General features: G+C 46.1%; 1 pseudogene; it reads right to left on the bottom strand.

The window, feature by feature from the left end:
- Positions 1-749,252: 749,252 nt before the first annotated feature.
- On the bottom strand, positions 749,253-749,973 carry LOC138467222 (phosducin-like protein 2 pseudogene; annotated as a pseudogene).
- Between the last annotated feature and the right edge of the window lie 403,460 nt (positions 749,974-1,153,433).

Below are 1,153,433 nucleotides of genomic sequence, written 5' to 3'. Positions count from 1 at the left end.
CCATGAGTACAAGATGCAAAGGAAGTCCAGCATGAGAGTTGAGAAAAGGTCACGCACAAAAATGCCCCATAAATATTCCCAACATGGAGTTTATTACTGAGCACACACGCACGCAATATAAATAATTTAGATATATACATTTCTTTTTACATTCATGAACAGTGCAAAAACTAGAGGTTTGGTATAATAGGGCAAGATTAGCTCCGATTTCTAGCTGGATCGTTCCCTTCCCCTTCTCCCCCACCCCCATATCCCTAACTTGCTGTAACTGACAACCATGAGAACAATTCCTGCTACCTAGCTCTACTCTCGTACAGTAAAGTGGTGGTTCTAAGCTTTATGGAAAAGTGAACTCCCCGTAGTGACACTGGAACTCTTAGGCCACCATTTCGTGGACTCCCTGGAGTGAGAACTTGGCACATTTAAATGAGAAATCTTTGGTGAACTGGCCCGGTAGCCCCTAGCAAGACTGATATCTAACTAGAACGGGATCCCTGCTAAATTCAGGGGTGTTTTTGCTTCTTTACTATACTACTTTATATATTTCTTTCTCCAGCTTTACACTTATGGAATTCGTGATGGCAGAAAGGGCCACAGGATAAACCCAAATACTGAGGATCAGAAAAGGAGATGTGGAGGCAATTTCAGGTGGAAGAGTGAAATGCTGTGAGGAAAAACCAGGAGGCAACTACAGTGCTGGTGAGATAAGCAACCCCAGTGAGATATTTTCCTCAGATTATGATTGACAAATAGGTCTGAAAGGAACTGTGGTGGCATCGTAAGAGCACAGTGTAGCACAACGCTAGTAGTACCTTACGGATGCCGGTCGCGTCTACCTGCTTTAACAGCTATAGTTCACATTCAGAGCATATGCAGTCATACAACTTAATAGTACCAGCATCTCAAATCATGGGCAGGCTCCTTAAAATATGTTATAGTGTACAAGTTGTAGAGTGGCTGAATATTTAATTAATACAACTTTTCCTTTACAAAATAGCTGAAGGCAGGGTGGCCAACCGACATGTCCCCCTCCACGATGGTGGGAGGTGCAGATACACTTGCTGACCGCACACCCAGTACATGTTCATGAGTGCTGCGGTATCCTATTTAAGATCTAGAATATACAAAGTCCTGTTACACTTATTACTGTTCCCTAAAGGAACAGTTCTGCCTCCTTGAAACCAAACCTGGTATTCTTCTTGCATTTGCACCTTCACTGCTGCTTCTATTGCTTAGATCCATGTTAGTTTAGAAACGTGTGCTGTCCAGATGTCATGGCACAGGTTGTTAACTTCCCATATCACTTCTTCGTCGAACCCTGCCAGGCCCGCATCTGTGCAGCTGACCACTGCTCCATCCCACCGATTTGATACAAACAATACACCATTCATCCTTATGAGCGGACGCAGCATACGCTGCAGGTCCTTAATGTTCATGGCACACCTTTCACTGTCTTTGTCCATCAACATAGGTTATATCCCATGCACCTGACACAAGCTCCGCACTCAGGATATTGCTAGATGGACTAAACACTGCGTGTCTAACAACGTTTACTGGCATACTAATGTTTTGGGTGCCCCTGATACATGGAGAATGAAGGCACCGACCTCATACACATGTCCCAATAATTACACACCCCGTCAGGGAATAAGACCAAGAGATAAGTTGCAAGGAAAACAAAGTTTATATAATGACAATATGCCAGCAAAGAACTCTGCTGCCCGAGACCGCTCTGCCAAAAATTACACAGGCAGCACATTAAAAAGGGCAAACACATCATCAGTGACGATTTAGTATAGGGCAAAAGTCATGTTGCAGGTTGGTGGGGGACATATGGATAGACTTGCTCTATATGGGATGCCAGGCCCTAATTGGCTGCTGCTTTCCAGTCGATCTTGGTGCACGTGGGTCAGCTGGGCTCACCTGTGCGGTGAAGGCTGGGTCGTAAGGGTGATATATTCTAACTGTCTAAGCTAAACAACAGGAACTGGTAATTCATGAACAATGGCAAGTACCTGAGCATCATATGAAAGGGGGTCTTGTGAAGAAAGAGAATAATATACAGGCATGCCGACCTCCACATTCAGGGCTTCGTTAATACGGCAGTTCCCACACCAAAGTTTCTCCCCCAGGGGTTTGATCTACTGCCTGCCTTCCCTGGTCCCTCATGATACAAATAGATGTGTGTTTCTATTGGGAAAATATATTGCTGCACATGATTAGATCTGTGGTGGGTAATCTTAAATGGTCAAGACCAGAGGGTTAGATGGTTATCGGCATAAAAAAGGAAATGGGGAGTCGGGACGGAGAGGCCAGGTGGGCTCTGGCCTGGTGGGGTGGGAGTCGAGGGGACACAGGCAATTTAGTGGAGATGGATGGGCATTTGTGCTGTGGTGTGTTTTGGGCCACGCTCTCCACAGAGTGCATTCTTTGAAAAACAATACTAGGTATTTGCAACATTGAGAGGACATGGAACGGATGGACTTCCGTGGGAACAAGGCTTGTGCGGAGCTGGCCTGATGTGTTGATGTCTTGTTCCCTCTGTGGGAGAGGCTGGGGATGCGAGTGCCGCAGCCCCACAGAGTGGTGTTTCTTTGGGTCTAGTAAAACATGGCATCTAGGCTTGATACAAAATGGAGGCTTAGTGCGAAGACAAGGGTGAGGTTATTCATCTAGTTTGCTATGTTATTGTGCTGTCACACATACCATGGGGAAGGGTCTCATCCCCCCTTTTTTTCGATGGAGTTTGTTTACCTTGGCTGTGGCTAGGGTGAGTGGGGGAAGAGTATTTCCTTCCCAACATTCCCCCTTGCGTTACTTCTACAGTAACACATACCCTCCCACAGTATTTCTACGCTCATGAGCCCTTCTTTCTGCTTCCTCCCATGCAGGGCTACCATTTATGGGCATCCACGCTCGGCATACACTTCTCAAGCTCTCCCCACATTGTGCATGTTCCTCAGGGGTGCAGGTCATATATATACATCCCCCATCCCCTGCCAAGTCTACCCATACCTCTTCATAATTTTCAAGGTCTTGTGGTTGTGCAATAGTGGTGTGATAATAAGTGTCCATCTCATTCCCAGTGTGGTATATGGCTACCATGCGGTATTTGGGCTCATCGCCTTCTCCTGTTTGATTTTTGTGCTTCCTGTGTATCGTGAGGCACCTTATTACTATTTCTATTCCCAATAGTCACCATCATCATTGCGCTATTAGGTGCTGCCTTTGCACAGCATCGGAGAACCAACTGGCACACACAAAAAATCAGCAAGATGAATACGATGATAGCGATCAGCATCTTAATAGTCATCCCGAGCCATAAGGGTACCCAGCCGAACACCATTTTGATCCAGTCATCTTCTGGCACTCTGGCTTCCTTTTTCATTTTGGTGTACAGCTCGTGTACCGCTGCTATCACGTGTGATAGTGTCCCATTGTCAGCGTCTGCAGAAGGTACGAATGTGCAACGTGAACTCCCGATCTTTTTGCAAACCCCACCCTCCATAGCTGTGAGGAGATTGAGGACATAATGATTCTGCATCTTCGTGAGTCGAAGTGCTCTTAGTTCCAGCTTGATGATGTTAAACCCCTCTTCTGTATGAGTCGCCAGCTGGATCAGCTTCCACCTGACAATCTGGAGCCATTTGGCGTTTTCTCTCGTTTCAATGTTGGGCACGAGGGAAGCAAAAAATGTCTCTGCTGAGTTGAAAAGTTTGTATTCATTTGGAATTTGTGTGAGCAGATAAGATGATTCTTGGGACAGGTAGTTTGAGGTGTGTTTTCTCCGGAACAGGCGATCATGCCGATCTTTTTCTGACAGTATTCGAAAGAGGGGGGTGGTGCTCTGGATAGTGTCTATGTGGGTCTTGGTGCTGTTTGTCCATCTGCAGTCACAGCTCCCCCTTTAGGTGCTCCTGAGGTACGACCAGCAGCGCTAAATGTAGTGTTGTGAGTGCGCAATAGCCCCTCCAGGATGGTGGGACGTGCAGGTATGCCTTCTTGCCGCAAACCCAGTAATAGTCCATTAGTGCTGCTGTTCCTTTTTGAAGGTCTGGAATAAATATTTTCCTATTGCATTGTTTGTTGGAGCCCATAGATACTTTTACTTTGCCATAGAAACACAGTCCATACTTTTCTTCTTGCTGTACCTTGACTGTTTTTTTGAGAGCGGAGTCCCAAGTTAGTTTTGTGATATGCTCTGTCCATACGTGTGCACATGTATTTTCTACAAAGTCCAGTCTTTCATCAGAAAGGCCATAGAGCCTCTCTGCTTTGCACATAAAGGTTGATTCTTGCCACTTATTTTCTGCAAAACTTGTGCCGCACACAGCCAGGAACGGTTCTTTGAAACATTTGGTGTCTTTTGATCCCCTTTTGCAATTCTTTTTGTCTGGTGGTCGTTCGCCTTTCCATGAAACTCGTATCAGAGTCCAACTGTTAGATTATCCTGGATGGTGAAGGTCCTCCGCTTTATCTAATCCAAAGACATGGTAGGCATCATATTTATGCTGGTGTATCTGCCTTCTCCTTCTACTGTTATACAAGAGAGATTGTTGTTTTCCTGCCAAGCTTCTACATAATCTGCTGTTGTTGCACAGTGACCTTTCTACATTTGATGGTAATAACTGGACCATTAAGCTACTGTTACGATCACCTGGTATCCACAGGGACGCCACCCAGCCGGGTTACTCGCTGGTATGCTTCTCAGCTTTGCCCTGATGTGGTCTGCGGTGAAGGTTCTGCCTGAAAATACAGGAGTACTGTGTTCAAGACTGACCAACTGGGGTAAGTATCCTCCCTCCACCGTATAATTTCAGTCCCTCTGTCGCCCTCTCCTCACCTTGTGGTAGAATTAGGCGTGCTCTCCGTCCTGCCTTCTTTGCAGGGGCGCGTTGTCTTTCATGGGCGAGTGCGGTCGAGTTACTTCAGTGACGCCGGCCCGTTTGATATTGTTCATGTAGGTCTTATTGCTGTTCTTTAGTTTTGTTGCTATCCTGCATGCCTTTCTTTGTTTAAAATGTCTCTTTTTTCTCCTTTCGGTATGCTGAGCTGCAGCGCGGCGAACTGGCTTGGTTGAGCCCTGCTGGTAAATGATGGCGCATTAAGAGCGCTATGATGCGGTAAGTAAGCGCTATGCGCAGCGCTGCAAAGTCTTGCCTTTGCTAACCTGTGTTTTCCTTCCTTGTAGGTCGCGGTGTTCTTCAGCGCGAGTGGAATATCCGGAGTGGTGGCAGCCGAGGGGCGACCAGCCATGTAAGCCTTTGAGCAGTTCATAATTTGTAAATGTCTCTACTGCTTTCTTTCATGTTGCCTCTATCCTCCTCTTTCAGGTCGTTCTGTCCGGGAGGCGTGCAGATTCGAGGAAGCTGTTCTCACTAGCTGCAAGTGTTTAAAGATGAAGACTGCAGGTAAGATGCTGCTGCTAATGATGTTCCTTTTGTCTCCTTGCAGGTTCTGCTTCTCCGAGGTTCGATGGAATAGCTGGACACGGTGAGCGTCACGTTGCAAGCTGCAAAGTAACGCGAAGCGTGTTGTCTTGCTCGGGTGTGGTTTAAATAGCCCCAACAAAATAGTCCAGGTAAAGTAGTCCCTATGCTACCACACCCAAAACACTAGACCGCATAGCTTGGTTCTTAGGAACTAAGCTATGTGGATGCCTCCATGTTGACTGACAATACAATAAAGTAGTTCCCAAGCACATTGTTTTTTATGGTGTATGAGCCTGGCGCCATAGGCACCAGGACTGGCCCCATGAGGGCTTTTGAAGAAAATGCCAGGCTCTAGAGGCCCGAGTCCTGACTCCACCTGGCCAATGGGTTTGCCAGAGGGGGTTTTGGGCGATGGTCGAGACAGCTACTACACAGAGTGTATTGGGAGACACTACACGCAATATTTGTAACGCTCACCTGATTCCCGTAGAGGCGCCGGTCTTGACTGGGCGTATACCGTATCTTCAAAGGTGATGTGTAACACACGGCTGGCTCTTTGGGCTGGACCTCTGTGCACTGTATGTATGACTCGAAGGGTAAGATGTCTGCAGATAGAAAATATGGGATTAAGGAACTGGGTTATTGAATGTCTCTCTCTTCTTCCCTTTCTCTTCTCCTGTAGAACCCCAAAGGTTAACGCTCTCACCTTAGGTAAGTGAACGCCGTGCTCTCCATCTGCCTCGGGGCAGGGTGCTGTAACCAGTTTCTTCACTGGATAAGGGGAGCAGGCCTCTTGACTTCAGAGGACTGCTGTCCGTCGTTTACTGCACGAACGGTAAGTTTCGAGTAATTCTAATGTCTTTAAAGTCTTTAGTAATGATGTTTCTTGTTTTGCAGGGTTCCGGCGATGGCGGATGACGGGCTGAAGTGAGTTGAAGATGGAGCCCGTGTGATGAATAGAAGCGCCTGGAAGCACGTAAGTAAGCGCTTGTTGCCTGCTTCACGATGCGCTCTAACTGTCTTTTTATTTTGCAGGTACAAGTTCGGAGCGGCTGCAGGGTGCCGGAATACCCACTGGGTTAGATGTGGAAAGGAGTAATGGCACGTGAGTATTAAAGTTCCCCAATGTCTTTAAACGCACCTTGTTTTGTCTTTCAGATGCGGGATGCAGCGCCGAAGGCCTCCGGAGCGTGCGAAGAGTTGGTAAGCTTTTGTCTTTCAGATGCCGGAATGCAGCGCGAGGCGTTGGTGACAGCCGATGGGCCAGGTAAGTGAAGAGCTGTCACTGAAGACCGTAATGCTAACCTGTTCTTTCTTGTCTTTATAGGTGTTGCTGAAGACTGGATTCAGGATGGTAAGCCTTTTTCCTTAGGCCCAGGATCAGATGCAGAAGACACGATGAGCGTTCTGCTGCAGAGGATGCAGAATAACGCAAAGCAAGATTCATCCATCGGGTGTGGTTTAAATAGCCTCCTGTAGTGCTTAGGTGTCTCCTTCCACAGCCACGCCTAGGTAAGAAAAGAGTTCCTGCTTTCCAGAAGAGTTCCAGTGTTCTGAATCTAGGGAGTGGCCCCACCCAACAGGAAAAGTAGTTCCAAACAGAAGAGGATCAGATGCTCAACTGGCAGGCAAGTAAGCAGCATGGTCTGCTGCAGGTAAGTCCACCCAAGCATTATGAGCCCGGCGCTTCCAGCGCTGGGACTGGGCATATTTATGAGCCTAGTGCCACTGGCGCCAGGACTGGGTCCAAAAGGTCCCAATTGGGACTGGTTGGCACTCGGAACCTGGGTTATGGATCTGCTTCCAAGGGAGTTTGGAAAACCCTGACCTTTTGGAAGCAGAGATCATGACAATATTAATGGTGGTAGGCATGATAGGCTGTTCACTATACAGTGGGGAAACATCTGTATTTACATTCACTTGTTGATATGCCATAGTGGGGTGAAAGGAACTTGGTTTTGGTTGCGCATTAGGAACTGGGGTGAGTAACACATTAAACATTTCATCAAATTTTGAAGTAGACATCATATTAGGTTGTGAGGCAGTTTTCTGAACTGTAAACATGGTAGGGGGTGGCAGCATAACTCTTGGCGCATCAGATATACTTTCAGTCAAGTTATTTGCAAATAAAAAAACATTTGGGGTTACTTTTGTTGCATTTTTATGTAAGTTTGTTAGATTCAATGACATATTGCTGTTCCACATCCGGTTCACCCCTTCCGCCCTTCTTTTGTATGAGAGCCCCAGATAAAAGATATTTCCCAATAAATCCCCAAAATAAACATAAGAATCATAAACAATATAGCACTGAAGTGCAACCCACAATAATAGCTATATGTGCGGGTTGCACTCATACTTTCCTACTGCTCTCGATCTGAATAGTGTCATTGAGTGGGATCAACTCCAGCATCGTTGCACCTATCTAGAGGGACAATAATGGGGTGGGCATTAATAGAAATGTAGATGGGTCATGGAAAAGAGTGAGAGAGAGAGAGAGAGAGAGAGAGAGAGAAAGAGAGAGAGAGAGAGAGAGAGAGAGAGAGAGAAGAGAGAGAGAGAGTCTATCCACAGTTCATTCTGTTAACATTTGCTTCTCTCTTTGAAAAGTTTTTCTTCTTCGGCAATAGTGAACACATCACTCACTCACATTTTTCAAGGGACCATTGCGGTCACCTGGCTTTCATCCTGAGTATTTAGGGCAGTGTTTGGGGTGGCATCACTCTTTGGATTTCTAATAACTGAGAGATGGATCCAATACGGCAGCCCCTTTACTTTTACACGCAAGTGGAGTACAGCATATGACTTCATACGGACCATGGAATATCAGAGAGTTCCATTTCCAGATGAAGCTTCGCACATATACTAACTCTCCTGGCATTAGAGGTTGTACAATGCTGTTTCTTGCTGGGATCACAGTGGCTGTCTCACTTTTTGCAGTGAATGGGGGTGCAATCTGTTTCGATATGGATTTTATGTCTCGGGTGAGTTTTGTCAGACACTCCTTGAAATCTTCCCTGAGTACTGTAGCTGCCATATGTGCATCAGAAGCTCTCCTTACTGGTGACAGTGGCATTTGCATGTGTCTACCAGTCACTATTTCATGGGGGGACAGGTGGTGGTCCTTTCTGGGTTGAGTGTGCAGCTGAAACAGTGCTAGGGGCAGACAATTCACCCAATGGTTCTTTAGGGAGGTACACAGTTTGGAAAATCTGCTCTTGAGGAGACCGTTTATTTTCTCTACCAATCCATTCGCTTGCAGGTGGTAAATTGAGCACATTTTGTGATTTATCCCCAGCATTGATGTTATTTCTTTGAAGAGTTCATTGAAAAAATGGGTCCCATTATCTGATCTTATTACCTCACATACTCCCCATTGGGGGAATACCTCTCTCGTTAGGAACTTGGCAGTACACTTTGCATCAGGGTGGGCACAGGGTCTTGCTTCCACCCATCTAGAGAAGGGACACACCACCACAATCAAATATCTGGCACGTTGCATCTTTCTCCCATGTCTGCATAATCTATGTTCAGCTTCCTAAAGGGCCCTACAAGGCGGGGCAGGGTGTCACACAGTGTTCGTAGGGTCATCCCTGTGCTGAACACTTGGCATGTGGTGCATGGGACCAACATCTTGTTGAGGTACTCTTGGAGGTTTGTAACAAACCAATCTTCCTGGAGATCGGCAGCTATGTGCTGTTTTGATCTGTGTGTGAGAAAATGTAGTTGTTCGAACGCTATGTATAACAGCTCTACTGGCATGACAACCTTCCCTGTTGTGTCTTGTCTCCATAACAGATCAGTGGGTGATTGGGTACATCCACGTTTGAGCCATAATTCTTGTTCCGCTGTTAATGCTCTGCTCTGCAATTCTATCACCTGTCCAATGGGTAGTGCATTGTATCTGTCCGCTTTGGGAATTTCTGCCTTGTTCACTAGTACATTCTGTGTTCATCGGTACTGTGAGCTGCTTATTTTGCTGCTGCGTCTGCGATGCGTTTCCCCAAAAATATTTACTCTCTGTTTTGTGTGTGTGCTTGGCATTTCACTATTGCTCCTACAGAGGGTTCTGCGAGGGTGTCAATCAATGTATTTAGTACTTCTGCATGTTGGACTGTGGACCCATCTGCTCTCCTAAATCCCCTCCTTCCCCATCTCGATACTCCAGCATTTAACGTTGGGGTTAAGTACAGTGAATCAGAATATATTGTCATAGAGCACCCTCTTTCTGCATGGGGTGCTTCAATCAGTGCTATGAGCTCTTCTGTTTGTGTGGAATAGTGCATAGGTAGGTGTTTTGTGATAAATATTTCATATTCTCCTTCCTCCATCCTCACTACTGTAGCCCCTACATGCTTTTCACCTGTTTCTTGGTTGATGGACGCTGACCCATCAACAAAGAACACTTCTCCCTCTTCTAATGCATAGTCTCTTGCCTTTGGGATGTCAATCCCTGCTCCCTCGTATGTTGCACAGTCATGCTCTTGCATATCTTGGACGGTGCATGTCTCCGTGAGGAACATGGCAGGGTTTACTGTCTTACACCTTACCACATGGATATTTGGGCTAGACAGGAGCACTTCGTACGCTGATGCTCTTTGTGTAGTGAGGGTGGATTTTGATCTTTCTAGTATCGCAAACAGGGAGTACTCAACTACGGGGTGACAGAGCACCCCATGAAAATTGTCGAGCTTTTCTCAATAGCAAAGGCGGCTGCTGCAAGAGCCTGTTCGCACGCGAATTGACCTTGCATTACTGAATCGAGTGTGCCACTATAGTAGGCGAGTGGCTTGTGACCCATTGAACTTTTCTGTGTCAGTACTGCGGTCATGAGGGTGCCATTGGAGTGCGAGAAGAGATAAAATTCCTGATCATAATCAGGTGTGGCTAGTCCCGGGGCTGTTGAAATTAACTCTTTTAAGTCATTGAATGCTGTTTGCATGTCTGCTCTCCAGATTGTATGTATTTTTTCCTTCTGTGCTTCTTTCAGCTCTTGCAGGAGGGGCCTTGTGTACGCTGAATAATTTAGAATCCACGCTCTACAGTAATTGCAGAGTCTTAGAAGCCTCTGCATTTCTTTCACTATGTTTGCTTTGGCAGTGGCGCACACTGTTGCCGCTCTGTCAAGAATTATTAATTTGCCATCTTTTGAGATTAGTTGGCCCAAGTACAGGACTTCGGCCAAACAGTGTTGCAGCTTTTTCTTGTCAACCATGTACCCTTTTTGTGCAAGGAGTTGGAGAAGGGCAATGGAATCTCTCCGGCAACTTTCTTCACTCTCACTACAGACTAATAAATCATTACATATTGAATAATCGTGCTCGGAACTTGAATGTTGCCAAGATCTTCATGAAATATTCTATTGAATATCTTTGGCCTTTCACAATACCCCTGGGGCAAACAACAGTTTTCATAACTTCTCCTCCCAGGGTAAAGGCTGTGAGATACTGTGATTCAGGGTCAAGGGGCACCGAGAAAAAAACATTTTTCAAATCCACTACAGTGAATTGGGTGGCCTGTTATGGGATGCTGCACAAAATGGAGGCAGGCACGCTCAGAGCAAGTGGCTCTGTAAGTGGCTGTTCGGCTGGGCATTCTATTGGACACTCATCTCGTTAATCTACTGATTGGCCCCTCCCACTTCTCCCAGAATTCAATAAGAAGTGGAGTCCGCGCGCTCATGCGCGCGCGCTCAGAGCAAGTGGCTCTGTAAGTGGCTGTTCGGCTGGGCATTCTATTGGACACTCATCTCGTTAATCTACTGGTACGCCACAGAGCTTTTCGTTCGACCTGCAAAAAGAACTTTGACTTGTGGACTACCTAATTTAATTATAAGGACATTACATGAAATATAGAGCCTAACTTGATCTTTTTATTCAAACTTTTAGATTGGCCCCTCCCACTTGTCCCAGAATTCAATAAGAAGTGGAGTCCGCGCGCTCATGCGCGCGCGCTCAGAGCAAGTGGCTCTGTAAGTGGCTGTTCGGCTGTTCGCTGCTCGCAGCGAGCCGCGTTGTGTGTCCTCTTGCTCTCGTGAATTTTACTGTCTCCCAACATGACGTGCTAGATCGAGTTATGTGAGCTGATTCTGTGAGTGCCTAACTTAGTCAAGTTTATTTAATATACATATGAAAATCTGATGAACATCTAAAACTGTGGGGAATTGACTCGATATGCTCTATCATATTTAACATTCTGGTGAACTCGACATCTCTCTGTCTGTTGGGCTCTGTGCAGTACAGCTATTTTGAAATGTTTTGCTCTCATCTTTGACTACTCTATCTTAATCGTGTGCATGTGTGTATAGCATGACTACAGGCATACAATCTTTATCTTTCACAGAGGGTGCTTTGTGAAGTGGCCTTGAAAGTAGCTTGATGTGCCTATTTGGTCTGGTAAGGCCGCAGGTTGATAGCCCATTTCTCTACATTTTTTGGTAATCCTATACTGCCCTGTTATCCCACGGTTCTTGTTACAGTCCTTTTGTTCTGAAAATATGGTCGGAGTCTCAACTTAGACATAGTATAATGAGTCATGAGCCCAAAAAAATCTGCTAAAGTAGCTGAAAAAAAATCTGCTAAAATAAAGCTTTGCTCCTCCAGCGTGTCTGTGCCCTACATGACCACCAGATTGAGTACTGCCCGTGCAATGGCTCTATCTGCCTCTGATTTAACTAACTCCGAAAGAGAAATGGTGGATTGTGCGCAATCATGCTCTATGGAACAAAAACTTATAATCAGCCCAAAGGCATCACTCAATGATGTTCACCTTTCAGAAAGCTCGCAATCCCTATTTGCTGAGGAGGGCTCAATTATCGATGCTGACGTAAATAGGGAAACTGAACCCAACAATGAAAAAAATAGAATGACCGAGAGCCCAGATTATGCTGATACTCCTCCAATTTTTAGTATTGGAGTAACCTCATTGTTGGATGTATCACAACACTTGGTTCAGGATTTAAACTATGACACTACCTCAGTATTGGAATTAAACAATGGAAATTCAGCCATGGCCCCGGGGACATGCTGTATAGAGACTCAAGCATTGGTTCTATCTGAATTAAAGACTCATTCTAGACTGCTAAATGAGTTGGTATTGGCTTTTACAGCTCTACCTGAAATGCTAACCCAAATGATCACAAATTACCGTATTGAGCCCAACAGCATGAAAAAGCACTCAGACAATAGTGGTATTACTAAGATAAAAGAGTTGGCTACAAATGTAACTCCATCAGAGACCCTGCAGGGACTGGCTCCTGTTGTGATAGAGACTAACATTGTAAAGTCAGGTCTAAAAGATCCCGCCACTATTATTGAAGGTGTAACTACTATAAGTGATGATCATAATGGGGCGTTCATTGAAAATATTTCGAAAAAAAAGGAGAAAAAAAATAGAAAAAAACAGGCAAAACAGGCGAAGGCTAGCCTCACCACATCCCGTAAATTTATGAGAACTCTTGATATACGTGAGGCTTGGCTAGATAAGAAAGATAACAATAACATCATCACGGTGGTGGCTGATAACAACACAGCAGAACCATCTCCCCCAGTACCATTAGTTAAACTGGCAGCCCCACCACCGGTCGCCACACCAAATCCAGATAAATCAGAGTATACAGAAGGTACCTCTATGCTATCAGCGGTACTTAAAAATAAAGTTACTTCTGAAAGGATTGATAGCAATCTCCGTGCCCTAGAAAGGGGGGTTCAAGACATTTTTGACATCTTCAAGAACCCAAATGCCTTATCTAGACCAAATACTCCCACAATTATGGATTATACCCCCATTGCTTGCTCCACATCCCCAGTAGCACAAGCTAAAGAAATTATAATGGGTCAACAAATTGACAATGGGGGTGGTGGGGCCACCTCACGTGGCAATACTAAAGAGAGCATGCAAGAGAATAAGTATCCCAGTCCCATTGTAAAAGATAAAACTCCTGAGTTTCCCCAAATAAAAAATGTTGAAAATATTACATCAAAAATGGACAAAACTATGAATCAGAATACAGGTACTATTGAAAACCCTAATTTATCTAGGGAAGCAGTCAGTAGCATTGTTGAAGATATTCTGATATGCTCTGTCCATACGTGTGCACATGTATTTTATACAAAGTCCAGTCTTTCATCAGAAAGGCCATAGAGCCCCTCTGCTTTGCACATAAAGGTTGATTCTTGCCACTTATTTTCTGCAAAACTTGTGCCGCACACAGCCAGGAACGGTTCTTTGAAACATTTGGTGTCTTTTGATCCCCTTTTGCAATTCTTTTTGTCTGGTGGTCGTTCGCCTTTCCATGAAACTCGTATCAGAGTCCAACTGTTAGATTATCCTGGATGGTGAAGGTCCTCCGCTTTATCTAATAAGAAATTATACGGTGGAGGGAGGATACTTACCCCAGTTGGTCAGTCTTGAACACAGTACTCCTGTATTTTCAGGCAGAACCTTCACCGCAGACCACATCAGGGCAAAGCTGAGAAGCATACCAGCGAGTAACCCGGCTGGTTGGCGTCCCTGTGGATACCAGGTGAGCGTAACAGTAGCTTAATGGTCCAGTTATTACCATCAAATGTAGAAAGGTCACTGTGCAACAACAGCAGATTATGTAGAAGCTTGGCAGGAAAACAACAATCTCTCTTGTATAACAGTAGAAGGAGAAGGCAGATACACCAGCATAAATATGATGCCTACCATGTCTTTGGATCAGATGCGGGATGCAGCGCCGAAGGCCTCCGGAGCGTGCGAAGAGTTGGTAAGCTTTTGTCTTTCAGATGCCGGAATGCAGCGCGAGGCGTTGGTGACAGCCGAAGGGCCAGGTAAGTGAAGAGCTGTCACTGAAGACCGTAATGCTAACCTGTTCTTTCTTGTCTTTATAGGTGTTGCTGAAGACTGGATTCAGGATGGTAAGCCTTTTTCCTTAGGCCCAGGATCAGATGCAGAAGACACGATGAGCGTTCTGCTGCAGAGGATGCAGAATAACGCAAAGCAAGATTCATCCATCGGGTGTGGTTTAAATAGCCTCCTGTAGTGCTTAGGTGTCTCCTTCCACAGCCACGCCTAGGTAAGAAAAGAGTTCCTGCTTTCCAGAAGAGTTCCAGTGTTCTGAATCTAGGGAGTGGCCCCACCCAACAGGAAAAGTAGTTCCAAACAGAAGAGGATCAGAGGCTCAACTGGCAGGCAAGTAAGCAGCATGGTCTGCTGCAGGTAAGTCCACCCAAGCATTATGAGCCCGGCGCTTCCAGCGCTGGGACTGGGCATATTTATGAGCCTAGTGCCACTGGCGCCAGGACTGGGTCCAAAAGGTCCCAATTGGGACTGGTTGGCACTCGGAACCTGGGTTATGGATCTGCTTCCAAGGGAGTTTGGAAAACCCTGACCTTTTGGAAGCAGAGATCATGACAATATTAATGGTGGTAGGCATGATAGGCTGTTCACTATACAGTGGGGAAACATCTGTATTTACATTCACTTGTTGATATGCCATAGTGGGGTGAAAGGAACTTGGTTTTGGTTGCGCATTAGGAACTGGGGTGAGTAACACATTAAACATTTCATCAAATTTTGAAGTAGACATCATATTAGGTTGTGAGGCAGTTTTCTGAACTGTAAACATGGTAGGGGGTGGCAGCATAACTCTTGGCGCATCAGAGATACTTTCAGTCAAGTTATTTGCAAATAAAAAAACATTTGGGGTTACTTTTGTTGCATTTTTATGTAAGTTTGTTAGATTCAATGACATATTGCTGTTCCACATCCGGTTCACCCCTTCCGCCCTTCTTTTGTATGAGAGCCCCAGATAAAAGATATTTCCCAATAAATCCCCAAAATAAACATAAGAATCATAAACAATATAGCACTGAAGTGCAACCCACAATAATAGCTATATGTGCGGGTTGCACTCATACTTTCCTACTGCTCTCGATCTGAATAGTGTCATTGAGTGGGATCAACTCCAGCATCGTTGCACCTATCTAGAGGGACAATAATGGGGTGGGCATTAATAGAAATGTAGATGGGTCATGGAAAAGAGTGTGAGAGAGAGAGAGAGAGAGAGAGAAAGAGAGAGAGAGAGAGAGAGAGAGAGAGAAGAGAGAGAGAGAGAGAGTCTATCCACAGTTCATTCTGTTAACATTTGCTTCTCTCTTTGAAAAGTTTTTCTTCTTCGGCAATAGTGAACACATCACTCACTCACATTTTTCAAGGGACCATTGCGGTCACCTGGCTTTCATCCTGAGTATTTGGGGCAGTGTTTGGGGTGGAATCACTCTTTGGATTTCTAATAACTGAGAGATGGATCCAATACGGCAGCCCCTTTACTTTTACACGCAAGTGGAGTACAGCATATGACTTCATACGGACCATGGAATATCAGAGAGTTCCATTTCCAGATGAAGCTTCGCACATATACTAACTCTCCTGGCATTAGAGGTTGTACAATGCTGTTTCTTGCTGGGATCACAGTGGCTGTCTCACTTTTTGCAGTGAATGGGGGTGCAATCTGTTTCGATATGGATTTTATGGCTCGGGTGAGTTTTGTCAGACACTCCTTGAAATCTTCCCTGAGTACTGTAGCTGCCATATGTGCATCGGAAGCTCTCCTTACTGGTGACAGTGGCATTTGCATGTGTCTACCAGTCACTATTTCATGGGGGGACAGGTGGTGGTCCTTTCTGGGTTGAGTGTGCAGCTGAAACAGTGCTAGGGGCAGACAATTCACCCAATGGTTCTTTAGGGAGGTACACAGTTTGGAAAATCTGCTCTTGAGGAGACCGTTTATTTTCTCTACCAATCCATTCGCTTGCAGGTGGTAAATTGAGCACATTTTGTGATTTATCCCCAGCATTGATGTTATTTCTTTGAAGAGTTCATTGAAAAAATGGGTCCCATTATCTGATCTTATTACCTCACATACTCCCCATTGGGGGAATACCTCTCTCGTTAGGAACTTGGCAGTACACTTTGCATCAGGGTGGGCACAGGGTCTTGCTTCCACCCATCTAAAGAAGGGACACACCACCACAATCAAATATCTGGCACGTTGCATCTTTCTCCCATGTCTGCATAATCTATGTTCAGCTTCCTAAAGGGCCCTACAAGGCGGGGCAGGGTGTCACACAGTGTTCGTAGGGTCATCCCTGTGCTGAACACTTGGCATGTGGTGCATGGGACCAACATCTTGTTGAGGTACTCTTGGAGGTTTGTAACAAACCAATCTTCCTGGAGATCGGCAGCTATGTGCTGTTTTGATCTGTGTGTGAGAAAATGTAATTGTTCGAACGCTATGTATAACAGCTCTACTGGCATGACAACCTTCCCTGTTGTGTCTTGTCTCCATAACAGATCAGTGGGTGATTGGGTACATCCACGTTTGAGCCATAATTCTTGTTCCGCTGTTAATGCTCTGCTCTGCAATTCTATCACCTGTCCAATGGGTAGTGCATTGTATCTGTCCGCTTTGGGAATTTCTGCCTTGTTCACTAGTACATTCTGTGTTCATCGGTACTGTGAGCTGCTTATTTTGCTGCTGAGTCTGCGATGCGTTTCACCAAAAATATTTACTCTCTGTTTTGTGTGTGTGCTTGGCATTTCACTATTGCTCCTACAGAGGGTTCTGCGAGGGTGTCAATCAATGTATTTAGTACTTCTGCATGTTGGACTGTGGACCCATCTGCTCTCCTAAATCCCCTCCTTCTCCATCTCGATACTCCAGCATTTAACGTTGGGGTTAAGTACAGTGAATCAGAATATATTGTCATAGAGCACCCTCTTTCTGCATGGAGTGCTTCAATCAGTGCTATGAGCTCTTCTGTTTGTGTGGAATAGTGCATAGGTAGGTGTTTTGTGATAAATATTTCATATTCTCCTTCCTCCATCCTCACTACTGTAGCCCCTACATGCTTTTCACCTGTTTCTTGGTTGATGGACGCTGACCCATCAACAAAGAACACTTCTCCCTCTTCTAATGCATAGTCTCTTGCCTTTGGGATGTCAATCCCTGCTCCCTCGTATGTTGCACAGTCATGCTCTTGCATATCTTGGACGGTGCATGTCTCCGTGAGGAACGTGGCAGGGTTTACTGTCTTACACCTTACCACATGGATATTTGGGCTAGACAGGAGCACTTCGTACACTGATGCTCTTTGTGTAGTGAGGGTGGATTTTGATCTTTCTAGTATCGCAAACAGGGAGTACTCAACGTACGGGGTGACAGAGCACCCCATGAAAATTGTCGAGCTTTTCTCAATAGCAAAGGTGGCTGCTGCAAGAGCCTGTTCGCACGCGAATTGACCGTGCATTACTGAATCGAGTGTGCCACTATAGTAGGCGAGTGGCTTGTGACCCATTGAACTTTTCTGTGTCAGTACTGCGGTCATGAGGGTGCCATTGGAGTGCGAGAAGAGATAAAATTCCTGATCATAATCAGGTGTGGCTAGTACCGGGGCTGTTGAAATTAACTCTTTTAAGTCATTGAATGCTGTTTGCATGTCTGCTCTCCAGATTGTATGTATTTTTTCCTTCTGTGCTTCTTTCAGCTCTTGCAGGAGGGGCCTTGTGTACGCTGAATAATTTAGAATCCACTCTCTACAGTAATTGCAGAGTCTTAGAAGCCTCTGCATTTCTTTCACTATGTTTGCTTTGGCAGTGGCGCACACTGTTGCCGCTCTGTCAAGAATTATTAATTTGCCATCTTTTGAGATTAGTTGGCCCAAGTACAGGACTTCGGCCAAACAGTGTTGCAGCTTTTTCTTGTCAACCATGTACCCTTTTTGTGCAAGGAGTTGGATAAGGGCAATGGAATCTCTCCGGCAACTTTCTTCACTCTCACTACAGACTAATAAATCATTACATATTGAATAATCGTGCTCGGAACTTGAATGTTGCCAAGATCTTCATGAAATATTCTATTGAATATCTTTGGCCTTTCACAATACCCCTGGGGCAAACAACAGTTTTCATAACTTCTCCTCCCAGGGTAAAGGCTGTGAGATACTGTGATTCAGGGTCAAGGGGCACCGAGAAAAAAACATTTTTCAAATCCACTACAGTGAATTGGGTGGCCTGTTATGGGATGCTGCACAAAATGGAGGCAGGCACGCTCAGAGCAAGTGGCTCTGTAAGTGGCTGTTCGGCTGGGCATTCTATTGGACACTCATCTCGTTAATCTACTGATTGGCCCCTCCCACTTCTCCCAGAATTCAATAAGAAGTGGAGTCCGCGCGCTCATGCGCGCGCGCTCAGAGCAAGTGGCTCTGTAAGTGGCTGTTCGGCTGGGCATTCTATTGGACACTCATCTCGTTAATCTACTGGTACGCCACAGAGCTTTTCGTTCGATCTGCAAAAAGAACTTTGACTTGTGGACTACCTAATTTAATTATAAGGACATTACATGAAATATAGAGCCTAACTTGATCTTTTTATTCAAACTTTTAGATTGGCCCCTCCCACTTGTCCCAGAATTCAATAAGAAGTGGAGTCTGCGCGCTCATGCGCGCGCGCTCAGAGCAAGTGGCTCTGTAAGTGGCTGTTCGGCTGTTCGCTGCTCGCAGCGAGCCGCGTTGTGTGTCCTCTTGCTCTTGTGAATTTTACTGTCTCCCAACATGACGTGCTAGATCGAGTTATGTGAGCTGATTCTGTGAGTGCCTAACTTAGTCAAGTTTATTTAATATACATATGAAAATCTGATGAACATCTAAAACTGTGGGGAATTGACTCAATATGCTCTATCATATTTAACATTCTGGTGAACTCGACATCTCTCTGTCTGTTGGGCTCTGTGCAGTACAGCTATTTTGAAATGTTTTGCTCTCATCTTTGACTACTCTATCTTAATCGTGTGCATGTGTGTATAGCATGACTACAGGCATACAATCTTTATCTTTCACAGAGGGTGCTTTGTGAAGTGGCCTTGAAAGTAGCTTGATGTGCCTATTTGGTCTGGTAAGGCCGCAGGTTGATAGCCCATTTCTCTACATTTTTTGGTAATCCTATACTGCCCTGTTATCCCACGGTTCTTGTTACAGTCCTTTTGTTCTGAAAATATGGTCGGAGTCTCAACTTAGACATAGTATAATGAGTCATGAGCCCAAAAAAATCTGCTAAAGTAGCTGAAAAAAAATCTGCTAAAATAAAGCTTTGCTCCTCCAGCGTGTCTGTGCCCTACATGACCACCAGATTGAGTACTGCCCATGCAATGGCTCTATCTGCCTCTGATTTAACTAACTCCGAAAGAGAAATGGTGGATTGTGCGCAATCATGCTCTATGGAACAAAAACTTATAATCAGCCCAAAGGCATCACTCAATGATGTTCACCTTTCAGAAAGCTCGCAATCCCTATTTGCTGAGGAGGGCTCAATTATCGATGCTGACGTAAATAGGGAAACTGAACCCAACAATGAAAAAAATAGAATGACCGAGAGCCCAGATTATGCTGATACTCCTCCAATTTTTAGTATTGGAGTAACCTCATTGTTGGATGTATCACAACACTTGGTTCAGGATTTAAACTATGACACTACCTCAGTATTGGAAATAAACAATGGAAATTCAGCCGTGGCCCCGGGGACATGCTGTATAGAGACTCAAGCATTGGTTCTATCTGAATTAAAGACTCATTCTAGACTGCTAAATGAGTTGGTATTGGCTTTTACAGCTCTACCTGAAATGCTAACCCAAATGATCACAAATTACCGTATTGAGCCCAACAGCATGAAAAAGCACTCAGACAATAGTGGTATTACTAAGATAAAAGAGTTGGCTACAAATGTAACTCCATCAGAGACCCTGCAGGGACTGGCTCCTGTTGTGATAGAGACTAACATTGTAAAGTCAGGTCTAAAAGATCCCGCCACTATTATTGAAGGTGTAACTACTATAAGTGATGATGATAATGGGGCGTTCATTGAAAAAATTTCGAAAAAAAAGGAGAAAAAAAATAGAAAAAAACAGGCAAAACAGGCGAAGGCTAGCCTCACCACATCCCGTAAATTTATGAGAACTCTTGATATACGTGAGGCTTGGCTAGATAAGAAAGATAACAATAACATCATCACGGTGGTGGCTGATAACAACACAGCAGAACCATCTCCCCCAGTATCATTAGTTAAACTGGCAGCCCCACCACCGGTCGCCACACCAAATCCAGACAAATCAGAGTATACAGAAGGTACCTCTATGCTATCAGCGGTACTTAAAAATAAAGTTACTTCTGAAAGGATTGATAGCAATCTCCGTGCCCTAGAAAGGGGGGTTCAAGACATTTTTGACATCTTCAAGAACCCAAATGCCTTATCTAGACCAAATACTCCCACAATTATGGATTATACCCCCATTGCTTGCTCCACATCCCCAGTAGCACAAGCTAAAGAAATTATAATGGGTCAACAAATTGACAATGGGGGTGGTGGGGCCACCTCACGTGGCAATACTAAAGAGAGCATGCAAGAGAATAAGTATCCCAGTCCCATTGTAAAAGATAAAACTCCTGAGTTTCCCCAAATAAAAAATGTTGAAAATATTACATCAAAAATGGACAAAACTATGAATCAGAATACAGGTACTATTGAAAACCCTAATTTATCTAGGGAAGCAGTCAGTAGCATTGTTGAAGATATTCTGATATGCTCTGTCCATACGTGTGCACATGTATTTTCTACAAAGTCCAGTCTTTCATCAGAAAGGCCATAGAGCCCCTCTGCTTTGCACATAAAGGTTGATTCTTGCCACTTATTTTCTGCAAAACTTGTGCCGCACACAGCCAGGAACGGTTCTTTGAAACATTTGGTGTCTTTTGATCCCCTTTTGCAATTCTTTTTGTCTGGTGGTCGTTCGCCTTTCCATGAAACTCGTATCAGAGTCCAACTGTTAGATTATCCTGGATGGTGAAGGTCCTCCGCTTTATCTAATCAGAAATTATACGGTGGAGGGAGGATACTTACCCCAGTTGGTCAGTCTTGAACACAGTACTCCTGTATTTTCAGGCAGAACCTTCACCGCAGACCACATCAGGGCAAAGCTGAGAAGCATACCAGCGAGTAACCCGGCTGGGTGGCGTCCCTGTGGATACCAGGTGAGCGTAACAGTAGCTTAATGGTCCAGTTATTACCATCAAATGTAGAAAGGTCACTGTGCAACAACAGCAGATTATGTAGAAGCTTGGCAGGAAAACAACAATCTCTCTTGTATAACAGTAGAAGGAGAAGGCAGATACACCAGCATAAATATGATGCCTACCATGTCTTTGGATCAGATGCGGGATGCAGCGCCGAAGGCCTCCGGAGCGTGCGAAGAGTTGGTAAGCTTTTGTCTTTCAGATGCCGGAATGCAGCGCGAGGCGTTGGTGACAGCCGAAGGGCCAGGTAAGTGAAGAGCTGTCACTGAAGACCGTAATGCTAACTTGTTCTTTCTTGTCTTTATAGGTGTTGCTGAAGACTGGATTCAGGATGGTAAGCCTTTTTCCTTAGGCCCAGGATCAGATGCAGAAGACACGATGAGCGTTCTGCTGCAGAGGATGCAGAATAACGCAAAGCAAGATTCATCCATCGGGTGTGGTTTAAATAGCCTCCTGTAGTGCTTAGGTGTCTCCTTCCACAGCCACGCCTAGGTAAGAAAAGAGTTCCTGCTTTCCAGAAGAGTTCCAGTGTTCTGAATCTAGGGAGTGGCCCCACCCAACAGGAAAAGTAGTTCCAAACAGAAGAGGATCAGAGGCTCAACTGGCAGGCAAGTAAGCAGCATGGTCTGCTGCAGGTAAGTCCACCCAAGCATTATGAGCCCGGCGCTTCCAGCGCTGGGACTGGGCATATTAATGAGCCTAGTGCCACTGGCGCCAGGACTGGGTCCAAAAGGTCCCAATTGGGACTGGTTGGCACTCGGAACCTGGGTTATGGATCTGCTTCCAAGGGAGTTTGGAAAACCCTGACCTTTTGGAAGCAGAGATCATGACAATATTAATGGTGGTAGGCATGATAGGCTGTTCACTATACAGTGGGGAAACATCTGTATTTACATTCACTTGTTGATATGCCATAGTGGGGTGAAAGGAACTTGGTTTTGGTTGCGCATTAGGAACTGGGGTGAGTAACACATTAAACATTTCATCAAATTTTGAAGTAGACATCATATTAGGTTGTGAGGCAGTTTTCTGAACTGTAAACATGGTAGGGGGTGGCAGCATAACTCTTGGCGCATCAGATATACTTTCAGTCAAGTTATTTGCAAATAAAAAAACATTTGGGGTTACTTTTGTTGCATTTTTATGTAAGTTTGTTAGATTCAATGACATATTGCTGTTCCACATCCGGTTCACCCCTTCCGCCCTTCTTTTGTATGAGAGCCCCAGATAAAAGATATTTCCCAATAAATCATCAAAATAAACATAAGAATCATAAACAATATAGCACTGAAGTGCAACCCACAATAATAGCTATATGTGCGGGTTGCACTCATACTTTCCTACTGCTCTCGATCTGAATAGTGTCATTGAGTGGGATCAACTCCAGCATCGTTGCACCTATCTAGAGGGACAATAATGGGGTGGGCATTAATAGAAATGTAGATGGGTCATGGAAAAGAGTGAGAGAGAGAGAGAGAGAGAGAGAGAGAGAGAGAGAGAGAGAGAAAGAGAGAGAGAGAGAGAGAGAGAGAGAGAGAGAGAGAAGAGAGAGAGAGAGTCTATCCACAGTTCATTCTGTTAACATTTGCTTCTCTCTTTGAAAAGTTTTTCTTCTTCGGCAATAGTGAACACATCACTCACTCACATTTTTCAAGGGACCATTGCGGTCACCTGGCTTTCATCCTGAGTATTTGGGGCAGTGTTTGGGGTGGCATCACTCTTTGGATTTCTAATAACTGAGAGATGGATCCAATACGGCAGCCCCTTTACTTTTACACGCAAGTGGAGTACAGCATATGACTTCATACGGACCATGGAATATCAGAGAGTTCCATTTCCAGATGAAGCTTCGCACATATACTAACTCTCCTGGCATTAGAGGTTGTACAATGCTGTTTCTTGCTGGGATCACAGTGGCTGTCTCACTTTTTGCAGTGAATGGGGGTGCAATCTGTTTCGATATGGATTTTATGGCTCGGGTGAGTTTTGTCAGACACTCCTTGAAATCTTCCCTGAGTACTGTAGCTGCCATATGTGCATCGGAAGCTCTCCTTACTGGTGACAGTGGCATTTGCATGTGTCTACCAGTCACTATTTCATGGGGGGACAGGTGGTGGTCCTTTCTGGGTTGAGTGTGCAGCTGAAACAGTGCTAGGGGCAGACAATTCACCCAATGGTTCTTTAGGGAGGTACACAGTTTGGAAAATCTGCTCTTGAGGAGACCGTTTATTTTCTCTACCAAACCATTCGCTTGCAGGTGGTAAATTGAGCACATTTTGTGATTTATCCCCAGCATTGATGTTATTTCTTTGAAGAGTTCATTGAAAAAATGGGTCCCATTATCTGATCTTATTACCTCACATACTCCCCATTGGGGGAATACCTCTCTCGTTAGGAACTTGGCAGTACACTTTGCATCAGGGTGGGCACAGGGTCTTGCTTCCACCCATCTAGAGAAGGGACACACCACCACAATCAAATATCTGGCACGTTGCATCTTTCTCCCATGTCTGCATAATCTATGTTCAGCTTCCTAAAGGGCCCTAAAAGGCGGGGCAGGGTGTCACACAGTGTTCGTAGGGTCATCCCTGTGCTGAACACTTGGCATGTGGTGCATGGGACCAACATCTTGTTGAGGTACTCTTGGAGGTTTGTAACAAACCAATCTTCCTGGAGATCGGCAGCTATGTGCTGTTTTGATCTGTGTGTGAGAAAATGTAGTTGTTCGAACGCTATGTATAACAGCTCTACTGGCATGACAACCTTCCCTGTTGTGTCTTGTCTCCATAACAGATCAGTGGGTGATTGGGTACATCCACGTTTGAGCCATAATTCTTGTTCCGCTGTTAATGCTCTGCTCTGCAATTCTATCACCTGTCCAATGGGTAGTGCATTGTATCTGTCCGCTTTGGGAATTTCTGCCTTGTTCACTAGTACATTCTGTGTTCATCGGTACTGTGAGCTGCTTATTTTGCTGCTGCGTCTGCGATGCGTTTCACCAAAAATATTTACTCTCTGTTTTGTGTGTGTGCTTGGCATTTCACTATTGCTCCTACAGAGGGTTCTGCGAGGGTGTCAATCAATGTATTTAGTACTTCTGCATGTTGGACTGTGGACCCATCTGCTCTCCTAAATCCCCTCCTTCTCCATCTCGATACTCCAGCATTTAACGTTGGGGTTAAGTACAGTGAATCAGAATATATTGTCATAGAGCACCCTCTTTCTGCATGGAGTGCTTCAATCAGTGCTATGAGCTCTTCTGTTTGTGTGGAATAGTGCATATGTAGGTGTTTTGTGATAAATATTTCATATTCTCCTTCCTCCATCCTCACTACTGTAGCCCCTACATGCTTTTCACCTGTTTCTTGGTTGATGGACGCTGACCCATCAACAAAGAACACTTCTCCCTCTTCTAATGCATAGTCTCTTGCCTTTGGGATGTCAATCCCTGCTCCCTCGTATGTTGCACAGTCATGCTCTTGCATATCTTGGACGGTGCATGTCTCCGTGAGGAACGTGGCAGGGTTTACTGTCTTACACCTTCCCACATGGATATTTGGGCTAGACAGGAGCACTTCGTACGCTGATGCTCTTTGTGTAGTGAGGGTGGATTTTGATCTTTCTAGTATCGCAAACAGGGAGTACTCAACGTACGGGGTGACAGAGCACCCCATGAAAATTGTTGAGCTTTTCTCAATAGCAAAGGCGGCTGCTGCAAGAGCCTGTTCGCACGCGAATTGACCTTGCATTACTGAATCGAGTGTGCCACTATAGTAGGCGAGTGGCTTGTGACCCATTGAACTTTTCTGTGTCAGTACTGCGGTCATGAGGGTGCCATTGGAGTGCGAGAAGAGATAAAATTCCTGATCATAATCAGGTGTGGCTAGTACCGGGGCTGTTGAAATTAACTCTTTTAAGTCATTGAATGCTGTTTGCATGTCTGCTCTCCAGATTGTATGTATTTTTTCCTTCTGTGCTTCTTTCAGCTCTTGCAGGAGGGGCCTTGTGTACGCTGAATAATTTAGAATCCACGCTCTACAGTAATTGCAGAGTCTTAGAAGCCTCTGCATTTCTTTCACTATGTTTGCTTTGGCAGTGGCGCACACTGTTGCCGCTCTGTCAAGAATTATTAATTTGCCATCTTTTGAGATTAGTTGGCCCAAGTACAGGACTTCGGCCAAACAGTGTTGCAGCTTTTTCTTGTCAACCATGTACCCTTTTTGTGCAAGGAGTTGGAGAAGGGCAATGGAATCTCTCCGGCAACTTTCTTCACTCTCACTACAGACTAATAAATCATTACATATTGAATAATCGTGCTCGGAACTTGAATGTTGCCAAGATCTTCATGAAATATTCTATTGAATATCTTTGGCCTTTCACAATACCCCTGGGGCAAACAACAGTTTTCATAACTTCTCCTCCCAGGGTAAAGGCTGTGAGATACTGTGATTCAGGGTCAAGGGGCACCGAGAAAAAAACATTTTTCAAATCCACTACAGTGAATTGGGTGGCCTGTTATGGGATGCTGCACAAAATGGAGGCAGGCACGCTCAGAGCAAGTGGCTCTGTAAGTGGCTGTTCGGCTGGGCATTCTATTGGACACTCATCTCGTTAATCTACTGATTGGCCCCTCCCACTTCTCCCAGAATTCAATAAGAAGTGGAGTCCGCGCGCTCATGCGCGCGCGCTCAGAGCAAGTGGCTCTGTAAGTGGCTGTTCGGCTGGGCATTCTATTGGACACTCATCTCGTTAATCTACTGGTACGCCACAGAGCTTTTCGTTTGATCTGCAAAAAGAACTTTGACTTGTGGACTACCTAATTTATTATAAGGACATTACATGAAATATAGAGCCTAACTTGATCTTTTTATTCAAACTTTTAGATTGGCCCCTCCCACTTGTCCCAGAATTCAATAAGAAGTGGAGTCCGCGCGCTCATGCGCGCGCGCTCAGAGCAAGTGGCTCTGTAAGTGGCTGTTCGGCTGTTCGCTGCTCGCAGCGAGCCGCGTTGTGTGTCCTCTTGCTCTCGTGAATTTTACTGTCTCCCAACATGACGTGCTAGATCGAGTTATGTGAGCTGATTCTGTGAGTGCCTAACTTAGTCAAGTTTATTTAATATACATATGAAAATCTGATGAACATCTAAAACTGTGGGGAATTGACTCGATATGCTCTATCATATTTAACATTCTGGTGAACTCGACATCTCTCTGTCTGTTGGGCTCTGTGCAGTACAGCTATTTTGAAATGTTTTGCTCTCATCTTTGACTACTCTATCTTAATCGTGTGCATGTGTGTATAGCATGACTACAGGCATACAATCTTTATCTTTCACAGAGGGTGCTTTGTGAAGTGGCCTTGAAAGTAGCTTGATGTGCCTATTTGGTCTGGTAAGGCCGCAGGTTGATAGCCCATTTCTCTACATTTTTTGGTAATCCTATACTGCCCTGTTATCCCACGGTTCTTGTTACAGTCCTTTTGTTCTGAAAATATGGTCGGAGTCTCAACTTAGACATAGTATAATGAGTCATGAGCCCAAAAAAATCTGCTAAAGTAGCTGAAAAAAAATCTGCTAAAATAAAGCTTTGCTCCTCCAGCGTGTCTGTGCCCTACATGACCACCAGATTGAGTACTGCCCGTGCAATGGCTCTATCTGCCTCTGATTTAACTAACTCCGAAAGAGAAATGGTGGATTGTGCGCAATCATGCTCTATGGAACAAAAACTTATAATCAGCCCAAAGGCATCACTCAATGATGTTCACCTTTCAGAAAGCTCGCAATCCCTATTTGCTGAGGAGGGCTCAATTATCGATGCTGACGTAAATAGGGAAACTGAACCCAACAATGAAAAAAATAGAATGACCGAGAGCTCAGATTATGCTGATACTCCTCCAATTTTTAGTATTGGAGTAACCTCATTGTTGGATGTATCACAACACTTGGTTCAGGATTTAAACTATGACACTACCTCAGTATTGGAAATAAACAATGGAAATTCAGCCGTGGCCCCGGGGACATGCTGTATAGAGACTCAAGCATTGGTTCTATCTGAATTAAAGACTCATTCTAGACTGCTAAATGAGTTGGTATTGGCTTTTACAGCTCTACCTGAAATGCTAACCCAAATGATCACAAATTACCGTATTGAGCCCAACAGCATGAAAAAGCACTCAGACAATAGTGGTATTACTAAGATAAAAGAGTTGGCTACAAATGTAACTCCATCAGAGACCCTGCAGGGACTGGCTCCTGTTGTGATAGAGACTAACATTGTAAAGTCAGGTCTAAAAGATCCCGCCACTATTATTGAAGGTGTAACTACTATAAGTGATGATGATAATGGGGCGTTCATTGAAATAATTTCGAAAAAAAAGGAGAAAAAAAATAGAAAAAAACAGGCAAAACAGGCGAAGGCTAGCCTCACCACATCCCGTAAATTTATGAGAACTCTTGATATACGTGAGGCTTGGCTAGATAAGAAAGATAACAATAACATCATCACGGTGGTGGCTGATAACAACACAGCAGAACCATCTCCCCCAGTACCATTAGTTAAACTGGCAGCCCCACCACCGGTCGCCACACCAAATCCAGACAAATCAGAGTATACAGAAGGTACCTCTATGCTATCAGCGGTACTTAAAAATAAAGTTACTTCTGAAAGGATTGATAGCAATCTCCGTGCCCTAGAAAGGGGGGTTCAAGACATTTTTGACATCTTCAAGAACCCAAATGCCTTATCTAGACCAAATACTCCCACAATTATGGATTATACCCCCATTGCTTGCTCCACATCCCCAGTAGCACAAGCTAAAGAAATTATAATGGGTCAACAAATTGACAATGGGGGTGGTGGGGCCACCTCACGTGGCAATACTAAAGAGAGCATGCAAGAGAATAAGTATCCCAGTCCCATTGTAAAAGATAAAACTCCTGAGTTTCCCCAAATAAAAAATGTTGAAAATATTACATCAAAAATGGACAAAACTATGAATCAGAATACAGGTACTATTGAAAACCCTAATTTATCTAGGGAAGCAGTCAGTAGCATTGTTGAAGATATTCTGAACCATAAATTAAGTGAAGTAAAAAAAACTCCTCCCAAATTTAGCAGGCCTCTCTACAGGTAAACACGATAATCCCACTATGGAAAGTGGCGGAAGTAGAAACAACTGGTTGCCTGATGCAGTATCAAGTCAAAACATAGGTATAGGGACGTTTAAAGGCACACAGGAACGCTATCAATTTCAAGAATCTGTTCATAATAGCAACAAGAGAAATAAGACCCGTAACCTAAGACGTCCTGTGTATCCAAATGAACCAAGTTTGGTGCTTTATTATGTATTTGACGATGGGGGACCTTGGTCCCTAAATAGGCAGTACATTCTAAGTTTATTTAACGACATTGATGAATTACGACTAATAACATCTTCAGACATACAACTTGTAGATTTTATCCACGAAGAGAGATATGATTATGTCAGATTAATAATCAATTCTCCTTTGGTCAGATCACTTATATTAAAAGAAGCGGGTGCTCTCCAAAAAAGAGGATTTGATGTGATGGAATTTCAGGAGTCATATAATATTGACGGAAATCTGGGTTCAAATGTTGCCTACATGAAACATCCTTCTAATCAAGGAATTTATACACAAGAGGCTAGATGCTCCACCGATAAAGAAGGTGATAAGCCGGTAATAACGGAAATTAAACCCCAACTATCCGATATGCAAGAATGGAGATGGCTAGCCCTATCTCTTAGGGAATCCATAGATAAGCTGAAAACATTGAAGGATCCTCTTTAGCATAGATACAGCTTTTAACCTCGCATCATGGAATACTAGGGGATGCACACATCTGACTGCTAATGCAAAAATTGTTGAAATGTTAAAGTGCTATGACTTTGTCTTGCTGCAAGAGACCTGGGCCACAGGTAATTTATTATGGGATGGCTATGGTATAATTAACTTGAAGGCTTCTAAAGGTCTGCACGGCCATCCTAGTGGTGGCCTTGTATTGGGTTATCGATCAGAGACTAACATAAAGATGGTTTCTGAACAGCAGGTCATGGATTGTGCAATTGTTGGTACTTTTAGATTAGCTACAGATAATGGCAATGTCTTCATAATGTTGTTAAATATATACTGGAACACCGCCACTCACACAAATACAGAGCTTCTAAAGCTATTTGCAATGCTTAATCAAATACTACATGACTGGCTGGATTCAAACATGGGTAGTGCCTTGGTGCTTGCAGGAGATCTGAATGCAGATTGCAGCATGGATTATGATGATGCAACCTGGATTCTCGCATCCACTGATTTGGAGGCTTTGGGGGCCCGCAATAAAGTGTACAGAGGTAGTATGTGGGTGGTTTTCATGTATAGTTGGGGAATGCATCCTCTGTTCAATACCACTCCAACATGGGAAGCACGGGGCCTTAGTTCCATATTGGACTACATCTTTGTAAGCAATAATTTTCAAAACTACTTTTGTTCATTAAAGGTGACTTGTCTGCTGGAAAGTGACCATGCAATGTTATCAACAGTTTTACCTTGGAGGAAGGCAAATATAGATGTAGTGCAAAATATGGGGATGATTAAAGTTAATGTTGCTGGTACTAAGGTAAAATAGACCCCTGCAAATATAACCAAGTTAAACACCTTGATGTTACATGATTACTTATCTTCGTCAATTGAGTGGAAACATGCAACTTATTCAGGAGATTGTTTCAAAACATATGTAGCACATATGCTGGTAAAAGGCAACATCATAAAATCAATTCACAAATATCCAACACCAAATGTCTACATGTATTTGATATTGAAGTACGAAATAGGAAGGCTTTGTTAAGAAAAGAACTACGTATAGTAAAAAAGGAAACACCAAATCAGACAGAACTGATCTGCAAAACAAACAGATCAAGCAGAAATATAAAAACTGGTTACTGTCTCACAGAGCAAATATGGCACAAAAGGATGGGGAAGCGATGATTAATGCCATAGATTATGGCGACTCTAGGGATATATGGTCTATAATCAATGGAACTGAAGTGTCTCAGCAACAACTGACCACAAATCCAATTGCTGGGCATATCTGGGTAGACCATTTTGAGAAGTTGTACCAACAATCAGATACCCAATTCTCAATTCAATATATTAATGACCGGTCATGGTCACTGAACATATCATTAAACAACATCTCTAGGCACATAAATAAAGTTAAATCTACATGCACCCCCGGTCCTAACAATCTTTCCTACATTACACTGAAAAATAATGTAAAACTATGGGCAGGTTTATTGAACTGTATGTTTAGTTCCATTATACACGAGAGGAAAATTCCTAAATCCTGGAAGTTGTCATATGTTATATTGATACACAAAAAGGGTAACCGCTTAAGTACCTTGAATTATCGGCCAATCATGTTATCAGATGTAGAATCTAAGATTTTTGCAGCAATTGTTTTGGATGAGTTGAATCTATGGATAAAAAATAAGAACATATTAGATATAAAACAAATAGGTTTCAGAGAAGGGATGGGTACAGACTTGGGCGGATCAATCGTTGCTAATCTGTTGAGTATGGCTAGAATAAAAGACAAGCCGTCATTATACTTAGCATCCATGGACTTATCCATGGCTTTCGACATGGTCGATAGGAAAACCCTATGGACAACCTTACTTGATCTTGGCATTGAAAAAAACCTGTTAGATGTTATAATAGCCATTTACTCGAATACTGTGCTTAGAGTGAGACTCAACAACAGTGGCCTACTATCTGATCAAATTTCTACCCATAATGGTCTAAAACAAGGCTGCAGATTGGCAGCAACACTGTTCAATCTTTACGTCTCAAAAGCAGGGAGCTTTTTAGATGATAGTGGTTTAGTCTCACCTAAATTGGGCAAAATAAGAATAAACTGGTTGGCTTATGCGGATGACTTTTTGTTGTTTGATGGGACTAAGGTGGGTTTGCAAAGGTTGATTGTAGCATTTGAGAAATTTATTTTGGATAGAAAGCTACTGATAAACCCTAATAAAACAATAATATTCTATACTGGTGCGAAAAATATAAAACAGGACTCTTTTTCAATTATGTGTGGTGGTCTAAAATTAAAAAACAAATCAATGCTAAAATACCTAGGTTATATATACACATCTCCTCATTCGATGGGGTTTATAAAAAGACATCTTGGCATAAAAGCCTCTGCTATTGCCAACCAGATATTAGCTGTGGAGAGAAGATATGGCAGGTTTACAATGATGCCTTGTATTATGTTTTATCGGTCAAAAGCTATTCCTCGATTGACATATGGTCTTGAGTTCTATTCTGAAGAATTGGTAGCTTATTTGAAAACAGTCGAAGCACAAGTATGGCGAAGGGTCTTAAGATATCTACCGAAATGTTTGCCTATGGAACTCCTACGTTATGAGTTAGGTTTGTCCTCTTTAAAGTGTACAGTACATTGGAAAAAATTATCTTTATTACGTAAGTACATGATGTCTGAAGATAACACACTGTACTACTTCATGGGTGTTGACTTGATTGGAGTTTTCATTTGTGAGTTAAAAAAAGACTGTGTGAAAATTCTAAGCGATTTAGGCCTTACAATAGAAAACCTAAAAAGGAATCCTCTTAAAGTCAAAGAATTACTAAAAGCCTCAGACTGGTTGGAGAATAATGTGATAATTCTAAACTCCCCGATATATTCACGAGCTATTTCATTCTGGAAATGGAAATCCTATCCCGAGAAATATCTAGAAAAATATCCATCCAGAGAATACAGAAACCAATTCATGAGATTTCGTTTTAATGTTTTAAATACTCATGAAATCCAGAATATAAGGTGCAGGAATGAGACAAAGAAATTCTGCAGACATTGTGCTGGCACCAGGGTTAACGAATCATTAATGCATTTGTTGCTGGTTTGTCCTGCCTTACTGAAACAAAGAATAGAATACTTTGCAATGTTTGTCCGTGATACAACGAATGTAAATAGATGCAACTTGTGGTTTGAAATGCTTCATGGTAACTCGACGGTTTTAAAAATACGTATCAATGAATTTTTGAGAATTATCTGTGAATTAACATGAAAACTATTTAAATGTCTAAATACTCAGGAAGCTTTTAAGAAACAATGAGTTGAAGCCATAGTTTATTAATAATGTTGTTAATTAATAATAATTATGTATACTGAGAAGTATTAGACATAAAATGTTTTATATGAATTGTCCGTTTTTAGCTGTTTAATGTATTGCTGGTTCGGTTTTGTATTAGACAAATGTCTTTTAAAAAGTGTAGTATAGTCTATTGTATTTTCCTCTTTTTTTTATGATGTATCTTTATGTAAACTTTTTCTACTATTCGATTGTATTATGAAAAGAATTTATTTTGTAAAGGTTTGTATAAAACAAAAACAATAAAGATAATAATAATAAATGGAGGCAGGATTTGGGACAAGAGGGAACTCATTTTGGACAATATCGTTGAGGTAGCGGAGGTCCTGTATCATATGTCAACTCCCCCTTGTCGCTTTCTTAAGGGCGTACACAACCACATTGCATGGGGATGTGGAGGGAGAAATTATCCTTGCTCTATCCCTTCCTCAGCTTCTCTAGACAGGGGGCATTGTTTCACTCTGGGTAATATAGCAAATGGCTTGAATGTTATCTTTACAGGGGTCACCTCTCTGAACAATCCCACATCATGGGGGTTAGTGGTTCACAGGTGGAATGGGACTTGTTGCATATATGTGTCACAAAAGGGCAGTGGTCCACTGACAATAGCCATGAGGGGGCTTGGTACTTTTATGTACTGAACCATAATCTCACAAAGAATATTAATTTCTAGCACAATCTCCCCATAATTGCTGTCATCAGCGAACAATTCTTCATCAGTCAATTCATGCAAAGGTATGTTGGGGTCAATGCAGAGAACTGTTCGCCACTTGCATCCATGAATACCAGTTCCAATTACAACAATTAGTTTAGCAGACACTTGCACCCCTTCCAAATCTGAAGACAAGATGGTACCAGAAACTATCTCTGGGGTGAGGCATCCTCCATTCCTTCCTTGTGAGTTCAGGTACTGCTCTTGCTAGTACTCTTATCCAGTATACGAACATATCAGGATATAGGGTATTTCCATGACTTTGATTTCATTGGCCATGGTGTATATTAACAACATTGCTTGGAGGTAGCACATGCCAGGGGTGCAACGATCCCTCTTTCGGTGAATGATATGGTCATGTTTAATTTGCTAAGCTAATTTCTTCCTAGTAAATTGACAGGGGAATTTTCGTAATACAATAATGGTGCTCGTACTACTGGACATCCAAGTGCTCACTGTGGGCTGCTCTAGTCAGGATAGGTGTCTGTCCTTGGGCAAGAAAAGGTGTCTCCTCCTAGCACGCATGCTCCTTGATAAGGTGCGGGTGCGCCATTCGGTGTGGTGGCAAAAGGGTTATTACTTCAAAAAGCCTGCTGATTGGGACAATTTTGTGGTGCCTGCATCACAAGTGGGGGGTGACGGTAAGTGCTGGAGTGGGCCATCGGAGGTGGCAATTTCGGCGTAGTGTGGGGTATCTCATATGCCCCCTGGGCTGGCCCATGTGGGCTCCCAAGATGGGGATTCCCATAAGGCTGCTGGTTGTAGTACGGTTGGTTGTATTGATAATTCCCTCCCTGTCTGCTGCGGCATTCATGCGCAACGTGCACTCACCTCCCGCAGGACCAGCATTGCCCTTGGCTCCCTCCTCTGGGGCCATGTCTTCCGAATCCTCCTCCCCTCTGTCCCCAGGACCCACCTCGTCCTCTTGCAGGTCTTCCTTGCCACTGGGGTCCCATGTATTGTTGTTCTCCTCTCCACTGTTCTTGCCAGTTGTCTGCCCACACCACTGCCATTCTCACCTGTGTGGCTAGAGAGACACTCCCCTCCTCTCCGATCTGTTCTGGGGGTTGCGCTGCTGTTAAAGCCGCAACCTTCACTAGTTTTGTCTGTACGAGTTTTGCTTCCTCAGCTAACCTCCTTTGTATAGTTTCCTTTTCTCTTTCTTTGATCCTCCTACAATGATGTACTATGATGCTCTGAATCTCAGGCCAGATTTTGGCTTTTATCCCTGCTATCTTGTCAAGGACCTTCTGCACTTCCTTTGGGAGTGCTCACTTTATAATGAAATAAAATAAGGAGGTAGACTGGTCCCACACATTGCCCGTCTCTGTGCGCCTCGTCTCTTGGACCCGGAAAATGAACTGTGCAGCATCTTCCTCATCCCCCATGGTGCATTGCATTATGGAGTGCAAGTCGGGGGCATCGGGGAAGGTCCTCCACAGTACATCGCACACTCGTGCTCGAACATTATTGAATGATGCCCCGTCATGAGTATCGTTACTTATAGTCACACCGGGATAACCCACTTTCACCCACACAGATTCTGCTGGATCACCCACTGCAGACACTAAAAGGCTTTTGATATCTCCTATGGCGAGAGGCTACCCTGCACCTGCCGTAAGCGGGGGAAGGGACTTGAGGAGGTTGTTTTTATCCATTTGTGACCTGGGGACATAATGGGGCCACCCAGCTCCCTTGTGGATGAGGGGCATCTGTAGTTTCGATTTCACCTTTCCACCCTTCACTCCAGTTCCTTTCTTTTTCAATAGGGCCATCCTCCCAAGCCTGTTTCTGAGTCTCCCCTCCGACGTGTCCTCCACTATAGGGGTGGCCCAATTTACCTGCGGTACCCCTCCCACTGCACCCTCTTCCACTGCGTCAGTCACTCCAGTACTCTTCATACCTTACCGATCCCACATTCTCATATCCCAAACTATCAGTTTCCCCTTCTCATTCTACTCTCACTGCCCGTATAGACGCGCTGTCAATCCTGAAGAGGAGGTCTCCTGATTTCCATTCATCTTCTGGTAAGGGTGGCGCTTGGGGGTCAGGGCTCACTTTCTGGTCCTCTTGCTGCTTTGCATGCTACTCGCAATTGAACCAACTCTGTGCGGGTGGAAGTCAATGGCACCTCAATATCCCTGGCACTCACTGCAGTATGGGTGGGGGGGTGCTCACTGGGCCATAGTGTGGCAGTGGAGCTGTGCTCAGCATTGCTTGTGCACTTCCCCCTGACACATAAGTTGGATTTGAGTACTCTTCTGCTGGCCGCGTGAGCAATGGATACATTCTCTTGTGCTCCTCTTCCCCCTTCTCTTTTTCTCCCACATCACCTCCCATCACTATTAATGTTTCTTGTCCCTTCTGCCTTAAATCTGTGGTGGGTGCTTCTTCAAACATCCGCCACCGATGTAATATCTCCCTTCTGTTTTGTAACTGTTTCCCCTTGTACTTAGCTGTCAGATAATTGGACAGATGGTCTAGCGTTTCATTATCAAAAGACCCATCTTCTGGCCAAGCATGAGATAGTCCCTCCTCCCTTGTCTTTGTTACCCATTGTCCGTGATATTTTTTAATTCGGTCACTATACAGGGGGAGGTGTTTACAAATGTGGGATAGCGGGGTATCTATCCCCATGACTAGTCACTTTTGTCTCAGGTATAATACCCAAAGAGGGATGGTATGGACCTTTTCCCTCCTCTACCCCTTAAGTTCCTTTCCTGCTATACTCTGAGGCCGTATTTTTATCAGTCAATGACTAAATGTCACATATATCTTATTCTTGTTTATCAAATGGTCAAACATACATGGAAATGGAGCAACACTTTACCAAATGACATAGACACATGAAACAAAAACATACATTTAATACTCCCTACTTCTTCCCTTAGAGAGAATAACTTTTTCACATCCACTCACTGTTTACTCACATCACTCTTGCCCCTCCTGGGCCTCCTTCCTGCATAAAAGAAAAACACTGACAATTACAGACTAAATAAGTTAAAATAATAAACACTATTTATTCCCAAGCCCTCTAATTGTATGGGGCTCCTACTTTATCTCCGTATTTTAATCTCCGCACTGGTCAAGACGGTACAATGTGGTTGCCACCTTCTATCCCCTTTTGGGGTAGGTTGCTGTATCTTCTCTTCATAGTCTCTCCATTTCTCTAAAAAAAGAATATTAGATGGCTATAAAAAAGAAAAAGCGCTTTACTCCAAATAACCACCTAATTAACTCACATTCAACCATTGCGTGTTCCCTTCAATTACACTGCTCTATGCCCTTCAAAACCCCAATGTTTGTTTCTCCTTGCAATTTATGTGCCAGTGTTCTTTCAAAATCCTCTGTTTGCGGTTAAGCCACAATGCCTGGGCCTCTCGCTGGGACCGTACCCGGCTCCAACGAGCAGCAGGGTATTTGCAAAGCCGGTACTTACAAGAACTGCGTCTTCTGAGTACGCGTTTTGGGGGATTGGTCAGATGTGGTTGGGCACAGCCTTTCCGGAGAGAGCCTGGATCTCACCGCAGGTACGGGGGGCTAAGGAAATCATGCTAAGGGGTCAGCAAATGATGCCACTGACCTCATACACGTGTCCCAATATTTACACACCCCATCAGGGAATAAGACCAAGACATAAGTTGCAAGGAAAAAAAAGTTTAGTTAATACCTATAGGCCAGCAAAGAACTCTGCTGCCCGACAGCGCTCTGCGAAAAATTACACAGGAAGTGCATTAACAAGGACAAAAGCATCATCAGTGACGATTTAGTATAGGGGAAAAGTCATGTTGCTGGTTGATGGGGGACATATGGATAGGCCGCTCTATATGGGATGCCAGGCTGTAATTGGCTTCTGCTTCCCAGTCGATCTTGGTGTACGTGGGCCAGCTGTGCTCATCTCAGCGGTAAATGCCGGGCCGTAAAGGGGATACATTCTACCTGTCTAAGCTAAACAACAGGAACTGGTAATTCATGAAAAATGGCAGGTACCTGAACATCATATGAAAGGGGGTTTTGTGAAGAAAGAGAATAATATATAGACATGCCGACCTCCACATTCAGGGCTTCGTTAATACTGCAGTTACTGCACCAAGGGTTCTCCCCCAGGGGTTTGATCTACAGCCTGCCTTCCCCGGTGCCTCATGATACGAATAGACATGTGATGCTATAGGGAAAATATATTGCTGCACAGGATTAGATGTGTGGTGGGTAATCTGGAATGGGCAAGACCAGGGGATTAGATGGTTTTTAGCATGAAAGGAATTGGGGGGTCGGGACGGAGAGGTCAGGTGGGCTCTGGCCTGGTGGGGTGGGGGTCGAGGCTACACATGCAGTTTAGCAGAGACGGATGGGCATTTGTGCTGTGGCTTGTTTTTGTCCCACGCTCTCCGCAGAGGGCATTCTTTGATAAACGATACTAGGTATTTGCAACATTCAGAGGCCAGAGAACAGATGGACTTCCATGGGAACAAGGCTTGTGCAGAGCTGGCCAGATGTGTTGATGGCTTGGTCCCTTGGTGGGAGAGGCCAGGGATGCGAGTGCCGCAGCCTCACAGAGAGGTGGTGTTTTGGGCCTAGGAATAAGGGCGTCTAGGCTTGATACAAAATGGAGGCCTAGTGCGAAGACAAGGGTGATGTTATTCATCTAGTTTGCTATGTTATGAGGCTGTCACACATACCATGGGGGGGGAATCATCCCTCCTTTGTTTCAATGGAGTTTGTGTACTTTGGCTGTGGCTCGGGGGGTGGGGAAGACTGTGTCCTTCCCAACAGGGATTATGGAGAAAACAGAACAGCTCCTATTTGCACTTGCTTTCCCCACTGAGTGCATGTCATTGTACCACATGTTGCTAAATTCAGGATGGTGTACATCCTCCATTGTATCTAGACGAAGGCCTTTGTAGTCATCATATTTTCTTCCGGTATCCATTTCTCTTGCTACCCTATAACCATGCTTTTTGCACTTTAAGTGATGATTCAGAATACATTTCTGTTGTTAACCTCCCCCCATATCTACACAAAACCTCCCTCCCACATCTACAAAATCCTCCCTATTACCCCCCTTTCTTTACCCCCACCATATAAAACTACTGTAGACTACAATCCCCACAATTCACTAGCATCAGTATACAGTGACCACTATGACCCACCAAGCCTTACCCATACGATTATCCTTAGGCAGTTAAGACTCACAATGTAACACAGATAGACACACCTCACTGCCATTATGCTTCATTAATTACTTTACTTCTAGATTGCATTTTTGAATTAGTAACTCTCATCACACATTATTCACCGAATCCGCTTTTTTTTAGTTTTCTTAGAATTTCCACCATGCTGCTGCTTTACCTAACAAACCGCAGCATGACAAAATACATTCTGTTAAAATACTTAAATTCAACACAATTTATGAATGAGCACTCCAAGTTGTGTTTTACACGGCTTCCCTACAGTAACACTACAGATCACCCAAAATATGGCCGACAAGTAGACTATCGGCCATGGAAACCAAGGGAGGACTACCGGGTTTCCATGCCAATGCTTATACACAACAGAGAACAGACGACTGACGGCCATTTCCGAACTGACGCGGGACGCAAGAAAACTATCTTTTGCAGGTAAGCCTTAAGGGGCTCTGACAGCCCACCTACCACCTTACCCAATTGTAGCAGGATCCGTGCCTAACACGGGACCTGACACAATTACATCGACACAGGTAATTGTATTTACGTTTCTTTATTGGCGAGACCCCGCAGCCTCTAGCTACGGCTCCCCTCGCTCAACGGCTGCTGCGGAATGTTGATTCTGAGCGTGGATCAACATTCCACAAGATGCCTATGCACGAGCCCGTGCGTATTACAACATATCCTCTTCCCTTGGATAAAAATATTTACAAATTTTCTTAACAATGGAAAATGAAACAACATCACATGACATGTCATAAATGCCACTTACTTTAACAATATAACCATCCAAGAAGCATAGATAATATTCAATGTACTCCACTCTTAACAAACATAATCCCTAAATCTTATGGGACGCCCACAGCTCCTACCCACACCATCCCTATTTTGAACTGGATCAGGTTCCTGAGACATAGCATTCTGAACTTCCACATTTACCTGTGGATCAACAGGACCTAGGATTGGTACCCCCTCTTGCTGTTCACTCCCAATGGATTGAGACACCACAGGATTATAATCCATCGCTGTTTCCTGTGTTTCCTCCTCCCACTCCACACCATCCTTATCCACACGTCCACATCCATCCACCGCCACACGCCTCTTACTCCAAACAGAGCCATCCTCCAAATGCACATATCCTTTTCCCACTTTAATAACCTTCCTCGAGGGCATAAAAGTGCTGTACCCTTTATGAACTAATCTAGGATTCTTTATGTACACCTGATCCCCAGGCTTTACATTCAACTCCTTCCTACTCCTTTGTGAGGATTCCATAGTCTGCTGGCGCTCTAAAATGCTACGATGTATTGCTTGCAAATCCATCTCGCATGGGCCACCACCCCCCATAGCCAATGTCCTCAACCTTGTACCTGCCTTCCTGCCCCTCATTAGTTCAAATGGAGATCTTCCCGTAAGCACGGCCGGAGTCCTCCTATATGCAGCCAAATATTGTGTCACAACTTCTTGCCAATTCCAACCATTGGCCAACGCCAATTGTATGGCTGACTTAATCGTGCCATTAGCCCTTTCAACCAGACCATTTGCCGACGGATTATACAGAGCTGTCCTATAATGCGAAATGGCATGCTTTTCCAAGAATTCTCTCATGGCACTAGAAGTGAACTGCACACCATTATCCGTAACTAAACTTGCCGGTAAACCCTCACGGTCAAACACTCTTCTCAGAAAATCAATTACAGTACTGGTCGTAATATCTGAACACGCCGCCACCTCAATCCACCTGGACGTATAGTCCACCAACACCAACATGTACCTGGACTCAGGCTCTAAACAGTCCAATGGACCCATAATGTCCAAAGCCAATTTCGACCATACCTGCTCTGGAACCTCAACAGGATGCACCGGTTGTGGATGCAGTACCTTACTCTTATCACTGACAGAACACGCTTGACACTCTTTCACCACCTGTTCCACATCCCTGTCCATTGACGGCCACCAATACTCCTCTCTCAATCTCCTTTTAGTCAATGATCGGCCCAAATGACCTTCATGTGCCAATTCCACCATTCTCCCCCTCAAACTTATCGGGGGTATCAATCTACTACCCCTCGAGACACCCCAAGGACCCTCTGCTAATTCCTGGAGAACCTGACCATAACCTTTCCCTTCCGGCCTCTCCTTCACAGTGTGCCACCCCTTCACCAAACCTTCCTTAATCCACTTTAACTCAATGTCACCCTCAGACTCCTGATCCCACACCGACTTCTCCACAGCCGAGGTGACCAAAGCAACCTGACACTCCTGCACATCATCCTCCTTCCCTACTTCCCCCTCACTATCCTGCTCTACAACTGGCAACCGGGACAAACAATCCGCTACAACATTCAATTTCCCCGGAACATACTGCAAAGAAAAATTGTAATCTTGTAACTGTACAGACCACCTCGCAATCCTCGGGGATACTGCCATGACTCCCTTGGAAGAAAATACCTGTACCAACGGTTTATGGTCCGTTCTGACTACATAAGGTATACCCCACACAAATGTCCTGAAATGTTTTGAGGCCCACAACACTGCCAAAGTCTCTTTCTCTATTACCGAGTACCTGGTTTCCACATCTCTCAAGGTCCTCGAAGCAAAAGCCACCGGGACCCATTCCCCATTGATGCATTGCTCCAGCACTGCCCCTAGGCCCACCTCACTTGCATCCACCGTCAACGCAGTTCTATTTTTTGGGTCAAATGATTTCAGACATGGAGCCTTCTCCACCTCCCTCTTAACCAGCTCAAATTCTGCCGCACACTCCGCAGACCATACAAATCTTACGCACTTCCTCATAAGAGCTCTCATGGCCACAGTTTTTTCCGTGTAATTTGACACAAATTTAACATAATACTCTGCAAGACCCAGGAAAGCCCTTAGCTGATCCTTATTAACCGGAGCTGGCGTATCCCTCAACACTTGTACCAACTCCCTTTTTGGACTTACACCTCGTGAACTCAAAGTGTGTCCCAGATATGTGACCTCCTCCACCCCCACCTGACACTTTGTTAATTTTACTGTTAGACCACTCTCTTTAAGAATTTGCATGACCTTCCTTACCCTTTCATCATGTTGCTCCTTGCTGCTGCCCCAAACCAAAATGTCATCTTGAAAATAGCTGACACCCACCACCCCTTCAAACAACTGATGCATTAGCCTCTGAAATACTGCCGAGGCCGAAGCCAAACCAAACGGCATACGACAAAATCTGAACGCCCCGAATGGAGTCACAAATGAAGTAAGAGGTCTCGACTCAACATGTAAGTCAATTTGGTGATACGCCGTTGACAAATCAAAAGTCGAAAAATAATTAGCCTCACCCAACGTCAAGAGCAACTCATTAATATTTGGCAAAGGATGCCGATCCACCCATATGCTGGCATTCAACTCCCGGAGATCCACACACATTCTGATGCTGCCATCACCCTTCTTCACTAAAACCACAGGAAACAACCACTCCGAAGCCTCAATGGGTTCTATTATTCCTGCCGCCTGCAACTTAGACAATTCCGCCTTAAATGCCTCCCTCACTGAAACTGGCACCCCCCTCACCTTATGAACTCTAGGCACTGCACCCTTCTTCAACACAATGCGATGCGTAAAGCCCTTAAGCTTTCCCAGGATGTCGGAAAATACTTCCGGAAACTCACTCATAAGCACTGTAGGCGTAACTCTTACATCCTTCTCTTCCCTTCTCTCCCTGACACTGAGAACCGGTTCTTTTTCACCAGGATGAATTTGTATTTTAAGTGCAGCCTGCTCGTCCCAACCCAACACACTTGTCCCTTTTTTAGCCACATACAATTTACCTAAAGTTTGCCTTCCTTTGAATGAAAAATTTGACCAATCATAACCCAGTAGCTCAATGGAACTTTGCCCATATGCATACGGTCTGATATCTGGAGCCAACAAAGTAGAGATCGGCTTACCCAAAACCTCTTGATACACTTCCGGAGACACGAGTGTATAAGGTGACCCAGAATCCACCAACATATCCACCGGGTGCTGGTCCACCAATACTGACACCCATGGACCCTTCCGCCCACCACCTTCCACATGTAATATGACAGTCTGTTTAGGACCCCCACCTGAAACTCCCTCCAGGCCCATAGTCAACTCTTCTGTAGTTACATTTGCGACCACCTGCCCTTTACACATTCGTGCAAAATGGCCCATCCTTTTACATTTCCTGCACTCTACTTTGCTAGCCGGACAGAATTTCGAATCCACTGTATGACTTGCCCAACCACAATTTTTGCACACTTCTTTACTTTTAGGTGCTCTATTCCCTTGTGCAACCCCTTTGTCCAGAGCCTTCTTGCACTTTGACACCACCGCATGCACCGTCTCCCTATTTCCATCCCTTTCGGTAACAATTTGTACACTCGCCTTGGAGGCTTCAATTGCTCTAGCAATCTCCAAAACCTTATCCAGTGACGGATCGCTCTCAATCCACAATCTCTCTCTGATTTTTTGATTTGACGTTTTCATCATTATCTGATCCCTTATATGTTCCTCACCGTTACCCGGGAACCCACATGTAGCCATGAGCGCACGTAAGGCAGTAACATATGAATCTATACTTTCCGTGGAACCTTGTGCCCTAGAAAAGAACTTATACCGCTCTAAAACCACATTTACTCTTTTTCCAAAACGTACTTGCAATTTCTTCAAAGCTGTCTCATAGGCACTTACAACCATTTCCCCTTCACCTCCCCCTTGAATCATTACATTCTCTCCAGGCAGGTGACGAAAAACTCTCAAGCCCTCCGTACCAATACAATTAAGCAAAGCAGCCTCCTTTTCATCATCGTTAAACTTTGCCCCACCAGCAGCCCGCAAATATACTTTAAAGGCATCTACCCACTGCTCCCAAGGCACCACTGGCTCTCCTGGGTTAGGCAGAAATGCTGGTGGAGGCCTAGCTGCTGTATGCAACATGGTCAACTTTGCTGGCCAAGAACTTGTGCCCACCCAAAACACTTATACACACTTTTAAGTGCCCTTATAATCAGAGACACTTTGAGTCAGTAGGCACCACATCAACCCCGATGACGGCACCCGGATGTCTTCCCTTGTGGCCTTGTGAGCGTGCACCCCCACGCATATGCAGTACAACCAAAATCCTGGCACAGGGTGAGTCACAACCAAAGATATATCCAACGATGTGGGATGTCCCAACCTTACCAGCCCCCCAGGCCACGTAGCTGATGGTGTTCTCCTCCTGTTTATTTATTATTATTATTATTATTATTTTTTTCACCAATCCACCAACCCCACAGACAGCTGCTTCATAAAGCACACTGCACCTGCTCCTGCAGCCCCTCCTGCTTCCCTGGAGCGACCGCAGGCAGCTCTGAGCACGCAGACGTCACCATAGCCCCTCCTCGTTATCTACGAAGACACTATCGAGGCGGAGCTCACTGCCGGAAGAACTACTGGTGCCTGTGCTCCCGCCGGGCCACCAACTCAGGCACGCCACCGGGGGCGGGACCAGCTGCCGGCGGACACTATCGGGGCGGCGCCCACTGCCGGAAGAACTGCTGGTGCCCGCCAATGCCTGTGCTCCCGCTGGGCCTCCAACGCAGGAACCAGCTGCCGGCGGACAGCGAGTACCGGGCCAGCTGCCGGCGGACTGCAGGTGCGCTCGCACACCGGCCTCCGATCCGGGGCACCACACAAACTGCCCCCGGCCAACCGGCAGCGACAGTTCCTCATCCTCCGCACCTGACGGTGTCCAGTCCCACCGATCCAGGCAACCAGCGGCAGCCCGGCCGCACCCCGCCTGGGCGCTAGAGCAGCTCCTCAACCTCCACCGGGGCTGGACCAGCAAACAACGAATGCGGGGCAAGCCGCCGGCGGACAGCCAATGCAGGCGCGCTCACCGGCCTCCGATCCGGGGCAACCGCTCCCCGCCCGAACAGTTCCTCGACCTCCACACCTCACGGGCAACCACCCGCCCGGCCTTCAAGCCCGCAGCAGCAGCTCCAGAAGGTCCAGCGCCAGTCGGCCCCCGTCCACACCGACTGCGCCACAGACGATGGGGAGCCAGACAGCAGGCTAGCACACGCGTGGAACAGGGTCTCGTCCACAATCCCGGTCCTCGTCGCCAATGACACAATTACATCGACACAGGTAATTGTATTTACGTTTCTTTATTGGCGAGACCCCGCAGCCTCTAGCTACGGCTCCCCTCGCTCAACGGCTGCTGCGGAATGTTGATTCTGAGCGTGGATCAACATTCCACAAGATGCCTATGCACGAGCCCGTGCGTATTACAACAGGACCACATGTGCAATTCAGCACAAAATATTGTCTTTTTTACAAAACGAGGCACCAAAAGGGTAAAAATACAATTGTGATGCACCGGCCAGTCGCAGGCAGATGAACATTGGACAATTGTATAGTCATGACTTTTTAGCCACACCTAGACGTAGCAAGTATTTCTAGGAACAGAATGCAAGCACCAGAACAATGCTCAAGATAACTTTCCATCACATATCATTTCAAATTAGTTTCCACGACCAACACTTAACATAAGCAAGCTTTTAATCATAAATTAACCAATTTACTTTGGACATATCGGTCAGCCGCGTTTAGGTGCACAATCCTGCTACTGTAAACAATGCATTCAGACATAGAAAATTGTGTGTATTGACAAACACCAGAAATAAAATGCTGGGATAAATGCAGGACAGCTATCTCATGATATCCCTTGTCTTTCTCCTTTTTCAGATGGGATTTAGCCCGGTATCATTCATCAACTTTCGGCTATTTTAGCAGTTATGACCTGGCATTATATTATGTCTATGTGATTGTTGTTTCACTGTCATTTTCATTTACAATTGGACACAATTACACAATATGTTTGATTTACCTGGGAACCACATTTTTGTTTGATTGGTTTCCTCGTGATGATATGATCATATGATGTTAATATGATGGTTTTAAATGTTTGTCATTCAATTGGCTGTTTATATGATTTTTCCAATGTGATTACTTTAGACACAAAGATATGCCCTGATTTGAGAAAGGCATTTATAATGCCAAAACACGTGTTATCAGAAAGGGCCAACAATACAACCAATTAACTTAATACCAAATGGCACCTTGGAATTTGTCTTATATTATGGTGCAGTAATAAGGTGTGTTCAAAACACACTCTTTGACTCAGACAAACTGAGTAGGGGAACTCCTGGTCTCCGTTTTTTGACACACCAGTGCGACTTTGCAAATTACAATAAACAGGTTGCAGGGGTCGCATAGTGATATCACTGAAAAGTTCCCTGAGTTTTGTTCTAATATATATTGTTAATCCAAAGAAAAATCCTAAACAATAACCACTGCTATGTACATTACACAATTGCAATGGGAGTAACACAGTGCAGTTGTTTTTTTTTAAAGTGCTGGACATTGTTAACAGTGCAAGAAAAGAATCATGTGTACCCCTAATACTCATGATAATGCCAACAATGAATAATGTTTGTGATACTTGAGTGCGCCGAACGTTGGTTGTACTGATGAGGTATAGTTGTTGTGCTTTAAGAAAAAAGCTTATATGTAGGCACCCTTTTTGCACTATTTTGTTTGTAGCAGACCGTTTGCGCTGTTTAATACTTAATCAACAGTCCATACAAGATCAAGGAAAATACCATTATTTGTTAGCAGACATTGGAACTACATCAGAAGAAGGGGGGCGGTATGGGTGGCCCGTCGGACATCCAAAAGGTGCATCCAATAGCGCAGCTCATTTACCTTGACCGCAAACAGAGTCGCATACACAACCGTTAATGGACCATTGAATCTGGACTAGCTCCACCTGCGGACAACATTGTAACATAAGTTGGTTCTCCAGGTGAAAGCTGAATAGGTGGCAGACTTGCAGATTCTGGTGCAGCGTTGGTGTCATCTTCCGCCAGCCATGGAGCTTTCGGTTGAGAGATACGTTTTATTGAGAGCATCAACACCAACTGATACTGTTTACATTCATCCACCAGGATGGACGTAGCCCTATGAGCATTGGATGCACTTCTAATTGACGATATTGTTGTATGCATATGCCGGCCTGTTACAATTTCATTGGGTGACAAATGATGATCCTTACAGGGTTGCGTCTGCATACTGATCAGGGCCAAGGGCAAACAATGGAACCAGTTCTTCCTGAGAGTAACACACAATTTAGACAGATTTGCCTTTAAGAGGCCTTTGATCCGTTCCACTGCACTGTTGGCCTGGGGGTGGTTAATTGAACAAATCTTGTGCTTTATGCCTGATAGGGCCATGATTTCCCTGAACAGTTCTTTAAAGAAGTGTGTGTCATTGTCTGATCTTAAAGTGTCACACACACCCTATCGAGGAAAGACCTCTCTTACCAAGAACCTGGTGGCTGATTTAGTATCTGGATGTGCACAAGAACCGGCCTCGACCCAATGGGAGAAGGGGCATACCACCACAATGAGATATCGGTATGTGTTGTACTGCTCCCCCATCTCAGCCTAGTTGATATGGAGTTCCTGGAATGGCCCAGTAGCGCGGGGCAAGGTGCCTCTTAGTGTCCAGAGTTTTTACCTAGTACTATAGCTTTGACACACTGCACAGTTAAACGTAAAAACAGATTGGGGACAACCAGTCCACCTGTATGTCTGCAGCAATATGTTGTTTGGACCCATGAGAAGGATAGTGGAGTTGGTCAAATTCAATGACTATCAACTCATATGGCATCAACACTTTTCCTGTAGTACTCTGTCTTCACACTGAATCATTTAGGGATTTTGCACACCCTCTCTTCTGCCACAACAATTTCTCCTCTTGGGGGGGCCCAACCCTGTAACTCAATTATCACAGTAGTCATTAAAGAAGTGTATGGTGGTGATACCTGTACTTGCATATTTGCACTATCTTGGGTATGGGAAGATATGCTGCACGTTTAGCCACTGCAACCGCTGCCACATTCCAGAGAACATTTTCATCCGTGTTGTTAGTATGGGTTGTGCACTTCACCACTGCTAATAACGTGGGTCAGTATAGGGCATTTATCAGTCTGTCTAGTAAGGCAGCATTCCGCACAAGGGATCCATCTGCTCTTTTAAATCCCCCCCTTATCCATCGGGCCAGACCAGAATGCACAGTAGTAGTGTTGTATGCCAATTCAGAGTAAACCATCACTCTGCACCCCTGAGATGCTTCTAGGGCTTCTATTAGTGTTATTAGTTCAGCCGTCTGGGCCGAATAATGTATGGGCAACCTTTTCTTTACTAGTGTCTCATACCTCCAAGCACTAGCCGAACCACAATTGGTCAATCCGTAAACAAAGAACACCTCTACCTCATCTTGGTCAAAGTCACATACTTTTGGGGTGTCATCGTCTGGTTCCTCATGGGTGGCACAGTTATGTACTTGGTCATTGTAAAGACTGGAGGAGGGTGTCTGTACTTCTGCTCTCTATATGGCAGAGGAGAGGCACACAGGACCTCAGCCAAGATTCTCTATTATTGGTACGTGGTTGAGCAATCAAGGCCTAGCTTCTCAGGAGGTGATGCAGGCTGGTTCTTAAGTACAGTGTAGTCCCCAAGCACCCACAAAGGAATGTCCGCACACTGTATTGGTTTAAACACAGTCTTTATAAAATTAATATTCAAGGTTATGTACAATATCACGATAACTCACTTTGTACTCAGTTATCTACAATGGCAAATATACAGGTCTACATGGTACCACTATTACTATTAGATCTCATTAAAGTGCATCAACTGTACGGTTAAATGGCACACAAATCAGTTTGTAACAGAAACCAACAATAGAGATAAGAGGAAAGCAGTTGGTTAGAGCAATTGCCAGAATACTGGCCCTGATACCTAGACACAGTTCTGTGTGGAGATCCCCCCACCTGGGCAACCTATAGAATAAAGATATATCACAAGCCCAGTCCATATATTGTTCACAAGAGACTTTCCAATAGTTTTGCAACCCCAAAGTACTTGGCATTGTAGCGTTCCTCATCGGGGAATCGACGGCCCTTCTTGAGTGCCCTCCCTTTAAGGCAGGAGTCACTGGTCGTCGAACGTCCAACGGAGAACAGGGTGAGATACGACGGTGAAGTGGCAGCTTCATTCCTAGCAGTGCTCGTTGACAGGGAAGCGTAAAAGTCCTGCAAGGAAGAGGCGTGCGGGGCACCTCGATGTCGATAGTTCTGGACCGCAAAGAGTTTGAAGAACTGTGGCCCAGCAAGGGCGTCGAGTTGTCGGTGTCTCTGTGGTCTTTGGGTGGCGGGAAACCCACCAGCAGATACTCCTTGGCGCGTCGACGGCCTGGCCTTCTCCAGTGGGATCAGACGGGCAGTGATGTAGACAAGAGCGTCTTTGGATCAAGCGTTCTTAGGCAACGGGAGCACGGCGGCTCCGGTCGGTGGTGGTGGTTGTCGACAGTGGTGGACAACAGTCCGGCCACTTCTCTTTGGGATTCCGCGCAGTCCCCGTCTCCGGTCGGCAGCCTGTCGTAGGTCTGTCTACCAGGGAGGTTTGGCAAAGATCAGCTGGTGCACGATGGTCCCTCGTATCTTGGGAAGAGGGCGCCTTACCAGGTCCTCTCTAGGTCAGTCCTTGGAGACTCAGCAGCGTTCAGATTGATGAAGGAGAGCAACAGCAATTCTTCTCTTCCAGCAGGGTTTCAAGGTCAAGCTTCAGTTTCACTCCAGTTACACTTCCTAGTTTGGACTTGAGCTTCGGAACACGAATTCTAGCAGTGAGAGGCCCCCAGATATACTAGTTGGTCTCCCATTAATTCTGCTGGGTCACACTCAGGCAACCAATCAGTCAGAAGGGCATTCATGCAGGCAGGTAGCCAATCAGGTGCATAGTGCATTCAGGCCATTAACTTCACTTCAGACACTCACAACAAGTTATGTGTATTGGGACAAGTACCCAGCCATTCATCACTCCACACTGCATTCATACCAGTTTCGGGCAGGGCTGTCTCAGTCATTGTGTCAAACACCGGATACTAGACATCCACAATACAGAATGCGTATTCGTCACACACTCCATTCACCCAGGTCCCACCCAGAGGGTGTACCCACAACATACAGTCGTTGGGAAGGATCCAGCCAGTCTGGTCGGCACTTCCCCACGCTACCATATATGGAACTTCCACCAAACAGCCAGTCAGGGGGAAGGGACAGAGTCCAGGCTTCCCGGGACTTCGGGAAGATCAAGGTAACAAGCAATGGAAGGCAAGAGGCCACGGGGGCCATCTTGTCTCTATCAGGAATCTACCAATTCCAATGACAGGGCCTGCGCATCCCAAAATTGAGGACGCTCAGGGCACCAGTCAATTCAGCACAGAGCTGCCACCAGCACGTGGCCACACACAGGTGCCCAAAAACATACACTAGGGGCAGAGGGTTGTACCCCCACCCATGGGTACCATAAGGGTATCCCATGGGTCTGTTCACCAAAACCAAAGGAGAGAGCTGCACCACCAGGAGTCCCACATGAAGTCCTACACAGAAAACACGACAGAACACACAATAAAAGGCAGTAAAGGACAAGGATACAGAGGCCCTGTCCCTCCGATGCATTTCCAGCTTCACAGTCATCTTCAGTGATAGGTTTGTTCAAAAAGATTTCGGGATTCACTGTTTTGCATCACACTAACTGAATGTTGGGGCTAGACAATATGATCTAATATGCGGATGCTCACTGTGCAGTCAATGTGGATTTAGACCTCTTTAGAATAGGAAAAACTGCATGTTCCACATACAGAATTACTCAACACCCCATGGTGATCGCCGCAGACCTCTCTTTGGGAAATGCAGCAGCAGTGAGTGCTTGCTCATATGGAAATTGGCCCTGCATGGTGGAGTCCAGCATACCGCTATAATATGCTAAAGGCTTATGGCCCATTATCCTTTTTTGTGTTAGTACAGCTGTCACCATTTGGGTGCAATCAGGTGTTGCTAATACTGGCTTTGTGGCAATCACTTCTTTTAGCTCATTAAAACTAGTGAGCACCTCCTCTTTCCACAAAATTGTAGTTTTTGTCTTTTGGGCATCTTTGAGCACCTGCAGCATCAGTCATGTATGGGTAGTGTAATTGAAGATCCAGGCCCGGCAATAGTTACATATTCCCAGAAATATGTGCATGTCTTTTTTTGTGGTTGGTTGGGGTGTGCTGCACACGGCAGCTGCACGTTCAGGTGTTATTTGTTTGCCATGATCAGAAATGAGCTGACCTAAGTATAAAACTTCCTGCGGACAATACTGTAGTTTGGCTTTGTCCACCTTGCACCCCTTGTCAGCCAGCAATTTCAAAAGAGTAATAGAATCTGCACTGCACTGATGCTCACTTGTACTGCACACTAGAAAATCATCCACATACTGGATAATAGTGCTGGGCACGTGTATATTGCCCAGACCTGCATGCAGCACCCTGTTAAAAATGCGGGGCAACTCGCATTACCCCTGAGGCAACATCATGTGTTGGAATCTCCCCCTGCCATGGGTAAACCCTGTGTGATATTGATAATCTGGGTGTAGGGGCACCAAGAACACATTCTTGAGGTTGATGATGGTAAAGTGGGTTGCTGTCGTGGGTATGTTATGTCGGGGTGTTTTCCCAGGGGCGGCAGAGCCGTCCACGGACCTCTGGGGCTGGGGAGGCCCCAACTCCTCCCGCGTCCCAAAAGGAGTATGAGACACACACAAGGAGCAAGGTAATTATTGCTGTTTATTAGAGTAAGGCAGGGATACGCTTAGACCGTATGCATCCGGAAAGGCTCTCGTCATTAGTGGGGCTCGCAGGCCCTTTTTACAGCAGTATGATGCGCTACTTGCATCACCTGGGAAAATCATCACAAAACCTATCCCCACTTCGGGTTGGTTCCCCGAGTGGTAGGGTTAGTATGGATACCCTATGGGAAGAAATGTTAGTGGATGAGGACGGGTCAGGTGGTACACTTGGGCTGTCCCTAACAGCTGCTACATTGGAATAGTTACAAGGGTATTCTTGGTGATTAGTTAGGAGTAATGGCGTCAGTGCTGAGCCCCCTGTATTCTGATTGGTTCCCCCGCGAGCCCCCAAACCTGGGACCATCGCCGTTCCCAGCTCGCGGTGTACCTGACATTAGCAACAATGTGCAACTATGTGTTTGTGGTAGACAATGGACAGGTCTGCTTACGGGCTGGTGTGCATGTCTTTCCCATCGCTGTAGGTGTCCAACTTGTTGCTTCGTTGTTGCAGATTGTGTCCCAGACGTGGGACCCTGGCAGTTCTCTGTCTCGTAAGCTTGGCACCTTGTCAGTTCGGCTTGGTCATGTGTGGGGAAACCGTAGCTGGAGTGGAATTATGAGCATTAGATTTTGTATTCTGTCTCTGAGGGCTTGGCACCTGCAGGTATAACCTTGGCGCTGGGCGCGCGGCATGCGGGTTGCAACATCGTGGCCTTGGCTGTAGGCTCTCGTGTTGGGGGCTCGTTCTGCATGGTCAGCACTTGCATTTTCGTTCTGGGAGGATTTTCGTTCGCGGGGCTCCTACCTGGGGACTCTTGCTTGCGGCCTACTTGGGCCTAGTTCGTGGGTGGCGGTACATAATCCATACTATGGGGGTCACAGGGTGACAGAGTGTCATACGCAGCATTAGATATACATGGTGGCATTTTCATAGTGATAGGTAGCGATAAAGCATCGGCAAGCATATACACAAGCTCTTCAGGCGTCTTGCATTTCTGTGGTGCTGTAGAAGGCCTACGTGAAAAATAACAATGATGCATGTCCGTGGGTATGTCAGTCCGCTACGTCATAGAACTGAGTATATTGTTTGTGTTGGTTGGTGTGCGAGTGACCAGTGTGCATGGTGGCACATGTGTTCTTGTCTGTTGGCTATGTCGTCATGGCACCTCTAACGATGATGATTTCCGTGGTTGGTGTCTGATCGAGCTGGTCCATGGCATCGGCATGACCCGGGCGTGCTAGTGGGCGTACTTCTCTTATGTGTATGCTTTTGAAGAGGATACTTTGTCATCTGGTAAGTAAGCAAACTCCTCTCGTGGGGGGTGCCTCGGTCGTGGTCCCCTAGGCCACGGTCTGGATGAGATTGGGGGGAACGGTGTTATCCCATTCTCCCACTTCAGTTACATAATATTGTCGCAGGGCTTGGGACAACTGGAAATTCTGCCTGTACTATATTATTCAAAGGGTGCAAATCCTGAATCATTCTCCAACTGGACCCTTTTGATTTTTTTGATGGGGTATATGGCCTTATTACAGGGTGAATTACAAGGTACAATAATCCCTTGATGTAAAAGTGCATTGATGGTGTCGTTTATCTATTCCTATGCTTCCTTTGACAGTGGATATTGCTTAACTTGGGGCAACACTGCACCTGGTTTGAGGGTGATATGTATTGAGGAAACACTATGCAGGAGGCCTACATCATGTGGATTAGTTGTCCACAAAACATCTGGGAACAGAGCCATGTCCTCTTTAGTAAATGAGGCGAGGCTTCCTGCCACAAACACAGGACATGGCACCTGCCAATGCCAGACAGATCAACACTCTATGGAATCTACCACCAACACAAGGCCACTACAGATGCAGCAATTGTACGGTATGCCAATTCACCGAAACCACCAAAATATTTCTTCACGAAGATGTCAAATGGAACCTACTAGAGCATACAAACTGTAACACCAAACAGGTCATTTACGTCATAACCTGCCCATGTGGGCTCCTCTACGTGGGCAAAACCATGAGACCAGTCAAGACCAGGATATGAGAGCACCACTCATGCATAAAAAAAAAAGTACCGGACAAACCACTTGTTGATCACTATGTCCGCAAAAACCACACGAACATGGACCTCAAGTGGGTGGTAATACAAAAGGTCTCCTCGAGCAGAAGAGGCGGGGACATCGATAAAACCTTGACCCGCCTTGAACAAAAATGGGTTCATAAGTTGGACACAGTCAAGAAAGGGTTAAATGTCACTGTGAAATGGAAGCATTTCCTATGACCCCTCTTTTGCCCTAACACCTAACACCCTGAGTGATCTGTTTATTATACCATGTGTTGTGTATCATGCTTTTATACCACCTTTTGACCACCATGTAAAGGTTGTACCTCACCCTCCAGTTGGACAAAGTATGTACTGATCATGCACTAACCAAAGACACTTGCAGTAATATGTAATATAGCTGCCCTGGAACAACGCCTGCTGATGGACATTCTCCGCGGCCAACCAAGTGTACCACAAAGAATGTGTATTGACTTTTGGACACTGTTTTCTTCCAGGCCACTGCGCTCCCCAGACCTGGAAACCACCGGCTCTTCTCCTCTGTGATTTATGTCACTCTTTTACTGCTACATTTGCCTTCTTTGACACACTCCTAAAACATCCCTGTCTGTTTACATCAACAGACCTCTTAAGATACCTCCGCCTTTGGAATCATCTTGTCCTGATGAAGGCCGTCCCACCAGAGCTCACTTAAGCTCACTTTCTGGCCGAAACACAGTTGTGTTGACCGTCTGTATTGTTATGTGTTGTTGTTGTTCAACCTTACATTGTTCTGATTACTTATATTACTCATATGCTATCACATCACTGAGTCTGCTGGTTTCCTTCCCAAGGACACCGTAGTAGACGTAGAAGCAACTGATTGAGACCACAAATATCGAGCATTTGTACCCGACTAACTGGTTAATTAACCTCAAAAATGTACACCGGCTGATGTATCTTTTGCTTATGATTACGTGTATTGAAAACACCCGCTGCAATTTAATTAAAACCCTGTTGCAGCTCACTGAATCATCTCATCAAAATATTTGTTACAACTATTCATCTTAGTATAAACTCCACCACCTACAGGTGGCTATCTCTGAGGATTGTGTTCCTCTAAGCACTCAGCAGTGAGACACTTATGTCCTTGCTCAATTTTGTTCTTTTTACCTGCCAATATTGTACCATTATTTCACAGGGAACACATATTGGTAGTACTATTTCGCAGGTAGACGGAACAATAACTCACAACCAGACACGCAGTTAGCGAAATAATGAGCACTTATACGGCTATTTATTCATAGTTAAGCATACATAAGCAACAAGTGATAACACAGAAATAAATCACAGAAAAGATAGTGAATTAAAGAGAATACATCACCATGGGTGTAACTGAATCCCTCTTCTTGTCAGAAGCAGCTGGAAGACCCCGGTAACAGCCAGGCCAAGAGCACAACAGCCCACAGCAAGGTCGGAACAAGGTGTCCCCCCTCCGACTGAGGTCTTTGTGTTATTTCTACCTGACCTTTCCAGAGCTCTGCATATATGCCCTCCTCAAAAAGGGGTGGCCATTTCTCGAACTTTCTGGCATTAGCGCTTGCGCATTGATGAGTGACCGTTGGTTGCCGGCCGGGCCAACTGACAGTAACTCCAAGGAGCAAAGCTTCCCTCTTCTAAAGCACCACGGAAAACAATTCCATAACTCATCTTCAACCTTGGCACGGAAATTACCTTCTTATCGGGTACCAGCCGGCACCTGTGAATCCCAGCAGCTTTCCCAGCACAGTGTCCTTGACTGAGGCCTGCATACCAGGCTCAGCAACGAATAACATTGAAAGCATGTTTTTTAGCAAAGCAAGTGCAGTTTTCACTGAGGCATGGAGTAAATATCCATTCTGGCTCTGAGTGCCCCCAGAATGCACTGCGCATAAGCGCCATGTTTTAGCTCAAGCATCACAATCCACCCTTGGATATTTACCTTCCATAGCCCAGTGGTAGAGGAGCCGGTCTCTGAAACCCGGCGAAACATCACAACTAAGTTGGGAATACATTGAATACAACAACAACCAATTATTATAATAGCCAAAATAATACAAATGCAAGCAAAGGCATAGCGCAGTGTACCCCCAATGTCAGGAATCCATGAAAATAACCAATCCCACCAATTCCCAGTATGATCTTGAGACACTTGGGAAATGAGGTCCCCCAAACCTCTAATATGACTTTCAATGGATCGTGAATGGTCACTTAGATTGAAACAACACATACCTTCAACTGCGTTACAGCCCAAATTATGTTTCAGCAAGAGATAATGCAGAGTTGCTTTTCTAATAACTTTGCTATCAAGGAGCAACTCTTCTAATGCTTGAGAAATATGATTAAGTCCTTTCACCACTAAACATGCTAGTTTAATCAAAGATTTATAACCCCCAACGGCTAAACCCCAATGAAAGGGCTAATGCTAGAAGCTCAGTCTCTGATAACAAATGTACATGTGAATCACAATCTGGGGATAGACCCACAGATTCAAAAGTTGATCTTTTGCTTCAAGACATTGCTGGGTGTAAAGGGAACATCATTAGCCCTAATCGAGTTATGGCACATGGACCTCTGGAAATGTTAGCTGCAATGTAAGTGTATGTGACGTTGCCACATGAGAAGAGCCATCCTTTTGGAAGTGTCACATGATTTAGATGACTGGCAGCTATCACTGTATGATTGCAAGACATAGGGCCTCATCACGAGTTTGGCGGTAACCCTTAAATGCGGCGGTAGCGCTATTACCGCCGCATTTAAGGGTCCGCCAAATCAAGGGTTTGGGCAGATTTTCCCCCAGCTCTGAGCTGGGGGGAAATCCGCCGAAATTTCACGCTCATACCGCCGGCCGGAAATCCGTCGGCGGTAAGAGCGCGAACATTCCCATTGAGCCCAATGGGGAATGGGGAATTCCCGAATGGGCTCAGTGGGCAATGGGCAATACCCATTACGCCAAACCCGTGATACGGCGCTATTAGCACCGGGGGGTTTGGCGGTAGGGCTACTAACGCCGGCGCTAATAGCGCTGGCGTTACCGCCCACCTCGTGATGAGGCCCAAAGTATTATTCACACTGGTACATGTGCTTGGAACTCGTGAACACAACCTTTTCTCAAACACAGTTTGATTTTCCTGTTTGGTTAAATTCAACTGTTGGCATTTGCAAATTTCTTTTACCTTGCAGGTCAGAAAGTAACACACATCGCCTTGAGTTACATTGTATGTTTTAATACGTGTCAAGTTTCTCCACTTGCGATCTGTTTCCTGGCAAAACCTGCAGTACTCATAGGGCCTCATCACGATCTCGGCGGTAACGCCGGCAGTATTAGCGCGGGGGCTATTAGTGCGACCGCCATAGCCCCCGGCGCTAATAGCGCGGGATCACGAGTTGGGTGGACTTGGAAGTCCCCATTCCCCATTGAGCCCATTCGGGAATGCCCCATTCCCCATTGGGCTCAATGGGGAAATTTCCCGGTCATACCGCCGGCGGATTTCCCGCCGGCGGTATGAGCGCGAATTCTCGGCAGATTTCACACCAGTTCAGAGCTGGGTTGAAATCCGCCGAGGCCCTGATTCGGCGGACCCTTAATTCCGGCGGTAATAGCGCCAGATTTAAGGGTTACCGCCGAGGTCGTGATGAGGCCCATAGACTGAAAAGGATTGTCTGATATCGGAATCTTGAACTGCAGAATCATTGTGCATGACGCCGAAAATGTGCTTTAGATCCGGAACTGGCATCGGCACTGCTACTAAACAAGCAGTCAGCAAAGCTTCTGCATGATGCACATTAGTAAGACAAAAGTGCGTAATGTTGAGTACCTGTTGTGCCAAATGTGTCCACATATTCTCTGTTTGGGTAATCATCGGGGAATATTTTTGCCGTCCTAAACACATCTGTTGTATAGCTGGCATCAACGTTGTTTGCGTTTGCACCTGACATGTTTGCCGCATTCCACAAATCCATTTCTTCGGTCTGGACGGCTTTTCGGCATCGGCATAGGGCTGCTCTTGGACATCATTGATCATCATTGTCGGTTTCCCATGAATCGCTGGCACAGATGTGACATCCCTCATGGACAGCAGCATGTCGTTTGACTCTTCCAAACGGAGTCCATTTAGTCCCACAATTACACCAGCCAGACACAGGATCTACACGGCAAACCTAGAAAAGAGATATCAGTGTTGAAAATCACTCTCTTAGGTAACATTTGTCTGCGGGCACATACTGCCATTTTTCTTTCACAGGGTTCCATTACTAAACCTACCTGGTCTTAACCTGATGCAATAACATCTGCGGCCGCTGGTGGGCCACTTGGTCTTTCAACCCACACCTTTGCACCCGGTACCATACAGTCTGAAGAGCCAAAACCACAATACCCACGGGTAGTTAACACTGTGGGAGCCACCCACTTTTTAATCATGGACAACTTAACAGGAACAATAATCAACTGGGCCACCCGATCGCCTTTATGGATCGGTAACACTTGGTCCCCACTATTCATCAAGATGACTTTGATCTCGCCCTGGTAATCGGCGTCAATAACCCCTCCTAGCACTTGCACTGCCTTCAATGCTAATCCAGATCTTGGGGCAATCCATCGCACATGCTCTGTAGGAATTTGTACTCCAATCCCTGTTCCAATCACAACAATCCCTCTCGGGTCTAATCTGATTTCTTCATGAGAATGCAAGTCTGTCCCTGCTGACCCTGGAGTCGCCCGATAGGGAGCTAAAGAACCCGAGGTAATTTCCCAGTACAATAGGATCTCTCTAACTGAGTTGGTTTGAATCTGTAAAGCAGGAGTCATTAGCCGCAACAATGGAGTTTCATGATTATTCACAGGACTATTTTTTTAACACTTGCACCGCATCAAAAAAACGATCACGCCAGCCTGCTAAACTGCCATCTCCAGATTTGCGCAGATGTTCTTTCAACAAACCATTGATCCTTTCAATTAATCCTGAAGCTGCGGGGTAATAGGGCATGTGGTAGAGCCATTCCATACTCTTTTCCTGACAATATTCCTGAATTAATTTGCCTTTGAAGTGTGACCCTTTTGTTACTTTGAATCTGCAAAGACACCCCGTAATACAACATGATCTGATCCAACAACTTAATGGTGTTCAGTTGTGTGGCACGTTTACACGGCAAAACCATCATATATCCAGAGTATGTCTCCACAATAATGCATGCATACTGATAGCCTTTACTTATTGGCAGAGGACCGATGTAATCAATGTGCCAAATTTGACCTGCTAATTTTCCTCTTCGCAACGTACCCTGGACAATCTGAGGGATAGGCCTATGCTGTTGGTGTTGGCACACTGGATATTGCAAAATTATTGTTTTCACTACCTCTTAAGGAATACTGATTCCTCGAGCTTGTGCCCACCAGGTAGTAGCCTTTTCTCCAAGGTGCCCACATTTCTGGTGAGCCCATTTGGCCAAACCATCCAAATCGTCTTCCTGAGCCTCTGCATCCACAGATGAAATCTTGGTGTGTTCGTCTGCAACAGAATTAAACTAACATTCTAATGAATCTGTAGCACAATGCGCATCCACATGATACAAAGTAACTTCACTTTGTGGTAACATTTCCGCAATATCTTGCCACAGTTCTTTTCCCCACAACTCTTTTGAATGAATCTTCCACCCATTATTTTGCCAGGTTGGCAGCCACACCGCCAATCCATTCGCCACTGACCATGAATCTGTGTACAAATGGCATCGACCAGGGGTCTCTTGTTTCAATGCTTGGTAAACTGCGTAAAGTTTTGCAAACTGACTGCTCTTCCCTTCCCCTGACGTTGTCAAAATCTTTTTAGTCTTGGGATTGTATGACACCGCTTTCCAGTATCTCTCGGTTCCCACATATTGGGCCGAACCATCTGTAAACCAGGCATGCTCTGTCTGCTCTATGGTCAGATTGCCATAAGGTACTCCCCATTTCACGGGAGACTCCCATTTCTCAGACAATTAGGGTGGTATGTACTCTGAGGGTGGTATGTTGACTACTTGTTCATGTAATATTGCAACTCCACCCTTCCCTGATTTAGCTCTGTCTTGAATGTACCATTTCCATTTGATTATGCTGGCTTCTTGAGTGTGTCCTATTCTGTGTGTTTTAGGAGACCTCAGCACCCATTGCATAATCGGGATTTCAGGCCTCATCAACACATCATGCCCCATTGTCATTTGCTCCTCAGTATCGACCAGGGCCCAATAACATGCTAGCAACTGCTTCTCGAATGGAGTATATGAGTTACCAGCATCGGGCAACTTACGACTCCAGAACCCCAATGGCACACGTTTCCTGTCCTGTTTCTGCCACACACTCCAGTTAGCGTAATTGTCTTGCACAGACACATTCAATTCCACTTCGCCTTCCTTCAATGGCCATAGATCAAGCACCTGCTGCACGGTGTCTTTCGCCAAATCAAATGCTTTTTGCTGCTCCTCCCCCCACTGAAACTCATATTTCTTTCAGGTCACTTTGTAGAGGGGAACCAGTATCTGCCCTAAATGGGGAATGTGCTGTCTCCAACAACCCAAACAGCCCTATGAACTGCTGAGCTTGCTTTTTGTTCATTGGAGTTGTGAACTCAAGGATTTTCTGTCGGGCCTTCGGCACCATCTCTCGATGCCCATTATGCCACTGAATCCCTAGGAATATCACTGTCTCAGCAGGGCCTTGAATTTTGTTCGGGTTAATCTCCCACCCTTCCTTCTTCAATTCTTCCATAATGACTTCTAACTGGTTTTGCACACTGCGCTCATCCTTGACCTGAATCAAAATATCATCAATGTAGTGAGAGATCTGTATGTCAGGTTTACACGGTATCTTGTCTAAGTGCTCTGCCACCAGCCGGTGACAGATAGTCGGGCTATGTATATACCCCAGAGGTAATCTTGTGAAGGTTGACTGACGCCCGCTCCAAGAAGATGCAAACTGCTCTTGGCACTCTTCAGCAATTGGCACAGAGCAAAATGCATTGGCTAAATCTACCACTGCATACCAGGTCCCCTCAAACCTTTGGACATTCTCAATCAGGGTAATGACATCTGGGACTGCGGGCACCAAGGGAGGAGTGTGTTTATTTAACTCGTGGTAATCCAATGTCATCCTCCAAGACCCGTCCCCTTTTTTGACAGGCCAGAGTGGGTTGTTCCACATGGTAGTAATAGGGCATAACACACCCGCCTCTAAGTACTCTTTGATGGTGTCTGAAATTTCCCTGTGCCCCCCGGGAATATGGTATTGCTTCATCGCGACCCGCTTGGTCGCATCAGGCACCTGCACTGGGGGCATCTTCAATTTGCCTACAGTAATGGGTTTGCAGATCAATTCACTCATCCCAAACTGATGCGTTTTACCACCAAGTCCCAAAGTCAATCCTTCTAGAATGTCAAAGCCAATTATGTACTCAGGTATTGGGACAATCAACACTTGGTATTTCTGCCTAGTCAAATTGCCTATTTTCATATCCACTTCTGTTTGTACTGCGGGGGTCTCCTTCCCCCCTAACCCTGTAATGGTAAAGTGTCTGCCTTTGAATCGTGTTGGATTTCCATGAATCAGAGAGGCCTCTGCCCCGGTGTCTATCAATGCTCACACCCCTTGCATATTTCCCGGCCCCCAAAATATCTAAACATTAATATGGGGACGCCAATCAACTTTTATGCGAGCGGACGCTGCCGGAGCTTGGCCATAACCCTAGTTAATTTTTGAATGAGTGTAAGCTGACTCTGCCTTTAACATCGCACTCACCACCTTCCTCAAATCAGCATATGTTGGCTGGTACGGGGAAGGTGTCCCCATAGCCCCTTCTTCCTGTTCTTCCTCAGGACGGGCGGAAGGTGAGGTGTCCCCCTGTGGCTTAGTCACCACCTGTTTCTTAACCTGTTTATAGCGCTCTTTGGCGGCAAGCCCTCTCTTTTTGTATAGTTCATACATTACCCTGGTTTCAATGCCATCAATTTCTTCTCGTTGCACACCATCTTTTAACAAAGCCAAAAACATGTCCTTTCTGGACACTCCGGAGTCTCTACTATCTTGCCTCCTGCCTTCAGTTCTTCTCTCACTACGCCTCTCTCTTTCTCGTGGCTTGTCATCACTCTTGTCCCACTCCCCTAAGTCTGCCAATTGCCGGATGGCATCCACTACTTCATCAGTGGGTTTGCCCGTCATACCTATGAGCAAAGTCATAATGACACTTTTGTATGCGGACGGTGCAGTTCTGATCACCATATTCCTGGTTGAAACTGAGAGCGGCATGGCCCACATGTGTCCTGGTGCATCTACGTGAATTTCCTCCTTCATAGCATGCTCTCGGACCTTTTGAATCGCTTCTTTCAAAGTGTACCACTTCTTTTCCTCGCTAGGCCAATCTGTGGTAATAGGATACTTACGGTTACATGCCTGGGCTGCTAGGTGCAACAAAGACACCTGTGAATCTTGCCCATTGTCATCACGGGGCGGCCCTGCCCTTAAGACCTCCTGTACATTGGTGTCAGTTGACAAAGGCAAAAAGCACTGTGAGTCTGTGGAATCTACCAACAACCCTGCGGCGCCCCATCTAGCAATCTCACCATCCATGTCAGTAAAGGTTCTCCTGACTTTTGCCTCAAACGAATAATGATTTCCCCAACCTCCTGCTGGGTGTAATCTTCCAGCGTGGTTAAATCCACAACCCCGTCTGCAGGATTCTGCGGGTGGGGTCCGGCACGCCGTCTCCGAACCGGCTTCAATGCCACTGTTTTTTGATTCAGTTCTGCATCGGAATCTGACTCATTTGCTGTGCTACTCTCTGGGGTTGTTGAGTCAAAAATGTCTCCATCCCACTTATCAGGGTCCCAATCCACACCTGTGGTAGCGATTACAGTTGCCACTTTCCTTTGGTGGACCCCCCCCTCGCCTCTTTTTATACTTGTACCGGGCCACCCTAACTGCGGCCCGCTCTGCAACAGCCTGATATTTACCAGCCTTGTCTTTAAAAAGTTTCATCTGAATTTCCTGCATCAATGCTATCTGCTACTTGGCAGCTAACTCTTTTTCTAATTGCAAAATATTCTCTTTCATTTCTACATTTTTTTGATATATTTTCCTATAGGCATGCAGGAGGACCCACCCTCGCCTGCCCAACGCAATGCATTCCCTTCCTCTCTCTACTGAAATCTGCTGTAAACAAAGCATTACTTCTGATGGAGCAGATTCTCCCAAACTACTGTCCCATGTTTCACTCAGACCAGCTCTGCACGCTCACACCTGGGCTAATTTATCATATGGGCTTTTAGCCCACCCTGGAATCATAACCTCGGGACATTCACCACCAGTGGGAACACCCTTTTTCCTGAACAAACTATTCATCATTACAGTAATTTGCAAAACCTCTTTTTTTTTCTTGTTTCCACACGCAGTCACTCGCGCAACCTCGCACACACACAAAAAAACAGATTAACACAGTCCAACACTCAAAGCCAAATGAAAACAAACTTTTGCTTGCAATGTTGGCAAAGGCTATCTGCGTTCAAACAGATTCTTTAATATTTGGAGCAATTCATCACAAATATCCCATCCTCGTCGCCAAAAATGTATTGCTCGCCAAGAGTGATCGGACAGTTATTTATCACCAGTACATTTGCAGAGCAGAGCAAATACTTTGAACGCAGGTAGACGGAACAATAACTCACAACCAGACACGCAGTTAGCGAAATAATGAGCACTTACACGGCTATTTATTCATAGTTAAGCATACATAAGCAACAAGTGATAACACAGAAATAAATCACAGAAAAGATAGTGAATTAAAGAGAATACATCCCCCCTCCGACTGAGGTCTTTGTGTTTTTTCCACCTGACCTTTCCAGAGCTCCACATATATGCCCTCCTCAAAAAGGGGTGGCAATTTCTCAAACCTTCTGGCATTAGCGCTTTCTCATTGATGAGTGACCGTTGGTTGCTGGCCGGGCCAACCGACAGTAACCCCAAGGAGCAAAGCTTCCCTCTTCTAAAGCACCACGGAAAACAATTCCATAGCTCATCTTCAACCTTGGCACAGAAATTATCTTCTAATTGGGTACCAGCCGGCACCTGCGAATCCCAGCAGCTTTCCCAGCACAGTGTCCTTGACTGAGGCCTGCATACCAGGCTCAGCAACGAATAACATTGAAAGCATTTTTTTTAGCAAAGCAAGTGCAGTTTTCAATGAGGCATGGAGTAAATATCCATTCTGGCTCTGAGTGCCCCCAGAATGCACTGCGCATCAGCGCCATGTTTTAGCTCAAGCATCACAGTCACTGCATCTGGTCCGGATGGGGCAGGGCAATCAATCCCTGGCTGGTCTGTGGAGAGAGTTATACTTTCTACCGTGGTTGCTCCTACAGGTGACTTCACCCAGCTTGGTGTGAGGTGGCATCCTCCAAGTCTTCCACCATCTTCCACAATGCTAACACTGCCTTCCTCATTTGGAGCTTTTTAGCCTTGTATTTACATGCTAAAAACATGTGCATGTATCACAATATTTCTTTGTTATCCATGCCCTGCTCTGGCCAGGATTGAAACAGCCATCCCTGTGACTGAGCCACCCACTGATTATGGTATTTCAATATCTTATACTTTTATGGGGTAGAGTGGCACACATATATTATAATGGAGTAGTTAGTGACATTTACGCTACTGCCCTCTTCTCCTATTTTTGTACACAGAAAAAAGTGCCTGTCTGTCATAGAGCTGCACCAACATCCCTATACCTTCCTGTTGCCACCTCCCCTCCAGTCACCTTCAATACAATTACCCATGCCCCAGTGTCCCCCCTCTTTCTCTTCTCTCTCACTCTTCAAATGAACACTTTCCTCACCATACACCACACTCACCACTCACACCTCCATCTCACACACCTACACCTCATCATCAACACCATGAACCCCTCCTCAGGGCCTAAAACAATAACAAACTCAACAAAAATAATTTACTACATCCACAGCAGTCCGGATTTAGATCCAGCCATAGTACAGAATCTGCCCTACTAGATCTTCAGACAGAAATGCTGTCAATATTAAATAAAGGCAAATCAGGCCTACTGATATTGTTGGACTCTTGGCAGCATTTGATTTGCTGGACCACACAAAACTCCGAGAAGCCCTGAAAAAATCAGGAAATTGCTCATCCGGGGCAACTGAATGGATAGCTTCATTCCTTCAAAACAGGCAATCGAGGATTGTCTGGGGAAATAAAACATCTAATACCAAACCGGTAGACTGTGGCGTCCCACAAGGAGCCAGTTTCTCCCCACTTCTTTTTAATCTTTACATGCACTGCCTCTGTACCATGCTCTCCCAAATGGGTATATTCTTTACGAACTTTGCTGATGATACCCAACTGGTCTTAGAACTTAGTGGGGATTACGGCAAGGACAGTAACATGCTCTCATCTTTATATAACATCATAGAATGCTGGATGAAAGCAAATTGGATGTGTCTAAACGGCTCTATAACCGAGCTCATGATATTCGGTTCCACACAGGCCAGAAGAAAATTGAGTCCACTCTACTCCTCATTTTCCATTAAAAACACCCTAATACCGATCTCTGAAAAAGTGAAGACTTTAGGAGTATGCCTTCAAGCTTCATTAGGTGCTGAAGCCCACACAGCTTACCTAAAGAAAAACTGTCAATATCAATAAGATATTACTAAAAAAAATCAGACCTTTATTAGACCAAAAGAATAGCACGACCATCGTTAGGGCTACAATACTATCCAGATTGGATTATGGTAATGCCATACTTCTAGGAGCAAACAGCAATTGCATGAAGAAATGTCAAGTGATTCAAAATAACGCCATCAGGACCATCACAGGAAGAACTTGGAGGGAACACATCACTGGCGAAAGGAAGGCCCTCCAGTGGTTGGCCATGAAAGAAAGAATCACGTTTAAATCTCTCACGATGGTTCACCGTTGCTTATACGGTAATGCGCCAGCTTACCTTAAGAAACACTTCAACTGGTATGCCCCAACTAGGCGGCTCAGATCCTCTAATACAGGCCAACTGCAAACATTCACAACAAAAAAGCAGCATGGACTTGGAAAAGCCTTTCCGACTCTAAGTATAAAAAAATGGAATGAACTTCCCACCTCACTGAAGCTCGAGTCCAACTACATTTCATTCCGTAAAAAATTGAAAACATTACTTTTCAATTAACTCCGCGGAACAGGCTAAATCTCTTTGAGGAAAATCGGCCAATTTACTTGTGTCCTGTTTATCACTATTCGTTGTCCTGTCTTTTTGTCAGCGCTCTGATGCCCGTGGGCTTTCAGCGCTTTACAAATAAATAAATAAATAAAAAATAAAAAACACAAAAACGACTAAATATCATTCTAACACCCCCTTTACATTGGGTGAGGAGATCCCAGGCCCTCTGAATATACAGAGCTTTTACCCATCCTCCTTTATTTTATCTCCTTACAATACAGCGCTGCCTTCTCCCCTCAATGGAGTCTATGGTAAACATAAAACCTATTCTCACACTGTGGAAAGGTCAATACACGCCCAGGATCAATCATCAAGTGCTGCTAAACCTTGAGAGTTACTCTCGGGACATCTCCGTTCAGCCTCGGCCTTGCGCGCCTCTGCACATTTCCTCCAACTTAACCGCATGCTGCAATAGCTCAGCCCCATATCACGTGTGTGTGTGTGTGTGTGTGTGTGTATGTGCGCGTGCGTGTGTGCGTGCGTGTGTGTGTGTGTGCGTGCGCGTGTGCATGGGTGTGCTGTGTCGGTGGTATATCGGGTTTTGGACGCAGTGGCGGTGGGTGGTGCAGGCCCCCTAACAGTTACCTTGGCACTTTACGCAGCGATGGAAAAGGGGAAAAAAGTACACACGAGTGGGAGTGTGTAGTGGGGATGTAGTGAGGTAAAGAGTGGAAACATGGCGGTCCAGTGCTAGACTGCTCCCCTCTTCCTCCACCGTGACACAATACAGATAAAAGGAAAGTTTCAATGCCACTAAAAGGTGCTCAAAACATTGATGAATCAATAATGCTTTGTTAATCTTTTACCGTTACCTGTAAGGTTAGTATTCTCAGTAAAAACCTCAGGTGGCATTTCCTTTTCATTGGACATGAACAATAAACCGATTAGGCGTTCCCACTGAGATGGCAATTCTCAGCTTGTTCAACTCAGACGACGCAAAACAGGTCCACGAACTCCCAGAAAACACAAGTGAGACTGTGTGAGGAATCTTTGGCTCAATACACTGAGAAATGGCTTTCCAAATACTCAGTGCGAGTAAGAACATATAAACAGATAAGGTGCGAACGTCTTCACTACAAGCGCATAAATATTACTCAAAGTAACATGTAAAGCAAAAAAGAGCACGAACGTGCGTTTATAAAGCACATCATAATTGGAAGACTACAGGAGACTGTTAGGCAGAAACCTGTGCAGTTACCTTAGGGATCACTGCAAAAGATTTAAGACTACAGGTGTTTGGCAGTAAACCCACTTGGTAGCAGTTTGTACCACACAGATTCACTTGATAGCTGTGGCTGAGCAGTCAGACTTCCCTCAAGAAGAGTTAGGCAGTATATAGAGTATACACAATAGGTACAGAGATACAGTAGCACAAGCAAACACTGACCAGAGCTTTGGTGTAAAAGTACATATTTATTTAAAGACACACTTGTAAATTACACTAGCATAAAGAGAAAAGTAAATTCAGCACACAGTCACTGTTATTTATATATATATACAACCCTAATTACTTATTAGACAAGTCTTAGTGAGAAACACCACTTATTTTCAGACAGAGGTGAGCGCTTAACATAAGATGGCACTCTAATAAGTTATTAAAAAAGGGAGGGAAAAAGGCAGAGTTATGGAAGCACCCAAATTTCAGTACTTTTTAAAGAACCACAGTAAGGCAGGATAGGCAGAGTTCTACTGGAGAGCAAGGAAGTCAATTGCAAGGCCCAGCTCTTGGAGAGAGCAAGCAGAAGGGGTCCAGGTTCACACAGTGGGGTCATGCCCAAAGAGTCTTGTAGATAGTTTGCACACAAAGGATGAAATTAAAGTCAGGAAAAGTTAGCTAGGTTGTCCCAGGCCAGCCCAGGTTAGAAAGTCGAGGCTTTACTGTCACCCGAACGATCTGTCGCAAGGGAAGCCAGGCGGGACACAGTACCTTAAGTGTGAAGGAAGCCCCAGCGGGGGCAGTTGTTCCTGGCAGCGGGTGCAAGTCGGTGTTTCGTTCAGAGGAAGAAGAGGTCTCGCCGTGGAGGAAAGAGGAAGGTCGTTGCACAGCCAGGGAAGAAACCAGCCGTGGAGTTCTCCGGTTAAAAGGTACTACCCTTCTCTTCGCGGTAGTGGTAACCCGTGGTATTCCGGTTGCCGGGGTGCTTGGCATGGGCAAGGCGGCCATAAGATGCTCCAGGAAGGTGAAAAAGAAGGTAAAACTGGTTATCCCCACCAGTCAAAGGAAGAAGACTCTCCGGACTGGACATCTCCTCTGTCGTCGGGAAAAGTGGTGAGACGGTTCAGCAGGGCTCCACCGGTGGTGTCGTCGTTGCAGGTCGGCTCAGCTTCTCCCTCCTCGGGTTCTTAGGTCATGTGGCGACTTCTGAAGTTCCAGTCCCCAAAGCCCTGCTTTTATGCAGTACACCCCCATTCACTCAGCCTAGCTGTCAATCAAACATGCTAAGTGGTGAGCCGGCCGGCTCACCACTTGGGCCAATCACACAAGAGTGCGACTTGAGTTACCAAGGTAACTCTGTCCAGGGTGCCTAAACCCCCTCCCATACCCCCTGTGGTACCCAGACAGAGTGGCACCACTTTTGGAGGCTTCTGTGGAGAAGCCCACCAAAAAGTGGAACAAAGGGCTCGACTTGGGTTGGAGTCACAGAAGAGAACACAAATGCCATTTTAGAATCGAGTTCTGGCAAAAAATCCCAACCAGTGAATTGATATTAAATAAATAAACTGGCGGTATGTTCAAGGCTATAAGAATTAAATAATTAAAGTTGGTAGCCTCGAACAATAGGAAAATCCCATAGAGATATATTTGCGGTCGAATATGAAAAGTAGTATCCACTGCCACCAGCCAAAACTCGATATGGGGGGACGGAGACGTGCCCCCTCGAACAACAGACCCCGGGGCAATCGAATTGCCCCGACCAGTACATCCACAATATGATGGTGTGTACTGGTTTCTGTTCATAATTTGGGACTAGTAAAGCCAATGGTGACTTTACATGCCCTGGGAGACAGTAGTCAGTCCCAGGGGATGGAGTCTTTGTTGGGGGGTCGCTACAACACCCCTGGGTTACGGCACGGAGGGTGCTGTGTAACCCACATGAAAAAAACACATGAGACCCTATGGAGTAAAAGACCCCATACCCCATAAAACACATTGAAAGATAAAGGAACACCTCAAATCATGTCTAAGAGTGGGAGTAAAAGAATCTCACTCTTAGCAGGAGAGAAAAAAATAAACCCCAAAAATCCAGCAAAGCTGCTGGGAGACTCACTAGGTTTGGGAAATTAGCCTTTACGGAGAATTCTCCCTAACACTGCCCCCCCCAGACTAAGGGACAGGAGGATTTGATCCACTTCTGGATGAATCTCATACCTGTAGTCGGTTACAAACACCCTAGAGAGACCATCAGCATTTTGGTGGTGACACCCTAACTTATGTTCAGTGGTAGAGTCAACGGTTTTCCTTTGTAAGCTATATGACCTACAAACCCTTTGAGGAACATTAGTCTTTTTGAAACTATAGGGGATCTGGTTGACCAGTCCCTCAGAAGTTGGTACAACTTCTGAACCTGTGATAGGCTTTTTCAAGGGGTCCTTATAAAGGATTCCCTTACATCTAGAGGGGCCTCCAGAGGTCCTCACCACCTCTCTGTTGGGAGAAGGTTGGGTCTTAGGCCTCTTGGGTGGAGGTGATGGAGATAAGCAAGGTACATGCTTCTCCTTCCTCTTAGATCTACCTTTACCTACTTTAGGAGTTTCCCCCTTAAGACTAGGAATTGGGTTGGAGTCTTCTGTGGAAGGTCCAACAGTCTGAAGGCTTTTGGCCTTAGACTTTTCTTTTCTGGTTTTCCACCAGCACTGAGAGTTACATGTTCTCTTAGGCCTCGTTAGGGTTCCAGTAGGTCCATCCACCTCTTCCTCAGAAGCAGGGGGAGTCACAGACTCTATAACTGGGGGAACAATGATGGAGCTTGGTTGGGGCTCCCATTTCCCTAACATGTTAGCCTGAAATTTGCCTGGGTCAGAGGTCAATTTACCAAAACCAGGGCTTGTAGTGGGGTTCTCAGTAAAGGTTCCCACAGGCTTAGAGTGGTTCCTTAAGGTGGTCTCTCTAGCCAATTTGGTTTGGTTCTGGGTCTCCATACTGGGAGGCCTGGGGGTACTGGATACTACTCCTAGAGTTCTTAGATCATTCCCCAACAGGACTCTCCCAGGCACCTCAGTCTGAACACTGACAGGAATCAACACTGTCATGTCATTACACTGAATGAGGGCTGGTAGAATTGGAACCATTTGGACAGAGCCTCCAGACATCTTAGTGGGACCTTTGGGTGCCTTAGAAACATCCTCAGGCCTGAAAAAGATTTCATCCACTACTGTTCTGCTGGCCCCAGAGTCTCGCCTGGCAGGAGTATCCTGACCATTGACAAGAACACTGTCCATATAATAAACTTTAGAGTTTTCTGGTATGGAGTTTTACACACTCCTATTCTGATCACTAACCAGACCCATGGACTCTACTGTTACACTTGCTTGGAAACCCAAAGGTTCTTCAGCAAAGACTTCAAAGTGAGCACTAGCCATTTGGACTTCCTCCTCAGGAGTGAAGGCTAAGGAGACTGTGCTGATCCCTATAGGTTTACCCTTACATCTGGGATCTCCTTTGATGTGGTCAGTGGCCCCACAGAGATAGCATGTTCCAAATGCTCTCTGGAAGGGTGGCTTGGCCTGACCTCCTTCTGGTTTGTGACCAGAAAGTACACTAGCCTGTTGTGGCTTACCCTGGGGCTTACCCTGGTTATTTTGTTGTTTGGGGCCCTCTTTAGGTTGGGAGGTATTAGAAATCTCTTGGTTCCCTTTTGGTGGCTGCTTTCCCTCATCCTTTTTCTGAGTGACCCCTGAATCCTTGTGAGTGGCCCTGTTGGCAACCCACAAGTCAGCAGCCTTAGCTAGCTTCCTGGAATCTAATTCCTTTGAATCAGCCAAGTGCTGTCTGAGCTCGGGAGAGCAGGCATCATAAATTGACTCCAACATAACAAGATTTCTCATTCCCTCATAAGTGTTCACCTTGTAACCCTTAATCCATCCCTCTAAGTTTTTCAAACACTCACTCACCCAGGTAGCCCAAGGGGTACCATCATTCTTTTTGAGGGTCCTAAACCTCTTAAGGTACTGGGAAGGGGTCGTCCCAAATCTTGCTATCAAAGCTAGGTTCATACATTCATAATCCTTCCTATCCACCTCCCCCAACTCCATTACCACATCAGTTGCAACAGGCGGAGCCTAGAGAACAACCAGGAAAGTAACTCATTTCCTGTAATGTTCTGGAACCCATGATTATATTCAAACAAACTCAACCAGTCCAACACATCCAACTTAGGTTCATACATACCCACCAACTCCTTAGGCATCCGGGGTCTTTTGGGACTGGAACTCCTAGAGGATTCGGAGAGAGAAGCACTTGCCACAGACAATTTTTTCATTTCTAGCTCATGGTTGAGCTCCATTTCTCTGAGCCTTAGTTCTTGGTGCAGTTGTTCTGTTTGAGCATTAATTCTTTTGAATTCTAATTCAAGCATCATTTTTTCTAGTTCCATATATTGAGGATTATGTGTGGGACCTGTTAAGGGTCCAGTAGGTACAGCTGGCAGGGCAGGTAGAGGCCCAGGGGAGATAACTCTAACATCTTCCCCCTCCTCTTCTGCTTCTGACTCAAAGTGATCAATACTACCATTCATATCAATATCATTGCTGTTATCTACAGTTGCTGGAGTGGTAGGTTCCTCTGAAGCACCATCCAGACTTTGGTTTGCTAACAACCTTTCTATTAGCTCCATTTTCTTGCCTTTAGTCAGGAGATTCTTATGCTTACAGAGAACTCTTAAACAATCAGCAGTTTTTGTAGCAAGGGACTCTTGACTATAACTTTCCATTGTTGACATGTTTTAGAAAATACTTCTTTTAGTGCTAAGCCTTGTGGTTAGTTGTACTAAGGTATCTATAAGCACACTAAAATGTATACTCAATACAAATCCCACCGCTGTACACCAGTGTTAGGCAGAAACCTGTGCAGTTCCCTTAGGGACCACTGCAAAAGATTTAAGACTACAGGTGTTTGGCAGTAAACCCACTTGGTAGCAGTCTGTACCACACAGATTCACTTGGTAGTTGTGGCTGAGCAGTCAGACTTCCCTCAAGAAGAGTTAGGCAGTATATAGAGTGTACACAATAGGTACAGAGATACAGTAGCACAAGCAAACACTGACCAGAGCTTTGGTGTAAAAGTACATAATTATTCATTTAAAGACACACTTGTAAATTACACTATCATAAAGAGAAAAGTAAATTCAGCACACAGTCACTATTATATATATATATATGCAACCCTAATTACTTATTAGACAAGTCTTAGTGAGAAACACCACTTATTTTCAGACAGAGGTGAGCGCTTAACATAAGATGGCACTCTAATAAGTTATTAAAAAAGGGAGGGAAAAAGGCAGAGTTATGGAAGCACACACATTTCAGAACTTTTAAAAGAACCACAGTAAGGCAGGATAGGCAGAGTTCTACTGGAGAGCATGGAAGTCAATTGAAGGGCCCAGCTCTTGGAGATAGCAAGCAGAAGGGGTCCAGGTTCACTCAGTAGGGTTATGCCTAAAGAGTCTTGTAGATAGTTTGCACACAAAGGATGAAATTAAAGTCAGGAAAAGTTAGCTAGGTTGTCCCAGGCCAGCCCAGGTTAGAAAGTCGAGGCTTTACTGTCACCCTGAACGATCTGTCGCAAGGGAAGCCAGGCCGGACACAGTTCCTTAAGTGTGAAGGAAGCTCCAGTGGGGGCAGTTGTTCCTGGCAGCGGGTGCAAGTCGGTGTTTCGTCCAGAGGAAGAAGAGGTCTCGCCGCGGAGGAAAGATGAAGGTCGTTGCACTGCCAGGGAAGAAACCAGCCGCAGAGTTCTCTGGTTAAAAGGTATTACCCTTCTCTTCGCGGTAGTGGTAACCCGTGGTATTCCGGTTGTCGGGGTGCTTGGCACGGGCAAGGCGGCCACGAGATGCTCCAGGAAGGTGGAAAAGAAGGTAAAACTGGTTATCCCCACCAGTCAAAGGAAGAAGACTCTCCGGACTGGAGATCTCCTCGGTCGTCGGGAAAAGTGGTGAGACGGTTAAGCAGGGCTCCACCGGTGGTGTTGTCGTTGCAGGTCGGCTCAGCTTCTCCCTCCTCGGGTTCTTAGGTCCTGTGGCGACTTCTGAAGTTCCAGTCCCCAAAGCCCTGCTTTTATGCAGCACACCCCCATTCACTCAGCCTAGCTGTCAATCAAACATGCTAAGTGGTGAGCCGGCCTGCTCACCACTTGGGCCAATCACACAAGAGTGCGACTTGAGTTACCAAGGTAACTCAGTCCAGGGTGCCTAAATCCCCTCCCACACCCCCTGTGGTACCCAGACAGAGGGGCACCACTTTTGGAGGCTTCTGTGGAGAAGCCCACCAAAAAGTGGAACAAAGGGCTCGACTTGGGTTGGAGTCACAGAAGAGAACACAAATGCCATTTTAGAATCGAGTTCTGGCAAAAAATACCAACCAGTGAATTGATATTAAATAAATAAACTGGCGGTATGTTCAAGGCTATAAGAATTAAATAATTAAAGTTGGTAGCCTCGAACAATAGGAAAATCCCATAGAGATATATTCGCGGTCGAATATGAAAAGTAGTATCCACTGCCACCAGCCAAAACTCGATATGGGGGGACGGAGACGTGCCCCCTCGAACAACAGACCCCGGGGCAATCGAATTGCCCCGACCAGTACATCCACAATATGATGGTGTGTACTGGTTTCTGTTCATAATTTGGGACTAGTAAAGCCAATGGTGACTTTACATGCCCTGGGAGACAGTAGTCAGTCCCAGGGGATGGAGTCTTTGTTGGGGGGTCGCTACAACACCCCTGGGTTACGGCACGGAGGGTGCTGTGTAACCCACATGAAAAAAACACATGAGACCCTATGGAGTAAAAGACCCCATACCCCATAAAACACATTGAAAGATAAAGGAACACCTCAAATCATGTCTAAGAGTGGGAGTAAAAGAATCTCACTCTTAGCAGGAGAGAAAAAAATAAACCCCAAAAATCCAGCAAAGCTGCTGGGAGACTCACTAGGTTTGGGAAATTAGCCTTTACGGAGAATTCTCCCTAACACTGCCCCCCCCAGACTAAGGGACAGGAGGATTTGATCCACTTCTGGATGAATCTCATACCTGTAGTCGGTTACAAACACCCTAGAGAGACCATCAGCATTTTGGTGGTGACACCCTAACTTATGTTCAGTGGTAGAGTCAACGGTTTTCCTTTGTAAGCTATATGACCTACAAACCCTTTGAGGAACATTAGTCTTTTTGAAACTATAGGGGATCTGGTTGACCAGTCCCTCAGAAGTTGGTACAACTTCTGAACCTGTGATAGGCTTTTTCAAGGGGTCCTTATAAAGGATTCCCTTACATCTAGAGGGGCCTCCAGAGGTCCTCACCACCTCTCTGTTGGGAGAAGGTTGGGTCTTAGGCCTCTTGGGTGGAGGTGATGGAGATAAGCAAGGTACATGCTTCTCCTTCCTCTTAGATCTACCTTTACCTACTTTAGGAGTTTCCCCCTTAAGACTAGGAATTGGGTTGGAGTCTTCTGTGGAAGGTCCAACAGTCTGAAGGCTTTTGGCCTTAGACTTTTCTTTTCTGGTTTTCCACCAGCACTGAGAGTTACATGTTCTCTTAGGCCTCGTTAGGGTTCCAGTAGGTCCATCCACCTCTTCCTCAGAAGCAGGGGGAGTCACAGACTCTATAACTGGGGGAACAATGATGGAGCTTGGTTGGGGCTCCCATTTCCCTAACATGTTAGCCTGAAATTTGCCTGGGTCAGAGGTCAATTTACCAAAACCAGGGCTTGTAGTGGGGTTCTCAGTAAAGGTTCCCACAGGCTTAGAGTGGTTCCTTAAGGTGGTCTCTCTAGCCAATTTGGTTTGGTTCTGGGTCTCCATACTGGGAGGCCTGGGGGTACTGGATACTACTCCTAGAGTTCTTAGATCATTCCCCAACAGGACTCTCCCAGGCACCTCAGTCTGAACACTGACAGGAATCAACACTGTCATGTCATTACACTGAATGAGGGCTGGTAGAATTGGAACCATTTGGACAGAGCCTCCAGACATCTTAGTGGGACCTTTGGGTGCCTTAGAAACATCCTCAGGCCTGAAAAAGATTTCATCCACTACTGTTCTGCTGGCCCCAGAGTCTCGCCTGGCAGGAGTATCCTGACCATTGACAAGAACACTGTCCATATAATAAACTTTAGAGTTTTCTGGTATGGAGTTTTACACACTCCTATTCTGATCACTAACCAGACCCATGGACTCTACTGTTACACTTGCTTGGAAACCCAAAGGTTCTTCAGCAAAGACTTCAAAGTGAGCACTAGCCATTTGGACTTCCTCCTCAGGAGTGAAGGCTAAGGAGACTGTGCTGATCCCTATAGGTTTACCCTTACATCTGGGATCTCCTTTGATGTGGTCAGTGGCCCCACAGAGATAGCATGTTCCAAATGCTCTCTGGAAGGGTGGCTTGGCCTGACCTCCTTCTGGTTTGTGACCAGAAAGTACACTAGCCTGTTGTGGCTTACCCTGGGGCTTACCCTGGTTATTTTGTTGTTTGGGGCCCTCTTTAGGTTGGGAGGTATTAGAAATCTCTTGGTTCCCTTTTGGTGGCTGCTTTCCCTCATCCTTTTTCTGAGTGACCCCTGAATCCTTGTGAGTGGCCCTGTTGGCAACCCACAAGTCAGCAGCCTTAGCTAGCTTCCTGGAATCTAATTCCTTTGAATCAGCCAAGTGCTGTCTGAGCTCGGGAGAGCAGGCATCATAAATTGACTCCAACATAACAAGATTTCTCATTCCCTCATAAGTGTTCACCTTGTAACCCTTAATCCATCCCTCTAAGTTTTTCAAACACTCACTCACCCAGGTAGCCCAAGGGGTACCATCATTCTTTTTGAGGGTCCTAAACCTCTTAAGGTACTGGGAAGGGGTCGTCCCAAATCTTGCTATCAAAGCTAGGTTCATACATTCATAATCCTTCCTATCCACCTCCCCCAACTCCATTACCACATCAGTTGCAACAGGCGGAGCCTAGAGAACAACCAGGAAAGTAACTCATTTCCTGTAATGTTCTGGAACCCATGATTATATTCAAACAAACTCAACCAGTCCAACACATCCAACTTAGGTTCATACATACCCACCAACTCCTTAGGCATCCGGGGTCTTTTGGGACTGGAACTCCTAGAGGATTCGGAGAGAGAAGCACTTGCCACAGACAATTTTTTCATTTCTAGCTCATGGTTGAGCTCCATTTCTCTGAGCCTTAGTTCTTGGTGCAGTTGTTCTGTTTGAGCATTAATTCTTTTGAATTCTAATTCAAGCATCATTTTTTCTAGTTCCATATATTGAGGATTATGTGTGGGACCTGTTAAGGGTCCAGTAGGTACAGCTGGCAGGGCAGGTAGAGGCCCAGGGGAGATAACTCTAACATCTTCCCCCTCCTCTTCTGCTTCTGACTCAAAGTGATCAATACTACCATTCATATCAATATCATTGCTGTTATCTACAGTTGCTGGAGTGGTAGGTTCCTCTGAAGCACCATCCAGACTTTGGTTTGCTAACAACCTTTCTATTAGCTCCATTTTCTTGCCTTTAGTCAGGAGATTCTTATGCTTACAGAGAACTCTTAAACAATCAGCAGTTTTTGTAGCAAGGGACTCTTGACTATAACTTTCCATTGTTGACATGTTTTAGAAAATACTTCTTTTAGTGCTAAGCCTTGTGGTTAGTTGTACTAAGGTATCTATAAGCACACTAAAATGTATACTCAATACAAATCCCACCGCTGTACACCAGTGTTAGGCAGAAACCTGTGCAGTTCCCTTAGGGACCACTGCAAAAGATTTAAGACTACAGGTGTTTGGCAGTAAACCCACTTGGTAGCAGTCTGTACCACACAGATTCACTTGGTAGTTGTGGCTGAGCAGTCAGACTTCCCTCAAGAAGAGTTAGGCAGTATATAGAGTGTACACAATAGGTACAGAGATACAGTAGCACAAGCAAACACTGACCAGAGCTTTGGTGTAAAAGTACATAATTATTCATTTAAAGACACACTTGTAAATTACACTATCATAAAGAGAAAAGTAAATTCAGCACACAGTCACTATTATATATATATATATGCAACCCTAATTACTTATTAGACAAGTCTTAGTGAGAAACACCACTTATTTTCAGACAGAGGTGAGCGCTTAACATAAGATGGCACTCTAATAAGTTATTAAAAAAGGGAGGGAAAAAGGCAGAGTTATGGAAGCACACACATTTCAGAACTTTTAAAAGAACCACAGTAAGGCAGGATAGGCAGAGTTCTACTGGAGAGCATGGAAGTCAATTGAAGGGCCCAGCTCTTGGAGATAGCAAGCAGAAGGGGTCCAGGTTCACTCAGTAGGGTTATGCCTAAAGAGTCTTGTAGATAGTTTGCACACAAAGGATGAAATTAAAGTCAGGAAAAGTTAGCTAGGTTGTCCCAGGCCAGCCCAGGTTAGAAAGTCGAGGCTTTACTGTCACCCTGAACGATCTGTCGCAAGGGAAGCCAGGCCGGACACAGTTCCTTAAGTGTGAAGGAAGCTCCAGTGGGGGCAGTTGTTCCTGGCAGCGGGTGCAAGTCGGTGTTTCGTCCAGAGGAAGAAGAGGTCTCGCCGCGGAGGAAAGATGAAGGTCGTTGCACTGCCAGGGAAGAAACCAGCCGCAGAGTTCTCTGGTTAAAAGGTATTACCCTTCTCTTCGCGGTAGTGGTAACCCGTGGTATTCCGGTTGTCGGGGTGCTTGGCACGGGCAAGGCGGCCACGAGATGCTCCAGGAAGGTGGAAAAGAAGGTAAAACTGGTTATCCCCACCAGTCAAAGGAAGAAGACTCTCCGGACTGGAGATCTCCTCGGTCGTCGGGAAAAGTGGTGAGACGGTTAAGCAGGGCTCCACCGGTGGTGTTGTCGTTGCAGGTCGGCTCAGCTTCTCCCTCCTCGGGTTCTTAGGTCCTGTGGCGACTTCTGAAGTTCCAGTCCCCAAAGCCCTGCTTTTATGCAGCACACCCCCATTCACTCAGCCTAGCTGTCAATCAAACATGCTAAGTGGTGAGCCGGCCTGCTCACCACTTGGGCCAATCACACAAGAGTGCGACTTGAGTTACCAAGGTAACTCAGTCCAGGGTGCCTAAATCCCCTCCCACACCCCCTGTGGTACCCAGACAGAGGGGCACCACTTTTGGAGGCTTCTGTGGAGAAGCCCGCCAAAAAGTGGAACAAAGGGCTCGACTTGGGTTGGAGTCAAAAAAGAGAACACAAACGCCATTTTAGAATCGAGTTCTGGCAAAAAATACCAACCGGTAAATTAATATTAAATAAATAAACCAGCGGTATATTCGAGGCTATAAGAATTAAATAATTAAATTTGGTAGCCTCGAACAAAGGGAAAATCCCATAGAGATATATTCGCGGTCGAATATAAAAAGTAGTATCCACTGCCACCAGCCAAAACTCGATCAGGGAGGACAGAGACGTGCCCCCTCGAACAACAGACCCCGGGGCAATCGAATTGCCCCGACCAGTACGTCCACAATATGATGGTTTGTACTGGTTTCTGTTCATAATTTTGGACTAGTAAAGCCAATGGTGACTTTACATGCCCTGGGAGACAGTAGTCAGTCCCAGAGGATGGAGTCTATGTTGTGGGGTCGCTACGACACCCCTGGGTTACGGCACGGAGGGTGCTGTGTAACCCACATGAAAATAAACACATGAGACCCTATGGAGTAAAAGACCCCATAGCCCATAAAACACATTGAAAGATAAAGGAACACCTCAAATCATGTCTAAGAGTGGGAGTAAAAGAATCTCACTCTTAGCAGGAGAGAAAAAAATAAACCCCAAAAATCCATCAAAGCTGCTGGGGGACTCACTAGGTTTGGGAAATTAGCCTTTACGGAGAATTCTCCCTAACAGAGCCAAAACGCAAATTAGATTAATCTAGGTTTATCTGTTGAGATGTAAAAACGAATAGACACACAAGAAAATAAACTATGTGATAAGTTGACATGCTCATGGTCATTGTTTAACACAGCCATGCAGCCTGTTATTCGTTCGTGCTGTGAAAATACATTGAAGTCTACTGGAAAGCATCACCGACGTCTACAGGAAAGCATCCCTTTGACACATTAAACATGCTCTAATTGACTCGTAGAGCATCAGAGAGTCATTCAGATTGTAAACAGTTTTGACAATACTGAAGCACATTGCTTACACGGATGCAATCGCCTGCTTGAATCTCTGCATCATGGAGCAATATGTTAAACTCAACTCCAGGGTGGTTCGGGATGTACCACTTACACAAGAGTAGCATGATCTTTCTAAGGACTGGGGCTGGTGGTGCGAAAAATAAAATGAAGAAAAGGATGACATGAGAACAATTTAAGATGTTTTCTTTTTTTTCCTGCAGCTTTGCCAGTCCCCTCTATCGAAGCTGCACATCAATGAGAAAGAACCCCTTTGGAAATGCATCGTCAAATCTTCAAAGAATCCAATTACACTTCCAAATGGAACAGTTCTCACTGCCGGCGTGCTCCCCAAGCGCCATCCCATCACATCGGCGGCAGCAGCTGAAAGCCGGCTTCCCCAGAGTCGCAGGCAGCCCGACATCAAACACGGGGGCAGATGCACACTGGGGGCAATCTGACGAGGGAACAGGGCGGGAGCAGCTCCGCAGCTGCGGAATGGCGAGCAGTGCTGGGCGTGCGTGGGGATGCTTTCACACACTCCACAGCCACTGTTGGAAAACAGATTGCGCAGGCGAATGGGCACGGTCTCAAAGGTGTACGGCATTGCTGAGATTTCGTTTTCGAGTGGACGTGGGCCGGGGTGTAAAAGAGACCCTGGAAATAATTACTGGGGACCAAAAGAGGCCCTGGAAATAATTTTCAAAGTGGCCCCATATGCAACATTTTCAGCAAGCCCAATGCTTTTCCAATGAGAACATTTGGAAAAACCACACAAAACAGGCCCAGGGTGCAGAGGCCCACTGGGAAATCTCCAGAGTGCCCAATAGGCCAGTCCACCCCTGCTTTACCCCCAAATCCGGTGCAGGCAATTCCATAAGGTCTCTTTCACCCACAAACCACCCACTCCTGCCCCAATCTACTTTTTTGGTAACATTAGTGTCAGATAGCATTTTAACACATAACACACAAAATAAAACTGCAAATCATTACAGAGGCAGGGAACTCACATATTAGAGTTCTGTCCAGGTGCTCAGAGACAAAATGCATACAAACCTCTTAATTTGCATATCGGTTGCACCAACAGAAGTGACCTTAAAGAAAAGGACATTGCATCAGTCTTTGATAATGATGTGTTATTTATATAGCGACTTAATCCAAAGCGCTTTACAGAGCACATATTTACATACAATATCACCCAACTCAAATTGGTACTCATGTATCGACCTCGGAAGGATGAACGGCTGAGGTGGCCTTGCCAGGATTCGAACTTGCAACCTGCAGATCAAGCTCAGATTGGAGCAGTGAGCCCTCAACCCGCTGAGCTATCTTACTGGCGCCGTACTTGGAGGCACCATGGAAGTGACTTTAAAATAAGTTGCCATTAGTAAGCCTAGTGGCAAATAACTTTTTGGTGCAAAATACCTAAATTGCGCTATTGTTATATATGGAGCAACGCTATAGTGAGGCTTTTTTTAAATGACAGCATGATGTATTAACATAAGCTCTGAAGTGAATCACTTACAGAGCTGCATATAAGACACAGTGATCTTCCCAGGATCACACACTTTGATTAAATGGTGAAACCGGGATGTGGACAATTTAAGCAACTGAACACATCTTCCCAGGTTTAGTTGATGTAGATATTTATTAAGGTTTCCCTTTCCATTTCATGTGCTTAAATAATACTTTATTTGTAGCAATGTCTTTGAAGCATAGCACATTACATAATAAACTATCCTTTCATAATTAGCTTTACATTATATACATCATCATAGAAAATGTTGGGCAATAAGAGTATGGTCCTCATTACAAGTGTGGTGGTCGGTCCGGAAACAAGGGTACCGGTAAGCTTAGAGGCACTCTTGTTTACGGACTGCCACACTACAAGTCTGCCTACTGGGGCCACTGCGCCCAACAGGTCTGACCCTGCCGGACACAGCGGCCCCCGGTAGGCAGATTCATCACAGAAGCACTGGCATTGTTAGCAACGGTGCCAACGCTTCTGTCTCCCCACTTCCATAGAGTTATATGGGACTCTATAGAATGGCGAGTTACAAAATCCGGCACCTGACTTCCTGCACTGCCGGGACTTGTAATGTCCCGGTGGCACCAGGAAGTCAGGCGCCGGATTGAGTGTGCCAGGTTTTCCGCCAACCTCGTAATGAGGTCCTTTGGCTTTAGTTTTATTCTCCCCATCCTGCAGTCAAAGTCACAATAGCATCATGCAGGTTAATGTGAGCCTATCAAATCCCCCTTGGGTAAAGCCATAGTCATTATTTCATAAAGCCTGCTGCATTCTGCACCCTTTCCTTCTCACTGATGATCAGTCCCTCCCATGCACATTTCTAAAGGGACAAAAGTCCCTGCTAATAGTCCCCCTTCCCTCCCATCAGTGCCTAATGGCTCACATTGAAATACTCTGTTGATACAGAGCAGCGCGAGAGCCCCTCGGCTGCTGCCCAGAGCTCCTTGGGACATTGTCCTGGCAGCTGGACACCTCTCCCATTTGGAAAGGGTAAGGTGCCCTGCTGCCAGGACAATGAACATGTTGAGCAGGAATTGTTCAGCACACATTGTCCTCCCAGTGGGACTCCTTTCCTATTGGGCACCCTCATTGAAATGCTGAATGGGAGAAGTGTCCCAGTGACAAACGTCCTGGTCAGGCTCTCAAAAGAGCCTGTGGTAGGACAGCTTGCTCCCCTGCCCGCCCCTCTGTACGTCACTGGACGTGGGATAGGCTGCATAGCATACGTCGAGCTCACGCAACTTCCTCCTCGCTCTGGGCATCGACACCTAGATACAAAAGAGTACAACCACTCGTTGGTGATAGGTTTGACTGCAGCCACCTTGGCATGATGTTGATCACATCACGTTAAGATCAGGTGAGAGGCAGACACCATGGGTAGATTACATTACATTAATAGCAGCATGAGGTAGGTCACACCTCACCAATACTAGGTGAGTGGCAGAGGGCAGACTGAGGGCTGGCAACCTTTTGCCTGGTGGCAAGTACAACATAGTGGCCCTTGGTGCACCAGTCCCAATTTACACTGCAGTAGCCCCAAATCATATTATATATTTGATATTGAAAACATCTTGCAAACTACGGAACTCTGTGTTAGTTTTAACATCAAAATGTAAGGGCAGCGCCAATAGGATAAAACAGAGAAGAGGCCGAACTCACCACTTTCTGCAACCAGGAAGGATAATTTATCAGTGGTTGCAAGACCGGTGTCACATGATGCATGAGTGACTAAACTACACTTATTTACCTCCATCTCTGAGCTGGAGGTAAATCTGCAGACTTTCTGCCCATTTTTGGTGCAATTACCAGGGCAGAATTGCCACAGCGGTAATTGTGCTGAAAAGGCCCCTTTGGGTCCAATGGAGCCAGAAGAAATGGGGACGTACACCGCTCCACCACTTGTAATCTGGCGGCAATACCGCTGGACCAAGTGGGGGTAATGGTAATTGTGTTGGGCGGTATTCTGGTGGATTTACTGCTGGGATACGGCCCACCTTTTAATGACCCCCTAAATGTGGTGTTTGTCACCACCATATATATAAAATGAAACCTATGTAGCCTTGACTTCTGTGAACATTCAATTGTTAATAACTTTTGATTGATTGGACTTATATTACAGAAATATTCTGTCAAAATCAGAATATGGATCATGCCCATTCCTCTTGCCATAGGCAAATAGGGCCATCCTAAAGCACAGTGAAAAACACTGGACAGATTTGCACCAAATAAGAAACAGGTTGAGGACAAAGTGGTGCACATGTGCCTTTTGCTGTTTTGCTGAAAATCAGACCAGTAGGTTTCAACAAATTTGACAGAGATGGGGGATCACCCAGCCCACACAAATGCAATATATCTCCCATGGTGCATTGCAGCAACCTTGCCTTTTCAAAAATGAAACTGTCATTTTTTCATCAATGTGAGCCATTCTTGCAGGAACTTTGTATGATAAAACACAGAGAGGGGTCATTTTTATAATAAAAATGCTTATTACATGCATGAGATCATTAATAGAAGACATTTACATGCTGTTGGCTTCGATATTTGCAATTTTAAATATTTACAAAAGAGTGTTTAAAGTTAAGAGTAAAACCAGGTAAAACCAGGAGACAGATTCCAATGGAATCCATTGGTTTACTGCCTGTGGATAACATCATGCTGGTTTTCATCTATGTGCTCTTTGAAGTCGGAGAAGCAAAGCATGGCGGAAATGTTAATTCATCCTGTGTTCCTCCTCCGTATTTAAATGGCACCAAAACGCCCAGGAGTGTAAAAGTAAGGCATGAATGACTAATGCCTTACTTTTACGCCTTACTTTGCATTACACAGCATGCAAAATGACCCCCTCCAAGTATCTCACTTACAGGCCGATTCATGGAATAATTAGCGCGGCGCAAGTGGCCAAAAACGTGCGATTCGCAGTGGAATAGCGAAAATCGCAGTGCAAGTGCGAAAATCGCACAAAAAGCAGCGCACATCGATTCATGGAAGACCGTGCGCGAGAAAACCATCGGATCTGCGCTAAAAACGTACGCGGCGCACGTTGGCGCACAGGCCATCTAACGGCGTGCGCCAGGTCACAGCGAAAATCGCACAGGCCACAGCGAAAATCGCACATAGCGCAGCGCACACAACAAAAGTAGGCGGAACACGGGGCGTAACACTCGGAATGGGGAACAACTTGCCAAAATGTGGGCGTCACGGGGGAAGTACAGGGTGCAAGTGCGCAGAACGCCCACACGCTCGCCTACAACCCGTATTCATGGAATCGAATAGGGCAAAAAAGCACACGGTCAAACCAGCGCACAGGCACAAACACGACCGCCACAAGAAAGCAGGCGGTAGCGTCTCTGCGCCTGTAATAAATGTGCGCCAAAAGGTGCGCAAACAAATAGCACCTATATACAGCCATGATGAATGTCCTATACTGTGGCCCTCCAGGACAAATGACGTGCAAAGGGGTACCCACAAACACGGACACCTGCTGACTGAAAAATAACGTGTGCATGTATTCCGGGGTCCGCGGGAAGTCTCACACGCGATTTGGCAGGGTACGTGGATTTCAGGGGTGCGCGGGAAGTTCCACACGCGATTTGGCCGGGTACGTGCGTGGGAATTTCCACACGCGATTTGTCTGGGTACGTGGATCTCAGGGGTGCGCGGGAAGCCTCACACGCGATTTGGCAGGGCATGTGGATTTCAGGGGTGCGCGGGAAGTTCCACACGCGATTTGGCCGGGTACCTGCACGGGAATTTCCACACGCGATTTGTCTGGGTACGTGGATCTCAGGGGTGCGCAGGAAGTCTCACACGCGATTTGGCAGGGTACGTGGATTTCAGGGGTGCGCGGGAAGTTCCACATGCGATTTGGCCGGGTACGTGCGTGGGAATTTCCACACGCGATTTGTCTGGGTACGTCGATCTCAGGGGTGCGCGGGAAGTCTCACACGCGATTTGGCAGGGTACGTGGATTTCAGGGGTGCGCGGGAAGTACCACACGTGATTTGGCCGGGTACGTGCGCGGGAATTTCCACACGCGACTTGGCTGGGTACGTGGATCTCAGGGGTGCGCGGGAAGTCCCACACGCGATTTGGCAGGGTACGTGCTCGTGAATTTCCACACGCGATTTGGCTGGGTACGTGTATGACAGGTGTACGCGGGAAATTCTACACGCGATTTGGCTGTGTGCTCCCAGGTATTCCCTGTACACCCTCCACGGCCCCTGCAGGCAGCCGACACCACAGGGGACTACCCTGCACACCTGCTCATGTCACCCAGCACCCCCACCCCCCAGCCACCAGGGGCAGCCTCCACCAGGCCCCCACTCATGTCTTCCCCCACCCCCACCCCCCAGCATCCAGGGGCACCCTCCACCAGGCCCCCACCCATGTCTCCCACCACCCCGATCCCCCACCCACCATGAGCAGCCTCCGCCAGGCCCCCACTCATGTCTCCCACCCACCCCCACCCCCCCAGCAGTGTGGGGCACCCTCCACCAGGCTCCCACCCAAGTCTACCATCACCCCCACCCCCCAGCCACCATGGGCAGCCCCCACCAGGCCCCCACTCATGTCCAACTCATGTCTCCCACCACCCCCACACCCCAGCAGTGCAGGGGCACCCTCAACCAGGCCCCCACTCATGTCCCCCTGCACTCCCACCCCCCAGCATCCAGGGGCACCCTCCACCAGGCCCCCACTCATGTCTATCACCACCCCCACCCCCCAGCATCCAGGGGCACCCTCCACCAGGCACCCACTCATGTCCCCCTGCACCCCCACCCCCCAGCAGTGCAGGGGCACCCTCCACCAGGCCCCCACTCATGTCTCCCACCACCCCCACCCCCCAGCATCCAGGGGCACCCTCCACCAGGCCCCCACTCATGTCCCCCTGCACCCCCACCCCCCCAGCAGTGCAGGGGCACCCTCCACCAGGCCCCGACTCATGTCCCCCTGCACCCCCACCCCCCAGCAGTGCAGGGGCACCCTCCACCAGGCCCCCACTCATGTCTCCCACCACCCCCACCCCCCAGCCACCAGGGGCAGCCTCCACCAGGCTCCCACTCATGTCCCCTTGCACCCCCACCCCCCAGCAGTCATGGGGCAGCCTCCACCAGGCCCCCACTCATGTCCCCTTGTACCCCCACCCCCCAGCAGTCATGGGGCACCCTCCACCAGGCCCCCACTCATGTCTACCACCACCCCCACCCCCCAGCCACCATGGGCAGCCCCCACCAGGCCCCCACTCATGTCCAACTCATGTCTCCAACCACCCCCACCCCCCAGCAGTGCAGGGGCACCCTCCACCAGACCCCCACTCATGTCCCCCTGCACCCCCACACCCCAGCATCCAGGGGCACCCTCTACCAGGACCCCACTCATGTCCCCCACCACCCCCACCCCCCAGCCACCAGGGGCACCCTCCACCAGGCCCCCACTCATGTCCCCCTGCACCCCCACCCCCCAGCAGTGCAGGGGCACCCTCCACCAGGCCCCCACTCATGTCCCCCTGCACCCCGACCCCCCAGCATCCAGGGGCACCTTCCACCAGGCCCCCACTCATGTCTCCCACCACCCCCACCCCCCAGCATCCAGGGGCACCCTCCACCAGGACCCCACTCATGTCCCCCTGCACCCCCACCCCGCAGCAGTGCAGGGGCACCCTCCACCAGGCCCCCACTCATGTTCCCCTGTCCCCTGCACCCCCACCCCCCAGCAGTGCAGGGGCACCCTCCACCAGGCCCCCACTCCTGTCTCCCACCACCCCCACCCCCCAGCCACCAGGGGCAGCCTCCACCAGGCCCCCACTCATGTCCCCTTGCACCCCCACCCCCCAGCAGTCATGGGGCAGCCTCCACCAGGCCCCCACTCATGTCCTCTTGCACCCCCACCCCCCAGCAGTCATGGGGCACCCTCCACCAGGCCCCCACTCATGTCTACCACCACCCCCACCCCCCAGCCACCATGGGCAGCCCCCACCAGGCCCCCACTCATGTCCAACTCATGTCTCCCACCACCCCCACCCCCCAGCATCCAGGGGCACCCTCCACCAGACCCCCACTCATGTCCCCCTGCACTCCCACCCCCCAGCATCCAGGGGCACCCTCCACCAGGCCCCCAATCATGTCTCCCACCACCCCCACCCCCCAGCCACCAGGGGCACCCTCCACCAGGCCCCCACTCATGTCCCCCTGTACCCCCACCCCCCAGCAGTGCAGGGGCACCCTCCACCAGGCCCCCACTCATGTCCCCCTGCACCCCCACCCCCAGCAGTGCAGGGACACCCTCCACCAGGCCCCCACTCATGTCTCCCACCACCCCCACCCCCCAGCCACCAGGGGCAGCCTCCACCAGGCCCCCACTCATTTCCCCTGCACCCCCACCCCCCAGCAGTCATGGGGCAGCCTCCACCAGGCCCCCAATCATGTCCCCTTGCACCCCCACCCCCCGGCAGTCATGGGGCACCCTCCACCAGGCCCCCACTCATGTCTACCACCACCCCCACCCCCCAGCCACCATGGGCAGCCCCCACCAGGCCCCCACTCATGTCTCCCACCACCCCCACCCCCCAGCATCCAGGGGCACCCTCCGCCAGGCCCCCACTCATGTCTCCTACCACCCCCACCCCCCAGCCACCAGGGGCAGCCTCCACCAGGCCCCCACTCAAGTCCCCTTGCACCCCCACCCCCCAGCAGTCATGGGGCAGCCTCCACCAGGTCCCCACTCATGTCCCCTTGCCCCCCACCCCCCAGCAGTCATGGGGCACCCTCCACCAGGCCCCCACTCATGTCTACCACCACCCCCACCCCCCAGCCACCATGGGCAGCCCCCGCCAGGCCCCCACTCATGTCTCCCACCACCCCCACCCCCCAGCATCCGGGGCACCCTCTGCCAGGCCCCCACTCATGTCTCCCACCACCCCCACCCCCCAGCCACCATAGGCAGCCCCCGCCAGGCCCCCACTCATGTCTCCCAGCACCCCCACCCCCCAGCATCCAGGGACACCCTCCGCCAGGCCCCCACTCATGTCCAACTCATGTCTCCCACCACCCCCACCCCCCAGCAGTGCAGGGGCATCCTCCACCAGACCCCCACTCATGTCCCCCTGCACCCCCACCCCCCAGCATCCAGGGGCACCCTCCACCAGGCCCCCACTCATGTCTCCCACCACCCCCACCCCCCAGCCACCAGGGGCAGCCTCCACCAGGCCCCCACTCATGTCCCCCTGCACCCAGGTCCTCACAATCCCCAATCTTGTGCGTTATGGTCAGCCTCCACAGCCAAAAGGCCCTACCAAGTAACCCATTCACCCACATGGAAATGGAAATTACATGTTACACCCCCAATGTTCATAAAGCAAATGAACCCATGTCCGTCACACACAATGGTTGCAAATGAATGGGAAAACACCACACATGACATGCATGAAACCAATGAGATGATACCACACAGTGAAGTATGAAAACAAAATTGTATTAAAAAAAATTGAATGCAAATGAAATTAAACAAACTACAATGGCAATGAAAAAAAGATAAGCTGCATGTCCGTCCAAAAAATTCAAAACTACAAATCCAAATCCAACAAAAATGTTGTTCAAAGTCACATTAAAAATAAAATCAATCAGAGAGATAAAAATAAATGCAAAGACCATTGCTCCATGGAGAATAAATCAAAAATAAAAAAATAAAACAATCCAATGAAGAACTATGTACAAAACATCCAAGGGTCCATGAGCCCAACTGAACAAAGGAAACCTACAAAAAACCCTAACTAAAATGCAACTATATACAAAAAGTGGAGCAGTGTCCGTCGACTCCAAATCATAAGAAGAAACAAATGAAACCTAAAACTAAAGAACTATATACAAAGGCGGCGGGCAAGTCCAGCGGCTCACTCCGTGGTGTTCCGGGCCAGGGCATCATCAAACTCCTCGTCTATGTCCCGGAGGCGGTCCTGTTCCATGGCCCCGAGGGTCCGCAGGGACGACGCCATCTGCTCCTCCAACCCCCTGTGGATTGCCTCAAGGCACTCGGCCCGCCTCAGGGCCCTCCGCATGGAGTTCTCCGCCCTGACCATCCTGAGCCGCGCCTCTTCCACCCACCGCCGCTCCACACCTATCTGCTGGCCCAACCGCAGCCACACGGAAGACACTTCCTGTCCTGGGTCCTCCTGCCCTCCAGCCGATGCTTGCCCCTCCGATGTTGATGGCCCCGAGCCATGATGCCTCCCACGTTGACTCTGCTGCTGCCTCCGACGCAACTGCCTCTGCCAGCACGACGGCATCCAGGCTGATGGAATCCACCGACGCCGTCGTGCACGTGCCCTGCCTGATGATGCCGGCACATCCTCCATCTGCTGGGGTACAGTTGCTGTGGTGTCCACCCATGCTGGACCTCCGACTCCCGACTGTGGCAGGGATGGGATCCCCACCGAGCTGGCTGCATTGGTCAGGGCAGGTCCACCGGGGGCCCTGGTGGCATCTGGGCCGGAAGACGGCAAGGAGAACGACCGGCGTATAGCCTCCACAGAGGAGAGGGCTGCCAGATTGGCCGACACATGCAGGAAACCCCCGAACATGGAAGATCCCAATTGGGCCACGTCGGCACGGTGCTCTTCGTGATGATGTGCGTGCCCCTCCCGGGAAGCACGCACGTCATCACGAATTGCACCTGCGCGCATCGCAACCCCAATCAGGACCTTCTCCATACGGACACGGGTCCCCTCGTCCGCAGGTGGAGGGGAGTCAGGTGACATGGACATCCCCTCTACCTGCGGACGGGCCTGGGACGGGGCATCCCTGCTGGTGCATGGTGGTGCACTCACAGGGTCAGGGACAGTGACATGCACAGGCCCCTCCACGGTGACCTGTGCTGCCTCCTGCCCCTGCCCCTGGACTGCACCACTTGCACCAGCAGGGATGCCCCCACCAGGCCCCATGTGTGCCTCAGTGGCGGCCTCCTCCTCCTCTGTGGAAACCACCAACCTGGATGGCTCCTCACCGTCTTCCGCTGTAGCAGGCCCCTGTGGGGGCTCACTCACCCCTTCCGCGGCAGCCTTGGGGGCATCCCCGCCGCCTTGCTCCACAGCGCCGTCTCCGCCCTCTTCTTCACTAGCCGCTGTGTAGAGAGAGACATAGAACACAAGCATCAGGGTACTGTTCAATGGTCCCCTAGACAGGAAGCAATAGCAGATGAGTACCACTGTCAAAGTACACTTCCATCATGTCCCTCCACAACACATGGGTCAGTCCAGGCAAAACACACACAGTAACAGGCATGGTGCATGCCATGGACATTTCCATACATGTCCAATGGACTCTTGAAACATACAATGATATGGAACTCACATGCATCATGGGTCATGCCTATCACATGCACACACTTCACCTCAGTCACATCCATCTGGCCTCATACACCCCAAACACAGCGGATACAAGGGTAACTAGGCTGCATCAGTGAATCTGTGCATTGTCACACACATGTGTCATGCATCCATGGCATTCACAAGTCACAGACACGCAGGTCAGGCACACAGACATGGCTACCATATATGTACCTGGCATCAGCACCCATCCCTCACCCCCACCCATGTCCAGGAACAGAGACTGGCATGCTCTCATGTGTAAAATCTGCATAGGGCTCCCCATGTGGCATTTAAACACCTGCAACAACCATGTGGCTCACACATCACTGGTCGCACATGCATTACCATGATGTCCCTGCACACATACCTGCATACATGGCCTATGTCACACATACAGGCAAGTATCAGACAACCAGCACAACATGCCCTGTCTCACACAGCAATGTTTGGACACTTACCGCTCAACTCCAGACGGGTCTCCCTCTCAAGGATCTGGGCGTGGAGCGCTGGGCGTACGCGTTCCAGGACCCTCATCTGGATGGAACTCATGCGGCCCTGGCCCCCCTCCACGAGGCGCCGGGCCTTCACGAGGGTCCTGGACCTCAAGTCCTCCCAGCGCTTCTTGATCTTCTGGACGTCGCGGGTTGCCACCCTCTCCGCGTTGATGGCAACCACACAGTCGGCCCAGATCCTCTCCCGTCCTTCCTTGCTGGCGCGGGACGATCCAAAGAGGGCATCATACTGCCCCAGGACATGCTCCACCAGGACACCAACTTCAGTGGCAGTGAAGCTGGTGCCCCTCTGCCCCTCTGGCCTGGGGTTGCCACTGGTGCCAGATGTGGAAGTGCCCGACATGGCAACCCCAGAGGCAGGAGTGGGTGGGCAACTGGGTCCTGGGGCTGGGCCGTGGAGCGATGGTATCCCAGTCGGGAGTCTTCAGTTCCAGCAGGGGTGGACACAGCAACTGGACCCCTGCAGATGGCTGATGTGCAGGCACCAAATGGCAGGGCACGGTGGCAGCAGGCAGGCAGGCAGGCAGGCAGGCAGCAGCAGCAGCAGATGGCACGTGGGAGGCTGCTCGGGGCACTGGGGGGCAGTAGTTCGGCCTTCTGGGCAGGAGTGTGGTCTTCCGTGTGTTTTCGCGTGGCCAGCTTGATACGGAGTGATTTGGCACGTGAAAATCCTGCACGTCAGCGTGAAATTCGAAAGGCCCTTAGCGCGTAAGTGCGTCAGCATGCATACGCGATTCTATTGGACCAAAGGCCCTCAGCGCGTAAGCGCGTCTGTGACGTGACCCGCACGGGTGTTTCCCTCATAGCACGTGATGACGGAGCAGACGTGGAAAGACTGCACGTCAGAGTGTCATCGCGTGTAATTGGACAAAAGTGCGCGTACACGCGATTGGCCTATGTACGTGTATTTCAGGGGTGCGCGGGCACTTACACATGCGAGTACATCAGCGCACGTGTATACCGGGGTGCGCGGGAATTTCCACACGCTATTGGCCTGGGTACTGGATTTCAGAGGTGCGCGGGAAGTTTCACACGCGAGTACATCAGCACACGTGTATACCGGGGTGCGCGGGAATTTCCACACACTATTGGCCTGGGTACTGGATTTCAGGGGTGCGCGGGAAGTTTCACACACTCGCCTACAACACGCGCAAAGAAACACGTACGCGAGTAGGAAGCAGGCATACGTCGACCCGCAACGCATAAATTTGCACGCAAACAAAATAACAAGCTCAGACGCCAGGATGAATATACCGTTCCTAGCAGCAGTGGCCGTGGGCTACCAAAGGAGGAGGAGGATAGTCAGGGCCAGAATATTCACACCCAGAACCAGCCTTTTCGGGATGCCTGATGACCAGGTGTCTGGGAGGTACAGGTTTCCACCACACATAATACTGGACCTGGTGAGTGAGTGGGAGGATGACCTCACATCACCCACCCTGTGTTCCCAAGCACTCAGCCCCCTGGAGAAGGTCCTCAATGTACTGCACTTCTAAGCCACTGGATCATTTCAGCGGACAAGTGCCATAGTGGGTGGGGTGTCACAGGCCACGCAGTCACGCTGCCTACACCAGGTCTTGAAGATCATCACTGCACGCCCATCAGTCCGCAGGCACATATACCTGCCCAGAACACCTGCAGAAAGGCATGCTGCCGCCCTGGATTTTTACGGTGTGGCACGATTCCCCAAAGTGCTAGGTGTCATCGACTGCACCCATGTGGCTCTACGTCCCCCCAGGGCATCTGAGCACATCTATAGGAACCGCAAGCACTGGCATTCCATCAACGTGCAGGTAGTATGTAATGCCAAGGGAATCATCACCTCAGTATATGCCAACTATCCCGGGTCCACCCACGACAGCTTCATTTACCGAATGTCCACCCTAAGCCGGGACCTAGAAGCTGGGCGGCATGGCGATACATGGCTGATTGGTGAGTATGAATGCCACTGCACATGCATGCATTTCAGATACTGAGCAAGGTCACAACCCCACCAATGATACCAATCACCATCTCCACAGGGGACAGTGCCTACCCTCTCAGCCCCCACATGATGACGCCAATTCGGAACCCCACCACGCCACCCGAGGTAAGATATAACACAGCCCACATTGCAACCCGGGGCATAGTGGAGCGCACATTCGGAGTGCTTAAGTCACGCTTTCGCTCCCTTGACCGTTCTGGCGGGCAGCTGTTATACGCTCCCCCAGTAGTGTGCAGGATCATAGTGGCAGCATGTGTCCTGCACAACGTTGCAACACGCCGGGGCCTGGCCGTGGACATGGTGGTGGCCCCACATCCCCAACCACATGCACGGCCACTGCGCATGGGAGGGGAAAGGGCACGGGGGGAGGCAGCCCGTACACAGCTAGTGGCTAATTACTTCACCTAGACATCACACCCCTGTGGAGTGCACACTGCCCTGGCACATACCATCTGACAATCAATGATGACTCAACCTGACACTGATCCTGAATGTCTGGAGAATCAACCGTCAAAACCATATCAGCCTGAGATTGTTCACCTGGAAGTGTTACAATGTGTGCATCCCTACCTACACAGACACCACCAATGCAATTTTGTGAAAAAACACATTCAAGCAGCTAAAATGAATACCCACTTGCAAAATGCAACATGAGGACAGTGCCATGTCACTCAACCCATCCCCAGCACCGCCACACGACACACCGTGCCATGTCATGCTATGTGCAGGTAAACAAAGTAATCCCCACAACATGACACAAGTGTCACAATGTACAGTGTCCCTAATTGAAACTCGCGACACCTGAAATGCTCACAGTAATGCAGGACCAACAACACACTTGAGCAGGTATTTAGCAATAACACTTATCAGCCACTGAACCTCAAAACTACCATTAACATGACATTACGAATGTAAGGAATTGGTAGTCTCACCACCTGGAAATGCCTGCACTCCCACCACTTCCAACTGTACAGTGTTGCCGCCATGTAGAGTTGTAGGTGCACTGCTGCCAACATGGACCCCATCTCCAAAGTAGAGGGCCTTGTGTAGACATGAGGAAAGGACCTGCAAATTAGGAGGTAGACACGGATGATGAGTTACACATCAATGCAACATGCAGTGTACAACACAACAGCAATATGCACTAGGAATGTATACACAGTATTGACTAGACTACCCACACATGTAGTGGGAGTCCAATGTCACCATGTACGTCAATGTCACTTGGGCACACCCTTTGCAAGCCCATCGAAACGGGAAGCAGGAGGGGTGTGTGTGACAAAAACCCAAGCATCTGAACCAAATACATGACAAGCCTGCATGTGCCCAGCCACAATGCAGCGTATGCCCACAGGAGCCACGGAAGGCAACACATTGTCCCAAAAAAAAAATAATAAAAAAAAATAAAAAAATAATAAAAATCAAAAATGGCCATTAATGGGCCCGGGGGGGTTGGGTAGGCCACCCAGGAGGTCCGAGGACAGGGTGCACACCAAAACCCACCTGTGTGGATCTTGGGAAAAAAAAACACCTCCATGGGCTCATGGCCCACACGGCTACCCTATTGTGGGAGTATCACTGCTGTCGCTATTATCACCCTGTGCAGCTGCATCCGGAGGTGGTTGCACTATGGGAGGCAGCCCACGCAAGGCCCTAGTCTGTTCCTCCATGGCTGCAAGCATGCGGGTGTGGTAGGTCTCGTTCTGGAGGATGAGTGTGCGGAGGTCCCCATGCAACAACTCACAGGATGCCCGGACCTCCGCCCTAGTTGTCTGCATCTCAGCTGAGAGCGTACGGGTGAGACGCTCCAGCTGCTGTTCTGTCCTTCGGTTTGTTGAAGCCTCAAGCTCAACAAGAGTCGTCCTGAGGTGAAGGAGCTCCTGCCTCAGGGCTTCCCTGTGGCCCTGGGACTCTATGGAGATGGCTTCCTGCAGAGTCGCCAGTGCCGCCCGCCTGTCCCTGTTGGACGCCAACATGTCCTCCCTGTGTGACTGGCAGATGGAGTCGGTTGCCTGCTGTAGTCGCTCCATCAGCCTTTCGGGGGGGACAATGGAAGTGGCCACCCTATCCATGGCCTGAGCCATCATCTCTGATGATGCTGCCTGTTGGGTTGCCATACCGTAAATGGATTGCTCCCATGCGGTATTGCCAGGTGGCGTACGGCCACCATGTCGGCGGGCACCACACCTGTCTGGGGCAAGGCAAACTGTGCCTTGCTGTGCCGGCACTGCCTGAGGCTGCAGGACTGCATTCCCCCTCTGATCTGCTGGCCCAGGAACAGGATCAGATGTCTCGGAGTGTGACCCTGCATCCGTAACCACCAAAGGCGTAGCTGCCAACACTGACATCCCCATTGAGGGTTCTGACCCTGGTGCAGGTGGGTGGGACAGAACAGAATCCCTCCTAGGAACACTCACCTGCGACGGCACGTAGGTCTCATCATGCGAATCAACACCTGAGTACAGCTCGGGGGAGGTGCAGCCAGAGACACCCCTTGAGAGCACGACCTGCAGCAGTTGTGGGTTCTCACCCACCACCACACCACGTCCCTCACTGGTGGTCGGTCGGCCCTCGGACCCCTCCTGGGTCTGCACCATCTCCACAACCCCAGCAGTATCAGGTGTGTCTTCCCCTGCAAAGACATAAAAGAAAACAAATGGAAACAGGCATTAGCACCATGGCACACAATGAGGGCTGAGAAGCAAGAGAACCAGTACTTGATTGACACATGTCCCACATGACTAAAACCCTCCCATGCATGCACCCTCACTGCGTATGAAGGGCAGGCAAATGGCACACACTGATGACACCAAGATGGAAGATGAACACATTTTCTGCATGCTGCCTGGCAGTGGCATCACACATTGGCCTGTGATTGCCTGGTGAAATACACATGCCATCACACAGATGGCATGTACCATTGCTATTGAGTGAAGATGGAGAGGAGGGCAGCACCTATTCATTCAGTCCAGTTCCTGCATGTAATAGCTTTTCTAATTCAAACAGGTCTGATTTTTCACCTGGAACTGCCAGTCCAAAATGGTCCGATTGCACAGGGACATGTGTGAACAAATGATATCCAGGTAACAAAGTCACTCCACTTTACCATAGCCATGTCAGACATGTGACTACAGGACTGAGAAATGCCTAGTAAAAGTGGTGGAATGCAAACAATCTGCCTGAATGAACAGAGAAAAATAAGCAACAATGTTGTGGCAAGGTGACACTTCAAGGGCAACTTGCGTGCTGTTGGCCTAGATGTCTACTGTTGCAGAAGGGATACTGCTATGGCCAAATACTGCTGCGCAGAATGTATTGCATGAAGCACATGGGTGACCCAAACGACTCAGGCGCACACACCCTCACCTGGCACACAAACAGAAGCCCTCACACACACACCATGCACATGGATGACACACACATGCATGTGCACTCACCGGACAATGCCTCATAATCAGGCAGATCTCCCACGCCTTGGATCTGTTCCTCTGTGACGTAGGTCGCAGCGACTGACTCATGTAGAGTGAGTTCCATGTCTTCTACTGGAGACCCACCTCCAGTCACTAGAGTTGCGGCATGACTTGAGGACAGCTTATTCTTTGCCCTGCGCTTTAGGTCATTCCAGCGCTTATAGCAATCATTGGCTGTGCGCCTCATGATTCCAAGGGCACTTACGATGTCCGCAACGATCTGCCAGTGTGCCTGGCGTTGTGCAGGTGTGGTCTTGGATCCTGCAACAATGACCATCTCGTTATCATGTGCGGACACATACTCGACAAGTGCATTCAGTTCGGCATCCGTGAAGCTGGGCTTCCTCGACGGGCCGGACTGTGTAGCCATGTCTGGGGCATCAGCCTGTGCCGGACGAGCACTCTTCCTCTTCCGCTTGGAAGGTGGTGGTGATCCTGAGTGTCCTGCGCCGCTCTGGACACTAGGGGCAGGAGTCCTGGTGGACTCTGTATCAGGAGTGTGGGATTGCACACTCAGCATGGGAGTTGGTGCAGGCATTGGCTCAAGTGTAATGGTGTCAGGGGGAATGTCAGCAGGATGGACTAGGACCGACACTGTCCTGGCTGGGTGTGTGAGAGCTGGGGTGGATGGAGCCGCAGCTGCCCCTGCAGCCTCTCCACCCTGCCTACTTGGGGCAGCAGATGACCTTGCTGCCCCTGATCCACGTGGCCTGATGACATCAACGTGCACCAGCGCACGTGTCATAGGCCTGCTGACCTGGAAGTCAGCCATGGAGTCAGCCAGGTCTGGTGCCACAATGGGCTGGTCCAACAAGGGCTGAGCATGGATGGAGTCAGCCACATCAGCCTCAACCAGGGGGGGGGGATTATGGGTGCCCTTGACTGGTCCTCCACACATGGGGGGACAGGGTCACCCTGCAAGTAATGACCACGTCCCCTACCGGATCCACCACGGCCACCACTTGTGGCTCGTCCACCTTTGCCACCCTTACGGAATCCTCGCCTCCCAACCATGGCACTGATGTTAATGTGCGTATGGGAGTGGCTGTAAACTATTGTCCTGGGCAATTGGGGGTCAAAGGGGTTGGGTACCAGATGGTAATTGTACCCTAGTGCTCTAGCAAGGCTGAATGTGACCCCTGGGGAAAGATGACGGGTCACGCAACGCACAGGAAGCCCAAAAAAGGGAGATGACGTGCACGCAACCCCTCCTAGACCACTTGTGCGGAAAAAAAAACCTGCACTACGCTGTGGCACCCAGTAACCCAAGAATGAACGTATGCGTGTCACACGCAGCCTAGAATGACCTCTGAAGGGGTAGGCTACACACAGGGCAAGCACAGATGTTAGATACGTGCGTGACTCACCGTCTGCCAGGAAAAAGAGCGTGAAAAAGAAGCGCGTTTGGTTGGCAACACCCCCGCCAAAAGAAGATTTGTACGCTGTCTGAGGAGACAGGACAACAGTAGAAGGGAACACTGTTTGAGGGAACAGGCCCAGGAAAACCAGAAAAAGAGAAAAAAGAGAAAAAGCTGTCAGAGGTAACAGGGAGTACGAACTTGAAACGCCGTGAAGTAAATCGCGTGTGAAACGACAAGAAGTACAGAATTCACCCACTCGCTCTCCACGAAAAGCACGTACAAGGAAATGGTGTTCTACACGTACCTTTTATGCAGGCCCACACGTCCAGCGTCACTTACGCGGCGTGTACGCGCTAGGGCCATTTCCACCAATTACACGCTTTGTCACTTCCACGTGTACGCGCTAAGGCCATTTCCACCAATTACACGCTTTGTCACTTCTGCGTGTAGGGCCATTTCCACCAATTACACGCTTTGTCACTTCCGCGTGTACGCGCTAAGGCCATTTCCACCAATTACACGCTTTGACACTCGGACGTGTCTTTCATTTTTTTAACACGCAACATTTCCAACGTGTGCCCTATTCAACGTGCACGTGACTTCATAGACGCGCATACGCTGGTGACGCGTTTACGCGCTAAGGGCCTTTCCTCGAATTACACGCAGACGTGTTGGATTTTCACGTGCAAAATCACTCCGTATCAAGCTGGCCACGCGTTCTCACACGGAAGACCACGCTTCTGCCCAGAAGGCCAAATTACTGCCCCCCAGAGCCCTGAGCATGCTCCCACCTGCCATCTGCTGCTGCCTGACTGCCTGCTTCCCATGTGCCCTGCCATTTGCTGCCTGCACATCAGCCAGGGGTGCTGTTGCTGTGACCACCCCTGCTGGAACCGAAGACTCCCGACTGCTTTTCCATCACCCTACAGCCCAGCCCCAGGACCCAGTTGCCCACCCACTCCTGCCTCTGGGGTTGCCATGTCGGGCACTGCAACATCTGGCACCAGTGGCAACCCCCGGCCAAGGAGGCAGAGGGGCACCAGCTTCACTGCCACCGAAGTTGGTGTCCTGGTGGAGCATGTCCTGGGGCAGTATGATGCCCTCTTCGGAAGGTTGCGCGCCGACAAGGAGGAACGGACTCGGATCTGGATGGACATCGTGACTGCCATCAACACGGAGGAGGTGGCAGTCCGCGACTACGAACGTGTCAGGAAGTGCTGGGAGGACTTCAGGTCCAGGACCCTCAACAAGGCCCGGTGCCTCCTGAAGGCAGCGGATGCTAAGGGGCGCCGGGGCCACTTGTCGGAAGATCAGATGAGGGTCCTGGAACGCATATCCCCAGCGCTCCACATCCAGGTCCTTGAGAAGCAGACCTGTCTGGAGTCGAGCGGTAAGTGTACATGCATACTGATTGTAAGCTGTGCGTGTGGTGGTGTGCCAGGAGTGTGCAGGTTGAACATGTATTTTTATGTGGCCAAGTAGGGGGGTGTACAGGGCCGTGAGGGTGACACATGCGAGGGGTCTCATGTGTGACACATGGATGGTGCTTGTGTGTGTGGGCTTGCATGGCACAGGATGTGGAGGAATGATTGTCAGGTGTGACATGGATGTCGATCAAAACACTGCGACAGTTGGCGGAGGTGTACACATGCATGCAAGTTTGGTGTTGTGTGTGCATGTGTAGTGTACTCCCTATGTTGCATGTGATGTGTGGATGACCTTTGGCTGCTCATGCTGCTGTATGTGAATGGATGGTGCTGGCTGTTGCAATATGGCTGTGGTATGGCTCATGTGTGCAAGTTGAAATGACATGTGTGTTGGGGATTGTGATGCCATGTCTGAGGTTTACCAATGCCACTCATGTATAACTGTCATGTGTGTATGAGTCCATTTTACAGTGCCCTGATGCCTGTGTTTTCTTTCTCCCTGTCTGCAGCGTCAACTGATGAAGAGGGCGGAGAAGGTGCTGTGGAGCACAGCGGCAGGGGTCGCACCACCAGCCGGAGATGCAAGGCCCGGATCCCCTCCCAGGTTGTGATCTCGTCGGGGAGTGAGGAGTCCGGTGCCGCGTCCCAGGCCGCAGCTGCTGAGGGGAGGTCCAAGAGGCGGAGGTTGGAGTTGGACTCCTCGGCAGCAGAAGGGGCAGCTGGGACCCCACAGGGCCCAACGGAGGAAGATGGCATGGAGTCATCCAGGTTGGTGGGGGGTTTGGTGGAGGAGGAGGCCGTGCAAGCGACAGTGGCGGGGTCTGGAGGTGGGGATTCCACTTGTGCTAGTGGTGCAGTGCAGGATCAGGGACAGGAGGCAGCACAAGCCGCCGCGGAGGTGCCTGTGTGCAATCCTGTCCCTGCTCCTGTCACTGCATCATCTTGCACCAGCGGGGATGCCTACCTCCAGACCCGTTCTCAGGGAGAGGATTGGCTTACAACACCTGGCCATCCTCTCCCTGCAGATGTGGCTATCCTGCACCAGGTTGAGCCTGTCCAGGGTGGGGTGGCGTTGCGTCAACGGGCAATGCAAGCTGACCTGCAGTCTTTTCATGATGAGTCTGCACGTCTTCTCGCATGGCTCGTTGACCGCGTTGACCCACTAGGACAGCTCACCAGGGCTGGATTCCTCCGTTTCCTGGACCTTGTTCCGACCCCCTTCTCCAACAGATCCCTGCCACAGTCGGGAGTCGGACGTCCAGCAGGGGTGGCCACATCAACGACTGCACCCCAGCTGGAGGAGGATGTGCAGGCACCATCGGACAGGGCACATGGACAGCAGTAGCTGCAGCAGCAGGAGGCTGTAGGTGGGAGCCACGATAGCTCGGGGCCTTCAACATCGGAGGGGCAGGAGGACCCTGGACGGGAAGTGTCTTCCGTGTGGCAGCGGTTGGGCCACGCCATAGATGCGGAGCGGCGGCGGGCGGAAGAGGCGCGGCTCACGATGGTCAGGGCGGAGACCTCCATGCGGCGGGCCCTGAGGCGGGCCGAGTGCCTCGAGGCAATCCGCAGGGAGTTGGAGGTGAACATGTCGGCGTCCCTGCGGACCCTCGGGGCCATGGAACAGGACCGCCTCCGGGACATAGACGAGGAGTTCGATGATGCCCTGGCCCGGACCACTAAGTGAGCCGCTGGACTGGCCCGCCGCCATTGTATATAGTTATTTAGTGATAGGTTTCCTTTGTAGTTTATTTTTATTTGGAGTCAACGGACACTGCTCCACCTTTTGTATATAGTTCCATTTTTTGGTAGGTTTCATTTCTTCTCTTGGGATGATGGACCCTGAATACTTTGTACATAGTTGGACTTTGGATTTGGATATTTTTTTTACTATGAATATTTTTTCCCATGGAGCAATGGTTTTCTATTTCTTTTTTCCCTTCATTTCCTTTTCATGGACTTGAACTTTGGAAGATATTTTTTTGGATTATCATTTATTGATTTTAATTTGAAAAGGGGCAGCCAGCTTAATTTTGTTATATTTTTACTTGTGTATTTTGGTTAATTTTGATTGCCATTGCTGTTGTTTTTAATACATTATTTGGACTTTTTCATTCTTCAATGTGTGGTTTCATCTCATTGTTTTCATGCATGTCAATGTATGGGTTTTCAGGTTCACTTGCAACCATTGTGTGTGTGTGTGTGTGAGACACATGTGTTGATTTACATTGTTTCCATTGGAGTAGTATCATGGGCACATGTAATACTTGGTTGTGTCTTTGGGCTGTGGTGGCTGGCCATGAGGCACATGCTTGAGGATTGTCAGGCCTGTGGGCAGGGGGACATGAGTGGGGGCCTGGCGGAGGCTGCCCATGGTGGATGGGTGGTGGGGTGGGTGGGAGACATGAGTGGGGGCCTGGTGGAGGGTGCCCCTCAGTGCTGGGGGGGTGGGGGGTGGGAGACATGAGTGGGGGCCTGGTGGAGGCTGCCCCTGCACTGCTGGGGGGTGGGGGTGGTGGAAGACATGAGTGGGGGCCTGGTGGAGGGTGCCCCTGGTGGCTGGGGGGTGGGGGTGGTGGGAGACATGAGTGGGGGCCTGGTGGAGGGTGCCCCTGCACTGCTGGGGGGTGGGGGTGCAGGGAGACATGAGTGGGGGCCTGGGGAGGGTGCCCCTGCACTGCTGGGGGTGGGGGTGCAGGGAGACATGAGTGGGGGCCTGGTGGAGGCTGCCCCTGCACTGCTGGGGGGTGGGGGTGGTGGGAGACATGAGTGGGGGCCTGGTGGAGGCTGCCCCTGGTGGCTGGGGGGTGGGGGTGGCGGGAGACATGGGTGGGAGCCTGGTGAAGGCTGCCCCACACTGCTGGGGGGGTGGGGGTGGTGGGAGACATGAGTGGGGGCCTGGTGGAGGGTGCCCCTGGATGCTGGGGGGTGGGGGTGGTGGGAGACATGAGTGGGGGCCTGGTGGAGGGTGCCCCACAGTGCTGGGGGGTGGGGGTGGTGGGAGACATGAGTGGGGGCCTGGTGGAGGCTGCCCCTGGTGGCTGGGGGGTGGGGGGGGGTGGGAGACATGGGTGGGAGCCTGGTGGAGGCTGCCCCACACTGCTCGGGGGGTGGGGGTGGTGGGAGACATGAGTGGGGGCCTGGTGGAGGGTGAACCTCAGTGCTGGGGGGTGGGGGTGATAGGGGACATGGGTGGGGGCCTGGTGGAGGCTGCCCCTGCACTGCTGGGGGGTGGGGGTGGTGGGAGACATGAGTGGGGGCCTGGTGGAGGCTGCCCCTGGTGGCTGGGGGGTGGGGGTGGTGGGAGACATGAGTGGGGGCCTGGTGGAGGGTGCCCCTGCACTGCTGGGGGGTGGGGGTGCAGTTAGACATGAGTGGGGGCCTGGTGGAGGCTGCCCCTGCACTGCTGGGGGGTGGGGGTGGTGGGAGACATGAGTGGGGGCCTGGTGGAGGCTGCCCCTGGTGGCTGGGGGGTGGGGGTGGGGTGGTGGGAGACATGGGTGGGAGCCTGGTGGAGGCTGCCCCCCACTGCTGGGGGGTGGGGGTGATAGGGGACATGAGTGGGGGCCTGGTGGAGGCTGCCCCTGCACTGCTGGGGGGTGGGGGTGGTGGGAGACATGAGTGGGGGCCTGGTGGAGGCTGCCCCTGGTGGCTGGGGGTGGGGGTGGTGGGAGACATGGGTGGGAGCCTGGTGGAGGCTGCCCCGCACTGCTGGGGGGTGGGGGTGCAGGGAGACATGAGTGGGGGCCTGGTGGAGGCTGCCCCTGCACTGCTGGGGGGTGGGGGTGGCGGGAGACATGAGTGGGGGCCTGGTGGAGGCAGCCCCTGGTGGCTGGGGGGTGGGGGTGGTGGGAGACATGGGTGGGAGCCTGGTGGAGGCTGCCCCACACTGCTAGGGGGGTGGGGGTGGTGGGAGACATGAGTGGGGGCCTGGTGGAGGGTGCCCCTGGATGCTGGGGGGTGGGGGTGGTGGGAGACATGAGTGGGGGCCTGGTGGAGGCTGCCCCTGCATTGCTTGCTAGGGGGTGGGGGTGCAGGGGGACATGAGTGGGGGCCTGGTGGAGGGTGCCTCTGCACTGTTGGGGGGTGGGGGGGCAGGGAGACATGAGTGGGGGCCTGGTGGAGGCTGCCCCTGGTGGCTGGGGGGTGGGGGTGGTGGGAGACATGGGTGGGAGCCTGGTGGAGGCTGCCCCACACTGCTGGGGGGGGGTGGGGGTGGTGGGAGACATGAGTGGGGGCCTGGTGGAGGGTGCCCCTCAGTGCTGGGGGGCGGGGGTGATAGGGGACATGAGTGGGGGCCTGGTGGAGGCTGCCCCTGCACTGCTGGGAGGTGGGGGTGGTGGGAGACATGAGTGGGGGCCTGGTGGAGGCTGCCCCTGGTGGCTGGGGGGTGGGGGTGGTGGGAGACATGAGTGGGGGCCTGGTGGAGGGTGCCCCTGCACTGCTGGGGGGTGGGGGTGCAGGGAGACATGAGTGGGGGCCTGGTGGAGGCTGCCCCTGTACTGCTGGGGGGTGGGGGTGGTGGGAGACATGAGTGGGGGCCTGGTGGAGGCAGCCCCTGGTGGCTGGGGGGTGGGGGTGGTGGGAGACATGGGTGGGAGCCTGGTTGAGGCTGCCCCACACTGCTGGGGGGGTGGGGGTGGTGGGAGACATGAGTGGGGGCCTGGTGGAGGGTGCCCCTGGATGCTGGGGGGGGGGTGGTGGGAGACATGAGTGGGGGCCTGGTGGAGACTGCCCCAGCATTGCTTGCTAGGGGGTGGGGGTGCAGGGGGACATGAGTGGGGGCCAGGTGGAGGGTGCCCCACAGTGCTGGGGGATGGGGGTGGTGGGAGACATGAGTGGGGGCCTGGTGGAGGCTGCCCCTGGTAGCTGGCGGGTGGGGGTGGTGGGAGACATGGGTGGGAGCCTGGTGGAGGCTGCCCCACACTGCTGGGGGGGTGGGGTGGTGGGAGACATGAGTGGGGGCCTGGTGGAGGGTGCCCTTCAGTGCTGGGGGGTGGAGGTGATAGGGGACATGAGTGGGGGCCTGGTGGAGGCTGCCCCTGCACTGCTGGGGGGTGGGGGTGGTGGGAGACATGAGTGGGGGCCAGGTGGAGGCTGCCCCTGGTGACTGGGGGGTGGGGGTGGTGGGAGACATGAGTGGGGGCCTGGTGGAGGGTGCCCCTGCACTGCTGGGGGGTGGGGGTGCAGGGCGACATGAGTGGGGGCCTGGTGGAGGCTGCCCCTGCACTGCTGGGGGGTGGGGGTGGTGGGAGCCATGAGTGGGGGCCTGGTGGAGGCTGCCCCTGGTGGCTGGGGGGTGGGGGTGGTGGGAGACATCGGTGGGAGCCTGGTGGAGGCTGCCCCACACTGCCGGAGGGTGGGGGTGGTGGGACACATGAGTGGGGGCCTGGTGGAGGGTGCCCCTGGATGCTGGGGGGTGGGGGTGGTGGGAGACATGAGTGGGGGCCTGGTGGAGGCTGCCCCTGCACTGCTGGGGGGTGGGGGTGGTGGGAGACATGAGTGGGGGCCTGGTGGAGGCTGCTCCTGGTGGCTGGGGGGTGGGGGTGGTGGGAGACATGAGTGGGGGCCTGGTGGAGGGTGCCCCTGCACTGCTGGTGGGTGGGGATGCAGGGCGACATGAGTGGGGGCCTGGTGGAGGCTGCCCCTGCACTGCTGGGGGGTGGGGGTGGTGGGAGACATGAGTGGGGGCCTGGTGGAGGCTGCCCCTGGTGACTGGGGGGTGGGCGTGGTGGGAGACATGAGTGGGGGCCTGGTGGAGGGTGCCCCTGCACTGCTGGGGGGTGGGGGTGCAGGGCGACATGAGTGGGGGCCTGGTGGAGGCTGCCCCTGCACTGCTGGGGGGTGGGGGTGGTGGGAGACATGAGTGGGGGCCTGGTGGAGGCTGCCCCTGGTGGCTGGGGGGTGGGGGTGGGGGTGGTGGGAGACATGGGTGGGAGCCTGGTGGAGGCTGCCCCACACTGCCGGGGGGGTGGGGGTGGTGGAAGGCATGAGTGGGGGCCTGGTGGAGGGTGCCCCTGGATGCTGGGGGGTGGGGGTGGTGGGAGACATGAGTGGGGGCCTGGTGGAGGCTGCCCCTGCACTGCTGGGGGGTGGGGGTGGTGGGAGACATGAGTGAGGGCCTGGTGGAGGCTGCCCCTGGTGGCTGGGGGGTGGGGTGGTGGGAGACATGAGTGGGGGCCTGGTGGAGGGTGCCCCAGCACTGCTGGGGGGTGGGGGTGCAGGGGGACATGAGTGGGGGCCTGGTGGAGGGTGCCCCTGCACTGCTGGGGGGTGGGGGTGCAGTGGGACATGAGTGGGTGCCTGGTGGAGGGTGCCCCTGGATGCTGGGGGGTGGGGGTGGTGGGAGACATGAGTGGGGGCCTGGTGGAGGCTGCCCCTGCACTGCTGGGGGGTGGGGGTGGTGGGAGACATGAGTGGGGGCCTGGTGGAGGCTGCCCCTGGATGCTGGGGGGTGGGGGTGGTGGGAGACATGAGTGGGGGCCTGGTGGAGGCTGCCCCTGCACTGCTGGGGGGTGGGGGTGATAGGGGACATGAGTGGGGGCCTGGTGGAGGGTGCCCCATGACTGCTGGGGGGTGGGGGTGCAAGGGGACATGAGTGGGGGCCTAGTGGAGGCTGCCCATGGTGGTTGGGGGGTGGGGGTGATAGGGGACATGAGTGGGGGCCTGGTGGAGGCTGTCCCTGCACTGCTGGTGGGTGGGGGTGTTGGTAGACATGGGTGGGGGCCTGGTGGAGGGTGCCCCACAGTGCTGGGGGGTGGGGGTGGTGGGAGACATGAGTGGGGGCCCGGTGGAGGCTGCCCCTGGTGGCTGGGGGGTGGGGGTGGTGGGAGACATGACTGGGGGCCTGGTGGAGGGTGCCCCTCAGTGCTGGGGGGTGGGGGTGATAGGGGACATGAGTGGGGGCCTGGTGGAGGCTGCCCCTGCACTGCTGGGGTGTGGGGGTGGTGGGAGACATGATTGGGGGCCTGGTGGAGGCTGCCCCTGGTGACTGGGGGGTGGGGGTGGTGGGAGACATGAGTGGGGGCCTGGTGGAGGGTGCCCCTGCACTGCTGGGGGGTGGGGGTGCAGGGAGACATGAGTGGGGGCCTGGTGGAGGCTGCCCCTGCACTGCTGGGGGGTGGGGGTGGTGGGAGACATGAGTGGGGGCCTGGTGGAGGCTGCCCCTGGTGGCTGGGGGGTGGGGGTGGGGGTGGTGGGAGACATGGGTGGGAGCCTGGTGTAGGCTGCCCCACACTGCTGGGGCGTGGGGGTGGTGGGAGACATGAGTGGGGGCCTGGTGGAGGGTTCCCCTGGATGTTGGGGGGTGGGGTGGTGGGAGACATGAGTGGGGGCCTGATGGAGGGTGCCCCTTCACTGCTGGGGGGTGGGGGTGGTGGGAGACATGAGTGGGGGCCTGGTGGAGGGTGCCCCACAGTGCTGGGGGGTGGGGGTGGTGGGAGATATGAGTGGGGGCCTGGAGGAGGCTGCCCCTGGTGGCTGGGGGGTGGGGGTGTTGGGAGACATGGGTGGGAGCCTGGTGGAGGCTGCCCCACACTGCTGGGGGGGTCTGGGTGGTGGGAGACATGAGTGGGGGCCTGGTGGAGGGTGCCCCTCAGTGCTGGGGGGTGGGGGTGATAAGGGACATGAGTGGGGGCCTGGTGGAGGCTGCCCCTGCACTGCTGGGGGGTGGGGGTGGTGGGAGACATGAGTGGGGGCCTGGTGGAGGCTGCCCCTGGTGGCTGGGGGGTGGGGGTGGTGGGAGACATGAGTGGGGGCCTGGTGGAGGATGCCCCTGCACTGCTGGGGGGTGGGGGTACAGGGAGACATGAGTGGGGGCCTGGTGGAGGCTGCCCCTGCACTGCTGGGGGGTGGGGGTGGTGGGAGACATGAGTGGGGGCCTGGGGGAGGCTGCCCCTGGTGGCTGGGGCGTGGGGGTGGGGGTGATAGGGGACATGAGTGAGGGCCTGGTGGAGGCTGCCCCTGCACTGCTGGTGGGTGGGGGTGTTGGTAGACATGGGTGGGGGCCTGGTGGAGGGTGCCCCACAGTGCTGGGGGGTGGGGGTGGTGGGAGACATGAGTGGGGGCCTGGTGGAGGCTGCCCCTGGTGGCTGGCGGGTGGGGGTGGTGGGAGACATGAGTGGGGGCCTGGTGGAGGGTGCCCCACAGTGCTGGGGGTTGGGGGTCGTGGGAGACATGAGTGGGGGCCTGGTGGAGGCTGCCCCTGCACTGCTGGGGGGTGGGGGTGGTGGGAGACATGAGTGGAGGCCTGGTGGAGGCTGCCCCTGGTGGCGGGGGGGTGGGGTTGGGGCTGGTGCGAGACATGGGTGGGAGCCTGGTGGAGGCTGCCCCACACTGCTGGGGGGGTCTGGGTGGTGGGAGACATGAGTGGGGGCCTGGTGGAGGGTGCCCCTCAGTGCTGGGGGGTGGGGGTGATAGGGGACATGAGTGGGGGCCTGGTGGAGGCTGCCCCTGCACTGCTGGGGGGTGGGGGTGGTGGGAGACATGAGTGGGGGCCTGGTGGAGGGTTCACCTGGATGCTGGGGGGTGGGGTGGTGGGAGACATGAGTGGGGGCCTGGTGGAGGCTGCTCCTGCACTGCTGGGGGGTGGGGGTGCAGGGAGACATGAGTGGGGGCCTGGTGGAGACTGCCCCAGCATTGCTTGCTAGGGGGTGGGGGTGCAGGGGGACATGAGTGGGGGCCAGGTGGAGGGTGCCCCACAGTGCTGGGGGATGGGGGTGGTGGGAGACATGAGTGGGGGCCTGGTGGAGGCTGCCCCTGGTAGCTGGCGGGTGGGGGTGGTGGGAGACATGGGTGGGAGCCTGGTGGAGGCTGCCCCACACTGCTGGGGGGGTGGGGTGGTGGGAGACATGAGTGGGGGCCTGGTGGAGGGTGCCCTTCAGTGCTGGGGGGTGGAGGTGATAGGGGACATGAGTGGGGGCCTGGTGGAGGCTGCCCCTGCACTGCTGGGGGGTGGGGGTGGTGGGAGACATGAGTGGGGGCCAGGTGGAGGCTGCCCCTGGTGACTGGGGGGTGGGGGTGGTGGGAGACATGAGTGGGGGCCTGGTGGAGGGTGCCCCTGCACTGCTGGGGGGTGGGGGTGCAGGGCGACATGAGTGGAGGCCTGGTGGAGGCTGCCCCTGCACTGCTGGGGGGTGGGGGTGGTGGGAGCCATGAGTGGGGGCCTGGTGGAGGCTGCCCCTGGTGGCTGGGGGGTGGGGGTGGTGGGAGACATGGGTGGGAGCCTGGTGGAGGCTGCCCCACACTGCCGGAGGGTGGGGGTGGTGGGACACATGAGTGGGGGCCTGGTGGAGGGTGCCCCTGGATGCTGGGGGGTGGGGGTGGTGGGAGACATGAGTGGGGGCCTGGTGGAGGCTGCCCCTGCACTGCTGGGGGGTGGGGGTGGTGGGAGACATGAGTGGGGGCCTGGTGGAGGCTGCTCCTGGTGGCTGGGGGGTGGGGGTGGTGGGAGACATGAGTGGGGGCCTGGTGGAGGGTGCCCCTGCACTGCTGGTGGGTGGGGATGCAGGGCGACATGAGTGGGGGCCTGGTGGAGGCTGCCCCTGCACTGCTGGGGGGTGGGGGTGGTGGGAGACATGAGTGGGGGCCTGGTGGAGGCTGCCCCTGGTGACTGGGGGGTGGGGGTGGTGGGAGACATGAGTGGGGGCCTGGTGGAGGGTGCCCCTGCACTGCTGGGGGGTGGGGGTGCAGGGCGACATGAGTGGGGGCCTGGTGGAGGCTGCCCCTGCACTGCTGGGGGGTGGGGGTGGTGGGAGACATGAGTGGGGGCCTGGTGGAGGCTGCCCCTGGTGGCTGGGGGGTGGGGGTGGGGGTGGTGGGAGACATGGGTGGGAGCCTGGTGGAGGCTGCCCCACACTGCCGGGGGGGTGGGGGTGGTGGAAGGCATGAGTGGGGGCCTGGTGGAGGGTGCCCCTGGATGCTGGGGGGTGGGGGTGGTGGGAGACATGAGTGGGGGCCTGGTGGAGGCTGCCCCTGCACTGCTGGGGGGTGGGGGTGGTGGGAGACATGAGTGAGGGCCTGGTGGAGGCTGCCCCTGGTGGCTGGGGGGTGGGGTGGTGGGAGACATGAGTGGGGGCCTGGTGGAGGGTGCCCCAGCACTGCTGGGGGGTGGGGGTGCAGGGGGACATGAGTGGGGGCCTGGTGGAGGGTGCCCCTGCACTGCTGGGGGGTGGGGGTGCAGGGGGACATGAGTGGGTGCCTGGTGGAGGGTGCCCCTGGATGCTGGGGGGTGGGGGTGGTGGGAGACATGAGTGGGGGCCTGGTGGAGGCTGCCCCTGCACTGCTGGGGGGTGGGGGTGGTGGGAGACATGAGTGGGGGCCTGGTGGAGGCTGCCCCTGGATGCTGGGGGGTGGGGGTGGTGGGAGACATGAGTGGGGGCCTGGTGGAGGCTGCCCCTGCACTGCTGGGGGGTGGGGGTGATAGGGGACATGAGTGGGGGCCTGGTGGAGGGTGCCCCATGACTGCTGGGGGGTGGGGGTGCAAGGGGACATGAGTGGGGGCCTAGTGGAGGCTGCCCATGGTGGTTGGGGGGTGGGGGTGATAGGGGACATGAGTGGGGGCCTGGTGGAGGCTGTCCCTGCACTGCTGGTGGGTGGGGGTGTTGGTAGACATGGGTGGGGGCCTGGTGGAGGGTGCCCCACAGTGCTGGGGGGTGGGGGTGGTGGGAGACATGAGTGGGGGCCCGGTGGAGGCTGCCCCTGGTGGCTGGGGGGTGGGGGTGGTGGGAGACATGACTGGGGGCCTGGTGGAGGGTGCCCCTCAGTGCTGGGGGGTGGGGGTGATAGGGGACATGAGTGGGGGCCTGGTGGAGGCTGCCCCTGCACTGCTGGGGTGTGGGGGTGGTGGGAGACATGATTGGGGGCCTGGTGGAGGCTGCCCCTGGTGACTGGGGGGTGGGGGTGGTGGGAGACATGAGTGGGGGCCTGGTGGAGGGTGCCCCTGCACTGCTGGGGGGTGGGGGTGCAGGGAGACATGAGTGGGGGCCTGGTGGAGGCTGCCCCTGCACTGCTGGGGGGTGGGGGTGGTGGGAGACATGAGTGGGGGCCTGGTGGAGGCTGCCCCTGGTGGCTGGGGGGTGGGGGTGGGGGTGGTGGGAGACATGGGTGGGAGCCTGGTGGAGGCTGCCCCACACTGCTGGGGCGTGGGGGTGGTGGGAGACATGAGTGGGGGCCTGGTGGAGGGTTCCCCTGGATGTTGGGGGGTGGGGTGGTGGGAGACATGAGTGGGGGCCTGAAGGAGGGTGCCCCTTCACTGCTGGGGGGTGGGGGTGGTGGGAGACATGAGTGGGGGCCTGGTGGAGGGTGCCCCACAGTGCTGGGGGGTGGGGGTGGTGGGAGATATGAGTGGGGGCCTGGAGGAGGCTGCCCCTGGTGGCTGGGGGGTGGGGGTGTTGGGAGACATGGGTGGGAGCCTGGTGGAGGCTGCCCCACACTGCTGGGGGGGTCTGGGTGGTGGGAGACATGAGTGGGGGCCTGGTGGAGGGTGCCCCTCAGTGCTGGGGGGTGGGGGTGATAAGGGACATGAGTGGGGGCCTGGTGGAGGCTGCCCCTGCACTGCTGGGGGGTGGGGGTGGTGGGAGACATGAGTGGGGGCCTGGTGGAGGCTGCCCCTGGTGGCTGGGGGGTGGGGGTGGTGGGAGACATGAGTGGGGGCCTGGTGGAGGATGCCCCTGCACTGCTGGGGGGTGGGGGTACAGGGAGACATGAGTGGGGGCCTGGTGGAGGCTGCCCCTGCACTGCTGGGGGGTGGGGGTGGTGGGAGACATGAGTGGGGGCCTGGGGGAGGCTGCCCCTGGTGGCTGGGGCGTGGGGGTGGGGGTGATAGGGGACATGAGTGAGGGCCTGGTGGAGGCTGCCCCTGCACTGCTGGTGGGTGGGGGTGTTGGTAGACATGGGTGGGGGCCTGGTGGAGGGTGCCCCACAGTGCTGGGGGGTGGGGGTGGTGGGAGACATGAGTGGGGGCCTGGTGGAGGCTGCCCCTGGTGGCTGGCGGGTGGGGGTGGTGGGAGACATGAGTGGGGGCCTGGTGGAGGGTGCCCCACAGTGCTGGGGGTTGGGGGTCGTGGGAGACATGAGTGGGGGCCTGGTGGAGGCTGCCCCTGCACTGCTGGGGGGTGGGGGTGGTGGGAGACATGAGTGGAGGCCTGGTGGAGGCTGCCCCTGGTGGCGGGGGGGTGGGGTTGGGGCTGGTGGGAGACATGGGTGGGAGCCTGGTGGAGGCTGCCCCACACTGCTGGGGGGGTCTGGGTGGTGGGAGACATGAGTGGGGGCCTGGTGGAGGGTGCCCCTCAGTGCTGGGGGGTGGGGGTGATAGGGGACATGAGTGGGGGCCTGGTGGAGGCTGCCCCTGCACTGCTGGGGGGTGGGGGTGGTGGGAGACATGAGTGGGGGCCTGGTGGAGGGTTCCCCTGGATGCTGGGGGGTGGGGTGGTGGGAGACATGAGTGGGGGCCTGGTGGAGGCTGCTCCTGCACTGCTGGGGGGTGGGGGTGCAGGGGGACATGAGTGGGGGCCTGGTGGAGGGTGCCCCTGCACTGCTGGGGGGTGGGGGTGGTGGGAGACATGAGTGGGGGCCTGGTGGAGGGTGCCCCACAGTGCTGGCGGGTGGGGGTGGTGGGAGACATGAGTGGGGGCCTGGTGGAGGCTGCCCCTGGTGGCTGGGGGGTGGGGGTGGTGGGAGACAGGGGTGGGAGCCTGGTGGAGGGTGCCCCTCAGTGCTGGGGGGTGGGGGTGATAGGGGACATGAGTGGGGGCCTGGTGGAGGCTGCCCCTGCACTGCTAGGGGGTGGGGGTGGTGGGAGACATGAGTGGGGGCCTGGTGGAGGCTGCCCCTGGTGGCTGGGGGGTGGGGGTGGTGGGAGGCATGAGTGGGGGCCTGGTGGAGGATGCCCCTGCACTGCTGGGGGGTGGGGGTGCAGGGTGACATGAGTGGGGGCCTGGTGGAGTCTGCCCCTGCACTGCTGGGGGGTGGGGGTGGTGGGAGACATGAGTGGGGGCCTGGGGGAGGCTGCCCCTGGTGGCTGGGGCGTGGGGGTGGGGGTGATAGGGGACATGAGTGGGGGCCTGGTGGAGGCTGCCCCTGCACTGCTGGGGGGTGGGGGTGGTGGTAGACATGGGTGGGGGCCTGGTGGAGGGTGCCCCACAGTGCTGGGGGGTGGGGGTGGTGGGAGACATGAGTGGGGGCCTGGTGGAGGCTGTCCCTGGTGGCTGGGGGGTGGGGGTGGTGGGAGACATGGGTGGGAGCCTGGTGGAGGCTGCCCCACACTGCTGGGGTGGTGGGGGTGGTGGGAGACATGAGTGGGGGCCTGGTGGAGGGTGCCCCTCAGTGCTGGGGGGTGGGGGTGGTGGGAGACATGGGTGGGAGCCTGGTGGAGGCTGCCCCACACTGCTGGGGGGGTGGGGTGGTGGGAGACATGAGTGGGGGCCTGGTGGAGGGTGCCCTTCAGTGCTGGGGGGTGGGGGTGGTGGGAGACATGAGTGGGGGCCTGGTGGAGGCTGTCCCTGGTGGCTGGGGGGTGGGGGTGGTGGGAGACATGGGTGGGAGCCTGGTGGAGGCTGTCCCTGGTGGCTGGGGGGTGGGGGTGGTGGGAGACATGGGTGGGAGCCTGGTGGAGGCTGCCCCACACTGCTGGGGTGGTGGGGGTGGTGGGAGACATGAGTGGGGGCCTGGTGGAGGCAGCCCCTGGTGGCTGGGGGGTGGGGGTGGTGGGAGACATGGGTGGGAGCCTGGTTGAGGCTGCCCCACACTGCTGGGGGGGTGGGGGTGGTGGGAGACATGAGTGGGGGCCTGGTGGAGGGTGCCCCTGGATGCTGGGGGGGGGGTGGTGGGAGACATGAGTGGGGGCCTGGTGGAGACTGCCCCTGCATTGCTTGCTAGGGGGTGGGGGTGCAGGGGGACATGAGTGGGGGCCAGGTGGAGGGTGCCCCACAGTGCTGGGGGATGGGGGTGGTGGGAGACATGAGTGGGGGCCTGGTGGAGGCTGCCCCTGGTAGCTGGCGGGTGGGGGTGGTGGGAGACATGGGTGGGAGCCTGGTGGAGGCTGCCCCACACTGCTGGGGGGGTGGGGTGGTGGGAGACATGAGTGGGGGCCTGGTGGAGGGTGCCCTTCAGTGCTGGGGGGTGGAGGTGATAGGGGACATGAGTGGGGGCCTGGTGGAGGCTGCCCCTGCACTGCTGGGGGGTGGGGGTGGTGGGAGACATGAGTGGGGGCCAGGTGGAGGCTGCCCCTGGTGACTGGGGGGTGGGGGTGGTGGGAGACATGAGTGGGGGCCTGGTGGAGGGTGCCCCTGCACTGCTGGGGGGTGGGGGTGCAGGGCGAAATGAGTGGGGGCCTGGTGGAGGCTGCCCCTGCACTGCTGGGGGGTGGGGGTGGTGGGAGCCATGAGTGGGGGCCTGGTGGAGGCTGCCCCTGGTGGCTGGGGGGTGGGGGTGGTGGGAGACATGGGTGGGAGCCTGGTGGAGGCTGCCCCACACTGCCGGAGGGTGGGGGTGGTGGGACACATGAGTGGGGGCCTGGTGGAGGGTGCCCCTGGATGCTGGGGGGTGGGGGTGGTGGGACACATGAGTGGGGGCCTGGTGGAGGCTGCCCCTGCACTGCTGGGGGGTGGGGGTGGTGGGAGACATGAGTGGGGGCCTGGTGGAGGCTGCTCCTGGTGGCTGGGGGGTGGGGGTGGTGGGAGACATGAGTGGGGGCCTGGTGGAGGGTGCCCCTGCACTGCTGGTGGGTGGGGATGCAGGGCGACATGAGTGGGGGCCTGGTGGAGGCTGCCCCTGCACTGCTGGGGGGTGGGGGTGGTGGGAGACATGAGTGGGGGCCTGGTGGAGGCTGCCCCTGGTGACTGGGGGGTGGGGGTGGTGGGAGACATGAGTGGGGGCCTGGTGGAGGGTGCCCCTGCACTGCTGGGGGGTGGGGGTGCAGGGCGACATGAGTGGGGGCCTGGTGGAGGCTGCCCCTGCACTGCTGGGGGGTGGGGGTGGTGGGAGACATGAGTGGGGGACTGGTGGAGGCTGCCCCTGGTGGCTGGGGGGTGGGGGTGGGGGTGGTGGGAGACATGGGTGGGAGCTTGGTGGAGGCTGCCCCACACTGCCGGGGGGGTGGGGGTGGTGGAAGGCATGAGTGGGGGCCTGGTGGAGGGTGCCCCTGGATGCTGGGGGGTGGGGGTGGTGGGAGACATGAGTGGGGGCCTGGTGGAGGCTGCCCCTGCACTGCTGGGGGGTGGGGGTGGTGGGAGACATGAGTGGGGGCCTGGTGGAGGCTGCCCCTGGTGGCTGGGGGGTGGGGTGGTGGGAGACATGAGTGGGGGCCTGGTGGAGGGTGCCCCAGCACTGCTGGGGGGTGGGGGTGCAGGGGGACATGAGTGGGGGCCTGGTGGAGGGTGCCCCTGCACTGCTGGGGGGTGGGGGTGCAGGGGGACATGAGTGGGTGCCTGGTGGAGGGTGCCCCTGGATGCTGGGGGGTGGGGGTGGTGGGAGACATGAGTGGGGGCCTGGTGGAGGCTGCCCCTGCACTGCTGGGGGGTGGGGGTGGTGGGAGACATGAGTGGGGGCCTGGTGGAGGCTGCCCCTGGATGCTGGGGGGTGGGGGTGGTGGGAGACATGAGTGGGGGCCTGGTGGAGGCTGCCCCTGCACTGCTGGGGGGTGGGGGTGATAGGGGACATGAGTGGGGGCCTGGTGGAGGGTGCCCCATGACTGCTGGGGGGTGGGGGTGCAAGGGGACATGAGTGGGGGCCTAGTGGAGGCTGCCCATGGTGGTTGGGGGGTGGGGGTGATAGGGGACATGAGTGGGGGCCTGGTGGAGGCTGTCCCTGCACTGCTGGTGGGTGGGGGTGTTGGTAGACATGGGTGGGGGTGCTGGTGGAGGGTGCCCCACAGTGCTGGGGGGTGGGGGTGGTGGGAGACATGAGTGGGGGCCCGGTGGAGGCTGCCCCTGGTGGCTGGGGGGTGGGGGTGGTGGGAGACATGACTGGGGGCCTGGTGGAGGGTGCCCCTCAGTGCTGGGGGGTGGGGGTGATAGGGGACATGAGTGGGGGCCTGGTGGAGGCTGCCCCTGCACTGCTGGGGTGTGGGGGTGGTGGGAGACATGAGTGGGGGCCTGGTGGAGGCTGCCCCTGGTGACTGGGGGGTGGGGGTGGTGGGAGACATGAGTGGGGGCCTGGTGGAGGGTGCCCCTGCACTGCTGGGGGGTGGGGGTGCAGGGAGACATGAGTGGGGGCCTGGTGGAGGCTGCCCCTGCACTGCTGGGGGGTGGGGGTGGTGGGAGACATGAGTGGGGGCCTGGTGGAGGCTGCCCCTGGTGGCTGGGGGGTGGGGGTGGGGGTGGTGGGAGACATGGGTGGGAGCCTGGTGGAGGCTGCCCCACACTGCTGGGGCGTGGGGGTGGTGGGAGACATGAGTGGGGGCCTGGTGGAGGGTTCCCCTGGATGTTGGGGGGTGGGGTGGTGGGAGACATGAGTGGGGGCCTGATGGAGGGTGCCCCTTCACTGCTGGGGGGTGGGGGTGGTGGGAGACATGAGTGGGGGCCTGGTGGAGGGTGCCCCACAGTGCTGGGGGGTGGGGGTGGTGGGAGATATGAGTGGGGGCCTGGAGGAGGCTGCCCCTGGTGGCTGGGGGGTGGGGGTGTTGGGAGACATGGGTGGGAGCCTGGTGGAGGCTGCCCCACACTGCTGGGGGGGTCTGGGTGGTGGGAGACATGAGTGGGGGCCTGGTGGAGGGTGCCCCTCAGTGCTGGGGGGTGGGGGTGATAGGGGACATGAGTGGGGGCCTGGTGGAGGCTGCCCCTGCACTGCTGGGGGGTGGGGGTGGTGGGAGACATGAGTGGGGGCCTGGTGGAGGCTGCCCCTGGTGGCTGGGGGGTGGGGGTGGTGGGAGACATGAGTGGGGGCCTGGTGGAGGATGCCCCTGCACTGCTGGGGGGTGGGGGTACAGGGAGACATGAGTGGGGGCCTGGTGGAGGCTGCCCCTGCACTGCTGGGGGGTGGGGGTGGTGGGAGACATGAGTGGGGGCCTGGGGGAGGCTGCCCCTGGTGGCTGGGGCGTGGGGGTGGGGGTGATAGGGGACATGAGTGGGGGCCTGGTGGAGGCTGCCCCTGCACTGCTGGTGGGTGGGGGTGTTGGTAGACATGGGTGGGGGCCTGGTGGAGGGTGCCCCACAGTGCTGGGGGGTGGGGGTGGTGGGAGACATGAGTGGGGGCCTGGTGGAGGCTGCCCCTGGTGGCTGGCGGGTGGGGGTGGTGGGAGACATGAGTGGGGGCCTGGTGGAGGGTGCCCCACAGTGCTGGGGGTTGGGGGTCGTGGGAGACATGAGTGGGGGCCTGGTGGAGGCTGCCCCTGCACTGCTGGGGGGTGGGGGTGGTGGGAGACATGAGTGGAGGCCTGGTGGAGGCTGCCCCTGGTGGCGGGGGGGTGGGGTTGGGGCTGGTGGGAGACATGGGTGGGAGCCTGGTGGAGGCTGCCCCACACTGCTGGGGGGTCTGGGTGGTGGGAGACATGAGTGGGGGCCTGGTGGAGGGTGCCCCTCAGTGCTGGGGGGTGGGGGTGATAGGGGACATGAGTGGGGGACTGGTGGAGGCTGCCCCTGCACTGCTGGGGGGGTGGGGGTGGTGGGAGAAATGAGTGGGGGCCTGGTGGAGGGTTCCCCTGGATGCTGGGGGGTGGGGTGGTGGGAGACATGAGTGGGGGCCTGGTGGAGGCTGCTCCTGCACTGCTGGGGGGTGGGGGTGCAGGGGGACATGAGTGGGGGCCTGGTGGAGGGTGCCCCTGCACTGCTGGGGGGTGGGGGTGGTGGGAGACATGAGTGGGGGCCTGGTGGAGGGTGCCCCACAGTGCTGGCGGGTGGGGGTGGTGGGAGACATGAGTGGGGGCCTGGTGGAGGCTGCCCCTGGTGGCTGGGGGGTGGGGGTGGTGGGAGACAGGGGTGGGAGCCTGGTGGAGGGTGCCCCTCAGTGCTGGGGGGTGGGGGTGATAGGGGACATGAGTGGGGGCCTGGTGGAGGCTGCCCCTGCACTGCTAGGGGGTGGGGGTGGTGGGAGACATGAGTGGGGGCCTGGTGGAGGCTGCCCCTGGTGGCTGGGGGGTGGGGGTGGTGGGAGGCATGAGTGGGGGCCTGGTGGAGGATGCCCCTGCACTGCTGGGGGGTGGGGGTGAAGGGAGACATGAGTGGGGGCCTGGTGGAGTCTGCCCCTGCACTGCTGGGGGGTGGGGGTGGTGGGAGACATGAGTGGGGGCCTGGGGGAGGCTGCCCCTGGTGGCTGGGGCGTGGGGGTGGGGGTGATAGGGGACATGAGTGGGGGCCTGGTGGAGGCTGCCCCTGCACTGCTGGGGGGTGGGGGTGGTGGTAGACATGGGTGGGGGCCTGGTGGAGGGTGCCCCACAGTGCTGGGGGGTGGGGGTGGTGGGAGACATGAGTGGGGGCCTGGTGGAGGCTGTCCCTGGTGGCTGGGGGGTGGGGGTGGTGGGAGACATGGGTGGGAGCCTGGTGGAGGCTGCCCCACACTGCTGGGGTGGTGGGGGTGGTGGGAGACATGAGTGGGGGCCTGGTGGAGGGTGCCCCTCAGTGCTGGGGGGTGGGGGTGAAAGGGGACATGAGTGGGGGTCTGGTGGAGGCTGCCCCTGCACTGCTGGGGGGTGGGGGTGGTGGGAGACATGAGTGGGGGCCTGGTGGAGGCTGCCCCTGGTGGCTGGGGGGTGGGGGTGGTGGGAGACATGAGTGGGGGCCTGGTGGAGAGTGCCCCTGCACTGCTGAGGGGTGGGGGTGGTGGGAGACATGAGTGGGGGCCTGGTGGAGGGTGCCCCTGGTGGCTGGGGGGTGGGGGTGGTGGGAAACATGAGTGGGGGCCTGGTGGAGGCTGCCCCTGGATGCTGGGGGGTGGGGGTGGTGGGAGACATGAGTGGGGGTCTGGTGGAGGCTGCCCCTGGACTGCTGGGGGGTGGGGGTGCAGGGGGACATGAGTTGGGGCCTGGTGGAGGCTGCCCCTGCACTGCTGGGGGGTGGGGTTGGTGGGAGACATGAGTGGGGGCCTGGTGGAGGCTGCCCCTGGTGGCTGGGGGGTGGGGGTGGTGGGAGACATGAGTGGGGGCCTGGTGGAGGGTGCCCCTGCACTGCTGGGGGGTGGGGGTGCAGGGGGACATGAGTGAGGGCCTGGTGGAGGGTGCCCCTGCACTGCTGGGGGGTGGGGGTGGTGGGAGACATGAGTGGGGGCCTGGTGGAGGCTGCCCCTGGATGCTGGGGGGTGGGGGTGGTGGGAGACATGAGTGGGGGCCTGGTGGAGGCTGCCCCTGCACTGCTGGGGGGTGGGGGTGATAGGGGACATGAGTGGGTGCCTGGTGGAGGCTGCCCCTGGTGGCTGGGGGGTGGGGGTGATAGGGGACATGAGTGGGGGCCTGGTGGAGGCTGCCCCTGCACTGCTGGGGGGTGGGGGTGATAGGGGACATGAGTGGGTGCCTTATGGAGGCTGCCCCTGGTGGCTGGGGGGTGGGGGTGATAGGGGACATGAGTGGGGGCCTGGTGGAGGGTGCCCCATGACTGCTGGGGGTGGGGGTGCAAGGGGACATGAGTGGGGGCCTAGCAGAGGCTGCCCATGGTGGCTGGGGGGTGGGGGAGATAGGGGACATGAGTGGGGGCCTGGTGGAGGCTGCCCCTGCACTGCTGGTGGGTGGGGGTGGTGGTAGACATGGGTGGGGGCCTGGTGGAGGGTGCCCCACAGTGCTGGGGGTGGGGGTGGTGGGAGACATGAGTGGGGGCCTGGTGGAGCCTGCCCCTGGTGGCTAGCGGGTGGGGGTGGTGGGAGACATGGGTCGGAGCCTGGTGGAGGCTGCCCCACACTGCTTGGGGGGTGGGGGTGGTGGGAGACATGAGTGGGGGCCTGGTGGAGGGTGCACCTCAGTGCTAGGGGGTGGGGGCGATAGGGGACATGAGTGGGGGCCTGGTGGAGGCTGCCCCTGCACTGCTGGGGGGTGGGGGTGGTGGGAGACATGAGTGGGGGCCTGGTGGAGGCTGCCCCTGGTGACTGGGGGGTGGGGGTGGTGGGAGACATGAGTGGGGGCCTGGTGGAGGGTGCCCCTGCACTGCTGGGGGTGGGGGTGCAGGGAGACATGAGTGGGGGCCTGGTGGAGGCTGCCCCTGCACTGCTGGGTGGTGGGGGTGGTGGGAGACATGAGTGGGGGCCTGGTGGAGGCTGCCCCTGGTGGCTGGGGGGTGGGGGTGGGGGTGGTGGGAGACATGGGTGGGAGCCTGGTGGAGGCTGCCCCACACTGCTGGGGGTGTGGGGGTGGTGGGAGACATGAGTGGGGGCCTGGTGGAGGGTTCCCCTGGATGCTGGGGGCTGGGGGTGGTGGGCGACATGAGTGGGGGCCTGGTGGAGGCTGCCCCTGCACTGCTGGGGGGTGGGGGTGCAGGGGGACATGAGTGAGGGCCTGGTGGAGGGTGCCCCTGCACTGCTGGGGGTGGGGGTGGTGGGAGACATGAGTGGGGGCCTGGTGGAGGCTGCCCCACACTGCTGGGGGTGTGGGGGTGGTGGGAGACATGAGTGGGGGCCTGGTGGAGGGTGCCCCACAGTGCTGGGGGGTGGGGGTGGTGGGAGACATGAGTGGGGGCCTGGTGGAGGCTGCCCCTGGTGGCTGGGGGGTGGGGGTGGTGGGAGACATGGGTGGGAGCCTGGTGGAGGCTGCCCCACACTCCTGGGGGGGGTCTGGGTGGTGGTCGACATGAGTGGGGGCCTGGTGGAGGGTGCCCCTCAGTGCTGGGGGGTGGGGGTGATAGGGGACATGAGTGGGGGCCTGGTGGAGGCTGCCCCTGCACTGCTGGGGGGTGGGGGTGGTGGGAGACATGAGTGGGGACCTGGTGGAGGCTGCCCCTGGTGGCTGGGGGGTGGGGGTGGTGGGAGACATGAGTGGGGGCCTGGTGGAGGGTGCCCCTGCACTGCTGGGGGTTGGGGGTGCAGGGAGACATGAGTGGGGGCCTGGTGGAGGCTGCCCCCGCACTGCTGGGGGGTGGGGCTGGTGGAGACATGAGTGGGGGCCTGGTGGAGGCTGCCCCTGGTGGCTGGGGGGTGGGGGTGGGGGTGATAGGGGACATGAGTGGGGGCCTGGTGGAGGCTGCCCCTGCACTGCTGGGGGGTGGGGGTGGTGGTAGACATGGGTGGGGGCCTGGTGGAGGGTGCCCCACAGTGCTGGGGGGTGGGGGTGGTGGGAGACATGAGTGGGGGCCTGGTGGAGGCTGCCCCTGGTGGCTGGGGGGTGGTGGGAGACATGGGTGGGAGCGTGGTGGAGGCTGCCCCACACTGCTGGGGGGGTGGGGGTGGTGGGAGACATGAGTGGGGGCCTGGTGGAGGGTGCCCCTCAGTGCTGGGGGGTGGGGGTGATAGGGGACATGAGTGGGGGCCTGGTGGAGGCTGCCCCTGCACTGCTGGGGGGTGGGGGTGGTGGGAGACATGAGTGGGGGCCTGGTGGAGGCTTCCCCTGGTGGCTGGGGGGTGGGGGTGGTGGGAGACATGAATGGGGGCCTGGTGGAGGGTGCCCCTGCACTGCTGGGGGGTGGGGGTGCAGGGAGACATGAATGGGGGCCTGGTGGAGGCTGCCCCTGCACTGCTGGGGGGTGGGGTTGGTGGGAGACATGAGTTGGGGCCTGGTGGAGGCTGCCCCTGGTGGCTGGGGGTGGGTGTGGGGGTGGTGGGAGACATGGGTGGGAGCCTGGTGGAGGCTGCCCCACACTGCTGGTGGGTGGGGGTGGTGGGAGACATGAGTGGGGGCCTGGTGGAGGCTGCCCCTGGACTGCTGGGGGGTGGGGGTGCAGGGGGACATGAGTGGGGGGCTGGTGGAGGGTGCCCCTGCACTGATGGGGGGTGGGGGTGGTAGGAGAAATGAGTGGGGGCCTGGTGGAGGGTGCCCCACAGTGCTGGGGGGTGGGGGTGGTGGGAGACATGAGCGAGGGCCTGGTGGAGGCTGCCCCTGGTGGCTGGGGGGGTGGGGGTGGTGGGAGACATGGGTGGGAGCCTGGTGGAGGCTGCCCCACACTGCTGGGGGGGTGGGGGTGGTGGGAGACATGAGTGGGGGCTTGGTGGAGGGTGCCCCTCAGTGCTGGGGGGTGGGGGTGATAGGGGACATGAGTGGGGGCCTGGTGGAGGCTGCCCCTGCACTGCTGGGGGGTGGGGGAGCGGGAGACATGAGTGGGGGCCTGGTGGAGGCTGCCCCTGGTGGCTGGGGGGTGGGGGGTGGTGGGAGGCATGAGTGGGGGCCTGGTGGAGGGTGCCCCTGCACTGCTGGGGGGTGGGGGTGCAGGGCGACATGAGTGGGGGCCTGGTGGAGGCTGCCCCTGCACTGCTGGGGGGTGGGGGTGGTGGGAGACATGAGTGGGGGCCTGGTGGATGCTGCCCCTGGTGGCTGGGGGGTGGGGGTGGGGGTGGTGGGAGACATGGGTGGGAGCCTGGTGGAGGCTGCCCCACACTGCTGGGGGGTGGGGGTGGTGGGAGACATGAGTGGGGGCCTGGTGGAGGGTGCCCGTGGATGCTGGGGGGTGGGGGTGGTGGGAGACATGAGTGGGGGCCTGGTGGAGGCTGCCCCTGCACTGCTGGGGGGTGGGGGTGGTGGGAGACATGAGTGGGGGCCTGGCGGAGGCTGCCCCTGGTGGCTGGGGGGTGGGGGTGGTGGGAGACATGAGTGGGGGCCTGGTGGAGGGTGCCCCTGCACTGGTGGGGGGTGGGGGTGCAGGGGGACATGAGTGGGGGCCTGGTGGAGGGTGCCCCTGCACTGCTGGGCGGTGGGGGTGCAGGGGGACATGAGTGGGTGCCTGGTGGAGGGTGCCCCTGGATGCTGGGGGGTGGGGGTGGTGGGAGACATGAGTGGGGGCCTGGTGGAGGCTGCCCCTGCACTGCTGGGGGGTGGGGGTGGTGGGAGACATGAGTGGGGGCCTGGTGGAGGCTGCCCCTGGATGCTGGGGGGTGGGGGTGGTGGGAGACATGAGTGGGGGCCTGGTGGAGGCTGCCCCTGCACTGCTGGGGGGTGGGGTGATAGGGGACATGAGTGGGTGCCTGGTGGAGGCTGCCCCTGGTGGCTGGGGGGTGGGGGTGATAGGGGACATGAGTGGGGGCCTGGTGGAGGGTGCCCCTGGTGGCTGGGGGGTGGGGGTGATAGGGGACATGAGTGGGTGCCTGGTGGAGGCTGCCCCTGGTGGCTGGGGGGTGGGGGTGATAGGGGACATGAGTGGGTGCCTGGTGGAGGCTGCCCCTGGTGGCTGGGGGGTGGGGGTGATAGGGGACATGAGTGGGTGCCTGGTGGAGGCTGCCCCTGGTGGCTGGGGGGTGGGGGTGATAGGGGACATGAGTGGGGGGATGGTGGAGGGTGCCCCGCACTGCTGGGGGGTGGGGGTGCAGGGAGACATGAGTGGGGGCCTGGTGGAGGGTGCCCCTGCACTGCTGGGGGATGGGGGTGCAGGGAGACATGAGTGGGGGCCTGGTGGAGGCTGCCCCTGCACTGCTGGGGGGTGGGGGTGGTGGGAGACATGAGTGGGGGCCTGGTGCAGGCTGCCCCTGGTGGCTGGGGGGTGGGGGTGGTGTGAGACATGGGTGGGAGCCTGGTGGAGGCTGCCCCACACTGCTGGGGGGTGGGGGTGGTGGGAGACATGAGTGGGGGCCTGGTGGAGGGTGCCCCTGGATGCTGGGGGGTGGGGGTGTTGGGAGACATGAGTGGGGGCCTGGTGGAGGGTGCCCCACAGTGCTGGGGGGTGGGGGTGGTGGGAGACATGAGTGGGGGCCTGGTGGAGGCTGCCCCTGGTGGCTGGGGGGTGGGGGTGGTGGGAGACATGGGTGGGAGCCTGGTGGAGGCTGCCCTACACTGCTGGGGGGTGGGGGTGGTGGGAGACATGAGTGGGGGCCTGGTGGAGGGTGCCCCTCAGTGCTGGGGGGTGGGGGTGATAGGGGACATGAGTGGGGGCCGGGTGGAGTCTGCCCCTCCACTGCTGGGTGGTGGGGGTGGTGGGAGACATGAGTGGGGGCCTGGTGGAGGCTGCCCCTGGTGGCTGGGGGGTGGGGGCGGTGGGAGACATGAGTGGGGGCCTGGTGGAGGCTGCCCCTGGTGGCTGGGGGGTGGGGGTGGTGGGAGACATGAGTGGGGGCCTGGTGGAGGGTGCCCCTCAGTGCTGGGGGGTGGGGGTGATAGGGGACATGAGTGGGGGGCTGGTGGAGGCTGCCCCTGCACTGCTGGGAGGTGGGGGTGGTGGGAGACATGAGTGGGGGCCTGGTGGAGGCTGCCCCTGGTGGCTGGGGGGTGGGGGTGGTGGGAGACATGGGTGGGAGCCTGGTGAAGGCTGCCCCACACTGCTGGGGGGTGGGGGTGGTGGGAGACATGAGTGGTGTCCTGGTGGAGGGTGCCCCTGGATGCTGGGGGGTGGGGGTGATGGGAGACATGAGTGGGGGCCTGGTGGAGGCTGCCCCTGCATTGCTTGCTAGCGGGTGGGGGTGAAGGGGGACATGAGTGGGGGCCAGGTGGAGGGTGCCCCACAGTGCTGGGGGGTGGGGGTGGTGGGAGACATGAGTGGGGGCCTGGTGGTGGCTGCCCCTGGTGGCTGGGGGGTGGGGGTGGTGGGAGACATGGGTGGGAGCCTGGTGGAGGCTGCCCCACACTGCTGGGGGGTGGTGGGAGACATGAGTGGGGGCCTGGTGGTGGCTGCCCCTGGATGCTGGGGGGTGGGGGTGGTGGGAGACATGAGTGGGGGCCTGGTGGAGGCTGCCCCTGCACTGCTGGGGGGTGGGGGTGGTGGGAGACATGAGTGGGGGCCTGGTGGAGGCTGCCCCTGGTGACTGGGGGGTGGGGGTGGTGGGAGACATGAGTGAGGGCCTGGTGAAGGGTTTCCCTGTACTGCTGGGGGGTGGGGGTGCAGGGCGACATGAGTGGGGGCCTGGTGGAGGCTGCCCCTGCACTGCTGGGGGGTTGGGGTGGTGGGAGACATGAGTGGGGGCCTGGTGGAGGCTGCCCCTGGTGGCTGGGGGCTGGCGGTGGTGGGAGACATGGGTGAGAGCCTGGTGGAGGCTGCCCCACACTGCCGGGGGGGTGGGGGTGGTGGGAGACATGAGTGGGGGCCTGGTGGAGGGTGCCCCTGGATGCTGGGGGGTGGGGGTGGTGGGAGACATGAGTGGGGGCCTGGTGGAGGCTGCCCCTGCACTGCTGGGGGGTGGGGGTGCAGGGGGACATGAGTTGGGGCCTGGTGGAGGGTGCCCCTGCACTGCTGGGGGGTGGGGGTGCAGGGGGACATGAGTGGGTGCCTGGTGGAGGGTGCCCCTGGATGCTGGGGGGTGGGGGTGGTGGGAGACATGAGTGGGGGCCTGGTGGAGGCTGCCCCTGGACTGCTGGGGGTGGGGGTGGTGGGAGACATGAGTGGGGGCCTGGTGGAGGCTGCCCCTGGTGACTGGGGGGTGGGGGTGGTGGGAGACATGAGTGGGGGCCTGGTGGAGGGTGCCCCTGCACTGCTGGGGGGTGGGGGTGCAGGGCGACATGAGTGGGGGCCTGGTGGAGGCTTCCCCTGCACTGCTGGGGGGTGGGGGTGGTGGGAGACATGAGTGGGGGCCTGGAGGAGGCTGCCCCTGGTGGCTGGGGGGTGGGGGTGGTGGGAGCCATGGGTGGGAGCCTGGTGGAGGCTGCCCCACACTGCCGGGGGGGTGGGGGTGGTGGGAGGCATGAGTGGGGGCCTGTTGGAGGGTGCCCCTGGATGCTGGGGGGTGGGGGTGGTGGGAGACATGAGTGGGGGCCTGGTGGAGGCTGCCCCTGCACTGCTGGGGGGTGGGGGTGGTGGGAGACATGAGTGGGGGCCTGGTGGAGGCTGCCCCTTGTGGCTGGGGGGTGGGGGTGGTGGGAGACATGAGTGGGGGCCTGGTGGAGGGTGCCCCTGCACTGCTGGGGGGTGGAGGTGCAGGGGGACATGAGTGGGGGCCTGGTGGAGGGTGCCCCTGCACTGCTGGGGGGTGGGGGTGCAGGGGGACATGAGTGGGTGCCTGGTGGAGGGTGCCCCTGGATGCTGGGGGGTGGGGGTGGTGGGAGACATGAGTGGGGGCCTGGTGGAGGCTGCCCCTGCACTGCTGGGGGATGGGGGTGGTGGGAGACATGAGTGGGGGCCTGGTGGAGGCTGCCCCTGGATGCTGGGGGGTGGGGGTGGTGGGAGACATGAGTGGGGGCCTGGTGGAGGCTGCCCCTGCACTGCTGGGGGGTGGGGGTGATAGGGGACATGAGTGGGTGCCTGGTGGAGGCTGCCCCGGTGGCTGGGGGGTGGGGGTGATAGGGGACATGAGTGGGGGCCTGGTGGAGGCTGCCCATGGTGGCTGGGGGGTGGGGGTGATAGGGGACATGAGTGGGGCCTGGTGGAGGCTGCCCCTGCACTGCTGGTGGGTGGGGGTGGTGGTAGACATGGGTGGGGGCCTGGTGGAGGGTGCCCCACAGCGCTGGGGGGTGGGGGTGGTGGGAGACATGAGTGTGGGCCTGGTGGAGGCTGCCCATGGTGGCTGGGGGGTGGGGGTGGTGGGAGACATGGGTGGGAGCCTGGTGGAGGCTGCCCCACACTGCTGGGGGGGTGGGGGTGGTGGGAGACATGAGTGGGGGCCTGGTGGAGGGTGCCCCTCAGTGCTGGGGTGTGGGGGTGATAGGGGACATGAGTGGGGGCCTGGTGGAGACTGCCCCTGCACTGCTGGGGGGTGGGGGTGGTGGGAGACATGAGTGGGGGCCTGGTGGAGGCTGCCCCTGGTGACTGGGGGGTGGGGGTGGTGGGAGACATGAGTGGGGGACTGGTGGAGGGTGCCCCTGCACTGCTGGGGGGTGGGGGTGCAGGGAGACATGAGTGGGGGCCTGGTGGAGGCTGGCCCTGCACTGCTGGGGGGTGGGGGTGGTGGGAGACATGAGTGGGGGCCTGGTGGAGGCTGCCCCTGGTGGCTGGGGGGTGGGGGTGGTGGGAGACATGGGTGGGAGCCTGGTGGAGGCTGCCCCACACTGCTGGGGGTGTGGGGGTGGTGGGAGACATGAGTGGGGGCCTGGTGGAGGGTTCCCCTGGATGCTGGAGGGTGGGGGTGGTGGGAGACATGAGTGGGGGCCTGGTGGAGGCTGCCCCTGCACTGCTGGGGGGTGTGGGTGCAGGGGGACATGAGTGGGGGCCTGGTGGAGGGTGCCCCTGCACTGCTGGGGGGTGGGGGTGCAAGGGGACATGAGTGGGGGCCTAGTGGAGGCTGCCCATGGTGGCTGGGGGATGGGGGTGATAGGGAACATGAGTAGGGGGCCTGGTGGAGGCTGCCCCTGCATTGCTTGCTAGCGGGTGGGGGTGAAGGGGGACATGAGTGGGGGCCAGGTGGAGGGGTCCCCACAGTGCTGGGGGGTGGGGGTGGTGGGAGACATGAGTGGGGGCCTGGTGGTGGCTGCCCCTGGTGGCTGGGGGGTGGGGGTGGTGGGAGACATGGGTGGGAGCCTGGTGGAGGCTGCCCCACACTGCTGGGGGGGTGTTGGGGGACATGAGTGGGGGCCTGGTGGAGGGTGCCCCTCAGTGCTGGGGGGTGGGGGTGATAGGGGACATGAGTGGGGGCCTGGTGGAGGCTGCCCCTGCACTGCTGGGGGGTGGGGGTGGTGGGAGACATGAGTGGGGGCCTGGTGGAGGCTGCCCCTGGTGACTGGGGGTGGGGGTGGTGGGAGACATGAGTGGGGGCCTGGTGGAGGGTTTCCCTGCACTGCTGGGGGGTGGGGGTGCAGGGCGACATGAGTGGGGGCCTGGTGGAGGCTGCCCCTGCACTGCTGGGGGGTTGGGGTGGTGGGAGACATGAGTGGGGGCCTGGTGGAGGCTGCCCCTGGTGGCTGGGGGCTGGCGGTGGTGGGAGACATGGGTGAGAGCCTGGTGGAGGCTGCCCCACACTGCCGGGGGGTGGGGGTGGTGGGAGACATGAGTGGGGGCCTGGTGGAGGGTGCCCCTGGATGCTGGGGGGTGGGGGTGGTGGGAGACATGAGTGGGGGCCTGGTGGAGGCTGCCCCTGCACTGCTGGGGGGTGGGGGTGGTGGGAGACATGAGTGGGGGCCTGGTGGAGGCTGCCCCTGGTGGCTGGGGGGTGGGGGTGGTGGGAGACATGAGTGGGGGCCTGGTGGAGGGTGCCCCTGCACTGCTGGGGGGTGGGGGTGCAGGGGGACATGAGTTGGGGCCTGGTGGAGGGTGCCCCTGCACTGCTGGGGGGTGGGGGTGCAGGGGGACATGAGTGGGTGCCTGGTGGAGGGTGCCCCTGGATGCTGGGGGGTGGGGGTGGTGGGAGACATGAGTGGGGGCCTGGTGGAGGCTGCCCCTGGACTGCTGGGGGGTGGGGGTGGTGGGAGACATGAGTGGGGGCCTGGTGGAGGCTGCCCCTGGTGACAGGGGGGTGGGTGTGGTGGGAGACATGAGTGGGGGCCTGGTGGAGGGTGCCCCTGCACTGCTGGGGGGTGGGGGTGCAGGGCGACATGAGTGGGGGCCTGGTGGAGGCTTCCCCTGCACTGCTGGGGGGTGGGGGTGGTGGGAGACATGAGTGGGGGCCTGGAGGAGGCTGCCCCTGGTGGCTGGGGGGTGGGGGTGGTGGGAGCCATGGGTGGGAGCCTGGTGGAGGCTGCCCCACACTGCCGGGGGGGTGGGGGTGGTGGGAGGCATGAGTGGGGGCCTGTTGGAGGGTGCCCCTGGATGCTGGGGGGTGGGGGTGGTGGGAGACATGAGTGGGGGCCTGGTGGAGGCTGCCCCTGCACTGCTGGGGGGTGGGGGTGGTGGGAGACATGAGTGGGGGCCTGGTGGAGGCTGCCCCTTGTGGCTGGGGGGTGGGGGTGGTGGGAGACATGAGTGGGGGCCTGGTGGAGGGTGCCCCTGCACTGCTGGGGGGTGGAGGTGCAGGGGGACATGAGTGGGGGCCTGGTGGAGGGTGCCCCTGCACTGCTGGGGGGTGGGGGTGCAGGGGGACATGAGTGGGTGCCTGGTGGAGGGTGCCCCTGGATGCTGGGGGGTGGGGGTGGTGGGAGACATGAGTGGGGGCCTGGTGGAGGCTGCCCCTGCACTGCTGGGGGATGGGGGTGGTGGGAGACATGAGTGGGGGCCTGGTGGAGGCTGCCCCTGGATGCTGGGGGGTGGGGGTGGTGGGAGACATGAGTGGGGGCCTGGAGGCTGCCCCTGCACAGCTGAGGGGGGGGGGGTGATAAGGGGACATGAGTGGGTGCCTGGTGGAGGCTGCCCCCGGTGGCTGGGGGGTGGGGGTGATAGGGGACATGAGTGGGGGCCTGGTGGAGGGTGCCCCATGACTGCTGGGGACTGGGGGTGCAAGGGGACATGAGTGGGGGCCTAGTGGAGGCTGCCCATGGTGGCGGGGGGGTGGGGGTGATAGGGGACATGATGTGGGGCCTGGTGGAGGCTGCCCCTGCACTGCTGGTGGGTGGGGGTGGTGGTAGACATGGGTGGGGGCCTGGTGGAGGGTGCCCCACAGTGCTGGGGGGTGGGGGTGGTGGGAGACATGAGTGGGGGCCTGGTGGAGGCTGCCCATGGTGGCTGGGGGGTGGGGGTGGTGGGAGACATGGGTGGGAGCCTGGTGGAGGCTGCCCCACACTGCTGGGGGGGTGGGGGTGGTGGGAGACATGAGTGGGGGCCTGGTGGAGGGTGCCCCTCAGTGCTGGGGGGTGGGGGTGATAGGGGACATGAGTGGGGGCCTGGTGGAGGCTGCCCCTGCACTGCTGGGGGGTGGGGGTGGTGGGAGACATGAGTGGGGGCCTGGTGGAGGGTTCCCCTGGATGCTGGGGGGTGGGGTGGTGGGAGACATGAGTGGGGGCCTGGTGGAGGCTGCTCCTGCACTGCTGGGGGGTGGGGGTGCAGGGGGACATGAGTGGGGGCCTGGTGGAGGGTGCCCCTGCACTGCTGGGGGGTGGGGGTGGTGGGAGACATGAGTGGGGGCCTGGTGGAGGGTGCCCCACAGTGCTGGCGGGTGGGGGTGGTGGGAGACATGAGTGGGGGCCTGGTGGAGGCTGCCCCTGGTGGCTGGGGGGTGGGGGTGGTGGGAGACAGGGGTGGGAGCCTGGTGGAGGGTTCCCCTCAGTGCTGGGGGGTGGGGGTGATAGGGGACATGAGTGGGGGCCTGGTGGAGGCTGCCCCTGCACTGCTAGGGGGTGGGGGTGGTGGGAGACATGAGTGGGGGCCTGGTGGAGGCTGCCCCTGGTGGCTGGGGGGTGGGGGTGGTGGGAGGCATGAGTGGGGGCCTGGTGGAGGATGCCCCTGCACTGCTGGGGGGTGGGGGTGCAGGGAGACATGAGTGGGGGCCTGGTGGAGTCTGCCCCTGCACTGCTGGGGGGTGGGGGTGGTGGGAGACATGAGTGGGGGCCTGGGGGAGGCTGCCCCTGGTGGCTGGGGCGTGGGGGTGGGGGTGATAGGGGACATGAGTGGGGGCCTGGTGGAGGCTGCCCCTGCACTGCTGGGGGGTGGGGGTGGTGGTAGACATGGGTGGGGGCCTGGTGGAGGGTGCCCCACAGTGCTGGGGGGTGGGGGTGGTGGGAGACATGAGTGGGGGCCTGGTGGAGGCTGTCCCTGGTGGCTGGGGGGTGGGGGTGGTGGGAGACATGGGTGGGAGCCTGGTGGAGGCTGCCCCACACTGCTGGGGTGGTGGGGGTGGTGGGAGACATGAGTGGGGGCCTGGTGGAGGGTGCCCCTCAGTGCTGGGGGGTGGGGGTGAAAGGGGACATGAGTGGGGGTCTGGTGGAGGCTGCCCCTGCACTGCTGGGGGGTGGGGGTGGTGGGAGACATGAGTGGGGGCCTGGTGGAGGCTGCCCCTGGTGGCTGGGGGGTGGGGGTGGTGGGAGACATGAGTGGGGGCCTGGTGGAGAGTGCCCCTGCACTGCTGAGGGGTGGGGGTGGTGGGAGACATGAGTGGGGGCCTGGTGGAGGGTGCCCCTGGTGGCTGGGGGGTGGGGGTGGTGGGAAACATGAGTGGGGGCCTGGTGGAGGCTGCCCCTGGTTGCTGGGGGGTGGGGGTGGTGGGAGACATGAGTGGGGGTCTGGTGGAGGCTGCCCCTGGACTGCTGGGGGGTGGGGGTGCAGGGGGACATGAGTTGGGGCCTGGTGGAGGCTGCCCCTGCACTGCTGGGGGGTGGGGTTGGTGGGAGACATGAGTGGGGGCCTGGTGGAGGCTGCCCCTGGTGGCTGGGGGGTGGGGGTGGTGGGAGACATGAGTGGGGGCCTGGTGGAGGGTGCCCCTGCACTGCTGGGGGGTGGGGGTGCAGGGGGACATGAGTGAGGGCCTGGTGGAGGGTGCCCCTGCACTGCTGGGGGGTGGGGGTGGTGGGAGACATGAGTGGGGGCCTGGTGGAGGCTGCCCCTGGATGCTGGGGGGTGGGGGTGGTGGGAGACATGAGTGGGGGCCTGGTGGAGGCTGCCCCTGCACTGCTGGGGGGTGGGGGTGATAGGGGACATGAGTGGGTGCCTGGTGGAGGCTGCCCCTGGTGGCTGGGGGGTGGGGGTGATAGGGGACATGAGTGGGGGCCTGGTGGAGGCTGCCCCTGCACTGCTGGGGGGTGAGGGTGATAGGGGACATGAGTGGGTGCCTTGTGGAGGCTGCCCCTGGTGGCTGGGGGGTGGGGGTGATAGGGGACATGAGTGGGGGCCTGGTGGAGGGTGCCCCATGACTGCTGGGGGGTGGGGGTGCAAGGGGACATGAGTGGGGGCCTAGCAGAGGCTGCCCATGGTGGCTGGGGGGTGGGGGTGATAGGGGACATGAGTGGGGGCCTGGTGGAGGCTGCCCCTGCACTGCTGGTGGGTGGGGGTGGTGGTAGACATGGGTGGGGGCCTGGTGGAGGGTGCCCCACAGTGCTGGGGGTGGGGGTGGTGGGAGACATGAGTGGGGGCCTGGTGGAGCCTGCCCCTGGTGGCTAGCGGGTGGGGGTGGTGGGAGACATTGGTCGGAGCCTGGTGGAGGCTGCCCCACACTGCTTGGGGGGTGGGGGTGGTGGGAGACATGAGTGGGGGCCTGGTGGAGGGTGCACCTCAGTGCTAGGGGGTGGGGGCGATAGGGGACATGAGTGGGGGCCTGGTGGAGGCTGCCCCTGCACTGCTGGGGGGTGGGGGTGGTGGGAGACATGAGTGGGGGCCTGGTGGAGGCTGCCCCTGGTGACTGGGGGGTGGGGGTGGTGGGAGACATGAGTGGGGGCCTGGTGGAGGGTGCCCCTGCACTGCTGGGGGTGGGGGTGCAGGGAGACATGAGTGGGGGCCTGGTGGAGGCTGCCCCTGCACTGCTGGGTGGTGGGGGTGGTGGGAGACATGAGTGGGGGCCTGGTGGAGGCTGCCCCTGGTGGCTGGGGGGTGGGGGTGGGGGTGGTGGGAGACATGGGTGGGAGCCTGGTGGAGGCTGCCCCACACTGCTGGGGGTGTGGGGGTGGTGGGAGACATGAGTGGGGGCCTGGTGGAGGGTTCCCCTGGATGCTGGGGGCTGGGGGTGGTGGGAGACATGAGTGGGGGCCTGGTGGAGGCTGCCCCTGCACTGCTGGGGGGTGGGGGTGCAGGGGGACATGAGTGAGGGCCTGGTGGAGGGTGCCCCTGCACTGCTGGGGGTGGGGGTGGTGGGAGACATGAGTGGGGGCCTGGTGGAGGCTGCCCCACACTGCTGGGGGTGTGGGGGTGGTGGGAGACATGAGTGGGGGCCTGGTGGAGGGTGCCCCACAGTGCTGGGGGGTGGGGGTGGTGGGAGACATGAGTGGGGGCCTGGTGGAGGCTGCCCCTGGTGGCTGGGGGGTGGGGGTGGTGGGAGACATGGGTGGGAGCCTGGTGGAGGCTGCCCCACACTCCTGGGGGGGGGGTCTGGGTGGTGGTCGACATGAGTGGGGGCCTGGTGGAGGGTGCCCCTCAGTGCTGGGGGGTGGGGGTGATAGGGGACATGAGTGGGGGCCTGGTGGAGGCTGCCCCTGCACTGCTGGGGGGTGGGGGTGGTGGGAGACATGAGTGGGGGCCTGGTGGAGGCTGCCCCTGGTGGCTGGGGGGTGGGGGTGGTGGGAGACATGAGTGGGGGCCTGGTGGAGGGTGCCCCTGCACTGCTGGGGGTTGGGGGTGCAGGGAGACATGAGTGGGGGCCTGGTGGAGGCTGCCCCCGCACTGCTGGGGGGTGGGGCTGGTGGAGACATGAGTGGGGGCCTGGTGGAGGCTGCCCCTGGTGGCTGGGGGGTGGGGGTGGGGGTGATAGGGGACATGAGTGGGGGCCTGGTGGAGGCTGCCCCTGCACTGCTGGGGGGTGGGGGTGGTGGTAGACATGGGTGGGGGCCTGGTGGAGGGTGCCCCACAGTGCTGGGGGGTGGGGGTGGTGGGTGACATGAGTGGGGGCCTGGTGGAGGCTGCCCCTGGTGGCTGGGGGGTGGTGGGAGACATGGGTGGGAGCCTGGTGGAGGCTGCCCCACACTGCTGGGGGGGTGGGGGTGGTGGGAAACATGAGTGGGGGCCTGGTGGAGGCTGCCCCTGGATGCTGGGGGGTGGGGGTGGTGGGAGACATGAGTGGGGGTCTGGTGGAGGCTGCCCCTGGACTGCTGGGGGGTGGGGGTGCAGGGGGACATGAGTTGGGGGCCTGGTGGAGGCTGCCCCTGCACTGCTGGGGGGTGGGGTTGGTGGGAGACATGAGTGGGGGCCTGGTGGAGGCTGCCCCTGGTGGCTGGGGGGTGGGGGTGGTGGGAGACATGAGTGGGGGCCTGGTGGAGGGTGCCCCTGCACTGCTGGGGGGTGGGGGTGCAGGGGGACATGAGTGAGGGCCTGGTGGAGGGTGCCCCTGCACTGCTGGGGGGTGGGGGTGGTGGGAGACATGAGTGGGGGCCTGGTGGAGGCTGCCCCTGGATGCTGGGGGGTGGGGGTGGTGGGAGACATGAGTGGGGGCCTGGTGGAGGCTGCCCCTGCACTGCTGGGGGGTGGGGGTGATAGGGGACATGAGTGGGTGCCTGGTGGAGGCTGCCCCTGGTGGCTGGGGGGTGGGGGTGATAGGGGACATGAGTGGGGGCCTGGTGGAGGCTGCCCCTGCACTGCTGGGGGTGGGGGTGATAGGGGACATGAGTGGGTGCCTTGTGGAGGCTGCCCCTGGTGGCTGGGGGGTGGGGGTGATAGGGGACATGAGTGGGGGCCTGGTGGAGGGTGCCCCATGACTGCTGGGGGGTGGGGGTGCAAGGGGACATGAGTGGGGGCCTAGCAGAGGCTGCCCATGGTGGCTGGGGGGTGGGGGTGATAGGGGACATGAGTGGGGGCCTGGTGGAGGCTGCCCCTGCACTGCTGGTGGGTGGGGGTGGTGGTAGACATGGGTGGGGGCCTGGTGGAGGGTGCCCCACAGTGCTGGGGGTGGGGGTGGTGGGAGACATGAGTGGGGGCCTGGTGGAGCCTGCCCCTGGTGGCTAGCGGGTGGGGGTGGTGGGAGACATGGGTCGGAGCCTGGTGGAGGCTGCCCCACACTGCTTGGGGGGTGGGGGTGGTGGGAGACATGAGTGGGGGCCTGGTGGAGGGTGCACCTCAGTGCTAGGGGGTGGGGGCGATAGGGGACATGAGTGGGGGCCTGGTGGAGGCTGCCCCTGCACTGCTGGGGGGTGGGGGTGGTGGGAGACATGAGTGGGGGCCTGGTGGAGGCTGCCCCTGGTGACTGGGGGGTGGGGGTGGTGGGAGACATGAGTGGGGGCCTGGTGGAGGGTGCCCCTGCACTGCTGGGGGTGGGGGTGCAGGGAGACATGAGTGGGGGCCTGGTGGAGGCTGCCCCTGCACTGCTGGGTGGTGGGGGTGGTGGGAGACATGAGTGGGGGCCTGGTGGAGGCTGCCCCTGGTGGCTGGGGGGTGGGGGTGGGGGTGGTGGGAGACATGGGTGGGAGCCTGGTGGAGGCTGCCCCACACTGCTGGGGGTGTGGGGGTGGTGGGAGACATGAGTGGGGGCCTGGTGGAGGGTTCCCCTGGATGCTGGGGGCTGGGGGTGGTGGGAGACATGAGTGGGGGCCTGGTGGAGGCTGCCCCTGCACTGCTGGGGGGTGGGGGTGCAGGGGGACATGAGTGAGGGCCTGGTGGAGGGTGCCCCTGCACTGCTGGGGGTGGGGGTGGTGGGAGACATGAGTGGGGGCCTGGTGGAGGCTGCCCCACACTGCTGGGGGTGTGGGGGTGGTGGGAGACATGAGTGGGGGCCTGGTGGAGGGTGCCCCACAGTGCTGGGGGGTGGGGGTGGTGGGAGACATGAGTGGGGGCCTGGTGGAGGCTGCCCCTGGTGGCTGGGGGGTGGGGGTGGTGGGAGACATGGGTGGGAGCCTGGTGGAGGCTGCCCCACACTCCTGGGGGGGGGGTCTGGGTGGTGGTCGACATGAGTGGGGGCCTGGTGGAGGGTGCCCCTCAGTGCTGGGGGGTGGGGGTGATAGGGGACATGAGTGGGGGCCTGGTGGAGGCTGCCCCTGCACTGCTGGGGGGTGGGGGTGGTGGGAGACATGAGTGGGGGCCTGGTGGAGGCTGCCCCTGGTGGCTGGGGGGTGGGGGTGGTGGGAGACATGAGTGGGGGGCCTGGTGGAGGGTGCCCCTGCACTGCTGGGGGTTGGGGGTGCAGGGAGACATGAGTGGGGGCCTGGTGGAGGCTGCCCCCGCACTGCTGGGGGGTGGGGCTGGTGGAGACATGAGTGGGGGCCTGGTGGAGGCTGCCCCTGGTGGCTGGGGGGTGGGGGTGGGGGTGATAGGGGACATGAGTGGGGGCCTGGTGGAGGCTGCCCCTGCACTGCTGGGGGGTGGGGGTGGTGGTAGACATGGGTGGGGGCCTGGTGGAGGGTGCCCCACAGTGCTGGGGGGTGGGGGTGGTGGGTGACATGAGTGGGGGCCTGGTGGAGGCTGCCCCTGGTGGCTGGGGGGTGGTGGGAGACATGGGTGGGAGCCTGGTGGAGGCTGCCCCACACTGCTGGGGGGTGGGGGTGGTGGGAGACATGAGTGGGGGCCTGGTGGAGGGTGCCCCTCAGTGCTGGGGGGTGGGGGTGATAGGGGACATGAGTGGGGGCCTGGTGGAGGCTGCCCCTGCACTGCTGGGGGGTGGGGGTGGTGGGAGACATGAGTGGGGGCCTGGTGGAGGCTTCCCCTGGTGGCTGGGGGGTGGGGGTGGTGGGAGACATGAATGGGGGCCTGGTGGAGGGTGCCCCTGCACTGCTGGGGGGTGGGGGTGCAGGGAGACATGAATGGGGGCCTGGTGGAGGCTGCCCCTGCACTGCTGGGGGGTGGGGTTGGTGGGAGACATGAGTTGGGGCCTGGTGGAGGCTGCCCCTGGTGGCTGGGGGTGGGTGTGGGGGTGGTGGGAGACATGGGTGGGAGCCTGGTGGAGGCTGCCCCACACTGCTGGGGGGTGGGGGTGGTGGGAGACATGAGTGGGGGCCTGGTGGAGGCTGCCCCTGGACTGCTGGGGGGTGGGGGTGCAGGGGGACATGAGTGGGGGGCTGGTGGAGGGTGCCCCTGCACTGATGGGGGGTGGGGGTGGTAGGAGAAATGAGTGGGGGCCTGGTGGAGGGTGCCCCACAGTGCTGGGGGGTGGGGGTGGTGGGAGACATGAGCGAGGGCCTGGTGGAGGCTGCCCCCTGGTGGCTGGGGGGTGGGGGTGGTGGGAGACATGGGTGGGAGCCTGGTGGAGGCTGCCCCACACTGCTGGGGGGGTGGGGGTGGTGGGAGACATGAGTGGGGGCTTGGTGGAGGGTGCCCCTCAGTGCTGGGGGGTGGGGGTGATAGGGGACATGAGTGGGGGCCTGGTGGAGGCTGCCCCTGCACTGCTGGGGGGTGGGGGAGCGGGAGACATGAGTGGGAGCCTGGTGGAGGCTGCCCTGGTGGCTGGGGGGTGGGGGGTGGTGGGAGACATGAGTGGGGGCCTGGTGGAGGGTGCCCCTGCACTGCTGGGGGGTGGGGGTGCAGGGAGACATGAGTGGGGGCCTGGTGGAGGCTGCCCCTGCACTGCTGGGGGGTGGGGGTGGTGGGAGACATGAGTGGGGGCCTGGTGGATGCTGCCCCTGGTGGCTGGGGGGTGGGGGTGGTGGGAGACATGGGTGGGAGCCTGGTGGAGGCTGCCCCACACTGCTGGGGGTGTGGGGGTGGTGGGAGACATGAGTGGGGGCCTGGTGGAGGGTTCCCCTGGATGCTGGGGGCTGGGGGGTGGTGGGAGACATGAGTGGGGGCCTGGTGGAGGCTGCCCCTGCACTGCTGGGGGGTGGGGGTGCAGGGGGACATGAGTGAGGGCCTGGTGGAGGGTGCCCCTGCACTGCTGGGGGTGGGGGTGGTGGGAGACATGAGTGGGGGCCTGGTGGAGGCTGCCCCACACTGCTGGGGGTGTGGGGGTGGTGGGAGACATGAGTGGGGGCCTGGTGGAGGGTGCCCCACAGTGCTGGGGGGTGGGGGTGGTGGGAGACATGAGTGGGGGCCTGGTGGAGGCTGCCCCTGGTGGCTGGGGGGTGGGGGTGGTGGGAGACATGGGTGGGAGCCTGGTGGAGGCTGCCCCACACTCCTGGGGGGGGGGTCTGGGTGGTGGTCGACATGAGTGGGGGCCTGGTGGAGGGTGCCCCTCAGTGCTGGGGGGTGGGGGTGATAGGGGACATGAGTGGGGGCCTGGTGGAGGCTGCCCCTGCACTGCTGGGGGGTGGGGGTGGTGGGAGACATGAGTGGGGGCCTGGTGGAGGCTGCCCCTGGTGGCTGGGGGGTGGGGGTGGTGGGAGACATGAGTGGGGGCCTGGTGGAGGGTGCCCCTGCACTGCTGGGGGTTGGGGGTGCAGGGAGACATGAGTGGGGGCCTGGTGGAGGCTGCCCCCGCACTGCTGGGGGGTGGGGCTGGTGGAGACATGAGTGGGGGCCTGGTGGAGGCTGCCCCTGGTGGCTGGGGGGTGGGGGTGGGGGTGATAGGGGACATGAGTGGGGGCCTGGTGGAGGCTGCCCCTGCACTGCTGGGGGGTGGGGGTGGTGGTAGACATGGGTGGGGGCCTGGTGGAGGGTGCCCCACAGTGCTGGGGGGTGGGGGTGGTGGGTGACATGAGTGGGGGCCTGGTGGAGGCTGCCCCTGGTGGCTGGGGGGTGGTGGGAGACATGGGTGGGAGCCTGGTGGAGGCTGCCCCACACTGCTGGGGGGGTGGGGGTGGTGGGAAACATGAGTGGGGGCCTGGTGGAGGCTGCCCCTGGATGCTGGGGGGTGGGGGTGGTGGGAGACATGAGTGGGGGTCTGGTGGAGGCTGCCCCTGGACTGCTGGGGGGTGGGGGTGCAGGGGACATGAGTTGGGGCCTGGTGGAGGCTGCCCCTGCACTGCTGGGGGGTGGGGTTGGTGGGAGACATGAGTGGGGGCCTGGTGGAGGCTGCCCCTGGTGGCTGGGGGGTGGGGGTGGTGGGAGACATGAGTGGGGGCCTGGTGGAGGGTGCCCCTGCACTGCTGGGGGGTGGGGGTGCAGGGGGACATGAGTGAGGGCCTGGTGGAGGGTGCCCCTGCACTGCTGGGGGGTGGGGGTGGTGGAGACATGAGTGGGGGCCTGGTGGAGGCTGCCCCTGGATGCTGGGGGGTGGGGGTGGTGGGAGACATGAGTGGGGGCCTGGTGGAGGCTGCCCCTGCACTGCTGGGGGGTGGGGGTGATAGGGGACATGAGTGGGTGCCTGGTGGAGGCTGCCCCTGGTGGCTGGGGGGTGGGGGTGATAGGGGACATGAGTGGGGGCCTGGTGGAGGCTGCCCCTGCACTGCTGGGGGGTGGGGGTGATAGGGGACATGAGTGGGTGCCTTGTGGAGGCTGCCCCTGGTGGCTGGGGGGTGGGGGTGATAGGGGACATGAGTGGGGGCCTGGTGGAGGGTGCCCCATGACTGCTGGGGGGTGGGGGTGCAAGGGGACATGAGTGGGGGCCTAGCAGAGGCTGCCCATGGTGGCTGGGGGGTGGGGGTGATAGGGGACATGAGTGGGGCCTGGTGGAGGCTGCCCCTGCACTGCTGGTGGGTGGGGGTGGTGGTAGACATGGGTGGGGGCCTGGTGGAGGGTGCCCCACAGTGCTGGGGGTGGGGGTGGTGGGAGACATGAGTGGGGGCCTGGTGGAGCCTGCCCCTGGTGGCTAGCGGGTGGGGGTGGTGGGAGACATGGGTCGGAGCCTGGTGGAGGCTGCCCCACACTGCTTGGGGGGTGGGGGTGGTGGGAGACATGAGTGGGGGCCTGGTGGAGGGTGCACCTCAGTGCTAGGGGGTGGGGGCGATAGGGGACATGAGTGGGGGCCTGGTGGAGGCTGCCCCTGCACTGCTGGGGGGTGGGGGTGGTGGGAGACATGAGTGGGGGCCTGGTGGAGGCTGCCCCTGGTGACTGGGGGGTGGGGGTGGTGGGAGACATGAGTGGGGGCCTGGTGGAGGGTGCCCCTGCACTGCTGGGGGTGGGGGTGCAGGGAGACATGAGTGGGGGCCTGGTGGAGGCTGCCCCTGCACTGCTGGGTGGTGGGGGTGGTGGGAGACATGAGTGGGGGCCTGGTGGAGGCTGCCCCTGGTGGCTGGGGGGTGGGGGTGGGGGTGGTGGGAGACATGGGTGGGAGCCTGGTGGAGGCTGCCCCACACTGCTGGGGGTGTGGGGGTGGTGGGAGACATGAGTGGGGGCCTGGTGGAGGGTTCCCCTGGATGCTGGGGGCTGGGGGTGGTGGGAGACATGAGTGGGGGCCTGGTGGAGGCTGCCCCTGCAATGCTGGGGGGTGGGGGTGCAGGGGGACATGAGTGAGGGCCTGGTGGAGGGTGCCCCTGCACTGCTGGGGGTGGGGGTGGTGGGAGACATGAGTGGGGGCCTGGTGGAGGCTGCCCCACACTGCTGGGGGTGTGGGGGTGGTGGGAGACATGAGTGGGGGCCTGGTGGAGGGTGCCCCACAGTGCTGGGGGGTGGGGGTGGTGGGAGACATGAGTGGGGGCCTGGTGGAGGCTGCCCCTGGTGGCTGGGGGGTGGGGGTGGTGGGAGACATGGGTGGGAGCCTGGTGGAGGCTGCCCCACACTCCTGGGGGGGGGTCTGGGTGGTGGTCGACATGAGTGGGGGCCTGGTGGAGGGTGCCCCTCAGTGCTGGGGGGTGGGGGTGATAGGGGACATGAGTGGGGGCCTGGTGGAGGCTGCCCCTGCACTGCTGGGGGGTGGGGGTGGTGGGAGACATGAGTGGGGGCCTGGTGGAGGCTGCCCCTGGTGGCTGGGGGGTGGGGGTGGTGGGAGACATGAGTGGGGGCCTGGTGGAGGGTGCCCCTGCACTGCTGGGGGTTGGGGGTGCAGGGAGACATGAGTGGGGGCCTGGTGGAGGCTGCCCCCGCACTGCTGGGGGGTGGGGCTGGTGGAGACATGAGTGGGGGCCTGGTGGGAGGCTGCCCCTGGTGGCTGGGGGGTGGGGGTGGGGGTGATAGGGGACATGAGTGGGGGCCTGGTGGAGGCTGCCCCTGCACTGCTGGGGGGTGGGGGTGGTGGTAGACATGGGTGGGGGCCTGGTGGAGGGTGCCCCACAGTGCTGGGGGGTGGGGGTGGTGGGTGACATGAGTGGGGGCCTGGTGGAGGCTGCCCCTGGTGGCTGGGGGGTGGTGGGGAGACATGGGTGGGAGCCTGGTGGAGGCTGCCCCACACTGCTGGGGGGGTGGGGGTGGTGGGAGACATGAGTGGGGGCCTGGTGGAGGGTGCCCCTCAGTGCTGGGGGGTGGGGGTGATAGGGGACATGAGTGGGGGCCTGGTGGAGGCTGCCCCTGCACTGCTGGGGGGTGGGGGTGGTGGGAGACATGAGTGGGGGCCTGGTGGAGGCTTCCCCTGGTGGCTGGGGGGTGGGGGTGGTGGGAGACATGAATGGGGGCCTGGTGGAGGGTGCCCCTGCACTGCTGGGGGGTGGGGGTGCAGGGAGACATGAATGGGGGCCTGGTGGAGGCTGCCCCTGCACTGCTGGGGGGTGGGGTTGGTGGGAGACATGAGTTGGGGCCTGGTGGAGGCTGCCCCTGGTGGCTGGGGGTGGGTGTGGGGGTGGTGGGAGACATGGGTGGGAGCCTGGTGGAGGCTGCCCCACACTGCTGGGGGGTGGGGGTGGTGGGAGACATGAGTGGGGGCCTGGTGGAGGCTGCCCCTGGACTGCTGGGGGGTGGGGGTGCAGGGGGACATGAGTGGGGGGCTGGTGGAGGGTGCCCCTGCACTGATGGGGGGTGGGGGTGGTAGGAGAAATGAGTGGGGGCCTGGTGGAGGGTGCCCCACAGTGCTGGGGGGTGGGGGTGGTGGGAGACATGAGCGAGGGCCTGGTGGAGGCTGCCCCTGGTGGCTGGGGGGTGGGGGTGGTGGGAGACATGGGTGGGAGCCTGGTGGAGGCTGCCCCACACTGCTGGGGGGGTGGGGGTGGTGGGAGACATGAGTGGGGGCTTGGTGGAGGGTGCCCCTCAGTGCTGGGGGGTGGGGGTGATAGGGGACATGAGTGGGGGCCTGGTGGAGGCTGCCCCTGCACTGCTGGGGGGTGGGGGAGCGGGAGACATGAGTGGGAGCCTGGTGGAGGCTGCCCCTGGTGGCTGGGGGGTGGGGGGTGGTGGGAGACATGAGTGGGGGCCTGGTGGAGGGTGCCCCTGCACTGCTGGGGGGTGGGGGTGCAGGGAGACATGAGTGGGGGCCTGGTGGAGGCTGCCCCTGCACTGCTGGGGGGTGGGGGTGGTGGGAGACATGAGTGGGGGCCTGGTGGATGCTGCCCCTGGTGGCTGGGGGGTGGGGGTGGTGGGAGACATGGGTGGGAGCCTGGTGGAGGCTGCCCCACACTGCTGGGGGGTGGGGGTGGTGGGAGACATGAGTGGGGGCCTGGTGGAGGGTGCCCGTGGATGCTGGGGGGTGGGGGTGGTGGGAGACATGAGTGGGGGCCTGGTGGAGGCTGCCCCTGCACTGCTGGGCGGTGGGGGTGGTGGGAGACATGAGTGGGGGCCTGGCGGAGGCTGCCCCTGGTGGCTGGGGGGTGGGGGTGGTGGGAGACATGAGTGGGGGCCTGGAGGAGGGTGCCCCTGCACTGGTGGGGGGTGGGGGTGCAGGGGGACATGAGTGGGGGCCTGGTGGAGGGTGCCCCTGCACTGCTGGGCGGTGGGGGTGCAGGGGGACATGAGTGGGTGCCTGGTGGAGGGTGCCCCTGGATGCTGGGGGGTGGGGGTGGTGGGAGACATGAGTGGGGGCCTGGTGGAGGCTGCCCCTGCACTGCTGGGGGGTGGGGGTGGTGGGAGACATGAGTGGGGGCCTGGTGGAGGCTGCCCCTGGATGCTCGGGGGTGGGGGTGGTGGGAGACATGAGTGGGGGCCTGGTGGAGGCTGCCCCTGCACTGCTGGGGGGTGGGGGTGATAGGGGACATGAGTGGGTGCCTGGTGGAGGCTGCCCCTGGTGGCTGGGGGGTGGGGGTGATAGGGGACATGAGTGGGGGCCTGGTGGAGGGTGCCCCTGGTGGCTGGGGGGTGGGGGTGATAGGGGACATGAGTGGGTGCCTGGTGGAGGCTGCCCCTGGTGGCTGGGGGGTGGGGGTGATAGGGGACATGAGTGGGTGCCTGGTGGAGGCTGCCCCTGGTGGCTGGGGGGTGGGGGTGATAGGGGACATGAGTGGGTGCCTGGTGGAGGCTGCCCCTGGTGGCTGGGGGGTGGGGTGATAGGGGACATGAGTGGGGGGATGGTGGAGGGTGCCCCGCACTGCTGGGGGGTGGGGGTGCAGGGAGACATGAGTGGGGGCCTGGTGGAGGGTGCCCCTGCACTGCTGGGGGATGGGGGTGCAGGGAGACATGAGTGGGGGCCTGGTGGAGGCTGCCCCTGCACTGCTGGGCGGTGGGGGTGGTGGGAGACATGAGTGGGGGCCTGGTGGAGGCTGCCCCACACTGCTGGGGGGTGGGGGTGGTGGGAGACATGAGTGGGGGCCTGGTGGAGGGTGCCCCACACTGCTGGGGGGTGGGGGTGGTGGGAGACATGAGTGGGGGCCTGGTGGAGGGTGCCCCTGGATGCTGGGGGGTGGGGGTGTTGGGAGACATGAGTGGGGGCCTGGTGGAGGGTGCCCCTGGATGCTGGGGGGTGGGGGTGTTGGGAGACATGAGTGGGGGCCTGGTGGAGGGTGCCCCTGGATGCTGGGGGGTGGGGGTGTTGGGAGACATGAGTGGGGGCCTGGTGGAGGGTGCCCCACAGTGCTGGGGGGTGGGGGTGGTGGGAGACATGAGTGGGGGCCTGGTGGAGGCTGCCCCTGGTGGCTGGGGGGTGGGGGTGGTGGGAGACATGGGTGGGAGCCTGGTGGAGGCTGCCCTACACTGCTGGGGGGTGGGGGTGGTGGGAGACATGAGTGGGGGCCTGGTGGAGGGTGCCCCTCAGTGCTGGGAGGAGGGGGTGATAGGGGGACATGAGTGGGGGCCGGGTGGAGTCTGCCCCTGCACTGCTGGGTGGTGGGGGTGGTGGGAGACATGAGTGGGGGCCTGGTGGAGGCTGCCCCTGGTGGCTGGGGGGTGGGGGCGGTGGGAGACATGAGTGGGGGCCTGGTGGAGGCTGCCCCTGGTGGCTGGGGGGTGGGGGTGGTGGGAGACATGAGTGGGGGCCTGGTGGAGGGTGCCCCTCAGTGCTGGGGGGTGGGGGTGATAGGGGACATGAGTGGGGGGCTGGTGGAGGGCTGCCCCTGCACTGCTGGAGGTGGGGGTGGTGGGAGACATGAGTGGGGGCCTGGTGGAGGCTGCCCCTGGTGGCTGGGGGGTGGGGGTGGTGGGAGACATGGGTGGGAGCCTGGTGAAGGCTGCCCCACACTGCTGGGGGGGTGGGGGTGGTGGGAGACATGAGTGGTGTCCTGGTGGAGGGTGCCCCTGGATGCTGGGGGGTGGGGGTGATGGGAGACATGAGTGGGGGCCTGGTGGAGGCTGCCCCTGCATTGCTTGCTAGCGGGTGGGGGTGAAGGGGGACATGAGTGGGGGCCAGGTGGAGGGTGCCCCACAGTGCTGGGGGGTGGGGGTGGTGGGAGACATGAGTGGGGGCCTGGTGGTGGCTGCCCCTGGTGGCTGGGGGGTGGGGGTGGTGGGAGACATGGGTGGGAGCCTGGTGGAGGCTGCCCCACACTGCTGGGGGGGTGGTGGGAGACATGAGTGGGGGCCTGGTGGTGGCTACCCCTGGATGCTGGGGGGTGGGGGTGGTGGGAGACATGAGTGGGGGCCTGGTGGAGGCTGCCCCTGCACTGCTGGGGGGTGGGGGTGGTGGGAGACATGAGTGGGGGCCTGGTGGACGCTGCCCCTGGTGACTGGGGGGTGGGGGTGGTGGGAGACATGAGTGAGGGCCTGGTGGAGGGTTTCCCTGTACTGCTGGGGGGTGGGGGTGCAGGGCGACATGAGTGGGGGCCTGGTGGAGGCTGCCCCTGCACTGCTGGGGGGTTGGGGTGGTGGGAGACATGAGTGGGGGCCTGGTGGAGGCTGCCCCTGGTGGCTGGGGGCTGGCGGTGGTGGGAGACATGGGTGAGAGCCTGGTGGAGGCTGCCCCACACTGCCGGGGGGGTGGGGGTGGTGGGAGACATGAGTGGGGGCCTGGTGGAGGGTGCCCCTGGATGCTGGGGGGTGGGGGTGGTGGGAGACATGAGTGGGGGCCTGGTGGAGGCTGCCCCTGCACTGCTGGGGGGTGGGGGTGGTGGGAGACATGAGTGGGGGCCTGGTGGAGGCTGCCCCTGGTGGCTGGGGGGTGGGGGTGGTGGGAGACATGAGTGGGGGCCTGGTGGAGGGTGCCCCTGCACTGCTGGGGGGTGGGGGTGCAGGGGGACATGAGTTGGGGCCTGGTGGAGGGTGCCCCTGCACTGCTGGGGGGTGGGGGTGCAGGGGGACATGAGTGGGTGCCTGGTGGAGGGTGCCCCTGGATGCTGGGGGGTGGGGGTGGTGGGAGACATGAGTGGGGGCCTGGTGGAGGCTGCCCCTGGACTGCTGGGGGGTGGGGGTGGTGGGAGACATGAGTGGGGGCCTGGTGGAGGCTGCCCCTGGTGACTGGGGGGTGGGGGTGGTGGGAGACATGAGTGGGGGCCTGGTGGAGGGTGCCCCTGCACTGCTGGGGGGTGGGGGTGCAGGGCGACATGAGTGGGGGCCTGGTGGAGGCTTCCCCTGCACTGCTGGGGGGTGGGGGTGGTGGGAGACATGAGTGGGGGCCTGGAGGAGGCTGCCCCTGGTGGCTGGGGGGTGGGGGTGGTGGGAGCCATGGGTGGGAGCCTGGTGGAGGCTGCCCCACACTGCCGGGGGGGTGGGGGTGGTGGGAGGCATGAGTGGGGGCCTGTTGGAGGGTGCCCCTGGATGCTGGGGGGTGGGGGTGGTGGGAGACATGAGTGGGGGCCTGGTGGAGGCTGCCCCTGCACTGCTGGGGGGTGGGGGTGGTGGGAGACATGAGTGGGGGCCTGGTGGAGGCTGCCCCTTGTGGCTGGGGGGTGGGGGTGGTGGGAGACATGAGTGGGGGCCTGGTGGAGGGTGCCCCTGCACTGCTGGGGGGTGGAGGTGCAGGGGGACATGAGTGGGGGCCTGGTGGAGGGTGCCCCTGCACTGCTGGGGGGTGGGGGTGCAGGGGGACATGAGTGGGTGCCTGGTGGAGGGTGCCCCTGGATGCTGGGGGGTGGGGGTGGTGGGAGACATGAGTGGGGGCCTGGTGGAGGCTGCCCCTGCACTGCTGGGGGATGGGGGTGGTGGGAGACATGAGTGGGGGCCTGGTGGAGGCTGCCCCTGGATGCTGGGGGGTGGGGGTGGTGGGAGACATGAGTGGGGGCCTGGTGGAGGCTGCCCCTGCACTGCTGGGGGGTGGGGGTGATAGGGGACATGAGTGGGTGCCTGGTGGAGGCTGCCCCCGGTGGCTGGGGGGTGGGGGTGATAGGGGACATGAGTGGGGGCCTGGTGGAGGGTGCCCCATGACTGCTGGGGGCTGGGGGTGCAAGGGGACATGAGTGGGGGCCTAGTGGAGGCTGCCCATGGTGGCTGGGGGGTGGGGGTGATAGGGGACATGAGTGGGGCCTGGTGGAGGCTGCCCCTGCACTGCTGGTGGGTGGGGGTGGTGGTAGACATGGGTGGGGGCCTGGTGGAGGGTGCCCCACAGCGCTGGGGGGTGGGGGTGGTGGGAGACATGAGTGGGGGCCTGGTGGAGGCTGCCCATGGTGGCTGGGGGGTGGGGGTGGTGGGAGACATGGGTGGGAGCCTGGTGGAGGCTGCCCCACACTGCTGGGGGGGTGGGGGTGGTGGGAGACATGAGTGGGGGCCTGGTGGAGGGTGCCCCTCAGTGCTGGGGTGTGGGGGTGATAGGGGACATGAGTGGGGGCCTGGTGGAGACTGCCCCTGCACTGCTGGGGGGTGGGGGTGGTGGGAGACATGAGTGGGGGCCTGGTGGAGGCTGCCCCTGGTGACTGGGGGGTGGGGGTGGTGGGAGACATGAGTGGGGGCCTGGTGGAGGGTGCCCCTGCACTGCTGGGGGGTGGGGGTGCAGGGAGACATGAGTGGGGGCCTGGTGGAGGCTGGCCCTGCACTGCTGGGGGGTGGGGGTGGTGGGAGACATGAGTGGGGGCCTGGTGGAGGCTGCCCCTGGTGGCTGGGGGGTGGGGGTGGTGGGAGACATGGGTGGGAGCCTGGTGGAGGCTGCCCCACACTGCTGGGGGTGTGGGGGTGGTGGGAGACATGAGTGGGGGCCTGGTGGAGGGTTCCCCTGGATGCTGGAGGGTGGGGGTGGTGGGAGACATGAGTGGGGGCCTGGTGGAGGCTGCCCCTGCACTGCTGGGGGGTGTGGGTGCAAGGGGACATGAGTGGGGGCCTGGTGGAGGGTGCCCCTGCACTGCTGGGGGGTGGGGGTGCAAGGGGACATGAGTGGGGGCCTAGTGGAGGCTGCCCATGGTGGCTGGGGGATGGGGGTGATAGGGAACATGAGTAGGGGGCCTGGTGAAGGCTGCCCCTGCACTGTTGGTGGGTGGGGGTGGTGGTAGACATGGGTGGGGGCCTGGTGGAGGGTGCCCCACAGTGCTGGGGGGTGGGGGTGGTGGGAGACATGAGTGGGGGCCTGGTGGAGGCTGCCCATGGTGGCTGGGGGGTGGGGGTGGTGGGAGACATGGGTGGGACCCTGGTGGAGGCTGCCCCACACTGCTGGGGGGGTGGGGGTGGTGGGAGACATGAGTGGGGACCTGGTGGAGGGTGCCCCTCAGTGCTGGGGTGTGGGGGTGATAGGGGACATGAGTGGGGGGCTGGTGGAGGCTGCCCATGCACTGCTGGGAGGTGGGGGTGGTGGGAGACATGAGTGGGGGCCTGGTGGAGGCTGCCCCTGGTGGCTGGGGGGTGGGGGTGGTGGGAGACATGGGTGGGAGCCTGGTGAAGGCTGCCCCACACTGCTGGGGGGGTGGGGGTGGTGGGAGACATGAGTGGTGTCCTGGTGGAGGGTGCCCCTGGATGCTGGGGGGTGGGGGTGATGGGAGACATGAGTGGGGGCCTGGTGGAGGCTGCCCCTGCATTGCTTGCTAGCGGGTGGGGGTGAAGGGGGACATGAGTGGGGGCCAGGTGGAGGGTGCCCCACAGTGCTGGGGGGTGGGGGTGGTGGGAGACATGAGTGGGGGCCTGGTGGTGGCTGCCCCTGGTGGCTGGGGGGTGGGGGTGGTGGGAGACATGGGTGGGAGCCTGGTGGAGGCTGCCCCACACTGCTGGGGGGGTGTTGGGGGACATGAGTGGGGGCCTGGTGGAGGGTGCCCCTCAGTGCTGGGGGGTGGGGGTGATAGGGGACATGAGTGGGGGCCTGGTGGAGGCTGCCCCTGCACTGCTGGGGGGTGGGGGTGGTGGGAGACATGAGTGGGGGCCTGGTGGAGGCTGCCCCTGGTGACTGGGGGGTGGGGGTGGTGGGAGACATGAGTGGGGGCCTGGTGGAGGGTTTCCCTGCACTGCTGGGGGGTGGGGGTGCAGGGCGACATGAGTGGGGGCCTGGTGGAGGCTGCCCCTGCACTGCTGGGGGGTTGGGGTGGTGGGAGACATGAGTGGGGGCCTGGTGGAGGCTGCCCCTGGTGGCTGGGGGCTGGCGGTGGTGGGAGACATGGGTGAGAGCCTGGTGGAGGCTGCCCCACACTGCCGGGGGGGGTGGGGGTGGTGGGAGACATGAGTGGGGGCCTGGTGGAGGGTGCCCCTGGATGCTGGGGGGTGGGGGTGGTGGGAGACATGAGTGGGGGCCTGGTGGAGGCTGCCCCTGCACTGCTGGGGGGTGGGGGTGGTGGGAGACATGAGTGGGGGCCTGGTGGAGGCTGCCCCTGCACTGCTGGGGGGTGGGGGTGGTGGGAGACATGAGTGGGGGCCTGGTGGACGCTGCCCCTGGTGACTGGGGGGTGGGGGTGGTGGGAGACATGAGTGAGGGCCTGGTGGAGGGTTTCCCTGTACTGCTGGGGGGTGGGGGTGCAGGGCGACATGAGTGGGGGCCTGGTGGAGGCTGCCCCTGCACTGCTGGGGGGTTGGGGTGGTGGGAGACATGAGTGGGGGCCTGGTGGAGGCTGCCCCTGGTGGCTGGGGGCTGGCGGTGGTGGGAGACATGGGTGAGAGCCTGGTGGAGGCTGCCCCACACTGCCGGGGGGGTGGGGGTGGTGGGAGACATGAGTGGGGGCCTGGTGGAGGGTGCCCCTGGATGCTGGGGGGTGGGGGTGGTGGGAGACATGAGTGGGGGCCTGGTGGAGGCTGCCCCTGCACTGCTGGGGGGTGGGGGTGGTGGGAGACATGAGTGGGGGCCTGGTGGAGGCTGCCCCTGGTGGCTGGGGGGTGGGGGTGGTGGGAGACATGAGTGGGGGCCTGGTGGAGGGTGCCCCTGCACTGCTGGGGGGTGGGGGTGCAGGGGGACATGAGTTGGGGCCTGGTGGAGGGTGCCCCTGCACTGCTGGGGGGTGGGGGTGCAGGGGGACATGAGTGGGTGCCTGGTGGAGGGTGCCCCTGGATGCTGGGGGGTGGGGGTGGTGGGAGACATGAGTGGGGGCCTGGTGGAGGCTGCCCCTGGACTGCTGGGGGGTGGGGGTGGTGGGAGACATGAGTGGGGGCCTGGTGGAGGCTGCCCCTGGTGACTGGGGGGTGGGGGTGGTGGGAGACATGAGTGGGGGCCTGGTGGAGGGTGCCCCTGCACTGCTGGGGGGTGGGGGTGCAGGGCGACATGAGTGGGGGCCTGGTGGAGGCTTCCCCTGCACTGCTGGGGGGTGGGGGTGGTGGGAGACATGAGTGGGGGCCTGGAGGAGGCTGCCCCTGGTGGCTGGGGGGTGGGGGTGGTGGGAGCCATGGGTGGGAGCCTGGTGGAGGCTGCCCCACACTGCCGGGGGGGTGGGGGTGGTGGGAGGCATGAGTGGGGGCCTGTTGGAGGGTGCCCCTGGATGCTGGGGGGTGGGGGTGGTGGGAGACATGAGTGGGGGCCTGGTGGAGGCTGCCCCTGCACTGCTGGGGGGTGGGGGTGGTGGGAGACATGAGTGGGGGCCTGGTGGAGGCTGCCCCTTGTGGCTGGGGGGTGGGGGTGGTGGGAGACATGAGTGGGGGCCTGGTGGAGGGTGCCCCTGCACTGCTGGGGGGTGGAGGTGCAGGGGGACATGAGTGGGGGCCTGGTGGAGGGTGCCCCTGCACTGCTGGGGGGTGGGGGTGCAGGGGGACATGAGTGGGTGCCTGGTGGAGGGTGCCCCTGGATGCTGGGGGGTGGGGGTGGTGGGAGACATGAGTGGGGGCCTGGTGGAGGCTGCCCCTGCACTGCTGGGGGATGGGGGTGGTGGGAGACATGAGTGGGGGCCTGGTGGAGGCTGCCCCTGGATGCTGGGGGGTGGGGGTGGTGGGAGACATGAGTGGGGGCCTGGTGGAGGCTGCCCCTGCACTGCTGGGGGGTGGGGGTGATAGGGGACATGAGTGGGTGCCTGGTGGAGGCTGCCCCCGGTGGCTGGGGGGTGGGGGTGATAGGGGACATGAGTGGGGGCCTGGTGGAGGGTGCCCCATGACTGCTGGGGGCTGGGGGTGCAAGGGGACATGAGTGGGGGCCTAGTGGAGGCTGCCCATGGTGGCTGGGGGGTGGGGGTGATAGGGGACATGAGTGGGGCCTGGTGGAGGCTGCCCCTGCACTGCTGGTGGGTGGGGGTGGTGGTAGACATGGGTGGGGGCCTGGTGGAGGGTGCCCCACAGCGCTGGGGGGTGGGGGTGGTGGGAGACATGAGTGGGGGCCTGGTGGAGGCTGCCCATGGTGGCTGGGGGGTGGGGGTGGTGGGAGACATGGGTGGGAGCCTGGTGGAGGCTGCCCCACACTGCTGGGGGGGTGGGGGTGGTGGGAGACATGAGTGGGGGCCTGGTGGAGGGTGCCCCTCAGTGCTGGGGTGTGGGGGTGATAGGGGACATGAGTGGGGGCCTGGTGGAGACTGCCCCTGCACTGCTGGGGGGTGGGGGTGGTGGGAGACATGAGTGGGGGCCTGGTGGAGGCTGCCCCTGGTGACTGGGGGGTGGGGGTGGTGGGAGACATGAGTGGGGGCCTGGTGGAGGGTGCCCCTGCACTGCTGGGGGGTGGGGGTGCAGGGAGACATGAGTGGGGGCCTGGTGGAGGCTGGCCCTGCACTGCTGGGGGGTGGGGGTGGTGGGAGACATGAGTGGGGGCCTGGTGGAGGCTGCCCCTGGTGGCTGGGGGGTGGGGGTGGTGGGAGACATGGGTGGGAGCCTGGTGGAGGCTGCCCCACACTGCTGGGGGTGTGGGGGTGGTGGGAGACATGAGTGGGGGCCTGGTGGAGGGTTCCCCTGGATGCTGGAGGGTGGGGGTGGTGGGAGACATGAGTGGGGGCCTGGTGGAGGCTGCCCCTGCACTGCTGGGGGGTGTGGGTGCAAGGGGACATGAGTGGGGGCCTGGTGGAGGGTGCCCCTGCACTGCTGGGGGGTGGGGGTGCAAGGGGACATGAGTGGGGGCCTAGTGGAGGCTGCCCATGGTGGCTGGGGGATGGGGGTGATAGGGAACATGAGTAGGGGGCCTGGTGAAGGCTGCCCCTGCACTGTTGGTGGGTGGGGGTGGTGGTAGACATGGGTGGGGGCCTGGTGGAGGGTGCCCCACAGTGCTGGGGGGTGGGGGTGGTGGGAGACATGAGTGGGGGCCTGGTGGAGGCTGCCCATGGTGGCTGGGGGGTGGGGGTGGTGGGAGACATGGGTGGGACCCTGGTGGAGGCTGCCCCACACTGCTGGGGGGGTGGGGGTGGTGGGAGACATGAGTGGGGACCTGGTGGAGGGTGCCCCTCAGTGCTGGGGTGTGGGGGTGATAGGGGACATGAGTGGGGGGCTGGTGGAGGCTGCCCATGCACTGCTGGGAGGTGGGGGTGGTGGGAGACATGAGTGGGGGCCTGGTGGAGGCTGCCCCTGGTGGCTGGGGGGTGGGGGTGGTGGGAGACATGGGTGGGAGCCTGGTGAAGGCTGCCCCACACTGCTGGGGGGGTGGGGGTGGTGGGAGACATGAGTGGTGTCCTGGTGGAGGGTGCCCCTGGATGCTGGGGGGTGGGGGTGATGGGAGACATGAGTGGGGGCCTGGTGGAGGCTGCCCCTGCATTGCTTGCTAGCGGGTGGGGGTGAAGGGGGACATGAGTGGGGGCCAGGTGGAGGGTGCCCCACAGTGCTGGGGGGTGGGGGTGGTGGGAGACATGAGTGGGGGCCTGGTGGTGGCTGCCCCTGGTGGCTGGGGGGTGGGGGTGGTGGGAGACATGGGTGGGAGCCTGGTGGAGGCTGCCCCACACTGCTGGGGGGGTGTTGGGGGACATGAGTGGGGGCCTGGTGGAGGGTGCCCCTCAGTGCTGGGGGGTGGGGGTGATAGGGGACATGAGTGGGGGCCTGGTGGAGGCTGCCCCTGCACTGCTGGGGGGTGGGGGTGGTGGGAGACATGAGTGGGGGCCTGGTGGAGGCTGCCCCTGGTGACTGGGGGGTGGGGGTGGTGGGAGACATGAGTGGGGGCCTGGTGGAGGGTTTCCCTGCACTGCTGGGGGGTGGGGGTGCAGGGCGACATGAGTGGGGGCCTGGTGGAGGCTGCCCCTGCACTGCTGGGGGGTTGGGGTGGTGGGAGACATGAGTGGGGGCCTGGTGGAGGCTGCCCCTGGTGGCTGGGGGCTGGCGGTGGTGGGAGACATGGGTGAGAGCCTGGTGGAGGCTGCCCCACACTGCCGGGGGGGGTGGGGGTGGTGGGAGACATGAGTGGGGGCCTGGTGGAGGGTGCCCCTGGATGCTGGGGGGTGGGGGTGGTGGGAGACATGAGTGGGGGCCTGGTGGAGGCTGCCCCTGCACTGCTGGGGGGTGGGGGTGGTGGGAGACATGAGTGGGGGCCTGGTGGAGGCTGCCCCTGGTGGCTGGGGGGTGGGGGTGGTGGGAGACATGAGTGGGGGCCTGGTGGAGGGTGCCCCTGCACTGCTGGGGGGTGGGGGTGCAGGGGGACATGAGTTGGGGCCTGGTGGAGGGTGCCCCTGCACTGCTGGGGGGTGGGGGTGCAGGGGGACATGAGTGGGTGCCTGGTGGAGGGTGCCCCTGGATGCTGGGGGGTGGGGGTGGTGGGAGACATGAGTGGGGGCCTGGTGGAGGCTGCCCCTGGACTGCTGGGGGGTGGGGGTGGTGGGAGACATGAGTGGGGGCCTGGTGGAGGCTGCCCCTGGTGACAGGGGGGTGGGGGTGGTGGGAGACATGAGTGGGGGCCTGGTGGAGGGTGCCCCTGCACTGCTGGGGGGTGGGGGTGCAGGGCGACATGAGTGGGGGCCTGGTGGAGGCTTCCCCTGCACTGCTGGGGGGTGGGGGTGGTGGGAGACATGAGTGGGGGCCTGGAGGAGGCTGCCCCTGGTGGCTGGGGGGTGGGGGTGGTGGGAGCCATGGGTGGGAGCCTGGTGGAGGCTGCCCCACACTGCCGGGGGGGTGGGGGTGGTGGGAGGCATGAGTGGGGGCCTGTTGGAGGGTGCCCCTGGATGCTGGGGGGTGGGGGTGGTGGGAGACATGAGTGGGGGCCTGGTGGAGGCTGCCCCTGCACTGCTGGGGGGTGGGGGTGGTGGGAGACATGAGTGGGGGCCTGGTGGAGGCTGCCCCTTGTGGCTGGGGGGTGGGGGTGGTGGGAGACATGAGTGGGGGCCTGGTGGAGGGTGCCCCTGCACTGCTGGGGGGTGGAGGTGCAGGGGGACATGAGTGGGGGCCTGGTGGAGGGTGCCCCTGCACTGCTGGGGGGTGGGGGTGCAGGGGGACATGAGTGGGTGCCTGGTGGAGGGTGCCCCTGGATGCTGGGGGGTGGGGGTGGTGGGAGACATGAGTGGGGGCCTGGTGGAGGCTGCCCCTGCACTGCTGGGGGATGGGGGTGGTGGGAGACATGAGTGGGGGCCTGGTGGAGGCTGCCCCTGGATGCTGGGGGGTGGGGGTGGTGGGAGACATGAGTGGGGGCCTGGTGGAGGCTGCCCCTGCACTGCTGGGGGGTGGGGGTGATAGGGGACATGAGTGGGTGCCTGGTGGAGGCTGCCCCCGGTGGCTGGGGGGTGGGGGTGATAGGGGACATGAGTGGGGGCCTGGTGGAGGGTGCCCCATGACTGCTGGGGACTGGGGGTGCAAGGGGACATGAGTGGGGGCCTAGTGGAGGCTGCCCATGGTGGCTGGGGGGTGGGGGTGATAGGGGACATGAGTGGGGCCTGGTGGAGGCTGCCCCTGCACTGCTGGTGGGTGGGGGTGGTGGTAGACATGGGTGGGGGCCTGGTGGAGGGTGCCCCACAGTGCTGGGGGGTGGGGGTGGTGGGAGACATGAGTGGGGGCCTGGTGGAGGCTGCCCATGGTGGCTGGGGGGTGGGGGTGGTGGGAGACATGGGTGGGAGCCTGGTGGAGGCTGCCCCACACTGCTGGGGGGGTGGGGGTGGTGGGAGACATGAGTGGGGGCCTGGTGGAGGGTGCCCCTCAGTGCTGGGGTGTGGGGGTGATAGGGGACATGAGTGGGGGCCTGGTGGAGACTGCCCCTGCACTGCTGGAGGGTGGGGGTGGTGGGAGACATGAGTGGGGGCCTGGTGGAGGCTGCCCCTGGTGACTGGGGGGTGGGGGTGGTGGGAGACATGAGTGGGGGCCTGGTGGAGGGTGCCCCTGCACTGCTGGGGGGTGGGGGTGCAGGGAGACATGAGTGGGGGCCTGGTGGAGACTGGCCCTGCACTGCTGGGGGGTGGGGGTGGTAGGAGACATGAGTGGGGGTCTGGTGGAGGCTGCCCCTGGTGGCTGGGGGGTGGGGGTGGTGGGAGACATGGGTGGGAGCCTGAGGCTGCCCCACACTGCTGGGGGTGTGGGGGTGGTGGGAGACATGAGTGGGGGCCTGGTGGAGGGTTCCCCTGGATGCTGGGGGGTGGGGGTGGTGGGAGACATGAGTGGGGGCCTGGTGGAGGCTGCCCCTGCACTGCTGGGGGGTGTGGGTGCAGGGGGACATGAGTGGGGGCCTGGTGGAGGGTGCCCCTGCACTGCTGGGGGGTGGGGGTGCAAGGGGACATGAGTGGGGGCCTAGTGGAGGCTGCCCATGGTGGCTGGGGGATGGGGCTGATAGGGAACATGAGTAGGGGCCTGGTGAAGGCTGTCCCTGCACTGTTGGTGGGTGGGGGAGGTGGTAGACATGGGTGGGGGCCTGGTGGAGGGTGCCCCACAGTGCTGGGGGGTGGGGGTGGTGGGAGACATGAGTGGGGGCCTGGTGGAGGCTGCCCATGGTGGCTGGGGGGTGGGGGTGGTGGGAGACATGGGTGGGAGCCTGGTGGAGGCTGCCCCACACTGCTGGGGGGTGGGGGTGGTGGGAGACATGAGTGGGGACCTGGTGGAGGGTGCCCCTCAGTGCGGGGTGTGGGGGTGATAGGGGACATGAGTGGGGGCCTGGTGGAGGCTGCCCCTGCACTGCTGGGGGGTGGGGGTGGTGGGAGACATGAGTGGGGGCCGGGTGGAGGCTGCCCCTGGTGACTGGGGGGTGGGGGTGGTGGGAGACATGAGTGGGGGCCTGGTGGAGGGTGCCCCTGCACTGCTGGGGGGTGCGGGTGCAGGGAGACATGAGTGGGGGCCTGGTGGAGGCTGCCCCTGCACTGCTGGGGGGTGGGGGTGGTGGGAGACATGAGTGGGGGCCTGGTGGAGGCTGCCCCTGGTGGCTGGGGGTTGGGGGTGGGGGTGGTGGGAGACATGGGTGGGAGCCTGGTGGAGGCTGCCCCACACTGCTGGGGGTGTGGGGGTGGTGGGAGACATGAGTGGGGGCCTGGTGGAGGGTTCCCCTGGATGCTGGGGGGTGGGGGTGGTGGGAGACATGAGTGGGGGCCTGGTGGAGGCTGCCCCTGCACTGCTGGGGGGTGTGGGTGCAGGGGGACATGAGTGGAGGCCTGGTGGAGGGTGCCCCTGCACTGCTGGGGGGTGGGGGTGGTGGGAGACATGAGTGGGGGCCTGGTGGAGGGTGCCCCACAGTGCTGGGGGGTGGGGGCGGTGGGAGACATGAGTGGGGGCCTGGTGGAGGCTGCCCCTGGTGGCTGGGGGGTGGGGGTGGTGGGAGACATGGGTGGGAGCCTGGTGGAGGCTGCCCCACACTGCTGGGGGGGGGTCTGGGTGGTGGGAGACATGAGTGGGGGCCTGGTGGAGGGTGCCCCTCAGTGCTGGGGGGTGGGGGTGATAGGGGACATGGGTGGGGCCTGGTGGAGGCTGCCCCTGCACTGCTGGGGGGTGGGGGTGGTGGGAGACATGAGTGGGGGCCTGGTGGAGGCTGCCCCTGGTGGCTGGGGGGTGGGGGTGGTGGGAGACATGAGTGGGGGCCTGGTGGAGGGAGCCCCTGCTCTGCTGGGGGGTGGGGGTGCAGGGAGACATGAGTGGGGGCCTGGTGGAGGCTGCCCCTGCACTGCTGGGGGGTGGGGGTGGTGGGAGACATGAGTGGGGGCCTGGTGGAGGCTGCCCCTGGTGGCTGGGGGGTGGGGGTGGGGGTGATAGGGGACATGAGTGGGGGCCTGGTGGAGGCTGCCCCTGCACTGCAGGGGGTGGGGGTGGTGGTAGACATGGGTGGGGGCCTGGTGGAGGGTGCCCCACAGTGCTGGGGGTGGGGGTGGTGGGAGACATGAGTGGGGGCCTGGTGGAGGCTGCCCCTTGTGGCTGGGGGTGGGGGTGGTGGGAGACATGGGTGGGAGCCTGGTGGAGGCTGCCCCACACTGCTGGGGGGTGGGGGTGGTAGGAGACATGAGTGGGGGCCTGGTGGAGGGTGCCCCTCAGTGCTGGGGGGTGGGGGTGATAGGGGACATGAGTGGGGGCCTGGTGGAGGCTGCCCCTGCACTGCTGGGGGGTGGGGGTGGTGGGAGACATGAGTGGGGGCCTGGTGGAGGCTGCCCCTTGTGGCTGGGGGGTGGGGGTGGTGGGAGACATGAGTGGGGGCCTGGTGGAGGGTGCCCCTGCACTGCTGGGGGGTGGGGGTGCAGAGAGACATGAATGGGGGCCTGGTGGAGGCTGCCCCTGCACTGCTGGGGGGTGGGGTTGGTGGGAGACATGAGTGGGGGCCTGGTGGAGGCTGCTCCTGGTGGCTGGGGGGTGGGTGTGGTGGGAGACATGAGTGGGGGCCTGGTGGAGGGTGCCCCTGGATGCTGGGGGGTGGGGGTGTTGGGAGACATGAGTGGGGGCCTGGTGGAGGCTGCCCCTGGACTGCTGGGGGGTGGGGGTGCAGAGAGACATGAATGGGGGCCTGGTGGAGGCTGCCCCTGCACTGCTGGGGGGTGGGGGTGGTGGGAGACATGGGTGGGAGCCTGGTGGAGGCTGCCCCACACTGCTGGGGGGTGGGGGTGGTGGGAGACATGAGTGGGGGCCTGGTGGAGGGTGCCCCTGGATGCTGGGGGGTGGGGGTGTTGGGAGACATGAGTGGGGGCCTGGTGGAGGCTGCCCCTGGACTGCTGGGGGGTGGGGGTGCAGGGGGACATGAGTGGGGGCCTGGTGGAGGGTGCCCCTGCACTGCTGGGGGGTGGGGGTGGTGGGAGACATGAGTGGGGGCCTCGTGGAGGGTGCCCCACAGTGCTGGGGGGTGGGGGTGGTGGGAGACATGAGTGGGGGCCTGGTGGAGGTTGCCCCTGGTGGCTGGGGGGTGGGGGTGGTGGGAGACATGGGTGGGAGCCTGGTGGAGGCTGCCCCACACTGCTGGGGGGGGTGGGGGTGGTGGGAGACATGAGTGGGGGCCTGGTGGAGGGTGCCCCTCAGTGCTGTGGGGGTGGGGGTGATAGGGGACATGAGTGGGGGCCTGGTGGAGGCTGCCCCTGCACTGCTGGGGGGTGGGGGTGGTGGGAGACATGAGTGGGGGCCTGTTGGAGGGTGCCCCTGCACTGCTGGGGGGTGGGGGTGCAGGGAGACATGGGTGGGAGCCTGGTGGAGGCTGCCCCACACTGCTGGGGGGTGGGGGTGGTGGGAGACATGAGTGGGGGCCTGGTGAAGGGTGCCCCTGGATGCTGGGGGGTGGGGGTGGTGGGAGACATGAGTGGGGGCCTGGTGGAGGCTGCCCCTGCACTGCTGGGGGTGGGGGTGGTGGGAGACATGAGTGGGGGCCTGGCGGAGGCTGCCCCTGGTGGCTGGGGGGTGGGGGTGCAAGGGGACATGAGTGGGGGCCTGGTGGAGGGTGCCCCTGCACTGCTGGGGGGTGGGGGTGCAGGGGGACATGAGTGGGTGCCTGGTGGAGGGTGCCCCTGGATGCTGGGGGGTGAGGGTGGTGGGAGACATGAGTGGGGGCCTGGTAGAGGCTGCCCCTGCACTGCTGTGGGGTGGGGGTGGTGGGAGACATGAGTGGGGGCCTGGTGGAGGCTGCCCCTGGATGCTGGGGGGTGGGGGTGGTGGGAGACATGAGTGGGGGCCTGGTGGAGGCTGCCCCTGCACTGCTGGGGGGTGGGGGTGATAGGGGACATGAGTGGGTGCCTGGTGGAGGCTGCCCCTGGTGGCTGGGGGGTGGGGGTGATAGGGGACATGAGTGGGGGCCTGGTGGAGGGTGCCCCATGACTGCTGGGGGGTGGGGGTGCAAGGGGACATGAGTGGGGGCCTGGTGGAGGCTGACCATGGTGGCTGGGGGGTGGGGGTGATAGGGGACATGAGTGGGGGCCTGGTGGAGGCTGCCCCTGCACTCCTGGGGGGTGGGGGTAGTGGTAGACACTGGTGGGGGCCTGGTGGAGGGTGCCCCACAGTGCTGGGGGGTGGGGGTGCTGGGGGACATGAGCAGGTGTGCAGGGTAGTCCCCTGTTTTGTGGGCTGCCTGCAGGGGCCGTGGAGGGTGTACAGGGAACACCTGTGAGGACCCACCCAGCCTAATCGCGTGTGTAACTTCCCGCGCACCCCTGTAATACACGTACCCAGCCAAATCGCGTGTGATAATTCCCACGCACCCCTGTAATACACGTACCTGGCCAAATCGCGTGTGATAATTCCCGCGCACCCCTGTAATACACGTACCCAGCCAAATTGCGCGTAAAACTTCCCGCGTACCCCTGTAATACACGTACCCAGCCAAATCGCGTGTGATAATTCCCACGTACCCCTGTAATACACGTACCCTGGCTAATCGCGTGTAAAACTTCACGCGTACCCCTGTAATACACGTACACTGGCCAATCGCGTGTAAAACTTCCTGCGTACCCCTGTAATACACGTACCCTGGCTAATCGCGTGTAAAACTTCCCGCGTACCCCTGATATAAATGTTACCCGCTTTGCGTTCCTTGTTTGGCAGCCCTGTAAACTGGTCCAGGGTTAGCGCAGCCCTTTGCGATGATTTAGCGATTTTGATGGCTTTTCCTTGTGCGAGGGCGTTCTTGGGGGCGTTACTGGTGCTGCTGCAGGGTCGCTGCGATACTCTGCGCCACGCAGGGGCGTTGCTAGGGAGGGCTAAGGGGGCTATAGCCCCTGATCCTTTGGTTGTAGCTCCGGATAGAATCTCAGGAGCTACAGCCAAAAGACTAGGTAGCTCCCAGTCCCAACAGTTCCGACATCAGCGTAGCCCCGGGTCTTTTCCAGACCTAGCAACACCCCTGGCGCCACGGCTGGTTTGGGAGCCTAAAATCCATGAATACGGTGTGCGCGGAAATCGGTTTTAGCGAACGCGCCTGGCGCAGACAATTGCACGCGGACACTCTGCGCCAGCCGCTTGCGACACTTTTCTGCGAAATTCTATGAATTACCCTGTAATTCTCTTCCAATTCCACATTATCGCAAAGTGTCCATGGGCCATGGGCCCGTGTTGGGGAACATTCTCACGTATTGGGGAACATTCCCACGGTTCGTAGCTTAGAAGCATACTGATCATTTTGAATATGACATCACTAATGGTATGAAAAGAAAAACATGTAGTACTTCAGGTAGTATAGAAAACAACATTACAAACCCATTGAAATTCAGTAAAAAACTTTAGTTAAGAGCAAGTTAATTTGAAACAGTGCAATGCAAAAAAGAATTGAAATGTAAAAAATAAGTGAGTGGAAGTGATGGCACGTGATGGTTTAACAAAAGAAAATCCTTTAAATTCGGCAATTGTTGGAAGCTACCACACCTCACCACTGAGCTTTCCCCCTCTCCCCCAGTTGTACAGTCCATGTGCACATTGATGACACCACATATGACATCACTGGAAACTAGAGCCCATTGACGAAGTCATAGATGACATCATAGCATACATCCAGAAAAAATTCCTGGCAGAGTAAAACATTCTCTTGGTCTGCTTAATGAGAAATGTGTGCTAACAGAAAGGTCATAAATTAACCGAAGTTTCAGGTGCACAGTTTTTAATCAGTTGGTATTATTTATTTCAAAGCAGTTGGTTGAAAAGCAAAGTCTTGAGCTGTTTTCGGAAAGTCAGGTGAGTTCACTTGCACATGGAGAGGTTTGGGTAGGGTGTTCTGCAATTTCGTTGCCAGAATTGAAAAAGAGGATGCCATTTCTTGTTGAAGTTGGGGACTAGTACTAGTGCAGCATTTCTGGCCATATGTGTTCAGGAAGGAATGGATTGTTGAAACTTACTTCTGAAGGCAGAAGAACCCCTCTGTGGTATGAATGATAGGCAATGCACAAGGTTTTGAAATGAACCTTTATTTTATGGGTAACCAGTTGAGAATGCGTGATATGTTCACATTTCTTCATTCTGAGATGTTGTCTTGGTGCTGCATTTTGAACTCTTTGAAGTTTCCTCATTAGGCAATCTGGGATTCAGAGATAGAGACTATTTGCAAAGTCTTATTTGGATGGTATTTGAAATTTTATGGCATGGCCCTGTAGGCGAATGTTAAGTAAGGGAATATGCAGCATAGCATGCACGACTTGGATCAACAGCTTCTGATGATGGCTTTGACCTGTGGATCAAGAGTGAGGGTGTTGTCCATTGTCGTTCTAAGCTTGCTTACTGTTGTTGACAGGTTTGGTCAAGTACTCATCTAGTCATGCTTGTCAGACTTGCTGTGTCGTGAACAGTAATAGGGCCTCTGTCCCCAAGTTCCCCACAGAGAGGTAACAAAATACTCTCTCTGCGAGCCTTGAAGCCACAGGTGTTGGTGTTGTTCAACAGGAACCAGGCACAACCGCAGACCCCAAGGCTGTGGGAAGGAAGCCAAGTATTAACACAAACAGTTACAGTATAAGTATGAAAACAGGCACACTCTAAATACCCAAAGATCTTACCTAAACCCGACAAGGGATTGGCTGGGATCGGGAGTGGTGGTGCAAGGGTGCGTGCAGACAGTCCCTGAAGCCTGGTAGTGCCTGCTGTCCATACCTGGATGTCTCGTGGCACTTGGTATGAAAGGATGCTTGAGCGTGACTTTAACAGTTGGGGCGAGGCGAAGGCAAATCCAATATGCAGTCCGAGGTTCGATTCCTAGTGTTCATGAAAGGCAAACAAAGCAAGAGGAAGATCCAAAGGCAGTCCAAAGTTCGTATTCCAAAGGTCAGTATTCCGTGTATCCGTGCCGAACAAGTAGGGGTGCCAAAGGTTGAATGAAGAAGCAGTCCGTGATCTGTGAGCCGAGGTCGAGTACCGTGATTGTTTCCTGGTGGACGTTGTGTATGTGTAACGTGAGTGGAGCTGTCTGTTGCCTGATTGGGCCAGAAATCAGTGCAGTGCCATCTACTGCCTGCCTGGGTTCAGGATGATGTTTGTTGACCAGGGGCAGATTCAGAGACTCGGCTAGCTTGATATCCACATAATTGCCCGTGGCACCTGAATCTATTATGATGGATACTGAGTGGACAATGACCGGTGTGGTTGTTAATGTAGCCTGTACAACCACTGGTCTGACACGACCAAAGGCAGGTACGGTTTCCGAGAGTGCAGGAGAAATGCTCGACATAGCCCTCGGATCTAGGTTCGAGCAATCTGAAAAACCGGGTTCTTCAGCTTCGGACATCGTGGATAGGTTTTTACAAAATGTCCATTTAATCCACAGTAATAGCATGCATTGTCAGTGCTTCATCGCTCCCTTTCTAATGGTGAAACTGGGCTCCAAATACCCCCTATCTGCATAGGCTCCCCACCTGTTTCTGGAGAAGGGGACACAGGAACCGTGTTAGAAAACCCAGTCTCTCAGATCGACGTTCAGAACGTCTTGTATCAATCTGTAGGGTGAGGTCTACTAGCTCAGTATGTTGAGTGGGTAAAGAGGGAACAACCGCCATAGCATCCTTCAGGGAATTACTTAAACCTCTGTAGAACACCACTGCCTTCTTTGTATCGGGCCATGAGGTCTCAACATCCAACTGATTGAATTTGGTGATGTATTCAATTAATGTACCTTTCCCCTGGATTAGGTCTAGTAACTCGAGATCCCGAGACTGGGCCTTATGTCGTGTGTCAAATACATGAGACATTTCAGTCACAAGCAACTCGAAATCATAAAGGGTCGGACTGTTGGTTTCGAGTAGTGGGTTGGCCCATGCTGCAGCAGTGCCAGCTAAATGAGACAGGGTGAATGCAGCCTTGGTGGTGGAATCAGGAAAGGCCTGTGGTCTACAGAGGAAATGTAACTTACATTGATTTAGAAATGTGCGAAACCTCCTCGGGTCTCCATGAAATCTCTCCGGGACTGCTAGTGGAAAAGGAGTGGGCATGATTACGGGGACCTGTGGTGAAGCGGCTGGGGCTACAGGCTGAATCACCGGGGTTTGGGCCACGGCATCCCCAAACTCTGCATCAGCGGCTAGTGGGTGCTGACCACTTTGGATGGAATCTAAGCACTGGTGTATAACCGTATTAGCAGCCGCCATGTCTGCTCTTAATACTGTAATTGCTTGTACCAACGCAGCCACAGGGTCATCGGCTACAGCCTCTAGACTCATCACGAACACACTGGCTTCACAGTCTGTCAGACTTGCTGTGTCGTGAAGAGTAATAGGGCCTCTGTCCCCAAGTTCCCCACACAGAGGTAACAAAATACTCTCTGTGCGAGCCTTGGAGCCACAGGTGTTGGTGTTGTTCAACAGGAAACAGGCACAACCGCAGACCCCAAAGCAAGAGGAAGATCCAAAGGCAGTCCAAAGTTCATAATCCAAAGGTCAATATTCCGTGTATCCGTGCTGAACAAGTAGTGGTGCCAAAGGTTGAATGAGGAAGCAGTCCGTGATCCGTGAGCCAAGATCGAGTACCGTGAAACTTGAATCCTGAGACGAGACGCTGAACAGTGTTACGGGAAACAGCTGTGAAGCAACGAGCTATTCGAATAACCTGGCTTTATGTGTGGCTGCCGATCACGTGAGCGGATGACAAGTCACGTGATCGTGAAAGCGTCCTGTAACCAGGAAGCGAACGCGGTCAGCGGCGTCTGCCTGCTCACAACCTCCAAGGAAGCTGCCAATGGAAGCGAGGAACGCAGTGAAGGCGGGCGCCACCCCGGCCTTGCAACAAGGACCGTCCACGCTTCCCTCGCACCACAGGTAGCCTAGAACCCTGAACCAATTGTGACTTTGGAAACTTAGCACTATTACTGGTCGAGGAGGTATCGTGAATGTGAGAGGTGATTTTACTCCTGGTATTGGGTTGTGTTACCTGTTTGGAATTCCTATTGCGCATGACAATGCTCATGGATTGTGGTGAAGTTAGAACTTGTAGAATTACAGAGCATCAGTTCTGTTTTGCTAGAGTTGGGTTTTAGTCTTTTTGCTGTCATCCATGCTTCCACCTGTACAAGGCTGTTTTGAATGTTTGGGGGGTTTGGGGTGTTTGGTGGTTCACACATTTGAAGATTATTTGTGTGTCATCCGCAGAGTTGTAGCATGAGATACCAGATTTATTGATGATAACTAGTAGGGATGTCTTGTGGATCTTGAAAAGTAGAGATGAGAGTGTACATTTTTGGGGTACTCCGCAGTAAATTATTGCATCAAAACCCATGAAAATCAGCAGATGTGGAAATGACGACAATCTTAACTCAGGGTCACCCGTCTTCACCAGCCTATGAGCCCATACATGAAATCACAGAAGGGTTCAACAATAAGATAAAAAATGACATCATGACAGACATCTACTGGGATACAGTTCATTGCATATGTGGCCTGCGGTAGCTATGGTTAAGTTGCTCAACCCATAGGAAGAGCACTTTTTGGACGGCTTATAACTTGGCTCCCCCTTGACAGATCCTCACCAAACTTTGCAATGGCCCACTCTGAATCATTTTGCAAAGTTTGGTGAAGGTTCGTCAAGGGAGGGGCAAAGTTATAGTGGGGGTCCCAACATTTCTTTTTTTTTCATAGACTGAATGGAGAAAAACTTTGCTCACGCCTACAGCCCAAACCACTGGACGGATTTTCACCAAATTTGTGGTAGGAGCTGTGGCATGGTCCCTAAAGCATGCTTTTGTTAATTTGGTGTAAATCTGTCCAGCAGTTTTTTCTAAATGACCAAAATGTAAGTAAAAAAAATGTGTGACATCTATGTCTGCTCTGCGGACACACTTCCCTGTTCCCTCCGCGGACAGGACACCGATTGGCTAGTCAGGCTACGTTATGTCTGCGGACAATCAACATGTTCACTGATTGGTTGGAGTGAAGCGTGAGGTGCATCACATTTTCTCGATGCGCCCGCCATCTTGAATTCGCGGACATCGGCCGGTGTCCGTGGACATTGCGGTAAAACATAAAAAAAACACAACATTGCACTTATCAAACATATCAAATAATCTCTGGGGAGGTGAGGGGTGATGAGGATGGAATGGGGTATGGCTGCAAGAAGCAAAAAACCGGGCGTTTTCACTGCAAAATCTGCGAACAGTCTGGATGTTCGCAAACAGTCCTGTGAAGTTTGCGGCCCCTTCTGCATTACAGGGTTGGTGAAAAGCAGTTCTTGGATGGCTTATAACTTTGGTGCCACTTAATTAAACTGCATGAAATGTTGCACTTATATTCTTGACCTGATTTGGGATGAGTCTGCAGAGGTTGGTGGGATTCTGTCAAGAGGGGGCGAAATTAGAGGGTGGGGGTCCCGAAAATAATATAAAGGCTTATAAATGAGGTGCCATTTGACGAATCTACACTTAAGTGGGGAACTGATAATAGATTGAGGTATAAATGCTTTAGCAAAGTTTGGTGGGATTTTGTAAAGAGGGGGCAAAATTAGAGGGTGGTCCCATATTATTTTAAAGGCTTATAAATGTGGTGCCATTTGACAAATCTACACAAAGGTTTGTAAATAGATTATAGATCTAGATTTAAATGTTTTTGCAAAGTTTGTGGGATTCTGTGAAGAGGGGTAAAAATTAGAGGGGGGTCCCAATTCATTTTAAAGGCTTATAATTGGGGTGCCATTTGACGAATCTACACAAAGGTGTGCAAACACATTAAAGATCTATATATATATGCATGTTTTTGTAATGTTTGGTGGTATTTTGTCAAGAGGGGGTAAAATTAGAGGGCGGTCACAAAATATTGTAAAGGCTTATAAATGTGGTGCAATTTGACGAATCTACACAAAAGTTTGCAAAAAGATTTTAGATTTCATAAAGTTTGAATGGATTTTGGGAAGTGGGGGCTAGGTTATATTACTATTGTATGTGCATACATTTGACACTTTTGAAAAAATAAAACACAGGTGGATTTCCAGCAAACTTGTGCAAGGAGCATTGGCAAGGATCTGAAAGCATGGTTTTGCAATTGTGCCTGTGGTTTATTTTTGAACAAGTGTCATAATGTAGGTACAAAAAATAGTGATATACATTTTTGGTGACTGAGGTATAGCCGGTAGCCATGGGCAGTGCCCAGATTGTTAGGGTCATGGAATAAGGTCATGATCTAGACAATCTGGCTACTGGCCATGACCACGAGGGACAACACATGGGGTTAAAGTGGCCATGTCCACCTGGGACCGGCTTTGTGGTAAAGTTGTTTGAAATTTGGATAGGTTTGAAAGGGAAGAAAAATGTGCTCGTAGTGATATGGTCATAGGGTTCTCTCTACACCTTCTGCAGGCTGCCATGGAAACTGAAGAGGGGCCCTGCCTTCCCTTTCCATGGTGGCCATCTTGGAAAAGGTTTTTACTTCCTACACCGGGATGCCAAAGGCATCCCGGTGTAGGAAGAAAAATCATTTTTTAGCACCCCGGGTTCCCGCTTTGGGAATCTGGGGTGCTAATGGCCTTCATCCCTCATTACAGGGGCTGGAATGGGGGGATAATGTACCGGAGACTTCGTTATCCACCCTCGCTTTGCTTGGGCTGATAACTTGGGTTGCTGGGCCGGTATCCACCGTTCCAGTCCATGGAATGGGGGATGAACGTCACAATATTCCCATTAGCATAACACAAAATGCAAATGAAAATGTTGGAAAATCTTATTGAGACTATGTACTGAGAAATGTAAAGTAAATGGAGTCTATACGTTTTTTTTTTGTTCTATTTTTTAACTGTGAACGGTGGTCCTTAAAGGAACATTTCTCTTATTGTTTTTGGATGTTTTGGCGGGGAGCTTAGAACGAAAGGTGGGGAGGGAAATGAGGGAAGAGGCACCAAACAGTAAACTGGAGGAACCGGTGCACGGGTGAAAATGTTGCGCGTGTGTTATTTCTAAGGTAGGGGGCAGTTTTTCTCATGCCCCTTGATTACTGCTTCAAAAGCACTTCGAAAGTGCTTCACTCTGCACAATGTTTTGTTGTAGTATGTACAGAGGACTGTTGTCTTCGAAAAAAATGGATCAAGAGCCTCTTTTGTTGCTTGCAAGGTAGCTGGTGGGATTTTGTGTCCCACAGAGTAGGCTGTGTGCTTACAGTATTGGTTGAGGAAGATGAGGTGGAGGAAGACAGCCTCCTACTTGCTAAGAAAGGAACAACCTTTCTGAGAGCATTGCGGTCATTGGATTCGGTGTGGCAGCACATGGAGGTGGTCCCGTAAGATTACTGTCCGGTGAGTCCACGACTGAATACAAAGTTGCACTCAGTGCATTTCACTTTGGTAGCTGTAGCCTTTGGAACATTCCCAACAGTGGTAAAGAACTGCCACACCCATGATTTTCTCTAGGTGCTAGAGGTAGGCACTTCCTCTACTGCATCTTCTTTGTCCTCTTCATTGTCTAGGAAGTACTGTGTTTTTTATGTTTTGAAAGTCCTCCAGCTGGTGGTGGTGGTGGCTCTTGGGGAGGAGGGATGGCATTAGCTGATACCATTTTTAAGATAAATAGCAGTTTTGCTAACATTTTTCAAGTATGTACTGTGTACTAGATTGTTAATGGATAATGAGTAGGAATAGGTGTAGGAGCTGTGCAAGGGAAATTTTGAAGATGATAGTTCCTAGATCAGCAGAAAATGCACTTCTGAATTGTCCGTGATGCACAGATCTTATCGCGAAGTGCAGACGAATTCTCGGACACGTCATCATGCTGGGTGCCAACGTATGGTCATGTGGCACTGTCCGGAAGGTCCGAAATGAAGTCAGAGGTTCGTAGACGTCTACGGATGCAAAATCAGTTGAAATAATTGCAAAAAGTGCATAGAAGAGTTAAAAAGTATGCTAGAAGGTGGAAAATGGCAGGGTTTTAAGGTGACACTTTGTAAATTGGACACAAATATTGCTATATTGGGTAAGTATATTAGTAAGTTGTAGGAAAATAGCATGCACTGGTAAAACCTTTGAAATTCACTGAAAAAACTTTGTTAATGGGACATTATGGTTAAGTTGTACTAATAAAAACCTATGACATTCACTGAAAAAACTTTGTTAAAGGACGTTATAGTTAAGTTGCACTAATAAAAACCAATGAAATTCAATGAAAAAGCTTTGTTAAAGGGACGTTATGGTTAAGTTGCACTAATAAAAACCTATGAAATTCAATGAAAAAATGTTGTTAAAGGGATGTTATGGTTACTAGTAAAACCGAAAACCCCCAGAAATTTGCCACTGATGACATCACATGTGAACTTAATTTTGATGAAAAGTCCCTACAAGGGGTTGTGTTTATATTGTTGGTAACAAGATGTCAGGGTGATAGGGAGACCTATCATGAACTACTTAATCTATTAAAGAATGTACTCATCTAAAATCATTGTAGTGGAGTGTTGTTGTTAATACAGAAACCTAATCATATATAAACATAGGCAATGACTGCAGCATACACCATAAAAGTACAATATTTATAATCTAGTAATTTCGGATAGAACAATAATGAATCCTACCTTATCAGAGCTTTGAGTAATGTTAAACATGTAATAACTAGCTAACAATTCAAGACTTACAACACGTGTGCTAGTACAAACAATACATCTGAAGAACCACAAGGCATACAAATCAGAGGAACATACAGGGAAACTAAAGTAAGGAAGAAAGTGTCATGATCCATCGATCACGCCCCTTTTGGTCCTCCTGGTCTCTGGCATGTTGGGGGTTACTTGCTGTAGTACACCCAACATGGCCGTATTCGCAGAACGCGGTATATCGACCTTTACGTCCATGCAGCACGTTCCATAAATTAACCACGCCACCGCGGCTCCGTGCGTCTCAACGCTTTAGTTAGCTGAGGCTAGACGTGCATCGCGTTGTGCTCCTGGAACTGAGTTGCTGCTCTAATTCCCGGACCCTCTCCTTCTCCTTCCCTTTCCTTGTACCTGTTCTTTCCGCGTTCCACTCACACTGCTCCTGTGTGCACTCTTCCTTCCTGGTCTTCCTGGATTTTCCTTGATCCCGGACGAAGAAGCTGAACGAATCCTGGAATACGACGACGGCCGAGCAGGCTTATACAAGACCCGAACAGCACGGAAGAAAACCCCGGCGAAGGATCCCACAAGGCAACATAAACAGGTGAGAAAACACGAAACCTGTGACAGAAAGAAACAGCATCATCAGAAACTAGTAATAACATTAAACTTTATCTTCATGTATACAAATGAATTGTGTGTTTGAGGCCTGCTCATTTCCCCATGTATTTGCACCATGAGCTGAGACCAAACCCTAAGGAAAGTACTTTAAGAACATATGACAAGGTTAACGTCTAGATATATAGCACCTTTTCAATTTCAATAATCTGACTGTCAGTGGACATAACCACCTGGCCTATATATGTTAGTGAACAAAAACAAGTGGCCCAGGTATGTGATGTCATCAGTGATGTCATCAATGATGTTTGTGATGTCATCTTTGATGTCCTGGGTGTTAGTCTTAGCAGTGCCCGGTGGTGGCGCAAGTTATGGTTGCTTAGCTTACCATAACTGGCACATTTCTGGGGTTTTTCAGTTTTACTTGTAACCATAATGTCCCTTTAACAACTTTTTTTCATTGAATTACATGGCCTGTGGTAGCGGCCATGTAGTTATGGTTAAGTTGCTAAACCAATAGGAAGAACACTTTTTGGATGGCTTATAACTTCGCTCCCCCTAGATGAATCCTCAAAAAACTTTGCAAAAAAGTATATGGCCCACTCTGAATTGATATGCAAAGTGTGGTGAGGTTTGGTCAAGGGGGGCAAAGTTATAGGGGGGTCCAAAATGTATTTTATTTCCCATAGATATTATGGGAAAACACTTTGGTCACGGCTACAGCCCAAACCGCTGGACGGATTTCCACCAAATTTACGGCAGGATAGGTGGCTTGGTCCCAAAAGTGTGCTTTTGTTAATTTGGTGTAAATCCGTCAAGTTGTTTTTTTTAAACAACCAAAACGTAAGGCAAAAAAATGAGTGCTATCTGTGTTTCCGCTTCGCAAACTCACTTTCCTGTTCGGTCCACTGAATGGCCTCTGATTGGCTGATATGTCCGGAGACTGGCCTCTGATTGGCCAGAAAATTTGCAGACTTTTGCGTGGTCCGCGAACATCGGGACGTGCTCGCTGATTGGCTGGTGGGAAAACGTGAAATGTGTCGGTTTTCCTGAAACGCCCACCATCTTGAATTGGCTGATTTTTTGGGGTCTGTGGACAGCGGAGTAAAGCATTTTTTAAAAAGCAGCATTTCACCTGTCAAACTCAACAAACCATCTTGGGAATGTTGGGGGGATGAGGATTGGATTGGATATGGCCATAAGAAGCAAAACAATGGGTTGTTCCACCCCCGAAAGTCCACAAACACTCCAGATGTCCTGGGGCAGTCCTGTGGTGTTCGCTGACACTTCAGATGTCCTAGCACACCTGTAAGTATTTCTGCATTACTGGGTTGGGGAAAAGCAGTTTTTGGATGGCTTATAACTTTTGCGCCACTCAGTAAAACTGCATGTAATTTTGCAATTGGATTCTAGGACTAATACTGAATGGTCTTGCAAAGTTTTGTGGCATTCTGTCAAGAGGGCGCAAAATTAGATGGGGGCTCCCAAAATATTGTAAAGGCATATACATGTGGTGTCATTTGACAAATCTGCACATTTGGCAAAATGATTTTGGGTCTAGATATAAATGGTTTTCTAAAGTTTGGTGGGATTTTCTCAAGAGGGGGTGAAATTAGAGGGGGGTCTCAACATTTTTAGATGGCTTATAACTTTGTAGCTATTTGATGAGTGCGGACAAAGGTTTTGAGAAAGATTATAGACCCAACCTTCAATGTTTGTGCACAGACTGAATGGATTTTGTCAAGTGGGGGCTAAGTTATATGACTATTGTATGTACATACATTTTGACACTTTTAAAAAAAGAAAACATGGGCGGGTTTCGAGCAAACTCATGAGGAGAAATGACAAGGGCATTAAAGCATGGTTTTGCCAATGTGCCCGTGTTTTATTTTTTGACAAGTGTAATAATGTAGGTACAAAAAATTGTCATATACCTTTGGTGATTGAGATATAGCCTGTGGTCGTGGGCAGTAGCCAGATTGCCTGGTCATGGCATAAGGTCATGACATGGAGAATCTGGCTACTGGCCATGACCACTACGGATGAAAAATGGTGTTAAAGTGGCTATGTCTACCTGGGACCGGCCATGTGGTAAAGTTATTCGAAGGTAGGATAGGCTTGAAAGGGAAAAAAGTGCTTGTGGTAATATGTTCATAGGGTTTTACAGGCTGCCATGGTAAGGCAAGAGGGGCTGTGTACGGAGCCCCGCCTTCTCTTTCCATGTTGGCTGTCTTGGAAAAGGATTTTCCTTCCTTCTTACAGCAGGACGCCGCAGGCGTCCCGCTATAGGAAGAAAAATCTATGTTTTAGCACCCTGTGTTCCCGCTTTGGGAACCAGGGGTGCTAATGTCCTTTATCGTCCATTTCAATGGCTGCAATGGACGATAATGGTCCGTAGCCTCCTTGTTTATTTATTTATTTATAACACACCAATGCCCGCAGACATCAGGCTGTTTGGTTACAGTATTTGTTAAAGAAGATGAGGTGGAGGAAGACAGCTTACTACTTGCTGAGAAAGGAACAACCTTTCCGAGAGCATAGCGGGCATTGGAATGGTGTGGCGGTGCATGGAGGTGGTCCCGTAGGAGTACTGTCCAGGTAGTCTGCGACTGAGTACAAAATTGCACTCAGTGCATTTCACTTTGGTAGCTTTAGCCTTTGGTACACTACCAACAGTAGCAAAGAACTGGCACACCCATGATTCGATCTTGGTGCTAGAAGTAGGCACTTCCTCTACCTCATCTTCTTGGTCCTCTTCATTGTCTTTGAAAGTACTGTGCTTTTTTTTGTTGTGAAGGTCCTCCAGCTGGTGGTGGTGGTGGCTCTTACGGAGGAGGGATGGCAATAACTGATGCCATTTTTAGGATAAATAGCAGTTTTGATAAAATTCTTCTAAGTATGTACTGGGGGTTATTCCGAGGTTGGAGGTAAGGGAATAACAATGCCGGTAAAGGATTACTGGCATCGCTTACCGCTACGGGCTATTCTGACCATCCAGACCGTTATTAATGGCACCGTAAACTACGATGCCGTAAATAGCGGTCTAGGGGCGCGCGTGCGACACACCATGCCGATATTAGTGGCATGCCGTAAACCGTAGTTGATCCCAAGTAATGCGGACATGCAAATAATGGCCTCCTGAAGCCCGAAAAGTACCTTACCGGCATGGAGTAAATACCGGCATCTCCGAGAAAGTGTTAAGAACCCTGAGCAGTGTTTCCAAGAGCCACAGGTGCACGCAATCAGCACAGGTAGAGGCAATGGAGTCTGGCACAGCACAAAAGGAGCACACCCACACACCACACCCCCTTCCACACCAAGATGATACCAAAAGTAGTAGCATTACTGGAGCTGGAGGCCCTGCTTGCAAGGCAGCAACAACAACAACAACCACAGCCCCCACCACAGAGGATACACAGGAGGAGAAGGAGGGTGAGACAGGCCCAGCATGCCCCACCAGTGCAGCCACCGTTACCACGCCGGCAGCCCCCAATCCCTGGCATCAGAGCCACCCCCTTCAACCTAACACCAGAGCAGATCCACACCCTGTACCGGCTTGACCGTGACACCATCACCACCATAGTGGACCTGATACATGATGACATAGTGAGCCTCATAGAAATAGGCACCGCCATCCCCCACTCCACTGAAGGTAGTGTCTGTGCTCCACTTCCTTGCCACAGGCACCTACGAGCACACAGTGGGGCACATGCATGTCATATCACAACCCTTATTTTCCAGGATACTGAACCAAGTGCAGGATGCCCTCCTCAAGCACACAAGGGACTACATATCCCTACCACGGACTCCCCAGGAGATAATCGATACAAAAGTTGCCTTTCATGCACTGGCAGGCATGTCAAATTGAATATGTGCCCTTGACTGCACCCACGTGGAGTTGGTGGTCCTGCATGCCATGGAGGTGGCGTATCGCAACTGCAAACAATCCCACTCCATCAACGTGCATATGTTATGCAATCCGAGCAAGATCATCACACATTGCTATGCCCGATATCCCAGTTCAACTCATGACTCTTTGGTCCTGAGGAACTCCAAGCTACCATGCTATATGGAGCGACATGCTGGACGTCGTGCCTGGCTGCCTGGTGAGTTGCCTGACTGGGCCATGGCAGTGCATCGGGATTGTGAGGTGTGTGCCTGCATACTCCACCTGGGTGGGAAGTGGGGGGGGGGATGCATACTCCACTTGGGTGGAAATCTTGACGCCAGTGAACGATGTGCACCTCACTGAACACTGTGCTCCAGAGCCAGTGAAACGGCACATGACTACCAAATTCGAAAGTGATGAAGTAAGGCCGACACCTAACACTACATGACTAACAGGTGACCAGGCCACACCCCACAACACATGCACAACTCATCGCCGGACCTCACACACCGCAAGGGTATCTAGCACTATGCACTTCATATGCACTATGTCGCTTCCTCAAGCATATCACCACACCGGAGAGTCATCCCTGTGAGTGCATTGAACTGAGCCTAACAGGGATACCACAGCGTGGTACAAATATGCTACTCACAACAGCCAACACTCCCTACTACCAAATCTCACTGAACAAAACACATCAATTATTTCACTCCAACACTGCTGTATGCATATACGATGCCGTGCAACAAGATGCTAGTGCACACCATAGCCCATACTGAGGATGCTACCCACTCCATCGTCACATTGCACAGTACACATAGCGGGGTTAGAAATGGGGCCAATGCATCCAGGGACATGTGCGTATGGGCAGAAATTACCTGCTGCCATGTAAGACTAGTACAGTTGTCCGCCATGAATGTACAAACACTTACCTTCATTCCCCTCTCATGCAGGTGATGGTGGCTATCCCTTGAAGGCGTGGCTCATGACCCCTGTCTGAATCCCACAGAACAGGCACGAGGAGGACTACAATTGTTCCCATACCCGTACACGTGTGGTGATTGAGCAGACCTTTGTCCTGTTGAAGGCACGATTTTGTTGCCTCAGCCGGTCGAGTGAGGCACTTGTCTACAGCCATGAGAAGGTGGCCAAGATCACCAGAGCATGTGTAATGCTGCACAATGGGGGTCATTCCAAATGTGCATCCGTCGGAACGTACCCCTGCCCCCTGACATGGAGCTGCAACCACCTGATGATGATGAAGGGGAGGAGGAGGAAGAAGTGGCAGGACAGCATCATGGTGCCAATGCACAGGAGGGACGTGCCATGCGGCAATCTTTGATTGGACAATATTTCTGACGCACAAGTCAGCAGAGGGTGTGAGGATGTCAGGACATCGGGCACTGGGTCTGGGGATACATATACACTATACACTGTGAAACATTAAATGACACATGCGCAATGATGAATGTCCACTCTGTTGTCTTTTTGATGAACAACCGGTGTATTGAATTAGTAGGTTCAAATGTGAAAAACAAACCCTCCACCACCCTCACCCCGCTCTTCCTCCCCCCACAACTCCAAAACACACCCTCCCCGCCTCCCCCTCCCCCACAACTCCCAAACACACCCTCACCCCCCTCCCCCCACAATTCCCAAACACACCCACACCCCCCACCCCCCCACAACATCCCCACACTAGTCCCATAAGGATAGCATAGGCCACACGTGTATGCCAGCATTGTCAATGTGCGCTCCCAGAGTCAGGGGGATCCATGTCATGGCGGCGCAATGTACGCTGTGAGCGACAGAGCGGGCTGGTCTGGGTGGAGGAGTTTTAAGAATGTGTGTCCTCCTGCTGGGGCTGTCGTGCAGGAGGTGCAGCCTCCAGGGCATCTGCAAACTGGCCAAGGACCTCACAGAGCCGGCTCCTGCTGCTTGTGATGACCTCACCCAGTGCCCTGAATTCATGAAGCCACTCCTCCCTGGACTCCCGATTGTCACAGATGAACTCATTAATGAGGCTTGTGAGCTGCTCAGAGCGCTCTGCATCCATAGCTAATGTGGCAGATGTGGTTGGCCCGCTGGGAATTGGGCTTGCATGGATTGCCGTTGCTTCAGTAAGGGAAGTGGATACAGGACTGGCATGTTCCAGTGTGGCTCCTTGCCCTGTATGCCCTGGTGTATCGCTCTCACCGGAGTCACTGTATGACACCTGGGGATTGAATTGGGCATCAGGGGTGTGGACCTTCACATCGGTGTCCTCCTCAGTTGCTACGCATACAGATGAGGGGCTGTCAGGGACATTGAGGGGGCCCGTGACTGCATCCCCCCATCCACACTGGTCCACTCAGTGTGCGGCATGGGGCATGTGTCCTGCGCCAGTGCAGGGTGGGGTAGGGGTGGGGGTTGTGCACCCTCCATGGGCCTAGCAGGATCCGGTGGTGTGGCTTACGGTGTCTTCCTGCTTGCAGGTGTCTACCTGCAAGCAGGAGGACACCTCAAGCCACACCACCCTGGCTTGGCCCCTTGAGGTACTGGGCCGGTTGGCTGCCTGATCCTCGCTGTCATGCTCGCTGCCTGTGGGGGTGGAAGAGAGAGACGGCATGCGCGATGATTTTAGATTCAGCATTTGGACATACGTACAATATCACAATGGGATTCTAGTGGGTTGTCTCCATTTGGGTGGTGAGCGGCACATTGATCTATGCTTGGATGGTAAATGCATGCATATGTCTAGGTCACTCATGTTGGCCGGGTAGTGTGCTGGCTCACATGCACAATGTTTACATCACCTGCCCTGTGTGCCTCACGGAATAGGCCTCTTCGTGTGGTATGTGCCATATGGGTTACAGCCCTGCACCTGGCATTTGCCTGGGTCTCACTTGTTTCGGCATTATTGAAAGAGGGGGGGGGGTTTGGCCAACCATGACGTGACACCTTGGCCAGCCCTTGGCAGTACAGACTTTCATTACAAATAAGTTGTCAGTATTGACTTTGGACACTCACCTCCATTGACGGATGACTTTGCCCCGCACTCCATGTCGCCACCCCTTCAATGGCTTCTGGGCCAATCATGGCCGCACACGTCTCCTCCCACGGCATAAATTTGATGGGGGAACCTGGCCCTCCTCCTGTCACCAGGGCCTGGCTTCTTTTGGCGGAGAGGATGCTCCGCACCCTCAGCCGTAGGTCTTCCCACCGTTTTCGGCAGTCCTTGGTGGTGCGGGGGGTGTCGCCGACGGTGCTCACCTTCTGTGCTACCATGGCCCAGATCTCCTTCTTTTTTACAATCATCACCCTCCGCATGTCACCGATAAAAACGGTGTCTGAATGCTCGTGGAGAGTGTCCACCATCATCTGGAGCTCATCTGGGCTAAAGCGCTCCTTCCTGAGGCGGGCTGCTCCCTTTTCTGGATGGATGTCCTGTGCAGTGAGGATGGCAATGGATTGTGTTTTTAAAGAGGGCCGCCGTGCTCCTTCCAGTTCCTGTGCGATGACAGTGACCGTAAATAGCGGTGACTGCTGATTACGGCCACCGCTGTTTACAGTCACCGCTATTGTCGCTTTACTCTATGGCTGTGGTGTTATGTACCGTGCGCTTCATGCCGGTAAGGGCTTTTTGGGGCCCTTTTGCGGCATAGCGCTAGGTATATTACCGGCATGGCGCAAAGCTTGTGCCCGTGAAGTCGTAATAGGCCGATTTTAGCAGTCTATTGCCAGCTCGGACACGGTATTTGCTCCATGCTAGTAATGACCGGTACTTATCGCCAAACTCGGTACTAGATGTGTACTAGATTGGTAATGGATAATGAGTACGAAAAGGTGTAGGAGGTGTGCAAGGGAAATTTTGAAGTTGAAAGTTCCTAGATCAGTAGAAAATGCAGTTCCGAACTGCCGCAAAGGACGGATCTTATTGTGAAGTGCGCACAGGTTCTCAGACACTTCATCATGCAGTGCGCCAGCGTATGGTCATGTGGCACTGTCCGGAAGGTCTGCAATTAAGTCAGGTGTTCGTAGACGTGTACAAATGCAAAACTAGTTGAAATAGTTGCAAAAAATGTATAGAAGTGTTAAAAATGATTCTAGAAGGTGGGAAATGGCTGAGTTTTAAGGTAACACTTTGTAAATTGGACACAAATATTGTTATATTTGCTAAGCATAATATTAGTAAGTTGTAGGAAAATAGCATGCCCTGGTAAAAACCCATGAAATTCACTGAAAAAACATTGTTGAAGGGAGGTTATGGTTAAATTGGACTAATAAAAACCTATTAAATTCAATGAAATAACTTTGTTAAGGCGACGTTATGGTTAAGTTGCACTAATAAAAACCTATGAAATTCAGTAAAAAAAACGTTGTTTAAAGGACTTTATGGTTACAAGTAAAACCGAAAAACCCCTGAAATTCGTCAGTTATGGTAAGCTAAGCAACCATAACTCGCGCCACCACCGTACACTGCTAAGATTAACACCCAGGACATCAAAGATCACATCACAAATGTCATTGATGACATCACTATCAGTGCAATTTAACCATAGCTTCCCTTTAACAAAGTATTTTCATTGAATATATATATATATATATATATATATATATATATATACATATATAAATATTCACTGACAAAAAACGTTGTTAAAGGGATAAAGGGATGTTATGGTGAAGTTGCACTAGTAAAAACCTATAAAATTCAATAGAAAAACGTTGCTACAGGGACGTTATGGCTACAGGTAAAACCGAAAAACCTCAGAAATTCGCCCGTTATGGTAAGCTAAGCAACCATAACTTTCGCCACCACTGTGCACTGCTAAGACTAACACCCATAACATCAAAGATGAGATCAGAAATATATTCATACATATTTATTGGTATACATTTAGTGCTTTTGCCAAATCTCTTTACAAATTAATAAAAACAATGGATTCCAAAATAAATGTAGAGACGGCAAAAAACAAGGTGGCAGAGTAGGGATCAGTGATTGGGGTGAGCTTTCAAGCGAAGATGAAAGACATGAAGAGAGTAGGCAGAGTAAATGAACAATGGCAGAGAGTTCCAATGTTTGCCAGTGGGAAGAACAAATGGAAGTGGGAAGAAGAATAAAGAGGCGTATGTATAGTGAGAAGAAAAGTGATTGAGAGCAAAAGGAGTGAGAGGGGGACAGAAAGTTACCAGGGAAGACAGATATGTAGGAGCAATAACATGTAGAGCTTTTAAAGACAGTGCAGATAAAGTGAAAGGGCAGACTCAAGAATCAAACGGAAGTAAGGAAGCTGAGATCGTAGAGGGGGTGACAGAGGAGCAAGAAGGAAGAGGAAAAAGAACACGTATGGAAGAATTATAGACAGAGAGAAGAGGGTGAGAGGAAAATAAGGGAGACCAAGTAGGGGAGCAGAGCAATAGTTGAGATGGGAGAAGATGAGGGAGAAGATGAGAAGGTTTGTAGCACAGAATTAGTGCAAGGGACGAGCGCAATGAAAGTTTTATGGATGGAAAACGACATGTTCGAGCAGTAGAAGTGCAATGCGAGGGGAAAGAAAGAGATGGGTCAAAGTAACACTCACATTGCAAGCAGAAGAGGAGAAAGTAAACACAGGAAAGAATAGACTAGGAGGCTGTAAGGGGGAGGAAGGGGAAGGTGGGAAAATAGGAGTTCAGTCTTCAAGCATTAAAGGTAGAGAAAGTGGGAAGACATCCAAGACTGGATAGCCAAGAGAGTGGAGGAAATAGATGAATGAGAGTCAGAAAAGGAAGAAAATGAGAAGAAAATGTGGGTGCCTTCTGCATAGAAAGGACTGGAAAGATTGAATGAGCTTTTAACCGCAGAGAGAGGGATACTCTAAAAAGAGAACAGAAGTGGTCCGAGGACAGAGCCTTGGGGGACATTATAAAGTAGAGTTCGAGGAGAGGACAGATGGCTAGTTTTAAGAGACAGAATGGGAATGTTCAGAAATATAAGGCTGGAACCAACCTAGTAGGGAGCCACACAGACTAAGGGAACAAAGAGAAGATAGAAAAGTAGGGTGATTCTCAATGTTGAAAGCAGCTGATAAATCAAGACAGCTGAGTATAGAGGAAAGTTTAATATAGCGGGTGTAAGGGAGGGAGTCACACACATGCAGGGGAGCAGTCTCTACAGAGTCTGAGAAACCAGGCTCTGGAGGGGGAGAAGAGAATATGGCTTTCAACCCCGCTGTCGGGAAGACATGGCCTTTAAAGGCCCCCATCTCGTGCCTCGGTGAGTGCTGGGGGCTGTTAAAGGCCTGCCCACCCCTCACAGTGGGGGTGAAAGCCATTTGAACCCCAGAGTGTGAATGGTTTCTGTTTTTCTCAGGGGATTCTCCTGAGAAAAGGAAAAAAAAAGATGGCCTCTGCCATAGGTAAAAGGGACTATGTCCATTTTCCATTTCTATGGCAGCAGCAGGAGACGGGAGGGGCTCCAGGATGGAGCACAAAGCTCCAATCCAGCTGGTAAGTGGGAAGGGAGAGGGTGTGGTAGGGGTTTGGTTAGTTTTGAAGGGTTGGCGGGGTGGGGAGGCAACAAGGAGATGCTCCCTGTTTCCTGCCCAAATTACAAAATTAAAAGAAAAAGATGGCACCACCCAGAGAAGAGCCTCAGGTGGCTAGAACAGTGAGTGTATAATGTGTATTCTCGCCCACTTTACCAGGGCTGGGCCCCCTTCCCCGGGTGTGAATGGAGGCTGTGAAATGAGGATACCTGAGAGCATATAATACTTTCAAGAAGTTTAGAGAGAAATGGAAGTAGGGAGATTATGTGAACATTAGAAGGGGAAGAGGGATAACAGCATGTTTGAAGGAGGAAGGGAAGGAAAAGGAGGAAAGGGAAATGTTTAAGAGACAGGTAGGATAATTGAGCAGCTGAGGGAAAAGAGCAAGAGAAGGAATAAGATCAAGAAGGGAGGTGGTGGGATAGGCACGGGAAAGAAATTGAGCAGCATCAAGGTCATGAAGGAGATAATGAGCAGAGCTGGGGGAGGGATTAGAGGAGGAGGTGCGGGATAGGGCAGGCAAGGGGTTGATAGATTAGGAAGTAGAGGAAGTAGAGGAGAAGAATTATCATAGGGTGGCAACTTTATTAGTTAATTAGTCGGCAAATTCAGCGGAGGAGAGGCAAGACGAGTGTGAGGGGTCAGGAGGACGAGGGGCAAGCATTTTGTTGAGCTGATATAGATGACGTGGCTTGGGAGAGAGGGAGTAAGAGAAGAAAAGTCGATTTTCTTTCTCTAAGAGAGTGTTGTAGAAGGAGTGAAGAGTGGAGAGAGCCAGAAGATCACTGGGGAATGAGATTTTATTCCAGCGATTTTCAGTTTTACGAAGTAAAGAGTAGAGGGATAGAAGAGAGGGAGTTAGTTAGGGCTGAGGAGGTTTGTGTGAAGGAGAGAATGACAGGGAGAGATATGCAAGTGAGGGTAGATAAAGGAGAATATTAAAGATTGGAAGCAGCAAGATCAGCAGAGAAAGAGGAAAAGGCAGTGATAGGCAGTATAGAAGAATAGTGTGGGAAGGAAATATGGAATGATATAGTAGCAGAGAAAAGAGGCAGTGGGGCTGAGGAGGAAGGGGAAGGGGGAGGCAGGGGGGAAAAGATAGAAGAGAGTGAATATAGAGGATGAGCAGTTACAGGCGTGTCAGCAGGGAAGTAAGTAAAGGTGAGGCCAAGAGAAGAACCCGAGATATGGAGGGAGTAGAGAGTTGAGCAAGGTGGAAAGAATTGAGAAGAGACAGGAAAGAAGGGGAAGAATGAGCTGAGGTAAGATGGAGATTAAAGTGGCAGAGAAGGGAAAAAGGACGTGGAAGAGGGAGAATAATGAGAGAATAGAATCAAGGTCTTCAATGAACGTCCAAAGGGGCAACGTGGCTGAAAAAGTAAGAGAAAGGCAAGAGGGAGAGGATTAGAGAATGTAGAGAAGTGATATTCAAAGGAAAAGAATCAGGAAGTTTGCCGGTGGAAGGAGCAAGAGTCCACAGGAGGAGTGCATTAGAATGCAGACACTGCCACCTTTACCACAGAAGCGTGGCAGGAGGGGGGCATCTGTGAAAGGGGAGACAGGAGAAACAGGAGTAGTAGAGTTGAAAGAGGAGATCCAGGTTACATTGATATTTAGGAAGTGAAAACAATGAAAAGGGTCAAGGTTAGAGTGAATTTGATTGCGTACGGAATGTTGTTTCCAGAGAACAATCAAGACAAGGAAAGGAGAAGAGGACTCAGAGGGATACTGGATATTGGATAGATTTCGAGCTTGTAACGAGTGAAGAGAAAATGATCTTTCAGAGAAGCTGACGATGATAGACTGGGTCATGATAAAGGGGGCACAGAAAAAGAACAGGGACAGTAAGAAGAAGAAGATGAGGAAGATTAGTAAGAGGAGCGATGTCAGGGTGACCTAGTAAGGCTGAAAAGGAAATTAATAAAAAATAGGAGGGATGTTAAATGAACAGGAGCCAACAGGCGTAAACAGGAAAAAACAGGAATTCAATGGATACCCTTACATTATAAACCCTTTGACTGAGATGCTCCAGGATAAGGACGCTCTAGTGGGCTAAAGATAAGGGTAGAGAGCACATGTGAGTAGGTCACGTTAAGTAAATGCTGCGCTGAAGGTGAGTGGAGCAGCGGGAGGGTGCAGCGGAGGGCAAGGTATGGCTAAGGGCACGAAGGGGGGCGGCACTTCATGTGGCAAACCTTGCTTGTGTCGGATCATCAGGGGAGCACTGCAGAGCAATTTATAGTACAAATTAGATATAAACACAACATTTTAAATAGAGTTAAGGTTCAACCATGAAACTCGAAGTATAAACACTCACTCCAAAGCACTACAAATCCAACCTTAATACTCACTTCAACTATGATATTGATGTAACCCGCCTAATACTTGAAGCAAGTGTTAAGTAGACCGTTTGTACCTTAACATGGTTATTCCCACTCTTTGTAAATTTTACTTTTTGTTCGATTAACCTCTATTTAAAAAAGGTTATTCTAGGTCATTTCAGTGGCCCTCATTACGACCCAGGCGGTAAGTTACCGCCTGGGTCGTACCCTTACGACCATGGCGTAAACTATGTTTACGCCATGGTGGTTGGCGGATTTACCGCCCCATTCCAAGGTGAGTGGGGCGGTAAATCCCCATTTCCCATTTTACCCTTCCCCATTCCCATTTTTGCCCCATAGGGCATAATGGGAATGGGGAAAGGCGCTAATTACGCCACCGTAAATTACGGTGGCGTAATTAGCACCAAGGTCCCTTTGCGGCATGGGTTTTAACGCCTGCAAAAAGCAGGCGTTAAAATCACCATCCCGCAAAGGGACCTTGGAATCAGGCGTTAAGGGTCGGCGCCGTTTACGGCGCCGTAAACCCCTTAACGCCTGGGTCCTAATGAGGGCCAGTGTCTTTTAAGGAGAGTATAGTGTGCAGTGTATGAGTCTATGCCGTAGAGATGTATGTAGTATGAGTGCATGACGTATGAGTGTGTCAGCATATGAGCGTATGGCGTGTGAGCCATTTGGTTTACATTTCGTACATGAACACAGTTTAGATCTCGTATACATCTTATATACCTATGAAAATTGACATGAAAGTTAGTCCTGACTTTGATGCGAGTGTTTATGCGTATAGTAGTGTACACATACGCAATGTACATTTCGTACATGTACAGTGCTCAGGGGAGTTGCTAGGTCTGGAAAAGACACGGGGCTAAGCTGATGTCGGAATTGTTGGGACTGGGGGCTAGCTAGTCCTTGGCTGTAGCTCCTGAGATTCTATCAGGGGCTACAACCAAAAGATCACGGGCTACAGCCCTCTTAGTCCCCCCCCTAGAAACGCCCCTCACAGTGCTTATAGAAGATTCATTTGTAAACCAGCCTCAGGGGAGCTCCTACACCCACCAAACATAGCAGTACATCAGTTGCTTGCCTTTTCTGTGATTAATTATGGCTCACGGGTGACGTTGCCATAAGCGGGTTAGCAGTCAATTCAGCCTGCGTCGTACACGCTACATATTGCCTAATATTGCACACATCTACTAACCTATCAATGCCGGGGGCTGTTTTTTGTATTGTACACTTAACAGGTTAACTTCAAGCTGCTCACAGTTTTAGCTGCACATTGAGATACATTGATTCGACCTCAAGGATGACAGAATTTGGGAAAGCTGGGATTAGATGCTGGATTCCCAGGTTGTACAGCTTGCATTTTAGAATCAGATTACAACTCCCTCATTAGCATCTATAAGATTTCAACCGATGGACAAGCTCTTCTCCACAGTTGCCATTCAATGATGCCTGGGCCACATGAGATTCTCAAAGAGTTCTTCCGGTTCAGGGAGGCGTCTGCCTCTTCCTCCAGACTTATCTGTTTGCTGTTACTGTTCCTGTTTGCGATAACGCTTGTAACGTGGCCTAAATGCCCACCCAACCAAATGCGCCGACAACAGTGAGTCTGTCCGAACAGGGCAGTGTGCCGCGCGAAAGCGCCCAGAGACAATGCAAAACAGTGCTATACAGAACACAGAATTCATATAAATATGGTTGACCACAAGTCTTCTTTAAAAGAGAAGCATCACACAATCTGCTGAATTAATTGTGGTGTTTCTTGGGGTGTAACCATTCAGAAAAGGGGGAATTTTAGTTTTAGGTTGTTTTTTTGTCTCCAGCATCTACGTGAAATCATGGTCCATACCCACATGTGGGTGTTGGGGTTATGAGGCGGTGCCATATCCCGACCTACGCTTGTGTGTCTGCATCTTCAGTTCACATCATTTAATAATTTTAGGTTTTTATATAGTGTTTCATGCCAGATTCCTCCTGTTTCTAAGATCTGTAACAATAGCTGCTCGTAATCCCTAATTCAATGTTGCTCAGTGCATTGACCATGGAAGGATGAAGGGCTGAGGGGGACCCCAGTATTTGCATTTTGAAATTCGGGCTCTGCCCAGGTTCAAGACAAGCACTTCACCCGTGACATATTCCTGCAGAGAGAGCTTGCAGGAGTGACAGAATAATGAAAGGCAAGACAACAACAACACTCAATTGACTGGAATGGCACAGTTCCTCTCTTTCCCATTAATGGAAGAGCACCCTCGTGAACACTGGGGGTAGTTCTAAAATATCACGTAGAAGAGGACCAGCCATATTAATAATGCCCATCGAGTTAAATTGTCCAGAAATTACAATTCAACATTATTCAAAATAAATCAGGCACTACCGTAGTACGTTTTATATAATATTGATCACATTTTGCAAATTTGAACTTAGTGTCACTTTTTGAGTGATGTTTTTGAGAAATTAACCTGACAAAAATCGCCATACCATGGCTCACCAAAAAAGTCACTCTCGCTGTAGCCTCCCCCTTTGTAACGGGCTGTCCCTTGCCATACATATTTGTCTGATGTACATCTAGCGTTTCTGGGGTGGTGGGAGTGGGGAGGGGGAACATGCAATTATCTGCAAATAATTAATGCCGTGCCGAACAGAGAATTTTCCTGAGGCTTTGGAGCGTTTCAGGAGCATACATGAAACACTGGCTCTCAGAGCCTTCTTGTATCTCATCTAGCAGTGTATATGGGAATGTGTTTTAAGTTGCATCTTTATTTTGTTATATCCATTTGACAATGGCTCACTGGCAGAGCATCTCCCCTAAGAAGTGAATGGTATGATAGGTTATTTATAATGCACTTAATACCCAGAGATTTCAAATCGAGGACCTGGGGATCGAACCTATGGAGGGTGGTGGTCTTGCGTCCAAGGCGAGCATGTTGCCCTTGAGCTATCCTCCCAACACAAAGTAGTTTGTTTGTTAGTTAAACGAAAAAACTACTTTCCCGAGGAGCCCATTTTGCGGACGCTCTTCCACCGAATTCCATCATGTCCGCCGTTATGCCTTAATGAAATACCAATGCTTGATATGATATGATGATATCATATCGTGATATGATAAGTCATTTACAGGCGCGTTCTAAATGACTTATCATATCATATCATGCTTCCCAAGCCACTGCCCTTCTTCCAGCCGGTTTTGTTATGGTTGGTATTTTATGGAGCCCCACCCCCTCTAACCGCTACTAGCTTTCACCGTGGCGTGCTGTGTGGGATCCAATGCCTGGATGTGCTAAATCTTTGGCCACGTAACTCTCTGTTTGAAGCCATTTTTTCTTGTCAAGCAAGGTGCTCATCAACGTGATGTCACATGTTGTGAATTAGTGACTGATTGCAACTCCCATGAAAATACTGAAGTGATACAGTGGTCGGGACAATTCTTTTTTGGTGCTCTAAATCATCGAAATTGCAGCTCTGATAACCAATGTTGCTATTGCACAGCTTGATTGTACCGCCATTATTGCAATCAGAAACAGCAGAGGGTGAATCAGCTCAGACTAAAATGGAACTGCACAGTGCAGGCGCAGAGAGACTCTCTCTCTCTCGCTCCCCCTCTCTCCCATTCTCTCTCTCTCTCACTGTAAACATATTTAGTTTGCCTGGATGTTAGCAAAGTTAAACAACCACAAATAAATAAAACTGTAAATGCAGTGTACACAAATTGAGAATAGGGTGAAACTGTATTGCGACATCATTAGATCAGAGAACCCTCACATAACTTACATGAACTCCGAATTATGTAGCAATGCATAAAAGCCTCATGCACCCCAGGGCCACAGCAATGGAAGATGAGTGCTGTAGAAATTAATATGAACTTATCACAGCATAACTGAGGTGAGATTTGGTTTGCTAATCAGAGCCATGATAGTTCGAGGGGGTTTGGAGGCCATACAAAAGTTCCTGCTCACCTTCCAGGGTCTCTGTGGGTTGTGGTTGATGGTTTGAGGGAGCGATGGAGATGATTCACGCTAGGATAGATGCTGGATTCCCAGGTTGTACAGCGATCTGTGTCATGCGCACTACTCTCTTCCCTAGTAGTAGCACCCTCAAAAAGACATTTGTGTATGAAGCATGTGTTTTAGCCACTTAATGTACCCTCCTGCGTCCAACAAATAATATGACGTTCTCCACCCTACTAATCACTGGTAATATATGTTACACGGCTTTATGTCATGCAAGAGCATCACTGGGATTGCCTAGCAATAGTAGCCACACGAAGACCAGGACAAAGCCCAAGCAACACCCTGGAAGTTCTCTCCTAGAGGCTCTGCTAGGAATTTCCAACTTCCTTTCCAGGCCCCTCCTACCACACTGCCCTGCCTGGTCTAGAGAGGCAGCCATTTCTAGGGCAGGTAGGTTCCATATTGAGAAACGCAGTCTCCTCCTCCATACTTAGTCCTGATCCCAGGCATCCCTTCACCCGGCACCCACAGCAAAGGGCTTTCAAGCTAAAGACATTGCCTGTTTGGCCTTCTTACAATTTGGGACCTCTCCCCTTTTCCATGGTCCTAATGGTGCCCACTGATCCTTTCACTCCAATATGCCTCCCATTACCCTCATCAACATCCTAAGCTATCCTCTGGACAACTCTAACCAACTATGTGAACGTTCCTAGGTCTTGATCTTGTTACCATGCTCATTCTGTTACTTCATCGCAGCTCATGCCCCAAGACTGCTGCCTGCAGACACACTACCAACCTGAAACATCGCCATTTTGGACACCTACGACACTGTACTGTTAAATCATTGTAATGTATGGTAGCCCAAGTCCCTGTACTGTTTAATCATGGCCAGTTTTAGTCACCTGAGATGCTGCGCTGTTTAACTGTCGCAATATTTGGCCCTCTAAAGCCCTGCACTGTTTATTCATTGTAATTGCTGGTCTGCTAAGGCCATGTACTCTTTAATCATTATCACTTTAGTAGCCTAATGCTCTTTACAGTTCGAATGTCTGCCCGGCTGCTCACCCCTATTGGACGTCCACAGCTTACTCCCCAGTCACCCAATCCCAATACAATGCAACCCCAACTCCCTCCCTGACCCTCGGTCTCTCCTTCTGCACCATCTCCCCCTTGAACATCACTCTTTTAACACTGCATCCTAGCGGTCCTCCTTTTGAACCTACCCTGTCTGCTACCTCCATTGCACCTGATTGCTTGTACATTTCCCATCCCGCTGGATTACTGAAGAGCATGCCAACGATGCTCACCCTAACCTGTGAATACACCTCTCCTGCATAACTGTTCACATTCCATCGCTCACCTTCATGTGGCTGGGCTGAACAACATACACTTCACCAACAGGCCCAAGCACAGGCTACAGTGGGACAAGAGGTGTGTTGGAACTGTTGCCTGAGATGGCCCCACTGAGGAAAGATCCTCTCAATACACCCTGCATTGGATTGGATGTCCATGGGCTCACAGAAACACACACACCTCTTAAACATGCCCTGTTTCAATGGGTGGCTCCCAAGAGCAGAGGAGGAAAAAGCCCAAGCATTAGCTAAACCCCCTTGACTGAAATAACAGTGAACATCTGAAGGTGATGGGTAATCAGACATGCCTGCGTGGAACCGTACTCTGGAAATGGCTTGACCATTCACCCGTCAGACTCCTTATGTTGTGTAGCATTGCTGGCCCGAGAAGCAACATCCCCGCCAGGTTGGCAGCAATCACCCGCTTCCCCACGGGACAGCTCTCCCCCGGCACAGAGGTAGCTTACACCGGCAACGCAAATCCACAGGATACAGTTGTTGTGGAATGGCTCGTTTCCAAGCCATACCGCAGTGTAATTGCGTGGACGCACTTGCATGCATCGCACGCCGGTGTTAGGAAAGATTTCATAATTGTATGTAATTTCCCCTCCATGTGTACACCCCAAACTCTTTGCTGCTGTTTAGACACCATTGACTGACTTTGCCAGAGAAGCACAGACTTCAGCTGCACTCATGCTCACTTTTTATGGTGAAACTGACATGCCTTTAAGACAGTCAGTACTGGGAGACTTTGTTTCCCTTAGTCCTTTCGCTGTGTTGCAACTTTTGTGCAACATGTAACAAGTGTGCAATGTATTTTACCATACAGCACACTTGGGTCTATAGTCATTTTCCAAAGGCCCTAGATACTCTCGCTGGACTTTTTATGAACTGTGCAGATGTGTCATGGACAGGACTGGTGGCAGCTATCTTTTTGCATTATTTTTAACCCTTTCCTGCCATGTTAACCACGTTGACCCAGTTTGGCACGAATAGGTGGCCTGGCTCCAAAATGGCCATGCCACGAGGTTCTTTGTCCTGTCCTTTGGCCATATTGCCCCTTCACCTTCCCCAAGTCGAGTCGACCCGGGTCAGTCCTTATTTGGTCATGCACTTTCCCGCGAAACCCAATGCTTTTGCAGGCTTCTGCATGTCTTGTGTGTGTGCCTCCAGGATGTGGGCTGGAACGTCTGAGTCTAATACACATCCTGGGTGCCAGAGAGTCTGGAGTGCCATGAATGACTGGGACCACCGTGGTCGGTGATTGGTCCACATATGGAGTGTGTGTTTGTGAGCAGATCTCCCATTGGGTCCTCTTCGTTTTGGCGCAAAGAGAACTTTGGATAAGGGGAGGCCAAAAACACCAATACCATGTTGATCTCCTGAGTTCTCACTGAACAAAGGATAGGATCCAAGTATCCTGCAACTATAAAGCCGAGTCGAGGAACCACTGGTGACCCGCTGTAAGGTTTTGCACCTTGATCCCGCTGTTGTCCCCCTGGACTCCTCTGCATCTAGTTGTCCAAGAAGGTCTGCGATGACGCTTCGACCCATTGGAATAATCGGACCAACTATTCTCGACGCCTTCATCAAACCCTGCAAGTAAGCTTTCTCGGAAGTGTCCCTGGGCCAACCAGTGGGCTGACCAGTTTACCCAGTTGCTTTGCCCTGTCACCACCACCGTTTTGACGAGGCCCTCGAAACTCAGTGTACTGCTAGCTATGTGTCCCTGGCACCGTCACACCGAATTTTGTACACTTGGAATTCCCAGGTCTGAAGTGAGCCGAGTGCGCCAGGACCGGAGGGAACGCAGTTACCGTGTTGTCCTGTCGCGCCAACTTCTTTTGCAAGTATGCTGCATTTGTGAACCTCTTGCCCCTCAAGCCTGCTGCAGTGAAACTGGGTCGATTCATCCACCCGGAGAGGAGAAATCGCCAGTGTCCCATTTGGCAATCATCGCTGTATCTCAGGAAATGAAAGCCGCAGAGACGTCCTTTTTGTTGCATTCGAACCTGCAACCCGAATGGACTGAACGGGTGAAGTTAGGGTCCGAGTGCGCCTGGGACCAGTGAGTACTTCAAACACTAACCGGTGGCCCCTGGCACCCAGGGCCCCTTTTACACGTGAGTGGCCGCTGGGGGTCCATCTCCTTTCCACTGCTAGTGCGAACTAGCAACTCCATCCCGCGCTCTGGAACTGCCTCTGCCTTCAAGTGGAGGTCCTCCCTGAATAGTGGGAACTTGTTCTGCATCGCCTCATCCACCTTCTCGAGCTGCTAGAAACCCCTGAAGAGACCCTATTTTGCCCATTGGAACAACCATGTGCGCTTGCATTGCATGTATTATTGAGCACAAGGATCCTCTCTTCTTAGGGCTTGGAGTGCCTCTTAGTTAGGTGTGTTGTCGATGTCGAAGGGGCCTAAAAGACTATCTGCACTGCCTGTTTTCTTCCCATCTAGGTTGTCGACATATTTAGTGCATTTAACCCTTTAGACCCCCATGGTCTTGTATATACATTGGGCCTCATTACGAGTTTGGAGGTAGCCATGCCCTTAATAAGGAAAACAAAAGATACAAATGAATAGGTCCAAGGATGCTAGGCTCAGAACAACACCTCCACATGTATTATCAAACTCGGCATTGCTAAGGAAGGAATCACTCTTCAATAGTATGTTGTAGAGATAAATCTCATTTTTTTATATTAGAGTTGTGTGCAAAAAGACATAAATCCAACATTTAGAGAAATTAAGACATCAAAATGGTTTGCTAAAACAGAACAATCAGACAAAAAAACAGAAAGATATTTACAACACACAGTGCCAAAAAAACATTTTTTGGGACAATCTCCAAATTGTGTGTGTGCAACAAACCCGACTCCTATTAGGATTTGCCAAGAAATTCACAGATTACAGTGTACATATTCAAGTCAACATTTGTGGAAAACACATAGAACAATGGTGGGTACACAAAATTATTTTTCTTGCGTAAACAGCATTAATGTGCTGTAGTTTTGGGGGGAGTAGTGCGTCTACACCAGGTGTTTCAGCCGTTTCTAGGTGGGCTAGGTGTGCCTCATCTTTAACACGGCCTTCATCAGGACGGAGTTCTGTGTAGATTGACGTCTGTGCTGCAGGGGAAGGAGACTACAGTTAGGGGGGTGTCAGAGCCAAAATTATTTAGTTTGAGTGAATCACGTGTGGTTGATGTAAAATCAAAAAGCACATAGCTTACCTATGGGTTAATAGATTTCACAGGCGCTAAATTTGAGATCTGCCAGCCGCATGGGCTGGTCTCTGTATGATCCTGTTGCAAATAACAGAGAACGAGAGAAGCAAAGGGAGGTTGAAGCTAAACATGTCCCCGTTTAAAAAGGCATGAAAATAAGTTCAGGGAAAAAAGTCTTACCTCTCGCTGAAGGTCGAAAAGTGCTGATCCAGGGTGGTATCAGTGGGAAACAGACACGGCTTGCACAGCTAAAAAATATATATGGCTCAAGGTGAGTGTGGTTACCTAGTAACAATTCTCTCATATATATAGCAGTAAGTGCAGGGTTTATTTTAAAGTACCTGTGAGGGTTGCAACATGGGCAGCCTGTCTGCAAAAAAGTACGAGCTGGAGCTCCTCAGGCTGCTGAGTCACAGATGAGGCTGCAAGGGCCTGACTGCAAAGCGTTGGTAACGCTGTTGCTAGGTCCCTGTAGTTATTTATATGTCGGCCATCTTGGAATGGCCCTAGGATCGAGTGGGAAACAAAATGATGGATTCTGCCCCATCCGGGGGGCACAAAAAAAGCTCAATCAATTATGGGTGTGATTAGTGTCAACGCGTTTCTAAAAAGTTAATTTAGACAATATTGTTGACAAACGGTTGTCATGGCAACCGTAAGCATTGCGGAGTGGCATTGGTTTTTTATATACTCTGAAACAACATAGCTAATGGCCCCATGAGGTTGTGATTACCGAAAATACTTCATTTCAATATGTTGTGGCATGGATCACAAAATGTTTATGTGTCTCAGGAATTTCAGCAGAGAAAAACCATAATTAAGTAAGTGGACGGTTTGTATTGTATTACTAACAGCCCGAGAGGGTGAGAATTAGGGCGTGTCGCCTGGAAACTTAATACATAGTTTCATAATGACAGAAAACATTTGGAATTAACAAAGAAAGTATAGTTTTTCATGTAGGTGATTTCATACATTGACCAAAAAAACACACACAGTGCCATAATGTCTACTGACTTCTGAATTTCATGAAATGAAAAATGATCATAGTGTTAAGAAGTTCATAGCTCATAGTCAATCATTGGGCACATGTCATTACAGGAAAGACTTCCATTCAACTGACACATTTAGACCAGCCTGAACGGAGTTAAGTCTGTGGACCCACCGTTGTTCTAATTGGGTCAGCGTTTTGTTCAGATCCCCCCCACGCTTTGCTGGTTTTACTTTTTGGAGGACAAACCATCTTATATCAGTATGACTATGGTTCTTACTGATAAAATGCTCTACTAGGGGCTTGTCTGCTACCTTGTTCCTGATACAGGAACGATGTTCAGAGATGCGCATTTTGATGGCACGTGTGGTTTTTCCTATGTAGAGGAGTTTGCAAGGGCATTGCATTACATATATGACACCCTTCGTGTTGCAGTTTGTAAAATCTTTCATTATCCATTTAACTTGTGCATGTTCGAAAGATTTCTTTTGTAGGGTCAAAGGGCATGCCACACATTGACCACATTTGTGATGTCCAACTATCGGAGGTAAATCCCATAGTGTGTTCTGTGTTTGTGGGGGTGGCTCTATGAAGGTGTGTACTAGAGCGTCTCTTAGATTTCTGTTTTTCTTGAAAGCAAAACATGGCACATTGTGCAGAGTGCCGGGGTGTTTCACCAAATGCCAGTTCTTCTTGATGGTTTTCTGGATCAATAGGCTCAAGGGTCCAAAAGTGGTGACACATACCAGTCTTCCCAAATCTTTTTTCGGTTTGTTTTCCAAACAGATTTCTCTAGGTGTATGTTTGGCTCTCTTTTTGGCTTGGTTGGTGGCCTTTTTTGGATAGCCTCTCTCTGCAGTCGTTGGGTTAGTCCTTCCGCATGTTGATGGAATTTTGCCAGGTCTGAACAATTTCTTCGTATACGCAAAAATTGTCCGTAAGGTAAATTGTACTTTAATCCCATCGGATGATAACTTTGGAAGTGCAACAAAGTGTTGCGGTTCGTGGGTTTTCGAAACAACTCAGTTTTTAGTCGATCCCCGGTCTTGTAGATATGCAGATCCAAGAAATCTATTTGGTGGTGGTCCCAATGCATGGTAAAATTAATGTGAGTATTTCTTAAGTTGATCCAACTGTGGAACTGTTGTAGTTCCAAAGGTGTCCCCTGCCATATAATAATCACGTCGTCAATGTATCTCTTCCATAATGAGATGTTTCCTAGGAAGGGGTTGTCTGGCGTGAAAACATGGTTCTTTTCGTAGCGGGCCATATATAGATTGGCAATGTCCGGGGCGAAAGTAGCGCCCATACTCACACCTTTAGTTTGTTTGTAGATTTGGTTCTGAAACAGGAAGAAATTTTCAGACATTGCCAATCTAGTGCACTCAAGGATGAAATTTGTGGGGGTAGAATCTAAGTCTTCTCTGGTGTTCAGGATGTCACGAATGGCTTCTAGACCTTCTTGTTGTGGTATCGATGTATATAGAGCCTCGACATCCATTGTGACAAGGAGGCTATCGGTGGTGAGGATGATGTTGTCAAGTAAGTTAATAGTGTTTGTGGTATCCTTTAGGTAGGAGGGCATTTTGATTACAAAAGGTTTTAGAAAATAGTCTGTGTAAAGGGACAAAGGTTCCAGGAGGGATTCGCACGCCGATACAATCGGTCTACCGGGCGCTTTTTCTGAATTTTTATGCATCTTTGGGATGATATAGAAGGCTTTTAGCACCTTGGTCCATGCCGGTAAAATACCGGCACCACCTTGGAGGAAAGGGGAATTACCACCCTATTCCAAGGTTGGCGGGGTGGTAATTCCCCCTTCTCCCATTGCCCTTCCCCATTCCCATTTTTGCCCCATAGGGCTCTATGGGAATGGGGAAGGCGCTAATTACGGTGCTGCAAATTGCAGTACCATAATTAGCACCCTGGTCCCTTTGGGGGTTGGTTTTTAACGCCTGCTAAGCAGCAGGCGTTAAAGTACCAACCCGCAAAGGGACCTCGTAGTAAAGCGGTAAGGGTTTTACCGGTGCCCTTACCGGTACCGGTAAACGCTTACCGCACTACGTGTAATGAGGCCCTTAGTCTTGACCGCCTGCCATAGCTACCCTGATTCGTCTGGCTGTCCACAGGTTACCCTGTTCCAAGAAACTTGGCTGGCCTTCTGAACCTCTGCACCTTCAGGTCAGAGTTCAGAAATCCATCTTAACAGCCGGGTACACTCTTTTTTTTTCTTTTTCTAGGCGACTATGGAAAGGGAGAAGGGACCACACGTTGTCACTTCTCCCTTTTCCACAGTGGTCATTTTTATGTTTATTTTTTGTTTCAATGTAAGTGAATGGCCACTATGGAAAGGGAGAAGGGACTATGCATGTTCCCTTCTCCCCTTCCATGGCATTCATTTTCTTTGTTTACAATGGCTGCCACGGAAACAGAAAACGGACTACGTTTTCTGTCCGCGCCAGGCATTTTTTGGTAACTTTTTACAACTTTTTTTTCTGGCTGTGAAACGCAACCCGTCTCCCAGCTGGGAAAAAAACATAAGTACCCCAGTCTTAACGGACCGGGGTACTAATGACAATAAGCCCCTCGATGGCGGGACATTACCGCCCATGGTAATGCCCCTGGGGCCTTCATTAATTCCCTCACTACGCTAGGGTCTGTAACTATGGGCCCCGGGGGCATTACCTTGGGCTGTAGTGGCCCGCTGTCTCTGAGCTTATTGCCTCATTAACAGGACATGAAAACAGCAGGCAGGACGTAGAAACCTTCACATTAAGGGAAGGCGAGAGGTATACCTCAACATATTAAGAGCTGGTGAGTGATATGACCAGTCCTATTATACGCTTGTGGGAGGTCCCATGACTTCAAGAGCAGGTGAGAGGTCCCATCACATTAAGAGGAGATCAAGTCAAATTATTTGCTGGTTAGAGGTAACTCACATATTAAGAGCAGGTAAGAGGTATAACGTTTTAGATTAAGAGGAGGTGAGAGGTGGATCATTTCACATTAAGAGCACAGAGAGAGGTGAAACGCATCATATTAAGTGCATGAGAGGAGAAGAGCAGGGGAGAGGTATCACTTCATATTACAGCAGATGAGAGATGGAGCACATCACCTCATTGGCATGAAAGGAGTACAGGCAAGAGGTGAAGCTCTTCACATTAAGTAAGAAAGCGCAAGAGGTAAATTATGTCAGATTAAAAGCAGGCGGCAGGCAGAGGCCATCACATTGAGATCAGGTGAGAGTTTGTAAATACGTCATATCGAGACGAGGTGAGAGGTGGATCAAATTGCACGTTCCTGAGGAAATACAAGACAGTATTTATTGCTTGTTCAGGCAGCTTACTGATCGGATATGTTTGTAAAACATTTTATTATTCGAACATCACCAGAGAAGAGTAACAACTTCTTGGAAAAATGTGATTTCTTCTTCAGCAGTGTGTGCATAAACCAGAAGGGACCTTAACTAAGGGCAAACGCATTCTATTCTGGGGTCACACAAGTACACTGTAAAGTTTACACCAGTTATTATAAGTAAAGCCCAATGATATAAGTGCAACCTTACTAAAAATAATAACATCCTTTGTCTATGTCGCTGATTTCCTCCAGTCATTCTGATGTGGTTATTGATTAGGATGAGCAGATGACTCCAAGTCACAGGGTCATCCACATTTTCAAGTCCTCGGCTTACCTTCTAAAATGGGTGATTGCAGATGGTTAGGTCCAATTTGTTCAATAGAAGTTAACCATGAGTGCAACTCAGAGGATGGAATGCTTTGTTCAATGAAAGCCAAAGCCTTTACAAGTGGTGTCCGCTGACATGGAATGATGTGGTCACCCTTTCAGTAGCACTACCCATCTCCCTATTTCTACCATGATCTCTCTCCTTTTGTAGGATGTGATAGGCTTCTTCTTGGTTAATGTTGGCAGGTTGATTTTGAGTTGGATTAATACAAAATTGAATCAAAAATTCCTGTGTTATATATGGATGTTTATTACATTTATTTAAACTAATACAGTCAATTGTTAGTGAAGTCGTTCACTGTACAGCTCACAGCGTCCCAGCACTAGAATAAGTCTGAAGTATTTCTTCTTCGAGTCATGGCTTATCTTCTCTGTTTCTAGATAAAGACTTCCACCACCTCTCCGTGAAGACATGGCATCCAAGAGTGCCAAGTATTCAAACAGGCTCCTGGTTACGCCCCTGTTCTTTCCAGGTAATTTGAGCATTCAATAAGACAATGTGAGCACGGCCAAAGACACCTGGACTAACATACTCCCCTCAAACATACAATGAATTTCTCAATGATTGTAGGTTATATTCAAATTTTACTATGCATCAAGGCAGGGTGCTCAATGTTTATAAAAAAAAGAACAACAAATGAAACCATCAGTACATTTCAGATTCAAATATCATCTGGTAAAATTACAAACACATCCCCTGAAAATAACTCAAAGGGTCACATGGGAATACAGTATTGACAAAACAGTATAAAGTGCTTGAGTGCAATAACAATTGGGACCAGTGTGGAAAGAGCACTGGGACTCGGAGTCATATGGTCTACACAACAGTGTTTCGGCCTTCACCAGGATGGGATAAAGTGCTTGGGAGAGCTTCCTGTGGATTTGTGATGTGTGAGTGACATGGTGGGTGATGGCATACTAGGAGGACTGTACAGACAGAATCCGTAGCGTGGGTTGGATCTAGTTTATCTTGCCTAGTCGATGGACAATGATCCTGTGTAAGTTACAGGGCGCTCTGCTGATCATGGCCAAACATTACCATAGGAAATGGTGCAGTGATTGCTGACAGGGCCGCAACAGATGCGGAAGCGAAATGTTGCCTAAAGGTGGGACCAACTTCTTCTAACCGAATGACTATTGCGGTCGGGATAGCCAACAGCGGCACGGCATGTGTCTTGTGCAGATGACCGCGCAAAATCTGCCATGCTATTAGGGCAGGCGGTGCGTCTGCAGGGGTCGGGAGCCTCCGACAAATCAGGCACCATACACCCTTGAATTTCATGCTAGTGATTGGACAATGCTGCACAGTTTACAGCCCAGTTAATCAGAGAACAGTTCACCCTCTTTTTCTATAGGGCTACGTTTTGGTCTTGCTGTGTCTCCACCACCAATTCACTCTATGCTATTTGCCCCACCATAATGCTAGTGCACAGGTGCAATATACAATTGTAAAATGACCTACCAGGAGTCCTCTAGAACGACTTCACGTAGCGTTAAGGCCACCTCCCCTTGCCCAATGACACATGGATCAAAGACCACTTTCTCCCACTTCTGCACGCACTCTGCGCTGGAAATGGTTATTTAAGATAGAGTCCAGTGTCCAGAGCATCGTTTCCCAGGTGGGCCGGGCCAGACCAGTCAGCTTAGTTAAAGGGCCAGTGCTCCTGCACACAGGCCATAATGTGTAGCAAAATGAAAACAGCAAGAAAGAACTTTTCGGCAAGCACAGAAGCACTCGTGGTCCACAGGCTCCACAGACCACTTTCTCCCACTTGCGCTCGCGCTCTGCGCTGGAAATGGCTATTTAGGAGAGTCCAGTGTCCAGAGCATCGTTTCCCAGGTGGGCCGGGCCAGACCAGTCAGCTCAGTTAAAGGGCCAGTGCTCCTGCACACAGGCCATAATGTGTAGCAAAATGAAAACAGCAAGAAAGAACTTTTCGGCAAGCACTGAAGCACTCGTGGTCCACAGGCTCCACAGACCACTTTCTCCCACTTGCGCTCTGCGCTGGAAATGGCTATTTAAGAGAGTCCAGTGTCCAGAGTGTTGTTTTTCAGGGGGGCTTTGCCAGACCAGTCAGTTCAGTGAAAGGGCCAATGCTCGTGCACACAGCCCGTAATGTGTAGCAAAACGAAAACAGCAAGAAAGAACTTTCAACAAGCACTGAAGCACTCCAGAGACCACTTTCTCCAACTTCCCTGTGTGCTCTGCACTGTAAATGGCTATTTAAGATAGAGTCCAGTGTCCAGAGCGTTGTTTCCCACGGGGCCGGGCCTGACCAGTCAGCTCAGTTAAAGGGCCAGTGCTCATACACACAGTCCATAATGTGTAGCAAAATGACAACAGCAAGAAATCATTTTCTGCAAGTACTGAAGCATTCGTGGTCCACAGGCTCCACAGACCACTTTCTCCCACTTCCGCGCCACTTCTCTGTTCCCTATTGTGTGACCCCATCCCACTCCCATGTGCACCCTGCATTGGTGGCACTGGGTTGTGCGTTCTCTCCTCTCTCTTTCACTCCCTCCTCCTCCTACTTTCCTCCTTGCACCCTCTATGGTGCTTTCCATTTCTCCCATCTTCTTTAACTGCTACTCTATCTCCTTTCCCATACCGTTCACTAAGTCTGGAAGGAAGAAGTTCAAGATGGACATCCTGGTCGCAAACCCAGGCCTCCCTATTGCTGATACCTAAATCAGTGCTTCCTCCAGACATACTCTCACCGACATCCTCTTTGCGTTCCCTCATCAGATCTATGGACCCCTCATATGGTCTCGGCTCTCTCTCCTATCTCTTCTTATCCCATTAATGGTGGCAATCGGTGGGAGGTCCCCTTGACCTCCTTCCACTCCACCAAGACCATCATTAACGCCTATTTGAATGGCACTGCCGCGGTCCAGGGCCCTCAGCCCAATCTCCTCCTTTTAAATAGGCTTCTCCTGTGTCTTTTCATCTTTTCAACTTCCTTACTTATCCTGCTACTCCTACTAGCACCTCTATTGCCCCTCTGCCACCTTCTTCTTTTGACACCTCTCTGGGACCTTCCTCCTCCTATGTGGCTATTATGCCACCTCCTGCTACCACCTCTGCCCACTCTCGGGCCCCTCTATCACTTCCGCTGGGTGAACCTCAAGCATGAAACCCACCCCAGAAGTCTTTCAAATGTGACAACCTGCTCCATGTCACTACTCTCAACTCTCGCTCTCGCTCTGCTGTCAAACACTCCTCTGACATCTGCCACATCCTCAAAGATCTTGACCTGGATGCCCTCGCTCTCACTGAGACATGGTTCACGGCCAGCTCTAGCACACATTTGGACACTCTCCTCCTCCTCCCTGATGGGTACAAGATTCTCTCTGAGCCCAGAATCAACCAACCAAGAGTGTCTCTCATCTTTCCAGAGTGGGTGCCTGCTTCTGTAGTTCCTACACAGGCCGGCTTCTCCTTTGAATGCCTGGTCTGCAGGCTCTCTATATCTCTCTGACTGTGGCCACCATCTACAGGCCACCTGGCCAGGTTTCCCTCTTCCTCTCACAGTGGGGTGACATCTCCTCTTCTCTCCTTGCCTCTACCTCTCAACTTCTCCTCCTCTGAGACCTTAGCATCCACCTGGATGCTTCTAATCCCTCCTCTGAGATCTTCCACAACCTCTGCGACACTCTCACCCTCTCCATTCTACCCTCTGGTCTGTCACACTCTGCCGGATACACCTTGGATGTTCTCATCTCCTCAGATATCCCCTCTCTAAACCTCTCACTACTTCTCTCTCTTGGACTGACAACTTCCTTCTTTCCTTTCATCTGAAACTCTCTGTCCCTCAGGCTTAGCCCACCCCAGCACTGCCAACTACCTTCTCAGTCATTCGGACATGAAGCATGGGTCAGTGGATGCCGTTGTCTCTACTTTCTCTGCCCCTCCTACTCCTGTGGCTGACTCACACTCTGGCACAGCCCTCCATAACCTGCATCTTTCCATCTCCAACACTCTGGACATCCTTGCCCCTGCCATAAGAATCTGTTTGAAGCCTATCTCCAAGTGCAACACTTGGTATGACTCCGACCTTGCCACCCTGAAATGCAAGGGTGAACACCTGTGAAGATCTGCTCTCTAATCTTGACTCCAGCCTTCCTTCTGTCCTCATCCTCTTTGACCCTTCCTCTGCTTTTGACACAGTCAATCACACCATCCTGATCAATCGACTCTGCGAGAACCTGGGCATTATGGATCAGGCCCTGGAGTGGTTGACCTCCTTCCTTCTAGACCGACCCTCCAAGGTCCAACTTGGGTCCTTTCTCTCTACCACCTCTCTCTCCACACGTGGTGTTCACCAGGGCTCTGAATTCTCACCCTGGCTCTTCAATGTCTGCTTGGCCCCTTTGACCCACCTGATCTCTACCTTATCCTCTAACTTTCAGTGTTATGCAGATGACACATAGCTCTCTTTCAGGCTCCCCTCAACCTCCTCTCCTCTCTCGCTAATTCCTGACTGTCTATCCATGATTCAGGATTGGTGCGCCTCCAACGATCTCTGCCTTAATGAAAGTAAGACTGAGATCCTTACCATTGGGATCCCTACTGCCCTTTTCCCTCCCTCACTCTGGCTGCCACCTTGGGCCCTCTTCCTCCGTCTTCCTGTGAGGCAAAAAACCTTAGTCTCATCTTTGACTCTACTCTCCCCTTCTTTCCTCACATCACGGACCTTGCCAAGAAGGCCTACTACCAGCTGCACCTCCTCAGAGGTATTCTTCCTTTTCTCACTTTCCCCCAGAAGCTCACTGTCTCCAGAGCCCTGGTTCTCTTTATGCTGTACTACTGCAACAGGCTCTTTCTCAATCTGCCTTCCTCTACTCTCCACCCTCTTCAATTAATCTAGAACAGGACTGCAAGACTTATCCTTGGCCTCAAGGCCAGGGACCATATCTCTCCAGCCCTGAAATCTCTACACTGGCTCCCGGTGGCTGCAACAATCAAGTTCAAGACCCTCTGCATTATCCACAAGGCATTCTGGGCTGGGGCCCTCGTTACATACAACTCTCTCTTCCAAAATACCTTCCTTCCCGAGCCCTTTGCTCAGCTACCTCCAATCTTCTAAAGGTCAGACGCTCTCCAGGCAGAGAGCGGGGGCGGGAGGTAGATCTCTCATCTGCAGGCGCCTCACTCTGGAATGGTCTCCATGTCACTCTCAAACTTGAGCCAGACCACGTGAAGTTCCAGAACCAGCTTAAGACCTTCCTTTTCTCCTCTGCTTTCTCTCTCTCCCCTGCCGACCTACCTGTCCGCTGCACCGTCTGGTTGCCTGGCTACCCTCAGAGACCTCACCGACCGGGTACCAGGCTGCTCCATGATGAGTCTCCACTGCACTGCCTCCAGGCATACCGCAGACTTATTTATTTATGTATTTATTGATAGCACCCAAGACCCTGAGGTATCACGGTGCTAGAATTAAATTACATTGTTACAGGTTACAACACATTGTTATGATACATTGGTACGGAGGGAAAAAAGACAATTTCAAGAGTGAAGGGAGGCAGTTCATACAAATTTGTTGAATAAGGCAGTTTTCCGTTATTTTATGGAATGTATGGTAGGATGGTTCTTCTTGTAGTGAGGGGACAATGAGTTCCAGAGGGAGGGGGATGGTGACTTAGGGGATGTAACCGTAAGCTCTACAGTCCCGTGTCTCCTTGCACTTACCCAGAGCTGCACTGCCCGAGCTGCACTTACTCAGACCAATTGCTGCCCTAATTGCACTTCCTCTAACTGGCACTTCCCCCTCTCCCTTCCCGCTCCATGTTGCACTCTCGTACTTTCACAATCTGAATGACACAAGAGCTAGTAAGATCGTTTGTCTTGTCCTACCTTTGTCTTCCCTACCTTGTCTTGTCATGCCTTAAAACACTTGTGTATAGGCGTGTTACAAATGGCATATCATATCATGTCATATCATAGCCCTGTCTGGAACATTCAGTGATTTGGTATAGGAGAAGCAGCTGTGATGCCAATACATTTAATGGAAGGCCGGGGGTGCATCTTGTGTGTGCCGGCGTCTGTTATAATGAGAAGGCCTATTGTCTTATCAAAGCAGAGTCGGCCTTGCCAGTTTCTTTGAACATGTCTGGATCGGAGGGGTGCACATCACATGACGGTCACGATTTATTAATGTGCAATATCTTCAAACAACCAATCCCGTACCTAGATTTAATAGTGACGATCTAGTGGGCCACATGTCTAGGGGAATGGGTTTAGATAAGGTGTGGCCAATCAGTCCAGGGACCATAGGGAAGTATTAGCATGTTCTATAGGTGGTAGCCAATGAGGGGGATGGAATACAATTTTTCACCTTTGTATTAAGATTTTGTGGTTTTCCGCTATATAACCTGTAACTTCTTGGGAAGTGATGAGCTCTGTGTCATTTCGGTTCTACGGGACCGTTTGAGACCTTTTTGCATGTAATAAACCTTGTTTTCCCTTGCAAAGAGGTGCAGTGATTATTTGGCTTTTTGGATTGTTTTTATCATTTGGTTTTTGGGTTACTATTGGGTTCAAAGGCCGTGGCCACCTAGTTGGTCCAAAAGAAACATATTGGGTGGAACATGTACAGTGGACATGGCCGAAGGCTCTGGCCACTGGCCACGGCAGTGTTTTAAAATATACAGTGGGCACAGCCAAAGCCGTGCTCACTGGTCAGGGCTGAAGGACATGGCTAGTGGGCGCGAAAGACATGTAAAGTAGCCACAGGCGAAGACCGTGGCCACCTATTGTGTCCAAAAGAAACATATTGGGGGAAGATGTACAGGGTCGAAGGCATGGGTAGTGGCCATTAAAAAAACGATGGTATAACACAACCCTTGAAATTCGCTGTAAAACCTGAGTTAAGGTACATTTAAGTTGCAACGATTTAATGCAACAAAACCCTTGAAATTTAGCATATTTGGGAAGTCATGACCAGCTTAACTGAGCGCGTTTCCGTTCAAAGCCCATGATCTCATACTTGTAAGAGAAGGAATTCACGATGACATTCAAAATGCCATTATGGGAGACATCAACAGGCGTGCGCCGAGTTAAGCTGTTCATGACTTCCCACATCAGTTGAATTTCAAGTGTTTTGTTGCATTAAATCTGCGCAACTTAACTGCATCCAGGGTTATGGACTCACTGGGTTATGGACTCACTTTTCTGTACTTCAAGAAAATCACCATTTGGGAAAGTGTCTATTGAATGCTGGAAATGTTACCAGATGGGGGACTCGCTGGCTTTTGATTTGATTTCAAGTTTTGAACACGATATCAGCAGAAGAAAACAAAAAAAGGTCTTCCTCTAGTTGAGCAAACATTATGACCTGGGGGACTGATATGTCAAAAGGGGAGGGGCAGGCAAGAAGAAGCTTAAAATGGGCCAGTGATGATGAAATGGTGGGGGCCCAAGGGCCTTGGTGAATAAATTGGCCTAAAGGAAAAAAGCTAGTAGGGAAGCATAAGAATGAAGGAAAAGGGTCAAGCCTCCAAAAAGGGAGGGTTGTTGATTGTTCTGATAGGGAGGGGAGGTATAGATGATAACATCTATTAGAAAGCTCTTTAGGGAATCTTGTAGTGTTTAAGGCTATCAGGCCATAAAGCTCTCTTTATTAAATGCACCCTTTTTTAAACTACGAATCTGTGAGGCGTTTTTATCACTCTTCTCGCTTCCAAAGCCCAGTGGCGGGGATATACACACACATCACACATACACAATTGCCTCACTACAGGTTTGGTAATAGCCCACTGGTAAATCTGGCAGGATACCACCAAACGGTAATACCGTTATCAGCACTTGGTCTGTCGAAATTACCAGCACATTCCAAGTGCCAGAAAAGGCAGTTACTCCCCATTCCACGGAATCCCATAGGACTCCATGAGGGGATTGCTGGTATTACCGGTGCCGGTAACAACGGCTATTTTTTGCCAGTGTGGTGGCGGAATTTTCTCCCGCTCTTTGCTGGAGGTAATTCCAATTACAGCCACCCCACCGGCAAACGTGTAGCATGTCATCGCAGAAATATTAGCCAGTGAACGGAATCACTGGCACTTTAATTGCACACCGGCATACTTGTAATGAGCCCTTAACATTCATGTTTTTAGTGCCCCAATTACCGCTGCAGTGGTCTACCAGTCATCTGGCTTGGAAATGTGCCCATGGTGGCATACATCCTAGACTGGCCCTGGCAAATGCTGCAAAATATGAGGAGCGTATGTGATAATGAGGCACCAACGAGCTGCCATCTTCAGTAAGAACCTTTAAGAAGATGGTGTACTGTGGAACTACATGTATGTTCCCAATGCAGCTATTAAAGGTATACACTCCCAGGCTGGTGTCATTGACCAGAATTGACATGGACCTATCAGACAGGGATTGAGTGAAAATTATCTTCACGTGGATGTATATGCATGGGTGTTATTTTAGAAGATGGCAAGGGTGTTTGCCCCCACAACCCTTGTGGCACACCATTTTGGCCAACTCATTTGGCAGGTGCCCCTTTCATTTAGATGTCATGTCCCCCCCAACATTTTCAGTTACTCCACTGCTTACACGTTAAGGGGATGGCATACTGCGTCAATAGCGCTCCATTTAAACTTCTTTCAGTGAAATCAACAGGTGGATTACACACAGGTCAAGGGTCCGTCTCTGTCAAGGACTTAATCTATTTAATAATGGCAGTTATACAGCACTTCCAACAACATAAAACACATTACATTAAAATAATGTATTGCGCAAAGTGACTTGAGGGGAAAACAACGATTAGGTGGCATGAAATAAAACAACATTAAAAAAAATGAACTGCAAAAACCTGTGGGTTAAACAGAAAAACCAAATGAATGATTTAAGGAAACCATAGCAAGTCGAAAAGGAAGGGCCCACTAGGCTCTGGAATGCCCCGCCATTCCAGCCCAGGCGGATTCATGAAGCCACTACTTCAAATTGCACATTTTCTCTCTTACTGACATATGATAAAGGTTGCGTTGGCATATTGCCAAAATAAAGGGCTGTGTTATGAAAGCAAATTTCACTAGAGCATAGGCAGCAATCTCTATGAAACAGCATGTACTTCTGTGCTGGCTCCTGCAAAAAAAGCAGAACAGGTGAGGGGGAAGAGTGGGAGTTTCTTATCTCCCAAAGTAAAAGAGAATTCCAAAACAGCCCAGTGGGAGCATCGATGTGTGCCATTGGCAAGCAGTCCAAGGAGCCCAAACAGAAACTAAATGGTCGCTGAATACAAAACGTTCCGTTAATGTAATGGGAAAAACAACGTCATTTCTTCTGCAAATGAACCGGCGGGACTTGCTTGGGCTCAGCAACAATTCCTAAGCTCCAGCTCTTTCACATTTTTCCAGAATCCAGACTTATCACATAATGTGATGCTCTTTTTCATGAGTTCCCAAAGATCATGCACTCCAGGCGGCAGACTACCGGGAACCAAAAGTGGCCTGGAAAATGCTTTTCAAAGAGGCCTCATAGGACGGGGAAGATTTTTTGTTTTTCGATTGTTATTGGGGGAATACCAGGGGAATCCCCCGTGCATGGATACTTTGGTTTCATTATATGTGTAGTTTGTTGCCGTTATCAGGGAAATACCAGGGGAATCCAGCAGGAATTGGGAGATGTGAAAAAAGGGAGGTTTTACACCTACAGTGATTACATCTACTAAGCAGTGGGTCATGGGCCTTTGTGTCACTGGCCATGGATAGTGGGCCCCAAAGAAATCTATTGGTGCAACATTTACAGTGACCACAGTCTTAGGTCGTGCCACTGGCCATGGGCAAAGGCCATGGTTAGTGGGCCTCAAAGAAAATTATTGTTGCAACAGGTACAGTGGGCATGGATGAAGGCCAGGGCTAATGGGCCCAAAGAAACCTATTGTTGCATCATGTGCAGTGGTCATATTTTTGGGAAACGCCCACCATATTGGATTCGCAGACAGCGCCCGTTGTCCACGAACATCGCAGTAAAAACATTAAAAAAAACACAACCTTGCACTTGTCAAACTAATGATACAATCTCTGGGAGGTGAGGGGTGATGAGGATGGGATGGGATATCCCCATAAAAAGCCCAAAACAGGCATGTTTCTTCTCCGATGTCCGCAAACAGTCGGGGGCAGCTGTGTGATGTTCGCGAACATCAAAGATGTTCGGGGACATATATGCTTACTTGTGCATTACAGGGTTGGTGAAAGTCAGTGTTTGGATGGCTTATAACCTTGGTGCCACACAACGAAACTGCATGAAATTCTGGAATGTCATTCTAGACCTGACTCTAATTGGTTCTGCAGAGTGTGGTGCTTTTTTGTCAAGAGGGAACAAAATTAGAGGGGTGGTCCCAAAATATTTCAAAGGCTTATACATGCGGTGCCATTTCACAAATCCACACACCAGTTTTCAAAAGGATCGTAGACCTAGATATGAATGTTTCTGACAAGTTTGGTGGGATTTTGTCAAGATGGGGCAAAATTAGATGGGGGTCTAACATTTATTAGATGACTTATAACTTTGTTGCCGTTTTACAAATGTGGACAAAAGTTTACAGAAAGATTATAGACCCAACCTTGAATGTTTGTGCAAAGTCTGAATGGATTTTGTCATGTGGGGGCTAAGTTATATGACTATTGTATGTACGTACATTTTTAAATTTTTTAAAAAATAGGACATGAGCGGATTTGCAAAAAACTCTGGTAAGGAGCATAGGTAAGGACCTGAAAGCATGGTTTTGTAAATGTATTCATGCTTTATTTTTTGAAAAGTGTCATAATGTAAGTACAAAAAATTGTGATATACCTTTGGTGACTTAGGTATAACCTGTGGCCATAGGCAGTGGCCAGATTGTCTGTGGCATGGCCTAAGGCCATGATCCAGACAATCTGGCTACTGGCCAGGACCACGAGGGGTCAGCAAAGGGGTTAAAGTGGGCATGGCCACCAGGGACCGGCTATGTGGTAATGTTTTTCGAAATTGGGAAATATGATCTCGTGGGTGCACGTTGAAATGCTGGATGGGATTGCAGCAATATGCATGAGGAGGGTCAGCAAGAACTTGAAAGCATGGTTTTGCAAATATGTCCTGTGTTTTATGTTTTTCAAAAGTGTCAAAAGTAAGTACAAAACACAGTGATATAACATTGGTGTCTGGGCAAAGGGCCTGGCCATTAGCAAAGATAAATGTGTACTATAATTTGGTTATTTGGGCATGCGGCATAGCCAAAGTGGTAAGTTTGAATGGGAAAAAAATATTCTGTTTGCGGTTACAGCCTGAAGTGGTGGATTAGATTACAACAAACCTGCGCGACGAGCATTAGCTAAGATCTGAAAGCATGCTTTTGGAAATATGTCTTGTGTTTTATTTTTCAAAAGTGTAAAAATGTTAGTAGAAAAAGTAGTGATATACATTTGGTGTGTGGGTGGTGGGCCTGGAACTAGGCAAATGCAAATGTGTACTCTGATTTGCTTATTGGGGAATGCAGCATGGCCAAATCCTATGACCCATGGATTTGCAAGTCATGAGCACTAGACAATGGTTACATTGTTAGGGGATAGGGGACAGTGAGCTAGGATACAGGGTAGGATGCAGTGAATAATAGGGGTGGTTTGGTTTGGCTGGGGTCCTGGTGGAGCCTTATGCTGTAGGGCAATGGAACAATGATTTCCATCCCCAGCATGCTCTTCTGATAACAACAGACATAAGTATGTGTTGCAAAAAATATGGTTTGTAAAGGAAGTTTATTGTTTTTTTCATAAATATGGAAAGAGGAATTATTAATAACTTATATACAGTGATGTAACACGTGAAACATTTTGAGTTAAAACCTACTAAATTGACAGACTTTTTTTGTTAAAGGGGTGTTACGGTTAAGACGCATCCCACCCTTGGGACTCCTCTCCTCCAGTAGTTAGCCAGTGGCATCCCTTGGTATTTCCCTCCTGGGTTCTCATGTGCACTTGCCCATTAATACTGCCCCTTCTTTGTTTGCACTTCTCTCACTGCACAGTGCATATGTGCATTCATAGGAGCATTGTGTAATCTTTTTTGCATATGTAAGAGAAATACAGATGCAAAATATTTGTAGAAGATCGTAAAATGGCAGTTGGTTTGTGGAAGCTTAGTATGGTCATAGGGTTATATGTACAGTTTTTGGAAGTGATTGGTGAATGAATGTGTGACTGTTTGAAAGCAGGCATTGAGGGAGTGCCACAAATATAAAATTAAAAAGGGTAGAATGGCTGTCCTGTGTGATGGTGTAAACGTGCCATCCAGGTCTTTTAATGACCCATGGTCTGGAAAGGGGACTATGGAGTGTGTGGATTGTTATAAAGTTTCATCGATTATGGCACTTATTGTATGATAGAGAAAAGTATTTGGGACAGAACATTGTTTCTGTCCTTTTATATTATTCTCTAGTACACAGTTGTCCATTAGCACCCTGGGCAGGGGAGCCAGACCATCAGGTAGCTAGGAACAGGGGCTTGAACCTTCCCTACTTACCTTATTTTGGCAGTGGTGGGTGCTGCTGCCGCATCCGCTCCTTCTCTTCGCCTCCTGCAGGCTACCATGGAAAGGGAAGTGGGCTCTGTACAGAGCCCTGCCTTCCCTTCCATGGTGGCCATCTTGGAAAAGGATTTTCCTAATTACAGTGGGATGGTTTTGGCAACCCGGGGTGCTAATGGCCTTAATCCCCTGTTGCAGGGGCTGGAACAGGAGATAATGGCCCAGAGCACTTGTTATCCGCACTCGCTTTGCTTGGGCCGATAGCTTGGACTTCTGGGCCGTTATCCTCCATTCCAGCCCTGAAACGGGGGATGAACGCCACGTTATTTCCACTAGCATAACACAAAATGCTAATGGAAATGTTGGAGAATCTTGAGTCTACTTTATTGAGAAATGTAAAGTAAATGGAGACTATAAGATACTTTTTTTGTTGTTCTATTTTTCAACTGTGAAAGGTGGTGCCTAAAGGAACCTTTTTTTTTTTTTTGCAGGAGAGGTCAGAAAGTAAGGTGGGGAGGGAAATGAGGGAAGACACACCAACTATTAATATGGAGGGGCAGGTGGACGGGGGAAGATGTTGCGTGTGTGTTACATCTAAGGTAGGGGACAGTGTTTCTAATGCTCCTTGATTACAGCTTCAAAAGCACTTCGAAAGTGCTCCCCCTGCAGAGTGGTGTGTTGCAGTATATACAGAGTACTGTTGTCTTAGAAAGATATGGATTATTTTACTTTGGTAGCTTTAGCCTTTGGTACATTCCCAACGGTGGTAAATAACTGCCACACCCATGATTCTCTCTGGGTGCTAGAGGTAGGCACTTCCTGTTCCTCATCTTCTTGGTCCTCTTTATTCTCTTTGGTGGTACTGTGCTTTTTGTGTTGAGTAGGTCCTCCAGCTGGTGGTGGTGGTGGTTCTTGGGGAGGAGGGATGGTAATAGCTGATGCCATTTTTGAGATAAACATCAGTTTTTCTAATATTCTTCCAAGTATGTGCACTCTGCTAAATTGTTAATGGATAATGAGTAAGAATAGTTGTAGGAGCTGTGCAAGGGCACATTTTGAGCTTCAAAGTTCCTAGATCAGCAGGAAATGCAGTTGCTAACTGTCCACCAAGCACAGACCTGTTCCCGAAGTGCGGACACGTTCGTGGACACATCATCAGACCACACGGTTTTGGTCCTGTGACACTGTCCGGAAAGTCACCAATGACGTCAGACGTTCGCGGACATCGACGAACACTAAAAAGTTGCAAAAAGTGTATTGAAGTGTTAAAAATTATGCTAGAAGGTGGGTAATGCCAGTTTTAAGGCAAAACTTTGTAAATTGAACGAAAATGTTGCTATATTTGGGTAAGTATGATATCAGTAAGTTGTAGGAAATTAAGGATGCACTGGTAAAAGCCTATGCAATTCACACAAACAAACTTTGTTAAAGAGATATAACGGTTAAGTTGCACTAATAAAAACCTATGAAGTTCAATAAAAAACATTGTTAAAGGAACAATATGGTTACAAGTGAACCAAAAAACCTCAGAAATTCGCTAGTTATGGTAAGATAAGCAACCATAAATTGCTCCTCCAACGTCCACTGCTACGACTAACATCCAGGACATGAAAGATGACATCACAATTTACTTTCATTTGAATAAACAGTCCCTACAAGGAGTTGAGTTTATAATGTTGGAAACAAGATCTTAGGGGTGATTCGGGAAAACTATCATGACCTACTTAATGTATTAAAGAATTTACTCATGTAAACAAATCTTTATGTTCTAGTGTTGTTGTTAGTAGTGGAACCTAACCATACATACATATAGGCGATGGTTGCAGCATGCACCATAGAAGTACAATATTTTTAATCTGGTAATTTCCGATAGTAAAATAATAAATGCTAATTTATGAGAGTTTTGAATAATGTTAAACATGGAATAAATAGATAACAATTGAAAACGTACCACACACTTGTGTTAGTAGAAAGAATGCATATAAAAATGACAATGCATACAAATTAGAGCCACATACAGGGAAACAAAAGTAAGGAAGAAAGAAACAATAGCACCAAAAAATGACAATAATATTAGGGTTAATCATCATGTACACAAATTAATTGTGTGTTTGAGACGTGCTTATTGCCCCGTGTATGTGCACAATGAGCTCAGATTAAACTCTAAGCAAAGTACTTTTAGAACATATAAAAAGGTTAATGTGTAGATATATAGCACCTTTTACATTTTGGGAATTCTCATTGTCAGTAAAAACCAAAAACTAGCCTTATCATGTCAGTAATCAAAAACAAGTATTCCAGATATGTGATGTCATCAGTGATTTCATCAACGACATTTGTGATATAATCTTTCATGTCCTGGGTCTTAGTCTTAGCAGTGCACGGTGGTGGCGCGAGTTATGATTACTTAGCTTACCATAACTGGCAAATTTCTGAGGTTTTTCGGTTTTACTTGTAACCATAACCTCACTTTAACATAGTTTTTTCTTGAATATATATATATATATATTACAGGGCCTGCGGTAGCGGGCCTGTAGTTATGGTTAAGTTGCTCAAATCATAGAAAGAGCACTCTTTTTGGGGCGGCTTATAACTTTGGTAGCTGTTCAATTAATCCTCACCAAACTCTGCAGGAAAAGTATATGGCCACCTCAGAAAGATTTTGCAAAGCTTGGTGCGGCTCCATGAAGGCGGGGGCAAATATATAGGATGGGTCCCAAAATGTTTGAAATCCTCATAGACACAATGGAAAAAAATGTTTTGCTTGCGCCTACAGCCCAAACCGCTTCATGGATTTTGACTAAATTTGCGCCAGAAGCACCCACCTGGTCCCAACATCCTGCTTTTGTAACTTTGGAGTGATTTAGTCCAGTTATTTTCTTTTTTTAAAGGCCAAAAAGTGGTTCAAAATAAATGAGTCATATCTGGGTCCAGTCCGCGGACCCATTTCCTGATTCATTGTCTTCAGACACGACTGGGCCAATTAGGGGTTGGCTTGTTGTCTGGGGACATCAAAGATGCATGCTGATTGGATATTTTAAAAAATGTGAGGTGCGTCAGAATTTTTGAAGCGGTCAACATATTGAATCCACGGACAGCCGCCGCTGAACACGGACAGCGCAGTGAGGAAAGGTCCTGGAAATAGCATTTGGGGTTACCTTGTGGCCAAAAGAGGGATTGCAAAGGGTGAGGGAGTGGAAAATTAATAGGGAGGTGTTTGTATAGGTGAAGAGGTGTTTGTAGGTGCCGCTTAGTCCACGGACAATGCCACTGACCGTGGACAGTGCAGTAAGAAAAACATCTGCAAAACATATTTGGGATTGTTTGGTGGCTGAAAGGGTGCCTTAGAAGGGTGGGGGGGGGGGTGTAATAAAGTTGTCATGGAGCAGGTAGTCCGCAGTCACTGTCCTTGTCCAGGGCCACAAACACAAGTCCACGGATGTCAGTGAGTCTTGCTATTTGAAGGTGTACTGTATGTATTTGTTAGATGGTTTGATTGTATTGTGGTGGTTATGACCAGTGGGCAGATTCTTGCCACTGGTCACAAGCACTATAGGAATAGGTGTATAGTCATTATAGCTACTGTAGCAGGAGTATACTGTATTAGTAATATAGTGGGATGATATCATTGAAGTATACATGGTATTTATGATTGCAGTAGAATTGAGGATAGTGGTGATGGATCCTGTAGGTGAAGAAATAATTGAAAGATAACAGTGGGTATTGATACTTAGTTCCATAGGAAAATATAGTTTGAATATCTGGTTCATTTTATGTGGGAAAAGCAGTATAATATGTTAAATACAGTGGTTTAAAACATTAATTTGCATTCAATTGTACATACACATTTACTTTTAGACCCTCATAAACAGTACATTGTAAGTACTATGTTTGGTACAACATGAGTGTGTGTTACCCTGTTTTTGTATTGACTTGGAATAATGATTGGGTAATTGGGAAAAAGGTCCATAGTGGATAAAAAAAAACGACATTTGAAAGAATATACATGCTACACAATATACATGAATGTAGGTGTGGTAGGATGTTTGTTGGAAGTGTGTTGTAAGTAAAGATATGTTTCTAGTAGTTAGATACCCATTGGCGTATTGTAACTATATTGGATTTTAGATGAAGTATTGCAGTAACAATAAGTGTTATGATATATTTGAAGTTTATTAGAATAAAAGGGATTTTTAAAGTAGTTAGATACCCGTCTACATATTCTAACTGTCTTGGGTATTAAAATTGGCATTGTAGTATTATGGATGTACTTAGATACCCATTGGTGTATTCTCACTGTTTACTGTACTATACTTTAGTGAGCAAATTTGGGTTGAAGGAATATTAAGTAGGCATTTGTTAGATTTGCGGGTAATCTACATTTTTGAGTAACAGATGTGCTGTTACATTCAAAGCAAGCAGTTTTTGTTTTTAACATATGCAGTATAGTGGCCTGACGTGGTTGTGGCACCTGTGTGGTAGAATATGCCTGCTGTTGTGAAGGTTTTCTAGCCAAGAGATACTTGGCCGTGTGTGAAGCTAGTAAGCTTACAGTTATTTAGTTATTTTTGGTACCATCTGCATTTGTACCTTAGAAGCAGTAGTATGACGTATTGGCCTTGTGAGTTTATTTGCTTGCTGGAATGATTGAATTGCAAAAAGGGCATAATATGCTATGATTTGCATTTTGGAGAAGCTGCTGAAATGCAATGGATTCACAATTTGGTATGGATGCATACACAAATTGTTCATTAGGGATGTGCTCTTGTGAAACACGGTTGCAGAGAGTGCATGTTTGTTTCCATGTGTATGAATAGGGATGTTTTTGGTTTCTAGTGCTTTTATTAAGTACTTTAGGAATTCTTGTGGATCCTCCTGTGTGTTTAAGGTGAATTTTACTATTCCTGCACAGTAGTCTAGTTGTTGCCTTATACCTGAGACACCGTAAGTGCTGTCAGCATTATTTGTGGTACTTCAATCAATGAGCAACATTTGCAAAAACAACTGGTCAGAGCCATTTAAATGTTGTGTACAAATGGGGGCAATTGGAAAAGAAGATTGATTGCTACATTTGCATAGCAATTTACTCCACTTGTGTTTCTGAATTTAAATGGATCATAAAGTTATTTTGTATCTTTTGATGGGGCTGCAGTAGTTTTTTTAAAAAGAGAGTTGTCTCATTCTCTTCTAATGGATGTACAGTTGTTTTGTGGTTGTATTATTTGATAGACTAGCAATGTTTTGTTTTTGAGCAGTATTGCTGAGGGATCTTGTATAGGTTCTGTTTGGATTACTTTTCTTTTTAAAGGGTTCAGGTACAGGGTACAGAGCTAGGTGGGGTGTTGTAGAGTGCACATAGCCCGTTGTATTCTAGGATGCAAGGAATACCAGCGTTGACTTAGTTTGCGTCAAAGCTAACTATGAATAGACCATTGAGTGTACGGAGACATGAAAGTGCTCCGTAATTCATACCTTCTTTAAAGACTTTGCTGCCAATGTTAAACGATGTGTGATCTAGGGTTAGACCTTGCGATTTGTGAATAGTAATAGCATATGTAAGGGATAGAGAGAATTGTTGTTCTCTGCATACATACATACATACATGTCTTTGAAAAGCAGGAAACATGCTTTTGTGCAGCCTATTTTCTTAACTTCTACACGCTTGTCAAAGTGGATGTTGACAAAGTGAATGCTGTTCTCATGTGGATATGTTTGGAAGCCAACAACTGCACCAATTGCTCCATTGACTAAACCTTGTTCTACATCAAGGTCATGCAGGGGAGTTACTAGGTCTCGAAAAGACCCGGGGCTACGCTGATGTCGGAACTGTTGGGACTCGGGGCTAGCTAGTCTTTTGGCTCTAGCTCCTGATATTCTATCCGGGGCTTCAACCAAAAGATCAGGGGCTATAGCCCCCTTAGCCCCCCCTAGCAACGGCCCTGAGGTCATGTTTTAGGCTTACTCTGCAGTTTAGACACAGAGTTACTACTTTTTGTAATCTACATGTGTTGGAGATACTATTTTCTATGCTATTTAGTTGTGTTTTTTGCTTCTTGACACATGGGAGTGTCATGTCGTGCACTTCAAGTTTGTCTGTGGAGCCGATATGCACTATTGGATGCATTTCATTTTTCAACATTGTATCATTGAATTGACTACAGCTTGCAATGGTTGGCATTAAGGGCATGCATTTTATATTTTGTAGAGTTAATTGTTCCATGACATCAGGGGCAGAAGTGTTTTGCTCATATAGCTCGTGGATGAGTCTAAGTTTTACAATGTGTTTGCATCTTTAGTAAGCAGATCAGTTCTAATGATTTTTAAAATGTTAGCATAGGTGAGATCTGCAGACTGACACATGTTTTGAGCTTGTTCTCTGTAGCAAAAATGTTGCCAGAGATTTACATTTCCAATGGTGCCGAGTGTTGTTGTTTGTTAAGTCTTGTAGAAATTTGCTGATTATTTTATTTAAGAACATTTTACCAGAACCAGCTTCACCACTTACATAAAGGAGCAGATGTTTATAATTTTTACAGCTACATATTTTAGTTTCATGTTTAGGACTATGTTAAATTTCTTTACTGACTTCTAGATAAATGGCGAGTTGTTCATCAGCTGTTATTTGAGCACTGACAAGTCTTCTTCAGATTGTTTAGATGGATAGATGGTATTTTCTACCTCTTTTTCTACTTCATTTAGAATGAGTGGTTCTCCATGTTCTTCTTGGCTTCCTGTAAGGGAAGGTTGATTACCCTTAGAAGTGTCTTTATCTAGTACAGCTTTGATTTCTTCCTCTTGTTCATTCTCCAACATTTCTTTGTATTATTTGAAATTGACATTTTGACGGGGCGACCAAACTTGCCGGAAAAAAAAAACAAACATTCTTCTCCTTCCTGTGTGGGTGCTGACGTTGGTGCTTGACACTTTTTGCAATATTCCGAGCGTTGCGAGGGGTGACTGTGGGACTAGACCCTCAGAACCCCTTGCTGCCCGCTTTCTCTGAAACCGAGATCAGAAAGCAGGCTGTTTTCCTCTGAATCCCATTTTAGGTGATCATTATTGCGGTGCTTTGCAGCACATTACAGCCCCAACAAGGGCCCTCAGAGGAAATGAACACTAGTAAAACTGTGGAGAACACAAGTAAGGAGTGGACAAATCCAAAATGTGTGAAAGGAAGAGATTTAAATCTCATAGGGGAAGAATTTGGCATTTCGTGCAGCCCAGTGGCAAATGTTGTGCCGGTGGCTGTGTCTACAGGTGTGGACACATTATTAGGTGCTCTCCTCCCTTCGGACTTGGGTACATCGACAGAGGTGACAGAGAGGTGGTTATTTGCCTCTTCATATGCATGTTCTGGTGAAGGGACACCAGTTCAAAACTCTTGGCACAATTTATCACCCTCTCTCCAAATGGCGGATCCCATGGTCACTTTGGGGGTTAATAGAATGGTAAATCAGCTGCAGGACCTCAACAGTGAGCAGGATTTGGTATCCAATGTCTCAATAATAGCTCCTGTTGTTTCCAATGAATTTGGGAAACTGTAAGCCCCTCACTTGATTTTAAATCTACCAGTGGATACTTCCCGAGCCTAATGTTCACAAGGATGAGGTTGGTGAGGTCATGCTGCACCGCCATATAGATTCTGGACATCATAACATTTTAGGACCCTCAATCATACAAAATTAGGTGGAAAAATTTCTGATGCAGATTAAGGGGTCTGAAGATTGCATAAAAGATTTGATATTGTAAATGGAAGATTCTAAGGTGAAAACTTTATTTAACTTAGATGGGACTGGGGGACCTGAAGCAGGACCTGTTTATCAGTGGTTGATGAATTATGCCTCCCTGTTTTATCACGCCTATTGGACTCAATGGAACAATGGTATGGCATTCTTAATTTTGAGCTGCGTGAGGTTTGTCTAATTCTTAAAAATGTATGTGCGAAAGTGAATTTTATTGAATGTTTTATTATGGCAACTAATGGGAAGATAAATGTCTAGTAGAAATAAACGGGTGAACGGAGCCCCCAAGCCCTTTTTTGTCCCACATCAGTTGAGCCCATCGAGAACTGTAATTTGTGGCTGTCAACAATCTTGCCAGGTGAGGAAACCCTGCATGTGGGGGTACAGCCAACTACTGAAGTAGGGGAATTACCATTGCTTGAGTCACCAAACCAGACACACCCAGTGGTAACACTGTTTGGGGAAAAGGCAGCTGTACTGTGGGAGGAGAGAGGGGTGCCCTGTCGTAACAGTAGCATGGTTGAATGTCCAATACCCCCCAACACACATTAGGTCAAAGGTGCAAGGGTATGGAGAGTAAGGCCAACAATCAACCTAAGTCGGAGAACTGCAAAGCCCTTGAGAAGCGTTCAAATAACAGCTCAAGAACGTTTTTGCAGAAGCTAAGTCTAAAGGTAAATGAGTTGTCTGGTAGCTCCAGTAGACCACCTAAAGTGTTAAAGAAGGAAAAATAAAAAGAAAAGAAGTCGGGCCTGGAAGTCGAAAAAAGGGTGTTCCCTTTAATGTGGATTCTATTCCTAAAGACCCGGAAACTATGACACGTTTTGTGCTACCAATCACCAAGAAAAATGGCGCTTTTCATTTAAGTGATATTTCTGTACACCCAAGTGTCCTACGTTTTGAAGAACGTGAAGTTGGGCATGGTTCCGAATGTGGGGCTATTAGGTCCGAGGAAGGTTGGATTAGAGTGGGGGAGGGTAAGTGTTATAGGCTGACCATACCAAAATGTCAAGACTGTAATGGGAGCTCGCAGCAGTACAAAATAGCATCCCTGAGCAGCCCAGATAACCTTGTGGTTCCTCCAAAGTAGGCCTTGCCTATTTTTATGTCCCTGGAAGGTAGAAGAAAGGCCATTATGCAGAGTCCAGCGGAAAGGGCCCACATATCTAGAGTAGCTGAGCCAAGGTCCCAGTTGCAGTGTGATGAAGGGGCACATAGAATAGAGCAGCTACACAATCCTGGTGGGCGGAAAGAGAAAAGAGAAATAACTAAAGGGAAGGTGGAGGAGAATTTAGACTATCTACTTAGCCCGCATATTTGAAGAATATGACAATAGCCCCCTAAATCGGCAGCATATTTTGAATGTATTCTCAGAGATCTTAATATTTACGGTCGATTAACTCCAGTGACATTAAGCAAGTTGTGTTTGTGGATTAGTAAATTAGTAATTAGTAATTAGTAAAAATACATCTAAGATTCATGTCCTCATTCCGAGTTAGGCGGTAAGGGATACCGGGCACCGGTAAGGAGACCGGTGCCGGTAAACCCTTACCACCCAATTCCGAGGTCCCTTAGCGGGAACCGCAAAGAACGTGTGGTCTGACCACACGTCCTTTACGGGTCCCGCTAAGGGACCAGGGCGCTAATTACGGGCCTGCTATTCGCAGGCCCATAATTAGCACCTTCCCCATTCCCATTGAGCCCTACTGGGGCTCAATGGGAATGGGGAATGGTTGGTTGAATGGGGACTTACCGGGTCCGCACAGGTCGGAATGTCCCGGTAAGTCCCCATTCAATCAGACCGGACACGAACCCGGTATTGGAGGCAGCCATGGTGCTAATATCACCAGGGCTACCTCCAATCTCGGAATGAGGCCCAGTGGTTAAACATGCATGTTGTTATTTCTGGGATAAGGAATTATGGAAACCCTTGAGGAGGGAGTCCCAAAATCTGATAGGGACTAGAGGGATGAAAAATCTCAAAAAAAGAACCAATGCAGAATTTGAATATCAATATGTGCAATAAATTGGGGGTGAAGTCACAGAACGTTTGCAACCAAAAATCAGAGGGGAACTGTGACCCAAAGTATGACTGGACTAGGATTGTAAACTCGCTGCATAATGGCTCATTTAGTAGAGAGCCTTCAGCATGAGTGTCTTTAATGTCTATTCTGTCCTGGAACTCCAGGGGGTTTACCAACATATCAAAGAACAAGGAACAGTTGAGAATTTTCCCCATAGTGTGTCTCCAGGAAACACTTATGTGTGAACCACCCATCATGGATGAATACGAGGTATTGGCAATCAAGGCTGAACAAGGCATAAGAGGGTGTACATATGGTCGGATGCTTATAGCAATAAAGCACAATCATGGTTTTGTGGGAAAAAAAATAAAACAGTAAGAAAAGACATGCTGCTCACACTACTTTCCTGGAGGCCGCAAGAGGCTGATAAGTTCTCTAAGTGTCTCCTATTCAACATCTATTTTAATCTCGACCGTGTATCCTTGGATGATTTATGAATGATTTTTTGTATCTTATGTTGGCGGACCCCCTGAAGAGTGTGCCTATATTATTGTGGTTGGGGATTTTAACTCAGAATGTTTGGATGAGGGGTGGCACCAGGAGCCAAACCGAGGTGGGACATCCAAAAAACAACAACACAGTGGAAGGCTAATTTGTCAAGAATTAGCGCTGTGGCATCTGGTGCCCTTGAATAGGGTACTAGACACTGAAATACCCACAAAATTCTCCTAGCACAATGCGCTTTTGTGATCCACAATAGACTATATCTTTATGTCATCAGATTTGCTTGCTGGGTGTGGATGTCTGGATGTGCAGAGGTCGCCTTTGAGCGACCACACAATGATGATATACCAGTCCCTGGTCCTATGCCCGGTAACAGACGAGCATAGAGGTATGTAAGTGTCAGTTAACCAAAGGCACCACAGTGATTGCTGGCAGTATAAAACAGAGTTTGAGCCTATAGTTCGATCAATGCTGGGAAAGCTCACTACCTCTAGACAGATGGAGAAAGGAGTGCTTGCAATTCCACACACACATGCGTTTGACAGAGAAGTAATGTCACGGAAGAAAGAGCTAAGAAATAATATTAGAAGATTGAAGAAAGATATTCTGGCTCCTATATAAGAAATAAAAACCCTGAAGTCAAAGCATAAAAACTGTCCCCGGGGTCATAGGTGTATGATGTCCATAAAGGATGCAGAGAAAATGTTGGGTTTCATAATGAGCAGTGGGCCAGATAACTTCTGGTGATTAAAAAAGATTGGATGGCATGGATCCATATTTGCAGGTGCAACCCATGTCAGAGGAATCCTGGGTGGAGCATTTTGTGAACTTATACACGGCCGAGCCAGTTACTGCTCCTGTCTTGTATACATCCAATTGGGTTGGGTCTGTATCCTGGGATATGGATGATATAATTACTCTGATTAAGGCTAGCAAAAACTCAAATGCCCCTGTGCCTGACAGTTTATCGTCTACAACATTTAAATCAGACCTGAGATTGTGACAGGTATTATGGTCAGCAATTGGAAGTGGTGGAAGAATTTAAATATCTGGGTAGTTTCGTAAACTCAGGGAAATCAATAGCGGATGTGAACAAACGGTATAAAGTCTCGTTTATGGCTGCTTCGTCCCAACTTATGTTATTTGACCATAAATTTGGTTGTTTGTCCACACTCACTATGGTAAAAATCTATAAACAGAAGATACTCCCAAAATTGATTTTTGGTGTGGAACATCTGAAAACAATAGCAGACTGGTCAAGGCTGGAGGCTCTCCTGTGGAGAAGAGTACTCCACCTTCCGAGTTCGCTCCCTATGCAGCAATAAGGAACAAACTGGGTTTACTGCCCTTGGGTTCTTTACTGGAATGGGAGATGCTGCAAACTTATGCACTTTTCTTGGACCCCCCAAGGGCATATATGTACATTAAGTTGGGTCAAGAGCTCCAAAATGGTACGTGTAAATCGATAAAGGCTTGGTAGAACAACTGTGAGGAGTCCTTATTAAGGATAGAAAAAACTGCTGAGGAATTGGTGTCTAACTCGAATAAAGTGAAATTAAAATTCCAAGAATCCGAATGGATTAAGAACAGGTTGCTTCTATTGAACTACGATGTTTCAATGATCATTTTCAGTGGAACATAAAACGTTTTAGCACTTTATCTGAAGAAGCACCCCTCAAGAGATCTTAGCTCTAAAGCACTAAGACTGAAATGTAACCTCTTCCTAACAAGGGAAGTTCAAGACAGGCGATCTGGCCAAGAGTTATGGTAGGAGTTCATCGATACTGTCAAAATTAGTTGGAACCACTGAGGCATCTATCTGTTGATTGCTCAGTGTTGGAGAAGAGGTGCACGAAAAACTGTATCAATGTATTAAGAATGTGGGGGGGTTGGTCTGCTGATCAATTATGGATTCATATTTTAAACTTAAATTAAATATCACTGACAATTGCCATTTTAGGATTTTTAGAAAGTGTTTTAAATTGATTGTTTAGGAAATGTCATACTGTTGTAATTAAGTGTTTAACTCTAACCATGTAAATTAATGGATGGTTTTATATTTTGTGGAGAACTTGAGGAGAACCATCTTTGGTTCCGGAAGCACCTCAAGACCTTCCTCTTTGCTTCTGCCTTCGCTCTTCCTCTCCACTGCTAATCTGTCTGCTTTGGCACTGGGCCCAGATCCCTGCCCTCCAGTCACATACCCGCACTGCCTCCAGGAAATCCCTGCACTTGGGTCTGTATCTGCAACCCCACAGTCCCCTTCCAACACTCATCAGACACCTGCTGTCTTCACCTTATTCTTGCACTTACCACCTGCTGGCCGCTCTATCTGTTGTTGTCTATCATGTGTTCGGTACGTTCCACTCCCCCCTTCCACTTTCCCGCTTCCATCTCCCCTGCACTTGCACATTCTCAATGTCACTGGACCTAGTAAGATCGTTGTTTTGTCCTCCCTTGTTCCCCTCCCTTTCCTCATCACACTCTGAAACACCTGTGTATGAGCGCAACACAAATAAAATATCATATCATATTATAAAGGTTGTGATGTACAACCATAAGACACAATAAACAAACATATTTGTTATACAGTTTTCATTTGCTTTGAATACAGCTTCAAATGAGTCATGGTCAGCTAATAATTCTTCATATTTTCTCCAAAGTTTAAAACGTTGTAGTAGGACCATGTAATAAAGTTCTCTATGCACTTAATATGATTAATAAGGGCTGTATTTTGTAGGTTTTACTAGGCTTTCATCACAAGTTGAGACTGAATATTTTCTAGTTGTCTCATCTGGTGTGACATTGCTTTTGTAGGAGTAGTTGGGGGCTATGTTATATAAACACATGTTTTCCAAACTAGTACTTCTGTTTGGGTAGTATGTGTCAATTAAATTGTTTTTTAAAATGTCCTGGCTGTTGGGATCATTTTTGGCTACTGTTTCTATCTCTTGGTAGGATTTTAGTACTCTTTCAGGATGAAGGTGGACCAAGGTTTAGCTAGACAAAGTGCTCAGATTGGCCATATAAGGCGGTCCTGTTAAATGGTCTGCAACTTCATAGCACCTGCCTTCTCTAGGGGAGAGCATTTTTATACCGACGCTGTATAATTTTTGTGACAGTGTTTTGTCAGATGATATGTCATCCCAGAGGTATTTACAGCTCTGTTTTCTCAGCTTTGGCTATGACATATCTTACAACTACAATAGAATTGTTTGCAATGTATTGGATATTTGCATTCCACAAGAGGGCAATGATTACATTGTAATAATTGATGTACTTGGATGCTTCATACCTTTTAATGTTGTATGTGTTTTTAGGGGATTTCCCTTTTACACTGTGTCTAACAGAAGACATTAAACTATTTCCTTGTCCTGTTGTGCAAAGTGGTCTAGAAAAACCAAAGCAACACTTGCTGTAGTATTTATCTTTCTTTTTATATCAACTTGGGCAGTATTTGCACACTTATATTTTTGAAAGTGTAAGATGTGTGTGCGTAGGTAATTATCTGTGGTTTCTGAAGGGATGTTACAGGTAATGTATTTTTGAATACATTGTAAAACAGTGGCATCACAGTCATGGCCAAATTTGGGAGCATCTTTTTTATTACTTAATGTTTATTATCATTTTGTATACACAGAACACGCAGTTACAAGCTGACATAGGAAAAATATAAGGAAACCATAAACCGCCTGTCTGATGCTCACTACCCACACGGCCCACCCCTATCAACCGGCAGAACTATTGTGGTCCAGAAGAAAAATCACTCCACAACCACCAAAAAGGCATTGACCTGTAGTCAAACACCCTCTATGTAGCTGCTGTATAAAGCCACCATCGGAAAAACATCCTATCCCCTACCACCCCTCCCTTACACCCCCAATCTCCCAATCCCTCACTCAAAACTCTTTCCTATGACAAACACTTCCAGTATCTCCCAGGTCCATTCCCCTTTGTGTCTCAGGAGTTTAAAAACAATGTTACACATGTCCCCCTCATCGTGGCTCCTAATCCTCTCCCACCTAGACAATCAGGGTCCCCACTCTTCCAGAAAGGAGCACAAATAATCATTCACTATTGCTGTTAGTTTTTCCATTAACAACATGCTATTTAGCTTCTGTTCACAATCCCTCCTCATAGGGAGTGTTTCATCTTTCCATCTTTGCGCTATGGCAAATCACCCTGCTCCATTCATTGCCTACCACATTCTAAGGAACCTATATTTCTCTCTTCCTTGGTCGAGACCCCCAAAAGTATCTGAAGCGTATCTACACCAAACTGCACCCCTGTGAACGGTGTATAGTCAAATGGTCGACAGACAAATGGTCGACAGACAAATGGTCGACACAATTTGGTCGACAGGTCAAATGGTCGATTTTATTTTATTTATATATATATTTTTTCAGTTTTCGTTTAGGGAAAAAAGGGTTTTTAGCAAAAAAAATGGGGTTGGGGGACCCCCCAAAAAAATAAAATGTGAAAAAACAAAAAAAGAATTCGACCATTTGACCTGTTGACCTTTTGGTGTCGACCATTTGTCCTGTCGACCATTTATATTTGACCAAATGACCTAGAACCCTGTGAACTCCTTCATCCAGCTCAGAACGGCATCCCAAAAAACCTGCACCTTGGGACAGCGCCACCACATATGGGTTAAAGATCCCAGCTGTCCACATTTTCTGGGGCAGTAGGGGGAAGCCCCCCTGATCGTTCTGGAGAGTCTCAAGGGGTCTGTATGCCACCCCCACAGCATCTTACAATTATGTTACATTGTTGAGCTAAATAAATTGCCTTGAAAGGTCAATTTGTAGATCTTTGCCCATTCCTCATCTAATATGTCCTCCCCACTAGGTCCATCCAAAACCTCTTAAATGTTTGCCTCCCTGTCAGGCTTGCTAAATTCAAAACTTTATACAGTCGAGATAGAATGTCTTTCCTTGAAGTTGATGTATTTAGAAATGTCTTTAATGGAGTTAACTCCCTGCCCAGAGAGACCCCCATCTTAAATCCGTGAACATGCCCTCAAACCGCAGGTATTCGAAAATCGGGACTACTTCTCTCCCCAGTACCTCCTGGATAGTCTCTAGATCCAGGAACTCCCCATCTCTAAATAGGTGACACGCCCTTTCCAGGCCTTCATCAGACCACTTCTGAGTGAACTTGAGTCCCTCTCGTGTGAGATTGAACGTGGGCCCCATACCAAGGACACCGAGGAGGGCCACAATGATAGTGCTTGATTAGAGGCACATCTGCCCCAGATGCTCCAGAGCACACCCAGCACGCAATGGGTCTGAAGCTTCTCTGGGGAATTGCTGTGGCGGAGCCTACATATGGTCACGTACATTCAGAGGGTGTTCCCCTAAATCCTCAAGATAGGTCCAGTATGTTCTCATGTCATCCCTCATGCAATTCAGCATTACCCTCAGCTGTGCGGCCTTATAACTGAGGCGTAGGTCGGGGAAACCAAAACCTCCCGAATACCTCGGGAGCGTAAGCGTCGACATCTTAACTCTGAGTATCTTGTTTTACCATACAAACTTGCATAATGCCCCAATTTGTTCCCTAAAACACTCCTCCTAAAGCTGACATGGGAGTGCCGAGAAGGGATACAAGAGACGGGGGAGCACTTTCATCTTTACAGAAATCATGCAGCCATACTATGACAGCATTGGCGGTGACCACCTACTGGGGTCTAATTTCAATCAGGTCACCAAAGGGTCATAAACAGCTGCTCCCAAATTCCTGATATTTTGCATCATACGAATTCCAGGTGCTGTATCCTTGGGAGCTTCACCCTCATGCCCAAAAATCTGGTAGAGGATTGCAGATCGGAGCCCTGCAGTTGAAGGGTCATTACACATGATTTACCCACATTGATCTTAAGCCATGACAGGCGCCCATAAATCGAGATATGTTCTAGCAGAGACAGGAGTGAGGACCGTATCTCTGTAAGGTATCCCAAAATGTCATCTGCGAAGAGTGACAGTTTGAATTCGAGGTGTCCTCTACAAATACCCCTTACCTGCTGGTTCTCCCAAATGGAAATAGCTAGGGCTTCTATGGCTTATTACATACAATAGGGGCGAGAATGGACACTGTTGCCTTGTACCACGTGTTAGTTTAAAGGCCTCCGAAAGAGCCATGTTATCCTGGACTCTCGCTCTTGGTTCACTATATAAGGCTTCTACCCATCTAAGGAAGTTGGCACCAACCCCCATACTCTCAAGGACCTTGAACATAAACTGCCACTCCACTCGGTCAAAGGCCTTTTTTGAATCAAGCGAGACCAAGCATGTATCTAAACCTAATGACTGGGCACTACCAGGTCAATGGTCTTTCGTATATTGTCCGACCCCTGTCTCCCCAGACAAAACCCACGTGGTTTCCATGAACCAACCCTGGGAGCCAGTGCTCCAGCCGCAAGCCCAGTATCTTCACTAGGATCTTCAGATTGTTGTTTAAGAGGAAGATCGGCCGATAGGAAGAGCACTGTGTGGGATCTTTCCCTTACTAAAGTATGGACATTATTGTTGCCAGCATCATAGTGGGGGTTAGGGTCTCTCCTTCCAAACATGCATTGTAAACCCTTACCCAAACAGGGGGTGACAGCTGATCTAAACATGTTATATAATCCATAGAGAATCTATCCTCACCCGGGGCCGTACTGGACTTCATAATTTTTGCATGGCACATTTCACCCCCTCCACTGTAATAGGCTGGTCTAGACATTCTACCACTTCTCGCGGGAGGCCTGGGATTTGCAATTGTTCGCTAGGAAAGAGTCAATCAGCCCTCCATCCCACTCCCATTCCGACCTATACAATTGCTCATAGTACTTAGCAAATTCACCTCCCGTAGCCGTTCGTTCATATAATTATTGCCCCTCCTCTGATCTCAGGACCCCAATTGTTCTCTGCTTTTTTACCTCCCTCAATCTCCATGCCAATTTCTTGTCTGCCTTGTCCTCCCTCTCATGGTACTTTTGTTTCAGAAATAAAACATTTTTTCTCAGTGTCTTCGATTAAAATAGAATTCAGTTGGGCTTTATAGCACCGCAACTTGCTTGCAACTGTTGGGGACAGAGAGCTGCCTTTCGCCCCTTTCGGTTGCAGCTGGCCTATTTTATTCCTAAGGTCCCTTTCCCTTTCTCTCCTCCTCTTCTGCTTCTGGGAGCTTATCCTTAACAGACCCCCCCCCAATTGTCACCTTAAACCCCTCCCAGATGGACTGGATCCCCACCTCTGCATTAACATTAAAGGAGAAATATTACACAATCACTGTAAGGAGCTCTTGCGCGACTTCCCTATCCCTGAGTAAAAAGTTATTGCACCTCCAGCTGCCTGCAGATTCTGTCCCCTTTCGCAACCCAATCACCACCCGCACCAGGTCATGGTCTGACCACAGGACCGGGGCAACTCGAGTATCCTGCACCAGTTCCTTCAGGTCTGAGTCTACTACTATTAGATTGATTCTGGAATGGGAATTATGCACTGTAGAATAATATGTAAATGGTCTATTTCCATCTGCATGGGGGGACAATGAATGTACCAGTCCTAAATCTCTGTTGATGTTGCAAAAGCGCTTAGCATCTATTTCGCAGGGTCGGGGTGCTGCTCCATTACCCATTCTCTTGTGATCTTTTTCTGGGTTCAATACCGTCTCCCTCGACCACCAACTGGCCTTCTACAAATAGCACCAACTCATCCCAGACATTTTCCCAGAACTCACATTGCCCGAATTTGGGACATGCAAAGTGCCAATAGTGATCTGGGTACCATTACACTTACCCCTCACAAATATAAAATGACCATTCTGGTCGATCAAGGTATTATCCATCTGAAAATCCAAACGAGTAGAAATAAGGATAGCCGCTCCCCATTTTTCCCCTCACTCGATGCTGTAAATATTTCACAGACACCTGTAAATAGTTCCCCTCCCTCTGCCAGTGCGCTTCTTGAAGCAAGAGTATATCTAACTTTGCCCGCTTAAACTCTCAGAGCATCATAGACCACTTGAATGGCGAATTAAGGACTCTCGCCTTAAAGGAACAAATTACTAAATCACCAGCCAAACTCATTGTGCTGATTCAGGAATACCCTACTTCTCTCCCCACCCCTGAGAACTCACCATTGGAAAGCCACTTCTGGCTCAGAACAATGGAACAACTTGGGACCTTGCAAAATCCAAACCAACAAAACATTCTAACCATAAAAAACCATCCCCATATACTCCCCTCTCCACTCCCAGCACCCAATCCCGCCCAAATTGATGATCCAAGTTGAGATTGGGTCACCAGCTGTTCATCCCTCTGATGAACAGGCTCTGCAAAGCATCATAGCATGAGCCCCCTCTCCTACGTAACCCCCACCCCCAACAATTAACTTGTCCCCCCTGAAAACTACCCCCTCACAACATTTTACCACCATGTGTCTACAATTCCTGGGGCATTTCTGCAGGCCTCCAAAAATTGGCATTAATGGCCTTTCAACATCATGTTGTGTGGGTCAAAGTTCACCAGCCCTACTTCCCCCGAAGGGGTGTGTTGAGTTTCTTGAATATTCAGGACCCCGGGATCTTCTGTCTGTCTCTAACCATCTCTGGGGTAGGCGCCACCACTGCTCCTTCAGCCGGTTCGTTGGGACTTTCTCGACAGTCACCCATTAACAAGTTTATATTTATATCCAGCGTAAGGAAATGAAAGTGAAAAGGGGAAGCTCCAGCAGTACCTAACCCCCTTCTCGTTTAGCCATTTGGTGAGGGGGACTACATTGCTTCCTTCTGGCCAATGTAAATGTGGAAAGGTCCTGGTAAATTGTTATTTTTGCAGAACCATAATCAATAGGGCCTGCCCTTCTTGCCCTCTCAAGTATCTTCATCAAGTATCTTCACCTTTTCCGCATAATAGTATTGTCATCTGGCCTCTCACACCCCCCACCCGATGGTTGGTCAATCTCATCTGATCTGAACAAACATCGCAGCACCTCCATTATGGACTTTTTTATGTTGATTTCAGTTTCCCCTCCTTCTCCAGGAACCCAAAGAAGCAGATATTGTTTCTCTGTTTCCTATTCTCAAAATCATCAATTTTCGAAGACACCTCTGCCTCTCTCCTTTCCAGTTTGGATAATCGCATATCGATTTGGGATTCCATAGTGTCCAATGATGTCTGGTTGTTTTCCAAGCCTTGAATCCTGTCATCTAGCGCATCTATCTACTCTCTGGTCCATCTTGTCAAGTTTCCGGTCCAGGGCTGCTCGAACTCCCCTAATTTCCTCCAAGATTGCAGCAAGTTTTTTGAGTAGATACCAAATCCTCAGCTGAGTTGGTGAGTAAATGGGGATACCCTACAGCATGCCCCCCACCAGAGACGGGTCCTCTGCCATTTTTTCTTTACAATCGAAAATGTGTTGGAATTTAAACTTGAGCAGCGACTCTCTCCACGACATACAGCTCCGGTCCTCCACTGTGTCTCTGGACCGTACCTCTACCTGGGGCTCCCGGTAACTGCATAGCCCTCAGGCAATCCTCAGACCAACACGCCCCCCTGCCCAACAGACCAAATGCTGAATACCACACTGCTGCAATGGCAGATCCCACCAGAGCCCTAAGCCCAGTCTCCTCCTGAGCCAACATCCAGGCCTCCCTCAGGTCCTCAACACTTTAGGACTCAACAGGCAAGGCCGCCCCGCCAAGACCCCTCATCCCTGCAGAAAGGCCTACATGCCTTGGGCCCCGCAGGGAGTGAAGGAGCTCTGTCTCGGCTGGGAGCTGCGTTGGTAGCCAGGCCGGGGCTTAACGCAGCTATCGTCAGCTTACAGGTACCTAGAGTCACCAGATTTGGAGGGGTGGCGCTGTGGTGGTTCCCCTTGGGGGGAAGCACTATCTCCCTCAGATGGGGAATCAAAGGGGGGGTCAGTAGCCCTTTCCTGTCATCGGATGCAGAGCAGCGAGAATCAGGCTTCCATCCTCTGTGACCTCTGATGACCTCTGGGAGCATCTTTTATCCACAAATGCATGTGGATGTGTAGTGCTCCTCTGGATTGATATTCTTTTCTACAAAAGAAGTGTTCCACTTCTCCGAGCGGAGGGGTATTATTATTGCAGATGAGGTGCAGCATGGTAATGAAGTGATGGTAAAAGTACCTTGATACATTAACAGGATCAAGAGAAGAGAGTTCTCCTGGTGTTTTTATATCTATTCCTTCTTTATTTTGGTTTGCGGTGCGTATGGAGTTGTGCAAGTCATCCCGTGCATATTCTGCACAATTTAAAGTAACACACCATGTGGGCGGGGCTACGTTCCTTAGCATACAATGTACATTAGCGTGACGTCAGAACCAGAATTATTTTGTACCATGCATGTTTGCCAAGAGATTTGTGGTACTTGACTGCAAAACCTCATCTTTGTCTTTTATCTTTTGATGCAGTTGGGTAGCTGCTTGAAAATTTAGAGCCTGTTTTAATGTGCGTGCAACTCCATAACATAGAGTTGCTAGTTCACTTTCAAACAGGAGGTGGAAAATGTATTGTACTTTTTGTCCAATTATGTGGTCTTCAGAATACATTCGTAAAGAGCAATATTCTGAGGACCTAATGTGTATGGATCTTTAATCATATCTCCCTCCTTTTCCTTTACACTTTTCTCCCATATGCTCCTTGGAGAGCCTTTGGCTTGATGCATTTGATATGTTTCTAATGAATCTTCTATGGTGTTCTGGAGTGTAGTGGGTGATTTGTATACTGGTCTAAAATGTTGGCTGCAGCAACAGGATCTACACATTCAAATTGGCCAGTTTGTGGTGAATCTGGAATTATTTGGGTGCTTTCTTTTAGGTTTTCCATTATGTTTATATCTTTGTAGTATTCATTATTTTCTTTAAGGTATTGCAGGGCTTGTCTAACTTTGTTTAAGTATACTAGTTGTTGCCAAATTATTGTGTCTTTTTTTGGTAGACCATTAACTAGTACAATCAATAAGTGATCTATTGGAAGATCTAATGGCAAATATACTACTTTGCCACAAATGCATTTTAGTAACTCAGATTTAGGGAATTTGTCAATTTTCGCTTGATGGCGTATTATAGCTTGATATTGAAATGGGTGTACTGTTTGGGTTGTAATGCTCTGTTAGAGAACTTTTAGAAGCATGTTTTGGCATTTGGTTATTGTCCAGCTATGTTGTGCAGTATGTGCAAACTATTGCTGGGTCAGTTATTTTGTATTTATTTTCTGCTGTTAGATATACAGCTAATTGAAACCATTGGCATTACTCATTGTGTTCTATTTTGTAGGCCATATGTGCTATTTTGGGGCTCTTTTTTTATAAAAAGTTATGCAACAGCAGACACATACTTTGTCTGGTATTTCAGCAGATGCGTTTTGAAACTTAGCTATTTCTCATTTGTATGTGTTTCTATGGTGGTGCTGTTTGTGAGGTTTTTGCTAATGTTTTCAAAAGTTACAGAATGTTGTAAGTTAACTTCAGTTCCAAAATATTATACTTTAGATATGTTCTATTTCTCAAAGGAGTTTGTTGGCAGTGCTATGTAGGACAATACTATTTAAATGTTGCAGTTCAAGAGCAGGACGTTTTGTATATTATAGTTTATGCACAAGATCCCGTATAGTGGAATGGTGTGTTGCTAACATTTTGATGTGATGGAACGTGCTTTTGTAAGCAGTTTCTGAAATGCAGGCTAATTAATGTCCTTGCAGTCCTGTGTGGCTGTGCACTGGGCAGGAGTCCATGGTTCGCAAGGGTTTTATTCCACTTTTGTCTTTTAGTTTCACATAGTGATTTAGGAATTGTAATGATTTGAAGGATTGTTGTCATACATTACATATTGAGCTTCACATCCATTTGTTTACTGGATGGTTTAGGCAAAAGGAACATTGGGTTGAAAGTTTGTTGGGGAAGTTTTCTCTTTAAGGTGCCTCATTATAACTGTGCTGGCCTGGTAACAACAGTGCTGGTAAACCTATTGGCACTGTTGTTACCAGACCTGCACAGTATAACTCTGCGGGCGGGTTCCTTCTCGCCCACCAGGGTCAGACCTGCTGGGCTGGATGGCACCCACTCGCAGAGCTCTCTCAGGAGCACCGGCACTGTTGTTAACGGTGCCGGTGCTCCTCTGTCCTCATTCCCATGGAGTCCTTAGGACTCCATGGGAATGTGGACTAACAAAATTACCCGCGCCTGACTTTCCGGCCATCCGACTTGGAATAGCCCGGTGGCACCGGGAAGTCAGGCACTAGTAATTCATTACGGGTCCAGTGACTCCCTGCCGGTTTTACCGGCATGGCTACCACCAGACACGACTTCTTTTGCTATAGCGGTGTCTCCTACCATTTCAAAGCCTTGGGCATTATTGTCTATGGCAATTGGGTTTCTTTGTTCTTGTTTATAAGCGTCTTCTTTGAAATATGTCTCTGTGCTACTTGTGTAAATCCATTCACCATCACAGACATTTGAAAAGGGTATCTCTGTTGACATTGCAAAGTACTTTTTGTAATTTATTGTTTAATTTAGTTAGTAGTTAGTAGCTAGTTTATTCTGTTTAATATTAATATAAAAAAACTTACGCTTTAGTAAAAATGCACTATCAATTAGAGCTTCGAGGATTCGTTTTATGCAGGAGTTTTTAAGGGTAGATTGCGATGATTGTTAATAACTCTACGGCAGAACATTGTTTGTGGCTACACTGATATTGGTAGATATAGTGTTAGGTTCATTACTCGGTCTGGTTTTGTTTGTACATGTGTTTTTACTTTTAGATTTTGCAAGAGGGACGTTTGTTGTTTTAGTGGTGGCTGGTTTACTTTTGTTGAGTGAGGTTACTAACTGTTTTGTTTTAATGTTTTTTTTATAAATTGCTTTCGAGGAGGATGACTATATGTATTGTTTTTATTCTTATATGCTTTATTTTTTCTTCGTTTTCTATGAGTTGCTTTTTAGTAGGCATTGTGTTTTGCCTGTTGGGAAAAAAGAAAGTTTGTGTTTGAAATTTGTGAAATGTTCATGCATGTATTATGCATGTGTGTGTATGATTGTGCAGTGGGATGATAGGGGTGGTTGGGAAGGTTGTAATAGTAAGAGGATTTACAGGTGTGATAGGCTTGGGTTAGTGAGTAAGCGAGATGCAATAAGTAGGGACTTTATGATGTTTTGAGGAAAACAGTGTTTGTTATAATGGTGTGATTTACTGCTTAGGTATGGTGGTTGTGTGGATATAATCGGAAAGGGGTGAAGAAGCATATCTCTGTGTGCTAATGTGTGTTAGTGATTTGGAAAGGAATGAGTTTCAAATTTGTTGCATTGATATTAGGACCTTATGTGCATAGGGGTATGGAATATTAAGGAAGTAAATTGTGGTGTTGAAGTTGTTGAGAGATAGCTCTGTTACGTAGTAAGGAATGGGCTGAGTTTTGAATAAAGAACAGTGTTTGGATGGGAATGGAAAGAGTGTGAATGTTGCAATATAATGAGTATGAGTGAAATACAATGTTGGTGAGTAGAACATGGCAAAGTACTTTTAATAAGAGAGTTTATTTATTAAGGTAGTAGAAGTTGTTGGCAAACAAGAGTTAATGAAGGTGGATTATGGATGTTGTAGTAAAGTATGTTAAGTATGTTGTTAGAAAAATTGAATAGGTCTTATTATCAATGAGTTAGTCTGTAATTAAAGGTACTAGTAAAATGTTACCGGCAGCGTTTCTGGCTGCTACCGGTAGGATTCACACTGAAGCACTGGCATCATTACTAATGGTGCCGGTGCTTCATGGTTCCCATTCCCATGGAGTCATATGGTACTGTATGCGAATGGGAACTTAGTGTACTGATGCTGATTGTGATATTTTGGTAGCATTGGGATGTCAGGTGGTGGTAACGGTAATACGGGGTTGATGACAACATGTCGGCTATCGTGGGGTTTTATCGGCAATACTGTAATGAGGCCGTAATGAGGCCGTATGAGTAGTGTTGTTTGGGACATGGTAGGTGTGAGGCAAAAAATGTATGCGTAAAAAAAGATGCATATCTAGGGTATTTTTGTGCTGGTGATTTTAATATGAGAAGGGCTGTGCTTGTGGTTCAAGGTATTTGTAATGTGTTGCCGTGTTTTTAAAGAATAGGGAAACAGTGGCCTAGTGGTAATGCAATGGCAGATTGTAATTGGCGCAGTGTTTGGTGTGTTATAGTAGTGGTTGGAAAAGGACAATGGTTTATATGTAAAAAGAAGTGTTGTATATAAATACTTTGGCCTCGATTAATGGAATTTCTTGCACAGTGTGAAGTGAATTTTCACTGCTAAAAGTGAGTTTGCTCTGCCGATAGACACACTCATTCATGGAACTGTGCAAAGTATATTTTTGCAGTGGAAAGGTAGTGGAAATTCATTTTTGCAGTATAAAGTGAGTTTGCATTGACATTGTACTACAAAAGTACACTTTGCACAGTACTATGAATCAGGTTTTGTGTTGGCAGCGCAGAGTGACTTTTTAGCACAGGAAAATTACTTTGCACTGTGCAAAAAAGTTGATGAATTGGGCTGTTTGGTAGTATATATGCATTATAGAGCAGGAGGAGAACGGTGGCACTATAAGGGATCTACTGATAAAGATTGGAATGTTTGATGTTGATATAGAATAAGAAATGGAAAATGGTGGGCATTTTAAAGTGTTTATTTTTAGGAGGATTTTGCTGAAAGTAAAAAAATGCATATGTGCATTTACAGCAGCACTGTGTCTAAGTATTTTGTAAAAGAATGGAAAAGCTGAAGTGAAACATTTGTAGCACATTTTTGTGTGGAGCTTTAATATGTTGGTTGTGCACATAAGTAACTGCCATTTGATGTTACCAGGTGTAGAGCATTGACATATATGGCATTTGATACAGTGGTTAAAAAGAGAATATGCTTATGGAGAAGATTATTAAAGGGTAAGTGGCAGAAACCATTTACATATATCTATATATATATCTATATATTACACGGCCACGCTAGTGGGCGTGTAGTTATGGTTAAGTTGCTGTTTCCATAAGAAGAGCACTTTTTTGGGCGGCTTATAACTCTGCTCCCCCTAGACGAATCCTCACCAAACTTTGCAGAAAAGTATATGGGCCACTCTGAATGTTTTTGCAAATCTTGGAGATGTTTGGTCCAGGGGGGCAAAAGTTATAGGGGGGTGCCAAAACGTCTTTTTTCCCCATAGACTGAATGGGGGAAAACCTTTGCGCACGGCTGCAGTTCAAACCGCTGGACGGATTTTCATGTAATCTGCGGCAAGTACATGGGCTTGGTCCAGAAAGCGTGCTTTTGTAAATTTGGTGACCTTCCGTGCAGTACTTTTCTTTAAAATTATCAAAAAGTAGGTCTGAAAATATTAGTGATATCTATCACACTTCCCTGTTCGGTCCACGGACAAGATACGGATTGGCTAAGGGGCTGGCGTCATGACCGCGGACACACAACGTATCTGCGCATTGGCTGCTACGAGACGTGTTCTGCGTCAGATTGTTTGGATGCGCCCGACATCTTGGATCCGCCGAAAGCGGAGCAACAACCAGCGTACATATGCTCTATTTATAAAACTCTTTTGCTGTGTCACAGACCGTTGGGAAAGGTTCAGACAGTAAGACATGGGTGATCAATGCATTTGTTCTGGGGGTCGGTCTTCATGATGTACTTTCCATGGACAGCTTGTACGCACAGAAAATGAGGGGTGTAATAACGATAGCACTTCAGTCCATGCAGTGGACAGGAAACTTCTAACTGTTGAAAGCACACGCTTAGTGGTAGCCAACATTGAAATTGACAACATGCCGGGATTGCATTACTTTTCCTGATGGCTATTATTATATTCATTAGTACGCCGCCATGGGTGTCACATGCTATAGTGGTTGTGTCCAGGGCCTAGAGTCTTGGGTGCATGGCTGTCGTCCGAAGGCCGAAGTCCTTACTTCCAAGACTGTAGGCCCTGGCCACAACAACCGCAGCATGTCACACCCATGGTACACCCGTAGTATTGCATTTTGATTGGCAAGTTGTGGGGAGTGCATGCAGTCTTGGGTGCATGGCCAAAGGCCATGCACCCAAGAACAAAGTTATAAGTACTAGACGTGGAAGCCACTGCACACCCATCCCATGTAAGATCTATGGACATACAGGTAGGATTGAAGCCTCTGGTCAGAAGCACTGAAGGATACCACACCTATAGAAAACCCCCCACTACCACACATCACTGAGGTGGTTGTGGAGAGACCCTGCAATCTTGGGTGCATGGCTGCACTGAATAACACAGTTATAATCTCTTCATTATGTATTTCCTATGCCCACCTTGTACGCACAGAAAATGAGGGGTCCAATAAGGGCAGTATTTCAATCTGTCCAGTGCACAGGGAACTTGTAACTGTTGTAAGGACACGCGTAGTGGCAGCGAACATTAAAAAAGACAACATGCCGTGATTGCATTACTATTTCCTATGGACATTATTATATTCATTAGTACGCCGCCATGGGTGTCACATGCTACAGTGGTTCTGGCCACGGCCTAGAGTCTTGAATGCATGGCCGTCGGCCGAAGGCCTTACTTCCCAGACTGTAGGCTCTGGCCACAACCACCGCAGCATGTCACACCCATGGATACACCCGTAGTTGTGCGTTTCGATTGGCAAGTTGTGGGGACTGCGTGCAGTCTTGGGTGCATGGCAGAAGGCCATGTACCCAAGAACAAAGTTATAAGTACTAAACGTGGAAGCCACTGCACACCCATCCCATGTAATATCTATGGGTATACAGTTAGGAGTGAAGTCGCTGGTCAAAGCACTGACGGATACCACACCTATAGAAAACCCCCCACTACCACACATCACTGAGGGGGTTGTGGGGAGACTCTGCAGTCTTGGGTGCATGGCCAAAGGCCATTCATCCAATAACACACTTATACCTTCTTTATGATATATTTTCTATGGCCTCCTTGTACGCACAGAAAATGAGGCATCCAATAAGGGCAGTATTTCAGTCTGCGCAGTGCACGGGGAACTTGTAACAGTTGTAAGGGCATGTGTGGTGTTAGGGAACATTGAAATTGACACCATGCCGTAATTGCAATACTTTTTCCTATGGTTATTGTATTCATCAGTACGCCGCCATGGGTGGCACATGCTACGGTGGTTGGTGGTTGTGGCCAGGGCCATAGAATCTTGGATGCATTGCTGTCGGCCGAAGGCCGAAGGCCTTACTTCCAAAACTCTAGGCCCTGGCCTCCAACACTTCAGCATGTCACACCCATGGATACCCCCTTACTAATGCGTATCAATTGCCTGGTTGTGGGGAGTGTGTGTACTCTTGGGTGCAAGGCTGAAGGCCATGCCCCCAACAACAAAGCTATAACCTCTTCACTTACAAGCCCACATGGGTTTCATGTAGTGCGGTGGTTGTGGACAAGATGTGTCATTTTGGGTGCATGGTTGCAGGCTGTATGCCATACACCCAAGCATGCAGCCAACAAGAAACTTGTAAGCACTGGAGTTATAAGACACTTCACAACCATATGTTGAAATGTATGGCCATCCACCTAAAATTGTAGGCCCTGCGCACAAACTGTGCAGCATTCCAGAGCTACAGAGACACCCCTAGTATTGAACATCAGTCAGGTGGCTGTGGGGAGAGTCTGCAGTCATGAGTGCATGGCCTCAGGCCATGCACCCAACAGCACAGTTATGTGTAGTGTACTTACAAGGCACAATGGGTACGATATGGTGTGGTAGTGCATCACTCTGGCGGCTGTTGGGAGGGGCTGCAATCAGGGGTGCATGGCCGAAGGCCATGCCCCCAAAAGTACATTTGTTCGTAGTGTACTTATATGCCACAATGGATGTCATATGGTGTGGTAGTAGTGGCCATGATGCAGATTATTTGAACAAAGTAATAAGCACTGCAGGTGTACGTACGTATGCATTTTAAATACTGTATACCAATACATTCATAATGCTATGGCCCAAACTCACCTCTGTAGCCTGTGGCTACAAACTACTGCACTATATCACAGCTATTGGTACACTTGTACCATGCAACATCATTAAGATGGTTGTGGGGAGGGCATAGCGTTTTGGGAGCATGGCCTGGCCAAAGGCCATGCTCCCTAAACCAAGTTTGTACATAGTAAAATGACAAGGCACAATGGTTCCGATATACTTTGGTGTTTCTGGCCAGGACCCAGACTCTTGACTGCATGCCCAAAGGCCATGCACCCAAGACTGAAGTCATAAGCAGTGGAGTTGCAAGTGAATATGAGTGTGGTGTAATGTGCTAGTTGTGTGGACGCCCTAGTGTCTTGCCTGCCTGGCTGCAGACAATGGTCCGAAAAGTAAAGTTATAAGTAGCTAATTTACAAGGACCATGGTTTTGATATGCAGCGATGGTTGTGGCTAGGAACTATACTCCTTATACCTTGGTCGTAAGGCGTAGGTGGTAGGTTACACACCGAAGATGCAAGGGCCAGCCTACAGGCACTGCAGCATATTAGTACCATAGATTAGACGTGTAGATTTGCATGTGTAGAAAATGACTGCTAATATACTTACTCCTTACTTTGTTCAGAATCCACATCCAATTTTTAAATGGTTATCATACTTGGCGGAAGTATCCCTTTTTCCATTTCTGTGATAAAAGAAACAGTTATGTTAGTCTTTGCTTTTTTTGAAAATGTACTACATTGCTTAATAGACAGTTTACCTTTTTTTTACGCTCTTATTTAGTTTACAAACATTGCGCTCAGTTTCTGTGTTTGCTTTTCTAATCCTTGGGTCTAGGGAAAAAATCCTTGTCGGATTAAAAAAAAGCCTTCATTTACTATGGTACTAACTACTTGTTGCCTTCCTGATGATTTTTACCAACAGATACCTGTAGGCGTATTCTACCTGTGCATTTGTTCCCAACGATCTGTGATATTCATGTATTTGTGTCATTCTTACATCCTCTTGGGTAGTTAGATACCCGTTGGCATATTCTAACTGTTTGTAGTCTTTCAAATATTTTTTTTTTTAAATCTTGAAGTAAACATTATTTGGTAAATGTTGGCTTTAAGAACATTAAATATGCATTTGTAAGATTAGCTGGCAATCTCCTGCTTTAGAGTAATGGTGTTATCATTACATTCAGACCATCCACAATTCTTTTTTAAAGTATGCCGTGTAGTGTCCTGCATTGGTTGTAGCTCCTGCATGGTAGATTATACCTACTGTTGTAAAGGTTTTCTTTCCAAGTGACACTTGACCGTGTGTGAATCCAGTCAGTTTGCAGTTGTTTTTGGTGCCATCTGTATTATAACGTAGAAGCATAAGTATTATGTAGGCACTATGTGATTGTATCAGTAAGGTGGAGCGATTGTCTGAATTGCAAATAGTACATAATCTGCCATAGTTTGTATTTTGTACAAGTTGCTGAAATGGAATACTCTCACAATTTGATATGGAAACATGCACAAATCGCTCATTTGGGATTTCTTCCTGTATCACTTTGCTGCAGAGTATTCATGTATGTTTCCACATGTACGTAATCTGGAAGGTTTAATTTACAGGTATGCTTTTGTTTTCCAATACTGATAGTATGTACATTAGAAATTCTTGTGGATCTTCTTGTGAGTTCATAGTGAATCTCACCATTCCAGCACAATCGTCCAATTGTTGCCTTACTCCATGCACACTGTATCTATTGTCAGGACTGCTTGTTGCATTTCTATGCAGCACTAACATTTGCAAACACAATTGGTCTGTACTGTGAAGGTAAATAATTGGTGGCAATTGAAATAGAATATTCATTGATACATTTGCATAGAAACTCACCCCACTTTCATTTGCAAATTTGAATGGTCTAGCAAGTTCTGTATCTTTTGCATTTTTCAGAATTTCTGTTGCTTCTTTGCCGACGTCCCTGGTTTACATTCCCTAATAGGTTCTTCTATGTTTGCGGTAATTGATGAAACTTTAGCTTCTTTTCTTTCCGGAATTTGCTATTGGATTCTGTTGCATTTCTGTTTCATTTAGTTTTCTTTTACCACGTTTTACTTTATCTGGAACAGGGTATTGTTTCAGATGAGGGGTGTACAGTGAACACAATCTATTGTATTCTCGATTGCAAGGAATATCAGCTTTGACTTTACTTGCACCAAAGTTCATTAGTAATAGACCGTCAAGTGTACGTAAGCGTGATAATGCTACGTAGCTCATGCCTTCCTTAAAGACTGTGTTTCCTATATCTATCAATGCTTTGTCTAGGGTAAGACCTTAGGATTTATGAATGCTAACTGCATATGCAAGAGTTAGAGAATATTGCTCTCTACGTACATACATGTCTTTGAAGAGAAGGAATCGAGCAATTGAGCGCCCTATCCTTTTCACTTCTGAAACTTTATCAAAGCGAAAATTGACAAACTGAATGTTGCTATCACGTAGGTATGATTTAAAGCCAACAACTGTGCCCAGTGCTCCATTAAATAGCCCTTGTTCTACGTCAAGGTTACGTTTAAGCATTACTCTATAATTTAAGGATAATTTCAATATATTTTCCAACCCAGCTCTGTTGGAGATTGAATTTTCTAAACCATTTAGTCTTGTTGTGGCTTGCTCACACATGGGTACTGTCATACCATGTACGTCTAGTTTGTCTGTGGCGCTAATTTCCAGTATTGGTTGCATTTCTTTATTTAACATTGCTTCATTGAATTTGAAACAGCTTGCAAGAGTTGGCATTAAGGCCATACAATTGACATTTTTGTGCGCTATTTGTTCCATAACATCAGTTGCACATGCATTGTCGCCATAAAGTGCATTTATGTGCCGGTTTTTCAATACAACTTGTGCTTCTTGCGATAATACACCAACTCTAATACTTTTTAAGATGTTGGCATAAGTGAGATCTGCAGATTGCTGCATGTTCTCAGTTAATTCTCTATATTGGAAATGTTGCCAAAAGTTAATATTACCTATGCTACCAACAGTTTTCCGGCAGAGTTTGTGGCCTAAGGTTTTAAAAATCAGTTCACCTTTCACTGGTGTTAATTGTAGAAGATCTCCGAAAACGATAATGTGTTTCCTTGCAAAGAGTTCTCCGTTGTTACTTTTCAGTACTTCTTGCAATCTGAGATGAATCAAAGCCAACATTAGGTTGGAGACCATGCTCACTTCATCTATTAGTAGCATTTTCATTTGTTTCAATACTCTGCGTAATTCCATTGCAGCTTCTGGAGAAAGTTTGTAGTAGTCTAATTTATTTTGATGCTCTACTGGAAGCAGTAGTAATCAGTGTAAAGTGACACCGCCTATGTTGTAGGTAGCTAAACCTTTGGGGGCCGTTACAACAGCTGACAGTTTGTTTTTTGTCAATTGTTGAAGGAACTTGCTGATGATTTTGATTAAGAATGTTTTCACTGATCCAGCTTCACCACTGACGTACAGCAGTATAGGTTTGTAATTTTGGCAGGTAATTCTTTATTTTCGTGTTGTACACCATGTACAATTTGTTTTGTTACGTCTTCAAAAATGGTGCGCTGATCATTGTTACGTTTTGCTTGTTGTACAGTTAAGTCTTCTGTATCTTCTTGATACTGATACATGGTGTTCTCTACTTCTGCCATAGCTACTTCAGCCTCATTTGCTATTAGTGGTTGTCCTAGTGGTTCTTGACTTCCTGTTACAGAAGGTTGACTACTGTCGAAAGAGTCCTTATCTAGTTGGGCCTGAAGTTCTTCTTCCTGTTGCTGTTCATTGTGTAACATTGTTTTGTACTGCGTAAAGTTCACATCGGTGATAGCGCTTTCATTTGCTTTGAAAGCATCTTCATAGCAGTCATAGTTATCAAGTATGTCTTCCTCTTTTCTCCATGTTTTGAAAAGTTGTAACAGAGACATGTAATATAGTTCTTTCTGTTGAGGAGTTTTTAATGACAATTTTACATGATTAATTAAACTTCGTTTGGTAAGTTTCACTAAGCTCCCTTAACAATCGGTCACTCTATATCTACGTTTGCTTTCATCGGGTTTTACATTATTTTTGTATGCAAAGTTTTGAGCTATGTGGTATAACACATGCTTTCCAGAGTGCTACTCCTGTTCGGATAGTATGTGTCCAGTAAATTGTTTTTTAGAATGTCTTGGTTGTTGGGATCATTTCTGGCAACTGTTTCTATGTCCTCATATGATTTTAGCACTCTTTTTCTAGATTTTGCAGGACCAAGACTGTGCCATACTATGTTGTCTGATTTTCCATACAATGCAGTACCGGTTAAACGATCTGCTGCTTCATAGGCGCCACATACTCTATGAGAGAGCATTTTTATGCCTAGGCTGTACAATTTCTGCGATAATGTTTTGTTGAATGCTAGGTCATCCCAGAGGTCTTAAAGCTCTGTTTTTTTCTGCTTTTGTTAAGTAGGCTGTAACATATTGTGCAACAGCAGTTGAATTGTCTGCAATGTACTGCACATCTATTTTTGCATTCCATAAGAGGGCAATGATTGCATTGTAATCATTGATATATTTTGATTCTTCCCTTCTTTTTATGTAATACGTGTTCTCAGATGATTTACCTTTAACACTATGTAGAACTGAAGACATGAAGTTGTTTACTTCACCTGTTTCTGTAACTGGTCTAGGGAAACCAAAGCGGCATTTGGTGTAGTATTTACCTTTGTTTTTGTATTTGCAGCGACAATATTTGCCACATTTGTGACTTTGAAATTGTCAAATCTGCCCATGCAGCTCACTATGGGCCTCATTACGAGTCAGGCGTTAAGGGGTTAAAGGCGCCGTAAACGGCGCCGACCTTTAACGCCTGATTCCGAGGTCCCTTAGCGCCATGGTGAGTTTAACGCCTGCTTTTTGGAGGCGTTAAAATCCATGGCGCTAAGGGACCATGGTGCTAATTACACCACCGTAATTTACGGTGGCGTAATTAGCGCCTTCCCCACTCCCATTATCCCCTTTGGGGCAAAAATGGGAATGGGGAAGGGTAAAATGGGAAATGGGGATTTACCGCCCCACTCACCTTGGAATGGGGTGGTAAATCCGCCAACCACCAGTTTACGCCATGGCGGTAAAGGTACGACCCAGGCGGTAACTTACCGCCTGGGTCGTAATGAGGCCCAATGTGTCTGTTGGGAAGGGATTTCACAAGTGACATATTTTTGGATAAACTGCAAAACAGTGCTGTTACTGTTGTGACCAAATTTTGGTGCACCTTTGATCCATAACAGCATGTGAATGTGTGGTGCTCCTCTCGCTTGATATTCTTTTCTCCAAAAGAAGGGTTTGCACTTCTCCAAGGGGAGGAACAGTTTTATTGCAAATAAAGTGTAGCATGGCAGTGAAACAATGAAGGAAATATATTGACACATTAACTGGATCTAGAGAGCAAAATTCTCCAGGTGTTAATATATCTATGTTGTTTTTGTTGCTGTTTGCTATGCGTAGGAACTCATGTAAATTCCCATGCATATTCGGCACAACTTAGCGAAACAAACCAAGTCGGTGGTCCAAGGTTTCTGATCATACAACGCACGTCTCTGTGCCATCGGAACCAGTATTCCTTTGTACCACGCATGTTTGCAAACAAATTTGTTAAACTTGATTGTAAAACCTCATCTTTTTCCTGTACTTTTTGTATTAACTGCATAGCTGACATATTTTGAAATTGGGTACCAGATTTAAGAATGTGTGCAACTCCGTAACATAATGTTGCTAATTCACTTTCATAGAGTAGGTGGAATATGTATTCCACATTTTGTCTAAATCTGGGATCTTGCGAATACATTCGTAATGAACGCTATTCTGATGTCCCAATCGGAGTGGGTCTATCATCGTATCTTCCACCTTTACCAGTAGGAAATAGCAGTGAAAAAGTATGTGCTTCTATAATTTTGTCCCATATACTCATTGGTGAACCTTTGGTTTGTCGCATTTGGTAAGTTTCCAGTGCATCATCTATGCTTTCATTGGAATGCAATGGATGAATTGTGTAATGATCCAAAAGAGTGGATACTGTAGCAGGATCCAGAAGTATGAATTGTCCAGTTTCTGATGGCTCTTGAATTATTTCAGTTGTTTCCCTTAAGCTTTCGTCAATATGTATTTCCTTGTAGTATTCATTATTGTCTTTTAGATATTGCAATGCTTGTCTAACTTTGTGTAAGTCCACTAATTGTTGCCAATTTTTTTTGTCCTTTGTTGGTACTCAATTTACCAAGACTATTAAAGAATGCTCTATTGAACGTTCCACTCCTAGAGTGTGTACATTTTCCGTTAGATCTAACTGCAAATAAACTACTTTGCCACGAATGCCTTTCACCAATTCAGAGGATGGTAATTTTGCTGTTTTTGGATGAAGGCATATAATTGCTTGAAATGGGTGGACTGTTTGAATTATTATGTTCTCATACAAATTGAGCTGTTGCAGGATTTTTGGTAATGGAAACAATTCCAAATTATTTGTAATAGCATGTGAAGGAGTGTGGTTGTTGTCTAATTTTGTAGTACAGTAACTGCAACATATTAGGTGTTCAGTTAGTTCATATTTGTTTTCTGCTAAAAGGTAGAGAGCTAATTCAAACCATTTAGAATCTTCATTGTCTTCTATTTTGTATGCTATGTCCACATTATTTGTGTTCCATTTGTAAAACGTTCTGCGGCAACACACACACACATGGTTTGGTACTTCAGCCAATGACCTTTTACATTTTACTATTTCTTTTCTGTATGTGTGTAATAGAAGGTTGCTATGTGCAGAATTGTTGCTACTATGTTCTAAAACTGTTGCATTTTGTAAGTGGCTCTCACTTCCAAAATACTTTCTCTGAATATGGTCAATTCCTTCTTGTAAGTATTTGGGTGTACCATGCAGAAGAGTGGTATTTAAGTTGCCTAATTCTGAAGCTGGACTTTTTGCATAGTATATTTTATACACTAGATTTCTTACATTGGAGTTATGTATTGATATCCTTTTGATATCATGGAAGGTGATTTTGCAAATAGGCCCATACATGCAGGCTAATGAATGTCCTTTTATTCCTATGTATTTCTGCACTGGACAAATATCCATATTTTGCAGCACTTTCATTTTACTTTTGTCTTTACCTTTTACATATTGATTGAGGAACTGACGTAAAAATTTGAACGCTTTGTTTGGAATGGTACACATTGATGTGCACGGCCATTTGTATACTAGACGGTGTGGTTCTGCTGAATCGAGAGGTAATTCTGAGTTTTCAGGGAAAACATTTGTAAGCAGTGTTTCTTGTTCAATGATGGTAGTATTGTTTTTCTCATACCCTCGCCCACTGCTATGGATGGCAATTGTGTTTGTTTGATTTTGTTTGTATGCTTCTTCATTAAAATATGGTTCTCTGGTTGTTGTGTGACTCCATTCACCATCACAAACATGTAAGAAATTATTTTTGTTCACATTCTGTTTGTTGCTGAGTTTCTTTTGTAGTTTAGTACTTAGTTTTGTTAGTGCTTTCATCCTATTTAACACTAATATAAACAACTTCCTTTTGAGAAGGATTGCACTGTCCACGAGAGCTTGTAGGATTAACTTTCTACAGTAGGTTTTAAGGGGTGAGGATGATTTCGGTCCTCTTCTTAGTAGAGTCTGAAGGACTCTTTGATGAAACATTTTTGATAAAAATACTTTTTTACTATGCGGTATTGTTACACTATCAGGATTATTAGGCACATTGTTAGCTGTACTGGTAGTCGTTTGTTTGACAACATTTTTGTGTTTTGTGACATTTTGATGGAGGAGGTAAAGTTTCGGTAGTTGAGACTTCCTTTGTTTTGCTAACCAACTGCATTAACTGGTTTGTTCCAACATTCTCTGCAAACTCTACAACAGGTGAATGCTTACATTGGGCACTTTTATTTTTTATTTTTATTTGCTCTACTTTACGTTCCTTTCTACAGAGTTGCTTTTTGGTAGGCATTCTTTGATGTCTGTTGAAAAAAAAGGTATACTTTGGTCTGTTGTCAAATGTATGTGTGCTGTGTGCATGTGTGCATGAATCTGATGGAGAAGCTCTTTGTCATGGTGTGGTGTGTCAATGTGCATTGGACTCTTGCAATGATTTGGTAAGGCTACTTTACTGTTTGTATACTACTACAATGTGCTTCAGATGAGAGTTCAAAGTGGGCTACTTGTGACGAGAACCATTATTAATAAACAAAATGCCATAAACTTGCAAAAGAAACTTCTTTATCTAACCTTCTAAGGATTACGTATGTTATTTGAGTTCCAAACACATAGGCATTTGTGAGCCGTTCTGCCTGTTATTCTTTGTACAATAAATGGATATTTGTAGGTAGAATGGTTTAGAAATCAATGTTTGCTTTGGCGCCCAAAATAAACAAATAACCCACACAGCCTCTTTGAGGAGTAGTTACAATATAAAGGTAGTACTGTACTTCCTTTTTTTTGCAAAGTAACTAGGTTTCTTCGGATATGCCGTCTGCAGTGTAGATGCTGTTGATTCTCAGGAGAGTAGTCTTCACTGCGGTGCAAAAAAACAAAATCAATTACTTTGTGTGTTTACAGCAGTGATGATACTGCACACATTAATTGTGCTTCTTTCGTCACAGCATTCTTCTTTCTTATTTCAACCCAGTGCATGTGTGCATTTCACTTCACTCTGTGCAGTATTTGCATGGTATTTGCAATATGGTACTTGAAAGTCCTTAAAAAATGCTAACGATTTTAAATTTATGGAAATTCCTTGTTTTTTACACAGTGTACTATGTATAGGAGAGAGGTTTGTAAGCGATAGGGCACAGTTGTAGATGGGGGAACATTTTCTACTTGCAAATTAAAAGCACAATGCCGAGAAATCAGGAGACCCTCAGAGGGAGATGTTACCACAGCAATCGGGAGCGCTTACTTTTCTCATACGTTTACATTGCAAGTAGCATTACTGTAGGCCGTACACAGTACACAACTCCAACATTTTCACATACAAAATTGAGTTCCGCCCTAAATAGGCATGCTTGCAACGTATGTATAGGTTATGCGGAAGACAGTAAGCAGTCGTGCGGTTTGTCAATGATGAATGGGACATCTTGCACTTAAAAGGGGGAGTGTTGGTATGCATTGCCTATACACATTTAGCTGCATTAATTTGTCTAAATTAAATCATAAGGGTTGCACATGTTCTCTGATTACAGTATACATACCTGTATTCTATACTCATGCATGTGCGCATGCATGGAGCTGTACGTAGCAATTCTCAATACTTGCACAGTAGCTTGTGAAGTAGGTGCTTTGCAATGATAGGCGACGACTTCCATTCAGAATCATCCACAGTAATTTTGAAGTGTGCAATGTTGATGACGGAGTTAGAATTAGCGATGTTCAATGTGATTGGCGGATGGTTGGTAGGGGTGGAGGGGTGTGCCTCGTGACCGTTTTCATCACTGCAAAGCGGTACAAAAATGTTACACACCAAGTCCCCAGGTCAGCTATTGTCTGGGATATGTGAAATTATATTTTTACACTCTACAATACTTTGCCTTGTGTCTAAAAGTTCTTTTGGACTGCGGAAGCACACAAACTGCGCAAATTAGTGTACTCGCTCAGCATGGGTGCGCTCACATGATGATGTCCTGAACACATCCGCGCCACAAATGAGATTCGCTGGACAGCAAATGCAGAGTATAAAACGTGTGCATGCGCGCAAGTGTCCTACGGACAGTGTTCAGGTTCTCAAACTATTTCAAAGTGCGACACTAGTGTGACGGACAGTTACGGGCAGGCGCGATGTTCTCTATACTTACGGTTGTACTGCGCATGTGCAAACATGATATGTTCACTGTACGGACAGTTCCAGTGTCCATAGGACAACTCCATTTTGTTTGCCTATGAACTTGCCGGCCACCACGCCTGTTCTACGGACGGCACCATTTTGGCTGCGCCCGATACAGACAGGTATACTGTCCTTCACACACTCCCATTTTGCTCATTTACATCCATCCTGGACATCTGGTGTGTTCTACGAACATGTTTCATCTCGTTTACAAGCGGTACGGCAAGGTTTGTGATGTCATCTTTGATGTCCTGGCTGTTAGTCTTAGCAATGTGCGTAGATGGTGCGAGTTATGATTGCTTAGCTTACCATAATGTGGGAATGAGCAGTGTTTTTTGGCAGGGAACGAAAACAAAGGGACTAAACATGTGATTTCGTCAGTGATGTCATCAGTGACATTTGAGATGACATCTTTCATGGTCTGGGTGTTAGTGTTAGCAGTGCACAGGGGCGGTGGCAGGTTTGGGGGCTTAGGTTACCATAACTGTCGAATTTCAGGGGTTTTTCGGTTTTAATTTGAACCATAAAGGGAAGGTTGACATTATTTTTATTTTTTTAGTGAACTGCACAGGTTTTCGGTAGGGCAATATATATATATAAATATATATATATACATATATATATATCCAAGAAGGTCCCTGAACCGAAGTACAAGGAAAGTGGATGGCACTCCAGGAAGAAGTTTGGATTTAGCAGTCTTTTTCCAAAACACAGATTCAGGAGGCCAGGGTCTTTCAGGGACAAAATGGCTTTAATTAGTGTAATGTCCAGAACAGAGAGAGCAACAAGAAAAACAACGATGCGCTTCGTGGCAACAAACCGCTTGTTCACATTGAGGGTAAGAGACACAGAAAAGGGACTTATAAGCTAACATCACCTCTATGGTTTAGGTGTAGAGAGTGGTATTTTAGCACACATAATCTAGGAAAAAACGTCTGCCATGTTTGAATTGTATGTTCTTCACAGTTCGTTGCATGTAAGATAGAAAAAAGATAGCAAAAACACGTATCCATTTATCAATCTTTGCAAAACAAGCATTGTAACATGTGAGACATGATTGTTTATAAATCTTATATAGAGAGCACCATTAAGTGCTGTGCACGGCACAATTCATTCTATTTAAAGAAACATAAACATAAAACCTGCTTCTGCATTAAGCATTTTAAATAAATGCCCGTTTTAAACTTATTTCCGTCTTTTAACTGCATGCAGTAATAACTGTCATGCATTTTTTTCAAAGTGAGCCTGTGCAGGTAATGGATAAATTTCGATCTCACACTGGTGATGCACAATGATATTCGTAATTTGATGACAAAGAAGGGCTAAACAATAATAACTCTTAGTCCATTTAGTATCTCTTTCCTAATCTTTCACATATATGCATTTGTGAGAGGCTTAGAGCATTTCTCTGTGAAGTGCGTTAGTACTGTGATGACCTATATTGTGTATAAGTCTTGACAAATGATTCTTACAATGTAGTATAAAGCTAGGAGTAAAGTGCTTAGTGCACCTAACCTTAATTGACTATATTTAACATGCATTGGAGTTTACTCTTAGGTGCTTATTATAGCTGACTGTGCAAATCCGCAATATTCAACATTATTGTTCATAAAGTGCTAGTGCCTTTAGCAGCCACAGATTCCAACAAATTGTTGGTAAAGTGCAACGTGCATTAGCAGCATCAGAGTAATAATCCCAATACCTAAGTCAGTAAAGTGCTTAGTGCTTGGCAATGTATGTAAATGGTTACTCACTAAACAGTATGTTATTACTTCACATTTGTAAAAAAAACAATAACTTACTATTGTAAGTCCTTCATTAAAAAATAACCTTTAAAAAGACTTTTCTAAGGTCATATTATCACAGCAGAGTTATGCTCACAGACATTGATAAAAACTTGGCTAAGAAATTAATGTGTGTGCGACTGTTAGTTTTTCTGTGTTTCATAAATATTTCAACAATAAATATGTTGCTCACCCTATAAAGGAGAAAAAAGTGTGAAGTAAAAGAATAATAATAAATATCAAAAAAAGGATAAAAAAAGGTCTAAAATACATTCAATACTCTTTTTAGATATAAAAGGTTTTCTTAAATTGATAGACCTTCTGTCCTTAATGCTAGTGAAAAACATTTACCCATGACAACTTCATGCAAGCACCAATTTTGAACAAAGCATTTTCATATATGTGAAAGGGGGGAGGAAAAGAAAAAGAGGGAAAAATTAGGCATACTATTGTAATGATAAAAATGATCTCTACACAATGCATGCTTATAGAAGAATCAAACTGTGGCAAACTGAGGTCTTCCTTAGAGTCTGTACAAAAAAATGCTATGGTATTCTAAGATAATTTAGGTGCCTAGAAAAGTGTACAATTCTTCATCTAGGTTATGGCCGTTAGGTTTCTTTGTCTCGAGGTCTAGAATATATCTAGTTTCAGATTTTCTGAGAGAGAGTTCCCGATTACCGCCTCTTGCTGTTTTTGGGATAGTATGTATACCAAAATACTCAAAGCATTCTAGTTTGCCTCCGTGCTTTTCCTGAAAGTGTAAGGCCATAGGATATGCGGGATCGACAATTTTGATAGCTCTTATATATTGTAATATTCTGAGTTTCAATTTGCCGATCGTACTCCCCACATACCATTTGTCACATGAGCATGTGAGCACATACACAACATATTCTGTTTCACATGTGATCCTAGATTTAATAGTCACATTTTTTTGTAGCACAGGATGTAGATAGTTTTTAGCATTTCTAGCAAACTTACACGCTTTGCATTTTGCTTATTTCTGGAAGCCTTCTAGATTGGCATTTAACCAGCTCAGGGCAGTTTGTGAGGTCTTCGGACTCATGTAACTGGATACCAAATCATCCTTCAAAGAGGTTGAGCGTCTGTATGTGATGTTAACATTGGGACCCAAAATGCTCGTCAAATGTTCCTCCTGCTTAAGTACATGCCAATGTTTATGTATTATATGGCAAATGTGCTTGGAAGCATTACTGAATATCAAAATGAGTCGTGTGTCTGTTTCTTCTTTTACACTCTCACTCTGAATTTTAGGCATCAGCAAAATGGAGCGGTCCTTCTGCCATGCTTTGGTTTATGCCCTTTCCAATACATTTTTAGGATAGCCTCTTTGTTGAAACCTCCCAGCCGTATCTCTGCATTCCTTATCGTAAGTATCTAGTTGCAAACAATTCCATCTAATGCGGGTAAATTCACCATAGGGGATGCTCCACTTCAAAGCTATGGGGTGACTGCTTTTTGCATGCAGGGGGGTGTTGGAGCTTGTGGATTTGCGGTAAAGTTCAGTCACTAATCCATCCTGTGCCACAGTTACAAGAATATCTAAATAAATGATAGCAGTCTTGCTGTGGTACTTGGTGAACTGCAAATTATATTCATTTACATTAAGTGACTTAACAAACTCCAACCATTCGTCTGATGTTCCATCCCAAATTACAAATAAATCATCTATTTAGCGCAATCAAAGGACCACTTTGTCCGTTTGGTGGCTATTGGTAGGGACCCATACTGCAAACTTCTCCCACCATCCCATCGTCAGATTTGCATATGCAGGAGCAAATGTTGTGCCCATGGCTGTTCCTTGCAACTGAGTATAAAAGTTTTTATTGAATAAAAAACTATTGTTAGTTAAGCAAAGGTTGATCATCTCTAAAATCATCTTGCCATGTTCCAAATAGTTCATATATGTATTAAAAAAAACAATGACCTGCTCCGTGACAGAACCCGGAAAAAGTTGACGGGATGCACTTCCAAGAACAGCAGAGAAAGCCGGAATGACTCTCTGCAAAGAGGCAGGAACACCAAAGCAGGCCCAGACTGACAATCCTTTTATTCTTTATAAGTCAGCATGACAAAGAAAAAGACAAGAAACAATACGTTTCGCGGTGCCCACACTGCTTGATCACATTAGAAGTGCAGACATAGTAAAGGTGACTTTAAGAAGGCTCATCAGTCGCTATTCCCTTGACTCCAGATAGAGTGTCTCAGTTCTAAGCTTAGTACTTCTTTAGATCCACAATGGCAGACATCTTTACACATGCAATGAACAGCATAATTACTGGAAGCTAGTGAAAAAGTGTTCCAATCACACTGCTTTGCATTAAAACAGTTTGCATTTTCACAAGCAATGTGGAAAATTTGTATAGCGGATTTGTTCCGAGCAATATTTATGCTTAGTGCAGAACCTTTTTGGAGAGATTTCGAGGTCGATCACGCTGATTAGCTTAGGGAACGGGAGAGTTGTGAATCTCTGGGTGTACCCCTTGAGTCTATGAAAATTTATATTGGAGGATTGATCCTTTCCTCCGAAATGGTGCTGCCTGCATGAAAAACAGCCACTGCAGGATTGAACCATTCCCATATCTTCAGCTGACGGTTACGGAGTACAGACGTGTTGGGACATCGCATATTGGTATAGCTGGTACTCCTGTTCTTCGTTTCAGGAATTTTCAGCTGTCTCTCCTTCTCTCTCTTCATTCATGAAGAGTTGAATTGTTATTCTCCTGATGAAGGCGTAACTCAATTAAAGTTAAATACGCCGAAACCGGTTGAGAAACCAGTGATGAGGTCAACTTTGGACATCAATGTGACAAATCCTAAACTGATGACCACTTGAACTATCTGTTGTTGTGACTTTTCATATATATTTATTATATATCTCTTTCTCTCTCTTTTTTATGACGACAATAAGTAAATCAATTGTTATGACTTTTTTAGGATAAAGTTTTACCTTGCATGTATTATTGTGATGGATGTATGAATGGTTATTGGATGCCTGTGTACGAATTAGATGGATTATATGTGAAACTATGTGAAATTATGTGTTCTTAATTCCTTTCCTGCGATGTAAAATTATTGAGTGCTATGATTAATTCTCGATTAAAATTTGATATTTAAATAATGGATCAGGTTCAATTAAATTTCTTGATTCCTTCTGTCTCCAAAATTGTATCCTCTGGTTTTCTTCCGTAATTAGTAGGGCAGAACATTTAACATAATCAATTGCCACTTTATATTTAGCGTACATTACCTCTCCATGCATGCCATAGATACCAGCATTGTAATGTAACACTGGTTATATATATATTGTAAAAGTGTTGCAAAGAAATACTTTATAAAATATAAGCATACCTGTAGTATGTCTTCTTAGATGCAGATGTTGAATCTGCAAGTTGAAATCTTGAAAAGTTTCACAGTAGATTTTGATTCAGATGGCTGTGCTTAACCGGAGATATTAACTCTCAGAGTTCAAGTGTACATCTGATGTGTTGAACTGAGATAACAGGGTTAGGTGTAGAGTTTGGATGTGATTAGTGGATGGATGTGTGACTGTTTGAAAGCAGCCAATGAGGGAGTGTTACAAACATATGAAAGCGGAAAGGGCAGAAAGGCTGCCCTTTGCTACTTGGTCCGAGGACATCATGGTAGTCCATGGACAGCAGGTGTACCATCCAGGTCCTTTGAGGATGCCCAGTATGTATGGAAAGGTGACTGTGGGAATTAGCCAATGAGGTGTTCTGGTTGTGGTTTACAGGAAGACAGGATAACAGGTGTTTTGTTTGTTGTGTGCATGAAAGATGGCTGTGGCTATTGCTAGGAAGAAGATGAATGTGTGATGGTGGGAGTTTGTTGCATGAATTAATTGAAAGGTTATATGGAATCCTGTGACATCTCTGCTACTATTGGATTGCAGGGAGTGGAGGTTTGGTGGTATACAGTTTCTGGGCTAGAGTGGGTAAGTTTAATATTTTGAGTATGTATCAATTTCAATGCCCAGATATTATCATTGTGCATTGCACAGGAAATAGTTTGGGCTATTTTTACTCCAATATCTTTGCAGTTTGCATTAAAGGATATGTTCTGAAGCTTAATGGATCTATTTTCAAATGCAATGATTATTTTTTCTGAAATAAATCCCAGGGAAATATGGAGATGTCCAAATGTGTTGTGTTTACAAATAGAAGAATTTAAGTGTCTACAAATAGAAGAATTTAGGCAGCATGTGCAGAAAGGTGTATGTGCTTTTTTGAATGTTTTATGCATGACATCTTTTCAAAATGAGAATATCACGTTGGGTGGTATAAATACTTTCTAGAACAATGGAGTGCATTTAAATGAGGCAGGGAATCATTTTTTTCTTTTCAATGTTAAAAATACTTTGAAAAAAGTTCATGTGAACAACTTATATGGGAAAATGTGGAGTGTGTAGGAAAGCATTTGTCAATAGGTGAAGGATAAAATAATTAGAAGAAATATTTTTTGGAAAATCAACAAAAAAAGGCTCTTTTAAGAGCCACCATTGTAGAATACATTTTTTAAATTGAGTGTAAAGCTCCCTACCCCTTTTAATTGGACATGCTGTCCACAGTACCCATAAATCTACAGATAGGACACTGTTGGTTTATTTTTTTTTTCAGATTTTGAAGATTTTCCCTTTGACTGGCATGAAAAGGGGGACTGCAGAGACTGTGGACAGTCAAGATGTCCATAGACACCAGGGGATTTGCCAATCAGGTTTCTTGGCTGTGATGTAAAGGAAGACAGGGTAGCAGGAGTTTTATTTGTTGAGTGCACTGAAGGTGGCTATGGCTATGCTTTTAGGAAGCAGAGCGTATGGATTGTGGGAGACTCTTGGATCCATTGCCTCAAGGTGTATTCACAGCACTGTGGATTGTCTGAAAATCTTGGATTACAGCAATTAGCGGTTTCATGGTATGGATCTCGTGGAATGAAGTGGAATTGTTCCAGTTTTGTGAGAGAAAGGTTAATGTAAAGCATCGGGACATCATTGTTGTTCACTGTGGAGGCAATAGTTTGGGCTATGTCACTGACATTTCTTTACTGTTTGAAATAAAGGGTACATTTGGGAAGTTGATGGAACTGTTTGCACATTCGAAAATAGTTTTTTCACAGATTGCTCAGAGACAAATGTGGTAGCGTTCAAAATCATGTTGTCTACAACTTGAAAAAGTAAGGTGCAATGTTAACAAAGCTGCATGTGTTTTTTTGCAGGATGTGGCATGACATCTTTTGATAATGCAAATATCAAATTTGATAGTGTGAACATTTTTTCGAAGAGATGGAGTGCATCTGACTAATATTGGCTATCAGATTTTTTTTTAAATGTTCAAAATGCGTTAAAGCCGTTTTTGTGAACACATAAAATATATAATCAAGTATTTGCCCCTTCCTTTCATTCCCTCCCCACCTTACCTTGTCTTTCTGACAAAAAACAAAAGCTCCAAAAAATCAAAAAATATAAAAAACAAAAACACAAAAAAAGGTTCTTTTAAGAGCAACCATTTTTGAACGAAAAACGAGTTAATTGATTTTAATCCCCCTCCCTATGCCTGACTAACGCACAGTGTCAGCGGACTATGCAGGCTGCAAAGAGTCTTGTGATTTTGTTCTATTATTCAACTGTGAAAGGTGGCTCCTAAAGGAACCGTTTTCTTTTGTATTTTGTGACTTTCTATTTTTTGTTGTTTTTTACAGGAGAGGCAAGGTAAGGTAGGGGAGTAACGGGAGGGAGGGTAGGAAAGGGAGGGAAGGGGCAATAATCACAAAGACATTGGAGCAGGTGTACAGGGGAAGAAGTTGGGCGGGCATTACATTTAAGATAGGTGGCAGTGTTTCTTGTGCCTCTTCACCGCTGCCTTGAAAGCACAACAATACTGCTCCCACCTGCAGATTGGTGAATTATAGTACAAACATACTACAGTGACCCTCGAAAGGTAAGGGTCAAGGATGCTCTGCCCCACAGGAGCAGTCAAGGAAGATGGGGTGGAGCTTGTTAACCTGTTTCTCCTTGAGAAAGAACAGCATTTCTCTGAGTACACTGGTGATATTTGGTGTGGTGGCACATGGAGGTGGTCTGGAGGAGTACAGACCAGGTTTTCCATGACTGACTACGATGCGTCACTCAGTACACCTGACCTTGTCTGCCTGCGCCTTTGGTACACCCCTACATTGGTGAAAAACTGCCACACCCATGATTCACACTGGGTGCTGAAGGTAGGCACTTCCACTACCTCATCTTACTCTTCATCTTGTTCTGCATAACCACGCCTGTACCCTTCTCCAGGCCCTCCAGACGATAAAGGTGGTGGTAACCCCTGGGGTGGATGAATGACCATGACAGATGCCATTGTTTGCATGCTGGAAGTCTCCTGCAACAAGGTCTCTAAAAGATGCTCTCTTCTGGTCTGCCAGATTGAGAATGACAGAAAGTAATGGGTGGGTCCCTTGAGAGGAAATGTCTACAGACCTTGCGACTGTCTGCTGACTATCGTGTCGAAAATAGGACTTGGAAAGTAGTAACAAGTTGACAGACAAGTTGACAGATGAACTAAGAATGGCTCTAACAGCTCTGGAATGGTAAACCTTCTCTTTGAAAGTTCCTAGATTGGCCGAAAATGTGGTTTTAAACCGTTTGCGTTCATGGACACTGCTCGCGGACACAACCTCACGCTGCACAGGTGCAGTCACATGATGATGCCCCGGACGTCTGCGGTGCTGACATGTGTCCGCGGACATCAAGCGCATGGGTGTCTGCTAACTGGCACAATGTCTGCGGACTAATTAAAAGTGCATCATGAGAGAACAGACATGCTGGGACATGGCGCAATGTCCGCAGACACCATATTGCGTGATCGGACACCCCAGACAATCATGTTGTCCGCGGACTACACATTGGGCTTTAATAAAAGAATAATATACAAGGTATTTATGAAAGGGATGGGATATCAGAATCGGAAACATAAAAGGGAGAATCTGAAATTTCTATACAATGATCATCAGAGGAGGGAGGGAGATAAGTTTCATCCAAGCGTCTTTCATTTATATTTTGTAAATTTGATGGGGGTGATTTCTGGCGGCAAAGGGGTCAGGGAAAAGAAGGACATTGATAATCAATATTTCTAATACCAGGATTTTTAACATAATTAAAAACTATTAGTCTTAGTAGTGCACAGTGGTGGCGCGAGTTATGGTTGCTTAGCTTACCATAACTAACGAATTCCTAAGATTTTTGAGTTTTACTTGTAACCATAACATTCCTTTAACAATGTTTTTTCACTGAATTTGATAGGTTTTTATTAGTGCAACTTCACCATAACGCCCCTTTAACAACTTTTTTGCAGTGAATTTGATAGGTTTTTATTCGTACAACTTAACCATAACGTCCCTTTAGCTAAGTTTTTTCAATGAATATATCATAGGGCAGCGATAGACGCCCTATAGTTTAAGGAACTCATGGTGGCAACAGTAAAGACAGACACAAGTTATAACAGTTCAGGGTGTTTATTAAACTGTATATGTGGGTTAGAAAAACACCGAATCTAAGTCTAAATCTAAGATGGGAGAAAGCTATGACCATCAAATAAAAATAAGGCAGTCTGTCATGGTGCATGTTCCCAAACATCTGGAGCTGGCAGGCATACCCCAGTCACTGGCACCCATAAGGGCTTATAAAGCCCCAAAAGGGTGTCCTAGGACTTCCTGGACTCAGTCCTGGCGCTGTTGGCGCCAGGATCATAATATTTCATCTGGTAGGAAACTGCCTGTGACTACTTACAGCCCAACCTAATGGGCTGAGCCATCCTACCCTGGGTGTGGCTGACGGACTACTTTACCTGAGATTTCAGGCTGTGGCTGGAGGGACTATTTGAACTACTTACAAGGCTATTTAAAGCACACCCTACAGACAGAACACGCTTCACATTATTCTGCACTCCTGCAGCGTAACGCTCACCGTGTCTGTTTAGCTCCAGTACCCGAACTTCAGAAGCCACACCTGTCAGCTGCCACACCTGCCCTGGAATCACGATCCATCGGCACCTGAGAAGAAGAGAAAGAAAAGAACAGCAATTAGTACAGCAGTTGAGGCCTTACCTGAAGCATTCCATCCGAACAGCTGCGTCTTCAGCTGCTCTCCGGCTTGTGGCACCTGCAGAAAAGAAAGCATTTGCAAGAATAGCTGATATTCACCCGGAGATTGCTTCCTTCTGGCATTTCTTTGAAGCGGTTCATCCAATCGCCGCTCCGGAGCCGCGCTGCACCTGCATTCTAGAAAAGGAAAGAAAACAGCAGGTTAGTCGTGCACAGGAAAGAAACCATTATTAAAGACATTCAGCACCACGCACTCGCGCTAAACTCACCTGCAGGAAATCTGCTCAGCATTGTAGGAAGAGGCAAATCTTCATCAGCTAACCACTTAAGGCCGCGCCTGAAAGAAAAGAGAAACAAAAGTCAAAACTTGGGTAATAAAGACATTAAGCAACTATACCAAGCATCTATTGGCATAGAGACTTACCGGCTGAGTCAAGTATTTCAAGACTCTGCTACAACCCTGCAGGATCAGTGAAGGAACTCTATCCAGGGAAAGACTGAACATATTGCGCCAATGCTAGAGATCGCAGGACGGCAGGTCCATCATTAAAACACCCAAGGTGAGTCTGAAGCAGAAAGGGGGCATTAGGAGGTTACGGGAGGTGGGAACCAAACCCGTTCCTCAAGGCTGGCTAATATTTTATTTTGGCATTTTAGGCAAACGCTCCTGGGAAGTGACAGTGAGGGAGAAGTCATGTGCAAGCCTCATCAATCAGTCCCGTGTAACACCAGTGCAGACATCATTCGTGCAGCTTTGTGTTACTCCCCCGTGGAGACCAGGTGATCATGACAGAACACGAAGCCTTACAAAAACCTCCACCTGGGCATCATGGAAACCTCAGAGACTGACCAGCTATCCCAGCTTTTGGGGGAACTCAGGGCCGAGGTGCATTCCGCTTGGCAAAAACCAATCCCTTAAGAAGAGAACTGATTGTAGCCAAGGATTGTACAGACGACCTCGCCAGACAACTGCTTCAATCACAGGCGGGGCAAACACTGCTACCGGGATTGGGATCAATGGTCCCGGCTTCACCAACTAATCCAGTAAATGTGGTCCTTCCAGGAGCCATACCTATGGCTCCCCCAGAACGCTTGGCAGCAGACCCAAAAAGGTATGTGGTTTTCATGAATCAGTGCCGTCTAGCTTTCCTATGCAGGCCGGGGGCCTTTCCAAATGACCAATCGAAGGTGGCCTTTGTGCTTTCATATCTCAGTGGCAGTGCTGCAGACTGGTCGGTACCACTAGTCAATCAGGATGATCCCGTTTTGCGAGACTTCCAGAGGTTCCAACTTGACATGGAAAAGTTGTTTGCCCGGCAGTCCCAAAGTCAGGCATTAGTTAATGAACTCCTGTCTCTGCATCAAGGGAACCAAGATCTGTTAACGTACATTGCAACCTTCAATAGGCTGGTAGTGGAAACTGGTTGGCCGGACGACAAAAGAACAATGCTGTTTCACTGTGGTTTGAGAGGCAAGTTAAAAGACGTTTTAGCTCAAGTGGTCAATCCACCCAGAGACTGTGCTAGACTTGGTGGTCCAGCTTGATCATAGACTGCAGAACCGTAAGGCTGATAGTGCTAGAATGGACACTCAGGTATTTGTGCATCCAAAGGAAAATGCTTCCAAAACTGCTGATGTGTCCGAACCCATGCAGATTGGAGGGGTGCGAGGGCCGCTATCCAAGGCTGAAAGAGACAAGAGAAGGCAGCACCAGTTGTGCTTGTATTGCGGAACAGCCGGCCACTTCCTCTGAGAGTGCCCAGTGAAACCATCCAAGAAAGCAGTAGGGGTTGCCGGCAAGTTTGAGGCAGAGCCAGTTCCGGAAAACTTCCCCGCCCGAAAAGCATTGAGGTCCGTTTGTAGAGCGAAAAGGACTCCCAGACCTCGCACCTAGCTTTGCCAATGATTCTCATAAGTCACCAACAGCCGTCTCGCATGCATGCAGTCGGAGCATATTTTGACAGCGGAGCCATTGGGAACTATATGGATCAAGAATTGGGTACACTTTGCGAGAAGGCCACAACTGACTTAGTCACCACTGTCGACGTAAAACAGAGATTTCCTCGGGACAGGTAACACATTCAACGACAGAGATGATGCTTTTGTGCCAAGATGGGCATCAGGAAGCCATTGTGTTCGATTGAATCAAGGCTCCAAAATTCCAAATAATGCTGGGAATGCCTGGCTAGAATCACACAATCCTTGCATCGACTGGCATGCTAAGAGGCTGACCTTCTCAGTCGACTGTGCTCATACTTGCTATCAAGCAGCAGACCCTTTGGCCAAAGAAGTGACAACGATCATGAGTCTAACGAATGTGCTACCCCAGGCATTCCAAGACTATCAGGATGTCTTCCAGAAGGATCAAGAAAAGTGGACAACACACCAAGCACACCCTGTTGTGAATAAAGTAATTTTGTTTTAGCCATATGGATTTAATCAGTGTTTGGAACTAATGTTGTGTTGAGTAAAGGTGCGGGGGAGAGGTACTCAGCCTTGGTATCTAGGCTGGGGGGAGAGAGACAAAAAGAGAATGTTTTCCTGAATAGGAAAGCTTCGTCCCCTGCACACTATCTGAAAGGCCTAGGCCTAATGGTTATTTAAGAATTAGGTGGAAAGGTATCTATTGTGTGTTGCCATAAAGGAGAGCATACAAAAACAGGTTACCAGCATTAGTTAATGGAAATGTAAGACATTTTTAGGCATTTTTGACATATTTGATCCAAGATAAAATCTCACTAATAAATTATGTTTGACAACTTGTAGATCAATTCAAAACAATACAATTTATTATTCCTACAAGATAATAAGGGTTGGCCCACTGCGTTTCGAGTTCAAAAGACTCTTCATCAGGGGCATGTTTTCGTTTTCAATTACATTTCTATAAAGAAAAGAAACATTTTTAATTTAAACAATAATCATGGTTGTCTGTACATATACTTAGAAACAACTTCAAAAACAACTCAAATTTGAAAACATCTCAGAATTACAAAGTAACACCCAATTCCCAGGGTTAAGATTCCTGATGTGAAGTACTTTTTAACCAAGAATAACCTGCCACTTAAGTGTACTTGTTTCTATTATTTCTACAGTACTTAAATTCCCAATCTATACAGACGAGGCTGAAATAAGAACGTCCTAATTATTTATAAGTCAGTATATCTATGGTGTTTGTCCCAAAGGAGGCAGAAGAACCAGAATGATATGGTTCTTGTATTTTTTGCAGACAGGTGGTAGGTGGATTTCAATTAGATAAATAAAGTTTTGCTATCAAATAGGTGCCCCTGATGAAGAGTCTTTTGAACTCGAAACGCGTTGGGCCAACCCTTATTATCTTGTAGGAATAATAAATTGTATTGTTTTGAATTGATCTACAAGTTGTCAAACATAATTTATTAGTGAGATTTTATCTCGGATCAAATATGTCAAAAATGCCTAAAAATGTCTTACATTTCCATTAACTAAGGGTGCTAACCTGTTTTTGTATGCTTCCCTTTATGGGAACACACAATAGGTACCTTTCCACCTAATTCTTAAATAACCATTAGTCCTAGGCCTTTCAGATAGTTTACAGGGGATGAAGCTTTCACATTCAGGAAAACATTCTCTTTTTGTCTCTTCCAGAAGGATCAAGCCAACACTCTTCCCCCCCATAGACCATATGACTGCCAGATTGACCTTATACCAGGCGCACAGATTCCATGTGGCTGAATCGATGCGCTCACTGAGGCTGAAAATCTGCATTTAAAACAGTATCTAGACCAATACCTGGCAAACAGTTTTATCCGGCAGTCCAAGTCCCCGGCGGCCTCACCCTTATTCTTCGTGCCTAGAAAGGAAGGAGACCTTAGGACTTGTATCGAATACCGCGCTTTGAACCAAGTCACTGTTAAAAATCGTTATCCCTTGCCTTTGATTCCTGAACTATTGGATCGAGTTTAAGATGCACAAATTTACACCAAGTTAGACCTCCGAGGAGCGTACCACCTTGTATGAATTAAGAAAGGGGACGAATGGAAGACCACCTTCAGTACCAAATACGGGCTATTTGAATACCAAATAATGCCCTTCGGCCTGTGTAACGCCCCAGCGGCGTTTCAATATTTCATGAATGACGTCCTGCGAGAGTTGATCGATGTCTGTGTCGTAGTATACATCAACGACATTCTGGTATACTCCTCTTCGGAACAAGAGCATGTGAAACACGTCCGTGCTGTTCTGGACAAACTTCGGCAACACAAATGATAAGCTAAATTAGAAAAAGGCTTCTTCCATGTTACTGAGGTTGAGTTCCTTGGATTTGTCCTAACCCCTCGTGGTGTACATATGGATTCGTGAAAAGTTGATGCCATCCTCAACTGGCCTTCTCCAACTTCAATCAAAGAGTTCAGAGTATGCTTGGTTTTGCAAATTTCTATCGTCGCTTTATTCCAGGCTTTTCGTAACTTGTGCACCCCATCACCTCTTTACTGCGAAAGAATAAACGTTTCCAATGGTCAGACGAGGCGGAAAAGGCCTTCCAGAACTTAAAACAAAAATTCATCTCAGCTCCAATCCTGAAACACCCTGGTCCAGATCTCCCGTACGTGGTTGAGACTGACGCTTCCAGCTTGGCAATGGGAGCGGTCCTCTCGCAACGAGATCCTGAAACGGGTCAACTTCACCCGGTGGCCCTTTGGTCACGGAAATTCATGGCACCAGAACTGAATTACGCTGTAACAGACAAGGAACCTTTAGCCATCAAGGACAAATTCAAAGCTTGGCGACATTATCTCTTGGGAACAAGGCACACCACCACGGTAATCACAGATCACCCCAATCTACAATATCTAAAGGTCGCGAAAGCACAATCATCTCGCCAACTCCGATTGGTGTTATTTTTTGCTGAATTCGATTTTGTAATTGCTTACCGACCTGGTTGTCGAAATGGAAAGGTCGATGCCCTGTCCCGTAAAGGGGTAGATGATGCATACACAAACACAGACACAGTACCCATCATCCCTGTAGGAAGAATCCTAGGAATTACAACGTCTCTAACATTAGATGACATTCACTAGGAAATCGCACATCTCATTGATACCAACACTCTGCAGGATTGGCCAACCAAAAGTACATACCACTCAGTCTCAAACCATTTACCATATTTTCAGGGACGTCTCTACCTACCCAGCAAGGAACTTCAGGAAAAGGTAATCTCAAATTACCACCAATCACTGGTAGAAGGTCATCCTGGAATTGCTAAGACCGAAGCCAAGGTCAAGAGACACTTTTGGTGGCCAACATGGCGTAAGGACATCAAGCAATTCATGCTATCATGTGGAGTTTGTGCACAAAACAAGGCCCAAAAGAAGAGATCAAAAGGTCTACTGCAAGGACTCGATATTCCACCTATATCCTGGTACACATTATCTCTTGATTTTATCACTGATCTCCCTCCTTGCAATGGATTCAACACCATTTTAGTGGTGGTGGAATTGTTTTCCAAAATGGCCCATTTCATTCCACTAAAAGGCTTACCCTCAGCTTCAATCCTGGCCAAGGAATTCCTTGAACAGATAGTCCGAATACACGGATTTCCTTCCCTCTTGATTTCAAACCGAGGCAGTCAATTTATCTCACGTTTCTGGAAAAAATGTGGCTCAAATTGATGTAAGACTTTCTACCAGACACCATCCACAAACGGATGGTCAGACCGAGAGGAACAACCAGACTTTGGAGCAATACCTAAGATGCATGTTACACCAAACAGAAAGCAGTTGGAAAGTTGTCTTGTGGATAACCGAGCATGCCTATAACAATTCCTTACACTCCAGAACTGGGCAGAGTCCTTTCTATACACTATACAGGATGCATCCTCGAACCTCCAATCTTGACCCGCCTCAACTTCTAGAAATGCCAGCGGTAAGAAGTTTGCACACTACTATCACTCAAGCCTTGAAACAGGTGACAGACCATCTGAGGCAAGCTAAGGAAAGATACAAGAAATCGGCAGACGTACATAGAAGTGAAGCCCCAAGGTATCAAGTTGGGGATGAAGGCTGGCTAGCCTCGAAACGCATACCAGTGAAAGGAACTCATACCTTCAATCCCAGATATTTAGGTTCGTACACCATAAAGGCCATCATTAATCCGGTAGCAGTAAAATTGGACTTACCTCCACACATGCGGATTCATCCCATGTTTCACATCTCCCTTTTGAAACCAGTGCAACCTGCGACCCAAGTTTTGAAACTACCAAAACCAATCATGGACGACGGGGAACCTGAATTTGAAGTTAAGGATATTCTGGACTCAACAATCATCAAATCAAAACTGTTCTATTTGATAGACTGGAAAGGATATGGACCACAAGAAAGATCATGGGAACCTAGTGATCACATTCATGCTCCATGGTTGTTAAAAAGATTCCATCATAATCATCCGAGCAAACCTGGACCGATGGGAGAACCCACCGTTAGGGGGGTTTTGGCGGGGAGTGCTGTCATGGTGCATGCTCCCAAACATCTGGAGCTGGCGGGCATACCCCAGTCACTGGCACCTATAAGGGCTTATAAAGCCCCAAAAGGGTGTCCTACGACTTCCTGCACTCAGTCCTGGCGCTGTTGGTGCCAGGCTCATAATATCTCATGTGGTAGGAAACTGCATGGGACTACTTACAGCCCAGCCTAATGGGCTGAGCCAGCCTACCCTGGGTGTGGCTGGCAGACTACTTTACCGGAGATTGCAGGATGAGACTGGAGGGACTATTTTCCTGGAACTACTTACAAGGCTATTTAAACCATACCCTACAGACAGAACACGCTTTGCTTTATCCTGCACTCCTGCAGCGTAACACTCACCGTGTCTGGTTAGCTCCAGTACCGAACTTCAGCAGCCATGCCTGTCAGCAGCCACGCCTGTCCTGGAATCACAATCCATCGGCACCTGAGAAGAAGAGAAATAATAGAACAGGAATTAGTACAGCAGTTGATGTCTTACCTTAAGCATTCCATCCAAACAACTGCGCCTTCAGCTGCTCTCCGGCTTGTGGCACCTGCAGAAAAGAAAGCATTTGCAAGAATAGCCGATACTCACCCGGAGATTGCTTCCTTCTGGCATTTCTTTGAAGCGGCTCATCCAATCGCCGCTCCGGAGCTGCGCTGCACCTGCATTGTAGAAAAGGAGAGAAAACAGCAGGTTAGTCACGCACGGGAAAGAAACCATTATTAAAGACATTCAGCGCCACACACTCGCGCTATACTCACCCGCAGGAAATCTGCTCAGCATTGTAGGAAGAGGCAAATCTTCATCAGCAAACCGCTCAAGGCTGTGCCTGAAAGAAAAGAGAGACAAAAGTCAAAACTTGGGTAATAAAGACATTAAACAACTATACCAAGCATCTATTGCCATAGATACTTAATGGCTGAGTCAAGTATTTAAAGACTCTGCTACAACCACGCAGGATAAGTGAAGGAACTCGATCCAGGGAAAGACTGAACATATTGCGCCCCTGCTAGAGATCGCAGGACGGAGGGTCCACCATTAAAAAACCCAAGGTGAGGCTGAAGCAGAGAGGGGGCATTAGGAGGTTACGGAGGTGGAAACCAAACCGGTTCCTCACGGCTGGCTAATATCTTATTTCGCAATTTGGGCAAAGGCTCCTGGGAAGTGACAGTGAGGGAGAAGTCACGTGCAAGCCTCATCAGTCAGCCCTTTGTAACGCCAGTCCAGACATCATTTGTGCAGCTTCGTGCGACGCTCCCGTGGAGACCAGGTGAGCATGACACAGTCCTAGTGGCGTCTTGTCAAATAAAAGGGCCTATACTAAGAAAAACCTATTGCCAATCCTTACGCTAAATACAAACAAAGAGTGTGGGATAGGATTCACAGGAAAGAAAAAAGTGTTCACAAATGATATGTCAGGATTTGGTAGTCGGGTCTCTCTTTCCCAGCTTTATCAGCATGAGCTAAAAGTTCCACTCTTAGCTTATCAGGGCCTTCAGTGGTTAAGTCTGTTTGCTACAAATATTCTCTTGCCTCCGAGGACCTGATATCCTCAACAAAACAATAAACAAAATGTCCTTTCTGCTTGCACGCTGGGTGATCCCTTTTCACCCTTGGAATCCTGGTTCGGGTTCACTACGTCTTTTAACACAATTTAATCTGTGACATTCACAAATCTTAATGTCTTTTTAAACAGTTCACTGTGGATGCGCCTCTGCTGGGTTCACTCTTGTCAACACACTGTTAAACTGTTAATCAGGACTTCAGACTTCACCCCCTTTTATTGGCATACCTTGCCCGGGGTCACTCTTGACATCTTTACGATGTGGGATTTGCTTCCCTTAGCTTCACTATCATCTGTCGGTCAAAGGCTTTCGACTGTATAGAGGATTTTTCCAACCCGTGTATGACCAGTTTGACCCCTTCTCGCCTTTCTCCTGAGGCCTTCTGGTAATGGTAATTCAACAACAGGGTAATCGCCCAGAGTTTTCGGAGTGAGCACCCACGTGGTGCTTAGCTCTCCTATGCTGGCTTTCCCCGTGCGTATCAATAGTTCTTTGTACTTTCTTTAATAAGCCTCTTGCTACTTTTGTTCAACAAGTTTGGTTTATTATCGGCTTTCCCCTCAACTCAACGGCTGTGATGAACCGCTTGGCTTTTCTTGCCAAGGCAACTACCATGGGGCCAAGCATCTCTCCTCGGCTGGGTTGTCAATTCAGGAGGACCCTATGTACCGTTGACATCTGTTCCAACACATGCTAGCTATTCTTCGCAGTCTTATGATTCCTTCTGCAGAGGTTTCATGGGCCTTGGTCGGAAAGGGCAAGGTCACTTCTTTCCTTGGCACCCCCTTGATTCGCGCTGTCTTTCTCCTCCTCTTGAACTGCCGTGCTGAGTTAGCTCTCTCGTTGTGCAGTCTGCCTTGCTCGTATTGTGCTCTTGTGCTCCACCTTTTATCCCTGTGGGGACGGGAAAGGGCTGCCAGGTGTGTGTGATTCTCGTCAATTGCCTGACTTTGCCTGACCATGGCATTGAGACATGTCAGGTAAATGGCTTTGGTGTTTGTCAGTCATCTTTCGTGATGTGCGAAAGTGTTCGTGTCAGAAGAGGGTGAGGGGGTAGAGTGTTAAGAGTATACTACGTGGTAGGATGGGGAACATGTGTTATAAGAAGGGGGATACTGCATCTCACCTGTTGGTGTTCCACTTCCACTCCGCAAGGACCCCCCATCCAGGTAAACCTCCCTCACTGGTCCACCCCCAGGAACTGGATCCAATAGCGATGGCCGTGCCCTGGCCACCAAGATGACAGATCCTCCGGGACTAGTCAGGGAGACACCTTCAGGTTTCTCACATACCGTTCCTCCATGTGATGTAGCCACATTTGATTCACAGGGGAACCGGAAAAGAAAATCTACATTTCCCTGATTTTTTCCTTTTCGGTGTTCCACAGTGAAACAATAGGGTTGGAGGTCTATAAGCCATCACATGACCCGAGGATTGGAGTCTTTGCATTGGCTAATCCAAACTAGGGGTGAGTAATCCTTGATGAGTTTAAACTTTCATCCTAAAAGGTAGTATCTAAACCTGGATTATGGTCCAGTTAGTGGCCAGGGCCTCTAGTTCAGCGCATTCAAGGTGCAAAACCCATGAGCACATGCATATTATAAGAGAAGGGAATCACATACCAAATGGAATTCTGGAGGACATAGCATTATGCAGGCTTCATCAATGGGAGTGTGCCGAGTTAAACTGGTCATGAATTCTCACATCCGTTGAATTTCAAGGGTTAAATCCAGGGGGGGGACAAATTTATAGCAGGGGTCCCCAAAAGTGTGGAAAACCTCATGGATGCAATGGAAAAAATGTTTGCTCACACCTACAGCCCAAACCGTTTGACTGATTTTCACAAAATGTGTGCCAAGAGTGGCGGCCTGGTCCCAAAAGCATGCTTTTGTAAATTTGGTGTAAATCCATTAAGTCTTTTTTTTTTAACAGCTAAAAAGTAGGTAAAAATAATTTGCGATATCTGGGTCTGGTCCGTGGACTCACTTCCCTATTCGGTTCACTGACACCCCCCCTGGACAAATCAGGGTTCGGCGTGATGTCCACGGACATCGGATACTCTCACTGACTGGATGGTGAAAAGCAGGAGCTGTGTCATGATTTTGCCTTCCTTCTTTTCTCAGTAATTTAAAGATATCCTTTTAAATTTAAGGGCAAGCTTACCAGTACCATAGTTACCGTACCAGCAAACTTATAATGAGGACCAATGTGCTTTGTCTTGGAACGCAAAAAATTAATTCACACTTCATGTAAAGTTTGAAATAGACCTGTCTCGGGTCTCTTTAGTATCACAATTAAAGATTATTACAGTAAAAGACAGATAGAAATGAAACAGAAAAACATCACCATTAGCATCTCTTTAACATTCTTCATCTCTGCCAAGCCTTCACTGGCAATCACAAGAGTGGGACTTTGCCAACGGGAACAGGCTAAAGGAAACGCATCTGCTTCATTAAGCCCAGCCGAGGTTCAAAGTAAAAAGTCAAGAAATGAAGTGACTTGCTTTTTCCCTGTTTGTGTGATGTCTTTCCCTCCAAGTAACCCAATATTTTTCCAGAGCAGTGCACCGTCAGTTGAATCCCAGAGCTGCTCAGCCGTTGCAGCAACAGGACTCCACTGAATTTGTAAACAATCTCGGGGTTCTCATGAGAAGCCAAAAGACTTTGCTCCTGGCTGCTAAAAAATGTAAAACAAACTTCCTCTGAACACATAAACAAGCCATCTTTCCATCGCTGCAGCATACACATATTCTGCTCAGAAAAATGACCCTCTCTTTAAAAGTTCCAAGGACGAGTATGCTTGTCCTTTTTGCATAGACTTGCATAATAGCCTGGCACTTAAGGGGTTAAGCTTAAAGTCAAATGTTCATGCGTGTTCACAGAATGCATTTCACTTACACTTCATCTTGGTACATTTTGTTAATGCACTACATTCCTCCCCTGGACATTTGACTTCCATAACTCAATGGCACTAAATTAGGTTTTTATAATCTACACAGCATTATTACTGAGCTATAAACACATTATAAACAACACCACAATAAAACCCAAATAATCAGAATAGCCAAAATGCAGGCATGGGCATAATTTAGGGTCTTGCCAATATTTGGGATCCATGCAAATAGCCAATCCCACCAATTACCTGAATGATAAAAAATATCCCCCTTGGTCAACACCTTCAATTGGTTGATATGATTTTGCACAGACTGGGAATGATCGCTCAAATTGAAATAGCACATCCCTTCAAATGCATTGGACCCTAAATTATGCTTTAATAAAAGATAATCGATAGCAGCTCTATTTTGCAAAACTGCTTTTCTCATAACTGTGCTATCTAAAAGCAATTCTTCTAAGGCTTGATATGTTTGATTTAAACCTTTCACTGCTAAACATGCTAATTGAATTAATCTTTTGTATATCGCTTCACCTAGGTAACGCTGACTGCAAAGGAAGCATGGTTAGTGCTAAACGTGTAATGGCACATGTACCTCCAGAAATGTTAGCAGGTCTATATGTAAAAGTAGTACTCCCACACAAGAAGAGCCACCCTTTTGGTAGCTTAACATGGCTCATATGACTGGGCGCTACAATTGTATGGTTACATTTCATGTTATTGTTGACCCGGGTGCATGTGCTTGGCACACGCCCACATAGTCTCTTTTCAAACACAGTTTGATTGATTTCTTGCTTTACCATAACTTGTGGACACTTGCCAACCTCCTTTGGCTGACAAGTCATGTTGAAGCAAATATCTCCATTGGCAATGCTGTAACTGTTGAATGTAGTCATGTTTTTGCATGTATCATGTGTCTCCTGGCAAAATTGAAAATAACTGTAGACTGAAAAAGTTTGATGAACATCGATCTGAACTGAAAAATCTTTGTGAAGTCCTTGAAAGATTTGTTTTAATAGTGGAGCAGGCATTGGCACTGCTACCAGACATGCTGTCAGTAGGTCCATTCCATTATGAACATCCAAAAGACAAATGCAAGAAGTATTAAGGATTTCTTTCACAAAATATTTCCAAATATTCTATGTTTGAGTAAATTGCCTTTGCATAATTCTTATTTCCTTTCGAATCCTTTTCTTCATGCCTGCTGGGAATGGTGTTTTTTGGTTGTCATCTCTTGATTTATGAATCACATTCTCAATTTTCCTCACGTGCACATTTATCCATTGCGAACACAGTGGCATTTTGATTTGGTTTCTCCATTTCTTTTATTTAAATCTTCCAAAGGTAGACCATTGATACTTGCAACTAAACCAGTCATGCACACCCAGTACAGAATCAATCTGTAAAACAAACCAGAAACAGGCAGATCAGTTGTGGCAATTATTTCTTTAAATAACTCTTTTCAGCAGGAACATACTTCAATTTCTTCTGTCCAGGTTCCATGACTAGAAGTAGTTCGTTTCTACCTAGAGCAGTTATCTCTGCGGGTACATGTGGCCCACTAGGCTTCTCCACCCAGACTTTTGCACCCAGGACCATGTGGTCTTATGAACCAAAACCACAGTCCCCCTGAATAGTTAATGCACTAGTGGGCTCTCCCTTTTTGATCATAGACAGTTTGATAGGTATGACAATTCATTGGGCTATCCTATCTTCTACAAGGATAGGCACAATCTAATCTGCACTGTTCATCAACATAACTTTTGTTTTCCCTTAATAGTCAGAATCTATCACTCCTCCCAACACCTAAATACCCTTCAATGCTAATCCAGATCTAGGAGCAATTAATCCTATATGAAAGCTGTGCATCATGCGACTGCCAATCAAGCGAATTTTACGGTCAAACAACAAAGACCTATTAACCCAATCATGATTTAAACTCAAGAGTTTTGGTGGCCTGAGTTTCAATGCATGGGCCCCGAGGGTCTGGAATAGTCTCCTCCAAATAGGCAGTTGCCGTCAACTGCCCAGTTTAGAAAGGCTTTGAAAACACACCTGTTTGATGGAGGAGGATTCAGTTTTTCAGTTCTTTTGCTAGCCTCTTGACTCTAGCCTACTGCTTTTTGGTATCTGCGTTTGTGTTTTTTGTTGTTTGTCTGTGAGGGCCCTGAGGCCTGCGGGCGTGTTGGCGTGATAAAATAATTCCATAGAATAGAATAGAATAGAATAGAATAGAATAGAATAGAAGAATATGCTCTGAGGGAATTTGTACTCCAATCCCTGTCTCAATGACTACTTTATCTTTGGGTTCCAGTCTAATTTCTTTCCAAGCATGCAAATCTACTCCTGCAGATTATGGAGTTGCTCGATAAGGAGCTAGAGCACCTGGTGTCAGTTCCCAGTACACCAGTGTCTCTGTAGCTAACTGAGGTTACATCTGTGCAGTAGGCATCAAAAGGCATGGTAAAGGAGTTTCACACTCCACCACAGGGCGATTATTCAAAATCTTAACTGCATCAAAAAATGCACTAACGCCAGCCTACTAGGCTCCCATTCCCTGACTTATGTAACTGCTCCTTCAGCAGTCCATTGTCTCGGGAGGATAGCCAGTGGCATCGTGCTCGCCTTGGAAGCAAGACGACATGGAGCAACACAAGTTCGATCTCAGGTCCGTGCTTAGAAACCTCTGGGTATTAAGTGTGTTATAAATAACCTATCATATCATTATATCTTTCATTCTCTCAATTAAGGCTGCCCCTTGGGGATGGTAAGGGACATAGTAGAGCCATTCAATATTTGTCTCTTGACAATACTCCTGAATTAGTTTGCCTTTGAAATGTGTACCATTGTCACTCAGAATTTTACAAGCGCACCCCATAAGGCAAACAAATCTGGTTTAGCAACTTTATGCTATTCAACTGTGTAGCCCTCTTGCATGGCAACAGCAGCAGATATCCTGAAAATGTATCCACAATAGTACAATAGTACATGCATATTGGCAGCCTTTACTGATTGGCATAGGTCCAATATAATCGATCTGCCAGATTTCACCTGGTAACGTACCTCTTCGCAAAGTGCCTTGGACAGTATGGGGGATGGGTCTATGTCACTGATGTTGACATTGCAAAATAACTGTTTTTACTACTTCTAAAGGGATGTTAATCCCTCAAGCCTGTGCCCACCTGTGAGTAGCTTTTTCACCAAGGTGCCTGCTTTTCCGGTGAGCCCACTTGGCCACACCCTCCAAATCCTCCGCATCCAGAGATGAAATCTTGGTGTATTAATTTGCAACTGAATCAAACCAATGTTCTAATGAGTCAATATTACAGTGTGCACCCGCATGATACACTGTTACTTCACTTTGTGCTAGTATTTCCCATATGTCCTGTCACAGTTCCTTTCCCCACAATTCTTTTCAATGTATGTTCCATGCATTCTTTTGCCATGTTGGCAGCCACATAGCTAGCCCATTGGCCACTGACAATGAATCTGTGTACAAATGACGTTGGCCAGGTGTCTCTTGTTTCAAAGCTCGATAGACAGCATAGAGGTCTGCAAACTGAATGGATGTTCTTCCCATTCCCTGACATTGTCAAGATCTTTGTTGACTTGGGATTATAAAACACTGCTTTCCAGTAGCGCTCAATCCCTACATAGCGTGCAGAGCCATCAGTAAACCATGCATGCTCTGTCTGCTCTACTGTCAGATCTCTATAAGGTACTCCCCATTTTATTGGAGATTCCTGTACTTCAGTCACTTCCTGTGGTATGTAATCTATGGGTGGAATATTCGCCACTTGCTCATGTAATTATGGTACTACACCCTTTAATTATTTGGCTCTGTCTTGAATGCACCATTTCCATTTGATCATGCTAGACTCTTGGGCATGACCTATCCTGTGACTTTTTGGAGAGCTCACTACCCAATGCACAATAGGTCTAATCAGTACTTCATCACCCACAGTTAATTGTTCATTATCGAAAAGAGCCCAGTAACATGCCAGCAATTGCTTCTCAAATGGAGTGTACTTATCACTTGCCTGAGGTAGGGGCTCCAAAATCCCAAAGGGACTTCATTGTTGTCTTGCTTCTGACACAAACTCCAGTTACCATAATATTCCTGTACAGATACATTTAACTCTACTTCTCCTGGCTTCAAAGGCCACACATCAAGCACATATTGCACTGTGTTCTTTGCCAATTCAACAGCTATTTGCTACTCTTCTAATTTGTTGTCCTTGTTTCTTATCTCTAATTGACCGGCATCAAGCCATTGTGTGTGGCTAACAATCTATGTCTGAATGCCTGTAAAATGGAGATATTTTTTACTGTGACACCTGTGCCATGTTTGTCTCCTACCCCCTGGCTGCTGTCTTTGGGCCACCTACTCTCACCACCCTGTGAGACCAAAAACCTCGAGGTTATCTGTAAGTCCCCTCTCTCCTTTACTCCTTACATTTTGGAGCTTGTAAAGAAAGCCCATGCTTTCATCTTGACCTCCTTACAGGCACAGTACTGTTCCTCACTTTCCCCCAGAAGCTCAAAGTCTGTAGAGCCCTGGTCCTGTGAAGGCTGGACTACTGCAACGCCATTTTCCTCAACCTCCCCCTTTGTTGTCTATGCCCCCTTCGGCTAATCTAAAATAGGGCTAGAAGACTTATCCTTGGCCTCAAACCCAGGGATTGTATTGCTGCAGCTCTAAAATGTGTATGTATGCAAAGTGTCGCAGAAAAAGTACAAATCTTCTCCCCGCTGCTTAAAGCTCATCTCCTTCAAAGTGACTGATGAAGGGGGGTGGGCGGAAGAGGGAGCGCAATTGCTCTTGCCATGGTATTGCTGTTATGGGAGTAAAGAGAAGTGGGCAGGTCAATATGTCCTGATACATCCCCGCTCCCATTGATTTCTCCTTCTTGTTTACAAGTATTAGGTTTAATTTTTGCTGACAATAACAAAAGCCTGTCCACCTACAAACTGATATAATGCACACTTACTTCAGCAAGAGTGGCAATGGAGGGATGATACAAATTACCATACAGTGTGAAACACCACACCCCTTCGCCCTGTGACATGGAAAACAGGCGAAAAGGCACTCAAGGGCACTCTGGATGCACGCACGTGGATGCGCACGACCCTGTGCCTAAGTAGGGAGTGGTTGCAAAAAGGATGCGTGGCTTCACACCGTTAAAGAAATCTCTGTAATCTACAAAAGAGACAGAAATATGTATCAGTAATCATGCGGACATAAGAATTAAAAGGATACATTAAATATTTCAGAGAATATCAACAACTGTGAAATTGCCTCCAACATGGACAACTGGTATCATAGACCTCATATATAAGCAAGGAAACAGACTGGACCCAAAAAACTATAGGCCCATTGCCCTGTTAGACAGTATAGGAAAACTACTCGCAGCTCACATTCAAAAACAACTTGTATGCTGGACTACTAATTACCAAATAATTGACATACGGCAAACAGGGTTTACCAAGCGAATAGATACAGACCTTAACCTATTCATCTTGAATGCACAGAAATTACAAACCATCAGAAACAAATCCAACTTATTCCTTGCCTTCATCGACCTCCAACAAGCATTTGACACAGTGAATAGGTCTAAACTATGGAACAAATTGCATGCGTGGAGGTCCCCAAAGACATTGCTAGAAATCACCATGGCATTCCACACCAACACTTGTCGGAATATGCCTGAACAAAGAAGGTGACTTATCGTTGGAGATACAAATGGACAAGGGCGTGAAACACGGATGCCCGCTTGTGGCTACATTGTCTAATTCACATCTAGCCCACTTGCCTATAGCCTTAAGAATCATTGCAGATTTTCCACCTAAAATCAATGTCCAACACATTGCCTGGATAGTATACACGGATGACCTTATAATCAAGACTGTACGTAAATAGGTGTGCAACGTAAATTGATGAACTTAGAAGCATACATGTGCAAAAACGACTTAATCATTAAGCAAGAAAAGTAAAAAAACATAAGCATAATTCATGGACGTAAGAAGAAGATGCCTTTCTCATGGAAATTGCAAAATTAAACTGTAGAATTATGTGACTCAATTAGATATTTCGGATTTCAGTTTAACAAATCAGTTGCTGAAACTATCTGGATAAACACGCTAAAAACAAAAATGAAAATGCTTGCCCCATGTGTTTTAGCTGTATACGTGACTTTTGAATCTAGGTGAATCTTTGCCCACCTTAGTCAATGCATTCCAATGTGTTTTAGCTGTCTACGTGACTTTTGAATCTAGATGAATCTTTGCCCACCTTAGTCAATGCATTCCAATGTGTTTTAGCTGCCTACATGGCTTTGAATCTAGGTGAATCCCTGGCCCTTTCAGTCATTGCAACTTAGTGTGTTTTAGCTGTCTACCTGATTCTGATCTTAGGCAAGGTAAACCCTAACAACTCAGGAACCAGCTGATAGTAGACACATGCCCACTGTTCGCACCTCCTCTCACTAAAATGTACCTACCGGGTATATATTCAGCACTGCTGAGAGTCATCATCCACCTTATCCACGCAACTAGTCCTCTCAGCCCCCCCTTACCAGGCCTGACCAGCATGGTTACCACCCCTCCACTCACCATGTACCACTCTACACCATGCAACCTCTCTGCTAGAAACTCCAAACTACGCACCAGACTCCCCAAAATATACGAGCCCAGAGCTAGGGATTTCACCCACACCAAACCATCTAACTGGCCCCAGCCTCACATCCTAACTATCCCAGCCAACAAAGGCACAAACCTACCTAAGCCTACCCAAACAAACACTACGACCAAACATAAGTCTCGATCATCTACCTCTACTCCTACCACGAGTAAACATGCCACTACACCCATAAGAGGGGCGTTAATCAATGCAAGATCTGTAGTAGCCCACGCAACAGACATAGCAGACCTCATCCTAACGGAAGAAATAGACTTCTTAGCCATCTCTGAGACCTGACTTCATGCAGCAGCTGGCCCAGCCCTTGCGCTAGCCATCCCTGAGAATTTCTCCATCCTTCGAGCAGACAGAATTTACTCTAGAGGCGGTGGCCTCGCCATAATCGCCAAAACCCACCTCAACCTTAAACCTGACACTACCGATCACTACTCATCCTGTGAATTGCTCACAGCCAAACCTCCCACCCCCAACTCCCAAACCATCACCATCCACCTACTATACGGACCCCCAGGACCTCTAGGCTCCTTTGAGGAAGACCCTAGCTCCATCCTCTCTAACAACTTAAAAAAATACCTCTCAATGCCTCCTCTTAGGAGACTTTAACCTTGGCTACAATGAGCCTAAAGACACCCAAGCGTCAGCCATTAACTACTCACTATCAGAACTAGGCTTCACCCAAAGAGTGTCCACCCCCACTCATTACAAAAGGAGAACACTTGACTGGATAGCAGACCACAACTGTGCGATCTCTATGACGGCCATCAGCCCGCAACCTTGGTCTGACCACCACCTCCTCTCCTTCACACTCAAAGCGGCCAGTTTTATCGCTAACATCTCCCTAGCCTCAGCCATCCCGACTAGAAGCAAGAAAAATATAACTGTGGAAAAACGCATCCCTCTCATTCTACCTACACTGAACCAACTCCCTGCCAACTCCAACCCCCACCATCTCGTTGAAAGTTACAACAATAGCATGCGCCTAGCCCTTGATGCCATCGCACCATTAAAGCTGAGAAAACCCAAGCTGATAAAACACCTGAATACTTGGTTCACGGCCCACCTAAAAGCCCTCAGACTAGATAAACGAAAAAAGAAAACATTTGGAGACAAACTCCCACTGACAGCAACAAGCTGATCCTCAACAAAATAGTATCTACCTACAAAAAAGAAATCCTCCTCGCCAAACAAGAATCTTACAATCTGAGAATACTGCATGCCAAATCCAGCACTAAAGAATTGTTCACCAATTTAAAAGAGCTGGAAACACCCATCCCGGTCCCAGACACCTGTAAGAAAGACAAACAATGGTGCACCAGCATCCAAAATGCCCTTTCCAATAAAGTCGCAGGCCTCCAAATCAAAATTAACAACAAGAAAGAGACTTTATCCATTGCCAAACCTAACAACACCCCCACACGCACCATCCCTCAACACCCTCCCCCAAACCTCCCACTCACTTCAGCTTTTCCAAAGTCTCCACGCTAGAAGTGGAAAAAATCATACTCAGCCTCAAGCCCTCTAATTGCCAAGGCCACCTATGCCCACCTAAAATCATCAAAGACGCGGCCAGAGACCTATCTCCATTCATCACCAAACTCATCAACGCCTCCTTCTCTTCTGGTACCATCCCCAACAACCTCAAAGAATCCTGGGTCCTCCCCCTACTAAAAAATCCCACACTCGATCCAGCCATACCCACTAACTACAGACCCATCACCACTGTCCCCTTCCTACTAAAACTCCTCGACAAGACAGCCTACCTACAAATTCAAAAATTCCTTGAACAAAACCACCTCCTAGGAGTCCGGCAATCAGGATTTAGACCCCAACACGACACAGAAGCCGCACTCATTGACCTCAAGGCCCAAATTGACACTCTGAGAGATAATGGGAAAACTGCCTTATTGCTCCTCTTAGACCTCTCGGCAGCTTTTGTTCTTGTTGATCATAAAATCCTATGTAGCCACTTAGACTCGGCGGCCCACTTTTCCCAAGAAGCTATAGGCTGGATCACATCATTCCTAAGCAATAGATCCATGCGCGTCTTCTCCACCATGGCCTCCGCTGACCCCATTCCCATCACATGCGGGGTCCCTCAGGGGTCATGTGTCTCCCCCACACTGTACAACGTGTTCACTAAGCCCCTGTTTGATGATCTCGATGGTTTGGGTATCACCTACACTAACTATGCTGATGATACCCAAATCCTCATCCCGTTGACGGAAGATTACAGCACGGATTTGGCCTTGGTGAACAAGGAGTACCTCATCATCCAGGCATGGATGGCCTCCCATAGTCTATGCCTGAATGATGACAAGACCGAACTCATCATCATGGGATCAGCCACGAACCTAAACAAACTGGACCTCAACTACTCCAGCTTCACCATAGACGGCAATCCTATAAAGGTAGCTAAGGAAGTGAAAACCCTTGGCATCTATCTCGATTCCACCCTCTCCTTCCATAAACAGGTCAGCTCCATGGCATCCACTACAGCCTACACGTGCAAGCTTATACGCTCGGCCAAATCCTTCCTCTCCACCCAAAGCTGCATTACTCTAGCCAGGGCTCTCATACTATCTAAACTGGACTATTGTAACTCCCTCTATGTAGGTGCCAACAAACAGATTACCAATAAAATCCAGATCCTACAGAACAATGCTCTCAGAGCAGCGCTTAGCCTCCCTAAAAGGGAACACATCTCGAATACTCGGAGAACCCACAACTGGCTCACTACCTCGGACAAACTCCTGCTTTAGGTAGCCTCCCTCACCCACAAATGCCTTAACAACGCAGCTCCCCGTTATCTCTCAGACAGAATAACCAGATACACGCCCAACAGACACACCAGAAATAGTAATGCTAACCTGCTCGCTGTTCCCAGATTCAAGCGTACGAAAATGGGCGGCAACAGCTTCCAGGTGAAAGCGGCCTAACACTGGAACACACTACCACCCTCCGTCAGAGCACCTCAAACCTACCACCAATTTAGGCGTAACTGCATCCTGTGGCTTAAGAACAAAGACCAATAATGACACCCTGCAACTACTACAAAATTGTTCAACCTGTAACTCTGTTGTAATTTTACTCTGTATCCTTGTAACTGCTTCTACTCACTGCACCCTTGTATAATAATGTAAATAATGTACAGTATTGTAACTAAGTTGAGAATATACCTGTAATGCTTGCGCCCTCATACCTTCTGGTCCGGTGCACCATATAAATAAATAAACAAACAAACAGGGTTCTATAATCCATGCTAGATATGGTAAATTTTCTTTGCTCCCACTAATAATTTTTTACAAACAAAAAGTGACACCAACAATAACCAACGGCGCAGTAGCAGCACCAGGCATAAAATTGGCAACTTGGACACTGCGATTCAATTTTTGTTTATTCAAAAACGTCTTTTTAGATTCAATCAAGGCATTACAGTCGAGCATCAAATGCTTAATTGTTTCAATAGATACATTACAGAATCTGCATCCACTATTACTTTCAGTAATAACTTTTCGTCTAAGTAAGATTTCCTAGGTTAAAAGCAAATTCCATCTGCATTTTAGTAGAATTGATCTATAGTAACGAATTGGGAACTGTGTCAGCAAGAAGGACAAAGTACCCCGTCTTTTATATTCATGGGACAGATGGCTCATCGATTGGTAAGAGTGGAACGATTCAGTCGTGTTAACCCAATCTTTTTTTTTTAAAACTCTATTAACATTTTACGTAACACCCCAAAGTTCCAGTATCCCCCTCCTCCTTCTTCCCTCCTCCCTCCCCCTCCCACTTCTCCCCTAACACAGTCAAACTTTAATATTGACAACAGCAACAACTCCCCAAACCCTCCCTCCCCTTCCCCTTTCCAGAGTCTGATCCCATCCAACAGGCTCCATTCTCTCCCGCGGGTGTCAACAAAACTTCATACTTGTCTTTAGACCCTATAGGGGTGCGTAAAGCCACCATCAAATCCCCAAGTCATATCTTCCCCCGCCCTCTTTTCCCCTCTCCCCTCTCCCCTCCATGTTCATCCCCACTGGTTCACGGAGGCCGTAAATCATTGTGTCTCGACAAGTCACTTAGCAGCTGAGTCCAAGAGATTGTTATCCCCTCTTCCTCCGCCTCAGAGTCCATACCCTGCAGGACCGTTAGTTCCACCACCCCCACCTCCGCACGTCTTTTCACCATTGACCAATCAACGGGCCTTGCGGGCAATTCCATGCTATCGCCATTCGGCGCTTAGCCAACACAAGTAAAAATCGGCCCATCCTGTTCCGCACCTTGTATCTTTTCCCCCCTGGAAGCTTCCCCCACAGACAAACTTCTGGAATCCATTCCCACCCAGTCCCTAGCAGCACATTCACTCCCCGGAGGACCCCTTCCCAATACTCTACTATAAGAGCACATTCCCATACCATGTGCCAAAACCCCGCCTGTGCCGCACCACATCTAGGGCATTCACCTGACCCTTCCCTATTCATAGCCCGGTATGTCGCTGGGGTTACATATGTCCTATGTAGAATATTGAATTGGGTCAGCTGACCAGCTCCCAGACCTGTGTCCACTCTTTCCCCGCTATTTGACAACCCATGTCCATTTCCCATTTCTCCTTAACCTTCAGATCTACCCTCACCGCCCCCTCCCGCAGGGCTTTGTAAAGTCGCGAAATACGCGCCCTTCCCCCCACGCGATATAGCAAGACCCGGAGGACCGGACAAACCTCTGGTTCCTCCGGGATTCCCACCCATAACTCTGCCAACCTACCAACCACCGCTCCATATGCTAGGAAAAGCCCCTGTGGTAACTCAAACTTTCTGCACCACTCCTGGCAAGTTAGCAATTTCCCACCTTCAAATAGGTCCCCCACTTTTTCACATCCCTTCTCCCTAAGTCTCTGCACTCCCACCCTCCAAATTGCCTGACAGAGTTTGTGGTCCACTCCCCATGGGAGGCCCCCCTCATACCGGTCCGTCACCCCCTTGCCCCCAACATACTTCCACCACACCTCCCGAAACCGCCTCAAACACCACCGTTCTACCTTTTCCCCACAACGGGTGCCAGAGTAATTCAACCGGCCTATGGTTAGGCGGTAAATCTCCTATCAGCATTTCGAGGATCTCGCCCCCAGGTTGGTCCCACCCCAATACCGACTGCAATTGTGCTGCCACAAAGTACCTTTCATAGTCTGGGAGATCAAGACCTCCCTCCTCCTTAGGTCTCTGCAGGGTCTCTAAGGATACCCTCCTTCTCTTCATGCCCCACAGAAGTTCTCTCACTTTAACATCCAACATTTTAAAGGAAACCCTTTTTGCTACACATGGTATATTAGCAAAAAAATAAAGGAGCCTCAGCAATATAACCATCTTACATAACGCCACCCTGCCCATCAGAGAAAGAGGTAAGATCTTCCAGAGCTGAATCGAGTCTCCTATTTTAGACAACGCCGTTCCCGTATTATGCACAAACGCCTCCTCCATCTCATGAAATATACGTATCCCCAGATATTGGAACGATTCCGTATTCCACTTTATGCCTAACTCCGGCAGCCTCTCTAATGGACGATCCTGCAACCCCCCCAATGGGAATAGCACTGACTTCCCTGGGTTAATACGGAATCCAGACATGTACCGGAAGTTTCACAGTATTTCCAACAATTGTGGGAGGTATGTCACCGGATCCGTCACATACAACAGCAGGTCATCTGCGTAGAGGGACACAACGTGTGTCCTCCCTCCTACCACAATACCAGCCTCCTCCATTTCCTGCCGCAGAAACGCTGCCAGTGGCTCCAGGTCAGGGCAAACAGAATCGGCGACGCCGCACATCCCTGCCGCGTCCCCCTTCCCAACTCCCACGCCCCCGACACCCAGTTATTAGTCCACACCATTGCCAGGGGTTTCTCATATAGAAGGGAAATCCACCTGCAAATCTTCTCCCCAAGCCCAAACTCCCGTAGAACCCGGAACAACCACCTCCACTCCAAAGAATCGAATGCCTTCATGGCATCAAATAACGCTATCACCATGTCCCGCCTTTCCAGTTTCACCAAGTCCATTACATGGTGTAAGCGTGAGAGGTTCCCAGATGTATTCCTCCCCCCAACAAACCCACATTGGTCCGGATGGACCAGGATCGGCGCCACTTTTGCCAACCTGGCTGCAAGAATCTTCCCCAACATTTTCCCATCAACATTCAACAAGGAAATCAGTCGGTATGCTGTACAATCCCTCGGATCCTTCCCCTCTTTTAAGATAACCGTAATAGCAGCCTCTCTCATCGACTCAGGGAGACAGCCATGTTGAAAAGCCTCCTCATATACTTTTACCAGGTGTGGCACCAGGAGGTCAGCAAACTCAGAATAAAACTCCACTAGGAGTCCATCACTCCCTGGCGCCGCGCCTCTCCGCATTGTGCAGATAGCCCAGCGAGCATCCCCCTCTTCAATTGGCCCTTCCAGTTCCTCCCGTATCTCCTCCCCTAACTTCGGAAGTCGCAACCTTTCCATAAGATCATCCACATCTGCTTCTACAAAACCTTCCTCACTCGTGTATAACTCCCTATAAAATGACACAAGAACTTGGACACTGTTAGAAGGGGCATTATGGAAAAGCGTGTTGGACTTACCAAAAAGTGTTCCCATGAGTCTCATACGAAATTAACGTGGATTGCCATCATTATATACAACAACGTTATGGATAGGACTGCCACTATATAAAAAGCTAAAAATGACAGATGCAGCTGTCCCTTATCGCCTCTTAAATGCCACCTTGAACAGCTCTGGAGCCTTGCCTCTGAACGAATGGAACAAGACATGGTAAAAACATCTTAGGGACCTAAACCCCAATGAAGACACATTGATAGCGAATCCAGATGCTGTAAAAAATAAAGCTACAAAAGAGAGATTGGATTGAAACAGTTGAAGAAAGATCTAACCACAAAATGCTAAGTGACTTTCCTAATGCACCACGTAGATTAAATAAGGAGCCGAGATATCTACAGAAATTTTCAAGTAGATATCACCGCAATCAGTTCTTATGGTTAAGATTCAATCTGTACTACACAAAGGAAGTACTCTATAGGCAGAAACAAACTAGTTTAGTAACTAAAGGTTGCTGATTTTATAAATTGTCTGAGCAAGCTGAAATGATCAAACATCTGCTACTCACCTGTCCAGCCGTGAGGACGGAGAGATAACTGTCAAGGGTCACACAGGTTCCTGGCGCAGGAGTGGCAATAACCAACCACCCCCACAATAGTCTTGATGCCTGCAAGTCAGTGCTTACACAGGCTTTCGCGAACAGAGCATGGAAAGAGGGTTAGGGTCTCGTTGGTTGGATAGGTAGGGGAAGCTAGGGTAACCGGGAAAAGGGGTAGGTAAAGGTTAAGGACAGGGCTGGAGAAACTGGGATTGGTTTTGATTGCTGCACACGTTTTATCTTCTGTTCCACAAGGCAGCTTCCATGGAGCCCCTAGGCTGACTCACAACATTACCACTTAATGCCCCTAAAACAGTCCTGACAATTATGTTACAATTCACATAACACTGGGCATCAAGTACAGGTTGTCAGTTAGCGTGTCACTGACACTAATAAAGATCTACACATGCACACTTAGTTTTCAATGTACACTTAACTTTCAATTGTCCAAGTCTGGTAACAGGGTCCTTAGCGTTCCCAGTCGGAGCTGTCAGTCTCTGGCGCCGTCTTGGATGTGGTCCAGGCAGGGTTCATGCTACATGGAAAGAACCCAGTGTCATTGCCTGTATTGTAGTTTTCATACAGTCATTCTCCCTCCACAGTACACACGTGCATTCACACACACTCCCAATGGCGTGTGGCACCACACGTGGTCTGCGCACACTGTTCTCAGTAAATAACCCCAAAAACTGGTTCTCTTTAAGATGCCAGCACAAGCGTTGCTGCGCATGGCTTGCAGCTCCTAAGAATTCCCCTTCGTTCCGCGGTGTCAGAGGTATGTTCCTCCGTGACACGCGGCATGCGCTTTACTCGTGTTCCCGGAAGTATTCCACCTTGGAATCTGTATCCTCGTCAAGTGAGAATGTATAGTGGGAATAAAGTAAAAGGAGTTGCTTGGGATGCGGCTACTTATCTCTTTTGAAGGCGCAGGGGCGTTTGGTATGGGTGGGTGATGGTGCCCCCTGCACTTCCCCAGCTCCCTCTGCAACACTTCCTGCATCTTTAGTATTAGCCTCCCCGCTCCCTCTGCAGCACCTCCCCAACTAATCTTGCAATGGACGAGGTGCCGGATCTTTGATCTGGTGGGGCAGGGCCCATCGCCTGAAGTTCTCGCCTAAGCTCCTCAGCGCACGGCCTCCTCCGTTGAGTTCTCGAGCACAAGCTCCGTGCTTGGTAGCTCGTGCATGCGCGGTGACTCGTGCCACACCCGACCTGCTTCCTGATTGGCCGCCCATGCTCAAAGCATGCCGGGCAATGTAGTTGTTTAGTGCTTGGAGCCTACAGAGAGGACAAAGTAGCCTCCGGTAAGGCAGTATACTCCTCTTTGCAGTTTTCAAGGGTTTAACAGTGTTTTTAAAAAGAATGCAATGTACAGTACCCACACACCCACCTGTCTTGGCATTGTTTGTGTGTTTTCTCCGCAAGTTTGGCCCTTTCTTGGGTCTGCCCCTGACATCACCCTCCCCCCCACAGTATACCCACGGCGGCCAGGGTTTGTCTGGATAATTCAGATGAAAGGTGCGCAGCAATTTCGGGGCATGCACGTGAGTAGAATGCTCCCAGGAGCGATCATCAGGGCCGTACCCAACCCAATCTACCAAGTAAAACACCTGCCCTTTTTTGTCTTTCTTGGAGTTTAAGATAGCCTGAACCTCATACTCGGGTTACCCTTGGACCATAATGGGTGGTAGCTTTTGGGGCATAATGGTTTTAGGGGCTGGTTTTAATAATGAAGTATGAAAGGTTGGATGGATTTTCATTTGGGGTGGTAATTTCAAACTCATGGCCACTGGATTAATGATTCTTTCGATGGCAAATGGACCTAAATAACGTGGCTGTAACTTACGGGGTCCGTGCAATGATATATTTCGGTTAGACAACCACACTAGGTCTCCTACATGATATGGGGGGCTAGCTCGACGATGTTTGTCGGCTTAATTTTTATGGGTGGATTTGGATCGAACAAGATTATCCTGCACCTCTTTCCATACCTGCTCAATGCACTTCCGCTGCCCTGTCAATGTTGGGAGGGTGGTGGTGGAAGGTGTAATTGGGGCTGGGAGTATCCTGGGGTGATGGTTGTAAAGGCAATAAAAAGGTGATTGTTTGGTGGATGCATGGCTTGCATTGTTATATGCCAGTTCGGCTAACCATACATGTTGCACCCGGGATGATTCCCTGTTGGTGATAAAACAACGCAGGCCCCTGGTTCACCCATTCCGTTTGGCCGTCATTCCTCAATACGGAAGCCCATGAAGACGCACCACGTGTTGGAGAAACAACTCGGCGACCTTGCCAGCTGTCGGTACCCCTATACAGGGAACAACGTGTGCCATTTTCGAGAAGGTGTCCACGATTACCAGTATGGACATAAACTCTTGTACTGTTGGTAGATCCACTATGAGGTCCATGGTAACCGTATGCCATGGTTCGGAAGGAGTAGGTAAACGATGTAATAATCCAGCAGGTTTACGATGATCGGCCTTATTACGGGCACACACTCCACATTCTCCAACATATTGTTGCACATCGCATCCCTAGTTGGGCTACCAAAAGTGTCGCGACACCGATTCTTGTGTTTTTGCTCTCCCCGGATGTCCTGCCAAAGGTGAGACATGGCACCAGGACGTAGCTTTTTCTGAAGTTCTTTTGTAGGCAAGAATAGTTGTTGACCATGGTAAGGAAGCCCAGCAATAACACCATGCTGTGGATTTTGAATACACCATTGGTGTAAGTCCTGCATCGTTAATTCCTTCTGTACAGCCTCAAATAAATTAAATGTGGCGCCTACAATGCGCGCCAATGGGATTATACTTTGAGGCATATTTTCAGGGTTCTTGATAGCTGGTTCAAGATACCGTGATAGTATATCGGCATTCTTGTCGAAGTCCGCAAAAAATAGCGCCCAACGTAACTGACGTGGGCTCAAATTTTTGGCTGTTCGGATGAATTGCAGATTCCGGTGATCAGTTATGACTGTTACTGTGTGGCGGGCGCCCATCAGATAATGGCACCACTCATCAAATGCGGCTTTAATAGCCAGTAGATCCCGATCCGCAATCGTATAGTTGGTTTCTGCTGGAAGTAACTTCTGTGAATAATAGGCCACCAGATGAAGTAGACCAGACTCAGGATTTCTTTGGGACAAGATGGCCACTAGGGCATAACTAGAAACGTCTGTCTCTACAACAAATGGTTGAGTTAAGTCAGGATGTCTCAAGATAGGTGCATCAGTAAAGGTCTTTTTGAGCAATTAGAAGCCTTGCTCAGCGGCACGATCCCATAGGAAGATACACCCTTTATGCAGGAGTTTAGTGATGGGGTGACTTCTTCTGTGAAATTTTTAATGAAACGACGATAAAAATGTGCGAACTGGATTTCCTTTACCGAAATAGGAGAGGGCCAGTCTAATAAAGCCGGCACCTTCTTGCGGTCCATTTGTACCCCGGTTGGTGTTAAATAGTACCCAAGGAACTCCACCGTGGTAAGGTGGAACTCACATTTCTCCAGTTTAGCATAGAGATGGTGTTCCCGCAGTTTCTTTAATACTGCGCGGACATGTTGGACATGTTCTTGGGGGCTTCGAGAGTAAATCAGTATATCGTCAATATAGACGACAACACATATGTCTAGATACACCCGAAGAACTTTGTCCAAGAAATGTTGGAAGGCAGTGGGGGCGTTGCAGAGGCTGAATGGCATAACCTGGTATTCATACAATCCGAATTTTATACGGAAGGCGGTTTTACACTCGTCCTCTTCACACACCCGCACCAGATGGTATGTGCCTCGAAGATCCAACTTAGTGTAGATGACCGCATCTCGCACCTGGTCTAATAGGACTTGTTAAGTGACTTCAATTCAGCACTCCAACTAAGTCAATGCCTAGTCTGGGATGCCAAAGGGAAGCCCTTATTTATATATTTTTATGACAAGTTCATAGATCTGGATGATAAACCCTTGTATAACGCCCCTCTCTTTGAATCCCCCTGACCTCACTGAGCCAAGAAGTAGGTTTGTTTTGCAAATTAAAAGATTTATTTGACAAATTAAACAATATATATTTATATATATCACACTTTTATGAATAAATTAATATTCGATAGCACACTTATGAATATAATGTTGATCAACAATGGGTAATGTTACAATTGCACACTCTTTTCAATCAGTGAGGAATTAGTATAGAAAGGATAAGGTAGCAGACGCTACTTTTATGGTTTCAAGGAAAAGCAATGATGGAAAGAATGCAGCACAGAAATAAACTGATATGGCTTCAACAAGAGATAATATGATCACTAATATGATCACTTTTTCTTTTGACAATTCACTCCCACTATGCAATATTAAGAGATGGAAAAGAGAGCACACAGGTTTTCAGGAATGCAATCAAAAGCAGTTCAGATCCCCGCTAGCAAGCTTAGAGCAACCGGTATGCTTTTAAACAGGCAGAAATATTTTTAAATGTGATTTGCAATGAAGTGAAAAATATGCTAAATTGATTTTAATTCCCCATAGGAGATTCAGGATAGGTGACAGCTACTTTGAATTAGTTCAGGTCAATACTAGCAATTATTCAGGAATGATTATCAGATTGAAAACGAATTTCAGCAGTTGCACGCAAAAGGACAGCTATTTTTGACAGGTGGAGAAAATTGAGTCAAATTGCAATATGCGGCACTTTTTCCAAGTGCGTCAATCGCGATTATGGAAAAACTATAAGGAGTACAAAATCTTAGCTTTAAAATGAAAGTTAAATCTCGTTCCTAGCACGTATGGTTCAAAAGATACGGACGATTTAGTGGAGGTAATTTCTCAAATTAAAGGAAAGCTCAGAAGGACAAATGACACTTTCACAGGTTTGAAATCACAGAATGGGCACACGATTTCTATGCAGTTCTAAATAGGTGGAAATGGTTTGGATTAGATTATTTTAAATGAAGAGGTTGGTTTTGCACAGCTCTGGCTAGATACTACTCCTAATTTCGGAAGGAATGGGCCTCATCACAGATCTGGTCAACAGGTTTAGCTGCGGTTCTCTCTGCTCTGCTGGTCTGGATCTCAGGTTCTGGTAAAAGTTCTGGTATTGCACAGCGGTCTGGTCTGCGGTTCTGAATACAGCTCTGCTTTCTAGGTCTGGTTCTGGTTCTAGCATAAGTTCTTGTCTAGACTCAAACAGCACAGCCCGGCTGTTTTATTCTTATATGCCCCTTGGAAGTTTGGAGTAAATCAGTTTGTAAAATTGTAAGGCCAGCTGAGAATACTTTTAGCTTGCAGTAGGCCTTCTGCTTCAAGGTTCTGGAGTCTGGAGTCTGGTTTTCTAAGTTCTGGTCTCTGGATAGTGCCTGAATTTGGATGTCATCCGTCAAAGTGCTTCGCAAGAAAGTGGAAAGTGCATCCCTATCTGGCTTTCAATGGTTCTTTTTATGTCTTTTGAAAATGGGTGGGAAGGCTAACTTTCTACGCCCAACCCACTGAGGATCCTGATAGGCTAGAGGATTCTCTGTCGCCTGACTGGGGAACTGAATTGTGAGTCATCCTGTGTCATCGGGCATCATTTTTATGGCATACAGAAAGGACACTCCCCTTGTCACTTTGCACACAAATCTATTTTTGATTCCAATGCATATTTATCTATGTACAAGTTTTCGAATATTATATGTCTGGTTAACATATTTTCTGTAGCGCCAAACCATCCGATCCCTGTCTTTGTAAGATGTTGTGTTCACTTCCGACAGAATTCTGCCCTTTTCATCCAGAACACAATCTCTAAACTTTTCCAGAATTTACACAAATGTGCGCAAGGAATATGGGCATCAGATGATGAAGTGTCAGATTTTTAACATACAGACATTTGGAGTAATACCCTATTTTCCGCCACTACCCCCCAGAACATCCCACAGAGTCCTAACACCTCTTAAAATGTACACAGAAAAATCACAGGAATAATGATATTATTGATATAATTTTGACAAATTTGTACTATGAATTATCCATCTTTCTAAAATTATGTTCTGGTCCAAATGGGTGTGGTTAAGTCCCCAAAGCACATGGGGAATTTCTGGTCTGTCCACTCCCTCCAAGCTCAGCTGGCTCACAGAGGCAGTGCCCCTCCTAGTTCCTTCCAAGAGGAAGCCATTTACGACCCCCTGATTTAGCAATTCCTTGGAGCAAAGGGAAGCTCATTGTTTCTGTTTCCCTGCAGTCCCAGGTACCCCTCCCCTTATTCAATCAGAGAGGTGTAATCTCCTTTTGTTGGGGCAGCAGAAGGCAGGCCAGGCCTGTGAATGCAGTTGATGGGCAAGTTTCAACTCCTGTCGGGGGTAGTTGCCAGGCAGAATTCAATCTCCTTAAGCCAGGCTTCAGCCAAAGGTCACTTTTGTTCCCATTTTTCTTCATTCAAATCAAACTTACAATTTTGACACATGCAGCTAGAACGCTGATTCTAAGTTCGAAACCATGACATTTAAGCAGTTGCAACCTATGTGACACTCAAAAGTAGGTCACTCATTTATTTTAAACATTTCGATTTTAGTGGCTTTAAGTCCCATTTCACTTAAGCTGCTGACATCCACAGCTCAGCCAGTTTTGTTATGAACATTATTTTAGGCTCTTCATCTTTCCAGATTTAGTATGCACACAAGGCTTCATCCTACCAGACGCCTGCTGGTGTTCAGTAAGATTTTTGAATATCTTGCAATGTTTGAAATAGGCATTTTGAGCTTGCATTCAGAGAAACAAAGGTGATTTCAAAGTGCTTTTTGAGCTAACAGGCACTGCTGTTTTTCCTTTGGCACCGCGTTTCACTCATGGCGCTTTGGGCCCATCACGCTCGCAATGGTGGGTGACGGGTCAGGCGACCATGTTGGTATGTGCAAAAACTGTGCGGTTTTCCTGGATTCGGGCACAATGTGGGCTTTTCGGCCAAAGGATGTTTTGATCCACGCACTGGGATGTCCGCATCATCTTCTTCCAATTCCACAGATGGCACAGTTCAGCATCTTTTCCTCCATCAGGGTGGATCGGTCGGTTCTCCTCGCCGGTCCTGCTGGGAGTTTTGGGTCGTCCTCCTTGGTCAGTCTCCATGGTTTATCTCTCCCTCTTCTCACCCAGGATGACAAAGCAAAAGCGTCAGAAACATATTCGTAGACATTTCCCCACCACTATTAATGGTGGGGCGAACATATACATTTTATACATCAGGAGACATTTGCATTCAAGAATCATAGAATTTTATAGGCTATATGTGGAATATTTTAGGGTTGGACTTGTATTACTCTGGAGCGGCCCCCTCTGGTATTGCAGAGGACTCCTCCAGTTGCTGCAGATGGCAACACTTTAGCTGATTAATATGGACCCACTTGTCTTCCCCTTCCGCCAAACTGCCTTTGGGGATGCGTATCTTGTAGGCGACTGGTGAGATCTTGTCTACAATTTCAAAGGTCCCTTCCATGTAGGCAGAAATTTCCGCTGTTTGGCCTGGTTCCTTTGGAAATTGTATAGATAGACCCGGTCTCCCACATTGTATTCTTTCCTAGTAGTCTTCAAACCATAATGAGTCTTCATGCTATCAGCTGATCTTTCTAGGGTTCGCTGAGCATAGGCGAAAGCATGTTGAAGGTGTTTCCTTACATTTTCAACATACTCGTGAGTTGTGGAGGCATTGATCAATGTTTGCTCTTGGGTCCTGTAGAGCAAATGCTGGCTGGGGAAGCACCATCCTGCGTCCAGTCATCAGCTCAAACAGTGACATTTTAGTTGCAGATGAAGGTGTAGATCTGATGGCCATTAGTAATCGGATATCCCAACTTGGCCCAGAATCTGCCACAAACTTTTTTAAGATGCTCACAATGGTTTGGTTATAACGTTCTACTGCCCCAGAAGAAGCTGGTCGGTAAGCAATGTGTAGCTTCCTTTTAACCCCCTGTATCACCCACATCTTGGTCATTACTTCGCTGGTAAAATGGCTACCTCTGTCTGACTCGATCCTTTGGGGTAGACCGAAATGGGAAAAGATGTGGTTAATCATCAGGGCAGCTGCTGTTTTTGCCTTGCAGTTTGGGGCCGGGAGACATTCCACCCATTTAGTAAATAAGCATGTCACTGTCAACAGGTACTTATTCCCCCTATAGGAATGAATCATGGGCCCTATGTAGTCGACTTGTAAATCTGACCATGGCAGTGTCGTCCCCCTCTTTTGGAGAGGTGCACGGTGTGTGAGGGATGTTGGCTGAAATTGTGCACACACAAGGCACCCCTTCAACTATTGGTTGAGGTTGTGCCCCATGTGGGGCCAGTATGCAACCTCTCTTAAGATTTCAAGTGTTGTGTGAAACCCCCTATGACCGGCTGTGGCCGCATCATGGGCGTGACTTAACATCAGGCTTCGGAATGAGGTAGGAACCACCCACTGATCATGGCCAGCTTGGGATTTCCTTACCAACAAACCGTCTTGGATTCTAAGGTCCTCTTTCCCAATGTAATCGGTATCCGTCAGGGGAAAGTTCTCGGGGTCCTCAATGTGTTGGTAAAACTTACCAATTATTGGGTCCCCCTTCTGAGCCGTAATCAAATCAGCATCTGGGGTCTCCTTAGTCCATTGTGCAGTTGAAAGATCATTGTGAGCATTTGTCTGGGACCTAGTGATAGCAGTGACCTGGATTTCCCCCAAAAGGGACTCGATCTCCATTATATCCCCTTGGATGGACCCGGTTTTGGCCAGCTGACCAGCTAAGTCATTTCCAGTTTTGTCTGGTCTCTCTACTTTGGAATGACCCTTGATCTTTTTCCAGTAGATGGTCATCCCATTCGAGGTGACCAAATCATCAATGTTTTGGATTAACTTCCCATGTTTCAAGGGTTTGTTATTAGTACATAACATGGCTCTGGTTTTCCAATTAAACAGGTGCTCCACGAAGCCGTTCCGTACATAATCTGAAACTGTGATTATGACCAGTTTGCGGAGTTGATGTTGGACGGCAGTGAGGATGGCCTGATGCACAGCCATCAACTCTGCCACCTGACTACTTCGGGGACCAATCTTGTATCCAGCGGAAGGATCTGGGGACTCATTCACCCATGCATTCCCTACGCCAGTCACCAGTTCTTTCTCCCCGTTGTTGTCAACATGGTAAGAACATCCGTCCACATAGACAGTGGGCATTCCCTCACACTTGTTTTCTTCAAAGACTTTGTTTGGGGAATTAAGGTATGCCTCCATGTTGTCCTTGATTTTTAGACTTTCGTCCTTGAGACAGTTTTCTCTGGCACAATCATGCAAGTCAACCAGACCTTGCGCGAGAGGAGTCTTCTTGTTTTGGCCATATCTGACCTCCACATGAAAGCCTTGCATTGACAGAATCCAGGAAGTAATTCGGGAATTACTCACATTTCCGGCCCGGATTCTGTCACTTTGGAGATATTGCAGAGGCTGGTGTGGAGTCTCCACTGTGATGTGTTCCCCCTGGATCAACGGGCGGTTATTCTTCAATGCCCACAACGTTGCCAGGAATGCCGTCTCACAATCGTTGAATTTTTCCTCCACAGAGGATAAAGTTTTGCTTGCATAGGAGATTACTTTATTGACCTTGTCATGCTTTTGATATAATACTGCAGTCAAGCATGTATTAGAGAACCCTGTCTCCAAGAAACACTCCTTGTTTCTGACAGGGTAAGCTAGGCAGGGTGTTTGTGAGAGGCTTCTTTTAAGATGTCTTACTGCCTCGGATTGTTCTGGACCCCATTCCCATTTGACCCCCCCCCCCTTCAAGAGATGAATCAGGGGTCTGGTGATCTCTGCGTAGCCCTCAATGAACTTTCTGCTGTAATTAGTCAGTCCAAGGAGGCTCCTTAGTTCCCGCAGAGTTGTGGGGTCTTTCAGTTTCTGGAGTGCTTCCACTTTCTTTTTCTGGGGACAGAGACCCTGAGGAGTAATCTCATGCCCCAAGAAATTAACACGGGTTCTACACCACTGTGCTTTCTGAAAGGAAAGTTTTGCTCCGGCGACCCTCAACTGGGTCAGAACATAACAGATCTCCGCTATGTGTTCCTCCACAGATGAACTTTTGATGAGGACATCATCTACATAAGCCAGGTTACCCCTCGCACCCAGGTCGGGCATGGCCTTATGTAGGAAAATGTTGAATTCATTGCCGGAGTTGAAGTATCCAAAGGGAGTCCGGGTCCATGTGTACTGCTGGCCCCCAAAGGTAAAAGCCAGTTTGTATTGGTCCTCCCTATTGACAGGCACGGTCCAGCATCCATTGGTCAGGTCTATTGCAGTGAACACCTGTGACCACTGGATCTGGGCCAACCCTTGGTCAATGTAGGGAAGAGGCCATCAGGAAGTATGGACCCGTTTGTTGAGCTCCCTAACGTCGGCGCAGAGTCTCCACTGGCCGTTTGGCTTCAATATTCCCAGCACCAGATTATTGAAGGTGCTGTGTACTGGACGGATTATTCCCCGGGACTCAAGGTTCTTAATTATTTCAGTAAGGGACTCCATGGATGTGAGAGGCAATATGCCACAGGTCCGTGGAAATTGTTGTGTGGATGTCGATGCAACCACAGTCATATGAGTCAACCGCAAAAAGATCTTAGAAATCCAAGAAAACTTGTTTCAACTTTTGCTTCTGTTCCAGATTCACACAGGCATCAGCTAGGTTGACTCTCTCTTCCAACATCTGCCTGAAGCCTGGAAAGACTTCTGGTTTTGCTATCTCAGCAGCCTCCTCCAGCTGGGTGGAGAAGTCCCTGGTCAGGGTGCTGATTTGGACTGGAGGCTTCAGGTGGGAAAGGTAGCCCTAATGGACCTGGAAAATCACCTCATCCCTTTTGAAGTCACAAGTCACATCTTCCTTACCATAAGGGCAGGAAGTGTACACCAGGAAGTTCCCCCCATGCCAGGTAAAGATCCTGTCTGGTGTTGTGTTGTCATCACTGTCACTGTCAAAACAGTCCTTGGGGATTGGTCCTAACAGTTCATTTCCTAAATCAATGGAAAAATGTCGGTCATCACCGCCATTCCAATAATGGTGCCTGCGGCTAGAGTAATACTCTTTAAGTCGCTGTTATCCACCTCTATTGGAATGGTGTCATGTTCTATGTTGACTAATGGTGTTGGGTTTACCCCCAACCCTTGCTGTTGGAGAGAAGCATTTAGATGAATATAAGCATCAGGGTGTTTCAATTTTTGTCCTCTTTTAACTTTCACTTTCAGGGAGAATTGTCGGGACCTTTCTGGGATGGTGACTTCCTCTTTAATCTGAATTTCAACTGCATAAGGTAGCAATTGAGCTGACCTAAATGCTTTTTCTCGATCATCAAAGCCCATGGGATTATCCGCTAATCGGGACCACGCTTTGAAGTTTATTAGGTCCAAACTAATGGCAAAGCAATTGAGAATGTCACTGCCTAAGTAAAAGGCGGCAGTGACGTCTCGCACGATCCAACAATTATGGACTATGCTCTTGTTGCCAATGGAGATTTTGAGCATACACCTACTTGGCAGGAGATGTTTGGAATTGGGTGTTTCCAGATCCATTTCCCATTTGTCTATCAGTTTGAATGTGGGAATGGCTGGATCTTTTGGGAGTTGGCGGAAACATGGCTTCGCTGATGAAGCTCTTACCGTTGTTCACACACACTCGGGCGTCCTTCCCATCATTTAACTGAACAGGGATGAACAACTGCTCTCCAATTTTCTGAATATCAGCCAGGCTCTGAGCTGATTTCACAACTTTCTGAACTATTGGAGTGGGAATGTCTGATTGTGGATTAGTAAAGAATTTCAGAGAGTTTCCGTCCAGTGCGGAATACCACCTTAAACTGGAAGGAAGGTTGATTTTCAGAAATAGAGAGGACCCCCCATCACTGGTCTGTTGTCCTACTGATATTACTGTCACGTCTGGAATTTAGTTGTTCTGGAAGTGGAATTCTACTTGGTCAGATTTTTGTTCAACCATGTGGCATGTGCCATTTAAACTAACATGGTTGACACTCTGTTTTAATTTTATTGGTTGGCTAGTCTGGGTCCAGAGGACCTTGTTTACGCAATCTATTAGGGGTGACAACCTTCTCAGGCGGTCATTCCCTATTAAACAAGGGGTGCCCTCTGGATTCACTACTATGACCGGGTGTTTCACCTTGTGTCGCCCAATTTTAATGTCCAAATCTGCAGTCCCCTCGATGGGAATTTCCTTCCCGTCAAAGTTCTGAAGTTGTCCAGGAAGAGAGGTGAGAGGAATACGGTAATTCTCCCCCCATCCTGCATTTAGTTCGTCAAAGGCCCGTCTGAACAGAAGGGTAGCTTGGGATCCAGTGTCCACCAGTTCCAAAATTGTACCCTGCCCCTGTACTTGTACCGGGGCATAGTATCTTCCCTCTTTCTCCTCAAGGGGGCACAGATAATGCACATTTTTGGACAACTGGTGGGCTAATTTTTTAGTTTTAGACATTGCGAGAGAAGAGATCTGGGCAGAATTCTGTGGAGAGTCATGGGAATCTGCAAGAAAAAGTTGGCAACAGGAAATCAGAGCCGTTGGGGGTTCCACTGTTTCCGGTTCTGGGCCACCCCCCCCCCCTTTTTGGAGACAGTCACTAGAATGCGTTTGAACCAGGGGATTTTGATGCTGTTGGTTCTGGGATGAGATGATGGGCGGCGCTAGCTCAGTCCCCACATCTACCCAGTCTGGATTTGGATCCCTTGGGACCCATTTTTCTTTGGGAGTAGTTCCCCCATCTCTGAAGGAGAAGATCCTTTTCCCAGGATCCTCTGAGGATCCCTCTCCATCAAATTGGAAGATCTGTACCTCCTCCACAAAATGGGTCTGTTTGGGTCCTTTGTTTCTCCTACCTCCTCTCTGCTCCTTGGGTGGCAGACTTTCAGGAGTAGGAGATTTTGTTTCCGGTTCCTGGGTTTCCAGGGTCTGTTTACAAGTGGGGAAGGAAGCTTCCTCCCAGGCTTTGCACCCCCCTTCCCCTTGTGCCTCCTCCCTGGGAACCGGTGGGTTATCGGGGTGCTGCCCCCGTCATTGTTCTGGAGCACCAGGCCCAAAATTTGGGGCATTCTGTGCCGGCATGCTCATCTGAGGGTTCTGTTGAGCCCTCAGCATGTGACCCAGATCCCGTGCCATATTTTGGACCTGGCGCTCTAACTGTGAAACCCGCTCAGGCTGATACGGGGTTCGGTTTTCTCCCCTGGGCTGATCCCGGGAAGGGTAGCTATCCCTTCTCTGGTAGTACCCCGGGTTGGAAAGATTTGCATACCCCTCCACCCTTGGCTTCCCCTCTCCCGGATTAAGTGGTCTGGGCTCAGGGAATTGGAGAAAGAAGGATGGATGATTTTGGGGTTGTAAATTGGGTGAATACCTGGGAAAAAAGTTCTGCCCAGTATTTGGGGAATTTCTGCCCTCCTGTGGGAAGTTAGGAGGGGAGTTCCCTGGGTTAGGTGCTTGGCTGGATCCCCCCCTTGGGCTGGAGGAGTCCACACATAACCCAGGATGGTTCGGTTTCCCATGTAACGGGGACTTACATAATCAGGTGAATGAGGGATCCCATTTGTGGGACTACCTCCTTGACTCCCTGTTTGTGACTGGCCCGAGGGCTTAGAGTTATTCTTTGCAGGCAAGATTTTAGGCCCCCCCATCTCCAAATCTAAAATGGGGGCAACCTTTACCTCTGCCACCTTAGCAGCAGCAGGGGTGCTGGTTGATTTGGGGCTTTTCTGGGCATTATTTTTTATTTTCTATTGGCTTCTGCACCTCATAGATCTGGGTAGCCTGTTCAATGACCCAGTCTAGTGACCTTTTCTCATGAAAATCTCTCACTAGCTGGGTCATGATGTATTTGGGCAAGGCATGGAAAAAAGTGTTAACAAATTCTTTGCTGTCCGTGCACACCCTTCTGGTAGTCTGCGCAAAGGCACGCTTCAATTCCTGCACAAATTCTTGTGGGGCCTGATCCTCCCCACATTGCAAATTGTAGGCTGCCTTGCGAGCCTCTTGGGGATTTCTGTGAACAGAAAAATGTTTCGAGATGGCCGCCCTATATGTGGACCATCTTGAATGGTTTTGGTCCTCCAGCCCTGCAAAGAAACTGGAGTATTCTGGAGTATTCTGGGGAGAATGTCCATTTTACATACTGAATGCAGCTCCTGCTGTCTTTCAAATGGAAAGTCTCCATCATTTGCTCGTAAAGCTCCCAGTGTTCCCAATTAGAATACTTATCGTTCTTGTGATAAGGGGTGATGACACTCCTTATTGCCTTAATCTGTTTTAAGGGGTCCTTAAGCAAGACCCTTTTTTGCCTTATTGGCCTTTTTGGTTCGGGTAACCCTGGTCCATTCATCCTCTGACTCAGAAGCACAGCTCCCAGAGGTGCCCGTCTAATCTTCCAGGTTTACCCGGATTCTGCGAGCCTGGCAATGGCTGGCAGAATGTGGGGACCTGGTCTCCTGTGTCCTGTGACGTTCACAGGAGTCTTCAGATTCCTCCTTGCTGCCAGGATTTGATGGGTACCCCCCCACTGACCTAACTGGGCAGAGGTTTTCAGGATGCCGTTAGTGGGCCTACTCTCCTAGGGTTCCCCACTAAATTGCACTGTACTTAGGTGCCCATACCTGGATGCCCGCCCATCCATTCCTGGGTGGTATTGGTCTATGAGCCCCGTACTTTTGGCTGGATAGTAATCTGCATCCCTGTGACCCTGTGCTCATGTGCGCCAGGGGACATGGGGGTGGCACAGTCCAGGGACTGGGAGAGATGAAGGCCTCTGGTACTAGGGCTCCTGAGGTTATGCTCAGGTGTTTCCCTTTCCCAGCGAACCTCATCTCTATCAGACCCTGCTCCCTGTTGCAATGCAAGAGCCGGTGCTTTCAGTTCCTCAACCAAGGCCTTACTAGACTCTATCAGTCTTTCCTGCATGGCTACCTGTTGCTGGAGCCTATCATTGTCCTGGCAGAGAGCCTCATTCTCTCTCGGTGCTTCCTGGTTTGTCCTGGAATACTGGGCCAGTCTTTGCCGCAGGAGGGTTACCTCCTGAGTCCCATCCCTACTGGCCTGCTCCTTTCTTGCCAGAGCATCTTCCACCCTCCAAGTGTGCTCCAACAAGTTTTGATGCTCTTTTTGGAGGTCACCCAGTCCCTGGAGGGCCAAGTGATTTTCTTCATTTTTTCTTTTAAGTGACAGACTTCCTGGCCTAAGGTGTCCCTTTCCTGAGTAAGAGGCTGCCTCTGTGCCGCCAGGTCATCCCTCTGCCTTTGAAGGGCACCAGCTTTCTGGCGCTGTTCCTCAAATTCTGTCTGGGTATCCAGGTGTTTCAGAATCAGTTTGTTGCTCTCTGCCTTCTCCCTATCTAGGTGGCTTTGCAGGGTGACTACCTGCTCTGCGCATGCCCTATTGAAGTCCAGTTGTTGCTCCAGCTTTTTCTGGCTCTACAGTCGGGAGTCCAAATCTTCTTGGTACTCCTTCTGCAAGGCCAGAAATCTGGTATCCTGGTCAGACTTTTCCTGTTGCAGGATACCCATATCCTCTTTGATTTTAATGAGATACTGTCTACTCTCATTTTCTGACTCCTGGCCCCTGTGCAGCCTCTGCTCAGAAGAGACCAGGGCAGAATGGGCATTTCTCTAATGCCATCTGTTGCCTATTTGCCAGATCTTGGCCTTCAGTACATTTGTCCTGTATGGCTCCCATATATAAATATAAATATGGCGCTATCCTGACAATCTTGTCATGCTCATCTTTGGCTTTAGGGGCCATATATAGTTCACTCAGGGCCACATGTAATGGACCCTGATCTCTACATATGTCTGACCCTGTTGCAGTGATCTTGGGTGCGATTGCCTGCAACCACACCGTTTGGTCCTGTTCCGTCCATTCGCCTCTCACAAATAGCTTATGTAAGAGGTGCTCTCTGGCTATTTTGATATCTACCAAGGTCGTCATTCTGGAAATTGATTTCCTTCCTGACTTACAGAAGTTAGTATTTTATTTTGCAAAACAGACCATCTCCTTAGAGCCTCCTTCTTTTGAGGGGTGCTCTTACAGTGTAACACAGCGTGGTGATCTAACAGGATTTATGTATCCTGTCAGTTAGCACACTGTATTAAGCTGCACAAGTGGTAGATCTAATCTAGATGTCCCGGCTCGATCCCCCACTCTGTTAAACGACTTCAAATTCAGGCAATATCCAGAGACCAGAACTTAGAAAACCAGACTCCAGATTCCAGAACTTTGAAGCAGAAGGCCTACTGCAAGCTAAAAGTATTCTCAGCTGGCCTTACAATTTTGCAAACTGATTTACCCCAGACTTCCAAGGGGCACATCAGAATAAAGCAGCTGGGCTGTGCTGTTTGATTCTAGCCAAGAACTTTTGCCAGGACCAGAGACCCAGACAAGCAGAGCAGAGAGCACCGCAGCTAAACCTGTTGACCAGATCTTGATGGCCTATTTCAAATTTATAGTGTGAGTATCCAGCCAGAGCTGTGCAAAACCAATCTATTAGTTTAAAATAATCTAATTCAAACCCTTTCCACTGATCTAGAACTGCATAGAAATCGTGTGTCCATTCTGTGATTTCAAACCTGTGAAAGTGTCACTTGTCATTTGAATCTTACTTTATTTCTGAGAACCTACCTCCACTAAATCGTCCGTATCTTTTGAACCGCATGTCCTAGGAGCGAGATTTAACTTTCATTTTAGAGCTAAGAACCTAAGCTTTCCAACAGGCCCAACACTTTCTACTCCTTATAGTTTTTCCGTAATCGCGCTTTATGCACTCAGAAAAAGTGCAGCGAATTGCAATTTGGCTCAGTTTTACCACACGTTGAAAATAGCTGTCCTTTTGCTTGCAGCTGCTGAACTTCGTTTTCAACCTGATAATCATTCATGAATCACTGATAGTGTTGACCTGAACCAATCTTAAGTAGCTATCACCTACCCTGAATCGCCTATAGGGAATTAAAATCATTTTTAGCATATTTTTCACTTCATTGCAAGTCACATTTAAAAGTATTTCTGCCTGTTTAAAAGCATACCGGTTGCTCTAAGCTTGCTAGGGGGGAACTGGAATTTGTATTGCATTTGATTGTATTCCTGAAAACGGCATGCTCTCCTTCCATCTCATTAAATTGCATAGGGGGGGGAGTGAATTGTCAAAAGAAAAAGTGATCATATTATCTCTTGTTGAAACCATATCAGTTTATTTCTGTGCTGCATTCTTTCCATCATTGCTTTTCCTTGAAACCATAAAAGTATTCTCTGCTACCTTATCATTTCTATACTAACTCCTCACTGATTGAAAAGAGTGTGCAATTGTAACATTACCCATTGTTGATCAACATTATATTCATAAGTGTGCTATCGAATATTAATGTATTCATAAAAGTGTGATATATATATATATATATATATATATATATATATATATATATATATATACATATATATTGTTTAATTTTTCAAATAAATATTTTAATTTGCAAAACAAACCTACTTCTTGGCTCAGTGAGGTCAGGGGGATTCAAAGAGAGGGGCGTTATACAAGGGTTTATCATCCAGATCTATGAACTTGTCATAAAAATATATAAATAAGGGCTTCCCTTGGGCATCCCGGACTAGGCATTGACTTAGTTGGAGTGCTGAATTGAAGTCACTTAACAGAGTGATATGAGGGGAAGCGGATACCGGTCCTTGATGGTGATCCGATTCACCCTGCAGTAATCGATACAAGTCCGGAGCTCCCCAGACTTCTTGGGGACAAAGAATAAGGGGGAGGAAACCAGCGAATTAGAATGACGTATAAAGCCATTCTGCAAGTTGGTAGCAATGTATTCACGGAGGTGCTCATTTTCCACCACGATCACCGCATAAATGCGGCTGCATGGAAGGACAGCCCCCTGCTCTAGATCTATTCGGCAATCGAACGGTCTATGCGGAGGCAAAGTCTACGCTGCCTTTTTGTTGAACACATCTGCAAAATCTATATATTCTTTGGGTATGTTTGTAGAATTTTCCTCGGTCGGTTGACTTTCTTTGGCCCCAATGATACAAGGGATTACTGTAGGCTTCAGTTTACAATGCTCTTGACAGTAAAGAGAATTCAACTCTACTTGTCCAGGGGTCCATTGGATCCTTGGGTCATGCTTCCGTAACCAGGGTAACCCCTGGATGAACCCAAATTGTGGGGCAGCAATTACATCGAAGGCAATTTCATCTAAATGTGAATCCCCATATTGCAAGGTCATAAATTGGGTACTATGTGTTACAGGTCCTGAACAGGTCCGTCCACTGCCCGTACTAATTCTGGTTTTGGTTTAGGTTGAACTGGGATTTCTAATGAAGCCACATATTTGACATCTAAGAAATTCCCCGTTGCCCCAGAGTCTACCAGCATAGTCACGGCCTTCTCCTGCCCTAAGTACTTCAAGTGACCCAATATCATGACATGAGGAGCATAATTAGAAATGCCAGTAATTGGGGCACTACTATCCAAAAAGCTCGATCAGGTGACCCCCACTACCGTCGAGCTGACACGTTTCCCTGATTCTTAGGTTTGGTGGGACATTCGCGAACAAAGTGCCCTGATAACCCACAATACAAACAAACACCTCCTCCGCTCCTTTTCTTCCTTGGACAAAGGCTCTTTGATGGAACCTCTTTGCATGGGTTCCTCTCCACCTGACTTTTCTACTGACCCTCGGGGCCCCCGTGACTGATCTAAACGGACCACTGGACATGTTTCTCCCTTTCTCCTATCACCCTGCCTTTCGGCTTGACGATGATCCAGCCGTAGAGCAAGGTCGATCATGTCCGAACACTCACATGGCTGTGGATCGACTTGAGCAATTAGGTCTTTAAATTCGTCCCGCAGCCCCTGGTAAAATAAGGACATTCTCTTCTCTGTTGGCCACTCAGCCTCGACTACCAGGCGGTTGAATTGTGTGACATACGTCACTAGTTCCTTGCTACCCTGCCTGAGAGTTAATAACTCTCTGTCCTTATACAAAGTGGCTGTCCGTCTATTAAACACTTTCTCGAACTCACCCAAGAACCCATCCCAGTCATATAAGAGTGGGTCATCCTTATGTACCAATGGATTGGCCCATGCAGCGGCATCACCTGTAAGATATGAGATTACAAAGGCCGTCCTAGACTGGGTGGATCGGAAGGCCGCAAGTTTGGTCAAAAATTGGAGATGACTCTAAGTGAGAAATGTGGAGAATTTTTGTGGGTCACCAGAATAACATTCTGGAGGGGCTAGCGGAATTGTGGGCTCCGGGGACACTTGTGCTTGAACTGGGGTTGGGGCTGAACTGGGCAAGGGCGCTGTCTGGGCCGCCAGACTGCAGACTTGCACCGATAGGGTAGCATATTCCTTCCTGGATGCAGCTAGTTCCTGTTGCATGTCCTGAAGGGCTTTTGCGATGTCCTCCATGTTGCACTGAAGGACTGGTCACACCCACTCGGGCACCAAGATATTATGTGGGCTTGTGCCTCTGTCAAGGGTCATGCAGGTTCCTGGTGCAGGAGTGGCAATAACCAACCACCCCCGCAATGGTCTTGATGCCTGCAAGTCAGTGCTTACACAGGCTGTCGCAACCGGAGGAGGGAAAGAGGGTTAGGGTCTTGTTGGTTGGATAGGTAGGGGCAGTTAGGGTAACCGGGAAAAGGGTTAGGTTGAGGTTAAGGTCAGGGCTGGGGAAATTGGGAAGGGTTTTGATTGCTGCACACGTTTTATCTTCTGTTCCACAAGGCAGCTTCCATGGAGCCCCTAGGCTGACTCACAACATTACCACTTAATGCCCCTAAAACAGCCCTGACAATTATGTTACAGTTCACATAACACTGGGCATCAAGTACAGGTTGTCAGTTAGCGTGTCACTGACACTAATAAAGATCTACACATGCACACTTAGTTTTCAATGCACTCTTAGCTTTTAATTGTCCAAGTCTGGTAACAGGGTCCTTAGCATCCCCAGTCGGAGCTGTCAGTCTCTGGTGTCATCTTGGAGGTGGTCCAGGCAGGGTTCATGCTCAAGGAAAGAACACAGTGGCCCTCATTACAACCCAGGCGGTAAGTGTTTAACGGCGCCGTAAAGAGCATCGGCTCCGTTAAACACTTACTGCCTGATTACAAGGTCCTTTAGCGGGATGGTGACTTTAACGCCTGCTTTTTGCAGGTGTTAAAAACCAACCCGCTAAGGGACCTTGGCGATAATTACGGCAACCGTAATTTACGGTGCCGTAATTATCGCCTTCCCCATTCCCATTATGCCCCATGGGGCAAAAATGGGAATGGGGAAGGGGCCATTGGTGAATGGGGAATTACCGCCCCACTCACCTTGTAATGGGGCGGTAATTCCGCCATCCACCATGGCGGAATCGTAACCTTAGCGGCATGGACCATGGTCCTCCGCCAAGGTTGTAATGAGGGCCAGTGTCATTGCCTGTATTGTAGTTTTCATACATTCATTCTCTCTCCACAGTGCACGCGTGCATTCACACACACTCCCAATGGCGTGCAGCACCGCATGTGGTCTCCGCACACTGTTCTCAGTAAATGACCCCCAAGAACTGGTTCTTTTTAAGATGCCAGCACGAGCGTCGCCACGCGTGGCTTGCAGCTCCTAAGAATGCCCCTTCGTTCCGTGGTGTCAGAGGTATGTTCCTCTGTGACAAGCAACATGCACTTTACTCGTGTTCCCGGAAGTATTCCACCTTGGAATCTGTATCCTCATCGAGCAAGAATGTATAGTGGGAATAAAGTAAAAGGAGTCGCTTGGGATGCGGCTACTTATCTCTTTTGCAGGCGCAGGGGCGTTTGGTATGGGCGGGTGTGGGTGCCCCCTGCGCTTACCCAGCTCCCTCTGCAATGCTTCCCGCGTCTTTAGTTTTAGCCTCCCCGCTCCCTCTGCAGCGCCTCCCCAACCTATCTTGCAATGGGCAGGGCCCCTCGCATGAAGTTCTCGCCTGAGCTCCTCAGCGCACGTCCTCCTCCGTTGAGTTCTTGATGGTAAAGCACAGTGTCCACCTACGATATATTGTCGGTATCCTTGTATTTGCCGTGCAGACAAGATCAGGTAGAGAGTATTCCAAACAGCGTACACAGGTGAACAAACACTCATGGTCACTCAGGGATGATGTAATTCCATGATGGCAGCCGCCACTGAACCAGCCACAGGATAAAGGTCACCCGCAGATGAAACGTGATGTATCGCAACACTTATGGTTAGTTCCCTGATCTCAGATGCTCCCTATTCCCCCTTGTTCTTCCTGGTCCCTTCCTGGTCCTGCTGTTACCCTTGTCACTAGTTCTTCCTGTTGAGGTACTCTGTGCTGTTTTGCCGTGCCTTCAGCAACTGCCCTATGCTTCAAGTCCTACCTTCTTTTAGATTCTGGTTTCTGTCATCATTCTACTGCCATTCAATCATCGCCTGGGATATTTCCCAATCTGGGTTTTTCCCCCATTAGGCTGCCACCTCTGGGGCCCATGAGCTTCCTCGGCTTACCCGGTAGGTAACTTGGGGTCTGAATGAGACTGGCTGAAATCCACATATAATCTAGAGCATCATCCTAGGTACGTGATAAGGCATGACAGTTTGCACAATGCCTTATAAAAAATAAAATTGACAACATGCAGCAATTGGTGGCTGCGGTTCAGTCCTTGACCTTCGAGGTCCAGGCACTGAAAGTGTCATAAATCTCCCCTGTCTCACCTGTGATCGGGATCTCCCTTGTTCGGCCGCAGGACTCTTCCTGTGGGTGGTTCTGGTCTTGAATAGGCTCGCCCGAGCCTCGTCAGGTTGCAGAGCGCGTTCAGAGTCCCGGGAAGTTCGTGGTTTCAGGGTGTCCAGGAATAGCGATAAACAAGCAATGTAGGGGGGAAGTCCAGGAACAGGAAAAAAGGCAAGGAACGAAGTAAGAGGATCAAGGAAGCAAATGTAGAGAGCAAACACACGTTGGGTCACTATCGAAGATAGCGTTGAGACGCGCGGACCTCCAGGGGCGTGACCAATTTATAATATGTGCTACAACGTGAAGGCTAGTACGTAGCACGGAGCTTGGTACGGCCATGTTGGGAGGAACAAGGAGTACAAGCCCTTCGTGACAATGACCATGAGGTCCAGAAGGGGCAATTTCACCGGTTCATGACAGCATGCCCCCTCCGAAGACTGGTTCCTCCAGGTTTGCCTGGGTGAATAAGATGGAATCTTCTGAGTAAACAAGGGGTCTTTAAATTAGAAACTGGTTCCCATGTTCTCTTGCTAGGGGGGTAGCCTTTCCACTCAACCAGATATTGTAATCAACCCCTTCTATACCTGGAATCACATATCCTGGACACCTCATATTCCAACTGGTCATCCACAACAACAGGTGTGGGTTTGAAGGGTTTTCCAGTAGAACTAACGTAGGGTTTCAACAGGGAAGTATGGAAGACTGGATGTAGCTTCTTCCAGGAATCTGGGAGCTTAAGTCGGAAGGAGACAGGATTGATGATCTCCTTTATAGAAAATGGACCATAATAGCGAGGAGCCAATTTGTTTGGTCGTAGATGTCGAGGTAACAGTTTCGAGGCTAGCCAGACTTGATCGCCAACTGAATAGGAAGGTGATGGTCTTCTCTTAGAGTCCGCATATCTTTTGGTTCGAGTCTGGGCCTGTTCTAACTGATCCTTGGCCTCTCTTTGTAAGTCGATCAGCGTCTGAATGCAAGAGTCAAGGGTAGGTACTGGAGTAGATTCTGGAAGAACTGATGGTAAAACAGACAGATGATAACCTTGACTGCAATAGAAAGGGATGATCTTGAGAGCTGAATGATCTGAGTTATTGTAGGAGGATTGGACTAAAGGTATAAGGAGAGACCAATCGTCTTGAACCTTGGTGGCAAAACAACGAAGATATTGTTCCAGGGTTTGATTTACTTGTTCTGTTGCCCCATTGGTTTGTGGATGATAGCCTGAAGAAAGGGCACGTTGGATTCCTAGAACACGACAGAGATGTTTCCAGAATTGTGAAATATATTGAGGTCCCCAATCCGAAATAATCTTGGAAGGGAGGCCATGAAGACGAAAAATATGTTCCAGGAAAATTCCAGCAAGTTCTGAGGAAGATGGTAGTTTATACAATAGTGTAAAATGAGCTAGATGAGTGAACAAGTCAATGGTTACCATGATGGTTGTATATCCTCGGGAAGGTGGTAATTCAACAATGAAGTCAGTGGCAATAACTTCCCAGGGTCTGGTTGGCAACGTAGGTTGTAGAAGCAGACCCGCCGGCCTCTGATTATCGTATTTGTTCTGACTACAAATTGCGCAGGTCTTGATGTATTGAACTACACTGGACTTCATCCTTGGCCACCAGAACTGTCTTTTTATAAGACGGAAGGTGTTGGTTACTCCTCAATGGCCGGAGTGAAGAGTATCATGACATAGATTCATTACCTTCTGTTGAAGTTCTTTTGTCGGAATGACCACTGAATTGTTCTTGAATAAATATCCTTCCTTGATTGTCAGACGCCAGGGATTTTTCTTTGATATGTCCTTCCAGAGTTCAGATAATTGAGTCTGTGCTCTGATTTCTTCCAGGTGATTGATCGCTTGAGCTACAAAGATTGTAGGTGAAAACATTTTAGGATAGATCTTATCCTCCAAGGGAACGTAGTCGGGACGCCGAGAAAGGGCATCAGCAATCCTGTTTTGCGGTCCAGGAACATCTGAGATTTGAAATTGATATTGAGCAAAGAAGTGGGCCCATCAAGCTTGTCTACTGTTCCTGCACTCCATGGATTGTAGGACCTGAAGATTTTGATGATCAGTACAGACTTGAATTGGATATTTAGCACCAAGGAGTAGATGTCTCCATTCAGTGAAGGCATGACGAATGGCCAATAACTCCTTCTCCAGAACTGAGTAGAGAGTCTCACTGGTAGTCAGGGTCCATGAAAGGTAAGCAATGGGATGTTCCAACTTATCATCGGATTCTTGTATTAAAACTGCTCCTATGGCGTAATTGGAGGCATCTGTTTCCACTAGAAAAGGACGATTTATGTCAGGTTGGGCCAGGATGGGGACCTGAGTGAATTCTTTTTTCAAGCGTTGGAATGCCTTGTTTTGTGGTATAGACCAGTTGAATGGAACGTCTTTCTTCAGGAGATTAACAATGGGTTGAACAATCTCGGAAAAGGTGGGTATGAATTTCCGGTAGAAGTTGGCAAGCCCCAGGAAGGACTGTATTTGCTTTACAGATGTTGGGGCGGGCCAAGCCAGTATGGCCTTCACCTTTGAAGGATCCATACTAATTCCTTCTGAACTAAGGACAAACCCCAGATAGTGAACTGATGTAGTATGAAACAAACATTTTTCTGGTTTGGCTAAGAGTTGATTTTCACATGTTCTTCATGTTTCAAGGAATCCTTTGAGAAGATCAATATGACATCCAGGTAGAAGATAACATTGAGAAATAACATGTCAGAGAACACCCTATCCATAAATCGCTCGAAGACTGCGGGAGCATTAGTCAGACCAAAGGGCATGACTAGGTATTCAAAGTGACCGAAGGGTGTTCTAAAGGCTGTTTTCCATTTGTCTCCTTCCCGGATATGGATCAAATGGTAAGCACCTCGGAGATCCAGTTTCGTGAATATCACTGCACCTCTCACAACTTCAAGGATATCCGAGATCAGGGGTAGTGGGTATCTGTCTTTCAGGGTGTGTTGATTTAGGCCCCGATAGTCCAGGCAAGGTCTGAGCTCTTTGGTATCCTTTTTAGGAACGAAGAACAATGAAGCACCAGCTGGTGATTCTGAAGGTCTTATGGTGCCATTTGTCATGATGCCTACCTCCAAGGAGCCAGACCATGCCCAGCTACCCCAGAGGCAGACATCATGTCCCCGAGGGAAGTTTCAGCAGCCCCAAATAGGGGCCCTTTGGACTCAGTCCTGGCGCCTTTGGCGCCAGGCTCATGTTGAACAACAGTCCTGGCGCCATAGGCGCCAGGCTCATAAAAGATGACTTTGTGTAGAAAGGTGCTTGGTGTAAACTTACCTGATGCAGACCATGCTGCAACATCCAGGCCATCTAGAGGCCTGAATGGGACTACTTTATCTTTGGGGACTACTTAACCACATGGGTGTGGCCGGAGGAAGAATACATACCTGAGAGGAAGGATACATACCTGGAACTACTTTGAAGGCTATTTAAGATAAGCCCAAGCAGCAACTCACGCTTCGCGTTGTTCTGCATCTAGCAGCTGGACGCTCACCGTGTCTGCTCCTGCATCCTGACTTCTGCCACGCCCGCCAGCATCCTGGAACACCTGCAAAGGGAGAAGAGAAGAGAATAGAAGAAAGAAGAGTCCTTACCTGCTAAATCCGCATCCCGGAGACATTTCGCCGACGATCCTGAAAAGGAAGACATTCATTTTAAAAGCACATCCCATCGATCGCTGCAGCGGCGCATTCCACTCACCTTTACTGGGCGCCTGCATGTTCATCAGCGACCATCTGGATCCGCAGCCACATTTCAGCGCCTTGGGAGAAAAAGACAAGAACAAAGGTGAGCTAGGGAAGAGAATAAGAAAACCTTAATTTTCCATCATAAGACTTACCTGTTGGGTCATTCCCACTTCATTTCGGGTCGGTGCCGCATCCTGGCATTTCCGGACCCCGGCCCCTAAGGGGAAAAAAGAGACATCAGCGTTAGTGAGCAAATGCTAAGACATTACCTGAACGCTCATTAAGGACTTACCTGATATCTACTGGAACTGCACCTCTCACTTCGGGTCGGTGCCATATCTCGGGCATTTCCGAACCCCGGCCCCTATGGGGAAAAAAGACACAAGGATTAGTGCATTAATGCAAGGACACTAAAGGAACCTCTCATCAAACAACTCACCTGAGTTTCCTTCGTCGGTTCCATTGCTCATCTCGGAATCTTTGTTCTGCACCTGAAATAGAGACAACAGACAATTATTATTTCGGGCTCATACTTATAAACAGAATTCTCACCGTATTTTACCGGGAAGGTCAAGCAAACTTGAACTCTCTACAATCCAAGATCCAGTGAAGTAACTGGATTACAACGCGCCCCTGCATCAGAAGCAGGATGGAGAGCTCGTCCTTTCAGACCCTAAGGTGAGACTTCACGAGGAATCGCAGAAGGGTTTCGTGGAGGGTGAGAAGGGAGTGGGAGGCTTACACATTATCCCGCAGATTGCTAATACTCCCTTTTCTCACACAGAAGGATATTTCTGTGAGCCAGACAAGCCAGATTGGAGGGTCCGGTCCTGTCCATCTTCCGAGTCCTGCGCTTCACCATAGAAGAGGCAACAGCACTCCAAACCAGGCCTGCGCCTCCGTGGGAGTCAGGTGAGCGTAACACCATTCTCAAGATTAGTGTCTAGGTATTCCCGGAGGGCTCTCTTTTCTGGTTCTGAAAGGATAAACATCCTGCCAAAGGGAATCACTGATGAGGGTTCAGTATCTATGGCACAGTCTTCGGGTCTATGTGGAGGTAAGGCTTGAACGATGGCAGTAGATAATACATCAGCATACCCTTGATAGATCTCTATAACTTGTACAATATTGGAAACCATGGGCCTCATTCCGAGTACGGCGCTAACCAATGGCGCTATTAACGCCTTGGTTGACGCCGTACCCGGACCGGCAGCGCCTTGGTGGTTGGCGGAATTACCGCCCCATTCCAAGGTTGGCGGGGCGGTAATTCCCCAATCCCCATTTACCCTTCCCCATTCCCATTCTTGCCCCATAGGGCATAATGGGAGTGGGGAAGGCGTCAATTACGCCACCGTAAATTACGGTGGCGTAATTAACATCAAGGTCCCTTAGCGCCATGGTATTTAACGCCTGCTAAAAGCAGGTGTTAAAAGCACCATGGCGCTAAGGGAACTCGGAGTATGGCGGTAAGGGATTACCGCCACCGCTCTCGTTAGCGGTGGCCGCTATCCCTTACCGCCATACTCGGAATGAGGCCCCATGAGTGGTGTCTCTGGACACCTTGGTGGACTTTTAGGGGCTGTGACTGAGGTATCTAGGGTTAAACAATGGTTCATACAGAACTCCAAGCCCAGGAATATGGATCCGGCCGTCCAGTTGATATATGGGTTGTGCCTTTGTAACTAGGGCATGCCCAAGACCAAGGGGTAATGGGCTGATATTATAATGTCAAACACAATTCTTTCTTGATGATGATTTATGGAAAGCTGGATCTCCCTTGTTTGCAGACTTATGGGTCCTGAGGAAAGAGGTCTTCCGTCAATCGCTTCTACTGGCTGTGAAAAACTTCTTGCTTCATACGGAATGTTATGACTTCTGACCCAATCTTGATTAATGAAGACTCCCATTGCTCCGCAATCCACCAAGGCCAGTATGGGGTAGACCTTGTCCTTGGATAGCGATAAAAAGGCCTGTAATATCACCAATTTGTTTTGTCCAGGAGAGTTCAAGGAAGGAATTGATGTGGAGCAAACATCGCTCTCCCGAAACCTTGCTCCATTTAGGATCTGGAGCTGGCGTTTCCCGAGCGTCGGGGAAGAGCCAGAGGACATTCTTTAACTAGATGTTTATCCGAGGCACAATACATGCATAAGCCTGTGTGTATTCTTCTTAACCTTACCTGCGGGGAAATTGGTCCACGAAAGGCTCCAAGTTGCATGGGTTCAGAATCAGTGCTCGGACTCTTGGCAAATTCTGTCCTTGTAGTATTCTCTAGGGAGTATCTTTGAATTGATACTTTATTCTTTTTCTTTGCAGCCTTTCTTTCTTGGATTCTAAAGTCTATTTTCATAGACAAGTCCAGGAGGGCCAGGAATGAACTAGGATGTGCCACCCAGGCTAGCTCGTCCTTAATCTCTTCATTTAGACCTCTGCGAAACAAAGTAAAACTGGCTTCCAGGGGCCAGTCCGCCTCTTTGGCTAGCTGTTTGAATCTGGTAACATAAGTCAACATGTCTTGGGATCCTTGTTGGAAGTCAAGTAGCTTTTCTTGAGCACTGTGAACCAGCTCTGGTTGTTCAAACATGGTCTTGAGTTCTGCGATGAACCCTTCATAATCATCCAGGAGAGGATCCCCTGAATTGAGTAATGGAGTGGCCCATGTAAGGGCATTACCGGAAAGATGTGATATTATGAAGCCCACCTTAGCCCTAGGAGTTGTGAAATAGTAGGGCTTAAAGGTAAAATGTACCAAACAAGAATCCAGGAATCCACGTAAGGTCTTTGTTGAACCATCGTATTTATCAACCACTCCTCCCAATAATACGCTGTCCTTGTTCGCGGAGTTTAGTTTAGTTTAGTTTAGTTTATTTATTTGTACCGCGCGCCGAACCCTGGGGTAGCTGGGCGCCGGAGACTTAGAAACAGTTACAGCATGGCAAAAATATACAATACAGACTGTGATGAAACAACAACGGTGTAGCAGACCGGGTTACAGGTGGTCAACAGAGGCATGCAGAGAGGAAGTGCATTAAGCAGCGTTTTTGTTGGAAAGCCATGTTTTTGTTTTGGCTCTAAAAGTCCAAAATGAGGGTTCTGCTCTAAGGTATGGTGGCATAGCGTTCCATAGTTTGGCAGCTAGGACCGGGAAGCTGGCGCCACCTGCTTTTTTTAGGGAGAATTTGGGAACGGAAAGGCAATGTGCGTATGGTGTTCTAGTTGGTCTAGTTGAGGTGTGGTTGTGGAACTTGTCTGCCAGGTATTTGGGTGCGTCATTAGAGCGGCATTTATGGACGATGACGAGGGATCTGAGGGTGATTCTGTCTCGTACTGGGAGCCAGTGAGCATCTTGTCTGAAGCTGGAGATGTGGGCGTTTCGTGGGATACTGAAGGCGGCTCTGATGGCATTATTTTGAAGTACCTGTAGTTTGTTCAGGTTGTGTTCTGATGAGCCAAGAAAGAGGGTATTGCAGTAATCAATTTTTGAGAGCACTAACGCTCTGGCTAGTGTAATGCAGCTGGAAGGTGATAGGAAAGGTTTGCAGGCGTTGATGAGCTTATTGGTGTAAGCTGTTGAAGAGGCAGTTGCGTTCACCTGTCTTTTGAGCGAGAGAGTAGAGTCTAGATAAACCCCAAGGGTTTTAATTTCTTTGGCTACTGTGATTAGGTTACCGTCTATGTTGATGGACGCGTAACGGGGGTCTAGTTTGTTTAGTCGATGTTGGGAGCCGACAATGAGGAGCTCAGTTTTCTCGTCGTTGAGGCATAGGCCGTGCTCTGCCATCCAGGCTTGGATCTCTAAATAAAGGTTGTTTATTCTGGTGGAGTCCTCGTCGTAGCACCCTGATAGGGTGATGAGAACCTGGGTATCGTCAGCATAGTTTGTGTATGTGACACCTAGGTTATCTAGGCGGTCAAACAATAGCTTTGTGAAGATATTGTATAGGGTCGGCGAGACGAACGAGCCTTGAGGAACGCCGCAGGTGATGGGGACAGGGAGTGCTGATGCCCCTGGGGAGAAGACCCGGGTGGTTCGGTTGGTTAGGAAGGACTGGATCCAGGCAGTCGCCTGGTTAGAGAAAGCCGCTGAGGTCATCAGATGTTCTGTGAGGATCTGATGGTCGACGAGGTCGAAGGCAGCTGATAGATCTAGCAGTAGGAGAATGGCTAGATTACCCTTGTCCTTTGCCTCGTCCATCTGGATTTTTAGGTCCAGTAGGGCTGACTCTGTTCCATGCCTTGGCCTGAAGCCGGATTGTCTGAGACCCAGGAGGTTGTTGTCTTCCAGGTGCTTCTGTATTTGCAGGTAGGCCACTCTGTCTAGGATCTTTAGGATGTAGGGAACGGTGGTGATTGGCCTGTAATTAGTTGGGTTATTGGGGTCTAGACGAGGTTTTTTTAGAAGTGGCATGACCCAGGCCTCCTTGAGGCTGCTGGGCACTGAGCTTGATTTGAAAGATGCATTGATGAGGGCTGTTATGAAGGGGGCCAGAGTGTTGGCGCCTTCTTGGATGATGGGAGCTGGGCATGAGTCCCCTTGGCATCTAGAGGGCTTGAGGCCCTTAATGATGCTTTCTACTTCTTTAGTGGAAACTGGTGAGAAGGAGAAGGGGGGGCAAGTAGGTGTTTTTGGGGTGGAGGACGGAGGATGGTTTGTTTTTTTGGAAAGGCTGAGCTTTTTCTGTTCGATTTTGGATTGTAACATGGTGATTTTGTCTGCTAGGGCTTTTTGAATCCTCTCACACCAGTCTGCATCTTTCACGCAGGTTTCAGCCAGAGTGGGGGGGGATTCGAGTTCCCTGAGGATATTGAAAAGCTCTTTTGTTTTGGATTTGGCGCTCTCAATTCTGTTATCATATGTCTCTTTTTTGGCCTTAAGGATAGCAGTTTTGTAGGTGGTGGCTGCTATCGAGAGTTGAGTTTTGTTGGAGAGGTTGGGCGTTTTTCTCCAGGTGGCTTCTGCGGCTCGTTTGGAGTTTCGGAGGATTTTTAGCTCTGGTGTGAACCATTTGTTCATATGGGCTGCCGGTTTGGCTTTGGTGAGTTTGAGTGGGGCGATGGTGTCTACTGCTGATTCTAACGTTTTGTTGTAGAGGTCAGCGAGTTTCTCCGCATCTAGGTTGGCGTAGTTTGTAGGGGTACAGATATTGTCTATAAGTGGGCAGAGGTTTTGTAAGGTAATGTTGCGGTTGTTTCTGGTGAGGGTTTGGGGGATGGTAGGGGTTGGAGAGTTTGGTTGTGATTTCCCTTGGATGGAGAAGGAGATGGCGTGGTGGTCAGACCAAGCAGTTTGCTCGTTTTTTGTGATGGTCGTAGAGCAGTTGAGATCCGCTAGCCAGTCCAAGGTCCTGCCTTTGTTGTGGGTAGGGTCTGTGATTCTGAGCTTGAACCCTAGTTGGGAGATGGTGCTTTCCAGGGAGAGTGCATTGGTATCGTTTGGGTCGCCGAGACCGAGGTTTAGGTCACCAAGAAGGATAATTTGAGATCCTGTTTTGGTGTTGGTGGTCAAGAGGTCAGATATCTCTTCCTCAAATGTGGTGATGGGGCCTGGAGGTCTGTAAAGGAGGTGTAATAGTATGGTTTGTGTGGCAGAGAGTTGGAGCTTTGCTGACAGAAGTTCTGCAGATCGGAAGCTGGGCGGAGGGATTAATCTAAGTCCAAGGGATGTTTTAGCGATGAAGGCTACTCCTCCTCCTTTACCTATGTCCCGGTCTTTCCTTAGTATTGAATAACCTTCTGGGATGGCGAGGGATAAGGCTGGGCCTGCTGCTTGGTGCAGCCAGGTTTCCGTGATAGCCAGGAAGTGTAGATTGTTGATAGAGATGAAGTCTGCGATATCTAGCGCATGGGCGACCAGGGAGCGGGCATTGACGAGGGCGCCCTTGATTAGTGGCTGTTCAGATGTGCTCAAGGGGGCTGATTGGGTGATGTTCAAAGTTTGAGCGGAGTTTGCTTGAATGTGTGTGGGATGAAAGGAGTGTTTTTTGGCGAGTGTCTTGGGGGTTATGAACCGAGAGCCGAGTCTCAGGTTTCTGTCTTTCAATGTGCATGGGTTCCAAGGAGTGGGCGGAGCAGCAAATCGGCGGATCCATTCTATAGGACTGAGGGCGTCAGGCTTGTCAATATGTTGGGTCTCCAAAAAACCCATAGTATGTTGGGTTGGGAGTGATTGCGGACGGGGTTTGTGGTGGGTGGTGTTGTTGTGGTGGAGCAGGGCGAGTGTAGCCGTTAAGGTGAGCGTGGCTAAGTAGAAGTTTGCCATGGGTGGTCAGAGTAAGACCCGGGTGTAGTTGGCCGAGGTTGACTAGGTGGTAGTAATAGAGTAGTTTGAGGTGAGGCGGGAGCCGACTGGGTCGGGATAGGCAGGATGGCAGGTAGTCAAGATCAGAGTGGGTACAATGGGCAGGCACGGTGGTCAACGGAGTTGCGCGACAAGACGAGCTGTCTTAGCGCCGCATTCTCGGCTTTTATATTCTGCATCTCTGTGGAAAGTTCTTGCATTCCGTGCATCAGGTCCTGAATAGCATTCTCCATGGTAGAATCCGTATTGATCGTTGGGCGTCTCAAACTGTCATAAATCTCCCCCCGTCTCACCTGTGATCGGGATCTCCCTTGTTCTGCCGCAGGACTCTTCCTGTGGGTGGTTCGGGTCAGGTTGCAGAGCGCATTCAGAGTTCCGGGAATTTCATGGTTCCAGGGTGTCCAGGATTAGCGATAAACAAGCAATGTAGGGGGAAGTCCAGGAACAGGAAAAAAGGCAAGGAAGGAAGTAAGAGGATCAAGGAACCAAATGTAGAGAGCAAACACACGTCGGGTCACTATCGAAGATAGCGTTGAGACGCGCGGACCCGCAGGGGCATGACCAATTTATAGTACGTGCTACGACGTGAAAGGCAGTGCGTAGCACGGAGCTTGGTACGGCCATGTTGGGAGGAACAAGGAGTACAATCCCTTCGTGACAATGACCATGAGGTCCAGAAGGGGCAATTTCGCCGGGTCATGACAGAAAGTGGAAAATGCCACCCTTTAGCAGATGGTCGCTGGCAGGAACATTGAAGCCCCAGAACCTCCCATTGCCGTCCTATCTAGTGGTAAACATGAGGGTGACTCAAAAGACTCGAGAAGTTCCTTGATGCATGTACAGTTCAGTTTGCCTTTTGGGCATCATATTTGTTGACTGATGGATCCAAGGTCGGGTTCATGATCTCCAACGTATCGGGAAAAGCTCTGGCTTGGGCCACACCATTAATTACTACCAACCACTCTATATTGAGCAAATTTTAGGGTTTTCTCAATAGCCTGAAGGCAATGTTTAGTGCCCCAGACTTAACCTATACTCCACAGGAGACATTATTGGACCTACATCAAGGAAATTTAGAATGTATGGCTTATGTAAGATGATTTAATCAACTCGCCTCTTAAGGGGTATGGCCTGAAGAAGCCCAGATTTCTATGTTTCAAAGGGTTTTAAACAAAGCCCTTAAAGACTTAAGGAAGAGTCAACCCGTGTCCTCATAGATTGGTTGATCTTATCATGCTGACATTACAACCCCACTGCCGCCTTCAGGAACGTTCATTGGAAAGAAAGAGGAGTTGTGAACCCGGGGTCAGTCCACCTTCGCTCCCGTCCACATCCAGCTTGTCATCACAGAACCCATGCAATTTGCAGCCACTACAGGTCTCTTTCAGAAGAGGACTGAAGAAGATGCAGAAACCGGGGCCTATGCATGTACTGTTCCTCATGTAATCATGTTGTCCGTGATTGTCCTATGTACCCTCATGGCATTTGTGAAACGCTGAATGCCAGTTGTAGAAAGGACAAATGACTGGGAACTAGAAAAGATTAATGATACCTTTACCTTTTTCCTATCCAATACCATGCAATAGGATGATAACCTTGTTGTGCGGAAGGTTTGGATAATCACGAATGGTCTCATCATATCTGAGATATCTGCACTTGTGGATTGTGGTGCTGCAGGTATATTTATGGGCAATGATTGGCTCTTTCAAGAAACAAATCCCGTGTTCTCAAGTCTGTTAGTCAACCAGGAGAAGGAGTCGATGGACATCCCCTTGTTTCCCAGCCCTATTACTGAAGAAACCCAAGCTGTGACTGTCAGGATTGCCTTCCTCTGTGTCTGTTGACTCTGTCTCTGTCTCAAAGTCCCCCTCAAAGTCCCACTCCTCCTCCTTACCTGATTTGCTGGGCTCTGGAGATGGTATCATCTTGTTTCTTCTGATTGGTATCTCCTTTTTTTTAAAGCAGATAGGGTTTGCCATGGAAAGGAAGCCACTGTGACCACACTTATTGTGGGGGAAAAGCCTCCAGGCATAAAAAACCCTGCTAAATTCCAAAATGTAAATGATCCAGTAGGTATCCTCAGGAATACTTGTAAGAGGTAGAACTGCCACAGGATGCTCAGTAACTTGTCAGGAAGATGGGTAACACAGCTGATAGACTGTTGGCAAGGAGAGCAAACTTGAGAGGAGCCCTGAAAACCCAGGAACAGATTAGCCTGAGCAGACCGGAAAGAACCAATGCTGCCTTAGTGATATTTGCACTGGAGAGTACAAAATTCCCAAGAGAACCCAAAAAAGGTGGGTCCAGTGGATAGGAAGAGGCTACAGAAAGTCTCCAGTTGCTGAAGGCGGCCGGAAGGGCAATAAAGAGGTACAAAACGCAACAAGTGCTCAAAGGCGAGTAAAAGTGCTCGGCAAGCCACCCGTGCGGGAAAGAAAAACAGAGCAGCTGAGAGGCTGGCAGGCAGCGAAGCGAGGAAAAGAAAGGAGAAGGCTGGCAAAAAAGCTGTTAAATGCAACACAAGAGAGATAGAGAGAGAGTGAAAGGGAAGAAGAAAAGGGAAAGAGGGAACGGAAACTTGATCCGTCAGGTGAGAGAGGAACCCCAGGAAAACAGGAGAGCGAACAGCTGAAACAGGGACAGAAAAAGTAGATCACCGCTACAGAGAAATGATACCACGGAGCGTAACAACTAGCAGAGGAAACCTAGTTCATTGCAACACGCTGGCCGCCGGGAGAGAATGGAATAAGAACCCCCCGGTGGCAGCCATGTTACAAAATAACTTGACCGCGCTGAGAAGTGCGGCCAGCAACGTGAAGGGGAAATTAATGGAGTCGATGCATCCAATGACTCCAAAGTCGCCAACCCCCTGGGTGCATGACAGTGACCCTATAGACCGAAAAGCGCAGTGAGCAACTTACTTTCAATTTATCTGAGCCACCCATTTCCTACTGACAATGGGCCTGCCATGATTGAAAAAGCAGAATCCATGCAGAAATTGGTCCTCATGTACTTTGTTTCTTGCGTCTGAGGATTGTGTAACCATTGTCTACAATGACAATTGCTGCGAACACTGGGAACTGCTCAGACACTCCCTGTGAAGCCTTGAACTACTAACATAGGACTGTTACATATGGTACCAGAACAATATCTGTGTTTCCCAGATGTCTTTTCTGATAGCCAGGAGCAAGCTACCAGGCCATTGTGCAGAAGACTATACCATTGATCTCATTCCATGATCCCAGGTTCATTTTGGTAGAATGTATTCTGTCTCTGAACAACGAACAAAGGGCTCTACGAGACTGCCTCGAGACCAATTTTTGAAATATCCTTATTACTACCTCCAAATCATCTGCTGAAGCTTCTATGTATCTATGTACAATCTATCTTATTTGTGCCAAATAAAGATTGTGCAGAATTAAGGCCTTGTCTGGACTACAGGGGATAAAATAAAGTGACGATACAAGACAAATATCTGTTACCACTCATAGCGGATATCATTGAGACGGTTTGAGGCACAGCCATCTTTAAAAAACTGTACCATCCGGTTCACATAGGAGCTGGTGATGATTGGAAAACTGCCTTCACAACACCATTCACCCACTATAAGTACAGGATTGTGCCCTTTGGATTGTCCAATGCACCCTCTATCTTCCAGCAATGTATGGACTGCATCTTTTCAGATCTTTTCCTTCACCCAGTCATAGTTTACCTGGATGACATCCGTATATGTTACACGTCCCTTCAACAGCACGAAGAATATGTTAAGGAAGTATCACTTCATCTACGCAGCCATAATCTTTTTGCCAAGCCCGAGAAATGCTTGTTGCATGAAGACACAGTTCCATATCTTGGTTATATCTTGTGGGCTGTTGATACAGCCATGGATCAACAAAAAGTAAAGGCTGTCCTCGAATAGCCACAACCTCACACCATTAAGGAAATTCAACAATCTCTTGGTTTTGCCAACTTTTACAGAGGATTCATCTCTGGATATTCCAAAACGATGCTACCAATCACCAGATTTCTTAAGAAGGGGGGATACGTTTCATCTGGGATGACCAAGCTGAAAGGGCTTCTTGTCATTAAAAATGGACTTTACTACTTCTTCTGTCTTATGCCAGCCTGACACGAACAAACCTTTTATTGTTTTTGTTTTTATTGTTGGATCCGACACATTGAACAAAGCCATCAGTGCACCATTAAAACAGCTTCAGGATGATATCTAACATCTCCTCGCCTATCTCTCAAGGACACTTACCAGTTCAGAGAAGAATTATCCTGTGCTCGAAAAAGAATTGCTTGTGATGAAACAGTCCTTTATGGAATGAAGGCCTTTATTGCTGGGAACCAAACAACCTGTGGAGATACGGACTCACCATGGAAACGTTGAAGTACTTCAACAATCCGAGTGCCGTAATAGTCGGCAGGCATTGTGGGTCTACTTCTTCACGCAGTGTGATGTTACCTTTGACTTCGTACAAAGGATCAGCCTGCCATTCGCGAACATGACAAGTTGATACAGCAAGGTTTACTCTTTTGTGGACATGTGATGTTCATTCCTACCACGGAATTACTATTGATCGTTCTTCGAATGTGCCAGGATAGCACTTCAGCTGGACACAAAGGCGTGAAGGCCACTCAGGAAAATATTCCTTGTCATTTTTGGTGACCATTGATGCAAACGGATGTCAGCTTGCACTGTTTGTCTTCAATCCAAAATGCCTCATATTGAACCTTTTGGGAAATTAAGACAGAACCCTATTCCAGATCACCCATGGCATACAATATCCACTGATTTTATCATGGACTTGCCCCCATTGCAGGGTCACACAGCCATCATAGTCACGGTAGACACCTTGACTAAACTGGGCCACTTCAAACCTCTACCTCAACTTTCGGCTGCAGGAATGGTGGCATGTTTTATCCAACATGTTTTCCATTTACATGGACTACCAAAACCATAATCTCAGATAGGGGACCTCAGTTTGTTTCGAACCTCTGGGCTTAATTGCTCAGGCAACTCAGGATTCAAAAGGCTTTGTCATCTGGCTTCGAACCTCAAACAAACAGACAGACTGAGTGATTAAATCAAGCAATTGAGTAATACCTACGTTGGTTCATGTCTGCTTCTCGGGATAACTGCTACAGTTTTATTCCAGTAGCAGAGTTTGCCTACAACAATACTCAACATACTATAATAAAGAAAAGCCCTTTTTACAGTTCCTACTATTTCCATTTGCAGGTGTTCACACCAGTCAGGCCCACTTAGATGTATATTCTCTCAGTGCAGCATCTCATCTCGTAAATCCAGGACTGTCATGAACAGGCTAAATCATGTCTCCAAGGCACTCAAGCTCTGGCCAAAGAGTATGCCGACAGAAAACACACACAAGAACCATCCCTGGATGTGGGAAATCTTGTATGGCTGTCTTCTCGATATCTTCCCAGGTGCCTGTTGCTATCCAAGCTGTCCCCCAGATACTTCTGTGCCTTTCACATCCTGTGATGTTTCAACCCAGTTGCCTCTCCTCTGCAACTCCGCATTCATCCTGTGTTCCACGTGTCACAGTTGAAGGTTCACGTTCCTGATCGTTTTCCTGGACTTGCCAAACGAACACCCATTTGGGTGATGACTTCAGAAGGACCGGAGTTTGAGGTCCCTCACATATGTGACTCACGTCATCATCGAGGATGCCTTCACTATGAAGTGAATTGGCAAGGGTAGGGTTCTTGTGATCATGCTTGGGAACCTGCCTCCAATGTCCACGCTCCTCTAGTTCATTGTCGCTTTCACTGTTCCCACCCATGGATGCCTGGTCCAGTGTTGGTTGCTTGATACAGTCTGTTATGACTCCAGTAGCGACAGGCTGAGGCCCTTGAGCATCTTGACACTGCCGCTCTATTTACTTACATCAACATTCCCCTGCACGGATCGGCTCACATACCAAGATGGCTATGGATCCGTCCCGAAGTAAGCCATCACAAGATGGCTGCTCTGTGCACCTTTGTGCCTGTTGTATGCAATTACATCATTCCATGATGGCGGCGGCAGCTGAACCAGCAACATAATAAAGGTTGCCTGCAGATGAAACACGATGCATCCCAATGCTTACGGTCCCGATTCCTCTTTGTTCTTTCTGGTCCTGCTGTTATCCTTGCCTCTTGTTCTTCCTGTTGCATTCATGTATTCTGTGTTAGTTTAACCCTGCCTTCTGCAACTGCACTATCCTTCAAGTCCTGTCTTCGTTTAGATTCTGGATTCAGTCATCATTCTACTGCCATCCAATCGCTGCCAGGTGTTTTCCCCCCTCTGGGTTTTTTAACCTTTTTGGCCGTTGCCTCTGGAGCCCACGAGCCTTCCTGGTTTACCCAGTGGGTAACGTGGTGTCTGAAGGAGACTGGCCTCAAACCACATATAATCTAGAGCTTCATCCCAGGTACATGATTAGGCGTGATGGAGAGAGTGCAAGGGAAATAACGAGGGAGGAGCTCTCCTTCTAGGTCACCACTCGTGAAGTGCTGCAGAAGATTTGCTAAGTGCTTTCTTTGGAGATGGTGCTCCACCCCCAGATTTGGGGGTGGGCGAGGTTTAGAACATTTATGTATAGGTTAAATAACAAGCAGTGTTGGGCAAAGAGGTCCTATTGTGTGTCATTTGAAAAGTGCAGCAAAAGAACTGACGACCGTGAGATTCAAATGATCCAAATGTGTACAACAAAATGGGGAAATTTGTTTCTATTTAATTATACAAGTCTGATAGTTTGAATTTAATGCAAGAATACTATAGACAAACAGGGCGATATGGTACCTGGCACTTAACCATATTAGGTGGAGGCACGCTTCTCAGTAGTTTTACTCCCAGTTACAGACACTCTATAGTCTGCATGTGAGTTAAAAAATCATGCAGGCCACTAGGGCGACTTTTGTTGCACCCCTCTTGTGGCCACTAGCTGGCTACTGACCAGAAACCCTCATCATCATGAGGGATAATCTGTCTGTATTCAGTACAAGGGGTTACAAATGTGTTCTTGTGTGGATTTATAACAATATTCTGTTTTAAAAAGACTTGAAAAGTACATAAATCTGATAATAGAGCAACTTGACAAGTTCATAAATCCTAACACAAATATGTTAAGCAATGACTTATTTTTGAATTTGCACCGGAATAAAAATCATTGTTTGACACAGGCATGCAGCTCAATGTTATTTCTGATGTGCAGAAACGGTTCATTTCCACAACTAAACAATCCATGTCTGTGTGTGTCAATCAGGAATACATTTGCGTTACACCGTTTTATTGTCTTGAGAGACGGAAGTCAAAGATGTGGGTAGCTGACCGAAGAGCTGTGTGGTCATTTGGAAGCAAATGCACCCATCAGTTCCTATTACCCAAACGTTAACACTTATTTTAGGATTTAGAGGCGACAATGTTCACTCCAATGATCCATCACAAGCTCAGAGTTTCGCATTTGGAGCAGAACGTTAAAAAAATATTAGCTACAGACCAGAGTGAGGCCGTGCTCCTTTTGCTGAGGTGACCTGTATGTATCTCACAGATGCCCCTCATCACAGCTCCTGTTGCAAGTGAAGGCTATGAGGCCCCCAAGAGCAGGAGGCTCTGTGCCACTGCACACGCCTGCCGTGCCTTGATTCTGCACTGCAACAGCTAAATATTCTGAAGTGACTTCTCTATTATAATAATAATTCAGCATTTATGTAGCGCTACGAACTCTCAGGATTCTATTGGACCAGCATTGCGTTTGGAGATATAAAGTAAACATGCACATGGCAAGGGATACATGTAGACGAGGTCCAAACCATCTAATAAATAGAGAGAGGAGACTGTCCACTATTAATGAAATAGAATGGGATGACAAGTCAGCAGCCAAAGAACAAGATTGAATGAGAACTGAATTGAAAAGGTGCCACGAGAAATTGTACTGTGCAAATGACTGTGAACACTGCTGCCAGATCAAGGGCACATTGAAAGAATACACCTTCTCCAAGACGCGCTAGATGAACGGGGAAGGTCAACATATGAAAAGAAGGGAAACATAGGAGCAGCAAATTGGCTGTTTCAGGGAATGGGCAGGATTACAAGAGAATTCTTCCAGGAATAGGACGCAGCCTTTTCACTATAACCTGTATTTGATGAAGCGCAACAAGCAGTGCAATAGTCACAGTCTTTCCAAACTCTGAGAAAAAAACAAATGATGAATTCACCTATCTAAGGCCCCCCTTTTTTTATTGTATATGGTTTATAAAAAAAACCTTTACAAAAATAAAATTACATTTGATAATACAAACTATGAGCAGACAAAGAAACATAATATGAACAGGTATAAATAAGAAAGAAAAGAAAAATATAGAATTCACTAATGACTTAAAAAGGAGCAAAACATTAAAATCAATCAATACAATCTCACTAAAACATGTTTCATACACATTTAAAATGTATCCTCAACATGTTCTTAAACACTACTTATCCTAGGAACAACATCATTCCACTATGCTTTACATGCTTTAATGTTTCTGAAAACAAACCTGAGCCAAAGGGCTGCATAATTGCTACTTTCCTTGCACAATATTTTTTCAGGTTTTTTGACATTAGAACCAATTTTGATTACGAAACCCCAATTGGGTCACAAAATACAATACAGAAAGAGGGCATAAAAGGACTTTAGTCTTAAATAGATTAAGAGTCAATACGTATTTGGTTATGCAATGCTGTTTCAGAGTAAGTTGTTGGCTGAATCCCTCCTTACATCGTTTCCAGAGTAATTCTCTAATTATTTGGGTGTTATTCGTGATGCTCAGGTCAAAAATACGAACACGGTGTTCTTCAAAAGAATCACAAAAAAACACCAGGTGCTTCAAAGTTTCGTTGCATTCATTTTTAGCACAGAAACGACATTTACCAGAACCCGTTACCCCCTGGCTTCTGTACCAATATTTGGTTCTAGCATAGACAGATAGTAGATTGAGTCTGAATCGAAGGTACAGTTTGCTTGTTATTGGAGAGGGGAATTGGATTAGGTATTTGGGTCGATAACCCACTTTCTCCGAAAAAGATTGTATTCTGAAAATGAGTGAGAGGTCCCAATGAAATCTAACATGGTGCACCAGTGATATCTCAGAATGTTTTTTTTTTACTTGGCAATTGCGCACACATAGACTCTGGAGTTTTGTTGACAGATTTAAGAATCAACTTGAGTTTAGACGATAGTTTGCGCCGAGAGGGAATACTGGGTTCATCAAGAATTTTATTAAGCTCCACATATGATGTGTTTTTGGGGGGGTCAACCATTTTAATGTAGTTAGTCAAACCTCACCAGTTACGGGAATGGAAAGTGCTAAACCCAAAACGTTTTTCCATAATTTACCCTGTAGCTCATCGAAGAAAGAGTCTAAATCAAAGGTGCACCTGTGCAAGGGATACAGCAAAATAGGCTACTTTTAATAGGTAGAATTGAATAAGGGGAAGCAGGAAGAACATGCAATACTTATGAAGTATGATTTTCATCATTGAGGTCAGTGTTTTTGCTTTGTCATTTAAGAAGTTCTTCCACATAGTCAAAGAATAGCAGTCTGTTAATGGATAGCTCATGTAACGAATTAGTAGGGCATACACAATAACAGCCTCGTTAAGAGTCCAAGTAAAATGCGTGGTTTTGTGTTTGCCATCAGCAAAAGTCAGCATGTATGATTTGGTAGGATTTGCTAGGAGATTATGTTCATTTGAAAATATACCAAAAAGATCTCATTTTTTTTGGAGACCGAACGGCATTCTATCAATAAATAGAAGGTAGTCGGCAAAACAAATCCAGTCCAATCCCATGGAACCAAGTTTGGCTGGAAAAACCACTGCATTTTGCCATGACTCATCGAGTCCAAGATGATATAAATTGAATAATACCGCCGCCATATTGCACCCCTGTTTGACCCCGATGACAGTAGAAATGGGGTTAGTCAATTCCCCCTCACGGTTCAATCTAATTCAGCAGTTAGTGTTTTAATGGAGTAACGTGATTAAAGCTACCAGATAGAGGGGAATTCCCAATTTCAGCATTTTTTCCCAAAGAATTTCTCAGATCACACTGTCAGAAGCCATGGTTAGATCTAAAATGGCCAATTAGACAGGCCACATTTTTGAGTGGTTGGATTGAGCTTGGAGATGGGACAGAATGGTAGCATTCAGAGTGCAGCCTATGTGTTTACGAAAACCCACCTGGTTTGAAGACAGTATTGCTTTTTTGTCGATCTGTGTTTGTAATTGACTCAACAGTAAGAGAGAAAATATTTTTGAGGAAGCATCTGTAAGCGCAATTGGTCTGTAATTAAGAGGAGAATCGGGAAGACCCTTTTTGTAAATTGGAATGATGTGTGCGGAGCACCAGGAGGATGGAATTTTCCCAGTGTTAACAGTCAAGTCAAAACATATTTTTAAAATTTGGGCCCAGAGAACAGGATCAGATTTGTATGGGGGGGTAGGCCGTCTGGTCCTGAAGCCATAGAGTTGTTTAGTTTCCCAATAGCGTCTACAATATTTGCAATAGACCATATAGATTGCATGCCTGGTAATAACTTTGGTTCAGTGCCTTTAAGCGGTGCAAAGCGTGCTGGGATTTGATTTTTATCCTTTATAAAGCAGGGCGATTTCTCCGCAGAAATTACAGACTCAACTGTGGTGGCAGCAGATCGTGTAGTACGTAGGACAGACCATACTTGCCTATTATCATGTCTTCAAAGATGAGAAATAATGTTTTGGTTGTCAGTAATATTTAATTGTCTTCTTATCCAGATAATTTTATTTTTGTATGTCTGTTTAATTTTTCTTATCTGTTCCTTCAATGCTTCGCAATATAAGTTTTTTCTTAATAGATGCCTAATTAGGGTGTTTTTTTCATTCTTTAAAGTAGCTAGACTTAAGTTAAAAGAATGGGCATGACTCAAATATAAGTGAGTTTGGGTGGCGTTTTCAATTGCCAATCTGTTTACGTGGATTTGTATGCGTGACATGTTGTTTGCTTCTACGTCCAATGGGGGCTGCCACCGACACTTAATCTAGTAATAATTTCAGCATCTAATTTAATATATTTAATATGTTTGTGGCAAGCTGTGGGGTTCCATCTTACAGTCAGAGAATGACGATCAGGTTCCACCAGAGATAATGGCCCTCATTAGGACCCTGGCGGAGTGGGTTTCCGCCAGCGGTAATCGCGGCGGACCCGTCCGCCGTACTACGAGTTCCCTTAGCGCCATGGAGGTTTTCTCCGCCTGGTTTTACCGGGCGGAGAAAACCATGGCGCTAAGGGACCTCGTTGTTAATTACGCCGCCGTACTTTACGGCGGCGTAATTAACTCCTTCCCCACTCCCATTATACCCTATGGGGCAAGAATGGGAATGGGGAAGGGTAAAATGGGGATTGGGGATTTACCGCTCCGCCAAGGTCGGCATGGGGTGGTAAATCCGCCAACCCCCATGGCGCTATCGACGGCTTTCCGCCGTGCTTCGCGGTGCATTTAGCACCGCGAAATCCGCCAGGGTCGTAATGAGGGCCAATGTATGGACTGTGGCAAAGCAAGCAATAGGGATATGCAGCGTCAGTTCAATAATCATATGGTCTCCTAATTCTGGGTTAATTATGTTAACAGGACAGTATATTGATAAAGCCCAGAAGACATTTTAAAAAAATCAATTAATGAACAGCTGGCTTCCCTTGAGCAAGTATAATTATAGGGCTCAAAAATCATAGGGGGTGATTGGATGTCCCATTCAAGAAGAAGGTTCACCTATTCCTGACCGTTTTTTCTTGACAATTCTGAAGGCTTCAACACTGTTGCTTCTGAGTAAGAAGCAAAGTCATAACAAAAGGAATTGAAGTCACCTCCAACAATTATTCTTACTGCAGGATTTGCAACATATGCCTCTTCTAATATGGAATTCAATTAATCAAGTATGGGAGATAATGCATTGGAGTATTTATTCCAGTATATGCAAATCAGTAGAATAATAATGGATGGATCCTCGTCAGCAGTCAACTGAATGACCAAAAATGCATCAGAGCTGCTAATAAATTTAGAGGAACAATTACAAGCGGTATTAATTAATATAGCCAAGCCACCCGATGGTCTTCCCATGGAACCACGCTTTGCCACCTCGAAATAGGGGTCGTAACCCTCAGCGGTGAAAGGAGCTAGATACATGGTTTCCTGCAGGAAAATAACGTCTGGCTTTAAGTGTTTCTTATTCCTGCACCAAGATCTAAAATTATTTAAACTGCAGGAGTACCAAGAGATGATAGAGAGGTCAGCAGAACTAGGAATCTCCTAACAGTTCAGATTTCATATCTGATTGAGCAGTACAAGGATCCATCCATGACATTCCCTTAATTGCTGATACAAAGGCCATAAACTGTTTCATTGTGTTCTTGTCTATTACGGATGGATTACCCAGAGCGCCTCTAGATGCTGTCTCAGCTACAGGAGGAAGAGGAGTTTCTACAAAGCTTATTCCATCCTGCGTTGACGTGAACAGATGTGGCATTAAACCAATAGATTTTAAATCTTCCCTTTGTTGCCAACTGAGTTTCATAATGAAATGAGAGGTGATCTTACAAATCGTTCTGTTGTTATTCACAGATGCTAATTTAATCCAGTCAATGTCATTCGATCTTATGGTACATAAAGCTGGAATGTACTGTAGGGTATTTAACAAAAAGGCTTGATTCAGCCGAGCCATACCATGACGTGTAGGATCACTTACCCAGCCCATTAGTTATAGCAGAACTAAGCTGGTTTGTTGTATAATGAGAGTCATTGCATGGTGGCCCATTCTCTTGTACACCACTACACCTTGTGGGGAAGCCAACACTACCTGTGCATTTGGTTTACCAGGTAAGGCGGGGGCCCATGCATATCTTCTCCATTCCAGTTTTGGATGTACGATCAACAGGGAAGATTTGTGGAGTGATTTCTTTGCTTGCTACCGATTTGTAGGTGCCTTTGACACATTGATCATTACCTACACCAATAATTACGTTTCCGTGTTCTTAATTCCCATTTTGGGTAAAAGGACGATTGCACAGATTGCTTTTGTTCAGGCAGTTCGGGCAGCATGCTAGAAGGGTAAATTCCTTTTGCCACCACTTTAGAGCCTGAAACAACCCCTTTTTTGATTTTATCATTCCTTTGTTGACGTCTTTACCCAAACCATGTGAAAGTACCCCGTCTCACCTCTGGTACCTTGTTGATTTGAGTTTTTTAATCACTTGAAGGATTTGTCAGAGGTTGAGCCTGTCGATGAGGCTCAGAAAGATTGAGTAGTGCTTTTGACTCTTCGTTCAATTGATTGAAATCAATAATTATATCCCCACCAGACAAGTTGCATATGTCTTTCATATACGTGTTATGTCTATCTGTTTTGTCAAGTGGTTGATTTTTTAATTTTTTTAATTTTTTTCTGCTTTTCCCTTCATTCTTTTCTCAAAAACTTTACGTTTCTCAGCTCTAGCCAGAGCTCTTTTCTGTTTACGTGTGAGGACTGCCTTAAGGGCCTCATTGGTGCAGTTTTCTATCACGATCATCTCTTGAGTCTCTTTTGATTCTACCGTGTCATCAGAAAGGTCAATAAGATCAGTTAGCGCAGACAGGCTATCTAAGTGCACACTCTCTGAGGAAGCATAGAGTGCAGGAGCTCCAACTTCAATATAGCTTGGTTTAATTGCCTGATTAGAGAGCATCGCTTTAACTTTCGATGTCAGCTCTGCAATTTTATCAGCATTAGTTGCTACAATTTGTGGGAGTTGCGAGTTCAAGCCCAACTCTAAAAGTGGCACAGTGCATGGATTATGTGCCACTATCTCAGCAAATGTTTTTGTCTGGGTCGCAATAGAGTTGGTCCCTACCCCCTTGTCGCAATTCTGGGTCAAAACAGATATCGTGTCACAAGTAAACAGCATTCCCTCAATTCTGCTAAGTTTCTCAATCAGATCAGTCATCTGTATTTGAAGCATCCTAACTTCACCATGAGTTTGTTCATGGCCCTTGTCCAACAAGTTGAGTATCCGAGTGAGTAAAGGGAACGCTTCTGGTGTCATGATGCCTACCCCAGGCATCCGGACCAAGCCCATCAGCCCCGGGAGCAGGCATCTAGACATTTAGTAAAACCTCAGCAGCCCCGGCTAGGGGCTATCTGGGTTCAGTCCTGGCGCCTTAGGCGCCAGGCTCATAGTAGAAATCAGTCCTGGCGCCTAAGGCGCCAGGCTCATAGTCATTACTTACCTCAGGCAGACCATGCTGCAAATGACTCCAATCCAACATGAAGCCTGAAAGGGACTATTTTTCTACAGGGACTATTTTTTACTCGGGTGTGGTTCTAGGGACTTCTTACCTGGGACTACTTTTGAGGCTATTTAAACCACGCCCGACCAGCAACACACGCTTCGCGTTATTCTGCATCCAGCAGCGTAACGCTCACCGTGCCTGCAGCCTGCATCCAGTCTTCTGCCACGCCCGCCTCGAATCCGGAGCTCCTAAAACAAAGAGGAAAGAAAGGGACAAGGTTAGAAAACCAACTTATTGCTATTCCACACCTGATTCTGGATCCATCTCGTCTCCGGACCTGTAAAGAACAACATTTCTGCACGCGCCGCACCTCCAGCTGCAGCGCCGCGGCATACTCACCAGTCTTCACAGCATCCTTCGGGTCGGCGCTGCCTCCATCATTTCTTCGCTGAACTTCGTCACCTAGGAGACAAAAGAAAACCACAAGGTAAGCCGAGGGAACCAACAAATATAATTCTTACCACCATAGACTTACCTGATTTACCACCGGAGGCATCCGTTTGTGACTCTCCATGTTTTCACGTGCCGCATCTGTAAAGAGGGACAAAACAACATGTTTTCCACGTGCAACATTTACCGGACAGCACCGGGTAATACAGACTCTTACCTGAGTGCCACCAGCTGCCACAAGAGCATCTTTTCACGAGCCAGCTGCAAGACAAGAAAGGAAGGGGGGAACAAGAGTGAACATCGGACATATTGAACTCTAGGAACTTAATACTTACTGGTCCTCACCAGGAACCTCAGAGTCAATACTCTCCGGAACTCTCCCGAGCCTTCAAACCAGTGAAGTAACTGGAATCGATGCGCCCCTGCAAATCCACGCAGGATGGAGAGCTCATCTTTCAAGAATATAAGGTGAGATTGCTGTGAGGGCATTTCGGAGGTGATTAGTTGGGGAGGACTGTAGGGGTGCCATCACTTGAAACCACAAGTGGCTAAATCCATCTCTCCACTTGCAGGAGAATATTTCTACGGGTTAAGCAGACAAGATTAGGAGGGTAGATCCAGATCCAGTCAGTCATCGCTGAACTACGCATCACGTGGGTGGAGACCGCAGCTGTCCGGGTCCGACCGACACCCCTGTGGGAGCCAGGTGAGCGTAACAGAACGCGAAGCCTATCTACAAATCCCCACCCGGGCGTTATGGAAACCTCAAAAACCGACCAACTAGCCCTATTGTTAGGGGAACTTAGGGCAGAAGTGCACTCCACGCACCAAGAGACTAATGCCCTCAGGAGAGAACTGATTGTGTCAAAGGAGTGCACTGATGATCTTGCTAGACAATTACTGCAAAACCAAGCTGGGCAAACACCATTACCTGGACTCGGGGGGAATCCAACTCCTATTTCATCGAGCAATCCTGTGCAAATGGTTCTACCAGGGAGCATTCCTTTAGCTCCTTTGGCTCCACCCGAACATTTTGCTGGGGACCCAAAAAAGTTTGCCGTGTTTATGAACCAATGCCGCTTGACCCTTTTTATGCAGACCTGGAGCTTTTCCGAACGACCAAACCAAAGTAGCCTTTGTACTATCATATCTTAGTGGCAGCGCAGCGGATTGGTCAATTCCATTAGTTAACCAGGATGACCCTCTTCTTCGGGATTTTCAAGGTTTTCAATTGAGCATGGAAAGACTATTTGCCAGACATTCACAGAGACAGGCCCTGGATAACAAACTTTTATCATTACGACAAGGTAACCAGGATCTACTAACCTATATCGCCACTTTCAATAGGTTAGTGGTGGATCCGGATGGCCAGAGGTAAAACGAATTACATTATTTCATCGTGGACTTCGGGGTGAACTCAACGACGTTTTGGCCCAAGTTGTGAACCCACCTCAGGATTGTGCAGAATATATAGACTTAGTGGTCCAGTTAGACCACCGACTTCAGAATAGAAAGGCTGATCGAGCTAAATTCGAGAATCGGGTATTGGTTAAACCCAATGTTACCCTCAAAGGAACAGATGTATCAGAACCGATGCAGATCGGGGGGTCAAGGGACCCTTAACTCAAAAGGAAAGAGAAAGAAGACGGCAGATGCAATTGTGTCTGTACTGTGGGGCTGCAGGACATTTTCTACGGGATTGCCCTATAAAAACATCTAAAAAAGTAGTCGGAGTTGCTGATAAAAATGAAACAGAGCCTGATTCGGGAAACAACCATGCCCGACGAGCGTAGAGGTATGCTTGCTGAGCTTGAAGAAGGATACTCAGACCTCACACTTCATCAATCCAATGGTCCTTATAGATCCAAGGCAGCCATCATGTATGCACGCAGTGAGGGCACACATTGATAGCGGGGCCATAGGAAACTATGTGGACCACGAGTTGGCTTCTAGGATGAATCTATCTCTCTGCAAAAAGACCACTTCGGATGTCATCACCACAGTCGATGGAACTGAAATTGCCTCTGGGCCTGTAACTCATTCCACCGCAGAGATGACACTATTGGGTCAGGATTGGCATCGAGAGACTATTGTGTTTGATTTAATCAAAGCCCCGCAGTTCCAAATAATACTGGGGATACCTTGGTTGGAAACACATAATCCTTGTATTGATTCGTGAGAGAAGAGAATAACCTTCCTGGATTGTGCACATACTTGTTACCTGAAAAAACCCTTGAACCAAGGCCTGGCCACAGTCGCTACTCCAGTCGTGCAGTTAACTCAGGAATATCAGGAATTCCAGGATGTTTTCCAAAAGGACCAGGCAAACACCCTACCACCTCACAGATTATACGATTGTCAAATCGATCTCATACCCGGTGCACAACCTCCATGTAGTAGGATCTACGCCCTTACGGAACCCGAAAACCTTCACCTACGACAATACTTGGACCAATACCTTGCTAATGGCTTCATTCGTCCATCCAAGTCCCCTGCATCTTCAGCTTTGTTCTTCGTGCCTAAAAAGGAAGGTGACCTCAGAACGTGCATAGACTACCGCGCATTAAATCAGATCACGGTTAAGAACCGATACCCATTGCCTCTGATCCCCGAATTACTAGACCAAGTAAAGGACGCTTGCATCTACACTAAATTAGATCTCCGAGGGGCATATCATCTGGTACGTGTAAAGAAAGAAGTCCGAATGAACTCTCAAAAGGTGGACGCAATCCTCAAGTGGCCATCACCCAGTTCAGTGAAAGGGGTACAAAGCATGCTCGGATTTGCTAATTTCTACCGCTGATTCATTCCGGATTTCTCACATGTTGTACACCCTATCACAGCACTTTTGCGAAAAAACAAACGCTTCTTGTGGACCGAAGAAGCTGAAAAGGCCTTCCAAGAGCTGAAAGCGAAATTCACGTCTGCACCTGTCTTAAAGCATCCACGCCCCGAACTTTCATACATAGTTGAAACTGATGCATCCAGTTTAGCCATGGGAGCTGTCCTGTCGCAGAAGGATCCTGAAACCGGTCAACTTCACCCAGTAGCATTTTGGTCCAGAAAGTTCTCAGCACCCACTATGCGGTTACCGATAAAAGAATTATTAGCCATCAAATCCGCCTTCAAGGCTTGGCGGCATTATCTTCTTGGTGCCAGGCATACCATTACGGTAATCACCGATCAACGGAACTTGCAGTATTTAAAAACAGCCAAGGCCCAATCGTCGCGTCAACTTCGATGGGCATTGTTCTTTGCCGAGTTCGATTTCGTGATCACTTATCGACCAGGTTGTAAAAATGGCAAGGCAGATGCCTTATCCCGAATAGGGATGGGAGAAGCATATGCGAACCCGGAACCGGTGCCTATAATTTCAGAACAAAGAATTCTTGGCATAACCACTCTACAGACACTAGAGGATTTTCAAGTAAAGATCCAACAACTCTTCGATCCAACAGCCCTGCAGGACTGGGTGAAGAAAGGCCCGGACTACTCAGTCATCAATGACCTACCTTATTATCAAGGGCGACTATTTCTACCACACAAGGTGTGGAAATCGATATAATATTGTGACCCCAATCGCATCGTTTAAATGTATGTTGGCCTACGCCAAGCTGTCTAAAGAATATTATGTACATAGGTTCCGCGGCAAGGTCTTGACCTTAATGTATCGTGAAAGCTGCCATCTTGGATTTAGCCGCCATTTTAGGTACTCTTGCCGTGTGAAAGTCACCTCGAATCACAAAATGGAGGCCGAATGACATTTCGAGTAAGACTTCGGCTATGGTGACCTCCGCACACGTGAATGAATAATATGTCCGCAGGCTACCTGTTAGGGTCATGAACTAAGACCCTGTCCTCTGTTTAACTTAGGTGTAAATATGTAACTGTATCAGCGGAATCGATCTAATATATGGAAATTGCATGTTCGACCTGGCTACGAACCCTAGCCGTTGTTCCAAGAATGGTTAACTTGCAAGAGGGCTGGCCATTGCAGCACAAAATGTATAAAAGCCCGAGCATCCCGATGATCGGTCTCTCCCACTTTCAGTGCGAACCTAACGTTGAAGGTTCGCGTGTTAGTCAGAGGGCCGAATAGCTATTCGCATGTCAATTGACTTTGGTAACTTTGTAACTTTGAAATAAAGCGCTTTGTATGTCCTTTGTAACCTGTGTTGGTGTGTTTCCTTTTGGGCTTCCCGGCCTCATATCAATTTCTCTGTTTCCACAGTTGGCGCCCGAATAGGGACCCTCAAGATTGATGCCGGATCATTGAAGGTTGACGCAGACTATCGAATTGGGATCGGACGGTGTGATTCTGCGGGCCCGACCGATCGAGACGCGATACCTCGGCAGCGCTGCGCGATCCGATCCTTGGGCGATAGTCGTGCGGTCTGACACGGCATCTTGACGAGGGTCCAATTCCGAGGCGGGCAGATTTGCCGAAATCACCGAACGCAGGTAAAATTCGTTAGTTGAAGTCCTTTGTAAACCGTACGGTCCTCCTTAGGTTTGGTCAGGTGTAGTCGTGACCCGGCTCTTAATTTAACCCTGACAATTTGAATTTGGCGTATTGTATCTGCAGACACAATTATTGGACCAGGTAACACCAATTCTTTGAGAAATGCCTGGGAAATTGTCTAGCTGTTTTAGGGCTCTATTCCGCAGCGATCGACAATCTTTGGAATTTAGCCATCCGGCACCACAGGAGGGGTCGCCGGCGTGTACTATGTACTGTAAGTATGGCATTGGTAGTATTGTATTTAATGACATTTGGCACAGACAGACCAGAAATGCCTCCGAATTTCAGTGGCCAATCAATGGTAGTTTCGAGATCCCCCGTATCGAATACTTAGAGTCGATATTGCTTAAGAAAAAGGCTAGGCCAGCAGCCTTTGATGTGTTACAAAACTGGAAAAAGGAAGCATTACAGCAGCTTAAAAGTAGGGATAAACATGCACGACGTCATAAAACGAATGCCGAAAAGGCATTGTTATATGACAAGGAAAAACGATTAGATGAAACCCAGAAAATGGACAGAGCTTTCTCGCTCGGAGTCCAGAAAATTTACCCCTCTAAAGATTTCCATGTTTCCGAGGAGTTTATTGAGAAAATATTAAACGAACGGAGGCCTGATTCTTCAGCGCCACCACCGTATGCTCCCGTTGTGGGCGCTCTTCCCATTCCTGCTATTGTTCCTATCGCTATTCCTACTCCTCCTACACAGCCTACTACCCCTAGTTCTTTAGTTGTCGCTCCTCCGTCTATTTCGTCTGTTACATTACCTCTTTCCCCTGCACCCATGTTAGGTTCACCTACACTTTCGATTCCGGGGAGTCCTGTGTTCATTAAATCAGATCCCGGTGCAGGGTCGAGAATAGTGACTCGTAGTACTGTTCCTGCAGGCAGGAAACAGGAACTATTTGCTTGGGCTAAACATTGCATGGAAAAAGGTGATCAAACTGATGTATTTTCAACATTATCTAATTTGCACGATTTTCCCGAGAAAAACGTTTTTATTGAAGGACTGGGCATTCATTTATGTGTAATGTGGGGTAGATTGCAGACTTCGGATCTCCCACAAGGGGTGAGAGATCTGAATGCCTTGGCACTCTCGAGGGATACAGAGCAGGAAGTATATGGGCATGTCGATAAGTTGTTTGAGTTTAGAAGGGATTTTGAAAGGTTACAAAACGAGGATGATGAGGACGATAGGATATATGTGCAGAAACGGTTCCTTTCGTGCCGAAGATCAGCACCTGAGGAAGTACGGATTTGTACCAGAGATGCGATTCGGTGGATCTCGGATTCATCGATACCGCCAGATGAGGTATATGACACATATAGTCAATACACGGTAGAGATGCAAAGGAAGGTGATCCAAGTGATGGTACAGCATTTACAGGAGGAATGTATAAGGAAAAAGGCTGGTTGCCCCACAGAGTTATTAGGTATTTGTAAAAGAGCTTTTTCGCCCGACACTTCTACAGCTGCTTTAGCGCTCGATTTGGCCTTATTACTTAGTAAGCGGTCGGAGGTCCCTATATCTCAGTTGCCTATGAGAGAGGTCCCTCCGACCCTTGTCCCAAAAGTAGAAATCCCCGCCAACGCGGCGGCTGGTACTCCCGCGGTGGATATCCCTGCACATTACGTATCACAGTTTGTTCACGTCCCGTTCTCTCGACAGGAAGTGAACACGATTAGACAATCAGTCCCTGACATCAGGAAGAACCCGACAGGGTTTTACAAAGAAATAGAATCCGTTTTGCAGTCTTCTGTGTTCACCTTAAGTGACATGGATTTATTGTTTCCAGTGCTTTTACCTGTTGATGTATGAAAACAGGTACGAACAATAGATGATGTGCCGGGGTTAGGGGATACATGGGTAAATTTGACTAGAATAGATGGGGAACGACCAGCTAGTGAGAAACCACCCCAGGTAATACTCACTTTACCCGATAGAATAGTTGCCAAATTAAAAACTATAATCCCAGAAAAAAGGATTATTTGGGACAGGCTTACGGCCTGCGTCCAAGGGAAAACTGAAGGTACTACTGAATTCTTTAATAGATTCGAACAGGTGTTCTCCGACTTCAGTGGACAGGATTTAGGTACAGAGTCGGGGAAGAGGTTGTTTGTGGACAAATTCGTGCGTGGATTGTTGCCCGACATCCAGTCACAAATTATGTCCTCAGAGAGCGCTTGGCAGGCAAAATCTCAGTCAGAGGTTTTGCATATGGCTCAGTATTATGAGAATCGGGTTAATAACGAAAAAGAGAAAATCGAAAAAAGAAGGGGTGACCTAAAGACTAAGGTATTGTTGCAGCAAATTGTCAGACACCCCAGAGGAGGTACGACACAAACTAGAGGTCAGTACATTCCAAGAGGAAATACTCCTCTAAATTCTATAAATATTAATCAGTGTGCTTATTGCCGCCAGGAAGGTCACTGGCGAGCACAGTGCCCTGCCCTCCGTCAGAGGTCAGGAGGCACATTCGGAGGTATGGGTAGGCGACCACGGGGCCGCCCTGGAACAGGGGGCCCTGATAGGGGTCAGCTTCTACAAGATCCACAGCAACCTTTTTCACGGGAAAATCAGACTCTGAGTATGGACTCGAGAAATATATTTGATCACCCTTCCGCCGCCTATCTTTCTGAGGAACTTCCCTTTGATGAAGTTCTGCCTTATTAGGATTGCCCGAAGCAGCGTTTGGAACCTTTACCTATTCCCGTTATTCAGAAGGGCCCCTATGTTGAATTATTGGTGGGGAATAGGAAACATCAGTTCTTGATCGACACTGGAGCACAGAAGTGCTCCATCGACCATTCTCGGGTTCCAAACATCCCCCTGTCAGGGCAAACAAATGTTTCTATAGGGTTCTCTGGTATACCAACTGTTTGTCCGGTTTCTGCACCGGTACCCGTTTCTTTGGGCCCTTTTACAGACCAGTGCCCTTTTCTTCTTACTTCAAACTGTGGAGAAAATTTGCTGGGGTTGAATTTGTTGAAGAAATTGAATGCAGTGATTCATTGTTCCCCTGACGGAATAAGATTAACAGTTTCACCACAGCAACCCTTTAACTCCCAATACTTGACCCGACCTCTACCTCCCGAATTTGACAATGATGTCGGGATATTGCACATTGACCCTGTTAAGAATAGTATTGAAACATGGGGTTAAGCTACCGCGCATTCCGCAATATAAAATTTCAGTTGAGGGCGAGCGCGCTCTGAAATGCATTGTCTCCGATTTTGTACATCGTGGAGTGATCGAAGAGATTACAGGTAGCTTATGTAATAGTCCGATCTTGGCGGTATATAAGAAAGGCGACAATGCAATTCCGTACCGGTTTATAATAGATCTTCGTGCTATTAACCGGGTAGTGGCCCCACAATTTCCAATCGTGCCTGATGTAACAACAATCTTAACAATGATCCCTGCTACGGCTACACACTTTAGTGTCGTAGATTTGAAAAACGCCTTCTTTAGTATTCCGATACACAAGGAGAGCAGGTATTTGTTCGCGTTCACCTTGGGGGGACACTCATTTACATTCACAAGGGCACCTCAAGGGTATACTGAAAGTCCTAGTATCTATAGTAGAGCCTTAAAAGAGCAGCTCGACACCCTTGAACTGCCACCTACTTGCACGCTGCTTCAATATGTAGACGATTTGCTCCTAGCTGCAGACTCTGAGAAAGCTTGTAAAGAAGGCACTATATTGTTGCTTGTTCATTTAGCTGAACATGGTCACAAAGCTTCACTTAGGAAATGTCAATATTGTTGCCAGGAGGTTGCCTATTTAGGCTACCTCCTGTCAAAGGAGGGGAGAAGATTGACACCTGAACGAATAAAACACATTTCTGGCATGTCTGTCCCAAAAACACAGAAGGAAGTCAGAGCCCTGATAGGGATGGCGTCCTACTGTAGACTGTGGATCCCGAACTTTGCCCTAGTGGTAAAACCGATGTTGGCTTTGACGAAGAAGGGCATTTCTCTGCCACTGCCATGGGAATCGGAACATCAACGATCATTTGAGCTTCTCAAAGCCGCGCTGTGTTCAGCACCGGTTCTGGGTACACCAAATTACGATAAGGCCTTTGTGTTGTTTGTGCATGAATGTAATGGATGTGCTTTGTCTGTGTTAACGCAGGAACATGGAGGGAAGAATAGGCCGTGCGGCTATTATTCCTCCGCCCTCGATCCTGTTGCATGCGCTTTGCCGCGATGTCTGCGCGCTGTTGCTGCTGCTGCTGCGTCTGTAAAACAGAGTGAGGGGATGGTCCTAGGCCACGATTTGATTCTGATGGTACCTCACTCTGTTGATATTCTATTGAATAAAACTCAAACACAACACCTTACTTCTGCCCGGTTGACCAGGTATGAATTAGTTCTATTTGCTCCTCATATCCAAATTAAAAGGTGTTGTGTTCTCAATCCGGCTGAACTTTTGCCTCTCCTGCAAACTTCTGCTTGCGGCGATGATGGATCACATGACTGCCTGTACGCCACCGAACAAGAAACAAAGGGCAGAATAGACCTTTCAGATACTCCTTTGGAGAATGCGGAAGGGGAGCTGTTTTGTGATGGCTCCTGTTTTAAACTTCCGAATGGCACATCTACAGCTGCTTATGCAGTTACTACTTTGAATAAGATTGTAGAAACTAAAAGGATTCCGCATAACTCTGCGCAGGCCGCAGAGATTATAGCGTTGACCCGTGCTTGTGAGCTCTCCCAAGGGCATAGAGTTAATATTTATACGGATAGTCAGTACGCCTTTGGGGTGGCTCACAACTTCGGAAAACTGTAGTCGGAAAGAGGGTTTCTGACCTCACATGGGACCAAGATTCAGCATGGCCCCTTAATAGTACAACTACTCTCAGCACTCTCACTCCCTGAACAACTAGCGATCATGAAATGTGCAGCACATCGGAAGGTCATAGACGATGTGGGCAAGGGAAATGCTTTTGCAGATTCGATAGCTAGACAAACAGCCACAGACCTTAGCACAGACATGTATACCTCGAGGGAAGTGAGAGATGGTTGTATAATAGATGAAGGCATTGGGTCTGTGCGAGATATTCAGACTGATGCCACTGCTGAAGAATCTAGGAAATGGGCTGAAGGCATGGGGAAATTGGATGACGAAGGGTGTTGGGTGGACACATCTGACGGGAAATGGTTGCTTCCTGATTCTTATGTATTAGCAATGGTCACAATGGCACACGGTCCAACACATGTGTGTGCCCAGCAAATTGCGAAGATATTACAGCAGGTTTGGGTGAATGACAAAATTTTGGAAACTTCAAAAAGATACGTTGAAAACTGTATGATTTGCCTGCAACACAATGTGGGTAAAGGGACAGTGACTCCAAGGGGAAGTTTTGGGCCCCCCTCTGTCCCCTTTGAAACCATTCACCTTGATTTCATTGAAATGGAACGTTGTAATAACTTGAAATATGTTCTTGTTATCATTTGTGCTTTTAGCAAATGGGTCGAGGCTTTCCCGCCATGACTACCGCAAAGATCTTGGTGAAAGAATATTTTCCTCGATTTGGGCTCCCGAGGATAATCTGGTCGGATAATGGCCCACATTTCATCGCAGCTGTAATATTGCAAATATGTGTTGCCTTAGGGATTGAGAAACGTTTTCATTCAGCTAGGCACCCTCAAGGTGCGGGGTTGGTAGAAAGACACAATGGTATTTTGAAAAACAAACTTGCAAAAACATGTGCCGACACTAAATTAAAATGGCCAGATGCTTTACCCATTGTATTGTTAGCTATGCGCACCACACCCCAGACTAGAACTGGGCTTTCTCCATTCGAGGTAGTAATGGGAAGGCCTGCTAATATTTGGGGTCTCCCTAAACCTAAAGCCCTGAGGGATGTGGAGAATGTATTGCTCGTAGATTATTGTAATCAATTGACTAAAAACCTGTATTTCATTTACCACCAGGTGAACGCCGCCTTACCTGTACGGTTTACGGGCCCAGGACACGATATATTGCCCGGCAGCTGGATCCTGGTAAAGGCCTACGAAAGGTCTTCCTGTCTCGCGCCTCGCTGGCGGGGACCCTACCAGGTTTTATTGGTCACCAGGACGGCAGTGCGGGTGGCAGGAAAGAAGAACTGGGTACATGCAACGCATGTGAAGAAGATCCCTCACCCGACGCCACACATTACAGAAGAAACAGAACCCCTTGCTGATGCTACGATCTCTGATCTCGGAGTAGCAGGCAGCGCTGTGAGTGCGTCGGAGAAGTTCTCTGAGCCCGAGGAGCTCGGAGAGCCGTCCATCTCGTCTCCACGCTCTCTTGATCGATCACTTCCGGAAACTCTTGTTTCAAGTTCTGCGACTTCCGTCGCCACCGACGTGACGCTCCCCTCAGGGAGCGACGATACTTTGCTTTTGGATTCAGCAAACTTGGGTACCATCAGGTACAACCTTCGACCACGCGCTGCACGAGTATAGTACATCTGAAAGGAAGAAGGAGTGATCGAAATACTATTGTCTTTCCTTTTTTGGAACAAAGGAAAACGAGGGTTCTGTTGGCTAGGGTTGGGAAGGACTAAGAAGTCGCGCGGCCGAAGTGCCGCCAGCAACGAACATTGGGGCTGACGATCGGGATAACCATGATGCCTGCCGCCTTCACCGCTGCTCCTCGTATTGAACTATTAGATAAGGGGGTGACCGAATCGAACAATGGACAATGTGCCTGGGCCCTGAAAACGTACTGTTGTGTTCTTGTTTTGATTATTGTTAGTTTTGCAACCGCTGCCGTGGGACTTTGGTACTTTGAAGAAATTTATCCTTTGAAGCCTCTGTTACCGACCAAAATTGTACCAACTGTTTTGACTCCCTCTGTAAACCTTCACACTCTGTCCCCTAGGGACTCTCGGCATAGACAGAAATATCATAATAACACTTTGATGATAGTAATGAATGCTACGCATGCTATTCTTAATAGGAGTAATTGTTGGATTTGCACTCACTTACCACAACATGGGAACAAGGGACTGGGATGGTATATACATCCCCTACCTCTAACGACTTCCTGCTATGCCTCTCTTAGAGCACTCTTCTTTGGCCGGTGGAATGATAGCATCTCAGGGAACTTCGATGGCACTAATTTGAATGAATTTGAAAAACGTGAATTGTCTCCCCTGGGATGCTCGCTTTTCGCGAATAGGAGTAGACCTAATATCGCTTCTATTAGGCCGTCTGATAAACTTTCTTTTCCTTTTCAAAATCTAGTTACTTTTAAGATGGCTCCGATAGGCAATAACGATGCCATGCCTCCTTCTTATTCTGTAAATCACAATCCTGATTCTGTCCCTTTCTGTGTACAAAGAAATGGCACTAGGCCAATGGGAGATTTCGAGCCTTGTGTAAATATTGTAAATTTGACTGGGGAAAAATAGGCCTTTGTATGTAGGGGGACCGGTTTATTTTGTTTGTGGTAGTTTAGCTTTTCCCTGGTTGCCCAAGGATTGGCAGGGGACTTGTTATTTAGGGATATTGTTACCAGGTGTGTTTATAGCCAGTACCTTAGAGGTATCTAAGGCTCGCCCGCGACGGGATAATGATGGAGATACCCCTGGACAAGTATTCGGGGATATAGCCAAATCAGTAGTCCCCTTCTGGGGACAAATAGTAAATTCAGAAAACATTAGGGGATTAGCGAGGGTATTGGAGAAAACGATCAACCGGACCACGGACATACTTTACAATATGACCTTAGAGCAAAAGGCGATAAGATTGGTAGCACTTCAAAATCGAATGGCATTAGATGTCATTTTAGCTGAACGAGGTGGAGTATGTAAATTAGTGGGGTCCGCTTGCTGTGTTTTCGTACCAGATTCTTCATCAACAATATTTAAAGCAATTCAGAATTTACACACTCTTAGTTCTGAAGTCCATATCCCTGTAGGAGACTGGAGCCTTAGTACTTGGTTTTGGGATTCTCTACGATCTTGGGGGTGGAAGGTGCTTTCTGTTATTTTAGGTATTTTAGGGACTCTGTTATTTCTTTGCTGCTGTTTTCAATGCCTCCCGAGTATATGCGGAATGATAGGGGGATGTTGTGCCCAAGTTATGAGCGCAATAGGGCGTAGAATATATACCCCGAAGACAGCATCTAAAGAATTCATGTTGCAAGAAGTTCTTATGAACAACTTTATGGCCATTGACATTTCAGACAATGATGCGGAACCTATGAATGATAATGCCTTCAAGTATTTTCAAGAGTATTAGGAAATAATGTTTTAGCACTTGGCATAGGCCAAAAGGAGGGTCTGTGGAAATCGATATAATATTGTGACCCCAATCGCATCGTTTAAATGTATGTTGGCCTACGCCAAGCTGTCTAAAGAATATTATGTACATAGGTTCCGCGGCAAGGTCTTGACCTTAATGTATCGTGAAAGCTGCCATCTTGGATTTAGCCGCCATTTTAGGTACTCTTGCCGTGTGAAAGTCACCTCGAATCACAAAATGGAGGCCGAATGACATTTCGAGTAAGACTTCGGCTATGGTGACCTCCGCACACGTGAATGAATAATATGTCCGCAGGCTACCTGTTAGGGTCATGAACTAAGACCCTGTCCTCTGTTTAACTTAGGTGTAAATATGTAACTGTATCAGCGGAATCGATCTAATATATGGAAATTGCATGTTCAACCTGGCTACGAACCCTAGCCGTTGTTCCAAGAATGGTTAACTTGCAAGAGGGCTGGCCATTGCAGCACAAAATGTATAAAAGCCCGAGCATCCCGATGATCGGTCTCTCCCACTTTCAGTGCGAACCTAACGTTGAAGGTTTGCGTGTTAGTCAGAGGGCCGAATAGCTATTCGCATGTCAATTGACTTTGGTAACTTTGTAACTTTGAAATAAAGCGCTTTGTATGTCCTTTGTAACCTGTGTTGGTGTGTTTCCTTTTGGGCTTCCCGGCCTCATATCAATTTCTCTGTTTCCACAAAGGAACTACAAGAACTAGTCATCTCCAATTATCATGACACCCTGATGGAAGGACATCCAGGTATAGCAAAAACTGAAGCTAAAATTAAGAGACAATTCTGGTGGCCCACCGGGCGAAAAGATGTAAAGTCATTTGTAATGTCTTGTGGCATTTGCGCCCAAAACAAAAGTCAGAAGAAAAAACCAGCTGGCCTCTTACAACCTTTGGATATTCCACCTACACCATGGCACACCTTATCGTTAGACTTTATTACAGATCTACCTCCATATAATGGATTTAACACCATTCTAGTTATTGTGGATCTTTTTTCCAAGATGGCCCACTTTATTCCTCTAAAAGGATTACCTTCTGCTTCAATTCTGGCCAAGGAGTTCCTCGAAAACATTGTTCGAATACACGGATTTCCTTCCGTATTGGTCTCTGACCGAGGTAGTCAATTCATTTCACATTTTTGGAAGAAATGTTGTCAACTGGCGCAAATCGACGTGAGGTTATCAACCAGTCACCATCCCCAGACCGATGTTCAGACGAAGAGGACCAACCAGACCCTTGAACAGTACCTACGTTGCATGCTACACCAGACCGAAAGTAATTGGAAAGATATTTTATGGGTTTCCTAGTATGCATACAATAACTCTGTACATTCAGGAACCGGAAAAAGCCCCTTTTATACCATATATGGACATCACCCTCGAACCTCATAACTAGATTCAACTCAGCATTTAGAAATGCCTGCAGTTAGTCATTTGCATTCTACTATTACACAAGCCTTTAAAGAGGCAACAGAACATTTGAAACAAGCAAAAGAGAAATATAAGAAAAATGATGATCAATATAGAAGTGAAACTCCACAATACCAGATTGGGGATCAAGTTTGGCTGGCTACAAAACACATACCTCTGAAGGGAACTCTGACTTTTAACCCTAGATATTTGGGACCTCACACTATTAAGGCCATTATCAACCCAGTAGCCGTCAAATTGGAATTACCCTCTAATATGGGCATTCATCCTGTCTTTCATGTTTCACTTTTAAAACCAGTTCAACCAGGAACAAGATTAACCAAACCACCCGACCCCATCTTGATAGATGGAGAACCTGAATTTGAGGTAAAAAATATCCTGGACTCCAAGATGGTTAAATCAAAACTTTTTTATTTAATCGATTGGAAGGACTACTGACCTCAAGAAAGGTCATGGGAACCTAGTGACCACGTCCATGCACCTCGGTTGGTGAAAAGATTCCATCGGAGCTTCCCAGACAAACCAGAGCCCAGGGGAAGAACAACTTTAGGAGGGGCCTTGGGGGGGGGGGGGAGAGCTGTCATGATGCCTACCCCCAGGCATCCGGACCAAGCCCATCATCCCCGGGAGCAGGCATCTAGACATTTAGTAAAACCTCAGCAGCCTCGGCTAGGGGCTATCTGGGTTCAGTCCTGGCACCTTAGGCGCCAGGCTCATAGTAGAAATCATTCCTGGCACCTAAGGCGCCAGGCTCATAGTCATTACTTACCTCAGGCAGACCATGCTGCAAATGACTCCAATCCAACATGAAGCCTGAAAGGGACTATTTTTCTACAGGGACTGTTTTTTACTCGGGTGTGGTTCTAGGGACTTCTTACCTACGACTACTTTTGAGGCTATTTAAACCACGCCCGACCAGCAACACACGCTTCGTGTTATTCTGCATCAAGCAGCGTAACGCTCACCGTGCCTGCAGCCTGCATCCAGTCTTCTGCCACGCCCGCCTCGAATCCGGAGCTCCTAAAACAAAGAGGAAAGAAAGGGACAAGGTTAGAAAACCAACTTATTTCTATTCCACACCTGATTCTGGATCCATCTCGTCTCCGGACCTGTAAAGAACATCATTTCTGCACGCGCCGCACCTCCAGCTTCAGCGCCGCGGCATACTCACCAGTCTTCACAGCATCCTTCGGGTCGGCGCTGCCTCCATCATTTCTTCGCCGAACTTCGTCACCTAGGAGACAAAAGAAAACCACAAGGTGAGCCTAGGGAACCAACAAATATAATTCTTACCACCATAGACTTACCTGATTTACCACCGGAGGCATACCTTTGTGACTCTCCATATTTTCACATGCCGCATCTGTAAAGAGAGACAAAACAACACGTTTTCCACGTGCAACATTTACCGGACAGCACCGGGTAATACAGACTCTTACCTGAGTGCCACCAGCTGCCACAAGAGCATCTTTTCACGAGCCAGCTGCAAGACAAGGAAGGGGGGATCAAGAGTGAACATCGGACATATTGAACTCTATGAACTTAATACTTTCTGGTCACCAGGAACCTCAGAGTCAATACTCTCCGGAACTCTCCCGAGCCTTCAAACCAGTGAAGTAACTGAAATCGACGCGCCCCTGCAAATCCACGCAGGATGGAGAGCTCATCTTTCAAGAATATAAGGTGAGATTGCTGTGAGGGCATTTCGGAGGTGATTAGTTAGGGAGGACTGTGGGGGTGCCATCACTTGAATCCACAAGTGGCTAAATCCATCTCTCCACATGCAGGAGAAGATTTCTACGGGTTAAGCAGACAAGATTAGGTGGGCAGATCCAGTCAATCATCACTGCACTACGCATCACGTGGGTGGAGACCACAGCTGTCCGGGTCCGACCGATGCCCCTGTGGGAGCTAGGTGAGCGTAACATATGGACTCATTCGATACTCATCGGGGCTGGGCACCATTGATGGAACAAACTCATCATTTCTTGGGTCGTTACTAAGTGGTTGTTGGACTATTGAATGTTCAAGAGAGTTGGAATCATTGGTGTGGTGTATGGCAGATTTTTCAGATATGGGAAAACTAATGTTTTGCCTTGCTGCAGCAACCGATGACAGGATTCTTGGTGTAAAAATACTGTCAATATCTCGACCATCTCTGTGTGGAATATAGCGGGAGGGTACAGTATATGAGTAGTTTGGTAAATTGTTATAAAGAAAAACATTCTCCACCCCATATTTCCTTTGAGTGACAGGAGTCGAGGGCTCATCCAAGAGCCTAATTCGCTTTCCTAGTTCAGATTCAATTGCAGGAGCTAACATTGAAAAGTAAGCATGATGATTATCAAAGCCTTCCACACCCATTGTTCTTTTGATCATGTCTCTAACAAGATTATCACCCAAATCGTCACACTCATTTTCCCATCGTACAGGCGAAATTTTGTTTGCTTCTTTTATAGTCAAAGAACCTGTAGCGTGTGTTAGAGTGGGCGTGTTTTTGTAAAACCCTAGGGTTTCACTCTCATACGGAGGGAATGCTTTTTCTGAAGGCACTTCCTCATTACAGTTTTCCTCAGGATAGCTTGTTACTCCTTGTAAAGGAGCTCCAGTCTCAACATCTAGGTCATTTTTATGTGATCCTAAAATTTCACTCTCACTCGAAGGGAGCGCTTTGTCTGAAGGCACTTCCTTATTTCAATTTACCTCAGGGTGAGTTATTTCACCTTGTGAAGGAGCTCAAATCTGAAACTCTGGGTCATTATTATTGATTCCCGCAAGATGTAAGAATTGAGGCTCAGTATTTTTATCTGAAAGCAAGAGAATAGTCTCGACACTGATATTACTAGGATTAGCTAGGAGCCCGCCCACCGACACATTTACTGTAAGTCCCAAGTTCTCAAACTCATGTAGAGTGCAAGGCATAGTTTCTGAACGCTTTGGAATAGGGGCTAACTCATTTGCCTCATGTGTTGTTCCACCCTCAGTAAGTATGGGGTGAGAGCTGGTGGAAGGAGCTGAGCTTTCAATTTGGGAAATTTTCTGTTTGCCCGTTATGAGTTTTCTGCCGCTCCGCAATCCATTTACCATTGTAGGATTACGTCTCTCTCAAAGCATGCAACTGCAGTAAGAATCACTCTAGGTGTGGGCACGTTCAAGATAGCTTGAGTGAACGTGTCAACTTAAAATAATTACTTGAATGCATACAAGTAAAAAAGCATTTTTTAAGTAGGACAAGTAGCACCAAGCTCAATGGTATAGCTAGTGCACACACTCGAACTCCCAATTGTCGATATCTAGTATAATACTTTAGAGCTGTACTCACCCTTACCCCATCAGCCTAACAGGCCAACAGCCTTACACTTCCAAGGCACTTTCAATGCGCGCGCCCAATGCTCATGTGCCCGTGTGTATGTAGGCTTGCTGGGAGGGTGGAAGGGTGAGGTAGCGGAGCCTTAACACGCAGGGGATCTGTAAAGGGCAGAGAGCAACAAAACGTTAGCGTGAGGTGGCGCGCCGATTTACAACACAAGGCGTCACTGCAGTGAGGAGGGGCCAACGACACCCACCCTCAATGGCTCCACACCCAATTGCTCTCCACCCCCAATGGCTCCACATCAGATCTCGTGAGGTAAGAAGTCACAGATTGTTAATACAGAAATGTCAATATTGAATATTTACTCTGGGCTTTGAAGTCCAAAAATGAAGTGTGTCAGTCCAAGTAAGCACAGCGTTGGTGTTTCGCCATATCCATGCTGCAGCACTTCCTCTTGTCCTTACAGTCCCGTTAAGGAGTCTCAGGTCAAAACAGCACAGCAACGTTGCAGCCCAACAGCCTTACACTTTCAGGGCACTTCCAATGCACGCGCCCAATGCGCACGTGCCAGAGTGTATGTAGGCTTGCTGGGAGGCTGGAAGGGTGAGGGGGCGGAGCCTTAACACGCAGGGGATCTGTAAAGAGCAGAGAGCAACAAAACGTTAGCGTGATGTGGCGTGTCGAGTTACAACACAAGGAGTCACTGCAGTGAGGCGGGGCCGAACACACCCACCCTCAACTGCTCCACACCCAATTGCTCTCCACCCTCAATGGCTCCACACCAGATCTCGTGAGGTAAGAGGTCACAGATTGTTAATACAGAAATGTCAATATTGAATATTTACTCTGGGCTTTGAAGTCCAAAAATGAAGTGTGTCAGTTCAAGTAAGCACAGCGTTGGCGTTTCATCGCATCCACGCTGCAGCACTTCCTCTTGTCCTTACAGTTCTGTTAAGGCGTCTCGACAAAACAGCATCGCAACGTTGCAGCCCAACAGCCTTACACTTCCAAGGCACTTCCAATGCGTGCGCCCAATGCACACGTGCCCTAGTGTATGTAGGCTTGCTGGGAGGCTGGATGGGTGAGGGGGTGGAGCCTTAACACGCAGGGGATTCTGGGCTTTGAAGTCCAAAATGAAGTGTGTCAGTCCAAGTAAGCACAGTGTTGGCGTTTCGCCGTTTCCACACTGCAGCACTTCCTCTTGTCCTTACAGTCCCGTTAAGGCATCTCAGGTCAAACAGCACAGCATCGTTGCAGTCCAACAGCCTTACACTTCCAAGGCACTTCCAATGCGCACCTCAGGGCCCTTTCAATTCTATAATCCGCCATGAAAATATTCTAAAACATTGTTGCAAGTAGAGTATGTAAAACATCTACTGGCAATCATTCGCCCAGACAAGTTCCGAGTAGGATGCAGCGAGTGAGCAATCTAGGAAGGGTGGCTGTCCACTGGCAGTGGTTACATTAGATCCCTAGAAAGCAATTCACTCTCTAGGACAGGAATACAGATGCGTAATGTGTAAGGACTTGATCAAATGGATGCGGTGGCTGACAGTAGAGGCAACAACTAGAGGGAGAACAAACTACAGAAACTGAGATGACCCTCAGGGGTGCACAAGATGCGGCCCGTGGTCCGAATGCGGCCCTTCAGGACATTATTTATGGCCCTCCAAGTCACATGAGTTGAATGATGCAGTGCTGCCTGCTATAAGTCAGTCTGTCCTAAGTCTGTCATGTAAGGTGTGGGAAGCATCGGTGGTCCATTTTTATGTCTTTGCAGTTTTACTTCGATTTAAAATATGATTTTTCGTCGCCTAATACAAATAAATTAAAATGGGAATAGAATTAAAAGGATATGCAACATGAGGTATAGTAAAAAAGTAATAGATTAAAAAGTCCATCTCAAAATCCATGTTTTTTCACTCAGATCCACACAACAATGCCCCTATAACCAGGCTCATTCCCATGGATTGTGCGGCCAACTTTATGGGACTTGTGTTATACATTCGGCCCTCCAGCGAAATCAGTTGTGCACCCCTGCTTAGATTATACTGGTTATGGTGAAGGTGCATCCTGGTGATTGGGCTGTAAATAAGTTAACAACCCGCACAATAGGCCCGGCTTTAAGTTAGCCAGGGTAGCACACCTGCAGTCTCCCAAAAGTGCTCCCAAGTGAGGGTGCTCTCAGTCCCTCACTAAAAAGCACTAATGCAATTTCTGCTGTGCACATATCCTGAGTCTGGCAGGCAGCACACTCCTGGGGAATTATGCTACTTGAGAATTGCAGGCACAAGCATCATCCTCTCCAGAGTAGCACATAAGTATATAAGGTTTGTTCTTTGTAGACATTTTACTGTTATGGTGAGCTTTGTGAAAAATGAAATTAGCGTGCATTATGTGCTCGGAAGGATTTCATGCTTGAATCGCTATCACAGAATAATTGTCCCACATACACATGTATTGTCATTCGTATGGTCCTAAAATAAACTTTGATTTGTTGCAAAACAGCCAGAAACCCACATTGGTGTTGTTTGCCTCCCTGAGCTTTCATATAGGTGACTTATTTACAAAATAAGCTGACTTTGTTCTATGCAGAGTGAGAAAGTGAATCAGTGAAATGTATTCATAGAACTAGCCAGGGAGAGATTTAGTGGCATGCAGTGATAAAATTGCGGCAGAAATGTCGCCTGTACAAAGAAATCGCTGCAAAAATGCTGTGGTTTGACCCGGTAAAGGTGTACCCCATTATACCATTTAAGTGGAGCGGGGGGGGGGGGTTGCAGGGGTGTCCCCCGCCCCTCTTAAATGGTATAATGGGTCCAGGGGTTGCAGGGATGTCCCCTGCATCCTTTACATGGATTGCGGCAGCAAAACCACAGCCTTTTTGCTGCAATATTTTGTGTCCACAGCCATTTTTGCCACGATTTTAACACATGGAACTGATTTAGTTACACCATGGAGACTGGATGAAAACAAGACCACATGAGACCATGCTGAGTGACCCAAAATCCATATTTGCAGGGCCTCCTGATGTATTGTTTGCGGAAGATGGTCCTTTCACAAGCAGCATTATTTAGGACATGGCCAACACTTAGGCCACACCCCCTTGTTACAGCTCGCCCTCGATTTCTCATCCCACTTGAAGCACTGACCATGGTTATGGGTCTGAGACACAACAGAGGTCACATATCGAAAGTAAGGGATGTTAAAACCTACTACAGTTTGCTTCCCGGTGCTGTAACGCCTAATTCCTTTGGACATCAGACTGAAAAGTATAGCCTCTGAACACAGAGTCAACCTAAACCATAAGAGACAGGCTCAGAGCATGCATATTTTAATCCAGTGTACAAAGTGAGGGCTGCAAAATCAATATTCCTGCTCCTAGCTACCACTGCAGCCCCAGGACTAATGTCAATGTGCATCCAATCCCCATCCCCACAGGACATTCACAACGTGGGGGAGCAGAAGGACCCGACATTAGAGGATGGTGGGGTGACATGAGCTTCAGCAAAGATGCAGTATTTCCCGGCATCAGACTGTGGCTGTGTTCATGAGAGTGAAAATCAGGACATGTTCTCTCTTTTTCAACTCATGTGGTGTCAACACTATGACATATTAAAAGTGAAAGGACAGCTAAGTCACTGTGCCTTCACTGTTAACATCACGGCCAACTTCCAAAGCAGTCACCAAGGGATAAGCACACGACTCGAAACCAAGAGTACTGTACTTCTGGTTCATTGTGCAAAACATATAGAGGGTAAAGGCCTGCAAGCAGGCATTCTACAGAGCAAGGCACATTTTTCAAATAACAGTGAAAAGGGTTTTAAGGTAAACACAAATAACTAAGATGGGTGTTCACGCCAGAGTCTAAGAAAGGATTGCGGGAGTATGTCCAAGTTCCATAAACTACAACATTTCATGTTCACGGTTTTTATCACCCTGCATTGTAATCACACAGAGAGCCCTGTGAGCTGGAAGGAACGATCCTGCCCACACGGACATTGTGGGAGAGGGGCAGGGGAAACGGGATGACACGTGACCGCAGCACGCATGGATTGGTCCCCGGGCTGGCGTTGTATAAAGAGAAAGGGAAGATGCCCCTCTTTTAAGCAAGGAAGCGTGGGAGAAGGACACAGTGGCTGTGTGAGCAGCAGCTCCATCAGAAAATGAGATCATGGCTGCCATTTCAGTCCTTCAGGCAGCAGGTCAGAGGAGGGTGGATGGGAGGGTAGTTTTGAATGAAGATGATACAAATGATATGAGTTTAGGGGACGATGTGGAGGGAGGAGGCAGGCGAAGCACCAGCATGAGAGGGACTCCCAAGAAGAGGGCTGCTCAGCAGGGTTAAGGAGGGGAGAAAGTTTGAAAAGGAATGGAGAAAAGGATGGGGATGCAAAGAGGAGGAACTACCCAAGTGTGCAGGGAAAAATGTGGTTAGGCACAATAAGAAGGTGGCCAAGGGGAGAGAGCCAGATCAGAAGTGAATAAAGGGGAGTTGGTGAGGCAATAGCAGTCTTACTCAACACCGAACAGTCCTTTGACTCTGTTGAGTGGCTCTTTCTCTTTGCCATCCTGAGGCGCATGGGCCTTGGCAATCGCTTCCTTAAATTGATCGCTATCCTATACAATCACCCCATCTCCAACCTCATCCTGGGGAATGCCAGGTCCTCATAAATAAAACTACAGACGGGGATCAGACAGGGATGCCCTCTGTCACCGGTGCTGTTCGCACTGGTGATGGAGCCCCTGGCTTTCGATCTTCGAGCTCGCCATCTGGACAGAGGTCTCTCCATCGGACCCCACAAATTGATTATCTCCCTCTACACAGACGATGTAGCCCTCTTCATACATGGCCCGGCAGAGAACTTAAACCCGATCATGCGTGAGGTGATCAGATTTGGCAACTTCTCTGTTTTGAAAATCAACCACTCGAAATCTGTTATATTTCCTTTAACCGCAGCTACCTCAGAATTTGCTGATGACTTTGCATTCAAATGGCAACATTCAAAAGTCAGATACTTGGGCATATTCCTATCCAGATCCCATCAAGACATCATGCAAGATAACTACGGGACAATGGTCGAAACTCTACAAAGCAAAATAAACAGATGGAAACTCCTTCCGCTCACACTTTGGGGACGTGTCTCCCTGGTTAAAATGGTGATTCTTCCAAAACTATTATACCTCTTTGCAAACATTCCTCTATTACTGACACAACAGTTTCTCCATCGTATTCGTAGCATGATACTTGACTTGCTATGGGCAAGCAAGGTGGCAGAGTGGCGTAATCCATACTTATTCAGCCTGTGACAAAGGGTGGCCTCGCACTCCCAGACCTGGAATGCTACTACTTGGCCGCTCAAGCCCAGTTCCTTGGGCACTGGTACTCCACCGACTTCATCAGGCCACATGTTCAGTTCGAGCGGGCCCTGGCAACCCCATATCTCCTCAGACCAACTACCCTGGGACAACTCCACAAATCTCACACCACTCTAAACGTAGTCCATACGACCTATGACATTTGGAAGAAAATTGCGCAAAAAAGCGGCGTCCAGACCAGGTTCTCTCCGCTAATACCAGAAAAATGAATATCCGGAATCCCCTTAACCACTGAGAAGATATACCTAAGATGAATAGACAAGTTACAAATTAAGACACTAAGCGACCTATTCAGAGACGGCATGTTTCTTACTCCACAAAAAGCCGGTGACAAAGGCGGCAATAACGCCCTAGATTTGTTCAACTACTTTCGGCTATGCCACGCACTCCAAACCAGTTTCACCACATTTCCTTGACAGCCACCCACTTGGCAGCTGCTTCACGGGGTGATACAATCTCAAGGCGATGGCAGACTAGTCTCAGAGATATACAAGACACTCCTGAAAGACACAACAGCCACACCATCAGCACCTAAAAAGAAATGGGAGAAGGCCCTGAAAGCCACGATAGCAGACGAAGAATGGACCTAAATCCTGCAACAAACTCAAAAGGTTTCACTCAACACGCGGTACAAGCAAATACATTTTATCTACGTGCACCAGGTCTACCACACAACAGCGAAACTCCACTCGCAACGTGCAACAATCCTGGCAACCTGTGAGCACTGCAATGCACTAGAAGCAGACTTCTTACACCTAGCTTGGTCATGCCCATGCATTGCTCAATTCTGGAGCCTTGTACTAGAAAAATCCTCAGCAATCATCGGTGTTCAGTTAGAACCTGATTCAACTCTGGCACTTCTTGGCTTAACCAGACATATACTGTCCTCGGGGCGCAAACTGGCTGGTCCGCTATTAGTCCTGGCACGAAGAAGGTTTGCAAAGACTCTGCCTCTCCATGCCCGACTCCCAGACATCTGGGGTCCTTACATCGCATATCTGATCTCCACCGCTGACACTACCCCTTCACAGAAATCGTCCCCTGGGTCAGACCCTCGAGATCACCAGTGCTAAGTAAACGCCATCTGCAGAACACAAATTATATATGCCACTAGTGGACTTAACTGCTGTTGAACCTGGGGGGTGGGAGTCGGGCGAGGGATGGTAAGGATCTATGATTGCAGCCTGTGCAATGTTATTTGTTTACTGTTAATGAAAAACCAAAAATAAAGTTTAAAAAAAATAAAATATAGGGGAGTTGGTGGAGAAAAAGGGGGTTTATCAGCTGCAGAGTGGAAACATGATGAAAGAAAAGAAAGATGCCTTAACGCAGGGAGATCGCTTTAGAGGTCAGATTGTCAACATATTTGTTTAAGAAAGTTATAATTCTATTAAAGACACGTAGGCGAAGGATTTTGCTTCTCTTATCTTTACTCAACTCGAGCAGCATTACAGTAACAATATTAGTAGAACAAATAAAGTGAAAAACTTACATGTGCCATGTGAACAGAGTCTTTAGTAGTTCTCTTGTTATTGGTGATCAAATAAACATGTGATCCTATTCCTCCAATAGTCTCTCAACAACTCTACAAATCCGTCCACCATCTTCATATTGTCCTCTTTCATTCGTTTAACATCCAAGTTTTTGTCCCAACTGGTAAACGCTGGACTTTATCCAATCTCAACCTTATTCTCATGTTCCTGTCTGCTTGCTATCTCCCATGCAACCTGCAATCAAAGAAATGTTTTCGGTTCCTGGTCACACGGGCTGGGTAATCATGTTGCATGATAAAATACATCACATAATTGCATCATAATTAGGACATTATATTGTACATTTTCATGATTACAATTGGTGTCTTTAATAGAATTATGACGTTTTTAAACAAATGTGTTGAAAATCTCAATTCTATGTCAAGACCAGAGGCTCGGATTATGCTTGTTTAAAGCTTACTTACCACCAACCATGTCACCTTTTCCACTGGCTTGAAATAGAAAGTTTTAAATGTGGACTAATTTGTCCAATCTGCTGCTTTCAATTTATCCTCCAGTCATGCTCCTACACTAAAAGCTTTGGAAGCCATGGCTCCTCTCGCTGTGTGCGCGCCATAGTGTGAAATGTCAATGCCCGCTTGTCTCATCATCCATCTCATTCATCTTGCTAAAGTGGCTGCGCTACTGCCCCAAAAGGTCTCCTCAGCGCAATGAGCAACTGGGATACCCTGCAGGCCATATGTCATTTGTTTTATTTATATATGTCTACATGCACCGTACCAGGCATCATTTTGGATGTCTAGTGAATGATGCATAATCTGTAGTGTGCAGGTTCATTTTAGTTTGTCTAGTTATATAAAATGTCACTCCTGTGGGTGTAAATGTCTTTCTATCAACCTCTAACTCGCTTACGTCAGATACCCGTTTGCATGACAATAAGCATAATAACATTGTCATCTTAGCTGATAATTCCTTTGTGGATAGATCCTCGTTTTCTGGCCATGTTGTGAACATTTTTAACACTCTGTCTACATCCCATAATTGGTCATATTTAACCCTGGGGGTCTCATCAGTCTGATACCTTTCAGTAATCTACATACCAAGGGGTTTCCCTCTATTGTTCGTCTTTCTAAGTGGCTGTGTCCTGCTGATATCGCAGATCCAGCAATATTGATGGTCCTGTATGGTTTGCTTTGTGCTTCCATTTGTGCTTGAAAATTAGCTACATGTACTGCATCTGTTGTAGCTGAATTAACACTCCTCTCCATTCACCAGCTATGCCACTTTTACCATGCAGACCTGTATGCCTTTCTGGTCCTTTGCACAGGATTCCTCAATGATGTGCTCAGCCTCGTTCGATAGTCCTGGTTTAGCTCAGGCTCCCCTGATATCACCCACATAATGAGGTTGAGACTGTCTGACTCCACTAGAAGATAGTTGTTCCCCGTTGAGTCCTGAACAATCGATCCAATTCTCGGTAGTGCAATAAGGTTGTCGTATGACATTTCCATCAGATCTGGGAGCCATGCTTGTCCCCGCCATGGTGGAGTCACTAAGATTAACAATATTATTTGTCTCCTCACATGTGCCATCGTTCTCGCTATCATTCGAAATGTCAGGAAGGCATATTCTATTTCTGGGCCCCATACTTGCAGGAAAGCATCTCTCGCTTCTGCTTCAGGGCCTGGTCTCCAGCTGAAAAATTGAGCAATCTGTCTTTTCATTCTCAATGCAAATTGGTCCCTCTGAAATGGTCCCCATTTTGCCCACAGTGTTTGGAATACTGTCTCTTCCAGCTTCCAGTCACTGCCATCCATTAGGAAACTGGAGTTGCAATCTGCTACCTTGTTCAGACTGCCTGGCAGGTATTCTGCTGTCACTGAAATCCTTCTATGTAGGCATAAGTTACAGAACTCTTTCGCTAGATCCGCTAGCATCTTGGATATAGTTCCTCCTAACCTGTGTATATATCTCACTGCGGACACATAGTCCATCTTGTGGAGAATGCAATATTGTGCCTTCTCTTGTGTCCAGCATCTTACTGCGAACAAGCCTGCTAGAAGCTCCAGGCAGTTCATATGCATATCCAGTTCTTCCATCGACCATCTTCCTCCAGTCGTCATATTTCTGCACCGGGCTCCTCAGCCCCATCTGCTGGCATCCGACTCTACTATTAGGTATGGCGATGAGCCAAATATCACTCTCCCGTTCCATGCCTCCATATGCTGTAGCCACCACTGCATTTCCTCAGTGACCTCTTGGGATAGAGGTACTCTCCTTCCCTAAGAGGCCCCTTCCTGAGATGTTGTATCTTCAATCTCTGGAGGGCTCTGTAACGGAGTGGGCCTGGAAAGATTGCTTTTATTGATGATGCTAATCATCTCACTAGTCTGGCTATTTCTCGAATCGACAACCTTTCCTTTATTAGAGCACTCTTGATCTCTCTCTTTATGTCATTTACCTTATGAACCCGTAGACTTATGGGACCCCTCGGGGTGTTTACCAAGAATCCCTAAAACTCCATGGATTGATCTGGAGTCAGAACTGACGTCTCCCGGGTTGACCAGAAATCCCAGATGCTCTAGCAGCCCAGTGTGATGTTCACCTGCTGCTTGATCGTCTCTCTGTCTTGACACATTATGCAGATGTCATCTAAAACCACAATCACACATATCCCTTGTTCTCTTAGATATGTCACTACAGATTTAATCAACTTTGTGTAACACGATGGGACTGATGCTAGTCTAATTGGTAGACATGTGAATTCTCACATTTGTCCCTTCCATCTGAATCTTAACTACTTCCTCTGTTCTGTAGCTATTGGAACTGTCAGGTAAGCATACCTGAGATCTATTTTTACCAACCAATTGTTCAGTTGTAATAGGTCCCTCAGGAGGTGAAATGTCTGTACATTATGAAGCTGTTCCAATCTTTTAGATTTAAAACTGGTCTCAGCTTGTGTTTTCCCTTGACCAAAAACATATTGCTCACAAAGCTGTCTGACTGCTCTGACACTTGTGTTACAGCTTCTTTCTTTATAAAGGCTTTTATTTCTGTGTCTAGCAGATCTTTGTCTGCTGCGCTCTGTATTAATGTTTGGCCATCTTGTCTGAAATGGGTTGGAATGGAAATCTATTTGAAACCCTTGAACTGTATTCGTGACCCAGATGTCTGAAGATAAAACACACCAATGTTCTACACAATGCGGTAGTCTCCTGCCTACTGCGGGTACCCTCTGTATTGTACAGGTTTTCTGTATCAATGTTCTTGCCTGTGTTCTGCTAGTTGCTGGCCTTCTGGTTGCCTAGAGCCTCTACCCCTCCCTCTTCCTCTGGATGGGAAGAACAGTTTGGGTCTTTGGTCATCCGGCCTCTAGTGAATCCTGTTGTTGAAGGAGCTTTGATGACTGTACCGGATGGCTGAGCAGCCCCATTGTTTGGATGACTGCCTGTTTGTAATTTGAGCTGGTATAGGGACAGAGGAGTAGAAATGGAATTGGGAGGGTTTGTGTAAATGCTGAGCCCAGGGCAACAACTAAAAGAAGATGGTGGATCAGAGGAGTGGCACAGGAGGCAGAGGATTGAGCACAAGTGTATACTTAGATGTAGCCTGCACAGCTAGCCTCTGAATGGCTGGCCCCCCTCTGCGGGCCAGCAGTTTACCAAGACAGTTTCCAATTGTCACCTCTAGCTAGGGCCTCCCGCTTGGGTTCTATCTGGAATGTGGGGCTTAGAATTCTAAAGGGATATTTCTTTGTTTTAACTGGAAAGTTCAGCTCTAGCTGTTAAAGGGGCATGCTGCTTCCCTGCAGAACTTTAATCGTCTGTTAATGACCCTAATTTATACACCTTTCAAATGTAACTTAACTTAATATAGTGTCTATTGTCCTTTTTGACTGTGAAGGACGCTACAACAGCTTGGTAAATCTCGGAGACTCCATGGGTATTTCAAGGCCCCGTGACAGTGACTCACCGTTTCTAAAGTACTTTTGTTCTTTGTACTCTATGTACTTAATATATCGCTTACTTATGAGTACTCCTAACAAAGACAAACAAGGCAGTGTTATACTGTGACAAAGCCAGAAAGGGAAAGGTAGCAACAACGTACCCTGAATGAGGTCATGTAAAATATTGCCCCATTAGTACAGAAGCACAGATACTTCATTTATACTGCAGTCCATGTAAGCAGAAACTACCTCGTGGCTACACAGTTTCTTGGAGAACATCCGTGATTGCAACAGGATAGCAAAAACATCTCAACCCCAGCAGCTGTGATGGCGCTCCATGTGACCTTTTTAATGCTAGCACAGCAACATATATTGCCAGACGGAATATGGCGCCGTTCCTCTGTACACCTTGGCATACACTTCTCTTCTGTAAAGAGCTACACTTTGGTTACTGCTTCGCCTTACAGTGCGGGGAGGGGGAAATCAAGACCTGTTGACTTTCTAACGCACAGAGAACCTTAGGTCTGCTTCCCATCCTATAACTTGTTGGAACAATGAGAGCATGTCCACTATGGTCTTATCAATAGAGATGATAGGAAATCTGAACTTTGAATTGACCATAATTTTGTTTCGCAGAAGGCGGCCCTTGCAAAAACCTGCGTTGCTCCATGCATTTCAAATGGTGAGTGAGGGCAAAAACTTTAACAGGCCGTATCCGCTACTCCTCTTGAAAGTCTGCCTAGGATGGTGTGAATCTTTCTAACTGAACTCAGTGCCCAGGTTTAATTGTTTGCACTGTAGAGTGGTGTGCAACAGAGAAGAACGGCTGCCTCCAAAACAGCAACCACCGACATTTGTTATTTTAACAATGTCTGAGATGCAAATTACTACTGTATTCAGTCAATTGAAGCGTGTACACACATTTACGTACACCAACCTTTTATTTAGGGACGTGGACGGAGGTAATTAGGATTTGAAAAACAAAACCATTATTTTGGTACAGCAAAGTTACAAATGTACCACGGTGCCATAGGCCCCCTGCCACGCCAGATCGGGGGAGTCTTTCAATGGCTCCCCTGAGCTGGCGTAGTGGGAGAAGGCGCGGCAGGTGCCCTTTTTAAATGTGCCCGCGGCGGCGGCCGCATTTAAGAACAATAGGGTGCGAGGCGGTATTCATTGGAATAGGGCACTCATGCATTTGCATGACCGTCCTATTTCAGTGATTAACTCCCTGCCAGGCGCCGGAGCAGGGAGATTGAAAAATAAAATGTGGTGCTCCTGCCCTTGCCCCTCGCCCTGTTAAATATGGGCGCACGCGTAGACTGTGGGGGCACCCATTCTTTTTTAACCAGCCCAGGGCGCTTCTGCTGCCAAGGCTGGCTCTGGCACCGGTCATTGTATGTCGCAGCATTTCCAGGGTCATGCCAACCAGAAGACTGCTTCTTGGAGCTCCTTTCTTATCTGTAACAATGGTTTTGGTGACATTTGGTGGTTTACGCCACTTAAAAGCACCACAAAAAAAAAAAATAACAGGACGTTGGTTGAGAAAGAGTATAGGGGTGCAGACTGGTCTGATTTTGAAAGTGAAGCAAGTAAAGAAGCGAAGCTAGTAGATGGTATACGAAGACTAGAAAGAAAGAAGAGGTCAAGGATGATGATCTTTGAAAGGGTATTGTGTAAAGAAAGAGTAGGAAGAATGAAACCATTGTATTGGAGAAGAGGGGTACCACAGGTGCACATAAGAAAAGTAAAAAGGAAGTGAGATTGCCATAAGTGGGGGTACCGAAGCCTCTAGGGTTACACCCCACATTAGCACCAAAAGAAAGAATTTGGAAAGGTGAACTGGTTGAGATATTTAAGTTGCTACACAGAGAAGTGAAATGTAAACAAGGTTCAAAGGAAGAAGAATGGGAATTAGCTAAGAGACCTATAGTACCAATGAATGTTGAGAATCGGACATCTGCCTTCCTCATATCCGCTAGCATATACTGCGAGAAGTTGGCTGAGCAGAGCATTGCACTATTTAAATACAGTGATGGGGTTAGGAAGGGTCAGACACATATTGGGGGATTTGCTTGACTAAGATACGACAAAGAGTTCAGGTCGTGGATGTCAGATAAAGGTGAAATTGACCCTGAATTATGGTTGCAGTGGATGGCTCCCATGAGGCCAGTAGCGGATACACACTCGGCTAGTCGGCTGCCAGTGCCATGTGTGCCCTTTCAAGTAAAGTCCACCCAACGAGGGATGGGCAGGCAAAGAGGGGTTTATGGTTGGGGCGGGGCATGCTGGGCTTAAAACAGAGGTATATGTTTCACAGCGCCATGCAGATACAAGCACAAATACATGAAATGCACTGGGCAGCATCACTTCACAAAATGCTGGGTGAGGGAGGAGGTAGGGGTTCTGGGAATTAGGGAGGGACTCTGGGAAAGGGGGCATTCTCTGGTATGTAAATGAACTGAAGGCGTGGCAACAATATCACCCAGATAGGGATGCGCCATGTTTACTCGAAGAGAGATTTGAGAATGCCTTCAAGATACGTTATAGGGGTTCAAGGGTGGAGCGATAGAGGGAGAATTTGAAATCCCATTTAAAAAAACACACAGCTTTGGTGGGAGAAAAGTTGAAGAAGGAAGTGAGACTGGTCCATTTGACCACATTTATCAGATATTTATTAATGACTAGATCAACCTGGTTGACTGTTTAGTGACTCGTGCTAGGGTAGACAGTGCCGTTGCCCTGATTAAGGAATGTGATGTAATAGTTCAGATGGTAAAATGTCACGCTAATTCAGCGTTTTTGGCTGTTACCAGCACACACAGTGGACTTTCAGTTTATGGGTATTCCGTTTAAGGGTGGCATATACATGGACAAAGTGTTGCCCATGAGATGTGTGTAATGTGTTCAATGTTTGAGTGTTTCAGCACTTTTGTGGAATAACCCTTTAAAGAAATGTCAACATCAAGGCAAATGGTTCATTGTCTGGACTTTCTTGGTGGCAGGTAGGAATGTGGACGAATGTGAGCAGCTGTTAGGAGCTGGGTATTCCGCTGGCACCTAAAAAACTAACGGCGGCCATGCTGACTTTTCTGGGCATTGAACCTGATGCGAACAGAGTGGAATCTAAATGACCTCTAGGGAAGATAGGTCAATTGAGAGGCCAACTATCTGAGGCGGTGTCTAAAGAAAAGTGTGATGTGAGGATGATACAGCAGCTTTTGAGGCCTTTGAACTTTGCCAGCAGGGTGGTGGCAGCAGGGAGTGGAGAAGGATAAACAAGGGTCTATTTCGGTGGCATTTCTGAGAAGTTGTTTGCCAGTGTTAGAGGTGGTGTGTTTGGCGGACGGAAATAAGGGTGCCGGTAGCAACTTACCGGCACCCTTTCTGGAAGGCTGAACTATGAGTCTGCCGGTAGGGCCCACGGAAATGCCGGGAGTTCAGCCCCTACCGGCAGAGTTTTCACTGAATTTCCGCACCGTTAACCTATGGGACTACACGGGAATGAGAATTTACTGTTCTGCCGCCGCTCATGATATCCCGGTAGCACCGGGATATCAGGAGGCGGAAACAGAGTTATGGGGTCGGCAGTAACCTGCCACCTCCCAGCAGGTTTTTTACCGTGGACCTTGTAATGAGGCCCTGTGTTTGTTGAAGGCCATATTTACAGCATTGTTTTTTGGGGCGTGCAGAGTTTCAGAATTAATGGGGTGCAGGAGCCTGGGGCTTTGGGCATTGATGAAGTCGGATGGTCTGGGTTGGGGGGCATGGGGCGGGCTCAGTTCATGTGGTTTGTACTGGGGACAAGAGACGGGAGGTGGACTTGTTAATCATCCATTTCAGAACGATTTATTGCAATGGATTGGGCTAGTAATGATCAAAATTCTGAAGAACGAACTGGGGCTCATACAGCGGGCTGGCACGGAATAAGGTATGGATACAATTGCTGCCATCGAGATGTGGCAGGGTGCGCGGAAACCTGTGGCTATTGATAGAGCATTGAAAGAAATTAACAGAGAAGTGGCTCATTTTTGTAGAAGGACAGGAGCAGGAGTGGTACGACGTGCAGACATTAGGTGTGAGGAGCCGGTGTACTTTAGACCGGACGGGGTGCATTTGTCATTCTTGGGAGCAGAAATATACTTGATAAATTTGATGGATGTGGAGGATGTATTTCTAAAGACCAGAAGGCAGGTTGGGGGGCAGCTTGACACCATATGGCAGGTGCACTGCTGAGTGCCAGAGCAGTGTATAGAGAGCAGAAAAACAATAGAAAAAGGTTAACAATAGCTGAAGTTGGTTTAAAGATTTCAGTAAGAGAACAGAAGGGCATTGAAAATAAATGACAAAAGAACAATTACATTGCTCTTAGAGCGCGCAGGTATGACCAAGAGAAAGAAAGAAAAACATTGAAAGAAGTGAGAAAAAGCAAGGAGAGATAACGCTAGGGGATGAGAGTGAAGATAAAAGATAACAAAGAATAGTACAATGAAAGGGGGATGTAAAAAAGATAGGGAAGGGGAAGAGAAAGAGATAACAATGAAGAAGAGGATTTTTTTAAAAGGGAAGTGAAGATGATGTTGCATTATTAGAGAGGCCTTTCATCAAAGACAAGCGATGTCAGAGTTTCATTGGTAACAATCTCACACAAAGCCACTCACAATTCCTGCAGAGGTTTAAGTTCCAGGATCCATCTGTGGCAGTCTTGGTGAAAGGGGCCCATCTGAGCTTTGTATCTCGATATTTGTGTCGCAGTTGATTTCAGCCGCTTTTGTCAGTTGTGAGTTTTCAGGCTGCAGTCACTTTTCTTGCACCCCCTCCCCAGCCAAAGGCAATCAAGACAAGGGGTTATTGCCTGGTCTCCTCTTAAGTCCTTGCTCCTTGACTCTACTTCTATGGCTGTGCCATCATTTCTGAGAACTTCAAGGCTCCTTCTCCTTTTCTTTACTCTTTACTTTTCTCTGTTCTTCACCTATCCTTTTGGTTGCTGCCATTTCTTTTCCCTCCTTTCCTCTTCCTCCCCCTCTCATTGCTCTTTTCTCCCCACTTTTCTCCTTTCTCTTTCTCCACATCTTTCGCCCTTTTCTCTTTGCCTCCTCTCCTTTCAGCCGTTCTTCGTCCACTGTCTTCCTCATCTGGAAACGAGCATGTTCTTCGTTCTCCATTCCCCCAGTCTGCCTTGGTCTCCTTTCTGTCTCTTTGGTGTTCATTTCACCTCCACTGATGAAAGAATAATCGGTGTGGGCGGGTCAGATAGCACAACGAGCTAACCCGTTTTTTACATCTGTGTGCAGCCTGCTGATGCAGGTTCGAATCCAGGCAGGGCCAACTCAATCTTTCATCCTCCCGAGGTCGATAAATTGAGTACCACGCTGTGGGATAGCAATATTAACTGTTATATCAGCACTTAGATGGCTTGTAGTGCTATATACAACTAGATATTATTATTGTGGCACCAGGGAATGGCGCTTAGCACTGTAAGTGTCTGCTGACCTGAAACATGCTTATTTCCTTGGTGCAGGCACACGCTGAACCTTAAAGCGTAGTCCTCAACTTCTCAATGAGCTCTTGCCACTTTCCCAAGGGTGCAATGGATTACTTCCATCTCTAATTAGCAGCTCAGTGCCCTGGTTCCTCGTCCTACCTGCAGCTGGCATTTTATTCATTTTTACATTTTTAAAGCGCTCGCACAGCCCGCGGGCATCGAGGCGCTGTTACAGCAATTGTTTTTGTTTATTTAGTTGCGTAATTGTTTGTGTTGCGTATTTATAACGTGCTTAAACACCCAGAGGTTTCTAAGCACGGACCGGGATGCTTTGTGTCCTCTTGCTTCCAAGGCGATAGCTGCTGAGCTATCCTCCTGGGGAATCATAGGTTCACTCCTGTGTTGCTGACATGTGCAGGGTTGCACTCTGCCCACTTTAGATTCCTTTCTGGATTTGTTTGGGTTAGCTCCCCTGTTGTGCTGCTGCCCACACTTTACAACCCCTGACCGTTCAGAACTTGGTGACTGTGAGTAAAGAGTAGAGAAGCTCATGGTTATCCATGTCTTCTCATAACTCTTAACTCACACTTGCCTATCCTGGAATGCCTTGGATCTTGTGAAGAATCGTAGAACTTCAACAGACATAATCCTTGCGACCAATCCGGATCGTCTGTCCATGTGCCGTCTGGTGCTGCCATCTAGAACTGTTCACTTTGTGGATATGATATAATATGGCATTTATAACAGGCCTATACACAAGTGTTTCAAGATGTGCCATTGGGGTATCTCTCCAATGGATACCATCCCTCTTTCCCTTTCTGGATTGCTCCCAACTTGTGTCTTCTGGATTTCCCACTTAGAAGGCGTTTCCGTGGGAAATTGCATTCATCATACAGGTATCCCCACTTCTCATTTTTATTGAAGCTTTGGTGACTTTTTTTGTGTGTGATTACTAACCTGCTTTTTCTGTCCCTGCAGCTCAGAGTTGAGTTTTCAAATCTCCTCCCTTCTCTTACCTCCCACCTTTAGTTAAATAGTTTCACATGGATCGACAAGGATCAGCTTTGCCGTTTTGGCTGCCATGATTGGATCCTGACAGATGGAGGAACCACTGATTCTGGTATCCATGAACACAGCTAACTATCTCAAATCAGCTCTGGTGCAGGTTACTGCTGCTTTATGGACAACTGAGATGACCGCGGATAATGCAGCAATCAATAATCGGTTAGACCAAATGCAAGCCAATGTCCAGCCTCTGCTGGATGAGCTGAGTACTTAGGACCTGAAGGCTTGGTCACAGCACTGATTGCCCTACTGACCCCTCCAGTGACAAGTACAGCCTCTCAGGGAGAGAGATGTCCATGATCCTATTCCACATAGGATGCTTTTTGGGCACCAAAATGCCTCCTGTGGGTTCCTTAATCAGTGCAAGTGGCCCTTGTTATTCCGCCCATTAGAATTCCCTAACTCTACATCAGAAGCAGCTTTTCTCCTGACCTATTGAAGCAGGGTGGTAGCTGCTTCGGATCACTCCTTATTGACGTCTAAGGACTCACTTTTGTATGATTTTGATGCTATGTCAACAGCCCTGTCCCGAGTATTTGATACAAGTACAAAACACAAGCGCTGATATAAAATGTCTGCATCTTATGCAAGCCAGAAAGCATCTGTTACAATATGCGGCCAAATGTAACCAGTTGGTCACCTCTAGAGCGTGACCTGAGATTGAAAGTCCTCTGTGTTCTACGGAAGCTTGCAAGAGTGATACAATAATCCTCTCTCAGTTATACCTACTCTGCTCAACACATTTCCAGAACTGCTTGACTTGGTGTTTCCTATGGACCAAAGAATCCTCGAATACAAACGGAAATGTAGAAAGCATCATTTTGTTTCCAAAACTTGGCAGGACAATCAGACCACTCCTAATCCTTGAGTTGAAGATGTCCCGGAACCCATGCAGACTTCAAGGTCCCCTTACACAGGAGGAATCTGAAAATGGAAGGTCTTCTAACCTTTGTTAATACAGTGTAAAAGGTAGGTAATTCAAATGGGCGGCCCGAGCAGAACCTCAACGTCCATGGGAAACATCTGTCGCTGACTGAACCTGAAGAAAAGGACATTGATTGCAGGGTTCTTTTTTCCTAGCCAATATCCTGCAGTTGACTGTTCCCAGAATTGGTGTGGATTTGGTGTTGCACATTTCAAGGCATGCTACATTGCCTACCGATGCCCTTCTGCTTTCTAGTGCTACCAGCAATTACACTGATGTCAGCTTTGTTAAACATTTTGCTCTCCTCACTTTGCCCAGAGCAGTTTCTGATGAGGTCCATGCAGTTAATGGCACCAAGCTTACCCCAGGCAGAATCCAGCATAAAACTATAGAAATTTGGATGATCTGCCTCTGAGATCATCAGGACAAATTCAACTTTGACATGAGTGACACCACGGTTTTTAGCCTTACCCTAGGCATGCCCTTGCTGGCCATGCATAATCTGCAGGTGGCACATATACCAACTGATTAGTCGTTTTCCTTTTGTAAACAGCACTGCCTAGACTCTGAATTTCTGGACCACAACAGCCCTGTACATTCCCGATGTCCTTCCTTTCGGAATATCAGATAGGGGCCATAACGTCAACCCTCCTAAATTATAATCAGGCGTATGATGTACTGCAGGGGGACCGCTAGAAGTTCCAGTATTCACTGATACACACAGAACCACTTCAAAGATGGTGGCCCCTGCAGCAAACTCATCAGTAAGTCAGACATGTTGGAATGTGACTTGACATCACTTCCGGGTTGCGCTCTGCACCTATTAAAGCCCAGAAACTTCGATCACAGTATGCTACAGGTCATGCCAAGATGGGCTATATGGTGAGCTACATTATGGGAAGTGCCCTGGCCTGGGCAATGCCCTATGTTACAGCTACAGACCCAGTTCAGGATAATTCTGAAGCCTTTGTCCATGCCTTAAAACATAATTTTGAACTTCCTGAGTTAACGAATACTAGTGAAGATGCATTACTGGATTTCCTACAGCACCCACAAGATCTCATTACGTATGGCCAGAGAAAATCCAGTTTGCACTTTTCCAACATGGATTGCAGGAGGACTTGAAAGCCGAACTTCCACGGACTTCACATCCAGCTGCACCGCTAGTTCTGATTGATTTAGTGTTATGATTAGATTTCCACATGGAAGGGTGGAGAAGAAGAAGCGAAGACCAGTATTACATTCCCCACCTTCCTTTCCCCAAGGCTCTAGACTCCTCAGCAACAAGTGAAGAAGAACCCATGCGAGTAGGCCTGGCAAGAGGGCTGTTGATGGAAGAACATCTACTAAGATGCAGAAGCAATGGGTCATGTTTATATTGTGGCACAATGGGCCATTTGGTACAAGACTTCCCCTGATGTCCCTTGCGTAGTCAGAAAACAAGTAAACCATGTACTGGAGAGGAACAAGTAGACGGGGGTTTTGGAATACTTCCTCATACGTATGGCTAGGTTACCTAAACAGCACTGATGACAATATTTGTGACATTGCAAAAATAACCCAGAAAAGTCATAGAAACATCTGCCTTGATAGATTCTCGTGTGTCTGAAATCTTTATGGACAATAGGTGTTGGATGACACCTTGATAGCATCAGGAATGGAAAACACCAAAGCCATCCCTCTTCAAATGTGCATAGCTCAACATATGGAAAGCCTCCTTTTTGACCTTGTCTCTGAGCCCCATTTTCCAGTCATATTGGTAGTGCCACGGCTACAGTGGCTCAACCCCCTGATAAACTGGTTTTCTCGATATTTATTCTGATGTCAGAATTCTGTTCAAGCACATGTTTTGCATGAAGCAGCTTTTGATAGAGGAGTTTTTTCCAGGACTACATAGTTTCAGCATTAGTCCAAGTAACAACTCGTTGGTTCCCTTCTGCCATATTTATTTCCTCAATGAGAAGGAAAACAATCAAGGCATTTTTACATGAAAACTTGCAAAACGCATTAGTGGTTTCTTCCAAGTCACCTGCAGGGGTGCCCTTTGTTTTTGTGCCCAAGAAGATACTCGACCTTCAGTCCTGCATTGATTTTAGAAGTTACAACGCAGTGACCATCAAGGATTGCTATACCCTGCCATGCTTTAATGCCATTGGTTCATCCCTATGGGGGAGCATATGTTTTTCTGTAAGGTAGATCTTCAGAATGCTTACCATCTGCTTCCGTTTACCATCAGCTCATTGCCATCCAACACCTACTTCCATTAAGGAGACTCAACGTTTGCTAGGGTTTACACACTTTTATCTGAGGTTCATTCCCCAGCACCCCTACAGGTTGTTTATAAAAGGTGTACCCTGGTCATTGGGACACTTCAGCTTCTGTGTCCTTACAAGACAAAGAATCCTTAAATGGCAATAATGCCAAGCCTTTCATAATAGAGACCGATGCTTCCAAGCATGCACTTGATGCAGTCCTTCTTCAAGTACATGACAGTGACTTATAAGAACATCTGGTGTATTACTTATCCTGGATCCTAACCCCAAGCAAACAAAACTGCTCAGTCTTTGAAAATGAGCTTGTGGCCACTCGAGAAGTATGTATAAGTTGGTGAAACATACCACTTGGTCTCATCACTTTTGAAATTCATACTGATCACTAGAACTTGCAAGCCTTCGAGTATATAAAGTGAAACAAATAGTAGTCATGCATGTTGGGCTTATTATTTTCTCAGTACTCATTCTGAATTACAGTAATGCCTGGAGTACATAACATGCTGGCGGACACCTTGTGCAGACTTAAAGGATGCACCTCCCCTTTTTCTAACGACCCCGTCAAAACATGTTTCTGGTAAGAATTTTGAACATATAATACAGAAGCATGTGGAACAGGTACGAATAACATGTGTTCCTTCAGGGCTGTGACCAGAGGTCACATTTAAGGGCTGTATACCGTGGAAGTGCACCAAGAAGTACATTGATTCAAAAAGTCTTCAAGCCCACCTGCTATGACTCATAATCTACCACATCCTGGACATTACAGATTCAAAAACTCCCTTGAACTGTTGAGGCGGTGGCTCTGGGAGCCTACACAACGCAAAGATGTCTTAAAGTACTTTAACACTTGTTTGACGTGCGTCCAAGCAAAACGGGACTTCTGTATGCCCATGTGACTTCTGCACCCATAGCCAGGCAACCATGGAACGCTATACCCACAGATTTCCTTGTCTCTCTCCCTGGCCGCAGAGATAAAGTCATGAAGGTCACAGTTGACACTTTTACCAAGTTGACCCATTTTTCATCCCTACCTGCACTCCCTAAAGCTCCTGAAAAGGCAGATGTAATTCTAAAGGAGAAATTCAGTTTGTATGGTCTTCCCAGGAAGATTATATCTGATCATGGAACGCAGTACATATCTCTTTCTAGACAACATTGTGCAAATAACCTAGGCATTGAAAGGGGGGTGTTCCCGTGGCACCATCCTAAATCCAATGTTATGACTGAATACACTAACCAGGTATGAGAACAATATCAAGGCTGTTTTGTGAACCCTGCCCAAAGAACAATGGTTTCTCATGGCAGAATTACCATATAATAATGCAGTTTAACTTCTGCTACAATGACCTACTTCTAAGCACTGTATGGATACCATTCCCGATCATTTCATCAGCTTTTAAATCAGGAAGTGCCCGAAGGCCAATGAGTTTGTGAGTGACATATAAAGAGTACATAAACAATGGCAAGAAAACCTGCAACAAGCACAAGAATGACTGGTAAAGTCCTTAAACCGCTGCCATATTCATGTGCCCCGGCATATGCTGCTGGTCAAAGAATCTCACTGTTTACCATCACAAGGCCTTCCTACCAAGCTATGTCTAGCTTCTATGGAGTGTTCTTAAAATGCAACATCCAGTTACGCCTGCCCTAATCCTGGCCGGTACACTCATATTTTCATCTGTCTCAAGTAAAAACAGTACACATTCTGGCCATTCGGGTGACCAGCGGTTCCAAAAAATGTAGACTATGTGACGACTTGAACCAACCGGAAACGGTAAGACATCTGTTGATGGTATGTCCGCAAATGAGACAGGAAAGAGTCGCCTACTTGACGCCACTTCTTGGGGGTTCAACCCTCATTGAAGAGGAAGTATGGTGGAACCGCCTGATTTCGGGAGAACAAATGAGATGGGCTATTGCAACAGCAAAGTTTTTGGAAATTGCCTTGAAAAAAATAAAATTTCATTTAGAATCGACGACTTCTCCCTCTGAACTTACTTTGGACCAGGTGTCAAGTCTTTGGGCCTCATTACAAGGTCGGTGGTAAGGGGTTAACGGCGCTGGTAAGGATGCCGGTGGCATTAACCCCTTACCGCCGCATTACGAGGTCCCTTAGCGGGTCCCACTAAGGGCGGCTGGTTTTACCAGCCCCCCCTTTGTGGGAGCCGCTAAAGGACCAGGGATCTAATAACGGGCCCGTTAATAACCCCTATGGGGGCTCAAATGGGAATGGGGATGGGTATTTTGAATGAGGAATTACCGGGTCCTCCAAGGTTGGAATGGCCTGATAATTCCTCATTCAAGGAACCCGGACCCGAGTTTGGAGGCAGCCATGGTGCTAATAGCACCATGGCTACCTCCAAACTCGTACTGAGGCCCTTTGTCTATATGCCCCAGTGGTTGTTTACTGTGACTTTTACTTGCACTTTTTTCAACTGCTTCTTAGACCTTGTAAAAATCTCATTGATTATATACAAATAAAAAAAAAATTAAAAAAAATAACAGTACATCCATGCATGCTTCATGGTATGGCTCCATAAACTCCTGTCATGGTGTATGGGCATCTAGAAGATGAGGTGGACGCAATTTGTTGAATTAAATGAACAAGGGGGTTGCATCTAATAGCAGGTATCATTCAAGGGGTATGGTGCGTCTGAACACACTCAACTCCTCCCCTACTGTGTTTCAAGCAATTAAAAGATGACATATACTAAGTACTGAAGTTCACGTTCCTGAAGGGGATTGGGACATTGAAACATGGGCCAGGGACATGCTTAGAACTTATTGGAAAATCTTCTCAGCACTTGCTGTTATCATTGGGATAATACTGTTCTTCTGTTGCTGCCTACAATGCTTGCCCATTCTAGGTTCTGCACTAGGTGACTGCTGTTCTAGGTCTCTAATAAAGCTAAAACCTGGTCCCCATCTTCCTGTAAATATGACTAATGCCTTGATCATGCAAGATGTCACTATCAAACAGTTTATGGCGATCAATGTAGAGGACAGTGATGACTCTGGTTGCTCTGACGATGATGATACATGGACACATAATACTAGCAATGTGTTGGCTTAGGCCAAAAGGAGGGTTTGTAAAAACATATCCATTTTGCATTATAATGTTGGCCTAAGCACGTACACATTGAACCGCGCTATCGCAGTCCCCAAACGCCATCTTGATTGCTTTGCTCTCTTTTCTGAGTTTTCATTCCAAAAGCGGGTAAAGATTCACAAAGTCACCACTTCGGAAACTCCTGAAACAACATGCCCCTGCACAGGAATGCTAAATCAGCTAAGCACATTGTTTGTCTTTAACCTTAGAGCCTTGAAGTACTGGCACAAACGTAGCTAATCTGTAAATTAGGTGCCTTCCTGTCTTCCCAGGCTCTCTTGCCCTTTCCGCAGCTAATTGTGAATGTGCATAGACTATTAAAATGAAGCACAATTCATGGCATATGTTGTTCTGAAAGACCAAGCTACTGAGTAGAAATAAAGACTGACCTTTTAGTCTAGAAACAACATAGAGAAAGTAGCACGAGGAATGTTACCTTGTGTTAGGAACATGATATACTCCTACACTCCACTCCGCTCTGCTTCCCAGACAGTAAATTGTCTGCGAGATGACGCAGAGTGTTCCAGCATATGTTGCTGTGGTAAAATTCCCACGTCTGTAGGTCATGAACCATCATCAAGTGATGGGTTAGCACAAATTCACCATGGTATTCTAAAATGTATAAAGTGCGCTCAATCCCCTATGTTTTAGCTCACCTTCTCTATGCCTGTATACATGCATTGACAAACTTGGGTCCGCTTAAGTGAAAATAAACTCTTGTTCATATGTTTGTTCCTCGTGACTGGTGAGTCTTCATTTCTTTGCAGTAGCCTCATATTTTTGGACTAACAGTCTATAATCACTACCACCCCAGCAACCCAATAGTGTAAGCTCTTAGGTCTTTGGGGGAAGAGCCCCAACTTGTGATGACACATACCAACGAAAGCCCCTGACACAGGCTCCGGAGCAGTGATTGCTGGAGATTTCTCATTTCCTGTATGCTCCCTGTGTGTTATGGAAAATAAAGGACAGTTCTGACTTGCTCTTGGCTGAGTCCTGCGTATTTTACTGGGGGAGGGTTAATTGGGCCCTGGGTACTCTGCTGAACAGTGATTGTGTGGCACAAACCCCAGTCCTCTGGTATACCTATACAAATTGGTAGCAGAGGGATAGTTCACTACTCCCATTCGGCATAGGGCCACCTCTTCTAGCGCAGTGCCTGCAGGACTATGAGCCACCCCACAGAGAGCGAGTCATACTGTGGTGCATCCCGTGCAGAGACAATCAGAAGCCGCCTTGGAAAATGTCCTGCTACGCTGCACTTGTCTTTTAGGGCGGCGAGGTCGAAGTCATACCAAAAGTTGCACTTGGAGGTAGGTATCAGATGGATTCTCATGGCAGGGGCAAGGATGGTCAGAGCGTTGGAAATGACAAGATGCAGATTAGAGAGGGCTGCATCAGGGAGGGAGTCAGCCGCAGGGGTAGGAGGAGCATAGAAGGTGGAGGCAAAGGCATCAACTGACACCTGCTGCATGGGCAGAATGACCGAGAAGGTAGGTGGCAGTGCTGGGGTGAGCTTTGCCTGAGGGACAGAGAGTTTCAGGTGAGAGGAAGAAGAAAATGGTCAGTCCAAGCGAGAGGAGTAATAGGAGAGGTAGAGAGAGGGATGTATGAAGAGCTGAGAACATCCAAGGTGTGTCCAGCAGTGTGTGTCAGACCAGAGGGTAGTACGGAGAGAGAGAGTCGCAGAGGTTGTGGAAGAGCCCTGTGGAGGGATCAGAATCATCCAGGTGGATGCTGAGGTCTCCAAGGAGGAGACATTGAGAGGTAGAGTCAAGGAGGGAAGTGGAGAGGTCAGCCCACTCTGAGAGGAAGAGGGCAGCCTGGCCAGGTGGCCTATGGTGGCCACTGTCAGAGAGAGGCCAGGAGAGAGAGGCCAGGAGAGATAAAGGCATTCAAAGGAGGAGTAGGCCTGCATATGAATGACAGAGGCAGGGACCCACTCCGGAAAGATGAGAGCTACGCCCCCCCCACCCGTCCGGGTAGGTTGGTTCTGGGCACATAGAGGATCTTGTAGCCATCAAGGAGGAGAGTGTCAAAACTTGTGACAGAGGAGGCTGTGAACCATTTCACAGTGAGAGTGAGGACATCCAGGTCAATCTCTTCGAGGAGGTGGCAGATGTCAGAGGAGTGTTTGACAGTGGAGCGAGAGTTGAGAGTGGCAACGTGGAGCAGGTTGCCATGTTTGTAAGAATTCTGGGCAGAGGTTCAGGCTTGAGGTACACCTGGCGGAAGTGGTAGAGGTGCCAAAGAGTGGGCAGAGGTGATAGCAGGGGGTGGCAGGGTAGTTAGAGAGGAGGAAGAATGTGCCAGAGAGGAGGTGGGGGAAGGATGTGGCATAGGGGCCAGAGAGGTGTTAGTAGGAGTAGCGGGAGAAGGAAGGAAGTTGATAAGACGCAGGAGACACCTAGCAAAAAGGAGGAGATTGGGCTGAAGGCCCTGAACCAAGATGGTGCCACTCAAGTAGACATTAATGATGGGCTTAGCGGAGAGGAGGAGATAGTAGGGAGAACCGAGACCATATGAGGGGTCCATAGATCTGGTGAGGTAACGACAAAGAGGATGTCAGTGAGACTCTGTCTGGAGGAAGCACCGATGTAGGTGTCAGCAATAGGGAGGCCAGGGTTGGTCACCAGGGTGCCCCTCTTGAACTGTGCCACTCAATGCATGGTGCACGGGGGACATTGGGGTAACAACAAAGGGAAGACACAGTGGGGAAAACATAGGAGGAGAGAACAGGTGACTCACAACAGTACAACGGCACCTCTTGCGGCATTGGGGATCTAGAGTTGGGAGAGAGCCCGATGGGATGCGCAGCAGGAGGGGTGGTCACAGTAGAGAAGGCGCATAAGGAACAGACATATAAGGCCTCATTACGGGTCGGGTGGTCCGGAATTAACAGTGGCAGTAAACCCGCCGCCACTGTTAATTCCAGACCGCCCGATCCCGACCCCTGCAGGCGGAAGGTGATCTTCCCACCAGGTCTGACCTGGCGGGTTGAACACCTCCCGCCTCCAGGCAGACCTGTAAACACCAGCACCATCACAAGATGGTGCCGGTGTTTCCACGTCCCCATTCCCATTGAGTCCTATGCCCCATTGGGCTACAGTTTATAGGACCTTTAATAGACTGCTGTGATGGTGGAGTCCTATGGGACTCAATGGGAATGGGGATTAACACCATTCCGCCTCCGTGACTCTGTGAAATTCAACAAGACCCACCCCACCCCTTCCGCCCTCCACATTCCAGGATTTCACTGCTGGCTTTTCCCCTCCGAGGTGAACGTTCCTAAGACCCCATTGGGCTACAGTTTATAGGACCTTTAATAGACTGCTGTGATGGTGGAGTCCTATGGGACTTAATGGGAATGGGGATTAACACCATTTCGCCTCCGTGACTCCCGGGACACCGGGGCTGTAATGCCCTGGTAATTCCGGGAGTCATGGAGGCGGAATGGTAATACGAGTCCAGCGGTAACCCGGCAGTTTTACCGCCGCGGTTACCGCCGGACTCGTAATGAGGCCCATACACTCTTCAGTACAACGTTACTCCCACGTGGCAGAGACCTGGAGAGAGCCTAAAGAGACATAGGCAAATGAACAGTTACCAGAATGCAAAACACCCAGATTAGACTTTGCTAGAACGGAAAAAAAGGCCACATTTTTAGAACAACAACAATGCAAAACACCCAGTTGCCACTTTCCTAAAAGGGGAAAACAGGCCAGATTTTTAAACACAGCAACAATGCAAAACACCCAGATGCAACTATCCTAGAAGGGGAAAAAGCCACCTTTTTAAACAATGAATATGTAATGATGGACACTCGCTACACAAGTACATATTGTTGAAAAGCTATTTTGGAAAGCACTTTTGCTCTCACCAAAAGCAACCCAAAATGCACAAGGCCGTGTATTAACACCCGACCTGTGACTTGAAGAGTTTGCAAAATATGCAAGCAATGCCTATGCGATACAAACATAATTCAATACATGTGAAACATTAAACATGACTTTAAGACACAATAAGATGTCGATGTACTAATATGCTGAGAGAAGTACTTGGCTGCAATAGAAAACAGTTACATTCCTGGGAAGATTAATGCCAATAATGTTCTTTTCCTTTTGCCAGGCGTCGACTGCTGGCGCTTCAGCCTTAGCACAGCCTGGGTGCCAGAAGCATTTCATTGAAGACGTACAGACTATTTCGCTGGGTTATCAATGGGAATGTGGGTTTAGTGTTCAGCTATTTCATCGCATGAATAGTACAGCAGGTTCATCTGGCTTTGAGCTGAGCATTCTGCGAGGACTGGAGGAACAACCTTGTACAGTTTATTTCAGCATTTGCAAAGATCATGGATTCTTCTGTAAGAACTCTCGTTGAAAGCTCTACCGTTATGAAAATGCATTCCATTTTCATGTTTTTTTCCAACTTGTTTTTATTAACATTTTGCAGTTAAACAGAAAATCAACAGAAATTCAGCAACACCCTCCCCCCCCACCCATCTCCTCCCCCAGATTCCAGGATTTCACCGCTGTCTTTTCCCCTCCGAGGTGAACGTCCATAAGACCCCATTTGGCTACAGTTTATAGGACCTTAAATAGACTGCTGTGATGGTGGATCAAAGATCCTCGGTTTAGCACAGTATGTCTGTGCCAGGGTTTACATGAAAAATACAAATGATCGATTCCATAGAGTTCACTTATCCTGTGGAAAAAAAGAAGTTATTGTGGCATTACAGTTGGATAAGTGAGTGTTTCATCCTTTGGGGTGGGGGAAAGATTTTTGGAAGCAGATTTACCAAATTGTATGTCTGTCCACTGTTGGACCAGAGGCTGAAAAAAGTAGCAAAAGAAGGAGTACTAAGTGCTTGCCAATATGGCATGGAGTCCAAAGGTGGACACTGCTGACATGTAAAAATGGTGATTTTAAAGTCCATAACTACTTAGATCGACATGTACAATATGTCATTGTATTAAGGTCGACCTGTTGCCTTCCTCCACAGTTGAACTCATGCAATCACTTTACACATTAAAACAATTATTGCACAATACAAAAATATGTATTAAAAGTGCCTTTTTTCATATTATGATTATAATTTTTATGTGAACTGATGACATGTTTGCAATGCCACAGTTAGGCATTTTAATGGCAATTTAGCAATATATATATATATATATATATATATATATATATATATATATTTGACAGAGAGGGGTGTGAGGGGCGCACTCTGGGTCCCAGCTAGATGTACCTTTCCACAGTCCAGTTGATGTTCTCCTCCTAGCGCGCTTTCTTGCCTCTTGCAATCATCAGGGAGGCAGTCTGTTCAGGTGTTTGTTCAGGTGAACAAACACCTGAACAGACTGCCTCCCTGGTGATTGCAAGAGGCAAGAAAGCGCGCTAGGAGGAGAACATCAACTGGACTGTGTAAAGGTACATCTAGCTGGGACCCAGAGTGCGCCCCTCACACTCCTCTCTGTCAAATGTTTTTTGGGAGTCCCGGGCTCCAGAGGCGGCGGCACCGGGGTGACATATGCCCCTACTCAGGAGAGCCACACTGTTGGTTTTCCCCCCTGCCCCCAACTGGGGTTTTACACTTTGTAATTGGAGGGTGAGTTGTTTCCTGGCTACTTGAATGACTACAGCAACCAGAATTCCCTGACGCCATCACTGGTAGTAACCATCAACACCTGAACAAACTCCTGAACAGACTGCCTCCCTGATGATTGCAAGAGTGTTAGGTCACCTACCTGGGGGGAGAGACGCTCCCGGTCCTGGAGGATCTATCCGAGGTTTCGGTTAGCAGGGAGAGGAGTCTCCCGGCGCCCGATTCCTCGGATAGTATCCGTTGTGCGCATGCGCCACGGCCCGCGGAGTCCAACGGCTTGCGCTTCAAGCCTCGTTGTCGCTCCGGGGTTTACGGGCTGCGCATGCGCAAGGCGGCCTGCGTTCCACGCCTCGGCTTCATGCCGAGGGATGTAAATAGCGGCTGTGTCAGGTAACAAATCGCGTCTTAACGCGGTTTGTTCCTGACCAGCCGTAGCAGCGCCTACCTTCTGTTTTGCCTCCAGCCTGAGTTCCTGTTCTTGGTCCTTTGCCTGCTCTCATTCCTGGGTCCGGTCACGTTGGCTCTCCCGAATCCTGCCCTCCTGGGGTTATCTGGGAGCCTTTTCTTGCTGCCTGCCAGGAATCAGTCTCTCTTGCCTTTTGGACCCACCCTGCATTTATTCACTCCTTGGTTTCCTAGACCTTCCTGTTACCATTGGCAAGCCAATCCCTATTCCCTGGTCTCCTGCCTACTGGGTTCCCGTTGGCTCTCTGGGGTACCTCGCCCCTTGAAGTCATCCCACCCGTTGGTGGTCACCGCTCCAGAAAAACCGGTGCACTTACCTGGTACCCTAGCCAGTGATCAGTCCCTCAGCCTGGCCTCTCCAGTACAGACGTCATCCAAGAGCCCCGCCTCGACAGGTGCTGTCTGCCCTAGGGACACACACCTTAACAAAGAGGCAAGAAAGCGCGCTAGGAGGAGAACATCAACTGGACTGTGGAAAGGTACATCTAGCTCGGACCCAGAGTGTGCCCCTCACACCCCTCTCTGTCAAATGTTTTTTGGGAGTTCCGGGCTCCAGAGGCGGCAGCACCAGGGTGACACATGCCCCTACTCAGGAGAGCCACACTGTTGGTTCCCCCCCCCCCAACTGGGGTTTTACACTTTGTAATTGGAGGGTGAGTTGTTTCCTGGCTACTTGAATGACTACAGCAACCAGAATTCCCTGAGGCCATCACTGGTAGTAACCATCGACACCTGAACAAATAGCTGAACAGACTGCCTCCCTGATGATTGCAAGAGGCAAGAAAGCGCGCTAGGAGGAGAACATCAACTGGACTGTGGAAAGGTACATCTAGCTGGGGCCCAGAGTGCGCCCCTCACACCCCTCTCTGTCAAATGTTTTTTGGGAGTCCCGGGCTCCAGAGGCGGCGGCACGGGGGTCACACATGCCCCTACTCAGGAGAGCCACACTGTTGGTCCCCCCCCATCTGGGGTTTTACACTTTGTAATTGGAGGGTGAGTTGTTTCCTGGCTACTTGAATGACTACAGCAACCAGAATTCCCTGAGGCCATCACTGGTAGTAACCATCAACACCTGAAGAAATACCTGAACAGACTGCCTACCTGATGATTGTAAGAGGCAAGAAAGCGCGCTAGGAGGAGAACATCAACTGGACTGTGGAAAGGTACATCTAGCTGGGACCCAGAGTGCGCCCCTCACACCCCTCTCTGTCAAATATTTTTTGGGAGTCCCGGGCTCCAGAGGCGGCGGCACCGGGGTGACACCTGCCCCTACTCAGGAGAGCCACACTGTTGGTTTTCCCCCCTCCTCCCAACTGGTGTTTTACACTTTGTAATTGGAGGGTGAGTTGTTTCCTGGCTACTTGAATGACTACAGCAACCAGAATTCCCTGAGGCCATCACTGGTAGTAACCATCAACACCTGAACAAACACCTGAACAGACTGCCTCCCTGATGATTGCAAGAGGCAAGAAAGCGCGCTAGGAGGAGAACATCAACTGGACTGTGGAAAGGTACATCTAGCTGGGACCCAGAGTGCGCCCCTCACACCCCTCTCTGTCAAATGTTTTTTGGGAGTCCCGGGGTCCAGAGGTGGCGGCACCGGGGTGACACATGCCCCTACTCAGGAGAGCCACACTGTTGGTTTTCCCCCCTCCCCCAACTGGGGTTTTACACTTTGTAATTGGAGGGTGAGTTGTTTCCTGGCTACTTGAATGACTACAGCAACCATAATTCCCTGAGGCCATCACTGGTAGTAACCATGAACACCTGAACAAACACCTGAACAGACTGCCTCCCTGATGATTGCAAGAGGCAAGAAAGCGCGCTAAGAGGAGAACATCAACTGGACTGTGGAAAGGTACATCTAGCTGGGACCCAGAGTGCGCCCCTCACACCCCTCTCTGTCAAATGTTTTTTGGGAGTCCCGGGCTCCAGAGGCGGCGGCGGCACCGGGGTGACACATACCCCTACTCAGGAGAGCCACACTGTTGGTTTTTCCCCCTCCCCCCAACTGGGGTTTTACACTTTGTAATTGGAGGGTGAGTTGTTTCCTGGCTACTTGAATGACTACAGCAACCAGAATTCCTTGAGGCCATCACTGGTAGTAACCATCAACACCTGAACAAACACCTGAACAGACTGCCTCCCTGATGATTGCAAGAGGCAAGAAAGCGCGCTAGGAGGAGAACATCAACTGGACTGTGGAAAGGTACATCTAGCTGGGACCCAGAGTGCGCCCCTCACACCCCTCTCTGTCAAATGGTTTTTGGGAGTTCCGGGCTCCAGAGGCGGCGGCACCGGGGTGACACATGCCCTACTCAGGAGAGCCACACTGTTGGTCCCCCCCCCCCAACTGGGGTTTTACACTTTGTAATTGGAGGGTGAGTTGTTTCCTGGCTACTTGAATGACTACAGCAACCAGAATTCCCTGAGGCCATCACTGGTAGTAACCATCAACACCTGAACAAATACCTGAACAGACTGCCTCCCTGATGATTGCAAGAGGCAAGAAAGCGCGCTAGGAGGAGAACATCAACTGGACTGTGGAAAGGTACATCTAGCTGGGACCCAGAGTGCGCCCCTCACACCCCTCTCTGTCAAATGTTTTTTGGGAGTCCCGGGCTCCAGAGGCGGCGGCACCGGGGTGACACATGCCCCTACTCAGGAGAGCCACACTGTTGGTTTTCCCCCCTCCCCCAACTGGGGTTTTACACTTTGTAATTGGAGGGTGAGTTGTTTCCTGGCTACTTGAATGACTACAGCAACCAGAATTCCCTGACGCCATCACTGGTAGTAACCATCAACACCTGAACAAACTCCTGAACAGGCTGCCTCCCTGATGATTGCAAGAGGCAAGAAAGCGCGCTAGGAGGAGAACATCAACTGGACTGTGGAAAGGTACATCTAGCTCGGACCCAGAGTGTGCCCCTCACACCCCTCTCTGTCAAATGTTTTTTGGGAGTTCCGGGCTCCAGAGGCGGCAGCACCAGGGTGACACATGCCCCTACTCAGGAGAGCCACACTGTTGGTTCCCCCCCCCCAACTGGAGTTTTACACTTTGTAATTGGAGGGTGAGTTGTTTCCTGGCTACTTGAATGACTACAGCAACCAGAATTCCCTGAGGCCATCACTGGTAGTAACCATCAACACCTGAAGAAATACCTGAACAGACTGCCTACCTGATGATTGTAAGAGGCAAGAAAGCGCGCTAGGAGGAGAACATCAACTGGACTGTGGAAAGGTACATCTAGCTGGGACCCAGAGTGCGCCCCTCACACCCCTCTCTGTCAAATATTTTTTGGGAGTCCCGGGCTCCAGAGGCGGCGGCACCGGGGTGACACCTGCCCCTACTCAGGAGAGCCACACTGTTGGTTTTCCCCCCTCCTCCCAACTGGTGTTTTACACTTTGTAATTGGAGGGTGAGTTGTTTCCTGGCTACTTGAATGACTACAGCAACCAGAATTCCCTGAGGCCATCACTGGTAGTAACCATCAACACCTGAACAAACACCTGAACAGACTGCCTCCCTGATGATTGCAAGAGGCAAGAAAGCGCGCTAGGAGGAGACACAACATCAACTGGACTTTGGAAAGGTACATCTAGCTGGGACCCAGAGTGCGCCCCTCACACCCCTCTCTGTCAAATGTTCTTTGGGATTCCCGGGCTCCATGAGGCAGCGGCACCGTGGTGACACATGCCCCTACTCAGGAGAGCCACACTGTTGGTTTTCCCCCCTTCCCCCAACTGGTGTTTTACACTTTGTAATGGGAGGGTGAGTTGTTTCCTGGCTACTTGAATGACTACAGCAACCAGAATTCCCTGAGGCCATCACTGGTAGTAACCATCAACACCTGAACAAACACCTGAACAGACTGCCTCCCTGATGACTGCAAGAGGCAAGAAAGCGCGCTAAGAGGAGAACATCAACTGGACTGTGGAAAGGTACATCTAGCTGGGACCCAGAGTGCGCCCCTCACACCCCTCTCTGTCAAATGTTTTTTGGGAGTCCCGGGCTCCAGAGGCGGCGGCGGCACCGGGGTGACACATACCCCTACTCAGGAGAGCCACACTGTTGGTCCCCCCCCGAACTGGGGTTTTACACTTTGTAATTGGAGGGTGAGTTGTTTCCTGGCTACTTGAATGACTACAGCAACCAGAATTCCCTGAGGCCATCACTGGTAGTAACCATCAACACCTGAACAAATACCTGAACAGACTGCCTCCCTGATGATTGCAAGAGGCAAGAAAGCGCGCTAGGAGGAGAACATCAACTGGACTGTGGAAAGGTACATCTAGCTGGGACCCAGAGTGCGCCCCTCACACCCCTCTCTGTCAAATGTTTTTTGGGAGTCCCGGGCTTCAGAGGCGGCGGCACCGGGGTGACACATGCCCCTACTCAGGAGAGCCACACTGTTGGTTTTCCCCCCTCCCCCAACTGGGGTTTTACACTTTGTAATTGGAGGGTGAGTTGTTTCCTGGCTACTTGAATGACTACAGCAACCAGAATTCCCTGAGGCCATCACTGGTAGTAACCATCAACACCTGAACAAACACCTGAACAGACTGCCTACCTGATGATTGCAAGAGGCAAGAAAGCGCGCTAGGAGGAGAACATCAACTGGACTGTGGAAAGGTACATCTAGCTGGGAACCAGAGTGCGCCCCTCACCCCTCGCTGTCAAATGTTTTTTGGGAGTCCCGGGCTCCAGAGGCGGCGGCACCGGGGTGACACATGCCCCTACTCAGGAGAGCCACACTGTTGGTTTTCCCCCCTGCCCCCCAACTGGGGTTTTACACTTTGTAATTGAAGGGTGAGTTGTTTCCTGGCTACTTGAATGACTACAGCAACCAGAATTCCCTGATGCCATCACTGGTAGTAACCATCAACACCTGAACAAACACCTGAACAGACTGCCTCCCTGATGATTGCAAGAGGCAAGAAAGCACGCTAGGAGGAGAACATCAACTGTACTGTGGAAAGGTACATCTATCTGGGACCCAGAGTGCGCCCCTCACACCCCTCTCTGTCAAATGTTTTTTGGGAGTCCCAGGCTCCAGAGGCGGCGGCACCGGGGTGACACATGCCGCTACTCAGGAGAGCCACACTGTTGGTTTTCCCCCCTCCTCCCAACTGGGGTTTTACACTTTGTAATTGGAGGGTGAGTTGTTTCCTGGCTAATTGAATGACTACAGCAACCAGAATTCCCTGAGGCCATCACTGGTAGTAACCGTCAACACCTGAACAAACACCTGAACAGACTGCCTCCCTGATGATTGCAAGAGGCAAGAAAGCGCGCTAGGAGGAGAACATCAACTGGACTGTGGAAAGGTACATCTAGCTGGGACCCAGAGTGCGCCCCTCACACCCCTCTCTGTTATATATATATATATATATGTAAAACAAAACCAGCTATCCATGTACGAGGAGGTGGATAGCACGCCAGAGAGCAGCTACGTGAAAAGGATTAACAGGCTGCAAAAAAAGAACACCTCCAAAGTCACTCCAAAAATAGACTTATAGTTGTGCAGTGGAACAAGTAAAAAATGCAGGCAATGACGCGTTTTGCGGCTATCTAGCCGCTTGATCACATTGAGAAATGTAAAATTGGGCAAGGTATTTCAAACAGTAATCACATCTCTATGGTTGCAGGAAAAAATTGACATAAGCAACGTCTTCAAGAGACTGACACATTTAGATCAAAAGGGGTCAGACATCTTCGAATGTTAAAACAGATAGAATATGCATTCTGAAGTTACCCATGTACACTCAATCACACAATGCAATCTCTTATATACAAAATAAATAAATAAGGTTAGCTGCAAAAGTGCAAAATTTGCAAATTAAGTGCTCAGTGTGAATTAATCCCCCAGTGCCCTACATGGTATAAATGTTCACTCTAATAAGAGCTGTTGGGATACAAATATCGATAGCCATGAATGTCAGCAAACATAATACACCTTGGGCCTCATTACAACCCTGGCGCTAAGTGGTTAACGGCGCCGTAAAAGGCTGCGGCGCCGTTAACCACTTAGCGCCTTACTACGAGGTCCCTTTGCGGGACCCGACCTGAACGGCTGGTCTAGACCAGCCGTTAAAGTAGGGACCCGCAAAGGGACTCCCGAGGTAAGTACGGTACCGCAATTTGCGATACCGTACTTACCGCCTTCCCCAGTCCCATTGAACCCTATGGGGCAAAAATGGGAATGGGGAAGGGCCAATGCTCAATGGGGAATTACCGCCCCGCCAACCTTGGAATGGGGTGATAATTCCCCATTGAACATTGGCAGACTCGTTACGATACCAGCACCAACCATGGTGCTAATAGCGCCATGGTTTAGCGCCAGTATCGTAATGAGGGCCCTTATCTATGCAGAAACACATATAAGTCAAAGACTGTAAAAAGGATAGTGCTTATCTCATTGTTCTGTCACCATTAGTTGTAAGAGTGTGTAGGGTGGCTAGACATTAGCTAGCAGCAAAAATAGGCTAAACAATATAGGTTGAACATAGTTGTAGATAAAAAAATATTTGGTATTTAACAAACCATTTAAGATGTTAAAAAGTAGGGGGCGAGGGAAAAATGTGCAAAAAACAATTCAACAACAATGCACGTAAGTGCATGTGCAAAATATGCAATACAGTACTTATCAAAATACAGTACATATGAATAAAGTGCTTAGTGCTTAACAATAGCATCAGGCATAGGGATGAGGCTAACTGGATCGCAAAAGCTACAATAAGGTGCGCTCTGAAAAACGTTAGAAAAATTTGCCAACCAATCACCTATTCAAAAGGCAGTAATAAACTGCAACCAGAAATAGGTTCGCTAAAAATAAACTCAACGAGAACAGGCTTATCCATAAAGGAATTAAGCCACTAATAGGAAAAATTAAAAGAAAAGATTGAGCATCCACCAGATGTATGCAATAAGCAAAATACGAAAGAAATGAAGTAAAGTCAAGTATAAAAGAGAAAAAGGGGGGGGGAGCAAAAAATGACAAGAAAAAAGTGTGGGGGGAATGAGTGTGATATACAAGGATAAGGAAGGAAAGACCAATATGTATCTAAACATGACTTAGTCTAAGTGAATAGATCGCAGAAACAAGGTCTAAAAAGACTGTCTCACAATCTAAGAATCTTATGACAGGTATGACAGTCTGTGAGAAATCTAGAAAGATCTGGAAAAAAGAAACCAATTAAAGAACAAGCAACAACAGCAATAGCATAGTTGGCTTAGGTTCCCAAGAAAGTATAGAGCTCCTCATCTAGGTTGTGTCCTCTGGATTTTTTTGTCTCGAAATCCAGAATACACTTGGTCTCAAATTGTCTTAAAGAATGTAAAGCCGTCAAGTTTGCTAGCATGAACAGTTTTAGAATGGATCACCATAGGATATGTAGGGTCAACGTTCTTGATCTTGATGGCCTGAATATGTTGAAGAATCATAAGTTTTAGCTTATCTATGTACTACCTACATACCATTTCTTACATGAGCAGGTAAGGATGTAAGCCACATAGGCTGTGTCACAGGTAATTCTGGACATGATTTTCATGTTGGTAGCTAAAATAGGATGGCAAACATTGTTCATATTGGTAGCTTTACATTTGGTGCACTTGTGAAACCCAGGAGTTTGGGTATTGAGCCAGCATTCAGCCTGTGAGCAAGCAATAGGACTCATGTAGCTGGATATAAGATTGTATTTGAGTGAGGCAGATTTCCGAATGGTGATGTTAACTCTCTCGCCTAATGTTTCACTCAAATGCTCGTCCAGTTTGGGTACATGCCAGTGTTTTCTGATGATACGCTGTATTGCACTGGAGCCATTGCCATAAGTTAGAACAGGGCGTGAATCTTTCTCTTCTGATCCAATTTGTGAAACTGAGTTGTATACCAAAAGTGACGTTCTATCCTTTCACAGGATTTGATATAAGCCCTTTCCAGGATTTTTTTGGGATATCCGCGATTATGACATTTGTGGGCTATACTGCACATTCTGTATCAAAACTTTCAATTCTGGAGCATTTTCTCTGTATACAAATGAATTCGCCAATGGGTATGCTCCACTTAAGGGCTACAAGATGGTTGCTTTTAGCATGAAGGGGTGTATTAGAACTTGTAGGTTTTCTATACAGTTCAGTGACCACCTCATCTTGCCCACTTTAACAAGAATATCAAGGAACACGATATCTGATGGCTTTCAGTGAATTGTAAATTCAGTTGGTTCACATTCAAGATGTTAACAAAATCTTGTCATTCTGTGGTGGTTCCCTCCCAAATGACAAACAAATCATCAATGTATCGTAGCCAGAGAGCAATCTTATCAGTGTATTTGTTATTTTTCAGATGCCACACCTCAAACTTCTTCTACCATCCAATGGTGAGGTTGGCGTATAAAGAAGCAAAAGTAGAGCCCATGGCTGTCCCCTGGAGCTGAATATAAAACTCTTTATTGAACAGGAAAGTGTTGTTATTGAGTCACAAACCTATAATTTCCAGGATCATTTTGCTTTGTTCCATATAATTCATGGATTTAGTATGTAAGAAGTACTCACAGGCTCGCAAACCATCAGTGTGTTTGATGGACATGTAGAGAGAAACCTCATCCAATGTGGCAAGTAAAAAGGTTGGTTCCCAAGGAATGCCATCAATTTTATTTTAAAAGTCTTTGGTGTCCCTCAATTATGAGGGCAATGTGGTGACAAAGGACACTAGGGTTTCATCCACGCATATGGAAGTATTTTCAAGGAAAGCTCCACATAGGGTGACAATGGGTCTGCCTGGGGTTCTTGTCATATTTTTATGAAGATTAGGCAGGAAATAGATAGTTGGCATGACCAGTATATTCAAGGACACAACTTTAGTTGCAAGGACGTTAAGGTGAGTAATACATTGTAAAAAAAAACCTTGAAATTCAAGGAAAAAACTTTAGTTTCAGGGACATTAAGGTGAGAACTTAATGCAGAAAAACCCTGAAAATTCAGCTATAGCCACCTTAACTTCAAGCCCCCTGTTGCGCACCCTATGACCACAATGATGACATCAGAGATGACAACACTAATTCCATTATATATAACTGATTTCATCAAAAATGCCATTAGACATAACATAATTGATAAATTAGCTCATAAAAACTTTGATTTGATTATCTTAATAACAATTTAAGCCGTGCACTTGGCCATGATGAAATCTGTAGTCATTGGCCATCAATAAAGGCCATAGCTAGTGGCCAGATAGTGTTGCAAAATACTGACGTGCATGGTTAAAAGCCATGCCTAGTAGCCTATCACTGTTTTAAAATATACAGTGGGTAATGTTAAAAGCTGCAGTCCGCGGAATGGCTAAAGGCCATAGATAGTGCCCATTAATATGTTAGAATATACAGTCAGCACAGCCAAAGGCCATGGCCACTAGCTACTACTGTGCTGAAGACCATGGCTAGTGGTTAGTTAGTGTATATAATATACAATGGGCATGCCCGAAATCCATAGCTAGTGGCTAGTTAGTGTTGTATAATACACAGCGGGCACTCCCGAAGGCCATCGCTTCTGGCATGTTAGTATTTTAAAATATACAGTGGACAATGACAAAAGATGTACAAACTGCTCATGGTCAAAGGCTGTGTCTAGTAGCTCATTCACATGTTAGAATATATAGTGGGCACATGAAAGGTTATTGCTAATGGCCAGTATTGTGTGAAAGGCCAAGGCTAGTAACTGGTTAATGTATATAACATACAGCGGACACGACTAAAGACTGTAGCCACTGGTGAAGGCTAAAGTCTATACTAGGTGGCGTGTTAGTATTTTAAAATATGCAGTGCACATGCCTGAAGGCTGTGGCTAGTGTCCACGACTGAAGGCCACAATTAGTACCCATTAATGTGTTAACATATATTTGGCCATGCACACTGACCAAGGCAGAATGCCATGCTCAATGTTGATTACTGTTGTAATGTAATTAGTGATGTCATCGGTGATGTCATCCTTGTGGTGATCGGCTGCAGAACAGCAGGTGCAAAGTTAAGGTGGCTTTAGTTGAATTTTGGAGTTTCGTTGTTTTAAGTTCTCACCTTAACGTCCTTGCAACTAAAGTGTATTCCTTGAATTGAATTTCTGGGGTTTTGGAATTCCATACACAATTGAAATTAATGATATAGGCAATTGGGCAAATGAAAACGATGTATCACGTATAGAAAGTAAAATAAAAAGAAATTGTGCAACCACATTCTCCCCCAAATAAACCTGTTCTTAAAAAACATTGTTTGCATATTTACATAACGTTTTTAAGTGTTTACCTTTATATGTACTGTTGATGAATAGAAAGTAACTGTGTACAAAGACTACACTCAATATAAATGTTAAAGGTATTTGTACCGCGCACCGTCACCAACGGAATTGGTCCCCAGGCGCTCTGGCGGATCTGTAAATGATAAGGTAGGGTGGGGTGGGTTAGTAAGGTGAAGAGGGAGTAGGATAGTGAGAGGAGTGGTGTTATGTTGGCAGCTTCAACCTGGTATACACCAGATGCTGAGCTTTGGTGCGGGTATTGGATCGGTGACAGGCCACGTGTGCTGTTGGTCCAGCTTATGTGTTGTTGCTGTTTTGTGAAGTGCGTGTGGCTTGTTATGCGAGAGATGGTTGTGCGAGTTTTTTGAGGGAGATAAGTATGCAGAGTTTGAGCTTATATTGGTTAGTGGGTTACCTGACCTTTGGCATGTTGGCATTTGCAGTTCTGTCCCAGTGTGGCACCAGTCGACCCCCACAACTCTATCTGGATGCGGCACGGGCCAATGTTTAGAATTCTATCTGGGTGTGGGCAAGCCAGCATTCACAGTCCCATCCAGATGCGGCGCAAGCTAGCGTCCAGAAATCTGTCCAGGTGTGGGCATGCTATCACTCGCAACCCTATCTGGATGCTACGCAGGCTGGTGTTCACAATTCCAAGTGTGGCACACGCCAACATTCATATAGCTTAATTTAAATCTTAACAAGACTTCTGCCCACATATATATTTAGCTATGTTTTCTTTTTTAAACGGTTTAAAAGCCCAGGCTACCACGGATGCATGTGTGGCTAAATGTGGCAACGACTGGGGGTGGGTTTACCCGCAGCTTACACAGGGGATAACCGTGGCTATATTGAAATACATAACGAATTGTAGGTTTTTGTAACACACACTGGGCCTCATTACAAGTTTGGCGGTAGCCAAACTCGCTACCGGCACCGGCTCCCGTGAATGAGCCATTACCGGCCCATTACGAGATGAATGGGCCGGTAATTGCCCATTCGCGGGTAACGGTGTGGGCGGGCTCCCAATACCCATTATGCCCTGTAGGGCAGAACGGGGGTGGGGAGCATGGTTGCACCAGCACCGTTTATAATGGTGCCGGTGCACTCACGAGTTCTGCTTGCTGGTGCCGGCAGCCATGCCCGGTCAGACCAGGTGTGCAGTCCGGCACCCGCAAGCAGAACTCGTAATGTGGCGGTATGGTAACAACGGCACTGGTAGCACTACCAGTGCCGTTGTTGCCTTACCGCCACATTCATAATGAGGCCGACTGTATTGAAAGGATCAATCGAAGGTCTCATATATGCAGGGTTCCATGTCATTTCATCACGGGATGTTTTTTCACTGGGTTTTTTACTGTGATTTTTTTTTTCTCGTAAAAACCCATCGATAGTCCCCTCCCCAAGACCACCATTTTCTAAAAAATTAGATGTTTTTTTGTGAAAAGTTTTCATGGTAAAAAACCCTGCAAAAAACATCCCGCGACAAAGGGACATCGTACCCCCAGTATGTGTTTTATTGTCTATTTTAATAACTGAAAAGTTGTCCCTGAAAGCGATAGTTTTGGGGGCTAGGGAAAAAAAGGCGGGAAGGGAAAAACACTAGGATTCATACATATAACAAAAGGTAAACAAAAAATAGAACATTTATTTATTTCGCATTTTATATTTTGCACATTTTTTGTGTTTTGTTTCTTCCAAAGAATGGGTTAAAAAAAATTGACACTTAAAAATATTCCTATCATTGGCAATTGGTCGTATGTTCTGAAAGAGCCTTGCCCACAGCATCTATAGTGCCACCTTCTTCCACCTCAATCAAGCTGTGACAGGTTTTGCACATCACCAGAAAGTTTGAAAGATCGGGTGCAGAAAGGATGCACTGTGTTTGGGTGTTAGTTGGTGAAAAATAACTAGTGATCGTATTGGAACTCTGTGGCGCAGATGATAAATACTGCTGTGCAGATCTTGGTCCATGCACTTTGACCTTATGTTTCACACAAGCCTCGCTATACGATTCGTCTACATCATCCCAATGTACCCACGGACAAGATGTTAAATTAAAGTTGATATTCCCAAACTTTGCGACGGCTTGTGTGAAGGTCCTGTCCGCAAAACCTTACCACAGAAATTGTACATGACTTCCACAATCTCCTTCTTGCTGTGTTGGTCCTTTACCTGGAAATATTGCCACCTGTCAGCTACTGCTTTTTAAAAGTTCCATAAGGCTTACAAAGAAGTTTAGCCAAAAGGAGATAAAAAGCAATGGCAGAAAACAGGAAAGAGATGCTTCGGAGATGGGGATAACCGCGGTTATGCAATATAGCCAACCGGAATAGGTTTCCGTATGCGTGGGTACACCCAAGCAAAATAACGAGTTTGCATCTAAATTATTGACCAATCGCCTGAGTCAACGAGAAGATGCACTATGCATGCCGAGCAGGAACACGGCTGCAGCCACCCAGCTGCAGAACCTGAAGGAGTAGGCCAACTGCTCTATATGCCTGGAGTACTTCAAAGAACTGGTGTCTGTAGGGTGCGAACATGCCCTCTGCCTGTCCTGCATCACTCATAGCTGGGAGGGCCTGGAGACAAATGTCCCTGGTCCTCAGTGCAGAAAAACCACACAGAACAAAACCCTCCAACCCAACTGGGAATTGACAAATGTAGTGGAAATAGCCAAACAGCTTAATGTATCCAGTGTGACCCCCCAGGAGGAGAATCTGTGCAGAGAACATGAAGAGAAACTGAAATTATTCTGTGAGGATGACCAGAGACCCATCTGTGCGATGTGCAGCATGTCACGTGATTACAAGCTTCACACAGTGTTCCCCCTCTAAGAAGCAGCCCAAGAGTACACATGATGTGTTCTATAATGCCATGGGGGTTCTCACACAGCGCTCCCCAATCCAGAGGCTGCCCAGGAGTGCACGTGTATGTGTTGCTGTAGGTCTGGGACATGGGTGGGTTCTCACACAGTGCTTCCCATTCCAGAGGCTGCCGAGGAGTACACAGGTGTGTGTTGCTGTAGGTCTGGGACATGAGCGGGTTCTCACACAGGGCTTCTCATTTATGAGGCTGCCCAGGAGTACAAAGTATGCACACTTTAGCTCTGGGGCGAATGGACGGCTTGCATAATTTTTCCCCAACCAGACGCTAGTGTCTAGGATTACACAGTATGAGTGCTGTATTTAGGTCAAGGAGAATAGTGGGGCTCAGCCTCCCACGGGAAGATGGGCAACTTTGTGGATATGATGGCTCTTATTATGGCCACAGTGAACCTCTAAATGAGGAGCTCCAATACGTGCAGCTGCAGTGGGGAAGGAAACACACACTAATGTATGTGCCAAGTATCTTTGCAGCCCAGAGCCCACACAGCGTGTCCAATAAAGAATGGCTGAAGAACGCACACACTGCCCATGCCTTAATAAAATGGATTTTCCTACTTCCACATTGCAGGAGAAAGGTTTTATTTCAAACCTTTTTAAACCCACCCTAACTTTCTTGGTGTTGTGAAAACATGGCCAAATGCTCCAACCAAAAGGCAGTCAGGACTATACTGCACTGATGATCACTAATACCGGTCAAACCCTGTATGTAGTTGTCCTGACAGCCTTGCAAAATGTCTGTCTTGGGTTGATTATGCTATGCAAAAAATAGTGCTGCCCTCTTAGACAAAGGCAATTTCCTGGAGAAAAGGTTTGCATTTGTGCAAGTTTTCATACCCACAATGCTTTGCTGTTGTGGCTCAGAACTGGAGGGGAATTTCCAGCGATGGCTACTAGGGGCACTGTGGAGTGTGTGACTTGACTCAAATGGATGTTCCTACTTTCACATTTCAGGGTAAAGTTTTTTTTCAAACCTTTTTAAACCCACCATAACTTTCTATACATATATATATATATATATATATATATATATATATATATATATATATATATATATGGTTCTATGTCATATTTTCAATTTTTGTAGGTCACCTTACAAAAAGACAGATTTTTTAGGTGGCCCACAAAAATCAGAAAAATGACATTCCTTCGCCCCACACCTCCACCCTCATTTTCAAAATTTCTGCGAAATCAGTGGGTTTCACCTCCCATACTCCCCTCCCTCAGCCCCTGCCGCCTCCCTCCCTACCCAAGACTCCCCTGCATGAAAATGCTCACAAACATGCAACAAACACACACACACACACACAAACATGCAACACACACACACAAGCACACACCACAGACACACTTAACCGTTCTCCCGCGACAGCGGTCTTTCTAAATTGTTTTTTATTCCTTTCCTTTTTTATAAATAGGTCTTTTGACCTAGAATGATCTATATTACAGGGCCTGAGGAAGTGGCCCTGTAGTTATGGTTAAGTTGCTCAACCCATAGGAAGAGCACTTTTTGGACATCTTATAACTTCGCCCTCCTTGGAATCGTCACAAAACTTTGCAAAAAAAGTATATGGCCATGTTAGATTGATCCTGGGAAGTGTGGTTTCGTCAAGGCGGGGGGTGAAGTTATAGAGGGGGTGCCAAAATGTGTGGTTTTTCCCATAGAAGCAATGGGAAATAAATGTTGCTCACGCCTACAACTCAAACCGCTGGATGGATTTTCACCAAATTTATGGTAGGAGCGGTGGCTTGGGACTGAAAGCATGCTTTTGTAACTTTGGTGTAAATCGGTCCAGTCGTTTGTTTTAAAAAATGACCAAAAAGTAGGACAAAACAAATGTAATATCTGGGGCCGGGCCGCGGATTCACTTCCTTGTTCAACCTGCAGATGGGCCTCAGATTGGCCCAGAGGCTGACGGGATGTCTGCAGACATCGGCTGCACTCGCTGATTGGATGGTGAAGAGTGTGAGGTGAGTCAGATTTTTGTGAAAGGCCCGCCATTTTGGATCCGCGGACAGTCGCAACTGACCGTGGACAGCTTGGTATGGAAAACATTTGAAAAAAACATCTTTTGTCATTTGGTGATGAAAAGAAGGGATGGGAAGGTGGTGGAGTGGAAAAATGATGATATGGGGGTGTTTTTGTTGGTTGAAAAATACCAGGCAGGTGCAGTAGTTCGGGGGTGGCACGGTGAACAGACAGCTTGGGAAAGACATATGGTGCTATTTGATGGTTAGAAGAGGGCATAGAAACGGTAGGGTAGTGGAATGAAGGCAATATGGAGCTGTTTTTGTAGATGAAAAAAAGGGTTTACAAATGCCGCCGGGCCCGCGGTCACTGTCGGTGTCCGCTGACATAATTTCAATTACAGGGGAGTGGGGTTGAGTTTTATTGGTTGACCGTGTCTGATAGATACTTACCAGTTAATTGTGTTGTGGTCAGACTCTGGGTGGCATGGCACTGGGTAAAATCACCACAGTAGTAATATGTCTATTGTAATTATAGGTAATGTAATATGAGTATGGCCAAAATAACCATAGTAGGAATATGTGTACAGTAATTGTACATAGTGTAGTGGAAGTACAAGGTGTTTGTAATATGAAGGAATTATGTAATTGAATGATATACAGCACTTATGATTGTAGTACAATTGAGGATAGTGCTCACAGAATATTCAGTTTATTAAGATTGCTGTGGCTACTTAGTGTTGTGGCGTTATGCAGCTGCTTTCTGTGGTTTGTTTTCTGTGGATTTGTTAAGCATGATAGTTCAAAAGCTGAAGTGGTATACAGTTTTTAATATACATTTTCTTTTTTAGACCCTCACCGTTGTTTTTACTTTATACAATCATTGGGTCATTGGAAAAATAAATCTGTACTGGATAAAAAAAACTATTACAGTTATCTGAGTGTAAGGGTGATAATATGTTTGTTTGAAGTATGTTGTAATTGAGGGAATGCATGAAATAGTTAGATACCTGGTGGCGTATTCTAACTACATTAGAGGTTAGAAGATGTTTTGTTATATAACATTTGAAGTGCTTTGCAATTATGTTTTTGAAATAGTTAGATACCTGTTGGCGTATTTTAACTAGACAGACTTTGTAAAGTGTTCTTGCAGTATTATGGATGTAGTTAGACCTGCTGGTGTATTCTAACTGATAATTGTGCTATGGTTTAGTGACTAAATTTGGTTTGAGGGATTATTAAGTAGGCATTTGTTTTGTTAAATTTGCTGGCAACCTATGTTTTGGGGTAACCAAAATATAGTTACATTAAAACCAACAACTTTTCCTTTCACATATGCATTGTAGTGCCCTGAAGTAGTTGTGGCACCAGTGTGGTATATTACCCCTACTGTTGTGAAGGTTTTCCTTCCAAGAGCTACTTGGCCACTTGGCCATGTGTGAAGCCTGTTATTTATTAGTTATTTCTGGGACCATCTGCATTGTATCTTATAAGCATTAGTATGACATATTGGCTTTGTGCATTTATTTGTATGGTGGCACGATTGTCTGCATTGCAAAAAGGGCATAATATGCCATGATTTGCATTCTGAAGGAGCTGGTGAAATGGAAAGGATTCACAATTTGGTATGGATACATATAGAAATCGTTCAGTAGGGATGGTCTTGTGAAACATGGTTGCAGAGAGAGCATGTATGTTTCCATGCTTATTAAATTTGGAAGATTTCATTTATAGGCATGTTTTTGGTTTCCAGTACTTGTAGTAAGTACATTATGAATTCTTGTGGATCTTCTTGTGTGTTTATGGTAAATTTGACCATTCCTGCACTATATTCCAATTCTTGCCTTATACCTGAGACACTGTAAGTGTTGTGAGGATTATTTGTGATATTTCTGTAAATAAAGATAAGATTCATTGTCACGTTAGCATAACCATTTACTCCAGTTGTGTTTATGAATTTAAATGGACCAGAGAGTTCTGTTTGTGGATCGTTAGAAGGGCCTGCAGATGTTTGTGGAAAAGACACATTTGTGTCTTTCTTTTCTGATGGATGAGACCATGACTTTGTACTAGATGGTTTTGTCGTTGTATTGTTTCATGCAGGAGTTGGTCATTGTTTTTTTTTGTATGGTTGGGAAATCTGCTATAGCTTCTATTTCTATTATTCGTCTTTTAAAATGTTTCTTTTTTGGAGGTACAGGGTACATATTTAGATAGGGGTGTATAATGCTTGTAGCATGTGCCTCATCCAGGTCTTTTAGTGCTACCTGGCATTGAGAGGGGACAGCGGAGACTGCGGACAGTCGTGTTGTCCGCGGACATCGTAGGATCAGCCAATTGGGTTTCCTGGTTATGGTGTACAGATAGAGAGGGTAGCTGGAGTTTAGTTAGTAGGAGTTGTGAGAGGATTGAAAATGGCCATGGCAATGTCTTTCAGCAGGCAGAGTGTTTGGATTTTGGGGGACTCTTGGGTCCACTGGGTGAAGGTGTATGCTGAGCACTGTGGAATAGCCAAAAACCTGGATTTCCTGAATTTAAAAAAAGTGTTCTGGTACAGAGTGTGTGGCATGAAGTCGGTGGACTTGCTCCCATTTTGTGAAAATATGGTTGAAATGAAGCATCCAGACATTATTATTATTCATTGTGGTGGGAACAGTTTGGGTAATGTGAATGGCATCTCATTGCAGTTTGCATTGGGAAAGTTGAAAGAAATGTTGCCTAGTTCCAAAATAATGTTTTCTCGAATTGCCCAGAGACAGATGTGGATGTGTTCCAGTTAAATTGTTCCGCAAATGGAAAAAGCAAGGGGCAAAGCCAATAAAGCTGTGTGTGCTTTTGTTAGCAATGTTGGCATGACATCGTTCCATAATGAGAACATTAAATTTGATAGGTCAAAACTTTTCGGCGAGATGGAGTCCATCTAACAGATGTGGGTAATCAGATTTTTGGGGAAAACATTCAAAATGCTTTGAATCAGTTTTTGTGAATGTGAGAAGAAATAATAAAAATCAGTGAAATGCTTTCTTACTTCGTTTGTAAAACCTAAAATTGAAAACAATATATAAAAGCCAAAACTCAAAACGGTTCTTTTAAGAGACACTCTTTTTAATGTAAAACAATTACAATGATTCCAATTGTGCGGTGCCTGAAAATTTCAAATGTCCGCATACTACCGAGCTGTCCGCAGACTTTGCAGGATGCACAGGAACCTGCAACTTTTTTTTGCTCTTCTATTTTTTTTTTTACACTTAAAGGTGGCTTCTCTAGGAACCTTTTTTTATTTTTTAAATTTTCTTCTCAGGAGAGTCAAGGTAGAGAAGAGAAGGGAGGGAAGGAGCACCAACCACAGGGATGAAGGGGCAGGTGGGGAGAGGAAGATGTTGGGTGGGCCTTAATAAGGTAGGTTGCAGTGTTTCACATGCTCCTTGACCGCAGCCTCAAAAGCACTCTGAAACTGTTCCCCCCTACAGATCTGTGCTTTATGGTACATACATAGCACTGTGACCCTTGAAAGATAAGTGTCAGGAGCGTTATGTATGGCCTGTGAAGCCGCCCCTGGGATCCTCTGTCCCAAAGGAGTATCTTCTGTGGTGACAGGAGCAGATGAAGATGATGGGGTGGAGGAAGTCAACCTGCTCTTACATGAGAAAGGTTTTGCCTTTCTCAGAGCACTCTGGTGGGCCGATTTGGTGTGGCGCCTCATGGAAGTAGTCCCGTAGGAATACAAGCCAGGTTTCCTTTGACTGAGTACAATTTTGCACTGAGTGTATCGAACCTTACTTGCATGTGCCTTTGTAACATTTCTAATGGTGTTGAAAAATTTCCACACCGAGGACTCACTCTGACTACTGGTGATAGGGACTTCCTCCACTTCATCCTCTTCTTCTTGATCCTCCTCTGTATCACTGCGTCTGTTCCCCTCTTGAGGCCCCCCAGGTTATTGAGGTGGTGGTGGTGCTGGTGGGGGTGCTTGGGAAGCAAATATGGCCATAGGAGATGCCATTGCAGCAGGTTTTAGGATATTTGGAAAGCAGGTGTCCTCTAGATGCTCTCTCCTGGACAGCCAGATTGAGAATGAGGAAAAGTAATGGGTGGGTCCATTTAGGGAAACTGTCCATGGACAGTCGTGTTGTTCAGGCACTATCGAGTTGAAAATAGGAGTTGGAAAGTTGGAAAAAGCTGCCAGATCAACATAGAATGGGCCTGCAAGCGGTGCAGGGGTACACATTCTGCTTGAAATACCCTATATTGGCTGGAAAGGCACTTATAAACTGTCTACACAGTTACACATTGTGGGAGCGGTCACATGATGACGACCCTGGACATCCACAGCCCTGAAGTCCATCCCCGGACACCCTTCGGGCGGGAAATTTCAGCAGGCATGCGCTGGATGTCCGTAGGACATGCACGGTGCCCGCGCGCTAATTAAAAGTGCATCATGTTAACACAGACATGACTGGACATCCGGCCTGCCCAGGGGCACCTCCATTTTGTGTGCGACAATCTCAGACAGTCGCATGGTCCGCGGACTTATAATGGGACTTTTAAAAGACAATGGAATAAACCACAACAATATAGAAAACACTTGTAGTACAAAAAATATATGTATTTAAGAAAGGGATGGGGTAGCAGAATGGGAAACATAAATGGGAGAGTTAGGCATTTGTGTAGAATAATCATGAGGGGAGGAAGAGACTGATGTCAAATCATCTTTGAGTAAAATGTTCAGAATTGAATGGGGATGACTGCTGGGGACAAGGGGGGCAGGTGCAAATGCGACAGTGAAAAGGAAAATATTTAATCAAGTGGTTTTTCACGTATTGTATAAGTTCATTGACATCATTACTCAGTTTATGCAATTTTGTTGACAAGTTCTTGATTTAAGTGATTACATTCAGGGATTCGACTACTGTTTCTGATTCTAGGGACTGTAAATGATGAAACTGGGGCATGCTTTCATCATGAACAATAGGTACTGTAAGAGAAATAGAAATCATTATTTTAGTACAGTGTGCACAAAGTACATTATTTGTTGAAAGTAAAGTATGCATTGCATACCATTAGAGATGTTATCGTCGCTCATTTAATCTCTTGGGAAGTTTTCTTCCAACCATTCCAGTGTGCTTGCCATTTCTGTGAGAAAAAAAGGGCTTATGTCTTATAACACATGTTTATGTAATAAAATAAAAATAAATGGATGCACTTACTATTTCGTGAGAATGTCCTGTCCAGTAAGCACATGCTGTTTGTTAATCTGTATCCAGAGTTGTACTGGGGAGATTATATGAAGTGTACAGTTATGGTTTGTGATTGGTGCATTCCATTGCAATGGGTGCTATCCAAAAATAATTTGTATTTTTAAACGTGAGTATTTGCAGAAAAGGGTACACTTACATGTTGTAAACATCACGTGTGATTTTAGATAGATCTGTTTGTTGGTTGATGGTTACATCTTTTTTGGGTCTCCCCAATGATTTTAAGTCTAGCAAATCCTGTCTGCCGTCTTCAGACTACCACTCTGTTCGTGGACTCCATAGCTGCCACATTAGGGGAAATACCATATAAGGGACTTGTAGCAGATTAAGGGTGCACTAGTAAAAACCCATGAAATGTACTAAAAACGTTGTTAACGGATGTTATGGTTAAGTTGCACTAATAAAAACCTATAAAATTGATGACATCACATATGAAACTAATTTTTATGGACAGTCCCTAAAAGGGGTTGTGCTTATAATGTTGGTAACAAGATGTCAGGGGTGATCAGGAGACCTATCATGACCTACTTAATCTATTAAAAAATGTACTCATCTAAAGACATTATATTGAAGTGTTGTTTTTAATACAGGAACCTAATCATACATAAACAAAGGCAATGGCTGCAGCGGCATGCACCATAGAAGTACAATATTTATAATGTTGTAATTTTGGATACTAAAATGATGCATGCTACCTTATTAGAGTTTTTAATGATAAACATGTAATAACTAGCCAACAATTCAAAACTTACTACACACTTGTGCAAACAATGCATATGAAGACCCACAATGCATACAAATCAGAGGCATTTACAGGGAAACTAAAGTAAGGAAGAAAGAAACAGCATCACCAGACAATGTTAATAACATCACAGTTCATCTTCATGTACACAAAAGAATTGTGTGTTTCAGGCCTGCTTATTGCCTCATATATGTGCACCATTAGCTGAGACCAAACCTTAAATGAAGTACTTTAAAATCATACTACAATGTTAACGTCTAGATATATAGGACTTTTTCAATTGAAATATTCGGACTCTCAGTGAACAAAACCACCTGGCCTAGATATGTCAGTGAACCACAACAAGTGGCCCAGATATGTGATGTCATCAGTGATGTCATCAATGAGATTTGTGATGTCTTCTTTGATGTCCTGGGTGTTAGTCTTAGCAGTGCACGGTGGTGGTGCGAGTTATGGTTGCTTAGCTTACCATAACTGGTGAATTTCTGAGGTTTTTCAGTTCTTCTTGTAACCATAACATCCCTTCAACAAAGTTTTCTCACTAAATTTCATAGGTTTTATTAGTGCAACTTAATCATAACGTCTCTTTAACAAAGTTTTTTTCACTAAATATATATATAGATATATGTAAATATATATATTTTATTGTGCATTTAGTTTATTTTCCAATCACGAAAAAACTTTTTTGCACATTTAAAAGAAAAAGGAAAATCACATTTTACAGAGCAACAAAAAATAAAAAGAAAAGGAAACATTCATATATACAAATCATTAAAACAATCGTTAATACAATAAGGTTAAAACAAATACATGCAATTGCCTAAAGCGTCGCCTGCTTCCAAATATAAAAAGCTGCAGCATTCATGAATATAGATTCCACCCCTATCAAAGCAGCCACAAATCTGTCTCTACTTATGCTCTCTATAGATATCACAAAACCCTCATATGCTATAAAGGCTTCAATACAGTACACGAGGTAAGCATATGTCTACTTGTCTCTACTTCACTGAAGCAATGCCTGCAAGTATCATCTTGCTCTGTTTTCTTCCACTTGTTTGTGAACTCTTTTGTCCCTAATATGTTAAATTGGAGTTGCATTGTGAATCGTCTAAGGCCTGCACTAGACCATTTTATTAAATAAGATCGGAGGTTGCCCTTTTTGAAGCCCTGAGACTATGCAGTCTGTTTGTCACCATGACCATGTCCATCTCAATTGTTTTCTTTTTTATGAGTGTTACGCAATCAGGACGCTCAAGTATTGCGTCCACAGTAAGTCCTAATTTGGACAGATAGTCTTTCGTGAAGGGCCCCAATGTATCAAGCCAAGCGGCTTACACGGGTTGACAAGGTCTCCAAGGCATAAACAATGGCAGGACATATGCTAGTTTTATATATTTGGATATATCCTTCCATGTTCAACATAGGTTTTTATGTCTGCCCATCTCCTCCATATTTTTGTGCTTATGTGATCCTCATATTGGGAAGCAGATGGTGTGGACCATATTGGGAAGCCCAAATAGAGAACTTCTTTAACAGTGACCAATGCTGTACCATCCAAATGCCACTGTGATTTTCTAAGCTTAGTTTGAGAATCCCTCAGACACATGATTCTTGTTTTAGCTTTGTTTATAACCATAACATTTTCTTTGGCATATTGATTTAGGGCATTTAATGTGCACTGAAGAACAATCTGCGTTTGGTCAAAAATGATGATGTCATCTACATATGACAAACTAATAATTCTGACACCATTCATGGTTGGAAGAAGGTTTTTAACTACTTTTAATGCTTGTTCCATGTCAGCCGTATAAAGATTGTAAAGAATGCAGCTTAAGGTGCATCCCTGTTTGAGCCCTTGATGTGTGGAGGTATATTTTGAAAGGGACCCCTGTTTGTTAAGACAGACTTCTACTGATGTATTTGTATAGACGTTTGGATGTAAAAGAGCAAGGCCGGATCAATGCCTGAGTATTTTCGATTTTCCAAAGGCTACGTCTGGAGACCAAATTGAAAGCATTCAAAAAATCAACATTGCAACAATAGTTTGTTCTTCTGTTTAGGTCATAATGCCCTCAGGTACTGTAGTGTCGCTATGTTGCTAGTTGTACTGTATTTCTTCCTAAATCCTTTTTTGAATATACTCAGTCTGTTATTTATTTCCATCCAGGTATTTAGTTGTTCCAGTAGTACCTTGGCAAATAGTTTCTGGCTTGAGTCCATCATCGCAAGAAGGTGATAGTTTGTTGTTATAAGTCTATCCCCCTTCTTTAGAATAGGGACCAAGATAGACTGATTCCAGCTCTCAGGTAGTTGGCCGCTCTTGAGTATTTTAAAAAAGTATAGTTCCAATATCCTAGCTCCGGGGGTTGGATCGGCCTTAATTACAAGATTGGGGAAGCCATCCAGCCCCGGGACGTGAGAAGCTTTAGATCTTATTATTAGCCTTTCTAAATGTCCTGCCGTGATCTCATCTTCCAATTTAGTTTTTGATAGCAGATCTGCCTTACACCAGACCATTGGGACCCCCAATTCTGTCACTGGCATTACACTTCCAGGTGGAGAATACAAATCTTGTATGTGTTTGGTCCAAATTTCTTGTGGGATTGGATTTAATTCAATATGAGAGGAAGAATGTCTACAGCTATTGAAATTACACCAGAATTTGACCTTATTATCTAATCTCAATCATAGGAACAAATTCAGCCAAATTACGGTTCTAATGGATTCTTTGTGTGTTTTGTGCCAGTTTCTGTATTTTATGGCCAAATTTGTCCCCATCTTCTTTTGACATCAGAACACCATTTTTTTGTACCTACTTATGTCATTTTTAAAAAAAATGACTGGACGGATTTACACCAAATTTACAAAAGCATGCTTTTGGGACCAAGCCGCCACTTCTGCCACAAATTTGGTGAAAGTCCATCCAGTGGTTTGGGCTGTAGGTGTGAGCAAAGAAAAATGACCATGGGGAAAAAACACACATTTTGGAACCCCCCTATAACATTGCCCCCCTTGAGGAAACCTCACCAGACTTGTTTTGCAAAGTTTTATGAGGATTCATCGAGGGGGGGGGGAGTTATAAGCCACTCAAAAAGTGCTCCTACTGTGGGTTGAGCAACTTAACCATAACTACAGGGCCGCTACCACAGGGTGTTTTCAGCTGATTTTGACATTACGCATTGAGTAGCATGTCCATTTCTATACTTGAGGGTTTGTTTGTGTGAAAGGAGCATTTGGTTCAAAATTTGTTGGGGACTTTTTTTCTATGCAGATTTCTTTTGCTATAATGGTTGTTCCACCATTTCATACCCTCAACCACTATTGTCTATGGCAATTGTTTTTGTTGTTCTTGTTTATAAGCTTCATAATTGAAGTATGGTTCTGTGCTGCTTGTGTGAATCCATTCACCATCACTGAAGTTTGAAAAAGTCTCTACATTGACACTGCACATGTTTAGAAGTACTTGTTGCAATTTATTGATTAATGTAGTTAGTGGTTTCATTCTGTTTAAAATCATTATAAACAATTTTCTCCTGAGTAGAAACGTGCTGTCAATTAGAGCTTGCAGGATTACTCTCTTGCAGTGGTTTTTAAGGGAAGATTGTGACTGTGACTTTTTAGATGTTTTTTTCTATAAAATTGTAAAGAAAAACTCTACAATGGAATATTTAATTTTTTGTAACATCCTTTTTTTATTGCTTTACAATGAGTATGTTAACACTGGTTGATAGAGGATTGGGTTTGTTAGTAGGTCTGCTTTTCTTTGTACATAATTGTGCACTTTTTGTTTTTGCAAGAGGGGCGTTACTTTCTTTAGGTGTGGCTAGTTTAGTTTTGTTTACTGAGGTTACTAGCTCTTTTGTTTTCATGTTTTCTATAAATAGCTTTAGAGGTGGATGACTTTGTGGTAAACTTTTAGTCTTATCTGCTCTATTTTCTTCTTTCTTTTCTATGGAGTTGCTGTTTAGTAGGCCTTGTGTTGTGCCTGCTAGGAAAGAGAAGGTTGCATTGGAAAGTTGTGCAATGTATATGCATGTAGGGTGCATGGGTGTGTGGGTGTGATTGTAGAGATGTTTGATTGTGAGGTGCTATATTAGGTGTTTGGTAAGGTTGAGAGGATACGAGTGTACAGAGGTGTGATGGTGTTGGGTTAGTGAGGAAGGCAGTGTTGGTGTGATGGAATCTGTACAGTGATTGTGCTGTTTTGAAGAACAGAGTGGGTGTTGCAATGGTGGTGTGTAGATGGGAATAGTAGGAGTGAGAATGGTGGAATGTAATGGGCTAGAGTGAAAGAAATGCTGGTTTGAAAAAGAGTACTCTAGGGTAATATATATAGTGGTACTGTGCTGCTATAATTACATACATATACCTGGTACATTAATGTACTTACGTTGTTGGATGCGAAGGGGATTTGCTTTTCGGTTTTTGATTGCAGTGATTTGCCTCTTTCTTGTAATTCTGAAAGAAAGTTAGTGGGGATATGTGGTGATGATGAAGTACTTTTTGGAAGCAAGGTTCATATTTAAAATGGAAGGAGGAGTGGTGGGGAAAAAGTTACTTAAATTGGTGGACATTCAAAGTCGTTGCTTTTAGGAGCATTGTCATGACAGTTAAGAAATGCGTATGTGCATTTGCAGAAGCTCTGTAACATTTTGTAGAAAAGAAGAAAGGTTGATGGAAAAGATTTGTAGTACACTTTTAAATGGCAGTTGGTGTGTAGAAGTTTAATATGTTAGGAGTATATGAGTATATGTATACTTGCCAACATGATACATTCTAATCTGTAGGTGTTTATGTATCCCTGGATATTTTGTTTGCATTGTGGGACTTGTAGTTCCACTTTAACCACTGTGAACGTTGCAGTACAAGTCACAGAATGTAGAGAAAAAAGTTAGACTGCATAAGCAGCTGAAGATTGGAATGAGTTTTTTTGCAAAGTACACATGTACTGTGAATATAGTAACCTGGCACACACTAAGTGCCAATTACAAATGTGTAGAAATCTGTTATCTGCTTTTACTTTCCGTTATGAAAAAGTGACACAGTGCTGCTGTAAATGCAGATATGCATTTTTTTTACTTTCTTAAAAATGCTTCCCAAAAAATATTTTGAAGAGCGCAGCATTTTATATGATTATTTGATGTACATGTCACAGTTTCGAATCTTGAAGTTAGTTGTGTTTTTTTCATTGCATTCCGGGACTTGTAATTTGTATTTTATTATGGAAGAAGAGGAATTGGAAGTGACAGAATGCAAAGGAAAAAAGAAAGACTTAAGAAGCACCAATACATTGGAATGGGTGATGTTGGGAGGTATGCATGTGCTGCCAACATATTAAACTAGGAGACACGAAGTGCCATTAAAAAATGATGTACAGATTTATTTCATGTGCTTTCCCCTTATTTTATGAAACAGTAACACAGTGCTGCTATATATGCAAATATGCATTCTTTAACTTTCATCACAAGGAGTGTAAATAGAAACAGTTTGAAGTGCAGAGCATTGCAATTGTTTGCTGTTTCATGTGAGCAGGTGATGAATGCTGAAATGCATGGCATTTGCTAGAGTGATTAAAAAAGAGAATATGCTTATTGTGAATATTATTGTAGTGCAAGTAGCAGGAACACTTTATATATATATATATATATATATATATATATATATATATATATATATATATATGTGAAAGAGTGGAAGAAAATGTTTTTTAAAATATAAGCATACATGTACTACGTTCTGTTGGATGTAGATCTTCATGAATCTGGAAATAGAAATCTTGGCCAGCTGTAGAGTACTTTTTTAATGCAGATGTCTTTCATTAACAGGAGATATGTACTTTTAGAGTCCAAGTGTACACCTCAAGAGTTCAAGTGAGATGACAGGGTTAGGTGTAGAGGTTTTGGATGTGATTGGTGGACGGATGTGTGACTCTTTGAAATCAGCCAATGAGGGAATGTAGATAACATGAAAGTGGAAAGGGAAGAAGGGCTGCCCCTATGTTACGGGGTCTGCGGACAATGCGGTAGTCCGCGGGTGGCACGTACCACACCCAGGTCTTTTGAGGATGCTTGGCATGGAAAGGGGACTATGGGGATTAGCCAATCAGATTTGCTGGGTGTGGTGTACAGGAAGAGAGGGTAGTATGAGTTTTGTTTTCAGGAGTTGTGAGCGCAGTGACAATGGCTATGGCTGTGTGTTTGAGAAGGCAGACTGTGTGGCTTCTGAGGGACTTTTCAATTCAGTCATTGAAGTTGTTTGCTGATAATCATGGTATCCTTGAAAATATTGGATTGTCAGAAGTGGAAGTTTTCTGGAATGCAGGTTGTGGCTTAAACTGGGCCAGCATTCTTTCATTCTGTGAGAGTGTGGCTCACTTTAAATGCCCAGATATTGTGATTGTGCATTGTGGAGGGGACAGCTTGGGGGTTGTGACTCCAGTGCCTTTGCACGTTGCACTGAAGGATTTCTTTAAAAGCCTAATGCAACTGTTTCTTGCTGCTCAGATTATTTTTCCAGAAATAAATCAGAGGCACACATGGAGATGTCCAACAAACCTTTTCAGTCCTCAAATTGCAGAATGAAGGCAGATTGACAATAAAGGTGTATCTGCTTTATTATATGCTGCAGGAATGTCATATTTTGAGAATGATAATATACCTTCTCATTGTGTGAATTTATTTTGCCCAGATGGAGTTCACTTCACAGATGTCGGAAATGCAATTTTCCTTTACATCTTAGGAATGCATTGAAGTAGTTCCTGTAAGGAAAATGTAGAGGAAGATATAGAGTGTATAGTACTACTGTACATAAAAGCTAAACAAAGGGAAAAAGGTGTTTGTTAAACACGGTCCCAAAAAAAGGTTCTTTTCAGAGCCACCACTAAATATTAAATAACTTAAATGGTGTTTAACCCCCCCCAACCCTTTGAGTGGCCGTGAAATCTGCAGACACTGCCAGAGTCCATGGATGGCACATGCCACATCCGGGTCTTTTGAGGTTGCCTGGCATGGAAAGGGGACTGTGGAGACCGTGGACTGCCCTGGTTTCATGAACATCGGACGATCAGCCAGTCAGGTTTCCTGAGTGTGGTGTACAGGAAGAGAGGGTAGCAGCAGTTCTGTTAGTAGGAGTTGTAAGAGGATTGAAAATGGCCAAGGCAATGTTTTTCAGCAGGCAAAGTGTTTGGATTTTGGGGGACTTTTGGGTCCACTGGGTGAAGGTGCATGCTGAGCTTTGTGGAATAGCCACAAATCTTGGATTCCCTGAATTGGAAGTGTTCTGGTACGGAGTGCATGACATGAAGTGGGTGGATTTGCTCCCATTTTGTGCAAATATGGTTCAATTGAAGCATCTGGACAATATTATCATTCATTTTGGTGGGAACAGTTTGGGGAATATGACTGGAATTTCTTTGCAGTTTTCAATGAAGGAGACATTGGGAAAGTTGAAGGAAATGTTCCCTAATTCAAAAATATTTTTTCACGCATTGAGCAGAGACAGATTTGGATGTGATCCAGTTCATTGGGTCCTCAAATGGAAAGAGCGAGGTGCAATGTCAATAAAGTTGTGTGTGCTTTTGTTCACAATGTTGGCATGAAATCGTTTCATAATGAGAACATTCAATTTGATCGGGCCACCATTTTTCGGTGAGATGGAATGCATCTAACTGATGTGGGTAATCAGATTTGTTAGTAAAACATTAAAAATGATTTGAAGCCATTTTTGTGAAAATGAGAAGAAATAATACAAATCTGTGAAATGTTTTCTTAGTCCAGTTTCTAAAACCAAAAGTTTAAAAAATATATACAAGCCAAAAACACATACAAACCAGTTCCTTTAAGAGCCACCCATTTTGAATGCAAAACAATTACAATGATTCCAACTGTCCCACGCCCAAATTTGTTTAGATGTCTGTGGACTACCATGCTGTCCATGGATTTTGCAGGATGCACAGGGGCCTGCAACTTATTTTTCGCACTTCTATTATTTAACTGTGAAAGGCAGATCCTAAAGGAACCTTTATTTTGTATTTTTTTTAATAATTTTTTCTCAGGCAAGGTAGGGGAGAGAAATAAGGGAAGGGGAAACAAACACAGGGACGAAGGGGAAGGTGGAGAGAGGAAGATGTTGGGCAGACCTTAATCAGGTAAGTGGCAGTGTTTCTCATGCTCTTTGACCTCAGCCTCAAAAGCACTCCGAAACTGCATGCCCCTACAGATTGGTGCTTCAAAGTACATGCATAGCATGTGGCCCTCAAAAGGTAAGGATCAACAGTGTTCTGTATGGGCTGTGACGCCGCCACTGGGATCCTCTGCTCAAAGGAGTATCCTTTGTGGTGACAGGAGCAGATGAAGATGATGGGGTGGAAGAAGTCAACCTGCCCTTACCTGAGAAAGGTATCACCTTCCGCAGAGCACTCCGGTGGGCCGATTTGGTGTGGCACCTCATCAGAGTAGTCCCGTAGGAATACAAGCCAGGTTTCCCATGACTGAGTACAACTTTGCACTCAGTGCATCGAACATTGCTTGCACAAGCCTTTGGGACTTTTCCAACGGTCGTGAAAAATTGCCACAGCCAGAACTCACTCTGAGTACTGGTTACAGACACTTCCTCTGTTTCATCCTCTTCTTCCTTTTGATCCTCCTCTTCTGTATCACTGTGCCTGTTCCCCCTCTCCAGGCCCTCCAGATGAGGATGGTGGTGAGGATGGGGGTGGCTTGGAAGAAGCAATTGCCATAAGAGATGCCATGTTCTCCAAGAAGTAATTCTGCAAAAGAAATGTGCCCAGCAGTGAAACACGTGGTCTCTCCTGAATAGTCAGATTGAGAATGAGGAAAATTAATGGGTTGGTTCCATTAGAGGAAGCATCTGCAGCCAGTCGTACTGTTCGCGGACTACTGAGTCACAAAAAATCCTTGAAAAGTTGTAATAAGTTGCCAGATCAACCAAACATGGGTCTGGGAGCTGTGCAAGGTTATGGTTTCTACTTGAAACACCCTAGATTGGCTGGAAAAGCACTTCTAAACTGTCCACGAACACAGACACTGTTCGCAGACACCGCCGTCACTCTGCATGGGCGCAGTCACATGATGATGTCCCCAGATGTCCGCGCCTCTGACGGGCATCTCGGGACAGCCGTCAGATGGGAATCGCAGTGCACATGTGGCCGGTGTCCATAGAACTAACACAGTGTCCGCAGACAAATTAAAAGTATGTCAGGTGAAAACAGGCATATCTGGACATCCAACCTGGCTGGAGACACATCCATTTTGAGTGCGGACACGCCGAACAGTCTCGTGGTCCGTGTGCTCATAATGGGAGTTTAAAAAAAAATAGGAAACATCACACAACAATAAACAAAACATTTATAGTACAAAAATATATTTATCCAAGAAAGGGATGGGGTATCGGATTGGGAAACATAAATGGGAGAATTAGGAAATTTTGCGAATTAATTATGAGGGGGGGAGTGATTATGAGGGGGACGTGAGGTTTCATTAAAGCATCTTTCATCAAAATGTTCAGAATTTCATGGGGATGATTTCTGGGGACAAGGGTGACAGCTGCAAGAAGGGCAGTGGTAGGGAACATTTTTAATTAAATGATTTTTCACATACTCTTAAAGTTCTTTAAAATCATTACTTAGTTCACCAATCCATGACATTTGTGATGTCATCTTTGATGTCCGGAGTGTTAGTCTTAACAGTGCACAGAGGTGCTGCTAGTTATGGTTGCTTAGCATATCAAAACTGGCGAATTTCAAGGGTTTCTCGGTTTCACTTGTAACATAATCTCCCTTTAACAAAGTTTTTCACTGAATTTCATGGATATTTCTTAGTCCAACTTAACCATAATATACCTTTAACAAAGTTTTTTCAGTGAATATATATATATTCAACTAAAGCCACCTTAACTTTGCGCCCCCTGTTACAGGGCCTATGACCACAATGATGACTTCACAGATGACATCACTGATGGCATCATAATTACATGTTCTATCAGATCAATGTTCACATCACAGATCGTCTCACTCATGCCATCACTGGTGGAAACAGTAATCACATTGTATGTAAGAGTTTTCTCTTTCAACTCGCTTGAATGTGTTAATGTTCCTTATATTATCCAAGTAGACATTTTAAATTACAATTAGTGCCCGACGAGGGACAATGAAATGGTTACAAATGATCTGATTGGCCTCCGCTGGGTCCTTAGCAGCCTGACAAGGCAACGGTCACCGCCAGGTGCCTCAATGTTCCTTCAGCAAGTGGCTGCCATAGAAAGGGAAAAGGGACTTGTCTTACTTTCCATGGCAGCCATATACCTTTTTTGATCTTTTTAATGGCAACCGAATTGTGGCATATGCAGCACCTTACCTTCATAATAGCAACATGTGGAATTGAAGCAGCAGCCACAGAAATTGAGGGTTTTCTGTCTGTTGGTGGTGTCCCATTGGTGGATGAAAGTTCTGCAGGTGGTGCTGATTCTCTGCGACATAATTCACAAGTTCCATGCATTTTGATTTTGTGGTCCTCGCATGATTTACAGAACTCATGATCCACATCGTCCCAGTGGATCTGCACCAGATGGTTAATTTGGACTGATGTTCCCAGGCTTTCAAAGAAAACATCTGAAGGCGCACGTCTCAGTGTTTTTTTGCACAATGTGCATTGGGCATCCGCTGCTTCTTTTTTTTAACAGTGTTCTGTTACTTCGAAGTAACGCCAACTATCTGCGATGGACTTTATTGCAGTTGCTTTCTTCTGGGGTGGGGATAGTTTGGGGACCCAGACAACATCATCATCACTGCTGCTATGATTGTCAGACATGTTTACATGTTTAACAGGGGAGGAAAATATGAAAAAAAAGAATTGCAAGACTAAAAAGCATGGCACAAAAATGTTGTTTTCAGTAGTCATCATGCACATTGTAACTGTGGGCCCATGACATATGGTTTATTAGAAAGACTGATAGCAATGATAAATATATAGTTATTTACTTTATGCATGGTCATAACTCATGGGTCTGGTGTGTCCTGATTGGTCATGGGTAGTGTTTCTAGCTGTGTTGCTGTTTCTACTGCAAATAAATGTGAATAAATGTGGGCAAGGTTTAAAAAGCTTCTACTGCACACAGAAGTTTGTTGGCTTTCAAGTGGTCGAGCGCTTTGTCATGTGCAAAAATTGCCGGAAATTATGCTTACACTTTTTCACGAAAAATCAGCTCAATTAATTCTGTGATCTAATTCAAATAAGATTTTGGTACACACAAATGGGATGTAGTGGGTGAAGACTTCTGGCAGATGCATTGGCATCAGAAAGAAAAGATCCTGGGAAGGCCTTTCGCTCATCCAAGTGGTACTGCTGGAGATGGGAGCAACACATCGGTAGACACTTCATCAAAAGCTTCCTTTCTGAACCTCTCTAGCATTTCTGATGACGCTTTGAATGTAGTGCTCCAATGCTGCCAGTGTTTCAAGAATCTAGCTGTGTGTGGCCGCACCTTTATTGGGTGGAGTTTGATCCTGCACAACCACTGCTCACAGATCCAGTGAAGAGGAAAGACCACATGCAAGCCAAAAAAGGTCCAGATCATCCAGAAGGCATTAGGTGCTACTTTGCAACATGGTTCGCAGCATCTATCCCTCATGTAGAATTGGTTCAAGTTCTCTCAAGGCATGGGCGAGATCAGAGGTATAGGAGAGTGTGGAAGAGAAAAATTGGGAAGAAAGAAAACCCAGAGGGCACATGATGGCCGCACACCTCCGGGTATGCCACAGAAGGAGAAAGGTGGCAAGAGAAAAGCACTGAGGTCGAGGATGAAAAAGCAGGTGGCAGAAAATATCCTCACCCAGCTCGGTCAAGGAAAATGATAGCCGGCAGGAGCAGTTTAGTGAAGCAGGGGTAGACATGCTATCATCTTCCAGTGAAGATAAAGACAAAAGAGCTATCAAGAAATGAAAGACCGAGCAGAATGGGGACGAGAATGTGGACGACTTTGACGCAGACACTCTCATTCATCCCTGGTCATCAGATTGGGAGCCGCCAACGAAAATAGCAGAAAATCTTATGAGGAGGTTGAGAACAGCTCTGGCCAAAGAACCCAGAAACAAACTACAGACTGAGTGTCCCAGACCACATTTGCCAGAAGGAATTACTGATATAATACTAGAGGGGAAGCACCAACTCGAATGGGAACTGGAGAAACAAGCATACGCATAAAGCAAACAAGAATGTTCCCATCGGGAATTATTATGATAGATAAGTAAAAAAAGTGAGCATAGTAAAATGCAAGGTAAACATTAATCCAATTATTTAAGTGTTCCTGCAGTTGGCATGAATCAGGAAAAAGCTGTGGTGACAGACAAAGAATGATTGTAATACACAGCAAGACAATATAGAGAAAATTGTGTGAATGATTTGTTGTGCACAGTCAATAATGAACAAATACAAGGACATTGCAATTCAAAACCCAGACTAATCACTTGCACATAAGTGCATAATGGTTGAAAATAGGTGCAATGTGACTGCAAGTACCATTTTTAAACATAGATGCACATTAAATGCAGGTTAAAATAATACATGAACGAACATGTATTATATTGATATATGTCAAAGGTCAATGCCAAGAAAAGAAAATCACAAGGGCGTTATGGCGGTATGAAGAAATGAAGACCGCTTTCCTCAGGACCATAGACAATTTTGGACCCTATGGATAAAAGCGTAAACAAAAAACACTCAAATGGTGCGAATCATAAGTATATAGATCTACCCAAGTGCAAATGATCACAGGAAAAGTGAAGTCCAATCACCACTGAGGAGAGAGTCCCACATTGCATGCACCACTCTGCCTCTCCCCATGCTACACATGCCAGTGGAACTGAAAATAAGTGAACTGCACCAACCTTGGACACAGAAACAGAAGCTGAACAAGGATGAATGAGAAGGAAACCAGCTGATGTAATGGCACATCAAAACACATATGCCTATGCCGTTATCGCTGCAATAATAAAAAAGAGGGAGTAGGAGGTTTGTGAGTACTGCCCTTCAGAGAAGTACTAGGGGAGTTGGAAGAGAGGAATGGGGTTGATGACCAAACTTACCAATGAATAATATCCTGCTTTCTAGATTTGTCAGGGAGATAAGCAGGAAATCAGCTGGGATTTAAGGCAGGTAAATAGCCTCCACCTGGCAGGTAACCGATATGTCCTGCCGATCTAGAAGGGCTAGATAAAGATAATAAAGGAGAGGGGACACTAGCAGCGTACTTGTCTATTGAAATTCAAATGAGTGCTGCATTGTTAGACCAGAAAAGTAACCCTATAGTCGAATGATATGTATAGTATGTTGGCCTGAAACCAATCGCATCATGTGACAAACATCGCAACCTAAGAATCGTCAATGTAACCAAAGGGCGTCCATTTTGTCTAATATCGGCCATTTTCTATTTTCCTTTCTGTCAAAACGCTTTGCAAATACATTCTATGCTTCGAACTCAGACACAGTGCGAGGCCACGGCCTGAATGCTGAAATACTAACACAGACAGGAATGTCAAACTGTGCAGAAATACATTGGGCCTCAGTACAAGTTTTCTGGTCCTGAATGCAGTGATTCCGTGACGATGGTAATGAAGTTTCCGCATCCGCAAGGTTGTGGAAAGATCGGCCGATTACGGGCTGTCGGTCGCGCGCCCCACACGGACATGGAAACGTCACCGTTGCCATGGAAACACCCACGGAAATGGACATAACGGCCCCACAAGCAGTGAGAGGCCAAAAAGGACCACCAGCATGTCAGCCAGGATCCCTGCCCAGAGACAATGCAAACAGCACTTCAACAAGGCGGAGCTCACTGTATTGGTTGACCGCATAGTGCAGCATGCCGAAATGCTGTTTATTGCAGACCAACGGCATGCAACACAGCAGCGCAGGAAGGATGTGTGGGCGGAAGCTGCACGCAAGTGCACAGCTGTGAGCGTGACTACAAGGAGCATCAAGGACTGCCACAAGAGGTGGGACGACCTCAGACTGAGGGTGCGGAACCTGATCGCAACACACCGGCAACGCAGCAGTGGGACAGGTGGAGGGCCCCCCTCCCCACTGAGGCTGCAGACATGGGAGGAGTGCTGCAGCAGTGTCCTCCACCTTGAGGCCATTCATGGGACTGGGGATGCTGAGGCAGGAATGAGCCCACCTGCAGATGCTGGTAAGTACACAGATATGAATGCCATATGAGTACTTGTTGAGGGCAGGAGTGCTCCAAAGGAGCCATTAACAACTCCCCCAGCCAGTGCATGAGTGCCCCAAAGGAGCCATTAACAACCCCCCCCCCCAGCCAGTGCATGAGTGCCCCAAAGGAGCCATTAACAACCCCCCCCAGCCAGTGCATGAGTGCCCCAAAGGAGCCATTTACATCCCCCCCAGCCAGTGCATGAGTGCCCCAAAGAACCCAATCATTACCCAAACGATGATCAACATCTCTACAACACATGAGCGTCAACAATCATATGCGTTTAAATGCAAATGTTCGCTGATCAACCTGTCTGATGCATGTGATGCACCCATCAGGTACCATCACACAACTAATAGCATGCCCTCTGTGTCCCCACAGCCATTTCAAGTGACAGTGACACCGCACAACAGCCAAGGCAATCAGCACCTGCATGTGTGCAAGCCAGCCCCCCTGCCCAGGAGGATGCTGCTAGCAGCTCATCAACTCTGCCACCAGTTGCATCTGGTACGCATGTACCAGCCTCCAGCACCACCATCTCCACACTGCCTGCTGCAACACAGCTGCCACAGGCACCCATCATGCCTACACAACCCACCCCAGAAAATATCTGCACTGCGGAGGAGGCTGCAGGCAGCGACAACAGTGCCCCAGCACTGCAGACTGATTTAGGGCCACAGGGGGAGGTGTCCAACCTGGATGACTTGGCATCCTTCCATGACCTCCAGTTCAGCCCAACATCACTACGCAGTCCGATGAGGTCGCAAAACCCCTCAATGGCTGAGCTCAATGCCCGCATGCAGCGGATGGAGGACCAGCAGGCTACCCTCACCCAGCTAGTGGAAAGGCAGCTTGAGGAGTCCAGGCTGCAGAGGGAGAGCTACAGCACATTTGTGTGTCGGCTCTCCAGGTCAATAGGACGCTTTGCCACCACCATAGTGACCCTGGCACGCCATGTGCGGTAGGGCAACAACAACACTTCCAGTATTGCTGAGTCTATGTTGCTTGCCCAGCAGGCATATCTGGGACGTTTGCCACCAATGCCAGCAACAGTGCCATCCACTAGCACCACCCCATCCAACTCCACCTCTGCCAGCCCACGGAGGCACTCAAGTCGCCTAACTGGGCCCTCTGTCAAGGATGCCCCTGCGCAGAAGCGCACATGCAAATGATGGCATGTGTGTTTGGCACTGCAGGACACATGGGGACAAGAAGGGTTTAAGGGGGTGGGTATGTTTGGTTGGTGGGGGAGGTCCATTAGGGGGTTAGTGATTTGGGGCCTGGTTGGGGCTGGGTACGTTTAGGTGGTGGGGGGGTCCATTAGGGGTTTAGTGATTTGGGGCCTGGTTGGGGGTGGGTACGTTTGGGTGGTGGGTGGGCACAGGTGTACAGCTTCCCTACCCATTGCACCTTCTTCCCTGTTGTAATGTTAAAAAATATATCATCATTGAAAGAAACATTCATGAGTGGACATCATCATTTCATTTTCAGTCCATCAATTTATTAACTGGCATCATCATATCCATGCAATGCTGTCAATGTGCAGTCTTTCAAAAGTAAATGCGAATCAGTGTATCGCGTGCTCTTTGTCCATCTTGTGCACACTCAGGAGGAGGTGCAGCCATCCCATCCCCATCCCCATCTCCATCCCCATCTCCATCCCCATCTTCATCCTCTGCATCTGGGGGCAGCAGAATGTTCCTGCGCAAGCACAGATTGTGCAGCATGGCACAAACAAGCGTATTTTACCCGTATTCACTGGGCTATAGAGCAGTGATCTGCCAGATCTGCTCTAGCAGCAGAACCGGGCCTTCAGTAGTCCAAATTTCCTCTCAATCATGCCGCGTGTGTGGACGTGTGCCCTGTTGTACGCCTCCTCATGCCTGTTCCTTGCCCTCCGTACAGGCATCATCAGCCATGGCATGAGTGCATATCCAGCATCACCTACATGGGATGTAGATGTGGGGGATATGTCAGTGTTTGTTGTATCATGTCTTCATCAGATACAGTGCAATCATGTGTCATTGATCATTCATCCATGTGTGGCAAGAAGTGGTTGGACCGGTGGTTGATTGCCATTCCTGGGTCATTGTAGTGGACATTGGCATCTGGACATTGACCAGAAAATTGATGTGCATGTGTAGTTACCCCAGCGGGAAATATTGTTTGGTAAGTATGGAATTGTGCACTGATGTACACACATGGCGGGGTCATATAAATTGACTGTGATGATATTGTCGATGCAGGATGTCTCATGTGCAGGCATCATGTGCATTGGGGGGGCATTGGTGCATATTGTGGGTGAATGTATTGAGTGGTTCCAGGTGTGTGGGCCAGTGGTAGTATTGGCTGTGTGTGTCATGTGGCAGGGTGTGTACGGGCACACTGTGGCAACCTGTCATGTGTAGCTTTGTGATGTGTAGGTTGTGCTGATTATTCACTGAATGGGCGGGGGGGATGCATGTGCAGTCGTAGCAGCCCACTCACATAGGTCATTGCCCTGGACACATACCCCACTTCCACAGGGACTGCGCATTGGCAGTTGTACTCGCACAATAGCCATGTGCTTTGTCCAGTGTAGCGTTCCATGTACTGTGGCAATGTTGAATTGCGCCAAACCATTGAGTCATGTGTTGATCCCTGGAAACGTGCACAGCAATGTGTTATCACTTATGCGACATCACATACCATCTGTACATTCAGTGAGTGGTACAGTTTCCTATTGCAGTACACCATCTCAATAGCACGTGGTACAGTCAGCTCTATGTGGGTGCAGTCTACTGCACCTATGCAATTTGGCAAGCCTGCAATGGCATGGAAGACCAACTTGGTGGCAATGACCTGGGCAAGGGTACGGGGTAGGGTGATGTGTTTAGACACATGGCGCAACAGGGCATCCAGTACCTATACCAGAATTTTGGAGAAACAGGGTTGTGAAAGCCCGTGCAGCTCATCAACTGTGTGCTGATACGTTCCGGTGCCAAGGAAATGCAGTACCGGCACCACCTTCAGGAGGGGGGGATGGCGGTGGTGATGTCAATGTGGCTGCTGATGTCGTCCTCTATCATGGTGGTGATATACAAGATTGTTGGACGGTCCAGCCGGTATAATGTATGGATCTGTCCTAGGGTCAGGTTCCAGGGTGAGGCCATGATGTGGGGTATTGCAGGCTGCCTGCTGGGTCGTGCCGGCTGGACAATAGGGTCTGACATGGGTACTGGGTTTGCTAGGTGCCGCCTGCGCCTCCTGCGCCTCCGCCTCCTCCTCCTCTGCACCATTACTGCCATCATGTGCAGTGCTGCCTGTTGGTGCAATAGCCCCACTCCCAATGCTACTGAAGCTGCTGCCTGCATAGTTATGTTCGGAGTTGGCCTGGGTGTGGCCCTTTTGTAGGCTCCCAGTGGCCTGCTGGGTCCAGCTGGGCTCATTTGGTGCACCTGCAGCCTGATTCAGGTCACCAGGCACTGTTTAACGTCATGTTCGTGGTGGCGGCGGTACCGCCACCGTGGTCACGGTTTTAGCGATATTTTTGTGGTGGTGTTTTTGGCGATCGTGGAAACGGAGCCGGTATGGTTATCACGGCAGCATTAAGTCCAGATCGGAGAACTTGTAATGAGGTCCATTGTTTTTCTCTCTTACTAAGTCCTTGAAGTCGAGCAGAAGCTGCATCTAATCAGTAGACCAGGTCCCGGGTTGTCTTGCAAACACTGTAGTAAAAGGCAGTTAAAACATTAATTATATTCTTCTAGCGGTGCTCCTTCACGGAGAATAGTATTTTCTACTTCAGGACTATCTGACCCTTAGCTCATGAAAAAGACACACAGATAACATAGAAAGGAATGTTTCCCTGCTAAGAACATGATATCCTTGTCGAGCCAAAGCTCCATGTTCCCCATAACAGAAAGCTGTCTCTGCTGCCTTTGCTAGAATAACTATGTTTAGGCTGAATGAAGACTTGTCATCACATGTCATAATTGTCATAATTGTCAATCACTGAACCCTAGCCTGTATGACATGTATGTGGGTGGATCGAATTGCCTTCACAAAGATTATGTCTAATGTATATATATTGCTGCTTGAGCGCTGCTCGCGCTCTCTCGCATCTCATGGTGTTTGGAAACACATGTCATGAGGTGGTGAGACCCGGTCGGCCGACTGAGAATACTTTGAAATAAACCAGACTTGTTTGGAAAACGATCCTCGTGTCTGACGTGTCACTTTAGTATATGGTTATTGTGCCTTAGTTTCCGTATGCGGTCTTTATGGCGTAGCAGCATGTGACCATTAATGAGGTTGGCAGCATGAATGCTGCAACTGGCTACATCTAGAGGCAAACTCAAGCTTACCCGGAAAGGCATCCATTTGATTGCCACAATGTTTCCCATTCACGGTGCGCAAAACTTGATGGAAAGCCGGGTTCCAACGTGGGGAGAGAGCTGATGCCATAGAGTATATAAGTGCTGCTAGAGTAGGCCCTGTGCAAAAAATAACTAAACAGTAAAGACGGACTCAGTGTCTGCTAGTCCAACACCAGGACCTTAGCCTGCGGGATGGTGGTGCCATACTGTAATGGGGCTTGCATGTATGCAGAACCTTCATAGAAGAGGAAAGACAACAAGATGTAGAGCTCAAACTGAGTGTTGAAATAGTTATTCAAAGCAAGAGCTAGACACAGAAGCAAGTTTTGGACCGAAATCTGCTACCAAGAGGGCATTATGTCATTGAGGCTCTCTTCTATTGCATTCAGCCTCAAAATCCATCTAGCTTCTTTAATTGACAATAGTGTGTGTGGGTTTGAAACATTTTTGACCGTATCAGGGACCCACCATAAAATATCATCGGCCGAATGACCATATTCCATATTTTGGCCAACCATAGGGGCTGTGCCATTCCGAATCCTGATGCATGACTGGTGTTCAATAATTCTGAGGGAGACAGGTCTTGAGGTTTGTCCAACCTAACGTATGCCACAAGGACATTGTATACAGTATACTGCTATGGTGTCTTGCAGTTGGTATGTTGAGGAAGTTCCCACTTTCTACCAGCAATGTCAAATGACTTAATTGTATTACAAAATGTACAAATCGAGCATGTGCCACACGGGAAATGTCCCGTGGGTGATCTCAGGCCCCAACTGGTAGTCATCAACCTATTGCCCTTGGGTTAGAGTGAACTAGCTGATCCCTCAAATTTTTCTGACCCTTAAGAGTGATCAGTGGTGATGGTTTGTTGCCCAGATTGAGTTGCACCAGAGGCCAGAATTTACAAACACGTTTTTTGGCTGGAAACATTTCAGAACTATAGGTGAGGACACATACCAATTTCTCTTGATTAGTATTAGTTCTAGGTTGAAATAGAGTCTCTTGCGCAGTGTATCTTGCTCTTTTCAGTGAGCGGGCCGCATGTTTTTAGGATATGCTTGTGCACGTTACCTGGTTGACAGCTGCTCAGCATTGTAATCATAGTTCGACAGAAGGGTACAATTGCGGGGAAGCCTAAAGAATTGACTATAAGGTAAGTTTTCCTTTTGACATTGCGGATGAAAACTTGAAAAATGTAATACGGTGTTACTGTCTGTTGTTTTTTGTACTGGGAACATATAAGTTTGTTCTGATGGAGGTTAATTGTCAAGTCAAGAAAATGTATTTCTTGGTTGTTAGATGTCATGGTGAAGTCAATATTGACATACCGTTGATTGAGCCACTGTAGAAACTCAGTGAGAAGTGAAGAAGGCCCATTCCAGATGAGAATAGTGTCATCAATATAGTAGCGCCATATTCCAATATCTCGCCAAAAGGGATTAGTGTCTGCCAAAATGAAGCAATCTTCAAATGCAGCCTTAAACAGTATGGCAGGGCCAGGTGCAAATGCTGCCCCCATGGCAGTTCCTTGAGTTTGTTGAAAGAACTGATCTTGGTATTTTAAGACATTTTTTGTAAAGCCAGAGCAAGTAGTTCCAAGATTAATTCTGCTGATGCTTTGACTGATTGTGCAGCATGCATTAGAAACTCATGCATACATTGGATAGCCTCATCTTGCAGGATGTTAGTCTGCAGGGCACAAATGTCCATGATTACCAGTGTACTGGTCGTAGGGTCAAATTTCATACCTTCAAATAGTTCAATCACCGATGTGCTATCCCGGAGGTAGGTGGCAGTCTGCTGACTGATCAGCTGTAAGAATGTATCAACGTATTTACAGATGGGTTCGAGAACTTTATCACAGCCTGCAACGTTTGGTGTGCCGGTTGTATTAAGATCATCTTTGTGAATTTTGGAGATGGTGTAAAAAGATGGCGTCGAACTCTGACAAGTGTTAAGGAGCCTGGATTCTTTATCAGTGAGCCAATTTCTTTGTAGTACGAAGTCAGTGATTTCTTCAATTTCTTTAATCTGCTCTATGGTCTTTCCCGACTTATTTGTAGCTGCCAGGCTCGTTCAAGAGGTCCATAACCATAAGATGGTATTGTTCTAAATTCATGACTACTATGCCTCCACCTTTATCAGCAGGTTTGTTAAGGACATGGTTATTATTGGCTAGTTCATGGACTGCTGTGCACTCAGCATTGGACACATTATATCTCATGGGATGCCTGTGATTTGCATTTTCCTAAGCTCTTTTAGTACACATTTTTCAAAAGTAAGTATTTTTCTCAGTGTTACGTTATCTTGGGGTGTAAAACTAGATAGAGCATGTAGATCTGTATCACTATCTATTTCAGGCACTTATTCTTTAAAAGAAAAATGTAAGCCAGATTTTTCTCAAGAACTTCCTGACATCTGTGTCTACTAAGAACCTGTCTGTTGGAGTAGAGGATATGATGTTAGGCTTTAGATAGGACACTGGTCTGACCTGGTATAAGGATATGATCGGATAGATTGAAAATAGGAAGACCAACTAGTTCCATGTTTGTCTGTAAGCCGCTCTCCTCTGCATTTTCGGTTGACATTGGTACCGCACCCATGGCTGGTGTTGGAATTGTGGGTCTCAGCCTGGTCCTGGGCCTCTTGTTGGCCTCTGGCTAAAAAAGGCAGATAGCCACGATATGGGGGAAAAAGGTGAATATAGATAGGTGGTATCAGACCCCAGATCTGTAGATTAATCAATACTACTGTCTGAAAATGTAACTCTACGTCTCATGGATTTGTGACTGCTTGGTTGATTGCGATCAAGATTGCAAGTGTCAGAATAGTTTGCTGCGAGATAGGGGTAAATAACCTCCAATTTGAAATCTTGGATGTCACGGGTCAATTCCTTTGTTCTTTTAGTGAGAGTAGTGAGTTTGAATTCTTCAAATTGCCTCGTCACTTCTCTGAGTTAGTCCCGAGCATTAATGATTGCAGTGTCATTAATTGCTGAAAAGCCTTAAATAGACAAAAGAATGCTCAACTGCAAGGGGCAAATATACTAAACACATCAAGAAACGGCTTGATGGATCTTGGAAATTATGCCAAGATAAATTCCTGGATCTATTTGTACCAATTACAAACATTCTCCACCCGGCTGATGAAGTGAAAGAGAAAGAGGGAGCATAAAGTGAAAGAGAAAGAGGGAGCATAGACTCTACAGTTCTGGCAAGATGGGCCCCGAAAAGCATATGCGTACTGTGTAATGCCAGCAGTACATTAAAAACGGAAAGGAAAAGGTCCATTCTAGTAAAAATGTATTTTATTTATTTATATTTATTTACATTTATAAAGCGCACAAAGCGGCACTTGGGCATTGTGGCACTGTTACAGTAGGCTTACTTGGTTGTGGGAGGAGTGCAAAACAAGGATATTCATGATAAACACAGCATGGTTAAAATTACAGTGATGTTACACTTGCCAGGTTAGCCAGCTATCCCTTGGTTACAGTGGGACCATTTCAGTTTGGCTTGAGCATTGGTGAAGGCTACCACACAAGGGGAGAGACAGATCAGCACAAAGATATTTTAATTACAGTGACAGTAGTAAGGTGTTGGCATAGCTGGACTGCAGTTCAGGTGGAGAGCTGGTGGGTTTGAGGAAGAAGGACTAGCTCACGTGTATTAGTTGAAAAGTTTGGTCTTGAGTGCTTTGTGGATGGCGGTGTATGACGCTTCCTTTCTGAGAGATGTAGGCAAGGAATTCCAGTTTTTTGATGCTAGATATTGGAAGCTGGAGCCTCCCGCTTTAGCTCTTTTGAAGGTGGGGACGTAGATCTGGTTGGAGAGGTGGTCTCGAATGGGCCTGGTGGAGGTGACAGGTACCTTAAAGTGATAGGTATCTTAAACTGAGCAAGCTAGCTTCGGAGGCAGCAGCAACCAAGGGCAAATTATATGGTGACTCATTCATCAAGTAAAACCCTGCCATAAATGATAATTTTTCTTCATTCTTTCAGACTTTGCCTGTCCCTTGTTTAAGAAACACCAATTTGGTGAAAAATAAACATTTGTTACATGTTCTGTTTTGTTTGATTTTTATGTAAATAATTAGCTTAAAAAGCTTCTACTACATATCATACTGACATATTTCAACATATGAACAAAATAAGCACCAAGGATATGCCTAAGTTTCTGAATGTCTTCTCCGCCCTACAAAAGGCTCACTCTCCAATGAAAAGAGTATTCACAGCTTGGGTGTTTACCACGACTGACAGAGGCAGAGGCCACTCAGCCAGCTGCAGAAGTAGTCAAAGGCCCTACAGAGAAAACAGCTGACGCCAAGAAGACAGCAGACCCTTCTTCCCTTCCCATTGGTGAGGTAGAGGTCGAGTTTGGCGCAGCGGCAGCACACAGCAGGACGGTAACACTGGTGAGACTGGAGTCGCTTGTACATGGCCGAGCGATAAACAGCGTGATTCCACCATTTTCGGCAAGCTAGCAAAGCACATGCATGCTTGGCAAGGTCTTATAACAGACTCATGGGTCTTAAAGATACATTAGATGCCAACAAAATAACAACGGGTGGATTTGAACTACCAGCAGCAGACCTTCTGAGTTGGGTGCTCATTGGAGTTGTTCCAGTGGTAGATGGAGGTGCTGATAGACGAAGTGCTGTTTGTCGACAACCTAGTGAATGAGGTTTATGCATTTTCATTTTGTGGTGCTGATGTGCTTTGCTATAGTCATCGTCCACATAGTCTCAGTGGAACTTTACTGCATGATTGATCAGCACCGATGTTCATAAACTTTAGGATGGAACATTGGAAGCGCCATGTCTCTGAATCTTTTCAAACAAAGTGCATTGCATGTCTTCTGCCTCTTTTATGCAAAAGTGTAGTTTCACTGGAAAATACTTCCAACTGTTCACGGTAACAGTAGCCTTGATCCATGTAGGTCAAAGCTTTCCAAACTGTGTGCCGCAACACATTACTGTGTCAGTGGCAGCATGTGGTGGTGTCACACGAAATGCAGACAATTGTGTGGCATGAAAGCACAGAGCTCCTTTACTCGCAATGGCATCCCTCTGGCCCTCCTCCACAACTTCCTAAAACAGCTAATGTTAAAGCAACGCTAAGGCTGAGCTGCTTTAACATCATGTGCTGTCTTGACATAGGACACGTGATTGTCGATGTTGGAGCGATGCAGAGAAACATAAACACTGAAAACTTTCCTGTTATTTTCATATTTAGTTAATGCTAAAACCTAAAAATAAATTCACATAGATTTATTCATTAAATTGCAGTTGAATTACCTGTAAAATGGATCCTAGTCACGCAAACCATTGGAAATGAATAAGGAAACCTTTTGGTCAAAGTGGGTCAAATGGTCAATTACATCATAATCTCAATGATTTGCTCACATTTGTGAATACATGTGTTCAAGGTTTAAAAAACTTCTATTGCATACAGAAATTTGTTGAGTGCTTTGTCAGATATACGAATTGAGGGAAATTATGCTTAAACTTTTTCACGAAAATCAGCAAAATGAACTCTGTGATCTAATTCAAAACAAACTTTAGCACACAAAATTGGGATGACGTGGATGAAGTCTTCTGGTAGAAGCATTGGCATCAGAAAGAAAAGATCCTGGAAATGACTGTCGCTCATCTAAGTGGGCCTCCCTCTGGAACAGCCTACCTGCCTCCCTGAAACTTGAGGAGAACCATCTCTGGCTCCGGAAGCACCTCAATACCTTCATCTTTGCTTCTGCTTTCTCTCCTCCTCTCCCCTGCTGAACTCCTGACTGAAACTGCACTGGTCAGCTGGCTACTCTCTGATGTCAGGCCCGGATCCCCTCCCCCAACAACTGCACACCTGCACTGACTCCCGGGCTACCCCTGCACTTGGGGGCTGTTTCTGTATCGCGACAGTCATCACCAGCTCTTGACACTTGAGGTCTGCACTTACCCCTGCACTTGCCACAAGCAGGCTGCACTTTTACCTATTGTTTTATTTATTCTATTTATCTTTTTTACTGATCATATGTATTGCACTGTCCCTTCCCGCCCCGTCCCTGCACTTTCCCTTTGCCCCTTCCCCTGCACTTGCGCAATCTCAATGTCACCTGGCCTAGTATGATTGTTGTCTTTGTCTACGCTTGTTCCCCATCCATTGCCTCGTTGCGCCTTGAAACACTTGTGTATAGGCACGTTATAAATGCCATATCACATCTGCAGACACTTCATCAAAAGCCTCCTCTCTGAATCTCTCAAGCAATTCTGATGGCACTTCAAATGGAGTGCTCCAGTGCTGCAGGTGTTGATGGCAGCACCTTTAATGGGTGAACGTTGATTCTGCACAACAACCGCTCACAGCTCCATTGAAGAGAGAAAACCACATGTTAGCCTAAAAAAACCTGCAGTCCAGTATGGGGCAGACCATCCAAAAGGTGTTAGATGCCAGTTTGACTAGAAGTAGGGTGGTATCCGATAGCAGACATCATATTTTGTCCCGGATGAACTATACGTTGGAACAAAGACCTTGGCAATTTGGCAGGTAAATCTCCAGTTAATGTGTTACTAGTATGTCATGTAGAAGCTGGTTGCACCGAGATTAAAGATGTTGTTATGGAGGCAGCGTGCTAAACTAAAATAATGGGGTTTAGCATGCGGTTGCAGTAACATCACGCAACCGTAGATCGAAATAAAATAATTGAACATTTGTGAGCACCATTGAAGAACTTAGGTGATTACTGAGTGACAAGACTTGCGCCAAGATTTGTGGAGTGCGGGCAGGAGTGCTATACAGTGTGAGATGTCAATTACTACTGATATAGTCTTTTTAGAATGTTCCCAATTTTTTAAGAAAAGATGGGATTTTTATTTAAAGAAAAAGTGAATCCAACATCTAGACCTTAAGCAGAGACGACTCGAATGTTGTTGGTGCAACTGTGTACTAATGGGATGCTATTATTCCACACCCCTGTAGGTCCGGTTACTAATAATAAGGAATTACACTCTTCGCATTTTACCCAGAATACTTATAGCAAAGAATTATTAATTCATTTTGGCACAGTTTTTGTATGATTTAAACAATGCAACCCAACCTATATTAAGTGTTGTGCTATCTCCTTAGGTCACTGTCTGTTTAGGCAGTTTACCCTTATGAGGAGCAGTCAGAAGTACGTACCCATTAGAAGACGGACGACTACCAAGCCCATGTTATGACACACTGTAATTAACTTGTTTCCCCTGAAGAATTTCCCTTAATTATGTTTGTGATACAAAACTGGGAATGATACATGTTGGGATTGTTGTCACTGTTATATTAATGGTTACAGTAGTATTTAGATACTGATTGTTAGTACATGCAAACAATGTAGTTTGATTTTTGATTAAATACGGCGTTTAAATTAGATACAGGTTCTTCCAGACCAGGACCTAGTGCTAGAATAAAATATATGTGTCATTTTTAAGTTGTTTTAATTTTTTTCATCAGGTTTTCATTTTTTTCACTTTTTATCTACCTTTTTATCTGTGTTTAGGTAGTTTTTATGGCGTGGGCCCATTTGCTTTGATGAGCTTTCGTTTGTAAAGTATACAATGGTGTTATTTAGGTTTTTTCGATTGATATTTTATTTCTATCGCGCTCAAACACAAGTGTTTCAGAGGTGGCAAGGCAAGGGAGGGGAACAGGGGAGAACAAAACAGCGATCTTACTAGGCCCAGTGACATTGAGAACGCGCAAGTGCATGGGAGAGGGGGGAGGGGAAAATTGCATGGAAGGGGGGAGAAGTGGAAAGTGCGAAGCAGAGGAGAAACAGATAAATAACAATAAATAAATAATAAAGGCAACAAACAGTGGTAATGCAGCCAGCAATTTGCAAGGGCTAGGTTTAAGGTAGCAGACAGGGTAGGTCTGATAAGTGCATGAAGAAAAAGGGGGGGCTGTAATGGTACAGATACAGACCCCAGTGCAAGGGGTGGCCCGGAGGCAGTGCGGGAGGGTGGCAGGGTGAGCTGGTACCTGGGCCTGAAGGACAGAGGGTGGCCAGGTGCACGGTGCCAAGAGAGAACAGATCAGCAGGGGAGAGGGGAAGTGAAGGCAGAAGAAAAGAGGAAGGTCTAGAGGTGCTTCCGGAACCGGAGATGGTTCTCCTCAAGTTTTAGAGTGGCAGGGAGGCTGTTCCAGAGGGAGGCCCCAGCCAAAGACAGAGATTTACCCCCAGGGAGTTGGAGGTAGAGGAGCAAAGAGCTTGAGAGGGGAGGTATTTGTGGAGGGATAGCTGAAGGTATTTTGGACCCAGGCCCCAGAAAGCCTTGTGGACAATGCAGAGGGTTTTGAATGTAATCCTTGCATCCACTGGGAGCCAGTGGAGAGATTTCAGAGCTGGAGATATACGTTCCCAGGGCTTGAGGCCAAGGACAAGTCTCGCAGTCCTGTTCTAGATTAGTTGCAGAGGGCGGAGAGTAGAGGCAGGTAGATTTAGAAAGAGGCTGTCACAATAGTCCAAGCTAGAGCGAACCAGAGCTTGGGATACCATGAGCTTCTGGGGGAAGGAGAGGAAAGGCAGAGTACCTCTGAGGAGGTGCAGTCGGAAATTTGACTTTTTAGAGACTTCAGAGATGTGGGCGGAGAAGGAAAGGGTGGAGTCAAAGATGACCACGAGGTTCTTAGCCTCGCAGGTGGGGGTAGGAGGAGGGCCAAGGGAGGCAGGCCAGAGTGTGAGGGGAAAGGATGGTGAAGGCGTGCCGATGAGGAGGATCTCCATCTTGCTGGCATTCAGACAAAGATCATTGGCGGCACACCAATCTTGAATGGCAGTTAGGCAATCAGAGATGAGAGAGGGAGAGAAGGAGGCAGAGGGCAGCCTGAAAATGAGTGGAGTTTTGTCAGCGTAGCACTGGAAATTTGAGCAGAAGTGGCAATACAGTGGGCGAGAGTTGCCAGGTATTGGTTGAAAAGCCAGGGCGAGAGGTTAGACCCCTGGGGAACACCACAGGTAGAGAGGAAGATAGATGAAAGGAAGGACCCAAGTTGGACCTCGGAGGGTCAATCTGAGAGGAAAGAGGTCAGCCTGGCCAGAGCCTGATCAGTGATATCTGGATTTTCACTGAGACAGTTGAGCAGGATGGTATGGTTGACCATGTCGAAGGCAGAAGAGAGATCGAGGAGGATGAGGACAGAGGGAATGTTAGAGTGAAGGTTGGAGAGCAGATCTTCACGGATGTTCAGGAGAGCAGTTTCCATGCTTCTGGCAGCTCTGAAGCCAGACTGGTGGTCATGGAGACAGCCAACAGAATTGGAATGAAGGTTAAGCTGAGAGATGGCCAAGTTTTCTAGGAGTTTGCCAAGAAAGGGAGTAATGGAAATTGGGCGATAGTTAGCTGGACAAATGTGTCATGAACCATCGGACATGCCCCTTCTGGGCCTCCTGGTCCCTGACACGTCGGGGCGTACGCTCTGTTATACTACCAACATGGCCGCAAGCACAGAACGCTGCCTACCAGCCTTCACGTCCAATGCAGCACGTTCTATAAAGTAGCCACACCCCCGCGGCCCCGCGCATCTCAACGCTACTGTTAGCTATGGCTAGACGTGCGCTCCGTAGTTCGCCTTCGCGGAACTCTGTTGTTTCCTGGTTCCCGGACCTTCTGCTTTCCTACTATTCTCACTCCTTCTTATTCAGCCTTCTCCCGGATTCCGTGCACCCACCTCTGAGTGCTCCTTTCCCTTTTCTTGGACTTCCTGGAGTTTCCCAGCGATCCCGGACTTGAAGCTGAACGAACACTGGAAGCCGAAGTCGGCCAAGCGGGCTTGTACAAGACCTGAACCATACAAAAGAAAACTCCTCCTAAGGACTCCATCAAGCAGCGAAAACAGGTGAGAAAAAGGGAAACCTGTGACAGATTGAGACGACACCTGACCAAAGTCGATACAGACATGGAGGCGGCCAGTCAATATCTTATGCGCGGCATGCAAGAACTAACGACTGAAGTACAAAACCTAAAGGCAGAGAATGCCACGTTAAAACAATTAGTCTTATCCCGTGACTCTGCCACGAAGGAGAGCGTAGTATTGGGCGGCATTGTAGACAAATACGATGGGTCAGCAAAAAACCTTCGTGGATTCCTTGATTCCTGTTTGGTCCACTTAAATTTTAAGCCCTATTATTTCTCTACTCCTAAGGCTAAGGTGGGCTTTATCATTTCGCACCTTTCCGGGAATGCATTAACCTGGGCCGCCCCATTAGTTAATGCCGGAGATGCCCTCCTGGATGATTATGACGGATTCATTCAAGCTCTCGAGACCATTTTTGACCGCCCAGAACAGGTCTATAGTGCTCAGGAACGTCTACTCGATTTCCAGCAGGGCTCCCAGGACATGCTCACGTATGTAACATGATTCAAGCAATTGGCTAAAGAAGCGGACTGGTCCTCTGAAGTTGGCATTACTCTCATTCAAAGAGGGATAAAAGAAGACATCAAGGATGAACTAGCCAGGGTGGCACGTCCAAGTTCATATCGGGCCCTTATGGATCTCGCACTGCAGATTGATTTTCGCATCCAGGAAAGGAAGGCAGAGAAAAAGAAGACCAAGTTACCCTTCCAGAAGAACCCCATAGAGACTTCCTCGAAATACGAAAGTGGTTCTGTCCCTACTAACAAACCCAAACCCATGCAACTAGGAGCCTTCCGTGGACCCATATCCCCCCAAGAAAGGTTACGAAGGATCCATACCGGCTTATGCATGTATTGCGCCTCAGACAAACATCTAGTGAGAGAGTGTCTTATAGCCCCTCCATGGCGTACGGGAAACGCCAGCTCCCGATCCTAGATGGAGCACAGTTTCGGGAGAGAGATCTTGGCTCCACATCTATACCATCCTTGAACTCTCCTGGACAAAACAATCTGCTAATTTTACAGGCCTTTCTATCGCCATCCAAGAAGGAAATCTACCCGATTCTGGCATTAGTGGACTGTGGGCCATGGGAATATTCATAGATCAAGAATGGGTCTGTAAACACCATATTCCTTACGAATCCCGGGATATCATGCAACCTGTAGAAGCAATTGATGGGAGACCTCTTTCTTCAGGACCTATAACCCTTCAGACCAAGGAAATTGAGCTTGCAATAAACCACCATCGAGAGAAGATAAAGTTTGATATCATAAAGTCTGCCCATTACCCCATGGTTTTGGGAATGTCATGGCTACAAAAACACAATCCATACATCAATTGGGCAGCAGGTTCCTTGTTCCTGGGTTCCGAGCATTGCATGTCTCATTGCCTACTCCTGGATCCCGCTCCGACACCATCAGAAGGACTTTCAGCAAACCTTCAAGCTCCACTCACGGTCTCAAACATCATCCGGGTTCCTAAAATCTATCAGGAATACTCTGATGTGTTCTCTTCTGCTATTGTTCAAGCCTTACCTCCTCATAGACCAGAAGACTGTGCTATTGAAACCGAACCTTCAGCTGTGATTCCCTTTGGAAGGATGTTCATTTTATCCGAACCTGAGAAAAAGACCCTCCGTGAGTACCTAGATACTAAACTTGAAAATGGCACCATACGACCATCCAAATCTCCAGCCGGAGCTTCACTGTTTTTTGTTCCAAAGAAAGACACCAATGAGATCAGACTTTGTCTTGATTATCGAGGTCTAAATCAGTGCACCCTTAAGGATCTCTATCCGTTGCCCTTGATCTCAGATATCCTGAAGGCAGTAAGAGGAGCCGTAATATTCACCAAGTTGGATCTCAGAGGTGCCTACCATCTGATTCGTATTAGAGAAGGTGACGAATGGAAGACAGCCTTTAGAACACCCTTTGGTCATTATGAATACTTGGTCATGCCCTTTGGACTTGCTAATGCCCCGGCGGTCTTCCCATGCTTCATGGATCGGATGTTTTCAGATATGCTATTTCTCTTCGTCATTGTGTATCTGGATGACATCTTAATATTCTCTAAGGACCCTCTCAAGCATGAAGAACATGTTAAGACAGTGTTACAATGGCTACGTGAACACAAGCTCCTGGCAAAACTCGAGAAGTGCCTTTTTCATGTCTCCACTGTTCACTATCTAGGATTTGTCCTTAGCCCAGAAGGTATTGGAATGGATCAATCCAAAGTAAAAGCCATACTATCCTGGCCAAGTCCGACCACTGTGAAACAGTTCCAGTCTTTCCTGGGTTTAGCTAATTTCTATAGGAAATTCATACCTTCCTTTTCCAAAATAGTCCGACCGATTATTGCCTTGTTGAAGAAAGACGCTCCCTTTCATTTGACAACAGCTCAGGAGGAAGCCTTCCAATGGTTGAAAACAGAGTTTACACAAGCGCCCATCCTGGCTCAACCTGATATCAACCGGCCCTTCCTAGTGGAAACAGACACCTCTAAAAGGAACTGCTAGCCATCCATCAAGCCTTCCCTTCACTGAGTGGCATCATTTACTTCTGGGAGCAAAACATCCTGTCCAGGTTTGCACGCACCATCGAAATCTTCAAGTATTACAGGCCCTGGAATGTAGGAATAGCCGTCACGCCCGTTGGGCCTTCTTCTTTGCCCAATACCAGTTCCAGATTCATCATGTTCCTGGAACACAGAATATAATTGCTGACACCCTATCTCGATGTCCTGACTACGAACCCCCTGAAGACCGGACATTTCCTAAGATGTTTCCCCATACGATATTTGTAGCTCAAGCAATCAGCTTCAAGGATGGATATTTGTTCAAGGATAATGCTCTAGTCATTCCCACACAAAAACTACAACAAAGGATAATAAACCCCTGTCATGATACCCTTCACTCCGAACATCGTGGCAATACCCTCCGTCTAATACAAAGGCAATTTTGGTGGCCTAGAATGAAAACCGACGTACAACTGTACGTACAATCCTGTTCTGTCTGTAGTCAAAACAAACATGATAACAAGAGACTGGTGGGTCTCCTATTGCAGCCTACACTACCAACAAGGCCTTGGAAATTCATCGCTACAGACTTCATTGGGGATACACGACTATCATGGTCACCATTGACTTGTTCACTCATATGGCTCATTTCACCCCCCTGTATAAACTGCCATCCTGATCAGAACTTGCTGGAATCTTCCTGGAACACAGTTTCCGACTTCATGGACTCCCTTCCAAGATCATATCAGACAGAGGGCCTCAATACATTTCTCAGTTTTGGAAACACCTTTGCCGGATACTAGGAATTCAACGTGCCCTCTCCTCAGGCTATCATCCCCGAACCAACGGAGCTACTGAACGTGTGAATCAGACCTTAGAACAATATCTTCGTTGTTTCACTACCAAGGTCCAGGACGATTGGTCCCTTTTAATACCTGTGGCTGAATTTGCCTATAATAATTCGGATCACTCGGCTATTAAGACCAGCCCCTTTTTCTGTAGCAAGGGATTCCACCCTTCGGTCCTACCTTCTGTCCTCCCACATTCTACACCAGTTCCTACAGTCGATTCCTGGATTGAAACACTCATCAATGTACAAAGAGAAGCCAAAGAACAGTTAGAAAGGGCCAGGACTCAGACCAAGCATTATGCGGATTCAAAGAGAAGACCAGGGCCCTCCTAGGCACTAGGAGATAAAGTATGGCTATCCTCGAAACTGCTGCCCGGCATCTATGGCCAAATAAACTGGCACCCCAGTATTATGGGCCTTTTCCTATAAAAGAAATCATCAACCCAGTGGCCTTCGGCTCAAATTACCAAACTCCTGGAAGAAAATCCACCCAGTTTTTCATACATCTCTAATGAAACCATACATCCAGACCTCCCGGACAAACCTCAGGCCTACTCCTGTACTTGTCAATGACCAACTGGAATATGAAGTCTCCAGAATATGTGACTCCAGATATAAACGTGGTCAGCTCCAGTACCTGGTGGAATGGAAAGGGTATCCTCCCAGAGAACGCACTTGGGAACCCATCTCAAACTTAAATACCCCCAGGTTACTCAGAAGGTTCCATCTCATACACCCGGGCAAACCCGGCGGGAGAGGTTTTCGGAGGAGGCATGCTGTCATGAACCATCGGACACACCCCTTCTGGGCCTCCTGGTCCCTGACACATCGGGGATTACGCTCTGTTATAATACCAACATGGCCGCAAGCAAAGAACGCTGCCTACCAGCCTTCACGTCCAATGCAGCATGTTCTATAAAGTAGCCACACTCCCACGGCCCGCGCGTCTCAACGCTATTGTTAGCTGTGGCTAGACGTGCGCTCCGTAGTTCGCCTTTGTGGAACTCTGTTGTTTCCTGGTTCCCGGACCTTCTGCTTTCCTACTATTCTCACTCCTTCTTATTCAGCCTTCTCCCGGATTCCTTGCACCCACCTCCGAGTGCTCCTTTCCCTTTTCCTGGACTTCCTGGAGTTTCCCAGCGATCCCGGACTTGAAGCTGAAAGAACACTGGAAGCCGAAGTCGGCCGAGCTGGCTTGTACAAGACCCGAACCATACGAAAGAAAACTCCTCCTAAGGACTCCATCAAGCAGTGAAAATAGGTGAGAAAAAGGGAAACCTGTGACAAAAGGAGTGCTTTCAGAGCACATAATTGGTTTTGGTGAAATTGTGGTTTTCATCTTTTCTTTAGAGATGTGTTGTAAAGTATTTTGACTGTATGAATTTTGTGTATTAAAGCGAGAATTATTGCTATTAAATAAAACATCTTTTTAGAGAGTTTATATTCATAAACTTGACTCTCGTATTTTGATTTTCAAAGAATTGAAGTGGTGTCTGCTTGGTTACGTAACACTGACTGTCCCTTTTCGATTAGGGTTGGTCCTCATTTTAGGGGACTGTGACCGTGAAGGTTGTAGCAAAAGAGGTGACAGGATTTCTTTGGTAAAACAAATTTTTGTTGAAGGGGCATAGTCCTGTCCTCTTATTAAATTTAATCCCCAAGTCCTTTCTTAGTTCAGAGGTGCCAGTTTGAGACATAGTTCACAGCATATATCCCTAATGTAGAATTGATTAAAGTTCTCACAAAGCATGGACAAAATCAGAGGTGCAGGCGAGCTTGGAAAAGAAAATGGGGGTAGAAAGAAAGCCTGGAGGTTACATGATGGTCACACACATTCGGGTATGCCACAGAGGGAGAAAAGAGAAAAGCACAGAGTTTGAGGATGAAAGAAAGCAGGTGGCAGAATATATTATCAGCCAGCGTGGTCAAGGAAAACAAAAGCTGGCAGGATTAGTACAGTGAAGAGGAGTTGGAAATGCTGTAATCTTCCAGTGAATATAAAGACAAAAGAGCTCTCAAGAAAAGAAAGACTGGGGGGAATCAGGTGGAGAATGGGATGACTTTGACCAAGACACTCTAATTCATCCATGGTAATCAAAATGGGAGCCGCCAGTGAAAATAGCAGCGTCCCTGATGAGGAGGTTGAGAACAGCACTGGCCAAAGAAACCAGAAACAAACTATGGACTTCGTGTCCCAAACCACATCTGCCAGAAGGAATTGTTGAAATGCCTAAAATAGACACAAGAATCCTCAAATGCATGGGCAGATATATTAAAGACATCAAGAAACGGCTTGATGGATCTTTGCAAGCATGCCAAGATAAATTATGAATATGTTAGGACCTATTACCATCATTCTCCTCTTGGCTGATAAAGTGAAAGAGAAAGGGGGAGCATAGACCCTACGGTTCTGACGAGATGGGCCCGGAAAACCATATGCCTTCTGCGTAATGCCAGCAGTACATTAACGACAGAAAATAAAAGGTCCATCCTAGTAAAAATGTATCTTAAAATGAGCAAGCTAGTTTCGGAGGCAGCAGCGGCCAAGGGTAAATTATTTGGCGACTCATTCATCAAGTAAAACCTGACCAAAAATGATAATATTTCTTAATTCTTTCAGATTGTGCCTGTCCCTGTTTAAGAAACACCAATTTGGTGAAAAAGAAACATTTTTTCACCTGTTATGTTTTATTCGATTTTTATATAAATCACCAGCTTAAAAAGCTTCTAGTACATATCCTGCTGACATATTTCAAAATATGAATAAAATAAACACCAACTATATGTCTAAGTTTCTGAATATCTTCACTGCCCTACATATGACTGATTCTTCAATTAAAAGAGTATTCACCCCTCATGTTTTTGCCATGACTGGGAGAGGCCACTCAACCAGCTGCAGAAGCAATCAAAGGCCCTACAGAGGAAACAGCTGATGCCAAGAGGATAGGATGCACCGTGTCTGTTACTTCACTTTCAGTTTTCCACACTTCACTTCGGATAAACTGCAGTTTTTTCTGTCAATGATTAGTGATGCCACCACAGGCCATAGCCTTCAGAAGTACCCATTATATATTTTAGAACACTACCAAAGTTTGCATTGGACATTGTCAATTTCTTGGGGAAATGGTAAATCACATGCTCAGACATTACAGGAAGCCTGCTCAGTACAGAGAAGAAAAAGCTTAACTCCATGGAAGAACCAGTTTGCCCATAAAGCTGTAACTTTCAGCAGGAATGATTCCTATTGTAAACTGTTGCAGGTGGAAGCTTCCAATAAACCATCCCAAACCTTTGCAACCTCTAATTTGATTCAGCACTCATCTGGCTCCATTACCACAATGCGTCACTCTCTTCCACTTCTAATGCTTCCTCTGTTCCCGCCACCTCCACCTTACCGCCTCCCATCCTACCTATACCCAATCCTCATGACTGCAAAGTAATGTTTGAAATATGATAATTGCATCATGGTGTGAGATGGCACCCTACATGGTTACAGAAGAGTTATTTTTGAACACCAAAGCAATTGCTGCCACTACAAATATATATCCATTTTTTTCAGTGGCATTTTTATCCACTTATTTTGCAAAATTGAAAACAGAAAAAATCTCATGAAAAGAGTAGGCACAACAAAACTAAAATTCAAACATTATTTGTAGACTGAAATTGCATTGCTAAAGCCCATAGTGTGCCTGTATTTATTGGAGCAATTTGCACCAAAAAACATTCTATTTATTTTTTACATTATAGGAGTTTGCACAACTAATACCATTCCTATATTCTTTATGAGTTTATCTTTGAAAATAGAACCAATCAAACATATTTTTCATGAAATTAAACACAAGGTTTCACAAAGCAACAAACAACACATGAAGATAACATATTTTCTCTTATAGATAACCACACAGTAACACACTCCAGCAAAAAAATCTTTCTAAAACAGACACATTTTTAGATCATCCCAAAAAGCACTTAAATAAACACCACAAGTGATTATAAGAGCATTGTAAATAAAATCACATTTCTACTGCTCTGTAATCATTATTTTATTTTGTGCGCAGGAAGTATACTTCCAAATAAATAACTTCAACAATTGTTCCCACCCATTGTCTGCATTTAAAGCAGTACCACTTCATTGTTAACAAATACAGTAAGATACAAAAACATTACAAAGCCCCATTATCATTATATTATCAAATAAAACCTTCAACAAAACAGTAACATACAACTGATACATGCCAATAATATTTTGTCAGATGTAACATGAACTGCACCATAAGCAGTGTGAGTTCTGCAGTCAAAATTAGAAAAGTAGACAAAATGGTGGATTTTAAACTTTCCAAAATCAAAAGCAGAAAAAGAGGAGTATATATTAAACAAACTACTAAAATGGGCACAAATATTCACCACCTATCACAGACAGCTACACAAATCAAACAGTAAAAGCAATCAATAACAAACCATCATAGTCACAGAAATCTCTTTATCCCTGCCCTGCATATCTCGCCTGTACGTACATTTTCTGGAAACTCAAAATCAAACCAAGTCAACCTTCAAAACTTCAAATAATACAAGGAAACACCTAAGCACATAAAATAACAAACACAGATACAATTCTGAGCTGTATCATCCACATAACAATACGATTATTGCACAACATATGTATGGTCCAATAGATGCGGCTACAAAAATAGTTGTGCCTACCACAACAACACAACAACCAAAGAAATGGCAAAAAGAGTTGACGCGTCCACGCACATGCTTGTTATAGCCACGGTTATAAAGAAGCCTCACCTGTTTGGCTATTAATAGCTGCAGCCACCACACATCCACATACACTCGACGTACCATTTGCTGGCATGAAGCCGCTGCTGCACGGGGTGCAACATCTACTCGCGGGTAGCAACGCAGCGCTTCAGGTGGGTGCTGTGTAGATGCAGGAAAACACCCCAGCCATTGCTTTGGCTATGCACAACCCTCAATACGCCAATTGCAACCTTTTTTGTACAGATGCAAATATAAGATTTAAAAGAAAAAAAGAAAATCTAAGTTTGAAATACCATTGACAAAAGAGTCATTAGTAATACAATGGTAGTTAAAAGGTATCACTACAGTATATGACTGCTCATGGAGTTATGTAAAGTGGATGATGATAAGGAAAGCACAGTATACATAGTAGTTAGGATACAGAAGATAGGGTTAACTTGGCTGCATGCAGACAAGTTCATATACATTAGTATGTTTCTATCTGCAAAAAAAAGAAAAGACAATTAGTAAACGAACACACTACATGAAAAACAATTATCAGCAGATGTTGAGGTGGTTGGCTTTCCTTGTTCTCCCAATATGAACATTGCCAAGCTTACACTTAAATCTAAGCTTGGGTGGTTGTGTCTCTTGGGAGCCAGTGCCAACTTGTCCTGCAGGGGTCTCACTATCTCAGAAACTCAGCCAAACGAGCCCAAGGGAAATCATTTATCTGATCAAAAAGTAAAAAAAAAATGGCTCAGAATTTCTTGCATAGCAGACATATGAAAGAATCCAACTCATTTGTAACAGTATTGGAAATGGTGCCAGAGCTAGCGTCTCAGATCCTCCATTAATTGGGTTTTGCAGATCAGCATCTCTAACTAGACGATCAATTAGAACCCTGTCATGGAACTCCAGGGGATCAGACTCATTTTGTAATGATGTGATGAAACAACATATGTTTGGCTCCTATGATCTGATCTTTCTTCAGGAAACTTGGTTGTCCAAGCCTTTTAATATAGATGTATTTTCTTCTTACCATCAATTGTCCATGAGGGGGGAGGTTGGGCGCCCGATGGGAGGTCTAACTATATACTGTAGAAACAAGATCTTCGTAAGCTTAATCGTCCTGGTTAATGAAATCTCAGGGATCATTATTATTAGAGCGTTGTTGAATTATATAAAAGGGGACAAGGGTTGGTTGATGGTAAATGTTTACTGGAACCCTGCCCGCTTCCCTATTATTACCTTTTTGCAGAATTTTTGAGACTACTTGACTGCATTCACGTTGCAATATCCAACAGATGACTTATTAATTATGGGAGATTTTAATTCATACTGTTTGGCGGACAACATGTTACATCTGCCTCATAGAAAGCAAAAGATGTTGGATGGTAGAGCGTGGTTGAAAGAATGGGAACTGGTGGCTTTTAATGGTAATCTGGAATCTGATACCGGGGCCGGCCCTACTTGGAGAAGGGGCTCCTCACGCTCTACCATTGATTACATCTTTGCCTCTCAGGGGTTGTTTGAGAGATGTAGCCATTTCAAGAATGTGGAAGAAAAGTTGAGTGATCATGCAATGTTGACTGCTCTTTTTGATTTTCCTATAAATCAGAACACTCCCTACATGAAACAGAAGCTGCAATCTAATGTAGTTGGAAATAGGCTGGTTAGATTTGACGGGGGGGGCAAAATCTGAATGCCATGTTGGAGGTAGCAACCTCAGATTGGAATGATCGGGAGTTATTATCTCAACTTGAACTGAATACCTTTGTAGAACTGCTATGGAATTTAGATCCACCAGATGTCTGTTCAGCTAAAAAGAAGATAACTCACATCCATTGTTTTGATTATTAAGACCTTAGAAAGAAAGAGAGAAAGAAGAAGGGAGCTATATGTCTTAATAAAATTAAATAAGACTAAAGCTCAATACTCTATAGAGGCGAGGCAAATAAATAATAAATTCAGGAACTGGATGAGATCCCAGCATGTGGTAAAACTCCAGAGCGACAGTGAGAATATGTTACAAACTATCTGTCTCAAAAATTCCCATAATTACTGGTCATTGATAAAACTCTATTCAAGGACAAGAAACTACTATACAGGAGCACGTCTAGGTAGAGCATTTTACCAATATTTATGGCTCATTAGAGTCCATTGCCCCTATGATTAAACCTTCTGGGAATTGGGTTTTGTCTTGCTTGCTGGAAGAGATCAGACTACTTATTATTAAATCATCGGCGTCACATGCTGCAGGGCAGAAGGGACTCTCCAATGTAATTTTAAAGTCGAACCCTGATCTTTGGTCCAGGGTGTTAAAGGCTTTATTTGATAATATTATTAGAACAACTATTATCCCTAACTTCTTGAGAAGTTCTGTGATTATCCCTATTTTTAAGCATGGTGATCGCCTAGCTGCGGCCAACTATCGCCCAATATCTCTATTGGATGCGGATAGTAAGATATTTGATGTCTGGTCCTTAGAGACCTTGAAGAGTGGGCCACAGCTAAGGGAATCCTCTCTAAATTTCAGACGGATTTTCACAGAGGACTATCTACCACACTTTATAACCTCATTCTCAATTGCTTGAGCTCTGGGAGTGTAATTAAGGGGGGTAGACCTCTCTTTTGGCCTGGGTGGACTTATCCCGGGCCTTTGATACTGTAAATAGAGAGCGCCTGTGGGGGAAGCTGAAGAGCTGGGGGATCCCGGAGTCCCTTTTGGCTATTCTTATAGGACATCACCACAACTCCACCCTACGAGTGAGATTATCGACCTCTGGTTATCTATCGCAGGCTATCCGTATCAGGAGAGGGGTTCACCAGGGTTGTCTGGTGGCTCCCTTCCTCTTCAATCTCTACCTTTCCGATTTGTTTAATTGTTTTTTGTCTCTTTTGTTGGCTAGAGCTAAGATCGGAGAGACCAGGGTATCGTGGTTAGCCTATCCGGACGATATCATCGTTCTGCATTATTCGCGAATGGGCCTTCAAAGGCTCATGACAGCTCTTGAAGTGTATGCAAAATCCAATGCTTTGAAAATCAACCCAGATAAATCCAAAGTCTTGATTTTTATGCGCCCATTAACAAAAACAAAGTAAATTTCACAGAAAATTGATTGGTGCCCTGTTCCGCTGGGCTCTAAGATCACTCATGTCCAACCAAATTGGATCTGAATAATGTTTTAGAGCTGGAAGCAATAAAGTTAGGATCCCAAATGGTCAGGATCCACTTGAAATATTGTAAATTCTCTGTCATCCCACTGATAAAATACTATGTGGGGAAGGTGATACCTACTATGTTGTTCGGACTGGAGTGTAACACCCAAAGTTTCGAAATAAACTGGGAACGCATTGAAGCAAGGATATGGAAAAGAGTATTAAATCTCCCCAAATCAGTTCTGATGGCCTTTATTCGTTACGAGTTGGGCCTGAACACCCTTCTATCATGGATGGAACTAAAATGGGTTTTGTTATAATATAGATTGATTATTGCCCTTAATTTGACTCTCTGTATGAGGATGTTCGAATCCAAATGCTTAAGGGGGACAATACCCTCTTGGAACTACTTCATCTTAATGCTCTGATATCCTTGTTTCAGCGGACACTGACACTCTGTGTTCAAATCCTTTAAAATCTAAAGAATCTAGTAAGAGGAGAGATTGGATTGGGATGATTCATAAATTGCGTACAGCAAAGCTATCCAAAAATGTTTACCATATGATAAACCTAGAGCAGTTTTACCCACCTATGTACAAACATTTCCAGATCCTAAGGCCAGGATGAATTTCCTTTGTTTTAAATTAAATATATTGCTTACTCTGGAAATTTTACACATTCGGGATAAGATGGCTTTTCCATCTGACATATGTCAGGATTGTGAGGTGAATGTGAAACATACAGTAAAACATCTCTTGTTAACATGTCCTGGGAAAAGCAATCTCAGATGGGGAAATTGCAAAGTTTCTTTGGTAGGGCCGAATGGTTGGACTCTGAAGATCTGTGGGAGAGAATTATCTAAGGCAATGAAGTCTTCTTGACAATGGAAGTGGTTAAACTGCTTAATGAGTTAAAATTGGTTGACCATGTTCTCATTTAAGCAGTGATGTAAGTGAACGTTTGGTTTTCGTTCCCCTTACTCATCTGTATATTCTGTATATATTGGGTTGTTTTGGAGAAATTGGTAATTTTATTTTCTCTATCAAAACGGTTTCGTGCCATTCCCTTTTCTCCTTTTCATGCAGTCGAGTAGCACATTTTAATGTAGTTAATTTCTTTTTCGTTCTGTATGTTTTTAAATGTTTGAACTTAATGCTATATGCTATTTTATGATTATGTACACTGTAAAAAGTCGAAATTTGTTTTGGCTAAATGCACAAAAAAAATTAAAGAAAAACAATTACATGCATTTTATTTACCCTCATATATTGCAATATATACACAATCTAAGATACAAAATTCATGAACAGTAGTACCCTGTTGTTGTCTTTGCACATACTAATCATTGGACCATTGGGAAAAAACTTGGATTAAAATAAACATACAATAATATAAAAAAGTATTAAAACTGCCATTACAATAAATGAACACTGATATAGAGTAATATTAAACATCAGAGATTAGACTAGGTTGTTGCAATAGGACAGATGAGGTAGGGTAAGTAAACTTGGAGAGCAAGAGAATATAGGGTAGGATAAGTAAACTTGGAGAACATGGGATGGAAAACAAACATATAGGTAGAAATACTAGTACTGAGCTGCTGTGAGTGGCTTCTGCTTTACCGCTATAAAAAAAAGCAATGTGCGCAGAAAACGATTGCTGACAGTTGGCAATATTACCAGGGTGAAGGACCAACACAGCAAGTATGGATTTCAAACAACATACCGTTCTACATAACCAATTTACATAGGCATGATGGAGCACACAGTAATGCAGCATTCCTTTATAACATCAAAGCAAAACTCCAAATGTGCTAAAGCAGTAAATGTTCTAATATACTACACTCAGTGTAGCCCAAAACAGTTCTTTTAAGGACTACATATCACATATAAATACACAAATACAATGAAAAATCATCCAAACATATTTGTCAGTATAACCGTGCCTAGAGTTCATTGACTTTTTTTATAGCTGCGGTTGACATAGGGTTTTAAACATATATACATATTTATGTAATAGTTGGCTCTCAAAAAGAACTCCTTCAAATACATAAAGTGTACTTTTCAGCATGAAACCTGCTGCTTCAACCTCCAGAAGTTACTGCGGTTGACTGAGCCTCTAAAATTCAACACCCCATTGGGTTATAGTGTAGCCACGGTTATGCATATATGTTAAAAAATATATATATATTGTTCCCTATATATGTGTTAACTGAATAGGAATAAAGAGGATGAAGTATGGTTAATGTCTGAGTTAGTGAGGCTGTGAATACCGTCACTGGATGTAGAAAAAGAAAGATACAGGAATAGCCTTCTGTCTGTAAAAGAAAAACAAAAGAAAATTATTTAGAAAACACACACACTTTTTGAAACACAATTAAATAGTAAATATATATATATATATATATTACATGGCCGCAGTAGCGGCCATGTAGTTATGGTTAAGTTGCTAAACCCATAGGAAGAGCACGTTTTGGGTGGCTTATAACTTCGCTCCCACTGGACGAATCCTCATCAAACCCTGCAAATGAACTATACGGCCTACTCTGAATCTTTCTGCAGAGTTTGGTGAGGTTTGGTCAAAGGAGGGCAAAGTTATAGGGGGGGTCCCAAAAGTTCTTTTTTTCCCATAGACTGAATGGAGAAAAAACTTTGCTCACGCCTACAGCCCAAACCGCTGGACGGATTGTCACCAAATTTGTCGCAGGAGGGGCGGCTTTGTCCTGAAAGCGTGCTTTTGTAAATTTGGTCAATATCCATCCAGTCGTTTTTTTAAAACAACCAAAAAGTAGGTCCAAAACAATTAGTGATATCTATGTCAGCTCCGCGGACACACTTCCGTGTTCACTTCGCGGACAGGACTCTGATTGGCTTAGAGGGCAACGTGGTGTCCGCGGACATCAAACGCACCTGCTGATTGGATGGTGAAAAGCGTGAAGTGCGTCATATTTTTGGAAACGTCTGCCCTCTTGTATTCATGGACAGTGGCCAGTGTCCATGGACATGGCGGTAAAAACATATTAAAAAACACAACTTGTCAAACTTATCAAATAATCTCTGGGGAGTTGAGGGGTGATGAGAATGGGATGGGATATGGCTGCAAGAAGCAAAAAAACTTTTTCTGCGAAAGTCCGCGAACAGTCCGGATGTTCGCAAACCTTCCTGTGAAGTTCGCAGACACCTCTGCATTACAGGGTTGGTGAAAAGCAGTTCTTGGATGGCTTATAACTTTGGCGCCACTTAATTAAACTGCATGAATTTTGAACTTATATGTTTGACCTGATTCCGAATGAGTCTGCAAAGTTTGGTGGGGCGAAATTAGAGGGGGGTCCCAAAATAATATGCAGGCTTATAAATGAGGTGTCATTTGACGAATGTACACAACAGTGTGCAAAAACATTATAGATCTAGATATACATGTTTTTGCAATGCTTGGTGGGATTTTGTCAAGAGGGGGCAAAATTTAGAGGGGGGGTCCCAAAATATTGTAAAGGCTTATAAATGTGGTGCAATTTGACAAATCTACACAAAAGTTTGCAAAAAGATTTTAGATCTAGATATACATGTTTTCATAAAGTCTATATGGATTATGACAAGTGGGGGCTAGGTTATATGACTATTGTATGTGCATACATTTGACACTTTTGAAAATAAAACATGTGTGGATTTCCAGCAAACTTGTGGAAGGAGCATTGGCAAGGATCTGAAAGCATGGTTTTGCAAATGTGCCCGTGTTTTATTTTTGAACAAGTGTCATAATATAGGTACAAAAAATAATGATGTACCTTTTTGGTGACTGAGGTATAACCTCAGTGATGTCATCAATGACATTTGTGATGTCATCTTTGATGTCCTGGGTGTTAGTCTTAGCAGTGCACGGTGGTGGCGCGAGTTATGGTTGCTTAGCTTACTAAAACTGGCGAATTTCTGGGGTTTTCGGTTTTACTTGTAACCATAACATCCCTTTAACAAAGTTTTTTAATGAATTTCATAGGTTTTTATTAGTGCAATTTAACCATAACGTCCCTTTAACAAAGTTTGTTCATTGAATTTCATAGGTTTTTATTAGTGCAACTTAACCATAACGTTCCATTAACAAAGTTTTTTCAGTGAATATATATATATACATATTTATTCCTTGAATTCTAATGTTCTTTTTACGAAGTTACACATTTAAAATAAAATACAATTTTAATAATACCACACAATGTATTGCAATAGGGTATCTCTTTTATTTTTTAGCAAACTAAAGATGTTCTTCCTTTTCAGGACAAGTTTCTATTTGGCTTTTAACCCAGTGAATATAAGGGATCGCCTCCATTTTTTTTTTTTATCTTTCAAGTGGTTATTAACAAAAATGGAGAATAACGATAAGGTGAAGCAATCATGTCAGAAAAAATGTATTTACTGAATTTCTTATACTTGGGTATATTTTATTTCAAGAAACAATTGAACTGCTATTATATGTTAATATATGTAATTGAATCTAGTCTTATTTCCATGTCAATGCATGTTTTGTTCATTCACTGAAATAAATGTTCTTCTCTAGTTCTTTTCTATTTCTTTGAAGCCTGTCGAACGTTATTCTTGTTAACAAACAAGGTTTTTTACACTGTTGGGACAAATTGCATAAAAATACACTGCAAAATGAAACAATTTCTACATTAACCATAAGATGATCTGTCTCGCCCCAAAACACAGTTGTGCCATGGGGCCAGGGTGCTGCGTCCACAGTACAATAGTCTGTCTGGGGGTGGTACACCGATCACATGGTGAAGGTAGCCTCTTCTGGGATTGGGGACAACCATTCTCAGAGAACGCTGTATACCTCTGCTTCAATACACCCAACCCCTTCTCCAATTCCACATCCTCCTTCCCCCTCTCTAGACAGAGCCAATGTGTTCTATTTTCAATTCAGTCAACCTAATATACTTGACAGGATCAAAACACTAGAGAAGACAAAGTATGCTACATGTGATTCAAATAAAAGTACTGTGAAGACGAAGATGACCCAGAGTCCGACCATCACACTAGAGAACCAGAGCAAGAGGTATAGCCTCTCACTGTATGTGATTGGTCCAAAGCAATACAACAAGCCAGCATGGGAGTTTAGAGTAAGCTCAGCCAAAATGCTGGGAGAGAGCTGTCATCGAGGAGTAACCGCTGGAGCCGTGCACCAGGCGAACAGACGAGAGCCAAACGAGAAGCCTGAACGGAGGAAAAGGAGAACCTGAACGTGGTCCAGGATGGAAAGCCTACTTGGGCTGCTGCCAAGTTGAACCTCTGGGCAGTCCAGGCCCCAGCAAAGTTCCTGAGAGAGGGGACGCGCAGCCGAGATGAGACAGATGTCTGCAGAGCCGAATCAGATCCCGCCGGTTACCCGAATGCTACCAGAGCCTCGAGAAGGGACACAGCTACTAGGAAAACGCTGGTACCTGCACAGAAGAGACAAACGATATGCAGGTTACCCAAGCAGTGCTAGAGGTCCGGGGAAGCCAGAGGCTTAAAACAGAAGCTGAAATGAGAGACGCTGGGACCCTGAGAAGAGGTTGCGAGTCTGGGACATGCACCCATATGGAAATCAACATATAAGAAGGTCTGGTACCCCGAAAATAACCAAAATAGAGAAAGAGGAATGGTATGTTTGGCAGGAGAGTGAACCAAGCTGTTATGATAATGAATTTTGAGTCTGGCACAAGCACCCATATGGGAATCCGAGAATAAGGGGGTCTGGGACCCTAACTGGGAAATAAACAAATAGGGAAGAATGATATGCTTGTCAGGGGAGTAGACCAAGCTGGTACAACCCTATATTGGGAGTCTGGAAACCTCACCCACAAGGACTAAATAATGAGAGTTCCAGAATAAGTGGGTCAAGAACCCTGGAAGTGAAAATTACTAATTAAAAAGAAAACCTACGCTTGGTAGGGAAGTCTGCCAAGTTGGTGGGACAATGAACTGTGAATCTGAGACGCATATCCTTATGAATTACTCAGTGACATCTACTTAAGAAGACACAGCGTTAAGGAGCCCAAAATAAAGGAAAGTAGAACAAGAAGTAGTTTAGGGAATGGAGCACGTCTTGAAAGGGGCCCCTAGGGGTCCCTCACGTCTATGGAAACAAGGCAAGTCACCACACACGATAGATACGCCAGACACAAGGTTGTATTCCCAAAGCTAGGGTTTATTGCAAAGCAAATAGTCTCCGTTGGCCAACTCGGTCTCACGCCCCGCAACGTGTATCTCTAGACCTCGAGGGACGCAAGAGAGCGAATTACGTACATCAGTTACATATATACAAAATGCATATCATACAATCAGCTGTGACATGTTTAACACCCCCCTTTATTGGGTTTCTTTGAACTCGGTGTGATGATGGACACTTTCGACAAATATGACACCTTCACATATCTATTCTAGTAACAATATGCAATTTTGCAAGTGCGGAGGCATCTTTTAGTTGTTGAACAGAACACAGTGCTTCTGTTCTTGGAAGCAAGCTACATAACCGGGAAGAGTCACATTCCAGACCTTGCTATCTATGAGGTGCTATTCATGTCCTGGGAGCCGACACGCTCTACAGGGCTCGGTAAAGGGGGGCCATAAGAAGACCATAATTCAAGCCTTTAGATGCTTTATTCCAACATATTCTACCATATAACGAGACTGGCTGACAGCTGTGAAATGATTAAATTCCCTGCGGCTCTGCTTCAAGGCTACATTCGGGAGGGAGCAGGGCATTCCTTCCCGGTGCTGCCTACGTTGTGTTTCAACTAACTCTTATTAGCCTCGCGGCCCTGCGGCCTTGTCCTTTCACGTTCAGACAACAATTTTAACAGTCGAGCAGTGTACGCAGAAAATGTGCTGCAAAGCAATTTGAACAGAAAGCAATGAGCAATTGTTAGAAAAAAAATGGCAATCCTTTTTACATCAAAATGGCCTTTCATTGGTAAACTCGGAAACCTGTATTTCTATCGTTTCGTGCATGAGACGGTTGGCCCACGGCCGCCATTATACGTTTGTCGTCAATCATGAGAGGTATACATTTTTCTAGACTGACAAACCCTCCTTTGGCTGTATGCCAAACGTCTCATTCATTTATTGTATCCTCCCCTCTGATGACGATAAGTCTAAAGCACTTATGTCTGAGTTTTGCATGCTACTATAAGCATCATCATCTTCATTAATATCTATAGCCATGAATTATTTCACTGTTTTCATTTCATTTGTGTCTCTGTCATCCCGGCCATAAGTTTGTTTTCTTTTTGTTATCATATGCATACATCCCTTCGTACATCCCTCAGTTACCTCAGTGCAAACTAACGGTAGGCAGTGTATGCAACAACAGCACGTTATGAATATTCCAAACACCACTACTAATATCGAGATCAACTTCCATCCCCAAGAACGCAGTATTCCCCAAAACCAGGCCTCTATTCCCCAGCCCCTTCGGAGCTTAGGACATGCATTTTCTTTATTGCTTCAAAAATCGTAGGGGAATAGTCATCTACAAATACACAGCACGCTGATCCCACAATCTTGCAAATTCCCCCACGATCAACCAGGATCACATCGAGCGCCATTCTATTTTTCAGCATCATTAACCTGATTCCTTTTTCTTCCAACGTCATGTTCAATAGTATATATGTCGTTGTGTTTATGGTATCTTTCAGTATTCTAGACAGCTGCCTTATGTTATAGGAGTTCACTATCTGGGACAAGAATGGAATGAATGATTTTGCTACGTCAGTCGCTATCAAAACATCTTCGCTACTCCTTTTGGTTCTAGATCTGGATAGTCTGGCCATGTCTGCTGTTTCTAAGAGGAACACTCCCGGAAACAGTAGACCTAGGTAACATGTACCTTCCCAGTTTCTGGGCAACCAAGGATATGCTTTCTCTCCATATATAAAATAGACTGGATCTCCCATATATACTGGTTCTATTTCCCATTTTAATACCACTGTATTCATGCATCCAGTAAATGTTCCTACTGAATAGGAGCCTTTCTTTTTTAGACAAAAAGGGACAGTTTTCGGGTTATAATTCACCGTGTAAGAAGGGGGAACTGCATCTTTGTTCCCATCTGTTCTTACATGAAACGTCATCATAGATGTTTTAACTGTTTTTTTTCACGTACTTTTAGCCGTAGGTTCTGGGATCATCACTCGCGCTTTATGGAATATGTAACAACTCACAGGCCTCATAATTATTTCCTCAAACTTATTCATGTTTGTTCTGTCTAATTGACCCGTACCACTCTTATTCCATTTCCCATAGAACATTGCACTTAAAAATGCACTACATGCAGAACTTAATGGTAATGGCTGTACATACCAACCTATTCCTTTCGCAGCATGCTGCGGTAAATGGGCACATACCCAGCAATTAGTTTTCTTTAGAATTGCATGCGTCATATTCATAATCAGTAACAGCGTATTGTTCCCATACCCTTCTCTGTGTCTTTCTTCCATTGGGGACAAGGCATAAGTAATTACCTGAACCGGGCTTTCAGTAGTGGATATATTAACTATGGGTAAAAACATTCCCAATGGGTGTATAGATTCCACATACCATAATACTAACTCTGTCGTTATTGGTGCTACCACACTCATGAAGCACATGATTATTGTCAATGCCAGCATACAATTTCTTTTACCATGCGTTTTCCTTAAGTTTTCAGTCTTTATAATTAACTCATTCTCAGCAGCGGTGCAGGAGGAGGCTGAAACCGGTCCCGACATGTTTCTCATCGTCCTTCTTCTTTCTGATTAAAATTTGTCATGGATATTTCTCTTCGTTGCACTTTTCCTGATGTCAATAAGTTCAACAGAATTGTCACAGTTCAGTCTGCCAGTCCTTTATAGCCTGGATTTGCTTATTCGTTTTAGGCAAGATCACTTGTCCTTTCTCATACTGCTCAGAGTACTTTTGATCACTTATCTATTGCCTTAGTACCATGTGCGCCCAGCTTGTCCGCTCTGGTTCCGGACACATGTACTTTTTATGATCGCACCGAGGAGCCGCGAGTCTTGAATTGTCCGATTTGCACAATTCTCACGCTTCTCTCCTCTACACCTCCAGTTCCTTCTCCGTCCATGAGCGGAACCAGAGGTTAACATGAGCACCAAAGAACTGTGGATCACTTTGTCTTTCGAGGTCGTAAATCACATCACCTCACTCCTGGTATTGTGTGATCTGTAAACAGTGCCAGTGCACTTCCAGATCCAGGCTCAAAGTCAGCCTGTGGCGCTAATGCAGGTGCTGGTGTGCGCCACGCCAGTGATGCAGATTCGGTCTTTGGCGTGCTGACAAGTGCTGGTGGGCGCCAAAGGGGTACACGTTTAGTGTCTGCCGGTATTTGCAATACAGATTTTGTGTCAGCCAACAGTGATGTAGATTCTGCTGGCCAACGTTGGGGCACTCTTTGCCCTTCCCCCTTTTTGGCAATCTTTTCAGGCTTCGTTTCGAGTTTCACTTCTCGCTCGGGCAGATTTGGTGGCAGTTTACTGACAACAGTTTCTTTTGTTTCTGGGACCGCTGTCTCTTTCCGGTCGTCTGGGTCAGGCAAGTCTTTCAGCGAAGATGGCGAAGATGGGATCTTTCTGGCATGAGTGGCATGGATCCACGACTTCCGTCCATCCACCCGTATCGCCGTCTGTGTTGCCAAGAGTACTTGATAGGGGCCGCGCCACCTGGGTGCTAACAATGATTTTCTTTCAAAATTCTTAAGCAGCACCCAGTCGCCTGGCTCCAGCGCGTGCCCCAGACCGGTGTATCTCACTGGTAGATCCTCCTGCACCTGCTGACGAATCAAACGCAATTTCTGCATTAAAAGGCCACAATTAATCCTAAGCACAGGATGTTCTACCTCACTAAGTCGTTTTGGCTGAGGTGCGCACCAAACATTTGCCGGCCTCCCCAATTACGATTTTGTATGGGGAGAGCCCAGTTCTAGCCTGTACAGACGTACGCATGCATAATAGCGTTATTGGTAATGCATCCACCCAACTCAACTTGCTTCCTGCACATATCTTGCTTATTTTTGACTTGACGATCCCGTTGTGCCTCTCCACAAGACCGGCCGAACTCGGATGTTTTGAACTTTGAAATCTCTTATTAATCTGGAGACCTGCACATATCTGTAATATCACTGCGCCCACAAATAGTGGACCGTTGTCTGACCATAGGACACGGGGCAAGCCAAAACGGGAAAAATCTTCTTTAAGCATTATTTTTGCCGTACTCATCGCTGTGCAGTCTTTTAAGGGATATGCCTCCACCCACTTGCTGAATGCACAGATCACCACTAAGACATATTTTAAGTTTTGACATCTCTCCATCTCTATGAAATCAAAATGGATTACCTCAAAAGGCATAGAGGGCGGGCCAAAACTGCCTATTGGAGTCACTGTTCCCTTTCCTGCATTCTTCTTTATGTTTACATTCTGCCATACCGTAGATAGGTGCTGTAATATTTTTTTCGCACAGATGTGAGTAGGGCTGTGAGCCATTGTGACCATTGCAGTCACATAAGAATTTGGCAACATCCAGTTTTTAGTTCCCTTGTCCACCCAACAACCCTCCAGATCTAACTCAGCAGAGCCCTCTGCCCACCCTTGTATCTCATCGGCCGTGGCTTCGGCCTGTATTTCTTTGACAGTGGCAATTCCATCTTCTATCATACAGGGTACTTCCTCAGTCTGAACTGTCATCATCTTAGTATTTAAATCAGTGGCCGTTTGTTTCGCAATTCTGTATGCAAACATGTTTCCCTTTCCTACTTTGCATGTAACCTTTTTATGTGCCTCGCATTTCACTATTGCTAGGCGCTTTGGAAACGTGAGTGCAGACAGCCATGTTGAATTCTGGCACCATGTGATGTCAAGAAACCTCTCTCAGCACAGAGTCGCCCAAAGTTATGAACCACCCCAAAAGCATATTGACTATCAGTATATATATTCACATTCAAATTTTCAGAAATCTCGCAGGCTCTGGTCAATGCTATTATTTCTGCGGCTTGTGCCGAGTTGTAGGGGATTCTTTTGCTTTCTACAACGCTCTCTAGGGTAGTGATAGCGTAGGCGGCAGTTGTCGTGCCATCAGGTAATTTGAAAGAGCCATCACAAAATAACTCTCCATCTGGCTCTTTCTGTGGGGTGTCACTTAAATCAACTCTCCCCTTCGTTTCTTCCTCAGTGACCATTAAGCAATCACTGGGGGGGGATTCGTTGTCACCAATTTCTTTTATGGGCAGTGGCATTAATTCTGCAGGATTCAAAGCGCTACACCTCATAATTTGGATATGGGGCGCGAACAAGATAATCTCATATCTTGTCAGTCTAGCAGAGGTGAGGTGTTGCGTCTGTGTCCTATTTAATAGAACGTCTATGGCATGTGGCACCATCAGAATTAAAGTGTGCCCCAGTACCATCCCTTCCGTTTGTTTCACCGATGCAGCAGCCACCGCGACAGATCGCAAACATCGTGTTAGTGCGTGCGCTACAGGGTCCAGCGCGGAAGAGAAATAGCCGCACGGCCTATTTCTTCCACCTTGTTCCTGTGTCAAAACCGCCAATGCACATCCTTCACTTTCACACACAAACAGTCTAAAAACCTTTTCATAATTTGGTGTGCCCAAAACTGGAGCAGAACACAATGCAGTTTTCAATTGATCAAACGCTCTCTGACATTGCTCATCCCACTGTAAAGGCATGACCGCATCCTTTCTAGTCAAGTTCACCATCGGTTTCACAGTTAACGCAAAATTACTGATCCATTGTCGGCAATACGAAGCCATGCCTATTATGGCTCTGACTCCTTTCTGTGTCTTTGGAATAGGCATACAAGAAATACTTTCTATGCGTTCTGGCGTTAGCCTTCTTCCCTCTTTCGAAAGTAGGTCGCCCAAATAAGCTACCTCCTTTTGATTATATTGAAACTTCTTCAAACTAGCTTTACGGCCATGTGCCGCTAGGTGTGACAGTAGTAATACAGTGCTTTCTTTACAAATCTCCTCTGTGTCAGCAGCTAACAACAGATCATCTATGTATTGCAAGAGTACGCAACCCACTGGTAATTCTAGCATGTCTAGCTGCTCTTTCAATGCTCTACTGTAAATACTCGGACTTTCCGTGTATCCTTGCGGAATCCGCGCAAATGTAAATGATCGTCCTCCTAATGTGAACGCGAACAAATATCTGCTGTCCTTGTCCACCGGAATGCTAAAGAAAGCATTTTTTAGATCAATTACACTAATATATTCTGCTGAGACAGGTATCATTGTCAATATTGTAGTGACGTCTGGGACCAAGGGAAATTGTGGATCTACTACTTTGTTTAGAGCGCGCAAATCAATTATGAAACGGTATGGTACTTCATTAAACTGGAAGAATCGGGCTGTTGCATGTACTGCCTGTAATTTCTTCAATCGCCCCTAATTTCACCAAATCTGTAACAATACTTTTCAATCCTTTCTCACCATCATCCAAAATTCTGTATTGGGGAATTCGCGGTAGTGTAACACCCTCTTTCAAAATGATCTTTACTGGCTCTATTTTCAAGCATCCTACATTGTTGTCATGCATTGCCCATATACAGGTTGGCACTTTACTTAACTCTCCTGGTAAAGTTTCAAACATGAATTCTGACACAGGGGTATTTTGTTGCCAAATCGTCAGGAACACCCCTTCTGACGTGCAATGTATAACTGCACCTAACTTTTTCAACAAATTTAATCCCAACAGGTTCTCCCCACAATTGTCTGTTAAAAGGAAAGGACAATGTTCAGTGAATGGTCCTATGGTAACTGGTACTGGTTGGGACACTGGGTCTATGACTGGTGTACCTGCGAACCCTACGGAAACATTCTTTTTCCCTGACAGTGGTATATCCAGAACCAAGTGATGGTCTATGAACACTTTTGCGCTCCTGTATCTACAAGGAAGCGGTGCTCCTCATTCCCGACTCTCATTTCTATGTAGGGTCCTCTCTGATTCACAGGAATAGACACTGGTTCCGACCCCTGCCCTGGGCTGTCCTATTGGGGAAATAACACGTCATCCGATGTGTAATCACTACTATTACTGTAATACATATCTGGCTGGGTATCGAAAACATTCCCACTCTTCCCTCTATTTCCCCCACTCTGGTTTCCATACTGTTGGTTTTGCTGGCCCTGATTCTGGTTAGGAGCACTTTGGTTTTGGGCTTGGTTTTGATTACCTCCATTATTGTGGTGCTTCTGCATACTATTTCTATTTGGTCCATTTGCTCCTTGGTGCCCTCTGTGGTGTCTTCTCTGACCAGACCCATTTCTATTCTGCAGATGTGGACATTGCGCTCGCCAGTGTCCTTCCTCCTTACAGTACGCACAATGATTTGGTCCCAGTGGCCCCCCATGCATATTCGAATTACTCCTTCCTTGTGCATTCCCTCTCCCTCTATTATGTCCTGCTCCTTGCTGCAGTAGCACCGGTGTCTTCAGATTTACCCTATCCTTCTCCTCTTTCTCTTTCTCCGCATTCACTCTGTTCTCATAATATTGGGCCATGTGTAATACTTCGCCCAGCGTTTTTGCTTGCCATGCACTCTCTGATGTCATTATTAGGTTCTGGATTGGAAGTTTTAACCCCCTCACATATTTGTCAACAAATAACCTCTTGCCCACTTCCGAGCTCACATCCTGCCCACTGAAGTCTGTAAATACTTCTTCAAACCTATTAAAATAATCTGTAGCTAACTCATCCTTGCCTTGTACACATGCAGTCAATTTGTCCCATTGAATTATTTTCTCTGGGACAATTTGTTTTAATTTCTGTACTATGTGTGCTGGTAATGCTACCAGGTTCGCTCCCGGTGTTCCTCCAACCGCTTTATTCCTGTCTTCTATTACCAAATCCGCCCATGTGGCGCAAAAAATCGTTACGTCATCCACCTTTCTTATTTGCTTCCATATGTGTGTTAGCAGGATCACTGGGAATATTAGGTCTTTGTCACCCATGGTAAGCACGGATGATTGTAGGCAGGACTCTACTTCCTTGTAAAACCCTGCAGGATTCTTTCTTATATCGGGAATCGTCTGCTTTATGTTGTTCACCTCCTGTCTGGAAAAGGGGACATGCACATATTGGGCGGTATAATGGGCTGGTCTTACCTGCGCCGCTATGGCGCCCGCTGCGGGAATCTCTACTTTGGGCACAAAGGTAGGTGGGACCTCTCTCATAGGAAATGCCGAACTTACTGTCCCTCCCCCTCTCTCATGTGCAATAATATTCCCAGATCAAGTGATAGGGCTGTTTCACCTGTCCCTCGCTCTAGTGCTCTCTTATATACTGCCATTATTTCGGGTGGGCTGGCCTAGTCGTTTTTTATATCTTTGTCTAGTAAATGTTCAGCCATCGACTGCAGTGCTTTTCTTTTCATGGGCATGGAATATTCATCAAATATCTCATGTATCTCCATTGTGGGAATACTGGGATTTGACATCCATCTGAACGCTTCTCGTATACATACTTTCAATTTGTCGCCCCTCTGTACTGACGACATTGAATGTCGTCGTTGTATATATGGCTCTACCGCTTCCTTCCTATTTCTCCCAATATCCTTACCCCTGTACCCAGGTGCAGTAAACATTTCAGCATAATCATTATCCAATTCATTTTTAAGTTCAAAAAGTCCATATACATGTTCCCTCACTTCTTCATCTCTTTCTCTACAGCGTGCTAATGCATTCAAATCTAACAATCGCTGCAGTGGTAATTTCCCAATTAATTGTTTCCATCTCTCCACCAAATATTCACCCATACATTCCAACACTACCTGTCTTTCGTTGCTTCTTCGGAAGTCATACATCGAAGCCAATGCTGTCGTTCCATCATTCCCGTCTATATACATTTCTGCCTGTTGCTGCAATTCCACCTTCCTTTCTTTGCTGATCGTACTGCGAGTTACCCTTGTGCATCTACTTTGTTCAGTCCCGCCTCTCGCCCCTGTGGTTTCAACTTCAACCCCGGGAGGGACGGACGATCCCGAGTCTGTATCTAAGGCGGGAGGTGCGGATGGGACAACAGGAGCCGGGAGTGTCTGCTGTGGGCTTGGTTGGCTAATATGAAGTGTTACGTGCGCGGTCTGTGGCTGTGGGAGGTCTTGAGCTACGGGAGGGAGCGTTTGAGCTTTGGGAGGGGTTTGGGCAATAATTACTGACGTGTTTGGCCTCGCTTCTGATCTTGGGCCTTGTTTTGTATGGATCAATATGTTTTCTATCAATTCATCTGCTATGTGCAATTCTCGTTGTGGGTATATTTTTTCTATATTCAACTGGTCACGTCTACCTGACCTTCTTAGACTCTCAGTCCACTCCTCCTCCTCTTTTTCTTCCGCTACTTCACCTTTTGATTTATGCCTGCCCGCATGCTTCGCTCTACTTTTAAATCGGAGCATTGCTTCCCTTCCCCAGTCCTTAACAATATCAAATGTTGCGGGACACGCTTTCTTTCTTATCAACACCCTTTCCAGGTTATCTATTCTTGCTATCTCAAAACTACCATGTATCGGCCACTGATGGTCTTGTTGCTTTCTCGTTTGACTATGCCAAGTCTCACAGAATATTATCGCTCCGACACCATACTTTACATACATCTCATACGCCGGCATTCCCCCAGGTGGTGAAATTTGGTAATCTTCCAAACATTGTCTACCACAGCGGAAAAACCCTGCTAGGGTGGACAATACCCCAGGCATGTTTCAACCTTCCCCCTGGTTAATCAACCTTACCTAGGGTGTTTGATTTTGCAAAGTCAACTCTCAACCAATATCAGGATTACTTTGAATCGGGGAATGAATCACCTGATGAATCAATTTGTCCTCCAGGACACAATTCGCCTGTATACTGACGCAATCAATGACGTCGTGTCTGCGTTTCTTGGCTTCTGCCTCGTTTCGGGACCCTCGCCTCCTTGTTCTCTAGCCGGGTACGTCGATCAGGGATCAGATGTGTGCTGATCTGCAAAGGAATCTCTCATCACTTCTACAGGGCGCCCCGAACATCTCTTGATCCCGGCTCGATCGTCCCGTCCTCACGGTTCTCCGCCTTTACTCAATTACAACGTACACGATGGAACAAGCGGGAGAGGGTCCCTATTCGGGCGCCATCTTGAAAGGGGCACCTAGGGGTCCCTCACGTCTATGGAAACAAGGCAAGTCACCACACACGATAGATACGCAAGACACGAGGTTGTATTCCCAAGCTCGGGTTTATTGCAAAGCAAATAGTCTCAGTTGGCCAACTCGGTCTCACGCCCCGCGATGTGTATCTCTAGACCTCGAGGTACGCAAGAGAGCGAATTACGTACATCAGTTACATATATACAAAATGCATATCATACAATCAGCTGTGACATTTTTAACACCCCCCTTTATTGGGTTTCCTTGAACTCAGTGTGATGATGGACACTTTTAACAAAAATGACACCTTCAAATATCTATTCTAGTAACAATATGCAATTTTGCAAGTGCGGAGGCATCTTTTAGTTGTTGAACAGAACACAGTGCTTCTGTTCTTGGAAGCGAGCTACATACGGGGGAAGAGTCATATTCCAGACCTTGCTATCTATGAGGTGCTATTCGTGTACTGGGAGCTGACACACTCTGCAGGGCTCGGTAAAGGGGGGCCATAAGAAGAGCATAATTCAAGCCTTTAGCTGCTTTATTCTAACATATTCTACCATATAACGAGACTGGCTGGCAGCTGTGAAATGAATAAATGCCCTGCGGCTCTGCTTCAAGGCTACATTCGGGAGGGAGCTGGGCATTCCTTCCCGGCGCTGCCTACGTTGTGTTTCAACAAACTCTTATTAGCCTCGCGGCCCTGCGGCCTTGTCCTTTCACGTTCAGACAACAATTTTAACAGTCGAGCAGTGTAAGTAGAAAATGTGCTGCGAAGCAATTTGAACAGAAAGCAATGAGCAATTGTTAGAAAACAAAATGGCGATCCTTGTTACATCAAAATGGCCGTTCATTGGTAAACTCGGAAACCTGTATTTCTATCATTTCGTGCATGAGACGGTTGGCCCACGACCACCAAAATACGTTTGCCGTCAATCATGAGAGGTATCCATCCCTGGCCTTGCAGTGTTACATTTGTGAACCTTTTATCATTCATCAATATGTATTACCCGAGAGACTGGGAATTTTTCTGTGGGTTGAACCTACAATGAACACTTTTCTTTGGAAAGAGATCATCCTTGCACAGTTGATTTAAGTTATTAGTGTTAGGGGAAGATGTAGACTTTTCAGGACATGACAGTTACCAACTTTTTAGTTTTGGACCTACTGGCAACTTCACTAGTTTTCTTTGAGGTAGGGAAACCCCTTTTAGCTTTATGGATAGAGAGGCATTTGTCCAACCCTTTTTTGAGCAATACAAGTGTCTACCCAAAAATATGCCACCTTTGTGTCCAACCCTTAGTTCTGCACCCTAACGCTCTTATTAAATCAATAATTGTCCATCTAAATAAAAGACAACCAAATAATAAAAATATAATCAAGTGCACAGGTAGAACATCAAAGCTATCATAAAGCAAACTATGCTCACCACATAATTCGGGGGAGAGGTAAAATACATGAATTGCTTAAATACCAACTGAAGGACCAATTATCAGTGTAGGACGAATTTCGGAACGTGCCAAACTAATGGTAGAGCAATAAAATAGGGTTCAAGTTTCTAGGATCTTCTGAGAAAATGGTCATGATTTTAAGATTAATATTTAGGATTTTTTTAAAAATGGACAGAAAATAAAAAACGCCCACCGTGCCTAAACATATGTAAATCTGTCGCTTTTGATACTAGCTCCAACAATGTTCAATACTGATATCTGAGAAATTCCTTACCAAATTGTTTAAAAGTTAAAAAGTGTGGAAACATTTGATTGATGACACAAATCCAAAAGGAGTCAGAAAATTCCCACTGCACAGATCCTGAAAGAGTATGGGCCTGATTCACAGAGTGTTTTCCTATGGGATTGCACCATTATAAAACGCTTCTGTGAATCAGGCCCTGTATATTCTGAAGGGCAGGCACCCCCTTGAGTAGTGCAAGTAAGTGCTAATTGTTGAGGTAGTTCCCCCTACAACCAGGACACCCCTCTGGACACAGCTCACATTCTGAGCGGATGATAATCCATGAGTGCAACTAACTACGAGCCCGCAATGTCTCTTGAGGAAGACCCTCCTTATCAAGGCACGATCCCTGATTAAAAAATGGAAAACAATAAGAATAACGATGTTTTCTGTGTATGTTGAGTTTATGCCCCCTACATTTAAATCTAGGAAGGACAGCTCCATAAAATTCGATCAATTCTGCTCCCTTATTTAACAGTGTCTGTATATTTAGAGAAGTAGCAAACCCTAGGCTGAGGGACAGTGCATCTTGTTTAATGCAGCACTTTGAAGTGCTTCATGCCAAGGCTTCAGCAGCATTCTAGGACCTAGTAGAAAGATCATGTTACTTGTGACTGCCTCCCTGGTTGACTGGATCCATTGTGCGTCCTCACATTCCATAAGGTTAGCGTATAGTGCTGCAAAGCTATTGTTCCTGTTTGTGAGGGAACCAATTGTCCTTGAGCTGAGCTTTGCAATGAGCTGTAGCAGAGATCTCTACTGTTATAGGGGGATAGAGAGAATGCTGATGTATGTGACATGACAGCGTTGTTGGATTCCTAATTCTGCACCAGTGGTAGCGTTCTCTCCATTCCCTCCACCTGCCTGGCATATCCTTGCTTTAATTTCAGTCCATTTCTCTTTGCATTCATGAAGCCAGGAATCCATTTGCACAGTGCTTTGTAGCACATTTTGGGGAGTCCTCGCTTCACCTTTTATCTTTTCCTATCCTCATCACATCAACCTAAGTGTTCAGAGTCAGTAGAACCCATTATACATTTTTGTTGGAGTGCAAAACCTGACCAAACCGCTAAAACGGGCCGAGCTGAATGCAATTATAATTATTCTTTCGTAACACGCGAGTGAGCGCAGTGGATTTGAACCTGTGTTGTCTGCGTTATCTTGCTAGGAAGACAAACGTGTTGACCCTGAGCTATCCTCCCTCTCTATTAAAACAAGCCCGTTTAAAAAGGCATCTATCAGACAGATGTTTGCTCCATCAAAAACATTCTGTAATTTTATTTGAAGACAGAGTCATATTTTATTTATTTATTCGGTATTTATAATGCACCTATACACAATGTATTTCTACGATTGAATGGTTTACCAATTCCACGTCCCTCTTTTGCCTTGAACAAGGTCCTTCAAACAACAAATTACGCCGTTACTTAAAATAAGAGGTAGTGCACTAGGAGCATCAAAATATGGACCAGCATTGATTTGATTTAGTAAATTGTTAACGTGCTGGAGCCAGCAGCACCCCTTTTTACTAGCAATGTTGGCAGCCATGCATTTCGTCAGGTCTGATTTACTATTAGCCCACACCTGTAACCAATGCAAAAGGGGTTCGTCAAATAACTCTTCTTCCAAGAAAGCCAAACCCAGTTGTAAATATGCAGTATAATTCGAGGTTGATCTTTGGAGTCCTAATAACCTTTTCAGAAAATCGTTCTCAACCCTTTGGTGAAAGGTAGCATTTGAAAAGCCCCCACAGAATAGCAGCATACTTTTTGAATGCTTTTGGTTTTGCCATATAAACTTTGAAAACCATTTTAAGAGGTTGGGCTTTCCACATTTTCATAAAATGTGTCACTCCCCCCACCAAGGAATTGCTTCATTCTGGAGACCCGCTTGTCGAAATGTGCCACTAGGACTCTCGACAAATGGATGCCTAGAACGTCAGACACTGCATCTTCTATTATCCTGATGAATGGCCATTAACATGTCCAAAATATCATTCAGAGACTTCATTGGCCCAAGCTCCTGCCACAATTTAGTTTTATTAACTTTATAAAAGGTGGTGCCCAGGTCCATGAAGACCAAATATGTTGGCTCTCGCTTGACAAACAGGGAATGTGCAATTATCAAATAAAGGTTTAGTGACTGTTCACCAGTCCCCAAGCCTTCTGGGAATGTCAGCTGGACCTTTGTAAAAATGTTGTTTGCCACCATCTATTTCCCCAATTTCCTCAATAGACACCTCCAGATGATCTTAAAGCTAGTACACCGGAGTGAAATTGGCCCGTAAACCCCCCCCCCCTCCCCGCCCCCCCCATCGGCCCCTCTTTCCCTTTTTTAGAATATTGGGAAAATAACTCATTTTTTCCTTGAATCTGGGATTCTACCAGTCTTTAATATGACATTTGAAACAATAGTAAGTAAAGGTGTGCAGAAAACAAACTAAAGTTATAGAGCTGCCTGGACATCAGGGGATTCAGGTTCAATTTTGGCCTTTGGCTGTGTGTGTCATTTAAGAGGGGTTTGAGGAATGCTGGTTACAGTAGGAAAGGTTACTGGGACAAAAGCCAAAGGATTCTGGCCCCTACTCTGTTTGCCTGAGGATTGCCTGATTAATTCTATTCTTTGCCTGACTGGTATTGCCCTCACAAACATTACAGCAGGCCCCAGTTGGCACAGCAGTTTAGGATGGCATGGTGATGTAGGAGATCGCTCTTAACTAGCCCCCTCAGAATCCCAAGACAAATGGGGGTCTGTGTTTTTCATTTCCTGTGCCATTCTTTCCCTCAAACCAACAGTTTGTGTCTCCCAGCACCCTGAGCTATGGACCTATGGAAATGAGGGAAGTACCCAGACTATACCCATGCACCTTAGCTGCCCTCCCCTAACCCATGGTGCACACTGTGCACATTGTATCTTCCTAAGAGAGCATGAAGAGAGAGAGAGAGTAGCAGAATGAGTGAATGTAAAAAGGAGCTTTCTGCAAACAAGAAGGGGAGGAGCCCACATTGTGCCTTTTAACACATGTTTACACCTTGTTATGCGATGTGTGCCTTGCCATACATTTTCCCGACTTTGTAGAACTTGTGCTTTTTTAGGCTATGTTATACAGTTTCAGCCTGTGTTACTGTGATGAATTGCCAACTGGCAAGGGTGTGAAAGCGCTGGCCTTTTTGATTTGTCTTAAATAATAAAATGATGAAGGTAAGTCCATCTCTAAAAGGGTATAACAGATTCACCTTTCATGAGCTCCATGCCAAAAGCATAGTGTGTATGTGTGACTTGCTGCATAGTATCTTGATTTGCAGGGCCTGCTCTAACCATCGCACAGATCAGGTTCAGAGGTTACAGCTGCCCATATGACACTGTAATGACAGCAAAGACTTGGCAGTGCAGGGGCTGCATTTAAGATATGTAGGCCGATTCTAAAACTATGATGATCATAAGTATCCCAAGCTGGTGGCAGGGTGAAATCTAAATATATGCTATGCCTGAGTTAAAGCATGGTGCATGACACGACTTATGATCCTTGAAGCTACATCCACTTTGAGAACACATGTGTGCCAGGTTCTGTGAGTCAGCTCAGCTGTGGAAGGTGATGTGTATTCTGGCCAGACAGGCTGAGACCTGCCAAACGACAGAACAGGAACCTGAATGGCCATGCAGCTTCTTTGATCTCTTTGTAAGTGTAGGTAACACCCTCCACCACAACAGACATTGGTCCTGGGCCCAGGCATCAAAGGAGTACACCCATTCAAAAGGAGTAGCCTCAGACCAGGGTGCTACATTTCTAAAGGCCTTTTATTCCTAGTGAGAGGGGAAGGGGGTGGGGTTAGACAGGAGGGCTCTATGCAGTGGAGGAAGACTTCCACAATCATGTTTCTCTCTGCCTCTCTCTCTCTCCTTCCTGCCACCTCCACTTCCTCTGAAGCAAAACACTTTGGATGTGATGCCAGATGGGCAAAGTCCACTTCTTTCAAGAACAGGTATTGGACCACTAACACAGTCTAGGTTTAGTCCATCCAAATGTGGACTTTTACCTTTAAAAGAAGGAGTCTCCCACCACTTCTTGGAATCATCTTGGGAATCATCTTGAAGAACTTTTAGATCCTTACTTGAGAAAATCTCAAATTATCATGTTGGCAGAGCAGTCATTTCCAGAGTACTCCAGTTCTGAGGTAAAGGCAGGAGTATCAAGGCAGATGAGAGCTCTGTGCCCTAACCATCCCCAGGGATCATTGTAGGTGACATACTGCTAGAACAAGACCTGCCTCTCTGCCAACCACAGTGGTACCCAGGACCTCATAGTGGTGGCAGACCCATGCAATTGTGTGTCAGCCTCTCCCTAGTTTGAGAGCACAAGAACAAGTACTGATCTTGTCCCTTAGCCACTGGAGTGGGTCTCACAGCACCTGAAAGCCAGACCAGCAAGGTTCCCTGTGTTTTTTCCACCAAACCTCATTACGCTGTAATTCGGGCATGTTCAACACTCTTTGACCCAGCAGGACCCTCTAGAGCTGTCTTTGGCATTCTTCATTCTTTGAACCATGGTTTGCCCAGCTCAAGCCCTTTGATGTCTCAGCTCGAACCAAGAAGTACTGCTGCCAGCGCATTTGCTCGAACTGAATCCGAACTGCCACCTGCTTCATTGCTGCTAACACTGTAAGCCAATCGAACCTGGTGTTTGTTGAACCACAACCTCCAAGCTTCTACATCGAACCAACTCACCTGAGTATCCTGGTAGCAGCTCTCTCGCCTCCGAACCTGGTGACCACCAGATCCGCATTGCTGGACTAATGATTCAAAACTCAGCAACCTTCTTCTACCTGGTCCACCCTGTCTTGACACCTGCTCGCTACTGGATCGCCGCACCTGCCGCATCCTCGAACCATTGAACAGCATGAGAAGCCTGGTTCGACTTCGTAGAACTGTCAAGTCACCTGCAAAGGTATTATTGACTGATATATGCCCCTTTGGTAAATCTTTTGTTCACAGAGACCGTATAGGTCCTTCTAACCCCTTTTGCAAGCTTAAGAAATATCATTTCTGTACATTGTGGTCTTTTAATTGCCCTTTTCTCCCCTGTATAATTACCCAGAGTGCTGCATCTATTCTATCTTTGCATATTCTCTGTTCCTTCAAAATGGGTGGTCTTTTACGGTGTTCTCTAGTTTGGACATTATGCCAGGGGTGCAAAGTCCACTTCTTTCAGGGATTGGACCACTAAAGCAGGCTAGGGTTAGTCCAATCACCTGTGGACTTTTACCTTTAAAAGAAGGGTCTCCCAGCACTTGTTTGAATCATCTTGGGAATCATCGTGAAGCATCTTTGGATCATCACTCAAGAAGACTTCATTGTATTATGCTTGGAGAACAGTCCTTTCCAGAGTCCTGCAGTTTTGTGGGAAAGGAATGTGTTTCATGGAAGAGGAGAGCTCTGTCCCTTAACCATCCCCAGGGACCATTGTAGGTGACATACTGCTGGAACAAGACCTGCCTCTTTGCCATCCACAGTGGTACACAGGACCTCATAGTGTTGGCGGACCCATGCAATTGTGTGTCAGCATCCCCCTGGTTTGGGAGCCTGAGAACAAGTACTAATCTTGTCCCTGAGTTCCTGGATTGGGCCTCAAAGCACATGAAAGCCAGACCAGCAAGGATCCTTATTTAATTTCTCCATCAGACTGCTTCAAGCTGTGATTTGAGCCTGTTCAACACTGTTTGAACCAGCAGGACATTCTGGAGCTGCCTTTGGCATTCTTCATTCTTTGAACCATAGTTTGCCCAGTTCGAACCAGTTCACCACTGCACCATCTTATCTGCGTTATTGCCTCGGCTCTAACCAAGAAGTACTGCTGCCAGCGTATTTTCTCGAATCGCGCTCAAACTGCCACTTGCTTCATCGCCACTACCACTGTAAGCTGATAGAAGCTGGAGTCAGTTGAACCGTGACCTCCAAGCTTCAGTATCGAACGGACTCATCTGCGTATCCTGGTACCAGCTCTCCACCATCGAACCTTGACCGTCGAACCGAACCTGGTGTTGCCTGTTCCGCATCACTGGAGTAATGTTTCAAACTCCAGCTCCCTTCTTCTTCCCATTCCACACCAGCTTCACACCTGCTTGCTACTGGATCACTGCACATGCCGCATCCTCAAACCATTGAACAGCATGAGAAGCATGGATCGACTTTGCAGAACTGCCAAGTCACCTGCAAAGGTATTATTGACAAATGCATGCCTCACTGGTAAATCTTTGGTTCCTAGGGACTGCATAGGCCATTTTAATTCCTTTTGCAAGCTCAAGAAATATCATTTTTTAATATTGTATTCCTTTTATTGCCCTTTTCTCCCCAGCCTAATTACCCAGAGAGATGCATCTATTCTATCTTTGCATAGTCTGTTTTCCTTCTACAGGGGTGGGTTTTTACGGAATTGTATGAAGGGACCGACAAAAAAATTCCAAACGCACAAAAAGTCTGAAAAATGCTACTACCAAAGGTTCGAACACCAAAGGTTTGAACCTTTGGTGGTAGCACGCATTGAAGGTAAGTTAAAAACAAAAAAAAGACTGCAGTGGCTGCGGGGGTGCCCCCCGCAACACCCCGCTCACTATAACACCACGCTCACTATACTGTGTGGTATAGTGAGCGGTGGGTTGCGGGGGACACACCCGCAGCACACCTGTAAAAAAGCAAGCCCTGCTCACTATACTTTACAGTATAGTGAGCGGCGGTTGTAGGGGAAACCCCTGCAACCTTCTGTTTAAAAAACAAAACAAAGAGGAAAAGGACCCTGTGGCACCAGTTCCCGATCACAGAAGTGAAAGGGAACTGGCGCTGCAGGGAGACAGCCTGAAGAAAAGGTAAGTAGGGGTTGGTTATGTTGGGGGTGTGGGTGTGTTGAGGGTGTGGGTGGGGGGGGTGTCGTGGGTGTGTTGTGGGTGGAGGTGTGGGTAATGTAGTGATGTGCAATGTTTGTTCGCATGGGAAATGTAGGCACCTTTGGTGGTGCGTACATTTCCCATGCAAACTTTTCCGTTTCAGATTTTCTGTGACGGAAGGATCACGCAGATCTGGTTTTTACAGTGTTTTCTAGTCAGGTATTATTGTATAAGGTGTGTTTGATTAAAGTGTATAGCTTTATAGAACCTTAATTGGACATTCCTTTATTTTGGACTGTTTTACTTCACTGGGTGGTTTGCCACTAAATCACATTCCCTCTCCTATATAGGGCATAGCTTTCCCTCAGCCTATGTAACCACAAAAGGCAAAGCAGGTATATCTCTTGACTGTGCCTGTTTTTCCTTTATGATTGTATTGGCTGTTGGTTTGTCCAAGTGTGAGTGCTGAGTAGGTGCTTTAGCCTCTACTCATCCTTGTACTTCTGCAGGGCAGAAGCCAATCAGCCACCGTCACGCTATGTCCGAACTTGCTATGCCAGTGCACACACTCAGGGTCCTCAATTTTCCATCAAAATAATGAATGCGGACTGTCACCTCACAGATACTCCAACTGCTGAATCATTCAGGCTCTCATGGGGTGACTATACAATGTGGTTGTGTATGCACCATGCATTAGCAACTTACATAGCTAATTACACACCACATTACAACTATGCACATTTAACCACAGTATTGCCATGCAGAACAGTACCTGTAAGCGATAGTCTACTAATCCTTCTGATTTGTGATGCTATTCTGCATTCATTGGTATGTTAATGACATTTTACAAAGCATAAACGTCCCAACCATTTACCATATTGCAATTATATTACTGTATGCCATTCATTATAGACTCATGGTTGAGACTGGTGGAAGGCACCGGTGGTAGCGCACCTTGCCAAAAGTCACTGATTGCTAACAACTAACCTTCCAGCCCACCACCCTAAACGAGAATGCACTTCCTCACAACGCCAAGACACTTAAACACTCTCTGCCAAACTCTCTTGCCTGTACCCAGCCTCAAAGCACGTCACATTCATGCACTAATCAAACTGGATTTCCAGACAAACTCAGACTTGATATCAAATGTACCCCTTCTAGTGAATGGTCAGGCAAGGTATCATTGAACACTGTGTCTCTAAAAACACCTAGATTCTTGCTCACACACAAATCAAAGTTGCTACCACTCTGCACACATCAACACTGCACTTATGCCTGCTTTGCTCGCCTCCCTCTAATGCTAACCTCCTGTCCCAACCAACCCTAACACATCCATGTATTGCAGGCCCCTCAGTACCAGTAGAGGCAATGAAAATGGCAGCAGACGTCAACGCATAAAAAATAACATGGTGGCATGTCTTGGCCACGCCACCTTTTCTGCATGGGTATTTACTGAAATGCACTTGCATCGCCAGTCTTCAAAAGTTGTGCTGGTGAGGCTGGAGCATCAGAGGTGGGTGGGGAGTGCGTGGAGAGTGGTTGGGTAGGGCACATAGATAGGGGGTGTTGCATTACGCAACACCGAAGAAGAACCTTGAAGAGACAATGTGAAGAGGAAATAATTCCCCACCCTTGAGAGATAAGTGTGGGAAGGATGGCTGGGAGATCTGGAGGGGGAAGTGACTGAGGAACCCCCCTTTATGGGAGTGTGAGGCAGGAATTGGGGGGTGAAGGAGGGGCTCATTTCATGATGCTAGACGTGTTGGGGCAAAGGGCCAGCAGTGAGGGAAAGAGCTCTTACGTATTTGGTGCGCTGTAAAGACCCACACAGTAAATATCTCGGAGAAGAGACATTGAACCATTAACATAACATAACATAACATAAATATATAGATTCAGTCACTTAACGCTTCCATGTATTGTTTGAGTTTATCACAATATTCAGAAGTTTAAAAATGTGTGAAATGCATTTCCACAATGTGATGTCGAACTCTGTTACCAGAAATAAGATTACATTAAGATGGCCAACATCTCACAGCAGAGACCTTGGGCCTGATTTATGGAAGTGTTTTATAAGGAAACGTTTCATGAATCAGGCACCTTGACTTTTCTAGGTCTATATTAATCACACAAAACAAGGTATACCACCAGCTAAATATTTTATAAACGTTGGAGGTTAGAAAATTGCTCCTTTCCTGCACCCTGTTTCACAACTGTCCATCACTCCACACCCACAATCTCAAGAAAATACCACAACTGTGCAATGATTTGGGCAATTGACCTAAGTGTCCTTCCGCAATCAGGTGAGCAAGTCATTTGTGATGCCCATTTCTGACAATATTTATAGTGTTCTTAAAATAAATAATTATATTGCACATTAAAAATCGATATTACTTTTTTTAATCCACAAATGTATATAGGTATCAAAATGTACCATTTCCGCCCAGTAATGATCAACCGTAAATCCTTAACCAAGAACCTAATGGCTAGCAAGTCAACTACTGTGCACCACCATTCCCTTCTAGTCATGCCAAAACAGCACAGCAGGTGGCCGGACCCAACGAGAAAGCATCAGTATGCCGAGTTATGTAATTGACCAACTTTTACATGACCTTGGATAAGGAATCAGAGTAACTACTCTTTTTAAATGTTTTTTTTCTTTTGCACGTTTTTTTTGTTGCAGTGGAGCACTTATTGGGGGTCGTTTCACATGGAGTGGTGCGGAAAATGAAGATGTTTAAGCAAGGCGTAATGCTTGTATGTCTTCATTTCCCGCTCTGCCACATTTTCAAGGTGGGGAGGCGGCAGAAAGCAAAGTTTAGATCTCTGCCGTGCTTTCCTCCTTCGGACTTGTAGGTGATTTCCATGCAACTTCAAAACAAATAGATTCCTGTGGAATCCTACCTCCATCTAAAAGCATGATAATTCTTTAAGGGATATTTAGTAAATGCCACCTGGGAAGTGGTATTTGCAGGTGATATTTACTTTTTGTCAAGACGGAGATCAAAAGCAATTTCACCTGGTTTTATGGTTCACATTTACACTTCACCTCGCAAGTGTTAAAAAATGCATGCATGGGACCCAACCTCATGCATTGCTATTTACACTTGGTGTAAAAACGACCCAGTTTCAGCCTCTTTTCCTAAAAATCGTAAATTGTGTGCTGGGGGCCGCCAATGTTAGCGCTTACATGCTGCGGGGTCCCCTGCATGCAATTTTAAACCTTCAAGAGGCAAACGCAGGGGAAAAGCAAAGAGTAAGCGCGAGGCAAACTCGCTTTTACTCTTTCCGTTTTTCATTCCGTCTCATGAAAAAGTACAATCTACCAGCTAATATCCCTTTGCAGGCTGCAATTATTAATGGATTCCTAAGGAATCCGCCTGCTTTTGACCGGGTGAAACTCTTTGGTGAATTTCATCAAGGGTCTATGCAGATACGACCACATCAGCCCGGCCCTCATCGACCTTCACTGGATCCCACTGCACGCACAAATCACCTTCAAGTCGCGCTGTATCCTCTATAAGGCGGTCGCCCTCAAGTCACCCAACTACCTCACAAAGAACATCTGCATCTCCGGTGGACAGTGCACCACCAGAAGCCAGGACACGTGCAGACTTGAAATCTGCCGCTGCAAAAAAGAAAGGACCAGAAAACAAGCCTTCTCAGCCTACACTCCAAGACTATGGAACCTCCTCGCCATCGGCATCAGACTGTCCCCATGCTCCTACAATTCAGAAAACAACTCAAGCCCACCTCTTCAAGGAGTTTCTCCTCCTCAACACCTAGGCCATCACATCGACCCTCGTGCCACCTGACCCAGTAGATGCCACCCACCCTTCTCTTCCCGCCAGCTGGTAGAGCTGTACCCCCCTCTGTCCCCTTCTGTATCCTACCCGCCCACTGTATATCTGTTATGTTGTTACGACTGAAAAGCACTCTGTTATGCATCTGTTATGTTGTATACCTCTGTAAAGTACTCCGTTATGTATCTGTATTGGTGTGTATCTCTGTAAAGCGTGCCGTTGCTTCTCAAAGCTAGCTCCGCTCTCAATAAATGCCATAATACTAATAAGGATCCATTTGTTGGAAGCCGATATGAATCATGCGTGTATAAAAGAAGGCACACACACGAGGTGGACTAAGACTGCATGGTGGAGATTTTATCACTGCTCTGTGCCGCTCCTCCATCTTGTAACTGCTGCATATTGGGGCCGGGCAGGAGATTGAGGTGTAAACGCATTACAACTTTCTTTTACGCTTCTTTCACCCTCAAGAGAAATAGCACTTCACTTAAATGCCACTTATCAAGTGTATTCCAAACACATCAGCCAAATATCAATTGAACAAAGTCAGTATGAGTGTTCTGCAAAATAAAAAAGCACCACCTTCAATGGATTCTAATCTCATGTACTCATCTACCTAAATAAAGATGAAAGAAAAAGGGATTTGAAGACACTTATTTACTAACAGCCTGAAATGCGTGGGAAGTTTCTTTCATGATCCAAATCAGAAGACTTCTTAATTTAAGATATCACTAAAATGGCATCTGAAGAACATCCGCAGCAAAACAAAGACTATTACCACAACCATCATGGACTGGATAGTTTGATGTGAAAGGGGCATACACATCTGTGCTCAAGGAAACCGGTCTCTGCGACTAATATACATCTCTTTCAGGTGTATCCTTCACATTATGAAGGACCTTAAACATTTGTGACAAGTGCGGAAGATAATGGGCCTCATTACGAGCATGGCGGTAGCTGTGCCTGTATGGCAGGCACGGCTACCGCCATGCTCGCTAATGGCACCGCCTGCCACGATTAGGCAATAACCTGCCCATTACGAGATGAATGGCCCGGTAATTGCCCATTCGTGGGTGGCGGTATTGCCGGGCTACTGATCCCCATTCTGCCCAATAGGGCAGAATGGGGTGGGGAGCATGGATGCGCCGGCACCGTTAATAACAGTGCCAGCGGCATTACAAGTTATGGTCGCATGTGCCCCACAGCAAGACCTGGCGGGCTGTCAGGAACCCGCAAGCAGAACTAGTAATGCGGCGGGACGGTATGAACGGTGCCGGTGCCTTACCATCCACCGTTCTTACCATCATCGCCAGGGTCCTAATGAGGCCCAATGTATTCTAGATATTAAATCTACAATACCTACATAGCATATAATGATATGGGTGCATACAGGAACACATGGTATGTGCACCTCCCACCACCTTAATTGAGCAAAAAACAATAAATGTTCCTGATTATAACGTGACTATAAATAATGGATCTACACACCATGCATTTGAAAATGTCACATACCTGCACTTTAGAACAACATATGTAGGTGCCTATATTTTAGCAGGGTTTTGTTTATCATATCTATGTGTGCATATGAAGTATTTACATTCTGTACAAATGGTTTGCTAATGTGTATGTGTGGCCTGTTTTACTTGAAGTCCAGAAAAAACCTTAATACATCTTTATAGCACTTAACTGCCGGCTACACTAACTGGTAATGGCAGGGACATCATTTGGGAGTCGGCAGGAGTCACAGCCATGACCCCTGTGGCCTCCTTTGCTACGCGAGAAGTCTCTCTTGCTATCCCTTTTTAAAAATAAAATAATACTAATTTTTGTTTTGTTTAAATGGAGGCTCCTGGGCATTGGAGTAGCAAAGGCCCCCTGCTATTCCAATGCCCAGGAGCTTCCAGGGGGCCTGCCACACCAGGTCTTGGGGGCCCATCAGTGGGAAGGCTGTGCTGGGGCTTGAAGTGCAAGAAGCAAGCGCTCGGTAGGGGTTGGAGCTGACTTTGACATGCAGCGTTCAGCTCCAACCCCTTCTCCGGCTCTCCCAGCTTCCTGGTTCCTGTTTGTGAGCAGCACAGAGGAGCCGAGGGTGGCCTGAGTGACGGAGCAAAGCTGGATAAACAGGTAAGAAGGCTTTTAAAAAAAATGGGATGTGTATTTTTCATGTGTGAAGTGCATGTCAGATGTATGTATGTGCTATGGGTTAGTGAGTGGTGGGTTAATGAGAACAAATGGGATTGTGGGTGTGTTTGAATGTTCTGAGTGGGCCTGTGCTTGTGTGAAGAATGCAGTCAGAGTGGATGTAAGAGAAGGTGTATGAGTGAGTGACTGATGGGAAAATGAGTATGAATGTGATACTGTGTGTTTGAATGTTCTGGGTGGGTGGGTAGGTAGGTTTGTGTTTGAAATGTCTGGTTGGGTGTGTGCCTGTGTAGAGAATGCAGTGAGAGTGGATTTAAGAGAAGGTGTATGATTGAGTGACTGGTGGGTGAATTACTATGAATGTGATAGTGTGTTTCAATGTTCTGGATGGGTACGTGTCTGTATGAAGAATGCAGTGTGAGTGGACGTGAGAGAAGGTGTATGGGTCAGTGAGTGGTTGGTGAATGAGTATGAATGTGATAGTGCGTGTTTGAATGTTCTTGGTGGGTGGGTGAATTCCTGTGTGGAGAATGCAGTGCAAGTGGACTTGAGAGGTTTATGGGTGAATGAATGTTCAGTGACTAGGAATGTGAGTGTGTGTGTGTGTGTGTAAATGTTCTGGATGGGTGTCAGTGTGAGTTTATGTATGAGAATGTATATGGTTGAGTGACTGGTGAGTGAATGGGTATTAATGTGATTGTGTGTGTGAATTGTCTGGGTGGGTGAGTGCATGTGTGTGTGTGTGTGTATGTGTGTGAGGCCCTGGGAGACTGGGGATCACTATTTATTGACTTTGTATGTTTTACTGGTATTTTAGGGCAAAGTCAAGTTCATGTGTGTCATTACCTGGCTAGATTGGCATTTTGGTACAGCCATTCTACCCATTACTTACTGTGGCATGAAATGTATTACTCTGCATCTTTGATAATGCAAGCATGATAAGTAGTATTACCTCACAAGACAGACATTTTGTTGTAGCGGTCTGTATATTTCTTATTGTATCATTCATGACTTTTTATTAACTGCACATCTATGATGAAGCAAGGATGATAGATGATAAGTGTTCTTAAGGGTCTAGACTGGCTTACATTGGAACCAGTTTGGACATGTTTTCTAATTGTGACATGTCACTTTTAATGGCCAAACCAACCAGAGTATTTTCTTACACAGGAGTATTGGCATATATGGGCAGAGCCAGCTTTTTGCCTAGTGCCAGTAATGATACTACAAAAACCTCTCAAAGCGAACATGAGTATTTTCTTATATGGGAATACAAGCATATGTTGGTGGAGCCAGCATGGAAATGTATGGGCACAGCCAGCATGGAAATGTTTTTATACTGGCATATATTGCAGGGACCAGCATGACAATGCATTGGGAAATGTGCTTGTGCACGTTTGCTGACTTGCTTTTCTTCATGAGTTACCCTACACCCTACAAAACCGATTGCAAACTGTCTGGCCGTTTACACACATTTTCATCGAATGTGTGCTGTGTAATGACCATATTAACTCGTTATTCAAAACATGTTCTCATGGGAGGGGGGAAGAATACCCATAACATTCCAACCCCAATTTCGTTAGTTCGGGCCTCCCCGATGTGCTCGGTCGCAATCACATACTTGTGGCAAATATTTACACCCTCCAATAAAATAACTCACCAACCACCACTGGTGGCTGGTATATTTGCAGACCAGGCACTGCCCCCTTCTTTCTACGCTAGGTGAAACATTTAAGCTTTGATTAAAAAGCATATTTACATCTTTCACTTGGAGTAGTACATGCCCCTGCAGCAGCATAATCTTCATGGACATTGCACACACATGGTGGTCTGGGCCAGCCCGGGTTTTGCCTGCCCTGTGCTTTGTTAAGGAGCTTGGGGGTGGGAGGGGCCCGGGCCACCCAAATTTTGTGCTACACCACTGATTGGGCTCTGCTCACCTTGAAAGCATTCAAGTTTTATGTGAATGGCTGAGAGGGGCCGCAAGCTCAACCAGAACCCTGCTCTTGCACAACACTGTTTGAGAAAATAAGCACTGGACACAGAGTCTCAGAAGTGGGAGAACCATGTAGTGACCCACCCCTCCTAACTCAAACTCCTTCTTGGAAAGTGCTTTGTGGAAGTTCCATTCACGGGCTGGTCATGGGGGAATAATTGAATAACACACCTTGCACATCCAGCTCTGAAAATCGTAGATGCAAAGAGCCCCACTCTTGAGGGAAGTGCAGCCACTCTCCCCACACCTTTGCCGTTAAAAAAGATTTAAAAAGAGTCATGTATCAAAACCTAGGATATTAAGGTGATATGTCCGGCTCTGGGTTGTGGGGAACAACATGTGGTTGCTTGTCACTTAACTTTAAGATATATGCACATGGAGACAGATGACCTCAGCTTACACCCACACAATAGGTTTCTTCTACCGTAGTGGTAGCTGACCCTTAGATACACTTATAGCCAGAGAATTTTGTTGACACTAAATCCTGGTCAATTATTTAATTTTCAGGCCTTGCTCATGCAGCATTTTGCTCCTGGGTATACCTCCCCAGGTCAGTGCTTTTCTGGCACATCAATGCCACAGATAACAAGTACTTTTGTGTCCATTGATGTACAGATGTTTCATAATCTAGCTGTAGCTTCCTTTAGAGATGTTGGTTACCCTGTTACAAGTACTGCATTATGTATGCTCTACATATAAGCCCCACGTCAAATCTGGAAAATGACTTTCCCCAAATATGTGATTGTGGACAAATTACGCCTCCCTCTGAGAGTCACAGTTCTTATATCTGGCTGAAATGGGAGCGCCTGGAAACACAGGTGTTAGACGCATCTGAAGGACCTGTGATGTCACTTGGGGGAGGGGTCAAATTACCTCAGTCCCTGAGATGTCATCATAGGTCAAGGCTCATGTGATGTCACTTACGCTACCCCTGGCATTTTGGTGAAATGACATCCCTGGGTAATGGCACAGAAGTCTGATTAATGCTCCAGCGAAGCTGTCAGGATAGACCAGGAGATATGAGGTGCCGTGACCAGTGCAGATGTCACACACATGGTGTGAGGATTTGCCAGATGTCAGATTGTGTTGCGATGTTCACAGTAACTGTCGACAGAGTTGGAGTAAGGTGGCATGTAGCCATGCTCAGTGTTAGATGCTTCACACATATGGGCATTCTAGTACAAAGTATAGCCTAATCACATAAGCCTCCATGTTATTCTTTAGGATCACAGCTTGTTCATACTATGATTCAAGGGCAACATGTATTGCTTGGTGGTGTATGGCTTCCATTTTAAGCCATTTGCAACTAGTTCCATTTTCAAATTATGTATCCTCCTGCTTTGACGTCACAGTAGGTAATTATGGATGTCATAATCAATTGCTATGATGTTACAGTAGGGAGGTACTGCATTTTCTCTGCCAGGTGTTTATTTGACCTTTTTTGAAGCAGCAGAGTGAGGAGAGGGGGAACTTGGGTCTCGTAACAAATGTGGAGGTATTTTCTATGTAAATATTTCCACACTCATTTACAATTTCTATCCCTTGCAATCACAGTAAATCTGCCTCAGTAGGAGTGTCAGAATGGCAACGCTGAGCCCCAGTCCAGGAGGCCAGAGGTTTCCTTTAAAGATATGGAGGAAAAACCTCCAGCAAGTACTAGCAATACTTCCTCTACTTTACCGCCAAAACTCACCATTTGGCAGTGTTGGAAATTGGCTGTAACATGACGGAAATGCAATATCCATGACGGTACCACCATTTTCTTCAGCACTGCCAAACTCAGAATTAGTTAGTTGGTATTTGTTATCTTGTATATAGTACTTCATTCCTCCACACTACACCCCCTGCAATGCTTGACCATAAGGGGCAGTGGAGGGGTTGGAAAAGAGGTGCATGGGGGGTCCACACAACATAACATTATAGATAGATAGCTTTCAACTGTGAGGTACAATCCACCTCAGGTGTCTGAGCAACAAAGGGAGGAAGGATAGTTTAGGAGCAACGTATTTTTCTTGGAAGCAAGACAATGCGGGGCGACACAGGTTCGAATCCCAATCCTGCGCTTAGAAACCACTTGTCAGTATTAAGCGTGCTATAAAAGAACAATTATAATTATTAAAAAAAGAACAATTAATTATAATGATAATATAGATAATTTGGGCTTTGCTAATGTTGTCTATCAGATGTTACCCGGAACCTCTTAGGGAATATATGCACATTTTTAATAGCTAACCATCTATAATTCTATATATTACTATGGGATGAATGGGGCAAAACGTTTTTAAAATCTATTTCTACTCACTTGGCAGCTCAGGAATGTTATAGACATATTTGGTGTTCTGTCAGCTGCTTCTGGCACCGTCGACCAGGCTGCCTAACTTAAAAAACTCAGCCCTGCACTGGTCAAGGTATTTTTTGCCAGATTTTTCTCATACGCCTAGATAACAATAAGGGAACATGGAGTGCTGTGTTATCCACGTTAATGTTGAACCTTTACATAAAATCCTTTCATGATTTGGATTCTAATTTAGGCGTTGTATATCACTGCCATCCAGATTGTGCCCGACTGTTCTAAAACTATCCGATTCGCCATTGCTGGGCGTAGACTATTAGCCAGGTGTCCTTCCCAAAATAAAAACCTGGATGCAGTCCGACAGCTAAATGTTGTATTTTGAATGCTATATTGTGTCTGTGTATGCAGGCTAGGCCCCTTGGAATGCTTAGTGGAATGTGGAGTGCTTGGGGCCTGGGTATTCCAGAGTTGAAGGTTGAGGAGAATGGCAGGGAAGCAGGCCAGATGCTTAAGACCTTCTCTCTTTACCTCTATGAACTGCATCTATGCAACTAAGTAAACAAAGCATCTTTCTGTTTGTACTTACATGGGTCAGCCTGGTTCCTGCTCCATGTCATCTCTGATCCAGGCACATCTTGCTGGGGAGCAAGATACAACACTAAACACAAATTTCAGCAAAACTGAACTTGCCATTATGTCTCCATAGGGCCTCTTTAACAACAAGCCCTCTTTGTTTTTTAGTTTGACTCATTTTCTCTTCCGGTTTTCTTTTCTGATCAAATGAATTAAGTGGTCAGTGGCATATCATGTGACATACTTTTTTTTAAAACAAATACGTCCTTATCTGAGTTAGGAACATTTGGGCATTATTGCCAGGACTATTTTAGAAGCTATGTTAGCTTACTGCAATGCCATTCGTGTTAGTCTTCCCTAATCACTATTTTAGACATTGCAGGTACAGGTAATACAGTTAGAATACACTACTCCTATTTTGTATCATCTTCTCTGGCTCCCGACATCTGCTAGGATCATAATCAAACTAGTCAGGCTGGCTCATAAATCCGTGGATGGAAATGGCCCATGTAACAGTCCAATCGATCGAAAATCTAAGCTCCACAATTCAAATTCAATAGGGAAGCGTGTCAGCCATAGGAATCTTGGAAAACAATCATCGGACAGAGTTGGACGTGACTGAGAAACATAAAAGCAAAGACGTGTCCAGCAAAGGTATTTTGTTGGATGGAGAAGGTGAGAGAGCAATGGAAAAGGATACTATGTGTGTATGAAGGGGAAGGTGGAACGCTTGAGGGGTTCATACAATGGGGATAACTATTTAGGATTTATGGGGCAGTGGCAGAGGTGAAAGAAGTTGAGAAAGATTGGAAGGGACCCAAAAACATATGGAAGGAGTGCAATTATTTGGACTATGGAGAGTATAGGTCATTTTCCAGCCAGGGCAGGACAATAACAGTGTTGAACCTAGGAAAGCAGCTACTTTTGGCACAAGCAGGGAGGGGACCCATCATATACACGAACACTTCTTTATTACATCACTTTACAGGTTACATGGAAGATCCAGTTACTCTAAAGTTTAGATGACACACAAGAGGAGACACTCAGCGGTTCAATGTCAGGCATTCACAGCTCAGATCTAACTGACACTCTTGGAACCATAGATGCATCCCACTCACCCGACATTCTCTGAGCTGTCATTCATTCGCATACACCAACATTCTACAAGCCAAGCAGTCCAACTAGCATGGAGAACCAGGTATAATAACAACTGTATGACACATGCACTCATCTCCCTTACACCAGATATAACACACCTCCTGCCCTTTCACAGCACAATGAGTGCATCCAGACCACAGGCGCACACTTACACAGGAGGGGAAGAAAAACCAGCAATGGGTAGATTCACTCTGTTACCTCGACAAGACAAATGAACAAATCTACATCCTTGCACATCCTGGCTACCCAGGCACAAACACATCCAGACATACACAGAAAGGTAGGACACCACCAATACTGTGCACTAATACCAGATGCAGTAGTTAACAGGAAAGAAAAGAGATGGCAAAATCAGCAGGCCTCAAAGTAAGGAACTTAGCAGTAATCCAACGAAACCCCACAGTGCCAGGGCAGAGCAACCTTAGCTAGCACACAAATGTCTGGGCTTGCAACAACCAAACAAGGCTTGCCACACTTGCCCTATTTTACCTCAACAATAGGACTTCCATCCAGTGAACAACCTGCTCAGGGAAGGCTAGCCAACAATGATGAAGAGTATTAAACTTCATTTCTGTGAAGGGCTCTCAACCAATGCCCTTTAGCACAGGGCAACCCTGTGCCAGATACATGTCTAGACCTGCCACACCTGAACCAGGCACTCAATAAATTCCACTACAAAGGGACCAACAACCAAACACAATACCTAGGCAATGCCATTTAAAATGACCAGAAATGTCAACATCTCCAAGTCAGAGAAGCAGAATGTAAACCACTGACTTGTGCACACCATCAACACAATAGCGATCATGTCCAATACTGCACAAGGAAACTGGCAAATAGCACACCCCTCCACAGCGGGTGTTCTCAAGCACATTGCCTGGGAACACAACTGAAGTCAAAGAAACAGTATAACCATAGCACATTGAAGCATTCACACTCATATTACACTGAAGCACTTATACTCAAACATTTCACACAAGGTACCTGTGTAGAACCATAGTGCACTGAGACAGTCACAGGCAATAAGCATATGACTACACATAAAACAAAAGAAACACATTTAAAAGAAATAAACTCCTCCATTTTCTCAAAGCCACACTGTGAATTTGAAGGATCAAAACCATAGCATAACACCAGGGAACCATTGACCCAAACACACCCACACAAATGGCACTCCAAATGCATACACTACATGCAGAACTGCAAGTTTTTAAGTCCCATGGATAGTGAAGAAAAAAGTGAAGACAGCCTTTTTCAACACAGACAACCACTTAAGCAGTCAATGTCATCCAACCCCCTCAAACTAACTATTTAACTAATTGCTAGCAATGGGAGAAAAAAAACATTATGTCACAGTGGTTTTATATGTGTTAGTCCTTAGTCTGTTTTTGCCAATCAGGGCTACAGCAGCGGGGCCTGATCCTGATCAGAACTCATCAAAACCTAGTTTTTGTGGCTGGTGTGCCGTAAACCAGGGCCACAATAGTTGAGCCAGTTTGGCACACATATCGGGCAGAAACAGAAAGCATGTGGTGCATTCAATAGACATCACTAAGATAGCACAACTTCAAAGGTCAACCACAAAATTCCTGGGTATCATCATTCCTAATTGTGTCCACCTCATTAAATTTAGTAGCGTTGCTAATTTATTTTCAGGAATATTGTGTTGCATTGTTTATAATGTTTGACATGTTATCGTCACTCTTATTTGTATACTTTGTTCAGTTAATGTGTTGTCTGTTTTTATTTCAACCAAACGTTATGCAGACAAATAATTAAAGTAAAATTCAAGCTTACAAGAGTTACAGGTTCATCTCTGAAAAAACTCAAATAATAGTCAGGAACAAATCCTGCTTGATCAATGCATCCAATAAAGGTAGTTTCAATGTTTTACTAAGTACATGCTTTTTGCACTATATTAATGTTATAATGTTGAATGTTTTTCATATTTACTGGTGTAATAAGTAGTTACCCCTTTCTCTGGTATAAAAGAGGATTTCATGCCACTGTAACCAGTACTGTTGGATGCGAGTGGAGCAAAGATGTCATGCTCTCATTTGAGGAAGCCCAGGTATATCGGAGATGCCATTTTTTTAGCCTTTTAGACTTGTTCAATTATGCCGCGTGTGTTCAGTTTCACATCATTGCAGGGAACAAAGGTTAACGGTGCAGGAAGTGCAGTGTAGTGTCCCAAAGGTGAAGCAAGTTAACTACCTGCACTAGTTAGAGCATCTAAACAAAAAGCATGTCAAATGGCACCTCTTGCAACCAAGACTGATTCCCGGGGACCCAAAGGAGGGTCACCCAGGTTTCTACAGAGGGATATGTGCAGGAGAATATGTCCATGTTTGAAAAACAGTGGCAATGCCTCCATTCAAGATGTGTACACTGTGCTATGAGTATAGCATTTCCCATTAAGAATGGAGTAGACCAAGAAGCCAAATCCAAATAAACACTCTATTACCCAACCCAAAACCTAAGAGAGAGAGAGCTATGCATTAATAATATCAAATTTGAGGGTAATTGAATGTGTCACAATTCAGGATTTTCACAACTTGCTGTGCCCACAACACTGACCTTAGCAAAGGATCATGTCAAGTGTGCAACCCCGGCAAATTAGGTGTTTCCCCAGCATCCAAATGAGGCTCACCCTAACTTATGGGTGTCTTAGAAAAGTTTCTCTGTGGATTAAAGTTCCTGGATTAGTAAACAATTGAGGTGTGGTGACCATAGTGAAAACAGGTATTTTGGGGGTTTGTACAGAGGAATTTAAGTATAAAATAAGCAACTCCAACAAAAAAAATATGTTTTCCCAGAATCAACTCCACTTTAGTTCTTGGGTGTTGTTACCCCCAAATCCCAAAAAGACACATACTATTTTTCTTAATATTATACAAAGGAACATGTATGTGTTGAGAGACAGATGAATACGTCATCCATGCCTTCTGCCCCTCCCCAGCTCAATACTGCGCAGGTGAGAAACGTTTCATACTAAGACAACTATCATCCTTATCCCAGACAGGTAAAGCAGGAGATAGACATGATCTAAGCTGAAGATGGCGCAAGCAACCAAACTAATGTTGTGACAATACATGTGCATACATTAGACAAAAAGCTAATGTACACTCAACCTCAAGAATGTGGACACTTGGTAACAAATGCACTTATACGTGAATAATATTATATTCATCCATAAGACATGAAGAATACTAACATAAGCAATGTAAGCTGAATACAACATGAATGGCACGCAAATATAGCTCACTAACATAGAAACGCAACAGTGATGGGCAGCCATCTTTTACGAAATGGAAGCCACAACATCCTTCTAATAAAGCAAAAGGCCTTGAGGCTTCATGAGAACTAAAAATGCTGAAATAAAAAAATACAGATCAGTGCACAGCTCAGGAAGGAGCTGGCAACCACAGCCAAGGTTATTGCGAATTAAGTAAGGGTCAGAATATTGCAGTGAAAGTACGAGACAGCATTTCCCAGGACGCAAGAAGGATGCTCACTGATCATTTCAAGTTTTATAAGAGTGCAGCCAGTCATTGTAAGCCAGGTGCAGGACAACTATAAGTCAAAAGACCCCATGAAGAATAACTCAAGAGTGTCCCCAGTGTCAAGAGCAACATAATACGCACATCAATATTAGCTAAACTCCCAAAAAATGAAGGGTGAAATAATTCCAAACATGGTCCCATCACACGTGAGCCATGATTGAAGAAGACTGCCTAAGCTTTAGCAACAAACACAGATATGACACCTGCCTTTCTCCTTATACATATCCCCAGACACAAAACGCTACACAAGGCCAAAAACAAAGCGATCACCCTAGCTCAGGGCCTAGAAATGAGGGATGGTATATTTTTTTAATTGAAAGGAAAGTAGTCTGTCGCCCTCTCTCCCCCTATTCCTGTCTGGCTCATGTCTTGATGGCCTGTCAGTTGCCCAAGGTTGGTTAGTAAGAAGGCAATCAATGAAAACCTCTAATGTTACACTGCCCATGAAGCAAGGTGCCATCCATTTACATATTGCCGAAATTATGTCTTTTTACCTTTTATCAATTTAGAGGTGATCGCAGGAGGAGCACTCAGGCTAATTTTACTCAATTAGAAATAAAACTCATGTAGATGAATATAGGAAATCCCTGTTCCTCATAGGTTTTGGTAACTCAGATTACAGAATGATATCAGTTTTGACAAATGTTGAATATGTAAACCATTGTTCTTTTGTAATCAGCAAGAGCTCCAAGAGTGCAATGCTTGTATGCATTTCCTCCTTTATTTTGGTGATAATAAAGCTGTGTTGTGCATTGCACTTTGTCTATTTCCGGTATTGAGTCCGATTTGAACTGGCTCCAGAACCTCTGTGTAATTTGGGACTTTCAAGGCCGTCTTAACAGATGGTAGCAGAGGCTGGTTTGCTAGGATTGTCAGATTTTCGAGGGGTCCCTGCTGTGGCCCAAAGACTGTGGAGATGGCCTGTGGAGAGTGGGATTATGCGTAAAAGAGAAAGGTCGACAAGAGCCCCTTTGTAGAAATTTGGGTCTGATCCCTGCTGGGCACCCTGCAAGGTCGAGGACAGCTGGCTGTTAGGGAAGACTCAATATCAAAGACCTTCAGCAGATCCATGGATGTAAGTATGACATAGGCCTGGCAAAACAGCGGGGGGTGTTTGTATATTGCAGGATTGTGATGAAATTAAGAGATAAATGATAAAGGAGATAGCTTCTGACAAGGGTCAGGAAAGATCACATTACAGATTCATAATAATAAGAGACGAATAGCTTACCAGGAATTAAGTAGACGGCTGTAGTGTATTTATTTGTGTAGTGATTGCTGGAGCCAACCTTATGTTGTAAGATAGCTAAGGCTTTGTAAAAAATGGATTTTTGTGTATATTGGTATGTATTGTGGAGGACGTGAAGTTGTGGTATGGACCAAGGAGTGTGGTCCCATGTGGGAGCAGCAAGGTGTGGCTGTTCAGAGCATAAGTGACAGTCGAGGTGTCACTCAGAAGGTTTGGAGGGAACAGCGAGGTGGAGCTGTTTGGAGCATGAGTGGCATTTTTGGTGCCACTCCGAAGCATTGGTTGACTCAGAAGGCGTGGTGCCAGAGAGATGCAGAAGTATAAAGTGCAAGAGATGTATTGTTGGGGAAGGGTGTGAAAGGGAGGTAAAAGAGTGTGAGTGAGAATTGAAATACAATTTTCTAAGTATTGGTAAATTAAGATGTGATGTATTATCATGGGAGATACTCCCATTATCCACCAATGCAAAGCATTATCCCAGTATAAGGACACAATCATGAAATACCACACACAGTGGGTGCAGGACAGAGTGGGCAAAATGTTTATGCCGTGGCCGCAGGAAGGAACTCACTCGAAGACAGTATTGCACCCACACATATGCTCGTATTTACATGCCGCGTATAAGAGAAAACAGTCACAGAATCGACCAGCCATTCTGGAACTTTGGAAAATGTATGGGGAAGGGGTAGAGGAACCACCAGTGAAAGAATGGAAGCTTAATCAGCATGATGAAGGTGGTATAGCACCCACGGTTTTTCCTCCTCCGCCCCAGAGCAGTGATCCATCTTTGGAAGCACAGGGATTATATACATTGCGAGCATCAAAAGCAGTGGCGGGGTATACTAATCCCACATATCGCACCACCTTTATACGGTAATGAAGCAGCTTCTCCCTCTCTTATCTCTGACTGTCTGTCTGCTATCCAGGAGTCGTGTGCCGCCAATGATCTTTGCATTAATGCCAGTAAGACTGAGATTCTCCTCATCAGCACACCCACTCCCTAATTCCCTGTCACTCTCTGGCCGGCCTCTCTTGGCCCTCTTCCTGCTCCCACCTGTGAGGCTAAAAAACCTTAGGGTCATCTTTGACTCCACACTCTCCTTCTCTCCCCACATCTCAGATGTCTCTAAGCAGTCACACTACCAGCTGCACCTCCTCAGGGGTATTCTTCCTTTCCTCTCCTTCCCCCAGAATCTCACTGTCTCCAGAGCTCTGGTTCTATCTAGGCTGGATTACTGCAACAGCCTCTTGCTAAATCTGCCTGCTTCTACTCTCCGCCCTCTGCAACTCATCCAGAACAGAACTGCAAGACTTGTCCTTGGCCTCAAGCCCATGGATCGTATCTCTCCAGGGCTGAAATCTCTGCACTGGCTCCCAGTGGCTGCAAGGATTAAGTTCAAAACCCTCTGCATTGTCCACAAGGCCTTCTGGGGTCTGGGGCTTCAATACTTTCAACTCTCTCTTCCTAAATATCTTCCTTCTTGAGCTCTTCGCTCATCCGCGTCCAATTCCCTCAGGGTCAATCGCTTCTCCAAGCAACGAGTTGGTGGTAGAGCTCTTTCTTCAGCTGTGGCTTCCCTCTGGAACAGCCTCCCTGCCTCCCTGAGACACGAGGCGAACCATCTCCGGTTCCGGCAGCACCTTAAAATCTTGCTCTTTTCTTCTGCTTTCTCACTTCCTCTCCCATGCTGAACTCCTGGCTGAAACTGAAACTGCACTGGTTAACTGGCCACCCTCTGATCTCGGGCCCAGGTCCCCTCACTCGCCAGTTGCACACCTGCACTGCCTCCCTGGTGACCCCCCCACACTTGGGGACTGTTTTTCTGTATCCCTACAGTCCCCTAACAGCACTTGACACCTAATGTCTGCACTTACCCTTGCTCTTGCCAGCACCTAACTGTACTTTTTACTTATTGCTTTTATTTATTCTATTTATTTTTTTATACTGTCGATCCCATGTACTGCCCTGACTCCCCCTTGCACTTCCCCTTTCCATTCCCCTGCACTTGCGCAATCTCAATGACACATGGCCTATTAAGATCGTTGTCTCTGTCTTTCCTCTGTTCACCCTCCCTTGCCTCGTCGCGCTTTGACACACATGTGTATAGGCGCATTATAAACGCCATATCATATCATATCATATGGGGAGAAAAAAAGGAAGCAAAGATCAAAGACCAGAGTCCACACATGTAGCATATGATGAGCGCAGTGACACAAACAAAACTGGCAGAAACCGTGGAGGAGGTGCAGGAGAGAGAGAGACAGGCAGGGCAACAGGGATGAGATGTAATTGTGCCAAATAAATGTGTAGAATGACAGATAATGTTTAAGTTGGCTGGAAACCAAATGGACGATTTCAAAGAAAGAGAAAGGGAAGTTAGAGAAAGAAAGGAGCAGGAAGAATAGAAAAGGGAGGAGAGAGACAGAAAGCAGGAATGATAAAGAAATAGAGAGAGAAAGTAAGCAAGAGGCAGAAAAACGGAGTAGAGGTGAGAAGAAGAAAGCAAAAATTAGAAGCAAAGAAGTGAGGAGAGGGAAAGAAAAAGGTAAAGAGGAAGAAAGGGAGAGACAACGAGAGGCAGAAAGAAGTAAGGCTAGGCAGTAAAAAGAAGTTGATGATATTATTAGGGGGCGTATTCTCCAAGACAGAGAGAGAACAACAGAGCACAAGAATAGGGAGAAAGAGAAAGGATTTAGGGCGATGCAGCGAGGAAGTGGATGAGATTCTTAAAAAACATAGGGCCTCATTACAAGTGAGGCGGTAAAGGGCATGGCTGCCTCCAAACTTGTAATGAGGCCCATACTCTTCTAGATGAAGGGGAGGAAGGGGCTTTATGAAGGAGGATTGGCAATCTCTACAGGAGCAGGAGGGATTCCACAAGAAGCATAAAGGGGTGTAGAGGAGGGTTTCTGAAAGATGGGGGAAGGAATATATTGGAGGAGATGATGAGTGGAACGTATATTTATATTGTTTATTGGATATTTGTAAGGCGTCTATACAACAAATGGTATTTCAAGATGCCACAAAACAAAGAAGGTTGGGAACAAGGGAGAAGGATAACAATGCTGGTCCTATAGGCCCTGTGACATTCGGACCATGCAGTTGCAGTAACAAGAAGCGTGAGAGAAAAGGGGGGGTGCCGGGCTGCGCAGATGCAAAGTGATAGGGTGGGAAGGGAAGTGCAGGGTAAAAAGGAGAGAGTGCAAGTGAAAGGGGAGGTGGAGAGGGGGAAGCGAACCACGGGGGCTAGGCAAGTGCTAAGGGGAGGTCAGGAGGGCAAGTGCCAGGGATTGCATGGGGTGCAGGTGGTGAGGGTCTACATGTGAAGTGTGAGAAGGGGGTTGACTGGACGGGGTGGGCCTGGTGCCCTGTGAAACTCCTTGGAAACCAGGCAGCCAGTCACTGTGGCAGACAGTGGTGCTAGAAGGGGAAGGGAGAGAGAAGGAAGTAAAGAAAAGGAGGGTCTTAAGGTGCTTCCCGAACCTAAGGAAATCCAGCTCAAGACTGAGAGGGACAGGTAGACCTTTCCAGATGGAGCCTCTGGGGTAGGAGAGAGATGTTACCCCCCACACTATGCTTAGAGAAGCATCTGATCTGCAGAGAGTTGGAGCTAGAAGACCAAAGGGCTCTAGCAGAGAGGTATTTGTGGAGAGAGAGTTGGATGTAGCAGGGCCCTAGGCCCCAGAAAGCCTTATGGATGATGCAGAGGGTCTTGAACTTGATCCTAGCAGCAACTGGGAGCCAACTGAGAGTTTAGGGCTGGAAAGATGCGGCCCCTGAGCTTGAGGCCAAGGATAAGTCTCGATGTCCAATTCTGGATTAGATGAAGGGAGCGAACGGTGGATAAAGGAAGATTGAGGAATAGGCTGTTGCAGTTGTCCAGTCTAGAGATGACTAGAGCTCTGAAGGCATTGAGCTTCTGGGAAAAGGTGAGGAAAGGGAGAATGCCTCTGAGGAGGTGCAGCTGATAGTGGGTCTTCTTGGCAAGGTCTGCAGTGTGAGGAGAGAAGGAGATATAGGTGTTTTCCTTGCAAGAGGGTGAGTTGTGGGCACCCATATAGGGGGACCAGAGGGTAGGAGGGAAGGAGGAGCTGAGGTCCCAATTAGAAGGATCTCAGTCTTACCGGCATTAAGGCAGAGATCATTGGCAGCACACCAGGCCTGAATAGCAATCAGACAATCAGGGATAAGAGAGAAGGTATAGGATCAGCAGAGGAAAGCTAGAAGAAGAGCTGCGTGTCATCTGCATAACACTGGAAGTGAGGCGAGTATGAGGAGATCAGGTGTGCCAGAGGCTCAAGGTAGATGTTGAAGAGCCACAGCGAGAGGGTAGAGACTTGAAGAATGCTGCAGATGGAGAGTGTAATACGGGAGAGAAAAGATCCCAGTTGAACCTGGGAAGGTTGGTCAGAGAGGAATGAGGTCAACCAGTCCAGAGCCAGGCCTGTGATGCTGAGTGTGTCACAGAGTCAATTTGTCAGGGTGGCATGATTGACTGTGTCGAAGACAGAGGAAAGATCCAGAAGGATAAGAACAGATGGAGTGTTAGAATCGAGATCTGAGAGTAAGTCTTCATGGGTGTTCAGTAGAGCATTTTCTGTGCCTCTGGCTGCTCCGAAGCCAGACTGGTGGTCGTAGACACAACCAACAGATTCAGTGCGTTGTATCAGTTGGGAGATGACCAGCTTCTCCAGGAGTTTGCCCAGGAAGGGGGTTACGTAGATAGGGTGGTAGTTAGCTGGGCAGGAGGGGTTGGCAGAGGGCTTTTCACAGAGAGGATGCACAAGGGAGTGCTTGAGGGGTGGCGGGAAGGAGCTAGTGGCAAAGGAGTGATCACAGAAATCGGCCAAGGCTGGTGCAAGGGAGGCAATGTTGTCCTTTATAGTTCTGGAGGAGCAGAGGAGCATGTGTTGGGAGGAGACTTTCATAGAGAGGACTTGTCTAAAGAACTCATCCGATGCTTTGGGTGAGAAAGAGGAGAGTGGGAGGGTAGAGGAGAGGGAGGCCAACGGAGGCCTGAGAGCTGGGGAGGGAAGAGAGAGGTGTATAGAGGAGGGTGAGGACAGGATATTCTGAATTTTGGATAAGAAGTCAGAGGCCAGTGAATTACAGAGGGTCAGGGATGGCAGGGATAAGTGGAGACTGCAGTAGGATTTGAGAGTTACTTGCAGATTTTAAACATTTCACCCATGTCGTTAGCGGCTCCAAAGATGCAGGCTTAGATATGGGCTCTCTTCTTTGAGTGGATGGAGAGTCTGTATTGACTTTGGAGCAGGCAGCGGGCCAGTTTGTCAGAGGATGTGACTGATGCCCATCACTTCCGCTCAGCAACTCCACACTTGTGTTTCAGAGAGGCTACACCGGAATCATACCAGGTGTTGCACTTGGAGGAATGGTTCATGTGGATCCTCATGACAGGGGCAAGGATTTCCAGGATATTGGTGATAGAGCGGTGAAGATGGGCAAGGGAAGAGTCAGGCTAGGAATCCCTGGCAGGAGTGGGAAGGGGAATGAAAGTGGCGGCAAAATCAGCAACTGACAAATGCTTCATCAGTCTAATAACAGAGAAGGAGACTGGCAGTGAAGGCAGAGGCGTAGTCGGGTGACCTAAGAGATCCAGGTGAGAGGTCAGGAGGGCATGGTCAGACCAGGAGAGATGTGTAGTGAGAGGGTTGGAGATGGGCATATCGTCTGAGATGAGAGCATCCAAGGTATGTCCGGCTGAGTGCGTTGGGCCAGTGGGATGAATGAAAAGGGAAAGAAAGTTACAGAGGCTTCGGAAGACTCCAGTCGCTGAATCAGGAGAGTCAAGGTGAATATTGAAGTAACTGAGGAGGAGAAGCTTGGAGGTGGAGGCAAGAAGAGAAGTGGTGAGGTGAGACCACTCTGAGAGGAAGAGGGAGACCAGAGCAGGGGTCCTGTAGATGGTGGCGAGAGTCAACGAGAGGGTGGGAGAGACACCAAATCTGCAGATGAGGCATTTGAAGAAAGGAAAGAGTAGATCTGAGTGAGAATGATAGTAGCGGGATCCATTCAGGGAAGACTCCTGGTTAGGCCGGGGCTTAGAGAGGACCTTGCACCCCTCAGGGAGGAGTGTGGCAAAATCTATCACAGAGCTGGCAGTGAACCACTTCTCAGTAAGAGCGAGAATGTCAAGGTCAAGGTCTTCAAGAAGGAGACATATGTCAGAGGAGTATTTAACAGCAGAGCAATAGTTGAGGGTAGCGAGGTGAAGCTGGTTATCACCTTTGAAGGTCTTCGGAGGAGGGGTACATGGATGTAGTGTGCCTGACTGTAGTGCGTAGATGGGCCAAGAGGGTAGGTAGACAGAGGAGTGGTGGACAAAGGGTGGAAGTTGATGAGAGATGAAAGACGCCTATCAAGAAGGAGGAGTTTGTGCTGAGAGCCTTGGGCCATGACAGTGCCATTCTGTTAGAAAATAATGATGCACCTAGAGGATGAGATGCATGCTAACAGTACTTCCCATCTGGTGCCACCATAAATGGGCGAGGAAGAGAAAGGGGAGAGGACAGAGACCATGTGGGCAGTTCATAGGTCCGGCGAGGGGGCGACAAAGAGGATGTCTGTGACAAACTGTCTAAAAGAAGCGTTGACGTTGGTGTTAGCGATGGTCAGGCCTAGTACGAGCCCCCTTGAGCGACTAGATTTTTGAAGACAGGGAAGATGATGAAGGTGATGACAGTGACAACAATATGCTAGCAGATGAAGAAAGATAGGAAAGTGGTGACAAGGAGTCTGCACAAGCCTCTTCTACAAGCATTGGGGTAGGGAAAGAGATAGTGTGGTTAGATTTGGAAGAGCCAGTGAGGAGGCCACTGCCCATGGAATATTCCAGATGCCAGAAGATGAGATAAAACAGTTTAGAAGAGAGAACACTGTACATGTATAGACTGAGGAATTTACCAGGATGGCAGAGAATTAGAATGGCAGACGTGGTGACAAAGACATAAGGTGTGGCTGCACTTGGACAGGGTGCTGGGTTCACAGAATTCCCCTCGTTGGTGAAAGGTGGAGGACTGCCACGAAACATCCCGTGGCCACAAAGGGACAAGAATAATTGTATTTGTATATTGCTATCACTTAAATCATGGGCAGATAAATGGATCTATTAATTAGAGAGAATGACTGCTGGGATGACCTTAGCCGTAGCCTCCTTGCTGCCATATTAGATGTTCCCTGTGGCAACCCTATTTCTCTTGGTCTTGTCCTTTTTTATGAACATTTATCCCTTTTTAGGAGCTTGGAACCTCTGCATAACTACCTAAAGATGTATATAGTGTTGGAAAGACATTTTCTCGCAATATTGACAAGGCTTTTCTTGTGACCACTTCTTTTTTAAGAATACAAAAGAAAAGCTTCTCCTGATACAAGAATGCATATCTTGAATAATAAAAATGTTTCTCTTTTAGTGCCTAGAAGAGGATTTCCTTGCAGAGATTTGCAGAAAGTAGATGCCTTAGAAACAATAATAATAGCAATGTTTTTTTACACTTTGTAATCTTTGTATAATAACTTTTATCACAACAAGAGAAATGATCATTTATAATACTACTAGACCAGTAAACATGAGCACAAGTACTGTAACAACGATAAATGAAATGGCACAACCACATTTCCCTATAGTAAACATACAGATGAGAAGACTAAAAAGAAGTGTGCTAAATTACTCTGGGGATCTCATCAAATATATTGCTCATTCTCCCAATGTCACTATTAATTTGTAGTACCAGCATGTGAGCAAAGTAGGGAGGGACGTCTGATGAGGGCTGTTATGTATATTCCCTCATTCTCTATGCCATGAGTGCTTCCAGGACATTTGTGGCCACAGAAATATCTGCACATAGAGCACACTGCCTAATGCACTTAGCACTTTGCACAACTAGGGGGCAATTCCAAGGAAGATGGGCCACCTTTAGATGGATGACAAAAAAGACATTTCCTTATGAGGATAGCTACATCAAACAAAAGGCTATGATGGATGATTCTGGAAGAAAAAATAAAGGGATGCAATAAACATTACAGGGTCCGAATAGAGGAGAGGTTAAAATAATGGACCATAAGCTATTACAGTGTATACATGCCACAGGGAAAGATATACCTGGAAGATGGGAACGACCCCAGATACTATTATATGGACAGGCATTTACCTCAGAAGGTTGGGTCGAAGGGATGATGGAGTGCAATGCACAAGCAGTACAGTAGAGGTGGTGCAGAATGCAAATGATATATGCCTCAAAGAATGGACTGAATATTCCAAATTGCTCACATGTGTAAAGGATCAAACAGGCCACCTACCCATAATACCCATGAAGAATGCCACATTATGTGTCAGGAATACTGGCCCAGTGAAAGTAGGTGAAAACAATTGCATTTTTGATGTACCAGGCATGAGAATAGGCACTGCCCTATAAATGGACCACTATTGGGCCTGTGGTTCAAGGGTGTATATGCAGCGCCATCCAAATTGGGAGGCTTTTATTTCCTGGGGTTAATATGTACTCCACCCTAGGTAGGTGGAGTACCCCAGAGTGAAGAACAGATTGGCGATTTCGCGAAAACGAAAATAAATATAAGACAAAAGAGGTCCCTTACACTTGCCTGCATGAAGAGGAGCAATGATAACTCAATTACGATGGAAAATGCATCTGATACCATACCAAATAAGCATAAATTGTTCTGCACAGCTGCGATGTTCTTTATATCCCTCTTTACTGCCGGATTGCAAGCCAACATGAATGCAAAATAGCTGCAAATAACCTGCTGGGAGCTGTTGAAGACAATCAACACAACAGTAAAAGGCTTTAATGCCATAAAAGAAGAGCTAAGGGCAATAAGACGCATGACCCTCCAGAACAGGTACATTCTTGATCTGATAATGACCAGGGAGGGGGGTTTGTGCGCAATCATTGGGCCTTCTTGCTGCACGTATTTACCTGCCCACCATGAGGGGAATGGAACCCTCACAGAGGCTATAGCCAACTTTAACAGAAATACACACAAGAATAGTGGAGGAGGTAGACAGCATTGCTAATGATGACTGATTTAATTTCTTGCTCTCATGGATCCCCTCCTAGTTGGCTAATGAATTGAAAATATGGATGACCATTTTAGTACTAGTAATATTTGCCTTCTGTGTTCTAGGAATTGCAATAAGCCAATGCAAAAAGGCTGCCAAAAGGCAGTAAGAATGAAAATAGTAATAAACTTGGATGCTCACAAGTATACCCAAACAGATGACCTCCCCTGCACCCAAGCAATAGAAAGCCCTATCACCCCTTCAAGATAAAAATGCATTTGTCCTCAGAACCCTCACAATTACACTGAGCAATGGGTATATTGTGGTTCCAATGAGGAATGCTGCAATATGACATGGGGGGTGGACGGACATTTTAGACATACAGTCTGCTTGAGGGGGAGATAACCAATTAGCCTTATCTGGGAGAGAGCAGAAGGAACCGTGGGGTCAAGGACTCGACCAGAGAGGGGAATGTTCAGAGGTAGATGAATACATCATCCATAGCTTTTGCCTCTCTCCCAGCTCAATACAGCACAGGTGAGAAACATTACTTACTAAGACAACTGTAACGGCCTTATCCCAGGCAGGTACAACAGGAGATTGACATGATCTAAGCTGAAGAATATACAAGTAACTAAACTAACGTTGTGACAATACATGTGCATGCAATAGACATGTGGCAAATGTGCACTCAACATGAAGAATGTGGACACTAGATAACATATGCACGTATACATTAAGAATATTAACATAGCATCCATAAAACATGAAGAATACTAACATAAGCAAAGCATAAGATGAATGCAACATGAACGAGACGTGAATATAGCTCACAAACCTACAAATGCAACAGTGAAGGGCAGCCATATTTTCCAAAATGGAAGCGAGAACATGCTTCTAATTACACAAAGGGACTAAGGCTTCATGAGAACTCAAAATGCTGAAATCACAAAAATGAAGAATCATGCAAAGCTCAGGAAGGAGCTGCAACCACAGCCATGGTTACTGAGATTTAAGGGAGGGTCAGAACGTTGCAGTTAAAGCATGTGATAGCAATTACCAGGACACAAGAAGGATAGTCCAAGGTGAATTAAAGTTTTATAAGAGTACAACCAGCCTTTGTAAGTCAGATGCAGGACAACTATAAGCCAGAAGACTCCTAGAAGAATAATGCAAGAGTGTCCCTGGTGGCAAGAGAAAACATAACACCTGCATCAATATTCACTAAACTCCCAGTAAATTAAGGGTGAAAAAATTCCAAAGGCGGTCCCATCACACGTGAGCCATAATTGAACAACACTGTTTATTCATAAGCAATAAACACAGATAGGACACCTGCTTTACTCTTTACATTTATCCCCAGACACAAGATGCCACACAAGGCCAAATATAAAGAGATCACTCTGGCTCATGGCCTTGAAATGAATGGATGGCATCTTTTTTCTGAAAGGAAAGCAGTTTGTTGACCTCTCCACCCCCACCCCTGTCTCATGTCTTGATGACATGTCATTTGTCCATGGTTGGTTAGTAAGAAGCCAACCAATGAACATCTCTAATGATACGCTGCTTATGAAGCAAGGTGCCAGCCAATAACATATTGCAGCAATTATGTCTTTTTATCTTTTATCAATTTAGGTGGTAGCATGAGGAACCAACAGACAAGCGTTACCCAATTAGAAATATAACCCTTATAGAATGTATAACTAGCCACCACTATTAGCCTATACCCGTTCCCCATAGGTTTTGGTAACTAAGTTTCCTGTATGATGTCAGTTATTATTAAAGTTGTACATATAAACCATTGTTTTTTTTTATGTAACCAGCAAGAACTCCAAGAATTCAATGCTCATATGCTGTTCCTGCTTTATTTTGACGATAATAAAGCTTGGTTTAGCCTTGCACTTGGTCTATTTCTGTTATTGAGTCCAATTTCAACTGGCTCCACAACCTCCGTGCAATTTGGGACTTTCCAGGCCATCATAACATATGTATCAATTGTGAAAGGTTTGAGGAAAACTGCACATATTGATTTTATGATTTACATAATGTACTATCTTGATAGATTTTTCTGATGAGAAAGAAGCATATTAAAAAGTCAACTTTAAACTAGCGAACGTTTACTCAAAATGGAAGTGAAACACATCTTAATGTTGGGTATTTCAAAACACGGTATGTGTGTACATGAATTTTGCCAAGTTTAAGAACAATCGAAGGCACCAGAATTCATCAGCTTAACAACTTGCTATGAACATAGCATTTACTTTTAACAAATCAATAGGATATAATCCCAATAAGAATTGAGGGGTTATGGGGAAACCCGTGTGAACAAAGGGCTTTCTTTAATGGAGCATAGCATGGCCTTTGAGCCCCTGCTGGAAATCTACATCAAGGTTTTATGACTCCATGTGGGGATTCCCCTGGCTCTCTCAGGGATCTGTTTTCTGATCCATATGAAAAGTCACGATTCCGACAGACTTTTCCATTCATTTTCAGTAGTCTGTCGGATTCAATTTGCATGATGGCATTCATGTGTTTTCATGGCGGTTCCCTTACTTATTGCCGCTTTGTGTGCATGACGTAGATGCAGTGGGATTATCTGCATGGAGTGTAAAAAGGCATGGTGACATGGGGTGTGCCCAGACTCCCCTTCTGGATACCGCCCTATATGGTTAATCTTAAAATCTGCATGAAGCGGAGAGGCCCTCCTAGTGGACACTGATGTGGATGTACACTCTCCTAATTAACCAGAATGAAGTTTTTTGTTTCCATTTCCCAATTTAGGGGAGCTAACTCTTTTTTGTATATTGTTTAGATGGGCGTATTTGTACAAATGTTGTCAAGTTTGCAGACAGTTTCATGTATCAGAAGTTGTAGCTGACCTATTGTGATGGCATATCATTTACAATTTACAAATTAGTTAGCAGATTCAGTTAACAAGTCTAATTAAATAGGCTTTGATGTACAGTGTTCCAGAAAGACACCTCTTTGTGAAATATCCAATGTTTGATGGAAAGCCAAAGTGTTGAAATATATCCCTTAGAGCTATAGAAATCTAACACCCAATCTCCATTCAGTAGCGTGCTTCACCAGATAAAGAAATCCTTTTAATCTATGTTTGAAAAATATGTGGTGTATGTTTAAATGTGAGAGTTTAATAAAGTGTACATCATTCGAAAAGCTAGCAGGAGGAAGATTAGATTTAAAAAAAAAAGTCTTCACCAAAATAAATGATGCAGTGTAAATAGCAAAATAGAAACCTCTTTCAGACATATGAGAATTGCTCCAGCTTCAGACGGCTTGGCCGCCCTCTCTTTGCTGCAAGGTATCCCACGGAGTTGGGAACACTTCAAACCTAAAGACAACGAAATAGAGGGCAGAAATGCAACATGAAATAATGATAAACACACGTTGCATTTTTCATGATGCCGGATTTTCAATTCTTCGCGGAAAAGCACTTTCCTCCCGCGTAAACGTCCCACTCTTTCTTGATGCTAAGCTGGAGCCTTGGATCAAGCCTCCTGCTAAAAGCTGATCTAAGCGTTTTCCCATGCCGCAAGAGGCCGAGCCAAGTGCTGATAGAGCCCAGCATGAAAGCCGTAATGCACAAAAAGGTGTCCTACTTTCTTATCAGTGTAATGATAGCCAATCTCGGGGAACCATTGTGTGCTCTCTGTTGTGCCGATTAGACGGTAACTAAATTGCTTTTTCATCCAGGACGCTGTCCTCTAACCACCGCGTAGCTTCTATAAACAAACCATCTCTGAATATATCAGTGGCCTCCACATCAAACTAGATCATGCGCGTCTGCCTTTAAAAAAAAAAAAAAAAAAAGTGTAACAGTCGCAGTGTGAGAGGGTTGCTGCCTTTCAGCTTACTTTGACATGAAATATAATTTAATCTTGTCTTTCATTTTAAAAACTGCGCATCTCGGCAGCGGCCTGTAATATTCAGCATCGCCTACTGTGCAAATAAAAGGCTTTTATCAAGCTCGAAGCTCACTCTGTTGCATTTGCTAGCTGGGCATCTGCGCGAGGTTATTTTATTTTATTTGTTTTGGTCCTATGGCTCAATGCAATTGCCAGAGCCTGTAGTAGGTGCTTCGCTAACCTAGGTGTGCAGACAAATTCAATGCGTATTTCAAGCACGGCTTATTTTTATTTTATGAATATTGGACTTGCTTTTTACTATTTGTCTTTCTTTTTGTTATTCTATAAATGTATTCCAGTGCTAAACAATGTTGCTTTCGTAATTTTAATTCACTTTACAACAGGATTCTAGGTGGTTCACATGACCCTCCTTAAGAATTTTTGTAAAGAGCACACTCAGTCTGCCTCAAAGGAGCTGGCTTCAAGGCACTAGGAAAGCTGCAGTTTTGTACATACAAATCAGTAAGAAGAACAGAAAGGAAGAAGTCCAAAGCCACGCGACAGTGAATGACCCCCATCGGTCACTGTCCCGTTCGGTCATTTATGCTAGGACAGAATTAACTCCATACTTCCTCTTCACCGTAACCTAAAGGAAGAAACAGAAGGAGGCAGGCCAAGGGCAGCACTGTATCACTAATCCGGGTAAATGTCAGAAGGAAGCTATCTTCCAGGGCTGCCTTATGTTGTGACATTCATCAAGAAAGCTATAACAAATGTCCATCTTGACCAGTGTAGATGTACTCACAAATTAAACAAAAGAAAATGCATATGAAAGACCAAACAGCACCAATGAGAGACGTTTCCCAACACAAACGAGAATTCATAGGAAATTACATTACATAAATATGTGCACGTGATGTCAAGTGAGGAGAACATTATTCCCAGTGCCACTGATTTGTTGCAAGACTTAGATGTCAATAGTTTGTCCCCTGAGAGTGGTTGGCAAGTCAAATCTAAATGTATAGATCAGGCACCCACTGATAACTTAATGGCTGCCTTTCAGGAGGCCGTAACACAAGACCGACATAAAGGGAACACGAGACATCTTGGGAACTCATAAGGGCACACCAACGTGCACTCTTAAATGATCTATTATAATATAATGAAATAATCGTGAAACCGGCTGATAAACGTGGAAATGTAGTGGTGATAAATAACCCTGAGCAAACGTATTCGCACACAGACCTATTCACAAAATAGGCATTTCTGAGCTTTGGGAGACATTAGGGCAGGGATTTGGGGTGGTTTGGACAAGATTAGTATACACGGGGCATGATTGGTTGGATTTCAGAATCAGTCTTGTATAGGCAGCAGCAGAGGCAGACTGTTGCACCACAGTTTAGGGAGGAGGCTCTAGGTTTCAGTTGAGGGACGGATCAAACATTGACAGGATTTAGTTGAGGGTGAGGTAGTAAATAAAAGTGGTCTTTAGTTGAGGAGTAGACAATTCAAATAGGATTTAATTGAGTGAGAGGTAAATTGCGAGAGAGGCAGAACATTAAAATAGGACTCAATTTAAGTAGATGTAGAACATTGAAACAGGATAGGCAATTGTCATGCATATTCCTTACCTTGCATGCCATAAACATGTGTTCCATTGCTTGTCAGAGTGATAAGATCCACATCACAGACATGCTCAGATGCAGGATGAAGCAAGACATTAAGGTTAGTGACTGTAAATCAGTGCCCCATTTTGTGTTGCCTTACCAAATGCTTGTTGCCTGTGCAAGTGCAAATAAAGAAGTATTAGTTTTTTTTTTTTTAGGCAAGGGAATATATTCAGTGTCTGCTACTGAGTGGGTTGTCTTATTGTGGCCTTTGAAAATGCTTGTTGTTTTCATAGAAAGAGTAAAATAATTCTTTGGAGACTGGTGGAGATTATAATCACTGTCTGTATCTCATACCAGAAAATGTATGTGGCCAGATCAAATATGTAAAACGTTTCAGAGTTCAGAGTTCATTCAGTGGCTGAAACTTTCATCTTTCTGTGGCCCAAAAAAGAATGACCAAATGATTGTCTGTAAATCGGGGAGTATTTCACTACAGGGCATTTTACATTTCGAGGGTTTATAATCATAATGTAGAAAGTCAAAATGTAGAAAGTCACAATGTCGAAAAATAAATGTAGAAAAAAAAATGTCAAATTTTATTTTATGACGTTTTTTATTCGAAATGGGGGGGTTCGCCCAAACCCCCCTTTTTTTTTTTTTTTTTGTTTTACCCATTTTTTTTATTCCCGGTCCCCAAAATAAATATATAATTAAAAAAGAGGGAATTCAACATTTTTTTTTTCTACATTTATTTTTTGACATTATTGTCATTCTACATTTTATTTTCGACATTTTGACTGACCACCCATTTCATGAGCTTTATGTTTGAAAGACAAACGGCTGCTGGTAACTTCTACAGCCAACTCTTTGCATAGAGGAGATTGCCGGGTTCCTATATTATGGAACTCTTTACCTCAACATACTCAAGAGATGGATCATTTTCTCCAATTTTGTAAGGTGATTAAAAACTGGTTGTTTTGTTAACTTTAGTGCTGTGCAGTTTTACACTATTTAGAGTAATATGAGGTCTTTGGTGTCTTCACTTCCTGATGCACTTTATTATGTCTGTGACGTGTTACAAATCTAAATTAGAATTAAAATCTCCAACAGCACTTCTGTGTACAACAGGTAGGACAGATGGGTTGCCAGCGAGTCCTGCAAGGTTTGCTGGATGGCCAGATATCAAAGGTATTATGTGGCACATTTTGCCAGATTGGGCTCGGGGATCGTCGTAATTGTAGTGGGAAATACCCAAGACTATTTCAAGCACATAGCAGTACAGCTCTATGATACAAGCTGCTATACCCGATTGTCACAAAATACCATAGAAGACATATAAAAGCATCTGAAAGCCATGTTGTAAACATGGAAAAATTAGGGTTTATTAACATTTCAAGAAATCATCTATCTCTATGGAACATTTCCTAAACTTCGAATGATCCATTTTCTGATTCAAAATTCATAAATCTTTTCAAAACCTCTAGACTTGTCATTCAATAAAGAGGGCAACCACATCCAAAACAGAACCACTCTCTGAATATATTGATCTGTATCTTTGTGCATATGTGGGAAAGTTTGACTTCAAGTGACATGACAGTATCCATATACTAGAAAAACGATCAATCATTAACTAACATTTTCTCCTAGTGACTCTGGATGTTAAGCCTCTACGTAGATGCATTGATCACACAAAAAGAGTGAATGCTTTGTAGTAGTATCTTATTTATTTATTTATTTAATTTATTTATTGTTCATTTGTAAAGCACCTATACACAGAGGAGTGTTTCAAAGCGCTTCAGGAAGGGTGGGGGAGGGGAACAGTGAAACAAATAACAACAGTCATTCAGAGCCCTTGAACTTCTGAAGGATACAAGTCTGCACATATAACAGTGGAGATAACTCCTTAATGTCTGATGACAGTCCTTTGTTTTCAAAGTGCCTTACACAAATAGGGTAAAGGAGGGGGGCAGGGTAGAACAGACAGGCTAATATACAATGCTAAATTGTGTAAAATTATATGGAGGCATGATATACATACAGTGGAAGGGAGTGGGTGCGAGAGGGGGCAGGAGGAGCATGGGAAAGGTAGACTACTGGGTAATGCTATGCCCCAAGTAGTAAAGCAAAGTTAAGGTATACGGGAATGGGCATGTAGGGAGAAGGGGAGATGATGGGGTAGAGGGTTGAGAACATAAGGGGGGACAATACACTGAAAATCCATGCAGGATAGAAGAAAGGAGAGTGCTAGCAGAGAGGGTGGGGTAGGTTGGGAAGGGGAGTAGGAGAAACAGAGGCAGGCCGTAGAGGCTGCAGATGGCAGAGCCAAATTCGAATCTTGGCAGGACAAGGAGAATCACATGCAGCAACTGGGCGCAACCACAAACACGAGTTTGGCAGGACAGGTGAAACACATGCAGCAACTGGGCCCAACCAAATACGAACTTGTCAGGACAGATGAAACAAATGCAGCAGCCGGGCACATCCAAATACGAATTTGGCTGGATAGGTGAAATACAAGAAGCAACTGGGCACATTCAAATATGGATTTGGCAGGTCAGGTGAAACAAATGCAGCAGCTGGGCCCATCCAAAATTGCATTTTGGCAGGACAAGCTGAAACACATGAACAAACTGGGCGCAACCAAATACAGATTTGGCAGGACAAAGTGAAACACATGCAGAAACTGGGTGCAAGCAAACACCAATTTGGCAGGACAAGGTGAAATACAAGCATCAAATGGACACATCCAAATACGAATTTGACAGCATAGGTGACACAAATGCAGCAACTGGGCACAATTGAGTTGGTGGGAGTCCAGATAAGAGGGAGTGAGCGGTGGGAACATTCTAAGGCATGAAGTAAGAGGGACAAAGTAGTTAGTGATGAGAGCTGACCTTTGAAGAAATGATAGATGCTCTTTTTGTTCAGTGTGACCGCAGGTGTGGAGGTCTCCCCAGCCACCATGCGACATGGGGTGTGTAGTGGAGGGCCCCCAGACCCAAGCAGGCAACCGACAGGTGAACAGACAGGGCCTTAGAAAGTGGGCCTTTGGATAGGAAGCCGGGTAAAGCCTGCCGGTCCACCATAGGCCACTTAGTCCAGTACCCAGGCCAATCAGAGTGAAGGTATGGTGAAGAGGGAGGACTCCAGGCCTCATTCTGTGGTGCAGCAACACATCAGCCATCATTTAGTTGCCACGAGGAACACCAGCAATGTAGAATTGTGGAAATATCACCCTTGTGCCCAATTTGCCCCCCGCCCCAGCGTGATGGATGGGCAGCGAGGCACAAAAAAAGGCAGCACAGAGGTCGACACGTTAGAGAAGTGCTAATTAAAAATACTTCGTATTTCTTTCTTTTTTCATTTTGAAAGCGCTCCTCACACTTCCTACCTTGTGTGCAGTGTGATTAAGGGGAAAAACACTGCAGCATCGGTAGAAGCTGGACGCACCGTGCGGTTGTTGGAGAGAGCAAGTCATATCATGAAGGCATCAGTGGGGAGGAATCTTAATGAAAGATCATCTTATGTGAAACAAAATCAGTTTATTTTCCAAACTGTTTTGTTTACTCTACAAAATAACATTTTCATCTTCAATGATTATATTTATAGACAACTTCGACATACATTCATGGGCAAGGAATTAGCTCCCACATTGGGAAGCATTTGTATGGGCTTCTGGAAACAACATATATTAAAGCAAAATATCCATCAAGAATATATGATTCCTTGGGTGTGATATATACATTAAATATTTCTAATGTAGTGCGGGTTAGAATAAGACCTTGTTGACTTTCGTCTGAAACAAATGCCTTAACAACAATTAGACTATAGAGTTTACAATGGAGTATGAAAAGGAGAACATCACCTTTTTAGTTTTGAAAATGTACATTGGGAGACAAACAATATGTGCAGCTTCACATTTTATAATGTTAGCAAGACATGCATTTCAGAAGAGTGTAATATATAATATAAACAAAACAAAAATATTGATATATGGCTAAGTAATTATAATTAAAGTACAAGAACTAAAAAATGATACCCTCCACACCGTAAAAAGAAATCAGTGGAATAGGAAAGGCAAGATTCACCACAATAGTCGATACACCAGAGAGAGTCACACATTCTTTGAGAGTGAATACTAAAGCCTGCATATCTTGAAGTTGGATCCTGGTTAAACAAGGACTTTGAAAGAAAGACTCACAGGAACCACTAACACATCTAATACCTTGAAAGAGGTATTATGTCCATATAACTTTGAACAAAAAAGAGAACACTTAAGTAACTGCCAAAAATGGGCATTAGGAGCCAAATGCAATGACCCCTTTCAATCAGGATTCAAGAAAAGCGCAGGTACAACTTGTAACATCCTACTATGCAGCACGCTAAAAGCAAATGCATTGCAAAACAAGCGACATCTATATGTTGTATACATTGATTTCACTCAAGCCTTTGACCGAGTGGAAAGATTAATATTATGGGACAAATTAAAAGCGTGGCAATGTCCCGAGGAGCTACTTGCTCCAATCCAAGCATTACATCGCGACACCTCAATGAAAGTGCGTTTGAATCACAATGGATTGCTATCAGACGAAATTCACAGCAATCGAGGTGTAAAACAAGGATGCCCGTTAGCCTCTGCACTCTTCTTGACTTACATTGGCGACATTAACTGCATAAATGAAACAACTAGAGCATTTCCGCCAAAGCTGGGGCAAACGAAGATCGGGCACCTTCTGTACGCCAATGACTTAACCATATTCGATCAGACGGAAATAGGTCTGCAGCGAAAACTCGATGCGCTCCAAATCTGCGCCACAAAAAACCACTTGGAAATAAATACGAGTAAAACCAAAATTATGATTCTCCAAAACAATGGTAACAAACAAAGAAATCAACAAAGAAATAAGTTCAAATGGCATTTGGGTGAAATCAATCTCGAGACCGTTGCCCAATGCAAATACTTAGGAGTACTAATGGACAGCTCTCAAAAGGAAACAGCCATGCAGACAGAACTTTATGCAAAGACCAAAAAACTAGCTGCCCAAGCCAAATTTGTGGACGGCAAATTTGGAAAATTCTCCCTAGTACCAACTATCAATTTCTATAAAATGAAAGTGGTACCGACAATCACGTATGGTGCAGAAGCAATGCCCACCTTGCCAACAGGTTTGTGGTCCAAGTTGGAAGCGCTGTTTTGGCGCACAGTACTACATCTTCCACCGTCAGTATCAGGGTCAGCAATCAGGCGTGAACTGAGTCTACTATCGTTAGAATGTACAGTCCTCTGCAACTCCCTCATGCTGTACAGAAAATGTCTAACTGCACACAATAACGAAGTCTTTAAGCTACTAAAATGCGAAATGAACAGCAGAAAATGTAAAATGCTAAACGACTGGCAAGACAAAAATCAACTAATTCTGAAGATCATCGCATGTGAAGATCAGGAGCTCATAAGCAATCCGTGCAGAATACTAAAAAAACTAAAAGACAATGACTGGGCCATGACAATAGATAACGCATCCAAACTGAAACTCACTTCGCATCTCCCTGGTAACACTCTAAAAAGGAATGAGTTACAAAGATATGTCAATCAATGCCCAAGTAAACACATACGAAATGCAATCCTGCGTGCACGGCTAAACTTGTACAAAACAAGGGAGATCCTACACATTCGCGGACAAGTTACAACAAATGGATGCCGCTTCTGTAAAACCAATTCTGACCCTCCAAAAGAAACACTAAGGCACTTAATCATGAGCTGCTCAGCCACAGCTAGTATCAGATCACAATATCTTGCACCTATGGCAGGGTTTGACATTTTGGCAGAAGAAGCGACATGGTGGGCGCGACTAATAGGAGGAGAAAGAACAACATGGCAAATTGCAATGGCACAAATGGTCCGACACATCGAAAACAATTTATTAAATGAAAATGAAAAGTAACAGACAACCGAATCAGATGAAACGGACGCTGTAATATAGACTAACTGCGCGAACTTAACAACAAAAGAGAGAAAAAACCCTGGCAAAGCTTCTGACGACAACGATGATGATAGAACCTACAGTCTGTATTGTAAAATCTTATTTTTTTTTGATCAAACAATAAAAAAAAAATAAAAAAAAAAAAAGAACACTTAAGTAACTGCTTATCAACGCCCAATGGTGGGATTTTCCATATGTCGATTTTGCTTAGCTTGTCAATAAACATTGAATAAAACTAAAACCACTATACTCTTTAATAACACTCATTAGATTATCAGGATTTTCTTTAATTGCAGGATTTAATCAATTTTAAATATGCTGTTCGATGTTTGTAATCAAATGTATAATTGCAGTTCCAAAATACCATTAAATGAAATTATGCTTAAACATATTAGAGCAATGGAATATGGTTATAATAATCAGTGGAGGCTGGTGGGGTTCAACATTAGAGCCGAATATACAAGAGCGACCAGGTGCCACAAAGGATCCCAAAACAAACGAGAGTGGTTTGGGTGGTTCTCCTCCGGAGCCATTTTTTAAAATAATGGGTTAAAATGGTGCATTTTACAGCACTTTCTGCACAGAATCGCATAAAGAGCCACACAGTATGCAAGTCACCAACCATGCACAGGAACATTTCACAACACATTTTCATGATGTCTTTGCCCAAAACATATACCAGTATGCAAACATGTTCATGCTGGCTTTGCCAAAGCATGTAAATGCAGGCTACCCCAATATATGCCAGTATTACCATATAAGAATCCTAGCCAATAAAAGATTCCATGCCATAGAAAGAAAGTATATTCAGACTGTCTATAACAGCATAGGCCAGTGTACTGTGTAATCACGGATGTTTGCTTTTATCCTCAGTGCTCAATACAAAAATGCCATGACATACTTAGCATAAATGTTCAAACTGGAGCCAACAAGTTTGCTTTTTCCTTGATGCCATATGTGATGAATCCTATTTCTGTTGGATGTATCTACTTGCATTAATGGTGAACACTTTTTGCCAAACATGAGTCAGAGACATTTTCCTTCCATCCTTAGTTGTTCCTTTTCAGTGTGAAGGTTGGATTAGTATGTTTTGGACACAAGGACAGTTTATATGATTTTGACGACTTGGCACAGACTAATCTTTAGTTTTAGTCTCCCAGATGGTAAATCTCTCTTTGGGACAGGGACAGAGAGGCCTTTATCCAACCCTTTTATTTTAACAAAGATGTAGGTCAATGAAAATATTACAACTTTGTGTCCACCTCTCATTTCTGCCCCATCACACACCCAACTGTAAGAAAGTATATATGGACATAAAGCAAAGTTGATAAGTAATATTACACAGCTAGACTGTCCAACATAGGGCAGTCCAGCCTTCTAATAACAATTATCATGTTTGCTTTACCCTTGATGTAAACCAAACATGATAAGCAGCAGTGCATGGCTAGACTGGCCTACATCAATGTAGGCCAGTCTAGCCATGTAATGAAGCTTATCATATTTGCTTTATATGTGATGTACAGTACTTTGTGTCAAGATAAAGCAAACATTGTAAGTACCTTTACGTGGATAGGCTGGCCTATATTCATTCTAGTAATGCCTATCCACATAATCACTCTTATCATGTTTACTTTGACCTTGGTACACAATAAAGTATATGTACTGTGCATCAAGGTTAAAGCAACAGGAATGCCATGTGCCCAGCAGTTCTCTTTGTCTTTTAGTGTTTTTGCAAGCTGCTCAACTTGTCATTCCTGCCCACTCCTATTGGGAGAGTGCTTTTAAGCAGGGTGCGTACCCCTCTGTGCCATATAAGTGTCTGTAGTTGTTTTAAGTCCAGGAGTATTTATTCTAGTCTCTACTATTTGAGTTTAGGCCTCACAAGTCTTCTTTTTCTTGGTCTAATGTATAGGATCTGACCCTACTTGAGAACACGGGACGCAACATTTAAGGTCAGTGCACCACTTATTTAGATTGATTCATTATTACACATACACAGATGCTCTGAATAGGTACTGAATAAGTACTGTTTTTTATGATCCTTTTAGAAATGAGCATTCAGAAGTTTATGCGCCCAGCTGAACAGATAGTCTTCACTGCCCTGAGGATGGATTTTTTATAATCCGAAACGCGTTGGCATTTCACCAACTTTCAAGAAGCTATTTTGGTCTTTATGTATTATACTTTGTGGTTCATAGGAACTAAGGGATTCAAAGTATTGCGACCTGTTATGAACTTTCATGTAACTTGTGACAACCTATACTTGTTTGAGGCAGAATGAACCTATGTTTAGGTGTACAATGTTTGTGATTGAATCAATGTGTGCTAATGTCACATGAATCTTGTTCGCTGTACCTTTATATTCAAACTTTACATTTGATTTTTGAATTTTATGTTATTATTGCTCATATGAAAACGATGAGATAAAAATTGGATCACATACACTTGTTTTGAGTATGTGGATTATGCCAGCTACACATGTGTTTTTCTGAGATTGACTAACAAGCACTAACTTTTGAAATCTGGTTTCAGGTTTGAGCCAATATTTGTTGTGGGATTAGTATCCCTTACGAGTGCATCTGAGGGCCACCATACGTCAACGCACATTTTTGTTCTGTTCTGTTATGTCCCCAGCAGATGGCACTAGTTAGAGGCTGCTGGGGACATGGCAGGGCCACCTCTTAATTTTGCTGCCCTTCTCTGCCTTCAGAGATACAAAAACACACACTCACAAAAAACACTTTCACCAGCACATTCACAAATCATCCAAACAACTCTTTGCATGCATGCATACATAAAAACAATCACGCCATTATACACAAGTGCAAACATACACACATACATATGTATTTCATAAAAAAAACACTTGTCATACATGTTCACACACTCAACACACCCCACACGTCCATGGAGGACCGTCCATGGAGGACTGGATGGTTCTCCCTTCTGCTCCACAACATGGACATGCTGCTTGACAGGAGAACCCTTCTCTCCTGTTAGTTAGCATGTCAATGTTGTTGGCACAATAATGAGAGTCAGCAGGGCCAGACTTCTGATGCCTCTCATTAATACATGCTACATCTACAAACAACAAACAAAATGCATACCAGGGGATGCACCCCTGCTTAGTGATAGGCAGCACATTCCTCCATGCAAATAAAGCACCCACTGCCCATAGTTGCATGCCACCACTGAAAGATATCTGGTAGTACTACAAACAAAAGCATCAAGACGTAAAACATATAAAGTGCACTTGAATTGAAAATCTTATGCAGCACAAAGATGGGATGACCAGGAACTGCACTTAAGGCAAAGGGAGTTCATATAGATTTGTACTGTGAAGACATTTGGAGCCTGTTTTATACTAAATTGTGTTATTCCAATTTGTCTTGTTTTTATGTTTCTTCTCCCATAGGGGAGCATGTACATATTTGTATGTTGTTATATGTTCATGGTTGCATTTCTAATCTATTCTAAAGCACACTGCATAGTCAGATATGTGACTATAGTATTGTAAAAAGCCTACACACGTAATAATATCCCATTTGAATTAGATTATTGTACTGGATTAGAGCAAACTTTAAATTGGGCACTTTAATTTTGAAAAGCGACAGAGAATAAACACGGGCATGTCAGATTATTTGTAAAGCATTGACATTTTGTGTTCTTGGGGCTTTCTTTCTGACCCATAATGGGCAAATATGAAGCCCTGTGCACCCTTTCTCCCTTCCAATGGCCAGATACTGTAAATGTGAAAACACACAATGGTTCCCATTTTAAAAGCCAATCATTTGATAAACTAAATTGAGGTCCCTCTTGCTGATTTTCAAGGCAGTCCAAAGGGCACCCCCTTGATCTGATTTCTGAATTCATTAAAGAAAATGAGCTGGGCAATACAAAGGGTACATTTGCCTTTGAAACAGGATCAGGTCAGTTTTACGAAGAAGCAGGTACTCCCAAATAATTACTGCATACTTAATGGGCAGGATCCAAGGCATAATGGCGTGTTTCAGATTAGTGGGGCATAGAGGTCACCCATTTGCAAGTAAATATATTGTGAAATATGGGGCTAGTATCTCAGACTCAAATGGATTTTCTCTTTTGAGTGAGCCCTCTATCGAACCTGCCATATCCTATTGTAACACCTCTGCCATATCCTATTGTAACACCTCTTTATTTGTTGCATAATAAGGGCAACATAAAATACATATTATAGGAGTATTAAAACCCTCCGTCATTAGTACCCAGCATGGCGAATTCACGGGATACACTGCATGTGGATTAGCTCGTTTCCGAGCCTTACCACAGTGTAATCCCGTGGACGCACTTACGTGCATTCCGTGCCGGGTATACTCTTTTTTTAATTTATTTTCAAGGCGACCTTGGAAAGGGAGAAGGGACCACGTGTAGCCCCTGCTCCCTTTTCCAAGTTGGCCTTTTTTATTTTTATTTTTCTCCCATTCATTAGTACAGAGCAAGTTGACCCAAAATGGGTCCCTGTTGCTACGTACGAATGAAGCAGTACGCCTGTTCTAGTGTTCCTAGAACTAACGCGTACTGCGATGAAACCTTTTCAAACGGCACAAGAAATGCTGCTTGAAAAGATTTCGTCAGCTATTAGTTTTCTGGAGCTGCAAATTCAGTAAAAATAGTTTCCTGAGCCTGCAGACCGGGAATACTAATGGCAGTAAGCCCCTCGACTGCGTGCCAATACCTGTTGCGGTAATGCCCCCGTGGCCTTCTGTAACTATGGGCCCCAAGGGCATTATCTTGGGCGGTATTGGCCTGCCGCCTCTGGGCTTATTGCCACAGTAATGACTTGTGCTGCTCAAGAGATAGTGCTCTACTTAGTGGCGCTGCCTAGTGCAATACGAATGGAAGAAGACGTTTAGCCATAGGCGCATGACCATAATAGGGTTAGTGTAATTTAAGCAGCAGTGAAGTGCGAACAGCAGTATGAGGGACACAATGACTCAAGAAAACGTGATGTAACGTGATGAGAGATGAACAATCAAGCATTTAAAAGTGTTACTGTTGAATGTAAACCCTGAATAGCAAAATCCCCTTACGTGCAAAAGAGAGCTTCATTATTTGTTCTAAATGAAGTATGCAGAGAGAAGCATTAGAATGTTTCTAAGGCTTCCGTGGTTGCAGGCCTAAATGAATGTATTACTGTTAACTGGCATTTTGTTTGAAAGACAGGTCGGGGTTGGTGAGAGAATGAACCTTACAAAGAAATCATGTTATAATGGGAGCAGGTGATGGAAGCAATAGAGACACTAGGGGTTAGACTCATGGCATAGAAACATGTGTGAGTGGGTTTAACAAGGAGAAACGTTTTAAATACATTGTCAGAAAGGAGGGATTTTTGGTTTCTTGGTTTTGATGTGTCGTTTTTGGAGCTTTTCCTTTAGGGAATGAGGCTGGCACACTAATAAAGAAAGACCTGAGTGGTAGAGTGGGATGCCTTCATAAAGCATTACAAGTGACAGGTGGCCATGCCCCTTAATCACATCCGTGAGCCCCTAGAAATTTGATTGAACCCCAATAAATGTAATGACCCACAAACATTTTAATGCCCATTTTATATAAACCTGATAAGAGCCCCACTGTTGTGCATATAACATTTGCTATAGATTTATCTAAGCCCCTGTATGTTTAATTGAACCTCAATACATGTTATATACATTTTACATACATTCTGTATTAATTTGATAAGAATTCCAATGAATTTGACATAAAAATCTGATATTGATTTGACTGAACCTCTGAAAATACTCGGCAATTCCCTCTTTTATGATAATGAGGAGGCTGTCTCATGAGAGAACCCAAAATATGGCAATAAAGAACAATTGAGCACAGGCTCACCCACCCTTGCACATGGACGTGGATGGACGCAAGCTACAGACACATTGGGCCTCATTACAACATAGGCGGCCGCGGAATGAACAGTGCCGGAAAGGGACCAGCACCGTTCATTCCGGGCTGCCACATTACGAGGTCTGCAGCGGGTCCCGCTCTGGATGCCTGGCCAGACCAGGCGTGCAGGGCAGGACCCGCTATCAGACCAAGATGCTAACAACGGGCCCGTCATTAACGGGCCCATTGTTAGCATCCTCCCCATTCCCATTGAGCCCTATGGGGGCTCAAATGGGAATGGGGATGTACCGGGTCTGGGTCCCGCGAAAGGGAATTACTGGATCCTCCAAGGTCAGAATGGCCCGGTAAGTCCGCTTTTTCAGGACCAGGGCCCGGTACCTGGTTTGGGGGTAGCCAAGCAACTAAAAACGGCATGGCTACCTCCAAACTCGTAATGAGGCCCATTGTATGTTATTCAACAATACATATGGTCAGGCACCAATTTGAAACAATTAAAAACGATTTATTCACAACTAATATCAAATTACACACATCAAACATTAACATGTACAGGACATAACATTAAATAATGTATCACAACAACCACAAAGGGCAGATGTCTTCAGAGACCTATTTCGAGGGTATAATCAGCATAGTTTAAATAACCTATGTAAGTGTAGGGTTAGTAATAGTGTCAAACAATTTCACTGGACAGGTCGACACATTTGCGTTTCTGGCTCATGGGCGAGTTGTGCCTTTCATCAGTTCACGAAGGTTAGCAATAGGGAAATCAGGGTCGCAAATGTTTAATAAATCTCAACGTGCAATCTCTACCCCTTCCCGGATAGGAAAACATACATTGAACATAAAGAGGTAGAGTGTTTACAGCCTGTAATGTGGAGCAGGTATGGTCGAACAACAAGTGATTAATACAGAAATAAACTTTATTTTTAATTTATAATTAGTAAAATATCAATAATCGAAAGAGACAGTTCATTGATAGCAGTAATTAGACATTTCCAACACAAAAAAATGAAAAAATGGTAAAATAGTTACTCCAGACCTAGCGAGTATCTATCACTCTTCCGAATAGTAGTAGAGGTCATTATAGAGACATATACAGTTTACGGTCTTCAATGGAGTATTGTAGACACAGTGTGATTCGTTTTTGAACACACATATATAGCCTAAGCTATTTGGCTTAAGCACTTTCTGAACATGTTGCTGTTTTTATCCTCTCAATGGTGAACATTCCTCAGGCGACAGAAAGCTTTGTGGTCACCAGTAAAAAACACACTGGACTCTGAAGTTTGGTGTCCAGTAGATACTTAATCAAACAATAGGTAGTAACTGCTATCGCATTACAGGCTGTCGATAAAAAAAAGACAGTAGGGGCTATTCGCGCTATGTCTAGAGTCAGAGATCAAAAGTATCTCAATGCCAAAAACTGGTAAGGATATTTACATCAATTGGTGTGTGGGGGTAGCAGTTTGCCCATGTTAAGTTAATAGACCTTTTTCTGGGTCCGCCCTGTAAACACACAAAAATGTTGTTGTTCGAGTACTACCTGAAATACATACTTGCACATACAATTGTCCACTCCATCTGGTATTAATAGATTTGCACATTCAACTGGATAATTTGCAGTCAAGCGTTTGGCAATAGTTAGGAACTGATGGGTAGCACAGCATTCAAGGCTCTGTCCATCTTTGTTGAGTGTAGTGTGCTGTGTAGAAGATAAGAACGATCAGTAAGTCTAAAATCTAGATGTAGGTAGCTAGAGATAGCGAATGATGAACAGATGAGACTTACCCTTTAAGTAATAGGTTGTACTTGTAGAGGCTGTCTCTGGGCAAACAAATAATCCTTCTGAGTTGTTGTGGTCCTAGTAGAAAGGAGAGAGGGATTATCTTGCTTTAGGATCTAGTCATATTTAGCACATGTGCGCGCTTGTTGCAGGTTGATATGTTCCAATAGCGCTTAAGGCTAAACCTGATGTAAAGTGATACATTTAAAAGAAATTAAATATAAAAGAAGTCCACGGTATGTGTGGAGATGTACCTATGTCTCTTAACTTAGAGCCTCACTGTGAATCTAAAGCTGATTCAGGGATTTGCCATTTTTGGCACACCGTTAGTAAACCGCAAATCCTGTGGCTGTGGCTGGATAGACAGATATACAATAGCGCGCTAAGAAAATATTGTGAGACACATGTTACAGTACATTTTGGTGGGTAGGGTGGAATCCACAGTATAAATGTTGTAGTATCTAAAGCTAATTTGGGAATAGCCATTTATGGCACACTATTAACAAACCACAAATCTCGCAGCTGTGGCTGAGTAGCAAGATTTACAGTTGCGCACTAAGAAAATATTGCGACAGACATGTCACAGTACATTTTGAATTGGTAAGATGGTTTCCAACATATACATTTTGTAGTAACCATATATACAGCAAAAAGCCTCTTAACTAATATTGCGTTGGCGAACGTCGGCAAGTCGCTCAGGTCGATAGGTTCAGCGAAATGTGCTGCCGGGTGTCAAAAGGCTTGCAGCAGTGTGGCTGGCATTGTGAATATAGAAGCTATTTTATTAAGTATTACCAGCTTGTATCAATATTAGAGGTATCCAGTGATAAGTATGGTTCAAACTGGAAGTCTCTCTGTAGAGTAAGATGAACTAATGCTTACCTTGAGTCATTTGGCTCGTGTGTGACTCTCCAGTGCAGTAACAACGGTTCAGCCATTTTGTAATGTACAATTAGCAATTTATGTTAATCTACATGTGAAGTGAATATTGCTCTCAATACTAAGAGGGGTACTCTGTTCTAAATAGATATCTCTGTGTATGGTGTTATCTCAATTTTAGAGTATCACATATGTGGAGGCACCCTTGGTAGAAATGGGGTAGAGGTACAGTAGACTAAACTGCAAGACAAGGTGCCTAGAGGCAGTGGGTACTTAAACATAATACCACAACTCAAGAAAAGTGGTCTTTGAATGTGGGGTAATCTTATGGTTGCGTATGGTTGTCTAGGCTCAAATATTATAGTAGAGGAGTGCTCATTTAATTGTGTGCCATTCCACGGCCTAATTGAGGCCTTTTTTTATCACTTTTGCTCATAAGGAACAGTTCTTGTTCTCTTTTGAGCAACTTTTCTTCTTTCGCAATTTGATTGGTGCTTTTGATAACGTGCAGTACTGTCCATTCAAAGTCTTCCCAGCCATGATTCTTGTTATTAAAATGTTTCACCATGCTTGCATACTCAATTTAATTTTTTAGGCAACTTCTATGTTCAGTAATTCTGGTTTTAATTTTTATGTTAGTTTTACCAATGTATTTCAATCCACATGGGCAAGTTATCACATATATAATGTGACCTGTATTACAGTTTAAGAAGGAATGTTGTTTCCATGCTTTGGTCAATCCCATGTTGACATTTTTTGATTTTTTAGTGAGATTGCATATCTTGCATTTCCCACATGGATAGTGCCCTATTATGTGGTTCAAGCCCCATGTATAGGTCAAACATTCGATGATAGGTGGTCTTTGTTTGTAGTTTGATTTTGCTCACACAGTTTCCTATGGAGGTGCTTTTTTTCCAAGCAAAGATAGATCATCCTGCATTGTTTTCGGTGGGGGCAAACACTCTCCAGTGTTTATTAATGATGTTCTGGATAGCCTAACTCTGGTTGGTGAAAGTAGAGACACAGACCAAACGGTTATCTTTTTGTTTATGTGTTCGTTCCTTTGGTAAGGCTTCTCTGTTGTTATTGAAAGCTCTTTTTGCTGCTTTTTTTACTTATTTTTTAGGGTAACCTCTATTTACCAATTCTTTAGATAATGAATGAGCTTCCTCTTCAAATGCTTCTTTTTGGCTCTTGTTTCTCTTTAATCAGAGAAATTGGGCGAAAGGAAGGTTGTCTCTTAGATATTTAACATGATGGCTATTATAGTCAAGGAGGGAGTTAGAGTCTGTAGGTTTTTGAAATGGTTTAACTAAAAGTTGACCATTTTCATGAAAGATGGTAATATCTATGAGATTTGTGGATTCACTACTCTTGCTCATTGTGAATTTTAGATGATGATTCTGTGTATTTAACCACTCAAAAAATGGATCTGCTATCTCACTGGAGCCATCCCACATGATGTTAATATTATGTTAATGTTAAAGGACATTTGTACCGTGCACTATCACCACCAAAGTGGTCCCCTGGCGCTCTGGTGGCTCTGAAAAAGGGGAGGAGAGGGGGGTGGGTTAGTGGGAATGAGCTGGAAAAGTGCAAGAGAGCAGTGATGTGCCGTTGACAGCCTCAGCCCGGTGGGTCCGTTGGCTGGGCTTGGGGTGTTTTGCGGTCCGTAGTCGTCGTGTGCTGTTGTGCAAGTCTATGTGTGGTTTGTTTTGTTGTTGCATTGTTGTGAAGTTTGTGCGGATTGCTGCATTTTAGGCTTGTGGTTGTGTTTGGTTATAGTTTGAGAGGTGTATGCAGAGGGATGGAATGGTTAGTTGGTTGGTTAGTTGGCATTGCTGTCCTTGCAATTGTGGGATTCCATCTAGGTGCAGCACATGCCGACAGTCACACTTCTATCTAGGTTCAACGCAAGCTAGGTTCTGGTGTCTCCCAATATGTAGAGACCATTTTTGATAATGCAGTGTGGAAAGGTAAAATTTGATCTTTCTGGGGACCCTGGTCCAAGCTGTCTGTCATTCCATATTCATTCCATAGAAACAGCATGCTTCTACCTATGTGTATACATTTCAACATATCCATTTACTGTACTAGAGATATTCTAAGAAAGCAAGGCATATCATGCCAACATTCCTTCTCGGACATTCCTATAAAGATATCATCTATATAGTGAGTCCAATCTTTTATATGGTTCTTAAAGGGATTGGTTAAAGCATATATAATCACTTTTTCAAACATTTCCACGTATAAATTGGCCAGGCTCTGGGCCATTGTGGTTCCCATAGCAGTGCCTTCAATGTGTTGGTAAAACACTCCCAGGAATTCAAAGTGGTTTTTAGTGAGGGCCATTTCTATGCACCACATGACAAATTAATTTGAGACTGGGTCTTGGTCAGTTCTGTTGTGGAGTATTTCCTCTATGGTTTCTAATATAGCTTGTTGGGGGATGTTTGTGTATAGTGACACTATATCTAGCCCAATCAAAAGATTCACCTTTGGGTCAAAATCTTTGTGTTTAAATTTTCTGATCATCAGTTCACACTATGATTTTTCCCTCTGATATATCTTTAGGACATCCAGCACAACGCAATGTAAATCAGTTTGATTCCCCAGTTATGGAGAACCACTCTGGAAAGACGCTACAACCAAAGAAAAATCGAAATTAAAAACTAACCATAGCGGGTACCATTGTGTGTACTGCCCATATGTTGTAGCTGACCACCCACCTTTCATTTCTTCTATGTGTCTTGGGCCACTTGTTTTCACACACATGGAGATTATGTGTGTCTTTCATGTTCTTATTACTGAAGGGCAGAGACAAAAGAGACCAGAAACCCTGCTATCTTAGTCCCCATGTATCCTCTCTTATTGTATACTTCTGCCAAAAAAGGAAAGTTAAATTCACCTGCATTGTTGGTGGTTCTGGTATTGCACATATTCACAGTGGATGATTATTACAGCCTGTGCCTAAACTAGAGCACACTCCTGGACAAGAGATTATTTAATGTCTTCAAATTGCAGAAGATTTTTCCTTGTTCATCGGTCTGGAAGAGAGGGGGAGAGGTATCCCTTTAGTTAAACCCTTATAGTGTGGCTGCTTCACACTAGTCAATACATCAACCCCAATATTCTTGCCACATAAACGTTTCAGCATGGCCATGCAGGCAGACCTACATAGTATTGTGGTCCGGGCGCGTGTGCACCGGTATTTTAAAAGTTAGCATTACCGCTCCATGAAAGCAATGTGTTTGTTTATAGTGCGGTAACCGTAAAAAGGGAACAGGCTATACTCTTACCTGTTCAGATGCAGTGTAATGATTCCCAGCTTCCTTGACTGGTTCGCAAGTGAGATGTAAGCTTCTGTGTTCGTACGAGAATACATACGGTGCCGCTTAGATAGTACTCACCGCCATCTTGGAAGGGGCAATACTGTGCTGACTATTTTCGCTAGAAAGCTTTATTGACTGCTGACATGCAGAACCAGCACAACGAAGAACTGGCACTTACCAAACAATGTATGTTTTGCATAATTCAAAACCAGTGCTGACTGAACAAGCCATCAGAATCAATTGTAAAACATGTGGTGCACCCCACCTAACTAAGCACTATAACCCTAGCTTGAATGGGTGACAGAAAAACACTGGCCCATGTTGACACCATGCAAGGAACCCCAAAACGCATCTACAGGGGGCTTGGGTGGAAGGAATTCACCACGTGCCTTACTAATAGGCAATCCGTCGTACCATAGGGGAAGAGAATGTGAATAGACCTGATGCTTAAGGAGAATATTCAGTATGTATCCTCTTCTTAATGCAGAAACAGGTTCCACTCAATGGAGGTGTTGAGACCTTTGTTAACTGAGTCCAGTCTATAGATCAATTTTTGTTCCATTTGTCTCAGTATCAAATCCCAGGCTCCACATTGGGCGGACATTTTACTGTCTGAATGACAAAACATAATAAATCGGAGTGTTTGTGTAATTTTGCCCTAAAGTGGGCCACCATAGGTTTGTCTACCACCTGGTTCTTAATGCAGGACCGCTGTTCACAGACCCGTTGTCGGATCTCTCTTTAGGATTTTTCAATATAGATTAGCCCGCCTGAGCATTTGATACCATAAATTGTCCATTTACTAATACAGTGGTAAAATTGTTGAATTTCCAGTTGAGTCCATATAGGTCAATCTACTTCATGTCTTTCGTGAGTCCACACACTGAACATTTTCTGCACCTGAAATGAACGATTACTGGTGGTAATGACCATAGGGTGGTCTGGGACAGAGGTTTGTTCTGTGGTTCCTCATAGGAGTCTGTCTTTTTGACTGAACCCCTACATATTTAAATGAACCTCAATGTATTAGATTACACCCCAAAAATGTATTTGTATATACATTTTATATAACTTCGATATGAATTTGATAAGAACCCCTGCTGTAGTATATATAGAATTTGATTCAGATTTAACAGAACTCCTCTAAATTTAATTGAACCCGAATAAATGTGTGTAAATTCAATGTAAATTTGATAAGACCCCAATACATTTAATGACCCTCAATATTAATGAGAGCCCCAAGACATTTGAAGACCCCAATAACTTTTATACACATTACATATACATTTGATAATAAATGTGATGACCCAATACATTTTATATAAATTCAATATACATTTGATAAGAATCCCAGTAAATGTGATGACCCCAATAAGTTTTGTCATAGATTTGATATCAATTTGATAAGAACAATACATTTGATGACCCCTGAATATATTTTATACAAATTCAAAATAAATTTGATATACATTTGGTAAGAACCACCAGAAAATGTATATACATTTTATATAAATTAGATAGAAATTTGATAAGATCCCCAATGAATTGTATATAAAAAATTGATATAAATGTAACTGAATCCCTATACATGTAATAATCCCCCCAATAAATTGTACATACATTTTATATTAATCCAATATAAAATTGATAAGCACCCCAATGAATTTGATATGAAAATAGAACTTTGAGAATGTCCTTATCAGTTTGATAGGGAACTATAAAATTAAAAAGTGCACATTTAATACATACTATTGCAAGCATCTGACACATTTCATAGTAAATAGTAATGGACCTCGGATTTCTTGCGCTGATACAGTATAGTTAGTGATTGAATAGTCGTGCTTTCCCGAATTTTGTCCCAACATTGTTTGAATCTAGTTAGCTATACGGTTGCCGGTCACCACGTTTATTAGTATGCTATACTTATTTGCTCAGACTTGATAGAACAGCACACAACTATACTTATGTTTTTCACAACAGATCAATACTCTCTATAGCGATACACAACTTTTATAACTGTTGTTATATATATATATATATATAAGTGAAAAAAAAAACTTTGTTAAAGGGACATTATGATTAGGTTGCACTAATAAAAACCTATGAAATTCTGTGAAAAAACTTTGTTAAAGGAATGTTACGTTTTCAAGAAAAACCGAAAAAACCACATAAATGTTCCATTTATGGTAAGCTAAGCAACCATAACTCATGCCATCACTGTGCACTGCTATTGCAAGCATCTGACACATTTCATAGTAAATAGTAATGGACCTCGGATTTCTTGCGCTGATACAGTATAGTTAGTGATTGAATAGTCGTGCTTTCCCGAATTTTGTCCCAACATTGTTTGAATCTAGTTAGCTATACGGTTGCCGGTCACCACGTTTATTAGTATGCTATACTTATTTGCTCAGACTTGATAGAACAGCACACAACTATACTTATGTTTTTCACAACAGATCAATACTCTCTATAGCGATACACAACTTTTATAACTGTTGTTATATATATATATATATATATATATCAGTGAAAAAAAAAACTTTGTTAAAGGGACATTATGATTAGGTTGCACTAATAAAAACCTATGAAATTCTGTGAAAAAACTTTGTTAAAGGAATGTTACGTTTTCAAGAAAAACCGAAAAAACCACATAAATGTTCCATTTATGGTAAGCTAAGCAACCATAACTCATGCCATCACTGTGCACTGCTAAGATTAACACCGAGGACATCAAAGATGACATCACAAATGTCATTGAAGACATCATTGATGACATCACATATGAAATTAATTGTGATAAAAAGTTCTTACAAGGGGTTGTGTTTACAATGTTGGTAAAACGATGTCAGGTTTGATCAGGAGACCTACCATGAAGTACTTAATGTATTGAAGAATGGACACATCTAAACCGAATATTATATTGGAGTGTTGTTGTTAATACAGAAACCTAATCATACATACACATAGGCAATGGCTGTAGCATGCACCGTAGTAGTATAATATTTTTAATCTGGTAATTTTACCTTGTAATATAATGAATGCCAGTTTATCAGAGCTTTGAGTAATGTTAAACATAGAATAAATAGCTAATAATTGAAGACTTACTACATACTTGTTTTAGTACAAACAATACATATGAATAGCTGTGATACATACAAATTACAGCGACATACACGTAAACTAAAGTAAGGAACGACAAAACAACAACACTATAAAATGTCAATAACACTAAAGTTCATCATCAATTAATTGTGTGCTTCAGGCCTTCTTATTGCCCCATGTATATGCACCAGGAGTTGATAGCAAACCCTAAAGAAAGTACTTTAAGAACATAGCAGAAGGTTAGCATCTACATATACAGCACCTTTTCAATGTTCATATTCTGACTGTCAATTAACAAAAACAAGTGGGCCACATATGTAATGTCATCAGTGATGTCATCAATTACATTTGTGATGTCATATTTGATGTCCTGGAAGTTAATCTTAGCAGTGCACTGTGGTAGCATGAGTTATGGTTGCTTCATTTTCTACAAGTTCCTTATATTATACTCACCCGCAATGCAGGAGCTCTAGAGTCTGTGGACATTGCGGATGTCCAGGGACAGCAGGTAGCATTCACAAAGCCCAGAGCCACAGGGGACAACAGAACATGTTGTACCCTTCAACCAACAAACAACTATATATATAAAACAACATTACTGACATTTACTACACCCAAATATACCTTTATGTACAAAATCATCATTTGAAAATGTACACATTATTTTTTCATGTAGCACATAATATAATGGAATGCACCAAGCACAAACTATAACTGTACACCTCATATTATCCCTTCAGTACAACTCTTCATACAGACTCACATAAACCAGGCACTAATTCCTAAACCTCTTACCAAACAGTAAGTACACTGTATTTATTTCTCTATAATTACCATTCATTATATATGCAAAAGCACTATTTTTTATTTTCACAGAAATGACAAACACACTTGAGTAGTTAGAAGAAAACTTCCCAAAAGAAGAAATTAGTGATGATAGCATCTCTAAAGGGTAAACAATACTTCTTTGAATATAAACAAATAATGTAATTTATACAGAGACCCATGAAATAATAATGTCTTCCTTTCTTATGGTACATACTTTACTTCGAGAAAGTACACCACCAATAATTTATGAACAATCACAACAATCACAAAGTCTATTCCAATCCCCCACTGTAAACAATGAACTAATGATCTTGTCAGCAAAATTGGATACACTTACCAATGACTTCAAAGAACTTATAAATTATGTTAAAAATCATGTTTTCTTGTTGTTGATTTGGTTAAATAAAACAAAGAATATCAACCTTTCAATTCATCCAGTTACAAAAATAATTGTTGTAAAATCTTCACATATTAAAAGAAAATAAGAAGAAAAAGAAAATCATGTTATTAGAAATGCTCATTATCACTGTCCTTCTTGTACCAGTCCCCCTTGCCCTCAGCAATCACCTCCATCAAATTCGAAAACTATAAATGAAAAACGCTTTGATGAAACTTCACTCCCTCCCTCCCCTGATGATCATTGTATAGAAATTCCAAATTCTCCCATTTATGTTTCCCATTCTGATACCCCACCCCTTTCATAAATACATTTATTTAGTATATTATACATATCTTGTATACTGTTCTGTCATAATTTTTTTTAACCCCCATTTAACAGTCTGCGGACTACACGAATGTCCAGGGTTTCTGTTTACAAAATGTGGGTGTTCGCAGACAGTGCGCCATGTCAGTTTTTGTATGACACACTTTTAATTAGTCTGCGGACAGCGTGCCTGTTTGCGGATGCCCATGTGCATGTGCTCTACATCTCCCACCCAATAGGTGTCCGCGGGCGGCATCAGTGCTGCGGACGGTTACCTGATGTCATGATGTGACCGCACTCATGCAGCAGAACAGCGTGTCTGCAGATGGTGTCCATCATTTTAAACTGCATTTTTGGCCAATCTAGGCTCTTTCAAGTTCAAAGTTTACCCTTCCAGAGTTCCTAGACCCAATATTAGTTGATCTGGCAACTTTTTACTACTTTTCAAAGCCTATTTTTGACTTGGTTGTCTGCGGACAGTCACGCAGCCCACGGACTGTTTCATTGCTGTCCCTGGATAGGACAAAACATTGTAGGGGAGTGAATGCTGGGAAGGTTTTTGTAGTTGTTTCTATGTTTGTAAAATAATAAAAAGACATACAAAAAAGAGAAAGGACCCACCCATTACTTTTCCTCATTCTCAATCTGGCATACTAGGAGAGAACAGATGACAGCACCTACTTTGCAGAACATCTCATTTTCACAGCAATGGCATCTGTTATAGCCATTCCTCCTTCCCAGCCACCACCATCACAACAACCAACTGGAGGGTCTGGACATGGGAACAAGCGTGGAGATGCAGATGAGGATAAAGAGGAAGACCAAGACGAGGTAGAGGAAGTGCCTACATCCAGCGCCCGAAGTGAGTCCTGGGTGTGGTGGTTTTTTACCAATGTTGGGGGTGTACCAAAGGCACGGGCAGTCAGGGTGAGATGCACTGAGTGTGGTGTCGTACTCAGTTGCAGAAAACACGGGCTGTGCTCCTCCGGAAGCACCTCCATGCTCCGCCACACCATATCCATCCACTCAGGTGCTCTGAGAAAATCTTCCTTTCTAAGGGAGAAGCAGATTGACAACCTCTACCCCATCTTCCTCCACTGCTCCTGCCACTAAGCAGGCTACTGCTGTGGGGCAGTGGATCCTGGTCAAGGAGTATGATAAACACTGCCCCCAACTTAAATTTAAGGCCCACCCAACATCTTCCTCTGTCCACCTGCCCCTCCATCTCTGTGGTTGGTGCCGCTTCCTTCCCTTTCCTCCCCACCTTACCTTGCCTCTCCTGAAAAAAACAAAAAAAATACAAAATCACAAAACACAAAAAAAGTTTTCCTTTAATCACAGGACCCTTTGCAGCCTGCATAGTCCATGGACCGTGCAGTAGTCCGTGCACACCTGGAAAATTCCAAGGGTGGGGTGGGAGAATTAAAATCATTGTTGGTTCTTAAAATTTCCCTTTTTTCTCTTTTTAGAGTTTATATATTTTTTTTAATTGTTTGGTTTAATAGACTCAACTAACACATATTCTACTGAACTTAATTCTTTTTTCTAACTTTCACAAAAAGTGCTACTAAGTATTTTACTGTTTTACCTTTTTGTTTACTTCAACTACTAAAGAATACTTGAATCCATATTCTATGTGTTAACAAAAACTGCTTCAATGCATTTTGAATGTTTTCAAGCAAAAATTGATTGCCCACATCAGTGAGATGCACTCCATCTCTTTGAAAAATGTTGACAATATCAAATATTATATTTTCATTATGGAAAGATCTTATCCCAACACCCCACAAAAAAAGCACATAAAACTGTATTCACATTGTGCCTTTGTGGACAAACGCATCCACATTTGTCTCTGAGCTATCTGTGAAAAAATAATTTTCCAAACAACTTTCCAAATGTTTCCTTCATTGCAAATTGTAATGAAATTCTGGTAACATAGCCAGAACAGTTGCCTCCACAGTGCACTACTATGATGTCCAGATGCATCATGTTAACCACATTCTCCCAAAATGGGAAGATTTCCAACCACTTCATTTCTCGAACTCCATACCATGAAATTTGAAATTCATCAAATCCACGATTGTCAAACAATCCACAGTGCTCACAATACACCATCTGCTAATGAATCCAAAATTCTCCCACAATCAAGACAGTCTGCTTCCTCAAAGCCATACCGATAGTCATCTTCACTGCCACAACGCATATAACTCTTGCTACCAAGTCTACCTGCACACCACACCAGGAAACCTGATTGGCTGATCCCCTGATAGCTGCATACATCCATGTCTGCCCATGGTCTTTGCAGTCCCCTTTCAATGCCAGGCATGCTTAAAAGACCTGGATGTGGCACGTGCTGCCCGCAGACTACTGCAGTGTCCGTGGATGCTGTAGCACAAGGCAGCCCTTTTACTCTTTTTACGTTTATGTTTGCAACAATCCCATACTGGCTGCTCTCAAACAGTCACACATCCATCCACCAATCACATCCAGAAACTCTACATGTAACCCTGTCATCTCAGTTCAACACTTCAGATGTACTCTCAAACTTTCAGAGTACATGTCTCCTGTTACTCACAACTACCTGCATCAAAACTACAGTAAAAATCTCCAAGATTTCTATTTGCAGATTCAACCACATCTGCATCTAACAAGACATAGTACAGGTATGCTTATATTTTTTAAAGTATTTTTCCAACTCTTTTACAAATATATATATACAGGGTTTCTGCCACTTACCCTGTAATAATCTTCTCAATGAGCATATTCTCTTTTTAAACCACTCTAGCAAATGCCATGTATTGCAGCATTCAGCACCTCCCCACATCACATGGAGTTACTTGAAATGCTGTGTGTTTAAAAATGTTTATTTTTAGGAGCATTTTCATAAAAGTAAAAAAAAAAATGCATTTGTGCATTTATAGCAGCACTGTGTGTAACTTTATTGTAAAAGAAAGGAAAATCAGATTGAAAAGATTTGTACAACAGTTTTAAATGGCACTTGGTGTGTGGAAGTTTAATATGTTGGCAGTACATGCATATTGGCCAACATGACCCATTCCAATCTATAGGTGCTTATCAAGTCTTGTTTTTTCTATGCATTCTGTGACTTGTAATACCACTTTTCTTATTGAAAAAAAGAGGACTGGACTGTAACATTCGAAAGTATGACATGTATATGAAATGAAAAATGGAAAATGCTGTGTGTTGTCCTTTTAAGCAGCATTTTCATTAAAGCTAAGAAATGCATGTATACATTTACAACAACGCTGTGTGTAACCTCTTTGTAAAAAAAAAAAAAGAAAAGGCAAATGTAAACGTTTTGTACAGCATTTTTTAAGTGCCACTTAGATTGTGGAATCTTAATGAATTGGGAGCACATGCACACTTGCTAACATTACCCATTCCAATCTGTATGTGCTTATCCAGTCCTTATTTTTTCTCTGCATTCTGGGACTGGTGTAAACTTCTGAGTTTAAGTTCTGGTGCTGGGAAATGGATACATGAATTAGAGAAAATGATGGGAGGAAACTCGTTGGCTATAGGGGACATTAAAGGTCTTTTAATCACTATACTTGGTGAGAGAGCGGATGACATGTGGACAAGGGCAGCGTACCCTGGTGTGACTACAGTCAGCACTGCTCACGATGGAGCACCGTTCAATAAATGTAGATCGGCAGTCTGAAAAGCGCTTTGAGTACTGTATCCGGACACGTCGATATGGGAGCTATAATGACGAAAAAGATGAAGGAAGGAGATGATCCGTTGGTTTACATTCAAAATGTTCAGGAATCTTGGGCTTAGGAAATGCGCAAATCTTGGGGAAAATCAATACCATTGTACTATCATATATTATGCCAAGGGCTGCCAGAGGCAGAACAGAAACAGCTCAAGAAGTTACAGGGATAGAGGCTAAACCATGGTCGGAAATTCAGCTGACTCTTGCGCATTACTGCAGACTCTTGCAGGAAAAGAATCGCAAAAAAGACGATGCTCTCAAAGGCGAGGAGGCAAAGTTAGTGCACAAAAAAGTATCCAAATACGCCTTTGAACGGGCAATGTTGACCAGCGTAGACGGAACAAACTCACAGCAGACAATGAACATGCCGCAAGTGAATAATCAAAGGCAGTTTGATCAAAACAATAGTGGATATATTCCACGAGGAAGGGGATTTCGAGGATGAGGTTGGCAAGGTTATCAAGGGAATTGGCAGAATAATCAGGGAAGCTTTCAGAATAACCAGGGTGGGTTTCAAAATATGCAGAATGGTAATCAGAGTATGCAAAATGGGCAGGTTAGGAGACCACCACCTATATGTTGGACGTGTGGAATGACAGGGCACTTTTTTCACACATGTAGAAGTCAAGGAAGGGTGCAAAACAGGGGGATGTCAAATCCACCTGCATATTCACAGCAGAATGGAGATGGACTTGCGCAAAATCAAACAGTGCAGCAGGAAGCGCAGAGGGTACAGCAAGGCTTGCAACCACAGCAGGTAGCAGTTAATCTGCCACAAGGACAGTTGAAGCAATCGCCTATGCAGCTTCAGCAAACCACAATCACAGGTCAGTTAATGACTCCTGGAATAGGGGACGTCACTGCCAATAGAGGGAATCCTTTCACAAGTAATGGGATGAGGCTGTACCCGCAATAGGAAAGCTCACTCGGAGACCTGATGTGTTCAATACCATCCGTGACGCCAAACCCTCATTAGGAACCAAAGGTGGACGTCAGTATAGTAGGCAAAAGTTTTTTGTTTCTAGTAGACACAGGTGCAACGCGCTCATGTATACGAGAGGGAACATTTTCAATGTCTGGCAATGTCATGAATGCTCAGGGGTTCACAGGAGCTACAAGCAGAGTTCCTTTTACTGAAGAATTACCAGTTTCTATAGGAGAATTTGACATGAAGGTGCCACTGCTATATTCAAGGCAAACACTTGTCAATATATTGGGACGAGATTTAATGACTAAAATGAATATGACAATCTCGTTCATTGATGAAGGTATAGTGTGTTCAACACCAGGAATGCATTATGTAAACGTGTGCAAAATGATTATGGCATACACAGGACAACTGGCTATCAGAGCAATTCCATTATAACCAGAGGTTTTTCAGTATGGGGTACGCATTCTGTTGTCAGGGTTACCAGGACTAGCAAGCAGAAGAATGAGAACTCCAGATGAATTTTTGTTTAGACCAAGAATACCTATGCTCGAAGAAAATGGACACATTTTTCCCTTAGAGATACAAGCAGCCATAGTGCGCAGGGAAATGGTTTTGCTTGATGGACATGATGATGAAGGAAAACAATGGCGCGCAGTAATCACCATTGGGGAGGGTTACAGATTGACTGACGTCACTGATGAAGATCTGTTTGAAGATCCTCCATCTGATGACGAAGTAACATTCGAAACGTGCATTACTTATTGGGTAAGAGTAATTAAAAGAGAAGTTCCTCAGAAAATGGTGTTAGCACAAAAACGTCACGAGTATTTTAGTGAGGATATGGCAAAAGTTCCAGTTTCATTATGGACCACTGGCCCCTATGACATAGGCTTGCTAAAGGGGGTTGGAGAAGTGAAGATTAAATTGAAACCAGGAGCAATTTTACCTCGAGCACGACAATATCCTATGTTCAGAGAGGCAGATGAAGGTATTTTTAAGACGATTTCTGCCAAGATGGATTAGGGTATTTTAGTGACATCAGAGTCACTGTGTAATATGTCAGTGTATCCTGTGAAAAAAAGTAAGGGGGGGGTTCATGGCGTCTAGTGCAGGACCTTCGCCCAATAAATCAAATTGTAGAGGCCGAGTTCCCTCTAGTTCCTAACCCGTCCATGATCCTATGTAATATACCTGTTGACGCACAATATTTCACGGTGATTAATTTAAAAAATGCATTTTTCTCAATCCAATTGCATAAAGACTGGCAGGATCTGACGTCATTTACGTTCAGACAGAGTCACCTAAAAAGCACTCGCTTACCCCAGGGGTACTGTGAGTTCCGATCGATTTTCAATAGAGTCCTTCAGATGGACTTAAGCAATATTGCTTTTGAAAGCGTTGTGTTGCAATACATAGATGACATTTTAGTCTGCAGCACCTCAGAAGAAGAGTGCAGATGTGATTCTGTCCAGCTGATGATTATATTAGCTGACAAAGGATATAAGGTTGACAAAGAAAAATTACAGTATTGTCAACAAGAAGTGTTGTACATAGGCCAATTGTTTTCACATGAAGGGAAAAAGGTTACTCCCGAAAGAGCTGAGGCTATTTTAAAAACAGCAAAGCCACACACGATAAAAACCATGCAGATATTTTTGGAATTAAGTAACTACTTCAGAGCATAGGTCTTCGACTACAGTTCATATATAAGACCCCTATTACAGTCCCTAAGGAAAGCAAAGGCAACACAAGAAAGAATCATGTTGACTGAGGAGATGGAAGAAGGGTTCGATGAATTGAAAAAAGCAATTTGCACGGCTCCAGTTTTAGGGATTCCCAATTATGCTGAAGAATTCTTCTTGTTTTCACATACAGATGGCACTGTTATGACAGCAGTCTTTACACAAAGAACCACATTGGGGTACAAGCCTCTTGCATATTACAGTGGAATCTTAGACCCAGTGATGAGAGGTCATTTTCTGTGCGAACAAAGCTTGGCAGCTGCCGCGTTCGCCATAGAGAAGGCTTCAAGCATAGTAATGGGATGTTCCATGACGTTATTTGTTGAGCATGCACTATTTGCCATTTTAGAAAAACCAAAAGGCACATTAACTTCTCAAAGAGCTTCTGCTTATGAGGTAGTCATATCAAATCCAGCAATTAAAATAGTTTGATGTAAAATAGTGAATCCTGACATATTTATAGCTGAGCCAATGACAGGGGGAGAGCCTGTGCATGATTGTGTGAACTATGAAGAGTTCTGCGATGAGCTCCCCAGTATAAAGGAGAATGACCTGGCAGGAGGAGAGATTATTTTTATTGACAGTTCTTCAAGGATCAATCAAAGTGACGGACAGAGATATACAGGTGCCGATGTCGTAAATCTCCCCCCGTCTCACCTGGGATCGGGATCTCCCTTGTTCGGCCGCAGGACTCTTCCTGTGGATGGTTCGGGTCTTGAATAGGCTCGCCCGAGCCTCGTCAGGTTGCAGGATGCGTTCAGAGTTCCAGGAAGTTCGTGGTTCCAGGGTATCCAGGATTTAGCGATGAACGAGTAAGTAGGGGGGGAAATCCAGGAACAGGATAAAAGGCAAGGAAGGAAGTAAGAGGATGAAAGGAACCAAAGTAGAAGGTAAGCACACATCGGGTCACTACCGAAGATAGCGTTGAGATGCGCGGACCCGCAGGGGCGTGACCAATTTATAGTACGTGCCACGACGTGAAAAGCTAGTGCATAGCACGGAGCTTGGTACGGCCATGTTGGGAGGAACAAGGAGTACAAGCCCTTCGTGACAATGACCATGAGGCCCAGAAGGGGCTATTTCGCCGGGTCATGACAGCATGCCCCCTCCGAAGACTGGTTCCTCCAGGCTTGCCTGGGAGAATAAGATGGAATCTTCTGAGCAAACGAGGGGTCTTTAAATTAGAAACTGGTTCCCATGTTCTCTCGCTAGGGGGGTAGCCTTTCCACTCGACCAGATATTGTAGTCGACCCCTCCTACACCAGGAATCACATATCCTGGACACCTCATATTCCAACTGGTCGTCCACAACAACAGGTGTGGGTTTGAAGGGTTTTCGAGTAGAACTAACGTAGGGTTTCAACAGGGAAGTATGGAAGACTGGATGTATCTTCTTCCAGGAATCCGGGAGCTTAAGTCGCAAGGAGACAGGATTGATGATCTCCTTTATAGAAAATGGACCATAATAGCGAGGAGCTAATTTGTTTGGTCGTAGATGTCGAGATAACATTTTCGTGGCTAACCAGACTTGATCGCCAACTGAATAGGAAGGTGATGGTCTTCTCTTAGAGTCCGCATATCTTTTGGTTCGAGTCTGGGCCTGTTCTAACTGATCCTTTGCCTCTCTTTGTAAGTCGATCAGCGTCTGAATCCAAGAGTCAAGGGTAGGTACCGGAGTAGATTCTGGAAGAACTGATGGTAAAACAGACGGGTGATAACCTTGACTGCAATAGAAAGGGCTGATCTTGAGAGCAGAATGATCTGAGTTATTGTAGGAGAATTCGGCTAAATGTATAAGGAGAGACCAATCATCTTGAACCTTGGTGGCAAAACAACGAAGATATTGTTCCAGGGTTTGATTTACTCGTTCCGTTGCCCCATTGGTTTGTGGATGATAACCTGAAGAAAGGGCATGTTGGATTCCTAGAACACGACAGAGATGTTTCCAGAATTGTGAAATATACTGAGGTCCCTGATCCGAAATAATCTTGGAAGGAAGGCCATGAAGACGAAAAATATGTTCCAGGAAAATTCCAGCAAGTTCTGAGGAAGATGGTAGTTTATACAATGGTGTAAAATGAGCTATATGAGTGAACAAGTCAATGGTTACCATGATGGTTGTATATCCTCGGGAAGGTGATAATTCAAAAATGAAGTCAGTGGCAATAACTTCCCAGGTTCTGGTTGGCAACGTAGGTTGTAGAAGCAGACCCCCCTTGCCTCTGATTATCTTATTCTTTCTGACTACAAATAGCACAGGTCTTGATGTATTGAACTACACTGGACTTCATCCCTGGCCACCAGAACTGTCTTTGTATAAGACGGAAGGTGTTGGTTACTCCTCGATGGCCGGAGTGAAGAGTATCATGACATAGATTCATTACCTTCTGTTGAAGTTCTTTTGTCGGAATGACCACTGAATTGTTCTTGAATAAATATCCTTCCTTGATTGTCAGACGCCAGGGATTTTTCTTCTATATGTCCTTCCAGAGTTCAGATAATTGAGTCTGTGCTCTGATTTCTTCCAGGAGATTGATCGCTTGAGCTACAAAGATTGTGGGTGGAAACATTTTAGGATAGATCTTATCCTCCAAGGGAACGTAGTCGGGACGCCGAGAAAGGGCGATCCAGGAACATGTGAAATTTGAAATTGATATTGAGCAAAGAGGAAGGCCCATCGAGCTTGTCTACTCTTCCTGCACTCCATGGATTGTAGGACCTGAAGATTTCAGTGATCAGTACGGACGGACTTGAACTGGATATTTAGCACCCAGGAGTAAATGTCTCCATTCAGTGAAGGCATGACGAATAGCCAATAACTCCTTTACCAGAACTGAGTAGTGGGTCTCGCTGGTGGTCAGGGTTCGTGAGAGATAAGCAATGGGATGTTCCAACTTATCATCGGATTCTTGTTTTAAAACTGCTCCTATGGCGTAATTGGAGGCATCAGTTTCCACTAGAAAAGGACGATTTATGTCAGGTTCGGCCAGGATGGGGGCCTGAGTGAATTCCTCTTTCAAGCGTTGGAATGCCTTGTCTTGTGATATAGACCAGTTAAATGGAACGTCTTTCTTCAGGAGATTAACAATGGGTTGAACAATCTCGGAAAAGGTGGGAATACATTTCCGGTAGAAGTTGGCATGCCCCAGGAAGGATTGTATTTGCTTAACAGATGTTGGGGCGGGCCAAGCCAGTATGGCCTTCACCTTTGAAGGGTCCATACTAATTCCTTCTGAACTGAGGACAAATCCCAGATAGTGAACTGATGTAACATGAAACAAACATTTTTCTGGTTTGGCTAAGAGTTGATTTTCACGGAGACGTTGAAGTACTGCTTTTACATGTTTTTCATGTTTCAAGGAGTCCTTGGAGAAGATCAATATGTCATCCAAGTAGACGATAACATTGAGAAATAACATGTCACTGAACACCCTATCCGTAAAACGCTGGAAGACTGCGGGAGCATTAGTCAGACCAAAGGGCATGACTAGGTATTCAAAGTGACCAAAGGATGTTCTAAAGGCTGTTTTTCCATTCGTCTCCTTCCCGGATACGGATCAAATGATAAGCACTTCAGAGATCCAGTTTCGTGAATATCACTGCACCTCTCACAGCTTCATGGATATCCGAGATCAAGGGTAGTGGGTATCTGTCTTTCAGGGTGTATTGATTTAGGCCCCGAAAGTCCAGGAAAGGTCTGAGCTCTTTGGTATCCTTTTTTGGAACGAAGAACAATGAAGCACCAGCTGGTGATTTTGAAGGGATTATGGTGCCGTTCTCAAGATTAGTGGCTAGGTACTCCCGGAGGGCTCTCTTTTCGGGTTCTGAGAGGATAAACATCCTGCCAAAGGGAATCACTGCTGAGGGTTCAGTATCTATGGCACAGTCTTCGGGTCTATGTGGAGGTAAGGCTTGAACAATGGCAGTAGAGAATACATCAGCATACCCTTGATAGATCTCTGGAACTTGTACAATATTGGGAACCATGAGTGGTGTCTCTGGACACCTTGGTAGACTTATGGGAGCTGTGACTGAGGTATCCAGGTTTAAACAATGGTTCATACAGAACTCCGAGCCCAGGAATAAGGATCCGGCCGTCCAGTTGATATATGGATTGTGCTTTTGTAACCAGGGCATGCCCAGAACCAAGGGGTAATGGGCTGATTTTATAATGTCAAACACAATCCTTTCTTGATGATGATTTATGGAAAGATGGATCTCCCTTGTTTGCATAGTTATGGGTCCTGAGGAAAGAGGTCTTCCGTCAATTGCTTCCACTGGCTGTGAAACACTTCTTGCTTCATAAGGAATGTTATGACTTCTGACCCAATCTTGATCAATGAAGACTCCCATTGCTTCGCAATCCACCAAGGCCAGTATGGGGTAGACCTTGTCCTTGAATGGCGACAAAAAGGCCTGTAATATCACCAGTTTGTTTTGTCCAGGAGAGTTCAAGGATGGAATTGATGTGGAGCAAACATCGCTCTCCCGATACCTTGCTCCATTTAGGATCGGGAGCTGGCGTTTCCCGAGCGTCGGGGAGGAGCCAGAGGACACTCTTTAACTAAATGTTTATCTGAGGCACAATACATGCATAAGCCTGTGTGAATCCTTCTTAACCTTTCCTGCGGGGAAATTGGTCCACGAAAGGCTCCAAGTTGCAGGGGTTCATAATCAGTGCTCGGATTCTTGGCAGATTCGGTCCTTGTAGTATTCTCTGGGGAGTTTCTTTGAATTGAGACTTTATTCTTTTTCTTTTCGGCCTTTCTTTCTTGGATTCTGAAGTCTATTTGCATAGACAAGTCCAGGAGGGCCTGAATGAACTAGGAAGTGCCACTCTGGCTAATTCGTCCTTAATCTCTTCTTTTAGACCTCTGCGAAACAAGGTAAAACTGGCTTCCAGGGGCCAGTCTGCCTCTTTGGCTAGCTGTTTGAATCTTGTAACATAGGTCAACATGTCTTGGGATCCTTGTTGGAAGTCAAGTAACTTCTCTTGAGCACCGTGGACCAGCTCTGGACGTTCGAACATGGTCTTGAGTTCCGCGATGAACCCTTCATAATCATCCAGGAGAGCATCCCCTGAATTGAGTAAAGGAGTGGCCCATGTAAGGGCATTACCGGAAAGGTGCGATATTATGAAGCCCACTTTAGCCCTAGGAGTTGAGAAATAGTAGGGCTTGAAGGTAAAATGTACCAAACAAGAATCCAGGAATCCACGTAAGGTCTTTGTTGAACCGTCATATTTATCAACCACTCCTCCCAATAATACACTGTCCTTGTTCGCGGAGTCACGTGACAAGACAAGCTGTCTTAGCGCTGCATTCTCAGCTTTTAAATTCTGCATCTCTGTGGAAAGTTCTAGCATTCCGCGCATCAGGTCCTGAATAGCATTCTCCATGGTAGAATCCGTATTGATCGTTAGGCGTCTCAAACTGTCGTAAATCTCCCCCCATCTCACCTGTGATCGGGATCTCCCTTGTTCGGCCGCAGGACTCTTCCTGTGGATGGTTGGGGTCTTGAATAGGCTCGCCCGAGCCTCGTCAGGTTGCAGGATGGGTTCAGAGTTCCGGGAAGTTCGTGGTTCCAGGGTATCCAGGATTTAGCGATGAACGAGTAAGTAGGGGGGGAAATCAAGGAACAGGATAAAAGGCAAGGAAGGAAGTAAGAGGATCAAAGGAACCAAAGTAGAAGGTAAGCACACGTCGGGTCACTACCGAAGATAGCGTTGAGACGCGCGGACCCGCAGGGGCGTGACCAATTTATAGTACGTGCCACGACATGAAAAGCTAGTGCGTAGCACGGAGCTTGGTACGGCCATGTTGGGAGGAACAAGGAGTACAAGCCCTTCGTGACAATGACCATGAGGTCCAGAAGGGGCTATTTCGCCGGGTCATGACAGCCGATGTGGTAAAGCACAAGGCTAATGCGGAATTTCGGGTGCTTATTAGTACTCGATTGCTGTCTCATTATTCAGCACAGGCTGCAGAATTATTGGCGTTGATACTCGCGATTGAGAGTCACGCAGACCCGGAAGTAACAGTGTACAGCGACTCCGCCTATGTGATGTCAACGATGCACGCAGGGCTAGCACGTTGGAAAAGGCGGGGCACCCACTTCAGAGCGGACGGCATGCCAGTGCAACACGCTGCCTTATTGGATAGACTCATTAAGGCACTAAAACTCCCAGTAAGCATTGCAGTCGTTAAAGGCGCAGCCCATACTAAAGGGGCAGATTTTATCTCACGTGGAAATCAAGCAGCAGCCAAGTGCGTAGCGATTACAGATAAAGAGATGATGAATGTTGAGACTTTTGATATGAATAAAAAAAGATTATTATGATGACTGTATCTGAAGGGTGCAACCACTTGTCAAAAACGCAGTTAGTGGAAGTCCAGGGGGAAGCACCTCAAGAGGAAAAGAATTTGTGGACGCGCAGAGGATGTTCTTTAAACCCCTCTGAAGCATTGTGGCGACAGGACAGCACTGGTAAACCGATGATGCCTGTAGCCTTATTAAGGGTGGCACTGGAACAGCTACACTACCCTGCACATACAACTAGTGATCTCGCTGTAACTATTGCTGAGGAATGGTTTGTGCCAAATTTAATGGAGCGTGTTGAATTTTATATAGTGAACTGTATTGTGTTTCAACAATTCACGGCTGGGCATACACTGCGCACAGTTACGGGAGTCATTCCGAGACCTAATGGCCCTTTTCAGCACTTGCATATCGACTATGTCAACATGATACAAGTATGTAATAGATATATATATCTAATCGTTGTGGTGTGTCCTTTCTCAAGATGGATAGAAGCAGGTCCATGTACACACCCAGACTCTACCTGTGGAGCAAAATTCTTAGTGCGGGAAGTATTTCCTAGATGGGGAGTATGCAAAGTTATGAGATCGGATAATGGTCCTCACTTTGTGAACCAGATATTTGAACAGATCAGCTTGTTGCTTGGTATAAAGCACAAGTATTCTTCGCCTTATCATCCGCAAGGAAATGGGATCTGTGAGAGGCTCAACAGCTTGCTTAAAGAAAGAATAGCTAAGTTGAAGTCTGCCTACCACTGGCATTATATGCTTTAAGGAACCAAACAGGTTCTGACCACCATATTACACCCCATGAAATAGTGACAGGGAGACGAATGAGAACCCCCCTAATGCCTTCATCCAGAGTTAGAAGTGATGCTCAACCAACAGCAGAACTGTTAGGTTTGGAGTTATGTGATTATTTGAACTTTATGACTTCCAGTATTTCTGTCATTTCAGGACAGCTGCAGAGACGAGAGTGTAGAGCAGTACAGAACACAGAAGGAGATGCTTCGACAGACCAATCTCAGAGACTTTGTGTTCCCCAACTATTCCCAGGAGATGCGGTTCTAATCCGCAACCACATAAGGAAAAAGTGGGACGAACTCCGTTTTTGTGGTTCGTTCATTGTGGAAGACATCACGCCGTCTGCTGTCAAAGTGCAGGGCAGGCGTCCATAGATCTTCGGGGGACGTTAAAATCTTTGCTGGAGAAACTCCTCTGCCTGCACCCCTACACGATGAGGCAAGTACAAGCATCGAGAAAGAACCACTGCACGTGCAGACGAGATCTATGATGAGGAAGAAGGACGCAGAAGCTGACAAGTAGAAAGACAAAGGGGGTCATTCCGAGATTGGAGGCAGCCATGGTGCTACTAGCACCATGGCTGCCTCCAATACCGGGTCCGGTCTGGCTGAATGGGGATTTACCGGGTCATTCTGACCCTGGAGGACCCGGTATATTCCCATTCAGTAGGGCCATCGTGTTGGTTTCTTTGTACTATATGTCGAGTGCCCTTAAGCCTCTGGGTCAGTGGCTGCACTATGTAGATCCATTAAAGTAAAGTAAAGTAAAGCTGCCTTGTTCGGCATTCGGCACATGATGTGCTCCATTTACCATCCTCAATCCAACAGGATTGTTCAATGGATGAATGCACTTCTTAAAGGGAAACTGTCACAATTGTGTGTGACCCTTCAAAATAACTGGATCTACTGTTTGCCAATGGCTTTGTTTAGTTTAAGAATGCAACCCTGCAAATACCATCACCTCTCTCCTCGCAAAATTGTGACAGGGAGGAGAATGCACACGCCACTTTCACGTAAACCTCCTTTCACCTCCACCGAGAATCACGGAACACTGCAGTCACTAATAGGACTTCAACCTGAAACAAGCCAAACCTCCCAGCCGCCCACAAGAGATTCCACCCCGAGGGTACCCACCCTGACCAGAAAATGCAAGCAGTACCCTGATCACCCTTTTTAACTATTTGGAACCCAAGGATACACCAGTGCGACATAATTATTGCAGAAAAGAGCATCACCATCGCAAATCGAGGGAGAGCAGAAAGATTCTAATTCAGATCGGTCATACCAAGCCTCATAACCTCAATGGAGGTCCACAGATCCCTGGCAATTACTGAGAATTAATGCAGATTGATTTCATATGGTTGAATGCATTACATATGTCTGAATGGATCTTGACAATAATTTGTTGACCTAGAATGGGTCAGCCACAGACCGCCAAACTAGGTCCAACACAGCAATGCACATTAAGCCCTCATTGCTGTAAATATTAGACATTCTGTACATTTAAGCCCACAGAAAGCCATAGGATTGGCAAAACAAAAAAGCATATGCGCCAAAGGTTATTATTGGCTCATGCCCTAACAAATGTATACAACTTGTAAAAACGGACACATGTCACTTACTGGAATATATTTAATAATGAGATATGAGGTAATATCCTTGTCCGTTCGATAATTAAACCAGACACTGATGACACACAATTTCATGTGCAACTAATTCTTTTAGATAAATCAGAGCACAGACCACACAACCGTGGGGAGATTAACCTTTCTTATTGCTTATTCAATTTGACTAGTAAGGTGTTACAGTCTCATCTCCCCCCTCGTTGCTGATAGTGCCTTACAAATCCATGCAGAATTAAACTGGTACAAACCCTAGGGTTGGCACAACCGCACTTGGCAACACCGACTCACACAACCATAACTCCACTTTCACCTACAGATGGTGCATCTGATGCTCACAGGTCTGCAAGTATTTTGGGGGAGGAGTTTACAGGATATTTGCATCAGTTAACCAGATGCATAAAAGTCTCGACAGATAGCACCAAAAAGAGATGATTCAGATGATGATTCAAATGCTGTTGGAGAGATGATTCAGAAACTGGTGTGATATGATATGACATTTATAACGTGCCTAGACACAAGTGTTTCAAGGCACAACGAGGCAAGGGAGGGGAACATAGGGAAGACAGAGACATTGATCTTATTGGGCCAGGTGACATTAAGATCACGCAAGTGCAGGGGAAGGGGGGGAGGGAAAAGTGCAAGGGGTAAGGGGTAGGAGAACTGCAACACATAGGATAACAGTAAATAAATAAAAACAATAAATAAGAACAATAAATTAGAAGTGCGGCCAGCTGGTGGCAGGTGCAAGGGTAGGTGCATACATCATGTGTTAAGTTCTGGTAAGGGGATTTAGGGATACAGAAACAGCCCCAGAGTGCAAGGGTTGCCAGGGGGGCAGTGCAGGTGTGCAACTAGCAGGGAAGGGACCTGGGCCAGAGAACAGAGGGTAGCCAGGTGACCAGTGCAGCTTCAGTTTCAGCCAGGAATTCAGCAGGGGACAGGAGGAGAGAAAACAGAAGCAAAGAGGAAGGTCTTGAGGTGCTTCCGGAACCGGAGATGGCTCTCCTCAATTTTCAAAGAGGGAGGGAGGCTATTTCAGAGGCAGGCCCCAGCCAAAGAAAGAGATCTACTACCAACTTGTTGTTTGGAGAAGCGACTAACCTTGAGAGAGTTGAATGCGGATGAGCGAAGAGCTCTAGAAGGAAGATATTTAGGAAGAGAGAGTTGAAGGTATTGATGCCCCATGCCCTAAAAGGCCTTGTGGACAATGCAGAGGGTTTTGAAATTAATCCTCACAGCCACTCAGAGCCAGTGCAGAGAGTTCAGTCCTGGAGAGATACGATCCCTGGGCTTGAGGCTTGAGGCAAAGGACAAGTCTTGCGGTCCTGTTTTGGATGAGTTGAAGAGAGTGGAGAGTAGAGGCAGGCAGATTTAGAAAGAGGCTGTTGCAATAGTCCAGCCTAGAGAGAACCAGAGCTCTGGAGACAGTGAGCTGCTGGGGAACGGGAGGAAAGGAAGAATACCTCTGAGAAGGTGCAGCTGGTAGTGCGACTTCTTAGAGATGCAAGAGATGTTACGAGAGAAGGAGAGTGCGGAGTCGAAGATGACCCAGAGGTTTTTAGCCTTATAGGTGGGAGCAGGACGAGAGCTAAGAGAGGCCGGCCAGAGAGTGAATTATAAGTAGGGAGAGGGTGTGCCGATGAGGAGAGTCTCAGTCTTACTGGCATTAAGGCAGAGATCATTGGCGGCACACCACTCCTGGATAGCAGACAGTCAGAGATGACAGAAGGAGATGAGGTGGCTGAAGAGAGCCTGAAAATGAGCTGAGTGTCATCCGTATAGCACTGAAAGTTATGGCAGAGAGCGGCAATGCTGTGGGAAAGACGTGCCAGGTATTGGTTGAACATCCAGGGAGAGAGGATAGATCCCTGGGGAACACCACAGGTAGAGATAGAGATAGAGGAGAGGAAGGACCCAAGTTGGACCCGGGAGGGTCGATCGAGAGGAAAGAAGTCAGACAAGCCAGGGCTTGATCAGTGATACCCAGGTTATCCACCAATGTAGGCTTACCACCACTGCTGCTCCTGCCAGGAGATACCATCTATGTAAGGAACTTTATTCATCAACCAAGACTTAACGGGTCCTACACCATTGTGTACGTGACACCATTTGCCATTAAGCTCAAGGAGTTGCAGTATTGGGTTCACCTTTCTAATGTCCGGAAGGCACCTTATACAGTTCCCCCTTTGCCTGACTCACAGCAATTTACAGAGTAGAAACATGAGTGTTGAAATGCAACCAACAGCAGTTTCATGCTCTGGAGAAAATGCTCTGTAGTATACTGTGTGTTTGTTTTTAAGTGTAGTGTTATTTTAGTTGTAGTGTATATTAGTTCTTGTGATAAGGAGCATGAGTATTACTGGGGTCACTGCATGGTTGTTTCTTTCTTCTCTCCTTCTGCAGGTTTCACACTATAAGTGTTGTGCAATATTGTCAATATGGTACATTTGTTTAGGTTCTGTTGTAGGTTATTGTGCATTTCTTTTGGGTCAGTTTATAAGGTGGGTACATATAAAGGGGGGTGTAGAGGGTGTGGACAAAGTGCTATTTTTCAACATGATTTTGCCAATATAAAAATAACTAGAGTAATAGAAAACAATACTTGGTTTAGGAAACAACATATTAACCAATATAAAGGGGTGGTGTTTGATACAGTGGCTGACGTGCACCATCCAGAATTCAGTCATCTATGGTACAGTCACATGCGCTCAGTGAGGAAGGAGAGGTCAAATCAGAGCTGGTATGTGTGCTCCCTCATGAGTCACGACTGCCCAAGCTGTTAATGCCCCAAGAGATGCCACCTCTGGTAGCCTAGTTGTAAGACCATATATGGAATAAAGGCACAATAACCATATAGTAATGACACACCAATCGTGAGGTTCATTTCCCAAACTAGTCTGGTTTATTTTCAGAGTATCTCAGTCAGCAGACCGGGTCTCAGCACCTCACGACGTGTGTATTCACAGACACCGTGAGAGGAGAGAGAGCAAGCTTCGGTAAAGCAGTAATATATATACATAACACATCATCATTCTACAGCATTATTCTGTCCGCCCATATACGTGACATACAAGCTAGGGTTCGGTAATTGACAGTTATGCATGTAACTTCATTCAGTCTAAACATTTGGTATTTCTAGCCGAGGCTGCAGGGACAGCTTTCTGTTTTGGGGAACATGGGGCATTGGCACAGGGAAGGATATCATGTTCTAGCAGGGAGACATTCCAACTAATGTTATCTATTTCCTACGCTCATGGGCTAAGGGTCAGACAGTGCTGACGCAGAGAAAATATGATCTTTCCTCAAGGAGCACCATAAGTTGCACATAATTCTTATTTAACTGCCTTCTACAACAGTGTTTGCAAGACAGGCTGGCACCTGGGTTGCTGATTAGTTGCAGCTTATGTACAGCTTCAAGGCTTTACAGAATAAGAAAGACAATGTATTTCTGCAGGGTTTCACATTCCTGCCTACGTTAGCATTCAGAATTTAAGCTGTGGCCTCGCACCGTGTGTGGATCTAAAGCACAGAATATATTTGCAGAAGCGTTGCGTTACAGAAAGGAAAATGGCAGGCAATTACAAAATTGACTCCCAGTGGTCACATTCAGGTTTCATGGATTGCAATGTTTGTCACATGTTGTAATTCACTTCTGACCAACATACTGTTCATACTATTCAGGCTATGCGATTGCATTTATGGTTTCACAAACCCTCCTTTTGGCATTAATCCAATAGCATCATCCAAACATTACGTCATCATCGGACCAAGTATCACTTTCCGAACTTCCCAAGTCGCTATCATAATCATTATCAGAAATATTGATCGCCATAAACTCTTTGATTGTTTCATTTTCATGTTTGAGACTGCCATTGTTCATATGAGGTTTGGGCTTCATAATCTTTGTACTAATTATCTGTAAACATTCATTTGTAATCATGGAGTAAATGGCTGGCAAACATTGTATGCAACAACAGCAGAATATGAGGATACTAAATATCATGACCAAAATTGGGATCAATTTCCATCCCCAGGATCGTAACAGTTCCCAGAACCATGTACTCAAATTTAGATTCCAGCCACCTGTGGGAACGTGGATTTCAGAACTTAGAACGTGTAATTTCTTAATCGCTCCAAATATTGTAGGGGAGGAGTCACTTACGAAAACACAGCACGCTGATCCCACTAATTTGCATACACCTCCATGGTCAGCCAAAATAATGGCGAGACTCATTCTATTCTGAAGTGCAACTAGCCTGATTGCTTTTTGTTCCAGTGTCATGTTGTATAGTATGTCAGTGGTTCCATTAATTATTTTTTCTAACACCCTGGACAGTCTTCTAATATTCAAGGAATTTATTGCCTGACCCCAAAAAGGTATAAAGGATTTAGCTATATCGCCAAAGATTTGCCCTGGATACCTTTGCTATGTCAGAGGTTGTAGCGAGGAATACACCAGGTAAAGGTATCCGAAATAACAGGTACCTTCCCAGTTTCTAGGTAACCATGGATAAGTTGGTCCCCACACACAAAATAGACAGGACCTCCTACATACAATGGTTTCTCTTGGTGCTCAAGTACAGCAGTAGTCATACATCTGGTAAATGTTCCCATCGGGTGGGAATATTTTTTCCGCAAACAAAATGGAACAGAATGTGTGCTATGATTAATAGTGTAGGAGGGAGGCATGGCATCTTTGTTTCCCACAGGAGCCATTTTGAAAGTAAGCAGTGACTGGTAAGGCCTAGAGAGTCTATCAATGGGATTGTTCGATACAGTGTTTGTATTGCTTCTATTTGTAAACACAGAACAACCCAAGGGTGTCAATACCAATCTTTCAAATTCATTTATGTTTGTTCCATCAAAGTTTCCATTGACACTAATATTCAATTTCCCAAAAAATAGAGCTCTTAGTGATGTATCACAGGCAGTACTCAAGGGTAGAGGATGTATATACAAACCCATTCCTCTTTCCCCATGCTGGGGTAAATGCGAGCACACCCAGCAATTGGATCGATTCAAGATTGCATGTGTCATATTCATAATCAATAACAGAGTATTGTTATCGTAACCTTTTCTGTGTTTAATATCTCGTGGAGGAAGAGTGTAAGAAAGCACATGAGCTGGGGCCATAGTAGGAGCATTGACAGTGGGCAATAGGGTGTTCATGGGATGTATAGCTTCTAAATACCAGAACATTAGGATTAGTGTAAATACGATACAGATAAATATGATACCAGGAGCAGTTTAGTCTTCATAGACCAAGGCCCTCATTACAACACCGGCGGTAACCAATGGCGCTATTAGCACTGCCAATGTTAAATTGGGAAATAGCGCCCCATTCCAAGGTTGGCGGGGCGGTAATTCCCCATTTACCATTGCCCCTTCCTCATTACCATTTTTGCCCCAAATTGCGGTACCGTAATTACCTCGAAAGTCCCTTTGCGGGTCCCTACTTTAACGGCTGGTCCAGACCAGCCGTTAAGGTCGGGAGCCGCAAAGGGACCTTGTAATCAGGCGTTAAGGGTTTAATGGCGCCAACACCTTTTACGGTGCTGTTAAACCCTTAATGCCAGGGTCGTAATGACCCCCCAAGTCTTTCTCGGAGCAGATTCAATGTCAGTGTCTATAGTTCTATTAATGTCTTCATCAGCGCAAGTGGCAGCAGGAGCGAATACAGGCATGATCTATAAATGCTTATTGCAAAGGTTTCTCAGGGTCTGTCGAAAAAGATCTCACACGGCAACACACGTTTAGTCAGCAGAGTTCAAGCAAGTTCAGTTCGGCCTGCTTAATATGTCAGCAAGCTGGTGTTTACCTCAGAGGCTCCAAAATATAGGAGCAAGTATCAATATACATTTTTCATAGGGTCGGTACCTTTGCCCCCGCTTGTCCACACTAGGTTGAAAAGCCCTTCACTTTCAATGATAGCACCGGGAAATTGCGTGTCAGAGCTTTCATCCGATACAGCTCATACGCTCCCTTTCCCTAGGCCTCCATTTCCAGCTCAATCCGTGGGCCAGAAAAAAAGGCTGTTACAATTACTTCCAAATTCGTGGACGCAGATTGTACCTTAAAGCTCCAGGTACAGTGTGATCGATGAACAATGCACCATCGTTGTTTGCAGTAGATGCAGATCAGTGCCAATTGGTGATGCAATTGGTGATTATGAGGCAGCAGATAAACAGGGTTGAGGTAACACTGATGTTTCAGATCCTGTTGCAGTCTCCCCAGGCCCCTTCTTGGGCTCGGGAAGTGGTTTCGGCTGAATTTCAACAATGTCTTTGTGATCAATTAAAGCTCGTGCACTCTGGAAATCAGAATCATCGGTCTCTTTCTCATGTGGCAAAGGAAACAGGATTCTTTTCATTTGCGTTGCATGGATCCAGTGCTTCCGATTGTTTACTCGAACCGCAGTCGGCGTGGCCAGGAGCACCTGGTACAGCCCCTTCCACTGTGGTGCAAGTGAAGACTCTCTCTCAAAGTTCTTTATTAGGACCCAGTCCCCCAGTTGCAGACAATGGCCTGGGCCCGTGTATCTGACAGGAAGAGCCTCCTGCACCTGCAAGTTTTGAGTCAACTGTTTACTGTATTCAGTAAGTAACGGATTCTCTATATCTTTCAACCTTCTCGGATGTGGCACATTCGATACATTGGCTGGTCTCCCCATAATAATTTCAAAGGGGGAGAGACCAGTCTTTGCTTGCACAGACGTACACATAGACAACAGGGCTAGCGGTAATGCATCAGGCCATTTCAAATTACTTTCGGCGCATATTTTCGCTAGTTTATTTTTAAAAATACCGTTTTGCCGTTCCACAGGACCGCCACTCATCGGATGTCTGGCTGAATGGAATCGTTTATCAATTTGTAGGCCTGCACAAACCTATAGTATCACGGCTGCTATAAAATGTGGGCCATTGTCTGACCATTTGACACGTGGTAACCCAAACCTCGGAAAATATTCTTTTAACATGGATTTTGCTGTTGACATAGCTGAACAATCTTTCAGGGGACAGGCCTCCACCCATTTGCTAAACGCACAGACCACTTACAAGGACATATTGAAAGTTGTGGCATCTCTCCATTTCTATAAAGTCGAAATGGATAACCTCATGGTCATTGAGGGAGGACCAAAACCTCCTACTGGTGTCACTGTTCCCTTTCCAATGTTGTGTTGTAAACAAGTCATGCAATTTTGAACCAACATCATGGGACAAAGTAACCATTGCCATAACATATGCATTCGGCAAAATCCATCTACGGTTCTCTTTGTCTAACCAACAACCCTCGGGATCTAATTCTGCTGGACCCTCGGACCATTGTTTTATTTTCTCAGACGTGGCTTCCTCTTGTATTTCTTTTACAGTCCCAATTCCATCCTCTATCTATTATAGTCTATGTGATCCTTACTGTAATAACTGTACCATCACTCCACCTCTCAGTAGCATAAACAAAAGGCAAAGCACTGACCTTGTCTTCTCCACGGAACAGACGATTAGAGAAATGTACCTCACCACTACTTGCCGCCCCAGAATAATCTGGTGGAAGGAGAAGCAATAAGGGAAACCCTCGAAGCGGAAACACCCTTGTATCTCGTGTGCGTAGTTTGTGTGTCGCAGCGTTGGGGGACTTCAGACAAAAATTCTTGCTCCAAAATTCTTGCTCCACAATTCCCGTTAGTCTCCGATGTCACCACATTCTTGACTATGATTCCAGCTTCTGCATCACATTTTAGCGTAATTGATTTGAAAAACGCAATCTTTAGTGTTCCAGTTCATCCAGACAGTAGATATGAGTTTGCATTTACATTAGGAGGGTGCTCATTCACATGTATTCTGCAAGGTTACATTGAAAGTCCGTATTTACAGTAGAGCATTGAAGGAACAGCTAGATATGCTTGAGTTACCATCAGGCTGTATATTATTGCAATACATTGACGATTTGCTTATAGCACCAGATTCAGAGGTTTCCAGTGTTTATTGACTAAATGTATCATGCACTTCAATCGGGGAAATGGCAGCATCAGTAATCCTTCTAAACGCATCTCGTGTACAAACTCGCATCTCTTCACTAACAGGTTTCAACGGCGGAAGAAATCGTTTCTGGACATATGACATATGCGGTTCACGCTTACTCATTATATCTTTATGCAATCGATCAACTTCTCGCTTAAACACAAATATTCGCCCTACATGTTCACGCAACTCTTGCGGTATCACCATCAGTTAAGTCACTCCATACATTAACAAGATAATCTCCCATTTATTCTAACAATACCTCTTGTTCACCAAGGCCTCTATGATCAGATATGGAACTTTGCACAGTTACTTCATTGCCATCATCAATATACATCTCAGCCCAGTGTTTCAGTTCGTCTTTTCGCTCCTTACTAATGGTACTACGAGTCAGTCTAATAGTTCTCCTTTCAGGCCCCACTGATGCAGAACTGACAGCTAAAGCGTATAACTCATGCTCTGTAGGAGGTGGAGGAAATTATGTCATTGGCACAGATGGGACGGTTACTGCAGGTGCAGATGCAAGCATGGGAATAACAGCAGGATGAGATACATAGGGAGGCGGTGCAACTGGGTCATTACTTGGATGATCATTCCTTCGCTCATTCAGTATCTTATTTATCAATTCGTCTGATGTATGCAAATCCTGTGACGGATATATTTTCTGAATGTCTAATTGGAAGGCCCTATCCATGTTCCTAATGGCTTTTGCCTGCTTCTGCTGATCATGCATTAGCGCTTTCACTGTATTCGACATGGGTCTACGTGCGTGTTTCTCTCTATTCTTCAAGCGTTGATTCTCTTCCTTCCTCCTGTCCCTTACAACATTGAACACTGCAGGTCTGGCCTTTTTCCGTAGCAATACTGATTCCAAATGTTCTATTTGTGCTAGTTGGAAGCTCCCATTATTCGGCCACTGAAGGTCTGATACACGTCTGGTCTGCCTATGCCAAATCGCATTAAACACTATTGCCACTATACCATACTTGATGTACATTTCATATGTCGGTGACCCCTCGGGTGGCGCGGCCTGGCCAGTTTCCAAAAACTGTCTACCGCAATGAAAAAATCTCACTAGACAGGAAGACAATGTCCCAGGCATGGTTAACTCTTACCTCTTTCATCTGGGTGTTTGTACTTGCAAGTGCAACACTCAACCAATATCAGAACGTTTAAGAATCGGGGCACGACTCACCTGATCAATCGATTTGTCACTCAGGATGGAATTCACCCGTATACAGGCGCAACCAAGAATCATAATGACCACTTGTCTGGCACAATTTGCCTCGCTTCCAGGACCCTCGCCTTGATGCTCTCTGGGCGCTGCTCGTCGATCAGTGATCGGCTGTGTACAGATCTGTGGAGGAGTCTCTAATCACTTCTGCAGGGGCGCCCCGAACACCTTCCGATGCCGGTCCGACAGCTTTGTCCTCGACTCGTCCTTGCCTTCAACGTACGCGATGGAGCATCATGCGGAGGGTACCTATTCGGGTGCCATTTTCGTAAGACTGTATATGGAATAAAGGTGCAATAACCATATACTAATGACAAGCCAGTCGTGAGGTTCATTTCCCAAACAAGTCTGGTCTATTTTCAGAGTATCTCAGTCGGCCGACCGGGTCTCAACACCTCACGAAGTGTGTGTTCAGAGACACCGTGAGAGGAGAGAGAGCGAGCTTTGGTAAAGCAGTAATATATATACATAACACATCATCATTTTACAGCATTATTCGGTCTGCCCATATACGTGACATACAAGCTAGGGTTCGGTAATTGACAGTTATGCACGTAACTTCATTCAGTCTAAACATTTGGTATTTTAACTGAGGCTGCAGGGACAGCTTTCTGTTTTGGGGAACACGGGGCATTGGCACAGGGAAGGATATCATGTTCTAGCAGGGAGACATTCCAGCTAACGTTATATATTCGCTATGCTCATGGACTAAGGGTCAGACAGTTCTGAAGCAGAGAAAATACCATCTTTCGTGCATGAGCACCGTTAGTTGCATATAATTCTTATTTAACTGCCTTCTACAACAGCGTTTGCAAGACAGGCTTGCACCTGGGTTGCTGATTAGTCACGGCTTATGTACAGCTTCAAGGCTTTACAGAATAAGAAAAACAATGTATTTCTGCAGGTTTTCACATTCCTGCTTACGTTAGCATTCAGAGTTCAAGCTGTGGCACAGAATATATTTGCAGAAGTGTTACAGAAAGAAAGGAAAATGGCAGGCAATTACAAAATGGACTCCCAATGGTCAGATTCAGGTTTCATGGCTTGAAATGTTTGTCACATGATGTAATTCACTTCTGCCCAACATAGTATTCATACTGTTCAGGCTATGCGATTGCATTTACGGTTTCACATAGTGTTTAGTCCATTTGGCACTGTGTCGGGTACAAAGCATGTTCAAAGGGCACAAAGTACTAGTTGTACTGATGGAGAGAGATGATGAAGAATGTGCTCAGAAAGGAAAGGACCCACGGTGCAGGACACATCCATTGCTAAAGATGGAAGGAGTAGTGTTTTGTGCCAACAAATGGGAGGCGGCTGCAGTAAGCTGTGCAGCAGGGTGTTTGGTGGGATTCGATGAAGAAGTGATATTTAACATGAACAAGAATTGTGTTTCATATGGGGTACATATGTGCCAAAGCTAACGTGGATCGAAGCAAAACAGACTCCAGTGGAGATACAGGCAGTAGGAGAATATGCTTTTTGCTTCTGAGGAAATGGCACCGTACCTGTGGGAACTAACAACAAATGCAACAAAACATTGTTCATCCCTGATTTTAACAAAGGAACAACTGCTCTTATGGACATATTTTGGGTTTGCAGCCAGCAAGCCTACATGCATCTAGCAATATCGTGGAGAGGCACTTGCTCACTATGTACCCTGCATTCAGCTGTCTTAGTCGTTCCTGACACACACCTGTCTCTAGTAAATATGCCAGGACCAGAACCATCCCAACTCACGCAAGTAAAGCACAAGACATGCTCAATTCAGAGATGCCATCAGAAACAATCTAATTGCGTGTCCAAAGACTGTTCTAAAATGTTGCATGTCATTCCAGACAAATATTGCCTCTATACCAATACATAGACATTTTTTGTTTCCCTATTGGTGCCAGGTATCCAGGCTGCAGCCAAGCGCAAATGGTTGCAGATATTGCAGTGGGAAATCATCCAGTTGGTGAAAGATACAGAGCAGGGTCTGAATTTGATAAAAAGTTAATTATGAGCGATACGGCTGATGACCCTGCAGTATAGATGCGTCTTGGATTTTTGGACGGCCATGGAAGGTGGGGTCTGTAAGAAGATTGGGTTGTCCTGCTGTACAAACATCTCCAAAATGATGCTGGCAATGTGTCTTTTCCCCATATAATAGGTGCCCTAAACAAGTTGAAGACAGGAATGGAGACAGAAGCGGGAGTGCAAGCTGATGATTGGTTCAACACCTTGTTTTCTACGCTAGGAATAGCAGTGAATATATTGGTTCCAATGGTAGTGTTCCTGCTGCTAATTTTGTGCAGATGGTCTTTCAATGTTGCACCAATATTCTCTCGAACAGTGCCATGATGATGGTGTTGATAAGGGCAGGTGGAGCTCCTCCTATCACAAAAAAACAGTATACGCAAACAGATAGTTGCCCAGAGGTGACAAATAAACCATGCATGGTGAGAAGAGAATGTCCGTTAGATCTCTTTTGGGACATTAACTTTACCCACAACCATATCCGGAAAGTTATGTGGAACACTGGTTTGACTTATCTGGGGATGATGATTCTTGTTACCTCAAATGTACCCCAGAAAAATATGCCCAGGATGCGTGCAGAGTATGGGTTCCAAAAGAAGAGAGGAAGGGGTTAGTTCATAAAGTATTAACTAAAGGGGGGAATGTTGGGATGCACGTACAGCATTCAAGCAGGGTCAAAAGATTCAGACTAAGGAAAATCTTTTAGTGCATTAGAAAGTGAATGTGCACGGCAGCATGCGTGTAGGGATTACAGTTGGGAGCTGGCCATGTGATAGGTTTGCATATGAAAATATGTATTAGGCAACAAATGTATCTTTAAAGTTACAATTATAATTTTGATATATTTGTAATAATTGTTATTTTATAATGCACTTAATACTGGGGACTAGTTTCTAAGCATGAGCCCAGGATTGAAACCTGTGTTGCTATGCGTTGTCTTGCTTCCAAGACAAACGTGTTGTCTGTGAGCTATCCTGCCAGCCTAAAGTAGTTATAGGTTATAGTCTTTCTTCTGCTGGGGCCTCCCTCTGGAACAAAACATTTGATGATCGGTTATAGTGAGAATTTACAATAACGATTTTTAATGTATTTAATCTGGGGAATATAAAAATCGGCTTTTGCTCTCAGGTGATTCTTGAGAGATGCCTTAAAGAGAGAGCTGAAAAATGGGAATCCCAAATTAATGATGAAGTTAACTTTTTTCAGAGCTACCCCATTTAAAGAACAGAGTCTAAAGAGTTTTTTTGGGATTCATGTTTAAATCATTTTCCCTTGCAAGTATTTCATGGCAGCAAGGCAACCCAGTTTGGGTGCAATCAATCAGGGCAAAGTCATCGGCATAAGCCAACCAGCAGATTGTCAAATGTCTGATTTTTGGGGGAGCAAAGGAGACCGCTGTCAAGGATTTACTGACGGCCACATAAAGATTAAATAGAAAGGAGGCCAATATGCACCGATGTCTCAGACCATTATACGTCAGGATCTTTCTAGTCAGGGAACCCTCCTGATTTAGTCTTACTCTGACATGGGTGTCGTCATTTAGCAAGATGATCAATTTAAGGAGGGAATTCCCCACTGCCTTAGTTTTTTCCACAGTCTGGCTCTAATGGCAGTGTCAAAGGCACTAGATAAATCCAAAGCCACCATGTGTAACACTGGATACGTTCCCCTATTGACGGAGTGCTGAAGACATCCTAGCAGGAGACCATTCAGGCTGATGCCGTGAGATTTCCTGAAGCCTGTTTGAAAAGGTGAGAGTAGATCGTTACTGTTGACCCAGGACTGCAGATGCTTCAATATGATGGTCGCAGAAATGTTGCTATCGGAGTCCAAAATGGTAATAGGTCGATAATTTGTTGGAGACAATCTACCCCCCTTTTTATATATCAGGATTATATATGCAGTCCCCCAGCTGTCTGGGTAGATGTCTCTCTTTAAGATGTCATCAAAGAGACATTTGAGAATCACAGCCCACACCAATGGAGCACCTTTGAACAATTTGTTAGACGTTTTGTTGGAGCCCTGAGCTCTAGAGTCACTAGCTCCTTTGACGGCATCAGTATGTCCTGTAGTTCAACCGCAGTTGCCCCCTTTAACTCAAGGCCACTGCTACGTTCCGTAACAGTGCTGGAGCAGTCCAGGGGCAAACTTCCCATAGAGGTCTCCAAAATGTGTCACCCAATCGTTTTCTGAGATGGCATTGATATTTTCCCCTAAGCCATTCCCTTGAGCATTCATTATTGCCAAAAAAACAAGATTATTTCCTTTGACGGTGGTCCAACTTGACCTCGAAGTGTACCTGAACCATGTGTGCCTGATGGTTTCTGATCCAGTTTTTGTATTTCTGGCTGAGTGTTTTTATAGGGTTGGAACAATTCACACATCCTGGATCAAAGGTTTGTATTTCCTGAATCTGTTGCCTTAATTCCCTTTTTTATTTGGCAACGGCTTCATCAAATGTGTGTGTTTTGCTATAGTTAGATTTTGTTCTACGACCAGTTTTATGATTACCACTAGTGATTGGATCTAGAGACTCCCGCATTAAAGCTCCCAAATGTTCATTTGTGAATGTCCTCAGTTTCCATTCATAATCAGTGCAATCAATAAACCCTTGTATTTTATCATTCACATAACCTATCTTGTGTTGATTCCACACAATTCTGTTTTGAGTTGAATTAAGGAGTATAGGTTCTTCAAAACTATTACGTACATTCACTGGTAACCATTTGATTTCACATTTCAGTATACAGTGATCACTCCATACGGTTCTCAAATTTTCATAATATTTAAAAATAGCCAACAAGAAGGTTTCTAGGTGTTGGGAAGTATACTGAACATTTTGAACAGACACACACATATCCATATATGGAAGAAGTAAGCACTGCAAACCACTTAAAAGAAATCAAAAGAAATGTAGATTATATCCGTTTACATTGTCTAAACTCTGGAACCTACCGACATGCCAAATTTCAGGTTTGTCACATGTTGGGAAATATGATGAACATTTCGAACAGACACACACAGACATCCACATATGGCAGGGGGAAAACATTGCAGACACTTACAAAAATAAATAGAAAAATTTATATTTTATACGTATAACATTGTCTACACTATGGAACCTACCCACATGCCACATTTCAGGTTTGTAGCATGTTGGGAAGTATGCTGAACATTTCGAACAGACACACACACACATATCCACATATGGCACTGGTAAACCTTGTACACCGCTTATCTTATATACATTTTACATTGTATGCACCATGGAACCTACGCACATGCCATATTTTAGGTTTGTACCATGATGGGATGTATGCTGAACATTTCGAACAGACACACTCACATTTCTACATATTGCAGGGGTAAGTAAGCATTGCAGACCGCTTAAAGAAAATAATCTAAAAATGTATACTTTATAATTTTAACATTGTGTACACCATGGAACTTACCCACAATGCCAAATTTCAGGTTTGCTGCATGTTGTGAAGTATGCTGAACATTTCCAACAGACCCACAGAGACATATCAACATATGGCAGGGGAAAGCATTGCAGACCGCTTAGAAAAAGTATGAAAAATGTATATCTTATACTTTTTCCATTGTCTACACCATGGAACCTAACTACACGCCACATTTCTGGTTCTTAGCATGTTGGGAAGTATGCTGAACATTTTGAACAGACACACACACTTATCCACATATGGCAGAAGGGAAATCATTGCAGACCGGTTAAATTAATTGTGAAAAATGTATATCTTATACTGTTTCCATTGTCTACACCATGGAACATTAACACATGCAAAGTTTCAGGTTTGTAGCATGTTGGGAAGTATGCTGAACAGTTCGAACAGTCACACACACACACATATCCACATATGGCAGTGGTAAGCATTATAAACCGCTTTTCTTTTATACTTTCTACAATGGTCGACACCATGTAATCTACCCACATGGCAAATTTTAGGTTTGTGGCATGTTTGGAAGTATGCTGAATATTTTGAACAGACAATCTCATATATCCACATATGACAGGGGTAAGGATTGCAGACTCCTTAAAGAAAATAATGTAAGACGGTTTGTTATACTTTTTACATTGTCTATACCATGCAACCTACACATGTGTGAAATTTAAGATTTGTAGCATGTTGGGAAGTATGGTGAACATTTCAAACAGCCACACACACACATCCACATTCGGCAGGGGTACGCATTGCAGACCACTTAAAAAAATGCTTTCAGCCATTTATATCTTATACCTTTTACATTGTCTACAACGTGGAACCTAACCACATGCCACATTTCAGGTTTCTAGCATGTTGGGAAATATGCTGAACAATTCAATAAGGCACAAACACATATCCACACATGGCAGGGGGAAAGCATTGCATAACATTTAAGAAAATTGAAATATATATATATAGATATCTTATATTTTTTACATTGTCTACACCATGGAACCTATCCACATGCCACATTTGCGGTTTGTAGCGTGTTGGGAAGTATGCTGAACATTTCAATAATAAACAAATACATATCCCCACATGGCAGGGGGAAAGTAATGCAGAATATTTAAGAACATTGAAAAATATATATAGATATCTTATATTTTTAACATTGTCTACACCATGGAACCTACCCACATGTCAGATTTCCGGTTTGTATCAGGTTGGCAAGTATGCTGAACATTTCAAACAGACACACACATATCTACATATGGCAGTGATAAGCATTGTAGACTGCTTATCTTTTCTAATGTTTACATTGTCTATGCCATGGAACCTACCCATATGCCAAATGTTAGGTTTGGAGAATGTTGGAAAGTATGCTGAACACTTTGAACAGACACACACACACATCCACATATGGCAGTGATAAGCATTGTAGACTGATTATCTTTTATACTTTTTACATTGTCTAGACCATGGAACCTACCCACATGCCAAAATTCCGGTTTGTATCTGGTTGGAAAGTATGCTTAAAATTTCAAACAGACACACACACATATCCACATATGGAAGGGTAAGCATTGCAGAACGCTTAAAGAAAACAATCTAAAAATGTATATTTTATACTTTTTACATTGTCTACACCATAGAACCTACCCACATGCCAAATTGTAGGTTTGTAGCATGTTGGGAAGTATGATGAACATTTCAAACAGACAATCTCATATATGGCAATGGTAAGCATTGCAGACTGCTTAAAGAAAATAATCTAAACATTTATATGTTATACCTTTTACATTGTGTATACCATGGTACCTACCCACATGGCAAATTTCAGTTTTGTAGCCTGTTGGGAAGTATGCTGAACGTTTCGAACAGACACTCACACATCCATATATTGAAGGGTAAGCATTGCAGAAAGCTTAAAGAAAATAATCTAAAAATGTATTTCTTATACATTAAACATTGTCTACACTGTGGAACCTACCCACATGCGGAATTTCAGGTTTGTAGCATGTTGGGAAGTATGCTGAACGTTTCAAAAAGACATACACACATATCCACATATTGCAGGGGAAAAGCATTGTAGATAGTTTAAATAAAATAGAATCATGTATATCTCCTACTTTTTACATTCTCTACACCATTGAACCTACCCACATGCCTAATTTCAGATTTGTAGCATGTTGGGAAGTATGCTGAACATTTCAAACAGTCACACACACATATCCACATATGACAGTGTTAAGCATTGTAGGCCACTTATCTTTTATATATTTTACATTGTGTTGGGGAGGTGCTAGCACCTTCCTGTACCCCTCAAGCGCTTTACAATTAGGCAAGACTTCTAAGCACTATAGCACTGAGAAAGCTTTTTTCATGAAGATATAATCACATACAGACATGGGTGGTAACTAAATGAAGCTAGTTAGTATTTAAATATAAGGTACAAATAATTATTTAGCTGAATACATTTGGAAAACTGTTAAATTGCTGCCAGCTTTTCTCAAAGCATGTGAATGCAGCCTGTGCTAAAAATAGACTGCAGGCATTGCCTGGTGTCGGCTATGGCTGGCAGAGAGCATGAAGTAACTGAGCAGCTGTGTCCTGTCCATCAAAAGCCCACGAAGACTAAGAATAGGGGAGTGTACATGCTCATGCACACAATGCAACATTATGTATAAATTAAGTTTTAAGCAGAATTACTGAACCAGATCAAATATATGAATATTGAGTGAAGTGTTGAGAGTATTGCGGGAAGATGTGTTTATATATAACAGTTTATAATATAGAAAATGATTTTTAACAAAAGCTACAATGTATTCCTGCAGAGGCAGCAGTATGTTAAGTAGGTTGTAAACTGGCCATGCAAGAAGGGTGACTGCAGCATCGCTTTTAAGGAAGAAGAACCATTTTGGATGACCTATGCCAGTATCCAGTGACCAAGTTGAACATTATATAAAGGCGCCTGCTTGGCATTAGTCTGCAGGAGCCAGCCACGGAAGACAGAATGCTGGTCGGGGGAGCAGAGTCCTCTGCTCTCCCATCCTCATCCTTGTACAGACTAAAGTTGGTTATCCTTGCAAGATGAAGACACAGGGCCGTAATTCCCTAGAGGGGTGCATTTACGCTGGTGTGAGTTTGATTAGGGTACCTGTGCTTAAGGGGTACCCCTGTAAATTGGTCTACCTTTCAGTGGGGACCCTGACGTGACCTCAGCCTTCCCCCACACTTTGCGAAGCCTAGGCCTAGTCACCAGGAAAAGAGCTACGCCCATCTATAGTGCTCGGTCCTCTTAATCAAAAACCCCATGTATATTGAGCGACTTTAGTAGGCTCGTTTTAAAAGAAATCCTCTCTGCTCACTGAAGCTGGGCATGGCTCCAGAACGACAGGCCGGCTTCGTAACGGAGGAAACTCGAGTGAACAACACCCACGTGAGTATACTCTTGCAAGTGATAACAACAATGGAACATATATGTATTATATGGTGATGTGAATGGTATTATGGTGATGTGAATGGTATTAAGTTGATGTGAATGATACTATGGTGATGTGAATGATGCACAAGGTTAATGGAATAGATGGAATAGGACTTTTGGCGATATATTATGGAATAGGACTTTTGGCGATAAGGAATAGATTGGATAGAATAGATTGGATAGGATTTCAGGTAATGTGTTAAGTAGTAGATTGGATAAGAGGTGGGTTATGCATTGAAATTGTCACATATTTTTGTTTTTCTACTTTTTATAATGGAAGAAGGGAACCTCAGCGTATAAGAACTGGAAAGTAAGGGATCCTCAGCCTTAATAGGTTGAGAAGGTAGTACAACCCATTATTCCTCTATGATGATAGAAGCAATGGGATCCTCAGCACATTATAAAATGCTGGGAAGGTAGTATTACAAAAAGCAGTGGCTCAGTAAGGAATGGGCTTTTAGTCAATTAGCTTTTATAATTTCTCTTGCTATCTTTTGTAGTAAAAAAAGGAATGAAGGTGGATGAGTCACGGTGGGTGTGTGTATGTGTGAAATCAAAGTGGAAAAGTATGAAATCAAAGTGGGAAAAGTGTAAAGGGGTGGGGGAAAAGTAGATTGATCTGTATCTTTGTGTAAAAAGCTGAAGCATACATAGCAATAGGGTTTAAGTGAAGCATTAGGGACGCACGCAAAATTATGGAGGAAGAAACTCCAATATAACACATGCATAGGGTTCTGCCACTGTATTGTGACAGAATAAATAAACAATGGATAGTAGAAAAAAAGGAAGAGGGGACGTCCTGCTCCTGGCCAGAGCAGGGATCCCATAACAGAAACATGCTAGACAAAATGCCCATCTTTGTAGCAGCAAAATATGAAGGGAACAAGTCCCAAAAAAGAAAAGAGATTCTAGATCTCTGGCAATTAGTTGAGGATATGGAAGATCAGAAAGGTGAAAAAGAGATCCAATCTAAGGAGATATACCCCGTAACGCCTAAACCTGCAGTAGGTATACAAACCCAGTCTATAAGACTCCAGTGGTAGAGAGAGTGTCAACATGATTATCAGGATTAGCAACCGGGGGGGAACTCAAGAGCTTTTGTACCTCCATATAGCCTTTCCACAAACGCTAATATGCCCGTACCATTGGTGTACCCAGAGGGTCCACAAGTAGACCTAGACAACGAGGTAAGAACATTGCGGGAAAGGTTAGTTAGGTTACAAGAACCTGAAGAAGTATCACCGGAAATAAGGGTACCAGTACAGAAAATAGGGGATAGGAAGTCAGAAGATTTTTTGTTTAGCTTTAATTTGTTTAATTTGTTTAGGGGCAATAAGAAATGTTTGTGTTGAAAAAGATGATGGGCAGAGGGTCTGGACGGTCCTGGGACAAGAAGTAGAACAAGGAAGGGATAATGGAGGGGAAGATCAAGGTGGTAGAAATAATGAAGAGGCAGGGCAAGAAGATCATCAAGGAGAGGAGGAAGTGAGAAACCCGTCCCTGCCACAAGAGGCAGTCAGGAGGGACAGACTAAGAAATAGATCAGACAAAATCAGAAGAAAAAAGGGGTAGAAGACAAAATAGATATTCAGATGCCTCTTATACATAAAGGAGTAGGGATAACGCAGTATATGCCATGGCCTCAAATGGACAAAAATCATTTGATTAAAACTCTCCCCAAGGTTATAGCCAGAGCTAATAAATGGATCTATGAATTTGAAAAACAAACAGCAGGGGTAGCCTTAGCATTAGGAGAGTTGGGGACCAGGCTGGGGACATATGGGCAAGGGCAATGAACATGATGGAGCAGCCTTTGATGAGGTAAGGCCAAGGGTATGGGTTGCCCTATGAAGGATGTACCCAGATACCCCTGACTTACATTCTTTAATGCAGTGCACACTGGGTCATGAGGAGTTACAGGAAATGTGGAGAGTTGAGACAGTACCATTTTTCTATTTTATTGTAAAGAGGGGATTAACAAAAGAGGTCCAGAATGCACTAGATAAAATTGTGGAATTGAAGCCAAAGGGTGGGTAGAGATACAAAGTATAATAGTCCACAATTGTAAGAGAATCAAGGAGCGGGACAGCGGCAAACGGACAAGGCAAAACTAGTAGGAAAGAAACTAAGTAACGTTGTCGTCTAAGCACCAGTGACGGCACCGGCTCAGGGGGAAACAAATTGGGAATGCCACAATTGCGGCACTATGGGGTGAAGGAGGACAGGGACAATGGTGTGGGGGGACAGTACCCCAACCAACAGTGGCAGTATGAAGGAGCACCAAGGTGAAAATGAGGATTTCGAGGAACAAGTGCAGGTGGCTTTGTGGGGATAGGGCCTTGGGGAGGAGGAATGGGAACATCACAGTGCCGGTATTGCGGGAAATGGGAACAGGCATGGGATGAGATTTAATTATGGGCCATCACCTCCAGGGCAGGCATTCCGAGGGCCTCAAGGAAGGAGACAACAGCAATTTGGCGAGGGGGTCAAAATCAGTTCCCTTATGGGGCTGACATGTAAGGGCAACATGGGTAACAACTACAGCAGAGTGCAGAAACACAGTTTAAAAGGGTGGTAGGGGGAACAAGCGCCCCATTCCACAGAGTTGCAATGACAGGGCGGCCCTTTTTCATTCCCCGGGACAAATATCTATTCTGAGTAGGACAGCCCACAGAAAGCACTCGCATGTCCAATCCTATTGATAACCGCACGCCCTGAAGAGGAGCCCTTGGTGGAGGAGGAAATAGGAAACAGGCGATTTATATTTATGGTAGACTCAGGTGCAACCAAATCATGCATCATGAAGGGGAACTTTCCATTATCAGGTGAAACTCTTTACAAGCAGGGATTCTCTGGGGCTATTTCTACAGTTCCATGCACCGAGGAGCTGGATATGGAAAGTGGGAGGGGAGGTAGTACAAGCCCCCTTGTTATATTCAGAGAGTTCCCCCGTGAACGTGTTGGGTAGGGATCTGCTCAGCACACTAAATAGAACTATATCATTCACAGATCAAGGGGTAGTGTGTTCCACTCCATGGATGTGTGTAGCTCAAGCAATAGTAATAACCAATGCAATGGCGAGGGATACAGTAGTATATGGGGTTCCTGTGGTCCCAGATATATTTATCTATGGTATAAGAGTATTAGTAAAAGCAGTGCCTCAAATTGTGACAAAATGTTGGCAAGTACCTACAGATTTTATTTTCCAACCCCTGGTGCCACCCGAGATGGTGGCAGGGACAATATTGTCATTAGATTTATAAGGACAAGTAGTATCAGACAAAAGAGCAGTCCTGATTGGAACAGACCATGTTGGGTGCGAGTGGCGCACAACATTATATATAGACTGGACAGTGTAATTAAAGAAAATGGCTGATGAGGAGTTATTTGAGGACAGTGAACAAAATGGGGAGATAATTTTGGGAATTTGCATCCCCTGTGATATCATGGTGCAGTATAGGGAGGTACAGTGCCCCCTTATGGCAGTGGTAACTCAGAAGTTTACATTTTTTGGGGAGGACATGCGATATGTGCCAGCACAATTATGGACTGTTAATCCACATGTTGTTGGGTTACTGATAGATGTGTCCCTAGTACAGATTACATTGAAGTCAGGTGCTTAGCACAATCATCCAGTATGTGTGTGATTGGTTGGTATGTAGTGAAAATGAACATAAGTGCAGGAGGGATTCTGTTGCATTATTGTAATTGCTGGCTCACAAAGGGTTCAAGGCAGACAAAAAGAAGCTACAATACTGCCAACAGGAGGGACTATAATTTTTTGTAAACAGGTAAAAATATATTACCAGATAGGGCGGCGGCAGTATGCACCGGCCCTAGGCCCAGTACTGTGAAGGAAATCTAGCAGTTTTTGGGTTTATGTAATTATTGTAGGGCATGGATACTAGACGACGCAGTCTACACAAGGCCACTGTTACAAAGTCTCAGGGAAGGACAGAGGACTTAAAAGTACATTTAAATGGACTGACAAAATGACTAGACAATTTGAGGACTTATGCTATTTGCACGGCCCCTGTTTTAGCAACTACGGATTATATACACGAGTTTTATATATTTTCCCACTCTGATGAACGGCTCATGCATTGACAGAAGGATCAATATTATATGTTGGTGGGTCACAAATAATTGACCAGGGGACGGGACGGAAGCACACAGGGACAGTAGTGGCATGCGGTAAAGGGGGGGAGAAATAGTGACCACCCCTGTAGAAAGCAAGACCATAGTTTCATACACAGCATTACCCATATTACAACTTTAACCTTTTTATCTGAGGAACTGATCAGCCCCAGGTTTGAAGGTCCATATGAGGTGGTCTGTAATCTTCTCGCCGTCCGTATGAAAGAGTTAGATATTGGGTTAATCTCTCGGATGTCCGAAGAGCACCTGAGACAAGGCAAAGTTTAGTATGGGCACAGCCAAAGAAGAGACATTTTTGAGGATCCATGCAGGGTGGTGTGCAGTGGCACACGCCTGATTTTTTCTTTCTTTTTTTTTCATTTTTTATTGTTTTTAAAAAAAATCTTTTTCAATTATTTGAAGGTCCAGAACCTGGACGCCCTGGTGGAAAAGGGTCTCTCTTTCTCCCTCTCCCTCCTTCTCCATCTCTCTTCCTCTCCCTCCCCTCCCTCTCGCTCTCTCTCTCTCTCTCTCTCTATCTCTCTCTCTCCCCGTCTTTCTCCCTCTCTTTGTCTCTCCCTCTCTCTCCCTCTCCTTCTCTCTCTCTCTCTCTCTCTCTCTCTCTCTCTCTCTCTCTCTCTCTCCCTTTTTCTCTCTTTCTCTCTCGTTTTCTCTCTTTCTCTCTCTTTCGTTCTCTTTCTTGATAACCTTTTTTCTCCTCTCCATGGATAAGCAACGATGGCTGACCAACCTCTATGTTATGTAGGGATAAAGTTAAAATACATTACATTTGTTTTAGAAATTATGTAGTGCCTCTTTTTAGTACTATGTTGTTTTGTATGACACTGGTTGTGGTTGTTGGAGTGGACGAAGGAATGCCCGTTATATGGGTGGCCATATAAAAGGGGGCGGGGAGGCGGGTGGACAGTTGGAAGAAAATGCTAATATGTCTATAAAAAAGGAAATACAAAATGGCTCACTTTTTGCCGCCCATCCCTACAAGTTTTCTTATACGAATGAAACGGGAAGTATGAATGATGTATGATTTATACAAGGGGTTGGGCTTTGAAACTATTTCTGACATCGAGACTGTAGAAACATTGAATAGCTGGTACTCTGATATGCGCATTACAGGAAGGAATATAATCAATATTATCCCGCACACATCAGGGGCTCCTAAGGTTTTAGTTCCACATGCAGTCCCAATTACAGAGGCAACATGCTTGATACATCTTGCACTGTAGGGGATAAAGGGCACATTCCGGGCACACAGTGTGCAGTTGAGGAGCATTGATCCATACCCAGCCTTATGCAATGGCAACACAAAATACCGCCAGTGTCTAAAAGTACCATATTTTTCCTTGGGAGGTTACTCAAAGGACAATGACAAATGGCAGGGCACCACAGTGATGTGCCTGGCAGATGGGCTGATCGAGTACAGTGGAGAAGCAATATCCCAAATAGAGACTATGTGTGCGCAAATATGGTCCCAGCACATCACAAGGCTGACATGGATTGCATCAATGAAGAAGCCAGTGCAAGGACATAGAGCCAGAGGGCCTCATTACAACCTTGGTGCTAAGTGCACCAACTTTACCACCATGGTGTAAACTCTGTTTACACCATGGTGGATGGCGGATTTACCGCCCCATTCCAAGGTGAGTGGGGCGGTAAATCCCCATTTCCCATTTTCCCTTCCCCATTCCCATTTTTGCCCCATAGGGCATAATGGGAGTGGGGAAGGCGCTAATTACGCCGCCGTAAATTACGGCGGCGTAATTAGCACCATGGCAGGTTAGCGCCATGGATTTTAACGCCTGCTAAAAGCAGGCGTTAAAATCAGAATCAGGCATTAAGGGTTAACGGTGGCGTTAACCCTTAACGCCTGAGTTGTAATGAGGCCCAGAGACTCAATGAAGGAACAGTTCTTGGAGGCACAAACACACAGTGCAACCACACTCCTGTGATCCCTGATATGACAAAATGTACAGCAGCGGTGATGGATTACTACTGGGTTTGTGGCCGACAAGCCTACCTGTACCACCTACCGTCTTGGAGGGGCAAGTGTTCACTGGCCACTCTGCACTCAGTGCTAGTAGTATTCCTGGTAGAAACATGAAGGGAGAAGAAATGCCTATCGAGGTGCCAACAGTCACTCTAGCATTTAAGAAGCAGAAAGAAGCTTGCAGATCACACAAGAATTTGGTATGCTTTCAGAAAAAGGACAATTTCAACGGCAGGGAAGAAAGAAGATATCAAACTATCTCAAAAAACTGTTCCGCACTGCTCAGAGGCATAACTGACGAGTATCTGCCTTTTAGCTCAGCAGAGACTTTCTTTTTTATCTTTTTTGGCTCCTTGGGTACAAGCAGCTGCTGCACTTTTATACCCCCAAAGGATGCTGAGAATGGGTCACTATCCCACATCATCAAGGCGGTGCACAATCTAGGTGTTCAAATGAAGAAAGAAGGTGGAGTTCAGAACACAGATTGGCTATTGCTTGCCTTTGATTGGGTCATGTCATGGCTGGGGGCAGTAGTAAAACTACAGGTGCCTGTGATCGTGTTCTTTTTGGTTCACTTCTGCACATGCAAATTGGGTCTCTGATGATGTCTTCATATAGTCCCTGGTAGTGCAAAGATGATGGTATCAATTGGGGGATCTAAAACACCTTTTCATTCAATAAACAACAAAACTCAAACTAATATTTCTAGGGCTTTCAACCATTTATATCTTATACTTTTTACATTGTCTACACCGTGGAACCTACCCACATGCCAAATTTCAGGTTTATAGCATGTTGGGAAATATGCTGGACATTTCGAAACAGACACAGACACATATCTACATATGGCAGGGGGAAAGCATTGCAGAACACTTAATAAAATTGAAAAATGTATAGCTTATACTTTTTACTTTGTCTACACCATGGAACCTACCCACATGCCACATTTCAGGTTTGTAGCATGTTGGGAGGTATGCTGAACATTCCAATAAGACAGAAACACATATCCACACATGGCAGGGGAAAGGCAATGCAGAACATTTAGAGAATTTAAAATATATATAGATATCTTATATTTTTTACATTGTCTACACCCTGGATCCTACCCACATGCCAGATTTCCAGGTTGTGTCAGGTTAGAAGTATGCTGAACATTTCGATCTAATAAATATAAGGGTGCCTGGATATTGTCTATGATCCTCCATGTGAGCATACATATAAACAAAAGTAGGGTATCGACCACTAGAAAGGAGATGGCATTTTATGTGAAGTATTCATTGCTTTTGTGTAAAATAAAGGATATCTCGGAGATTAATGGAATTATTTGCGCCGAAAAACAGGGATTTGTACGCCATTCTGCCCGCAAATCCCCATTTGTTAAACAGGGATTTGCGGGCAGAATGGCACACAAGTTCCAGTTTTTTGGGGGAAATAATTCCATGAATCGGCCCCTATATTTTGCTAATATTTTGGAAAATTGAACTATATCCCTGTAATCTCCTTTCTAGTGGTCCATACCCTACTTTTGTTTACATGTATGCTGAACATTTCGAACAGACACACACACATATCCACATATGGCAGTGATAAGTATTGTAGACCGCTTATCTTTTATACTTTTTATATTGTCTACACCATGGCACCTACCCACATGCCACATTTCCGGTTTGTATCCGGTTGGGAAGTATGCTGAACATTTCGAACACACACACACACCTATCAAAATATGGAAGGGTAAGCATAGCAGAACAATTAAAGAAAATAATATAAAAATGTATATGTTATACTTTTTACAATGTCTACACCATGGAACCTACCCACATGCCAAATGTTAGGTTTGTAGCATGTTGGGAAGTATGCTGAACATTTCGAACAGACATACACACATATCCACATACGGCAGTGATAAGCACTGTAGACGGCTTATCTTTTATACTTTTTACATTGTGTTGGGGAGGAGCTAGCGCCTTCGTGCACCCCTCAAGCACTTTACAATTAGGCAAGACTTCTAATCACTATAGCAATGAGAAAGCTTTTTTCATGCAAATATAATCACATACAGACATGGGTGGTCACTAAATGAAGATAGGTAGTATTTAAATATAAGGTACACATAATTATTTAGTTGAATATATTTGTAAAACTGTTAAATTGTAGTTAGCTTTTCTCAAAGCACGGTGATTGCAGCCTGTGCTAAAAATAGACTACAGGCATTGCCTGGTGTCGGCTATGGCTGGCAGAGAGCACGAGGTAACTGAGCAGCTGTGTCCTGTCCATCAGATTAAGAATAGGGGAGTGTACATGCTCATGCACACAATATAACATTATGTGAAAATGAGGTTTTAAGTGGAATTACTGGACCAGATAAAATATAAGAATATTGAGTGAAGTGTTGAGCGTATGGTGGGAAGGTGTGCTTATATATAACTGTTTATAATATAGAAAACGATGCTAAACAAGAGCTACAATGTATTCCTGCAGAGGCAGCAGTATGTTAAGTAGGTTGTAATTTGGCCATGCAAGAAGGGTGACTGCAGCATCCCTTTTAAGGAAGAAGAACAGTTTTGGATGAGCTATGCCGGTATCCAGTGACCAAGTTGAACAGCATATAAAGGTGCCTGCTTGGCATTAGTCTGTAGGAGCCAGCCATGGAAGACAGAATGCTGTTCGGGGTGGGGGGGTTTGAGTCCTCTGTCCCCATCCTCATCTTTGTACAGATTAAAGTTGATTATCCTTGCAAGATGAAGACTCATGACCTTAATTCACTGGAGGGGTGCATTTACTCTGGTGTGAGCGTGATTAGGGGTACCTGTGTTTAAGGGGTAGCCCTGTTGGGCTGGTTGTAGATCAATTGGTCAAATCTAAATGGTCGACATGACAAATGGCATTTTTTTTTGTTTTTTCACGTTTTTTTGTTTTTTTTGGGGGGATCCCCAGTCCCCCTTTTCTTTGCTAAAAACACATTTTTTCCCTAAATGAAAAACTAAAAAATATATATATATAAATAAAAAAAATGTGATCATTTGTCCTGTCGACCAAATTGTGTCAACCATTTGTCTGTCGACCATTTGACTAGACACCAGTTGGGCTACCTTTCAATTGAACCTACCCACATGCCAAATGTTAGGGTTGTAGCATGTTGGGAAGTATGCTGAACATTTTGAACGGACACACTCACATATTCACATATGGCAGGGGTAAGCATTGCAGGCCGCTTAAAGAAAATAATGTAAACATTTATATGTTATAGCTTTTAGATTGTCTACACCATGGAACCTACCCACATGCCAAATGTCTGGTTTGTAGCATGTTGGGAAGTATGCTGAACGTTTCAAACAGACACACACACATATCCACATATGGAAGGGTATTGAGGTGGTGGCCCCTGCAGCAGCACATGTCTAGGGAACTTGGTGTGGGTACTCAGCAAGGAATATGGGTTAGAAATAAGGCAGGAGTAAGGAATACGATTGGGATATGGGTAGACGGGATACCATATATACTTCTAATTGTATCTTTGAATCTGCTGCAGGTGGTTGAGACCAAGTGATGGAGATACATATTCTATATGGCAAGATCATATGTAATGGGTTACATAGCAAGAGAGGTATGGGTAATAGACATCAGAGTAAAGTGTGTGCAACTCTGCCATGACACTATGTGGTGATTATTGGTGGGGCAAAACTGATGGACTACAAGGACTGATATAGACCTCTAATGGTGACAGGGAAGTAAGGATAGTACCTTGGTGATTGTACAGGATATAGTTAAAGGAAAGGAATGGGTAGATGTCTTATAAGCGATTGTCAAATGAATCTAGGATATTTATGGAATGATATTGAAACTCATTATCACCTTGCGAAGGTCGCCGGGTGTAATGTTAGGTTTAATCTATATGTGTTTTGATAATTATGTGTGTTTGTCCTTTTTATTTGTTGTCTTGTGGGCACATGTACAACTCGTGCTATTTGAGCCCCCTCACATCCTATACAAGGGATGGGTTTTGAATTAAGTGGTTAGATATATCTCAGGAAGGGACTGCAGACGGGTGAATTAAATGTATGTTCATGGAATGTTAAAGGTCTCAACATCCCAAGGAAGAGAAAAGAGGTGCTCACCAGATTGAAGAGGGAAAAGATAGATATTGCCCTTGTTCAGGAGACTCATCTGCTAGATGAGTCAAAGCATCTCCTCAAGAGCAAATTGTATACAAGGGCTCTTTTGAACTGTTGAACTTGTTTTTGAAATCAAGAGGCGTAGGTATTCTGTTACGCAAAGGTCTGAATTTGAAGATGGAGAAAGTAGTGATGGGTGAGGAAGGGAGGGTAATTCTGATTGATGCTAAATATGAAGGGAGATTAATTACAATAGGGTCTATTTATGGGCTCTGTAGTAGTGGAAGCTCCTTCTTTAAGAAGATGTTAATGCTTTTGAGAGAAATTAATGGGGCATACACAATCCTAGGGGGTGATTTTAACTGTGTTCTTGATGGAAAAATTGATCGTTCTGCACAGTGTAGATATACGTTTTTAAACAAGGAACCAAAAGAGGTACCCACGCTGGTGACAGTCCTAATTTCTGTCAGTTGTTTTATATGAATCTCCATATAAGTACAAGGTATATGCTTTCAAAGAAAGTCACAGGAACAAAAACCAAAGAATAGAGTCCTGAGAGTACAAAAAATAAATGTATTATTCAAAACACATTTTGTTATTCAAATTACTTCTTACACAAGTTAAGGAAAAATATCAGAAGAAGAAAAAAAAGACATAAAACATAGCATTCATCGTATATACATAAGTACACCAAGAGTGGTATATTCATCAAGGAGTAGTTTGGATAGTTTTCAATAGCTTAATTAGATAGAAATATCCACACAGGAAACAAATTGTTCCTGTGGACTAGGTATTACCAGGGTGTATAAAAAATTACCCTAGTAGGTACAAGCAAAATCATTCAATTAACTTGGTTTATAAGGTTATCTGCCATATGGTTATCTGCCGTGTAGATATACAGCAGAGAGCACGAGTAAGGCATTTAATGAATTTTTACAAGGTCTAGATCTGGTTGATGTTGATTGTTGGAGGTTTATGCACCCGGGGGAGAGAGGGTTCTCCTTTTATTTGCTGATCCATGATTCTCATTCAAGGATTGACTACTTCGTGATTTTGGAGAGACTGGCTGAAAAGGTCCAAAATGTGGACATTAAGGAAAGAGAGATATCAGATCACTCGTTGATGACGATGCAAGTGAATATGGGGTTGGAAAGCTCAGGACTTTCAAAGTGGCGCCTAGAAACCTACATATTACAAGAACAAGCAGTGATTGAATCGCTAGAGGAATTCACCAAAAACTTCTTTGATATAAATGGGGGCTCATCTTCCGATGTTATAGTCTGGGATAGCTATCAGACAGCCGTAAGGGGGGAACTAATTAATATTACGTCCCGTGCAAGGAAAAAGGGAATGGCTGAGCTTAAGAGGTTTGAAAGTAAGTTGGGTGCAGCCCAAAAAAAGTATGCAGTATCAAAAGTAATGAGGACAAGATGAATGTGGGAAGGTTGAGGGAGAGCTTTAAACAGGAAATGGATATTCAATATGAGAAAGGCATGTTCTTCATGAGACAGAAGTTATGGGAGCAAGGGGATAAAAATGGTAGGTTGTGAGCAAATAGGCTACATGGTCTAACAGAGAGTTCTTTTATCCAGAAAAAAGAAGGGGAAAGTGGAGAATATAAAACTAAAAAAGGGATATATGTGAGAGTTTTAGGACATTTTACGAATCTTTGTATGAGGAAGAACAATTCCCAACATCTCAGGGTATGGACACATCTTATCATACCAAGGTTAAACGATAATCAATCAGCGAATGTTGACGGTCCCATTACAGAGGAGGAATTACTGAGAGCTATCAAACAGCTCAATAAAGGTAAGACACCAGGCTTGGATGGCCTCCCGGTTGAGTTTTACCAGGCATTGAGTGGGGTGCGGGTGCTGTTCTTGTGCACACTGTTTAATGGTTTCATGAGAGATGGGGTAGTTTGTCCCACAATGAGAGAGGCTTGCATTGTAGTGCTTCCAAAACCAGGCAAAGATTGCAAAAAATGTGAAAACTACAGGTCGGTTTCATTATTGAATGTTGACCTTAAGCTATTTACAAGGATAATGACTAATCGGCTTGATGCATGCATTGGTGACTTAATCAGTAGCTCCCAGGTTGGCTTTATGAGAGGTAGCTATGGGTATTACCATAGTAGAACACTAATAGACATAATGGGACTACCATAGGAAAAGATCCAGGATACTTTATTAATTTTTATGGATGCAGAAAAGGCCTTTGATGGGGTCAACTGGGCTTTTCTTTACCACACTCTTAAAAATGGGATTTGGAGACACATTTATATAAGTTATTAGAACACTGAACTCATCAATTAGTGCAAAGGTCTGGGTAAACTATGTTATGTCTTCTACATTTTTACTGTCTAGAGGTACTAGACAAGGATGCCAATTGTCACCATACTAACTTAGCCTTGGAAACGCTCCTTGCCTACATAAAACAAGAGCAGAGTCTTCATGGACTTAAATTTGTGGATAGCAAAGTTAAAATTTTGTGTTACGCAGATGACATGACTATTATCTTAACAAACCCAACAGAAGGATGTGAAAAACTTAAATGTATGTTTAGTGAAGTTGGACTGTTATCTGGCCACCAGATAAATTGGGAAAATCAGTGGTCTTCCCTCTAGATGTTGGACAACCCAAGAATGTTTTGGGCTCCTGGAATTGTCAATGGGAAGTGGGTACAATTAAGTATTTGGGTGTTTACATGGTCAGAGACTTGAAAAGGATGGCAGAATACAATGTTTCAAAAATATTGGAGAAAATTAAAAGAGACATTTTAAAATGGGGTCAATTAAAGCTAGGACTATGGGCCAAAGTAAATGCAATAAAAATTGTACTTCTACCAAAGGTGCTCTACGTCATACAGTCTATACTGCTGAAGTTCACAAAAAGGTCATCCTTACTATTGATAAAGATTTTCAATGGTTTCTCTGGGAGGACGGTAACAGAACAAAGGTTCTCAAATATATTTTAACATGTTCTGTAAAGGAAGGGGGATTTGGGTACTGCAACCTAATGAATTACTGCACTGGGTTTGTCCTTAAGAAATCAACATTTTATTTTTCTGAAGTAAATAATTATGTTCCCAAGTGACATGTCATTGAAAATGCACAATCCTCGCCTTATGCTCTGAGTGATATGTACTCAATGTCCAAAATGGCAAACTCTGCAGTAAGGCTACCTACTATGAATACAACTAGGGAGGCATATCAAAATGTTATGATAAATAGAGGGGAAAACATCTGGATATATTACGACGCATCTTTGTGGCATAACACATGGCTGCAAATAGTACTAAAACTTTATGTTGGAAGACTAGGATTAAAAAGGGCATACTTAAAATATGTGACGTATGGGAAAATGATCACATGATTGCATGTGATCAACTGAGAGAATCCTTCCAGATTGGGGTTAGGGAACGTGAGCGTTATAGGGTTTTAAATACTCTTTTGATAGAAAGGAAAGGAATGTTGGGTGACACCATGAGAGAGAGAGACCCTCAGTATGTGAGATTATTCGATCTATCCCATGTGCTGTGTCCACATATATGAAACTAATGCCAATGGAGAGGTCAAAAATGGAGGCATGGGATAAACTTCGTCAGGCTTGGATGGAAGATCTTGGCATAGATATTCCTATTGAGGAATGGGAGCATTTGCTTTATATAGGGGTACAGACAAAAATGGACCTGGGGCTCAGGTATGTTAGACAAAGAATCATATTTCACAAATAATCAGAGTTAGAGATCACATATGGAGTCCTTCAATGTGTTATTACACACTCGTGAAACAAATAACAGAATTCTTGAACTATTAGGGCAACCCAATCTTAAACCCTTAGTTGTTTCTTTAACAATACAATTTCTTCATATTTTACATATTTTACAAGATGCTTCATTACGGCTTTGGCGGTAGCCATGCCGCTATTGGTGGCATGGCTGCCACCGAAACTGGGTCTGGGTTCCTTGAATGGGAAATTACTGGTCCATTCCGAGTTTGGAGGGCCTGATAATTCCCCTTACAGGGAACCCGGGCCCAGACCTTCCCCATTCCCATTTGAACCCCCATAGGGCTCAATGGGAATGGGTGCAGGGAGCTAACAATGGGCCGATTACGACCGGCCCTTGTTAGCTCCCTGGACCCCTCGCGGGGACCAGTTCCCCCCCCGTCCTGAAGAAGGCCACCCTCACAAGAGGCTTCAAGAAATAGCTTCACTTGGCCGAAACATTATAGTGTCCACCTCCTTGTTATAATGTTCTGTATTTTATGTCACATTGTGTATTGTTTGGTACTCCAGATTTGCATCATGCTGTGGAGAGCACACGCTTATATGTAAATACTGTATCACGAATTATAGAACTTGTGCATTGTTTGAGTTGAATACTTTTGGATCTAATTGGATGGTACAAAGTGGTACTACCACATTGTCAAATTGAAAAAAATGTCAGTTTTTGGCTTTGTCTTGTAAAATATGTAAAATATGAAGAAATTGTTTTGTTAAATAAACAACTAAGGGTTTAAGATTGGGTTGCCCTAATAACTCAAGAATTCTGTTATTTGTTTCACGAGTGTGTAATAACACATCGAAGGACTCCATATGTGATCTCTCACACTGATTATTTGTGAAATGTTATTATGTACCCACATGGGCATATCAGGACCTAGCCAGGCACTCTTTTTTCGCTTATTGTTAGACAAAGGATCCTTTGCAGACTATATTGGACGCCATCAAGAATGGTCAGGTTAGGACTTTTGGAAGCTGATACCTGTTGGGGTTGCGGTTGTGGTGGAGGTACCTTAATGCATATGCTGTTGGTGTGTTCTAGAGTATCCACCTTTTGGAATGAAGTTTTAGATAGATTAGACATTGTGGTGGGAGAGTCTCCGCCGCGTTCATTCAACTCAACGATTTTGTTATCAAACAGAGGAAGAGGGGATAAGGCCAGAGTAAGAACAGATTGGATTAATAGGGTTTTGGTAATGGCGGCAAAGCAAATACTAAGAGTACTGAAGTCGAGGAGTTTGGAAGTCGAGGAAAAAGCCAAATGTGGATGAATGGATGTTAGATGTTCGAACCTTATCGAACTATGAAAAAGTGATGTTATTAAAACAAGGGAGAGATGGGCATTATTCTCGAATTTGGGGATGTTTTAATGAATTGTACAGTTAAAAGCCAAGGACCATGTGTATTATCTTCTGTATATATTAATTAGGGGGATAGTGTAAATATTATTTGGAGTTGTCTGTTGTGCCTGTCAATGATGTGTTGTCTATTGTAAGTCAAAGGTCTAAAAATTGGTTGTGAAATGGAGATTTGCAATTGTTAATGAATTTTCAATTTCATTAATTTAGGAACGGTACTGCATGATTATTAGTGGATTTGTGTATTTTGCAATCTAGATGTAAAGTCATGATGTTATGAACATGTTGTAGGTCTGTTCTTTGTATGTTTATTCCAAAACAATAAATACAATTGATAAAAATAACTCATTTTTTTTTAATACATTTTATACTTTCAACCTTGTGTACACTGTGGAACCTACCCATATGCCAAATTTCAGGTTTTTCACATGTTGGGAAGTATGCTGAACATTTCAAACAGACACACCCACATATCCCCATGTGGCGGTGGTAAGCATTGTAGACTCCTTGAAGAAAATAATCTAAAAATGTGTATTTTATACTTATTACACTGTGTATACCATGTACCTTACCCATGTGCCACATTTCAAGTTTATAGCATGTTGGGAAGTATGCTGAACATTTCAAACAGCCACATACACATATCCACATTTGGCAGGGGTAAGCACTGCAGACCACTAAAAAACATTTCTTGTTACATTTATATCTTATACCTTTTACATTGTTTACACCATGGAACCTACCCACATGCCACATTTCAGGTTTGTAGCATGTTGGGAAGTATACTGAGCATGTCAAACAGACACACACACACATATCCAGATAAGACAGCGGTACGCATTATCTTTTATAATTTTTATATTGTCTACACTGTGGAACCTACCCACATGCCACATTTCCGGTTTGTTGCATTTTGGGAAGTATGCTGAACACTTCAAACAGACAGACTGTCATGATCCCTGCTTCCAAGGGGTCAGGACTTGCCCCACGACCTTGGAAGCAGGCCCATAACTCTGATCCCAGGAACCAGCCAGTCCCGATTGGGACCTTTTGGACCTTGTCCTGGCGTCAGTGGCACCAGGCTCATGATGGTGACCGGTCCCGGCACTGGAAGCGCCGGGCTCATATCTCATATTAGGTAAGAGTGCTTGGTGGACCTACCTGTAGCAGACCATGCTGCTTACTTACCAGCTAACTGGTCTCCTGATCCTTTTCTGCCTGGGACTACTTTTCTGTCTGGGTGGAGCAGGAGCCACTCCCTGGAAGCAGAACACAGGAACTCTTCTAGAAATCTGGAACTCTTTTCTTACCTGGGTGGGGCCGTGGAAGAAGACGCCTAAGCACTACGGAAGGCTATTTAAATCACACCCGATTGGTTTCACGTGCTTCGCGTTATTCTGCATCTGCAGCAGGACGCTCACCGTGTCAGAGCGAACAGACGATTTGGCTAGACAATTGCTGCAAGCCCAAGCTGGACAAACTCCTTTACCAACCCCAAGTGGGGGCCACGCTCCTCCAGCTTCCTCGAATCCGGTGCAAATCAATCTACCAGGAAATATACCTTTGGCTCCGCCCGAACGCTTTTCAGGTGATCCGAAAAGGTTTGCTGTGTTCTTCAATCAATGTCGCTTGCACTTTTTGTGCAGACCCGCCGCTTTTCCAACGGACCAGGCTAAAGTGGCCTTCGTGCTCTCTTATCTCAGTGGCAGTGCCGCAGATTGGTCTGTTCCTTTAGTGTCTCAAGATGACCCCATTCTCCATAACTTCCAGGACTTCCAAGCCAGTTTGGAGAAACTGTTCGCAAGGCACTATCAGGGACAGGCCTTGGACAATGAACTTCTTTCACTACGACAGGGCAATCAAGATCTTCTGACTTATATTGCATCCTTTAACAGACTAGTGGTGGAAACCGGATGGCCGGAGGATAAGAGGATCACACTGTTGTACAGAGGTCTGCGTGGGGAATTAAAAGACGTTCTGGCTCAAGTGGTAAATCCTCCACAAGACTGTTCTGAATATATCGATCTGGTAGTGCAATTGGATCATCGTCTACAGAATCGGAAAGCCGATCGATCCAGATTTGAAACCCGACTTTTTTCAAGGCCACAAAGTTCTACGAAAGGAACTGATTCTGTGGAACCCATGCAAATAGGGGGTGTAAAAGGACCTTTAACCCAAAAGGAGAGAGAAAGGAGGAGACAACTGCAATTATGCCTCTATTGCGGAAACTCAGGGCACTTTCTTCGAGATTGTCCAGTGAAGCCCAAGAAGAAGATAGTAGGGGCGTCTGATAAAGGTACGGAGAATTCTGAGCCGGGAAACGACCTCGCCCGGCAAGTGTAGAGGTCCGCTTGCCGAGCGTGAAAACCAGTTCTTTGACCTCGCATTTCATCATGCCCATGGTCCTCGTGAGTCCTGAACAACCTAATCGTATGCATGCCATTAAAGCATACATTGATAGTGGCGCAATCGGGAATTACTTGGACTGTGAACTGGCCGCCAGGATGAATCTATCTCTTTGTCCAAAGACGGTGAAAGACGTCATTACCACCGTGGATGGGACGGAAATAGCTTCCGGACCCGTAACTCACACCACCCTGGAAGTAACGTTAGTAAGCCAAGATGGGCATCAAGAGAAGATCGTGTTTGATGTGATCCAGGCCCCGCAGTTTCAAGTCATCTTGGGAGTTCCTTGGTTGGAGAAACACAATCCTCAAATTGATTGGCGAGCAAAGACAATCCGGTTTCCAGAATGCGCTTCTACCTGCTACCCTCAGCCCTCCACCAAACTAGCTGCAACTGTTTCTGAGAGTCCACAACTGCCTCCTGAATACCAGGAATTCCAAGATGTCTTTCGGAAAGACCAAGCTAATTCTTTGCCTCCCCACAGATCATATGACTGTCAGATAGACCTGATTCCCGGATCCACTCCTTCGTGCAGTCGGATTTATGCCCTTACTGAACCTGAAAATCTCCACCTAAGGCAATATTTGGACCAGTACCTGGCTAATGGATTCATCCGTCCTTCGAAGTCCCCGGCCTCCTCAGCTCTGTTCTTTGTACCAAAAAAGGAGGGAGACTTAAGAACGTGTATAGACTACCGTGCCCTGAACCAGATTACAATTAAGAACAGGTATCCATTGCCATTGATCCCAGAACTACTTGACCAAGTCAAAAACGCCTGCATATATACTAAGTTGGACCTCAGAGGAGCCTACCATTTGGTGCGAATAAAGGAGGGCGATGAATGGAAGACGGCCTTTCGTACCAAGTATGGACTGTTCGAGTATCAAGTGATGCCTTTCGGGTTGTGTAACGCACCGGCCGCATTCCAGTTCTTTATGAATGACGTGCTCTGTGAACTCATTGATGTGTGTGTAGTTGTATATATTGACGACATTCTGGTTTATTCGTCCTCTGAGGCAGAACACCAAAAACACGTCACCGCAGTACTGGAGAGGCTCCGCAAACACAAACTTTTTGCAAAATTAGAGAAGTGCGTCTTTCATGTCACGGAGGTCGAATTTTTGGGATTTATTTTGTCACCTAACGGAGTTCACATGGACTCGAGGAAAGTAGACGCAATCATCAAGTGGCCCTCACCAACATCTGTAAAAGGGGTTCAAAGTATGTTGGGCTTCGCCAACTTCTATCGCAGGTTTATTCCAGACTTCTCTCGAGTAGTCCAACCCATTACAGCTCTCCTCAGAAAAAACAAACGTTTTGAATGGTCTACCGAGGCAGAACAAGCCTTTCAGGAGCTAAAGACTAAATTTACCTCCGCCCCGATTTTAAAACATCCCCGCCCGGAACTACCTTACATCGTCGAGACCGATGCCTCCAGCCTTGCTATGGGAGCAGTGCTTTCACAAAGAGATCCAGAAACCAACCAGTTGCACCCCGTGGCGTTTTGGTCTCGCAAATTATCAGCCCCAGAAATCAATTACACCATTACCGATAAGGAACTGTTGGCTATTAAGTCCGCCTTTAAGGCCTGGCGGCATTATCTCTTAGGAGCCCGACACACAGTCACTGTCATTACTGACCATCGTAATCTACAGTATCTTAAATCAGCCAAAGCTCAATCCTCCAGACAACTTCGCTGGGCATTATTTTTTGCCGAATTTGATTTTATAATCACCTACCGACCAGGCAATAAGAATGGTAAAGCGGATGCCCTCTCTCGAATTGGAGTAGATGAACACATGGTTAACCCTGAGCTCGTACCTATTATTCCTGAACAAAGAATCCTGGGTCTGATCGGCATGCAATCCATTGAAGAAATTGAAGCCCAGGTTAAACAACTTGTAACTCCAACAGACATACAAAAATGGCAGCTTCGGGGGGAAGACTTCACAGTAAAGAATGACTTATTATACTTCAAGGAACGACTTTGTCTACCCTGTACCAGCTTACAAAATCAAGTCATCTCTTGTTATCACGACTCCTTAATGGAAGGACACCCCGGTATGGCCAAGACCTCGGAAAAGGTCAAGCGTCACTTTTGGTGGCCATCTTGGAGAAAAGACATCAGAAACTTTGTCATGTCCTGTGGAGTGTGCGCCCAGAACAAGAGTCCTAAGGAAAAACCAGCAGGCCTCTTACAACCAATTGAAATCCCACCTCATCCCTGGCATACCCTTTCCATGGACTTTATCACCGACTTACCTCCCTGTTCCGGATACAATACAATCCTGGTAATTGTAGACTTATTTTCAAAAATGGCACATTTCATCCCACTAAAGGGGTTACCGTCAGCAGCAATCCTGGCTCGAGAATTTCTTGAAAACATCGTTCGGTTGCATGGCTTTCCTTCAGTTTTAATCTCAGACAGAGGAAGTCAATTCATCTCCCACTTCTGGCGGAGTTGCTGTCGGTTGGCTCAAATTGATGTGAGGCTTTCCACCAGTCACCACCCACAAACCGATTGTCAGACCGAAAGGACCAATCAGACTTTGGAACAGTACCTACGCTGCATGCTGCAACAGACAGGAGGAACTTGGAAGGACATCCTTTGGATAGCCGAGTACGCTTACAATAACTCAGTCCACTCTGGAACTGGAAAGACCCTGTTTTTTCTTTTGTATGGTAATCATCCTCGAACCTCTAACCTGGATCCACCTCAGGATCTTGGAACACCAGCAGTTGACCACCTACATTCAACCATCACCCAAGCCTTCAAGGAAGCTACTACCCACCTTCAAAGGGCCAAGGAACAATACAAGAAAGGAGCAGATCAACATCGAAAGGAAGCCCCTCAATACCAAATAGGAGATCAAGTCTGGTTATCCACCAAATATTTACCCCTAAAGGGACCACGCACCTTTAACCCAAGATACCTAGGACCCTACTCTGTCACTGCCATAATAAATCCAGTAGCGGTCAAGTTGGATTTACCCCCTCGCATGAAAATGCACCCAGTCTTCCATGTTTCACTACTAAAACCTGTTCAACCAGAAACCCGATTGACTAAATCTCCTGAACCTATCCTAGTCGACGGAGAACTTGAGTTTGAAATCAAAAATATCCTGGATTCCAAGATCTCCAAATCAAAACTACACTACCTGATTGACTGGAAAGGCTACGGCCCCCAAGAAAGATCTTGGGAACCTGCAGAACAAGTACATGCACCCCGACTAATCAAGAAATTTCATCGGACATTTCCTAACAAACCAAGACCTCCGGAGAAGTCAACCTTGGGAGGGGCCTTGAGGGGGGGGTGCTGTCATGATCCCTGCTTCCAAGGGGTCAGGACTTGCCCCACGACCTTGGAAGCAGGCCCATAACTCTGATCCCAGGAACCAGCCAGTCCCGATTGGGACCTTTTGGACCTTGTCCTGGCGTCAGTGGCGCCAGGCTCATGATGGTGACCGGTCCCGGCACTGGATGCGCCGGGCTCATATCTCATATTAGGTAAGAGTGCTTGGTGGACCTACCTGTAGCAGACCATGCTGCTTACTTACCAGCTAACTGGTCTCCTGATCCTTTTCTGCCTGGGACTACTTTTCTGTCTGGGTGGAGCAGGAGCCACTCCCTGGAAGCAGAACACAGGAACTCTTCTAGAAATCTGGAACTCTTTTCTTACCTGGGTGGGGCCGTGGAAGAAGACGACTAAGCACTACGGAAGGCTATTTAAATCACACCCGATTGGTTTCACGTGCTTCGCGTTATTCTGCATCTGCAGCAGGACGCTCACCGTGTCAGCTCCAGGAAACCTCCAGCTCCAGATCCTGTGAATACGAAATAACCTGCTGGGATCCAACCTTCAGTCTTCTTCAGTCTTCTGCAGCTCCTGCAAGATAAGGGCACAGGTTAGGCTAAAGCAAAGGCAGCGAATCTACTTACCTAATCCAACGGCAGCATCCGAAGCGCCTTTTTCTGCCTTTCTCTTCAGGCATCCGACATCTGCAAAGAGAAAGAACATCGGTCAGTAATATAATATTTAACTGCAGAGCCTGCTTACCTGTGTTACGCTCATACCAACCATAAGACTTTTGAAAGAGAAGAGAACAATCTAAAAGGAACTTTATTACTTACAAGGCACGCTCGTGCAGTAACGGCGTCTTCGCTCTCAGCAAATCCTCTGCTATCAAGAGGCAGAGCTCGCATCCAGTGAAGCAACTGGACCCAGCGCCCCTGCACAGGACACAGGATGGAGAGCCAGGCAATTACCTACATAAGGTAAGCGCAATATCAACCCAGTTCCACGGGGAAAGAAAGGGCGAGAGGGGCAAGGAACTTTCCAAACCTTCCAAACACTAATACCTTGGTTTACCCTTGCAGACATCTCACTCTCCAGCTTAAACTGTCGATGGGAAGGGGGCCCAGTCCGGGAGCAAAACGAACCCTGCGCCTAACACTGAAGACAGTATCCTCGCCAGATCAAGACCTGCGCCTCCGGGGGAACCAGGTGAGCGTTACACAGACACACATATCCACATTTGTCATTGCATTGCAGGCCGCTTAATGAAAATAATCTAAACATTTAGATTTCATACCTTTTAACTGCCTGCACCCTGGGACCTACCCACATGCCAAATTTCAGGTTTGTAGCATGTTGGGAAGTATGCTGAACGTTTGGAACACACACATACACTTATCCACACATGGAAGGGTAAGCATTGCTGACTGCTTAAAGAAAAAATCTAAACATTTATATTTGATACTTTTGACATTGTCTGCACTGTGGAACCTACCCACATGCCACATTTCCGGTTTGTTGCATTTTGGGAAGTATGATATCCACATATTGCAATGGGAAAGCATGGCAGACCACTTAGAAAAAAATTAGTAAATTGTATAAATTAGTAAAATGTATATCTAATACTTGTTACATTGTCTACACCATGGAATCTGCCCACATGCCGAAGTTCAGGTTTGTAACATTTTGGGAAGTATGCTGAACATTTCCAACAGATACACACACATATCCACATATGACGGGGGAAGCATAGTAGACTGTTTATCTTTTATAATTTTTACATTGTCTACACCGTGGGACCTACCCACATGCCAAATCTTAGGTTTGTAGCACGTTTGGAAGTATGCTAAACATTTAGAACAGACACTCTCGCATATCCACATACTGCAGCCGTAAGCATTGCAGATCACTTAAAGAAAATCATGTAAACATGTATATTTTATACTTTTTACATTATCTACACCATGGAACCTACTCACATGCCAAATGCTAGGTTTGTAGCATGTTGGGAAGTATGCTGAACATTTTGAACAGTCACACTCACAAATCCACATATGGAGGGGTAAGCATTACAGACCGCCAAAGAAAATAATCTAAAAATTGGTATTTTTTGCTTTGTACATTGTCTACACCATTGAACGTACCATTATGCCAAATTTTAGGTTTGTAGCACGTTTGGAAGTATGCTGAACATTTGAACAGACACTCTTGCATATCCACATATGGCAGCGGTAAGCATTGCAGATCGCTTAAAGAAAATCATGTAAAAATATATATATTATACTTTCTACATTATCTACCCCATGGAACCTACTCACATGCCAAATGTCAGGTGTTTAGCATGTTGGGAAGTATGCTGAACATTTCGAACAGGCACTCTCATATATCCACATTTGGCAGGGGTAAGCACTGCAGACCACTTAAAAAAAGTGAAACATGTATATCTTATACTTTTTGCATTGTCTACACCATGGAACCTAATCACATGCCAGTTGTCATGTTTTAGCATGTTGGGAAGTATGCTGACCCTTTTGAACAAACACGCACACATATCGACATATGGCAGGGGTAAGCATTGCAGACCGCTTAAAAATAAATTGAAAATCTATATCTTACATGTTTTACATTGTCTACACCATGGAACCTACCAACATGCCAAATTTCAGGTTTGTAGCATGTTGGGAAGTATGCTGAACATTTCGAACAGTCACACTCACAAATCCACACATGGATGGGTAAGCATTGCAGACCGCCTAAAGAAAATTATCTAAAAATGTGTATTTTATACTTTGTACATTGCCTACACCATTGAACCTATCGTTATGCCAACTTTCATGTTCGTAGCATGTTGGGAAGTATACTGAACATTTAAAAAATAATTAGACAACAACAGACCATGGGCAAGTATGTGTTACGTAAATGTTTTGTGATGTAGACAACAACACTCAGATGAATAGGATGAAAAATACAATTACCCTGTTAATGTTGTTATATTTAAGAATGTATTAATATATACAATATTGTCTTTAAAACAGCTTGCTCTAAATCAAAAAATCAGCGGTTTCTACAACACATATAATCACAACATCTAAAGTGTCTTGTGCAACTCTAAAATTTAACACAAATAATTAAGTATATATATTGTTGCTAAATACAATAAATGGCATTCGTGAAAGAACACATCAACATCACCACATATAATTATAAAATAGGACAATTTAAATCACCAACATCAGCTGTCTTCTTAGATCAAGAAATAATCATACAACCTCCCAAAATGAAGTACCACAATTAAACACACTCTACATTCAATGTATTCTTTGGAAATTCTTCAGGGGTATAGTTGTGGTCTTCTAGATGGACAAATGCTTGCTCACATAGGTCAATTGTCAAGATGGAACTCAGATAGAGTCTCATTCAGTAGATTCTGCTCGATTCAACTCTGCTCAAACATTATTGTTCAAAGTGGTTCCCTCATACTGTCAGGAATGGCACTCTGTCAAGAGTGGCACAGGGTACCCAGGTAGGTTTTGGGTGGCTGAGCTGAAGTAAGGTAGCAGATAAGCACACACAGCAGGAAGTTCAACAAGAAAAAAGAGTAGGAAACTGTAGCAGTGAGCCAAAGGGGGCAAAAGATACAAAGGTACAAACAAACTGGATTCCCTCTTGGGGTGTATGCTGAAATGGGAAAGAGTGTTCCACGAACCTTAGGAAACTCCAGCCTTCTGCACAGATTGCTATAACAGAGGCCCACGCTGTATGGTCATGGCTGGGAACAACAGCAGTGGGTGTCTGTAACACTGAAAACGCGACAAGGGAAGGGGCAGAGGTTGCCTGCCGGAAACCAACAGGCAAGCTCTATACAAAGGGATTACATAAAACACATGAGAAGACAAGAACAGATATATCCAGCGAAAAGGAAGTCAATGAGCAATCTAGCAGAAGGAAATGAAGGAAAGGCAGTTAGACTGAAGTAGATAACCTAAGGGAGGGAGTCCAGAAGAACAGGACAGAGAGAGATTAGTAGTAGGCGACAGACAGAGAGCCCAAAAGAATAGGGCCGCGAGGTAGGGAGCCCAGAGGAGCAGGGCTGTAGACAGCTAAGAGGTGCAGGCTGCAAGGTAGGGAGCCCAGAGGACAAGACCTTGGAGACAGCAGAGGGTTGCAAGCTGCAGGTAGGGAGCCCAGAGGACAAGGGCTGTAGGCAGCTGGAGTGAGGCAGGCTGCAGCGTAGGGAGCCCAGAGGACAAGGACTGTAGGCAGCCGGAGTGAGGCAGGCTGCAGGGCAGGGAGCCCAGAGGACAAGGGCTGTAGGCAGCTGGAGTGAGGCAGGGTGCAGGGCAGGGAGCCCCGAGGACAAGGACTGTAGGCAGCCGGAGTGAGGCAGGCTGCAGGGCAGGGAGCCCAGAGGACAAGGACTGTAGGCAGCCGGAGTGAGGCAGGCTGCAGGGCAGGGAGCCCAGAGGACAAGGACTGTAGGCAGCTGGAGTGAGGCAGGATGCAAGGCAAGGAGCCCAGAAGAGCAGGGCAGCAAGGAGACTTGTTATACTTGCAGGGCATTGAAGAGACTTGTTCTATTCACATCATGCACAAAGAGGGCTGCATGAACTTTCAAATTCCAGCTCTAAAGTGTCCTCAAGGTTGCCCTACCAGAGGGTTTTTACTGTGGGTAGATGCCAAACTCAATGTATCTATTAAGGCAGTTGATTCCGATTCTCAGGATAGTCAAAGTCTTATTATTGGCTTACAAGTGGAGTACAGGTATGTTTGCTTATCATCTGCAAAATGCCACATAGGTCTAGTGATGTTCCATTTACACTTACTGAACTGTAAAAGAAGTAAGCATCCTATGAAAATCTGACCAGGATGAGGACTTTATGACTCAGATTGTGGGGGGTGATTTGAATATACAGTATGAGCCTAGGCAGTTTTCTAAAGATATCCTCAGTGAGAAAGCTGTGATGTTACCAGTTTATAGTGTTTACCCCTAAATACATACACCCCTTTTACTAAATATTTGATTATCGTCTTCCCTCAGGCCTCCTTTATATAATGGCTGCTAAGCCAACCAATAAACTAATTGGGAAAAATACTCAGACTGATTATATTATGCTGGATTTAGCAGTTCTGAGTGCCGGCTGAATCATTCCAAGTAGAAGGTGACCTTGATCCACTTGTCTTGAGTTTGGATGTTCTTGCCAATGTTGTTCTAGACAGTCAGATATTGTCTGAAATGTGGTTTGACTAATTGAAAAATGAATAACCTTGAATGAATTTAAGCAATGTTTCTATTCATCTATAATGCTCTTTTGCCCATACTGAACTCTATACTAGAGAGTCATGCTCCTCCTAAGAAACTTTATAGCAGGTAATTTGCTACTGTGGATGATATTATGGGTACTTTTGTTACGAAACCTCATGGCACGATTTAAAAGCAATCTTAATGAGGGAAGTGCATAGTTTGACACTGAATGTCGTGCAGCTAAAATAGGTCCATTAGCAGTACTTAAAGAATATGTTGGAGTGATGACAGTTTAATCCATGGCTTCCATAGTGACCATACTGTATTTTGGAAATTAATTCTAGACCCCCTTGTAGATGATATCCTTTTATTCTCAGCAGTTGAAGTCTGCAACATGCTGTCGTCCCAAAGAGTGGTGAAGACAGCATGTCGCGATACGTTACCTATGGTCCTAATTATGAGTCAGCCCAATGTATGAGTACCTTAATTGATCCTATCATTCAATGCAGTCTGAAAAAGCAACAACATAACCAATTCATGGCCTGGGACAAAAACGGTTCCGGTCTATAAAAAAGGTATTAAGACTGAGAAAGGAAGCTGCCATCCAAAATCTCTTTTTCATGGATTCAATACATTTTACTTGAAGGTTCTGCAAACCCGCCGGCGCAAATGGGTTATTGAGGGGTCGAAAGTATCACATTTTTGGATTGAGTTTCAGAGTGGAATGGGTATCGGAGAACAAGCTTTTGGACTTTCTTATTGATTCAGAAATGTGTTATTTTACATCAAAAAATCCTATGTATTTTGCCTAAAAACCTGAATTTGTTTGTATTTTTAGACCTTGTCTATGGGACACTCTAGGACCCTTATCTGTTTCTCCTGAACTATTATGCTCATTAGAGAGGTTGCATATTAATAACTATGCTGCAGTATGAAGTATTGAGGTGGAGAAGTAACTGAGTCCTTTTCAGATGAAAAGGGGGTGTGCCAGAGCTGTGTTTTGAACACTTTCTCTAGATTTGTCTAACTTAAAGTCTAACTCCTTTCGACTCAGTTGAGACAAAACGAATAATTTAGTGTTTGCAGATAACGGTGCCACAATACCAACATTTCCTATGAGCCTGCAGAGGCAGTTGGACAAGTTCCAAATGCTTTCTGATTAAAAGGGGCTCCATATAAACAAGGTATTAACTAAATATGTGGCATACCATTATGGACAACTCTAAATGCCAAGTCCAAAATCGAGAGGGTCTCTGTTTTTGACTACCTGGGGGTTTGGTCTCATGAAAATGGGATATTGAAGGAACAGCTTGATAAAAGTGTGGCAACTCTGTGGCAACGTCTAGATCTTGCCCAGTCTGAGGTGTCGGTATGGTTGTGTGATTGCCTGGAAGCCGTGAGGGAGTGGATGGGTAGAAATTGGCTGAAGCTCAATGGGGACGAGGCAGAGGTACTGGTGGTAGGGTCTTCAACTGATACTGCATTGTGGTCTTCATCTCTATGGTCTACTGCTTTGGGTGTGGTTCCTGCTCCAGTGTCTCTGGTGAAAAATCTTGCGTCTATCTGTCCACCTCACTCTGTATGTCTGCTCAAGTGAGTGCTGTATGTAAAACTGGTCAGCTACTTTATGGGTACTTCGGGGTATTCTACCTTTTCTCGCTGACCATCTGCGCCCTCTATCTGTGGCTTTGGCTGTGCTCAGTCGGATTGACTTGATTCCTTGTTTTTGCTCAACCTTTGGGTTTGATATGTCAGCTGTAGCTTCTTCAGAATCTTGCTGCTAGGGTAGCTACATCCACCCTCTACTGTGCCCACATCAGCCCGGTTCTTTGCTCTTTACAATGGCTTTATGTGACCAAAAGGATTGACTTTAAGTCTCTTTGTTTGGTACATAGAGCTTTCTACGGTCAAGGAGCCGACTATCATGATGAAAAAGTCCTACATTATGTCACAGCCCATGCTCTTCGCTCTGGAAATGCACTCTTAGAGACTATTCCTAAGTTTCACTTCTCTAGGATCGGTGGGTGGGCCTTTTCTATTTCCGCTGCCAAATTGTGGAATGAGTTACCTGTTACCCTTATACGTGTTGAGAATCACTTTCAATTCCGGCGTCTTCTGAAAACCCTGCTTTTTTAGACTGCTGTTATTCATTAGTGTTCTGTGCATTTTCTTCACGCCATGATGCCTTTGGTTGACCTTGCACGTTATAAATGCTGATAAAATAACATAACTCAGAGCAAAAGAAGTGGCGTAACCCTGAGATTTGATAAATGCTATGGTGGTCAAGCTGTTCCACTGGCCTTCAAGGTCCAAAAAGCACAGGTTTGCTCAGAGCAGAACTTTGCAGGTTTGATAAATTATCCTCTATGGAAAGTATTTTCCATGAATACTTTCTTGCATTACTGAAGGAGTACCCCATAATTTCAATGCTCCTGGAACTACGTGTGGAAGGTATTTTGCACAAAGGATTCTATGTGAAAATGTCCACTAGAAAAAAGTCGTCAGGTAAGCAATTTTTTCCCCTGCACCTCTAAAAGCTTTCTCCCACATATTGTAAGGTGAGTATTAATTACTATTCTAACTCCAGTCCTAGAATATTTGGGGAAAGTGCTTGATTTCCGTGGGAGTGCACATTTGGGGGAAATGTCACCCACTAGTGACCTTTTCTTAGGAGACTTTATCACTGGATATAGTACAAAGATTTAGGTCACTGCATCAGTACTGTTAGGCAAGATTGTGTGCAGTACCCTTTGTGTGTACTACAACAACCCTGACCTCCTGCAATAGGAACACAACCTTTGGTATAAGTCTGTACTACACAGGTTGGTAGCGTGATGAGCAGCCAGGCTTATCTCAAGAGGGGTCAATGTGTCCAGTAGGGGAGTTACACAGAGATTAACAGTGACAAGTATCCAAATAAACTCTTACACACAAGTTAAACAATAATTCATTTACCAGTCAGTTTGAGTAAGCCTTCTTCAGAAGGGGCAATATAATAGTAAAACACAAATGCACTCCAAAATACACACTCTGAGTTTCTCTAAATCAGCAAATGCCCATTTGGGATGCAACATAGCCAATTCCCACACCCTCAGGTTACTTAATAGGCTAGCTACACTGTGGACATTAAAATATCACTGTTGCATTTAGAGCAATACTTAGGAGTATGTCAAAGAAAAGGTTTATTAGAATAAAACAATAGATCTCACAAATATTCTGAAGCAGGTACGTACTTTTGGTAACCCCCAATGCAAAGTAAGTTAACCTCTTCCTGCAAGGAAGACTAAACACAAAGTTGGAGGAAAGAAGAGTCATTCAGGGAGCCAAGCCAGGCCAAAGTCAATTGGACAAATTCTAGGCGAGCTGAAGAAATTCTTGCAGGTAGGTAACAGTCTTGCACAATGTTTTAAAAGTCTTTGTAGAAAAGAAGAAATCAAAGTAGGGCCACAAGCTGATTAGGCTTGTGAGGTAAAGAAGCTGATAGCAACTCTACAGAAGCAACCAAGACAGGTCTCCACTGAGAACAAGTGAGGCTACACAACAAGAGGTAAGTTCTCTTAGACTGTACAGTACCTTTGTTTAGAAGAAATGGTTCCAGCTGGCTTCTGTTCCTGTGCAGCTCTGCAGATCCTGGGTTCCTGGGCCCCAGTCATGGGGACAAGAGGGGGGACGTCTGTAGGACTCCTGCACTGCAATGGGAAGGTCAGCAACAGAAAAGGACCAACTTCTATTCAGTGGCACTTTGCGGTTTCAGTTCCTCACTTCTCAGCAAATAGCACTGCTGCAGACTCTTGGCTGTTGAGATGGGCTTTCCTTGCATCTGGGGTCCAGCACTCTGTTGAGGTGGCTCAGGCTTTGTCAGTCCTGCTTCCTGGGAGTCCGGAGGATCTTCCTGGAGCTCTTGGCCAACTTAAAAGCAACACACACGATCTAGTGTTCCTCTGCCTGGCTCTTCGGTTCCAGCAGCAACTGCAGTGGAAATACCACCAGCTTCGAGAGGATGTCCAGGTGGCTTACTTTGGAGTTGATTGTTCCCACCAACTCAAGGGGAGAAGTCGTCCTTGCAGGTCTTCTCTAGTCGAGGCGAATGCAGAGCTTCAGCACAGCAGCAGGGCTTCACCGGGCAAACCAACAGTCCAGGAGTTGCAGCAGGTGTCTCTTCCAAGTTCTTTTTCGGATTCCTTCATCCATTGGTCGACCCTGCCTTCCAAACCAAAAAGCCTTGCCTTTTATGCAGGTTTCTCCCATTCATTCCAGCCTAGCAGCCAGCCAAAGAGCAGGGTGGCTGTCCTTACCGGACAGCCAGCCAGCCAATCAACTTTGGGTTCATTCCTGTGACCAATGGGATTAAGCACAGAGAGTTTTGGGCATCTCCCTCACTTCCTGCACTCACCAGACATACTGGAGCCAGAGGCGGGCTTGTAAATCCTGCCAAAGACAAAATGAACAAAGGGACCAAACCTGGCTTGGAGTGCAGAGTAAATCTAAAGAAGGACCTTTCCACAAAGAAATGGCAAAAAAAACAAGACCAGGGCCATTTTTACAAAAATGGCACCCTTGGGTGCTTTACTGCAGCTGCGAATGCAGCCCACGGTAAAAGCACCCCACCGCAGTTAAAAGTAAGCCACTGCCGGAATGGCCACCAGGGTGCACACCAATAAGGACACAAGCTAGAGCCTCTCTGTGTCCCTGGCCCCCGAATCTCCAAATGTGCCCCCATTTGCCCAAACCCTGAAAACAACACAATGCTCCCTGTGACAGAGGACTGCCAGGGCACGTACTGGGAGAAAATCCGATCAAAATCGGTACCGCCATCACAGAGAAACACTGTCTACGCGATCAGCCTGCAACCAGCGGTGAAAACCACGTCTAACGCCCCTTGCGCCCATGTCCCCAAAAACATGTGTTGGACTGAGCTCATCTGAGTGCCCCAACAGAGCCTGGAGGAAGCGAGCGGCCCAGCACCATAACAAACAGCTCCCCACGGATAGCCCAGCTGAACGGTGGAGAAGGCGAGATTGTGGAGCGGGAGTAGTCCTTCCGATCACTACCCGGCCCCGTCACAGCAGGCTGCCTACTCACTGAGGATCAGCAACACGCACGGAGCCTGGGCATAGACCCCATGCAGGGGACGTGGGAGTCGACGGAAGCCACCAAGCACCCATAAACTTTGAAAGGTAGGAACGCTCTAAACTGCCTCACGACAGGACACACCCCCAAAAATAAAAAGGAGAGCAGTTTGTGTATCAACTGCGACCCCAGCCCACACAGATCCTGAACCTTCGCCTTCCATTGCTTCCTCATCCCGCTCCCACACCTTCCCTCCTGCGTTACTCCTTCACATCGGATCATCTTGTAGCCCCGGATACTCACTGCTGTTCCCCTGTGTTACCGCCATAGCACAGTGAAATAACCAAGCTACAGCTCTCCATGGGGTGAACACTGCGTAAGCGTTCCAAGAGGGATGCGCGCACTACCTCACCTCCCAAAGCCTACCCTATAAACTTGGGCTGATCCCTCCAACACCACAGAGCTGAACCCAACAGACATTGCTGAGCGGAGAAACGGAGGAGCCAGGCACTGGGGCGCTATGCCAGGGGAAAGCAGGCCAGACACCTACATTCCGTGGTGCACCATTACACCGCAGCTCTATATGGTCCCCATTCTACACCACCAGAGGCCTCTGACAGCTGTACGGGTTATCCTGGTGCAGAAGCCAGATCAACCCCGGTGGCACTTGGCCCCCTTTTATGATACCACCCACAGTACACACATGGAACCTTGAGAAGGGTGCACCTTCACAAAGGAGACCCACCACCCCACTTCCCTCCACACAGCAACGGTCCACACTGGTGCGCACCAAATACCTCGCACCATCGCAGGTCGCGTCCCACATCCATGCTAATTTTTTCCGGAACAGTGGTAGAACAAACCACCTCCTCAATACGGTGTACAAAACCAAGCAGCACACAGAACTTTGGAAGGCAGCAAGGCGCGGCAGGCAAATTCACTAAAAGGCCTAACTTTGTTTACAACGAAAACAAGCTTGCCTCCCAAATCAGACAACATTGCTCTATTCCACGCGACTCATTGTGCAACAGAAAGTCAACCTTTCTGATCCCTTGACAATCTCAAAACGTTCACGAGATCAAGAGACTCTGAGAACTCGTTAAACTCCACGGCAGACCTGGAAAGCACCCCCAGGAAGTCTTGTCACCCTGACTTCCAGAGAGAAAAATAATAGGGCATCTGAACCAAAGCAAGCCTGCAGTCCCAGACCCTGTAACCACGCTGTCTTCTAAAATGCCACGACCAGCAGTGAGTCCAAACCATATATGGGGAGAAACCTGCAGACTCACCAGAGGCACTGGATAACGCCCTGAAGGAACTCAGAGGGAAGAGGAGAGGTGCGTGGAGTGCGACAAGGTGTGTGTGCCCACCTACCTCTCCCACATGCAGCGGAGACACTCAGACCAACCAAACTTGTGACCGTTGAAACTAGCTACGAGGGTACACCCTCGATAACAACAGCCAGACACCATAAGCAACCCATAGCACTGCACTCCAAAGCACTCCTAAGCACCAGGCACGTAACTCAACACGTTCACCCAGCTGCTACAATACCAAGAGGCAGCCCATAGACAAACACACCAGTGCATGGAGTGCAGAAACAGACTAGCCATTTTTGCATTCTCCAGTGGGAACAGAGATGGCCCCCCCAAACACAACAACAATGATGGCATCAGGGACCCAAGACTCAATGGCCACTAAGGCAGACGTTGCCGCACTGTTGGACGAAATAAAGGGCATGCGTGCAGACATAGGCAACAAAGTGGAGATGATTAACAGCAGGATGGACAAAATGGAGGACAGACTCAAGGAGGTGGGCCACAACCAATCCTCCCTTGACACCATTGAAACATGGATAGATGTCCAATTAAGTGAAATAAAGTGGCATGGGGCAGATATGATCTTAAAAATGGATGACTTCGAAAACCGAGAAAGGTGAAATAATCTCTGCTTTTTTGGGATTCCGGAGAGAGATGGAGAGACTGAGGGAGACCTGATGAACACCATCCACTGGATCCTAAAACACCTCTTCGATGACAAATCCATTGATGTCACGAAAATTGAAAGGCTTCACAGAGCTGGTGGACCTGCTGGAGGCCCAAGATCTATCCTGGTCCGTTTCCACAATTATCCTGACAGGCTCAAAATCCTGGAAAAAGCTAAAATAAAAGGACCAATAACATCAGACAAAGCAAGAATCACCATATTCCAGGACCTGTCATCGTTAACCCTCGCCAAAAGGCGACTATGTTCACCACTGACCAAATGGCTTAAGGAAAAGGGAATATGTTACAGATGGGGCTACCCCTTCTCCATTATGTTCAAAGTAGATGGCAAAAGACACAAACTTGTCACAGAACTGGAAATCAACAGCACCATACGGGAACTGGTCGAAGGAGGAGAACCCGCCTCAGACAATCAGTCACAAACTGGCAAAAACACAGAATGGCGGATCAAGGGACCGAAGAGTAGAAGAATACCAGGATCAAGAAAATTCATCAGACTTAATGCATCCTCACCCAACACAACATGAAGACGCATCCGTCCAGCAGCGTCCGACCACAATATACAGATATCCACATAGATCAACCAGTGTAAAGGTGGTCAGTGGTGAGTAGAATGATACTCTCTAATCCGCAACGGCAAAAGGAGCCCTGAACAGTCCACTTCAGTGACTCTGGCTCAGCGGATTACTTGATACTGTTGAGGAAAGTTGTTCAAAGTTTATAGTTCATAATGTTATGGTTAACTAGAAAATAGTAAAGCAAAGGCAAAGGGGGGCACCCAAGAATGTGGCGTAAAGAGAAGGGGTCAGTTTTAAAGACCCCACCTGTGGCTCGGACTCGCCTGGTGTTCACAACTGGGAGGGACAGGGTGCCTCAAGGGAAGGGAAACCTGGAGTGGGGGACAGGGGAGGAGGAGGAGGGAAAGCCAGAGATCACTCATCAAAACCGAGAAGGTTCATGTAACGGTCACCACTACAGATGGGAATGACACACCCAAAGAGTGCGTTTGGTACACACAAATAGGCAAACTTCACAACCAACACTTATGGCGGCAGTAACAGAAGCCCACAATAATAACACACTTCGAATATGCACACTAAATATCAAAGGTCTAAATTCACCCACAAAAAGATCCCTAGTCGCCAGCTAGTTTTGGAGGTCTGATATTGATGTTCTATTTTTACAGGAAACTAGATACCAAAAAAGGGAAGAGCACAATATACCCAGTGGCCTCACAGGTGGAACATACTGGAGCTCAGGCATTCTTAAAAAAGTGGGAGTGGGGATCTTAATATGCAAAGGGTTGCACATGGAAGTCACAAAAACATGGACAAACACAGAGGGGAGAGTACTTCTGATCTCTGGTTCCATTAAAGACACGAAAATTACCTTTGCAACTATCTATGCACCTAACCAGTGTCAGAAAAGATTTCTACAAAGGACCACGGAAAAAATAATTGGTTTGACACAGGGACACCTTGTACTTGGGGGACATTTTAACACCTGAATGAACACAACCCTAGACAGACAGACTAAAACTGGCACACAGTACGAACCCCGAGGTCAGGGAGCCGCAGAGGTCAAAACATCCCTAGAACTATAAAGTCTGAGGGATAGCTGGAGGTATCTTCACATGCAAGATAAAGGATTCACCTTCTAGTCTACCCCACACAGCACCCTCACGAGAATTGATTACCTATTTATATCTGAAGGCCTACTGGAAATACTAAGCAACTCTTACATTCACCCTATCGCATGATCAGACCACGATATGGTCATGGTAGAATTGCACTGCAAAGGACTATCACCCCGAAACTCAAAATGGAGATGTAATGAATCTGTATGGAAGGACCCAGTCTTTAGAGCAGAACTAGAAAACGAGATCAAACAGTTTTCATCACTACTGACACAGGGGAAGTTAAAAAAGGATCAGTGTGGGAGGCAGCTAAGGCCACACGGAGAGGTATTCTCATCAGGGAAGGAGCCCGGAAAAAAAGAGAATGATCGCTCATAGAGAAAGGACTCAGGGCAAGGATAGGTAGTGCTGAAAATCTTGCCCAATGCACCGCTAGAGACAGGCAGAAACATATTATGGAGGCCAAAAATCTAAGAGAAGAACTAAGTGCACTTGAGGAAGGAAAGATAGTCCGGAGTTTACAATTCCTGAAACAAACATTTTACGAAAAAGGGAACAAGGACGATGACATTTTAGCAGCATAGCTACATAAACAACGTGCCAAGAGGTGGGTCAATGAAATAGAAAGACCTCACAAACACTGTATAGAGCACAGCCCAGGGAATACAAGAAGCATTTGGCACCTTTTATGAGGATCTGTGTACCAATAAAGGGATAGCACCCTCAGAAAGCATCGACACATACCTCACAGAATTGCACCTCCCATCACTCTCTAAAGCAGAAGCAGAGGCCCTTAAGACAGCGATCACAGGGGAAGAAGTAAAACAGGCCATTGGACGCCTCAAATTAGGGAAGGCTCCTGGGGACGATGGTTTCACTCCCGAATTCTTCAAAACATTCTCTTTGATCCTCACCCCCTTCATAATGACACTCTTTAATGATATATTATCAAGGCGATATATTCCTCTCCAAGGACCTGCGTAGAGGTCAATGGGGGCTATCAAGATGGTTCGAACTTAAAAGAGGAACTAGGCAAGGGTGCTCATTGTCCTCTATACTCTTTGTCCTCTCACTAGAACCACTGGCCCAAAAATTAAGACAAGATAGAAGGGTGGAGGGAATCACGGTTGGGGGTCAAACCTACAAACTAGGACTTTATGCAGATGACATACTCCTATGCCTGACAACCACCCCTAACATCAATCCCAGCAACAAAATAGAAAAAATAGGCATATGGTCACCTAGCGGGACTTAAAATAAACACTGGAAAATCAGTCATCCTCCCTACAGACAAAAGCAGAGATGCTGAGCTGGAACGTTTTGCACCCCTAGGCATGAAAATCAGTCTGGACTGTCATGCGCCCTTTTTTTCGTCAAGCATTGGGACTGATGGAAATTGAGCCGCCATTACTTGTCCCGTTACGTTTGACGCGTTCCTGGGCTGCGGTCTAGTCTTTTTCAACATGGCAGCCCACAGCTTATCTGTGCACAGTTGCCGCCGGCTCACCGCGTTGCAACTATGTGTGTTTCTCTCCCTTGCCGTTGCCACGCTCCTGGTTATTTCCCTTGGCTTTGCTGAGCCCTGTCTTTCCTCGGGCCCTTGCCCCCGCTCTCTCAGCTCCTTCTTTTTCGCCTTCCTTTGCGGCTCGCTTCTCCTGTGGACCGCCCCGTGGTTCCGTCTGTCATCGCTCGCTTTCTCTCCTCCCCTCTTTCCGAGAGGCTTCAGTGTTTCTCCTCGGCTTCTCGCTCCTCTCTCCTGTTTTTGCTCTCCGTTTCTCATTCGCCAGAGTTCCCCCTCTTCCACAAGGACTCTCTCCTCTACTTCTGGGCCGCGATTGACACTTCCTTACCTGCTCGGAGTTCCGTGTCTCGTTTTTGGATCATCAGCGGCCTTTCCGAGTACATCTCTGCTGCAGGAGGTTTCTTTTTTTTTGCCTAAGTGGCTTTTTCCCCTTTTTTGGCTGTCACGGTCCCGGGGCCCCTGGTTTCCAGAAATCCTCTGCAACCAGTGTGGTGTCATTCCGTGGCAGACCGTATCTTCTAAAAAGAAATCGTCAGCCAAAGAAAGAAGAAAGAAGACTTCCAAAGATATCTCTTCAGGTGAGGAGTAGGGGAGATAACAGAACTAGAAAGTGATCTGGACATTACTGACAAACCCTCAATTTGTGACATGGACACACTACAATACCTAGGCATCAATGTCACCCGAGACCTCAAAGACCTCTATGAAGCAAACTTCCCTCCCCTGATGACGGTAATAGAGAAGAACCTTAAAAGATGGGATGAACTCACAATCTCATGGATGGGACGGCTTAACTTAAATTTCCTACCTATTCCAAATGCTCCCCATCCACATACCTGACACCTATTCGTAACAACCAAAAGTTCCTTACTACGCTTCCTATGGCATACCAAAAAACCAAGAGCCCCCAGTGCACTGCTTCATCTCTCCAAAGACAGCGGAGGAGTCGGGTTCCCAGATATACACTGTACTACAAGGCCGCTCAATTGAGAATTCTAATTCCACACCCTCGACAAAGGAAAGACTTACATTGGGTAGACCTAGATAATTACCAACTACGACACTCAACTGAAGGAGAATGGCTTTGGGTACCCAGACCAAAATCACCCAAGAGAATACGAGAACACCTCATACTTGGTACCCTATAGAACATGTGGAAACAGGGAAATGGAATGAAAGGGATCACAACATGACCATCCCCCTTGGGGCACCTATGGGTTCCGGGAATTTCGAGATGCCATCCCAGTCCCAGAGAGGTTCCAGATATGGTATGAATCTGGGCTGGAAAGAGCGGGACAATTATGGAAGGGGGGAACCTTTCTTACTATACAAGAACTTGAAGAGGCACTTGTTCTGGGCCCACTTCCAATCTTCCTATACTTACAACTCAAAGGGGTTCTGAATAAAGAAAGCTGGAAAGATAATTTACAGAGAGAGCTCACCCCATTCAAAAAAATATCCTAGACACCGGTTCAGGCACCAGTGGTTTGATAGGTGCAATGTACACAACCCTAGTAGATGTAAAGAACTACCCAGCCAATATCCTAAAAGCAAAATGGGAATCCGACTTAGGGCAAGAAATATCCCTGCACACCTGGCTCCAGACCTGTAGGAGAACCGCACAAACATCCATTGCATGCCAGTACAAACTCCACTGCATCAAACTCCTTTACAGATGGCATTACGACCCAGCCAGGCTCGCAAAAATGTATCAAAGTGCAAGCCCATGCTGCTGGCACGGATGTGGAATGAAAGCCAACTACTGGCACATGTGGTGGGATTGTTCAGCTGTTCAGGCATATTGGGACAAAGTCCTTAGTTGGATCAAAGAGCTAGATGGCGTAACCAGGGAGAAAGCCCCACTGCTCATTTTGTTCGGTCTAGAAGAACAAGATGATATAGTTCTCAAGCTGCCAAAGGTGAATCACGGTTTACTCCTAGCTGCCAGAGCGTGCCTCACAACTTTCTGGAAAAGGGAATCTCTCCCAAGGAAATCCGAATGGTTTAACGTAGCACGAAATCTGCACCGAATGGATAGCCTAATTGCGGCCCTCCTCAGAGATCGCACCTCCGTTGATATAACATGGACCGACTTTCGCACAAAATATATTGATTAACAAAATGTGTGCAAAACTATCATTACATAATAGAACTTTATCGAACTCATAATGTTATCTGTGACACAGTTGAATATAAGTGTAAAAAGTACCTATATAATACACCGCGATGGTCCCCTTGTGGATATTGCTCATCATGGTGACGAATGACCGAATTCTGGGTGGTAAATGTAAGAGCAGGGGGTGGGAGTTTTGGGGTTAGAGAGGGAAAACTTCACATAATGTGTTAGTAAAATATGTTCATGCATGATCTTGAAATGTTACTAATGCTACTTTTTGCCAATTGAACTGATTGCTACCCATGTTTGATGTATTAAAAGTAAACTACTGGCATCAGCCATTCATCGAGGCAATGGTAACATAAAAATGTCACATGAGAAACTAGACAAAGGGGATACTAAGTAACTCCTCCAGCACTCTATTGTAAAATAGTATGTGCTGGGTCTAGAAAGTTACAATGTAAGTAAAGTCAATTTCACTTCACTGCTCTTGGAAACAGTAGTTTATCCAAGAGAAGGTATTTAAACCTTTTGGGAAATCGGAAAGACTTCCCTGTGCCACTGCACTGAAGGTGCTGTGTGGTAGATTGTAAAAGATGATGCATATGGAGTTTGTCAGACTCCAAAGTCAAAAAGACCATAGAAAACACATCTTTAAAAGTGCAACATCCCAAAGTTCAGCAAAAGAGCTGGGGGTTTCTGAGGTGGGAGGAATTTAGCACTAAACGGAAAATTGTGCCTAACATGTATAATAAATCTTTTGCTGATATGTTGCACTCTCATGGGGCATGGACCTTTCCAGGTTTCAGGAACCTGAAGACGCACTTATAAAATATTTCAACAACTAGGTGAAATCCTTTGTGCTCTGAAATGGCATGTTAGAGGGATAACTGGCATGGTGGCACTCTGAGGTATGTATGCTGGACAGGTGTGTTGGGTAACCTGTACAAGATAAGGAATAAACTACTCCAATGAGATTGCCCCTGGAATGGCTGCCTGTGAGGTGGAAGGATGACAGGAGAGCATTCCTGAGTTCTTGAACTAAGGGGTACTTCAGAGTGCCAGAGGGGTTGGATGCTTCCAATGGCGATGCAAGGGTCCAGCACGCATGGTGGTGAAGTGTCTCCAACTGGAGTGGTTTGAGGAAGCTAACTCCAAGAACCTTTAAAAGGAAAAGTAATATATAAGCAACAATGAACACTGCAGTATTAAACAAACCACACTGGCAGTTGACATGCAAAGAAACACACAAACACAGTGATGATGTCTCAAACCCCCTTACAGAAGGTACAATTTGTATTAAAAAACTACTTACACTACTCTACAAAATGAGTCACACATAGGGCAACCACCCTAGTTCCAAGGAATGGTAACAACTCACATCTATTAAAAAGGGTCTCAGGGCCTCAGTTGATCTTTTAACCTCTTTTTTTCAAGGAAACACAATGTGCCGGTGCTAACGTTGGAATACATATGTTTTTTATATACAGAATGAGTGAGCGTTTCACCAGTAAATAATCACTTAAGCATTATGATTAATAACACAGATACATACAGAATAAATACTCTTTCCATAACATACAAACCCTGCGCATTCGCTTACAGCTACACATAGGCAATGTAGTTTATCATTTTCCAGTCGTTTAGTTATTTCCTGAGTCAATGTCCCAAGCAAGGTCCCAGCTACCATTGTCCCAGCACCTTAAAAGAAAAGCGACCTACAAACACAGCCCAAAGTCTTTAAATGCAGGAAGAAGATCACTCTCGGTCACAATAATGTCCCCAACTCTAATCCAAAACTCTTTCTCCCTTAAAGACAGCTACAATCTGCATAAATAAAATTAAGCAATAGTAAAAACACAAAACCTAGTGAAAGCCAACAGTGTAAAATAAACATACCCAGGCTTGCATATTCTCCACGATAACCGTGATGTGTAAAGCCTGCACTTAATGGCTGGATGCAGGCTGGCATTGATAAGGCCCACAAATGGATGCTGATCTGTCTGCTGATGCTGGGTAATACAAGCCAGCAGGGCTGCCCTGCTTCCTTCTCTGGGGTCTACTTTCATGGGTTGATGGTGATTAAGAAAGGGCCCTGCTAAGGCCGAAAGTACTGGGTGTGCCCTTCTCTTAGTCTCCCTGCTTACCATCCACGTAGGCTCTGTTGAATATGAAAGGCCACCAATGAACAGGGTCTGGTAATTTTAAGACCTACTTGGGATTGATGTCGGCTGGTTGTGTTGAAGCAGGCAAGTTCTCTCTGTCTGTTTCTGTAGGGTAGTGGTGCTGTATGTTGGCCTGGAAGAGCAGCCCTTTCAATACTAGGGCCCATATTCTCATGTAGGTGTTAAGTACCAAAAAGGACGTTAAAAGGCTTAACGACCTTTTCGGTACTTAAGACCTATTCTGAAGGTGGCGCATTCTTCTGTCATGATGCCTACCCCCGGAGCACCAGGCCAGGCCCAGCACCCCCGGGAGCAGGCATCACGCCCCCGGGTAAAAGCCCAGCGGCCCTTTATAGGGGCTCTTTGGACTCTGTCCTGGCGCCATTGGCGCCAGGCTCATGTTGGACATCAGTCCTGGCACCATAGGCGCCAGGCTCATAAAGGGAAGTGTTTGGTGCACTTACCTGAAGCAGACCATGCTGCACACTCACCTGATGCAGACCATGCTGCATGAAGAACCAAGCCAAATGAGGCTTAGGAGGGACTATTTTTCTGAAGGAACTATTTTGTTACTTGGGTGGGGCTGTGGAAGAATACTCACCTGGAACTTCTTCCAAGGCTATTTAAGCCACATCCCGGACAGCCACACGTGCTTTGCGTTGTTCTGCATCCCAGCAGCTGAACGCTCACCGTGTCTGCTCCTGCACCTGGACTCCAGCCACGCCCGCCTCGAACCTGGAACACCTGTAAGGGAATAAGAGAAGAGAAAGGTGAAAACCAAGAACTATTTCAACCTTCTTACCTGCATCCGGAATCTTCGCGCCAGCATTCCTGAAGGAAGACTTCCATTTAAAAGCACCGCGTTGCTCGCTGCAGCGCCGCGCTTCACTCACCTGTTCCCGAGATGCCGCCCGGCTCCATCGCGGCTCTCAGTGCCGGTCGCCACATCTCTGCACCGCACCTAAGGAGAGAAGAAGAGACAAAAGGTGAGCAAGGGAACACAAGAGGAAAGCCGGATTTTCAGCCATATTACTTACCGGCTATTCTTGGTGAGCCATTCCACATCTCGGGTCGGCGCCACATCTCTGGCAGGTACCGCACCCCGGCCCCTATGGGGAAAGGACAAAAGACATTACTGGGGAATTATAAAGACATTTAGAGGGGTCGCTCTCATCACTGACTCACCTGATTTTACCCCGGCAATTTAACCCTTCAACGCATCGCCTTTGTTCTGCACCTGAAATAAAGGACAGAAAAAGACAACATAAAAGGAGGCTCACACTTGAACTTTTGCATCTTCATACTTACGGCGTATCGCTCAGTAAAGTCAAGTGGATTCGCCAGCGCCATTCCGAAAACCAGTGAAGTAACTGGACGAACGCGCGCCCCTGCACCAGAAGCAGGATCGAGAGTTCATCCTTCCAAACCATAAGGTGAGCTTAAACCGGGGGTTTTGGAGGAAGTCAGAGGAGAACGAAGGGGGAAAGGGGGGAGCAAGCACATTATTCAGAAGACAGTTAATCCCCTTTCTCATCTGCAGAAGGATATTCCTACGGGCCAGACAAGCAAGATTTGGGGGTCCTGTTCAATCGGTGGTCCGAATTCTGCGCATCACACTTGAAGAGGCCACAGCAACCCAGACCAGACCAGCGCCTCCGTGGGAGCCAGGTGAGCGTTACATCTTCTGAAGTCGGAAGGAATGCGCCACTTTCGGAATACATGTGGCGGTTGCTAGGATGGGTTGGAAACCAACCGAGCACCAACACATTCATAAACTGGCTTTTTGGAAGCCTATTCTTGTGACACTCCTCCAGTTTAATACACCGCATGGGTGTATATGAACACTTTCATTTACACCAAAGCGATCCTGCTCGCTTTAAATGAAAGTGTTCCTATACACCGCACAGGTGTATAGGAACACTTTTATTTAAACCAATGCAAGCAGCTCCAACGTTGCATTCTGCAACGTTGAAGCTGTTGGCTTTGGTGCAAATGAAAGTGTTCATATACACTGCAAGGTTGAATATGAACACTTTCATTTACACCAAAGCCAGCAGCTTCAAAGTTGCAGGATGCAATGTTGAAACTGCTGGCTTTAAATGAAAGTGTTCATATACATGGCACGCACTGGTGTATATGAACACTTTCTTATACACCAAATTAAGCAGCTTCAACATCCCAGCTGCTCACTTTGGTGTATAGGAACTGTGTTCTCGGCAGCATTTTTGTAAAATAACGAATGCTGCCGAGATTGGATTGCGCCCGTAAACCCTTCGAACAGGCGCAATCCACATAAATCACTGTCGTGCTCTCCGAGGACGCCCAGGCCCACTTGAGAATAGCAGTGGAGGCTGCGCGTCCTCTTTTGGCCCAGTGAATCGTGCTGTTTAGCACCTTCACTGCGCCAAGATGAGAATATGGGCCTAGCTCGACATCAGATTGGCATGCATTGCAATCCGTGAGTGAAATTCTCCTCTCTTAGTAGAGGGGTGCTGACATGAGGGACTGCTATAACTGGATTACAGTAGAGAGTACAGCAGCAGGAGGGTACAGCAGCACTTTCCCAAACAGTTTAACCTGCAGGCAGTAAACATTTGCTTTCTATACGTGTGTGAGCCTCCTACTTTGATTTGTATACATGTACTCACATACTGTGCTCCTCCTTTCCTTTCATTCTTACGTCAGAGGAATGTGCCCTGGGTGAAAACAGTGGGCTAGGGGATGTTATCTCTACTTGATCAGGTGAAAGTGGGGATGTTGTTTTTTTCTTTGCACACCCACTCACAGCCGAGAGACGGTGGGTCCTGGAAGTACAGTGTGACATTTACCTTGACCGAGTGAGGTGTTCCCTTTGAACAAGCAGGAACTGTGAAGTATTGATGGTAGTATTTTCTTTCTGATGTAGTCAGTACAGTGCAGGCAGAGTACGGAAAGTGAAGTCCACTTCGAAGTAGCACGCCCAGTGCTGATGTGAGCTAGGAAGGTTTCATTTCCAGTTTAATTTGGTTTTGTCTGAGCACGGCAGAGCGTGGGTGAGGAGTGGCAGAGCCTGACTCTAAGTCCCTTGGATAGCCTTTTTTGTAAGTGGTCGGGTGCTCTTGCAGGCATGCAAACTCTTGTCATTTGTTGTGTTTGACACCCAGAATGCGATTGCAAACCAAGGGACTGATTCATGGAATTGTTTGCAAGGTGCAACGTGATTTTGCACTGTGCAAAGTCAGTGCATAGTTATTTTGTAGTACGATATTATTTTGCACGGACTTTGCACTGCAAAAATACACTTTGCACATTTCCATGAATCAGAGTATGTCGGCAGTGCAAAGTCACTTTTCAGCAGTGCAAAGTCCCTTTGAACCGTGCAACAAATTCCCTGAATTGGGCAAGTGTCTAAGCATACAAATCAGACTCGGCCTCTGGGCACACTCAAGTGTAGGGCACAGAGCAGTGCACCTCTGGAGAAGAGGGTGCAGCACCAGAAGCACGCTTGGCCATCTCTCGCTCTACAGTCATGATGCTCCCCCCCAGACCTAGGAGACTGCGGACGCCCGGCCCTTACTTTCTTCTTCATTTTTTCACACTGCAGGATAACAGGCTTGCTGGGTCAAAACTGGGCACATATAGGCATTTTCCTGCCTCAGTTCTACTCCGGCACTAAGCACCTACAATAGCAGGCACCGCCGGATGAAATGCCGTGCTCAAATTCAACATTGAAAGGCAATGTTCTTCTGTCTCCTGGGTTTTCACTTCTCCTTGTGGCCTGAGATTCCTGGGAGGTAGGTCTAGATATCAAGGTCTAAGTCAGGCCATGAACCCCTGGCAGCCCTCCATGCAGGAGAATGGTCAACTTACTCCCATGTCCCCTCAGTCTCCCCTAGTTTTATTGGGAAAATTAGTGTACAGCACTGTTCCTGTCACAAGAGGTTTAGACAATCCGTTTCTTCAATTTACCATAACACAGGACAATGTGTCCCCCTAGCTGTCACACATCAAAAGTGGCCCTTTGGTGAAGTGGTACAAGCAGGTAAGTAAGTCTTGCAGTTTGTAAAAATGGTGCCTTTCGTTCAATGCATGTTTCCACAGATGGAAATGGTTACAGATAGATAAAACAGGTCATGTATAGATTTGGAACACCGGGAGGGAACATTTACAGTAAAACCACCGTTTTCATATTAAAGACTATTGCACTTAACATGTGCAGTACACAGTAATACAGTGGGGTATTCATTAGCATGCTGTCTGGGTGGTTTCATCACATAACCAACACCTGCATACAGGTTATCCACCATTAAATTGTTTTTATCATACCATAGGGATGAGAAGCCAAAATGACCCTTGCTTTTTATTTGGGGTAACACGTGGTCTTAACCTTATCACATGTATCAATATTCTCACGAGAACATTACATCACACTAGAAGTACTTAGTTACACATGACATGTTGTGAAGTTGGTATTGAAATACATTGGCCATATTGTAGCTTAATATTTGCAGACCACCTTGATGTAATTGAACCTTTGATGCCAAAGACGTTGTATTCCATCTTTTAATCGAGGCATTCTTAAGCTTGCAGATCATATATCCTCCAGTAGGCATATCAAGTGGCTGGCCTGCATGTGCACGAGGGGCACGTCACGGGAATACAGAGGATGTGGTCATGGAAGTGCAAGCCCAATGAAGGACAACATCCCAAAGGAGCAAGGGTGCCATGATAAACAACATAAATTGCACACATTTGGTGGACGGACCTCATGTCAGCACTAATGCGCTTACACCCAGGTCCACGCTATATTAGGCCCGAAGCAAATTAATAAAAATAATGTTTGGGTGCTAGATATATGGAGGTGGTTGCCATTTGCTTCACAATATAGTTATTATCTCAGTATGGGAAAGTTCTCCAGTCAGTCAGTGATTTTTATTGTCTGTGCAATTATGTAATCAGGGTATGTTGTTAGCAAGGTTCCAAACATTTAGTATTCAGCCAATGTTCATCTGAGATGGAAGAGATCAGCCTCAGTCGAATACATATTTGTTTTCTTATTCAAAACCAAATACATGCTGACAGATGTCAAAAGATTGACCAGTCAAGACTGCAGTACAAAAGGCTAAGCAGACATAAGCTGCAAGAGATGCTTGGAAGGAATACCAGAGTACAGTGAATGTACTATGCGAAAAAAGGAGGTGGGGGAATGTTTGAGAGAAAGATCCACTGAGCTCTTCATATACTAGTGCGGAGGAGAGGAGGGTAAGGAGTGAAACGTGAGGGTTGCTGCTGCACTGGACAGAGATACTAACCAATGTAGACAGTGGAGAGAGATATACTATGAGGGCATTGGAAAACTATGTTTTAATCTCAGTTTCGTTACTCGCCAACTTTCTGTGATATTTGGTCAAATATTGAATCCTCTGTGCCTCATTTCCCATAGATGAAAAATTGGGAGAGCTTCGGAACAAGCTTAATGGTGCTAGGAATCACTCCAGGGATAAAGGAAAGCGACAGTCAAAAAATGTTGAGGGCTGTGAGCACCTGTCTGTGTGGGAAAGACAGGCACAGGACCCTGAACACATGCTTGGTAGCTGGCCAGCAGAAGCATTGAAGACTGAACAGTTCAAGGAAAGTGGGCATGTCCACGTGGTGACAGTGAGATTTAAAGAGCTCTGCACATGCTAGAGACAGAAAGGGGGTTGGGTGTAAAGACATGGTAGAGTATTTCTGTGTCACTTCTACAAGTGCTTCTGAGGGGAGGAGGAGCTAGTATCTAATGGCGAATTTAGAAGCCCTTCTTCTAATGACAGCTTCCAACTTTGACCACATATCGTGACCCTGGACAAAATCTTTATCTTGCAGTATCATTTTTGTTTCTGGCTTCATGTTTTAGTCTTGTCCAGACTTGACTTTCCTTTGACTGTCCATTTTATAGTATAGTCCACATATGCGCATATATGTATATGAATATGTATAGGATATTGTGGCGGTCGCTGCACTATAGTTAAGGTGAGTGTCCAGATACGTAGGAAACCAGAAAAAGGAATTGCCAGTAACGTTTGACTTGCATAACGGGTTTGCCTGATGTTTTGCAAACAAAAAGTTAGTCAAAGGTCCAAAAAAAGGTTTTGTTTGATGTGAGAGATAACCACGGTTATAACAAGTATAAATGGTGTTAGGCAAAAACAAAAAGTGGAAAAAATGCCATTTGGAAGAGGAAAAAGGATAAAATGGCATCAGGCAAGAGGTGGGAAGGGGAAAAGAGGACACCATGCGAAACTGGGGAGTTGGGTGTGGCGGTAGGGACCAATTTCAGAGCTCAAACATTTTCACATGACCGGGGTTATACTGGGGATAACCGCGGTTATAGTAGAAAATGGTTTTGATAATTAAAGTGCGTCACATGAAATGACGAGTGTTGGGGGAATGGGAGAGGGCTAAGGAGGGTAAAGGTCTTGAGGGGTTGAGGGGAGCATGGCAAGAGGAGGGGGACACTTGGTGGGTGCTTGGTAGGGCAGGGAAGCGTGTTGGATTTCATATGCTTTTTATGGACAACCACGGTTATTTGCGGGCATTTATGGATAACTCGGGTTATTTGTAGTACATTGCTAATATAGGTTGGTTATGGGAATAAAGAGTTAAAGAAATTATATTAATATAAAAAAGTGGAATTATATAGCTACAGTAAGGTGGGTTAATAGGTGTGGCCGAAAAAATATGGCTACTGGGTTACTTTAAGGAACCAAATGATGCAGTATGGAAAGGCATCACGGTCGAAAGCCATGGCTAGTGGGCACCAATGCAACCTATTGGGGCGACATGTCAAGGGGTGCAATATAGAAAGGGGTCACGGCCAAAGGCCATGGCTAGTGCACCCAGAGGAAACCGAGTGTTGTGAGCTTGGCAGAAGGTGAAGGCCATGGCTAATGGCCCGGTTTAGGAAACCTATTGAGCAATATGTCAACTGGCCGCGGCTGATGGCTGTGGGCACTGGCTATGGCCGAAGGCATGGCTAGCGGGACCAAAAGAAAGCTATTGGGGAAACAGGTAAACGGGTCACAGTCAAAGGCCAGGGCCAATGGTGAAGGCCATGGCTAGTGAGTAAGAAAGAAAGGTAGTGTTTTAAAATACACAAAGGGCATGACCAAAGGCCGTGCTCACTGGCCAGGGCCTAAGGTCATGGCTAGTGGGCCAGTAGTGTTTTAAAATATACATTGGGCATGGCCATACACCATGCCCACTGGCCAGGGCCGTGGGCCTGAAAGAGATATAGTGGCCACAGCCAAAAGCCAGTAGGCACCTAGTGGGCCCTGTGTGGGCTCAATAATGCGTGGCAGACAAGTGCTTGCGGATTTATCGAGATATGACATTTTAATAAAGAACAAATATTCAAAAATGATTCACTATCCTTACCCGGATGAGTAATTCCCTGCCTAACTAAAGCTAAAGGAGCATTCTCTAATATAGGGTAACTGGCCCTCACACTAAACAACAAACACATAATGAAAATATATGGCAACACAATTTATCAAACAATATTAACGCAATGTCTCAATAACAGTCTCCTGTCCTGTGTAAGGACCCTTCCCCAAGATTCAAAGTCAACTTTAGAATGTTCAATGAAGGAAAGACATGTTTTGAACTGGCTCATGATAGTTCAAAGTCAAAACAAAAGTTAATCAGCCAAAGTTCCACTGGTAACAAATCTTCATTCCTGAACGAAAGATCCACTTCTGATTTTCAAGAATAAAAATAATAGCACCAATAGTATTCCTCGTCACAATGCGCTGTCTCTTCTTCCAGTAAGTTTGCCACATTTCCAAAAGAAAACATAATATCCCTACTGTCAATAATACACTGCTCTTCGTAAGAAGTTAGGAATTTTTCAGTTACAGTCTTAATATTTATATTGGTATATTTGTCAGGATGTTTTCTTAGTGCTGCTGCTTCCATTCCAACAACCACACTTATAATATTGTTGCAATGAGAACAGTAACATTTGTCCCACGGTACTTTACTTGGTCAAACCACTGCAATATGACGTCCACTGACAACTAAAATATACCACCACGGTTTCAGTACTTTATACCACTATCACAGCTTCAGCACATTGAAAGGTCAGAGAGACTTCAACAAGATACACTTCAACCTCTTCAGGTAGGCAAGGGACTCTTCGTTTGGACAGCTTTCTTCAAAAGGGGCAGTCTCTTTGCCTCTCCTTTCTGTCTGCCTTAATAACAACCTGGTTCTTCCCATAAGACTCACTTTGCTCTACCTTTCACAGTCTTTGGCACCACAGGTTATGTCTACTTCAGAATATTCTTTACAAGCAGTTAGTTCCCCTTCCCCAGCTTTACCTGTACAGCTACCAATCCAAGTAATTACCCAGAAACCTTGGTGTCCCTCTCTCAGCATTAGGTAACACTTTCACACTTGTATCTTAGGCCATTTTAGTGTTAATAACTTCACAGTGCAGCTGAATGGCTCTTTAGCTCTTAGAAAGGCTGGCTTCACTATTAACAGGGGCTGCCTCAGGGGCGCTGCTGAGCAGCAGTGGATGAAGGTGTAGATCCACGTCGCTCTGTGAGGCTGACAGTATCCTGATAAAAAATATCCTACTGGGGTTGCTTAAAGTGGGCACAGTGACCACAATTGTGCAGGGGAAGGTGCCGGCTATTATCTGGTGCACTCCTGACAAGATCAAAAGTCGGGAAGTGCATGATTGAGTGAGGTGCTGTGAAGGCTGTGGGAGACTGTAGTGAAGCAGCTGCAATCTTGCCAGGGGCAGTAGCGTGGCTGGCCCAAAGGCCACGGCAGTGGCATCCTTTGGTGGCTGGTAACAGCTGCACCGGAGGACTGGGGGGCTAAGGCGGGAAACCACCAAACAGAGCGAAAGAGACAGTACTGCCGGTACCATGTGAGGGATGCGACTGCTGCCGGGACACGCTGTGTGGCACTCATGGCGGATCAGAGAACAGCAGAGCATGCCTGCAGCCCGGGTAGCATAGCATATGGAGAGCACCCTGACGCCGGTGACGCTGCGCTGCAGTATGAGTGCAGAGCCTGGCTGCCAAGGCAGAGGCTGCTCCTGCACTGTAATTTCAAATTATCTCAGCAGCGCTTTGCGGTGAGCAGCATTGCCATGGTGCAACCTAACATGAAGAGCAGTGCCCACATGGAAAATCTAGCACAGGACCCGGCCATCTCACTAAATGACATCAAGGGACCAATTGCAGAATTCTAGTCCTTGTTGGAGGAAAAGATTGATGGACTGTGTAACGCTCACCTGGTATCCACAGGGATGCCTCCCGACTTGGTTGGACCACTCCCGACCTTGACTCGCCCCCCCAAGTTCTCGTTCTGCCGAGGATCTAGTTTGAATACAGGAGTTCTGGTTTAGCCCACAATCGCTGTCTCTTTGGGCCCACCTCCCTTGTGAACCCCAACAACCCTTTAGAGTTTCCCTCACCTTGGATTTCGGTAAGATGTGCTCTCCATCCTGCAATTCTGTGCAGGGGTGTGTCGTGAATGGGGGCGCTTTGATGCCAAGTTGCTTCACTAGCACGGCCTGAGAGTCCAGAAATGCTGTGACTCAGTTTCTCAGGTAAGTAAGTCTATTGTTCTTAATTACTGTCCGTAAAGGTAATTGCCTTCGTTAATGTCCTCCTTCTTGTCACGACCCTCGCCCAAAACCCCCTCTGGCAAACCCATTGGCCAGGTGGAGTCAGGACTCGGGCCTCTAGAGCCTGGCATCCTCTTCAAAAGCCCTCATAGGGCCAGTCCTGGCCCCTATGGCGCCAGGCTCATACACCATGAAAAACAATGTGCTTGGGAACTACTTTATTGTATTGTCAGCCAACATCCACTTCGTAAGAACCAAGCTATGCGGTCTAGTGTTTTGGGTGTGGTAGCCTAGGGACTACTTTACCTGGATTATTTTGTTGGGGCTATTTAAACCACACCCGAGCAAGACAACACGCTTTGCGTTACTTTGCAGCTTGCAACGTGATGCTCACTGTGTCCAGCTATTCCCTCGAACCTCGGAGAAGCAGAACCTGCAAGGAGACAAAATGAACATCATTAGCAGCAGCATCTTACCTGCAGTCTTCATCTTTAAACACTCGCAGCTACTGAGAACAGCTTCCTCGAATCTGCATGCCTCCCAGACAGAACGACCTGAAAGAGGAAGATAGAGGCAACATTAAAGAAAGCAGTAGAGACATTTACAAATTACAAACTGCTCAAAAGGCTTACCTGGCTGGTCGCCTCTCGGCTGGCACCACTCCGGACATTCCACTCGCGCTAAAGAACACCGCAACCTACAAGGAAGGAAAACACACGATAGCAAAGGCAAGACTTCACAGGGCTGCGCATAGCGCTTACTTACCACATCCTAGCGCTCTTAATGCACCATCATTTACCAGCAGGGATCAACCAAGCCAGTTCGCCGCGCTGAAGCTCTGCATACCTAAGGGAGAAATAAGAGACATTTTAAACAAAGAAAGGCATGCAGGATAGCAACAAAACTAAAGAACAACAATAAGACCTACCTGAACAATATCAAACGGGCCGGCGTCAGTGAAGTAACTGCACCGCACTTGCCCAAGAAAGACAACGCGCCCCTGCAAAGAAGGCAGGACGGAGAGCACACCTAATTCTACCACAAGGCAGAACCTTCCCCGCAGACCACATCAGGGCAAAGCTGAAAAGCATACCAGCGAGTAACCCGGCTGGGTGGCGTCCCTGTGGATACCAGGTGAGCGTAACACATCTCTCTTAGGTGCAGAAAGGATGATCAAGACGTTGAGCCAGTTGGTAGGGTGGTTCTCGAGATGGTGAGTGAAGGCACAGAGCGCGGCGCTATGTGCGCTTTTGTTGCTTTGTTAATCTGTTTATTATTCTCTTGCAGGCCGCCGAGGTGTTCTGGATGCTGAGCGGCCGGATGGATGCTGAGCGAAGAGTGGATGTTGTCCGGACCGCCGTCGAGTAAGTATGAGAGCCACCCGCCTTGCCTTTCTCTTGCAGGTTGATGAAGGCCGGCGTGGAATAACTCGGCAGCGAGATTCGCTCAGGTAAGCGTGCTTCCGAATGATTCTTGAATAAAGGATGCGAACGCTTACTAATATTGCCTTTCTTTTTCCTCCTCCAGGTTGCTGCTTTCAAACGTGGACGAGCTTCCGAGGTTACACTGGAGCGGATAACAGGAGCTGGATTGACAAGCAGGTAAGGATGGATAATGGTGTTCTTCTTCTCTTCCTTGCAGGTGCAGGCCAGGAATGCTGAGGACAGATCGCGGTGAACATCACGCTGTGAGTGCAGAGCAACGCGAAGCGTGTGCTGCAGCTTGGTTGTGGCTTAAATAGTCCCCAGGTATCCCAGGTGCCTTCAGGCCTGACCACACCCTGGATGCTAGACGGCATGGTTTAGTTCTGTACTGAACCATGTGGGGGCAGCCTTGTTGCTCCATTCCCATTGGGAGCTCCAGCTCCTTCTTCTGCCTTATGAGCCTGGCACCAAAGATGCCAGGGCTGACTCCAGGAGAGTCTTGGGGGGCATGATTGGGCCCTAGAGGCCATGCAGGGACACTGTGATGCAGCCCAGAGGCCCCGAGTACCAGGGCCTGGGGTTATGGCCATGACAGCCTGGCATCAGAGATCTCCTTTATGCGGCAGGACATTCGTAAGTTGCCATCAAGAGTGGGCGAGGCAGAGCAGCAGATATCAGACAAGGGGATGCTCTAAGGAAGATGGAAAAACAACTCACTGCGGTGTCCCAGAAGCTCAAGGTCTTGGAGCACAGAGCAGAAGATAGCGAGGGGAGGTTGAGGCGGAACAAGCTCCATATCCTGGCGTTTCCAGAGAAAGTGGAGGGGCCCATCGTGGAACACCTTTTAGAGCAGTGGTTGGTGGAACTCATGGCACTGAAGAAACTATCCAATGTCTTTTCTGTCAAAAAAGCACATAGGTGCCCACGGAAAGGCCAGTGCCAGGAGCCCAACCACCTACTGTCATTGCAAGGCTTTTAAACTTTCAGGATAGGGACACTATCCTACAGATAGCAAGGGTGACCAGCCCGATTACATACAATGTCTCTCACATTGGCTTCTTTCCCTATTACACGAGGAAGGTGCAGCGGGCCAGGCAGTCCTTTGACTCGGTCAAGTGGAAATTACTCTCCTGCAGCATTAAGTATGCACTCTACTTCCTCTCTCAATTGAACGTCTACCATGGGGCAAAGGCACTCCTCTTCAGCACACCACAGGAGGTGTGGGAGTGGTATGAAACAAATGTCCAGCCGTCAATGGCACATGCACCATGGAAGGAGACACAGTGACCTGGGACTGAATCAGTGCTATCATCTGCCCCACTATATTCTTAGGACCTGCATCCCCCAAAGGAAGCAGGTGGGACAAAGGACCGAGGGGAAGAGGGCTGAATGGCGATGGACTTTTGGCACCAGGCACCAACACACTTTGGAACATTAAAACTTTATGATGCAGAAACTCTAGAAATGTGGCCTCTGGAGTACAAGAGATCTAGGACTAGCCCAGTTTTGGCAAGTTGATGAATTAGTGAGCACTCTGCTCATAGTGCTCAGGCATTAAAAAGGCTAATATTGCAATTCTTCGAGAGGCACTCCCCAGACTTTGCCCTGCTTACCAATACCCACCTGGCGGGGACATATTGCAAGTTCTTTATGCGTACAAATTATATAGTGGCCTATCATGCCGGCTTCGCCAGAGGGGTAAGGAGCACCATGATTCTAATACATAAGAGGGTGCCATTCTTTGTTATGGAGGTGAGACGGACCCTGGTGGGAGGTTTGTGTTGATCCTTGTGGTACTATTGGTGCCACATGGAGAATAGGGGCAGTCTATGCATCTCTTCCTCCTACGCAGGAGTTTCTTAATGATCTCCAGAAGCTTGTATTACTGGGGGAGGCTGAGAGGTGGATCCTGGGGATAGATTTCAATGACGTGATGGACACTGGCCTCAACAGATTGCATGTGGGCAGCAGGAATCTGGGGCACCCCACTAAATGATGCACCTTTGCTAGAGCAATGGGTTGACTGGACACGTGGACGGCCATGCACGCAGGAGAGGCTGGGCACTCTTTCTTTTCTGGGGGTCACTCCTCTTTCTCTAGGTTCAACTATCTCTTTATCCCAGAGGGCGATAGCCATAGACTGCTCGCTGCAAAAATATTAGCTAGGGGGATTTCGGACCACTGTCACTCAAGAGTGGGTGTGAGAGGCCCACACCCACTTGGAGACTGAACACCTACTATCTGGACTATCTCTGACTTCACTGAGGCCTTAGAGCACCCCACGCAGGAATATGTTTTTGTTAATGAGGGCTCAGTGGCGAGTCTGGTTACAGTCTGGGAGGGTTACAAAACAGTCCTTTGGGGGGAGGCGATCTCTCTCGTCTTGACACAATGAAAGCAGCATGCACTGCTGGTAAGTGAGGTCGAAGAAGCCTCTGGGAGAGCAGCAGTGACTCATTCACTTCTGACTCCCCGGAGGCGCAGCTTAAGCTACAGAGTGTCCATGAGGCACTCCGAAATGTAGCATTGGACAAAGCAAAGCAGGTGCATTGGTATAGGCGCAGTCAGATTTATGATGTCAGGGACAAGGGGGGTAAGGTGCTTGCATGGTTGGAATGAAGCAAAGAGGCTGTATGCAGGTGCTTGCTGTGCAGAGTGAGACTGGGATGCTCGGACGAGGGATGTGGACATAGCACAGGCATTTGCAAGGTATTATGAGTCTCTATACACGGCCCCGTCGGGTGGATCAGCAGACGGTGCAGGAGGCTGACCCCGTGGTCATCGCACAGTTCTCAATGCAGCAACAGGAGGGGTTGGAATCAGAGATCACAGTCGAAGAGGTGATGACAACGATGGCCAAATGCAGTCGGGGAATTCCCGGGGCCCGAATGGCTTCCCAGTGTACGTATGGAAGAAATTGTGGGGGGGCCGTGGTCGGGCCACTCCACAAGCTGTTTCTGCAAAGTAAAAGAGATGGGATACTGTTGGATGATCTGAGAAGAGCATGCTCATTGGTTCTCCCCAAACCCGGAAAAGCCATCAGAATATTGTGCCTCTTATAGGCCAATTTCATTGATAAGAGGGGAAGCAAAGATCCTTGCCAGGATCCTGGCAAATTGTCTTCAAGGTGTTATAAATGACTTTGTTCCCCCGGACCAGTGTGGGTTTCTGCATGAATTTACACAGGGTACAGCTGGCCCTTGGCCAGGCCTCCACTATCCCTGGTCTTCTGGCATTATTGTCAGTGGATTTTGAGAAAGCCTTTAATTCTGTGCTCTGGGACTCGCTGTGGCAGACTATGGAAAGAATGGGCTTTGGGAAGAATCTTCTGAGTTGGGTGCACCCACTGTACAAATCACCAGAAGCTGATGTGCATGTCAATGGGGTTTGGTCCAGGACTTTTCCTCTGGAATCGGGCATGCAGCAGGGCTGCCCCTTTTCCCACTGCTCTTCACCCTAGCAATAGAACCGCTGGCCATGAGGCTTAGGTCATGCAAAGAGTGGTTGGGTTTTAGATTTCCCTGGGGTGCAGAAGATAGGATATCTTTATATGCAGATGAGCTACTGATTTAAATGGGGGACCCGGCCGTGATCTGCCAAGTGGTGTTGAAGATACTGATTGAGTATCACGGTGCCAGCAGCCTTAATGTTAACTAGCAGAAGTCTGTGATTTTTCCCTTTCAAGGTGGGATGCAGCGCTCCCACAGGACTACCTGTATCAGATATATCAGACGGGCTTCCGGTATCTAGGTATTCAACTGGGAGAACACCTCTCTAACTTTATAGACCTTAATCTGCTCACAATAATTGGAAAATTCAGGGCAGATTTCACACACTTCCACTATGTCTGATGGGCAAAGCAGCCCTTTTCAAAATTACATCCCTATCCAGGTTTCTCTATGTACTGCAGAACGCCCTGCTCTCGGTATCCAAGAAGGTATTCAAAAAAATAGATGGGGTTCTCAGGGAGCTGTTGTAGGAGTAAGCAGGCTTGGATTGATATGATATGATATGATATGATATGGCATTTGTAACGCGTCTATGCACAAGTGGTTCAAGGCACGACGAGGCGGGGGGGGAACAAGGGGAGAACAGACAACGATCCTACTAGGCCAGGTGTCATTCAGATCGCGCAAGTGCAAGGGTAGGGGGACTGGGAAAAGTGCAAGGGGAAGGGGAGAGGGGAAGTGCAGTACATGGTTAGTAGAATACAAGATAAGTAATAGGGCCAGCTGGTGGCAAGTGCAAGGAGAGTGCAGTACATGGTTAGTAGAATACAAGATACATAATAGGGCCAGCTGGTGGCAAGTGCAAGTTAAGTGCCGGGAGAAGGGGCTGTAGGATACAGAGACAGTCCCGTAGTGCAGGTAGGCAGTGCAGGGAAGAGTGGCAGGGCCAAAGACCAAGATCGGTGAGTGGCCAGTTGCAGATTCAGTGCAGGTTCAGTGATTTTAGCAGGGGAGAGAGGGAGAGAAAGCGGAGGCAAAGAGGAAGGTTTTGAGGTGCTTCCGGAACCGGAGATGGTTCTCCTCAAGTTTCAGGGAGGCAGGAAGGCTGTTCAGAGGGAGGCCCCTGCTGCGGAGAGAGATCTACCCCCACCTCGTTGCTTGGAGAAGCGGCTGACCCTGAGGTAGTTGGAGGTGGATGAGCGAAGAGCTCGAGAAGTAAGATATTTAGGAAGAGAGAGTTGAAGGTATTTTGGCCCAAGGCCCCAGAAGGCCTTGTGGACAATGCAGATGGTTTTGAACTTAATCCTCACGGCCACTGGGAGCCAGTGTAGCGATTTCAGTCCTGGAGAGATACGATCTCTGGGCTTGAGGCCAAGGACAAGTCTCGCAGTCCTGTTCTGGATGAGTTGCAAAGAGCGGAGAGCAGAGGCAGGAAGATTTAGATAGAGGCTGTTACAGTAGTCCAGCTTCGAGAGAACCAGGGCTCTGGAGACAGTGAGCTTCTGGGGGAAGGAGAGGAAAGGAAGGATACCTCTGAGGAGGTGTAGCTGGTAGTGTGACTTCTTAGAGACGTCAGATATGTGAGGAGAGAAAGCGAGTGTGGAGTCGAAGATGACCCCGAGGTTTTTTGCCTTGCATGTAGGAGCAGGAAGAGGGCCAACGGAAGCCGGCCAGAGAGCTGCAGGGAAGGAGGGAGTGGGTGTGCCGATAAGTTTTTTTTTTTTTTTTTTTTATTGATTTGGCTGAATAATTCAACCTTTCAAACAGAGAAGTTTACATCAACAATAGTTTCATACAATGTAAATCTGAATAAAATTGATTTGATACAAAAAGATAAAATTGAGACATATAAATATATAGTTTTACAAAGTGTTGCATTCTTAGCTTGATTGAAAATTGATTTGATACAAAAAGATAAAATTGAGATATACAAATATATAGTTTTACAAAGTCTTGCATTCTTAGCTTGATTGATCATTGATCACATGATTAACAAATTGTACTAACGCAATTTGAACAGAGGGATTCGTACTAGTCAGTAAGTAATTCCAAAGTTTTTCAATAGGGTATTCTATGTAGAAATTACATTTTGCATGAAAAAATTTGTATCTCACATATTTCAGAGCCGGGCACTCAACCACTAAGTGACATAAAGTCTCAATTGTTTTGTAGTTAAGGCAGTATCTACAAAATGTTTGATCTTGGGGCACCAGATGTCTCCTTCCCAAGATCTGTCTTGTTAAACACAAATTTAGCCGAATGCGCATCAACTGGGTTCTCATATAGCTTGAAGGACATTTAATTAGATATGACTCTGGACTACGCATTTTTTTATGCGAGTACTTTACCAAGTCGCAATCTACATATTCTAAGCATTGTTGGCGCGTGTATATCCAGTCATGGTGGTGCAGTTTTAATTTTGCCTTAGTTGGGTTCAACAACAATAGTTCTATTGAGATGTCAGCCTTAACTAGTATGTCTAATACACATTCAGACCATTTCTCCGGGAATTTCAATTTGGAGGTTATCAAATGGTTAGCCAACACACCCAGAATATTGTGAGACGATGCACCAATTAAACATTTCCGGTAAAGTGAGCAAAATTTCCATAAAACTTGACAAAATAAGGAGATTAGTCCCAGTTCATAACGAATCATTGGGATTGGGGTCGATTGCGGCAATCTCAACAAACCTTTCCAAAATTGAGATTCAAGACGGTCCCAGAAAGTTCTTGGCTTTGGAGCTACAGTCTCTGCTCCATAGATTAGAATGGGAGTTACTTTTTGCTGGAAAAAGGCAATTACGTGAGTTAGCGTGAATTTGCCGTATTTAAACAATAATATTTTGGCTTGGGATATTAGCGTGCGATTTTTTGCATCAAGTGTGACACGATATATATCATCGTTCAATACTTCTGAAAATGGAAGGCCTAGGTACTTGTAGTAAGGCACTACGAGTAACTCTTGATTATGCAAGGACCAGGTATATCTACAAGTTTTTTTAATTGCTGATTTGTGACACACAACAATTTGAGTTTTTTCAAGGTTAATAGTTAAATTATTCTCAAGAACATACTCTTGCAATTTATTTAGGAGGTTTTGAAGGCCATAGGGTGAACATGACAGTAATACTAGGTCATCGGCGTAAAGCAGCCATGTAACTTTCTGAGTGCCTAGCTTAGGTGAATCGGAAATTGTGTTCTCAAGTTTCATACCAATGTCTAACAGAAAGAAATTGAATAATGTAGCCGCAAGGATACACCCTTGCTTTAAGCCTCGCTCAGTTGGAATAATAGCTGTAAGGAGCCCCTCTAAAGATAATCTCACCTGCAAGGAGGTGTTAGAATGCAAGAGTTTTATTAATGTGAGAATTGAGGAGGGACACCCATGTTGATGGAGTTTTTGAAATAGTAGATGCCGATCAATTGAGTCGAATGCAATACTGAAGTCAACAAAGGCAACATAAAGATTGCGATTTTCATTAACATATTTTTGTTTGATCAGATTAAGTGCGAGCATGTTTGGAGCAGTGCCAATTCCTTTAATGAACCCAGACTGGAAAGGGTCCCTTTTGGATTCCTGCTGCGTCCAATCGTTGAACTCTCGCAAAATAATCCGACAAAACAATTTGCCTGGAGCATCTAGTATAGCAATCGGACGGTAACTTTGAGGCTGCTGACAATCACCTTTCTTAAACAATGGTATAATTATAGAATGTCTCCAGGTAGCAGGAATAGTTTGTGTAACAATAATATTTTGAAAGATCTGAAATAAGGCCTCTGCCCATAAATTCGGATTACTCTTGAATGTTTTATTCGAGAGCCCATCTAATCCTGGAGCCTTGGATTCACTCAGTGTTGAAATAATATGCAATATATCACCTTTAGTGAAATTGAGGTGAAATGGCATAATCTTACCAAATTGAGGCCCCGCAGGGGGTGTTATGGGTCGCGCATATATTCCGGTAAAATGTGCAATCCAACTTTTTTCGGAAACATCAATGTTTGAGAGTGAGAAGAAACTGAATTTAGTGTGGACCACATCTGAGCTGTATTTTGATTCCGAGTCATGGATAACATATTCTCTCCATCTTTTTGATAGAGGTTTGCTCGGTATTGGCGCATCCAGTTTCGATATTTTGTTTTAATACGGGTCAAAACTGGGATTCTATATTTGAGAGGAAGAAGGTTAGCTTTCCGCTTTTGCGTACGAAACTCAGTTTTTTTCCTTTTTACCAATATATCAAATACATGATTTCTCAAAGTTGTTTGTCGTTTGGGTTCTTGACTCCTTGGGACAAAGTCCTGCATAAGGTCATAGTAGCAGACGTTTGGATGAGAGCTGTTTAGTCATGAGTGGGTAAATGCTGCCACTAATGAGTTAGTGTAACGTTGTATTGTTGTGTCATGCCATTTAATTCGATTTAACTGGGAGTTTGCACTAAGCGCTTCAGCGTAAGTAGCTGCATGCTTCAGTGGTGTTGCCAAGGGAGTTTTCCAGTGACTAGTTAGAAGCAAATGATCACTGTCACTTCGAGGCAAGATCTTGAAAGTTATTCCACTCATGAACAACTTTGAGTCAACATATATGTAATCAATAGTAGCTCTTCGCACACCCCTTTGCCACGTGTGACTTGGTGGAACATCTCCTTCACAAGCTCCATTTAACATGCAAAAACCCCGTGCGGACATCAAGTCTTCCCATTGAATTAGTCTAGAATTTTCCGACGGGACTCGTGCGGAGAGAAGATGCACATTTAGGTCTCCCGCAATTATAGTATGTACAATTTCTGGAGACATCACAATAAAGTCCAACATACAAATCAATTCCTTAAAAAAGAATTCATCAGTAATGTTAGCATGGTTCCAATAGATGTTAATTAGAGCATATGACATTGAGCAAACAGAAATGATGGTTAGTTGCATGAATGCGTTTGAGGAATAGGTTGACATAAGTTCTGTGGTAGGACTAATTTTAATGGCAGTTAAAAGACCAGACATCGGCCGACCTTTTTCGCCGCGTACGGCAGGAGTAAAGTGTATAGTATGTCCTTGCCAAATTGGAGAGTTGGTAAGCATGGTTTCCTGCAACATAATTATGTCAAACTGATTAAAGTCTGTGCTATAGTTGTTAAACAAATGTGAGTGGCCACAAGAATTCCAGGAGGCAAGGAGTATTAACTTGGCAGGTGATTGTTGGCTTAGTTAGCTATTTGATACATAGTTGCATTTACAATTGCATTGTGATATACACTCTCCTTTTCCCGAGTTAACCACTGCAGCCGCCTCCTGTAAAAGGTCCCTATGGGGTTCATTTGTCAATGACGAGCCAGGGGTAATCAAAAAACCCATATCAAAAAGTTGGTTTTTAGCAGACCATATAATATTGCGAACTAAACGAGATCGCAATTTGATGCAACTGATTGTTAGAGTGTTTTTTTCAATAAATTCTACTTGTTCAATGTCGGCTGAACTCACATCCTCAAGCTCATCTATATCAGAAAAAATCTCGAGAATACTTTTTCTGTTTAAGAGAAATTGAGGATGAGGAGCTGGGCGACATCCAATAATCAATGAATTCAAGTTGTTATCTCTTACCAGAGGTTTAGATTGTTTTTTCTCTGGGACAGGTACTTGTTGGAATTTGACTATTGGTTGCGCTGTAATCTTTGGTTGAGTTTTTGGTAATAATGCTCGCACCATTTCGGCTATTTCTAGCCCATAACTCTCCGATGAAGCATCCTCAATTTTGTTTTTTTGAATTGGATTACCACCTCTTCTAACTTCCTCACCAGAGTGAGTTGCTTTGAGAACATTAGAGGAAGCCTCATAGCAATCATTTAGTGGGGGTTGGACACAGTCATTAGATATGGTTTCAGAGGTCACATGTGGTACAGGGACTATTTGCTTGGCTCCCAATATGGGTACTTGCACAAAATTGGCCATGTAGGCTTCAACCGCCCTTTTAATTTCTGCTTGTCTAGAGACTTGCTCCTTAGGGACAGCTGGGTTAGTAGACTCACTGAAAGGGACAATGTCGATCGTAGGAGGAATCACCGGTTCAATGGGTATCGAAGAGTGCTGACTCACAATGGCTTCCACTAGACCATCTAAAGGCGAGTGAGGTAAAGGGTTAGACAGAGAATTTACATTTCCTCCTCTCGCTCTCCGCTTTTGATTCAAAAGTACATATTTCTTTGTAATGGCAGTAGACATCTTGTTGATTTTTTGCCTTGGGGTGGTAAGTGCATTAATAAACTGTTTTGCGGAGTTTGAATCGTCTCCTTTTCTAGTTTTTATATTTTTGGACTTCTTTTTTTCCGGAGCTACAATTATTTTTTGATTTAATTTGCCTAGGTCTTGATTTATAGGTTTTGTAGCCGGGATTCCGCTCTTAGCAGGTTTAGCGAAAATTGTGTAAATTGGTTTATTGCTTAGCTCTATACTAAGTGGCGGAGCATTAAATTCTCCAGTCACAGAAGCCATTGGGTCAAAAATAATTTTTTGGAAAAAGGGCACTGCATAGGAAGCATCATGAATCTCCACATTGGAAAGAGACTCTTCTCGATTGTGACCAGCATTAAAAGGAGATGATGCCTTGTCGCAGTGCTTGATTCTAATGGGAGAAGTGGATTTAGATTCAACCGAATGAATGTCTTTTGGATTGGGCAATTGATTAGCGGCTTGCCATGCCATAATAGATGCAATCTGGGCACTTTGTGTATTTAGCTTTTCATTAAGTGATTCGAACAGTTTCACTAGAGTGTTCATAGTTGTGTTCATAGCTTCTAGTGCTAGACCCACAATTCTGTTACCCATCTGCGGGGACTGCGAGTCTCTAGGAATAATTTCTCTGATTTGAGATTCTCTGTTTAATGTGTGCCTTGGGGTGGGGTCAAGAAATGATAAAGAAGAGTTAGGCTCTTCAGTACTAACATTAGAAAACATTTTTGGGGAAAATGATAATTTTTCTGAAATGGTTTGTGCTGAATAGCTCGTATGTATGGAGTCTAAATCAATTACCGCTATGTCCGTTTTGTCTTTGTTGGGATTTTTTTGATCAAGAGGCTGATCACTTGTTGGTATTGTAATTATATCATTTGAGGTTATGTTATTTGAAGTGGCCAAGAACAGCATTTCACACTCAGGAGATTGTAAAGATAAATCAATTAACTCTACTGTATTTGGGCAAACAATTCTTTCAACGACATGACATTTCCCCACCTGATTAGCAGGGCATAGCAGGTTCATCCCTCTTGTTGACTGGCCCAAGAAACAGCTACGAGTATCCGCCGTAGTTAAATCCTTTGAGGGTTTCACTGGGGGGGGACACAAGGTCAATTGTTTTGGAGTGGAACAGTTTCGAGAAAAAAAGCTTTTTAGGGATTTAGTCCGTTCCTTCGATTTCAAGGGGTTGAATTCATCTATTGCTGATTTTACTGGCATTCCAGTCCGTAGTGAGTAAAGTGGCTGAGTCATTTTTCAACTAAAGTAATGACTAGCAGATCATTAATTAAAAAATAGCTGAGTGAATGAACACAGCAACAACAGTAAACAAAACGCTGAGTTCTACGGTGAGCTCCGAGCGGCGCCGCGGCGAAGCGGCAAAGCGGGACTCACCGGGACTCGCTCGGGTGCGCGCGCACGGTGCGCGCGGCTCGAGGCTTATATAGGCCCGCCTCCAACAGGGACCAGCACAAAGCCTAGATAAATATAAAACAAGGTATGAGTAGTATATAGTCCACCTTGTGTAAAAGTGAAGGAAAACACACAGAAATGGGCTTTCTTGAAAGTCGATTTCACCTGCTGGGCGTTGTAGTCCACAAAAGTCCAAAAGTCCAAAATCCAGGGCAAAGCAGGGCAGACTGCAGCAGCGTGTAGCGGCAAAGCGGGACTCACCGGGACTCGCTCGGGTGCGCGCGCGCGGTGCGCGCGGCTCAAGGCTTATATAGGCCCGCCTCCAACAGGGACCAGCACAAAGCCTGCTGGGCGTTGTAGTCCACAAAAGTCCAAAAGTCCAAAATCCAGGGCAAAGCAGGGCAGACTGCAGCAGCGTGTAGCGGCAAAGCGGGACTCACCGGGACTCGCTCGGGTGCGCGATAAGTAGAATCTCAGTCTTACTGGCATTAAGGCAGAGGTCGTTGGCGGCACCCATTTCTGGATAGCAGAAAGACAGTCGGAGATGATTGCCCTGAAAACTCTCCAAGGGTCGGTTTGGGGTGGGGGATAGGGCTACCTTGCTTGCAACAATAGTACTGGGCAGCACAGTGGGGAGTTGTTAACAATTGGCTACATGGAGACCCGGGATTACCCCACATACAGTCAAAACAGGGTTGGATGGGGCCAGTACCATTGTACAAGTGTTATATGCTAGATGGGGGGGGGGGAGAGGAGCCCTCTCACTCATGTTGCAGAGCATGCAACGGGTATGGGATGAGGCGCACGTGCATATTGGTTGGAAGGGAACCCGACCAAGTCAGCCCCTATGGGTGAATGCATTTCTCGTGGAGCTTCTTAAAATGGGCCTTTTCAGGCATTGGGAGAGATGTGAGATTCTAAATGTTGCAGATGTGATTCAGGGTGACAGTCTCCTTCCCTTTGGGACTTTGTGGGAAAAGTTTGTCCTAGGCAGAGGTGAGAGCTTCAGATGAGTACAGCTGTCGGATGTGGTTATAGCCCAATTCCCAGTTCTGAGAGAGATCCCACAGTGCTCCCTGCTGGGGGCTAACTTACTTGCAGCACGAATTGAGTCAAAGGTCCCATCAACATTGTATCAAGTATTATCTGCTTTTGGTGCCTGGGAACTGTCTGGTCTCAAAGACAAGTGGGTAAAAGATGAGCCAGAGGAATGGGTGGGAGTGATGATGTTTCTAGGGAAATTAGTATGTCTGCCAGGCTCCGCCTTATACAGTACTAGATTGTACATTGAGTTTACTATTCGCAATCCAAGCTTTGTGCTTGGGGGTGGGCTGACAATGATTGCTGCCTATGATGTGGGCGGCTCGCAGGGTTGTTTTATCATACTCTCTTCGAATGTCCCTTAGTTCTATTTCTAACTATTGAGGGAGAAATGTACCTGCAGGTTGTCTAATGTACTAAAGGTGTAAGCCCCCTCTAACCCGCAGTGTATGCTACTCGAGGTATGGGGGAGGTGGGACTCTCAAAATATGAGAAGATATTCCTGGTGATTGCCTTGGGACTGATTAAGAGGGTAATTGCCTTGTTGTGGGGATCTCTGGATCGCCCCCAGGTGACCAGCTGGATGGCCGAGATGGACATGTGCATGGCCTTGTAAGGACATGTGTACAATGCTGGAGGTTGCCCTACATATTTTGTGAAGATCTGTGGCAAAGGGGAGGAGGGGGGAAACGGGTGGTGGAGATTAGTGGGATAGGTGGCATTTTCGGGTGCTGCGATGATTGATACACTTGACGGACCTTCATAGGGAGCCCTGCAATCACACATTATTCAATATCTGCTTGTCTGTGCTGCTATGTCAAGCATTATTGGTTGTGGTTATTGTACTCTTTTCTTGTTTGTTTTACTGAGAAAAATGAATAAAACCTGTTTTTTTTTAAATCAGGGGGTGCGTCTTGGCTTGGGTAATGCTGTTCGTCTCTTCAACAGTTTATAAGCTATACTTCGTAAAAATGAAATGTATGTCAATTCTAGATACAGTATAAGATTCAGTCTTTCAGTTGAAAAAACAATTCAGCACTTACAACGTCTCTTCAAAGTAGATATCAAGGTTTAAAGATGAATATCGAATTGCATTCAAAGGAAAAGGATACAATTCTGACCTCCTTTGGGAATCACAATTTGGCACACGCAACTCTTTTTGATGCAGTTTTCACACTTTGAAAATTGTAAATCGTGTATTGTAAAGGTTTGGTATTCGGGAATGGTTTGCAGAGAGTTCCCTCTCCTTTATTGGGGACATGCAACCACTCTGTTAGACAGCAACAGTGCTAAAATAGTGAAACGATGTATTTCAGTAACTTTAGCTTTTCATGCGAGTCCTAGGTCTTTCACGTTATATGTGAGTGCTACATTTCCATTGTTAACAATACTTTGGATGCAACAAACAACTTTTACACGCATAAAGCTATACGTGAGTTAACAAGGAGCTGGATACTGTTACTGGCAAGGCTTGCACAATGTGTTAGAATGCTGTGCTTTACTGAACAGCTACTTAGATACTTGCTTTCCGGGTTACATTGTTTTCCCGACTTCCACTGCAGCTTCTACTGCTTCTGGCTCACTGGGTGCCCACACCTTTCTCCTGAACAGGTGTCTCCGATCTGGCCACTCGTTTTGGGAGTTCACTTTTTTCCTTGAGACCCTCGTTTGCCACTTGCTTCTGGCCCTATTCTCCTGCACGTTCACTGCTCAGCGATCACAGCAATCAGGCTCACATGAAGAAAAGCATTTCTTCTGCACATCTTCCGCTGTGTAGTCTCTGCACTTCAGATTTTGGGAGAACAGGAATCTCTCAGAACTTGCAGGTGAAGTCTGCTGTTTCCAGGTTCCAGCTTCCCTGTTGATCTCCCACATTTGCATGGTTTGTGAGCCTTGTGCCTTTCTGCTTCTACTGCTACAGCCTGCACTACAGCTCACGTTCCAGCTCCTTCCACTCCTACCACTCCTTCTACTCCTTCTATCAAACTGCACCTGAGGGAGCCTGTTATGTCGCCCAAGTCCAGTGATCATTTTCAGGTGTGGGTTATTAGGCTCAATTGCCTGACTACTGAAATGGCTACCAGGTATAATACTCTGACTACATCTGCATGCCACTTCACCCTTCTTCCTCATCTCAGTACCTCTAGAATTCTTCGCCTTGAAGTCCCTTCGGCAAAGTTAGTTCTTTCAACTTCTGCAGTTTGGCAAATAGCCACCACAAGTGTGGGAGTGTGGAAAAAGTTCAATAGGGGGTTATGCCATTCTTCCTGGTCTGTTTATCCCCCCCATGTGACCCTCCTGCAGTACACCACCCCCAGGGTCAGGATCAGGAAATGTCTGCCTTTCCTGACCACATGAGGAGGGTTCCAGATCAGGTTTCTGGGAGGAATCATCACTGATTCATCATAGTCCAAAAGAAACATATTGGGGAAGCAGGTACAGTGGACACTCTTACACTGAGGAGTTGGCATTCTTTATCAAAGTGTTCTTTCTTGCTGCAGTTGTGCTGGCCCAATAAAATGCTCCTGATGGGATATTTTTTTACAGTGGACCTCATTACCACTGTAAATAATATCCCATCAGGAGAGATTTAATGAAACGGGCTATCCACCATCCACGCTGAAAAGATCACTAGATAGGATAACAACCCTAGATAGAGTTGCAATGTTGAAACCAAATGGTGTCAATGACAAATATTGCAACAAGATACTTGATATCATCACGCAATTTTCGCAGGATACACATGATCTCTATAAAATGGTACATAAACATTGGCACATTTTGAATATGGATCCAGATCTCAAGCAATATTTATCTACTAATCCGTGGTTTGTGATCACACGCGCACCTACGATTAGGAAAAAACTGTGCCCATCATTTCTTGACACCAGCAATCGAGCCATTAGCATTGGCAGCAACTGGCTGCAGATCATTACGAGTTTCCACAAATGCGGGCCCTGCAGCATGTGCAGGTACGCACATGAAGACAGCGACACATTCAAGCAACCAGATGGTTCGAAATTTGTTATGAAAGATTTCATCAACTCTAGGACGATCTATGTAGTATATGCCATAATTTGTGTCTGTAAGAAACTACACATAAGCTACACAATACATCAAATGAGAATTAGAATTAGAGAACAGCTGGCCAGTCTCAATAGCCAGGATCCCAAGCAGCCATTGGCTGTGCATTGGCAGTGAAATCACCAAATGCATGACAAGAACAATCTCCAATTCATAGGATTAATAAAGGCCAAACATGGCAAAAAAGATGGAGATCTCAAACTTAAACTCGGGGAAATAGAATCCAAGTGCATATGCAACATTTGGTGCACTTTGGTGGGCCTCAACACAGAACATGAGATGCATGTGTTTATGTAATATTACTGTTTCCCATCTCATTACTAAAGCACAGTATTGTACAAATATGTTTTACTTAAGACAACTGTGTTTGTTATGAAATACCTAATTTATTCTAATTGTTCTGTTTTAACTTGTCTTATTCAGTATGGTAAACACTGCATGAAGCTAACACATCCATTTATTTACTCAGAAAACTATGTTCAATTGCTCTGTGCCAAACTGTCTGTTTCATTATTTTATTTGCTATACACCATATTGAGACAACACTAATAGGAATATTGGAATAGGTCCAGGAGGCATTAACAACATCCCCATTTGAGCAGATGGCCAAGCAGGCCACATTCTGCGCATATTGCTATAGTGCATTTCAGACTGAGGTTTTTTGCTGGGAAACCATCTCTACATAGGGGAGTCTAATAAATGTTTTACGGGTAGCACCAATGCATGCTTTTGTTGTCAATGGAGGCCGGTCTGCACCTATCAAACATTAACAGCACACATCAAGGCACTTGCCGAAGAATTAACTCCAAAAATATGCTGGATCAGCAAGATCCTCACACGCACCGCCAGGTGAGCCTTGTGAACCCATACACATTCCAACTGCAGTCAAAGAACACTTTAGCGTTCTTGGCCGTGTCAGACGCATTCATTCTAAGTCACAAGACCAACATTTTACACAGGCACTTTGCCGATTCACACTAAGAAGGCCCACATTTACTGCATTGAGTCACCAAGCATCGATTAATATGGTTATGCTGGACGTACTGTGTCACGCATAGCCTACCCTAAACAACTTGCATTAATATGGCGCCCACATGTGGGGAGACACCGACGAGGCAGCAGGAGCACTCAGCTTCATAACAGATCATACCTAACAAGTTAAGACCTCGTGTCTACTCCAACCGATTTCGAATATGTATAGACCAAGCAACTGAATATCGCATTTCCATCTGCGAATGGTCGCTTTACTTAGAGAACTACGCACATATGGGCTACAGCTGAACATAAGGGCTATGGATTATTACCCTAACAGCTGTTTCTATCTAGAAGTGCAAAGGATAGCTGAAGCTACATCATTCTTAGGACTCATCCAGTCCTTTATTTCTTCTAGGTCTATATATAGCAAGCTTATCTGAAAGACACTTTTTGCTACCTAGACAAGAACTTACATGCAATCGAACATTCATCACCTTGAATTGCTACAAAGGGTGAGTTAGCTCATTTCTGCAATTACTTTCATGAAGTAGGTATATTGAACCTTACTCCAAGACAGTCATTGATATGTAATGCTAACCACATGCCTTTCATTATTTGCCATCATTAGAAAATCGAATACATTAACTCTAGGTGAGTCACATTCCTTTACTTTTCACCCTTTCAACACAGGGGTGGCGTGCACATTATCGCTTCACTGTCACCATTGCAATGTGTTAGGGACACCACATGACACCACCACAATTTTCAACAGTTCATATACTAACCACCTTTATTAGAGACTTATCTGTAGAGAATTACGCATAAGAGGATAACAGCCAAGCTGCTGAGAATTGCCTAGAATGGGGATGTGTGTATTATACGCCATGTAATACTAATTCACAACAACGGGGATCAGATATATTATTTATTTGAGATCAACATCACTGAACATTAGCATACGATGTTCTGTTTCCTTAACAAAAATGTTGAAAATACTTTCTATTCTTTGTTCGCTGTTTGTTGTTTGTTTCGCCAACCCTGCTGGACATATGCACACATTGTAAGTAGCCATTGAATGGCTTATCTACTTTATTTTACTTTTCAAATCTTTTTACTTTTGCAACACCAACATGTAATGTTTTCTATGTTAATGCCATTCATTCAACAATAATGTTCCATTTGGCAGCCTTGAGGACGACCTAGGGTTGAAACACATGTCGGCTGCAAGCTGCTCTGTGCTTCCTGATCTTGAATAAATACAGCATTGTGACAATTCAGCACAGAATGGATGACGTCAATTAATTAATTATTATAGACTATTAAAACCATGTTAGCCCAGCACAATTTGCTAATCCATTAACCAGTCACCATTATCAGTCTATGGAGGTTACGGTTGAGCCTCCAGGTATTAGTGACGCTGCGGGCTAGGACAGACAACTCACAAATTACTTTTGAGTGTCCGTGCACAACCATTAGCGTCTCTACCCCAGTTTCCTCTTTACATTCAGCTTCAGCAGCACCCACTGCCCCATGTCTTGGGGTGGGGCTCGGACTTCAAAACTATATAATTTATTTTTGACATCCGAGATCCCGATACCAACAGGACATAGCGGTATCCAACTTCTCTTCTCTGTGCTTGCCTTTTTGTGTGTAGAAAATTGGTGCTAGAGGCCTGTCTGGCCTGTAGAGGAGTTCCTTGAGCAACGGATGTATTTTTTGTAAATGTGTGTGTGTGTGTGTGTGTGTGCGTGCAATGGTGAGTGTCTGTGCACGATGTACGGGGTGGTGGGTATGCGTGTCTGAGTGAATGGTGAATGGGTGCATGTGTAAATGAGAAAGTGAAAGGTGTGTGAATGCGTGTGCTTGGCAGGCTGAAAAACGATGGTCTGGAGGGTCGCCTAGAGCTGTGCCCGTGGTTATGATTTGTTCAAAGCCTTCCAGCCATCAACTTTTGGTTTTGCTTTAGTCACCCCGAGTTGCACGGTTAAGCCAAGATGTGGGTCCTGAGACTGCTGGGCCTAGAGATCCAAGTTACTCCTCATTGATGACACCCAACAAGCCCAGAACATGTCTGGGGATGCTTGTGGTTTCCTGCAGAAGGTATGTGACCTAGCAGTTCGGACTGGACTGCACATTTTGGGTTGGGACCAAGCCTGATTTGCATATGCTCTTTCCCCTTCTGTGGTGGCTTGGAGGCTGAAAAACAATGTTCTAGAGGATTGCCCAGACCTGTGCCCGTGGTTATGATTTGTTCAAAACCTTCCAGCCATCAACATTTGTTTTTTCTAATCAATGCCTGGATTACGTACCAGTAAACCTCATTACTCCTATTCCTACTCTTCCTCATCACAGTATTTTCCCATGAATCACCTTGCCTCATTTAAGTACTGGAATGAGGGAAAGGGATGTGGAGGTAATGCTGAGCTGAGAACCTGATTTTGAAGGATAGAGGAGGAGATTGAGAGGGAGAGGGAACATGTGGGGATGGCAGGGCAGGAGTGGGTGCGCTAAAATTTAATCTGCATCCATGATGAACAGGTATGATATGTGTTTTTGGGGGCTAGGCTGGAACTTTGGTATAGCCTGTCTACTAATTTCTTACTGTAGTATTACTTTCATTACTAGGCGGCTATAATAAAGTAAGCATGTTCAGTGTTCTTACCTGTCTAGGCTGGCATTTGGATGCAACCAGCTAGCCATTTCTTACTGTATAGTGGCATAATTATCTGGGCATCTATAATGAAGTAAGCACCATAAGCTTAATTACCTGGCTACACTGACATTTGGGTGCAGTCAGTCTAGCCTTTCCTTACTCTGGCATTGTATCTTTTTCTGGGCATCTATGATAAAGTAAGCATCGTAGGTATTACTACATGGTTAGATCAGCATGATCAGCATTGTGGCGCAACCAGTCTAGGTATGTTTTACTGTGGTTTGATATTTTTTACTGTGCATCAGTAAGGCTAGAGAAAACATGATAAGTGTCTGGTCTACATTGTGCAGTCAATTTTGACAGCTTTTCTTATTGTGGCATTGCATTTTAATAGCAGAGCGGCAAGATGAGTTCCAACTTCGGTTGGGATGATAAATGCATGTAAATATCTGGTATTGACAGCACTTTGGTGAAATCCCCACATAAATAACAAATCCTTATTAATTAAAGCATTAATGCCCCTGTGCATTGTTGGTGACTTTCATCTACTGGATGTTTCGATGCTTTATTGTAGCAACAACTGGCAATGTAGGGCTCTACTTATCATATAATGACAATGCCTGACATGCAGCTATATTTGGCATAATATGGAAGTCACTGGCTATACAATACCGACATGGTATATCTATGGCAGTGCCTTGGTCTATGATGATTCTATTGGGTCTAACCCTGTCATATCATGGTATATGAAGACAACATCCTTGTTAAAATGTGGGTGGTATCTAAAATATTCTTGTTATTGTACATTTATGTACTTTTGTTTACATCTGCAAGCCCCTTTTTGAGATTTCACTTCTGGTGACATCACCAGGGCTGAAGAGGAACTGATGCCATCTGGGTCAAAGGTCATGTGTCATCACATACTGTGATGTCTTCAGGTGTATGATGTTATTTCCGCTACTCCTTGCATTTTGGTGAATCAATATCTTGAGCCCTTACGTTTGTAAATTCATCGAAAGACGATATATTCTTATAAACACAAACTAAAATACCAACAGAAATTAAATTCATGATGTTATAGAGATTAAAATCAGAAGTGACCAGAGATCATGACCCTAGTTCGACTTCAGAGAAGACATGTCTGCTCTTAGAATGTTCCCTTTCAACCCTGCCTTCCATTAGATGGACCTCATGCTTGTTCTAATCGAATGAGAACAAATGACCTTTCACAGAACTCAAATCAATCATTGGATGAGAGGCCTGCTAGAATAAGGTGTTTCATTTCCCCAGAAACACATTGAGGGCTAGGATTCCACAGGAAACCATGCATCACTTAAACTGGCATGACACTTGCACTAAAAAGTTTTTTTAAGAAAACTCTGAAACAATACCAGTTACAAACAAACCAATGAGTGTTTTGTGATTGTGAGATTATTTGCTATTGAGGCAGTCTAAACACGAATTTCCTGCATTGATTAAAAAAGTAATATAATTACAAATGTTAATAACTTAATGAAAATCTATCACACAAATTAATCCTGTGTGTCCAGATCTGCATCTATGTTGTGGATTACAGAAATCTGTGTTTTATTAATGTACATGTTGGTATGAACAAATATAAAAGAAAAAATGATTTAGAATTAAATATTACTCTGAGTAAATAGTCCCCCCTTTTCATGCTCATACATAGGAATATACAATGGGGGTTGAGTCATGTGTTATGTTGCGAGTATTTGATTATGAGGCAACCCAAAGGAAGAACTTGAACAATCAAAAACTGTGACATAATCATGACAGAAGTGTCAAAATATTTCCCATTTAAAAAGGCAGGAACATAGAGCAAACCGGACTGTGAGTCTGAAATTCAAAGCTGCAGGAAAGAACACCACTCGTTCCTGTTGGATGAGTGCTGAATATGGATAACAACTACAGTCCTTATCCATAAGGGAATTGGAACTGACTTAATCTGAGATAGATATGCTTTTCTGAAAAAGGGAGGAGGGGACCAGGAGAGGTATGCTGGCTGGGAATTCTAGAGGTACATTAGACGGTCTCTGTTGGCAACACACATTAAAATATCTTTTCAACTATTCAAAATGATTATGAAAAGCTCAAGACATTGACCTGCTAAGCCCCTGGGGTGTGAGTGAAATGGTCATGTGTGATATTGTTACTAGGTGGAGCTCTTTTCAAACAGAATATCATAAGATTTTAGTGGGAAAATGCTTCCTGCCTTTCGCTTCATGAAGACCAGTTGAAATCTGACTTTGTGTAGAAAATATAGCATGTCTGTGCACTGATTCCATGGACTGATGAAACAATATTCAATATTAAACAATAAAACGCCATTGCTTGATACTGTATGATCTGTGAAAGCCATAAATATAAAGAGGTTAATGGGTAGGTGAAAGGGCATTAGCCATCCTTATGCCATTCCCATGAAAATAATCCCAATATAAAAATACCCTCTCCTTACTCTTGACATTGCACAATGAGCCAGTTTGCGAAGTGAAGTGGGAGGGGTACTAATTTATTTATTAGAAAATCAGAAAAATAATGTTCTTATCTTCGGTGAGTGAACTGACATCCTGTGCATTCTAAATTGATAGCATTGTTTTTCAGACCAAAACCTTCACATGTTTGATGCAATTAATGTTAGTTTGCATTTAAATTTCATATACATAGATTAGAAATTCATAATTCCATACTCACACCTGGGGGCACAGTGATGTACATATAGGTATATGGATGTCATTTTTCTATATAATCTTTTTCAATTACAATTTGTGTTAAATACATACTGATAGCTCTGTTCTGTGATTGAGTGGGTGGATTATTTGAAGCAAGATTGTCACAGGCATGACAGGTTTAACTGGGTAAATATGCCCATGTAAAGTATGTCTGATGTACTGTGGTGACTTCCACTTTTTAAAGTAAGGGGATATTTTGTTGATTCACTTTGTTTTATTTAAATACATTTGGGTTTTAACCATACAACTCAGCCTGTTCTCAAAAGGTGGCAATTCAAATACTACAGTTTTGGGATGTGTTTCTATGATTAAAGACATTTTGTCATACAAAAAATGCAGGGCAGTTCCCCCTGAAAAATCGAAAAGAAATCTTGATGATGAGTGTCTTTCTTTGGCAAATGTGTTCTAAAGAACTGGCAAATATTGGAAATCAAAAATGAAAAATGGATGATAAAACAGTACTTGCTTAAAAGCATTGGCAAATCTTTTACTAAAAACATGAAATGTACCTACCCAACTTCAGAACTTTGTGAATGCTTGTTATAACGACAGACATGATATATTCAAAGCATTGTAAAGGTTTATATATGAAGCTACCAATTCATCATGGCATACTCTTTAACTACATGAACAGTGGCAGCCATAAACATTATTAAAAATAATATTAATCATCACAACATAAATATCAGAATGCAGTGCATATAAACGTGGTGTCACTATTCTGTCACTTAGCCATTAGGAATAGCTGGAGCTTACGCTATTTAATCACAATTCACCCGGAACTATATTCATTTATATTTCTGGCACTAAATGCCATTTTGGTATTATTGGACGTTTCTTATTTGATTGCACAAACCACGTGTCCCTTAATGCACTTTTTGCTTCTTCAGAAAAGCTGGTAACTACCATGCAAGCACTTGTGAAAGTTCTACATGATTTACTAGACATAAATTACTGAGTACTAATTTACATCACAGATATTACTTTGATATTTTTCATTTTTTACTTTTTTCTATTAATGGGTGGTCCCTTCCATATTCCCCACCAACGCTTATCCCTGCTGCTCATCCTTACCTATCATCATATGGCCCCAACCCTCAACCTATGTATATCTACCACCACAAAGTAATTTTGTTGATGTAAATTACCACTTAGCATTTACATTCTATGAAACAACAGTACATGGATTGAGAACTACAGTGCTCAGAAGTCAAGTGGCCTTGCTTTGCTTTTACCTTTCAAGGTTCTGCGAGAGAGGAGGCAGATTGTTTTCAGGTGTGGCTCTCCAGGTGCAGCTAATGAGCCTGCTTCAGCCCAGGGTGTTTCAGTACGTGAGATGCTGCCTTGAGAAGCACTTTGTTCTTGCATTGTGCAGGTTACTGGACCATCTTGCTTTGAACTATGATTTCCAGCTGAGCCTTGTTAACTGCTGTTGTCAGACACATCTCCTGTTACAGTGACCTTGTTGCTTGCCTGTACCCCTTTGCTCTCTGACAAGCAGCCCTGTTCTCCCTGCCTGCAACCTTTCTGTTCCTCTGCCTGCAGCCCCTTGTTCTGTTTTGTATCCCTTTGTTCTCTGTACACAGTTCCCTTGTTCCCTGTCTGCAGTCTTTAGTCTCTACCCACAGTCCATGTTTCTAGTTTACAGCTTCGGTCTGTGGTGTCTTTGATTCAAGTCCTGAGTTTCAGTCAATGGCTTCCTGTATTCAAATACAGAGTTTCAGTCTATAGTTTCCTTGTTTCTACTCCAGCGTTTCTGTCCATAGTTTGTAATTTCCTTGATCCTAGTCTGTAGTTTAGTCCACTGTTCCTTGATTCCAGTCCATCACTTTCAGTCCACAGTTCCATTCCACAGTATCCTTGTTCTTGGTCTGCAGTGTTCTTACACACTCTCTTGCTCCTTGTTTCTGTCTTTAACCTTATTTACTTAGATGTTCTGTTCTTTTCCTGAATACATCTGTGAAGGTCTGTGTTTTATTTGTTTACCTACTTGTGCTTAAATGATTCCTTTGTCTAGAGTTTGGCTGGTGGATTTTCCAGCAGGCAGTCTATGTGTCCCTTTTCTTTGTCACATTCCTGCATTGTCCACTGGGTCATATTTGTTAACATTGTGTTTGCTCCTCTTACAGGAGACAGTCCCTATTCTGTTCCTGCTGGAGGTGAGACAGCAGTCTCATGAGTATTATTTGCTTGCTTGTGCCTCTAGGTCCAGAAAACAATTATGTTGCCTCTTTGTCTTGAGCATTCATAGTGTGGCAAAGTAATGGTAACCTGCACAAAATGCTAGAGTATCCCCTGAGATTGTATGTAACCCGCTGACGAGTCTGTGTATACCCTATTGGGAACAACCTTTGTTTTGTTTTGAACTTATATTCCCAACCCTTTTCTGTTCAATGCCTTGTTGCTCATCTACGTTTACAGACTCTCATCATGTGTGCAGGACTCTCATCATTACCGTTTCTTATATTCCATTCTTTCCGATTTGGGTACCAGTCTCTGATATGTGGAAACATATCAATGTACCAATCAGCATGGAAAAAAAAACAAGCCCTTAAAGCAATATTCAATATTCAACAACTCCCTCCTTAACTTAAATAGTTTCACTCTTCTCTACAAAATGTCTGCCACTATAACAGACAATGGGCCTCATTCCGAGTACGGCGCTAACCAATGGCGCTATTAACGCCTTGGTTGACGCCGTACCCGGACCGGCAGCGCTTTGGTGGTTGGCGGAATTACCGCCCCATTCCAAGGTTGGCGGGGCGGTAATTCCCCAATCCCCATTTACCCTTCCCCATTCCCATTCTTGCCCCATAGGGCATAATGGGAGTGGGGAAGGCGTCAATTACGCCACCGTAAATTACGGTGGCGTAATTAACATCAAGGTCCCTTAGCGCCATGGTATTTAACGCCTGCTAAAAGCAGGTGTTAAAAGCACCATGGCGCTAAGGGAACTCGGAGTATGGCGGTAAGGGATTACCGCCACCGCTCTCGTTAGCGGTGGCCGCTATCCCTTACCGCCATCCTCGGAATGAGGCCCAATTACATAACATAACAGCTGTGTTTATAGAGCACACGTTCACCCCCAGACGGCTATCTTGGCGCTATTGACAGATAACAGATGTTTATTGTTACCCAACTTAATGGTACCCATTTAATAAAACTTGAAGGATGAAGGGCTGAGTGGACTGTCCAAGATTTGAACTTCTGACCATGAGGTCAAACACAGGTCTCTGTGGTGGATGCAATAGTCCACCAAGCCACAGATCCGGCATTATGGCAACTATGAATAGTCCTGGTATGAATGGTCCCCAATGAATAGGATTGTCTCGGAGGCGGCCTCACGCAACGCAGTCCCTTACGCGCTGTATCGAGGTGTGGCTTGACACGGCTTCCTTCATTACTTCCTACGTTCGTGCACTCACACCGCAGGGTCCTTTCCTCTAACGGACCGAATGCGGCTCCATCGCAGCACAGATCCAGCGTGTCTCTCCCTACCCCTGTGCCCACGGGAGCTGTCACTGGAGCGGTGCCACACAGAGCAGGCGCTGGTGTGGCTGAGGGCTGTGGCTGAGGACCCGACCTGCGCGGCCCCATGCACGGCCTCTACACGACGGTAGAGCACAGAAGTGCAATCCTCTTTTGGGCTGGCTGGGAGTCTGCGGCGGGCCGCGGGAGTGCTTTCCTCAGCCGGCTCTCCTTCTATAGGGGCTGTCTGCCGAAGCCCTGGAGGTGAGTGGGGAGCCGGGAGTGATACCTGCAGGGCATCTCTTCACTCTTTCTGGCTTACACTCTGAGCTTATTGTGGCCCATTGGCTTTGTGCATTGCTATATTAGCGCAGTGCACATGCAGTGCTAAGTCAGATAATACTACATACTGCTGAAGCCCTGGCTTCCCACTGATCCCTTGCTGCTCGTAATTCATATTAGCTCCCGCTCGTGCTGAAGGATAGTAGGGCTTAGCGTCAGCACTATTGTACCATCCTGCTGTACTAGAGCAGGTTGGATACTGTTGCCTTTGATATTTAATTTGGTCACAAGGAGACGCGTCCAGGAGACTGCGGGCTTAGGCCTTTGATCCTAATACGAAGGGTGCCAAACCTAAGAAGAAAGCAAAGTACTCTAAGCCAGTGGACCAAGGCGCTATCATTGAGTTTTTTCCAGTGAATCCACCCACGGAAATAAACTCAACCACAATCGAGGAAACTGCAGTTCCAGGCCCTAGTGGTAGTATCTTATTGAATTCTACCAATTTTGATGACATTGATAACAACTCCCTATTGGACCTGTGTTTAAATATACAGAGAGGGATGTCATCACAAACACCACTGACGGTAGTAAGTGGCACACTACCCCACAATGAAAGTAACACGAGTATCCCACATGGTCTACAAAACTCCATTGGAAGCAGTGGATGACTGTCTGCTTCTCCTAATTTAGCAATGGCTTCTATGGAGGATGTACCCGACAAAGAGGATGATGACTTTGATTGTCAATACCCTGGCTCAATTGAGATTGCTGAGCTTCAGTCATCAGTTGCGGCATTACAATTTGCGCTTAAGATCTTACTACAAATGTCAGGCCCTATCTTGACAAACACTAACACTCTCACTATGGCACTAGATCGGAAGGACTATCTCCGACAAGAGGCGGAAGTTAATCTAACTGATGCCTTACACATAGTGGAAGGAAGTGAAGAACAGGAAAATACGAAGAAGCGGAAGTTAATCCATCAGAATCCATTATCAGTGTTGAAGCCAACGGTGCACCCCAGGAAAATGCAGGTGACACAGAGACGGAACAAAGCCCCCAAATTTTCTTCTCACGGAAGCAACGTAGACTGACGAAGAAGGCGCTTAAAACCAAAAAATCCAAAATAAGTGCCTCACCCACTAATGCTGTTCCACGGATAGCGCTGGACACACGCTCAAAAAAAGCCAAGAAAAGACTAGCTAGAGCGGAAGCACAGGCTTCAATGACCAAGGTCCGCCTTACCAGCTGGCTGTTGCCGGAAGAGAAACAGATCTGTCTGGTCGAAGACGAGGACCTATTGGAGGCAATGGATCAGGGGCCAGAACCAAGTTTGCCAGTATGCCCTGAGCAACCATTAGCATTTGCAGACGAGGGAAAAATATCGGTGTCTACATCGCCTAAACCAGGGAACGATCCTAAGGATATCAATGAGAATCGTATCTGCCTCATTAAGAATTTATATCAGACTGGCAAAAATACTTGGCTTGCGAGATCTGAGCTATTAGTCAGTCTCAACTGCGTTCCCCAACTCCGAGTATTGAAATCAGATGACTTCCTGTTTGTTGAACCTCTGAAAGGTCCTAACCCCAATGTCTCCGCCCTACATTGCACTTTTCTGTTGACAGGGCGGATGATTGGGAAATACAAAGAGGAATTTAGGGCAGTTGACGTTGACATCAACGTGGATCTGAACGAGATTGACCCTAACATCGGCTCAGAAGATACTGCAACTCCAGAAGTGCAACAAGTACTAAAATGGTTGATGGAATCTCTCCCGGGAGCTTTACACAATCATTGATCCTTTTCATTTCTTACCTGGAACTGTAGAGGCTTTGCCCATCTATTGAGATCGGAGGGTTCCGTCGACCTTTTGGCTAAACACAGCTGTATTTGTCTCCAAGAGACTTGGGCAATGGACCCTCTGTTATTGGACGGATTTGTTGTGTATCAATCATTTGCAAAAAGGGGCACAAGGGGCCGTCCCTTTGGGGGTCTACTCATGAGGGTGGTGAACACGGTGGTCTCTCGAAGGATTCATTGTAACTCAGAGGACTACCTCATGGCAGTGGAGGTGGAGTATGGTGAGAAAAGCTGTCCCCTTAGACTCCTCCTTATAAACCTCTATAATCCACCCGGAGCAGTGGTTAGAGAATCCTTACACAAAGGATTCCAGGATTTAATGTCATCTTGGACAATGAAACTTGGTAATGCAGCAGCAGTTGTTATGGGGGACTTTAACTGCCACATGACAGGTGAGGGGCATATCTCGTCTAACTCTAATCTTAACGTAAAATGCCTAATGACCTATGAGAAAAGGGAGGTAGAGGGGTTAGGTTGGTTACAATTGTTTGATTCCTGGGAACTAGAGATGATTAACGGCCGCACGCCTAGTGATAGGCCGGGGAAACATACCTGGACAAATGGGACAGCCTCCAGCACTTTGGATCACATATTTAAGTGTCCCGAGATGCAGTCGAAAGTTCCTGATATGAAAGTGATTAACAACAACTGGGGTTACCATGCAATACTCCTATGTTTTCTACATCTACCAAGTAATGCCATTCCTACAATGAATATTGGCAGAATAAACACTAATAGTGCAGGGTCAAGAATCGTCTGGTCAGAAAAGAATATTAGATCGGCTACGGAAGCTCTCAAACCCATTTCCTCTGCTAGCTTTTCGGATTTTAACATCATGACCATTAATGCTATTGAAGAATGGATTCTGGCATTTTTGGGCAAACATGCTGTGGCTAAAATGGGCTATATGTTGAGAACAGAGGGCGTTATTCCTCCCTACAATAAAGAAATTAGAGATGCTGAGAGAGGGCGGAGAGCTGAAATTCGTAACATTAAGACCTTGAACCTGCCAGCAGTCATATACTGCGAGAGAGTAAGAAAAGCTAAAAATAGATATAGAACCAGCATTAAGAATATAAAAAGGCAGATGGAAACAGTGCATACCAAAGGCTAGTGCAGACTATCTGCTCGAGGAACTCTCGCAGTATTTGGTCACTCTTAAACGAGACTAGGGACAATGGTAAAGGACAACTAGCCAACCCTATTAGTGATGAGGTTTGTGTAAAATTCTTAGAAGGACGTAACTCAGGGGGGATTGAGTCCCTCAATACATCCATGCATAAGGCCCCAATCTATCCTCCCTTTGAAGTATCCTCTGTGGTTATCCTGAATAAAATAAAAGCCTTTAAGCCTTCGAGAGCCCCTGGCCCTAGCGGGCTGGCTAATGTAGTAATTAAGAATTGCCCCGAATTTTGGCCAGATTTATTCTCTGTGCTTTTTGAAAAGATCTTAGTGCAGGGGAGAATCCCCCAATCCTGGTAAACAGCAATCCTCATTCCAATTTTTAAAAAGGGCCACCGTTCTGATCCCAATAACTATAGGCTTTTCTCTATGTTGGACATAACAGGAAAACCTTTTGCTTCACTGCTGTTAAGTGAAGTGCAGAAATGGGTAGATGAGACCAACATACTTCGCTCATTCCTGTGTGGATTTCGGCGGGACTACTCTACTTCACACAACCTCATGGTGATGGACATATTTCGTACACGGGCGCTTAATATTGGGCAGCCTCCGTTGTATGCTTTATACATTGACTTTAAGGCTGCCTTAGACTCCATCCCTAGAGATAGATTGTGGTCAAAACTTGAAGCTACGGGCTGCCCAGAAGGTCTCTTGTACAATCTGAGACTCTTGCACCAGAACACCACGGCTCGACTCAGATTAAATCAAGAAGGTAATATGACCAAAAAGGTGATTCAAAATAGGGGGGTTAAACAGGGATGTGTCGCCGCACCCCTCATTTACAACCTTTACGTCTATGACATACCGGCAGTACTAGCAGAAGTAGATAATTGCCTGCCTAAAATTGGTGAGGCCCCTTGTGCAGCACTAGCATATGCCGATGATAACACCATTAGCGGGCTTCGGCGTTCCGCTACCACTTTATGGGAATATGCTAGCTCTAATGGTCTGACTATCAATTTGGATAAGACCAAAGTGCTCAGATTCACCGGGAAAAGAACATCGCGAGTTAACCTGATGGTGGGTAAAATAAATATACCTTATGCACCCTCCTACCGTTACCTTGGAGTAGAAAATGAGCCTAACAGTGATTATCGCTACTGCAGACAAGGACGCAAAATAAGAGCGGCGCAAGTTACTGCACTGATTTCCATATTTTCAAGTAAGCAGAGTGGCTTCACACTTTGGGGGACACGACACCTATATATCCAAGTGTTTACACCTATGATCACCCACAGCCTTGAGGCCCTCCTCTCTTTTGACTTAACTTGGCTCCAGGTGATGGAAGGTACATTTTGGCGTCAGATACTGGTGTTTCCCCCAGGGGTGCCGATGGCCTTGATAAGACTAGAACTGGGACTTCCATCACTAAAAGCGACAGTACTCAAAAAGAGGGCTGGGTTCTACCTTAAGATGACTAGTTGCTGTACTAATCCCTTATTGTCTGTGATACACCAGGAAGTGGCCAAAAAACATACTACTTCACCCCTATTTAAATCAATGACAAAATTCCTAGCAGACATAGGCTGGACACACAGAGGGGTGGCCTATACGAAGGAAGTTCAAAATGCACTTGGGAAACAGGTGGACCTTTGGGACTGGCTTGAGAACTTTGCCCATCTGAGTACTTTAAAGTGCTATCAATTCATCAAATATAGACTATACACCTTCAAAAAGCCCCAAGCGTATTTGAATCTCTGTTCTACCAAAAGACTCAGACGTTTCATCACCTTGTTTAGACTGGAACAACTACCTACTCTGAGGAACCTGGGAACCAGGGAAAATATTCCTGTCCAAGAGCGAGTTTGTCGCCTTTGTAACTCATCTGAATCCTTGCAGACAGCCAAACATCTATTAACGTATTGCCAGATATTGACTAGTACAATTGTATTTCATCTTGGTTCATTTGTACATAACCCCGAAACCATTGGTGAAATGTCATTCTGGCTGTATTGCACAAACACTTGTAACATGCACTTGTTCATAGCCCTCTATAACATATGGCTAAAAATTGAATCAAAGTTGGGCTCTCTGATTTGAGCAATTTGAGAACTGCAATGTTCAGAAAAACAAACTCCACAGCGGGGCTAATTATTGGTACATTGCGAATCATTTTTAACACATGATTCTGGTGTGGGTAGCTTTGGACTCATGTATTACTATTTCAAGTGTCTAAGCCTGCACAGAACTATGGGAAAAGACAGTATTGCTTACTGTTTTTGGGACTATTTTTGAAATATTTTTACGGCCTAAGATTTTGTGCATAGCATAATTTTGGTATATTATTATTAGTTTATTTAAAATATTTTCCTTCTTCCCTTAATAATATTTGCTTATTTGTTTCTTTTGACAAAATGTATGTGTAAAGCTTGAATTTTTTTCAAACTAAATCACATTAAAGAATAAATAAAATGATGGCAACTATATTGAGCAACAGGATTAAGGACAGCAGTTCTGAGATTTCATGTTTTAGGAGGTGAGGGATCTGAGAACAACAGAGACTTTAACAGTCAAGATGGAGACTGGAGTCATCAGATTTGCTCAGAGATACGTTATCATTCACTTCTGAGGGTCAGACTGGGGTATAAAATAGTCTCGGACACCAATGAAAAAGTGTCCCACAGTTGCAAATAGCAATTCATTCCTTTTGTGAAAGACTGTTTGAGTAGTACACAAGGGGGAGGTTTTTGATGAAATGTGATCAAACGGTGCATTTTAAAGAATACTTATTCAGTAACACTTGTCAAAACTACTAGCCACATGGTGAAGTAACTTATCAAACTGCTCACACAGGCCAAAAAAAGTGGCCCACTTTGACCAAAAAAACAAGCCCACACTAGCATTTTGCGTTTTTTGTTTCGGGCATTGTCCTATTGTACTGTAGGCCAGTCCGAGCCTGTCACTTCTGGAGCAAGAGATGCAATAGTCAGTCTAGGTATCAGCTGGCCCGCAGTTCCTAGTCTAGCAAATACTCGCAGTGCGGCAATTCTTCCTTCCTCGGTCCTCTCTCTTCATATACCCATGCTACCCAGTCCCTATCTTTTCCTCCTCAATTCCTCAGCAAAGTGCTCATGGATGTAGTAGATAGTACCGCCGCGCGCTGGTGATTTTGACCTTTCTTACCTCCGAGATGCGTATGGGTTCTTACAGTGCACCTTCCTTTGCATGGATTACTGACCCAACTCTGTGTGCTTGTTTCCCTGCGATCTAAAGTGCATCCTTAGCACCCTGGGCTAGGGGTAGGGTAAGTGACATGGTACTGATGGCTTAACTAATGGATATGAGTGTGACATGCAAACTGGTATCACAATAGTTAACAACTGGATGTTTCCCTTCAAGGAACCTCGATGGTGGTAGCCAGCATCCCTTTTCTTCCTTTTCACCCAGGGTTCCAGGAAAGGCTTGTGTGCTTAAGAGCATCATAACCATATTATTTTACTTAGTGGGTATTGTGGATGTAGCAACAAGGCGTTATGGTACAATCACATCAAGGAAGCATAACAAAGTAGACAGAATGAAACATTCAGAAAGGAAGACAAACTTTGGGTTTTCTCTCATCAGAGAATAGTGTGCTGACATGAGGGGCAGAAGTGGAACTGATGCCTGATGGTAATATCAAACCGAGTTTGTATAATGTCCAAACATATGGGAGGCAAAAGAATAACCTATGTTATTATTGTTTGGGTGCAGGGCATTATGTGCAAAATGCCTGCAGTTGTGGGAAACACCCACTGGTGGACCAGGGTTGAGCAAAACAACAAAAGGCAAGTCTATGAATATCAGATCACAGTTTCTGCAGCAGGTATTATTTTCATTGGTATTTGCTCCAGTTATGATACTAGCATCACTAGATTCTGGGCTGCGCTGCAGGGCAATTTCTGGACCAATCATTTTCACAACAGCATGGGATTCCATTAATTCAGAAACCACAAGAGATCCTATGTGTGCTTTCGATGGGCCAACTGTAGTGCATGGAGACATATGGTTTGAAACTGACCCTCGAATATTGTCAAGATGACAGGACACGTAGTAAAGTTCCGTTTGGTAGTGTACAGTTCCCAGATTTTACAGGGTTTTTCAAGCGCATCATGGATATGGAAACAGTACTTCAAAATAGACTGGTGTACAGAAATGATTGCATTCTCCTCTGCCTGGCTTGGCTCACATTGCGGGCAGACCACACCTACGAGGAAAGCACACGCATTGGTATGTATAGAATTCCAGATCTAAAGTCCCCAATGCCTATTGAGACTTTAGTGAGGCTTTTTCAGAAGGCAGTAGAAATGATTGTGCTATTACTTTGATATCCGGGGCTGTGGCTGCTCGGGCTCCTATGTGTGCTCTGATAACTGGAAAAGATTTGGGGTTGCAAAATTATCTGACATACACCTTGCAAAAGAGTCTATTTGGAATTCTACTTTACCAGCTATGATGCCAATACGTTTGTACAAAAAGGAAATAAGGAATTATGGCCCTGTGTGTATTTGAGAGCAGAATGCAATTATTATGAAAATTACTATGCACTCAATGGATCTAAAAAAGGTATGCATCAATTGCAGTTTAGATTGTATTTGGGATAAAAACGCATCTATCCATAAAAACAACACATATAATTACATAACATAAATAAAAAATAAAAATACATCACCAGGCATCACAATAGTAGAGAAAGTACTACCAGATTCATGATTGATAATTCCAAGTTAGTCAATAATTATTCTAAACATTGTATCTCTAGATATTAGTTAAAAAGGAATCACAAAAGGAAAGGCTAGACTAAGCCCAAACTAGGACACCCCTAGACGTTTTACTACTAGATGATTCTACCCTTCCATAACATAGGATCACATTGCGTAAGACAAAAAAGTGAGTAGAAATGCATACATAATAAATACTAATGGAATGAAATTCTTGAGTTATAAATACAAATTTGCCCAGTAATTAGGGTAGCAAAAGGCTAAACTACGACACACCAAGGCATTTCCTCCTATGCAGCACTTGTCTTGTATAGGACAGTATAAACCAACCAACTGGTGGGGTATTGGCCCATAATAGATAGGTTAGGGCTGGACAACAGTGTGTAAACGTAGACATATTACAATTGTAATTGGCTTGTATTTTCCCAAATGTTATTACTGCGGGGCCCAAAAGCTTTTGAGAATAGTGCTGTAGCAACAAATGAAAAACTCTTGACACTCCTTTTGCCCACATTGGGTTTGTGGTCGTGCCGTTGTCTCTGTAACGTGCCTGATATTTTCCAGCATCCTATATTTTTCAGGATATTTGGAATCATTGTGTGATTGTATAGTGGGACGATATATTAGTAGTCTCATCTTCTTTGGAAGAAGATAGGATGCACAGAACATGAGGTACAATTTTAGGTTGAAGTCCCATAATGTACATACTAAAATGGAAAACGTGATTTTAAAACAGATTCAGTTATGTGTTTGAGGTTTTATTCGACTATGGGGATCAGCATGCAATAAGGGAATTCATAATTATAATTGTTCTTTTATAACGCTTAATGCCAGAGATTGGTTTCTAAGCGCGGGATCAGGATTCAAAACTGTGTTGCACTGTGTTGCTTTGCTTCCAAGATAATTGCTTTGCCCCTGAGCTATTCCCCCTCGCCATAATCAGTGCTCAGTGAAGGAAATTCACCATTTGTGGTCTAGATACTGCAAACCCAGGAGCATGAGGCATAAAGGGTTATGCACAAAAGCATGACGTGCTGTGCATCAGGTTTCCAGAGTCGCAGTGTCCAAATCGGCAGAAGAAGGAAACAGGAGGCCGGAGCAGGTAAGTGTGATGGGCTCCGTGGGGAAGGCGGCAGGGGAGCCACAAAGGTTAGGGTTGTGCATCTTTTGTTCACAGCCCTGTCCTAGTACGCCCAAGTAAGGTCTGCGAGAGGGCCATAGAAAAAGGCTGACCATGTGGGTACAACTTCCTTGGCCTCGACTCCGTAAGAACAGTTTTTTATTCACAGTGTTGGACCCCAAACCAAGTTCAGAGACTTTAATATTGTGTCCATCTTTTATAGATGGTGCAGTCATAACTTATTCTCAAATGTTGCACCCTTCACCCTTATTACTGAGAAAGGGGTGTGTGTGCTTTTTGTTTGTTTGGGGCGGGGTAAAAGAAAGAACCATTAAGGCCCTCAAAAGAGGATTACAAAAAGCCACTAATTAAGGGAACACAGACATACTTTAACAGTTTATTGTAGAGATAAATGTATCAGCTAGTTCCTTTGGAGTTACACTTTCCCAAAATATATGGAGATATGGGGGACCTTCACTTGTGGCTTATTTTTCAAAGAAGCTTTCAATCATTGAACAATACCAATCAATTTACGATTGAGAACTCTTATCTATCAAATTAGCTTTTGAACAATCGTTATATCAACGGACATGTTGAGGTATGCAGAACAAATTCTACCATCCTAATTCACACATCATTTCCTTAAGCGTAAATTAATGCAAAAACGATTCCTATGGTGAACAGCATTTGGCAACATGCAATCAACCCTATTACACATACAAACATACATATAAATTAACACTACCATCAAAGTCAGACAAATAAAAAATATTCCTACGTAATACATACTACATAGTAGTAGAAAACATTTTGACTAATGCAAATAAGTATATAAAGTGCTTTTGATGTGAACATTTTATTTAAGTGCATCCAAAAATGGTGTGCAAATCATTAAGTACATCAAGTACAACATACAAATGTGGTGCTATCCACTAACATAACAGATACATAAGGTAGTAAGACATGTTCCATCTCATTTGGGACATGAAGCATGACGCTTTATGCCTTCAACTGTAAATAACAGACCAACCGGTTTCGACATAAGAAGCTCATTATTGCACATTTTCATCAGGGTGCAACATTACTAATACCAATTCAATCTGCACGTTCACTATGCAACATTTGAAAGAGGAGCATTCAATGATGGCCTAGAAAAGGAGGAAGGGAAACATGAACAAATAAAGAGCCTGATTCATGGAAGTGTTTTATAATGGTGCAATCCCATGGGAAAACGTTCCATGAATCAGGCCCAAAGTTTTGCCACTAACCCAACAACCAGCATCACACTCTACGTCAGTCCACAACCAGGGCACTGTCCCCATGGTGGCGATCCAAGGACAGAAGCCAAAAAGGATACATTTAAAATGGCACTAGTAAAGCCATATTGCCCGAATCATGTAAAGTGTTCTAAGAAGAGGCATTCATTTGTTATGCCGTTTTTTTCCAAATGATATTTGACATTGTCATATCACCCGGCAATCGACATAGTAACATGTTTGAGTCCGAGATGCATCAGATGCCACAGTCCTGTTAATCCTACATCTGCAAGTGGCATATACTTTTGATTGAGGAGTCAAGCCTGCTGACTTTTTGCTATGGTAAAAGTAGAGAAAGATAAGATGGACTATAAGAACGAGTTAAAAGTGTTTATGCGAAAGAGGATGTTTTGGAATTGCTTCCTGCATAGGTCCGACAAGTTATTTATTGCCTTGCCTGCATCATGATGCTCTTTTAGGAGGTCACCAGGTCAAGATAGCACCGTTGAATTAAAAGCACAATATTATTGATGTACAGCATTATGTTCATCTGTAAAAGAATATGCTTCATGTGGCAAGTGCAGTCATTCAAAGTCACTGTTTCTATTATTTTTTACCAAATCCTGATAGATCATCACTAATCATCTCAATGGACTTCCTAATATCCTGAAAAAACACCAGTTTATGAAGGGTAGTGGACTATTTCCCCAAAATGGCCCCTACCCTGCCCAAACTGATTTCAAATACATTTTTGGCTGACATTGCAGTTTTGAATGGATTGCACACTATTGTTATTCACAACAGAGGCTCACAGTTTGTTTCTGAGATCTAGGTGGCATCATTGAAATTATTAAGGATTGTACCTCAGAAATGTTCAAGCTATCACCCACAGTCATTTGGCCAGACTGATCAACCAAATATATTACTTAAAAATAGTTGTATTGTGTTGTACTTTAAACCCATGAGGATTTGGCTCAATCGGTAGCAACAGCAGAATTTACATACAACACGCTTTGATAAGTTCAACAAGGATTTCTCCATTTTTGCCTAGTTTCTTTTTTTTATTAAAAACAATGTGGCTGTTATGTAATGGTAAAGTGAATATTTACTATGTGTTTTTCAAAATCAATAAAATGTTATATACAAAAAACAATGGATGGTGTTGGTGCCTATAGTTAAGAACCACCACTTACAGAGATTGTGAATAATTTGTAAGAAGGACTGTCGTTATAGGGCCAAAGTCTTCTGCGAATGTTTTTCAGCTAGAAAACCTTCAATGCAACCCACATATTGAGCAGTTGATCTAGTGAGGCTTCCTGCTTTGATTCTGTGTGTTCGGGGGTTTCACACAAAATTAGCCCCATGGTTTGTGAGGCCTTTTTTATTTCAGTCATAACAAATGCTCTAGTAGTTTGTTTGATGGCGGGGGTAGAGGGTTGCTTCGTGCTTCTGTGGGTGTTTGTACCACCTCATGAATGACCATTCACCAGTCGAATTCAGGATCATTAGCAGGATTGTTAGGGGAGCTCCAGTCAGGAACCTCTTACTCCATAGGCTCAAGCCCTCCCCACCCACCAAGTAGTTTGTTTGATGTTTCGAGTGCTTGGAATAGTCATCTGATATTCATGATTCCTTCCTGGAACCAGTACATAGGTCTGCTCTGTTTTAGCTCCTCCTCCAGATGTGATTGATGGTTTGGTTCAAGTGGTATTAGAGTCCAAAGTTAGCTGAAACCAGCTACAGCTTGTAACTGATTGAAATGGATATTGTCCAGCTGAACCATCCTGGGAACTAAGATCCTTTGACCATGCACCAATCTTCTGCACAAACCAGGTTGGGGAGTTTTAGGGAGGGGCTACTCTCATTGTGTCATGCCTGCGCCATGGGCGCATACATTGGCGATCAATATGGACAAATTGTTATTCATTTATCTACAGAAAACTCTTGGATCAACCGCTATTCATTATTTGGACTTTATTTCCCATTTGCAAGACTTTGGTGCTTTTTTATTTTTCCCAGAAAACTACACTTACCATAATGCACTTGGCTAAAACCATCTATTCCTGGCTATTCCTATTTTTTTTCATCAGAACTACAATCCCCAGAAGCCCTAGGGATTTGCTCTGCTTCCACCAGCTCAGGAACAGAGAGGGAGGTGGCCGATTGTCTGCAGGTGTGCTGAGCCAGGTGCAACCAATTAGCCTGCCTCTGTGCTGGGCTGGGCAGTATAAAGGTTGCTGCCTGTGAGAGCTCAGTCTCTTGCATTGAGAGTCCTTCCGGCACCTTTTTGCTCTGAGCTACAAACTTTGTATGCTGTTTACTGCTTTCACCTGCTTTTTGATCCAGTGACCTGGTGGGCTCCTGCCTTGCAGTCTGCTTCACCCTGCTGCCTACAGCCCTAGCCTTTTGGGCTCCCTGCCTCAGCCCTGCTCCTCTGGGCGTCCTGCCTTGCAGCCGATCACGCTCTGCTGCCTTCCAGGCTCCGCCCTTGCCCTGCCGGGCTCTCCACATTGCAGCCGATCAGGCTCTGCTGCCTTCCAGCCTCCGCCCTTGCCCTGCCGGGCTCTCTACATTGCAGCCGATCACGCTCTGCGGCCTTCCAGCCTCCGCCCTTGCCCTGCCGGGCTCTCCACATTGCAGCCAATCACGCTCTGCTGCCTTCCAGCCTCCGCCCTTGCCCTGCCGGGCTCTCTACATTGCAGCTGATCACGCTCTGCTGCTTTCCAGCCTCAGCCCTTGTCCTCTGGGCTCCCTGCTCTGCAGCCTGCCTCACTCCGGCTGCCTACAGCCCTTGTCCTCTGGGCTTCCTACTTTGCAGATTATCACGCTCCGCTGCCTACTACCTACCTTTTTCCGCTGGGTTCTCGGCCTAGCAGCCCTCTACAGTCCTCTGCAACCTTCTACAGTCAGCGACCCTGCCCCTCAGGGCTCACTCCTTGTTGCCTGGCCCTTCTGGGTTCCTTGCCGTGCAGCCTGCTTTACTCTGCTGCCCTAAGCCCTTTCCCTCTGGGCTCTCTACCTTACAGCCCTGCTCCTGTGGGCTTGCTCATTGCTTTCCTGCTCCTCTGAGCTCTCAACCTTGTTCCTTACTGTCCTCTGCTATCCAATCCTGTTACACGTCTTTCCCTTCATTTCCTTCTGCTAGTTTGCTATCAACCTCCTTTTCCTGGATTTGTCTGTAAGTATCTTCTCTTGTACTGTTTGTAGACCCTTTTGTACAGAGCTTGTCTGTTGGTTCCCATCAGTCAACCTCTGCCCCTTCCCTTGTCTCGTTTCTACATTACAGACACCCATAGCTGCTGTTCCAAGCCATGAGCAAACAGCGTGGGCCTCTGTTATAGCAAACTGTGCAGAAGGCTAGAGTATTTCCTAGGTTCGTGGAATACTCTTTTCCTATATCTGCATACACCCCAAGAGGGAAATCATTCTGTACCTTTTTCCTTGCTACTCTTGCCTACTCTTCGTTCTCTTTCCTTTCAGCTGTGTGTGTACTTATCTGTCCACTTTATTTTGGCACAACCACCCAAACCCTTTCTGGGTGTCCTGTGCCACTCTTAATAGAGTGCCATACTTGACAGAATGCAAGAGCCAAAAATGTCTTGTTCCATAGGCAGGAAAGGCACACACAGACCAAGGATGCTTTCCTTTCGGGTTAAGAAACCTTTGCAAAAATCTATACTTTCCCTACAGATAGCAAACAAGAACCTTAGTCTAAAGAACAGTCTTGCCTTAGTAAACAAGGATTTACAAGCACGGTATTACACTCACTGGCTTGCTGACCCTTCTTCCATATATAAATATTATGACATTTGCGACTATGATCCGCAGTCCTTATCGGTTGAAGAGCTACAGCAAGATAATGAATTCTTACAGATCTTGTTAGCCCAAACAGTGAAAGACACTCCTGCGTCTGATAATTTTTCTAACACTGTTACAGCCAAGGATATTGCCCTCATTGTGGGGGTCTCTAAACCAGAGTACGCTGTTGCTAGAGTGATATGTTAAAGATCTGCTTGGCAAGCTCCCCAGTCTACTGGAAACCCTCATTTGACAGGACACAGCATTATGTATCCTGAGGTTAGTTCACCTAGTCCTGGGTACAAAAGACCAATACTGACCATCGGTGGTCTTAATACTTCCCCAGTATCTACCAACCACAATAACCTTAAGGTCAGTCTTCCCATTGCTGCAACCAAATTTTCTGCCACACCAGATTCTGAAGCTTTAGATCAGGCTAATGATACATACCTGCTACAAGAACAACTCCTATGCCTTAAAAGAAAGACCGAAGATCTCTATGATGACTTTGTTTATTTACATAGTAAAAATTCTATGAAGGGACACAATATTCCAGACCTTTTGACACAATGTCCTACACCCGAAATACTGTCTTTAGAGATCGACATGGTAAGGCCTGGAATTGCCACGCAGAAAAGGATACAGATTTATACCAAGCAGATGGAAGACCTAAATTTAGCATATGCATCCCTCCTAAAGTCTGACACACCTCTTTCACTTTCCAACCACAGTAACTCAGGTTCTGGTACTCTAGACCATGATTCCAATCCTGAACAATACCCGGTACCTGCCTGGAATCCAGCCTTTCCATCAGTCTATACCCCAGACCCACCAAGTAATTTGAGCACACTAGACTTTGAAGATCAGCCTTCAGAACGCCTACCCAATCATGACCTCACATCTGTCTTATTACCTGTTACTGCATCTGCTAGCCCAATCTCTGCTGCTCCTCCTGCTAATACTTCTAAATCTGCTACTGTTGCAGCATCTCACATCACTCTTTTCGCAGCAGAAGCACCCCCTTCCTCTCTGCCTGCAAGGACAGAACCTGTTGCTAAATCAGATAACAACTTTTCTTTTGGGACTACAGCTCCGGTTGTTCTTGCTGGCGCCTCTGCAGCACTAAGACTACCAGACTCTACTCTATCAGTCTCAGGTGCGTCACTGTCCGCTGGTTCTTCTATGGCACCCACTCTCCCAATTGCTACAGCATCGGAACTATCCACAGCCATTCATGATCTCTCTGCTGCGGTGGCTTCTGAAACTCCTACAAATCATGGAGAACCCGCCACTGTGACTCCTGACGTTTCTGCGGCTAATCTTGACTCTGCCATTGCTGTGTCTGATGCCTTGGAAAACCTTCCTAAAGCAACCAACTCTGCTGTGCCTCTGGCTCCACCTTTTACCACCTTACTGTTGCCTTTCAAAGCAAGCTTTGCCATGGAACCTGCAACAGACATTCACAGTTCCTCTATTCATGAACACTCTGTTGGGTTTTGTGCTCCAAAGACTTTGTCTTTTCTGATTTCTACCGCAAAGGTTCAGCACATTGATACCGTCTCCACCTTTCAAGACTCCCACCTTACAACCTTAAACTTGAAGCAAGTTTTTGGTGCTTCATGATGTGCCTTTTCGGAATAAGACTCTTTCACGGTGTGACAGACCTTCTTCCTGTTGGTCATCTTCAGGGAGCCTGGAGAGGGGCATACTGTCATGCCTGCGCCATGGGCGCATACATTGGCGATCAATATGGACAAATTGTTATTCATTTATCTACAGAAAACCCTTGGATCAACCGCTATTCATTATTTGGACTTTATTTCCCATTTGCAAGACTTTGGTGCTTTTTTATTTTTCCCAGAAAACTACACTTTCCATAATTCACTTGGCTAAAACCATCTATTCCTGGCTATTCCTATTTTTCTTCATCAGAAATACAATCCCCAGAAGCCCTAGGGATTTGCTCTGCTTCCACCAGCTCAGGAACAGAGAGGGAGGTGGCCGATTGTCTGCAGGTGTGCTGAGCCAGGTGCAACCAATTAGCTTGCCTCTGTGCTGGGCTGGGCAGTATAAAGGTTGCTGCCTGCGAGAGCTCAGTCTCTTGCATTGAGAGTCCTTACTGCACCTTTTTGCTTCGAGCTACAAACTTTGTATGCTGTTTCCTGCTTTCACCTGCTTTTTGTTCCAGTGCCCTGGTGGGCTCCTGCCTTGCAGTCTGCTTCACCCTGCTGCCTACAGCCCTAGCCTTTTGGGCTCCCTGCCTCAGCCCTGCTCCTCTGGACGTCCTGCCTTGCAGCCGATCACGCTCTGCTGCCTTCCAGCCTCCGCCCTTGCCCTGCCGGGCTCTCCACATTGCAGCCGATCACGCTCTGCTGCCTTCCAGCCTCCGCCCTTGCCCTGCCGGGCTCTCTACATTGCAGCCGATCACGCTCTGCGGCCTTCCAGCCTCCGCCCTTGCCCTGCCGGGCTCTCCACATTGCAGCCGATCACGCTCTGCTGCCTTCCAGCCTCCGCCCTTGCCCTGCCGGGCTCTCTACATTGCAGCTGATCACGCTCTGCTGCTTTGCAGCCTCAGCCCTTGTCCTCTGGGCTCCCTGCTCTGCAGCCTGCCTCACTCCGGCTGTCTACAGCCCTTGTCTTCTGGGCTTCCTACTTTGCAGCTTATCACGCTCCGCTGCCTACTACCTACCTTTTTCCGCTGGGTTCTCGGCCTAGCAGCCCTCTACAGTCCTCTGCAACCTTCTACGGTCAGCGGCCCTGCCCCTCACGGCTCACTCCTTGTTGCCTGGCCCTTCTGGGTTCCTTGCCGTGCAGCCTGCTTTACTCTGCTGCCCTAAGCCCTTTCCCTCTGGGCTCTCTACCTTACAGCCCTGCTCATGTGGGCTTGCTCATTGCTTTCCTGCTCCTCTGAGCTCTCAACCTTGTTCCTTACTGTCCTCTGCTATCCAATCCTGTTACACGACTTTCCCTTCATTTCCTTCTGCTAGTTTGCTATCAACCTCCTTTTCCTGGATTTGTCTGTAAGTATCTTCTCTTGTACTGTTTGTAGACCCTTTTGTACAGAGCTTGTCTGTTGGTTCCCATCAGTCAACCTCTGCCCCTTCCCTTGTCTCGTTTCTACATTACAGACACCCATAGCTGCTGTTCCAAGCCATGAGCAAACAGCGTGGGCCTCTGTTATAGCAAACTGTGCAGAAGGCTAGAGTATTTCCTAGGTTCGTGGAATACTCTTTTCCTATATCTGCATACACCCCAAGAGGGAATTCATTCTGTACCCTTTTCCTTGCTACTCTTGCCTACTCTTCGTTCTCTTTCCTTTCAGCTGTGTGTGTACTTATCTGTCCACTTTATTTTGGCACAACCACCCAAACCCTTTCTGGGTGTCCTGTGCCACTCTTAATAGAGTGCCATCCTTGACACATTGGCACAGAGAGTGAAGGAAGACACAAATATAAACAAGCATTGGAAAAGACAATAGCTTTGACATTTGTTTATGAATGGGATAGGCATTTGCTAGGGACTGATGTTCAGGTACAACCTGGCCATAAGATTGCAACAGCTGGAAAATGAAGTGATCCCCTGGGCATATGATGTCAGTACCTGCCAAATGCCTATCTAATTCCTTAAGCCAAAACTGTAGGTTTTGTCACTGCTTGTTTTTAACATGACTTCAGTACATGGAACAAAAATACATTAAGTGGCAGAAGGCACACTTGGTGATGAAATTTTCATTAGACCTAGCTATTTACAACTTAATTAAGCCATTAACTCTCAGCAGACTGCTTAAAAAACTGCCAGGCCAATGTTTCATTTTAATTCTTGATTGAGTGCAAAAGATATCCCAGGCGGATGGGTTTTGGGTGGGCACAAGCAGGTCAATGGGTGCCCATGTCCATCCTAATGGACATGAGCAGTTAATGAGTGGGAACATTTTCAAACAACACCCACAAGCTGTGTATCCCTCCTCACATGTCATCGTCCTCTTACCTTTACTCCAAAGCAATCGTTTTTGCTTATAGCTGGCACTTGTGGGCCACCTAATCGCCCAAACTAAAAAGGGTCCCGAGAATTCAACAAGGGAGCTGGCGTCTATGGCAACCATTCTGCGGAAGAAGATCAGGGACATCATTAGTGCGACCACTGGTTTTAGGAGGTGAGTCCTCTGGGTCTGAGCAGAAGAAATATCTTAATAAACTTACCAGGCCAAGTTGGGAATTGTTGTCCTCGGGGAGATGTGAATGTAATATGCTACCTACTATTACGAAAAGTACCAACTGCTTGTTTCCTTTCTAGGAACCCTGATGGCTGGAACTACAAGTGAGGGGGGATATCTCAGGGGCAACGTGCTTGTCTTGGAAGCAAGACAACGCGGCGCAACACAGGTTTGAATCTTGCTCCCGTGCTTAGAAACCAATCTCTGGTATTAAGTGCATTATAAAAGAACAACTATAATAATAACCAGTATCCTTGTTTCATTTCCCTCAAGAGACCCAGGAAAGAGTTGCGTGCCTAGGAGCATCATACCTGTACTGATTAATTTAGTGGCTATTGTGAGCAAATATCTTGCTTCTAAGTTGTAATCCCATCAAGGATGTTGGAAATCTGACACCCTGCAAGTCAAATCAATATAGCAGCTTGACACATTTTAAATGATATATTTTTATCGGCACTGGATTGTTGAGTAATGGAGTCATTACTCATTGGACAATAGGGAATGGGAATGATCAGTGATATATCACAGCCTTGATAAAGACCACCGGTCGAAACATCTGTCAACTGATACTGGATATATCTATTTGAACGTATTTATTTATTTTATTTATTGTTCACTTGTTAGGCCTCTATAAGCAGGAATCCAATGCTGTTTCAAAGTGCCTGTATTAACTGCATTTTGGAATGATATTATCTTAAGTGCCATTCTATGTGGCTGATACAAGATATATTTAATACATGTATCTTTAATTTGTGATCAAACAATGTCAGGTTACTTTCAATACTCATAATTTGGTTAAATGAACCATTGATTGGTAGTTGTGTTCCGATAATGTCAAGCTGTATTTGATGTTTGTAATATGGCTGATTTTAGGATTGTGGTCCTAAGAAACTCTGTAGCAATATAAGAATGTCTAACAATTTGGAGTTATTGATTTAATTTAATTGCTAATATATTGATCAGCGCAGAGGTGTGGTCATATTCAGGAGACTCAAATAGAAATAGTAAAGTCTTTCACATTTCATTTAACATGCAAAATAAATATTCTGTGCTGATGGTGATAGTAGCAAGATATTTTAGACAAAAGAATGCTAAAGACAAATGGGCAGGGAGTCAATGTTCATAGCTGGGTTGATTCTTGTTTGAGTGTGTCTGCCCTGTAATAACGTTTCTATTTAGTGTGCCTTTTTGTTCACTGCCAGTTGCAGCATGTACTTGAGGTAGAAAATGCAGATATAAGCAAATGAATGTCTGATGACAATGCAATAAATATTAAGTGACAGTAAATGCAAGTCGATGAAGCACAGTGATCTCAGAAAGAGAATAGCTCTATATTTAGTACTAGGACTCATGTAGCTCAGAGAAACATTCAATTTTGAATTGCATGCTTGCAGTCATGATGGAGGGATGAAACGTGGCAAAGAATTATGTGCTTACTGATGAATTTTGTTTTCAACTAGGTTAGTGAATTCAATTATAAATATGCTTACACTACCAATGAACAGCCAGACCTTCCATTCACGGGAACTCATGTTAACTAAATTGATCCTCTGCCACACTGCCACCTTGACCTTACATTTAATCTGTAGACCACCAGGCCCCTTAATATCGTTTGAGGAGGAGGTGCTCCAATATACTAAAAGCTCTGCTAGATAAAATCTCAGCACTCCAACTAAAACTCCTAGCAAAGAAAAACAAACTAATCTCCTCTGATGCCTTACCAGACATAAATCCTTCACTCCCCACCATTCACACTCACAAGTTTGAGTTCAGCCCTGTCACTGAAAAGTAGGTAATTAAAATCATCAAAGGCCTTAAACCTTCCAGATGTCAAGGAGGCATCTGCCTGGCCCCAGTCATCAAAGACTGTGCTTCAGAGCTTGCACCAATAATCTCATCGCTCATCAATACCTCTTTCTCCTCTGGCATAGTGCCTTCTAATCTAAAAGATGCTTGGGTCCTACCCTTCCTTAAGAAGCCCACCTTAGACCCAAGCACCCCCACCAACTACCACCCTATTACAATGGTCCCATTTCCACTCACATTTCTCGATACAGCAGCTGACTGGAATTGAATAACCTTCTCGGGCTGCGCCAATCTGGGTTCCACCCAGGCCAGGGCTCTCAATTTGCACTCCTAAACTTAAAGGTCCAAATAGATGACTTCAAAGACAATGGCAAACTCGCCCTCCTCCAACTAGACCTCTCAGAGGCCTTTGATTTGGTAGACCATACAATTCTTTCCAACAACTCTCATTGGCAGGCCACTTTTCCCTTAAAGCAACAGCTTGGATCTCATCCTTTCTCTCAAACTGAAAGATGAGTGTTTTCCACTTCCACCTCAGTCCCTCCAGCCCCAGTCACTTGCACAATCCTGCAAGGTTCATGTGGCTCTCCCATGTTATACAATATCTTCACGAAACTCCAGTTCGACCCCCTCAACACTCTGGGTATCTCCTACACTAACTATGCAGATGATCCCCAAATCCTCTTACCCATCTCAGGCTCTTTTACAACACTGCCTCCAACACATTGGGTATGGTCTATCAAACTATTCAGGCTTGGATGGCCTTACATTCACTATGCTTCAAAGGTGTTAAAACTCTGGCCTTTTATCTGGACTCCTCACTATCCCTAACTAGACATGTAAATCCAATCACCTCTTCTGCAGCCTATACCACTAAACTGATTAATGCCTGTAGACATTTCCTCTCCATTGACAGCTGCGTCACAATTGCAAGAGCCCAAGTCTCGAGATTAGACTACTGCGATACCCTCTTTGCTAGAACTACTACCCATAAATTTAAGACATTACAGATCATAAAAAACAATGCGCTAACAGCAGCCCTGAACATACCCAAAAAAGACCATATATCACCAGCCAGAAGAAACGTACACTGGATGCCCATTCGAGAGCATATCCTATTTAAAACACTTACAATAACTCACAAATGCCTTCAAACACTGATTGATTGATAGTTTATTTGTATAGCACCTATACCCACATGTGTTTCAAAGCGCTTCAAGGCAAGGGAGGGATCCAGGGAAAATACAATGGCATTCTTGCAAGGCCTGGAAACATTACGAATGTGAAATTAACTATCGTACTAGGCCTGGCGACATGTCAGATAGTGCAAGCACTATGACAATGATAAGGACAGGAGGGAGGGGGTTGGAGAAGAGAACAGACAAGCGACTATCGTACTAGGCCTGATGACATTTCTGGTAGAGCCACAGATTGACAAGAGGTGAGGGGGGGTGGGAGAGGAAGGTGAAGGGAGAGGAACAAAACAAGCGACTATCATACTAGACCTGGCGACATTTCAGGTAGTGCTGGAGAGGTCAGTGCGGGGAAACAAGCTAGGCATGAGGCGGAGGAACAAACAGGCTACTATCGTACTAGGTCTGATGACAATTCTGATAGAGTAAGTACAGATTTGTATATTTGCACCCAGATACCTATCATGAAAGGTTACCGAATCGCAAACCACCAGACCAACCCGGTCCACCCACTCACACTACCTGTCTACCCGAGATTCAGATTGCAAAAAGCAGGGGCTCTCAGTTTCCCAGTGGTGGCTGCTAAGCACTGGAATGCCCTACCACTACCACTAAGATTTGCACCTTCATTCTGGACCTTCCACAAATATCTTAAAACCTGACTCTTTTCACAAGACTTATATCTTAGCCTTCCTTTCTGTCTACTTATGACCGGACAATGACACACTTCCTTACTGTGTTTCTCTGTATTCACTGCTAAGTTTTGCCTTCTGTAACCACTTTAATTAGTGCCTGGATGCCTTCAGTCTTGGAGCATTCTACAAATGCCAAAATAAGTAAATGGTATACACAAATAACTGTTATTTCAAACAAATCATAAGGGGTGCACATTTTAATTGTAATAAGGGTGCACATGTGCTGGTTATCTCTTGAAGATTGGGGAAGTGACTTTGGGGTGCTAAGTTTGCCTGGCTTCGCCCAAAAGATCAGTGGGCTAAATGAGAGGACTGCAATCCACCTTAATGAAGTCATAGAATCTTCCACTCATATTGAGGTAAATGTACTGAAACTCTACACATGTTGTGACTAAAGGGTCGGGGTAACAGTCTTGGATTGCTTGGGTATGGTGTGCTGTACATTTCAGTGTTCACTTTGCGGTGCTGCTATTAAAGATGTACCAAACTAACCTCATCCGAGATTCAAGACCTGCATTTGATTTCCGCAACATAATCATACAGTAATGACAATGTACATAATAGCAAATTAATCACCACATACTACCATAGAAGAACATTATTGGTGTGCATGTTTTTTAACATCGTGGTGTGGGAAGTAGTGTGACAATGAATTATAGTGAATCAATCTCTGCACTATAATATAGAAGAATATTTTGTTCCACTTGAAAAAACAGGTTGTTTTTGCAAGATACCACAATCCGGTGGTGAACAACATAAGGCTTGCAGGACAGATGCAGCCCTTCAACGTTAATGAAATACCAAATCACTAGAATTTTACAAATAGGTGCAGTTTTCTTTTGGTTGTTTGATCCTGAAACTTTGGAGATCAGACAAAGTAAGACAGAATTTAAAACTGGTTGACACATATTAATGATATCTTTATTTTCAAATATGGAAGACAAACAAAATCAAAAGAAACAAATAATTTCCATCACAATAAATAAATAGTACTTTGTAATACTTCCATTGTACTTTTTTTTTACTTGATTCAACTATTTTACTCGTTTTTACAAGTTTTGCGATCCTTTTTAAGATTTTGAGTTCTTTTTCTTTTTCTTTTCTTTAAGAGTCAGTTGAAATTTGTTTGTTGATTTGTTCTCAATCAGTTCCTGCTTCAGTGAATTATTTAGTGTTCAGATAGACTTTCTAAAAAGTTCCCCACTGCGAAAACCAGTTTGATGTGTTCTCCATTCATCAAATATGCCCACCAGTATTCTTCTTCCAAGCTACCGAAGCATGTATAAAGATGACCAAGATGTGTGCTTGTGTTAGCCAATAGGCCTTTACAGTTAAGAAGCAGATGTTTTAGTGTTTCCACTGTTTGAGGCTCCTCACAATATCGGCATTTGTTGGATTTAGTTTTGTCCTGGATCGCTTGAATTTCCTTTGTTTTTAGAACGTTCAACCTGGCCCTCATGAAAACTGAGCGAGTTCTTTTGTTGGAAAAGTTCACCAGATAGTTTAGAGCTGTGTTAAGTTTCTGGGCTGATATAGGTAAGTGAGTTGTTAACTTATTCCTTCCAGCCGTCTCTGCTGTTTTACACCAATCCATTTCTCTCCATTTTTGTTTCCATTTTCATTGGATTTTCCTCGAGCTCCTGCCCACAGATACCAATTTCCTCCAAGTGCTGCACGTTTTTGTGAACCCACGAGGCCAGCATCATGTTGTTTCCTTTGTTTATTTCTGTCTGAATCATCAGGTAGATTTTCTGATTTGGAACACAAACTTTCCTAAACAGCATTAAACCGTTGAGATCAGCTGTGGCTTTTAGTGAGGTTAGGCTTAGCTCCCGCCTGATTGATGCTATGGGAGTTGAGGATGGCAGATTAGTGTTTTCCTCCAAAATAGTCCTTCTATTTTAGGCCAAAATTCAGATGGTATGGCTGGCATTGCTTCGGCACCGTAAACTATTGCTGGAACTACTTTCATTTTGTAGAAGTTAATTGATGCTTTGAGGGAAAAACAACCAAACTTTTTGTCCATCATCTGGGTTCGAATGCTTAGAGTTTTAGTTTTTTGGAGAATGGCTTCCTGCATGGGGGTTTCTTGCGAGTTGGTGCTAATTGTGACACCTAGATATCTGAAAGTTTGCACTCTTTCTAATTTGTCTTTGTCTAGATGCCATGTTGGTGATTTTTTGTACCCTATTAAAGCAATAATATTGCACGTAAGTAGGTTTAAGGGACACCAGAAACTACCTTATCTCTAAAACCATTAAACAAATTAAAATTTACTTCTGATATTGTAGTTGTAGTGCATATAACAAAACTGATATAGAACACTTTCAACTTTCTACAATCAGTGGAGCGATTGCATCTATAATGGGACAAGGGCGCTGCTACACAAGACCACCTCCATTACATTACAACTACAATGTAATATAATCTCAAATAATAAAACCTCAAAGAAATATAAACACTTGATCATTATAATAGTACTCCTCAGATTTCACAACTGGTTTTCACAACACAAACAGCCATTTTTAATTGCATTTTAATAAAAGTATGACGGTGCTAACAGTGAGAATCACCTTATTAGCTGGGCACAAAATGTATCCAGTGCTCCTGTATTCAGGGGGTGGAAAGGGAAGCAATCAGCACTTGGAGATGGAAGGATTATTTGCATTTCAGACTGATCCAGGCCCAACACGATACAAGTATGTATGTTTTTTCCATGAGGAGGAAAGGAAAATATTTATTCGGGGAAAATAATGACACTCATTACAATGCATGTCTGTGACTTTTTGCAAGGAGTACACTCTGAGACATTTTTGTGATTTTTGTCCTGGTAAGAAAAGCAGTCAATAGTGGGGGAAGCCGGGATTCATTACAGCAGTGCTTTGTAATCACATTCAACCACTGTATTTGTGTTTTTGTTTCCTGGGACTGGAGAGAAAAGTAATCAACACACGAAATTGAAGTCATTCAGTGAAATACAGTTTTGTGATCTTTGGAATACTGTGTATACCAAGCTCTTTTGTTAAAGCAATCAGCACAGCAGTCAGTACTGGGTGTGGAGGATTCACTAGTGGGCAACCTTTTGTTCTTGTGCAAACAACACATCCAGGCAGCTTCTGTTGCACCGAAGTGGGGCAGAAACAAAGCTATCTGCCCAGAAAGTGAAAATATTACTTCAGACATTGTTGTGCTTTTGACAAAGAGTATATTCTGAGTTTATGAAGCTTGACACACAGCACTATGTACTTTCCTCCACACATGAGCTTCTTGGAACTGCTTTATTACATTTTTGGTGGTGGCCAATTTTGAAGGACTGATTAATTTTGATCACCTGCAACTTGAAACATGCATTGGCATTGTGTCAAGCTTCCAAAATTGTTTTGATATTATGTACCTTCAGCTCTTTATTTAATCATTAAAAGGTTTGTGATGTCTATCGCCATAGCAATTTGTGGGAGCATGAAACGAAAAGAGGTTTTTCATTAAAATAATATCATGAATGATCTATACCAAACTACCACACAACATAATTTATGAGCACAGATTAGGGCACCCAAACAACAACCCATCATCATATGTAGAAACCCTTTGTGAATTCTTAGCAATGCTTTTCGGTACAGGTGAAGGGTGGTATTCCATCACTGGTGACAAAAAAGCTTTTCAGTATGCACACCACCAAACAACTCATATCTAGTTAAAAAAATAATCTTTCCAGAGGATAAGGCCGAGTGCACTACTTTAGAAGGTTTAAACCACTCATGGCCCACTAGCATAATTGTTTACAGGAAGTTTTAAAAAAAACTGCTGTAGGGGTGAAAGGTAAATTAACTTTTGTTAGAGCAGCTTGTGATTTTTATGTCAATGCATTATATAGAATAAACCTTTCTAAAGTAGAATATATTTGACAATCTTGCATTATTTCTGAAAAAGGGCACGTGTGGTGGCTGTGTTCTTTTCGTGGACACTGTCCCCACGTAAGCCTTTGTAATTCATTATACGTGAAATATAACATGATTTACAGGATAAAACCAGAAGTGTATAATCCAAATAACTGGCTTTCCTGGGTATGCAACTGAGACCTGGCTGACCTCTGGAGTGTGCATGATAGGTGGTGGTCAGAGAAAGTAAACCAAAAATAACTCTGCCGGCAAACGGAAAGCATGAATTTCTGGAAAACATTATGTTGACAAATCGTGAATTCGCCTTCACGGCAAATATATACAAATATGCATTGGAAAACAAATAGGTATGGCATTGTAAATTAAGAGAACAAGCCATTTTTGTGTTGTGGGGCATTACAGAAAAACCATACCCTGTAAATTCACAAAGCCAGACCTATTGGCTTTGTCACTACTTTTTATAAGTATCTGCTTGCAACCAATTAATGTTTCTCTGCTTCCCTTTAAGGCCCAATACCTAATATTCACATATTCTACTCTGCCTCGCAAACATCTTGCAGAGGTTTCAAGCCAGTGTGTACATGAGCAGGAAGAAGAGGTACCACACCCTGGAACAAAGGACAGTAAATACGGGGGCCAGACCACTTGTCTGTCTTTGATATTTGGAACAATGGGCTGACAAACCTCGTCTTTCCTCCACAACTGTTTTCCGCAATCCCATATTTGCCACCGCCTCCACCTGCACCTCTGAAGGTTCCTCCTGCCACTCCCCACCCCACCCGATACAGATGTGCCTTCATCCCAAAAGCTGCCCCCCTTATACACTTTCCCACACAGCCATCTCCTGCACCCAACAGTCACCATCCTAAACTACTCTGATCCCTCCTGCAGCAGATACTCATCTAACACTGCCAGCTCATCCTGCCACATACAAGAACATGCTTCCACCATCTGCTTCAGCTCACTGTTCTGCCCCAACATCGCCAACAAAGTGTTTTCCTCTCCATAACAGCGTGAGGGTCCACTCTCTCCTTCCTGCTCCCGTTGTTCTGTGTGGACAACCTGAGCTCTATTTTCATCCTACAGAATAATATCCACTTATTTTCCCTCCAATCAGTGGTCAAACTCAACAATGCGTTACTACTGCATCTCCACCGTGGTATCCACCACCGCACTGACAACCACATTCCATTAACCTCTTTCTCTTCAGGAGACGAAAATGCACAGGACCCAAGCACTCTCTCAACATCCCTTTTGAGTCGAAATTCCCTATTATAATATCCCACATACAAAAGTAGAAAAAACACAAGCAAGAAAAAAAATAAGAAAGGGGAAAGGTAAAAGTTAAAGAAAATACAGGGATAGGGTATGGGTAAGTGGAACGAAAAGGGTATGTGAACGGCATAAGCTATGGGTATGGAAGGCATGAAAATAAAAGGGACCACAACAAAGGTATAAACACATTTAGAAAACCATTAAATATCACAAAAAAGAGGAAATATTACAACAAGTCAAACCCTGCTCTCTCCATTATGGATTCATACTGTATCTCCCTACATCAGCCACTCACAAACCAATACAAAGTAAACTGGGAACACCATAGAGTTTCAAACAATTAGTCAGGGGTTCAAGACACTTATTGGCTGCTTCTAACATCTCCAAGAGGTTTGAGGCTTTTGATTGCATACCTTATACCACTAGTGGGTTGAAACGCAGTTACAAGATTAAGGCAGGAATATGAGGTGCTAGAAACTCTTACGGGGATCCACAAATACCCTTGATATCCCTATGGAAAGTTGAGAATGAGATTCTAAAACTAGATCACCACCAGTTGCCTAGGACATATCTTTATTATGACTGATAACGGTATCATTGCGGCCAGCAAGCATATTACCATGAAGTAATTTTGATTTCATGTGCTCTCAGCCACGGTGTCGCTTGGAGTGCAATATAAAAAGGAAAATCAAATGAAATTAATATATTGCACTGTTCTTTCAAGGTAGTGAAGTGTGAAACATAAACTTCCAATCTGATAATCTTAGTGGGTTTAGTGCCTCTCCAGAGAGGTTCTGGTCAGAGGTGTGAATATTACCAAAGGAAACACAGAATGTCAGCCGTCTGCAGGCTATGAAATCAATAGTTTACCATTGGCTTGTGTAATACGTTTTTAGAGGGTCCGCTATATGGTCTAAGGGCCAGATAGACAGTATTTCTATCACTTGCCCGTGCAAATCACACAAGAGGAAGAGACCTGAAGTTGAAGAAATCACTGCTGTTTGCAGGTGGAAAAATTTGCAAAACTTTGCGGATGCAGTTTTATTCATGCTCTGATTCATAGATCGTTTTCCAATGGGGTTTTGCCATTATAAAACACTTCTGTGAATACGTCTCTTAGTGTGAAGGGTGGGCTCATACGGAAGCTCCTCCTTTACTCTTAAAGGAATCCTCCTCCTCACCTGCTATTTCCTCTTCAGTTGGTGTGCTCTATCGCAGGTCAGCTTCAAGGAAAATTGCAGTACAGCTATTTGTCTTTTCAGATCCCCCCTATCTGCATTTCCGTGCACAAAATAGAATCACTCAGAAGAAACATGAGAAATTGTGTTTTTTTATACATTTTCACTCTTGGCACAGGGGTGTAGTGAAAAAATAGTGTAGCAGTAATGGATCCCTGATGCCCCACCACTAAAAATGTACACTCAGCATGCATGTGGTTAGAAAGCTGGCCATAACTGCGTCCTCTTGAGTGCTCCCGGACAATCATTTGTATGAGTTTGGTGTCTGCCTGACACTTGAAAATACGTGGAGAGATGGGCTACAAGCCCTTGCATTCTTCCCCAGCTCTGCTTTTGAAAGAAGACCCACACATTGAGGGACTCTCATGCATGTGCAGAATCTGTCTGCGATAAGCACTTTACTCGCCAGATGCCTGATCCAGCGTTTTTGTGTGAATCTGAGTCATTGTTTATTAGCATACCATCATCAGTAGAAAAGGCAATGCTGTGGTTCAAATCACTGGTATGGCCTAATCTGGAGTATTTCTTCTGGTTGCCCTGTGCATATCTCCTCATATAAGGCAGCGGAAGTCATATGAATAGTAGTTATCAAAATGTATATCAAAAGTGATATCAAACAAGATGTTATTCATTTAGGAGGACACTATTTCACACTAAAAGGCCCATGAGGAGATGGAAAGCCAAAAATAAAGCTAATTTCATGGACTGCATGAAAGAAAAGATAAGTGGTGTACGTGTCAGGGTTTAGTCCTTCTTGTCTAACTTTAAGCACAACACATTTTATGGTGACACCATTGTCAGGTCAGGAATTGGAATGGTGAACCTTGGAACAGGGTAGATAGGACTGTGTGCACCACATTGGCTAAGGGATAATCTTTCCCAGCACCAAATTGTAAAAGGAGCCTTGTGCTGTTGTAGTATGTATCTCAATTTCTCATGTCTTCAATGTGTTTCTATATTCCCTTTTGTTCTCTCTCTGTTTCTCTCGCGCTCTCTCCCCCTCTCCCTTTCCAAGAAAATGTTTAGGAAGCCTTTGTGGTCTTCTTGTTTCTTATGTTTGTGTTGAGGATTGAACTTTAGCTTATGGGATAAGAAGGTCAGATTTAAAGGAACAAAGGAGTGACAAGATCAAGACTTTACTGCATCCAGCAATTGACTTGGGGCTAAGGTAAGATACAGTAAAGTGGTCGTGTAGAGCACTCTCCTACCAAGAAGCCTGGCCTCTCTAAACATGGATCTGTAACAAAGTGATTAATGGAGCTGTTGGTGGAATAGAGGGAAAGGCAGACGTAGAAACCTGTGGTGCTGATGAGTGGAGGTCGTAAACAACCGACACCTGTGTACTGGCAGGCATTCTTACTGTTCTGGGGAGGTGGTGGAGAAACTGCTGAGGTGTGTAATCCATATGGCTGGCCCCACAGTTGAGAAAGCAGCAGTGCTTGTGGTGGGTGTTGATCGCCTCCATACATGGTTGGAGTCTGCGTTTAGTACCCTAGAAATTGTAGGCCATCTGATAAGGTATATGTATGTTACAACATTGAAGATTTAGTGGTAAAGAGTTAGTGGAAACAAAGAGGGCAGGTGAAATGCAGGCCAGTGCCCAAAAACTTAATTGAATGTAGGATAGAGTGATACTTTCATTGAACAGGTTGCAATGTGGTTTGGAGTGGCGTGGGAAAGGGGATGGGCTTTCAGAGAGGCACATGGGCCATGGTGTATCAGTGAAAGTATAGAATTCCTATTTTCGTATTAAGACTGTGATTTTGTAGTTAGAGCACCTATTAGTTGTGAGACAGGAAGATAGTGATGTTCCAGTCGAAACGTTATGTGAGTTGTGGTTTCCTAGGTTGGACAGGGTATATCATATCCGTTTCTCTTGTAGAGTGTGTCTTATTGGCTATTTTAGAACCTGCTCCCTATACAAGTCAATGAACAATAAATAAGTAACTTATCTGTGTGTTACAAACTAAGCAAGCCGCCTTGTACAGAGCCACTATGCCCAAGGGCTGCTTTGTGCACTTTATAAATTTCAATTTAAAAAAAAAAAATGAGTCCATGGCTGTTTAACCAATTCAGTTACTTAGATGAAGAGACAACTTCTGACAATGGCTCTCACCTGTAGCTCAAGTATGAGGCTGCTGTCCATTATGGATCTGAGGGCCCTTATAGAGGCGTATTGGACTGGGAATGGACTCATCTCGTTATGCCAAGGGATTAAGGGAATGTTTATGAAGCTGCACTTGGTAGAGTCGGGCTTTAGTCTATTTGCTTTCATCTGTGCATCCATGTGTCACAGTCAAGATGTTAGGTCTGTTGAATTATTGTCTTTGAGTTGGTAAATTATCTTTGTCTCAAAAGCATCATCGCTAGTTCATTTTCCTCTAGATTTTGTCTTATTTCCCATGTTCATTTTTCATATAGTTTAATTTGAGAGTCAACGAGTTAGCAAGAGGCAGAACTAAAAGAGCAACTGACATTGGACAGCATTGAAATCTCAGTCTTACCACTATAGTTGTCACGCAGATCCATAGGGCTAAAAAAGGCAGAAACCAGCAGGTGTCAAAATGATCCAATTCAACGAAGCCCATGAAGAAGAAAGATACCCAGAGCCCATCATCAGTGATACAAGATTTTGTAAAAGTTGGAAGTCAGCAGATGAGATAATTGGACTGGGTGAGATATAGCAAATTTCAGGAGTCGATTCGGCTCAGTAGCAGCGAAGCCACAACGGGAGCAAGCACTGATGAAGGAAAAAAGGTAAAACCTTTCTCAAGATCGTAAGATGGAAATAACCAGCCTGACAGTTGGCAGCAACTTGAGCTTCCATCGATATGGGGGGGAGAGATTTTCACGACCACATTTTTAACAACAGCAACAGATGAAGGAACCATGAGCGCACCAGTGGGCCCATTATACAATGTGGTTGGGAAAAGGGCGATTAATTTGTGTACTTTTACTCCATGCATGGATAATAGAAGGTAATTTGTATCCAATGTAGGCCTAAATGTCCTCAAAACATAACCCAATTTGAGACGCAGCCTTCTTTAAAGGTGCGGCTTTGTTAGTTCTGATGAAAAATCAGGTAGGTGAATGACCAGACCTAGCAAGATGGTTTTCTAGGTCCCTTGAATATTAAGACAGGTGGCAAAAACTGGTGTAAAATGTGTATGCAGGGTTTTGCAATTTTAACTATCTGGGTCATTTTTGCGTTTTCTGTCAGCTGCATGGAACAATATTACCATTTACGCCTGCTGGTAAGGATTCCACACCACACTTGGGGCCTCAAAACGAGTTTGGAGGCAGCCATGCCCTTAACAAGGGCATGGCTGCCTCCAAACTCGGGTCTGGGTCCATGGTCCCTGAATGGGGAAATACTGGGCCATTCCGACTTTGGAGGGCCCGGTATTTCCCCATTCAGGGAACCTGGACCATCCCCATTCCCATTTGAGCCCCCATAGGGCTCAATGGGAATGGGGAGCATGCTAACAACGGGCCCGTTAATGATGGTCCCCTTGTTAGCATGCTGGTCTGACCAGACGTCCAGAGCGGGTCCCGCGAGGGATCCTCGTAATGAGGAAGTATGGGGTTAATGGTGCCGGCACCTTTACCGGCGCTGTTAACCCCTTACCGCCTCACTTGTAATGAGGCCCTTGGTCTTAGCCCGGGATGTGGTGCTCAATTGGAATGCTTTTTCTTTAATTTCAATGGATTCAAATTGAGCCGGTACCCGACCCGTCTCACACCCCCTTTTACAAATACCCAGGGTCACAATGGACCATAAACCAGGCCGGTTGGTGGAGATAAAATATTTATTTATTTTTAAAAGTCACAAATTTTAATATTGGGCAGCAATCACCAATGGGTTGATAATTACAATAAAAACTACTGAACTACACTTGGTTAACCTTCTACATGAACATATCCAAAGCACAATTGAATAGGAGCACTTTTTGAATTAGGGTAGATAGCACCCAAGTTAAGGATTTCCCCTACAATGTTCCCTCAACCCACAAATAATCGAATTCTGAGCGGACAGAAAGAAGCCGCAGGTAGTCAGGAATCAAAATCTGACCTTCCCTTACAAAATAAGAGGAAAAACTGATTTTAAACCCATTGCAATAGAATGAAATGACACTCAGAAATTAACAAATAAATAATTAATGTGCGGTTAAATCTTTGAAGCAAATATGATTTCTCACAACAACAGGAATGCATAAACACTAACAATCACAAGGCAAGGTGTCAACCAAAGGCATACAATTCTAAAACCAGTTGGAAGTTAGAACACGCTGCAGTCAAATTCACACATTGCAAAGTTGCATTTTACACAGATGCAGTTTTAAATGTCCCAAACAGTTTTTATGAAAAACGGGTGAAATACCTAAAATCGCAATGCGGTTTTTGGGCTGTAGCATAGATGTATATCGCAGGGACAAGATAGAGATGAAAGAATCTCTCTAGCTACAAAACTGGATGAGATTTGCAAGATATAAGAAGGTTCGCTTTGGGGTAAAATGAAGCTGTGAAAGAGATAAAATCAGTTGAGAAAAGAACAGGTTTGACTTAAACTAGATCATTGAGACTATATTGTTAAAGAGGGACACAGTAAGATCCAAGGTTGATTCGCGACGTCAACCTTGTCACCCAAGCGTTCAACTTTAGGTGGAAATTAGTTTGATTACTCAAAATATGACTAAGGGCTTATGATCTACACAAGACAGAATTAATAGAGAGATGGCGCTAGTACTTATAAAGTCAAGGATAGGGTGCACAGAGAATTCTAACAGTTTTAACAAGTTACCAGGGTATGGATAGGGTTGCTTAGAGAGTGGAATAAAGACAAAAGGGTCAAGATGGGGGGACTATGTGTTTCTTTGGGATGGGGATATACTCACAGTCCACGCTTGAGTTTTGGGATTTTGGAACTGACAGGTTTCTGGTCACCAAAGATTCTGGTCACCGGATAGCAGACTCTCCTGGCAAAAGACAGCTGGGCAAAGGTCTGGTCACCGAATAATCAGGACAGCTGGATGGCAGGGTTGCAGTGGGCATGCAGTTAGTGGGCAAAAAGCCGATCTGGTTTCAGGATGCTTCCAAAAAGAATACCACAGCTTTTCCCTTTTGTTAGTTGGATTTCTGGGTTGGAGCCTTTCTGTGGAAGGATCAGCAATGCTTTGGCCAGGCAATGGAATCAGCTATGCTTTTGCTTTGCAGGGGATCTGGAATCTGCTATGCTTTGGCTTTGCATTGGGATCTGGAATCAGGCAGGGTGAATGTGGAAGATCAGGAGCGCAGGCGCAGGACATTCAGGAAAGCGTGTGTCCCAGAGTTCTGTCAGCTACCGTTTTTATAGAGCATGGTGACATCATTAGATGATGTGGGGGGCAGGCTTATCTGAGCACGCCTCTAAACAACTGGATTGGTCAGGGGTAAAGGTTGACGCCTTGCTCTCAGCTGGTTGGGTTTCAAGGGCATGATGTCAGATTTATGATGTGAGTTTTACAATGTCCAGATCTCTCATAGTTACTTTTGCTAAAATCCAGTTTGACATAAATGGCACATTTGTACAGTGGTAGCATTTTAACAAATTACATAAGCAGGTAACATATGTTATGCAGCACATGCCAGTCCAACTCTGCAGTCTGTAAGACATTGTTTCGTCCTTCTAATAATTTTTGTTCATTTTTAGTGTGAAAATTCAGCCTAAAATTCTATAACTTTATACATGTGTGTGGATTATCGTTAGGCATGTCAGCATTGAAATTCGCAATGGCATCATGTATACTTTCCTTAGAATACCCAATTCTCTGCCATTTATGTTCCCAATATGGCAGAGAATGCTACAATGTTTTAAATTAAAACCCATGAAATTGCATTAAAGCTGTTAACTTTTCACATTCCCGCAAAGTCCGGTTGCAAAGATAAAAGTCTGAAAAGTTTCTTAATAAAATAGCTGTTTAAACCAAATGATATGATATAATAGGTTATTTATAACGCGGTTAATGCCCAGAAGTTTCTAAGCGCAGCCCTGGTGATCGAACCTGTGGTGCTCCGTGTCATCTTGCTTCCAAGACGAGCATGTTGCCCCTGAGCTATCCTCTCGAGACAATGGTCTGCAAATATGGTCATGCCTTTCCAGGCTACCCCCCTAAGCCCAGGGTTGTTCTGGAGTTATTCTTTGAAGCTTCTTGTAGAAGACACAGGGAGGTTTTATTTCCTTTTTCACATCTTCGTGTCCCAGTATTTCTATTGTAAGAAGCCTCTGCCCAGACAAAAGTCTGATGAGTATGTGAACTTTCTTTGTCTTGGTCAGTCAAAGTTAGTTTTCAAACCTAGTAGTTAGCAGCCATGTGTCCTGGAAGTTTATGGTGTTTCCTTTTGGGGGAAGCTTTAGCCAGCAGGAAAAACCTGTTCTGGAGCTGGCAAAATCCAGCCAATGCAGTTTAATTCCTTTATTTTCTTTCATTTTGTCCTGAATCAAAACACGCCTCTTGAATAAAACATCCCATATATGTTTCACAGCACCAACCCACTTTACATTGCTAGACAAGGGCAGGGCCTTATCCAACATACACTTTTAAAACAGGTATTTTCCTTTATTTGCAAAACTACATTTAAACAGTGTGTAAAGCCTGCTGGCATTTTCCTTTCAAAAAGGCTCCATCTGAATTTAGCACATTGTTCTGTATAAATAGTTAGTTTCTTGTAGGCAGCAATTTGTTTGAAACACAGATGCACTGAAATTTACATGGACCTAGAGAGCTGGAGTTTCTATGAATTATTGATCTTTGACACTTTGTAACTCAAAAAGTCAAGCATTTTCCGTGAGGCTGAAAATGAAGTTTCTTTTATTTTCCCAGAACTGAACAACAGCTTGGCATTCAGGGATACTGCTCTTGTCTGCTGGAGAACAATGTGACCGTGAATAGGAATGGCAGGGTCTCATTAATAAAAGAATTGTGATGAGGAATCAGAGGAAAAGAGCATCAGCGCGGCATCATTTTTAAATGTAAATATTTAACTTTTTCGATGGGAACTTTGGGCTTGCAGCAAAGCAGCGCTGCTTTTTCACTCCCCTTCTTTGATACATGTAAGAACACACTGGCAGGCTTTTTCAGTGTGCCCCCTTGTTCCATCCTGCCCAATATGTGCTTGGTAAGATGGTGCAGCCATCTTTTGTTGCTGCAAAACACAAGGAGCCAGCACAGCCATTTTGCTGTTCACTGCAGAAGTGCAGCTTGGTTATGGAGAAATTCTGTTGAGCGGGTCAATGTAGCCCACAAATTCCCCACCCCGACTTTTCTGAGACTTTGTTGAGGAAGAGTAGGGCAAAGTGGGGTTCATGGGTAGGGCAAAATTGATTTCATCAGGTAGGAGTCCTTCTTCCATCAGGGAGCGGTAGGCCACGATCCTCTCACTGTCTCTCGTTGGAGCACGGAACAACACCCACAGCTTTCCCTGAGGTCTTCCTTTATGGTGTTTAGCGACACCCCCAGGTTTCCTTCGATTTATCCTTTCAAGGTCCCCGGGGAGGTCCTCTGTGGTCTTTGAAGGGCACAACCAGTATGAATCTATAAAATAAAGAACTGGTTACTACATTTTTCCACTGACTGCCCACCGGGAAGGTTGACAGCAGTGGGACACACATGCATTGTAATAATGACAGTTTCAGACAACAAGATAACTGCTCACTCACAAAACATAGATAACTATTGGTTTTTATATATGTTTTGGGAATCCCTTTCGTCCTGACAATGAGGACAAAAATGACTCCCTGTTAATTAAATATACCTCTGTTCCCTTCATGTTCTTCTCTGTCTGGCTCTCATTCTCCAGATGTCTCCTCTATTTGCTGCAAAGCGTGCCTGGGGTGACAACTTTTTAAACTGATTAATATGGACCCATTTCTCTTCTGTCAGTTCTTCTTTGGGAATGTGGATTCTGTAGGTGAGGCCTGGGATGATGACCTCTTCTCCATCTTTGGTCTTCAGTTGCCTACGGTAGCAATAGGGCTTCCTTTAGGACTGCCAGGGCCCTGAGGTTTACTCTCCAATTGGGACCGGGCTTGGCAATTAATGGGATCCACATTAATTTTGAATTGGTTGAGGATATGACTGCCCATGTAAAAGATGGAAAGAACACCTTGCACGACCTAACAATTATGCTCCATGCTTTTGTCACCTATAGAAATGTATAGCATAGAACTGCTAAGCAGAAGATGTTTGGAACAGGGAATTTCCAGGCCTCATACCCACTGATAAACTGAATCCACAGCGGGCAGGGTCTGGTCTTTTGGGAGTTTCCTGAATAATACTTCGCTGATGAAGCTTTCTTCGATATTCAAGTCGACTCGGGCGAGAACAGACTCCTTCCCCTCATTTAACTGAATAGGGAAGAACAACTGTTCTCTAATTTACTGAATATCAGCTAAACTTTGAGCTGCTTTCTCATCGTCTTTGACTATAGAATTGGGATGTTCAGATTGGGGATTGGTATAAAATGTCAAAGTATTTCCTTCCAGTGTGGAATGCCACTTAAAACTGCAAGGACGGTTGATTTTCAGGAATGGAGAGGAGTTGCCATCACCCGTTTGTTGTCCTACAGCAATTACTGTCACATCAGGTATTTGTTTATTCTGGAGATGAAACTCAATATGATCTGATTTTTGTTCAACCATGTGGCATGTGCCATTTAAACTAACATTGTTGACACTTTGCTTTAATTTTATTGGCCTGTTAGTCTGAGTCCAGAGGACCTTGTTCAAAGGTCTATTAGGGCGGACAACCTGCGCAGGATGTCATTCCCTAGTAGACAGGGTGTGCCCTCTGGAGTCATGACTATGACCGGGTGTTTCAGTTTGTGTCGCCCAGATTTTATTTCCCAATCCGTTCTCCCCTCGACAGGAATTTCATTCCTGTCGAAGTTTTGGAGTTGTCCAGGAAGAGGGGTGAGAGGGATATGGTATCTCTCCCCCTTCCTGAATTTAGCTGATAAAAGGCCCTTTCTGACAGAAGAGTGGCTTGGGCTCCACTGTCCACCAGTGCGGAAAATGTACATTGCCCTTGCACTTGGACTGCGACATAAAATCTACCCTCCTTCTCCTCAAGTGGGCAAATGTAATGTGCATTTTGGGCAAGCTGGGTGATCATTTTCTTTATTTTGGACTCTGACACAGTGGCATTTTGGACTATTTTCTGTGTCAGCATCTGGGGATCTGTAATAAAAATTTGACATCCTGAAATAGTGGAGATTTTGGAATCCCCTGTTTTCCTTAGCTCTGTGCTGCCCCCGCTTACCGGGTGGCAGTAACTACAACCAATTTGTGGGGAGGATCCCTCCATTACTATTTTCTTTGTTGTTCATGGATGGGTGGCTCTGCATCTGTCCCCACACCCACCTAGTCTTCATTTGGATCTCTTGGGACCCATTTTTCTTTGGGAGGAATTCCCCCGTCCCTGAAGGAGAAGATTGTTTTCCCAGAATCCTCTAAGGATTCTTCCGCTTCAAATTGGAGGACTCTAACTTCCTCCCCAAAGTGGGTCTTTTTGAGGTCTTTATTTCTCCTACCCACCCTCTGTTTCCTGGGTTGCAGGTTTTCAGGGGCAGGAGATTTTTGTTCTGGTTCCGGGGTGTCCAGGAGCTTTTCACAGGTGGGGAAGGAAGCTTCCACAGGGCTTTACACCCCCTTTGCCCCGTGCCTCCTCCTCTGGAACCGGTGAATTGTCAGGGTTCTCTCCCCGTCATTGTTCTGGGGTGCCAGATCCCTGGTTGGTGGGGTTCTGGGCCCCCATGTTCATCTGAGGTTTCTGTTGAGCCCTCAACATGTGACCCAGATCCTGGGTAAGGTTCTGGACCTGGCTCTCCAGTTGGGACACCTGTTCCGGCTGGTACGGGGGTCTATGCTCATACTTCGGTTGTTCACGGGAAGGATAGCTATCCCTTCTCCCGTAGTACCCTGGAGATGGTGGATTTTGGTAGCCCTTCCCCTTGGCTCCCCTCTCCCGGATTGGGTTGTCTGGGCTCCTGAAACCAGGCAAAAAAAGGAGGGTTGCCCTGCGGGTTGGGGTTTCGAGGGTACTGTGGAAAGAAACTTAACCCTGGATTTGGGGGATTACTGCCCCCCTGAGGGAAGTTAGGAGGGAAGTTTGCTGGGGAAGTACTTACCTGGTGGGATCCCCCTCCTTGGGCGGGAGGAGTCCATACATACCCCAAAATAGGTTGTTGCCCTTGTACTGGGACTGATATACTCAGGAGAATTAGGGGTCCCATTAGTGGGATTACCTCTCTGATTGCCACCTGTTTGTGATTGGCCTGAAGGCCTTCGTCGCCTCTGGTTTTGCTGGTTTGGGATTGGTACATTTTTAGGCTCTCCTATTTCTAGGTCTAAAATGGGGGGAAAACTTCACCTCTGCTACCTTAGTAGCAGCAGGTGTGTTGTATGGCTTGGGGGTTTTGGTCTGATTTTTAATTTCGGCAGGCTTTTGGACTTCATAAATGCAGGTCGCCTGCTCTATGGCCCAGTCCAGAGATCTTTTATCGTGGAAATCCCTCACCATCTGGGTCATAATATACTTTGGGAGTGCATGAAAGAAGGTAGATTTAAACTCCCTGCTATCCGTGTGCACCCTCCTAGTGGTTTGTGCAAAGGCGTGTTTTAGCTTGTGAGCCTCTGGGGGTTTCTGTGGGCGGAAAAGTGTTTTAAGAGGGCCACCCTGTAGGTGGACCATCTTGAATGGTTCTGGTCCTCCAGTCCAGCAAAGAAGCTGGAGTTCTCTGGAGGGAACGTCCACTTAGCATACTCTATGCAGTTCTGGTTGTCTTTAAGGTGAAAAGTATCCGTAATTTGCTCGTAGAGTTCCAAATGTTCCCAGTCAGAGTATTTTGCGTTTTTGTAGTATGGAGTTATGAAACTCCTAATGGCCTTAATCTGCTGAACGGGGTCTTTTGCCATAACTCTCTTTAGTTTATTTGCCTTCTTTGGCTTAGTCACCTGAGTCCACTCGCCCTCAGACTCAGTCGCTACTGTTGGAGGACCCCTCCTGATCTTCTAGGCGCTCCCTGATTCTTTGAGCTTGGGCAGGGCTTGAAGAATGGTGGGGCATAGTTTGTACTCCCCGGTGGTGCACAGGAGAGTAGTCTTATGACTCCTCCCTGCTTCCAGGGTTGGCAGAGGACCCCCCCCCCACTGCCCTGATTGGGTGGAGGTCTTCAAAATGCTCTTTTTGGGCCTCATTTCATTTGAATTTTCTACAAATTGAACCAACTGGTCCCTTGGAGGGTCGTATTTCTGTGGATCTAATTCCCTGACTTTCCACTCATAGGAGACTTCCTGGTCAGAGACATCATCCTTAATGTTTTTGTAGGAATTGTACGATCGGACCAATAAAAGGTCTCACCGTACAAAAAGTCCAAAAAATGCTACCACCAAAGGTTCGAACACCAAAAGTTCGAACCTTTGGTGGTAGCATTGTAGGTAAGTATAAAAATAAAAGACAGCGGGGGCTGCGGGGGTGTATTCGCAACACCCCGTTCACTATACTGTGTGGTATAGTGTGCGGGGTGTTGCGCGGGACACCCCCGCAGCACACCCAAAAAAATAAAAAAACCAGGGGGGGGCAGGGGTGTCCCCCACAACACCCTGCTCATTATACTTTATAGTATAGTGAGCAGGGTTTGCGGGGGAAACCCCTGCAGCTCCCAACAAAAAAAGAAAAGGACCCTGCAGCACCGGTTTCCGATCACGGATGTGAAAGGGAACTGGTGCTGCAGGGACACAGCGTGAAGAGAAGGTAGGTAGGGTTTGTTTATGTTGGGGGTGTTGGTGGGGGTGTGTTGAGGGTGTGGGTGGGGTTGTGGTGGTGGAGGGCATGTCGTGGGTGTGTTATGGGTGTGGGAAGGGGTAGGGGTATGTAGGGGTATTGAACGTGTGTTTGCATGGGAAATGTGCGAACCTTTTGTGGTTCGTACATTTCACATGCAAACTTTCCGGCCGTGGGAAAATAATGTAGATCCATTTTTGTACCTGTACAGGGACGCCCTTCTATCAATTTCTGGGGGGCGCTGACCTTTCAGCTCCATTATTCTAGGCCTATTTAGTTCTGATGGCCTCATGGTTTCTGGCTCAAGTGAACTGGTAACCATGAAGTCAGCAGTACACAAAGGATTAAATGGGTTTGAGTCCCTTAGTACAGAGGTCATCATACTATGATCAGGGGTTACCCTGTCCCTCTCTACCTGTTCAGGGTCCCTCTAGTTTGTATTAGATCTAGGATGCTCTTTCTCAAATCTCGCTAATTTCTGCTTCTCAGCCCCTATCTCTTGATAATAGTCAACGATCTGAGCCCTTTGCTCGGCTATCAGGGTTTTACTGGCCTCTATGACCCACTTTTGAGCTGCCACTTATTTGTGGAGCCCATCATTCTCTTCACAGAGGGCCTCATTATCTCTTTGTGCTGCCTGTATAGTTTGGGCACCCTGAGCCACTTTTTGTTGTAGGACGTGAGCCTACCTTTTCTGCACATTTAGAGCCTCTATGGCCTGCTCTAACTCGAGTTCCATTTGTCTCCTATGTCCCATTAATTTATCATATTCTTCTTTTAAGCCAGTCAGTCACTGAAGGTCTGACTCCCTTCTCTCCAGATTAGTTTTTAAATTACACATTTCCTGGTGGAAGGCCTCTTTCCCCTGGTGCAGGGCACCCCTTTGTTCAAGCAGGTCATCCCTATGTTGTGTTATGTTGCCTAATTTCTGGTGCTCTTCATCAAATTCTGGTTGGGATTGGAGGTCTCTCATAATTAATTTATTATTTTCCTCTTTCAACCTTTTGACCTGATCTTGCAGCGTGGTTATTAGTCCTGAGCAACCTTTTCCTGACACTCATCCAATTCAGCCTCTTATTCTGCAGTTGGAGAACCAAGTCCTTTTTTAGCTTTTGAATATCATTTCCAGATTCTGGCTCCAAATCTTGGCTCTTTTGTCATTTTTGTTCCGCTAATTTTAGCTCAGTCTGAATTTGAGCTAAAAATTTTGGATTAATTTTGCGCAAGAGTTCTATTTTCCTCATGCTTTTCCCGCATCACTCCCATATGAAGATACATATATGCCGCAATTCTGACAATTTTAATCTGCTCCTCTTTAATTTTTGGAGTCATGTATAACTCGCTCAATGCTTGGCGTAATAGGCCACCGTGCCGCCATGTATCCATGTCTATTGCGGTGACCTGTTCCGTTATTTCTTCTAGCCAGACTTTTTCATCTTGTTCTAGCCATTCCCCCCTGACAAATAACTTGTGCAGAAGGTGTTCCCTAGCTATGTGGCCATTTTGGAAAGTGTTCTTTCTTTATTAATTTATTTATATAAGGGTAGTCTGTATTCTATTGGTTTTTGTCTATTTTTAGTGTTGATTTAACTTTAATTTTATACACAGGCCTGGCACTTTGGATTTTTGTTTTGGGGCGGCGCTTCTACAGTGTAACCCAGTATTCCAACTACACAAATTATTCCTACCTTGGAGGTTAGTCTGCTGTGTTAGGGTGTCACGGGTGAATAAACAAACTCAATCCCTGACTCAAGGGCCCAATTTGTTAAAGATTCCAATCGGGCGCCACACACCGGACCAGGACACTTGGTCTTAGCCCGGGATGTGGTGCTCAATAGGAATGCTTTTTCTTTAATTTTTATGGATTCGAATTGAGCCAGTATCCGACTCGTCTCGCACCCCCTCTTACAAATACCCCGGGTCACAATGAACCATAAACCAGGCCGGTTGGTGGAGATACAATATTTATTTATTATTAAAAGTCACAAATTTTAATATTGGGCAGCAACCACCAATGGAGTGATAATTACAATAAAAACTACTGAACTACACTTGGTTCACCTTCTACATGAACATATCCAAAGCACAATTGAAAAGGAACACTTTTTGAATTAGGATACATAGCACCCAAGTTAAGGATTTCCCCTGCAATGTTCCCTCAACCCACAAATAATCGAATTCTGAGTAGACAGAAAGAAGCCGCAGGTAGTCAGGAATCAAAATCTGACCTTCCCTCACAAAATAAGAGTAAAACCTGATTTTAAACCCTTTGCAATAGCATGAAATGACACTGAGAAATTGACAAATAAATAATTAATGTGCGGTTAAATCTTTGAGGCAAATATGATTTCTCACAACAACAGGAATGCATAAACACTAACAATCACAAGGCAAGGGGTCAACCAAAGGCATACAATTCTAAAACCAGTTGAAAGTTAGAACATGCTGCAGCCGAATTCACACGTTGGAAAGTTGCATTTTACACGGATGCAGTTTTAAATGTCCCAAACGGTTTTTATGAAAAACGGGTGAAATACCTAAAATCGCAATTTCGGTTTTTGGGCTGGGGGATAGATGTATATCACAGGGACAAGATAGAGATGAAAGAATGTCTCTAGCTTCAAAACTGGATCAGATTTGCAAGATAAAAGAAGGTTCGCTTTGTGGTAAAATTAAGCCGTGAAAGAGAGAAAGTCAGTGGAGAAAAGAACAGGTTTGACTTACTAGATTATTGAGACTATATTGCTAAAGAGGGACACAGTAAGATCCAAGGTTGATTCGCAATGTCAACCTTGTCACCCCAGCATTTAACTTTAGGTGGAAATTAGTTTGATTACTAAAATTATGACTAAGGGCTTATGATCTACACAAGACAGAATTAATAGAGAGATGGCGCTAGTACTTAGAAAGTCAAGGGCCCTCATTACGACCCTGGCGGAAAGTAACTGACCTGACCGCCATAGCGTAAATAGCGTTTCCGCCATTGCACGACGGAGTAAAGTGCGGCTAATTCTGACCCATCGGGCACGAGCACTACGCCATGGCGGAAGTGCAAAGTCCGCGATGGCGGAAATGTCCCCAAAACGCCCCTCACCGCCGTCGTACGGCGCCCTAGGTGCAATTCCGCCACCCATCATAGCGGTCACCGTAATGAACGGCAATCGGAAAATACGGTGACCGGAAATATACGGAAACGGAACTAAAAACATGGTCCCGGAACGGGAAACAGCACGCCGTACACCTATAAAATCAGAATTCCCACACAACCATTAAAAATACTACCCTGAGACACATCCCAACCCGTCATCCACCCTAGTGAAAACAATAAAAATGGGAAAAGTAGCGAAAAGAGCGTGCGACCGCAAGCGGCAGGTCCACTTCTCCCGTGAGGAACTCACCGTGCTCACAGAGACCCTCCAGGAGAATGCTGCCGTCGTCTTCTCGACGCAAATGACCAGGACGGCACTTGCGAACAAGAAGGCCATATGGGCCCTGGTGGCACAGTGGGTAAGTGCGGTGGGGACCGCACCCCGCAACCCACAGCAATGCAGAAAGCGATGGGACGACTTGCGGATACGCATACGGAGCATACTATCCGCCAACCGTAACATTGCCACAGCTACCGGGGGAGGATCGGAATCACCCATCAAGTTGACCCCCTGGGAAGAAATCTGTGCCTCCACCATTGGAATGGAGAGTATAGAGGGAGTCGGAGGGATGGAGAAAGGAGTGCAGACATCCGAAGAATCAGGTAGGTGGGCCAAATAAAACAATGCTAAATCCACAATGTCCAATCATGTGAAGTACCATGTGTCCACATAGTGCAACAGAAACACATGTCCAGGAGAACGTCCACATACATTGGCCTGGTAGCGCACTTTAAAAGTCACATTAAATACATAAATAATTAAAAATCCTAAAAACACCCTCTACACGTGCAGCAGGCACACCCTAACTGCAGGCTGCAAAACAACTGCATCCTCAATCCTCACAAAAAGGAAACCACCTCCAAGGCCCTGACCCAAATCACCCTCAGGTACCACCCCAATGCATGTGATACATTGCCATTCCAATTTCCACAGACCCATTAATAACGCTCACCCTCCTTTACTCCACCACAGGGTCCGATTCAAACGACGAGCTCCAGGACACCCCTACCAGCACACCTGCAAAGAGGGCCAAGACCAACGGCCAAAGACTCTCCACCTCAGCTGCACGGATCAAGACACGGCAGCAGCACAAATCAAGTGGCAGCACACAGGAGGGGACTTCAACAGGCACCCCAGCAGCCAGCATGCCCACAACAGCACCACCACAGGTCCCCCCAATGGATGCCACAGAAGGCACTGCTTCTTGTGGCAGCAGCACCATAGGTGACACTGCATTAATGGCAGCATGCTCCGACACAGAAAACGGTGATGTCGATGTAGGATCCATCCATGACCTGTCTCAATCCCCCTTTTTGTTTCATCCCGTACACCATGAGGATACCACGCAAGGGCACCCACAAGACGACGACTGGCCATCCCCCACAAGCCCTCTGTGTCAAGGCAACATGAGGTGATCAGCCCCTCTGTGACACCACCGCAAATGGCCATGGCCCAGCAGAGGCAACAGTCCCTCGACCAGGTGATCGTGCAACAGCAGCAACTGGCCACGCTCCTCAAGGACCATGCTGATGAATGTGGGGGTACTAAGGCCGCCATAGAAACATCTACTGAGACACTTAGGGCAGAAATGGAGAGAAGTACAGAGCCACTAAGGGCACAAATGGAGAGAAGCACCGAGAGCCTGAGAGTACAAATGGAGAGAAGCACCGAGAGCCTGAGGGGGGAACTGCATGCGACGTCCAAAGACGTATGTGCTGAACTTGCCGCTGTGCGCCGTGTGCTCACTGAGCTCTCACAAACCCTTAGGGACATGCATGGACGTGAGCAGGCAGAGACATCATCCGTTGCAAGTTCCGTCCAGGGCAGCCCCCAACGTAGATCTGGGAGGAACCTGCGCTCCACAGGCAGGGGTGCCCCTGATACCCGGAGAGGGGGCTTGCAATAGCGTCTGCCCACTGACAATGAGCATCTTTGGACACTGGTGTTCGGGGGGGAGGTAGGAGGGTGGAGGGGGTGTGTTGGGCTTACTTGGGTGGCGGGTCGATGGGGTGTGTAACATAATTTCACATATGCTATAAACATTTCACAATCATCCAATGAGATGTGTGGACATTGATCTTTGTGTACGAGGCCTTTATAGGCGTACAGTCCATATTGTGCATGTTCCAGACACACACAGTGCCACAAGTCCCGTGTCCATGTATCAGCCACCAGGCGTGAGTGCTAGAAGCATGAATCTATGATAATCTGACGAATTTCACGGCCCTCCTGTGCCTCGCGGACTCCTTGAGGTGCTGCCACATCCCCACCCTCATCATGACCATCTTCAGGTGCTTGCAGTTCTGCGTCAGGGGGCATGGGCACATTTGTATGTACGCACATGTTGTGTAGCATGACACATGCCATGACCATCTTTGCAACCTTCTCATGGCGGTACAGGAGTGCCCCGCCAGACCTGCTGAGGCAGCGGAAACGACCCTTCAGTAGGCCGAATGCCTGTTCTATGACTACACGGGTACGTGAGTGGGCATGGTTGTAGTCCTCCTCATGCTGGTTCTGTGGGTTCCGGAGTGGTGTAAGGAGCCATCTCTTCAGTGGATACCCGGCATCACCTGTATGTGGACAATAAAGGATGTTTGTGGAATGACATTGCTACGTACGCTTCCCCCCCCTTCCTGCCAGGTCATTGCCGCATCACATACCCCACATTATCATGCATGAAATGAGACTCACCGAGTAGCCAGGATCTGTTCCCTGCGTGTCGCTCCATGTAGCGTGGTATTGTAGAGTTCCTCAAGACCATAGAAACCTGTTGGAGTCACACACCATTTGTACATTAAGAGAATGATATTGTTTTCGGTTGCGGTACTGGGCCTCCATGGCATGTGGGACAACCAATTCCACATGGGTGCAGTCGATGGCACCAATGCAACCCGGTATGCCGGCAAGTGCATGGAATCCCACTTTTGTGTTCGTAATTTCCTGCTCCGAGCGTGGTAGAGAGATGTAGTCGTCTGCGTGCTTCAGGAGGGCATCGAGCACTTGCAATAGTGTCCGTGACAACAGTGGCTGTGAAATGCCATGCAACTGTCCGACTGTGTGCTGGTAGGTGCCTGTGGCCAGGAAGTAGAGTACAGACACCACCTTCAATAGGGGTGGGATGGCGGTTGGGCTATCTATCATGCTGACAAGGTCAGCGTGTGTCATGTCCACAATGGCGGTTATGGTGTCCCGGTCCAAACGGTAGAGGGTGTGGATCTGCTCATCAGTGAGGTTGAACGGATGTGCTCGGAGGCGTGGGATTGCGGGCTGCCTGCGTGGTGGTAGTGGCTGTGCTGGTGGGCCTTGCTGGCCCTGCCTTGCCCTCCTCCTCCTGCGTCTCCTCTGTGCGGCCGGTTTTTGTAGTAGTTGGTGTTCGTCTTCTTCTTGAAGTTGGAGTACTTGCAGTGCTATCAGGTCCCCCAGGGCCAACATCGCTAGTCCTGCCGGTAGCATTTTCGAGTGGGTGTGGTTGTGGGAGGGGGTTGGGTGTGCAATTTATGTGTTTTCAGGCTGTATAGCCTCCACCTGTGGTGATTCATTCCACCTGTGCAAGCTGCAATCCCCTTTGGGCGAGCACGTCCCGCACACAACGCTGCAATTCGACGCATGGCATCTTGCTATTACAATCATGTATTTAATACCGATGGCAGTGAAATATTGGTTCATATGTTCATTCTGCTATGGTCCCATTGTTTCACATACTATCTGTGCAGTCGCGAACAAACTTGTGAAGGGTCAGTGGAATGTAGTACTCGATTAACGGTGGACCCTCATGCAGCACTGTACCGCGGTTCACCGACGGGCGGGGCGTCCCATTTGTGAGTGAAGCCAGTTGCCATTTTGACACACTGCCGCACTACATGGATGGATTTGTGATTTCAAGCGGTCACAGATGCCTTTTCGACGTGATGTTGCAAATGAGGAATTCGAAGGACAGCGCTTTCGGTTTTCAGCTACCGGCGAGGAGACGCCCACAGGTCTGACTGCAGATATAAAGTTCTATTGTTTAATGTCCTTGGGACAGGGGCCATGGCGAGAATGCAATGATTGATATGAATAGTATGGGATGCGCAATAGCGTAGTGGACGATAAGGCCGGACGTTCCCAAATACATGTTACTTCACAACACTGGAATTCCGGGCTGGAGCACAGTGGATTTTGCAGACTGCATTACGCACAGACTCAATGGAAATTTCACATGTTATGTGAGTAAATAATCAGGCGTTTTCATACCGGGATGAGGGAATGATGTATGGATGCATGGACAGATGATTAATAGAGAGTTTGCCATGTACATGGCTTTTTGGAATCTATCCACTTCCCCTGCGCTATGTGATGCAGGGCTGCCATAGTGGGACCATCGTCTATCTGCCCTTGTTGAACCCTCCCTGTCTCGACGCGCCTTCAAACACTTGTGTCTATGCACGTTACTAATCCCATCTAATGGATTCTGTTTTAACAGACGCATGCACACAAACACTCGTTTGTAATAGTGTTTTCACCTCGATTTATATAGTTATGATTCGCAAGTGATTTTTGGGTGGGAATAATCCTTTTGAGTGGGCTAGCATGCATATGGCTGTGGATTTAGTGTGATCATTGAAGTGAGTAATTCAAATGAAGTTCTGATGCCCATACTATTCTTTTTCATTTCATTTGGGTGACAGGTATCTCCTCCCCTTTTGCCGCTGCCATCTGTATGCCACTCCTGCAGATGGCTTTTACTCCCGACACCTGCTGCTTCGTGTTAATCAGTGGAGCACCATTACGATCTTATGGGACGATCGCCAATGGGCCACATGCCCTTACGCAGTACTAGTGGCTAGGAGCAACATATCGACCTTTCAGCTGGACTAGTGCCTACCTAATGGGACGGCCCTGCGGTTCTAGGCGTTTCCATGTTGCCTTTTTGAACGTGAATGTAGCCCCTGTGTACCATGAAGGAACAGGGCGTCACACAAGAAGAAGCTGGTCATTTATTGCGGATGCAGCCCACAATAATGAAATATATTTTGGAGTTCATGACCTAATAGCTGTATGGGCTTGGTGATTTTGTTGTGCATTAAATTTTGATTATGATATTGACAGTGTAGCGTTATTCTTTGCAAGTAATGTAGCATATTCCTATTTGTGGAGCGATGTATTGTGAGAAGATCTGCATTGGGTTCCGGCTTCTGAGTATAGTTGCGTGGTACTGTACTGGGCGCGTTTGCCTACGAAGCCCAGTGAGGTCAGGGATAGGGGCTGCCATTATGACTGTTTTAATGATGTCATGCTCAGGGGCGGGGGATTAGCTTTTGTTTAACAGATGCCGGTCAGCCAGGTGGATTGGTGGAATGATGTGATTATCAGAATATGGCTGGTCACAGGTGCCTGTGTTTGCGTGCGTTTCTTGGAGGGAGACTGAGGTCATGTCCATTGGAATAGCTTCTGTATTCGTGCCATCTGTGCCCTGCAGCTCCCATTGGCCCCTCTTGAGATGAGCCTGGCTGCTCAGTCACTCTGCCAACTTGTGTGGTACATGCTTATGCTGATGGTTGGTTTGTTTACTGGCAGGAGTACAGGGCTGGTGCAGTCTCACTCAGGATACTGCTTTGAATGTTGCCTTACACTGGTGTCAAGCGATGGGGGGGCCTGTTTTTGTTTGTCTCATATTTCAGTTCATGTTGCTGTACTTGAACCTTCACATGCCTGTGCTGCATCAGTACGGCAATGGTGCCATGGCAAATATGGATGGCCACTCACAAGGCACTTGGAGCCCCTACATTCATTTGTTCGTTGGCATGCATGGGTGACTTGTACATTTCACTGGTTGCATTGTGTGACTTCATTGCACCTACGAGGAGTTGTGCAATGTGGCCAGGGAGTGGTGTACAGGCACTCAGTAGGGCCTTTTACGGTTGGTTCGCGATGCCGTACTTCTCACCATGGCGGAATGGTACTTTCCTCCATGCTTGATGGCGTTAGGTAAATGTCCGCTAGGGTCAGAATTCGCGTACCGTTGCGCCATGGTGGTAATTACGGTTTCGCATGGCGCGCGTGCGCGTACTTGGTGCAGTTAGCGTTGGCGTTCACTACGGTGTCGCTAATGGCATCGTACTTTACGGTGACGGGTCATAATCGCACCGAGCGCTATTCGATGGCGGTATTGCATTTCCGCCATTGTTTTTCGATTTCCGCCAGGGTCGTAATGAGGGCCAAGGACAGGGTGCACAGAGAATTCTAACAGTTTTAACAAGTTACCAGGGTATGGATAGGGTTGCTTGGAGAGTGGAATAAAGACAAAACGGTCAGGACTTTGTTTCTCTGGGATGGGGATATACTCACAGTCCACGCTTGAGTTTTGGGATTTTGGAACAGTCAGGGTTCTGGTCACCAAAGATTCTGGTCACCGGATAGCAGACTCTCCTGGCAAACGACAGCTGAGAAAAGGCCTGGTTTCTGGTTAACAGGACAGCTGGATGGCAGGGTTGCAGCGGGCATGCAGTTAGTGGGCAAAAAGCCAGTCTGGTTTCAGAATGCTTCCCAAAAGAATACCACAGCCTTTCCCTTTTGTAAGTGGGATTTCTGGGTTGTGGCCTTGCTGTGAAAGGATCAACAATGCTTTGGCCTGGCAGTGGAATCAGCTATGCTTTTGCTTTGCAGGGGATCTGGAATCTGCTATGCTTTGGCTTTGCAGTGGGATCTGGAAACAGGCAGGATGAATGTGGAAGATCAGGAGCGCAGGCGCAGGAAATTCAGGAACGCGTGTGTCCCTGGGTTATGTCAGCTACCCTTTTATAGAGCATGGTGACATCATGAGATGATGTGGGGGGCTAGGCTTAACCTGCAAAACATTATTTGCATGTCTATTTATGACAGAATAGCTCTGGATGCATACGACCATGTCTCCATCAAAGATTTTCATCAGAAGTATCTCCACTTACTGATTTGTGAAATCCTTACCAAAGTGCAATGTTACCTTTGAGCCTGACAACAGCTCCAGGAATCTTCACAAAGTTGGTGGCTGTGTTAATAGGCCTCTGCATTTGGAAGGCTATCGTCTTCACTCATAGTTCGAAGATTGGTTGTTCCTGGTTCCATCTGCAGAAGTAGCAGTGGCTTCTGTGGACAGAGTCTGTCATATACTCTGGCAGTTGTTTTTTAAGCATTTCTAAATTTCACATTTACAACCCTCCCAGATGATAAATTGTACAGGAGCACACTGTGCCATGTGCTTAGTTTGAGTCTCCCTGCCAAAGGTGAAAGCCTACAGAATCTATTCAGAACCCTCCTGAATGTTCAGTACGCATTATCTAGGGATAGGCTCACTGTACAACGGAACATGGCAGCAACAGATTTCTAACATCTTGGTTCCTAAGATAGTACTCCAGAGAAAGCCAGATAGATGGAGTGGGGGCAAGGAAGGCAGTAAATATGTAAGACCTGGATGTTTCTTCAGGGAGGAAATACAATGCACTTAGACGGATTTTGGGAATTAACACTTTGTTGCACTTAGATGTATTTTAGGGATAGGCATCGTGTTGCACTTAGAAGTATTTTGGGGGAGGCATTGTGTTGCACTTAGATGTAATTGGTGGGTGGACAATGTGTTGCACTTAGACGGAAGTTGGGGCTAGGCATCATGTTGTACTTAGATGTATTTGGGTGAGGCAATGTGTTGCACTTAGATGTATTTTGAGGGTGGTCAATGTGTTACACTCAAATGACAGCTTTTCTATTATGCTTAGAAGATGTATGATTAGATTATGCTTAGAAGATGTATGATGGTTACATATAGAATGTACTAGGATAGCCTGTCCATTGCACAAAAAACATACTGGGGTTTTCCAACCTATTGCACAATTGACTGCACACCTAAAACGATCCATGTTGTTACCCTCGGTGTAGTCGAAAGATTATGGGGACTGCTGATGAATGCACTCAATAGATACTTGAAAATGAAATCACAGGTTTTCAGGATGACAGCCTGTCTATTGCGCAAAGAAGATACATTAGGCCAGCACGTCTATTGAACCTACGATGACACAGCCATCCTCAGATGACCTTATCACTCTGCTTCAAAGACAAGGTTCCATTCAAGCCTCAAGGTATGTATGCAGGTACCACTTCAGTAACCTTCGACCACAGGCATGGCTACCCACCCACACGTACAGTGATGTAACACAGAATTTGAGGCAAGCCAGGCTGAGGGCCCCCCCCACTCGGCAACAAATCACAGGTCGCACCACACTCTGGGCCGGCCTATATTACCACGCTTGTGCAATATGCACGAACGTGCTTCTGCAGGGGTATGCCACACACTGCACTAGGAGAAAGATATAAATATGTGTCTTAATGCATTATGTAGCACACTTTCTGAGAAACATGGCTAAAAGGCCAGAGCGTTTGCAATTTTTTTGTAGGGTAACACCAATCAAAAAATTCAATACATGCAATTCACCAACAGTGCACAGGAACATTAATGCTTTAATTAATATAATGCTTTGCTATTAAAAATGCCATGCCACAATGAAAACATGTCCAACTGACCAGTCTAGACACGTAATAACATATTACAGTAAAGCATGCCAGGCCACATTTAGACATACCTAGACTGTTTGAACCAAAATGCCAGCTGAAGCAATAACACTTACATTGGCTATTTTGTCGCAGATGCCCATAAAAATATACAATGCTGCAGTAAGAAATGGCTAGACTGGTAGCACCCAAATGTCATTCTAGTAAGGTAATTACACTTAGCAGGACTGCTTTATCAGAGATGGACAGACAGTTAAAATAAAGTCAAGCCAAACTAAGATATGACTAGACTGCCTGCACCAAAATATCTCTCTAGCCACTAATACCACATATCATGCCTGCTTAGCCTGGACATGAATGACCATACAATGTATCACACAATCCCCATCACCCCACGCCCCCCACACATACCCTCTCCTTCCCAGCCTCTGCCCCAACCCCCAAAATCAGCATCTCAGCCCATAATTACCGCCACATCCCTTTCCTTGTCCCAATGCTTACGTATGAGGCTCCTTGCCTCATAGGTAAGTACTGGGATGAGGAAGGAAGAGTGGGGCTAGGAGTAATGAAGATTACAGGTAACTATGCCAGGCATTTCCTCCATGTCCCTCTATCTCATCCCAGTACTTGTGTATGAGTCAAAGTAAGCATTTCACTGTTAGTACCTGCATTCAAATGCATAATTCTTTAGGCAATTGAAATCTTTATGTGGGTTTAGTACTTGCATACCTGGGAAGTGATTGAAAGGGTAGAGAGGGTACTGAAGATCGCTTATTCTCACAGGAGTCCATGAGTGGGTGCTTTCAGACTCAAAGGAGAGAGTTAACTGCTTGTAACATTACAGCTGCACTAGAATAGTCTCATTAAAAGGCATAAAGAAGTTAGATGCCCCACACAAATAAGTGTGTCCCTCCCCCAGTGCCTGTGACGTTAGCACCTTTCCCAACATTTGAAGGGTTAGCCCCTTGAAATATAGTTTTTGTTATGCACCTGAACACAAGCACACACACCATTCAGCATACACACACATGCACACCCAGCCACCCATACATTTAAGGGTGAACCCTTTCACCATACAGGCACACCCAGGCAGCCACCCATACATTTATTTTATTTATTTTTTTTTTTACTTGTTTTGGTTTAGAAAAACCTTCACAAAAGTTAAAATACATTACGAAATTTCCAGCAGAAGCATAAATCACATTATATTACAGTTCCAAACAGAAATCGAACAATGTACGGCAAGTAAAATAGAATCCAGTATTCTTTAGTGGAAGTCATCGATATTCTTATATCTTGTGTAGTCATTAGTATGAATGCTCATCATTTTTTTACCAAAAGCAACAACCAACTCCTTCTCGAACTCTTACATAGTAAGAAGACCACATCAAAAATTTAATTAACACTCTAAAATGTTCTCTATATATTTAAAACAGAGCGCTAACATTTCTTAGAAATGTTGCAACCCTGATATTCAGGTTGCCTTTGCAGTTATGTAACATTTTATACCAAATTAACTCTCTGTCCACATCCGCAGTATTATTAACATATTGGGCAAAATATACCATTCTTTTATCCTTCAAAGCCAGACAAACCAGGAGAATATGTTTCAGGTCCTCGACCACCCCTTCTACCATACAAAACCTACACCATGGCCATAGTGGTTTACCATTGGATCTAATTGCTAGTATTTGGTTTGTAGGCAGGACATTGAATCTGAAACGCATGAAGTCATTTCTAATTGTTATATTAGGATACTTATTTAAGTAGCATTCCATCATTGGTAACCATTTATTTAGTGCGCAAACTTGTTGGTAAATCTTTGTATTCAGTGTCACATTTTTCGTATGGATCCAATCAAATCCCAAAACACTTTCTTTCACCCTAGCAGGGTTCTTTCTCAAATTTCTACATTCAATTCCGCCATAAAAGGGTTAGAGGTGTCTTGGCCTGCATAATAATACAGGGTATTTATGTCAGAAGAATAGCATTTCCTCCATAGAGACATCCTTCTCCAGTTCACTAAGGCTTGCAATGAATTTAAGCCCAGTTCGTACTTGATTAGGTTAAATGGGATACATTTTGGCAGATAATACAGTACCGATTTCCAAATACTACTTTCAATTGCAGCCCATACACACTCCCATGTTGAGGGGTAAAATTCAGCCCCAAATGTCAATCTAGGGATCACTTTTTTGGTATAAAATTCTCTAATGGGGATCATTGAGAACTTCCCGAATTTTGCGTCGAGGGCCCGCATTTGAGAAATAGCGATATCAGCCTTAAGTTTCAGTTGAGTGTGCATCAGTGGTCTAGAAAGAGTGCCAGCTATCGAGAAACCTAAATATTTAAATTCCCCCTTAGCTTTCAGGCTAATATTACCCGATAACCATGTCAACCTATTTAAGGTCTGGTTTTTTCTCCCAAGACGTACAATGACTGTTTTGTCAGGATTGATCTTTAATGCAATTGAGTCAATGAACCCCTCGAAGGCTCTAAGCATACGCTGAAGACCCACTCTAGTTGCATCAATTAAGAGAAAATCATCAGAGTATGCAAACCAGTCCATCCTCAAAGTCGAAATTCTAGGTGAGACTAACCCTCTATTCAATAGGGCCGTGTATGCACCACTAACATATAGGTTGGAAATTGTGGCAGCCAGTCTACAGCCTTGGCGCAAACCATTATGAACAGTGAATTGGTCCGAAAGGGTGCCTGCTGAGTCTAGTCTGACTCGCACATCTGTCTGAGAATATATTGCTCTTACAATATCCAACAAAATTGCCGGCATGTTTAAATTTCTTAATTTGATCCACAATATATTCCTATCCACCATGTCGAATGCAGAGCTTAAATCCATCGACGCAATGAAGACAGAGGTCCCCACTTTTTCCATAGCTTCCGCTCTCAGGCAATGCACAATGAGACCCCCACATTCCGTCCCCATCTTTCTTCTAAAACCAAAATGTCTCATGTCCAAAACCTGCTTCTCGTCAATCCATTTCTGGATTTCTCTTAACACGAGTGACGAGAAGATTTTGGATTCCGGGTCTGCCAAGAAAATTGGCCTGTAACTCTTAGGACATAACCTAGAACCCTTTTTAAATATGGGTATGATAATCGATACCCTCCAAGACATAGGGAAAGTTTTGGTCACCAATATGTTTGTAAATAGCATACCTAGTATTCTTGCCCATAAATCCGGGTCAAATTTGAGTATTTTATTCGACAAATTGTTGTGTCCCGGTGCCGCAGAATTTTTAGATTTTATTATAAGGTTTTTTATGTCCCAAGTGGTGAAGTTCAAACACCATAGTATATCTTGTTTCCCTAGCACATCCGTCACAGCCTCTTTGGGGCAATACAATTTTGCAAAGTGACCCTTCCATATTACTTCATTAATGGGATTCGCTAAGAATTCTTTTTGTGGTTTATCCCAGTATTAATTAGATGCCAGAAATTTCTTGAGTTAGTACCCCTTAGTGACGCCAACAGTTTTTCCCCGTCACTCTGGCTTTGGATTATTCTGTGCTGTATAGACCAATTTTTATAAGTTTGTTTAATTTTTTTGATACTATCAGTCATGTTGAGAAAAGACACTCCCGAATTCTTAATTATTCTTATATCTTTCCGCATGTTCCGTTTTTTGTTTCTTATTGCTAGGTCAAAATTATGGGCATGTCCTTTCCATGGTTGGGTAACCCTCTTATCAGTTTTATCCAATTTTTCTAAGGCACTCCGAATATATTCAGTGAAATTCCTGGCTGCATAGGTCAATTCCCTCTTCTGTTCTGAGAAATTCTTACTATCAGCTATCATAGTTGCAGTGAATTGTCTGGTTTTGGATCCAGTCCATGTAATTCGATTCCCAGCTTGGTTAACTTTAATATTATACTTAAAGGCAGTATTAGCCACAGGTTGCATAGTGATACTAAAATCCACAGACACAATGCAGTGATCGCTAACGGTGGTATCAATGCACTTAATGTTGCCCGAACAATTAAACAGATCCCTGGAGCAAATGATATTATCAAGAATAGAATTACATCCTCTTGCTATCCAAGTAGGTTGAGTATTAATCAGGATTTCCAAACCCCAGGTCTCTGAAAAGTGAGACCACATCCCCCCTGTACATATTGGGTTGTCACCTCTAGGATTTAGTTCGGCCATTTGCTGATCATCACTTCACCGGTGAACGAATCCCCTTGTATAGTAGCATTGAGATCACCTGCAATCACCACCTGTCCTCCTGTATTTATTACCAACCAATTCTGCAAGAGCAAGCCTAAATTACATAATTCCAAGCCTAGTTGTTTGTCCGACAAATAAGCCGGGTTCCAATATATGTTGACCAGCGAAAAAGGTGTAGCCTTGTTATTATATAACAGTACAAAAGCCACTGCCAGAAAATGATGTGCAAAGGCCCATTCTCCCATGATTTTAGGATACAGGTGATTCTTTACTGCAATAAATAGGCCTCCTTTAGGGCGACCCCTACCACCACCATGAGCACAAAGAGAGCAAACCGTAAATCCCTCCCAACATAGAGGTACTTTTGACCATGTTTCCTGAATGAACAATAAGTCATAATGTACCAGATTATCCATTAGAGTCCCGTTATTTAGGAGATTTGTCGACCCTCTCGAATTCCAAGTTAACAGTTTCAAAATTTCATTATTCTTTACTAGAGAGGCTTCCCTAGTTTTTTTAGATTATCAATGGACTCTCTCAAGGACAAGGCGAGCCATCTCCAATCCTGTAACTCGTCCATTACCCTCTCCTCCTTCCTTTCTCCTTCGTACATATTCGGAGGATTATCTCTCTGTTGTCTACCTAGCTTTCTAGAGGTTCCACTTGGATGCGGCAGGGTCTGTACATATTCAAAAATATCAAAGCCCCTACGATACAATTCCTCTGCTTCCTTCATCATAAGATTTCTAACCAATGGAGACGGTATCACAATACGGACATAATCCAGCCTCTGTCTATGTATATAGTCAACCAGGTATATGTGTGAAGTTTCAATTAAGCTTAAATTAGGAATCTGCCCCAAGAGAGACAAAATATATGGTCTATTTAAGGAGGTGTTGTACTGGTCCTGAAACAATGTAGTCAGTACTAGTGCCGGGAGGTCCGGTCTCACCGGATCCTTCAGGTCCAGTACATGAACCTGATGTAGCTGTTCCTTCTCCTTCCTCACATTTTCCCTTCCATGGGCCACGCCCCTCCCTCCTTCGCAATATTCTTGGTAAGTCACCTCCCCCATGGTATTCTGACTCATGTCCCTCCCCATGCTCGGTACCTCCTGCAGTTGTTTATCTCTTAAGACTCTTAATATATTTTGATACAGGGATTCATCGTTTGCATTTTCTTTTAAATTACCTTCCAATGTCTGGTTATCCGGGAGGGCGGTGTGTCCCATCTGAACCCCCTCCCCATAACAGCCCCGGTCAAGTCTCCAGGATGCTTCGTCCCAGTCTCCACTCCCACTTCCTGGCTGGGATCGTCCAAGATCATGCTTGAATGAATTTTAAGAACATTGCTCATGGGAATCTTCCAGTCCCTATTCCCCAGTCCCTCCTTAACTGCAATGGGTATTATATTCCTTACCAGGGCCTTCTCAGTATGTGTGTCATTAGTCTTCATGATATTTTTAGACCTGTGCCCATCCTTGCTAATACAATGATTGATGTCTTTCTCATTAACTGACCCTCCCTTCATCGTTGAATTTTCCTGAGGGGGAACCACATTAAAGATTTCATAAACCTCATCACTTGTATTTTTATTTTTCAGAACGTCGCAAAGTTGTCGCTCACCTTGTACATATGAGCTTTGTGTGGCTTGATCCTTCATCTTATCGGAGGACCTTCCCTCATTCATTGAACTCTTTTTCTTCTGCTGTTGTATATTACCTCTCATTGGAGCTTCCTCCATTTCATCATGAGAAATGTTTCTCATACATTTTCTAGATGTTTTAGCCATTATATCATTTTTATTAGCATTTTTTTTGTTTTGTTTCGCCATTTTTTTGGTCTGTCTTTTAGATAGTTTAAAGTCAGTCGACGGAACCACATGCCCCTCAGTCCCGGTTATCACCTCCTGACCAGATGTGACAATTTCCTCCAATAAGCTACTTCCGATCATCTCGACCACTACTTGAGGCGGTTCCTGTATGGCGTCAACCATAATTATCTCTCCCTGTGGGGGCTCTTTAGCAGGGTATGTCAATCTTCCCTTCTCTTCCCACTCTTTCCTAAGAGATTTTAACAATATGTCTGATAATTTGTCTCTTAATATTTTAATTTCAGTAATTAAATTTGCCACGCCCTCCGTTTGCTTACGAAGTTCCGACAAAATTAAGTGGTTAAAGATAGTCATCATGACCGTGAATTCCGAAGGCGAGGAATTCGATCCTGTCTCGTTTGTCTTCTCCTTATCAAAAGTAGTACCACCAGAAAAGTCCAGCAGTTTGTCATAGTTCAGATTATCATAGCCTTTATTGTGGTTTGTTTAAAGGCTCTTTTCTTGCTCTTTATTTCTATTAGTTATTGCATTACCATTACACTTAAGAATATTCACAAGCTCTTTATTTCCGTTAATTACCTTCCCTATATGTAGGTCAGGGTTCCCTAAATCATCCTCCCCAAAAAGTGATTGAGAGGAGTCAACCAAGTTCTCGGTCATTTTCTCCAGAAGGGACCTTTCTTGGGCAATTTTTAGAAATTCTGCCTCTTGCGAAGGATCAATTTGGTCCTCAGCTTGAATTTCTAACTGGGGACCTTGTTGTGCACATTGAAGTAGGTCTGCCTCCTCCTCATTAGCCTCAGGCAGTGGTAGAGCAGCTGCCCTCGCCAAACTTGCCCTTCTAGTACTTACTGCCACAAAAAAATCTGCCCGTGCATCTTTGCGGGGCGGAAGTTTAGCTTTCCCCATATCATACACTGGAGGGTGCTTATAGCTGAATGTAGCTTCAAAAATACCAAATCACCTTGAAACCACACACCCCTTAACCAACACAGCACCCCCGACACCCAAACAAAATCAACAAGGCCCACAATAGTACCTACCCCCTCCTCCCTCCGCCAGCCGAACAGCCCAACAGCCGCACTTCCATGCACTTCGGAAGCGCGCGAGATGCGCGTGCACCAGTGCCTTTAAGGAAGAGGAAGTGGCTGAGGGCGAAGGGGCCGGCGGTGGGCTGGCCCAATGGGCGTGTCTGTGGGAAAGAGAGAACCAGAGAGAGTTATTCACTCCCTAGACACAACCCGCGGTAAACCCGCGGTTGAGTCAAAACAAATGCTTCAGTAAAGGAGTGAAAACGTAAATACCCAGCAGTCCAAAAAATAACGCAGTCCACAGAAATGCGCGTTACGCGCTAGCAGGGAGATGCAAGCTTCCTCTTGCCGACGCCTCCTCCTTGCGATCCGCTTCAACAGTCACAAGTCCAAATTCCAAACTGGCAGCACGACTCAGCCCAACAGCCGAACTTCCATGCACTTCGGATGCGCGCGCGAGATGCGCGTGCACCAGTGCCTTTAAGAAAGAGGAAGTGGCTGAGGGTGAAGGGGCCGGCGGTGGGCTGGCCCAATGGGCGTGTCCAGCAGTCCAAAAAATAACAAAGTCCACAGAAATGCGCGTTGCGCGCTAGCAGGGAGATGCAAGCTTCCTCTTGCCGATGCCTCCTCCTTGCGATCCGCTTCAACAGTCACAAGTCCAAATTCCAAACTGGCAGCACGACTCAGCCCAACAGCCGCACTTCCATGCACTTCGGATGCGCGCAGATTAGCAGATTAAAAATTGAACTGGATGGAGCTAGTAAACTAGAAGAAAAGAGTAGAACTGTGACGTTCCCAGGTCACAAACCGGTAGAAATTGACCTCATGAAAAGAAGCGACCGAGTTGTGCATAACACTGGCAATGCACTGCGCGTGCACAACCCGAGGGGCTGCAAAGTGCTGATGAGCTCTTCCCGGGGAGCTGCACTGCCTCCGCCTTTCACGTGTGTCTGCCCAGAGGGGGAGTGTGGGGGGGCTAGGTGCTGTGTAACCCCCCTGGGACGGGACCTGCAGATTCTTTAAAACCGTTTGTGCTCATTTAAGTGTGCACCCCTTCACCATACCGGCACACACGCCCAGGCAGCCTCACATACATTTAAGTGTGCACTCTTTCACCATACTCACACACCGGCAGCAAACTATACATTTAAGTGTGCACCCTTTCATCATTCAGCACACCCATGCAGCCACCCATACATGTAAGTGTGCACCCTTTCACCATACACTCAACATGCACACCCAGTCACCCATGCATTTAATTGTGCACCCTTTCATCAAACACTCACACAGGCAGCCACCTATACTTTTTAGTTGGCACCCTTTCAACATACACTCACATCACACACGCACACGTCATGGGGTCGAGGGGAAACCTATTGCTTAAAAAAAGGGTTTCTTTTTTAAGTCACTTCAACTCCATAAAGAAATTATTTCCATTACGGACCGAGCTATAATGGAAATACATTTTTATGAAGGCAGAGTGGCTTCAAAAAGAAACTATTTCTTTTGGAAGTCACAGAGCTCCTCCACCCCATGACATGGAGGCTTCAAGCCTAGAGGCTTCCATATCATGGGGTAATGGGAGCCCTCAGACTTCAAAAAGAAAGTGTTTCTTTACGCTGTAACAGAAATAATTTCTTTATGAAGGCAGAGTGACTAAAAAAAAAGTGTTATTTTGCTCTCTTTTTTTGTCCAAAGGGGCTCCCCCTTCCAGGACATGTGGTGGTGGGGCCTGCCGCACTGCAGGGGTTGTGGGAGGCCCTGTTACGTCAGTGCACATGCATTTAGAATGCGGCGATGACCACAGCAAAAATGTGGTCTAGCTGGACACATAATGTTCCTCCAGACTTAAACACAGCGCACAACACCGATACCATCAAAATAAAGTGACGACCTATGACAACATTTGATCTAGCTAGCCACTTCATGAATTTTCCTTGCTATAATACATAATTCTCTCCACAGGCTGCATGGGTAGCTTTGGGGAACCCGGCCAGACCCCCTAACTACTTATCTTGTCCAAATGCACACACGCATTATAACCTTCACACAATTTCTCACACCTTGGACTTCAGTCCCCCGAGGGCATTCCCATCACGAGCGCTTTGAGGCCACATTAATGGGATAATGGCTACTAATACTACCAATGAATTTGAAATAATTTGTGATTATTGTTCTATCTGCATGGAAGCAATGTTCAGAGGGTTTTGTGGTTATGATTCAAGTGACAGAGAATATCTGGAAGGACATGGCATGGTGGGTGGAGAGCCATCTTTGGACAAGGGTTTCAGGGTCTGAAAAGTCAAAGAACGGATGCCAGTCTACTAGGTTGTGGGTTGTAAAATGGGACTTGTCATGCCAGGGCTGTCGTGAATCTCCCTTGTCTCACCTGAGATCGCTTCTTGCAGGGATCCACGGGAAGATTCTTCTTGCGGGCGGATTGGGTTTTGTACAGGCCGGCACGAGTCTCTTCCGACTCCAGCGTGCGTTCCGCGTTCCAGGATACTCGCGGGTTCAGGACATCCAGGAAGGAAGAAGCGGTTGCAAGGATACGTGGATTCCAGGAACACGGCGGAAAGGAGAGGGTGGAAGGAGTGGGAATAAGGGTCCAGGAACTTGGATAACAGAAGGGTGCGCCAAGCTGCGAAGTACACGTCTAGTCACTACCTGTTGATAGCATTGAGACGCACAGGCCGCGGGGGCGTGGCATATTTATGGGACGTACTACGTCCGCCGTGAAGGCTGGTGCGAGGCGTGTCACGTGATACGGCCATGTTGGGAGAAACAATGAATGCAAGCCCCGCCGCGGTAAGGACCAGGAAGTCCAGAAGGGGCGCCTTCTGTGGGTCATGACAGCATGCCTCCTCCGAAAACCTGTTCCACTAGGTTTGCCCGGGTGTATGAGATGATATCTTTGGAGCAATCGAGGGGTGTTCAGGTTAGAAAGTGGTTCCCAGGTTCTTTCACTAGGAGGATATCCTTTCCACTCAACCAGGTATTGGAGTTGACCCTGTTTATACCTGAAATCGCATATTCTGGATACTTGATATTCCAGTTGGTCGTCCACAACCACGGGACTGGGTCTGCAGGATTTCCGGGAGGATCGGATGTAGGGTTTCAATAAAGAAGTGTGAAAACTGGGTGAATTTCCTTCCAGGAGTCTGGTAGCTAGAGCCGGAATGAGACTGGGTTGATGACTTCTTTTATGGAAAATGGCCCATAGTACCGGGGGGCAATTTGTTTGGTCGTAAATGTCATGGTAGTAGTTTCGAGGACAACCAGACTTGATCACCGACTGAATAAGAAGGACCTGGTCTTCTCTTGGAATCCGCATAACGCTTAGGGTGTGTTTGGGCCTTTTCTAAATGTTCTTTGGTTTCCTTGTGTATGTTGATGAGAGTTTCGATCCTGGAGTCGACGGTAGGTACTGGTGTAGGATGTGGAAGAACAGAAGGTAAAACTGATGGGTGGAATCCTTGACTGCAATAGAAGCGGCTGGTCTTGACTGCTCAGTGATCGGAATTGTTGTAGGCGAATTGAGCCACAGGTATAAGGAGCGACCAATCATCCTGTACCTTGGTGGCGAAACAACAAAGGTATTGTTCCAGGGTCTGATTTACACGTTCCGTAGCTCAGTTAGTTTGTGGGTGATAACCCGATGAAAGAGCACGTTGGATTCCTAGAATGAAACAAAGATGTTTCCAGAATTGTGAGACGTATTGAGGTCCTCGGTCTGATATGAAATTGGAAGGAAGTCCATGAAGGCGGAAAATGTGTTCCAGGAAGATTCCAGAGAGTTCTGATGAGGATGGTAGTTTGTACAGGGGTGTAAATGAGCCATATGAGTGAACAAGTCAATGGTGACCATGATAGTCGTGTATCCCCTGGAAGGTGGTAATTCCACAATGAAGTCTGTAGCAATGAATTCTCATGGCCTTGTCGGTAGTGTAGGTTGCAGTAGGAGACCCGCCGGTCTCTTGTTATCGTGTTTGTTTTGACTGCAGATAGAGCAGGCTTGGATGTACAGTTGTACGTCAGTCTTCATTCTAGGCCACCAAAATTGTCTTTGTATAAAAAGGAGAGTGTTGGTGATGCCATGATGTCCGGAGTGGAGGGTATCGTGGCAGAGGTTTATTATCCTTTGTTGTAGTTTCTGTGTGGGAATGACTAGAGCGTTATCTTTGAACAAATATCCGTCCTTGTTTCTCAGATTCCATGGATTCTTCCTTGAAATATCCTTCCAGAGCTCAGAGGATTGGGTTTGCATCCGGACTTCTTCCAAAAGACTGACTGCTTGAGCTACAAAAATCGTGTGGGGAAACATCTTGGGATAGGCCCGATCTTTAATAGTTTCGTAATCAGGATGTCGAGATAAGGCGTCAGCAATTATGTTTTGTGATCCAGGAACAAGACTGATGTGGAACTGGTACTGGGCAAAGAAGAAGATACAACGGGCCTGACGACTGTTCCTACACTCCAAGGATTGTAGAACTTGAAGTTTTCGATGGTCCGTGAGAACCTGGACTGGATATCTAGCTCCCAGGAGTAGATGTCGCCATTCTGTGAAGGCTTGGCGGATGGCTAACAGTTCCTTTTCCAAGACGGAATAATGTGTCTCACTGGGAGTCAGGGTTCGTGAAAGGTAAGCAATGGGTGTTCTAACTTGTCCTCAAATTCTTGCTTCAAGACTGCTCCTATGGCGTAGTTAGAGGCATCTGTCTCCACTAGGAATGGCCAATTAATGGTGGTTTGGGCTAGGATGGGGGCTTGAGTAAACTCTTTAGGCGTTGGAATGCCTTGTCTTGAGGTGCAGACCAGAGAAAGGGAGTGTCTTTGTCAAGAGAGCGATGATCGATTGAACAATCTCAGAAAAGGTGGGTATGAACTTTCGGTAGAAATTGGCAAGCCCAGGAAGGATTGAACTTGTTTCACGGAAGTGGGAACCGGCCAAGATAGTATGGCCTTTACCTTCGAATGATCCATACCAATTCCTTCTGGACTAAGGACAAATCCTAGATAATGAACACAAGTAACGTGAAACAGGCATTTCTCAGGTTTGGCTAGGAGTCTGTGTTCACGTAGTCGTTGTAAGACTGCCTTTGTCATGACCTACAGAACGTGCCCCTTTTGGACTTCCTGGTCCTTGTCTCAACAGGGCTTACACTACCTAGTACTCCCAACGTGGCCGTCCAGCGTGAAACACCTTCCTCGCTCTACACGTTGGACGTAGCGTGTTCTATTAATAGACCACTCCCCCCCCGCGGCTCTGCGCGTCTCAATGCCATTGCAAAGTAGCAACCAGACGTGTGCGCCGTAGCTCGCAGTACTGTTTCTCTGATTCTGTCCCTACTAACTCCATTCTTAGTCCCTCTCCTTTCTTTCTTACTTCCTGGACTCGTGTGCTGTGTAATGCACTTTCTTAATTTCCCGGATTCCTGGATCATTTCATCCCGGAACTTTGAACGCACGCTGGAGTCGGAAGAGACTCGTGCAGCCTTATTCAAGACCCGATCCGTCCGCAAGAAGGCATCGACCAAGAAATCCAGCAAAGATCGGACTCAGGTTGAAGGGGGGAACTCCTTGACAGTTTGAGACGCCACCCGACCGAACTCGATATGGACATGGAAGCAGCCGTTCAGGACCTGATGCGTGGCATGCAAGAACTATCAACCGAGGTACAGAATCTCAAGGCGGAAAACGCCGCTCTCAAACAATTGGTTCTATCCCGTGATTCTGCCACAAAAGAAAGTGTGTTGCTGGGCGGCATAGTTGACAAATACGATGGGTCGGCAAAAAACCTTCGTGGATTCCTGGATTCATGTTTGGGCAAATTTACTTTTAAGCCCTACTACTTGTTGACTCCCAGGGCTAAAATGGGTTTCATAATTTCTCACCTTTCAGGAAATGCATTAACCTGGGCTACGCCCCTCGTTAATTCCAGCGATGCTCTCCTAGATGACTATGATGGGTTCATACAGGCCCTTAAAACCATGTTTGATCACCCAGAGCAGGTTTATAGTGCCCAGGAACACCTGTTAGACTTTCAGCAGGGATCCCAGGATATTCTCACCTTTGTAACCCGATTCAAGCAATTAGCCAAGGAAGCTGATTGGTCTCCTGAGGCGAGTTTTACCCTTTTCAGGAGAGGACTGAATGAGGAGATTAAGAATGAGTTGGCCAGAGTGGCTAGCCCAAACTCATTCCAGGCACTAATGGACCTTGCCATGCAAATAGACTTTCGAATCCAGGAAAGGACGGCAGAGAAGAAGAAATCCAGAGGAAATCCTCCAAAAGTGTCCTTTGAGAGTACCACCAAGACGGACACACATCCAGGCTCAGTCACTGAATCAGAACCCATGCAGATAGGAGCCTTCCGTGGACCTCTATCCCCGCAAGAAAGGATGATAAGGAGTCATATGGGGTTGTGCATGTATTGTGCCTCAGATAAACACTTGGTTAGGGAGTGTCCTCTAGCCCCTCCTCAGCGTTTGGGAAATGCCAGCTCCCGATCCTAGATGGAGCAGAGCTTTGGGAAAGAGATGTTTGTTCCACATCAATTCCATCCTTGAACTCTCCTTGACAAAACAATTTGGTGATACTGCAGGCCTTCCTATCGCCCTCCAAGAATAAGACCTATTCCATTTTGGCCTTGGTAGACTGCGGAGCAATGGGAATTTTCATTGATCAAGATTGGGTTGTTAGTCATCATATTCCATACGAGACACGAAGCACGATGCAGCCAGTGGAAGCAATCGACGGAAGACCCCTCACTTCAGGGCCCATAAGCCTGCAGACTAAAGAGATACAGCTTTCTATAAACCATCGCCAAGAGCGGATTAGATTCGACATCATTAAGTCAGCTCATTACCCCATGGTATTGGGTATGCCCTGGTTACAGAAGCACAATCCGTAAATCAATTGGACAGCAGGATCACTATTCCTAGGCTCAAAGTTTTGTATGTCTCACTGTCTATTCCTGGATCCCTCTTTGACACCCCCTAAAGAACCACCAAGAGACCAGCAAACACCACTCATGGTTTCCAATATCATACAAGTCCCTGGGGCCTATCAGGGATATACTGATGTATTTTACACTGCCATAGTCCAGGCCTTACCCCCTCACAGACCTGAAGACTGCGCCATAGATACAGATCCCTCATCAGTGATTCCCTTCGGCAGAATGTTCATCCTTTCCGAACCAGAGAAAAAGGCCCTCCGAGAATACCTGGATACCAACCTTGAAAATGGCACCATAAGACCTTCAAAATCTCCAGCGGGTGCTTCGTTGTTCTTTGTTCCCAAGAAGGACACCAAGGAACTCAGACCTTGCCTCGACTATCGTGGCTTAAATCAATGCACCGTCAAAGACCGGTACCCATTGCCCTTGATCTCGGATATCCTGGAAGCTGTGAGAGGCGCCGTAATATTCACGAAGTTGGATCTCCGGGGTGCCTACCATTTGATCTGTGTCTGGGAAGGAGACGAATGGAAAACAGCCTTTAGAACACCATTTGGTCACTATGAATATCTAGTCATGCCCTTTGGACTAGCTAATGCCCCTGCATTTTTTCAAAGTTTCATGGATAGGGTGTTCTCTGACATGTTATTCCTCTTCATCATTGTCTAACTGGACGACATATTGATCTTTTCTAAGGACCTTCTAAAGCATGAAGAACATGTAAAGGCAGCATTACAACGACTCCGTGAACACAAACTTTTAGCCAAACCTGAAAAATGCTTGTTTCACGTTACTTCTGTTCACTATCTAGGATTCATCCTTAGCCCAGAAGGAATTGGTATGGACCCTTCAAAGGTAAAGGCCATACTGGCATGGCCCGCTCCCATGTCCGTGAAACAAGTTCAATCCTTCCTGGGGCTTGCCAATTTCTACTGGAAGTTCATATCCACCTTTTCCGAGATCGTTCAGCCGATCGTTGCTCTTGAAGAAAGACACCCCCTTTATCTGGTCTACACCGCAAGATGAGGCATTCCAACGTTTAAAGGCAGAGTTCACGCAAGCCCCCATCTTAGCCCAACCCGACATGAATCGACCATTCCTAGTGGAAACGGATGCCTCTAACTATGCCATACGAGCGGTGTGGAGCAGGAATTTGAGGATAAACTGGAACACCCCATTGCTTACCTTTCACGAACCCTGACTCCCAGTGAGACACACTACTCCGTCCTGGAAAAGGAACTGTTAGCCATCCGCCAAGCCTTCACTGAATGGCGACATCTACTTCTGGGTGCTAGACATCCAGTTCAGGTCCGCACGGACCATCTGAATCTTCAAATTCTACAGTCATTGGAGTGTAGGAACAGTCGTCAGGCGCGTTGGGCCTACTTCTTTGCCCAGTACCAGTTCCACATCACTCATGTTCCGGGATCACAAAACCAGATTGCTGACGACCTATCTCGACGTCCTGATTATGTAACTACTGAAGATAGGGCCTACCCTAAGATGTTTCCCCACACGATCTTTGTAGCTCAAACAGTCAATCTCCTGGAAGAAATTCGAGTACAAACCCAATCCTCGGATCGGTGGAAGGATATTTCAAGGAAGAATCAATGGAATCTAAGAGTCAAGGAAGGATATTTATTCAAGGACAATGCATTGGTCATTCCCACACAGAAATTACAACAAAGAATAATAAACTTCTGTCATGATACCCTTCACTCCGGAAATCGTGGCATGACCAACACCCTCCGCCTCATACAAAGACAGTTTTGGTGGCCTGGAAGGAAGACCAACGTACAGCAGTACATCCAAGCTTGTGCTATCTGTAGTCAAAATAAACATGATAACAAGAGACCGGCGGGTCTTCTACTGCAACCTACACTGCCAATAAGGCCATGGGAATTCATTGCTACAGACTTCATTGTGGAATTACCACCTTCCCGAGGATACACGACCATCATGGTTACCATTGACTTGTTCCCTCATATGGCTTATTTTACACCCCTTTGTAAGCTACCATCCTCGTCTGAACTTGCTGGAATCTTTCTGGAACACATATTCCGTCTGCATGGACTTCCTTCCAAGATCATATCTGATCGAGGACCTCAATACGTCTCACAATTCTGGAAACATCTCTGTCGCATTTTGGGAATTCAATGCGCCTTCTCATCAGGTTATCATCCCCAAACCAACGGGGCCACAGAACGTGCTAATCAGACCCTGGAACAGTATATTTGATGTTTTGCCACCAAGGTTCAGGATGACTGGTCGCTCCTGATACCCGTGGCTGAATTCACCTACAACAATTCCGATCATTTAGCACTTAAGACCAGTCCCTTTTATTGTAGCCACGGTTTCCATCCATCAGTTCTACCCTCTGTTCTCCATCATCCCACACCGGTACCTACTGTCGACTCCTGGATCGAAACCCTCATCAACGTACACCAGGAGGCCAGAGAAAACTTAGAGAAGGCCAGAACACAGACTAAGAGGTATGCAGATTCCAAAAGAAGACCAGGGCCTTCTTATGCAATTGGTGATCAAGTCTGGTTGTCCTCGAAATTACTACCCCGTCATCTACGGCCAAACAAATTGGCCCCTCGGTACTGTGGTCCGTTTCCCATCAAGGAAATTATAAATCCAGTCTCATACCGGATCAAACTACCAGACTCCTGGAGGAAAATTCACCCAGTTTTTCACACATCCTTATTAAAACCCTACATCCAATCCTCCCAGAAATCCTGTAGACCCCTCCTCTGCTGGTCGACACCAACTGGAATATGAAGTGTCCCGAATATGTGACTCCAGGTATAAACGGGGTCAGCTTCAATACCTGGTTGAATGGAAGGGATATCCTCCTAGTGAAAGAACCCGGGAACCACTTTCTAATCTCAAGACCCCTCGACTGCTCAGAAAATTTCACCTCATACACCCAGGCAAACCTTGGGGAACGGGTCTTCGGAGGAGGCATGCTGTCATGACCTACAGAACGCGCCCCTTTTGGACTTCATGGTCCTTGTCTCAACGGGGCTTACACTCCCTGGTGCTCCCAACATGGCCGTCCAGCGTGAAACACCTTCCTCGCTCTACACGTTGGACATAGCGTGTTCTATTAATAGACCACACCCCCCGTGGCACCGCGCTTCTCAATGCTATTGTGAAGTAGCGACCAGACGTGTGCTCCATAGCTCGCGGTATTGTTTCCCTGATTCTGTCCCTATTAACTGCATTCCTAGTCCCTCTCCTTTCTTTCTTACTTCCTGGACTCATGTGCTGTGTTGTGCACTTTCTTAATTTCCCGGATTCCTGGATCATTGCATCCCGGATCTTTGAACACACGCTGGAGTCAGGCATCGACCAAGAAATCCAGCAAAGATCGAACTCAGGTGAGAAGGGGGAACTCCTTGACAGCCTTTACATGCTCTTCATGCTTTAAAAGGTCCTTGGAGTAAATTAAGATATCGTCCAGGTAGACAATGACGAAGAGAAACAGCATGTCAGAGAACACCCTATCCATGAATCGTTGAAGGGTTGCAGGGGCATTAGCAAGTCCAAAGGGCATGACCAGATATTCGAAGTGTCCAAAAGGTGTTCTAAAGGCTGCTTTCCATTCGTCTCCTTCCTTGATATGAATCAGATGATAGGCACCCCTGAGATCCAGTTTCATGAAGATTACAGCTCCTCTCACCGCTTCCAGGATATCCGAGATCAAGGGTAAGGGGTAGCAGTCCTTGAGGGTGCATTGATTTAATCCATGGTAATCGAGGTAAGGTCTAAGTTCCTTGGTGTCCTTCTTGGGAACAAAGAAGAGCGAGGCTCCAGCTGGGGATTTCGATGGTCTTATGGTGCCATTTTCAAGGTTGGTATCCAGGTATTCTCTGAGGTTTTTTTTCAGGTTCTGATAGGATAAACATCCTCCCAAAGGGAATCACTGCTGAAGGCTCTGTGTCTATGGCACGGTCTTCAGGTCTGTGAGGGGGTAGAGCCTGAGCTATGGCAGTTGAAAACACATCAGCATAACTTTGATAGGCCTTTGGGACCTGAATGATATTGAAAACCATGAGTGCCTCTTGTTGATCTGCTGGATTACTTTCAGACGATATTGAGGAGGGATCCAGGGATAAACAATGAGACAGACAATACTCTGAACCAAGAAACAAGGATCCTGCTGTCCAATTGATGTATGGATTGTGTTTCTGCAAACAGGGCATGCCTAGTACCATGGGGTAGTGGGCTGATTTGATAATATCAAACTTGATCAATTCCTGGTGATGGTTTAGTGAAAGTTGTATTTCCTTAGTCTGCAAGGATATGGGTCCTGAAATGAGGGGTCTTCCATCAATTGCCTCCACAGGTTGCATTACACCCCGGGCTTCATATGGAATGTGGTGCTTAAAGACCCAATCTTGATCAATGAATACTCCCATAGCCCCACAATCAACCAAGGCCAGGATGGGGTAGGTCTCCTTCTTTGATAACGATAAGAAGGCTTGTTGAACCACTAGGTTGTTCTGTCCAGGAGAGTTCAAGGATGGAATAGATGTGGAGCAAACATCTCTCTCCCGACTCCTCGCTCCATCTAGGATCGGGAGCTGGCGTTTCCCGAACGCTGTGGAGGGGCTAGAGGACATTCTCTAACCAGGTGTTTATCTGATGCACAATACATGCACAAGCCTGTGTGGATCCTTCTCATCATTTCTTGTTGGGAAATGGGTCCATGGAAGGCTCTTATTTGTATGGGTTCCAGGTCAGTGTCAGGGGTTGGAACAGGATCAGTTTTTACTGAAGTCTCAAGAGAACTTTTCTGGAAGGGCATCTTGCTTTTTTTTCTCTCTGCCTTTCTTTCCTGGATACTAAAGTCTATCTGCATGGCTAAATCCATAAGAGCCTGGAATGAGCTAGGAAGAGCCACTCTGGCTAATTCATCTTTTATATCCTCGTTTAGGCCCCTACGGAAGAGAGTGAAACTTGCTTCTGAGGACCATTCTGCTTCCTTGGCCAATTGTTTAAATCTTGTGACATACGTTAGCATGTCCTGGGATCCTTGCCGAAAGTCAAGTTGGCGTTCCTAGGCACTATAAACCTGTTCTGGGCGGTCGAACATGGTTTTGAGATCCTGTATGAATCCGTCATAATCATCTAGGAGGGCATCTCCAGAATTGACTAAGGGAGTAGCTCAAGTCAATGCATTTCCTGCGAGGTGCGAGATTATAAAGCCCACCTTTGCCCTGGAAGTTGAAAAATAATAGGGCTTAAAGGTAAAATGCACCAAACAGGAGTCCAGGAATCCACGAAGAGATTTTGCAGACCCATCATACTTGTCTACGACACCACCCAGTAACACACTCTCTTTAGTAGCAGAATCGCGAGACAAAACAAGTTGCCTTAATGCGGCATTCTCCGCTTTTAAGTTCTGCACCTCGGTTGTTAGTTCTTGGATGCCACGCATGAGATCCTGGACGGCCTTTTCCATATCGGTTTCAATATCGGTCGTTTGGCGTATCAAACTGTCGTGAATCTCCCCCGTCTCACCTGAGATCGCTTCTTGCAGGGATCCGCGGGAAGATTCTTCTTGTGGGCGGATCGGGTTCTGTACAGGCCGGCACGACTCTCTTCCGACTCCAGCGTGCGTTCAGCGTTCCAGGATACTCGCGGGTTCAGGAAGTCCAGGAAGGAAGAAGCAGTCGCAAGGATACGTGGATTCCAGGAACAGGGTGGAAAGGAGAGGGTGGAAGGAGTGGGAATAAGGGTCCAGGAACTTGGATAACAGAAGAGTTCTCCAAGCTGCGAAGTACACGTCTAGTCACTACCTGTTGATAGCGTTGAGATGCACAGGGCCGTGGGGCGTGGCATATTTATGGGACGTACTACGTCTGCCGTGAAGGCTGGTGCGAGGCGTGTCACGTGATACGGCCATGTTGGGAGAAACAATGAATGCAAGCCCCGCCGCGATAAGGACCAGGAAGTCCAGAAGGTGCACGTTCTGTGGGTCATGACAAGGGCCTGTGGTCTGCATTGAAGTAGAAGAACTCTTTGAAATGGAGGAAACTGGCAGCTGTTTGTTTCGTATTGAGAACATTCACTCAGGGTATAAAGAGCCATGTTGTGCCTGTGCAAACAAACAAAATGGTGGCCAAGCCACAAATAGATTGTCAGAGAGGTACCAGAGCGGATGTTCTAACAATGCTTTCCATGAATATCATGCTGTGGGGAACCTTTGCTTTATCTGTGCTTTGCACAGCAGGTCCTCATTGTAAAAGCTCACTTGGCGTTCCCGTCATAGCCAGGGTTTTGCCTTGCAAATATGACATTTTCGAGCTGTATGCAACAGGTGGAGGGTGCTCCAGAAGGTCATGTTTGTGGATCACGTCAACCATCTAGTTTAGGGGCCTGCAACCTGGGGCTCTCCAGATGTTTTGAACTGTAACGCCCATTAGCGCTCACAATTGACTATGCTGGTTAGGGCTAATGGAAGTAGAGGCCCAAAACATCTGGAGAGCGAAGGGTTATAGACCCCTGATCGCGTTCATCTTTACTGTTCTGAGCATTCAGATCTATTGACTTTAGGTATAGTGCCATGGAAATATCATGGCCCCAAAACTCAGACCTATGCCACACTTTCATCTAATCACGAGCGTATTGGCTAACATCAGGAGAGAGAAACGGTGGACATTATTCTGATTTTTTAAATTGGCCCATAAAGGTCTTTGTTCTGCTCTTTCAGGGACTACAAGTGATTGCAGTTCTATTCCTGACTACTTACCCGTCCCCTCTCAGGACGCCAGCCTTTTCACTTTGGGACATGAACCAACTCAGCAAGTTCCATCTTTACAACATACGTAAAATTCGCCCTTTTCTTACTTTTCATGCCTCTAAGCTTCTGGTCTCCTCGCTAGTATTTTCTCAACTCTTTTACTGCTCTGTCTTATTCTTTGGTCTTCCCTCCTCACGTCTTTCCCCTCTCAAATCAATATATCACTATTCTATTCGATCACTTTGTTTGCTCTCTTCCCGAGACTCAATTTCCTCTGCTCTTGACTCTCTCGGGTGACTTTATTTTCTCTCTCAGCTCAAATACAACTTCCTTTGCCTAGTGTTCAAATCTCTTCATGGTCTTGCCCCTGTTTACCTTGCTTCTTTCTCATTCTATTCTCCTTCTCGGCCTCTCCGTTCTGCTGGTCTTTTTCGACTCAATGTTCCCCCTGCCCCCTGTGCGCAATGTCTTTTCCATTCCTTCCACTTCTTGCCCCCCTCCACTGCAATCTCCTTCTTCTGTCCCCCGCTCTATCACCTCCTATCTTCTCTTTCGTTCTTCCTTAAAAACTCACTTACGTCATTCGCTCACTTGATTGTCACCAGTCGACTCTGAACACTGCTTTTCACTGCTATTTCAATATACTGCTGATTGTTCTCTGTGAAGCGCTTTGGCTAAAAGCGCTATATAAAATATAATAAAATACAAAATACAAATCCAAGGACTGAGAAATTCGGGATTGTCAGATGCTTCACTAATAGCTTTTCAGGGATTTTCTGCAAGCAGGACTTATGTTTGTCAATGGAATTCTATATCAATGTTGTTTGATTAAGTCCCCATTTTCCTCTTCCTTGGAATCCCACAAAAATTGAGGACATTTTGATGGATGGATTTAATTCAGGATTAGCTGTAACTTTTCTAAAGGTCCAGGGTGAGGCTAATATGGCTTTGAGGTTGCCTTGTTGGGGTTTACAGTTTTAAGAAAAAAAAAAGAGTTTCTTCACTAAATGTTCCAGGTAAAGCCCTATTCCCATTTTAGGATTTACCATTGGTATTAAATGCCCTTCTATTTGAGCACTTTTAGGCAGTAAGTTCAGATTGGTTTCCCTATAAGCGTTTATTCTGGGTTGCCATTACTTCTACTAGAAGACCGGGTGATCTGGATGGGATTTGTTGTCATACTCCACACCAACAAGAATCTGTTCTTGTCCCATGGTTTTCAGAATGGTTCCAGGTTTCCTGTCCAGAATGTGTGTTGTTTTTTTATTTAGACCAAGATATTGTGTTGCCTGCATTGGTATTGGCTCCGTCCTTGGAGAAGGAATTATGGTTGCACCACCTGGCCTTCAGAGCAGCATTTCTGTATAACATGTCTCAAACAGAGATGTTCTGTACAGTGGATAGTGGTTTGTCGCATTTGGTAAGGTCAGGCGGGGTTGCACACCTTGTGTGGGTACTTTGGGTCATTGTAAAAGCTTATAAATATAGACAGAGGGATTACCCTCCTGTTATTCAGGCAGGGCAACGAGAGGGGCAACTGCGTCTCGGTTCTGGAGTACAGACGGTCCCCCATAGAGATAGGCATTTCCTTCCACATTTCTTTCACACTGGAAGGTCTCCTTGAACGGCATCCAGAGCCCGCACTTGGATCCGTGGTGCTGATTTCTGTTAATCCTAATTTTTTGTAGATTACTCTGTCACATTCATTAAACATAGGTGATGGAACATGGTGGTCATGCGTGCGAATTTGTGGGTGTCTGGACACCAACACAAATGCTGGTGTTGTGTGAATCATCATTTGAAAAGAAGGATGGTGACACAGTGGACTACTTGGGCTAATGCCCATATTGCGAATGGTAACCCACATTACCCTGGCCATCCTCCCACTTCGCATTCCTTTCGTATGGCTCATCACTTCAGTGGTTGTGGGCAGTGGTATTGTATACATGTTCAGCACGTGTGACCTAGGCACCACTCCTTTCATTGGCCCATGTGATAGGTGAAATTTAGGAGCAGGCGAGGCTACGTAGCAGCTAGAAGAAACCTTATACATTCTGTGTGAAAAGGTGATTGGGGTTACCAGCGAGAGAGAATATAGTCATTCTCTCTAACCATGACTGGAAGGTTTCTCAAGCACCCTTTTCTATTCGTGTGAAAAGAAATTGTATTTTGAACCGCCACACAACCTCCAAAGTCCAGACTGGATGCTAAATGTTCCAACGATTTTTTTTTAAGTTCTACGTTTTTTTTTTATAATAAAAGGGTCACTTTTAGCTATAGTGCAGCAATGAAAGGTCACAGTGTCAACAGACAGAAGATAAACCACGCTAGATTTTCAGACAGCCCATTCCTGCTTGCAGACACTGTGTAATATCTCTGAGACCTCAGAGAGTATTTAAGCATCCAAAATGGGAAGTGGGATTGGAAATTAAACAGAGCAAAATGGAGGTCATGCGCGAAGACTGCCAGCTCCCTGACTCCGGCTCATCTTTTCAAGTCGAATAGAAAGTGCTTCACACTGGAGGGCGGCACTCACTCTGCTCGGGTCAAATGGGAATTTACAGGAGTCACGAGGGGAGCTAAATGGCCTGGGGAAGAAGCAGACAGTGAGAAGTGGCAGAAAAGCAATCTGGGCCTAGGGCTAAAAGGAAAGGCAGCCTAATGCGCCCCTGCAGTAACGGCTCTCGGGCCCGCACGCGCTCAATCTATCGCATGTCTCCGTAGAAGGGAATGCCGCACGCCTGTGTCGTAAAAGAGATGTGACAGGGTTGTTTATAAGCAAAAACAAGCAGATGGACGCAGCAACCAACTGCAGCCGACTGTATATAAAAGGATACAGGGTAACAGGGAGGCATACAGAACCAACACCTCTTTATAAATGGGTCAGGTGTCAAGACTAATGGATCCAGAGCAGGGAACAAGAAACCTGTCGAAATGGTCCCAATTTATGGCGGCCTTTTCCTCCGCTTTAAAAGGAATCACTAATCCAACGTGCGGGCGGCGCGTGACGTTCAATCGCAGTTCACACACCGACCTCCAGTAGTTCAGCCTGTGAGTGCCACTCTCATTTGCCTAAAACCTTTTTCCTGACATCAAAACCAATGGTGCAGTGGCAACCGTAATGGCAGGGCCACACTATACGCGAGCAAAGGCAGAGGAAAGCCGCACGTGGCAAGTGGTTGTGGAAGATGAACATTTGTTTGCCTGTTACCTTGCTTGCCAAGCAAGGCGCTGTGGCAATTATCCTCGTGTGCACGCGTTTCCATTACCGAGGCATGAAGTAAACAAAATGAGGGCAATTTCAGACAAGCACCACACTGGAGCACTTAACTTTGTCAAGAGGTACTCCAGCATGTTAAGTTGTAGCTGCGAACGTGAATGCGAAGGAAACAAGGCCGCTTCTGCACGTTTCCCACATTTCAATGCCTTTTAATAACAAAAGTGTGTTTCATACCTTAGTCCTGACAATTTGTAATGTGGAAAGAGGTCTCATGAGAGTTAATGTGATACTTGCAGCCACAAAAACCTTTACGGGTTATGGCAAGTATTTCCAGCTAGAGATTAATCGAATTGTCTAAAATATAAAAATGTAATGAAATGTGGTTGGTTTTCAGTCACGCCCCCGGGCTGTTCTCAATTGAAATAGTATCCATTTGCGCTTTCTCAAGTTTATATTTATTTTACCCCATGAAGTATTACAGGCCGATTTGTGGAATTAATGTGCGCCGAAAATCGCCGCGCAAGCGTGCGAAAGCGTGCGAATCGCAGTGCAAGCGCAAAAATCGCAGCGCAAGCGTGCGAAAGCCGCGCACATCGATTCATGGAAGTCCGTGCGCGTGTAAATCCTGAGATGTGTGCTAAAATCCCGCGTGGCACATGCGGGCGCACACGTCATCAAACGGCATGGACTATGCGCACAGCGAAAGCACACATAGCGCAGCGCACACAACAAAAGTGGGTGTAAAACGGGGCGTAACACGCGGAATGGGGAACAATGCATGAAAATGTGGCCGTTACGGGGGAAGTACAGGAGGTAAATGCGCAGAACGCCCACACGCGTGCCTACAACACGTATTCATGGAATCGAACAGGGGAAACACGTGCGCCAAAAAAGGCGCAATAATCCGGAAACACGTACGCCAGCAGGAAGCAGGCATACACGGCCCCGCGCAGCATAAAAGTGCGCGCAAACAACAAACAAGCTCAGACGCTACGATGAATATACCATTCCTCGCAGCAGAGGTTGTGGAACACCGCCATAGGAGGAGGATAGCCAGGCCCAGAATTATTACACCCAGGACTAGCCTTTTTGGGATGCCTGATGACCAGGTGTATGGGAGGTACAGGTTCCCACCATACATAATACTCGACCTGGTGAGTGAGTGGGAGGATGACCTCACATCACCCACCCTGTGCTCGCAAGCATTGAGCCCCTTGGAATAGGTGCTCAATGTACTGCACTTCTTGGCCACTGGTTCATTTCAGCGGACAAGTGCCATAGTGGGGGGGGTGTCACAAGCAATGCAGTCACGCTGCCTACACCAGGTGTTGGCCATCATGACTGCACGCTCTTCAGTCCGCAGACACATATACATGCCCAGAACACCTGCAGAAAGGCAGGCTGCCGTCCAGGACTTTTACGGGGTGGCACACTTCCCCAAAGTGCTAGGTGCCATTGATTGCACCCATGTGGCTCTACGTCCTCCCAGGGCAACTGAGCACATCTATAGAAACCGCAAGCACTGGCATTCCATCAACATGCAGGTAGTATGTGATGCCAAGGGAATCATCACCTCAGTATATGCCAACTATCCAGGGTCCACCCATGACAGTTTCATTTTCAGAATGTCACCCCTAAACCGGGACCTAGAAGCTGGGCGGCATGGCGATAGATGGCTGCTTGGTGAGTATAAATGCCTCTGCACATGCATGCATGTCAGATACTGAGTAATGTCACAACCCCACTAATGATACCCATCATCACCTTCCCAGGGGACCGTGCCTACCCTCTGAGCACCCACATGATGACACCAATTCGGAACCCCACCACACCACCCGAGGTAAGATACAACACAGCCCATATTGCAACCCGGGGCATAGTGGAGCGCACATTCGGAGTGCTAAAGTCACGCTTTCGCTCCCTTGACCGCTCTGGTGGTCAGCTGCTATACGCGCCCCCAGTAGTGTGCAGGATCATAGTGGCAGCATGTGTCCTGCACAACGTTGCAACCCGCCGGGACCTGCCGGTGGACATGGTGGTGCCCCCACATCCCCAACCACATGCACGGCCGCTGCGCATGGGAGGGGAAAGGGCACAAGGTGAGGCAGCCTGTACGCAGCTGGTGATTAATTACTTCACATAAAATCATACCCCTGTGGAGTGCACACAGCCCTGGCACATACCAGCTGACAATCAATGATGATGACATAAGGGACAGCCAACTGTCACAACCATACCAGCCTGAGATTGGTCACCTGGATGTGTTACATTGTGTGCATCCCTACCTACTGAAAGACAACCAATGCAGTGTCACAAAAAGGCACACATTTATGCTGCATGAATGACTACCTCCTTGCAAAATACAACATGAAAATAGTGCCATGTCTCCAAACCCCTCCCCATTTCAGCTACCCAACACACCATGGCATGTCATGCAATGTGAAAGCAACCAAATGAATGCACAACACATGACACAAGTGTCACAAAGTGCACTGTCCCAAATGGAAACTGGACACAGACAATATGCTCCCAGTAATCAATAACAAAGAGCACACATGAACAAATACTTACCAGCAACACAATACAGTAACACACGATGAAACAGTAGCAAAATTTGACAGTACAAAATCAAAGTAGTGCAAGTCTTACAACCTGAATAAGCCAGCACATTGACCCCTTCCAACTGCAGAGTGTTGCTGTCAGGCAAATGTGTCAGTGTACTGCATACTATTATGAACAAAAATGGTACCAGGAGAACAAGAGAGACCGAAGAAGGTGGGCAGACAGATATGAAGCTCAAATCGGTATATTCATTTTATTAAGATTTGTCTAAAAAAAAACACATAGACGCATATTAATTTAATTCATTCTAAAAAGCATTGTACTAATCATACATTCATACATTCACTCTCTAATGCAATATTTAAATAATATATTGACATGCTAAGAAATTACAAAAGCTGATCATTTCATTAAACCACTTCTTTTCCATTGTGCTGTAAATCATTCACAATGTTATTAATCACAGTTCATTCCCAATATAATATCGACTATTGGTGCCTAAGACTATTGGTGCCTAACAATATCAATCTTCTTTACAATAAAAGGCTTCCCAGTTGGTTAATAGTTTCGACTCGACAAGTTATGTGTGTCTTCATCAGGATTGGATGAACAATAGCAACGTTCTGCGAACCTCATTAGGTTCGCCTAATAGCTTGTGTCCCAGTAGCTTCTGGTGTAAGTCCAGTAAGGCTGGGTTTTCACAAAAAACAAGATCTAAACTGATCCGTTCCAAACACAGATCAGAAATTGGAGACTAGGTTACTTCTTGCTCCAGCCGAAAAGGAGAAAAATAACTCTTCTCAAGTTTTCAAAAAACCGTCTTCGTTATAGTAACGCTATCCCAATGGAGTAGCACTAGTCTCCCTTCTGTCCCGCAGCACAGTTTGTACGCTAACGGGCGTATACGCTGATGCGTGAATCTTGTTTGCAGCAGTCGGAGCCCACAGTCTAACGCCGTGTGTCTCTGAAAGCAGAGACACACGGCTGGAGCAAGAAGTAACCTAGTCTCCAGTTTCTGATCTGTGTTTGGAACGGATCAGTTTAGATCTTGTTTTTTGTGAAAACCCAGCCTTACTGGACTTACACCAGAAGCTACTGGGACACAAGCTATTAGGCGAACCTAATGAGGTTCGCAGAACGTTGCTATTGTTCATCCAATCCTGATGAAGACACACATAACTTGTCGAGTCGAAACTATTAACCAACTGGGAAGCCTTTTATTGTAAAGAAGATTGATATTGTTAGGCACCAATAGTCTTAGGCACCAATAGTCGATATTATATTGGGAATGAACTGTGATTAATAACATTGTGAATGATTTACAGCACAATGGAAAAGAAGTGGTTTAATGAAATGATCAGCTTTTGTAATTTCTTAGCATGTCAATGGGCCTCATTACAACTCAGGCGGTAAGGGGTTTACGGCAGCGTTAACAGCGCCGACCCTTACCGCCTGATTACGAGGTCCCCTAGCGCCATGGTGCTTTTAACAACTGCTTTTAGCAGGTGTTAAAATCCATGGCGCTAAGGGACCATGGAGTTAATTACGCCACCGTAATTTACGGTGGCGTAATTAACGCCTTCCCCACTCCCATTATGCCCTATGGGGCAAAAATGGGAATGGGGAAGGGTAAATGGGGATTGGGGACTTACCGCCCCGCCTAGGTCGGAATGGGGCGGTAAGTCCGCCAACCACCATGGCGTAAACGTAGTTTACGCCATGGTGGTAAAGTCACGGCCCAGGCGGTAACTTACCGCCTGGGTCGTAATGAGGCCCAATATATTATTTAAATATTGCATTAGAGAGTGAATGTATGAATGTATGATTAGTACAATGCTTTTTAGAATGAATTAAATTAATATGCGTCTATGTGTTTTTTTTAGACAAATCTTAATAAAATGAATATACCGATTTGAGCTTCATATCTGTCTGCCCACCTTCTTCGGTCTCTCTTGTTCTCCTGGTACCATTTTTGTTCATATTACTTGGTGTTACCTCTAGGTATCAGTGAAAGTTGAGGTTCCCACTTTGGGTTTGTTGTAGTGTACTGCATACAACATGAACTGCATCTGCAAAGGAGACGGCCTTGTGAAGACATGAAGAAGGTACCTGTGAATAAGGAGGAAGACATGGATGCACAAGCACATATCAATACACCATGCAGTGTTCAATACAACAACATTCCCCACTAGGGATGTCCACACAGTTTTGACTACAGACTGCCCACACAGCTCATGGGAGCCCAATGTCACTGTGTAAGTTACTGTCACTTGGTCACACCCTTTGCAAGCCCATGGAAAGGGGAAGCAGGAGGGGTGTGTGTGTCATGAACCCAAGCATCTAACCCTAAGACAGGACAAGCCTGCATGTGCCCAGCCGGAATACACAGTGGAGGCCCACGGGAGCCACACAAGGCAACACACTGTAAAAAAAAAAGAAAATCAAACATGGCCATGTTTGGACCGGGGGGGAGGCCACCCAGGAGGTTCGAGGACAGGGTGCACACGAACACCCACCTGTGTGGATGTTGCGGAAAAAAATATACCTCCTGGGCTCATGACCTGCATGGCTACGCCAATGTGGGAGAACTGCTGTCACTCTCTTCACCCTCTGCTGCTACATCAGGAGGTGGCAGCGCTATGGGAGGCAGCCCGTGCAAAGCCCTGGTATGGTCCTCCATGGCAGCAAGCATGCGGGTGTGGAAGGTCTCGTTCTGGAGGATGATAGTACGGAGATCCCCATGCAGCACCTCACAGGTTGCCTGCATTTCTGCACGCATGGCCTCGCGTGATGCCCAGATCTCCTCACGAGTTGCCTGCAGCTCAGCTGAGAGCGAACATGTGAGCTGCTCCAGCTGCTGTTCTGACCTAAAATTTCGGGAAACGTCAAGTTCACCCAGAGTCTCCCTGAGGAAATGGAGTTCTAACCTTAGGGCTTCCCTGTGGCCCTGTGACTCTACAGATATGGCTTTGCGCAGAGTCTCCAGTGCCGCCCGTCGGTCCCTGTTGGACGCCAACATGTCTTCCCTGTGTGATTGGCAAATGGAGTCTGTGGCCTGCTGTTGTTGCTCCATCTGCCTTTCAGGGGGGAGAATGGAAGTGGCCACCCTCTCCATTGCCTGAGCCATCATTTCAACCGATGCTCCCTGTTGTGCTGCTATACTGTACATGGAGTTTTCCCATACAGTATTGCCTGGTGGCATACGGCCACCGCGTTGGCGGGCACCACACCTGTTTGGAGCAAGGTGATCTGCACCTTGCTGTGCTGGCACTGCCTGAGGCTGCAGGACTGCATTCCCCCTCTGATCTGCTGGCCCGGGAACAGGACCAGATGTTGTGGAGTGTGACCCTGCAGCCGTAACCGCCAAAGGCAGAGTTACCAACACTGACATCCCATAGGGGGGCCTATCCCTGGTGCAGGTGGGTTGAACAGAACAGCATCCCTGCCAGAAACACTCACCTGCGACAGCACATGTCCCACTGTCCGATTCAGCCCCTGAATCATAGAGGTCTGCGGAGGTGCACCCAGAGACACCCGTGGACAGTATGGTCTGCAGGAGGATAGCGTTTTCATCCACCACCACACCACGTCCTCCACTGGTGCCCGGTCGTGACTGAGATTCCTCCTGGGTCTGCACCATCTCCTCCACCTCAACAGCATCAAGTGCGTCATCACCTGAAAAAACATGAAAGACAACCAATGGAAACAGGCATGAGCACCATAGCACACACATAGGCCTGACAAGGCAGAGATCCAGTACATGAATAACACATGTCCCACACGACCATAACCCTGGCATGCATGCACTGTCAATGATTTGGAAGGGGAGGCAAAAATCAGACACTGAGGACTCCAAGATGGAAAATCAGCACATGTGCTGCATGCTGGATAGCACTGGCATCACATATTAGCCTGTGAGTGTCATGGGCAATCCACATACATGACACATGCCAGCACACAGATGGCACATAGCATAGCCATGGTACATTTGACAAGTACAGCCATATGTCAGTGAATGGGTACTGTCACCCATCCATGTGAGATGGACATGATGAGATGAAAAATGCAAAATAGTGTGACAAAATATGCATGGGCCACACACTGCAATACATCCAGTGTGCAATAATACAGTGATGGCAGGCAGATGGATACATCAATGGTTGGTCACTTCAACATGACAGGAAACAACAATCATGTTCCACATTCAAACAGGCTCCAAAAATTAATGTGAGCAGGCCCTTATTCAATCAGCCTGAATGGTCAAATCATTCCCATAACAAGGTAATAAATGTGGGCCAGTGTGGGTTGTAATCTATGACAGAAGCATGTCACATATGTGGCATTAGGGCAGAAAAATGTGTTGCAAAAATGGGAGGATTGAAACAATCAGGCTGAATGAACACTGAAAAATCCGAACAATGTTGTTGCAAGATGACAGTTCAAGGGCAACTGCAGTAATGTGGCGCTAATTGGCTACTGTGGTCAGAAGGGATACTGTTATACCCAAACCCAAGGCCGGTGAATGGTTTGTATGAAGCACATGGGTGACCCATACCACTCAGGAGTACACACCCTCACCTGGCACTCAATCATTACATATCACCCAAGAAACATACACATGGATTACACACACTTGCATGGGCACTCTCCGGACAATGCCTCATAATCTGGTAGGTCTCCCCCGCCTTGGATCTGTTCCTCTGTGACGAAGGTTCCAGCAACAGAGACCCACCACCAGTCACCAGAGTAGAGGCATGATTGGAAGCTAGCTTGTTCTTTGCTCTGCGTTTCAGGTCATTCCACCACTTGTAGCAACCATCAGCTGTGCGCCTCACAAATCCAAGGGCACTAATCTGCTCCGCGATGGTCTGCCAGTGGGCCCTATGTTGAGCCGTCGTAGTCTTACAGCCTGCAGTCACCAACATTTCGCGGCTATGTGCCGACACATAGGCCACAAGTGCATCAAGTTCGGCGTCATTGGTAGCTAGGCTTCTTTGATGTGCCGGAGTGTGTAGCCGTGTCTGGGGTCTCAGCCTGTACTGCAAGAGCACCCTTCTTCTTCTTCTTGTAAGGTGGTGCGGATCCTGAGTGGCTTACGCCGCTCTGGTCAGTAGCAGCAGAAGCGCAGGTGGACTGGGTACTAGAAGCCTGTAATGGCACTATGACCATAGGTCTTGGTGCAGGCATTGGCTGCAGGGTGATGTCGGCAGGGCCAACGTCGGTGTGATGGACCTGGACCGACACTGTCCCGGCTGGGAGACTCGGAGCTGGGGTGGATTGAGCTGCAGCTGCCCCTACAGCCTCCTAACCCTGGCTACTTGGGGTAGCAGATGACATTGCTGCCCAAGATCCACGTGGCCTGGTGACAGCAACTTTCACCGCCACACGTGGATTAGACTTGCTGACCTGGAAGTCAGCCTGGGAGTCATCCTGTGCCGGTTCAGGTGACAAAATGGGCCGGTCCAACAAGGGCTGAGCTGGGATGGTGTCAGCTATGTTTCCCACAACCATTGGGGGGGGCATAGGTATCCCCGATTGGTCCTCCACACACGGGGCTCTAGGGGCACCCTGCAAATCCTGGCCACATCGCCCCTACCGCGCCCACCACGCCTACCTTTTGGAGGTCGGCCACCTTTGCCTTCCTTACTGCTTGGTCATCTCCCAACCATGGCACTGATGTTGTTGTGCGTTTGGGAGTTGCAGTAAACAATTGTCCTGGGCAATTGGGGTGAAAGGAGTAGGGTACTAGATGGAATTTGTATCCTAGTGCTCTAGCAAGGCTGTATGTGACCCCTGGGGGAAGATGACAGGTCACGCAACGCACAGCACCCCAAAAACAAAAGTACACGTGCACGCAACCCCTGGTAGACCACGTGCGTGGAAAAATGAACCCGCACTACGCTGTGGCACCCAGAAACACAAAATAAGCATACAGGTGTTACACGCAGCCTGGGGTACGCGACACACGGGGGCAACCACAGTTGGAAAATACGTGCGCGACTCACCGTCTGCCTTGAAAAAGAACGTGAAAAAGATGCACGTGTGCACGTTGGCAACACCCCCGCCAAAAGAAGAAAAGAACGCAGTCTGAGGAAACAGGGAGTACGAACTGGAAACGTTGTGAAGTAATCGCGTGTGAACCGACAAGAAGTACAAGAAACACCCGCTCGCTATATAAATAGCATGATACTCATACCTTTTAAGCCAGCCCATACGTGCAACGTCACTTACGCGCTTAAGCGCTAAGGCCCTTTCCTCCAATAGCACGGGTGACGTGCAGTTCTCTCACATGCTGAATCACAATGCACCCGTGTTGTGGGGAACGCCCAGGCACGTAACGTCACTTACACGCTTACGCGCTAAGGGCCTTTCCTCGGATTTCACGCAGACGTGCACTTTTTTCACGTGCCAAATCACTCTGTATCAAGCTGGCCATGCGAAAACACATGGAAGACCACGCTCCTGCCTAAAAGGCCATTTTCCTGCCACCAAGAGCCCCGAGCACCCTCCCACCAGCCATCTGCTGCTGCCTGCCTGCGGCCCACGTGCCCTGCTATTTGGTGCCTGCACCTCAGCCATCTGCAGGGGTCCAGTTGCTGTGTCCACCCCTGCTGGAACAGAAGACTCCCGACTGGGATACCATCGCTCCACAGCCCAGCTCCAGGACCCAGTTGCCCGCCCACGCCTGCCTCGGGGGTTGCCATGTTGGGGCAAACACCATCTGAGACCACTGGCGACCCCCAGCCAGAGAGGCATAGGGCCACCAGCTTCAGTGAGAAGGAAGTTGATGTCCTGGTGGAGCATGTCCTGGGGCATTATGATGCCCTCTTCGAAACATCACGTGCCAACAAGGCAGGACGGGAGAGGATCTGGGAGGACGCAGTGGTTGCCATCAACGCAGAGGGGGTAGCAACCCGCGACATCAAGCACGTCCGGAAGTGCTGGGAGGACTTCAGGTCCAGGGCCCTCTACAAGGCCCGGCGCCTCGCGAAGGCAGAGGATGCAGAGGGGTGCCGGGTCAGCATGAGCAACATCCAGATGAGGGTCCTGGAACGCATAGGCCCAGCGCTCCACGGCCAGATCCTTCGGAGGCAGACCCGTCTGGAGTTGAGCGGTAAGTGGCCAAGCATTGCTGTGTGAGACAGGGCATGTTGCAGTGTGCTGGTAGTCTGATACTTGCCTTTATGTGTGACATAGGCCAGGTATGGATGTGTGTGTGCAGGGACATCATGGTCATGCATGTGAGACCAGTAATGTGTGAACCACATGGATGGTGCATGTGTTCCAATGCAACATGGGGAGCTGTATGCGGAATGCACACATTAATGCATGCCAGTCTCTGTTCTTGGATATGGAGTTGGGGTGAGGGATGGGTGCTGCTCTCATGTACATGTATGGTGCACATGTGTGTGTGTCTGAGAAGTGTGCGTGTGACTTTGAAACACCATGGATGCATGACACATGTCTGTGATGATGTGTAGTTTCACTCATGCAGTGTGGTCACAATTGTATCCACTGTGTCTATCCACTGTGTCTGTGGTGTACATGCCATGATGCATGACCCTCCGGTGATGTGTGTGCATGGGATCAGTGTGAGCCATGATGCATGTGAGTTTGAAGGCAAGATTTTGGTTAAAAGAGGCCCTTGTACATGGATGCTGATGTTGATTGCAGGCGCCGTGCCTGTTTCTGCATGTGTGTGTGTGCATTCACCGAGGGACAGGATGGAAGTGACATTTGACAGAGCCACTCATGCTGGGTCGGTGGGGGTGCTGGGGGACATGAGTCGGGGCCTGCTGGCAGGTGCCCCTCACTGCTGGGTGAGTGGGGGTGCTGGGGGACATGAGTCGGGGCCTGCTGGAAGGTGCCCGTTGAAGAGGGAAAATCAAGATCAAACCCATGCCCCCTCACCCCAGGCGCTTATACAGAAGAACAGCAGGAAGAACAAGGAGCGCAGTTATCATTTGAACCAGGCCCCAGCGCACCCATGGGTGACAAACATGCTGAAAGACACCCACTCCACCAACATTGCAACTTCCATGCTACATTAGAATCAATGCAGCAATATCAGAATCTACAAACACAAGAATCCCTGTTTAAAGGCTTGCAAATGCCTATATGAATTAACATGGTCTAATTGCACAGTGTAAAGCCATGTTTCAGGAAAATTACAGCCAAGTTCATTTCTCTCACTGAACACTAGCTGCAGATGCCTTCACCAATACTCCTCGCAAACCCACGAGCAGCCAAGGTCGCGCAGTCAGATAACATTGCTTTCTGCAGACAAACATTTTTTAATTCTCCACTAATGCGAGTAAGCCACGGCAACCCAGTGTGTTTTTTTTCTTTTCTTTTCTCTCTGGGAACAAAAGACATTTTCGCAAAGACTTGCACAACATTTGAAACATAATTGTAACAAGAATAGCTCAGCCCTGGCCAATGAGCGCTCAAAGCTCAGGTGCGAAATGCTTGCTTCAGCTAAAAAGTTATGGGAACAAATTCATAATGCAACAAGCTAGAATTAGGTAATGGTGGGCTGGCACAGCTAAACCAACCCACTGACGCAAAACTCTAATGTCCAATTATCAGGCTCTCTATAAGGGCTACATAGATAACCTATTACTTAGAAGCCAATAACAGTAGGAGATAGGTTTCTGGGAGCTGATCCAATTCTGTGAGGTCAGCCTGCAGTGTGATTACAAAGCTGGCTTGCAAGCCAGCCCCGGGGGAGACAGCGCATAAACTCTCGATGTGCACGACGCTCTGCGTGTTTCTTTTTCTTTTTTGCTGCCCAGAAATAAACGCAGTTTAGAACATGTGGCTGCCTGCTGGGGTCTCTGTTGCATTTCTGTGGGCCATATGGGAGGTGTTGGGGTCTCCCATAGCTGGTGAGGGTATGGCTTCTGGGCCCCACAGCCCTGGTGGGGGTCCAGCTTCTCCCCAACACCGTCAATGCTGGGGGGTGGGGGTGCTGGGGGACATGAGTTGGTGATCACTAATGCAAGGTGACATGTGGGCTGGCTGGGGGGCATTATCATAGTGGATGGGCTGCCTGCGGGACATGACCAGGGGGGCCTGGTAGTCCCCTGTGGTGTGGGCTGCCTGCAGGGGCCGTGGAGGGGGTAGAGGGCACAACTGAGAGGACCCACACTGCCAATTCACGTGTGGGACTCCCCGCGCACCCCACTGGATACATGTACCCCGCTCTGACTGCGAAATCACGTGTGAAATTCCCCGCGAACCCCAATAATACACGTACCTCGCTCGCACAGGGCCAATCGCATGTGGAACTCCATGCGAACCCCAGTAATACACGTACACCACTCGTACAGGGCCATTCGCGTGTGATTCTCCACGTGAACCCCAGTAATACACGTACCCCGCTCGCACAGGGCCAATCGCGTGTGGAACTCCCCACGAACACCAGTAATACACGCACCCCACTTGCACAGGACCAATCACGTGTGATTCTCCACACAAACCCCAGTAATACATGTACCCCGCTCGCACAGGGCCAATCGCGTGTGGAACTCCCTGCGAACCCCTGTAATACACGTACCCAGCTCGCTCAGGGCCCATCACGTGTGATTCTCCCCGCAAACCCCAGTAATACACGTACCCCACTCGCACAGGGCCAATCGTGTGTGGAACTCCCCGTGAACCCTAGTAATACACGTATCCCGCTCGCACAGGGCCAATCGCGTGTGGAACTCCCTGCGAACCCCAGTAATACACGTACCCCGCTCGCACAGGGCCAATCGCGTGTGATTCTCCCCGTGAACCCCAGTAATACACGTACCCCGCTCGCACAGGGCCAATCGCGTGTGGAAATCCCTGCGAACCCCAGTAATACACGTACCCCGCTCGCACAGGGCAATTCACGTGTGGAACTCCCGCGAACACCAGTAATACACGTACCCCGCTCGCACAGGGCCAATCGCGTGTGGAACTCCCCCGAACACCAGTAATACACATACCCCACTCGCACAGGGCCAATCGCGTGTGGAACTCCATGCGAACCCCAGTAATACATGTACCCCGCTCGCACAGGGCCAATCACATGTGGAACTCCCCGCGAACCCCTGTAATACACGTACCCCGCTCGCACAGGGCCAATCGCGTGTGATTCTCCCCGCGCAGGGGTGTACGTGTATTCGGAGGGGTGCGCAGGGAGTTTTACAGGCGTTTTCGTGGTTGGGGGCCTGTATGCTGGTCCATTGGCCTGTGCGCCATGGACAGGATTTGTGCGCTGTGCATGGCGCACGGGGAGGGGTTGGGGGCATAACTGGCACTGCTGCAGGGTCGCTGCGCCACTGAGAGGACCCACACTGCCAATTCACCTGTGGGACTCCCCGCGCACCCCACTGGATACATGTACCCCGCTCTGACTGCGAAATCACGTGTGAAATTCCCCGCGAACCCCAATAATACACGTACCTCTCTCGCACAGGGCCAATCGCATGTGGAACTCCATGCGAACCCCAATAATACACGTACACCACTCGTACAGGGCCATTCGCGTGTGGAACTCCCTGCGAATCCCAGTAATACACGTACCCCGCTCGCACAGGGCCAATCGCGTGTGATTCTCCCCGTGAACCCCAGTAATACACGTACCCCGCTCGCACAGGGCCAATCGCGTGTGGAAATCCCTGCGAACCCCAGTAATACACGTACCCCGCTCGCACAGGGCAATTCACGTGTGGAACTCCCGCGAACACCAGTAATACACGTACCCCGCTCGCACAGGGCCAATCGCGTGTGGAACTCCGCCGAACACCAGTAATACACATACCCCACTCGCACAGGGCCAATCGCGTGTGGAACTCCATGCGAACCCCAGTAATACACGTACCCCGCTCGCACAGGGCCAATCGCGTGTGGAACTCCCTACGAACACCAGTAATACACGCACCCCACTCGCACAGGGCCAATCACGTGTGATACTCCACACAAACCCCAGTAATACATGTACCCCGCTCGCACAGGGCCAATCGCGTGTGGAACTCCCTGCGAACCCCTGTAATACACGTACCCAGCTCGCTCAGGGCCCATCACGTGTGATTCTCCCCGCAAATCCCAGTAATACACGTACCCCACTCGCACAGGGCCAATCGTGTGTGGAACTCCCCGTGAACCCTAGTAATACACGTATCCCGCTCGCACAGGGCCAATCGCGTGTGGAACTCCCTGCGAACCCCAGTAATACACGTACCCCGCTCACACAGGGCGAATCGCGTGTGATTCTCCCCGTGAACCCCAGTAATACACGTACCCCGCTCGCACAGGGCCAATCGCGTGTGGAAATCCCTGCGAACCCCAGTAATACACGTACCCCGCTCGCACAGGGCAATTCACGTGTGGAACTCCCGCGAACACCAGTAATACACGTACCCCGCTCGCACAGGGCCAATCGCGTGTGGAACTCCCCCGAACACCAGTAATACACATACCCCACTCGCACAGGGCCAATTGCGTGTGGAACTCCATGCGAACCCCAGTAATACATGTACCCCGCTCGCACAGGGCCAATCGCATGTGGAACTCCCTGCGAACCCATGTAATACACGTACCCCGCTCACACAGGGCCAATCGCGTGTGATTCTCCCCGCGCAGGGGTGTACGTGTATTCGGAGGGGTGCGCAGGGAGTTTTACAGGCGTTTTCGTGGTTGGGGGCCTGTATGCTGGTCCATTGGCCTGTGCACCATGGACAGGATTTTTGCGCTGTGCATGGCGCACGGGGAGGGGTTGGGGGCATAACTGGCACTGCTGCAGGGTCGCTGCGCCACTCTGCGCCACGGCTGGTAATAGATGTTAAAATCCATGAATACGCTGTGCGCGGAAACGGATTTTGGCGCACGCGGCTGGCACAGACTGTCGCACGCGCACACTGTGCGCCAGCCGCGTGCACCACTTGTGCGCTGAATTCTATGAATTACCCCCTTAATGTTTACAAATGTTTCTGCTAAAGGAAAGACACTACTAAGTAAAAGATCCACAATACACCCACCACTAACTAACCCAAACCCAAGGGAAGATATACTTGTCATGCACACCACCCACTAACTGAAGCAGAGAGAAAAGATCCACATTACACCTCCCATACAGTGACAGAGTGGAGCCCGGGGACAGAAGGGCGTGCCCCCCTAGCTCCCATCTGGTGGCCAGTGTGCCCCCCAGCCTCCCAGTGGTGCACTATTATCTGCACCCTACTCCCCCCCCGGCACCAAATGCTGTATCCACCACTGCTCCCACTAACTAAGCAAAACACCCTAAGTGAGGTAAAGGAATAGACATTATGCCCACCAACAACAAATGAAAACTGAGAGAAGATAAGCGATTAAAACTAGGCCCAGAGCAAACTAACCAAAACCCTGAGAGAAGAGAAGGGATACACATGTTGACCCCACCATCTACTAACTTAAAGCCTATGGGAAGAAAAGACTTTCACATTACACACACTACCAATTCAGTCAGTCAAATCTTTATTTCAAAAGTACCATAGCACCGATATACATTTCCAGTAGTAACAAAACACACAATACATCCAACCACGGATGGACTGGGAACCAAAAGAGGCCCAGGAAATAATGTTAAAAGTGGGCCCATATTACATATTTTTAGCAAGTTCTCCCTTTTCCTATGATAACATTTGAAAATATAATATCTCATCACAAAACAGGCCCAGGGTGCAGAGGCCTACCAGGGAATCTCCAGAGTTCCCAATAGGGCAGTCCACCCCTGCATCCAACCCATATTTAGATACCAAAAAAGCATAAAGACACCAGCTATGACTAGTTTTTATGAGAGAAATGCACTACGTACACATGTAGTGAAATAATACCTTCACTAAGTTGTTTTATTCTATTAGATCTAATAGCAATGTTATTATTATTTCTATTATTATTATTATCATTATTATTATTATCATTATTATGTTATATTTTATTACATATTTGTATCAGGTAAACCTGGCTCAGGAACAAAGGGGTGCTCTACAGGTCACAGAGAACAACATTTGTAGCTAAAATGTAATACATCATAAAGTAAACTTTATTGATCATTATCACAATATTAGGATGGGGAGTGCACAAGATGTCCGGAATCTCGGTTACATGTATATTGCATTCATGCATATTTGTGCCCCAAAAAAAAAAAAAGGAAGAGCAGGCTCAAACTGTCAAAAACCGACTTCACTTAATATTGGTTTTAGATGTCCTTTTGTGCATACTTCATATTGTTAATCAATTAACATAAAATGCAAAAGCGACTCCAAACATACAGCGTGAAAAAGACCATTTGCATTGTTCTATTTTTATTGAGCTATTTTTACCAACTTTAAGTAACTCTATTTAAAGGAATCACATTCAAAGAAATTACTTTGTCTTATGTGAAAGGGTCAGGGACCTGACCTTGTCAAGAGAGGGAGGGGGATTCCTTTCATCCTGGGTCGGGAGGCCTGCCAGGGACTTCAACAGAGTCAGTCCTACCCCAGAGGCGGGGGGGGGGGGTTGAAGTTGTGAGGAACTCAGTTCATGTCCCTTCTACTTGTGCCTGCTTTCATGAAATAAGTACAACCTTTTTTGGCCCATGTCTGTACTGCACAATGTTGGTGGTCTCTTTTTTATCTCGTGGGACTTCCACATCAAGCATGTTTACCGGTGAAAACACGAGTGAGCAACCTGCCCCAGGCAAAGACAACGGGGAGCTGCTGTGTCTTCATAGCAACCCGATCAGCTGCCCAGCAGAGCAAACAAGTTTGGTGACATGTGTTGTGTTGAGGGCGGCCACCCGTGCCTCGGGTGACCCACATGCACTCACAGCAGGCATGCACACACACACATGGAAGGAGACACGGGACGCGCTGTTGCTCGTTACGCATCCCGGCGGCAACTGCCGTGGTACGCATGATTATTTTAACCTGCGCATGCGCAGGCCCAAAACGAGGCTCGCGCATGCGCGCACAAACTAACTGGGACGTCACATCCCTTTTTTTCTTTAACGACAAACAGTATAACACTCAGGGTGCGCAGGCTCCCCTGAACTTGTAAACATGAATACGTTGTCTCACCAAACTGGAACAGCCTCTCTTGCGATGGGCTCAGTCCCCTGAGTCCAGGACGTAGTCCTTGAGACGAACCAGTGGCTTGCGATCCCGGCGGACGGGATACCGGGGCGTGACTGTCGGCAGGGGCGGTCACCGTCTCCAGCGGGAGTGCTCTCGTTCGATGGCACGTCCTCGTGCGCTCTGGGGCTCCTTTCCGGACTTAAAGTCTCACCCGGGGTCTGGGCTTCATCCGGCGTGTCCACTTTCTTGAAGAAGGACCGGTTGCGGGTGACGGTGCCACGCTCGCACTCTGCCGTCACCATGGTCCCTTTCACATGCGTTACCTTCCAGGGGCGAGGTTCAAAGGTTAGAGACAACTTGCCTTCCGGGTGCCGATTCCGAACCAGCACCGAAACTCCAACTTGCATTTCCGTTTCTCGCAAACCCCTCCTCTCACTTTCCTTCTTGTTGCGCAACACCCGTTCTTCTTGAACCTTCCCGTCATCAATGACCCCGGGCCCTCGGCCCTCCACTTCCGGTAGCATTCCCCTCGGGCACCGCCCAAACAGCGCCTCTGCGGGAGCAACCCCCGTGGACTGATGGGGCGTTGCTCGATATTCTCGCAGGAATTCCACTAGCTTCGTCAGCAGGTCTTCACCCCCACTGGCTGAAATCCTCAGTACCTTGTTGAGCGTCCGCATCATTCTTTCGGCCTCTCCATTAGCTCACGGCCATAGTGGAGACACCCGGCGGTGATGTATCCCCCTTTCTCGGAGGAATTGGGCAAACTGGCTGCCAGTGAATGGGGGTCCATTGTCTGAACACAGTGTGTCCGGGAAGCCATGCGTTGCAAATATTTTGTCCAACGCTCTGGTGGTGAACTCCGTTGCAGTCGACTTCACCACCTCTACCTCAGGGTATCTCGACCACTGGTCGACGGCCACCAGGAAGTACATGCCTCGACCAGTCGAGCCAAAGTCCACGTGAACAGTCCCCCATTGCTTCGTGCTGCGCTCCATCGAGCATATTGGTGGGGCCTTGTCTCCTGGGGTTGCTGCTTGGCAGGACAGGCATCTTCTCACAAAATTTTCAACCTCACCCTCCAACTCTGGAAACCAGACCTTGGGCCTTAACCTCACCTTTGTCTTGACGACCTCATGATGACCAATGTGCGCCAGTTCCAACACCCGTTTCCTTAGCGCCTGTGGTATGACAATTTGTCGCTCTCTGAGGAGTAGTCCATCATCAGAGATGGATAGTTCGTCTCTAACACGCCAGAGCGCTTGCAGGTCCCTCCATGCCTCCTCGTGGCGCCGTGAGTTATTGCGCACCACTTCCCTCCAATCTCCGCTCTTCACCGCGGCTTTGATAATGACGAAGACCTCATCGTTGGAGGATTCTTTCGCTATTGCCAGTCTCGAGAGAGCCATTGGCAGTTCTCCTTCCACTACTTGACAGAGCAAACCTTGGCAGTCCTCTTCACCGCTCTCCAATTCAGCATTCTCCTTGTTGGGATGGTGCGACAGATAGTCCGCTGGGTTGTTGGTTCCCGGTCTGTATATTAGCCGCACACCGTATTCCATGAGGGCCAACATCCACCTCTCAATTCTTGGGGGCGGTTTTGACGAAACTCCCGCCAATATGGGCAATAGCGGTTTGTGGTCTGTCACCACCACGACAGGCTTGCCCAAGATGTAGAGGCAGAATATGCGACAGCCCCACAGGATGGCCATGGCCTCCCTCTCAATTTGCGAGTACCTCATTTCGGTACTGGAAAGGGCTTTACTCGCGTATGTAATTGGCCGCATGTCCCCCCTTTCGTCAGGCTGTAGCAACACCGCCCCCACCCCTACAGGGCTAGCATCCACTACAATCTCGGACTCCACCGATGGATTGAAGTACGCCATTGTGTCTTCATCGGACAGGGCATTTTTGAGAGCTTGAAATGCCTCTTGTTCTCAGGCTTCCCACTTCCATACAGAATCATTTCGCGTCAGTGCCCTGAGTGGTTCCGCCAGCGAGGCCAAACTCTTAATGAAGCGCCTGCAGTACGTCACCATACCCAGGAAACTCCTTACCTCCATGGGAGAATGTGGTGCGGCGGCTTCCCGAATGTCTCTAATCTTTGCCGGGTCAGGTGACACGCCGGCGGCGTGAAAGATGAATCCGAAAAATCCAATTCGGTCTTTAAAGAATTCGCACTTTTGACGGTGTAGAGTGAGACCCAGATCGTGCAGTCTCTTTAGTGTGTTCTCGAGCCTTTTCATATGTTCAGCTTCAGAGTTGGCGAACACCAAAATATCGTCACTCATGTTCAACACACCTTTTAGGCCTGCCAAAGCTCCCCTGATGGTGTTTTGGAACACCTCGGCGGCTGACGAAATGCCAAAACTCAGGCGTTTGAATTGGTAGAGACCCTCGTGCGTCGTAAATGTGGTGATGAATCTCGAGTCCGGGTGGAGCTCAAGCTGGTGATAGCCCGCCCGCAGATCCAATTTAGAGAACACTTTTGCCCCCTGTAGCTCCCCTACAATGTCATCCAGGGTTGGCGTCAAGTGTCTTTCCCTTTTGATTGCGGCATTAGGGAGGCGCATATCTACGCAGATTCTCACCGCGCCAGGCTGTTTCGGCTTGGGCGTGACCCCTATTGGTGACACCCAGGGCGTAGGCCCCTCCACCCTCTCAATGATGTCCATGTTGACAAGCCACCGCAGCTCCTCCTCCACCTTCTCCGTTAGATGGAATGGGATCCGCCTATGCTTCAGGGCTGTTAGCCTAATTGAATCATCAATGTGCAGACGCACAGGGGGCGCCTTCAACTTTCCGACCCCTTCGAAAATGCCCCCAAACTTGACAAGCAGTGATTCAATTTCCGTCAGATAAACCTCATATGCGAAATGAACCAGGTTCAGTGCTTCAAATGCTGCACAGCTGAGTAACGAATGGGGACTCACATTCGTGACAAAAAATCTTGCCTTAATCGTTTTTCCTCCCTTGGATACAGGCGTTATGAACACGCCCTTGATTGGCAGCGGAGTTTCCCAGCCGAACGTGTCCAGTGTGGGAGGGCCTGGAATTTTCTGATAGTGTTCTTCCGCCAGTACACAGACCGAGGCCCCGGTGTCAATTAGCACTTGTGTCGGTACTCCTTGTATGTCCACTACACACTTGGGCTGTCTCTTTCTCTTGACTCCAGAGGCAATGTTTTAAATGAAGAACACTTCGTCCTCGTCTTCCTCTTCCTCCTCGGCCAACTGTAGTCTTTGCATTTCCTGCTCCAGGGCCACAATGCTCCGTTGTCTTCTTGACCCGCTCCCCCGAACTCTAGCCGGGCCTCTCTGTACAGAGACGGGAGCAGGGGCACGACGCATTCTCGCATAGTGTCCCGGTCCATTGCACCTGCCACACGATCTTGATTTTGCCGGACACTCCTCCGAATGAGGCAAATCATACCCACAGTCTTGAAAAATCAAGTTAGACCCATGTGGTGTTTGAGTCCCTTCCCTTCTCTGGCCCCACTTGTCTTTCGATCCGGCTCGCTTGCCGATGGCAAACGCATCCTCAGATGCGCCCGGTCGCACTGCGGCGTCCATCTTGGCACCTCTCGCTTCCGCCAGCTCATACGTTCTGCCACTGTCTAGTATTTGTTGTAGAGTCCACCCTGGCTCTCTCAGTATTTGTCTCCGTAGTTTCCCAGATCTACACCCTTGGATAACCTGATTACGTATCATCAACTCCTCATTGTCCCATCGACACGTGGTGGCCATCAGCCGCAGTCTAGCACAAAATCGATCCAGGGATTCCTCTTCCTTCTGTTTTTCCCCGCAGAACAGGAATCTTTCGTAATCAACATTGGAAAGTGGTATGAAGTGATTCTCCAATGCAGCCTTGACGGCATCATATGTGACTACTTGCAGGTTAAGAGATTCATATATGCGAATAACGTCCAAACCTGCGGAATATAACAGGGTCGCCCTTTTTGCATCATCGTCAGTTATCCCCGTTGCTGTGAAATACATATCAAGTTTCTTGATCCATAGCAACCACTTTGGACCTAATTTCGACGGGGGACCTGATAGATCAAATTCTTGCATTGGTAGCAACGACCCCTGTTGTGCTCTCGTCACTACTGCCGCAGTTCCTCCTTCGTCATCACTTTCTGCCATGTTCACAGGTCGCACAGGCACCTCTTAATGTCTCAGAGGCCGCTAACCTGACTGGGATGGATTTCACACGTACCTCAGATTGCTGCTTGCTGACCCACCACCTTGTTGTGTCTTACAGCACTCCTGCACAGGGTGTCTGTGTTGAAAAAGTCGTCCTCCGGGCTCTGGGGCGACCAAAAGTTCCAAAAATTGCTTGGTTGCACTTAAACAGCAGCGCACGAGCACCCTTTCAGGCCGCTACTGCTGTGTGCTTGCCTCTCGACATTACCGGAATGTTCGCGCCGGGTCCGTGCTTCCATCCGACGTAGCGTCGCTGGTTTTTTTCACTGCTGTGTATATGGGGCGAGCGCTACGGCGGCATCCCGCCTCGTCGCCAGTTGTTGTGTTGAGGGCGGTCACCCGTGCCTCGGGTGACCCACACGCACTCACAGCAGGCATGCACACACATACATGGAAAGAGACACGGGACGCGCTGTTGCTCGTTACGCGTCCCGTCGGCAACTGCCGTGGTACGCAGTTTATTTTAACCTGTGCATGCGCGGGCCCAAAACGAGGCTCGCGCATGCACGCACAAACTAACTGGGACGTCACAACATTCAGTAGCAGAAGAAATGGGACTCCAGTGTTAGCGAGAATGCAGAGCGGACCACTGAGAATTACAGAAATCTCTACGAGCTCAGAAAACCCTCAAAGACAATACTGTTACTTGAAATAGGGCCAGAGGATGATCTTGTTGCCAAACTAGGATCTTAAACACGCTGGAGAAAACCCACAAGAACTGGGGCCTTGACGTTAATTACAGTGGGCTGCCATTGCCCAGAACGTGAGGACCTGCATACAAGAAGGGGGCTCCTTTTATGTGTTTGCTTACTTGTAACACATCCCCAGGGGAAAGCAAAGAAAGCAGTTGGCCTGCAGAAGCAGGTGTGGCCGAGAGCCAATGGAGAAGAGGGAAGGGATAGGTTAAAAAGGGCCACTGGAAACAGGAAGGTGTGAGTTATTCGGTTGAGGTCAAAGTAGGACCAAGAGACCAAGCTGTGAAAGGATGGTGTTTAGGAACATGGAGGATGATTTGCTAAAGAAGTGTGCTAGATTAGGTATTGTTTGGGGGGAGAATGTGATTCTTGGGTTTGAATGTGCATGCAAGATGTGTGAGTGGGGCTAATAGAGGGTAGAGTAGAGAGGGAGTGAAAAGGTGACTGAGGGAGTGAGAGGAGAGTGACTCTGGAAAAAGGTGTGGTGAGTGTGGTATGAGTTTGGAGAGGTGAGTGCAGTAGTAGTGTGGAGGGGGAAGTGTAGTAGCAGTAGTAATGTGATGAGGGAGTGTAGTGAGGGCTTGCACTAGGGTTATAGACATGGGAGAGTATTAGTAGAGTATAGAGTATAGAGAGCAGTGGCAAAGACTTGAGGAGAGTAAGAGTAGTAAGAGTAGAAAGAGAACATCAGACAGACAGAAGAGGGAGAGGCAGAGGAGAGTGAGAGGTAGGAGGGGAGTAGACAGAAGGAAGAAGAAGCATAGAATATGAGGACGAGGAATACAAGGGCATGAAAAGGAAGGGCCATCTGGGTGCATGAGTATCTGTAAATCATGTATCTTTATGTAACGCTACAGTGAGGACCTAGGTTAGGAACCGCCTAGATTGGGCATTTACGATTAGGCCATCACCACCAAACGGGCAGAATCTTCGACAATGGGGGGTTACGTTTCTCTACAAACCTTCCTGGGGTTCAGGAAAGCCTGGGCTAGGGGGAGACTGAGCAGCACTGGAAGAGAGAGAGAGAGATACAGCCCTTAGTGAGCCCTTTAAGATTCTTCTAATAAAAACCCTTGAACGGTCCTTGAGAGTTCATGTATTTTTGAAGCCATCTGTGACAGTTATTCAAATTTTATGTTTCCTCAATGATGCCAAGTAAGTAACCAAAATGCTCCAAAAGTGTTGTTGTTTTACGAAATAAATCTAACTCAGGGGATATAATTTGCTATATTTGAGAAAATGTTTTCAATGGGACTTTCCCATGTTAAAACATTTTTGTAAATCAGGCCCTGTGTCTGTTATGGATTTAGCATGAAGTCATAAAAGCTCGGGCCTGATGCTATGCCCTGTTGACATTGTAGTATTTTGGTTCCTGCAAAATATTTGACACCGTCTTAAAATCAGTGACACTCCTGGATAGTTGGAAACATTCTCTTTTTATAATCATTTTCAAGAAGGGAAATAGGAATGATATTGGATGCTGCATCAAAGCTTTTTGTTCATTTTGTTTTTGAGAGAAATTTGAGTTCAGCTTCTATACATTATCTTATATCAAGAATTAAGGATGGCATCAGTAAAGGTGTTGGTACGCAAGACCAAGCTTTACATCTGTTCTTTCTCTTCAGTAAATATACTGTACGTCTTGAATTATATGTATATTTTTGCATTTAAGTCTCTCACAGCTATCTTTGCTTTTATCAATACAGATGTTTTCTGAGACAATCTAGATTCCAACTGGCTGCTACTAGCACTGCTAGATATCTGAAGAGAAATTCACTCTAATCGGAGAGTAATCATTCTCCATGGGTCTTTCCCTTCATCCTGTGTGGTACTTCAGTGACGTGCCCTCGCCCATATGTCATTTAATTTGCATATAAATGACATAGAGGCTCATCTTGATCAGATAACGGAAGTCCGATACCCAAGGGAAATAATGTCCTATTTTGCCGATGATGCTGTTCTTTTGGCCCACACACCGAAGGCCCTTTAGGTTTTTATCAATGATTTTATCGATTATATGAGTAACAAGGATTTGACTATTAACAATTTCATATCCAAGTTGATGGTTATGGCAAAAGACAAAATTCACTACATCCAAGAAAATGCAATGGGTGGATGCCTGTGACTCTGTTTCAATTTTTATAAGAGTCTGAGCTGGGCAAAACGTACGCAGTGATTTAGTCAACTAGAAAACAGCAAATTAAATTGTACCTAATAAAAAAAGGCCTAACACCAAAATATTAAAATTTGGGAAAACATATATATGGGGTTGGGGACCCCCCCGCCCACCAACCCAACAAAAACAAAATTCGATATGGTTCCATGAATCAGGGTTTGTGTTGGCAGTGCAAAGTCATTTTTCAGCAGTGCAAATTCACTTTCAACCGGGCACATATTCGATGAATCGGGCTCTTAAGGTTTTTCGTCCATCATATGTTGTTCTGATAGGGGTTTGAACACTGATTATGATACTTGGACAAATTAATTTAGCATAACGTCGTCCGGCGTCGTTATGCTTACAAATGCTTGATGACCAATTACTTTATTTTGCAGTTGAATATTTTTTATCCATGGCTTTTAGAGTGCAAAATTACAAATGTAGCTGTTAATATTTGAATACATTTGTTCTCTTATATTCTACTCCAAATTGTATACGTTACATGGTGTATTTCTGCTTTTAAGGATGATTACATATATAAAATCAGAAATATAGCTTAAAATGAACTGAACTGAGAAGGGATCTGAACTTCGTCTACCACCAGCACAACAGCACACGACGACTACCGACCTAAAACACCCCAAGCTCAGCAAACGGACCCACCAGGCTGAGACCGCCAACAGCACATCACTGCTCTCTTACACTTTTCCAGCTTATTCCCACTAACTCACCCCCCCCTCTTCCCTTGTTTCAGAGCGGCCACAGCGCCAGGGGGCCACTCCGGCGGTGATAGTGCGTGGTACAAATATCCTTTAACATTAACATTAACCAGCCACCAAAAACCATGAGAGAACATAAGAGTTTAACATTACCCACACCGCCAACACATTAAAACTCTGAGAGAAGCAAAGGCATCGGCATTACGCACACAATCAGCTCGCCAAAACCCCCTCAGGAAGGGAAGAATTCAGCATTACACACACCACCAACTAATGGGAAAACCCTGTGAGAAGAGAAGGAAGACACATTCTGGCACCACCAAGGCAAAACCCTTCAACAAGGCAAGAGATCGACATTACATCCACCACCAACTAAACTAAACTGAGAGAAGAGATCCACGTTGCGGGCACCCATCATGTCAGTACTGACTACTTTATTCAGGAGTCCCCCCACTTTTTTCAGAGGGGACCTTGATATGCTAATTTCTGGTGATGCCACATTCAATTGGTATGTTAATGAGTCCCTCACTTTTTTTGTTCAGGACTTGACCGCTGACTGCAAGTAGCAGTAGCAGCAGCAGGTAAAGATCATCTGGCGTATCACGCTGACGGCTAGTAAAGGGACATTGGTGGCAATGTACAGCTGCATGATCGTTTTGAAGTGTAATTTGAAGAGAATGATGTATTAAAATAGGGCCCTGCCACTTTACTTGGTTGTTACGCTGTCCACCAACCCAACACCAGTTGCCAAGGTGAGTCTGGCCGCAGCAAGATATGCGTCCCTGAGCACTATATTTTTCACTGGTGATAGAAGGTGACATGTCTTTATACTGAAATCTTTTATAAAGAATGAACATATATGGAATATTTCATAACAAAAAATTGTTTAGAAAATGCACTTTGTTTTTTTTGGGGGTGTGGTCCTCCTCCAAACCCCCGTTTCCCACCCCTAAAAACCCACCCCAACCGTTTCCCAAAAATATTTAACCCTTTACCCCACCCCTCGATATATGTTCATTCTATATAAAAGAGTCGATATAAACACTGTATACCATGGTGGAAAGGGTTTTCACAAGAGAACTAATAGCAGACACATGGCAGGTTAATGCCATTTGCCAATGGACTCTAGATGTGTGAAATACGATCCCTCAAATTGAAAAGGAGGATGCAATGTAATCTGTGAGTGCACACTGAGGCAAGTGCTGGCAAATTGTTTGGAAACAGTGGCATTGTTGCACTTTACTAGACCGTAACCAACCAGTGGGGGTTACCTGGGAATGAAGAGGCATAGTTAACCAACAGCCAATGCATCCACTTGTCTACCCACAGTGAGTTGAGCAACTTTGGTAGCAATCTCTACAAATGCAAAGAAAAAGTACACACAGGTACAGCATGCATTTGAGAGCACAAGTAATCCTGGAGTTAGTTAGGTAATTCAGAACCATGCTGGTGAACAATAGCACGTGATTGTGCAGAAGGTTTGATAGCTCAGACTTGAGATGTGAATGCTAGAACCTCTAATCACTAAGCTTTACCTGTTTCAGGTCCTCGCAGTCCTTCACCTTCAAGCAACATTAGCTTTGTTTTAAAATAAAACACCTTTTATCTTTAGTTCACCAACCACATTGCTATAACTGTGTAAACAGGCACTGAATGAATAGCACCACATGGCAGACAATTAGCTCCCCAAACGGACAATGACCATGTGGAAAATATTTGGTGGAAACTTACCTTTTGTTCAGGTTTGCCTTATTTGTGTTGTTATGACTGAAAATGTTCATGATAATGGCCCTCATTACGACCCTGGCGGAATCCGCGGTGCTAAATGCACCGCGGAGCATGGCGGAAAGCCGCCGATAGCGCCATGGGGGTTGGCGGATTTACCACCCCATGCCGACCTTGGCGGAGCGGTAAATCCCCAATCCCCATTTTACCCTTCCCCATTCCCATTCTTGCCCCATAGGGTATAATGGGAGTGGGGAAGGAGTTAATTACGCCGCCGTAAAGTACGGCGGCGTAATTAACAACGAGGTCCCTTAGCGCCATGGTTTTCTCCGCCCGGTAAAACCAGGCGGAGAAAACCTCCATGGCGCTAAGGGAACTTGTAGTACGGCGGACGGGTCCGCCGCGATTAGCGCTGGCGGAAACCCACTCCGCCAGGGTCCTAATGAGGCCCAATGTGTTGTTCTCCTGCAAATGTCCCCATACAGTATAGCAGTTGAAGATATGAAGATATCAGACTGCTGTACAAGTTCAGGGCTTTTGAGAAAATATCTTTGGTAATGCTAGATCTATTTTTATTAGTGTAAGAATTTTAATAAGACCAGTGTCTTAAGTTGTTTGCTTTTAACGTGTACAGCTATTTTTAAGTACGGCTACTTTTTTGTCCACACAGAAAGACTACACCATCTTGAGGGGTGAGGGTCAGTACTCTATTTATATTAACAAATATCACATTAGCAGTGACGCAAGTGGCGATATTGCTCTCAGCACCTACATCCCTCTGTGGTCATAACATTCTTTCCTCTAGCTTCACTATTTTGGGACAGTCCCACTAAAAAAAGTCCCTCTAACGCAACCCCTAAAACCTCAAGTTCTACATACAACGTTAAAAAGATAAACAAACACAACCTCCTCTCTGCACAGCAATCTGCACACACTTCACTACACGGCAACAAGAAAAACAAACCACACATAGTCCTGCAGAACAGCACATGGGAGTCTACCGAGCCGTAAATCGCATTCAAGCTCAGCGAATGCTGAAAACCGAACTGAACTGTCAACAGGACATCCCAACTCTCGCTCTACCTCTTCCCACTCTACCCTACTAACCCATCCCACACCTTTAGCAGATCGGCCAGAGCGCCAAGGTCCCACTCCGGTGCGCGGTATAAATGATCTTTAACATTAACATTGACAACAGTCACACCTCAAGTGCCTGGATTTGAATAAGGCATGAAACAGCCATGCAGTGGGCACTTGCAGTGAGCTTGCCAAAGGCGCAGCACAGGCAAGCCCGTCTGAGCCCATCTGCTGTCGGCACGGGGCCAGGCCCACACATTCTGAGGAAACTGGTGACGGTCAATGAGATTGTCTGTAAATTCTCTGAATAATTTCATATCCAAGAAGAGATGAAATTGTCACAGAAAAATGAAAACCTGTTTCATGCTATCCCCTAACAGTTAGTGCCTAACTAAAAGCTACTGTTTGAAAAACTCGGCAGCTGTAAAAATGGTTTTGAGTGAAGAGTGAACTTCTCACTCTGTATTAGCAGATAATGTAAAATGTGTGTTACTTAATGCCAGAGTTGGGATAATAAGTTGCATTGCTATCAATGATCTATTGCTAGTTGCGGATATAAATGTATTGTGTTGAAAAGAAACCTGGCTGTCATAGAGGATCACCATTTCCTTATCAGACACAACAACCAGCAATTATAAAGTTCATGTCTACGCTTATACTAAGAAAAGAGGAAGAAGAGTTTAAATGGCATTTAAGCAGTTGTTAAAGTCAACCCGGCTTCCAGCATTTAAATACTAGAAAAAGAATCTACTATAGTAAAACTGATATTGTCACACTCAATCTGCTAAAATGTTTTGCCTATTTTCAGACCCACAAATTATAAAGATATGTTTGTCAAAAGACTGACAGATACAGCAACAAAACTTTTATCATCATTCTCTAATACAGAACTATAATTTCAGGTGTGAGTTTGACAGGTATCCAGATGCAGCACATCTGATGACTTTCCTGGATGATTTAGGTCTTAAACACTCAATGTGTTATCTACGCGTGTGGATAGCCATACACTAGACCACACTTTTACAATCTCTCCAATGATAAGAGCAAAATGACCCATACACATTGCATGGTCAGACCACCTGGGGGAGGGGGAGACACCTTTGTATTGCATATTTTACCACATCAGGGAACACGGAATAAGAAGATAAATCTATTGTCACTAGATCCTGGAATTCCCTGACTACTGAATGCTAATTTAATTAGTTCCAAAATGTCTCATATTTCCCTGGACATCCCAACAGTGGAAGATTTAGGTCCAGCATTAGTCTCTTTTACTAACAACTGTATGACAATTATTGATGAATTGTCACCTATGAAAACTTGTATTGAAGAAAGTAAAACTTAAAAATTAGTGGTTTCCTCAGGAAGACAAGGGGCCTCATTACACGTTAGGCGGTAAGGGTTTACCAGTACCGGTAAGGGCACCGATACCGGTAAACCCTTACCACCTTACTACGAGTTCCCTTTGCGGGACTCGACCTTAACGGCTGGTTTTACCAGCCGTTAAAGTAGGGTGCCGCAAAGGGACCTTGGAGCTAATTACGGTACCGCAATTTGCGGTACCGTAATTAGCGCCTTCCCCATTCCCAATATGCCCTATGGGGGCAAAAATGGGAATGGGGAAGTGCCTTGGTGAATGGGGAATTACCGCCCCTGCTCCCCTTGGAGTATGGCGGTAATACTGCCATCCACCAAGGCGGACACGGTAAAATACCGGCGGCACCCATGGCGCTATTGGTTACCGTGTAATGAGGCCCAATTGATCAAAAGGCTGGATGAGAAATGTGGAGAGGAATAAGAGACATTTCAAAGCCCAGGAAGATAAAACAGTACATAAAAAATAGCTTCATCGGCATGAATGGCTAGTGGGTTAAAGAGCAAAGGAGTTTTCCCTCTGATAAAATAGAACCGCCAACAAATGTGTCTAAGGAACTCTTTGATGTAGTAAAAAGTATGAATTATCCACAATCACTGTTCTAGGATATAGTTCTATTGCTGATGTTGGCTGATAAACTGGCAGAAGATTTCATTATTAACATTTCATTGATTTGTAGTGTATTGACAGTGAACACTGTCACTGATGCCTCGACCACACCCCTCAGGCAGTCTTTCGGATGTTAACAATTGATGAGGCATTAAAACTACGCGGCACACCACTTTGCTCCAGGCCTGGCTCCAGGAAATTTCATTTGGGTGGGCTAGGTTTGTGATCAGGGTGGTCCAAATTCCATAGGGTGTGGAACACATTGATCCAGATTTCCCAGATCCTTGATCCAGAAAAAAATCTCTTCCCGGATCTGGAAAAATAAATGTACACCCCTCTATAAAACAAAAGTACATAACAAAAGAAGAAGCAAGGAAAATGTTGTTGCAACATCAATCTACCTATCTTCCCATCCCATCTGCTCTCCCCGTTCTAATATATCTGATCACCCTTCACCGTTCACCCCCCTAGTCACCTTACTTCAGCTCCCATAACCATCATTCCATATATCTCCACTCCAGGGCTCACGTCGCGGGTACACGCGAGGGTACACCCACTTTTCTCAGAGGGTGGACGCCGCCCCCCTCAGTATTTTAGAGACCGTCTGTAAAATTTAAAATGTTGACAGTTTTTCTTTAAATTAGAATGTTCACCATCCTCAGGACTCAAAACACGGTTGCCCAGTTCAGAGGCCTGGCAATAAACCACTGTGCCAGATAAACAGAGTATCTCTCTTAATCTTGTACTGCGGTCCATTGCATCTCTTCTTTCCATGCCATATTCCATTCCGCTTCTAGTATTGGGTTTCCATTCAGCACCATGCTAAAGAAGAGGACCCTTTGTGTGACTAGTTTTCCATACCTTTCCTTCCGGGAATGTTCAAGGATGTATAACAGTGGCCTCGTTCAACCTGGTAATAGCCAAAGTGAGGAATCTTATCCGGTACCTGTGACGTCACACTTGCTATTCTCACCAACAGTGCGACCTGCATATGACTCAAAAAAACATTTATATGCTTGACGCTTTGCGCATTATATTGCGCATTATATTTCAACTTACTATTTCAACTTACTGTAAGCATATCATTGTGTATATGTATTTTTCATGTAACAAACTAATGTCTCCTAGGAGATGCAGTCATGCTCAATCGTCTTTGCTCTATCATAAACCCGTTTTCCTTGTTTTTTCAATTACATTGAGCTTTCGACAGCTTCCCTTTTGTAAATAAAAACCCCTCTGCTGCAAACCTCCCACTTGTTAAACAAAAGGGAAAGACTTCTGCCGCAAGTTGATATTTGGACGGCTACTAATTCAAAACCTTATTGTATCAACCAATGATAGTGATTCAATTGTAGCAAAGTTATTTCAGTGCCAGAAAAAACACAGATCAATCGCAAGTATTCATAAAGCATAAAAATATTGTATTGCTAATAATTTGTATCTTTAAACAAGGATGATACAGAGTATTTCAAAATACAATGCTCAGCATGTTCATATCCAATATTGTAGATACACATCTGCAGTAATCAGTATACTACAGTCATCCACAAGAAAAAGTAGAGCGGACAGATAAACTGTAAAAAGTACAGAAGACCCAGTGCTGAGACAGATGGGAAGGCCTAGAAATGGCCATCACAGAATACCAAAGAGGAAAAAGAAAGACAAGAAAGAAATAATAATAAGTGGAAAAATATACATGGAAATTCACTCTTTTCTTATAAATTTCAAAAACTATTCAGTTGATTCGAATGGACCATGTCTTAAGTCCTACCGTTGAAGAGTGTATTTTAATGTCAATTTTGAACTGACAAAACCACTAAATACTCGAGTTTTTGTATGTGAAAAATACACTTCTTAGTTTAACTGTGTTTAAATGCTATTCCCTTGGCTTAGGAAATGTATGTCCACTTGTCTTTCAAACAACCCCCACTGAAAGATACGCTGTTTAAGTCTTCTATGAGTTGGGAGATCACAAGTGGTCCCATGTCCTCTGTGGGTGGCTCACCCAGTCCTGGAGTTATGCTTTGCATTTTAGTACTAGTAGGTTTTGAGTGTTTGCTTGAATTGTAAATGTAGGAATGCCATTCCAATACTAGAAATAAAGACGTCTGAATGGGCTCTCCATGCCTACTATGGTGCAGCATGAGACCCCTGCAATAAGCTGAAGTATGCAAATATCAAAACTGTTAAAAAAAGAGATGCGTTTAGAGGTGATGGAGATAAGAAATGACAGGAAGTTCATAAGTTCTACATTAGTTGGGGCGAACACGAGAAACTCAATTTTAGGGGTGGTGGTGTGTACGTGTGTGTTGAGACATAGCAGGTTGGTGTGTTGGGCCACTGTATTGGACCGTGTCTTGTTGGTGTGTTGGAATGTTGTCTAATCTATCAGGCTGATATATCGGACCAATGCCATACTGATGTGGTTGATTGATATATTAGACTGGTAAGCGGGCAGTCAGGCTACTGTGTTGGGCTGAGATGGTGTCAGGCTGCCGTCTTGGAAAATGCAGGCTCATTTCTGGTAGTATCAGGCGGGTGTGTCGGGCAATGTCAAAACGGATGGGTCAGAACAGTTACAGGCAGCTTTTGGTGTGATGGGCCTGGTTATGCTTCATGGGAGGCAGTTTCAGGATGGGTACGGTGCGTGTACTTCTGTCACAGCCTCCAGCAAGTTGTCTATTCACTTGTCACAAACACTATCAGGCTCATTACTTCTCCTCTTCTGTCACACATTCATCCCTGTGCCATCCATTCGTCAACTGCCAGTGTCCCTCTATCCTCGCCCTTCTTCCATTGACCAGTTCACACTGTCTCTTCCGTTGTTCTGCCTTCTCTCTTCTGCTGTCCCCACTGACGTGTAGTCCTTGCTTTTCATATAACAAACTAATGCCATGGTTGAAGGAGGAGTGGGAGTTTGGGTGAAACAGAACAAAGTCTGTGTCAACTGATGTTTTCTCTGGGCTTGGATGCACCATGGGAAATTAAGTCTCCTATGACCAGATCTGTGTAGTACCCCTTAACAAGCACAACACGCAACTGATGTCACTTCCTGTGATGTCACTTCTAGTCACACAACTTCCTGTGACACCACCACTTTCTGTGACATCACTTCCCGTTGGCTATGCTAATGAGTTCCCCATTTCCTTTTTAGGACTTGATCCCTGCTCCTCTCCCACCTACTTCCACCAGCCTCCAGCATGCCTGTATTGGCCTGGCTGGGGAGAATCAAGTGTGATGCCTCCTCCTGCTCTGAGAGAGCCAAGCAATGAGGCCCCAAGCCTTTGTACCATCTCAGATGGTGTTCACCCAACAATACCTTCCTGAACACTGTGTCTACTCCCAGCAGGCCTCAGAGGAGTTTCTTGTGGTCCCTCCATCTTATTGTGAAAGATAGACCCCACCCCGGAATACTGAAGCAAGGAATAGGAGATTTTGTTTCTTACTAAATTACATTTTAAACACATTGATGTTTTGTTGCATTTTTGCAGCACATATTAATTAAATTGAGTGTCCAAGGGAGTGCTAGCATGTAGGAGAGAATGCGGGGGCTGGGAGAGCTGCATCAGGAGGCAGACGGTCCAGGGGTTTCTGCCCTCTTGGTATCGGTCCTGGTGGGGCGGTGTAGGGAGGAGAGGGTGTTGCTCCCCTACCATGCCCCTGGTGGGCATGGTAGGTTATGTGGTATGTGGTTACTGTATTTACTTTAATTTGATATTGAATGGCACAATGTTGTTCAATAAATGTTGCCTGATATTTTCAAAGAAATATGTGTGTGTTCTTGGTGGGTCCTAATGCCAGTGCTGGCCAAATATTAAACCATGAGTGAGGCTTTTTGGAATAGCTTATAATGCAAAATGAAGCACTTATAGGGGTACCTAACTATAGCATTTAAGGCATAGTAAAATTAAATGATTTGTCCAGGATCAAACACTTCGGTTAAGTGGTAAAGCCAGATTTTGAGCCTAGTCTGACATTTAGATTCTTGACCATGCATCTTCGAAGCTCAGGTTGGTACAAATATGTGTTGATGTTTGGTTTTGAAACCTAAAATAATACTCAATTTGAGACCGATTATTTTAAAAATGCACAAGTCACATGATAAATCAACTTGACAATGTATTTATAGAAATGTGTTGCTTGAAATGGTAAGGAGGAATTTCTTTTTCATCCTAAATTGCACAGGCAGGGACACCTCCTGTTTGTACTTTTTGCAAAAGGGGCCATTCATTCATTTTAAATGTTTGCACCAAGTACTGGAAACGTGAAGAGTAAAACACAGGTGAAAATCGCCTTTGCCCTTCACTTTTCCACTACGTGTCTGGAAAAGTGTAAATCACTTAAACAATGAATGATTGTGAGAGCCATCCAAAATGCTTTCCTTTGGGATCTGCCTGCTTTTGCCAGGTATAAAAGTCAGGAGGATCCCATAGGAATCTATTGGTTTTACGACAACATATAAAATATGCTGGTGGAAAACCAATTGGATTTGGCAGTGGGACCTTGTTAAATCCAATCTGTTCTCCAAAGTCGCCTGCCAAATCATACAAAATCCTGCAGCTCATAAAAAGTGTCAATAAATGCATTTAGCACTACTTTTTCCACTCTGTTTGAATTGGAAAAAGGCCCCCTATGTTTGTAGCTTTATTTTCCCCATCCTGAATGGAAGCCTACAAGCTCAAGCATAGACATTAATGAGAATTTACACAAAATCTCATCAGACACAAAGTGAAATGAAATTCATGACAAGGTCATTGTTTCACACAGATCATTCTGATCACCCCGCAATCACACTTAAATAGCTTGTTAAAACCCTATATAATTTTAAGACAATAGTGCCATATTAATAGTCACTGCTGGTTACCTTGTTTCATCTCTAATCGCTTCCTGTTGACATAATCTGCCTCTGAGACACTTTAAAAAGATAAGACCTCACACGGAGGGCCTGTGCAGCACTCGCTGTTTGATTTGAGATTGAAGAAGCAAAGCAGGGGGGCATGGGCATTTGTCCATTGTCCAAATGTTATATCCACCTCTGATTGCACTCTTTAGGAAATATTTCAATACTGCTTTTTAATTTAAAAAGATGTACACATTTTATAGTTTGCCCTCAACATCATAGGAAAAGCGTTTCTCTCGTTTTATTTTACAGGTGTTCATGTTTCATTTATGGCACTGTCTAAACACCTAGCACCCAGGAATAACATCATACGTTCCAAACAAGACCCACAATACACATGATGTATGCTGTTTGAATGCAAACTGTTACTCAAAAGGTATGAGGCCATCAAGTCAGTACTTATCAGTTTCCATCATGAAATGTTCTGGCAGAGTAGACTAGGCTTCTACACAGACAAACATACATTCTATTTATGTTGGATCCCCATTGGTAAGTACGCATGAGAATATAGGAAACTGGTCCGTACTTGCCACCCTAGCCTTATCATTTTCAATTAGGGCTTAGTTGGACCGACGCAGTCAGGTGCAGCTTGACTCCCTGGGCGTAGCAAGCAAGGCACCCGGATCTGGGCGTATTCACTCAATGGGACAAACTGAAGTCAACATGCATTGGCAAGCCAACAGCTTGGGCTTTTGATTAAACATGGGTAGGCATTTGCCAGGAACTTCCATAAGGGAACAACCCAGCACATAAGAGGGGAACAGCTGGAAAATGTCTGGGCATATGATCGCATGGCTGGCAAATGTCTGTCTAATACCTATGCACACGCCAAAACTGTTGGCTTTGTGATTGCTTGTTTAAGACAGGACTTCAGTGCAAGGAACAGAGGCATTCACAAAGATTTGCTTATAAAATCAGCTGGCTGAAGAAACACATTAATAGATTTTTATTACACCAGGGGCCAGATTACAGAAACATTTCACTGGTGCAACTGCAAAGTTGCACGGTATTAGCACTAGGGCAAAGTTTACACTATTTTTTAAAACACTGAGACACATTAGAAAACCATTGCACGGCAACAAGCGCAGTTTGGCATATTAAAAGCACCAGGGCAAAAATTGCTCTAGTAAAAAAAAGATGTATTTTCACTGCATTTTTGCGCCAAGGCAAAGTTTGCCCTAGTGCTAATACAGAATGGTATTAACACTAGGGCAAACTTTGCCTTGGTGCAAAAATGCATCAAAAATGTATCTTTTTGGCACAAGGGCATTTTTTGCCCTGGTGCTTTTACGATGCCAAACAGCGCTTGTCGCGGTGCAGTGGTTTTCTAATGCGTCCCAGCGTTAAAACAAATAGAACAAACTTTGCCCTAGTGCTAATACCATGCAACGTTGCACTTGCACTGGTTCAACGTTTCTGTAATCTGGCCCCAGGAGCTCATTTGCATAGGCAAATAAGTAAGAAAGCACTCAAAAGAATGCATAGGTATAACACTGGAAGGCTCTATACAGCAACACGTTTTGTGTTACCTTGCAATAGAGCTAGCTCAAAGAGTTCCAGAAAGATTACGTTTTGGTGGCGAGTAGCAGGTAGATGTTGGTAATGCAATAGGCTTTAACAAAGCCCTGGTTAGTCACTGGGTGAGTAAATGACCATACACACCCATAGGATGTGTATTTCTCCTCACAAAAAATCTCCATCCTATTTATGTTCCACTGCCTGAGTTCTGGCTTGCACCTAATAGGCAAAAGAAAGTCTCTGAATCAATTATAACCACTGGCATTGCTCTGGCCAGCCTCCCATACCTTTGTTTGCAAATCAACCATGCCCTGTCAATAATGTGAAATGCCCTTTCTAAACTGCTAGACAACAAGGCCTAAAAATGCATGTGGTTGCTTGTGTTCCAGTGGAGAGAGAACATGGCCTAGCAATTCAGATTAAACTGCACCTTTTGGTGGCAGCACCACAAGTCATTGGCTAATGGCTTATCTCCTTCTGTAATGGGATAGTCATACTACAGAATTATGGCATGGAATGTTGCACAGAGCAAGAGTAGTGGTAATGTTGAATTCAACCCATTGCATATATCACTTTTTGATTTTACTACACTCTCACCTCCAGAATTCAATTTGTGTTACTACCAATCTTATCTTTTCACTTTTAGTCAAGCAATGAATGCAGCATAGTATTTACTTTGAATTACATTTGTAAGGGCACCCAGTCAGATGATGCACCTTGTGCAGCAATCTGTGCTCAAGCAACTTCACCTGTCATTTATTGTTAGATATAGTTAACCATTTTATTAAGCTTGATGTGAAAAAACGCTATATTCCCACAAAATATAAAGATAGTTTAAATTACAGAAACCAAAATTGGGATTTTAGGTTGGAGAAAATAGTTGTAGGTAGCCTGCTTGAGTAACGGTGCTGCCTCACTTGGAGATGTGAATGGCCCTTCATCTCCCTGTTCATTTGTGCGTTCATGGCAGTGGGGCATAAATCATTGCCTGGGCTTGCTGTAGTTCAGCCTCTCAGAATGATGTCTGAGGTTGGTATTGCATGTTTAGATTGACATCTACCCCCACCCTCCTACTCCCTTGGGTCCCAGTGGTGCTTAACACCACTGGCATTGCATCCTTTCTAGGGGGTTGGCAGAGGGTGGCCTTGGGGAGGGCCTAACCCCCCTCCCCCGCTGGAGCTGGGCCTGCTTTGCTGAGACTCACCAACGGATTGCTAATGGATCTCTTCCCATCAAACATTTCATAGCTTAATCATCCACTAATCTACACAGTGATTAAGGACATGTTTGTCATTGGTTCGAGGCTCGGTACCAGAAGTCTATTTTAAAAAAAAGCCTCACTTGACCCAAATGAAGCAGCTAATTTCTGGCCAGTTTCTCAATCCACATTCTTAACAAAACAATTGGAACACGTGATAGCAAAACAATTGACAACATTTGTGGAACATGCCAATCAGCAACAGCCAGTCAAAATGTGCTTCAGACCAGGATGACGCACTGAACTTGAAACTAAAGATATGTTTAATAAAACTGTGTGCAGAAGCAGACATTGCAGGCACTAAGGCATTGGGTACTTTGCACCAATTTGCAGCATTTGACCTGGTGGACTGTCAAATCCTGCCTATACCATCTCCCATCTTTGGGCATGTGCCTCCTTTTTGTGTAATTGCATCTACACAGTCAATGTAGGTCCTTTCTCCTCTGCACCTCAAATGATGACTTGTGGGGTATCCCACAGCTCATCCTTACCTCCTTTCTTATTTAATGTATATCTAAGACCTTTGGCAGATTTGATCAGACACACCAGCCTTAGTTTTATTAAATATGCTGACAACACCCAACTATTAGTGAAGTTGCCTGGTGATAGAGTGTGTCATCTTATAAATTAAGAGAGTGTCCAGTAACTGTTAAGCCGTGGATGGATGCAAACTAGCTGAAGATGAATTCGAACAAAAACAAGGGTTTACCCTTTAATGCATGCAAGAACTCTTGGAATTCAACCTTATGGCCTTAATCCTTTGGATCATGTTCTGTTCATCAAGGATAGTTCAAAATCCCAGGATAATCATAGGTGTGGATTTGTCCTTGGGTCCCCAGATACTATCGGTCATGAAATTCTATTTTTACGGAAGCTGAGACGTTCGCTCCCTCTGTTATTCCTTCCACACAAGGAAATGGTAATCAGTGATTTGAGTCATCCCAGCCAGGCAATGGTAATAGTTAATATCTAGGTCTACAACTAATGCAAATCTCCCAACCACAAGAAATCTCAAATATTTCAGCAAGGTTTCTCCTGGATATCAAAGATTTGAGCATTTCTCTCCAGGAACAGTGCAATAGAACTTGTTCCCAATTACGACAAGTGCTTTTTCAGACAAGAAAATCAAACATGCCCAAAAGAGTGTGACTTTAACAGACAAAAAAAGCAACTTAGGTCACAGAACAGCTGTCTACAGCGGGGAAGACTGTTCTCTTACCAAGCAGCAAAGCAGAGGAACCATCTACCAGAACCTCATTGGTTATAGAGTAATTTTAGACGCACGTTTAAAACACTTCTACTTAGCAGGTCTATTCTCTGAGAATGTATTTGGAGTCCGGTGCCTGATAACCAGGGGAGTTGCTAGGTCTGGAAAAGACCCGGGGCTACGCTGATGTCAGAACTGTTGGGACTGGGGGCTAGCTAGTCTTTTGGCTGTAGCTCCTGAGATTCTATCCGGGGCTACAACCAAAAGATCAGGGGCTATAGCCCCCTTAGCCCCCCCTAGCAACGCCCCTGCTGATAACTATTCTACAATACTATGATGCGTAAGGGCAATAAGTGTGCTTTATAAAATCCCAGACAAATACAAATGTGACTACAAATATCTGACACTGGCCTTCCATCCACAACACCAGTGCTTTATATGTAGGGGTGTTTGTCAGGGCTGAGCCCTTGACCTTTTTTCTCTGAGCACCAGCAATTAATGTCTCTGACTCAGTTTATGATCAGGTGTTTTGGCAACTGTATTAATTTAACTGTGAGTCATTGATAGTCACACAACAAGCAACAACAGTGTTCATGGGCCAAGTGTCCGTTCATCATGTGCCAACTCATTTGCATTAATGACCCTGATGAGGCATGCAGGCTATAATGTGCTAGTAATTTATTTCAAGAATAACAATGAGCTGACAGGTAATAGCGTTGGCCACTCATGCTGGCTATGCCTGTACAATGCTCCGCTTAGTCTGCAGGACTCAGGCGCCATTCTGCTACTTTAATAACCAGCAACAAGGGTGGGTGTCTTGGGCATGTGATGGGAACTTGGGTATTTGGTGCAGGGAGCTGCCAATCAGACATGCAGCACAGGGAAACTAACTATTTCAATGGGTAGACAGGCATAAATCACATACATGTGCAAATGTCATTGATATTGGTTTCACGTGGCATGCGCAGCTCTGGCTCTGCTGTGTCTCTGCAGGCGGGGACACTTAGCATGCACATGCAGGGCCTTGTTAATATGGATATTAGCCCTTTCTTTTCTAGTATGCATCAGGGACATCATTTGGGGGTCACTAGGTTTGCCCTTGCTACCCCCTCTGCTCTCCCTTGCAACCCGTGTATTACAAAATAATTTTAAAAGATTTGTTTGGAGTGCGGGGTACGGGGGCACCCAGTACTCACCCATTAGGGCGAAGGCTGGGCCAGGGCGTGCTGTGTGAGAAGGAAGCGCTCAATAGAGGTTGGAGCTGCCCGTGACATGTAGCACAAGTCACATGCCACGTTCATGCCTAAACCCTTCTCCTCCAGCTTCCTTGCTGCTCATTTACAGGAACCAGGAAAGTCTCCCAGCTTCCAGGTTCCTGTTTATAAGCAACACAGAAGAGCCGAGGGTCAGATGTATGTATGCGGTATGGGTCAGTGAGTGGTGAGTGAATGAGAAGAAATGTGATAGTGTGTGTGAATGTTCTGGGTGGGCCTGGGCCTGTGTGGAGAATGCAGTGAGAGTGGATGTAAGAGAAGGTGTATGAGTGAGTGACTGATGGGAAAATGAGTATGAATGTGAGAGTGTGTGTTTCAATGTTCTGGATCGGTGGGTAGGTGTGTGCCTGTGTAGAGAAAGCAGTGAGAGTGGATGTCAGAAAAGTTTTATGAGTGAGTGACTGGTGAGTGAATGAGTATGAATGTGAGTGTGTCTCAATGTTCCGGATGGGTATGTGTCTGTGTGGAGAATACAATACGAGTGGACATGAGAGAAGGTGTATGGGTTAGTGAGTGGTGGGTGAATGAGTAGGAATGTGATAGTGTGTGTTTGAATGTTCTGGGTGGGTGTATACATTCCTGTGTGGAGTATGCAGTGCAAGTGGAGTTGAGAGGCTTATGGGTGAGTGAACGGTGAGTGAGTGAGTAGGAATGTCAGAGAGTGTGTGTACATTTTCTGGGTGGGTGTGTGCCAGTCTGAGTGTATGTGAGAGAAGGTATATGGGTGAGTGACTGGGTATGAATGTGATTGTGTGTGTGAATGTTCTGGATAGATGGGTGCATGTCTGCGTGCTGAATACATTGTGAATGAATGTGAGAGGAGATGTATGGGTAGGTGGGAAGAGGTGCTTGCGTGTTTGGGTGTGTATGTAAGGCCCTGGGGATCACTAGAGCATTTTTGACACAGCTTCTCTTGACTTTGCATGTTTTACAGGTATTTTCGAGCAACGCAAAGTTCATGTGTGTCATTACCTGGCTACAATGGCATTTTGGTACAGCCAGTTTAGCCATTGCTTACTGCAGCATGACAGTTATTACTCGGCATCTTTAATAAAGCAAGCATGATAAGTACTATTAACTTGCTAGACTGACGTTTTGATTTGTGTAGCGGCCTGTATATTTCTTACTGTAGCATAACCTTTTATTAACTGAACATATATGATGAAACAAGAATGATAATTTTTCTTATGCGTCTAGACTGGTTTACATTGGAACCAGTTTGGACATCTTTTATTATTGTGACATGTCACTTTTAATGACCAAATCAATGGGAGGATTTATTTTCTTACATAGGAATACTTTGTGCCTAGTGCCAGTAATGATACTATAAAAAACATCTCAAAGCGAACATGAGTATGTTCCTATGTGGGAATACTAGAATATGTTGGTGCAGTCAGCATGGAAATGTATGGGCACAGCCAGCATAAAAATGTTTTTTATACAGGCATATATTGAAGGGACCGGCATGACAATACAATGAGAAATGTGCTTGTGCACTTTTTGTCACTTGCATCTATTGTACTTTTTTTCATGAGTTACCCTACAAAACCGATCGCAAACTGTCTGCCGTTTTACCCAAATTTTCACTGAAAGTGTGCTGTGTAATGCACCATTTTAACCCATTATTATAAACATTTTCTCATGGGGATCCTCCTGACCCCCACAAACCCCTTTTCATTAGTTCGGACCGGCTCGCTAGACTGTCATAAAACCCAGACAAGCCAAGGGGAAGCGGAAGCATGGGGTGGCTGCAGGCTTTGTGGGGGCTATTTTATCCAGCAGATGTCACCTCTGCCCTTCTTGCAGGTGTATCAGGTGTGGCAGGCTGGCATTTGCTGGCAGGAGGACCGCAAGGAGCAGAACCAGACAAAAAACACGTTTCCCAGCAGGCCTGGCCCCAGGAACTACAGTCCCGGCAGCCAGGATTGAACAGACAGGCCCACAGGACCTGCAAACGGGCTGGGCAATGCCCAGGCCAACGCCCAAAGCAACACGTGTGCGCGAATGAACATAGGCGCATGCGCAGACGCCGAACGCTTTTTCGCGCTTGACTTTTCCTTCGAGCAGACGCATATTGGAAGAACTCCTGAGCAGAAGCCCATTGCGGGGCCATTCCTCGCCCGAAGCTGAATCTTCAGTCCCTGCAAGCCTAAGAGATAAGTGCCTTACATATTTACCTCAGAACGGAGAATGCTGCTAATATCCGCCTGGGTGCTGAATCACGCGGGAAGGGCTCCGGCTAACATCGTAGCAGCGGAGGCGCATGGGGGACAATGTGATTATGGACACTGTTTGGAATAATAATACTAACAGCATGCAGCGTTTCGCCCGCACAGTCAATGTGCATATTGATCCTAATAGAAACGATTGTACTCTGAGGAACGTAAAGGGTGCACACTAACTGTTTCCCATTTTGTTAGGCGCACGCAGCCCACGAACCGGAGCAATCACAGGGCTCCTGACTGCAAGACACCCCACAGGATGAGCAAGTGGGAAGCCAGAGCTTAAGTGCTTTTCTATTCTTACGCATTTGATGTTTGATGCATGTTTTGCTCCTAGCATCGTAGCGCTTGTTTTGTTACCTCATGCTCATGCTTAGGCACTAAGGGTGCACCATTTGCTTGTGTATTCAGTGAGGTGTAGTAGGAGTACTACACTGCTAATGTTCTGGAGGGGCTCACAACCACCAATTAAAGGGGGCATAACTCAGTGAAGGTTTAAACTGAGTGCAACGCCTCACAGGTGTGGATGTATGAAGTGTGACTGAATCCATGTGTGAGCACGCAGAGTTGCTGGAGTTGACTCGAGTAGCATACCAGCACTGTACCAGCAGCAGAACAAGCTCACAGAACAAGAGCCAAGGAGCATGCTTTCCCTCTAAATCCCTTACCTATCCACTACCTCTCCTTAACCCTCAACCCGGTCTTCCTACTACCCCCCAACCTATCCAATCTGTGGACCCTAACCCTCTTTCCCTGTGGGGGTCGCGGTGGCCTACATTTGCTCAATCTAGCCGCCAAGACCGCCAGGGGGAGGTAGGAGTTCATGCTGCTTCTGCGCTGGATCGGACTTCGCCTTGACAGTAGCGTGAAACCACGTATCTCTTAGCGGCCAGGTAGCACGAATTTCAGTCGCTATGGCAGAAATAGCCCACGTCTTATACAAACTAAAAGCCGAGTTGGCTGCCACCAGGCAGGACTATGCAACACTGGCCACTCGGGTACAGGTACTCACAGCCCAGGGGAGCCCATTTCCTGATGGGCTGCCCCCCCATAGCCCAGTCCAAGTCCAGGTAACCACTGAACCGCCCATGCCCCTAGCTGCCCCAGAGAGGTATGGGGGGATCCACAGAAATACTCCATCTTTGTTATGCAGTGTCAGCTGCATTTCCTAAACAAGCCTACCATCTTTCAATTGGACCAATCCAGCACAGACTTCGTCATCTCTTATCTCATGGGAGACGCAGCAGCTTGGGCCACACTCCTAGTGCAGAAGGAAAACGCAGTGTTATACGATTGTCAGGGCTTTCAAGAGGAATTTGGGAATATATTCAACCCGGAGAGCAGCCTCTCTGATAAGAGAACGGGAGCTGCTCGCATTGCGACAGGGCAGCAAAGACTTGATCACGTATGTGACTGCTTTCAAACGTTTGGTAGTGGAGGCGGAGTGGCTTCATGAGAAAATAATGGCCCTTTTTTATCAGGGGCTCAGAAAGGAGCTAAAAGACCTTATCGCACAAATAGATCCTCAGCCAAACACCCGTACAGGGATAATTGATCTGGCCTTTCGCTTGGAACATCGCCAAGGCAAAAGGAGGCAAGACAGGAAAAGGTGGGAAAGCAGACAGAATCTGGCAAGGTTAGACTATCAAAGGACCACGCCAGGCACCAGTAAGAGTGAGAAGGCTCTAGACACAGAACCCATGCAGATTGGGACGATCCAAGGGCCAATCTCCGAGGAGGAAAGGGACAAGCAGAGACAGGAGAAGGTATGTATCTACTTTGGCAAGTGGGGGCACTTCGTAAAGGAGTGCGGACACAAACCCAAGGGAACTCCGTCGCAGGGAAACACCAGTGCTCGCCAGTGAGTGGGGTGGAATCTGACGAGCCAAAGCCATCATGATGCCTCCACGCGTATGTTAGCCAACGTGACCCACATTCACAAGACCCATATTACCGTCACAGGTATCCTGCAAACACGCCAAAGTGATCACCCTGTCACCCTCATGGTAGACTCTGGAGCCACTGGGAATTTCGTGGATGGTGCCTATGCTCAAAAGCTGTGTTTGCTTGTGAACCCCAAGGGAAGTCAGGAGGCGGTATGTTCCGTGCATGGGTTTCCATTTAAATCTGGTCCGGTAACGCAACATATGGGGGAGATGGTGTTGAACATTCAGGGACATAAGGAACTAATTCGATTTTATGTCATAGCGGCCCCTCAGTTCGGGTTAATTCTCGCCATCCCTTGGCTCACCTTACACAATCCTGCTAACGATTGGGTTTGTGGCCTATTTCGCTTTTCCTCAGGGTACTGTAGCAGTCACTGCATCAAGGGAGACGGGCGCATAGTGCAGGTTCTGGGTTTTACACAGACCACCGAAGCAGATAATTAGTTTAGTTTAGTTTATTAATTTATATTGCGCGCCAGACCCGAGGGTATGAGGGCACAGGAGCAGTAAGGTTATTCTCAGCTTTTTAACAATGCTGTACAGAAGTTTACAGCATATGCATATGTTAATACAGTTGTGATAGATACAGTGATATACAGTTTACAAAATATACATAATTACATAGAAGCATAAAATGTAGAGGCAGGTCAGTTATTGGTCGTTGTTCTTTAACCACTGAATGTAGTTGCGTCTAAAGCAGGAGTATGTTTGGGGAGTCCTTAGAGCGAGTGGGAGCTCAAGTGTTGGGCTGCTTTCACCTGGAAGCTGTTCCCGCCCATTTTGGATCTGTTGAACCTGGGAACTGTAAGTAAATTAGCATTAGATGTTCTGGTGGGCCTGTTAGGGGAGTATCTTTTTATTCTGTCAGCTAAGTAGTGGGGAGCTGCATTATTGAGGCATTTGTGTGTTAAGGAAGCTACTTTGAGCAGATTTTGTCGGTGGTGGTGAGCCAGTTATGAGATCTCCTGATGTTGGAGATGTGAACTCTCTTGGGAATGCTAAGTGCTGCTCTAAGGGCATTATTTTGCAAGGTCTGGATTTTGTTAGTAATCTGTTTGTTGGCTCCAACATAAAGGGCGAGTTTGGATAAAATAAGGGCTCTGGCTAGGGTAATGCAGTTCTGAGTGGATAGGAAAGGTTTGGCTGCTCTTACAAGTGTACATGTGTAGGCAGTGGAAGAGGCCATAGAGCTAACCTGCTTATGGAAGGAAAGGGTGGAGACTAGGTAGATTCCTAGGGTTTTCACTACTTTTGCTACCTTGATGGGGTTGCCGTCTATAGTGAAGCTCGAGTAGTTGTGGTCCCGTTAGTTTAGATTGGGGGTGGATCCGAGGATGATGAGCTCAGTCTTGTCATCATTCAGGCATAGACTGTGGGAGGCCATCCATGCCTGGATGATGAGGTACACCCTGTTCACCAAGGCCAAATCCGTGTTGTAATCGCCCGTCAGTGGGATGAGGATCCGGGTGTCATCAGCGTAATTAGTGTAGGTGATACCCAGACCATCAAGATCATCAAACAGGAGCTTTGTGAACACGTTGTACAGGGTAGGGGAGACACATGATCCCTGCGGGACTCCACATGTGATGGGTATGGGATCAGCAGACGCTGAGGTGGAGAAGACACGCATGGATCTGTTACTCAGGAATGACTCAATCCAGCCGATGGCTTGTTGGGAGAAGTGGGCAGCCGAGTTTAGGTGGTCACAAAGAATTTTGCAGAGAGGTCTAGAAGAAGCAGTAAAGCCGTTTTCCGATTGTCTCTCAGAGTGTCAATTTGGGCCTTAAGGTCAATGAGAGCTGTCTCTGTCCCATGTTGGGGTCTAAAGCCTGATTGCCGGATTCCTAGGAGGTGGTTTTGCTCAAGGTATTTTTTGTATTTGTTGATAGGCTGTCTTGTCTAATATTTTGAGCAGGAAGGGGACGGTGGTAATGGGTCTGTAATTAGTGGGTATCGTCGGGTTTTTGGGTTTTTTGAGTAAGGGAAGGACTCAAGATTCTTTAAGGTTATTGGGGATGGTACCTGAAGAGAAGGAGGCGTTAATAAGTTTGGTGATGAACGGTGAGAGGTCTCTAGCTGCGTCTTTGATGAGTTGGGGGACAAAGGTCGCCTTGACAGTTTGATGGTTTGAGGCTGAGAATGATTTTTTACACTTCTAACGTGGAGAATTTGGAAAAGCTGAAGCAGGAGAGTGGGTTAGGTATCGTGTTCTGGGGCATGGGATGGGGTGTTGGGTGTGTGGGGGTGTTAGTGGAGTTGATAGACTTAGTTAGGGATTCTTTCCTGTTAGAGATTTTGATTTGAAGGCCTGCTACTTTATTGGACAGGGCATTTTGGACACTAGTGCACCATTGTTTATCTTTCACACATGTGTCTGGGACTAGGATGTGTGTTTCCAGCTCTTTGATAATGGTAAACAGTTCCATAGTGCTGGATTTGGCTTGTGATATTCTCTGATTGTATGATTCCTATTTAGCAGTAATGATTTCCTTTTTGTAAGTAGAGACTATTTTGTTGAGGGTCTGCTTGTTGATGTCTGTTGGAGATTGTCTCCAAGCTTGTTCTTTTATGCGTTTTTCAGATCTGAGGGCTTTTAAGTGAGTAGAGAACCATGTGTTCAAGTGTTTTTTTGGCTTACACTTTCTCAGTTTTAGGGGTGCGATAGAGTCTAGTGCTGAGCGCATGCTTTTGTTGTAGCTTTCTATGAGATAGTGGGGGTTGGAGGTAGCTGTGAGTTGGTTCAAGGTTGGGAGGATAAGAGGTAAGACGGAGGGTTTGCCCCTGGAATATGGAGATTACTGTGACGTATTCAGCAAGTCAGCATCTGAAACACTGCCTCCACACCGTCCATTTGACTGCAGGATACATTTAGAACCAGGAGCTACATTGCCATGGAGTAGGATTTATGCACTAATGGAGGCAGCAGAGAATCAACATTTTAAGGAATACATAGACGCCAACCTGCAGAACGGCTACATCCGGCACTCCACCTCGCCAGTCTCATCAGTGTTAATTTTTGTTCCGAAGAAAACAGAAGACCTCAGAACCTGTATTGGCTACCGTGCGTTGAACCAGATCACTATAAAAAAACGTTACCCTCTCCCTCTCATACCAGTTCTGCTAGACCAAGTCTGTGGAGCTACCATCTACCCAAATTGGATCTGCGAGGAGCATACCATCTGAAGCGGGTGCGTGAAGGAGACAAATGGAAGACTGCCTTCAGGACAAAGTTTGGACTGTAAGAATACCAAGTCATGCCATTCAGTCTCTGCAATGCACCCGCCGCCTTCCAGCACTTCCTGGATGAGGTCCTTTGAGGATATCTGGATGTCTTCATCGTGGTCTACATCGATGACATTCTGATCAACTCCCACAGCAGAGGGGAACACGTACAGCATGTAAGAGTCATCCTGCAGCAATTGCGTGAGCTTCACCTTTACGCCAAGCTGGAGAAGTGTACGTTTCATTGTACTACAGTAGAGTTCCTCGAGTTTGTTCTATCGCCTGATGGGGTCAAGATGGACACTCATAAAGTGCAAGCTATCCTGGACTGGCCAGCCCAGTGAAATGTCAAAGAAGTGCAATCAGTGTTAAGTTTCGCAAACTTCTACCTGAGGTTCACCCAGGGCTTCACACAGAAGAGTCTGGCCATCAGGTGACTTCTCAAGAAAGGGACACCTTTTGTGTGGGACGCAGAGGCGGACCGCAGCTTCAAAGATTTGAAGGAGGCGTTTACCTCAGCACCAGTCCTTCTACACCCAGATCCAACATAGCCGTTTATGGTAGAAGCTGACACCTCTAGTTACACACTGGGCGCAATCTTATCACAGCGTGACCAGTTGGGCCACTTACATCCGGTGGCATACTATTCAAGGAAGCTGAATCCCGCAGAACAGAACTACACTATAGCAGACCGGGAGCTGCTCGCCATCAAAGCTGCCTTCGCTGAATGGAGACTATGGTGGTCATTACAAGATTGGAGGTAGCCATGGTGCTATTAGTGCCATGGCTACTCCCTTAGCGCATACCGGGTCCGGGTTCCCTGAATGAGGAATTACCGGGCCATTCCAACCTTGGAGGACCCAGTATTTCCCCATTCAGGGAACCTATCCCCATTCCCATTTGAGCCCCTATGGGGCTCAATGGGAATGGGGACCAGGCTAACAACCAGCCCGTTAATAACGTGTCTTTGGATTTTGTCCTTGAATTACCCCCAGACCAGGGATACACCACGATACTAGTGGTTATAGACTCCCTCTATAAATTAGCTCATTTTGTTCCCAGTAGAGGCTTGCCGATGGCTTGTGAATTCGTGGACCTGTTTCTGCAACACATAGTTCGCCTGCACGGTGTACCACAGCACATCATCTCAGACCGAGGGTCCCAGTTCACATCCAAATTTTGGCGTCTGTTCTGCAAAAAGATTTGCATCGAGCTACAAATGTCCAGCAGTTATCATCCCAAGACAGATAGACCAACTGAACGGCTGAACCAGACACTTGAGCAGTATCTACGCTGGTTCACTCACATTACCGAAGGAGCTTGGTTGGAAACCCTGTGGCTAGCAGAACTAGCATACAACAACTCCAAACACGCTTCTACTGGCTACTCCCCTTTTAGCACGGCTTATGGGTACAATCTGCCCATGCAACCTTCAGGCGCCCACATCCCAGATGCGTAGCCCTCAGTGCGGGCAAGAGTCAAACTGTTAAAACAAACCTGGAAGAAGGCACATCAGAACCTAGTCATCGCCAAAGACACTAGTAAGAAGTATGTCGATAAGAAACGTCGAGCCAGTCTGGACTACAAAGTGGGGGATAAAGCCTGGCTGTCAATACGTCACTGCAGCTGCCTGGATCCCAAAAACTGAAACCCTGTTTCCTCGGCCCATTCCACATTACACAAGTCATAAATCCTGTGGCCATGTGGCTACAATTGCCCCCACATATGAAAATACATCTGGTATTTCATGTAGCACTCCTGAAACCAGCCGCACCACATACACGCATGGAAAGACCGCCACCCATCCTCATGAAGGAGTATCCCGAGTATGAGGTACAAGCCATTCTCAACTCACGAGTGAGGGGAGGCCAGTTGTATTACTTCATTGACTGGGTGGGGTTTGGCGCCGAAGATCAGTCATGGCAACCCACCACCAATGTACATGCTCCTTGGCTCTTGCGCCTGTTCCATCACAACCATCCCACTAAACCAGGCCCTTCTGCTGGGAGGGGATGTACTGTCATAAAATCCAAACAAGCCAAGGGGAAGCGCAAGCATGGGGTGCCTGCAGGCTTTGTGGAGGCTATTTCATCCAGCAGATGCCACCTCTGCCCTTCTTGCAGGTGTATCAGGTGTGGCAGGCTGGCATTTGCTGGCAGGAGGACTGCAAAAATCAAAACCAGACCAAAAACACGTTTCCCAGCAGGCCTGGCCCCAGGAACTACAGCCCCGGCAGCCCAGAGTGAACAGACAGGCAGGCACACAGAGCTTGCAAACGGGCTGGACAATGCCCAGGCCAATGCCCAAGGCAACGCGTGTGCGTGAAAGAACATACACGCATGTGCAGAGGCCGAACGCTTGATCGCGCTCGACTTTTCCTCCGATCGGACGCATATTGGAAGAACTCCTGAGCAGAAGCCCATTGCGGGGCCCGTCCTCGTCCAAAACTGAACCTTCAGGCTCTGCAAGCCTAAGAGATAAGTGCCTTACATATTTACCTCAGAACGGAGCAGGCTGCTAATATCCGCCTGAGTGCTTGACTCACACAGGAGGGGCTCCGGCTACCATCGTAGCAGCCGAGGCGCATGGGGGAGAACGTGATTACGGACACTGTTTGGAATGTTAATACTAACCACATGCAGCATTTTGCCCGCCAAGTCAACGTGCATATTGATCTTAATAGAAACGATTGTACAGTGAGGAACGTAAAGGGTGGACACTAACTGTTTCCCCTTTTGTTAGGCGCACGCAGCCCATGAACTGGAGCAATCACAGGGCTCCTGACTGCAAGACGCCCCATGGGATGAGCAAGTGGGAAGCCAGAGCTAAGTGCTTTTCTCGTTTTACGCATTTGATGTTTGATGCATATGTTTAGCACATAGCATCGGAGCACTCATTTTGTTACCTCATGCTCATGCTTAGGCACCAGGGGTGCATCATTTGCTTGTGTATTCAGTAAGGTGTAGTAGGAGTACTAGACTGCTAATATTCTGGGGGGCACACCACCACCAATTAAAGGGGGCATAACTCAGTGAAGGTTTAAACTGAGTGCAATGCCTCACAGGTGTGGATGTATGAATTAAGTGTGAATGAATGCATGTGTGAGCACGCCCAGTTGCTGGAGTTGACTCGAGTAGCATACGAGCACTGTACCAGCAGCAGAACAAGCATCCCTGGACAAATGCCAAGGAGCATGCTTTCATCTCTAAACCGCCTACCTATCCACTACCTCTCCCTAGCCCTCTACCCGGTCATCCTACAACCCCCCCAACCTATCCAATCCCTGGACCCTAACTCTCGCATCAGCCTGCGTTTACTCAATCCAGGCGCCAAGACCGCCAGGGGAGGTAGGAGTTTGTGCTGCTTCTGCGCTGGATCTGACTTCGCCTTGAAATATGCTTGGTTGCAATCGCATACTTGTGGCAAATATCCACACCCTCCAATAAAACAACTCACCAGCCACCATTGGTGGCTGGTATATTTGGGGCATAAAACAGTGTCCTTTGTTGACGGACACTCCCGTCCCCTGTACACCTATGTTAGTGTCAAAAAGGCAGTCAGAATTATGATAGTAATTCTATATCTGCAGTAGTAGTAACTCTTGTTAGTAACTCTTGTTAAGTACATTCTTCAGCCATAGTGTTTATAACATTTCAACAACATTTTTAAAGATAACAAAAAATGTTAATCACAATAACACTTGAATTTCATCATTTATTACATAAAAATAGCTCAATGCGTTTCGATAGAATCCCTTCTTCAGGAGCTCTTTAATCTTTCTTTTTTGAGTTTTCAGAAATATCTAAAAGATATATAAGAATATATTCTAATAGTGTTCAAATAGTCACACTTTCATATTCTGTACATAGTATATTTTGTTTTAGGATCTAATCGTTTGTCACCTGGCTAGACTGTGACGTGTGCCAACTTCAGGTAAATATTCGCAAATTCGCGATCTGTGGTTCCTCACTGTCCACTCCCTATGCTAAAATTATTATAATATCTGATAAAAATCATTTAAACAAATTACCATGAGATTCACTATATTTATCTAAATATTTCAACATCAGCCTGCTTATCTATACTCTGGTTTCTACACTAGTGGTATTTTCAAGAGTTTATTCGAGGAGAATTCATCAGTTCCATCTTAGGCAACCCCTATTGACAAGGGTATGTATCATTGTATTTTTCAACAAACCATCAATTACTGACAGAGGAAATAAAATGTTTTATTCAATGTGGGCTATGTAGCCGACTTACGTGTGTGGGTGTCTCTCAAGTAGTACTACATGGAAGTAAAATTATCAATGCCCTCCAATCATCCCAATAGTTAGCAGATAATGGATCTAATTCGAAAAATTAGTAGGTTAGATGGTATATTTGGGAACCAGGTACTGCCCCTTCTTTCTACGGTAGGTGTAAAACGAAAGCTTGGATTAAAAAAATTTTTACTTCTTTCAGTTGGGGTAGAGCATGCCCCTGCAGCAGCATAATCATTATAGACATTGCGCACACGTGGTGGTCCACGGCAGCCCAGGGTGTGGCGTGCCTTGTGATTTGCTAAGGAGCTTGGGGCGGCCTTAGCATAGCTCGCAGAGGGCCCCAAATGATGGGCTACGCTACTTATTGGGCTCTGCTCACCTTGAACACATTCAAGTGTGATGTGCATGGTTGAGAGGGGCCGCAAACTCAACCATGACCTTGCTCTTGTGCAACACTGTTTACAAAAATAAGCACTCGACACAGAGTCTCAGAAGTGAGAGAGCCATAGAGTGACCCACCCCTCCACACTCAAACTCCTTCTTGGAAAAGCTTAATTCACGGGACGGTCCTAAAAGGGTCATTTTATTTTTTGTTTCTTTTTTATGTAAATCACATGCTTTTATTAAACTTAATCAATAGCATTGTTGGAATCCTCGTCTTAGTGTTGAAGGCAGGTAGATGTAATTGAAGACATCATCATCAAATCATCTGTTTTTTTCTGTTCCCTTTTCCCAGGTTAGATTGTATGGCACCTACTTCTGCCAGTTTCCATTTGAGAGCTTCAACTTCTAGATGTGTGCCTCCACATTCATTACATACAGTACATTTCCCCATAATCTGACCATTCTTGTACACAACTAATGTAGATAAAAATATATTGTGGTAGTTTTGAATGCAGCTGTTTACATTGGCCTTTAGGAACTTGGTTTCTGGAAACTTTCTAGCCAGTAGGCCAAGGTGATTGTTTAGTACTGAACACAATGGTGTGCAGGATCTGTACAGATGAATGACAACTCAAATACCTTCTCTGGAATTTGGCACTTCTTTCACATACTGGTCACCCGGAATTTCTATAATCTCCCCAAACACTTGCTTTTTCTGTAGAGATTTCTATTCGTGTAAGCGTTGTTGCCTGTATATTGCAATAGCTTTTTCATCCTCTTCATCAAACTCATCCTCAGCATATTTAACTCTTGAAGAGTCATTCTTTCATTAGCTTTCAATGCTGCTTCTTTCTGCATCTGTAAAACCATTTCTTCAGTCTCCTCTTTTATCCCTTCTTTTGGATGAATAATTCTGAATTCTCTCAATATATCGTTTCACTCTGTATCTCCATTAGGATCCTGCATGTCCCACTCTGCGCAAAGACTGGCGCTCCAAACAAGAGCTGTCCAGATTTCGTTTTGTAGTCCTGTATCCCACGTTGTGTTTTTTATTGGGCTGATGATTTTCCTGCTGCAGCCTTTGACGGTACGTGACTTCCCTGAATGGGTTATTGAATAGCACACCTCGCACATAGAGCTCTGAAAATTGTAGAAGCATTGAGCCCCACTCTTGAGGGAAGTGCAGCCCCTTCCACCTCACAGATCACCCCTTACCCCATTAAAAAAAGATTGGAGAAGAGTGATGTATCAAAGCCTAGGACATTAAGGTGTTATGTTCGGCTCTGGTTTGTGGGGGACAACATGTGGTTGCTTGTCACATAACTTAAAGATACATGCACACAGAGACAGATGGCCTCAGCTTACACCCAGACAAAAGGTTTCTTCTATAATAGTAATTGCTGACTCATAGATACATTAATACCAGGGACTTTTGTTTAATGATTTAATTTTCAGCCATTGCTCGTGCTGCATTTTGCTCCTGGATAAACAGACACCCCACCCCTCCCCAGGTCAGTGCTTTTTGTCTTCTTTAACACACCAATGCCACAGACAAAGAGTCCTTCTTTGTCCGTTGATCTATAGATGTTTTATACACTAGCTGTAGCCTGCGTTAGAGTTTTCGGTTACCCTTTTCCAAGTATTGCATTATGTATGCTTTTCATATAGGCCCCACGACAAATCTGGAAAATGAAATCCCCCAAATGTGTGATTGTGGACAAATCATGCCTCCCTCTGTTCTTATATCTGGCTGAAATGAGAGCACCTGGAACCACAGGCGTTAGACACATCTGAATGTCGTGTGCCATCCCTTCCTGTGATGTCACTAGGGGGCAGAGTCAAATGACATCAAATTACGTCCCTGGTATGCAGCCAGCACAGGGTGTGCCGAAATGTGGGTGCATATCTGGTCATCCACTCAATCAGTCTTAAAGACGTGCTTGGACATGTATGTGATTGGTACTGTACATTCGCTAGCACCAATAATGGGGTTGATGGACACCCAGCATAAATACGACAACACCAGGACAGTCAATAGCCAGCAGTGACCACCACAAGGACAGGGAGAGGGAAAGGTTCACTACCAAGGAGTGCACAATTAAAAAAAATACCTTGCTGCCCTTTTTGACAGGCAAGTTCATCAGTTCAATGATTTCCATCACTTTATTACAGCAAGAAAGTATATCCGCTTTATATTGTCAGCATGTTTCCCACGCCAACAATAGAATCAGGTGCAAATGATAACGCAAATTATGTGTTTACAAAAGCAGTTAATCATGTGTTGGTATGTTAAGCTATTTTATGTTCTGTTGATTGGTATTTGTAAATTGCACATCTTCGCAGATAGTACTTTGATCCCCCACAACGAACCAGTGGGGGTGAAGCTGCAACCCCAAATATGTTGAAACTGTGGAGAGCCATGAGTGATGGCAACAGTAAGTGGTGAGCTGCCACCCTGGAATGGCACAGGCATGCTAGAAAATATTTTGGTTCTGGTGCTTATGTTATTTTTTCAACAAAATATGTACTATACACCACCATCCTCCGAAGCAAACGTTCTTTCTTTGGTTGCTTTTCAGTGCGTTGAGGTGATCACTGTGATTCCCCCCTCTCCCCTGAACATCTGGCCTGGGACCCTTCTCATGTGGCCAAGGAAATGCAGACGCTTCTTGATCCTGACCCTGGGGATGGTGTTCTGTAGGAGGATCACATGGGGCAAGGGAATCACTAACTTCCCTATCTTCGGGAGAATTTTCAATATGTGCTAATTTCCCTTACATTTTGAGACCCCCAGCAAATTTGCTGGATTTCTAGGATTTGATGTTTTCACCTGGAAAGAGTGCAAGCCTTTTTTTCCCACTCTTTCATGTATTTTGATGTGTATTTTACTTTTGTGTTCTTTGGTTATGGTGTTTTAAACAAACTCCATGGCATCATCTTTTTCTGTTTGTCACACAGCACCTTCAGTGCAGTGGCACAGGGGTGTCTTTCAGACTCCCCAAGGTTTAAATACCTTCTCTGGGACTGACTACTGTCCCCCATAGCATGTAAAGTTAAATTGACTTTACTAGCCTCTTTAAATTTACTGACCCAGCACACACTATCTTACTATAGAGTGCTGGAGGGGTTGCCTAGCTTCCCCTGAGTCAAAACACTCATGTAACTGTAAATTGTTACCCTTTCCTACTTTAACTGACTGGTGGTAGTGGTTTAAAACAAACTACCATGATTTTTCCCGACCGTTAACAACGGTAGCTAAAAATCGGGTCAGCCATGTTTTTCAATATGGGGCGCTCAAGACCTATCTGTAAAAACAGACGCTGGTCATCTTTTTTCACCATTTCTTTTAGGAAAGGTCCTTCTTTGTTTGTCTCTACATGCCAAACCAGGTTTGGTCCCTTTGTTTGTTGGCCTTTGGCAGGCTTCAGTGCTGAAGCCCTTCTCTGGTGCCAGGGTGGCTGGGGTGGACAGGATGTGAGGGAGGTGCCCGAAACTCCCTATCCTTAGTCTCCAAGGAGACCTGAATGTACTCTGGCGTGATTGGCCGGCTGACTGTCCGGCAAGGACAGCCACCCTGCTGTGTGAGTGACAGCCAGGCTGGAATGAATGGGGGAAAACTGTTTAGAAGTAGGTCTCTGGGACTTGGAAAGCAGAGTCGACCACTGGAACAAAAGAACCGAAGAGTAGAGGAAGGAAGAGGACTGCTGCAACTCCTGGATGACCGGTGAAGCCCTGCTGTAGGTCCGAATTGCCTGAAACTCTGACGAAAGAGAAGCCCTTCAAGGTTAACTTCATCCCTTGAGTTTGGTGGGAACAATCAACTCGCAAGCCACCTGGACACTGTCCCCATCTGGTCGAATTTTCATCAGAGTGGTGTTGAAAACCGGATAGCAAGAGGGAACGAAACCAGCTTGTGGACTTTAAGGCACTCACACCTTAAATCGATGTCTTGCTACAGCTTTTGACCTCTTCCTTGGGCAGTGCAGGAACCTCCCAACCTCCTCCTTCTTGTCCCCATGACTGAGGTTCAGGGACACCGAGATCTGCTCGAACTGCCAGGAACAACTGCCTCAGCTACAGCTTTCTTCATTGACAAGGTACTGTGCAAAACCGGTCCGAAAACCTTTTTCGGCCATCGAGAAAGTGCGTGAAACTTTCCTCAACTACGAAGGCGTGTCCTTCCCTTAACATTCGTCAAACTTTTCGCTTAGCCAAATCCTTTAAAAATCTGTGGCAAAGACTTGACCGTTATATACCAGAACTGTGCTATCCTATACAAAAGACTCTGAACCATTGACTTTGGCACAGGCCTATTGAGAAGAATTGGTTATATTTAAATGAAACCCTTTGCCCTGCCTATGAATGTATTTGGGCTGTCTACACTTATAACTTTGTCTTTCACCTCCGTTATTAAGTATCTGAAATGCCATTTTGCTCCCACTTCATTTTGGAGCTAAACTTGTTCATTTACTTACTGGTTGGATTTTTGTGGTATATTAGTGTATGATATTGAGCTGCTTATGCTAGAGTAATGCTTTCTAACTGACTGAGTAAATAAATGTATATTCTTTTACCAAGAAACCTTGAATCAGTGTTTGTTTGAATCACTATCTTGGTTGGCCCTTTGTGGAACTTGTTCTACTGCTCACTTTAACTCTTGAGATAAGTCTGGCTGCTCAGCCATCACTACCAGTTTACTGTGTAGTACAGGCTTGTACCAAAGGTGAAATTGTGCATACACTTGTAGTCCTAATTGCATGCAGTGTTGCCAAAGGGTACTGCAGGTGATTCTGCCTAACTGCCTAACACTGGTGTACATCGGTGAGGATAAAGTATACTTGTTACACTTAGAGTGCTACTTTTACCTTTGCTCAAATAATCCTCCCAAGGCAAAGCAACACTAGTAAAGAAATTGTTTTATCATGACTGATATGGAAAGCTACAGACAGGAGACCCTGGTGACTTTAACTGTTGATCAATTGAGAGATATGTGTAAAGCTAGGAATCTCACCGTAAAAGGCAAACAGGTTGAATTGATAGAAAAGTTGTTAGAATACCAAAGTCTGAGAAGTGGGTCTGACGCCCCCACACCTGCCAGCAAATGTGGAAAATGTTGATGAGGATGATAATATGTCAGAGCCCAGCTCTAATATTGTGGATGAGTTAGATTAGGCAGAAGAGTCTCAGGATGTAGGCCCTGTCTTACCTCTACCTGCTGGGAGGCCTCAACCTTTGACCACAGGGACCCCAACATGTCCAAACCTATGTCCTGAATTTGTCTCACTTGAAAATATGAGACTGAAGTTAGAATTTAAAAGAATCAATGCTCAAACTGAAACAAAGCATCAAGAGCTTAGACTCAGAGAAATGGAATTGAATCATGCACTTGAAATGAAAAAGTTGTCTCTTGAAACTGGTTCTCTCCCAGAGTCCTGTAGGTCTTCCAGTCCTAAGAGGCCTTGCATGCCCAAAGATGCAGTAAGTATGTATGAGGTTAAGCTTGATATTTTGGATTGGTTGGCTGCTTTTGAATATAACCATGGGATTCAATACATTACAGGGAATCAGTTGATTCCTTGGGTTTTTTCTAGGTTACCCCCTGTTGCAACTGATGTGGTAATGGAGTTGGGGAATATAGACAGAAAGGAGTAATGAAACTGTGAAGCTAGCTTTGATAGCTAGATTTGGGAAGACCCCCAGTATCTTAAGAGGTTTAGAACCCTCAAAAAGCATGATGGTACACCTTGGGCTACCTGGGTGACTGAATGTTTGAAACACTTAGATGGATGGGGTAAGGTTTCCAGGGTAAACACTTATGAAGGTTTGAGAAATCTGTTTATGTTGGAATCTATTTATGATGCCTGCTCTCCTGAGCTGAGACAGCACTTGGCTGACTCTAAGGAAATTGATCCAAAGAAGTTAGCAAGGGCTGCTGACTTGTTGGTAGCCAACAGGGCCACTCACAAGGATTCTGGGATATCTCAGAAGAAGGATGTGGGGAAGCAGCAAAAGAAAGATACCAAAGATAATTCAAATACTTCCAATCCAAATGAGGGCCACAAACATAACAAGGGTAAGCTACAAGGGAAACCAAATCAGGCTAGTGTACCTTCTGGGGACAAACCAGAAGGAGGTCAGAACAAACCCCCATTCATAAACACCTTTGGTAAATGTTATGCTTGTGGGTCAAATGACCATGTGAAAGGGGATCTCAAATGTAAGGGTAAACCTTCAGGGGTCCACACTGTCTCCTTAGCCTTCTCCCCGGTGCACAAAGTACCAATGGCAAGTGGAAACTTTCACTTATTGGCTGAGGAACCCATGAAAGTTGCAGCCTGTGTTTCTTTAGTGTCCCCCGGTCTGTGGAAACAACAGAACTTAGATGTGTATAATTCTATTCCAGACAATACTAAAGAGTATTACAAAGACAGTGTTCTTGTGAATGCTCAGGAGACCCCTGCCATTAGAGACACTGGGGCCAACATAACTGTAGTTGATGAATCATTTTTCAAGGAAGAGGATGTTGCTGAGGCACCCACATTCCTAACTAAGCTTGCTGGAGGCTCTGTCCAAATGCTTCTACAGTTCCCAGCTCCCATCCAGTGTAATGATATGACTGTCAAGATACCTGTAAGTGTGCAGAGTGAAGGACCTGGGAGAGTCCTGTTGGGGAATGACTTAAAAACTCTTGGAGTTGTACCAAGGACCCCCAGGCCTCCCAGCAAAAGGAAACAGGAGCAGACTAGGAAGGCCAGAGAGAGTACCTTAAGGGGCTCTCCAGAGGGGATTATAGAGGAAACTATAACTCCTAGTCCACAGGACTTACTGACTGCAATTTCTAAGAAGAAGGAGGAAAAGGTGCAACCTAAAACCTACCGGAAGAAGCCAGCCAGCACTCCTGTGCTACCAATAAGGACATCCCAGAAAGGACTGTCCAAAGTCACACCTGTGACTCCTCCACCAGCTGAGGCTGAGTGTGTGGAACAACCTTGTGTGGTTGAATCAGCGGCTGAGGAATCAGAGCTGGAAGAGGACCTTGTTCCTGTTGGTGAGCTGGATCCTGCAGACCATCCTGAGCTGCAGTCTTTACTGGCAGAAGGTGGACCCTGTTGGGCAGACTTCAGCAGAGGTCGAAGAGAGTGTCCTACTCTTGAAGGTCTTTGCCAACAAGCAGCTTCCCATTTGGATGGGCAAGAGCCAGGGAAGCATAGGTTGTACTGGGAAGATGGCCTCTTCTACAGTGAACCGACTGAGTCTATCCCAGGGGACTACAGAAGCCTTGAAGTGCCTCTTGAAAGCAGACTGCAGTTCCTACAGTTAGCCCATAAAATAACTTTGGCTGGTCACTTAAGTTTTAAGAAAACCAAGGAAAGGCACTCTCTATATTTCTACAGGCCTAAATTGGGTCTGATGTAGGTAAGTTATGTAGGAGCTGTCAGACTTGCCAAACCTCTGGCAAAAGTGGAGCTAAGAATGTGGCACCCTTGGTGCCTCTCCCAGTGGTGGGAGTTCCTTTTGAGAGTGTAAGAATTGACATTGTTGGTCCCTTAGACCCTCCCACATCTTCAGGAAACAGGTTTATCCTGGTTGTAGTAGACCATGCTACTGGGTATCCTGAAGCAATACCTATGAGAACTGTTGCCGTTCATGCTGTTGCTAAGGCCCTACTTGGCCAGGGCAGGTTTTCCTAAGGAAGTCATCTCTGAAAGGGGATCCCATTTTATGTCCCACTACATGCAGATATATAATGATTAACAAAGAGATAGAAAACCAAACACAAATTAACAATTGTCGGTATCAAACAGGGAACACAAATACCTCTCTAAATGATGTACCGGTACTTTTATCTTGAAAAAATAGATAAAGTACAAACAAATTATCAAAAAATATATAATTTGTTGCAAAAAAAGACCCTAAAATAGCACACCAGTTGATTGTATTAGATACAATTATATTACTCGATTGTCATAAAAAATCACAACTCAGACAAATACATAGACACAAATATAGCAGCATATCACAACAGCCCTGAATCCATTGTCTTTGAGAGACAGGTACTGAAAGAGATACTAAAATTGGAGGCTAAGGAAGAATCCCACAACTCCAACTTTAGTAAAACTCAACACACATTTATTACAAAATTGGCCAAGGACAAAAATGTAATCATCAGACAGGCAGATAAGGGTGGAGCAATTGTGCTGCTCAACCTTGCAGACTATGTTAGTGAGTGTGAAAGATTACTGTCGGATGGCAATAGCTATACTCGCTTACAGTGTGATCCCACGACTGAATTAATCCAAATAATCAAAGAGAAAGTTTTGAGAGCATTTGACTCTGAAATGATATCTAAACAAGAATGTGATTTTCTAATCCGGGAAACTGGTAGAGTGCCTGTATTCTACTTACAAAGTTCATAAACAACTTATTAATCCCCCCGGCAGACCCATCGTATTAGGGGTTAGTTCCATCCTAGAGCCACTCTCGAAGTTTACAGACTTCTACCTTAGACCATTTGTGCTTAAAATGGCCAGCTACCTCAGAGATACCACGGATGCCATAAACAAAATAGAAAATCCACCTTTCGAACCAGGGAAAACTCTGCTCATTTGTATAGACATCCAGTCTCTATATACAATGATTCCACAGCGAGCCAATTTAGAAGTGATTGAGGAAATACTACTGAACAGGGAGGATGGCCACCCTGTAAGCAATGGATTTATTTTGTGGTGCACTGAATTTGCCCTCACAAAGAACTTCTTCCAATTTCAAGGCACCTTTTACCAACAAACAGACGGCACCGCCATGGGTACAGCCATGTCACCAAATCTTGCCAATTTATGTGTGGAATTTTTCAGAATAAGTGTGATCTATTCCACAAATAATCCATACTAACAGTTTCTGAGAAAATGGCTAAGGTACATAGATGATGTCCTTTTAGTCTGGGACGGGTCTGTGGATCAAGCAAATGATTTTGTTAATTGGCTTAACCTACAAAAGAGGTTTTTGAAATTCACCCGGGCAATAGAGGAACAACAAATTGACTTCTTGGACATCACTATATTTCATCACTTGGGTGTCCTCAAAGTTAAACCTTTTAGCAAGAAGACTGACAAAAATGCGTTGCTACATTACAACAGTCATCATGCCAATCATCCTAAATCCAATTTGCCTTTCGGGCAGTTCTTGAGGCTAAAACGTAACAGCAGCCTCAAAGAGGATTTGGTGTCTAGTGCCAATATCCTGTCTCAGAAACTGTTGGCTAAAGGGTATCTGGCTAAATGGGTTAAAACCTCTTCAAAAAGGGCCTATAACAACAACAGAGATGATCTACTTGAGAAAGCTAACAAAGAACGAAGAGAAATAGGGACTGTATTTGTAAATACCTTCCCTAATTTGTCTTACAAAATTAAGACCATTATCAGCAAGACATGGAAAAAAGTTTATAACAATAAAGACATACTACCCCCGTTGGTAGCATACAGAAAAAGTCAGAACCTGCGAAATATACTTATTAGAAATGATGTCACTTTAAAACCAATTGCACCTGTGAAACAAACCACACTGTGAGGCCTACCTTCTGTTATTGGTTACTTCCCTTGTGGTCAATGTGTCATGTGTGACTTTACAAAAACTACTAAGTCATTACAAATCAGTCCTGATGTGCTATGGAACATGAGTAGCATGACCAATTGCAACACACAAAATGTGGTCTACATGATCACTTGTCCCTGTGGACTCCGCTACATTGGTAAAACCAATAGAAAATGTCGGCTCCGACTGACTGAACATCGCAGTTGCATTAAAAACAAGGTGCTAACGGCCCCGAGGGTGAAACATTTTGTATACAAAAAGCATGATTACACCAACTTAAGCTGGGTAATTTTAGAGAGTTGAAGCTAACAACCAAAATGAGATTAACCAGAAGTTGTTAAATTTCAAACAGAAACTGATTTTTAAACTACAAAGTCATATTGCAGGGCTCAATGAGAATGTTGATTGGCACCAAGTCCACATTTGAGACAGTGCTGCTATCTACTCTATCAAACAATATGGATTATACATTGTTTTACACATCTGTACAACTTTGTTGTAAGAACCTGTTTGCCGCATATATTGAATTCCAAATATGGCATGATGCAAGAACAGAAGAAAATATGTATTTTCTGAAATAATAAGCATTATGCTCATTATTGCATTGAAAAGTCAAATGAACATTTTTTTTGTATTTTCAATCAGGTTGTATGGTGGCAATTCAATATGTTGACATATTACATCCTAAATATACTACGACGCAGTATGTGGAAAAGAGATGAAAAGAATTAATATGCACATGTATAACATTGTCTTTCATAGGGAATTGATTGTATGTGTGTACCAAAAAATATTGGTTATTTGATCCAGCCTTGCGCCACGAAAATCTTTTTGCAATTTGAGAGAAAAACCTATTTGTGTAACATCTTTGTTTAATACTCCTGCAATTGTAATTTCAACAATATTGTGCCTCATAGGGCGTTTTTCCACTTGCAATTGTAATTTCAACAATACTGTGCATCATAGGGCGTTTTTCTATTTCTGATTAGCAACACCGCACTTTGGTGCCCACCGCCATTTTTACTTCCAATATGGCTACGCGAGGTCATGACCTCCTTGACTTGTCCCAGTCCTCTTTCTACACCGCTGCATTTTCAGACAGCACGCAAGTTGTATTATTTAGTTGTGCCGGCTATCGAAGAGAGTGCGTTTGTCCACGGCAACCGGCAGAGTCCCATCCGAGAAGTAAGTGCTTTTTGAAGTATCTCGCGGGTTGTGACTGCACAGTGTGGCATTTGTGGACATATTGAGTTTACTGTTTTAAGTCCGCTCAAACGCGGTTTGTTTGACCCAAGGTGCACTGATGCTTAACAGCTTATCTCTCCAGTTGATGTTAACAGAATACTTGGGGGCATATGTATTTACCATGACACCTACGTGAGGATGGAATGTGTGTACCCTGTGTTTAGTGTATTTTTGATGAGTTTTCCAACTACTTAATGGGGCATGTTGTTTTCCAGATAGTCCTCAACTGGCGCATTCACTGACAGTGCTTGTTTTCTGGCTTACGGTGGTCTACAGACTCTTTTTGTCTTGGCGTCGAGGTCGATGCTTATGATACTAATGTTGCATCTATAGACACACGTTTGAGAGCCGATTAGTACCAGTCTTCAAGACTTTTCAGGTATTTGGACTTTGGTCTGAAACATGATTTTAACATGTTTTTAGACATATTCTTCTGTTTTGGTCTTCTGGTGGTGGACTCTATTTCTCTACAAACCCCTGGTGACTTACGCACCTATTATATGGAATTGACCTCTATAGTAGTGGTCTGGCGAACTTATTAATTGATGTATCACGTGACAAGAAGTGGCAAGTAATGGCTCTTCTTCATAATTACCTCTTTGTAATTACTTTTCTCTTCAAGGGTGACTCTTGAGACTCTTGAAGTATCTGTCATGGTGACAGGCTTTTATCTCCTCTCATGTTTTGGGCTTAGGTCTGATTGCAGCGGTGGAGGTTGTAATTTGTATTCAGGATGGTACCACTGGGAACCGAAGGCCCATTGCCTCTTTCTGTTTTACAGCTTATTTACTACATCTGTTGGTGGATGCTTCTTGGACCCCTACCGCACAAATGTTGAAGGAATTTTAAAATGAAAAGAAGTGTTTTCCACTGAAGAAAGTTCAGCCACATAAAGGCATAAAGAACTGAAACATGCTACATGTCGGGAATATATATGTTTTATGTGACACATTTGTTTTGTGATGTTGTGATATGCTGCTATATTTGTGTCTATGTATTTGTCCGAGTTGTGATTTTTTATGAAAATCGAGTAATATAATTGTATCTAATACAATCAACTGTTGTACTAGCTTAGGGTCCTTTTTTGCAATAAACTATATATTTTTGGATAATCTGTTTGTACTTTATCTATTTCTTCAAGATAAAAGTACCGGTACATCATTTAGAGAGGTGTTTGCGATCCCAGTTTGATACCGACAATTGTTCATTTGTGTTTGGTTTTCTATCTCTTTGTTAATCATTATATATCTAAATATCCCCTGATGGTAGAGATAGGGAAAAATGGGGGTTATCTTTTGAAACCTATTTAAATCACCACCCACTACATGCAGGCCATGTGGAAATACTGTGGAGTAACTTACAAGTTCTCAACTGCCTACCATCCTCAGACAAATGGATTGGTGGAGAGGTTTAACCATACAATGAAGAGCATGATAGGTGCTTTAGAGGAACCCATTAGAAGAAAGTGGGACCTTCTACTGCCATGCCTTCTCTTTGCTTATAGAGAAGTCCCTCAGGAGGGAGCTGGTTTTAGTCCCTTTGAACTTCTTTATGGCCATCCAGTTAGAGGCCCCTTGGCCCTAATTAAGGAGGGGTTGGAGAGTGCTCCTTCCCCCAAGCCAGTGAGAGTCACTGACTATGTGATATGTCTCCGGAGGAGAATGTCACACATGATGGCAGAAGCATCAGATAACTTAAAAGCGGGTCAGGCTCTGGTCAAACATTGGGATGACCAGAAGGCCAACATGGTTGAGTTTACTCAAGACCAGCAAGTTTTAGTAATGTTTCCTACAAGGCAGAGGGCCTTACAGGACAAATGGATAGGACCCTTCAAGGTTGTGGGTAAACCTGGAGAGGTCAACTATCTGGTGGACTTAGGCAATCCTAAGGCGGCTCCCAGAGTCTTTCACACCAACCGTTTAAAAGCGTATGTCTCAAGACCAGAAGTGGGAGCTTTGCTTCTAGCTTCAGCACAAGAGGAGGAGGAGAGTGAACCTCTACCTCACCTACTCAGAGGCCAGCCTTTAGATGAGAAAATAGAAGGAGTCAATCTCTCTTCTAATTTGACATCTGAACAACAGGAGGAGTGTAAGTTTCTGTTAAACCAGTTTGCCTCCCTGTTTTCATTATCACCAGGCTTGACCCCTTGGGTCCAGCATGATATTCAAACTGGTGGCTGTTTACCTGTTAGAAACAGAGGTTACATGATGTCAGATCATGTCAGATCCCACATAAAGGAGGAGGTCAACAAGATGCTTGATCTTGGGGTAATAGAGCCCTCTACCAGTCCATGGTCTAGTCCAGTTGTTCTAGTACCAAAGGCAGGATCCAAGGAGTTGAGATTATATGTGGCCTATAGAGCTCTTAATGCAGTCACAAAGACTGATGTCCACCCTTTACCAAGTATAGATGAACTGGTGGATAAACTTGGTTCAGTCAAGTACTTTAGTACATTTGACCTCACTTCAGGCTAGTGGCAAATAGCACTGACAGACCATGGCAAGGAGAAAACTGCATTCTCAACCCCAGCAGGCCTCTACCAGTTTAAGGTAATGCCTTCTGGACTAAAAAATGCACCTGCTACATTCCAAAGGATGGTTAGTCAAGTTCTGAATGGGATGGAGGACTTCTGCATGGCATAATTGGATGACATAGCAGTGTTCAGCCCTACTTGGAAAGAACATGTTGACCACTTAGGCTATGTTTTGCAGGCTCTTGAGCAGGCCCATCTGAACATAAAGGCTAGCAAATGTCAAATTGGTCAGAGTAAAGTGGTCTACCTTGAACATGAGGTAGGAGCAGGTGAAATCAGGCCATTGCCTAGCAAAGTGCAAGCTGTACAAAACTGGACCACCCCTACTACTCAGACCCAGGTGAGAGCCTTCCTAGGCCTCACTGTGTATTATAGGAACTTTATAGGGAACTATGGGACCATAGATTCTCCCTTGAATGTGATCTCCTCTCTCAAATTACCAAAAAAGGTCAGGTGGAAAGAGCCCTTGGTCAAGCTTCAGTCCTAAGAGCTCCTGACTATAACCAAATCTTCATTGTACAGACAGATGCTTCCAATACAGGTATAGGTGCAATCCTTAGTCAACTGGATGAGAAAGGTAAGGAGCACCCCATTTGCTTCTTCAGCAGGAAGCTGGAGGAACCAGAAACAAGGTGGGCAAACATAGATCATGAGTGCTTTGCAATTGTGTGGTCACTGAAGAAGTTTAGGCCATACTTGTATGGATCTACTTTTGTGATTCAGACTGACCACCAACACTTGAGATGGTTGATGCAAATGAAAGGGGAAAACCCAAAACTACTTAGATGGTCAATCAGCCTGCAAGGGTTTGATTTGACCATTGAACACAGGTCAGTGTGCCACCACCAAAATGCTGATGGTCTCTCCAGGATGTCTGACCAACTGGAGTAAGGACATGTATCCAGGAGTCAATTAAATCCTTCCTTGCCTTAGTCTGGGTGGGCGGGGGGGGCGAGTGTTAGGGATAATTCTCAATATGTGCTAATTTCCCTTACCTTTTGAGACCCCGAGCAACTTTGCTGGATTTCTAGGATTTGATTTTTTTCACCTGGAAACAGTGTGAGCCTTTTCCCCACTGTTTCATGTATTTTGATGTGTGTTTTACTTTTGTGTTCTTTGGCTATGGTGTTTTAAACAAACTCCATGGCATCATCTTTTTCTGTGTGTCACACAACACCTTCAGTGCAGTGGCACAGGGGTGTCTTTCAGACTCCCCAAGGTTTAAAAACCTTCTCTGGGACTGACTACTGTCCCCCAGAGCATGTAAAGTTAAATTGACTTTAATAGTCTCTTTTAATTTACTGACCGCGCACACACTATCTTCCTATAGAGTGCTGGAGGGATTGCCTAGCTTCCCCTGAGTGAAAACACTCATGTAACAGTAAAATGTTACCCTTTCCTACTTTAAATGGCTGGTGGTAGTGGTTTAGATCAAACTACCATGATTTTTCCCAACCGCTAACAACGGTAGCTAAAAATCGGGGCAACCATGTTTTTCAATATGGCTCCCAAGACCTATCTGTAAAAACAGACTCTGGTCATCTTTTTTCGTAATTTCATTTAGGAAAGGTCTTTCTTTTGTTTGTCACTGCACGCCAAAACCAGGTTTCGTCCCTTTGTTCGTTGGCCTTTGGCGGGCTTCAGTGCTGAAGCCCCCACCTGGAGCCAGGGTGTCTGGGGTGGACGGAATGTGAGGGAAGTGCCCAAAACTCCCTGTGCTTAGTCTCCTAGGAGACCTGAATGCACTCTGGCGTGATTGGCCGGCTGACTGTCCGGCAACGACAGCCACCCTGCTGTGTGAGTGTCAGCCAGGCTGGAATGAATGGGGGTAAACTGTTTAAAAGCAGGTCGCTGGGACTTGGAAAGCAGAGTCGACCACTGGAACGAAAGAACCGAAGAGGAGAGGAAGGAAGAGGACTGCTGCAACTCCTGGATGACCGGTGAAGCCCTGCTGCAGGTTCGAATTGCCTGAAACTCCGACGACAGAGAAGCCCTTCAAGGTTAACTTCTTCCCTTGAGTTTGGTGGGAACAAAACCCGCAAGCCACCTGGACACCGTTCCCATCTGGTCGAATTTTCATCAGAGTGCTGTTGAAAACCGGATGGCCAGAGGGAAGGAAACCAGCTTGTGGACTTTAAGGCACTTACACCTTAAACCAACGTCTTGCTACAGCTTTTGGCCTCTTCCCAGGGCAATGCAGGAACCTCCCGACGTCCTCCTTCTTGTCCCCACAACTGAGGCTCAGGAACAGCGAGATCTGCTCGAACTGCCAGGAACAACTGCCTCACCTACAGCTTTCTTCATTGACAAGGTACTGTGCAAACGCAGTCCGGAAAACTTTTCGGCCATCGAGAAAGTGCGTGAAACTTTCCACAACTATGAAGGCCTGTCCTTCCCTTAATATTCGATAAACTTTTCACCTAGCCAAATCCTTTGAAAATCTGTGGCAAAGACTTAACCGTTATATACCAGAACTGTGCTATCCAATACAAACGACTCTGAACCATTGACTTGGCCCAGGCCTATTGAGAAGAATTTCTGGTTGTATTTAACTGAAACCCTTTGCCCTGCCTATGAATGTATTTGGGCTGTCTATTCTTATAACCGTGTCTTTTCCCTCCATTATGAAGTATCCAAAGTGCCATTTTGCTCCCACTTCATTTTGGAGCTAAACCTGTTCATTTACACGTGTTCATTTACTTATTGGTTGGATTTTTGTGGTGTATTAGTGTGTAATATTGAGCTGCTTATGCTAGAGTAATGTTTTCTAACTGACTGAGTAAATAAATGTATATTCTTTTACCAAGAAACCTTGAATCAGTGTTTATTTGAATCACTGTATTGGTTGGTCCTTTGTGGAACTTGTTCTACTGCTCACTTTAACTCTTGAGATAAGTCTGGCTGCTCAGCCATCGGTACCACTTTAATGTGTAGTACAGTCTTGTAATTGCGCTTACACTTGTAGCCCTAATTGCCTGTAGTGTTCCCAAAGGGTACTGCAGGTGATTCTGCATAACACCCTAGAGACCCTAAAATCGTAATGGCCTACTGTGGAATTGAGAAGGAAAGCCAGAGGTGGGCACCACTGATAAATTCTGTATATTTTAATTTTTCTTGTCCGGAAACAATCCTTGGTTTTATTTATCAAATTGTACTAGGAGCTATCAGACTCAGACGATCCTATGACACAAGGATCAATACAAACAATACAACAGCTATAACCAAGTGAGACACCTAGTAATGTCTGATGCTCTCAAATTGCTCAGCACATGAGCTTTTAATTCATTATCCTTCTATCTCAATTTTTCTTCTTTTTTATTCCACTCATAGAGTAATCTTTCACTTATTCTGAGAACCTGTTATGTCTTCCATTAATCACAGAATCCTTTGTAAAAAGTTCAAGGAAGTATTTTATTCCAGAATTGTCCAGCCAGAATTGGCTATTATTTAATGCAGAAAAAGACTCCTTGGTCTACAAATCACAATAAGCCAATGCATTTTGGTGCTTAACACCATCTTCAGAGCTATACATGTTTAGTATTTACATTATGTACATAAATCAATTGATAAATTTAATATTGGGTACACACCGTTGTGAGTCAAGCGAGGTTTCATTTTCAAGAGCAGAGCACAAAACAAAAAACAAAAGGTAAACAAAATCACCATGAGTATCCAAGTTGTTGTTACATTCAACTATATTGCATTTTTGGCCAATACATACATGAGAACTATTTCGATCATACCTTTGCTATGGAGTCTTGCAACTTCAATTCTACCACTTCCTTCCTACGCTCACCACGTAGCGAGTGTGGTCACCTGTAATGTGTTAGCCTATTAGTATATTTTCTATTTGTATATATGGCGTAAAGAACTGTCACTGTTGTTACTTACCTAGGCCGGCATAAATCATTAACTGCGCTCGCCGAGGAAAACCCTGTGGACGCACGGCTCTCATCAGCATTTATAAGTTGCTATGGAGACCTGGACGGGCATCGCACATCAGTAGCAAAGTACTGACGTGCCCAGGCCTCTCGTCCCACCCTCCCATGGCAACGGGAGGGCGGGAAGCGGCCTTTATGTTGTTTACTCTGTTACTATAGCAAAGTAAGGCTTGCTGTAAGCGTAAATTGGGTGTACAGGGTCATAGCTACTGCAATATTGTTTGGATTTTTCCAAAAACTCAATCTAATCCGGAAATATGAATGCAATACACAAATTTTACTGCTCGATTACTTCCGCTCGATTTATGCATTCCGCTTACTGTAGCCATGAAACTCATCCAGCGCTCAGCTAATTTTCTGCCATTTGTGTTTGTTAATAGGTATCATGGCATAGTTCTACAGTTTCTAAATCCGATATAATTGAATTTCATGCTTGTTCAACAGATATTTACGCAATAGCGACCACTTATGGTTACTCATACGCTCATCCTAAACCTCAGACCACAATAGTCATCACATGGAATTCAACAGGTGAAATTACACATATATATATATGTACATTCATGTTTGTATTACATCTCCATTCATGCTGAAGACCTCCCGGCAGGTGCGTCTTTACAGTATTCAACCCATATGTCGAGCGACACATTTCCATTCTTTCTGGAGTTCAATTTACTTCCATTGTTCATGTTGCAAACCGATAATGTGCTAATTCGCTATTTTGAGGAAAACACATTTGCTCAAGGGTTTCTGTGGACACATATATGTGTTGCTAGCAATATGTTTTATATATTCACTCTGTAATATCTGTAGACGCATATACACATTGCTTGCAAGACTCAACCAACAAATCAGCAAACACATTAGCCATGATATTAGCCTCCATATTTCATGGGCTTTAGAGAAAGCAGACAAAGTTAATTTCTTCATTGAGACCTCTCGGTGTCAATGTTCCAAATCTATCGATCCAGAAAGATTGTCTTAGGTACAATCTTTTCTGTATGTTCTCGTTGGGATCCCATTTTGAAACCACTTCCCAAACCTTGAACCGGATTTGTGCCAGGATATGTTTTTTCTCCAGCCAGTGTCTTGCCACAGCTGAATAAATATTGTGCTTCCTGATGAACAACCTGTGTACGTTCCAACCCACTTTCGCTGTTCTTTTCGACTGCCCCAAATAATTTAAGCCGTGTGGCCATTTGATCGCGTAAATTATGCTTTGAGTATCACATGTAGCATAGTTACGTAGTTTGATTCACTCTCCAGTGTGTGGATGATTGATTGTGTCTCCTTTAAGTACATACCCACAATTGCTGCAATGTAGACATGGGAAGGTCCCGGTGCATTCCGTGTTTCTTCTTTCTGTTGTGTATCTTGTTTTGACCAATCTGTCTCTGAAGTTTCTGCTTTTCTGGTAAGTAAAGGTGGGGAAGGCTCTAAACAGATGTTCTACTTGTTGATCACATACAACCGTTCTCCAATTTTTCTTTATTATGTTCTTTATTCTGTTGCTCTGTTTAGAGTATTTCAAAACAAAAACCAAGGGCGGGTCAATATTAGGTTTTTCTTTCACCCTAAGTAAGTCTTCCCTCTTCTGTGTTTCAATATGTGTATCTGCCATCTCTACTTCTTCTGCAGTGTATCCCTGATTGATAAACTTGTTGCCCATCTCTGTCAATTCTTGTCTGTAATCTTCTGGATCGCTGACAATACTTTTAACATGCACCATATGACTGTATGGTAAGTTTCTAATCAGGCTCGGCTGGTGAAAACTGAGCCTGTGGAGAAGATTATTTCTGTCTGTGGCCTTCCGGTAAATGTTGGTCTTATATCCTGTATCTGTTGCTGTAATGTTCACATCCAAAAAATGTATTGTCTTGTTGGAATATTCATATGTAAACTGTATCCTTAGATCCACTGTTTTTAAGTATAGAAAGAATTCTTGCAACCTGTCCTCTGTGTCTGTCCATATGCCAAAGATATTGTCTATATAGCGGATCCATATTCCTATGTGATGTTGCCATATAGGGTGTTTCAGAACATTGTCAATCTCAAACTTGTGCATGAACATGTTTGCGTAAACTGGTGCTATTGTGGCACCCATCGAGGTGCCTTCCACCTGTAGGTAAAACTGTTATTTGTACCGGAAGTAAGAGTTCTCTCTTATGAACTGTAGGAGTGCCAAGATTAATTATTTTTGTGCTGGAATGTCTCCTTCTTTCAACAGTAGCCACTCTACAGCTTCTCTTCCCAAGTCATGGAGTATTGAGGTATACAGGCTTCTGACATCTACTATGAACAATATATGGTTAGCATTGTATCGGATTCCACTAAGATATTGTAAGAAGTGTGTGGTCTCCTTGATATATGTACATGTCTTTTGAACCAGTGGTTGTTGGAAATAATCAATATATTTTCCTAATGGTTGTAGTATACTGTTAATCCCAGCCACAATAGGTCTGTCTGGTGGCTTATTGGGGTCCTTATGCACTTTTGGTAATGTGTAGAAGTGTGGTATACGTGGATGATTATTAGTAAGGAACCTGCATGTATGTTGGTTTATCCAACTCAGTTCTTCAGCTTTTGCTAATAGTTCATCTAGGTTCTTTTTAATTAAGGCAGTTGGGTCCATGTCCAATTTTGCATATGTGTTGGTTTCCGCTCAATTGCCTCTTGCACTCAACATCATAGTCCATTGTGTCCAGTATCACCAGCGCACCCCCTTTATCTGCCGACCTGATGGTTACACTTCCATCACTGTATACATTCTTGATTAGTTTGAGTTCATGTGGTTTCATGTTTTTGGGCCTCATTACGACTCAGGCGGTAAGGGGTTAACAGCGCCGTAAAAGGTTGCAGCGCCGTTAACACCTTACCGCCTAATTACGAGGTCCCTTTGTGGGTCCCTACCTTAATGGCTGGTCTTGACCAGCATTAAGGATTGGACCTGCAAAGGGACCTTGGAGGTAATTACGGTACCGCAACTTGCGGTACCGTAATTACTGCCTTCCCCATTCCCATTGAGCCCTATGGGGGCAAAAATGGCAATGGGGAAGGGCCAATGGTGAATGGGGAATTACCACCCCGCCAACCTTGGAATGGGGCGGTAATTCCGCCATCCACCATGGCACAATTGTTAAAATACCGTTGTCAACCATGGTGCTAAAAGCGCCATGGTTAACGCCTGGGTCGTAATAACCCCCTTTGTGTCCAACGTGTTTAAAACAGACTATTTCAAGATCTTTAATTGTTTGTTTATGAAAAATGTCCACTGAAGGGATACTGATTGGCGGTATGAAGTTGCTTTTGCCTCTGATCTCTTTCAGACACGTGCCTTCTGGTTGTGTTACTGTGGTCTCTTCCAGTTCGTCAAAGAAGACCTTGAGCTTCATTTTTCTTACAAGTTTATATAGTTCTATTTATATAGTTCTATTTTTGTGTCGAAAAGTGTGCTATTGTAAGTAGGCACAAAGCTCAGTCCTTTTTGTAAGGTTTATTTCTCCTTATCTGAAAGTACCCTTGATGATAAATTAATCACTAAGTTCTTCTCTGCTGTTGCCTCCTCCTGGTCTTTCTTGTCTCCATCCTTGTTCTTCTCGTCCGCTGTCTAAAAAAAAGGCCTACCTGTGCTGTGTGTATTTCTTGGCACTCTTGAATTGTCCGGTTGATTGGTGTTACAAGGATTAGCAGAATCTGTGCTAGTCTCTTATTCTGAGCTTGAGATATGGTTTCTGTTGTTCTGTCTCAGTCTTCCTACTGGTGGGCCATATTTCTCCATCCAGGTGTATACCTCTTCATTTAATGAAGACACATACGTGTCCCTTCTGAAAGTTCTTATTTTCTTGGCTTCCAAGTCTGTTTTGTAACTGGCTAGTTTGGTGTTTATGTCTTCTAATATGTGATCCACCTCTTCCTTGCTTAGTGTAGCTGTCAGTTCTTTTTCAATTTCCTGTATCTCGACATTCAGGGACTTAAGGTTATTTGCTAATTCTTGTATTGTCAGTAGGATGAGGTCGAGGGAACACTTATTGAGGATGGCCTCCCACTTCCTCACAAATTCTTTGCTCTCTTTGCAGAGTGTTGGACGTAACTGTATTCGTAGACCTCTTGGTATTCTCTGATTTTTGTGCTATCTGCCTAGAGTTATTACATGCAGTTTGCGGTTGATTTCTTTTCGTATTAGATACTCAAGTTGCTTTATTCTATTAGACGGATCTTGTTTAGCCATCTTGTCCACATTGAATGTAGACTCATTAATGAGACCAAGTATTGTGTCTGCTTCTTCTGCAGAGAATCCTAAGGTCTCCACTTTTTTCCTGTAAGTGCTTCTATGTCAGCGAAGGACATCTCCACTCTTTGTGTTGAGCTCTGATGCTAAATGATGCTTTCAAATTGCTCAGCACATGAGCTTTTAATTCATCATCCTTCTATCTCAATTTTTCTTCTTTGTTATTTCACACATAGATTATTTTTTCACTTATTCTGAGAACCTGTTATGCCTTCCATTAATCATAGAATCATTTGAAAAAAGTTCAAGGAAGTATTTTATTCAAGAATTGTCCAGCCAAAATTGGCTATTATTTAAAGCAGAAAAAGACTCCACAAATCACAATATGCCAATGTATTTCGGTGCTTAACACCAACTTCAGGGTTATACATGTTTATGTTTTGTTTTGTACTCTGTTCTTGAAAATGAAACCTCGCTTGACACAAAACGGTATGTACCTCATATTAAATGTATCAATGAATTTTTGTACGCAATGTAAATACTAAACATGTATAGCCCTGAATATTGTTCTGAATACCGAATTGACTTAAAGAAGTTGAAGTGGCTTGATAAGGGCTTTCTTAACGGACAAAACAAGAAACGTTATAATTATTACAATAAAAGCCAACGATATTGCCAAAGCCAATAGAGGGCAATATTAAGACCAGTTAACAATAACCACCATTGCCGAAAGAGGGCAAAAGTAGAGCCATTCAACAATAACCAGCATTTCCAAAGCCAGAGAGGGCAATACTAGAACAAGTTAACAAAAACCATAATTGCCAAAGCCAACAAGGGGCCACATTGAAGCAAATCAATTATAACCCTTGTTTCCAGAGTGAGGAAGAGGCAATAGTTGGATAAGACCCCAACAACCCTTGTCTAAGCCAAATAAGAACAACTGTGATAGAGAGACAATTGGCCTCATTCCGACTCAGGCATTAAGGGGTTTACGGCGCTGTAAACGGCGCCAACCCTTAACCCCTCATTACAAGGTTCCCTTTGCGTGATGGCTGTTTAACGGCTGCTTTTTGCAGCCGTTAAAAGCCATGCCGCAAAGGGACCTTGGCGATAATTACGGCACCTTAATTTACGGTGCCGTAATTATCGCCTTTCCCCATTCCCATTATGCCCTATGGGGCAAAAATGGGAATGGGGAAGGGGCCATTGGTGAATGGGGAATTACCGCCCCACTCACCTTGGAATGGGGCGGTAATTCCGCCATCCACCATGGCGGAATTGCAACCTTAGCGGCATGGACCATGGTGCTAATAGCACCATGGTCCTCCGCCAAGGTTGTAATGAGGGCCAATGTCAGTATTTGGTTGATGTAAAAGTGGGAAAACAAGAGTGGCAGTAGAGGAGTCCTCCTGACAGAAAGTATTCAGGAGGAGAGAAGCCTTACCTGCATTGCATGTGGCAATCAAAAGAGTAGAACAAACAGCACTAATGTGTATCATGTTTTCCCAGAAGAAAAATTAAAGTTTGATGTTGTTGAAAGTTACAGACTTAACCAAATTGTTAGAAGTGAACCTCAACACATAAGTACCTGTAGTAGTGTTACGAACTTGTTGTCCTGGCAGGCGTGTTTACCAGGATAGGGACTTTTTAGTGGTTGTCCTGGGAGGTTAGTGGAATAGGAAGAAGTCACTGAAGTACTGTATTCTAGTTAAAGGTTAAGAAGAAGAAGAAGTTTCAAAACCACAAAAGTATTTTGTGAATTGTTGTGGGATCATCCTGACAAAACATTGTTTTTGACATTTATGAATGTGGAAATATTTTGTTTCCTAAGACTTTTGAAGTTTTGTTGAACTCTTTGCTACTAGTGTAGAGATTGTCGTCTTGTTGAACTGTTGGCCAAAGTCCAAAAGAAAGACCTCTGGAGCAAGAAGAACTTTATAATCAGAACATGGTTACAAAACTGAACTTTTCTAATGTTGAACTGTTGATTGAAAATCCTGCTTTTAATCTGGGGAAGAGGATCCAACCCAGGTTACAAGAATACCACACAGTTATTAGTTTTATGTTGAATATATATGTTATTTCTGTTATATCTGAACTGCCATATGTAAGAGAGACAATTGTGCATACTGATGCAAGCAAGACAGGACTGGGAACAGTATTGGCTCAGTCCGATGGAACACAGGACAGTACAGTGGCTTTTGCCTCTAGAACACTCAGAGGGATAGAAACATGGTACTCTGTGATTGAACGTAAAGCCATAGCGTGTTGTTGGGCAATCCACAAATGTAATATTAATATTATTCTTATTAAGATCTTTCTTTTAGCACAGACCTCGTTTTGGGAAGCAACAGGGTGCTTTACAATATTAGGGTGAAGAACAAGGTTATAGACCAGATGAACAAAGGACTGGGGATCTAACAACAGGGGGGGCAATTGTCAGCAATTGGTCTACAAGTAAGCAGGTGAGGAAAAAATGGCGATCAGATCACTCAGTCTCAAGTATTGTAGGGAGTGGATTGTGTATGGACTCAGGTATGAGGGAGGAGCTTTTCATTTAAGAGGAGGGTCTTGAACTCCTTCCTGAACTGTAGAAATGAGGGGATGAATTGGATGTTGATGGGGCATAGACAAAGAAGTCCTGTTTTCAGTTGTTTTCCTTCCTGCACCAGAAGAGTTCAAGTCTGCATATGTTCTTACATCTGGTGTATCATAGGCCTCCAGAGATGATGAGTTTCTCAGTGAGGCCTGATAGCATGAGCCAACTCAAAGGTACTCATTTTACCACCCCCTCAAAAGATGAAATTCTTTGATGTATCATTTGGGATAGAAACATGTGAGTTGTCTACAAATGGTTCCAGAACGGGGCTGTGGCAATCACCCTTGTGAAATTGTTACATTCTGCTTGAGACCACACAACAATGACTCCCTTTCTGGTGGGTTTCCTCATCCCTTGCATTTTATCAGTCATGTTCTTCATAAATTTAGAGTACAACTCCACAAACGCCAGAAATGATCACACCTCCTTCTTCTTCCCTGTTGTTCTCATTTACGTAATGGCATGTGTCCCGCATCCCTCTTTATCAGTAGACCATTCTCTTTGAACTCATGGCCCAAGTGCGTCACTTCCTTCTGGTGAACTTCCCTGTGCCATGCCTTTATGAGTTTGATGTATGTATGTATACATGTGAGGGACAGATTCCTTTTGTTAGAGTGTTTCCTTTAGTTTATTTGATAGGCAGGGAAATCCTCTTTAGGGTAGAGATCTTTTTATTACATCTGCCCCATAACAGTATGCAAATAGCCAAATGCAAACCAGTCTTGGCCTTGTCACCTATCTGTTGAGTGAAAGGCTGCCCAAAGAAATGCAAGTTATGGTTCATTAAAATCGTTCTGGTCATTGCTTTGTAGCTTTGGTGGAAAGAGGAGTTTCTTTAAAACAAAACACAGTCTGTGTGTCGCCCACAATCCCTACTTGTGAAATCACTTCCTGTGATGCCACTCCATATGATGACACTTCCCATGACATCACCTGTGTTTACATTTATGCCATAAGGTTGGTCCTAATTTGTCACTTCTGGGTATAAATGCTACATACGAATATTTTTTTTAAAAAACTCCTGAAAGACTCTTAGTCATAATTCACAAATGAATTATACAACACGTGTTTGTGCAAACATCAAAAATGGTAACATTCACCAAGTATGTTTTTTTTCTCCCGAAAAGGGAGCGGTTTACAACTCAAGTATCTTTCTCACCAGTAAATGTAATATAAAATTGGACGGGCTTCAAGACAAGCTTAATTAAAACGGGACGTTGAGGAGCTGCTGTTTATTAATCATATTGCCGCGTGTGCTTCCTTTGAAGGCTTCAAAAGGACTTTGAACGCAAGCCGCACTCTCTGCTTCCTTCAATGGGTCCTTTTGTGAGCTGCATCTCAGGCGGGGAGGCTGTGTTCTCCTTGCCAAGCCTGAAACCTGTGGGCCCCGGGCTTTCACATGAGGAACAGGTGGCCGCTGCCTAGGACAGAGGAGGCGCGGCAATGGCAGAAGAACACATGGAAACGCGTAGTTAGACGCGAGGATCTATTTTTAGAGCTTCCGTTGGACGCAGTCAGCGTTGGTTTTCAACTGATATTGCAGCTGGATGTTTGCCAAACCATCGACGCGTGATCATGCGGTGCGTTGGACGGGTTGGGGCACGTGACCATCCTGTAGCACGTGGGTTCGAATGAAGAGCTCTTGCCAGTAGTTTAGGATCTTATCGATGCTTGTCTTAATTGCTTATTCAGTTCTCGAACCTAGCATAGGGCTGCAATCAGCTAGGGTGACCAGATTTACAAAGTAAAAAACCAGGTAGAGGGCAACTAACATAAAAATAGGACTAACTTTTGAACGTGGCTGTCAAGGCACTACAGTTCAGTAGTGGTTGGAGGACAAGGGGGTTCAATTTATTACAACTAAAACTATCCCAAGTTGTAAAATGCAGCATTTCTTCTGTGCAAGATTGTGCATTCCTGCCTGCCAGCTATGAAGACCTACTACAAAAAACTGGGACCACTGCAGTTTCCAATGGAAACATAATCTTGAGAAAGGGGGACAGAGCTCCAAATTCAGGGACAGTCCCATCAAAATCGGGACGTCTGGTCACCCTATAAAATCAGCTCAACACCCGTAGGTATGGTGGGGTAACGAGTACTATACAACTGGACCAACCGCTTAGTCAAAAGCTACAACACCAAGTGACGCATGATGTAAGGACTGGCCAAAGTTGACTATGAAAACTACGGATTTTGAAGACAGAACTGCATTGAAAGAATACATATGCAAACTGCTAATCTAGTAGCAAAACAAGCAGTTCTCCAGACCTGACGTTTCAATAAGCTATGTCTGCTTTGGCTGCAAAGCAGTGCTTTAAATGAAATAAAGAAGTGCAGCTACTCACCAATCCAGGTTTTAAGTGGGCTCGGCTCTGCCCTGTAAAGCCCACAAACTGTTCTCGCACTATGGCGCTCTGCTTCTCCACAAAACATTTCTATCCATCTTACTCTGTCTCTGCTTCCATTTTCGCAGTTCTCTAGTCATAATTTCTAGCCATGTCTCGCTCTTCCTTTCTCACTCTCTACTTGTATTACTTTCTATTTTCTTCTCCCCCCGCTCACCACTAGCTCCACTTCAGTCATGACCCTCTCTGTTTAAGTTCCATCAGTACCCATCTCTCAAAGACGTCCATCGATCACAGACTGAGTTGGCTCTGATTTTGGCTCCGGTATTGTGATGTACAAAAGTTGTCAGGCTTTGAGAGAAAGGATGGTCAGAAAGCCAACCATACAAAATGAATAATTGTGAGCTTTGGGTGAACAAGGGTGCTGAAAGAGAAGGGCCACCCATACAATCTCACAATCCCCATCGAAGCCTGTAGAGGGATACACGACTGCTGAATCAATGAAACCCAGTGCAGCCACGTGTTTAACTGAGCTTCAATCCTGCTCATCCTAATGAATTGCTGCACATTGTTTAGTGAGGGCAGCATACCATGCTGTGGCTTTGGTGGGAAGGTGGTTGTTGTGTTCCCTCTGCTAATAGCATGACGAGGGCTACTCACTCTAACACTTGTTTGTTAGCAGTCCTACCCATGCAATTTAAATTGTTTTTGCACCACCAAGTGCATGGACAATCAGTTCCCGTGAATTGTTTACACTTCGTATTGCAATCGTCAATGCCTCCTGCCATTTACCTACAAGGCATGAAGTATTTACATGGATTCCTATGGAAACCGCTAGATTTTACGCGTTTCTAAAAGCTGGAGGATTCCATAGGTATCTAATGGATATCCACCTTAAAATCAGATGCGAGCAGGTATACAGTATGCATTTGTTTTTGAAAGGTGGAGTGGATGGGGTAGTGGGAATGTAAATTCAGTTCTAGGACCCCACCTGATCCAGTCAAAAGCGTGAAAATACCCTAGGGAGAGCGAAATGAAGTCAAACACCATTCATAACCTTTTAAACATGGTTTTTACACTTCATTTACTGCTTTAGAAGATTGGAAAATGACTGCTAAAAACTGCCCCATTGGCAGGAAGGATTTGTTTCTCAGGACTTCCAATATTTGCAGATTAGCCACTTTGAGTGAATTCTTTCCCCAGGATCACACAATTTGATGAAGCAGTAATGATGGGATTTAAACCCATTGTGCATTTAGACACTTGCCTACATAGCTTCCAAGCTGTACAAAGTACACATATTTAGGCTTTTACTGTTAAGGACTAAAATCCTATAAAGCTCGCATGCAATGTGTGCAAATCATATAGTAGAAGAGTCTGACAATATATAAATCCAGGCAGAAACATGCTAAGACAAAAGAGTATTACTGTGGCTCCATTTTCCACGTTCTGGATTCAAGACTACCAGTCCAAGATGCAAAGTAATGGAAGCCTGAAAAATGAAAACATAAAGTTCATCACCACTAAATATTCTGCACTTAAAAACGCACAATAGAAGAAATTATGTGAAAAGGTAACCTGCTCAAAGTACTTGTTTGGCAGAGACTTCCAACTTGCTGTAATGCATGGTGTTCAAATGTGAATAGCCACATTAAAGTAAACCCATTCTTTTTTGCAAGTCAAAATAACACATATCGTGGACATAAACTAAGCCTTAAAAGAGGGTTTTATTTTGTGTTCATTTTCATTGTCTTGACGAAGGCACATTTTTGGTAGTTACCTGGATTGGTGTGTGGCCTTTGATTTTAAAAGGCCATGTCACAATTCTAATCAAACCTTTACACATTAGAGAAGGCATTACACAGAACAAAAATATGGATTCAAAAGTAATTGCCATTATTATTATTATTATTATTATTATTATTATTATTATTATTATTATTATTATTATTATTAGGCTGTTCTTAAAGGGCGCAACTATTCAAAGGCCTCGGTGCTCACAAGTAAGGGGACCTGAGATTAGGCAAAAAAGGGTAAACATCAAGAAGTCCAGAGTAAAAGATCCAGGGTGAAAAATCCAGGGTATAGCAAAGTAGATAGCGAATTAAATAGCAGTGTTTTAATAGCTTTTTTAAAGCCTGGTATATTTGGTTTATTTCTCAGGCGTTGAGGAATAGAGTTCCAAATACACGGGGCACGGAAATTAAAACTAGTGCCTCCAAAACTCTTGAATTTGTGTCTGGAGAGAAACAAGGTATCAAGAGCATTAGAGCGGAGAGATGGACAACAGGGACTTTCTTTAACTTTTTTCGAAAGATAGGCGGGGGCCATATTTGCCAGACATTTATAAGTCAATGTCAGAATTTTGTAATCGATTTGATGGGTGACCACTGGCTACTGATCCTTGCGTATAGGTGGAACAATTTACAAAAAATACCTCTTTGGTTATCGATACCTTGGTGCCTATAATAACTAAAAAGATTACATTGTTCCACCTATACGCAAGGATCAGTAGCCAGTGAAGAGATCTCAGCCTCGGTAATATGGTTGTTCCTTGCTAGGCCACAAACCGCTCTAACAGCACCATTTTGGGCCACCTGCAGGATTTTCTGGTTGCTTTTTTGAGGTACCTGCAAGGCAGCTATTATAGTAGTCTATTCATGAGTTTACAAGAGCAGTAACCAACATGGATATATTCTTTGGGGATAGATATTGTTTAATCCTCCGTAAGAGCTTTGTCGTGTAGGCACATGCCGCTTTATTCTGTAAAACATGTTTTTTCATATTCAGCTTACAATCCAGGTGGACCCTCAGTGTTTTAATCCAGGGGCTCACCTGGATTGTGGTATCAATTACCATTAATTGACTGCATCTGCTCTGATGTTTGTCCAAGCGTTGACTCAAGCCCACCAGCAAGAGTTCAATCTTGCTGGTGTTCAGGTCCAGCGAATTGCCATCCATCCATCCCTGGATCAGAGAGTACACCTGATTGATGCTCTCTAGGTCCTTCTCATAGATCCCAGTCATCTCAAGGATCACCTGGGTGTCATAGCGTAATTGGTGTATTTGATGCCAACGCTATCTAGGAGGTGAAAGAGTGGCCGGATATAAAGGTTAAACAGGGATGGGGAAAGACAGGCTCCCTGTGGAACACAACAGGTCAACCGCTCAGAGGGTGCCCGAAATCCCTATGTGGCAACATTCGCCACCCTGGGCCCCAGGAAGGATTCCATCCATTGCACTGTTGATTGGGAGCAGTTAGCAATACCTCCCAACCTCTCAAGACAGCATCTATGGTCAATGAGATCAAAACCTGGCGAGAAGTTGAGAAGCATCAACAGAGCTACCTTAGCGGAATCTACAATGCTTACCATGTTGTTTCTAAGATCTAGCATTGCTGTTTCTGTAACGTGCCTAGCATGGAAGCTTGATTGAAATTCAACTAATTGATTGTTTTTGTTCAAATCGTTCTGAAATTGTAAATATGCTGCCCTGTCCAAAATCTTTAATAAAAACGGCACATTGGTGATGGGACTGTAGTTCCCTACCATTCAATGGAATCCTTTTTAAGATTAAGCCTGGTCCATACTTCCTTTAATGTGATAATGTGAAAGAGGCATTCATAATGTTGGTGACATATGGGACATACATCGCCAGTGCAATTGGTATGCTTCAAGTTCTTTACGATGTCTAAGACCTCTTCATCCAATAGCTGATTGAGATGAAATTCAGGAGTGCTGTGATTGGGTTCAGGCAATTTTATTGGTACTCTAGCCATCTCAAGATGGCTAACCAGGGTTGTCGATCGATGTACCTCAATAGTGGCCCATATTGATTTTAGTAGCAAATCCTTTCTGGATTTTAGTGCACCATAAATCACTTTTATCAACAGCAGGGTGAGTGCTGGACTTCCCCTCCATCTCCTTTAAAATGGTAAATAATTCCTTTTGATCAGATTTGGCAGAGGACATCCTATCTTCAAACTATTTATTTTTCTCAGTGATAATAGCTTTCTTATAATTATTTATGTGAATCCGGTACTGGGTAAGGTTGCCCTGGGACAGGGTCTTTCACCACGCCCTTTCCTGCAGTATTTTTATTCTTCTAAGTTCCACGATATTCTCAGAGAAGCATGTTTTACCAGTGGTTTCAATTTTAATCTTTTTAGTTATTATAGGCACCAAGGTATCGATAACCAAAGAGGTATTTTTTGTAAATTGTTCCACCTATACGCAAGGATCAGTAGAAGGGGCCACACCTCTAAGAGAAGATGCAACTATATCCCCATACATATTTGGGTTGACCCTCGGGGTGTTCCTCACTCTAGTTTCCAATTGTTTCCTGCTATTCATTGTTACTAATTTTGATGGGAGCGCAAGTGAGAAGGTAATTAGAAAATGATCGGACAATGGACATGCAGAAATCTCAAGGGAAGTGGTAGACTAATTATGGGTCAGTACCCAATCAAGAACATGTTACTCTCTATGAGTAGAATTCTGCACCAATTGAGATATACCTAATGGCTGGGTGGCAGTAAGTAGAGATTCTGTGTCTGAGTCGTCTGCATGGTAAATCTTATATATACACCTCAGTTTTGTTCTGCAGGGTTGGTGTGAAGGAGACACAACAGGACACGGCGGGTGGGGTAAATGCAAATGGGGTGGGAGGAACAAGCACAGCTTTCCCTGTATATACTAAAGGAAATTATTATTTATTTAATTTCCTTCTAGCCTGGGGTGGCCACTGTAACAGGATGTGATGGTGCATCAGAAGCAGTTTGTTCCATGTCCAGGATCACACACTGTGCTTAAATGGTAAAACCAGGATTTGGGCCCAATGTGTGATCTAAGCACATGACCACATATCTTCAAATCTATAGTTTACTATGTATAATTTGTTATGGTTAGGGTTTTAAGATTAACTCATTGGTGTATAGTATTGTCTTGAAAAGTACACAGATTACATAAGAAACTAGTTTAAAAATTATTATATGGATTGTTATAGAAACAGGTCCTGCAAAAATTGTCTTATTTTTAGCCGTATTTTCCCGATTCGGACGGCAAGATTGCAATAGCAGCCTGTAGGCGTCTGTGCCGCATTATTGAGTACCGGTATGCTCCTTAAGCTTGGAGAAGTCCAGGTCCTCAATAATGCCAAAAATTAGAACTGCTGGTACTGAGGGCCGCACAGAATTAGCCCATTTAAAGCACTGCATTCCAGGTGATTATGCTGTTCCGCATTCAACTTGCACAACCTTAACTCAACATAGTGTGCACTGGAGTGCTCGGACTGCACTGTGGGACCAGATTGCGGGTCAAGGTTATCCAACCCGACACATTTCACTTCATGAGTGTTAGGGAGAATTCTCAAGAATGTGCTAATTTCCCTGACCTTTTGAGACCCCCAGCATCTTTGCTGGATTTCTAGGATTTAAAATTTTACCTGGAAAGAGTGTGAGCCTTTTCTTCCCACTCTTTCATGTATTTTGATGTGTTTTACTTTTGTGTTCCTTGGATATGGAGTTTTTAAACAACTCCATAGGCATCATCTTTTTTCTTGTGTGTCACACAGAACCTTCAGTGCAGTGGCACAGAGGTGTCTTTCAGACTCCCCAAGGATTAAATACCTTCTCTGGGACTGACTACCGTCTCCCAGTGCATGTAAAGTTAAATTGACTTTGCTAGTCTTTCTAAATTCATAGACCCAGCACACACTATCTTCCTATAGATTGCTGGAGGAGTTACCTACATCCCCTGTGCCTAAACACTCATGTAACAGTCAAATGTTACCCTTTCCTCTTGAAATGGCTTGTGGCAGTGGTTTTAGAATGAACTACCATGATTTTTCCCGACCGAGACACCAGTAGCTAAAAATCGGGTCAGCCATGTTTTTCAATATGGCACCCATGACCCCTCTGTAAAAACAGACTCCGGTCATCTTTTTTCTCTGTTTCTTTTAGGAAAGGTCCTTCGTGTGTTTAACTCTGCGCGCCAAACCAGGTTTGGTCCCTTTGTTTGATGCCCTTTGGCGGGCTTCAGTGCTGAAGCCCTCCTCTGGCACCGGAGTGTCTGGGGTGGACAGGATGTGAGGGAGGTGCCCGAAACTCCCTGTGTTTAGTCTCCTAGGAGACCTGAATGCACTCTGGCATGATTGGCTGGCTGACCGTCCAGCAAGGATAGCCACCCTGCTGGGTGAGTGACAGATAGGCTGGAATGAATGAGAGAAAACTGTTTAAAAAGCAGGTCTCTGGGACTTGGAAGTCAGAGTCGACCACTGTAATGAAAGAACCAGAGACGAGGTGAAGAAAGACGACTGCTGCAACTCCTGGACCATTGGTTTACCCGGTGAAGCCCTGCTGCAGGTCCGAATTGCCTGAAACTCCATCGACAGAGAAGCTCCTTCAAGGAAGACTTCTTCCCTTGAGCTAGTGGCAACTACCACCTCATAAGCCACCTGGACACCGTCTCCATACTGGTCGAATTTCCATCAGAGTGCTTTTGAAAACCGGATAGCCAGTGAGAAGGATACCAGTTTGTGGACTTTAAGGCACTCACACCTCCAAACCCACCCTTAGCCAAGCTTGTGGCCTCTTCCCTGGGCAGTGCAGGAACCTCCCAATGTCCTCCTTCTTGTCCCTACGACTGAAGCTCAGGAACAGCGAGATCTGCAGGAACTGCCAGGAACAACTGCCTCAGCTACAGCTTTTCTTCATACTGTGCAAACACGGTGTGGAAATCCTGTCAGCCGCGGTGAAAGTTTGTGAAACTTTCCCAACTTTGAAGTCTAGTTTGCTCCTAATCCGACATATTCTTTTTCTGGCAAACTACTTCTTCGAAAATTGGTAAAGACTTAACCATTTACTACCAGAACTGTGCTATCCTATCCAAGACTCTGAACCATTGACTTTGGCCCAGGCCTGTTGAATTGAATTGCCAGTTGTAGTGAACTGCAACTATTTGCCCTGCCTATGAAAGTAAGTGTGCTTTAACTCTTTTAACCTTTGTCTTTCTACCCCTTTTGAAAGTTACTGAAGTGCCATTTTGATCCACTTCAGGGGAGACTAACTTGTTCAGAAATGTATTGGTTTGGAACTGTAGTGTATTAGATTGTGATATTGAGCTGTTTCTTACTAGTGGAATGTTTTCCAACTGACTGTGTAAATAAATGTATATTCTTTTACCAAGAAACCTTGAATAGTGTTTGTTTGAACTACTGTGATTGCAAGTCCTTTGTGTAACATCTTGTACTGCTCACATCCTTCTTGAGATAAGTCTGGCTGCTCAGCCACTGCTACCACATAACTGTGTAGTACAGGATTTGTACCAAAGGTGATATTGTGTGTACAGCTGTAGTCTTAATTGTGTGTAGTGTTCCCAAAGGTTACTGCATGTAATTCTGCCTAACAATGAGCTATTTGGCATTGTAGTGGTTTGTCTCTCATGGCCGGATAGCTCATCAAATTAAATGCTGCTCATTTGTACTGTGGTTTCCCGCAGGACAGAGTTTCAGGCCAGAAGCCTGCTAGGGGATATGTGCATTGTTAATATTTCACATCCCACACAATGCCTTTATTTGGCACATCAGAAAGGACAGGAGTGACTCGGGTAAAGCAGGGATGTCATTTTACCAAAATTCCAGGGGTAGCGGAAGTGACATCACACAACCTTTGACCTATAATGACATCACAGGAAGTGATCTCATTTGACCCCCAGCCCAGAGTGACATCACAGAAAGCCATGTAACATGGCCTTTCACCCCTTGACAAAACAGGAAGTGACATCACAAAGCATTGTTCCTAAGTACACTTAAAAAAATGTGGTTACAATATCATTATAATGTGATATACATTTCATACAAGAATGGATCACCATATGTATCGTTAATATAAGTGTGAATAGGCCCATATGATCAAATTACTGTTATTGCAAGCAGATGTCCAAGGCCAAATGATAATGATGTGTTATTATATAGAATTTACGCTTAAGCACTTTATATAGAAAAAAAATATGCATACAATAACACCCAACCTGTGTAAGTACTCATTTATCCACCTCAGAAGGATGAAAGGATGAGTTGAGGTGTTTAAGAACAGAAAAGTGACTCACACCCTGAACTGTGCCTGAAATAAACCTTTAATGAGTCTAGCAATTATTGTATAGAATTGCAGAAAGACAATTGGCGCGCACCAAGCCGAGTACCATCGAGTACTGACTGCACGTCTGCACTGGATCCTGCCGCCGGCTGCCTTCGCCTGGATTAATTGTTGATCTTTACATTTCATTGCGTCCTTTGGATTGTTTGGACACTGGGCTCCGCCCATTTCCCACGCTTCCTCTACAAATTCCACGCCCGTGCGCACCAAGCCGAGTACCATCGAGTACTGACTGCACGTCTGCACTGGATCCTGCCACCGGCTGCCTTCGCCTGGATTAATTGTTGATCTTTACATTTCATTGCGTCCTTTGGATTGTTTGGACACTGGGTAAATGTTACACCCCTTATAACTTTTAAGTCACATTTCAAGTTACTCAAATAGCTAACATTTGCCCATTTCTTTCTTATTTAAATAGGCTCTGCCCATTTCCCACGCTTCCTCTACAAATTCGATGCCCGCGCGCACCAACGCGCGCGCACCAAGCCGAGTACCATCGAGTACTGACTGCTGACCGCTGCTCTGTGGATCAGCGTCGGCACGTTTCCCTTCCGGCCATATTCAAAGGCTCTTCACTCCGTCCCCTTTTTGTGTTACGGCCGACACTTTGCTTGTGGTCACGTATGCGTTGTACATTGTTAAGGTGATAATCTATTCTCACTTAGAACCAAAACGTGATTCTAGAACCAAGATGCTTAGATTAACATCCGGCATGCCACGTGTCCCAAGTTTATTTCTGCAACAGAGGAGTCTCCCAAAGTCCCCTGTGAAGACTCACCCTCCTAAGGTGGGATTGAGTTAAAAAAAAATATAGCTTTCTCCCCGGATATTCGTACCTTCTTGAAAAACCCTGATGCAACGGACACAATTAATGACGACGTCTACACTAAAAGAACCAGTGCTCGAGTAGGAGCTAATTTAGATCTGCTGGAGCAAGGCAAAACTATGGAAGTGATCGAATTATCTGGTGTTTCTGACGCCACCATGCGACACTGTGTCTCTATGACAACTGTTACCACAATGGGGGAGCAGACAAGGGCTCCTGCTTATCTGCCCGAATTTTCTATTCCATCACTCCCCGCAAAATGTAATTCATCCATTAAAAAATGTGCGCCCTTGCCTTTATACTCCCAAATAGTTGATCCGCTATTCACTAAATCAGTGGAAATTAGGAATGAAGTAGTTCAGGAACAAGAGATATGCAATGATCCTCTCATAATGCCCTTGCCTGACTCGACTTCTGCTCAAGCGATTGATGATGGGGCAATAGAGTTATCCTCATCTCCTCCTCCTATTGCTAAAGGCTCTAATTCTTCAAACCTATCCAAAACCCCTGAACTTTACACCACGGACGAGCCTGACGATATTATTTCACCTGGGAACTCCCAATTGTCAGCAGCCTCGTCATTTTCTAAACCTCTTCCTCGTCCATCATTTGGTTTTCCATCAATTTCGAACCCTGCTCTTGAAGCAGCACTAGCTGCAATTAATACAAGCATATTCTCGATTGTAAAGCTTTTTGAAGTCTTGGACCATAGATCTATGGATCAACATGAGTCTGTTTTACTGCTTCACAAAAAAATCGACTGGATTGCCTTATGTGCAAATAATCGCCCTTCCCAAGCAATGATGGTCGATTCTTCATATGTAATGCCTTTGAAAAAAACATCAGCTGATGAAGCTATTGATGTGGATTATGCCTTAACTGCTCAATCTCCAACCGCTGTTTCAACAGGAGCAATTCTCAACTCTTCTGATGTTCAATTAATAGAGAAACCGTTATATGAGGTATTCACTAACCCTCTGCGCCTTAACAGGCGAAAAAGAAGAGGCAATAGGAAATGTACATCACAAAATTTTGATACATTGAAATATAACCAGGATATTGAACAAAGACCTCCAAAAAAATCAAAAATAAATGTGCCAGCTCCCAAAATCAAAAATTCCAAATCAAACACAAAAAAATGTACTTCAAATTTGGTTAATGCTGAATTATCAGTTTTAGATACTGTGAACATCTCCCCGATGTCAAGCCCAAAAGGGCAATCTGTTGCTCACCCGGCTACTTCGATGACTACAGAGGCTGGTGTTCTCTCCAAAGGTAAGAAGCCCGACCATTCACTATCTGAACCCAAAGGCAATGAGGAATTACAGATTTTGCAAAATGAACTCATGAATTTATCTGTTTATCCAGTTGACCCTATCATTGATGATGTTTGCTTTGGTCTTCACAATAGGCCTTCTGTTCAACCTTTGGCAAAAAACGAATTTCCGTGTGAATTTGGATGTCCCGACTCCCCAATTTAAAACCCTGCATCAAAAGAGGTTGGACATAGTGACTAGTTTAGTGGCCTCTGGTGGCAACATGTCACTATGAAACTTGCCCCCTCCGTCCACATCTAATGCCACTGTGAACATGTCACAACAGCTCTCAAATCTAAAAATATAGACCACTAAGAGCTCCACTCACAGTGCTCACAACTCATTAGCTGTCTCATCGTTTGTGACCCCTCCTGACATCATATATGAGGAAGTGAGACCAGTGATACATCTGCCAAACCCCCCTATGTTACAGGAGGAGCATATTAAAGCAATCATGTTCGATAGGATTTTTGCGGATCCGTTTCCTAACCGCTCAACTCTTCTGTTAATTTTGAATTCTGTACCATCTTTAAGTCAAGTCACATCTGATGATATTGATCGTGTTTGGTTCCCGATTCCTCACAGCAAGATGTTAGCGTTATGAACATCAACTCAAAAATTGTTAAGAACTTAATTTGGAATGAAAGGCAGGAATTATATAACCGGGTTTATGTCTGGAAGCGTTTTTGCCTCCACCTACCCAAACCGAAGCTGCATCAAATATCCATAGTCAAAATGATAATCAAGCAAAATCTTGCTGTTCGTGCAAGAATGACATTAGACTTATAACTTTACCTCCTTTGTCCAAATGGAATTGGATAGCTCAGAAAATAAATAACAGCCAAACACCTCAGAATCATTAGGATAAATATTTGGGCCTATCCCATTCTTGCTCCATGATTTCCCGGAACACTAGAGGTTTTAATCATTTGCTATTTAATAATTCATCGAACATAAACAAATATGACATTGTACTTCTCCAGGAAACTTGGCTTCGTGCAATCCCAATATGGGAAGATCACCAAATTAATATTGTGCCGGCATCTAATCCTACGAAAGGACGACCAACTGCTTGTCTGTTGATAGCCGTACGCACGGATGCCCAATTATCACTTGTCGCGTGGCCTTCCCCTGATGCTGGGATACAAGCAGTTGTACTATCCACTAAGAACATTAATCATCCTCTATATCCAAGTTGTTTAATAATTAATATATATTGGAACCCACTGTCGCCATCTGAAGCACAATTCATAGATAAAATTGACAATCTATTAAATCTGGCATTAACCAGATCTAATATTGGGTCTGTACTAATAGCGGGTGACTTTAATCTGAATTGCCTGAACCCGAATATTAAATATGATTCTAGAGCCTATAAATGGGGTAAGCTTATTACAACAAGGAAGCTTACAATGTTGAATGGTTCAACACCAGATGATTGTCCCCCAAAGCCAACTTGGTCCAGGATGGAAAGTAATTCTATTTTAGATTATATATTCATTTCTGAGGAGGCCAATAAGTTGATAGCCACCTTCAAGGTAATTCCATCTAAACTTAGTGATCACAATATACTACAAGTCTCGTGGCTCCCTCACCATGTTGAGGACCAAATCCATTACCAATCATCTATCGATATTAATAATACTGGTAATCGTTTAAAATGGTACCCTGCCATGGTCACTAGATTGCAAACCAAAATATCTAAATTAAAGCATACAACCTCTTGTCCATCAGAGACTTTTTATAGTGATTGTATCCAAATATTGAAATTAGAAAACCACAGAACATCTCGATCACTTGTCGTTCATAAATACCCCCGACTGAATCTGATTTCCTATTTGAAAAATGAACTAAAAGCTAACTTACGGAATCCAGTAGTCAGAGGGTCCAAGGTACTAACAAATCAACTAAAGAGACAATATAAAAACCAAATTAGGCAAATTATCCAAAACTTTAAACAAGAAAGTTTGGAAAAGATGCTAAAAGCAATTATGTCAAAATCATCTGGGGAGATATGGAAAATACTTAATTCTACGTCCACCTTTACTCATAGATCTATGTTACTGAGCATCCCCGAAGCAGTGTGGACAACTCATTTTCAAGAACCTTTATATAAACCTGTTGAAGGTAATGATGAAATAAATATTATGCCTAGTTTAGCAGAATTTAAATTTGATGAATTGGACATCTTGATTTTAATAAAGAAATTGAGCTCCTCAAGAGCTCCTGGTCCCGACCAGCTCACAAATGTAATTCTTAAACAAAACCCTGAAATGTGGGCGTCTGTGCTCTATATGATTTTTACTCAAGTCATAAAATCAGAACAAATCCCTCACTCGTGGCAACAAGCTATACTAATTCCTATATTCAAAAAAGGCGATCAGTCGAATCCGAACAACTATAGGCCGATTGCCCTCTTAGATGCCCCGGGGAAGATATTTGCGAAATTGATTTTGAAAGACTTTGCAAAATGGCTCACTGATAATCTTTTAGACATTAATCAATCAGGCTTTCTGCCAGCGATTGGGACCATGCAAAATGTATTCATTTTATCTATTTTAAAAGAACAAGCTATTTTAGCAAAACATCCACTTTTTATTGCTTTTATATATTTTAAACAAGCATTTGATTCGGTATCGAGACAGATTTTATGGAGAAAACTTCTTGACATTGGATGTCCGCCATATATTAGTTTTTTAATACATACATTTTATACAAACACATCTATAAGGGTCAAATTAACATCCAAGGGCTTGTTATCACAACCAATTTCGACTAACACAGGTCTAAAACAAGGATGCCCCTTTGCCTCGATACTGTTTAATTTCTATATTAACAATGTTTTCAGTGCTTTTAGTACGGTGCGTTCCTTCCCGCCAAAATTGGCCAATCAGGAAATTGCGTACCTCTTGTATGCTGATGACATTATGATATTAGATCAGACCCCAATTGGCCTGCAAAGGAAATTAGCAGCCCTTTATGAATATGCACAAGTGAATGAATTGATAATCAATACATCAAAATCGAACATTCTAGTTTTCCAACATAACCGCACAACTAGTGAATTTAAATTCAAATGGTTTCTGGGACATACTAGTTTAAAGCAAGTATTCGAATATAAATACCTGGGTGTAAATATAAATGGCCATTATGTTGATTCCCCTTACAAAACAGAACTTATTGCGCGTATGAAATCACTTGCAATACAGGGTAACGCATTACAGAGGAAATACGGAAATTTCTCTATCATCCCTGCAAGAACCTTTTATCTACAAAAAGTTCTACCGACAATAGTTTATGGCAGTCAGACAAAGATAAATCCAATGGCAACCACATGGGACACACTAGAAGGTATATACTGGAAACATATCCTACCGGTCCCACGTTCTACCCAATTTCGCTGATAAGACATGAATTGGGGCTCATATCTTTGAAGACATCAGTTGCTTGGCTGATGTTAGCATTATATAGAAAGATTATAATGTCTACTGACCAAAGTAAAAACATGTTTACAATAATCAAAAAGGCACTCAACAAACTGATATTTGTTCACCTGCGGGAATGGAAAGAGTTATCCACCCAATATATTCAACAAGCTAATATTTCAGTAGAGCAATTGATAGAATCACCAGATAAAGCGAACTGAAATTATGGAGATACGATTGGATCAATACAACGGAACAAATTAAAAAAATATCAAGCAGTTAATTTAGGTGCCTTTGAAATACGTGCTATGAATGTGTTACCACAATATCTGGTTAAATTTCCGGATCGAAAATATTTACGTTTAATTTATTACCTACGAAAGCAAAATTAGCTTCTCTGGATATAACTGGAAAACTATCCAAGATATGCACCTACTGTGAAGTTTTTGATTCAGTTCAAACTATGAGACATCTTCTAATAGATTGTACCAAACTGGTTGACATGAGAAAGAAATATCTTTATAGACATTTTAAACATCGACGAATACTGACTCACGATGAACTATGGGTAACAATCTTCAACACCTCTAATACGTCCTTGATTATTGAAATCATTCAATTTATAAAGGAACTTAACTTGATACAAATAGATGGAAGTTGTAAATGGAAGTAAGAAAACTTTTAAAGTAAGATGACTGCTCCAACATTGCAAAGAAATTTGTAAAACAAACCCATGATTATGATTGGTTAGTGATACTGCAAGCTGTAAACAAACTGAATTAAACTATTGTGTAGTTCCTGTATATTACTCAATGTAAATGAGAGATAATTGTAATTTTCAGATGCCTGTATTCATTATCACAGTAATTATGTATACAATTGAAAAAGTTGTTTATTCAACTGAAACAATTACTTGAATAAAAAAAAGAAAAAAGAAAAGAAAGACAAATTATTTGTTGTTCCTATTCTTTCTTGTTTAGGGTCACTGCTCAAAGTGTTGCACTTGTGGAACCCCCTGTTTTTTTTTTTTTTTTTTTAAGAGGCCTGCACAAGAAAGCCATTTACTCCAAAAATAAAGAGCCACATTGTGCTGGCCACAGCCCAGGAGCTTGCATAAAAAAGAAATCTTTTAAAAAATATTTTTTTAGGGGTAGTAAGGTAGACAACAGGGGTAACATGGGAAACCTCGGGGGCGCAACTGCGACACCTGGCGACCCCCAATTGACATCCCTGGGGTAAAGCATTGTAAACCCAAAGGTTGGTGTCCCTATGCCAGCCATTATTTCAGTTGCCCAAAATAGCCGCTACATCACCAAAACTGTATTCAGAGTGAAAGACAATGCAACACAATACAAAAACATCTGTTTGGGAAATGAGTTAACACATCATGCTCCACACCCCCATTTTCAATCACCCACCCTTCAAACCTCTCAGCAATTAAGCAATATGCCCCGAGTGGCGGGGGCATTAGCCGAGTCAGGTAATGTCCTGGGGCCCATAGTTATAGCCCGAACGAAGCGAGCTTGGAATGGACAGCAGATGTGCACGAGACGACTAAATACAGACGTTTGTCCACCTGTCACTATTGACTGGGGTATGACTGGCACAGGGTATGATTGATTTCATACTTCTCCAGATGTAGGCTGCAACAACCAACGATCCAGGATTCATATTATTTCATATGCAAGCTCTAATTAAGCAATATGCCCGAGCGGCGGGGGCATCACTGAGTCAGGTAATGCCATGGGGCCCATAGTTAACCGGCTCATTGGCTGAGGAGCTGCCATGCCCCCCGCCGGGTAATGCCCCGGCGAGGACGAATGAGAATGGTTCTTTCATTCTGATTCTCCCTCGCCGGGTACTAATAATAATAATTTGTATTCTTCTATAGTGTGTCATGATACGATTCCTTCATCTACTAAGCAATGTATTAAATAACAGGTGTATTCATAGCCCAATGTAGTGTTTCATTCACTGCCATTGGAAGGGTGTGATATAATATGATATGACATGGCATTTATAACGTGCCTATACACAAGTGTTTCAAGGTGCAGCGAGGCAAGGGAGGGGGAACAGAGGGAAGACAGAGACAACGATCTTACTAGGCCAGATGACAGTGGGATCGCGCATATGAAGTATTCGACCAATCCTGCCTAAAAATTCTAACTTGCAAAGTGAATGCTTCCACGTGTTCAAGCATTTCACTTGTGAGGTACACACCTGGACTATAGTTGGTGTAGCAATCCAACTGTAAATCATCCATACAACGCAGGGCGGTTATTTTCTAAGTCCCCGTTAATTGCATGGAAGGAACAGCCAACGTTTGAACTTTTTGCACACAAACAGGTCACCTCAATGTAGGTTTTATCATTTGGACTGTGAAGCGCAAAGCACAGGTGTCAATGCAGCCGTAATCCCCTGTACGCCTTTGTTTTTGCCCTTCACAGTTCAAATAGAGTATACACTTCCTCAGATGGCTGGCAGGCATCATTTAATATGGCTTATTATTGAATCAGCCTGCTTTTATGCTGGTGGAAGAAGCACGGCGACTCCACAGGAATCCAGAGCATTTTTCCCAGCAAGAAAATGCCATGCTGGTGAAAGTGCTGTCACACTTGTATGGTGGAGATGATGGGGGAGGCAGAAATAGATATACCGTTCCGTGCCCCCTCTCTGCAATGAAAATGCAGGAAGATCAGGCATGGCGTAAAATGCATGAATGCAATTTTCATGCATGCATTTTACGCTATGCACAGCTCGACATGAGCCCCGGTGCATTCAGGCATTGTATCTATTAAAGCATCATGATTGAGCGTCTCATTTGCCTCATTGAAGGCTTTTCTGCAAACAACAGACAGGTTGGTGGTGGTAGCATGCAAGCACGACCATGAAATCACTATCCTGCCCTCACTCCTTCCCTAACCATTTTGGGCACAGTTTCAAATTGGTTGTCCTATTCTGCTATCCATTTGGGCCTGTTAACAGTATATAGAGACCAAAACAACCTCCCAAGACACCGAGGTAAACTGTAACATAACAGCCCCCGCATACAGCTCTGAAGCATACATGCTCTATCAGAACAGGGTTGTGGAGGAGCCAAGTTAATCTCATGTTGCAGGCAAGTTGGTTTTCAGCAGATGACTTGCTCACAGTGCTACACTGGTACAAAACTACTAGTGGGTGTGTTAGTTTGCTTTGCTGTTTTGTATAGTGCAAACATGCAGCCTTCTGGCTGATTATGAGTGTTTTGAAAAACTCTGTGACACACTAATGGTAAAATAAAGGCAAATGTAGCCCGCGGTATTAAAGAGAACATGAATCGATGCACCGCAGGCTCAACGGTAGAACCTGAGTCCCAGGCCTTTGGAGGGGTCTAGTGCACCAGAACGTCCATGGCCTGGATGATGCTTGCATCTATTTCTTAAACCAATGCAGATTATGGATCAGAACACGGGGGTACATGTAGGCCCATGCACTGTAATTTCATCACCTTGTGGTAATTTACTTCACTGAGATTATATTGTGGCAATGTGACATATGCATATGTTTAGGGTCAATGGGTACAGGGGAGGTGGGATGCATAGGAGTAATGGTAGGTGGGGGGCGGGCAGGGGTGTTATGGGACCCCATAACATCGGTTGATGAAATGTCATGACAGAGGTTCACTTCCATGAAAGAACATAGAACCGTGGTCCATATACTGTGAAAATGGCACCAACTACCAGAACCCAGGTAACCTACTGCCAGCTAGGTTCATTTTTAAAATAGATTGACTTGTCTTTAAATGTTAATTTGGCATGGCTCACCAGTGTTTTACCAACAGGCTTTTCAAATATGTGGACTCCCTGATGCACACATAAACCCTTTTAACACTTGCAAAATCGAACCTCACCTACAAGAGTGGAAGCTATTTTGCTGTTCATGTAGCCAACACACAGTTGCCTCTGCTGGATTTCCAGGACCCACTGCTCAATGTTCTACACCAACTACAACCCCTGTATGTTCTAGGGAAGATAGAGAGAATACCAGTGGGGCAGAATGGCAATATAGGGAGGGTCAGTAATGTAGTTACTGAAATGGAGGTCTGCAAATCAGACCCCCCCTTTCTTAAATTCTCCATGCTGAACTTATAGTACACACGTGCCTTTGCTGTGACCAGTCTCCTGATATATAAAGCCCCAGCTCTGCAGTGGCATAGAGCAGGTCGAAAGGTGCAACCCTGACAGCTGCTGGAATACAAAGTCTCTGCAGGCAGAGGCCGCTTTATAATCTTCTGCACCTCTCATATAAAATATAATAATGCTATGCCTTAGTCCTGTGGCACACACATCTGTAAATATAAGCCACTGGTTGTGGCACAGGACTACCAAGAGCACATGGTTATACAGCCACAGAAGTCCCATGTCACACTGGTGTCAGCTCTGTGAGCAAGGCTCCACTATGGGAGGACTGATCGATACTGGTGACTGATCTGACCGTTTCCACCACTGCTATGTGAGAGAATAGCTCGGATGCTGCCACCTCGGATCCCTGTGCAGGGAACACCACCTTCTCTCAGGGCACAGGAACTTCCCCCAGCAGATCTCCTGGGAATCAGTGCTTCACAGGCAGCACTTACATAACAAAGCCATTCTCACAGCAGGGTGCTGACCGCCAGAGTCCTTTTGGAGTCAACAGGCATGGAAAAGGCGTGAAGTTAAGAGTAGCCATTGAAGGAAGGTGGGCAGAGAGAATCACCCCATTATCAATGTTCCTGTTAGGTCTCGCTCCATTTCCTACAGGCAAGGTACCCTGGGTGTGATGACATAAGGCAAAGGGCACTTGTGACAACCACCTGGATTTGACTCCTTACAGACAGCTTGCTTTAGACCAAACCCCTGTTACATACAGTTTGTCTTTAAAAGGGGATGGGAAACCCAACATGCTTTGATTAATCAACAGAGAAGAAGGATACACTTTTGGACCTCTGTTGGGAGTGCCTTCCATTCCAAAGTCAGCCTCCAGTGAGGGGAAAACAGAAGACATCTAAGGCAGAAATTAGCTCTGTCCACGCACCATTCCCAGGGAACAGTGGACAGCGGGATCAACGTATCACTACTGGCTGCACTGGAAACAGACGCCCGCTCACTGGAGGTGAATAATCCCCTGTAGGTGCCAACCATGCTCCTTGGAGAGGGAGTGCAGATCAGAAAGGCTCACCTTGTCCCTAGAAACCCTTGACTGGGTCTGCCAGCAATCACAGAACCAAGGAAGTGACCCTTGGCTCTGCCTGCATTCCCAAACTATCTCAATGCTGTTTTGGACACCTTCAATGCCGTCCAAGCTGCTGCTGCAATGGAACCATGCAAGTCATCTCTGTGTTCTCTCGATGTCAAAGCTATGCTATAGCTGCATCTGAGACCTGCCGATTCATCAAGCATCCACAACTAGAAACCGTCGCCTAGTCACCAGTTCTCTCGAGCTCCCGGCTAATGTCGCTGCAGTGCCCCTACATCATGTTGAGCCAGCTAAGGCCGTTTTCCACTGAAGGCATGTCTCCATTTCTCTGTACCTAAGGTCACTGAGACTTCCAGTGCCACCAGCCCAACACTGCCATCATTTCTCAACATGTTTGTCTTGCAAGTAATTTCCGCAGCCAAACAGCACTGCATTGTTGAGACCAGTCAATGCCACTCCATGACTCGAATCCACCCGATGCCGCAAATACCAAGATTTTTGGTTTGATGCCGAAAAGCCTGGCTTTACATGCTTGAGTCCCAAAATCAAGAATAAAGGTACTATGAAGTGTCTTGCGATCCTTGGCCAACGTTAGGACCAAGAGACATTTAAACCCTCTCCCCTTCCTTGTTCTTCAAGAGATATATCCTTTTGACAGTGACACTGTGCCAAATATGTGCTGAATACCTCTGATCATCTACCAAGAGGGCCCTTTTTTCAAAAGTCTGCATTCTCTGTGTTCTTTACATGGGTGGATTTCCCTAGTGCTTTCTGATTAGTTTGTTTGCCTTTATTGTTTGATTAAAAGTCTATTATATCATTTTGATTGGACATGCTTTCATTTTGGGCAATAGTACTTACCTTGTTTGGGTTGCTACTGTTATCAGCTCATAGCATGTCCTTGGCCCACATTACCACAATATGAGAAGGAGGAATACATGTCGGGATGAATCGTTTCACATTTATAATTGGGATCGCTGCTGGTTTAGTACCATTGTGGGGCTGAGTAGGCTGTTTAGGCGCTACTCATCGCTGTAATACTGCAGTGCAGAAGTCATTTTTCTTTCGTTTAAATTTTTATTCGGATGTACACATCCATCAAACAGATACAGGATACAAATACACAGCATTATAGAACGTACACATTGGCATACAGAAAAACAAATACCATGTTTGAACTGCGCACATTGAAAAATCTATTGCAATACAGATAAACAGAGTGAGAAACAAAAAAAGACAATTCCCAGGACAAGTAAAACACCCATTCTAAAATGCATAGCTCTTTTTAAAAATCACAGCAAAGCCCAAGTAACAAATGGGGAGTCAGTAAACAAAAGAAAAAATAATGCGAGACAAAGTTGGCTCAGATTAAAAGTTCTAAATACGGGAAGAATAGTGGCCTTTCTAATGTCCTTATAAGCAGGATAAAACAAAATAAAGTGCTTAGGTCTTCCATAGAGCCTCTGCACACAGGACAACTCGCTAAGTCAGAAAGGCCTTTCCAACAAACAGTATTATCCTTCAACAACAAACTGTTAAACTCAAACTCAAAATGAGATAGGGCTGAATGAGACCGCCTGTGTAATAACAGCATAGTCTCTATTCGATGTGATAGACATTTCTTTACAATCCCGCTTATCAATAACTGCTGAGACAAACAAGTGCTTATAATGCAGTGAGTGAGTAGTTGGCAGCAGCATACTCAGGGGGGTGGGGGATGGGTGCATTTGATCCAGTCAAGAATTGACTTATAAAAGAAAGCCAATTGTCCCTGGCCAATAGAAACTTAATGATAAAATGTGTTAAACTGGCATTCTCATTTGACCAAAGACATAGCCAAAAGAGAATTGGTGCTAACATCCATCCTCTAGACAGCCGACTCACAATTAATTGTGGACAGCAAAATTAGGAGCAGATTCCGTGAGACCCAGTACACGTTTAAGATTTTTATTTTCCAGTATCTGTAAATCAGGCATTTCAAGTAACCCCAAAGGGGCGCTCCATACAGGACTGCAGCCTTTGTCTGGATCCCGTAAAACTTTAATATAAGATCGAATGGACGACCATGGCACCGAGCCATAAAGCGGGACAGCCCCCTAAAGCATTGGGTTATCTTCAATTGTTGTTTTCTAAGATGGGCATGCCCCGTTACTACCGCTGAGAAGCGGATGCTAAGATAGTCAACATTTTTGGCCCTCGGAATATCCGCTCCATAGGTTTCATTTTCACCGGCCTCCTCCCCCTGGCACATACCATCACAGTATACTTCGCTGTGTTGATCTTCAGATCCAAATTGTTCATAAAAATGGAGTAGGCACTAATCAATTTCTGAAGGGCCATTGCGTTCTTGCAATCAAAACCGTGTCATTGGCTTAGGCTAAGGTTGGAAAAGCCCTGCCACCCACTGTCGAGAAAAACTGCTCAGGAGTCCACTAAGGCATCATGCAAACCATTAATATGCAGAGTAAAAAGAACAAGAGTGAGGACCCAGCCTAGCGGACACCCCGGCCAACATTAAAGCAAACTGTGCATTGCCCCTCAGGCCCACTTCGCACACACGGGCAAGCTCCTCTGTGTAATTCCTTCAACACATTCAAGATGTCCCTGGGCATTTCATGGACCCAAGCACAGCCCACAGTTTAACCCTGTTCACTTTGTCAAAGGTCATGCTCAGATCCATGAATGTAAGATAAATTGACTTACCCCTGCAAAGAAAAGAATTCATCACTGTAATGAAGGCATGGTATCAATAGCAGACACAGACACAATTGATGCAAGTTTCAGAAAACCTTTATTTTGTATTTGATAAGGTTGGGAGAATTGCTAACTGGCCCAAACTTTAAAATGGGAGTAGTCTCAACCATTAAACCAATAATAAACAAGTCCAAATCAGTCAAAATATAAAGGCATATACTAAAAAAAAATAACCTGGCCCTCCTTCTCAAATGACAAATGTGTAAAGGGAATATAAAAAGGAAAAATAGTGTCTCAAAAGAAATGTCGGAATGGCTTAAGTGACAAAAGCACAGGGTCTCAAAAGTTTCTTAAACAGATATGTGGTTGGCACAGTTCTGTCAATCTGGCACACTTTGGCTTACTGATACAATTCAACAATTCAGGCTTGGGCTTCAAGCTTTTGACAGTTCAACAAGTTCTTTGGGCTTCCTCCGCCTTGCCACAAATACACAGTTCAACTCTTAGTTTGTACTTTAGCACAATTCAATACAGGCTTCCCTCTGCTGGGCTTGAGCCTGTCTTTCTTTTCACACTTTTGTAATTTCACTTCTTGCATGGTTCTCCCTCCACCGGGCTCAACCCCTCTTTTCTCTTTGTGGGGTTCTCATCCCAAGTTTTGTTCCATACAGCTTGTATCTTACTTTCCTTTCACTGTTGAAGACTTTCGAAACAGCAAGGATTTTACATAGACCTCTGCATGACCACATTGACCTCTATTTAACCAATTTAACAATCTTCAACAACTCTCAACACCAATGCTTCTTGGTAATTGTAGTTCCTTGGAAATATCCTTTCTTTACTTTGCCGCTTGGCGTGCTTAAAGTTCATACTTTAAAGTTCATACTTCAGTTTTCCACTCAATCAACTTTCATTCAGAATCGCAGTTACTTTCTTGCCTTCGTTCCCTGCTTTATCACAACTTCAAACTCCTTACAGAGACTTTTGAATGTGCACTTGCGCCTTGCAGGACCACTCTGTTACTTTGTATATTCCCACCACGGTTTAGCATTTGTCTTTTCCAGTCTGCGTTTATTGGCACATGCGCAACCGTCCACTCTTTCTACAGTTTCACTCCGCCATTAACAAAACTGGGCATTTGTTGCCTTCGACAACTCACCAGTGTTGTTAATTGGGTTTCTTTCTTCAATGGCTTTCATGTAGCAGTCAAGGCCGTTACCAATCCCTCCTCTGCTCCTCCTCTGCTTCGTCGTTCACGGGTAGGGGAGCGTGCAGCCTTAAAGCACTTTGAAGGTATATCCTTCTGTCTCGATCGGTTTCAGCCTTGGAACACTTATGGCTTTCCGAAAGAATGGATTCTCACCTGGCTCTCTCTCGTTCTGCGCAAATGCCTATCAGCCTTTTGGCCATCGAACTTCAATAGCCTGGGTCGCATCAGCCCTGGAAGAGCTGCTGCTTCTCGTACCCAGCCTCGCTCAGAATGAGCCTGTGAGCGCCACCTTTTATCCCGACAGGGAATGCTAACAAGTGGCAGGTGTGTGTATTTGTAATTACGTGCCTGACTCTGCCTGATCTCATTAAGGGACAGAGCCATTGCAAGTCATGAGAGGTAATCTTCCTGGATTCAACCCTGATCTTCCTTGACTCAGTAGTGTTGTCAGTGTGAAGTGGGTAGGAATTATGGGATCTGTAGTTTCCCATGAAATAGGTAGGAATAGGGGTTAGATAGGCTGTGTGAAAAGGGGGATACCATGTCTCACTAATAGGTGCTTCTTCCCCACTCTCAGAGGACTCCCTTCCCAGGTGATCCTCCCTCATTCGTCCATCCTCAGGGTCAGGATCCAAAAGTGATGGCGTTTCCATGGCCGCCAGAGTACAGTATCCCTGTGGACTAGGTTGTGAAACACCCTCTGGTTTTCACATCACCAATAGATATAAATTCAGTGGCTGTCGCATAGTGCCCACACCTGGTCTGAATCCAAATTGTATATCACAAGAATAGAAGGTTCCAAGAGCCATGTTTCAATTACCCCCTATAGCAATCTCCCCAAAAGTATAAAGTGGTGGCAAGCAGCGAGATAGGTCTGTGTGAAAGAGGACAAGTGGGGTCCCCTTTTTTTAAAAAAAAGGAAAACTTATTGTAGACTTCCAAGAAGGCGGGTATTGGCGAGTCTCTGGAAAGACATTGAAGATTGCACTTAACAGCCCTGTCCAGATGTCCCCCCCGGATCATAAAAAAGATCAGCTGGGATGGCTCCGGCCCTGTGGTATGATTAAATGCCTGCTGTGCAATGGCTGATGAAACCTCCACAAGCGTAAAACGTAATGAGGGACTGGGGTTCTGGCATGGCAAAGGGGGGATTGTACAATCAAATAAACTAGAGAAGTGTTCCACCCACACCTGTGCATCCACGTGGGTTCCTGTTGTCCTGTTAGCAATCTTATAGATAGGTCCTCCCATTTGCAAATTCCCCAAATTGTTTGGAGTCCTGAATGGAAATAGCCTTAAGTAGACCCCCCCGCCATGCTTCCTCATCCTCATCCAGCTGCATTTTTCTTTTTTTCAGAGCATCCTGGCACCTTGCTATTTCCCGGATGATGTCACTACTGGAGCAGACTAGGGATTTTAGAGCCTGCAACAGCATATTTATTGCAGAGATGCAATCTTCATTAAACCAACCCTTCTTGACGAGCCTCGCCTTCCTCTTGCTTTTCTGCACAAAACAATTAGAAAACACCTCCATCAGTTCCACAAAACTGGATGCTACATGTGAGATATAACCAGGGTAATCTAGTATGGTCAGGATGCATGATCAGTGCTCTGCAGAATTTTGCAATGCAGGTTGGAATCTGCAGATGTAGCCCAACTAACTCTCCTATTCGGCATTGTATCAACCTCTGCTAGGTTTGTAAAATCAGTAACAGCTTTCCTTTCCTTGCCCACAACCCCTGCTAGTTTAAGGCTGATGGGATACAGATAATTTGCAAAAAGTCAGTCCCTATAACCATCAACTTGCTGTAAGGGAGAGCATTATCAAGATCACCAGGCCACCAAAGCATCTACCCCTACTATTTATGATTGCTGCATAATTTTCGGCCCTCGGAATGACTGCTCCATAGGTTTCATTTTCACCGCCTCCTCCCCCTGGCACATACCATCACAGTAGACTTTGCTGTGTTGATCTTCAGATCCAAATTGTTCATAAAAATGGAGTAGGCACTAATCAATTTCTGAAGGGCCATTGGCGTTCTGGCAATCAAAACCATGTCATTGGCTTAGACTAAGGTTGGAAAAGCCCTGCCACCCACCGTCGAGAAAAAATGCTCAGAAGTCCACTAAGGCATCATGCAAACCATTAAAATGCACAGTAAAAAGAACAAGAGTCAGGACACAGCCCTGGCGGACACCCCAGCCAACATTGAAGCACCATAGCGCACAAATCATCAAGGAGGGTGGTCTCAAGGTATATCTGGGTCTACAAATTTCCCCTTAGCCCCAGCAATATTCTAAGAGAGAAAGCTTGCAATGGTTAACAGTGCCCTTTGCTGTACCAAATGATCTTCTGCTTCCACATTAAGAGTGTTCCCACCTCACCTCCAGAACCATAATACTTATGGGGGAGGGCAGAGGGCCCACCTGTAGGATCTAAGTGATCCGACCGCGGGTGATTTTGCCGCGGTCGGAATGTTCGTTGAGAAAGGTGCGAACTACCAAAAGTTTGCACCTTTCTCATGCGAACACACGTACATACTACGGGGGCTGCAGGGGTTTCCCCCACAACCCGTGCTCCCTATACTGTGAAGTAAAGTGAGCGGGGATGCTAAGGGGGACACCCCTGCAGCCCCCATTTATTTTTCTTTTTTTTGCGTGTGTGCTCTGGGGGTGTCACCCAAAACACCCCACTCACTATACCACACAGTATAGTGAGCGGGGTGTTGCGGGGGACACCCCCGCAACCCCAGCAGACTTTTTTTTTTACTTACCTGTAATGATACCATCAAAGGTTCGAACGTTTGGTGTCTGAACCTTTGGTGGTAGCATTTTTAGAACTTTTGGTCCTTGCGGACCTTTATTTTCGGTCAAAAAGTACAATTCCCACCTGTTAGTCAATGTCAATAGGGGACACGGACACAGTTTCATAACGAATGGAAACTGCAACTACTGCTTCAAGTGCTTCAACTCTTCCTACCTTCTTGGGTGAATGATCAACAGGGGATCTGATCCTTGGATTTAAAATTGGGCAGTTACTGAGGTCAGTTAGTGTATTCCCAGAGGTGGCCGTTGTCTTGCAGTTCCCCATGTTGAACACAGGTGGATCAAATTTTGCTTAGGTAGCCTTCCAGAATTTGAGTAGAAAAACGCCCATGGGACCAACTTACTGAAAAGTTAACTGCCATTCGGTTTCAAACATCTTGACAAATTTGAATCAATCAAGAAATTAACGGGGAATTGGTCAGCGAAGGAAACCACTATACAATAACCTTTTATTGATGTTTCCATTAGGCTGACCCATCAACATTTCTCGTGGGTTGATACTGGGCCCCATTACATTGCAATTAATCCTGTGGCTGGCCTTATTAATAAGGGAGACTGTAGATTCAGGTCTCCCTTTGGGTAGTGCAGGTACACCCAATATTACCCCAACCAAAGGAGCAGCAGCCGGGGACATTTTTTTATATCTCTCCTTCCGTACTCACCAGGCTCGCCAAACCCTCCTTTGGTGAAGTAAATGCTTCATCCTTCCTTCCCCTCTGGGACTCGATGGCTACCTGATGACATACCTGTACCATACATAGGCAGATGGGGAGCAGGTGCAAGTGGATCTAGGTCACCTGGCTTAGGCCCGATCACCTAGTGCCTTCCTGCCTGCCGCTCTTTTTCACCACTTAGCAAGCCCCGCCCACCTGGTGCCTTCTTGCCTGCCGCTCTTTTTCACCACTTAGCAAGCCCCGCCCACCTGGTGCCTTCCTGCTTGCCGCTTTTTCCCTACTTAAGGAGCCCTCCAGCCTCTTTTCCTTTGCTGATGCGGAGCAGGTGCAAGTGGATCTAGGTCACCTGGCCTAAGCCCCGCCCACCTGATGCCTTCCTGCCTGCTGCTCTTTTTCACCACTTAGCAAGCCCCACCCACCTGGTGCCTTCCTGCTTGCAGCTCTTTTTCCCTACTTAAGGAGCCCTCCTGCCTCTTTTCCTTTGCAGATGGGGAGCAGGTGCTAGTGGATCTAGGTCACCTGGCCTAAGCACCACCCACCTTCTTAGCCCTGCCTCTTCCTTCCTGCTCTTAACTATTAGATCAAGGCCGTCTCTCGCCTGGGCGTCCTTAGCGAAGGGCAGAGGAAGAAAAGGGCAATTCCTGTTTAGACCTGTTCGGACCAGGAGGACCCAGGGCCCGACCCCCTGCTCAGACAGCAGGTAAGCACGCACCAACATGGGTTACTCCCTCTGTCCCCACAGGCCATCCCCATCCCCTCTGGTCCCCCTGTGATGTTCCCTTGTCCCCCCACCATTCTCGCCCACAGGTATTGCCTGTTTTGCTTGATTCTTCTACCCTGCTCCCCCCTCACCTCCCTCAAGCCTACTTCTGCAGGAGTCTGTCCTGATAAATTCTGGTTTCACAATCACCTTCTTGTGGCCAATGCTGTATTTCACTTTTATGGACTTCATTCATTCACGATACATCACCCTTTCTCAACTCTCATGCTGGAATTCCTTTGCATCTTTTACTCATGGTAGCCCTGAATCATGCTGTTTCCATCTTCATCTTGTATCCTGGCTTGCAACATTATGTGTTACTACTGACTTCTGCAATTGTATTTGCTCTCCCCTCTTGCTTCTCCACTCTTTTTGACTGCTTACTCTCTGTTCTCCCCTCCTCTCCCTTCTCCTATCTCCTCCCCTCCTCCCCTTACTTTCTTCTATGCACTTACTCTATCAAAATTGTCCCTGGACCTAGTATGATAGCAACCTCGTCTGTCTCCTCCCCCCTCCCCTTACTGGTTTTTTCCTCCTCACCACCCGTCCAGCACTATCTGAAATGTTGTCAAGCCTAGTATGATAGTCGCTTGTTTTGTTCCTCCCCTACCTTTCTGCACCCCTCTCCTTCACCTCTTGTTTTTCTCCGGCTCTACCAGAAATGTCGTCTGGCCTAGTACGGTAGTTGCCTGCCTGTTTCCATTTCCTTCCAACTCTCCCCCCCTTCCTTATCTATGTCTTAGCTCTTGCAATATCTAAAATGTCGTCAGTCCGAGTACTATAGTTAATTTCACATCCTTACTGTTCATGGCCTGTGAGAATGTCATTGTATTTTCCCTTGTTCCCTCCCTTGCCTTGAAGCGTTTTGAAACACATTGTGTATAGGCGCTATATAAATAAACTATCATATCATATCATATCATACATCCACATTTATGGATTTGTGGGAACTGGCCACCATACCCCACCCCCAACACGCCTGCTCTCATGTTGACCTCTGTCATCCCACATCCCTCCTTTCTATGAGCCATAATATTCTTAAGCGGGGGGTTCCTCCTATTTCTTCCTATGTACTTTGATGGAATCATCCAAGATTTCTAGTGTATTCATAACCCCCTGCCTAAAGAATTGCAAAAACTCAAAGATGGATTTAAGAGTCTTGTCCCAAACCTTGTGGCCTCCTCGGCCAGTGCCACTTTCAGGCAGCGGGATGTGCAACCTAGAGAGAAGCTGATTAATGGGATTCAGCTTCTCTTCTAGTATAACCTCTACGCCTTCACTGTTCAGAGCACCCAGGGCCCAACAAACCCTCCCCTGGCACACACACGAAGGACTCAGCCAAAGGCAAGTTAGAACTGTCCTTTTTTCCATAACAGACAGGGATCATACAGGAAGAAACACAATTCCCCAGCAATCAGAGCTCCAGAGCCCATGTCAGGGGCTTTTGTTACGCTCTAACATCACAAATCAGGGCCCTTCCCCTAAAACCTAAGAGCCCGCCTGATTGTGTGATTGGGGTGGTATCACCTATAGCTGGCAGATATAGAGGATATTTTACTGGACCTAGCATGTCTGGTGGCTTGCCTGAACCTTCCCCGGGAACTATCTATTACATTGTTGCAAGGTCGCAGGATTATCATTGGCCATTGCTCTCTGCCATCCACTCCTGGATTTGTGTTCCCTGATTGGCTGGAGCTGATCTCCCCAGGCTTGGGACCCAGCTCTGTTGTCAGTGGTCCATGCACCTTCTCAAGGTGATGAGAAAGACTATCTGTGCCCATTGTTGCCATCAGTATTACCACTTTGCAATTGAGAGTGCCTGCAGGGTTGCAACGCTGTAAAACAATATAAGTATCACTTTGTGTCTGCTTCGCTGTGAACTGCTCCTCTGCCCACCACATGTAAATTGCCATTGTTCAGCTTGGGTGCACCACATGGGTGAGGACTGCGAAATTGAGCTTCATGGGCTGCAATTAGTGAGGATTTATTCTTCTGTTTTGGAGGTGGCTCCTTCTCTCTGAGCTTAAGAATGTGCTGCTCATCTCTGACCTTGGCTGCAAGCCCTGGCCTTGTGCACCGTGCAACCTAAATCTGCTTTTGTTCAACTCTTGTCCTGAGGCCTGTGGCTTCATGTAATTATACTATAGTTATGCTATAATTGCTCTATGTCTCTATTGTGCTATTTTTCTTATAGGTTAGTAGTATGTTGGTTCTTCCAAGTTCTTTATACAATCCTGTAGCTCCATATGGTTAGTTGCAATAAGCTGCTGCAAGCTTAGTCTGCATCTCTTTTCTGCGTTTCTACATTTGGCTAATGAAAAAAATAATAAAGGTTTTCAACAGTATGCATATATACATCTACAGAACTGTGTAAGCATGTTCTTCGTGTGTGCACGTGTGTCCATGCAACTTTGTGCATGGATGTGTGTTTGCTTTATCGCTAACATTGCTATGTTGTGGTGTATCTAATGACGTCTTTGAAACAAAAGGGATGGAGTCCAACCACTTGCTTTTAGTCCCATTACATATATATTTTAGTAAAGGCTAGGTTATTCAGCATGCTTGGTATGACAGAAGCCATTTCATTAAGCTAACTATCATACATGCTCAAAAAGACGAGCAATCACGCCCTTAAAGGTTGCACTATAGCTTTTTTATTTAGCCAGTGTTAGTAAGTGCAGAGAGAATTTTCTGCATTCAGTTTAACATACATCTTTTTAGTTTTTTGGTGTACAAATAAATCAAAGCACATTCATATTATTTAACAAATGCATCAGAGAAAAACAGCAAATGCTTAAGGAGGACTAACAAACAAAACATACAGATACACAGTCAATAGTGGTTTGCCTAAAAGTGCAATGTATGCAAAGAAACATAGTGTAGTGTTTTTTTGTTTTAACACAAGGCACCCAACTGTATAAAATGTGTGGAGTCAAACCCATGAATCAGAGAAGGGGTACTATTTTGATCTGAAACTGAGTGTATTGTTGTTGACTCCTAGGAAGAAAGAGACCTAGGTCTATGTATCTTTGCATACATTGCACTTTTAGGCAAACCACTAATGACTGTGTATCTGTATGTTTTGTTTGTTAGTCCTCCTTAAGCATTTGCTATTTTTCTCTGATGCATTTGTTAAATAATATGAAAGTGCTTTGATTTATTTGTACACCAAAAAACTGAAAAAAAGATGTATGTTAAACTGAATGCAGAAAATTCTCTTTGCACTTACTAACACTGGCTAAATAAAAAGCTATAATGCAACCTTTAAGGGCTTAATTGCTCGTCTTTTTGAGCACGTATGATAGTTAGCTTAATGAAATGGCTTCTGTCATACCAAGCATGCTGAATAACCCAGCCTTTACTAAAATATATATGTAAAGGGACTAAAAGCAACTGGTTGGACGCCATCCCTTTTGTTTCAAGTACCATTAGCTCTTAAGTCCTCCCACTTTTTCATGAACTGACCCTCTAGTTACCTAGTATCTAATAACATCAGCACTGCAGGATATTTGTCATTAGTCGGTCTTGCCCGTTGAGGCGTCTGGACCCATGATCAGTGTTGGGGCACATCTATCCATGATGACGTTAGCTGGATAAGGTTTGAATGGCTGTCTGAGAGAATATCTGTTTGCATATGTATTTGTCACTGACCCTCCTGGGGGCTGTACAAACAGTGAGTTGAAAATGAGAGGGGCACTACAAGTGTAATGACTGTGTATAAATTCTATCCAAACCCGTGGGTACTATTATGTTTAACTTCAGTTGAATTAATAACATTTCTTCTGGTGCAGCAGGGTGTAATCTCCAGGCCTATGGAGACTCAATTCTAATACGAAACACAAACCCAGCCCGTTGTTGCCAGCGGGTAACCCTGTTACACTCCAGGTGGACTAAAGGTCCTACAAGTAATGTTTATGTATACAGTTGGTAGTGTCACTACGTGTAACACCAACAGGCAAATCTTCACATCAGACCTTCCAATAAAGAAAAGTAAACATCACACAATTTCAAGAAAATAATTTCAAACAGATACATTTAAAAGAAAAATTCAGCACAATGTATTAGTATTGTCTGGGCTCAAAGTCTCTAGGACAACACTTTAAAAACAAAATCACTCCTGATTGGGAAACAAAGGATTAATAATCCTGTAACACAAATATTCGTACAAATCCAGAGAAGATTACACTTGTGGCTCCTCTAATTCAAACAGATTTCATATAACATTTCTGTACACATTTTATGGAGTGGTCTGGAGAGCCACCCGCCACTTTAGTCACACACTCCAGTACAAATTGTTGATTTGCAATACTACATAATACACCCAAAGAAGCTTTGGTTTTGTATGCACAATATGCCAATGCGTTTCAGATTTAAAGATTCATCTTGAGGGCTCGAAGCTCAATGTTCATAACATGTCCTTTTTCCAAATAGTCACACATTCTTTTCAGTAAACGTTACAGATTCATCTGTGCACCTACAATGTAACCAGAAACTTAACTTAGTACTTGTAAACTATAGCCTTGAATATACCAACACAATACGCACCCACTGCAACACTAACCTGTATATGTTCAGTACAATGAGAGCCCAGTTCCCCATCCTATGAAAGGTTGATCAGACAGCTTGTAATCAAGGGCAGCTGTGTAACACTCTGAAAGCAGAAATCAAGAAATCAGAGAGCCGTTGTGAGTAATACAAAGTGAAAAGGCGGGTATCCATAGCTGGACGCTACTGCAACCACTACATTCACCATTTGTAATATTGTCCATGCGGACCGTGTCCCCAAATGAACGTGTGCCTATGGCTGCATTGTAATACCCTGTGATAGGGCGAATGTCCATACCCGAAAGCTACTATGAACCTTTCTTATATCGCTTGTAATATGATCTGTGCGAACTCTACACTCTAATACAGGACTGTCTATGGCCGCATTATAAAACTGTGCATTAGGGTGAATGTCCGTAGCCATACGCTACTTTAACCCCTTCATGTATCATTTGAAATGTAATCCGTGCAAACTGTGCACTCAAATGCAGGAGTTATTGAAGCCAGACCACCGTGGCCCGACTTAAATGAACACGTACGGTTGGGCACTTAAGGAGGTGACCTGCATAGAAAGTTACTCCAGAGGGAAATTGTATGGATAGATATGCTTGACTCTATTAGCCCACAGGAAATGAATCATGATTTCAACCTGATGTTTTTTGTATAATGATTGTTAATATCAAAGACCATCAATATTAAAATGGGTCCTGTTCTTTTCCTGGACTTTGTGAAATCCAGCATCCAGTGTGAAAATGTGAGCCAGTGTGATGAGCCGGGAAGAGGATCTATAAGGATTCAACCATGGTGGTCTTATTTATCTTTTGTATACATTGGGGTGTACACGAGTAGAGGGGAGCTTATATACATGGTGAATGGCCCGCACTTGAAAGTAGATTATGAGCTGACAGCAGCCAAAGCCGGACAGGGGTGAAAGGGTTTCCTAACAATCCTTATATCATCGGGAGTGTATGAACACTTGATAGGCATGCTAATTATGTACTTCCAAGCAGCAAGTGTTCTTGGTGCTTCAGAGCAGTAGAGTGGGGTATACATAAACATACGTTTGGATTTGAGCTGTATGATGTATTAGCCTTTTTGATCATCTGTGCACACAGTTCTGGAGAAGGGGAGCTGACAAAGAGGACAAATAGATATGAGGTATGGACACTTGATACATCGAAGTAGAGCAACACTAAGGTATGTCTCACATCCATATGGGTGTGTATCTCCCTAACTGGGGGGTGGACGGCCTTTTCGCAGCCCACAACATCAGTTATTTGGGTATACACTCTGAGCCGGTTTTCCCCATAGTTACATATTGTGGGAATTTACCATATTTGGTCGCCCCTCTTGTAAGCAAGAGAGTTAAGTACATTATCAACGTTTATCCTGTCACACTACTGGGATTCGTTTCATTCCCGTTGTGACACTGCACCTGGTTATCCTGCTGGTTGTCCTCCTATTTTCTTGGGTCCCTTCTTAGGACATGGTAATTCTTTCAGTGTTAATGTTTTCGTCTCTATTTCTGTGGACGGTCAGTTATATATTGTATGGCCTCATTAAGTTGCCAATAATTGATCATCATGTCAGATATCTTTATATAACTATCTTCATAGGGGAATGTTGCCTTAGGTATCATCTCAGTGTTACTGTTCTCCCTTGGAATCTTCCTCGGGTTGTTCACGATGGACAGGTACATAAGGTATTGTGCTCTTGCTGCTGGTATTTCAGTTGCTACAAACATTCTAGAGGCACAAATGGCATAGGGGATTAGTGAGCAGACACAGCAGCTCTCCCCAATGGTTTGTTTACCTACTTTAGTCATGTGTTTGTACTCCATGTTATTAGATACTCAAGCAGTATCAGTGAGATAGAGATCCAACCCCCCATGTCTGCATCAGCAGTGCATCCACCTCTCGCTACTGTACTTACAGTGCTTCCTGTCCACCTGACATGGTTGTTCCACCTGCTGGAACTGGGGTTGTGTTAGTAGAGGATGCTGTGGTATTACTAGTAACATATGGTATTCGCCAAAAGATGAGTGTGAAAATACCACATGAGAATAAGACACAAGACACAATAATCTTTCTTTTAATAACACCCTCCATCACTTACACCTCTTGGACCCTTATGTAGATTGAGGATATCAGTTGCTTGCCTGAAATGTGCAAAACAAGCGTTATTGTGTAAACATTTTATTAATTCAAGCTCCATGAACAAAATAGCCGGCCATGGCAAGAAGGAATAGCTATTCCCACACAGCTTTTATTCTGGGCTCACACAGTACTGAGAGTACTGATGGATTTTCTATTTCAAGGAATGGATATACTTGGGACAAATAAGCTATGAAGACACCGAAATATACATTCGGATGGCATCTTCTTGTGCTATTGGACCGCCAAACGAATGGGACAAATTGACTTTGGAAGGTTTCGGGATGAGGATCATGGGGAATCATGAAACAATGCGGTGCTAACAATGCAATAATAATAGACGCACTTTCACAATAAATGCTGTTAGTGTTCAAAAAGAAATGATAATAAACAGACAGAGTTCCCTCACTTTGGATGTGTAGGAAGTCCGTCCCTAAATCTCTTTCTCTGGAACAAGTAACCATAGGGTGTCCTGTGCTGGCTTGTGATGCTTTGAGGCAATTATTTTCTTCTTTTATTTGTGTATCTTTGGCCCTTTCATTGTTGGTGCTAGGAGAGGCCACCGCTGTGTAGGGCTTGATGTCCCCTAGGTGATTCCAAGTGTTTTTCCCTTCTGGATTCACAGCTTGCTCAGTCACTAGCTCTACAATGTGCGGGCCAGTAAAACGTGGCTTGTCCCACTTTCAGCTGAAGGTCCTTAGTAGGACATTGTCCCCCGGATACAACATTGGCTCTTTTAAAAGATCCTCAATTGCTTCAGTGTTGTTGTTCTCTTCTCTTGCTTCAGGACTCTCCTGTTGTCCCTGCAGTTGACGAGAAATAAAAGGGGCATTAGCCATCAAGGAAGCAACATATTTGTACAATTCCTGACTCAATACGCCAGACATGTTTTCGGCATCCTTGGTGCCCTGGTTGGAAGAACCAGGGAAAGTTGCATGCGCCACCTCATATGGGGTTAAACGGTGGTCGGTCTCTGGTTTATTACGCAACGTAAATAATGCTAATGGAAGACAGTGAAGTCAACTCCTATTGAGGGTCTTTGTGATTTTGGCTATGCCTTCTTTGTACGTGCCATTGAGGCATGCACACACTCTGTTTGCTTGCAGGTGATAGGCCCAAGAGAATTTGTGTTGTTTTCCTAACAAGGTGGTGATGTGTTGGAGCATCTCATTGGCTAAGTTAGGGCCATTGTCAGACCACAGTACCTCAATCACGCCCCATCATGGGATGATTTCACGAACCAGGAATTTCACTGCGCTAAGGGCATCGGGATGGGAACAAGAACCAGCTTCGATCCATCTAGAAAACGGGCATACAACCACTATCATGTAGAAGTATGCTTGGCATATTTAGATCATGTCGACATAGTCAACCTGCAGGTGTTGGAATGGACCTATTGGGTGAGGTATGGCTTCTCTCACAATCCTTAATGTACGACCTAGTGTAAATTGTTTACAAACTAGACAATGCGTCATGAATTCAGCCACGTGTTCAGCCAAATTGGGACAGAACTAATACTCTCCAATATTAGAAGCAAGCACCTCCTTCCCTATATGGGTAGGATGGTGTAATTGTGTCAGTGTAGTGTGCAACAATGAGAATGGCATTACCACTTTGCCTGTGTCATTTTGCCACCTTAATGTGTCTGTTGGAGATACTGTACATCCCCGCTTAATTCATAACTCTTTTTCTTCCCAGGGTGCAGCTCCCTGCAATTCCATAATCTGTGTCACTGGTAATATGTTATATCCTTCCTTTAGTATCATTGTTTGTGCATATTTGTGGACTGGGGAGGAAGCATCCATTTCTAAAATGTCCCCAACGTAGGCGGCACATTTTGCTTCTGCATCTGCTGCCTTGTTACCCCTGGAGATGGAGTCCTCCCCCTCGTGTGTGCTTGCCACTTCGCTACTGGTATGTGCTGTGGGCACAGGAGTGCCACTATAAGTCTACCCAATAGGAATGCATGCTGCACCGGTGACCCATCAGCACATCTGAAGCCTTTCCTCAGCCAACGTGACAGCCCAGAGTGCACTGTGGATGTCACATAGGCTGAATCTGAATGCACTGTCACTTCCTTTCCTTTTCTGTGCTCCAATGCCAATATTAAAGCTACAGATCCTGCTGCTTGTGGTGATAAATGCGATGGTAGACGTGCACTCATCACCACCTCACTCGTCCCGTTCTCTATCAATCTCACTACTGCTGTCCCTGTATATCTTTCCCCAGTAATTTGGTCAATAGGTGATGACCCGTCAATATAAAGCATGTCTCTCCCCTCAAATGCATCCTCCTGTGTTTTTCTAGTGTCACTGAATTCTTCTATATTGGCTGTGCAGTTGTGCACATAGTCGCCCTCCGTTACGAGGTCGGCGATGAAAGTCGCCGTTTTGACAAGTCTGCATCTCACTATCTTGAGAGCTGGGTTTGACAGCAACACCTCATACCCTGAAGCTCTCTGTGTTGTCAATGTTTTTTTTCAGTCTTACCAGTATTGTGAAGAGAGCATGCTCCACATAAAGAGTGGTACTGAATCCCATGGCAATACTCACTGATTTGTCTACTGCGAATGCAGCGGAGGCCAATGTCTGTTTGCATGCATTGTATCCTCTCATTACTGGGTCTAATTTCCCCCTGTAATATGCTAGAGGCTTATGCCCCATGCCTGTCTTTTGTGTCAGTACTAGAGTCATAACCACTCCATTTGAGTGTAAGAATAAGACAAATTTGCTTTGATAGTTTGGGATCCCTAACAATGGAGTTGTGCATATTGCTTCTTTCAGCTCAACAGATGCCTCAGTCATCTTTGTTATCCATTGTAATGTACTCTCCCCTTATTGTGCTTCTTTTGATGCACTCAATAAGGGCCCAGTGTAAGTGCTGTAGTCAAATACCCATGCCTTGCAGTAGTTACATAGTCCTAGAAACTGCTGCATTTGTCTTATCGTTGTGGGCTTGGCTGTCCTGCGTATTGTCTCTGCTCTTTCTGGTGTCACTTTTCGCCCGTTTTAGGATATTAGTTGGCTAATGTACAACACTTCTTTCTGGCAATACTGTAATTTGGCCTTGTCTACCTTGTACACTTTGTCTGCTATTCCTGTCAACATGTGCAAAGTGTCATCTCTACACTGTGTCTCTGTCTTGCTGTAAATTAATATGTCATCTAAGTACTGTATAGTCCATTTGAAGGACCCTGTTGAATATGGAAGGTGATTCACAGTACCCTTGAGGAAGTCTTGTATGTTTCCACTTCTTCCTATATAGGAATGAAGTTAAGTCTTGGGAGTCTGGGTTTAATGGTATAGAGAAGAACATATTCTTCAAGTCTATGGGCCTCATTACGACCCAGGCGGTAAGTTACCGCCTGGGCCGTGACTTTACCACCATGGCGTAAACTACGTTTACGCCATGGTGGTTGGCGGACTTACCGCCCCATTCCGACCTTGGCGGGGCGGTAAGTCCCCAATCCCCATTTACCCTTCCCCATTCCCATTTTTGCCCCATAGGGCATAATGGGAGTGGGGAAGGCGTTAATTACGCCACCGTAAATTACGGTGGCGTAATTAACTCCATGGTCCCTTAGCGCCATGGATTTTAACACCTGCTAAAAGCAGGTGTTAAATCCGCCATGGCGCTAAGGGACCTCGTACTCAGGCGGTAAGGGTCGGCGCTGTTTACGCTGCCGTAAACCCCTTACCGCCTGGGTCGTAATGAGGCCCTATGATTGTGAAGTAGGTAGCTTCCATGGAATGCTACACAAAATTGTCGCTGGATTCGGAACTAAAGGAAATTCTGCTTCTACAATGTGGTTCAGAGGTCACAAGTCCTGTAAAAAATGCCATGCCCCCCTGTCATCTTTCTGGCAGGGTACACTGCAGTGTTGCACAGTCATTTCACGATTTGAAACACTTGTGTACATGCGTGTTATAAATGCCATATCATATCATCATTCTGATGGTACTAGGATACCCTGCACCACTAGTGCTGCAATTGTCTCATAAATACCTTTGTCTGCCTCACTGGACAGGGGATATTGCCTACCTCTTGGTAAAATGGCTCCTCGCTTCAATATTATTTTCACTGCTCCTATCCCTTTCAGAAGCCACGCATCATGGGGACTTGTGGTCCATAAGATACTGGGGACCTTTGCCAAATCTTACTTGAGAAATGTTGGCGGCACATGTATCATCATCACCATTCTCTGTGGTACCTGTCTGTAGTGTATTTTCACTAAGTATGTAATACTAATTTCAAACACTATCTTGTGATCTGATCAGTTGTCTTTGAATAGTTCTTCACCTGTAACAGTAGTTAATCTGTACCCTTCTGCCACGGCGATCACTGATCGTCATGGTTGTCCTGTGTCATCTGTCCCATTTACTGCTATACCATGGATGCACAACATACGGCCCGCGGGCCAGTTGCGGGCCGCCATTCCATTTTGGCCGGCCCAGGAGACAACAAAGACTTTCCTAATGGAGGGTGGCCCGCAAGCAGCATCGGCCAACCTCCATTAGGAAAGTCTTTGTTGTCTTGCGGGCCGGACAAAACACTGGCACTCATTGGCTCAGCACACACGCACCACGTCGCTCCTACGAGCCATGTAGTGTGTGTGTGCTGCACCAATGGAGTGCCACCACTACAGCAGGGCGTGGTCCATAAGGCTTGATGCCGGACGGCATTTCAGCCTTGGACCATGCCAGCCGTAGTACGATTCCAGTTACCTTGCCAGCGTTCCAGCTTATCTGCCTTCCAGCACGTCTCCGGTAAGTGGTCTGTTTGTGTTTGTGTGTCCGGTCTGTTTTGCTGTATGTTTGTGTTGTGTATGTTGAGGTGGGGGGGGGGGCTGTTGGGTGTGCATGAATGTTTGGTTTTGAATGTTTGTGTTGTGTATGTTGAGATGCGGGGGTGGAGGGTGTCGGATGTGCATGAATGTTTGGTTTTGAATGTTTGTGGTGTGTATGTTGAGATGCGGGGTGGGATGGGGTGGAGGGGTTTTTGATGTGCATGGATGTTTGCTTTTGAATGTTTGTTTTGTGTATGTTGAGATGTGGGGGGGTGTCGGATGTGCATGCATGTTTGTTTTTGAATGTTTGTTTGTGCATGTTGAGATGCGGGGGTGGGGGGGTGTCGGATGTGCATGAATGTTTGGTTTTGAATGTTTGTGTTGTGTATGTTGAGATGCGGGGGTGGGGGTGTCGGATGTGCATGAATGTTTGTTTTTGAATGTTTGTGTTGTGTATGTTGAGATGCAGGGGTGGGAGGGGTGTCGGATGTGCATGAATGTTTTTTTTGAATGTTTGTGTTGTGTATGTTGAGATGCGGGGGTGGGGTGGGTGTCGGATGTGCATGAATGTTTGTTTTTGAATGTTTGTGTTGTGTATGTTGAGATGCGGGGTTGGGTGGGTGTTGGGTGTGCATGAATGTTTGTTTTGGAGTGTAAGTGCGGTGTATGTTGAGATGCAGGGTCTGTATGTGTGCATGCTTGCTAGTTTGTATGCTGATTTGGGGGGTGGGGGGTTCTGGTCTGTATGGGTGCATGCTTGAGTGTGTGTGCTGATTTGGGGGGTGGGGGGTTTGGGTCTGTATGGGTGCATGCTTGAGAGTTTGTGTGCTGAGTTGGGGGGTGGGGGTTCGGGTCCGTATGGGTGCATGCTTGAGAGTTTGTGTGCTGAGTTGGGGGGTAGGGGGTTTGGGTCTGTATGGGTGCATACATGAGAGTGTGCTGATTTGGGGGAGTGGGGGTTCGGGTCTGTATGGGTGCTTATTTGAGAGTGTGCTGATTTGGGGGGTGGGGGTTCGGGTCTGTATGGGTGCATGCTTGAGAGTGTGCTGATTTGGGGGTGTGGGGGGTTCGGGTCTGTATGGTTGCATGCTTGAGAGTGTGTGCTGAGTTGGGGGGGTGGGGAGTTTGGGTCTGTATGGGTGCATGTTTGAGAGTGTGCTGATTTGGGGGGTGGGGGTTTGGGTCTGTATGGGTGCATGTTTGAGAGTGTGCTGATTTGGGGGGTGGGGGCTTTCGGGTCTGTATGGGTGCATGTTTGCGAGTGTGCTGATTTGGGGGGTGGGGGGTTCGGGTTTGTATGGGTGCATGTTTGAGTGTGTGTGCTGAGTTGGGGGTGGGGAGGTTTGGGTCTTTATGGGTGCATGCCTGAGAGTTTGTGTGCTGAGTTGGGGGTGGGGGGTTTGGGTCTGTATGGGTGCATGTTTGAGAGTGTGCTGATTTGGGGGCTGGGGGGTTCGGGTCTGTATGGGTGCATGCTTGAGAGTTTGTGTGCTGAGTTGGGGGGTGGGGGGTTCGGAGTTGGGCGGTGCGTGTTTGGGTCTGTATGGGTGCATGCTTGAGAGTTTGTGTGCTGAGTTGGGGGGTGGGGGGTTCGGGTCTGTATGGGTGCATATTTGAGTGTGTGTGCTGAGCTGGGGGGTGGAGGGGTTCGAGTTTGTGCCTGTTTGGGGATGGGTGCCGCTAATGGGGGATGGGCGCATGTCTTCAGTGTTTGGTTGGGGGTGAGGGGGCCATGGGGCATAGTGTTTGGTTGGGGGTTGAGGGAACCATGGGGCATAGTGTTTGTTGGGATAAGGGACATGGGGCATAGTGTTTGCTTGAGGGGTGGGGGCCATGGGGCATAGTGTTTGGTTGGGGGTGAGGGGGCCATGGGGCATAGTGTTTGGTTGGGGGTTGAGGGAGCCATGGGGCATAGTGTTTGGTTGGGGGTGAGGGGGCCATGGGTCATAGTGTTTGGTTGGGGGTGGGAGCCATGGGGGATAGTGTTTGGTTGGGGGTGAGGGGGCCATGGGGCATAGTGTTTGGTTGGGGGTTGAGGGAGCCATGGGGCATAGTGTTTGGTTGGGTGTGAGGGGGCCATGGGGCATAGTGTTTGGTTGGGGGTTGAGGGGGCCATGGGGCATAGTGTTTGGTTGGGGGTTGAGGGAGCCATGGGGCATAGTGTTTGGTTGAGGGTGAGGGGGCCATGGGGCATAGTGTTTTGTTGGGGTGAGGGACATGGTGCATAGTGTTTGCTTGAGGGGTGGGGGCCATGGGGCATAGTGTTTGGTTGGGGGTGAGGGGGCCATGGGGCATAGTGTTTGGTTGGGGGTTGAGGGAGCCATGGGGCATAGTGTTTGGTTGGGGGTGAGGAGGCCATGGGGCATTGTGTTTGGTGGGGTGTGGGAGCCATGGGGCATAGTGTTTGGTTGGGGGTGAGGGGACCATGGGGCATAGTGTTGGGTTGGGGGTGGGAGCCATGGGGCATAGTGTTTGGTTGGTGGTGAGGGGCCCATGGGGCATAGTGTTGGGTTGGGGGTGGGAGCCATGGGGCATAGTGTTTGGTTGGGGTGAGGGACATGGGGCATTGTGTTTGCCTGAGGGGTAGGGGGAGCCATGGGGCATAGTATTTGGTTGGGGGTGAGGGGGCCATGGGGCATTGTGTTTGGTTGGGGGTTGAGGGAGCCATGGGCCATAGTGTTTGGTTGGGGGTGAGGGGGCCATGGGGCATAGTGTTTGGTTGGGGGTGGGAGCCATGGGGCATAGTGCTTGGTTGGGTTGATGGGGCCATGGGGCATAGTGTTTGGTTGGGGATTGAGGGAGCCATGGGGCATAGTGTTTGGTTGGGGGTCGTGAGGGGGGCATTGGGCATAGTGTTTGGTTGGGGGTGGGAGCCATGGGGCATAGTGTTTGGTTGGGGGTGGGAGCCATGGGGCATAGTGTTGCACTCCAAGAGTGAACCCAATAATAAAGCTAAAACAGGCACAGTTAGGAGATGTACAAACTTTGCTTTTTGAGGAAACCTGACTCAACGAAGGCCATACTCCTCTTGGGCAACCCAAACAGCAATCTATAGCAGTCCAAAATAACGTAATGTCCAATCAAGGGTCAATAAAATATATAATATAATATAATTTAATTAAACAGACGATATACAATAACTAAATAGAAATAAATTATAACAATGGAAAATGTGCAGTACAAAATGTAAGTTTGAATGCAAATAAAAATTGTTACCCCTCAAAAACATTCTTTTTCCATGTGTTTCATACAAATTGGGGGTTGAAAAAGCCTCTTGCCACGGCCCGCCTACCGCCCCGCCCATATTTACTTTTCGGCCCACTATAGCCCTCATGTAAGGTACTTTCGGCCCTCTGTCAAAATCAGTTGTGCACCCCTGTGCTATACAGTCATCCCCCACTATTACTGCCTCTAATTATAGTGGCACTATCGTCCCTTCCTTCTCATCTATTGGTATTTCTGGTCTGAACAAGTACTCATTTGGAATGCACCACATTTCCCCCTGAATCCCAGGGAGCCATGCTACAATTATTTCAGTCCCATATTCAAATAGCTCCTCGTCTGCTGGCACACCCATCTGTACGCTCCTTCCACAATAAGCTTGAGTGATCTCCTCGCGTTTAGAAGGTGTATACCAGGTGTGGAACACACTATCCCCTTGTCAGTGAATGAGATGGGCATGTTGAGTTTGCTCATGACATACCTCCCCATTATGTTTACTGGTGTCTGTCGTGAATACAGTAAGAGTGGAGCTAAGTTGTGCTCTTCTATAGAAAGTGCAATATCATCTGTAAATTGAACCAATTCAGTCACCCAAGAGAATCCTTGAGCTTTCATGGCATCGCCTGACATTCTATACTTACCTTCCCGTATGCCGGATTTAGTAGCTCCTGTGTCTACAAGAAGGGAAGAAAGGAGAACGTGTTGTCACCTATCGTCACCCCTATGCGTGGTTCCTCCACTGGGTTGGGTGTAATCGATATGATGGAACACATCAGCTCCATCTGTGGGCTGTCCTATTGAGGGTATAATTACATTCTGTTTCCTAAGAATGTGTTGCCCCCACTACACTAACCCCCCTAGTTTCCTAATGGGAGCCATTGCCATGCAGTCCATGTGTGCCAGTGTCCCGTTATTTGGCTGTGCCGAATATGATGGCTGCTTGTTACTCTGCACCTGCTCTGTGGTGTCTGTGAATACTGTTGCACTGGTGCCTACATTTATGGTGTCTGTGTCATGGGCTGTTGTGTCTGTGGGTATGTGTTTGGTATCTGTCCTTGTTGTAGTATCTGGTCCTGAGCATAATACTCATTCTGTTCCCCTGGATATGCTGTCTGGTTTTGCATCCACCAGTCTGTGGCATTCCCACTCTGCTTCTACATACGCTATACTTATGTCCTATCTGTCCCCACACCCAGCACTGTGGTGGTTCTCTTATTTGCCTTTGATATCCGCCAGCAAACCCTTCTGGATCCTGCTGCATTTGTTGTCCATATCCACAATACCCTACTGAAAATCTCCCTTCGCTTTGTTGCATTTGATGCCCATACCCACGTCCCGTTGGGGGCCCTCCTCTTCCTCGAAACCCATGCTGCACATCCCCCTGCCCCATGAACCCTGCTCCCACAAGAAGCGGTGCGTACTGTGTCTGTGGTGCCACTTACCCTCCCATGCTTGTTAAAACTGCTCATTCCATTGTGTATTTAGACAGTTTCTTCTGCACTATCTTCGCCTCCTTCTGGTTTCTTTCCTCACATGTTTTCTTTGCGCTTGCATTAGTCTGCAGTAACGTACTATTGTAAGTTGCATTTTTGACCATGGTTTTGCTTCCATTCCCACCAACTTCTTTAGTTGCCTTTGCACTTGCTCTGGCAACCCTTGTCATAGTTTATGATAGAATAATGCCACTGTTTTATCCCACGGTTCTCGTGTTTCAAGGCGCCAGTAAAGGGAACTGTGACAGCCCTGGCCCCCCATCCAGTCTCCCAGTGTCTTTAGTGGATGTGAATGCCCTTGCCAGTTCTCCCGTCCTTCTTGCTGGAAGGTCTCTAAGCCAAGCACATATGGGTTTAAGGCATCCAGGCTGTGCAGTGTAGCCCTGAACTGTCGTAGTCTCTTGTACTTGTCACCCGCACTCCCCTTGTGTCTTTGTCTGCTCCCCACGTGGATCTCTCATCGGTGTGTTTCTCTGTTGATCGATGATCAAGTTGCCCTAACCCCTCGTTCTCACTCCCTCCAAGTCATCTTCGGACTCTGTGTCTCCCAAATCACTGCATAATCATTGTGGAAGCTCAGTCTCCTTAGTACCTTTGCTTCCTGTGGTTCCCCTTCTAGGTCAATCAAGTTCTTGCAGTCCCGCCTCATGGAGGGCTCTGTGTTGGTTTTGTCTGGTAGTAGCTGCCCTGTCACATTTCTTGCTGTGCTCTTGCTCCGCTTGCCTATCCCTTCCTTCGTTATCGTCAAGTCATCAATACCAACCTTATTCTTATGCCCCTCACTGCGCACTCCTCCTTCCGTTTGAGCTCTCTTGTGAGCCGCTCTATTTGCCACTTCCTTCATTTCCTCTTTACTAAAACTTGCCTTTCCTTCTCTCTTCCTCCCTTCTGCTCTCTATGTCTTCGAGCTCTCTCCCTCTCATCTCTTGCTGGTCTGGATCTTTCTCTTCTGCGATTAGCTTCTCCCTTTGCACTTTCTTGCGTTCTTCTTTTTCCTCTTTTTCTTTTCTCTCCACCTCTTCCATTATCTCTGCCCACTCTCATTCTTCCCTGCCCTCTTTACAACCAGTCACTCCCTTACTGTTCTCCCACTGTCTTCCCGTCTAATTTCAGGAGTATTTGTTCTTCTACCCATGCGTTCGATGCTATATTCTCCAGCCCTTCCCTCGTGCTTGTCTGGGTCTTGCTGTGTACCTCTTCTCCACCTCCTGCTTGTCGGGCCCCTTTCTGCCCCTCCTCCTTGGTATGTGGTAGAGGTTCAAATATTGGATTTGAGTACCCCTCTGCTGCTTTAACTCCCATATAGGGCACAGTACCAGTGTTACTGCTGCAGTCCATTTGCTCTCATGGTCAGGAGGAGGTGGGAAGTGGGGGCTGAGGGCGTTTGGCTCAGGGTCTCCTGTTGGCTCAGCATCCATTGACGTCTCACCACATCCACTCATCATCCTGAAACATTTCTCAGAGCTCAAATATCGCCATACGATTGCTCAATTTTTCCCTCTCATAAACCTCTTGCAAATGTATGTGTAATGGTTGCTGCACATATTTGGAGAAGCTCACACCCTTTGCCCATGGTTTTGACAATTTACCTTTTGTACTTTTAATCCATTCTGCGCTATATTTACAAATCTTGTCCTTATATCGTGGAAGGACCTTACATAGGTGCTGCAGGGGCGTGCTGCAGGAGCGTGTGAGCGCACCTTTACCACAATACATTGCTTTTTAATACTTACTTGACCTCCAGTTGAGGTTTTTGTAAAAAACATACCTTATCATGCACAATGTTAAGTTTCAAAATAACAATAGTTTTTGTGCTATCACGAGCCTCTCTGGCTCCCGACCTACTTCTCGCGTGTGCCCTTCTGCAACTCTCTGCCTTCTCAGGCACACCAACCAATCTCGTGAATGCGCCTTCCGTGCTCCTCCACAGAACAGCTGGCTCCGTCCTTGCGCTCTCCTAGTCTTATACACAAACCTCCCTCCGTGACGTCACCTCTGTACTAAATAAGGGAATGATAGAAATCACTAACAGAGCTCACAACAATACTTTCTCAATACACAGATATTTTCAAAACCCTGACATATACCCACGCCCGTCATCCTCACTCCTAACAGGGGATACCAATATTTCATGTGCTCACTCTGTACCTACAGTGTCGCTAGTGCGAGACCACTCTCATTCTTCCCTGCCCTCTTTACAACCAGTCACTCCCTTACTGTTCTCCCACTGTCTTCCCGTCTAATTTCAGGAGTATTTGTTCTTCTACCCATGCGTTCGATGCTATATTCTCCAGCCCTTCCCTCGTGCTTGTCTGGGTCTTGCTGTGTACCTCTTCTCCACCTCCTGCTTGTCGGGCCCCTTTCTGCCCCTCCTCCTTGGTATGTGGTAGAGGTTCAAATATTGGATTTGAGTACCCCTCTGCTGCTTTAACTCCCATATAGGGCACAGTACCAGTGTTACTGCTGCAGTCCATTTGCTCTCATGGTCAGGAGGAGGTGGGAAGTGGGGGCTGAGGGCGTTTGGCTCAGGGTCTCCTGTTGGCTCAGCATCCATTGACGTTTCACCACATCCACTCATCATCCTGAAACATTTCTCAGAGCTCAAATATCGCCATACGATTGCTCAATTTTTCCCTCTCATAAACCTCTTGCAAATGTATGTGTAATGGTTGCTGCACATATTTGGAGAAGCTCACACCCTTTGCCCATGGTTTTGACAATTTACCTTTTGTACTTTTAATCCATTCTGCGCTATATTTACAAATCTTGTCCTTATATCGTGGAAGGACCTTACATAGGTGCTGCAGGGGCGTGCTGCAGGAGCGTGTGAGCGCACCTTTACCACAATACATTGCTTTTTAATACTTACTTGACCTCCAGTTGAGGTTTTTGTAAAAAACTTACCTTATCATGCACAATGTTAAGTTTCAAAATAACAATAGTTTTTGTGCTATCACGAGCCTCTCTGGCTCCCGACCTACTTCTCGCGTGTGCCCTTCTGCAACTCTCTGCCTTCTCAGGCACACCAACCAATCTCGTGAATGCGCCTTCCGTGCTCCTCCACAGAACAGCTGGCTCCGTCCTTGCGCTCTCCTAGTCTTATACACAAACCTCCCTCCGTGACGTCACCTCTGTACTAAATAAGGGAATGATAGAAATCACTAACAGAGCTCACAACAATACTTTCTCAATACACAGATATTTTCAAAACCCTGACATATACCCACGCCCGTCATCCTCACTCCTAACAGGGGATACCAATATTTCATGTGCTCACTCTGTACCTACAGTGTCGCTAGTGCGAGACTTAACCAGAAGAACACCTTCCCCAATTTAAGCTAGCTCCATTTGCTAAGCCCTATATACAGGGATACCATCATCCATGACCCGAGCTAAAATGCCCAATCCACAGGGAATCCAATATTTACATAACTTCTGTCATCTGTACCCTTAAGTCAATAGTCTAGGCTATTCACCCGAACATTTTGACCTCAAGTTCAAATACTCCCTATCCACAAAAATGACATCTAGCTGCGCTCCTTTCCCTACTATACTTTGTGATACTTGACAATACTACACCAATACTCAACAATACTTATCACCACCCCACACCCAACATTTCTTTTACCACCCCCATCAGTTGCTGTGTGGCTGAGTCAATACTCACTCTCCGTGATCCACTAACACTGCTTGGCACTGGCTCTCCCCATGGCTGCCACACCACCCTCACAGACCATAGGCAGAATATTTCCAAGACAGCTCCTGATTCCCTCTGCCTGGGGTGCACTTACTATGTGCACTCACGCTCCAAAAGGCACCTCATAGTCCTCCAGGTACTGCAACAGAAGGGGTGGCTCGATGCCGAATGGAGGTAGAAACCATCCCTCTGCTACCACTTTGTATAGGTATGCCAGAGAGGACAAGGGTTCACAATACACACTCAATGTTCAGAGCACCCAAGGCCCAACAAACCCTCCCCTGGCATACAAACAGAGGACTCAGCCAAGGGCAAGTTAGAACTGTTCTTTATTTTCCATAACAGACAGGGTTCATACATGAAGAAAATGATTTCTCCAGCAATCACAGCTCCTGAGCCCTTGTCAGGGGCTTTTGTTACGCTCTGACATCACAAATCAGGGCTCTTTCCCAAAAACTTAAGAGCCCTCCTTATTGGGTGATTCGGGTGGTATCACCTATAGCTGGCACCTATAGAGGTTATTATACTGGCCCTCGCATGTCAGGTGTCTTGCCTGAACCTTTCCCAGAAACTATCTATTACATTGTTGCAGGGTTGCAGGATTATCATTGGCACTTGCTGTCTGCCATCCACCCCTGGATTTGTGTACCCTGATTGGCTGAAGCTGATTTCCCCAGGCCTGGGACCCAGCTCTGTTCTCAGTGCTCCATGCACTTTCTCAAGGTGATGAAAAAGACTATGTGCCCCCATTGTTGCCATCAGTATTACCATTTTGCCGTTGAGAGTGCCTGCAGGGTTGCAACATTGTAAAACAATATATGTATTACTTCATGTCTGCTTCACTGGGAAGTACTCCTCTTCCCACCACAAGTAAATAGCCATTGTTTGGCTTGGATGCACCACTTGAGTGAGGACCACATAAGTGAGCTTTCTGGGCTGCAATTAGTGAGGATTTATTATGCTGTTTTGCAGGTGGCTCCTTGTCTCTGAGCTTAAGAATGTTCTGCTCATCTCTGACCTTGGCTGTGAGCCCTGGCCTGGTGCTTCATGCAGCCTAATTCTGCTTTTGTTCACCTCTCGTAAACAGGCCTGTGGCTTCATGTAATTCTACTATGGTTATGCTCTAATTGCTATATGTCTATGTTGTGCTACTCTTCTTATAGGTTAGTAGTATGTTGATTCTTCCAGGTTCCTTATATGATCCTGTAGCTCCATATGGTTAGCTGCAATAAACTGCTGCAAGCTTACTCTGCATCTCTTGCTTCCTTGCGTTTCTGTCTTTCTGAATTTGGCTAATGAAAAAATAATAAAGGCTCTCGATAGTATGTATATGTATCTGTCCTCTATTTACAGAACTGTGTAAGCATGTTCTTCGTGCGTGCACGTGTGTGTGTTAATCAGCAGGCGGGAGGCGTATTTGAAGATGCACCAAATCCTTTTATTCAGAACAAACAAAAAAAAAAAAAAAAAAAACTTTAAATGCAGTTTTCAACACAAGCACGATTTTCGTTTTTAAGCACTTCTTTCACTTTCCTGAACAAGGCCTTAAATCAGGGTTGGTGCTGTGACACGGGTTAAGGCCAGATTAATGTGAAGAAAGAAAAAAAAACAGAAGTCTTTTAAATGTCCTTGCATTGTATTGTGGGCTTCTTTTTCCTCCTAAGGCACTCACTAAAAAAAAGAGATGTCCATTCCGATAACCTTTTCTTTCCTTGGTTCCGTGGGTTAAAGAAAACAGTCCATAAATCAATGCCCGTGTCGTCTAACAGCCAGCATTTATCCCGGCCAAATGGTGCTTTTCAAGTAAGCCCCTGTCAGAGGGACCCTGCGTTTTTCTGTGGCGAGAGTTCGCGCATACGGACTTCTTGCATGCCTGTGGCTCTGGCAATCAGTATGCCCAGTAAAAACCTGCTGCCTCCTCCTTCCATTCCTCCTTGCACTCGCCTTCTCCCTGGATAAAGAGAGAACAGACAGCCTCTCTGAATCCACGCATGCGTTAATAATGCTGTCCTCCCCTCCCCTCCCAAGACCAGGTGTGTTCAATTTTTCTGTGCTCTCATGAATCAACCCCACCCTTTCCTCGTTTTTCTCTCTGAGCTCTCCCACCTGACCTCCCTGGTTATTATTGGATTCCACCCGCCCTCCTAATATTCTGTCCGTTCTGAATGCCTTTCCTCTGCTGAGGTAATAAGGTAGGTGAAGGTCACTATGCATTTTGGAACTAAGTGATTTGGCAGCTTTTCTTCGTGATTCAGCATAGTGCATTGTGGGAGAAGTAGTTTTCTGACATGTAGTCTCTGTAGATTTTATTTTGGAATCTCCTGGCAGAGTGGGTTTTTTCATTATGTGCGGCATGTTTTCACTGTCCATGACCGCAGGTACAGGGTGTTCTGTTGACTTTATGTTGGTGAGTGGGCTAGATGTCCCGCCACTGTTCAAATTAGGTGACTCCGGGGGTGTATCCTCACATACCTCCCTCAAGGAATCATGCCGATCGGGCTGATCTAGGGAACGAGACAGATAGTCTGCTACCAATTGATATTTTCCTGGTTTGTGCACGGTTACAAATCGGAATGGCTGTAATGTAAGAAACCATCGCAATACCCTGTGATTGGAATCTTTCTGTGTTGCTAGCCACCGTAAAGGAGCATGGTCCGTGAAAATGGTGAACTGTCTACCCAGCAGATAGTAACGTAAAGATTCCACTGCCCATTTTATGGCTAAGCACTCCTTTTCCAGGGTTGAATATGGAAGTTCGTGTGATAACAGTTTTCTGCTTATAAAAACAACTGGGATGAGTTCATCTTCTGTTCCCTGTGATAGTAAAGCCCCCAGGCCGCATCCTGAAGCATCAGCTTGTAAAAAGAAAGGCTTGGAAAAATCGGGGCAGTGTAGAACCGGCCTGTTAGCGATCAGTTTGATCAGAGAATAAAAGGACTGGGTTACTTCTGGGGTGATTGTTAGCGGTTTGTTGGTTTTGAGGGCGTCTGTCAATGGGGCAGCTATAGAGGAAAAGTGAGGAATGAACCTTCTGTAGTATCCCACAAATCCTAGAAAAGCTCATATCCCCTTCCGGGTGGTGGGCACTTGGAGCTGTTGTATGGCTTGTACTTTGTCTAACAGAGGTGTTATCACTCCTCCACCCACTGAGTATCCTAAGTATTTGGTAGTGTTTGCTGCTAGTTTGGTTTTTTTAGGGTTTATGTGCAAGCCGGCTTCTCCCAATGCCATGATTACTTTTTTAAGATGGGATAAGTGTTCCTCCCAGGTGGTACTGAAAATAACTATATCATCCAAGTAGGCAGCTGCATATGGTTCATGTGGCCTTAGGATTTGGTCCATCAGGGCTTGGAAAGTAGCCGGTGCCCCATGCAGACCGAAAGGAAGAACAGTAAACTGGAAGAGGCCTTGAGGGGTTGCAAACGCTGTCTTTTCTTGATCCTCCGGGTGCAGTGGTATTTGCCAATACCCTTTTGTGAGGTCCAGTGTGCTTAGATATGTTGCTGCTCCTAACCTTTCTAATAACTCATCAATTCTAGGCATGGGATAAGCTTCATAGCAAGATATTGCATTCAATTGTCTAAAATCCATGCAAAATCTTGTGGACCCATCATGCTTAGGTATGAGTACCACTGGTGAGCACCAGGCGCTTTTGGATGGTATGATGGTGCCCAGTCTCAGCATTTCCTTTATTTCCTTATTTATGTCTTCCCGTTTGGCCTCGGGTATCCGATAAGGTCTGAGGCGGACTATTTTGCCTGGTTCTGTTTTTATGTGGTGCGACACCAGGTTGGTTCGCCCCGGCAGTCCGGAAAATACTTTTGATACAGGATCAAGGTATCCAAACAACTCTGCTAGTTGATTCTTACTCAGTTGTTGCCCGACCATCACATCATGTAAACCACTGGGTGCGTTGGGCACCAACTGTTCCGCCACCGATAATTCTGTGAGGGCTGCACACAGTATTTGTGGGGTATCCTCTGTCCACAATTTGAGCAGGTTTACATGATAATTTTTGTTTTTTTCTTTTCTTTCCGGCTGGGCTATTTCATAGTTCACCGGTCCTAAGACTTTTGTGATTTGATAAGGACCCTTCCACTGTGCCAGCATTTTATTGGTAGTTGTTGGTAATAGGACCAGGACTTTGTCTCCCACTTTAAAGGTGCGTAATCGGGTTCCTTGGTCGTAATATTTTTCTTGTTGTAGTTGGGCTCGACCTAACCTCTCTTGTGCAAATTCCCGGAGGTGCCCCAAATGTTCTTGTAAGTCATTTACATACTCAGACAACGTTTTCTCTTCTTGATTCTCCCATGTGTTCTTTAACACTTTCAGAATAGATCTTGGTTGCCTTCCAAATAACAGTTCAAAAGGGGAAAATCCTGTGGAGGATTGGGGCGTGTCGCGCAGTATCATTAGTACCCATGGTAGTGTTCTGTCCCACCCCAATCCTGTGGGACTGGTGGCCCTTCTTAACATTTGTTTTATGGTCTGATTGTATCTTTCCACAAGTCCATCAGTTTGTGGGTGGTACACAGAAGTTTTCAGATGCTTTATTCCTAAGGTTTTACACACTTCTTTCATTACAAGGGACATGAAATTGCTTCCTTGATCTGTCACTATTTCTTGGGGTATTCCCACTCGGGCGTAATATGGGAGCAAGACGTCGCAGACTTGTTTAGCTGAGATACCTCGTAGGGGAAAGGCTTCCGGGTATCTTGTGGCGTAGTCCACTACCACCAAGAGATACTTATACCCTCGGCTGCTAGGTTCTATGGGGCCGACAATATCCATCCCGATTCGTTGGAAAGGCTCTTTAATAAGGGGCATCCTCTGCAACGGGGCTCGAGGCGGAATACGATTACTGGTCTTTTGGCAGATGGAACATTCCTGACAATACTTAGCCACCTCTGCATATATCCCCGGCCAGTAGAAGTTCAGGAGTAGTCTTTTCAGAGTCATATTTTCTGCCAGGTGCCCCCCTGTGTTGTGGTCATGTGCTAGTTGCACCAAATTCTTGCGATAGGACAGAGGTACCAATAGTTGTTCTTTTTCTGTGTGGTCTACCCCTCTGGTTATCCTGTAGTAAAGACCCTGCTTCTCTCTAAAATATGGGGTGGAGCCTGTATTTTGGGTTGTGTCATGAGCTTGTTCTCTTGCCCGTTTTAGTGAGTCATCCATTTCTGTTTCAGTGCGGAATGAGGGTATATGATCCTCTACTTTCCAATCTATCAGGGCTATTTCCTGGGCTTCTGCCCTCCATCCCCACTTATTCTCTCTTTTCTGTGCCCGTGACAACCGTTCCCGAAGTGGGCACCCTTTCAGTTCTGATCCGTAATACGGAGCTTCTTTTAGCCATTTTTCAAATCCGGGTAAGTCGGTACCTATTAGGACTGGGGCTGGTAGTGTAGATATCACTGCTGCTTTTATTGGAATCTGCTCCCCCTCTATCCCCAAAGTAATGTCTCTGGTAGGATACTCTTTGACATCCCCATGCACACATTTCACAACTACTCCGCTCACCTGGTTATCTTCTTGGTTGCTTACATGGGGCTGGATCGCTGTTTGACGACTTCCGCTGTCCATCAGGGCCTGGGCGGGGTGTCCATCCACTGTTACTTCTATCACGTACGGGAGTCGCCGTCTTCGGATTTCCTGGGACTGAATGGTTCCAATCTCCATCGGTTCTGGTTTTGCTTTTCGGGAGCAGAATCTTGCTATGTGCCCCCATTCACCACACTCAAAGCATTGTGGGCCCCCAGGGGTTCTCAGACCCCCATTACCTGAGGACGCTCTGATCTCTGGCCGAGGTCTAGGCTCTGCCGATATCGATCTGTAAGGCCCATTGCGCAGGGTGGCCGCGTCTCCGCTTTGTTTCACTTGGGGTGTTAGGAAGGACCTTGGGGTACCGGCTTTTTGGAAGGCAGTTGCTACATCTATGGCTTCTGGTAGTGTTAGGTGGTGGTGTTGTCTGACCCACCTCTGTATAGGTCCGGGCATGGCCTCTACAAATTGTTCAAGGATGATTTTGTCTTTGATTTGCCCAATGGTGGAGGTGCTGGGCTGCAACCATTTCTCTGCGAGGTCCTGAATTCTATAAAATAGTTGTCTCGGGCTCTCTCCTGGTTTGAGTCTGGTCTCCTGATACTTGATCCTATAGGACTCTTCATCCATTTCTAGGATAGTTTTTTTCAGTTCGACATATGGGGTATCCCCTGTGGGATTTGCTGCTTGATAGGCTCCCTGCAGTACCCCAGTCAGCAAAGGGGCCAGAAAGAAAGCCCATCTCTCTTGTGGCCATTGGGCGGCTCTTGCTATTCGTTCAAAATTGACAAAGAAAAAACTTGGGTCATCCCCCGTTTGGTATTTCTGAAGTACTGTGGGTGGAACTGCCTGTTGAGTTCTTGTTGCTGCTACGGCTTCCCCCAGTATTCGTAGTGCTTCTCTACCTTGATCTTGGGCGGCAGTCTGTACCTGGATTGCCTGCTGCAGGGCCTGGCGATCTACTTGTGCTTGGTGTCCCTGCACATGGATTAGTTGCTGTAACTGTTGCTGACCCTCAGCCAAGGTTTTTATTACCGCTTCCATTTTTTTGTGGTTGGCGAGGCGCTATCTTTATCCCACCGCTGCCACCACTGTTAATCAGCAGGCGGGAGGCGTAAAAAAAAAAAAAACTTTAAATGCAGTTTTCAACACAAGCACGATTTTCGTTTTTAAGCACTTCTTTCACTTTCCTGAACAAGGCCTTAAATCAGGGTTGGTGCTGTGACACGGGTTAAGGCCAGATTAATGTGAAGAAAGAAAAAAAAACAGAAGTCTTTTAAATGTCCTTGCCTTGTATTGTGGGCTTCTTTTTCCTCCTAAGGCACTCACTAAAAAAAAGAGATGTCCATTCCGATAACCTTTTCTTTCCTTGGTTCCGTGGGTTAAAGAAAACAGTCCATAAATCAATGCCCGTGTCGTCTAACAGCCAGCATTTATCCCGGCCAAATGGTGCTTTTCAAGTAAGCCCCTGTCAGAGGGACTCTGCGTTTTTCTGTGGCGAGAGTTCGCGCATACGGACTTCTTGCATGCCTGTGGCTCTGGCAATCAGTATGCCCAGTAAAAACCTGCTGCCTCCTCCTTCCATTCCTCCTTGCACTCGCCTTCTCCCTGGATAAAGAAAGAACAGACAGCCTCTGAATCCACGCATGCGTTAATAATGCTGTCCTCCCCTCCCAAGTCCAGGTGTGTTCAATTTTTCCGTGCTCTCATGAATCAACCCCACCCTTTCCTCGTTTTTCTCTCTGAGCTCTCCCACCTGACCTCCCTGGTTATTATTGGATTCCACCCGCCCTCCTAATATTCTGTCCGTTCGGAATGCCTTTCTTCTGCTGAGGTAATAAGGTAGGTGAAGGTCACTATGCATTTTGGAACTAAGTGATTTGGCAGCTTTTCTTCGTGATTCAGCATAGTGCATTGTGGGAGAAGTAGTTTTCTGACATGTAGTCTCTGTAGATTTTATTTTGGAATCTCCTGGCAGAGTGGGTTTTTTCATTATGTGCGGCATGTTTTCACTGTCCATGACCGCAGGTACAGGGTGTTCTGTTGACTTTATGTTGGTGAGTGGGCTAGATGTCCCGCCACTGTTCAAATTAGGTGACTCCGGGGGTGTATCCTCACAGTGTGTCCATGTAACTTCGTGGATGGATGTGTGGTTGCTTCATGGCTAACATTGCCATGTCGTGGTGTCTCTAATGACATCAGCACCGCAGGATATTTGTCATTAGTCGATCATGTCCATTGAGTCGTCTGGATCCATGATCAGTGTTGGGGCACCTGTATCCATGATGTTGTTAGCTGGATAAGGTTTGAATGCTGTCTGAAAGAATATCTGTTCGCATATGTATTTGTCACTGGCCCACCTGGGGGTGGTCCAAACAGTGACTGACATCTTGCATTTCTGACTCCTCGGGCTGTCACGTTTATAGGGGTCAAGACGGGTATTGCTGGCACCCTCTCTTCAAGGTCTTATCCTGTTCCTCAAGAGGAACTGAGCTATCTGAGAGGGGCGGAGACCCCTGATCCTGCGGGTTCTCATGCACTCCTTTGTGTGCTCCCTCATCCACCCCCTCTCCCTGGTTTCCGTCTGTATTGGTTGCCTCGAGACCCTCAGTATCCCCTGGATGACTCAGGCCCTTAACATCATGTCAGCTATGTCTCTCAAGTCCCTCGAGCCCCAGAGCAGTTACCTTGATGGCCTTCTCTGTTGAGCAAAGTACGGTTTTCAATGTTCCCTGCCATTTCTTTCAAGTAGAATTCTACAGACAACCTGTGGCTAAGCTTTTTGCTTCTCCAGAATTTGTTTATATTTGTTGGCTTGTCTTCCTGCCAAATTATCTTCCTGGGCCTTTCTTTTTACAATGTTGCAGTTGCAGAGGCATACCCCCTATAACGCCCAAACTCAGTAGAGGGACTGTTCCCACGATAACCACACCACACCACAAATAACACAATAAATGATTAAAATTAAGACCATAAAAAAGCCCCTGAGCAACCCCATCAATAAATACTTCAGGTTAAAACCTCAAATAAAAAAAAACAACTAAGCTATTCTATGTATAAAAACTCATGTGTAAAATACAAAGTGCAGAATTCAAAGTGCAAAGTGCAGTGCAATGTGCAGGTACGATGTACGGTACAATTTAAAATGTGCAAAATGCAATGTGAAAATATGTGGTAGGCAGCATTGGGCAGCAACCAAATGTCAAGAGGGAGTGTACTCCTCCTGACAACAATACAAGTACAAAACATGTACAAGACCTATTCTATGCTGTGTATGCAGATGTGCAAAGATGCAAAGGTGGCAATAAAAGTCTACCAGAGTGGGGGACGGGGCACGCCATGATAGCTTGGGGGTCAATCAGAGTCCATCTCGCCCACCTCCCACCAACCGGCCCACCTGGGTCCCTCCAGTTTCTGTTTTTTTTTCTGATTCCTTGCAATCCCCCCAAAAATGTATTTCGGGTAAAGTGCACCAAGTAGAGGGTACTCTTATAGAGTCAGAAAGAAAAAAAGCCGAAAGTCAGGGTGACAAAAAATGTGCAAACTTTTTCTGGCTTGAGTTCTGACTTGGGCCCTAAACTCTCTAACCAGGGCCTTGCCTCCCAATAAAGTGCTTTACCACCAGTGAGTGAATGTATATGTCAAGAAATTCAAGAAAAACACAGGCAGAAGTCAAAGCTACTGCCCTCAAAACGGCTGAAAATCCTACCGTTGTTAAGATGAGTGACTCTCTAAACCCTCCAGAGGCTTCCAATGCTCCCAATGTTCCTTTGATGTTACCGGGTGTGACCGGGTGCTGAGCCCAAAGTTACCAACTGCCTGGTCTATACTAGGTTAATGTTGGAAGTGATGTGAGCGCGTTTTCTCCTGGGTTAGAAACGAAAAACACAAGGCTCTCAGGGTCTGTGTGCTGAGGCTGGCAGCTGATTGCAATTAATGGTTTGGGGTGCGTCCATCCAGGCTAACAGGCAATTGGGCCCAGCAGGAGCAGCAAAAACAGCCCTCTTCTGTGCCAGCGTGCGGGTCTGCAGTAATCCCCATGTTACTGGGGATGTGTGACAAGACCCCAAAGGGAACAAGACTACAGGCCCTAATCAAGTTCCTCACCAGAAAGCACTGCTTGTTCACCTTCAACTTCCCACGGGCGGGCGCTGCCTCTGCCGTCCTCTCAGCTCGGCGAGTGTTATATTTCACATGTACATGTCTTCAATGATGATGCCAGAACACTGGGTGCTAATCTGAGTACTCCTGCAGAGCAGAAGTAATTTTGTCACAGCCAGCAGCAGCACCCACATGGAAGCAGGTGACAACAAATGATCACATTCAAACCCATTGAACTCTGGCTGGTTGTGCTTTGGGAACAAATGGTTTGTAAACCAATAGTCATAACAGAAAATGGCTTCCTGAAGAATACCGTAGGGTTACCATCTAGCAGGCCATGTATTCCCTCGCACATGGAACTGAGTTTACCTCAAGTAAAGTAGGTCATTGTTCTCAATCTGTTATTGTATTGGGTCAGCAATCTTTTCACAAAACATTGTTTATATATCAAAAATACATCAGAGGTGATGTCATACTACGCGGCAAATAATGAAAAACCTACTAAGGGTTGATATTGACTTAAGGGGAACATCTAAGTATACTATCTATAGGAGCTAGGATTGTGATTGGCTGCCCACTGTCAGGTGGACAATATATGCCTACCTCTAAAACATGTAATCTTCAGAAACATTAAATACACGGTTTCTCTTTGGTTTCAAACTATAAGGTCCTTCGTTATATGCACCAGTACAATTGGTTGCCACACTTGTGCCATGTCTGGAACATTCAATTCACTTGGCAGCACGTAAGCCCAGACCCTGGTGCAGGGAGATGAGGCATGACACTACCTCCCCACCCAATTAGCCCAGCATCTCTCATCACCCATGCCTTCTGCCATGAAGATTGTCTTTGAACTTGGCCTTGCAAAAGTATCCTTGTCTTCAGAATACATGGGAGTGCAAGCACTCACTATCGTGATCTGGGACTCCAAGTTCGAACTCTATTTTCATCCTTGGTTCACATGACAGGAGAACCCGATTTGGTCCATTTTGCAGGTTTTAAATGACTTAAATGAATAAAACTTGGCACTCTTGGTGTTCTTTACTTGCACCTTAAGAAGGGATGATTCATCCTTCGCATGTTTGCTCCTTTCCAGAATCTTGGCTGCTTCAGGCCAGACAACCTCGCAATGCAGCTCCACGATTCAGCTTATTCTTGCTACAACACAGTTTTCCCTTTCTTCTTCATGAGTCCTGGCTAACTAAATTCATGATAGTGATGTCCACCTTCTATGCAATGGCGACTTCGCCTGCATTCTATTCACTACTCATAGCTAGCTTCTATGATGACTTAGTCTACTTGCGTTTCAGTGTCTGTACAATTATTGAACGGTTGATTCTCTGCAGCACTTTGTGCACGTGTTATCTTATTTTTCCTATTTAAAAGTTCACTTGATTCTTTACTTAGTTTCTGCAGGATCCATACATCCTCTTCAGCCAGTATCTCGGGACATTGTATATGTCTCTTGAGATGTCACTAGCTCCTTTCTTTCCTCTTTTTCATATTCCTTCAGTGAGTTCCTCCCTTAGGTTGTAATCGCTTTGGGGATACATTTGGTATTTTTATCTCAATGGGTATCTTCTTTTGAACACACGCTGTGGTATTAGCACAACTGCTGGTGTCAAACACGGCAGGATCTCAGGTCTCCAACATATGGGAGGTTGGGGGGCAGGGTTTCCTGCAGAGGCATACAGCTGTTCCTCTACATATGGGTAAGACAGAATTAAATACAAGGACAAAGGTGTCTTGTACTGGCAGGCAAGTGGCTAATGATGTGCTATCCTGTAAGTGAAAGAATGTGAGTACCAGAATGTGAATTTAAGAATTGGAATGTAGAAGGAGAGTCAGTTGAAAGAGAAAGAGTGAGGTTCACAGACTGATGTTGTGCTGCTTGTGAGATAAATAAGTAGTTTTGGAGAAATAAACTCACTGAAAACTTCATCCAGCTCACTCAAATACTTCAAATTGGCAATAAGTGCCCACCAGCATGATCCATGTGTTCTGAGGCCCTGCTGTCTCTGGTATCCACGCCTCCTTCTTGTATTGTCCTGTGGATCACGGCTTCCGGTAAGAATGTGGCAAGCTTTTCACTTTGGATGCTTTCCGAGCGTGCTGTGGGTAGATTGAATACATTTTCCAAGTTTTTTGGGACATTTCCTTCAAAGCCATTGCGACTCGTGCACTTCTCTACACTGTGCGTCCGACGCGCGTCATTGACTAGCAATGCACAATGTGTCCATCAGAGGATGCAATTATAGCTAGAAAGTCCTGCGTCATCTCTAATGACACGTCTCTGCCGAGAAGGATCCCATTGCCTGGCAATTCTTAAACAAAGTGAAGCGCTGCTCAAATCACCGCTGCGTAGGCGTAGCTCACTGGTGTAAGCATTAAGAGAGTGTTCTTCATCAGCATGAGTTTAGGTTATGGAGGAACATTAAAACTTAACTGATTGTTGTTATTACTAATAGAAATGAACGGAGGAAGAGAGAAAGTGAACAGCGTATGATACCACTGCAATACTGTTTCTGGAAGTAGGGCAAACAAAAAAATAGAGAAGTAAAACACCACCTATTAACCAGTGCAAGTGTTTTCAAATTGAACATTACTAAATCTTATAATTTATGAAGGACATGTATGCACTTGTGGCAATTGTTTATGGCTGGGGGCAACATTAGAAGACAAGAAAGATAAAAGATACAGCTCTATAACGGTGGATGTACCACTTGTGCAATACTTCATCACAACTATTTAAAACAACATTCATCTAAAAGTACAAGGCAATTGCTTCAGGGGATTGGCACACTGTATCTCCAGGAATGCAGAATATTCATCCACCTCTCACATTTCTACCTAGCACAGGTGACATGCCGGTTCTCTGGAAAAGATGTTTGAACACTATGCCTCAGCTGTATGTGGGGCAAGTTATGGAATTGAACAGAAGAAATCTTTGTTGATGTATTGCTTGGGTACTCCTGTGCAGGTAAAGTACAACGATTTACCTGATTTTCCCAAAGATGAAGAACGCAAACCGAATCAAAAGGAAGAGAGTATCGCGAAATTAGATAAACATTATGAATGCAAAGGTAGCACCATTTTGGAATGATACAAATTTGGAAAGAGGACACAGATTGAGGGTGCGACAGTAGAAGCATTTATTACGACTTTGAGCGGACTAGCCAGAGCATGCAATTTTGGACAAAGAAATGATGAGCAACTAAGGGACCAGTTTATGTTGGACTGTAGTGATGTGAAAGTTAGAGAGCAACTGTGGTCCAAAGGAGATCCATCACTCGGATGTACTCGAAGTACTATGCATTAAAAAAGAGGTGGAACACACCAATAGGTGAATGAAGACTCTTGAAAAACAAATTCAACATGTGAAGTTGCCTGAAGGGAAAAGCAGAAGCATTGTATCTGAGACACATGGTAGATGATTGGTATGAGGAGTCTGAAGAAGCCTTCTATGCTGTCAGCAACGAAAGTGAAGAGGAGTTGAACGGTCCGAGAGACTGGGTAATTATGGATGGTTGTAAATTTGAAATTATATACCTTACTTCCCAGGCTAATTTTTGACAAGATGTTCCCAAACAAACAGTTATTAGAAGTTGACATCAAACCGCAAGACGATGGTGGTGCTAAAATTGGCATAATTGGTTGGTTTGAAGGCATGATGGAGTTCAAAGGAAGAACATCTCCAGTGAAGATCTATGTTACCGAAAGAGTATCAGCGACCCTCCCAAGCTGGTTACAACAGAAAAGATCGAAAATACTACTAAATCCCAATGACACAGAATGTGTGTTACGCTCACCTGGCTCCCACAGGGGTGTCAAGCGGAACTGGACAGCCACGGTCTCCACCAACGTGATGCGTAGTGCAGAGATGACTGACTGGACTCGTCCACCTAGCTTCGTATGCTTGACCCGTAGAAGTAGTCTCCTAAAGACGGGGAAAGGGAATTAGCCACCTGTGGATTTGAGTAGTAACACCTCACTGCGTCCCCACTTATCACTCCAGACATTCCCTTTCACAAAGCTCACCTTATAGTTTTGTATGATGAGCTCTCCATCCTGCGAAGAATGCAGGGGCGCTTTGATGGCCAGTTACTTCACTGGCTTGAGGGTATTGGAAGAGTTCTGGACAAATCTTGGCTCCAAACCTCCGGGCGAAAGGCCGTAAGTATTTAGTTCTAAAGAGTTCAAAATGTCTGAATAATCACTCTTGTCCAATTCCTTGTTTCTTTTGCAGCTTAGACCCAAAAGATAATCGTCTTGTGGCAGCTGAAAGCGTTCAGGTAAGAGTCTGTGTTTTGTAACACTGTCCGGTAAATGATGCCAAGGTTTAACTCGCTGCTTTCTCTTTTCTTGCAGGTGCAGCGTAGGAAGATTTGGCGTGCTGGTGGATAATACCTCCTGCGGTAAAATCAGGTAAGCATATGGTGGCAAGAGATTGTCCTTGTTTGTTCCCTTGGCTCACCTTGTTGTTTTCTTGTCCCCCTTAGGTGCTGGAGTGCGGCAACCTGGTGTTGGAGACAACACCGGATCGTAGAGATGCTGCGTGGAACAGTGAGTATGGCGCGGCGCTGCTGCTGGTGATGCGACGCGTTTAAAATGAAGTCTGTTTCTGGTTCGAAGATGCGCTGAATCTGAAATCAGGTAAGAAATCCAGTAAAGTTCTTGTTCTAACCTTTCTTCTTCTTTCCCTTCTTTCTAGGCGCTCTGGACACAAGGCTGGCGTGGCAGGATGCTGGATGCTGACTGCAGACACGGTGAGCGTTACGCTGCTGGATGCAGAATAACGCGAAGCATGTGCTGCTCTTCGGGTGTGGTTTAAATAGCCTTCAAAGTAGCCCCAGGTAAGTATTCCTCCACAACCACATCCGAGTAACAAAATAGTTCCTAAGATAAAATAGTCCCTTCAAGCCTCACATCGGCTTGGATGCTTGGATCCCTTGCAGCATGGTCTGCATCAGGTAAGTTTTAACATATGAGCCTGGCGCCTATGGCGCCACGACTGATGTCCCATATGAGCCAGGCGCCACAGGCGCCAGGACTGTACCCAGATAGCCCCTAACAGGGGTTGCTGGGTTTGCTCCAGGTAACATGATGCCTGCTTCCGGGGTTGATGGACTTGGTCTGGATGCCCGGGGGTAGGCATCATGACAATGTGTTTTGCAAATTGACGGTATGAAGTTGCACGACCGGATGTTCAGTAAAAAACTGGGATGATTAAAAGAGTTTCTCCATTGGATTCACCTGGTGCAGGATGCTAAGTCATTTGTGCAAAAAGTTAGAATCGTTCCTCTGGCTTTAAGACAAGAAGTGAAGAATGAATTACAAAAGCTGGACGAGGGCGGTGTAATTGAGAGAATAGAGTTTTCCGTATGGGTCTTGAACCCGTCTACTCAACACTAGGGCCTTTAAGACGAGGTAGCAATACTTTGAGATGGATGGAGATGCAGAATATACTCAAACATCAATCAACATATTGAGTCAGGAAGTTGGCAAAGTATGTCTGTTTTAATACCAATTATCTAAAACAGGGAGTTACAACAAACATCAACGAAAATCGGCTCGATCTTCTCACTCAACAAATTTCATAAAAAATACAACATATATAGTAAAAACTCATCATCATTGATGTCAATCTATGTGGCAAACTACAAAAACCTACTTGGGAAAGTGATTAGCTTAATGGGAACATCTAAGTATACGTTCCATACTTGTTGGGAAGGTGATTTGGTATCTAACATCAGGTGGGGCAACTAAGCCCTCCTCTAGTGCAAGTCACTACGAACGTCATCAAATACACGACGTCCCATTGGTTATCCAAACCATAGGGCTCTCTATTATGTGTCCCTCTACAATTGGTTGGCACCCTTGCACCCCTGTACTATTCCACACATGCTAGCAGCACGCAGGCTAGCGCCCAGCTGCTGGTGGGCTGGTCATAACCATAGCTTCCCACCTCATTAGCCTGCCATCTATCATTACTCTTGCAGTCTGCCAGTCAATTAGCCCTTTGATCATTGGCCTTGATAATGTTCTATGTGCCTGAGAATAAAAGGGAATAGAGGCATACTCTGTCTCTTGGTTTCAATACAGCTCAACTCAGTATCTATTTTCATCCATCCATGTGACTGGAGACCATATTTCAGAGCTTTTCGGTATTTGAAATACTATTCAATGATGAGCCTCTGACGTCTTCAATGTTCTTGCTCCTCACCTCAAACAAAAGTTTGTTCTTTTCACACGTTTTGTAGCTACTGCATGAACAGCTAAGCACACTGTGGCCTTGACTTCCTGGTACTGAGCCAGCCAAGCTCTTCTTGAGTCTACCTCCAGTACTAAGTCATTTTCCAACTGTGCCACACTGAAAAATCCTGCCTATTTACTGGGGCCAAACTCTGCTAAAGTGCATTGTGGAACAGCCATAGTATATACATTCTTATGCACGTACGTTTTCGCATTGCCGCAATCTATTCACTAGGTAGCCAGCCTATAAGAATACTTTGTCTACTTGCGTTAGTGCGTCTGTACGATTGTAAAATGACCTTATATTTTCTTCATCATTTCTGTAGCATGAGCATCTTCATCTTGAGCCCCAAATGTTGCTCATCTTTAACACCTCCTCCTTAGATCTTCATAGAATACTTACATTCCTCAGCCTCTTGTCTCTTCTCTGGATACGTCAGCTCTGCTCCGCATGACATCATCAATCTTCTCTTTTGCTCATTTTTCACACTTCTTCTGGTACTCTCACTGGTACTGCACGTGTCTCACACTTTGGCACCCAACATATAGGCATCATTGGGGAAGAGCTGTGAGTTGGGGTACTCGGCTCCACCTCTACAGTCTCACCCTTAGTAATAGTGTCCAAACCCAATGGGAATTTAAGGCTACATGTGGATATCCGTGCTCTGAATAAATGTATGATACCGTCCTGTCATCCTCTTCCCAACATCTTAGAGACCCTGTCGACCACGAATGGTGCCAGTATGTTCTCGTCATTGGATCTAACTGCTGCATATCATCAGATTAAACTGCATCCGGAGTCAAAACAATGTACAGCTTTCTAACACCAGAAGGACTGTTTCAGTTTGTGAGGATGCCTTTTGGCCTTGTCTCAGCCCCTTCTGTATATCAAAGAATTATGCACAAGATCTTTAAAGATATAGATGGAGTAATTTGTTTACAAGATGACATTCTAGTATTTGGTCTGGACCAACATGGACATGATATGAGACTTGATAAAGTGATGAATATGCTTGTTGAGAGGGGTTTAACATTGAGCAAGGAGAAGTGTAAACTTAATAAAAATAAAATTGAATATCTGGGCCACACAGTCATGGCTGAAAGTGAAAATGTGAAAGAGAGACTTGCCAACAATAGCAAAAATGCAGCAGAACCAAAGAACAAGGATGGTGTCTGTATGTTTCTTGATATGACAGAATATTATTCGAGATTCATTCCCAATTTTGCAAATATGATGGTGAAAAGGAGGATGCTAGTAAAAAATCACACTCAATTCGAATGGAACTTGGAATGTGCTCAAGAATTTACTTCTGTCAAGGCTAGATTATAATTTACTCCATCACTTAAGGATTTTAAATTGAATAGGAGATCTATAATATCCCCGGATTCCACTAAAACACAGGCCTTGGGGCTGTATTTACACAGGTGGAAGGGGACAAGGAATTTGTCAGTGCTTTTCCTTCACATCATTCAAGAGGGGCTGAGGTGAATTACTCCACGATCGAGAGAACTGCTTGTAGTCAAATGGGCAATAGATACGTTTAGAACATTCTTATGGGGAACCAATTTCATTGTGTGCCCGATCACAAGCCTCTGAGAGTGACTTTACAGAAGAAGGGAATGGAGGAAGTATCATCGCAAATAAGAAGATGGGTTGTGACCCTGCAAGAATATCAATTTGATGTGGAATATATGCCTGGGAAGGAAAATACCTTGGCTGATTGTTTGTCCTATATGACCATGGATGGAGAGGATGAAGAGGGTGATATGGAGGAGGAAGAGTGTGTTTTGTACATTGAACAAAAGAGGATAACAAAACAAGAATGGGAGAGCAGTATTGGAGAAGATGATGCTCTCAGGAAGGTTAAAGAATTACTAGAGAGAGGTGAAGTGTTGGAGAAGGAAGTGTTGAGTAGTAACAGTTTGGAAGGGTTATGTTTGGCAAGTGAGGAATTGCGTGTAGAGAGAGGTTATGTGTTGAGAGGTGATAGAATTGTCCCTCCCGCTAGTTTGAGAAAAAGAATGATTGAGAGGCTCACCCGGGTATCACAAAAACTAAACAGGGTCTGAGGGCTGAATTCTGGTTGCCTGGTTGTGATTCAGGAGTGGCAAGAATTGTGAGAGAACCTGTTCCCTGTTGCTTAAGTGAACAAAATCTTGTGCTAAGGTAGAGTCCCATGTCACTTGTATGAGTGCCTCAAATACCTTGGGAAAGATTGGCATGGATATTATTGGCCCCATTCATGGCAGAGGTATTGATAAATACTGTATTGCTTTAGTAGAAATTTCTATCCACATGGGTAGAAGTGAAACATGGCCTATAATGAGAAAATATGTTATCAGTTTTATGGAGGAGGTGTTCAGGAGGGAAGAGTCCCAGTGGAGTTGTTGACAGACAATGGTGTATAGTGTAAATCAAGAGAAATGTGTGATTAATTTATGGAAAATGGAATACAACATACACTGACTGCCATTTATCATCCCCAAACCAGTGGAGAAGCAGAACATTTAATAAAGTGATCAAAGAATGCATCAGGTGGACCTTGGTGGCTTGTGAAGATTGGGAGGAGGTTGTGATGTGTAGAATGGTGGCACACAGATTTTATCCCCACACAAAGACAGGACTATCTACTTTCGAGTTATGTGGAAGGAGGAACCCCAACTATAAATGATGTGCACTGTGAATGAGAAGAGCAAGTGGATGTGGGAGAGTGTGCAGAAGATGAGAGAATGAATGAGACAGAAGCAGGTGAGGAATAAACAGAGGTATGATGAGAAGACATCTATCATGGAAAAGAAAGTAAAGCAAGGGGATTGTAGCAGAATCAAACTACCGGGTACGTTAAGACAGGGACCCATGCGCCAGTCCCCACCACGTAAGGTTTTGAGACAATGCCACAATTCATTAAAGACTGAAGAGGCAGAATTTGAAACATGAATAGGGTGATAAAAGTGGATGTGAGTAATGTCAGTTGGGAGAGAGAGAGGATCCAAAGTGTAAGAGAGCAGATAGATAAATATGGTTTTACCACTAGAAATGATAGTGAGTATGCCATGAAGGATTATGGCAACAGACCACTCAGGTTGACACATAGACCTGAGAGACTTCAAGATTGTGTGTTATATTAATAGGAGGGAGGTTTGTAGTGTACTGGCAGGCTAGTGGCTAATGACGTGCTGTCCTGTAGGTGAAAGAATGTGAGTTCCAGAATGTGAACTCAAGAATTGGAAGGTAAAAGAAGAGTCATTTGAAAGAGAAAGTGGTGGACAGACTGATGCTGCTCTGCTGGTGTGATATATAAGAGGTTCTTGAGAAATAAACTCACTGAAAACTTCATCCGGCTCACCTGCATACGTCAAAAGGGAAAAGTAAGGAGAAATTATTTATCTCTGAAGCAGAAACATAGGGCCTCATTACGAGCATGGAGGTAATGAAAAAAGGAAGGCAGAATGATATTACCGCATCGCTAATGGGTCTGGCCCATTACGAGCCGTCAACCCGGCAATACCGCCACCGCCCGTACCGTGCTCCTTCATACCGGCATGCGCGCGTACGCGCATCCCTTTGCGGAGGAAATACCGGATACCGCTAACAGGAGGACATCACAAGTATCGCGGTCATGCACTTACCGGCATCCTGAAGGCGGTAAATAGGGCCTGCACGATGGCGGCAATACAGGCATCACGGACCACCCGCAAATAGCAACTTGCAGTGTAGCCAACTGCCACAGGTGCACACATTCACCATAGGTGGAGTCAATGTAGCCTGTTCCAGTACACCCACACACCACACCCCTTCCCACACCAAAATGATCACACTAGTTGTTGCAATCCTGGGGCTGCAGGACATGCCTCTACTGTTACAACAGCAACAACAACAACTACAACAAGAGCAGGCCGCACAGAGGAGGCGCAGGAGGAGAAGGAGGGTGAGACAGGCCCAGCAAGTCCCACCAGTCCAGCCAGTGGTACCACGTAGGCAGCCACCAATCCCTCGCATCAGAGCCAGTCCATTCAATCTAACCCCTGAGCAGATCCACACCCTGTACCGGTTGGACCGGGACACCATCACCAACATAGTGGACATGATACACAATGACATTGTCAGCCTGATAGAAATCCGCACTGCCTTCCCCCCTCTGCTGAAGGTAGTGACTGTGCTCCACTTCGTGGCCCCAGCGACCTACCAGCACACAGTGGTTCAGCTGCATGGCATATCATAACCTCTCTTTTCACGCATGCTGAGCCAAGTGCTGGATGCCCTCCTGAAGCATGCAAGCACCCACATATCCCTACCACGGACGGCCCAGGAGCTTGCTGACACTAAAGTAGGCTTCCACGCACTGGCAGGCATGCCCCATTGCGTTGGTGCCCTCGAATGCACCCATGTAGAATTGGTGGTCCCTCATGCCATAGAGGCGGTGTAAGGCAATCGCACGCAATACCACTCCAACAATGTGCAGATGGTATGTGACTCCAGCAAGATCATCACACATTGTTGTGCCCAATATCCCAGATCCACACATGATGCTATGGTGTTGTGGAACTCCACACTACCTCGCTACAAAGAGCGACATGCTGGACGATGTGCATGGCTGCTTGGTAAATTGCCTGACAGGCCCATGGCTGTGCAGTGGGGGGGTGAGATGGGGGGTACGCATACTTCACCTGGGTGAGATTGGGGGGGATGCATACTCCACCTGGGTGAGATTGGGGGGGATGCATAGTCCACCTGGGTGAGATTGGGTGGTGAGTAGACAATGCACATACAGCAAAACACTGTAGCCCTGAACATCCCAACCTGAACATAACACATCAATGCTACACATAAGACCAATGCAGCACAGCAATGACACTATGCCAGACGTACAAGCAGGCCACCATGGGAATGTCAAATGATGGATGTTAATGTTAATGTTAAAGGACACTTGTACCGCGCACTATCACCACCGTAGTGGCCCCTTGGCGCTCTGGCGGCTCTGAAATGGGAGGGGGGGGTTGAGTTAGTGGGAGGAAGCAGGGAAAATGCAAGAGAGCAGTGATGTGCTGTTGGCGGCCTCAGCCCGGTGGGTCCATTGGCTGGGCCTGGGGTGTTTGCGGCCGGTAGTCGTCGTGTTCTGTTGTGCAAGGCTATGGGTGTTTTGTTTTGTTGTTGCAATGTAGTGAAGTTTGTGCGGTTTGTTGTGCTGTAGGTTTTGGTTGTGTTTGGTTTTGGGTTTGAGACGTGTATGCAGAAAGGGAAGTTGTTAGTAGGGTTGGTTAGTTTGCATCTCTATCCTGAATAGAAGCGCTTGGCATGCGTAGTCTCCCTCCTTGTTGCGACTCTGTCCTGATCTGGGTCTGACTGGTCTACAGGTTCCTTACTCCTCTGGCCCCCACCTATAACATGCTCTCTCGTGGCTCCCCTTATCCTCCATTTAGACTCTCGTGGCCAGTGCTTCTGCTAATGACAACCTCTCAGGTAGTGTGGGGATTGTCAATTGCCCTCATTACAAGTCAGGCGGTGGACCATGGTGCTATTAGCACCATGTTCCATGCCGGATTCCGCCATGGTGGATGGTGGAATTACCGCCCCATTCAAAGGTGAGTGGGGTGGTAATTCTCCATTCACCATTTGCCCTTCCCCATTTTTGCCCCATAGGGCATAATGGGGATGGGGAAGGCGCTAATTACGGCACCGTAAATTACGGTGCCGTAATTAGCACCAAGGTCGCTTAGCGCCTTGGACTTTAACGCCTGCAAAAAGCAGGCGTTAAAGTGTGAATCAGGCGTTAACGGTTAACGGCGCCGACGGCGCCGTTAAACCCTTAACGCCTGACTTGTAATGAGGGCCAATGTCTCTATAATTCCACCCCAACGTGGTACTTGGTGGTAATTAAATTACAGTGCGGGCGAAGGAGTTGGTGGGATTGTCTGGGTCAGTTGACTCAATCTCCGTGTGTGCCGCCTGTGTTCCTATCTATCCGATGTCACCCGTCCAGCTGCCTTGGGCTTTACTCTCCCCGGTCAGGGATGTCCGTGTCTTTTCGGTTTAGTTATCCTTTTTTACCAGTTTTGTTTTTCAGGTTTCAGGTGGATGACGGAACATGATCACACCTGTGTCAATGCCGTTATTGGGAATACATACAGAGTACCACACATCACCAACATGGGTGTTTAAACATTGTCCTGCATCCACAGTACATCTGCATGAGCATGCAAGTGAACGTCCTGCATCAGCTGGACAACGCAATGCACACCAGCAGAACATATTCCCGTACACATTGTGTGAAATGCGTGCATGCATCCAGGGACATGTGCATGTCAACACCGAATAGTTGCAGCCATGGTAGTGATCACTAAGGTGACAGGTCTAATATCGACTAACACATACCTCATTGTGCCCCCATGCAGGTGATGGTGGCTATCCCTTGAAGCTGTGGCTACTTACCCATGTACGGAACCAGCAGAACCGGCACGAAGAGGAGTACAATCAGGTTCATAGCCGTACCCGTGTTGTGATCAAGCAGACCTTTGGCCTGTTGAAGGCATGGTTCTGCTGTCTCAGCAGGTCTGGTGGCGCACTCATTTACAGGCCTCAGAAGGTGGCAAAGATTACCATGGTCTGTGCCATGCTGCACAACATGTGCATACGGAGAAACATACCAATGCCACCTGACATTGACCTGCATGCACCAGGTGAGGACGATGATGATGATGGAGGAGGAGCAGCACCCCTGCCAGTTTGCGATGCACAGGATGGCCTTGCTGTGCGCCAATCACTGATTGATGATTTCTTTTGAACCACAGGGATGCTGATGGGTCTGTGTTAGTACTACACTGGGCACTGGGATTGTGTGGATATGGACACAGGGTGTGTGGGGAGTTGGGCACTGTGCGCAGTCAAGAATTGAATAAACACACACAAAAAGAACAATGTCCAGTTATGAAATGATTTTTAACACAAGAGGTGTATTGGAATATTAATAATGTAGTGCTAGAACCCTCCACCTCACACACATGCTCCCGAATCCCCCCACCCCCAACACCCCCAACTCCCCATACCCCCCACCCCAACAACCCATACCCCCCACCACCCCATATCCCCCAACAAACCAAACACCCCCAAACCCCCATGCCCCATGCCCCAACAACCCATGCCCCCCAACACCCCATACCCCCCAACACCCCATACACCCCCAACACCACCTCCCCCCTCACCCATTGTCATCACACATACAATGTTCTATTCAAGAGTTTTGCAAGGTGGCACTTGGCACATGCAGGGTGGGCCTGCTACTTCCGGCCTCTCTTCGGGTCTGGGGGCAGCATGTCCGTTTGGCGTGCGCTGCGCCTGACCATGCGCACAGGACTAGTGGGAGTCGAGCTGGCAGGTGTGGTGGATGGGGTGGAGGTGGATGGGTGTGCCACTGCCGGCTCTGTTTGTTGCTGCTGCATTCTCCAAGATCCTGCCAAGGACCTCTGTGACCACAGCTAAGCTGTCCCTGATCACTATGGTGTTGGCATTCATTTCAGTGATGGAAGCTGCATTTGCCTCCCGAATCTCGCGGTGGGTCTATTCTTCCTCCTCCACATACTGGCGGACCAGCTCAATCAAACAGTCCTGCCGGGCCTCAACCCTCGTGAGCGGGCCTCCATCTCTGTGGGGGCTGTTGAGGTGGAAGGTGCTGTGGCAGGGTGGCCCAATGCTGGACTGCCCTCAGATGTTGTGGACAGATGTGGACCGGCCAGTAATGTGGCATGTTCTAGCATGGGGCATACAGGTGTGCCCTGTGTGGAGTGCAGGGGGGTGGGCTGGGGACTGGGTGTATGCAGACATACAACATGGATATTGTTCTCCATGTCAGAGAATTCCTCTGTGTGACCCTCCACGTCGCTGAGGGGGGCAATGGCTGCTATCTCCCCAATGGAACTTGTGGTAGCTGACTGAGTTCCATCACCCTCTGCCTCTGCAGGTGTAGTCGACTCCATTGTGGCTGTATCATTGCCTAGTGTTGTCTTCTCCTCAGCTGCCCTGGCCTGTACTGCTGGCCTTTGTTGCGGTGGAAGGTCCACTGGCTTCTTGTGTGGCCCTGGTACCCTTAGTAGATATAGTGGCCTTTGGGGCAGACTCCTGGCCATCACTTTCTGCTTCTGTGCCTGTGGGGGTACAAGAGATGCAGGGCATCAGTGATGGTGGTACGTGCAAGATGCATGATTTGGTGCTGTTCAGTATTTCACATTTCATGCATTGCTTTCTTGTAAGTGTGACTGACGCTCAGGGTACTTGCAATGTGGGGGTGCTATTTGGCATAGGCTGTGCACTCTCATTTCTGGAGTGTTGTGTTCTATGTGGCATACCGTTGTATTGTGGTTTGCGTGATGTGTGTCATGTTATTGATCCCTGTGTGTTGGGTGTCTGTTGGTAATGGTATTGGCTTGCAGCATGCATTTCATTGTGCCAGGGTTTGGGCCACCATCTGGACATGGATGTGTATATGTGTGTATGATGGCCCATGTATTGGCTTGGTTCTCTTTCACATCTGTTGCGCTGCAACATGCTTTAGTTTACTGGGGTGTACGGGTCACTCACCTCCATCGCCGCACCCGTCTCCATTTCACCAAAGCCCTCTATCGACTCCATATCTATCATGGTGCTGCAAGTCTCCTCCCATCGCATCAATTTGGTGGGATGAGTTGTCCCTACCGCCTGTGGCCATGGCCTCCCTGCGGTTTGATGCCAGTATGTTTCACACCCGGAGATGTAGATTGTCCCACCTCTTTTTGCAGTCTTTCACCGTGCGGGGGGTGGTGCCATCCGCTGTCACCTTACGTGCTACCTCCTCCCATATTTGTTTTTTTCTCAGTTGGGGTTCGAGCTTCAAGTTATGCGCAAACACCTCATCCGCATGGGCTGCCAGCGCATCCGCAAGCATGTTGAGCTCCTTGTCAGAGAAGCGCTGCTTGCGCAAGCTGGGGCTGGACTTCCGGGTTGTCTTTGACATGATGGGATGATTGGGCCTGCTCTCCACTCTGAAGCACTGCTGTGTTGAGAGGATTGCAATGGATTGTGTTTTTTAAGATGACCGCCGGCGCATTTCCCGTTCCGGCACGATGACGTTACTTCCGGGTCCGGTATTATGAGCCCAGTCTTTGCATGATGGTATTGCCGGGTCTGTTATTAAGGGGTTGCTCCTGGGGGGAGGCGGTACCCGTGATGGCGCTATAGGGGGTTGGGGGGGCCTTTAGCCACATGGTGGTGCAGCCATTACCGGCATGGGGGTTCGCGTGTGCTCGCGCTTTCGTAATCAGCCGCTATTAGCGGCGTCGAGGGTGCACGGATGCGCTAATACCACCATGCTGGTAATGACTGCGATTTTACCGCAATTCTCATAATGAGGCCCATAATGTCATTAAGACCCAGTATCTCCTTCTTTGCAGATGTATTGGACAGTCAAGAGAGAGAAAAGGGCTATGAGAAATATCTAGACCGTAAGAGACTGAAATACCTATGTTCTCTATACAGGTTTGATATCCTACCATTGGCATATCAAACAAATAAATGGGACAAGAGACACACAGATAAATGTTACCATTGTAGCACACACATGGAATATTAGATGCCCTTTACGTTGATCTGTCCATTGTACCAGGACTATTGAAATCTATGCTTAAAGCAAGATTCTTCAAGTACAACCTAAGGAAAACAATAGAAGTGATTCATTTTTGCAGAATTACCCATGACGAGGCCACGCAGTATGCCATGGCCAAGTATATGTATAGAGCCTGATTGAGGAGAAGGACACTTCTAAAGGATACCGTCTAATGTAGAACTCAGTGATAACTGTCCTCTCCTTTGTATGAACTATTGATCAATGGCTCAATGCATTGCATTTTCATCCATGCAGGCAGCTAGATCCGGGAGAGCGAATTACTTGCTAATGAGAATGTATAGTAGTATTATTCAAGTAGAGGGTGAGAGCTGGGAGAGAGGTTTTATGAATTATTTTCCCAAAATAATGCATTGTAGTTTTAAATATTGCTTGGAGTGGGTGAAAGTGGTCTGTGATACCTGTGTGTAGTGCTGGTTCCTGTAAACTTCCAAGTCTTTTACGTATGTGGAGGTGACTTTGGGCATATCTCTCGTTGCTGCTGGCCCTTTAACAATCTAGACCGGGCTCTGAGGCCCGAGCAACGCGCATGGAGGAAGTTATAGCCTCTACCAAAAAACCTAGCTTCCAACACGGAGCGTGCGCAGAAATTGTTGAAAGTGGTCTGTGGGACTGAAGGGATGAGGGAGAGGGACCCAGATTTCCCCAGATCGGGTAGTGGTGCACTGTGTGCATATCTCCAGAGTTACGGTAAGGTGCTTTGCTTCCTTTTTGCGGCTGCCAGCTTTGATAACCTGACAACGCCTTGCATGCTAAGGGGAGTGAAAAGTTTACCATTCATAGTATGAAGGCACCAGCTACATATCCGGGGTCTCCCTTATAACTACGTCATAGAGGGGTGAGCGGTTCTCCCCAAGGAAAATGACAAAGAAGTCCACCAGTTGCTCATCTTCTTTTGTTAAACCCAAATTCCTTGCTGTGCGACTGTATAAAGGACTATAAGGACTAGGGGTAAACGAGCTAGAAGCCCGACTATGAACAAATCAGTGTTAAGAACGATGCCTCAGAGTAAAAGGATTTCTGCACTGCCAGTGCTTACGGACGCACCTACACAAACCAAGATACAATTGTTTTTAAACCTACAGAGATACGGTCTGCGGACCCCAGGATTGCCACCAATGTCCAGATTCTGCAAGATATGGGGCCTCATTACAACTCCGGCGGTAGCCGTGCAGGCAAAACCGGCACGGCTGCCGCCAGAGTTGCATTGTCACCGGCACCCGCAAATGGACAAGAACCGGGTCATGCCGAGTTGGCGGACCCGGTAACATAGCTCCCAACCTTTTTTGTCACCTAGGCGGGTGAAAACACCCGATTTTCTTTTTGGCGGGTGAGAGGCCCATTGAAGTGAATGGGCGTATGAGGGATTTGGCGGGTGTTTCGTCTGCTTTGAAGGCGGGTGACACCCGCCAAAAGCGGGTGAGTTGAGAGCTATGTGGTAATTGCCCATTTGCGGGTGCCGGAATCAAGGGACTTCCCATCCCCATTCAGGCCGATAGGGCTGAATGGGAATGGGGAGCTTGGATGCATCGGTATCATTCAGAATGTCAAAACCACTGATTGCTGAAGCTGTGCAGCTAAGTGGGAATGATTGTGTCTTGGGAAAGATTTTTCCAGCACCCTTTGCTCCCTCAATGGCTGTTAATCGAAAAGCTCAGACCAAAGGTAATCTGGTCTTCCAACAGTGTTCACAAGTCTCGCCCCCAGGCGAACAGCTTACTTGTTCTGATTGGGTAGAACAATTAAGACTCAAGACCTCGGGTTTAGGGGGCGAGAAAATTGACTCATCATGGTGCTCTGAATTACTGCATATTACGTTTATGGAGTAAAACACCACAGCACACAGCCCTTTCCTTAATAGATCATGGCTGCTTCAACTATTACGCAAGATTCTAGATCTTGGTATAATATCGACAAAGAACTTTACCAAACTGGAACTCCCTTAAATTCAACAGCATTGACAGTTGGGTTATGGTAACATTTGGTTCCCCTTTGGTGGTAGAGCGCATATGCAACAATGCTAGGGATTTAAGGCAGTTGGGTTTTTTGTGCCAACTGCCCTAAAGGCCCAAAGTAATTGGGAGATGCAAGCCAAAGAAATCCCCAGGGGTCCCTAGGGAAAGAAGCCCTCCAAGGAGCCGCTAAAACAGAGCGGTAGATGGGCTACCCGGAACTCTAGGGGCCATGGCTCCTTCCCACGTAATGCCCAACCCATGGAAATGTTGATGGGTGTTATGTGATTTTTCTTTGCAGGAGACCTGGCTGTGCAACACTTTTGATTTAGGCGGTTATTCATTAATCTTTCGGCTGGCTGGGGCTCCTATGAGAGGTCACCCTAACGAGGGGCCTTTCTATCAGTGCCAAAGTGACTATCAATCTCACTGAGTACTGCCCTGGTATGGCCCATTCCAATTACCTTGCTGCCCATATAAAGATCTTGGGAGTTGGCACCAAGCCTACATTGTTGGAAACCCTGTAATAACTCCCTGTAGGTGCACTCACTGCGGAAATAATTGAAACTACTGTGGCGATGCTCAAAGATTGGGTGTCACACTTCCTGGGAGGAACTATATTCTAACGGGGGATTTCAATCTAGACTTTGCCTTTGAACCTTTTGCAGGGGTGGGGCTGGTTAGAAAAGGGGGGAAGATTGTGAGGGGTAAGAAGTGGCTGGGAGCCTTGGCTGATTCGAACTCCAGCCCTTACTTTTGGGAGATGGGGCGAACAAGATCCCATGGTCCTCTCAGCAGCCACATTTATTTTATTTTCATGAACAATCATCTGGCCGAGTATAACCCTATATTGGAGATGAGAGTTACCAGGGCAAGTGACCATGTGATACTCTTACTGAATTGCTGTTTCACCCACAGGGCTAGAGAAAGACTGGTCTGTAACCCGGTGGTGAACTCTAGGGGAAATAGACTGCGCTGGTCAGTGGGAATGATAGAGCAGCTAAATCTCTCCCTGAGAAACAAGGAGGCTGAAATTCTATTCCTCTGCAACACACATTTAAGTAATTTGTATTCTCTGTTTGGCCTGCTTGAGAGTAGGTATACCTTTAAATGGAATCGGCCTCTCTTAGGACACGCCATTTTGATATCGCTGTTGTCAAAACGTAGAGTGAACTGAATTCAACTTCTCGAAAGATAAGGAGAAACTGTTCACTTTTTTAAGTCGATAAGCAAAAAGATCTAGCTGGGCTGAGGGCTAGGTATAAGAACTGGCTCATGCATCATAGGTTTTCTCAGTTGATATGGGCTGGAGATTCTTGAACAGGTTGATAAGGATAAATGACTCCAGGAAATCCTGGTATTGGCTGCAGGGGCATGAGTCAAATCCATCAAATCACAGGAGATTGTAGGGGTGACAGAGGACCAATGGTCAGGATTCATTGGTAATGTTTTTGAAGGTGGGGAAAATGAGACATGGGATGCCAAATCTATGGTAAACTCAAGGGTGAGCTTGTATATAAAGGAGGCAGATCTCGAGGCGTGTATTGCCAAAACTAAGGCTTCAAGTGCGGTCGGTCCGGATAGCTCATCCAATCTGGTTTTGAAGGCCGATCCGCATTTGTGGGCTCACATTCTACAACAATTATCTATTTTCATCTATGAAACAGGAAGTATTCCAAGAACATGGAAAATAGCGATCCTAATTCCTGTCTATAAGAAAGGGCCACGTGACCTGCCATCCAATTATAGATTGTTGGCAATGCTTGACTGCGGTTCAAAATAGAAATATCAGCCATGGGAGGGACAGGGAAGGGGACCTGTACTATATTGAGTGTAAATTGAACTAAGTTTATTGAGCCAAACACAGTGGAGCTCATTTTGCTCTGTGTTGCAATGTGAATGAAAGGTGTAAAGGCATTGCATTGCTTGAATGCATGTACAGATAGCACTTCTACAAAACAAGAGTGATTTAAATCATACACATGAAAAAAACCATAGGCAAGATATATACCTCCTTCATCTTTTGTGGTAATGTGGGCCGAGGGCAGGCTATCATCTTAAGAGGGATGAGGAAGTGAAAGTGGAGCAACCCAAACATCAATAGTAAACTGTCTAAAATAAAGGAATGTTGAGTCAAAGTTGTATAAAAAAAATGTATATATTCTAATTAAACACACCATGTGCAAAAATAACTAAAATAATGTAACACTTCACAAATTCACCCCTGTGGAAACAACACAAAATATGCAAGAGATAGAAGGGATAGAGCATTCTGGGTAATGCAACTGGGCTTAGAAGGTAAGCAATAAGCACAAAATGTGTTGAAGGATATGTCTTGTGCGAGAAAAGAGATAAACAGTGACCTAACCAGTCTCTATGGACCAACGCCTGTGTCACACTCAGCCCCTGTTCTCACTTGTTTGCCCTTGGTCGTCTTCTTCTTTGGAGGTCTATCAGCGTTCCGGGACGTCCGGGATTTATACAGGTAAGGGCAGTGATCTTCTGTATCCAGTGTGGGGACCGTAGGCAGCCTCGGAAGCAGACAGGAGTTCAGGATTCCAGGAAGGTTAGAATCAGGTAGTCTATGTCCGGAATGATGCGCCGAACCAGGAAGGTAACAGCACAGCTTGCAGAGGACACGGGGATTGCAGCGAGCATGGAAGAAACAGGTTGGTTTCCAGGAAGGATGGAATGAGCGTCCTCAGGCAGAGGTGAAGGCCGCACTAGCACTTCAGGAAGGAAGAGGAAGGGAAAGAATATTGGATAGTTGGTTCTCAGAGAAGGAAGGAAACAGCGAGCACACTAGCCACAAATTCGAAAGGGAGTGTTGAGAGGGAGTGTTGAGACGTGCAGCGCCGCGGGGGCATGCCCGTTTTCTAGGAAGCCAGAGTTCCTGTGTAAACGCTGAACCGCTACGTGTCTGAGCCGGCGGCCACTTTGGGAGGATAGCGGCTCCAATGTTGTGGTGCACCATGGTCCAGGAAGTCCAAAAGGGGCGTAAATGGCGAATCATGACAGCATGCCCCCTCCTGAACCTTGTCCCACCGGGTTTGCCTGGATGAGATAGATGGAATCTCTGCACTAAACGAGGGGCATTCATGTGGGACACAGGTTCCCATGTTTGTTCGCTTGGAGGATATCCCTTCCATTCCACTAAGTACTATAGCCGACCTCTTCTATATCTAGAGTCACAGATCCTGGAAACTTTGAATTCAATCTGGTTGTCGACAATCACAGGGTTAGGGCGATGAGCTGATCTGTCAGATTGAATATAGGGTTTGAGCAAAGAAGTATGAAAAACAGGATGAATTTTCTTCCAGGAGTCCGGTAACTGAAGTCGATATGCCACGGCGTTGACAACCTCTTAGATAGAAAAAGGCTCATAGAATTTGGGGCCAGTTTATTAGGTCGTAGATGTCAAGGCAAGAGTTTGGAAGCTAGGCAGGCCTTGTCACCAATTCCATACATGGGGCCACGTCTCCGTTTGGCATCAGCATGTCTTTTGGCATCCATCCTGGCCTTTTTTAAATGTTCTTTTACATCCTTATGTATAGTGAGCAGTCTGTCAATCCAGGAATCAACCAACGGAATGGGGTGGAATGAGGTAGGATTGTTGGCAGGACAGATGGATGGAAACCTTGACTGCAGAAGAAGGGGCTAGTCTTGATGGTTGAGTGATCAGAATTGTTATAGGCAAATTCGGCAACTGGAATCAAAACCGACCAATCATCCTGGACCGTGGCTGAAAAACACTGCAAATATTGTTCTAGAGTCTGATTCACTCGCTCTGTTATTCCAATAGTCTGGGGGTGGTATCCAGAGGACAAGGCATGTTGAATACCTAACATGGGACATATGTGTTTCTAGTATTGGGAAATGTATTGAGGACCATGGTCTGAAATGATCTTGGAAGGAAGACCATGTGGCCTAAAGATGTGATTCAAAAATATCCCTGCCATTTCTTGAGCTGTTGGCAATTTGTACAAGGGGGTGAAGTGAGCCATGTGGGTGAATAGATCGATAGTAACCATGATGGTAGTGAACCCCTTGGAAGGGGGCAATTTTACGATGAAGTTAGTAGCAATTACTTTCCAAAGATGTTCTGGCAAGGTAGGTTATCGGAGAAGACCTGTTGGCTTTCTATTATCACACTTATTCTGGCTGCAGATAGGGCAGGCTTGGACATATGCCCTTACAGTATGGATCATGTTAGGCCACCAGAACTGTCTCTGAACGAGGCAAAGAGTGGCAGTAACGCCTCGATGCCCGGAATGGAAGGTATCATGACAGAGATTTATAACCTTGGTTCTCAATTCCCGCGTGGGTACCGCCAGTCTCTTATCTTTAAAGAGGTAGCCGTCTTTAGCGACTAAAGTCCATCGGTATGCCTTGATGTAATCCTTCCAGAGATCAGAAGGTGGTGTTGCTGCACAGATATCTTCCAATAAGGAGTTGGCTTGGGCCACATAAACCGTGTCGGGAAACATCTTCGGGAAGGCGCGGGCCTCAACCGGCTCGTAATCAGGGCGCCTGGATAGTGCATCGGCGATTACATTGTTAGTGCCAGGAACATTGTTGGCAAAACTGATACTGAGCAAAGAAAAAGGCCCAATGAGCTTGGCGACTGTTCCTGCATTCTAAGGATTGCGGGATCTGCAGGGTTCTGTGATCGGTTCACACTTGGATGGGAAATTTGGCTCCCAGAAGTAAATGGCACCACTCAGTAAAAGCTTGCCAGATGGCGAGCAATTCCTTCTCCAGGACTGAATAGTGGGTCTCGCTGGGAGTCAGTGTTTGGGACAGGTAAGCGATGGGACGTTCCGTTTTATCCTCAGATTCTTGTTTTAGTATAGCCCCAATTGCATGTTCTGAGGCATCAGTTTCTACCAGGAAGGGTTTATTGATATCTGGTTGTGCCAGGATGGGACCTTGATTAAATCATAATTTTAACTCCTGGAAGGCTGTCTCTTGAGCATCTGACCAAATGAAGGGAATGTCTTTCTTTAATAATGCTACTATCGGGTGTACAATATCTGAGAATGTTGGAATGAATTTCAGGTAAAAATTGGCAAGTCCCAGGAAGGATTGGATCTGTTTCACTGTTGTAGGGGCTGGCCATGAGAGAATGGAGTCAACCTTGGCGGGATCCATTTCTATTCCCTGTGAACTCAGAACGAAACCTAAATAATGAACATTTTGGGCATACAATATGCATTTTTCGGTTTGACCAGGAGTTTGTTCTCTCGTAGGCGTTGTAAGACTGATGTCACATGTTCCTGAGGTAACTGGGAACCATTGGAATAGATCAGTATGTCATCCAGGTATACTATGACAAACGGAAACAGCATATCTGAAAAAACTCTGTCCATGAAGTGTTGAAAAACCGCAGGGGCAATGGCAAGACCAAATGGCATTACCAGGTATTCAAAATGCCCAAAGGGCGTCCTGAAGGCGGTCTTCCACTCATCACCTTCCTTTATTCGGATGAAATGGTAGGCGCCCCGTAAATCGAGTTTAGTAAAGATTACAGCACCCCGGACAGCTTCCAGTATGTCCGAAATGAGTGGCAGGGGGTAACGATCTTTAAGGGTGCATTGGTTAAGGCCCCGATAGTCCAGGCAGGATCGAAGTTCCTTGGTGTCCTTCTTGGGCACGAAGAACAAGGAGGCTCCGGCTGGAGATTTAGAAGGTCGAATGGTTCCATTGGCGAGATTGGTATCCAAGTATTCCCGTAATGCCTTTTTCTCAGGTTCGGAAAGGATAAACATTCTTCCAAATGGTATCACTGCAGAATCTTCTGTATCGATTGCACAATCTTCTGGTCGATGAGGTGGTAAATATTGGCCAATGGCTGTTGAAAACACATCTGAATATTGTTGGTAGATCTCGGGTACTTGGGCAATGTTTGAAATACGAATGGATGGTTGTTCGAGGGTCTGGGGTTCCACAGATAAGGTCTGCACCATGTTTTGGGATAAGCAATGAGACAAGCAGAATTCAGAGCCTAGAAATAGAGATCTGGCTGCCCAATTGATATAAGGGTTATGTTTCTGTAGCCAAGGCATTCCCAGAGGCATGGGGTAGTGTGCTTCTTTGATGATATCAAAACGAAGGTATCTCCTGATGGTTGTTTATTGAGAGCATCAACTCCGAGGTTTGCTGGGTTATGGGTCTGAAAGACAGTGGTTTCCCATCAATTCCTTCGACAGCTTGGATTGTTTCTTTAGATTCTCGAGGTATGTTGTGCTTTAAGGCCGTTTCGTGGTCCAAGAACACTCCCATGGCACCGCAGTCCACTAGGGCCAGGTAGAAGGAGTTTCCTTATTGGTGGTTGTCAAGGATGTCTGCAGGACCACCAAAGTGTCAATCGAGGAGAATTCAAGGAAGGAACAGAAGCGGAGCAAGTATGTATCTCCCAAAGCTGGGCGCCACTCAAGATCGGGAGCTGGCATTTCCCGAATGCCTGGGTGGAGCTATAGGACATTTCCTTACGAGATGTTTGTCTGAGGCACAATACATACAGAGTCCAGTATTAATCCTACGCATCCTTTTCTGTGAGGATATCGGACCCCGCAAGGAGCCCAAGTGCATGGTTTCTGGATCAGGAGAGTGCTGTGCAGTCGTTTCCCTTGGGCAAGTCAAATCCATGGAAACTTTTGGAGAAGCAGTCTTTGTTTTTCTTTTCTCTGTCTTCCTTTCCTGGATACGAAAGTCGATTTGGAGGGACAAATCTATTAAAGCCTGGAAAGAACTTGGACAGGCTACTCTGGCTAGTTCATCCTTGACTTTGTCATTTAGCCCTCTTTGAAAAAAGGTAAAACTCGCCTCTTGGGACCAATCGGCCTCTTTAGCCAATTGCTTGAAGCGAGTTACATAAGACAACATGTCTTGGTTTCCTTGTTGAAACTCCAGGAGCTTTTCCTGAGCACTGTAGGCTTGTTCAGGGTGGTTAAACATGGTTTTAAAGGCTTCTACAAATCCATCATAATTGTCCAGGAGTGGGTCTCCCGCATTCACCAGGGGAGTTGCCCAGGCCAAAGCATTACCCGGGAGATGTGATATTATGAATCCCACCTTGGCCCAGGGTGTAGAAAAATAGTAGGGTTTAAATGTGAAATGCACCAAACAAGAATCAAGGAAGGATCGCAGTGTTTTAGAGGAACCGTCATATTTGTCCACTATGCCCCCTACCAGGGCACTTTCCTAGAGCGCCAAATCTCTGGAGAGCACGAGTTGTTTTAGCGCAGCATTTTCGGCTTTGAGGTTTTGCAACTCTGTGGTCAGTTCTTGCATTCCTCTCATGAGGTCATGGACAGCAGCCTCCATATTGAACTCTGTATCAGGTCTTTGGCGTCTCAAACTCTCACACTCAGCCCCTGTACTCACCTGTTTGCCCTTGGTCATTATCTTCTTTGGAGGTCTTTCAGCATTCCGGGACGTCCGGGATTTATACAGGTAAGGGCGGCAGTCTTCCGTATCTAGTGTGGGGACCGTAGGCAGTCTCGGAAGGAGACAGGAGTTCAGGATTCCAGGAAGGTAAGAATCAGGTAGTCTATGTCCAGGATGATGCGCGGAACCAGGAAGGGAACAGCACAGCTTGCAGAGGACAGGGGGATTGAAGCGAGCGTGGAAGAAATGGGTTGGTTTCCAGGAAGGATGGAATGAGCGGCATCAGGCGGAGGGGAAGGCCGCACTAGCACTTCAGGAAGGAAGAGGAAGGGAAAGAATATCGGATGGTTAGTTCTCAGAGAAGGAAGGAAACAGCGAGCACACTAGCCGCAAACTCGAAAGGGAGAGTTGAGATGCGCAGCGCGGCGGCGGGGGTGTGCCCGTTTTCTAGGAAGCCAGAGTTCCTGCATAAACGCTGAACCGCTACGTGTCTGATCCGGCTGCCATGTTGGAAGGATAGCGGCTCCAATGTTGCAGTGCACAATGGACCAGGAAGTCCAAAAGGGGCGTAAACAGCGAATCATTACAGCCTGACCAGGAGGCAGTTAGGAGTCAATAACACCTTGTTGCTGTTCTTTGGTGGTTCAATAATGTCAAACCAGGCTTCCTGGTGCTGTGCGAGTGGTTTAGAACAGGTTTTAATGCAGCAGTTGTATTGTTCCAAACAGGCAGCAGGTGTCGAGTCAGGTTTGAGCTGAAGTTCATTGTGGTTCAAAGCAGCGTTCTAAGAATGTGGATCGCGAGGGACACCGGGTTCAGTTTGATCGTCGATGGATCACTTGACGGTGAAGATCTGGTGACTGGATGTGGAGTTCGAGATAAGCCGGTTCGATGCAATGTTCGAATGTCGACGATTGAACTGGATCAGCGATGAACATGCTGATGGTATGTAAAGCATCTCAAATGTGTTGGTTGGAATGATGACCTTCTTTAGTGAAGCCGGAGCAGGCAAAAGCTCAGTTGGCATTATGCAGCAGCAAGCTAATTCAACCAACAGCATAGTGATTCAAAGATCAAGAGAGTGCCAAAAGAGGCAACGTCTGGTCCTGTTGGTTCAAATGGTTTTGAGCAGGGTGCAAACATTACTCACAACAGCTTGACTGTAAAAAAAACAGGGATCCTGGCTGTCCTGGCTCTCAGGATGCTTTGTGTCCCAATCCATGGTCTCAGGGATAAGATGAGCCTGTGTTCTCTTTTCTCCCAACACAGGGGAAGCAGGCAAACACCTGCATGAGCCCTTGACATCCACTGGGGTCCTAGATGCTGGTGTGGCTGCCAACGAGGCAGGAATTGTCACAGCAGCAGGTCACCCTAATGTGTCCTGGGGATGGCAAGGGACAGAGCTTGCCTCTGCCTTGGAACACTCAATCTTCAACTCACTAGTGGCGGACATTAGAGAGAACTGCTCTCCCAGAAGAGGTCTAAATTAATTATTCTTGACAGTCCGAAGTGAATCCCAAAATGATTTAAAGAAGGGCTGGGAGACCGCCACCTTTATAGGCAAAGGTCCATACGTGATTGGACAAAAGCAAGCCTGATTAAAGGAGTCCAATCCCTTGTGATAGGTGGTCTTTGCCTTTTTGCATCATACCCAAAGTGCTTTGTGCTAAAGGAAGTGGATGAGAAAGGAAGGAAGGAGAGGTACAGTGTGAAGAATTGGCTTCTGCCTTGCATAAGTATAAGGATTAGTAGTTGTTAAACCTCCTGAGCAGCACTCACACTTCTACAAACCAACAGTGATCCCAATCATTAAGGTAAAACAGGTCATTTTGTGGTAACATGGCTCTAAGGAATGATGTACTCTTAGAAGGGATGTGAATATGATCCAGTAGCAATAGCAAACAACAAGTAAAAAACTGCCCAACATAAAAATTAAAGTACATAAACCCACCCCTGAAGAAAATAGAATATGCAGTAGATAGAAAGATGCAGCACTCTGGGTGAGAAAACAGGGATGAAAGACAACCAACAAGCACAATGTTCTTTGTAAAAAAAAGTGCAAAAGTGTCCTAACCAGTTTCTAGGACCCAAAGAAGGACCAGGGGAGCACTTACGGGTCAATAGTACCTTTTCGCTGTTCTCAGGTGGTTCAACAGTGTTGAATCAGGTCTGAGCAGTTATGCGACTGGATCAAACCAAGTTCAGGTGTGGGGAGTCATATTGGTCGAACCATCAAGCAGGCATTAAGTCAAATGGGGTGACTCAGAGGAGTTTGAAGGCAGCCTTCAAGTGATGCAGGTCGTATTGCTCAGCAGGAATGGTGTTGAGCAGAGCTGGCTCCAGACATGTGGGAACCACTGGGTAGTATCGGCGAGTGATGCTCCAGCTATTAGAGTCGATGTCCAGTGATGGTTCGAAGATGTGATCCTGTTGTTTCAATGTGCGGTAAGACAAAGCAGATATTCGAGATCAATTCAGTTTGAGTTGTTTTATAACTGCTGGTTCAGATCAACAAGTGACAATCTAGCAGTTCGAGTTGAGGTCTGGCAATGAGCAGTTGAATCGAGCCAAGCAGGTGATGGGCCATGCAAGGCTGTAATTCGAAGACAAACTAGTATGAAGTTGGAAACACACTGGTTTCAAGGGTCAGATTGAGGGCCAATGGCAGCACTAACAAGTGTATCCAGTTCCAGTGCAGTGAACAATATTTAAATACGGTTTGACCGGTTCAATGTGGCAGAACAGGGACCTTTGGCTGACCTTGTACTCACAGTCATCATGTTTATGGCCAAGAGCTTGTCACTTGCAGAAATGTTTATTCACAGCACAATGGATCGGAGAAATTTAGAACCAGACAGACTTGGACCTTTTTGACTTCTGGCAAACCAATAAAGTGCCATCTGTCCAGGTTTGTTTTCATGACTTGCAAGCTAACCCAGCCGTTTGACTTATTTATTTATTTATGTCTTACTATGGTTGTTTATAGTTCAAACAAACGTTTACAACTGTACAGTTTTCTTTACATAATATTCCATATAAAATACATATAAAATATCATCAATCAATCATATTACATACATTGATTTCCCTTTACATTCATACAACATAATAACCGATTCATCATTCATAATTCATGATTCACCATGTTAGTCATCACATAGCAGCTAAAATTGTCTTCCTGTAATTCATAGGAGACTTTCATAAAATCTTTAAAAGTGTACGTTCTATTCGCAATAAACATTATTGCATTTCAGACTACATCAATCTCACACCATTAATATTCTCAGGAAGATCTTCAACACTAAGATTAAAAGAGAGGCACCTGGAAATAAGGGGAGCATTCGATAAATGCTTAAAGGTCACATGTTCACAATTCACGTATTACAATTCCAAATAGACTGCACAGTGATCAATACGTTAAACATGGCAGTAGGTATTGATTCTGACTGCGAATTTAGGCAATAGTGCCAGAAATGTATCATGGATATGGACGTAGTCTGGTGGACATGACGCCCATACATAATCAAATATAACAGCTCGAGTTTAGAACATTCTGTAAGGATGTGTCGAACTGTCTCCAAGGGCAACATTTTTTGGTAAATTTAACAGTAAATTTGATATGCTGATAATTGCCATTGGGTCTCATATGTGGCTCTTACTGCCAATTGAGTCGTCCTCATCAAAAGACGAAACCTACGTAGTGCTGGGCTAGGACAGCATATTAAATACCTCTGTGGGGTGAGGTAGGTATGGACAATACCTTCAAGCTGATCCAAATTATGCAGTCTGCTCACATGATGGAAATAGTTTTCCCAATCTCTTTTCTGTAGTCGCTTTTTTAAGGCAATCTTAACAGCACTGTACCATCCACAGCAAGAACGGTCAACTGACCAATTTAAGTCAGCATATAAATCAATGCACATTGCACCGTACTTGTTGTGGACTTTGGTTTTATGTAACTGTATGATATTTGTCCCCAATATGCTTAACATCTGACTCACGGAATGGCGTAGTGCTTTCAAAGGAAGGAGACCTCGTTGTTGCTGAATGATGGCTTTAAGGGATGTTAGTCCAAATTCTATGTGGCTATATTGAATAGGGAAAGTAGGTGGAAGGCCCAATATGGTATGCCAAAGGTGGCCTTCAATTTTGTCTAACCAGGAAAGATTTTGAATGGTTAAAGCTTCCAATCCATATGCCACCACTGGAATTAGCTACTGTGTATACAGCATCATAATGCCCTTCAATGAGTAGCTTGCATAGTGAAGTACAAAACTATGAACTAGCATAGTATTTTGCTTAGTGCGCTGGGTCTTACTGGCTATAGGTGTGCAATAGCCGACATTTCTGTCCATAACCACTCCCGATATTTATAGGAATTAGTAGTCAATGGACCCCCAACTTAAAAACATTTTAGGCCTCTCCACTTTCTTTGCAGAGAACAGCATAATGGTAGTTTCAGATAAATTGATGTTCATACTCTATTCCGTTGTAAAATGTCCCAACTCTTCCAATATAGCCTTCATGCCCCTATAAGTGTAATCAACAATGACAAGGTCATGAGCATACAGTATTTCTGTGACCTTAGTCATCCTGAATTTTGCAGGGCGGATAGCATGATTTTTATGGAGAATAATCAATTGGGCCATATAAAGATTGAAAAGGAGGGCCACTAGTAGGCACCCTTGTTTGACCCCTTTGTTGATTTTAAAAGGTCTCGATACCTTCATTGTCAAAGCGTATACAAGCGGTGTTATTAGTATGTAACTTGATCAAGATTTCTAATAGCCATGAAGGACACTTTAACTCAAACAAAGTATCCCATAGCTTCTGGCGATTAACTCGATCAAATGCTGAACGAAAGTCAACAAATGTTGCATAAACGGAGGGGTTCCAATGCTGTTTTGCTCTAGTAGTGATACCATCAAGTAGTCGTATGTTAAATGTGGTACTCGACCCGATACGGAAGCCAGAGTGAAAGGGGTGCAATAGCTGGTTAGCTTCGGACCAACTTAATAATGAGGCCTAAAAAGGACTTCAGTGCACTGAAATAGGAAAAACAAAATTGCAATGTCCAGCTAACAGAGCACCACGAATATAAATCAACGTTTTGCTGATATCTTTGCAACACTTTGTTTGAAAACATAAAAACAGCTTCGGATTCAGCAGAGCACGCTTCATAGCATAAGTCTCACGTGAAACAGTCGCATTTATCAGTAATTAATACATTTACACATTTCAATGTTTTCATATTTATTGCTACTAGTGCATGTCACATTTCTTCACATACACTTTTATAGTTTTGAACATTACACTTTTTTAAATGATAATTTGATTGAAATATACAAAACACAAAAGTAATGCAATAGTCGTGCCTTCACATTAAGACTTTAGCTATGGTAGTTATAATTTAATTGAAAGTACAGCCTTTTTTTACAGGGTTAGACTATCTAAAACATAAAGAATGGCATATCTGACAGACCTCCTACTGGAAGTAAATAATAGCTCCCACACTCTTGCATTAGTTGCAGTTCGATAGTCCTCAAACACATTTAAAAAAAACATAATTCTGCCTGATAGTAACATGGGACACTCTGTACAAAGATGTTTCAACGTTTCGGGCACAGCCTTACAAAATCGACATTGAAGTTCACTTGCTAAAATAATCTTACATATGTATAGGACTTCATGTTTTGGCCAAATATTTAATTGAAAGCACAGATAGTCATCACGCTGACGCGAGCTAGGAAACATAATTAATTAACTTTCAGCTAATCCATATCGTTTTAAGGCAAAGGGATTATCTATGAACTTTCGATATTTGGAACATGCGCTGCTTGTTTGGATCCAATCATATTCCCATATTCTCTTTTTGGCTTTCTCTGGGATCCCAAGTAACAAATTTATTGAAATACCCGTATTGTCAATACCTTTCTGTGCTTTCCCTCTCCAAACCATAGGAAAAGAATCGTACGATTTTAGGAGGTAGTCTGATATAATACGTAGCAGACCAGATTTATTGGAGGCTATCAAGCATTTACGATAAAGCGAACACAATTTCCTCCTAGACAAAGCATAAAGTGATAACAACCCCAGTTCATGTCTTATTAAACAAAAGGGTTTGGATATTGGGAGATTCAAAACTCGCTTCCAATAACACCCTTCCATTCTTGCCCAATAATCCTATGATTTCCCTACTGATGTTTCAGAACCTTAAAGGATTACGGGAGATAGTTTTAGTTTGTAATACACAATAATTGGTGTTATTGAGAACTTGCAGAATCTAGCTTTAATAATACGTGCTTGAGAAATGGCTGTAAGTATTTTTTGTTTTAAATGGTGATGGCCAATATTGCCTGGCTGATTATTTACATAAGTGCCTAAATATAGATACGATGAAACGGTCTTCAAAGTTATTTCCTGTAATGGCCACCTGTGTGTAGCAATGTGTTGTTTGACTTTGGGTTTCATTATATTGATCAATATACAGTTTTTTCGGGCATATAAATCAAGAGCTCCCAATAGGGCGTGCAATCCTTTAGGAGTCTTTGAAAATAGGACCATGTCATCAGCACAGAGTAAAATTTGACTTGCACACCATTCATTTTTGGAGAATCTGCTATAATCTCTTCAAAGCAACATCCTACATCGGATTAAAAAAAAATAAACAAGGTGGATGCTAACAGGCAACCCTGTTTCATGCCTCGGGCAGTATACCGTATATTCTGGCATATAAAACGACTTTTTAACCCAGGAAAATCTTCTCAAAAGTCAGGGGTCGTCTTATACGCCGGGTGTCTTTTTTTATAGGGCGGGTATATCCCAAACTCTATATTTTAACTGGAAAGTTGGGGGTCGTCTTATACGCCCAGCCATTTTATATGCCGGAATATACGGTAAATTGGGTCTGATAGTACGCCATTGTTACTCAATCTAACCTGAATTTTAGTCCCAGTGTGTGGATCAATCAGACATTTCAAAATAAACCATGGGCACCCGTTGTCCATTAGTTTTCTATAGAGCAGCTCACGAGGAACGGTATTGAATGCCATTCAAAAGTCTATAAAGGCAGTGTAGAGTGCCTGATGAGGCTGCAGTGCTTGCTGTATGATGCTATTCAATGTGATTATGTTTATGGCTGTACCAATGCCCGGCAGAAAACCTGTTTGGAATGGATCCCAAAGGGCTTTTGAATCCAGCCATAAATGAAATTAACCTAAGAGTAACCACGCAAATATTGTTCCTGGGCAGTCTAGTAAGGCAATGGGTCAATAGGACTTAGGGTCGTCCCTATTGCCTTTTTTTAAAGATGGGTAATATTATCAACTGCTTCCAGGATCTGGGGATTTTCCCCACTACAAATATATGCTCAAAGATTTGATAAAGAATATCTGCCCATTTGTGCGGGTGTTTCTTTAGCATGCCATTATGCAACCCATCTGGGCCCACCTCCCGCAAGCGACGTAAATTGGTGATGCAATAGAGAATATCCTCAATTGCCAATGGGAATGAATAAAGCACGTTTTGCACAATGGCATTCCAATTTAAATCATGAAAAGGAGAGCAATACAAGTCTCGAAAATACACTTGCCAAACCTCATTAGATATGGCGCTAATTTGAACTGCTCCTTGGGTCTTTGATGTAGCCTCATTCAAACACGCCCAAATGTCACTCGTGGATTTACCCATTATTTTCTTTAACATTCGCTCACCATCGTTCTGATGTTGGAGTACTCTACGCCCTTTAAGCCACGCTTTATATGCCGATTTCAGTTGGTTGAATATCATTTCAGGCTACGAATATCCCGCCTCAAATGGGCTTTTTTTGCTGTAATTTAAGGACAAAACATGTCTCAGGAGAGCACTCTTCACATAAATATAATCCAGGGTTGCTTGTTGCTTTCACCTACCCCATGTGGGCTGAGATGGCATGTCACCTGCCACCGCACCATTTAACATCACATAACCCCTTTCCTTCATAATAGACGTCCATATTACTTAATCACGTGCTAATTCTCTGTCTTCATTGGGGTATGGATGTAAATTCAAGTCACCCAACATCAGAGTATGGGATATCTCTTGATCTAATAGCAGGGTGTCTAGAATCAAAAGTAAATGTTTAAAAAATAAATCTGCCTCTAGTGTCTGTTTGCTCCAGTAGATGTTAATAATAGCCACAGTCTACCTGCCTCTTGTCAACTTCACAACTTGGAAACAGGAGGAAGGGGATGGAGAGTTTACACTTGTAAAACCAGAGGCTTTACTGATTGCTATTAACAACCCACCCATTGGACGCCCAGCAGATCTCTTAGTGGCTAATGTTGTAATAATGGTATGGGATGCCCATACCTCCACTCCCATAAACCAGGTTTCCTGGAGCACAATGATATCATGGCTCCCAAACCACACTCCCAAAAGTTAATGATATGCTCATGGCCTCATGTGTTCCACGAGATCAAACTAATGTTTTCATCAGGAACCATATATTATGATCTGTCGCCATATGTCTGTGTCGGAGTAATATAGTTTGCCTGCGACAGTGTCCTTCCCAGAAACTCTCCCTGGCCAGATTTATAGATCTGTATTTGTGGTCTCTCAACTTACTGCCTATCTTGTTTTACATCCTGAACCAATAGAAAACCCAAGTCAAAAAAAGCCACTCTTGCCTGCCATAAGATATTAGCTATCAATCCAGACCGCACGTCTACCCTGGCTTCTGACAAGTCATCTCGATTGATGAATTCGACTAAGTCGATATCTGTCGTGGCTAACTCCCTTAAAATAGGAATTTCGGCACAAATGTTCAATATACTCACTCTATTAAGAGCATATTTTACTAAGGGTGAGTCTCGGCACCTGAGTATTAACCAATTATGTTTTTTTGGTTTATCCACATTTTCCCTATATATGTGCTTTTGTTCATGGGGTCCCATGGCTATTGGCTGTGTTTGAGTAGTGGGATTAAAGGAGACCAAATTGCCATTTTGATAAAATCTTCCAGGATTAGCCAATATGGTAGGTCCCTTTATAATGAACTCACATCAGGAAATATTGAACAATGACCATTAACATCAAATTGACTCCTACCTTGAATTTCTGCTAGGTATGAGTCAATTGACAACTTTACGACGTCCCTTAATTCCTGCGAGGGGGGCGCCACCAGGTTGGATATCACCATATGCGCCAGCGGGTTTGAAATTATGTTTTGTGCAGTCTGGAATCGGCAATGCAGTGGTTGTACTAGAGTTCTTTGGCTGACTTTGCTCCAGAAATATCGGATTAGTTAAAGGCGCATGCATGTGTGTCATTGGAGAGTTTAATGGGATGGCAGGTGTCTTCTTCGCAGTGACTGGACATGAAGTAGACAGTGTAATGTCAGATGCCACCATATTAGGTGCTACTTGAGGTAAGTCTGTCTTCTGTACCACTGCTGAGTGTTGTGTTATATAAGCTGCTAAAGAAGCTCTTATCTCATCTCTAAGTTAAGAGATGTTTGAATTATTTGAATGCACTGTAGCCGAATTAACAACTACAGGTAATGGCATTACATCACTGGCAGAGCTAGTAATGTGGGAAGGAGGTGCAGAAGACGTCACCTCCTGGGGATAAAGCAAGTCATTTGTTATTCCACCAGGAGGAGCCACATTTGCTACTAAAGCCACCAAGTCATCGAACGGTTTGTATACCATGGGGTTCAGGGTGTTGTTCTTCGTGACCAAATTAATGGACCTTGTAGCCAAAACTTCTTGAAGTTTCTCCATTCTGGTGAGAACCTTAATGAATCTTCTCGCCTTACCCTTGGACTGTTGGCGCCTGACTTTTTTGCCCAACGTCGAGAATTTCCATAACTTATCGCAGGCTAAGGGTGGAGTAACAATCTTTACTACCGGTTTATTAGTGGCCGGCGCAAAAAGCTCAAAAACATTTGACTTTGTAGGCACCACCAATTCAACAGTTGGCAATGAATCGGCAGCATTATGTTTTTACATGCACTACTCAGCGGCTGCTGATCCTCAGACATACATGAAACAGCCCCGGAACCTGATTCACGAGACCCTTGGGGGACTTGAGCAACCACCGACTCATGTGTCAATATGATGGCTTCGGTAGGTCGATTGCAACTTTCATCTATATGTACGATTGTTATGTCGTTAGGTACAATGTGTATATTTTCACAGTCTTCTGGTGAGGATGGTGAGATAATTTTATTACAATCAATAGGTGCCCCAAAAACACTCCCTCTTTTAACAAGCTGTTCCAATAACATTGTTTGTTTACTCACTTTCTCATTAAGCATCTCATATAATTTAGCCACTGCCAAGAGGCCAGTATTCATGGCACTCAGGGTTTTGTTGAGTGCCGGAGCTTCAGGAAAGGAAAAACAATTGGATTGGTTCCTATGAATAAAAAATTCAGAATCCTGTGCTGCCTCCTGGAATCTGGATCGCCTTGGAGCAGGGGCTATAAATGAGGGTGATTCATCCACAAAATGGATGTGAGTCTTTTCCTGCCCCGGTAATGATTGGGGTTTGGTTAAGCTCACCTCAAGTTGAGTTATATAGGTGGCCGGCGAGTTCTCAACTTGCGCAGATATATTACTGCCAGTATGATCTTCGTGTAACTGGATTGAATCCCCAGTGTTTGAGCAGATGTATAGAATATCATGCGAGGGGGGCTAGATTTATTGGACATATCCAAAAAGTCCATAGCATCCTCATCAACCTTGCCCGCTATCGTTAGTTGTTCATGGGCCTTATGTAGCCTCTGTTGTGCTGCTACTGAACACCGGGTTGGTTCCATAATCTTACATGGACTAGAGTGTGTGCTTAAATGTAGAGCCCCATTGGGCTGCAATTCACCTGTTAAACACGCTCGGTGTTGAGTCTGTAACTTCACTCGCCAGGGTAATACCTACTGGCTTATTAAGCAAAATCGACTGTGAATCACCATTATTTAATTTGGACAAGGACTGCAGCGGGATCACGGGCCCCATTTCACAAATTGGAGAGAAGGGGCGCTCAATCAAATTCACCGCTTTGTTGGATTTGTGATTTACATTAGCATCTAGTTCCAAGCCTGGTTGCACTTCTTTCTTGGCGGAAAGCTCATTGGAATAAAAAGTATGAATATCAGATGTAACAGTCATTGAGCGAAGTGGCCTAATGCCTGATTGGCCAGAGGTGGTTAAACATTTTTTGTTGGTAGAGCTGTATCTTTATCCGCTGCCGCTTCCTGCTTGTCTGTAAATGGCGGCCGCGCCAGAATTACAAGCGGCATGCCTGATTTCAAAGTAAATCTTTTAGCCACCATTCTAGGATAAACAACACATATTTACCTGAGGCGAAGAACAAGATGAAAAATGTAAGACTGGACCAGACAAAGAGTCAGCTTTGCCTCCGCCTCATGCTCTCTTGCTAGACAGCGAGACAGCACTGACACTTCAGCACTACAATTCCACCAATGCACTTGCCAATTCGCGAGCCTGCCAGTGATATAGCATGCTGGGAAGGGAGGCGGGTCACAAGCCTCTGCAACAAACAGAAAACAAGATCACTCTCTGCATCATAGAAAGAAGGTAGAAACAAGCAAATGGGCAACGTCCCTCTCAAGTCCTTCAAATATGCAGAATCTGCAGAAATGTTGGTACCGCTCTGATGTGGCCAATGGAAGCATAGATGGCAATGGTAACAAAGTTCCAATCTTGTAGCTGTAGAAAAACTGTAGCAAAGCAGCAAGGTGCAGCGAGGGACAGCGAGACAGCACTGACACTTCAGCACTACACTTCCAACAATGCGCGCACGCCAATGCGCAAGCCTGCCAGAGATAAAGTATGCTGGGAAGGGAGGCGGGTCACAAGCCTCGCTCTGACGTGGCCAATGGAAACGTAGATGGCAATGGTAACAAAGTTCCAATCTTGTAGCTGTAGAAAAACTGTAGCAAAGCAGCAAGGTGCAGCGAGGGACAGCGAGACAGCACTGACACTTCAGCACTACACTTCCACCAATGCGCGCACGCCAATGCGCAAGCCTGCCAGAGATAAAGTATGCTGGGAAGGGAGGCGGGTCACAAGCCTCGCTCTGACGTGGCCAATGGAAACGTAGATGGCAATGGTAACAAAGTTCCAATCTCGTAGCTGTAGAAAAACTGTAGCAAAGCAGCAAGGTGCAGCGAGGGACAGCGAGACAGCACTAACACTTCAGCACTACACTTCCACCAATGCGCGCACGCCAATGCGCAAGCCTGCCAGTGATAAAGTATGCTGGGAAGGGAGGCGGGTCACAAGCCTCGCTCTGACGTGGCCAATGGAAATGTAGATGGCAATGGTAACAAAGTTCCAATCTCGTAGCTGTAGAAAAACTGTAGCAAAGCAGCAAGGTGCAGCGAGGGACAGCGACACAGCACTGACACTTCAGCACTACACTTCCATCAATGCGTATTATGATAATTTAAATGACCATTGCCATCTACATTGCCAGGAGGATAGCTCAGCGGCAGCGTGCTCGACTTGTAAACAAGATGACACGGAGCAACACAGGTTCGATCCCTGGGTCCGCGCTTAGAAACCTCTGGGCATTAAGCGCGTTATAAATAACCCATCATATCTTTCTAATAACATAAAGCAGAAAAGAAAGAATTTCACATTACGCCGATTTCTAGTTGCATATAGAATTGTGGGTGACGGGCTAGTTAATATACTTTTAGAGAATTATAATTTCATGAACATGTCATTTTTAAATAAACCAATATTCTATACTCTCCAAATTGAAAGCAGTTCCCTAAGCCACGCCTACAAATTACTAGTTCCTCACACTACACTGTGTATTTTACATACATGCCTACACATGCACCCAACAGAATCATATACACATTGTGGAAGTATTCAGAGAATGAGAATGTTATTTGCGTATTCGATGCATATGAAGAAGATTTTCTCTAAGGCCAATATTTGTCAATGACTTGAGAGAAAATCCATACATTCGTGGGTGTGTCGTTTGGGTAGTTATAAAATATTTGTGCTTTGCCTGAATAACCTTTAAATCACCTATGCCAGAGAGAAACTCGCTGCCCTTACAGTGGATTGATATCCCTCATGCCTGTTCGACAGATTCACCTACCCTAATAATGGTACAATGTGGCTGATACTGGGGATGTTTCACCTTCTGCCTGCTCAGAAGATAACAGCTGTTAATATGATGGGCAGCGTTTGGGTTGCTTTACTATACTTTTGATAGCCTCTGCAGAGCCAGGTGCTCCCTGAAGAGGAGTCAGAGTTCTATTGTCCCCTTGTTTTTCTATTCATGCACAGCGCGTCAGTAATAGAACGCTGAAGATTTGGCAATGGTTGATGTGGTCTAAAGGGCAATCTAGGGTTGGTTTTGGATGTTTATGTGGTATGTTGGTGCATGTAAGTGGATAAATTGATATGCTTATCATATTGTCTACTCCGCGTTTGCACTTTTGGTTCAGTTGGTCTGCAACTTGTTTTTCTTGCAGACTGTTGGTGATCACTATCCCTATGTATTGCCTTCAACTCTTCTCGAGCATATTCAGCTCATTGGCTTTCAGGTACCACTGTATGGAGATCAAAGAATATTGTTTTGTTATAGGTTTAAATAAAAATGACATACTATTTGAGGTTCGCAATTGATTGCATAAGGAACAGCTTGCTCTGTTTTACAAGCCCCCGTCACAAGTTTATATACTTGTTTTATGTCGGAAGTGCTGTGAGCACTGCCGGGGTGAGTAAGAATGTCTCCTCTAGCCTCTTGGGATAATGTGTCCTTCCCCTTTGTCATGGCCTTTTAACTTACTTGGACAAATTCAGGTAATGGTGAATGCTAAAATGGGGGTTACTTACTTGAGCCTACACACATGATCAGCTTTGTCCAGTTACGTGGTGATGGGGACTTACAACATGGGTTCTAACCACACAGACCTAGCACACTTCCTATATCTTACAATGCACCTATCACTCTCTAACCTAGCACACTTGGGCACCTTACTCACAATAGTACTATTGTACACTATGTTGTCCCTTATAGGAGATACAACAGACACCCCCAATAATCTCTTATCGACTACACTAACTAGCCATCAGCATAATCCACAACAGATGACTACCCAATGCATGGTAGCTATGAGAAATGCTAGACTACGTGCACGTCTACCTAGAATCTATGATCTTCTTATTAAATATGACACCAACACCTGCCGAACTGAAGTAGCATCTAAACCTACTCCTAAACTTAACTCCCACAATTATAAAAGGTATAACTACAATCAAATAAATAGAGACCTAACTACTATCTCCACAGTGCCAACAAGTATCACCCTACTCCCTCATACTGAATCTACACCTAAACTCAAAGGCGCCCTAATTAACGGCAGATCTCTAGTCGCCCATGCCATAGAAATATCTGAAATTATCTCTACTGAAGGCTATGACTTTCTAGCCATTACTGAAACATGGCTCCATAAGGCATCAGGTCTAGCACTGTCCTTAGCAGTTCCAAACAACTATACTATCCTCAGAACTGATAGATGTGAAGCCTGAGGCGGCGGCTTAGCCATTATTGTAAAAATTAAGCTTGGTATGAGACTTGCTCCCTCACCGGCCACTGACTCTTGCAAAATAATGTCTACCAAAATACCTACGGCCAACCCTCAAACACTCAATATCCACTTGATATATAGACCTCCTGGTCCCATCAAGACATTCTTAGAAGATCTATCCACCATCCTCTCAGAACATTTAAAAGACACTACCCAAACACTACTACTTGGCGACCTTAATATAGGTTTTAATGACACCAACGATCCACAAGCAACATCAGCGTCCAATATCCTGACAGAACTGGGCTTTTCCCAAAGAGTGAATGAGCCTACTCACATCAAAGGGAGAATCCTAGACTGGGTTGCTGACCACAAGTGCAACATCTCTACCCTAACAATCTCACCTCAAATTTGGACAGATCATCATCTAATAGCATTCTCACTAGATACAAAAACCTCCAAATCACAACAACCATGTGCACCACCCACACTTACTAGAAATAAAAAAAACATGACTTTAAACAGAATACTCCCTGGTATTCTGCCCACTCTAAATGCTTTACCAGACAACTCAGATCCTAACATGCTAGTCGAAGAATTCAATAAAATTATGAACATAACCCTTGATAATATTGCCCCGCTAAAGCTTAGAAACAGTAAACCATAGAGCCACCTGAACAACTGGTTCACCCACCTCCTAAAAAACCTCAGACTAGAAAAAAGAAAATGCGAAAACTCTTGGAAACTCCACCCTACGCCGGAAAACAAAGTGAAACTAATCAATATCTCTTCCCAATATAAAAAAGAGATCCTCTCAGCAAAGCAAGAGACCTACAATAACAGAATTACACAAGCTAACTCAAGCATGAACGAGTTATTCTCTATACTTAGAGAGATAGAAAATCCCATAACTCCTCAAGACAACTGTCTTAAAGATAAAAAATGGTGCTCTGAAATTCAGCATGTATTATCCAACAAAGTCTGTAACCTCCAAAAGAAAATAGAACTAAAGAGAGAGACACTAGCCACCTCTACATTGCCTAATTTAATAACATCTCCTAAACCCAAACCCACCACCCAATTCCACTTTTCCAAAATCTCTATAATAGAGGTGGAGAAAGTAATACTTGGACTGAAACCTTCAAACTGTAAAGGAGATCTCTGCCCAGCACAACTGATCAAAGACGCTGCAAGAGACCATTTATCACTAAGCTGATTAATGTTTCCTTTACCACTGGTACCATCCCAAGCAACCTCAAGGAATCATGGGTGCTCCCACTCCTGAAAAAGCAAACCTCAGACCCGGCTATACCCACCAATCACTACTGTGCCGTTCCTCCTGAAGATTCTGGACAAGGTAGCATTTATCCAAATCCAGAATTTCCTGAATGGAACCAGTTACTAGGTTCTCGTCAATCTGGTTTCAGACTACTACATGGCACAGAAACTGCACTTATTGATCTAAAAGCCCAAACTGATAAATTACGAGACATTGGAAAACCAGCATTACTCCTTCTATTAGACCTATCTGCCGCATTCGACCTAGTGGACCATAAGGTACTATGCAACCACCTAGACACGGCAGCACACTTCTCTACTGAGGCAATAGTGTGGATCCAATCATTCCTTAGTGACCGTACCATGAGGGTCTTCTCACCTGCAGCAGCGGCGGACTCCATCCTGATCACCTACGGCGTGCCACAGGGCTCAAGCGTTTCACCAACGCTCTATAACATTTTCACTAAGCCCCTGTTTGATGACTTGGACCATTTGGGTATCACCTACACCAACTATGCAGATGATACCCAGATCCTCCTCCCTCTTTCAGGGGACTACGATGAGGATATAGCAATGGTGAACAGAATCTACAGCATCGTTCAGGCATGGATGGCTACTCATGGCCTCTGCCTGAACAATGACAAAACAGAGCTCCTCATCCTGGGCAGGAGTGGACTGGGAACAAAAAGAGGCCCTGGAAATAATTTTCGAAGTGGCCCCATATTAAAAATGTTCAGCATGCCCAAACCTTTTCGTATGAGAACATTTGGAAATAAAATAAGTTACTACACAAAAGAGGCCCAGTGTGCAGGTGCCTACCCGGAAATCGCCAGAGTTCCTTATAGGACAGTCCACACCTGGCTACTTTTACCTTAAGGGCCTTGCACCAGTACAAGTGAAAATGCACAAGGGTACGCAAAGCAATATGAGGTATGTGAACCGCGGGACTTGACTTGCAACGTCACGGGACATGAAATGTGTTAGGTCAAAGAGGCTCACTGTAGGGTTAGTTGCAGGCGGTTCAAAGGCTGCGGGTTCAAGGCTTCCAGTGACTGTTAGGTCAGGCTCAGCCAGAGATCCCAGGACAAGGAAAAAGATGCTCAAATTCGGTTCCAACAGCGCAGGAGGACCAGGAGGACCCCGAAGGAGCAGCAGACAGGAGTGGCTGTTGGTGTGACCAGAACAGGGCCGGCATGCCCATGGAAGCAGCATGATCAGACTTTGGGATCCAGCAGGCCCTTCCTTGTTGAGGGAGACAGCAGCAGCAGGTTTGGTAAGGTACCAGCAGAGCACTGAGTATGCAAGTGAAGTTTTCAGCTTCGAGGCCGCAAAGTGCCTGTGGAAATCTGCATGATTTCCATTTCCAGTCAGGAGCAGGACAAATGCAGACCGGTTGAGGACTCCAACCTTCAAATGGCAATGGATGCAGAGAAGGGCTTCAGACTGGTTGGTCGCACCAGTTTATAGGAGGAAGTTCCCAGGTTCAGGTTTTACCAGTTGATTGGAAGACTTGAGAGCTGAAACACAGCGTTTGGCTTGGCCAGTGCTGATTGCAGCAGCACTCCTCCTGCGGCTCTGGCGGTCCTTTGGCGTCAGATGCTTGGATCTTGTGGTCGGCCTTTCCAAATGGCTCCAGGAGCTCTCCGTTTATCGAAATTTCATGCTGTGGTTTGATTTAGCCCACTTATGATAAGTGACCTGCAACATTCTGACAGGTGGAGTCTGTCCAGTCAGGGACAGCCTGACAACTCCCCTTATGCCCAGCAACAGAACATTCTCTGGCTGAATTATGGATCGACACCAGACAACCCAAAATGTCAGTTCCAGGTAGATCACACACAAAGCACTGTTCACGAGTCCAGAGCTGAACTTTAGCGAAAGTGCATTCCCTTATTTGCAATGTGGAAAGGAAAGCAGACGGCGAACAAAAAACTGGCCTTGTACTATGAGCAATGGCCATTTTGGGTAGATACTTGTAAAAAGCATTATTGCAGTCAAAAATAAAGTGGAAGGTAAAAAAGGCAAAAAGATAAAACGGTTTCACATCCACCAACCTGCTCAGCACACATCACAAAAGTAACTGTGTTGTTACTTCAAGAAAAATAAAATGAACTCAAGTACATGTTCTAAGGGGTGAAACGGTAAAGCAAGATCTAATGTGTGTATACCTTGCTTTACTGCCGTGTGGTATTTCAATTCCCTTGAAGGAATTGAAATACAAAAAACAAGGGGCACAAAACGGAAATAACATTTTTGCTGTGCTTAACTCTCTTCAAAGTGCAGTGTTTTAAGCCTGCACGAGATGTTCATGCAGATTGAAAACAAATGGATTCCTATGTTGTCGGTCTTAATTTAGCAAATAATAAAAGCTGGGGGGGGGTCTCATAGCAACACAATGTACGTGGTTTTTGCAAAGAATAATTTGCAGGTAGTGTTTCCGTTTATTACAAAACGGAGCGTAAACCTGTATTTGTGCCAGGATTTACTTTTTTCCTCTGTTCCGAAAACTTGTATATGCACGGCACCCAACAGCATTTATGTACTAAAATGTGCAGTCCCCTTCTTCATGCATTTAACAGTTCTAATAAAATGACATTGAAAGTGTCCTTGCAGCATTCAAAATGTGGGTGAAATGCGAAGGGACTCTGGTTTCTCACACTCGCCCCACTGTGCACACAGATCAAAACCTGGAAGCCCATCTTAGAAGGAATCACGCTGGCGGCTTATGCCAAGTGACTCTAGCTAGGTCTGATCATCCTACACAAGAGTTACACGGGTGCAGGGCATGAGGGAAGTTTCATTTCTTATAATAATGTGTTTCAAACATTCTATAGTGGCTCATTCAATCCCAGGAAACACAAGTGGTGGAAGGCCTGGCACCAGCAGAGACCCCAGACCCCGACTCCTCCCCACATGCAGAACAGGGCGTGCCAACGGCACACAAACATGCACTAGCGCACCAGGAGGGGTGAGAATTAGCGTCCCCCATGCTGCAAAGCAAGGCCCCCGGAACTCCAAAAGGGCAGTGACTATTCTAATGCATGGGGGCGGCGGCGACACAGCGTGGTTTGCATGAGAATGCTCTTGCTGATCTCACGGCCCTCTCCAATGCCGGATTATTTATGCGCCTTATCAGTGGCATTCACAAGGTAGGCAATATATTTACTTTAATTGCTTCCTTCCAGAGAGAACTGTCCGAGACTCCGAGGACCGTAGGACCGACTAGCAGTCCATGTTTGAAGGGAAGGAGGAATGGGCAATAACCCTGTTCCAGGACAGCACTGCAGCAGCCACAGCATACACTACTACGCATCACCGACCCACCCCCAAACCTCCAGTCCCACTGGACCAGCGCCACTGGCCGCAGCACACCAACCAAACAATCTTTATTTTTCTTAAATCTTCAACGTTTGTGAAGGTGTGAAAAAATGCATTTATTGTACGTTGAAAATCAAAGTATAAAATTAATAAATGCATTTTTTCACCCCCGTTCCGGAGCCGTCCGACTCCGCCACCAACAGTCAGCTGCTCTCCGTTCTCTTATCAATTTCCTTCTCACCTTAGTGGTTTGGTGTTGCTTGTCATCGTTGGAATTGGAAAGAAGCAGGCCTGGCTGGCTGGCTGCTGTTGCTGCTGCCTGCCCATTGCGGCCTTAGCTGCCCAACTGCCCTGAATCTGACCTGCGCAATTATGTGTGCGTAGCAGGCAGGGCATGTGCGGTTCCCCAGTGCGTGCGTTCCCGGTGCTCAGGCCCTCATGCGCAGGGGCGAGCCAGCATCATCTGATCAGTAGGGTGACCATTTTTCCAAAACGAAAAAACGGGACGACCAACAACATAAAAGAGGGACGACCCTATTGCAGACCACCAATTACCACCCCTCACCCAACACGTTCCCACAACCACCACCCAACCCTATTTCCAGCACTTTTCCATTCTATAAACTGTATAAGATCTCATTTGTGCAGTTTTGTCTGTGAATCTTGGCATGTTAATTCAAAACAGGCGTTTGCTCTAATTGATATAACATGGCTTGCCATAGCTCTCAACCATTTATATTGCAAAGGCGGGTGAAAACACCCGATTTTATTTTTGGCGGGTGAGAGGCCCATTGAAACGAATGGGCGTGAAGGTGGCTTGGCGGGTGAGTCAGCTGTTTGCAAGGCGGGTGTCACCCGCCAAAAGCGTGTGAGTTGAGAGCTATGGGCTTGCTGTACACTAATTTCCAAGCCAGTCTCTGTGGCACAGTCAGTAAGTGTTGGGACTTGTACCTGAAAGGTTGGAGGTTCGAGTCAATCCTCCAACCTCAACATTCTGAAAGTGTTGTGAAAATAAAAATTACAGAAAAGAAATTCATAAGCCTGCATGTCTTCAGTGAAAACCACCCAGGCGGAATCGACACACACATCACTCTAATTGGTCCTCTGTTGTGTATCCTTCCACAGCAAAGAGGCCCTATGCCCAGAGGCCTACGGGGGATGTCCGGTGTCCCTGATACTGGGCACTACTTCCCTCATCAACAAACTAAGTGCTAATTATTCGTCCTTCGACTATAATTACATTCAAGTAGCAAAGGAAGTAAAATGCTAGGCATATACCTTGACTCTACCCTATTATTCACCAATCAGGAAACATACACTAGCCTCATCTACAGCTTACACATGTAAACTAATTAGAGCAGGGAAACAATTCCTATCACAGAATAGCTGCCTCACTCTAGCCTTAATCATCTCTAAATTAGACTATTGTAATGCCCTGTACATTGGAGCAACTATATCCACCATCAACAAAATTCAGATACAGCAAAACAATGCGCTTCCAGCAGCACTGAACATTCCGAAGAGAGAACATATCTCGGAAACCAGAAGGAAATATAAATGGCTTACCACTTATGAGAAAATTAGACTTAAAACTGTTTCCCTCACACACAAAGCCTTAAACAACAAAGCCCCTCAATACTTAGACGACAGATTCTCCAGAACGAACTTTACTAGACAAACCAGACTAGCTAATACTAACTGCCTCCAAGTACCCCGATTCAAACTAACGACTATAGGGGGAAATAGCTTCCCAGTGAAAGCTGCGCAATTGTGGAACGAGTTGCCTGCCACATTGAGAACAGAACAATCCCCTACCAAATTCAGGCAAAATGTGATTAGCTGGCTGTTAGCAACAAATGTCAAATGAATGAATGAACCTGTTCTGGCATGTTTACCGTTATGCCTGTCACAACTGTTATATCTGACTGCTATTTCCCAGTTAATATTTGCCAACTTTGGTACTTGTTAACTTTTCACATGTATGACATTCTGTAACCTGTAACTTTGCACCAAGCTGCACGTTTTCGTTTTCCTGCGCCTTTATACCCTAGGGTCTGGTGCGCGTAATAAATACTAAACAAACAAACAAACAAACAAACAAACAAACAAACTGTCGATTACAGTCTGGTGTCTACTTCCATTAATGGGGAACATGTATGCTGTCATCAATGTGGTGCTTACCCATGGTAGGAGATGTATATTTGGAACTGTTTAACATTAGTATATTTTCGTGGGCCAGGTTCCTAGCGGACAGGGTTTTGGTTACTTTTCTCTGTCTACTCTTTTGCTGATTTTCCATCTGCAATAGCAGTGGGAGGTTTTGTTATCCCTTCCATTTAGCTTCTCTGGATTGATTCAGTAAATGTGCGCACATAGATGGGTCTATTACGCTTCAGTCACCTGCCTGTAGGTGCTAGTAGGGCTCCTCTGGAGATACTCTCGTCACCTTGCTATAGTTCTTTTTCTGTCAGTATATCCTTTCCCATGTATTTCATCCTGTCTGGTTTATGGGGTATAGTGTTTCAATGTAAACATGTCTATAGGACATGGATTCTCTGATTTTGGGAATAGGTACAAATGAGCATTATGACACATCTAGAAGACATTTAAAATGTAATTGGGTGTATATAATTGACAATTATAGTTTGCATCTCATATGGGTATTACATTTGCGGAACACTATGCAACAGCTCCTGGTTTGCCAGTAGTAGTTCCTGTTCCCTCACTGATGGCAACCACCCAGGAGCTTCTTACAGATCCTGCTAGTGAAATACTTATTCCGATGCCTGCAAGATAGCTTTAAACTTGCATAATATGAAGCTTCCGTCTTGACATAGAATGGCTAATCCCACTCAATATCGTGATTGGGGGTTTAGATTCTTTTAAAGACACTGAGGCAAGTATTATCCCTCACTCCCTCCCTCTATGCCAGATTGATGGCAGTTATTTTCACCCCAGGATATGTTTAATTAAATGAATGTATTTGCAAATGGAAAGGAAAGCCTTTAGCATGTCATAAGGCATTTCCCTTACAGGTTTGCAATTTTTCACACTTAACCTGGTTTTAGCATTGTGTGTCAAGAGGTAGATGGTTCGTTTCTCACCCGGTATGCCGGGGTTTCTATGTTTATTCTCCCAGGTGTTTGCATCACATCCTTTTTGTTGTAGTAGGTGTTTTTCTCGGGAATACTGTTGTGCTCACGTCAGCAAGTGGCCCTTATTCCTGGCATTGCTTGGCAATGTGGGATGTGTTAACTTTGAAGGGAAGATTTGTGGGAGCAGTCCCGTCAAGAAATACATGGAACGAGATTCCAAGATTGCGGCGATGGGAAGAGGACGTGTCTGAGCGTCGCTCTGTTCCCCCATCCAGGCCGCATTAAATAAGCTCTACAATAAAGTGGAAGAACACTCACCAAGACGCTTGGAGGTCGGGGACCACAAGTAACAGAAGGAGAAAACAATAATTCGGGGAAGCCGAGCAGATCCGAGTCCCGAAGTATGCCCTGGGAGGTGGAACTCCCCAGACATCAGGCGTGCACAGAGGGCCAGAGTGGGATACTCTCCCTTGGTAGGCAGACCGGCACACTGCAAGTGCCCCCCCAAAAAGAAACGGCACCGCACACACGGGAGCCCACTGGAGGAGCGGCGAGGCAACACGGACCGGAGCACCAGGCCTGAGGAGGAGAGGAGGAGGCGTCAGGCGCCCGTGCATAAGAAGGCGGGGAAGCAATACGCAGCCCCAGGGTCTGCGTAAGGAAGGGAGCCTGCGGATCGGAAGGGGTCCGCACAGCCGGCGAGGCTACACGGACCGGAGCAATAGCACAGAGGAGGAGTGGAAGAAGACGCCCGTGCTCACAAAGGCAGGGATGTAATACACAGCCCTTTAGCATGTCATAAGGCATTTCCCTTACAGGTTTGCAATTTTTCACACTTAACCTGGTTTTAGCATTGTGTGTCAAGAGGTAGATGGTTTGTTTCTCACCCGGTATGCCAGGGTTTCTATGTTTATTCTCCCAGATGTTTGCATCACATCCTTTTTGTTGTAGTGGGTGTTTTTCTCAGGAATACTGTTGTGCTCACGTCATCAAGTGGCCCTTATTTCTGGCATTGCTTGGCAATGTGGGATGTGTTAACTTTGAAGGGAAGATTTGTGGGAGCAGTCCCGTCAAGAAATACATGGAACGAGATTCCAAGATGGCGACGATGGGAAGAGGACGTGTCTGAGCATCGCTCTGTTCCCCCATCCAGGCTGCATTAATTAAGCTCTACAATAAAGTGGAAGAACACTCACCAAGACGCTTGGAGGTCGGGGACCACAAGTAACAGAAGGAGAAAACAATAATTCGGGGAAGCCGAGCAGATCCGAGTCCCGAAGTATGCCCTGGGAGGTGGAACTCCCCAGACATCAGGCGTGCACAGAGGGCCAGAGTGGGATACTCTCCCTTGGTAGGCGGACCGGCACACTGCGAGTGCCCCCCCAAAAAGAAACGGCACCGCACACACGGGAGCCCACTGGAGGAGCGGCGAGGCAACACGGACCGGAGCACCAGGCCTGAGGAGGAGAGGAGGAGGCGTCAGGCGCCCGTGCATAAGAAGGCGGGGAAGCAATACGCAGCCCCAGGGTCTGCGTAAGGAAGGGAGCCAGCGGATCGGTAGGGGTCCGCCCAGCCGGCGAGGCTACACGGACCGGAGCAATAGCACAGAGGAGAAGTGGAGGAAGACGCCCGTGCTCACAAAGGCAGGGATGTAATACACAGCCCCCGGTTACGCGAAAGGAAACGAGTTAGAAGATCGGAACGGGACCGCCCAGCAACCCATACAGTTACGCAGACCCGGGGGGAGCTGAATAAGAGGACCAACGCTAGCAGCAGCTCTCAGAGACCAAAGAATGGCCTGGAGCGCCCATAGAGGCAGGAGATTTACCCACGGAGGGGGAGAACCTATCTCCCCCCCATTGCCGCATTAGAGCATCTCAGAGGCTGATCAGCAACACTAGTGAAAGAAGCAGTAACACCCTCAATCGGCGGAGGGGTAGAGCCCAAGGAACAGGGGGGGCGTGGCCAGCGCGCATGCTGTAAAGTCGTGTGCCCGAGGAGCTCCTGCCCGTGATCCTGCAATGGGTGGAATCGAGCTGTGAAAACATCTTAACTCATATCTGAAATAACGTCTGTAGAAAGGGGAACCTCTTCCCTATGACTGGACGCCACTCCTAAAAGAAATCGGAGCCGGAAAGCCCTGAACGGGATCAAAGAAGAGGCACCCCTCGGCCTCACAAGATGGCGGCGCTCATTGTACTCTTGGGAGATGGGATCTGGAGCGCCTGGATAATGAGATCCTGACGTGCCAGCGGGGAATCACCCACGCTTGCCCCTTCCTCATACAATCTGTGGTGGGTCGTCGGCTTGCCCCTATCCCCACGCAACCTAGCAGCGACACCCCCTGGCGCCAGAAGGTCGGAACTCTGGAACGAGAGGACAGGAGACTGCGGATGAAGACTTCTCCCTTTCTCTGCACTGCCTGAGGGGGACCCCGGCTGGGGAAGGAGGCAGCGGAGCTACTGGCGAGGGACAGCAGACACAGCTGCGCAATCCCGCTTAACGAGGCCCACAAAAGAAAAGAGGCCCGCCCGCAGAGAGAGGGAGGCGCGGCATCGGATTTTCACACGGGCCTGCAATGGCGGAAGGTGAGTCCCTGGGCCGGGCCCTTTTCCCGCACATGGACATTCCGACAACAGGCCCTGGGGCGGGCTGAGCCAGTCAACTAATGAGTGGGACGGGTTGAAACACCTGATCGATCCAGTGCACCAAGGCCCAGCATAGCTCTGAGGGTGAACAGCCCAGCAACAGTGAAACTGTCACAGCGCCATATGAGGACATGGCCCTGAGAACCACATAAGGACCCCCTGATTAATGCAGACGTGGGGCGATTTGACACATCTGAAGAGAGATTTGTCCCCGGCACAACCAGGAGATCGAGTGCACACGCAGGGGGCCCTACTGCACCTGCCCAAACCAGGGATATTACACGACCGTATACCCCGAGTGGGACCCCGGGTGCTATCACCTCCGCATGAGACCGGGTGCCCTACGAGCTTCACTGGGGGTCCCCCTGATCCTACATAACGCCAGGCCTGCCTGCGCAGGCACACCGATCCGAGGCACAATACACATAAAAACCCTGACGCTCACATAGCTTGATGATAGAGGCGGCCCAAGGACTACGATCAACTGAACATAGTAGATGGTCTATGGACTAAAGTGTCCTGCCTAGCCAGTGGCATTCGCTGAACAAGAACCACAAAACCATCTACTGTGTGGAAAGGACAGCACACTGGACCTAAAGGCAGAGATGTCCCCACCCAAATCAAAGACAAAATTAACGACGACAATGGACTCCTATACCACGGTCAGGCCCAAGCAGCTGCTGCAACAGTAGCCCACAGCCAATGCAGTGCACCACAACAGGAAACAGAACCCAAAGACACAACTAAGATAGAAGAAATGAGGGCGGACATGCAGCTCATGCGCCAGGATGCTTGCAATCTAACAGAGAGAGTAAATACGAATGAAGCTACCCTGCAGGACAATGTCGCAAATACCTCAGACTTGAAGGCAAAGGTACTGAGGCGAGATCTGAGGATGCGGAGGGGCGTGCACGGCGGAAAAACATTACGATTTTGGGGGTCCCAGAAGACATGGAGTGCCCGGACCCAACGGACCTTATAGAGACATTGCTCCTACAAGAAATAGGGGCGGGAAAACTCTCCCAAGGGTTCGCAGTGGAACGCATCCGCAGATCTCTCCAAAAGCGCCCCCCGCCAGGGTTGCGCCCACGTCCGATAATAGCAAAAATTCTAAATTTCCGCGACAGAGAAACAATGCTACGACACTCCAGAGAAGGCGAAGAGATTAGAAGACAAGACTCCAGAATAGTCATATACCCCGACTATACTCCCAGCAAGCCAGGAATTCCTTTATACCAGTGAAAGCTAGGCTGAGAACACTCAACATCAGATACATGCTGCTCTACCCATCTCGCCTTAAAGTTTTGTATAAAGGAAAGGCAATTTTTCTAGAGGCCCCTGCTGCTGCAAACATGTGGCTTGAGCATAATAATTTAGAGGAGAATGGAGATGAACCACAGAAAAGCAGATAAAAGAGAAATGAATGATATGAACACGAACACCAATGGAAGGTCCCATGCTGGAGATAAGACCGTTAATTAGATAACGCAAGGGACCGCACCAAGAATACAGCAACATCGGGCAGGAGCACAAAGAACCACGAGCAAATACATCGCTGACCCACCCCCTCAAGGAAAGTGCAGGTCAAATGCCTACACACTACCCGCACCAAAAGGCCTGGAGTGGCCTAGAAGGCTTGGGAGCCCGTGAGCGCTGTAAATTGGAAGCAACTGCAGGGGGCAGTTCGCAGTTAAACTTTTTGATTTACTCATTCATCCGAATAAAAGTTACAAAAGTTTGTAAGTCTCCAGAATACATCGAAATGGAAGCGGGGTTGAGGGCGGGAGAGGGAGACACATTGTGGGTAACCTCCCTACGGGACAGCGAAACCAGCAACACCCACCCTAAAGTAACATGGCGGGAAAAATAAAAATAATGACATGGAATGTGAGGGGCTTAGGTACTTATCTCCGAAGCATCAGAATCAAGTCATACTTGCATAGGAAAAAGGTGGGAATAGCGCTTTTACAAGAAACGCACTGTACGGTGGCATCCATGGCCAAACTTCAGGAACATTGGGGCGGGCAGGGATTTAGAACTGCCTATTCGAAATATGCGAGAGGTGTATACGCCTGGATTCGCCCCCAACTCCCTTTCCGACTATCTAAATTTGTAAGTGACCCAGAGGGCAGGTATGTGATTCTGTGAGGACACATAGAACAACAAGAGCTATGCATAGTGAACTCTTACCTACCCAACAACATCTCGGCCCACTTGACCTTGATGTACGATAAAACCACACAACATAGAAATAGTCTCTTCATCTGGGGCGGGGATTTAAATTGTGTGCGTGACCCCACACTAGATAGATCATAACCACCACCTACCACCACAACGGCTGCCACGACAGCGTTAAACACGCTGACAGACAGATTAGACTTGGCCGATATATGGAGGGAGCTCCATCACCACACCCGAAATTACTCGTACTTCTCATCCCCACATGGCCTCCATACGAGGCTAGATTACATCTTTGTAGGCAGAGAACACCTATCCCAGATGGAAGGAGCAGAATACCTGGGGAGAACAATCTCAGACCACTCCCCCTTAATAATAGATTGGAACCACACTGGCCCCAGACCCCCCATCCCCATGTGGCGAATGCCAGTAGAGGCCCTGAAGGACCAAGCATTTCAGAGATGAATTGCAGGACACGATCGATGACTACATAGAACTAAATAAGGGAAGCGTAGAATATGTGAGCACAGTATGGGAGGCCCTAAAGATAGTGACCAGGGGAGTGATCATGGCAAAAGCAGGTGGCATCAGAAGATCGCTAAGCAATGAATTAGCTCAGGGAGAAGCAGAGATTGAGAGGCTCAGTACTGATCCCGCAGACCCACAGCGACACGAAGACAGGTTTATAACACTCCGTGAGGAATGCTCGAACGCTTGGAGTAGATTTGCCAAGTTCAATTATTTTATCAGAACGAACAGGGCGCACACAGAAGTGGATAGACCCAGTAGGCTCTTGGCCTGGCTCTGCAGAAAGGAACATCCTAGGCACACCATCACTTTGATACAAGACGAGGAGGGTAATACACACCACACCCAACAAGACATAAATGATACTTTTAAGAATTACTACAAGCACTTATACTCTCACAAAATAGGAGTACCTGTGGACCAAATAGCAGACACCTTAGAAGAGATTGGGCTGCCCAGGCTCTCTTCAGCACAGGCCGAAGTCCTAGAGGCAGACATTACCACAGAAGACATTGCTGAAGCGATTAAGTCACAAGCTACGTGCAAGGCCCCCGGGAGCGACGGGTTACCCTCGGAATTCTACAAAACCTATAGCTCCTCCCTGATACCACTCTTACATGAGGTCTTTCAGGAAATATACGAACGAGGTATCCTACCTGACAGCATGAGGGAAACCCTAGTGATCCCAGTTCTCTAACCAAACAAGCCGGCTGAGCATTGTGTTCGTATCACCCGCTAGCTATGCTCAATTACGATGTCAAACTGCTAATCCTAGCTCAGAGGCTGTCCAGGCTGATAGGGGATATTGTGCACTCAGATCAAAGCGGGTTTGTCCCAGGCCGGAATACGACCATGAACTTACGCAGACTTCAACACATCATTAAACAAACAGACACGAGCAATGAACCCTATGCCCTGCTATCGCTCGATGCCATGAAGGCGTTCGATTCCATATTTTGGGAGTGGCTATTAGCGATCCTAAAGGAATTTGGATTTGGCCCAAGATTTATCAGGTGGATCCGAATACTTTACTCCGAACCAAGAGCACACGTAAAAACTGGGAGACAAGTGTCAGAAGTTTGGGAAATATGCAGAGGCACCCGACAAGGCTGCCCGCTATCCCCCATGCTTTATATACTGGGACTAGAACCCATAGCTATTTATTTTTGGAAACAAAACAATTTTTTGATGCCGGAATAAGGCTAGGAGAGATAGACCACATCATTTCACTCTATGCGGACGATGTCCTACTGTACGTCAGAGACCCACATCTCAATGTCCCAACTATGTTGGAAGTTCTCAACAATTTTTTCAAAGTCTCAGGCATACAATTCAACAGGGCAAAGTCCTGCTTATTCCCGCTGGCAGGTCTTAAAGACAGAAGCACGAAGGAGCTCCCAACGCTAGGGATACAGTGGCAGACCACCAAGTTCTGCTCTTTAGGCATCCAGATCATGCACACTCCCCAATGGATGCATGAACACAACACAAGAGCAGTAATACCCACATTGCGCAGATCAATGACCTTCTGGGCAAAACTCCCACTGTCAGCAATGGGGAGAATTTCGATAACTAAAATGATTGTCCTCCCTAGGCTCCTGTATAGATTCCAAAATGTACAACACTACATCAAGAACCCGTTCTTCCGCCTACTAGAGTCGATAATCCGAGAATTCATCTGGGGGCAAGGCAGACATAAAATAGCACTCTCCACACTAGTCCCACAAAACTCCCAGGGTGGAATCCAACTCCTTAATTTCGAAAAATACTATTTAGCAACCCAACTCAGCTTTGTGTCCAAATGGCTGGCCGACGAGACCACATCTGAGACGCCCCTGCTACAGTCCCTGATCTCTCCACTGCAATTGAAAGAACTTATTTGGGTGCCACATCACCTACTGAGAAACACACCCTTCATAGCCACCATGGGAAAACAAATCTGGCAAAGAGCGAAGTCACTAAGACACCTAATACACCTTTACTCCCCAGAAATACCAATGATCTGGGACCTGTGTAAATCAGACTCGGACTTGTTACACCTCAGGGTCTGGGAGAAGAAAGGGGTTTACACATGGGGAGACCTATACAAAGGAGGCTCCTTCAGAGAGTTCAGCTCACTACAGAACACAGATGGGATACCCACTGGCCAATATTTGTGGTATCGAAAGATACACGAAATAGCACGACATAAATGGGACACCTGGCCAGAAGAACCCGAGTCGGATCCTCTCACAACTCTATTATATAATTTAGGCGAGGGACAGAAACTGGTCTCCCAAATATACAGACACCTCAATGATAACCTGAACCCAAAGGGAGAGAGATTGAAAAGCAAATGGGAAACGGACACCGGCCAAGAACTGTCAGAAGGAGAATGGAACAGGGCGCTAGCATTTCCCAAGGCCGTGTCCAGAAACCACAGATTCTGCTTTATACAACTAAACGTCTTGCATCGGACATACCTCAACCCTCACAGGCTAATGACATATAACAAGAATGCAAGCCCCAACTGCCCATGGTTCAAAGCGGACAGGGCAGACCTCATACATATGTTTTGGGAATGCAACACAGTGCAATACCTATGGGCAAATGTCAAGCAGACGTATGAGAAAGCAGGCACCTCCAATTACAGATGGTCCCCCGAAGAATGCCTCTTAGGAACATATCCCAGACTAGCCAAACTTAAACACCGGGTGAAATTAATGGACTTACTGTGCATGGTGGCGAAAAGACATATCGCCATGTCCTGGAAAAAGCCAGCGGGCCCAGACATAACTCCTGGCACAATGAACTTGTTCGATGGATTAATGCAGAAACAAGGGCCTGGGAAGATAGTGTTGCCAGATCCACCGACGAGTCAAGTACCACCCTAGAAGCGTGGAGGGAGATCATCAGAACTATAATCTACCCCTCAGACGATAAACCCCCATGAGCAAATATAGTCTGGACTACGCAGAACTACAGGAACACAGAAACCCACAAGGGAGGCCCCTAAACACCTAATGAAACTGCTGAACTCAAGAATCCCCCCCTTCCCTATATCACGCCCTGCTGAGGACCCTGAAGTTGGGCGATGAAGACTAGATAAGGAGACAGTTAATGTTACCATGTTATTGTTTGAAAAGGTTTTTCTTTTTCCTATTTCTCTCTTTCTTTCTTTTATCTTTGTTACCTATTATATAACATCAAAGATCTTGCACTGGATGGCACATCTGATCTGCCATATGTCACTATGTTATGATAAATGCCAATAAACAAACTTGAAAATAAATAGAGCCCAAGGAACAGTTTACAGTAGGGGGAGGGACGCCCCCAAACATCAAGGCCCCCTCTGAAACGGCTCCTAGGGATACGGAGGGGCAGCATAAAGTCCCTGGCAAGGCCCCCGGCAGCTCTCTTAACAGGGGGCCCAACAAACTACGGCAACCCCCCCGCCCAAGACGGTGCAGGACCCTCCTATGCAACGCAGCCATCTCGTCCCATAAGACGCCCATTAAGGGGAGGTGAAAAGGGACCACAGGGAACCCTAACACAGTCAATAAAACTGCGTGACGACCCTCTACAAGTACACGTAATAGCCAGGCTGGGGGGGAAACCCGGGAAGATGGCACGCACTCCCAGAAATCAGAGGGGCCAACCAATGCAGGAGAAGCCCCCAGGGGGGCAGGCAGGGAAGCAGAGACAAGAGTACAAACATACCCAACAGCACCTATGTCAAAATCCAGGGGGAGGACAGCGCAACCTAATCAACAGGTCTCCCAGAAGAAGCAGGACCAGAGTCTGCCACAGCTTTGGGGATCGGAACAATTTACTCCATCAACTTCTTCTAGGAAAAAAACTCAATAAGAACAACCCGCGAAATGGCGACCAAAGAAGACATGAAATCGTGGTTCAGGGAATTTCAGACACAGTTCATGGCCACAATGCAGACCCAATTTGAGTCCATGAAAAAAGACATGAGAATGGTAGTGCAAAAGTTAAGAACGGAAATCACAAGTCTTGGGGAGAGGACGGACACCCTGGAGAAAATAACCCAAAATTTAGACGAGGAGACACAACAGTATGCAGAGATCCAGGAACAATTGCTGCGACGGACCCACAATCTCAAACTACAATGCGAGGATCTAGAAAACCGGTCAAGGAGATCGAACATAAGAATAAAGAACATGGCAGAATCTGTAGAGGACAGGGGCCTGAAAGAGGCAGTCCAACAGGTATTTTAGGAGATCCTGGACGCAAAGGAAGATGAAGAAGTACCTATGGACAGGGTACATCGGGTGGGTCCAAAGAGAACAGAAGAGCCAGGCGCAATGCCTCCTCATATCCACAAAAAGAACTGATCTTACGGAAAGCCTGGACAATTGACCACATCAGAATGAACCGAGAGGAGGTGCAGCTGTATCAAGACCTGGCGCAGTCCACGCTACAGAAACGCAGAGAAATGGGCCCGGTAGTAAGAGCCCTAACAACTAAGCAAATTCGATATAAATGGACATTCCCCTTTGGGTTGCTGTTCACATGGGAGGGGAAGCAAAGGAGGGTGACGACAAGCGAAGAAGGGAGGCAAATACTGGGCATACAGGATCAAGATGAAGAAGTTCAAGGAGGGAGGAGAGACAGACAAACCCTGAAAAGGTCAGAATGACATTGGAAAAACAATGAAAGAAAAGGGAAAGGTCCACCGCCAAAGGAATAGAAACAACAAAGGAGAGGCGCCATATGATATCACCAGAACTACCTTGAGACCGTCAGACACTTCTCGTACAGGCCAACCACAGGGGAGGAGAGTCTTCCAGAAGCACAGGTGCGGAAGAGGGGGAGGAGGGCTTTGGTGACACCTCTTGGAATCCGTAGAGTTTTAGGATACCCTACAAGTTATCCGTGAGTATAGATGGGCATGGTGCCCACGGCGCAACACCTGAGCGATCATAGGAACCAGAGCCCACCTCAGGGCAGTTTAGGGGGGGAAGAGGCAAGTTGGGGGTTGCCCTGTTGGAGAGGGCGGGAACACTGGAAAGCACCATAAGACTAAGGAAGCATACCGAGGCATACATCCAGGGACTTACATCTGAGAGACGTGATGGGGACTGAGTTACTGACATACAATATCCGAGGGCTTAACTCTCCTGTCAAAAGGAAAAAGGTGGAACATTTTCTAAAACAAGGGAGATATGACATAATTATGCTTCAAGAAACACACATAAGAAGACAAGACAAGGCAAAGGTCCGGTTGAAAGGGTATAACCAGATAATACAGGCTAACGCACAAGACAAAAAATTGGGGGAATCATGATCGCATTCAGGGACTCCTTAAAGGTACAGGTGCTCCAAACAGAGGCAGATAAGCAGGGGAGATACCTATTAGCAAACACGAAAATAGAAGGTTACCCCCTAACGTTGGCGGCAATATACGCTCCCAACACGGGGCAGGAGGGATTCCTCAAAGACGCATTGGATAAATTAGAACAGTTTGCCACAGGGAAGATAGTGCTGGGAGGAGACCTGAACATCGCGTGGGACCCCAACCTAGACAGATCTGCCCCCAGACAGCAGGGGCAGTGCTCCCTCTCGAACGCCCTGAAACAGAAAATCTCCAATCTAGCATTGGGAGATATCTGGAGACACATTACCGGCAATCAACAAGGTTTCACATATTTCTCACACTTTCACCACACAATGTCGAGGATAGATTACCTCTGGGCCTCGACAGGCATCCTCGGAAAAACATGGAAAACAGACATCGGCTCCATTTCACTTTCCGACCATGCTCCTCTCTGGGCTGAGATAATGCTTACTCCACTGGTCCCCGGGTTGTGGAAATGGCGACTCCCAGAGGAGGTAATCCGAGACCCAGTGTTGAGGAACACTATTCGAGAACACATCACTGAATATCTCACAAACAATAACCTCCCAGAAATACCGATAAAAACCCAATGGGAAGCACTAAAGGCAGTCACGAGGGGACACTTAATTGCATTAAAGGCCCAAAGGGAGAAACTTAACCTCCAATGGGAAAGAGAGTTAGAGGCAAATATTAGCAAAATCCAAGCAGACATACTGCAGAAACCGACATTGAAGCTACAAAAAGTCCTGAGACATGTACAATGCCAGCTAGACTCCATCCGCACAAAAAAAGCAGAAAGACAACTAATCAGGCTGAAACATTGGTACTACATAAAGGCTAATAGAGCGGATAAGCTACTGGCCAGATACAGCTGAAGGGGAAAAACCAAGATAGGACAGTAATGGCGTTGCTCGACGATAAAGGGAATAGAAAGACTCAAATGTTGGAAATAGGGGCCATATTTTAGCAATTCTATCGGTCACTATACTCATCGGATCCACCAGATGACAACCTCAAAGAGACATACCTAGAGGGGGCGAAACTCCCAGTACTATCGGATACAGAGAGGCACACACTAGACAAAGATATTACCCAAGAAGAGGTCATTAAAGCGATTAGAGATCTCCCCAGGAATAAGACCCCGGGCCCGGACGGTTATACCGCGCATTTCTATAAAACGTATTGCGATATATTAGCCCCGGTCCTAACGGAATTATTTAACTCCTTCAAAGAAAAAGCTAATATCACCCCATCGATGAATGTGGCAAAGATTCTGTTAATACATAAACAGGGAAAAGATCCAGAATTTACATCATCTTACCGCCCGATAGCGCTGATAAATCAGGATGCAAAGTTGTAAACTAAAATCCTAGCCACCAGGTTCACACACGTACTCCCGAAGTTGATCCATCAGGATCAGTCGGAATTTGTCCCCGGAAGACAAACACACGATAACCTAGGAGTGTCCTCCACATTGTGGAAAAAATAAGTATAACACAACTCCCAGCGATAATATTGGCCTTGGACGCAGAAAAGGCATTTGATCGAGTAGAATGGTCGATCCTGTTCCACACACTGAGGAGAATGGGGGTTGGGGAATCCTTCATTAAAATGATAAAAGCCAACTACAACTCGCCTAACATTAGAGTAGCAGTGAATGGAGGCCTATCCAACAAAATTCAAATCGAGAGAGGGACGAAACAGGTTTGCCCCTATCCCCCTTATTATACGCAATCTTCCTGGAGCCACTACTGACGCAGATAAGAAGCAAAAACGAAATAAAGGGCATAGAAATGGGAGGCACCAACCATAGAATAGCAGCATACGCAGACAATATGCTGGTGATGGTGGGGGACCCTGAAAACTCCCTCCCAATCCTCATGCAAGAGATAGAAACATTCGGTTCCCTATCAGGGCTAAAGATTAATAGACAGAAATCAGAAATTCTGGTATTGGCGGGAAACAACGCGCAGATTCAATCAGTCGCAGACGATCTCCAACTAAAAGTCGCAAAGATGGGGGTCAAATATCTGGGAAACACCCTGACACATAAGATACAACACCTATACACCCAAAACTACCCTTCTGTACTAAGACAAATTAAACGAGACCTGGAGAGGTGGAACCCATTATCAATATCATGGTGGGGGCGGATAACGGTGATCAAGATGACCATCCTACCTAAACTCATGTACCTATTTCAAGCCCTGCCAATAAGAATCCCACCGCCCTTCTTTAAATCTCTAACGAAAGCAGTCACGGAATACATATGGCAGGGGAAAACCCTCAGGGTATCAAACACGGTTCTCACCGCCTCAAGGAAGGACGGGGGGTGTGCACTTCTGCACTTTAAAAGATATTATGAGGTCGCTCAATTATGGGTCTTGAAAGAATGGATACCAGATAATTCCCAGAAGCTGTGGCCAGCCAAAGATAGAGCAGTGGCAACTACACCTACGAGACACATGCTATGGGCGGTGAGGAAACAGACACCCCAATTTACAAATAAGCGAAATTATGCAGGCAGCTCTAGAAATATGGGATAGGGCAACACAGAAAGGCACATTAACAAAAAACCCAGCCCCCTTTATGCCCCTATTTAAAAATCCAGAATTCCCGCCTGGACTCGAGGAAAAGGCATTTCAAAAGTGGGAGGAAGCAGGATGCAAAATGGTCGGGGACATGTTTTAGGGACAGCAAATAAGATTGTTTGAAGAATGTACTCCTCTAATGAATCTGAACGCTAAGGATAGATATAAATACGATCAACTATACCATTGGTTAGACTCGCCCAGAATAAGAGAAGCGGTCTTGAGAGAGCTAATCCCTTTTGAAAAATACATTATGAGACACGATGGAACAAAAAAGTTTGTCTATAACACATATAGATGCTTAAACACCTTGAGGTGGAAGTAAAATGGCAATACATTAAGAGATGGGAAAAAACCCTTAGAAGAACGATCCCCAGGGAATGGCGGGAATACACGAAAGTGATACACTCAAAAGAAATGTGAATGAAAATCCTTCTGCAATGGCATTACACCCCAGAAAGACTACACACAATGTTCCAAGGAGCCCCCAACGAATGCTGGAGGACATGTGGAGGGGAAAGGAACTGGCAACACATATGGTAGGATTGCCCAAACCTACAGCAATTTTGGGGAGAAGTTAAGGCGCACATGAAGATAATGTTCCCAGACATGGAGGACCTGGGGGAGGAAGTATGGCTATGTGGGTTATGGGATCCGAAAGACGATAATATAACCAAAACGCAGAAAAGACACTTCATGGGGCTACTGATCGGAGTATGGTTGGAAATAGCCCAAAAATGGAAGCAGAAACTTCCGCCCATGGCAATTGACTGGATACGAAGAGTTTGGTCCCATATAACAATGGAGCACATCACTTACAATCTGCAGGGGAATCATAAAAAATGTATAGACGATTGGGCTGTTACCCTGGAATACCTTCAAAGTGACTTTATGGAACAGTGGTGCCCACACAAAATAAAGATACTGGACATGGTCAGTTAAGCAGATGTAGAGACATTCCGGAAATCTGAGTTGACAGGTGGAATATCCCGGGGGGGGGGGGAGGAGGGAGGGTGAAAGGGAATCGGGGGGATTACAAGTTCATTGTTGTAAAATCAATAAAAATACTATTAAAAAAAAGAAATACATGGAACATCTATGGGTATGTTAATTAGCAGGGATGTAAGATGATAATAAGGGGTGGGCTAAAGATCAGCCAGTGCATGTTTTATTTTCTTGATACTCAGGTTGGCATGGTTCAGCTTAACCTATGTTGTTCATTTTATGGTTAAGGAAAATATTTTTCCTCTCAAGGTACAATAATTGGATGGAAGCTATCCTTTTATGATGCTAGGAGGAATACTCATATTTATAGGTGTGTTGCAATGGCATGTTTGTTCCATCCACAATGCTCATTTATCGCAACACAGGTTGTCCTCTTACATGGACACATGTAATACTGGTTTTTAGTTTAATCCACCACATTTGAGTAGTATAGAAATGGCTATTAAGGTCTAGCCCTCTCTTTTCTTCCTCTTGTTTTTTTCAACATTCATTGGTTTGAATAATGGAAGCTCAACATTCTTGTGAAAGATCTACCTAGGTCCTAGTGCCCTTCCAGGTTAGGGTCATTTCTTTCCTCTTGCGCCATGGCTTTGAGTTTGTTTGGCCATCAAGTATCTATTTGTTGCACATGCTCATCTTAATAATTATGAGGGGATATGAGTGGTGCCCTAATGGTTTCAAGTTCCATGAATAACCATAAACAGGTAGGTGGGGGAGGTTCACTTGGTTCCTGTAAAGATGCAGGTCTTACAAGAGCCTACTGCCCTTATTTTCTACCGCCAATGAGAATAACTTTCTATTTTCAAGAATATTGTCAATCATACCTGGGTCTCTTGTTCTGTAAAGTCCTTCCTACGAACACTTAACACCTTCACTGAGCTAATCCTCTTGTAGTGTAATTTCTCGCTTAAACATGGCATTTGTTTTTCCATGCTTGCTGATGTAGATTCCACTCTCTAGTGGGTCATACTGTTCCCTCCTTCTCAAGGTGCCCTAGAGTGCTGCAATATACATGTATTTGCTATAGTTACCTACTGCAGTTTGGATGTCAAGAGAATAAAGTTTGTAGTGTCATTATTACGTGCCACCCACTGGATTTTTTTGTATCTTTTCCCAGATGTAGGCCTGCACGTCATGGATCTTAAAAAAGCTTCCTGGCCTATCAGGAATGAACGAGATGAAGGTTCTTGGAGAGCGTTCATTTTCATGCACAGAGATGCAGGATAGTGATGCTGGGTTACATCTTGGATCCTTGATGTGGAGACTGTTTAAAGTATGTGTTTTCATTCTGAGTGCAAAAGAAAAAGGAAGGGGGACTAATGGGAGAGCCTTTTAAGGAAAGGGTCTGCTTGTGATTGGCTGTGAATGAGGTCATAGACCAAACTGTTATGGAACTCCATTTCATGTTCCCACAAAACTGTTTACTTTGTCTTACACATTTTTTACTCAAAGTGTATTTTTTCTTTGCTGCTGGATGAGTAGACAAATAATGAAATGCATAATACCTGCCTCCATGTCTTTAATAGAATCTAAACCCCCACTCACAATAGTGAGGGTGATTAGCCATTGTCTGTCCTAAATCCTGTAGCCCTTCCTTACCCCTCCCAATTCATCACATTGAAAGCGAGGTTGTCATGAACCCTAACATTATAGGAAAAATGACATCTCTTGTTTGTAATATTTATTATTATGCATATATATGTATATGATAAGTCGGACTACCATCGGTCAATCAGTTAGTTAATCTGTGGATCGGTCAGGCTTGTGTTGAAGAAGTCTGAAAAGCTCATCAATGCAATACATTTCTAGACTAAGTAATGCTACCCCGTTTTTCTTCCTGCTAGATACATGATCTGTTCATCACATGTACATGATCTGATCATCCCAAAATACTATTCTCCATGTACTCTAGCCCACCGTCAAATAAACCTGACCTTGCCCCTCCGACGTGCACACGTAACAAGAAAGATATCACGGCTGAGAAACTTCTCCCTCTTATCCTCCCTCTACTGAACACTGTGGCCCTCATTACGACCCTGGCGGATTTTTTCCGCCATCGGCGGACTTTTCCGCCATGGCGCAAAGTCCCTTTACGCCATGGCGGATGGCGGACTTACCGCCCCATTCCGAGGTCGGCGGGGCGGTAAGTCCCCATTGACCCATTTACCCTTCCCCATTCCCATTTCGGCCCCATAGGGCTCAATGGGAGTGGGGAAGGTGTTAATTACGCCACCGTACACTACGGTGGCGTAATTAACACCGAGGTCCCATAGCGCCATGGATTTTTACGCCCGCAAAAAGCGGGCGGAAAAGTGACCATGGCGCTCTGGGAACTCGTAGTTGGCGGTAAGGGGTCGGCGCAGCTAACGCTGGCGTAAACCCCTTACCGCCAGGGTCGTAATGAGGGCCTGTATCTTCCTCCTGCTCGGACCCCACACTATTAGTTGACTCCTACAATCATGTTATGTTAAAAGCTCTCAACACCATTTCCCCCATCAAACTGCGCAAACAAAAACCTCGCCTCCACCTTAATTCCTGGTTCACCCCTCACCTTCGCAACCCGCGTAAAGATAAAAGAAAAGCTGAGGCCCTTTGGAAAAGCCTTCCTTCCCTAGTTAAAAAAAAATAACCTTACCACGGCTTCCCACACATATAAAGAAGCCATCCTAGCCGCAAAAAAGGAAGTGTACAGTAAAAGGATCTCTCAAGCCCAATCCATTACTAAGGAACTGTAAAAGATCCTCAAAGAACTAGAGTCTCCAGTTGCACCGCTTGTTACATGAATCCCTGACACGGAGTGGTGCTCCAACATCCAAAATGCTTTGCTAGACAAAATTGCCATGCTCCAAGCCAAAATCAACACCAAAAAATGCCACATTTGGGACTTAACAGGTAACCCTCCGTCCTACAAAACCCCCTCACCTAAACACGCCTTCAAACAGTTTAGCTTTAAAGCCTTGACCATTAAGGAAGTCGTAAATATTATCTCAAAACTCAAGCCTTCCAAGTGCCAAGGTGACGCTTGACCTGCACCAATCATAAAGGAAGCCGCACACGACCTTGCCCCATACATTACCTAATTCAATAATGCCTCCTTCAAATCTGGCACTATACCTGACAACCTCAAGGACGCTTGGGTCATTCCCCTAATTAAAAAACCTAATCTCGATCCCAGTAACCCCTCTAACTATATGCCCATCACCATGGTACCTTACCTTCTTAAAATCCTGGATTGAGCGGCTTATCTCCAAATACAGGAGTACCTCGAAACCAATAATCTACTAGGGCTCAGACAGTCCGGTTTCCATCCCAGACATGGCACGGAGAGAGCCTTAATTGATTTGAAAACCCAAATCGAGGACCTGAAAGACAAGGGCAAGCAGTCGCTCTTGCTCCTCCTTGATCTTTCAGCAGCCTTTGATTTGGTCGATCACCAAATCCTTTGCCACCACCTCAAGATTGCTGCTCACTCCTCTGACGCAGCCTCATCTTGGATCAGCTTGTTCCTGGCAAACAGATCCATGAGGGTCTTCTCTGGCTTAGCCGCAGCTGACCCAGCTCATGTCTCATGCGGAGTCCCACAAGGATTGTGTGTATCTCCCACACTTTACAATGTGTTTACTAAACCGCTCTTTGATATACTTGACTATCTGGGTGTCACCAACGCAAGTTATGCGGACGACACCCAGATACTCATCCATATCACTGGCGATTATGTAACCGACACCAAAGCTCTCAATACTGTCTACTCTGTCATCCAGGCCTGGATGGCTCATCATCGGCTATGACTTAATGATGAAAAGATGGAGCTACTTATTCTCAGCTCGCACTCCAAACTCTCTAAACTTGACCCCAAATACAAATCATTTATCATTGACGGGAACGATATTATAGTCTCCAATGTCACCAAAACACTGGGTATCTACCTAGACTCTACTCTTTCCCTCAACAGACAAACAAACGCAGTAGTTTCAGCGTTATCCTATACCTGTTTAACTGATCATAGCATGCCGCCCCTTTTTGACTACTACCAACTGCCTGATCCTTGCTAGAACCCTCATCATGTCCAAAATCGACTACTGCAACGCCCTCTACTTAGGGACTAGTCAAAGAAACCTTGATAAACTCCAGGTCACACAGAATAATGCCATAAGGGCAGCTCTCAACGTCCCTAGGTGTTCTCACATCTCCAACACTAGACGTAACTTGCATTGGCTTCCTATCACTCATCGCATATCTCTCAAAGCACTTGTCCTAGCTCACAAATCACAGAACAATGCTGCCCAACTTACTTATCCTTGCGCTTCACCCAACATACAGCTTCCAGACCCCTGAGATCTGCTCAGGCGCACACCTTATCCATACCCAGTTTCAAGCTACAGACTGCCGGTGGCTCAAGCTTCCCAGTCCTTGCTGCTAAACTGTGGAACACTCTACCTAATGCTCTTAGAATTGTTTAAAAAACTAAAACTAAAACCAAACGGTGGCTACATGAACAGGATGTCTTGGACACCTCGAGTTTATCTTCTTAGCACCCACATTCTCACCTGCTCTCTCTCTATAGACAGTTGTACTGTTTATCCAGGCCCTCTCCGTCTCCTATCTATGCAATGCCTGTAACTATATGTAAAAATATGTAAATGTTGTCTACTGCTGTGTTTGCTGTTATGTTTTGTCGTAACCTGTAACTGCCTTTTAAACATGCGCCCTGATACCCCCCGGGCAAGGTGCACACTACAAATAAACAAAATACAAAGACATTCTGATTCTGCTTTGTGTACATTTGTTATATTGTTGTGCTGCGTATGTTTTATTTAGAAAAGCATCGTAATACCTTTGGCCACAAACCACCACACAGTATAAATGTTCTAATTCGAAAAATCGAACAGTGATACAAAGGGTCCTTCTCCTGTGGGCGACGAAATATTCCCGCTTCCCCTGTTAATCTTCCCCTGTCACACAAACCAAGAGCCGTCTCAAATACATCGCCGAAAGAGTGTGACTGGAAGTGGGCCAAACCTGGGCTCACTACGCACTCGTCAAAAGTCTCTCGCGCAGCCGTAAGCACTTGAAACTCAGCCAGAAAACATGAAGCGATGCTAACTGGATGACACAATATGCTGCTCTGCCATTTGCTCTTTGTAGGGGGGATCCCATAAAGCAGCAACATTAACACAGATGACTGATCCTAAACACTGGAGTAATTACATATCAATCTGGCTGAGGCAGATGAAATGCATCCGGGCCACAGAATGACATCCGGCACATCTTTGCTCGCAGAGCATATTTTGAGGTACTCATGGCACAAGGACCATTGATTTATGCATGCAAAAACAACATTTGGTCATACCCCAGCATTTCCAGGACACCAACGCCATGCTTCCCAAACGTACTCGCAATTACCTGTTATGAAAACATGAAAGCTTTCTACTTGAGAGTGACAAAATACTATATGGTATTATATGGCAATTTACACCATGGCAGTTTAGACATGATGGAACATTCTTCCTAAATGACAAGTCTGAACGTATAGACTTGCCGAACAGTACAATCCAGTCAGAATGGTGGAGCACCGATTTCCCGATAGGTTGAGCCTGCACCATATACCCATGGGCCTCGGACAGGGGGCCTCATTACGAATCAGGCGTTAAGGGGTTAACGGCGCCGTAAATGGCGCCGACCCTTAACGCCTGATTCCGAGGTCCCTTTGCGCCATGGTGAGTTTAATGCCTGCTTTTTGCAGGCGTTAAAATCCATGGCGCTAAGGGACCATGGTGATAATTATGCCACCGTAATTTACGGTGGCGTAATTAGCGCCTTCCCCACTCCCATTGTGCCCTATGGGGCAAAAATGGGAATGGGGAAGGGTAAAATGGGAAATGGGGATTTACCGCCCCACTCACCTTGGAATGGGGCGGTAAATCCGCCATCCACCATGGTGTAAACATAGTTTACACCATGGTGGTAAGGGTACGACCCAGGCTGTAACTTACCGCCTGGGTCGTAATGAGGCCCAGGGCCTCCGACTATGGAATATTTATATGTTTTGTTGGTGAGTTTTCCTTAGCCACAGACCAGACCAACTGAGACGTTCTAGGCTTCATCAGTTTTGTTACCATTAACCAACTAAATTGTACTCATTTCATCCACTAAATAATGGCGAAAGGCAGAAGGCTTCCTGTCAGAATTCGAACAATGCAGACAGGTTGCACAACAATCGCTTGAGATCACCACATAAGGGCACATAAGGGCCTGATGGATGAACCCACTTCATTGGAAGAGTTAAATGTTTTCTCTTCTGCCACCCAACAGTAATCTGCATGACCTAAAATGTACCATCATGTGCTTAGGGAATGTGTGCCGGGCCTAAACTATTGGAGATTTGCTTATTGTACAAAAAGAGGTCAGGGAGCCCCTCTACCGAGAACAAACAAGGCCAAATAACATGTTCTTGGGAAAATTCCCACTCGGGAGGGTCTGCAACCACGTTTTAGCTCACTGTACATTTCACATAGGAGAAATAACCATTTGCATATCAGTCTTTGTCCCACCCACTTGGGCAGTCCAGCACCGAAATGCTAGGCAATTCTCCTCTGAACAAGAGTACCAACAGCAACCCCAGACATGTGTTTCAGCCTAGTTGGGCCTCATCAGTGAGGTGAAGCTGTGCCTCTCTAAGCACAGTGAGCAAGCGGTCCACACCTGGTTAACCCTGGGAAACTTTGGGTGAAAGTTCCCAAACATACAAAAAGAGGTCTTGAATCCCCTCTACCGAGAACGAACACGGCCAAATAACCTGTTCTTTGGGAAGATGCCCACTCGGGAGGGTCTGCAACCACGTTTTAGCTCACTGTACCTTTCAGATAGGAGAAATAACCATTTGCATATCAGTCTTTGTCCCACCCACTTAGGCAGTCCAGTACCGAAATGCTAGGCAATTCTCCTCTGAACAAGAGTACCATCAGCAACCCCAGACACGTGTTTCGGCCTAGTCGGGCCTCATCAGTGGGGTGAAGCTGTGCCTCTCTAAGCACAGTGAGAAAGGGGTCCACGTCTGGATAACCCTGGGTAACCTTGAGCGAAACCCCAAGTTCCTAAACATACAAAAAGAGGTCTGGGAGCCCTTCTACAATGAACTAACACGGCCAAATAACCTGTTCTTCGGGAAGGAGCCCACATGGGAGGTACTGCAACCACTTTTAGCTCACTGTACCCTTCACATAGGAGAAATATCCATATGCATATCTGTCTTTGTCCCACCCACTTTGACAGTTCAGCACCAAAATGCTAGGCAATTTTCCCCTAAACAAGAGTACCAAGAGCAACTCCAGACACATGTTTCGGCCTAGTCGGTCCTCATCAGTGAGGTGAAGCTGTGCCTCTGTAAGCACAGTGAGCAAGGGGTCCATGTCTGGATTACCCTGGGTAACTTCGGGTGAAACCCCAAGTCCGTAATTCTAAAGCTAGTAATACAAACAAAGGACTATGTTTCCCACCTACAGTCTTTATGCACTCTCTTGTTTCTTAATAATACACTGAAACAAAGCACCTAAATCATGATCCATAATTCTTGGCATTTTTAGTACATGATGTTTACATTCCTCCACAGATGTTATTTTCAGGACCACAAGTGTCAGAAGTGTAATCTGCTGTGAGGAATTGTTTATTATTTCACTCTCAAAATATGACTGCATGGGTTGTGTTTCCAAAGCTTAAACACCCCACAAAAAGCCCTGTGGGATCAGTGGAGAAAGGATGGCAGTTGGCTTGGTGGATCGTTGCCACTTCTGTGTAGGTGGCTTCAGCAATGTGCATTGTGACTGACTCTACGACGACATATTAAAATGTAAGAGCAGGAGATCTGCAGAGAGAAGGCATGGGGCACACCTGGGACATCCACGCAGGAAGTGTGAAAGAGATTAGGGTGGAACAGGAAGTCAGTTATCAAAAAGAAAGTGAGACTGACAGAGAAAGGGAGAACAATGCAGGAAGAGAGGAAGTGACGCAAATTGAGAAACAGGAAAACAGAGCAAATGCTATAGAGGGTCAGAGAGTGAACATGATAGAATGTCAGCATTACAACGAGAAAACACTATCAAGAGGGGGAGAAAGAGAGCACGAGAGGGAGTTTGATAAAGGGAGTTTGAGAAACAAGAAAGAAATAGTGTGCATGACAGAAGCACAGAAAAAGCGAAGAAAAGGGCATTTAAAGAGTGGGATAGAAAGAGTGAGCAGAATAGGCAGATACGAGTTGCACAAAAGCAGCGCCAATGGGATGGTTTGCAGTCTTCTGCATCAAACTCCTGCACAATGAGGGTGAGATAGAACAGTTTCTTAGCAGCTGCCATGCAGTGGTGCCCAACCCTATCAGTTTACATGAGATTTAGACTTCCTTTGATGCTTTCTCACAATACCGGAATTCGGAGTACCAATACCCAGAGACGTTATTATGAGCCAGTCATGTAAACAGTGGCGGCTAGTGAGTTGTTTAATTGGACAGCCGTAAATATCTATGTATGTGTAGCATCAACCAAGGGGAGGAATGAACCCGGAGACATTTTTAATAATTATGGTTTAAAATGGGGCATTTAACAGAACATTTTCTGCAGATAAATGTGGTAAAAAGCCACACAGCTTGAAAACCTATTTTATGGTAATACATGAAAATGTCCAGTAGATGCATGTTACCAACACTGCACGTGAGCATTTTCCAACACATTTTTATGATGCCTTTGCCCACAATATGTGCAAGAATAAAACAAATTTTTTTGCTGGTTGTGCAAATATATGTGTATGCAGTCTACACCAATATAAGAAAGTATTTTCATGTAAGAACATCCTGCGGTTGACTTTGGCAGCAATAAATGCCACAGTAAGAAAACATGTTCAGACTGGAAGCACCTATATTGACCAGTCTAGCCATATAAGTAACAAAACATACAAAGGGCCTCATTACGACCCTGGCTATTAGCACCATGGTCCATGCCGGTAAGTTACCGACTCCGCCATGGAGAAAGGGGGAATTACCACCCCATTACAAGGTTGGCGGGGCGGTAATTCCCCCTTCCTCCATGGCCCTTCCCCATTCCCATTTTTGCCCCATAGGGCTTAATGGGAATGGGGAAGGCGCTAAGTACGGTGCTGCAAATTGTGGCACCGTAATTAGCACCAAGGTCCCTTTGCGGGTCCCTACTTTAACAGCTGGTTTACACCAGCCGTTAAGGTCGGGTCCCGCAAAGGGTCCTCGTAATTAGGCGCTACTAGGTTAACGAAGCTGCAGCCTTTTACGGTGCCGTTAACCCATTAGCGCCTGGGTCGTAATGAGGCCCAAAGACTAGTATCATTATAATATTCATCATGTAGGATTTACCTTCTTCCCAGTAAACAATGACATGCAGCAGTAAGAAAAAATATTCAGACTGGCTGCACCAATTAAGGACAGTCTAGCAATGTAATAACACTTATCATGCTTGGTTTACTCTTGATGCCCTTGTAAAAAATGTCATGAAACAGTACAAACACAATACAAAAAATTGCAATTGTCCGTGGACAAGTACAAACCCTCCTAACATTTGAAATATAGATTGCGCATTGAAGCGCCACACAATCCCTTCCAATGTGGAAACTGCTTAAAGGATGTGAATCTAGACAAAGAACAGTTTATTTGTTAAATTTTATTTTTTTAGTGTTTATTCATAAACTAATTATCATCATCATGAAAATACATACACCAAATAAGAGATAAGAAACATTTGCTAGCAATTATTAAAAACCAACTATAAAAAACAAACCACACCAACCGGTGATCTCTTATCTCACACCATTCATCACATCTACTTTCATCCCCATTCATACCAAAAATCATTAGTACTTGTGCAATAACCACAATATCTATTAGTCTGTTCTACATTTAGAACATCTATCTATATCATAGCTTTTTCACTGCTAGACATTGTTTATTGTCTGCTAAAGTGCATCAACATACATTTTTTTCAAAGTGTCTACTCAAGATTCGGGCAACTAGACAGTTATACAAATTGCATCAATTGCACCTCATTAGGACGTGTACTTATAGAAATACCATTTTTTACAATAATTCAAGTTGTTGTGTGTTGACATCTTTTATCCAATAATTAATATGTAAGATCTTGCAGATTTCAAATTCCAAAATTCTGCGAGTCATATGGCTTACTAATGAAGCAGGATAGAGAAAGGGAGAGTGAGGAAACAAAATAAAGTATTTCAATCAATCTCTATAACATCCTCTGTATTTTGTCCATACAACATTAGTTAAAAACATAGCATTGTGCGCTTTGCTTTATCGGTGCCCCTAGAAATCTTCGAGCATCATCTGAGCTAAATCAGTTTCACAATACTAACAAGAAGAAAAATGAATCCTTTCTTATAAATTCCGAAAGGATAGTGTCACTAACCACTAGTGTCATAGACCAATACCCCAGACAACCACACCCCATATTGCGCCTCTAAGGAAAAAACATTTCTCTACATCAAACCTGCAGGTCAAGAGGAGCAATATATGTTTGTAATGTTACAACTTCATAATTACCCTTAAAAAGTGTTCAGAATTTTAAATGAGTTTGTCCGACCCATTAACTTGTAGTTGTGGAGCAAAAAGTATGCCATAAGTGTATCGCCATTTCATAGGGAAATTTCTGTGCCATTCCCCAGGCCAGGGCCTCACGGCAGTTAATAATTCCTTTGCTTGAGACTCTATTCCATCTACAAGATGAAAGTACATATGTACGAAAGCATATCCAGACTCACTGCACCAATGACACCCTGCATCACAATGTTATAACAGTCATGATGCTAGCTTTACCATGCACAGCAAAAACAATTGCCATGCCAGAACATTACAATGAATCAAGACTGACTGCACCAATGTAGGCCAGTCTAGCCATGTAATAACACTTGTGTTTGCTTTACCCTTGATGCCCAGTAAGGAATACCATGCCACAGTTGGACAACATGTCCAGACTGGTTGCACTAATGTGGGCAAGTCTAGCCATGCAATAACACTTATCATGCTCCCTTTTCCCGTGATGCCCAGTACAAAATGTAATGCACAGTTAGAACATATGTCCAGATTAGCTGCAGCAATGTTGGCCAGTCTAGCCACATAGTAACACTTATCGCATTTGCTTTAACCTTTATTCCCAGTAACAATGCACAGTAATGTATAACAAGGCATGTGCCATAAAATGTATGTGTTTCTGGTGGACTTTGTGATACTGCTGCACATGCTGTGTGTGTTATTTGGCAGACTTGTCTCACATGATTTTGCCTCAGCATGTTTTAACATATTTTCCTCGAATATTGCATTGGTTTATGATCACCTAACCTTTTCAACATTTACCCTTGTATTCATTTGTCTTATTGTTTCTTATATGGCTCCCTACCTGTTTGTGAACACAAGGGGAATGTTCTCCTTGGCTGAAATTAACTAGTCTAAATGATTCCTCCACAGCTAATAATAGAAGACTTATGGCTGCTAGTATCAATGCGCACAAGCTTGAGCATCCAATACTGTACTGGGTACTTGGGAGAAGAAAGGCTAATTCAAATAGTGACACATATCGTCACAATATGGACATTTGGTGGGCACCTATAGATTTTGATGTATTATTGCAGCCCCTATGTTTACCACCCTTAGACACTGTGATACTACTGGAAGCATGAGCCAATCGAAGACTTTTAAGGAGAGACCTAAAAGGGAGATAGCTGTATGTGTATAGTTCTACAAAGTGCTCTAGTAGAAGGGTTAAAAAAAAGGCATAATGGCCCAGAAAAAAGGTCTCGAAGACCTAACATGTTTCTCCAGAAGTCATCAGTCAATGTAATGACAATAGAGACATCTTTGATGAAGGAGAGCCATTTGAACAGAGACTAAGCAAACTATTGTCCAAAAGTCAGCAACTATTTGTATTCGTGTTCATTTTATGCACATGAATGTCAATTTTGATCAGACATTACTTACTATAGCACATTTGCAGATGGTGGTGGCATTCCCCACAAGGGTGCCCGTGCAATAGCACAAATATGAGAACAAGTGGTGAGCCAGTTTATATAGGTGTGAACAAAATGTGACATAGATAGGGACAAAAACATTGGGTGACCTCCAAAAGTAAAATTAATCTAGAGTGCAAGGGTTGCAGAATAATGAGGAGTACTGTACAAAACTACACAATTACATGATTACACTGCACTGGTGGGAGGGGTGAGGTCACTTAGGAAGGGTAGGGGAGGTGGTGGGTGGAGATCCCTCTTTGGCCTGTTGGTGAAGTTTAGCCAAGCTTTGAAGAGTTCCATTGACAGGCTGGCTTTGAGTGAGATGGGCAGTGGGTTTGTTTGTTTATTTTATTTATAAAGTGCACCTGACCCAGAGGTAATTGGGCGCTGTTAGGACATTAGTGGTTACACAGAGCAGTCACGGTAAGATTACACAAGGAAGATATATACGTGTTATACAAATTATACAATCAGACTTTAAAGGTCATGGCAAAAGTACAGGTCAACGAATAAACAAATTATGCAGTCCATCAAAGGTCTGTGGTATTTACGGTTGTGACGATTATATTTTGTTGAGTAGCCAATTGATAACATGGCTTCTGAATTTGTTAAATGTTTGAATCATTTGAATATTCTGAGGGAGGGTGTTCCATAGTTGGGCGGCTAATACCGGAAAGCTAGTGCCACCGGCTCTCGTTAAATTAAATCTGGGCACCACCAGACATGGTCTGTTGGATGATCTAGTGGTTCTGCTGGACACTTTCCATGTGAACTTGTCTGTGAGATAAAAAGGGTCTTGGTGGTTCAGCGCTTTGTGAGTGAGGCAGATAGCTTTTAAGTCAATTTTATCATGTATAGAGAGCCACTTGTGTTGCTTTCTGGTTTCTGATATGTGCTCTCTTTTGGGAATATTTAGCGCTATTCTGAGCGCGTTGTTTTGCATGATCTGCAATTTATTTAGAATGGCTATATTGGCACCAAGGTAGAGACTGTTGCCGTAATCCAATTTGGATTGTATGAGCGCTCTCGCCAGTGTCAGGCAACTAGTGGGGGAGAGAAAAGGTCTGCACGCTCTAATCAGTTTGCCGGTGTAGGCGGTGGCAGATGAGGTCATGTTTATCTGTTCCAATGTAGTGGGGCAAGTAGGGAGAAAGAGTTTGAGTGAGAGTAGGCACAGGGGGGCATAGGAGGAACAGAGGGATCGAAATGGTGTACAGGCAGATATGCCGTCAGACAGGTACTGAGGTGTAAGATCATTGATAGCATGAGCCTGGTGAGGCAGATTGGGGACTTCAGGATGACAGCCTAGTAAATAACAGAGAAGGCTTATGATATTTCATTCTACACTTTTGAACACATCCACAACAGTTTGACCACTTCTCCACATTTGCTGCCCTGTACTGTAGAAATTAGAAAATGTGTTACAGATGACCCATACATTTATGAAACAATGGGATGAGAAGGAGAGTACTCCGTGCCCTCTCCTTCCCCCCGCACACGTCTCCATTACACACACCGCCCGTCCGCCACAACCCCAAGTCTGCAGCTAGATCTTTTTAACCTTTTCGTGGGCTAAGCAGATCCTAGTAATGGAAAGTGCTTTTCAATCTTTATGCCATGTTTATCTAAGACCCTAATGGTTTTGGTAACTGTTTGAAAATGCAGTTCTATTTGACTGGTAAGTAGAACCTTTTTCACATAAAGATGACTTTTGTTTTTAAATGATGTATTCATCCTATACAGATAGATAGATAGATAGATAGATAGATAGATAGATAGATCTATAGATAGATAGATAGATAGATAGATAGATAGATAGATAGATAGATAGATAGATAGATAGATCAGCCTAAACAAAGCTAGAGACATGCGGACAGATGGACAGACCGATTGAGGGAGAGAGAAAGAGAGAGAGAGCAACCAAAAGACAGATAGAGGGATAGATAGGCAGATAGGTAGACACATAGATAGATAGATAGACAGACAGATAGATAGATAGATAGATAGATAGATAGATAGATAGATAGATAGATAGATAGACAGACAGACAGACAGACAGACAGACAGACAGACAGACAGACAGACAGATAGATAGATAGATAGATAGATAGATAGATAGATAGATAGATAGATAGATAGATAGACACGCGTGTCATTGCAGACAGAAAGGAACGATGGCAATGCAAACGTCAGAGGAAAATAACAAAGAGCATTTACATCAACGTAACATAATGAGACAGGACTAGATGTTTATTTTTTGTATTTATTTATTATAGGAGGATTATGAGGCGACAACTTTGAACGAAGTCACTTCTCAGTGCCCCATGTAGAAAGGGGAAGGATGGAGCAACCCGGATCTTCAACATCTTGGATCAGCCAAGGCAAGTGCAGGTAAGTGTGGGCAGCTATAGCAATGCGAAGTGCATTCGGACAGATTACCAGGCAGCATTGCAGTGAAGTGCAGGAGGATGCAGGCAAAGTCAAGTAAAAGCAGTCCTCAGATGTAACAGAGAAGCAACTGTTCTAGAGGAAGGAGCAGATCCAGAGTTCAAACGTTTTGATCTATGTAGAACAAATCTTGCACGAACCAAGTGAAAACCAAATGTTGGCAAGGCGATAAGGAGCATAAACCCCAAAGTTACTGAGCAAGAGACACAAGCTCAGCAGAGGGATCGTGCAGAGACTCAACAAGGGGTTTGAGTGAAAAGGCTTAGAATAGGGTTCAGTGAACAGGCTCAGGTGGAGGTTCAGCATGCAGGCCCAGGAAGGTGTGTCACGCAGAAGCTTATGAGGGATTGAGTGCATGGCCTTGTAAGGAGACATAGCACGGGCTGGGCAGAGGGTTAGTGCCACCACAGGAGGGCAAACAGTACCCATGTTCAGCAATCCACACATAGACTTGGGGCAAACATACAGATTCAGAGGGAAGGTGTGCAATGAAAACAAAAGAGGTGATAACTGGAAGGTTTAGAATTAATCCGAACCTGTAGCTTCGCACTGGGCAGCCCATCAAGAGCATTGTTCTTCACCTGTCAAGCCATTACACAAAGGGGAAAGACCATATGGAATCAGGCTTGGTCCCACCCGAATAGGGAAAGACCAACCTGAACTGCTAGGTCACATCCCTTCTTCACGAGGCCACAAGCCTCTCCAGACATGTTTCGGCATCACTGGGTGTCATCAGTGAGGAGTAGCTTCGGTCTCTAGGCCCACAAAGCACAGGACCCAAATCTGGGCATACCTGTCCCACTTGGGGTGGCTAAAGCAAAACAAAAAAAGTGCGGCTGGAAGATTTAAAACGATTCTTAGTAACGCTCTAGGCAACCCTCCATACCATCGTACTGCACCTCCCAAGCCATTACAGAAAGGGGAAAGACCATATACAAATCAGGCTCGATCCCAATAGGAGCAGTCCAACCCCAACTGTTAGGTCACATCCCTTCTGCATGAGACAAGCTTTCCTTGCTCGCTACATCCCTTGCTCGCTGAGCCATAGCGAACCAAGCTTTACCTCACTGATGAGGTCCAACACGGCCGCAACATGAATTGGGTTGCTTATGTTTCAGTGCATAGGGGACTTGGACTAGCTGTTCGGGCTGGCTGCAAGGCTCCCATTGGTGGCAGTACATGACTGATTTGCATATGGCTCGGCCCCTTTTGCAATGGCAGATGGGCTAATACAACAGTAGTGTGGAAGGTTGCCCAGAGCAGTGCCAGTGGTTGAGATTAATTCTAAATCTTCCACCCATCCCTTTTTTGGTTATGAAGTGACTGTTGCCCAGCAATAGCACCAGAGAGAGCAGTGGTTTCTGAACCTTTGGCTCCATGCAGCACTAATACTCACTCAGCAGTGATCCGGTCATAAAGGGGAAAATGGCACCCGCATTCATTGAATAATATAAAATTAATTGTATACTGCTTTCACCTACTAAGGTAGCATGGGGCAAAAGACAGGCTATAGTCTCATATGATGTGTGAACCAGTACAGAAGCATCTAAAGAATAATAGCACTGCTGCAGTACCAAAATAAAATGAGTGTCATCGCATTATTGTAAAATATAGACAATTTAATATGTGCTGATGTCTCTGAGTATACATGAAATAGGAGTGAAAAACAAGCAGAGATGCAGACATTCAAGATGATGACATTAATAATGTTTTTTAAGGCATGGAAGGGGGCTCCAACTGTCTCTAGGGCTCAAAGGGACATGACCTGAAAAGTCCTTTTAGGCCTAAAGTCCACGTACAAGTCCACCATAGTCTTTTGTAGTGGCTTGACAGCATCAAGCTGGTTTTCGTAGTGCTTTTCTAATGGTCAAATTGTGGTTCGCTGATGAAAAAGCAGGCCATTCCATCTTGTTGGTTCTTTTGCTCATCCATCGATTCTCACAACTATTCTTCGAAAGGATCGGTGACTTTGTGGGGACAGAATTGTAGCCCTGGATCTTCTCATATTCAGAGTGTCCATGACACTGTGGCCAAGGCCATATCAGGCCACTGTGCACCTACAACCACTCCCCATAGTGTTGTATCAGTCATACCGTCCTATCTTCTTCTTCTACCTCGAATCATCCAGAGATCTTGCTACATGTATGGTAGAGCTCCCTCCAGGAGTACATGCCATCAACATGAAATCATCGTGGGTTGTCGTACATGAACCTTTTCAGACATGAGAGGTAGGTAGTGACTGCTGCTGACAATTACAGGATAGAAAAAGAAGACCATCCAGTATGGCGTTACCTGCTACCAGGGGATGTCTGTAAAAGGAAATATGAACAACAGAGTGGAGAGAAATAGAAATGATCTCCATTACCCACAAGAGTGGCACTGACATCGAAGCTTGGACTCGTGGAAGGATGGAATCAAGTGACATAAAGCAGAGGAGATGGGAATACGATTTGAGGATAAAAGAAACCACTGCCACCAGCCATTCAGTGCGAAAAGGGTAACATAAAAAATGTTACATGAGAAACTAGACAAAGGGGATACTAGGTAACCCCTCCAGCACTCCATTGTAAAATAGGGTGTGCTGGGTCAAGAAAGTTACAATGGTAAGTAAAGGCAATTTCACTTTACTGCTCTTGCAAACAGTAGTTTATCCAAGAGAAGGTATTTAAACCGTGGGAAAATCTGAAGGACTTCCCTGTGCCACTGCACTGAAGGTTCTGTGTGACAAAATGTAAATGATGATGCCTATGGAGTCTTTCAGACTCCACAACCAAAAGAAACAACACAGTGTACCAAATCACATTAAAATACATGAGAGAGTGGGAACAAAGTGTCACTCTCTCCAGGTTAAAAACGCAAGTCTTCAGAATCCAGCAAAGTTGCTGGGGGTCTCTAATGTGGAGGGAATTAGCACATTTTTGAGAATTCTCCCTAACACTGGACAGCTCACAACAGCTTTCCCCCACTTTATAGGAACAGCCACATAATTCAGAACTGCATGGTGCAATGCTTCTACCCATGTCCATTCACACTCTTCCTTTGACAGAAATGGGTAACCACAGGTGTGAGAACCTTTATTGGAGTTCCTCCAGTGAAGCACAAGTTGCAATATGTTCTGACAACTCTTGTCTGCAATGCAAACACGACCATGCATTTCTATGTGTCTTTTCTCCCCTCTCAAAGGAGGATCATATACTCTTCATTATTACAGTTGACAGTGGGCTGTGGTACTAATGATTTATTTGAATTTCTTTCAGTTCCTCACCTCCTCGTTTCCTGTATACCCACCTTCGCTATACCTGTTTCTTCACAAGAAGCAAGCCTTCTTGTAACCCTCCAAAACAAGATAATTCATGATCCAATTTTTACAACCACAACAGAGTAAATGTTTCCAAGGTTGTACCAAATTTTCTGCAATGCCTCCTGACGAATGTCTACTGTACAGGTACACAAACATGCACACTAATCTGTTGCAGAGTCCTAAGACTAAGCACAATATTCTGTCTCTGAGCCATTTGTAATGTAAAACGTCAAATAGTAAAAAGCATTACGAAATAAAAATGGGAACTTTCGATTTCTAGTGGACAAATTAACTTCATCACATAAGCTTCTTGATCGACTCAAGTCTTGAACCTACTTCCTTATCATTGCAACTTCCATGCCCTCACCACTAAGCTATTTGGGTGCTCTTCAGAAAATATTGCTCTTTCAATTATGACATGCTGTCAATGGTGTAACGATAATTAAATTGTAAGGTATATTCTGTAAATTATCAATGGCAGTTGAGATCAGGGTTTCTTCTGCTATCTCTGAGTCAGTTGTGAAGTGCATATATATAAAAGTAATTGTTCAAATAGTAAATGTTCAAATAGAGAAAAGTGCAATGAACTCAAAATGTTGTTTTGCTCGCAGTCAACAACTCAAGTTAATGCCAAGAGTTTCTTTCATTTGAGTATTGAAGCCATTTATTTTTTATTTTAAATACACTGCTCTAACCACTTTCAAATATGTAAGTAATGAACTTCCATCAGCAAACTGTCCATGCTAGTTGGGATCAGAGTGTCTTCTGCTGTTAACCCATTCTCTGTTAAGCTCCCAACTTTGTGAGGCATGCTCCCTTGACTGTTTAGAGTCTTGACAACCCCTTCTCCCCCTTGTCGATTTAAATCGACATACTCTAACCACTGATCCATCCGCTTGTTCTTAAAAACATATAAATGTGTTCCTTATGACATGGTTGTGAACAGTATAATGTATGAGGCTTCAGCTCCAAACTGTTAATGCCAGTTGCGGTTAGTGTTTCTTCTGCTATCTCCAAACCATGTGCAATGTTAATAAACTATATGAACTAATAATTTGATATTTCTAACAGCTCACCTTCAAGGGAATTTTTTAAAATGTGTTTAGAGTCTAGAAGCAACTACATTTTATTGATTCCCATGCTCCAAAACAGAGCTATGGATTTTCTCTTTAGAAAGCATAGCTTTTTCATTATAACATGATGTCAAAAATGTCAATAATGAGGCTTCGTCTACAAACTATCAAGGCCTGTTGCAAGTCATTTGTAACATACATACACATAAAACTAACTAAAATTGTAGCTAGTTAGATCATTAAAAACAAATATTACACTTTTTCTCTGACCACTGAGCATCATGGCATTGTGCTATGAGTTTGTGTATTGTTTGGAACCCACTTCTCTGCCTCTGTGAGTACCATGCCATTACCACTGAGTTATCAGGTCTCAATTTGAAAGATAATGCTTGTTGACTTATGGCAATGCTGTCAAAGGTGCAATGATTGACTATAGATCTGCAAACTATTAATGCCAGTTGTCACCAATGTCTCAGTGTCTCCTCAGCAATCTCCAAGTCATGTGTGACGTACACAATTTTTAAAGTAAATGTTTAAATTGAAAAAAGCATTACGAACGATCTTTTTGCTCCCAGTGGGCAATTCACTTCATGATATGAGCTTCTTTATGTGACTTGAGTCTTAAACTATCATGCATGTTATTTTATGTCCCATACTCCAAGCACTGAGCTGCCAGGACTCCCTTTTGTATCCATAGACTTTTTTCCTAAGGTACAGCTGTCAAACGTGTAATGAACTAAGCTCCATCTGTAAACTATAAACAACAGTTTTGATCAGTGTTTTTTCTGCTATCTCCGCATCATTTGTAATGTACATGGACAGAATTTTTTTTTGCAAATAGTAAAAAGTATTACAAACAGAAAAATGTTTCTTTGGCTCACAGTGGACAACTCTACTTACTGGTATGAATTTGATAGATATCAGTCTCCAGCCCACCCTATGTCATTGTACATCACATGGTTTATCGGATCTACCTTTAGAAAGCATACCCTTTTTCATTATGGCATGGCTTTCAAGAGTAGACTGAATAAGTCGCCATCTGCTGTGGGATGTCTTGACCCACTTTTGCTCTGCTATGCGGCATCACTGTGTTCTGATGGTGCCAAAAATAGTAAAATGGCCGCAAAACCCTTGTGCGTGCCAAAACCTCTGAAAATCGCCCTTTGCAAAGCACAAAAAGATGGCTGCCCAATCTGCCATGCATGTTGTCAGTGGTGGAACAGAGACCTCACTCCTGAAACATGTCACTGGGTTCCACAATATGTGAAAATGGAGTACAGAAGGAAAAAGCAGTGCTTTGCTAAAGGAAACTGTCAAACTCAGCTGTAGCCGGCTGTCTATCGGTTATGTCCAATTCCACCTCCCCCTCCTCCTCACCTGTTTCTTCGGGAGAGATTCCGTGTTGATGGGGTCTTCTTTCGATCCTCTTCTTTTTCATGAAGAGAAACGGTCTTCCGCGGTAGGAAGCCACCCTGATTCCCTGAAAAAACAGGGAAGCTGGGGACCTCCCTCCGCAGAAACCAAACGAAGAGCAAAAAAGCCAAAGCTTAAAAAAACCTCTTCTCTCGGAGTGAAGCACTGAAGTGTGGTGAGGTAAGAAGTTCCAGGACCACAAGGAGCAAAGGCGTGGAACAGGTTGGATCAAGCCTCAGGTCACGAGTCTGAAGAGAGTAGCTGACAAAGCGGAACCAGAACTGCAGCGAGGAAATCTCCAGTGAACAGGGTAGATCCAGGAAGATGTCGATTGCGATCCGAGGAGCGGAAGCGCTAACAGCAGTGGAAGGAAACTCCAAAGAAAAAAGCTAAGAACCTGGAGGAAGCTGGGAATCCACTACCGGAGAAAAAACAAAAAGGGCAAAAGACAAAGAAAGGAGAGGGAAAGAAAAACTACGAGAGAGAAACAGAGGAGGAGAAAAAAGAATAAAGGAAAAAACGGCGAAACGAAAGCCGCCTACAGAGGACTCTGAAAGCGTAACTCAGCGAGGAAACTAGCTCCAAAAGGGCAGAGAGCGGGTAATCAGGAAGCAGGAAACTAAGCGGAGCACGGCAACAACAGGAAGCGAAGTTGCAACGCACCGAACCGGAAACAGGGGCGGGATTAAATAGAGGATGAAACAGGACAAGAGACTAGAGCGATAACCAGGAAGTAAGCTGTAGAATGGAACATTCTAATGGCGGTGCCAGCGCCAGACCTTCCAAAGCCGCCAATCACGCCTGCGGTTCGGCGGAGGTGTCACAGTATGCCCCCTTCCAAGGGACACTCCACCCGGTTTGCCAGGAAAGGCGCGATGGAATTTTTTCACCAAAACAGGGGCATGTATGAATGAAACTGGCTCCCATGAATCTTCAGAGTGAGGATAATCCTTCCAGTGTACCAGGTATTCTAACCGACCCCTTCTATAACGGGAGTTGCGGATGGACTTCACCTCATACTCCGCCGGAGAAATAATATCAGGAGCAGAGGTGCGGGGTAAAGGGCGGTCAAAGGGGTCCCCCTTATATTCCTTTAAGAGTGAGGCATGGAACACCGGGTGGAGCCGACGCATATGGCGAGGCAATTGAAGGCGAAAGGCAACAGGATTAATCTTGTGAGTGATGACAAAAGGACCTAGATAACGAGGGGAGAGCTTAGATGGACGTAACCACCGGGGTAGAAATTTGGTGGCCAACCACACCTTGGTGTCCTTTTGCCAATCAGGGGAAGGAAGGCATTTGCGATTGCACTGAGCGCGGTAGTGGAGACTACTTGCTTGCAAACCCTCCGTAGCAACTCTGTGAGCCTCAGTTACCGTAGACAAAAGTTGGTCAACAGAAGGAATGTGAGAGGGAGCAGAAAGATGCAAAGGGATAGAGCTGGGATGATAGCCATAAGAACAGAAAAAAGGACTGAGTTTGGTGGCACTGTGTGTGGCATTGTTATAGGCGAACTCTGCAGTTGGTATCAGGCTAACCCAGTTGTCTTGCTGAGAATTACTGAAGCATCGGAGGTATTGTTCAAGGGAGGCATTTGTCCTCTCAGTCTGACCATTTGTCTGAGGGTGGAAACCAGACGACATCGCCCTTTCGATGCCTAATTTTTTGCACAGTTCTTTCCCACAGTGGGAGGAATATTGAGTGCCCCGATCGGAGATGATCTTATCAGGGATTCCATGCAGACGGAAGATGTCTCGTGCAAAGACTGTCGCCATTTCAGCCACGGTGGGTAAGCCCACCAACGGTGAGAAATTAGCCATCTTGGTAAAGCAGTCCACTGTCACCATAATGCAAGAGCATCCCTCTGAAGGAGGCAGGTCTACTATGAAGTCAGTTGATATAACACTCCAGGGCCTCTTGGGTATCTCATCTTGTTGCAAATATCCAATGGATTTTTGGGTGCGCTATTTGGAGCGGCAACAAACAGGACATGCTTGAACATACTCAGTCACCTCCTTAGCCAGTCCTGGCCACCAGAACCGACGGCGCACCAAATCTAAGGTGCTCTTAACCCCCCGATGCCCTGCCAAAGGGTCGTTGTGACACCATCGAAGAGCAGTGCGCCGTGTCTGGGTGTTTGGCAGGAACAAGCTCTGCTTGTGGAAACGTAACCCATCCTTAATCACCAGATCTTTGGAATACTTCACGGGTAGTTCTGAAGAGAAAGAAGCTCTGTGGACCTCTTCCAGAAAGGACTCGATGGAATAGATAACTCGGATATCGGGAAACATGAGACTGGGGACTTCTAAATGGGTGACGCCCAGGTAAGGTCTTCTTGAGAGGGCATCAGCAAGGATGTTCTTAGAACCAGGTAAGTATGTAAGAGTGAAATCATATTGAGTGAAGAAATGACCCCACCTGGCTTGTCGAGAGTTGATGCATTCCATGTTCTGTATTGCCTTAAGGTTTTTGTGATCTGTTCTTATTTCAAAGGGAAAGAGACTTCCTTGTAAAAGGTGGCGCCATTCTTCACAAGCGGATTTCATAGCCAATAGTTTGTTCTCGATAACTGAATAATGAGTTTGGCAATCTTTTAAGGTTTTGGACAGGTAAGCTATGGGATGCTCAGAGCCCTCATGCTCCTGAAGAAGAAAGGCCCCTATGGCAGCCGCGGAGGCATCTGTCTCAACAATAAACCTCGCACCTTGGTCCGGTTGACAGAGGATGGGAGCGGTGCAGAAATCTTTCTTCAAGATCTGAAAGGCTTGATCAGCCTCTGTGGTCCAAGAAAAAGGAGATGAGGACTTCTTCAACAACTGCGTGATGGGCAAGACCCTGTTAGAGAAGCCTGCGATGAATTTGCGATAAAAATTAGCAAGCCCCAGAAATCTTTGCACATCCTTGACTGATCCGGGAGCAGGCCAATGCAGGATGGCCTCAACCTTGGAGGGATCCATCCTGATTCCTTCAGGAGAAAGAATGAAGCCAAGGTAAGGTACTTCTGAAACACTGAAGACACACTTATCCGGGTTGGCCTTTAGATGGTTCTCTCATAGACGATGCAAAACCTGTTGAACATGAGTATCGTGAGATTGAGAATCCTTGGAAAAGACCAAGATGTAATCTAGATAAATGATGGTACAATGGAACAGCAGATCAGAGAATGTGTGATCCATAAAGCGTTGAAACACAGAAGGAGCATTCACTAACCCAAACGGCATGACACAATACTCGAAATACCCAAATGGTGTGCAGAACGCCGTCTTCCACTCACCTCCGGAGTGGATACGTAGTAGATGGTATGCTCTTCTGAGGTCAATCTTAGAAAATACCTTTGCTCCTTGAACAGCCTCCAAGATGTCTTTGATAAGAGGCATGGGGTAACGATCCCCTGTAGTCTATGCAAGGCCTTAACTCACTTGATCCCTTTTTGGGGACGAAAAACAGGGAGGCACCGGCAGGAGAACGTGAATGGCGGATGAGGCCGTGTTGAAGGTTGGAATCCAGATATTCCTTAAGCACCTCTTTCTCCCATAAGGATAGGGAGAACATGCGTCCAAAGGGAACTATGGCATTAGGTGTTAACTCTATAGCACAGTCCTCTGGCCTATGAGGAGGCAACTCTTGATGTATCTCATCCAAAAACACCTCCTGGTATTGTTCGAATTTCTTGGGTATATTGTTGACCTTCAGAACTTCACTAGTAATGGACGGCTCAGGAAGAGTATGTACAATCGCCGGATGGTCGACTGTAGAACAGGATTGTCCACAAAACTTGGAAGAGAATGAAAGCAGGTTCTTTTTCCAATCGATATGAGGGTTATGCCTTCTTAGCCAGGACACTCCCAGGATAATGGGGAAGTGAGCTGCCCTGATGAGGTCGAATTGAATCGTCTCGGTATGGTGAAGAATCTTCATGGTGAGGGAAGAAGTAGTGTGAGTAATGAGCCCAGAGCTCAGCGGTTTACCGTCGACTCCTTCCACTTTCTGGTCTTGCTCCTTTTTCAGTCTGCTGATACCAATCTTGTTAGCCCACACAATGTCCATAAAGCAACCTGCGGCCCCACAATCCAGAAGAGCAAGTGCCTCACAGGTCTGGCGTGGGAGACACAACTGGACTGCTATCACCATGAGATGGTTATCCACGGTAGTGTTAGCTGGAGAGACAGACAATGAAACATAGGGACTTGGATGTCCTCCTCGGTAACTTGTCCCAACTAGTTCCGAGGGGTGGCGTTTCCCGACCGTCGGGGAGGGACATCAGGACAATCCCTCAAAATGTGTTGCTTCGACCCACAATACATGCATAGATTATTGTCCCTGCGCCGTTGGTGTTCCTCTGGAGAGAGAGGTCCTCTGGTTGTTCCAATCTGCATTGGTTCTTCCTTACTGTGACAGGTCGGAGTAGAGGTGGACGCACTAGGTTCCAAGGGAGGAGGAAATCCTCGGGTCTTTCGGCGCTCAGAGCGCCTCTCGGATAGACGAAAGTCCAACTGGAGGACAGTAGACCAGAGGTCGTTCAGTGTAGCGGGCTGTGGCATTCTTGCTAGTTCGTCCTTCAGGTCCTCTCTTAGACCTTGACGAAAAATGGTGAATTGAGCATTTGCCTGCCAGCCTGCATCAGCCGCCACTCTCTTTAAGCGAGAAATATAGGATAGTAAATCAGTGTTTCCTTGACGTATATCTAATAGTTGTTCACTGGCGACCACCGCAGATTCCTGTCGTTCAAATGTCGTTTTGAACTCGGCTGTAAATCTGGCATAATCCTGCAGTAATGGGCTAGCACTAGTCACCAGAGGGGCTCCCATGATAAGGCGTTTCCAGTAAGAATGGAGATCAGGAATCCAATGCGAGCCTGGTCTGTGGCATATGACTGTGACCTAAACGTAAAGTGTATAACGCATGCTTCTATAAACTCCTTGAATTTATAGGGGGAACCGTCGTATATTCCACAGGACAGCGGCATGGGAGGTAATTCGCTGCAAGACCTTTCATAGCGGTCGACTCTTTGTCTAAGGGCTGTGTTCTCGGCCTTGACGGCCTGCAATTCTTGAGTCAAGTTGTGAACTGCGGAGAGGAGTTCCTGGACTTGTTCCGGGGTAGCCATGATTGGAATATTTGGGCGTTGCAAGCTGTCAAACTCAGCTGTAGCCGGCTGTGTATCGGTTATGTCCAATTCCACCTCCCCCTCCTCCTCACCTGTTTCTTAGGGAGAGATTCCGTGTTGATGGGGTCTTCTTTCGATCCTCTTCTTTTTCGTGAAGAGAAACGGTCTTCCGCGGTAGGAAGCCACCCTGATTCCCTGAAAAAACAGGGAAGCTGGGGACCCCCCTCCGCAGAAACCAAACGAAGAGGAAAAAAGCCAAAGCTTAAAAAAACCTCTTCTCTCGGAGTGAAGCACTGGAGTGTGGTGAGGTAAGAAGTTCCAGGACCACGAGGAGCAAAGGCGTGGAACAGGTTGGATCAAGCCTCAGGTCACGAGTCTGAAGAGAGTAGCTGACAAAGCGGAACCAGAACTGCAGCGAGGAATTCTCCAGTGAACAGGGTAGATCCAGGAAGATGTCGATCGCGATCCGAGGAGCGGAAGCGCTAACAGCAGCGGAAGGAAACTCCAAAGAAAAAAGGTAAGAACCTGGAGGAAGCCGGTAGCGATCCGAGGAGCGGATCCGCTACCGGAGAAAAAACAAAAAGGGCAATAGACAAAGAAAGGAGAGGGAAAGAAAAACTATGAGAGAGAAACAGAGAAGGAGAAAAAAGAATAAAGGAAAAAACTTCGGAACGAAAGCCGCCTACAGAGGACTCTGAAAGCGTAACTCAGCGAGGAAGCTAGCTCCAAAAGGGCAGAGAGCGGGTAATCAGGAAGTAGGAAACTAAGCGGAGCACAGCAACAACAGGAAGCGAAGTTGCAACGCACCGAACTGGAAACAGGGGCGGGATTAAATAGAGGATGAAACAGGACAAGAGACTAGAGCGATAACCAGGAAGTAAGCTGTAGAATGGAACATTCTAATGGCGGTCCCAGCGCCAGACCTTCCAAAGCCGCCAATCACGCCTGCGGTTCGGCGGAGGTGTGACAGAAACCCCAAAATCCTTTTTTCTTTGTTGCTGAAACTGCAGAATGCTGGTACAAAACACCCTCAAACATCCAAAATTCTTGCTGGGTGCTACAATTCACTTAGTTCAAGAAATCATTGTGAACTTACAATGTCCTGAAAGCTGAAAGCATAAAGGGATTTCCACAGCAAAAGGGACGTGCCTGTGGATCTGTCAAAATCTGGGTGCAGTACTCTGGGCCACCTGAATGACAGCTGTCAGAAGCATGCCTGATTAAACTTTAAACATGTATATAAACTGAAATCAAATGTTTGCAATCTAAGAGGCCTGTTACTGAGAATAACCTATGTTGTAATTGTTTAATCCCATGGGTTAAAACTTAGAATGAGAATTCTAGCTGCTATTTTGAAATCACAAGTTTGTTTTAAGCTAAGGAAAAATGCAACAGAATTAACATTTAAATTTAAGACTGGCTAAAGCAACCAAACTGGAATGACAGGGTCCCTCACAGAGGCCTTCTCCCTCTCCAGCAGGAAAGCACACCTGAGTGATAATTATAGGGGTTGGAAAGAACCTGGGCTGCAGAGGCATGAGGAACAATGAACAGCTGCTACTCAGGAAAGGCGAAGTGCGAAGACAGTCGTAAATGGCCTCTGCCAGGAAAAAACAAAGGGGAATGGCTCCTGGGTCCCAGGGAGAGACCAAAGGGGTGGAGCTGTCATGCATCCATTGTCTCAGCCCTCTCATGTGAAGGCCCTTCCCATGCCTGCTGTGCCCCAGGCTTTGCCCACACAAGACACCAGATAGCACGCCCCTGCGGCCATCACGTTACCCACCTGCAGCATCAGAAACCGGGAGGCGCGCCGCCGAGTTCCCGGACATCGTTTCTTCACGCTTGGCGGCTTCTGTGGCGGTTATGCACATCGCTGATAAGGAAGCGGAGATCTACCATCACAAAATACAGGAAGAATGTCTGGCACGAAAGATGGTCACAGGACATGGCTTCCCAGACTACTGCACGTTATGCCTTCCCATCACATGATGCCCGCACTGGGACCACGTGATCGCTCAACCAGGAAATAAAACAGCTGCTCTCCCAGCGAGCGTTGCTTCTCAGCTGTTCCACACGGTGATTGGCGTTTTGACTTTTCGGACTATGTTTTCTGGTATTCTACGGATTGTGTTATTTGGACTTCCTTGCTTAATCCTTATCTGCAATTTTGTATCCAGAGGTTTCACGGCTTGACCACAGATCGTTTCACAGAATGAGTTTTGGTTTCTCCTTTTGCAATTCTGATTACATTCAGACCTGAACTCTGGCTTCCAGAGCTACGTGCTGCAAGTAGTTCTGGTTCATAGACTCTGCCATTCCTACATTCAGGTGCTGCTGGTGGGCTAACTGAGCTTTCCCCTCTCAGTTTGTGCCCCCTTTATCTCCACCAGCATTATCAGGGGACAGGAATACATACTGACACCCAACCCTCCATCAGATCCTCCCTCTACTCCATCATCCGGTAGGTGATTGTGTCTTACATCTCTTTGATACCGCAGGATATTGTTAATCCGTTTTATTTAACCTGCCCATTTTCTTACAGCTTTCACTTGGAGGACCTAGTGTTCCTGCTCTTGCCACCACTTTGGCCCTAATCCTCAAACAGCGAGTAGCTTCTAGTTCGCTGTTTGTTGCTTAGGGACAGAGTGTCACGACTATCCGCGTTATTCATAACGTGATGCCTGACTCTAACATGATGGCTCTTGCAGACCACTGCAGTATGTTCAGCAGTCTAGTCGCCGTGCCCCAGAATGCCTTGCAACGTTTCCGGGTCGACGCGCTGACAGCTTATCAGCCTGCTTATCCCGGACAAGGACGCGTTGCTACTCTCCAAGGAGCTGGCGAATGCTACGTGAGTCGTGAGTCCGTGTCAGGGAATCCTTTCCTCTTTCTACTCAGGTTTGCCTTTGGGCTTATTTTCCTATTGCCACTTTACCATTGAAACGTATTGGTCATTGTTGTTGTTTGTGTGAGTTTACTTTAGGACGCCTCGTTGCCTGCCCGTTCTGGTGTTCTATCACAGCTACCGAAGCAACTCGCTTTGGGAGAATTTGTTTCCTGCATCCGCCTTCGACTGGTGTGGTTTACTAGGGTTTCCTTTGGTAGGCATCCGTTTCTCCTGAAGCAATTTTGGTTTATTATCTTTCAGGCTCATAGTTTTCTCTTCGGTTTTCGTCATCCAGATCCAACGCCCTGTGCTCTCATCCCTTCTGAACTTCAGTCATCCATCAAGATAGAAAGGGTCTCCTTTTATTCTGGGTAACTATTGTTCTCTACTCTCCTCTCGGTGTGTATATTGCTTCCAATTACTCCTCAGTGTTTGTTATCATTTTCCTTTGTTTTGCACTATCCAGTGTGCCCAGTCTTTCAGATCATACCGGATCTTCGGTTACTTTCATTTCTAAATCTTGTTACCATCAGATCCCTTGGTAAGAGTCCCGCTTCTAGAAGTGTCTTTTCCAGTACTAGGCAGAACCAATTCTAATCACTTTGTTTCGCTATTTCCCTTTAGCCAATCTGACACTTCTGTTCTGGATCCAATCCTTTAAAGACATGCCTATTCATAACCACACTCCCGGGATAGTGTAATCTACTTCTACGGGACGTTTCCAGGAGTCTACGCTCACTAGCAGCTCCACAGGGTTTTATTCCCCAAGAGGGTTTCCCTGGGAACCTCCCTTTGCCCTGGCCTTTGTGCCGGGTCATTGGGTGTTTCTCGGGGGGACTTCTAATTGTCATCTGAAGATAGAAACAGAGATCAATCTCCATCTGGGTATCCTTTTTCCTACATATTCAGCTGCTATTCTTGCTCCAACCCTTAGGTGAAAGAACTTTGTTTCTATGTTTTCCTTACACAGGACACCTTTAATTGTTAAACAGTAAAGTATTGTATTCATTCATAACACAGAGGTCCATTTACTCCACGCTACAATCAAGTCTTGACAGGAGCTAAACAACCATTTGTTGCTTAACAGGGACAAAGGACACATTGTAAAAAGACTGATAACTTACTATGTAAAATTGTACAAAATATAGAAATAACAGGATTGTTAATGTAATTTTTGGCTACATGTTTCAAGAGGTGGCAAAATCGTGTGACATATTTTGGAAGGAAACAGCAGAAAATGTGATTTTACACCAAATGTATTTCTGCTAAAAGTATGAAACTTTATACACTTATGCCATATTATACGTGCACACTTGTAGAAATTTGCTGATAAATTGGACATTGTGTTCCTGATGAAAAGGGCAAAATTCTGTGAAAAGCAGCCACAAGATCCCACGGCCATGGGGTTTGGAGGTATAGCTGCTATATAAAAAATGTGATCCATATATGTGTTGTTATAGAGGTTGCACATGTGTAAATATGGATTGTGCCAAAAGTAGATTTTGTGTTGAAGAGGCTAGGGGTGGACTCTAAGCCTCATAAACTCACACCATAAAGGTGACACCCTGTTTTTCTCCTCCTATCAAGGCAGAGAGGAGACTCTGAACCAATCCCTGTCAAAGGGGCGAGCTTAGGCTAAACCAGCACACACACACCCTTTATCATAGCATACATAGAGACAGCAGAGGGCAGAAAAAAACAGACAGATTCACTGACTAAACGAATGCTGGTGGAGCACCCTGCTGCAGAACTTTCCATCTTCCTTGCTCCAGACTCCAGAAACTTGGCAAAGCAGAATGGCCCATTGCATAGCTGTACCCTTTTCAGCTAGGCCTTAAATTCCAGAACCAGAATCCCACAAACCTAAGGGGAGCATCAAAATACAGCCGGGCTGCACTGTACTGCTTGCCTGCTGAAATAATTATCATCAGAACCAAAAAGGGCAGATCCAATCGAGTCCTGTGCCGTGCTGTGACCAGAGTGCCTTGCAGATCCAATCCAGTCCTGTGCCGTGCTGTGACCAGAGCGCCTTGCTTATTGCAGATCCAATCTGATGTGCCCAGCTGCCCCTCCCAGAACCAGGTTCCCTTCCCTAACTAGAATCTTGACAGACCAGAATCCTGACGGTTCCGTTTAAAAACATATCTAGTGAGTATCTATAGATAGAACTGTGTCACTATCCTATGTACCTTGCTTAGTTAATCCCTATCTTAAACCCATCCTATCTTGTCTTCAGAACCTGATATTGTTAGGAGCATTTTCGAATTGTCTGAACCCTCTATCTAATCTTTCCTATCTTCCTCCTGACTAGTATTGCTAAAACTATCTTTGCACTGATCTTTTCTCACTGAAGAAGGCGGGACCACTGCAGGCAGTCATCCTGATCAAGTGGCTGTGTTCTTGTGTCGTATTTGTTGTATACATAGTTATCCACTAGTGTAAGAAATCCTTTTTGTTATTTTAAAAGTGCATTTGCTTTTTCCATTCTTGCGCCTATCTCTAAAAAAATGACCTCCGCTAAAACATCCATAACTTCCTCAGTTATTGTGCTAGAAACAAATCCCAAATCCATACGGTTCTCCTGTTATCGTGATTACCGCGCAGTGAAAAGTTTGCTGCGAATTCCATTTTTGGGAATTTCAGACCCATGTAAAACAGCTTATGATTGCTCCTGACCTTAATTTTAAGATTTCAAAGTGTTTCTTGGTATTAAATCATTGCTAGTGTTTGTGTGCAACTATCCAAAGCGGCTCCCATAAGAATGTATACAATTCCAGCAATTTAAACCATATTTAGTGTTTTTACCCAATCCATTCTAAGACAACTTTAAAAGCCATTCTGACAGCTTGCCAGTCAATTCCGTTTCTCTCGTGTTTACTGGGGGAAACTGGGATTGATATTCTGTTTGAATTCTGCCATTTCTGAAAACCTGTTCTCTCCTCCTATCTCTTTACATTGTCTATTGGGGGTAAAAAAGTATTATTTCTGTGCTGAATTGTTTTGCTCACTATTACTCCTTGTGTATTAAAGAGATTATTCAGTGTTAAATCACCCCATTGGTGATTATTGTCTACCCATTAAAACATAGTGTGATTAAATTGTAAATACATAAATAAATATTTTAACTTTGCAAACCAGCCTGATTCCTGGTTCAGTGTGACCGGGGGGGGGGGGGGTGGGGCGGGGTTCCAGGAGAGGGGCGTGATATGAGTGGTACATCGTACAGAATAAAAGAACTTTTAGACAAAAATAAATAAGCGTTGACTTGGGTGGGTGCCGGATTGAAATCACTTACACTGCAAACTATCAATGGCAGTTGTTTTCAGTGTTTGTTCTTCTATCTCCAAGTCATTAGTAATGTATTCAAACCTAAAACAATGAAAAGTCAACTTCACAGCCTGAGCTTCAGTGCATGATTTGAGAACTGAATAGAATTCTACCTCATTGTAACATGCAAGTTCCAACCACCAAGCTAGCCTGTAAGTAAAATGTAGCGTACTGTTTATGACAAGACTGTCAACGTTAGAATGAATGAAGCTCCCTTTGCAAACTTTTAAGTACAGTTGTGATCAGTGTCTCTTCTGCTATACCAAAGGCATTTGTAATGCATCTAAGTATAAACCTACATTTTATTTATTTATTTGGGTTTGTAGAGCACACTACAGTCCAGAGGTATCGAGGTGCTGTCACAGGAGAATGTACGAGGGCTTGATTAAGGGATACAAGGAGATTTAAACATTTTAAAAAGCATTACCACTAAAATGAGAACCTTTTACCGACTGTGGTTTTGTGCCTGGTCTAATCCGAAGGCAGGGTTTACACAGAAATTGTTAAAGGATCTGTTGGGGAAAAAAGGTGGCAATAAAATTGGATGGCAGGAAAATGTAGAGAATATGTTGGGGAATGTAAATGCCAGCAGTATGATCCCTAAACCCCAACTACTGGACAATGGTAGGCATCATCTCTTAAGGAAGAACGTTGTGGAGTGGGTACATGAGGCAAGAGATATGCAGGAGCTACGAAAACCAATTGACAGATAATTGATGAGACTATGATCAAGCACAATTAAGGAATGCCTTGTCTGGTCCAATTGCAAGTACCAACGCGCACCTATTACAAGGGTGCGCTTTGGGTGTATGGAGTTGGGTGAGAAGATTAGGCAGGGATTTTGAATCCAAATGCCCTATGTGCCAAGCTGTGCATGAAGATCTAGCACATTTCTTATTTGTTTGTCCAGCCTACTGTGAATCATGGAAAACGTATTTGTTACCCCTCTTTATAGAAAGAGGCTACACTCAGAATATCAAGCACTTTACTATTTGCTGAAAGTGGCCACACCAGCTATATCTTGGAATGTATCCCTATACATAAGAAAAGCCTGGCAAACACGTGAAAGGAGACAGAGAAGGACATGTTATCATGGGAAGTAGTTATGCTACTAGATGAGTTGGTATTGTATGCTTTAAGCTGGCTTAGGCTTTATTGGTTTTAGATAACCTTTATGAATGCTAAATTGTATTATATATGTGATTATGTAAATTAATTTCTGCTCTATACTTGGAATGTTTGAAAAAATGTTGTCTAATGGCTTTAGACAGTTTTTAAATAATGTGAAATTGTCTTATGTAAGCGATATTGTAAATGAATTAATTATTGTCTTATGTTTTAATGTTTGGAACAATGTGTCTAATGGTTGTGTATGATGTATCTGTTATTGATTTTCTATTTAATCCGAAATAAAGAAATTACTACCACTAGTGACTGTGGACTATGCAACATTAAAACACAAATTTCCCAAACTGCTTAGAGTCTTGAATGTACTTCCTTGTCATTGCAAGTTCCATATCCCAGCCACCGAGCTATCAGGTCCTCTTTTAGCAAGCAAAGGTTGTTTCATTATTTATTTTATTGATTTATTGTGAGGTATAGTTACATTAAATCATTCACACATATACAACACATGATAGAAACCCATATATAACTTCTAAAAACAATCATAAATAGCAGTAATACATTGCTATGTATATAAAAGTTACATAAATTCATCGTCAAAAACAACGTTTAAAATCTCATAGCCGCAATGCATAGTGCAGTCTGTGGATCACAAAGAAGTCGATGCCAAAATCCTTTTAAAGACACCGCCTTGAAGTTTGATGTACATTTTCCAAATAATTGAGCATGAGTGTCACACAGCATATTGCACTCTATAAATAAGTGTTGAAGCATTTCAACCGAGATCTTGCGGATGTGACACAATCTTTCGTGTTTAGGGATATTCATCCTAGCTCCTAAAACATAATTTGTAGGACAAAGGTTACATTTTAATCTTAACATAGATACCCTACTTTCTCTGGAAGGATGCTTCAATAATATATGATGGGACTGAATTATAAGATTTAATATCATATTTAAAATGATTAGAAATCTTAAAATTTAAAAGCAACTCCCTATTGGCAATCCAATCCTGTTAAAAAAAGTTTTTTCTTCATTTTCATTTTAAATGGACGACAGATCAGTTCATCTTCGGCTGAACCAATGGATGATGAAATTGATAAACATAGATTTTCCCAAGTAGTCAGTACCATACACAACTGGTGCACCATCCCCATTCCCTTTCAAGCATACAAATAGGCTACCTATAAGGGGCTTGAGAAAACCTCTAAAAAGTTACAATCAACTCCAATCAATAGGGGCCTGCAAAGAGACAAGTCCCATTTTGTGCCCCATCGTCGGCAACAGAACCCCCTGTGGAAGAGCCAATACTTATTTCCACAGTTTAGCCTCTAATTTGGCAGAGTCGTCACCATCTACACAGGTCTCTGCTCCATAAATGTACTTTCGAACTATTTTTTGGTGATAATATCGCAAGACAGGACTCGAAGAGAACCCGACAAATGCTCTATCCAGTTGACACATTTGGACCGCTGCAAAGGTTTTTTCATTATAGTACAGCAGTCAGAGGTGTAATAAATGAAGGTTCAACTGAAAACTATCAAGGACAGTTGTGATCAGTGTTTCATCTGCTATCTCCAATTCATTTCTGTACTTGAATATAAAACTTAATGTTCAAATAGTAAACAGCATTGCAACAACAAAAATCTTTTTGTTATCACTGTGAACAACTCAATTTAACTGAAAAAGCCTTTTTAATTCTTAGAATATTGAACTGACAACATTGGCATTGCAAGGTAAATGCTCTAGCTACAGAGTTATCTGTTCTACCTCAACAATTTAAAGCTCTTGTCTTTATTACATGCTGTCAAATGTGTAAGCAATAAAGGTCCATCTGCGAATTATCAAGGCCAGTTGTGCTCAGTGTTTTCATCTGCCACCCAGAAGTCATTTGTAATGCATAAACTAGACGTCTACATTTAGAAATAATATAAAGCATTACCAAAGTGATGTGTGAGTTCACAGTGGACAACTCAACATCATTGTACAAGTTTTCCTAACTGGTTAGATGTTGAGCTGACATCTGTGAACTAGCAACCTACCTATAAAAGCATTTTCATTTAACCTGATATTTTTGCTTGCTCTGGACAACTGACATTCTTTGCACACATGTCTTTAACTCCTTGGAGCCGTCAACTGACATGCTTACCATCACAAGTCCCATGCTCTAGCGTCTGAGCCAGTGTCTTCTTTTTTAATTAAGACATGGCTGTCAAAGATGGAAATTGTAAAAAAAAAAATGTGTGAACATTTTAAATCAATAAAACATTAAAAAAAAATAAAAAGAAATATGTAAGCCCAGTTGCGATCAGTGTTTCTTCTACTATCCCAAAGTCGTTTGCATATTTCTGTTTTTCCCTAATATTTTCTTCATTTCCGAGGGCAGGGAGAGCTGTCCAGTCTTGGTGGGAATAGCATTGCCTAGTGGGGGAGGAGGGTGTTGAAGTGGCTGCTGTATTTCCACTTCTGGGGCTATAATATCTATTTAGGCTAAAGTGCAGCCCCTGTACAAACGGCCCATGCACATGGCACTTTGTGCCCTTTCTCTTTCCCTATATTAAGAACGCCTTCCTGAAATCAGTGAGACCTTTGGGGACATGTGCTGAACAGACACAATCCAAGAGCTTGCTCATATGCAATCACCCCACCCCTCCCACTGAGCCTGTTTGGAGGAAGTCAGGGAAGATCCAAGGGATATTTAATGGAGCATCGCCCCAGTGTGGATATGCTGCTGCAAATGTGCAAATGTAGGTTATCTGCGCCAAAACTAAAACTGACCATGCAGCAGGGGTAGCATTGTCTGTATTAGCACTTGCAGTGGACTGTGCTTTCAGTGCTGTGCTGTCAGGCTTCACAGTGACTGCATACAGCACCAGCTTTTTTTTGTTAGCAGTGAGCATTGCATCAGTGTGCACGAGGTTACGACTGTATGTGCCGCTCTAGGTGCCCACCTAGGGGGTCATTCCGAGTAGGGCGGTAAGGGTTAACGGTCACCGGTAACGAGACCGGTGCCGTTAAACCCTTACTGCCCTATTCCGAGTTCCCTTTGCGGGTTGGTACTTAACGCCTGCTTTTTGCAGGCGTTAAAAAACCAACCCGCAAAGGGACCTAGGAGCTAATTACGGCACCGTAATTTATGGTGCCGTAATTAGCGCCTTCCCCATTCCCATTGAGCCCTATGGGCCAAAAATGGGAATGGGGAAGGGCCCATGGTGAATGGGGAATTACCGCCCCCGCCAACCTTGGAGTGGGGCGGTAATTCCGCCATTCACCATGGCGGAGTCGGAAAAATAACAGCGTCAACCAAGGCGCTAATAGCGCCTTGGTTAACGCCAGTGTCGGAATGAGGCCCCTAGTCTTTGTTGATCCAGTGCCCGACCTGATACCAGCTCTGTCCTGTTGGCACATATCACTTTCCATTCCAGTACACGCCTGTAGTTATTATGGGATGCATAAATATGAAATAGTAGAATGCAAAGCGATGCAAGCTGAAAAGCCAGGTCTTGCTGAGCATCTCATGGGAGACACCACAGCATCTCTGCCGGCTCGAATCCTTTACTGATCAGAAGCGCACACTCTACTGAAGGCTGGATCCACCCTTCCACTCTAGCCGTCCACCGCGTAAGTGCTCAGCTTGATAGCCAATTCCAGATAATCTCACGCCATTAAGGGCCAAACATATTCAATCTACCTATGATTCGGCGGGAGCTTCACTGGAGAGGCAGACCGCTTTCTTTAAATAACCACTTGTTCAGAGGATTTGAGGATGGATATGTATATATATCCTAAATGGTTGGAATCACAAGAAATGGCTCTTACCAATAATAGAGCTGTTCAAAATGTACTTGAAATGGCTAAAATGCTTCAAAACCTCTTTAACGCGGAAAGAAGAATGGGCAATGAAACATGCTTTCTGAAATTAATAAAATGACTTAAAGTATGAAAATTAAACACGAACAATGACTACAAGGAATCAATTTTCCAAACTTTTGCTTCCTGAATGTTCAACTTGCTCTTATTTTTGTAAGCTTTAAAAGGTAATAGAAAACGCCTTAATAGCTGCAAAACTGGAAGTTTCTTTAGTGTGGAGTCTGGGCAACCTGGGCGCCATACCCTAACACCAATGTTATTTTATCATTTGCAGTCTTGTTCTTCTTAGATGAAAAGTGAAACTATCAGTACGAATCCAATAAGCAAGCAAATACTTCTGCTTAACGGCAACTTAAGTTTATCTAGTGATAAAGTCACCAGCAAAAAGGTCGCCAAGGCGACATTTCCCCAAATTGCACTTCCAAGAAATTTAAGCACTTTCCCCAAATATTCTTGGATGGGAGTATATAGTTAAGCAATATGACCCAAACAGCGGGGGCATTACCGACTCAGGTAATGACCCGGGGCCCATAGTTATAGGCCCGAGCGAAGCCGCGAGGGTCATATTGCTTTTAGTACCGCGGCCCGCAAGATCTGCGTGAACGGGGCACTAAAAGCAAAACGGGACAGTAAAAAAAAACGACCAAGAAAATGGCCGCCAGGAAAGGGAAAACAGAGTCCATTTTCCCTTTCCATGGCGGCCATCGGGAGTGGACGCACTGGGAACTCTCCTGTTCCCAGCGCGTCCACTCCCAAAAAAAAAAGACAAGAAGTTAAGTGGGGTTGGGCTTGGGAGGGAGGGACAAAGGAGAAAAAAAAAAAAACGTATCTGGTTCCCTGGCGGGGACGATGGAAGCCTTCAGCAGTGTGGAGGCTCGGAGCGGGGATTGCCCCGCTCCGGAGTCTCCACATGGCTGGAGGCTGCCATCGTCCCCCACCAGTGACAAAGCAAGCTTAAGTTAATTGGGGTGGAGAAAAGGGAGGAGGAAAAAAAAAGAAAACTTACCCGAGTCCCCGGCGGGGAGCGAAGGCAGCTTCTCAGCCGTGGAGGCTCGGAGCGGGGATGGCCCTGCTTCGAGCCTCCTCTTTGGCTGGGGGGCTACCACGCCCCCCGCCGGGAACAATGGACGTGGAATCCCGGCCGAGGGATTCCTGGCCGGGTAATGCCTCGGGGAGTGCCATTCGGAATGGTTCTCTCATTATGATCGCGCCCTCGCCGGGTGCTAATAGTAAATATTACCCGTCCTAGGACATATGGGGAAAGGCTTTTAGGGGTGCAGGAAAGAAAGTAGTCTACCTGGGGAATTATTCCCATACAACATTATCACATGGAACCCTATAAATCATGGCTCTTCAAAGCGTAACCACAACGGAGACGCACTAGAATGCCCAGACATTAAAACAATGATGAAAATAACTCCAACCCCGACCACTCTCAAATTGCACAAACACTCAAACCAAAGAACCAACCACTCGACAGAGCATAAGACATCATGGAAAATAGCCACAAAGGAAGGCTGCAGAGACTGACCACATACCTAGACCCAGACGAAAGCCCTCAAGTGACTCTCCCACTCGTATGTACCGGACGAACATATCCAAAACGTCACATCTGGATAGGATTGATTGTTGGATAACATGCCCGCGCCTAGAAAAAACGTGAGTGCTAGCATGGGCCACACTTAGAGTTGTGAACACCAGCCTGCGTGGTGTTCGGATGGAGTGGTGAATGTTGGCATGCCCACACCTGGATGGAGCCCTAAACATTGGCCTGCGCCGCGTCTAGATGGGAATGTGAGGGCCAGCAAGTGCCACACTCAGACAGAACTCCGAATGTTAGCATGGTAAAGGTCAGGTAACCCACTAACCAATATAAGCTCAAACTCTGCATACTTATCTCACTCAAAAACTCACACAACCATCTCACGCACAACAAGCCGCACGCACTTCACAACACTGCAACAACACATAAGCCGGAACAACAGCACACGCGGACTGACTCCGATCCGATACCCGCACCAAAGCTCAGCACCCAGTGTATACTGAGCTGAAGCTGCCAACAGAACACCACTCCCCTCCCTATCCTACTCCCTTCTTCACGCCACTAACCCATCCAACCTTTATCATTTACAGATCTGCCTGAGTACCTGGGGACCAATTCCGTTGGTGACGGTGTGCGGTACAAATACCTCTAACATTTAACATTTAACATAAACCTACCACACACTTTTTGCAGCTATTTCCAAAAAGACACAGTTTTAAAGAAACTTTACACTGGTGCAATTAAAACTCGGGGAAAACAAATGCAAAAAACATACACTTTAAATGCTTTTCGTGCTTCATGGCAATGTTTGCCATGGGCATAGCACTAGTGAGAAGTGCAAAAATGCATTGAAAAAATAGGTTTTAAGCACTAGGAAATTATTTTCACTATTGCTAATTGCACTGGTGCATGTTTTATGTAGTAAGGCCCACTAACTGTTCAGTTGGCGAACATTTTCCTTAATTGGCAAGCCGCTGAGCTCCACTAGCCGTCTGCTGCTCACACCCAACACCTTCAACGCTGGCGACCAAAACATCAAAGTATCTGAGCATGAGAGCAGACCCATATTAAAGTGCCAATAGCTTGCACCAAGCTTGCCCATGTTGTCCACTTCTGTGGGGTGTCATGTGGTCCATAAATGCAACTTCTGCGAAATTAGACACATGTATAGGTGGATGTGTGGACACTTAATAGTTCAATTACCCAAACTGTTTTAGTCAACGGCGGACTCAAATGAAAATGGCTACTCCCTAATGGCACTTATGTTTTGGCAATAGCAGTGTGATTCTCAGGTTGCTCAACAGCCTATGCATTCTCCTCTGAGCACCATTCTGTTGTGAGGCAGACAACTAAACCTAAAAGGTCTGGTGGTTCACTGGTCTTTTAAGTGAAGGGTTACTTACCAAACAAATCCATGCTAGCAGGCCACCACGTTGTAGCCGTTGTTGCAATGTAAACCCCTGGGAGCATGGTAGCTCCCAGGATGTTGTCATGGGTCACGTGGCAGTAGCCACGTGACCAACATAATAAAAGGAACGGGCCGCTTCCGGCTCGTCAGTCAGACCAACTGGACACCGTGTGTGTGTGTTGTGTCAGCACCATGCTGGTGCCTCACCACGTGTGCTGGGCCCAAGGATGGGGCCCAGCTCCAGGACGGTGCCCCTGCCGGTGCCGGGCAACGCTGTCCATGTGTGTCGCCCTCACCATGTGAGTCGGGCCAGGGTGGTGACCCCGGCCTGGGTGCCCCCAGAGCCAGGGCCCCGGTAAGCCGGTTGCCACCCGGCCATGTGCGGAGCTCCGGTGATCCGGAGCGGGTGAGGTGACCCCCACCCTTGTGTTTGCAGCGTGAGCGCTGCACCGGTGTGCATCGTCGGGTGCCCCCCGACATGAGCATGGGGCTGCCCGGTGATCCGGAGCAGCCCCCAACAGCCGTGCTCTTTCCAGTCACAAACCATGGCAATGAGTACTTTAAACCAATTGGTTTCATTTATTTTAAGCAAACGAACTCTTCTCACAATGCGTGATACTGTGAAAAATGCGTTTTCACTGTGTCAGCTCCCCTTGTTGGCGGTGTCAGATGTACAATCAGAGAAAATCAGCTGTATTTGCCAATCATATCATGCACGCACGCTTTTCAGGGTTGGTCCAAATAACACTGCCGGTATCCCATAGAAATACCACAGGATGTATTTGAGACATGCTTTCTGAATAAATTCTGCCTATTTTTACCTCTACCTCCGAAGTGGAGCTAAAATTCCAAAGTATGGCAACAGTTTTTTACCACTTTTTTTAAATTAGACAGAGGGAAAGCACAAGCTCTTCCCTTCAAGACAGTAAAAATACATTTAAAAAATGGTCAATGGCCAGAGGGTGAAAAAGTGGGAATATCTAATGCTCTTGTAAAGCAGAACGGGGTAATAAGTGACCCTTTGGTGCATTAAGAAAATGCCCAGTCTTACTATGAAGCACTACTGTACAATTACCACTGGAAACGGTGGTATTTCTGAAATGCTGCTGCTGTCATTCCAGAAGTAACACCTCAACCTATAGTAACCTCTGATTTAGGCTGATTTTCTTTAAAAAAAAAACCTGCAGAGGGGGTAACTTTCTTTGGAGGTGCTCCGTCATGAAACTCGTCCAGCTCTAAATGAGGCTCTAGGTGGGAGGTAGACCACGTTCTTTTCTCTGGGGTCTTTGTAAGATTGTGTCTGTTTTGGTAGGTGCAAGCAATTGTCATCTGGCAAAGATGTGGAAACCCTGGCTTTTTAAAACAAGCATTGGCAATGACAATAGTTTTGACGTTTACCGTTTGCATTTTGCATTTATTGGCACCAGGGTGCAAGGAGGAGAGTGCAAAGCTTCAAAGGAGGATATGATCAGGGGTGCAGGTGTGAAATAAAATGACAAGGGGAATAGAGCAAGGAAGGAAGCCATTGATGGAGGGGGCCATTGATAATGAGTACGACAAATGTGAGCGTGAAAGGGCCAGAGTGAGAGGGTAACAAATAAAGCGAGTGTGAGAGGAAGGATGCGAGGGAATAGGGAGAGAGGGTAAGGTGGGTGGTGCAATTAAGGGTGTATGCATTGTGAGTGGGGTAGAGAGAAAGGGGGTACAGTTGAGTAGAGAAAGAGCGGGCCGAGTGGCTGGGGGTAAAGCAAGGGTGCAGGACATGTGGGTGGGGTAGAGAGAGAGGGGGTAGGATGTGTGGATGGGAATAGGATGGGTGGATAGGGTTTGAGAGAGGGTGTAGAATGTGTGGTGGGGTAAAGAGAAAGGGGGAGTAGGGTTGAGCAGAGAAAGGGGGGCTTGACGGATGGCAGTAGGGAGAGGGTATAGGGTGGGTGAATGGGTTAGATAGGAAGGGGGTAGGACGGGTGGATGGGGGTAGCATGGGTGGATAAGGGGCGAGAGAGAGTGTGTAGGATGGGTGGGTGGGGTAGAGAGAGGGGTAGGACGGGAGGATGGGGTAGAGAGAGGGGGTGGGATGGGTAGATGGGTATGATGGGTGGATGGGGTAGAGAGAGAGGGTAGGACAGGTGGATGGGGTAGAGAGAGTGGGGGTGGGATGGGTAGATGGGTAGGATGGGTGGATGGGGTAGAGAGAGGGGTTAAGTGTGTGGTGGGGTAAAGAGAAAGGGGGAGTAGGGTTGAGTAGAGAAAGGGGGGCTTGACGGATGGCAGTAGAGAGAGGGGATAGGGCGGGTGGATGGGGTAGATAGGAAGGGGGTAGGACCAGTGGATGGGGGTAGGTTGGGTGGATAGGGGGCGAGGGAGAGTGTGTAGGATGGATGGGTGGGGTAGAGAGAGAGGGGTAGGAGAGGTGGATGTGGTAGAGAGAGAGGGGGTGGGATGGGTAGATGGGGTAGAGAGTGAGGTGGTCGGAAAAGTGGATTGGGTAGAGAGAGGGGGTAGCACGGGTGGATGGGGTGGAGAGAGCATGCATGGGGCGCGAATGGCGGTAGAGAGAGGGGGTAGATAGAGTGAGGGTAGTATGGGTGGGGTAGAGACAGTGGGGCTAGGATTGGTGGGGATAAAGAGGGTGAGGGTATGGTGGGTGGGGATTAAGAGGGTGAGGGTATAGTGGGTGGGGATAAAGTGGGTGGGGGAATGGTGGGGACTTCATCTAGTAACAAAGTGGAGTAATAATACCACAACTTTATAATGCGGTTCATGGTGGATCCCTTCCGTTTCCAGGCGCTGTTTTTAGAGGTGTTTGCCGATACCAGAAATTGTATGACGTTGACAGATCTGAGGCTTGCAGCTACCTCATATTACCGGCCTGGTGGATACTATCGACCACAGATATACACGAAATCCTACGTCCTGCCCCAGATGATTCCCAAAGTGGATGCCCAAGAATGCCAATAGGACGGCACAAACCTAAGTAAATGGCAATTTCTCAAAATGAGGATTTGTGGCGATTAAGAGTTTCGATCGAAATTTAAAGTAGAATAGGAACATCTTAAAGGGAAGTACATATGTCCACCTTTGTCAGAAGAATGGACGCCCCACACCAGACGGGGGAACGTACTCAAGCATCTGCAGAATGGTTTCTTACCAGTGGTCATTGCTAGAGCAGAGCTTCTACCCCACCGGGATGGTGGTGCGAAATACTGGTGTTTCAGCAAACGAAGTTACAGTAATGCCCTACTCGCCCTTCCTGACAGGGTAGCATTGTACACTAAGTTCTCACCAATGCCAGCCTCTAAACATGCTACTGGGAGAGCTGAGGCCTGCAGAAATAGTGAGACTCAGAAACAGAATCTCTACTCTTGTCTGCACTCTGTATCAAGCTTTTACAGTTACACTACCGCCTCTCTTCTACAACAAACTGATGCTGTGAGCCCAAAGTCTTAATGCTGAGAGTCGAGCCCAGCTTCACTTACCCACTCTACTCTCTGCGGCGCAACTGAGTACAAGATGTGCACACCCCACCCTGTGTACACCACGTTCTGTGTTCTTTCCGCTCTGTCTCTAGGGCTTCAATTGCATGCCAGATTCTCCTCTGGGAAACCATATAACCAAATGGAACCACCCAGTAATGCATGATGCTCTCACAATGCTCTAAACATGAGCTGGTAATTCGTGCAATATCGTTACAACTATCCTCTTTCTTTTTTCTGTAATATGGTACATTCATGCTCCTCTGTAATTTCCTTATATTCTGAAGAGATATAGCTTCAATTAACAACCACATTCTTAAAGAGGAAATTTGCATTCCAACTTTAAGCCAATGTTGGCTGTTTTTTGGCAGAACCGATTCCCAGGTCAGAATATAGCTACAAGCCAATGCATTTAGGAGTTTTAATCCATCATCAGGGCTATGTTCACACAATAACCACATCATTCACAACATACGATATTACATTCAATATTGTATACCTACCATTGTTCGTAATATATGTGCATATTGTGCAACGAAAAGAAAAATGAAATATCTCAAAAAACATGGTTGTCCTAATTTCATCATTTTGTTCTTAAACTCTACAATGTATATAACAGTCTCAATAGTGTATGTGGATTTAGTAAATCATACCTTCATATCTGAGTCTTTCCACTGTCAGTCAAAATAATGTACAAGTAACGTTTTCATTAGCAACATAGTCACCTACATACACATTTGCACTCTTATGCGTTCAAATTACCTTAAGTGCTCCAACTTGCCTCGTCGGAATCACTCCATAAACTGCAAGGTTACCTGTAATATGTTTCCCTGTTAGATCGCTAACCTCCCGTGTATCTAAATATGCATATACTGAGGGCTTATTTCTTTAAAGAATAACTCACCTAAGGCGGCTGTGGAGAGATCCAAGCCTGCCGTTGCTAATCGCGTGAACACGTGGTTATGTTTATGTTTATGTTTACTATTTGATAATGCGCTCCAAACCCTGAGGTTTTGTACGTGTCTTGTAAAAGCGTTTTAAAAGTAACCATGGAGACCTGGTTCGGCGTTGCATCATGTCAACGTCATGCTGGCGTGCCGGCACCTCGCAGCCCACCCTCCCATGGCAACGGGAGAGCAGGACTTGATCTTAACGTTTGAATCAACGTTCCCATGGGAACCTTACAAATCCTTAATAGTAACATTTTGGTGATTGTAAACAACTGTGTGACTACGGTAAAATCCATCAGGACTTATGGCAGTTTAAAGCGCAATGGAACAACATAGTGATATCATCTGGTACTCGGGTGCTGAATTAACAAAATGTAGTGATATCATATGGTACTTAGGTGCTGAATTAACATAACGTTTCCAATCCTTGCAAAAAGCATTACGCTAGTTGAAAAGAACCACATATCTGTGGTGTCCTACCTAGATTGTGGGTAAAGTACATAGAGACTTCCGTCAGCTATAAGTGCAATTGAAAAACCAGGTAAAGCAAAGATTCTGCATAAACCTATCTGTATTTTTTCATCTGCCCACTCATTACTCATGTCATATGCTACTCTTTAGAGAGCAATTGAGAAGTAAGCAGAATCTGTTGGAAAGCGGACATGTGAACTCTGAGGGTGTAATAGGATTGCTCTGCTTCCCTATGTAAATCTCTGTTTTGCCATTGACGTGTGAGTCTGAGATTACTCAATGTGCAACTGAACGCCGGGTATGTGGTAAAATGTACGGTATGAATGTGATCAGCTTCCTTTTACTGTAAATAACATCTCCCAATGGAAGACTCAGGAGTATTCCTAAACATGCTGATGATATCTTTTAATTCCTTGAATGCCTCCCAGAGTTCTTTCCTCCCTTCATGCCTTTTAGCAAGATTGTAACTTTTAAAAATCAGATTGCTGTGTTGTTTTGTTGTCAGACTTCAAATACAGACATCAGGAGAATCCAGCCAGTGTTCAGACCTAAATATTCGTTTCAGTTTGTTTTGCCATGAATATCATTTCTCTGCAGTTTTAGGCAAGAAAGCAATGCTTTGCTCAGGTGGCTCTGAACTGGAGGAGAACTCCAAGTGTTGGCTGATAGGTGACACTGTGGCTTGTGCTTCTTGGCTCAAATGGATTCTTCTTCTTTCACATTTCAGGTGATGGGTTTTTTCAAGCCTTTTTAAACCCACCATAATTGTGCTGGTTTTTGCTACATATGCCCCAACCACAAGGATGTCAGATTATGCTACACTGATGATCCATAATAAGGGTGCCTCTCTTGGGCTGATAAAGCTATGTATAAAATAGCACTGCTCTGTAAGACAAAGACAATTTTCTGTGGGAAAAGACTTGAATTTGGACTGATTTGCATATCCACATGTTTTGTTCCTGTAGCTCTGGATTAGAGATGAATTTCCAGTGATGTCTGCTGGGTAGTGCTGTGGCAGGTGTTACTTGGCTCACATCGCTTATTCTACTTTCCCTTTAAAAAGAGGAAAAAGGCTTTCACATCACATCTGTCGGCATGGAATTTCATGGCTTTTGCTCCCAGGAGAACCCATCGTCTGGCTGTGAATGAGCTTACATTATCAATTTGAATCTGGCATTGTTCACTCCTGGCAAGTGGTTAGTGGGAGAGGGGCTGACAGAGGCAGTGCAACCAGATAACCCCCTTGTGAAGATTGTTTGGTAAAGGGATCCATAGTAGGCTACCTCTGTGCTTCATGTGAGCACTTTATTGTCTGTCTTGCAAGAGCTGTATTGGGTGATGTAACTGCACAATTAGTCTTGTGCTAGGGGATCCAGTACAGCTGAATGGGAACAGATGAGAGAATGTGTTTAGAACCTACTCGGCTCCTGGCAGGGCAGTTAAAACCACTAACCCATCGGGGTATAGGCTAAAACGCGGACCCAGGACAGATTTCTGGAAAGGTTGAAAGAGTCATTAGGAGACAACAGTAGGGGGGTCATTTTAAGATAGGAGTAGCGTAAACAAAATTGGTAAAAGCCTTGTGTAAGGCTGTTACGCATTTTGTTTACATTACGTCCCATTTCCTGAATTTGTAGGGCGGAGAAGAGCAGCAGAACGTGACTTGCATTTCCGCAGAGTCCATCGTTCTGTGTCATGCAAATACTCCAGCATTTGCGCCAACATGCATTTTTATGACGAAGCAAATGCAGGGGATCCGCATGGAGTCCGCCGGCTTTATGCTCCAACAAAAACCAGGCTGACTCCATACAGAGTTATTGTAAATGTCGCCTGCCATGCGTACATGGCAGGTAGCATTTACTCAATTTGTCCGGCTGAGAACAAAAAGTGGTGTAGACGATGCATTTTGACCTCCCCTTTTGCACTGTGTGCAAATGACGATAATTTGGCAGCAGGGACTTGCTTACGTTGAGGTGTAAACATAATGGCTCCCCGCCTCCAAATTGTGGGGAACTCGAACATGAACCCCTACTTGTTTTGTCCAGAGCGCAAGAGTCTAGACAGGCTCCTCCAGCAGCTTACCTTACTGTGGGAGGGATCTCTATAAGGCACGACTCAGATCTATGTGCCTGAGTCTGCCACAGGGGACAGGATTCTAGCCTCTCATTCACTATCCATTCACTGGTGAGTTGAATAAAGGTGACGTTACTCTTTCATCCTTTTAATTAAAGAAACATTGAGTTGGAGCAACGTGACCCCCGAGCAGGCCACATTGAATCACCTTTTGACCTGGTAGGGTGTCTAGGCTGGAGCTGTGTGTCCTTGAGAGCAGTATGTGATTGGTTTAGCCCAGGACTTGTGAGAGCCAGGCATTGGTGCAGCATTTCTGAATATAGTTAGTAGGCTTGAGGAGGCATTGACCTTGCTTGGTCTCAGGCCATGAACCTATGAGAAGGTGATAGCAGGCAGAGACTGAGAAAATAACAGTTAATATAAGTGCTTTTTACCCGCAATCAATGAGCCACTTATTGTCAGTCATTGGAAACGAGTACAAATTCAGAATGTTATTCTCACCCTGGTCCGGACTATGTTAAGTAACCTTATGGTGACACCCTCACACTTGTGTAAATGTAGTAAAAAGTAACAATGTACGTAACGTCCTGGTGTGAACATTTGTTGTTTTGGGTCAGGCTGTTTTAAGTATGCAAGTTTAGGATCTAAAAAGGGAGCAGTCACCATGCTTTGAAATAGGTTATTTGTGCAAGAACATGGAATGATATAAAGAGGCAGGCATTTGTAGGTATGCATGAAAAATGCCGCCAACACAAAGTGTGTCAACAATAATGTTGCAAGCAAAAATGTCGATATTTTTACAGTCTTGCCAATTTTTTTGAAAAATACACCATACAGCACAAACCCGGAATATGCTAGGATTGGAGTTAAAATATTGAATTAAACCATTCCTTCTATGTTGGCTATGAAAATAACCAGTATTCTTGGCAACAGTTTACTTGGAGACATTATTACATGGGTATAGACATTTTTGATGTAGTCACTTTAGAACAGAACCCACATGCCATGCCCCCGAGTGTGTGGGAAGATGCACACATCACAAACCATCCCAAACAACCCAGGCTATCTACCCGAAGTACTTAGGAAGGTCATTGCTCTCCTACTGGTAATAGAGTTAGCGTGACAAGGCGACCTAAAGGATGCAAGGCATTGTGCGAAGATTTCCAGTCACTACGAGGAATCAGAAAAGCAATTACGACTGACACACAGCATCACAAGTGACAATGAGTCATTTGGATTGCATAATGCCTGGTGACCACAGCAGTCGTGACGGTGCGCAGTGCACATACCTTTAACATTACATTAACTATATGGGGGCCAGAATTCCCATCTGCTTCTCCGAGGATCACTGATGAAACATTTTCTGTATGCAAACACTCCTGCACTCATTTGTATATTCATCAAGCCTGTTCTTTTTATAATACGGCCACAGTCCAATAGGCTGTACTTGTCCAAAAATCCATTGCCACATCCTCTACTAGTCTTCCCAGAATTCAGCAGTGGAAACAACAAGAATGTATTTTAGCACCAACGCGAAAGTATTGTATTCAATATTATAATTGTTCTTTTATAAAGAGCTTAATACCAGAAATTAGTTTATATGCGTGGGATCGGGATTTGAACCTGTGTGCTACTGCGTTGTCTTCCTTCCAAGACAAACACATTTCCCCTGAACTATCCCCCCTCACAACCCACGGTATTGGGCCATTATTTGTAATCTTTACCCACCATAATAGTCTCTGGAGGCGCCACCATTTCCTCCACTTCTTCCATATCTGTCACAGCCACCTAAAAAACAAACTTGTGTTTCACTATTGGACTGGTTAGCTATTATCCATGCACTCCTTATTTCTCTTTTATTAGCTTCTATAATTGTCTTGAAACCAGATTTGGTTTTTTAATTCAACATCCAATTAACCCACATGGCCTTTTAATATTTTTGATTTTTAATGTCAGATCTGCACCTAGCTGACATGTGTTTCGACCTCTAAAAGACCTTCATCAGGGAATAGGTGGTTGAACTCGTCTCTTTTCCCCGCTCATATAAATTGCCAGCTTACAGACGCTCTTCCTAAGGTCGGTAAAATGTTCAAATGGCTCCTTTATTTTTAAAAAGTTTCCAATTTTAATCAATAATCTTCTCACGGTATGTTCCTTGCTACTGATTGTGTCTTCTTATATCTATTGTTTGTTCTATATACTGGTAACATACAGCATTCTGCCCGTATCAGGGAGAATCTTAAAAGCTTTAAGATTTGCTAGTGTTTCAATTACTGATTTTAATGCTTGTCTTTTTGGCACTCTGCATCTGTGCTCAGACTGGCGGTGACACCTGTGTCTCCGTTAGCAAATCTTAAAGCAAATCGTAAAGTGGGAAGATTCATGTGATACATGCAGAATTATCGAGATGTGTATAGCTGAATTTACAAAGACCAAATCTGGTTTAGAGACAATTACAGAACCTAATAAAAGAGAGATAAGGAGTGCATGGATAATAGCTAACTAGTCCAATTTTGTTATGTATGGCCCGGGCCTAGTCCATTTGCAATAATGCATGCTCACACCGCCTAAGTGGAACAACATACAAATCCAATTGTTCCAGTTTATACAGAACAAAGAGGTAGTTAGCTCAACCTGATAACAGCCTCTCCTACATTTATTGTATTTCAATGTTCAACCTTTTTTTTTGGCGTAGAGATGTCCCGCATGAAGGTTCACCTCAGACTTTTTTATTACTAATGGTTCTCTTAATCTTGTCTGACATTCTCTTTTCCATTCCAGATTTAAACCGATTAATAGTGTAAGTAATAATCCCATTGATACCACAGTTAAATTCAGTAATATCCCATAACACAATTCCATGCACATTTTAAGAGTAGCTATTAGGACATTTCTGCTTAATAGACAACAGCTACTGTCATTCTGATAGACAAAACTGGTTGGTTCGATGATCTTCCTTAAAGCAAATAGTATCATATGCTGCCCTTGTGCCAGAGAAAGGTGATTTATGCATGCACACACATTCTTGATGTGTCCTCTGCCATCCCTAAATATTACATTTTACATAGTATGATAATCCAATAAAAGATTAGTGACTCAATCCCTGATTATCCAGGCATAAGGTGTACTTGCTTCAGTTCTGGGTGAATACCCAGTTCTCTTCATATTTCAGTCACTTGTCCAGTATCCTCTGCAATAGTCCAGGTTTCCTTCCCTGGATCATGAATGTCAACCATTTTACAAATGTATCTGACAGTTTTCGCAATTTATCATTCATTTAATTTCTTATTAAACATTTCTTATTAATTGTTTATGGTTTACATCAAACCTTTACACAATACCTTTACAAACATAAAATACCATATGAAGAATCCAGAAAATAGGAAGCATATTTTCCTTCCTAAAAACATAATTTCTTAAAAACATGATTCGGGAAGATAAAAAAAAAGCTTAAAATAACCTGCACGTTTTTAAAAATTGAATTATTGCTAAAGACATAGATACAGATCTACCCCCAACATATAAATCCACATGTTTTCCCAATCCACAGAGGCTGAATTGTTTACACAGTTTCCAAGCAACTGAATACAAAGCAAATTCAGTGTAGTATAATACAGCAAAATATGTTTTAGATCTTCCGTAATATTAAGATCTTTACAGAATCTAGAAATGTGGAATCTCATAAATATATTGGGCCTCATTACGACCCAGGCGGTAAGTTACCGCCTGGGCCGTGACTTTACCACCATGGCGTAAACTACGTTTACGCCATGGTGGTTGGCGGACTAACCGCCCCATTCCGACCTTGGCGGGGCGGTAAGTCCCCAATCCCCATTTACCCTTCCCCATTCCCATTTTTGCCCCATAGGGCATAATGGGAGTGGGGAAGGCGTTAATTACGCCACCGTAAATTACGGTGGCGTAATTAACTCCATGGTCCCTTAGCGCCATGGATTTTAACACCTGCTAAAAGCAGGTGTTAAATCCGCCATGGCGCTAAGGGACCTCGTACTCAGGCGGTAAGGGTCGGCGCTGTTTACGGCGCCGTAAACCCCTTACCGCCTGAGTTGTAATGAGGCCCATTCTCTCCAATCTGGGTGTAGCCTCCATCTCTGCCTGGTATATGCGGATACCTGCTACATTATGAAAGTTAGGCCCACTGGTATAGGCCTCTCTATTCTGGAACTGGACATATATTTCCCCAGCCGAGCAAGCTCACAGCCTACGGTACGTATATCTCACACCACTAGCATAGACACAGGCCACAGGCATGGCCAAACATCCAAGCATGATAGAATACGGCTACGGCTAAGCACATCCAGCCTAGTGCACACATAGCCGTCCAGACTGAAACACCAGACATACCGCAACACCTCTGCCACTAGCATACAGCAACCATCACCGAAAGGAATATGGAATAGCTGGCCTCATATAGACTCTCTCAACAATAGCAATCTATCTCTAACCCTCAACAGCACCCACCCATGTGTCTGACCTCTCTTGGGCTGCTTAAGTCGAGCCTTGCCAGCCACACAAGTCATAGAATAGCAACATGCACACAAGCATCCCCTAAGCTAAACCCCCTAGAATTTTCCATCCACGTTGACTACGGTCACCAAGGGCGTTCAACCAAGGGAAAAGCGCATTGCGGCCACACAAGTGAGGAAAGAGAGCTATATAAATAACAAAATACAATACAATACAATACACTACAATACAATGCCATGTACAGTCCGGAATTCTTTTTATATATTTCTCGGCCACACCATACTTTTTATGGCACAGCCTAATTTTCGAATAGAAAGGATGTTCCCCCATTTGTCTCCACGTGCATATCCAATCATTCTGCATTATCCTAGTTTTTACCATTACAGATCCTGAATTAAATAACTGAACATTACCTTTGAGGTCCTGTAATTTTCCAATACAGTAATCCACAAACGTGGGGGGGCTCCCAGGAACATTTATTTAATTCCCCATTTGAGGGGAGTAACACAACATTTTCCGATACAAGCACAGTCGTAGCCACAATATAATACTATTCAAAGATACCAGATCCAATGTGTATCTTATGACTTCCATTGGGATACACTTGGGTAAAAAAAAAAAAAACATTCCTTCAAATTAAAGATTCATAATTCACGCCCTCATCACACAACGAGTACTTCCAGGCCATAAGTTATTTTAGGTATCACTTTCCCTTGATAATATTTTAAAACAGGTAATAAAGTACATTTCCCAAATGTTTGATTTATTTATTTTTTATTTTTATTTTATTTAAACAGATTGTGTGGTTTCCTTATTTGAAACCTTTAACCTGAGCATGTCCGTTCTTTCATCATGATTCTTCGTTTGGTATACAGTATCTTAGTAGCAGTGCTTGGTAGCATCTTATTAGTCCTGGGTTATGTTGTTGATCTCCTCTGGTTTCTTAAGGATTAAAATCACTAGTTTTAGGAGTGCTAATGTTGTTTTCATTTTTTCTCCTTCTACAAGAGTCCTCCACCACTCATCGACATTCCTTGTCGTGTAGCTTCTAAGGATGTCCCCCAAGCACTGCTCTCGCTCTTTCCTTAAACCAGTACACTGTAGTATGAGGTGTTTCAGAGATTCTATCTCTCCTTTTTTTTTGCTCATTCTGCAGCTTTCCCTGATGTCCAGCCTTTTTCTTCTTTGTAATATTTCTCCTGTTGGTAAAATGTTCAATCTGAATCTCAGGAAAAGGTCTCGGAAGTACCAATTGGGGAATAAAGTCAGATAGCTTTGATTTATTGCACACATTTGATTTGTCAGTACCAGAGCTTTTTTTAGCCCATCTTCTAAACAGATTTTACTAGGATTGGCCAAGATGGGACCACCTAAATAAAGACTTGGCATAGTTGCTTCTAAGCGCTCCCTCTCAATGTACCAGACAAATTTACATTTTTTTTCTGTCTTGAAAAATGTCATTATTTCATATTTTATGGGATTCGTTTTTAGGAAATGTAATTCCATATAATGTTTAAAGGCGTTCATAAGACGCTGAAGGACTATAGGTGTCTTATCAAAAATAATGAAATCATCAGCATATGCCAACCATGTTAAATGCATATTCTCTACCCTAAGGCTAACAAAAGCAGCCTTCTCCAACATTTCTCCATTATCAGCTACAAATAAATCAAAAGGGCATGGTGCCAAAATGCAACCCTGCCTTAGTCCAGAGCAAGTACTCATTTCTCTAGACATTGCCCCTTGTATGTTCAATCTTATTTGTAAAAAAAGTATCCAAGTTCAAATATATAAGAATTTGTAGTAGACCCAGAGGCAGCCCCCAAGCTCACAGTTTTAATCATGGCAAATTACGGTTGAACAAATCAAAAGCCATTGAAAGGTCCAGGGCAGCATCATAAATCAGAGTTGCATCCTTATTCCAAGCAATCATATGGATACACAAAACGAGCAAAGTATTACAATCTGTCCCAATCCTTTTCCAGAAATCAGTGGCCGTAAAAAGCAGATAACAACTTACTTTCAGTGTCCAATAGGGTAATTGGTCTATAATTTAGGACATTAAGCCTATCACCCTTCTTGTATATAGAGAGAATAAATGATTTTTTTTCCAGGAACATGGTGTTCTTTGCTCAGTAACTATACTTTTAAATGTATAGAATCCTTGCCCAGGTTTCAGGCATGGACTCAAACAAATTATTACCCAATTGGTTTGTACCACCTAATCTAGAGTAACTAGCATTCCTTCTTACCCTATCCACATCTTCTATGGAGAAATCCAGCTGCCACCTTGATTTAACGTCCTCCAAAACGAGACAAAGAGTGCCTCAGTCTTTCCCATATAGATTAGTTGAAGTGGTCTATCCATACATGTTCCTCTATAGGATTTGTTTGTTTCTTAATGTGCTTAAATTCCAGGTCATTAACTATCTTCCAAACGTTTTGATCTGATTTTTTCAAAATTATATTTAACATAGCTTCACCATCTCTTTGTTCTAACTCATATTTGTGCCATTTACACCAATTCTGCCAAGATTGCTCTTCCCTTTTGATTAAGATATCTCCTGATTAATTGTATTCTTTTCCTACAAGCTTTTTTCACTACTTATACACTCTTATCAAACCTCTGTCTTTTGATTGATTTGGTGTTATTTTGCAGTTCACCCACCATGACAGTATTCAAGGTATGCCAACCATGGAGTTTAGATCGCTGACAGAGTATAACTCAAATGTTTCCTCTAAATTGGTTATGATAAAAGATATTTTAATTTTTCCATTAATTAGTTTAGTGTTATATTTACTCCATCTAACCCTAATTCCCTGACAATTTACTGTCATAGGTCTAAGAATATCCCTACAGATTAATTGGGTACAAACTTCAAAGTTTAAAACCAACATCTTATGATCACATAGTTCTGTATTAATAACATCAAAACTACAGAACAATGGGACTTAATTGCTTGATATAAATACATAGTCAAGGACTAATGAGGTTTGACCATTAGACCAGTTTGGGTATGAAATAGTTCCCCCTGGTAAATGCTCATTTAATAGGTGTAAATTCTAGATCTCCCAAAAATCACAACACAATTCCCCTCTTGCATATTTTTTAGAACATTCTCGACCACCAATCTTTTCACTTAGCGTATTCCCACTATTTACAGCACCATGACAGTAAGAATTCAAGTCACCTCCCCCTATTATGTAGCCTCCAAGATAATCAATATTCCATTCAGTCAATATGCCTGTCAAATCCTCCAGGAAGATATTAAGGTCGCCCAAATTATCAGTTCAATATACATTAATTATTAGTACATGAAAGACTGGCACTACACTTCCCCCTTTCACAATATGGCAAGTATTTCCCTAGGTGTAACATTTTGTTTTATAACTGCCACATCACTGTCTGATTGAATAGCTGTAAGCAAACTACCCGAGGGGTGGCCTCTCGGACTTCCTATTGGTGGTTAAAATATAACTTGAAAACCATCAATTACAGGGGTAACAGTGACCCAAGTTTCCAGCAGAATAACTATCTCAAATGTTCTAAGAAAATCACACAGCACTTCATTATGGAATAACTCACTGTGCCCTTGTGTATTCCAGGAAATACTCTTCAAGCTGGTTAATGGAATATTTTAGGGTAAAAGCCAACCATCTTCATACCCGCTTGATCTTCTCTATTTGAAGGAAGTTCTTGATCGATTCTACCCCTCGAACCCTACATTAGTTGCATATTATTATTTTTTTTCCCTCCCTGGACTTGCTATGGGAAGTTATGTAATCATTCACAATGGTTAGATCATATCTGAATCATCTTAATGTATCAACTTCTCTAACAAATTTCTCTTGAAGAAATTTAGATGGAATAGACAAAACAACCCTATCATTTCAAGATGGATCAAAGAACTCCACTAACTCTATATCTTTTGAAGTAATTAGTCATAAATTCAGGATTGTAGATAACAGTGACATGATCTATGCCCTATTCAAATTTCCAGATCCCCCTCACTCTAACAGATACTCTGATTTAAGTTGTCCTTCCAGCGAGCCCTCCTGACACCAGCTCGTACACTGGCTTATAGTGGGAGAATTGACCTGGAAGTTGTAGGAGAAACGCATGGTGGCACTTTCTACTAATCATTCCTCCCCTCACAAATTGTACTTGCAATCCTCGATTTTCCCTCTATATCTCCCTCTTTAAGCATAGTAGTTAGGCACTCCGCATTAATTTTACAATTTTTATAACCAGTCTTTTTTTCTCCGTAAGAGGGCTCTTCTTCATAATCGGGGACATTCCTCTCAATCATTGGGGGACTTGCATATTCTCATGACAGGTTTAGAATCCAGCATTTATATTTTTCAGCTGCTGGTTCTCTTTCCCATTTTCAAAATGAGTCTTACTAATCGGAAACATATCCTTAAGTTTACATACTGGCCAACCCTGCAACCGCACCCCCTTAGGTTTTATAGAAAATTTCAAACCTTTGGGGTAGAGGTTCACCGTTGGATATCTCCCTGACTTTCAGACAATGTCACATTTCCAACCGTAACAACAGATACATTAGAGTCCAGGGGAGAGCTTACACTCCCATCCATTTCTTCCTGCCCTCCTCCATCATAATCCAATAATTCAGGGCCATTTGCCTCAACCCTCTCAATACCTTGCTCCAATTTGCAATTACGCTTCCTGTTTTTCTTCTTTAGCGGTTGTTTCTCCATTTTATTAATTTGACCTATATTGCAGAGAAATTTCCAAGAGGATTCCTTACCCTCCTTAACTTCCATTACTCCTTTCTTTATCTCTTTGTTTTTAACTGGCAGTTTGCCCTTAGAATGACAAACTTTATTGCAATTTTCATTAGTCGGGTGTTGGAAATTCTTTTCATCAAAGATCCCATTGGATTTCAGATCCAAACCATTTTCCGGGTCACTGGAGACCAGAACCACCAAATCCACCTTAAAGTTTGGTGTCACATACCCCTCCAGAATCCCCTTTACATTGCACCCCCATAATTATCCCCGGAGTCCATAGATGTTGTACTCCGCTCAACCCCTTCTTATCCAATCCCCACCTTTCTAGATGTACTAATGCAGCTGAAATTTCCCCTAAATGATAAGACTGTCCTTTCATTTCATCATGGATATTATTGCACACTCGCAATATAGATTTAAATATCTGAGGAAAGTCGTCCCAAGTTTCAGCCATACTTTTTCCATTTTCTGCAAAGGGACAATGCACATTCGAATCATTGCCACTATAAGTTGTAATATTCAGAGATTCGTCATCTTCTGTAAAGATAGTGGGGTATTTAATAAAGAGGAACTATTTGGGGGTAGGTCTAATCTATGGGTAGGGGTATTCCCCTTAGGGCTTAAGCCTAAGATTTCTTTTTCAATTGTAGATGGTAATGCATCCAAGACGCGAGTTTGTGATTCTATGCCTGAATTAACAACTTTAGTAACTTTCGGCGCCACTGGAAAATGATCTTCCATCTCAGTCTTAACCACATTTGTTTATGTTTCTGCTGCAGATTTAAAGGAACTCTATTCCCCCTTGTACAGGTGGTGGGAGAAGGTGGGAGTGGCAAAGCCATAGCCATATTTAAATAGACTTTCTTATTTGAAAAAACTCAAGGTGCTGTAGTTATATCTTCATGCCTAGTTGTTAAAGTGCCCTTGCTCCTTAGGTTACGCATTCTTCCCCGCTTTCAAATGGTTATCAAAATCCCCAAAGCACACTACTCAGAACAAAGAGTCGATAGAGAAAAAAGACAAATCAGACCCGGACTATGGTAAAATGGAGTTGGAGTCAATTAAACCTTCAACAGAGAGTTCTATTGGGAGAAACCATATTTTCTTGTTGAAATTATTCCAGTGTCTTTTGTAAAACACTTGACTGCTAAACAGTGCACAATGTGTAGATTCGTCAGCAATCTCCCGAATCTAAATCCCACAGAGTTAACTACAAGGAGCCAATGTAAAGAAGTAGTTGCTATGGAAATCAAGTCCAAAATGCATAATATGCGTTCCACAGCGCTGACTCAGATGGCAAACAAAACTTTAAGAGTTCACGGCATGAAATCCAGGTGTTTTCTTTAGACGCGTACAAGATTAGTGTGCAGCACAGAGAAATACATACAGACGGTTCAGCTCCCAACAACTCCACAGAATCAAAAAAACACTCTGCAGCACTTCGCTCAGACAGGGTGCATATATAGGTTACACCCACCTGCAGTAATGAAAGTAGTAGAGAGACTCAGCACAGGTAATTCAGGTAAGGTACACAAAAACACTCTGCAGCACTCTGCTTCACTCCGCCCAGACAGGGAGAATATATAGGTTACACCCAGCTGCAGTAATGAAAGTAGTAGAGAGACTCAGCACAGGTAATTCAGGTAAGGTACACAAAAACACTCTGCAGCACTCTGCTTCGCTACGCCCAGACAGGGAGCATATATAGGTTACACCCACTTGCAGTAATGAAAGTAGTAGAGAGACTCAGCACAGGTAATTCAGGTAAGGTACACAAAAACACTCTGCAGCACTCCACCCAGACAGGCAGCATATGTAGGTTACACCCACCTGCAGTAATGAAAGTAGTAGAGAGATCCAGAACAGGTAATTCAGGTAAGTTACACAAAAACACTCTGCAGCACTCCACTTTGCTTCGCTCAGACAGGGAACATACATAGGTTACACCCACATGCAGTAATGAAAGTAGTAGAGAGACTCAGCACAGGTAATTCATGTAAGGTACACAAAAACACTCTGCAGCACTCTGCTTCGCTATGCTCAGACAGGGAACATATATAGGTTACACCCACCTGCAGTAATGAAAGTAGCAGAGAGACTCAGCACAGGTAATTCAGGTAAGGTACACCAAAATACTCTGCAGCATTCTGCTTTTCTCCGCTGAGACAGGAAGTATACATAGGTTACACCCACCTGCACTAAGGAAATTAGTAGCAAGACTCACCACAGGTAATTCAGGTAAGGTACACAAAAACACTCTTCAGCACTCGGCCTTGCTCCTCTCAGACAGGGAACATATATAGGTTACACCCACCTGCAGTAACGAAAGTAGTAGAGAGACTCAGCACACGTTATTCAGGTAAGGTACACAAAAATACTTGGCGGCACTCTGCTTCGCTCCGCTCACACAGGGCAGGGGCATATATAGGCTACACCAACCTGCAATAATGAAATAAGTAGAGCGACTCAGCACAGGTAATTTAGGTAAGGAACACAAAAACACTCTGCAGCACTCTGCCATGTATCATTATTTTTGCCTTGGAAATCCAGATTTTTTTTTTGTGATTTCTGTCTCCATATTCCAGCTTTCTCTGTCTTTTATGGTTACTGTGTTTTTGCAGTCATCATCAAAACATTTTTTCACATTTTATAATGCAAACAATAGCCTGAAACACTTCAGTTTCAGACAGAACATGATAAATCATTCTGAAAACTATCTCTACAAGTCAAATTATGAATTAACATTCAAAATAATTAATAGTGACATTTTTATCATACCATTTTGGCATCAATAACATCATTATATATTTTAATTAATGTTCGTCCTCACTTAACTCATAACAGTACTGCACTCTATTCCATAAAACACAACAAGAAAACTGTTAAAGTCACCTTTTCTGTGTAAGAAGTGTCAGTGATAAAATACCAAAGAGCAGATGTGACAAGTAGGGAACGTTTCCTAATGTCAAAAATTGTACTAGCCCCCAAATCAAATAAATTAAAGGGATGAAAAAATATCTTTTCGCTCCCAGGCTTCAACACAATCCATAGCTCAATATGCTGCCCTCCCAGTGATTCAAGTTTCCAAAGAACTCCTGTTAAGTCCCTGTACATCCTGCACCCAGGCCAGAATAAGAATAATAAACAAGCGGCCTTTGAATGGCCACCACAGCAGTCCACAATCAGAGGGCTTTTATTCTAGCATAGGTAAATGACACAATATAACATGAACAGCCACATAGACGGTACAGTCCCCAACCCACCATGTACATTTTGGTGATAAAAAACGGTACACAAAATTCAGGCAAAAAAATGTGAAGCATTTGGGGTTGGAGTAATAAACCAGATGCCCAAAAAGCACACTGTTTTATGAGCACAAAAAAAGCTTACATGAAAATGAGCACATCATTTGGTTGGCTCCCTCCTGTCCAGTATCCCTTCCACTTAAAAGGTATTAAAATGAAATGAAATGATATTTTATTTATATCGCGCTCGTACACAAGTGTTTCAGAGCGTGACCAGGCAAAAAGGGAGGGGAACAAGGGAGAGAAAAAACAGAAAAAACAGCGATTTTACGAGGCCCAGTGACATTTAAAAAAGCGCAAGTGCATGTGAAAGGAAAATGGGGGAAAACTGCGAAGCAGAGGAGAGAAAACCAAATAAATATTAAATAGAATAAATAATAAATAAGGGCTTTAAACCATTGTAGTGCAGCCAGCAAGTGGCAGGTGAAAGTTAGTCAGAAAGGTATATCTGATAAGTGCAGATGAAACGTGGGAGGGGGACTGTATGGGTACAGATACAGAACCCTAGTGCAGATGGTGGCCTGGAGCCAGTGCAGGAGGGTGAGCAGATACCTGGGCCCGAAAAAACAGAGGGTGGCCCGGTGCACAATGCCATGAGAAGAAACAGATCAACAGGGGATAAGGGGGGCAGAGGCAAAGAGGAAGGTCTTGAGAAGTTTCCGGAACCGAAGATTTTTTTCCTCAAGTTTCAAGGTGACCGGGAGGCTGTTCCAAAGGGAGGCACCAGCCGAAGACAGGGATCTACCCCCAGCTCATTTTTTTGCAAAACGACTAACCCTGAGGGAGTTAGAAGTAGAGGAGCGAAGGGCTCGAGAGGGGAGGTATTTATGGAGGGATAGTTGAAGGTATATTGGACCCAGGCCCCAGAAAGCCTTATGGACAATGCAGAGGGTTTTAAATTTAATCATTGCATCCACTGGGAGCCAATGAAGGGATTTCAAGGCTGGAGAGATACGATCTCAGGGCTTGAGGCCAAGGACAAGTCTTGCAGTCCTGTTCTGGATTAGCTGTAGAGCGCGGAGAGTGGAGGCAGGTAGATTTAGGAAGAGGCTGTTACAGTAATTCAGTTTGGAAAGAACCAGACCTTGAGAGACCGTGAGCTTTTGAGGGAAGGATAGGAAAGGTAGAGTACCTCTAAGCAGGTGAAGTAAAAAGTTAGATTTTTTGGAGACATCAGAAATGTGTGCGGAGAAGGAAAGTGTAGAATCAAAGATAACCCCAAGGTCCAAGGGCCAAGGGAGGCCGGCCAGAGAGTGAGAGGAAAGGATGGAGATGGTGTACCAATAAGGAGGATTTCAGTCTTGTTGGCATTTAGACATAGATCATTGGCGGCACACCAATTTTGGATGGCGGTTAGACAATCTGAGATGAGGGAAGGAGAGGAGGAGGCTGAGGGAAGCCTGAAAATGAGTTGGGTGTCGTCAGCATAGCAATGGAAAGTTGATCAGAACGTTGAGATGCAGTAAGCGAGAGTTGCCAGGTATTGGTTGAAAAGCCAAGGGTTATTAGGTATTAGCCTATTTGACCTAAAACAATTGACCTAATGACCAATTTGATCGAATTTTGCATGGGTAATTTGGTATTCGGGGCAATTTGCTTGCATATATTGCAAAATAACAACCCTGGAGAGGAGGGGTGGTGGGGTCCCTCCCACTCCCCATGTTTGATATTTTGCACATTTTGGGGGGTGCAGGGGTGTCCCCTGCTTCCTTAAAATTGGAGGTGGGGAAAAAAATAATGTGCATTTAAATTGGGCCCCAAGCAGATAAATTGCGGTCACTATGCTGTGATCAAAATAAAATCGGTCAAACACACACAAACCACTTAAAGTCCTATATGAAAAGACAACAGACAAGCAGGCAAACCTTTTTACCAAAAACAGCAGAGTACTGTACAGTGGGATAAGAGGATCAATCCAGAATAACTGCATCATCAGGGGGGTACAGCCAAGGTATGAGCTTTAACACTTAGGGCCGTATCTGGCTACCTAATTACCTCTCCTGACTAACGAATCATGCTGTTTATTGCGGGTGGCTTTCAAATTGCTACAAGCCTTGTTTGGAAAGATCGAGCACTAGAACAGCGTGATACTCTTGCCATGTTATCTTTTATAGCTAGCACTTTCTGTGCTACAAGTACGTTGTTTTGTTGCAGAGTAAGTCTTGCCATCTCCGAAGATGACAGACACAAGGTTGCCAAGAGGCTGACTATGCCTTGAGAATATTTGTAACTGTGATGTAACAGATGTTGGCAACCAGTACTTAACTCACAGAACTGTAATCTGAACTGTCACGTAAACAACAATATGGCGAGGAGGTGGGAGCCCCTCCACTGAGAATGAGCATGGGTCAAATACCGTGTTCTATAGAATTTCTTCCACTCAGGAGGGTCCGAAACCACGTTTTAGCTCCCTGCACGCTTCACAGAGGAGAAATATCCATTTACATTTCAGTCTGGGTCCCACTCAAAAGCGCAGTCTAGCACTGACATACTAGGCAATTCTCCTCTGGACAAGAGTGCCATCAGCAACCCCAGACACGTGTTTTGGCCTTGTGGGGCCTCCTCAGTGAGGTGGAGCAAAGCCTCTCTAAGGCACAGTGAGCCATAGTGTCCACATCAGGATTACCCTGGGTTAGGCACAGTGAGCCAGGTGGCCACATCAGGATTACCCTGGGTTAGGCACAGTGAGCATGTCCATTCTAAGTAGAGGGGCTCCCACACTCTTGTTTAACTTATCAATATGCATTTCAACTTCAGCTATTTCACAGGATCAAACAAGGTGAAAAGGGTACACAAGTTGGGCTACACAATGCACAAACAGTGTGTACTACATTGAACAAAGAAAGCATCACATGTCTGATTTATCAGATTCGAATTCAGTTGTCAACAATGGGCAGGCAGCAGGCTCTCATCCCAGATGTGCACCGTACAATATTGTGATGTGTCATTTATATTTATTAAAAATGCCCACTAACTTCTTTGCATTATGCGGCCAGGGTGGGACTCCAGGGCGCAGGCCTCTGTGGCCCTCCCATTATTGAGGAAGCAAAGTCCAATGCACGGGTCAGGAAGAGGAAGGAGAGTTTTGTGGACTGGACGAAGAACTGAACATCCCTACTAAGGGGCTGTCCCTTGTGAATGATAAACCTTTGGGAAATCTGCCAAGAGAACTTCAAAACTGCATTGCGGACAGAAATACAATGGTGGATGACTATGAATACACATTGCACAGTGGAGCGCACATGCAGGGAACATTAGCAGCAAATGTACTTAATCTCACGTGAAGCAAAGCAGGAACCTCCCCACATATTGTGCTTATTGTACCAGCAACCATGGTCCACTCCACACTAATCCTGAAGGCAGTGTGAACTGTTGCTTACACTGATCATCACCCATGTAACATGTTGTGTAAGGTGATGGTAAGTGCCCTAATGCCAGGGGAGGCTCGTCAATAATAGGCGACCCACCCATTTTGGACGAACCACCAAGCCAGCCCAGATGGAAACACTAAGTGCTCCCTCAGCTTCAACAAGCAGCTGAGGGAGCAGTCCTGCACTGGCTTTAACTGTGAAAGGGAACCGTGACTTCCCTTTGATAGTTCGTCCCAAGCACGCATTTCCAATGAGCCATGCAAGGTCGGGGGTGTTTTGCATCCCTATCAGTTCATGGTCCTTTTGGGATGCAGCCTGGGGTAATGCAGCTCTGAATGTGCAATGTGGTGCACCTAAACCTCCCCGCACATTCAGAGCTGCTGGGGCATACTCGAGGGGGTCACCCCAGCTACTGCCTGCATATGTAGGAACCAACAAGCTTTGTGTTGTATATGGTTACTATGTTCGAATCTTTAATGTACAGGAGGCTGTGACGACAGTGAACCTGGTGATGCTCTACTATGGAATGTTGTGATTAGAAACTAAGGGTTGACAGTTGTAGGTATATGAAGAGAGAGGGTAGAGACTGCAGCTTTGAAGCTGTTCAAATAATACATATTTTCACTTACCTGGAGGCTCCAGCAGTTTAATTATATTGGCAAGGAGCTGCTGCCTAGGGCTGCAGTGGAGACAGGCAGCAGAGTGGACCCATAAAACGGGGCAGAGTGCCAGGCATGAGGAGTGGCGGATGTCCAGTGGATTGAAGTTGCGTCTTACTTGTGGAGTCCTGAGACTCCTGTGAGTGCCCCAGAAGTTGTCAGGAATGGAGTTGGATGGACTGAGAGGCGGACACCCTGAGGCAAGTGGAGGAAACCGTGTCTGCTACAGGTGCCTGTGATTTGGGTAAGGGGCAGCATGCTCACCCGTGAACCCAATCATGCATTGCCAGGCAGTGGAGGTCCGCAAAAACCACAGCCGGTCCCAAAGGAGGGTTTGAGAGGCCGGAAAGGCAGGTGCGAGCACAGGGTCCCAGCAGCTGTTCTGGGCCATTGTTTACTTATGACGGGGAGCGTGAGTGCAGGAGAGCGCGAGTTCAGACAAAAGGACCTCTTTAAGCATGGAACCATCTTGGATGCTTGGTGATATCCATGACAACCAGATTGTAGTTAATCTGACAGTGAAGGTGATGCAGCAGTGATCATCATTCCTCAGTTCATTTCTTCCTCGTCCCATTGTTTGCAAACCCTGTTATCCCCTCACGTTCAGAAACAAACGGCAAAGGCCTTTTGGGCCCTGCAAAGTGATCCTACTCAACCCAGTGAGCGCTAAAAAGGGAGAAGGTATAACGAGGTGATTAAATATATAAACTGACATGGAGAACATTTCAGGTCCTGTATTGCTTCTAGCTCAAGGTGTGGGAGATCCTGTTGTTCGTTGGAAAGACTGGATGGAAACTTTCTTAAAGTTTGTGCTTGCTGTGTATGGCCTTAATTACTCCATGGAGTGCAAAGATGCATTGCTCTATCATTGTTTGGGGCATGGAGGACAGGAAACTTTGAAGAGGCTCCTCTAGCCTAGTGTCAGATGGCACGGTTTTAAGCTAATTTGAGGACAGCTAATTGACACGTGTCAGACATTATGACAACAAGGAGAATATGATTCTGGCTAGATATCGCTTTGCCACAGGAGAGTTGAAAAAAGGAGGGAGTATAGAAGAATTTCTCATGGGGCTGAGAGAATTGGCTGTCACGTGCCAGTTTAAGCCATGCTGTTAAGAAGAGTATTTGTGAGACCAGCTGATGATAAATTGTGCCGGGGATAGAATACAAGCGGATCTTTTGAGGAAAAGAGACCCTAATCTTGATAGAACCGTGCAGATAGCAAAGCAGGCAGAAAATACCACAACTTGCATCAAAGAGTTGCGCAATGAGAGCAAGGCGAGAAGGAGGAGAGTATTGGAGTCAACGGAAACCAGTCTGGTGATATGATATGACATGATATGATTGGTTATTTATAACGCACTTAATACATAGAGGTTTCTAAGCATGGACCCGGGAATCGAACATGTGGTGCTCTGTCATCTTGCTTCCAAGGTTGCCCCTGACCTATCCTCCTGAGACGACAGGGACAGGGACAAACCAACCAATAAGTCCTCAGCTACGAGAGACAGTTCTAGAGATAAATATGTTGACTGGAGCAACAAATGAAGGGGAGGTGGGAACCCAAGCAACCAAAATAAAGTGGCTTGGAGGTGGTTGTTCAACTGGTTTTGGCTACTCGCTCCTTGTTCCACACCTCACCTTCCTCCAAGCGCACTGTGTTCCAATAATCCTTCCACAGTCTTTATTCCTGAATATTTGGAATCATCAACTTTCTTGCTCCATCTGGTAAGCTTTATCTTGACACCATCACCCATCCTCCAATCTCTGAGCTTTGCTACCATGTTCTCTTTTCCCTTTTTTCCCTTGTTTGATTCTGTTATTTCTTTTCCTCACCACATTATTTAATGTTGGTTTGGTTTAAAGGGAAGGAGGTGTGTTATATATGGTAACTATGTTAGAATATTTATTGTACCGCCTGTGACAACAGAGAACCTGGTGATGTTATACTATGGAATGTTGTGATTAGACGCTGAGGCTTGACAGTTGGAAACTTATGAAGAGAGGGGAGTGACTGCAGCCTTGGAGCTGTTAAGATAATGCAGATTGTCACTTACCTGGTGGCTGCAGCAGCTTCATTATACTCTGCATCTGCAGGAACCGGGAAGCCTCTGGCAAATCAGAGGCCGGTTCATCAGCATTATGAGAGCTGCTCACCATGCTGTGAGCAGCCCTCTGATTTGGGGATGAATCAGAGCAGAGGCCACTCACTCTGAGCAGGACACTGATTTGCAGGTGCATGGGGAGGGAATGATATCATGCCTGCTTTAACCCTGATGGCCAGTAAAGATAAATGCCTTGCCAAAGGCATAAAGCATTACCAGACTGGCTGCAGCAATGCAGTCCAGCCTAGCCACATAACAAAGCTTATCATCCATGATAAGTCGTGCTACGTGGCTAGACTTTAGTGCATTGATGCATCGAGTCTGGTTAAGTTTTATACATCTGGCAAGGCATTTATTTTTACTGGGCATTTTGATTAAAGCAAACGTGATAAGAGTTGTCATGTTGCTAGTCTAGCCTGTTGCCACAGCCAGTCTGGTTATGTTTTCTGACTATGGCATGGATGTATTTACTGGGCATCAAATCACATTTAAAGAAAACAAAGTATGCTAATCATGTTTGCTTTAATCTTAATGCCCAGTTCCATGCCAGTCAGAAAAAAAACAGACTGGCGGCAGCAATGTAAGCCAGACTAGCCATATAACAGTACTCGTCATGTTTGCTTTAACCATGATGCCCATTAATGTATAGGCATGTATGATAAAACAAGCATGATACATGTGTTTTGTGTGGTTAGGATGACATGTTGATGCTGCCATTTTAGCCTTTTCTCATTGTGGCATTTCATGTGTTTACTATCGATCTGTCACTGATGCCTAGTAAGAAATGTGATGCCATAGTAAGAAATAGCTGGACTGGCTACAGCAAAATGCCACTCTATCCATGTAATAGCACTTATCATGATGCTTGCGGTATCACAGAAGAACTGTGATAAATCAAACATGATAAGTGTGCCTATAATGGCATTTTGATGCAGCAATTCTGGTCATTTTCTACAATGGTATTACTTTTCTTTATTGGGCATCTACGATAAAGCAACCATGAGCAGTGTTATTATGTGGCGAGACATCTTTGGCATGGCATTTGTACTATATACACACATGTGTCCCTGGTGAGGGAATGTAAACAAATATGTTTTCTGCCCTGTATCTCCCACGGTTCCTGATCAAATCTGTCTTGAGCCTCCCTTGTTTATAATACGATTATTCAATCTCAAGGCACAGCACATTTGGGACCCTTATTTTGGTGGACCGGTACGCCTAGCCTGACTTTGATACAGTGAAATGTGATGGATGAGAAAACTTTGATTAAAAATAGCCACTGGCAATTGCTTTGGTCAACCTTCCATGTCACTGTTTACCAACTTGCTGTACTATTCGAGAAGGGAAATCCGCTAGCATAAACAAGATTAGCCACAACATAAATAGGGGAGCCCATCCCGAACTGCTAGGTCACATTCCTTACAATAAGACCACTAGCAACACCCAACATGTTTTTGTCCTAAATGGACATCATCAATGAGGTGTGGCAGGGGACACCAGGAACAGGAAGCTGAGCACCCACATCTGAACACACTGATGCCACATAAAGTGACTTTCCAACTTTGATCAGTGATGGTTGGAAAAAATGTTTAAAGAATCATATCCACTGGCAATTCCTCTGGAAAGCATTCATGGCATTGTTGTTTGGCCGGCTTTATCATCACAGAAAGGTAAATGAGCACAATTTATAAACACCCTTGCGCAAGATGTCACTTTTACTTTAATAATTTACAGTTGACCTAGCTGAGAAAAATATACCACCTGTTGACATACAGAAGATAGTGTTGCTGGTGTTTTACAGTATCACCAGAGCACACCACAGCAACTGGTGTCAGAGAAGGGGGGTCCCAATGCAAAGACCCTTACACCTTGCACCAGATCGCAGAGGTGTGCAAAGAAGATACCTAGTTCTCTGCCAGATGAATTGAGGCATCCAACTGTGGCACAGCTCCTCAATGCAAAAGGAATCCAATGGATCTCTGCATTGGGCTCTCAGCAGAAGATGCATGAATCCATTATTAAAGGTGCAGGGAACAAAGGTGAAGATGTTTGCGAGACGGCATGAACCTTCATGCACCAAAGCAGGAAGAGAGTCAGAACTGGTCACAGAGCCAGTTGGTATTCCTGTTTGCATAACTGCATCTGTTCTCAGCAGCAGGACCGTCGGCTGATGTGGGGGAGGTCACACTGACTTTGGAAGGAACGGGGAAGCCATCATAACTGCTGCTAAGCATGATACATGTCCAGCTAGACCTACACCTGCAAGTGATTTGTCTCAGGCTGGTAGCGTGCAAGTAGCCCCCGCCAGATTCAGTGGTGTGCCAGTAGCCCCATCCATATTTTGTAGACCATTAATCCACTGCAGCGGCATGCAAGTTTGTAGATCTTCACCCTGCACAAGAGAAGGTGGCAGAAGTGCATGTCAACACCTGCCGAACGGGTCAACATTGCTGCCCACATTTTCATTCGGCATAGTTGAAAAGTTACAAGGGAATTCATGTGTACTGTCATAGATTATCATCACTAAGTGTGGGACTGGTTGGACTGTTTTTATTGTTACCCTTGGCAATAGTAAATACACATAGAATGCAAATGTGCGGTATTTTCATTTACAAAGCCCTTAACATATAAAAGGCGGTATAATTATAAGGCCACAATGACTTGCTAAAGAGGCTGGGAGAAGATAGTCTATTAGGCCTGAAGAAAATAACGGGAAGAGGAGAGTGGTCTAATAAAAAGAGGGCGTGTGTTTCGATGATTGGGTGCTTAGGTGCAAGAAGAGTAAAAAAACAGAAAAGGATTTAAGCCCGGGAGGATGAGGAACAGATAAGAGAAATTGGGATTGTGAAATAATAGAACAAGAAGGAGAAAAGAAAGAGATCAAAGCAGAAAGATAGAGGGAGCCAAACCATCAGAACATTTAAAGACAATACATAAGAAATGGAACAATAAGTGAGACTCAAAGGATATCCACCCAAGTGAGAGGTAAGAGGGATGTACAGATTCACAGGGAGAAATACCAAGTAGTAGACAAAGATAAGAATTGTAGACATAATGCAGAAGAGCCAATTCATTAACAGGAAGACTGAGAAGAAGAGCATAACAGTAGTTGAGGTGAAACAGTACAAAAGCAGTGATAATACATTTAGTAGTGTGAAAGAAGAGAAAAGGACATCTTTAAATGATGTTGAACAGATGAAAGCAGCATGTCCAAGTGACAGTAGAAATGTGGAGAGAAAATGAAAATGAAAGATTACACCCAGGTTGCAAGCAGCATGACCAGGAAAGGGAGGATGGTGGAAAAGAAATGGAAAAGGGAGAAAGAGAGAGGATAGGGCAAGAAGGGAAGAAAAGAACACCTGTCATAGGTGAATTAAGGTAGAAGTAATTAGCGGGCATCCAGGACTGAACCTCAAGTAAGCAGTCAAAGGCAGAGGAGTGATGACAGTCCTTAGAAGCAGAGAAAGAAAACAAAATCTGGGAGTCAGTCTCGTAAAAGTGGTGAGGGAAACTAAATGAAGCAAAACTAGAGAAAATTAGAACAATGTAAAGAGAAAAAAGCAGAGGACTAAAAACAAAACCTTGGGGAATGCCAAAGTGTAGTGTGATAGCCAAATAAGTATTGTCAGCCCAGGTAACAGAATAGCTGTGGTCAGATAGATAGGGTCGAAACCAGGTATGTACAGAGCCCTGAATGCCAAGTAGGAAATTGTACAATGAAGGACAGAGTGATTGACTGTGTTAAAAGTCGCACAGAAAACGACAAGAACAAAGAGGGAAGAATGTTTTGCAAAGCGGGCCAAGAAGAGAGAGTTAGTCACATAAAGTAGAGCTATAGCGAGTGATAGGGAAGGGCACCAGATTGGCAGATGTGCAAAAGATAGACATTATTTAATTGATCATACTTGAACATATATTATATGTTCAAGGAGTTTAGAAAAAAAGGAAGAAGTAAAATTGGATGGCAAAGAAAATTGAGAAAATTGAGTAATGCTTTAATTCAGAAGGAAAAGATACCTTATATAAGAGGTATTGCATAGCTTGCCAAACAGGTGTGAAGAAAAGGATAATCCATGGGAGTTAATAGTGATGGTAGATATTCGTAGGGGGCATCATTGGGGCTGTCAGGATAATTAGGTAGCAACATCTGTCTCCGAGAGAGGAACAAAAGAGGTAATCAGAGAATAAGGAGAGTGGAAAAAGGCAAATGGGGAAGTAGTAGATAGACTAGAAAAAGTAGAAGCATGAAGAAGTACAACCTTAGGGGTGAATTAGCTGGCTAAGTCACAGCCAGAAAGAGGGGAACAAAAAGAGGCACCACGAGATGGATGGGAAAGAATATGATTAAGAACTTGAAAAAGACAATGTGGTGAGGAGAGAGAGTATGAAAAATGTTGGCAAAGAACCCCCAGTCTAGCAGATAGGAAAGGAGAGTCAGAAGAAGCATGAAGAGAAGGTAATGTGTTGAGGAGAATGAAATGTCTTCCAATGATGCCCAGCGTGACAGAGAAAATGATGGGAAGAGCGAAGGAACAGAGAAATCCAAGTTTGAGGTGGTCTCGGAGAAGGTGTGAACAATGAAGATAGATAGAGTATATTAAGATTAGAGCATAGAGAGGAAGAAAGCAAAGAAGAAGCTGAATTGTCTGAAACAGTAGAAACATCTTCAGGTGATGAAAGAGAATGCATAAGGGTGAAAAAAAAGTTGGGAATCCAACTGAAAATGAGAATGAGATAAAGGACGCCCAAATGTAAATAACGTAAAATAAACAATCCAAATGAAATGGGGTTGAAGGCGTCTGTTGGAGGGAAACATCTGATAGAGGAACCAAATGTTTGTGATTGTTGAAGATGGATGCGCACAGGAAAGCAGTTGAAAGAAGCTGTTGTGAGATAGACAAAGTAGCCATTAGTTATGTGGTCGGCTGTGTACAGCTGTAGACAGCTATGGACTTTAGATGGGCTAAATCCCAAGATGGATATTATGGGTCATTCCAGGTTGTTCTTCTGGGATCACAATGGATGGTCACGAGGTTGGTGTGGCCGTCAAGGTGGACAAGTGAAAGGCAAGTCAGAAGGCAGATTTCAAGATGCTCAATGTGGCCTTCACAACAGACCTTGTGATGTAATATATTACTACTATCCCAAGTAACCGACTTCGGCCGGGATTTCCACTCTCAGTTTTTCAAATCTCTGATTGGTAAGTCTCACTTCAGTTTCTTCAGCAGCTTCATTGCCTCGCTTTTTAGCAGCACAAATTCTCAGATGAGTAATTCTCGCTTGAGTTTCTTCAGCAGTTTCATTCCCTCATTGTGAAGCAGCACTAATTCTCTTAACAGCAAGTTATGTTTTAGTTTCTCCAGCAGTTTCCTTGTATTGTTTTTAAGCAGCACTAATTCTCTGATTAGTAAGTCTTGCTTCAGGTTCTTGAGCACGGTCATTGTTCTGTCTGATAGCATGTTCAATCCTATCAGCTTCATGGTCTTGAGATCTTCCTTCTTCAGAATGTGGATCATGTTTGAGATGTTGTCAGTGTATGCGGAAGTTCCTTCCCCCTGAGGCTCCTCACCTGGATCTTCAGTGGGGTTTGATGTCCTCTGTCTCCTTCTTCTTTCCTTCGTGGGATTCTCTCCTTTGTCACTCGATTTGACAGTCCTTCTTCCCTTCTTGCGTTCGAAGAGGTAGGGACGGTCTCCCCCCGAGGCCACCTTGCCCGCCTATGGATCTGGCAGTCAGGTGAACCCAAGGGAGTCCGTCCCTTCAAACAGGGAAAAAGCCAGATATGGCAGAAAAAACCCTGTGTAATAGCAGATGGTATTGGCCGATCCGATGTGAAGATTGGAGAGGCTGGTATAGTCGTGTATCAAAAGAGAAAATGAAAATTCGAATGAAAACTGATAGAAGTCTCTGATCTTCCTGGATAAGGGTTTGCTCCAAGCTTATGCTCTGTATGGGAATGATGATCGGCAGCACCCTTGGTACAAAGGAACAACCCCAAACAGAGGGCAAACAGGTAAGATGACAGGAGGCTGAAAGAAATAGGGAAAGCCACCAAGAGAAATCCGGAGGAATTAATAAGATGAAGATAACAAGCACGAGAGAGAACCAGAGAGAGCCAGAGAGAGAGAGAGAGCGAGAGAGAAAGAGAGAGGGAGCGAGAGAGAGCGAGAGAGAGAGAGAGAGAATGGAAAGTGGGTGAAACTCGGAATAGAATGTGACCGCTCCGAAAACACAGCGGACGGATATTTGAGAGCCCACTAGACCCCAAGGTAGAATATAAAGAAACAGAAACCAGAAAGCACAATCGGAACTGCAGTTTAGTCGGGAAAAGCGGAAGCGGAGAGGCTGACCGACATCTGAGAGAAGTGAAGGAAAGAAAGACCGGAAAAGAGGCAGGGCAGGCGAAAAAAGGGATATGCACGAGAGGGGAAGACCAGGGAAGAAACAAGGCTCCGGGAAGAATAGTAACGAGGGAATTCTCGTAAGTGGAGCACAGCAGCACAGGCGAAAGTCCAAAGACCGACGAATGCGAGTTGCAACGCGACTCGCAGGGGGCGTGGCCTCCTTATATACCTGCCGGTCCAAAAACGACTAGAGCGTCAAGCAGACCTGTAGAGGGGTTTAATACCGCCTCCATCTTGCCCAGAGTTTCCACGGCCGCGGTGTGACAGTTGTTGATGTTTTGTTCTGATTCAGGAGGGATAATGTCATCTTCAAATTGTAGCAAAATTCCATTTGATGAGGGTGAAGTAGCTGTCCTTTACAAAATGTTGCGATAGAAATTAATCATGTGTTGATCATGTTTCAGCTTTGATGTGCGATCATGAGCACTTTCTACAAATGACATGTAAATGTCGATGTAACACCACATAACGTAATGCCGACAAACTAAGCCGAAAAACCAAAAAGATTAATTATCTCAGGACCAGGATGACCTATCATGCTGGAAATAGTTGCATTAATTTGGCAATGGAATTAAGAACATTCCATGCAAAATTCATGACACCAGACCTCACCGTTTATGAGGAGTTACATCCCCAAGAAAACCACAAACAATTTTATTGGGCACCGACCTAGCTTTGAGAAGCAACAGAGCGCTTTACAGAGGCATACACCAATAATGGAGCGCTTTACAGAGGTGTACAACATTACAGGGTCATAATGGAGCGCTTTTCAATGGTAACAACAAAACAGATATACAGCAGGGGTTAGGATACCGATGGAGACAAAGGAGGGGTACAACTGCAGCAGGTGGCAGGGAGGACAGGGCAGGGCAGCATCTAGCGAGTCTGGTGGCACGAGGGGCCTATATATAATTTATTAGTGTTTCCTTGCTGTTGTGGGGCTCTGGTAGAATATCACTATCTTTTGTACACTCAAATTCCGGATCAGCAATGTGTACCAAATTATGGTGGTATTAGTGTGATAGGTGGGGCACCAATCAAATTGATGAATATTTACAAGATTTCCTAACAACAGACTAATTTTAGAATAGTTGTAGATGGAAGTGCATTAAAGAGTGGAAATAAAAGAAGATGTTTCCAAGCATAAGGAAGCACAGTGACCATGGAAGAAGTACCTTCATTTGAACTTGATTGAGTAGAAAGAATTGCACAGTCTGCAGTCGGAGACTGACAAAAGAATCAGAGTAAGAGCTAAGGAAGATAAAAAAGGCAGTTGTATGCTGAACGAGTGAATGTCTGAAAGTGTCTCACCATGGAGCAAAGGTAACACATGGGAAGATATGTAACGAAAGAAGAAGGATGTGAAACACCAAGAAGTGTGACCAATGGGGATATAACAGGTCATTGTACTTTCATTAATGGTTGGAATGATCAAACTGGTGGGGTAAGACTAAAAGGAATGAATGAGAAATTATTGTAAAGAAAGAATACTTATAGTAATTGAGCAAAAGGCAGATGATCCACATGATCGTAGAACATCATTTGGAGTTTACATTTTTATGGATTGAATTGTATCATATTCGGGATTTCCCTTTGAAAAAGACGTTTTCAGAGATTTCTGTTCCTGTACTGTTTCTTGCATTTTTCTTTCTATATAACGTGACATCTTTGCTTCTCGGATTTGTGCCTGTTTGCTTTAATTATTTCATTAGTATACCAGGGGTTCATGGCACTGCAGAGCACCAGTTTATATGGACGACTATTATGGTTATGTGAAGTGGCAAATTGAAATCTAAAGGCATCATATGTGACAAAGTCCAGTGCCTGGCATTAAGACTGAAAGGGGGAGTGACTCAATTGGCTGTACATGTCCCTGAGAAGTAGGCGGATGGGGCTGGGGGAGGAATGAAGAGGATTGCTGGGTCACTCCTTTGGCCCTGGCCACTTGGCAGGGGCTGTCATGTTACCTTAACCCAGACCTGTCATGAGAGCAAGACTGCGCAGTCCAAAAAGGATTACTCCCCAGCACATTAATTATAGGGTTTAGGTCGAAATGACCGAAAATAAAAGGTCGAAACGATCAAAAGCTCTAAAAATGCTACCACCAAAGGATCGAACACCAAAAGTTTGATCCTTTGGTGGTAGCATTGAAAAAAAACAGGGGCTGCGGGGGTGTCCCCCGCATTGCCCCGCTCACTATACTTTATCGTATAGTGAGCAGGGTCTGCGGGGGACACCCCCGCAGCCGTCCGTGTAAAAAAATGAAAAATAAATAAAAAACGGGGGCTGCGGGGGTGTCCCCCGCATTGCCCCGTTCACTATACTTTAAAGTACAGTGAGCGGGGGCTGCAGGGGACACCCCCGCAGCCGTCCATTTAAAAAAAAAAAAAGAAGAAAAGAAAAGGACCCTGCAGCGCCGGTTCCCAATCACAGAAGTGATGGGGACTGGCACTGCAGGAACCAGCGTGAAGATGAAGGTAAGTGGAGTTTGTTTATGTTGGTGGTGGGGATGTGCTGGGGGTGTGGGTGGGTGGGTGTTATGGGTGGGTTGTGTGTGGGTGTGTGTGTGTGAGAATGTGTGTTTTAGCAAATTATCGGGGCTGAAATGTCCAAAAACAAAGTGTTTGAACTTTTGGTCATTCGAGCACTTTGCTTTCGGATATTTCAGCCTCGATAATTTTGCATTCGGTCAAATCACTTGGATTCTAATTATAGCATTACCTGATCAGGAAGGTCACCCTAAAACCCTAACATGGATGAAGTCCCAATCACAAAGACTAATACCTTTCCCTTTAAGAGAAGCCATTTCTATTCTCAAAGCATTGCCAGCAAGAATGTGAATACGTCTTCCCACTGGTAAACGTTTTTCAGAACAACTATTAAATATAAGAATTCCATTTCAGGACAGGCGTCTTAAATTTAAACTCACCTGTGTTGACTGTGAAGAATCTCCACAAGACCATTAGATTTTTCCAGCACCCATGTAGCCAACTGGGCAGGCAGAGATTCCAGGCGCTTGATAAAGATCTTCAGCAACTGACTACTTATCTGGCTCGCTGAGATCTCCCTTACTTCGGCATGAACCACAAAGGAGTCCAAACTTGCTTTGGAAATCAAAATTTCGACTAGTCTTCATGTACATTTTGACTATTCCCTTTTCAGCCCACCTGACAATGTACCCATGGCTCAATCACTGCTCACCTGAAAGCACAGGTGCAGACACTGCAGTGAACACAACCCCTAGATGAGGATTTACAGTGCTATTTAAATAAGGACTCTTATTCAGAAGGTGAGGGTGAAAAGAGGAGGAGGCTACATTTTGTAACATGCTGGAGACTTAAGAGTACAGGAAGATGATACTGGAGGAGTGGAAGAGGCAGTAGACATGGTAGTAGCAAATATTAAAATAAGGTGGTAAAATGGTGAAGGATAGGTTAGCTAGGAGGAGGTGGTGGAGCTAACAGAGATGCAGACATCAGCCATTGGGGGTGGAAGAGCTGAAAGAGGTACTAACATCAGTAGGGAAGAAGAACTAGTAGGAGGTAGTAGAAATAAAAGAAGTAGTAACATCAGGAGAAGAGATTAACCAAAAGGAGGTAGTGAAAGTGAAGGACAGACAGGACAGACAGACAGGAGGATAAACAGGTGGTGGCAAGAAAGGAGGAGTTAGCATCGGAAGATGATATTGCACATATTGATGAAAGTAACAAAGTTCTGACAACCACAGGGGGAAAGTCTAGTTAAAGGAAGTTTGCATGAAGGAATTAGGTGAAAGAGAGAAGAGCAAGGGAACAGTGAGTAAGACCCTAAGAGCTGAGCAGAGTACCCCAGAAATTGAATTAAGAGCAAAAGTTGTGGGGAATGTATATACACAGCTTCAAGGAGGCAGATGAGAAAGAACTATAGTGGGAGAAAGAGATGCATCCCTTGGGGCTGAGGAGTGATACCTATCAATCACTTAAGGAGAAGAGAGTGGAACTGAGGATATGGGAGGAAAGCAGAAGACATTAAGAAATGATCAAGTGAAAGCAGGAAACCAGGGCTTATTGAGCCTAAATCACCATGTTCTGGTGGGCAAGGTAGGCCCTAGGCAGAACTAGGCAGAATGTGGTTGGAGGAATGTCACACCGCTTCCTACTAAGCCAAAGACACGCCCCTCCGCTTCCACCAGCGCCCCCCAGCACACACGCATAGATTCATGCGCAGCATTACCCACTCACGTTTCACACAACAGGGCACGGCGTGGCATGTTTGGCGGAGCTGGCGTTTATCGCCCTTCACGGCGGTGGCAAACCAAGTGGAGACTCCTTCAATCCAGGAACTCGCTTCCTTCGCGGAGACCAGTGCTGCCCGGCACATCACGGATCATGTGACTCTTAGTTGCCTAGCAACGCTACAACACTTTCGGTTCACTTCCACGTGATACCGTCACGTGCGTTACTTCCAGGGATAAAAAGAGTTCGGAAACCAAAGGCGTTGCTTCACAGCTGTTTCATCTAGGATCACATGACGCTCTCTCTTCGCTCTACGGACCTGTTCTTTTGCCGACCTACGCTTGCTCCACGGATTGTCTCTGCTTAGCCCTTCTCTGACTCTGGAACTTTGGATTGCCTATTGCCAACTTACGCTTTCTCCACGGATTGTTCTTGCTTAACCCTTCACTGACTCTGGAACTTTGGATTGCCTGTTGCCGACCTACGCTTGTTACACGGATTGTCCTTGCTTAACCCTCCTTGGCTCCGGAACATTTAACACCCGTTTTCTGACCTCGGACTGCCTGGAATTCTCTACGGATCACGTGTTTTCACTAGGACCTCGGTCCTACAATAGGTGGTTACCTGCTATACCTTACATCCTCGTCCAGCTACAGGCTGAAGGTTCACGCCTCTTTCAAGTCCTCACAGGTATTCCAGTGTTTTGATATTTACATACGAGAATCTTGTGTCTTGCTTTCCTGCTTACATAACTACTGTACCTTGCCTTACAGCGCTCAAGGGGTTCTTCCGGCTGTCCCGCGTCCTGGTTTGGGGACTTCCACCTGTGGCCTTAATAATCACGCTGACAGTGTTTCTGGTGTTGTCAGGGTGTTTCTTGGGGACAGAGGGGTTGTTCATGCTCTACACGACCAACGAACTTCGTAACAGACTGTGAAGCCTTTTGGTCGTCCGGAGTATGAATCCCTCCGCCGGGGATCCGGTGACCACTTTTTTGCAGACAGTGGCGGCCCTTAGGACCGATATGGTTACCGCCACGACAGCCATACATCACCGTTTGGACGCCTTACAAAGCACACGTTTCCCATTACCCGCGGATGCCGATTTCGGGGACCCAGTTCCCCCAATCCAACCAACTCCTACCACGACCCCTGCACCCACTCCAGTATGGCTTCCTACACCTGTCCCTCTTGCTGCGCCAGAACGCTATCAGGGGGACCCACGGAAGTATCGTACTTTCGTTAATCAATGCAAATTACATTTTTTGTGCAGGCCCTTGGCGTTTCCCGATTCTGTTACAAAGGCCGCGTTTCTTCTGTCCCATTTGTCTGGGGTGGCGGCCACTTGGGCGAACCCAATGGTGGAGAACGATCATCCCGCTCTGTATGATTTTGATCTTCTTGTATCAGAAATGGCCAAAGTCTTTGATACGCGTTATAGGGCCCAATCAAGGGATCTCGAGCTCCTGGATCTAACACAAGGTAAACAAACATTGTAGAATACATTACTAGGTACAACCAACTCGCTGCTGAAACATCCTGGCCAGAGGAGAAGAAAGCAATTGTATTCTATCGCGGCCTATGCAACACCATGAAGGACGCACTCTCAGTGGTTCCTGCCCTTCCCTCGGTGTTTTCGGATCTGGTGGATCTTGCTTTACAAATTGACGCAAGGAGATCCGAGAGAAGGGCCGAAACTACGTTCACTGGTCAATCTGGACATTCCGTTTCTACCACCCCTGTTGAACCCATGCAAGTAGGCGGTATCCGTAGTCCGATAACCCCATCCGAACGAGAACGTTGGAGAAACGATAATGCCTGTTTTTATTGCGGGTTAAACGGACACTTTGTAAGGGAATGTCCCCGACGCCCCAGGAACAAAACTTCGGGTTTTCAGAAGGCTCGCCCATGATACAGGGGGTACCGGCGAGCCTGTCTATAACTCCCTCTGAACCCACCTTCGGCCCTATCCGACCAGTGGTAATACATGCGCTACTGAAGCCCACTAGGGAGATCACACACATAGTTCATATTGTAGTTGATTCTGGGGCCACTGGTTGTTACATCGATATTCCCTTGGCCCATCGTCTTAATCTGCCCCTGGTCAGGAAAGAACACCCGGAACCGGTACACGCCGTGGACGGCACTTCCCTGTCCTCCGGCCCAATCAGTTTCCAGACTGCGCCAATGGAAGTGGTGATACAAAACATCCATAGAGAAACCATGTCGTTTGATCTTATCAATACACCACAGTTCGGCATCATATTGGGGATACCCTGGTTACGGCAGCACAACCCATTGATCAATTGGGGTAACGGACAAGTCACGTTCGAATCCGAGGTGTGTCAACAGTTTTGTCTCCTCAAAGCTGATCCGCTGTCCACTCCTGCCACGATCCTTGTTGCCATGGCTGCCACCCATATCGAAAACATTGTTCCAAATCCTGTGCTTTCACACACCGTGGGGGCAGTTACAGCTAACATACCCGCTGCCTACCACGATTTCCATACGGTTTTTGACAAAGTCACTGCTGAGGGTCTACCCCCACATAGACCATACGATTGTCCGATTGACCTGGTTCCGGAGGCTCCCATTCCCAGGGGTAGGGTTTATTCGTTGTCACAGTCAGAGGAGCAAGCCCTTAAGGACTACATACATCAGGCTTTGAAGTTGGGTCACATACGGCCTTCTTGTTCTCCGGCTGCCAGTCCGATCTTCTTTGTGCCAAAGAAGGAGGGCGATCTACGTCCATGTGTGGACTACAGACGGTTAAATTCCATCACCATAAAAAACTGGTACCCGCTTCCGCTCATTTCCACGCTGCTGGACAGGTTGACTAAGGCTTCTGTATTCACCAAGCTGGACTTAAGAGGAGCGTACAACCTGATTCGTATCCGGCTTGGGGATGAGTGGAAGACGGCGTTCTGCTCCCGACAGGGTTTATTCTATTATCAGTGATGCCCTTTGGGCTTTGTAATGCTCCCGCGACGTTCCAACGATTCATCAACGACGTATTCTCGGACATCCTGGATACGTTCGTGGTGGTGTATTTGGATGATATTCTGATCTACTCATCCTCCCTGGAGGAACATGTCGGTCATGTTAGAGAGGTACTCTCTCGCCTCAAGGCAAACGCCTTGTTCGCCAAACCTGAAAAATGTTTATTCCATTCAGGGGAAGTAGAGTTTCTGGGTTTTCACATCTCCCCTGGATCTTGTCCATGAACCTGTCGAAGGTTCGTGCGGTCATTGAATGGCCAACTCCCATTAACATTAAACAACTTCAGTCCTTTCTCGGCTTCGCTAATTTTTACCGGCGATTTATCGCCGGCTTCTCTTCTATCGTTTCTCCTCTGACCGCTTTGACCAGTCCTCTTGTCCCGTTCTCTTGGACCCCTACACATCAGAAGGCCTTCGATGCACTCAAGGCCAGGTTCGTTTCTGCCCGTGTTGCAACATCCCGATCCCGCCCTCCCCTACATTCTGGAGGCAGACGCCTCCTCATTTGCCCTAGGTGCGGTACTGTCCCAGCCTTGCCCAACCACGGGTTGTTTGCATCCGGTGGCCTATCACTCATGTAAATTCTCGGCAGCCGAATCACACTATACTGTAACCGAGAAAGAGTTATTGGCCATCAAGGACGCTCTACAAGCGTGGCGTCATCATCTAATGGGGGCAAAGCACCAGACGGTGGTATATACAGACCACAAAAACTTACAAGACTTAGCCTCCCTGAAATGTGCAAACAGCAGGCAGGTGCGTTGGCATTTGTTTTTTGCCGCCTTTGATTTTGTAGTCAAACACAGACCAGGTCTTATCCATGGTAAGGCTGATGCTTTATCCCGTTCTCCGGGCGGGGAGTCATTGTCTCAGTTCCCTGACACACTACTAGGAAAAGGCCATGTTATCTGTATGTGTACGCCATCTCCCACCATGCTTACCGACATTAGACAATGGGTTTCCCAAAATCCCCATGCACTCACCGAATGGGACGTTGCCCTTCACGAGGGATTACCATTCATCCAGGGCAAATTATTGCTCCCTACATGCGATGTACGCAACCAGGCACTAGCCTGGTCACTTGATGCGGCAATAAACGGCCATCCAGGGCAACAACGCACTTTAGACTTATTACAACGTTGGTGCTGGTGGCCCTCCATGAGGAAAGACATTGAACATTATGTTAACACGTGCTCCATATGTGCCCAATGCAAGTCACGCAGGGGACGGCCTTTAGGGCTACTCTTACCGTTACCGGTACCTCCCCGACCTTGGCACACCATATCTATGGATCTCATCACCGACCTGCCCCGCAGACAAGGTTACGATACCATATGGGTTATCGTCGATTCATATACAAAAATGGCCCGCTTTATTCCCTGTACAGGTATACCGTCTGCCCCAACCTTGGCTCGCTTGTTCTTTAGGGCTATCTTCTGTCTCTTTGGTTTGCCGCAGGTCATCATCTCAGATCGTGGATCGCAGTTCACGTCCTGTTTCTGGCGCGCTCTCACCAAACTCCTGGGTATAGATGCCCGCTTCTCTTCGGCCTATCACCCTGAAAGCGATGGGCAGACCGAGAGGGTGAATCAGGCTCTAGAGCAGTACTTACGGTACCTGTCCCTGCAGTTCCAAGACTCCTGGTCCAAACTGTTGTATCTCGCTGAATTTGCGTACAACAACTCCCGTCATTCGACTACTGGTTTCTCCCCCTTTTATGCTCTGTATGGGCATCATCCGCGCACCCTGCCGCTCCCTGATTTCCCCTCTGCCACTCCTGCTGCTAATGCCTGTGTGCGCGATCTAGCGGGTGTGCATGCCCAGACACTGGTCCATCTCCGTGAAGCCCAAGCGATGATGAAGACTAAGGCTGACCGCAAGCGGGCAAAAGCTCCGGAGTATCAGGTGGGCGACCGGGTGTGGCTGTCGACCAGACATTTGCGGATCCCTGGTTGCCGCAAACTGTTGCCCCGTTTTGTGGGCCCTTATCGGATTACCAAGGTCTTGAATCCCGTGGCTCTCAGACTCTCTGTTCCCCTTTCCTGGCGGATTCACCCGGTGTTCCATACCTCTCTCCTCAAACCGTACCTTGCTCCCACACGTGTCCTTGTCCCGCCTGCCCCGGTCTCTGTGTCTTCCCAGGACGTTTTTGAGGTTAGTGCTATCCTTGGTTCCCGATACTACCGGGGTCGCCTTCAATATCTGGTGGACTGGCTGGGCTATGGTCCCGAGGATCGTTCCTGGGTTCCCTCCCGGGATGTTCGGGCTCCGCTTCTGGTGTCGCGGTTTCATAGGGACAACCCTGCTAGCCCACATGGTCGTGGGCCTTTGAGGGGGGATTCTGTCACACCGCTTCCTACTAAGCCAAAGACACGCCCCTCCACTTCCACCAGCACCCCCCAGCACACACGCATAGATTCATGCACAGCATTACCCACTCACGTTTCACACAACAGGGCACGGCATGGCATGTTTGGCGGAGCTGGCGTTTATCGCCCTTCACGGCGGTGGCAAACCAAGTGGAGACTCCTTCAATCCAGGAACTCGCTTCCTTCGCGGAGACCAGTGCTGCCCGGCACGTCACGGATCATGTGACTCTTAGTTGCCTAGCAACGCTACAACACTTTCGGTTCACTTCCACGTGATACCGTCACGTGCGTTACTTCCAGGGATAAAAAGAGTTCGGAAACCGAAGGCGTTGCTTCACAGCTGTTTCATCTAGGATCACATGATGCTCTCTCTTCGCTCTACGGACCTGTTCTTTTGCCGACCTACGCTTGCTCCACGAATTGTCTCTGCTTAGCCCTTCTCTGACTCTGGAACTTTGGATTGCCTATTGCCAACTTACGCTTTCTCCACGGATTGTTCTTGCTTAACCCTTCACTGACTCTGGAACTTTGGATTGCCTGTTGCCGACCTACTCTTGTTACACGGATTGTCCTTGCTTAACCCTCCTTGGCTCCGGAACATTTAACACCCGTTTTCTGACCTCGGACTGCCTGGAATTCTCTACGGATCACGTGTTTTCACTAGGACCTCGGTCCTACAATAGGTGGTTACCTGCTATACCTTACAGCCTCGTCCAGCTACAGGCTGAAGGTTCACGCCTCTTTCAAGTCCTCACAGGTATTCCAGTGTTTTGATATTTACATACGAGAATCTTGTGTCTTGCTTTCCTGCTTACATAACCACTGTACCTTGCCTTACAGCGCTCAAGGGGTTCTTCCGGCTGTCCCGCGTCCTGGTTTGGGGACTTCCACCTGTGGCCTTAATAATCACGCTGACAGTGTTTCTGGTGTTGTCAGGGTGTTTCTTGGGGACAGAGGGGTTGTTCATGCTCTACACGACCAACGAACTTCGTAACAAGGAATGAGAAGGGTCAGCAAGGCAATAAACAGTTTATAGAGGAAAGGGGGAAGAGCCCGAGGTATGCCTAACCTGCCATTCAAACATCTCAATATCTGATGCCAATGGTAGCTGAGGGGTACAGGACCCTGGAAAGCGTGCTTGTCGCAGAAACTAAGGAAGAGGGTCTGGGGCCCTTGTGATCTTGCAAAAAAGGAGACTAGGGAGGTGGGACAGCCTCCAACAGATTTTAAAAGTCGTGGGCGTTTCTCCAGAAACTTAAGCAGAGATACCCACACATGCAGGAAGATAATTGCCTCAAGAGGAGGGCTTCTGGATTGTTGTTATTATTTTCTCTTGGGGAGATTTCCACTTTGGCCTTAGTTCTCTCCCCTACTTGTATATGATGCCAAATCGAAATCTATGAAACAACAGTACTGTAGAGGAGCAGCTGAATACCTCCGCAGGAAATCCTGTCCCCCTACCTCCTATATGTTGGAAATCCGAGACTGTGCCATGTTTGACAACAGCAGTAGTACCAATACTGCAGCAAATATTCAAAAAAAGGTATCCACTGAGAAATCCCTATCTAATGTATCACTGAAGGGATGACAATCTGAGGGAGGATCTCCCTGAAGGAATATGGGAAGGATCAAAATAGAGAAGCTAGTGACGTTGAAAGAGACAAGCATGATGCCCAGAGAATACTGGTTGAAGAGAATGCATGGATCTTACAGAAACTGTAAATGAAGTTGAGAATCGAGTAAACCTTTGTATGCGGAAAGAAGATTGCACATGTGTTAAGTGCTGCAGAAAATCAATCATTCAATAATTGTACAGATGCTGGAACACAAGTAGACTAAGTAAACATAGAAGCTGGCTATATGTAGTCAAAAGACTGCAGGCAAAGCCACTATTGTATAGGAGCTGGAAATCAGTGTCATGAATTTAGTAAGCCCAGATCCATGGAGAGGAAAGGCTGAGATTTGTGTCACAGTAAGAATAAGCTGAGATCGTGGAAGCGCCTGGTGAGACTGTCTGGCCTGGCATCAAATCAGAAGAAGCCAAGGACGGTTATCTATTCTTGAAAGCAGTGAATGTATGAGGGATGAATCATCCTTTATTAAGGGACAAAGAAAGAACACCAAGAGTAGCAAGTTTTATACCTTTAAGACATTTAAATGGTGCAGAATGGACCAAAATCATGGACCCCTGTCATGTGAGCTGAGGATGGAAATAGAGTTGAGCTTGGAGACCTAGAACAACGATAGTCAGAGTCTGTACTCCCATATATTGCCACAGACAAGGATACTTTGCAAGGCCAAGTTCAAAGACAATCTTTCAAGGCAGAAGGGATGGGTGATGAGAGATGTTAGGCTAATTGGGTGGGGAAGTAATTCCACCTCCTGGCACCTGGGTCTAAGCTTACATGCTCCTAAATGAACCAAATGTTCCAGACATGGCACAAGTGTCCCAACCAATTGTAGAGGGCCATATATCGAAGGGCCTTATAGTTTGAGAACCAATGATAAACCGTGTACTTAATAGTGTTGCAGAGCACATGTTTTAGAGGTAGGCATAAGATGTCCACCTGACAGTAGGGAAGCCAATCACAATCCTAGTCCCTATAGAAAGTATACTTAGATGTTCCCCTTGAACCAATTATAATCACTTGTACGTTTCTCTTATTTGCCAAGTAGTATAAAGTCACTTCTGACGTATTTTTAGTATAAAGTTAATATTTAATGAGAAAATTGGCGAGAGGTGAGCAAACGTCCATTGATGTCCGTTGTAACCTCCCTGTTTTAGATAATTGTTAATAAAACAGCAACCTTTGCCATATTCCGGAGTTGGTTTGATTATTTAGACTTGGAGTTATTCTGCAACTCTATCCATTGTATGCATCTTACTAAAGAACCATAAGTTCAGTACTTTGTCTTGGCATCCTTCTGGATCTCAGATCTCCTTTGTTTCTCCCCTTTTCTGAAAAATTGAATTGATTGCTTTGTATTGTGAACTACATTTTTGGGATTGTCAGGCATAACTAATGCAATATAGTCTTCTTTGGATAGTAATATAAGCCTTGTAGTCTTATGAAGCTCTCAGCCGTCATTTTCGTACAAAATAATTCAGTTTGTGTTTTATTCTGAGCAATTCAGGTTACATGAACAGAAGAAAGGAAGAAATGAGGTATGAGTTTCAAAAGGATCATAACATTCAATGTTATGGGCCTCATTACGAGGTCAGTGGTAACCTGCTGGTGCTACCAGCAGGTTGCCGCTGACCTCGTAATACTGTTTCCGCTACCTGATATCCCAGTGCCACTGGGATATTACAAGTCCCGGCGGCCCAGGATGTCAGGCGGCAGGAACTGTAAGTCCCCAGTCCCATAGGAGAATATTGGTATACTCTGCCTAGAGGTGGGAAGACAGCTCTGGGGTTTTTGTGTGGGTTGGGAGTGACGGGCTATTACAGTGTGCGCGCGGTATTTTATTTGTTTCTGCACTGCCTGGGTTAATAGATTGGTGATGTCACCCGTAGGTTGAGAGCATGAGACAAGGAAGTAGCTAGTATTGGAAACTTGGGATTGGCAGAGGAGGTGAACCAGTGGAGGGGCGCGGACAGTGCATGCGCATGATTGTGGGTGTGCCTGAGGAGGCAGTGATTGTGAAGGAGGGGCGGTGCTCAGAGCATGCTTGATAAGTTGTGGAGCCAGAGAGGCTTGTAGAAATTGAAAATTGTTGTCATTCTACTGCACCCTTTTCCCTAAACAGCAGACTATCAAAACCCTCGACTTGAGGTCCGGTAAAGGTACTGGAAATGTATCAAGGGAAGTGTGGGGGAGACATGCCCCTTCAGCACTTGTGTAAGACACTCCCTCCTTACAAGGAGAAGATTTGCAAGTATAGCATAGAATGAATGGTCCAAAGGTACCAAGGGAAGTGAAATATACCATGGCCACCTTGTGGAAGTTTCTCCAAAGACGTGCAGCAATCACTACTGACACACATATAGGGTACCTATAAGGGGAAGAAGTTGACAAAATTCATGGCCATATTCGAGTTGGGGCGCATGTTTTAGGAGGGCGAGGGGGATGTAGTGAGGCGCAATGGATGCTGAGCCAGCAGGAGGAGGAGCAGCCAGGGGCTCATCACTCCACTCCTCCTCATGTTACTCCGAGTGTAGCATCTGATGACACAGACGATGAGCAAGGGATTTACCCAATGCAAGAATTAAGGGCAGCAGAGGGGCACTCAAATCCTACATCCAAGCCACCTCCATATACTATGAAGGAGAGGCTGAAAGGCGCAGGGCAACCAGATACTGATCAAGAGGCGAGCAGCGAGGCACAGAAGGGCACGAGGGAGGGGCTCAGGAGCATGGCCACAAACAAATGGATAGGAGGGCAAATACTCCTGAAGCTGGAAGGAAAAACAGATGGAGAGGCAGAAGGGGCAACTAAGGCAATGGAGGGTATGAAGAGAAGCAGGGAAGCATCGGGTTGGGCGGAAATAATGGATGAGGAGGATAGAAGGGAGAAAGACCGGGCGGAGAGATTAGAACAAGAGGACAGAGAGAGGAGGAGCGAAGAGAAGCTGGAGAGGGAGGATAGGGAACGAAGGAAGGAGGAGAAGGAGCACACAGAAAGAAAACGAAGAGAGGATCGAAAGAGACCTATGGGAAAGAAAGAGAGCATAGCAATAGTAGTGGGATAGAAAGATAAGGGAAGTGGAATAGATCAAAAGGCAAAGAGGAATAGCAGAGCACGAAAAATGCAAGTTAGCTGTGTGGGAACAGAGGAAGTTACAGTTGTATAGGCTGGCAAGGGAACGAGCGTGCAGGGAGGAGGCCGAGCAAGCCATAAGGGTGGTAAAGACACAAGAAGCTCTAGACAGGGGAGGTGACAGACTCGAGGATGACAGATGGACAGAACCAGACAGCACAAGCTCAGGAGGCAGGAGCACAGTAGATAGGGAAGGAGCCAAACTAGGGGCTCGGTGGACAGGAAGCAGGTACGACTTGAGGTACATCGAAGTCAGCACAAAGCCTAACACAGACTTGATATCGAGGAGACTGAGTTTCACAGACGATTTATTTAGCAACGTAGACACAGGGTCTGACAATGAGGACAGATAGAGTGGGGACTTGACGGGAGAGCAGTTCCGATCCCAGTCAACAGGGGCGGGAACAAACAAGCAGTGTCATGGGAGTTTACTACGCACACAGGGGGAGTTGGAGGGGGCAGCTCGAATGAGCAGACAGGACTGGCAACCGACTTGCATGCCCTACATTATACCACTACTTATATCGATAGGCTTAGCGACATCCCAGGATGAAGGAAAGGGGAGACAGCAATGGCTTATTCAAGGGGACGGTTAACAAGGAGGTATGATGACAGCATCAGAGTACCCATACTAGAGCCAATAGATGTATGCACAGGCATCAAGAGCGAGCAAGGGGACCGACAGGTCAGACTGACTAGGAGAACGCATGAGGAGGAGGAATGGTTCACACATATGCCCTTGTTAGAGAGAGGAGGGGTGCAACCTCAATATGTACCACGGAAGCATACAGACAAGGGTAATGTGAAGTGTAGGCTACCATCGTTAAGTGCAGGGGCTGGAAAGTGGATCAATGAGATGCAGAAAATGACAGCGGGACATAGGTTAACTGTGAGAGACAAAAAGGGGCTATTAATGTCGATCTTGGGAGATGCAGCTTATAACATATGGAAAAGGACGGGGTTCCCCGGGATGACGACACAAAACACAGCACACAATGGTTCACCGTTTGCAAACTGCAGGGAAGCAGTATGGCAGGCACTAAGGACACAATACCCAGACACATCAGACATTGGGGCGATTATGTCTCAGAAGATGAGGAAGGACAAAGACCCTGTGCAGTACATTCAGGCGATTCTAGAGCTTTGGTGCCTTGAAAGTCGAGAGCCTTTGGACAAAACGGTAGCAATATTTTATCACATTCTAGTACAGGGGCTACCAGAACCTGTCCAGAAGAGTCTACGAAAATTGATAGGAATGGGTGTGCCCAGAAATACAACTCACGATAGTTCACCATTGTAGGCTATGGTAGGAAAAAGCCAGAGGACAAGAAAATAGATGAAGCAAAACTAGTACAAGTACGCGATGGAAGGGCAGTCTTGACTAGCCCTACCCACAGGGACAGCAGCTGCAGCAGTAGCCGCAACCACAGTAGTTCACACCGCCCATGGGAGGCTCGTTCATGGGGCGTGGCAGCCCACAGCAAGGGTTTCCGAGGAAGGGAGGCCAACAGAGAGGGTTTCAGGCCACAGATGCATCACAACCAAGGGGAATTTCCAGGATATGTGCATCAGGTGCAGCAGAACCCAGGGGATTTCTCGGGAGGTTTTCAAAGACAAGGGAGGGAGTCACCACAGTGCTGGACCTGTGGACAGCCAGGACACATTTCAAGAGTGTGTAGATACAGGGGGATGCCATTAAATTGGGGCGTACAGGTCCAGCAGCCCTATTAAGTGGACCAGGATGATTATTATGCACAAGACCAGCAACAACAATGACAGATGCAGGGCACATACCAATAGATGCCACAAGCATAAGTACAAGCCCCACAAACACAGATGCTAGTGCAGAGATGCCAGCACCGGCACCGCAGTATGTCCAAGCACCACAAATTTGAGGAAATACACAACAATTAGCACAGATACAGAGTAATGACACAGCGGCACACGTGGGCTCAATGGCGACAGTTCCCATCAGACAACTGGGAGGAGTTACCATGGTAGGGAACAACACCTTTACAGGGAATGGGATGTCCCTATACCCTTAATAGGACAGCCTACAGACAAACTTGATGTGTCGCATACTGTCGATCACACCCAACCCTGTGGAGGAACCTAACATAGGGGTGCTGATAGGTGACAAAACTTTTTACTTTCTTGTTGAAACAGGGGCGACTAGGTCCAGGATTAGGGAAGGGGCATTTACAATGTCAGGTGATGCCATGAACACTCAAAGATTCTCTGGGGCTCGAGACGTGGTTCCTTTCACAGACGATATTTCACTTTCTATAGGAGACCATGATCTAGCTCTACCTTTACTTTACTCTTGACAGACACCTGTAAACATACTGGGACGTGCCATTATGAGTAAACTGAACATGACCATCTCATTCACAGATAAAGGAATAGTGTGCTCCACACCAGGAATACACATGCTCAATGTAAGAAAGATTGTTCAAGCGTATTGTGGACGCAAGGTACAGAGGGGGGTGTCAGTGGACGCAGAGATGTTCCATTATGGGACTGACACTGCCATTGCATGGCTTCCAAGAATTGCAGGGAAGATGTGGCGAGTTCCAAATGAGTACCTATTCAAGCCTGAGCTACCAATGGACAAGGAAGACAGAACCATAGTGCCAATAGAAATAGAGGTAGTGGTTGCAAGAGAGGATTGGATTGCAGTGCATGGGATGGATGACACAGGGCGGGCATGGAGAGCAGTGGCAGAAGGGTGCATGTTGACCACAGAGACAGACAAAGAGCTTTTCAGGGAAGAAATACTAGAAATAGAGATAGTGTTCGAGATGAGTGTGACCTATTGGTTACAAATACACTACAGGGAATTATCACAGAGAATGGCAATGTTGTTCGAGGCACCACCCCCATTCAGGAAGGAGGATAGAGCCAGGTACCCAGCACCTCATGGGCCACAAGTCCCTATGAAGTGGGTCACATAAAGAGCATAGGGAGAGTGAAGATCAAGCTGAACCCAGAAGCAATTTTACCAAGAGTGAAGCAGTACCTCCTAACTAAAGAAGCCGATTGGGGCATTTATGAGACAATAACAGCCCTGGCTGAGAGAGGCATCCTTGTACCATCAGAGTCCCCATGCAATACTGTGGTGTACCCTGTGAGGAAGGCGAAGGAAGGTCATGACATTTCATACAGGATTTAAGGCCTCTTAACCACATTGTAGAAGCAGAATATCCTCTAGTTATGAACCCAGCTACAATTTTGTGCAGCATTCCGGCGGAAGCTGCCTGCTTCACGGTCATTGATTTGAAGAATGCATTCTTCTCCTTACCACTACACCCAGACTCACAATATTTGACCAGCTTTATGTATGGAAACCAGAAGTGGAAACATACTCGTCTTCCACAAGGGTACTGCAAGCCACCATCTATCTTTAATAAAGTGATACAGATGGACTTTAGCAACATAGAGATGGAGAACACAGTTTTACTGTACGTAGATGACATTTTGATCCGTAGCACGACAGAAGATCAGTGTAGGAAGGACACAGTACACATGCTGGCTGTGTTAGCTGACAAGGGATACAAGGTGGACAAAGTCAAGTTACAGTACTGTCAGAAAGAGGTGCTATACATTGAACACAAAATATCCCAAAATGGCCGAAAGATCATCCCAGAGAGAGCAGAGACAATATGCAAAACACCTAAGACCATGACAGTGAGGGAAATGCAACAGTTCTCAGGATTATGCAACTACTGCAGAGCATGGGTCTTTGACTACAGCACATATACAGGGCCACTAGTGAGCGCTCTGAAGGAGGCGCAGAGAGGAAACAAGACACTGACCTGGACCGCTGAGATGACTGAGGCGTTAAAGGAACTGAAGGAAGCAATAAGCACAGCATTAGTGCTAGGGATCCCAGACTACATAAAGGAATTTTTCCTATTCTCTCATGCTGACGGTTTGGTCATGAAGGCAGTACTGACACAAAAGACCAGCCTGGGGCACAAGCCAATAGCTAAATACAGTGGGAACCTTGACCCAGTAATGAGAGGACACTATCAAAGCAAACACGTATTGGCAGCTGCCACATTTGCAGTGGAAAGGTCAGCAGCCATAACCATGGGGTGCACCACCACTCTTTACATGGAACACGCCCTCTTTGAGATACTGCAGAAGCCAAAGAGAACATTGACTGCACAAAGACCATCAGGGTATGAGGTGATACTATTGAATGTTGGCCTGAAGATAGTGAGATGCAGAATTGTCAACCTAGCAATATTTCTAGCATATGTCCTACAGGTCGGAGACTATGCACACGACTGTACAGCAAACATAGAGATGTTCAGTGACACTCACAAGGTAGAGGAGGATGCACTTGAGGGGAGGTCATGCTCTACATTGACAGTTCTTCAACAATTGATCAGACGGTTGGGGTCAGGCATACGGAAACTGCAGTAGTAAGACTGAACGAAGACGGGACAAGTGAAGCAGTAGCCAGTGCATGACTACCATCCCATTACTCAGCACAAGCAGCAGAACTAGTGACCCTAATACTAGCACTGTAACACAGCGTAGAGAAAGAAGTGACAATATATTCTGACTCCGCCTAAGTGATGTCCACAGTACAATCTGGACTGTCACGACAGCTCAGGAGAGGGTTCAGAAGGGTGGAGGGGACTCCAGTACAGCATGAACTTTTATTGGGAAGACTGATTGGAGTAATTGCTTATCCAACACAGATAGCAATAGTGAAGTGCTGTCAGGACTCACCACCTGGGATGTCTCTGATCGTGGAAATAATTCAGAAGCAGGTGAGCTCAGTGAGGCAGCAAACATTGTATGGTAGACGATGAGTTGTTCCTACCAATGTAACCCTCTGTCGTGTAAAAATAACAATCAGGGGGGTCTATTCATTAGAAGATTGGAGGACACACCACCGGACACCACCAGCTGCAAGGTAAAGGTATAGGTTACTTTTCAAACCCAACAAGAGAACTAATATAGAACAAGGTTGGTATTGGGCTGACCTTATGTGAAAGGAATCTCCAGAATGGGTTGAGAGTAGATGAGGATTACAACCAATCAGATCCCTTTTGAAAGCCCAATGGGAGCTTGTCCCTGTAACAATAATGCCAAATGAGTAAGAGGAAAGAGAGTGCCTGAAGATTGATTGATTGATTGATTGATTGATTGATTGATTTATAGAGCGCTTTACACCAAGGCGCTGTACAGTGGAACAACATAATACAAGATAACAACAACAAAATAACAGTGGGAGCAAAATTACATCATGAATCATTCGACAAAACAGTGCAAAGAGCAATTAACTGAAGAGGGAAAGGGGAGTGGGATTAGGTATGGGGGGTGGAGATGAGTTGGACAAGGAAAAATGGAAGGGAGAGAGAGGATGAGCAGGAGAGGGGAGAGATAAATCAGAGTGAAGGGAGAGGGGGGAAGGGGAAGTAGAGAGGGCTGAGGGGGAGTTTTCAAGGAGGAGAATGGAAGAGGAGGGATTTAAGGGAAGTGCGAAATGAGGTGAAGGTCGTGGTAAAGCGGATTGTGAGAGGGAGTGAGTTCCAGTGCAGAGGTGCAAGGAGTTGGAAGGAACGGAAACGGGAGGAAGTGCAGGGGGATGGAGGTACAGTGAGAAGGGACAATATTATATACAAGGTGAATTCAATACACCTCTTACCATGAGTGTTGTGACCAAGGCAATGAAGTAAACTGTAGTCCAATAGTTAAAAAGTCCAAACGTCCAAGACAGGAGTTGAAGCAAAACCGACAACACAAGGACGCTTGTAGTAATATGCAAGTGCAGAGGCAGGAAACATCTCTAGTCCATGCACTGTGAAAGCCTACCCCGATGACACAAGAACGCCTCTGTGTTTCCAGGAAAAGCACCATATGGAATAGTCTCTAGTCTGTGCACAGTGCCGTTGAAATGGCTAGATGTTCCCAAGGGAGTGGCGTTGGAATCCAGGAGACAAAACATGGTCTGAAAACGGGTGAGCAAATCCAAATACAGGGGAGCGAACCAGCAATCTGTAAGGCGAATCCAAAGTCATGGGCGGTGGTAGACAGAACTTGAGGCAGTCGAGTACCATGGATCAGTAGACAAGGGAACAAGCAGAGACAAGATCAAAAGGCAAAGCACTGGTATAGACAAAAACACAGGATACTACTGCAATCAGAAGCACCAGACAGAAGCGGAGGTGGTCCTTAAGACTTCCGTGTCACGTGCCTGGGAGAGCTGTGGTTTCCCAATTGAAGTGTGTGATGTAGGGTATGGTAGGGTTTCCATCGCTTCCAAGGCAATCCCCAACACGCACAGAACGGCGCTCTCTCTCTCTGTAGTTTGAATGCCTTTTCTGTACACGGGAATGCATACTAGTAAGTTTTGGATGACTCATATCATCGGTGTGGAGCCCCTAGACGTGGATATGAGCAATACCTTAGTAGCTCGTGTGTGGGATGCCCTGAGAGCTAATGTAGGCACATTCATGTCTAGTGCTAAGCCCACACAAAATGGGAAGATCCCATTTCAAGAGGAAACGAAGGAGCAGACTTTGAGGCAAAATATAAAGCATAGTTTGGGAATCCATGGGAACTAGGAGGATCTCCAAATGTGAAAGAGTACAGCAGAAATATGGTACTTAAGGAAGGGTACAATTTATTGCCTGAAGCACAGATCATGGAGTTGCAGGCAGCTTCACCCAGGGAATAGAAGGAACTGCGGACAAGGAGGGGATGCACAGTGTCTCCAACAGATGTCCTGCGGTGGCAGGATAATACTGGGAAAGTGGTGATGCCACTAGCATTATTGAACACTTTGTTGACACAATAGCATTACCCAACGCACACACGAAGGAAGTCATTGCTACACGCATTGGAGAAACATGGTTCTGCCCTAATTTGGCGAGACACGTGGCTAAATTTGTGAGCAATTGTTTGTTTTGTCAGCAGTTTACAGCAGGGCATACACAGGGATTATGTAGGTTTATAGTGAAAATGTCGACTGCAAAAATGTCGACTGCAAAAATGTCCCCAAAAAAACATTTGAATGTGTTTTTTTATTTTTTATTTAAATGCGGGGGTTTCCCCCAACCCCCTGTTTCTCTTTACTAGCTAGACCCCAAAACAACATAAAAATAAAAAAAAAACACATTTTTTTTTTCGACATTTTTTTTCGACATTTTTGCATTCGACTTTTTGCAGTCGACATTATAACTGGAGACCAATTATGTAGACATGATCCAGGTTTGCCAAGGATACCGCTACATAATAGTGGTTGTGTGTCCATTCTCCAGGTGTATTGAGGCAGGCCCCTGTTTGCATTCTGATGCCCTTAGAGTGGCTAAGTTCATGGACAGGTCAGGGAAGTATTCCCAAGATGGGGTATGTGTGACGTCCTGCTGTCTGACAATGGGCCTCACTTTGCCAATGAAATGTTCCAGCACATCACAACATTTTTGGGCATTCAACACAAGTTTGCTTGTGTGTACCACCCGCAAGCAAATGGGATGTGTGAACACTTGAATGGCCTCCTGAAGGAGTGCATAGCCAAGACACAGTAGAGCCCAAAAAGAAATTGGTGGCACTGTTTACCACTTGCACTGTTTGCATTGTGCAATAAGCCTAGGTTTGACCACCATTTAACGCCAAATGAGGTGGTGGCAGGACTGCTCATGCATCTCCCCTTGGCTCCTCCCACAAGAGCACTGGAAGATTGTGAGAATAGTGCAGATGTGTTAGGGCAGGAAATGCATGAGTATTTTACTTCTTTGGTGGCTAGATCTTCTTTGATCTCTTACCCGATACGCCAACACCGGGAGGCCCAGAAGACAGGGAAGAGAGCAACTGCAACAGTGTACCAGAAGACTCTGACTTTAAAAACCCTGTGAATGTGGAGGACTTCATCGTCTGAGGAACTTTGTTTGGCACTGGAATGTGCCACGGTTCAGGGGTCCGTACTTCATAGAGAAAGTGGCAGACCGTGGACAAGAGTGAAGGAGGCAGGAGGAGAGCCAGGTTGCTGAGAAAGACCTTAGAACCTAGTGTATGGCCAAGTGTACACAGAAGATGGATGGAAGGATGGAGTGGTGGGCAGCAAAGCACTGACACTAGCACAGTCAACAGTGAACAATGTACAGGAGGAAAACGACGAGTGTCTGAAAGAATTGGACGCGAGTGCAACATTACTGACATGGGTGGAAAATGAAGCTGCACCAATGCCAATAATACCCCTGAAGACATCAGCACTGGGCTATCAGGATAATAGGGAAGTTGAAGTTGGCAAGAATGTTGGATGCAAAAGCATTGAAAAACACGCAACCATCAAGGTAGAAACAGCAGTATTGATGGATCACTACTGGGCATGCAGATCAAAAGCATATGAGAAGCTACCATCCAACTGTGGAGTAGTTTTCTCACTGGTACACATCAGAATGCCTTTGTTGGTAATGCCAAAGAAGGATGTGAAGCTTTATGAGCTCCAAAAATAGACTACAACAAAAGAAAGAACAGGTTGATTGAGGGGGCACCAACAGTCCAGGCGGAGAAGGCAGAGAAGCCAGATGAATCGAGCAGAGTAAAGAGAGGATGAAATTACTTCTCAGAAGCATCAGAGAAAGCACTAGATGAAAATCCAGCAGAACACAGGCTGTTTAGCAGGACCCAAATGTTCTTTGCATGAATAATACCTTCTGTACAGATATACACAAATGCAAAGTGGTTACAAATCACCCGCTGGGAGCTGATGGTGATGATTAATTCCACAGTGAATGGGTTTAGAGCTATAAAGGAAGAGCTCTGAGCAATAAGGTTGGTGGTGCACCAGAATAGATATGTTCTGGATCTCCTCACAGCCGTGGATGGAGGAGTTTGTGCAAAGATAAGGAGTTCCTGCTGCACTTTCAAACCTGCCAACAATGAAGATAACAGAATACTATCAGATGCAGTGGCATAGCTGGTGCTGATGCATGCCAAAATGGAAGAAGAAGCAAGAGGGACAGCAAAGGACAAGAGCTGGATCACATACATATGGTCATGGATGCCATCATGTCTGTCAGATGGACTAAAAGTGATCATGCGAGCGCTTGTGCTGGCAGCAACATCGATATGTGGGATTAAAATATGCATGGCAATGTGCCAGAAAACAGCGGAGGAAGCAATCGGGATGCAGGTCCTGATGGACATGAATATAGGAGGAGCAAAGGACAAAATTGTGTCCGAATGGAACAAGATACGAGAAAGAATAGCACAATGTGAACTATTCCCATGTTGAGTAATGACGTTGGACAACCCATTCCATGCAAAGTATTATGAAGGAAAGTGGGTTTGGTGCAACCCCAAAGGGGTGTGCTCTTACATGAACTGGTCATTCAATGACCACACCAACTACTCTGGGCACCTCAGAGGAATAACAAAGATATGGCAGTCAAGAGCAAAAGGACCCTTGTATAAGGATGTGGTTGAAAGGTCAACCAGAGGGGGGACTGAAGAGGAATGGAGAAGCACGCCAACACCAAGCCCTCCTACTAAATTCATGAGAAGGAAGAAGGCAAAAAAACCCGCAATCACCCATTCTATTTCTAATTCTCAATGGACCCATGATTGGCAAGTACATTGAGAGGTATCCCCTCAGCCGGCCATACTGACCAAGTGACATACAAATGTATCCATGCATGAATGAAGAGCCAAAGACCACAATCAGAGACACCGGTATGGACAGCTTGGACTAAACACCAAGAAACCATGTTGCTGACGTTGTTAGAGACACCACGACATAGCAGTGTTAGACATGAAGCACACATGCTATCTGCATTTCAGGACACAAACATGCACTCGAATACATGAAGAACATGAGCGTACGGGTCTATAGTTAGAGGACAGATACATATACATACTGTCATTGCTTTTATTATTTTGCCATTAGCCAAATGCAGCAATGCAGAAACCGCAAGACAAGAGATCCTGAGCAAGCTTGCAGATGTTTAAACATGAGTAATCCTATGGAACTGCAGGAGCATCTATGGGTCCTGACAGAGCTAAGTGTGACTAACCTATGGAGAATGTAGTATAGCATGGACACTTTAGAAACTGTATTGTAAGGTTTAGGAAAATTACAGCAGGCCTCAGGCCTCTGAGCAAGAGACGAGCTGAGCTGACTCAGGCTGGACAGAGATTAAGATGTGCGAAACAGTACCCCCAGCCAAGGTCAAGAGATACAGATGACATTCCAATCCCCAGAAGACAAAGGGACCAGCTGCAGAATATATTAATAAATCCTCATAATTCAGAGCTGCACAGCTCAAATTCGTGTTCTCTGAACACATGACGCGACCGAAGCAAACAATGGACAGTGATCAGTGGTGGAAAGGAGAGCTGGTCTCAGGCTCCCAGACACAGACCGCAACAAGTGTGCAACATGTGTTTCGGCCGTCTGAGGCACATTCTCATGAGCGAAAGGTGGTACACACAAGTTACAATGAAGACACATAGCCATTCTTATTACCTTTAAGAGGTACACAGTGAGCTGAGAATCCTTGCAGATCCCAGGCCTGGGGACGTCAGCTCTAGCCAATCACAGTTTAGTACCCTAGGGGTGGATGGCAATGGGCAAAAACTAATGGTCCACCACACTGGAACAATGTTATAGTTATTGAATTGGGGATGGAGAAGGCCAGCCACAGGACATGCGAGGGCCAGTAGAGTAACATCTATAATGTCCAGTATAGGTAATAGAATACTGAATACCCAATTACTTGGCCCAATAGGTTTTCTGGAGAAGGGCCCAAGTTGCGACAAAATGCTTATGCCTTCTGGAAGTAAAACCAGTCTGCCAGCCGAGGAACAGTATGATGGGCATGGCTATTTTCTGTTCCTGTGCTGATCCCTGTTGGTTTTCCTGTAATAAACCGCAGTTTGAACTTGCCGTTGACTGAGTCCTCCGTGTATCCTGGGGGAGGGAGTTGGGCCCTCTAAGTCCGCAAACTTCCGGTGTCCCTCTGGCATACCAGGGGGTCCATCCCCAACACTTGATTACTTTCAGAACACCTGGCAGATTGAGGCATCCTATCTAGACCCCACATTCTTCCCAGCTGCAATTCTCACTTCTCTAGGTGTGCTCTTGCACGGTGATCAGACGAGGCAGCACAAACCACGCACTCGATTTTAAGGGCTTAGGAAGGTCCTTCTGTGATACTAGATTGACCACACAGAGTGGTACTTTGCTGTTGAAGGTTGGCACCTGCTTTGAGCAGATACTTATTTGTAAGTTTTGTTGATCCTCCATCCCGTTAGGAAATAGTGGCCAGAATGAAACTTTAAGGCTGTGTTCCCTTGTTGCTGCTGTGCGAGTCAATACCTCACAATGCAGCTGTATAAGACTGCAAATATGCATCAAGAAGTTTTGTTCAAACAAGAGGTGTGTGCTTCACTGGTGGCCGGCACCTTAAAGAAAAATTTCCCACAGAGCTATGCCATGCATCAATCAGTCACCAAAGTCGTTCCTTGCATTGCATTGCACAAGACAATCTACATGACAATTTGCTTCCTTGTAAACAGGGTACTTTGCAACTGTAAACACATTCTAAATGCCACCATTTAAAATAATGCACTTTTAAAATGCCCTATTTTTCAAGGAAAAGTTTCAGTTTAGGGAGCTATGGTAAGAGTATAGTAGGGTAGCCAGAGACATGCTTGAAGAGGTTGCCACTTAGTGAAGGGTGCACAGTATGGTAACATGTTATAAAGCACTGCAGATTTGAACATGATATACATCAAAATACCAATGCTGCCGAATAGGTTGTCAATAAAGCTGCGCTAAAGCCATAAGTGTAACTGCGATGTAGCATGTGTGGGAGGCTGACATAAAGCTGTGGTAGAGGGTGTCAGCAAAGCTGTCCCAAAGCTGTATGGTGGTAGCCCGGGTAAAAGGTGTGTGTGACGCTGTCAGCAAGCTGTGGCTAATTTGCGTATGAAGGATGTGGATCACTGTGCTTTAGCTGTAATAAAGGCTTCAAATTTAAAATGTTCATGCTTTGACAGCTCCACTACAGCTCCTGTACAGCCGCTGGACGGCTATGCTACAGCTACAGCACCAACATGAAAATGAAATGGCCGCACAACTAAAACGCTGTGGGCCTCATTACGACCCAGGCGGACTTCGCGGTGCTAAATGCACCGCGAAGCATGGCGGAAAGCCGCCGATAGCGCCATGGGGGTTGGCGGATTTACCGCCCCATTCCGACCTCGGCGGAGCGGTAAATCCCCAATCCCCATTCTGCCCTTCCCCATTCCCATTTTTGCCCCATAGGGTATAATGGGAGTGGGGAAGGAGTTAATTACGCCACCGTAAAATACGGTGGCGTAATTAACAACGAGGTCCCGTAGCGCCATGGTTTTCTCCGGCTGGTAAAACCAGGCGGAGAAAACCTCCATGGCGCTACGGGAACTCGTAGTATGGCGGAGAGGTACGCCATGCACTACGCTGGCGTAATACCCTCTCCGCCAGGGTCCTAATGAGGCCCTGTGACTTTCCATTCTTCACTACAGTTAATGTTTAGCTTTCAAGATTTAGACATAGGGCAAATAACATAGCGCACTTTGTAGGCAGGTGTGTTTAGACCTATGAGCCTCATTACAACCCTTCCGGTCCGGTAACGACGTTGCCGGTAGGCCTACGGCACCGCTGTTACAGGACCAGCAGAGTACAAGTTTGTGGGCCAGATGACCTTCCGCCCGTCAGGTCTGACCTGGTGAGCGGAAAGGCACCATTTCCTATGGGTCTCAAATGGGAATGGGGAGTAACTTTTTCCGACACCTGGCTTCAGGGACCGCGAGGGCTATAATGCCCCGGTGATTCCCCATTGCCAGGCACCGGAAAAAATACACAACTCTGACGGCAGCCTGCGATTTTTACTGGCACGGCTACCGCTGGAGTTGTAATGAGGCCCATTGTCGGCAATTCTTTTTCGAGGAGCCTTAATGCTCTCTTTAGAAGCATAAAAGGCATGAATAGCAGACATCAGGCCAGTGGTTGTCTATCACCCATTTGTTATAGTGAAGCACACTTGCTACCCTAATCGGACACCTAGAAATTCAGTGTCTGTCTTGTTTATGCATGTATTCATTTAGCGGAGTTTCAAATAGCGCCAACTTGAACACAGTCGCTGGGTAGCGCCCTGTCTTGAAAACACTGCACCTATATCATCCTCGCTCTCCGAGATGATCTGCTTGATGTTCGAAGTTATTATTGAAATGTTTCATAAATTGTTCAGCGCATTTGATTAAGGACATTCGGTGCCAAACATGGTAATAACAACACGATAAAACATAATTCAGATAAGTGCAGTTAGGTAATGGCGTTGGCAACCGCCTCAATGAAGAGCCGGTAATAATATCAACTCAATGCAATTCAATTTATGGCCTGAAATAAAAACAATCATGTACCAGCACATAAAAAGAAAAAAAAAACATGTACAACAGTAAAATCCATCTAATTACAGTCAGTGATTCCAAGGATAGATGCCAAGGACAATTCGCGGATTATTTAACAACAGTATTGGGAGACTGAAACGTTAATGGACGTTACGTTTAGCGGCCATCCTGAGTGGCGACAGCACCTTCTGCAGTCTGCACGTGCAGTAGGAGGCAAGGGATCAGCTGTGAGTGTGGAAGCAGGTAACCAGTAAGGGGTGCTCCAAGTCTGGCTCTGGTTAAATAAACTCTCCCCTTAAACCTTTACATTTCGCTCCGGCTTAGCTCGGGCGAAATTGCAGCAGTTCGCCTGTCAGCGGTATATGAATGACCTCAACTGTGTGTCTCTGTAGTTCCTGTAGTGAATGCACTGTTGTAGTGAGCATGGAGATTACCTTAGATTACAACTGCCTTGTGAAGTAAAGGGTAACGAGCAGTGCCTTCATTAATTAGGGTACCAGTTCACAGGGCCTTATGCGTGGGCAGGCTGTAAGGTGGCACAGGGCCCTGTACCAATTGGTCCTCACATGTGACAGCTGGCCTCAATAACTACTTTTGCAGAATATGGTAGGACTGCATTCTACTGTGATACCTCTCTTGTTTAACTGACACCCTGTGAGAACCTTCCTAATCCCCATCAGGCCCTTATAAGGCACTGGAGCTCACTGCCCTTCTGCACAGAAAAGTGCCACTGACCCGAAATCAATTTGCCCTCCAAGTGAGTGTTACGAGAACATATATGGTGCCACTTGAATGTGGAAGCTCCACACAGCTCCAGTAAGCTACTCGACCTTTCTCAAGACAGTTAGAAGTTGTCGCAAAGTATACTCGTTTTAAACAACATACTTTATTTCATTGTCATATGCTATTGGCATACAGAACGTATTTTTAGTAGGATTTACATTTGCATATTAATCTGCATTTCTCTGCCAAACATCAACTTGAAGCAGGTTGTCATATCTCAATTGTTTATTTTAAGAGGTGTCTTTAAGTCTTAGAAGAACAGTTGTAAAACACGTTCCATTATTTTCCCATTCATTTCCCCACCCTGAAAGGAAAAATACAAATACAATCATACTCTTGGTTTACATGCTTCTATAAGGATGAGACTATGTGTCTGTTTCATTTACTATGTGATTTGGAAACTTTCAAGCACATTTTATAAAAAACATATTTTGGAGCACTTGAACGTTAAATATCAATGCATACCTGTACCAACCACAGCTGAGAAGTTATGTGTTCTAAAATCACAGACATTGCTCAAACCCTGGTTCCACTATTTAAAGGCTGTGATACCGGGCAACACATCTGCTAAATTGCGCTTAGTTGCCAAATATGGAGGTCCAAAAAGTTAATAATTTTCATAGTTAAAGAGACAGTCGTGTGGCTCCATATATAATAACCACAGTGGCTATTCATATATAGCACATCACAAAGGCATTAATTAGTCTCTTGCCTTACTCCTGGTAACATCTTGTAAATTCAATTTCTATGATGCCCTGGAGTGTAAAGGATTGATGTCACTTTCTGGTCTATCACTTCCAGTGATGAGAATACGCATGCAACACCTCCTACATTATGTACTGAGTCGAAGACACTTGCTCCGTAATGCAAATGGCATTGGGAGTTGTGTGGAATCCAGAGGGCACCCAAAAGGAGGGCAGGGGTGTGCAGAGGCACCTATAATACACCAGCTAAAACTAGCATAATCCCTATCACTACTTAAGGAAGGAATGGGGAGAACCCTGACTTTGGGGCATTCACAGTAATGGTTGGTTCATTGGGTACACATTGTTTAAAAAAACAATATGTTAGGATATGTGATTGGGTCTCACATAGTGCCACATTTGACATTTTCATGGCCGCTTAGCGCTTTTGGATCTTTGAGGTTGGCTTGGGTGTAAGTAGGAGTTGAGTGTGAAGGGCAATGCAATTGTTTCTGCAGTGCTGATGCATGCAGATCCATTTGTGTCGGCAAGCTTCTGGGTGTTATTTGGAGGTGCAGTGTGCAGCGAGACCCATCCTTTGCATACCTGTGGGTAGGTATGTTTGGAATTAAGTATTTATTTGTGTGGTGACCCTGTCAGATTCATTCTCCTCGAATGACATCTGCTTTGGGATTGTGGTCAAGGGTGTTTGGAATGGATTATTTTTGGTGGTTTACTGGCTTGGAGGTATGGAGTGTTGGGTAGGGTGGAAGACTGAAAGGTTAGTTGGTAGTTAGTATTGGTTTCTGTACCCGGTCAATCCTGTGGGGTACTGTGCTCTATATGGTAGTGTGAATTGCTACTTTCTAAGTGTTAGATGTAGGACATTAAAAAAAATAGACAAACAAGTGGTCTTTGGAGGAATTATTTTTTCACACAGAGGAGCTTAATTGTATTGTTAACAAAATGGCAATTCGTTGATTCTTTTGAATCTATCGGAATGCAAATTCATTATTTCTGGTGGCTATTTTATTAAAAGATGAATTCTCTATTTTACGAGATACCATTTAATCAGGCATAATGTCACTCCTTTATCACTAAAGAATATGTTTCAAACTTCAGAAGACAACTGGGTTATTCACAGAAACACCAATTCAATCTATTACACATTGAAATCTTTTACTTGAAGTGCTACCTTTGCTTTTTATATTTGTATGTTTTGATTTTCCGAGCATTTCAGCAAGGAACATTGTACATAGATCAAACAGTATGTATTTAGGCCTACCACACAGGGATGTTGACATGCACTAGGGTGGTAGTAAGGAGATGAAGGGAAAATAGTCAACTTTACATGATACTGCATAATTACATAATTCTGATCCAACTCATGTTTTTATATTTCTCAAAGTTCCACTATTATACTGAGGTCACAGTGGTTGCTTTGAGGGCTGCTCTGGCCGTTAATGGCCCACCAGTCTGAGTTAGCGCTCGGGCATTCAACATTGGCTTAGCGTAGGAATGAGGACCCTCTCATGAGAATCCACCATTATCACCATCAGCTCTCCAGCCTGATGTCCGGAATGCTAATAATTACTTCTTTTGCATGGAAACTCTGTAGCCCTGAAAAAGAGGGTGAACACATTTTTACAAAACATCTGTCTCTTAGTGTGATCGAAGTAGTGAGTGATATATCAAAAAGAATAATAACACTGCTCAATGTATAAAGAGGAGATTGTTACTCCAGCTAAAACCATATTTGAAGGTTAAACCTAAACATTGGCAATGTATAACAAAGCTGAATTAACATATTTTAGGATGTCTTCATATATTGCTGCCCTAAAGCAGAGTTGTAGATGCATCGGTAAAGATTAATTGAAAATGTAATATAGTTGGGACTGTAATTGGATTTGTGATTTAAAAATATTTTATTGTTATTTATTGTTATGAATTTGGTAATTATAATTTTGTAAAGGTTTGTATAAACCAAAACAATAAAATAAAAATAGTTTTAAAAAAATTCTTCTTTTTGGGAAACATTATGACAGATGCAGCATTTTCCCCACCAAAAATCCAACTCAATGGTTGAGGAAAATTTGGTACAAAGACTAGTTCTGTAGTGTAACATGAAACAATCCAGTAAATGCCATGTCAATAACAGTACACAGGGAATTCTGTAATGTTGGCCGTTTAAGCAGCAGCTTAAGCCGGCAGCTCCTGCTCCGCCATATTAGGATATTATTAAAGATAATGGCCCTCATTACAACCTTGGCGGTAAGTTTTCAACTTTACCACCAAGGCGTAATTTACGTTAACGCCATGGTGGATGGCGGAATTACCGCCCCATTACAAGGTGAGTGGGGCGGTAATTCCCCATTCACCAATGGCCCCTTCCCCATTCCCATTTTTGCCCCATAGGGCATAATGGGAATGGGGAAAGGCGCTAATTACGGCACCGCAAATTACGGTGCCATAATTAGCACTAAGGTGGCTTAGCCCCTTGCATTTTAACGCCTGCAAAAAGCAGGCATTAAAATGTGAATCAGGCATTAAGGGTTAACGGCGCCGACGGCGCCGTTAAGCCCTTAACGCATGAGTTGTAATGAGGGCCAATAAATGCCAAAAACAAGATTGAAATGCCTAAGAACCCAATCTCCAAGAAGCCCAAACAGCTTGCTGCTAGATGGGAGATGTGCCAGGGACACAATATATTTACATTTTGTTGCTGAAAGCGGCACAAGACATTCCGTGAGGTTAAATCCCTTCTATCTGATTTAACTTAGAAGGTTAACCAAATGGATGATGTGTCTATAAACTCGAGACAGATGCTGAACGTTTGATAACTGAAATAACAGGTAGCTTTCAGGCATATAACGACTTGAAGCTGGAACTTCCCAAAATGAAAGAGAGGGCTAGAGACATGAATCTGAAGACTCGCTGCCAGAACTTGTTCTTAGTGGGTCCTGAGGAACATAAGGATGGAGACCCTGAGATTGAAACTCACATTGTCAAATGTATCAATGAAATATGGTCCAGGCATTGTGGCCCTCTCTGAGGTGGACTTTGCTTATAGAGTGGGGAAGCCAACCCTGCATAAATCTACACCAATGATATTAGCTTTCACTAAGATGCATACTAAAGAACAGATCCTGAGTGCTGCAAGAGTGAAAGGATGTTTGTCTTATGAAGGTGAGTCTCTCTCAATCTACCTGGATCACCCCAAAGAGGCACTGGACAAAAGCAAGACCTTTAAGGAGGCCAAGACGCTTGCCTGGGAAAAAGGAACAAAGCCAATCTTAAATAAATCTGCGATCATGAAGCTATTTCTGGCGAATGGAGAAAGTTCCACTGGAGATGCATCTGAGGATATTTTATTGCTGAAAGATGCCACATTTAGCACTTCATTACGCAGTTACTGCATAAGGTAATGCCCCCGGGGCCCATAGTTAGAGGCAAGAGCCTAGCAAGGCCCTTAACGAATGCCCCGGGGGCATTACCTTATGCGGTAATGGCCCGCAGGTGAGGGGCTTATTGCCATTAGTACCCTGACCCGTTAGACCGGGGTACTAAAGGCATGTTTTTTTCAGTTCCGAAACGCTGTGGTGTTTTGGAACAGAAATAAAAATGTCAAAATATTGGGAAGGAAAAATTAAGTCTGTTTTCCCTTTCCATGGCAGCCATTGAAAATAAGTGAAAAAAAGTAAACAAACAAAATGGCCACCACACAAAGTCCCTTCTTCCTTTCCATGGTGGCCATTAAAAAAATAGGAAAAAAGTAAACAAAAAAATGTCCATGAAAGGAGAGAAGGGAAAATTTGTAATCCCTTCTTCCGTTCCATGACAGCCTGTCTCAGATCGGGAAAGGACGTGCTGGGGACAGAAGTGTTCCCAGTTCGTCCGCTCTCAAAATCGACAGAAAAGAGGGTAAGTGGGTGTGGGAGGGCAGGGAGGGAATTCTGTGGATGGTGGAGGGAGGTGGGAGAAAGACTTACCTGAGTCCCGAGCGAGGGGAGATGGCAGCCACCAGCCCTGTGGAGGCTCAGACCGGCGGGATTACCGTGTGGTAATGCCCACGTTCTGAGCCTCCCTATTGGCTTGGAGGCTGCCACACTCCCCTCCCCGGGTACTAATGGTCAGTAGACATCAAACGGTAGACAGGAGTGAGGGATTCCTTTTTTCTTTTATCTTTTCCCTTCATAATACCATTTTTTTGTTTTTTGTTTTCACTGTTTAAAGACTTAATATACTAACTTGGCACATTTTTTAATAGCATTATGAATACACTTACATGACAACTCAATGTGGCAAAATGGTGACGGAGGCCAAGAATGGGTCAACGGTCCTTCTCAACAGCCGTGAGCAGATCACACCAGCCCATGGATGAAGTGTGAGATGCAATATGGCCAAGGAAGGAGCTCCAAGACCATAAAACCATTCTGGATGTAAGTTGTAGCTCAACATCCCTGCCCAGTCATAATGTACAGTGAGTCTGAAATGGTGTAAGGGGGGCCAGATCTGCTTTTGTTTTTGATTTTTGCTTTTTTCTTTCCAGTCCTGACTCAGCAGATTTAGAGGAAAGGACCTAATGGTGTGATGGTGCGTGTGATGTCATGAACCACAAAGGGTTTATCCCCGAGCAATCTCTGGTATGCCGGTATGCCATTCTCTGATCCAGACGGAGCTTCGTCAAGCTGTGCCATGCACATTGACAATCTGATGAAGTGAGACGACGCTGGGGTAAGGTATGCCACGGTTACTTCTCACCCTCTGGTTTGACTTTCTTCTATATTTCTAGGCTTAATATACTGGCAGTGTTCTGTGGAAAGACTTGTGGATTACTGTCATTTGTGGATCAGGTCTGTTATAACATTGCAGTGGGGTGGGATGAGCGGGAGGCAACAATTATTTACTTATTTATCTATTTGTTTCCTCTCAATATAGTGAATTGCGCCAATTGCATAGGCATGCTGAATTTCTGTCCATATACTGGTTATTGTTTTTAGATCTGGTTCAAAACACTCTAACAGGTGGACCTAGAATTTAACGCTAAAGCCTCCAAACAATGGATGACTGGCTGTCTGCGATTGGAATTTGTGTCTATCTATTAAGGTGGAATGTGTGATTTGTTTGCTTGAGTTAGAGCCAGCAAAATGCTTAGAGTGGCAACATGTTGTGTTGACAGATTTTGTGGGACATGAGGGTTATTGAGCACTATGCTATGAACAGTTATGGTTTGAAATGGATGAGATGTATTTGAATTCCAGCAAAGGAATGGCATTATTTTGTATTGAGGGGAGGGAGTGGGTAGTTTTCAATGTTCTTGAAGTCTAGGCGTTTCCTGTTTCGGGTGGGCATTCCCACAAGAGGGATTTGGGTTATCCTTCTTCTTGGGGTACTCTTTGCCAGTGTGTTTGTATTTCTTCATTTTAGTACAGTGTGTGTCTCCTTTGACATCATGTCTAATGCTAACGAAGAGCTAAGGATTTTCTCATGAATGTACATGGAATCAACAACCCTTAAGGAACAAAATCCTTCACCATCTAAACCGCCTGCAGGAGGATATCACCGTGATCCACAAGACCCATCTTACAGAGATGGAAACACTCAAACTCCAGAGAAACTGGGTGGGACAGATATATGGGTCATCATTTAACTCACGTTCAAAAGGGGTGGCTATTTTAATATGAAGGAACTTGCCAACAAATGTGACCTTTGAACACAGCAACAAGGAGGGGAGATTGATTGCTACACCAATTTGTATACATGGGTCTTTGTTGATATCATGCAATATTTATGCGCCCACAGTGGATAATGGATCATTTTTCAGAAATGTAGCATGGGTGTTACAGGACAAATGGTTGAATAATATCATTTTAGGGGGTTGTTTTAATGAATGGACCCACTCTTGGATAGAAGTAAACATGTCAGTCAGTGGCATTGAATGACTTGGTGTCTGAACACAGTTTAGTTGATGTGTAGATATTAGATCATCCCACAGAGAGAGACTACAGTTTTTATTCCATTCCAATGCACATGATACCTGTTTGAGAATTGATCTACTGCTGACAGCTGGCTTGGCGGTGAAAACTTATTTACAGAGCAACATCAAAAGCATTCACATATCTGATCATGCCCCAATTGAAGCAATCATCTCCTCGCAGTTCAAGATTCAGCAGAGCTCCTTCTGGAAGCTGAACACCTATGTATTGGAGGACAAGGAGGTGGATGATGAAGCACACTTTGTTTATTGATGTATACATGGCTGAAGAAGTGGAAATGAGAATGGAATGGGAAGCCTTCAGATGTAGCAAGAGAGGGCTTCTAATTGGTCTCTCAAGCAAACAGTGCAAAGAAAAGGATGCAACCTTGAAAACATTTGAAATGTTAGCGATTAGGGATTTCGCTAGTTCAGTTATGATGAATCTGAATGAAGAAAATAAAAGATCTCTGAGACAGGTCAAATATGAATTTAATAAATTGATCTCTTGTTTTGCACTAGATGAACCTACTATGAAGGTGGAGAGAAATGTGACAAGCTACTAGCACATAGGCTATGCATGTTAGAGAATGAGAGAGTAATCTCCGATTGAGAAATCCCCAGGGTCCCTAACGTTTGATCCAGAAGACATCAATGGGGTATTCAGTACTTCTATACAAAATGTTATAAATCATATAGGGAGGAGCTACTCACAACATCTGGTTTCTTGCGAGATTTGCAGTTACCTCATTATCTGACCAAGAGAGGACAAACCTAGATATGGACCTCTCAAGTGAAGAATTGAAGAAATGGACATATAGTTTGAATCTATACACCATGCAATCATTTCCACGTTACACAAGAAAGATAAAGACCCCACAGTGCCAGGGAGCTATAGACCGATTAGCCTGATAAACACTGATAACAACATCTTGGCAAAGAGATTGGCAAGAAGGTTGGAGGAAACTTTACCCAGTCTGGTGCATTCAAATCAGTCCGGGTTTGTAAAAGGGCAACATATTGCTACCAATTTTATGAAATTACTCAAACGATAAGAGAAGCAAATGATGTAGATCAAGGTGCAGTGGTCCTGTCCCTTGATGCAGAGAAAGCATTTGACTGGATTGAGTGGATTGAGTTTCTGAAAAAGATGCAATTTGGTAATGATTTCATAGGATGGATTAAGTTGCTATATGCAGGTATTACAGCTGCAGTGTCAACAGCCTGGAGAAGGGACTCTGCAAGGATGGCCCCTATCTCACTAATTGTTTGTGTTGGCGATGGAACCATTGGCCTTGGCAATCAGAGGCAATGAAAAAATTGTTGGTGTCAAAAACTTTGGTTATTTGTTGATGATCTGCTGTTGGTCCTAAGAGATTTGGGAAGTTGTTTGTTGGCCTTGATGAGCCAAAGAGACAACTTCAAAAGTTTGTCAGGATATTCATTCATTCATTCATTCATTTTCTTCATTTGTATAATGCCACTTACCTTGGGAATGGTCCAAATGTGCTGTAGGTTGAAAGCCTTTGGAAGGATCGAAATCCAGAAAAGTAAAAGGTGGTAAACGCATGTATACATGTAGCCGTTAAAGGTTACGAGGGATGGCCAAGTCCTGACTAGCCACCCATGTCTATTGGTATATGTCAAGGTGGAGAGAGGTATGCTGGGGGAGGTGTGTGCGTGCAAGAGGATATTATGTGTGTATCTACAGTTCAATTTTTTTGTCATGAAAGGTAGCTGCATTCTTATGGCAGAGGTGTTGTCCAAAGGGTTTTTTGAGTTATGTGTGGCAGTAGGTGTGTCCGGAAGTGAGGCAGCTCCTTCGGCTAAGATCGAAAGGTGCAGAGTGCTCAAGGAATCTATACGTTAGTGATATATTAAACATTGCCTGCCCCCTGAACTCCATCTAGGTGAATAAAACTGCATACCCTCAACATCCATACAATTTAAATACATTGTACGGTGTTTATCTAGGAGTGATTCACTGCCCCAAGCTGGTCCGTTCAAGAGCAATACATTGCCCACCCTTAAATACATCAAATGTGATACCTTGTCCACCTCCAAACAATCTAAATGCCACTCATTATCCATCCCCAGATCAATCCAGGTGCGGCTCATAGCCCACTATCAAGGTCTGTCCAATTGCTATGCGTTGCCCACCCTCAAAGCCAATTAAGTGCAATGCCTGGCCCACTCTCAGAGTTCTTCCAAGTTAGAGATACTGGATACTCTCTTGGCACCTCTGGGTGCCCTGCCCTTGCTGCTCTGATGGAAGGGGGACAGTGGCTCAGAGGTAGAGAATGAGTAAAGATTAATTGGAGTAAATCGGAAGCTATGCCTGTTTCAAAGTACTGTTTGAAGGCTGATTTGATCAGACTGTGTTCTCCTTGGTTCCGCATAGAATCAGGTATTTAGGCATATAACTTATGTGTGAAGTTGACAAGATTATGATGGAAAATATGAAGACAGTGGTATCTAGCTTGAGCCTTTCTTTGTAGGGGAAGGTCAACACTTTGAAAATGAAGAGTGTGCCAACAAATAATGATATCCTCAGCATGATTCCCTTAATTCCAGAGAAAACTGTGATGAATGATATGATATGATATGATATGATATGGTATTTGTAACGCGCCTATACACAAGTGTTTCAAGGCGCGACGAGGCAGGGAGGGGGGGACAAGGGGAGACAGACAACGATCCTACTAGGCCAGGTGTCATTCAGATCGCGCAAGTGCAGGGGTAGGGGAGTGGGAAAAAGTGCAGGGGGAAGGGGAGGGGGAAAAGTGCAGTACAAGGTAAGTGGCGTACGTAATAAATAAATAAATAGGACCAGCTGGTGGCAAGTGTGAGGTAAGTGCAGAACAAGTGCTGGGGGAGGGGGTGGCTGTAGGGATACAGAGACAGTCCCGCAGTGCAAAGGGGTTCCAGGGCATCAGTGCAAGTGGAGAGTGGCAGGGCCCAGGACCGAGGCCGTTTAGAGTGGTCCAGTTGCAGGATCAGTGCAGTTTCAGTGAAAATTAATTAGCAGTTCAGCAGGGGAGAGGGAGAGGGAAAGCAGAAGCAAAGAGGAAGGTTTTGAGGTGCTTCCGGAACCGGAGATGGTTCTCCTCAAGTTTCAGGGAGGCAGGAAGGCTGTTCCAGAGGGAGGCCCCTGCCGCGGAGAGAGATCTACCCCCAGCTCGTTGCTTCGAGAAGCGGCTAACCCTGAGGGAGTTGGAGGCGGATGAGCGAAGGGCTCGGGAAGGAAGATATTTGGGAAGAGAGAGTTGAAGGTATTTAGGACCCAGGCCCCAGAAGGCCTTGTGGACAATGCAGAGGGTATTGACAGGCTCATGCAGGGTTTCCTTTTAGATGACAAGCCACAGCTCATCAATCTTTGGAAGCTTCAATTGCTGACAGATAAAGGTGGATTGGGAATACCTGATTTTCAAGCGTATTAGCTGGCATATGCTGCAGGCACATTTTAAAATTTGTACGGACTGACCGGACATGTGGGCCTGCAAGGAGGCTAGCTGGAGTGGCCCACTCATGCCAAAGGCTATATTGTCTGCAAAGACCACTCAGCATTCTGCACAATCCACATTGAGTTCTTGATTGAGTTCTTGAGTTGGGCCTCGAAGAATCTCTGCATTCTATTAGTAGTTCATCCTTACAGATATTTGGGCTTTTCGATTTGGTTTAACCCTGCATTAAGGGAGGGGGGTGGAATGTCGTTTTGGCCATATTGGTTTCTAGGTGATATCAAATGGATTGGGGACCTAATGGTTAATGGAAGCTGGCTCACATTATTCCATTTAAGACAGAAAAAAGCATGACTAATTGTAGTAGATATAGTAATTGTAATTGTTTATTTGTACAGCGCTTATACACAAGTGAAGTGCTTCATAGCGCTTCAAGGCGGGAAGGGAGGAAAGGGATACAGTAGTCATTGTTAAGTTTCCAAATGATCTAACAAAATGCTAACTAGCATACTATGCCTAACAGCATTTCTCCTAGTGCAAGTGCATGAATATTACAGGCGCAACCATACTAGGGAGCGGAGACAAGGGGGGACAGGACAAAACCTACTAGGCCTAGTAAATTCAGGTCATGCAAGTGTACATACAGAAGTACAAGGTGGGGGAAACAAGTGCGCCCGGTCCAGCAGGTCCCTGGGTTAAGTGTGGAGAGGTTATCCCTCTCATGGGGTGTATGATGAAAGAGCAGTAGTGCGGAGGCCCGGAGACAAGTGCAAAGACTGGCGTGGGAGCCTGGAACCTGTAAGGCTCTGGAGGTGAACCAGGCGATGAGCGAGCAAAAGAAGAACAGAGTTAGGGAAGCGTGGAGGAGTGAGGCAGAAGAGAAAAGGGGAGGGGTTAGCAGTGGAGGGGGAGAGAGAAGGAGGAAGAGTAAGAGAACACTAAAAAGAGTGGTCTCTGAAATGAGAGACTTAAGTTATATTATTACCCGGCGAGGGCGCAATCAGAATGAAACAACCATTCTGAATGACCCACGCTGAGGCATTACCCGGCTGGGAATCCCTCGGCCGGGATTCCACAGCCACTGTACCCGGCTGGGGAAGTGGCAGCCCCTCAGCCAATGAGGAGGCTCAGAGCGGGCCATCCCCGCTCCAAGCCTCCCCACGGCTGAAAGGATGCGTTCGCCCCCCGCCAGGGACTCAGGGAAGGCTTTTTTTTTTCTCTTTCCTCCCTCCTCCCTGCCCTCCCCACCCCACTTACCTTCTGCCTCCTTTGTCCCCAGTGGGGGACGAGGGCAGCCTCCAGCCGTGGGGAGGCTCGCAGTGGTGCCATCCCCACTCCGTGCCTCCACACGGCTGGATACTTCCATCGTCCTCCGCTGGGGATGCATGTACGTTTTTCTACTTATTTTGTTCTCCCTCACTTCCTCCCTCCCAACCCCACTTACCTTCTTCTACTTTTTTTTTCTGGAGCTGATGCACTGGAAATACTTCTGTTTCCAGAACATCTGCTCCCATTGGGCGCCATTGAAAGGAAAACAGACTCTGTTTTGCCTTTCCGGGTGGCCATTTTCTTGGATATTTTATTTTGTCCTGTCTCAAAACGTTTTAGGATAAAAAAAAAAGCTTTTAGTGCCTCAGTCACGCAAATCTTAATGCCCCTGCCGCTCGGATTATATTGCATAAATAATATTGAGGAGATTGTTCTTAGAGTAGATAAGGGGGGTGCATCAAGCCTCAAAGATATATAAATGTATTGTGACAGACCAACAAAAAACCAAGATTGAGGATTTATCTGTTGCACACAAAAAGTGGTTGTTCAGCCTTGATGGCTACGAAACCAATTTTGAGAAACTGGAAATCGGTGATCGGTCCAAGTGTGAATGATTTTATGGATGAGATGCATAAGCTTTCACTCATGGAAAGAGTCAATTACAGGGGGCAAAGGAAATATAAACAGTTTATTGGAAGCTTCTCCTGGTGCACTGGCCCCTTATCGGGCCACTCCCGAGTCTGCTGGGGTGGATTTGAATGGAAAGGAAGAAATTTGTCCTGAACTAAGAGGCGTTGTTGTGATTGATACAGGCATCGGGCTACACATTCCTTTGGATCATATGGGATTAATTGCCCCAGATCGGGATTTGCTTTGAAAGGCATTCAAGTATTAGGAGTGATTGTGGATGCCAAATACCAGGGTGTGATTAAAGTTATTCTGATAAACAACTGTGAAAACATGCTGCCTATACATAAAGGGGATTGAGTGGCCCAATTAATATTGGTAACTGTTAAATTGTCCACACTACAGAAAGGAGAGACACCTACAATATTAACTAATCATGGGGACAGAGGTTTTGGCTCAACAGACGTAATGATCCCTGGTGCAAAAGTATGGGTTGAAAAACCGGATGGGCCACCTGCTCCAGTGGATGTATAGTCCTTGTAATGGAACCAGGGAAAAGAAAATGGTCTCATATTCATGCTGACAAATGTGATTTGCATTAATAATATACCCCGCTGATACTCTGTTGTTTTTAATAATGGTATTCTAGATCCTGAGTATGCTGAGTGCCTGTGTGCAGCCCGGTGGAGTCTTTTCAGGAAGGTCCGGGAACATATCAGAGGATGTGGCAGATGTCTCTATTCTCCCACTGAATGGGGGGATATGGAGAAGAACTGAAATTCTTGCCACAAGTATCGTGCCAGACAATGCCTCTGTGGTAACTTATCACAGCATCTTGAGGAACCGACGAGAGCGGCAACAAAAGACTCTGCTCTCACTTCCTTCGAGGATTTCAACATCCTTTTCACATCATGGTTATTTGGCTTTTGTTAAGCAACCAGAAAATGTGTGGGTATATTTGCCGAAACAGGTCTTGAACATCTCACATTTCTGTTTGACAGACGTGCATAATTCTGCTAACTTGATTACAAATTGCCTGATAGCCATTCCGACACCCACTTCAGTTTTACAAGTATTATTTGAACTATTACATAATGATTCTTAGGTGGAGCATTCTGATATTCGGAGTCTTTTCTGTGTATACGAATATTGCAAATTCTGTGTGGAAACTTCCCACAAATGGAAAAATTTGACTTGCATTCTAACTCATGATATTGCACCAGCGGAAGTTTGCTATAAATGACTTGTGACTCAATGTTTATTGGGAAATACTAGCAACGAAAGCTGGCGAAGGATGAGAAGATATCAATATTTGAACAACGTTTGTATGTGCCAGACCAACAAGTGTTTGTATGGATGTATCTAATAACATGTTTTGTCATTTCACTATTTTAGCGGCTAGCCACTTAAATCATGTAAAACTTCCTCCGGGTTGGTTATTTTCTTGTGGTAATTTTACTTATTCATATATTTCGGCTAAAATTACAGGTGATCCTTGCTCTTTAACTCGCCTCAGTCTAATGATGTTCCCTTTGCAGTTTGCAATTAGCTGCTCTATACGTGCCCCCTCTTATACAGCTCTTTCACCAGATTGTAACCTAGAGGTACACTTACTTTCTGAAGCTGAAGTATTGGCATTAGCAATCTCTATAGTCGGGATTTGGGGTTTATCAGCTGGGGGTTATAAAACTATTATTAAGTTAGAGTGCCTTGCAGTTAATGATCTCAATGAGACTTTGCAAGCTTTAACTGAACTATTATTAGATAATAGAAACTTTCGGAAAGCCATTTTACAGAACAGGGCGGCAATAGATTATTTATTTTTAAAGCATGGTCTGGGTTCTGAGGCCTTGGAAGGCATGTGTTGTTTTGATTTAGAATACCATTTGCGGTCTATTGAAAAGCATATCAAGACACTGCAAGAATTGGCGGCCCGAGTTACACAGAGTAGGGTTGGCAGCTGGTGGGAGGAATTGTTTGCATGGGTTCCTGAAGCTTTGCGGACAGCCTAAGCTTGGATTTCTGGTGCTTCGGTTATGGTAGTATGTCTTTGTTGTTGCGTATCTTGCATCCCACATTTATGGAGATTGCTGAAATGATTATGGGTGCCTCCTGATCTTCCCCCTGCAGATTATATAAAACAAGTGTCCAAGGGGTGGAGTGTGATGCTTATGAGTTAAAACAACATGGTGTCGGTCCACGGCCATTTTGAACAGTCATTTTTAATCTGACTAATAATGCATAGGCTTTTGCAGGCTTTGCAAGCTCAGCCGAAAACACAGGCAACTTGGTAGCGAAGGCAGAGCAAGGTCACACAACTATTATTATCAAAGGAGCTCACTGCCGGGAATAGTTATGGTATTGTCCACTAAAGGACAAATTGGAAAGGGAGTCGGAGTGCATTGCATGTGCAGTGATAAGGAGTCCTGGGAATGAATGTGAGGAGAACAGAGCTGTGTTTTTCCACTTCTGACTGGTTTTTTCCACTCTTTGCCACCTTCACTTATGATCTGCTCTTCAGCCGAGGGCAGCAATTACGGAGGGAGGTGGGGAAAAAAATCCTTAAGAATAAAGAGGCTTGTAAGCAGGAGAGCAGTCAGAACTTGGATCCCTGGGTGAAGTAGTCTCGCTGGAAGGGAGGACGCTCCGCTCCAGACCCCGTTATTGCACGTGATCTCTTTGCATACCTTCTGTGGGACAATGCAGTGTTGTAGTGGCCAAGATGAAGGTGTCTTCAGTAACAGCTCTGACAGTGACGTACATTCCTATCTATATTCCAATGTAACTTACTACGTGTTGACTGGTTGTTTTATATTCTTATCCATGAGTATGTAAGCATACCAAAGTATAAAAAATATTTAAACTTGTGTCTGGTATAATAAATGGCCTATAACAAGCCTTTTATAATTATCTTCATTGGTTGTTATGAGTCTTATTTTTTGCCTATCTGAGTCCAACTGTTCATTGTGCGGTAATGACCTGGAACTGGTAAGTATGAGATGTTCCCTAATGAGGGCCAACAATCCCCTAAATACAGTCCCTTAGGAGTTGAATATCACCAGGGACTCAGTAGAAGACCTAATAAAAAAAATCATCAACTTGAAGAGCATCTGATCCTAATGGTCTAACTAACCAGATCCTAAAATCAAATAGTTAATTTCACATCCTTACTTTTCATGGCCTGTAAGAATGTCATTGTATTTTCATTGTTCCAAAGCACTTTGAAACACATTGTGTATAGGCACTATATAAATATACTATCACATCATATCATATCATACTGCCTTGTGGTCAAGAGTATTAGAAGCATCATTTAAGGAAGTGTTGAGGACTAGGCACCTCCTGGCATCATGGAGAAGACCTAAAATAATAACAACCTACAAGAAGGGAGATTGGGAGGATCCAAGAAACTAACACCCAATCTCTCCGTTAGACGTAGACAGTGGGCCTCATTAGGACCCAGGCGGATTTCGCGGTGCTAAATGCACCGCGAAGCACGGCGGAAAGCCGTCGATAGCGCCATGGGGGTTGGCGGATTTACCGCCCCATTCCGACCTCGGCGGAGCGGTAAATCCCCAATCCCCATTCTGCCCTTCCCCATTCCCATTCTTGCCCCATAGGGTATAATGGGAGTGGGGAAGGAGTTAATTACGCCACCGTAAAATACGGTGGCGTAATTAACAACGAGGTCCCGTAGCGCCATGGTTTTCTCCGCCTGGTAAAACCAGGCGGAGAAAACCTCCATGGCGCTAAGGGAACTCGTAGTACGGCGGACGGGTCCGCCGCGATTAGCGCTGGCGGAAACCCACTCCGCCTGGGTCCTAATGAGGCCCAGTAACATTTTTGGGATTATATTGAAGGACCTGGAGGGTTGTGCTGAGACAAAGGGAATTTTGTCCAGGCACCAAATAGGTTTTGGAAGGGTGCTGTCTACCTCACCCAATGGCTTGATGATGAACCTAGTGAGTAGTAGGTCTTTCTTAAAAGGCAGTTCCACATTGTTTGGAGCATGAATTGACCTGTCACAGGCTTTTGATACCATAAATAGAGGTCGTCTGTGGAGTAAGTTAAAAACTGTGGGTTAACTTTACCGCTTCTAGCAGTTATTGTCGAACTCCACGAACATAGACAATCATAGGTGAGGCTGGATAAGATGGGCAAGTTAACCAGCCCGATAGTTATTGAAAGGAGGGTCAGGCAGGGATGCATCCTAGCACCCTGCCTGTTTAATCTGTACCTGGCAAATCTGGCAGTGCCTCTCGATGGGTCCGGGTTGGCGAGTACTAAAATTGGAGAGGAAAGGCTTAATTGGATCCCCTAAGTGGACGACATCATACTCTTAGATTATACTCCCACAGGGTTCCAACGTTTTCTGAGAGCTCTGGGTGCTTACACTAGGTTGAATGACCTTCAGATTAAACAAGCAAAGTCAGAAATTGGGAAATGTAAGTGCCCTCTTAAACGTGACCCTCCATTTGTTTGGCATTTAGATGTCCAGGTAATATCTGCAATGATATGATATGATATGGCATTTATAACGCGCCTATACACAGGTGTTTCAAGGTGCGACAATGAATGAGGTCACTTACCTGGGATTCAAACTAAGGTACTTTCCAAATATAGGATCTCTGACATCCTATCTGGAGGGAAAACTGATGCAATTGGGTGCTGAAATGATGAAAATCTTACATAAGTTTTGCAAATGGTCATTTATGCCATTAGTGAAGTTCTGCAACGGTAAGGTAATCCCAACTCTCATCTACAGTTTGGACATAAATCCAGCGTTGAGTACTATGAACTGGCATAGACTCAAAGCCAAATTGTGGAAATACGTGCTTGATTTACTCCAGTCCTTGCCCTTAGTGTCTCTGAGATATGAACTAGGTTTTCAGTCCCTGCGGTCACAGATCGATTGGAGGTTATAGTCGTTTTATAGGATGATACTGGTCCTACAGAATAATATATATGAAGATATATAGAGGGATTGTTGAGGGAGAATGTCAACTGGTGTGTAACCATAGAGAAATGGCCTTGATAGAGAATCTGATTAATGTAAAAGAGGACTCGAAGAGGGCGGACTGGAAAAATACGATCTCAGTGATGTGGGGGACACGTCTTTTCCATTCATGATCATGCTTTGATAAACCTATAGCCTTGTGTCCTATGTATTTGAGGCATTTTCCTGACTCGCAATGGAGAATGGAATTCTTGAGGTTTCATCTCAATCCACTACCAACAATGCAGGTTTTACAGTACAAAGTATAAGGAGGAGTACATAGACAATTTTTGCCCATTGCGTGGTGGTTGCTGAGGCATATGATGACAAATTATGTTGGCACATGGGAATCTAGAATTAGGAGATTGTCTAGATTTTTGGACAATGATTGGTGGTTGATAACATCGTCCTTTTGGGAAAGAATGGTGTTGGGACATGAAACAATGCTAACAATTGAAGTCCTAAAAGTATTGAAAGATCTAAATCTGGTTTTTTTATTAAATCAAACCTCAAGGAGCGGTTTTCATTGAAATCTATTCTGTAAAACTGATTTGTTTTCGTTTTCTATTTTTATAGAAATGTATATATTGCTTTTCTCTTTTTTCTTATTTTTTTTCAAGTAATGCATACAACGGACACGATTGACCTTTTTTTCCATTAAAAAAGTACCATGGAGTAACCCATTCACTATTTGTGCAAGGATATGGGGAGGAAGGGGTGCATAGTCCCCTAATTCTAGAGTGCATAATAATCATTTCTAGCAGAGGTGGGTTGTTATGAATCCAACAGGTGTTGTAGAACTGGGATGTATTCCCCTGTGCTATCAGGGTTCTCTTTGCTGCTTCATTGTGAATTTATGTTTTCTCTCCTCCTGTGGGTCAGATTTTGGGCACTCCTTAAAATCGTGCTACAGAATTATTTTCTTTTTGAATAATTCAGTGCAATCTACAGCTGCCGCCTGCACAAATATGCAACCTGCAACCGTTCCAAACTTGCTGCTCATTCTACAAGGATCCAAGTTGGGCCAGCATGTGATTATTGTTGCATGAAGAGCATATTGGCCATTAAACTGTAATATTCCCCTATGTTCTCGGTTCACCGTGCTGTCCCATGAGAATCTAAGTATGCAACTGCGGCTGTGAAGGAGGGTCAGAAAGAGGTGGTAGTCCTTCATGTGCAGATTCTTCCCATATGAGTTCAATACTGGGTTGAGTGTGACACAGTACAGAGCTAAAGGTATCCCAAAGATGGAACAAAACTAAGTTCTAGGTTGGATACTGGTTGCTGTGCGCTGTTTACCAAACTTATTGAGTAATTAATCAGAGAAGAGAAATCAAAAATCCAGCAGCGGGAGTCTCAAAACCTGTGAACCTCCCACAAATGGTTCAAATTGTAGTGAAATTGTAATCCAATTTGTTACGAGACTGTCTCCGCGCTTGGAACTAGTATTCTCATAGATCAAAAATTAACAGTAAATCTGTTTGATTCTGTGGGGGTCATTACGACCCAGGCGTTAACCATGGCGCTATTAGCGCCATGGTTGATGCCGGAATCCGCCATGGTGAATGGCGGAATTACCGCCCCCATCACAAGGTTGGCGGGCGGTAATTCCCCATTCACCATTGGCCCTTCCCCATTCCCATTTTTGCCCCATAGGGCTCAATGGGAATGGGGAAGGCAGTAATTACGGTACCGCAAATTGTGGTACCGTAATTGCCTCCAAGGTCCCTTTGCGGGCCCGTTCCTTAATGGCTGGTAACACCAGCCGTTAAGGTAGGGATCCGCAAAGGGACCTCGTAATTAGGCAGTAAGGGGTTAATAGCGCCGCCACCTTTTACGGCACCATTAACCCCTTACCGCCTGGGTCATAATGAGGCCCTGTGACTCTTAGGAATACTCCAAACATTGATTTGTACAATGATATTCTTGTATTGAAATCTTGCAGTAGTCCATACAATATAGCGGACACGTGTTTCAACCAATTTGGTCGTTCTCAAGGCTATGTCAATCCAGGTTGGAATAAACAACATAAACAAAGGCAATGATGCCATAATAAATGAAACAAATAAACATTTTCACCATAAAATTAACAAAAAGTTTGAAAAAGGTAATTGTTGCAATATACCACACAAGTTGTTGTCAATTGGTGAACGAAAGTGTCCATGGAGATGTTATATAGAAGTAAAAAACAATTTTCATTCTTAATTTACAGTAGACTACCAATTAAAGTGTAAAATAAAGAAAAAGGTGCTCTTAAAACCTTTTTTACACCCAAATGTGTATGCATGCTATTGGGTAGTCCAGTGTACAGACCAATTAATCTCCTGTGTCACAATAGGAGCCGCTAAGTGCAGAAAAACAATAAAAATGGGGGGGGGGGCTGTATGGGTACAGATACAGTCCCCAGTGCAAGGAGTGGGCAGGAGGCAGTGCAGGAGGGTGGCAGGGTGAGCAGGTACCTGGGCCCAGGGGACAGAGGGTGGCCAGGTGCACAGTGCCAAGAGAGAGCAGATCAGCAGGGGAGAGAGGGAGCAAAGGCAGAAGCAAAGAGGAAGGTCTTGAGGTTCTTCCCAAACTGGAGATTGTTCTGCCCAAGTTTTAGATTGGCAGGGAGGCTGTTCCAGAGGCAGGCCCCAGTCGAAGATAGAGATCTACCCCCAGCTCGTTTCTTTGAAAAACTATTGACCCGGAGGGAATTAGAGGTAGAGGAGCGAAGAGCTCGAGAGGGGAGGTATTTGCGGAGGGATAGCCGAAAGTATTTTGGACCCAGGCCCAGAAAGCCTTGTGGACAATACAGAGTGTTTGAATTTAATCCTTGCATCCACTGGGAGCCAATGGAGAGATTCCAGGGCTGGAGAGATACAATCCCAGGGCTTGCGGCCAAGGACATGCCTCGCAGTCCTGTTCTGGATAAGTTGCAAAGGGTGGAGAGTAGAGGCAGGTACATTTAGAAAGAGGCTGTTACAATAGTCCAGCCTAGCGAGAACCAGAGCTTGGGAGACAGTGAGCTTCTGAGGGGAGTAGAGGAAAGGCAGAGTACCTCTGAGGAGGTGCAGTAGGAAGTTTGACTTTTTAGAGACCTCAGAGATATGGGCAGAGAAGGAAAGTGTGGAGTCAAAGATGACCCAGAGGTTCTTAGCCTTGCAGATAGGGGTAGGAGGAGGGCCAAGGGAGACCAGCCATAGGGTGAGGGAGAAGGATGGAGATGGTGTGCCAATGAGGAGGATCTCAGTCTTGCTGGCATTCAGACAAAGATCATTGGAGTCACACCAATCTTGAATGGCAGTTAGGCAGTAATAGAGGGAGAGGAGGTGGCCGAGGGCAGTCGGAAAATGAGTGTCATCAACGTAGCACTGGAAATTTGAGCAGAAAATGGCAATGCAGTGGGTGAGAGTTGCCAGGTATTGGTTGAAGAGCCAGGGTGAGAGGTTAGACCCCTGGGGAAACCCACAGGTAGAGAGGAAGATAGATGATAGGAAGGACCCCAGTTGGACCTGGGAGGGTCGATCAGAGAAGAAAGAGGTCAGCCAGGCCCGAGCCTGAGCAGTGATGCCCAGGTTATCATGGAGACGGTTGAGCAGCATGGTGTGATTGACCGTGTTGAAGGCAGAGGAGAGATCAAAAAGGATAAGAACAGAGGGAATGTTAGAGTCCAGGTTGGAGAGCAGAACGTCACAGATATTCAGGAGAGCAGTGTCGGTGCTTCTGGCTGCTCTGAAGCTAGACTGGTGGTCATGGAGACAGCCAACAGAATCTGAATGAAGGCATGGGAGGGGCAGGGGAGGAGACAGTGGACAGAATGTCCTGTTTTTGTTAGATAAAGTGCGAGGCAAGGGCATTGCAGAGAGCCTGGGAGGCAAGAGGAGGGTGGAGACTGACGCAGGGTTGGCCAGCTCCTTGCAAATTTTAAAGAGTTCGGCCGAGTTGTTAGATGCCACAGAGACACAGGCTTGAATGTGGGCTCTCTTCTTAGTACGGACAGGGAGTCAGTATTGCCGTTGGAGCAGGCGACCGGCCAGTTTGTCAGAGGCTGAACAAGAAGCCCTCCATTTCCTCTCAGCCACCCTACACCTATGTTTAAATGTGGCTAGGTCAGAGTCATACCAGGAATTGCACTTGGCTTTGGACTTCAAGTGGATCCTCATGACACGGGCAAGAGCATCAAGAGTATCAGAGATAGAAGAGTAGAGAAGGGACAGGGTTGTGTCGGGGTGTGAGTCAGCCAGAGGAGGAGGAGGGGGAGAGAAGGTGGCAGCGAAAGCCTCAGCTGACCCACGCTTCATAGGTCGGATGTCCGAGAAAGTAAGTGGCAGTGTTGGGTCGGGGTTGGCTTGGGGGGAAGAGAGTGAAACCTGGGAGGAAAGAAGGCAGTGGTCACTCCAGGAGAGAGGGGTGGTCAGAGGGATAGAGAGGGGGAGGCCAGTGGAGATCAAGACATTAAGTGTGTGTCCTGCAGAGGGAGTCGAGCCAAAGGGGGAGGATAGAGAGGGAGAGGAAATCACAGAGGTTGCGAAAGAGCAGAGATGAGGAACAGGGAGAATCATGGTGGATGTTGAGGTCACCAAGGAGGAGGAGTTGAGTGGTTGAGGCAAGGAGGGAGGAGGAGAGATCAGCCCACTCAGAGAGAAAAGAGGTGATTTACCCGGGGGTCAGTAGAGAGTAGCAACAGTAAGGGAGTGGCTGGGAGAGATGAGAGCCTGCAGACAAGGCATTCAAAAGAGGAGTAAATCTGAATCGGGATGATAGTGGTGGGAATCCACTCAGGAAAGATCAGGGCTACGCCTCCTCCAGGTCGAGTGGATCTGGTTGTGGAGAGGATCTTGTAGCCCTCGAGGAGTAGAGTGTCAAAACTCGAGCCAGAGCTGGCCGTGGACCATGTCTCTGTAAGACCAAGGACATCAAGGTCCAGTTCTTCAAGGAGGTGGCAGATGTCAGAGGAGTGTTTGACAGCAGAGCGACAGTTGAGAGTGGCAAGATCAAGAAGGTTGCCGGCCTTAAAGACCTTCCGGGGAGGGGTACAAACCAGAGATCATATGCGCGCTCCGAGACGTGGCTCAGAAGTGGCTGTTTTGCTGGGATACCCTCCTGTGGATACTGATTGCCGGTACTACACTCTACTTCAAGGAACATATATGGACTTTTAAATTTCCTATGGACTTCTACAGACCCTCTAATATATTTACGTGTTATAGTATAATTATACAGTCCTAATATCCATTTTTTATATATTTTTTCAGATTCAGATAGCCACGCCCCCATCATCATTAAATCGAATCAGCCGCGCGCTCCTGCGCGTGCGCGCTCCTAGAAGTGGCTCGGAAGTTGCTGTTTTGCTGTTCTGCTGCTCGGCAAGCGAGCAAGTGTACAGCAGAGCTCTCCCGTTCCCCTGCTCATTAGCCTCACTGACGCTCATCTCTCTGGCCTCTGCTGTTGAGAGTGTGCGCGGGACCAGGAGCGGCTCCTCCTTACACTGTACAATCTGTGTGCGTGGACGTGTGGATGTGTAGTTTGTGCTCTAATGCGAGCACTACGAAGCAGTGAAGCGATAATGGCAAATGCTTTCTGGTATACCCCTGGCACTAGGTAAGCAAACTGTTGTTGCTGTGATATAGTTATATTGAGAATAGTCTTACTATTGTCTTCCTGATTTTTTGCTCAGGCACTTTGGTGCTTTGTATGCTGTGGGTCTGGGGTCCATGTCCCCTTTCATTTACTCACACTTGCTCTTATGATTAGCAATTTGGACCACACTAGTACTAACTACCCCCTTTAAGCTTTGCTCCACACTGTTCTTTATTTCCTGTTACTATCAGAGCCTTGTTTTGACTAACACGTCGGCATGGATGATTATGAGAAGGAATTAGCCATGCACAAAAATATGTGTAATTGTCGCATTTGTGTTCCCAAAATCATCACGCGCCCCGAAAAAAGGAATAATACAGGGAAACTCGATCAATGACTATTTTGGAAAAATGCAAAGTGCCACGGCAGAGGCTGCGATTGTTGAGATTGCCTCTCTCAACTCAGCATCTGTCGACTTGGTATCTGAGTTGACTAATGATTTGGGATGTGTTAGTGCAAAACTGTTATGTGATGTGCTATGTGGCCCCACAGAAGTACAGCACGATTGTTTTGAACGTGGTGATTGTATTAATGAAATTCAAAAGGAATCTAATGTTGCTACCATTTCCATTCCAAGTCTCTTGCCCCTAAAGCTATTGTATTCGTGCCTAATGTGATGCAAATGCCGTCTGCAAATGCTGATTTGTGTACCCCAAATGGCAATAGTGGATCACATGGCAACAGATGCACTGCTGTTATTGTGCATAGGGAATTTAACAGTCAAACAACAAGTGCTATTGACATAACAAATTCTGAGCTTGTCGATTTAGACATTGAGTACATGGGAATCGACCCTGAAATGTCCTTAGTTGATGCAGTTGCTACCCCCATGTATTTTACCGCCCCCCTCTAAGATGGCTCTGGTTCCATTGTCTAATGTTAAAGAAACCATTAACACTGAGCCAGCCCCCAAGCGTGCATCTAAGTATAATTCAAATATACCTCCTGTATTCAGCTTCACTTCTAATGGAAAACTTGAAAAGATGGCATGCCCACCGAGAAACGTGATTACTGACCATGGGGAAGGTTCAAGTGAAAATGATGCATATACCAGTATGAATTCGGAGGAAATGTTTAATGCCCTTGAAAACTTACTTTCAATGTTACTTGAGAAGTGTTCACACCTGGAAACTAAAATCGATGTGCAATCTTTGTTAATCCATACTAGACTAAAAGAGTCATGCTGCAAAGATTGTGTAAGCAAGCGTGTGCCGCCACAGGCAACTACCCCCACAATAGTAAATTTGAAAAAACAAAGCAAAAAAAGCGTTGATATGAATGCGGGGAAGAAGCCTATCTCTGTCAAAAGAAAACCCCCAAGTGTTAGTCAAGCTTTTATGTATAGTAAGAGAATTGTGAAAAAGAAAAAGTCTTCACATGTTAATTACAACGCTTTTGGAAACACTGACATTTGTGCCGTCACGGCACCATCAGTCATAATCAATGATGATGATAACATACAAGAACTAGTGGGTGCTAAAACAAAGGTAAAAGTGTGGCCCAGTAAAACCACTGATGCTGCGAATGACTTAATATGTGTGTTGGATGAACCTGTGGTGCACCTGGCTAAGGTTAATACACCAGTATCGAAGCAGCCGTGTGTGGCAGCGCCTGTCCAAAACAATGGTGTCGCAGCAGCGTTTGCTGCAAATGACACTGCCAGATGCCTGGGTTTTGAAAAATTCAGGCAATGGTACATCCAACAGTTGCATAAAGGAAGCATCTACTGTCAGAATGTTGTCCGCACTACAAATTACCCAGGTGCACATGGATAAATCTCCCCCTCCGCTGAATCGCTCAGCGATTCTGAGTATATTCAAATCCATTGTGCCCCTGTGGGTAATTACCTCTAACGATATACGTATTGTTGACCAGTTCGAAATAACTAACAAATATACTTCTAACATATGCTTTGAGGCAGAAGGCACTCTAAATTATGTTCTATGTTATGAGGTAGATTTGTTACGTATGGGCTATGCTGTACACAGAGTAATGATACCAGCTGTGAAATCCCGAACCAACTTGGTACAGCAAAAACCCATCCTTACTGCTTCGTGTGCCCTCCCTCATTTAATTCAGGAACAGGGGCCAATGGTGCAATCTGGGACTAGACCAGCAACCCATCAGTCATGTCCACCTGTTCCTCCTATAAGAAATCCCCCTGTTATGCATGTGGTTATTGGTAGCACTGATGACATCCCGGAAGGATACTGGCAATGGTTACCACTGTCTTTTAAATCTCACTTTGCAGAGTCCCACAATTGACTGTACTCCTTACATTTGTTGTATTTATGGAACACGAGAGGTCACTCACATTTATTTGAGGCGGGGGCCTTATTGAATATTTGTCAATCTTCAAAGTGGTTGCACTTCAAGAAACTTGGTTGTCCACTGAGATCCAACTAGATGATAGAAGTACCGTACATCAAGTAGCCACTAAGGGCCCTTATGGCCGTCCCAAAGGGGGATTGTTCATATCAGTTCAATCGCCGTGGAAGATTGTAAAGCTCCCCTTGTCCACCCAACATGTGTTAGTTGCAACACTAACCTGGCTATTGGAAGTCATTGTAGTTATTAATGTCTACGATCCACCCAATATGGTCCATACTATAGAAAATGTGCATACTGTAGATGCTGTTCTAAATATGTATTGTCATCCCCATTCAATCTGGTTACTAGGTGACCTGAATGCTAAAATTGGTAACCTTAGTAACATTCCTGAAACCAACGATGGGCTGACGAGATCAGCTACCGTCCAGGAATCTAATAGGCAAGGCCGTAAATGGGCTATTCTCACCAATAGCCATTGTCTAGTAAAACTAAACAGCCTCACTCCAGGTGATGCCATGATGAAATATACCAGGGTTGAAGGAAGATCAGCTGCCATCCTTGATTATATCTTTACTAATAACCTGGGCCTCCACTCCATAAGGGATATGGGTATCGCGGAACGTGAAGAAAGTGATCACCTTCCACTTTGCCTTTTATTTGCACTCCCGGGTAAATGTGATGCTGGAACCGACCATGATGATAACGGGATGATCCATGTGAATGAAGGTAAAAACAGAATAGTGTGGCATAGTCGTAACCTTGAGAATGTCACTCATGTTGTCTCTGTTCTGTTACCTGTGTTTATTGAGGAAGGGGCCTCGGGTCTAAAGTCTGCGAGCACCATGCTGTCCAAATTTAGTCTGCTCATGCAGAACATTTGTGGACATGTATGTAAACGTAGGAATTATAAATCTGCTGGTGAACGGACTAATATCATGATACCTCGTATGGTGGGCAATGATAAGATAATTAGTGAAGCAAAAAAGCACCTCTGTAATGCAATTCGAGTGGTAGTGAAGACAACTGCTCCAACTTTATCCATTCAGGCTGTTGCATGTCACATTAAAACACTCAAAACAGATTATAAAAAGTGGGTCAAGCTACATAAAAGGGAAACTGAAATACACTTATGGAAAAAAATTGCAATGATGGCACTGTCTAACAACAATCAATGCATCTGGCATCTCCTTCGAAAACATAAAAAACATGATCTGTCCATTAATTGTATTTCTGAGGATACATGGGCCCCATTCATTAAAGATACACTGGGTAAAACTGAATTATCCAATAATATTCTTCCGCTGCTGGAAACCACATGGGATTGCAATGTATCTGTATCTGACATTATTAAGATCATTGACAAACTGAAAAACTCCCGGGCGGCAGGCCCTGAAGGCATCTGCAATATAGTAATAAAAAAAAAAACTACTTTATGGGGTGCGGCATTATTACTGTTATTCAAACAAGTTGGTAGGTTGGGTGCCATTCCCCCCTCGTGGCAAACAAACCATATTCTAACGGTACACAAAAAAGGATCATGGGACAATCCTGCTAATTTTAGAATGTTAGCAATGCTTGATGTTTCTTCCAAAATCTTCACTAAGGTTCTGCTCCAAGAATTGAATGTATGGATTGCCACTTCTAACATATTACCACGAAATCAAATAGGTTTTCGCGATAAATCCAGCACTAAGCATAACCTATTGATACTAACATCTGCAATTGAGGATGCTTGGGCCAAACGGCATTTAGATGTATATTGTGCCTATAATGACTTCTCAGACGCATTCAATACCATCCTATGCAATAAATTGTGGCAAAAACTTAACTCATGGGGAATTCCATAAGGTCTTTTGCGGATGTTGATGTTGCTCCATACTGATACCTCAGTAAGAATAAGACTCAATGCTGCTGGTAGGTTATCGAAAAATATGGCAACTCGTTGTGGGGTAAAACAAGGGTGCATGATAGCGGCAATCCTCTTCAATCTCTACCTGTTCGATATGATTAACGCTTTTAATCTAACCAATGCCAATCCCGTGAAAGTAAACGGTGTGACTGTTGGATGGCTTGCCTATGCGGATGACCTGCTGATACTAGACTACACCCCAGCCGGTCTCCAGCATATGCTCGATTCCCTAGTGGCTTACTCCACTGCCAATGCCTTGATCATTAATATAGAGAAAGCAAAATTATGTTTTTTTTTAAAAAAAGTAGACCTAAGAGATATTTGTGGAACTTAGACCTAAAAAAATTGGAACAAGTAACATTATACAAATACCTTGGTATTATTGGTGATGAGAAACTCACTTGGGAGTCCCAATGGTCCGCACTTCAGAACCGGTGTATCGTGTCCACGAATGCATTTTTTTCTTTTTTTTAATATTCATTTATTTATAATATATACATAAATACAGAAATCAAAAGAATCATCAAACTATTGTACAGAAATGAATGAAAAAATCGAAAGGAAACTAAAATAAATCATTGAACACATTCCAAATCTTCTCATATGCAGACAATTTACCTTTCAGTTTGTAAATCAATTTTTCTGTCCTTGACAAATTGTGCATTTCTTGGATCCATTCCTCGTAGGACGGAGGGACCCTACCTTTCCATCCACGGAGAATCAATCTCTTGGCCACAATGAATGCCCTATAGATCCACTTTTTCAGGGCTGAGCAAACATCATCCAACCCTGAATCATCACACAGGACTACCGTCCTAAAATCCAAAACAGATCCTCCACCAATAATTCTTCCACACACCTCACAGACTTTGTTCCAAAAATCTCTGACCCTCACACAGCTCCATAATATGTGTTCTAGTGATCCTACCTCCTGAATACAACCCCAACAATCTGCACTATCTGACATACCTCTTATATATAGTCTCTCAGGGCACCAGTACACTCGATTCAGAATCTTGACTTGGCGGGATCTCTCACTCAAGTTCAGTGAACATAGAGAGACATTGCTACACATATTCTGCCATGCATCAATATCTATTTCAGAGCCTATTCTCTCACTCCAAACTCTCCGTAAATCATCATTCTTCCGACATTTTGACACAAATAGCTTGTGCAATCTACTGGCTAAACCACCACCTTTCCCATCTGATTCAGTCAGAAAGGCCTTCACATCCCAAGAATCAGCCCAGTCCACCTCACCTACCGCCCTCTTCAGACGTCTATATGCTGAGTCCGATAGTCCAACAAAATTCCATCTCTCTCTCATCTCAACAGCAGTCAACCACCAACCTTCATTCCCCAAGTCAGAAACCAGTTTAATATCCAGCAGAAACCATTCAGGCCAAAAAATTGTCCTCGAATTATCTCTAATCCTAGGATTCAGCCAGATCGAGGCACTTCTGAACTTAAATGCGTCACGTCCCAACAATGACAAGACTTCCACCCATGAACTGCGTAAAAAAGACGTAGTCAAAAGATTACCACCAAGAATCTTCGTATTAGTGGTCAACAATGCCTCCGGGCCTAGCGGCCCATATGCACCTGACTCAGAAACCGCCCAGCTATCCAGCCCATTTTGCAAAAATGGTACAAATGAACAAGCTGAAAAGGCCAAATGATATGCCCTAAAATTTGGAACACCTAAACCACCTAAATGAACTGGAAGCTGTAATTTCCAAAGACTGAGCCTCTGAGGTTTTCTGTCCCACAAGAACTCCTGAATCAGACGATCCAAATCTTTCCAGTGACCACTCTTAATTTTCAACGGCATCATGCTCGATACAAAGTTAATTCTTGGAGTCAAATTCATTTTCAGGGCATTAACTTTACCCCACAGCGACAGATTAAGCAGTGACCATCTTTCCAAATCCACCTTGCAATCCTCAAGTACTACATTCATGTTTTCATCAGCCATAAGCGCGACAGGATGTGTAAGCCAAACCCCCAAATAACCAGAGTCTTATCACATCGGTTAGACAAGGGTAACACTTCTGATTTCATACAGTTAATCTTGTATCCAGAACAATCGTGGTATTCTGATAAAATCCTCATCAAACATGGCAGGGACACTTCCAAATTCTGCAGCACCAACAATAGGTAATCCGCATAAAGCCACGCTTTTTGCATAACACCCCAACAATTAACACCTTGCAAATCCGGTTCATTTTTGATGCAAACTGCTACAGGCTCAATCGCCAATATGAATAACAAAGGAGAAAAAGGACAACCCTGACGCGTACCTCGATGCAAACAAAAGGGTTCCGACATCACCCCATTAGTCTTAACAGTGGCCGTTGGATTTGCATAAAGAAGTGTAACCCAAGAAATAAAGTCCTCACCCAAATTCATCCTCCTCAATACCGAAAACAAGAATTCCCAAATAACCCTGTCGAAGGCCTTCTCTGCATCAAGGGAAAGGACAGCGGCATCACAGTCCATTCTGTCCACCATTTCCATGGTAATTAACAATTTCCTGATATTACTGGACGTACTTCGATTTTTCATGAACCCCGATTGTTCCTCATCAATCAAAGCTGGTAGAAACTGCTCCAGCCGCATAGCAAGAACTTTGGCTAGAATCTTATTATCCGTATTGATGAGACTAATCGGACGATAATTAGCCGGAAGATTACTATCTTTACCTTTTTTCACAAAGACTGAAATAGACGCGTGATTTGTGCTTTTAGGCAATGTCCCTTCTAGTTTACTTGAAATAAGCATGTCTCTCAAAAGCTCCAAGGCCGAGTTCGGAAGTATCCTATAAAACTCACACGGGAGAACATCCGGTCCCGGGGATTTACCTACAATCAGCCCAGAAATCGCATTCTTAATCTCATCCACCGTAATTGCATCTCCAAGAGTATCACGTTCAGTATCTTGAACCTTAGGTAGGTTCAAATTGCCCAAAAAATCCTCACCCCTACCAGTAACACCAGCCTCAGTACTATACAGATTCTTGTAGAAATCACGAAAAATGGAGTTAATTTGTTTGGGATCAAATGTTATTCTACCCTCCCGGTCCACTACCGAAGCAATTGCAGACTCCGAAAACTTTTTCCTCAGCCGGTATGCCAGCCATCGGTCACATCGCTCTCCCTTCTCAAAATATGTACATTTAGAATAGAACAGGCCTCGCTCTGCCCTCAATGACAAAAAGTCTTCATTTCCCTTTTAAGTTTTTTCAAAGTAGTCAATTTAAGAGAGTCCGCTGGATCACACATCAAATCCCGAGAGATCTCACCAATACGTAAATCAAGATCAATCCTGTACTTCTCCTCCCTCTTCCATTTACCACTAGATAACCCCAAGCAAACACCTCGCATACAGCATTTAAAGGCTTCCCACGTGTTCGCCACACTGACTTCTTCTGAGCGGTTCTCTATGACAAAATAGTTTGCTTCTGAAACAATCCGCTCCAATATATCATCATCTAATAAGATAGAGGTGCTCAGTTTCCATGAGAAAGTTCTTGCACACCAAAATTTAAGGCTCAATTGCATCACTACCGGGGCATGATCACTCAATAAAATATTACCAATTTCACATGAGACAACATTTTCTGACACCTGTCCACCTGAAAACGACATATCTAGCCTGGAGAATACACCATGAGCACTAGAAAAGAAGCTGTATTGACGCTTCTCTAAGTTCCTCAAACGCCAAGTATCTTTTAAATCATGCTCATCCAAGAGCGATCCAAGTGCCCTGTGATATTGATGACTACGCAGCACACGTCTGACTTGACTTCTATCCAATATAGGATCAACCACAGTATTAAAATCCCTACCAAGAAGAACATTTGGATTATTCAATTCTAAAAGGGTCTGTGATACCATTCTAAAAAAGGAGCCGTCATCCACCGTTGGAGCATATACATTGCAGAGCGTCAACAATTCTCCCTGAATTTCCACCAGCAAGGCAATCATCCTACCATCCTTATCCGCACATTCTTTCAAAACTTTAACCGGCAGTTTCTTCCGAAACAAGATAGCCACACCTCTTGATCTAGACGTAAATGAAGAGCCATAAGCAGAACCAACCCACTCCTTTTCTAACTTAGAGATTTCATCCTTTAAAATATGAGTCTCTTGCAAAAAACAGATATCTGCATGCAAATCCTGTAACATGTGAAATACTTTCTTTTTCTTAAGCATATTATTGAGCCCGTTCACATTCCAAGAGACCACACTGAGATCATTGCCCACCCCACCATTGTGAGAGGCCATCATAACAACTTGAAGGTCTAGAACCATAAAGGTAAAATTAGCCTTGAGTACATTCATTGGTCGAGACAGTGGCTACTCTGCCATCTCGGTTGTAAACATATATTTGGCTAAAATACGGTCAATGATTCTGCATGCTGCTGAGATATGGGGTAACTCTTATGTCAAACGCATGGTGGTATTTGAGGCAAAACCTTTGAGGAAGTTACTTCGGCTACCACATAATCTCAGTTTAGAATACCTATATTTGGAGTTTGCTATTAAAGGTATTTGGTGTGCCTATACATGCCAATGCGTATTGAGTTACGAAAAGGTGGTTACTCTAGCAAGTGATATGATTATTGTACCATATGTGCAAGCGTATCTTCGCCTAGAAGGCAATGTGCTGGTCGGTACTCTTGGCACATTACAAAGATCTTATAGAAAATGGTTGCCTGGGAGTACTCCAGGAATGTTAACGATCGCTGCACAAAAAAGAGACATAAAAAAGAAAGTGTTCGATTGCTGGAATGAGCAGAACGTAACTAATGTGGCCTCTAAGTCAAATAGTGGTCCATATCTCGAAGAGTATCTAACTAGGATCACGCCCCCAAAATACAATGTGGCATATCCTAGCACCAGCACTTTTCGCACCTATCTCTTAATGAAATTTAATATGACGGAAGCACTGGCAACCAAAGGTGATATTATTGGTATCCAACATGAAATGAGGAAATGTCGTTTATGTGGCAATAATGTTTATGAGTCACTTTATCACTTAATTCTGAAATGTGAAAGCCTGATTGCGATAAGAACCAAATCTTTTAAATCTTTTAACAATGCAATTGACATGATGCATACTACTGAATTATGGATATTTTTATGAGAGGTAATGATACTAACCTAATATACTATTTTGTTATATTTTATGTAAAGATTGTGGCGATTTTAAAATGTATTGAATGATGTATTTTAATGTGTATTTGGCTGCTATTTACACAATTTTAGAATTGTGTAATTTTAGCCTTTTGTATTGATTACCTGTTTATGTTGTATGTCTTGTGTTATACAAATGATGTATTTTAATGTGTATTTGGCTGCTATTTACACAATTTTAGAATTGTGTAATTTTAGCCTTTTGTATTGATTACCTGTTTATGTTGTATGTCTTGTGTTATACAAAGTCTTTTTGGCTAAAAGTATATCTAATGAATAAATAAAATAAATAAATCAGAGGTACGCCCTGCAGAGCTGTGGAGGTAGCCTGAAGAGTGGCAGAGGAGGAGGAAATAGTGGGCAAGGTAGACAAGCAGTGAGAGGAGGGGACAGCTGGAGATGAGAGGAAGTTGATGAGGCAAGGGAAGCGCCTATCGAAGAGAAGGAGATTGACCTGAGAACATTGGACCATGACAGTGCCATTCAGGTAGACATTAAGGATGACTCTGTAAGAGTCAAAAGAAGCCATGAGGACATCCCAGCCAGTGCCACCATTAATGGGAGAGGAGGAGACAGGGCAAAGCACAGAGATCATATGGGGGGTCCATAGATCTGGCGAAGGGACAACAAAGAGGATGTCAGTGAGGGTCTGTTTGGAAGGGCGCTGGTCTAGGTATCAGCAATAGGGAGACCAGGGTTGGAGGCCAAGATATCCTTTTTAAATTTCTTTTTTCCAGACTTAGTGAGAAGGAAAAGATAGTTGATAGAGAAGCAGTTGGAATAGATGGGAGAGACAGAAAGTGCCAAGTGTGGGAAAGAGTGGAGGCAAGGGGAGGAATAAGTAAAGCAGTATTGAACAGTCACTGGGCTAACAGGTTACAATCAATGGCCAAAGTTAGATGCAAATATACACTCAGGTTTGACTTTCAACTAAATGCAAAAATACACTCAGGTTTGACTTTCAAGTTAAATGGAAGACCAGTAGTTAAGAAATTAAGAGTGGTAATCAGATGGTAGAGGTAAGTATAGATAAAGCTTCAAATGAGTAAATAACAGGGAGAGTTGAGAGGACTCTCTGAGAAGGAAGTACAGGTAAGTCAAGAGGGAGGGAACTAACCCAAACAGAAAATGGTAAGAGAGTCTTGGCAGTCCAATCGTCCAATAGTGGACGATGGTAAGGTAAGAATACTTTGATTGTGTGTGGCCATTGTTCGACTTTGCAGGTGAGCCGAGGCAAATTAGTTATATTACTCTTGTACTGTGCAATTATACTGCAAAACACTCTAGTCCAGTGAGTTCCGAGCAAACAGAGTAGGGCCTCATTACGAGTTTGGTGGTAATTTGGTGGTAAATCTGGTGAATACCCGCCAAACTCCATTACCGTTACCACCACTTGGTCCTGTGGAGTTACCTCATGATAACAAGTGGTGGTTTTTCCTGTTTTTGGATCCATAGAACTCATGGAGATTTTTGGTAGATTTACCACCGTCGGTATTACCTTGCCATACATCTGCCAATTTTTGGTGGCAATGAGGAGTATTTCCCTCTAACTTTTTGCTAGAGGTAAATCTTCCTCTCCACCGCCAAATTCGTAGTACGGTGGTGCAGTAATGCAGTAGTAAAGTAGCAGTAACATAATTACTGCCACTTTACCAGTGTTCAAAATAGCTGATATCTCTCCAGGAACAGTGGATATTGCACTTTACAATTACCATTGTGAATCACACACATTGGCCCCCATTACAAGTCCGGCGCTGGACCATGGTGCTATTAGCACCATGGTCCATGCCGGAGTCCGGCATGGTGGATGGCGGAATTACCGCCCCATTCCAAGGTGAGTGGGCCGGTAATTCCCCATTCACCATTTGCCCTTCCCCATTCCCATTTTTGCCCTATAGGGCATAATGGGGATGGGGAAGGCGCTAATTACGGCACCGTAAATTACGGTGCCGTAATTAGCACCAAGGTCGCTTAGCACCTTGGACTTTAACGTATGCAAAAAGCAGGCGTTAAAGTTTGTTAAGGGTTAACGGCGCCGACGGCGCCGTTAAACCCTTAACGCCTGACTTGTAATGAGGGCCATTGTAAGCTCTTGCAAGTTGCAAGGTAGTGTAAGTAGAAAGTGTGTTGCAAACCTTCTTTGCAGCTCACAAAAAAAATGTATAAGCGGAGTGAGCTGCGTGAGGCAGTCGGTGTCGGGAGGAATCGCTGTACTAGCAATCTGCTTGTCTGTTCTCACGGCTTACTACGGGTGGACTCTCGTTCAAAAACCTAGAATGTCTGTGAAGTGGAGCGCAGTGAGCTGAGTGAGGCAGACAGTGCAGTCTGTGCAGGGGTGCAGGGAGTTGTCTCTCTACTCCTTGCTCAGAGATGCTAGTCAATTGCTAACTGTTTAACAACCTGAGTCTTCCTTGGCCATTTAGATCAGACGACAGCTGGTTTTCCGCTTGCTCGGTCAGTTGAACATTGGATACTGCTGACTAGTGTACTGCTGAGTCTGCCAGGTAGTCCATCTAGTTCTACCCAGGATATGGCGCCACAACTGTAGGTGGGGATTTTCCGTTCCTACCTTATATAGCTTTCCTTAATCACCCACTATTCTTTGGAGACTGTAGGGATAAGTCTCTTTGATCCATATTTGTGGGAAATCAAATCTGACGATGCGAGGGAAAAGTAAAAGATATCATCTCAGGAGTGAAGGTGTCACTCCGCCTGAATCTGCTACTACATCAATTAGTTTACAACAAGAACCAGCCACGATTACTGTTGGGAAGGGGAAAATCCCCTCATTCTTTCCTGTGAAATAGCGGAAATCTTATTCACAGGTTACACAAGGGGCGGGTATGATGTCAAACATTACTCTAGCGAGAGAAGTCAGTATGAGTACAGTGGAGTACAGTGGATTGTGATATATTGGGTGCCGTTCTATCATTAGTAGAGCACGACGTGAACACTTCTACCGTTGATGCCTGTACGAGCCTGGAAAAATAAATTCAAGCTAGTGAGAGTATTCTAGAGAACCTGTGTGCCCCAGTGTCGCTGGCTATATACAGAACACAAGTTATCTCTGATGAAGGTATCCCTGACACAATAATACATCCAACTTGTTTTCAAATTGACAGTTTTCAACAAGGCAGCAGATGTCTATACAGTTTCTGGGAGATGAGTCTAACATTCATGACTCTTCCAAAACTGTCATTAGCTCATTGGCAGCACTAAATTTAGTGCTACAATCATTCATTCGCCTTTATGATACAGTGACTTATGAAATTAGATCAAACTCTGCTACCTTGAATAAGATAAGAACACTGTTCCTGGAAAGATAGCAGCTATGTAGCTGTGAACGTGATCTACAGTTATGCAAGCTCTCTAGCCGAAAACCAACAGAGGCAGATAAACCCAGAGAGCACACCCATGATGGAAATATATCAATTAAATGTATGCAACAAGATGCAGCAATTTGAGTTGATCAATCTTTGAATAATCCCCCAAGACCTAATCTTGGGAACAAAATATAAATCCAAGCATATGAAAATGGGCTTGAGGCCCAGGAATAAAGGATCAAAGAAGTTCGTATGCAAAATTCTGTGAGCAGCTAATAAATCTGCTTTAAAAGAGAAGCAGCATGCAGAGGGGTGTGAAATGGTGATAACTATCGATGGCACAATGATTTCAGTGAGCATTCCTAAAATCGTGGACGCCGGTGTGGAAAAGCAAGATGAGCCTTCCCTGGAGCATATGCTCCCGCCTCGCTGTTCTGGGTCTGGTTCCAAAGCTAAATAATCAAACAGGCTGTAATGAGGGATGTGCCACATGCGGTTGGGGTGAGGAGATCCCAGAGTTGTACCTCATCTAAGCCCTGCGGTTGTGTCGTGCAGTGGAACAAACAAAGTGTAATATTGTCCCAGAAGCTGCACATACAAAGCTGATATCTGATGAAGCAATAGCAATGAAAGATCTTCACTGGGCGAGCAAAGAGAGACAATTGTTGCTGCAGTGTGAGGGGAAATAGCAAGTCTATATTCATACTACTCACACTGGCTTATCTGCAAAGAAAGATGGTCTAATCCAAATGTTTGAGCATTTCTTTGATGATGACTGGGATGTTCTCTTAAATCAACGAAGACTGCTGACCCTTTTGTTCCTACACATTCTGATGCCATGTTGATATTAAAGATGGTGAACACTAGAAAAATTAAGTATAAAGCAGTTACTTTTATTATCAGCATCTATTTCAATCCAGCTTCGATGAATGTGGGTACTGTTATTGATGAGATTGAACATGTTTTGATTGATTGGTCTACAGCTTATCTGTTGTTATCTGGTCCTGGTGTTTTGGCTGGTGATTTGAACTGTAATGATGGCGGGTGGGATGACATCCATAATAATACTGGGATACGGTGTCCAACCACTTGGTAGGTAGAGATAACAACGGGAGAATTTGGTCCAGATTTCTATGAAGGTGGGCCTTCCTACAGGCTAATTTGCTTTTTGCTTTTTGAAGCCTCCCTCCAGGAAACCCCTACCTGGTCTAATGCCTTTTCATATTCAATTATAGATTACGTCTTCCTAAAGAAATTTGGAACAGAAGACATACTCCAATTTAAGATTGAAAAGACAAGCTTATGCGATTTTACAATTAGTATTATCTTTAAGGGGCCAGCAGGAATTGTCTAAATTTATGAATAGCGGGTCTCTGGTAGTCGAGGGTCAGGGTAATAGGGTTGTTCAGTATAGCACCAACTCGAAGCAAGTTAATGTTGCTCTGTTTCAAGTGGTGGAATAACTTTTCCGAGGAAGATAAAGTTATATACTTAGCACCAGGGGAATTTTCAAATTTGCTACCAAGGATATGTAGGTAGCATATCACTATATACGCCTGTTGAATTGATGTGGATGTTTGTATTATGATAAGTGCCGCCGAGATGGGATTGTGTATATGATATGTTGTATATGTTTTTTCTTTTATTTTTTGTTTTTGCATAAAAGACATGTTTAAATGTACTTTTTGTACTAGAAAACACAAATAAAAAAATAAATAAATGGTTTCTGTAGGCTCATGCAGGGCGCAAGTCGAAGGTTCTATGCAAGCCCTCCATAGGCCAAACATGGGCAAGATCTTTCCCAGAGAGGCCAATAGGGTTGGATCAGGGGCAGTCACACATAAGAAAATCTGATAAGTGACTGAACATGTTCAAACCATACAAACTCTAAGAAGGCATTTGTCTGTTGAACAGTCGCTCAATCCCACTAATTCTCAATCATTGTCCACTTACCCCACCTGCTCCCCACCACACTAGAGGATGAATGTCTCTATGGTTTTCCTGTGTCTCTCACTCCAACTTCCCACCCAACCAACTAGCAGATAACATGCTATCTCTCTCTGTCCACAAAGAAAAGTGCTCTAATCGCTTACACCTTTCCACAAGGGCAGACTGGCATGTAATGATATTTGAGGCATGTAATGATATTTGAGAGATTTTCCAATAAAAAAAGTTCTCCCACCCAATATGGGTTGGGAAATGTCATCGGCATCTTGTGCTGCTTGACATTTAGCAGACTCTTCCCCAGCCCTATTGACTTAAAAGAGGCATGTTGGGATTTCCGAATACTCTCATCCTATCAATTTCACCAGCAAAGCATAGCTCTTTGGCTATGTCCCACACAGCGAAATCATCACACCTATCTCCCTATTCTTCCTCTGTCTGACTCGCACACTGCGGAACTACAAAGATTGCCCAACATGAATTTTCTCCAGCAGGCCTATTAGGCGTTGGCATGCCACTCTGCCTGACATAAAACTGCCTATCTCAGACCTGCTGGTCTCTACTAGCTATTGTACATTCTTCAAGTTTCTCGATTGACATTTCATAAATGGCCAAACCATGCTCACCTCTCGCTCTCTCCAATAGACAGAGGCAACTGAGTCTTATCAGGAATGCTTTCAGACAATGTTTAATCCCATTCCATTTTGCAATTTGCACCGCCTATTTCTTTCTTCCGAGTTCTTACATTGCATTCAACTAAGAGGAACACGTATTCAGCCCGAGTGGAAATGCAAGACATTCAGCCGGAACCAAATAGCAAGATACTAGTTGACCTGAGCCAAATAGCAAGAAAATAATTGGCCAGACAGCATTTTGTTCTGCATCGAATTCGAGCGAATACTTTCTCCAAGATGAAGTTCTGTACACCCCTTTTACTGACTTGCAAATACTTTCAAGGTTGTGGCAGACACTTGTCAGCTCCACTCGCTAAAATCTAATTTGTGAACGTTAAGCGCCCCATTCCCAATTTCTCATCCCTCTTAAGCACCAGTGATTGAGGTTTACTCGAGAAAATGCAACACCCAGCAAGGAGTATTTGATACCAATTTAGCTATGGGTGATTAAAAGTACTAAATGATAGAGGAACGTCAATTGTAGCAGCTTCTATCCGGAACCAGTGAATTTTTCTTGTAAAAGGAAGAAGCGGTGTGATCTTTAAGCCGCGCGTGTGTTTGTGTGTTGTGGCATAAATATTCTTTCATATACTGTAGGTATGATGTAAACAAACCTAGTTATGTTAGTTAGTTCTATATTGGAATTCGCTGCAGCAGTGCACACCATGCCCAGAAATAATGAGTTGCGAATGCTTTGAAGGACACACTCGCCGGGGCTTCACGAGAAAGCGCATGGCATGTGGTTAATTCAATTTTGGTTTGTGTCGTTTGTCATTCAAGCACAACAGTCTATGAGTGACTAAACATAATGTTATGCCAAGAGTTATCTTTAAATAATGTTAGATTGTGTCAACATAAAGCAGCAATGGAACAGCCATCCGAGTTATTTTTCTTCCCTGGTCTTCTAGAGTCTTCATTATCTTCAAATGACGCAGCAGTTAGCGCTTAATGATGGCGCACTCGGCGGAGCCGTGAACTGTTCTGAAGTGGGTGCATGCATTGCGAGGTCTGAATGCAGCGAGCGGCGCGAGCTCGGATTACTAGATGATTGGTGTATTTGATATCACACAGTGCCATTCATCAAGAGACTACACATTTACTACTGCATCTGCGACTCAAAACCGATACATTCCAATTATTGTTGTAAATGTTGCAACAAGTAAGCATTTTAGTAATCGCATAACTACATATAATAATATCAGAGAAGAGTAGCAATGATAAATATCAGAGAAACGTTAAGTATTGGAGCAACAGTGCTCCTCTCCATAAAATGAATGCCGGCCTTTGATCTGGAGGAATTCAGATCTCAGAGGAGCTCATATTGTCTTGTGGCATAACATGAATGAAAACAGAAAACGTCTTGAGTACGGCTTTACCGCCCTCCATTCACGCCACGCCAGAGCCGAGAGGAGGGGCCGGATGCAAGTTGCGTTTCCGCTACTTCCTTCCTCTCCGTCCTACAAAATGCTCTGGCATTTGCTCCAATTGAAAATGTATGCACAAATGCAGGAGATCCCGATAGGGCCCACCTGCCCTACGCACCGGCATAAAGCAAGTGAACCCTATAGGGCTCCATTGTACATACTCCCTGACATGCAAGCATGTCAGACTGCATTTATTTGCAATTGTGCGCACTACTTACCATGCGCGTATTGTAAACAGTGTTCACAATGAAAATGAAATGCTGCCTGACATGCAAGCGTTTAATTACATCTTAAATCATAATTCAAATTGTGAGTGCCGCTTGCACGCAGTTCTGACAATTAAAAGTAAACGCTGCCTGGCATGTGAGCATGCGAGCATGCCAGGCAGAATTTACTCACTTTGCACGGCAGAGTGCAAATGTGCAGGGCAAAAGCTGGCATACACACTTGTACACCACTTTTTGCCCTGCACATGGGCACTCTTCGGTGTGCACTCTTCAGTGCAATTGATGAACATTTGGTGGTGGGGAGCCATTTCGTTTCATTGCTAACCCAACGTCTCCCCACCGTCAAATTACTAGTAAGAGCAAAATGAGCTCCAGAATACATAAACATTGCTGCAGTGTGTTGAGATTTTCAGGGAGGCAAAATATACCTGATGCAATGGTATATATTTGAACCGGACCAATTCCATCACTGAAGCAAATGTTGGTGGAAATTTGAATTCCAGTGGTGTAAAGTTTATATATAGTGGACCTAATGTGGCGGTTCTTTTTTTTAGCAAAGAGTCCATCAGATGGCCCTGATTAAGTGAATTCTGAAGCTACTGCGTTGCACAGATTTGCAGAATATTGGCTGGAATATTGTACTGCTAATATTGCCAGTGGTTTGCCATAATAGCAGGCTCATTTTTTCGCCCAAGGATTATCCATTGGAAGGACTGGGCGTGTTGCTACTTCCACTATCCCTTTGCCTTCTGATGGCATTCCTGGGCCCCTAACGATGGATCATGAAATGAATGCGCAATGATCCCTGCCATGCATGCATGTCATGGTGGCCACCATGCAAAAAGTTGGCTGCAGCCATTGCTGCGGATCCCGCTGGACTTAGCATGCTCTTTGTGAATGTAAAAGAGTGGACTCAAATCAGCATGGCTCCATGCATCTCTTTGCCCATCAACGCTGCGATGCATACAGAGAAGCTGACAGATTCCCTGCAGGACCTGGGGAAAGGTGGACTATCCTGACACATCCCACTTCATGCAGGGAATGCCAGCAGAAATGCCAAAGATGCAGAAAGATATGCCCCCTGGTTTCTCTCTGTTTGTTTCCCCATCTGTGTGCTATTAGCAGAGGCCCTCAGGTGATGGACAGACTAATCCTAAAAATAGAGTCGAAGCGCCATGAAGAAAAGGGGGGAAAAGTTGAGACACACATGCTTCTGCACTAAAACAAAGGCATGCTCACAAAATACCTCACGCGCCATGGCATTATATCATTATATCATGTTTGTACATTACGTTATTCAGCAAAGATTGTTTAGGCATTTGATATACCCCATCCTTCTCTCCTCAATTTAGGGGGAGGCTGAGCTCTAATTGCAGGAGGAGGATCTCGAGCACGGGATGGTGCACACAGAATGGCATGTTGTGTGAGGTCGATTGAACTTGCATTGCAGAAACCAGGTACAGATGAGCAGCTGGGGTGGGAGCGTTCAAGTTGGACAATGCTAGACAGCACACAGTTTACGGCTGGGCTCTGCCTATGTGCATTGCATCCCATGTCTTGACAGATTGTGGCAAATCACCCAATTTTTCTGGCAGGTGTCAGTGGTGGATGGATGGAGAAAGTGGGCCTTTTGGTCCCAATGTTATCAGTTTAGTTAATTACACACGTTTTCTTTATAAACATGAATACACACATTTCAACATCCAATCACATATATGTTAGAAAAAGGCAAACACGGTTCAGTGAATGGAATAGAGGAAGGGCACTTCGATTTGGCCAGCCTTCTTGATTGTAAAATCAGTTATATTATTTTCACTGTATTGGATTTGCCACTTCCTCGGTAATACCCGCTGACATACAACACCAAAGTAACTCTTGTATTGCAACTTTAATCAGATGAATCTTAAAACTCTGGTGTCTTTTGGTGCTGAACCTCCCTCAGTTAAGAAATATTTTCTTTTAACTTTATATAAATTACTATTTGCTTTAAGATCATTGGCTTTCGCTTGAAATGTATAGTTATTTTAGCTTTATGTAATACTGGAAATTAATTTGTATCTCACATTTTATGTAATTCACAAGTATCTTTGTATTGTTTCTTTGTGCAACAGTGCTTTGGTGTGAAGCAGTGTGATTTTTTATTCTCACACTTTTTCAAAGCTAAGTGTAGTGGATAACAGGCTGGGACTTGCCTACAGGGCACTAAGGCAATTCCCGAAGTGCAGACACAGCATGTTAGTGTCGGCTACTTTATTTGGTCATATTGGGCTGCTATTTTGGCTAAGGTTGGCCAGTATGATGGCTTTACTGTGCAGCAAGTAGTTTTGACCAGTGTTACTGAATAAATATTCTTTAAAATGCACAATTTGCAACATATTTTACCCCAAAACTCCCTCTTGGGTACTAATCTATATATTATAGGGCAGTGGTCACCGCCCTATAGTTAAGGTGAGTCGGTGACACACAGGAACCCTTCAAAATTCTATTGTTAATAACCTTTCGTTCAAATAACGTATTTGGCGGAAATTTCGAATATGATTAAAGGTCTGCGCTCTCCCCCCCACACTGAAAAGTTTCATAAAGATCTGCTAAAAAAATCTAAAAGTAATTAAGCATCCAAAATATATATGTATTTTTTACAAAAGTGGGGCCTACTTCCCATTCATTTCCCCATAGACAAAAAAAGGTCATAAAGGTCATATTTTTCCAAAGAGCACCGGCCAAACCGCTGGATGGATTTGGACCAGGTCCGAAACAACTTGGGCACGAAGCGTTGACTCGCGATCCATGCTGGGTTTGGGGTTATTCCGTGCCCCTTCTCCAAAAAGTATAGTTATAGCTCCCATGGTGCATTGCAGGATCATGGTTTTCAGAAATTAAGCGACAGCCATCTTGTTTTTCTCTCGATGCGAGAGATATTCGCAGCTATAGCCGATGTTATGGAAAAATGAAACGCAGTAAAAGGCTATTAGCGGGTAAAAACAAACAAACAAACAAAAAAAAATACAAATGCCGTCAGGGTAGAGGTGGAGGGGTGGCCAGAGGGCACTAAATAAAATCTAGGAGTTGGAGGGGGTACAGGGACTGTGTTTGCAACACAAAGCTTTCTGCAGCCTCGGGTATAGCTGTGAATAGCCGACTTTTCATAGCAAACTGCGTCATAGATGCAGCGTGTTTTGTAGGGGGAAAGGGCAGGGGAGGTGAGGAGGCTGTCTGTGGAGGTGGGGGGAGCTGGCGCAGATTGGGGCACTTGGTGAGGTGCAGGAGTAGGCAGGGAAGCATTTCTTTTCAGCCGTTTTGCAGATTTTTGCAGCTATATCCGAGGCTTCAAAGGACTACAGATAGCCGTGGGTATGTGTAGTGCAGTATCCGTGGCTATATAGTTTGGGGTGTCAGTGTTTTATATTTTTTTTAAAGTACTTTGTTTAGTTATAGTTACATCAAGGGTGAGAAATCATTGGCCACGGCCAAAGGCCATGGTCAGGGATATGGTTGTTATTAGAGAGTCTTTTTTAGTTTGGATGTGTGTTTTCAGACTTTTGAGCATGTGAGACTTTGGAGAAAGATAGAAGAAAATAGTTTAACAAAATTAATATAAAACAGGGCTTTTGTTGCCTAGTTTTAGATGTGCCATACAATGTATTTTAGGTTGTGTATTCTCAGCTATGGTATTATGTTGTGTGGGCGTGCAATGTTTGCCTATCTAGTTTACTGTTGTGTATTTTTCTATGGATTCTTATTTTTCAGTTACTTTACATAAGTACATAAATAGTGTTGTCCTGTATTCATCATTTACGTTGGATTGTAGTATAAAACTTGTAGTCAGTCCCCCGTTTAACTGACTTTTTGTAGCCGCGTTTATGGTAAAAGTCTATGAACTGTAGCCGCGGGTATAATACAAAATGCTTTTTTGTTATTATGTATTGTATTTGTGTATTTATGTATGATGAGTAGTCCTTAAAAGGACTGTTTTGGAGTACACTAAGTGTATAACTTTAGCACATCAGGAGTACTGTTATAATGTTTTGAAGGAACATTGCATTTTCTTCATCGTTTAGGTGTACTCAGTCATGTCTATAGAAATTGGCCACATAGAACTGTTTGCTGTTGTTCGCAATCCATAATTGGTTGTGTTCTTTCATGAATGCTGAAACTGCTCTATCAACATTTCTCTCTGTTTTCTCAATTTTACCATTAAATTTGGTGGTACATCTCCATGTTTGGCTCTGAGTGAGATTGGAAAAGATAAAGATGGTGTGAGGAAATAGGTCCACTAGTTTCCCATGTCTTGTTTCCTCATTAAAATAAGGGACACCCCTCATACATTACCCAAATTATTGCCTCCACAATTAATTAATATGACGTCAGGGTGCCCTGTACTTCTCAGACTTAACAATTTTGGAAAAGCATGGAACCAACGCATTCCCCGCAATTCCAAACCATTTAATTGTAAAACCTCTGAAACCTAGGTCCATGTTAATATTTAGTTTATCACAAAAAGCCAGCAACCAAAACAGCCAACTGTCTCCAATCAGCAAAACAGTTTGAAAACCAGCCATGATATCTGCACTATTTCTCTGTTTCCAGGAAAATGATTCTTAGTTTGAATTTCTAGTAGTTTGTATGAGCAGGGTATGTATGATATGTGTGTGTTGTACTTTCTAATTTGTCAGCGGTGCTGTTGTTAGTATTCACGGCTATCCAACAGCCGCCCAGCATGCAGCATTGCTAATCACGGGTAAATCCTCACAACCCTCATTGCAGCTGCGGCTGTATTTGAGCAAGTGCCACGTTGTGTGTTTATGAATGTGTGGTAGCTGCGGCTATCCACAATTTTGGCTGGGATGGCATATTATATGCATTGAGTGTTTTGGGGGATTGTAAGAGACTAGGGAAGTAGAGGAGGACCATGAAGAGTGGAAGCGGACAGCTTTGAGAGTTTGGTGGAGTGGAAATGCAATTTTGTATTCATAGTGTTTGCGAGTAGCAGCGGTTATTAGCAAACGTCCAGGAGGAGCTCACGTATAGCAGCTTCTATAAAAGAGCACATGCATAGGCTCATCAATACTATTCTGCATTTCATTAATTGCGGCTGGAACTGCAGGTATATTTAAAGTCACATTCAAAAATATAAATGTTCTGTGCAATAATCATATATTCATGTGGATGATACAGTACAGAATTTTATTTGTGTGTGTCATTTTATGTATTTAGTTGTTCATGTATTTGATTTTAAAGTTTGAAGATCAATTTAGTTAGATTTGGGGCTTGCAGAAAAATGTGCATGAAGTCACGGATACAAATCAAGATCTGTAGCCACGTCGAATAGTCGCGGCTATGAAAGATGTCAGGTGGGGTAAAAATGGGTTTGTGTCAGTTTTATTGTTTGTTATTGGTTGTTGTTACTTTTGCATTTGTGTAGGGCTTTGTGATAGGTTGTGCTTAAAATGTGTCAGCCATCTTAGTAGTTTTATTGGTATATAGTCCTCTTTTTGGTCTTTTGTTTTGGAAAGTATAAAAGCAACATTTTTTGCAGTTTTATCCTTTTGATTCCTGAACTCTGACTGTGCACATGGCAGCAGTGTGGCTGAAGTGAAAGTAAGTGTAGACTTTATTTACACAATTGAAGGTTTATTTGCAGTGGTGTGTGTGTTAGTTGCAGTGACCATTGGTATCATATGGTGTTCATTATTATTTTCTTCAGTTGCTGTTCTTGTACTTTTAATGTATCTTGAGGTGTGCAGTACTTGTAGGTGCTTGGAGTGTTTTGTGAGGTAATTCTATCGCTGGTGTTGTGCAAAATCATTTTTGTAATGTGCTTATTTTTGTATTTTGTTGTAGCTGCATTGTTATCATAATCCCAGTGGATTTGCACTAAATGCTGTACAGTCAACCTATATTCAAAAGATAGTGGTACTGCTCCAGATGGAAGCAGGGGATGTATGGAAATATTTCTTAGTGACCTTTGTAGTGTTTATAATGATTTTGCACATGGAGTGGAATCTCTCCCATTCCTTAACCGTGGCATCTCCCTTGGCTACCCATTCGAGGCATCGTCCACATAGGACTTTCTTCAGTGAATTTGGGAAGTGTTATGAAGCAGTGCACCTGGTGAATGCAAACTTAGTTATGATACCACTGTCGAAGTTTAGGGGGATAAATAAATTGCCACTTAAAAAAAGAACTAACGATCTGGCAGGTAATCTGGTGTTGTGTAATTAAATTCTGCCATTCTCTAAATGTGGCATCTTCTTTAATTACACAGTCACGGCATTCTCTACACATGACTTTCATCATGGTTAGATTGGGTGTCGGGAAGAGGAGTTTGTGTACTGGATACCACTGCTGATGTAGAGGCTTTATTTGCAGTTGTAGTTGTTGATGCACAGGTGGATGGAGGTTATGTATGCGGTGCTGATCTCCTTCTATCAAAGGAAAGGGCCCCATGCATTTTTCTTTTGTGATGTTCATGTGCTTTACGATAGTCATCATCAACCTCATTCCAATGGATCCGCACTAGATGGTTAATCATAAAAGATGTTCCCAGGCTTTGAACATCTGAAGGCCCAAAGCATTGTGTTATTGCAGACGGTGCACAGTACCTACTCTGCCTCTTTTCTGGAGCACTGTACCTTTACTTTGAAGAAGCGCCAAGTGTCAACCGTTTTTTTTCATTTTTAGGTGCTTCTTCCTTGGTGGTGAACGATTGTCGACGCAAATGATGATGTCGTAACTACTCTAGCTATCATGTTCAGACATGTTGGAATGTCTTAGTAGGAAGGAAAGAGTAAAACTTTCAAAAAGACAAGACAAAAAAGACAATGCTGTAAAAAATGGAAAAGTAAAAAAAAAAGGCAAAGAAATTTGATAAACTAGATCTGTTTGGTGATTTGCCCTCCAAGTTTAATTATACTACCCTATTTTCTCTTGTTCTCCAAGTTTACTTATTCTAACCTATTTTCTCTTGTTTTCCAAGTTTACTCAACCTTCCCATCCTTTGTCCTGCATTGACTAGTATAATGTTCTTTGTTTCTTGTTTATTTTAACCCAATCTATATATCCCTGGGTTTCTTTGTAGTGTAATTTTCTCATCGTTTTTTTAATGTTTTTTATGTTTTTTTTTATCCTGTTGGGATTTTATTTCCGAATGATTAGTATGTGCAACAAGACCAACAGTGTACTAGGCACTAATGTTGTATCTTTTATATAGTGTGTGTGATGCACTGCATACAAAATATGAGGGTTCTAAAAATGTGTGTATTAAATTGTGTTTATTAAAGTGTGTCTGCCATTGAACTGATTCTGTTTTCTTTTTTTGGATAGAAGGAAATTATATATTTTTTTAAATATAGATGTATAACCACGGCTATGGTCTAGCCCAATGTGCCATTGGCATTTGGAGACATGGATAACGGCAGCAACAACTGGGGAGTGTCCTAGGTGCGATTTTAATGACACCTATAACTGTAATGTGTAAAAAGTGCATTCTTTACGTACTCCCTTTTTACTTTGCCTTTTATTAATATTTTGTATTACATCTTCGGAAAGAAAGACAGGCAATCACATAGCCACGGTTATCAGATTTGGCACATAATTGGATTTTTTGTAACCACGGCTATACATATTTTTGGGAGAAAAACAATTCAATGTGAAACCTTTTTAATGTGTATTGTGTTTAGTGTTTGCAAACAGTTATTGTAGCATTTGAAATACTTTTAAATTATTAATAATGCATATAAGTGTAAATACTTGAAAAGGGTAAATAAATATTCAAATACTGTTTGTTGAAAACAGGTTTATTTGGGAGTGGATGTGGTATTGGGTTTTCTTTTTTCTTTTAGTTAGAACAGATGATATATCTTCTTCTGTAGCCACATTTTCTGGATTTTTACTGACCATGATTAGTCTTAAATTGTCAATGCCCTTTTCCATTGATTGCATGTCTTTGTGAATATTCATTAAGAGTTTTTTTTTAATTCTGTCAAGGAATCCATAATTGGATTTGTGGGTCCTTGTTGTGGTGATTCCTTTTTGAATCTTCTAGAGAATTGAATCACTTCTTCATCTGTTTTAAATTTTTTGAAACAATTGATGATATAATACACTTTCAAAATACGTGTGTTGGTTGTATGCACATTTGATAATAGTCTCGTTTTACATGAATACATAGAATGTACTTACAAAATCCTGATTGTGGTGAATTTTCTTCTGGAGCACTGTTTTCAGCGTCTTCTTTTTTAATCTCTTCCTTTGTAGAGTAATTGTTGTCCAGCCATTCCATGTACTGTTCCATTTTAGTAGTGGTACAGAGAACAGAATTAGATTTTGGAATGAAGGAAGATTAATGAGGAGAGAAGGTGAAATATTTGTGTTTGCCTTGTGATTGGTTGTTCATTGTCTGGTGGGTGGCTGCCAATTGGATTTCAGGTACCACAGATGCTGTTGAATTGTATAGAGCCTGTGAGAGAATGTATTTCTTTTGCAATGTTTATTTATGGCAATACAAATGTAGATAATATTATATTGTTATATTAAGAGTTTTTCTACATGGTACATTTTTATTGTTTGAGGGTGAGGTGCACCCTTAGGAGAGCGTGCTGATTTGCTGAGTATATTTATTGTCTCATTTGATATTTGAAACATGCAGCCAATTTCAGAAGGAGACGAATCTCTTTGTTCAGAAGATTGTGGAAATATTTTTGAGAAGGGGGCTAATAGTGATGTTGAGGACATAGATGATGAGTTATCAAAGGATTGGCTTAAAATATGTTATTTGTTTTATAATATTATTTTAGATGCAGTGTTTGAAATGAGAGGTATATGCTGCGATTGTAGAGAAATATATTTGACAGGAAGCGCAGGTTTCTTTCGCTTTGGAAAAAGAAAATGAATTAATCGTTTAAAGAAAGAACGCAGGCAAGTTTGTCAAAATGTTTTGAGTCATCATAGAGGTGAAGAGTATTTCTCTGATTGAAATATATTTTTTGTGATATTTTAGTAAAATAACACAAAGACTCTTTTAAGAGCCAGCAAATCCTGGTGAGGAACCTTTCCAATGGACACTTATCACGGTAGACTTCAGCGCCCTATGATTTGTCGAAAGGATAATGATTGTCGCAAGAATTGCGCAACATCAGAGAGAATATGGTTCCTCCACTCCGTTTTTTAAACAGACATTGTATAAGGTAGTTGCACTTTTCCATTCATGTGCCAATTTTGACAAGGAAAAAACTCCACTCAATTGGAATATAGTAAATATGGTTCTATATTAGTTAGAACGGTGGCCCTTTACGATGACACATGTTTCAACGGACTGCGCCGTCTTTTTCAAATCAGGGCTAATTATTAATACAAAATACAATCAAAATCAATGGTCAAATGCAAAAGAAAAAGCAAAAATACATCAAATATAACACAGACAATAAGGGAGGGGGAATGGGGAGGATTGATTAGGATAGACAGTGATCCATTGAGCATCAAACCAAATCAGAGAAAGTCCATAATAACATCAAATGCAGACATGAAAAATAAGAAATAAGTAAAAAACAGGATGGGGGGAGAGAGAAAAAGCAAAGAAAACCATTATAAGTTGGTTTGTCTCTATACATATGGGTTTGCAAGTTAAGTGGCATTTGATAGGTGAACTTCAAAGTTTAACGAAAAGTTGATTATATCTTACCCAATGGTATTAGTTGCTAATTTGGAACGTAGCTTTTCAGCATGAAAAAAAAGATTCACGGGTTAAATCCCTGCCTGCTGGACAGATTGAGGATAATATATTCTGTATTAATACACCTCATTATTCCTAAATGCGTGGTTTGAGAGAGTGGTGTTTTTTATGGATTATGATTTAAACGTGCCCATAAATATAGAGTTAACACGGATGAATAACTTTTTATGTTCATTCATATGCAATTAACTAATTTTATGTAAGTGCACCTATTTAGTCAAAAAGATGAGTCGGAGTAAAGAGGCAACCCGAGTGGTCCTTTTTTAGTTGCTAATGTGGGCGCCATCTTTTGGGCTCTAAGAGCAACAACAGTATTGACAATAGTTAAGTGAACCCATATATTAAAGTGATTGTAAAGTATATCTAGTTTGTTTATTGAGGGAAAATTGAGTTAACTATACAAACATGATACTAAAGTGAATCCACCGTCCTGTATGCCAATTTAGTCAATTGTGATTCGCTGCTTTGTATGATTCTTTTTCGTGTTCTAGGTCAAAAAATAAAAAGCGCGTTATGTCAATAATATAATGTGTGTCCATTTACACATTAAAAAGGTGAATTGCAAAACACTGTGTCTTCTCGCTTATATATGCGTGACCTATGGTCAAGAAGGTCTGAGCTGTTAACATGATTTGGGGAACGCTGCCTAGTCAGATTGGATAGCTAGATGGATTTTATATTCAAATGAAAATTAGTGTCAATTATACAATATAAAATCGAATATGATAGAGAAATACAAAATGATATGTCTGCTTTCTCATGTACACATGGTTTAGGGCCATGTTAGCCAATGGGATTATATATCATCGAACATACTGAGGTTCAAGTCTTAACATTTATGAGCTGTTGAGTGAAATGCGGGGTAAATCCATTATATGCTAAACTTATAGTTGGTAACTAGCACATATTTCATAACTTGAATGATTGTATTTGTAAGAAAAGTGAAGAATGTTTAGGTGTCTCATTTGGTGAAGTTTATAAGTATTGATTGCAAAGTAGGGGTTTCTATATTTTACTTCAGTGTTGGTAGGAGAGTGAGGAAGCAGTATGACATGAAATGCTATGCTTATGTTTGCCAGAAAATATATTTGAAAATAAAGATAGTTTCTGAGTGACATTGGAAGATTTGATATGAATGAGGGTGCATAAGAAACCCTAGTGTGAACCAAGCAGTATAACTATCCCCCTGACAAATATTGTGGTTGTGTGTGTGTTTTGTAGTTGGCTATTAAGCTGTTTTTGTGACCCTATATTGGTGATTTTCCACTGTGTTAGAATTGTGAAAGTGTGTAATTAAGAAGTTAAGAAGATGAATTTATAGTGGGTGAGTGGGTAGGGTGTGGTAGTATTTGGGACTTGTTTTTATACTGCAGGATTTCCACTGTCATGTAACTGTTGGTAGTAATTTAAAAATAATAATGAATAATAATATTTGGTATTTTTCCAATTTGCTTGCAAATGGTGTGTTTTGGAAGGACAGGAATAGGAATCTATTTGGGTTCCATGCTATGTAAAGCAATATGTTGTTATGCAATGCAATGGCATAGAGAGATGTACATTGAATGGGGTTGCATAGTGGGTTTCAGGAAACAGTACTATGGATGAGGTTTATTAACATGGTTTACTGGGTCTGATTAGGTCACATGGCCATTACAAGTTTAGTGGAGTGGGCATGGGCAGTGAAGGGAGGACATACATGTTGATATGGTTTGTTGATTAGTAGTAATGATTAGTTTGTAGGTGAAATGTAGGATAGTGGGTCAGGCTGTTGGCCCAATTAAAGTTGAATAGATAGAAACAGGTGAGGCATTTGACTTTGCATGTTTGTGGATGATAGTGACTAAGAAGCACAAATTAAATGGATGTTAGGAGGATGAAGGTTGTGACAGAGCACAGTTAAGTGAGTAGAAGTAGACAAAATGTTGTCTATCTGGAGTTGACCTACAGTCCTTAAGGAGAGGGCTGTGAGGTGTAAAGACTGGTGCTGGGTGTATTAACTCAGTGCCATTGCGTTATTTTGCAGCTTTTTCACTTGATACCTTTGACATGAATGGTTTATGTATATATTATGTGTATTATGTCTATGCTTTATTAAGAATTGTTGTGTTATGTAAGAAATGGGAAGTGTGGTGGATTATATTAGCTCACATTTCATTTAGGTTTATCATTGACAAATGCATGGTCCCAAGCACAGATATATTAGAAGTTGGGAAACTTAATGGCCAGTTAATTACATTCTACTTTTTGTAAGTTATGTGTGATATATGAGCTGTTCAGTTGTATTCCATTAGTTAAGCAGTTAAAGGTGAGGTGTAGATGGGGCATTTCTTTGTACGGCAGGATTGTTGGTAGGAGTAATGGCTGATGACTTTATAAAGGCATGGGGCTTAAATGGGGGTTCTCTGAGTTTGTGAGCATGAGCATCCTCCACAATGGGGTTGGAAGGCTCTCCCTAGGAGAACAGTGTAGAAACATGGGGCATAATGTGTGTAATTTGCAGCATAGTTTCACAAACGCTGTACCCTAAGAGCATTTGGTTTTTGATGCAATAAAGTGATTTAAAGCAAGTTGTACTGCATATAATTTTTACTAATATGTTGTAAAAATAAAAACTTCTTTATTCTGTATTTGTTGATGTGGAACATGGGTGCGTACGATGGGCATAGAGGCTTTAACCATACATATAATCCTAAAGAGTTCTTGTTTAATGTACACTTGCTAATCACAGGCATCTAAGCAGAGCATCCTGAACAATGGATGTCTTTCCCTGGCTGTAATTATTGATGGATTGAACTTGTATGCCGGCTGCCCTCTGGGGCGTTTACTTCAGCTTAAGTGGTGTTTCTGCTTCTGGTGCATTACTGGAAGCAATGATACATTATTGGTTTTCCCAAATGCAATTTTGTTGTGTTTTTACATCCAGTAATTACTGTTACTGCATGTGTAGCGGCAAAGGTGTAATCATCCAATACAACATATGGTATCAGTATTTACTAAATTGATTTTCTCCAAACATGTTATAACCATCATCTTTGAATAAAGCACTGAGTAAATTATCTTCGCCTTTCTTCATGAACTGGAGACAACATGCCTGATAATAATACCACTGTAGTTGAAAGAGGATAAGCAGTCAGTAGTCTCCTTGAATTACCCAGAGCTGCACTACCCTGGCTGCACTTACTCAGGGCATTTGTGCACTGTTTTCCTCTCCCCTATCCCTTGCACTTCCTCCCTCCTTTTCCCTTTCCACTTCTCATTCTTGTACTTGCACAATCTTAATGACACAAGGCCTAGTAACATTGTTGGTCTTGTACTCCTCTGTCTTCCCTCCCTTGTCGTGTTGCGCTGAGAAACACTTGTGTTCTGGTGCGTTATAAATGATTTATCATATCATATCATTTGGGATGTTCTTGGGGATATATTTGATAATTATAGGTCCTAAAATAACTCTCCACCTCCAATCAGACCTGCCCCATCACCCCCACTCTCACCGGCACTCCCACTTCAGGTCTCCACCTCAAGCAGGCACTCACTCTTGAACCCCTCAACCACTCCCTTATCACTATCTATGTTTCACTCACCAAGGAGACATGTCAGTTGTCCTGTGTGGACCTAGGGATCCTGGTGAAACAGGATGTGCAAGTCATGTCTGCATCACATGTAATCTGTACATTTAGGGTTTGCTGTTATTTATAGTTGTGAAATACATGCTTCCTCCCAATGGGTGACACACATGGCATATTGCACATGTGTGCAGTTCAGGAAACCATTGGTTTTTGGGAACTGGTCAATGATGTAAAATCATCTCTTATATCATCTGTTGTCCCTGAGATTTTGGGTAGCCATGTGTGCTGTTGCATGGTGTAGGGTAGCTATTACCACCTTTGTGAGTATGAGTGGAAATGTAGGCTGTATCAGGTCATGAACCATGCCAACAGTGTATTGGGAGGAGTCTGTTTCAAAACAATGGTGTGTAGCTACCAACTGCAAATGGTGTGACTTGGCAGTGTGTATGTTTCCTTTGCATTCAATGTCTCTCTCAATGAGTTGCAGTATGTAGAGGATGGTGGGCGGGTGCAGCTAATACGGTCTCCTGATTTTATACTCTGTTTGTCCCTATGTGGAGAGTCTGACCCTGGGTATGTGTGGCCATCATGTTCTCCTCCTTATATGCAGGGCCATCTGCTGCATGAATGTTATCATGCCTTTAATCAGTAGGGACAGCTCCACAAGATACACCAGGAGGGTTCCACCAGGCTGCATGGTACTCTGAGTCTTCTGTGTGGTGCAGGTAGGTTTGTCATGTCCACAGCGGGTTAAGTGGATGCACCTCTGCATCCTTTCAGAGCATGTGGGAGTCATGCTCACCTCCTTAGTGGTGGAGGTTATTTTGGTGGTTTAATGTGCTATATTTGGTATTGCAGGTAGATCAAAGGACTGATTTTCCAGCATCTGTTGTGTGAGGTTATCTACATCTTGTTTTTTCTAAATCCTGTTGTCTCCATTATGGCATGTGTAAGGTTTTTACCTATCACACCCATTATTTCTGGATGTGGTGTGGATGTCGAATTATTATTGTATGTAAGAAATGGGTAATTTGGTGTATAACATGTCAAAGTAATAGGGGTGCATAGTTGGTTGGGGTTAAAGTATTATTGATGATGTTTGTTTAGAATGTTTTCTAGAGCTACATATGACACAAGACCATTGAAACTTTAGTAGAGTGGAAATGGACAGTGAAGGGAGGACATACATGCTAATATTGTTTTGTTGATTAGCACTAGTAGTTATTAGTCTGTAGGTGAAAGGCAGGATAGTGGATTAGGCTATTGTGTTATGCTGAAATGGGCAGAATCAGGTGAGGTAGTGAATTGTGCATGCTTTTTGTTGAGGATCGCTAAGGAGGAATAATTAAAGGGGTGCTTGAAAAAGTAAGGGTATTATAGAACCTAGTTATGTGAACACTAATAAACTTAATTCTGTGTGCTTGGAGGTGTCTTTTAGCTGTTAAGTAGAAACTTGTGATGTGTAGTATTAATTTTAGTTTAAAGGTTCCTTTTTTAATTATGGTGGCCAATTTGGAACAGTTTTTTATATTTGCTGTCATCTGGGAACAAGTCTCTTTTTGATTTAAATCGTGGTGGTATATTTTTGTTTTCTGATGGGAGGTGTACTCCACTTTAGTATATATCTTGTCAGAAATTTAAAAAAAAAGAAAATGATCTGCTCCCAGGAAAATCCCAGGGTGCCAATGAGTATTACACTTGGGCTGATGGGCAGACACAGGCTTATCTGTTCTGCAGCTTTGAGTGAGTGTCTTGTTTCGCTTGACCCTATAAATCCTGGGTTGGCGGACCGTTAAACTTAATCTCCACCAGTCAGCCTGGGCTTGAAAGTTATATTTTATATTGAAAATATAAACAAACACAATGCGTGAACTTAATGAATTACATGATTTTTATATAGCTTGTTTTGTAAGATGCCATCAAAAAAACAAAAACAATGAGCTATAAGAAAGGGTCATCTGCAGGGAAATAGACTTAAACAGTATCTTTTTTTTTAAAGTAGTTTTTTTAAATCTGTCGATACAAGTCTGGTAGATGATGCAAGAATTTCTACGGTTGAGGATAGTTTTCAAAATTTTGAAGTTGAAATAAGAGATTTGCCAACAAAAAGTTTTGCTGGAACCGACAATGTTTTTATTGAAAGTAAAAAAATAAAAAATGTTTCAAATGTGTTACTAGCTAATAAAAAAGAAAGATTTTTAGAATAAAATGTAGCAAATGTGCTATCAATTTGAGGAATAAAGATATATATATATATATATATATATATATATATATATATATATATATATATATATATATATATATATATATATATATATATATATATAGGAAAATGGATCACTCTTGTGTTTTTACCAATCTTTGGAGAAGTGTGAAACCAAAATCTAGATATGTGGTCAAAAGTTTTTTGCTAAAGAAAAAAGCAGAAGTAATCATTAAAAAAGCTTTTGATGTGAAAAGAAAATTGTTAATTTCCGTATTAAATAAACTTAAGAAATTGCTTAAGATGACTACACCATTCTATACAAATTTATAAACAGTTCATGTGCTTACACATGACAACTTTTGTGATGTCTTTGATGGAGAGTGGAAACACACTTCTCATACTGAAAGATTTTTTAATGAGGAGAGTAGCATTCAATGAAAGAATGTTCCACTACCTATTGATGAGAGTGGACATACCTATGAAGTCTGTAATGGTGTGATTTATAAAAAGAAGAAATTATACAGTGTAATAATACGGAAATGGAAACTGTAGGTCAGTCAAAAATTAAACAAAAGAAGGATTGTGAGGTATGGTCTTTAAAGAGATTTTTGCAAGTATTGCACAAAAATGATAATGTTCAAAGACAGATCAAGATGCTACAAAGAATAGATGACTGTGAAGATCCTGAAAAAACAGGTCTTTTGGGTCACTCTCTAGCTTGCTGCGCATGATACTAAAATGAGATAGCTTCTAGTTAAAGTGTATGAGTGCAAAACACCAAGTATGTCTCTTGTAGTTTTAAATGAAATACTTTTACTTGGCCTGTAAGAAAATTGTAGTTTCTACAATGCAAATGATAAATATGATGCATTTAAAAGAGTATGTGTATGTAAATGAAACACTTACATGAAGTGGAAGTGATGATTCTACCCTATCAAAGGATCAGACATCATTCTTGACTCTATCCAGTATTTGTTTTACTCCGTTCTACGAATTCTGCTTCTGTTACACTATTTACCTTTTAGATACTAAATGGGGTTGGCACACATACTTAAGAAAATTAATTAGGTAAGTGGTACGCACCAGTTTATTTTCAGCCACTTTCTTATTTGAGATTTGTACAGGAACCGCTTGATGGTACAGTTACATCAATCAATATTTGACAGTGTTTTTTATCTTTTGAATTCTCAGTTGAGACTCTGCATATTCAGGACAAACAGGTATTTGAAGGGGTGTTGTTTCCCCACTGTATATGCGGTATGGATGTGACACAACACTGACCCAAATTAAAGACAGGAGTAATAATGAACTTTATTGTTTCTCTCTCTCCCTTTCCCCTTCCCCGTTCGTTCTTATGGTTATGTATTTATTTTTATTGAATGTTGATTTTTATTACGTGCTGAAAATGCATCCCTTTTCCTGTAATTCTATTGACACAATTCAACTTGTTGTAATGTACTCTCTAAATTTTCATCACCCCAACCCCCCTTGCTTGTTTGTTTCTATATTCTGAGTTACTAATTGTTTACCCTACTTAGCATTTACCTTGTACTTTGCATTGTATTGTATAGCTGCACAGCCCTTGAAGAAGAGCAGAGCTCGAAACACGTGTCGGCTTGCTAAAATAAAATATATCATGTGCTGTATTTTTGGCAAATTATATTTGGACAGGTGCGCAGTGTGACTGTGTCATTTAGTTGTGTTATTATTTGACTATTGGAGACTTGAGCAGCGTTTCCACTACTGGATACAGTCGCCTGCAGCTGCCCCTGTTACACCACTAGTTGAATATGAATTCCAGTGTTTAAGCGCTGTGGCTGTCAGGTCTTATCTGCTCTTGTGATACCTATATTGTTAGCAGTGAAGCCCATTTGCTGAACTTAATTAGACTTATCATTCAATTTATCTTGCACTTTGGATATTTAATTATTTAACATGGCCCTAACAGCTGAATAGCTTCTGACTAGAGATGACATCAAAGCTTTATTTGCACAATGAGGCGCCACATTAAAACCATTCAAAAGACTTGATACAAGTGCTGAAGATTTACAGCACAAATGTATCAAACTATAACGGTTAAGTATTAAAGAGATTAATAAGTTCTGGGAAATGACCACATTGATATAAGTAAAAACAAAAGACGAGGATCCAAAATTAGGAACCCTCCCGTCCCCTGCACTCTATCATAAGTCCATCAATTGATGGTTCAGCAATTTTAAATACATTTGTTGTAGTTAATTAATAATATTCTGATCAAGTTAATAGTAAGACTGAACACTCAGTGATTTTGTAAAAAAACCCAAAAACAGGGGGAGGTTTTTAATTAATGTCACAGTAAATTCACCATACAGATTTGAAGTGAAAAAGCCAAAATGACTGTCTACAAAAAAACATGAAAACAGTAAACAATGATAGTCCATTTATACAATTCGTGGCTGACGCGTTTCGGGATATTCATCCCTTCTTCTTGAGCCTATTGGGTTTGGACTGCAAAACCTAAACAGACATGAAAAACAACATTTAAACAAACATAATATACGCATGTAAAGTGCTAAACATAGTGGTCCTTATTGAACCCACATCGAATTCACATATATAGGTATATCCTAACTGGAGTAGTTCAAATGTAACTATCTGAGGTATTCATAAACGTTACTCCCCAATAAGGGGTACCCACTGTGGCCAGTGCACCAGGAATAAATCCATGTTCTATATCAGGAAATAATCAAAGGAATAGAGGTGATTACCCATCTGTGAGAAACATCTCCAAGGAGTGTGTGCCAAAAAAGTAGAGTTGCGGCATACCTTAAGTATAGTGGAGGTGAGGCGTAACAAAACCCTCAAAGTTTGGTGAACTCGTGTTTCTCAGTTCTACCCGCCAGGCGGTGGAGAAAACCCTCGTCTCAGGCGTGCAAGATGCTTATACAAGAGATATAAATAAAGCGGTTCTAAGAGTTTGGATATTCATTACACATGTAATTGGTCAAAAACAATTATTATATTTAAAGTTTGTTCACAGAAAACACTAACAACAAAGAAATAAAGGGGCAACAGTCCCTTATGAATAGAGATGAGCAGAAATGAATTAGGTCCATAAGTGCATAACGGGCGTGAAAAAACAATGGAAGCATATGTAGAGCTCTCGCTTACCTTACAATCTGCAAGTTAAAATGGGAGTTACACGTGCGGATGCACTGCTTGCCCGGAAATATTCATATGTCCCAAAATATCCTCGGGAACCAAAATCTAAAGTGCTCGGCTGTAAACATGAAAGAAGCAAACAATTCAGAATGCTCCCCAGTGGAAAGAGGGGATCTAATGGATCGTAGTTTTAAATAGGTAAGGCGCCATTGATATCCTGTTGTATTTACCTCTGCCAAGAAGTTTCAATGAAGCTATACGATCGCGTGTGAAAGCAGAAGCCGCTTCTGTTGCTCAATGTAACTAAAATACGAGCGCCTCCCGATCGGGGGGATAAGATGCTCGTGTGGACTGTGGAGGGTCTCAGCGTCTCCCTGGCAACGATCTACACAGACACCAGCCCATCCAGAACCGAGTGTGTGTGTGGGGAAGATAAAAAAAGGACTAAGTAAAATCTTCATGTGCACCATAGCTGAAATGCTGGTGTTAAAATGAGCGCCATTGTGGAAAGTGTATTGCACAACGGAAAAGACCATGCTGTTGGATTACAACAAGCAATAATCCACATTGTAAGATTGGACAGTATGTTCGGGATGAGTCTCATAGAGAATTCTAATTATGTTAGTTGTCAAAGGACCCCAGATAAATTATTTTACGTATAATCTAGGTTAAATGAATATACCTGCTGAGTACTATGGCCACAGTGGGAAACCTCCCAAGTGGGAGCTCTAGTGTATGTTAAATAAACCTAAATACAGGACATGTTATATGTTATAAAAACTAAAAAGTGCACTGGTGTAACCATGGAAACGCCCCCAATGGAGCAGCATGAATACCAACTCCCTATCAATGCGTTAAAAGGCAGAAGCAACGCATTCTAGGACATAAGAAATTAAACAGTGGGCCGGTCGACATGTCCCAGACTCATATGGTTTTAACAGTTGTTCGACTGTGGAAGACAGAAATCACACTCAATAAGTATATTAGAGTGGATTCCATTATAGTTAAATTCAGTCAAAACCATTAAAGAAACAGAAAGGAATTTCGAAAGAGTGTGAACAAGGTAAACTGTCTTTACTCACACACAGTATAGACCAGAGAGGACAGTGAAAGAAGATATCTTAAAACGCTACAGTGTGTTAGCACCATTGTTCTATAGGAGAGCATGGAGCAAGGTCAAGTTCAGATAAAACACCTCAGGGAAAATTCCTCATTGAGCCCTTGTGGGTTAAGTGTGTCTAGCTGGTGTATCCAAAACTTCTCCCTGCAGGAGAGGATGGATTGGTAGTCCCCACCCCTATGTGGCTTCTTGACGACCTCCAGAACTTGAAACTTGATCTGGGCAACCGTGTGATGATGTTCCAAAAAATGTCTTGCCAATGGGGATTTTGTGTTTTTGCACCTAATGTTGGATTTATGTTCGGTTATCCTCTCCTTAACCGCTCTTGTGGTCTGGCCCACATACAGTTTACCACAAGGACATTTGATTGTATAGATAACTCCTGTCGACATACAGGTCGCGAAGTCTCTGAATTTGAATTTCTTGCCCGTAAGGGGATGTGATATGCTTTCACCCTTAATCACGTTGTTACAATGGGAACACCCCAAGCATGGGAATGTGCCTTTTTTCCTTGTTTGTAGAAGCATTTGTCTATCTTTGGGAGGTTTTTCCGCTCTCACAAGTTTATCCCTCAGGTTCTGGCCTCTTTTAAAGGCCATCATTGGGTATTTGGGGAATAGCTTTTCCAGTAGTGGATCATTATGTAGAATGCTCCAATGTTTCTTAATGGCTCTACCAACTTGAAAGCTTTGACGGGAGTATTTGGAGATGTAAAGTAGTGGAGTATCCTTGTTTTTAATTTTAGGTGTGAGAAGTTGTTCCTTACTTATGTTAGAGGATCTCTCTTTTGGGTATCCCCTCTTTTCAAATTTGTCCAATAGCTTAGTGCATTCCACATCCAGCCCCGCTGGGTCAGAGACAATTCTCTTCAGTCTAAGAATTTGGCTGTATGGTAAACTGCTTAGCATTGACTTCGGATGAAAACTCGAAAAGTGCAATAAGTTATTGACGTCCGTCGGTTTATGGTAGACGTTCGTGGCAATTACATTATTCTTGATCTCCAGGCTGACATCTAGGAAATGTAGGGATGGAGTACCTACCTCCATCGTGAATTTGATGCTCCGATGTACTGAGTTTAAGAAGTTGAAGAAAGTAGTCAGTTCATCATGGGTGCCACACCAAATTCCAAAAATATCGTCAATGTAGCGCTTCCATACTAATATCCTGCTTGACCAATCGTCATTTTCCAAGACATACCTGTTCTCAAATCTATACATGAAATTATTCGCATACACCGGGGCCATTGCTGACCCCATTGATGTTCCCGTGACTTGAAGATAGAAGTTCCCTCGGAATCTGAAATAATTGTTGTTCAGTATTAAGCTTAGAGGTTTTAAAATCAACTGTGGGTCACCCCTTGGCGCCTGTGAGTTTAATAGCAGCCATTCTACTGCTTGAATGCCCTCCTCGTGTGGGATGGAGGTGTACAGACTACACACATCCATGCTGAATAGTATGCAATCCGAACTAAGTGCTCTGACTTCTTGAATACAGTTTAGGAAATCCGTTGTATCCTTCAGATATGTAGGGATGTTCTGTATGAGTGGTTGAAGTAATCGATCTATATAGATGGATAGTGGGTCAAAGGTACTGTCTGTACCAGCCACAACAGGTCTTAATGGGGGGTCGTCTTGATTTTTATGGATTTTAGGCAAGCCATAAAATACCGGTGTAATGGGATGATGGTTAATTAAAAATTCACTTGTTTTACAACTAATCCATTCATTCTCCAAGGCTTCCTCAATAATGTCTTCAATCAACGCTTTTATTCTCATGATTGGGTCACCACTGAGTTTGGTGTAGGTACCAGCTTCATTGAGTAATAACAGACACTTTTTTGTGTAGTCCTCAGTGTCCATGACAACAATAGCTCCGCCTTTATCAGCTGGTTTTATTGTTAAGGATCCATCCTTTGCCAATGCTTCCACATGATCTAATTGGCACTTCTTCACATTGATGGGGGTGGATATTTGATAGTTAATCCGTTTCAAATCTGTGATAACTTTTTTCTCAAAGAGGTTGAGGATAGAATTCTGAATCTGAGGATCGAAGTTACTTTTCGGACGCATTTCCAATGTTTCCCCCTCTGGTTGGCGGTTATTCAAATTTTCATCAGACTCAAATATTTTCTCCTCAAATAGGGTGGTATTGTTAGTAGGGATGAATGATAGTCCGCGGTTTAGCATCTCAAGTTGATCACTAGTGAGAACTTTCTTGGAGATGTTAACTACTAAATTCTCACTCATCTGTTTTGCTTTTTTTGTTTTGCTTTGCCCTCTCCTCGTTTTTCTCTTGATTTGTCGCGGAGGCCTAAAAAAACCCCAGTGTCCTCTGATCTTGGTGAGTCAATGCCCGGCGTTATAATGGCTGATTCAGTGGGTAGAGACCCTTCGATAGATGGTGGTGTTGGTCTACTCGCTTTCTCAAATGTTGAGCTCTTAGTGCGTGGATGTGTTGGTTCACCTATGCTGCCAGAGCTGCTATCATTCCCAGAGTTTGATGAATCTGGATTCCTAGGTCTTGTTTTGTTGAGGTTCCTATGGTGATAGTACTCCTGCCAGTTGTATACAATATCGTTCGTATAGTCAAAGGTATCCCTTTTGAATTTCCTTAGTTTTCTTTGTTCGATGTCTGATTTATAGGAAGCTAGTTTGTCATTAATATCTACCAGCAATTGTGCTAGTTCTTCAGAGGATTTAAATTCACTGAGTTGGGTTTTTAGATTGACAATGTCCGTGTCAATAGTAGTTAGTGACTTGGATAGTTCCTCTATTGTTAACAAAATGAGGTCCAGAGAGCATTTATTCAGGATACGGTCCCACTTTTCAATGAATGCTTTGTTTTCACTACACAGTGTAGGTCGGAGGTAGACCCTCAATCCCCTAGGGATCCTTTTGGATTTGAAATATTCTACTAACGTGCTCACGTGTAGTTTCTGCAAGATCTCCTTCCTAATGAGTTTTTCCAGCTGGAATACAAGGCGGTCTGGACTAACCTTGCTCTGTAGCGATTTTTCAGTGTCCTTAATGAGTGACAGAATACGTTTGGCTTCTTCAGCATCAAAGGCTAAAGTAGAGGCATGTTTATCAGTAAGTTCATTAATTCGTGAGAAGGACATGTTATACGTGAAACATTTCACAAAGTCGGGTGCTGCCTACAAAATGTGCCACACTGGTAGAGACCAGTGAAATAGCGAACTGTGCAAAGGGGTAGATCAGTAGAAGCACTCCCTGGTATTCTAAAATTAGAAATTAATTTATTCAATAATGTGTAGAAGTATACATATTTTTTTGAGGTGCGGGGGAGGAAACGTGAACCTGGCACAGGATCACAATAACGATATAAGTAAAAACAAAATCCGAGGATCCAAAATTAGGAACCCTCCCGTCCCCTGCACTCTATCATAAGTCCATCAATTGATGGTTCAGCAATTTTAATTGCATTTGTTGTAGTTAATTAATAATATTCTGATCAAGTTAGTAGTAAGACTGAACACTCAGTGATTTTGTAAAAAAACCCAAAAACAGGGGGAGGTTTTTAATTAATGTCACAGTAAATTCACCATACAGATTTGAAGTGAAAAATCCAAAATGACTGTCTACGAAAAAACATGAAAACAGTAAACAATGATAGTCCATTTATACAATTCGTGGCTGACGCGTTTCGGGATATTCATCCCTTCTTCTTGAGCCTATTGGGTTTGGACTGCAAAACCTAAACAGACATGAAAAACAACATTTAAACAAACATAATATACGCATGTAAAGTGCTAAACATAGTGGTCCTTATTGAACCCACATCGAATTCACATATATAGGTATATCCTAACTGGAGTAGTTCAAATGTAACTATCTGAGGTATTCATAAACGTTACTCCCCAATAAGGGGTACCCACTGTGGCCAGTGCACCAGGAACAAATCCATGTTCTATATCAGGAAATAATCAAAGGAATAGAGGTGATTACCCATCTGTGAGAAACATCTCCAAGGAGTGTGTGCCAAAAAAGTAGAGTTGCGGCATACCTTAAGTATAGTGGAGGTGAGGCGTAAGAAAACCCTCAAAGTTTGGTGAACTCGTGTTTCTCAGTTCTGTTTCTCAGGCGGTGGAGAAAACCCTCATCTCAGGCGTGCAAGATGCCTATACAAGAGACATAAATAAAGCGGTTCTAAGAGTTTGGATATTCATTACACATGTAATTGGTCAAAAACAATTATTATATTTAAAGTTTCTTCACAGAAAACGCTAACAACAAAGAAATAAAGGGACAACAGTCCCTTATGAATAGAGATGAGCAGAAATGAATTAGGTCCATAAGTGCATAACGGGCGTGAAAAAACAATGGAAGCATATGTAGAGCTCTCGCTTACCTTACAATCTGCAAGTTAAAACGGGAGTTACACGTGCGGATGCACTGCTTGCCCAGAAATATTCATATGTCCCAAAATATCCTCGGGAACCAAAATCTAAAGTGCTCGGCTGTAAACATGAAAGAAGCAAACAATTCAGAATGCTCCCCAGTGGAAAGAGGGGATCTAATGGATCGTAGTTTGAAATAGGTAAGGCGCCATTGATATCCTGTTGTATTTACCTCTGCCAAGTAGTTTCAATGAAGCTATACGATCGCGTGTGAAAGCAGAAGCCGCTTCTGTTGCTCAATGTAACTAAAATACGAGCGCCTCCCGATCGGGGGGATAAGATGCTCGTGTGGACTGTGGAGGGTCTCAGCGTCGCCCTGGCAACCATCTACACAGACACCAGAACATCCAGAACCGAGTGTGTGTGTGGGGAAGATAAAAAAAGGACTAAGTAAAATCTTCATGTGCACCATAGCTGAAATGCTGGTGTTAAAATGAGCGCCATTGTGGAAAGTGTATTGCACAATGGAAAAGAGCATGCTGTTGGATTACAACAAGCAATAATCCACATTGTAAGATTGGACAGTATGTTCGGGATGAGTCTCATAGAGAATTCTAATTATGTTAGTTGTCAAAGGACCCCAGATAAATTATTTTACGTATAATCTAGGTTAAATGAATATACGTGCTGAGTACTATGGCCACAGTGGGAAGCCTCCCAAGTGGGAGCTCTAGTGTATGTTAAATAAACCTAAATACAGGACATGTTATATGTTATAAAAACTAAAAAGTGCACTGGTGTAACCATGGAAACGCCCCCAATGGAGCAGCATGAATACCAACTCCCTATCAATGCGTTAAAAGGCAGAAGCAACGCATTCTAGGACATAAGAAATTTTTCACGCCCGTTATGCACTTATGGACCTAATTCATTTCTGCTCATCTCTATTCATAAGGGACTGTTGTCCCTTTATTTCTTTGTTGTTAGCGTTTTCTGTGAACAAACTTTAAATATAATAATTGTTTTTTACCAATTACATGTGTAATGAATATCCAAACTCTTAGAACCGCTTTATTTATGTCTCTTGTATAGGCATCTTGCACGCCTGAGACAAGGGTTTTCTCCACCGCCTGTCGGGTAGAACTGAGAAACACGAGTTCACCAAACTTTGAGGGTTTTCTTACGCCTCACCTCCACTATACTTAAGGTATGCCGCAACTCTACTTTTTTGGCACACACTCCTTGGAGATGTTTCTCACAGATGGGTAATCACCTCTATTCCTTTGATTATTTCCTGATATAGAACATGGATTTGTTCCTGGTGCACTGGCCACAGTGGGTACCCCTTATTGGGGAGTAACGTTTATGAATACCTCTGATAGTTACATTTGAACTACTCCAGTTAGGATATACCTATATATGTGAATTCGATGTGGGTTCAATAAGGACCACTATGTTTAGCACTTTACATACGTATATTATGTTTGTTTAAATGTTGTTTTTCATGTCTGTTTAGGTTTTGCAGTCCAAACCCAATAGGCTCAAGAAGAAGAGATGAATATCCCGAAACGCGTCAGCCACAAATTGTATAAATGGACTATCATTGTTTACTGTTTTCATGTTTTTTCGTAGACAGTCATTTTGGATTTTTCACTTCAAATCTGTATGGTGAATTTACTGTGACATTAATTAAAAACCTCCCCCTGTTTTTGGGTTTTTTTACAAAATCACTGAGTGTTCAGTCTTACTACTAACTTGATCAGAATATTATTAATTAACTACAACAAATGCATTTAAAATTGCTGAACCATCAATTGATGGACTTATGATAGAGTGCAGGGGACGGGAGGGTTCCTAATTTTGGATCCTCGTCTTTTGTTTTTACTTATATCGTTATTGTGATCGTGTGCCAGGTTCACGTTTCCTCCCCCACACCTCAAAAAAATATGTATACTTCTACACATTATTGAATAAATTAATCTCTAATTTTAGAATACCAGGGAGTGCTTCTACTGATCTACCCCTTTGCAAATGACCACATTGAAACATTATTTAGACAAACATAAAATACCCTGTGGCTTGCGTATCCTTATTCTACCAGACTTTGACAATCCAATGGATGGTGATCTGGCCACATAATTGGAGGCCAATTTAATGACCAGTTCCATCAACTTGATTCTGCTGCTCATTGAACATGCGGAAAGAGAACATGCATGCATCATTACCCAGACTGATCAACTAAAAAGGAAATCGAGTCTTATGATGTATCCAGTACAACCAAAGAAAAGAATTTCAAAACGTATTCAATATGACGAGAACACAAAGATGATGTTAAATTACGTAAATGTTGTACATTTTCCAGAGATGATCATGAATACCGAGACAACAGAGTGTATACCTATCAGCCTAAATACGATGATATCTCGAGATCACGTTCTAGAAGTGCAACTTCGTCACCATTGAGCTCAGATATAGAAAGTGATCCTGATTCTCAAACAGAGATTGTAATCGATATAGAGGCAAATTAATCCTCTGCCTCTAAAAGTGCAGATCGACCAACATCATCACCTTTTTTTGGATCAAATCAGATGTTGCAAAAAGGGGAATCAATGTATTCCTTTCAAGCAAGTGAGATTTCAGGTACCCTAACCACCAATATGCCAATGCCAGGTACAAACCAAGGGATACTAGGTACTAGGGTGGGCAATACCACAGGTGGAAACAACCCAGCCGTAACACGCAGACTCACCAGAGCATCTCACTTACAACAACAGACCATTCTAATGGATCAAACCTTGTATATAATTTATCGACTTATCGACTCTCCGCTGATGAACTTTCTGTTTTGAAGGGGTTGTCCTTTGCACCATCTGGATTCAATAATTATGTAGAGATACAGATAGACGTATTCAAAATTGTTTGTGAACATAAGCAAAACATTTTTTTGCTACACAGGTACGTCAATATACCCCTAGACCTTCTGTACCATTACCAGCAGAAATGTTATTACAAACCTTGTTGACCACCCATGTGTTGTTGTCTTTGTAAGACAGAGTGTATTAATCATAAATCAGTGTACTAGATTCAGATTAGACGCTACCACGAAGGTGCCTGTATCCAGACAGACTGATATTAGAAGTGGGACATGGTTTTCAAATAGTGTTGCCAGTAGAGATCAAGGGAACAAGTGCCTGTGATGTGCAATATATCAATGCTCACTATTATAGTGGAAGCAATACTATAGCCATTTAAACCATGAGTGAGGCTTTTTTGAAGTTCATACCCTGATAAGGAAATCACTCGGAAGGGTTGACAATTTTGAGAGCTTTAGGGCCTGGCAATTTTGAGTGGTTAGGCAATACACTGGAATACCCAGGATCACACATTGGTTATGGGTTGAAGCTGGGATTTGTGTAAACTCAGCAATTTGAGCACTTTCTTTTCCAGTTCTTACTATGAACTAAAATAATATCATATTATAAAAACTGACCTGGAAAATGCACAAATCACATTACCAAACATGAACATTTTTAAAAACAAAATATTATAGAAGGGTGTTACACAAAATGGTAATGATTCTAGCTTCATCCCCTCCTCCCTCCTGGGAAGTATATAAGTACCGGCATTCCAATCCATGTGATTTAACCAATTTAACCTGGGTTTGTCTTTTGTGTTTTTAAAGCTTTAAAAACGTTCTAAACACTAGCTTGTGAAATTGTAATTGATAAACGTGCAGAAAAACCCTTGACTTTTCCAAAAAAAGGCCTACATAAGAATAAAGATCAAGTAATGGGCCAAGCAATGCCATCAGCATGCGAGAAGGCAAACCTCACAGAAGACAGCACAGTAATGTAAGAGATATTAGATGATTTGACCAGGATCATCTCATACTCTGACGGTAAAGCCAGGATACAAGCATGAACAGTCATGAATTTAGCTACGTATTCACCTCTTGGACTAACATTTAATGCCATCATTGGAGGTGATTGCCTGGGTTTTACAACATCCCGTCTGAAGAAACAAATTTCAAGAGCATCACCATACGGGTGACATGTTATTTTTTTTAAAGAACTCCTATCTGGTGCAGGTGCATTGCTGACAATAGCACGTGTTGTGCTGCAAACCAAGTACATATGCAGGCAGGTTCATAAACTTCAGAAATATTAAAGGGTCATCCAGCCTTTCTGGAATGTGCCATTCCAATCTTGCAGATGAACACCTATCTCTGCAATTAGTGCTGAACACAATGAGCTAACTTCTGAACCATTGTGGCACTGAATTTATCAATATGCATTTCAACCTTGGCTATTGCACATGATCAACATAATTCCCACAGGAAGGAAGGAATGCTGCTGCAGGAGTTGTGCCCTAGTGAAGCACGAACACTGTATACAACAATGAACACAGAAAGCATTACATGATGAATTGATCAGGCAGAATGTACTTGTCAAAACAGGCAGGCAATAGGTTTAGAGCCTCAGCAGCATACATATTTAAGTCTGGTGAACAATGGAATCTTACTTCTTTTTCTGATCAGGCAGCGTTCTGTGGACCCTCCAAGATAGGGGCCCAGGGCAAGTGCCCCTTTTGCCCTCCCATAAAACATCTCAGACTAGATTTGATTCGAGATCTGAATATCGATCAACAAAATCTGCACATTAAAGAATTGACCAAGGAATCTCGTTTTACTATCAAATCTCCTAGTGATAATGTGATAGATACATTTTATAATGCAGTTATTACTGACATACATAGGCTGTCAGACAAGGCTAACTACAAGCCAGGATCTAATCTCAAGCCTATTGAAATATTAACATTGTCAAAACTCACCCCTCTGATCTCATTATTAAAGAATCTGATAAGTGACACAATGTAGTAGTCATGGACAAGTATAACTAATTACAAATGGGACTCAATCATCTGAATATTGCAGGGTGTTATCAAGTATTACCAAGTAATCATAGTAAACAGCTAATGTTACAAGTTTCCACTCTAATCAGCAAGTGGCATATGAAAGACATCCTAACAGATGTTGAAAAACAATACCTGTTGGTAGATAGATCTAGGATACCCACGATTTATTTCCTTCCCAAAATTCACAAAATATTTGATAGGATACCTGAAGGCAGACCTATAGTCAGTTGGAATTGAAGATTATTAGAACCAATGGCACAATATATCAATGAATGCTTATTGCTAGTAGTACTTCTGGCACCGACATACATTAGAGATACCATGCATTTTCTTCAGATCTTGGACGGTTTACCCATATTATCTGGCTGCTTGTTTGTAACACTAGATGTGAAAGCACTTCATACTTCAATTATTCATTCCAAAGCCATTGAGAATGTTAAGTATATCTTCAGAGAGACATCTGCTTCATACTACATGCACATTGAGATGCTCAAGGAATTACTATCCTTCACCTTACATAACAACATATTTCTGTTTGTTAATATCTATTACAAACAATTGATTGGGATTGCCATGGGAGCAAGCTTTCCCCCGGCATTAGCTAATATCTTTGTGCAGGAATTTGCATTATGAAACCCCTTGTTCTCACCCTTTATTTATGGCGTATATACATTGACGATGTGATTATGATATGGACAGGTTCAATTGAATGCTTGCTGGAGTTTGTAACTTACCTTAATTCGAATGATTAGGGTTTGTAATTCACACACACGGTGAGTGATGAATCTATAGACTTTCTTGACTTGAAAATCTCCCTGACACCAACACGGTTTGTGATGAAAACATATAGTAAGAGCACATCAGTGAATGCCGTACTACATGCCAGTAATTATCATAAAAAGTCAGTTATTTACAACATATCCAAGGGTGAATTTATACGTGCCCGCAGAAATTGTAGTGGAGAGAATGACTATTTAACCGAATGTGATGATATAAGTCAACGATTCACTGCTAGAGGCTATGACCCCAGGTCACTGGCTAAGACCCAGTTTTATTCACCACCGAACTGGCCGGGGAGTTGGGTAGTGGACCTCGAGTCAACCGGATGGATGGGTAAGGCAGCAATCCCTTGGGACTCCACTCGTAAGCCGGGGTTCACCCAGGACTGAGACCTCCTCAACTTGAGGGAACTCTTCGTTATGATATAGCCCTCTGCTGTTTGTGATATACAGACAGAAGGATGGATCACACAAAAGAGCGGGAAACATGCTGACGGTTGAACCACAGCTGCAAGAAAAAACAAGACAATGGTTAACACGATCACAGACAGAATAAATATAGATGGTTCCCAGTAGTTCCCTGAGGTACCTTGTTTCGTGGCAATTAGGGCGTATGGAATAAGACCTAAGGAAAACCAAGGGAAGAATGAATCCCCTGAATCCCTGAGATAGGATAACAGTAGTAGGTCAGGATAAAGTAGAAGAAGTGGCTTACCATACAAAGGGAATGGTGTTGAGTTGCATTATGCAATAGTCCAGAAAAAACGGGGGGAGAAAACAACAAGCAGGAAGATTGCAAACCGCTTGTGAGTGCACCGGTTGGTATCTGGAAATCCTTATTCAGTAAGTCCCCATTAATGAGTAGAACGGGAAGTATCCTGATGAGAGTCACTGGAGTGTGGAGTATGCTGGTCAGCGGACAAGACGGTGTGAAACCCAGTTATAGAAGATCTAATAGCTAAGGATGAATCAGGCTTTGTCCTTAGAGTGAACAAACCTGCATGAGTTACAAGGTTACAATCAACACGGGCACAAATGAACCCAAAGCAGGCTTACCAGGTGATCTGCAGCTGATTTCACTTGGAAAGCGCCAGACAGGAAGAATGCAGTACACAGGCTGAGGCCGGTAATTGCAGGGCGGTAATAGGCAATGAAGAAGTCCATGTAACGATCCGTGTTGGCAGCAGTACGGTTTGAACGAGGCAAAGGAATAGGCTGTAGAAGGTCCATTGTGAGTAGCTGAGGTCGTAGATCAGAAATCAAGACAGAAGTGTTAGATTCGTAATAACGCTACAAAAAGAAGCAGCATCGTACACCAGAATGCGGCTTTCACATTGTGTGGGGGCGGAGCCTGTGAGGCTGCGTAATGGGCAAGAGCAGCTGATGTGTCTTGTGAGACTGCCTGACCATATGCATCATGGAAACCGACGCTACTGCTCAACGTCATGGCAACCTCCAATGCTGCCACACAGGAGTGGCTCTACGACGAGCTGTAAAGAACACATATCCACTGGCACAGTGTTCCCGCTGTCCCTGTAGTGTAGCAGCATCCACCCCCAAAAGACAGCGGCAACCCCCGGGAGGCATGAAATGAATGCAATAGGTCCGGAGAATGAATATGGGCCAAGGGTTCCCAGGTCCTGTCCTAAGGGCCGTACCCCTTCCAATCAACAAGGTAGAACGGCAAACCCCACGAAACCTTGAAGTCCAAGATACAAGCCACCTCATACTCTTACTCACCATCCACCATGACTGGGTCCGGATGCGGGGGCAGCTGGGTGGCAGGGTCATAAGGCTTGACCAAGGAAATGTGAAAGACCGGGTGCACACGCCAGGAGACAGGCAGGGAGAGTCAAACCGCCACCAGATTAACCAATGACACCACCTTATAAGGACCCACAAAGCGGGGGAGTAAGGACTTCTTTCCAGGAATTCGTAGATGTTGTGTCGATAACCATAGCAACATACCAGTGTGATAGACCGGAGCCGGGGTACAACGGGCCTCAGCAAACCTCTTTCCCTGCACTTCAGCACGCAGGAGATGGGAACGCACATCCCGATGCAACTGTTCCATGTCCCATACACAAGATAGGGCAGCGGGGTTGTCTTTAGGTAGAGCCGGTTCCAGAGGCAGAGACTGCAGATGATGGCCATACAGTGCATAGAAAGGCTAAATCCCTGTAGCGGAATGCATAGAGTTATTATATGCTTATTCAGCATGATACAAAACCGAAAACCAATTACTTTGGAGCCGAAGGCAGAAACACCTAAAATACTGCTCTAAGGTGGCGTTTGCCCGTTCCGTTTGTCCGTCATTTAAGGATGGTAAGCGGACGAGTATCGGTCTTCTATCAGAAGGGATGCCGTGAGTGCCTTCCAGAAACGGGAGGTAAATTGGGTACTGTGATCAGAGACAATAATGGAGGGCAGACCGAAATTCCGGAAGAAAGAGTTTGGCCAGAGCCAGCGGCGAAGGAAGGCCAGAGCAGGGAACAAACACTGCATACTTCGTGAAATAGTCCACCACCACACAAATGGTGTTAAACCTGTTGACTGTAGGAAGCTCAACCACAAAATCCATCGACACCATTTGCCCGGGTTTGTAAGGAACAGGAAGTGGTTGTAGAAGGCCCATGGGTTTGGTTCTAGCAGACTTGCATTGCGCACAGATAGAACAGGTCGCCAGGTAGCCATTTTCATCTTAAGTCATGGAAGGCCACCAAGACCAATGCCGTAGGGATTCCAAGGTTTTCTGCTGTCTGGATGCGAAGCGATGACAGAATCGTGGGACCAATTCAGTGCATGGTTACAAGCCTTCCCGAGACGTATGAATACTCGACCTTGTATAAACCGCCTCTGGACAATGTCCAGATTAAGATCAAAAACCTCAGAAGAGTGTGAGGAAACCCATTCCTCAACGAGGGACCGCAAGCACGAATGAACAGGGCACTCACACACCACCCGGTTAGGGAGAAGATGCGGCTCTTTATGCAACGGAGGATCTTTTGCATGTAAAAGGAAAAGTGCATCAGCAGAAGTGTGGAACTTAGCTTTGATTGAGAATTGGAACTGTGAGTAGAAGAGATGCCAATGGACCTGCCTGGTGGTGAGGCACTACATGGACTAGTATGCCAGGAGACTCTGATGATCCGAATAGACCGTGACAGGATGCCGGGCACCTAGAAAGTGGTGTCTCCACTAAGCAAATGCATCTCTAATGGCCAGTAACTCAGGGTCAGTTATGGTATAGTTCCTCTCATAGGTGGATAGCTTCCTGGAATAATATGCGATAGAATGAATTTAGCCAGAATGGGGACATGCCTGAGAAAGTATTGCTCCTACGGCGAACCCTGAGGCATCTGCTTCTACAAAGAAAGGCAGGTCCGGCTTTGGATGTTGTAGGACCGATGCCGACAAGAACGCAGCCTTCAGATGCTCAAACGTGGTCTGGGCCCCAGGGGACCATGCAAAAGGGTCATCAGCGCTATCAAGAGCCATTAGGGGTGCCGAGATGGCAGAGAAAGAATGGATGAAATGTTTGTAAAAATTGGCAAACCCAAGAAAAGACTGCAATGATTTCACCGATTTGGGAATGGGTTAGTCCAGGGCGGTTTTGACTTTGGCCTTACTGATGCGAATGCCATGATTGGTTAGATCGTAACTGAGGAATCAACCTTGGTCACATGAGAAATGCATTTCTCAGCTTTTACGAACAAGTGGTAATCTCGGAGGCACTGAAAAACGGAATGGACGTGTTGAAAATGTTCAGATAGGGTAGGAAAATAGATCAGTATGTCATCTAAATAGACCATTTTGTACTGATCCAGTATGTCATAAAAACAGATCATTCATAAAGTCCTGGAATGTGACAGGTGCATTGTAGAGCCCAACAGGCATCGCTAGATACTTGTATAGACCAAAGCATGTTTTGAAGGCAGTTTTACATTCATCACCCTCTTTTATACGCACCAGGTTGTAAGCGCCTCAAAGATTTAATTTAGTGAAGCCTAGAGAAGAACCCAACTGGTCGAGGAGCACTGAGATTAAAGGAAGCGGGTATTGATTTTCTACGGTTACCGCATTTAAGGCCTGAGATCCCCTTCTTTCTTAGGCAGAAAAAAAGCAGAGAGGCCTCAGGGGATTTAGAGAGACAGGTAAATCCCATAGTGAGTGCCTTTTCTATGTATTCCTTAAGCATTTTGTCTTCTTTGAGCGTCAAGGAATAGACTCGTCCTGATGGGATCTTTGTCCCCCCGTACAAGATATATTGGACAATCATAGACCCGGTGAGGATGAAGCATCTGTGCCATACCTTTGTCAAAAACATCTTGAAAGTCAGAGTAATTGGAGGGTATGCTGGTTGCTGACGTGATAGAAACGGCCCTGATGAGAAGGGATGTGACTACGAGGGGTTGACATGGTGTCCCCACAGCGATACTTTGTGAAAGCATGCACTGGCTGTTGAACAATGAAGAAGGGAACTGGATCAACCGCAAGGCCCAGTCAATGACTGGATTGTGATGCTGGAGCCCAGTATTACTTTGTACACCAGGGGTTTGACAATATCAAAACTAGTGGTCTCTGAATGACCTTTAGACATACTCATGGTAAGTGGAACTGTCTGTTGCGTCACTAGTCCTGAGATGAGAGCCGGAGCCATCCACAGCATTGACTGTGTCAGGTTGGGGTTTGGATACAAAAGGAATCCCCAATCAGAGGGCAAATTGTTGATCTATATAATTGCCAGTGGCCCCAGAGTCGATAACTGCTGAGGCGGAAAAAGGGACGCCAGATGCCACAGTGAATGTGACGGGGAGATGAAAAAGTATGGTTTGACCAGTAGTGGGTGATTCCAAAACAGGCCTTCCTGATGGATGTAGGGACTCTGTCTACTACCGGGATTTGGCATTTACAGCCTTCCTCTTGGGCTTCTTGGTACAATCTTGCAAGAGATGCTCAGATGAACCACAATACATGGAGAGATTATAAGATCTGCAGTATTCCCTCTGTGCTGGACTCAAGGGTCCCCGGATGGCTACGATTTGCATAGGTTCGGGAGCCAGCAACTGGGGTGCCACAGTATCAGGCGACAAGGGGACTGGGACTGTTTTCTTTTCACTCTGTCTCTCAGCCCTACGGGCATCTATTTGTAATACCAAGTCAAGTAGTTCTCCAAATGTGGTAGGAACAACAGGGACAGTGACAAGGGGCCTCATTACGAGTATGGAGGTAGCCATGGTGCTATTAGCGCCATGGCTGCCTCCATACCGGGCTCCAATAACGGGGTTTGTGAATGAGGAATTACCGGGTCATTTCGACCTTGGAGGAACTGGTAATTCCTCATTCACAGAACCATTCCCCATTCCCATTGAGCCCCCATAGGGCTCAATGGGAATGGGGATGGAGCTAATAAAGGGCTCGTTATTAGCTCCTTGGTCCCCTCGCTGGATCCGGAAAGGATGTCTGGTTTTACCAGACGTCTGTTCCGGGTCCCGCAAGGGAACCTCGTAATAGACGCTGTCGCAAGTCTCTCCCCTTCTCACCTGTCTTTCCTGTTTGCTTGCGACCTTCTTTTGTGACTTCCTTCGCACGGTCCGGGATTTGTATAAGCATGCGCACAGGTCTTCGGATTCCAGCGTGCTTCATTCAGACTGTCCAGGACAGAACCAGGAAGGAACAATGTCCGCGCACGGAGGCACAGAAACCGTGGCTCGAGCGTGGGCGAAAATCCAGGAAAGTTCGGGAAGTTTGGGGGATGAAAGGAAAGGAGGAGGAATCAAGGAACCGGGAATAGAGAGATCAGGAAAATAGCCACGAGCGAACTCCGGCAGCACACGTCCAGCTACGGCGAGCAGTAGCGGTGAGACGCGCAGAGCCGTGGGGGCATGTCTGTTTTGTAGAACGTAGAGCGTGTAACGCAGAGACTGGCAAGCAGCGTTCCGCATCAATCGGCCATGTTGGAAGGATTACAGAGTTCAATCCCCTATCTGTTTGGGACCACGAAGTCCAGAAGGGACGCAGACGGCGGTTCATGACAGACGCTCCCGTAAGGAAGGGTGTCGGTCCTGTACCGGCACCCTTCAATACGGGAGCGCCTATGTTGTAATGAGGCCCACGGTGCCTTTTAGTTCTTCTGAAAGCCCCTGGTAGAAAACCGCAGATTTCTTTACCTCTGGCCAATCGGTCTCTGCAGCCAACTGGTTGAACCAGGCCAAATAGGCAAGGAGTCAAGTGTTGCCTTGTTTAAGTTTTAGGAACTTCAAATTAGTGGCATGGGTGGTATAGCATGTGTCAAACACTCTGCTCATGGACGTAATAAGGGCAACGCAGTCGTATAGTACGAAACTATTTGATTCCAATAAATGATTTGCCCAAGCATCAGCTGTACCCCCTAAATATGACAAAACATAAGCCGACTTTGTGGTTGAATTAGGAAATGAAGATGGACGGCAGAGAAAGTGCAGCTTGCATTGATTGATGAAAATCCTATATTGTTTAGGATCGGCCATGAAACGTTCAGATGGAGCCAGCGGGAATTGCGTGGACATTAGCACGGGTTTGGGGTCCTGCCTAGGAAGGAGAAACCCTGAACCAGAGGCAGCATCAGCCCCTGGAGCCACAGCCCCCTGTGGGCGAGGAGTAGCCACCATGTTTTGGAGAGAAACGATGAGTCGGAGTAAAAAGGCGTTTAAAAATACAATTTCTTCGTGCTCTTGGAGTAAAAGACGAGACGAAGAGTGAAAGAATCCAATCTTTAAATATGTGCTGTTCGGTTATTCACAGGGCTGCGCGATGAGTTATCTAATAATCTCAAAGCATGTCATAGTCAATGTTAAGCATAAGGCTGCCATGTGGGCTGCGGATGCAGGCATCCTAAGGTCTGTGTCTTACCTCTGCAGTTCAAACAACAAGCTCTGTAGAATTCTGTCCACGTTCGCGGCAGAAGCCAAAATGGTGTCTCTTTGTAGTTGTTACTCTGGTTGCCTAGGCAACCCGAGTGGTCCTTTTTTAGTTGCTAATGTGGGCGCCATCTTTTGGGCTCTAAGAGCAACAACAGTATTGACAATAGTTAAGTGAACCCATATATTAAAGTGATTGTAAAGTATATCTAGTTTGTTTATTGAGGGAAAATTGAGTTAACTATACAAACATGATACTAAAGTGAATCCACCGTCCTGTATGCCAATTTAGTCAATTGTGATTCGCTGCTATGTATGATTCTTTTTCGTGTTCTAGGTCAAAAAATAAAAAGCGCGTTATGTCAATAATATAATGTGTGTCAATTTACACATTAAAAAGGTGAATTGCAAAACACTGTGTCTTCTCGCTTATATACGCGTGACCTATGGTCAAGAAGGTCTGAGCTGTTTACATGATCTTGGGAACGGTGCCTAGTCAGATTGGATAGCTAGATGGATTTTATATTCAAATGAAAATTAGTGTCAATTATACAATATAAAATCGAATATGATAGAGAAATACAAAATGATATGTTTGCTTTCTCATGTACACGTGGTTTAGGGCCATGTTAGCCAATGGGATTAGATATCATCGAACATACTGAGGTTCAAGTCTTAACATTTATGAGCTGTTGAGTGAAATGCGGGGTAAATCCATTATATGCTAAACTTATAATTGGTAACTAGCACATATTTCATAACTTGAATGATTGTATTTGTAAGAAAAGTGAAGAATGTTTAGGTGTCTCATTTGGTGAAGTTTATAAGTATTGATTGCAAAGTAGGGGTTTCTATATTTTACTTCAGTGTTGGTAGGAGAGTGAGGAAGCAGTATGACATGAAATGCTATGCTTATGTTTGCCAGAAAACATATTTGAAAATAAAGATTGTTTCTGAGTGACATTGGAAGATCTGATATGAATGAGGGTGCATAAGAAACCCTAGTGTGAACCAAGCAGTATAACTATACCCCTGACAAATATTGTGGTTGTGTGTGTGTTTTGTAGTTGGCTATTAAGCTGTTTTTTGTGACCCTATATTGGTGATTTTCCACTGTGTTAGAATTGTGAAGTGTGTAATTAGGAAGTTAAGAAGATGAATTCATAGTGGGTGAGTGGGTAGAGTGTGGTAGTATTTGGGACTTTTTTTATACTGCAGGATTTCCACTGTCATGTAACTGTTGGTAGTAATTTAAAAATAATAATGAATAATAATATTTGGTATTTTTCCAAATTGCTTGCAAATGGTGTGTTTTGGAAGGACAGGAATAGGAATCTATTTGGGTTCCATGCTATGTAAAGCAATATGTTGTTATGCAATGCAATGGCATAGAGAGATGTACATTGAATGGGGTTGCATAGTGGGTTTCAGGAAACAGTACTATGGATGCGGTTTATTACCATGGTTTTCTGGGTCTGATTAGGTCACATGGCCATTACAAGTTTAGTGGAGTGGGCACGGGCAGTGAAGGGAGAACATACATGTTGATATGGTTTGTTGATTAGTAGTAATGATTAGTTTGTAGGTGAAGTGTAGGATAGTGGGTCAGGCTGTTGGCCCAATTAAAGTTGAATAGATAGAAACAGGTGAGGCATTTGACTTTGCATGTTTGTGGATGATAGTGACTAAGAAGGACAAATTAAATGGATGTTAGGAGGATGAAGGTTGTGACAGAGCACAGTTAAGTGAGTAGAAGTAGACAAAATGTTGTCTATCTGGAGTTGACCTACAGTCCTTAAGGAGAGGGCTGTGAGGTGTAAAAACTGGTGCTGGGTGTATTAACTCAGTGCCATTGAGTTATTTTGCAGCTTTTTTCACTTGATACCTTTGACATGAATGGTTTATGTATATATTATGTGTATTATGTCTATGCTTTATTAAGAATTGTTGTGTTATGTAAGAAATGGGAAGTGTGGTGGATTATATTAGCTCACTTTTCATTTAGGTTTATCATTGACAAATGTATGGTCCCAAGCACAGATATATTAGAAGTTGGGAAACTTAATGGCCAGTTAATTACATTCTACTTTTTGTAAGTTATGTGTGATATATGAGCTGTTCAGTTGTATTCCATTAGTTAAGCAGTTAAAGGTGAGGTGTAGATGGGGCATTTCTTTGTACGGCAGGATTGTTGGTAGGAGTAATGGCTGATGACTTTATAAAGGCATGGGGCTTAAATGGGGGTTCTCTGAGTTTGTGAGCATGAGCATCCTCCACAATGGGGTTGGAAGGCTCTCCCTAGGAGAACAGTGTAGAAACATGGGGCATAATGTGTGTAATTTGCAGCATAGTTTCACGAACGCTGTACCCTAAGAGCATTTGGTTTTTGATGCAATAAAGTGATTTAAAGCAAGTTGTACTGCATATAATTTTTACTAATATGTTGTAAAAATAAAAACTTCTTTATTCTGTATTTGTTGATGTGGAACATGGGTGCGTACGATGGGCATAGAGGCTTTAACCATACATATAATCCTAAAGAGTTCTTGTTTAATGTACACTTGCTAATCACAGGCATCTAAGCAGAGCATCCTGAACAATGGATGTCTTTCCCTGGCTGTAATTATTGATGGATTGAACTTGTATGCCGGCTGCCCTCTGGGGTGTTTACTTCAGCTTAAGTGGTGTTTTTGCTTCTGGTGCATTACTGGAAGCAATGATACATTATTGGTTTTCCCAAATGCAATTTTGTTGTGTTTTTACATCCAGTAATTACTGTTACTGCATGTGTAGCGGCAAAGGTGTAATCATCCAATACAACATATGGTATCAGTATTTACTAAATTGATTTTCTCCAAACATGTTATAACCATCATCTTTGAATAAAGCACTGAGTAAATTATCTTCGCCTTTCTTCATGAACTGGAGACAACATGCCTGATAATAATACCACTGTAGTTGAAAGAGGATAAGCAGTCAGTAGTCTCCTTGAATTACCCAGAGCTGCACTACCCTGGCTGCACTTACTCAGGGCATTTGTGCACTGTTTTCCTCTCCCCTATCCCTTGCACTTCCTCCCTCCTTTTCCCTTTCCACTTCTCATTCTTGTACTTGCACAATCCTAATGACACAAGGCCTAGTAACATTGTTGGTCTTGTACTCCTCTGTCTTCCCTCCCTTGTCGTGTTGCGCTGAGAAACACTTGTGTTCTGGTGCGTTATAAATGATTTATCATATCATATCATTTGGGATGTTCTTGGGGATATATTTGATAATTATAGGTCCTAAAATAACTCTCCACCTCCAATCAGACTTGCCCCATCACCCCCACTCTGACCGGCACTCCCACTTCAGGTCTCCACCTCAAGCAGGCACTCACTCTTGAACCCCTCAACCACTCCCTTATCATCTATGTTTCACTCACCAAGGAGACATGTCAGTTGTCCTGTGTGGACCTAGGTATCCTGGTGAAACAGGATGTGCAAGTCATGTCTGCATCACATGTAATCTGTACATTTAGGGTTTGCTGTTATTTATAGTTGTGAAATACATGCTTCCTCCCAATGGGTGACACACATGGCATATTGCACATGTGTGCAGTTCAGGAAACCATTGGTTTTTGGGAACTGGTCAATGATGTAAAATCATCTCTTATATCATCTGTTGTCCCTGAGATTTTGGGTAGCCATGTGTGCTGTTGCATGGTGTAGGGTAGCTATTACCACCTTTGTGAGTATGAGTGAAAATGTAGGCTGTATCAGGTCATGAACCATGCCAACAGTGTATTGGGAGGAGTCTGTTTCAAAACAATGGTGTGTAGCTACCAACTGCAAATGGTGTGACATGGCAGTGTGTATGTTTCCTTTGCATTCAATGTCTCTCTCAATGAGTTGCAGTATGTAGAGGATGGTGGGCGGGTGCAGCTAATACGGTCTCCTGATTTTATACTCTGTTTGTCCCTATGTGGAGAGTCTGACCCTGGGTATGTGTGGCCATCATGTTCTCCTCCTTATATGCAGTGCTATCTGCTGCATGAATGTTATCATGCCTTTAATCAGTAGGGACAGCTCCACAAGATACAGCAGGAGGGTTCCACCAGGCTGCATGGTACTCTGAGTCTTCTGTGTGGTGCAGGTAGGTTTGTCATGTCCACAGCGGGTTAAGTGGATGCACCTCTGCATCCTCTCAGAGCACGTGGGAGTCATGCTCACCTCCTTAGTGGTGGAGGTTATTTTGGTGGTTTAATGTGCTATATTTGGTATTGCAGGTAGATCAAAGGGCTGATTTTCCAGCATCTGTTGTGTGAGGTTATCTACATCTTGTTTTTTCTAAATCCTGTTGTCTCCGTTATGGCATGTGTAAGGTTTTTACCTATCACACCCATTATTTCTGGATGTGGTGAGGATGTCGAATTATTATTGTATGTAAGAAATGGGTAATTTGGTGTATAACATGTCAAATTAATAGGGGTGCATAGTTGGTTGGGGTTAAGGTATTATTGATGATGTTTGTTTAGAATGTTTTCTAGAGCTACATATGACACAAGACCATTGAAGCTTTAGTAGAGTGGAAATGGACAGTGAAGGGAGGACATACATGCTAATATTGTTTTGTTGATTAGCACTAGTAGTTATTAGTCTGTAGGTGAAAGGCAGGATAGTGGATTAGGCTATTGTGTTATGCTGAAATGGGCAGAATCAGGTGAGGTAGTTAATTGTGCATGCTTTTTGTTGAGGATCGCTAAGGAGGAATAATTAAAGGGGTGCTTGAAGAAGTAAGGGTATTATAGAACCTAGTTATGTGAACACTAATAAACTTAATTCTGTGTGCTTGGAGGTGTCTTTTAGCTGTTAAGTAGAAACTTGTGAGGTGTAGTATTAATTTTAGTTTAAAGGTTCCTTTTTTAATTATGGTGGCCAATTTGGAACAGTTTTTTATATTTGCTGTCATCTGGGAACAAGCCTCTTTTTGATTTAAATCGTGGTGGTATATTTTTGTTTTCTGACGGGAGGTGTACTCCACTTTAGTATATATCTTGTCAGAAATTTTAAAAAAAGAAAATGATCTGCTCCCAGGAAAATCCCAGGGTGCCAATGAGTATTACACTTGGGCTGATGGGCAGACACAGGCTTATCTGTTCTGCAGCTTTGAGTGAGTGTCTTGTTTCGCTTGACCCTATAAATCCTGGGTTGGCGGACCGTTAAACTTAATCTCCACCAGTCAGCCTGGGCTTGAAAGTTATATTTTATATTGAAAATATAAAGAAACACAATGGGTGAACTTAATGAATTACATGATTTTTATATAGCTTGTTTTGTAAGATGCCATCAAAAAAACAAAAACAACGAGCTATAAGAAAGGGTCATCTGCAGGGAAATAGACTTAAACAGTATCTTTTTTTTAAAGTAGTTTTTTTAAATCTGTCGATACAAGTCTGGTAGATAATGCAAGAATTTCTACTGTTGAGGATAGTTTTCAAAATTTTGAAGTTGAAATAAGAGATTTGCCAACAAAAAGTTTTGCTGGAACCGACAATGTTTTTATTGAAAGTAAAAAAATAAAAAATGTTTCAAATGTGTTACTAGCTAATAAAAAAAGAAAGATTTTTAGAATAAAATGTAGCAAATGTGCTATCAATTTGAGGAATATATATATATATATATATATATATATATATATAGGAAAATGTATCACTCTCGTGTTTTTACCAATCTTTGGAGAAGTGTGAAACCAAAATCTAGATATGTGGTCAAATGTTTTTTGCTAAAGAAAAAAGCAGAAGTAATCATTAAAAAAGCTTTTGATGTGAAAAGAACATTGTTAATTTCCGTATTAAATAAACTTAAGAAATTGCTTAAGATGACTACACCATTCTATACAAATTTATAAACAGTTCATGTGCTTACACATGACAACTTTTGTGATGTCTTTGATGGAGAGTGGAAACACACTTCTCATACTGAAAGATTTTTTAATGAGGAGAATAGCATTCAATGAAAGAATGTTCCACTACCTATTGATGAGAGTGGACATACCTATGAAGTCTGTAATGGTGTGATTTATAAAAAGAAGAAATTATACAGTGTACTAATACGGAAATGGAAACTGTAGGTCAGTCAAAAATGAAACAAAAGAAGGATTGTGAGGTATGGACTTTAAAGAGATTTTTGCAAGTAATGCACAAAAATGATAATGTTCAAAGACAGATCAAGATGCTACAAAGAATAGATGACTGTGAAGATCCTGAAAAAACAGGTCTTTTGGGTCACTCTCTAGCTTGCTGCGCATGATACTAAAATGAGATAGCTTCTAGTTAAAGTGTATGAGTGCAAAACACCAAGTATGTCTCTTGTAGTTTTAAATGAAATACTTTTACTTGGCCTGTAAGAAAATTGTAGTTTCTACAATGCAAATGATAAATATGATGCATTTAAAAGAGTATGTGTATGTAAATGAAACACTTACGGGAAGTGGAAGTGATGATTCTACCCTATCAAAGGATCAGACATCATTCTTGACTCTATCCAGTATTTGTTTTACTCCGTTCTACGAATTCTGCTTCTTTTACACTATTTACCTTTTAGATACTAAATGGGGTTGGCACACATACTTAAGAAAATTAATTAGGTAAGTGGTATGCACCAGTTTATTTTCAGCCACTTTCTTATTTGAGATTTGTACAGGAACCGCTTGATGGTACAGTTACATCAATCAATATTTGATAGTGTTTTTTATCTTTTGAATTCTCAGTTGAGACTCTGCATATTCAGGACAAATAGGTATTTGAAGGGGTGTTGTTTCCCCACTGTATATGCGGTATGGATGTGACACAACACTGACCCAAATTAAAGACAGGAGTAATAATGAACTTTATTGTTTCTCTCTCTCCCTTTCCCCTTCCCCGTTCGTTCTTATGGTTATGTATTTATTTTTATTGAATGTTGATTTTTATTACATGCTGGAAATGCATCCCTTTTCCTGTAATTCTATTGACACAATTCAACTTGTTGTAATGTACTCTCTAAATTTTCATCACCCCACCCCCCCTTGCTTGTTTGTTTGTGTATTCTGAGTTACTAATTGTTTACCCTACTTAGCATTTACCTTGTACTTTGCATTACATTGTATAACTGCACAGCCCTTGAAGAAGAGCAGAGCTCGAAACACGTGTCGGCTTGCTAAAATAAAATGTATCATGTGCTGTATTTTTGGCAAATTATATTTGGACAGGTGCGCAGTGTAACTGTGTCATTTAGTTGTGTTATTATTTGACTATTGGAGACTTGAGCAGCGTCTCCACTACTGGATACAGTCGCCTGCAGCTGCCCCTTTTACACCACTAGTTGAATATGAATTACAGTGTTTAAGCGCTGTGGCTGTCAGGTCTTATCTGCTCTTGTGATACCTATATTGTTATCAGTGAAGCCCAGTTGCTGAACATAATTAGACTTACCATTCAATTTATCTTGCACTTTGGATATTTAATTATTTAACATGGCCCTAACAGCTGAATAGCTTCTGACTAGAGATGACATCAAAGCTTTATTTGCACAATGAGGCGCCACATTAAATCCATTCAAAAGACTTGATACAAGTGCTGAAGATTTACGTCACAAATGTATCAAACTATAACGGTTAAGTATTAAAGAGATTAATAAGTTCTGGGAAATGACCACATTGAAACATTATTTAGACAAACATAAAATACCCTGTGGCTTGCGTATCCTTATTCTACCAGACTTTGACAATCCAATGGATGGTGATCTGGCCACATAATTGGAGGCCAATTTAATGACCAGTTCCATCAACTTGATTCTGCTGCTCATTGAACATGCAGAAAGAGAACATGCATGCATCATTACCCAGACTGATCAACTAAAAAGGAAATCGAGTCTTATGATGTATCCAGTACAACCAAAGAAAAGAATTTCAAAACGTAGTCAATATGACGAGAACACGAAGATGATGTTAAATTACGTAAATGTTGTACATTTTCCAGAGATTATCATGATTACCGAGACAACAGAGTGTATACCTATCAGCCTAAATATGATGATATCTCGAGATCACGTTCTAGAAGTGCAACCTCGTCACCATTGAGCTCAGATATAGAAAGTGATCCTGATTCTCAAACAGAGATTGTAATCGATATAGAGGCAAATTAATCCTCTGCCTCTAAAAGTGCAGATCGACCAACATCATTACCTTTTTTTGGATCAAATCAGATGTTGCAAAAAAGGGAATCAATGTATTCCTTTCAAGCAAGTGAGATTTCAGGTACCCTAACCACCAATATGCCAATGCCAGGTACAAACCAAGGGGTACTAGGTACTAGCGGTGGGCAATACCACAGGTGGAAACACCCCAGCCGTAACACGCAGACTCACCAGAGCATCTCACTTACAACAACAGACCATTCTAATGGATCAAACCTAGTATATAATTTATCGACTTATCGACTCTCCTCTGATGAACTTTCTGTTTTGAAGGGGTTGTCCTTTGCACCATCTGGATTCAATAATTATGTAGAGATACAGATAGACGTATTCAAAGTTGTTTGTGAACATAAGCAAAACATTTTTTTGCTACACAGGTACGTCAATATACCCCTAGACCTTCTGTACCATTACCAGCAGAAATGTTATTACAAACCTTGTTGACCACCCATGTGTTGTTGTCTTTGTAAAACAGAGCGTATTAATCATAGATCAGTGTACTAGATTCAGATTAGACGCTACCAGGAAGGTGCCTGTATCCAGACAGACCGAGATTAGAAGTGGGACATGGTTTTCAAATAGTGTTCCAGTAGAGATCAAGGGAACAAGTGCCTGTGGTGTGCAATATATCAATGCTCACTATTATAGTGGAACCAATACTATAGCCATTTAAACCATGAGTGAGGCTTTTTTGAAGTTCATACCCTGATAAGGAAATCACTCGGAAGGGCTGACAATTTTGAGAGCTTTAGGGCCTGGCAATTTTGAGTGGTTAGGCAATACACTGGAATAGTTTTACAAAGGTAGCGGGCGCCCCTCTCTCGCAAGAACAGACATGATAACCTGTTCAGTGGTTATTAACCACTTGAGAGTTCGCAGCCACTGCTTTTACTCACTGTGCCTTTCACAGATGGGAAATATCCATTTGCATATCAGTCTTTGTCCTGCCCAGGGGCAGTCCAGCACCGAAATACAATGGCAACTCCAATCTGAACGAGAGTACCACCAGCAACCCCATACACGTGTTTCACCCTTGTTGGGGATCATCAGTGAGGTGAAGCTGATGCCTCTCTAAGCACAGTGAGAGGGAGACCACGTCTGGTTGCCCCCAGGAGACCTAGGGTTACCAATCCCAGGTTCCTTAAAAAATAGTTTTACAAAGGTAGCGGGCGCCCCTCTCTCGCAAGAACAGACATGATAACCTGTTCAGTGGTTATTAACCACTTGAGAGTTCGCAGCCACTGCTTTTACTCACTGTGCCTTTCACAGATGGGAAATATCCATTTGCATATCAGTCTTTGTCCTGCCCAGGGGCAGTCCAGCACCGAAATACAATGGCAACTCCAATCTGAACGAGAGTACCACCAGCAACCCCATACACGTGTTTCACCCTTGTTGGGGATCATCAGTGAGGTGAAGCTGATGCCTCTCTAAGCACAGTGAGAGGGAGACCACGTCTGGTTGCCCCCAGGAGACCTAGGGTTACCAATCCCAGGTTCCTTAAAAAATAGTTTTACAAAGGTAGCGGGCGCCCCTCTCTCGCAAGAACAGACATGATAACCTGTTCAGTGGTTATTAACCACTTGAGAGTTCGCAGCCACTGCTTTTACTCACTGTGCCTTTCACAGATGGGAAATATCCATTTGCATATCAGTCTTTGTCCTGCCCAGGGGCAGTCCAGCAATCCAGACGTGGACCCCTTGCTCACTGTTCTTAGAGAGGCAACAGTTTCACCTCACTGATGATGCCCAACAAGGCTGAAACACGTGTATGGGGTTACTGATGGTACTCTTGTTCAGAGGAGAATTGCCTAGCATTTCGGCGCTGGACTGCCCCAGGGCAGGACAAAGGCTGATATGCGGGGAAATTTCTTCTCTGTGAAAAGGACAGTGAGCTAAAGACTTGGTAGAGTCTCTCCCAGGGGTTACTCACCCAAGAACAGGTCATTGGGCTGTGTTCGTGCTGGTAGAGAGATTCCCAGACCCCCCTTTGTTTGCATACATTAACTTTGGGTTTCACCCTAAGTTAACAGGGCAATCCAGACGTGGACCCCTTGCTCACTGTTCTTAGAGAGGCAACAGTTTCACCTCACTGATGATGCCCAACAAGGCTGAAACACGTGTATGGGGTTACTGATGGTACTCTTGTTCAGAGGAGAATTGCCTAGCATTTCGGCGCTGGACTGCCCCAGGGCAGGACAAAGGCTGATATGCGGGGAAATTTCTTCTCTGTGAAAAGGACAGTGAGCTAAAGACTTGGTAGAGTCTCTCCCAGGGGTTACTCACCCAAGAACAGGTCATTGGGCTGTGTTCGTGCTGGTAGAGAGATTCCCAGACCCCCCTTTGTTTGCATACATTAACTTTGGGTTTCACCCTAAGTTAACAGGGCAATCCAGACGTGGACCCCTTGCTCACTGTTCTTAGAGAGGCAACAGTTTCACCTCACTGATGATGCCCAACAAGGCTGAAACACGTGTATGGGGTTACTCATGGTACTCTTGTTCAGAGGAGAATTGCCTAGCATTTCGGCGCTGGACTGCCCCAGGGCAGGACAAAGGCTGATATGCGGGGAAATTTCTTCTCTGTGAAAAGGACAGTGAGCTAAAGACTTGGTAGAGTCTCTCCCAGGGGTTACTCACCCAAGAACAGGTCATTGGGCTGTGTTCGTGCTGGTAGAGAGATTCCCAGACCCCCCTTTGTTTGCATACATTAACTTTGGGTTTCACCCTAAGTTAACAGGGCAATCCAGACGTGGACCCCTTGCTCACTGTTCTTAGAGAGGCAACAGTTTCACCTCACTGATGATGCCCAACAAGGCTGAAACACGTGTATGGGGTTACTGATGGTACTCTTGTTCAGAGGAGAATTGCCTAGCATTTCGGCGCTGGATTGCCCCAGGGCAGGACAAAGGCTGATATGCGGGGAAATTTCTTCTCTGTGAAAAGGACAGTGAGCTAAAGACTTGGTAGAGTCTCTCCCAGGGGTTACTCACCCAAGAACAGGTCATTGGGCTGTGTTCGTGCTGGTAGAGAGATTCCCAGACCCCACTTTGTTTGAATACACTGGAATACCCAGGATCACACATTGGTTATGGGGTGAAGCTGGGATTTGTGTAAACTCAGCAATTTGAGCACTTTCTTTTCCAGTTCTTACTATGAACTAAAATAATATCATATTATAAAAACTGACCTGGAAAATGAACAAATCACATTACCAAACATGAACATTTTTAAAAACAAAATATTATAGAAGGGTGTTACACAAAATGGTAATGATTCTAGCTTCATCCCCTCCTTCCTCCTGGGAAGTATATAAGTACCAGCATTCCAATCCATGTGATTTAACCAATTTAACCTGGGTTTGTCTTTTGTGTTTTTAAAGCTTTAAAAACGTTCTAAACACTAGCTTGTGAAATTGTAATTGATAAACGTGCAGAAAAACCCTTGACTTTTACAAAAAAAGGCCTACATAAGAATAAAGATCAAGTAATGGGCTAAGCAATGCCATCAGCATGCGAGAAGGCAAACCTCACAGAAGACAGCACAGTAATGTAAGAGATATTAGATGATTTGACCAGGATCATCTCATACTCTCACGGTAAAGCCAGGATACAAGCATGAACAGTCATGAATTTAGCTACGTATTCACCTCTTGGACTAACATTTAATGCCATCGTTGGAGGTGATTGCCTGGGTTTTACAACATCCCGTCTGAAGAAACAAATTTCAAGAGCATCACCATACGGGTGACATGTTATTTTTTTTAAAGAACTCCTATCTGGTGCAGGTGCATTGCTGACAATAGCACGTGTTGTGCTGCAAACAAAGTACATATGCAGGCAGGTTCATAAACTTCAGAAATATTAAAGGGTCATCCAGCCTTTCTGGAATGTGCCATTCTAATCTTGCAGATGAACACCTATCTCTGCAATTAGTGCTGAACACAATGAGCTAACTTCTGAACCATTGTGGCACTGAATTTATCAATATGCATTTCAACCTTGGCTATTCCACATGATCAACATAATTCCCACAGGAAGGAAGGAATGCTGCTGCAGGAGTTGTGCCCTAGTGAAGCACGAACACTGTATACCACAATGAACACAGAAAGCATTACATGATGAATTGATCAGGCAGAATGTACTTGTCAAAACAGGCAGGCAATAGGTTTAGAGCCTCAGCAGCATACATATTTAAGTCTGGTGAACAATAGAATCTTACTTCTTTTTCTGATCAGGCAGTGTTCTGTGGACCCTCCAAGATAGGGGCCCAGGGCAAGTGCCCCTTTTGCCCTCCCATAAAACATCTCAGACTAGATTTGCTTCGAGATCTGAATATCGATCAACAAAATCTGCACATTAAAGAATTGACAAAGGAATCTCATTTTACTATCAAATCTCCTAGTGATAATGTGATAGATACATTTTATAATGCAGTTATTACTGACATACATAGGCTGTCAGACAAGGCTAACTACAAGCCAGGATCTAATCTCAAGCCTATTGAAATATTAGCATTGTCAAAACTCACCCCTCTGATCTCATTATTAAAGAATCTGATAAGTGACAGAATGTAGTAGTCATGGACAAGTATAACTAATTACAAATGGGACTCAATCATCTGAATATTGCAGGGTGTTATCAAGTATTACCAAGTAATCCCAGTAAACAGCTAATGTGACAAGTTTCCACTCTAATCATTAAGTGGCATATGAAAGACATCCTAACAGATGTTGAAAAACAATACCTGTTGGTAGATAGATCTAGGACACCCACGATTTATTTCCTTCCCAAAATTCACAAAATATTTGATAGGATACCTGAAGGCAGACCTATTGTCAGTTGGAATGGAAGATTATTAGAACCAATGGCACAATATATCAATGAATGCTTATTGCTAGTAGTACTTCTGGCACCGACATACATTAGAGATACCATGCATTTTCTTCAGATCTTAGACGGTTTACCCATATTATCTGGCTGCTTGTTAGTAACACTAGATGTGAAAGCACTTCACACTTCAATTATTCATTCCAAAGCCATTGAGAATGTTAAGTATATCTTCAGAGAGACATCTGCTTCATACTACATGCACATTGAGATGCTCAAGGAATTACTATCCTTCACCTTACATAACAACATATGTCTGTTTGTTAATATCTATTACAAACAATTGATTGGGATTGCCATGGGAGCAAGCTTTCCCCCGGCATTAGCTAATATCTTTGTGCAGGAATTTGCATTATGAAACCCCTTGTTCTCACCCTTTATTTATGGCGTAGATACATTGACGATGTGATTATGATATGGACTGGTTCAATTGAATGCTTGCTGGAGTTTGTAACTTACCTTAATTCGAATGATTAGGGTTTGTAATTCACACACACGGTGAGTGATGAATCTATAGACTTTCTTGACTTGAAAATCTCCCTGACACCAACACGGTTTGTGATGAAAACATATAGTAAGAGCACATCAGTGAATGCCGTACTACATGCCAGTAATTATCATAAAAAGTCAGTTATTTCCAACATATCCAAGGGTGAATTTATACGTGCACGCAGAAATTGTAGTGGAGAGAATGACTATTTAACCGAATGTGATGATATAAGTCAACGATTCACTGCTAGAGGCTGTGACCCCAGGTCACTGGCTAAGACCCAGTTTTATTCACCACCGAACTGGCCGGGGAGTTGGGTAGTGGACCTCGAGTCAACCGGATGGATGGGTAAGGCAGCAATCCCTTGGGACTCCACTCGTAAGCCGGGGTTCACCCAGGACTGAGACCTCCTCAACTTGAGGGAACTCTTCGTTATGATATAGCCCTCTGCTGTTTGTGATATACAGACAGAAGGATGGATCACACAAAAGAGCGGGAAACATGCTGACCGTTGAACCACAGCTGCAAGAAAAAACAAGACAATGGTTAACACGATCACAGACAGAATAAATATAGATGGTTCCCAGAAGTTCCCTAAAGGTACCTTGTTTTGTGGCAATTAGGGCGTATGGAATAAGACCTAAGGAAAACCAAGGGAAGAATGAATCCCCTGAATCCCTGAGATAGGATAACAGTAGTAGGTCAGGATAAAGTAGAAGAAGTGGCTTACCATACAAAGGGAATGGTGTTGAGTTGCATTATGCAATAGTCCAGAAAAAACGGGGGGAGAAAACAACAAGCAGGAAGATTAGTTTGGGTAAGTTTCCCCTGGTGGCATGAGGGTTGCACCAGTCACAGGCTGGTGCACAATTCCTGCAAACCGCTTGTGAGTGCACCGGTTGGTATCTGGAAATCCTTATTCAGTAAGTCCCCATTAATGAGTAGAACGGGAAGTATCCTGATGAGAGTCACTGGAGTGTGGAGTATGCTGGTCAGCGGACAAGACGGTGTGAAACCCAGGAGTTTGTGAACCCCTGTTATAGAAGATCTAATAGCTAAGGATGAATCAGGCTTTGTCCTTAGAGTGAACAAACCTGCATGAGTTACAAGGTTACAATCAACACGGGCACAAATGAACCCAAAGCAGGCTTACCAGGTGATCTGCAGCTGATTTCACTTGGAAAGCGCCAGACAGGAAGAATGCAGTACACAGGCTGAGGCTGGTAATTGCAGGGCGGTAATAGGCAATGAAGAAGTCCATGTAACGATCCGTGTTGGCAGCAGTACGGTTTGAACGAGGCAAAGGAATAGGCTGTAGAAGGTCCATTATGAGTAGCTGAGGTCGTAGATCAGAAATCAAGACAGAAGTGTTAGATTCGTAATAACGCTACAAAAAGAAGCAGCATCGTACACCAGAATGTGGCTTTCACATTGTGTGGGGCGTAGCCTGTGAGGCTGCGTAATGGGCAAGAGCAGCTGATGTGTCTTGTGAGACTGCCTGACCATATGCATCATGGAAACCGACGCTACTGCTCAACGTCATGGCAACCTCCAATGCTGCCACACAGGAGTGGCTCTGCGACGAGCTGTAAAGAACACACACCCACTGGCACAGTGTTCCCGCTGTCCCTGTAGTGTAGCAGCATCCACCCCCAAAGACAGCGGCAACCCCCGGGAGGCATGAAAGGAATGCAATAGGTCCGGAGAATGAATATGGGCCAAGGGTTCCCAGGTCCTGTCCTAAGGGCCGTACCCCTTCCAATCAACAAGGTAGAACGGCAAACCCCACGAAACCTTGAAGTCCAAGATACAAGCCACCTCAAACTCTTACTCACCATCCACCATGACTGGGTCCGAATGCGGGGGCAGCTGGGTGGCAGGGTCATAAGGCTTGACCAAGGAAACGTGAAAGACCGGGTGCACACGCCAGGAGACAGGCAGGGAGAGTCAAACCGCCACCGGATTAACCAATGACACCACCTTATAAGGACCCACAAAGCGGGGGAGTAAGGACTTCTTTCCAGGAATTCGTAGATGTTGTGTCGATAACCATAGCAACATACCAGTGTGATAGACCGGAGCCGGGGTACAACGGGCCTCAGCAAACCTCTTTCCCTGCACTTCAGCACGCAGGAGATGGGAACGCACATCCCGATGCAACTGGTCCATGTCCCATACACAAGATAGGGCAGCGGGGTTGTCTTTTAGGTAGAGCCGGTTCCAGAGGCAGAGACTGCAGATGATGGCCGTACAGTGCATAGAAAGGCTAAATCCTGTAGCGGAATGCATAGAGTTATTATATGCTTATTCAGCATGATACAAAACCGAAAACCAATTACTTTGGAGCCGAAGGCAGAAACACCTAAGATACAGCTCTAAGGTGGCGTTTGCCCGTTCCGTTTGTCCGTCATTTAAGGATGGTAAGCGGACGAGTATCGGTCTTCTATCAGAGTGCCTTCCAGAAACGGGAGGTAAATTGGGTACTGTGATCAGAGACAATAATGGAGGGCAGACCGAAATTCCGGAAGGTGTTTGCAAGAAAGAGTTTGGCCAGAGCCAGCGCCGAAGGAAGGCCAGAGCAGGGAACAAACACTGCATACTTCGTGAAATAGTCCACCATCACACAAATGGTGTTAAACCTGTTGACTGTAGGAAGCTCAACCACAAAATCCATCGACACCATTTGCCCGGGTTTGTAAGGAACAGGAAGTGGTTGTAGAAGGCCCATGGGTTTGGTTCTAGCAGACTTGCATTGCGCACAGATAGAACAGGTCGCCAGGTAGCCATTGACATCTTAAGTCATGGAAGGCCACCAAGACCAATGCCGTAGGGATTCCAAGGTTTTCTGCTGTCTGGATGCGAAGCGATGACAGAATCGTGGGACCAATTCAGTGCATGGTTACAAGCCTTCCCGAGACGAATGAATACTCGACCTTGTATAAATCGCCTCTGTACAATGTCCAGATTAAGATCAAAAACCTCAGAAGAGTGTGAGGAAACCCATTCCTCAACGAGGGACCGCAAGGACGAATGAACAGGGCACTCACACACCACCCGGTTAGGGAGAAGATGCGGCTCTTTATGCAACGGAGGATCTTTTGCATGTAAATGGAAAAGTGCATCAGCAGAAGTGTGGAACTTAGCTGGATGTCTTTGATTGAGAATTGGAACTGTGAGTAGAAGAGATGCCAATGGACCTGCCTGGTGGTGAGGCACTACATGGACTAGTATGCCAGGAGACTCTGATGATCCGAATAGACCGTGACAGGATGCCAGGCACCTAGAAAGTGGTGTCTCCACTAAGCAAATGCATCTCTAATGGCCAGTAACTCAGGCTCAGTTATGGTATAGTTCCTCTCGAAGGTGGATAGCTTCCAGGAATAATATGCGATAGAATGAATTTAGCCAGAATGGGGACATGCCTGAGAAAGTATTGCTCCTACGGCGAACCCTGAGGCATCTGCTTCTACAAAGAAAGGCAGGTCTGGATTTGGATGTTGTAGGACCGGTGCCGACAAGAACGCAGCCTTCAGATGCCCAAACGTGGTCTGGGCCCCAGGGGACCATGCAAAAGGGACATCAGCGCTATCAAGAGCCATTAGGGGTGCCGAGATGGCAGAGAAAGAATGGATGAAATGTTTGTAAAAATTGGCAAACCCAAGAAAAGACTGCAATGATTTCACTGATTTGGGAATGGGTTAGTCCAGGGCGGTTTTGACTTTGGCCTTACTGATGCGAATGCCATGATTGGTTAGATCGTAACTGAGGAATCAACCTCGGTCACATGAGAAATGCATTTCTCAGCTTTTACGAACAAGTGGTAATCTCGGAGGCACTGAAAAACGGAATGGACGTGTTGAAAATGTTCAGATAGGGTAGGAAAATAGATCAGTATGTCATCTAAATAGACCAGGATGTACTGATCCAGTATGTCATGAAACAGGTCATTCATAAAGTCCTGGAATGTGGCAGGTGCATTGTAGAGCCCAACAGGCATCACTAGATACTTGTATAGACCAAAGCGTGTTTTGAAGGCAGTTTTCCATTCATCACCCTCTTTTATACGCACCAGGTTGTAAGCGCCTCAAAGATTTAATTTAGTGAAGCCTAGAGAAGAACCCAACTGGTCGAGGAGCACTGAGATCAAAGGAAGCGGGTATTGATTTTCTACGGTTACCCCATTTAAGGCCTGAGATCCCCTTCTTTCTTAGGCAGAAAAAAAGCAGAGAGGCCTCAGGGGATTTAGAGAGACAGGTAAATCCCATAATGATTGCCTTTTCTATGTACTCCTTAAGCATTTTGTCTTCTTTGAGCGTCAAGGAATAGACTCGTCCTGATGGGATCTTTGTCCCCCCGTACAAGATATATTGGACAATCATAGAACCGGTGAGGATGAAGCATCTGTGCCATACCTTTGTCAAAAACATCTTGAAAGTCAGAGTAATTGGAGGGTATGCTGGTTGCTGACGTGATAGAAACGGCCCTGATGAGAAGGGATGTGACTACGAGGGGTTGACATGGTGTCCCCACACCGATACTTTGTGAAAGCATGCACTGGCTGTTGAACAATGAAGAAGGGAACTGGATCAACCGCAAGGCCCAGTCAATGACTGGATTGTGATGCTGGAGCCCAGCATTACTTTGTACACCAGGGGTTTGACAATATCAAAACTAATGGTCTCTGAATGACCTTTAGACATACACATGGTAAGTGGAACTGTCTGTTGCGTCACTAGTCCTGAGATGAGAGCCGGAGCCATCCACAGCATTGACTGTGTCAGGTTGGGGTTTGGATACGAAAGGAATCCCCGATCAGAGGGCAAATTGTTGATCTATATAATTGCCAGTGGCCCCAGAGTCGATAACTGCTGAGGCGGAAAAAGGGACGCCAGACGCCACAGTGAATGTGACGGGGAGATGAAAAAGTATGGTTTGACCAGTAGTGGGTGATTCCAAAACAGGCCTTCCCGATGGATGTAGGGACTCTGTCTACTACCGGGATTTTAGCATTTACAGCCTTCCTCTTGGGCTTCTTGGTACAATCTTGCAAGAGATGCTCAGATGAACCACAATACATGGAGAGATTATAAGATCTGCAGTATTCCCTCTGTGCTGGACTCAAGGGTCCCCGGATGGCTACGATTTGCATAGGTTCGGGAGCCAGCAACTGGGGTGCCACAGTATCAGGCGACAAGGGGACTGGGACTGTTTTCTTTTCCCTCTGTCTCTCAGCCCTACGGGCATCTATTTGTAATACCAAGTCAAGTAGTTCTCCAAATGTGGTAGGAACAACAGGGACAGTAGACAAGGGGCCTCATTACGAGTATGGAGGTAGCCATGGTGCTATTAGCGCCATGGCTGCCTCCATACCGGGCTCCAATACCAGGGTTTGTGAATGAGGAATTACCGGGTCATTTCGACCTTGGAGGAACCGGTAATTCCTCATTCACAGAACCATTCCCCCTATGGGGGCTCAATGGGAATGGGGATGGAGCTAATAAAGGGCTTGTTATTAGCTCCTTGGTCCCCTCGCTGGATCCGTAAAGGATGTCTGGTTTTACCAGACGTCTGTTCCGGGTCCCGCAAGGGAACCTCGTAATAGATGCTGTCACAAGTCTCTCCCATTCTCACCTGTCTTTCCTGTTTGCTTGCGACCTTCTTTTGTGACTTCCTCCGCACGGTCCGGGATTTGTATAAGCATGCGCACAGGTCTTCGGATTCCAGCGTGCTTCGTTCAGACTGTCCAGGACGGAACCAGGAAGGAACAATGTCCGCGCGCGGAGGCAGAGAAACCGTGGCTCGAGCGTGGGCGAAAATCCAGGAAAGTTCGGGAAGTTTGGGGGATGAAAGGAAAGGAGGAGGAATCAAGGAACCGGGAATAGAGAGATCAGGAAAATAGCCACGAGCGAACTCCGGCAGCACACGTCCAGCTATGGCGAGCAGTAGCGTTGGGACGCGCAGAGCTGCGGGGGCATGTCTGTTTTGTAGAACGTAGAGCATGTAATGCAGAGACTGGCAAGCAGCGTTCCGCATCAAGCGGCCATGTTGGAAGGATTACAGAGTTCAATCCCCTATCTGTCAGGGACCACAAAGTCCAGAAGGGACGCAGACGGCGGTTCATGACAGACGCTCCCGTAAGGAAGGGTGTGGTGTCGGTCCTGTACCGGCACCCTTCAATACGGGAGCGCCTATGTTGTAATGAGGCCCACGGTGCCTTTTAGTTCTTCTGAAAGCCCCTGGTAGAAAACCGCAGATTTCTTTACCTCTGGCCAATCGGTCTCTGCAGCCAACTGGTTGAACCAGGCCAAATAGACAAGGAGTCAAGTGTTGCCTTTTTTAAGTTTTAGGATCTTCAAATTAGTGGCATGGCTGGTATAGCATGTGTCAAACACTCTGCTCATGGACGTAATAAGGGGAACGCAGTCGTATAGTACGAAACTATTTGATTCCAATAAAGGATTTGCCCAAGCAGCAGCTGTACCCCCTAAATATGACAAAACCTAAGCCGACTTTGTGGTTGAGTTAGGAAATGAAGATGGACGGCAGAGAAAGTGCAGCTTGCATTGATTGATGAAAATCCTATATTGTTTAGGATGGGCCATGAAACGTTCAGATGTAGCCAGCGGGAATTGCGTGGACATTAGCACGGGTTTGGGGTCCTGCCTAGGAAGGAGAAACCCCGAACCAGAGGCAGCATCAGCCCCTGGAGCCACAGCCCCCTATGGGCGAGGAGTAGCCATCATGTTTTGGAGAGAAACGAGGAATTGCCGTAAGGCATCATGTGCTGTGGTCAAATCGGTCCGTAGATCAGTGACCATCTGCACTATTTGTGCCAGCATGTCTGATGATTCCATGGCACGTCTTTTCTAGGCTTCTTTTTCTGTTACTCACCACCAAACTGGCCTTGGCAATGGGTAGTGGAACTCGAGTCAACCGGATGGATGGGTAAGGCAGCAATCCCTAGGGACTCCACTAGTAAACTGGGGTTCACCCAGAACCGAGGCCTCCTCAACTTGAGAGAACTCTTCTTTATGATGTAACGCTCTGATGTTTCTGTTATACAGACAGAAGGATGGATGGATCACACGTGCACCACTGAACCACAGCTGAAAGAAAAAACAAGACAATGGTTAACACGATCGGAGACAGAACAAATATAGATTGTTCCTCGTAGTTCCCTGAGGTACCTTGTTTCAAGGCAATTAGGGCTTATGGAGCAAGACCTAAGGAAAACCAAGATAAGAAGTAATCCCCTGAATTCCTGAGATAGGATAACAGTAGTTGGTCAGGATAACATAGAAGAAGTGGCTTACCACACAAAGGGAATGACGTTGAGTTGTATTATGCAATAGTCCAGAAACAATGGCGGGGAGAAAACAACAAACAGGAAGATCAGTATGGGTACGTTTCCCGGGCGGCACAAGGGTTGGACTAGTCACAGGCTGCTGCATAATTCCTGCAAAGCGTTTGTGAGTGCACAGGTTGGTATCTGGAAATCCTTATTCAGTAAGTCCCCTTTAATGAGTAGAAGTCAATTAAGTGTGGAGTATACTGGTCAGCGGACAATGCAGAGTGAAACCCAGGAGTGCGTGAACCCCTGTTATGGAAGAGCTAATAACTAAGGATGAATCAAGCTTTGTCCTTAGAGTGAACAAACACTGCATGAGTTACAAGGTTGTTATCAACATGGGCACATATGAACCCAAAGCAGGCTTACCGGGTGATCTGCAGTTGATTTCATGGGGAAAGCGCCAGACAGGAGGAATCCAATACATGGGCTGAGGTCGGTAATTGCAGGGTGGTAATATGCAATGAACAAGTCCATGTAATGATCCGTGTTGGCAGAAGTACGGGTTGAACAAGGCAAAGGAATAGGCTGTGGAAGGTCCGTTATGAGTAGCCGAGGTAATAGATCAGGAATCATGGCAGAAGTGTTAGATTCAGAATAACTCTAGCAAAAAAAGCAGCTTCGTACGCCAGAACGCAGCTTTTACATTGTGCGGGCGTAGCCTGTGAGGCCACGTAACGGGCGAGAGCAGCTTATTTGTCATGTGAGACTGCCTGAGTGTACGCACCATGTAAACCAGCGCTACTGCTCAACGCCATGGCAACCTCCAACGCTGCCACACAGGAGCCGCTCTGCGACAAGCTGTAACGAACACATGCCTACTGGTACGGGGGTCCCGCTGTCCCCATAGTATAACACCCAGAAACAAGTTAAAAGTATAAAGAGAGTCGACTTGTTGACACCAAAAACTAAACAGATTATTTTGTTGTTTATATTCAATCACAATTGGCATGATGAATTTGCTTTTAGCACCCTTTAGAATGTGGAAAAGAAATCACTCAGCCTGACCAAGATGGCGGTCAGGCTCAGACTATGGGCCTCATTACGACCCAGGCGGTAAGTTACCGCCTGGGTCGTACCTTTACCACCATGGCGTAAACTATGTTTACGCCATGGTGGTTGGCGGACTTACCGCCCCATTCCGAGGTTGGCGGGGCGGTAAGTCCCCAATCCCCATTTACCCTTCCCCATTCCCATTTTTGCCCCATAGGGCATAATGGGAGTGGGGAAGGCGTTAATTACGCCACCGTAAATTACGGTGGCGTAATTAACAACATGGTCCCTTAGCGCCATGGATTTTAACACCTGCTAAAAGCAGGTGTTAAATCCGCCATGGCGCTAAGGGACCTCGGAATCAGGCGGTAAGGGACGGCGCTGTTTACGCCGCCGTAAACCCCTTACCGCCTGGGTCCTAATGAGGCCCAATGTGCTCAGACGCTCCACTCAAGTATGAGTCTATATTTATAACCTTGGTAAAGGCGAACGCCGTTCAGAGTGCCTCACATTTTTCTGCCGAAAGTCCATCTGTCAGGTATGCTTCGCGGGTAAATACTTGTATAACAGTTTATCCGTTTCGAGTACTACATTTCAGTACTGTCTGCTACGATCGATGTAACCAGCTAACGCATTGCACAATTAACTTTTTGCCGTCCTTCTTGCGTTGTATGCTCGCTTCTGTGATGAACTCGGCACATTTTCACCATTAAAGTTCAGTACAGTACAGTGTACCTTGATTGACGCAACTCGCTATGCACGTTTAACGCTTGCTTTTGTTAATATGCAAACGCTTTGTACGTTTCACTCATGCCGGTTTTTTTACTTTGTTTGCTTGCTTTGTGATGTACTTGGAACACGCTGATACGTCTGGCCCACACCTTGGCATCCATGGATTTAGAACTGTATTCTCTACTGCATTTGCAAAGATTTATACGGTAACATTTGCAAGGTAATTCATAGAATCCAGCGCACAAGTAGCGCACGCGGCTGGCGCACAGCGTGCGCCTGCGATAGTCTGCGCCAGGCACGTGCGCTAAAACTGATTTCCGCGCACAGCGTATTCATGGATTTCATGCTCCCAAACCAGCCGTGGCGCAGAGAATCGCAGCGAGCCTGCAGCAGCGCCAGTAACGCCCCCAAGAACGCCCTCGCGCAAGGAAAAGCCATCAAAATCGCCAAATCATCGCTAAGGGCTGCGCTAACCCTGGACCACTTCACAGGGCAGGCAAACAAGGAAAGCAAAGCGGGCAATCTTCAAATCAGGAGTACGCGGGAAGTTCTACACGCGACTAGGCAGGGAACGTGAATTACAGGGGTACGCGGGAATTATCACACGCGAACAGCCAGGGAACGCGTATTACAGGGGTACGCGTGAAGTAGAACACGCGATAGGCCAGGGAACGTGTATTACAGGGGTACGCGTGAAGTAGAACACGCGATAGGCCAGGGAACGTGTATTACAGGGGTACGCGGGAATTATCACACGCGAACAGCCAGGGTGCGTGTATTACAGGGGTAGCGGGAAGTTCAACACGCGATTGGCCAGGGTACGTGTATTACAGGGGTACGCGTGAAGTAGAACACGCGATAGGCCAGGGAACGTGTATTACAGGGGTACGCGGGAATTATCACACGCGAACAGCCAGGGTGCGTGTATTACAGGGGTAGCGGGAAGTTCAACACGCGATTGGCCAGGGAACGTGTATTACAGGGGTACGCGTGAAGTAGAACACGCGATAGGCCAGGGAACGTGTATCACAGGGGTACGCGGGAATTATCACACGCGAACAGCCAGGGTGCGTGTATTACAGGGGTAGCGGGAAGTTCAACACGCGATTGGCCAGGGTACGTGTATTACAGGGGTGCGTGGGAATTATCACACGCGAATAGGCTGGGTGGGCCCTCACAGGTGTACCCTGTACACCCTCCACGGCCCCTGCAGGCAGCCCACAAAACAGGGGACTACCCTGCACACCTGATCATGTCCCCCTGCACCCCCATCCACCAGGGGCACCCTCCACCAGGCCCCCACCCATGTCTCCCACCACCCCCACCCCCCAGCAGTGCAGGGGCACCTGCCAGCAGGCCCCCACCCATGTCTCCCACCACCCCCACCCCCCATCCACCAGGGGCACCCTCCACCAGGCCCCCACCCATGTCTCCCACCACCCCCACCCACCAGCACTGTGGGGCACGTGGCCAGCAGGCAGTCAGGCAGCAGCAGATGGCAGGTGGGAGCGTGCTCAGGGCTCTGGGGGACTGTAATTTGGCCTCCTGGCCAGGAGCGTGGTCTTTCGTGTTTGAACGCGTGGACAGCCTAATAGGGAGTGATTTTGCACGTGAAAACCCCACCATCACCAGCATATGTGCGTCTATAGTTACCTGCACGTGCAGTGTCAAAGCGTGTGATTGGTGAAAATGGATCTACACGCAGGAGTGACAAAGCGTGTGATTGGTGAAAATGGATCTACACGCAGGAGTGACAAAGCGTGTGATTGGTGAAAAGTGAGCTACAGGCAGGAGTGTCAAAGCGTGTGATTGGTGAAAAAGGATCCACACGCAGAAGTGACAAAGCGTGTGATTGGTGAACATGGGCCAAGCACGTACACGCCGTAAGTGACGCTGTACGTGTGGGCCTGTATATAAGGTAGTGTAGAACACCATTTCCTTGTACGTGCTTTTCGTGGAGAGCGAGTGGGTGAATTCTGTACTTCTTGTCGTTTCACACGCGATTTACTTCACGGCGTTTCCAGTTCGTACTCCCTGTTACCTCTGACAGCTTTTTCTCTTTTTCCTCTTGTACTGGTTTACCTGGGCCTGTTCCCTCAAACAGTGTCCCCTTCTACTGTTGTCCTGTCTCCTCAGACAGCGTACACATCTTCTTTTGGCGGGGGTGTTGCCAACCAAACGCGCTCATTTTTCACGCTCTTTTACCTGGCAGACGGTGAGTCACGCACGTATCTAACTTCTGTGCTTGCCCCGTGTGTAGCCTACCCCTTCAGAGGTCATTCTAGGCTGCGTGTGACACGCATACGTTCATTGTGTTACTGGATGCCACAGCGTAGTGCAGGGTTTTCCATCAGCACACGTGGTCTAGGAGGGGTATTGTGCACGTTCCTTAACTTTTCTGGGGTGCCTGTGCGTTGCGTGACCCGTCATCTTTCCCCAGGGGTGTCATATAGCCTTGCCATTGCACTAGGGTACGAATACCATCTGGTACCCAACCCCTTTGACACCCAATTGCCCAGGACAATTGTGCACACCGACTCCCATACGCACAATAACATCAGTGCCATGGTTGGGAGGCGTGCAAGCCGTAAGGGTGGCAAAGGTGGCCGAGCCACACGTGGTGGCCGTGGAGGATCCACTAGGGGACGTGGTTGTGACTTGCAGGGTGCCCCTGTCCCCCCCAGTCTGGAGGACCAGTCAGGGACACCCATGCCCCCCCCCCCCCAGTTGAGGGTCATGTGGCTGATACCAACCCTGATCAGCCCTTGTCGGACCAGCCCATTGTGGCAGCAGACCTGTCCGAGGGTGATCCCATCGCTGACATCCAGGTCAGCAGGTCCACTGCACGTGCACCGGTGCACATTGGTGTCATCAGGGCACGCGCATCTATGCCAGATAGGTCATCTGCTGGCCCCCGTAGCCAGGGTGTGGCTCCATCCACCCCACCTCTCATACACCCTGCCAAGACTGTGTCGGTCCTAGTTCATGCACCTCAGATCAGGCCTGACCCCATCCCACTACCCCCAATGCCTGCACCTACTCCCATGCTGAGTGTGCAATCCCACACACCCAGTACTGAGTCCACCACGGCTCCTGCCCCTAGTGTCCACAGCGGCGTAGGACACTCTGGATCCCCACCCCCTTCCAAGCGCAAGAGGAAGAGTGCACGTCCGGCACAGGCTGATGCCCCAGGCACGGCTGCACAGTCCGGCCCATCAAGGAAGCCAAGCTTCACAGACGCCGAACTGAATGCACTTGTTCAGTATGTGTCAGATCATGATAGGGAAATGGTCATCGTTGCAGGGTCCAAGACCACACATGCCAGACGCCAGGCACACTGGCAGACCATTGCTGACAGAATAAGTGCCCTTGGAGTAGTGAGGCGCACAGCTAGTGATTGCCAGAAGCGCTGGAATGACCTTAAGCGCAGGGCAAAGGATAAGCTGGCCTCAAGTCATGCCGCAACCTTGGTGACTGGAGGTGGGTCCCCAGCACAGGAAATAGAACTCACACCACACGAGTCCGTAGCTGGATCCTACGTCACCGGGGGACAACTCCAAGGTGTGGGAGATCTCCCTGATTACGAGGCATCATCCGGTGAGTGCACATGCATGTGTGTATTATCCATGTGCATGGTGTGTGTGTGAAGCATTCATGTTGGGTGCCTGTCAAGGGGGTGTGTGGCAGAGTTGATAGTGGCACCCATGTGCCTCATCCAGTATGTTCAGTGCAACACCATCTGCCCACAGCACTATCCCAACTGGCAACAGTGCACATATGGCCCTACACCATGGAAGTTGCCCTTGAATTGTCATTTTGTCACTACATTGTTGCTCATACTCCCCTGTCTATTCATCTGATGTCTTACATACCATTCCTATACTTTCCCCCAGCCAATCAAGTTTCATCTTCACATGCCTGACATGCAATGATACCACATGCTAATGCGTCCTCTGTATATAAATGCCAACCAACATGTTGTCATACTGTGGATGTTGCCTTGACATCCACCTCCTACCTGTGTGCTTTGGTACCGTCTGGTTTCGAGCCCCATTCCCTCACACTCCATGCTGCTCTTCATGGTCTATCTTCCCTGACTTCTACAGTTCAGACCATCGTGCCCTACTCACGACACCTGCTTGCTAACAGTCAAATGAGGGCACCCTGCCCTCCAATGCGACCCACCCTATTGCTGACAAGTGCATCTGAGCCTACTCAAAGCCAACTCTCACTGACATCTGCTCATACATGCCTTTGCCTGTCCCATAGACCCTTCACATGGTCCCTGTCCTCTCTCCTTGCTCCTCTTCCACCATCAATGGTGGGACCCGTTGGGGTGTACTCCTGGCCTCCTTCCAATCCTCAGAGGCCACAATTGATGTGCATGGTAATGGGAGCATCTCACTCCAAGGCCCTTAGGCCAACCTCATTCTCCTTGAGAAATGCTACCCACATCTCATCAACTTCCTTTCCTCTCCTGCTGTCCCCCCTCCTCTCTCCTCATCAATCCTGCACTGCCTCCCTGCACCCTCCCATGATCCTTCTCCGCCTCCCACTCCAACTCCTACACATGCTGCACCTCTGATCTCTAGCACTCCCTGTAAGTCCTCCAAGGCTGTCAACCTCCTCCACAATTACACTCCTTTCACTGCGGCTGCATCAGGCATTCCTCCGATATCTGTCACTTACATGAGGTTATGCACCTTGACATCCTTGGTCTCATGGAAACATGTCTGACGGCCAGCTCTGTCTGCATCCTTCACACACTCCTACCTGATGTTCAGGAGACCCTCTCCTTGGCCCGCCACTACTGTGCAGGGGGGGTGTGCCCTTGGCTTCCCTGAGGGTATTCCTGCCACTGTCACTCCTACTTAGACCTACTCCACTCTGGAATGGCTTGTGTGACGTCTCTCTCTACCACACCTTGACATTCACAAACTGTGCGTACTGTGTCTGGGAAAACTGGTCAAATGTACTACTTCCTTTCTGAGTGTCCTCACCTCTCCTCCTCACTCATGTCCCCAGACACAGAAATCCTCTTCCTTGGTGCTGTACGCATCCACCTGCATGCTTGTTGACCCCCCCACGTGACCTTTCTGTGACCTCAGCAACTCCCTCTCACCCTCTAGACTCCCGTCTGTCCCTCCTCATTCTGCAGGGCACACTCTTGATGCTCTGATCTCATCTGACTTTCCCCTCTCCGTCCATCTCTGCACTCCTCTCTCCTGGAGTGATCACATTCTCCTCTCCTCCCAGCTCACCCTCACCACCCCACAGGCAAAGCCACCCTCACCACTGTCACACACCTTCTTGGTATTCCAACCCATGAAGTGTGTGTCAGTCGAGGCTCATGCTGCCAAAATCTCCCCCCCATCCAGCTCCCCCTTAGGCTCACTCCCATCCTGACAGGGCCCACTCCATGCTCCACTCTATGTCAGGTACACTGGATGTCTTTGCCACGGTCATGACCACCTGTCTGAAGCCCCATGCCAATGCAGAGTCCTGGCATGACTCGGATCTTGTGAACCCAGACCACAGGTGCCGGGTGGCAGAGAGGGAATGTCCTGCATCATGCTCATCCTCTGGCAAACTGGCCTGCCACATGCTCCAAAGGCAATAGCGCCTCACCCTTTTCACCAAGATGAGATCCCCAATCCAAGGGCACATATCTGCGGCATGTGACAACTCTGCAGGACACATAGAAATCTGCAAGGACCTTGCCGAGCCAGATGCAGTGTGTACCTCCCCTGTCCCCTCCGAGCCCACAGCACTGCATGATTGTCTCTGTACCCCTATAGGCCACCCCCCCCAGCACTTGTCTGCGCCTAACACCATCTGCCCTTGACGTTAAGTCCTACTTACCTTGTACAGCACTTCCAGCCGCCACTTCCCCTTGCACTTCATTGTGCCACCCACCCCTGCACTTGCGTGACATGAATGACACCAGCACCAGTAGGATTGTTGACTGGCATCCCCTACTGCCCCACCACCCCTCAGTGCTCCGCTGTACCTTCATACATTTCTGGACCGGTGCTTCACGAATGCTATATGATTCCTTTACAGGTGATGGGGAGGTGGAATCTCATTGTTTACTGCATTTTGTTGATGTAGACAAGGCACTGTGCATCGTGGCCAATTTGGACTAGCAGATCCATGTACAACATGTTAACTTATTGATGTGATGATGCAATGTCAGGACCAGAGTGGTTGAAATCCAAAAAAGTTGCCCTCCTCTCCCTCTTCACTTGGTGGCTATGTCACATGCCATGTGTGTGATGGCATGTGCCTTTGACATGGCAATCACCGGCCAATGTGTGATGGCAGTGCTAGGCAGCATGGTGAGCAGGCGTTGCTCTCCAATCTGTACATTGTATGCCCTGAGCCTCCCCTACAGACCCAGTGATGGTGAATGCATAGGAGGTCTCCCAGTCATGTGGGACATGTGTCGTAGAACTACTGCCTCTGTTGTTCATCAGCCCTTGTTGCATGCCATGGTGCTAATGCCTGTTTCCATTTTTCTCTTTCATGTCTTTGCAGGGGACGAAGCACTTGTTGATGCTGGGGATGTGGTGGTTGAGCCGTCCCAGGAGAGCAACCCGGGCCGACCTTCCACAAGTGAGGGACGTGGTGTGTTTGTGGGTGAAAACCCACAAGTGCTGCAGGTCGTGCTGTCGAGGGGTGTCTCTGGGGGTTCCTCCCCCGAGCAGTATTCAGGTGTAGACTCGGAGGATGACACCTATGTGCAGTCGCAGGTGAGTGTTCTTGGGAGAGAATCTCCTCTGTCCGACCCACCTGCAGCCGGGCCATTGCCCTCAATGGGGATGTCAGTGTCGGCAGCTCAGCCTCCGGTGGTTACGGATGCAGGGCCACACCACACAATCTCTGATCCTGTTCCTGGGGCTGCAGATCAGAGAGGGAATGCAGTCCTGCAGCCTGAGGCCTTGCCGGCACAGCAAGGCGCAGTCCGCCTTGCCCCAGGCAGGTGTGGTGCCCGTCAACGTGGTGGCCGTATGCCACCTGGCAATACCGCTTGGGAGCAATCCATCTACGGTATGGCCAACCAACAGGCAGCATCATCCGAGATGATTGCACAGGCCATGGATAGGGTGGCCACTTCCATTGTCCCCCCAGAAAGGCTGATGGAGCGACTGGAGCAGGCTACAGAGTCCATCTGCCAGGCACACAGGGAGGATATGTTGGCGTCCAACAAGGACAGGCGGGCGGCACTGGCGACTCTGCGGGAATCACTTTCCATGGAGTCCCAGCGCCACAGGGAAGGCCTGAGGGAAGAATTCCATCACCTCAGGTCGACCCTGTTAGAGCTTGAGGCTTCATCCCATAGAAGGACAGAGGAGCAGCTGGAGCGTCTGACACGGACGCTCTCGGCCGAGATGCAGGCAACTCGTGCGGAGGTCAGGTCATCCCGGAAGTTACTGCATGGGGACCTCCGCATGATTATAACCCAGAACCAGAACTACCAGACCCGCCTGCTTGCAGCCATGGAGGAGCAAACTCGTGCTTTGCGTGGGCTGCCTCCCATTGTCACACCATCTTCTGAGGCAGCTCCCCCACCTCCTGAGTCAGCTGCAGGGTCTGGCCAGAGCGATAGCGACTCATCTCCCACAACAGAGTAGCCGTGTGGGCCACGAGCCTATGGGGTGTTTTAGTTTCCCATGATCCACACAGGTGGATTGTGGCGTGCATCCTGTCCTCGGACCTCATAGGTGGCCCCCCCCCCCCGCCGGCCCTTTCATGGCCATTTTTTCTCAATTTTCTTTTTTCTTTTCCAAGAGTGTTGCCTTGTGTGGGTACCTGGGCATACACTGTATTGTGGCTGGGCACATGCAGGCTTGTCCTGAGTTTGGTTTCGATGCTTGGGTAGCAGACATCCACACCCCTCCTGCTTCCGTTTCCATGGGCTTGCAAAGGGTGTGCCCAAGTGACAGCAAATTACACGGTGACATTGGACTCCCATGAGCTGTTGGCCAGTCCATAGTCAATACTGTGTAGACATTCATAGTGTACATTGTTGTTGCACCTAACTATGCATGATGGTTTGATATGTGCCTCTACTTACATATGTTGCTCATGTTTTGCAGGTATTTCACACAGTTCTTCACACGGGCATACTCTCTGGAGTCAGACTACATGTCGGTAGATGTGCACTGACACTTTTGCGTGGCGCCATCACTGTACATCTGGACGGTGAGGACATACCAGCAGAATCAGGTAATGAGACTACCATTGATTACATGCATTGTGTCTTGTTTGGGTGGGCTTCAGGGTGGGTTGGTGTGTAATTTGATTGAAATTACTCTTACACAGGTGTGTAGTAGTGGCTCCAGCGCGGTTAGCTGTTCAAGTGCGGCTATGTTCCATTTGGGGCACTGCTATTTGTGACACCGGTGTCATGTTGTGATGGCCAGTTTGTTTGCTCTCACATACCATGACATGGTGTCCTCAGTGGCGGGACTGTGAAGGGAATGGGTGACATGGCAATGTTGTCATGTAGTGAATCGCCTGTGGCAATGCATATTTGATTGATGGAGTTGTGTCTTTTCGTTGTGATGCATTGCTGGTGTATGTGTAGGTAGGGGTGCACACATGGTGACACTTCCATGTTAACAATCTCAGGCTGATGTGTATCTGACAGTTTATTGTCAAGTAATTTTGTGACATTGTGAGGTAGTGTCATCATTGATTGTCAGATGGTATGTGCCAGAGCAGTGTGCACTAGCCAGCACTGTGATTCCTAGGTGAAGAAGTTGGCCACCAGTTGCGTACGGGCTGCCACCCCCCGTGCCCTTTCCCCTCCCATGCGCAGCGGGCGTGCATGTGGTTGTGGATGTGGGGGCACCACCATGTCCACGGGCAGGCCCCGGCGTGTTGCAACATTGTGCAGGACACATGCTGCCACTATGATCCTGCACACTATTCGGGGAGCATATAACAGCTGCCCGCCAGAACGGTCAAGGGAGCGAAAGCGTGACTTCAGCACTCCGAATGTGCGCTCCACTATGCCCCGTGTTGCAATGTGGGCTGTGTTGTACCTTACCTCGGGTGGCGTGGTGGGGTTCCGGATTGGGGTCATCATGTGGGGGCTGATAGGGTAGGCACTGTCCCCTGCGGAGGTGGTGATGGGTATCATTAGTGGTGTTGTGTCATGACCCAGTATCTGACATGCATGCATGTGCAGTGGCATTCATGCTCACCAAGCAGCCATGTATCTCCATGCTGGCCAGCCTCTAGGTCCCGGCATAGGGTAGACATTCTGTAGATGAAGCTGTCGTGGGTGGACCCGGGATAGTTGGCATATACTGATGTGATTATTCCCTTGGCATTGCATACAACTTGCACGTTGATGGAATGCCAGTGCTTGCGGTTTCTATAGATGTGCTCTGTTGCCCTGGGTGGACGTAGAGCCACATGTGTGCAGTCAATTGCACCAAGCACTTTGGGGAATTGAGCCACACCATAGAATTCCTGGATGCACGTCCGCCTTTCTGCATGAGTCCTGGGGAGATATATGTGCCTGCGGACTGATGGCCGTGCAGTGATGATGTTCAAGACCTGGTGTAGGCAGCGTGACTGCGTGGCCTGTGACACACCACCCACTATGGCACTTGTCCGCTGAAAGGATCCAGTGGCCAAGAAGTGCAGTACATTCAGGACCTTCTGCAGGGGGCTGAGTGCTTGGGAGCACAGGGTGGGTGATGTGAGGTCATCCTCCCACTCACTGACCAGGTCCAGTATGATGTGTGGTGGAAACCTGTACCTCCCATACACCTGGTCATCAGGCATCCCGAATAGGCTGGTTCTGGGTGTGAATATTCTGGCCCTGACTCTCCTCCTCCTCCTCCTTTGGTAGCCCACTGCCACTGCTGCTAGGAACGGTATGTTCATCCTGGCATCTGGCTTGTTTATTGATAAGTGCGCAAATTAATGCCTTGCGCGTGTTCTAGGCGAGCGTGTGACCCTCGCACCCCTGGAATCTAGTTCCCACTCCAATAGCGTGTGGAAATTCCCACGCAGCAGGCATACAGGTGCGCTGACGTACTTGCGTGTGTAAGTGCCCGCGCACCCCTGAAATACACGTACATAGGCCAATGGCGTGTACGCGCACTTTCGGCCAATTACACGCGATGAAATACACGTACATAGGCCAATCGCGTGTACGCGCACTTTTGGCCAATTACACGCGATGTAATACACGTACATAGGCCAATCGCGTGTACGCGCACTTTTGGCCAATTACACGCGATGTAATACACGTACATAGGCCAATCGCGTGTACGCGCACTTTTGGCCAATTACACGCGATGACACTCTGACGTGCAGTATTTCCACGTGTGCTCCGTCATCACGTGCTGAGTGGGGAACGCCCGTGCGGATCACGTCAGACGCGCTTACGCGGTGAGGGACTCTGGTCCAATAGAATCGCGTATGCGTGCTGACGCACTTACGCGCTAAGGGCCTTTCCTCGCATTTCACGCTGACGTGCAGGAATTTCACGTGCCAAATCACTCCGTATCAAGCTGGCCACCCGAAAACACACGGAACACCACGCTCCTGCCCAGAAGGCCGAGTTACTGCCCCCCCAGTGCCCTGAGCAGCCTCCCACGTGCTATCTGCTGCTGCCTGCCTGCCTGCCTGCCTGCTGCCACCGTGCCCTGCCATTTGGTGCCTGCACATCAGCCATCTGCAGGGGTCCAGTTGCTGTGTCCACCCCTGCTGGAACTGAAGACTCCCAACTGGGATTACATCGCTCCACAGCCCAGCCCCAGGACCCAGTTGCCCACCCACACCTGCCTCTGGGGTTGCCATGTCGGGCACTTCCACATCTGGCACCAGTGGCAACCCCAGGCCAGAGGGGCAGAGGGGCACCAGCTTCACTGCCACCGAAGTTGGTGTCCTGGTGGAGCATGTCCTGGGGCAGTATGATGCCCTCTTTGGATCGTCCCGCGCCAGCAAGGAAGGACGGGAGAGGATCTGGGCCGACTGTGTGGTTGCCATCAACGCGGAGGGGGTGGCAACCCGCAACGTCCAGAAGATCAAGAAGCGCTGGGAGGACTTGAGGTCCAGGACCCTTGTGAAGGCCCGGCGCCTCGTGGAGGGGGGCCGGGGCCGCATGAGTTCCATCCAGAAGAGGGTCCTGGAACGCGTACGCCCAGCGCTCCACGCCCAGGTCCTTGAGAGGGAGGCCCGTCTGGAGTTGAGCGGTAAGTGTGCAAGCATTACTGTGTGAGACAGGGCATGTTGCGGTGTGCTGGTTCTATGATACTTGCCTGTATGTGTGCCATGGGCCATGTATGCATGTATGTGTGCAGGGACATCATGGTAATGCATGTGCGACCAGTGATGTGTGACCCACATGGTTGTTGCATGTGTTGAAATGCGGCATGGGGAGCCCTATGCAGATTTAGGACATGAGAGCATGCCAGTCTCTGTACCTGGACATGGATGGGGGTGAAGGATGGGTGCTGATGCCAGGTACATATATGGTAGCCATGTCTGTGTGCCTGACCTGCGTGTCTGTGACTTGTGCATGCCATGGATGCATGACACATGTGTGTGACAATGCACAGATTCAGTGACGCACCCAACTTACCCTTGTTTCGCCTGTGTTCGTAGTGTTTGGGGCCAGATGGATGTAACTGAGGTGAAGTGTGTGCATGTGATATGCATGAGCCATGATGCATGTGAGTTACATATCATTGAATGTTTCAAGAGTCAATTGGACATGCATGGAAATGTGCATGGCATGCACCATGCCTGTTACTGTGTGTGTTTTGCCTGGACTGACCCATGTGTTGTGGAGGGACATGATGGAAGTGTACTTTGACAGGGGTGCTCATCTGCTATTGCTTCCTGTCTAGGGGACCATTTTACAGTAGCCTGATGCTTGTGTCCTTTGTCTCCCTCTACGCAGCGGCTAGTGAAGAAGAGGGCGGAGACGGCGCTGTGGAGCAAGGCGGCGGGGATGCCCCCACGGCTGCAGCGGAAGGGGTGGGTGAGCCCCAACAGGGGCCTGCTACGGCGGAAGACGGTGAGGAGCCATCCAGGTTGGTGGTTTGCACAGAGGAGGAGGAGGCCGACACTGGTGCACACATGGGGCCTGGTGGGAGCATCCCTGCTGGTGCAAGTGGTGCAGTCCAGGGCCAGGGGCAGGAGGCAGCACAGGTCACCGTGGAGGTGCCTGTGCATGTCGCTGTCCCTGACCCTGTGAGTGCACCACCATGCACCAGCAGGGATGCCCCGTCCCAGGCCCGTCCGCAGGTAGAGGGGATGTCCATGTCAACTGACTCCCCTCCACCTGCGGCCGTGGGAACCCCTGGCCGCGTGGAGCAGGTCCTGATTGGGGTCGCGATGCGCACGGCTGTGATTCGTGATGCCGTGCGTGCTTCCCGGGAGGAGCACGCACGTCATCACGAAGTGCACCGTGCCGACGTGGCCCAATTGGGATCGGCCATGTTCGGGGGGTTCCTGCATGTGTTGGCCAATCTGACGGCCCTCTCCTCCTCTGTGCAGGCTATCCACCGGTCGTTCTCCTTGCCCTCTTCCGGCCCAGATGCCACCATGGCCCCCTGTGGACCTGCCCCGACCAATGCAGCCAGCTCGGTGGGGATCCCATCCCTGCCACAGTTGGGAGTCGGAGGTCCAGCAGGGGTGGACAACACAGCAAGTGGACCCCAGCAGATGGAAGATGTGCCGGCATCATCGGGCAGGGCACGTGCACGACGGCGTCGGTGGTTACCATCAGCCTGGATGCCGTCGTGCTGGCAGAGGCAGTGGCGTCGGAGGCAGCAGCGGGCTCGACGTGGGAGGCATCATGGCTCAGGGCCATCAAGATCAGAGGGGCAGGCATCGGCCGGAGGGCAGGGCAACCCTGGCATGGCGGTGTGTTCCGTGTGGGAGGAGTTTGGCCAGCGGATAGGTGCGGAGCGGCAGCGGGCGGAAGAGGAGCGGCTCGCCATGGCCAGGGCGGAGATCTCCATGCGTCGGGCATTGAGGCGGGCTGAGTGCCTCGAGGAGGCTCGCAGGGATTTTGGTGAGCACATGGGGTTGTCCCTGCGAGACCTCGGGGCCAGGACAGAGTCCCGCCTCCAGGACATTGACATGGAGTTCGAGGATGCCCTGGCCAGCATCACCAAGTGAGCCGCAGGACTAGCCCGCTGCCTTTGTATATAGTTTTTTAGTTAGTTAGTGCTAGGTTTCCTTTATTTATTTTAATTATTTTGGACCGCTCGGACAATGGCCACTTTTTTGTACATATTTTTTTTATTAGTTAGTATTAGGTTTCATTTGTGGTGTTGGGCTCATGGACCCTGGAACATTCCTGTATATATTGTTATTTTTTGGGAGATACATTTTTTTATTTTCTTATTGTTTACACCATGACGTAATGGTTTTTCTTTGATTTCCTACTACATGGTTTTGCTTTGGACAAATTCTATTGATTTTTTAATCCTTTGTTTTTTGGTTTATCATTTTTGTTCTCGGACATGGACCTTTTATTTACTTTGCCACATAGTTGTATGTTTTATTGGTTTACTTAATTTTTGTTTTTAATACATTTTTATATTATCTTACACTTGTGTTATTTTCTCTTTGGTTTCTTACATGTCATGATATGGGTTTTGACATTCACTTGCACCCATTGTGTATGTGTGTGTGACGGACATGTGTTCTTTTGCATACTTGCCTTTGGGGTTGTGTCATGTGATTGCATTCACTATGTGGGTGCATGCAATCCTTGCCTGGGTGTTTGTGCTGGGTATGCTGGCCATTACTGCCATGATTGTGTATCGTCAGGACCTGGGGCCAGGGGGACATGGATGGGGGCCTGCTGGCAGGTTCCCCACAGTGCTGGGGGTGGGGGTGGTGGGAGACATGGGTGGGGGCCTGGTGGAGGGTGTCCCTGGGGGGTGGGGGGTGGGGGTGGTGGGAGACATGGGTGGGGGCCTGGTGGAGGGTGTCCCTGGTGGATGGGGGGTGGGGGTGGTGGGAGACATGGGTGGGGGCCTGGTGGAGGGTGTCCCTGGGGGGTGGGGGGTGGGGGTGGTGGGAGACATGGGTGGGGGCCTGGTGGAGGGTGTCCCTGGTGGATGGGGGGTGGGGGTGGTGGGAGACATGGGTTGGACATGGGTGGGGGCCTGCTGGCAGGTTCCCCACAGTGCTGGGGGTGGGGGTGGTGGGAGACATGGGTGGGGGCCTGGTGGAGGGTGTCCCTGGTGGATGGGGGGTGGGGGTGGTGGGAGACATGGGTTGGACATGGGTGGGGGCCTGCTGGCAGGTTCCCCACAGTGCTGGGGGTGGGGGTGGTGGGAGACATGGGTGGGGGCCTGGTGGAGGGTGTCCCTGGTGGATGGGGGGTGGGGGTGGTGGAGACATGGGTGGGGGCCTGGTGGAGGGTGTCCCTGGGGGGTGGGGGGTAGGGGTGGTGGGAGTCATGGGTGGGGGCCTGGTGGAGGGTGTCCCTGGTGGATGGGGGGTGGGGGTGGTGGGAGACATGGGTGGGGGCCTGGTGGAGGGTGTCCCTGGTGGATGGGGGGTGGGGGTGGTGGGAGACATGGGTGGGGGCCTGGTGGAGGGTGTCCCTGGTGGATGGGGGGTGGGGGTGGTGGGAGACATGGGTGGGGGCCTGGTGGAGGGTGTCCCTGGGGGGTGGGGGGTGGGGGTGGTGGGAGACATGGGTGGGGGCCTGGTGGAGGGTGTCCCTGGTGGATGGGGGGTGGGGGTGGTGGGAGACATGGGTTGGACATGGGTGGGGGCCTGCTGGCAGGTTCCCCACAGTGCTGGGGGTGGGGGTGGTGGGAGACATGGGTGGGGGCCTGGTGGAGGGTGTCCCTGGTGGATGGGGGGTGGGGGTGGTGGGAGACATGGGTTGGACATGGGTGGGGGCCTGCTGGCAGGTTCCCCACAGTGCTGGGGGTGGGGGTGGTGGGAGACATGGGTGGGGGCCTGGTGGAGGGTGTCCCTGGTGGATGGGGGGTGGGGGTGGTGGGAGACATGGGTTGGACATGGGTGGGGGCCTGCTGGCAGGTTCCCCACAGTGCTGGGGGTGGGGGTGGTGGGAGACATGGGTGGGGCCCTGGTGGAGGGTGTCCCTGGTGGATGGGGGGTGGGGGTGGTGGGAGACATGGGTGGGGGCCTGGTGGAGGGTGTCCCTGGTGGATGGGGGGTGGGGGTGGTGGGAGACATGGGTGGGGGCCTGGTGGAGGGTGTCCCTGGTGGATGGGGGGTGGGGGTGGTGGGAGACATGGGTGGGGGCCTGGTGGAGGGTGTCCCTGGGGGGTGGGGGGTGGGGGTGGTGGGAGACATGGGTGGGGGCCTGGTGGAGGGTGTCCCTGGTGGATGGGGGGTGGGGGTGGTGGGAGACATGGGTTGGACATGGGTGGGGGCCTGCTGGCAGGTTCCCCACAGTGCTGGGGGTGGGGGTGGTGGGAGACATGGGTGGGGGCCTGGTGGAGGGTGTCCCTGGTGGATGGGGGGTGGGGGTGGTGGGAGACATGGGTTGGACATGGGTGGGGGCCTGCTGGCAGGTTCCCCACAGTGCTGGGGGTGGGGGTGGTGGGAGACATGGGTGGGGGCCTGGTGGAGGGTGTCCCTGGTGGATGGGGGGTGGGGGTGGTGGGAGACATGGGTTGGACATGGGTGGGGGCCTGCTGGCAGGTTCCCCACAGTGCTGGGGGTGGGGGTGGTGGGAGACATGGGTGGGGGCCTGGTGGAGGGTGTCCCTGGTGGATGGGGGGTGGGGGTGGTGGGAGACATGGGTGGGGGCCTGGTGGAGGGTGTCCCTGGTGGATGGGGGGTGGGGGTGGTGGGAGACATGAGCAGGTGTGCAGGGTAGTTCCCTGTGGTGTGTGCTGCCTGCAGGGGCCGTGGAGGGTGTACAGGTAATGCCTGGGAGCACACAGCCAATTCGCGTGTGGAACTTCCCGCGCACCCCTGAAATCCACGTACCCGGCCATATCGCGTGTGGAACTTCCCGCGCACCCCTGAAATCCACGTACCCGGCCATATCGCGTGTGCAACTTCCCGCGCACCCCTGCAATCCACGTACCCTGACTAATCGCGTGTGGAACTTCCCGCGCACCCCTGAAATCCATGTAGCCGGCCATATCGCGTGTGGAACTTCCCGCGCACCCCTGAAATCCACGTACCCTGCCATATCGCGTGTGGAACTTCCCGCGCACCCCTGAAATCCACGTAGCCGGCCATATCGCGTGTGGAACTTCCCGCGCACCCCTGAAATCCACGTACCCTGCCATATCGCGTGTGGAACTTCCCGCGCACCCCTGAAATCCACGTAGCCGGCCATATCGCGTGTGGAACTTCCCGCGCACCCCTGAAATCCACGTACCCTGCCATATCGCGTGTGGAACTTCCCGCGCACCCCTGAAATCCACGTAGCCGGCCATATCGCGTGTGGAACTTCCCGCGCACCCCTGAAATCCACATAGCCGGCCATATCGCGTGTGGAACTTCCCGCGCACCCCTGAAATCCACGTAGCCGGCCATATCGCGTGTGGAACTTCCCGCGCACCCCTGAAATCCACGTACCCGGCCATATCGCGTGTGGAACTTCCCGCGCACCCCTGCAATCCACGTACCCTGACTAATCGCGTGTGGAACTTCCCGCGCACCCCTGAAATCCACGTACCCGGACATATCGCGTGTGGAACTTCCCGCGCACCCCTGCAATCCACGTACCCTGACTAATCGCGTGTGGAACTTCCCGCGCACCCCTGAAATCCACGTACCCGGCCATATCGCGTGTGGAACTTCCCGCGCACCCCTGCAATCCACGTACCCTGACTAATCGCGTGTGGAACTTCCCGCGCACCCCTGAAATCCACGTACCCGGACATATCGCGTGTGGGACTTCCCGCGCACCCCTGCAATCCACGTACCCTGACTAATCGCGTGTGGAACTTCCCGCGCACCCCTGAAATCCACGTACCCGGCCATATCGCGTGTGCAACTTCCCGCACACCCCGGTATACACGCACACGTTTATTTTTTCTCTCAGCGCGTGTCTGTGTTTGTGGGTACCCCTTTGTACGTCATTTGTCCTGGAGGGCCACAGTATTGGACATTGATCATGTCTGTATATAGGTGCTATTTGTTGGCGCACCTTTTGGCGCACATTTCTTGCAGGCGCAGAGACGCTACCGCCTGCTTTCTTGTGGCGGTCGTGTTTGTGCCTGTTTGTGCCTGTGCGCTGCTTTGAGCGTGCGCTTTTTTGCCCTATTCTATTCCATGAATACGTGTTGTATGCGAGCGTGTGGGCGTTCCGCGCACTTGCCTCCTAAACTTTCCCCGTGCCGCCCACATTCTTCCCCATTCCGAGTGTTGTGCCCCATTTTATTCCCCATTCCGAGTGTCCCGCCCTGTGTTCCGCCTACTTTAGAGCTGTGCGCTGCGCTCGGAGTGATAGCGCAGTGGCCGTGGCGCACGACGTTGGTTGACCTGTGCGCCGGCCTGCGCCGTGCGCTTTTTCAGCGCACGTCCTCTGCTTTTCTTGCGCACGGACTTCCATGAATCGACGTGCGCTGGTTTCCGTATTGGCCCCTCTGCGCCGGGATTTTCGGCGCACATTTATTCCATGAATCGGCGATGTAAGCCTCTTTTGTGTCTCGCTAACTGGGTATCATTCTTGACTCTATCCAGTATTTGTCTTACTCAGTTGTTGCATTCTGCTTCTGTTACACTATTTGCCTTTTAGATACTAAATGGGGTCAACGCACGTACCTAAGAAAATTAATTAGGTAAGTGGCACGCACCAGTTTATTTTTCAGCCTCTTTCTTATTTGGGATCTGTACAGAGACCCCTTGATGGTCCAGTTACGTCAATCAATATCTCACAGCGTTTTTTATGTTTTGAATTCTCAGTTGAGACTCTGCATATTCAGGACAATCAAGTATTTGAAGGGACGTTGTTTCCCCACTGTATATGCTGTTTGGATGTGACACAAAACAGACCCAAATGAAACACAGGATTAATAATGAACTTTATTGTTTCTCTCGCTCCCTTTTCCCTTTCCCGTTATTTCGTATGGTTATATATTTATTTTTGTTGAATGTTTATTTTCATTATGTGCTAGAAATGTATCCTTTTTCTGTAATTCTATTGACACAATAAAACTTGTTGTAATGTAGTCTCTAAATTTTCATCACCCCAACCCCCCTTGCTTGTTTGTTTCTGTATTCTGATTTACTAATTGTTTACCCTACTTATTATTTACCTTGTATTTTGCATTGCATTGCATAACAGCACAGCCCTTGAAGAAGAGTAGAGTTCGAAACACGTTTTGGCTTGCTAAAATAAAATGTATCAAGTGCTGTATTTTTAGCTAGTTATATTTGGAAATATACAGTGTGACTGTGTCATTTAATTGTTATTATTTGACCATTGGAAACTTGAGCAGAGTCGCCACTCCTGCATACAGTCGCCTGCAGCTGGCTCTTTTATGCCAATAGTTGAATTTGAATTCCATTGTTTCAGCACTGTTGCTTTCAGGTCTTATCTGCTCTTGTGATAAGCAAGTAAACAATAGGTTGTAGATACAAAAACATATAGTGCAATTAAAATACAAAATCAGAATAACTTACTGAGAAGGTTAGTTTGTAAATGTATAAATATGTTTTATGTGCAGTGTGGAGTTTTTAGATTAGTCAATCTATTCAGTCATTAAACTTTGCATGTTGTTTCATTTTGTATGGTAAGTTTCATATAATTTTGATTAGCTTCTAAGGTGTGCAGGTGGCCAGAAAAAGGATGCACACAAAATTATGAAAGAAGTTATGAAATGGTTATATAGATATAATTTGTATAATTTAGAGTACATTTTGATATAGTCAGAAAAGGGTATTACAGACTGTGCAGCAGTATCAGTGCTAACAGAACTTTATATAATAATTTGTAGTTTTTAGTTTAAAAATAGGATGTGTAATATAAAGGGGTAATTTATAGAATTTAGCGCAGAAGTGGCGCGCGCGGCTGGCGCACAGAGGGAGCGTGCGCCAGCTTGCGCCAGCCGCGTGCGCCAAAACACATTTTGACGCACTGATAATTCATGGATACTTACATCCATAACCAGCCGTGGAGCAGAGTGGCGCAGCGACCCTGCAGCAGCACCAGTTACGCCTCCAACCCCGCGTCAAAACATCGCACAGATCCCATACATGGCGCAAAGGCCAGTGGACCAGCACACAGCCCCCCAACCACGAAAATGCGCTAAAAATGCCACACAGCCCTCACGCGCCAGCAAAATCATATTTAAAACTCCCCGCTCACCCCTTGGATTACGCGTACCCTGCCTGCGCCAGCGATCGTGTGTAAAACTCCCCGCCCACCCCTGGAATATGCGTTCCCCTTTCGCATCAGCAAAATCGCATGTAAAACTCCACGCGCAGCCCTCGGAATACGTGTACCCCACTCGTGCCAGCGAAATCGCGTGTAAAACTCCACACAAACCCCCAGAATACGCGCACCCCGCTTGCGCCAGCGAATCACATGTAAAACTCCACGCGCACCCCACGGACTACGCGTACCCCGCTCGCGCCAGCAAAATCGTGTGTAAAACTCCACGCGAACCCCTGGAATACATGTACCCTGCTCACGCAAGTGAAATCGCGTGTAAAACTCCATGGGCACCCCTCAGAATACGCGTTTCCCGCTCGCGCCAGCCCAATCGTGTATAATTGTCACTCCCGTACCCCCAGATACACGCAGCAATGTGGTGAGAAGCCACATGCACCCCCTGCAACCAGACCATGCCACAGGGGTCCACCCTACACCCCTCCCCATACCCCACAGGCAGCCCATCCACTCTGACTATGCCCGCAGGCAGCCCATCCACCCTCCCCATGCTCCGCAGGCAGCCCATCCACTCTTACCATGCTCCCAGGCAGACCATCCACTCTGACCATGCCCCACAGGCAGCCCATCCACCCTGACCATGCCCCGCAGGCAGCCCATCCACCCTCCCCATGCCCCGCAGGCAGCCCATCCACTCTTACCATGCCTTGCAGGCAGATCATCCACTCTGACAATTCCCCGCAGGCAGCCCATCCACCCTGACCATGCACCGCAGGCAGACCATCCACTCTGACCATGCCCCACAGGCAGCCCATCCACCCTGACCATGCCCCGCAGGCAGCCCATCCACCCTCCCCATGCCCCGCAGGCAGATCATCCACTCTTACCATGCCCTGCAGGCAGACCATCCACTCTGACCATGCCCTGCAGGCAGCCCATCCACTCTCCCCATGCCCCGCAGGCAGCCCATCCACTCTTACCATGCCCCGCAGGCAGACCATCCACTCTGACCATGCCCCGCAGGCAACCCATCCACTCTCCCCATGCCCCGCAGGCAGCCCATCCACTCTCCCCATGCCTCGCAGGCAGACCATCCACGATGACCATGCCCCGCAGGCAGGCCATGTGGCACCATGCACTTGGGAGCCCCCACTCATGGCCCCCCCACCCACCTTCTATTGATGGTCACCTGCCAGCAGGCCCCGACTCATGCCCCCCCCAATTGACGGGCACCTGCCAGCAGGCCCCGACTCATGTCTCCCCCACCCCCCATTGACGGGCACCTGCCAGCAAGCCCCGACTCATGTCCTCCCCACCGCCCCATTGACAGGCACCTGCCAGCAGGCCCCGACTCATGTCCCCCCCACCCACCGCCATTGATGTGCACCTGCCAGCAGGCCCTGGCTCATGCCCCCCCCCAATTGACAGGCACCTGCCAGTAGGCCCCCACTCATGTCCCCCCCACCCCCTCTCATTGACAGGCACCTGCCAGCAGGCCCTGACTCATGTCCCCCCAATCACCACGTCATAACTATACAGACCCATGGCCCTAATGCCAACCCAAATCCCACCCCCCACCCCCCAGTACAAACACCCAACAATCCACTGCACCCACTCCCTACTAAATTACCCATTCCATGAGAGTCTGAAAAGAACCAGCATGCCCATCAACAAATGTCCTACAAGCCACACAGTGGCAACACATGACTGAGCCAATGCTCATGGAAACATGCACAAAACAAATCATAGTAGACCACACCAAGAATGAAGAATAATGAAATGTATTAAAAATTTAAAACAAATGACAATATGAAAACACACATGCGAAATCCAAGGAAAAATAAAAATCCAAAACATGAAAAAAATAGTGGTCCATCCCCTAAGTCCATAGAAATAAATCCCAAGATCAAAAGCATAAAAAAAAAACATTACTCAATGTGAAAAAATAAAATAAAAGTATGTACATGTCCGTAAGATTGTAAACAAAAGTCTGAAGGGTCCATTATCCCAAAACAAAAGGAAACCTACTTAAAACCCAAATACACCTATATACAAAAAGTGGAGCAAAGTCTGTTAACTCCAAATAACAATAAAAACCAAATGAAACCTAAACCTAAATAACTAAATACAAAGGCGGCGGAATAGTCTGACAGCTCACTTTTTGATGTCCCGGGCCTGGCCTCATCGAACTCCACGTCGATGTTCCAGAGGCGGCCTCTCCTTGGCCTCTGGCCTCGTGGCCTCGCTGGAATGCAGCCATGGCCTCCTCCAACTCCCTGCGAATTGCCTCGAGGCACTCAGCCCGCCTTAATGACCTGTGAATGGAGTTCTTCGCCCTGACCATTGTGAGCCGCGCCCTCTCCGCCCACCGCTGCTCTGCACCTATTTGATGGCCCAATTGCAGCGACACGGAAGGCACTCCCAATCCTGGGTCCTGCTGCCCTCCGGCCAATGCCTGCCCCGATGATGTAGAGGGCCCCGAGGCCACACGCCTCTTATGCCGAGCCTGCCGCCACCTTTCTGCTGCACGCCGCTACGACCGCCTCTGGGTAGATGACAACACCCGAGGCCATCGTGCAGGTGCCCTGCTTGTATGTGCCTGCACATCGTCCGTTGCCAGGAGTCCAGTTGCTGGGGTGGCCACCTGTGCTGGAGCTCCAACTCCTGACTGTGGCAGGGATGGGATCTCCACCAGTCTGGCTGCATTGGTTGGGGCAGGTCCACAGGGAGCCCTGGTGTCATCTGGGCCGGAAGACGGCACGGAGAACAATTGGCGTATAGTGCGCACAGAGGAGGAGAGGGCAGCAAGAGAGTGTGACACATGGAGGAAACGCCCGACCATGAGCTCTCCCAACTGGGCCACGTTGGCACACATCTCTTTGTGATGACGTGCGTGGTCCCCCCAGGAAGCATGCACGTCATCACGAATGACACGTGTGCGCAACGCAGCACCAATCAGGTTGGACTCAATCCTGTCATGGGTCTCCACGTCCGCAGGTAGAGGAGTGCCAGATGACGTGGACCTCCCCCCTACCTGCAGACGGGCCTGGGATGGGGCATCCCTGCTGGTGCATGGTGATGCAGTCACAATGTCAGGGACAGTGACATGCACAGGCCCCTCCGCGGCGACCTGTGCTGCCTACTGCCCCTGGACTGCACCACTTGCACCAGTGGTACCACCCCCACCAGGCCTCATGTGCGGCTCTGAAGCGGCCTCCTCCTCCTCCGTACACACCACCAACCTGGATGTCTCTGCACTGTCTTCTGCCATCGCCAGCCCCTGTGGGGGCTTACCCGCCCCTTCTGCTGCAGCCGTAGTGGCAGACGCTGTACCAGTCCCCTCGCTCCCTGATGATGGAATTTCCTGGGAGGGTGACTGGGCCTTGTGTCGCCGGCCGGTGGAGGCATCCCTGCCGCTTTCCTCCACAGCGCCGTCTCCACCCTCTTCTTCACTCGCCACTGTGTAAAGGAAGACATTGAACACAAGCATCAGGGTACTGTACAATAGTCCCCTAGACACAAAGCAATAGCACATGAGTGGCACTGTCAAACGTCACTTCCATCATGTCCCTCCACAACACATGGGTCAGTGCAGGTAACACACATGCAGGAACGGGCATGGCACATGCAACAAATATTTGAATCCATTTATTTATTTATTTGCATTTGTATAGGGCACATGCAGCCCAAAGGCATCGTGGCGCTGTTACATGAAAGTGTAGCAAAAATGTTGCTTTAAGATGGTTACATGTGACCGGGAGGTCTCTTAGTTGCAGGTACATAAATCAATCCTACATACACGGATTCAAGCAGACATAAGATAACATTCAGTTGGTATTCATATGAAGAGTTTGGTTTTGATTGCTTTGCGGAAGGCTTGGTGAGACTCAATCATTCTTAGGTGGGGTGGAAGGGCGTTCCATTTTGTGGCGGCTATCGTGGTCTTGGGCACAAGGATCAGGTTGCAGTACCCCTCCCTTAGAGGTCTTGTGGAGGTGTGCTTGACAATTCTCTGGACAAGATTTGGGGGAGCAACCTCATGAAGGCATTTGTGTGCCAGGGAAAGTGTTTTGAAGATGATTCTCTGTTTGACATGGAACCAATGGACCTGCCTCCTAATTTCAGGGATGTGTTCTTTCTTTGAGGTGCCGGTGGCTGCCCTAAGGGCATTGTTTTTTGCAAGTTGTAGTTTGGCCAGGTTTTTGCAAGAGGTCCCAGATAGGAGGGTGTTGCAGTAGTCGAGTCTGGAGCCAATTATGGCCCTGGCAATGGTAAGGCAGTCTGTCGTGCTAGGAAGGGTCTGGCTGCGTTAATAATTTTGGCGTAGTAGGCTGATGAGGTGGCAATAAAATTCACTTGTCTGTCTATGGTGAGGTCCGAGTCTAGTTAGACGCCACATGTTTTAATGTTGTTAGATACCTTAATAGGTGTGTTGTCAATAGCGAAGGAGGAGTAGTCCTGACCGAGGTTACCCAAAGTGGTGGGTGAGCCGATAAGTAGGATTTCCATATTTTCACTATTAAGGCATAGCCAGTTGTCCGCCATCCAGGATTGGATGGTCGAGTAGGTGGTAGTGAGAATCCAGGATTGGATGGTCGAGTAGGTGGTAGTGAAATTAGTCATGTCTGTCTTGTAGTCACCTGTGAGAGGGATTAGCATCTGTGTGTCATCCACATAATTGCTGTATGAGATGCCCATGGAGTCCAGGATGCTAAACAGAGGTCTAGTGAAGAGGTTATATAGCGTTGGCGCTATACATGACCCTTGTGGGACTCCACATTTGATGAGGCTAGGGGTTGCAGAGGCTGAGTCAGAGAAGACTTTCATAGCCCTTTCTTGGAGAAAGGAGGTAATCCATTCACAGGCTTTGGGGGAGAAGTTGGCAGCAGATGCGAGATGGCGGCAGAGGATGTTGTGATCGACCAAGTCGAACGCAGCAGATAAATCAAGAAGCAGGAGCAGTGCCAGTTTGCCTATGTCTCTAAGGTCATCCATTTGGTTCTTTAAGTCAAGGAGAGCCGTTTCCGTGCCATGTCGTGGGCAGAAGCCAGATTGCCACAGGCCTAGGAGACGGTTCTCTTCCAGGTCATTTTGTACTTGTAAGTAGGCTGCTTTGTCCAGAATTTTTAACAGGAATGGGACCGTTGTGATGGGTCTATAGTTCCCAGGGATGGCAGGGTCAAGTGATGGCTTTTTTAAGAGTGGGCGTACCCAAGCTTCTTTGAGATCTTTGGGAACAAGACCTGACCGGAAGGATGAGTTAATGAAAGCCGTGAGGAAAGGTGCGAGGGTGGGAGCAGAGTGTTTGATGAGTTGGGCTGGGCAGGCATCACCCTTGCAATTAGAGGGTTTGATGGACTTGAGCAGGGTGATGATCTCCGATTCTGTAATATCTTTGAAGTCAAATGTGGGAGAGGGTTTAGGTTCAGGGGTGGTAGGCACTAGGCTGTGCTGGCTGGCTATTAGTGTTTAAAGAGCTTTTTGATAGCCAGTGATTTTGGTCTGCAGGGTGTTGAGCTTGTCTAATATTGCAGACTGAATGCTGTTACACCAACTTTCATCCTTGAGGAACGTGGATGTAGGGGTGGATGGTTTTTCCAGCTCTCTGAAGATAGAGAAAATTTCTTTGGAGCTTGATTTGGCGTCATTTATCCTTGAGTTAAATGATAAGGCTTTGGCTTTGATGACATTGTTTTTGTATGACTTGGAGATTGCCTTGAAGGCCTCCCTGTTCAATTCTGAAGGATTGGCTTTCCAGGTGGAGAGGGCGGACCTTTTGTCTGAGCGTTGTTTAAGCAGCTCATTCCATAACCAAGTATTAGAGTGTTTGATTTTTTTGGCTTTCTTTAAGGCCAAAGGGGTGATGGCGTCGACTGCTTTGGTGATGATGTGTTTAAAGGTGCTGGCTAGAGTATCTAGGTTATTGGAGGAGGGCGCCTGAAGCTCAGGCACCATTAGAAATGGTGCCAGATTTTCCGCTGTAAGTTTGCAAGAGCTCCTGGCGAATGCTGCTGGAAGGGGGCGGTGGGGAGCAATTGCCTTTTTTTCACAGCGAGATTGAATTGGATATAGTGGTGGTCATACCTAGGTATAGGGGTGTTGGCAGTGATTAGAATGGAGCAGTTATGCTGGTTAATCCAATCCAAAGTGCACGCTTTGATCTGGGTGGGTTCAGAGATGGTTGGTGCGAATCCTAAGGTGGTTAGAGCTTTGTTGAGGGCTTTGGCATAGCGATCCTTGGGGTCGTTCAACCCTAGGTTTAGATCACCCAGGAGAATGATTTGGGATGTCTTTTTTGATATTATTCGACAGGGAGAGGATGAGAGAGTCTTGGAAGTCCGTACTAGGACCAGGGGGTCGATATACAATATGCATGGTAATGGTGCAGTTGTGGGATAGGTTGATTTTGAGTGGGAGGTAGTCACAGTTGTGCCCAAGTTGTCCAGGAGCTTCCCTGATGCTGAGGGATTCCCTGGCTATGAGGGCGACACCCCCACCTCTCTGGTTGGTATAGTCTTTCCTAAAGATAGGAATTGGCACACCCACTCCCTCCTTGCCTGCAGCTCTCTGGCCAGCCTCTCTTGGCCCTCTTCCTGCTCCTACCTGCAAGGCAAAAAACCTCAGGGTCATCTTCGACTCCAAACTCTCCTTCTCTCCTCACATTTCTGACGTCTCAAAGAAGTCAAACTACCAGCTGCACATCCCCGGAGGTATTCTTCCTTTCCTCTCCTTCCCCCAGAAGCTCACTGTCTCCAGAGCCCTGGTTCTCTCTAAGCCAGACTACTGTAACAGCCTCTATCTAAATCTGCCTGCCTCTACTCTCCGCCTTCTGCAACTCACCCAGAACAGGACTGCGAGACTTGTCCTTGGCCTAAGGCCCAGGGACCGTATCTCTCCAGGACTGAAATCTCTTCACTGGCTCCCAGTGGCTGCGAGGATTAAGATCAAAACCCTCTGCATTGTCCACAAGGCCTTCTGGGGACTGGGGCCAAAATACCTTCAACTCTTTTCCTTCTCGAGCTCTTCGCTCCTCTGCCTCCAACTCCCTCAGGGTCAGCCGCTTCTCCAAGCAACGAGTTGGGGGTAGATCTCTCTCCGCGGCAGGGGCCTCCCTCTGGAACAGCCTTCCTGCCTCTCTGAAACTTGAGGAGAACCATCTCTGGTTCCGGAAGCACCTCAAAACCTTCCTCTTTGCTTCTGCTTTCTATCCCCCTCTCCCCTGCTAACTTCCTGATTGAAACTGCACTGAATCTGCACTGGGCCACTCTCACTGATCTCGGTCCCTGGCCCAGTCACTTGACCCCGGCACTGCCTCCCTGGCAACCCCTGCACCGTGCGACTGTCTCTGTATCCCTACAACCCCCCTCCAAGCACTTTGTCTGCACTTACCTTGCACTTGCCAGCAACTGGCCCTTTATTTATTTTATCTTATTATTCTACTATCCCATGTACTGCACTTTCCCCTCTCCCTTGCCCCTCGCACTTTCCCTTCCCCTCTTCCCATGCACTTGCATGATCTGAATGACACCTGCCTCATCACGCCTTGAAACACTTGTGTATAGGTGCGTTATAAATGCCATATCATATCATATCATATCATATCATATCATAGTGTAATCTGTAGGGATGGCTAGCGAAAGAGCAGGGCCTGAACTTTCATTGAGCCACGTCTCAGTGACTACTGGGATATCGAGGTTATCTTTGATGATAAGGTTGTGAATGTCAAGGGCATGCGCAGGTATGGAGTGTGCATTGACCAGTGCACACCTAAGGGTAGGGTCAGAATGTTGTGAGGTGGTGTGTGGTGAAGGCTGAGGAGTAACAGGTGGTGGCACAGAGTTATTGCGTGGAGCAATAATTTCTGTATGTGCAGCAGTGGTACAGTCAACATGATTGGGCATACACATATCAGAGGCACAGGCAGTGCAACAGCACAGTCAGCATGATTGGGCATACACATATCAGGAGACACAGGAAGTGCAACAGCACAGTCAGCATGATTGGGCATACACATATCAAGGGGCACAGGCAGTGCAGCATCAGCACAGTCAGCATGATTGGGCATACACATATCAAGGGGCACAGGCAGTGCAGCATCAGTACAGTCAGCATGATTGGGTAAACGCATAACATGGGGCACAGGCAGTGCAGCATCAGTACAGTCAGCATGATTGGGCAAACACATAACAAGGGGCACAGGCAGTGCAGCAGTACAGGCATTGGGTTTCGATAAACATTTAACGTGTGCACATGGGGTCTGTGCAGCATGCATTGTTTCTTTGCTGTGAGTCTCGTGCCAGGCATAGCAGGCCGTGTGGGTAATAGGCGTGGATGACAGAGGCATTGAGGCTGTGTTGTCTTTAATGTCCCACAAACAAGATTGCAATAGGGGAACAGAGATAGTGGTAGACAGAGAGGTCTTGCGCGTGGGGATGGCTCCTTTGACATCAGGTGGGCCACGATATGCCTTGCAGGGATGGAACACCTTTGGGGGGTGCCTGGTCCCAACTGTACAGTTGCGCACGCTGATGCAGGGCTCAAAGCTGAACAACGGGGAGAGGAGTGTGCGCGATCGTAGGCAGATATTTCTAGTGGAGGGAGCGGGTGGGCAGGAGGGGAGGGGCGCCTGTCTGTGGTTCGGGAGGCTTGAGAGGTGTACATTAGTGCACATGTGGGGGCATAATAGTAGTGCTTTACCTCGCAGCAAGCATCTGCCACCCTCGAGCGCTGTCGAGCAGCGGAGAGTTGCAGAGAGGGATGACGGCCTTTCCTCCTGGCCTTCCCCTCGCTGCTTTGCCTCGCGGTGAGCCTCTTCTCACTTTAAAGCAGGAGAGGACGTTGCGGCGAGGTGTGGGGGCCAATCCGGCCTTGCAGATTGTTTTGTTGTGGCAGTTGCCATGGTGACGGGCACGGCGGCCATCTTATGCGTAATACGGCCTCGTGGCTCGTAATGGGGAATCCAACAAAAGCTGATTCCTTCAACGGCGGGGGATCGGATCTCGCCAGCAGTGTTGCGGCAAGTGTAGCTGCAGCATTGCAGATGTCCCCTCGCAGCAGAGCTTCAGAGATGGATGACGGCCTTCCCTTCGCGGCTTTGCCTCACGGCGAGCCTCCTCTCCCTTTAAAGCAGGAGAGGAAGTCGCGGTGAGGTGTGGGGGCCAATCCGGCCTTGCAGGTCGTTTTGTTGTGGGGGTTGCCATGGTCACGGGCACAGCGGCCATCTTATGTGTAATACAGGCCTCATGGCTCGTAATGGGGAATCCAACAACAGCTGATTCCTTCAACGGCAGCGGATTGGATCTCGCCAGCAGTGTTGCGGCAAGTGTAGCTGCAGCATTGCAGTTGTCCCCTCGCAGCGGAGCTGCAGAGAGGGATGACAGCTTTTTCTCCTGGCCTTCCCTTTGCGGCTTTGACTCACAGCAAGCCTCCTCTACCTTTAAAGCAGGAGAGGAGGTTGCAGCAAGGTGTGGGGGCCAATCCGGCCTTGCAGGTCGGTTTGTTGTGGTGGTTGTCATGGTCACAGGCACGGCGGCCATCATATGTGTAATACGGGCCTCGTGGCTTGTAATGGGGAATCCAACAACAGCGATTCCTTCAACAGCGGGGGATCGGATCTTGCCAGCAGTGTTGCAGCAAGTGCAGCTGCAGAGAGGGATGACAGCCTTTCCCCCTGGCCTTCCCTTCGCGGCTTTCATCAATCCATGTCCAAGGTACCGTAGAAACATCCAATGGTGGGCTGAAACTCACATACATCATGGGACATGCTGATCACAGGCACACACATCACCGGAAGGTCATGCATCTGGCCCTGTATACCCCAAGACACTGTGGATACAAAGATGACTAGGCTGTATCAGTGGATCAACACATCGTCACTGACATGTGTCATGCCTCCATGGCATTTACCTGTCACTCACACACTACTCAGACACACAGACATGTACACCATGCATGTCCATGACAGCAGCACCCATCTCTCACACCTCAAACATGTCCAAGTACAGACAGAGGCATGCATACATGTGTGCATTCCGCATGCTGCTACGCATGATGCATTGTAACACATACACCATCCATGTGGGTCACGCCTGACTGGACTCACATTCAGCACCACCATGTCCCTGCACACAGACATCCATACATGACCCATGTCACACATACAGCCAAGTAGCTAACTACCACCATACTGCAACATGCACTGTTTTAAATGGGAATGCATGGGCACTTACCGCTCGACTCCAGACGGGCCTGCATCCTGAGGATCGGGTGATGAAGCACTGGGCGAATGCACACCAGGACCCTCATCTGCTGGGTGGTAAGGTGGACCCGGCGCCCCACTGCATCCGCTGCATCCAAGAGGTGCCGGGCCTTCTTGAGGGTCCTGGACTTGTAGTCCTCCCAGCGTTTCTGGACGTGTTTGATGTCGCGGGGTGCCACCCCGTCCGCGTTGATGCCACCCACTATGTCCTTCCAGATTCTCTTCCATCCTTCCTTGTCGGCGCACAATGGTGTGAAGAGGGTATCATAATGCCCCAGGACGCCAACTTCATTGGCAGTGAAGCTGGCAGCCCCCTGCCTCTGTCCTGGGGGTTTGCCAATGGTGCCGGATGGTGTTGTGTCGGACATGGCAACCCCCGAGGCAGGTGTGGATGGGGAACTGGGTCCTGGGGCTGGGCTGTGGAGCAATGGAATACCAGTCGGGAGTCTTCTGTTCCAGCAGGGGTGGTCACAGCACCTGGACCCCTGCAGATGGCTGATGTGTAGACACCAAATGGCAGGGCACTGTTGGCAGCAGGCAGGCAGCAGCAGATGGCTTGTAGGAGGCTCCCCAGGGATCTGGGGGACAGGAAAATGGCCTTCTGGGCAGGAGCATGGTTGTCCGTGTGTTTTCACATGGCCAGCTTGATGCAGAGTGAATTGGCATGTGAAAAAACAGCACGTCAGCGTGTAATTCGAGGAAAGGGCCTTAGCGGGTAAGAGACGCAATGCGCGTGGGCGTTTCCCTCCACACGGGTGTATAGTGAATCTGTCTGCGGGTTAATGCGTGTAATTCGAGGAAAGGGCCTAAGCGCGTAAGTGACATGATGCGCGCTTGCGTTTCCCTTGGTAGGGGTTAAAGGTGAGCGGGGCCCAGCAGTTCGCTGTATGTGCTTTTTGTGGAGACCGACGCGTGTGTTGCTACTTCTTGTTGTTTCACGCGCCATCGCTTCACAGTGGATCGAGGACGAATCTCTTCTTTTGGCGGGGGTCTTACCTACGCGTGTTTTTCATTACCACGCTAGTCAGACGGTGAGTCGCGCACTCTATTTTTCCCACTGCGGGTCCCCTTGTGTATCGCTTACCCATTTTCGAGGTCATAGTAGCCTGTGTGTCCCACGCCTATGCATTTTTTGTGTCCCTGGGTGCCACCGTGTACTGCGGGAGGTTAGTTCCACACACTTGGACTACCAGGGTTGCATGCACAGTTTTACTGCAGTTTTGGGGTGCCTGAGCATTGTGTGACCCGTCATTTTATCACAGGGATCACATACAGCCTTGCAGGTGCACATATGCTGTTTACATCTAGTACCCCACCCACTTCACCCCAATTGCCCAGGACAATTGTCGTGTACACCTCCCATTGGCACTATTACATCTGTGCCATGGTTGGGAGGCCAGGAAAGGTGAGGGGCGCCTCAGCTGGGTGTCCTCCACATGGTGGGCATGGTCAGGGACGTGGCCAGGGTGAGCAGGGAGTAGAGGGAGTCCAGGGTGGCTGCAGAGTGGGAAGAGGCAGGGGTGTGCCACATCGGCAGGATGTTCTGCTACGTGTTGGTGCAGTCATGCCACCACCCCCTATGGCTCCAAGAGAATCAGCTCTTGCATCTGACACTGGAGCCCATGTGACCTGGCAGTCAGTTTCATCGACTGCCATGGGCCCAATGGTAGTGGTAGCTGTGGCGACCCCCACCCATGCTCTGGGCTTGCCCGCGCATGATGCCTTGGCACCTGGCGATTCCCAGGCAGATTTTCAGGTGGTCAGGCGGCACAAGGTAAGTGCACGCAGGGCTGGTCTGACCGAGGCACATGTCCCTGGGGCAGTGTTGTCATCTGCTGCCCCGAGCAGCTGGGTGTTGGCAACTGCATGGGCAGATGCAGCTGACACCACCCCAGCTGTGAGTCTGCCAGCCAGGACAATCTCAGTCAATGACCTTGGCACAGCGGCGGTTGCTGCGCTGTGTCCAGTCAAGAGCACCCAGCAGCCACTGACGCAGGTCAGGGCTTTCAACCTAGTTCCACTTGCCATTCCCTTGGTCCAGTCCACCAGCACCACTGCCCCTATTGATCAGGGCGGCATTTGCCAGTCAGGGTCCGGACCACTGCCCAAGAGAAGGAAGGTTGCTCCTGCACAAGAGGCTGGGACCCCAGACACGGCTCTGGCCTCCGGCATGTCGAAAAAGAAGCCTTTTGGCAAGCAGGAACTGGACTTCCTTGTGGGCTACGTGTCGGAAGACGACCGTGATATGCCTGAACTTACCCTTACACTGTCTTCATGTTCATTGATTGACATCATAATGTACTTGTTGATATAGATAGTTAGTAAAGTACACATGTTCTGCACTGCACCAACACACTTCTGAGCCATGTTACACCATTCTACATGCCTACTCACTGCTGCAATGTCAAAGTGACCTGGCATGTATGGTCAGATTGTCATCCCTTCACTGTCATGAAAGGCACGGGCACAGGTGCATCCTGTGACACACGTACTCAGTATTGGAACACCCTAGCGGGTGTTTAGCAAAGTTGATTGGTCAATATGCGGCCTATACTAACTGGCATAGGCCGCAGATTGATTATAGCCTGCCAATCATGTTGTAATGATTGTGAGCTGCCTGCATGTGTGTATGTGTACACTTTCACATACATCAAAGAAAGCAGCGTTGTAGCTGCTTGCTTTGCTGTATAGGATGCTGTTCATAATCACCATACGGGTGTATATGAACACGGGTGTTTTTGAACACTTTCACATGCACATATGCAAGCAGCTTCAATGTTGTGTACTGCAACATTGCAGCTACTCACTTATGTGTGTGTGAAAGTGTTCTTTTACACGTGTTCTCTGCAACTTTTTTGTTGAATGACTAATATGTAGTTGATTAACGTTAATGCTGCTGAGATTTCAGCATTGCACCCGTTATGTTCAACTGGCACAATCCTGAAGGTGCACTGTCATGAAATATGTGTAGGCTCAGGCCCACTTAGCTAATCTGGTGGGGCCTGGTCGTGATTATTTGACTCACTGAATAATGTTTTAGGGCACAATCAATGCACAATGTGCTCAATCAGGCCCTGAGGGGTGTTCTGGAGGCTTCATGGACCGACAGCTCGGACCGTATTGGGCGTTATGGTTCCTCATGCCTGGTTGCAGGCCCTTACTTTGCTCGGGACATTCACTATGTCTAGATGGCCCATGACGCCCGTTAATGGCCGATGTGCAGATGGATGAAGCTATATTGGTGATGATGATTTAGTGATGCATGTGTACATGCATATTACGTGTGTCATTGTGTGTTTGGATTCACTTGCAGATGTGGCCATTTGGCTGTTCAGAAATGCTTATGGTATGTGCCATGTCTTTGTTGCCATCCGTCATTTATTCCTGTGGCATGTGCCTGACAGAGGTGGTGTGTGATGGAGGTGATATACTACATTATGTTACCCAAAAGAAGGGACACTTACATCATCACTAAACCATTTTACCCTCAAACATTTAGAACCTTACTGACAGCCACTAAGCCAATGTGGGCTGTGTATACAAATAATTAATACCAATTACAAACTATTCACTAAAAAACATATTTTAATTAATTTACTTATTCATATCACAATTATCAAAAACATTAAAAAACATATACACCACATAAAAGTATACAATGTTAAAAAAGTAGTTTTTCCACCACACAGAATCAAGTACACATAAGCTTGATATGATCCGCAATAGCAACTTAATTTCTCTTGTTTTCTATTCGTACACAATAGCCCAACTTATATAAGTTTCTGTCATTGGTGTTGTTAATAACTGGACATTCTTCAGGGGCAGAAGTATGACTTGTGCTTTCTGTAGGCTTTTCTATTCTCTATAATCCTGGTTCCTATAAATGAGGGTACATACAAACAACAACACATTACTACATGGGCACTTTTGGTTCTTTTACTCAACCTAGCCAACCCTAATCACCTATAGGGTGCAACAACATATACTTTTCTTAATATACATGTGCAGAAAGAAACTTGTAACACTGAATGTATTCAAATTCATTAACAGTTATAATTCTTGTTAGTCACCTTTAAAGCAGTATAGAGAGTTCCCCTATATCTACAATCAATCCTCAAATCGTGTATTCAAAGTTTTTTTGTCATGTCCAAAGATACCTAATAAAAACACATGTCCCTCTTCACCCAAAGGGAAATAGGTATAGGGCTGTAGTTCTCACCTCTGTCTACAGGATGGATTTTCTCACTTTCAGAGGAGCTTATCAAGTTCTTCTTGAAATTCTTTTTTAAAAAACGGCCAACACTGTACCCCAATCAATAGGTGTGGATTGCTAGATCTTTTCCTCACCTAATGTAAAGTGCATAAAGCTTCATCAGTTTCTTTACAAATCTGAAAACACCTAGATATTAGCAGATATACCTGGGTACACTTACCTCAATATAGGTCAAGCTGCATGAATTAAGCAGGACCTAGGACACCCACTCTTCCAGTCACGTGTACTGTAAAAGGGTCATCAACCATTTAGTAGGTCAATTGGATTCCAATGTCAGTTCTGTAAGAAAAAACTAAATGTCAGACCTATAATACTAAACAGACCCATCATTGTTTATCTAAGGAGTCACTGATACTAGCTTTAAGATTACAAGAAATGTCAACTATACTCAATCCAGCTCCAATCCTTAGCTTACCTCTATTAACGGGACAGCGTTAATGAGAAATCCTTCCACTTTTTGTCCCCCACCGCAGACTCATTCTCTGGAATCATTGGTTTTTGAAAAAAAGGTTTTACGAGATATAGAGAAACTCAAAAGAAAAGGTATGTCTAAAAACTCTAACCTGAGTCAAGCAGAAGTTACTCTGTTACGTAACCTAGGAAAAAATGACAAGATTGTCATTCTACAGGCAGATAAGGGTGGCGCCATCGTCATTTTAAACAAAGAAGATTATATAGACGAGTGCCACAGATTATTAGCAGACAACAACAGCTTACAGAAAATTGATCAGGATCCTAGTCCTGGCTTCATCCAGAAGATAAGAGAGAAAGTAGAGAAAGCAGTAGAGCTGCTATTAATCAGTAAACAGGAAGGGGACTATTTGACTAGGGAGACAGTGAGAATTCCCATTTTTTACATCCTATCGAAACTACATAAAAATAAAGAGAAACCACCAGGCAGACCCATTGTCTCGGGTGTCAATTCGATTTTGGAACCTTTGTCTAAATTTGTAGACTTCTATTTACGTCTATTTGTCAAGAAGATGACAAGTTATGTACAGGACACCAGGAACGCCATTGTGAAAATAGAGGGAATGTCTTTTGATCCAACTAGAGATGTTTTGATGTGTTTGGATATTCAATCCCTTTACACCAATATTCCCCAAAGAGCCACCCCGGAAGTGGTGGAAGAAACGCTGTTACAACGAGAAAACATCCAGTGAGCAATGCGTTTATTGTATGGTGTGCAGAAATAGCCCTGACCAATAACTTTTTTCAATTTTTAGGGCAATTTTATGTACAGGTGGAAGGAACGGCCATCGGTGCAGCCATGGTCCCTGTCACGCCCCCATCCACGCTCCCCTCAGACACACCCCCAACACTACCCCCGGCCCTCACCACAGACACACGGCAGGCACATCAGGCACACCAGGTACCCACACGAGTCAGGTCCCGTTTTCACCTGCAGGCCTGCCGGCGAGGGGTTGGCCAGGGGCAACGTCGGCATCTATCTCGTTTCCCATTTCTACGTTGGCAATTGCCATGGAGACGCACCACAGGCATCCTACAACGTCTGCGGTGCCGACGCCAGGGGGGCTCCTCGACCTCAGCACGTTCGGTCCGTCACGCAACAGGAACCTGTTTACCATCTCGGTCACGTGTTCCGGAGACCGTTCACGTGACGGGAATCACGGTCATGTGATTGCTGTTTCAACGTTCAAAAGCGACGCGCTGACAGCCATCCAGTGCTTCACATCTGATCCTGTTTGGCGTACTACGGACTACTATTGAACTCTGCTACTTCGACCTTGGATTGTTTTTGGATTCTGATCTGGTTCTCCCCTTTGGTACCTTTGCTTGGAACTTACTCTCTCCTGGACACGACCTCGGCTTTTCCCTCGGACTGCTTTTGGATTACCCTTTCTGCTACAGTCTTCGACTTTGTTTTTTGGACCTCCTCTGGACCTTCAGGACTCCTCTGCCTTGTTTGGCTCACCGCTTCAAGTGTTCTACATCAGGTGGTGACTACACCTTCTCAAGTGGCTTGCCAGGTTACCAACCTGTCGTCAACCTCTGCCGGCTGCTTCAGACTCCATTCCCCACACCTACATTGGGTTTCCGGCCATCTATTCAGGGTAAGCTTCCTTGTGATACATTGAGTATTCAGGTGTGGGTTTGTATTGGTTATCTAACCCACTTGTTTGCCTTGCAGTGGTCAGGGGGGCATCTTCCGGCATTCCTGGTTCCGGCCGACGACATTCACCACCTGTGGCCTCAAGGATCGCTCGGGCAGTAGCTCATTGTTTGCTCGAGTGGTACTTGGGGACAGAGGTATCATCGTCTACACGACCATCAAGTCTTGACAGACTGTGAAGCCCTTTTGGTCATCCAGACGATGGAACCTGCTGCCGGGGATCCCGTGGCCGCTCTAATGCAAGCCGTTGCACCCCCTAGAACCGAAATGGCGGCTGCTACAACCGTGATACACCATCGCTGTAACGCTCACCTGATTCTCGCAGAGGCGCCGGTCTTGACTGGGCGACTACCGTATCTTCAAAGGTGATGTGTAGCACCCGGTTGGCTCTTTGGGCTGGACCTCTGTGCACTGTATGCCTGACGTGTAGAGTAAGATGTCTGCAGATAGAAAATATGGGGTTAATGGGTTATTGGGGTGTCCCTATCTCTTTCCTCTTCACCTCTCCTGTAGACCCCCAAAGGTTAACGCTCTCACCTTAGGTAAGTGAATGCCGAGCTCTCCATCTGCCTCAGGGCAGGGTGCTGTAACCAGTTTCTTCACTGGATAGGTAGCGCAGGCCTCTTGACTTCAGAGGACTGCTGTCCGTCGTTTACTGCACGAACGGTAAGTTTCGAGTCATTCAAATGTCTTTAAAGTCTTTAGTAATGATGTCTCTTGTTTTGCAGGGTTCCGGCGATGGCGGATGACGGGCTGAAGTGAGTTGAAGATGGAGCCCGTGTGATGAATAGAAGCGCCTGGAAGCACGTAAGTAAGCGCTTGTTGCCTGCTTCACTATGCGCTCTAACTGTCTTTTTATTTTGCAGGTACGAGTTCGGAGCGGCTGCAGGGTGCCGGAATACCCACTGGATTAGATGTGGAAAGGAGTAATGGCACGTGAGTATTAAAGTTCCCCAATGTCTTTAAACGCACCTTGTTTTGTCTTTCAGATGCGGGATGCAGCGCCGAAGGCCTCCGGAGCGTGCGAAGAGTTGGTAAACTTTTGTCTTTCAGATGCCGGAATGCAGTGTGAAGACCTCCGGAGCGCACGAAGAGTAGGTAAGCCTTTGCCTTTCAGATGCCGGAATGCTAACCTGTTCTTTCTTGTCTTTATAGGTGTTGCTGAAGACTGGATTCAGGATGGTAAGCCTTTGCCTTTCAGATGCCGGAATGCTAACCTGTTCTTTCTTGTCTTTATAGGTGTTGCTGAAGACTGGATTCAGGATGGTAAGCCTTTTTCCTTAGGCCCAGGACCGGATGCAGAAGACACGATGAGCGTTCTGCTGCAGAGGTTGCAGAATAACGCAAAGCAAGATTCATCCACCGGGTGTGGTTTAAATAGCCTCCTGTAGTGCTTAGGTGTCTCCTTCCACAGCCACGCCCAAGTAAGAAAAGAGTTCCTGGTAAGAAAAGAGTTCCTGCCTTCCAGAAGAGTTCCAGTGTTCTGAATCTAGGGAGTGGCTCCAGCCCCACCCAACAGGAAAAGTAGTTCCAAACAGAAGAGGATCAGAGGCTCAACTGGCAGGCAAGTAAGCAGCATGGTCTGCTGAAGGTAAGTCCACCCAAGCATTATGAGCCCGGCGCTTCCAGCGCTGGGACTGGGCATATTTATGAGCCTGGTGCCACTGGCGCCAGGACTGGGTCCAAAAGGTCCCAATTGGGACTGGTTGGCACTCGGAACCTGGGTTATGGATCTGCTTCCAAGGGAGTTGGGAAAACCCTGACCTTTTGGAAGCAGAGATCATGACAGTACCCCCCCTCAAGGCCCCTCCCAAACCGGGCTTCTCCGGGGGTTTTGGCTTGTCAGGAAATGTTCGGTGAAATCTTTTGATTAGGCGAGGAGCGTGGACATATTCAGCAGGTTCCCAGGATCTCTCTTGGGGGCCGTAGCCTTTCCAGTCAATTAGGTAGAATAGTTTAGATTTGGAGATCTTGGAGTCCAGAATGCTTTTGACTTCAAACTCGAGTTCTCCATCCACTAGGATAGGTTTTGGAGATTTGGTTAGTCGGGTTTGAGGTTGCACAGGTTTTAATAGAGAGACGTGGAAGACCGGATGTATCTTCATGTGCGGGGGCAAGTCCAACTTGACCGCTACTGGGTTTACTATGGTAGTGATGGAATAGGGACCAAGGTATCTTGGGTTGAATGTGCGTGGCCCTTTTAGAGATAGATATTTGGTGGATAACCAGACTTGATCCCCTACTTGATAGATAGGGGCTTCCTTCCGATGTTGATCTGCTCCTTTCTTGTATTGTTCTTTAGCCCTTTGAAGGTGAGAAACAGCTTCCTTAAAGGCTTGGGTGATTGTAGAATGCAGGTAGTCTACTGCTGGTGTTTCAAGATCTTGGAGGGGATCCAACTCCGAGGTTCGAGGGTGACTGCCGTACAAAAGAAAAAACGGGGTTTTCCCAGTTCCCGAATGGACAGAGTTATTGTAGGCATACTCGGCTATCCAAAGGATATCTTTCCAAGTTTTTTCAGTTTGTTGCAGCATGCAGCGTAAATACTGTTCCAGAGTTTGATTGGTCCTCTCGGTTTGTCCGTCGGTCTGAGGGTGGTGACTGGTCGATAGTCTCACATCAATTTGAGCCGACCGACAGCAACTTCGCCAAAAATGAGAAATAAATTGACTACCTCGATCCGAAATTAGAACCGAAGGAAAACCGTGCAGTCGGACGATGTTTTCGAGAAATTCTCGGGCCAGAGTTGCTGCTGTTGGCAAGCCTTTGAGCGGAATGAAATGCGCCATCTTGGAGAATAAATCCACGATTACTAGAATCGTATTGTATCCGGAGCATAGAGGTAGATCGGTGATGAAGTCCATAGAAAGCGTATGCCAAGGGCGAGGTGGGATGTCAATAGGGCGTAAGAGGCCTGCTGGTCTTTCCTTTTGACTCTTGTTTTGGTCGCATACTCCACAGGACATTATAAAGTCTCTGATATCTTTTTTCCAAGACGGCCACCAGAAGTAGCGCTTGATCTTTTCTGAGGTCTTGGCTATACCGGGATGACCTTCCATTAAAGAGTCGTGATAACAAGAGATTACTTTTTTCTGTAAATCTGTGCTGGGTAGGTATAATCGTTCTTGGAAATACAATAAGTTGTCCTTTACTGCAAAGTCCTTTCCCTGCAGATGCCAATTCTGTATGTCTGCTGGAGTTACAAGTTGCCTGGCTTTATCCTTAACTTCCTCTATGGATTCTGTGGCGATTACACCCAGAATTCTTTGTTCGGGAATGATTGGTACAGGTTTAGGGTTGACCAAGTGTTCTTCCACTCCCATCCGAGAAAGGGCATCGGCTTTACCGTTCTTTGTACCAGGTCGATAGGTAATTATGAAGTCAAACTCGGCAAAGAATAATGCCCAACGGAGTTGTCTAGAGGATTGGGCTTTTGCGGTCTTCAAATATTGCAGGTTTCGGTGATCCGTAATCACAGTAACGGTGTGTCGGGCCCCCAGCAGATAATGCCGCCAAGCCTTAAAGGCAGACTTGATAGCCAGAAGTTCCTTGTCAGTAATCGTGTAATTGATTTCAGGAGGCGAGAATTTGCGGGACCAAAATGCCACGGGATGCAACTGATTGGTTACCGGGTCCTTTTGTGATAGAACTGCCCCCATGGCAAGGCTTGAAGCATCAGTTTCCACGATGTAGGGGAGTTCGGGGCGAGGGTGTTTTAAGATTGGTGCAGAGATAAATTTAGTCTTCAAATCCTGGAAAGCTTGTTCCGCCTCGGTAGACCATTCAAAACGTTTGTTTTTCTTTAACAAGGCAGTGATGGGCTGGACTATTCGAGAGAATTCGGGGATAAACCTGCGGTAAAAGTTAGCGAAGCCTAAAATGCTTTGCACACCTTTTACGGAGGATGGTGATGGCCATTTGAGAACTGCATCGACCTTCTTTGAATCCATACGCACTCCGCCAGGTGATAATATGAATCCCAAGAATTCAACTTCAGTCACGTTGAAAACACATTTTTCCAACTTAGCGAAAAGTTTGTGTTGACGCAATCTTTCGAGGACCATTTTCACGTGTTTCTGATGTTCAGATTCCGATGAAGAATAAACGAGGATGTCGTCAATGTAAACAACAACACATACATCTATGAGCTCTCTGAGGACATCGTTCATAAAATATTGAAAGGCGGCCGGGGCATTGCAAAGTCCGAAGGGCATGACCTGATATTCAAATAGCCCATACTTGGTGCGGAAGGCCGTCTTCCATTCATCGCCCTCTTTTACTCGTACCAAGTGGTAAGCTCCTCTAAGATCCAGCTTTGTATATATGCATGCTTTTCTGACTTGGTCCAGGAGTTCAGGGATCAAAGGTAACGGATATCTATTCTTAACGGTGATCTGGTTCAGGGAGCGATAATCGATACAAGTTCTAAGGTCTCCTTCCTTTTTTGGAACGAAGAACAAAGCTGAAGAAGCAGGGGACTTGGAAGGACGAATAAACCCATTTGCCAGGTATTGATCCAGGTATTGTCGAAGGTGAAGGTTCTCAGGCTCGGTGAGGGCATAAATTCTACTACAAGGAGGAGTAGATCCAGGTATCAGGTCTATCTGGCAGTCATAAGACCTATGAGGAGGTAGAGAGTTAGCCTGATCCTTCCGGAAAACATCTTGGTATTCTAGGTATTCGGGAGGTAACTGGGGAGTCTCTGAAGAAATTGCGGCCAGTGCAACACCAGGTGGAGGGTGACAAGTAGAGACACATTCTGGAAACTGGACCGTTCTTGCTCGCCAATCGATCAGAGGATTGTGTTTCTCTAACCAAGGTATTCCTAGAATAATCTGAAACTGAGGGGCCTTGATCACATCGAACACGATCTTCTCATGGTGTCCATCTTGACTTACTAGCGTCACCTCTTGAGTGGTATGCGTTACTGGCCCGGAGGCTATCTCCGTACCATCCACCGTAGTAATGACGTCCTTTACAGCCTTGGGACAAAGAGTTAGATTCATCCTCAAAACCATTTCATGATCCACATAATTGCCGATGGCACCGCTGTCGACGTAAGCTTCAATTGCATGTAATCGATCCGGATTATCAGGGCTAATGAGGACCATAGGTATCACGAAATGCGAGGTCACGGAACTGGTTTTCACGCTCGGCAAGAGGACCTCTATTCTTGTCGGGCGAGGTCGTTTCCCTGCTCAGAGTTTGTAACTTTGGTAACTGCAGCTCCTACTGCCTTCTTGGCAGGTTTCACCGGACAGTCTCGAAGAAAGTGCCCTGAGTTTCCGCAATATAGGCATAATTGCAACTGTTTCCTCCTTTCCCGCTCCCTTTGTGTTAGAGGACCTTTCAGACCCCCTATTTGCATGGGTTCCCCGGAGTCTACTCCTTTGGAAGGAGTTGGCGGTTTGGAAAATACTCGAGCATCAAACTTGGAACGATCAGCCTTCCTGTTCTGCAGCCTGTGATCTATTTGAACGACCAAGTCTATATAATCCGAACAGTCTTGTGGGGGATTCACTACTTGGGCTAAAACGTCTTTGAGCTCTCCACGTAGACCTCTATAAAACAGCGTAATCCTTTTGTCCTCAGGCCATTGAGTTTCCACTATTAGTCTATTGAAAGATGCAATATAAGCCAAAAGGTCTTGATTACCCTGTCGCAACGAAAGAAGCTCATTGTCCAAGGCCTGCCCCTGTGAATGTCTTGCGAACAGTTTTTTCATACTAAGCTGAAAGGCTTGAAAATCATGGAGAACCGGATCATCTTGATTAACTAGAGGGATCGACCAGTCTGCCGCATTGCCACTAAGGTACGAAAGTACAAAAGCTACTTTTGCTTGATCAGTTGGAAAGGCTGCTGGCCGGCATAAGAAGTGCAACCGGCACTGATTGATAAATACTGCAAACCTCTTTGGGTCACCAGAAAATCGTTCGGGCGGAGCCAGAGGTACATTCCCAGGTAGGTTGATCTGCACTGGATTCATAGAGGATGTTGAAGGAAGATTTGCCCCTGATGCGGGTAACGGGGTCTGTCCGGCTTGTGACTGTAGCACTTGTCTAGCAAGATTGTCTGTTCTCTCCTTGGAAATAATTAGTTCCCTTCTTAGAGCATTCGTTTCCTGACGAGCTGCATGCACTTCTGCCCTTAGTTCCCCAAGTAACCGGGCTAGGGGGTCAGTATCCGAGGTTTCCATAGCACCTGGGCGAGAGTTTTGCGGTAGGCTTTGCGTTCTGTAACGCTCACCTGATTCTCGCAGAGGCGCCGGTCTTGACTGGGCGACTACCGTATCTTCAAAGGTGATGTGTAGCACCCGGTTGGCTCTTTGGGCTGGACCTCTGTGCACTGTATGCCTGACGTGTAGAGTAAGATGTCTGCAGATAGAAAATATGGGGTTAATGGGTTATTGGGGTGTCCCTATCTCTTTCCTCTTCACCTCTCCTGTAGACCCCCAAAGGTTAACGCTCTCACCTTAGGTAAGTGAATGCCGAGCTCTCCATCTGCCTCAGGGCAGGGTGCTGTAACCAGTTTCTTCACTGGATAGGTAGCGCAGGCCTCTTGACTTCAGAGGACTGCTGTCCGTCGTTTACTGCACGAACGGTAAGTTTCGAGTCATTCAAATGTCTTTAAAGTCTTTAGTAATGATGTCTCTTGTTTTGCAGGGTTCCAGCGATGGCGGATGACGGGCTGAAGTGAGTTGAAGATGGAGCCCGTGTGATGAATAGAAGCGCCTGGAAGCACGTAAGTAAGCGCTTGTTGCCTGCTTCACTATGCGCTCTAACTGTCTTTTTATTTTGCAGGTACGAGTTCGGAGCGGCTGCAGGGTGCCGGAATACCCACTGGATTAGATGTGGAAAGGAGTAATGGCACGTGAGTATTAAAGTTCCCCAATGTCTTTAAACGCACCTTGTTTTGTCTTTCAGATGCGGGATGCAGCGCCGAAGGCCTCCGGAGCGTGCGAAGAGTTGGTAAACTTTTGTCTTTCAGATGCCGGAATGCAGTGTGAAGACCTCCGGAGCGCACGAAGAGTAGGTAAGCCTTTGCCTTTCAGATGCCGGAATGCTAACCTGTTCTTTCTTGTCTTTATAGGTGTTGCTGAAGACTGGATTCAGGATGGTAAGCCTTTGCCTTTCAGATGCCGGAATGCTAACCTGTTCTTTCTTGTCTTTATAGGTGTTGCTGAAGACTGGATTCAGGATGGTAAGCCTTTTTCCTTAGGCCCAGGACCGGATGCAGAAGACACGATGAGTGTTCTGCTGCAGAGGTTGCAGAATAACGCAAAGCAAGATTCATCCACCGGGTGTGGTTTAAATAGCCTCCTGTAGTGCTTAGGTGTCTCCTTCCACAGCCACGCCCAAGTAAGAAAAGAGTTCCTGGTAAGAAAAGAGTTCCTGCCTTCCAGAAGAGTTCCAGTGTTCTGAATCTAGGGAGTGGCTCCAGCCCCACCCAACAGGAAAAGTAGTTCCAAACAGAAGAGGATCAGAGGCTCAACTGGCAGGCAAGTAAGCAGCATGGTCTGCTGAAGGTAAGTCCACCCAAGCATTATGAGCCCTGCGCTTCCAGCGCTGGGACTGGGCATATTTATGAGCCTGGTGCCACTGGCGCCAGGACTGGGTCCAAAAGGTCCCAATTGGGACTGGTTGGCACTCGGAACCTGGGTTATGGATCTGCTTCCAAGGGAGTTGGGAAAACCCTGACCTTTTGGAAGCAGAGATCATGACAATCGCTTGGACAACATCCAAAGCACCCGCAACCCGCTACCGGCTGATGCCAAATTCGGTGACCAGGCACACCCAACACCGGGTCCCTCCGTACCCCCAAACCACCCGCACCCGTGGTATTGCCTACTAAGTTCCCTCTAGCACCCCCTGAGAAGTTCCAGGGCGACCCCAGTAAATATCGTACCTTTATCAATCAATGTAAGCTCCATTTTCTTTGCCGACCATTGGTGTTCCATGATTCCACCACAAAAGCCGCTTTCCTACTCTCCCACCTAATCGGTGTTGCTGCTACCTGGGCTAATCCTTTCCTTGAAAACGATCACCAGGCCCTTTACGATTTTGACCTCCTGGTGAGCGAAATGGCCAAAGTGTTTGACACCAGGTATAAAGCCCAGTCCCGGGATCTACAGTTATTGGAATTATCCCAAAGAAAGACAGACCCTAATAGAATACATCACACGGTTCAACCAATTGTCAGCTGAGACCTCATGGCCTGAAAACAAGAAAGCCATGGTGTTCTACAGGGGTCTGTGTAACGCTATGAAGGGCGCCCTTTCTGTCGTCCCTTCTCTTCCAGTTGCTTATTCCGACCTATTAGATCTAGCCCTCCAGGTAGACGCTCGGAAATCCGAACGTTGGGCGGAATCCGGTTTTTCAGTGAAACCCTTGCCCTCCTCCTCAGATAGCGCAGGTGAACCCATGCAAATAGGAGGCCTACGAAGTCCCATCACCCAGACCGAAAGAGAGCGCCGGAGAACTGACAATGCGTGCTTCTATTGTGGCCTCAGTGGTCATTTTGTCAAGGAGTGCCCACGACGCCCGAAGAACAAGACTTCGGGTTTTCAGAAAGCTCGTCCTTGAGTACGGGGGACAAGACGAGCTTGGTTCACAACCCCGGGGTTCCTACCTTTGGCCCAGTAAGACCAGTGGTCGTTCAGGCAGTACTTCACCCTGCTAGGGAATGTTCACACACGGTCCATATTGTTATTGATTCAGGGGCTACCGGTTGCTTCATTGATATATCTTTGGACAAGGCAATGAATCTTCCACTGGTGACCAAAACACATCCTAAGCCTGTCCAGACTGTGGACGGGTCTTCCCTCATTTCCGGTCAGATCAAACAACAGACCGCTCAGATGGACGTGGTCATCCAGGGCAATCATAAGGAGCAGTTGTCCTTTGACCTAATATCAACACCACAGTTTGGAATAATCCTAGGCCTTCCCTGGTTGAAAAGGCATAACCCACTCATCGATTGGGGTACGGGTCAGGTTTCCTTTGAATCAGAAGTCTGCCAACACTTTTGTTTACTGGAAGACAAAGGCATTACCAACCCTGCAAGGGCACTTGGGGGGCTACACTTAGTCCCTGTAGTGGAGGATGGTCCTACCGAAGTAACACATACAGTGGGAGCCACCATGTCAGGAGTACCCCCAGAGTACCATGATTTTCATTCTGTGTTTGATAAAGCATCGGCCGAGGAACTACCCGCTCACAGGCCAAACGATTGTCCCATTGATTTGGTTGATGGTGCATCGCTTCCCAAGGGACGCATATATTCATTGTCACCATCAGAGGAAACGGCTCTGAAGGAATACATTCACCTCGCTCTGCACTTAGGTCATATTAGGCCTTCCTCTTCACCCGTGGCCAGTCCCATTTTCTTTGTTCCGAAAAAGGAGGGGGATCTTCGTCCCTGTGTAGATTACAGGTGACTGAATGCGATCACCATAAAAAACCGTTACCCCCTCCCATTGATCTCGACCCTACTAGACAAACTAACCAATGCTTCCGTTTATACGAAGTTGGACCTCCGAGGAGCATACAATCCAGTTCGTATGCGCTCTGGCGACAAGTGGAAAACGGCCTTCTGCTCTCGTCAGGGACTATATGAGTACACGGTGATGCCTTTTGGCCTGTGCAATGCCCCGGCTACTTTCCAACGGTTCGTAAACGATATATTCAGTGATATTGTGGACATTTATGTCGCGGTGTATCTGGACGACATATTGGTGTTCTCCCAAACACTTGCTGAGCACGTCCTTCATGTCAGGGAAGTACTCACAAGACTCAGAAAAAACTCATTATATGCTAAGCCCGAGAAGTGTTTGTTTCACACAGCAGAGGTCGAATTCTTAGGTTTTCATATCTCACCTAGGGGTCTGACAATGAACAGATCCAAAGTCCAAGCCATCACAGACTGGCCGGTCCCTGTCACGTTAAAGCAACTACAATCCTTTTTAGGATTTGCTAATTTTTACCGGCGATTCATTGCAAATTTCTCCTCCATTGTGGCGCCCCTATCCGCATTGACCAGTCCCATGGTATCATTTGATTGGACCGCTATACATCAAGCAGCCTTTGACACCCTCAAAACCTCGTTTACCACAGCTCCGGTCCTGCAACATCCGGATCCGGAGCTCCCGTTTGTCGTAGAAGCAGATGCTTCTTCTTTTGCGTTAGGTGCCGTCCTGTCCCAACCTTGTCCAACCACCGGGGCACTACATCCGGTGGCTTACCATTCCAGGAAATTTATATCGACCGAAACACACTATACGGTCACTGAAAAGGAGCTCCTAGCCATGAGAGACGCTTTCCTAGTCTGGAGACACCATCTCCTGGGGGCGAAACAGCAGACTACTGTCTACACAGACCACAAAAACCTACAAGATCTAGCATCACTAAAGTGTGTCAATCGTAGACAGGTCCGTTGGCATCTTTTCTTTGCCGCCTATGACTTCCTTGTCAAACACAGGCCTGGGGTAAGCCATGGTAAAGCTGATGCCCTGTCCCGTTCACCTGGAGGGGTTCCTCTTCCGTCATACCCTGAAACTCTCCTGGGTAAAGGTCATGTTGTATGTGCTTGCACTCCACCTCCACCTATGTTGACGGCTATACGCCAATGGGTTACACACCATCCTCAGGTATTGGCTGATTGGGATCCAGTTATGCAGGATGGGTTACCCTTTGTTCAAGGAAAACTGTTCCTACCCACCAGTGACACTCGCAACCAGGCTCTAGAATGGTCCCACAAAGCCCTTATCAATGGCCACCCAGGTCAGCGACGTACCCTGGAATTGTTGAAACGCTGGTGCTGGTGGCCATCGATGCGGCGAAACGTGGAAAAGTATGTTAACACCTGCTCCACATGCGCACAATGTAAAACTCGGAGGGGCCGTCCACTGGGGTTACTACAGCCGTTACCCATATCCCCGAAACCATGGCATACGGTCTCAATGGATCTAATAACGGATTTACCTCGTATACAAGGCTACGATACTGTTTGCGTGGTAGTGGACTCGTATACAAAAATGGCCCGCTTTATACCATGTAAAGGCATTCCTTCTGCTCCATCATTGGCTCGGATGTTCTTCGTCTTTTGTCTGTTCGGTTTGCCATGTGTCATTGTGTCAGACCGGGGGTGTCAGTTCACGTCACATTTCTGGGTGGCCCTTACCAAACTACTAGGCATAGATGCACATTTCTCTTAGGCCTACCATCCAGAGAGTGACGGCCAGACCGAGAGGATGAACCCGGCCCTGGAACAGTACCTGCGTTGTTTGACTTTACAATTCCAATTCACCTGTCTTGACTCACTGCATCTTGCGGAATTTGCATATAACAACGCCTTGCATTCGTCCACTGGTTTTTCTCCATTTTACTCACTCTATGGCCAACATCCACGTACCTTGCCCTTTTCTGATTCTGATCTTACTAATACCCCTGCAAGACATACTGGTACCCCTGCGGCAAACGACTGTGCCCGGGATCTCGCATCCGTCCATGCCCAGACTCTTGTCCATCTCCTGGAGGCCCAGGGGGTTGTGGGCCTTTGAGGGGGGGCTCTGTCACACCCCCATTCACGCTCCCCTCAGACACACCCCCAACACTACCCCGGCCCTCACCACAGACACACGGCAGGCACATCAGGCACACCAGGTACCCACACGAGTCAGGTCCCATTTTTCACCTGCAGGCCTGCCGGCGAGGGGTTGGCCAGGGGCAACATCGGCATCTGCCTTGTTTCCCATTTCTACGCTGGCAATTGCCATGAAGACGCGCCACAGGCATCCTACAACGTCTCCGGTGCCGACGCCAGGGGGGCTCCTCGACCTCAGCACGTTCGTTCCGTCACGCAACAGGAACCTGTTTACCATCTCGGTCACGTGTTCCGGAGACCGTTCATGTGACGGGAATCACGGTCACGTGATTGCTGTTTCAACGTTCAAAAGCGACGCGCTGACAGCCATCCAGCGCTTCACATCTGATTCTGTTTGGCGTACTACGGACTACTATTGAACTCTGCTACTACGACCTTGGATTGTTTTTGGATTCTGATCTGGTTCTCCCCTTTGGTACCTTTGCTTGGAACTTACTCTCTCCTGGATACGACCTCGGCTTTTCCCTCGGACTGCTTTTGGATTACCCTTTCTGCTACAGTCTTCGACTCTGTTTTTTGGACCTCGTACTGTTCAGGACTCCTCTGCCTTGTTTGGCTCACCACTTGAAGTGTTCTACATCAGGTGGTGACTACACCTTCTCAAGTGCCTTGCCAGGTTACCAACCTGTCATCAACCTCTGCCAGCTGCCTCAGACTCCATTCCCCACACCTACATTGGGTTTCCAGCCATCTATTCAGGGTAAGCTTCCTTGTGATACATTGAGTATTCAGGTGTGGGTTTGTGTTGGTTATCTAACCCACTTGTTTGCCTTGCAGTGGTCAGGGGGGCATCTTCCGGCATTCCTGGTTCCGGCCGACGACATTCACCACCTGTGGCCTCAAGGATCGCTCGGGCAGTAACTCATTGTTTGCTCGAGTGGTAGTTGGGGACAGAGGTATTATCGTCTACACGACCATCAAGTCTTGACAGTCCCCAATCTAGCCAACCTATAGGTTGATATGGTGGAACAAACAGTGATCTATTCTGGGCTTAATCCTTTTAAACCATCTATAACACAATGGCTAAGATACATCGACAATGTTTTTGTGGTGTGGCATGGGTCAATGGAAGAAGCAAACAATTTTCTTGTGTGGCTGAACAACCAAAATAGGTACCTGAAATTTACAGCATCTATGAGTGTTAGTGAAGTGAACTACTTAGATTTGACTATTTAGCATAAGACAACCAACTGCTGGTTAAACCATTTGTGAAAACTACTGACAGAAATGCTTTACTTCACTATGGGTGTCATCATGCCAAGCATGTACGTGATAATTTACAGTTTGGGCAATTTTTGCTTTTGAAACGCAATAGCAGTAGAAAGTCAGACTATGAAGAAGGTGGCAATATATTGATTGAAAAACTAATAAATAGAGGGTATCCAGCCAAAATCGTGAAACAATCTGCCAAGCGAGCATTCAATAACCATTGCGAGGCTCTGTTTGAAAAAAGAAACAAAGAGAAACAGCATAGCCCTTTGGTGTTTGTGAACACTTTTAGCAGTGTTTCCTATAAAATAAAGAACATTGTTCGTAGGAATTGGAAGAAAATCATGACCATCCCACAACCGTTAATGGCTTTAAAAAAAAGCACAAACATTCGGAATCTAGTCATGAAAAATGACATTCAGAAAACAGGCAGCTTTGGGACAAGACAAAGTACTCTCTGGGGTTTACCCAGGGTAGTAGGACATCATCCTTGTGGCAATTGTCATGTGCCCCCAAACATGTATAATGACTTCTGTCGATATGGGCTTCAAATCAGAGTGGACAATGAAAGAACATACTAATTGTCAAAAAGATAATGGCCCTCATTACGACCCTGGCGGAAAGTGACTGACCGGACCGCCACAGCGTAAATAGCGTTTCCGCCATTGCACGAAGGAGCAAAGTGCGGCCCATTCCGACCCATCGGGCACGAGCACCACGGCATGGCGGAAGTGCAAAGTCCGCGATGGCGGAAATGACCCCAAAACGGCCCACACCGCCGCCGTACGGCGCCCTAGGTGCAATACCGCCACCCATCACAGCGGACACCGCAGTGTGCGCCTACCGGAAAGTACGGTGACCGGAAATATACGGAAACGGAAGTTAAAACATGGGCCCGGAACGGGAAACATCCCGCCGTACACCTATAAAACCACTAAAACCACACAACCACTAAAATCACTACCCTGAAACACACCCCAACCCGTCATCCACCCTAGCGAAACCAAGAAAAATGGGAAAAGTAGCGAAGAAAGCGTGCGACCGCAAGCGGCAGGTCCACTTCTCCCGTGAGGAACTCACCGTGCTAACAGAGACCCTCCAGGAGAATGCTGCCGTCGTCTTCTGCACGCAAATGACCAGGACGGCACTTGCAAACAAGAAGGCCATATGGGCTCTGGTGGCACAGCGGGTAAGTGCGGTGGGGACCGCACCCCGCACCCCACAGCAATGCCGTAAGCGATGGGACGACCTGCGGATACGCGTCCGCAGCATACTCTCTGCCAACCGCAACATTGCCACAGCCACCGGGGGAGGTCCTGAATCACCCATCAAGTTGACCCCCTGGGAAGAAATCTGTGCCTCCACCATCGGAATGGAGAGCATAGAGGGAGTCGGAGGGATGGAGAAAGGAGTGCAGACATCCGAAGATTCAGGTAGGTGGGCCAAATAAAACAATGCCAAATCCACAAAGTCCATCCATGTGAAGTACCATGCGTCCACATAGTGCAACAGAAACACATGTCCAGGAGAACGTCCACACACATCGGCCTGATAGCACACGTTAAAACCCACAATAAATACATAAATAATTAAAAACCCCTAAAACACGCACTACACGTGCAGCAGGCACACCCTAACTGCAGGCTGCCAAACAACTGCACCCTCACTCCACACACAAATGAAAGCACCTCCAAGGCCCCGACCCAAATCACCCTCAGGTACCACCCCAATGCATGTGATACAATGCCATTCCAATTCCCACAGACCCATCAATAACCCTCGCCCTCCTTTACTCCACCACAGGGTCCGATCCAAACGACGAGCTTCAGGACACCCCTACCAGCACACCTGCAAAGAGGGCCAAGACCAACGGCCAAAGACCCTCCACCTCAGCTGCACGCATCAAGACACGGCAGCAGCACAAATCAGGTGGCAGCACAGAGGAGGGAACATCAACAGGCACCCCAGCAGCCAGCATGCCCACAACACCACCACCACAGGTCCCCCCAACGGATGCCACAGAAGGCACTGCCTCTGGTGGCAGCAGCACCATAGGTGACACCCCATTGATGGCAGCATGCTCCGACACAGAAGACGGGGATGTCGAAGTCAGATCCATCCATGACCTGTCCCAATCCCCCTGTCTGTCCCATCCCGTACAACATGAGGATACCACGCAGGGGCACCCACAAGACGACGACTGGCCATCCCCCACAAGCCCTGTGGCAAGGCAACATGAGGACAACAGCCCCTCTGTGACACCCCCGCAAATGGCCATGGCCCAGCAGAGGCAACAGTCACTCGACCAGTTAATCGTGCAACAGCAGCAACTGGCCACGCTCCTCAAGGACCATGCCGATGAATGTGGGGGCACTAAGGCAGACATAGAAACATCAACTGAGACACTTAGGGCAGAAATGGAGAGAGGTACAGAGACACTAAGGGCACAAATGGAGAGTAGCACCGAGAGCCTGGGAGTCCAAATGGAGAGATGCACCGAGAGCCTGAGGGGGGAACTGCATGCGACGTCCAAGGACGTATGTGCCGAACTTGCCGCAGTGCGCCGTGTGCTCACTGAGCTCTCGCAAACCCTTAGGGACATGCATGGACGTGAGCAGGCAGAGACATCATCCGTTGCAAGTTCCGTCCAGGGCAGCCCCCAACGTAGATCTGGGAGGAACCTGCGCTCCACAGGCAGGGGTGCCCCTGATACCCGCAGAGGGGGCTTGCAATAGCGACTGCCCACTGACAATGAGCATCTTTGGACACTGGTGTTCGGGGGGGAGGTAGGAGGGTGGAGGGGGTGTGTTGGGCTCACTTGGGTGACGGGTCGATAGGGTGTACAACATGATATCACATATGCCATAAACAGTGCACGATCAACCAATGAGATGTGTGGACATTGATCTTTGTGTACTAGGCCATCATAGGCGTACAGTCCATATTGTGCATGTCCCAGACACACACAGTGCCACGAGTCCCGTGTCCATGTATCAGCCACCAGGCGTGAGTGCTAGAAGCATACATCAATGAGATGCTGACGAATGTCACGGCCCTCCGGTGCCTCGCAGACTCCATGAGGTGCTGCCACACCCCCACCCTCATCATGACCATCATCAGGTGCTTGCAGTTCTGCGTCAGGGGGCATGGGCACATTTCTACGTACGCACATGTTGTGGAGCATGACACATGCCATCACCATCTTTGCAACCTTCTCATGGCGGTACAGGAGTGCCCCGCCAGACCTGCTGAGGCAGCGGAAACGACCCTTCAGTAGGCCGAATGCCTGTTCAATGACTACACGGGTACGTGAGTGGGCATGGTTGTAGTCCTCCTCATGCTGGTCCCGTGGGTTCCGGACTGGTGTGAGGAGCCATCTCTTCAGTGGATATCCAGCATCACCTGTATGTGGACGAGAAACGTATGATGTGGAATGCCATTGCTACGTACGCACACCCCCCCCCTTCCTGCCAGGTCACTGCCGAATCACATACCCCACATTATCATGCATGTAATGAGACTCACCGAGTAGCCAGGATCTGTTCCCTGCGTGTCGCTCCATGTAGCGTGGTATTGTAGAGTTCCTCAAGACCATAGAATCATGGGTTGATCCAGGGAATCGGGCACAACAATGTGTAATGATCCTGTTGGAGTCACACACCATTTGTACATTCAGAGAATGAAATTGTTTTCGGTTGCGGTACTGGGCCTCCATGGCATGTGGGACGACCAATTCCACATGGGTGCAGTCGATGGCACCAATGCAACCCGGTATGCCGGCAAGTGCATGGAATCCCACTTTTGTGTTGGTAATTTCCTGCTCCGAGCGTGGTAGGGAGATGTAGTCGTCTGCGTGCTGCAGGAGGGCATCGAGCACTTGCAATAGTGTCCGTGAGAACAGTGGCTGAGAAATGCCATGCAACTGTCCGACTGTGTGCTGGTAGGTGCCTGTGGCCAGGAAGTGGAGTACAGACACCACCTTCAGTAGGGGTGGGATGGCGGTTGGGCTATCTATCATGCTGACAAGGTCAGCCTGTGTCATGTCCACAATGGCGGCTATGGTGTCCCGGTCCAGACGGTAGAGGGTGTGGATCTGCTCATCAGTGAGGTTGAACGGATGTGCTCGGAGGCGTGGGATTGCGGGCTGCCTGCGTGGTGGTAGTGGCTGTGCTGGCGGCCCTTGCTGGCCCTGCCTTGGCCTCCTCCTCCTCCTGCGTCTCCTCCGTGCGGCCGGTTGTAGTTGGTGTTCGTCTTCTTCTTGGAGTTGGAGTACTTGCAGTGCTATCATGTCCCCCAGGGCCAACATCGCGAGTCCTGCCGGTAGCATTTCGGTGTGGTTGTGGGAGGAGACTGGCTGTGCAATTTATGTGTTTTCAGGCTGTATGGCCTCCACCTGTGGTGATTCATTCCACCTGTGCAAACTGCTCTCCCCTTTGGCCGAGCACGTCCCGCGCACAACGCTGCAATTCGGGGAATGGCATCTTGCTATTGCAATCATGTATTTGTACCCGATGGCCGTGTAACATTGGTTGATATGTTCATTCTGCTGTGGTCCCATTGTTTCACATACTATCTGTGCAGTCGCGAACAGACTTGTGAAGGGTCAGTGGAACGTAGTACTCGAGTAACGGTGGGCCCTCATGCATCACTGTACCGAGTTGCAACGACGGGCGGGGCGTCCCATTTGTGGGTGAAGGCAGTTGCCATTTTCACACACAGCCGCACTCGATGGAATAATTAGTGATTTCAAACGGCCACAGATGCCTCTTCGACGTGATGTTGCAAATGAGGAATTCGAAGGGCGGCGCTTTCGGTTTTCAGCTAGCGGCGAGGAAATGCCCACAGGTCTGACTGCAAATATAACGTACTATTGTTCAATGTCCTTGAGACAGGGGCCATGGCGAGGATGCAATGATTGATATGAATGGTTTGGGATGCGCAATGGCGACGTGGGCGATGAGGCCGGACGTTCCCAAATACATGTTACTTCACTACACTGGAATTCCGGGCTGGGGCACTGTGGATTTTGCAGGCTGCATAACGCACAGACTCAATGGATATTTCTAATGTTATGTGAGTAAATATTCAGGCGTTTTAATCCCGGGATGAGGGAATGATGAATGGATGCATGGGCAGGTGATTTGATACAGAGTTTGCCATGTACAGGGCTTCTTGGGATCTATCCGCCTCCCCTACGCTATGTGATGCAGGGCTGCCATAGTGGGACCATCGTCTATCTGGCCTTGTTGAGCCCTCCCTGTCTCGACGCGCCCTCAGACACTTGTGTCCATGCACGTTAACATTCCCATCTGATGGATTCTGTTTTGACAGACGCATGCACAGGTACACTCGTTTGTGATGGTGTTTGCACCTCGATATAGATGGTTATGAGTCGCAAGTGGTTTTGGGGTGGTGATGATCCTTTGGAGTGGGCTAGCATGCATATGGCTGTGGATTTAGTGTGATCATTGAAGTGGGTTGTTCGAATGTAGTTCTGATGGCCATTCTGTTCTTTTTCTTTTCTTTTGGTTGACAGGTATCTCCTCCCCTTTTGCCACTGCCATCTGTATGCCACTCCTGCAGATGGGTTTTACTCCCGACACCTGCTGCTTCGTGTTAATCAGTGGAGCAGCATTACGATCTTATGGGACGATCGCCAATGGGCCACATGCCCTTACGCAGTACTGGTGGCTCGGAGCAACATTTCGGCCTTTCAGCTGGACTAGTGCCTCCCCATTGGGACGGCCCTGCGGTTCTGTGCGCTTCCATGTTGCCTTTTCGTACGTGAATGTGGCTCTGTGTACCATGAGGGAACAGGGCGTCACACAAGTAGTGGCTGGTCATTTCTTGCGGATGCAGCCCACAATGGTGAAAAGTGTTTTGGAGTTCATGGCCTGATGGCTGTATGGGCTTGGTGATTTTGATGTGCATTAAATTTCTATTCTGATTTGGCCCGTGTAGCGTTCTTCTTTGCAAGTGATGTGGCATATGCCTATTTGGGGGGCGATGTATTGTGAGGAGATCTGCATTGGGTTCCAGCTTCGGAGTTTAGTTGCGTGGTACTGTACTGGGCGCGTTTGCCTACGAAGCCCGTGAGGTCAGGGATGGGGGCTGCCAATATGACAGTTTGAATGTTGTCATGCTCAGGGGCGGGGGATTGGGTTTTGTGTAACAGATGCCGGTCAGCCAGGTGGACTGGTGGAATGATGTGATTCTCGGAATATTGCTGGTCACAGGTGCCTGTGTTTGCGTGCGTTTCTTGGTGGGGGACTGTGGTCATGTCCATTGGGATGGCTTCTGTATTCGTGCCATCTGTGCCCTGCAGCTCCCATTGGCCCCTGTTGTGTTTCTTTTGTTCGTTGGCATGCATGGGTGACTTGTACATTTCAATGGTTGCATTGTGACTTCATTGCACCTACGGGGAGTTGTACTTTGTGGGCAGGGAGCGGTGTACAGGCACTCAGTGGGGCCGTTTACGGTTGATTCGCGATGCCGTACTTCTCACCATGGCAGAATGGTACATTCCGCCATGCTTGATGGCGTTAGGTACATGTCCGCTAGGGTCGGAATTGGCGTACCCTTGCGCCATGGTGGTGTTTGCGGTTTGGCATGGCGCGCGCGCGCGTGCTTGGTGCAGTTAGCGTTGGCGTTCACTACGGTGTCGCTAATGGCTTCGTACTTTGCGGTGACGGGTCATAGTCGCACCGAGCGCTATTCGATGGCGGTATTGCATTTCCGCCATCGTTTTCCGAATTCCGCCAGGGTCGTAATGAGGGCCAATGTAATTTACATGATTAGATGTCCCTGTGCATTATTATACATAGGGAAGACCAATAGGAAATGTAAGACACGCATGATTGAACATAAGAGCTGCCTAAAAAATCACACTGACAAAGCCCCATTAGTCAAACATTTTGACGAGAAGGGCCATTCCTTTATTGAATTTGAGTGGTGCATTTTGAAGAAGATCAGAGGGAAGAATCAGGAAGAAATCAATAGGAAATTAATTAATTTGGAACAGAAACTTATTTTTTTGACCAAGAGCCATATGACAGGGCTGAATGAGAATATTGAGTGGTACAATGTTAAATGAAAATTAATCTAAACAATCACCGGGTTAAATACTGGTATGGTGCAGAGTCTTGCACTTCCTATGGTCATTCCCTAAAAATAACGTAAAATCTGTGATGGTCAGTTAGGGCAACCAATGATGGCAATTAATCATGTATGTCTAGAACACTGTAGAACTCCATAATAGAGTCTGAAGTGACATTTCAGGATGGGGCTCTAAATGGTAGTGTAAAACCAGAGATTGTTGATTTAAAAATACATTGTAATCTCACAGTGTTCCAAAATGGGATGTGTTGAATTATATATAATGAATGTACATTATATTCATGATACAAAGGTTTAAGAAGAAAAACAATGTTTGAATGTACATCCAATTGTATAAAAACGAATTATGGAAATTGAGATACAGGCCGGTACATTTGCTGTTTATCGGCATGAGGAACTGTGTGACCTGGTATTATAGATCCGTGGAGGTGTGCATAGCGACCTAAATGAAGTGTTTGGATTTAGCGTTATGGGTTCCTATTTCTGAGTTTTCCGTGTCAAATTGGAGCAACGTAGTAGCGGTTGGTTAAGGTCTATGGAGTGTAGCCATGACACGACGCCACTGCGTCACGTTATACAAGATGACGTCACTCACTTGTGGACGTTACGATGTACTCTGCAAGGGCAACATTTATTTAATTGCTGTCCCGATCCTATGTTTAATAGAATGATCCAAGGTGTGGGTCATTTTAGGTATGTTTTCATGACCGTACACATAGGAACCTAGACGATGACGGATTGGAGATTGGGGACATAAGGAAACGTCATCACGTTACGTTGGACATGATTATGTCACTAACTCGCGATGAGACAAACATCCCGTGGGTATTTAAGGGCTACTCATTCGGGGTTTGGCAGGAGCACAGATTCACGGACTGGAGTAATTATATGGGAACACTGTCCCGTTAATAGAGGTAAGCTAAGGATTGGAGCTGGATTGAGTATAGTTGACATTTCTTGTACTCTTACAGCTAGTATCAGTGACTCCTTAGATAAACAATGATAGGTCTGTTTAGTATTATAGGCCTGACATTTAGTTTTTTCTTACAGACCTGACATTGGAATCCAATTGACCTACTAAATGGTTGATGACCCTTTTACAGTACACGTGACTGGAAGAGTGGGTATCCTAGGTCCTGCTTAATTCATTCAGCTTGACCTATATTGAGGTAAGTGTACCTAGGTATATCTGCTAATATCTAGGTGTTTTCAGATTTGTAAAGAAACTGATGAAGCTTTATGTACTTTACATTAGGTTAGGAAAAGATCTAGCAATCCACACCTATTGATTGGGGTACAGTGTTTGCCGTTTTTTTAAAAAGAATTTCAAGAAGAACTTGATAAGCTCCTCTGAAAGTGAGAAAATCCATCCTGTAGACAGAGGTGAGAACTACAGTACTATACCTATTTCCCTTTGGGTGAAGAGGGACATATGTTTTTTATTAGGTATCTTTGGACATGACAAAAAAACTTTGAATAAACGATTTAAGGATTGATTGTAGACATAGAGGAACTGGCTATACCACTTTAAAGGTGACTAACAAGAATTATAACTGTTAATAAACTTGAATACATTCAGTGTTACAAGTTTCTTTCTGCACATGTATATTAAGAAAAGTATATGTTGTTGCACCCTATAGGTGATTAGGGTTGGCTAGGTTGAGTAAAAGAACCAAAAGTGTCATGATGCCTACCCCCGGGGAACCAGACCAGGTCCAGCAACCCCGGAAGCAGGCATCACGTTATTTTGAGCAAGCCCAAAAACCCTGCTAGGGGCTGTTTGGGTGCGGTCCTGGCGCCTATGGCACCAGGCTCATATGGAGAGTCAGTCCTGGCGCCATAGGCGCCAGGCTCATAGAGTAGAACTTACCAGTTGCAGACCATGCTGCAGAGCTCCAAGCCAAATGAGGCTTGGAAGGGACTATTTTAAATAGGGACTTTTTTTTCCTCGGGTGGGGCTGGGGAGGAATACTTAACTGGGACTACTTTGGAGGCAATTTAAACCACGCCCGAAGAGCAGCACACGCTTCGCGTTATTCTGCATCCAGCAGCGTAACACTCACCGTGTCTGCAAGCCTGCATCCAGTCTCCTGCCACGCCCGCCTCGACCTTCGATCCTTACCTGAATTTCGGATCCACCGCGCCTTCGAGCTGGAAGAAAGAAGCATTTTACGTGTGCCGCCTCGCCTGCTGCAGCGCCGCGCTGAACTCATCGGCCTTCGCAGCATCCTCACGATCCACCGCATCTTTCTGCACGTTCCCACCGCACTCTGGCACCTAAGGGGAACACAAGAACAGCAAAGGTGAGCAAAGGGAATAAACAGAGGCAATAGTAACTACCCCCATAGACTTACCTGATTACCGCCGGGGGTACTATTCCTCTTCACGGGACGGCGCACTCTCCATTGCATCCTCGCCGTACCCCGGCCCCTAAGCGGAACAAAAGGACAACAAGGTGATTCAGAGGGACAAACAAGGGGAACTGTTCTCACCACAATAGACTTACCTAATTTTACCGCCGGAGGCATTATTCCCCGAACTTCATATTTTCTCTCCACATCTGAATAAGGGAGCAAGCAACAGGTTACATTCTAACCTTATTATATTGAACTGTGTACGATAAGCCAAATTCTTAACTGAACTTCGTCAGCTACCACGAGGAACTCTTCGCTGGGGTCAAGATGTAAACTGCAAGGAATCGGACAAGAGTGAAAGTCAGACATGTGAACTTTTACGAACTACATACTTTTTGGAGTCAATATTGTTCTGGAGCTCACCAATTCCTTCGAGCCAGTGAAGCAACTGGTTATCAACGTGCCCCTGCGCTCAATGCAGGATGGAGAGCTCATCTTTTCAAACCATCAGGTGATACTATAAGAGGGGACATCAAAGGTGATCTGTGGGGAGAACAACAGGGGTGGGGGGATTTACGCTCAACTCCACGGGTGGTTTATCCCCATTCTCCATTTGCAGAAGAACATTCCTACGGGCCAAGCAAATGAAGCTAGGTGGGCCAGTCCAGTCCGTCATCTCGGCCCTACGCGTCACATTGGTGGAGACCGCAGCTGTCCAGTTCAGATTGACGCCTCTGTGGGAGCCAGGTGAGCGTAACAGAACGCAAAGCCTACCCACAAATTCCCACCCAGGCGTTATGGATACCTCAGAGACTGACCAATTGGCCCAATTACTAGGGGAACTGAAGGCTGAAGTGCATTCCGCCCCTCAAGAAACCAATGCTCTTAGGAGAGAACTGATTTTGTCAAAGGAGCAAACTGATGACCTAGCTAGGCAACTATTGCAAAGCCAGGCTGGACAAGCACCACTACCTGGTTCCGGGGGAAATCCAGCTCCTGTGTTATCGAGTAACCCTGTGCAAATAAACCTACCAGGAAATATTCCATTAGCTCCACCCGAACGCTTTGCCGGAGATCCCAAAAGGTTCGCCGTGTTTATGAACCAATGCCGCTTGCACTTTTTATGCAGACCTGGAGCCTTCCCAAACGATCAAGCCAAGGTATCCTTTGTATTGTCATATCTCAGCGGCAGTGCAGCTGATTGGTCAATTCCACTAGTTACTCAGGATGACCCAATTCTTCGGGATTTTCAGGGCTTTCAAACTAGCATGGAAAGACTATTTGCCCGGCACTCCCAAGGACAGGCCCTGGATAACGAACTTTTGTCCCTACGACAGGGTAACCAGGACCTTTTATCCTACATCGCAACCTTTAATAGGTTGATAGTGGAAACTGGATGGCCTGAGGTAAAACGAATCACGTTATTTCATTGAGGGATTCGAGGAGAACTCAAGGATGTCTTGGCTCAAGTCGTGAACCCACCTCAAGACTGCGCTGAATATATAGACTTAGTGGTCCAGTTAGATCACAGACTTCAGAAAAGAACGGCTGATCGAGCCAAGTTTGAGAATCGGGTGTTGGTCAAAACCCACGCTAACCCCAAAGGAGCAGATGCTTCAGAACCCATGCAAATCGGACGGGTTAAAGGACCCGTAACCCAGAAGGAAAGAGAAAGGAGACGGCAAATGCAATTGTGTCTATATTGTGGAACTTCTGGGCATTTTCTACGGGATTGCCCTGTAAAACCACCCAAGAAGGTGGTAGGAGCTGCTGATAAAAGCCATATGGAGTCAGACTCGGGAAACGACCACACCCGACAAGCGGTGAATTGGCTTCCAGGATGAATCTACCTCTCTGTCAAAAAACCACCTCAGATGTCATCACCACAGTCGATGGAACTGAAATTACCTCTGGGCCTGTGACTCATTCCACCGCAGAGATGGCACTATTGGGTCAGGATGGGCATCAAGAGACTATTGTGTTTGATCTAATCAAAGCCCCACAGTTCCAAATAATACTGGGGATAC

This window comes from Ambystoma mexicanum, chromosome 4q (assembly GCF_040938575.1).
Source record: "Ambystoma mexicanum isolate Mex_15411 chromosome 4q, UKY_AmexF1_1, whole genome shotgun sequence".
Taxonomy (NCBI): domain Eukaryota; kingdom Metazoa; phylum Chordata; class Amphibia; order Caudata; family Ambystomatidae; genus Ambystoma; species Ambystoma mexicanum.
This window is presented reverse-complemented; position numbering and strand designations above follow the sequence as displayed.